General features: G+C 42.7%; 1 protein-coding gene and 3 pseudogenes across 1 annotated transcript; 2 read left to right on the forward strand and 2 right to left on the reverse strand.

The window, feature by feature from the left end:
* Positions 1–120,129: 120,129 nt before the first annotated feature.
* On the forward strand, positions 120,130–606,097 carry LOC124616316 (uncharacterized protein KIAA1522-like). Its single transcript, XM_047144621.1, has 16 exons — positions 120,130–120,276; positions 273,459–273,647; positions 417,875–418,245; positions 434,754–435,099; positions 453,125–453,587; positions 471,177–471,386; positions 475,210–475,564; positions 477,113–477,412; positions 479,587–479,831; positions 487,663–487,815; positions 494,499–494,803; positions 502,193–502,454; positions 517,573–517,879; positions 521,976–522,129; positions 588,158–588,290; positions 603,705–606,097. The coding sequence occupies exons 2-16, from the start codon at positions 273,470–273,472 to the stop codon at positions 603,739–603,741; spliced, it is 3,819 nt and encodes a 1,272-aa protein (XP_047000577.1). The 5' UTR covers positions 120,130–120,276; positions 273,459–273,469; the 3' UTR covers positions 603,742–606,097.
* Positions 500,205–500,322, reverse strand: LOC124617125 (annotated as a pseudogene).
* Positions 606,098–786,608: 180,511 nt separating the features above from the next.
* On the forward strand, positions 786,609–786,726 carry LOC124617074 (annotated as a pseudogene).
* A 313,195-nt stretch (positions 786,727–1,099,921) lies between these two features.
* On the reverse strand, positions 1,099,922–1,100,039 carry LOC124616984 (annotated as a pseudogene).
* Positions 1,100,040–1,153,433: the final 53,394 nt, after the last annotated feature.

Consider the following 1,153,433-nt stretch of genomic DNA (forward strand, 5'->3'; position numbering starts at 1 on the left):
CAAAATTAGCGACTCTATTCACTGTACTGTGTGATGGTGTATCTGCATTTGTCACGTTTTGTATAACCATTTGGTCATTCTCTGATTCTTGAAAAGGTTTGCCAATCGGACGTGCACTGATGGTCACTACATCGGAATCAAATAAACTTGACGTGTTTTGTGAATATTGTTCACCTTCGTTAGAATCATTTATCTGTTCACTGTGTAAATTTTGCATATCAGGTGTGTTAAACTGGGCAGCGTTCATTGTAACGGAACGTGCCGCGTCATCAATTGTCGTTAAATTAACAGAGGACACAATTGAATTTATTTGCTCATCATTAGCATTAAAATCATTACTAGTGATCGGCACGCACTGATTTTCTGTAATTAGAGGATTATCACTATTGCATTGAGTGTCGCTAGTATTATCGGTCAAATTATTCAAGTCGGCTATTTCACTCATTGCACATCGCGATGTACTGTTAAGAGTTTTTCGCGGCATTTTCACAAATCAAAATTAATCACACACTCAATCAAAGTCAAAGCAAAAATGGAACAAATACAATTACTACAAAGAGCAATAAATTGCCGATGACCTGTGAAATAAAGAGTGACAAGTTAGTAAATGCGTTGCGCCAGATGCAAACTACATTTAAAATTAAGTAAATAAGAGCAGATATATAACTGACTACCTCTCAGATATTCACAAAGAAATACGATCCTGGCCGGTTGTCGAGAAGTGTAACCTCCCCACAAAATAAAATAATATAAATAATATTCACGTTTAGTGTAACTTCCCGACAAAATAAATTCCTTAACCTACTAATAATACAATGTGACTAATCTCTCAATAAAAAATTGTCGTTCACTTATAACGTTTCAATAATGCCTGTGAATTTAAACTGATAAATTTTAGACGTCAGCAGTGCTGCGTCATGGCCCTGAAAGATCACTCTGAATAAAAAAGAGAAAATTCTTACCTCAGTTAGGTCGCCGGATAAAGCATATATATCTGCTCCTATAAGAAATTATTCTGGCACAGCCCTGTGCAATGCTGGCCGATAGATTTGTCATTTATAAAAGGAAACAACTGATTTTTATTTTCAATAATCGGGATGACCAAGGATTGGAGAAATTAGTAAATTCTTTAAATTGAAATGAATGATCGTCAAAAGTTACTTTTTATGAGAAAGATTATCAAGAGATTTTTTTTAAACATTTACATGGGACTTGAGATAACAATACTACATATGCGCAAGGCTGCTTTTACCTTATACTACAACGCTGAGGCTGCGCCATCGCTCCACCACGACCGGCCCAGCCAACACGATGCACCAGACTGCTCGCTAGCAACTACTTACTCCTACTGCTGACAACACTGCTCTCTGGTCTGAGATTTTCTTATACCTTACATACCGCAGGCAGCGCGTGAGCAATCCATCGAAATTACATCTGCTCGAATGCGCTAACAACAAATTCCTTAATCATCGACTTCTTACACCATACTTAATGGAACGAAATCATCAGATGCAGAAATAACTTCGTTACTACTGCAACAGACCTCATCTGTTCACGATTCAAGATCTGATAATAACATCGTAAGCTTCGTGAGACCGTAACATCGATAAATAACTTGAAAAAACGAATGATCTTATAAAATTTGCTGTAGAAAAAACAGCAGTCCGGCTGAGATTCACTGAGCGAATCCAAAGCAAACGTAACTTAAAGAAGTGGCTTGCGAAATATTCGTCACTGTTTGCGAGTGAGAGCCTCTTACCAGGTAGAATTGACAGAATTAATTCAAACAGGAGCGGCGTTTTCAATAAATGGTTCAAGTAACAAACATGAGATCGGTACGAAGATGCTCATGAGACTGCAGTTGCAGACTCTAAATGTGAGACGTCTCGCGCTGCGAGGAATTTCACATTTAAATCCGGAGCTCATATCGTGGTTCTTCCCGCACAACTTCCACGGATGGAACAGTAAAGAAGGGAAACGGCAGAAGTGACAGAAATACTTTCCATTACAGACCTTATGAAGGCCAACCGGTTGCGGAGATACACGAAGATGTTGCAGACGTACCACCAGCCCATCACTCAGCGAACGACGCTGAACGTTCGACGCAGACTGATTCACAAGCCCTGCATTGTTGCAGCACGGAGCTAGCACAGTGGAAGGAGATGGAATGGTCTGTTAAGGAAAATGGGGGAAACGTTGACGTCATAACTTGCTATCGGCCACCACTATCTCATCACTCAGTTTATGTCCCTCAGTCCAACAGTTACTCCCACATTCTCGTCTGTCATGAACGACCCGAGGTTACAGTTCGAGAAAGACCAATCACTCCACCCAATTCAACTCGCTCACGTAGTGATATTGCACTATCGGACATTCGCGAAGGTTTCAGTATTCGTTATCAGGTTTTCACTTCGTACGACAAGTTTGTATTGAGTAGACTTTGCGTAACTTTGACAATTCTAGGATAAAAGAGAAGTCGCTGGTGGCTCTGCAATGGTTCCATTTCCCGACAATCTACATAACTTCCTGATCTTGGTGAATTCTTTTGTGCTGCAATATTTCTAACCTTAAAGTAAAGTGCATCTAAAAAATTTACAAGTTTAAGTTTTTTATTATGTCACGAGAATTTAACAAATATTCTTGTGATCTTCATCCTGAATTATTGTTTGATGCAGCTTTCGACGTTAGTCTGTCCAGTGCAACTCTGCGTAACTATTACGTCCTACATCAATTTTAACCTATTTACTGCACCCTAGCATTGGTCTTCCTTACAGTTTTAACACCCCATACGTTCCTCCCTTGCCAAACTGACGTTTCCTTGATACTTCAGGCCTTGATACTTCAGGCACAACCTGATTAGAAGAAGGGATCAGTTGGTAGGACACATTCTGAGACATCAAGGGATCACAAATTTAGTGCGCGGAGGGGGGGGGGGGGAGGGAGCGGCCAAGATCGTAGTAGAGGGAGACCAACAGTGAATACAGTAAGCAGATTCAGAAGGATCTAAGTTGCAGTAGTTACTCGGAGATGATGAGCCTTGCACAGTTGCACAAGAGAATAGCATGGGGGCATCAAATGAGTCTTCGGACTAAAGACCACAACAACAAAAACAAGAAATAAACTGTCTCACATAAATATATTATTACCTTTCATTGCACATTCAATTATTTTACGCATTAGGAAAAATTTTGTGCACGAGGACAAGGAAATGACTTGGGGTGAAATTATTTTCTTTAGTCGAGTTTGATTACAGATTTCTCTGTGACGCAACCCATCTTCAGATGAAACAGATTTTACAGACATGAAATAAAAAGCTAATATCGTAATGTAATGTTTTACAGAGATAGCAGTTAATCGTAACGAAAGCAGCACATGAATAATGTGCTGGGATGAAATAAGGGGAGCGTTACTTGGATACGCAGTCAAGCACATCCTGAAGACATAAAATCTTATATTCTTCAATCAAATAATTACTCAAAGGAAAGAGGAGTCTGCAAGTCCGAGACAAGACCCACTAACGACAGGTGGCAGCGAGTCTGCACTCGTGATCCTCTTCCAATCCAAAAATATATTCCCGTATTGCACAAAATAATTTTAGTTGCGGAATCACTTGTTCTCAGGGATTGCCGACTTCTCTCGAATGCCGCAGGGGAGTGTCATAGGAGCGTTCAAATGGCTCTGAGCACTATGGGACTTAACTTCTAAGGTCATCAGTCCCCTAGAACTTAGAACTACTTAAACCTAACTAACCTAAGGACATCACACACATCCATGCCCGAGGCAGGATTCGAACCTGCGACCGTAGCGGTCACGCGGTTCCAGACTGTAGCGCCTTTAACCGCTCGGCCACACCGGCCGGCTATAGGAGCGTTGCTATTCACAATATACATAAATGACCTTGTGGATGACATCGGAAGTTCACTGAGGCTTTTTGCAGATGATGCTGTGGTGTATCGAGAGCTTGTAACAATGGAAAATTTTACTGAAATGCAGGAGGATCTGCAGCGAATTGACGCATGGTTCAGGGAATGGCAATTGAATCTCAGTGTAGACAAGTGTAATGTGCTGCGAATACATAGAAAGATAGATTCCTTATCATTTAGCTACAAAATAGCAGGTCAGCAACTGGAAGCAGTTAATTCCATTAATTATCTGGGAGTACGCTTTAGGAGTGATTTAAAATGGAATGATCATATAAAGTTGATCGTCGGTAAAGCAGATGCCAGACTGAGATTCATTGGAAGAATCCTAAGGAAATGCAATCCGAAAACAAAGGAAGTAGGTTACAGTACGCTTGTTCGCCCACTGCTTGAATACTGCTCAGCAGAATGGGATCCGTACCAGATAGGGTTGACAGAAGAGATAGAGAAGATCCAACGGAGAGCAGCGCGCTTCGTTACAGGATCATTTAGTAATCGCGAAAGCGTTACGGAGATGATAGATAAACTCCAGTGGAAGACTCTGCAGGAGAGACGCTCAGTAGCTCGGTACGGGCTTTTGTTAAAGTTTCGGGAACATACCTTCACCGAAGAGTCAAGCAGTATATTGCTCCCTCCCACGTATATCTCGCGAAAAGACCATGAGGATAAAATTAGAGAGATTAGAGCCCACACATAAGCATACCGACAATCCTTCTTTCCACGATCAATACGAGACTGGAATAGAAGGGAGAACCGAGAGAGGTACTCAGGGTACCCTCCGCCACACTCCGTCAGGTGGCTTGCGGAGTATGGATGTAGATGTAGATGTAGATTGCTCATGGCAGTGAACTTCTATAGACGGACAAACATAAGTTTTAATGCTTCACACGCACACACACACACAAAAACCAGGTGAAATTTGTACACGAATAGGAAGTAAATCAGAAACAAGACATAGCTTTTATCAGAAGTAACATCATACCGGATCATTTAATGGAATGCAGCATCGGGTCATTCAAATGAAATGCCACTGATGATTGCAAGTGGTCATCACTAAGTCGAACTAACCGAAGTAATTACCCGCATCATTAACTCGTAAGAATTAACCAAACTGGTTCATCAAAAGTTAAAAGACACTCCCGGAAAAAAAATTAGTATACCCTTTTAGTGGTTTCCAATCTACAGAGCATACGGGGTACATGAAATCATTACATTTACAGATCAACAACACAAGCGATTCTTAGTTTCCACATATCGACCCACGCTGAAACACCCTTATCTCTACTGGTTTACACCTCGATGGGCAGCAATGTAGGCGATCGTACAGATGGCGAATACTGTCCTGGGGTACGTTATTCCACGTCTGTAGGATCTGTTCAGTAATACTATAATAGTATTGGTTGCCAGGGAAGTTGCTCCATGACTTGCACAGCATGTTGAGTTTCCCGGGCAGTGTGTGGGCGAGCGTTATCCTGTTGGAACAACACGTCACAGGCCTAACAACATTCTGCGCATACCGAGCGCTGGCTAGCGTCACTCCAGAAACGCCAAAGGTGAACGAGACATTTAGCTTATCGCTAAATGTCTTGGGAGGTTAGTGTGTGTCGGGCACTCTACGAGACAGCGTTGACCTACGTCGAAGGCGCAAGCGACTTGTGTCCAGGCAGAATCTACTCTTATCGCTGAAGACCACGAAGCGCCTTTCCGTCTTCCAAACTGATGTGAAGGTCGATGGCAGCATGTGATTACCTCAAACAAATGCAGGATGCTTTTCGATCGGTACCCATGGGATTTGCAGTGGGATGATAGAGGCTAGCACGAGTGGGGTGGTTGTAGGAATCTGGAACATTCTATAATAATTAGTACTGGAATACTTTAGTAAATAACTTTTACTTAACTTTGTCCTGCTACTGCTCTCCAAGAACATAACTAATAACAACTATCTTTCTTGAATGCAAATAACTCTTTAGAAAACGTTATCTGGATTATACAACAAGCAAGAAAACACAATTCTGGCATTACATGCGTAATATATGCGGGAACTAGGGGCTGCGAACCTAGCGAGCTGAAGGCTGTTCTGATCTAACTTTGCTCACGACCTGTAGCTGACTGGGCCGGTGCGATCAGCAAGTCTCTGTCCGTGCCATAAGGCTGCGCTGCAAGCGCCAGCGAGTCCAGAGAGGTTGCAAGTGCTGGGCTGCTATCGATTATCGCAACCTCTAGCGTGGTGTCTAACGTGAACACCACACAAACGATCCTCTGACGGCACCAGCCGAGCCGTGCACGTCGAAGATGTGATGTGAGTGGAAGAGGGGCTAGAAGCGCGCGTGCCTGAAGTCCCACTGTTAATAACCGGTTCGCAACAGTTCGTGTTGACAAATATGAGCTAACCAGCCATTTGTGCTGTGGTAGCTGTAAGATCTGCCACTCCTGCCCTTAAAATACGCTGATCCCGGCGCGCGTCTGTGCTGCGTGTGCGTCCAGAACCTCGTCTTCAGATGTGAGCATGTTCACGTGACTACTGACAGGAGTATCGTTCCACAACTGACGCAGCACGTCGGACTTCCGTAACAATTTTTTGAGAGGATTATCCCGCCACTCGGAGGGTCACATTTTCACCCCTTTCAAAATCCCTTGGTTGACTGTAGGAAACATGAGTGCTTCTCCGTGACGTGGTTGCCTGGTTGCTTCACACGACTGCACTACACTGAGCCTTCTGGCTGTGAGAATTTCCTATTAAACGACAGACACGAATGGCGCTCTGGTAGCAAGGTGTGTGCTCGTTGGTTTCCTATCCATAACGCCATAAAGAGCAACAAAATACCACCTGTGTAGAATAGCTTGCACGTTATAAGGCTAATCGTCACAATATTTTTTGTCGAACATCGTCACAGGTGATGAAACATCACTTCGAACTGCTCCCTCGGTCTGTAGAGTCATGGCGACGGACTTCTTGGGCTCTGAAAGGGTTATTCTGCTTGATTTCATATCTCACGGTGCAACGATCAACTCTGAAATGTAATTTGCTACCCACAGGAAGTTAAAGATACTATTTCTGAATGTTCGTCGCCACAATTTTCCATGACAACACAAGGCCTCAAGCAAGTCTGCGCACTCAGAGGAGCTCATAAAAAATCTTCCTCATCCACCCTACAGCCCGGATCTCTCACCTTCCGACTCCCATCTGTTTGTCCCAATGAAGGATGCACTCCGCGCGAAGCAGTACTTTGATGATGGTGAGGTGATTTATGCAACAAGACGTTGGCTCCGATGTGAGCATTGGAGTGGTACCACATCAGCATGCAGGACTACCAGTTAGGTGCAGTAAGGCCGTCGCAATGAATGGAGATTACGTCGAAAAATAAGGTTTTGTAACCAAAAGAATGGAGAAGAATGAGATGTTTTGGAATGCTGAAAGATAAAACAACCTTGCTATGAGAAAGAGTGTGTTACGTTCCTTAATGAACGCCCCTCGCGTAGAACGAGAAATTTATTTTAGCCTGATGGACACAGGTGTTCTACATACGTCATTAATACGTTTCTCTGCACACGATAATTTAACTTGTATAAGAGATGTAAATAAAGATAGCGAACATACGTTTCTCTTGATGTCGTTGGATTAAATGCAACACTTCTACTAACTCCCCAATTTTTGGAAAAAATCTAGTGTAGTAGTTATGTATTATTAATACGAATACATTAAGTATGTTACACAGTCTTCCGTAATAAAGGACAGTGTACTCATTTTCAAGCAAGACATGTTCTTAAAATTTGCTCTATATTCCGATGTACTACTCAGATTTATATAATTCTCGGTATAAATCCTAAGTGCAAGTCAACAACATTTTAGGTTTTCTATTTTTGTAAGATAATTCATAATAAGTATCGCTTCGCTCACGACCGCACTGCATAACCTAGACGTCGGGAGACGTATGCGATGATGTAGATGAACATCGTATTGAGATTGTTAAAATTATATAAGTTTATTACTGTTTCTTAAAGTATATCTTGATAGTATTGTGCTTATGGCACTGTTCTTAAAATAAAAAATCAAACACATTGTCTAGCCCTTATGGTGAGGAAATAGAAACATAGAAATGGGCATTCAGATGTAAATTACAAACGTGACACAGATTACACTATAATGCTGATATCATCCTTGAAGATAACTTTCTTCTAAAGTTCTTTCCTATTTTAACAAACTGCGAGCGTAAGAATTTCTTCGTTCCCTGATATATGTAATAAACAATTTTATCTTGCAAAATTTATCAACGTTCTTTACCTTAATTATACAAAAAATTTCCATATTTGTCTGATTTGTATTATATTGTAACGTAAATAAAAACAGTCATTAATAATGTATTAACATTTATATAGAATTATGCATGTATGTTTTGTTCTGTATACTAGATGATAATCCAGTCAGTCGCCACAGTGCTACCTGATGAACGTAACGTGGTGGTCGTTGGTTTACATCAAAATTTATTCTACATTTGACATAGCGATTTCTAGTGATCTTAATGTTAGTGGGCAGTGTATATGCAATGCGAAAAGACAATATATCGTAACATTTTAAAGCACCAGATGTGTTACGGATCCATAGTTTGCATTAAAAGACAATTTATCGTGTTATGATATCATGATTGTAAAATATTTTTCCTGCCAATTCATCTTCACCCTCTTGCAGATCCGATGATGACAGCATAGCTCTATCGAAACCGGTCATCCAGTAAAATCCTTTTTTACTGATCTTGATTTGAGAAATTTTCTTCAGTTGCCATATACTGTATACCTGCCCCGACTGGCAATGTCAGAAATATGTGAAGAATTTTATTAAAAAAATATTACGATATTATTTACAAACAAGCAGGCAATATGTGTTACAGGAACTCATGAAGCCGCTAGTGATCGAAATGAAGGGTGTTCTATAGACTGAACAAATATCGACAGTATGTGTCTGCAAGGCAGTCCCTTCTAGTGGCCGTACGGACTGTCTGTATTGCATTGTTTCCTGTGACATCCCGCCTGGACAGCTTCTCTGCTTCCATCGCACGCTGATGGGACAACAAATGTAGAACCTTGAAGAATAACGGTCTAGTCTTTGTCGTTCGTCGTAGCTCGCAAGTGAAGGACTTGACATTGTATCCAAGCATGGCTCAAGATACACTCGGGAATCAAAATAAAATCAAGCAATAGCCATGAATGCATAAGCGATTATGTTAATAGCCTTTTCCCTAAACCAGCTTTCTCATGGTCAGGGTGGCATGTTAAAAGGATGCAAAATAAAACCAGTTTAATATGCGATCCCAAGCAATCAGTCAGAGGAGAAGGTTTTTTTCTTCTCATGCAAGGAGCATCGTGTGTCGAGAACGTGATCTGTAATTGCTCAACTGAGGTTACAACGATACGTGTATGTTAAGTTTTGAGACATATCCTTGATGCTGTGATTCCAAAAACAATATGTTCCTGTGTGACTGTTACTCGATTTATTAGTAACACAACCAGATTTCGGCATTTGTGCCATTATCTAGTCGGTTTACTGCAGAATTTTTCAGCATATTCTAGGTTCGAATGCAATAAATTTCCTTGAGAGAGAAAAGTTTATATCCCCAAATCAATACGAATTTAGATAACATCGCTGGTACGAAACTCAAGTTGCGTTTTTCTCGCACGATATGATATGAACAGTGGATGAAGGGCGACAGAAAGATTCCATAACTCTAGATTTCTGAAAAAGTTTGATACAGTGCTACACTTCAGACTGTTGACGAAGGTCTGAGCATACAGAACAGGTTTTCTATTATGCGAATGACTCGAAAACTCTTTATATAATAGAACCCTCTACGTTTCATGATATGCGAATGTTCATCGGAGACAGACTTATGGTCAGAATAACTAAGGAAAGTGTAACAGGACCTTTCATATTGTCCGTGAACGTAAATTATCTGACGGAAAGGGTGAGCAGCCGACCGCGGCTGTGCACTGGTGACTCTGCGATTGACCAGAAATCATCGCCGCTGAGTGAATGTAGGGTACAGAATGGCTTACACTTTCTGGTTGGTATGGTCAGTGAAAAGGGGAAGTGTAAGGCATTGTGTTTGGTATAATGAATGACCCTCTGCTACCCTCCCACCTTCCTCCCCCCCCCCCCCCCCTCCTATTAGCCATGGATCTTGTCGTTGGTGGGGAAGTCTCTGCATGTTAGCGATACAGAAACCCGTACGGTAGGTGCAATCCAAAATGGAGAGGTATCTGTTGAGATGTCAGACAAACGTGTGGTTCCTGAAGAGGGGTAGCAATCATTTCAGTAGTTGTAGGGGCAGATATTTGTCTGATCTGGCCTTGTAACATCAACCAAAACGGCCTTGCTCTGCTGATACTGCGAAAGTCTGAAAGCAAGGGGGAAGTACAGCTGTAATTTTTCCCGAGTTCATACATCTCTACATTATGGTTAATTGATGATGCCATCGTCTTTGGTAAAATATTCTGGAAGTAGAACAGTCCCTCATTCGGATCTCTGGGCAAAGACTACTCAGGTGGATGTCGTTTCAGAAGTAACAAAACTGGCGTTCTACGGATCGGAGTGTGGAATGTCAGATCCCTTAGTAGGGCAGGTTGGTTAGAAAATTTAAAAAGGTAAATGGATAGGCTGAAGTTAGATAGTTAATGAAGTTCGGTTTCAGGAGGAACAGGACTTCTGATCAGGTGAATACAACATTGTAAATACTGAATTAAATAGGGATAATGCAGGAGTACGTATGACAATGAATAAAAAAATTCGAACGCGGATAAGCTACTACGAACAGCAATGTGAACGCATTATTGTAGCCAAGATAGACACCAATCCTATACACACCACTATAATAAAAGTTTATATGCCAACTATCTCCGCATATGATGATGAGATTGAGAAAATGTATTATCAGATAAGATAAATTATTCAGATAGTTAAGGGAGACGAAACTACAATAGTCGAAGGGAGCTGCAAATGGATAGCAAGAAGAGGAAGACAAGGAAAAAATGGTAGGTGAATACGGACTGAGGGAAGGAATGAAACAGAAAGCCACCTGGTAGAATGTTTGCACAGAACATAATGTAATCACAGCTAACACTTGGTTGAGATGTGGAGACACTGGTAGTTTTCAGTTTGATTATATAATGGTAAGACAGAGATTTCGGAACCAGATTTTAAATTGTAAGACATTTCCAGGGGCAGATTGGACGCTGACCACAATTTATTGGTTTTGTACTGCAGATTACAACTGAAGAAACTGCAAAAAGGTAGGAATTTAAGGAGATGGGACCTGGATAAACTCAACGAACCAGAGGTGGTTGAGAGTTTCACAGGGAGCATTAGGGAACGGTTAGAGCAGGAGAAAGGAATACAGTAGAAGAAGAGTAGTTAACTTTGAGAGATGAAATAGTGAATGCAGCAGAGACTCAATAAGGTAAAAAGACGAGGGCTAGTAGAAATGATTGGGTAGCACAAGAGATATCGAATTTATTTCACGAAAGGAGAAAATATAAAAATGTAGTAAATGAAGCAGGCGAAAGGGAATATACACGTCTAAAAAACTAGATTGACAGGAAGTCTAAAATTTCTAAGCAAGAATGGCAACAGATCAGATGTAAGTATTTAGAATCGTTTATCACTACAGGAAAATTAAAAAGACCTTTGGCTCAAAGAGAACCACTTGTATGAATATCAAGAGTTCAGATGGGAAACCACTCCTAAGCAAAGAAGGGAAAGCAGAAAGGTGGTAGACGTATATAGAAGGCCTGTAGAAGGGAGATGAACTTGAGGGCAAAATTATGGAAATGGAAAACGATGTAGATGAAGAGGTTATGTAAGATATGATTTTGCGTGAAGAATTTGACAGAGCACTGAAAGACCTAAGCCGATACAAAGTCCCAGGTGTGGACAACAATCCGCTGGAACTACTGACAGTGTTGGCAAAACTCTTCCATCTGGTGAGCAAGATGTATGAGACAGGCGAAATACCCTCAGACTTCAAGAAGAAAACAATAATTTCAGTTCCAAGGAATGCAGGTTCTGACAGGTGTGAAAATTACTGAATTCTCAGTTTAATAGGTCACGGTTGCAAAATACTAACATGAATTCGTTACAGCAGAATCGAAAAACTGATGGAAGCTGACCTCGCGGAACATCGGTTTGGCCGGCCGCGGTGGTCTAGCGGTTCAAGGCGCTCAGTCCGGAACCGCACGACTGCTGCGGTCGCAGGTTCGAATCCTGCCTCGGGCATGGATGTGTGTGATGTCCTTAGGTTAGTTAGGTTTCAGTAGTTCTAACAAGGGGAGGCCGCCAATTGTGAAATTCAGATTCGATTCATACTGCGCGTAATAAAAGCTCATGGCCAGATGTGTAACGTGGCAAAGCACCAAGATGCACTTCTCAGCCGTTGTCGAGAAAATCGGCAGTTAAAAGAAACCGTTGCGGTGAAATACTCTCTACGATTAACAACTTTCTACAGCATCGTGGTGCAGCGGTAAGCGCTCGGGTTCGTAATCCGAAGGTCGCCGGATCGAATCTCGCGCGATGCAACTTTTTTTTTAGTATTTGTTTTTTTGTAATTCAAATATATATATATATATATATATATATATATATATATATATATATATATATATATATATATATATATATACTCCTGGAAATTGAAATAAGAACACCGTGAATTCATTGTCCCAGGAAGGGGAAACTTTATTGACACATTCCTGGGGTCAGATACATCACATGATCACACTGACAGAACCACAGGCACATAGACACAGGCAACAGAGCATGATGTCGGCACTAGTACAGTGTATATCCACCTTTCGCAGCAATGCAGGCTGCTATTCTCCCATGGAGACGATCGTAGAGATGCTGGATGTAGTCCTGTGGAACGGCTCGCCATGCCATTTCCACCTGGCGCCTCAGTTGGACCAGCGTTGGTGCTGGACGTGCAGACCGCGTGAGACGACGCTTCATCCAGTCCCAAACATGCTCAATGGGGGACAGATCCGGAGATCTTGCTGGACAGGGTAGTTGACTTACACCTTCTAGAGCACGTTGGGTGGCACGGGATACATGCGGACGTGCATTGTCCTGTTGGAACAGCAAGTTCCCTTGCCGGTCTAGGAATGGTAGAACGATGGGTTCGATGACGGTTTGGATGTACCGTGCACTATTCAGTGTCCCCTCGACGATCACCAGTGGTGTACGGCCAGTGTAGGAGATCGCTCCCCACACTATGATGCCGGGTGTTGGCCCTGTGTGCCTCGGTCGTATGCAGTCCTGATTGTGGCGCTCACCTGCACGGCGCCAAACACGCATACGATCATCATTGGCACCAAGGCAGAAGCGACTCTCATCGCTGAAGACGACACGTCTCCATTCGTCCCTCCGTTCACGCCTGTCGCGACACCACTGGAGGCGGGCTGCACGATGTTGGGGCGTGAGTGGCAGACGGCCTAACGGTGTGCGGGACCGTAGCCCAGCTTCATGGAGACGGTTGCGAATGGTCCTCGCCGATACCCCAGGAGCAACAGTGTCCCTAATTTGCTGGAAAGTGGTGGTGCGGTCCCCTACGGCACTGCGTAGGATCCTACGGTCTTGGTGTGCATCCGTGCGTCGCTGCGGTCCGGTCCCAGGTCGACGGGCACGTGCACCTTCCGCCGACCACTGGCGACAACATCTATGTACTGTGGAGACCTCATGCCCCACGTGTTGAGCAATTCGGCGGTACGTCCACCCGGCCTCCAGCATGCCCACTATACGCCCTCGCTCAAAGTCCGTCAACTGCACATACGGTTCACGTCCACGCTGTCGCGGCATGCTACCAGTGTTAAAGACTGCGATGGAGCTCCGTATGCCACGGCAAACTGGCTGACACTGACGGCGGCGGTGCACAAATGCTGCGCAGCTAGCGCCATTCGACGGCCAACACCGCGGTTCCTGGTGTGTCCGCTGTGCCGTGCGTGTGATCATTGCTTGTACAGCCCTCTCGCAGTGTCCGGAGCAAGTATGGTGGGTCTGACACACTGGTGTCAATGTGTTCTTTTTTCCATTTCCAGGAGTGTATATATATATATATATATATATATATATATATATATATATATATATATAATTCCCGGCAATCAGTTGCAACAATTATGCACATAATAAGTTGTTGAATGTCGTTTGTCGTGGAAAAACTGGCGACTTCGAACATCGTTATGTTTTCCGTAAACAAAGTTGTATTTCACAAATGTTATTAATTGTCTTCGTAATGTTAACCACGTATAGTTAACGGAAGACGTAGAAACGATATTCCGAAAGGAATACGTATAGCGTAAGTCAAACGTTCGAATTAGAATAGAGACCCCCACGAACACAAATTTGCTGTGGCAGGTATGAAATATAAACTCCGTTACTCGCTCGTTACACTTGAAGAACAGACGTTGAATGGGCCGAAACGAGCCGCCGCATAACTAGCGTAGTTGCCTGCTAACTTCGAAAGAAGGTAGATGCGGTCCCTAGCGCAACTTATAACATCGTCGAAAATCAGTGCGGACGGGAGAGCTTGAATTACAAAAAACTAATTACAAAAAAAAATTGCATGGCGCGAGATTCGATCCGGCGACCTTTGGATTACGAACCCGAGCACTTACCGCTGCGCCACAACGCTGGAGAAAATTGTTAGCCGTAGATAGTATTTCACCGCAACGGTTTCTTTTAACTGTCGATTTTCTCGACAACGGCTGAGAAGTGCATCTTGGTGCTTTGCCACATTACACCTCTGGCCATGAGCTTTTATTATGCGCAGTATGAATCGAATCTGAATTTCACAATTGGCGGCCTCCCCTTGTAAGTTCTAGGGGCCTGATGACCACAGCTGTTAAGTCCCATAGTGCTCAGAGCCATTTGAACCATTTGAACATCGGTTTGGATTCCGGAGAAATATAGGAACACGCGAAGCAATACTGACCCTGCTTCTTCTTTTAGAAGACAGGTTAAGAAAAGGCATGCCTACGTGTATAGCCTCTGTAGACCTCGAGAAAGCTTTTGAGAGCGTTGACTGGAATACTCTCTTTCAAGTTGTAAAGATGACAGGGGTGAAATACGGGAAGCGGAAGGCTATTTACAGTTTGTACAGAAACCAGACGGCAGTTACACAAGTTGAGGGGTCTGATAGGGAAGAAATGGTTGAGAAGGGAGTGAGACAGGTTTGTAGCCTGTCCCTGATTTTACTCAACCTGTACATTGAACATGCAGTAAAGGAAACCAAGCAAAAGTTTAGAGTAGAAATTAAAGCCCAGAAAGAAGAAATAAAGACTTTGAGGTTTTCCAATGACACTGAAATTCTGTCAGAGGCCGCAAAGGACTTGGAAGAGCGCTTAAGCAGAATTATAGTGTCTTGAAAGGAGAATATAAGATGAACAACAGCAAAAGTAAAACAACAGTAATGAAAAGTACTCTAATTAAATCAGATGATGCTGAGGGGATTAGATTAGGAAATGAGGCACTTAAAGTAGTAGATGAGTTGTGCTGTTTGGGCAGCAAAATAACTGGTGATAGTCGCAGTAGGGAGAATACAAAATATAGACTAACAATGGCAAGAAAATCGTTTCTGAAGAAGAGAAATTTGTTGACAGTGAATATAGATTTAAGTGTCAGGAAGTCTTTTCTGAAAGTATTTGTATGGAGTGTAGCCACGCATGAAAGTGAAACATTGACGTTGCTGAAGATTAGGTAGGTAGATCACGTAATTAATGCGGTGACACTGAACAGAAATCGTGAGAAAAGAAATTTGTTGCATACCCTGACTGAACGAAGGGATCCTTGAGACATCAAGGGACCACCAGTTTAGTACTGATGGTAAGGGTGAGTAAAACTCATGGAGGAAGACCAAGAGATAAATAGAGTAAGCAGATTCAGAGGAATGTAGGTTGCAGTAATTACTCGGAGATGAAGATGCTTGCACAGGATAGAGTAGTGTGGAGAACAGTATCAAAGCAGTCTTCCGACTGAAGACCACAACAATAACAACATACTGATTGACTTGTTTACTCTAAATGGGAGAAAATGTAAGTTAATGAAGATAAGTAGGAAAAACAATCTTTTAGGGTTCGAACACATGGTGTGCTGCTACATACTGTCACGTCGATTAAGTTTCTGGGCGTTACGTTGCAAAGTGACATGAAATGGAACGAGCACATAAGATGTGTTGTAGGGAAGAGGAATGGTTTAATAGGAGAATTTTAAGGAAGTGTAGCTTATCTATAGAGGAGACGGTATACAGAGGATTTTTGTGACGCATTCTTGAGTACTGCTGGAGTGTTTCGGATCTTAACCAGGTCGAATTAAGAGAAGACCTGGAAGAATTTGAAGGCGTACTGCTAGATTCGGTACCGGTAGTTTCGTCAACACTGGAGTGTTACGAAACTGCTACGTGAACTCAATTGAGAATCCCTGGAGGGAAGAAGACGCTATTTTTGTGGAACATTATAGATAAAGTTTAGAGAACCGGCATTTAGGACACATGCAGAACGATTCTACAGTAGCTAACATACATCTCGCACAAGGGCCACAAAGAGAAGTGAAATTAAGGCTAATACGAAAGCATGTAGATAATTATTTTTCCCTCGCTCCGTTCCCGAGGGGAAGAGAAAATGATAATAGTGGTATAGAGTGCCCCTCTCCAGGCACCGTATAGTGGCTTGTGGAGTATGTATGAAGACGTAGAAGTGGACTACACATTTTATGCCACCTGGAGCACATTGTCTACCTAGGCGACAGCCGCGCTCTATGTAGCCATCTGACAGATAGAATACCACCAACAATTAGTGTCACATGTCTGCACTCCACGATACACTGCAGGAACGCTCAAATTAGCCAAGGGCAATGGCGCAAATTCTGGTAAACACGTGTCCTCCTCTTGCCGGCCAAATTAAAGACAGTGAAAATATCCTTTACCACCAGGAGTCGAACCGGCTACGTCCGAGTGCCACTGTTCAGGCGTGCGTTTGTGTCTTCGTCCAACAAGGCGGTTTTGTAATAATAATAAAAAGAAGGAATATACAATAAACTATCAATATATTTGGTTGGTTGTCTTATTGAATACTGTTGGTAATTGAAACAAAGCGTCAGTTGCGATTTACTTTTAAATGAGAGAGTTTCTCTAAGCACGTACGACGTTATCTGAATGACACCATTCCAGGACGTTAGATTGGGAGAGGAGAAGCAGAAAATTAACTTCATCGCTGGTAACTTATCTTTGGGATAACGTAAAATACCGCGTTTTCATCCTTCTTATGCCTGACGCTCTATAAAGTCTACAGCATCACCTTGCCTGAAGCTGTGAATTCGATAATGAAAGACCAGCTGCTTCAGTGTGACAAAAAATGAGCCACCGTTTTGATTTTTGTCGTGTAACACATGGTGCTCACATTCAGTGCATAAAATTTTGAACTTTACTTTTCCCTTTCCAGGAACGTTATTTCTATCTTATGCAGGTTGAAAGCCATAAATGTCTGAAATCTGTTCCCTCTTTTTGAATAGCCCTGTATTACTTTCACCGCCGGCCGAAGTGCCCGAGCGGTTAAAGGCGCTGCAGTCTGGAACCGCAAGACCGCTACGGTCGCAGGTTCGAATCCTGCCTCGGGCATGGATGTTTGTGATGTCCTTAGGTTAGTTAGATTTAACTAGGTCTAAGTTCTAGGGGACTAATGACCTCAGCAGTTGAGTCCCATAGTGCTCAGAGCCATTTGAACCATTTATTACTTTCACCCAAACATATCTCTCAAATTAACCATGACGAGTTCTTATGTAAGCTTAACGACAACCACTCTTCCCACACGTCATTTGAACAGGCCAAGAAGTGTAGAAAACAGAGTGGTAGCAGGAGTAGTCTCCACCACGGATATTAAGACAGATCACAGCGACATACTGGATGGATCATATGTGTGGAAGCACCCTACTAATAAACAAGCGGATAAACAGAAATTTCAAGTAAAGTAGTTCCAAATGGAAACGGGTTCATGTGAGATATTAAACAGATAGAACTACCAAGAAAAACAGTTGCGTATATCATTTCAGCACAGCTTCATTTATTCTGAATTCCGCCGCATTTTGTAAAGAATAATGCAAATGCTGGTCATAAAACATTAAGGCTACATAACGTGTTTCACGTGTTGTACAGAACATCTTTGTCATCCGCTTTAATAATTCCTCGTACAGTTCAATCGACACATGTACTGTAATGCGAACACACGAGTAAACAATGCTCATTATTTATGTACGGCTGACCGCTGCGAGATGCGGTGAGTAGCTCGGTGACAGAGCCAGTATCACGGAGTTCTGCGAGAACCTTCAAACCAGCGCTGTGGTTAATGGGTGGTCTGACTGTTTGGCGTTTGTTGGAATCATTACCGATAACACGATATCAGGACGATCTCAATGCATTCGTCTTGTGTAAACGTCATCACACATGGAAGGTAGTAATTTGCTGGTTGATTTCTTGAAAGGTATGCTCAGATTAAATAGCTCCTCAATATACAACGACTGTCTTACAGTAGACGTCACCACTGTTTGATAGGAATAAATGTCACTCATAACACGTAAAGGAAAAAAGCTATCCTCAAATGAAAGGCAGCATTGTTTTGTTCCATCAGTTCAATGTGCCATTTCATCCAAGATGGGAGCTTCCAATAAATGGACGCCAAGTTGATGACACAGCTTCACACGTTCTACCCCCTCCCCCCCCCCCCCCCCCCGACCAAATACTAAATTGCTATTCATCCACCTGATTTGGTTTAGAAGAATCACCCAGCAGATATATAGAGAGTGGACCATTGATAGTGACCGGGCCAAATATCTCACGCAATAAGCATCAAACGAAAAAACTACAAACAACGAAACTTGTCTTGCTTGAAGGGGGAAACCAGATGGCGCTATGGTTGTCCCGCTAGATGGCGCTGCCATAGGTCAAGCGGATATCAACTGCGTTTTTTAAAATAGGAACCCCCATTTTTATCACATATTAGTGTAGTACGTAAAGAAATATGAATGTTTTAGTTGGACCATTTTTTTCGCTTTGTGATAGATGGCGCTGTAATAGTCACAAACGTATAAGTAGGTGATATCACGTAACATTCCGCCAGTGCGGACGGTATTTGCTTCGTGATACATTACCCGTGTTAATATGGACCGTTTACCAATTGCGGAAAGGGTCGATATCGTGTTGATGGCCATAGGCCATTGTGATCAAAATGCCCAACGGGCGTGTGCTATGTGTGCTGCTCGGTATCCTCCAAGTGTCCGGACAGTTCGCCGGATACTTACGTTATTTAAGGAAACAGGAAGTGTTCAGCCACATGTGAAACGTCAACTACGCCCTGCAATAAATGATGATGCCCAAGTAGGTGTTGCAGTTGCTGTCGCGGCTAATCCGCACATCAGTAGCAGACAAATTGCGCGTGAATCGGGAATCTCAGAAACGTCGGTGTTGAGAATGCTACACCAACATCGATTGCACCCGTACCATATTTCTGTGCACCAGGAATTGCGTGGCGACGACTTTGAACTTCGCGTACAATTTTGCCACTGAGCACAAGAGAAATTACGGGACGATGACAGATTTTTGCACGTGTTCTATTTAGCGACGAAGTGTCATTCACCAGCAGCAGCAACGTAAACCGGCATAATATGCACTATTGGGCAACGGAAAATCCACGATGACTGCGACAAGTGTAACATCAGCGACCTTATCGGGTTATTGTATGGTGTGGCATTATGGGAGGAAGGATAATTGGCCCCCATTTTATCGATGGCATTCTAAATGGTGCAATGTATGCTCATTTCCTACTAAATGTTCTACCGATGTTACTACAAGATGTTTCACTGCATGGCAAAATGGCGACGTACTTCCAACGTGATGGATGTCCGGCACATATCTCGCGTGCGGTTGAAGCGGTTCTAAATTGCATATTTCATGACAGGTGGATTGGTCGTCGAAGTACCATACCACGTCCTGCACGTTCACCGGATCTGACGTCCCTGGATTTCTTTCTGTGGGGAAAGTTGAAGGATATTTGCTATCGTGATCCACCGACAACGCCTGACAACTTGCGTCAGCGCATTGTCAATGTATGTGCGAGCATTACGGAAGGCGAACTACTCGTTGTTGAGAGGAATGTCGTTACACGTATTTCCAAATGCATCGAGGTTGACGGACATCATTTTGAGCATTTATTGCATAGCGTGGTATTTACTGGTAATCACGCTGTAACAGCATGCGTTCTCAGAAATGTTAAGTTCACAAAGGTACATGTATCTCATTGGAACAACCGAAACAAAATGTTCAAACGTACCTACGTTCTGTATTTTAATTTATAAAACCTACCCGTTACCAACTGTTCGTCTAAAATTATGAGCCATGTGTTTGTGACTATTACAGCGCCATCTATCACAAAGCGAAAAAAGTGGTCCAAGTAAAACATTCATTTTTCTTTACGTACTACACGAATATGTAATAAAAAATGAGGATATCCGTTTGACCTATGGCAGCGCCATCTAGTGGGCCAACCATAGCGTCATCTAGTTTCCCCCTTCAAGCTAGACAAGTTTCGTTCTTTGTAGTTTTTCGTTTGACGCTTATATCGTGAAATATTTGGCCCGGTCACGATCAATGGACCACCCTGTGTATAGATATAAAAATAAAATTTATAGTATTACCGTACTGTTCAACGGTTTAATATTGAAGAATCTCTTCCCCTGCAAATGTTAAAACTGTGTCTACGGTACTGGTCTCATTTCTACTGAGACTTCGGTCGCTAACGGGGTCGCAGCTGGATGCTAGCGGGTCAGAAAAGACCCTAAAGTTTGTAACCTCCCCGCAAAAATAAAAGAAAGTATTTAAATGATAATAGGACATCGTGCTAAGTGTAACCTCCCCGTAATTATTTTTAAATGATATGAATTGAATGAAAATGCAAATAGAGCCAAATGTTAGCTTCCCACAGTAATAAAACTCAAGGATAATAAAATGTGCAATAATGTTAAGTCCCCACAAAATTAACGTCAAGGTGAACCTGATAAATTTTATAAGGGCAGCTGCGCTGACCTTAGGCCCTGTGCAATAATTAATCTGATAAATTGATTCTGGGAGGAAAAACATAGGAAATATTGTTTCAATTGGAATGATTCTTATTTTTAAAAACGATTGCTTTGAAAACAAAATTATTATTGGGGCATTTCTTGAACAAATTAATTACAATTAACAGATGTTATTGGCTGAGCGCTACGCTGCTTCATTACCTTATTTAACAATATACCTCGTCCCGAACCTTGACCAGAGACCCATGTCGACGCCCGCCGACTCCTCACACACAACTCCGACTCGCAACTACATGCTCTCGCGACTCGCTACGTACAACAACTGCACTCTCGCGCGGTCAAGTGCAGACTAGCAACGATAAAAAAAACTCTCTGGTCAGAGATTCTGTCATGCCTCGCCATCGCTGCTACTGAATACAAACGTGTTTCAAGTTCTCTTAAGTGCATTGGCAAGGCATCTTCGTTTCTAGTAGTTTGTAACAGTGCAGTTAAAGGCGAGGCGATGGAACTAGCATAGGTACCATTAGCTTAAATCGATTGCTACTATACTTCACTCGGGTATTCAGGCTTAGGGACATTGTTAAATGGTATCAAAATTTCACAAGCGATGCTAGATACAGTAAATTTTCTACGTTGTTGTTGGTCCACACGCCAAATAATCCATATTTAATACAAAATACATTAAACACACAATGAACAACAAGTAACTTTCCTACCTCGTAACTGGTCTGCGTTGCTCACAGATTCGGCGAAACACAAACTCATCGCTACCGCCAAGGCGAGAACACCACAGCTAACTGCCACTGCCTATCACTTGTTGGAGCATTATTCGTGACTATGCGACACAGCACAAAGTGAATCAGGCTGTTCCTGTCTTTCATTGCACAAATATAAATCAGATTATTTTCATAAATACATCTGAAACAGTACGCAAAGGAGAGCTCTTTACTCTTTTGCTAATTCCTGTTTGACGTCTTGTTTAATTAACAAATAGCGTTGACGTTATAGGTTGTGGCAAGCACGTTGTACCCTACTAGCCAGTCAGGACGTAACGCCGGCCGGAGTGGCCGTGCGGTTCTGGGCGCTGCAGTCTGGAGCCGGGCGACCGCTACGGTCGCAGGTTCGAATCCTGCCTCGGGCATGGATGTGTGTGATGTCCTTAGGTTAGTTAGGTTTAATTAGTTCTGAGTTCTAGGCGACTGATGACCTGAGAAGTTAAGTCGCATAGTGCTCAGAGCCATTTGAACCATTTTCTATTCCAATCTTTATCTTCCTGTACAGTTTTTACCCACTACAGCACCCTCTGGAACTATTCCCTGATGTCTTAACAAATGTTCTATCGTCCTGTCCAGTCTTCTTGTCAGTGTTTTTCATATATTCCTTTCCTCACCGATTCTGCGGAGAACTTCCTCGTTCCTTACCTTATCAGTCCACATAATTCTCGAGTTTCTTCCGTACCACTACATATCAAATGCTTCGATTCTCTTCCGTTTCGGTTTTTCCAGAATCCATGTTTCACTACTATTCATTGATGTGCTCGAAATGTACATCCTCAGAAATTTCTGTCGCAAATTAAGACCTAGGTGTGATACTAGTAGACTTCTCTTGGCCAGGAATGCCCTTTCTGCCTGTGCTAGTCTGCTTTCAATATCCTGCTTGCTCCGTAAGTCAGGGGTTATTTTGCTGCCTAGGTAGCAGAATTCCTTAACTTCATCTACTTCGTGACCATCAATTCTGGCGTTAAGTTTCTTGCAATTTTCACTTCTGTTACTACACATCACTTTCGTCTTCCTTCGATTTCCTCTCAAGTCACTTTTTGTACTCATCAGACTATTCATTCCAATCAACATATCTTGTAATTCTCCTTCACTTACAACGAGGATAGCAATGTCATCAGCAAATATTGTCATCAGGACCATTTCACCTTAAATTTTTAATCCCATTCTGGAATATTTCTTTTATTTTCGTCACTGCTTCTTCAATGTACTGATTGCACAATAGGGGTGAAATACTACGTTTGTGTTGGGGGGGGGGGGGGTTTGGGGAAGGAGACCAGACAGCGAGGTCATCGGTCTCATCGGATTAGGGAAGGACGGGGAAGGAAGTCGGCCGTGCCCTTTGAAAGGTACCATCCCGGCATTTGCCTGGAGCGATTTAGGGAAATCATGGAAAACCTAAATCAGGATGGCCGGACGCGGGATTGAACCGTCGTCCTCCCGAATGCGAGTCCAGTGTTTAACCACTGCGCCACCTCGCTCGGTCTACGTCTGTGTCTTACACCCTATTTCATAATATATATATAATAGAATAACGCTTCATTCTTGATCTTCCACTCTTATCGTTCACTCTTTGTTCTTATACATATTGCGTATCACCCGCCTTTCCCTACAGCTTACCCCTATTTCTCTCGGAATTTCGAACATCTTGCACCATTTTACATTACAGAACGCCTTTTCCAGGTCAACAGATCGTATGAACGAGTCATGATTTTTCTTCAGTCTTGCTTCCATTATCAACCGCAATGTCAGAACTACTTCTCTGGTGCCTTTACCTATCCTAAACTCAAAAAGATCGTCATCTGACGAATGGTCTTCTTCTCCATTCTTCTGTATATTATTCTTGTCAGCTACTTGGATGCGTGAGCTGTTAAGCTGATTGTACGATAATTTTTGCACTTGTCGGCTCTTGCGGTCTGTGTGGATGAGGGTTCTTCCGCAAATGTGATGATACAAGGGCTGTTCAACAAATAATGATGATAATTTTGTTATGGTCATAATTTGTAACGCTAAAATTTAATCTTATGATGTTCTGGCAGCTTAGTGTGCAACAAACACGCCGTAGTAGTTTCATTGTTGAGACTCCTGGTTGTGGCCTGTGAGAGGCAGGCAAGATCAGATATGTTCAGTATCGCCTATCGCTGCAATGGAGGTAACACGCGAGGAACAACATGCGGTTTTTAAATTCTGCTTTCGTCTCAACAAATCTTCAGCTGAGGCGTATACAATGTTACAGAAGGCCTATGGAAAGTCTGTTCTTCCCTGCAGCACAGCTCGAAGATGGTTTAAAATGTTTAAAGAGGGGAGACAATCAATTTCAAAGGAAGGTGGACCCGGTGCTCCAGTTACAGCTCTTACAGAAGAAAACATCAGCACTGCTGCTGTCATTGCGAGAGAGGATCGACGAATTACCGTAAGATCACTTTCTGAAATACTGAACATTTCATTAGGTGACACCCACACGTTGGTGACAGAAAAATTACACATGACACGTGTTTGTGCGAGATGGGTTCCAAGACTGTCGATTCCCAAACAAAAGGACATTCGCGTACAGCCCTGCATGCAGTTAAAGTTGATGTTAGAGAATGATCCTGAGTTTCTTTCAAATTTAACCACTGCTGATGAAACTTGGCTACATCATTTTGATCCCAAGAGTAAACAGCAAAGCTCAGTGTGGAAATCTCCTTCATCACCAATCCCCAAAAAAGCAAAAGTGGTTGCTTCTGCTGGGAAAGTTATTGTCATCTCATTCTTTGATATTCATGGAATGGTATATCAGCATGCTGTGCCTAAACACACATCAGTAACAGGAAAGTACTTCAGGGATGTCCTGAAAATATTGCAAGTCCTTATCAAGCGCAAAAGACCACATTTCCGTGAAGCAGGCTGGATGCTGCACCACGGCATCGCGCGGACGCATATTGCCATTGTTGTTGCTGATATATGTAGCAAAAATCAACGTGAAGTGCTTCCCTCACCCTTCCTATACTCCGAATTTAGCCCCATGTGACTTTTTTCTATTCCCTAAAATGAAGAAACGCCTTCGTGGAAGGCACTATCAATCATGAGAAGCGGTGGTGAAGACTGCAGAGGCTATTTTGAAGAACCTCTACAAAAATGGTTTCCAGCATGTATTTGAGGACAGGCAGAAACGCTGGGACAAGGGAGCCTACTTTGAGAAGGACCATCAAAATTATGAGGATGAGTAAAGATATGTTGTCAAAAAAAATTGTCATTATTCTTTATTAAACAGCCCTCGTATATCGCCAGTCTCATACATTCCAGATATTAACGTGAATACTTGTTTTGTTGACAATGCCCCCAATGATTTTATAAATTCCTTTCTACCTTATTTGGTCTTAACTTTTCCAAAGCTCTTTTAAACTGTGATCCTAGTACTGGATTTCCTATCTCTTCTGTTTCAACTCATGCTTCTTCGTCTTCTGTCACGTCGTCAGACAAGTCCTCCCCATCATAGAAGCCTTCAGTATACTCCTTTTCTCCTCTGCATTTAACAGTGGCATTACCATTGCACTCTTAATGGTGTCGCCCTTGCTTTTAATTTCATCGGGAGTCGTTCTGACTTTTCTGTACCGAGTCAGTCGTTTCGACCAACATTGCTTTTTACGATTTCTTCACATTTCTCATGCAGCCAATTCACCTCAGCTTTCCTGCACTTCCTACTTAATTTTTTTTCTAGGTAACTCATATGTCTGTATTCCCCAGTTTCCCTCAACATTTACATACTTCCGGCTCTCGTCGATCAACTGATGTATTTCTTCTGTTATCCATGGTTTCTTCACAGTTACCTTAACAGCACCTAAAGAGAGAATTCAGTCATGGTTGCAAAAAAGATGGTTTTATTAGTTCTTTATTTACGACGCTTTTCTGTATTTAAAGGAATGTTCAGACAGTCGAACTATGAGTCAATAATCATCTCAAGAAATTGGGAGTTAAATGGTTCAAATGGCTCTGAGCACTATGGGACTAACTGCTGAGATCATCAGTCCCCTAGAACTTAGAATTACTTAAATCTAACTTACCTAAGGACATCACACACATCCATTCCCGAGGCAGGATTCGAACCTGCGACCGTATCGGTCACGCGGTTCCAGACTGTAGCGCCGAGAACCACTTGGCCACTCCGGCCGGCAATTGGGAGTTAAACGTATACTATAACATCCAATCAAAAATGGTCCAAGTGCATCCCTTTAAATACAGGCGAAACACGTCGCAAATGACAAACTAATATAACCAATTCTTTTGCAGGCACGACTGAATTATCTCTGTAACACTACGGTGGTTGCTGTACCAGCGCCTAGAATTTGAGAATGGAGTGGAAGAACTTTTGTCTAATACCTATGTTTTTCTTTCAAACTTCCGTTACTGCCTTGTTTAGAGATATCCATTCCTCTTCAACTGATCCGCTTACTGAGCTATTCAGTATCATAGTATCTATAGCCTTAGAGAACTGCAATCGTATTTCTTCATGCCTTAGTGCTTCCGTATCAAATTCCTTTGCGCAATGATCCTTCCTGACTAGCTTCTTAAACTTCAGCCCATTCTTCATCATTACTAAATTGTGATTTGAGTCTATATCTGCTCCTAGTTACGACTTACAACCCAGTCTGACATTCCGGACTATCAGTAATAGCCAGCTGCCCTGCTATGTAAATTATTTATACACTACTGGCCATTAAAATTGCTACACCACGAAGATGACGTGCTACAGACGCGAAATTTAACCGGCAGGAAGAAGATGCTGTGATGTGTAAATGATTAGCTTTTCAGAGCATTCACACAAGGTTGGCGCTGGTGGCGACACCTATACCGATCTGACATGAGGAAAGTTTCCAACCGATTTCTCATACACAAACAGCAGTTAACCGGCGTTGCCTGGTCAAACGTTGTTGTGATGCCTCTTGTAAGGAGGAGAAATGCGTACCATCACGTTTCCGACTTTGATAAAGGTCGGATTGTAGCCTATCGCAATTGCAGTTTATCGTATCGCGACATTACTGCTCGCGTTGGTCGACATCCAATGACTGTTAGCAGAATATGAAATCGGTGGATTCAGGAAGGTAATACGGGACGCCGTGCTGGATCCCAACGGCCTCATATCACTAGCAGTCGAGATGACAGGCATCTTATCCGCATGGCTGTAACGGATCGTGCAGCCACGTCTCGATCTCTGAGTCAACAGATGGGGACGTTTGCAAGACAACAACCATCTGCACGAACAGTTCGACGACCTTTGCAGCAGCATGGACTATCAGCTCGGAGGCCATGGCTGCGGTTACCCTTGACGCTACATCATAGACAGGAGCGCCTGCGATGGTGTACTCAACGACGAACCAGGGTGCACGTATGGCAAAACGTCGTTTTTTCGGATGAATCCAGGTTCTGTTTACAGCATCATGATGGTCGCATCCGTGTTTGACGACATCGCGGTGAACGCACATTGGAAGCGTGTATTCGTCATCGCCATACTGGCGTATCACCCAGACTGACGGTATGGGGTGCCATTGGTTACACGTCTCGTTCACCTCTTGTTCGCATTGATGGCACTTTGAACAGTGGACGTTACATTTCAGATGTGTTACGACCCGTGGCTCTACCCTTCATTCGATTCCTGCGAAACCCTACATTTCAGCAGGATAATGCACGACCGCATGTTGCAGGTCCTGTACGGGCATCTCTTGATACAGAAAATGTTCGACTGCTGCCCTAGCCAGCAAATTCTCCAGATCTCTCACCAACTGAAAACGTCTGGTCAGTGGTGGCCGATCAACTGGCTCGTCACAATACGCCACTCACTACTCTTGATGAACTGTGGTATTGTGTTGAAGCTGCATGGGCAGCTGTACCTGTACACGCCATCCAAGCTCTGTTTGACTCAATTCCCAGGCGTATCAAGGCCGTTTTTACGGTCATAGGTGGTTGTTCCGGGTACTGATTTCTCAAGATCCATGCACCCAAACTGCGTGAAAATGTAATCACATGTCAATTCTAGTATAATATATATGTGCAATGAATACTCGTTTATCATCTGCATTTCTTCCTGGTGTATCAATTTTAATGGCCAGTAGTGTATTTTATTTCATTCACAATGAGCCTCTTTCTTCATATTGCCATCATCAGGTGCTCTGTAAATACATAAATAAGCGATGGTCTTAATACATTGGTCTCGTAACCATGATCTGAAGAGCTATAATACATCATTAGGTGTTTTACCTTACATGTAACATCGTTGCTACCATGTCCTGTTTGTTTTACAATTATTACTTTCTCCAAGGTGTAGACAGTGGGCCAGCGATGACATGAAATGGTCTTATGGCACTTATTGGCCATGATATCCTCTTCGGAGTTCGGCCGCCGTATTGCAAGTCTTTTTTGTAGCCACCACTTCGGCGACTTGCGTGTCAATGATTATGAAAATGATGAGATGATGAAGGACACTTAACATCCAGTCCGCTGCCGGCAGTCGAACCCGGGTCCCCTTGTGCGGTAGGCGGTAACGATGACGCTGCGCTCCGGAGGCGAACTGGGTCAGCGATATTACATGTTTACATAGTTACCATTATAAATAAGTGATGTGTGACATTCAGTTGTTTGTGTTATTATTTTTATTTTTATGTAGGTTAGTTTCTAATTATGTTTTTGCCTAAAGTTTGTTCTAGTTTTGAGATTTTTGTTTTACGTTTTTAATATTTTGTGATGATTGTTGTTGTCTATGATTTATGTTGGTGTTCTGTCTCTGTTTTATACTATTCATGTTGTTATCACTGTTACTATGGGTATGTATTGTTTAGAATCTCTGATTTTATTATTTTACCGATTTTACCGATTTATAACGTGAATAAAGTTTTCTGTATAGCTTTTTGCTTTAGATCAGTTTGTCCGTTCAGTAAATTCGTTGGGTTGCTGTATGCATCTCTCTTTCCTCAAGGATATTCATGAATGTTCCCTTCTGCGTAATATGGAGGATTTCTAGTGCTTCGTTTATGGATTGTATATCGTGTTTCTCTGCTTGTAAATGTTGGAAAAATTTCATTTCAATTGCACATGTCTATTAGATTTTCATCTCCCTTTACGTACTAAATTACCCGTTCAATATCTTCACATATTTCCTCTTTCTCTTCAACTTCAGCCTGTTACATCGGCGTGTATACCTGAAATATCGTTGTCGGTGTAGGTCTGCACCGGTACTGATGAGAGCAATCCTATCACTGAACTGTTCACAGTAACTCACTCTCTGCCCTACCTTCCTATTCACAACGAATCCTAGTCGTTATATTATTTTGTGCTGCTGTTGATATTACCCTATCCTCATCTGGCCAGAAATCCTTGTCTTCTTTCAATTCCACTTCACTGACCTCCACTATATCTGGAGTGGGCCAAGGAATTCCCATTTCAGATTTTCTACCTTCCCTACCACATTCAGACACCTTAGATTTCACGCCTCTACTCGTAGAACTTTACCCTTTCGTCCTTCAGTCATTCTTTTCCTCATGGACACCTCCCCTTTGGCAGTCTCTCTCGAAGATCCGAATGGGGGAATAGTTCGGAATCTTTGGCCAATAGAGAGATCATCATGGCACTTTTTCAATTAAGGCCATTAGTCATTTGGATAGACATTATGCGCTTTTATGCTGTGGTTTCCATTGCCTTCTGCATCCTCATGCCGTTGATCATAGCTAATTCTGGAGCCTTTTAGTGGCAATTTCCCATCTCATGGGTAAGACAGTGCACTGAACCTCTGTCCGCTCCTCCGTCCTCTTTCACAAGGCCTTTGGCAGACAAGGTGACTTCTTACGCCGGAAGTCTCTGGCTCCAACTGCTGATGATTTTTATTCAAAATAAAATTTTCTTCGAGATATTCGCGTAGCAAACACTTTTTTGCGTTAGAACTGTACCCCAGTTTGCTACACACAGTAATGTAGTTCACATTAACGCTCTGGCTGAACTATGGCCTATTCACACCACATTTTTTGTTTCGTTCGAAGGTGTTTATGCCATTTTGCTTAATATTACTTGACGATGCCATTCTGGCTTTATTATATCAAGACATTTTTAAATAGATTACTAAACATATAGTACAATTGCATTTACACTATGTGATCAAAAGTATCCGAACACCTGGCTGAAAATGACTTACAAGTTCGTGGTGCCCTGAATCGGTAATTCTGGAATTCAATATGGCGTTAGTCCACCCTTAGCCTTGATGACAGCTTCCATTCTCGCAGGCATACGTTCAATCAGCTGCTGGAAGGTTTCTTGGGGAATGGCAGCTCATTCTTCACTGAGTGCTGCACTGAGGAGAGGTACCGATGTCGGTCAGTGAGGCCTGGCACGAAGTCAGCATTCCAAAACATCCCATAGGTGTCGTATAGGATTCAAGTGAGGACTCTGTGCAGGTCAGTCCATTACAGGGATGTTATTGTCGTGTAACCACTCCGCCACAGGCCGTGCATCGTGAACAGGTGCTCGATCGTGTTGAAAGATGCAGTCGCCATCCCCGAATTGCTCTTTTACTGTGGGAAGCAAGAAGGTGCTTAAAACATCAATAGTGCCACGCAGAACAACAAGGGGTGCAAGCCCCCTCCATGGAAAACACGACTACACCGTAACACCACCGCCTCCGAATTTTACTATTGGCACTAAACACGCTGACGTTTACCGGGCATTCGCCATACCCACACCCTGCCATCGGATCGCCACAATGTGTACCGTGATTAGTCACTCCACACACCCTTTTCCACTGTTCAGTCGTCCAATGTTTACGCTCTTTACACAAAGCTAGGCGTCGTTTTTCATTTACCGGCGTGATGTGTGGCTTATGAGCAGCCGCTCGACCATGAAATACAAGTTTTCTCACCTCCTGCCAAACTGTCATAGTACTTGCAGTGGATCCTGGTCCAGTTTGGAATACCTGTGTGATGGTCTGTAGATGTCTGACTATTAGATATTACGACCCTCTTTAACTGTCGACGGTCTCTGTCAGTCAACAGACGAGATCGGACCGTATGCTTTTGTGCTGTACGTGTGGATCAAGTGATGTTTAGGAGTGTGGAAATCGCGCGTACAGACGTATGACACAAGTGATACCCAATCACCTGACCACGTTCGAAGTCCGTGAGCTCCGCGGAGCACCCTATTCTGTTCTCTCACGATGTCTAATGACTACTGAGGTTGCTGATATGTAGTACCTGGCGGCAGCACAATGAACCTAATAAGACAAACGTATGTTTTTGGTGGTGTCCAGATACTTTTGTTCTCCCCCTCTTCATCTCAAAGTCCATCTCCTCCTACCCCACCCCAACCTCACTCCATCTCCCACTCACCACTCTCTCTGTCCATCTCCTCCTTCCCCCTTCTGTTTGTCCATTCCCCCCCTCCCCTCTCTGTCCATGTCCTTCCATGTCTGTCCTTGAGCATTGTTTGTTGTTGTTGGAAACGAAACCTCGATTGGGAGATGAAGTCATTTAAAATGATTGGGTAAATCTGTTGCGATTATTAATATAAGAAGTACAGGAAAGACCTCTCCAGCTGCTGGATCTGTGAAGACAGTATCTTCAGTGAGAATATTTCTCATAGTTTTTATCTGTGAATGGGTATGACTGCACCATAAATACAAAATTCCTTTTTCCTCTTAAAACTGACTGCAACGAAAGGAACCAGACAGCACACTGTTTTGCGTGTAAGGAGAAAGAATATATGTGGAGGGCAAAATCTATCGAAAGGTTTAAATACCTTAATATCTGAATAGAAACTGACTGCGAGAAAGACAACGAAACAACAAAGATTCAGAGCACAGCATTTTCTTTCCCGCATTCGGTTTTAACAGAAAATTTGTACATTGTTGTTTCAAAAAAATTTCCAGCCTATTACCCTCTGAAAGTTAATAGAGTATCATGTAAAAATTTGAAGTAAAACGGTCAAGTACTTTTCGAGGTTTTGCTAATAGTGTTTCCCTTTTGTATACTCATATGTCTTTATATATTACATATATTTAAAAAATACAGAGCCTGTGTCTGTCCGAAAGTTCATAAAAGCACAGTGTAAAAATTTGAAATAAACTGGTCAAGTACTTTTCAAGATTTTTGCTAACAACTTTTCTTCTTTGGGTATTTCATATATATTTGTTCACAATATGCATTTAAAAAAATATCTCGCCTACGTCTTTCGGAAAGTTTATTAGAGTACCCTGTAAAAACTGGAAATAAATCGGTCAAGAACTTTTCGAGATCTATACTTACAACGTTTACCCTTTATGTATTACAAACACATTTATGCACTATATATGTTTTAAAAAATGTAACCTATCTCCGTCTAAACGTTTATCAGAGTACTGTATAAAAATCTGAAGTAAATCACTCTAGAAGTTTCCGAGATATCTGCCAAAAAACCTTTTCCCTTTGTATAGTATACAGAGAGTTACACAACATTTGTATTACAAAACGTGTAACCTATATCTGTCCGAACTTTTATTGTGGTATCGTGTAAAAATTTGAAGCAAATCTTTCAAAAAAAATTCGAGAGTTTTGGAAACAATGACTTACTTTTATAAGTAGCATAGACATATAAACCGTGTAGTATATATCAGTCTGAAATTTTATCAGAGTATCATGTAAAAATTTGAAGTAAATCGGTCAGGAACATTTCGAGGTTTTTGCTCACTGGCTTTCCCTTTTTATGTAGTATATATTTATGTACCAGAGATGCTGAGTCGCATTCCTTACATTTCTTCCTGAATTTTCCATTGTTTGATTGAGTTATATAACTTGTACATTAAAAATTTATGTCGCTAACACGCAGAAGAGCCGCAACAAGACGTAGCATGGACTCGACTAACGCCGGAGGTAATGCTGGAGGGAATTTACACTATGAATCCTGAAGGCTGTCCATAAATCCGTAAGATCTCTTCTGAACAGCAGGTTCCAAAGTATCCCAGGGGAGTTTTGAGACCATCGTAAGTGTCTGAACTCAGAAGAGTATTACTAGGGCCGTTCTGTAGCAGTTCTGGACGTATAGGGTGTCTCATTGTCCTGCTGGAATTGCCCAAGTCCGTCGGAATGCACGATGGACATGAATGGATGCAGGTGATCAGAGGATGCTTACGTGCATGTCACCTGTCAGAGTCGCATCTAGAGGTCCCATATCACTCAAACTGCACACGGCCCACTTGAATAGTCCCCTGCTGACATGCAGGGTCCATGGAGTCATGAGGTTGTCTCTATACCCGTACACGTCCATACATTCGGTACAATTTGATGCGAAACTCGTCCGACCAGACAACGTCTTTCCAATCGTCAACAGTCCAATGTCGGTGTTGGTGAGCCCAGGAGAAGCGTAAAGCTTTGTGTTGTGCAGTCATCAGTGGTACACGAGTGGGTCTTTGGCTCCGAAAACCTTCGACTCCAAAATCCCCTATCGATGATGTTTCGTTGAATGGTTCGCATGCTGACACTTGCTGATGGCCCAGCATTGCACTTCTGTCACGTTGAAGTATTCTCTTCAGTAGTCGTTGGTCCGTTCTTGCAGGGTCTTTTCCCGTCTGCAGCGATGTCGAGATTTGATGTTTACCGAATTCGTGATATACACGATACACTCCTGAAATGGTCCTAAGGGAAAATCCCTACTTCATCGCTACCTAGGAAATGCTGTGTCCCGTCGCTCGTACGCCGACCATAACATCACGTTCAAACCCACGTAAATCTTGATAGCTTGCCATTGTAGTAGCAGTAACCAGTCTAACAACAGCGTCAGACACTTGTCTTGTATAGGCGTTGCGACCGCAGCGCTGTATTTTCTGCCTGTTTATATATCTCTGTATTTGAATGCGCATGCCTACACCAGTTTTTCTGGCGCTTCATCATATATATATATGCTACACGTATTTAAAATGGTAGCATATATATATATATATACATATATATATATATATATATATATATATATATATATATATATATATATATATTGCAATATGATAACTGTGAGTGTCACAGGGTCAGAGTTGTGCTGCCGTGGTAAGAGGAACTTGATGGAACACAAACACACGTGGGACGCTATCGGGCGCCATCTGCACGTCCACAAATCACCGGCTCACAATTTATGCTTGACCCACGCGTAGACACCTGAGGCCACATACCCCCAGAGCCCAGCTAGAACTTGTCTAATTTATGCCACTAACAATCACAGGTGAATGTGCCTTTCAAAGGCGGAGCAACACGCTGTTGAGCAGATGGTCGTAATGTTTCGGCTCACCAGCGTAAATACCCGACGGTACTGCAAGAGGCATTCGACAGCTGTCAGCTACACTTCTGGGACCCCTGCATAACCAGTTACGTTAGGCAGCTTTAATCGAAAAACTGTAATTATTTTTATTTATTTGATACTTTCTTTTAGTCTGTAAGCTAGATACAAGAACAGACCAAATGTTACACATGTGTTCGCATGAATATAATACATAATTTTTTAATATAATTTAAAATGTGTTAGTGTAACGTTATGGTGTTTAAGCTGGGGGGATCTACATAAAATATCTACGTAAAAATTAATAATTTTAAAGAAGTTCTACATATTACTTTTTGCCCATCTGGTGCGCGGATATATGTTCATTCAGAATCGAGAAGGCACATGCTACTGGTCTATGCTACTTTGCTGTAACACAAATTTTGTAATTTATAGCTGTGGGCTACACTACTATAGAACAATAGGCATGATACTACACTTCTGTACTTGGTATCAGTCCATGTTAGATTTTTAGACCTAGAGCATATATATATATATATATATATATATATATATATATATATATATATATATATATATATATGTAGTTGATGTAGTTGTTAGAGTAAAGGACAAGGACAATGTTCTGCTCATGGGTGATTCTAACGCCAGGATTGGAAATCGAACAAAAGGGTATGAAAAGGTTATGGGTAAATTTGGAGAGGATATGGAGGCCAACAGGAACGGGAAACAACTCTTGGATTTCTGTGCCAGTATGAGCTTAGTAATCACAAACTCCTTTTTTAAACATAAGAACATTCACCGTTATACTTGGGAAGGCAGGGGGACCAGATCTGTCATTGACTATATAATAACAGATCAGGAATTCAGGAAGGCTGTTAGGCACTCACGTGTATTCAGGAGATTCTTTGATGACACTGATCATTATTCAATCTGCAGTGAAACTGAGATTGTGAGGCCGAAAGTGCAGGAGGTCAGGTCCATATGTAGGAGGATAAGAGTGGAGAAACTTCAGGATAAGGAAATCAGGCACAAGTACATAAGAGCGATCTCAGAAAGGTACCAGTCATTGGAAAAGGAATGGACAAGGCACAGGGACGCAGAAGTGGCTAGAACAGTAGTGTGTAAAAGTAGGATGAAGCAAACAACTTGGTGGAATGACACAGTCAAGGCAGCCTGTAAAAGGAAAAAGAAGGCGTATCAAAAATGGCTACATACTAGAACTCAGGTAGACAGAGAAAGTTATGTTGAAGAAAGAAACAAAGCCAAACAGATAATTGCAGCATCCAAGAAGAAATCTGGGAAGACTTTGGAAACAGGTTGGAGACTATGGGTCAAGCTGCTGGAAAACCATTCTGGAGTGTAATTAGCAGTCTTCGAAAGGGAGTTAAGAAGGAAATGACAAGTATTTTGGACAGGTCAGGAAAACTTCTGGTGAATCCTGTGGATGCTTTGGGCAGATGGAGGGAATATTTTGAAGAGTTGCTCAATGTAGGTGAAAATACCATCTGTAATGTTTCAGATTTCAAGGTAGAATGGGATAGAAATGATGATGGAAATAGAATCACATTTGAGGAAGTGGAGAAAATGGAAACAGAAAAGATTGTCAAAACTACAGAGGTATCTCTTTAATCAGCGTTGTGGGTAAAATCTCAGGTATTGTTGAAAGGAAAGTGCGAGTATTAGTTGAAGACAAAGTGGATGAAAATCAGTGTGGATTTAGCCCTCTTAGAGGTTGTCAGTACCAGATCTTTAGCTTACGGCAAATAATGGAGAAATGTTATAAGTGGAACAGGGAATTGTATCTATGCTTTATAGATATAGAAAAGGCAGATGACCGTGTTCCTAGGAGGAAGTTTTTGTCTGTTCTACGAGATTATAGAATAGGAGGCAAACTTTTGCAAGCAATTAAAGGTCTTTACATGGATAGTCAGGCAGCAGTTAGAGTTGACGGTAAATTGAGTTCATGGTTCAGAGTAGTTTCAGGGGTAAGACAAGGCTGCAACCTGTCTCCACTGTTGTTCATATTATTTATGGATCATATGTTGAAAACAATAGACTGGCTGGGTGAGATTAAGATAGGTGAACACAAAATAAGCAGCCTCACATATACGGATGATTTAATTGTGATGGCAGACTCTATTGAAAGTTTGCAAAGTAATATTACAGAGCTAGATCAGAAATGTAAGGACTATGGTATGAAGATTAGCATCTCCAAAACAAAAGTAATGTCAGTGGGAAAGAGATATAAACGGATTGAGTGCCAAATAGGAGGAACAAAGTTAGAACAGGTGGACGGTTTCAAGTACTTAGGATGCATATTCTCACAGGATGGCAATATAGTGAAAGAACAGGAAGCGAGGTGTAGCAAAGCTGATGCTGTGAGCGCTCAGCTACGATCTACTCTCTTCTCCCATAAGGAAGTCAGTACCAAGACTAAGTTATCTGTGCACCGTTCAATCTTTCGACCAACTTTGTTGTATGGGAGCGAAAGCTGGGTGGATTCAGGTTACCTTATCAACAAGGTTGAGGTTACGGATATGAAAGTAGCTAGGATGATTGCAGGTACTAGTAGATGGGAACAATGGCAGGAGGGTGTCCACAATGAGGAAATCACAGAAAAACTGGGAATGAACTCTATAGATGTAGCAGTCAGGGCGAACAGGCTTAGATGGTGGGATCATGTTACACGCATGGGAGAAGCAAGGTTACCCAAGAGACTCATGGGTTCAGTAGTAGAGGTAGGAGGAGTCGGGGCAGACCAAGGAGAAGGTACCTGGATTCGGTTAAGAATGATTTTGAAGTAATAGGTTTAACATCAGAAGAGGCACCAATGTTAGCACTGAATAGGGGATCATGGAGGAATTTTATAAGGGGGCTATGCTCCAGACTGAACACTGAAAGGCATAATCAGTCTTAAATGATGATGATGATATATATATATATATATATATATATATATATATATATATATATATATATATATATACTGGAGTATCGCAATCGCATAAAAATTTGAGGTAATTTTGACAAGAACTTTTCGGGATTTTTGCTAACGACATTAAACTACAACTTGTCTTTATATATTAGTATAGCTATGCCTGATGTTAATGAACGCTAATTGATTTTTCCGTTTCTCTGTAGATCTGAAGATGGTCACTACAGTACTAAATCGATAGTCAAATTTTTGCGATCACTGACTGGAATTATAGATATAAATGATCTTATCTTCACAGTGCATCACTAATTTTTATTGATTAAGCATGCTTGAGATGTGGCAGTGACAAGTACACAAATTGAACCCACTCATTGTCGATGTGCTTGGTTTTGGAAGCATAAGAATTTACTTGCGATCTTTTATTTAAGAGCGGTTGATGAAAACTACATGGCGTTCGGAGTTATGGATCACGAGATATTTCAGTCTTAAGTATTGATATCGGAGTTCATGGCAGCGCACGGAGGGCAGAAGCAACCACTATCGCCAGATGCGGCGACAGGAAGCCCAACGACGGCAAGTCAAGGCAGCGATGTTAGAGCGTCGCGATGGAAACTTTTAGGGTAGCCGGCGTCAGGATATAAAGGGCAAAAACTTGAAGTTAGGTGCAACCTTGGTAACAAACAGGTAGATGAGTCCAAGGCGTGAACGAATAGGGAAAGAAAAACAGTCCGTCCGAGAAATACATTTTATATGAGTGAGAATTAAGAGAGAATTATTTCAGATAGTATTCTAGAAGAGTTGCCATTGAAGGAACCAGTATATGGTTCAAATGGCTCTGAGCGCTATGGGACTTAACATCTGAGGTCATCAGTCCCCTAGAACTTAGTACTACTTAAACCTAACTAACCTAAGGACATCACACACATCCATGACCGAGGCAGGATTCGAACCTGCGACCGTAGCGGTCGCGCGGTTGCAGACTGAAGCGCGAACCAGTATAGGTCAGTACAATTTTCACAGAAAAGCACTACTAAAAGGGTTTGTATGACGTCACAAAAGTTGAAAAGTTATAAGTTGTTGCTAGTTCATAGTTGACAATGATGCTGTAAGTTTACAAAGTGATTATAGCTAGTTAGTATTATTGTTTGATTTACAGATTTATTTATGTAACCTTTGGTTGCTTATTTTTTATCCATTGTCAAGTTCCAGAATATTGTGCAGAGAAGAACACAACGGGGCGTGACTGAGGTAGGAGCTATGCCAGGTGGCAGTGCACCTTACTTACATTGTAAGCTTCGTATTTGTTCATATGTTGTTGACTAAGTGTGTATATGTATAGTGGCACAGACAGTAATTTAACTAGTGCTTCAAAGTATATTTTGATGGACAGGTAGTTTCGGTCTCGGAAGCTCGTTGAACTCTAGTAAGTGCTACTGTAAGCTTTGCACAAATGTCATAAAGTATGTATACGAAATTAATTTGATGTCAAATGGCGTCAGTAATATATTTTCTTTTGTGTTTACCTTAACGCCTTCTTTAACGGTGTACCGACTCCTTCAGGAGTGCTGTCGTATTCACGAAAAGTTCAATTTGCTTTCACGTGTGGGAACGCAGTATAAGAATAACGCTTCACAGGCAAGGACAGGCGGGTTAACAGGTCGGGTATTTATCGCTTGACTTAGGAATCAGAAGGTAGGTCTGTGTTAGTCTCCTGTTTACAGTGCCAGCCAGCTTTTTATTACATTGCTGAAGTGAGTTTTTGTGCCTGGTTCTACCAATGTACCGTACAGTGCTTGAATAATTTATCTGTGCAGTTCTGCGTAGTGCAGGTTTTATTTCAACGAGCATCAAATTGCTAAACTATGTATTAATTTCATATTCGTCAGGGAGTAAACCACGTTCCAAGCTGTTGGCTGGACATTATTTTATGCAAACCCAGATTGAATAGCAGGGAGCGATGGGGAGGGGGGAGGGGAGGAGGAAAGGAGAAGGAGAGACGTAGCTGGAGCTGGACGCCGGCGGCGGATCACCTGGTCCGGACTGCGGTCGGATAGAATGTCCGCCGGGTCACGTTTCTCGGTTTTTCTTGGTCCGCAGCCCCGTTTCACGCATCGCTTGTCGCTATGCGAAGCTGCTAAAGGACACCTGGCCGCCAAAACTCGTCGCTTCCGTCCGTCGCCCGCGCTATAAATATCGCCACATCAACGCCACGTGATGTATCAGTGCGGACGCTGTTCTCCTTGCATCGGGCACTAAACACGCGAACACGTTTGTCAAACGTATTTCCTTCGGATCTGACAAGTAAATTACCGAATCACGGAGGAGCAACAGAATGTGGCCACACCGGCTGACGTTATGCTTCTACGAAGATGGTGGAGCTACGATGCTAGGAACAGACGTTCTTATAAAAACAAAAAACAATAAAACTACTGACTCTTTTTCACCACCAGTTTTTGAACCGAAGGAACACAGTACAGCCTATACCGCTGGTTACTGGCTTTATGCCGATGTACGATTTTGTTGTTGTGGTTTGGTTTGATACAGCTCTCCAAGCTAATCTATCCTGTGCAGGTCTCGTCATTCACGTAACTACAGGACCTAAACTTACACCCATTTGAATCTGCAAACAGTATTCGAAGCTTCGTCTGTTCACAGTTTTAGATTTGTGTGTTTTATTGTCTGTCTGAATTTAGCGGATTCTTTTTAGTGCTTATGTGGATATTTCACACTTTGAATGATCTAGAATCAACTGTCACTTTTTGCATCATACAGGTATTTAATCTAAATCATTTTGCATCTCCAAACAATCCAAGAAGACTGCGCTTCTAAATCGTATATGCAGATCAGGAACAACGGGGGGCCTATAAAACTTCTCTGAGGATCGCCAGATGTTACTGCTGTTTTACTCGACGACTTTCCGTCAGTTAGCAACTGACATTGTTACTGAAATAGAATATTATATTTTGGAAAAATAGACGGTGCAATTCGATAGCAATTGTTGTATCTAAGCAACGCTGGATTAGCCGAGCGGTCTAAGGCACTGCAGTCATGGACTGTGCGGCTGATCCCCGCGGAGGTTCGAGTCCTCCCTCGTGCATGGGTGTGTGTGTGTGTGTTTGTCCTTAGGATAATTTAGGTTAAGAAGTGTGTAAGGTTAGGGACTGATGACCTTAGCAGTTAAGTCCCATAAGATTTCACACACTTTTTGTTGTATCCAAGAGTCCTTAGTTAAGCAAATCTTATTCCACTATTCAGTTATTCAGAAACAGAAATCTTTAATTGTAACTTTTATAAAGACAGTGACCAACAATACCTGAAAGTAGTTTTAATTGTTGTAAACTTCCAAAAGAAACACTTCGGTAGCCATTTTAGTCAGTCTGCAGGAGGTTATGATGCGAGCAAGGTCTGTGCTTGAAATTTCAGTACAATGTACGCAGGCGAGTTAGCACAAAGTCGTAAAAACTGCCGAATCAGTGTTGCCTTTATAGTATGACTGTTTTTAATGATTCACTGCAAACATGCAGTTAACCTCAAGAACTGTGTCAAACTTCAATAATGCATTCTACTACCTGTAACAATCGTAATGCGCTCTGAACTGTGTTTATTGCATATGACATTTACTGTGGACATCGTTTACGTTTCTATATGACTATCTACTTGGAAGGGCAGTGTAATTAACAATATATTAATGATTTTCATTGTTGTGAGTCAGTAAGTCTGTCTTAGGTTACTGCACTCGAACCCTCATCATTGTAAGACATCAGTCGAGTATAGTATGTGGCCTAACCTTTATCAGTGCATATATTATACTAAATGAGACCCTATCTCGCCGTAAACAGTAGGTTGTTTAACATCAAAGTGCACTTAAAGTGTTTTGGATTCTAAACCTGGAAATTTGGAAATTTGTGGTGAGGTCTTATGGGACCAAACTGCTGCGGTCACCGGTCCCTAAGATTACGCACTACATAATCGAACTTAAACTAACTTACACTAAGGACAACACACACATCCATGCCCGAGGGAGGACTCGAACCTCCGACGGGGTGGAGCTGCGCGGGCCGTAACAAGACGCCCAGACCGCGCGGCTACCCCGCGCGGCTCTCTAAACCTGGTGTTAAGAACATCATGTGACATAGTCTACCTTCACCAATTACTTTCCAGCCAGATTTGGCGTACGTGCAGCTACGACAAGCATAGTAGCACAGGTAAATAGGCTAAAGTTAAAACTTAAATATCAACTGCAGAGTAATCACGTAGATACAAATGTACATGTAGCTGATATTAGCTTGAGTCATGCTCTAAGGTGTAAGCTGTTAAGTCAGTAATAATTAAACACTCATCTTTAGACCATTTTAACGCAAAGTACTCTGTTTCGAGAGCTCTACCACTTGTATAACTTTGACCCAAAAGGTTTGAGCCACACTGTGTAATACTGTTCTTCATACAGGGATAAATGTGTGGTGACACCCTTTACTTCAACGTTGAATCACGTGCCTGCAAGCTTTTGTAGAAAGCTTCTACGTAGTTTCCAGATATGCTTATTGTAAAGCTGAAGGCTGATTCTGAGGGACTAATGACAGCAGAGAGAGTCAACCAGTCGCTGGGCAACATATTCGGATGATGAGGCTCCTACCTTAAGATTTCATGCCTACCAGATTTTCAGTCGTGGTTGTCTCCCTGAACCAGACAACCACAATTTAAGGGCTCTATGGAGTTGCGTCTCGCAAGTTCACATTTGTTGAGCTCTGAACTGAGAACAGCACATATGTCCCCAGGATGCTCGTGGCTATCCTCAGTGTATACGCTTAAGTACGGTAGAGCTGCGAGGATAGAGTGGTGGTGTGTTTTGTCAGTTGTTTAGCATTGTGGTCTACTCAGCAAAGACAGGAGGGTCTTAAGATCAAATTAGAAAGAATAATTATACAAAGAATACAAAGAGATCTCATTGTGAATGTTGTATTGAATAGACAAAGTACTTTATCTGAATCCGTGCATTTCAACAACAGCTTCTTCTTCTATTGGGTACTTCATCACAGTAACACCCAGATACACTAAGCAACAACGATCTGGAAAAAGCAAGGGACTGTATAGAGATATTGGCAGAGAATCTCGTATTTTACAATGTGTGAATGGTAGATGAACAAAAGTGAGTAGTTTGCAAATAATGTGGGTTTATGTTCTGTAAATTTCACCATGAAGACTGAATATTTCTTAGATTTACTCAGCCTTTAAAACTCTCGAGCTGTTGTGCATTGCCTTCTTCATGTTTTCAGAATATTTACCCTGGCCTATCCTGAAGTAACTTTCGGAAGGATTGATGGAAGTTAGTTTCTTTTATAAATTAGCAGTAGCATAAATTACGACAAAGTCTGTGTAATTTAGCATCGTTTGGCACAAGAGTGACGCAAGAGACCTGCGCCCATGTTTTCAGAATGTTTACCCTGGCCTATCCTGAAGTAACTTTCGGAAGCATTGATGGAAGTTAGTTTCTTGTATGAATTAGCAATAGCATAAATTACGACAAAGTCTGTGTAATTTAGCATCGTTTGGCACAAGAGTGACACGAGTATCGGATCTCAAGTGCGTCTTCTTGTAACTTTAACTCTAAATAAAGTATTTTCAATTATAACTACTTGAAACCTTCCGTATAAACGTCTCTGTAGGTGAAGACGTGGGTGACTGGAAACCGGCGGAGTTTACTAGTCTATAAGCACTTTTCTCCACTGTTTTATCAACAATCATGGAGACATTTTTTTAAGTCCTTGATATTTTCATTGCTTGCTGTTATAATCCATACGAATGCAGCTGCAGTATCTGCAGTCGGTATTCATACTGACCACTCGCAACAGTCACGGTATAGATAATGGTAGTGGTTCTTTTTGTTGAAGTTGTAGTGATTATGACAGAACCTTGTTGCTCGTTATGATGCTAGTGTGCTTGCTGTACAGAAACAGATGACAGTGCCGGCAATAAAAGGTGGCGATTTTATTATGAGACCAAGGAAACAATAAAACTACAGCTATGTGTATCACAATGCTCAGTGTTGTCTTTAAAATACTGCACCACTCTAGATCGAATTTTTAGTTACTGATAGCACTTTTAATCTTCTTAGTGTTTTCAAAATATAACATATAATATGTAAAGAGTACATCCCAGTCTGCTCCTGAAGGGATACTCGACCTTCTTTCACAACTGTAACATCCCATAATTGCTTTTCACTTCCTGAAGTGAAAGCCCGCCCTTCATCGCACTGGGGAAGTTATTCCGTAAATTCCCTGATACTGCGCCTTGCGCAATGCTGGGATACGCTACATTAAGCTTGATCAATGTGAATGTGGTGGATCAAGAAACCTGAGATCACGGTCTTTCCTTGATTGCGTTTGCAAGGCGCCTTGTGGAAACTCATACGAGGCTTGTAGCCCCCTAGCCCCCACCCCCACCCCTAGAAGAGAGAAAGTTATATCGGCATGCACAGCGCAGATACAGACACATTGAAATGTTAATGTAGGTATTAACTGGCGTAGAATGTAAGCTTGGAGTAATGTATAAAACTAACAAACCACCGAACGAAACATGAAGAGTATGGGGAAACAACTGAATTATCCACGTATGAGTACGAAGTACGAATTACCGCAATTTCAAGCATAGTTAGTACACATATGACCTGCTGTTTGTGAGAAGCATCCCTAGTAACACACAGTGTGTTTCTAGCTGTCGATGTGGACTTGCTTCTTGACGAAACTTATGGTTCACAGTTAGCACTGTGGGAAATTTTTTTACGTACTATGGTGGTCTTAAAAGAGCAAATTACTTTTGTTGAAATCATGGTTTAACTTTGCTGTTGTTTATGCCAGCTAAGCTTGATAATGGTCATTGAACGAAACTAGTAGCGAATTCTGCAAAATAAATGGCAGCTGAAGATTTCATCATGAATTTTAACAATTAGTTGGCAGCTGAATATCCCCACCTGTAAACATACATAAATATAATTGTGGAACTCTTGATACAGTTTCAAACAAACCTGGTACACTTCTTTTATAAAGTGGCCTTTCCATGTAAACTGTTTATACTCTTTCTTTATGTTAAAATCCTGGCACGGAAGTAATGTAAACGTCACCTTCTGCTAGATTTCTCAATGCATTTTAAGTATTAATTTTTAAATGTTTACGTGCACAACAGACTTTTATATCTGTTTATATGATGTAATCTGACTGCAACGCAGTGTTCATGAAAGAATCTGCTACATGCAAACTTCAATGTGGATCACTGAAATTCTCAAGCCTGGAATCAGTTTTCTACTCACACGCATATAATCTGGTCCGTTTTACTTTAAGATGGTGATGAGCTCACCTTACGGGTTTCAATCTTGTTGATGTTGATCCCTAGATAAGTGATTAACAGACCTATATTCATTCTGTTTGGGCAACTCAATCATTTAATCTCTACACTTAAATAAACATAGGCTGCTTAACTAAGTGACTTTTCTGAACTCTTTCCAATGGTGCTTTTAGTATTTATAATTATTTACGTATGTTGCACCATATTTGAACGCCAGTGCAATACAACTTGTACATGTTGACGGTTCTGAGCTGTGTCGTATCTGCATAATTAAATTTAATCAAAGCCTTCTGCAACATTAAAGAAAACATTCTGTATCCTGATGCAATTTCGTCAGTGCTAAAAAACTGACGCACTCATCAATCATTTGTATCTCTGATGCGACTATGGCTATATGCATATACACTCCTGGAAATTGAAATAAGAACACCGCGAATTCATTGTCCCAGGAAGGGGAAACTTTATTGACACATTCCTGGGGTCAGATATATCACATGATCACACTGACAGAACCACAGGCACATAGACACAGGCAACAGAGCATGCACAATGTCGGCACTAGTACAGTGTATATCCACCTTTCGCAGCAATGCAGGCTGCTATTCTCCCATGGAGACGATCGTAGAGATGCTGGATGTAGTCCTGTGGAACGGCTTGCCATGCCATTTCCACCTGGCGCCTCAGTTGGACCAGCGTTCGTGCTGGACGTGCAGACCGCGTGAGACGACGCTTCATCCAGTCCCAAACATGCTCAATGGGGGACAGATCCGGAGATCTTGCTGGCCAGGGTAGTTGACGTACACCTTCTAGAGCAAGTTGGGTGGCACGGGATACATGCGGACGTGCATTGTCCTGTTGGAACAGCAAGTTCCCTTGCCGGTCTAGGAATGGTAGAACGATGGGTTCGATGACGGTTTGGATGTACCGTGCACTATTCAGTGTCCCCTCGACGATCACCAGTGGTGTACTGCCAGTGTAGGAGATCGCTCCCCACACTATGATGCCGGGTGTTGGCCCTGTGTGCCTCGGTCGTATGCAGTCCTGATTGTGGCGCTCACCTACACGGCGCCAAACACGCATACGACCATCATTGGCACCAAGGCAGAAGCGACTCTCATCGCTGAAGACGACACGTCTCCATTCGTCCCTCCATTCACGCCTGTCGCGACACCACTGGAGGCGGGCTGCACGATGTTGGGGCGTGAGCGGAAGACGGCCTAACGGTGTGCGGGACCGTAGCCCAGCTTCATGGAGACGGTTGCGAATGGTCCTCGCCGATACCCCAGGAGCAACAGTGTCCCTAATTTGCTGGTAAGTGGCGGTGCGGTCCCCTACGGCATTGCGTAGGATCCTACGGTCTTGGCGTGCATCCGTGCGTCGCTGCGGTCCGGTCCCAGGTCGACGGGCACGTGCACCTTCCGCCGACCACTGGCGGCAACATCGATGTACTGTGGAGACCTCACGCCCCACGTGTTGAGCAATTCGGCGGTACGTCCACCCGGCCTCCCGCATACCCACTATACGCCCTCGCTCAAAGTCCGTCAACTGCACATACGGTTCACGTCCACGCTGTCGCGGCATGCTACCAGTGTTAAAGACTGCGATGGAGCTCCGTATGCCACGGCAAACTGGCTGACACTGACGGCGGCGGTGCACAAATGCTGCGCAGCTAGCGCCATTCGACGGCCAACACCGCGGTTCCTGGTGTGTCCGCTGTGCCGTGCGTGTGATCATTGCTTGTACAGCCCTCTCGCAGTGTCCGGAGCAAGTATGGTGGGTCTGACACACCGGTGTCAATGTGTTCTTTTTTCCATTTCCAGGAGTGTATATGCAGTTCATTTTTAAAAGTATATTGAAGAATCATTAATTTATGCAAACTGGTTCAAGTATCTTACTGATCTTACTAGAATCATATGGAAAACTCAGTGCTTTGGAATTACTGACGCAATCATTTTGGTGTATTTGGAGTTCTGTAGGGATAATGTGGAAATTAAGGATGAGATTTTCACTCTGCAGCGGAGTGCTGTGCTTATGTAAAGTTTGGAAGGTAGGAGACGAGATACTGGCAGAAGTAAAGCTGTGAGACCGGGCATGAGTCGTGCTTCGGTAGCTCAGATGGTAGAGCACTTGCCCGCGAAAGGCTAAGGTCCCGAGCTCGAGTCTCGGTCGGACACACAGTTTTAATCTGCCAGGAAGTTTCAATGTGGAAATTGATTTTTGTTTTATTGACAAAGCTATCTTTTCTTAAGCAGGCATGAGGTCTGCCATTGTGACTCCTTGCGTGCATACATACAACATGATCGTTACCACTTTGACACTATGGCCGGGAAAGTTTGCAAGCCGTCGCTTGTTTTAATCATAAATATATCTCCGAATGATGCTAAATATTATTGTCTTTACAATAAAAAAAAGTATTTCCTTCTGAATAACCTTCAAATCGTGAGCTAAAACGTTACTTTTTATGTATGATATCAGTGACTTTACTCACAGCACTTTTGTTGCCTGTGTCTGCGGTCACTTTCAGAACCCACATTAATACTCAATTAACTGATTTTATAGGACTGAATTTTGAATTGCTTTTGTATCTGTATATCACTACAATAAACAAAGACAGTGAATATTTGAGGGAGTATGAATGAGAAGAGTAACGTAATTAAATTTACAAAAATTATGACAAGTTTTTATTAATCCTTTTATAACTACAACGAGATGTTAAATTTTACGGAAAAAATGACAAACACAAATCAGAAACGGGATGATGGTTGTTTGGCAAAGAATTCATTGGGGAGGAAACTATACGGAATTAATCCCTTTTACAACGCAATCTGACTTTGTTTACATGAAATCATTGTAGCCCAGTTCTGTTCAAATGGTATCAACTACCACCAAGTACACCACAAACTATGGTTAACTGAAGAACAGGCAGTTGTGTATATCATTTAACGACCCTACGCCAGTGTGGAAATACTTTACCCTTTCACCTTGCTTCAGGGGGCTGCAGAAAACGGCACCAGGTGGGCGAGGAGTGGCGTTCTCCAGCAGCTGTAATGTTCTGAGGTGTGCTGCTCTGCCCAAACAAATTTGACCCACAGGCACTATGGTGTGAGCTGGAATTGTCAAATGTCAGATGGCCGACTCAGGATGAATAAGTTCACCCTCATGACAAACGACGTCTCCAAAATGATACGCAGTTCTACTATTGGTACAGCTGGAAACTCCACTGCCTCTTAATCCACCACAAGACACAGACCACAAGTCTTACCCACTAGGAAACGACCTGAATGTCTCTACCAGGGGAGGACCAGAAGCCGGAGAAGGGAAAGAATCACAACCACTTACCACCAAGCCTCGGCATAGGAGCCGAATCATCAAAAGACAAGCGATCCCACATTGCACAAACCAATCAAACTATCCACTACTCATTGGATCTCCCCTATTGACAGTTCTGTTGGCCTGATAGCCAATCCAGACACACCACTGGGGTTCCCACACTGGGGAAGCAAGCCTCTACTTTGCATATCCTGAGAGTAGCCAATCAGTGACTCAAAATATCTCTTGTCAGAATAAAGAAAACCTTATACTAGGAAGAAGTCGTTCTCACAGTAATCATGCGCATGTTTTGGCAAAGAACATCTACCTAGATGGAACCATAGTCCTTCATTTACAAAGAGATCTAATCTTTCTGTGCAGATCACTTCTAATTTCTGAAAGAAGATTGCTAAGCTTCTGAGATGATCGCGTCTATGAAACATAAGTTTTTGTCGTTCGCTAAAAGAACCTGGTGACTTCCTGTCATCAGGGGGTTACAGTCTTGCTTCCACTAAACATGTGTACCAGCTGCTCTGTCCGTATTGTCCCAGCTTCTAACATGATAATCCATGGAGTTTTATGGCCTTTCCACTATTTGCGCAAACGCTCAGTTTTCAGTAGTCTCTCTTAAATGACTTCTGCCACCCATATCCCACCAACCGGGTGCCCCCATGATGGACTGCTGCCTGTCTCAGGTAAAATGTTTTGCAAACCAGCGCCCTTCTCTCCGATACTAAGCAGAAGGGGGCGAGGCCTTCAGCCAGTAGTCCCTCTCCAAGTACGATCCACTGATTGCTACTTCCTAGAATCACTCTCACAGCCAGGTCGCTTCACTCAGCATTTATGGCCCACAGTTCATCTGTCTCCTTGTTCTCTGTCATCCCCACTACATCCCCTCAGGCACAAGTCCAGTACAGTTATAAGAACATTCTGTCCACAATTCCCTCGTGTAAAAAGGTGTTAAACCACACATACCAAATGTAGTACTGGGGAACGCTGGGATCATGACCTGAAATTTGAATATTAGTTTGACTGACAGTGTCTTTAAAGCAAGACATTGGCATGCCACCTCTCAAATTCTGGCCCATGCCTCTTTCCCTCGAAAAGAAAAACACAGATATTCTCATAGTGTTTATCGACATAGAAAATAGTTTATATTACTCAACATAGCGCAAGATGTTTGGAGTACTCAAGTGGTTGTTGTTGTGGTCTTCAGTCCTGAGACTGGTTTGATGCAGCTCTCCATGCTACTCTATCCTGTGCAAGCTTCTTCATCTCCCAGTACCTACTGCAACCTACAACCTTCTGAATCTGCTTAGTGTATTCATCTCTTGGTCTTCCTCTACGATTTTTACCTCCACGGTGCCCTCCAGTACTAAATTGGTGATCCCTTGATGCCTCAGAGCATGTCCTACCAACCGATCCCTTCTTCTAGTCAAGTTGTACCACAAACTCCTCTTCTCCTCAATTCTATTCAATACCTCTTCATGTGATCTACCCATCTAATCTTCAGCATTCTTCTGTAGTACCACACTTCGAAAGCTTCTATTCCCTTCTTCTCTAAACTATTTATCGTCCATGTTTCACTTCCGTACATGCCTACACTCCATACAAATACTTTCAAAAACGACTTCCTGACACTTAAATCTATGCTTGATGTTAACAAATTTCTCTTCTTCAGAAACGCTTTCCTTGCCATTACCAGTCTGCATTTAAAATCCTCTCTACTTCGACCGTCATCAGTTATTTTGCTCCCCAAATAGCAAAACTCCTTTACTACTTTAAGTGTCTCATTTCCTAATCTAATTCCCTCAGCATCACCCGACTTAATTCGACTACATTCCATTATCCTTGTTTTGCTTTTGTTGGTGTTCATTTTATACCCTCCTTTCAGGACACTGTCCATTCCATTCAACTGCTCTTCCAAGTCCTTTGCAGTCTCTGACAGAACTACAATGTCATCGGCGAACCTCAAAGTTTTTATTTCTTCTCCATGGATTTCAATACCTACTCCGAACTTTTCTTTTGTTTCCTTTACTGCTTGTTCAATATACAGATTGAATAGCATCGAGGATAGGCTACAACCCTGTCTCGCTCCCTTCCCAACCACTGCTTCCCTTTCATGTCCCTCGACTCTTATAACTGCCATCTGCTTTCTGTACAAATTGTAAATATCCTTTCGCTCCCTGTATTTTACCCCTGCCACCTTCAGAATTTGAAAGACATTATTTCGGTCAACATTTCAAAAGCTTTCTCTAAGTCTACAAATGCTAGAAACGTAGGTTTGCCTTTCCTTAATCTTTCTTCTAAGATAAGTCGTAGGGTCAGTATTGCCTCACGTGTTCCAACATTTCTACGGAATCCAGACTGATCTTCCTCGAGGTCGGCTTCTACCAGTTTTTCCATTCGTCTGTAAAGCTGTGACTTATTAAACTGATAGTTCGGTAATTTTCACATCTGTAAACACCTGCTTTCTTTGGGATTGGAATTGTTATATTCTTCTTGAAGTCTGAGGGAATTTCGCCTGTCTCATACATCTTGTTCACCAGATGGTAGAGTTTTGTCAGGACTGGCTCTCCCTAGGCCGTCAGTAGTTCTAATGGAATGTTGTCTACTCCTGGGGCCTTGTTTCGACTCAGGTCTTTCAGTGCTCTGTCAAACTCTTCACGCAGTATCATATCTCCCATTTCATCTTCATCTACCTCCTCTTCCATTTCCATAATATTGTCCTCAAGAACATCGCTCCTGTATAGACCCTCTATATACTCCTTCCACCTTTCTGCTTTCCCTTCTTTGCTTAGAACTGGGTTTCTATCTGAGCTCTTGATATTCGTGCAAGTGGTTCTCTTTTCTCCAAAGGTCTCTTTAATTTTCCTGTAGGCAGTATCTATCTCACCCCTCGTGAGATAAGCCTCTACATCCTTACATGTGTACTCAGGTAAATAGGTGTAATCTATAAGAAACAACGGGAATATACCATATGTACAAGAACCAAGCAGAAACATTCAAAATCAAGGGCGAAGACAGAATTATTCGGATTAAAATTGGCATAAGGGAGGGGTACAGTCTTTCAACCCTGTTCTTCAGTCTGTTCGTCGAAGAAGAGATTACAAAAGTAAGAGAATGTTCCAGGAGTGGAATTAAAGTTCAGAGTGAGAGGATGTGAATTAAATTAGCTAATGACATTGCTATCCTCTTTGGAAGTGAGTTAGTACTAAAGGACCTTCTAAATGTAGTGAGCAGTATAAGGAACACAGAATTTAGCTTTACAGCAAACGGATCAAAAACGAAAGTAATTAGGAATAACAGAAATGAGATTAGCGATCAAGTTAACATCAAAACAGGGGTCCAAGAAGCAGCCAAAAAGAAGGAATTCTGTTACCTTGGAATGAAAATAATGCAAAATGGACGAAGCAAGTAGGATATGAAAAGCTAGTAGCACATACAAAGAGGGGCGTTCTTCCCTAAGAAAGGTCTGAAAGTATCAAACATAATTCTTAATTTGAAGATAAAATATTTGAGACTGTACGTTTACGGCATGCAAGTGGATCATGGACTGTGGGAAAATCAAAAAAGAAGAAAGAGACGTTTGAAATGTGGTACTGCAGGAGGATACCGGAAATGATGACTGACAGGATAAGAAATGAGGAGATTCTCCGCAAAATCAGCTAGGGAAGGAATATGCAGGAAGCATCGACAATCAGAAGCGACAGAGAGATAGGACTTGCATGAGTCATCAGGGTGTAACTTCATTCGTACTAGAGGGAACTGTAGAAGTTAAAAAGTACAGGAGAAGACAAAAATAATCGAGGTAGTTGGCTTTAAGCGCTACTTTGAGATGAAACGGTTGTCACAGGAGAAGAAGTCTTGGCAAGCAGCATCAGACAACCAGAATAATGATCATCCATAAAAAGAAATAATGAGAATCGGATGAGATCTTTAGTAGTATGAATGCTCTTCTAAAACTAAACTAAACTCCCACGAAGCCCCAACGGTACCGACCGGCGGCCGTGTCATCCTCAGCCCACAGGCGTCACTGTATGCGGATATGGAGGGGCATGTGGACAGCACACCGTTCTCCCGGCCGTATGTTAGTTTCCGAGACCGATGAATGATCTTATAGCATATGTAAATAAAAACAGGCGCAGGATCACTTTGTAAGTGAAAATAAATGAAACGACTGGTTAAGCTTTCGGTATCCATTAATAACCGATTGTGTGTTTTCACAGGACGGAAACCAAACGGCGCCTTGTCGAATCGGAGACTTCAACGCTTCATCAGAGCAGCGGCTCTTACGAGATAGACGCCAGAGTGACGGGACACTCGGTAGGCTCTCGCAACGCGTTATAAATAGCTTGAGTTGTGCCGGAGCCTCTGGTAAGTGGTCCCCGACTTGGACGCAAGAGGGCGACAGGTGAGCCGTGTTGCGACACGCGAGGCGCTGTCGGGTGATGGATTAGCCGGTCGCAGCCGCGGCTCGCTGACGGCGGGCCACTCGGCACCTGCGCGCGGCGACACGGCGGCGTGTCACGGGCTCCGTGTCCGAAGTGCGCCTAGCCACACGCACTCGGCAGCTCCGAATGATAATGCGTGACACCATTCGAGTTTGAGCCAAAGAGGAGTTCTCTCCGTCTGTGTAAACACCTCCACCTCTATCACAGCATTTTCTGCCACATCGTGCACAGGCTAGATTTGCTGCACTTCGTTTCTGTTTTTCCATTTCCGGCAGGAACAACCGAAGAGCCGGGCTCAAGAACCAGACAACTCCAACTTTTGATCAGTTTGGTTCTTTTGCTGTAAGCTACCACAAGTGCTGTATTGCCGCAGCAAGAACAGTAGGCGCAAGTCCGACACCTCTTGGAGCTGTGTTTCTTGCAGCGGCAATGCTATAGCAGTCATAGACAGTGTTCTCTTCAAATGGTGGTAACGTCCAGGTAGATCCAGGAACGTCAAATGCCAGCACGACCAACAACACCACGCCTACTGCTAAAAGAGAGAAATGCCACAGAAGGGAAGCACCATGGAAGAGGAGAAGGAGAAGATTAGGGTCTAACGTCTCGTCAACAACGAGGCCATTAGAGACGGATCACAAGCTCGGATTATGGAAGGATGGGGAACAATAACTTCCATTTGGTCCATGTTTGCATAGAAAAACAACATCAGAAACTGAGTCCGCCTTGATGCAAAACACCTTGTTATTTGTTTACTTGTTTACTTTCTCAAACTAGTTTCGGCGACAAATGTCACCATCATCAGTGGGTTTTTTAATCTAAAACATGCAGAAAATAGCATAGTTATACAAATACAGTGACACATTATTATATTTTTACTATTCGTTCTCTGAAATATAGTTTTCTATGGATGCTTTCACTCTACCTTAAATATTGTATGTTATAGTATGTTCTGGAGAAGGAACGCGGCCGGGAACTTCAAAAGGAACAATTCCACCATTTGCCTTAAGCGGTTTAGGGAAATGACGGAAAACCTAAATCAGGACCACCGGACGCGGGATTGAACTGTCGTACTCCCGAATGAGAGTCCAGTGTCATGGAAGAAATGGTTCAAATGGCTCTGAGCACTATGGGACTCAACTGCTGAGGTCATAAGTCCCCTAGAACTTAGAACTACTTAAACCTAACTAACCTAAGGACAACACACACATCCATGCCCGAGGCAGGATTCGAACCTGCGACCGTAGCGGTCGCGCGGTTCCAGACTGTAGCGCCAGAACCGCTCGGCCACCAGCGGCCGGCGTCATGGAAGAGGAATGTATTAAAAAGTCCAGCTGGTGTTGTTATAGTCGCTGGTATTACAGAGCCTGACTGTAAACGCAAAGCGAAATGTTTTACCAAGGTGGCGGCTAATACTAAAACATAGTTAATACAGCACTTCAGTTCAGTAGGGGACAGAGACAAACAAGTTACATATTTAGGCGAACTTTAAAGTATTACTCTTATACACAGACGCACGCCTAAAACCGGCAACGGACCAAATCGAGCTTACGCATGCAAGTATAAAATAAAAGAAGCTGACTTTGAGGCTAAGGTGTGTAAATGGGCTTTCTTTCCTTTGGGAGGTGCGGGTTAAAGGAGGGCTGAACGAATAACCAAAAACCTACAAGGCATCAGCTCGTCTTCTGTGGACAACTGTGAAAAGCACAATAATAGGCCAAGCAAAATACCTGGCAATGTTATGCAGACTATTGGTGACAATACATAACTAGCTTCACCAAACAAAGTTCTCAATACAGTCGCGAAAGAACCGAAGAGAAATGCAATATCTCACCGAAATAAAATTTGGCAAAAATGCGTAGGCTGTTCTTGAAAAAATATAAAGCGACCGTCTATGAAAATAGGTTAGGTTAGGTCAGGTTAGGTCAGTCATTTCTCTGAGTACCACAACGTATCCTTTGGGGTGCCAAGAAATGACAAATGCCGTTTAGACAATCAGATCAAGGGGGGGAAAAGATTCTGCTACTGTCAAGAAACTCAAGACTGAACTAGAGTTGCATACGCGGAAAAGTGAGGAATTTTACTCAGATTTTCAAGATAACACAAAGCAGGCTAAGGAAATGAAAACATTGAAGCGCTCTCTTTTGGTTTTGAGCAAAATCTACCACTGCCGGTAATACCGAGTGAATACATATTTTATAAAAGATAGTTGTTGTTGTATAACTTTGTACACAATCTGGAAAGACAGGTAAATTATTTCGTTGTATCTACGATGAAACTAGTGGTAGGAAGAGTCAAAATGAGGTAATTAGCATGCTTAATCAAATGGTTCAAATGGCTCTGAGCACTATGGGACTCAACTGCAGAGGTCATTAGTCCCCTAGAACTTAGAACTAGTTAAACCTAACTAACCTAAGGACATCACAAACAGCCATGCCCGAGGCAGGATTCGAACCTGCGACCGTAGCGGTCTTGCGGTTCCAGACTGCAGCGCCTTTAACCGCACGGCCACTTCAGCCGGCATGCTTAATCATTTTATACAAAGTGAAGTAAGTGATGACATGACAGTATTGTATCTGTCCTCGGATAACTGTTCGGCACAGAATAAGGAGCACGGCATTTTTCATTTTCTGTATATACTTGCCCAAAGACTTGGGAAATTAAGCAAATAATACACCGGTATCCTCAGCTCGGACACAGTTTTCTCCCCTGCGACTGGAACTTACATGTAATTTAGAAGGAAAAACGAATGTGAAAGAGTATATATTTGCCACAAGATTATCTTACCTTGGTACAGATTGCAAGTCGTAAGTTTATTGCTCATGGTGTAACTCGAACACACTACACAACTCACTTCTAACTCATCCTCAAATCGAAGGTTAGTCTTCGTGAAGGTTCAACGTTGACTGTGTCCAAATGTGGATATGTTGAGTATAACAGTAATGGTCTGTCGTGCAGTGTCAATGGGAGTACAACGATAAGGGATGCCTTTGTTTTAGAGAAAGCAGGAGCTATTCTTTCCTTACCAGACGCATCAAGTGCCCTACATCGCAATGTCTTAAACTTCAATGCAAATAAGGTGAAGGATGTTAAAGATATAGCTTCGAAATATGTTCAACCTGAATGTTTGTGGTTGTACAACCACATAGTATCATTGGTGATGATGTTGGTGCTGAATAATGTCAGACTTCCTATGAACGTCGTTTCCTTGATTTATATATATCTTATTGCATTGTAACGATATTTAGTCTCACTGTAAGTATCCTGTTTAATAAACTATCTCACTTTGATAACTCAGGTAAATAGTGCTGGTTATTGCGTTCTCCACCGTAAACAAAACTTACTGGGGCATCAAATAGGACAGTTCTAGCGGATATGCGAATAAACTGAGAGGAGTCCAGTAACACAACCCGTACCATCTCCACTTCAGTATGTACGTTACTACCGCTTCTAGCTAGTGAACGTAGATAATCCCTACTTTTTCAACATATAATTATTTTAGAGGCTTTTACTGTCTCCTGAAATTTTTATATTCTGGAGTTGTCTGGCTCTCCAATTGTAGTACTTTAATTTGGTCATACAACGAAAGAGACTTCTAGATCGCATAATTTTTTAATTAATTTCTGGAATTAGAGACAATTCCCATTCTTGAGATGCCGTGCTGCCTTAAATTCTAGGCACAAAATCCGGTTCACCGTGGATAATTTTCTTCTTTCGCGCTTGTGCTCGATATCCTTAAACCCTGGATGAAAGGCAACGGGAAGATTCCAAATTCCTAGATTTCCAGAAAGAGTTTGTCACAGCGCCACACGGCAGTCTGTTAACAAAGGTTCGAGCGCACGGAATAGGTCCTCAGATATGTGAGTGGCTCGAAGACTTGTTACATAACAGAACCCAGAAAGTTGGCGTGTGCGGTGAGCGTTCATCGGAGACAAAGGTAGTGTCAATAGGGCCCCAGAAAACTATGACTGGACCGCTGTTGTTGTCTATAAACACTAACGGCCTGCATGTAGAGTGAGAAGCAGCCTGCGACTGTTTGCTGGTGACGCTGCAGTGTACGGAACAGTACGTTTTAAGTGGTTGTAGGAGGATACAGGATGACTTTGACAGAATTTCTGTTAGTACGATCAATGGCAGATTGCTCTAAATGTGTAAATATACAAATTAATGCAGACAAATAGAATAAATAATCTTATAATATTCAAATACAGTATTAGTATTCCGCTGCTTGACACAGTCGCGTCGATTAAGTAAGCTCACTGTATATCGATGCCTCTTCTTTAGTCTTTTTCTTCTTCTTGTTTATCCCGGCTTCTTGAGATCTCTTGTGAAGAGAGACGATACAACAAGTTCCGTAGTTGTGTAGGACAATCAATGAAGTTACACAACAGTTAATAATTTAACTTTTGAAACTGCCGGTTTATTGACATATACGGAAAGAAAAACACTCTCATACTCTCACACTGTCAGCAAACTTCGTGTAACATTTTGTGTGGGCAATGGGCCTTACTACGTCGCAAAATGCTATAATGAATTAATTAAGCTGCTTTATAGTGTTGCTAGGCAATGTAATCAACAAAGTGATACGAGTCTCAATTAAAACTGGACCTCGATATTTTGAATAAACTTTCGGTTCATTCTTTTTTTTTTTTCAAAATCAGCACTTGTCTTAAAATTAATTTCCAACTTCGTACATTAGATCCAAACGCATTTGCAACTATTATACGCGATTTACTGGACAGCTCGATCACGCACTGGCGTGTAACGTATTTCAAATCGAGCACGCAGGATTCGGTTTTCCCTAATGGGCTAAACGTCTCTTTTGTAAAATTTAAATGAAACTGGATTTACTCTCCATTCGGGTCAAGATCACAAAATAAAATTCACCGCATAGGTCAGCGAACTGTACACTGTACTCTAAGTGATAACTCGTCTCAGAGTAAAAATCACACATAAATTCACACTTTTATCTTATGCGTACAAAATTGAAAACAGCTTTATATTAAACAAATAAAATACGGCATGTAGTTACTAATTAAACATTCCAATTCTGAATAATCTTCAAGAACTTATATTTCATGATAAATAAAATTTTATCGCCTGAGAGAAATTATTAGTTTGCTAAAACGGATTCAGATTACAGTTAACTCGTGTCTGGACGATGACGTCACAAATCGACACTTGTTTGCAATGAACGAAATACCTATACTGAAAAATACCGTATGTTGAGTAATTTACTGACTCTTATAACAAATTTGGTGCCATTTGCATCGCCACAACTGGAAGAAACAGTAGTCATCCCTAGAGGAAACATGCAGGCGTCATTTAATTCCGTCTCTGGACTTAATAACCGCCTGGATTCATTTAGGAAGCGAGTCCACAAGATTGTGCAGGTACGTCGCATCTAAGTTAAGCAACTCGGTGAAGGTTTGATCACGAAATTCCGCCAAATTTGCAGGTATGCTGATGTCGGCGATGTACCCGCTGGTCCAACATGTGCCACAGACTTTCTATAGTTTTAAGTCGTGTGATTTTGCACACCAGTCGTTATTTAAAATGGCAGGGAAGTGTTCAGAAAACCGTTCACATATTCTTCCAGGCGTATGAACTTCGCTGTTGTCTTCGTGTGTCTGTATGGGCAATGGCCTCTTGAGAGGTCTTCAGTCTGGAACCGCGTGACCGCTACGGTCGCAGGTTCGAATCCTGCCTCGGGCATGGATGTGTGTGGTGTCCTTAGGTTAGTTAGGTTTAATTAGTTCTAAGTTCTAGGCGACTGATGACCTCAGAAGTTAAGTCGCATAGTGCTCAGAGCCATTTGAACCATTTTCTTCTTGAGAGGTGGCCGTATCCAAATGTTCATTGCAAACAGCTCCGGTCGCTAACATGCTGGAATGGACCTTCATTCACTGCCCGCCAGTGAGTCCTGTTGGGTGTGAAAGCGATTTTGATTCACAGGCCGTGAAACGCGTCTGCAATACCTCTGTAAAGATATTTTTCCGCTCACATTTCTGACTAAGCTTTTATTAATTAAAACTTCCGGCAGTTTTCGAACAGTAGAAATTCTTCCTCCTGACGTTTCGTTGCCAACTGCTGACAACATCCCACTATGGGAGCCAACGACTGGCTGCTAAGCCGTGGAGTCCCGTTTATGTAAAGCACCTAGAAGGCGCCACCACTCGTCACGTGTTGTCGACAGTGGAACTATCTCTGACTAACGTCATTACTCTCGATCAAAGGTAACCGATTGTCACATCGTTCGTGCAAAGTCGACCGCCATATCTTATCTAGCTTTAAGCCTTCTTCTTTCCTGTTAAAATTATTGTGGTGTTTATAAATCATTATGTCCGCCCCGGTAGCTGAGTGGTCAGCGCGACGGTCTCTCACGCCAATGCGCCCGGGTTCGATTCCCGGCTGGGTCGGAGATTTTCTCCGCTCAGGGACTGAGCGTTGTGTTGCCATTTTCATTTCATCATCACCAGTGGAAGGCAACGGGAAACCACCACTGGAATCACTTCCCTAGACGCTCATGCGGTGGACCCCTCTGACGAGGCTTCCCCCATGACAAGACCTGCCGTACGGCAGGACACAACGTACAAATATTTTGGCACATAATTGCATAAAATGCTATGTCTTAGTTAGCACGCGCATTTCACTGAATTTTATTTCATTATTACCGTCTTGAAAAACATGTTTTGCGGAAGCCATTTGTTGGTGTGTGCCAGACGCAGTTCCTTTTGTGGTCAGGTAGACAGGTATTAACACTTATTTTCGTTGTTCCGGGGTACGAAGTGTAGACAACCTCCTAGATGGTGTACCCCAGGCAACGCTGTAACATGGTACAGCGGCGAAAAGTCTACACATCCACGGAGGCCGGACGCGACAACGCCTCCCGGCCCACACAGAGGCAAATAGAGCAGAGTCTTAGCATGAAGAAGCTGAACGTATGCCAGTTCAACATAGAAGGCTACACGAGGACCAAGGAAGAAATCCTCGAAAAGATCTTAACGAGAGAACGAGTAAGTGTCGTACTCGTACAAGAGACCCACCTCACAGATGAAACCATCAATCGACTCAAAATACCAGGATTTACAGCTGTGAGCTACACTGGACACGACAAACATGGCATAGCCACCCTAGTGAAGAACGAACTCCTAAGGAATTTGGACACCAAAGTGATACCAGCAGAGCATGCGATAGGCATAAAACTGGGAGAGATGACACTGTATAATGTCTACAAACCCCATCACAGAAATGGCCCACAGGTATCCTACCCGAGGCTAACCACCCAGCAGTTTACGCTGGCGATTTTAACTCTCAGCACACCAGATGGGGATACCCGAGATCCACAGCTGAAGGGACTGGACTAAGTGACTGGGCAGACAACCGGGACCTACACCTCCTTTTCGACCCCAAGGACACAGCGACCTTCAAATCAAAGGCGTGGGGCACAACGTCAACACCTGACCTGACCTTCGTCACACGTGGAGCAACAGGTACACCCGTGCGAGCTATAAGAAGGGTCCTCGAGGCGTTCCCCCGGAGCCAGCACAATCCAGTAATAGTGGAGATCGGACTATCAATCCCAGTCATAAAAAGCCCCCCAATCCCCCGGTGGAACCTGAGGAAAGCTGACTGGAATAAATATCGATCCTATGTTGAGAAAACGATAAATCGGATACCACCAAAACCTGAGAACTACAAAAGATTCTTAAACTTAGTACAAAAAGCGGCCCTAAATACAATTCCACGAGGATCGAGAAAGGAATACACCCCCTGCTGGACGAAAGAGTGTGAAATACTACTGGAGGAATATGAGAAGACTGGGGAAGAGGAGACTGCAGACCAACTGATCAACGCCATGAATGGGGAACGTAGGAGTAGATGGAAGGAGGCGATGGAAAATCTAGATTTTACCCACTCCAGCAGGAAGAGCTGGGGCCTGCTGAGGAAATTAGGCGGTGCCACAGCGCCTAACAGGCCGACTCTTGGAACCAGCGCATCTGAGATTGCAGCTGTCCAAACAGACCTCCAAAATCCAGCTAAAAACAGCCGAAAAGAGAGAAATTTCCCAAGAGCTAAGCAGTTTATTGCTTAATAACCCAACCAACATGGGCATTGTAAAAGAAGTGGAGACAGAAGAGATATCCCAGGCCTTGAAGCTAATGAAGACAGGAAAAGCAGCCGGACCTGACAACATCCTACCAGAATTCTTAAAGGAATTGGGAACTTTAGGAAGAAGGTGGCTGGCCAAACTTTGTACGGAATGCATGAGCACGGGGGTTGTGCCTAAGGAATGGAAAGAAGCAAAAGTCATCGCAGTGCTGAAACCCGGAAAGACTGGAGATAATCCTGGGAATTACAGACCAATGTCCCTGCTATGTACCTCCTATAAATTATTCGAGAGAATATTGCTGACTAGATTAACTCCATACATCGAAGCCAACCTCCCAACATACCAAGCGGGTTTCCGAGCAGGTAGAAACTGCTGCGATCAAGTGCTGTCCCTCACAACCTATATTGAGAAAGACTTCCAGAACAAGATGAAAACTGGCCTGGTCCTCATAGACCTCACATCAGCTTACGACACAGTATGGATTGAAGGGTTACTGCTTAAGCTAACTAGAATCATAAATTGCAATCAGACTTACAAACTACTCAAGAACATACTAACGAACAGGAAAATCAAGGTCTCACTCCATGGTACGAAAAGTAAGATCATGGTTCTGAATAATGGTCTGCCACAGGGTTCGGCACTAGCACCCGCTCTCTTCAATCTATATATAGCTGACTTGCCAGAAACTAAATCACGCAAATTTGCATAAGCAGATGACCTGGCCATCGCATATTAGAGTAAAAACTACAACGATGTCGACGAAACACTGAATGCAGACCTTGAAGTCCTGAACACCTATTACTTCAAGTGGCACCTACTTCCCAACCTCAACAAAACAACCAGCACCATAATGCACCTCAACAACAGAGAGACACACAGAAAATTACAGATCTCTTCGAATGGCCAAAGCATAAGACATGAGGATAAGCCTAAATATTTGGGATTGAAACTAGACCGGACCCTAACGTACAGCTCACACCTCGAGGACACAAAGCAAAAACTAAAATCCCGCAATGCTATCCTTTCGAAACTGGCTGGAACAACATGGGGATGTGGAGCGAGCAATTCGAGAACTTCAGCACTAGCCCTTGTCTACAGTGTAGCTGAATACTGTTCACCAGTCTGGAGGAGAAGTGCACACGTATCTGAAGTGGATGTCCAGCTGAGGGAGACAATGCGAATAATCTCGGGAACACTCAGGGCCACCCCCAGTGCATGGCTTCCTGTACTAGCGAACATAGAGCCTCCAGAAATCAGGCGATCACAGCTAGCCCTAAAAACCTACAGGAAAATTATAGACAACCCGGACCTCCCTATCCACCAAGATCTGACACAGACAAACAGGCTTAAATCCAGATCACCTTTTTGGAAAATCGGTGAAGAACTACAAGCCTTTGAGCCGAGAACGGCCTGGAACGAAGTATGATCGGCAAGTGAATTTAAGAACAAAAATTTAGTACACGATCCGAACAAGAAGACTGATGGCTTCAACCTACCAAGAAGAGTGTGGACAGCTCTAAACCGGGTCAGAACGAGTGTTGGGAGATGTAAACACCTGATGAACAAGTGGGGCCTGGCAGACAGCGCTGTATGTGAGTGCGGTGAAATACAGACAATGGACCATCTACTCGTGTGCAAAGTGTATGGCTATGGTGGTGAACTCATGGACATATATAGACTCAGTGACTCAGCCATAGAGTGGCTCAAAAACATATCTAATATAGTGTAGAATTATATTGTTTTCTTTTTTAGTATATAGTGATAAGAATATTGTAAATTATGCCTCTGTGATGCCGAACGAGTAAGTAAGTAGTTTTCGTTGTTCCAATATAAACACTCCCACAACTACACGGAATGTTATACAACCCAGGTTTTGCAAAATGGTGTCATGCACCTTTCGCCGACCTTAAAACATTCGCTAATCTTCTCGGTGGGTCTGAAGATTGTTTCAACTCGAAACTTGGCCGGAACTTTGGCAATATGATCCGTAATATTCTGGATAGATGGAAGAAAAACTTTCCCATCCGATGCTTATTGACTAATTTTTCCCGGTGAGCTTATCTAGGTGTAGCGTTGCAAAGCGATCTGTGTAACGATCACGTGTGGCCGGTAGTAAGGAAAGCGTATGGTCGATTCGGTTTATCGGGAGAATTGTAGGAAATTATAGCCTACCTATAAAGAAGACCGCGTACAGAATACTTGTGTGACCCATCCTGGAGCACTGTTTGAGTGTGTGGGACGGCTAAAGGAAGACATTGAAGCAATCCACACACTCGTTGCTAGATTTTAAACCAGTATGTTCGATGAAAGTGCGAGTATTGTGGAAATTCTAAGTGAAGTCAAATAGCAATTTCTGGAGGGAAGAAGATGTTCCTTTTGCAAAACACTATTGAGAAAGTATAGAGGACCGGCATTTGCGATGGAATGCGGAACAATACTACTGGCACCAAACAACTACACATCTCCCGTAAGGACCGCGGAGACAAGAGAAATCAGGACTCGTACTGGTGCATATAGACAGTTGTCCTTCCTTCGCTCTATTTGCGAGTGTAACAGCGAAGGGAATGACTTGAGGCAGCACTGTAAGGTGCCTTGTGCGGCGTGTGAGTCCGTAGGTATACGAGGTGCGCGGGAAAAGTAATGAGATTGACAAGACTGCCAGCGATCTGACAACGCTGAGTTGTTCTACTTGTGAAGAAGATTGTGTTCATTCCTCCCAGATGCTCAGTCCGAGTTTTTACCTCCGTACAGCCATCACGTGATTTTTGAAAAACATGGTTCAAATGGCTCTGAGCACTATGGGACTTAACATCTGTGGTCATCAGTCCCCTAGAACTTAGAACTACTTAAACCTAACTAACCTAAGGACATCACACACATCCATTCCCGAGGCAGGATTCGAACCTGCGACCGTAGCAGTCGCGCGGTTTCGGACTGAGCGCCTAGAACCGCTAGACCACCGCGGCCGGCGTGATTTTTGAGATCGTCGGTGTAGTTGTGTTTTTATTGTGTGTTACGGAAAATGGAACAATGAAATTTAGAGCAACTTTATGCTATCAAGTTTTGTGTCAAACTTGCGGAATCCACTGAGATCAGACCGACGTCAACAGTAATGATGGTAGATGACCTGTTAAGTACTTCAACCTTACATCACATTTTGACCAAAGTTTTGCACATGCTAAATTTTTATTGTTAAATAGTGCTGATAATCTTCAATTGTTCAGAAGGACGATCGAAGAAATGTGTACGTTGATCTTCTTGGGAGAACTGCCACGAATAGTTCTGCTTTGTCATCACAGGTGATGAATCCTGGACTTTTTAGTATAATTCTGAGACAAAGCGAAGAAGTGAGGAGTGGCACACTGAGATGTCTCCTAGGCTGATGAAAGCTCGAATGAGTAAATCAAAGACCAAAATAGTGCTGATTTGCTTTTTGACAGTAGGTGTAAACGTGCATAAAGAACTCTTTCCTCCAGGACAAACCGTCAACTAAGTGTTTTACAAAGATGTCCTTGAAAGGCTCAGGAAAAGGATGAATCGCGCGAGACTGGACATTGCATACAAGAGGATTGTGTTTATTTATTGAACCAGGAACCTAGAAACGACGAATAGGCTTCGTCCCGCCGTAGCCCACAGTGGTCCACAACCCTACACCGGCCGAAGTGGCCGTGCGGTTCTAGGCGCTACAGTCTGGAACCGAGCGAGTGCTACGGTCGCAGGTTCGAATCCTGCCTCGGGCATGGATGTGTGTGATGTCCTTAGATTAGTTAGGTTTAATTAGTTCTAAGTGCTAGGCGACTGATGACCTCAGAAGTTAAGTCGCATAGTGCTCAGAGCCATTTGAACCATTTGAACCACAACCCCACAACAGGCCACAGCAGTCCACCCACCCCATCGCCGCATCACACCGAACCCAGGGTTGTATACAAGAGGATGCTTCTTCACGAATGTGCCCCATGTCACACGGCCACTTCCACCACGCAATTTTGACCTCAGAGGCATTCCTGTTGTTCCACAGACCCCTTTTTATCTGATCTGAATCCTTTTCACTTCTTTCTTTTCCCGAAACTAAAAACTATCTTAAAAGGACGTCGTTTTCGGACATTGTAGAACATTCGAAAGAATATGACCGACATGTTAAAGGCTCAATCAATTGAAGCCTTTCAGTGCTGCTACCATGACTGCGAACGACTCCACCAGTGTACAGCTGTCGAAGAGAACAACTTTGAAGGAGAAAAATGGTTGTTTGGTAGATAAGAAAATCAGTCTCATTATTTTTCTCGCACACCTTGTGTAGGTAAGCTGTCTTCCTTTCTGGCAGCCCAAACAAGCCTATGAGTTTGTGAGCTTTTGCTCTGATGCCGGTTGAAGACACAGTTGCGAAACAATCGTCAGTGAAGTTCAGAGACCTCACTATTATTAACCGCCTCATGCCAGTTCAGTACAAGTCCGTTACTCACAAGCAATGATGCACAGCACTAAAGGTTTCGGCTGCTGGTAGCCTTATGTGACGGGAAATGTTCAGCGTGCCATCCTCTCGCCTTACATCCCGCTGCTTCTTTAGCAATGTAAATGCCGGCTAGCTCGTTGTTGGTGCACGTGTTCATTGTGGCTCCGGCTTGGTACTCCACACGATAGTAAGTGCAGATGAGCGCAATTACAACATACCAGAGCAATAGTGTACCGGCACAAAACTGCACTGCTATATACACCCCAGCATGTTCGCTTACTGTGCAAACTTCCGAGTACTCTTCGCTGATTGTTGTTACATGCCTGTAGCTGCACAACGGTACATTTTCGACGAAAGATTCTTTGGAAAATGTTGCCGAATTCTCAGTGAAGTCCATTACCCTGCTCTGGCCTTATTATCAGGTGCTTTTTTCCATCCTGTATATTATGTCTAACGTAGGAAATACACCTTTAAAAAAAACGAATCATTATGAAGGTATTACCCGAATGGGATGGAAAAGCGGTAGATGTGATGCACATGTACAGGCAACAGATTATTAAAATTTCAGGAAAACTGGATCATTTATCCAAGAGAAAGAGCTTCACAAATTTAACAAGTCAAAACGTAATGCTCCGCCTCTGTCCCTTACGCAACCAATTATTCGGTTTGGCACTGATAGACAGAGTTGCTGTAGTCCTCCTGAGGGACATCGTGCCAAATTCTCTCCAACTGGCGCGTTTCATCGTCATAATCCCGCGCTGGTTGGAGGGGCACGCCCATAATGCTCCAAAAGATCTCAACTGGGAGAGATCCGGCGCACTTGCTCGCCAAGGTATGGTGTGGCAGTCGCGAAGACAAGCACTATAATTACATTAAATATATTCGCTATTGTGAATATGGACAACCATCAGTTGCAGAATGAAATAACAACCGTAAAAATTTATGCCGGCCAACGACTCGAACCCGTATTTTCCGCTTATCGGTAGCGGGCGCCTTACATTTTTTTTTCTTTGTTGATCTCATTTTGTATTACATTGTTCGTTGAATTTGTTCGGGGCGGACGTCTGATGACACCCGTTCTGGTTGGGTCTCTGTGAGCTTCTGTTATCTCATTTTCAGAAAAGAATTCCTCGGTTTTCCTAATGTAGTTGTCTTCATATGCAAGGACCGCTGTATTAACATTATCTTTGCGAGTGACCATTGCCTTCTCTTTGTCTAACACTGTATACAGATTTTTCAAGATACGACTCTCGTGACTGACGGCAGTAGAAGAGTTATATTGACTAGATAAAGCTTTATTAACTTTAACTGCTGTATTCGCAAATTCTAGTTTCATCATCTTAGCAGCGTCATACGCCATTTTTGTTTCAACTATGACTCTTGTACAGGTCCCATTATTAGGTTCAAATGGCTCTGAGCACTATGGGACTTAACATCTGAGGTCATCAGTCCCCTAGACTTAGAACTAATTAAACCTAACTAACCTAAGGACATCACAAATATCCATGGCCGAGGCAGGATTCGAACCTGCGACCGTAGCGGTCGCGCTGTTCCAGACTCAAGCGCCTAGAACCGCTCGGCCACTACGGCCGGCTCCAACGCCACTCTTACTTTTTACAACATTAACCTTCTGACTTTTTAGCAGTATACCTAACTTTTTGTTATGCCTCTTTTCTATTCTTTCAAAATTAATCCTTACTCTGTTACAAATTTTTTGCCAAACAAACTGAAACCGAGTACTAGACAGTTCGTTACTTAATTGCAAATGTTAACCGCAAACTTCTTTACGTAACAAGTCTTTATGTTTATACGATTCACGTAATTGGGCCCTAATCCACTTCAACTCAGTTTTGGCTTTAATTGACAAGGTGAGGACTGACCGCTGCTTAATTTTCACTTTTTCATAGTTCGGTGTGACACCTGCTACAAGACACTGTTGATTGAATCTAATATTCATTACCTCAATACTGATTTTCTGCTTCAGTTTACAGAGGCTTTTGACTCTGTTGTAAGCCAGACATGGCACTAGTTGCACCAGCTGTGACATAGTCGCGAATATAAACAGTGATCTGGGTGCTGTCAAAATTTATTTTTATTCCACTATTTGATCACAATGTAAAGTCCTTCGACGATGACCGGTTTAAGTCAGTAATGACCATCCTCAGATCTACAATATAAAAAAATATACACGTAGTGGGCAGTCTATCTTTGGCTATCTGTGCACTGCTCACGGCATACCCATGCATGTCTGTGAGTATCAGAATTCATTTCCTTATCATTCCCGGCACCCTTACAGCACATCGGTTTGTCGAAAATATGCTACGCCCCATTTTGTTGCCCTTCATGGCAAGCCATCCTGGGTTTACATTGCAGCAAGACAATGCTCACCCGCCCTACCTTGGCCGGCAAGGTCGCCGGATCTCTCCCCAGTTGTGAACGTTTGGAGCCTCATAGCCAGGGGCCCCCAGCCAGCTCGGGGTTTTGACGGTCTATCGCGCCAGACTGACAGAATTCGGCACGATAGTCTATCCAACAACTCTATCAATGCCGAGTACCCGCTTGCTTAAGGGCCAAAGGTGGACCAATGCGGTATTGACTTGCTCCTTTTGTGAATCTCTTTCTCTTGAATAAGTAATCCATTCGTTTGTCTGTACATACACATCTCATCTATCGATTACCGTCCCGTCCAGATAATTCTTCCGTGGTGTGTCGTCTCTAGTGGCCTTATAATAGCTGAGACCTTCAATCCCATCCTTCTTCTTCGTTTGTAGCTTTCCATTTGAGTCATAAGCATTTCAAGTTTTCTTCCCCAAATATCTCACGTCTTTCAGTCGGTAACCACGAAGTACTCGTAGAGAATAAACAAAGATCAGATATAATGTTAGCAGATTACTATAGATTATGTTTCAAAAGAATTTGCTAAAGGTTATCATTTTCGTGTAGCATCCCAGCGATATCCCCTCGAACCTTTTATGAGATTCATGAAAAATCTGATCAATAACAAATAAATTTGATCGTTGTCTAATACATTCAGCACATTATCTCTCAACGCAGACATTTCCTAAATAAGCAATAAATTGAAACGTCTCGTGTGATGGTGAAGTTCTGTCTGTTCATTTGAGCAAATTCCCCCGTTCTCATAGTGAGGAGATAGTTTATGACGTGTTATATCCTGGTCTACTCCATTTTGCTTCAGCCACTAGAAACAGCTCATGAAGTTCCATTGCTGGCCAATACACTGCTGGCCGTTGTGCTCGCTGTCCATACTGAATGCTGTCAAATCAGCAATTAATATTCACTGTGGCGCCAGTCAAACTGACAAGCGCAGAATTCTCTGCTAATTTTAATCACTTTATGCTTGCAAACCGCTATGTATTGTTGAGAGTGCCGGGTTTGCGCATGGTAATTCAGTTTCAGATCTCTTTAACTCGTCACGTGTTGAGACATATTTGACAAGTTACTCTACATCGCATGTTACCGGCACAGTAAACTGATTCTGTATATCGTAAAGAACTACTTAACAGACCATGAACAATTCTACCCATTGAAAACCAAATTTATTGGGTAAATGAAGTGTGCACTTTACTTTGATATAGGTAGTCAGCTTTTTTGGCGAATATTTATCAAAATTTTCTCAAAATATACTTAAAACCTCTAGCGGCAGAGAGCTGCAAATATATAGGCGTGAAGAATAAAGATGTAGACTACAAATAACGTTCGTTTTATTTAAAAAGCTCTTAGAGCTTTCACTTAAAATATTCGGTGGAATTACTTTTCAGCATGTCCTCGTATTTCGTCGACATTGTGGACTTCTTCATCCCACTCACAGCAGACATGACCCACTGCCACCGTAGCATCAGGTGACCAGAATCATGGCAGACATAAACAACATCGAATCCAAGCACTTTTATTATTTCCACAGTTGTAGCTCTCTTTACAGATGGCACGAATATCACCATTCCTTTTGTTTTTTTTACTTTTGTTATCCCTTAGACACTGGTTTAACTGTGCTGTAATGATTATGGATTTCTCGGTTAACTTTCAGGTCGAACCTTCATCCCCGTATTCATACTATGAAATTAACTCACTTCCAGTTCACTCTTAAGGGCAAACGATCTACCCATTTCCCAACGGTCACATTGTCTTTGCCACCATCACTGCGGTCTAAATAGTGTTTTAAATTATTGTGTGAAGCTTTGTGTATCTCTCACTTTTCTTCCAAAACATTCTGAAGTGCTCCACGAAAATCATTAGTGGAATGGGATTATCTTCTCTTGCCCACATAACCCATTTCTTGCTTGTTCTTCGCACATTTGGTTAGAGATGGAGCCATTGTTTCTGAAATGAGCAGAAAATTTGCAGAGTTGTTCTCGTTTTCCTAAGCTAATGATTCAGTAATAAGGCATTTAAATCTATCATGATGACTAAGATTATAATTATGTTCGATTGGTAACACAAATGTATATTTCTGACTAATTACTTGAACAGCTTACCTTAATGAATTTGTATTGCAGGATCAGCGCAGCAAACGACGTATTTACTTTCACACAACAAACAATAAACTACCCGTACCACGTACAGCGTTTGGTCCCACCCAGAATGTATTTCCTGTGTGAAGACACTTCTATCATTTCGTGAGAACAGTTGCAAATGTGGGCAGTAGGCCGACCTTACTTAAGGACATAGACTGTGTCTGCTATTACGAAATAAAGTATATTACCGAGTTAGGTAGGTTTACCCTATTACTGCCTACCACATGCATTTCTCGGCAAGACCACATCGATATAAATCAGAGGAACTCGATATCATACTCAGTCTTTCCGAAAAATGTTCTTCACGCTCATCATTCGTAAAAGGTGGAGATAAAACTGTCATTAGCTAGAAGTTTGATCTGAATGCCTGACTGCTTTAGATGGCATAAGGAGTTTGTATGCTATTGGCCTCCTCCGACCTTTCAACTGAGGAGCCTGTTTCTAACAAGGAAACCCACGATATTTTTCACACTGGCGAATGTGACCATAAGGAAATGAGTAAGTGGTGACAGATAAAAATTCTAGGGCTGATTCGAGACTGAACTCCAGACTTTTGGCGGTAAGCCACTTTGCAACCGAGCACACTCTATTAGCAAAAAGAAAGAGGGGGAAAGATAATATTCAAATAATAAGTCAAAAAATGCACACGCAGAAATTACCCGAGTAGGACGGAAATCAGTAGATGAATTTACATGTCCAGACAAACAAATGATTACGATTTCAGAAAAATTTGGATGATTTACTTGAGAGAGAGAGCGTCATAAATTGAGCATGTCCATAACGTGATGGTTCACATACAGCCTTTAAACAAGCATTAATTCGTCTTGGCACTGATTAATATATTTGTTGGATGCCCTCCTGTGGGATATTGTGCCAAATTCTGTTCAACTGGCGCACAAGATCGTCAAAATCCGGAGATGGTTGAAGAGACCTGCACACATTTCTCCAAAATTTCTCAATTGGGGAGAGATCCGATGATCTTTGTGGCCAAAGTAGGCTTTGCCAAGCACGAAGGCAAGCAGTAGAAACTGTCACCCTCTGCAGGTGGGCATTATCTTGCTGGAAGTTGAGCTCAGGTTGGCTTGCCATGAAGGGCAACAGAACTGGTTGTAGCATATCGTCGGCGTACCGGTGAGCTGGAAGGGTGCCGCAAATGACAACCAGATTGGTCCTGACCATAACGTCTCCAGACAAGTCTTCGGTCGGTAATCTCTCAGACTACGGGAGAACTGTCTTCAGGAATGAGACCAGCTTCGAGCTGGTCCCCGATAATCGGCGGAGACGTCGCTGGAGACGCCACAGACAGCGCTGAAATACCAACTTGACTGTCACCCACCATACGACCTGAAAACCAGGAGTGATGGTCTGGGGTGCCACTTCTTTTCATTGAAGGACCCCTCTGGTTGTCATCCACAGCACCCTTACAGCACTGCGGTACGTCGATGATATTGTACACCCCGTTTTGTTGCCCTACAAGGCAGTTCATCTTGTGCTTATATTTCAGCAAGATAATGCCCGTCCGCACATGGCGAGAGTTTCTAATGCTTGTCTTCGTGTTTGCAATACCTAGCCTTGGCCAGCAATTGAGAATGTTTGGAATATTACAGACAGGGCCGTCCTGCCAACTCGAGACTCTGATCGTCCAACGCGTCAATTGGACAGAATTTGGCACGATATCCCTCGGGAAGAGATTCAACATCTCTATCAATCGGTCCCTATCTGAATAACTGCCTTCTTAAGAGCCAGAGCTGGTCCAATTTGTGAAGCCCTTTCTCTTGAATAAAACACCCAGTTTTTATGAAATTGTAATTATTTGTTTGTCCGTACATGTACATCACATATCCCGATTCCAAGCCCATTCCATAGTGGAGCGTCGTATTTTTCGTTTTTTTTTGTGTTAGTGTATTAATTCTGAAACATCCCCATAGAAAAATACATTAATTACTGTGCTGGTTAACCCCTTACGTTATTTTATTTTCAAACACCTGAGCAAAACTGAACGTACTCAGACATTTCTCTCTTTACTTATTCTGATCATCACTAAACTGGTACACAATTATTTTCTTTAGCGCAACGCAATCTGACTTTCAATAATCCCTACAAATGAATGGCCCTGACTAACAATAACCAATACCTTTCATGAATCACACTTACGTCACAAAAATCTTCGTTACTCAAACTACTGCAATACAGCGTGCGCCAATACTGCCAGCTGAATAAACGATTCTAACTACTGAAGGCACTAACTACTGATAGGCATAGTTAGCAAATGAAAGATTTTGATAGAGAACAAACAATGTATTTAACTTAATCATGTTCAAAAGTCATCATATATATATATATATATATATATATATATATATATATATATATATATATATATATATATATATATATATATATATATATACTTTCAGGAAACATTCCTCACACACAAATAAAGAAAAGATGTTATGTGGACATGTGTCCGGAAATGCTTAATTTCCATGTGGGAGCTCATTTTAGTTTCGTCAGTATGTACTGTACTTCCTCGATTCACCGCCATGATTTCATACGGGATACTCTACCTGTGCTGCTAGAACATGTGCCTTTACAAGTACGACACAACATGTGGTTTATGCACGATCGAGCTCCTGCACATTTCAGTCGACGTGTTCGTACGCTTCTCAACAATAGATTCGGTGACCGATGGATTGGTAGAGGCGGACAAATTCCATGGCCTCCACGCTCTCGTGACCTCAACCCTCTGGACTTTCATTTATGGGGGCATTTGAAAGCTCTTGTCTACGCAACCCCGGTACCAAATGTAGAGACTCTTCGTGCTCGTACTGTGGACGGCTGTGATACAATACGCCATTCTCCAGGGCTGCATCAGCGCATCAGGGATTCCATACGACGGAGGGTGGACGCATGTATCCTCGCTAACGGAGGACATTTTGAACATTTCCTGTAACTAAGTGTTTAAAGTCACGCTGGAACGTTCTGTCGCTATGTGTTTCCATTACATGATTAATGTGATTTGAAGAGAAGTAATAAAATGAGCTCTAACATGGAAAGTAAGCGTTTCCGGACACATGTCCACATAACATACACTCCTGGAAATGGAAAAAAGAACACATTGACACCGGTGTGTCAGACCCACCATACTTGCTCCGGACACTGCGAGAGGGCTGTACAAGCAATGATCACACGCACGGCACAGCGGACACACCAGGAACCGCGGTGTTGGCCGTCGAATGGCGCTAGCTGCGCAGCATTTGTGCACCGCCGCCGTCAGTGTCAGCCAGTTTGCCGTGGCATACGGAGCTCCATCGCAGTCTTTAACACTGGTAGCATGCCGCGACTGCGTGGACGTGAACCGTATGTGCAGTTGACGGACTTTGAGCGAGGGCGTATAGTGGGCATGCGGGAGGCCGGGTGGACGTACCGCCGAATTGCTCAACACGTGGGGCGTGAGGTCTCCACAGTACATCAATGTTGTCGCCAGTGGTCGGCGGAAGGTGCACGTGCCCGTCGACCTGGGACCGGACCGCAGCGACGCACGGATGCACGCCAAGACCGTAGGATCCTACGCAGTGCCGTAGGGGACCGCACCGCCACTTCCCAGCAAATTAGGGACACTGTTGCTCCTGGGGTATCGGCGAGGACCATTCGCAACCGTCTCCATGAAGCTGGGCTACGGTCCCGCACGCCGTTAGGCCGTCTTCCGCTCACGCCTCAACATCGTGCAGCCCGCCTCCAGTGGTGTCGCGACAGGCGTGAATGGAGGGACGAATGGAGACGTGTCGAGCGATGAGAGTCGCTTCTGCCTCGGTGCCAATGATGGTCGTATGCGTGTTTGGCGCCGTGCAGGTGAGCGCCACAATCAGGACTGCATACGACCGAGGCACACAGGGCCAACACCCGGCATCATGGTGTGGGGAGTGATCTCATACACTGGCCGTACACCACTGGTGATCGTCAAGGGGACACTGAATAGTGCACGGTACATCCAAACCGTCATCGAACCCATCGTTCTACTATTCCTAGACCGGCAAGGGAACTTGCTGTTCCAACAGGACAATGCACGTCCGCATGTATCCCGTGCCACCCAACGTGCTCTAGAAGGTGTACGTCAACTACCCTGGCCAGCAAGATCTCCGGATCTGTCCCCCATTGAGCATGTTTGGGACTGGATGAAGCGTCGTCTCACGCGGTCTGCACGTCCAGCACGAACGCTGGTCCAACTGAGGCGCCAGGTGGAAATGGCATGGCAAGCCGTTCCACAGGACTACATCCAGCATCTCTACGATCGTCTCCATGGGAGAATAGCAGCCTGCATTGCTGCGAAAGGTGGATATACACTGTACTAGTGCCGACATTGTGCCTGTGTCTATGTGCCTGTGGTTCTGTCAGTGTGATCATGTGATGTATCTGACCCCAGGAATGTGTCAATAAAGTTTCCCCTTCCTGGGACAATGAATTCACGGTGTTCTTATTTCAATTTCCAGGAGTGTATTTTCTTTCTTTGTGTGTGAGGAATGTTTCCTGAAAGCTTGGCCGTACCTTTTTGTAACACCCTATATATATATATATATATATATATATATATATATATATATATATATATATATATATATATATATATCAGTTCATGATATCCAATATTACAAATTTACTTTTTCTGATGGACACACGTCCAGATTGTCCGCTCTCAGAATTCTGTCATCTCTCTCCCCACATCCACCACTGCTGGCGGCTCACCTCCAACTGCGCAACGCTACGTGCTGTTCACATCCAACTGCCCAACACTACAATAGCGAATATTCTAACAATGCAAACCAGCCACAGACTGCACACAGCACAGTCAGTGATTTTCATACGGAGCACTACGTGGCGTTACCAACATAAAAACCTAAACAGCCTACTTACAATTCTACCAAAAATATCTTCCGTCACACACCACTGACGTGCGAAGTGTAATTGTAGATGTGAGTACTGACAGGTTCGTAACGGTAGCAGATTAAGTGGCTCCATCAGAAACTGATAGTCTATACAACTCTCGATTCACAGCAACAGGGGAGCAGTTTTCTAGCTGCGCATCCAGTTGGTCAGTACTATGCCACAGACACACTGAGTGCCCAGTCTCGCAATTACACAGGATTCCTATAAGAGTTTATCGTTGTATTTATGCATTCTAAAACAGGTAGCCACAATAGCGAAGCACTGCCTATTCTGCTAGACACCGTTATCTCCTTTGAGGCATTGCTTCTCCGGCAGGACGAACGGGAGCATAACTTTCGCGTTATCGCAAATATCCAGTACTTTCCAAAAGAGGCCTGCTATGGAGTAGCACGCTAATGCGCCGTACACAGCAAAGCCTCGAAGCCTGCCTGGGCTGCGCTTCTGCATTCCTGGCGCCGTCTCATTACCGCCACGAACCTGTCTCTTTATACTCTTCCAGCGACGAACGTCGGCAGGCGGCTCTCCGCGAGGAACTATCAATATTCTCTTCATAACCGCTCCTGCAGGACTAGTTTTCCGCCTCATTATAAGGCTCGTTTGCACGCTTATTACAAGCCGAGTCTGCTTGAAATTGCTCGGTCTTCGGAGTGGCTGTATTCCCCTCGGTTCACTATCGATTTCGGATGGTTAACCGCGATACGATACACCGCATTAATTGTGGTAAGAGGACCAGCGTACTAGGGATGGCATTACCACCTCATTACCGTTCATCTGTACTCAATAGCGAATTTATTGCATTCCTGGCGTCAGTGAAGAGCTTTAGCATCCCTGAAAAATTTCCTCCACTGCTCGTCTCTCATGTTTGCTAAGCGAAATCACTGTTTGTTAGCGTCTCCTTTTATTGTCATTTGAAATAGTCTTTCACTGCTAGTACGTCGAAGAGGTCAATATTTTTATAGGTGTTGAGTGTAAGTCCTTAAACGATTTGACTTTTTTGAAACTCTACCTGTTAACCTGCATGTATTACAGTCGAATCTAGATAAGAGAGACTTCAAGGAAAGAGGCATTTTTCATTATTCCCAATTTCACAGCTGTCATGGAACTTCAGCCCTCACGCAAGGCAGACAGAAGTAGTGTAGCGCACGAGTGGAAAGCTTAACCACCACAGAAATTCCCTTAACAATGAACACAGCAAGAACTAAGGTGATAAAGGATAGCAGAAAGGAGACCAGGGATTTGCTCAACATGATAATTGCGACCGATACTGTAGAGAAAAAAGTGGAAGTATTCTTCTGTCTGAAAAGTAGGACGTGAAACAACTGTCGACGGGAGAAAGACATCAGAAGCTTATTAGCACAGAAGAAGAAAACTTTTTCAATAAACGTACATTGTCTCATAAACAACATGAAACACTCACAAGGGGACGAGGAAGCGAAATGAAACTTCACAGGTTGAGAGGGTATGTGTGGTTATTTCAGTGATTACAAAATCGAGTCAAATTAATAAACCTGGCGCTATAATTCCATTTATCAGTATGACGTTGCACAGTTCTTGCCTGATTCATGCCCTAATTTCTTTGGGGAGGGTGTTATAAAGCCAGTGTATCTTCTCGTAGGACTGTTGTAACTGGTCCTTCATATCCTTCATACGGTCACTGGGATGGAGTAGACGTCCAGTTGACCCCACACATATCGTGACGGGGACAGATCTGGCGAAATTATTGGCCACGGGGCGCCTCAGCATCAGGCGGCCACTCACAGACCCACGCGACATGAATGGACGAGAATTGTCATGTTGAAAAGTTGCCTCAGTCACTGCCAGCCGTGAACTGAAGTCATACCCAATCGCTCCACACACCGTGACGCCAGGAGTAATACCGCCTATCCAGAACATTCTAAGAAAGGGACCTCTTTCCAAGTCGTCACGATTGCCTGTCAACATACCTATCGATCATGGTCATCTGAGATAGTGCAGAACTGCGATTCATTTCTGAACACAATGCGACACCATTGATCAGCAGTCCACGTTTCCTAGTCACGGCACCACTACAAAAGCAACTTTCTTTGTGTGGCGTTCACGCCAGACTACACAAAGGACAATAATTTCCTAATTCGGCTGCTGCTAGTCTAATGGTGCAGGATGACACGGAATATTTCAGGGCGTCCGTTACATGTTCTCGGATGGCAGGCGCAGATGTGAAGCAGTTACAATACGAGGGGCGTTTGAAAAGTCTGTGCAAAATCGGAGAGATGGCACCACCGGCGCGTATCGTGGTCATGTTTAATTAGTAACATCTTTGGAAAGAACGCACACCAAGTTTCAGCCATACTGGTCTACTTCTTTGTGTTTGGCATTCGTTTGAATCAACGAAGTCGAGTGATTGTCAAAAAATGAACGAAAAAGAATTTCGTGCGGTGATTAAACATTACTTCATGAAATGCAAAACGCCTCGGGAGACTAAAGAGAAGATTGATAAACATTATGGTAACTTTGCACCTTCGATTATAACATTTTATAAGTGGTTTCAAAATTTTCAGAGTGGGCATATGGGCATAAATGATGCTGAACGTTCTGGACGCCCTGCGGAAGTTACGACTCCATAAATCATTGATAAAATCCATGATATGGTGATGGATGACAGGAGAGTTAAGGTGCATGACATTGCTAGTGCTGTGGGCATCTCGAATGAACGGTTATATAATATTCTGTGTAAACATTTGGACATGAGAAATCTCTGCGTAAGATGGGTTACGCGATTGCTCACGCTTGACCAAAAACAGAATCGTGTGAAGTGTTGCATGGATTATTTGTAGCTGTTCAGGAAGAATTCGCAGGACTTTAAGCGTCGTTTTGTCCCTGTGGATGAAACATGGGTACATTACTCTACTGCTGAGACCAAACAACAATCTAAACAATGGGTTACCAAGGGAGAATCTGCAGCAAAAAAGGCGAAGACCTTCCTTCGGCCGGATAGGTTATGGTGATTGTCTTTAGGGATTCGCAAGGGATAATCCTCATCGTCTATCTGGAAAAGGGTAAAACTATTACAGGTGCATATTATTCATCGTTATTGGACTTTTTGAAAACCGAGCTGCAAGAAAAACGCCGGCGATTGGACCGCAAAAAAGTGCATTTCCATCACGACAATGCACCAGCACACACCTCAGCAGTTGTGGTCACAAAATTAATGAAATAGGATTCTAACTCGTTTCACATCCCCCTATTCTCCAGGCTTGGATAACTCGGACTACTATTTGTTCCCCAATTTGAAGGAATGGCTCGCGGGACAAAGATTTTATTCAAACGATGAGGTGACTGCAGCACCTAATAGCTATTTTGCAGACTTGGAAAATTCCTATTATTCGGAAGAGATCAACAAATTAGAACAGCGTTGGACAAAGTGTATAAGTCTAAAAGGAGACTGATGAAAAATAAAAAAAGGGTTAACCCAAACACGTAAGCAGTTTTTTTATTTTTGCACGGACTTTTCAAACGCCCCTTGTATGCTTGGTGCACAATACAACAGTTTTCCGTTGTGATGGTCAGCCGTGGCCGACTGGAACCTGCGAACTCATTTTTATGTCCTGCAGTATATACTACGAGGGAGAATGAACTTTCAGGTATCGAAAAGTGAAAAGGTGGTCACTACATCAATTTTCAAGTTTATTTCATTCGAAAGAGAATGTTGGTTTTTACATGATATCGGAGTTAAATACAAGGAGGTGACATGAGTCATGGGATGGCGATACGCAAATATACAGATGGTGATAGTATCGCGTGCACAAGGTATAAAGGGGCAGTGCACTAGCAGAGGTGTCATTTGTACTCAGGTGATTCATGAGAAAAGATTTTCGACATGACTATGGCCGCACGATGGGAATTAACAGACTTTGGACGTGTAATGGCAGTTTGATGTAGACGCATTGAACATTCCGTTTCGAAAATCGTTAAGGAATTCAATGTTCCAACAACCACACTGTCAAGAGAGTGACGAGAACACTAAATTTCAAGCATTACTTCTCACCACCTACAATTCAGTAACACTTGGCCTTCACGCAACGACCCAGAGCAGCGGCGTTGTCAGTGCTAACAGACAAGCAACAGACCGTGAAATAAGAGCAGAAACCAATGCAGGACGTACGATGAATGTATCCGTTTGGACAGTGTCGCGAAATTTGGCGTTCATGGGCTATGGCAGCAGACGAGTGCTTTTGCTAAAGGCAACTCCCCTGGGCTCGTGGCCACATCAGCTGGTACGTAGACTACTTGTTGGAATGGTTAGAGTGTGGCACAGACTTCACGAAGCCGTGGACTCAAGTTAAGGCATTGTGCAAGCTGCTGGTGGCTCCACAATGGTGTGAGCTGTGTTTACATGAAATGGATTGGGTCCTCTGGTCCAACTGAACCGGTCAGTGACTGGAAATGGTTATGTTCGGCTACTTGGAGACCATTTGTAACTATTCATGGGCTTCATGTTCCCAAAAAATGATGAACGTTTTGTGGATGACGATTCTCCATGTCACCGGGTCACAACTATTCGTAATTTCAAGCATTCTGGACAATTCGAGTGAATGATGTGGCCATCGCGATCGCCCGACGTTAATTCCATTGAAAATTTATGCGACATAATCGAGAGGTCAGTTCGTGCACAAAATCCTGCGCCCACAACACTTCCGCAATTGTGGACGGCTATAGAGGCGTTATGACTCAATATTTCTGAAAGGGACTTCAAACAGTTTGTTGAGTCCATGACACGTCGGATTGCTGCACAACACCGGGAAAAATGAGGACCGACACTATATTAGGAGTTATCCGATTACTTTTGCCACCCCCCCTGTATTATTACAATTCTCCATGTGGAACTGTAATTTTGTGCTTGCAGTATGTTGAAGAATATATTTATTGTAAATGACTTGGTGGACTGTCATTTCCAATCCTTTCACCTTGTTCATTAATGTTTTGCTTAAATACCAAGCACGTAGACTGCTGCCATCCTTAGTTTGGAGAAATAGAGCCTGAAATAAATCAATCCGATGATTAGAACAACGAGCTACGAAATAAGGAAGGGCACAGATAGTGTGATATGGCACAATCCATACACTTGGTAATTAGTCAATTTTCAGACATCAGACAAGGTAAGGCTAATTGGCTACTCGTGGTGTACACTGGATTCCTAAATGTGATAGCATTGACTCAGATTGTGTTATTCAGTTTACGTACGAGGAGTGTGGAATGAGGCTGAATGATTCCTATGCATGTACTTTCAGTTGTTGCGAAATGATGAACAATATCGTTAGCCGGAATCCATTGTTGAGGACACTACAATAAAACTTTGCTCTCGGAAACCGTGTCTCCGGTATAACTACCAACATATAGCTGTGTTCCACGAATAACGTGAGACAGTGGGGGCGACAAATGTCCAACACATACCTGTGTGGGACCACCTCTGCTATCAGGGTTGTAGTAAGATTATCTGTTAGTGGAAGGCCGAGTCGCCGCACTGAACGAAGGTACAGCGACAGCGCTCTGTGCTTGACGTGAGTGAGTCCAACACCTCCTTCGTGGAAGGATATAGTAAGAGGAACAAAACGGATCTTGAAAACTGCACCAGCGTTCACCACGTGTCCGAACACTTCCTGTATTCTGGAATCCATCGTGTTTGTCACGCGTAATACGTGGGCGTAGTGGTTAAGTTGAGAAGCCATGTACACACTGACGAACCGAACTCGTCACATGAGAGCCAACGACCTAAATTTGTTGAGGTGAGCCTGTGTTCGGATACGTAAAGGCCGCCGTAGGTTGTATTTGTTGATGGAACGATAGCCCTAAAAATTGGTCATTGGGATCTTTGTCAAGGGTACATCCAGTTCTGCAGGCATACTTCGTCCCACCTCTATGTAGCGTTATTTCCGTATGTTGATCATATTACGCGCCACCGACCCATACTGTTGGAGCCAGGAAAGTGCCGTACGCATTTCGTCATCAATCTGTGCTAAGAACATCACATCATCGGCGTACACGCCACATCGAAAGGTCACGGAGCGGAGGTTAAATCCTTCGAAACGTCGCCTCGCCGCAGTCCGTGAAGAGCTGGTTCGAGGGTAATGGCGAATAGTATAGCTGGGGTGGACCGATAGCCATTTACCATAATCCTCGCGGGCGCCCCAAGGATCAAACGAAGCACAACAGATCTCATTACGCGCGGGATGCCGATGTGTTCCATAACTGCACGCAGGAATCCATGATCGACGCGATCGAAAGCCTGGTCAAAACCCAGCACAACAAGAACGCCGTGGTGTCGGCACGTTTGCATCAGTGCCACTACATCTCTATGTGTGCTCAAAGTCGTAAACACTTAGCGTTGAAAAAAAAAGTGGTTCAAATGGCTCTGAGCACTATGGGACTCAACATCGGAGGTCAACAGTGCCCTAGACTTAGAACTACTTAAACCTAAGGACATCACACACATCCATTCCCGAGGCAAGATTCGAACCTGCGACCGTAGCAGCAGCGCGGTTCCGGACTGGAGCGCCTAGAACCGCTCGGCCACTGCGGCCGGCACTTAGCGTTGAATCCGAGGCAGATATGACCAGTGTGAATGGTCGCCTGTACCGTAGATTTGAGCCTCTCGCGGAGGATGCGTGTCAACAGGTTGTAGTCGGTGTTTAGCATTGTCAATGGGCGAAAATCAAGCAGCCGACGGCCTCCGCCGGATTTGGCACCAGAATCAAGAGGTCCTCAGTAAATTCAAATGGTACTTGAAAAGCGGGGTTCAGGAGTTCTCAGTATACCCTGACCCACGTTGGGCGCATAAGATCAAAAAATCGTTTGTAAAACTGGCCTGGCGTTTCGTTGGCAGCACCACACAATATGGACTCTCGTAGTTCTTCGAAAGTCACCTTCGACAAGAGCACAGCCTCATCTTGTGCATTCTGAGAGGCGGGTAGGTCGGATAGGACTTCCAGAACTCCACCATCCTTGTTGTAATCTCGCTCGTAGAGAAGTGTATGTGAATGTGTTAACGCTCGGACGATATCCATATGTGTTTAAGCGCGTCGTCAGTCCTCCGTCTCGACCTCTGCAACGAGCTGACCCTTGCGTCGTCTCCTGTCTTGAATGAATTGTGGAAGGAAGGTCGTTTTTCTTTGATATCATCACTTGTTCTGGCCTGTACCCGCATACACAGGTGTTGTGTCATGGTGATACGTAGCACGTGTGCTTTGACATAGTCTTCTGCCGATTATAGTACCGGCGAGGACGGTTGCACAGCCAGATTACGGAGCGCAATGTATTAGAAATCAGTGGTCGCGGTGTACCAGCGCGCTCTGTCACGTCCATAGCTTGGTAATGTACGGCATAACAAAGGTTTGACATACCTGTCCCCACACTGGTAGACCCGTGGTCTAGGGGGCCGGCACGGTAGCTCAGCGTGTTCGGTCAGAAGGTTACCTGCCCTCTGTAATAAAAAAACTGAGTTAATCAATCAACAACGAACTTAAGCGGATGTCTTACGACGTCAGCTCCGAGCAGATGCAACGAACAAAAGTGAACAAAATGAGATTAAATATATATATATATATATATATATATATATATATATATATATATATATATATATAAGGGGGTAGCGTCTTTAATTCATAATCAAAACGCCCTCGGTCACTCACGGGTTCAAAACCCGCCATCGCATAAATTTTAATTAATAATTACCAATGGCGGCTGAAAACTTCCGCCACAAAAAGTCGCCCTCATTCTGCCAACAGCTTTGTCAAAAAGGGCGGAGGACAGGTGGGAAACTGCACGTAAAGGCGGAATAATCAGCAATGATCAACGGCATGCGGATGCAGAAGGCAATGGAAACCACTGCATTAAAGACACACAGCGTTTATCCACAGGACATGTGGCCTGTAACTGAAAAACTGTCATGATGATCTCTCCATTGGCAAAAGATTCCGGAATAGTCCCCCATTCGGATCTCCGGGAGGGGCCTGCCAAGGGGGAGGTGACTATAAGAAAAATCGTGAATAATCAACCAAAGGATAACGTACTACGAGTCGGGGCGTGGAATGTCAGAAGCCTGAATGTGTTAGGGATGCTAGAAAATCTGAAAATGGAAACGCAAAGGCTCAATCTAGATATATAAGAGGTTAGTGAAGTAAAATGGAAAGTAGATAATAGTTTCTAGATGAATATAGAGTGATATCAACGCCAGCGGAAAATGGTATAACAGGAGTAGGATTCGTTATGAATAGGAAGGTAGGGCAGACAGTGTTACTGTGAACAGTTCAGTGGTAGCGTTATTGTTATCAGAAGCGACAGCAAACCAACACCGACAACGATAGTACAGGTATACATGCCAACGTCGCAAGCTGAAGATGAAGAGAGAGAGAAAGTATATGAGGATATTGAAAGGGTGACACAATATGCAAAGGGAGATGAAATCTAATAGTCATGGAGAACTGGAATGCAGTTGTAGGGAAAGGAGTAGAGGAAAAGTTTACAGGAGAATACGGGCATGGGACAAGAATGAGAGAGGAGAAAGATTAATTGATTTTGGTAATTATAAACCACTAACAGCGAATACTCTGTTCAACAATCACAAGAGGAGGAGGTATACTTGGAAAAGGCCGGGTGATACGGGAAGATTTCAGTTAGAATACATCATGGTCAGACAAAGATTCCGAAATCAGATCCTGGATCGTAAGATGTACCCAGGAGCAGATATAGACTCAAATCACAATGTAGTAGTGATAAAGAGGAGGCTGAGTTTAAGTGATTACGCAGAAAGAATACATACGAAAAAAGTGCGATACGAAAGTACTTAGGAATGACCAGACACGATTGAAGTCCTTTAAGGCTGTAGATACAGCAGTAAATAATAGTCCACTAGGCAGTACAGCTAAAGAGGAATCGACATCTCTAGAAAGGGCAATCACAAAAGCTGGAAGGAAATACAGCTACAAAGAAGATAACTGAGCAAAAACCATGGGTAACTGAAGAAATACTTTAGCTAATCGATGAAAGAAGGAAGTGCAAAAATGTTCAGGGAAATTCAGGAATACAAAAACACAATTCGCTGAGGAATGAAATAAATAGGAAGTGCAGAGAAACTAAGAAGAAATGGCTTCATGAAAAATGTGAAGAAATAAAAAAAGAAATGATAGTCGGAAGGACTGACTCAGCATAAAGGAAGGTCAAAACAATCTTCGGTGAAATTAAAAGTAAGGGTGGTGACATTAAGAGTACAATTGGAATTCCATTTTTAAATGCAGAGGAGAGAGCAGATAGGTGGAAAGAGAACATTGAACGCCTTTATAAGGGGGAAGATCTGTCTGATGTCATAGAAGAAGAAACAGGAGTCGACTTGGGGTGTGAAATACTAAAATCACAATTTAAAAGAGCTTTAGAGGAGAGATCAAATAAGGCAGAAGGGATCGATAACACTCCATAAGAATTTCTAAAATCATTAGGGGAAGCGGCAACAAAACGGATATTCACGTTGGTGAGTAGAATGTACGAGTCTGGCGATATACCGTATGACTTTCGGAAAAATATCATCCACACAGTTCCGAAGTCTGCAAAATCTGACAAGTGCGATAACTATCGCACTGTCAGCTTAACAGTTCACGCATCCAAGTTGCTAACAATAATAATATACAGAAGGATGGAACAGGAAATTGAGGATGTGTTAGATGACTATCAGTTTGGTTTTAGGAAAAGCAAAGGCACCGGAAGCAAGACTAAAGAAAAATCAATACACGTTCGCAGGATTTGTCAACGTGGAAAAAGCTTTCGACAATGTAAAATGGTGCAAGATGTTCGAAATTCTGAGAAAAATAGAAGTAAGCTGTGTGGAGAGGCGGGTAATATACAATGTGAACCTAGAGGGAGTAATAAGAATGGACGACCAACAACGAAATGCTCGAAATAATAAGGGTGTAAGTCAGGAATGTACTCTTTCGCCCCTACAGTTCAATCTATACATCGAAGAAACAATGATGGAAATTAAAAAAAAGGTTCAGGAGTGGAATTAAAATTCAAGTTGAAAGGGTATCAATGATACGATTCATTGATGACATTGCTATCCTGAGTGAAAGTGAAGAAGAATTACATGATCTGCTGAACGGAATGATCAGTCTAATGAGTACAGACTGTGCATTGAGAGTAATTCGTAGATGGATGAAGGTAATGAGAAGTAGCAGAAATGAGGACAGCGAGAAACTTAACATCACGATGGATGGTCACGAAGTAGTTGAGGTTAAGGGATTCTGCTACCTAGGCAGCAAAGTCACCCGTGACGGACGGAGCAAGGAAGACATCAAAAGTAAACTAGAACTGGCAAAAAGGGCATTCCAGGCCAAGACAAGTCTACTAGCATCAAACATAGGCCTTAATTTGTAGAAGAAATTTCTAAGAATATACGTTTATTACGCAGCATTGTATGGCATCAAACATGGACTGTGAGGAAACCGGAACAGAAGAGAATCGAAGCATTTGAGATATGGTGCTACAGACTAAAGTTGAAAATTAGGTGGGCTGATCAGGTAAGGAATGAGCAGGTTCTGCGCAGAATCGGAGAATAGTAATATGAGGAAAACATTGATAAGGAGAAGGTACAGGATGATAGGACATGTGTTAAGACATCAGGGACTGACTTCCATGGTACTAGAAGGAGCTGTAGAGGGTAAAAACTGCAGAGGAAGATAGAGATTGGAATACATGCAGCAGGTAATTGAGAAAGTAGGTTGCAAGTGCTACTCTGAGATGAAGAGGTTGGCACAGGAGAGAAATTCGTGGCAGGGTCGCATCAAACCAGTCGGAAGACTGATGACTCAAAAAAAAAAAAAAAAGAAAAGAAACGAAAAATCACACTGAAGTGCGGAACCGTAGGTGGGTAAACGCCGTTCGCATCTGCTCCACGTGGACTCAGCTTCGCATTTTCAATTTAACTCATCAAGAAGGGCCACATTGAGACACCACGGACCACTACTGCGTCGGACGCGTTGGCAGGGAAGGGTGAAAGAACGCACATACGCTAGGTAGGCTAGGTGGTTCGTGAAGGCCGTCGACCACATCTCAGCGTCGACAACTGCCGACCCCAGGTCTCACGGGTAGGTCAGTAAAGTAGGTGTATTCCTGTCGATCGCCGTGTTGTATGACCCGCTACAAGCGCCTGAAGTGCCGGGCCGGTGATATAGTGCGGCATCTGGTCGGATTGTCAAAGAACGCAATTGAAATCTCCGCTTACTACCAAGTGGTCCTTATTGCCCTGGAAAAGCACTGCTATGTCTTCAGCGTAAAAGGTGCGGCGTTCTCTCCGTCTGTCAGTTCCGGAAGGAGCGTACAGGTTTACCAGACGAATTGTGAATGCGACCCCTCAGGCCGAGCAGGATACATCAGTTGCCATAATCCTTTTTCTGGGCAGAATAGCCTACTTCCTCCGCCCACATCTAAAGGCAGGATGTAGGCGGCATATCCATAGGTAGCTAGACAGAGTCCTGGTCGAACTTCTTGAAGGAATACAAAATTCCTATCCGCAGCTCGTAACGTATCCTGCAGCAAATGGGTTTCGAGAGCAGACGTAATGCTGTTGACAAGGATCGTGGCGCGGCGGTATGCCTGTTCCCTCAAGTCGCTGGGACTGGCCTTGGTATTACTGGCGGACAGGATTCGCAGTGTGGGGTTTCTTGAAGGCGAAGAGATAGGAAGCGACGGGTGCAGGTTATGCCGGCCTAGGCGTCTATCACCGTCAACGCGGACGCGGCCAACGGCAACGGTGTATCATCCGGGACCTAAAACGCTTCCTGCATATCCATCTCCTGCGCCAGTCTTCCAGGGAGGTCGACAACAATGGATCTCGAGATGCAGACGTAGTCGTGAGAGCATCCCCAGGGCGAGGTTTCGGTGACCTTCCGCGTCCCCACAAAGCGCGGTCACGCAGGTAGCGCGGGAAGACATCGACCCTTACGTTAGAATCGATGGATCGGCTGACACACCTTATCACCATCGTCTCTTCCTTGGGCTAGTCTACTGCCTCGGTCTTTACACACCCTTTCGCACGTCGCTTAGAGGAAGTCTGTTTATATCGTCTAGCCTCTGTACCCAGCGCAGGGTAGGGGATGAATGCGGCGTCCTCTTCTTCAACTGCTACCTGAGCGTTATCTTGTCGTTGCAGCAGCGCAAGCGTGCCACCTGGGCTCGACGAGAAAACAGCATAGACATCGGCGTTAGAAGACGCTGGGGCTCCTCAGGAACGGTTGCAGCGTCTTCCAAGGCTTGTACAACAATTGAAGGGTCGTCATTAATACCTCGCATTTCCCGTCTCGCCGCCACAACAAAGGCATAGAAGTCATTATCAACCGTCAAATCCGACTGTCAGAGGGCGTCTGCACGGGACGGCATTGCAGGCATTCCGTAAGTACATGGCCTTCCTAAACACATCCGGAGCAGGTCCTCGGTTGACCGTCGTAATTAAATATCGCTCAGCAACCAGCCATCGTGAGATATTAAGGTATATGGCGGCGAAGCTCAATGCTGACCAGTCGCACTCCGTTAAGGACAAGGCTAAGTTCCGAAGTTCTCCCATTTTTCGGCCGTGTGGCCGAGGAATGTGCCGTAGGGTGGAAGAGCATGGGTGACCAAATCCGCTGGTACTTCAAATGGTAGCTCAGACAAGCGCACATTTTGTATTCCCAGTCCAGTGAGTTCAAGTGTTACCCACATCCACGTTTCCGTCAGAATGGCAGAATCGGTAACCTGCGGCGGAGAAGTTTGTCGCAGGCCTTATCGTCAGTGAACTTGAGATATGTAATGCTGTTGCGATAGAGACATGGATACCCAGCAGCTCCTTCGGGTCAATGTTTCACGTCTCGTAAAAATCTGTCAAATTCGTGGGTCTTGAGTCTGGAGTACGTTGCGTCAAACTGCGTTCCGACACGAAACAGCCATCGGATGTCAGAAACGTAGCTATGACACTCGGCACTAGCGCAGTGGCACGGTAAACAATAACAGACCCGGGAATGCGACAGGGAGCGGCGGGGACACACCGCACCGCCCCACAGCCTAAGGACGATTGAAGAGATCACTGACTGTCCAAGCCTTAATTATGTACATGTGGTGTCTGTTCTTTCTGTCATGTCCGAGAGTATAGGCACCTTATATATTTTCGTGGATATTGAAGCTTTTATTTATGCATGAGTTTCAGTAGAGCTAATGTAGGAATTCGACGCCCGTCCATTACGTAAACAATGTGATTTGTGAGACATACGCAGCCGATAACTGCCGCTGGAGCGCGCTGCGACCGCATATCCCACGTTGAGGCACAAGTACCGTATGCACAAGCCCCTTCGTTTCTGAGCCGTCAGCATCCTGACGAACTCAGCACGTTCAGAATCGACGTTCATATACACAGTCCTTGGGCCGACGTCTTAAGCCGTGTGAAAATCTTGTACTGGTTGCCCTCCGTTCTTCAAACCGACACTCATTTCTTCCTCTATCACGACAGTAGCCAGTTCTCGGCTCCACACTTCAGAATCACCCGCACTCGTCTTTGAATTTAAGGAGGAATGCTCATGAAAAACACACACTGTTTAAACGGTGCACCAGATATACAATTTTGTTGATACGGCAGTAAAATTTTGTACCATGCCCCACATGAAATTAACACATTTACTATTGATTATATATATTTAACTTTCTTATGGAATTTAAATTTCATGTGTTTACCTTTTTCTCGGAAACTATTCGAAAGATTCGAACAAAATTTTCACTGTTTAATCTCTGTGCCTACTGTAAGCTTCTCTCTTGAGTTTTCTATCAGTATACGGAATAAGAGAATTTTAATAATTTTTTAATTGCTACTTTGTAAGCACAACATAAAATTCGTGCAAAATAGATGTACCCCGCGCAAATTTGCTTGGAAGTAATCCAAGGGATCGTCGTTCACCGAGCTAGTAATGGTGCTTCAAAATGTGGGCGCGCAACGCATTTAATTATTTTTCAGGCACTTCGGATCCAATTTCATCATTGAAAAATTTTTTTGTGGTATGGTCTTATGGGGCCAAACTGCTGAGGTCGTCGGTCGCTAAGCTTACACACTAGTTAATCTAAGTTAAACTAACTTACGCTAAGGGCAACACACACACCTTTGCCCGAGGAAGGACTCGAACCTCCGACGGGGGGAGCCGCACGGGCCGTGACAAGGTATCCTAGACCGCGCCGCTATCCCGGGCGGCTTTCATCATTAAAACTTTGGATACTTACTGTCCACGAGTTCTACTAATAAATGAAAAATAAATTGAAAATCGACGATTTTGGTCAGGTTCATGATCGTCCCACCTTAACAGTCGTGTGCTGTGTGGAGTGTTTTCTCGTGACAGGAGATCACGATGATAGGGCGGTACCCTCTTTGCAGCGGTAGCAGGCGTGGCACACTGGCAGACGCGCGGGTTGTGTATGCCCGTTGCACGACCCGCGGAGAGGGCAGATTACTCACGGAGAGCGCCTATCCATTGCAGCTGCTCGGCTTTCTCGCCGTTAGCGTCCGCTCCCGTAAGGCCGCGTGGAGCGCCGCGTAATTGTGGGGGCCGTGTGGGGCAGCGCTACCGCCGCTGCAGCCGCTTCCTTTCACCTCCTCCGAGCGCAGGCAGCGCTCTTTTTACGAATATGGCCGTAATGCGTCACCTTAATGGAGAATATCTGTCCGTAGCGGCTGCCGGGCTGCGTGGGCCTAATGATTATTTAAAAGGGCCACCACAAGGCACGGCATGGCGTGTACTCCGGGCAGAGCGTTGCTCTCTAGCAGCTGAACACTTGGTCCAGGTGCTGGCCTGCAACTCGCAGTCTGACAGGTCGACTACCTCCACCCCTCCCTACCCCCTCCTCGGCCACACCGCACGTACACACACACACACACACACACACACACACACACACACACACATACTCAGGGCGCTGGATACGGGACAGACTCACGAATTCCTTTGTTTGTCTTCAGGAAAGGCAAAGCCAAACGTTCCTAATGGTTGGAAAAAGGCACAATTCACTCCCCTTCGTAAGAAGAACTGTAGAACTACGTCTAACGTCGGTCAGTCCTAGAATTTTGGAACATGATTTATGCCTACGTACTGGGACATTTCTAGAGACCGAAAACCTCCACTGTAGGCTTCCGAAGATAACGATCGTGTGAAACCAGCTCGCTCTGTCGACAACGAGACCCAGGAAACAGCCCAGGTTGCTGCCGCGTTCCTTGACTTTGCGTGGCGCGTGCCCCCGGACACCAACCGCGTGTTGATGTAGTCGATGCCGTGGAGCTGCTACTGCCACAGCTCTCGCGGCAGAGCCACGATGTGATGTAACGTCAGTCCCCGTAGATTAACGGGAAAAAAAACCTCAAAAACTTCCGAAAAGGCGTTCCTCGCGTAGTCGTTGTATCTCAATTACAAGTCCGCAGCGTTTCCACTTGTGCGAACTCGTATAATTGTTGCTTTTTATTATTAACATTGTATTGTTAATTGCCCGAATTTGTAGTAGTTATTAATTCTTCTCTCGTTCGCATAGCACACACCACTGATTGCGAGGAAATATTTTAGTTAACAGTTTATTCTTACGCTGTTGTCTCGTTGCTATGGAATTGTTGTGCCGGTATGCAGCGAGATCCAGAGATACCCTTTGATTCAGTCTTTGTAAGATTGCGCCGCAATACGAAAATATATTAAAGTTCACTTCTCAACTAATGACATGAATATTTGCACTTCAATGAAATACTCTTTCATGAGTAGTCGTTTAGTCATTTATCAAACTATTTAATGATGTAGTCCACACCAGGTATTTAACTGGTAACGAACAGTTTATTGTTATTTTGTCACTAAATACTTATAACTCTCACACCACACGCACACGGAATAGTTTAGTTAAGTCAGTCCGATTGAGTTATAGTTTCTTGGCAGTTACCACAACTCAACACTTTAGCGTTATTGTTTTATCTTCATGATGGCGTGCACTTGGTCCTACTCAAGACTAATAGCGTGTATTCTTTCATAGAATGTTCACATCTCCTTAAGGCCCAACTAATTCAAAGTCAAGTCCAATGTTCACTAATTCCGTTATTAGATTTCAATTAACACGTAGTGCACGGTTAATTGAGTCTATCTGTTCCTGTCTCAGTTCGTACTGAGCTTCTTAAGCCGTGAATCCCGTCAAGTTACAAACACTTCTAAACTCGAAAACAATCTCGTCACGATTCGCAATCTCAATAATTCAGATCACAACTGCTCTCGTACGTCTGCACTGGATGAGTTCTAGCAAGCGACTTCTTCTGTGGAAGAGCATTGTAGGCGCATTGAATTTCTTCGCTGCTCTTACAACTCCCTTCCACATAAAAGTTATCTCTGATGACATTACTTTGGACCTAACTTTTGAGATATTAATTGCACATTTGTCACATGGCTATTTGTCCACTGCTGAAGTACGATGTTTCTTCTTTCTCTTTCGCCAACAAATATGCCCAGTGGTGCACAACGTAGTTGTTGACAAACCTCTTTCGTGTTAGCTCATCGGCAAAGATGTTGTAACTGCCAAGATAACTTTCCCTACTTCATGTTATTTCTTAAATGACATTAAGGTGATCGTTGGGGCGTTACAACTTCCGGAAGGCGTTCGATATGCTTCCGCACTGCCGCCTAATGAACAATGCATGCGAGCGTTCATAACGTCAGATCAACTGTGGACTGGATTTTAAGAGTTTGTAGGAAACACAAGGCAGCATGAGAGACATCTTTAGACATAAAAGTAGCTTCGGGCATACACCAATGAAGTGTTATTGAACTATTACCTTCCACAGTATATGTAAATAACCTAGTGGATAACTTTGGAAGTTCCATGAGGCTTTCCGAAGATGATTCGGTTATATAAAGAGAAGTCGCAACGTTATAAAATTGAAGCCAAGAAGATCTACAGACGATAGACCCTTGGTGCTGGGATTGGCAGCTGACCCTCAATGTAAGCGAATGTAACTTATTGCGTATAAATAGGCAGAAAGACCCATTATTGTGTGGCACGGAAAGCGTTTCTGAAGAAGAGAAATTTGTTAACATCGAGTATAGATTTAAGTGTCAGGAAGTCGTTTCTGAAAGTATTTGTATGGAGTGTAGCCATGTATGGAAGCGAAACATGGACGATAAATAGTTTGGACAAGAAGAGAATAGAAGCTTTCGAAATGTGGTGCTACAGAAGAATGCTGAAGATTAGATGGGTAGATCACATAACTAATGAGGAGGTATTGAATAGAATAGGGGAGAAGGGGAATTAGTGGCACAACTTGACAAGAAGAAGGGACCGGTTGGTAGGGCATGTTCTGAGGCAGCAAGGGCTCACAAATTTAGCTTTGGAGGGCAGCGTGGAGGGTAAAAATCGTAGAGGGAGACCAAGAGATGAATACACTAAGAAGATTCAGAAGGATGTAGGTTGCAGTAAGTACTGGGAGATGAAGAAGCTTGCACAGGATAGAGTGGCATGGAGAGCTGCATCAAACCAGTCTCAGGACTGAAGACCACAACAACAACAACACGGTTGCAGAACAACCACGCGAAACAGTCTTTCATAAAATATCTACGATCATGCGCATGTAGCTGCTTAAAGCGTAACAACCATATGAAACCATTCTCAGGTAACGCAGATGCCAGACTGACATTCATTGGAAGAATCTTTATGAAATGTAATCAACCGAAAAAGGACGTATCTTACAAAACACTCGTTCGACTAATATTTAAATATTGGTCAACACTCTGTCATACGTACCATTTGCGATTGATTAGAAAACAGTGAAGACCGAAAGAAGAGCAACGAGTTTCGTTAGAGGTTCATTAGGTAAGCACGAACCTGTCACGGGTGTGCCGAAATCAACACCAATGTCAGAAGCTGCAGGCATGGCGTTGTGCATTATGGAGCGGTTACCTGTTTAAGTTTCGAGAGCATACGTTCTTACAGTATCAACAAATATATTGTTTTCTCGAACATATACCTTGCGGAGAGACCATGGAGACAAAGTTAGAGACATTTGAGCGCTCACGGAGGGACATTAGCAGTCGTTCTTATCGCGAACCATAGGCGACTGTGACAGGAAAAGTGGAAGTGATTGTGGCACACAAAGCATCCTCCGCCACACTCCGTAAGGTGATTTCTGGAATACAGATGTAGATATAGACATATCGAGCCAGCTACGACTAGGGACAAGGAGAAAGTATGAAAACTTCTTGGTATCTATTACTTCTAACTCGATAAGTTTTGCTTGATGCTTCCCACGTCAGTTCTTTATACCAGTCATCGTATCGATATATCCTAGTATTCATTTATGACATTTATTTTCTTTACCCGAAATTTTGTCCAAATGACTCAGTTTCAACACTTTCAACAAATGAACGTGTGAGAACCAAATCAACACACGAAACACCGGTGTGTGTGCGAGCTGCATTGAGAGTGTAGGAAACATTTGCGAAGCTACACCAACCTTGGCAAGGTTTCCTTTGAAGCCTGTTCGCTTGGATTTCCCCCAGTTTTCACATCTCGACTTAGTTGACTGATTTTGTGTAGTTGCTTAAAACAGATTGAGAGCAGACATTGTCACGGTCCAACTATACCGGCCATGTACACTACTGGCCATTAAAATTGCTACACCAAGAAGAAATGCAGATGATAAACAGGTATTCATTGGACAAATATATTATACTAGAACTGACATGTGATTACATTTTCACGCAATCTGGGTGCATAGATCCTGAGAAACCAGTACCCAGAACAACCACCTCTGGCCGTAGTAACGGCCTTGATACGCCTGGGCATTGAGTCAAACAGAGCTTGGATGGCGTGTACTGCCCATGCAGCTTAAACACGATACCACAGTTCATCACGAGTAGTGACTGGCGTATTGTGACGAACCAGTTGCTCGGCCACAATTGACCAGACGTTTTCAGTTGGTGAGAGATCTGGAGAATGTGCTGGCCAGGGCAGCAGTCGAACATTTTCTGAATCCAGAAAGGCCCGTACAGGAACTGCAACATGCGGTCGTGCATTATCCTGCTGAAATGTAGGGTTTCGCAGGGATCGAATGTAGGGTAGAGCCACGGGTCGTAACACATCTCAAATCTAACGTCCACTGTTCAAAGTGCCGTCAATGCGAACAAGACGTCACCGAAACGTGTAACCAATGCTACCCCATACCACTGTTCAAAGTGCCGTCAATGCGAACAAGACGTCACCGAAACGTGTAACCAATGGTACCCCATACCATCACGCCGGGTGATACGCTAGTATGGCAATGACGAATGCACGCTTCCAATGTGCGTTCACCGCGATGTCGCCAAACACGGATGCGACCATCACGATGCTGTAAACAGAACCTGGATTCATCCGAAAAAATGACTTTTTCCCATTCGTCCACCCAGGTTCGTTGTTGAGTACGACACCGCAGGCGCTCCTTTCTGTGTTGGAGCGTCAAGGGTAATTGCAGCCATGGTCTCCGAGCTGATAGTCCATGCTGCTGCAAACGTCATCGAACTGTTCGTGCAGATGATTGTTGTCTTGCAAACATCCCAATCTGTTGTCTCAGGGATCGAGACGTGGCTGCACGATCCGTTACAGCCATGCGGATAAGATACCTGTCATCTCGACTGCTAGTGATACGAGGCCGCTGGGATCCAGCACGGCGTTCCGCATTACCCTCCTGAACCCAACGATTCCATATTCTGCTAAGTGTCATTGGATCTCGACCGACGCGATCAGCAATGTCGCGATACGGTAAACCGCAATCGCGATAGGCTACATTCCGACCTTTATCAAAGTCGGAAACGTGATAGTGCGCATTTCTCCTCCTTACACGAGGCATTACAACAACGTTTCACCAGGCAACGCCGGTCAACTGCTGTTTGTGTTGGAAACTTTCCTCATGTCAGCACGTTGTAGGTATCACCACCGGCGCCAAACTTGTGTGAATGCTCTGAAAAGCTAATCATTTGCATATCACAGCATCTTCTTCTTGTCGGTTAAATTTCGAATCTGTAGCACATCATCTTTGTGGTGTAGCAATTTTAATGGCCAGTAGTGAGGTGCCTTTCTACTTCTTCCTGCAAGGTTGTAAGCCCAGAGCGACGACGTAAAAATATTGACTGAGCGATGGAATTAAAGCTGCATGTTGGGCATTATCTTTGTATTATATTGCTTGAAAAATGCCACACCGCCCTGTTATTCAGCCAGGCAGGGAATGGAGAACCTGTTGTAAGGCCGTCAGCACACGGACCGTGCAGTCGAACGTTAACGCTGAGCACGCCGAGTTTCTGATGTCATAGCGTGGAAAAACCGCGCTGGGGAGTCTTTCTGAATGTATAGAGCAATTCAAGCGTGACAGAGATTCTGAAAATGCCGCTAAACGCACACCAATAAGATGGAAGAAAGCTACCTACTTCACAGGCACACCATCTTTTTTCAGTGAAACGTCGGTAAATGCTACACTGGCAATTGGTGTGTTTCACATTATACTCGTAATTCATCTCCAACGAAAATACGCCGTTTCAAAGTAGTAGCAAATTGAAATCTGGAAAACCTGTGTGTTATTGGTACGATTTATTGTGATAAAAAGGAGAAAAAGAGGCTCTGAGCACTATGGGACTTAACATCTGAGGTCATCAGTACCCTAGAACTTAGAACTACTTAAACCTAACTGACCTAAGGGCATCACACATATCCATGCCCGAGCAAGGACTCAAACCTGCGACCGTAGCGGTCTCGCGGTTCCAGACTGAAGCGCCTAGAATGTGATAAAAGGAGAGGGAACCCCTTATTGGTGTTTAAATAAGTTCCGAATTGTAACTTGTGTGTTATGAAACTATCGCGTTTCAAGGCAAAGGCACAATGAAGACCCATCAAAAACACATTTTTCTTTGTGCAATTTGTTATAGTTAAAGTCAGTTATAAGTACATTTACTTTAAAAGCCTTTATAAGATAAATCATAGAAGCCTAGGTCACATTTCCTGGAAGTTCAGTGTAGCGTCATCAACAGAGACGCAGAGTTACAAGATGTGTATGGTGTGTTGCAGTTTGCTGTCTCACTACTTACAAATTTGTGTGTGTGTGTGTGTGTGTGTGTGTGTGTGTGTGTGTGTGTGTGTGTGTGTGTGTGTCTGTTCGATTGGCCTTATCTACAAGACAGCTTGCACTACTTCCAGTAGGATATTTTGCACTTTTTTGTTTAGTCTTGCATTGCACATATTCTAAAGTTTCTGCTACTGAATAAACACAGTTATCAAATAAGAATGACATTAGGATTTTGCTAAAAAGTGAGAATGATTACCTCATGTGGAAGACTATTGTAAATTTGTTTCGTAGTTTTTGCAATGGAATTTTTGCAAGCTGATGTCCATACTCGCTGTATATGGAACTTTCCTTTTTGCTTATAACATGTTCATGGAAACTGAAATTTTTGTTTATGTATACCACAGAAGAAGCAAAAGACTAGCACGTGGACAAGGGAGGAACCGGACGTTTCAATAGTCCATAAGTAGCAGCTCTACACACGTCCAATTAATAAATAAACTCTGTGATTTTCGAACCAGATACAGCCGACAACTGCCGCTGGAAAGCGCTGCGGTCGTGTGTACCACGTTGAGATACGCTACGATAAGCACCAGTCACACCGTTTCTTTGTGTTCAGTAGCATGATGAACTCGGCACGCTCAACTTTGACTCTCGAATGCATGGTCTGTGTGTCGACAGCTTAAGCGGCGTGAGTAGTTACGGCAATCTGACAATCAGCTGACCAGCAAAGAACGTCCGGAAATCATGGCAGATTAATTGTTGACTAGTCTGATGTGGCAATAGACGATACTAAAAGAAAAGCCACAGTTTTAAATTTCCGCATTTAAGAAGTCGTTCGCACACTGCAATATAAGCCCAGGATAGCTTGCCATGAAGGGCAACAAAACGGGGCACACAATATCGTCGGCGTACCGCTGTACTGCAGGAGTGCGGCGAATGACAACCAAAGGTGGTCCGGCTACGAAATGAAATGTCAGCGCAGACAGTCATCCTGGCAGTTGGGCTGTACGGTAGGCGACAGATAAGATAGTACCTCACCGCTATCTACGGCGTCTCCAGACACGTTTTCCACCTGGAATCTCACTGACTGCAGTCTAATTGTTTTCAGTGATGAGTCCAGCTTCGGACAGAATTGAGATAGCACCCTGACTGTCACCCACCATACGGCCCAAAAAACAAGGAGTGATGGTCTGAAGTGCCATTTCATTTCATAGCAGGACCTCTTTGGTTATCATCCGCACCAACCTTACAGCCCTGTTGGTGCCCTTCATGGCAAGCCATCCTGCGCTTACATTTCATCAAGAGGCAGTAGCTTCTACTGGTTGTCTTTGTGCTTGCCAAACCCTACTTGGGCCAGCAAGGTCGCCAGATCTCTCTGCAACTGAGAATTTTTGGAGCATTATGGGCAGGGCCCTCCAACCAGCTCGGGATTTTGACGATCTGACGCGCTAATTGGACAGAAGTTTGCATGATACTCCTCTGGAGGGCATCCAACAATTCTATTAATCAATGCCTAACCGACTAATAGCTAGTCTGCACCAGCATTTCGGCAACTGCGCAACTTGCATGGTGTTCGGGGAGTGCTGTGATGAGTGTCCTCAACACATGGCGAAATCAAGGCGAAACTGCATCCTGACGTCGTGGGGTTGTGCGGCCACCCCTCATTAGAGACGTTGGACGAAATAGGCTGAGCACAATGGTAAAACTCACATCAGACTTTTATGATGGGCAGAGTACAAGTGTGTCTAGCTAAAGACACAAGCATGTGTCAATTTTAACATCATGACATCGGCAGCTATGACTCAAGTGGCCACGTGACCATCGGCAATGGACGTTGGCGCAGTGACAGAGCATTGTATGGTCTGAAGAACCCCGAAACCTTCTTCATCCTGCCGATGGGAGGGCACGAATCCGTCTTCTTCAAAGGAACCCGTCCTGCCGGGATGGAGACAAACTGTTGGCGGGTCCATTATGCACTGGGAAGCATTCACGTGGGCATCCATAGGTCCAGTGGAGCTGGTGCAAGGCACCTTGATGGCCAAAGCGTATCGTGCACTCGTTGCAGACCACGTATACTCCTTCATGACGATCATGTTTTCACGATGACAGTGGCATTTTTCACCAAGATAATTTGCCATGTCGCAAGGCCAGGAGTATGATGTTGTGGTTCGAGGAACACATACCTCAACCCGATAGAACATATGTGGGATTTGATTGAATGTAGCGTCAGAGCTCATTGCCCCCCTCTCCGAAATTTGCGGGAAGTAGGCGACTTGTATGCAGGTGCATTACCAACTTCCTCCAACGACCTACCAAGGCCTGACTGTTTCCCTGCTACTACGCGTTGCCACTTATGCGTGTTACCGGCTATTAGGTAGATGTTCATGATGATCTGGGTGATCAGTGTACCTAAAACAGTGCAGGAAACAGGGTGGCATTCGAAATAGCATCCAGCCGTCTCGGTAAGTATAAATATAATTCGTCTATGGTTTTCAGGGGAACATATGCCATACATTTTGAAAAATAGTGGCAAGTACAGGTAACGATGATGAAGGTGGATCTCGCACCCTTCTCTCCGAAGTGCACCACAAAGGCTCCATAATACTGAGATCTGGTGGCTGATATTGCCAGGCCAGATGTGACAATTCATCCTCATGCTCACAAAATCAGTCCTGGACTGTGTGAGCTGTATGAACAGGGGCCCTGTCGTCTCAGATCAAAGTACCTATAGTGGTGAATAAATATTCTGCCACTGGTTGGACCTGAGCAGCCAAAATGGTCACATAATCCTTGGCAGGAATGCGACCTTGCAGAATAGCCATGGGGCCCATCGAACGCCACGGAACGGCTGCCAAAATTCGGATGGATAAAATTGTACTCGTTACAGCTCGCATAGAGGCGTACAAGTGGTAATTCCTCCCACACTACATCCGTGAATGGAACGGGACAAAACATTAATACATGGTACAGTTGTGAAGTGCAGTACTACCGATAGTGGTGCGCTCCCCTCACATGTCGCTGGTTCTCTGGAACTTCGGGAGCTGGGCGCGCCTAAGCCTGGAAGAGACTCCGGATTGTGGATCATTTGCGCAATTTTGGGGAAAAATATTTTTTTGGTAGGACATCTGGGGAAAGGGGCACGTCGAGAAAATATTCGAGGAAGAAAGTTCCGGTACTGGCGATATCCGGGAAGTATTTTATCTGCCTTGTCCTACGATTAATGTCATCTCTGATATTTTAGTTCAGACAACACATACGTAGTTCTCTAGATATTTACAAAATGTCACACTCTTTCTTCACATCAATCGATACCCCGTTCCCTTTGTGGGAGACGTTAGGCTCATCGCTGACATACTTCACCGTGGCATCACTGGGACGTGTACATGGCTAGTTTCGACCATTTAGGATGTCTATCGACCTTCATTGTCGTATCGTGTTCTTAGGAGACGCCATATTGCATTTAGTCGTTTTATTTGAAGCTTGTATTTGATGGGTTTTATATTAAAAGATATGTCCTGTGAATATACGCTGTTTCCTGCACCGAGGATATCTCGGAAATGCGTCGGTATTGATATGATGTATTATAATTAAATGTAAGGTAATGAGAGATCAGCTTTTATGAGCCCTTCAGGCGTGTAAGTGAAAAACACGATCACAGGTTTTACGTGTTTACAATACGACAGAGGATAGCGATGTTGAGCTGTGAAGCGAGGTATACGAATAGTTGGTGCGCTAATTGTGAATCAAAAGAATGAAAACAGGACGAAGAAAGAAAATGTGGCACCGCTAGAGCAAGTTTTTTTTTATTTTTCTGATCAGTTTATATGTTATTGTTTACAATTAGAAATTTCAGTTCATGTATTATAATTTCTTGATATGTACGATAATTTTACGGCGCTGAACACATAATTCCACCTCTTCGGACTGCCAGTTCTGATAATAAATAGTAGTCCCTAGGAATGGTAGATTTAAAATATCTGTGTGAAAGTTGCCGAAATGGTATCATTTCGGGGAGTCTTTCTTTTTGGTATGGGGGAGTTTCAAAAATTCAACCTCGAAACGTTGAGTCCACGGGCCTTTCGTGCGAGGCTAGATCAGTCGCTGTTCTGGTTGCGTGTGAGACGTTAGCATACGGTCGAGTCACAACAAAAAATATATGAACAGTGTGCAGATGTTGATAAAATATTAATCTGGAAGTTTTCCGTCGAATCGTAAGGCAACAGCTAATCGTTATTGGTTTCTTTCGCGGAGGGAGTGAATAATTACATACGAAATCAGTGAAGAAATTTTCCGAACAATTTTTAGGGGTGCCGTGAATTGCTATAGCGTGGTGGTTTAATTTGAAAGAGCAGTACAGCAATAGCAAACTTCGGTGTGAATGTGGAACGAAATTTAACTGCTAATATAAGCATGGTTGGGTCTAACAATTGTTTTGAAGTGTGTTACAAACTCAATAAATGAAGCAAAGGTATGAAGTGCTTTTAGAAGGTATGGAGTGTTTCCTTTTCAAAGCAACTCTAATAGTCGCAAAGACAAGAAATGCTTTTTCTCTGTATTAATCATCCCTTACCAATGTCCGATTGTCGCTAAGAAAACTTTTCAATTAAGAATCAGCAAAATACTGTGGGAGGGAAATTACACAATAAATAGTTATATCCCTCGGACATGTCAAAGTGATTCACGGAGTATAGGTTTAGATGTAGATTAACGAAATGAAACGTTGAAATGTGTCTGAATTCCTAAGTGACCAATCTGCTGAGGTCATCGGTCCCTAAACTTACACACTACTTAAACTAACTTATGCTAAGAACAACACACACACCCATGCCCCAGGGAGGCCTCGAACCTCTGGTGGGGAGAGGACGCGCAATCAGTGACATTGCGCCTCTAACCGCGCGGCGTAGATTAACGTTCCGATCGATAAATACCATAGGTGCCTGAAGTTGTTCATGGTCGACATAATTGTGTAAAGACAGCTCACAACATTATAACCTACATGCGAAATGCAGGAAGACCGGCAAAATCGGAATTTTTAGTCATCGCCGAAATCAGTCATAATCCTTTCAGTGCCTGTCCTTAGTGGCATATGGTGGAACAACAATCAAAATCTTGTTTTGGGGAAGTCAGTAGCCAGACTGATTAACTAAAAGACTCACGTGGCAGAGTAACTCATCCACGAAGGAGATCGCTTATAGAGCTACTGATGACACACACCGACTTTTTACCTATGGTCAGATGATTTGTCTGGCGTTGCAATAATTTTGTTTATTGGTCATTGCATAAAGTAAAATTCAGATCACAATATTAGGTGACTGAGTATCATTATAATCATAAAGGAAACGATTTAAGCAGGACCCCACCGACGAAGTTCTCAGAAGACACGAATGTTATCTGTTCCCTATTTAATTCGCTTTCGGAGTGAAATTATATGTATGTGGCGGGAGCTGCAAGCTACCATGCTGCCCAATCTACCCGACTGCAGTCTTACGTCCTGCATTGGTTTCTATGGTTATTTAACGCATTGCTGCTTGTATATCAGCACCGATAACTCTACGCTAATGTCGCTGCTCTCGTTCATTAAGAGAAGACCGGTGGTCAGTGTGTGGGCCCCGGTGAGAGGTAATGCCTGAAATGTAGTATTCTCGGCACAATCTTCACACCGCATCTAGGAATGCTGAATTTCCTAACGATTTCCTACATGGAATGTCCCATGTGTCTAGTTCCAATTACCATCCCGCGATCAGAGTCTGGTGACTCCCGTCGTGTGGCCACAATCATGTCGGAAGCCCTTTCACACGAATCACGTGAGTACAAATGACATCTCCGCCAAGGCACTGTCCTTTTATACCTTGTGTATGTGATAGTAGCACCGCCTGTATATGTGCGTATCGCTATCCCATGACGTTTGTCTTCCTCAGTGTATTTGTAGTAGATAGAAGAAGACTGTCCAACCGACTGTTAATTGCTACTAGTCAGTCTAGGATCCTTACCAGGTTGGTTAAATGAGTCAGAGATATGTGCACTTCATAGCAGGTTTATGTGTCAGCTTGAGAGTGTCACAGAAGATCTGTACAATCACTACTGAAAGACATTTCGAAAGATGTTGTGCATCAGAGACTTACGATTAAAGTTACTAGAGCGTAAACTCAAACTGTATTTAAACACTGAAATATACATGTGGTACAAAACGTGTTTTGAGTGTCGGTAAAGCTATGTTCACTAACACCCCATTGTTCTGCAGGAGTTTCTCCATTTGCCTGACGAAATATAATGCTCTCTTAGACCTGATAAGTATTTAGTATTGTGTGCTGATCTGCATTCTTGTGACCGAGCGAGGTGGCTTGTGGTGTAGGTACTGAACGTATATTCTCAACGAATGGACTTCAAGTTCGGGGTCGGTCATCCAGATGTAGGTTTCCATTGATTTAGCAGGTTAATTACGGTGGATGGCAGGAGTGGAAAGGACAATGTTCTCGTTCTTCCATATTCCTGTCCTATCCCAGCTTGTGCTCTCTCTCTCTCTCTCTCTCTCTCTCTCTCTCTCTATATATATATATATATATACTGACCCTGTCGTCGAAAAGAATGTCGTCGACTGGAAGTTTAGCCCTAAACATCGCTCTCTCCACCCTTTTTCGCTTTTCTGACACGTCCTATTATATACATCTCTGTTAAATTCATCCAATTTTTTTAGGGAGTTGCTCAAAGCCCTTTCTTCTCTATTGCATATGTTGTTACTGTTTCATTTCTTTTCTATTTTTTATTTCATAGTCAAATTTTAGAGAATTTTTCCAAATATTTCCTGCAACTACCAGCACTGTGATATGAAAGATCTAGCGTGAGTCTAATCAGGCTAAGCAACATCCACATCAAACCAAACACAATAGGCTCTCCACAAGATTGAAAGGTTCCATCATTCAATTCATGGAAAACATTCACATATTTTGCCCAACATAAATAACGGGTCGCGCCTTGTCAATTTGTTTGACAGCTGCTGTAAGCGCATTACGTTTCATCTCCATCTCGTTGATACGCTGACTACTGGGCAGCAGCTATTGGCTCAGCCTCGTCAGACCAAGTGCCTTTCCTCGCTTCCTGAGTGCCACATTTTCACGCATTCCTACACCTTTTCGGTGCGTTCCACCAAGCACAGATGTTTCCATAGCACACATCTAAGCTTTTTTCATTAGTTTTTTCACCAGATATATTTCTCTCCCTTTTTTCGAGGATACTTCGATTGAAAGCGTAAGAAAATGGAGTATCATAAATGTTAAATAAATTACGCTATGACTTGTAAGCCTTCTGGGCCCATCAGCAATTACGGTACAGCAAACAAAAGCGTTACTAAAATGGTATTGAAAAAAAAAGTAATTTCCAGAAATTTACATAACGAGAAGGCTAATCTAATTACAACCGACGTAAAGAAAAGGGAAAGACGAAGAGGCAGACAAGCGACTCATCTGGAATTCTGACTTTCCGAACAACTCTGTTCCTTCTGTCTGTCTGTTGACTGACTACAACTGCTAAGCCAAAGCGACGTATCATTAAATAATCTTTGCCGTTTTTCTGCTTCCATTTCCTTCAAAATTGACGTCTTCCCAGCAATTATTTCCTGACTATCTTATTCAGACGTATGGTAGTTTTCCTTTGGTTACCATCGAATGCTAGAAATGGAAATCCCCTTCAAAATACGAGCTCTATACGAAAAGTAAAGGCCGATCAGTAGAGAAATGGAAACCACAGTGAAACTCAAAAATATTTTATTTGCAACAGTTTGCTACACATTCCAGCTACAGCTCCACACAGTCGCTGCTCCGATTTTGAAATTTATCGTAGCCTTGTACCACCTTTCCAATACCCTCGTCATAGAAGGCAACCGCATGTGGTTTCCACCACTTCTCTAGGTTGGTATGCAGTTCGTTGTCTGTGCCAAAATGTTGTCTTCATAGCCACAGTTCCATGTGAGCCGAAATGAACATCAGAGGAAACCAAGTCCGAGCTGTGTGATGGGTGATCAAATAGTTGTCATCGAAGACGCTGCAGGGAGCTCTCATTATCCCTGCCGTGTGCGGCGAAGAATTGTCATGAACAAGGGCAAGCCTAACAGGTATGTTGTGTGAGGTTGCATGAAATCAGGCGGAACCTCGCAATGGCACCCATGTGTGGCGAGAGACATTATTGTTTTACGCGTCTATACTGAAACGTCCCCTTTGAAAAATTATACAAGACTGAGCTTAAACTGGCATACAATATTTTTAGCGCAACGCAATTTGACTTTCAAAAATCCCTGCAAAAGAATGGCCCTGAGTAACATTAAACTATACCTTTCACAAATCACTTACCTCACAAAAATCTTCGCTACTCAAGCTACTGCAATACAGCGAGCGCCACTACTGCCAGCTAAATAAAAGATTCAAACTACGGAAGGCACTAACTACTCGTAGAGATAGTTAGCAAATGAAAGATATTAATAGAGAACAAACAATGTATTTACCTTGATAGTCATAATATATATATCAGTTCATGACAAATTACAAAACTCCACCATCTCTCTCCCCACATCCATCACTGCTGGCGGCTCACCTCCAACTGCGCAACACTACGCGCTGTTAACAGTCCAGCTGCCCAACACTACAATGGCGAGTATTACAACAATGCAAAGCAGCCACAGACTGCACACAGCACAGCCAGTGATTTTCATACAGAGGTGGCGTTACCAATAAAAAAACCTAAACAGCCTACTTACAATACGTACTCACTGAATGCTCCAAACGGAAAAGAGCGACGTGACGCGATTGACACATACAGGGTGTTACAAAAAGGTACTGCCAAACTTTCAGGAAACATTCCTCACACACAAAGAAAGAAAATATGTTATGTGGACATGTGTCCGGAAACGCCTACTTTTCATGTTAGAGCTCATTTTATTACTTCTCTTCAAATCACATTAATCATGGAATGGAAACACGCAGCAACAGAACGTACCAGCGTGACTTCAAACACTTTGTTACAGGAAATGTTCAAAATGTCCTCCGTTAGCGAGGATACATGCATCCACCCTCCGTCGTATGGAATCCCTGATGCGCTGATGCAGCCCTGGAGAATGGCGTATTGTATCACAGCCGTCCACAGTACGAGCACGAAGAGTCTCTACATTTGGTACCGGGGTTGCGTAGACAAGAGCTTTCAAATGCACCCATAAATGAAAGTCAAGAGGGTTGAGGTCAGGAGAGCGTGGAGGCCATGGAATTGGTCCGCCTCTATCAATCCATCGGTCACCGAATCTGTTGTTGAGAAGCGTACGAACACTTCGACTGAATTGTGCAGGAGCTCGATCGTGCATGAACCACATGTTGTGTCGTACTTATAAAGGCACATGTTCTAGCAGCACAGGTAGAGTATCCCGTATGAAATCATGATAACGTGCTCCATTGAGCGTAGGTGGACGAAACTAAAATGAGCTCTAACATGGAAATTAAGCGTTTCCGGACACATGTCCACATAACATCTTTTCTTTATTTTTGTGTGAGGGATGTTTCCTGAAAGTTTGGCCGTACCTTTTTGTAACACCCTGTATAGTAGAGACACTGTTCAAACCTCTGTGCAAAGCTTCATCGGATTTTCACTGTCGTTTCCTTTTCGCAACCTATCGGACCTCACTTTCAGAATAGCCCTCGTTTATCGAACTGGGAACTACTTTGGCCGATCCCCAGATGTGTGATATTTCGCTATTAATGGCGGAAATTTACGACAGCCCGTCCTGCGCTCTGGGTTATGACGTGGAAGAGTAAAGAAAGGAACAGACAGAAAAACGCACTTTTTTTCCTCTGCCCAGCCCAAAAAAAAAAATTTATCTTTATCACGAAATTCATACTAAACTGTCATATATGTATCACTGTATAATGTTTGATCTACTTTGTGAAGCTCACAAGCAATTCGCATTTGGAAATAACTGCATGGTATGAAACTTCCTTGCAGATTAAAACTACGTGCCGGACCGACACTCGAACTCCGGTCCTGTCTTTCGCGGACAAATGCTCTATGGACAGAGCTACCCAAGCACGACTCAAGAGCCATCCTCAAACCTTCACATCCACCAGTACCTCGTGTCCTACCTTCGAAACTTCAGAGAAGCTCTCTTATTTACCTTCAAGACAACCACTCCAGAAAGAAAGGATACTGCTTCGAGATGGCTTACCAACAGCCTGGGTGATGTTTCCAGAATGAAATTTTTCACTCTAAATGGAAAAATGCGCTGATATGAAACTTCTTGGCCGATTGAAACTTTTCTTCAAGGACAGCAAGTCTTCCAAGGTTTCGCAGGAGAGCTTCTGTGAAGTTAGTAAGGTAGGAGACGAGGTGTCAGCGGAAGTGAAGTCCTGAGGACGGATCTTGCACTTTCCCGCGTAAGGCAAAAGTCTCGAGTCCGAGTGTCGCTCCAGCACACAATTTTCATCAGTCAGAAAGTTTCATATCAGTGCACACTCCGCTGCAGAATTAAAATTTATTTCTAGATCTGCATGGTACGTGTTTCCCCCTCCCTCCAATCATTATATGTTTTCTCCCGCCCCTCCACCCCACCCCCAATCATTACATGTTTTATTTTTCCTTTTCATGTTACATTTGTCCAATTTCATTTCTAGTGCATACACATTCATTCAAGTAAGTTATATCTTACGCTGCTATTCCGACGGATTTGTTTTCGGAGACAAATACAATCTGCTTAATCAAGTGAGAAATAGTGTCACGTAATCGAGACTCCGGCCCAGCGACGTGGCGTTATAGATGAGAGGGAACCGCGAAAAGGTCTTCAGAAAACCAAGATCAAGTTTTAGCGTCTGTTGTCTAGGAAGCTGTATTTCCTTGTCCAGGCAACAACCAATCAGTGAAGGAGATGTTAATTCAGCTCAAAAACTGTGACGCATCTAACTGGTAGCAGACGGAAGAACGCTGAGTAACTCAACGGTCCGCTGCTCGTTCGCGGTTCGTCAGGGTCGAACGGCCTTTCGGTGCGCGGTTCTTCGCACGGAGGCGCATCTCGGTTAGCTATGCGAGTGAAGGGAAGGCGGTTTTGTAGGTCTAGCGCAGATGGGCGGGAATCGGAGGAGTCGTCCTGTTGTTTCGTCCGTAAGAAACGACGCAACCATGACGAAACCCAGACACTGCTGAGAGACCAGTAGTCTTAACTAAAGTAGACCCGTTAAGCGATAACGCTCTTGAGAGCAGTCGCTCGTAGTACTTAAGTGTTGAGCTGCTCACACATGAAATCGACTTTTCTTTGTACACTGTGTGATCAAAATTATCCGAACACCTGGCTGAAAATGACTCACAAGTTCGTGGCACCCTCCATCCTTAGCCTTGATGACAGCTTCCACTTTCGCAGGCATACATTCAGTCAGGTGATGGAAGGTTTCTTGGGAAACGGCAGGCCATTGTGCACAGAGTGCTGAGGAGAGGTATCGATGTCGGTCGCTGAGGCCTGGCACGAAGTCGCAGTTCCAAAACATCCCAAAGGAGTTCTGTAGGATTCAGGTCAGGAATCTGTGCTGGCCAGTCCATTACAGGGATGTTATTGTCTTGTAACCACTCCGCCACAGGCCGTGCATTGTGAACAGACCCTCGATCGTGTTGAAAGATGAAATCACCACCCATGATTTGCTCTTCAACCGTGGGAAGCAAGAAGGTGCTTAAAACATCAATGTAGGCCTGTGCTTTAATAGCGCCATGCAAAACAACAAGGGATGAAAGCCCCCTCCATGAAAAACACGACCACACCATAACATCACCGCCTCCGAATTTAACTGTTCGCACTACACAAACTGTCAGATGATGTTCACCGGTCATTAACCATACCTACACCCTACCATCGGATCGCCACATTGTGTACCTTGATTTGTCACTCCACACAACGTTTTTCCACTGTTCAGTCGTCCAATGTTTGGGCTCCTTACGCCAAGTGAGCCGTCGCTTGGCATTCACCGGCGTGATATGTAGCTTATAAGCAGGCGCTCGACCAGGAAATCCAAGTTTTCTCGCCTTCCGCCTAACTGTCACAGTTATTGCAGTGGATCCTGATGCAGTGTGAAATTCCAATGTGGTGGTATGGATAGATGTCTTCCTATTACACATTACGACCCTCTTCAACTGTCAGCGGTCTCTGTCAGCCAACAGACGAGGTACGCCTGCACGCTTTTGTGCTGTACGTGTCCCTTCACGTTTCCACTTCACTATCACATTGGAAACAGTGGGCCTAGGGATGTTTAGGAGTGTCGAAATTTCACGTACAGACATAGGATACAAGTGACACCCAATCATCTAACCACGTTCGAAGTCCATGAGTTTCGCGGACCGTCCCATTCTGCTCTCTTACGATGTCTAACGGCTACTGAGGTCGCTGATACGGAGTACGTGGCAGCAGGTGGCAGCACAATGCACGTACTATGAAAAACGTATATTTTTGTGGGTGTCCGGATACTTTTGATCACACAATGTATATACGCAGATATATTTTTGTACATGAAAGGCTGAATTTATTTCTTCTGGAGCACATGTTCCCAACACGAGTCTTGAACCTAGGAGCTTTGCCTTTCACGGACAAGTGCTCTACTGACTGAACTATCCAAGCACGACTCACGATTCACCCTCACAGCTTTACTTCCGGCAGTACTTCATCTCTTACCGTCCAAACTTTACAGAATTTCTTCTATACCTTGCGGGACTAGCATTCCTGAATGAAAAGATACTGCCGAAACATGGCGTAGCTACAACCTAGGAGACTGTTTCAGGAATGATTCGTGCGTGGATAGCTCAGTCGGTGGAGCACTTACCCGCGAAAGGCCAGATTGTAGGTTCGAGTCCCGGTCAAGCTTACAGATTTAATCCTCCAGGAAGTTTCAAATCATCGCTCGCTACGCTGCAGATTGCAAGTTCATTCCTGAAATTAAAAATAGTTCGTATCTCCAGCATTTACCAAGGTTTTCCGGATATTTCCGTTGTTTTTAACGTAAATGCCATAATTGGAAATCAGCTTCCAAGTTTTCAGAACTAGGACTCTGCTCCCGCGCCAGGTTGCCTGGTATTTGGCTGAATGCCCGTGTTACAAAAGCGCTACGTAAACGTAGAGCACCTCATCTCAGATTCAAGAGAAATAAAAACCTATCTGACAGACAAAAGCTGAACGAAGCGAAAATGAGCGTAAGGAGAGCAATGAGAGTAGCGTTCAATGATTTTGAAAGTAAGACGTTGTCAACCGACCTGAGTAAAAACCCTAAGAGATTTTGGTCATATGTAAAATCAGTACGTGGGTCAAAATCATCTACTCATTCTCTCAGCGACCACACTGGCACCGAAACGGAATATAACAGAGAGAAGGCCGAAATACTGAATTCTGTCTTCCGAAATTGTTTCGCCGCGGAAGACGGTAACACAGTCCCTCCTTTCAATGGTCGTACGTACATCGGAATGGCACATATTGAGATAGCTGATCGCGGAATTGAAAAACAGCTACAATCGCCTAGTAGCGGAAAGGCATCAGTACCAGATGAGATACCGATAATATTCTATAAACATTATGTGAAAGAACTTGTTCCCCTTCCAGCAGTAATTTATTGTCGATCGCTTGAGCAGCGAAACGAGTGGAAAGAAGCGCAGGTCATTTGTATATTGAGCAAGCAGTAAAGGAAACAAAATAAAAATTCGGAGTAGGTATTAAAATCCATGGAGAAGAAATAAAAACGTTGAGGTTCGCAGAATACATTGTAATTCTGCCAGAGACAGCAAAGGACCTGGAAGAACAGTTGAACGGAATGGACAGTGTCTTGAAATGAGGATATAAGACGAACATCAACAAAAGCAAAACGAGGATAATGGAATGTAGTCGAATTAAGTCGGGTGATGCTGAGGGAATTACATTAGGAAATGAGACACTTAAGGTAGTAAATGCGTTTTGCTATTTGGGGAGCAAAATATCTGATGATGGTCGAAGTAGAGAGGATATAAAATGTAGATTGGCAATGACAAGGAAAGCGTTTCTGAAGAAGAAAAATTTGTTAACATCGAGTATAGATTTAAGCGTCAGGAAGTCGATTCTGAAAGTATTTGTATGGAGTGTAGCCATGTATGGAAGTGAAACGTGGACGATAAATAGTTTAGACAAAAAGAGAATAGAAGCTTTCTAAATGTGGTGCTGCAGAAGAATGCTGAAGATTAGATGGGTAGATCACATAACTAATGAGGAGGTATTGAATAGAATTGGGGAGAAGAGGAGTTTGTGGCACAACTTGACTAGAAGAAGGGATCGGTTGGTAGGACATGTTCTGAGGCATCAAAGGATCACAAATTTAGCATTGGAGGGCAGCGGGGAGGGTAAAAATCGTAGAGGGAGACCAAGAGATGAATACACTAAGAAGATTCAGAAGGTTGTAGGTTGCAGTAGGTACTGGGAGATGAAGAAGCTTGCACAGGATAGAGTAGCATGGAGAGCTGCATCAAACCAGTCTCAGGACTGAAGACAACAATAACAACAACAACATGGGGGAAGCGGTAAAACATCATACGTTAAGTCACAACGCAGACGAATGTTGCTGAATGATCGCGATAGACGGTTATTGAAGAGAACTGTGACGAAAAATTAAGAGAACGACAGCAGCAAAAGTCACTGCAGAACGGAATGTAGCAGACGCAAACACTGTCAGCAACGAAACAACGCGGAGGGAGTTCCATAAGCTGGGAATCGCAGGGCGAGCAGTCATGCAAATGCCTTTAACAGGAAAACGTGGTGCCGAAGCCATAAAGCCAGTGTTATGGAGCAATACAGGAAAATCATTTGGTCGAATGAGTCTTGCTTCACACTATTCCGGCCGAGTTTACGTCTGGCGTAGGCCGTTCCATGCCTACGATGCAGATTGATTGCTGCCAAGAATGAAACACGGCGGGCGTTTCGTGATGATATGGGCAGAAAAAATTGGTTAAATACTCAGTGTGTATGACTACGGTGCTAATTCAAAACGTTGAAGACGCTGTATTAGCAGCAACTGGAAGTGGAGAATACAATCATTGGCTCATTATAGCTCGCGTCGAACAAATGTAGCCTGTCACATGCTTTGTCGCATTTGCTGTCAGTGTTCCGATGGAGCTCACTGTCTCGCTGGTACTAGAGACGACCGTGGGCGTTTGTTGTTGAGCCGAGTGGAAGGACTATACCAGTGACTTCAGTAATTCTATGACCACCTTGCTACTTTGCAATGTTTTGTCAAAGGGTTGCGGGTTGTAGACTCTCCCTAAATGGGTCAGGGGTACACTACACACCAGGGGCGACCACCAGTGTACTTGACTGTGTGTGGAGCGCATAGAAGATATTTTTCAACAACTTATTTTTCATCGTATTTGTATCAACGTCGTTGCAGAGTGTTTCAAAACATTAATTTATCCATTTTATTGTACATTCCTTAAAAAATATTATATTAATTACGTATAAAAGGCAATACCTGTCTGTTGTCCATTCTAACGTGAGTCCATCCTATATATGTAGTAACTCTCTACCTTTTAAGTAATTTGCTCCACCTTTAATCACTCTAAATCCAAGTCCAGTATGTCAGTTTAGTAACTCTGGGAAAACACGTAATTCTATTTTACGTAAATATTGCTGTATTACTTTTTAAAATTGAATATAATTTAGTTTATCAATGAATACTGCACTTCATTAAGAACCATGCATGTCAGTAGCTAAACTTTTTTCAAGAAATAGGTCTGTAAAAGAACCTAGAATGGCACAGTATATTGCATGTTAATAAAGTTTATTTTTAATCGCACAGAAGCTTACATCAAATTTATTATCAACAATATTTAAAGTGTTCAAAAATGGTTCAAATGGCTCTGAGCATTACGGGACTTAACTTCTGCGGTCATCAGTCCCCTAAAGCTTAGAACTACTTAAACCTAACTAACCTAAGACATCAAACACATCCATGCCCGAGGCGCGGTTCCAGACTATAGCACCTAGAACCGGTCGGCCACCCCGGAGGGCCTATTTAAAGTGTACACCCAATTGAATTCATCAGTGCTTTCAGAACTTGGAAGGAGGTGTAGCTTTGACTTTAGACGTAATGTCCGTTGCAAACAAACATATCAGCCGGCAAGATAGAGAACGCTGCGCTATTTTTGTGCACTAGGAAAAGAAAATAAAAAGCTGAGGTTGCACACTTATACACTCCGAAGAGCCGAATAGGACGGAAATCAGTAGATACATGTACATGTACAGGCAAACAAATAATTATAGTTTCAGAAACAATGTATGTAAGGGAGTCGCGGATAACAAGAAATGGCACTCCAGAACATCACTCATGGTTGTCGGCCAGTACAGCGGGCGACAATCAGGTGTCTCCAGACACATCTTCGGCCTGGAATCTCATTCGAGTAGAATCGTCTTCAGTGGTTTGGGTTGGGTTGTCTGGTGGAGGAGACCAAACAGCGAGGTCATCGGTCTCATCGGATTAGGGAAGGAAGGCGGCCGTGCCCTTTCGAAGGAACCATCCCGGCATTTGCCTGGAGTGATTTAGGGAAATCACGGAAAACTTAAATCAAGATGGCCGGACGCGGGATTGAACCGTCGTCCTCCCGAATGCGAGTCCAGTGTGCTAACCACTGCGCCACCTTACTCGGTCGTCTTCAGTGATGAGTCCCGCTTCGAACTGAGCACCGATGACCGGCAAACAAGCGTCTGGAAACAGCTCAGACAGCGGTAGCTACCAGTGCAGTAAACAGATGCGACAACAGAACAGAAAGTAAACGCAGAACGGAAAGTAAGTGCATCTAACGAATATTAAATTGTAAATATACAACTCACAAAGTATAATAGCTAAGCAAATGATTACTTTGCACAGGGGAGCTCCAGCATCCAAAATACAGTCGCTGTGTTAATGATGTGCTGCTGAAGACTGTAATATATATTACACCAACTGAAGATAGGCGAAAGCCCGAACCGCCTACTGGTGTACGCAAACATACATAAAAAGTGATTGGTATTACTTCAAGTATTATGCTTAAAAATCCTTACATCAGACCTCAATAATTACCCCAGATAGCTGAGAATTTCGAGACATTAATGACAAATGGTAGCAGCATTAGCGAAAAAGAATTTAATTTGAAGCTGTGCTGAAAATCTGTTGGATTTACGAAATAGAAAGTCAGCTAAATCTATAAATTAATAACAGTAAGAGCTTCGATGCAAACCTAAGTGATTACCGGAAATACAAGATATGCGGGATGGTAGATAGCGTATTTTCAGCTGTAAGCAAGAATCTTAAAACAACTGAGGCACAAATTGGCGCTCAGATTCAGCTGCAAAGCTAACTTCAAACTTTAGTAAAAAGCTTCGTTCCCTGGTACGTATGTTTCTCAGGTACACTATAGTAAATGGAGGAGATCTTAATCACGTCACCGAAGTTCTGGAGGGTTTGACAACTTCGTAAATGATGGAATCTAAAAATAACCCTTAATATTTATAAAACCCTTTCTCTTTTATATTTATAACCAAATTAAAAGTTTCTTGCCCACTCCCTGCACTTATGACATGTTTCCATTAAAACCGATGTAATGAGTCTATCAACCTGACTTCGTATTTTCAGGAGAAGAAAGCATGCTTTTAAGGTATCATCCCCAATAATCTATTCCACACGACAATGTTGGTCATAATTCTGATACCACTAATTTGTTACCTGAATGTACAGCTTTTAAACTTGATCATCACCCACTCCGTCCCATTGCAGCCGCATAACGCCCGAGATCAAAGCAGTTTTCAGTGAGAGTAAGAAAGAGTTTTGTGTTAACAGAGTGGGCAAACCAATAAGTGACAGGCCACACCTCCGGGAGTGGTACGGAATGACGATCAAATTGCAAATTTTAATAGCCACAGAACGAGGGCACCAGAAAGTCGTGACGGGTAAGCATCATTACTCGTAGCTGTTTGACTATGTTTTATACGTTATTGATGGTTACAATGTCTATGGTTATGTAGTATCAGTATCTTCTCTAATGTTAAGATACAGACACTGTACTAACACAGACATTTTAACCATGCCTCGACGGGCAAAAATGACTCTAAAGTATTCGTCTGTGTACGAGAATCACGAAATGTGTGAGCATAAATACCGTTGACTCCGTGACATATGGAAGCTCGGATCTGTTGTAGAGACGTACTCGTATAGCCAACGTGGCTAAGGCGACCACTCGCAATTAGCGGAAAATCTGGGTTCGAGTCCCGGTACGGCCCAAATTTTCATGTCTAGCAAACAGCTAAAGTCAGTCCGGATTCGCAAAATGTGAATCCATTTCGTATAAAGTTTATACAAGGCAAACGAAAGCGTACAGGGTTTTCTTTGTGCTGTCGTTTATGTAGTTTAGTTTCGTTGCGGCTATTATATACAATTTCAAGAATGAAGACGTGTCAGATATAGAGCAAAATAGGGAACTTACGTTCGATACTTCTTTAACTGACGTTGACAACGATGATGATGAGGCTGCTGAGCCGTGCGCGGCTCTTGTTCATCCAGTTTATTGTTTGTCGTCGTGTCTTACGGTACTGCCGCCTCGTTTTCTTATTCCATTTACTGAAGTCAAAAACTTCCTGCCTTACTTGCCCGTGGGTGGCAGCAGCAGCGCTTATCGATAAGTGCACTGTCGTACCATCTCTGGAGCGACCGATAGTATTTCCGGGTTGTCGTGTGTGTGTGGTGGTGTGGGGAGCTCACACGGGGCGCAGCAGCAATGGAGTCCGGACGCAGCAGCTGTGAAGTGGGGACATAGCGCCAGTGAGGTGCGGACAGCCAGTGCTCGCCGACCGCTGGCGGCACACATTAACTGTCCGACGGAAGGAGATTGGAGCGGGACGACCGTTGGTCGGTCGTTGGGTTGGTCGTCTCATCGGGCGACGTGTATTTGGTCTTTTGACAGTTTCTGGGCCACGTCACTTGGGCTTAGTGCCGGACGCGGGTCGGTTCCTTCCTTGCGCAGAGATGTCGTGGCCAATGCATGGATGGGTCCGAACAAGTATGCCCGGGACACCGTGTCTCCGAGTTCCGAACGGACATGGGGTTGAGTCGGGTTGGAGCTGCAGTCAGTTTCGGACGGCCAAGACTCACGCGACCTTTGCCGACACATGTAACTTGAGTGGAAACGACCTGGGTTGGTCGTTCGGTCGGTCGTCTCACCGGACGACGTGTATTTGGTCGCCGACCACTTGTGGAAACTCTCTGTGTGTCTAATTCATTCGTCCTTCTGATATTCTTCACGGGTTTGCAGCCGGATCATGTCGTCGTCCAGACACAATATTTTGGGGGACCAGGTGGCCGCCTTCTTCGGGTGAGTTAATGCTCGTGCACTGCCTCGCCGGAACTGAATTCCAGCCTTTTTTTTTTTTTACTTTATTGTTATTTTAAAACCTGTACAACTCAGGTAGGCTGGCAGCAGCACACTACGCCGCTCTTCAGCCATAGCGTTTTACAAGAGTATAAAACATGGTGAATGACAATGAACAAAGTGACGGGCAAAAGAGAGAGGTCACAGAGACATAAAAAAAAACACGGAGTCGTTCACATGTGACGATAACAACACTGAAAACACGTCGGCACGGCGCACAAAACACTGATGAGTCCGACGGCACAAGTGAACGTAGGAGTGGGACGGCGGACACCAAAAACACTATACGACGTCACACACACGAGACACAAAAGGCGACGATCTCCGGCGCGCGAATGTTCACTATACGTGTGCGAGTCCGGGGACCTACCAAGAGAGGAGGAGGAGGAAGGGGAGTGGGAGAGCGAGAGGGGAGAGCAGAGATGCCACGGGCAGGGGAGATAGGGGGGAGGGAGGAAGGGGGAGAGGAAGCCCGGGGGAAGAGGGGGAAGGGAGGGGACAGGGAGACGGAAAAAGAAGGGAAGAGAAGAGAAGGGAGGGAGGGTGCCGAAAGGAAAGGACACGGGAAGTGGGGGGCGGGGCAGGGTCAAAGTTGATAGGAGGGGTAGATGGAGGGGACGAGGACATCATCAGGGAGAGGGAGCTGGCGGAAGCCACCTTGGGAGAGGGTATGGAGGGTGGAGAGATGGAGACCGGGTGGGACGTGAGAATACAGGCACGGCAGCGGGCGGGGGTGGGAGAGGATCGGGGAAATGAGCGGGTGAGGAGGATCAAGTTTACGTGAGGTATACAGGATACGTATCCTTTCAAGGAAAAGGAGGAGGTGGGGGAAGGGGATGAGATCATACAGGATCCGCGTGGGGGAGGGGAGACGGATGCGATAGGCAAGGCGGAGAGCATGGCGTTCAAGGATTTGGAGGGATTTATAGAAGGTAGGGGGGGCGGAGATCCAGTCTGGATGGGCGTAACAAAGGATAGGGCAGATGAGGGATTTATAGGTGTGGAGGATTGTGGAGGGGTCCAGACCCCACGTGCGGCCGGAAAGGAGCTTGAGGAGACGGAGTCGGGAACGTGCCTTGGCTTGGATTGTCTGGAGATGGGGAGTCCAGGAGAGGCGACGGTCGAGGGTGACGCCAAGGTACTTAAGGGTGGGAGTGAGGGCGATAGGATGGCCATAGACGGTGAGATAGAAATCAAGGAGGCGGAAGGAAGGGGTGGTTTTGCCTACAATGATCGCCTGGGTTTTGGAGGGATTGACCTTGAGCAATCACTGGTTGCACCAAGCGGTGAACCGGTCAAGATGGGAATTCCAGCCACAACGACGGAAACCTTTATACGCCACGGCAGAGCACCGCGCATGCGCGAGATGATGGGCAGCGCCTTCTGGCGGCAAGTAGACACGCAGCGGGCCGGTGGGAGAAGACGGTAGAAACGATAAATCGCAACAGCACTAGTTGGAAGAATCCAATGATCGAAAAGAAGACCGTTGTTGCTTAATGTTGGTCAAAGTCGGATTCCATATCTTACTTAGAGGAAAACCTTTATCCCTGTTAATAATATACTTCAAAGCATTAATGCCATGAGGCCAAACCATAGAAATGTCATCAACGTATCTCAAAAACCACTGTGGTTTAAGAAACGAAGTTTTGAGTGCCTTGTCCTCAAAGTCTTCCATAAAGAGGTTGGCGACTATGGGGCAGAGTGGACTCCCATAGCCACTCCGTCAATTTGCTCAAAATATACATCATTAAAAATAAAATACGTTGAAGTCAACACATGACGACATAACTTGGTGGTTTCTTCATCTAATTTCTTACCGATTAGTAACAGGGACTCTTCAAGATTCGTCCTTGTTGTTCCACAGTGATTGTTTTTACGATTGTTCGAGTTCTTGTGCAAGTGTGTTTATGTGTAACTATGTGTAGCTTCTGTGATTTTCACTGAGCAGATGAATGCTTTCTGCGTACTGGAGTAGTCAGTCGGTCGATTGAAAGAGGGCAGCGAGTGTGTCAGGTGGAAGGGAATTGATTAGGCTGTTGGTTGGTTCCTCAGACGTCCCTAGGTCGTGTTGCCACCCGACTGTGCAGTCTTACGCTTGGCTGCCTGTCTCATCCAAACTGTGGTTAGAGTTTCCTCCCCAGGCCGACCCTTGGAACATTTCTGAGTACCACTGTTTATTGTTTGTGATTGTCATTTTATTTGGTCGCAGGAATTGTGCCAGGCTTTCAGCCGGGTATTAATATTGTCTGTTTATGTTTAGCATATAGCCTTCAGCCGAACTTCATAACAACTATTTTAAGATTAGGCCTTCAGCCATGTTTCATTTAAAATTCTTGTTGCTCTGTATTTAGGCCCTCTACCGCGTTTGTTTCAGAATCTGTGGCTTTAATATGTAAATCCTTGTCTGTAAGGTTTCTCTTTAATTATCTAGAATTCTTCAAACGGCCTTCAGCCGTGTTCTGTAAATGTTTATTTTAAGGTTGTCTTTAATTATTCTTGAGTAATTGTTTGGGCCTTCAGCCGACAAGATACTTCAAGTTTTCTTAAGGCTTATCTTGAAAGCCTCTCTTTTATAATGTAAAGAATTTTTTTTTATTTATTTATTTTTTGGCCTTCAGCCGAAGAATTAACTTGTATTTTCCTTAATATGGCATTTAGCCGTAATTTGTAAATGCTTGGCTTTTAAGCAATGTCCTTAGCTGATCTGAAATATTATTGTAGAAGATATTGTAATTTTGCTTAAGTAAGGCCTTCAGCCGTTACTCTAAATCCTGGTGTTTCAAACTTATTCTGGAGAAGTTACTTGGGCCCTCAGGCGCGAATTGATCTTTGTTGTTTTAGAGAGAAAACTGTGGATTGGTTTGAGCAATAAAGTTGTGTGTCTTCTTGTATAACTAACAGTAATTGACCTTGGCCCCTTTCCACACCTTGATCCGCTCTGTCTTGCGAAGCCAGATTTCAGCTGCCCCTTCATCCCAGTCAAGTTCGTCGATTAGCTTCGGCGGTACTACGGGGCAGAGATGTAAAAACGAAGAAGTAAGTTATGGTGAAACCTGCCATGAAGATGTAACATTGAATACGACTTTGCCTCTGTCCGTAAGAGGGGAGTATAGGAAACAAGCTGTCACATGTGGGAAATGTGAAAAGAAGAGAAAACTTTGTTTCAGGAGCGTCAAGGAGAACGTTAAATTATTAAAACACGGAAGAGAAAAATCGGAATTTCTGTATTGCCGAAACCATCATCTGGAACAAGACACTGTCAACCAGAGAATGTTTTCCGTTTCCGCATTTTCAAGGGTTCTGTCAACAGGTTTGCTACTCGGAAAGACTTCCTGGCGTCGCTGTGAACTCCGCCCAGCGTGGCAACATACTTGAGGTGCAGTTTGTTCTTTACACGCAGTTACGTGTGCCAGTATTTCAGCGCAGCTGGTCATCCAGCACGCAGGTATCGAAGCTTGTGCACCAGTGACTGGCTAGACAACTTCCAACAGCCGGTGAAATACTGTTTTCGAAATTAGTATCGTGCTTTGTTCAGAGGGGCAAAGTGCGAGGTATCTAAACCGCAGCTGGTGACAGAGATATCTTGGCATTGAACAGTTTTATGTAGCGATTCACAAATTCAATGAAAAATGAATAAAATGGATGGGTGTGTCATTAAAGAAGTAGCACAGTGCCATTTAATTATTAACATCTATGCTGTGTTTTTTATTGTAAATTTGACACTGTTAAAGTGAAGTATATTGCAGAAGTTGCATTTATACAGCATATTAAGTACTCATATTACTTACCTTTTTTCACGTAAAATAACATGTGTTCTCGATCAAGACTTCAAAACACTTTTACCACAAATGGCCTTCTTCCCCTCTACTCTTCCCTTGCTTTCAATATCACTCGAACTGGAGGGCTCTGGCTGCCACGCCGCTGCACAGTACTTCGCACCCGGTCACCAGACAGCTGCACCGGGGAGGAGCGAGTGAAAAAAAAAAAAAGTTGAGCGAGAAAATTGCGTACTATCGGAATTGTGACCCAAACTTTCTCACAGGACTGTTTACAGGGCCGATATTCTTGCATGCGTGTTTTTCTTCTTCTTAAAATATGAGCTCAGATTGGTGATGGCCTGGTTCAAATGGCTCTGAGCACTATGCGACTTAACTTCTGAGGTCATCAGTCGCCTAGAACTTAGAACCAATTAAAAGTAACTAACCTAAGGACATCACACACATCCATGCCCGAGGCAGGATTCGAACCTGCGACCGTAGCGCTCGCTCGGTTCCAGACGATTGGTGATGCTTCCCTGTGAAAAGTATTCAGTCGAGTTACGTATATGACAATACATACAGATGATTTATTCTAATGAATAACGTCATGAGACTTTTTGGAGACGATTTTGTTGTCTATGGCAGAGCTGCAACACCAAAAGACTGTAGCAATATACAGAATGTTCTGCCAAGAGACGGTAATTGGTGGATTTGATCCTCAACGTAATTAAACGTAACATATTTCGCGTAAACAAGCGAAGAGATCCATTATTGCTCGATTTTGCTATAGGAGAAAAATCATAGGAAACATTAACAACCGGAAAATATTTAGGAATAATCGTTTCGAGCTACCTGAATTTGAATGAACACATGCAACAAGGAAAAGTAGATGCCAGGTTGAGGTTCACTGGATGAATCTTGAGGAAATGTAATTTACGGAAGTGGTGGCTTAAAAATACTTGTCCGACCGTTTTTGAGTACTGTTCATCAGTCTGAGATCCTACACAAGTAAAACTAATAACATAAATAGTGAATATACAATAAAGTGCTGCACATTTCTTGAAGGGATCGTTTAATAAGCATTAGAGCGTTACGGATAAGCTAGACAAAGCCCAGGGGCGGTCGCTACTAGAAAGTCTTTCTGTAAGGTTACTGCTAAATCTCCGACAGCGTGCATCCGAAGAACAGTTGTGCAACATATCAATTTCTCCCACAAATCTCTCGTGAACTGACTAAAACGAAGAAATAAGAGAAATATGAGGTCATACGGAAGTTTGTCAACAATCCAACCGTTCCTCCCACTCTCCCACGCACAGTTCGCGAAGGAAAGAGCGGGGTCGGGGGGGGGGGGGGCGGGGGGGGGGGGAGATTTTAGTCAGTTGCCACGATTTTCTTTTCCTTTTTTTTTTTTACTGTATCGAGCGAACTCGAACTGAAATAAAACTGTCGAAACGATTTACTCTGATCGTCTCGTACTAGAACGCGTCTCTGTTTTGCGTTCTCCCTCGTCTTGGCCTCAACATCACAATAAGCACAAACTCCTGCTACCACGACCCACCACCTGCGACGCTCCAGCGCCGAATGCAAGTCTCCAGCGGCACGCGGCGCTCTCGCGAGCTGAAGACGACGGCGGCGGCCGAATGCTGCCGAGATGTGCCGACGCGGGCCGAGCGGCCGGCGCCGCGGCCTCAGGCCACTTTCCCCAGCAGATCTGCGCGCTGCGCCACCGGTGCAGGACGTGTCGCCCAGAGCCACTGTGCGTCGGCTGCCGCGTGTGACGTGCCGCGAAGTGACGCGACGGCCGCGCCGCGCCGCGACTTGACAGCGCCGACCGTCGGGTCACAACCCAGGGGTCGCCACAGCCGCAGCTTAAAGCATTTGGTGCTTAGGGTGAGTACACCACAGCGACTTCTCAGTTCGCCCGCCTGACCGCTTTGTTTACCTTAACGCTCTCTTAAGTGCAACGCACTTTCTCCCTCACTTAAGGGAGATACTCACGTTTCCCGCTGAGTTACAACAAATGTCAGTGTTTCTGATGCCAGGAAGAAGTAAAACTGCGAATCATTGTTCCAGTGTAGTAGAACTATTTTCTTATTTTGACATGTGGAAGCTGTTTTGCTCCTTAAGTGATGGGTTATTTAATAGGAAAGGCAGATCTATGGACTGATTGTTTGTAAATCTGATAACTGTAATGTGCGAAAAAAATGACTGTTGATATAAACTGTTATGGAACTACTTTCTTCCTGTGTTTTAATTATTACATTTTATCATTTACTCCCTTTCCGCAGTCTTGTTTTTGTTTTGCCTCCATTTGAAGGACAGTGATCGAACCCGAGTGAAAGTCGAGCTGCAAAAGACACCGGTATGAAAAATTTTGTTATGGTCCAGGAAGATTGAAGTGAATCAAGACTGAAACAATCCCTGCCTCCACCTGTAAAAAACTATAGAATATATTTCCGAATGTAACCAAATGAAAAGCAATGAGAGAAAAATTTTCATTACTACTATTACAATTTTTGGATGTAAACCCAATAACCAATTTTTCCCCGACGTCTTTCCACCTTCTTTCAACTCTACAGCTTTCTGTATTACTTCACCACAGCTTTGAGTCACAACATTGAATACTAGATCCGTACCGCTACTTTATTTTTAACCTCTCTACTTTGCTTTTAGCATAGTGTCAAAAATGTTCAAATGTGTGAAATCTTATGGGACTTTTCCTAAGGACAAACACACACACCCATGCCCGAGGGAGGACTCGAACCTCCGCCGGGACCAGCTGCGTAGTCTGTGACTGCAGCGCCTAAGACCGCTCGGCTAATCCCGCGCGGCTAGCTTAGTGTCCACTGATTTACCGCACCATTACCCGCACTTTCGTCTCATTAAACGCGGTCAATACACTGACATAATGGCCTTATTTCTCGTTTCCTTGAGTGCGTAATTCGTGACACTCGTCATCAATTGTTACGACAGACTGCATCTTATACTACGTCATCCTACAGCAGTATGTTCTGCCGCTCAGTGCTACAGCTACTAGAGGAGATTCAACGACACTCTGCTTCAAAATTAATTGTTGACATAGTTCTTTCAGTGACAAAAGAAAAACCGCAGTGTACCAGAAAGTATTTACTCTTGGTGTCAGCCGAATTGTATTGCGCTGTTTTCATTCCGTTGTCACCCTATGTAAGCGGATAGTGATGTAGCGAAGTCAGATCAGGATACGGTATGTACGAGTAGACTAAATGTTTCGCCTGATGTTCTGTTCTGCAATACCGTCTGCTGTCATTGATAACTGTGTCTGATATATTTCTCTCATTTAGTCCGCATTGTAGTAGTTAACCGTCTATGCATCGCCCTTAATCGTCCTCTCACATCGTGATTTCTCCAGAACTGCAAAGAAATTTTTAGTATGCATGCCAGTAAAAAACTCTAAGAAAGTGTTTCAGAATTAATGTCTCTGATACAAGAGTTCAAATATTGTGTTAAGGAATCGTAGTACGCATCTTCGATTGTATAGTTATTTAATATGCTGAGCTTAGGCAGTCAAAATGTTGCCTCTCTTCGCTAGCAGAACAGTAACGATGTAAAGAGAGATTAAAATAATATGGGTTCTATGACGAGACCCAACTGAACGCGGACTGTGTGAAACGACGGCGACTGGTATAAGGATTTGAGTAGGTCGCTATTATTATTAGTTAATATCAACTTACAATTCACAGACACCTTTCTGCATCTTGTTGCTCATCCAATTTCAGCGCCTCTAAAAAGTTCACCCACTCTCTCTGTCAATAGCGAGTAGTACAGGAAGCTGGCAGCGTTATTGCACACTGAGGGCAATCTTTTCGCGTAAGTAACTAAATGCCAGCTTGCCACCTGGCGGCGCAACAGTTGTGGTACAGTACAAGGAGAGTGACGGGAAGCGAATGTGTATCTGTTCCAGTTATGACACTTGATATCTTTGAGCTTGCGAAATCAGATGCTTCGAAAGGTGAACGACCTCATTTCGTTTCCATGCTTCCAGACGTACAGTCCTGCTAAGTGCAGTCTTCACATGTAAACAGCTCTCGCTTGATTGAGAGCACGTCTTGCATTGGCTTTAGAATGGTTGTTGTACACGAAACTAATGGGTCTCACGCTGTCAAAAAGCTGTCGAAGTGTCGTTGTTCTGTGGTACTGACATCATTTCAATAGACTTCATCATTGTACCTGCCTGTGTACGTATGATTCATACTTTTGAGAAATTGTGTAGATAAATTACAAATGCGATTAAAGGTAAATTGCGTAAAAAATAGAAAAAAGTGAGTAATGAAACTGATATCAAGTTGTTTTATCTTCTTTTCTTACGGCTGATTGCGCTAATAACGAGAGGAAAAATCAGTGGTGATCAAAGTATGTGATGAAAGGAAATAAACGAGAACCACCTCAAGTAATCGTTTACAAATAAAACGAAACCCATCAAGTGAAAAACTTTCTTAACTTTCAGTACGCTTAAGATTGGGAAAACCAAACGATACTGCCTAATTTATCAACTTCTGCAATTTTAGCCGTTCTAGCTGAATTGCAAATGTGCGCGTGTGGTATAGCCGTTACTCCCGGTATATCGAATGATTGGAAAAACGTGCTGCTCGAAGCCGTGACAACTACTGTTAACTTACGGCACTGTGCAGTTTAGAATACTGAAACGTCACAACGCAGATGAACGCCGACGAAATGGCTGTCAAGGGAAGAAAAGGAAGAAAGTACAGTATGAAAATGTTATTTTTGTAGGAACTGTTTTGTGTTTTTATTCGCTGAGGTATTCTGATCCGATTCTCGTACAGATATCTGTATATCTGTACATGGAAACTTGTTCTGCCGAAAAGCGACAGTTATAATATGGTTGTATTTTAATGTTTATAATAGTATATAAATTTTGTTGAAAATTACTGTCTTAAATTATTAGCCTCTCAATGGCTCTGTCATAGTAAAATCGCTACATCGATACAAAATGTAAGGAAAAATGATGGAAATTATAGAATTTGTGATGTACGTCCCGTTAGCGTATAGGAAGGATGCTGTCATGTATCACGTCGGAGAGCTGTCATCAACATCACCTGCGTCGCAGTTAGGAAACAGGAAGGCAGAGCTGGAGTTGTGCGTAATGCACGCCCACCACTGCGAGTCCGATCCCCCACCTCCCTCCCCCGACTGCCAGTGGGTGTCGGCCGCGACTGATCGCAGCGTCGGAGGCGGCTTGTGGCCGGGCGACACTGACCTAGGGCAAGCCGCCGGCGACCCGCGACAGCAGCAGCAAGGGGCGCGGCGCAGATCGGAGCGGCTGCGAGGAACCGCCACACCAGTGCAGAGGCGGCGGCACTACAGGCTGGTCGGAAAGTAACACACATCAAACGTAATCAGGTGTGCACAGGAATCTCGTTTATATTGGCTACGTGAGACCGCTTGTAATCCGGATTATCGAAAATCTGGATAATCTTGAAATATTTTATGAAACGCTAAAACTCTAATATGTAGCGTAAGGTGCCCTATTTTCGAAATCGAAGTATTTCGTTGGTTAAAACTCAGCTGAAAGCTCCAGAAAACGACACACATACGAAAACATAGTAGATTTTGGTTATACAGGCTGGTCCATTGATCGTGACCGGGACAAATATCTCACGAAATAAGCGTCAAACGAAAAAACTGCAAAGAACGAAACTGTTCTAGCTTGAAGGGGGAAACCGGACGGCGCTATAGTTAGCCCGCTAGATGGCGCTGCCATAGGTCAAACGGATATCAACTACGTTTTTTTTTAAGTAGGAACCCCCATTTTTTATTACATATTCGTGTAGCAAAGAAATATGAATGTTTTAGTTGGACCACTTTTTTCGTTTTGTGATAGATGGCGCTGTAATAGTCACAAACATATGGCTCACAGTTTTAGACATACAGTTAGTAATAGGTAGGTTTTTTAAATTAAAATACAGAACGTAGGTACGTTTGAACATTTTATTTCTGTTGTTCCAATGTGATACAAGTACCTTTGTGAACTTATCATTTATGAGAACGCATGCTGTTACAGCGTGATTACCTGTAAATAACACATTAATGCGATAAATGCTGAAAATGATGTCCGTCGACCTCAATACATTTGGCAATACGTGTAACGACATTCCTCTCAACAGCGACTAGTTCGCCTTTCGTAATGTTCGCACATGCATTGACAATGCGCTGACGCATGTTGTCAGGCGTTGTCGGTGGATCACGATAGCAAATATCCTTCAACTTTCCACACAGAAAGAAATCCGGGGACGTCAGATCCGGTGAACGTGCTTCGACGTCCAATCCACCTGTCATGAAATATGCTATTCAATACCGCTTCAACGCGACCTATGAACCGGACATCCATCATGTTCGAAGTACATCGCCATTCTGTCATGCAGTGAAACATCTTGTAGTAACATCGGCAGAACATTACGTAGGAAATCAGCATACATTCAACTATTTAGATTGCCATCGATAAAATGGGGGCCAATTATCCTTCCTCCCATAATGCCGCACCATGCATTAACCAGCTAAGGTTACTGATGTTCCACTTGTCGCAGCCATCGTGGATTTTCCGTTGCCCAATAGTGCATTTTATGCCGGTTTGCGTTACCGCTGTTGGTGAATGACGCTTCATTGCTAAATAGAACGCGTGCAAAAAATCTGTCATCGTCCCGTAATTTCTCTTGTGCCCAGTGGCAGAACTGTCCACGACGTTCAAAGTCGTCGCCATGCAATTCCTGGTGCATAGAAATATGGTACGGGTGCAATCGATGTTGATGTAGCATTCTCAACACTGACGTTTTTGAGATTCCCGATTCTCGCTCACTTTGTCTGCTACTGATGTGCAGATTAGCCGTGACAGCAGCTAAAACACCTACTTGGGCATCATCATTTATTGCAGGTCGTGGCTGACGTTTCACATGTGGCTGAACACTTCCTGTTTCCTTAAATAACGTAACTATCCGGCGAACGGTCCGGACACTTTGATGATGTCGTCCAGGATATCGAGCAGCATACATAGCACACGCCCGTTGGGCATTTTGATCACAATAGCCATACATCAACACGATATCGACCTTTTCAGCAATTGGTAATCGGTCCACTTTAACACGGGCAATGTATCACGAAGCAAATAACGTCCGCACTGGTGGAATGTTGCGTGATACCACGTACTTATACGTTTGTGACTATTATAGCGCCCTCTATCACAAAGCGAAAAAAGTAGTCCAACTAAAATATTCATATTTCTTTACGCACTACATAATATATATTAAAAAATGGGGGTTCCTATTTAAAAAACAACGCAGCGCCATCTAGCGGACCAACCATAGCGCCATCTGGTTTCCTCCTTCAAGCTAGACGAGTTTCGTTCTTTGTAGTTTTTTCGTTTGATGCTTATTTCATGAGATATTTGTCCCGTCACTATCAATGGACCACCCTGTATATGACCTTTTACAGCGAAAATCAACAGATTACGATTAATAATTCATGTCAAAGAAACTTGTGAATTTTGGAGAGCGTACTAAAATAGCGCGCAGTTTCAGGTAGTACGATTCTTAATTTCGGATAGTATTATATCACAAGGAAAATTCAAGATTTCATTTGTATAGGAATTTTGTTTTATTAGAAAAAATAATGAATACATTGAGGCTATCATTTGCAGTTTTTATATTTTTACGTCTTCCAGTCATGTTTCTTGGCCCCAGCACACAGTTCACGTACCCACCGGAAACGTCTTACACACATAATAGACACATTCCTCATCTGCACTGTCTTCATTATCCGTCGCGACAAGGGAAACAGAACTTTGGAATCCTCAGTAGAAGATAACACTCACGTCCTATTCATTGTCCCCTACTCATTGTAGCCATCTTTGTATTCTTCTGTCTGGCCTTTTGGGTGCTTGATGTTTTCCTCTTTTTGATGAAATGGTTCAAATGGCTCTGAGCACTATGGGACTTAACATCTGAGGTCATCAGTCCCCTAGAACTTAGAACTACTTAAACCTAACTAACCTAAGGACATCACACACATCCATGCCCGAGGCAGGATTCGAACCTGCGACCGTAGCGGTCGCGCGGTTCCAGACTGAAGCGCCTAACCTAAGGAGGTTAGTTAGGTTTAAGTAGTTCTAAGTTCTAGGGGACTGATGACCATAGATGTTAAGTCCCATAGTGCTCAGAGCCATTTGAACATTTTTTTTTTTTTTGAATTACCGAAGCATGTAATGAATTATTGCATTTAAAAACTACTCACAAGTTTCATTAAATACAGGGCGTTTCAAAAAGAAAGAGCAGATTTCAAACATTTATTTCTCAAAAACTACAAATGATAGAAACACAATTCAAACGTTTCTTGTCAGAGAAAGGTTCAAAGTTTTTCAATGGTCCGCGCAGAAGTTCCATGCAAATCCGCAGTGGCGCTGGCGTTTGTTTGTAGGAAAATGGCGACGACACCACAGGAACGATCATTTTGTGTGCTGCAATTTGCAAAGTTAGAGTCCATTGTTGGTGTGCAACGTGCATTCCGCCGTCAATTCAACAAACAGCCGCCTCGTCATAAGCAAATTTATGAGTGGCATCACAGATTCGTAGAAGATGGTTGCATCTGCAAGCGAAAAAGCACGGGTCGTCCACGCACATCGGATGAAAATGTCGAGCGTGTCCGTGCAGCTTACGAAAGGAGCCCTAGAAAATCCACGACACGGGCAAGTCACGAACTAAACATGTCTAAAACAACGGTATGGCGCGTTCTGAGTAAGCGTCTGCACATGAAGCCGTACAAACTGCAGTTATTGCAAGCATTGCGTCCTGACGACCACAACAAAAGGTTCGAATTTTCAACTGCAATTCTACAGGACATGGAAGAGGACAATTTTGCCGAACGATTAATTTTTTCAGATGAATCAACGTTTCACATTTCTGGTAAAGTTAATCGGCATAACGTACGAATTTGGGCGAGTAAAACTCCGAGGGACGTTATTCAACATGAAAGAGACTCACCAAAGGTTAACGTCTTTTGTGCAATTTCGGTAAACAAAGTTTATGGACCTTTCTTTTTCATGGAGAAAACTATCACAGGAACCATTTACCTGGACATGTTAGAAAACTGGCTATTTCCTCAACTTCAGGAAGATTCAAATCACTTCATCTTCATGCAAGATGGCGCCCCACCACACTTCTCTGAACCTGTACGACGGTACCTAAATAACACCATTCCAGGACGGTGGATTGGAAGAGCAGGAGCACAAGATCAATGTCATCGTCTGTGGCCTCCCAGGTCACCAGACCTTACTCCCTGCGATTTTTATTTGTGGGGGTACATAAAGGACTGTGTTTATGTCCCACCTATGCCCGCTACTCTTCAAGAGGTACGACATCGAATTGTTGCGGCCGTGAATTCGGTAACTAAAGACCAGTTGCGTCGTGTGTGGCAAGAAATGAGATACCGGTTTGATATTTGTCGTGTAACAAATGGTGCTCATATTGAGGTACAGTTTTGATATTTGTTGTGTAACATTTGGTACTCATATTGAGTGAAGGACCGTTGGAATTGTGTTTCTATCATTTGTAGTTTTTGAGAAATAAATGTTTGAAATCTGCTCTTTCTTTTTGAAACGCCCTGTATAATATATCACTAACAAATATGGCTAAATCAAACAATGGAAACTCAAAGTAGGAATATCAACAAAATATGAAAAGACACATTTTTACTTACGGTAAAGAAGACACTTTAAGTTGTAGACAGGCAAGATTAAAAGACACTTGCATAAAGCTTTTGGCCACAACCTTCATTAGCAAAAGAAACACGCAACATTCATACACAGAGAAAGCTTACCTCATGCACACAAGATCGCCACCTCCAACATCTTGTGTCTCACCTACCTCGGGATGACTGGGTGTTTGTGTTGTCCCCATCATTTCATCCTCATTCATGAAAGTGGCGAGATTGGACTGAGCAAAGGTTGGGAATTTGTACGGGCGCTGATAACCGCGCAGTTGAGCGCCCCACAAACCAAACATCATCATCATCATCCAACATCTTGTCCCGGAATGCAACTATCAAGTGGGATGCAAGCAGCAATCTGAAGGGAACGGATAATAGTGTACCGGGGAGGGGGGGAGGAACACTGTCTGGCGGAGTGTGCAGGAACTAGAATGCCAGAAAGGTGCAGCGTCATGAGGTTGTGCTTCAGGGAGGTGGGAGGGAGGAGCGAAAAGGAGAGAAGCGGGGAAATGACGATAGTTACCTTGCCGTGCAGTGCACAACAGCTGCCGGATAAATGTGAAACCGCGGCAGCGGCATGACGTGAACACGGTGCCGTTTGGACGGCTGCTGGACAAGTGTGAAATGGGCGTTACAGTAACCATCGTAGATCTGAGCTTGGATGGCGTGATCGAGATTTAATCCACACTCCTCTCCCAGTACAAGCTGCTGGTATTCAACACATATCCATCCTTGTGAATGTCTAGACAACTCGATTTGCAATATTCTGAAGGGAAAGAGCATGGAACATCCAGTAGTACTACAGATAGAAAAGAATTGGCCACTGCCATTACGACAGGTTCCTCTCTGATATCGGAGTCATAAAATTGCATCTTTAGGCACCTGTATTGGACGCTCGGAATAGTCCAGAAGTAACAAGCTAAAATTTTATGAAGAAATCACAAAAGATGAAGACATCCAATGATTTGGAACAACACGCAGCGTGTACCAGGATCACCACCAGTTTCTGTAACTAGTAATTACCTTAATACCACTGCGATCACAAGTGCTATCATTTATGACGAGTGTAGCAACATGTCTAATGATTCCTAAATCGGTACAGTTTGAGCACAGGAATAAATAACGTACTTGAGAGGAAAATATATTTCGCATAATACATATATTGGAAGCTGTCAACCCCAGAGCTTTCTCCTTAATTGCTTGAATCAACAAAATTCGAATATATTATTCTACTTGGATTTTACCAGAATATTTCAGGCTAGTAAGTCCTAAATTGAATCTGTCAATAGTTTGAATAACGTTGACGTATCTCAACCACCAATACTGCCTACATGTTGCACTCGGCATCCCTCGTCCTCGAAGGGTGAGCAGTGCCCGCTCATACGACTATTTTTGGAAATTTGTGGTAAGGACTATGGGACTAAACTGCTTAGGTCATCGGTCCCTAGGCTTACGCACTACTTAATCTAACTTAAACTAACTTACACTAAGGACAACAAACACACCCATGCCCCAGGGAGGACTCGAACCTCCGACGGGGGGAGCAGCGAGAACCGTGATAAGACGCCATAGACCGCACGGCTACCCCGCGCGGCCATACGACTACTGTAGACCCGTTCAGCCATCCCTTGTCTACCAATGAGTTGAACCGATAGCCTCGTAACAGTTTCCAGTCTAGTATGGTCGAAAGTAATAAGTTTCTTGAATTCGCCTTGAAATTTTCTCTCTCGGAAATTGAGTGGTAAGTCTTTGCATGAAGCGCAATGTCTTTTCTGAGGCCGTTTGCGGACGATATTGCTGAGCATTTGTGTCAGGCTCTCGTACTGACTGGATATTCCCGTCACGACTCGTTCAATTGTACTTTTTACACATCCAGTCAAAGAAGTGGAGTACCCTGAAAGGGAAGGAGGAAACGAGAACTCCCGAATCGAGATGTTACATGATGTTGTTTCAGTGATTACAAGATCGAGTCAAATTTGCAAAGAACTTGGCAGTAGATCCCACTAATAAGTATGATGTTGCACACTCTCAGGCTTCCATGCTTACACTGACTAGGTAGAGAAGGGTGTCATGAAGCCATAGTATCCTCTCCTGAGACAAACTCGCCCACTGGTCTTCGATAACCGCGGTTCTGGCGTTGGAATGAAATTGACTTCTGAGGTAGTTCCACACATGTTCTATCAGGGACAAACCTGGGAAATTTTCTGGTCACGTGCGTCCCTCAACATCATGCAGGCAGTTCAAATACGCACCTGCATTTTCCTGTTGAAAAAGCGCGTAATGATGCTGTCACTTGAGAGATGACACTTGAGGACGCCGGTGTCCGTGACGTACAGTTGTGACGTCATACTTCCCTCAGTCACCACCAGTCGTTTCGTGACGGCATACCCGATGCCTGGCCACACCGTGACGCCTGTCGTAATACCGCTGAGCTCCTCCAAAACGTTGGAAGAATAGACCGCTCCCAAGGTCGCCAACGACGGTCACCTATGGTACTGCTGAAACCGCTCGGTGCGACGACTTTCATCATCAGTCCATACCGCGCCGACACAGCACCACTACAAACACAGACGTTTGTGTTGTGGTGTTAACGGCAACCTAGGCACGGGACGGTAATTCCTTAATTTGGCTGTTGCTACCCTCCAACCAGTGGTGGGGGATGCCGCCGAATGTTGCACATAATTCATTACTTGTTCTTCGATGGCAGGCGCAGATGCGAAGGGGTTTATGATGTGCTTGGTCGGTAGAAGAGTGAAAACAGTAATTCCTTAATTTGGCTGTTGCTACCCTCCGACCAGTGGTGGGGAATGCCGCTGAATGTTGCACATAATTCATTACTTGTTCTTCGATGGCAGGCCCAAATGCGAAGGGGTTTATGATGTGCTTGGTCGGTAGAACAGTGAAAACAGTAATTCCTTAATTTGGCTGCTGCTACCCTCTGACTAAAGATGGGGGATGCCCCGAATTTTTCAGATGATTTATTACTTGTTCTTCGATAGCAGGCGCAAATGCGAAGGGGTTTATGATGTGCTTGGTTGGTAGAACAGTGAGCCTACCTTGTTGTTGGGCGTCGACTACTGGGAGTTTGATGAGTATGTCTGTGCTCACGTTACCATGCAGTCCAACATCTCGACACTGTCAGATCCGAACGCCCCATAAATCTGGGTATTGCGCGATTCGACCAATCGACCGAACGGAGACCGACAATGAGGCCCCTTTCCAACTCCGACAGTTGCTGATAACCCATCTCCATATTCTTCACAGTGCTTACTCAAAATCTGACTATTTCTTACCCCCTTATGTCCCCTACCTGGTCTGGTAACAACAGCAAAATCTAGCAACACTATTGCACACTGGTGACCGTCCTACCTGTCATAGAGAACTGCAACTCTGTTGATTTACATAACCGCCCGTAGTTTTTAAGTATACGAAGCTAGATTGACATCCGACAATGTCTTGTGGTTGCATTACTTTTTTGTGACATCTTCTAGTAATCCATTTTCGTAATGGTCACTCACTGATTAACAATAACTGTTGAATGCTTGGCTCGTAATTTGAAGCTCTGAATGTAGTATGCTGTACTCATTCACCCAGGCAACATGTGCCGAAAATCCATAATCCAGCAGAGCCTTCAGAGATGTGGAACGAGTTACATAATAGCACCCATTACCGACCGCTTGGCCAAGATATACTGACAGAGAAAGCTGCTACTAGTGGCAGTCTATTCACACTGATAATTAAGCAAATTTCTTATGCCTTATATTATGTATACAGAACGAGTTGCGCAACGCAACACCCTTGTTATTTCGTCTATGTTTCTAGTGGTTCGGCAAATGACAATACGCAGAGTTCGTGTAATTTTACTATCCACAGTCAGCCACACACAAAACGCAACTGAATTTATATTCCGTAACTGCCAATGCCATCTGTGAACGGATGCATGAAATGACTAACGTGATATTTCGACTACCTTCCGTTTTAAATTTAACAGTGCTGGAGCACATTGCTCTTAATAACCGAAACTTTAGTATTATATTTTGAACGTCGGTCGTGAAAGAAGCAATAAAGCAACGCTCGCTGTTTTGTTTTAAATAGCAACGCACGCTGTTTTGTTTTAAATAGCGTAAAAGTGCCACAGACACTTTCGAAATTATGCAATATGTTCACGGTAGTGAATTAGTGAATGGTTCAAAAAATGGTTCAAATGGCTCTGAGCACTATGGGACTCAACTGCTGTGGTCATCAGTCCTCTAGAACTTAGAACTACTTAAACCTAACTAACCTAAGGACATCACACACATCCATGCCCGAGGCAGGATTCGAACCTGCGACCGTAGCAGTCGCACGGGTCCGGACTGCGCGCCTAGAACCGCGAGACCACCGAGGCCGGCTAGTGAGTGGTGAAAACGTTTTTAACTGGTAGGCAAGGTTTTGTGATGGTAGAGAGACCACCGAAGATGATGTACCTCCAGGAACATTATTGATAGTTCGAGTCGAAGAAAATGTTCATAAAGTGGCTGAAATTCTGGAAGTGGTCGTTGCGCATCTACCGAGCTAACTGGAATTTCTAAAACAACAGAACACCGCATTTAATTTGGGCAAAAAAAATGTCACTTTGTGCACCACTCACTCACTGACGAACAAGAAGATGGCAGTGTGGAACACATTTTATGTTAATGTATATTATTAGTTTCTAACATTTACATGAGTTAGATAGTTCTTCTTTGATATTTGTTTTATGGCAGGACGTGATATATAAACGCATTCACACATGAATGTTGTTCATCCTCCATAGGTTCTTGTGCGAATTTTTCGTATATTCTTCATATGTTATAGGTAGTTTCCCATATTTGATCTTTTGACACGTCTTAGTCATTACGTTTTGTAACTAAGCATTTTATAACTTTGACATGACACATAGATGTATTTACATTGTCATTTTGATAGCTTTACTTATACTGACACTTAGATTTTGTTGAGGCTGTCCTGTTGCAAGGGCTACTTTCACATTGATGCGTATACGTCGTTAACCTGAGCGTTATTTTGCGATCTGTATATTCTGTGCATTGTACGTTAGGGTGGTCTTCTGCATTCGGTCTTTTAACATTTTTCCGAAGTTCATTTTATGGATATGACATAAGTATGCCCCTCTACGTTTTGCATCTCAACATTTTATACTTTGACATGACACATAGATGTATTTAACGTGTCATTTTGACAGCTTACCTATATGAGACATATTTTGATGAGACTGTCTTTTTACAAGGACCTGTTTCACACGGGTGCGTGGATGTTGTTCATAGTGAACATTATCTTGGCTTCTATATACTCTGTGTTTGATATAAGATCGGTGGTTTTCTACATTTGGTCTCTTGACACGTGCTTGGACATTCACTTCATGAATGTGGCATAAATATGCCTACATTCGGTTTTCAGCTTAGCATTTCGTAACTTTGACGAGAGGTATAGATATATTTATGCTGTCATTTTGATAGCTTTCGTTATATTGACGCTAAGACATTCTTGGTGCTGTCCTTGAGCAAGGTCCGGCATGGATGTTTGTGATGTCCTTAGGTTAGTTAGGTTTAAGTAGTTCTAAGTTCTAGGAGACTGATGACCTCAGCAGTTAAGTCCCATAGTGCTCAGAGCCATGTGAACCATTTTTTGAGCAAGATCAAATTGGAGATAGGTGCATATTCCTTCGGTTCACTTTTCTCTGATGTTGTGATTCCTATCATACGTTTATCATTCTCTACAGTTATTTTTGTAAATTAGTAGGTTACTTCAGGATTGTACAGTTTAATGTATGATTCAACTGATCAATGTTAACACGGGAATATTTAAGTAATTATTTTATTAATAAATAGTACATTTGTACAACGTATAGAGTAGAAATTCGTTATGATATGCTATATACAATTCTATTAAGTAGGTGAGAATGGATGCATCCGTTGGTTTTATCAGATTATTACTGTAAATTCAGTTGTATAGTATTGTCCTTTATTCTTATTCCATTTTTAATCTGTCTTTGTATTTGCTATAGTAGAAGTTCGTTATGATATGTTACATTCAATTCTATGTTAGGTACGTCAGAGTGCATCTGTTGTTTTTATAAAATTAGTACTGTAAATTCACTTGTATAGTACTGACCTTGACTCCTGTTCTGTTTTTAATGTCTCTTTATTACAGTCGGTCACTAGTGACTCGGGGCCGGCCGCTGTGGCAGAGCGGTTCTAGGTGCTTCAGTCTGGAACCGCGCGACCGTTACGGTCGCAGGTTCGAACCCTGCCACGGGCATGGACGTGTGTGATGTCCTTAGGTTAGTTAGGTTTTAGTAGTTCTAAGTTCTAGGGGACTGATGACCTCAGATGTTAAGTCACATAGTGCTCAGAGCCATTTGAACCATATTTTGAAAATCCCTCTAAAGCTGTCCAAGCTGACTGTTGGTAATGTGACTGTGAAGTCGAAACGCTAAAGAGGAATCACAGTTAAAACAAACCCGGCAGATCTCATGTACTGAAGGGCAGGGACCGCCGAGCACTACACAGGGTGGCTGTAAAAGTCACGTGGAATCAGCTGAGGGAATCACTTGTGCGATACAGAGTTCTACCAGCAGTCCAGGTAACCCAGTGTGGGTGGGGATTTAGAAAGAATGTTTAGTGGTCAAACACCTCCTGATATTTCTCCAGTCAGTGCTCGGCGACGCTTGAAGTGGTGTAAATAGCGACGCCACAGGAAATTGGACGACTTAAAACTAATGACCTGGAGTGCTGAATCACGCTGTACCCCATCAGTCCAATAGAAGGGCTTGGGTTTGGGGAATGCCTGTAGACCTGTACCTCCATTATGTATAGTGTCAACAGTGAAGTACGGAAGAGGTGGTGCTACGGTATGGGGCAAGTGTGCGGTCCCATTATTGCGCTTACAAAAACGATAACTGCGGAAGGTTTAAGAAATGTGCACTGGAAAGAGCTTGGGGATAGTGCAGTCTGTTATAACGTAGCATTTTCGAGACAATGGTTTGTGGACAGTAACATTCTTGAAATGGACTGGCCTGCCCAGAGACCGACCTGAACCCAATGGTACACCTATTGGATGAGTCAGAACTTCGACTTAGCTCCATACCGGAGCATCCAACAGCGGCTCTTGAGGATGAATCTACTAACATCCCTCCACAATTATTCTGACATTGGAAGTGTTCCCAGGAGAGTTAAAATCGTCACAAAGGCGGAGGGTGAACACACCCAAAATTTATGTTCACTAACGGATGTCCGGATAGAGTATAAAGATCCATCGTGAATTACAAAACCGCAGCTGTTTATATCGCGCGTCTCTTCTAAGAGCCATCAGGCGCATTTTGGTTCAAATGGCTCTGAACACTATGGGACTTAACTTCTGAGGTCATCAAGCCCCTAGAACTTAGAACTACTTAAACCTAACTAACCTAAGGACATCACACACATCCATGCCGGAGGCAGGATTCGAACTTGCGAAGGTAGTGGTCGCGCGATTCCAGACTTTAGCGCCTAGAACCACTCGGTTAACACATATCGATAAAACGAATATATCGCACTACACTAATATGGGACCTCTCTATCGAATGGTCACGTAACATAGCGCTTTAAAAATCATTTTGCTTGTAACTGCAAGCAAATGAACACTTTCCTTCGACACTGTGCGTCGCATGTAAGATGTAATGAGAACTGTTCGTCTGCGATGACCCCAGCTACACAATGCAAAATGAAGTTGCAAATATCTGCCGAAACAGCAGAGAAGGTGCTCCTGACGACTCTTAGGAGAGACACCATGTATATTAAAGTAAAGGCAACAGAATGATTCAGCACATCATACATCGAAAAAATCACACATAAATACCACAATACACGAAAAACCGGACTCATACCGTAATACACGAAAAAAGCACTCATTTCTCGGAAAACGTCGTACAACGCTGTAACTGGAAGCAGTAAAAGTTATTTTATAAATAAACCCGTTTGCCACTTTCTCTCGTCGATTCCAAAAATGGCATTCGCTACTGCGAAATAAGGACGCGGCTAGAGACGCGGTCGCTAAATTACCCCGAGTCAGAAATAGAAATTTGGCGCCTTCCTTTACGTAGTCCACCTCTGTTGTGGGGAAGCAACGTGCAGGTAATGAGTTTCCGGTACCCTTGGGTAATTACCTGTAGTTTGTAAGTGGAGGGCGCTTAGCCGTGTTCCGTAAGCAGTTCCGGGAATCCGCGGTCCGAAAAAGCTACAGCAACATTCCCTCCCCTCCTCTCTCCCCTCCCATCACCTCTCCTAAGTACGCGGTGTCCCAACGGAAAAACTGCAGTCCTACATTACCTTGTAATTTATTCGGGCCTTAATGGTCTTGCAGCTGTGTAAAAAAGTCATTTATTCTCGAAATAAACGGGCGAGTGCGAGAGTGTTTTTCACCTCTAAGTTAGTGTAGTGACACGCACTGCGGGACAGGATTAGCTAACGCAGGCGCTCGCCCGCGGGTCTGGTTTCCTTTTATTGCCGGCCTACTGCACCGTAATACTAGCCGATGAGCGAGTGGGCACAGCTCAACGCAACTTTCTCCCGACAGCGCGCCGCGCGCACGACGTCTTCCTCACTATCCGCCGAGAAATTACATCCCAGCCAACGACGGCGGCCGGGCAGCTGTTTCCCCCTAAAGCCTCGCCTAACGCCGCTGTAATGTTGTATTCCCTCGCCGGCGCAGAACAATAAAACTTGTCAAAGGACGGGCGGGCTTTTCAGCTCGTCGCGTGCAACTGCACGCTGAACGCCTCTCCGCTTAAATGTGGTGAAACCGCGTTTCTGTACTAACGGCCGAGGCAGCTCTTCTTCTAAGAGCCGTACCGTGCTGTAACTTAGTACCCCATCCTCATATTTTCAATGGACGGTGATTCACAACTGCCATAAGGAACGAGCTCTTCTATTACGTCGTCGTGGAAATGGTTTCTGCTTTGCACAAGTATTCGCATATTCGAGCTGGACACATGCGTTGTGGATGTGGTAGGAGGGCCCTATAAGGCGAGGGAGGTAAGTGCAGTTTATTGCGTCTTGTGAAAACGAAGTGCGCAATTTTGCGTCGGCCAGTCTCTTTGGCTGCATTTAATATGACACGTAATGGGGTTTCCACTTCACCTATACATCCAGGTCCACTGAATATTTGCCATCTGGTCCATATTTAGAGACTTCTTAAAAGAGCAGTTCACTTATACCGACGAACCAAACCATTATGACAGCTGCCTACCTCACGATGAATGCGTTCCGTTGGCACTACGGGCACGCGACTTGGTAAGGGAAGTATAAAAGCGGAACAGAGTTTAACGGGGGATCATTCTAGCGACTATATGTCCCCCGCAAAACGGGGAGGACCAATGACGTAAGACGCTCTCACAAAGGCAGACGCCTGAGAACGAACAACTCAGAAACGACGATGTTAGTCGGCATTTCGTGTGCTACTATCGTCAGCATCTGTGGTAAGTGGTTGAAGGACTGTGAAACCACGAGTACCTAACAAGCTGCTGCATATCTAGGCCTCATCACAGCTTGCCTGCTCTGTATAGTAGGACAAGTGGTGATAAGTAGCTGACCTGTCGACAGAGTACGGCAGATTAATTTAATTTTAAGTTTGTGATCGGATGCCTTGTCTGTCACCACAGTCATCATTAAACGAAGTGGTCGAAATATTGTGCTCCTTATCTCTGTGAATCGAGTAAACATTTTCTGCGTATCATCGTTTTTTAACTGTTTAAGTCTTTTCTGAAGCAGGGACGTGACCATTCGCCCAAACGAGAGTGGGAAACAGTCTAAAACCCTACTCTGGCTGACCAGAACACCAGATCGTGGGTCAGTAGCACTCGCTCTGGTCGACCTGTAGCTGGTTATCCTCCCCATCTCGTTAGCTAATGAACTGTGTGCAAAGCTACATGAGCTGGTGACAGTGAGCTTACATTCCAGTGGTATAATGGTAACAGAGCATGTTGCCTGTAATTGAAAAAATCTCATGACGATTTCTCAACTGACAAAAGATTCCGGAATAGTCCCCCATTCGGATCTCTTGAAGAGGACTGCCAAGCTGGAAGTGACCATTAGAAATAGATGGACTAACCAGCGAAAGGATGAAGTTCTACGAGTCGAGGCGTGGAATGTGAGAAGCTTGAGCGTGCTAGGGAAGCTAGAAAATCTCAAAAAGGGAAATGTAAAGGATCAATCTAGATTTGGTAAGAGACAGTAAAGTGAAATGGAAAGAAGACAAGGATGGTAGTATCAACAGCAGAAAAAATGGTATAACGGGAGTAGGATTCGTTATGAATAGGAAGGTAGGACAGGTAATGTGTTACTGTTAAAGGTTCACTGATAGGGTTGTTCTTATCAGAATCGACAGCAAACCAACACTGACAACGATAGTTCAGGTATGCATGCCGACGTCGCAAGCTGAAGACATGGAGAAAGTATACGAGGATACTGAAAGAGTAATACAGTACGTAAACGGAGATGAAAATCTAATAGTCATGGGGAACTGGATTGCAGTTGTAGTGGAAAGAGTAGAAGAAAAGGTTACAGGAGAATATGGGCTCGGGATAAGGAATGAGAGAGGAGAAAGACTAATTGCGTTCTGCAATAAATTTCAACTAGCAATAGCGAATACTCTGTTGGAGAATCACAGAAGGGGAAGGTATACTTGGAAAAGGCCGGGTGATATTGGGAGATTTCAGTTAGGTTACATCTTGGTCAGGCAGATATTCCGAAATCAAATACTGGATTGTAAGGCGTATCCAGGTGCAGATATAGACTCAGGTCACAATGTAGTGGTGATGAAGAGTAGGCGGACGTTTGAAAGACTAGTCAGGAAGAATCAATACCTAAAGAAATGGGATACGGAAGAACTAAGGAATGACGAGATACGCTTGAAGTTCTCTAAGGCTACCGATACAGCACTAAGGAGTAGCTGAGTAGGTAATGCAGTTGAAGAGGAATCGACATTTCTAAGGCAGCTTTGAAGTACTTAAGATCAAATAAGGCAGAAGGGATAAATTCCACCAGAATTTCTAAAATCATTGGAGGAACTGGGAATAAAACGATTACACACTTTGATGGGTAGAATGTATGAGTCTGGCAATATACCATCTCACTTTCGAAAAGATATCCGCACAATTCCGAAGACTGGAAGTGCTGAAAAGTGCGAGAATTATTGCACAATCAGCTTAATGGTTCATGCATCAAAGTTACTGACGAGAATAATATACAGAAGAATGGAAAAGGTTACTGAGGAGGTGTTAGATGAACATCAGTTTGGCTTTAGGGAAGGCAGAGGCACCAGAGAGGCTATACTGAAAGTGCGGTTGATAATGGAAGCAAGGCTACAGAAAAATCAAGACACATTCATACGATTTGTCGACCTGGAAAAAGCATTTGACAACGTAAAATGCTGTAAGATGTTCGAAATTTTGAGAAAAATAGGGGTAAGCTATAGGGAGAGAAGGGTAATACACAATATGTGCAACAGCCAAAAGGAAATAATAAAAGTGGACGACCAAGAACGAAGAGCTCGTATTAAAAAGGGTGTAACACAGTGATGGTCCGCAGCTCGTGGTCTTGTACTAGCGTTCTCGCTTCCCGCGCTCGGGGTCCCGGGTTCGATTCCCGGCGGGGCAGGGATTTTCCCTGCCTCGAGATGACTGGGTGTTGTGGTGTCGCCTTCATCATCATCATTCATCCCACCAATCCCATTCAATCACCAGTTTTCTCCTCCAAATGTGAAAATATTCTACTGGCAAACACCTACATAAGGAGAAATGATCATCATGACAAATTCTGAGAAATCAGGGCTCGCAGAGAAAGATTTAAGTGCTCGTTTTTCCTGCGTGCCATTCGAGAATGGAATGGTAGAGGGGCAGGTGGTTCATTGAACACTCTGGCAGGCACTTTATTGTGAATAGCAGATTAATAACGTAGATGTAGATATAGATAAAGAAGAATTACATTATCTGCTAAATGGAATGAACCATCCAATAAGTACAGAATAAGGACTGAGCGTAAATCAAAGAAAGGCGAAAGTAACGAGAAGAAGCAGAAATGAGAACAGCAAGAAACTTAACATCAGGATTAATGTTCACGAAGTAGATGAAGTTAAGGAAACCTACTATCTAGGCAGTGAAATAACCAATGAAGGACGGAGCAAGGAGGATATCAGAAGCAGACTAGCTCTGGCAAAAAGGGCATTCCTGGCCAAGAGAAGTCTACTAGTATCAAACATAGGCCTTAATCTGAGGAAGAAATTTCTGAGACTGTACGTTTGGAGGACAGCATTGTATGGTGGAGAAACATGGACTGTGGGAAAACCGAAACAGAAGGGAATTGAAGCATTTGAAATGTGGTGCTATGGACGAAAGTCGAGAATTAGGTGGACTGATAAGTTAAGAAATGTGGAAGTTGTATGTAGAACCTGAGAGGAAGGGAATATGTGGAAAACTCTGACGAGTAGAAGGGCCAGGATTATAGGACATATGTTAAGAGGAATTCGTGGCGGGCCGCATCAAACCAATCAGAAGACTGATGACTTAAAAAAAAGATTAGTACTTCGTTAAGCCATCTGGATTTAAGAGTTTCCTACAATGTCTATAAATCACATTTTCAGGATGCGGAATCTGTTTCTTCAGTGTTACTCCTCAGACTGAATTAGCGGTCAGCTCTGAATACCATAAATTAAATACTGATTTTTCCTTGTATTGTTATAAATCATTCAGAACAGTTTCGCTTGTAGTTGCATCTGTAGTGGATATGTGTTAGCGTCAGTATAACCAAGAAATTGTCTTACCTGTAGAGGTTCTCCACATTTGATGATTCCTTCTATGGCGGAGTAAGTACCGTGGTTATCGGCTCATTTAGTAAGCCAAATATGCGAGGATGATCACAAGGTAAGGCAGAAAAGACTGAGAAGTAGCGTAACGGGTCACGAAAACTGAAAACGGCCGGGAGAACGGTATGCTGACCACATGTCCCTCCGTATCCGCATCCGGTGACGCCTAGGGGCTGAGAATGACAGGGCGACTAGTCAGTACAATTGGGCCTTCAAGGCTTGTTCGGAAGGTGTTTGTTTTATACAGACTACGAGAGGCTGATCTAGGAGCCACTTAACAACTGCCTCAAATCATGTAAATATTTAACCCATGCCACGATCCTCCTGAATCAGTCCTTGTCATTCGAGGTGGACATGAGTGGCTGCTCTGACGTTTGCGCATCTCGTTCATCTGCCCTATTTTTCCTGTTACCAAAATCACGCCTTGTATTAAATAATGTTTGCTGCTTCAGTCACGTTTTTTTAAAATATTTGTTATCAAATTGCGTTGCGGTGGCATGCTGCCGTCATCAGGTGCATTAGAGCTAAATGTTCGTTAATCAGAAATACATCAGCATTATTTGGTATGTGTGCTTGTCAGATTATGTACCAAAATTTAATCACTTTTGTTGGTAATTTATTTGTCTGGCACACAGAGCACAGTAATAAACACATTACTTAGATTTTTACATTGTAAACACAACCATTTACACAAACGCTATCTGAAAAAGGAACATTCAGTCAGTTTTCGCACAAACTAAAACAACATCAGTCACAGACGAGATCCGTGCACTGCATACAAGTTAAGCCAGTTTGCGGGACACAACTTTAGAAATTTACACAAGATTGCATTTCGCGAACAAATATAATAGCCAGCTCAACAGCCCTAATATACAATGATCCTTGTAGTTCGCGACCCTTAACTACTTGGGCCCGTGCTTGGTAACCCTTATTCGGCTTATAACTGATCAGTGTCTTGACAAATAATAAGCCACAACCTGAACAGCCTGTATTACCTGAGAGTGAACAAAAAGAGTGTGATAGCGCTGTTATGATTGCGCCTAACATTCATTTGAAATCAATGCACTTGAATTAGTACCGGTAACGAACTAAAGTATATATAAAAACATAATTAAAGCTGACATACTACTGGGTGGTGCAAGAAATGATCCAACATTTGTTTCTGTAAAAACGATGTTTATTTCAACCAAAATGAATAAATGTAAAATACAGTGTGTTAACAATATGATTATGTTCTGCTTTTTACTTGTTCAGTATGACCACCATTACGTCAGGCAACTTGTTGAGCATGAATTCCTATATCCTGAATTACTCGCCGATACATATCCACGGTTATCTCTTTTCGTGCGTCATTTACCAGCAATCGCAGTTGCTTCACTGTACGAGGATGTTTAGTGAAAGTCATTTATTTCCCATTGAAGAAAAAGTGTCGTGTGACGAGGGCCTCCCATCGGGTAGACCGTTCGCCTGGTGCAAGTCTTTCGTTTTGACGCCACTTCGGCGACTTGCGCGTCGATGGGGATGAAATGATGATGATTTAGGACAACACAACAGCCAGTGCCTGAGCGGAGAAAACCTCCGACCCAGCCGGGAATCGAACCCGGGCCCTTTGGATTGACATTCTGTCGTGCTGACCACTCAGCTACCGGGGGCGGACCCCATTGAAGAAAATCACAAGTATTAAAATCAGGACTGTTCTTGGACCAGTTTTTTTCCACGCGCGAAACAATTAGGAAATCTGTGGGATAAGACATTTGCCTTAGAAGTTTAATGCAGCAAGTCTAAGACAAAATTATCTGTGCAGTTTGGCTCCATCCTGCATAGTGGTTTTCTAATTGAAACCCTTTTGCAATAGCATAAGGAACAAAACTATTACGCAGCATATTGAGATAGCGCTCACTACGTTAAAAAGAAAAAAAAGAATGGCTCTGTTACCCATGACTTGAGATAGGGGAACTTATAATAGTTCTTGGAGCGTGATGCATCTTTTCACGAAGCACTTTTGAATTCTCGGAAGCCCAAGAGCGAACATTTTGCTTATTAACAACTACATCAAGGTGAAAATATGCCTCGTCTGAAAACCAAATACTATTCAATAATACGCCTTGATTCACAGCCTATTCAACGAATGTCATTCTTCGATAATTTTGTCCGTCGTTAATTCAGGCAACACTGTTATTTTGAACGGATACAATTGCAAATCATTTCTTAAAAATTCGCTGTACAGTTTGTCTAGAAATCCCAAGCTGTGCTGCTGTTCTCCTGGTTGATTTGCCTGGGCTTCTCAGAAAAAGCTGCTCTGAAAGCTTCGACATTCTGTGGAGGATGAACATTGGCAGGCCGTTCGCGCTTCGTCTCGAACACTGAACCATCACTACTAAACGTTTCATGATGTCTACACATTTTTTAAAATGCGGGCGGCCATCGAGTTTTAAAATATACCCGATTTCATCTGTGTGAATGCACCGCGCTTCTCATTTCATGAAAAAAATAACAGTTTTAGCGCGCGTTTCAATAGCCATTCTTCCTTTGTCATCCACCTTGGAACAATACACAAACAGTGCACTCGCAAAAGAGAAAGTAATCTCCATGAGCTACTCCCACTTCTGACAACATAATACACACAACCGATAACATAAAAAATTTATGCCAAAACAAATGTTTGATCATTGCGTGCACCACCCTGTACATCCCAATGACTCTTCATGCTACTGGATTTGTGCAATGGCCACATTCCCCTTTTATGAGGCAGTCAAACTACCATGGTACGCAAAAAACATTGGCACCTCTTTCGCTCCGAGCATTAACTGTGGAAAGCGAGAATCGGCACGTAGATTTAGACGCCGCTCTATGTACGCTGCCCGGTAAGCGTATCAGTACTGCAGTTTGCCTCTCATAAGGCGCCCATTTGAACTCTTCGATCGTAAGGACGTCCCAAACTATTTTTTGCTGGCTTCAGGGGCAGCGTTCTCAAAACAGCCCCTAGTTGTGACTGTTTGTCTGTATACATCAGACACTTATGCACACTTTTCATTCTGCCTCATCTATTTACCGAACGAGATGAAGTAGTTAAGTAACTGAACTCGCACTCTCCTGGACGGGGTTTACTTTCCCCTCTAGCTATATAGATTTAGACTTTCTGTGCTTTTCCCTAAGCAGATGAAGACAAATGCCATAATGATCCATTTGATAAGTTCATGGTTGATTTCCTTCCTCATTCCGCGCTTGTACTCCGTCGCTAATGACTTCATCGTCTTAGTGTGCGCTAAAGATTTGCCTTCCTTTTTCTTCAAATTTATATGCAAACTTAACTGTCACCTTTTTGTGGGGAAGTTGCTGATACGGTCTCGGCCTCTTAGCGGAATCAGACATGGTTGCCATTTCCCGGTGACTTTCTTTTCATTTAGCCATCGTTCTCAAATTCTTTGTTACATGTCACCTTTTTCTCACACATATCTTCTCTGCTGGCCGTTATAACAAGTGAATGTCTGGGGTCTTTTTCTGTCGTAGTGGCTTCTGTGAAGCGTAAAAATACAAAAATATTTAATCTGGTGGTCGTAAACCAATACTGCATATTACGTTATCTCAGTTCTTATTTTTCAAAGAATAAACCCATATTGCTGGAAGTTTATCATTCTCTTTGTACGTAACATTACGTTGGACGTATCATCATATCACATTACTCGTTATAAGTGACAAACATGAGCTCGTTTATTTCTTGAGTCGGGGTTCGAGGCTATATGTAGACGCCAATCCTAGGTTCTTATTGTTCACGTAATATCTTTCTTCCAATAAAATTGAAATTACTTTTCAAATGGCTACTTGCCAACGTACTCTGATACGGACGCAATAACTGGAAATTATTAGAATCTTTTGAAATAAACATTTAAACTTTTGTCAAAGTAAGGAAATTCGGCAGTTGTCTTCTGATAACAACGGCTCCTCTGGCCGTATTCAAGCAAATTCCTACTGAATGCCGTAATGGCGGGCAACAATCCAATAATGCGAATACGCTAAAGGCGTTATTCTTTATAGCAAACAGCGTACAGTAATACAGGGCGCGAGTTACTCTTCCACATGAATGAAAAACATCTGCGTTTAATAGTACTTAATTTATTTTCATATCAAACTAAAGATAATATACTTTACAGACCTGAGCAGATAATGGCGACCGAATGCGTCGCGCAGTGCTCAATAGAAAAATAATGAAGCTCGTACTAGACAATTGATATCGCCGTTCTTTTCTTTATAGCGTCTTTGTATACTGATATTCTCTGTTAGACTGTTCGTTATCACCATTTGTCATTGGGTCTTTGACCTTACGACACTTTGCGCTTGACGCCATCCGACAGTCCTTTTTTTGTTGTTGTTGTTGTCATTTATGGCATTCCAGGATACGGTACACTGTGGCAGGAGCGTTTAACCCCACAAAAATTTTTCCCACGTTTTAAACCACCTGTGTACTGAGTGTGGTTGAAATTGTTCCAGTCGTTCCTAGGTTATCCTGTACATATCCCTTCTTCCAGCCACCACATCCATCACTAGATATTAAATGTCATAGGGACAGTCATCAATCACCCCAACAATTCCAATAACTATGGATTCGATACTAGTGCTGTCTATGGACAAGACTTTAAAAACAAATCTCCCTTCCTTCCTACCTACAAGTGTAGTTCGTTCTTAATTATTTTTATATTGATCACCTTCACGTCCCAAACACATCTATGGGATTCTAGGAGTATCTTACTTCTATAGTGCCTTATTTCAGACGGGAAGATAGTAAGACATCTACTAAATTAGGTTTAAATTGCTCCTGACATTCAGAGTTGTTGAATCCAGGGGTGTAGCATGAGAAAGCTGCACGAGATATTATTCACCCAGGTCTCCGGGCTCTAAGCATAAGCTTCTGACGTTTGTTGGTGGTTTCCGTCCAGTCACACACAGCTATATCTTGGGTTTTCTCGGCGTTGTTAATTAATGGTGTGCTTCCGGGCATTCTGTCTCGTCGTTGTTTATATTTGTGTACAATACTTCGACAACTCACCAATCCTTTTTCTTTAGGTACTGAGAGTTGTGCTGTTACTATACTCGCTGTCTAGTCGTCAACTAGACTGTGAACTACTGCTGGCCTCGCTTCGCTATTTATATCCGACTTCGGCTCCTGACGGTCGCTAGGCCCTCTGATGCTCTTTTGTTTTTCAGTCCGCACCGATATTCCGTGAAACGCGCACTGCTGCGACTTCTGGAACCACCCTCCAATAGTCGCTGGATACCTCTTGTAACACCGGTCTGATAAGCATGGGATTCACACGAGCAGAATTCCAATACGAGCTATACATTTATTTTGTTGACAACTATAAATAATCTGCAATTTCACGGTTTCCACTTTTTTAGGTACAGCTCCATACCTCTACACATACTTTACATCCTTAAATAGGATACTTCCGTCTCAGAAAGCTACCGATGCATGATCCTTTTCTCTCAAGTCTTTACACAGTTGTGTGGATTGTTTATTTTTATTTTTTTTTTTTTGTTCATCTCATTGTGTATATTCTTTTTTGCTCATCTCCTCTCTTCATTTCATTTGAAGGTGATAATTTTCTACATTTTCGTCGCCCATAACATAGTTTACTTCTGAACATTACTTCTTTTCAACTGCAAATTCCTTAACGTTTAATACAAAGGGAGTGGAAGGACGTGACCCATACAGTGACCATTTCATTTCAACACATCATTGATAAATCATTAAGAGAATTACAATCATAAATCAGTTAATAATTTCTTTACGAAACGCCACTAAGGCAAAATTTACAAACTGCTTGTTATAAAACCACAAATGAATAAAATTGACAATAATAAAACTAATTTCATTCCTTTAAGCACAACCACGTACTCTAATGATGCAAACGAAACTGGCTCATTAAAACCTAAGCATCACATGGGGCACCTTATGTGGGCCTGTAAGGTACCACACGGCAATCTTTAGACACAGAATATAGATCGCTCAATAAGGCTGCGTACATGTATCAATTTATTTATTTGTTTATTTATTTATTTATTTTTTGACACTTGCCAGCTGAAGTAAGAACAGTACTATTAATAAGCGAAGCACACACTTAATAAGAGGCATGAAATATCACATCAAAGTCCTTGCAACACTTTGCTGCCTCAAGAGCAATCATCCTTATATTTCACTAATCGTTGGTAGGACTTGAATTACTTAACTTGATGCCAGCTGCTGTATCGATGTGGCGAAGACGCCAGACGTTGCTTAGTCCGATAGTAACAGCGTGTTCCTTCACGGAAGCGAGCACGTGCACAGCTTCACAAGGTTTCCAAGAAGCCACAGAGCCGGCCTGTTACTGACCCCAGTGCGATCAAGCGCTGACTGCCGCCCGCACTCAGGCACACCGTGCTCGCTGCCGTCTATCCGACGTCTCGCTAATACGCGCCGTGCCCAACGTTGTTCTCCCCCCTCCACTCGGTACTGCCCGCTATATCCTCAGCCGGCCCAGGCTCCAAAGACAAACTTATGCCAGAGGGAATCGATAGTGCCTAAGCCAAAGATATCCCTGGCGCCAGTCCCGCCACGGCTCAAGTTCCTTATGACCTACACGTGTTTAGGCGTTGCTGTGGTGTCACCAATGGCTGCGCAGTTTATTCTTTTGTTTTATGGTATGGAGCGTGAGACATATTGCAGAGCTGTAGATCACTAGGGTATCTGTACCAAAGGCGACAGTATTGACTTTGTGTCAAACACAGGAATAATTTTATTAAGATTGTATAGCAACTCCTATACTGTATATCTTAACGATATAGGATCAGAATTGTACATATTAACCGTGTGGAAGAGAACTTATAACAAGCTTACAAAGATGTCTAGAACAAACTATAGAAAAAGAAAGGGAGATTTGAGCGTGACTTCCCACAGCCGATGTGATCACTAGGGAATGAGCACTGACGGTTTGCGGAAGGATAGGGAACGAACTCGACTGTGTTTGTTTGTTTGTTTTTTTTCTTTTTTTTTTTGGTAAGGAATTATCCCTACATTCACCTTAAGCAATTTAGAGAAATCGTCGAACCCTAAATCTGGTTGGCTGTACGGGAATATGCCAATAATAATCCATTGTCTTACCACAGCGCCACCGCGTTCAACAACAGACGATAGAGATAACACGGAAAACATTTTTATCCTCAAATGATGTCCTAGTTTGTCACAAAGCCTTCCACGTCATACTATTATGCAATAAAAAAAATGTTAACCACTCATCTTACCGCAGCGGTATCGAATTATGTTCGGATTAACAAGAAACCAAACTGTTTTCCGCATAAGGCCAGACTTCTCTCCAGATGCTGAGGGTGTGTCAGAAAACAAAGTTTTGGGTCACATCGTAATAACCGCAAGTAAATAATCCGTATGACTTATAGCCGGAAATCATCCGTTCTTTAATTGTTAATGGAAGACTTCTTCAATTTTTCGAGATGAAAAGCCAACAACCGTAGTTTCTAAATAATAATTTAAATTAATTATATTATATAATCTACTGATACCATTGACACAGTAACCCGCTCAATGTAACCTCTGTAGCAATATGCTACTATGTAAATGGGCTCACATTTGATATTCGTGTACATCAGGGAATTTTGTGTGCTCTCGTGAGAATGGTAACGCATAAGAGGCTCCACACCCTTATCAAAACACTTTTCATGAGTTATCCAGCCTTTGATGCTGCTTACCAAGTCGTTGCTAAACTAGGATTAAATGGATCAGCCGAAGAAGCAAGAGAAAATATTAAAAACATATATCCAAAAAACTTTTAAGCAACTAGAAATAGCAGTAACATTCTGCTCTGACATTAACAGAATTCCAAAAACTCTAAAAAACAAAAGCTCATATGGTGATTATGGAATTTCAAGCATAATTCTGAAAATGTGTTCTATCTTAATAAGTAATGACCTTAGTGATGTACGTAAGGCATCGTTTGCACGGGGAATTTTTCCTGGCACATGAAGATATGCAATTGTTAAACCTCTTTGTAAGAAAGATGACAAGAGGGACCGAAATGACTATCGCACAATTTCCTAACTCACTTTTTATTTCAAACCATTCGAAAAAGAAATGTACTAATAGTCAAGAGTAATCTCACATTCAAGCAGAAGTAATTTAACTAGTGCATCACAGTTTGGATTCCAGAAGGCTTGTTCAACTGAGAATATTGTTTATATCTTCAGTCACCAAAAATCACAAACGTTAAATAAGAAAATAGCGCCAATTAGTATTTGTGCATTATTTTCGAGGTCTTTGAGTAGATCGTGTTGAAAGAAAGATGTGAGGAAGACTATGTTTAGCGCCTTGTCGACATCGATATCATTAGAGGGGGGACCACAAGCTCGGATGGTGCCAAGGATGGGGAAGGAAGTCGGTCGTGTGCTGTCAAAGGAACCCTCAAGGTATTTACCTGGAGCGATATGGGGAAATAAGGGAAAATCTGATTTGGATGGCCGGACGCGGGTTTGAATAGTCGCCCTCTGTAAAGCGAGTTCAGTGTGCTAATCACTGCGCCACCTCGCTCGGTGTAGATCACGTTGCTACCTCAGAAAAATTTAACTTTCATGCAACTGATGACTTTACACATGACTGGTTTGAATCACATGGAACAAACAGAATACAGAAAGTTGTGTTGAATGATTCGATGTTGGTAGGACAGAAAATTTCAGTGACGGGAGGAATTACGAGGCGAATGTTCAGACGCGGCCGCCATGTAGAAACCTCTTCAAGGACTGAGGCACTTTAACTGGGCCAAGACAACACATGTATTGGCTAAAGATATTCCTCTCACATTATCCGTAAAATCTGAGAATAGTGATATAAATACCTACAATACTAAATGGAAAAATTGTCTTTATTTCCCATTATTGAAGCTGTCAACGCTGCAGAAAGGAGCTTAATTTGAAGCAACATTATTATTATTGTTATTATTATGTGCCAAATAACATAAAACGTGTGCAAATAATCAAACAAATTTTAAATCAAACCTAAAATAATTTCTCCTGGCCAGCTCCCTCTATTCCATGGACGAATATTTACTTAAAAGCGTCGACTTGCAGTAGGATTTTGGAGCACATACTGTGTTCGAACTTTATGAAGTACCTAGAAGTGAACGATTTACTGACAAACACTCAGCACGGATTCAGAAAACATCGTTCTTGTGAAGCACAACTATCTCTTTATTCTCACGAAGTTATGAGTGCTATCGACGTGTGATGTCAAATCCATATTTTTAGATTTCCAGAAGGCTTTCGACACCGTTCCTCACAAGCGTCTTCCAATAAAATTGCGTGCCTTTGGAGTATCCATCAGCTGTGTAAGTGGCTTCGTGATTTCCTGTCAGAAATGTTACAGTTCGTAGTAACTGATGGAAAGTCATAGACTAAAACAGAAGTAAAATTTAGCGTTCCCCAAGGAAGTGTTGTAGGCTGTCTGCTGTTTCTCATCTACGTAAGCGACATAGGAGACAATCTGAGCAGCTCTCCTAGATTGTTTGCAGATGATGCAATGATTTACCGTCTTGCAAAGCCATTAGATGATCAAAATCAACTGCAAAATGATTTAGACAAGATAACTGTATGGTGCGAAAAGTGGCAATTGACTCTAAATAAAGAAAAATGTGAAGTAATCCACATGAGCACTGAAAGAAATCCACTAAATTTCGGTTACACAATAAATAACACAACTCTGAGGGCTGCAAATTCAACTAAATACCTAGGGATTATAAGTACGAATAACTTAAATCGGAACGATCACACAGATAATGTTGTATGTAATGCAAACCAAAAATTGCGACGTATTGGCAGAGCAGGTCTACTAAAGAGACACAGGTCTACTAAAACGACTGGTTATACCAAATTTGTCCGCCCTCTTCTCTTCTGGAGTACTGCTGTGCCGTGTGGGATCCGTACCAGATGAGACTGACGAAGGACATCGAAAAAGCTCAGAAGAGGTCAGCTCGTTTTCTACTGTCGCGAAATAGGGAAGAGAGTGCCATCGACATGATACGTGAATTGGAGTGCCAATCATTTATCGTTGGGGCAGGATCTTCTTGTAAAATTTCAATCACCATCTTTCTCATCCGATTGCGAAAATATTCTGTTGACACTCACCAACATAGGTAGAAAACGTCATCGTGATAAAATCAGAGAAATCATGGCTCGCACACAGACATTTAAGAGCTCGTTTCTCCTCGGCGCCGTTCGAGGGTGGAACGGTAGAGAAAAGCTTGAAATTGGTTCGATGAACCCGATGAACACTCTGCCAGGCACTCAATTGTGAATTGCAGAGTAATCATGTATGTGTATATGTAGAAAAACTCATATATGTATGAAAACATGATTTTTAAGTGTAGCTGTATGAATAGGAATGGTTCAAATGGCTCTAACCACCATAGGACTTAACATCTAAGTTCATCAGTCCACTAGACTTAGAACTACTTAAACCTAACTAACCTAAGGACATCACACACATCCATACTCGGGTCAGAATTCGAACCTGCGACCGTTGATTAGGAATCAAAAATAATATATTCTCCCTAAATGGTAATATCATTCATATACAATTACGTATACATTTCTTGTTCCTCGTTATTTAGAAAATCGTTCAAATTATCTATGAAACACATAATTAACTAACAAAGATATATCGCCGTAGCGCCTGGCCTCGTTTACGTCACAGAACAACGTGGACGATACTTGGCCATCATTTCCTGTAGCTTTATCATCTTCAAAGGGAGCAAGATGTGTCACCTCCACATCAGTGGCCATAGAAGCATTTTGCCGGTTATGTAGTGAGCAGGCAGTCAACGCTTTAATGGTGTGCTTCTGGGTGAACCGCCGAATTGCTGCTTCCATTTTCGTGCACGAAATTTCGATGCCCGACCACGTCATCTTCTTCAGCTGCATTCTCTGGGCGTTTTACCACTCTGATGACGAACGAAACGACCTACGAGATCATGGCGAATTCCTTCAAATAATGGCAAGCATGCAGTTTATGCGTCAGGGGACCCCATACCTGTCATGACTGGAGTAAGACTTAGGTAAGTACATAGGGAAGACGAAGTTCCATGGTCAGCTCGTTCCCCTGACTTCATTATTATAGTGATTATCATCATCATCAGTGGAGCCACCTGATATATTAGGGTACCGGAAAGAAATGTCGTTTCTTATATTAAATTGAAACAGGTAAATTGTTACGAAGTTTTTATCTTTAACCAGTGATGTAATTACCCCAGTTATCAACAATGTTTTGCCATCTAGTAAGCAAATTTTCAATGCTGGATCACTAGAAATCAGATAGTTTTTAGTAAAATATCAGGAGATGGCGTTTTTGGCGTTTTAGACATCAACCGAATTTTCACACTTTTTGCCACGTTCGAAATGTAGTGGCAATATTAAGAGTAAATGGTTCAGCTGAAGAAGCAAGAGACGATATCAAAAACGTCTATTCAAAAAACTTTAACCAACTAGAAGTAGCGCTAATATTCTTCTCCAAAATGAATAGAATTCCAAAAAACAAAAGCTCATATGGTGTTGATGGAATTTCAAGCATAGTTTTGAAAATTTGTTATAGTTTAATAGGTCATTTTCTTAGTGATACGAGTAATGCATCGCTGACACAGGAAATTTCTCCTGGTACATTAAAATATGTGGTCGTTAAACATCTTTATAGGAAAGGTGACAAGAAGGACAAATGATTAATGGCCAGTTTCCTTATTGACGGTTTTTCCCAAAACAGTCGAAAAAGGAATGTACTCACACTCAAGAGCAATCTCACATTTAAACAGAAATAACTTACGTAGTACGTCTCAGTTTGGATTCCAAAAGAACTGCTCGACTGAGAACAGTGTTTATATTTACTCGATCCATTTGTTCACAACAAACATCTGCACTCACGTTTTGTCCAGGTTCCGTTAAGAGCGACGCGTTGGGTTACACATGCAAATATATTCTGAATCATTGAAGGACATTTCAGAACTATATCAAATTCCTGTCCACTAATGTGTACGGCGCTCTGTATCTCAAGGACGAACAGAAGAAGCAGAGGTCCGCAAGGACTTTGTTAGCAGGATCCATGTTGATTTTTGCGAAGGAGATTTTCTTTCCCCAAAGACGTTTTAATGCTTCAGGAAAAAACACGATCCATAGTTTTACAATTGACGTCAGCGATACAGGCCCCTACATTAGGCCCCTCTGGCTCAAGTCTTTTGTTTAGTCTCGTTCCTATTACGAATTTTTCAAGGACACAGTTGAATAGTAACAGGGATAGGTCATCCCTTTGTCGTACTCCTATAGCTACTTTAAATTATTTACTCAGTTCTTCCACAAATGTTGCTTTTTATTATTTCTGTGAGTGTTATCACTATGAAGTTTGTTGTCTTCTCATCTACTCCAAATTCAGATTGTCTTTCGAATTTTCTACATCTACATCTACATCTACATCCATACTCCGCAAGCCACCTGACGGTGTTTGGCGGAGGGTACCTTGAGTACCTCTATCGGTTCTCCCTTCTATTCCAGTCTCGTATTGTTCGTGGAAAGAAGGATTGTCGGTATGCCTCTGTGTGGGCTCTAATCTCTCTGATTTTATCCTCATGGTCTCTTCGCGAGATATACGTAGGAGGGAGCAATATACTGCTTGACTCTTGGGTGAAGGTATGTTCTCGAAACTTTGACAAAAGCCCGTACCGAGCTACTGAGCGTCTCTCCTGCAGAGTCTTCCACTGGAGTTTATCTATCATCTCCGTAACGCTTTCGCGATTACTAAATGATCCTGTAACGAAGCGCGCTGCTCTCCGTTGGATCTTCTCTATATCTTCTATCAACCCTATCTGGTACGGACCCCACACTGCTGAGCAGTATTCAAGCAGTGGGCGAACAAGCGTAATGTAACCTTCTTCCTTTGTTTTCGGATTGCATTTCCTTAGGATTCTTCCAATGAATCTCAGTCTGGCATCTGCTTTACCGACGATCAACATTATATGATCATTCCATTTTAAATCACTCCTAATGCGTACTCCCAGATAATTTATGGTATTAACTGCTTCCAGTTGCTGACCTGCTATTTTGTAGCTAAATGATAAAGGATCTATCTTTCTGTGTATTCGCAGCACATTACACTTGTCTACACTGAGATTCAATTGCCATTCCCTGCACCATGCGTCAATTCGCTGCAGATCCTCCTGCATTTCAGTACAATTTTCCATTGTTACAACCTCTCGATACACCACAGCATCATCTGCAAAAAGCCTCAGTGAACTTCCGATGTCATCCACAAGGTCATTTATGTATATTGTGAATAGCAACGGTCCTATGACACTCCCCTGCGGCACACCTGAAATCACTCTTACTTCGGAAGACTTCTCTCCATTGAGAATGACATGCTGCGTCCTGTTATCTAGGAACTCCTCACTCCAATCACACAATTGGTCTGATAGTCCATATACTCTTACTTTGTTCATTAAACGACTGTGGGGAACTGTATCGAACGCCTTGCGGAAGTCAAGAAACACGGCGTCTACCTGTGAACCCGTGTCTATGGCCCTCTGAGTCTCGTGGACGAATAGCGCGAGCTGGGTTTCACATGACCGTCTTTTTCGAAACCCATGCTGATTCCTACAGAGTAGATTTCTAGTCTCCAGAAAAGTCATTATACTCGAACACAATACGTGTTCCAAAATTCTACAACTGATCGACGTTAGAGATATAGGTCTATAGTTCTGCACATCTGCTCGACGTCCCTTCCTGAAAACGGGGATGACCTGTGCCCTTTTCCAATCCTTTGGAACGCTACGATCTTCTAGAGACCTACGGTGCACCGCTGCAAGAAGGGGGGCAAGTTCCTTCGCGTACTCTGTGTAAAATTGAACTGGTATCCCATCAGGTCCAGAGGCCTTTCCTCTTTTGAGCGATTTTAATTGTTTCTCTATCCCTCTGTCGTCTATTTCGATATCTACCATTTTGTCATCTGTGCGACAATCTAGAGAAGGAACTACAGTGCAATCTTCCTCTGTGAAACAACTTTGGAAAAAGACATTTAGTATTTCGACCTTTAGTCTGTCATCCTCTGTTTCAGTACCATTTTGGTCACAGAGTGTCTGGACATTTTGTTTTGATCCACCTACCGCTTTGACATAAGACCAAAATTTCTTAGGATTTTCTGCCAAGTCAGTACATAGAACTTTACTTTCGAATTCATTGAACGCCTCTCGCAAAGCCCTCCTCACACTACATTTCGTTTCGCGTAATTTTTGTTTGTCTGCAAGGCTTTGGCTATTTTATGTTTGCTGTGAAGTTCCCTTTGCTTCCGCAGCAGTTTTCTAACTCGGTTGTTGTACCACGGTGGCTCTTTTCCATCTCTCACGATCTTGCTTGGCACATACTCATCTAACGCATTATGTACGACGGTTTTGAACTTTGTCCACTGACCCTCAACACTATCTGTACTTGAGACAAAACTTTTGTGTTGAGCCAACAGGTACTCTGAAATCTGCTTTTTGTCACTTTTTCTAAACAGAAAAATCTTCCTACCCTTTTTAATATTCCTATTTACGGCTGAAATCATCGATGCCGTAACCGCTTTATGATCGCTGATTCCCTGTTCTGCGTTAACTTTTTCAAATAGTTCGGGTCTATTTGTCACCATAAGGTCTAATATGTTATCGCCACGAGTCGGTTCTCTGTTTAACTGCTCAAGGTAGTTTTCAGATAAAGCACTTAAAAAAATTTCACTGGATTCTTTGTCCCTGCCACCCGTTATGAACGTCTGAGTCTCCCAGTCTATATCCGGCAAATTAAAATCTCCACCCAGAACTATAACATGGTGGGGAAATCTACTCGAAATATTTTCCAAATTATCCTTCAGGTGCTCAGCCACAACAGCTGCTGAGCCAGGGGGCCTATAGAGACATCCAATTACCATGTCTGAGCCTGCTTTAACCGTGACCTTCACCCAAATCATTTCACATTTCGGATCTCCGTCAATTTCCTTCGATACTATTGCACTTCTTATCGCTATAAACACGCCTCCCCCTTCACTGTCCAGCCTGTCTCTGCGGTATACATTCCAATCTGAGTTCTGGGACCTTTCTGTAGACGCTCCTGCAGTTTACTATTAGCACATTAATATTGTTATTCCCTGATGCATTTTGCCTACTCCTACCTTGCTGCGTCTCAGGAGGCGTCTTGTCGGGCCTAGGGAGGGGATTCTCTAACCTAAAAAACCCCCATGTGCACTCCACACGTACTCCGCTACCCTTGTAGCCGCTTCCGGCGTGTAGTGCACGCCTGACCTATTCAGGGGACCCTACATTTCTCCACCCGATAGCGGAGGTCGAGAAATTTGCACCCCAGATCTCCGCAGAATCGTCTGAGCCTCTGGTTTAAGCCTTCCACTCGGCTCCAAACCAGAGGACCGCGATCGGTTCTGGGAACGATACTACAAATAGTTAGCTCTGATTTCACCCCGCGAGCGAGGCTTTCCGCCTTCACCAATTCCGCCAGCCGCCTGTACGAACTGAGGATGACCTCTGAACCCAGACGGCAGGAGTCATTGGTGCCGAGATGAGCAACAATTTGCAGTCGGGTGCACCCAGTGCTCTCTATCGCCGCCGGTAGGGCCTCCTCCACATCTCGGATGAGACCCCCCGGCAAGCAGACAGAGTGAACACTGACCTTCTTCCCCGACTTTCCCGCTATTTCCCTAAGGGGCTCCATCATCCGCCTAACGTTGGAGCTCCCAATAACTAATGAACCCCTCCCCCCGTGTGCCTGCTCGGACCTTGCTGAAGGATCAGCCACATGTCCACTCACAGGCAGAGCGGGCGATGCCACACGGCTAGCCTCCACATTGACCCTCCGCCTCGTGCGCCGCGAACGCCGCTGAACCCGCCACTCCCCTTGGGGAGAGGGTGGCCCAACCGCGCCCAGTACACGCGAAGATGTCTCGACAGCAGGGACAGTGGGTGAAGCATGTAACACCAGTGGTGTACCTTGCGACGCACCAGACTCCCCACTGCCGCTACACTCCGAGGCAGCAGCCTGAAGACGGCTGACCGCGGCCATCAACACGCTCAGCTGTTCGCGAACAGTGGCCAGCTCCTTCTGCGTCCGTACACAGCAGTCACACATCCTATCCATCCTAAGGAATCAATTTACTGAAGAGAGTTAATCAACCTTTAACTAGACTGCTAATTCACTAAAGGCGGCTGTTTATTCACTAAACTGTGGTTGCTAGGCACTTCTTGTAGAAAACAATGAAAATAGCACTACCTGTCTCTGGATTGTATTGCAAACAAACACTAGCACTACTGGCACTATGGTTGACTAAAGGGACTCTCTCTGACTGTATTCAAAACAAACACGAAATCTATGGAACTATTAATAGCACTCGACAATTAAAGCTTTCTAAAAGCAAATACACACGGAAGAAGAAGTGACAAGTAAGAAAAATACAGTTAATACTTAAATTAAGGTAGCTCGCTGCACAGCAGACGTGACGCAGACGGCAGTTACGACGACACTGACTCCACTGGCACTATGGCTGACTAAAGGGACTCTCTCTGACTGTATTCAAAACAAACACGAAATCTATGGAACACTATTAATAGCACCCGACAATTAAAGCTTCCTAAAAGCAAATACACACGGAAGTAGAAGTGACAAGTAAGAAAAATACAGTTAATACTTAAATTAAGGTAGCTCACTGCACAGCAGACGTGAAGCAGACGGCAGTTACGACGACACTGGTTCTACTGGCACTATGGCTGACGTTCAAATTTTTCTCTGAGTTCATGCCACGTCTTGTCTAAGTGAAAACTCTATCTTTCGAAGATGTTCGCCATGATCTTCGCCTGGAGATGACTTATCGTCGGGCCTTGTGAACTTGGGTCTGGAATGACATGTGGGAGCGGCAGTTGCACGAACAAATTTTATGCATGGATACCGCCTCAAAAAAACGCAGAGGCTATGTATTTCTATTGGTTTGCCTTCTTTTTTGTGTGTGACGATACCGTACTCCAAATTTATAAACTTGTTTCTCATGCATCCTGTAGTCACACGCAAAAACGGTAAAAACTGAGTCTATGAATACAACTACTGAAGATTGTATAGATGTTCGGTAGTTAGAAGTTACCAGCAAACTGCGCTTTGCTCTTGACCTCTAGCTATGTCCTCATCTTGTTTCTTTCCTTTCTCCGCAGACTTGCTTTCACGTGGTACATTCCTGATAAGCGACAGCGCTATCTTCATGCCAAGTTAGCGCGAGCATTAACCAGGAGCGGGAAAGCTACTCTCGGAGCAAGTTCTATTCCCGCTAAGGAGTCGCCTGACGCTGAAATGCTGAAGCTGTCGGAGAAGCGGCGGCGACCTCATGCTTTACTTCTGTCGTGGGCTGGGAACGCCAATCAGTGACGTACAAGCTCTGCGCTGCGCTGCGATAGCGCCTATCCAGGGCCATTAGCGAAGGCCATTGTGTGAGCAGCACCTGTTTCACGCCCCTACAAGGGCTGTAATGCAGTCGATTAGCGATTGCCAGGTGTGCGGATCCGGTGACGTAATAAATGAACCAGAGGTCAGACTGCTGAACCCGGCCGGATCTAAAAGCAAGAATTGAGTTGTGTGGGCTCTTAAGGAGCATGTCCGACATCTGTTGTAGCGGCCGCAGACAATAGGGCTAATTGTTGAGCGTACTAGCGGCTGATAGCGGTGTGCGTGAAACATACGAAACATTCTTCGAGCGAAAATCATCGTCTTCTCTGACTGTATTCCACTACTCGCGACATAGTGTGCCTACTGGACGGTACAGTCTACAGAAATCCTTAGTTCAATACATATCGAATGTCTTCTATCTCCCACATTCGACTGATGGACTGCACGTACGAGGTAGGGAACTGACTGACTGCTCCAGTTTTAAGTCATAATATAAATTTATGTAATATATCAGTTGGATTTCTGTGACACAAAAGTTACACTACTGGCCATTAAAATTGCTACACCACGAAGATGACGTGCTACAGACGCGAAATTTAACCAACAGGGAGAAGATGCTGTGATATGCAAATGATTAGCTATTCGGAGCATTGACACAAGGTCGGCGCCGGTGACGACACCTACAACGTGCTGAAATGAGGAAAGTTTCCAACCGATTTCGCATACACAAACAGCAGTTAACCGGCATTGCCTGGTGAAACGTTGTTGTGATGCCTCGTGTAATGAGGAGAAATGTGTACCATCACGTTTCCGACTTTGATAAAGGTGGGATTGTAGCCTATCGCGATTGCGGTTTATCGTATCGCGACATTGCTGCTCGCGTTGGTCGAGATCCAATGACTATTAGCAGAATATGGAATTGGTGGGTTCAGGAGGGTAATACGGAACGTCGTGCTGGATCCCAACGATCTCGTATCACTAGCAGTGGAGATGACAGGCATCTTATCCGCATGGCTGTAACGGATCGTGCAGCCACGACTCGATCCCTGAATCAACAGATGGGGACGTGTGCAAGACAACAACCATCTGCACGAACAGTACGACGACGTTTGCAGCAGCATGGACTATCAGCTCGGAGACCATGGCTGCGGTCACCGTTGACGCTGCTTCACAGAGAGGAGCGCCCGCGATGGCGACGAACCTGGGTGCACAAATGGCAAAACGCCATTTTTCGGATGAATCCAGGTTCTGTTTACAGCATCATGATGGTCGCATCCGTGTTTGGCGACATCGCGGTGAACGCACATTGGAAGGGTGTATTCGTCATCGCCATACTGGCGTATTAGCTGGCGTGATGGTATGGGGTGCCATTGGTTACACGTCTCGGTCACCTCTTGTTCGCATTGACGGCACTTTGAACAGTGGACGTTACGTTTCAGATGTGTTATGACCCGTGGCTCTACCCTTCACTCGATCCCTGCGAAATCCTACATTTCAACAGGATAATGCACGACCGCAAGTTGCAGGTCCTGTAGGGGCCTTTCTGGATACAGAAAATGTTCCACTGCTGCCCTGGCCAGAACATTCTCCAGATCTCTCGCCAATTGTAAACGTCTGGTCAATGGTGGCCGAGCAACTGGCTCGTCACAATACGCCAGTTACTACTTTTGATGAACTGTGGTATCGTGTTGAAGCTGCATCCACAGCTGTACCTGTACACGCCATTCTAGCTCTGTTTGACTCAATGCCCAGGGGTATCAAGGCCGTTATTACGGCCAGAGGTGGTTGTCCTGGGTACTGATTTCTCAGGATCTATGCACACAAATTGCGTGAATATTTAATCACATGTCAGTTCTAGTATAATATATTTGTCCAATGAATACCCGTTTGTCATCTGCATTTCCTCTTGGTGTAGCAATTTCAATGGCCAGTAGTGTACTTCTGTCAACACCTTAATTTTACTCATAATATCTGATTCATTTTATACCAGTTACGAGGGACTGTTCAACAAAGAGAGATTAATTTTCAAACGTGATGAAAAGCCCATTGCACTTTCACCTACAGGCTGCCTCATGTATCCTCGATTGCTATCAGGCTCCACCCATGTGTAATCTCAGTCCATCTCCGGAAGTAATGTCTTAAATGTGGTTGTAGCTTGAGCCGTCTCTAAAATTTACAATGATAAGTAGTTGAAGCAACGTTATGCAATTAAGTTTATGGTTCTGCTGAAGATCACTGCTTCAGAAACGCTTCAAGTTCTTCGTAGAACGTATGGTGAGTCTAAAATGTCTCGTGCAGCGTGTTTCGGATGGCATAAAGCTTTCAAAGACGGAAAATGGGACTGTGAGGTGAAAGGAGGGGCGGGAGCCCTCACCAGTCTCCTAACTGACATCGCAAACAACTTTGCAGCAGCAATGACGCTCGAGAATTCTTGTGTAACTGTTAGGCAACTTGCAAAAATTCTAGAAATTTCGGCGGGAAGTGCTCAAACTATTCTGAAGACCATAGAAACATGCCACGAGCGTGAGCTCGTTGAACTCTCAGACTAGTGATTCCCGCTCAAAATAGACTTGACGGATGCAGCTTATGAAGAAAACGTGTCCAGCATGAAGGGGGCAATTGATGGGAAACAATCATCAATGCCGACAAATCTTGGGTCTGTTGTTATGACCCTGAAACGTAAAGTTGGTTCAAAAGGGACGGTCTCGCTCGACAAAGTGTGCGTCCAGAAACGAGCCAATAAGATCTTAGTGATCATATGTCTTGATTATCGCGGTATGGTACACACACATCAAGGTCTCACACGTCTGACTGTAAATGCAGAGTACTACAAGAATGTCCTTCAATAACTAATGAAAGGTCATTTTTCAAAGAAACGGAAGTAGCTCTGCGGAAAGTGGAAACCCACAGCCTCTTGTTGAAGCCTCTGTTAACGACGCTTTTAGCCAAGTATGGCATTCCGTAAATGACGCAGTGAAAGACTCAGAGGCGATTTTGAGGCCATTGTCAAGAAATTTGATGATGTCTTTCAAAAGTGGTTGAGAAGATGGGACAAGTGCATTTCTGTCAATGGTAACTAATCTGAAGGGGAAAATATTGATTTTTGATTAATTATTTCGTAATAAAATGTTTTTGTAGCATCAGGCTAAGTCTTTGTTGAACAAGTCTCGCATACGCCTATCCATCAGCTTCGTTTACACGCCAAATAATAGGAATTTCGCAATAGAATGTGATTCCAGTGGATAATTTCCGTAGAATGCGTTACGAATAGAGTTAGTAGTAAAGAAGTTAAAAGGCCTTGCCTAATGCTCCCGTTGTACTGCACGAGCAGCGAAAATGTAGCAGGCGATAAACTTTTTTTCCTTTCATAATTTTGTGTGTGTGTGTGTGTGTGTGTGTGTGTGTGTGTGTGTGTGTGTGTGCGCGTGTGTGTTTGTGTTGCGGGGGGAGGGGGGGGGAGCAGGATGGTGACAGCGAGGAACAGTTTCAGAGTTTTTCTTAAAGGTTTGTAATTATGTGTAAAGTTTGTTGGAATTCTCAAAAAGCTCTCATTCTCAAATACTGGAGTAACGTTGTCTGGATAATTTGCGCGCCGTGAGTTACGCTGTCTCAACTCAGTTTCTAACTGTAATATTTGACTTATTGTGTTAAACTTTTAACATAAGATAGTAGTTCCTAATGAACAGATTATATGAGAGCCTTTCATATTTTTAAATTTGGTCAAAGTAACTGTATGAAATATTGAAAATCAAATTTTTGTTGCCTCTGGAAGCCGTTAGATAGGCAACCTGCAACTGAAGCCGTGCCTAGGGTTAGCCGTTTGGTAATATAGACTCTCTCCTTATGACTGGATCACAACAACGAAATGGTTGACAGCTATTAATTTACAGTACAGCCTCTAAAGCAAACAACCTGAAACGGGTGATCAGAAACAGGGTGAAAAGCTCTTAAGGGTATTATATGGTAGGTCGTGTTGAGAATTAATTGTTAAAACAATCGATCATGTGCGCCGTTTCCGACTTAATTGGCATTGTTGTTAGCCAATCAGCTCCTTGGGCGCGCGGAAATTCAAGCAGCCTGCCAGAGACAGTGTCGCCAAACGTGTTGTTCGAATGGTTTCCTCAAATGAAAAAAACGTAGCTTTTGCTAACCTAGCCTAAATTTAAAACTTCAGAAAAAGCCACATTTTACTTGGTAATGACCATTTGAAGAAGTGCTAACTCACTGACGCACTCTGTGTATTGTCGAACGCGGGGCAAGTGCTTGAATTTGCACACGCAACGATCTGTCTGACTAATGAAAATTTAATCGAAAACGGCGAAACGTTCACATTTTTTTCTGAACTATTATTCCTCGGCACAATATACTCTGGAACACCCTCACAAGCTTCTCAGATTGTTTCTGACCACCCTGCACGTGATCGCACATTCTCTCCCGTGCACAGTTATATCGCTGGCGTCCACCAGCCGGCCGCGTGCGACGATTACGTCCTGCAGCATATTAACTAGGCATTGTTGGCTGGCACATACTATGGTCCTAATGGCAGAGGGGGTAGTACAAGCTCCGACCCATCATGTTCGGGGCCTTTTCAGTCAGATTCCAGACAAAGCGGCTGATGGACAGAGGAAGACCTAGTTGGAAATAATTTGGAAGGGGACTTCCCATTCTAGTTGGCTTACTTTTCCCTTATCGTTGACACTTCCGTATTACTGATAATATTTTAATTTTTTTCTTTGAATGCGTACAGCTATGTCTACACCACCAATTATTTGTATTTATTAGTTTGCAGGTTCGTCCTCTTCAGACAGAATAGACACAACAGTGTTTAATCTCTTCTTATTAGAGTCACTGTAGTATAGCTGATTGCCGTGTTGCTTGGCCAACAAGCTATTATGATTAATAGAGCGCTCACTAAATACACTGACTCTCTGGATTTTGAGCTGTTATTACAATATAAACTTTTATATATTCTACTCTTCACCCATGTAGTTATTTTAAATAAGTGAAAATTAACTTTCTGTTACCTCCCTGTAGTAGATTATACTGTTCTTTACAAAGAGCTGTTACTCAGTTCAAATGAATTTAATTGGCTTATTTCAAAACCAAAGATATCGTTTCTTGATTTTTGTTTACTTCACTATTCAAATCCTTTTTCTTTTCAAAGTCAACAATCGTTACATTAAATATTCGTGAAGGCACAAATTCAAATAATGTTACTCATAGTACTTTCAGAAATATTCAGAATTCCAGGAATATTTTCTCTTTGCAAGCACTTCAATCCCATATATTTATTGGCAAGTATTTAAAACCAGTCAGTAACGTAAAACATACACATATTCCAAGGTCGACCACGACGTGCAGAACTCCACGCGAGCATGATATGCTGGCCGTGTTGGGGCCGAGGCTACGTGTGTTTCCGCTTTGCTCGGTCCTCCTCGCCATATTAGTTATAGCGAGACATTTCATTTAGCGTCGAAGTGCAGCATTTCTCGGTCGGCACCACATTCCTCAGTCAAGCATACTCGTGGTATCAACGCTTTTTACCCTTTGCTATTTGTTCATGGAGTAAAGGAAGTTGGCAGGGATAGTGGCTGTTTGCACAAAAAGAGGCAGTCACATGCCTTTGAAAATGAATGGGAATGACAGAAGAGAAGGATGAGAATTCTCAGTATCTATTATGCAGTCACATAATCGATCGGTACCACAAATTTGAAAGGGAACGACATTACAAAATCTATGGAGAAAGAATGTGAAGATTTCGTTGATGGAAGAACAAAAATTTACAATGATCGACGGATGGGAGTCACTGTTTTGTCAATCAAGAAGGAGCCATTGATCCGTACATCAAGAACAACTTTGTATTAATTTGCAGACATGGAACACGTGATCAAATTGGTGGTAGGAATAGTAATTTTCTGAAGTAGCATGCATTATTACACTGTCAGTTACAAGAGTTTCCGATGGAATTGAACGAACAGTGTGGAGACTTGGCACGTTACCGTAAAGTACGTTGGTTAAGTCGAGGGGTATGCCTGGAACGATTTTTCCATCCAGTACCCGCTATTGTTGAATTTCAGAAGGAAAAATGAAAGGCGGAACCAAAATTAGAATGGCTCTAAGCACCATGGGACTTAACATCTGAGGTCATCAGTCCCCTAGACTTAGAACTACTTAAACCTAACTAACCTAAGGACACACACACACATCCATGCCCGAGGCAGGATTCGAACCTGCGACCGTAGCAGTCGCGCGGTTCCAGACTGAAGCGCCTAGAACCGCTCGACCACCGCGGCCGGCGAACCAAAATTAGAATGGCCCTAAGCACCATGGGACTTAACATCTGAGGTCATCAGTCCCCTAGACTTAGAACTACTTAAACCTAACTAACCTAAGGACATCACACACATTCATGTCCGAAGCAGGATTCGAACCTGCGACCGCAACAGCAGCGCGGTTCTGGACTGAAGAGCCTAGAACGTTCTGAATGGATTGCAGGCGTCACTTTTATTGGACTGTACTGCACTCTGCCCACAAACTAAGAAACAACTTATTTCTGGTTTGATGCGGATTCATTTCAGAAAATCGCATGTGGAAGGAACTACTTTTGACAAGAAGCTCTATCCGTTTCTCTGAGCTTACTGGCCTGAAAGAAAACTCGAATTTTGAACAAGTAATTTTGGCGCTTAAAGAATTGCAAGAGAAGCTTTCTAAATGTTTTGAGGGCACTACCAAACAATAGTTGTTTTTGAGACTATTTTTCTTTTCAGTAGAAAGTCCCTCTGTGCTTGTGCGGAGGGAACTGATGGATCTGCAGTGTAATTCCCATTTAAAAGACAAATTCTTTTACGTTAAAACCGTCCATGAATCTATGTTGCTTTCCTTGGGAAGACTTTCCACATATCCATAATGAGGTTGCAAATGTGAAACAATATATCGATCGACATATGTACATGTAAGGCTTTTTCACTATTATGAATCTAAGTAAGTCACAATTACATGTCAACCTGAGCGACGAAAATCAGCGAAATTTGTGTGCCGTCTGTTCATAGGCCGAAATTCTGTACAGATAGAAATTTCATTATGTCTTCAGCGTACCAATATTAATTGAATAGTATTGAAATTTTTTATGTTTGTGATCTATGTTGTTGCGAAATACAGACCAAGTCATATGCAGTGCGACTCATTGCCATCGAAAAGTAGCACATTTCTAGTCGCCCCCCCTTCGTGTTCAGAAAGCGAGGCATAGCTGTGGAGGGGAGAGTGTGGAGCCAGGTGACAGAGCTATGCATGCGAATTCTTGTGGCCAGAATGTAAACTAACAACTTAGAAATTCAGTCTTTCATACATTGTTCATGTTGTTTCATTGAATATTAGTAATAGCTGCAGCAGATGTGACATGGCTTTGGGATTCTTCTTGCGGTAGAAAGCTATCGACTCAGTAAGATCTAATCTGGTGACATGAAATTACCATGTGACACGAAGAACGGCCGTCAGCTGTCGAGCGATCTCCGTGATCGCGCAACAAAGAAAACAGTAAACAGATTTTTGTGGTTCTATGTTAAACAGTTACTACTACAAGAATCATTAACATTCATATATAACACATTCTACAGCTTCCTTTACCATGTCTCGTGGTGGCAAAAATACTGTATCACCTCACCATTCCGGCAGTTGCATTGCAAGCAAGGAAAAACGCCTGAAAACCTTAATCAGAACCAAGTGACAGTTCATTTAATTCTGTTAACGGTAGTTCCCAGAGAAAAATATGAGAACTGCTAGTGCATGTGTAACTGTATATTTTGATATGTATATACAATGAAATCAGTGACTTGCTCGACGTGTAGTTTCGCTATCCCCTGTTAGTTATGAGACCTCAATGTGTAGATCCAGAAGCCTAATCGGAAACTGTTTGCTTCCGCCTTGCACGATAGCCACTTTTCTTGTGATGAATGACAGTTGTATCTCAGATTTGTTGAGTATAGGTGACTTAATGCACGTGTGTATGGTTGTAGAGGTAAACAGAGCAGGCTAGCATTGTTTTAAACAGACTGGCCTTGTATTCGGGAGGATGGAGGGTAGAATCTTTATGTCTAGCCATCCCCATGTAGGTTTTGCGTGGTTGCCTTAAATTACTTTTGGCAAATGTCACAATAGTTCTTTGTCAGATTACACTTGAAAGTGTATCATTATTTTTGTTGTTATCAAACAGCTAATGCATGACATATCCAATATCCTTGCATAATGATCCGTTAATGAATAAAACTGCTGCTACTATTACTACTACTACTACTACTACTACTACTACTACCACCAACATCACCAACAACACCAAATACCACTTAGCGTGCCCATCCAATCGACAGTTCACCATCAACAATATCACACGCATTCACTTAACCCCATTCTGCCGAGAGGTTTGGAATTTAGTCCAAGACACTGGCGCAACGTTTAGTGATCGGCAGCTTTACGCCACAACCTGTTCTTCCCTTGCCGAGCAACTCATGGGGGTGATAATTTCTTGCACCTCCAACATTCGAACCACCTACCTACGAATTGACCACCACCACGCAGGCTTGCGTTGCGACTACGAGGGAGGTGTATACTGGACGACATGAGGCCACACGGCTCATTGTGACATAGACTATGTATAGGACTGCTTTGTTTCAGTCATCTGCCACATCTGATTTGCATCATATATCAGAGTAATTGTTCTAACGTAAGACCCGTAGGGTGTCAAACTACCTCTGTACAGGGAATCGAATGCGAACAAAAATTTGCATCTTAATTAACAATGAATTTTATTTCACTTACAAGTTTTTACTGCATTATTTACTTATTTACTCGCTGTTACGCAAGTTAGACGACGAACTCGTTTCGGCGCTTTGCCAATATCGGGTGTATATCTTAGCTATTGGGACACGGTCCATATGGCATCTTGGACGTACATGTCGGTTGTCTCTTTGTTGTGATATGACCACTTTATTTATGTCTTTACTTTTTACTTGCATGATATTGTAAAGTTATTTTTAGACAGCTTTTAATTAATCATCTCATACATCACAGGGCGATTTTAATGTCAGAAGCAGCCTATACGCACAAAATTAAAGTGTACGACATAGCGAAAATTAGTTTTACAATTTCATATTTTAGGGAAAAGGTATGTATTTTTACTTTTAAGTGTCACTCCCATTACCTCCGTCTTAGAAATTCAGTTTAGTCAAATAACTATGAATCGTATACACAAACCAAAAAACTAGCATCCTCGGAAGGAAACTTCCTAAAACTGAACTCAGTTAATATATATTTGTGGTCTTCAGCTATAAATATTATTACTCGAAATTACTTTTTTATTCTTGACTGATTATGTGGACATTGGTGTCATTAATCAGAACCGCATCAAGCAGACGTGGCAGTAGTTGTTGAGCTCACGTAAGAATTAGACGAGTATGTCAATAAAAGTTTATAAAACTGACAATATCTCTTTGCTTTAGTGACACAAAACCCAATAATCGAGTAACTCTACAGCGTACCTGATGACATTTAATTATGGGTAACGCTATAGACCAAGTGATGAGTTCATTTACGCGCAAATGGACATAACTGCAGTGTGGCGTTACGAGATTCAACTAAACGTGAAAAGGTGTCAGCCATAAATGTCATACTCCCCTCCTCCCCACAAAACACACACACACACACACCAATCGACAGCTTTTACACTTTTCTTTTTCGTTCGTGCATGGATCACGGGAAGGGGGATTCTCTAGTAGTCCAGATTACATTAGATTTACAGTCGAGCTCATTACGTGAAATGTAAGCTAGAGGTTGTATTAGAAAGGGAGGAAGGAAGAGTTTAACGTCCCGTCGACAGTGCGATTATTAGAGACGACGAACACGCTCGGATTACTAACGGGTGAGGAAGGAAATCACCCGTGTCCTTTCAGAAGGAACCATCCCGGAATTTTCCCGGAATGATGTAGGAAAATCACGGAAAACTTAAATCTGTATTGCCGGACGGGGACTTGAACCATCGTCCTCCCGAATGCGAATCCAATGTAATCACCACTGCGCCAGCTCGCTCGGTACAAGCAGTATTCGGTGTCTTCACCCGCAAAGGAACGTGTGTGCTAGGTATCTCGACATTAAGGCGGTGCCCTTGTTGTACCATATTCCATTGAAAAGAGAGAGCCAACATTAACGCCTCATGTCGCAGTATCGTTACTTCATTGAAAACCGGTTTCGCTATCATAATGCCAACATCTTCGAAATCGTGTAACTGCACATATTATGACATAAGTAGGAAAATACTAATTCATATCAATGAGAATACATTTACACAAATGGTAAATTTTCTCCAGTTTCCAGTGAACGGTGGACCTTGACGCATTTCTTGTAGCTTGCGTGCATCAGCGATACAAACAGAAAAACCGTAGGTAATTTTTTGGTTATGAAATACAGACAAAAGTAGAAGAAATTACAAAACAGACAATATAAAGAGGGGATTAGATCTGGATATCGAGAAGCAGGTACAGATCCCGCGTTTCAAAGATAGCGTTACGTAGCGAATAACTGAAACAGGGGAGAGATATACAGTCTATAAGAAATGGGTAGCAAGATGAAGTAACGAAGGCAGAGGCGAGAAAACGTTATATACACAGTCAACACCCAACCTTGTAAAACAAAGGAGATTATGCTTTATTGATGGAAGGAAAAAATACAAAGTGCAGAAAATCAAGCAACCGTATCTGTAATATGTTCAACATCTCTTAAGTGACTGTAAACATAACGTTCAGTAGAGAAGTACAATTTACTGTCACAAATTCGTGCTCTTTAACTTTAAAACTGCCTTTTCTAAAAACAAAAAAATAAAAAAATTATCATCAGCTAAAGCCGTAACATAAGCTATATTGACCCTGGCCTGCTGCTGTGAAAAGGCGTATGTGCTTTTGTCTAACACCAGCTATGTAACTAAACAGTTCTTCACCTGAAGGTGATGGTGTGACTGATGCCGAAAGTAGCTTTATTTGTATTTATCAACAGTCACAGCCCTGACGATGCCGTCCTATATGGACGAAATATTCTATAAAGTGATGTTTATACAAAATGTAGACAGACAATAGCAAGATAAGTATTTCCAAAAATAATAATAATAATAATTATTATTATTATTATTATTATTATTATTATTACTATCTTAGCATCATAACTTATGCGTTAGGTGTATTTTCAGAATGCATTTGTCTGGCGTGTAGCTTTATACATAAGTGAGTCATGCACAATAAAAATTAGAGATAAAGAGCACAGAAGAAAGTGAAATGTGATGCCTGGAAAGGATTTTGAAGATTGGATGGGAAATTCTAGTACCTAATAAAGAGGTACTGAATCGAATTGGGGAGAAAAGAAATTTACGACGCAAATAGAATAACAGAAGGGATAGATTTACAGCACCCATCCTGATGTATCAAGGTATGGTCAGTTTGGTAATGAAGGGCAGTGGTTGGTCGGTTGTTTCGGGGAAGGAGACCAGACAGCGCGGTCATCGGTCTCATAGGATTAGGGAAGGATGGGGAAGGAAGTCGGCCGTGCCCTTTCAGAGGAACCATCCCGGCATTTGCCTGGAGTGATTTAGGGAAATCACGGAAAACCTAAATCAGGATGGCCGGACGCGGGATTGAACCGTCGTCCTCCCGAATGCGAGTCCAGTGTCTAACCACTGCGCCACCTCGCTCGGTCGGGCAGTGTAAGGGTTGGCGTTTGTGGAGATAGATCAAAGTTTGACTGTATTAAGCGTGTGCAAATTAATGTTAGTTGTTGTAGTTACATCAATATGAAGAGAGTTGCACTGGAGAAACCACCGTGGAGACCTAGTTCTGTCTTCGTAAGACCACAACATAAATTAGGGCCCCCCATACCTACCAGTGAGTCCTTGTGCCTAGTCAGCTGTCCGCCAAGCCGTCAATATGACCAATACAAGGCGTTTAGCACTGCGGCCTGAAAGCAGAAAGCAGAAAGCTGCTGCAGTTATCGGGTTTAGCACCGTGTGAACCAACGGGGCCCTGCCTATGTATGAGGAGCGGCGTAGCACAGTTCGGTCACGCGTGGGAGTCCGTTAGAGGCAGCCCGCCTGTCAGCACGTCCCCGAGACAACGGGGGCTGCCGGGCTGTTCAACATCCTAACACACACACTAGCTTTACTTCCAGAAAACTTTTAAAATTTTATCTTCCTGTACGTGAGCGAGTTTATAGCCTCCGTTCTCAATCTTTTTCGTTGTTAGCAAAATGGTGTAGGTCCTGACAATACAGGACTTGGAACAGATAAAATCTTTTACCTTCATCATTTTGGCGACAGAAAATGGAAGCTGTGTGATTAAAATAAGATTGGAAAGTTTTGAAGATCTGTAAGGTTTATTGACATGCAAAAAGAATTCCGATAGCACTTACGGTGAGATTCGCCATTTGTAGTGTTCTATGGCTGTGAATTGCGGACTGTCGAAGAGAAAGAGGATAGTTTTGAAATGTGGTCGAGGATAAGAATATTAAACGCGAAATGCCCTGAAAGTATGAGGAATGAATAGGTACGTCTAAGCATAGGACAAAAATGTTGTGGAAACCTTAAGTATGATGAAGTCATCTTGTCTGGGACAAGAAGCCTGCAATGAAGAGTCGCCGAAGAAAGATTACAAGGAAGAAAGGCAGAGGAAGTAGATGGCTTAGGACTGTTTGATGATATTAAAAATGGACGATGGTAACACCAAAAGGCAGACCTACATGACACAGGAAGAGGAGAGCGTCCATCCATACCTGTCGTAAGACCGATATACCCAACAAAGAAGATTGTTCTGCATAATTGGATATGGGCCCAGATTCTACAACGGACGTCTTATACCAAAATGGATTCCTTAACGCGCTACAATTCCGTTCAGTTCCATAGTAATTTTGTATAATGATTCGTAGGACGGGATTGGTTTATACGCCAATGCACATGGCGGCATGAATTTTATGTACAATTTCCGAATCCAGTTGTCTTTTAGGGAAAACAGCTACAAGTCATTGGTTAGCACACAATTTCAAATTACCATGAGTGCACGCCTTGCGGTTTTTCCACCCCACTTAGTACTTTAAGTATTTTGCAGTTTTCGTTATACTTTTCTTTTCGAGAGCGGATTGGTAGGAATGTTGTTTTAAAGTGGTGTCATGTAGGCCAAGGTATTAATAACCTTGGAATCCGTTTGGAAGCTCTTTGGATCAAATGTATGTTTTTCTTTTTTATTTTTCCTGTCAGACAGAGCAATTCGTTTCAAACAAGACGTCTCCAGCTATCACACGCGAATGAACGCTATTTTTAGAGTTCGGTATCTCAATCTATAAAAATGGAACCCGTGTAGGATCACTTTGTTGTTTGTCTGTCCGATTGTTACGCCCCCTTTCTCCCAGAAACAGGTGGAGGCATCGAGTTGAAAATTATGTCACATACTAAGGTCCACGGTGTCTCGGCGCAGTAAAACATTTAAGTTTTTAAGTCAATGCAATAAAAAGATACGGCCATTTTTGGTACTCGCGGACACATTCATCAAAACCTATAGGGTAGTTCCCGTTGACCTACAGTCATGAAAGTTGGCAAGAAGCAAGATTTCACAGTGCAAGTAAAGCAAAAATTCGAAAATTATTAATTTGTAACTATATCACATAAAGAAATGCTTTTTGCCATTACAAACTTACATTGCATTCGTAAACTGTCAAAAAACTCAGGAATTGTTATAGTGATTTTGATTGGTTTTCAGTAATAGGTAGAGAGATTCACGAGGCACGTTTATGTGCATAATTTACTGATATTTCATACTAGTTGGCTGATTTACGATGAAGTGCTGCCACATGCCTCTATGAAAACGATGCCTTTGCCATCTAGCAGTGATTGTCATAAAGCCACCCGATTATCGTGCCACGCCTGTGCTAACATCGCGGTCCTTTACGACCTGCTCAATCTACTCACAAACATTCCCTGACAGTCTATCCCTACGATACGTACAGCATCTGTAATGTTTAAAAGCAATAATAATACAGGTAATCCATGAAAGATAGTACATCCATTGTTTGGGATGAAGTTCCGACGTCGCATAAAGTATCCGTTGAAGCTGTCTGCAGAACAATTCGACATTCGCGTAACAACAGTGACCGGATATATCATTTTCTTCTCTGGAGGTTTCTGTCAAATCTTACCACTCACTGCCGGCCGAAGTGGCCGCGCGGTTCTGGCGCTGCAGTCTGGAACGGCGAGACCGCTACGGTCGCAGGTTCGAATCCTGCCTCGGGCATGGATGTGTGTGCTGTCCGTAGGTTAGTTAGGTTTAACTAGTTCTAAGTTTTTGGGGACTAATGACCTCAGCAGTTGAGTCCCATAGTGCTCAGAGCCATTTTTTTTACCACTCACTAATCGCAACAGCGATGAAAGCAGACGATGCCAACGCATTTACAGTTGTCAATTCCTCACCATAGCACGTTAATATATCTCCAGAATTAATCAAATGAATGAGAAATTACAATAGCGATTGCAAAATTACACTAAAATTTTAAACGTAAAATTAAAACGTTATCGAAAGTATCGGAACCCCTGTGATCGATCTCTTGCCAGTATCGATATCGACAACAGGCAAAAGTCGTTGATATTCAGGATTCCCTGGATGCATGATCTGTCTACATACATAATTTTGTACTTAACCCTCGGAGGGTGAGCCTTCCTCTCACTTGCCCGATTTTTTCTTATAGGTTGTCAGGAGTGGTATTACCCTCATGTTTTCATTACATAACTGACGTTTATTATTATCAATCATTATCATTTAGTTGCTCACTTTATTCTACGTAACAACGTTCAGTTAAGGTGTACTTTTTACGTTATATTGCGCAGCGCTGCAGTATCTGCAGGCACTGTTGTTAGGACTGAGCAGCCTGTCCATTGTTGCGGAATCAGCTTTCTTGGAGCTAACTGTGGGATCTTTTTTAATATCATTAACCATTTGCCTGGCAGGACTATGACCGTTTTCACAATCATTAGGATTTTTGTGGCTTTCTTTTTCTTGGTTATAGGAAAGCATTAAAAAACATGTTGCTTGAAGAAAAGTTATTTTCATTGAGCTAAGGTTTCAAAACACACTATATTGTCCAGTGAAAATATATTATTAGACTGAACTAAAACTCACAACAAAACAAATTAAAGCTGTGATGGTGTGCGTTCTGTGGTCATCAGAATACACGTACACGAGAACGAAAAAAAAACATAATTACCACATATAAACGTTTGAGCCGGCCGTGGTAGCCGAGCGGTTCTAGGCGCTTCAGTCTGGAACCGCGCGACTGCTACGGTCGCAGGTTCGAATCCTGCATCGGGCATGGATGTGTGTGATGTCCTTAAGTTAGTTAGGTCTAAGTAGTTCTAAGTTCTAGGGGACTGATGACCTCAGATGTTGAGTCCCTTAGTGTCCCTTAGTGCTCAGAACCATTTGAACCATTTTTTTAAACGTTTGAGAGCGTTACTGGAATCGTTGTTGCAAAATAGCTGGCGGTAGAAAAGTACAGCAACTTCACAATAATGAAGGAAGCCGTTCTAAGCAAAATTGACTTTGATTTACCCAGGATAAATCACAAGTGGTTCGCTTTACTGTACTGTCGCAATGAACGGTATGCCAACAACTGAACTGAGGACAGGATCAGCGAACTTCTATTCAGTGCAGTAATTTTGTGAAGGTTTCAACCTCACTACAGTATACTGACGATTTGAATTAAGCAATATCAAATATAGATTCCATGGATACAAATTAATGTTTAAATTAACACGTATAGTGATGAATATCATCCGTTTTGAGCTTAAAAACTGCGGGTCTGTTTTTTGCCGTATTATCAGGCACATGAAATTCAAATGGTGTTACAGATTCGCAGTTGGTTGTGTTACTGTATGTCCAGCAAATTAATAAAATAAATATCGATTAATGCTAGACTATTACAAAGTATAATTATTGCAAAAATAAATCTGCACGTAATACACCTTATTTTATTTGAATTTTTTCTGGCTTCTTTTTGTAGACACATTAAGCTTCTTTCGTTTTGGAGAATTGGCAACACTGACAAACACACTCTAGCTTCCACGTCGGTAAGACGCATGCGCGCCAGTGCGCCCGTCACGGATATCTGTTATGCTTAAATTGAAATGGCAGAGGCCAAAGTATTAACAGAGTCACTGCGATAACACATGGTGTATTCTATAAAACATTTCAATAATCCGTGAGAGTTTATGTTATTAAGTGTTGTTGTTGTGGTCTTCAGTCCAGAGACTGGTTCGATGCAACTCTCCATGATAGTCTAACCTGTGCAAGCTTCTTCATCTCCGAGTAAATACTGCAACCTACATCCCTCTGAAACTGTTTAGTGTATTCATCTCTTGGTCTCAATCTACGGTATTTATCGTCCACGCTTCTCTCTAATACTGAATTTGTGATCCATTGATGCCCCAGAACGTGTCCTACCAACCGATCCCATCTAGTCAAGTTGTGCCACAAATCCCTCTTCTCCCAGTTCTATTCAGTACCACCACATTAGTTACGTTATCTATGCATCTAATCTTTAGCATCCTTCTGTAGCACCACGTTTCCAAAATTTCTATTGTCTTCTTCTCTATACTATTTGTCGTCCATGTTTCACTTACATACATAGCTATATTTATAGACCTTGCAAGTATGTACTTAATCATTCTTGAAATTGTCCTGGGTAATAGGACGATCCATCAGTTTTTAATACACTCCTGGAAATTGAAATAAGAACACCGTGAATTCATTGTCCCAGGAAGGGGAAACTTTATTGACACATTCCTGGGGTCAGATACATCACATGATCACACTGACAGAACCACAGGCACATAGACACAGGCAACAGAGCATGCACAATGTCGGCACTAGTACAGTGTATATCCACCTTTCGCAGCAATGCAGGCTGCTATTCTCCCATGGAGACGATCGTAGAGATGCTGGATGTAGTCCTGTGGAACGGCTTGCCATGCCATTTCCACCTGGCGCCTCAGTTGGACCAGCGTTCGTGCTGGACGTGCAGACCGCGTGAGGCGACGCTTCATCCAGTCCCAAACATGCTCAATGGGGGACAGATCCGGAGATCTTGCTGGCCAGGGTAGTTGACTTACACCTTCTAGAGCACGTTGGGTGGCACGGGATACATGCGGACGTGCATTGTCCTGTTGGAACAGCAAGTTCCCTTGCCGGTCTAGGAATGGTAGAACGATGGGTTCGATGACGGTTTGGATGTACCGTGCACTATTCAGTGTCCCCTCGACGATCACCAGTGGTGTACGGCCAGTGTAGGAGATCGCTCCCCACACCATGATGCCGGGTGTTGGCCCTGTGTGCCTCGGTCGTATGCAGTCCTGATTGTGGCGCTCACCTGCACGGCGCCAAACACGCATACGACCATCATTGGCACCAAGGCAGAAGCGACTCTCATCGCTGAAGACGACACGTCTCCATTCGTCCCTCCATTCACGCCTGTCGCGACACCACTGGAGGCGGGCTGCACGATGTTGGGGCGTGAGCGGAAGACGGCCTAACGGTGTGCGGGACCGTAGCCCAGCTTCATGGAGACGGTTGCGAATGGTCCTCGCCGATACCCCAGGAGCAACAGTGTCCCTAATTTGCTGGGAAGTGGCGGTGCGGTCCCCTACGGCACTGCGTAGGATCCTACGGTCTTGGCGTGCATCCGTGCGTCGCTGCGGTCCGGTCCCAGGTCGACGGGCACGTGCACCTTCCGCCGACCACTGGCGACAACATCGATGTACTGTGGAGACCTCACGCCCCACGTGTTGAGCAATTCGGCGGTACGTCCACCCGGCCTCACGCATGCCCACTATACGCCCTCGCTCAAAGTCCGTCAACTGCACATACGGTTCACGTCCACGCTGTCGCGGCATGCTACCAGTGTTAAAGACTGCGATGGAGCTCCGTATGCCACGGCAAACTGGCTGACACTGACGGCGGCGGTGCACAAATGCTGCGCAGCTAGCGCCATTCGACGGCCAACACCGCGGTTCCTGGTGTGTCCGCTGTGCCGTGCGTGTGATCATTGCTTGTACAGCCCTCTCGCAGTGTCCGGAGCAAGTATGGTGGGTCTGACACACTGGTGTCAATGTGTTCTTTTTTCCATTTCCAGGAGTGTAGAATGACCCATCAGTGTTTCATTCTAAGGCAGGGCCATCATTATCTCTGCTTTCCTATTTCAATCGTCATTCCAGATGTTATAAAGGCGAGTCGGTGACTGATGCTCAATATCAGTTACATATTTTCTTCGGCTCTTTAAGACATTATCTATGCTGCATTACGCCACGTATTGTCTTCCACCTTCGACCGTTCCATTAAACGAAAGTTTTCTGCCATCTGAAACTTCAGCTATTTCTTGTTCGTATAGTGCTGCATATTCTGTTCTACACAGATAACAACTACTCTTTATCATAACGTTTCCTAGTGTTTCGTTCCCACGATGACGTAAGATCAACTTAGTACTTTTACGTGAGCTTACAAATCCTGTATTGAGCAAACCTGATTTCTCAATAAAGCTTCTGATTAGACATGTAAACTACAGCCCCTGCGTATCGCTCCAGTATGCTACACGAAAACAAAGATTAAATACAGCACGTAAAGAGGAATTTTTGCAGTCATTATTTCCTTACTCCATACTGGAATGGAAAGGAAAGAAACTCTGATATGTGGTACGATGGAAAGGACCCTCTGCCATGTGCTTCAAAGTTGTTTAGAGTGTAAGGATGTGAATGAAGACGTAAACGATCCTCTAACATTGTGGAAGAGCTGTTTTTTCTGCCGGATTATACCTTCCACAGTCGATAACCTCTCTCAATTATTGCATTTATATTGTGATTGGGTTGTCAGGTTGCTACATGCGTTCCAAAAGCATATTGGTATTATGATTTTGTTTGGGTTAGTATCCTAATGTTGCTCTGATGTGGGTCTGCGGTCCTATCACTGGTAAGCTATCTTTTTCGTTTGAGAACAGCTATTGCAGAGAACCTTCTAGCTCGGATTGGTAGCCAGTGTTGCCAACTTAGTGGATTTTCCACTAAAACTGGTGATTTCTACCCTCCTTTTAGTAGCGAAATATTGCTTCTTGTGGCTGGTGGATTTTATAGTGGTTTAGTGTAATTCAGTTTCAGTTACTGAAAATGCGATCTTTCAACCACTAAGCCATGTATATGATTCGAAATATGTTATTTCTAATTTATTTGATTTCAGGAATATTTAACTTTTACCACGAAGACAACACTTATTCCTTACAATGTGACATCAAACGAACCATCACTCCGATAAACTACACGCGAGGATTCCCTGTAGAGTGGACAGTATTTAGTAGCACCTAGTTATAGTTCATTTAACGAGCGAAGGCGATTTGGGCAAGTGCAAAATGAGTGCTCGCTTATTTCACTGTCGCTTTGAATAACCACTGAGGGTTTGTTGGCTCACGCAGATGCGCAGAAAAAGTAACTCGAGTGTTGTCGTTCGTAGTGTGCACTACATAATGCTGATTCTCAGTGTATGGTATTATTTCACGACTTCATACATGTGTGAAACCATAATAAAAGCAAAAGTTATGGGATTCTTGCCTTCAAGACCCACATTTAAAAGATCCGCTTCAAGTTGTTGAAAGTATTACGAGTCAGGTAGCGAAGTTCAAATTTTGTGTCACAGTTTTAAGGAGTCAATATGGAGATTTGAATTCTCATGGGATGCCAAAGAAGCATCTACAAAATAAAAAGGTAATCAGCCTTTTTTGATTGATTAGTCATTCATTGATCGGTATTACATCTTTGAGCACTTTCTGACTAAGTAACTTGTTGCAGGTTGTAGCTATGCAGCCTAAAATTGTTTATAAGTCAGAGTCCATTGGGGAAAAAAAGGAAGAAACAAGACTTGGTTATTCACAGCCATGCCTAGTAGTATATGTGCAGTCGACCGTTGGGAGAGGGAATTAATCACAGTCATGAAAAAAATATCGAAAAAAGTTCAGATGCACCGAATTAAGCACACCTCAGTTATATGAAACGTATTCGCATCGCATTTCACTGACGTTCTAATACAAGATTGCAAAGATCAATCATTTAGCTTATGAACTGATGAATCTACTGATATTGCTGTACATAAAAACTTGGGATTGATTATAGTTGCCGGCCGGTGTGGGCGTGCGGTTCTGTGCGCTTCAGTCTGGAACCGCGTGACCGCTACGGTCGCAGGTTCGAATCCTGCCTCGGGCATGGATATGGGTGATATCCTTAGGTTAGTTAGGTTTAAGTAGTTCTAAGTTTTAGGGGACTGATGACCTCAGAAGTTAAGTCCCATAGTGCTCAGAGCCATTTCTTTATTATAGTTTATTACAGTAAATTACGCCAGAACTGCACGAGTGTAATGCTGAATCTATTGTCTCTACTATAAAGAAGACATTACAACGATTCGATTTGCGATTTGAATGTTTAATGGACATAGACATAGATAATACCTCTGTCATGGTTGGAGTAAATAACGGAGTATTTACGAAATTTAAAGAAGAGGTACCATACCTGACTTTAGTACATTGCTTGAGCCATTCCTTGAAACTAGTTGCTTCAGCTGCTGCAAAAGAATTTTTACCTGGAACAGGGAGTTTTCCATTAAAGAGACATATGATTGGTTTAGTCGCTTCTCATCCAGACAATCTCTTTTTAAGGAGCTATACAAAACAATCCACTGCGAACAGAAACCGGTAAAAATAATTCAGGCGTGCCAGACAAGGTGGTTATCAATAGAATCCGCTGTATCAAGAATATACACGCAAGGGTCAGAGTTAGAAACACATTTTTCTGTAGTTGAAGTGCGCGAAAGGTGTCACATGGCAGAGTTATTGCACGCTATGTATGTGAACGAGATTAGTTATGTGTATGTTTCATTTTTATATCCAATATTCCTTGAAATAAACAGAGTCAATAAAATGTTCGAGTCGAAAGATACAGATCATACCAAAACCTGATGAGTTGACTAACCTGATAGATATGCTTGTCAGCAAAGTTACTTTACCTGAAAATAAAGATGTTATCTGGGATTTCACTTGAAATAAGAGAAAAAGGATTACCACGGGAAGATGAGTAAATGTTTTGTAATCGGTGCATAACATTTATACACTCCTGGAAATTGAAATAAGAACACCGTGAATTCATTGTCCCAGGAAGGGGAAACTTTATTGACACATTCCTGGGGTCAGATACATCACATGATCACAGGCACATAGACACAGGCAACAGAGCATGCACAATGTCGGCACTAGTACAGTGTATATCCACCTTTCGCAGCAATGCAGGCTGCTATTCTCCCATGGAGACGATCGTAGAGATGCTGGATGTAGTCCTGTGGAACGGCTTGCCATGCCATTTCCACCTGGCGCCTCAGTTGGACCAGCGTTCGTGCTGGACGTGCAGACCGCGGGAGACGACGCTTCATCCAGTCCCAAACATGCTCAATGGGTGACAGATCCGGAGATCTTGCTGGCCAGGGTAGTTGACTTACACCTTCTAGAGCACGTTGGGTGGCACGGGATACATGCGGACGTGCATTGTCCTGTTGGAACAGCAAGTTCCCTTGCCGGTCTAGGAATGGTAGAACGATGGGTTCGATGACGGTTTGGATGTACCGTGCACTATTCAGTGTCCCCTCGACGATCACCAGTGGTGTACGGCCAGTGTAGGAGATCGCTCCCCACACCATGATGCCGGGTGTTGGCCCTGTGTGCCTCGGTCGTATGCAGTCCTGATTGTGGCGCTCACCTGCACGGCGCCAAACACGCATACGACCATCATTGGCACCAAGGCAGAAGCGACTCTCATCGCTGAAGACGACACGTCTCCATTCGTCCCTCCATTCACGCCTGTCGCGACACCACTGGAGGCGGGCTGCACGATGTTGGGGCGTGAGCGGAAGACGGCCTAACGGTGTGCGGGACCGTAGCCCAGCTTCATGGAGACGGTTGTGAATGGTCCTCGCCGATTCCCCAGGAGCAACAGTGTCCCTAATTTGCTGGGAAGTGGCGGTGCGGTCCCCTACGGCACTGCGCAGGATCCTACGGTCTTGGCGTGCATCCGTGCGTCGCTGCGGTCCGGTCCCAGGTTGACGGGCACGTGCACCTTCCGCCGACCACTGGCGACAACATCGATGTACTGTGGAGACCTCACGCCCCACGTGTTGAGCAATTCGGCGGTACGTCCACCCGGCCTCCCGCATGCCCACTATACGCCCTCGCTCAAAGTCCGTCAACTGCACATACGGTTCACGTCCACGCTGTCGCGGCATGCTACCAGTGTTAAAGACTGCGATGGAGCTCCGTATGCCACGGCAAACTGGCTGACACTGACGGCGGCGGTGCACAAATGCTGCGTAGCTAGCGCCATTCGACGGCCAACACCGCGGTTCCTGGTGTGTCCGCTGTGCCGTGCGTGTGATCATTGCTTGTACAGCCCTCTCGTAGTGTCCGGAGCAAGTATGGTGGGTCTGACACACCGGTGTCAATGTGTTCTTTTTTCCATTTCCAGGAGTGTAGTAAGTCTGATTGAAGAAATAAAAAACAGGTTCCCAGAAAATTTGACGTTGATGAAAAAAAAATTCCAGAATAAGTGTTGAACAAGCACTTAATCACAACCAGGAAATTGTAATTGATATAATGGCTCAGTTCAATAAAAGTGTTGAATTTATAGGAACATACGACGATCACTGGCGATGAATTCATTTGTTGAATTGGAAAGACACCAAAGATACAAAAAATTTTGGAATGAAGGATTGCATTTCAAAGATGCTAAAGGGAAATCCAGATTTGAGGAATTAGTGACTTTTGTGATTACTCTCCTAACACTGCCTCATTCCAGTGCTGACGTTGAGAGACTATTTAGCAGTATGAATGTCATAAAAAGCAATCAGAGGAACAGAATGAAGTTAAATCTTTTAACTGCCATATTAAGAATACGCTGTGGTTTCAGGTTGGAAGGAAAATGCTGCAACGAATATGAAATCCTAATAAATGTTGTAAAACAAATGGGTACCAAAGAATCGTATCAATCTGAAATCACTGATAATAATGATGCACACAAAAATGATTCATCTGAAGAAGACGAATTCGTTAAAATAATTAGCTGTTCTTATAGAACTTTTTGTATGTTCCTGACCTTGACTTGCTGATTTATTTATTGTATCTTCATTTAATGATAGTGAATATTTTATTACTTAATAATAAAGGAAACTCATTACAAATATATTTGTTGTTTCCTTAAATAATAATTTTAAAAAATTTTATTGGAATTTTAGCGATTATGAGAGTAGGAGCACTTTGGTTAGTGGTTTTCTCGTGGTTTTTTTGCACTTGAAATTGGTGTGGAGCTAACTTCAATTGTTGGCAACACTGTTGGTAGATCCTCTTGACTTTTTCTGTGTTTACGATTTAAAATTTGATTTTCAATCCGTCTTATACAAAACGCAACTTATTTCTTTTTTTCACCCAGACATGTTTTGAACCTATCTATCGTCTTCTGTGAGTAAAATTTTTTACTGTAGAGTATAATAAAAAATTCATAATCGTTTATCTATTGTATGCTTAAAAATTGTAACAGCTGCATTTAGTTTGGTTTGTTTCGATTGCTCACCGGAATATTACATTGCTAGTGAACATGTATTTGTGCAGATCGATTCTTTGGATCCTTCCTTGTTGTCTTGACAATATGTCATCTGCAAATTAGTCGCAAAGAAAAAATTTGTGGGTTTTTAAGTACTTTTTCTGGGAAGCGGTTTGGTATGACACTGTTCTTACATTTTGCGCCATGTTGTGTATCTCTGATGGACATCTCTTTCTACTGCTACTGTGTACACTGTTTTCACCGTTTTTCATATCATTTCACTCTCACCTTTTCTTCACACGTGTTTTCCACAAAACATATTTGAGCAAACACCTATGCCTCCATACACATTGGGGGATGCTATGTTATTGTCACTGTTCGCTTGTTCGACGTCTGGCTTATGCTTAGCGTCACCCTAATTTTCCTGATGTGTTCATGAGTGGGTGTGTGTGTGTGTGTGTGTGTGTGAGAGAGAGAGAGAGAGAGATACAGAGAGAGAGAGAGAGAAGAGAGGTGTTTTTGGATATTTCAGGATATTCTGTTATTATATTTTATGTGGGGATGTGTCTTTGTATAATTCACTGAGTGTTCCAAACAGTGTTTTGTTGCACAGTGTTGTACTATTTTTTTTTTCAAGCCATTCCTTCCATGTCTGATAACCTTTGAGATGTGATAGTTCTCCTCTATTGTGCGTTTTTGATAGAGGCTATTTCTGTCTCTAGGGATCTTAAGATCAGTCAGTGCTGCTTAGATGGTGGTTTTGGTGGTTTTCTTGTGGAAGATGAGCTACGAAAGTCGAGTATCTACCGTAACTTTTTAATCTGAGGTGATCAGAACATTTCCTATTGAAATATCGAGTTTGACCTATGTAGACACTGACGTTAACTGTAGGTTAACATATGGCATCTTTGGAGAATTTGTCTCTGGAGATGCTCTTAGTGTTTTCTACAGTGTGGTCTGTGCAGAACGATATTTGTAGTCCTTGTTTCTTCAGCATGTTCCCCAGCCTGTAGACGTTTTTGTTACTGTATATTAGTTTGGTAACTATTACATTTCAGATTATCAGCGGTACATCTTACATACCTAGAACTGCTAAATCGATTCTTTGTCTCTTCAACTACAGGTTTCAGCCAACTGTTAAATCTCTTCGATTTAGTAATGTTCTTTAATAGGAATTTCATTTATCGGCGGAGTGCATTCCATCCTCAATCAATCCGTCGGATTTTCAACAGTCTCTAGCATCACCACATTTCAAAGCCTTCTAATGCCTTGAACTCAATCTTACCCACTGACAGAGCTTCACACCCACATTGGGAGTGCAGCCCACATTGATCATTTTCTCCTGTGAATGTGTCAACTGTTCCTTTTTGCGAAAAGCCTTTTCACCTTGTGAGATCCCTGCTACTATGCCTTTTCCACCCTTCATTCCCCACCCCTCCTCCCCCCATCCGATCCAGTCGTGGTATGTATGCGCCCAGACAGCCGGCGCCGGCTGCGCCGACGCACATAATCCCTGTCTAGCGGCTCGGCGCCAGGGCTTTCACAGCCTCGTGGCTCTTATCCTTGTCTAGTCGCTGCAGGGGTTGGAGGTACGGGGGAGGGGGCAGTCCTGGAAACCCGCGCAAGGCGTGCCAGAGCGCTCACCTTTACACCCCCACTGTGGCCACTTCCTGACTCGTAAACCCCACGAAACCGTTCGTTTCTCAGGAAAATTTAGGTTCTCAAATAGAATCAGAGCGTGACGTAAAACTTAATGACAACACTCTGGACTGCTTTATATGCTCTGGGTCGATAAAATAAAGTTTGAGTGCCCTTTCAATACACCATGCCACAAATCCAACTTATGGTTTTCATTAATGTTATGTGACGAATTGAATGCCTGCATCTGAATACAGATGTCTGGTCCCAAACTTCATATGCGCAATCGGTTTTTTGTTAATAATGATAAGCCAAAACATATATCCACCGTGATCTACCACAGTGTCAACTCACCTTCAAGTGTCTTTCCGCATCTAGAAAAAATATATTTAAAGACACTCTCCTCACTTGTTTAAGAGCTCTCATGTCATAAAGTGAAGTACGGGGTGCTTATAATTGAGCTTCCGCTACTACAGCTAGTGTTGAGATAAAACTATTTACCGTGAGGGTATCTAATTTCATAGGAATAATGTTCGGACTCTGCACTGCAGGGTTGTGGTTGTTTGTGGGAAGAGACCAAACTGCGAGGTCATCGGTCTCGTCGGATCAGGGAAGGACGGGGAAGGAAGTCGGCCGTGCCCTTAAAGAGGAACCATCCCGGCATTTGCCTGGAGCGATTTAGGCAAATCACGGAAAACCTAAATCAGAATGGCCGGACGCGGGATTGAACCGTCGTCCTTCCGAATGCGAGTCCAGTGCGCTACCACTGCTCCACCTCGCTCGGTTGCACTGCAGGATTTGCGTTGTTAGTAGTGGTAGTGTCATGATTTCCCGTTAGAAATCAGTGCTTGTACGTTGACGTAGGGTTGAAACACAAGCATCAATGCGCTTTACATTTGCAGACAGCCAAGGTGGGTCTCGACAAGCTTAGCAGGGCTTTACTCGGAAAGCTGTATCTTCAAAACAACAGAAATAGTGCTAGGTGCTACTCTTTCCGAGTATCGACGCATTAACGGAATACAGAGAGATCCTATTCCAGCACTGCGTTAAAGAACATGACTCGGATGTTTGAATTAACTGGTGATTTGGGAATTGCTCCTGGGAGAAGTCGACATTGAATTACGCCACAAATTGCTGAAGAAGTTACTGTTGCACTGTGTAAGTACTGTAACGACAGCTGAACATTCCACGGCACATCATTCGAAAAGTGCTGAGAACAGGTTTAAAACGGTATCTCTTGTGCAGTTCCAGGTTGTCGTGGACGCGTATGGTCGTCACATTGAGTAACGTTTGTAACGTGGAACGTAAACGTGGTAAACTGTTGACAAATGTTACCCTCTCTTGTGGCAACTGAAATGTGTTTTCTTCAATGTTTTATTCATTATTTCTCTTCCTCATTTCCGTAAAAATGTTTCCACAAAGTTCCACTGCCCTAGGACCACTCGTTTTTCGAGGGGGTCCTCGCGAGTAGTGAAAGTTTAATTATAAGAAGCCTGTATAAACATGTATTTAATAACAGAATTCAGCTTCCTGATTATATATTCCTGTTTTTATTTCATTTTAAATTTGTTTGATGTACAGGTATATTAACCTGGTAGCAACCATATTTGAGTCCGCTATTAGTTCCATGTCTGTCCTCTTAGAAAAATTAAATGAATCAATGAAATTTAAAAGGATTGGGAATCAAAACGACTGGAAACTAGTAAATTGTCTCATCTTAAAGGAATGTTCCTGCTGACACTTAAATTATCCTTAAGTTTTCCGACTCTGCAATATTTCCGGCGTTAGGGAAAATTTAATATTGTGATTTATATTTTAGTAACATTAATTTATATGATGTGTTTGATTTACATTTGTGTGTGTAAGATAATCTTTACAACTCCAGCATCTGACAATAAATGTTACTTCCCAAAATAGTCTTGTGATTGAATTTTAATATTACAGAACAACTTCCTCTGTTAAGACATGATACAATTTTGGAAATAGTAAATTGAGATGGTCCCCCATCAGACTTGTTATCTTACTGTGTTCTCATTTCGTGGCAGCAAAATATGGGTTACGTTTTAAAGCCATTTCATATTCGAAATAAGCTTTTCTTAAAGGAATCCTAAAATACAATTTCAGATAGGTTGTATGATATCTATGGAATAATCGAACAATCAGTAATGTTATGCTGTTGTCATTATTAAGTGTAACGTTAAGGAAAATAGAACTCACTTGGTATAAATTTAGCCTGGGGTCAAAAGCACTGGTGTTAGGTGTAGCGATCGTGATTGCCTTGGTAATCGATTGTGAAATTATGTCACACATTTAGGTTCTGAATGGTTTCCTAATGTCACTCAAGGGATATGGCTGTAATATCCCGCCACTCCAGTGATATGAAGACATTCCGCTTTCGGCTGCCGCAAGTCTAGGGTTCGCTCAAACACGCCGATGGCACGCTGCAGAAAATAAATGGCCGTCTCGACGATAGGATGGTCACCTTGTACAATGCCACTGAAACCTTCGAAGCGCAGTTATCTAAATACAACTATTACCTCACTTTCCTGCACTTTCTCATGTATCTCTTTTACTTCTACCGTATCAAAATATAACAAGTCAGCAAACCTGACAAGTCATTTCCATGAACATGTTTGCAAGATGTGATCTCCAAACACTCAGAACAAATACGAAATAAAATTAGAACTGTTCATCAAATATATTATAAATGAGTCCAGCAGTTTTTAACTTAACGTGCGGTCTTCATTTGAGGCTTCAGGACGCCTCTGCTGTTGCTTCTGTAAATTTAGCGGCGTGAGATATCCTACCTACAGGATGACTTCCAAGCTTTAGATTACAATGTGAACGTGATACTTCGAAGAAAATGTTACAAACGTGGTTTTCTTTCACACAGAACTCTTAATTAATTAATATATTCTTTACAAATTTTTGACACTGCACAAGTTACAATTTTCCAATTCGTTCCAACATGTCAGATCTTCCAAACACAACTCGACATACACTGTAAAGTGTTTTCCCGCCAACTCCTATGGACCGGAAAGGAACAATGATAACATATACAGCAAAGAGAATACACCAATTAAAAAAAGAGAGAATACACCAAAGAGAAAATAGTTGCTATACGGCAATCTTTTCTTCAGTTAATTTCAAAGTTTTAACTAACAATAGCAATGACAATAAGTTCGAATGTAATTACATACTAGAAAAATTTCGATATAAATTAAGAATATGAAAAATATCTTTCTTTTCGAAAAATGACCAAATTAATATTATCCATATTCAGTTTCTGTCAAAATGTACATTATTGACATAAATACACATAAACATTGTATTGGCGTGACTTAAACTACAAATAACTTGTATAAACGTGAAACTACAAATTGATTCTTGTTGGATTGCATAGTGATTTTATAGCATGCATCGCGTACTAACAGTGTCCCATTGACTAGTCCAATTAGAACATGGGCTTCAATTTGGAGTTCTATGTGATTCTGTATTGCACTTTAGGACGACACTAGCTTCGTTCACTGGTACTGATGTGAGCTCAGCAGCTGTAACGTTCGGGCTCTTCGGTCTCTACTGAGTTTTCGGCCATCGACGTAGGGTCGATCTTGGTTTGCACATAACATGTGCCTAATTTGTCAGGCTACGATATAAGGGTAAGATTTCCCTCCCGTGGTTCCCAATCTGAGATTGTGCTCCGTTCTGAATGACCTCTTAGTCGATCTAATCTCCTTCCTTCTTTGAACGTTCCTGACTAACTTAAAACATCTCCTTCCTTCACCAACAGGAAATGTTTGAATGTTCCTGACTAGCATAAAACATATATTCGATAGGAGATTCTTCACAGCGGTAGCAAATTTTATGAAAGTCATGTTAGAAAACACACCTAGAATGTGTTTTCTAACATATTTATTAAAGTACCAATTTCAGTCTACATCATCTGGTTCAAAATGGTTCAAATGGCTCTGAGCACTATGGGACTTAACTGCTGAGGTCAACTGTCCCCTAGAACTTAGAACTACTTAAACCTAACTAACCTCAGGACATCACACACATCCATGCCCGAGGCAGGATTCGAACGTGCGACCGTAGTGGTCGCGCGGTTCCAGACTGTAGCGCCTAGAACCGCTTGGCCACTCCGGCCGGTTACATCATCTGGCCACAAAGTGTCACTTATCAACAGAACTTACACTGAGCTGATGAAAGTCACGGGATACCTCCTAATACCGTGTCGGACCTCCTTTTACCTGGCTTAGTGTAGCAACTCGACGTGACATGGGCTTAACAAGTCGCTGCTTCCCCTGTAGAAATATTGAGCCACGCTGCCTCTATACCCGTCCATAATTACGAAAATGTCAGAATTTTGTGCACAACTCTCTCGATTATATCACATAAATGTTCGATCGTATTCATGTCAAGCGATTTGGGTGGCCCAATCAGTCGCAAGAACTGCCCAGAATGTTCCTCAAATCACTCGCGAACAGTTGTGGCCCGGTGACATAGAGCATTGTCATCCATAAAAATTCTATCCTTATCTGGAAACATCAAGGCCGTAAGTGGTCCTCAAATGGTCAACATAACCATTTCCAGTCACTGACAAGTTCAATTGGACCAGAGGACCCAGTCCACTCCACGTAAACAAAGCCCACGCCATCATGGATCCACCACCATCTTGCACAGTGCCTTCTTGATAACTTGGATCCACGGCTTCATGAGGAATGTGTCACACTCGAACCCTTCCATCGGCTCATAACATCTGAAACTGGGGCTCTTCTGATCAGGTCACAGTTTTCCAGTCGTCTAGGGCCCAACCGGTACCGTCATGAGCTCAAGAGAGGCGCTGAATGCGATGTCCAGGAAAGTCACTCGCGTCAGTCATCTGCTGCCATAGCCATTAACGGCAAATTTCGTCGTACTGTCCTAACGGATACGTTCGTCGTACGTCCCACATTTATTTCTGTGGTTATTTCACGCAGTGTTACTTGTCTGCTGGCACTGACAACTCTATGCAAACGCCGCTGCTCTCGCTCATTAAGTGATGGCCGTCAACCACTGTGATGTCCATGGTTAGAGATAATGCCTGAAATTTGAAATACTCGGCACACTCTTGACTCTGTGGATCTCAGAATGTTGAATTCCCTAATGATTTCCGAAAATGAATGGTCAATGCGTGCAGCTCCAACTCAAAGTCTGTAAATTCTCATCATGCAGCCATAATCACATCAGAGACGGTTTCACGTGAATCACTTGAGTACAAAGGACTGCTCCGCCAACGCACTGTCCTTTTATGCCTCGTGTACACGATACTACGACCATCTGTATATGTGCATATCGCTATGAGTTTTGTCATCTCATTGTGTAGTACACCATGATTTTGATGCGACAAATATCTCTCAAGTTTACAAATGTAGGCTTAATGTCAAATTTACTTTTAAAATTCTATCTCTGAAATGACGATATGAATTAAATTAAGGGTTGAACGAATTTGATGGACTTCATTAGGCAGCTTAGGTTGGAAAGATAGTACCTTCTCAAACACTGCTCTATGGCAGTTATTCACTGCCAGATGTAATTACACTGTTATTTGTCATCTTAAGCACAGTAAAGGAAGGGGAGAACGTAAGTGTTACAGGTCCTCATCCATTATGTTGGTAAATGCTGAGTTGAACACAGATTTTAAATATGATCTGACGTCTTATTTTTGAATTCTAAAGTTTTGAGGGTACGAGGGGATGTTGCTTTCTGATCTATTTTTAAATTCAGTTTCGGCTTCCGAAAATCAAGCCGGCCGCTGTGGAAGAGCGGTTGTAGGCGCTTCAGTCCGGAACCGCGCTGCTGCTACGGTCGCAGGTTCGAATCCTGCTTCGGGCATGGATGTGTGTGATGTCCTCAGGTTAGTTAGGTTTAAGTAGTTCCAAGTCTATGGGACCTATGACCTCAGATGTTACGTCCCATAGTGCTTAGAGCTATTTGAACCATCCAAAAGTCAACACTCCACATTTTAAATGATTTTCCTTTCTCGGAATTTTTGGGCACACGTAATTAAACTGTGAAGTTAAATTGTGGCTGCTTAATTCTAATTAAACGATTCCCAGCTGAAAGATAAACAGACAGATATTACGTGGAGCGATCAGTAGCACACGCTACCCGTAATACGCGCGCGTGCGCGCGCTCACACACACACACACACACACACACACACACACACACACACACACACACACACAATCTAATTCTACGTACATGAAACTGATTACAACTATCTTTCCTATACACTATAGTTACACTTTTGCATTATGATGAACAACTTTTTGTGTACTGCAACTCATCAAAAACGGGTAAGTAATAGTAATTTTTTTTGCATCGGTCCAACTTCAGTGCATCCACTGCGAGTCGCGAATAACATGCCACAATCTTCAAACTACTCCGTGCTTTACATATGAAGTCGCCCTTACGGCAAGGGGACGCTACGTGTCAGCGACAACATCAGAATTCAAGTGTATCGTATTACGCTAATGTTAAAATACTAGCGTTAAATACAGCACTGATATTTACTGCATGCAGGTATTTCGTATCTACAAAACTGCTTACGCTGTTCAGTGTAAAGGTCAGACTGGACGGTGAAAGTTCAAAGAAGACGTCAGCGCTTACTGCTACAGCACACTCGTCTGTACATATGACGCAAAGCTGATACAGTTGAAAGGACGTGATACTAGAGTCAACAGCATTTCAGAAGTCATGCTTTCCGAAAATAATGTTGTTCTTCTTCTTCCACTGTGCCTTTTCCCGTTTCACTACGGGGTCGCATTGTTATTTCGGTTCTGACAATTCAGAAGTCATGCTTTCCGAAAATAATGTTGTTCTTCTTCTTCCACTGTGCCTTTTCCCGTTTCACTACGGGGTCGCATTGTTATTTCGGTTCTGACAATGACGGTGGTAGCTGGTAGCCGGATACCCTTCATGACGCCACCATCTCCCCTGCTCGCGGGGAAGGAATCCGTGTACCCTGACTCTCTGTCTGTAGCATAGAGCTCATTTTGGAACTTCTCTGACTGTTTTCGCATAGTGTAACTAAGGCAGAAAGTGGATACCAGCATGGAATTTACCTAGCTGGATGTGGAAAACAGCCTGAAAATCACATCTACTCGAGCCGTCTCGCCATCCCTCGTAGTTAATTAGCAACGCGGATTCGATGCGGGTCTGATTCGTCTGCCCATGTGCCGGAAGCGGCGCGTTAGCGTGCTTGGCTATCCGGGTGAGTCCGAAAATAATGTAATTGGAAATTTATTGTTGCCAGCTCATGAATATTTTGGTAGTTCCTTTGTTTTAATTAACAATGAATGCAAACGTTCCTTGATATCTTGCTGTAACATGTGCCTACAGTCATATTTCGAAGCAGAACAAAAATTATGATCTTTATTTTTTATGGTCATTATTATTTATCAACATTTTCATTATTATTTTGCCCAAACTGTACTGCATTTGTAGTTTGTATAACTAATTTATAAAACTATCTTAGGAACGTATATTTGGGTAACTCTGGTCTTTTCATTTTGGATATCATCTGAGGATGTGCACTGGAGTGAATAAAATTGTATATCTTCGAGCAGTTTCGTTCTCTTGCTATGTTGGCCAGGTGCATTATTTGTGAGTTAAGTGCTACGTCTGTCAATCTAGAGCAATATAGAGGGCAAAGATGGATTTGTTAATATGCTAGACTGGTGTAGATAAGTGCGATTGTCGACATGATAGAGTGGTCGACTCGTGACGCACTCTGAAGAGAAATGTTGAAAAAATATGTGTGACGATGGATGACATACCGTCATGAGAGATGCTGCGACAATATAAAGGGTGACTTAGCTGCCCCTACCTATCTGTTTTATGCAACCTGCGACGAATTCTAAAACCACACGTGATATTTTCATACTCTTTCGCTTACCACGTGCACTACAGAAGAAATGAGTAGCACCTTTATGTGGGCAGTTTAATGTAATCAGATGTTATAATGGGATACGTTTTGCTGGAGGCCACGATTTCCAAGTTATTTAAGAAAAACACATTTGAAGGTCACTTTTGTATGTTTTTCTTGAGTAATTCGAAAAGCACAGCCTCTAGCGAAAACTTATCTCAGTACAAAATTCAATCACACTAAATTTCCTGCAAAAGGAACCTGATCAGTTTTTTTGTAGTAGTTTTAGTTTGTACGTAGTGCGTGAGAGGATACAAAAATGGTGGATGTAATATTAGATGTTGCGGGTTGCATAAAACCCGAAAGTAGCGGTAAATGGATCACACTGTACATATTTTCCAACGGCCTTGCCCCAGTGGTAATGCCGGTTTCCGTCAGATCACCGAAGTTAAGCGCTGTCGGGCTGGTCTAGCACTTGGATGGGTGACCATCCCATTTGCCGAGTGCCGTTGGCAAGCGGGATGCACTCAGACCTTGTGAGGCAAACTGAGGAGCTCCTTGATTGAGAAGTAGCGGCTCCGGTCTCGTAAACTGACATACGGCCGGCAGAGCGGGGTGCTGACCATTTGCCCCACCACATCCGCATTCAGTGACGCCTGTGGGCTAAGGATGACACGGCGGCCGGTCGGAATCGTTGAGCCTTCATGGCCTGTTCGGGCGGACTATAAATTACACAATCTCAGTTGCAGTTAGTGACACTTGATAACTAGTTTGATCATACTTAATGATCATCTTACGATCTAGTCAATCGGAAGTTGTGAAAAATCAAATTTCTTTAAAAGCTACATATTGAAACGTCCCCTTTGAACAATTATACATGACTGTGCTTAACCTGACACACAATATTTTTAGCGCAACGCAATCTGACTTTCAAAATTCCCTACTAAAGAATGGGCCTGACAAACATTAAACTATACCTTTCACAAATCACTTACCTCACAAAAATCTTCGCTGCTCAAGCTACTGCAATACAGCGAGCGCCACTACTGCCAGCTAAATAGAAGATTCAAACTACTGAAGGCACTAACTACTGATAGGGATAGTTAGCAAATGAAAGATATTAATAGAGAGCAAACAATGTATTTACCTTAATATCATCACAAGTCATAATATATATATCAGTTCATGACAAATTAGAAACCTCCGCCATCTCTCTCCCCACATCCACCACTGCTGGCGGCTCACCTCCAACTGTGCAACGCTACGCGCTGTTAACAGCCCAGCTGCCGCTGCCCAACACTACAATGGCAGACAACAATGCAAACTAGCCACAGACTGCACACAACACAGCCAGTGATTTTCATACAGAGGTGGCGTTACCAATAAAAAACCTAAACAGCCTACTTACATAGAGAAAACATAAACAGCCTACTTACATAGAGAAAACATAAACAGCCTACTTACAATATTTATAAGCCGTAAAATGAAAGTAACAGCAGTATAGTCCACTTTTGACCACATTCAATCTTCTTCTGTTGCCTTTAGCCGTTATGTATACGTGGGCGGAATGGTTGTTACCGCGTTTGACCTTGTTAGTGTTGGAGGATGACCGGATGCCGTTCCTGTTGCCACCCTTCAACGCCTTGTACGGAGTTAGCGAACCTCGAACTGTCTGCGTGTAATGTCACGCATTTGAAAATGTGCGAACGTTGCCTAAATGTGTGTGAATCGTGCAACAGGCGGTACGTGTGTATCATCGCGGTATTCACCTGGATGTGGGTGGCCGCCTAAAGACGACAACCAGACTGGCTGGCACATCTGCACTCGTCCTTAAGGAGGTAAGCAAGGGTATACATTTTTATAGTCTAATTTTCTATTGGCTTAAAATATTCCTTAGAGAGTCTATTTTTAAGATTCTTTCATATAAAGTTTGCATAAATATTGAAATATCTTAAAACCGCAATTTATTGCATGGTGATTTGAGGCATCGAAGCAGTAGAATGCAGCCCGTGTAATTCTGGAATAGTTACGGACGGAATAGTAGCCCTTTTAGTTTCGGATAGTATCACAGAGGGTGTTAGTATCAACTAAAATGCTATTCTCAACAAGCATTCTCATCGTAACAAGATTCGATTATGGTAAACAGTTTGAAAGCATGTGCTTGTCTCTCGTCTGCTCAACTTATCATTTCGATTGTTTTTTATATGAAGTAAAACACGAGTCCTTGAAAATGACAAATAAACGTCTTTTTACTGATAGAAAAGATTCGACTGGTAAGCGGAAGTGACTTAATCGATATAATTTCGTCAAAATGAGTGTGTTTCGGCATCGGCGAAAAATTTTCACTGTCAGGTTTCAATGTTGAAAAACACAGGATGAAATTTTAAAGATTTTTCTTCTTTTTTTCAAAACAACGTTTTTTCGAATTGGTGGCCGAACGGTTCTAGGCGCTACAGTCTTGAACCGCGCGACCGCTACGGTCGCAGGTTCGAATCCTGCCTCGGGCATGGATGTGTGTGATGTCCTTAGGTTAAATAGGTTTAAGTAGTTCTGAGTTCTAGGGGACTGATGACCTCAGATGTTAAGTCCCATAGTGCTCAGAGCCATTTGAACCATTTTTTTCGGATTGGTAGGATCTATAACATTTGAAATATACAAGCAGTTCCTTGTGAGTCGGCGTCTCTTCTATTGTAGTACGGAGTATTTTTGCGATTATTTTAATTTAGAATTTGGTGCACATATTTATAACGACTTTTTTGTCGAAAAACGAACTTTTATCTCATAGTGCCGCCACCCCGTTAAAAGCCGTTTTTTAAAATATCCCTCCATTAGACAGTATCATCAGTTTGAAAGCGATTTTTGAAATTTTGTCCTAAACTGAAAATTGTGACCTCCAGAGCTCCCACCAACCCCCACTCCGAGAAGGCCTTCCGTCGATTAGTGTCCTCTGGGTGCAATTCTTTTGCTCGAAATTTTAAGGCTGTGCAATAAAAGTATATAACCGGTTTTGTAATTTCCTTCTTCTTTTATTGAAAAAATCATGAATGTTGGTTTCAAAGTCGAACTTCACTCTGGTCTATCCCTTTAATCTGCTGGTGCGACTGCTCGAATTCGGAAGCGGCGTGCTAATACGCGCTACTGTCAGAGAGGGTTGTGATTATATTCAGTGGTATCTGGAAAAATAACGGATACCACGATGTGGTCACATGTGCACTATAGTGTTATTCCTTTCATTTTACATCTTATGACTGTCGCTTTTTAAAGAAATTTGGCTTTTCACCGCTTGTGATTAATCAGATCTGAAGATGACCACCAAATGTGGTTGAAGCTAATTATCGAGTGAGAGTGTTACAGTAAATATTAGGGGCTGGGAGACGAGTTGTGAGGACGGCAAGGTGGCGCCGCTGAAACGTGTAACAAAAGCAGACGGCGGGGGCGCCTCGCACTGAGGGGAGCGCCGAGACAAAAGCCGAGCGCCGGCCCTCTCCAGCGGCCGCATGCTGTAGCCGTCGCCGCAGCGCGCGGCGCGCGCCTAATTGTAGCGGCAGAGCCAGCGGCCTCGGCGGGCCTTTTAAAACAGGTCCGCCCCGCCCTGCCAGCAAGTGTTTGGCAGGCTGTCGCGCCGTAGCGGTCTGCGGCAGACCGCAGCTATGCAGACGGCCGGCTGGCGCCCCACCGATAACGGGCCGGCCAGACCCCCGCCTAGCCCCGTGTGTGTCCCACGTCTGCCTGCCTGGACGCGACAAGCCTCTCGCCAGTTACCCTGCGCCGCTGGCTGTGGGCGTTCCAAGAGGGGGCATCATTCAAAACTTGCCAGTTTTCATGTAATTTTATTCGGAGAGTTTAAAAGCTGATCATGTCCAAGAACTACATTTGAAAAGGTTTTCGGATACCCCCTACCAGCCACAAATTTTTTTACTACTAAACTATTTATTTACCGACATGTGAGACCACATCATCAGGCTATACTGACATTACAAAAACCTTTGACGTAACAATGGAAAATTGTACTGAAATCTGCAACGAATTGACCCATAGTGCAGGGAATGGCAATTGAATCTCAAAGTAGACAAGTGTAATGCGCTGCAAATACATAGAAATAAAGATCCTTTATCATTTAGCTATAATATAGCAGGTCAGCAACTGGAAGCAGTTAAATCCATAAATTGAGAGTAGGCATTAGGAGTGATTTAAAATGGAATGACCATATAAAATTAATCGTCGGTAAAGAAGATGCCAGACTGAATGGTTCAAATGGCTCTGAGCACTATGGGACTTAACATCTGAGGTCATCAGCCTCCTTGAACTTAGAACTACTTAACCCTGACTAACCTAAGGGCATCACACACATCGATGCCCGAGGTAGGATTCGAACCTTCGACCGTAGCGGTCGCGCGGTTCCAGACTGAAGCGCCTAGCACCGCTCGGCCACCAAGGCCGGCTGCCAGACTGAGATTCATTGGAAGAATCCTAAGGAAATGCAGTCCGAAAACAAAGGATGTAGGTTAAGGTACACTTGTTCGCCCACTGCTTGAATACTGCTCACCGGTGTGGGATTCGTATCAGATAGGGTTGATATAAGAGATAGAGAAGATCCAACGGAAAGCAGTGCGCTTCGTTTCAGGATCATTTAGTAACCGCGAAAACGTTACGGAGATGATAGATAAACTCCAGTGGAAGACTCTGCAAGAGAGACGCTCAGTAGATCGGTACGGGCTTTTTGAAGTTTCCAGAACATACCTTCACCGAGGAGTCAAGCAGTATATTGCTTCCTCCTACGTATATCTCGCGAAGAGAACATGAGAATAAAATCGGAGAGATTAGAGCCCACACAGAGACATACCGACAATCTTTCTTTCCACGAACAACACGAGACTGGAATAGAAGGGAGAACCGATAGAGGTACTCCAGGTACCCTCCGCCACACACCGTCAGGTGGCTTGCGGAGTATGGATGTAGATATAGATGTACTGTATACAGATAGTAGTTTCCTTACATGACTGCTGTGATCATCCTGTGGATAAGGATAAACTAGTATGTGGCAAAACAGTCACACAGGTTGTCCTTATGGCTTTGCATTCTTCTTGTGATGTGCTGAGGTATCGCTGTTTCTAAGCGTTTTTGGATTTCTTCACCATTGTTCACAATCTTCACAAGATTGACTTTATAACACGATAACACAAATCATAACAGCTGTGCAGGAAACAAGATGGCGGTCAAAACAAGGCTAGTTCCGATTTCACTATCGATACGTCGATCCTGGTGCTGTCAGTAACAATATCTTCCGCATGTCTTGCTGTCGTATTACTTACGCTGGTTGGCATAATATATTACAAAATGAAATTCTGTGACAGTTTTATAATACAAATGACAGCGTAAAAACTTTTTATTTTTAGTATTACGTAGATATTTCTGAGGTCTATGCTCATATATAACCTCAATGTCATGTACATGCTGTTATTAGAGTACTGATCCGAAATTCGTAAAGAGGCACATCGCAATAAGAATGTCACGCCACAAGAATAGAGTGAGTGTCTGTTTCATAAAAATTTTCATGTGAACAACGGACCAATATACAAATACAAAGTGACATCGTCTCATAGTAGGTTAGCCTTCTCCCTCTCTCCACAGAATGATCACAACAGTCATATAAAGAAACTGTAATATCTGTATACGTTTACGTTATACGTTTTTTCAGTGCCAGTATAGCTTGATGATGAGGTATAATCTCGAAACATGTCGCTAAATAAATAATTTAGCGGTCAGTAAATTTTGTGACTGCTAGCGGTATCCAAAAATTTCTCACATTTTTGAAGCAATCAGTATGGCTTCAAATTATAACTACGTTTGACGCTAAATACATAAAAATTTATCTCGAAAGACTACCTAGTATTTTTAACATTAACGTTACTGGTATCGTAGGTATCAGTCACTACCTTTCAACTGATTGAAGTATTTAGTGTTTTTAGTTAATAGTAGCTGTATTATCAAAACGTTTTTAGGTTAATTACACTTTCTGCTTCAAATCCACTCATATAGGTATTCCTAATGTTAAATCTTGAATAAAGAAACTTCGGGTTAACAGTAATCATTACAGACAATAATTGTAAACGGATCCAGTATTCGAGTATGTAAGCAAGCACGTAATCTTACAGATGAAATTGCCTTTAGAGCCACTGTAATCTAAAGAAACACATCAAACAGGTTCAAACCAAAATTTTGCATTCATAGTGGAGTACAGTGTGATGCAAATTGAAACATGGAGAGATACAACAACATTATATTCACTGGGCTGTTACCAGGTTGGTTGGGTAGATCTGGTAAATTTCCACGAAAGAATGAAATACTTTTGTTGGGCCTTCATGGTTGGTAAACTTGATTATTCCAAGGTTCTTATAAAGAATTTCAACAACTTACAGCGTGCAGTTCATTGTTGACAGCCGTCTGAATTGGTCAGAAGGTCGACTGCGATTGAAAACGGGCAAAATCAAGTTTGGTGCTGTTATGAAACATCTTCAATTGAAGGATTGGACTGCCGCGCAGATCAAAACAGAACAGGATGAAGTTCACGCAGACTGATTAAAATTGAAGACTATTCACTTTTGGCTTAATGAATTGAAGCCTGGTCGGACAAGTGCCGAAGACGAAGCGGCCTCCGCTCGTCGAACTGAGATCGCCACAAAGGAAACCACTGGTAAAATCGATGGTATGTTAATGCATGACCGCCGAATAAAAATTCGTGAGGTTGCTGGGACTGTGGGTATCTCTGCAGAACGAGTGCATAATATCCTGCACAGGAAATTGGCTATGAAGAAGCAGTGTGCGAGGTTTGTGCCGTGATTGCTCACAGTATATCAGAAACGCATCCGGCACATCATTTCAGAACAATATCTGGCGATGTTTAACCGCACTGTGCAGACTTTTTGTGCAGATTTGTGACTGCTGATGAAATCTGGATCTATCATCACAGTCAAAACAATGGACAAAGTCTGATGAAAGTGCACTGAAGAAAACAACGACCATTTTGTAAGCTGGTAAAGTGATGGCCCCAGGTGTTTGGGATTCCCAAGGAATAATCCTTGCGGGTTATTTGGAAAAAGGCAGAATCATTATTGGACTCTGATATGCTTCGTTGTTGGATCGTTTGAAACTCGCGTGAGATGAAAAAAGACCATAGTTGGCATGCAGAGAAGTGCTCTTTCACCAGGATAATGCACCATACAACAGACAAGCAACAACAATGGCGGAAGTGCATGGACGGCGCTTTGAATTGGTTCCTCATCCACCCTATTCACCAGACTTAGCTCCAAAAGACTTCTTCTGGTTCCTTAGCTTGAAACTTTAGCTTACTGGGAAGAAATTTTCATCAAATGGGAAAGAGATGATTGCAGTTAAAGAGTATTTTGCAGAATTTCACAGAACCTGTTTTTCCGATGTTGTGGAAAAACTGGAGGATCACTAGACCAATATCACTAGTATATATCCCTCGATTGAGACTATGTCGAGAAGTATGGTGAGTTGTTTACCAAACAAAAAATGTTCTTGCTTTTTTACGAGACGTTTCAAATCACTCTCGTATTCTCACATTCGTTTCCTGATGCGTCTGAAGGAGAATCCTTCAGAAATGTGCAGCACCACATCTTAAAAAGAGTATACAATTACTACAATTTTCAGACGACGTGTAATCTGAATGATCATCAAATACTTCGATTTCATCGTTTATAGGCCCGTCAAGGACTTTGTAAATCATTTTCTCCAAACGTTTCTCGTCTTCACTGCATAATCTGAACATAACATAAACAGAAAAACATGTAAAACGTCCGAAACAGAGAGAATTCGAAAATCGCAAAGCAAAAAACAATAACAAAACTTTCAAAAACGTTGAATTGTTCATGTGATACTGTTTCTGTCAACTACGAAGCCTACAGACCTCACAAAGTATTCTGGAAGGCATCAAAGTACTTTAAAAACTGCGGAAAATCATCGTAACTGGCGTCACGTAATATTACGTCCGCCGCAAATTTTCATTTCCTGCAAGCGCCTTACTATTATATCAGCTACACGTTACATGTTAAGGCAGATTACTTTGCTACATAAACGCTAAGCATATTTCAATAGTGTATGCAAAGCTTAGCTGCTTATGTTAGTAATATGAATGTAGATATGAATGTCATATTTTTGATTCAACGAGTTTACATCCTCATACGATTAAATGTAGGGCATAGAACGAGTTGTGAAATAAAGCTAAAAAATATACATAAAAATAAAAAATAATTTACTCATATTCCTGTATTGTTACATTGAAACCAAAACTTAAAAGCCTGAAATAAGAAACAAAAGTCAGAACAGGTGAGAATATCTCACTGGGTAGCAACAAAAAAATGCCGTACTAATACTCCTCGAAGTGGAGATACCGGGAATGATCTTTTAAAAATGGCTTATTCAGTTACGATGTCATCCACAACACTTTGCCTACGGAATTTCGTAGCTTGTCACATTAACTGATTTATTGCATTACATTCAAGATTTCTATTTTTCAGTGTATACTGTCAAAATCGAAGCTTAATAAAACGTGTTTGGATTGGGTTGGTTCAATATAGTGTGGTCCAGGACCAGTATACGATTAGATGAATGTTGGAATCCTCCTTAAACCATCCTCGAATTCGCTAGTAGAATCAATTTTTAGCAGCCACGACTGCACCAATGTAAACCTCGTCTCTCCGGTTTGTCTCGTTATTGTGCTGCATGCCGACTAAAACACAGAATTCGTAGCTTTGTGACTGCATGTGGCGCTGTATTGCACCCATAGACTTTGAGAAGTTCCCAATACTGGAAATCACACACTTTTTCTCGAAATTTCACATTTTTTCCCTACTCCTGGCGTAGAAGATGGTGTTTTCTTTTTTCGGTCGGTGTGTTGTAGATTAATTTACACGAACACGCCTGCTATATAGTTTTTCTGTGTTCTTTCGAGTGTACTACTACAGTAGCTCTGTCGCCTAAAACTGGATGCAGAATCTGCAAGCCATCATGGGCATCCCTTCTCCACAGACAAATGGTAAGGCTCTGTTGTGATTCCATTACGCATAAGAGGGAGTGGGTGTCCTTATGGGAACTGTGGTCAGATGGCTGCCACGTGTACATAGCTGCATGTTTCCGCGCCCGAATCCGTGCACCAGGGTGACAGTCCGGCTCCCTTCTTGCCGCTAAGATCTTAATGAGAAAGCGACAGTGGAAGGATTCAAGTCACTATTTCGGCCCGGTTCTACAAAGGTTCATATCAATCTTGACTGCACATCAGCGGCGAAATCAGAACCTTACCAAGAAATCAGCATAATTTCCCGTGTACAGGGCGAGAACTAAGAAAACCCCAGAGACATAGTGATCTCAAAGTTGCAGTATCTCTCGCTGTGGTCGGCAATGTTAAACCCGCCGTTTATTCGAGTCAGACAGCGATTGCCAGAAATTCAATAGAATTCTGTAATCAATAAAAGCTACTGCCTAGAGACCAGCAGGGGCTCTTACTACCCTCCTCCCCAGGCACACCCCCTTGCGGACGACTATGGTGCTGGCCCGAACCGCCACGCATACGAAAGTTCGGTCCACTCTTCGTGGTCTAGTCCTTAGCGTTGCTGCGTCTAGATCCTGGGGCCCCGGATTCTATTACTGGCCGGGTTCGGAATTTTCTCAGCTGGGGGACTGGGAGTCTGTGTTATCCTCATCATTATATTTCATCACCATCACCATCAGCATCGTCGCGCAAGTCGCCAAAGTGGCTTGGAACAGAAAGAATTGCACTAAGTGACCAAACTATCCCACATCCTGGCCACTAATGCTGTAAGATCATCTCATCAACAAGATAACAAATATGCTGACTTTTGTGGAGTTTACAACGCCCACAATAGCGACAATGGACTCAACCTCGAAAGATGTGTGCAACAATATAGTTCTGCAACTATGCACAAGTAAGTTGGCGGGCGCGTGATGCCTTCCGCACACAGAGGGACGGAGCATACCTTGCGGTGTCGCCATGCTCTCTGTCTTTGCCTCATGCTACAAGCCCCAGCTGATTTCCGTTCCGGTGACTGGCAACGCTGGGGTAAGCGCCACAAGTGGCCACTGTTTCTGATTCTGAGTAGTGCTAGACAAATTTAAATGCACAGAAAACTATCGTTGTCGCTTTTTAACGCACTACTTGTTGTGTTTGCTTTGTACAGTGGCTAAATGCCTTCACCATATCAGACTAGGATGAATATCAAAACTACTACGCGCATCCGTTAGTGCCTGCTGCAGTCACACATTATTGGCTGAGTGTCTCGTGGTGCTCTGCTCCTTAGGCCCGTATTATAGTACACTCTTAGAGTTGTTACACAAATCTTTTACAAAGGCTCTAACTTTATAGAAAACTAGTTGAGTACCTGAGATTTTCCAGGTAAGTATTTATTCCAATCTTCTATTCGTCCATCTCCTCCTTCCCCCTCTCTCTGTCCATCTCCACCACCCCTCTCTCTGTCCATCTCCTCTTGCCCCTCTGTCCATATTCTTCCCCCCCCCCTCACTGTCAGTGTGCTCCTCACCCATCTGTCCTTCTGCGCCTCCCCCTCTATCTATCTTCCGCTCCTCACTCCCCTCTGTCCAACCGCTCTTTTCCCCTCTGTCCTTTCACTTCTTCCCCACTCTAATTCCATTACCTCCTCCCCTCTGCAAGTCTCCACCTGCATCTCTCTCAGTCCATCTCCCTCCCCGTCTGTGTACATCCCCTCCACCGTCCCTCCCTGTTCACCTCCTCCCCTTTACTCTCTCTGTCCACTTCCTCCTCTACTCTCTCCATCCATCTTCTCCTACAACATTTCTGTGTCCATTTCCTCCTACCCCGGTGTCTATTCATCTCCTTCTCCCCCCCTTTTCTTTTCCTCCCCCAAGCCGGGTGGTCTTGGGCGTCTTGTCACGGTTCGCTCGGCTTCCCCCATCGGAAGTTCGAGTCCTCCCTCGGGCATGTGTGTGTGTGTGTGTGTGTGTGTGTGTGTGTGTGTGTGTGTGTTTTGTCCTTTGCGTAAGTTAGTTTAAGTTAGACTAAGTAGTGAGAGAGCCTAGGGACCGATGACCTAAGCAGTTTGGTCCCATTAGACCTCACCACAAATTTCCAATTTTACAGAGAAGTAGACTTTATTTGTCTGGTGCGCTGTGATTTAGAGCATCATTCAAGTGCCTGTGTGATGCTTCTGTGACCAATTATTCCACAAAATAATTGGTAGTATTTTTTTCAAACCCTTTTCATTTCCAAGTTTTATTCATAAAGAATGAACGTCAATCGTCATTTAATGTCATTAAGAAGTATATAGATCAAGAGGAAGCAGAGAAGATTCCTTTATGCTATTATTTGATATTTACTTTATTTTTTCTAACATGACCAAAAGAATTTTCCCTCAAACAACTAATTAAGTTTTTCTTTACTAACGTGATTGCTTTCAAGCAGTTAAACCTTCGTTTGAAAAAGTAGACCTGTTCTGGTCCATCTGATATTTTTCCACACTCCATTTGGCTACGAAAATTCAGATGAAAATTTTCCATTAAATCACTCTTCTGCTTCAATCGCAAATTAAGTTTTTCTTAATCACCCTGATTTGTTTCGAGCAATTAAATCATTTCTTACAAAACTAGATTTCGTATTGGTCACTTCAGTGCCCCATTTGCCCATTTCCCACTCTTCGTTTGGCTATGAAAATTCGGAGAAAAACCAGCTGCGTAATTTCTAGGGACTTTTGTTTTCATTCCTCTCAAACATTCCACCTCAAAAGGTGTCTACTTCACTTAAAAACACGCCTCGTATTGCACGCAATAGAATATTATTAACGATAGTGACTTACAGAAACAACGTGCACGGTGGGAGCTTAATTAAGCAAGGGAACTGCGTACGTTACGCAGAGATATATAAAACTCGGTCCGTCGCAGGCGAGGACAGAAGGTGGCGCGCTGTTCTCTTGGTCGTCCGGTGCCCATTGAGGTGGTCGCCGAGCCGGCAGTCGCCGCGTTCTTTCAGCCGCCGAGAACGCAGTGAGCGCTGAAGGAAATGCGAGAGCCCATCCCAGGATGCTGAAAGCGCGTCCCGCCGCGCCGCACGGACTAATGAATAGAGACAGGCATCCGAACCCAGGCGGCCGCGGTTCCGCGGGGGCGCCCCGGCGCTGAAAGAAGTGCAAACAAGATTACCGCCGCGCGAGACTGCTCTCTCTCTCTCTCTCTCTCTCTCTCTCTCTCTTTCTCTCCCTCTCCCTCCTTCCCTCCCTCCCTCCCTCTCTCTCCGAAGGGAATCTCCGCTACGATGTCAGTCCGCGCCTTGAAGCTGATCTCTCGCTCTGTCTAACTGGAACTTTTCCTTACTATCCAGTTCAACGGACCAGCTAGCACTTCACAATTCCTTTTCTTTCAGCTACTCACTGAGTGGAAATTCCGTCTGCTTCTGACCCGAGAGAACTCCTCACTACTCCAAAGTCAATTATTAATAGCCCTGTGCTACCTAAATAAAAAGCGACCCGTAAAGAAAGCTATTTTTAAACTGAGCGCATCTTTCAGTTTGTTAGGTTGCTGGACCCGAAATTCAAGCGACTGTCATCTGCTGATATTGCGATTACCGATGGTCATTGTCACTTGGAATTTGTGCACATTGTTATCAGCTAAAATGAAACGATACACATTTTGAAACGCATCCACATTTTGAAAGTGCATTTCAAGTACGGTGAATGCTATGCAGAGACCATCCGAAGACTTCGTGTAATTTTTGGTAGGCGAAATGCACCTAATATGTCAATATGAAACGTCCCCTTGGAAAATTAGGAATGACAATGCTGGAAAAACTTTTAAGTTATTTGATTTTCAAACAGCTGGGCAAAACTGAAAGTACTCAGACAGTTCTCTCTTTACTTATTCTAATCATTTCTAAACTGACGCACAATATTTTAGCGCAACGCAATCTGACTTTTAATAATCCCTGCAAAAGAATAGCCCTGGCTAGCAATAACCTATACCCTACATGAATCACTTACCTCACAAAAATCTTCGATACTCGAGCTACTGCAATACAGCGAGCGCCAATATTGCCAGCTAAATAATAGATTCTAACTACTGGAAGCACCAACTACTAAGAGGCATATAGTTAGCAAATGAAAGATTTTGATAGAGAACAAACAATGTTCAAATGTCATTATATATATATATATATATATATAATTCTTGACATCTATTTTGACAAATTTCCTTTTTCCGACGGACACACGTCCAGATCGTCCGCTCATATTAACATCTCAAAACTCTGGCATCTCTCTCCCCACATTCACCACTGCTGGCCGCTCACCTCCAACTGCCCAACGCTAAGAGCTGTTCACATCCAACTGCCCAACACTACACTAGCGAATAATCCAACAATGAGTCCAGCCAGCCACAGACTGCACACAGCGCTGTCAGCGATTTTAATACAGAGTGCTACGTGGCGTCACCAACATAAAAACATAAACAGCCTACTTACAAACAGTGCAGAGAGTGGTAAGGAAAAGTGAAGATACGGTATCGACAGTGAACATCAAATCAGTTGGACGTCCTTGTCGATCCTTAGAGCGCTCAGTCCGGAACCGCGCGACTGGTACGGTCGCAGGTTCGAATCTTGCCCCGGGCATGGATGTGTTTGATGTCCTTAGGTTAGTTAGGTTTAAGTAGTTTTAAGTTCTAGGGGACTGATGACCACAGCTGTTAAGTCCCATAGTGCTCAGAGCCATTTGAACCATTTGATCCTTAGAGAGTGTCGCCCTCATCAGTGAGAGCGTCGCTAAGAGTCCAGTGAAGTCGATTTCCCGCCGTTCTCTACGGTCAGCCGTTCCGAGAAGCAGTTCGCATCGAATTTAAAAAAAGATCTGCAGTTGCATCCTTTACGATCCAACAAATAGAGCTGAAGAGCCGAAGCTGATGGATCATTTGAAGCGTCGAACATTTGCCGATTGCATATTCACAAAACAAGATAGTGATTTTCGTAAGAAAATAATCTTCAGTAGCGGGGAACACATCCAGCTTAATGGTTGTATGTGTGAATTCCTAAGGAACCGAACTGCTGGGGTCATCGGTCCCTAGATTTACACACTACTTAAACTAACTTATGCTAAGAACAACGCAAACACCCATGCCCGAGGGAGGACTGGAACCTCCGGCGGGAGAGTTTAATGGTTATGTGAATAAACAAAACTGCCGGATATGGGGCGCAGAAAATCTTCGCATGATCATTGAGAACTGTCTTTATCCAGAACGAGTCACTGTTTGGTGCGGGTTGTGGCCTGGGGGACTAACTGGGCCACATTTTTTTGAAGACGAGACTGGAAAAGCAGTGACAGTGATTGCTGATCGTTATCGCCACTTGACAACACAGTTTTTATGACCGCAGTTGCAAGAATAGGTTGGGGAACACGTTTGTTTCTAACGGGATGGAGCAAACTGCTACACTGCCGTTGAAATAATAAGGTTGCAGAGAGAAAGACTCTCTGCTCGACTGTTCTCTCGTAATGGTGATCAGAACTGGCCACCGAGATCGCGTGACTTTTTTGTGGGGGTATGTCAGATCTTGTGTTTTCGCGAACAATTCACGAATCACCTCTCGACTCAAGGTAGAAATCGCACGTATCATGGCTCAAATTCAAGCAGAACTTTGCACTGGAGTCGTTGAAAATATTGTCCATAGAATGGATGTGTGCAGACGAGGTCGTGGAGGACATTTGCCTAATATTTTGTTTCGTGTTAATCGTAGTCTTTGTGTTTCATATTGACATAATAGTACAAGCAATTTTCAAATAAATTATGGGTTTCATTATTAAATCAAAAATTGCGTTCTTTATGAGACACATTGTACGCTCAGGAAGATTCGGAGATCCGAATATAGAACTGGAACTTGTTCTCCGCCAACAGTTCACACGGCTTCCAATTGGTTGCTAGCAACTCCCATCGATAATCTCCACAACAACAAAATACATCACAAACAGCAGGGGAAAAATCACACGAGAACACCACACGCAAATTTCCACGGAAACAAATGTAATTTATTGGCTTCCTCCGCAAGTCCGTCTCGTTCACTGAACATCACCGTCTTACCGTCTTGGCTTCACAACCATATTTGAGGTCTCTGCCCACTCTGTACAAGCATCACTCCCCTTGGAAACAAGAATGATTCAGTCAGAAATTCAAGTCCGACCAAACTCCATTGATTTTCCGTATTGCAAGAAATAACGTGGATAATCATAAAGTTCCTCCCGCTCTACGCAAATAGTCCAACGGAGAGCAGCGCGCTTCGTTACAGGATCATTTAGTAATCGCGAAAGCGTTACGGAGATGATAGATAAACTCCAGTGGAAGACTCTACAGGAGAGACGCTCAGTAGCTCGGTACGGGATTTTGTTAAAGTTTCGAGAAAATACCTTCACCGAAGAGTTAAGCAGTATATTGCTCCCTCCTACGTATATCTCGCGAAGAGACCATGAGGATAAAATCAGAGAGATTAGAGCCCACACAGAAGCATACCGACAATCCTTCTTTCCACGAGCAATACGAGACTGGAATAGAAGGGAGAACCGATAGAGGTACTCACCCTCCGCCACACACCGTCAGGTGGCTTGCGGAGTATGGATATAGATGTAGATGTAGATAGTCCCCGCCCCCCTCCCCCTCTCCCTCCCGACTTCTACACGGCTGTCGGCCGACCCCTCGATTTCATGAGCTACAAACCCCTCCATTAAACTGTCATAAAATCTAGCCCTTTCAGTCAGTCATAAACAGGAGGAGAATGTGGGCATCTTCACTGGCCCATTCTTGCTTCCACTTTCCCACCTACAGCACTTCTGTAATGACTGAGAGCGCATGATGTTATTCTGAAATGAAGGCGCAGGAGAGGAATTCGTGGCTCGCGCCGCATCAAACCATTCAGAAGACGGATAACAAAAGGAAAGATATTGCTTCCTGCGAGGATTTTTAAATGAGGATGGTTGTTGGCTAACACTGTTAGGGAGGTTATCTGCTGTCGCGTATTTTTACCTGTGAAGCAGACTATTCTGCATCGTAAACTTAATAAAAAAATGCAGTAAGTTTTTCTTTTAACATATTCTAGAGGCTCTAAATCGTGCGCTGTACAGCGGGAACGATATCGATAGATACGTTTGCATTTCCAGATCCATTCACGTTTTCCTCTTCGAACTTCCCTATCGTTCTGTTGTCAGTACGTGAGTGGAGCTTCACAGGCTGCTCTGCCAATAGATTGGAGAACTCGCAGTTAATTACGACCAGCGAAGGAAACGTCCCTTTGCTCTAGTTCCCCTCAGTACCGCCAGATATGGGTTTAGGAGAGTAATTATGTGAGGACTTGGATATTGATCTGACCTTTGACGCCTCTGAACGCCACAGTTTCCTTCTGGCGACCTCTTTGTGTTCTGAACTTCCATCTGAAGGAGCAACTGCGGTTCCTGTTAACTGTTAAGTGATAGCCCAGACGGTTGAAAGAAAAAGTACTTCTACAATGCAGTGCTCTGAATGTGGATCCTCGGCAGCGTGTCAGTCATGAAACGTAGTAGCCGCTTTTCCACGTCTGTTTAGCAGGCAAGGTTCAACATTATAGCAACATACCGGACTCGCATTCGTTGGGAGTGGGACTGAAATTCCCATGCGACATCCAGGTTGACCTAAATCATATCAGACGAATTTCGAGACAGTTCCCTTGAAAACAACACAGCCGATTTCTTACCTCCATCCGTATCCACTTGTATTCCGTCTCTAATGATCTCGTCTTTGGTGAGGCGTAAAACCTTAACCTACCTACGTACCTACCTACCTACCTACCTACCTTCCTTCCTTCCTTCCTTACTACAAGTTATTACAGCACCTCATTTCGTAACACTAATATTATGTATCGTACTTAATTAAAATGCTCGTAAGTGCAGTTGGTTGGTTGGTTGTTTGGGGAAGGAGACCAGACAGCGTGGTCATCGGTCTGTAAGTGCAGTACTTTGTAATAGATATACAAAGCAAATTGTGGCGAGCGTTAGCTAAACCATTATATTGTTGGTAAGGCGGGTGTCAGGTTAAGATTCATTGGGAGAGTCCTTAGAAAATGTAGTCGATCAACAAAGGAGGTGACTTACAAAACACTCGTTAGACCTATACTTGAGTATTGCTCATCAGTGTGGGATCCGTACCAGGTCGGGTTGACAGAGGAGATAGAGACGATCCAAAGAAGAGCGGCGCGTTTCGTCACAGGGTTATTTGGTAAGCGTGATAGCGCTACGGAGATTTGTAGCAAACTCAAGTGGCAGACTCTGCAAGAGAGGCGCTCTGCATCGCGGTGTAGCTTGCTGTGCAGGTTTCGAGAGGGTGTGTTTCTGGATGAGGTATCGAATATATTGCTTCCCACTACTTACACCTCCCGAGGAGATCACGAATGTAAAATTAGAGAGATTCGAGCACGCACAGATGCTTTCCGGCAAGTTCTTCCCGCGAACCATATGCGACTGGAACAGGAAAGGGAGGTAATGACAGTGGCACGTAAAGTGCCCTCCGCCACACACCCTTGGGTGGCTTGCGGAGTATAAATGTAGATGTAGATGTGATATAGATTATAAACTGGTCTTTGATCTTCAATGCATTTCGTCTTTAGATTGGGTACGGTGGCTACTTTTGGACGTGAAAGAAAGTACGGCATTTAGGTCGTGTGGTCATGTACGGATATTATCTTTAGTTTCGTGATCACCGATACTCTGAAACTGAGTATCCACCTAGAATAATTTTAAACCATTCTTCGACCTAGAAGAGCGAACACTTAAGAACACTGAATGTGTTCGTTGCTTTCATTTCCTTAAATAAAATCTTTCGAAATTACGATATTAACTTAGCAGATATTTTCTGTGCATTTAAAATATTTATTTCTATACTACATTGATATTCTCTCCATGATTCATTTATTTTACTGTTATTTTACTGTTTGTTCCTCGCAGTCCCTATTTTGAGAAAGTTCTTAGCAAAATGCAAGAGGACACGCTGAAAATTTATGCCTCCGAATTTTTTGTGTGAAAACTCATACCTTTTCAAGTAAAATAGTCTTTATTAACATTTAGCATCTTTATTCTTCATGTACAGATTTTTGCTTCCATACATAGTCACCAAGACGACGAACACGTTTCTCTCAACGAAAGACAATTTATTGCTACCGTCAACGTAGACTGTTTGATTTCGTTAACAGAGCCACAAACTCGCCTCTGCTTGCACTGCCTCATCTCTATCAAAGTGAGTTTCTGGAAACAGATGAAATCGGATGGGGCCATATCGCTGAACCCAAGGAGTGGTATTGCTGCAGATGTCGCAGCGCCCGATTGTGGTCTGGCACTGTCGCCCTGAAAGAGAGGGTGCCCCATGTGCGGACGAACACTTCTAATAAGAAACTCGATTACAGGACGTTGTTTCTCACGCACCGACATAGTTACGTTACACGCCGCCACGTGCAACGTACAATTCTCAGTCCTCTAGCGGCAAACGGCTGCGGATATGTAGACATGAAGAATAAAGGTGCAGGATATTAATAACATTTCTTTTATTTAAGGACCTTCGAGTTTTCGCATTAAAAAAATCGGAGGTATTACTTTTCAGCACTTCCGCGTATATAATTTGGTCCGGAAGATAGAACTCTCATATTACTTTTAAGTTCCAATTTTTTCATGTGCGGCCTTGGATGCGATCTTTTCAATGTTGCCTTGACTTCGTCTTTCGTCCCTCTTGAGAATACTGGAAAGATCTGACGGAGGTCTTTAGAGAATTCATATTGTTGTTATGCAAATCTCGCATTGTTTCGTATAATGCTTCAACGGATGTTTTCTGGGACATGAAAACCTCGTCCCAAACTATCAATGTGCAATTATGTATCACTTTACCAATATTACTTGCTTAGAAGCAGTACAGGCATTGTAGGTGTCGTCACCAAAACATTTGAGGAAAGTTTGAGTGTAGAACGAGCAATTCGGCCGGCTTCTAGAAGTGTGACCAGCAGTGCCAGATGTAGCTACAGGAAGGGAAATTTTTACACTAGATTTTACTTTTACAAGAGACAGACCAATTACAAATGCCTCTAGGCGCATCTAAAAATATAATAATTCCCTTTCGTTGTTGTTGATTGATAACATTATCAGCCGGCCCTTGTGGCAGAGCGGTTGTAGGCGCTACAGTCTGGAACCGCGCGACCGCTACGGTCGCAGTTTCGAATCCTGCCACAGTCATGGATGTGCGTGATGTCCTTAGGTTTAAGTAGTTCTAAGTTCTAGGGCACTGATGACCTCAGATGTTAAGTCCCATAGTGCTCAGAGCCATCTGACATTATCAAGTCTTTTGTCAAAGAAGCATAGTGTCAGTAATTGCACAAAACGAAGTAGTGATACCACATAGATGTGTGAGTGATTTTGCAGTCGGTATATCGCAGCCTCGGATAGCGGTTCTTTTCTTTTTTTTTTCAGTGAGAATCGTCTTCTAGTACACCCATGGCTTTAGACGCTCCTTGTATTGTAAGCTGCCTGTCACAGCTAGATAGTAATTTTCACAAACTGTGGTAATAGTAATACCTCGTGGATGAGTGTCCTGGTGCAAGTCTTTCAACTGGATGCCGCTTCAGGGACTTGTCTCCCTAGCCAGGAACAGGGACCTATGGTTTAACGCGGTATCTGAAACACATTTCGTTTCTGGTGAATGTCCACATCATTGAGAAATCAATGCTAGGTTAAAATAGAGAGTTAAAAATTAATAGCCCGACCAGGTTTCGATTCTACAACCTTTCGGTTTTCAGGTACGCGCTTTGCAGCTCCACCACCAGGCCCGACTCGAGTTCCAATCAAGATTCGCTCATCTCTAGTGATGTAGCAGCTGTATCACTAGATGGCAATTCCATAGTTTGCATAACGGCGGTAGACTAAAGTTCCTCATAGTTCAGTCAATTTCCATGAAATATTTACGTAAATAATATGAACAACCTTTCTTGTGAATCAATCTATCTATTAGTCAAAAGCCGGCCGCGGTGGCGGAGCGGTTCCAGGCGCTTCAGTCCTGAACCGCGAAACTGCTACGGTCGCAGGTTCGAATCCTGCCTCGGGCATGGATTTGTGTGATGTCCTTACGTTAGTCAGGTTTAAGTAGTTCTCAGTTCTAGGGACAAATGACCTCAGATGTTAAGTCCCATAGTGCTCAGAGCCATTTGAACCATTTTTATTAGTCAAAACCAGATCAAAATCTCTACAGTGGTTCCTGAGAATATTCCGAACATACTGACAGTAGCGAGCATGGAATTTCTATTTATGTACTCGCTAAGACAAAAGGAAAACGACGCACCATGAAGAAATTATCCGAATGGGACGGAAATCGGTAAATGTGATGTACATGTACAGTCAAAAAAATGATTGCAACTTCAGCCAATTGGATGATTTATTCAAGATGAAGAGCTTCACAAACTGAGAAAGTCAATAAGCAGTGGTCCACCTCTGGATGCTATGTAAGCAGTTATTCGACTTGCAGTAATTGATTGACTCACAGAGCTGTTGGATGTCCTCCTGAGTGATATCGTGCCAAATTCTGTTCAACTGGCGAGTTAGTTCGTCAATCTCCTGAGCTCGTTGGTGTCCCCGACCCATAATTCTCCACACGTTCTCAACTGGGGAGAGATCAGGTGACCTTGCTGGCCAAGGTAGGGTTTGGTAAACACGAAGACAAGCAATAGAAGCTCTTGCCTTGTGCCGAAGGAAAGTATCTTGCTGAAGTGTAGGCCCAGGATGGCTTGCCATGAAGGGCAACAAAATGGGGCGATGAATATCTTCGGCGTACCGCTATGACGTAAGGCTGCCACAGATGACAACCAAATGGGTCCTGCTATGAAGTGAAATAACGCCTCAGACTATCATCCTGGCTGTCGGACTGTATGACGTGCGGCAGTCAGACTGGATCCCTACGGTGTCCAGTTTCACGCCGGATCGATGATAATCATGAATCCGGTGCTCTGAGTGCCTCTGACGACTGCTCGGTCCCCACATTCTGGAGTCCCTCTAGGTGGACAGCTTCCTTACGCTGTGTTCTGCCATGGTGCACACATTCCTTCCAGCATCGTCGAATAGCATCATCGCTCCTATTCATATGTCAAACGATTCACCGATTACACCAAGCCGGCCGGTGTGACCGAGCGGTTAAAGGCGCTTCAGTCTGGAACTGTGCGACCGCTACGGTCGCAGGTTCGAATCCTGCCGCGGGCATGGATGTGTATGATGTCCTTAGGTTAGTTAGGTTTAAGTAGTTCTAAGTTCTAGGGGACGGATGACCTCAGCAGTTAAGTCCCATAGTGCTCAGAACTATTTGCTCCATTTGATTACACCAACCGGCTTGAGACAAACTACACGTCCTCTCTCAAATGCTGATATCTGCGTGCGAGGCATAGTTAGTCCAGCCGAGTACACACAATGAAATTTGCAATGGTTTTATGCCCTGGTATCGACATGTCCCCTGTTTACCATCCTTGTCAGCGGCGCGGTGAAACTCCGCTGCAGCGTCACACATTCAGCAATAGGCCGCCAAAGTTTACTGTTTTCCACCTTTCGTCGATGCCTGTGTGAACATCATTCCGTGACAAATTTTTATAACTCAATCGTGGTGCTTTGTTTGTTTTTGCCTTAGGGTGTATATAGAGAAGAGGACTGCATTCAAAACAGCTGTGTACAAATCAATTTAAATCGAATTACTGTCAGTTTCAGTTATGAAGCTAGAAACGCTGTACTTGTTATGGATGGATGCAACATACTATACGTAATTAACTTTGTTTATATGGTTGTTCTGGTGGAGAAATATTAATTTAAGTAAGGAATTCAACCGAGTAACTGTTTTTCTGCATACACAGCTCAACCCGTCCTCTAAACGACTAGGGACGAGATGTAAATCTGCTGGTGTCACAGAGTGACAAGCTTCCTCGATGCCCTGTCGTAAGCCCTGTTGTGTTAGATGACTTCACACTGTCGCACACAAGGCAGGTCGGCATGCACAAACAAGGTCCTGACTGCTATGGATATCGACGTGAGATAAACTTAGCCTAAACGTCCAACGAGTACAATGACATGCGGCTGATGCTCGGTAAATGTCGACATGATGCCTGTAAAGTAGCCATGGCTTGTGCAGTGGAATCCCCTGGCCCGCACGGCGTTTAGAAGGCGCATTCAGTGCATATTCAGGGAAATGTGCTCTCGCTTGAACAACTCAGATAAATGAACATTCTGCCACCATAAAATCCATCTGAACACAGCAAATTATGTAGAGGATGTTTTGTAACCATCAGTGTTCTGAATGGTTTGATGCGATCCGCTATGAATTCTTGTCCTGCGCTATCCCCTTCATCTTAGAACAGCACACTTGCAGCCTATGTCCTCAGTTATTACTTGCGTGTAGTCCTATCTCCTCTTGCACCATCTGCAGGTCCCTCTAGTACCGTGGAAGTTACTCCCTGATGTCTAACACATGTCCTATATTCGTATCCCTTCTTCTTTCCAGTGTTTTCCATATGTTCCTTTCTTCGTCGATTATGCGGAGAACATCCTCATTCCTCACCTTGTCAATCCACATAATTTTTAACATTCTTCTGTAGCACCACACCTCAATCGCTTCGATTCTCTCCTGTTCCGGTTTTCCTACAACCCATGTCTCACCGTACAATGCTGTACTCCAAAAGTACATTCTCAGGAATTTATTCCTCCAATTAAGATTGATACTAGCAAACTTCTCTTGGCCAAGAATGGGAGTCTGCTTTTTATGTCCTCCTTGCTTCTTCTGTCAAGCGTTATTTTGCTTCCAAGGTAGCAAAATAGCGTAACCTCATCTACTTCGTGATCATCAATGTCGAGAATATTTTATTATTCCCATTTTAGCTACTTCTCATTACTTTCGCCTTTCTTTGGTTTATTCTGCATTAATTATCCTCTTCATTCTATGCAACAGATCCTGCAATTGTTTTTACCCTTCAATGAGGATAGCAATGTCACAAGCTTATCGTGTCACTGATATCATTTCATCCTGAATCGCACTGTTGAACCTTTCTTTTATTCCCGTCATTACTTCTTAACTGTATGGATTGAACAGTAGGCGCAAAAGACTGCATACCTGTATTATACCCTTTTTAATCCGAGAGCTTCGTTCGTTGCCTTACAGTCTTATTATTCCATCTTGATTCTTGCCGGCCGCGGTGGTCTAGCGGTTCTAGGCGCGCAGTCCGGAACCGTGCGACTGCTACGGTCGCAGGTTCGAATCCTGCCTCGGCATGGATGTGTGTGATGTCCTTAGGTTAGTTAGGTTTAAGTAGTTCTAAGTTCTAGGGGACTGATGACCACAGATGTTAAGTCCCATAGTGCTCAGAGCCATTTGAACCATTTTTCTTGATTCTTGTTCATATTGTACATTACCCATTTTTTCCTATAGCTTACTCCTATTTACTCAGAATTTCGAATATCTTTCCAGATCGACAAATCCTACGAACGCTTCTTGATTTTTCTACAGCCTTGCTTCTAATAGCAAGCGCAGGATTGCCTCTCCATTGCCTTTTCATGATCTACTTGACACAAGAATATAATGTTCCATTCAAAAAGTTATGACTCGTTGCTTAGCTCTATCGAAAATAAATGGACTATTTTCGAAACTCTCCAGAAACGCTAACGTCTCTTACGTTTATCTGTAAACACAAATATTCATTTCCCTTATTTCAGTCCGGAACCGCGCTGCTGCTACAGTCGCAGGTTCGAATCCTGCCTCGGGCATGGATGTGTGTGATCTCCTTAGGCCAGTTAGGGGACTGATAACCTCAGGTGTTAAGTCCCATAGTGATTGGAACCATTTGATATGAACCGTTTCCCTTATTATTTTGTAAGTTACAGAGACAAACATCTAATCTGAAACACCATAATTTTGCCCGCTGAAATAAAAGCATAAATAAATAAAGACTTGATAAAACGTTTCGCATCGTATCGCAACAGAGGTGAGCATATCAGCCGTGATATGTGAAAAGTCAGCAGTCCCGTAGTATGGGGGTGTCGCGTCACAACCGACCCTTACTTTGCTGGCGGAGGCTACATGTTCGCGTCGCATGTCTGGCCGAGTGTGCTGAGGCGGACGCGAGCCGATCGCAGCTTGTGTGCATGCTCAGCCGAGCCAAAGCGCGAACGCATACATGCAGAAACGCTTGCAGTTGCTACGTGTAACGCACGGACATACATCATTTACGCTGCATTATAAATACTATAAAGTACAAACGCACGAAATGCTAACCACTTTTGATATAGACATCTGATAGCAAACATATAGCTGCTTTGTTAACTCCTAAAGGTCACGTGATTTTAAATGAAAGTTTGTGGAACATTAAAACAGCGTTATTGCTGAGCTCGGATTTCTGCATTTCAAAAACATAACAGATTCAGCGATGCGAGGACATTTCACTCTCAGAAGGAAATAGTAGTGGAAGCGCTCGGTTCGAAGCCAGTCGACAAAAGCGGTGATGAACTCAGGAACTTCCACAGCAGTGTTTTGGTCGGAAGGGGTAGGACAGTTCGTAATTGCCAGATCATAATACGTTGTACAGTCAGAAATGTGATTTATGGAGGGCGTGCTAAACGTACTGCTGGTGGCTGTTCGTCGTACAGGTTTTTGTGTTCAATTGTTATTTACTTCTCGTGTCAGAAACACTACATTACGTAGAAGAAAGAAGTTATATACGGTATTGAGACCATTATAACTATATGTTCCAAGTTTTTTTAATATATGTTGCTGCCATCAGCATACATGATTTGTTCTCTAGTTCACTACAACTGGTCATACAGTAAGAACATAACTTCCTGTTTATATAGGGTGACAGCAGTCCTATTTTCAGAAATTTACTGTCTTCTTTATCGTAATACAATATCAGTAATAATGATAATAAGAAAAAAACACTATGAATGTTTTTTAAAATAGGAAAGTACCATACGTTAACAAGATAAAATCATCATTATTCCGAAAAATAATGCATATATAAATCTACACCAGATAACAATAAACTATGAACTGAAACCACACTTGGTTCTATACATACATTTCGGAGTTCTGTTCAACATATGAAGCCCACTGGTTTTGTGTACCTCAGTAGGAGTCAAGTCACCGCGCCCCATGTGGGCTGCGAGTTTTCAGTTTTGTGATATGTAGTATGAACGGAAATTATTATGTACACTCAACTTATTGGGCACCCACTGAGTCTGCCTGCACTAACAGTAAACAGAACACCAATTTCGACAAAACGCAATATAAGAAATAATAGAAGAATGCAAACAGCTGTCAAATGTACGTGTATAATTCATTCAGTACCAGTAACACGAACGTAGCGTCACATGTACTAATAATGTTAGCAGCTCCCTGTGAGGTATCTTGTAGACAATGTATTTAAATGTGCCTAGCAATCAGAATTCAACAACGCAGTGCGTAGGTACACATCTGCAGCTTCGTTGCATCACAAGTTTAAAGGACAGTAGCATAACATGACGTCGTTATCGTTATTTAGGACACAACACACAAATGTGAAGATTGCGTCCCACAATTTGTGTGTTGTGTGCTAAGTAACGCTAACGCTTATCTTCGCAGCCGCCACCTCCAATCCTTACGATGGATAATATTAGACAACATGACCTGGTGTTATAACCTCATTAAAATCTGGATGTACTGCAGCTATCTTATGTTTGCTATCTTATTAAATAATTAAACCGGAAAAATTACTAAAATAACAGACGTTTCGGCTGTATTTCAACGGCCATTCTCAAGACATAAAGCCAGAAGGACTTTAATGAGATTGACAACTGCCGCGGAATTTTACCTACTTATATTGGATTTTCGATGTCCCTGCATTCACGGTTGTCTAATTGTCTTTTATAACATTAGAAGCCAAGATCGCTTGAAGTGAAATGGTATATTTCATGTCCGGTTTCGACAGTAACTAGCTGTCATCCTCAGATTCTCACATCTCCTCAGATGTCGTCGACCCATCATCTTTACTAATGAACCTGTTTTTTCTCCTGTGCTCCTTATTGATGCTATGGATATTTTATTTAGCTTCTTTTATATATTTGAAGAATCAGTGTGCAACTGTATTATTATAACTGGAGCACGTTCTCAGTATATCGATGAGACCGCTGCGTAATTATATTTCTGGGATATCTGAGTATCTGAGGGTGACAGCTGATTACTGTCGAAACTGCTCATCAAATAAACTATTTCACACCAGGTGATCTCGGCTTCTAATATCGTAAATTATACCATTAGATCGCCCAACGATGTGATTTATTATAAGTCTTTTGCTGCTTTTCTGCGTGTAGAGTAGGTACTATGTCCCACCATGGAATGGATCGTGCCTCTAATTAGGTTCATTCAGAACAGCTTCTTTCTTCCGCGAATGTCTGGCCTCCGTTCACGACGTAGAATTTTGTCACAATTTCGGTCCAGACATCAGCGACCTGGATTGCGTCTGCCGTTGGCTGGGTGAGGTCTCGAATAAATTCTTCCGCACGGCAGGGACTGTACTGTGGTAGATCAGACGTCGTTTGTGGTAATCTGCAATCGCGCTTCGTTGACTTGAACTTCAAGCCCCACTTTTGCTGCCCGTAATAACCGGGTCGCCGTGGGAAGCAATTCCTCGGTGAAAGCACGTATCTGGAAGACTTAAATTTCACACGCTCTTTATTGGCTCGTGCTAGCTGAGATGTTTCTGTAAATGTGTCTGTTGTTCTGAGGATACTTTTTTTTCTTACTTTAGCCACACTGAACAGGAGGAAAAAGTATGTATTCGGAAGGCAAGATCATGCATAAATTATGATTTTGCACTAAAACAGGTAGTGCAAAGGAAATCAGGATTTAATCTGAAAACTTACCTAGCATTTTTGGATCATGACAAAGCGTTTGACAGCCGGTCGGTGTGGCCGAGCGGTTCTAGGCGCTTAAGTCTGGAACCGCGCGACCGCTACTGTCGCAGGTTCGAATCCTGCCTCGGGTATGGATGTGTGTGATGTTCTTAAGTTGGTTAGGTTTCAGTCTAAGTCTAGGGGACTGATGACCTCAGATGTTAAGTCCCATAGTGCTCAGAGCCATTTTTGATAGCGTTTGACAGAATTCTCAGAGATAAATTACGAATAATAACGGAGAAAAGAAGAATCTCTAGAGATCTGATGCAAGTCGCAAAATCCCTGTGAACACCGGCCGGTTTCAGGCCTTCTTCTCACATCTTTATCTTATTCCCAGACTTGTTTCCACATGAGAATCTTCTTACGTCGTTCACCTTCACATTCGGTTTTTATTTGCTGGCATATCACTTGTACTGCACGCCGCTTATATGAGTGGTTACTGCATAGCTTGTACCAATGTAGAGACCTCATCTCTCTGGACTTCTTTAACATGTAGTACCTTATATATCTGGCTTTGGGACTACGGGAACTCCTTTCGCTTGTGACGGGCTACAGGTGAAGAGTTCAAACGGTCTTGAGGATCCAGCCGTCACTCAAAGTGCGGTTTTCGCGGTAGCAGACCACACACACACAGCCAAGCGAGCCTTTCAGTGCTAATCTTGCTGGTACCCTGGACAATGGGACGGTAGGATGTTCGGGGGAGCGTCCTGCGCTTTCAATAGCCCAAGGGCAAACCGGTTGCTGTAGGGATGAGAATTTCACCTGTTACCAAACATTCGGTGTCGCTTTCCTCTGACCATTTGCCGATATTCTGCTGTGTTGGTTCATCAGACTGTGTTCCACAATCTGGATATTGGCCACACGTGTGTCTGTAAAATTTGCCAACTCTGCCTTTCTCTAGGAACGCAGGGCAAATTTCACACAAAAATTTGAAGAATTTCAGACGTGGAACTTATATTTCAACTCCTCTCCTTATTTCTTAATCTGTTATTCGCTCCCTTCTGATTTTAAAGTTTTATGTGTCTGAACACGACTTCAACTGTCACCACCATTATTCAGTATCTATGTAGATTGAAAAGGGATAGAACACAACCAGGCATAAGTACCGGGACGAACACACATATTGCTGTTGTTGTTGTTGTGGTCTTCAGTCCTGAGACTGGTTTGATGCAGCTCTCCATGCTCCTCTATCCTGTGCAAGCTTTTTCATCTCCCAGTACCTACTGCAACCTACATCCTTCTGAATCTGCTTAGTGTATTCATCTCTTGGTCTCCCTCTACGATTTTTACCCTCCACGCTGCCCTCCAATACTAAATTGGTGATCCCTTGATGTCTCAGAACACGTATGTCCTACACATATTAACACAATGTTATTCGTGAATGATCAAGTTATCATACAAGGTAGCTAAGACAAAATACGTTTGGCATTTCATAAACTAAACAAGACCACAAGATACTATGTGACTATATCAATAAGCCCGCATCTCGTGGTCGTGCGGTAGCGTTCTCGCTTCCCACGCCCGGGTTCCCGGGTTCGATTCCCGGCGGGGTCAGGGATTTTCTCTGCCTCGTGATGGCTGGGTGTTGTGTGCTGTCCTTAGGTTAGTTAGGTTTAATTAGTTCTAAGTTCTAGGCGACTGATGACCTCAGCAGTTGAGTCGCATAGTGCTCAGAGCCATATATAAATAAAACTAAAACAATGGCCGTTTTAGGTATTCATCAGTACGAAGGAAAATAATCCGCAATGATAAACCGGTAACACACGTAGCCCATTTCAAATATTTGGGATGTGACATATCATTTGATCAAGACATGGATATACAGTAAAAACTAATACTTACCTGTGCATATGTGGCACAGTAAGGAGAACACTTAATGACAAAACAACGAAAGAGACGCAACTGAATTTCTATGAAATCATGACAGTTTCCACTATATTGTACTGACGGAAAAAAAATCACAACACCAGGAAGGAGTTATGACACATAAACGAAAATTGGTAGGCGTTTTTCTACATCCGAAAGATTATATCTATTCAAATTTTGTGCCAGTCACAAATCAGATTTTCTTTAACGTTCTTAGGCGTTAATTACTTTAAAATTGGCTTTAGTTACCTTTGAGACTGGACATGAAGATGTCTTAAAGGCGACAAAGGCGCTGTTATCAACACGTCCTTGACTTTGAATGAGATCGTGTAATAGGACTATGATAAGATGGATGTTCCTTCTGCGATACTGCGAGAAAGACTTGGCAGGTATGTAGCAAACTGTACGTGATTGCTGGAAGCGGAGGTCACGGGAATACGCTCTCGCAAAATACCGGGCATCGAACGTCCACGTGGCATTACCGACAGGCAACACCATCTTGTTCGGTATATGGCTCTGGCGCATCGTACTGCATTTGCAACTGCAAATTGAACAGCAGTTGACACCACCGTGACTCAACGAACTGTTACAAATTGGTCACTTCAGGAACAAAATCGATCCGCACACCCTGCAGAGTGCATTTCATTGAACCCAAAGTACCGTCATTTGCAGCTTCGGTGGTGTCAAGCGAGAGCTCGTTAGAGAGCAGGGTGGAGGTCTGTTGTGTTTTCTGATGAAAGAAGGTTCTGACTCGGTGCTAGAGATGGCCCTGTGTTAGTTACATGGGTTCCAGTTGAGGGCTTGCAACCAACCTGTCTGCGTGCTTGTACCTAGGCCTGGAGTTATGGTGTGAGGTGCCATTACATAAGACAGCAGCAGTAGTCTCGTGATTATTCCATGCGTCCTGACGGCATTTGTATGTCAGTCTGGTGATTCGACCGTCTGTGCTCCCATTCATGTGCAGCATTCAGGGTTTGTTTTCCAACAGGATAACTCTCGCCCCCGTACCGCTGTTGTAACCCAACAAGCTCTACAGGGTGTCAGCATGTTGCCCTGGCTTTTTCGATCACCAGATCTGTTTCCAATCGAGCGCATATGGGACTTCATCCGACGACAACTTCAGCGTCATCCGCAACCAGCATTAACAGTCCCTGTGTTGACCGACGAAGTGCAACAGACATTGAACTGCAGCCCACAAACTGACATCCGGCAGCTGTACAACATAATGAGTGCACATTTCCATGCTTGCATTCACCTTTCTGGCTGTTACACACGTTGTTAACGTAGTAGCATTTCACATTTGCAAAGGCTTATCTCGCGCTTGCTCATCCTGCAATCTTGCAACGTTAATCACTTAAATATTTATTCCCGAAATTTCATTACTCTACATTAATTATTTTTGGTGTTGCCATTTATTTTCCGTCAGTTTACCTGTTAAATTCTGTATGTAGAAATAGCCAAAGTCTCAAGATTCAGTTTTTCATTTACTTTACCATGTTCAAATTGTACATAAACATGCATCAGATTCAAGTTTTTCTACGAACAGTGGTAGGACAAACACTGAGAAACAGCGATATTCTAAAAAGTTTGGAAAGTAGGAGACGAGGTGCTGGTGGAAGTAAAGCTCTGAGGACGGGGCATGAGTCGCGCTTGGGTAGCTCAAATGGTAGAGCACTTGCCCGCGAAAGGCAAAGGTCCCGGTTCGAGTCTCGGTCCGGCACACAGTTTTAATCTGCCAGAAAGTTTCATATCAGCGCACACTCCGCTGCAGAGTGAAAATCTCTTTCAGTGATATTCTACTTCCTACGCTGTCACAAGGAAACCACAGGTAGGGGATTGTGGCACCATTGGAAGTAGAGTATGTTCTGCCACCGTTCATAGAAAAACTTGACGATATACGTGTATTTAACTTGGTTTGCATGCTATTACCAAAAATGTTATTTTGTCTGTGTGGTATGTACATCCTGGCACGATATGCTCTCTATCATGTAATATGCACTCAGTTTTTGTAACAGACTGTAATTTTAACTTTCAGTCTCAAAAGATGGTTTGAAAATGGATTCAGGTAACTCTACATTAGTCACATATTAAATAAAAAACGGTATCTTGCAACTTTGGCTTGTTTCTAAATCAGACAAGCAAGTTGATGTCCCGTTATTAACACAACATGATGAAAATCATAAAATAGTTTCCATTTTCAGATTGAATCACGTTTATATCTTTGGACCATCGGTTGTGTATCAAACGGTCATCTTGAATTCAACGCGTAGCGCAGAAGTATCACGCACTGTTGAGTACATCTTTCAACTCGTTACGGTATCATTATAATGGAGCGCCGCAGCTGATCAAAGGAAAGCCGCAGTAATGATACTGAGAGTCCTCAGCACGGAAGGACGGCTCTGCGGTCTAGAGTGGAATACGAATGTTGCGAAGCTTACGACTTCGTTTTGCTGCCTAGTCACACTGAAATGAAATACAGCAATTGGCTATATTTGAAATGGTCTGGTATATGCGACACGATCGATGCTGGATGAGCAGCTGGTCGGTAATTTTTCATACATTCAGCACTCCCACCACTGTCTGTCTTTTTTCTTAGTCACAAATACGACTTCGTGCTTCACTTGGACCTAGTGCGTCATAATTATCAGGCCACTAAAGGCAACGTCTCGTTTATGTACCCATACTTACTCTGTCTGTCACCATCCGCATCACTTGGTTGTAGTTGCTGCGGCTCGTTCCACTTATAACACTTTGTAATATGGATGTTCTCGGCCTCTCTTTTGTTTCTTTCCCATAATTTTTCCCTCCCAGATGTTTTTTTTATGAAATTGTTAATAATGTTCTTTTTCTTTAATTTCCTTTCAGTCCCGGAAGCTTTTATGGCTCTCCTCCATATCCACCTTTCTATAGATTTTAATTTGATCTTTGCATGTTTCCCTAGAGTTCACCCGTCTTTAGTCGTTGCAGTCGTTCTTTTAATTTCCACTATATTACTGTTGTCACCTGTTGTCGTACTTCCCTCGTAGCAATATTCATTTACTTGCATTAACATTTTATTTCGAATCTTAAAGTTTGTCTTTATTGGTCTGTTCGATTTATCTATTACTGTTGTTTTCACTTTGGCACTATCCAAGACATCAGACAACATTTTAAACAAACAGTTCATGTTCTTTTCAGAATTTACTAAGACTGCCATATTTTCAGAAAATCAGTACAGTGATCTCGGTTCGTGTTTATAAATTTTTAATCCTTTAGCGCTGGTATTCATTGTTTTTATTGCACTTTCTATAAATAATTAAAAAGAGAGAGACTAATCTTGTTCGACATCTTATACTATCCTCTTTCTTAGTGCCATTGACGTCAACTTCTATATTTTGATTTTTGTGTAGACTGATTCTAAATCTTTTAACTCTTTGTAGTTCGTGATAGCCCAAAAACAATAGTAGAAACTTTTTTCAGGGTAAATAGTCTTCTGAGTGTCTTAATGATGTCCTCCATCTTCTCTCTACTTCTACTAATCTTTTCATGTCTATATAAAAACTATACCCAGTAACCTCAATAACCTGTTCAGAATGTTGTAGTCTTGGTCTGCTGCTACTATCTTTTCCCCTCTGCTGCCCCTCCCAGCTCCAAGTTAACTGTTCCTGAATTCTGTAGCAGATACCCCCTGATAGGTGCCTCCCATAAACTTCTTTCCCCACCTACTCTTTTGAATACTTCTTCTTTCTAAACTTTATTTTGAATCTATTTTAAAAAATCGAAATTCCATTTCGGATGCTTTCATTTTCATACTCTCCGTATTTCCGGTAGTATTTTCACTTCCATACAATGCTTTTCTTCAAACATGAATTTTCAGGAACTTTTTCTTCATTTCTATACCAATATCTGACCGAGCGAGGTAGCAGAGTGGTCAGCCCACTGGACTCACATTCGGAAGGACGACGGTTCAAACCCGTGTCCAGCCATTCTGATTCAGGTTTTTCGTGATTTCGCTTCAAATGCCGGTTCCTTTGAAAGCATACGGCCGACTTCCTTCTTCATCTTACCCTAATCTGATGGGACAGATGACCTTACTATTTCCCCCCCCCCCCCCCCACCAACCCATCCACCCTCCCCGAAATCAACTAACCAGTGTCTGACACCAGTTGTGCTCTTTTATTAAAGAAAGTCTTTTTCGCCTGTCACAGTCCAATTTTGATATCTTCCTTTGTTATCTTACTTCGTACGTAAGAGAATCATTCCACTCCTTACATTTTCGTGTCGTTTCGAATTTTAAATATGAGTGAGTCTTTATTCTCCTTTCCACCACTTTTCATTACCCTTGTCTTTGCTATTTTGATCCTTAAGTATATTATCTGTCGTTTCCAAGATGCCTAAGCATTCCTTACTAGCATGGTGTGAGCTGTAGGAAGTGGCAAGGTGCCGGACTACGATTACTTCAGACATGTTCTTAAACAAATTTATTAACAACAAATTTCTACTCAACATTTACAAAAATCACATTACCCAATAAAAAAGTAACCACTACAATGTCATTCATTAAACAGTAACCATGATCCGTAATTGAAGGCTAATTGCGGTGATAGAGTGATGTCAAATTTAAGCACAAGACAATTACAACGTCATCAATTAAAAGTTTCAGCTGAAACTAGGTAACTAATTGACATTAAAATTTAAATCCCCATACCTCTCTTACAAATGCATATACTAAACCCTTAAACAAAATTTATAATTATAAAATGACATCAGTTAAATTTTCAAAACAATCTTCGGATGAAATCAGTTTATCAGCACAACTTAAAAGACACAACAACAATCACAGCGGGACCCCTGTCCACAAGTTTAACGCACACCGGTTTCGCTCGTGGCACAATTTAAGATTTACTCAAACACTGTACGGAAGTGCGAGATAATTTTAAAACAAGCTTAGGCGCCGAGCGTCTTCAGATGAACGCCACATAAAGAGTCACAAGTTGTTCAGTTACAAAAGTCGATAACTCAAAGATTGATCTGCTGCATTAGAATGGCTAATTCAGTGGCTATACCTCTTTTTGGTGATACATTTTACACATCATTAAGCTGGTTCATAAATGCAACCAGGCTGCAGTGACATAGTAGTGAAGGCTGCATAGACCTTACGGCTTTGCTTTGACCGATAGTCTCTTCCGGACAACGGATACGGGATACGACAGCGCACACACCGTTCATTGCCAAAACGTTTAGAAACACCAGCACAGTGCGACCAGTCAACACTTGAATCCAGAAGAGGTGGTTCTTTCTAAATAAACGGCCCCCAGCCCCAAAGAGACCGTGTTATCGCTCCATGTCCAGATAAGACGTTTTCCGACACCAACACGGGTCTATTCCCAGTACCGGCCCGGCTCGAGATCACCTCGCCGCTTCTTTTATTTTTTGAGTCATCAGCCTTCTGACTGGTTTGATGCCACCCGCCACGAATTCCTTTCCTGTGCCAACCTCTTCATCAGAGTAACACTTGTACCATACGTCCTCAAAAGTTTGCTGGGTGCATTCCAATCTGTGTCTTCCTCTACAGTTTTTACGCTCTATTTTTACGCTCTACAGCTCCCTCTGGTATCATGGAAGTCGTTCCCTGATGTCTTAACAAATATCCTACCATTCTGTCTCTTCTCCTTTTCAGTATTTTCCACATATTCCTTTCTTCTCCGATTCTGCGCAGAACCTCCTCATTCCTTACCTTATCAGTCCACCTAATTTTCAGCGTTCACCATATCTCAAATGCTTCGATTCTCCACTGTTCTAGTTTTCCCACAGTTCGTGTTTCACTACCGTACATTGCTGTGCTCCAAAGGTACATTCTCAGAAATTTCTTCTTCAAATTCAGGCCTATGTTTGGAACTAGTAGACTTCTCTTGGCCAGGAATTCAGGAATTTCCTTTTTTTCCAGAGCTAGTCTGCTTTTGATGGCCTCGTTGCTCCGTCCGTCACTGATTATTTTGTTGCGTAGGTAGAATAATTCCTTAACTTCATCTACTTCGTGACCATTAGCCCTGATGTTAAGTTTCTCGCTGTTCTCATTTCTGATACTTTTTCATTACAGTCGTCTTTCTTCGATTTACTGTCAGTTCATATTCCATACTCATTAGACTATCCATTCCATTCAGCAGATCATGTAATTCTTCTTCATCTGTATCATCATCTACGTTATTACTCTGCTGTTCACAATAAAGTCGTGGCAGAGGGTTCAATGAACCATCTTCAAGCTGTCCCTCTACCGTTCCAATCTCGAACGACGCGCAGGAAAAACGAGCACTTAGTTTTTCTGTGCGAGAAATGATTTCTCTTATTTTGTCGTGATGATCATTTCTCCCTATGTAGGTGGGTGCCAACAGAATGTTTTCACAGTCGGAAGAGAAAACTGGTGATTAAAATTTCATGAGAACATCCCGTCGCAACGAAAACGCCTTTGTTTAATGATTGCCACTCCAATTCGCGTATGATGTCTGTGGCACTATCTCCCCCATTTCGCGATAGTACAAAACGAGCTGCCCTTCTTTGAACTTTTTCGATATCATCCATCAGCCCGTCCCCCACCACCCCTCGAGGCGGATCTCTCACCACACAGCAATACTCCAGAATAGGGCGGACAAGCGTGGTATAATCAGTCTGTGTAGTAGACTTTTTGCACTTTCTAGGTCTTTGGTTTGCTCTACCCACAACATTGTCTAAGTGACCGTTCCAATTTAGGTTATTTGTAATTGTAATCCCTAAGTATTTAGTTGTATTTAGAGCCTTCAGATTTGAGTGACTTATCGCGTGATCGAAATTTAGTGGATTTCTTTTAGTACTCTGTTGAATAACTTCACACTTTTCTTTGTTCAGGTTAAATTGCCACTTTTCGCACCATACATATATCGTATCTAAATCATTTTGAATTTGGTTTTGGTCATCTGATGACTTTAAAAGACGGTAAATGACAGCATCATCTGCAAACACTCCAAGACGGCTACTTAGATTGTCTCCTACGTCGTTAATATAGATCAGGAACAATAGAGGGTCTATAACACTTCCTTGGGGAACGCCGGATATTACTTCTGTTTTACTCGATGACTTTCCGTCTATTACTACGAACTGTGACCTATCTGACAGGAAATCACGAATCCAGTCGCACAACTGAGGCGCTATTCCATAGGCACGCAGTTTGGTTAGAAGACGCTTGTGAGGAACGGTGTCGAAAGCCTTCTGGAAATCTAAAAATACGGAATCAGTTTGACGTCCCATGCCGATAGCACTCATTACTTCAGGAGCATAAAGAGCTACTTGTGTTTCACAAGAACGATAATTCCTGAATCCGTGCTGACAGGGTATCAATAAATCGTTTTCTTCGACCTACTTCACAATGTTCGAATACAGTATATGCTCCAAAATCCCACTGCAAATCGACATTAGTTATATGGGCCTGTAATTCAGCGGATTACTCCTACCTATCTTTTTGGGTATTGGTGTTACTTGAGAAAATTTCCAGTCCTTAGGTACCGATCTTTCTGTGATCGATCGGTTGTATATAATTGCTAAATATGGAGCTATTAAAGCAGCATACTCTGAAGGGAACCTAACTGGTATACAATCTGGATCGGAGGCCTTGCCTTTATTAAGTAATTTAAGCTGCTTTACTACACCAAGAATATCTACTTCTGCGTTTCTCATCTTGGCAGTTGTTCTTGACTGGAATTCAGGAATATTTACCTCGTCTTCTTTGGTGAAGAAGTTTCGCAAAACCGTGTTTAATAACTCTGCTTTAGTGGCACTGTCATCAGTGGCTTCACCGTTGTTATCTCGTAGTGAAGGTATTGACTGCGTTTTGCCACTGGTGTGGTTTATGTATGACCAGAATCTCTGCGGGTATTCTGCCAGATTCCGAGACAGACTTTTCGTTGTGCAAATTATTAAAATCATATCGCATTGAAGTACGCGCTATATTTCGAACTCTTGCAAAACTATGCCAATCTTGGGGATTTTGCGTTCATTTAAATTTGACATGCGTTTGTCGTTGCTTCTGCAATAGCGATCTGATCCACTTTCACTCAGGATAGCAATGTGAATAGTGTCATTGATACCCTTTCACCTGAATTGTTCTTTTTGGAGATGTCCATTCCACTTCAACTGTACTGCCTACTGAGCTATTTCTTATTGTTGTATATATAGCCTTTGAGAACTTCAAGAGTATCTCGTCATTCCATAGTACTTCCTTAGCCCACTTCTTTGCGTATTGATTCTTCCTGACTCATCTGTTAAACTTCAGCCTACTCTTCATCGCTAGTACATTGTGATGCGAGTCTGTATCTGGTCCTGGGTACGCCTTAAAATCCAGTATCTGATTTCGGAATCTCTGTCTGACCACGATGTAATCTAACTGAAATCTTCCCGTTTCACCCGGCGTTTTCCAACCATATCTACTCCTCCTATGATTCTTGAACAGGGTATTTGCTGTTACTAGCTGACATTTATTACAGAACTCAATTAGTCTTTCTCCTCTCTCATTCCTTGTCTCAACGCCATATTTTCGTGTAACCTTTCCTTCTACTCCTTCCCCTACAACTGCTTTCCAGTCCCCCATGACTATTAGATTTTCATCTTCCTTTACGTACTGTATTATCCTTTCAATATCCTCATATACTTTCTCTGTCTCTTCATCTTCAGCTAGCGACATCGACATGTATACCTGAACTGCAGTTGTTGGTGTTGGTTTGCTGTCGATTCTGATAGGAACAAGCTTGTCACAGAACTTTTCACAATAATACACTCACTGCCCTACCTTCTCACTCATAACGGATCCTACTCCCGTTATACCATTTTCTGATGCTGTTGGCATTACCCTATACTCACCTTTCTCATTGTCACCTCCCTCTTGGCAGTCCCCTCCTGGAGATCCGATTGGGTGACTAATCTGGACTATAGCCACTTTTTCAAATAACGGCTACATGTCCTGTGGCTTCCCATTGCCTCCTGCGTCCTCAGGCCGTTGATCATTGCTGATTCTTCCGCCTTTAGGGGTAGTTTCCCACCGCAACGACAAGAGAGTGTCCCGAATCTCTGTCCGCTCCTCCACCCTCTGTGACAATGTCGTTGGTAGAATGGGGGTGACTTATTATGTCGGAAGTCTTCGGCCGCCAATCTGATTATTAATCAAAATTTAGGTGGTGGCGAGTTTCGAACACGGGGCAGACGATGTTTTGATTACTACACTACTGGCCATTAGAATTGCTACACCACGAAGATGATCTGATACAGACGATAAATTTAACTGACAGGAAGAAGATGCTGTGATATGCAAATGATTAGCTTTTCAGAGCGTTCACAGAGGGTTGGCGCCGGTAGTGACACCTACAACGTGCTGACATGAGGAAAGTTTCCAACTGATTTCTCATACACAAACAGCAGTTAACCGGCGTTGCCTGGTCAATCGTTGTTGTGATGGCTCGTGTAAGGAGGAGAAATGCGTACCATCACGTTTCCGACTTTGATAAAGGTCGGATTGTAGCCTATCGCGATTGCAGTTTATCGTATCGCGTCATTACTGCTCGCGTTGGTCGACATTCAATGACTGTTAGCAGAATATGAAATCGGTGGGTTCAGGAAGGTAATACGGGACGCCGTGCTGGATCCCAACGGCCTCGTATCACTAGCAGTCGAGATGACAGGCATTTTATCCGCATGGCTGTAAGGGATCGTGCAGTCACGTCTCGATCCCTGAGTCAACAGATGGGGACTTTTGCAAGACAACAATCATCTGCACAAACAGTTCGACAAAGTTTGCAGCAGCATGGACTATCTGCTCGGAGACCATGGCTGCTGTTACCCTTGACGCTGCATCACAGACAGGAGCGTATGCGATGGTGTACTCAACGACGAACCTAGGTGCACGAATAGCAAAACGTCATTTTTTCGGATGAATCCAGGTTCCGTTTACAGCATCATGATGGTCGCATCCGTGTTTGGCGACATCGCGGTAAACGCACATTCGAAGCGTGTATTCAACATCGCCATACTGACGTGTCACCCGGCGTGGTGGTATGGGGTGCCATTGGTTACACGTCTCGGTCACCTCATGTTCGCATTGACGGCATTTTGAACAGTGGACGTTACATTTCAGATGTGTTACGACCCGTGACTCTACACTTCATTCGATCCATGCGAAACCCTACATTTTAGCAGGATAATGCACGACCGCATGTTGCAGGTCCTGTACGGGCCTTTCTGCATACAGAAAATGTTCAATTGCTGCCCTGGCCAGCACATTCTCCAGATCTCTCACCAGTTGAAAACGTCTGGTCTATGGCGGCCGAGCAACGGGCTCGTCACAATACGCCAGTCACTACTCTTGATGAACTGTGGTTTCAAGTTGAAGCTGCATGGGCAGCTGTACCTGTACACGCCATCCAAGCTCTGTTTGACTCAATGTACAGGCGTATCAAGGCCGTTACGGCCGGAGGTGGTTGTACTGGGTACTGATTTCTCAGGATCTATGCACCCAAATTGCGTGAAAATGTAATCACATGTCAGCTCTAGTATAATATATTTGTCCAATGAATACCCGTTTATCATCTGCATTTCTTCTTGGTGTACCAATTTTAATGGCCAGTAGTGTAATTGAAGACCCTTGTGCTAGAGCACGGGTGCCGCTGCTCACCCAGAAGCTCTTGGCTGACAGCACGCACCAATTCGCGGTCCACGTCTACACAAAAAATTACTCTTTGGCAAAGTGTATCTGTACCACCAATGACCCCAAAGAGGACAATATAAAACTACTTTCGGAAGGGTTGCACTCGCGATACACTTACGTTTTGCTACGTGATCTATGTCGTCTATGAATTATACTATTGATGTCTTCTTCCCTTTACTCTTCTTCTTCTTCTTCTTCTTCTGAAACTTTCTTTCGCTATTCTCATAAGCTGCAAGCCTGTCTCACGCCGTTCTTAATACGAATTTGTTTTCTCAATTTTTTTCTGCTTTACTTTGAAGATGTTACAGATTGCTAGCGTGTCCCCGTGATTCAACAAAAATGTTGTAGGGATTGTGAACAGCTTGTCGAACCAGAAGAATAAGAACCCCATACCAGTCACTGTGTGCCGGGGCACAGTGGGGCCTCACCCAGACAGATCTCGCGTCCCGCTGGTCCTGCGCCGCATGGGCCTCCTCCTCAGGAGCCACCTGTAGCCTGTATCCTGAAGCCTGCAGCCTGACCTTCACGCATGGCGTCCTCCGCGCTGTCAGGCTTGACCGCTCAGCATCTTGACTGGAGTTGGGGACGTCCCTGCTGGAACGTGGAATCGAAAAGCATTTCGCTCCGTCAAGGCATCTCCATTTAGTGCAGTTTCAAATGATGACCATACCTTTGGCGCCGTAGAGGACAACGCAAAATTTCAGCACTTCTCACGTCGCAGACGTCGCTAACTGGGTGAGGCAGCAGAAAATTTAAAGGCATCCAGACTATTTACTTGTAGATAGGATTCGTTTGACCCCATAAGGAACACTCGTTTTCAATGCCTTCATAGTTTGAGTGAAGCCTTCTTTCAGATTTTTCTTGCGATTATCGATCAGTCTTCTCGGCATTTTCGATCTACGCGTTCGTGAACCGTTGTGATGCACTTTCAGGAAATCGATCGCAGGTGATTATTCCTGCGTGTTAATTCAAAAAATGTTCAAATGTGTGTGAAATCTTATGGGACTTAACTGCTAAGGTCATCAGTCCCTAAGCTTACACACTACTTAACCTAAATTATCCTAAGGACAAAGACACACACCCATGCCCGAGGAAGGACTCGAACCTCCGCCGGGACCAGCCGCACACTCCATGACTGCAGCGCCTGAGACCTGCTGAGAATTGCTATCCACTTCCCAGCGAGAAACTGATGATTCATTGCCCCCGAAAGGGCCGATCAGTTTTCTATCAGTGGGCAAATGTCTAGGAGAAGTAAAATTGTCTGTGAGAAATCGCGGAATTGGATCTATCGAGTTTTCTCTTCAATAAAAAAAAGAAATGTTCAAATGTGTGTGAAATCTTATGGGACTTATCTGCTAAGGTCATCAGTCCCTACGGTTACACACTACTTAACCTAAATTATCCTAATGACAAACACACACACCCATGCCCGAGGGAGGACTCGAACTTCCGCCGGGACCAGCCGCACAGCCCATGACTGCAGCGCCTGAGACCGCTCGGCTAACCCCGCGCGGCAAGTTTTCACTTCCATTCTTTTTGAAAACGTGTTTTTTTCTGAGTGTTTCATCGATCAGTTTGTAATTCTGAAGTTACGTTTCTTTAGTAATACTTTTATTGCAAAAGTTTATATTACGACCGATCGAAGATAACGAGTCTTGAAAAGACGACATTTAGATCGCCTGTTTACGAGTTTGTTTAGCTAGCGAGAGAGTGTTGTTATTTCACTCTTAATTGGCAGACACTCAAAGAAACAGGAAACATCCCCTTCGATTATCCGCTTAGGGAATTACCAGAATCGTCTTTCAGGGCAGCAAATACGAATATTCTTGAAACTGATACGACAGATGTTGGACAAAAATATGGAAACACCGCGAAAAAAAATGTTTCAAATGGCTCTAAGGCATGGGACTTAACATCTGAGGTCATCAGTCCCCTAGACTTAGAACTACTTAAACCTAACTAACCTAAGGACATCACAGACATCCATGCTCGAAGTAGGATTCGAACCTGCGACCGTAGCAACCGCGTGGTTCCGGACTGAAGTGCCTAGAACCGCTCGACCACAACGGCCGGCCATCGCGAGAAATGCATGCTTGAAGATAAATACTGTTGCATTTCACCACGAATAACACCTGTGGGATGTCCTCAATGTTGCAGTTGTCAGTCGGGGTCATAACAGTGTTCTGTGTAGTTGTGAATACGTTATGTCGCAGCTAAGTGAATTCAAACATGGGAAAGTTGTTGGTGCTGGTAAGGTGGGTTCTTCTTTAACCAATGTAGCAGAAGTGTTTGCTTTTTCAAGAGGCACCGTATCGAAGATTTATACCGCATACTAGGAAAATCGGAAAAACATCAGATAAATCACACGCGCACGAAAGTGTATATTGAATGATCATGAGGGACGATCACTGAAGAGGATTGTGAAGAAAAAGTAGAGGACACGGCTGAAAAACTTAGTGCAGAACTGAATGTTGCACTTGCGGACCCCGCCAGCACCAAAAAACAACGTGGAAGTTCCAGAAACAGGGATCTGTAGAGATATTTGGAATTCTAAAACCACTCCTCAGAGTCGCAAATGGCTGTAACAGGGGAATAGTGGTGCCAAAGCCACAAAACCCGGATTATGAAGCAATGGAAGATTAGCATTTGGTCGGATTTGGTTTATTTCATTTTATTTCCAACTTCTGGCCGAATTGATGCTCGAAGAATGAAAGATGTCGGTTGCTCTGTGAAGATTTGGGTAGCCACATTCATGGGCTTCGTGGCTTCTCTGCAGCGTCGCATTATTGCAAACTTTATGTGACCATTTTGGCTGATCAGGTCCATCCCATGGAACAGTGTTTGTTGCAGAACGGTAAAGCTGTCTTTCAAGGCTACAGGGCTCCCGTTCACACAGCTCGCATCGTCCAGGACTGGTTTTGTCAGCACGAGGACCAACGGTTACATCTCCGCTGGCCACCACGGTGTGCAGAGCACGATATTATGGAGCCTCTGTGGTCTACTTTGGAGAGATGGGTGCGTGATGGCTATCCATATCCACCATCATTACCTGAACTCGCCACTATTTCGCAGGAAGAATGCTATAAGATTCCCGTGACAACCGTCTAGGGGCTACATTTATCCATTCCGAGACTACTGGGAGTCCGTTTTTAACTCCAATGCATTTCATACATGATATTAGGGGTGGTAATGTTTTGTGACCTTTATCTGTCCATTGCAGATAAACGTTAGACAAAAACCAGCTCTCACGAAAGAGTACAAGCAGACATTTTCCCCACACTCCTCCGAAGAAAACCCTTCGTCAAGCAATGCATAATGATTCACAGAGAGAACCTGTATCTGCAGAACTTTGATCCGTTTGGGCCAGGCATTCCAGGTGTGCCCAGTGCCATAAACCTTAATGTACTTGAGCGATTAAATGGCTAATAATAGTTTATTTGCAATGCACATTCCCAGAACCTCGTACTGTTGATTTATCTTTTGGAAACAAAATTAACAGTTCGTCTGTAATTGTTGTTAACACACCGGCTTTATTTCCTGCACTAAGTAATATGGCTAGGAACTGAACCCTCTGCCAGGCACTTTATTGTGAATAGCAGAGTAATCACGTAGATGTAGATGTAGATGTAAACAGGACTGTTGCTGAGGGGCAGAACTGAAGACCTCGGCTTTAAACAACGGTGAGGACAAGTTCGTTGTTTAGAAAAATTGCGCAGAAGATTTTCAATAAAATCTCATAAGAATGATATTTCAAGTACATCCGATGCGAGTTTTCTTATTCAGATTAGTTCTTATTTTCAAGTATTTCTACAGGAATAACTTGTTTTTAAAAGTGCGAATTCCATCCAAAACGTTATTCTTAAAACACATCATTGGGTACGTAACGTTGTTTACTTGCAAAGTGAGTGCACTTACCGTGGACTACATTTGATGTACCACTACTTACTTGCTGGGCGAGTTAACGAAACATTACTGTAGAACTCCACAAAAACATAAATTTAAAGGGATCGAATTGTTTCAGTTAATGATAACAAGACGCAGTAATAAAGCAAAACAACCTCGAAAATTAACGTATGATTCAGCACAGTATAAAATTAATAAATTGTCGCCTTACTGCAGCATGTAAAAAATGTTAAGGATTGGCCTTAACATTTCTGCCATCTCATTGTCACTTAAATTCACGTAAACTATGGTGAGGGACACAACATTCTTTACTTGCTTAAATATGTATTCATATTTCCTTGGTTATAAACCACGTTTGAAGCGCATTGGCTTTCAGGAACATTGTTGTTGTTGTTGTGGTCTTCAGTCCTGAGACTGGTTTGATGCAGCTCTCCATGCTACTCTATCCTGTGCAAGCTTCTTCATCTCCCAGTACCTACTGCAACCTACATCCTTCTGAATCTGCTTAGTGTATTGATCTCTTGGTCTCCCTCTACGATTTTTACCCTCCACGCTGCCCTCCAATGCTAAATTTGTGATCCCTTGATGCCTCAAAACATGTCCTACCAACCGATCCCTTCTTCTAGTCAAGTTGTGCCACAAACTTCTCTTCTCCCCAATCCTATTCAATACCTCCTCATTAGTTGCGTGATCTACCCACCTTATCTTCAGCATTCTTCTGTAGCACCACATTTCGGAAGCTTCTATTCTCTTCTTGTCCAAACTGGTTATCGTCCATGTTTCACTTCCATACATGGCTACACTCCATACAAATACTTTCAGAAACGACTTCCTGACACTTAAATCTATACTCGATGTTAACAAATTTCTCTTTTTCAGAAACGATTTCGTTGCCATTGCCAGTCTACATTTTATATCCTCTCTACTTCGACCATCATCAGTTATTTTAATCCCTAAATAGCAAAACTCCTTTACTACTTTAAGTGTCTCATTTCCTAATGTAATCCCCTCAGCATCACCCGATTTAATTTGACTACATTCCATTATCCTCGTTTTGCTTTTGTTGATGTTCATCTTATATCCTCCTTACAAGACACTGTCCATTCCGTTCAACTGCTCTTCCAAGTCCTTTGCTGTCTCTGACAGAATTACAATGTCATCGGCGAACCTCAAAGTTTTTACTTCTTCTCCATGAATTTTAATACCTACTCCGAATTTTTCTTTTGTTTCCTTTACTGCTTGCTCAATATACAGATTGAATAACATCGGGGAGAGGCTACAACCCTGTCTCACTCCTTTCCCAACCACTGCTTCTCTTTCATGCCCCTCGACTCTTATAAGTGCCATCTGGTTTCTGTACAAATTGTAAATAGCCTTTCGCTCCCTGTATTTTACCCCTGCCACCTTCAGAATTTGAAAGAGAGTATTCCAGTTAACGTTGTCAAAAGCTTTCTCTAAGTCTACAAATGCTAGAAACGTAGGTTTGCCTTTTCTTAATCTTTCTTCTAAGATAAGTCGTAAGGTTAGTATTGCCTCACGTGTTCCAACATTTCTACGGAATCCAAACTGATCTTTCCCGAGGCCCGCTTCTACCAGTTTTTCCATTCGTCTGTAAAGAATTCGCGTTAGTATTTTGCAGCTGTGACTTATTAAACTGATAGTTCGGTAATTTTCACATCTGTCAACACCTGCTTTCTTTGGGATTGGAATTATTATATTCTTCTTGAAGTCTGTGGGTATTTCGCCTGTCTCATACATCTTGCTCACCAGATGGTAGAGTTTTGTCATGACTGGCTCTCCCAAGGCCATCAGTAGTTCTAATGGAATGTTGTCTACTCCCGGGGCCTTGTTTCGACTCAGGTCTTTCAGTGCTCTCTCAAACTCTTCACGCAGTATCTTACCTCCCATTTCATCTTTATCTACATCCTCTTCCATTTCCTAAATATTGTCCTCAAGTACATCGCCCTTGTATAAACCCTCTATATACTCCTTCCACCTTTCTGCCTTCCCTTCTTTGCTTAGAACTGGGTTGCCATCTGAGCTCTTGATATTCATACAAGTGGTTCTCTTCTCTCCAAAGGTCTCTTTAATTTTCCTGTAGGCAGTATCTATCTTACTCCTAGTGAGACAAGCCTCTACATCCTTACATTTGTCCTCTAGCCATCCCTGCTTAGCCATTTTGCACTTCCTGTCGATCTCATTTTTGAGACGTTTGTATTCCTTTTTGCCTGCTTCATTTACTGCATTTTTATATTTTCTCCTTTCATCAATTGAATTCAATATTTCTTCTGTTAGCCAAGGATTTCTATTAGCCCTCGTCTTTTTACCTACTTGATCCTCTGCTGCCTTCACTACTTCATCCCTCAGAGCTACCCATTCTTCTTCTACTGTATTTCTTTCCCCCATTCCTGTCAATTGTTCCCTTATGCTCTCCCTGAAACTCTCTACAACCTCTGGTTCTTTCAGTTTATCCAGGTCCCATCTCCTTAAATTCCCGCCTTTTTGCAGTTTCTTCAGTTTCAATCTGCAGTTCATAACCAGTAGATTGTGGTCAGAATCCACATCTGCCCCTGGAAATGTCTTACAATGTAAAACCTGGTTCCTAAATCTCTGTCTTACCATTATGTAATCTATCTGATTCCTTTTAGTATCTCCAGGATTCTTCCAGGTATACAACCTTCTTTCATGATTCTTGAACCAAGTGTTAGCTATGATTAAGTTATGCTCTGTGCAGAATTCTACAAGGCGGCTTCCTCTTTCATTTCTTCCCCCCAATCCATATCCACCTACTATGTTTCCTTCTCTCCCTTTTCCTACTGGCGAATTCCAGTCACCCATGACTATTAAATTTTCGTCTCCCTTCACTACCTGAATAATTTCTTTTATCTCGTGATACATTTCTTCAATTTCTTCATCATCTGCAGAGCTAGTTGGCATATAAACTTGTACTACTGTAGTAGGCATGGGCTTTGTGTCTATCTTGGCCACAATAATGCGTTCACTATGCTGTTTGTAGTAGCTAACCCGCACTCCTATTTTTTTATTCATTATTAAACCTACTCCTGCATTACCCCTATTTGATTTTGTATTTATAACCCTGTAATCACCTGACCAAAAGTCTGCCACCGAACTTCACTAATTCCCACTATATCTAACTTTAACCTATCCATTTCCCTTTTTAAATTTTCTAACCTATCTGCCCGATTAAGGGATCTGACATTCCACGCTCCGATCCGTAGAATGCCAGTTTTCTTTCTCCTGATTCAGGAACATATTCACATCGTTATCTGAGTCGTCGTTATCCACAGCATCCTCAGATTCGTACAAGTCGTCCCTGAAAAGCAGTTAACTCCACACGTTACTGTTATTGGCAGCCATGTTTTGGCATTTACCATTGTTTAGATGGACACACACTGACAAATTTGCCATTAGTGAGGATTTAAAAACAGAGATAGAGCTGAAATTTCGCGGTTTATCGTGCAACAATTATCTAATACGAATCAAGCCAACCATACACCATGCCTTAGATGCAGTAACTCTGTTTCTCGTCGACTGTCGCTTACCGGTGTTTACAGCAGATGTCTCCAGTTAAGCTGCAAGTGTATTAACTGTTCGGAAAACTGTTGCTAGAACAACACGCTGCCACGCAGTTGTCAGAAGCGCATGGAAATTAAGTACCTGGCCTTAGTAGCGTGCGCGTGACAGATGTTCGGCAATGGACCGGCAGCTAAGGAGCGTCCAGACACCACTGCAGCTATTGCAGAATTATGTTAAAAATACATATCCGTCAGTCATTGCTCCGTGTAACCCGACGTACTGACCTATGTTGCGCCAGGTCAGATTTGTTGTAAATACTAAGTGAATTATTTAAAGAACAGATACGGAATTATTTGGCGCAGGGTCTGTAACCGATATTTACAGAATGTAGTGTGAATGTGATGTTCCGTAATTCGTTGTTCCTGCTAAAAGTTTGGAGATATCTGAGAGATCATATCGAAGTGTAGTAAATGACTTGATGCTTCATATACAGTGCAACCACAGTCTAATACATACAGTCGCGACACTTTATGCGGCAGTAGCTGTTACCGTTTGACAGCTGGAGCGATACTAGCGATGAGAAAGCAGACATATATGCATCGTAAGGACAAAGATTCTTATTAACCATTTTTGTACTTAATTAACGGACACATTATTATATTTGTGCGTTCTATTCATTTTCAAATTTACAAGTTATATGAATATCGTGAAATAAATGTAACAATAGCAGAATCTCACAAATCCAGTAACATAAGCTACAACTCCTTCCTGAAGAAATACATTCGAATATTTGTTTAACTGCAACTTCCTCCGCTGAAAGCAAGATAATGTTGTCGTTGTGGTCTTCAGTCCGAAGACTGATTTGATGCAACTCTCCATTCTACTCTATCATGTGCAAGCCTCTTCATCTCCAAATAACAGCGGCAGCCTACATCCTTCTGAATCTGCGTACTGTATTTATCTCTTGGTTTCCCTCTACGATTTTTACCCCAAACACTTAACCTCCAATACTAAATTCGTCATCCCTTGATGCCTCAGAAAGTGTCCAATCAACCGATCCCTTACTCTAGTTAGGTTGTCACAAAAATTTCTTTTCTCATCAGTTCTGTTCAGTATCTCCTCATTGGTTATGTGATCTACCTATCTAATCTTCAGCGTTCTTCTATAGCACCACAAAAAGCCTCTAGTCTCACCTAGGCTAAACTGTTTATCTCCACACTTCATTTCCACACATTGCTACACTCCAGACAAATACTTTCAACAAAGATTTCCTAACAGTTAAATCTATATTCCACGTTATCAAATCTCTCTTCTTCAGAAACACTTTTCTTGCTATTTCCTGTCTACATTTTGTGTCCTCTATACTTTGGCCATCATCAGTCATTTCACTGATTAAATAGAAAATCTGATCTACTACTATTACTGTCTCCTTTCCTAATCTGATTCCCTCAGCATTGCCTGATTTAATTCGACAACGTTCCATTATCGTTGTCTTGCTTTTGTCGATGTTCATCTCATGTCCTCCTTTCAAGATACTGTTCATTCCGCTCAACTGTTCTTCCAAGCCCTTTGATGTCTCCAGTTTTATTTCTACTCTAAATTTTTCTTTGGGTTCCTTTACTGCTTGCTCAACGCCCAATTTGAATAACATCGGGGATAGTCTACAACACTCTTTCACTACCTTCTCAACCACCGCTTCCCTTTCATGCCTCTCGACTCTTGTAACTACTTTCTGGTTTCTGAGTAAATTGTTAATAGTCTTTTGCTCCCCGTATTTTACGCTTGCTACCTTCAGAATTTCAAATAAAGTACTCCAGTCAACATTGTCAAAAGCTTTATGTGACAAGGGGATTCCGCCAATTGCGAAATTCAGATTCGATTCATACTGCGCATAATAAAAGCTCATGGCCAGAGGTGTAATGTGGCAAAGCACCAAGATGCTCTTCTCAGCCGTTGTCGAGAAAATCGACAGTTAAAAGAAACCGTTGCAGTGAAATACTCTCTGCGATTGATAATTCTCTACAGCGTCGTGGCGTAGCGGTAAGCGCTCTGGTTCGAAATCCGAAGATCGCCGGATCGAATCTCGTGCTATGCAACTTTTTTTTTCTTAGTATTTGTTTTTTATAATTCAAATATATATATATATATATATATATATATATATATTATTCCCGGCATCAGTTGCAACAATTATGCATATAATAAGTTGTTGAAAGTCGTTTGTCATGGAAAAACTGGCGACTTCGAACATCATTATGTTTTCCGCAAACAAAGTTGTATTTCACAAATGTTATTAATTGTCTTCATAATGTTAACCACGCATAGTTAACGGAAGGCGTAGAAACGATATTCCGAAACGAATACGTATAGCGTAAGTCAAACGTTCGAATTAGAATAGAGACCCCACGAACACAAATTTGCTGTGGCAGGTATGAAATATGAACTCCGTTACTCGCTCGTTACACTTGAGTGACAGATGTTGAATGGGCCGAAACGAGCCGCCGCATAACAGCGTAGTTGCCTGCTAACTTCGAAGGAAGATAGATGCGGTCCCTAGCGCAACTTATAACATGGGCGAAAATCAGTGCGGACGGGAGAGCTTTGGTACACCCTGTTAAAAAAAAAACGGAAAAATGGAGGCGGTACAATTGGAGAGCGATCCGCCTTCACCAACATGCATAAGCAATTCATTAATACTTTATATATATATATATATATATATATTTGAATTACAAAAAACTAATATTAAAAAAAAATTGCATGGCGCGAGGTTCGATCAGGCGACGTTCGGATTACGAACCAGAGCGCTTACCGCTGCGCCACGACGCTGTAGAAAACTACTAATCGTCGAGAGTATTTCACCGCAACGGTTTGTTTTAACTGTCGATTTTCTCGACAACGGCTGAGAAGTGCATCTTGGTGCTTTGCCACATTACGCCTCTGGCCATGAGCTTTTATTATGCGCAGTATGAATCGAATCTGAATTTCACAATTGGCGGCCTCCCCTTGTGAGTGTACTAACGATGTAAATGTAAGTTTGCTTTTCCTTAACCTATCCTGTAAAGTAAGTCGTAGGGTCAGTATCGCTTCGCGTGTTCCTACATTTCTTAGAAATCCAAGCTGAGCTTCCCCAAGGTCGGCTCCTACCAGTTTTTTCATTCATCAGTAAAGTATTTGTGTTAGTATTTTTCAAAGATGAGTTATTAAACTGATAGTTCGGAAATTTTCACATCTGTCAGCACGTGTTTTCTTTGGAATTGCAATTATTACATTCTTCTTGAAGTCTGAGGTTACTTCGCCTGTCTCATACATCTTGCATAGCAAATGGGACAATTTTCTCACGGCTGGCTCTCCCACGCTCTGACTGAATGTTGTCTAGTCCCGGGGGCAGTTTTCGATTTAGGTCTTTCACTGCTCTGTCAAATTCTTGTTACTTTCAAGACCCTGAATATACTCCTTTCAGCTTTCCCTTCTTTGGTTAGGACTGACTTCCCATCTGAGCTCGTGACATTCATATAGCTGCTTCTCTTTCCAGCTGCTTCTCGTTTCTCCAAAGGCCTCTTTAAATTTCCTGTAGGGAGTATCTATATTTCCGCTAGTGTCGTATGCTTCTAAATCCTTACATTCGTCCTCCACCCATGCTCGCTTAGCCATTTTGCACTTCCTGTCAATCGGATATTTTAGAAGTTCGTATTCCCTTTCACCTGCTTCATTTGCTACAGTTTTAAAATTTCTCTGTTCATCAATTAAATTCAATATCTACAGTGTTATCTAAGGCGATAGCTAAATTTGGCCTTTTTACCTGTTTGATTCTCAGCTGCCTTCACAATTTCATGTATTTAAGCTACTTATTCGTCTTGCACCGTGTTCCTTTCCCCTGTTCGAGTCATCCGTTTCCTAATGGTCCCTCTGAAACCCTCAACAACCTCTGACTATTTTAAATTATCCAGGTCCCATTTCCATGATATCCTACCTTTTTGCAATTTCTTCAGTTGGTAACCAATACATTGTAGTGAGAGTCCACATCTGCCCCTGGAAACGTATTGTAGATTAAAATCTGGTTCCGAAATCTCTGTCTTATCATTATATAATCAATCTGAAACCTTCCGGTGTCTCGAGATCTCTCCCACGTATATAACTGTCCTTTATAATTCTTAAACCAAGTGTTAGCGATAATTAAATTAGGATCTATATAGAATTTTAGCAGGCGGCTTCCTCTTTCATTCCTTTCCCCCAGTCCACATTCACCTACTATATTTCCTTCTCTTCCTTTCTCTACTATCGAATTCCAGTCCCCCATGACTATTAAATTTTCGTCTCCCTTAACTATTTGAATAGTATGTTTAATCTTCTCGTACGCCGGCCGCTGTGGCCGAGCGGTTCTAGGCGCTTCAGTCCGGAACCACGCGGCTGTACGGTCGTAGGTTCGAATCCTGCCTTGGGCATGGATGTGTGTGATGTCCTTAGGTTAGTTAGGTTTAAGTAGTTCTAATTCTAGTGGACTGATGACGTCAGATGTTAGGTCTCATAGTGCTTAGAGTCATTTGAGCCATTTTCTGTTCTCGTAAATTTCTTCAATCTTTCCATCATTGCGGATCTAGTTGACATATAAAATTGTACTGCTGTCGTGAGTGTTGGTTTTGTGTTTATCCTGGTTACAATAAAGCGTTCACTATGAGGTTCATAGTGGATTACCTGCATTCCTATTTTCTTATTCATTGTTCAATCTACTCCTGCGTTACCCCTATTTGAGTTTGTATGTATAACAATGAAATGAAGTGAAATGATCGTATGGCATTGTTGGCCGGGAGGCCCCATGAGGGGAAGTTCGGCCGCCGTATTGCAAGTCCTTTTTAGCTGACGCCACTTCAGCGACTTGTGAGTTAATGAAAATAAAATGATGATGAAGAAAACACAACAGCCAGTCATCACGAGGCAGAGAAAATCCCTGACCCCGCTGGGAATCGAACCCGGGACCCCGTGCGTGGGAAGCGAGAACGCTACCGCAAGACCACGAGCTGCAGACTGTATAACAAAGTATTCACATGACGAGAACTCCTTTCCCTCCCGCCACTTCAACCTGTCCATTTCCCTTTTTAAATTTACTAACCTACCTGCGCGATTAAGTGATCTAACATTCCTCGCTGCGATCTGTAGATTCTCAATTGTTTTTCCTGATGATGACATCCTCTTGAGTAGTCCTCACCCGGAGATCCTAATTGGGAACTATTTTACCTCCAGAATATTTTACCCAAAAAGGTGTCATCGTCATTTAACCAGAAAATAGAGCTACATGCAGTCGGGAGAAACACAGCTGTACTTTGCTCTCATTTCAGCCGTTCGCAGCATTAGCACAGCAAGGCCATTTTGGTTGATGTTACAAAGCCAGATCAGTCAATCATCCAGACTGTTGTCCCCACAACTACTAAAAAGGCTGCTGTCCCTCTGCAGGAACCGCACGTTTGTCTGATCTCTCAACAGAAACCCCTCTTATACTGCTGAACATACGGTACGGTTAAGTGTATCGCTGAGGCATGCAAACCACCCCACCGGTGACAAGGTTTATGGTTCATGGGGGGGAGCAAGATAATATAAACAGTTATTTCATGCACGAGAAGTACGTACTTCTATTGTTGTCTGGTTTTGCGACGTATCTGGTACTTAAATAAAATAGGCGTTACATTCCCCATAAATTTCGTACGTTGCACATCCACTGATCTGGAAGAAAGAATAGGTTGTTGAGTAAATATACACGATCATTCTGCAAAAAGATCAGTTCTTCTGGTTGTTATTGGCAGTTTTTTGTCCTTAAAAGAAAACTGCATGATTCAGTAAATATATGTACATCACAAGAGAATCGTAAATAAAGAGTCTTCTAGTGTACCGTTTCGTACCTCACGGAGTGCTTAGGAAACTAAAGAAAGGAAAGTGCGATGTCCTTTTTTATGTTGGTTTTTATAACACTACATATGCTGTATACTGTAAAAAAAACTGTGTTACAAAAGAACGTAAACGATGCTATTCGCGCTAATGCAATATCGTATTCAGAAGTGTAGCTTGCTGGCCGCTTGGCGCGCTGCTATCGCAGTGGGGTAACAAAAACGAGACAGAGTGTCGCGAATGTTATGTTCGACTGCCGTGCAATTTTTATTTAATATGAAGCACATTACGAGGAATAAGTAGAACAGCTGTTCCTTGGAATTGATAGAAGTTCTTATGACTCTGAACTTTAGACTTTTCATACGGAAGAACTTTACTCAACTTGCACGCAGATACATATTTAGGCCCATAAATTGACACCTTCGATTAAATATCCGTTGCGTGCAGACGAGTATTTCGCATCATAAGCCCCTATTGGTGGACGTTTCACTGGATAGCAAATGGATCATTTTTGGAGCCTCGAGGAACGGAAGTGTGGAACAGACAGGTAGACAATTAATGATTCTAGCCTCCAAACAACAGAAGCCCCACAACGTGTAGGTCACTCACTTGTCGCCACCCGCCTACAGCTGCCGTGACACAGCAGAAAACACCGCCGCAGCGCGACGGGCGCAGCATCCACTGGACGGGATTGTCTCCAAGTCTCCTCGCTCTGACCAAAAGTTCCACCCGGCGCTGCTGTGAGAGGTGAGGGAACGCCAGCAGCACTGAGATTTGTCCGCCAGGCCACGCCAGGCGGCCGGGCATTGTTAGTGTGCGGTGCTGTGCTTGGCGCGCAGCTGGACGGCCGGGCGCAGTGAACTCCCAAAAAGCGACCACGGAGAGCGCCTTCCGGTGGCCGTCGTCCGCTCCCAGCAGACGGGCGCACGTGGTCCTGCCGACTGCCGACTGTTGCCTCTTTAGCTGCCCTGAGGGCGCCGTCAACGGAACAAAGAAAACACTTCGGCGTTCGACGCGGCACAACCCTCATTATCATCTCTGCAGAAAAGCTGTTTTCTCCAACGTGATTCACGGCGTCCCAATAAATCCACTTGTCGTTCCCGACTGGCACAGTAGAATTTAAATTCATTGCACGTCAATTGGAATTCGCCACTGCGTTCCTCGAACCACTCCATCACACTCCCGGCTTCGTGACATGGCGCGTAATCTTGTTGAAAAATGCCACTGCCGCCGGGAAACAAGATCGTCACGAAGGCGTGCACAAGATCTGCAACCAGTGTGCAACATTCCTTGACCGTCATAGTGTCTTGCACGAGGTCCACTGCCGCCAGCTTGTCTCCATCCCGTAGTACAGGTATCAAGTAGAAGACGACGGATTCGCGCCCTCCCATTGGCGTGATGATGAAGGTATCGGGATTCATCAGACCATGAAACGCTCTGCCACTGCACCAGCGTCTGGTGCCGATGGTCACGCATCCATTTCAGTCATAGTGTTAACACTGGCTCATGCAGGAGTCGTAGGCTACGCAGGCCCATCGTTAGGAGTGTTCGGTGCACTATGTACTCAGACCCATTGTACTCTGCCCAAAGCTAAAGTCTGACGTTAGTTCCGCCACAGTTCGCCGCCTGTCCTGCTTTACCAGTCTGCCAAGCCTACGACTTCCGACATCTGTAATGAGGAGTGACCACCCAACCCCACGACGTCTGGATGTGATCTCACCTCGGTTTCACCAAGTATTGAAGACACTCACCGCAGCACTCCTCGAACACCCGACAAGTATTTCAGTTTCCGAAATGCTAATGACGAGCCTCCGCGCCATCACAATCTGCTCTCAGTCAAACTCAGATCGCACGCTTTCCCTAGTTTGCACAATGATACTACATGCAACGTGCATGTGTCTGATTAGCAGTCATTCCTCGCCACGTCAAGCTGCTATCGCCTTGACGGGTTTATGCCAACAGTAGGGCCGGCCGCGGCGGCCGAGCGGTTGTAAGCGCTTCAGTCTGGAACCGCGCGACTGCTACGGTCGCAGGTTCGAATCCTGCCTTGGGCGTGGATGTCTGTGATGTCCTTAGGTTAGTTAGGTTTAAGTAGTTCTAAGTTCTAGGGGACTGATGACCTCAGATGTTAAGTCCCATAGTGCTCAGAGCCATTTCAACCATTTTCAACAGTAGGTCGGTGGTCATGATATTCTGGCTCACCAGTGTATATCTCTGATAACAAGATCTTTTCACTTGTCACCGAAATGGAATAAAAAGAGGATGAATATAATTTTTCATGGTGTATGACAATCCTGTAGAACGACGATAAATCTAGAAGTGCGATTTTAACTGACTGAAACAATAGACGGAAGTTATTATCATATTTGTGTTGCCTACGTCACTGAAAATCCAAATCGTTTAAATTATATTGCATGTAGTAGCAGCAACAGTTCATATGCAGCAAGAAGCGTGGAACTACATTAGAATAGCGATTTTGAAGGATTGGAGACAGATTTGAAGCTCAGCCACCATGTTATTCAATGTGTACACGAAGCGAACAGCAAAGTAAACTAAAGGAAATTTGTAAATGGATTGTAAAGAGGTATAAAAGTGAAAATAAATAATTATTGGGTTTGGCGAAGACGCTGTATTTCTGTCGGAACGGTAAAGTACTTCGAAGATCAGTTGAGATAAGCAGATAACTTCTCGTAAACACATCAGGTTTATATTACTAAAACAAGGATATTAGACTGTGGTGTAATTAAGACAGGGGAAGCTGCACTAATTACATTAGGAAATGAGACGCTAAAAGGTTTTAGGCGAGTTTGGCTACTTGGGTAGCAAAGTAACTATTTACGGCAGCAGCAAAGAGGATATAAAATGCCGACTGACAACAGCAAGGAAAATCCTTCTGAAAATGGAAATTAGTTAATATCGAATATTAACAGAAGTGCTAGAGAGTCTTTTCTGAAAGCATTTGTTTGACAGACTTTTCAAAGACTTGCAGTCAACCCCGCCAGAAGGTACAGACAGCACTGTTTCCAAGTTTCTCAGATCATTAGAGGAACTTCCAACCAATCGATTACACAAGTCAATATTTAGGATTTATAAGACTAGACGCATACCAACGGATTCTCAGAAGAATATCATCCGCACAATCCCGAAGATACTTATGGCAGATAACTGCTGAAACTATAGCACGATCATGTTAACAGCTCGTGCCCCCCTGCCCCCCCCCCCCCCTCCCCACCTGTAGCTGACATAGTATACGGAGGTATGGAAAAGAAGATTCAGGACGTTAGGTGACGATTAGTTGGGTTTTAGACATAATGAAGGCAGAAGGGAGGCAGTTCTGACGTAGCGCTTGGAAATAAAGGTAGGGCACCCTCATAAGATCTGTCGACCAAGAGTAAGCCTTCGACTAGATAGACTGCTGCGAGAAAGAGTTACAGATTTTCTCCCCTACTTTTCGGCCTGTGCATCGAAGAAGCAGTGACGAAATAAAAGAAAGATGAAGGAACAGAATTAAATTTCATTGACAAGATTGGCTGATGGCATTATGATATTCAGTGAAATTGAGAAAGTATTACAGAAGGGAACGACCTGGCAAGCACAGAATATGGATTGAGAGTAAACCAAGCAAGAACAAACGTAAGGAGAGGTAGCGGAAATGACTTAAGCAATAAAAGTGTTATCAAAGTATGGAGCACATAGTAGACGACTTGAATAAAATTCTGCTACTTTGGAAGCAAATTAAAGAGTGACACCCATAAGCAATGAGGATATAAGAGGCAGGCAAGAGGACATTCCAAGACAAAAGAATTCTATTAATATTAAAGAAAGGGCTTAGTCTGAGGATTATTTTTTGCGAATGTACGTCTGGAGCACTTAGTTGTTTGGAAGTGATTCATGGATTGTGCGAAAAAAGCAATAGAAGGGAAATATATAGCCTAAGATTTGGTTTTACAGAAAGGCACCGTAAGTGATGCGCTATTTTAGCGTTACACGAGAGTTAACAGTGACTCTTCCAAACGTACAGACGAAGCAAGTGTAGTTTTATGCATCTAATGAAATGTTGTCATGCTCGGCACCATGTTGCAGGAGAGCGATTTGGAGATGTGGAGTTCCAGATGTTTGGAATACTCGTGCAACAGCCGGTGCAACAGCCAGCCCCTTGTGGCCTAGCGGTTCTAGGCGCTTCAATCTGCAACCGCGCGACCACCGCGGTCGCAAGTTCGAATCCTGCCTCAAGCATGGGTGTGTCTGATGTCATTTTGTTAGATAGGCTTAAGTAGTTCTAAGTTCTAGGGGACTGATGACCTCAAATGTTAAGTCCCATAGTGCTCTGAGCCATTTGAACCATCCGGTGCAACATGCTTGATATTCCTTCGAAAGTGACGCCATCCTCAACGTTTAAATAATATGAACAGTATAATGTGGCATTAGGACCGAGTAAGAGATGGTAGCCAACGAACTTGCCGCAGTGCTAACACAGGTTCCCGTCAGATCACTGAAGTTTAGCGCTGTCGGGCTGGTCTAGCACTTGGATGGGTGACCATCGGGTCAGCCTAGAGCTGTTGGCAAGCGAGGTGCACTCAGACCTTGTGAGGCAAACTGAGGAGCTACTTGATTGAGAAGTAGCGACTCCGGTCTCGTAAACTGACACGCAGCCAGGAGAGCAGTGTGCTGACCACATGCTCCTCCATATCCGCACCCAGTGACGCCTGTGGGCTGAGGATGACAGGGCAGCCGGGTCGGTACCGTTGAGCCTTCCTTGCCTGTTCTGGCGAAGTTTAGTTTTATGTAAGAGGTGGTAGCACTAGTTACCGTAGTATACCTAGGCTTGATTACGTTACTAGCGTGCTTGTTTTGTTCAAATGTAGTAAAATAAACGTCGACAGTTTAATTCAAATTGGCTTCTTCCTTTTTTGCGAACTTCAGTATCTCGAACCCAAGTTTTGTTTCTTCAGCACAGTAACGGTAGCTCGCAGACGATTAAAGTGGTTCGTTTGCTCAGTGTGTTGCGGAGGTTTCAGCAATCCGATCGGCGGAAGTGGACCGTGAATGAATTTTCCGCCGGGTTGAACTCCAGCGGAACATGATACGCGGGGCTGTAACTGCAGGCGCTGCTCGCAAAACTACGCTCGCATTCGAGTAGCTAACGCGTAAAAGCTTGACTTCGGAGACGTCTGAAAACATCCTGTATAGCAACCAACAAGGATTCTCGAAGACCGTTGAAAATACCCTCTATAGCAATCAACATAGATTCCGCAAATAGAGACATTGTGGAACTCAGCTCATTTTGTTCGCCAGTGTGATCCAGAGCGCAGCAGGTAACGGGTCCCTGACGCTGTGTTCCTTGTCTTCTTTCAGGCATTTGATACGGTCACGGACTATCGCTCAATGAGCAAAACAGGAGCTTACCGAATATCGGACCAATTTTGTGATGTAAATGTAAAAGTAACAGCAGAAGTGCCCAAAGGAAATTTTGTGAGGCTGTTGGTGCTGCTGGGTAACGTACGAGGTTCTGTGTTTGTGGGTGCTCGTGTCGCGTACAAGGAAAATGCAACCCAAAAAGTAGTTATTGAAACGTAGAGAATGACGCTGTGGTCCATCGCGTGGCGCTTTGGCTGGCAACTGGCCATCAATGGAAGACACCTCTCTCATACTATGCATGTTGTACTCACGAAGTGTTCGGTGGTAAATGTAAATGGCAGCAGGGATCGAACCCCTTAACACAGGAAAGTACACTACTGGCCATTAAAATTGCTACACCAAGAAGAAAATGCAGATGATAAACGGGTATTCATTGGACAAATATATTATACTAGAACTCACATGTGATAACATTTTCACGCAATTTGGGTGCATAGATCCGGAGAAATCAGTACCCAGAACAATCACCTCTGGGCATTGAGTCAAACAAAGCTTGGATGGCGTGTACATGTACAGCTGTCCATGCAGCTTCAACACGATACCACAGTTCATCAACACTGGCGTATTGTGACGAGCCAGTTGCTCGGCCACCATTGACCAGACGTTTTCAGTTGGTGAGAGATCTGGAGAATGTGCTGGCTATGGCAGCAATCGAACATTTTCTGTATCCAGAAAGGCCCGTACAGGACCTGCAACAGGCGGTCGAGCATTATCCTGCTGAAATGTAGGGTTTCGCAGGGATCGAATGAAGGGTAGAGCCACGAGTCGTAACACATCTCAAATCTAACGTCCACTGTTCAAAGTACCGTCAGTGCGAACAAGAGGTGACCCAGACGTGCAACCAATGGCACCCCATACTACCGCGTCGAGTGATACGCCAGTATGGCGATGACGAATACACGCTCCCAATGTGCGTTCACCGCGATGTCGCCAAACACGTATGCGACCACCTTGATGCTGTAAACAGAACCAGCATTCATCCGAATAAATGACGTTTTTGCATTCGTGCACCCAGGTTCGTCGTTGAGTACACCATCGCAGGCGCTCCTGTCTGTGATGCAGCGTCAAGGGTAACCGCAGCCATGGTCTCCGAGCTGATAGTCCATGCTGCTGCAAACGTCGTCGAACTGTTCGTGCAGACGGTTGTTGTCTTGCAAATGTCCCCATCTGTTGACTCCGGGATCGAGACGTGGCTGCACGATCCGTTACAGCCATGTGGATAAGATGCCTGTCATCTCGACTGCTAGTTATACGAGGCCGTTGGGATCCAGCACGGCGTTCCGTATTACCCTCCTGAAGCCACCGATTGCATATTCTGCTAACAGTCATTGGATCTCGACCAACGCGAGCAGCAATGTCGCGATACGATTAACCGCAATCGCGATAGGCTACAATCCGACCTTTACCAAAGTCGGAAACGTGATGGTACGCACTTCTCCTCCTTACACGAGGCATCAAAACAAGGTTTCACCAGGGAACGCCGGTCAACTGCTGTTTGTGTATGATAAAATTGGTTGGAAACTTTCCTCATGTCGGCACCGGCGTCAGCCTTGTGTGAATGCTCTGAAAAGCTAATCATTTGCATACCACAGCATCTTCTTCCTGTCGGCTAAATTTCTCGTTTGTAGCCCGTCATATTCGTGGTGTAGCAATTCTAATGGCCAGTAGTGTAATTGTCGTATTTAGGTGGCGTGTTTGCAGTATTACAACCAGACTTCGCAAAGGTCGATCACTATTATAAAACATACCACTGGCAACTCAATAATAATCCACTACTAAAAAGTTATTAAAATATTCGGCGCGAAATCTCATTGACTGGAGTAGAATTGTCTTGAGTGACGAGTCCCAATTCGAACTGAGCCCTGATGGTTAGTAGAGATGTGTCTGGAGAAGCCCGAGACAGCGTTGGGATACAGACTTGACTGCTACCCCCATGCGGCGTGACACCTCAGATGATGGTCTGGGATGCCACTTCATTTCATAGCAGGTTCCCTTTGATTGTCATCCGAGTCACCTTTACACCCCAGCGGTACGTCGACGATATTCTACGTCCCAGTCTGTTGGCCGTAGTGGCAAGCCATTCTGGGCTTACGTTTCAGCATGATAATGCCCGTCCACACACGTAGAGTATTTCTACTACTTATGCTCGTGTTTGGAATACCTTAAGTCGGCCAGCTAGGCCGCTGGAGCACTCTCCAGTTGACATCATTTGGAGCATTGTGGGCAAGGCCCTCGAATCAGCTTGTGATTTTGATGATCCAACGCGCTAGATGGATAGAATTTGGCACGATATCTCTCAGGAGGGCATTTACAACTGCATCAATCAGTGGCAAGCCTAATAACTGCCTGCTTAATGACCAGATGTGGATCACCATGTTATTGACTTGCTCAGTTTCTGAAGCTATTTCTCTTGAATAAATCATATCTTTTGTTTGTGCATGTACATCATATCTAACGGTTTCCGTTCCTTCCAACCATTCTGTCGTTTTTTTGTCCTAGACTGTGTAGCGTTAACAAACTTCAACGTTTGAAACTGGAAAGCATTCATGCCCAATGAGGATGGGCCGCACAGAATGGGAGCTGTGAACGGCGAAAGAGAGGCCTCAGCAGCTGCTGGAACAAGAACTCGAGCTCTCCGTGGCACGTCTCGGGCGCCGGTAAGAAACTGCGCCTCCGGAGGCGCTGCCAGTGGCCTGCAGGGAAACAGAGCGTCATTGACCGGCGATGGCGTGGAGCGGGAGGACACACAGGGAGCGGCGCAGGCGTCCCCGAGAGCTTCCTGGGCAGCAGACCGCACCAACTGTGTCCGCCGCGTTGTTCCGCCTCTGCCCAAATACCGAGATGCTGGACCACGTTCTGCTTCAGGCAGCCCCGTCCCTCCATAGTAATCACCTTGCTCAGGTTAGAAGCTCCTGTTACCGTTTTCTCTCCGTATTCGCCAATTTAATAGAGTAACGGAAATGGAAAGATTTGTAGCATGGACCATAGGACAGATAATATCAAATTTGTAAGACGATGTTCGTCGTACAGCTGCCATGAAATGATTAAACTTTTATTCCGTTAAAAACTGATCTCAACCTTCAACATTAGTGTAATACACAGACGGAAAAAAACCACAACACCATGGAGCAGTTGTGCGACATAGATGAAAGTTGGTACGCGTCCTTCATCATCTGAATGATGATGTCTATCAAAATTTCGCACCAGTCGCATGAAGTGGGGCTACTAGCGCCACTATGACGTTGGTTATAAATACACGCTATAATGGACGTGAGACTGGAGATGGTGAGTTCATGATAGTGAAGAAAGCCTTTAAGACGACAAAGACGTTATAATCGACACTTCATTGAGTTTGAACATAGTCGTGTCATATGGCTACGAGAAGATGGATCTTTCGTTTGCGATACTGCAGAAAGACTTGGCAGGGATGCATTCACTGTACATGACTCTGGCAGCGGTAGTCATGAGAATGTGCTGTCGCAAGAAGACCGGTCTCTGGATGGCCAAGAGGCACTACAGAGAGGGAAGGCCATCATGTTCGGCATATGGCTCTGGCGCATCGTACTGCAGCTGCAACTGCAATTTGAACAGCAGTTGGCACCACCGTGACTCAGCGAACTGTTACAAATCGGTCACTTCAGGCACAACATCGGTCCACACACCCTGTAGAGTGGATTTCATTGACCCCAAACCACCGTCAATTGCAGTTTCGATGGTTTCAAGCGAGAGCTCATTAGAGAGCAGAGTAGAGGTCTGTTGTGTTCTCTGATGTAAGAAGGTTCTGACTCGGTGCTAGAGATGGCCCTGTGTTATTTAGATGGATTCCAGTTGAGGGCTTGCAACCAACTTGTCTGCGTGCTACGTAATTTGTACCTACACCTGGAGTTATGGTGTGGGGTGCTATTTAGTAAGACAACAGCTGTAGTCTGGTGTTTATCCCACGCGTCCTGACGGCATTTGTATGTCATCTAGTGATTCGACCTGCTGTGCTGCCATTCGTGAATAGCATTCAAGGTTTGTTTTCCAACAGGATAACTCTCGCCCATATACCACTGTTGTAACCCAACAAGCTCTACAGGGTGTCAGCATTTGCCCTGGCTTTTTAGATCACCAGATCTTTCTCCAATAGAGCAAAAAATTGTTCAAATGACTCTGAGCACTATGGGACTTAACAACTGAAGTCATCAGTCCCCTAGAACTTAGAACTACTTAAACCTAACTAACCTAAGGACATCACATACATCCATGCCTGAGGCAGGATTCGAACTTGCGACCGTAGCGGTCGCGCGGTTCCAGACTGAAGCGCCTAGAACCGCACGGTCACACCGGCCGGCGCCAATAGAGCACATATGGGACTTCATCCGACGACAACTCCAACAGCATCATCCACAACCAGCATTAATCGTCCCTGTGTTGACCGACAAATTGCAAGAGCATGGAACTGCAGCCCACAAACTGGCTTCACAAGACAGCTCCGTGACGGATGCCCCGTAGCTCTCATTCCACTGACTCCAAACCACCGCCATTTCCAACTTCAGTGGCATCAAGCGAGAACTCACTGAAGGGCAGGGTGGAGGTTTGTTGTGTTTCCTGATTAAAGGTGGGTCTACATCGGTGCCAGTAATTTCTGTGTGTTCGTTATAGGATGCCAGTTGAAGGGCTGTAACCGACCTGTCTGCGTGCTAGACACCTGGACCTGCACCTAGAGGTATGGTCTGGGGTGCGATTGCGTATGAAAGCAGAAGCAGATGAAGTTACGCCACACGCCCTTATTGCACGTCAATCTGGCGATTCGAGACACATTCTGCTGCTATTCATGAACAGCATTCCAGGATTTTTTTCCAACAGGATAATGCTCATCCACATACCACTGTTGTAACTCAAACGCTCTACAGTGTGTAGACGTTTTGCCTTGGCCTGCTCAGTCACCAGATCCGTCTGTAATCGAGCACGTATGGTACATCATCGACGACAGCTCCAGCGTAATCCACAACAAGCATTAATCATCCTTGTCTTGACCGACCAAGCGCAACAGGTATGGAACACTGACATCGGACACGTGCACAACACAGTGCATGCACGTTTGCATGCTTCCATTTAACATTCTGGCTGCATTTCACCTTGACCTAGCTCATACCGACTTTAACCTGTGATCTTGCAGTGTTAGTCACTTTCATATGGTACAAATGTATTGCTAAAATTTTTCTCTGCCCCGTGATGACTGGGTGTTGTGTGGTGTCCTTAGATTAGTTAGGTTTGAGTAGTTCTACGTTCTCGGGGACTGATGACCATATATGTTAAGTCCCATAGTGCTCAGAGCCATTTGAACCATACTACTAAATTGCTAAAATTTCATTGCTCTACATTAAGTTTTTTTGTGGTGTTGTTATTTTTTCCGTATGTATGTAGCGCTCAGTGGAACTAATACGCTCTTCTATTCATTGTAGTATAGAACCAAACAGGTTCCCAAATTATCGTATGGAATTTCGTACCATGCCTGGAACACATGCCAAGCCAGTTCACGAAAATCCCCGGCTGGAGGCTACTATATGTCTTCCCATCGCATTTGGACGTTCTCTGTAGGTGACAAATCGGGACAGGGCAGCCCAGTCAAGTAATCATACATTCCTCGACGTATTTGCGGTGTGAACTGCAGCGTGAGTTCTTCCACTATCCTGCTGAAATATGTCATTCTTGCATTATCCTGATGAAATATGCCATTTGGTCTCCTCGTCTAGAAGGGTATGCGACAACAAGGTTTGTCATTCTTGCCACATGCTGCTGAGCATTCAGCCTCCTTCAGTAATTACCAGAGTAGTACTGTTATCATTTTCAGCGGCTCCTCACACCACAGTTCCAGGTATTGCTTCTTGTGGCCTTTCGTCTGGTCTTTATAAAGCTACCGTCAGGATTTACTATTTAATCACTCTCTTCAGTTACGAAAAAAGACCGTGAGCACTGGACCCCCAGTGTGGTGCTACAACAGAAATTTCAAGTCCATGCAATAACAATGCATGCAATTTTACTTTGACGTGCACAAAAATAAGACACTGAAATTAAAAAGAAACTAAATGTTGATAATAATTGGAAGGCACGCTTAGATATTACTAGTGATGTAATACTGTATACTGCTGGTTTGCGTAGAAACAATATGGAATAATGATAATAAATAAGCACTCGCAGACCCATAGTTTGTATAAATGTAGTACCGAAATAATAAGTATCGCAACTTTATCCTTTCAAATAACAACTGCTATGCTTTTGTAATTATCAGTTGTGAAATAAATTATTAACCAAGAACTACGTCATTAAATGTGTTTTAAAAAAATTAAGTCGAAGTAAGTATGGAAACAGTCACTGAGAAGCTGCATGTCACAAATTGTCTTTGAAGTTATCTGGTTTGGTGCTATATACAACGTGAATGTTATTTTCATTTGGTAATCTGGTCGACAAGGTTAGTGACAACAGGGTTTTGTCATTCTTGCCACATAGTGGTGAGCCTTCAGCCTCCTTTAATAACTACCAAATTCAATTTTTTTTATGATAGAGCTTTATCTCCACATCCTGAAGATAACGTTCTATTAAACTATTGATTTTGAGGTTGTTCTCACTCATTAATGTTTTAATATTTGTTGATGAGGGAATCTTCATTTTTGCAAGACTTTTACAAAGTTTATTTTGATGTGAAGCGTACTTGGAACATCCCAAAATGATTGGTCAAGATCTCTGTTGTTTTCTAAATGCTTATTGCATGTGAGAGAGTCTGTCACTCCAGACCTGTAGAAGCGTGCAGGAAAACATGCGTGTCCCAACCTTATTGTAGTAACTGATGTAACGTACCTCATTGGGAGATTTTTCTGACTACCGCTCGACTCAAGCGGTCGAAAAGTCCTTTTTCTGCTGTGATGTTTGACATTGTTTGCACCTATTGTTATTTTTTTTCGGGCAGGAAGTCAGAATTCGGAGGCTGTGTAAATATTGACTTTGATGCTGTCTTTTGCAGGACCATCTGCTAGTTTCTTATGCCGAATACCTGAGTGCCCCTTTATGCCCTGAGTGCCCCTTTAGATGTACGGATTTTTTTTTCTTTGTTGGCTTCCGTTATTAATTCCACCAAAAGCGCAGATACAACTGTTTTCAGCTTTCCACTTTCAACGCTCTAATTGCTCCAAAGCACTTCTACGGTCAGTCAGAATTAGTGTCCTGTTCCCTTTTTCGGTTCCAAGCTTAACTGCTTCTTTAATAGCTGTGTAAATATTTCTTAATGGCGGTAATAAAAACTTTTTAGCTATCAGCATGCTAGGGAAATAATAAACGGAACCAACTCGCTCATGAGTTTTGGACCCGTCTGTGTACATATATGCAAAAAAATCTGGCCATTCGCATTCCTGTTAATTTATTACTTTCATATATGCTCGAAGCTCTTCACCCTATCTGTCTGGTAGATAAAAAAAATTCAGGTTGGTAAACTGTTTTTCCATATTCTTTACTAAACACTGGTAACATTCGGTCCTCCAATGTGAAAGAGAACGTAAATCTGAGACATCGGAAGCCTGTTACTAAGAGTGGTATTCATTTGTATTCAGCTAGGTATCCTCTTTCTGCGAACCGCTTAACTTTAATGAGATGATTATTTACTCTGCCCCAATGTTACACAGTCTACGTTTTGTAAGTTATCTGATCTTTTAAAAAATATGCCACACACATAATAACAAGGAGCAAAATTACAATTCAAATGGTTCTGAGCACTATGGGACTTAACATCTGCGGTCCTCAGTCCCCTAGAACTTAGAACTACTTAAACCTAACTAACCTAAGGACATCACACACATCCATGCCCGAGGCAGGATTCGAATCTGCGACCGTAGCGGTCGCGCGGTTCCAGACTGTAGCGCCTAGAACCGCTCGGCCACCACGGCCGGCAATTTTGGTAACATCTGCAACATTATTACTGCATTGCGTCACGTATGAAGGCATTTTATTTGTGAGAGATTCCGTGCGTGGCTGCGCAGGAGTACTTGTATGCCGTCACCTGTGTTTTTAGTTCCGACGGCTCGATTGATTATTATTATTATTATTAGTATTATTAGTTTTCAGACCATCCAGATCGCCGATATACGCTATACAAAAGTAGCGTTAGGTACATTCAGGCTATGATTTCCGTTGGAGTTGAGGAAAACATGTTTTTGCGTGTGGTTTTGTGAAACCCAAATCGTATCTAATTACCCAAGAGTATTGTCCTCAGAATTTTACACAAAACTTCATTCTTACTGCTGCAAGGTCCACTTCTTTCTGAATCGAAAACCAAGTGACGGGTCGGCCGCGGTGGTCTAGCGGTTCTGGCGCTGCAGTCCGGAACCGCGGGACTGCTACGGTCGCAGGTTCGAATCCTGCCTCGGGCATGGGTGTGTGTTCCTAGCTCGACTACCGCTTGGTCTTCAGGGGCTGATAGTGGGGTTTTCACTGTTGGCCTCATCAGTACCTTCGGTATGACAGTTTTAGATTGTTTTCTAATGTCTTTACGCCCTTTATGCACGCCGACCAGAGTAGCAGTACACGTAGGCCCCTGCTCCTGCTTTTCGCATACTATCAAACATGCGTCAATGCACCGTTCCACACGTGATAAACGATATCGCTTGGAAAAACAGAACGTTCAGCTGGCGGTGCGCTGTTAACACTGTACACGCAGCTGCAAGGCTGTTTGGAGAGCGAATCAGAGCGCTTAGCACTGGCAGGCTGCAGGGGGTGTGTGTGACCTTGAGGCGTCTAATTTCGTGACGGCCACTGTAGTAAAGATACAAAGTGCTTTCCGCTATGCACGATACAGTGGTTTGCGAAATGTGTATGTAGATGTGAAACAATAAGGAAAACAAAAACATTTCAGGACCGCCAGGAGATGCTGATAAAATAAATCTTAATTAACTGCCGGTTTCGATCATCTGATCACATACAGGAATAATAAAATTATTTACTGTAGCTTGTATGATAGTCAACAGTAAAATACAGTGATTTTTTTCAACTGTATCATTATACTTCGCTGTTGACCGTGTAGTACATTTTACATTGACGGTAGTGATGCAGGATGGTTTTTATTTTATGTCATACCACGGTAAGAACGTTGCCATACAGGCTACTGTAAATAATAATATGGTACCTGAACTTATTCCAAACCGGTAGTTATCAAATATTTGTCATTAGCTCCTAGTGCACCTGAAATGTCACTTTTTTCTAATATTTACGAAGAGATACCAGCTACACAAAATGTATTGAGAACATTGTGTTTTGTAGAAGACTGAGGTTTATAACAATAAAGCCTCTCTAGCACATATGGTATATTGTCACCAGTACGACTACCCCCATGTTCAAACTGCTTCCAATGTCATCATATTAAACGGTGTTTAACCCTTGTAGATTTATTTATTCGCTTCATTTTCATTTAATTGTGCATCGGCATCTGTGGTACAAGGCCATACAATATGTCAAAACAAATCCAGAACTTATTAAAAGGCAAGAGATCTAGATCTTAAAATACTAAACTTTATAATTTCAGGTACAAGTTGTGATAAAAACAAGAACTGTATTTATTAGTTATAATAACATTTGACATTTGTTACTTATTTGCTGGCTTCACAGAACAACACACTGTTTAATTCCTCATACAAGATTTCTCAAACCTACGTGATACAGAGCGTACAGACGGTCAAGAATTTCTACAAGAAACAAAAGAAGTGATTACTGAATATAACGGGGTTGAATGTGTAATTATCGTTGTAATGAAAAAAGAGTGATCAGTTTGGGATTTATACCCACGTGAATGGATGCTGGATGGAACAAGGAATTTCTGTTCTAGATTACAAGATCTAAAGAAAGACAAAGACAAGGACCTAATAGAAGGTGCACAGGTGACATCAGAAAACTTTCGAGAATAAAATTGATGGTTTTAACTTGAGGATGTAGTGCCAGGTTGGTTCTTTTGAAGAGTTTAATGCCGATTCCTTACCTGCTATTTGTCCTATCTGAGCTTGTAATCCTTTATTCCTTCGTTCTCCTAGTATTCCATTCCGCCGAGCGGGAGGGAAGACTTCCTGGGGAGCCAGCAGCACAACTATTACGTGGCCATCAACCGCCGTGTGACTTTCACCTAGCTTGGTGAACGGCTTGTTCTAACCTGGACTTCATTACAGACGATTATGCTATGCTCACATGATGAAGTGCCACATTTGCAGTGTCTGCTGATGTAGCATGGGTAGTTCCGTAAGAGTGTTTATTCAACGCGTACGCTTTAACGAATGTGTAATCCCATTTCAAACATTGTCGGGGTAGTGGTTTGTTGTAGCACTTGTACGGACTTAAAAGAAGCAAAATCAGTCCATGAATCTGCCGAATGGACTTGCTAAGTGACCTAAGATTTTTGTGATAGCGTAATTCATCGTCTTATGTTCCAAAGTTAGATTTAATTCAGAATGGGGATGATCAGCCTTTCTCCTGGTATTGTAGGCATGCACATTGCTATTGTTCTCGAATTGGGATGGGTTGTTAATAAAAAGATTTCATAACTGAATACATATGTACTGTGAAGCTACTGTGCAACGAATACTTTTTTCCTTAATGATGAATTTCTCCAAAATATGCTGCTACACGAAAGCAGTGACAGAAAATAGGCGTAGTAAGCTAATTTACTAATATGTTTATCACCAGAATTTGCAATACCCCTGTAGCCTAAGTAGCTGAACTAAAATTTGCAAATAATCATAATAGCATTAGTAACTGAATTCAACCGTTTCAGTAGATCATCAATGTGTTTCTTCCAGTTCAATATCAAATCAGTGCATACAATCAAAAATTTGGAGTATTCTGCCTTAGCTGTAGACTTCTGTTCCAACTCTATTTTTATTAATGGTGTTACGCCTTTTGCTGTACAGAACTGTACACACTGTGTTTTATTAAAATTTAATGAGAGTTCATTTGCAGAGAAACACTTAATAATTTTCTTAAAGACATTATTTACAATTTCCTCAGCTATTTCTCGTTTGGGGGTATGATTACTGTACTTGGGCTGAGCCACCGCCGGTAGTGGGTCTACCCTAGTAAAGGACGTTGTGGTATAAGTGGAATTATATTTAGTCTACTGAAAATCGATAGTTTTGTATTTATTTGGATATTATGTATTTTAATAGAATCGCTGCCAAATTGTCTCGTTTTTTCAAGAACAATGCCATATTTAAACAAATATTTTGTTCCTGACAGTTTTACCGACAAAGATTACAACTGAAAGCAAATATACCAGGAGGCAATATGATAGACTACTCGTGGTGCAGAAGAAGCTGCTGCGACTATTTCTCTTTCATGATGTCATTGTTGTTGTTGGAACGTGATGTAAGTAGAGGTGATTTCATATAGTCACGAGGCACATATTTCCCGATGACGAGGCTGCTACGGTAATTACAGAAACCAAAACAAGTCTCCTAGTTACTTCCTCCGTTGTATGCCTCTGAGTCAAAATGATTACCGCAGGTAATGTTCATTTGAAAGAAGCTTTTTTTACCGTATCTGATAAAAAGCGTAATAAAGAAGAAGACTAGTCTCTGCTACGTATTTCGCTACGTAAGCAATTGTGGCAGGCACAGGACTCGCATTCGGAAGAAGTGGGATTTAATTTTGAGTCCTGACATCCATATCTAGGTTTCGTGGTGCTTCCTTAAACAGATTAACGAAACTGCGTGATGGTTTCTTCGAAAGCATTTCGACTGTTTCCCTTCCCGTGCTTCGTTCAGTCTGAGTTTCAGCTATTCTTCAGTTACCATATCGTCCACGGAACTTCGAACTATAATCCTCCCTTTTTTTCTCTGCAGCCATGCTGAACACTGTTAAGGTATAAAGTCTTCTGTTATGCATTCTTGCTACCTGTTTGACCCTAAGAAACACGTTAACAGTTAAATAACAAAGTGAAAACCAGGTCGAAAACGTTTGTGGTGCTCCAAGCAGTTATCCAACACAGCGAAACAAAAACTGACGTTTAAAAATACAGATGGTTAAAGTTGCCAATATAGGAATTATATTACACAAAAGATTCACAGATTCGCCAATTACAAGTCCCGCAGAAACTGTGCCTAAACAGTCACCTCCTCTTTTTCATTTAAGACTTTTGCTTTTATAAGCCCAATTAAGGTTCAGTTTGAGATGTAATTCAGTGCCTAATAGTAGGACAGACAGTCTGTTACAGACTGCTGATTACTTAAACATGCAAATCAGGTTATAGTATGTAAGTGAACCAGGTTCTTTTGGAGATATTAACACAAGTAATACAACTAAACAAAAATTACTAAGCCTCGAAACGAGCCTAAGGCCAAATCAGTGAGTGATATGGTCGAAGCTATTACTAAAATAAAAGCTACAGTTTTGGAGCATTGCATATCAGATAATATCATTTTGTCTAAACAACGCAAATCTGGAGTTGCATTTTTTCTATGTTACATGTTTTTACTGACTTTTAATATATATGAGAAACTTTAGGCATGACATTTCAAAGTAAACCGAAAGTGAAGTATGGATTCATATCCCAATATCTATTTGAGTTAATGTGCGTAAAGTATATGTTATCTAAATCACCTTTACTCTGTTTCGACTTAACTTAGAAAATCAAAAGGCTTCTAATTTGACTCGTTCGAATAATTACAGATTGTGTGCCCAATATCGATCTTACAGTATGGGAATCGGTGGATCCATGGGAACTGTGTCACTGAGGAACATCGTATACGTTCGACTGTTCTCTGTCAGGTGAATGATTGTAGACCTGTCATCACTTGCTTGATAAGATGTTTTATAGTTTACATTAACACAATGTGTTGTAATACAGACAAGGAAAAGCTGTTTATTGTGTTTTATTAATTGTAATGAGGCCGACAGGAAGAGAAAAATGGCTAACAGGGATGGCTAGAGGACAAAGGTAAGGATGTAGAGGCATACATCAGTAGGGATAAGATAGATACTGCCTACAGGAAAATTAGAAAAACCTTTGGAGAAAAGAGAACAAATTGTATCAATAACAAGAGCTCAGATGGAAAACCAGTCCTAAGCAAAGAAGGGAATACATAAAGGTGGAAAGAGTATATAGAGGGTCTATACAAGGGCGATGTACTGGAGGGCAATATTATAGAAATGGAAGAGGATGTAGATGAAGATATATGATACTTCGTGAAGAGTTTGACAGAGCACTGAAAGACCTAAGTCGAAACAAGGCCCCGGGAGTAAACAACATTCCGATAGAACTACTGATAGCCTTGGAAGAGCCAGCCCTGACAAAACTCTACCATCTAGTGAGCAAGATGTATGAGACAGGCGAAATACCCCCAGACTTCAAGAAGAATATAATAATTCCAATCACAAAGAAAGCAGATGTTGACAGGTGTAAAAATTACCGAACTATCAGTTTAATGAGTCACGGCTGCAAAATACTAACACGAATTCTTTACAGACGTATGGAAAAACTGGTAGAATCCGACTTCGCGGAAGATCAGTTTGGATTCCGTAGAGATGTAGGAACACCTGAGGCAGTACTGACCCTACGAATTATCTTAGAAGATAGATTAAGGAAAGGCAACCTTACGTTTGTAACATTTGTAGAGTTAGAGACAGCTTTTGACAATGTTAACTGGAATACTCTCTTTTAGGGAAGCAGTGGTTGGGAAGGGAGTGAGACAGGATTGTAGCCTATCTCCGATGTTATTCAATCTGTATATTGAGCAAGCAGTGGAGGAAACAAAAGAAAAATACGCCGTAGGAATTAAAATCCATGGAGAAGAAATAAAAACTTTGAGGTTTTTCGACGACATTGTAATTCTGTCATGGACAGCAAAAGACCTGGAAGAGCAGTTGAACGGAGCGGACAGTGCCTTGAAAGGAGGATATAAGGTGAACATCAACAAAAGGAAAACGAGGGTAATGCGTTGTAGTCTAATTAAATCAGGTGGTGCTGAGGGAATTAGATTAGCAAATGAGACACTTAATGTCGTAGATGAGATTTGCTATTTGGGAGTAAACTAACTGATGATGGTCGAAGTAGAGAGGATACAAAATGCAGACTGGCAACGGCAAGGAAAGCGTTTCTGAAGAAGAGAAATTTAACATCGAGTATAGATTTAAGTGTCAGGAAGTCTTTTCTGAAAGTAGTAGTGTGGAGTGCATCCATGTATGGAAGTGAAACATGACGATATGTAGTTTAGACAAGAAGAGAATAGAGGCTTCCGAAACGTGGTGCTACAGAAGAATACTGAAGATTAGATGGATAGACCATGTAACTAATGAGGAGGTACTGAACGGGATCGGGGAGAAGAGGAATTTGTGGCACAACTTGAGCAGAAGAAGGGATTGGTTGGTAGGACATGTTCTGAGGTATCAAGAGATCACGAATTTAGTATTGGAGGACATCGTGGAGGATAAAAATCTTAGAGGGAGACCAAGACTTGAATATACTAAGCACATTCAGAAGGATACAGGTTGCAGTAGGTACTTGGTGATGAAGAAGCTTTCACAGGATAGGGAAGCATGGAGAGCTGCATCAAACCAGTCTCTGGGCTGAAGACCACAACAACCACAATTATTAATTGTGCTGCTTTATGATGACCTGACTGACTTTCAAGTGTATGAAATCGATTTCGATGCGATGTGGAAGAAGATGAAGACCTTTGGATTTGGAATTGATCTCAAATTACCAAAATCGATTAGAACAACTGGCTGTAGATACAATAATAATAAACTGAGAGTTAGTTACCTTCACGTTCCATGGATCATTTTGCAGGATAAATATTCATGATGTGTAAAGAGTCATTTTACATTCATATTGCAAATTAATTTGTGCATCTATTTGTACTCTAAACATCATCATGTGTATATTTTTCTTTCCTCGAACTGAAAACAAGATGTACAGATTGAGCTGGAAATTCCTACCCATCACCTTTTACACATTGTAAACATAGTAATTCTTCTACGGAATAGAAGGAGTTGTCAAGGAGAAACTGTTTTAATATAAAACTTTTTATTCTCCATTATAAGACATATAGCAACTTACTTCCCCATTTTTTCCAGCTCTACGGAAGCAACAAGATACACAATCTTACTAACAATAGGTCAGAGTAATTCAGTGACTTCGAACGTGAACTACTTATGGTGTATCATCTGAATACAAATCCATCAGTGACATTTCAATCCTTCTAAATCTGCCCATATCGACTGTTAACGATGTGACTGCGAAGTGGACAAGCGAAGGAACAACCACAACTAAACCAAGACCAATTAGACCACACGTGCTGACGGATGGTGGTTGTAAGAAATCGTATAAAACCAATGGGAGGAACCTCTCGTGAGTTTCAAATAGCTACCAGCAGATGAGCAATGGCTGTGCGTAGGGAGTTAATGTGGTACAGTGGTCGAGCAGCTCCTCGTAGGCCACGCACCTCTTTAGTCAGTGTTAAGCGACGCTTGAGGTGGCGTAAAGAGCGACGCCACAGGACAGCGGATCACAGAAAATGAGTAATTTGGAGTTCTGAATCAAGATATACCTTGTGGCGATGCAACGGAAAGGTTTGGGTTTGGCGGATGCCTGGAGAACGCTACCTGCCACCAGGTGAAGTGGTAACAGTGAAGTGCGGAGGAAGTGTTTGGAGTTATACGGTATGCGGGTATTTTTCGTTCCTTAGGGTTTCGTCCCTTAATGTGCTTAAGAAAAATCTAAATGCGAACTGTGTGCAATAGAGGAACAATTCAGAGACGATGGTTGTGTCAGCAGGTCAAAGCACCCTACCGTAAAGCAGTCTTGGTTAGGCAATGGTTTGTGGACAACAACATTCCTGAAATGGACTGGGTGCTGTGGAACACTTAGGGATGTGTTATGGCGTCGCACTCGTTTCATAGCCCGGCACCCAACGTCACTACCTTCTTTGGTTTCGGATCTTGAGGAAGAATGGACTGTCATTTCTCCAGACATTCGGACACTCCGTTGAAAGTCTCCCCAACTGAGTTCAAGCTGTCATAAAGACGAATGTTCGGCATTGCCCATATTAATGTCCACCAACTGGTGTCCCGATACTTTTGATCAGATAGCGTACATTATGCGCTCCATTTATCGTCGTGTTTGTAAAGTTCGTTCACGTCTATTTGTCCACAGTGCAAAAATTGTACATGTAGTAGAGGATGCTAAACTCAGTATTTTGAGGTAAGGGATTGATGAAAATAAGTATTTTTTTATTTATAGAACTTATTCCTTACAGTCCCCCCCCCCCCCCCCCCCAATGAACCATGGACCTTGCCGTTGGTGGGGAGGCTTGCGTGCCTCAGCGATACAGATAGCCGTACCGTAGGTGCAACCACAACGGAGGGGTATCTGTTGAGAGGCCAGACAAACGTGTGGTTCCTGAAGAGGGGCAGCAGCCTTTTCAGTAGTTGCAGGGGCAACAGTCTGGATGATTGACTGATCTGGCCTTGTAAAACTAACCAAAACGGCCTTGCTGTGCTGGTACTGCGAACGGTTGAAAGCAAAGGGCAACTACAGCCGTAAATTTTCCCGAGGGCATTCAGCTTTACTGTATGGTTAATGATGATGGCGTCCTCTTGCTTGGCTCTGAGCACTATGGGACTTAACATCTGAGGTCATCAGTCCCCTAGAACTTAGAACTACTTAAACCTAACTAACCTAAGGACATCACACACATCCATGCCCGAGGCAGGATTCGAACCTGCGACCGTAGCGGTCGCGCGGTTCCAGACTGAAGCGCCTTTAACCGCGTGGCCACACTGGCCGGCCGTCCTCTTGGGTAAAATATTCCGGAGGTAAAATAGTCCCCCGTTCGGATCTCCGGGCGGGGACTACTCAAGAGGACGTCGTTATCAGGAGAAAGAAAACTGGCGTTCTACGGATCGGAGCGTGGAATGTCAGATCCCTTAATCGGGCAGGTAGGTTAGAAAATTTAAAAAGGGAAATGGATAGGTTAAAGTTAGATATAGTCGGAATTAGTGGAGTTCGGTGGCAGGAGGAACAAGACTTTTCGTCAGGTGAATACAGGGTTATAAACACAAAGTCAAATAGGGGTAATGCAGGAGTAGGTTTAATAATGAATAAAAAATAGGAATGCGGGTAAGCTAATACAAACAGCATAGTGAACGCATTATTGTGGCCAAGATAGACACGAAGCCCACGCCTACTACAGTAGTACAAGTTTATATGCCAACAATCTCTGCAGATGACGAAGAAATCGAAGAAATGTATGACTAAATAAAAGAAATTATTCAGATAGTGAAGGGAGACGAAAATTTAATAGTCATGGGTGACGAATTCGGTAGTAGGAAAAGGGAGAGAAGGAAACATAGTAGGTGAATATGGATTGGGGTAAGAAATGAAAGAGGAAGCCGCCTGGTAGAATTTTGCACAGAACACAACTTAATCTTAGCTAACACTTGGTTCAAGAGTCATAAAAGAAGGTTGTATACATCGAAGAAGCCTGGAGATACTAACAGATTTCAGATAGATTATATAATGGTAAGACAGAGATTTAGGAACCAGGTTTTAAATTGTAAGACATTTCCAGGGGCAGATGTGGACTCTGGCCACAATCTATTGGTTATGAACTCTAGATTAAAATTGAAGAAACTGCAAAAAGGTGGGAATTTAAGAAGATGGGATCTGGATAAACTGAATAAACCAGAGGTTGTACAGAGTTTCAAGAAGAGCGTAAGGGAACAAATGGCAGGAATGGGGGAAAGAAATACAGCAGAAGAAGAATGGGTAGCTTTGAGGGATGAAGTAGTGAAGGCAGCAGAGGATCAAGTAGGTAAGAAGACGAGGGCTAGTAGAAATCCTTGGGTAACAGAAAAAATATTGAATTTAATTGATGAAAGGAGAAAATATAAAAATGCAGTAAATGAAGCAGGCAAAAAGGAATACAAATGTCTCAAAAATGAGATCGACAGGAAGTGCAAAATGGCTAAGCAGGGATGGCTAGAGGACAAATGTAAGGATGTAGAGGCTTGTCTCACTAGGAGTAAGATAGATACTGCCTACAGGAAAATTAAAGAGACCTTTGGAGAGAAGAGAACCACTTGTATGAATATCAAGAGCTCAGATGGCAACCCAGTTCTAAGCAAAGAAGGGAAGGCAGAAAGGTGGAAGGAGTATTAGGGGGTTTATACAAGGGCGATGTACTTGAGGACAAAATCATGGAAATGGAAGAGGATGTAGATGAAGATGAAATGGGAGATATGATACTGCGTGAAGAGTTTGACAGAGTACTGAAAGACCTGAGTCGAAACAAGGCCCCGGGAGTAGACAACATTCCATTAGAACTACTGACGGCCTTGGGAGAGCCAGTCCTGACAAAACTCTAACATCTGGTGAACAAGATGTATGAGACAGGCGAAATACCCTCAGACTCCAAGAAGAATATATTAATTCCAATCCCTAAGAAATCAGGTATTGATAGATGCGAAAATTACCGAACTATCAGTTTAATAAGTCACGGCTGCAAAATACTAACATGAATTCTTTACAGACGAATGGAAAAACTAGTAGAAGCCGACCTAGGGGAAGATCAGTTTGGATTCCGTAGAAATATTGGAACACGTGAGGCAATACTGACCCTACGACTTATCTTAGAAGCTAGATTAATGAAAGGCAAACCTACGTTTCTACCATTTGTAGACTTAGAGAAAGCTTTTGACAATGTTGACTGGAATACTCTCTTTCAAATTCTGAAGGTGGCAGGGGTAAAATATAGGGAGCGAAAGGCTATTTATAATTTGTATAGAAACCAAATGGTAGTTATGAGTTGTGGGGCATGAAAGCAAAGCAGTGGTTGGGAAGGGAGTGAGACAGGGTTGTAGCCTCTCCCCGATGTTATTCAATCTGTAAATTGAGCAAGCAGTGGAGGAAACAAAAGAAAAATTCGGAGTAGGTATTAAAATCCATGGAGAAGAAATAAAAATTTTGAGGTTCGCCGATGACATTGTAATTCTGTCAGAGACAGCAAATGACTTGGAAGAGCAATTGAATGGAATGGATAGTGTCTTGAAAGGAGGATATAAGATGAACATCAACAAAAGCAAAACGAGGATAATGGAATGTAGTCGAATTAAGTCGGGTGATGCTGGGGATATTAGATTAGGAAATGGGACACTTAAAGTAGTAAAGGAGTTTTGCTATTTGTGGAGCAAAATAACTGATGATGGTCGAAGTAGAGAGGATATAAAATGTAGACTGGCAATGGCAAGGAAAGCATTTCTGAAAAAGAGAAATTTGTTAACATCGAGTATAGATTTAAGTGTCAGGAAGTCGTTTCTGAAAGTATTTGTATGGAGTGTAGCCATGTATGGAAGTGAAACATTGACGATAAATAGTTTGGACAAGAAGAGAATAGAAGCTTTCGAAATGTGGTGCTACAGAAGAATGCTGAAGATTAGATGGGTAGATCATACAACTAATGAGGAAGTGTTGAAGAGGGTTGGGGAGAAGAGAAGTTTGTGGCACCACTTGACTAGAAGAAGGTATCGGTTGGTAGGACATGTTCTGAGGCATCAAGGGATCATAAATTTAGCATTGGAGGGCAGCGTGGAGGGTAAAAGTCGTAGAGGGAGACCAAGAGATGAATACACCAAGCAGATTCAGAATGATGTAGGTTGCAGTAGGTACTGGGAGATGAAGAAGCTTGCACAGGATAGAGTAGCTTGGAGAGCTGCATCGAACCAGTCTCAGGACTGAAGACCACAACAACAACATTCCTTACAGTAACTGCTCAAAGTGACCCTGCGTTAAAGCTACGCATAACATTTTAACACTGTGTCTCAAATATCTCTACTGTCTGTTATACAACGGGGAAACATACTCTTACTCTACCAGACAGTTGCCCTTCCGTTACTGACGGGGTTTCACATACTAACGGCCTCTTGTAACTCATGCAAGTAAATCCACCATGGACAGAAGACAGGCGATTCTGTATCTTTACGGTATTAACTCTACCAAAGCCGATGCAGAAACATCAACAGTTTACTGACACGGCATCACACAGGTTACTACTTCGAGACTTCGTGCATTGCTTCCTCATTTAAAAAAGAAAAAAGTACAGTTTAGGACTGTCCACGCTCTGTATAATTATGGCGTTAAATGTCGACTGGAGGGACAATCAAGCGCCCTACGAGAAAATAAACCCACTCCCTGAACGAGATGATGACAAACGATATCTTGATTTGTATCATACCTACCGCCGTTTTTCGGTTTTACTGTTCTGGTCCGTTACAATGCGTTACAAATTGCCTCTCCATGCATTCTGTTGTATGTTCTGATCGCTCTGTTTCGCTGAGAAATATAGTAACTAGTACTGGGGATCTTCAACATTTATATCGATACATTTTATAACGATATATTTATATCTCGTTATTGTGTTTTCATTGCTATTACTTCACTTATAAAACCATGAGAGCAGTGTAAAGTATTACAGGAATAGTAAGGCAATCATTTCAAAGCATTCTTCCGCGGTTTTTTTTTTCGGTTTTTCTAACTAGATGAGAACCTGTTCGTAGAGTGAGTCAGCTTATACTGCATCAATGAAACTAGGCTGCATTCACTGAGCTTCAAAGAACTGGTGCAGAAACAAGTGAAAGCAGACATGAGTGCATAGGTATGTCGAACAATGAACGCGAATCTCTGCCGACAAAGGAATTTTTGATTTGGTAAAATTCACTGCACGTAACCAAAGTACTGGCTCGCGGCACCGAAACAAAAGAACGATGCAATATGCAACGCGAGCCACGACTCACGATGCAGGCAGCGCTTGTGGTTCACTTATCGTTGTACACGGAAAGTGGACTGAAAACAAAGCATCGTTGTGTTAAATTAACAAATAACCACTGACTGGCAGTTTTTTGCAGTTTGGAGAATATTTATACAACATAACTTTTTCGTGTTCCACGTAGAAAATTTGGAAGAGTGGAAATAGGAACCGTGACGGTTGTACATTTAATATGTGGACCTTATCACTTCGTTTGATTCTCAGTATTCTCACGTACCGTTCACATTACTGTTGCCACTAAAAACTTCCTTATTCTACAATTCAGCCACGAGTTCCTAATCTGAAAAGTGCGAGGACTATTTCCAATCATTTTAGCCTCATAGACTAACAAGTAGCTTCCTGTAGGGCTACAGTGGGTGAATCAGTCGACTGCTGAAGACTCAGAGGCCGTTTTCGCTAACGTGACAACCGTGGCGCGAAAAAGAGGGCTGATAGCTCGTCGACGGAGCTGAGCAACACGTTGTAGGTAATCGCCTGATGCTTGTTATCATCGATGGCCTTCGTTTCGTTTCTCTGTTTGATTAAGGACCTTTTCCCTCGGTACTCCAGTTAGCATGTTTTTCGTCAATCCCCACTGCCACAAGGAGTTTACTCCACCTCATCACGCAAGTAGAAATGTGGTTTGTATTCTACTCTCTTTAGGTGAATGCCACTTTCATAAACATTTTCGTTCGCAGTTTAATCGACAGCCATTCCTTGTCTTTAGATGATGATATCATTGGGTCGTGATTGTCTCTCATATTCTTACCTGAAAAATATATTATTGATGGCCAGAGATATAAAAATATTCGAGCTTTAGAGGAAGTAACACAAAAGCATCGACCACGTAATAGTTTCATCCTTCCTACCTTCGTACTCTACTGCACATCCTTCCAACGCCACACCTACAAACGCTACTCCAGGATAACTTTAATAAGCTGCTCCTATGCGAACATTCTGTTGGGTTGTTTGGGGGAGGAGACCAGACAGCGAGGTCATCGGTCTCATCGGATTAGGGAAGGATGGGGAAGGAAGTCGGCCGTGCCCTTTCAAAGGAACTATCCCGGCATTTGCCTGGAGCGATTTAGGGAAATCACGTATGCGAACATTAAAACGATTACCACATAACTTCAGACTTAACAAAATCCTCCTTTTCGAGCGCATGTTATAGTTTCTAATTTCCCTTCGTATTTCTTTCCCTCTCCAAGGTCTTAATTTGGAGTCATCTCCCCATCACAGTCATCCCACTTCCTTTCCCAAACACACTCCCACGAAAAGCAAACATTTGTCAAATCCGAATGTAGGCTTCACTTCATCGTTTTAACATGGCTCACTACATATTAAAGTTTAAATTGAACTATCCCCGGAAGATTCAGAATTTACTACTCAAGAAAAGATGGCAGCCAGACTCCACTTATCATACGTCAGTTGGACAGCCCCTTGTAGACTGAGAACAGGGATCTCTACACGTAGGGACGACGCCGTGATACGTGGTTAGACAAATACTACTACGAAAAAACCCAGACTTTGGAAAATTTTGTCCACTGCGCAAATGTAGACGATGTTGTGAGTCAATGAGATACTATTGAACTAAAATACACAATCTAAGGAGCCGTTGAATATTGGAAAGCAGAAATTTAGTGCGCTCTAAAGAAGCTACTTGTCTTCCACCCCTACTCTTTGATTGACTCTAAACCTTCATCATGAAGAATGCTAAACCTGGATGTAAAAATTAGGATTTATTTATACAGTCACCAAGGCTCCTGGGTTTGCCTTTCAAAAAAAGACTTTAGTCGGCTGAAAAGTGTAGCTAGCCATTACTACTGAACGTTATCCACTATGTGGGAGGAGTGAGAGGGATGAAATAATAATTCAGAAAAAAACTTGCTAACATCACAAATATTTCAGTTTTTCTTTTTTTTTTACTCAACAGTCTTTTGAGAGGATTGATATGGCACGCCACGGATTCCAGTTTAACTCACGAATAATATCCCGTGGTGCACTGCTGTGGATCCTTTCTTCCCACTGCTCTGGAGACTGTTGGTACATGGCGGAGTGCTAAGAATTTTCAGATTATGGAGAATTTGTGAGCTGTGGAGAATTTGAAGACTTTACAGGATTTGCGTACAGTGGAAAATTGGTGGACTGTTGTGAATTTGTGTACAGTGGAAAATTTGTGGACTGTTGTGAATTTGTGGACTGTTGTGAACTTGTGGACTGTGGAGAATTTGTGGACTGTGGAGAATTTGTGGACTGTGGAGAATTTGTGGACTGTTGTGAATTTGTGGACTGTGGAGAATTTGTGGACTGTGGAGAATTTGTGGACTGCGGAGACTTTGGAGAATGTGGAGACTTTGCAGAATGTGGAGACTTTGCAAATGTGGAGACTTTGGAGAACGTGGAGACTTTGGAGAATGTGTGGAGCCTTCAGGGAGTCTGTGGGGAGTTTTTGGGGTGTGTGAAGAGTTCCAGGAGTGTGTGGAGTGTTTGAAGAGTGTGTGGAGAGTTTGAGGAGTGTTGATGGTATGCATGGGGGAGAGCGTACTTTGGGGAGTATAAGGAGAGTTTTTTGGTGGTGTATGAGGCGAGTGTGGAGAGTTTGGGGACTTACAAAGACCGTCATCTGTTGCAGGCGGGTGCAGCATGCGCCTGTTCCGCGGCCGGCGTAGCTCGGAGACGCCGTCGCCGCAGCCGCAGCCGCCCCCAGCCGGAGGGCAGCAGAATGGCGCCGACAGCCCGCCCCCAGGCACCGACTTCCAGACCGTCAAGGCGGTGCCAGCGCTCGTTCTCGAGGAAGCTGGCCCCCGCGAGGTCAAGAAGAGTGAGTACACTTGAATAAATGTATTTTTTTGCGGTTACTGTATATATTGAAAAGTAATATGAATATTTTACAATAATTTTTACAGAAGCAGTTAATGGATTATTAAGCTACCAAATATATATATATATATATATATATATATATATATATCGAGTTGTTAGCGGAAGACTGCGAAATTTTATTTTGGAAGTTACAGTGTTATTGCTTCCTAACCGAGGGTGACACTTGCTGAAAGGTATGGTGTGGCCACTCATAGCTCACAATTAGCCAGTCGTGACAGCTATTTAAGATCCGCTACTCTAAAAAACAACGATGGTTTCATTACTTTCCCAACAGAAATTGTCACTGTAGAGTTAACAAATATCTCCTATGACCATCAAGGAATAGTTGCAAGTGCTGATAGTAAGTAATATGCACACTGCACTGCAATAACAGAATCAGTTACGGCTGGTTATATCTCTGTTGTCGTATGCATACCACGGTATCTTCAGTAATTGTCAGACAGGCTATTACATTTCTTTTAACATCAGCTCACTTTCTCAGCAACAAAAAAATTTAAATTCTCATTCATTTTCAAATATTCGATAAGAGAATGTATAACCTACTAACAGTTACAAGACTTTATGTGTTAAGACGTGCGGAATTGTTGTAGTTACATCCCTTTAAAGAATTTGAGAAGTACTTTTAAACGAATTTTTTACTTTTTCGCCGTTCGAGCTCAACATTCTACCACTTGTATTACAGTGGGAAGGTGCGGGAGAAGGTTATTACTCGTAATGTAGTTCGTTAGCCACTGCCCATTACAGTGATAACTGTGCACTAATTTTCCAGTCTATACCCTGAATAGCACATTCAACTTGTGTAGTAACACTTCCACTCACAGTAAATCGCTGTGTAACTTCGTTAATATTCTCCAGTAAGTTCTTTTTGCGAAGTCACAGCTCACATTACTAGACACTTTGACGAGCACAGTTTGAACTATTATCAACAGTTCCATTACTACAAAACCTATTTATAAATTCACTCTAGAACATTTACCACTTTTTATTTGCCAGAGTCAAGAGACAAGTTCACTATGCAAAACTTTCAATATACGCTTCCTTCGCAACCCACTTGCAACAATACACTAGGTGTCCGTCCTAAGAGTCGTCAGACCAGTTTTCTCTAGTGTTTCGAGAGATATATGCAATGTAGTTCTTGTGATGTGTAGCTGTAGTTACCCCAAACAAAGTCTGCTCTTCACGTCTTTCTTCCCACACACAGTGTCGACGGAAAGCGTCGATTTGTTTCCCCTTACGAACAAAATTATTTTTAAAGCGTAACTATACATGCACATTCGACAGAGCGGTTACAGATTAGTGTAGTACAATAGTCGTTTCATCGATGTATGTTAACAGCGACCTTAAAAAACGAAGAATTATCGGTACACTAGCAACAACTCGGGTGCTGCCCTGTGTGCTACCGCCATGCAGAAGCGCTGCTCAGTCATTGCTGGAGTACTGTCTATTCTTCCTGTCTTAATGTGCATCTCAATTCGTTTCGATAAAACGAATCACTAATTCACTAATTTGGGATCGCTCTATCAAATGGGCACGTAAAATTCCACTTTAAAAATCATTTTGTTCATAATGGGAAACAAACCAGCGCTTTCGTCCACACTGGGCTTCGCATGAAAGTACTGATGAACAGTATTTGTTTGGGGTGCCTCCAGCTACACATTCCAAAATGTTAATTACAGATACCTGCCAAAACACAAAGGAAAATGCGTCCGACGATTCTTAGAAAGTACACCCTGTATACATTTTCTCACGGCTCCCGATACATATGCAGACAAGGGGCAACGAGTTTCAACAGATCCACGTCTCTCAAAGAATACAAAAGTAAACGGAAGTAAAGTATACAGAATATTGTCTCGAAACAATTTTCAATTAGTTGGTTACACACACAAATGATTTTACAGGTATTAATTTCATAATAGTGGAATTACAATCGGGAACGATTTGGTAATGTTATCGGTTAGTCAACAAGTATCTCTATTTTGCCTCATAACAATCCACAGAAATAAAGGTTCATCACAAGATTTTACAAACATCCAACATGTCTTGTGTTCATCACTACGAAGTTTAAAACCATTATGTGGAAATAGGTAAAAAGAGCTCCAAAGGTATCTTTGTTACAGTGTGGTTGACAATATACCAAAACAATAATGGGAACAATTAAGACATACTTCTAATCAGCGACGCATCAGTAATAATAATTCAAACCAGATCAACAATAACTCCATAAAGTCTTATTTAAGAGACAGTGAGAGAGATAAAACTTTATTTCGCTGTAATTAATTGTGACAACTTCGTCGTCATCTGGCAGGATTTAAAGAATTAAGAAGTGTATACCAAGCATCCATAGTTAAAAAAAATATGTTAGACAGGGCTGTTGAAACAAGTCGACTCGGTGTATGGCACGACGTCATCTAGCATCAAAACACGCCGCTAATATCAGTTGCATTACGAACGAATACACAACCACATCAAATTATTAAAGGAACAAACTGGAGATGTTAGGTCAACTACAGATGTCAGAGAGAATGTTCTACAGTAGTAATCTCATATTACTTTAACACTTCCATCAGGTCATTGCAAACTTGGATTTTATTCACGAGAATTCAGGTGCACCGAAACAGATAAATAAATACGTATGTAAATAAACATGGGAGTCTGGAAATGTGGGACAAAATCGCTCCACATTTGCAAGTCTATTGGACGACATAATCACAAGCATACGTCTTGAGAAGGTGTCATGAAAGTAATCACAATAATGAACAACAAAAAACTTAAAGTGAGGACAAAATTATTGTATATGCAAAAAACCAAAGAAGGAAATAAGACGCTTTTGAATGGATACGTAAACACGAAAAACAGCTCACCGTTTACATTAACACAAAAATTAGTAAAACAGCATCCCAACGGGTAACCATCAAAATAATACAACACTATCTCCTTTCCTCTTAAACTAATTTGACCCTTCCAAATAACATACAATCATCATCCATTTTTCCCCTCACTTAGTACCCCCCTTCCCTCTTTATCCACTCTCTCATAAATATTCTAGCCGTATCCAGCATACTGTAACTCCTTACCACTGTCACTGTAATACCACTCTCCAACCGTCTTAACAACCGAGCGAAGTGGCCAAGTGGTTAGCACACTGGACTCGCAGTCGGGAGGACGACTGTTCAAACCCGCGTCCCGACATCCTGATTTGGGTTTTCCGTGATATCCCTAAATCGCTTCAGGCAAAGGCTGGGATTGTTCCTTTGAAAAGACACGCTCGACTTCCTTCCACATCCTCCCCTAATGTTTGGTCTCTTCCCCTGAATCAATCAGTCGTCTTAATATCGTGTTTAATAATACGCAGTGTTTAATAAATAAGCTATTCTGTCTCTTCTCTCAATTCACTGAGGAGAAAAAAAATTGAAATGTGTCAGACAACGGGTTGGCAACACTTCTATACACAAACGAAGAAACGGACGTAAAGTTAACTAACACGTCTTCAGTGAAAATCGCCTCAGTTTACGTGATGACCATTTTAACTGACTGCCTGGAGTATTAATGAAATGTTGACATCATATGACACTCAGAAAACTAGGTCTACGAAGTATGGAAAATGAAAAATTTCGTTGCTAGTACATGTCAAATTTTCGTAAGTGAAACAAAAGTTTCAACCTGTGGTTACATACCAGCAAGCACAGTGAACATCAATATGGACAAAACAGCTGCCATTGCTATTTTATTAGTGCAAAATGATGAGAACTTGAAATACACTGAGATGGCAAAAGTCATGAAATGGTGATATGCACAGTTAGATATGGCGGTAGTATCGACTACACATGGTATAAAAGGGCAGTACATCGGTGGAGCTGTCATTTGCGCTCAGTTTATTAATGTGAAGAGGTTTCATACGTGATTATGGACACACGATGGAAATTAACAAGTAGGAACGCGGAGTGGTAGCTGGAGTTAGATACCTGAGACATTCCATTTCGTAAATCGTTAGAGAAATCAGTATTCCGCTATCCACAACGTCAAGGTTGTGCCGTGAATACCAGATTTCACGCATTACCTCTCATCAGGGACAACGCAGTGATCGACGGCCTTCACTTAAAGACTGGGTGTATCGGTGTTTGCGTAGAGTTGTCAGTGTTAACAGCAAGCAACAATGCACGCAAGAACCGTAGAAACCAGTACTGGACGCACGACGAATGTATCCGATTGGACAGTGCGGTGAAAAGTGGCGTTAATGGGCTATGGCAACAGTCGACGGACGCGAGTGCCTTTGTTAACAGCACGACATCGCCTGCAGCGCCTCTGTTGGGCTCGTGTCCATATCAGCTGGACCCTGGATGATTGAAAAACGGTGGCCTGTTTAGGTTAGTCCAGATTTCAGTTGGTAAGAGCTGATTACAGGGTTCGAGTGTGGTGCAGACCCTATGAAGCCATGAACCTAAGTTGTCAACAACGCACTGTGCAAGCTGGTGGTAGCTCAATAATAGTGTGGGCTGTGTTTACGTAGAATGAACTGGATCCCCTGGTCCAATTGAACAGATCGTTGACTGGAAATGGTTATGTTCGGCCACTTGAGTACACCATTCATGGACTTCATGTTCCCAAACAACGATGTCATGTCACTGGGGTACAATTGTTCGTGATTTGTTTGAAGAGCATCTTGGACAATGCAAGGAATCATTTGGCCACCCAGGTCGCCCGACATGAACCCTTTCGAACATTTATGTGACGTAATCGAGAGGTCAGTTCGTGTACAACATCCTGCAACTGCATCACTTTCACAGTTAAGGACGGCCGTAGAGGCTGCGTGGCTCATAATTTTGCAGGGGATTTCCAACGACTTGTTGAGTCTATGCCTCATTGAGTTGCTACACTACGCAGGTCAAAAGGAGGTCCGACACTATATTAGAAGGTATCCAATGTTTTCTGTATCCTCACTGTATTTACAATTTATGGTAATCCACTTAAGGAGTACTTTATGTAAAAGGCGAAACGAGTCTTGAAGATCAGACATCAAAATTGCGTCGAGAGAGGTCCTCTCATTTTTAAACACGTGTTTTACATGAAAATTGCGAAGTATGTATCAGTCTGCGTACGGATGTGTGTGTGTGTGTGTGTGTGTGTGTGTGTGTGTGTGTGTGTGTGTGTGTAACTCGATGGCCGCTTCCGAGGAGTAACTGAGCACGGACAATTTCAATGTCAGTAGCGCTGGAGAAGATGACTGCAGCAGAGCAAAGTGACGCTGCTTTAAAGACCGCTTTAAAGGCCGCGAGTCTCGCTTGGCTTGGCCTCCAGCAAGGTCAGCCGGTGCGGACGGTAGCGGCAGGACTGGCGCACACTGCACACAGCAGACGGTAGACAGAAGTCGCTAGGTGGCACTTTGCCATCCCTCCCAGCGCACCAGGACATGAATAATTCGCAGGGAGCGCCCAGACATCGTGCTCGCACGCACCACGCCCTCTCGGAGATCATCGGCGTCGTGCCAGCTGCCGCCACACTTTGTCCTCGGCTCGCCTGACGCCGCTCTGACCGCGGTGCCGCTGCTTTGTTGTCTGAGACGCCACCTCCACAGCGTGGCGTAATCACCATTACACCTCGGCACCTCAGGAAACTATGCTTGGATTCGTAACTGCGTGAGGTGCGGGGCTGTGGAAGGGAGTTGTGGGTGGTGGCAGCATTGTTGTGAAGAGCAATCTGTCAGTAATTTAGTCGCGCTGGTCAGCGATCATTTCTCTCGATGGACCTAATTAATGCTACAGCATTTCTGCTGAGGTCCTTCTGTTTGTCGTCACTACTGCTGTCACCCTACAGACGTACTTTACTCCACTACTGGCCATTAAAATTGCTACACCACGAAGATGACGTGCTACAGACGCGAAATTTAACCGACAGGAAGAAGATGCTGTGATATGCAAATGATTAGCTTTTCAGAGCATTCACACAAGGTTGGCGCCGGTGGCGACACATACAACGTGCTGACATGAGGAAAATTTCCAACCGATTTCTCATACACAAACAGCAGTTGACCGGTGTTGCCTGGTGAAACGTTGTTGTGATGCCTCGTGTAAGGAGGAGAAATGCAAACCATCACGTTTCCGACTTTGATAAATGTCGGATTGTAGCCTATCGCGATTGCGGTTTATCGTATCGTGACATTGCTGCTCGCGTTGGTCGAGATCCAATGACTGTTAGCAGGATATGGAATCGGTGGGTTCAGGAGGGTAATACGCCGTGCTGGATCCCAACGGCCTCGTATCACTAGCAGTCGAGATGACAGGCATTTTATGCGCATGGCTGTAACGGATCGTGCAGCCACGTCTCGACCCGTGAGTCAACAGATGGGGACGTCTGCAAGACAATAACCATTTGCACGAACAGTTCGACGACGTTTGCATCAACATGGACTATCAGCTCGGAGACCATGGCTGCGGTTACCCTTGACGCTGCATCACAGACAGGAGCGCCTGCGATGATGTACTCAACGACGAATCTGGGTGCACGAATGGCAAAACGTCATTTTTTTGGATGAATCCAGGTTCTGTTTACAGCATCATGATGGTCGCATCCGTGTTTCCCGGCATCGCGGTGAACGCACATTGGAAGCGTGTATTCGTCATCGCCATACCGGCGTATCACCCGGCGTGATAGTATGGGGTGCCATTGGTTACACGTCTCGGTTACCTCTTGTTCCCATTAATGGCACTTTGAACAGTGGACGTTACATTTCAGATGTGTTACGACCCATGGCTCTACCCTTCATTCGATACCTGCGAAACGCTATATTTCAGCAGGTTCAGCAGGATAATGCACGACCGCATGTTGGTACGGGCCTTTCTGGATACAGAAAATGTTCGACTGCTGCCCTGGCCAGCACATTCTCCAGATCTCTCACCAACTGAAAACGTCTGGTCAATGGTGGCCGAGCAACTGCCTCGTCACAATACGCCAGTCACTACTCTTGATTAAATGTGGTATCGTGTTGAAGCTGCATGGGCAACTGTACCTGTACTCGTCATCCAAGCTCTGTTTGACTCAATGCCCAGGCGTATCAAGGCCGTTATTAAGGCCAGAGGTAGTTGTTCTGGGTACTGATTTCTCAGTATCTATGCACCCAAATTGCGTGAAAATGTAATCACACGTCAGTTCTAGTATAATACATTTGCCCAATGAATACCCGTTTATCATCTGCATTTCTTCTTGGTGTAGCAATTTTAATGGCCAGCAGTGTACTTCGACGTATCACTTCGGAACCAAGTGGCATACGCAATTCATGTTTAGTTTTCAGACATTCTCTAACTATTGCCAGTCGTACGTCTTCCAATCTTTGAATTTACCATCAATACTTTTCCTTTGTGTTGCCCTCTCATATCAAATAAGTTTCTGCCTCATATCGTAATAAATCTACTCGCGTTTCCGAAAGACACTACAACGCGTGGTGGAGGTTATATTGACCCAACACTACCGAATCTACGCTGAGGTTTCATTACGTAAGCCGCACAAGTCGTCCAACGCCTCGACCATTTCGCAACACAGATGGGACATTGTGGCTTCGTAGACTTTCCCGGAGTAATAAGTCTTGAAAGTCTCCTCGGGTTTGCTGTCCGATCCTATAATCAACTTGGTTCAATATTTCGACGATCCATCTGTCCGCCATCTTCAGGAGCATATTGATACTGCTGCTGAGTCCCGCTAAAAACTGGTGCCAAGGCTGCAAATTGCCCTCTGTAGGCCTCTATAAGTTTCGCAGTTGCTGCCCTCCAAGACTAGGCTGACGGCGCCTCCCAGAGTTTTGATGCGGGATAGCAAAGGGTTCCACGTCCTGCTAAGAGAAAAACCATTGCCTCTATTAATCAAATTGTCTGCCAACATAATTCCAATTGCCTCTTCAAAAACGCTGTACCAAAAATCGGAAGTGTTTGCAAGTATAACAGTCTCTTCAAAATTCGTACTGTGCCCGTCGTTAAAGCAATGTTCTACTACCGCCGATTTTTCCGGCTGTTGTAGACTCGTATGTCGGCGGTGCTCCACGCACCTGTCCCGAACTGTTTGAATCGAAAAGCAATGTAAGCCTTTCCCCACGGACATGGAATTTTATACATGCGAGACTTCTTAAGTCCCAAATCATCTTTCACAGAGCCGAGTAGTGTTATAACTTTGGAAGGTGGAAAAGCGCAGTGTACCATGTGACATTCGACCCGTTAACGTCAATCTGCTGCGTGTGTCTGTAGCGTCGCGTAGATATTTAGTGTTGGTTATCATGTTACTTTAAGTATGCTGAAGATATTTAGCCGTTACTGTGTCCATCATAAGAGAAGCAGGTTAAATACCAAAAGTACACTGTCTCATCAAAATAGCCGGACATCCGCATGTAATGCAGAATTGACGACTAGACGCCACGAGAGATGGACCCACAATATGAAAGGAGACGGGGAGTACTGTGTTGTTAGTAGAGAATCAGTAAGAACAAAATGTATCCATCAGGAGAACTCAACGACTTCGAAAAGCACTAGTCATTGGGTACACCTGAGTAAAAAATCCATCAGGGATATTTCAGCCCTATTACAGCTTCAATATTCTGAACATGGTTCCACTTCAGCAAAGGTTACAAAATAGCAGGTGAACAAGATAGCCAACCCCGTTGCAATAAATGGTGGTATTCAGTTAACCTTAACCGTGGTTTCAATGGATTTAAATCCGTCTTCAGAAAGACAAGAAACGGACTTCATATTAGCAAACAGCCAGTTAGTAAAGCAATCTAACGTCTCCACATAAAATGCGTCGCCTTCTCAAGTCACCATGTAGCTCTTAACGTGTCTGGCATTTTACGTGATCGATTTCATTAATGTGACAAGCCCTTGATTTTAGACGCCTTACCTTTTACAAATGCATGTACAGATCGTTGCCGACGCTTTTCATGTGAGTCAGCCGAAGGAATCACGCGAGAGTTCCAAAGTGCTAAGAACAGTCCAGCTAGTTCAGTGGTCGTTCGTAGGGAGATAAAAAGATTCAGGTACAGTCGCCGAGAAGCTTTCATAAGCCACACATTTCCCCCTAGTCAGTGCTAAGTGACGCATGATGGCAAGTAAACAGTGACGCAGCTGGACGGTGGATGCCTAGAAACATATTATTGGAGTGATGGATCATGCTATGCCCTAGGGCGGGATTTGGGTTCAAAATGGTTCAAATGGCTCTGAGCACTATGGGACTTATCATCTATGGTCATCAGTCCCCTAGAATTTAGAACTACTTAAACCTAACTAACCTAAGGACGTCACTTAACACCCAGTCATCACGAGGCAGAGAAAATCCCTGACCCCGAGGATTTGGGTTTGGCGAATGTCTGGAGAACGTTACCTGTCATCAAGTCTAGCGCCGACAGTGAAGTGTTGAGGAGGTGATTGGTGATACGATATGGAGACGTTTCTGGTGGTTAGCGTGTGGTCCTGTGATTGCGCTTAAGGAAACGCTAAACGTGGAAAGATATGGACATTTTTTAGAACACTGATAGTGCGTGCAGTAGAGGAACAGTTCGAGGACGTTTCTATTGGCATGGCAATGGGCTCTGTCATGAAACAAAATACGCGAGGCAGTGATTTCTGGACAGTAACATTTCTGAAATGGACTGATCTGCCCAGGGCCTCGACCTCAACCCAATGGAACACCCTTAGATTGAGGTAGAACGTCGACTCTCGAGGTAGAACAGGCTAGCATTCCTCTACAGACATTCAGAAACTTCACTGAAACTGTACCAAGCAGAGTACAAGCATTCACAAAGGCGAAGGGTGTACACATAGTAATGTCCACTAATAGGTATCTAGGTGTTTTTGATTAGATAGTTATTACCGTGAGATGTTACAGTGTGAGTTTTACAAGTAAACATTTCTGGAAAGAGTCAGAGTAGAAACAGTGGTACAATGAGGTGTTTACCCCAGCGTTGCCAGTTATTTGAGCAGGCAACGGCTGGTGCGCGTTGTGAGAAGTACAGGCAGAGAGGAGGAAGCCGAAAATTATTCTCCGTCTGTCTCTGCGCAGAGCACATCACGCACCCACCTTTTTACTTGTATATCACGTATAACACGAGACTTCTTCCAAAACCGACACGCTACTCGTTGCTGCTTTCGTCGTCCACCATGGCAATGCATTCCTAACTTAAACAGCAAAGTCCATGTAGATTAGCGGAAATTTTGGTACGATTCAATTACTTCGTATGCCTCTCGTTACAGGAATCCCTACACAGGGACGAAGGTATCACTTATTTGAATCATTGGACCACGGATCTCGTTCACATGCTTTTGGTAATCTCGCTTTTTGAAAAACCCACTTGCGAAAAAGACCAAATGTTGTGTGACCTAGGAAGTAGGGAATTGGGCCAACACTAACCAATGCAATGTTCTGGAAACTCCAAGTCGTATGCAGGGCTCTTCCGTGGTAATATTTATATCAATCTGAGCTAAGGGACCCCAGTCCGGAAACAGAGCGCTCGAACTAAGGGACCCCATTGCCGATCCCTCATCATGACGTACGGAATTTGCACTAAATATTCCCCCAATATCCCCAGATACTTTTCTCTGTTGATGGACTAGTAACAACACATTTAGCTTGGTGTCAGAGAGACCGAACGTTATCTCTGATACAATAGTAATGAAATCCATTTACATGCAAAAGTTCTACAAGAGTTTTACAAAATGGCATCTCCCAGCGTTAATGCACGCATGGCATCGTCACACAAAGCTCTCTCGTATCCGTTCTAATATCCTTGGTGCCGTTTGAACAACGTCACAGAAGTCTTGTCTGGCGATCATCTTCAGTCTCGACAGGCGTCATGTGCACAAGACTTTTCACATGGCCCCACAAGAAGTTCTGATCCAGGTGTCCACGAATCATCAGTCCAAAGTGAGGTAGGGGTCCATCATGTTGGAAACTAAGTGCTCGTCGGGAGCCTTCAGTCCAAAGTGAGGTGGGGCTTCATCATGATGTAATCGAAGCGCTCGTCAGGATTGTCCACCCTACGATCTCATCTAAACGGTACCGGAGAGGCGCTGCAAGACGATTTCATGTGTTGGCAAAGGCACCCGCATCTGTCTTCTGCTGCCGTAGCACACGTCACGCCGCACTTCCCTAATGAGTACGTTCGTCGTACGTCCCACATTGCTTTCTGCGTTTATTTCACGCAGTGTTACTTGTCAGTTGGCACTGACAACTCTACGCCAACGGCGCTGCTCTCAGCCGTTAAACGAAGGCCTTCTGCCACTGGAACGCCTGGAATTTTATATCCTCGGCACATTGTTGACACTGTGAGTCTCAGAATATTGAATTCCCTAACTAATTCCGAAATACGACTATCTCCAAAATTCCGCGTTCAAAATTTGTTAATTTGCCTCGTACGGTCATAATCACGTCGGATACCTTATCATATGAATCACCTGAGTACAAATGACAGCTTCGTCAGCGCACTACCCATTTACATCATTTACACTACTGGCCATTAAAATTGCTACACCACGAAGATCACGTCCTACAGAAGCAAAATTTAACCGACAGGAAGAAGATGCTATGATATGCAAATGATTAGCTTTTCAGAGCAGTCACACAAGGTTGGGGCCGGTGGCGACACTTACAAAGTGCTGACATGAGGAAAGTTTCCAACCGATTTCTCCCACACAAACAGCAGTTGACCGGCGTTGCCTGGTGAAACGTTGTTGTGATGCCTCGTGTAAGGAGGAGAAATGCGTACCATCACGTTTCCGACTTTGATAAAGGTCGGATTGCAGCCTATCGCGATTGCGGTTTATCGTATCGCGACATTGCTACTCGCGTTGGTCGAGATCCAATGACTGTTAGCAGAATATGGAATCGTTGGTTTCAGGACGGCAATACATAACGCGGTGCTGGATCCCAACGGCCTCGTATCACTAGCAGTCGAGATGACAGGCATCTTATCCGCATGGCTCTAACGGATCGTGCAGCCACGTCTCGATCCCTGACTCAACAGATGGGGACGTTTGCAAGACAACAACCATCTGCACCAACAGTTCGACGACGTTTGCAGCAGCATGGACTATTAGGTCGGAGACCACGTCTACGGTTACCCTTGACGCTGCATCACAGACAGGAGCGCCTGCGATGGTGTTCTCAACGACGAACCTGGGTGCACGAATGGCAAAACGTCATTTTTTCGGATGAATCCAGGTTCTGTTTAGAGCATCATGATGGTCTCATCCGTGTTTGGCGACATCGCGGTGAACTCACATTGGAAGCGTGTATTCGCCATCGACATACTGGCGTATCACCCGGCGTGATGGTATGGGGTGCCATTGGTTACACGTCTCGGTCACCTCTTGTTCGCATTGATGGCACTTTGAACAGTGGACGTTACATTTCAGATGTGTTACGACCCGTGACTCTACGCTTCATTCGATCCCTGCGAAACCCTACATTTCAGCAGGAAAATGCACGACCGCATGTTGCAGGTCTTGTACGGGCCTTTCTGGATATAGAAAATGTTCGACTGCTGCCCTGGCCAGCACATTCTCCAGATCGCTCACCAATTGAAAACGTCTGGTCAATGGTGGCCGAGCAACTGGCTCGTTACAATACGCCAGTCACTACTCTTGATGAATTGTGGTATCGTGTTGAAGCTGCATGGGCAGCTGTACCTGTACGCGCCATCCGAGCTCTGTTTGATTCAATGCCCAGGCGTATCAAGGCCGTTATTATGGCCAGAGGTGGTTGTTCTGGTTACTGATTTCTCAGGATCTATGCACCCAAATTGCGTGAAAATGTAATCACATGTCATTTGTAGTGTAATATATGTGTCCAATGAATACCCGTTTATCATCTGCTTTTCTTCTTGGTGTAGCAATTTTAACGGCCAGTAGTGTATATATGTGCCTATCACTATCGCATGACTTTTGTCACCTCAGTGAATATTTTACGTGTGAATGTTCTAAATACTATTAGCTAGTGATGGTTCTGGCATGAATAAATAAAAAAATAGCGTGGAAAACTTACCATATAAACAATGTAGTACATTTGTTATGCATTTGTTAAAATGTTTCAAATGGCTCTGAGCACTATGGGACTTAACATCGGTGGTCATCAGTCCCCTACAACTTAGAACTACTTAAACTTAACTAACCTAAGGACATCACACACATCCATGCCCGAGGCAGGATTCGAACCTGCGACCGTAGCGGTCACGCGGTTCCAGACTGAAGAGCCTAGAACCGCACGGCCACACCGGCCGGCCTATGCGTTAGTTTTTGCCTTTGATGAACTCTACGATCATCCTTCAGAGATGGCCTCGTCATCTCTGTAGATGTTTACATTCTGACTTTCCATATGGCTTCAGTGTGAGATGTGGTAATACGATGACGCTCTGTGCGGTCTGAACACAGATTTGGAAGTGACGTCCCCACTGTTCCGTTGCCGCCTGATGTGAATCTGCTCGAACGGTGGAAACTGACCCGATGAACTTACGCGGCGCTGTTGCCATCGACGTAATGAGCAGCCAGACGGAAGCTGACTCCTTGCAGGCGCCGCGGCTCAGTAGCAACAAGAATGAAACAAAACCGAGGGCAGGCGTCGCCCTGTCCGATTAATCTCGCCGTCGCGGCGGCCACTTCATAACTTTTCGTCTCCCCTTTTTTATCCCGCGGCGGCAAAACATACATAATCCGTGGCCGTAATTAATATCGGGTGCGCGGCTCGGTATTTCAGACCGCGTAATTGGCCACCGGCCGTGCTCCACGGGGCGGTGCCCCCCTCCCTCTCCCCCTACTACTGTCGCCTTACTGCCGTCGCTTGTTCCGCAGACAGCCGGGACGTCGGACAAGTTAAAATGACGGAGAAACCTCTGGTACGGCGACTTGTGCATGGGAGGACTTGGGAGCATTTTCCCAGGAACTGGTATTTCGACACTATATGTGGGGTAAGTCCGGGAGAGACGGACCGCTGGGTGAGACACACCAGCGGTGTTTTTCACAAATGCGCCGCCCCTGTCAAATGTGAGGAAAATCCTTTTGTGAGTGAACTTGGTGCAAAGTTTTGCTGTTATTTTCGTGTTGTTTCTGGAGAGAAATGTTTTCTAGTTAATATTAAGACTTAGTTTGCACAATGTCGATGTAGGTTTTTTGCTGTGAGTTTGACAAATGTGCAGGCATGAAACTAACCTAAGATCGTCAGTGAGTTAGCCACCAGCAGATAGAGTCGGTGTGTTCTGTTTCTCCCAGACAGTCGGGAGAGGTAGACCAATGTGATGGACCACTTGTTTTAATGTAATCTCCCGAATATGGCCGCAGCACCAGGCTATGCTTATTTGTCGGAAGATAAGTCTGCGCTAGCAAATGGAACGGTAGAATCTCATACACAGGCCAACCAACTACTTCAGAGCTTAACAGAAGACCTAGTGATCCCAGGCATATCAAAAGAACAGAGCTAGCTGCAAACGTTAAATTCTTTCACTAGCATAACTTGGTACTCCACTCGTATTAAACATAAAATTTCCAAGATCATCACTTCCATACTTAGTAGGGCTAAGCCAAAACAGACAAAACTTTTGTAAGAAATATCGTCTGTGCCGCTGGGTACGAGGGGCCCTCTGGCGGTCACGTTCCTCTAACAACTTCTCGCCTATGCGTAATTCTTGGGTTAGCGCTAACAGAGGGCGCTGATTACGTGTAGCAGTATGTTTTCCCTCATTGTGACTTCTTAAGCTATTTGCTTTATAGTTTTTATATTATTCCGTGCACCATGAAAGCTGTTTATTACTTATGCCATTTTCTAGAATATTGGAATCATACATTACATATATCTGATTGGCAATGCATATTTTCCTTCCTGTTAGTTAAATTGTGCACACAAAGAAGGATTTAGGGATTATTATTCGCTTTTAACGCAATTTTAATTTTAGTAGTGTTTCATGTCTATATTATTATCTCTAAGAGTAACGGTTTGTCACCTAGACTTATAATACCCCTATTTAGTTCAAATGTCTGGTATTGATCTATAATGTAAATAACCGTGTATATATAATCTCATTTGTACTTGTTTGTACCATATAAATTGCTAATGTCTCACATTGTTTGTTTTATGCATGGTGTGTTGTATAGGGCCTGAAGATGGCGTTGGCGCAAAGTCTAAAATAGTAGCCAAATAAATATGAAATCTTAAGTACAGCTGGAGGAGTTTCATTTTTAATAAAAATTATACCAGTTGCTGACCCACAATCATCCAAACTAAATATGGATGTATGAAGATAGTCATAATAATATTTGCAGTTTTTTTTCGGATGAGGAGAGTTAAGGTGGTGTGGGGGAGAGGGGGGGAGGTTTTAGTGCGTTTTCTAAATGGTTTAACGCGGCCCAACATGATTTACTCTATTGTTCCAATTTCTTCGCCTCAGAATAGCAGTCATGTCAAATTCAACTTGACTGAATTCGAGATAACATCATCAGAATTCGAGGTCCTCGTAATCACCAAATGCTTCCTGAAGTGACCGATTAAGTTTATTCCCGTATCAGGACTACCCATGGAGGCAACACACTGGACCCTCATTTACGTTTTCCGCGGTTTAGTTAAATCGATGGATGAGAATACTGGCCCGGTTACCTTTAAAATGTGAATAGATAATTTCTATTCCCAATCTCATCATATCAGAGCTTGTTTTCCTACGTCAACGACTTTGTCTTTGTCATGGCGTTAAACTGAACTCATTTTAATCAGAAAGCAGTGCGAAATTGAGAGAAATTATGTCAGTCATCACGTCAGATGAACACTATGTACCATGAGTCCCCTGGAGCTCTACAGATGCCGAGACACATCGTCTCTTTGGGCTGGAGCGAGCAGCCACCAAACGGCGCCTTCATTCGCCTCTCCAGAGGAGTTTCGAGGTCGATGAACCGTGTACGGCACGACAAAACCACAGGCACGCCTTTCGTCTGTGGCGAACACACAACTCCTGGCCATCGTTACACGTTCTGTCAACAGCCATTCCGCTACCTCACCGTATTCCTGCGCTTAAAACACGTAGCGAACCAGTCAACATCGACCAGACACCATTCTCAATCCGAATTTATCACGTCGTCGTCATCGTTGACAATACGGATTAGGTCTACGGCCTGTTCCACCTCCGAATTGTTTACGCCATCTAAGATTGTATACTATTGTCTAGTGCTTCCTATAATATTTTTCTTTTCATCCTGTAGTAAATGAGTAAATTAAACTCGTTCTGTTAACAGTTATCTGTGCAAGTGTAAAAATAGTCTGAACATAGTCATCCTTTCTGAAGCCATGTTTGATGTCTGACATACTGTGTATCAACAATAGTGCCTATTCTTTTATTAACTACGTTGGCATATTCTTTGTAACAAGACTTTGGGATAATTATTCCTCTGTAATTTGTACAAAATGGTATCACATTTCTCATACAGTGCGTATATTGCAGCTCCATTCTAATCTTCCGGTGCATACACTGCCTGGCAGGAAGTGTTCATAACTCTCAGAAGCTTCTGTAACAAGCTATGTAACGCATATTTGTTTTGTTTCATACTGATAATGCCAGTGCGCGGTGATTACTTACATTACGCATCTTTAATGGAATTCTTTTATTTATATCATTTAAACGTACTTTCATTTCGGTGTGTTCTTCGTTACTGGTCCATAAGGATTCAAAATAATTTGGCATTTTGTACAGGAGTTCCACCGAAGAGTGAAGTCCACGACGGTTACTGCGGGCTTTTCGACCCGTAAGACTGTAGTTTGTACGCTAACGTCGCTCATATGCCAGGAATAAAATCAGGCTTGCAACTGTTTGGTCAGACGGCGCATGTGTAGGATTTTTATAAACTAAGTGTTAGTGCGTCTCTCTATCAGTGGCCACATAAGAAAAATGTAAACTTTATCACTGATGATACTTTACTCATGCACTACTGGACGTTAAAATTGCTGCACCAAGAAGAAATGCAGATGATAAACGGGTATTCGTTGGACAAATATATTATACTACAACTGACACGTGATTACATTTTCACGCAATTTGTGTGCATAGATCCTGAGAAATCAGTACCCAGAACAACCACCTCTGACCGTAATAACGGCTTTGATACGTCTGGGCATTGAGTCAAACAGAGCTTTGATGGCGTGTACAGGTACAACCGCCCATGCAGCTTCGACACGATACCACAGTTCATCAAGAGTAGTGCCTGGCGTTTTGTGTCAAACCAGTTGCTCGGCCACCATTGACCAGACGTTTTCAATTGGTGAGAGATCTGGAGAATGTTCTGGCCAGGGCATCAGTCAAACATTTTCTGTATCCAGAAAGGCCCGTACAGGACCTGCAACATGCGGTCGTGCATTATCCTGTTGAAATGTAGGGTTTCGCAGGGATCAAACGAAGGGTAGAGCCACGGGTCGTAACGTCCAATGTTCAAAGTGCCGTCAGTGCGAACAAGAGGTGACCGAGACGTGTAACCAATGGCACCCCATACCATCACGCCGGGTGATACGCCAGTATGTCGATGACGAATACACGCTTCCAATGTGGGTTCACCGCGATGTCGCCAAACACGGATGCGACCATCATGATGCTCCAAACAGAACCTGGATTCATCCGAAAAAATGACGTTTTGCCATTCGTGCACCCAGGTTCCTCGTTCAGTACACCATCGCAGGCGCTCCTGTCTTGTGATGAAGCGTCAAGGGTAACCGCAGCCATGGTCTCCGAGCTGATAGTTCATGCTGCTGCAAACGTCGTCGAACTGTTCGTGCAGATGGTTGTTGCCTAGCAAACGTCCCCATCTGTTGACTCAGGGATCGAGACGTGGCTGCGCGATCCGATGCGGATAACATGCCTGTCATCTCGACTGCTAGTGATACGAGGCTGTTGGGATCCAGCACGGCGTTCCGTATTACCCTCGTGAGCACACCGTTTCCGTATTCTGCTAACAGTCATTGGATCTCGACCAACGCGAGTAGCAATGTCGCGATACGATAAACCGCAATCGCGATAGGCTGCTATCCGACCTTTATCAAAGTTGGAAACGAGATGGTACGCATTTCTCCTCCTTACACGAGGCATCACAACAACGTTTCACCAAGCAACGCAGGTCAACTGCTGTTTGTGTGGGAGAAATCGGTTGGAAACTTTCCTCATGTGAGCACGTTGTAGGTGTCGCCACCGGCGCCAACCTTGTGTGAATGCTCTGAAAAGCTAATGATTTGCATATCACAGAATCTTCTTCCTGACAGTTAAATTTCGCGTCTGTAGCACGTCATCTTCGTGGGGTATCAATTTTAATGGCCAGTAGTGTAAAAGGCGAGCGCCACCACACGGCATGGCTCGAGAGACTTACTAGCACTCACCCCAGTTGTACGGACGACTTAGCTAGCGATGCAACACTGACGAAGCCTCGTTTATTTGCAGAGAAGATAGTTAGAATAGCCTTCAGCTAAGTCAATGGCTACGACCTAGCAAGGTGCCATAGCAATTGATAGTTATCGTATGAAGCATGTCTCATCAAGAACGATGTATACAAATGATGGATTAAAGTTAAGTATTCCAGAAGCTACGTACTTTTCTTTATAGCATTCATTACGTATCATGTTTCAGACCTCACGCCATCCTGCGTGAGCTTATAGCGTGCATTTCGGCCGTCTCTAGCAAAATAACAAGTGGCGACACGCGGGTCCGACATGTACTAATGGACCGCGGCCGATTTAAAAGCTACCACCTAGCAAGTGTGGTGTCTGGCGGTGACACCACAGTTAAAACTTCTCAAAATAACAGGTTTCCGAAATAACCGATTTTCGGTTTTTATTCTTATTAATTCCTGTAACAAACGTAAAAATCGGAGAGAGATTGAATAACTTTTAATCTCAGTTTCAAGATACATAGAATCAAAATATTAAATTAAACAGGCAAATAAAAGAAAACTTTGTCTGTCCACTGTTCGCAGGTTTTCTCGAATATTGGTAAGTGGTTGGATGTTACAAAAAATCGCCAATGTTGTGCTGTAGCGATGGTGCCGTTCTGTAATACAACTAACGTGTGACGATAACAGCGAAATACTACCACATAGACCAGACAGGGCAAGTCGCGTACACCGCGTGAACACGAGTACAATGCAGCAGGCTACGCCACATGGTAACTGGTACATTATTGTCTGGGCAATGCTGTTCCAAGTCTTACGTGATAAGTTTATCGCTCGTTTCTGTCAGCGTTGTTATTAAAACAACACTGACTGCTTTTCCCATTTTCTATAATAACGCAATATTTCAATGCGATGTATACTTTACGAATAAAAACTACTCGTTCTTTAAAAATAGGTTTATTTAAAAACGAAAAATTTTAGCACTGCTACTATGGATAATTGATATTTCGGTTACTTTACACATTAGGAGCAAAAAAATGTGAAACATCTATTATAACCCAGACCAAAGACATACCAAAAAATACCGGTTATTTACAATTAAAATGCCGGTATCAGTTTTAGCCGGTCGGTTTTTCCCGTCCCCAGGTTATGCTGCCCGGGTGTCAGACTGCTGAACAGAGATGCTAGAGAGCCCGCATTCGGCGTGCTGTGGGAGAAGTCTGGAGGTTCGCAAACCGGAAGCCGAGCTGGGCTGCCCTTCCCACGGGCCACGAGCCACAGGTTCACGGCCGTCCCTCGCAGAGACGTCACTTCCAGAACGAAGCGCGGGAGCATCCCACGACGGAACAACTTAGCAGCGTGCTTCGCGCGAAACCAAGTTCTAATATCTCGGACCGTTTCTTCGCCCTCACATATTTATCTGCTCTCTTGAACGCCTTGTTGATCTGTTATGATCTTATCAATACTCCAGAAACTTCTTTGAGGAATAACATCACCAATTCTTCAACAGCAGTAGTGCTTTTCAATAGCCTGGAAGGCGCTCGGAAAAAATTTCTACCGACACACATTTAATCCCTGATTAGTGTACATCCACACTATCGACAGTTAACACGTCGACTGCGACGACGCCACCGGCGAACACAGCAAGTCTCACGCTTCACTCTGTTTAGTACAGGTTTTAGTGCACTAGTGTACATTAATTTGTATTTATTGACTGTGATGACGCCGTTATACACGGAATCCGGTGCAACAACTTGATGAACGTTTTGCAATTCGTTCTTTTACGCCATTATTTCCAACAGAGTTTTAGTTATTTATTTCTACGAAATTTGAACTTCACTCAACGTTCATTATTAAGTTGACTGCTAGTTCATAGTTTGATGTGAACAGTGACGTCTGCTTTTTATATACACTGACGGAAAAAATCGCGAAACCAACAAATAATTAATGTAGAGTAATGAAATTTTGTCAATACATTTGTCTAGATAACATATGCAAGAGATACATCACAAGATCACAGCTTAATGTAAATGCGAGATAAGCCATTGCAAATGTGAAATGCTGATACATTGCTGGCCGGAGTGGCCGAGCGGTTCAGTCTGGAACCGCACGACCGCTACGGTCGCAGGTTCGAATCCTGCCTCGGGTATGGATGTGCATGATGTCCTTAGGTTAGTTAGGTTTAAGTAGTTCTAAGTTCTTGCGGACTGATGACCTCAGAAGCTAAGTCCCATAGTGCTCAGAGCCATTTGAACCATTTTTTTACTGATACATTAATAGCCGGTGTAATCGCCAGAATGTTGAATGCAAGCATGCATCCATTGTGTTATGCAGGTAGCAGATGTCACTTTGTGGCATGGAATTCCATGCCTGTCCCTTTCGGTCGCCCAATACATGGACGGTTACTGCTGGTTGTGGATGGCGATGGACCTGTCGTCCGATGATATCCCATATGGTGATCGAGCAGGCAAATGCGTCATGTCGACACTCTGTAGAGCATGTTGGGCTATATCAGCGGTATGTAGGCGAGCGTTATCCTGTTGGAAAACACGCCATGGAATGACGTTCTATGCGCTACAGTCTGGAACCGCGCGACCGCTACGGTTGCAGGTTCTAATCCTGCCTCGGTCATGGATGTGTGTGATGTCCTTAGGTTAGTTAGCTTTAAGTAGTTCTAAGTTCCAGGGGACTGATGACATCAGAAGTTAAGTCCCATAGTGCTCAGAGCCATTTGAACCATTTTTGAATGACGTTCATGAATGGCATTACAACACCTCAGTCTCCAGATTGTCGTACAAATTTGCAGTCAGGATCCTTAGGTAACTACGAGAGTGCTCCTGTTGCCATACGAAATCGCCCCTCCCCCCTTCCCCAAGTCATAACTCCAGGTACAGGTCCAGTATGTTTACTATGCAGACAGCGTGATTGCAGGCCCACAACTAGCCTCTTTCCAACCTAAACACGGCCATCACTGGCACACAGGCAGAACCAGCTTTCATCATAAAACACAACAGACCTCCAACCTGCCCCAGAACTGTTTGTTGTGCCACTATGGTTCCAACTGCTTCTCAAATTACTGATGCAGATGCAGTAGCATGCGCCAGAACCATAAGCCGAATACAGTGATCCTCCCTGTCGGTGGTAGCACCTGGCTGTCCGGAGCCTGGTCTACTTGCGGTTGTACATTCTCGTGACCAATGCTGACATCAGTAATCTACGGTGGCTACATTCCTGCCAAGTCTTTCTGCAGTATAACATAAGGAATATCTTTTCGTTGGCCTATTACACGACCTAGTTCAAACTAAGAGAGGTGTTGATAATGGCGATTCTCTCCCCTTAAAGGCACTCTTGACTGATATCAACTCACCATGTCCAATTTGAAAGGTAACTAATGCTCACGACCGTTACAGCGTCTATTTACAGCAAACCTGCTTTGTATCCTCTCAGTGGCGCTACTGGTGCCACCCTTAAGGGAAATCTGAATAGACATCGTCTTTCAGAAGTAGAAACACGCCTACCAACTTTAATTTACGCTTCACAACTTCTTTTTATCGTCAGTGTAATACGAGTGTAAATTAAAATCAAAAACTACCAGCCTCAGGGAAATGACATGGAAGGACTAGGCCACTTTAACTGCCGTCATTTATTCTTGGACAACAATGTACATATTGGTAAGCCGGCCGGAGTGGCCGAGTGGCTCTAGGCTCTACAGTCTGGAACCGAGCGGCCGCTACGGTTACAGGTTCGAATCCTGCCTCGGGCATGGATGTGTGTGATGTCCTTAGGTTAGTTAGGTTTAATTAGTTCTAAGTTATAGGGGACTGATGACCTCAGATGTTAAGTCCCATAGTGCTCAGAGCCATTTGAACCAATACATACTGGTAACAACAGGTCCCCTTTGAAAAACAAGCAGGAAAATTGAAATTCATTTGTCGTTACAGACATAAACGTGTTCAAAATGACACAGCTGTTGCATTACAATAATAATAATAACCTCAAACAAATTCAATAAAAAAATCCTAACAATATTGGCCCTTTAAATTTTTTTTTAAATTAAACATTTTTAAATAAACAGCTACTTTAAATAATTGAAACAGCTCTAGATAAACTCCTTCAAGCCAATTCGAATCCAAGATATTAGGCAGACTCCAAAAAGACAAATATTAACTAAAATAACTCCTGGCCTTTAGGGGCTACTGAAAAAATTTACAATAAAACTTAGAACAAGGATACAATGTGTGTTAAACATTGAAGTGAAGATTTCTTGCGTGAAGCCAGTTAATCAAAGGCTCCTTGGCCGACAGCAAAATTTCGTTTACAGTGCAAGTCAGGCAACAGAAGATACTCAACTTGATCGCAGGCAGCCAGGACGCCCGACTGGAATCAAATAGCAATGAAATTAAAATTAACTCAATACAATTAAATGAATAACCTTAGCTGCATACAGGCGTCGATTTACGTCAACGGGGACAGTTGAAAATGTGTGCCCTGCCCGGGACTAAAACTCGGGATCTCCTGCTTACATAGAAGACGCTGTAACCAACCTTTTTTTTTCTTTGTCTATCGTTGTGTTAGGTCGTTGCGGACGTCACATGACATCATTCGTTTGTTGAACCTTCCACTCAGTTTTTTATTACAGAGGCCAACCAGCTCTCTGACCGAACGCGCTGAGCTACCGTGCCGGCATCTGAGCCAAAGAGGACACAGAGGGCAGTGCGACTGCAGGGATTTATCACTGGAACACCTCCCGTGAGACCCACATTCCCAACTTATTGTCCCGCACTATATTCGTAGTGCCCCGGCCCATTACAATCATTACTCGCGGCTTTATCGATTCCCGTAAGAGTTAGGGCACTGTTTGTGCATTCGCACATAAGATGGTCAAATGGCCGGCGAGCCTTAACTATGTATAAGAAGATGGTGTCTGTTCTCTCGGACATGTCCGAAAGAACAGAGACCAGCTTCATATATAAACAAATAGCAAGCCGTACTAGGAAATACTCGAGCGCCGCGTACACGGCCACAAGTGAGCCAGGCCCACACGGCAACAAGCCGCCGATATGAAAAACTCTCCCAGCAGCTTGGTAAGTGCTGTTAACAAACAGGTAAGATAGGTGTCTGACTGGATTATACTAAAAGTACGGTTATGGTTTAACCCTTATTCCACTTATAAAGCCTTTCATATAAACTGATACGCCCTCGGAAATAAGCTTCATTAACAGAGAACTACTGAAATGGAGCTGTAATCCATTCCAGGAAGGAATATAACAACTCTCTAGGGTCTTACCATTATCCGGAGCTCACAACATGCTTAAATAGTTGGATGATAGTGATACCAGAGAGCCCACCAGCTTCTAAAACATAGTGAAAACAAATTTAGACACCGCTGAATTTTAAAATGAACACAGTTTTTTTAAAAAATAAGACAAAGTAGATGAAGCGTAGGCTCCTAATATAATTATGTGTGACACCTGAGCACATTACATAATCAAAATGACATTAACCATGGCAGTTTTTTTGAGAATATAACACAAGTCACTTCAAAATCACGAAGAAAATAAAGGGCAACACACTAGTCCTAGAACCGCAGAGTCAGATAACAAGGCGTGCATGACTACTCAATGAACATTAACATGAACATCTGCTCGAACTGCTCGTGGAGCGGGAAATCTGTGCACACAGCTGAACAACTAGTTGCGCGCAACGTAAGCAAACCAGACCTTGTGCCTCCTTCCCAGTCCTGGCGAAGAAGAGTGGACAACGACCCAGGAAAGGTGTCATGCCGATTCGCACCGCATGTGCGTTGCTCCAAGCACTCAAGCACTGCTGCTGCCCCTAGCGCACTGTACGGAAACTTCCCTCCCCCCCCACCCCCCCACGCTCTTTGGAGGCATCTCCCTAGACGCGGGTCTAGTGGCGGCTTTTGAAGAACAGGCGAGCAGCGAAACTCCACAACAAGGGAGTGACCCCCCCCCCCCCCCCCAGGTGAGACACAACTAAAAGTTATAGATAGTTGGAAGGAGAAATGAGCCGCCACGGCTCAACCTCCCCCACTCAAGCCAAGCCCCACTTCCTTTTAAGAGAAGGAGGGAAAGAAATCACCTACCCTCAAGATTTTCCCAGTTACCACGCTGCGCACTAGCAGATCAACCGGACTTCAGATGTTAACAATTGCACAGGGTCCCGCAAACCTAGGAACAAGCTTCCTGGCAAAACCATTACCCTTATAACCACGAATGCTATGAGTCCGAACAAAATCCTTATCCCCAACTCAGCCCCAAAAGGGTCTCCTTCCCTGATTATACCGTCTCTCTTGACCGCGGTGGACTAGGTCGATGTTTTTCCTAGCTCTATCCCAGTTTCCCTCAATCAGAAAAGTGGTAATCCGCTCAGGTAACATATCGTTTATACTTCACAAATTAGCCGGGAACATCAAAGCAGCATGAATTACTTTAGAAGCCCTATGCTGTGCCAAATTGAAGGTACATTAATCCAAGGGATAGAAACACCCCATTTGGTCTGATTCTTATCATCGTTAATAATTAAGGGGACCTTAAGATTACGATTAACCCTCTCCGAAAAGGAAGACTGAGGGTAATAGAGGGTGGTCGCAATGTGCTTAATGGTATTACCAAAACAAAACTGTGCAACTTCTCGTGGCGCAAAGGCGTGGGCATAGTCACTGACAAGAGCCTTTGGAGGACCGAACCAGGAAAATGTTTGATTTAAATGACGAATAGTTAGAGAGGCTGAAATCCCAATAATGTGTGCAAAAACTACACAAAACAAGACAAGGCGTCCACGACAACTAATATATAACGGTTCACAGCTTTTGTTTGAGGCAGGGGACCCACATAATCAATTAACACTTTATCATAGGGCTTTGCTCCCGCTCGGAATGTAATAATCCTTTATGTGAATTGGAATTGGGCTTCGTCATTTTGCAGGCTTCACACTCCTGAACTAATCGGTGAATATCCTTATACAAGGACGGCCATCTAAGATAAGCACGGATCTTAGCGAGGGTTTTATAGAGGTCCGATGCCAACCTAATCAGGAACTATAAAAATAACAAAATACAGATGGCACCAATTCAACTAGTAAACAAAGTTGAGGATCGGCGAATTTCCCAACTTCACCACAAATAATACCTTTTTTCAGGGAATAACTGGGAAGTTGCTCATCCGCTAACAACCTCCTTGTTATTGGACCTAAATAAATGTCTCGGTCCCGCTTTTTCCTGAGATTAGAAAATAATTGAGCTATCTCAGTTAAGATATTAAGAACGGAAGAGCGGATGACAGAACAACACTCCCCGGATTCGTGTGTACCCTCCTCAAACATGGCTGAGTGCATCGGCCACCTGGTTATCTCAACCGCTGATTCTTGAAACGAAAGGCAGATATACGTTTCGCTCATCTCGCAATCGTGCCTGTGTTGTTGGGCAAGCCAAAACCCAACTTATGCTCTCGGTTTCAGCCTCTAGGTCAAATTCTCTGTGTTCGAACAGGATATCCAAAGCTTCACACTGATACACCGAATACTTAAGTTCAGGTCCCGCCAAGCATCATCAGGCAAAGGCTGTCTCTCACCTGAGTCTTCCCGTAAAAGGACTGAAGCCACCCCGGAATTCCACGCGTCAGCCTGGAGAATGAATCTCCTTTCAAAATTAGAAACCGCTAATACTGGCGGCTTACTTAGAGCCATCATAATCGCCTCAAATGCCGCCTGCTGCCTCTCAGCCAAACAAATTCCCGTCCCTTCTTAAGAAATCGCTAAGACGGGCAGCTAACTGAGTCATGCAAGGATACCAGTTTTACAGCAAACAAGCCTCTTTTCAGACTAAAGTATTGCGACGTGGCACGTACAATCTTCCTCGGCCATGAAAAATGTGTTTGTTCTCTTGAGCGTTCCATCGATTTCACATTCGCGTGACTGTCATGGAACCCCGCCCAGTGAGAGGGTCTCTGGTAATCCATCAAGGAAAGTGGGGCAGCAGCCGGCCTGAAGAACTTAAATAATGATAAAAAAACCAACAGCTGTACTGGAATATAACGTTCTTTACTCTTTTTAACAAATTCTACCAGTTTCGACACCAAATGGTGTCATCTTCAGGTCCCAAGCGCCACCTGCTGTCCACAACTACAATAACAAGAACTAAGCAAGTCTTCCAATGGTAACAGGTATGAAGAATGTACGCCAGTATGTGCATCGAGCCGAGTCGTATGCAGGGAGGCCAAAATTAACTGGCTTCCGTACCTTCGTAGCTGTAACAATTACCGCATGGTCAGACGACGACTGTCACGATCGTGCCACAAGGATTTCTGACAGTTGCCGGTGACGTTTCTCCTTCTTCCTCGCGGACAACACGATTTTCTCACAAAGAGCCAACATTAATATGTAATTTGTGAATGAGAAACCTGCTGCGTAATCTTTCCTTGAACACAGAATCAAGATTGCGTTACTCGTAACTACTCTGTGTCGTTGTTCGAAATGTTAATCAGTTACATGCATTGCAATTCATAGTAATGCGAAATTTGTTGCATCTCATTTTCATATGCTGTAATTTCATGGCCAGCTTGTATTTTGTCCAGTTCTTACGTATCAGACATTTTCTACGCCATTTCGTACATTATTCTTTTGCCAACCGTACTTTCAAATTTTATTCATGACATTTCATGAGCTTCTCAGAAGACTCTGGCCATCTTTCAAGGATATCATGCAAACAACTAATTTTCTGGGTTTTATGTTTTTATTTTTGCACTGTGTTGGTCGAATTACCAACTCCAGTGACGATCCAGTCATCACTTTGGCAGGGTTTGGGTTCCAAGCAATAACTTCATTTATTTACCCATTCGGGGTCAACTTGTGACGGCCAGGAACTTGGACCCTAAGGTACCTCCTCCAATTTGTTTATGTTCTGCGTGTTATAGTGCTGTTGAACATGGTACCTTGTACATACGCCACTCAAGACTTGCCGACAGTTTGGACGTTATGAACAGTGTCCTTCAAATCGTCTGTTCTCCGATGAAGTTTCGTCGTTCTTTTCCTAATAGCTTCAGTGATGGTGTCCCCGCGCAGTTCGGGGTGGAGGTCGGCAATGGGCGCGAGCCTAATCGCACCAAGTACCCAGAGAAGTACACTGACGGAAAAAAAATCTCAGCAGCAAGAAGCAATGGTGCGATGTAAACGACAGTTGGTAGGCGTGTTTCTACGCTTTAAAGATGACGTCTACTAAAAATTTGCGCCGGTCGCATAAGACTGGCGCAAGAAGCGCCGCTATGAGGATGCAAATCAGGTTTGCTTTAAATATACCCTGTAATGATCTTGAGCGTGAGTTACCTTCGAGATTGGACGTCGAGAGTTGACGCTAGTCGAGAATGCCTTGGAGGCGACGAAGACGCCGTTATCATCACTTCACTGAATTTAACTAAGGTCGTGTAATAGGGCTACGAGAAGTTGGATATTCCTTCAGCGAAACTGCAGAAAGACTTGTTAGGCATGTAACCACTGTAGATTACCGCTGGCAGCGAAGGTCACGTAGGCATGTAACCACTGTAGATTACCGCTGGCAGCGAAGGTCACGAGAATGTACAGTCTCAAGAAGACCGATCTCCGGTTGGTCACATGGCACAACCGAGAAGGAAGACCATCGTGTTCCGCTAGTGGCTCTGGCATATCGTACTGCATGTGCAGCAATAATCTGAGCAGCAGTTGGCACCACTGTGACACAACGAACTGTTACAAGTAAAGAAAAACGCCGAGCCAGACACCGTGTAGCGCGCATTCCTCTGAGCCCAAACCACCGACATTTGCGACTTCAGTGGTGTCAGCCGAGAGCTAATTGGATGGCAGGGTGGGGGTCTGTTGTAGTAATCTCGCTACATACCGCTGTTGTAACCCAACATGCGCTACAGAGTGTCGACATGTGGCCTTGGCCTGCTCGATCACCAGACCTGTCTCTGATCGATCAAATATGGAACATCATCGGACAACTCCAGCAACGTCCAGAGCCAGCATTAACCGTCCTTGTACTGAGCGACCTACTGCAACAGGAACGGAACTCCATCCCACAAACTAACATCCGGCACCTGTACAACACAATTCATGCACATTTGCAAGCTTGCATTCTACATTCTGGTGGTTACAGCGGTTGTTAATGTACCAGCATTTCACACTTGGAATGGCTTATCTTGCGCTTACATTATCCTGTGATCTTGAAATGTTTAACACCTAGAAAGATGTATTCCCGAAATTTCATTAGTCAACAATAATTATGTTTTGACGTTGCACTTTTTTCCGTCAGTGTATATTGATTTGGAGTATATGAATGCATTTGCTTTCAAAGGTCTAAATCCCATACTGAACTGCCATATACGAGGGTCGCTCCAAAAGAAATGCACACTATTTTTTTTAAGTCCATCTTTTATTCTACATGTTTGAAAGTTTTACAGTGTGTAGATACATCCTTTAGGAACAATATTTTCATTTCTCCACATAATTTCCATCCCTCTCAACTGCCTTACGCCATCTTGGAACCAGCGCCTGTATACCCGAACGGTAAAATTCTGGACCAACCTGTTGGAGCCACTGTTTGGCAGTGTGCACAAGGGAGTCATCATCTTCAAACCTTGTTGCACGAAGAGAGTCCTTCAGTTTCCCAAAGAGACGATAGTCACATGGAGCCAGGTCAGGACTATAAGGCGGGTCTTCCAGTGTTGTCCATCCGAGTTTTGTGATCGCTTCCATGGTTTTTTGACTGACATGTGGGCCGTGCATTGTCTTGCAACAGCAAAACATCCTGCTTTTACCGATGTGGTGGAACACGACTCAGTCGAGCTTGAAGTTTCTTCAGTGTCATCATATATGCATCAGAATTTATAGTGGTTCCACTAGGCATGATGTCCACAAGCAAGAGTCCTTCGGAATCGGAAACACCGTAGCCATAACTTTTCCAGCAGAAGGTGTTTTGAATTTTTTTCTTGGATGAATTTGCATGCCACTCCACTGATTGCCTCTTCGTCTCTGGTGAAAAATGATAGAGCCATGTTTCATCACCTGTCACAATTCATCACCTGTCAAGAAATTCATCTCCACCATTCTCGTACTGTTCCAGAAGTTCGCTGCATACCGTTTATCTTGTTTCTTTGTGAACCACTGTCAACATCCTGGGAACCCACTTGGCACAAACCTTTTTTAACGCCAACTCTTTCAGTATTCTGCAAACACTTCCTTCCCCTAGCCCGCATCTCGTGGTCGTGCGGTAGCGTTCTCGCTTCCCACGCCCGGGTTCCCGGGTTCGATTCCCGGCGGGGTCAGGGATTTTCTCTGCCTCGTGATGGCTGGGTGTTGTGTGCTGTCCTTAGGTTAGTTAGGTTTAATTAGTTCTAAGTTCTAGGGGACTTATGACCACAGCAGTTGAGTCCCATAGTGATCAGAGCCATTTGAACCATCCTTCCCCTATCCCAACGTAGCGTGACAATTCGTTCACTGTGATGCATCTGTCAGCAGTCACCAATTAGATAACTCTTTGCACATTGTCTGGAGTGTGTGCAATACGAGGCCTGCCGCTGCGAGGACATTCCTCAATATTGTCGTGCCCTCTTTCATCACGTAACCTGCGTGCCCACCGACTAACTGTACTGCGATCGACAGCAGCATCTGCGTACACCTTTTTAAACCCCTTGTGGATGTTTCCCACTGTCTCGTTTTCACAGCACAGGAATTCTATGACAGCACGTTGCTTCTGACGAACGTCAAGTGTAGCAGCCATCTTGAAGACATGCTGTGACGGCGCCACTCACGGGAACAGGTTGAACTAAGTTTGGAAACAAGCGGAAAGGATGTGTCCACACACTGTAAAGCTTTCACACATGCAGAATGAAAACTGTATTTTTGCAAAAATAGTGTGCATTTCTTATGGCGTGACCCTCGTACAATCTTTGAAATTACTGTTGTTTGTAGAATCACAGTTGGGCCAATGTATTTAAATGCTTGTTGACAAAAAATGGCTCTAGTTGCTTCGCCATGCCACACGCCTTGTTCTTGAAAGACTCAAAGTGTCTATGGGGGAAGGAATGTCTGGTTGTTGTTATCCCAAATAGGTAACTGTTCTACTCCAAGAAAGTCTTTTCTATGCAATCTCAAGTTGATAGTAAACTGAGGTCGTTTTTTACTTAAATAAATCGACGTCGTCTTCGCCAGGTTCAATTGGACCTTGTCAGTTTTGCACCAAACAACTGTCGCATCCATTTTGGTTGAAATCGACAAATTTATGACGCCCACTAGTGATGAAGACCGTTATCATCGGCAAATTGTGCAATATGAACCTCCTCGACTGTTGTCATGTCGTTAATATAAATACTGAAAATACTGGGGACGGTGTGGACTCTTGGGGAAGTCGTTCTCTGGCCAGCCTTTCGTAAGATGACGGCCCCTCAATGGTAACTTGTTTTTGTGATTTCTTTCTTTATTTATAGAATGCAGTGCACCTTTGTAACGGTCCAGAACTTAAAGAACGCGGTCGGAGCTAGCGCGTCCTCACTCTGTTTACGTCCGCGCCATCTGGCGGCCGATGAGATGCGAGATAGGGCCGAGGCACGGTCGGCAGCTGCCGCCTGCGTGTGGTCCCAAGGCCTTCATCACCACCAGCGGCCAGCCGAGTTCCCACCCTGGACCTGTCTGCCTATACCTGGGCGCCCGCCGCAGACCGCTGCTCCGTCTTCGCTTTTTAGCGGGCACACATCTGTACTGTGCTCATCGCAAGAATAAACTTAAAGTAAACATTATACCAGGCATTCTCGCCGTTTGTTGGAGTCTCATTGAATTTCGTTCCACGTGGAGCGGACGCTAAGCTGTCTCGAGTGCAGTCAAGTACAGGGTGGCGCACGAAATGTGTTACCAATTGTTTCTTTCATAATTTACGACGCGCATTAGATATCCCGCTGGGATCTCTACAGCAGTACCAGCAGAGCTTGGAAAAACAAATGAGTTACGAAATGACTTGTAATTCACGATATTACCGCTAGGAGACTAGTAAGCAGCAATGGATGACAATGGAAGACTGACGACACAGCAACGATCGGCAATTGTGTTGCTTTTTCATGAAACGAAAAGCCTCGTTGTGACTCAGAGGCGTTTTCGACAACAGTTTAACACACGATGGGTCCCTTGCAAGGAGACCATCTACAGGTTGTACGATAAATTTGTACGGGAAGGAACAGTATTGGATGCGGAGCGACCTCGTCCTAAGCCTGTTCGTTCGCTGGAGAATATTGAAGTGGTACGAGTTGCTGTACGGAGAAGTCTCGGGAAATCGTGTAGAAAGGAAGCAGTGCGACTGGGAATATCGAGACGCTCCGTTCAACGCATTCTTAAAAGTGACCTCCATGTGTACCCATACAAGATGACCTATGCACAGAAGCTCACTGAAGAACATAAGCAGCAGAGACTACTGTTTGCTCAGTGGGCGGAGGATAGGGAAGAAACTCTCAAGAACGTTTGGTTTTCAGACGAGGCGCATTTTCATTTAGACGGTGTGGTTAACAAACAAAATGTACGCTTCTGGGCCACTGAAAACCAACAAGTGCTTCATGAACGACAACATTATGCTCCGAGCATTACAGCGACGGCAGCAATTTCCAGTCACGGACTTATTGGGCCGTTTTTCTTTGAAGAAACTGAGAACAGCGAGCGTTATTTGAGCATGCTTCGCAATAGCTTCATTCCACAGCTTCTTGCTTCTGCCTTGCCCTTCAACACGCACTGGTTCATGCAAGATGGAGCAAGGCCACATACTGCAAACACTGTGTTGGAGTTTTTACTTGAGCATTTAGACATGCGGATCATTTCACTCAGGTTTCCTGTTCGCTTCAATGACGGACAAAACTGCCCCCCCCTCCCCCCCCCCGTCCCCCCCCCCGTCCCCCCCCCCCCCCCCCCCCCCCCCGCCAATAGCCCAGATCTCAATCCATGTGACTTTTTTCTTTGGGGATACCTAAAGGAAAAAATTTTCCCGAAACGTCTACGTGATTTAATGGAGCTCAGAAGACTTATTCTTCAAGCTTGCAGTGAAATTACGGAAGACATGTGCCGTAGGGTAATCACTAACTTCAGTGTTCGTTTGAAGGAAGTTAGGAAACGAAATGGTGGACATATTGAGCATGTGCTGAGTTAGAACAAATCTCCATGGATGGCTCTTTATTGTAGTATATATTCCTTTCAGATTGTATTGACAATAAAGTTTATATTCAAAAACAAAATGGTAACACATTTCGTGCGCCACCCTGTACGATACTGAGAATGCGTTTCATGCTGTGCGTTGCGCGCACATCGCCTCAAGAATAACACGGGACAACAGCTTTACCGGCACATTTAACATGTACATCACTGGCTAGACAGCTGGTCCACATAAGCTGCAGTGATGTCAGCAGTCGCAGTTACGACGTAAAAAGAGACGACCATAGAAACAACAGAGTGTAAGTCAAACAGGACTTTACAACTTCGGTACGATATGGAAACTTACTGAGATAACTTGCAGAATCGGTAGATGTGTCATTTTGTAGCAAACAACCACAACTTTCACAAACAAGTTCATGTGTCATGTTGGTTTGACGTGACTACCATCTGTGATGCGGCAAACATCCTACCGGCAACCAGTTTCTTCCCACACTCGTTGCAACAAATCGGGTGTAGTTTGTGCAACTGCAGCGTAGAGCTGATTTTTCAGGTCGGCTAAATTGGTGTCAGGGGAAGAACTTATACACGGTCTCTGATGAAACCCGAGAGAGAGAAATCCAGTGGTTTCAAGTCTGGGGAGAGAGGTGGCTCCGAGCGATGTGGCGCAGTGGTTAGCACACTGGACTCGCATTCGGGAGGACGACGGTTCAATCCCGCGTCCAGCCACCCTGATTTAGGTTTTCCGCGATTTCCCTAAATCGCTCCAGGCCAATGCCGGGATGGTTCCTTTGAAAGGGCACAGCCGGCTTCCTTCCCTAATCCGATGAGACCGATGACCTCGCAGTTTGGTCTCTTCCCCCAAACAACCCAGAGAGGTGGCCATGCAATTGGCCCTTCACGGGCAATTCACCGACCTGGCAAGCGATTATTGAGAAAACCTCGAACTTCCGAGAGGAAATGACGTGGCACGCCGTCTTTCTGGTAGAAAAACCATTCCACTCGGCCATCTTCATCGATCTGTGGGATTAAAAATTCATCAAATCAAAACAGTCAGCGAACACGCTCCGCACCAGTGAATAGCATAAAACTGGGACTGAATTTAGTATTAATTTAACTATTCACTTACCTATATTATGTTTCAGTTAGTAAAAATGTGCAGTGACATAGCAGATTTCCGACGATGTGTTCACATTACAACTGGATACAGCTATCATCAGTCTGCAGATGTAGAAACTGCGGCCTTATGATCTCAGAAAGAAGTATATGTTTTGTGGGGATGTTATGGCCATTGTGAACAAGATGAGCGTGTGCCGGGACGGAATGTAGAACAAACACTTCATTTATCTGAAAAAGCGTGGACGACGTCTGGTAATCAGATCGGAAAAGCTAGAGTTTGATGTTTGCAGCCCAAGAAAGGAACATGCTAAATTAAGATTATGCATTATGATACTACACATTAATATTAAATAAAATACCAAATACACTTATAAAATAATTCTTTATCTTCTTGAACCAGCTTTCTAAAGGGCGCCATACAAAATAAGCAATCTCATTCAGTATAAACAATCTTAACAAGGGAACCTCCCCATCGCACCCCCCTCAGATTTAGATATAAGTTGGCACAGTGGATAGGTCTTGAAAAACTGAACACAGATCAATCGAGAAAACAGGAAGAAGTTGTGTGGAACTATGAAAAAAATAAGCAAAATATACAAACTGAGTAGTCCATGCGCAAGACAGGCAACATCAAGGATAGTATGAGGTAAGCAGCGCCGTGGTCCCGTGGTTAGCGTGAGCTGCTGCGTCACTTCACTGGTGACGACACGTGCGTCACATGACAGGAATATGTTGTCGACCCACCTAACTGGTACAATTGGCGAATGGGTAAAAAGATTCTTCTACCTTGCCCGATTTAGGTTTTCTTGTGGATGTGATAATCACTCCCATAAAGTGATGGAAACATAAGAGTTTGTCATATAAACTGCAACAAATGAAGGCAACAGTTTCACAGTGGCACAGTTTTCCCTGTGCTCTGTCAAAACATATGTTTTTAACGTTTTCAAATTTTTCAGTGTGTAGAACATCAAATCCTGCATATGTCCGAGCAAATCTGAACATGTCCTGGAATTTTGGAGAGCGAAGTTGATTATGTGTGAGTCCCTGAACTTTGATATATGTCTGAAAATAAAAAATTAAACTTTTCATTCGAGGGAAGAATTGAACCAAGGACCTCTCGTTCAGCAGCTGCTCACGCTAACCACGGGACCACAACGCTCCTGAGCTCAGATTATCCTTGATATTGCATATTTTCGGCATGGACTAATCAGTTTGTATATTTTGCTTATTTTTTTCATAGTTCCACACAACTTCTTCCTGTTTTCTCGATTGATCTGTGTTCAGTTTTTCAAGGCCTATCCACTGTCCAACTTATAACTAAATCTGAGGGGGGTGTGATGGGGGGGGTTCCCTTGTTAGGATTGTTTATACTGAATGAGATTGCTAATTTTGTATGGCGCCCTTTAGAAAGCTGGTTCAAGAAGATAAAGAATTATTTTATAAGTGTATTTGGTATTTTATTTAATATTAATGTGTTGTATCATAATGCATAATCTTAATTTAGCATGTTCCTTTGTTGGGCTTCCGCAGCAGCTCACGCTAACCACGGGACCACGGCGCTGCTTACCTCATACTATCCTTGATGTTGCCTGTCTTGCGCATGGACTACTCAGTTTGTATGTATATATATTTTTTTTGCGTAGTTCCACACAACTTCTTCCTGTTTTCTCGATTGATCTGTGTTCAGTTTTTCAAGGCCTATCCACTGTGCCAACTTATAACTACCGCATTTACTCGAATCTAAGCCGCACTTTTTTTCCGGTTTTTGTAATCCAAAAAACCGCCTGCGGCTTAGAATCGAGTGCAAAGTAAGCGGAAGTTCTGAAAAATGTTGGTAGGTGCCGCCACAAATGACTTCTGCCGTCGAATATATGTAGCGCTGCATAGGCATGCTTTGCAGCACAAAGATAAATACTAGCGCCAAAATCTCCGCGTCAGTAAATAAATTAAAAAAAAGGGTGGAAGACAAGCCTTCTTCTCCGCCCCGAGTTTCGACCACTGCATGCTATACATTATCCAACGAAGTAAATACAAATTCCGTATCGTTCATCTTCGAATGTAGCAGCATTTCAATGTAGTACAAAAATCCGACTGGCAAGACTGTTTGGGATGTTTTGTCAATATGGCCAACACTACGTTCTGAATTTATTCCTACCTGTGAGGAGAGATGGTTGCTAATAGGAACTTTTATGAATTGTGAATCACATACAGTATTCTCTTCGCCATAAGAATAATACGAATATAAACATTTTGCCGTGTATTCTTTCGTGTTTGCTGCTATCTCATTTAAATCCTATCTGCCGAATAAACTACGAAACTAGGGTGAGACAACAGCAAACGCGGAAGAATATTCTTATCATGTCATGTTTATATTTGTATTATTCTTATGCCTAATAATGATACAGGCAGTAATGAAGCACGACAATTGACTAGATTTTTAAATCTAAGATGACTAATTTCTGTGCAGAATGTAATGTACTAAAGAGGCGTCTGCAAAGATTTTCAAACGGAGAAAAATTTTCGCTAAACTCTCGTTCAGAACGTCTTCTATCAAAAGCAATATATTATTTGGTTCTTGTTGATCATTATCAAAGTAAGCAGCAGTGTAAGTAACAACAAATAGTCTCTTGCCATTGTTTTGCTAATGAAACAATTCCTCTCTTTTTTAATTGTAAACGGCGGTAGCGCGCACGAAAACAAGCCATGCCGTGAGCAGGGACAGGCCGTAAACACTCATTATCAGAATGCGACAAACAATTCATGACACAGTACAGTAATGCATTTTCAGCTTAGAGTGATGCAAACACCTATAACAAACAGAATGGCACTTACCAGATCAAAGGAAAATAAGCAATTAATTCAAACCAGACGAAGCACGTGAAAAAGGAAAGGTACCCGTATATGTACGGACGGAGCGCGTAACGCATAGCAATGGCGACCTAGTAAAGCTTGACTGCTAAGCTTACGACTCGAGCCTACTGTAGCTGTATCGTCATTCATTCGACCTAAATTGTGTCTCATATTACAATGGACCAACTTTGTTTCGATGTGGAGGTGCGGCCTAAAACTTTTCTCTCCCCTTGAATTTCAGGTCTCAAATTTCAGGTGCGGCTTAGATTCGGGAAAACTTTTTTTTTCTTGATTTCGAGTCTAATTTTTCAGGTGCGGCTTAGATTCGAGTGCGGCTTAGATTCGAGAAAATACGGTAAATCTGATGGGGGTGCGATGGGGAGGTTCCCTTGTTAGGATTGTTTATACTGAATGAGATTGCTTATTTTGTATGGCGCCCTTTAGAAAGCTGGTTCAAGAAGATAAAGAATTATTTTATAAGTGTATTTGGTATTTTATTTAATATTAATGTGTAGTATCATAATGCATAATCTTAATTTAGCATGTTCCTTTCTTTGGCTGCAAACATCAAACTCTAGCATTTCCGATCTGATTACCAGACGTCGTCCACGCTTTTTCAGATAAATGAAGTGTTTGTTCTACATTCCGTCCCGGCACACGCTCATCTTTTTCACAATGGCCATAACATCCCCACAAAACATCTACTTCTTTCTGAGATCATAAGGCCGCAGTTTCTACATCTGCAGACTGATGATAGCTGTCTCCAGTTGCAATGTGAACACATCGTCGGCAATCTGCTATGTCACTGCACATTTTTATTAACTGAAACATGTATAGGTAAGTGAATAGTTAAATTCATACTAAATTCAGTCACAATTTTATGTAGAAGTTTGACAAGAGAAACGAAAATCTTTGGAAGAATATTGGAATTATCGGCAAATCATATGAAACCATGTGCCGCAATCTATCAAAAGCATATCGTGCGGCGCTAAGCGCAACACAGAGGGGCCTAGGACGCCCAGAGAGATAGACGTAAGAGCGAACGATGGGGAAGAGACGGGAGAGCACTAGGAATTTGATATAATTAACAGTTTTTAGACAGAATACGAAGAACAAAAGATCGGTGTAACTATTGAGAAAGAAAATTATCGAACAATTTTTAGTTTTATGAAGTGGTGAATACAGCGAAATAATGTAGCCTGATCAATGGTAATGTATAGTTATAGTTGTAAATAGTCAGTTTTATTTATTTAATAGTATGGCTACGGCTCTCCGTCGGGCAGGCCGTTTGCCGGGCTCCGGTCTTTCAATTTGACGCCACATCGCGACCTGCAGTCGATGAGGATGATAGGATGATGATGAGGACAGCACAACACCCAGTCCCTGGGCGGAGAAAATTCCCCGACCCAGCCGGTAATCGAACCCTGGCCTAGAGGATTGACAATCCGTCACGCTGAACATTCAGCTACCGGGGGCGGACAAAGTAGTAAGTGATAAGTCGGAAGGGATAATCGTTGGTCTTTTATTTCATTAACTAACTTACTCACAGATCAGTGGCAAGAAAACATCGACTCACTCAAGCAGAGCTTATCATAATATAGACGGTAACACATCGGAGATTCTACGCGTGTATGGCAGAACACTTCTTCAAAGCAGACGATCCCTCACAACAATATTTCTAGATAAAGATTCGGGAATTTTAAATGACAAGATTAACGTTTGCATCTCGCAGATTCTCACAATATTTAGTTTCAGTCGGATTACATCAAATGAACAGGTATAAAAAGCCGTTATCCAAATAAATGATTCAAAACTATCACTTAAAAGTTCAAAATCAGTAGAAACACAAGAGTATACATACTATACTTGGCTGGTTACGCCAGAATTTTAACAGACAAAGCCAGTATAAACAGATACAAGGGAAGGGCACGTTATAAAGTTTACCGTAATGATCTCTGCAGATTCCGTTACAAAATTAATCGAACTTTTTCGTCTTTCCCTTAAATTAGGCTTTAAAGTCGAAAAAACAGCCACGCACTTAAAACGTTATGACGAATCGGTCGTTAGTATAGGGATATGGTATTCCTTTGGTGTCGAGCTAGTAGAAATAAGCGAAAGCCGTCCCAGCCCCAAAGCACAACACAACCACCACCGACCTGTTGCTTTTGCAGTTCTGCAGTTCCTTTCTGTTAGGATCTATTTACGACCACTGTTCTTAAGCCGCATTACAAGGCTCAGAGAGATACACCATTCCTAGCAGACACATTGGACAGTATGCTTTGATAAACCAACATATCAGGCAACTTCATTCATGGTATGGTGATGGGCACGTTCAAACACATTAACTCCCTTCTGCCAACCAGTCAAGTCTCCACTTGGAACCATCTTACTCGGCAGATACCGAGCAACTGCTTCACCGCTGTGACTAACGTCAGCGGTGGAGAGTCTCATGACCGACTGGCATACCATCTACAGCACACCAAACGGACTAGTTCAAATGGCTCTAAGCACTATGGGACTTAACATCTGAGATCATCAGTCCCCTAGACTTAGAATTACTTAAACCTAACGAACCTAAAGGCATCACACACATCCATGCCCGAGGCAGGATTCGAAACTGCGACCGTGGCAGCAGCGCGGTTCCGGACTGAAGAGCCTAGAACAGCTCGGCCACAGCGGCTGGAAAACGGACTAGTATACTCTTTCGTAAAGTGATGAGTAATACGCTGTCCGTTGAGCTTACGTTGAGCTACGAAGTGCAGCGTGAGGATGTCGTGAACGTAGCCGTGAACGCCACAAAGCAGACACACACGTTACGTGCCTCCTTGGTCTGCTGAGACCTGGGCGCTGTGGAGGCGAGACGGCTGTGCTTCCGGCCCGCGGGCTCGTTGTGGGCTCGTTTGTCGGCGCCACAGACGAGGTGGAAGCGGCAGGTAGCTGCGCCGCGCGCCGCACCGCTCATTACGGCGAATTGAGGGCGCGGGCCCGCCCCCACCACCCCCACACAACCCCCCTCCCCACCCCTCCGCAGCACGGCAATTACGGCGGGGGGCGCGGCCGCTACCGCGGTGCGCTACGGACCGGCAAAAAACCCCCACAGGAATCCCGACTCCTGTCGCGGCCGATTCACTCCTCTCGCAGTCGACCAGCTGGCGCTTCTTCACACTTGTCCAAGACGTAGGGTACGTACATGCCTTGCGCGTCAGAGCTAGAACGGCGTGCAAATTACGAAGCAGTTCCACGCTGAGGTGACGAAAGTCATGAGATAGCGATATGCACAAATACAGACGGCGCTAGTTTCGCTTACACGAGGTATAAAAGGGCAGCGCATTGGCGGAACTGTCGTTTGTGATTCATGTGAAAGGGTTTCCGGGTGATTGTGGCAACATGACGGGAATTAACTGACTTTGAACACGGAATGGTAGTTGTACGAATGAGACATTCCATTTCTGAAATCGTTAGATAATTCAATATTCCGAGGTACACAGTTTCAAGATTGTGCCGACAATGATCTGCTACATTGTTTTAGCTCCCTCTACCACTTTCTTCTTGTGTTGTCCATGTTTTACTGCTGGCGGCATGCTTCGTCCCACGTTTCGGTGTGGGTAGGCACATATTTTTCCAACCTTGTCGCCTGTGTTTTACGTTCTGTTTTACCTTACTGTCCGGTCGGGGTGGCCGAGCGGTTCTAGGCGCTACAGTCTGGGACCACGTGACCGCTACGGCCGCAGGTTCGAATCCTGCCTCGGGCATGGATGTGTGTGATGTCCTTAGCTTAGTTAGGTTTAAGTAGTTCTAAGTTCTAGGGGATTGATGACCTCAGAAGTGTGCTCAGAGCCATTTGAACCATTTTTACCTTACTGTTCTGAGTATTTTCTTGACACCCGTCTCAACCTGTTACCGAGCAGGCGCTGAAGACCTTGCCGTCGTGCGCCCATACAACCCTCTCCATCCATCCCAATACCAAATATCAGGCATTACCTCTCTCCAAGGACAAGCAGTGACCGACGGCCATCACTTAACGACCGAGACAAGCGGAGTTTGTCTACAGTTGTCAGTGTTAACAGAGAAGCAAAAGCCCACGAAACAACCGCAGAAATCAATGTGAGACGTACCACGAACGTATTCCTTAGGACAGTACGGCGAAATTTGGCTTTAATGGGCTATGGCAGCAGATGAGCGACTCGAGTGTCTTTACAAATAGCGCGATATGGCTTCCAGCGTCTTTCCTGGGCTCTTGACCATGTCGGTTGGACCCTATACGGCTAGGAAACTGGTCAGATGAGTCGCGGCATCAATTGGTAGGATTCAAGTGTGGCGCAGACCGCTAGAAACCGTGGACCCAGCTTGTCAACAAGGCACCGTTCTACGAGGGTCGGTCAAAAAGTAATGCCTCCCATTTTTTTTCTACTTAAAGAAATTAAGTTAAGTGAAAAATTTGAATTTGGCGCCATTCCTCAAACCTTCTTCTGCAATCCACTGCAGTAGTAACTTTCTGTGTCAACAGGTGGCAGCACAGCAGAAGTTTGTAAGATGGCCGACATCGATGTTCGTTTGAGACAGCGTTGTGTGATTGAATTCTTGAATGCAGAAGGTGAAACGCCCATACGCATTCATGAAAGACTGAAGAAGGTGTATGGTGTTGTGACAGTGGATGTCAGCACTGTTAGACGATGGGTTCGTCGTTGTAAGGAAGCTGAAGGGCAAACACCGTTGACTGACGAAAAGCGGAGCGGCAGGCCGGTGAGTGCAGTGACTCCACACAACATTCAGCAAGTTGATGACATCATTCGTGGTGACCGTCGGGTGACTGCAGATGAAGTGTGTCGCATTATTTCTCTTAGTAAAGGCAGTGTGATCACGATTATTAAACAATTGGGGTACTCAAAAGTTTGTGCACGGTGGGTTCCAAGAATGTTAACCGATCAGAATAAAGAGGCAAGGAAAACAATAGCCTCCCAACACTTGCAGCGCTTCCGTTTGGAGGGAGATGAGTTTCTGAAAAAAATTGTGACCGGGGACGAAACATGGGTGCATTTTTTTGAACCCGAATCAAAGAGGCAGTCAATGGAGTGGCGTCACACAAGCTCGCCGAGGAAGAAAAAATTCAAAACTGTGCGATCGGCAGGGAAAGTTATGGCAACAGTTTTCTGGGATACAGAGGGTGTGATTCTGGTTGATTTTTTGGAGCAGGGATGCACAATAAATTCTGTTCAATACGTCACAACCCTCAACAAACTTAAAGCACGTCTTCAGCGAGTTCGCCCAACAAAATCAATGGCAGATGTTCTTCTTTTGCATGACAATGCAAGACCACACACCAGTCGTCACACCTCTGACGAGATTGTCAAAATTGGATGGGAAGTTTTGCCTCATCCCCCATACAGCCCTGACCTGGCACCATCAGACTTCCATCTGTTCGGGCCACTAAAAGAAGCTCATCGTGGGATTCATTTTGAAGATGAGGAGGGCGTCAAAACATCCGTGCGTCAATGGCTTAGGAAGCAGAGCTGTGATTTTTACCGTGCTGGGATACATGCCCTTGTTCAAAGATGGACCAAAACTGTAGAGATGGGCGGAGATTACATTGAAAAATGACAAAATGATCCTCAATGTTGTGGTTTTCAACCTATGTAATTGCATTTAAATTTCCTGACAATTAAACGTAGAAAAAAAAATAGGAGGCATTACTTTTTGACTGACCCTCGTAGCTAATGGTGACTGCATGATGGTGGGGGTTGTGTTTACATGGAATGGTCCTGGTCCTCTGATCCAACTAAACCACTCATTGACTGTAAATGTTTATGTCTGGCTACAAGGAGAGCGTTTGCAGCCATTTGTGGACGTCACGTTCTCAAACAACGATGTCATGTTATTGAGCCACAATTGTTCGCGATTGGTTTGAAGAACATTCTGTACAATTAGAGTTAATGATTTCGCAACCAGGGGGCCCGACATTAACATTTATGGGACGTAATGGAGACGTCAATTCGTGCACAACATCATGCACAGGCAACACTTTCGCAGTTATGGACGGACATACAGGCAGCATGGTTCAATATTTCTGCAGGGAACTTCCAATGACTTGTTGAGCCCATGCCACGCCCAGCTGCTGAACTACTCCTGGGCAAAAGGAGATCCGACCGGTATAAGGAAGTATCCCATGACTTTTGTGAGCTCAGTGTAAGTCATGTGTTCTACGAGTAGACAGGTACATTGTGCGCGTGTCTGATACGACGCTATTTTTCGCAGGAAATACCGTCATTTGCAGAACGAGTTTGCGTTTTCTTTTTTGTTCCTTCTTTTTTAAGCGAGTTCAGTAAGTAATCTGCGTGTATCTTGCCAGTAAGTGAGTCAGCTATCTTCTTAGTACCCACACGAAATCATAACGTAGGTTAAGTTTTGTAAAAATGAAAGGGGTAAATTTTTTTTTCTCGTGGCAAAAAAAGTTTGTCGTACACTCTTGAGAAAGAGATGCTCAGTGACAGGCGATGCGAGTGAGACCTGACTGTGGAACGTGAAAACTTGGAAGAGAAACAGTGACTGACGAGACGAATGCCATCTGGCTGTGGGTCGCGAAAACCTGGAATAGGATAACGACAGACGATGCGAGAGCCGCTGCCTTCTGGCTCTGACTGGCAAAAGTTGAAAAAGACTCTGCAACAGTTTTAATTATACAGAATCTGTGACGTTATTTTAAAAAATGCGTTGTTCTTTGCTTTAGATATGTAACAACGTTATCTATATATTTTCTTTGATTTTTTAAAGACATCAGAATGTTTCAGACTACAATACAGTGTATATTATTGGAAGGAGCTGATTCTTAGTATCCACACTGTCGAGTACTTAATTTTCAAAAACATGCAGCTCCATATTGCACTTACGTGGCGCTGATTATGACTTTCTTTTTGGAGAGCAATACAGTTTGCCACCATATCTCCATGCAAGCAAAGATGAAATCAGTTTCATGAGATTTGATGGATCTGTAACAAATTGTAGGGCAGCGATGGTATTGTATTCTTCTATTCTTATGAAATTACAGAAGAGAAAGAGGTGCTAGCTGGATATTTTCTATTAGACATGCATCCACAATTCTTGTTTCAATATGATGATTGACTCCTATCGTGCGTGACATCGGGAGATTGCATATATATATATATATATATATATATATATATATATATATATATATATACTCCTGGAAATTGAAATAAGAACACCGTGAATTCATTGTCCCAGGAAGGGGAAACTTTATTGACACATTCCTGGGGTCAGATACATCACATGATCACACTGACAGAACCACAGGCACATAGACACAGGCAACAGAGCATGCACAATGTCGGCACTAGTACAGTGTATATCCACCTTTCGCAGCAATGCAGGCTGCTATTCTCCCATGGAGACGATCGTAGAGATGCTGGATGTAGTCCTGTGGAACGGCTTGCCATGCCATTTCCACCTGGCGCCTCAGTTGGACCAGCGTTCGTGCTGGACGTGCAGACCGCGTGAGACGACGCTTCATCCAGTCCCAAACATGCTCAATGGGGGACAGATCCGGAGATCTTGCTGGCCAGGGTAGTTGACTTACACCTTCTAGAGCACGTTGGGTGGCACAGGATACATGCGGACGTGCATTGTCCTGTTGGAACAGCAAGTTCCCTTGCCGGTCTAGGAATGGTAGAACGATGGGTTCGATGACGGTTTGGATGTACCGTGCACTATTCAGTGTCCCCTCGACGATCGCCAGTGGTGTACGGCCAGTGTAGGAGATGGCTCCCCACACCATGATGCCGGGTGTTGGCCCTGTGTGCCTCGGTCGTATGCAGTCCTGATTGTGGCGCTCACCTGCACGGCGCCAAACACGCATACGACCATCATTGGCACCAAGGCAGAAGCGACTCTCATCGCTGAAGACGACACGTCTCCATTCGTCCCTCCATTCACGCCTGTCGCGACACCACTGGAGGCGGGCTGCACGATGTTGGGGCGTGAGCGGAAGACGGCCTAACGGTGTGCGGGACCGTAGCCCAGCTTCATGGAGACGGTTGCGAATGGTCCTCGCCGATACCCCAGGAGCAACAGTGTCCCTAATTTGCTGGGAAGTGGCGGTGCGGTCCCCTACGGCACTGCGTAGGATCCTACGGTCTTGGCGTGCATCCGTGCGTCGCTGCGGTCCGGTCCCAGGTCGAAGGGCACATGCACCTTCCGCCGACCACTGGCGACAACATCGATGTACTGTGGAGACCTCACGCCCCACGTGTTGAGCAATTCGGCGGTACGTCTACCCGGCCTCCCGCATGCCCACTATACGCCCTCGCTCAAAGTCCGTCAACTGCACATACGGTTCACGTCCACGCTGTCGCGGCATGCTACCAGTGTTAAAGACTGCGATGGAGCTCCGTATGCCACGGCAAACTGGCTGACACTGACGGCGGCGGTGCACAAATGCTGCGCAGCTAGCGCCATTCGACGGCCAACACCGCGGTTCCTGGTGTGTCCGCTGTGCCGTGCGCGTGATCATTGCTTGTACAGCCCTCTCGCAGTGTCCGGAGCAAGTATGGTGGGTCTGACACACCGGTGTCAATGTGTTCTTTTTTCCATTTCCAGGAGTGTGTATATATGCAATCTGTCGACTGCAGCCTATTACTCTCTAAAGCCCCCACATTAGTATTACAAAAGAAGAAAGATATTTTTCGTGAAACATAAAGATCTACTAGCTTCACTGTTCATTTTCTAACACCAGACTTGCTTTTATTTGCGGATATAGATCTGTCAGTCATTAATATCTTGGCCATCAAATTCTCCATACAGTTTAGTTAAAACTATGCTCCGTTCACCTCGCAGATGAAGTTTGACTTGTATGAATACCACTGTGCTACTGGCGTAGTGGCCCATTATAAGTTAGTGTAATGAACTGAATTTGGAGAAATGTAAGATAATTTTTACAAAAAGAGACTTTGTTATAAACTGAATGCTGAAAATCTTCGGCACATCCGTTATACAATATAATGCAACATCACATACAATCAGCATTAGGAAAAGTGAATTAACGATTTAAATTTGTTGGATAGTTTCTCGGAACATGCAACTCATCTCGCAAGGAAATCGCACGCAAGACACCAGTGTGACAAATCGTAAAGTATTGTTCCAGTGTTTGGAGTCTTTATCAAGTAGGCATGACAAAAAACAGCGAGTGAATTCATTAACGGTCCACAAGGACTGTAACGGGTCAGTGTGGCCCACATTAAAATACTCGGGGAACCAAAATAGTAATCCTTGGGGAAAGACGAAGCAGTTATCCTCAAAATTTTTCGGCTAAATCTGGAGAATCCATACTTGAGGGAAACTGTGCGACCATCATACATCTCGCGAAGCAATCATGAGAATAAAGCACGAGAGATTATTGGGACGTACAGAGGTATATAGACTGCCATATTTCCCTCACTCATTACGCGAATGTAATAAGAAAGGAAACTGATAATACTGGTACGGTAGTACCCTACGCCATGCAGCATACAGGGGCTTGCAGAATACACACACACTGCGGGAAAAAGTTAGTACACCGAGAAATATGACGTTGATTTTAATCCGATGACGGCATATGTCACCTGGGGGACAGTAAATGTACTGATAATGGTTTCAACATCGTCCGCCAATAGATAGTGTGTCTACCATTTAATAGGGAATGCTCACAATCAGAAGGTTCAATGTGGTGCAAATATGTGGAGCAAACAGGCAAGCATGCCACGGAATGTTCTCGTGCTTCCTACAGCCAACTGACTGAGTTTGGAAGCGGTCTCCTTTCGGAGAATTGCCACACACGTTGGCCGTGCTGCATCAGTTGTGCAACGATGCTGGTATCAGCGGTCACGTGAACATTCTCACACCCGTAGACAGGGTTCGGGACGTTCATGCTTCACAGATGCCCGGTAGGATCGTCGTATTGCAAGGTCAGCAGTGGCAGTTGGTACAGTTGCCACAACACATATAAGAGGTTTTGTGAGCCCAGACATGTAAACACGAATTAAAGAGGGCTTGTGAGCCCAGACATGTCAACACGAATTGTTGTGAGCCGATTGTTAGCAGTGGGACTACGGGAACGTACACCTCCAACCAGTCTTCCAGTCATGCCACAGCTTTGCCGTGCATGGCTCGACTGGTGCTGCCAGAGGATCACTTGCAAGATGCTCTACAGTGATGAAAGGAGATTCTGCCTGCACGCAAGTAACGTCCTTCTGCGTGTACGACGTAGACCTGGTGAGCGCTGTTTCGAAGAGTACGTTCGTCCAAGACGCACTGGCACCACACCAAGTCTTATGGTCGGATATGAAGGCCTGGGGTGCGATAATCTACAACTGTCGTTCACTCTTGGTGTTTCTGGAACAAAAGTTTCTTTTTCCATTTGCGCGAGAGGAAGGTGAAGTGTTATTGTTCCAACGGGATAATGCTCGTTCACACGATGCCCATGACACTTAAACGTGCTCTGCAAGATGTGCAGCCATTTCCCTGGCCAGCACGATATGTGGGCTTGTCTGCAGTCGAGCACATGTGGGACATATGACGGGACAAGGAGTAACTCGTGCGACTCGTTAACCAACAAATCTTACAAAAATCTTACAGAAGTGCGTGAACAGGTCGAGCAAGCGTGGAGTAACGTATCCCCGGATAGTATTCACCATCTGTACGATCTAATAGGTGGAGAGTAAGCGCTTGCATTGCCACCCGTGGAGGCTATACCATGTACTTATATGGGTATTTCAGCATGGATCGATACATGGTACTGCATAATTGCTTGTGACATTGATCCTTAAATGTAATCATTTCATGTACTCCATATGCACTGTCACAACAAGAAATCTTAAGTGAATTGTAAACGTCTGAAAGGGTGCGCTAATTTTTTTTTTTTTTCAGCAGTGTATATATGGATGCAGATGTGTAATGTAGCCAGTGTGCCCTCTGTCTCTGACTTGCAGCATAGGCTGAGCTGGCAAGTGACGGCCCTGGGTTGTGCTCTGCTTGGAGGCACTGTTTCCTTCTGATTCTAGCATTCCCCTCCCTCATATCCCCTTTCTCTCTCTATTTCTCTGTCTATCTATATATCTGTCTTTCTCTCTAGAAAATTAAAATAACAGGAGAAATATCCCTGTTACCACACTGATATTCGTGAGTCCTTCCCAACGATATTGGTTCCTGAGCATCTCTGATATTCACATTTTGTTTCTTGAGTTCATTTTTCATTCTGCAGCTGAGTGTGTTCTGCAGCAGTGCGTATTATGCTACGGAACTTCTTGGCAAATTAAAACTGTTTGCCGGTTCAGGACTCGAACGTGTGGACTTTGGCTTTCTCAGGAAATTGCTCTATCAGCCGAGCTGTCCAAGGACGAATCAGTCTGTGAACATCACCCCATCGTTTGGCTAAGCCATGTTTCCGCAACATCTTTTCTTCCAGGAGTTCTAGTCCTGCAAGTTACACAGGAAAACTTCTGTGAAGTTTGAAAGGCAACAGATGAGATACTGACGGAAGTAGACCTGTGAGGGCGGGTTGTGAGTCGCGCTAGGGCAGCTGCTGTGGTAGGACACTTGCCTGCGAAAGGCAAAGGTTCCAGATAGACTCCCACTCCGGTGTACAATTTTATTTTGCCAGGAAGTTCCACATTTTGTTTCTCATTAAATTAAATCAAATTATAAATAAAGGTACTCTCGGATCGGGTAATAATAGAGTAGCAAAATTGATAGCAGCAGTTGTCGTGATGCGATTTTTGGGTGTGGGGTGACTCCTCCCAACAGTAAAGACGGTATGTTTTTATGGCTCTTTCTCCCCACTGCTTTTCACTCTCATTGTCATCTTTAGAAAGTGAACTATACCCTACGCTATTTTATTCCGTATCTCATTCAACATCAGATCAGACCCCCCTGTGTCACAGTCTTCACTGTCACACCTGTCATCGTCTTCGCTTGAGATTAAACACTCCAACAAGAGTTTCTGAGTTACCTGAATATCTTTTTCTCTATGAGATTATATATTTTACTCGAGATAACTTTTATAAATAAATATATTTTTAAATACTTTTTACTTGTACGTGTATACTCCACAAGCTACTGTATAGTATAGTGCATGGGGGATGGCACACTACATCAATATTACCGATTTTCTTTCGTATAAAATTTACGTATCAACCGTGGGAAGACTCTGTAGGTGCACCAGCCCCCTCATAGCTTATTCTAATGATCCCTACGAGAAATATGCGACGGTGACATTACAATGGTCACACAGCCTTCTTCGAATATAGTTTCTCTAAATTTACACAACAGGGTTTCTCGAGAACTATGTAGTCTAACAATATACATTATACACGGAAGAGCCAAAGAAACTGCTACACCTGCCTAATATCGTGTAGGGCTTCCACAAACTCCCAGAAGTGCCGTAACACGACGTGGCTTGGACTCGACTAATATCTGAAGTAGAGATGGACGGAATTGACACCATGAATCCTGCAGGGCTGTCCATAAATCAGTAAGTGTATGAGCGGGTGGAAATCTCTTCTGGACAGCACGTTACAAGGCATCCCAGATATGCTCAATAATTTTTGTGTCTGGGGAGTCTGGTGGCCAGCGGAAGTGTTTAAACTCAGAAGAATGTTCCTCTAGTCACTCTGTAGCAATTCTGGATGTCTGGCGTGTCGTATTGTCCTGCTGGAATTGCCCAAGTCCGTCGGAATGCACAATGGACATGAATGGATGCAGGTGATCAGACAGGATGCTTACGCACGTGTCACCTGTCGGAGTCGTACGGAGACGAATCAGGGATCCCATATCACCCCAACTGCACACACCCCTAGCCATTACAAAGCCTCCACAGACTTGAACAGTCCCCTGCTGACATACAGGGTCATGGCTTCATGAGGTTGTCTCCATACCTGTACACGTCCATCCACCCGATACAATTTGAAACGAGACTCGTCCGATCAGGCAACATGTGTCCAATAGTCCAATTCGGTGTTGACGAGCCCAAGCGAGGCGTAAAGCTTTGTTTCGTGCAGTAATCAAGGGTACACGAATGGGCTTTCGGCTCCGAAAGCTCATATCGATGATGTTTCGCTGAATGGTTCGCATGCCGACACTTGTTGATGGCGCAGCATAGAAATCTGCAGCAGTTTGCGGAAGTGTTGCACTTCTGTCACGTTGAACGATTCTCTTCAGTCGTCGTTGATTCCGTTCTTGCACTAACTTTTTCCGGCTGCAGCAATGTCGGAGATTTGGTGTCTTGCCGGAGTCTTGATATTCACGGTACACTGGTGAAATGGTCCTACGGGAAAATCCCAACTTCATCGCTACTTCGGAGATGATGTGTACCATCGCTCATGCGCTGACTATAACGCTACGTTCAAACTCACTTAAATCTTCATAATCTGCTATTATAGCAGCTGTAACCGATCTAACAACTGCGCCAGACACTTGTAGTCTTGTATAGGCGTTGCTGACCGCAGCGCTATCTTCTGTCTGATTACATATCTATGTATTTGAATACGCATGCCTATACCACACTTTTTATATGCGCGTCTGTGTACAGTATGCACATTATTAATGAATATGTGAAATCCATTCTAGGCAACAATAATATGTAGCGATCTAATGGACAGGGGTAACGAATGTGGTCCGGGACATCTTTCAACACGGAACGTTTTAACGAGAATCTGTCTAAAATACAATAAATGGAAATCCTTGTAAAAGGTGAAGCTAATGGATTGTTAGAAGAAAACTTATTTTCCTTGAAGCAGAAAACTTACACAATGGCTCACGTTTCCTCTCGTAAATTCAACTCAATTCTCATACCCGTAATAATGCTCACAATACGTTTACAAAACAATACTGACAAAATTTGGGGCAAAGACCTTCAACAAGCGCCCACCGGTCTTAACGCAATAAACTGCGAGTGCCTAAAACTTCAGTATCCACCAAGTTTCTGTGCTTGATGAAAATCTAATACTTTCTCGCCACTGAATTGATGAAATTGTTGATGAATACCTTGCACATACGGTTATGAGTTTACAGACGTCAGATTTCGTTTGTCTTCTTCTATATCCGTTCTTTACAAGTAGAACATTAACAGAGTTGTTTGATATGAAGCCATCGTACAGCTGTCTCATGAAATAGTATTGAGAAAGTTACGCACCACTTTTGACAACATCAGTACTGTTTTATAGCATTGTTCGTTGTTTGTGGATTTCCTCGTTTCGCAAATGTTCTGTCAAAAATTTTGCAAACTTGTTTATTACTCTTATTTGTGTTTGAAATCTTATGGGACTTAACTGCTAAGGTCATCAGCCCCTAAGCTTACACACTACTTAACCTAAATTATCCTAAGGACAAACACACACATCCATGCCCGAGGGAGAACTCGAACCTCCGCCGGGACCAGCCGCACAGTCCATGACTGCAGCGACTAAGACCGCTCGGCTAATCCCGCGCGGCTATTACTCTTATTCACGCTTCTGACAATGTAAATTCTGTCATCTTCATGCGCAGAAGTTCTTCTTTTTTCACACCTCGAATGTCTCTACGCACTTGATCTGGCATTTCTTTCAGATTTTTCTACCAGATTTCGTTATCAGCTGTTTGTGTTTCTGATTTATTCCTGAACTACACAATCATTTATAGAAATCTTGAACTCCGTCTTCAATTTCCTGTGCATTTTTAGTTAATACGCCGTCTGTCATCTTAAGTGATGAAATCTATAATCTCTTTCGTCCCCTTCCCAATCTATTTCTGTTGGTTTCTGTAGTATCTTCTACATGCTACATTATTTACAAAAAATGTTTACTGCATGTGAAATGCGAGATAAAACGGAGGCCTTATTAACTACCTCCAGATCGAGTCTTTGACTCTGCAGAGGAGCGTGTATTTTTGTGAAACTTTATGGCTGATTGATACTCTTGTGTTAAAGCGGGTCTCGAACTCGGTAACTTGATATTCGCGGGAAGTGCCCTAACTGAGCTACCTTTTTTGTTTTCTTTTGAATTTTTGTAGTTTGTTATTCTGTTGATAGATTAAACCAATGAAATACAGGGTGATTCAAAAAGAATACCACAACTTTAGGAATTTAAAACTCTGCAACGACAAAAGGCAGAGCTAAGCACTATCTGTCGGCGAATTAAGGGAGCTATAAAGTTTCATTTAGTTGTACATTTGTTCGCTTGAGGCGCTGTTGACTAGGCATCAGCGTCAGTTGATGCTAAGATGGCGACCGCCCAACAGAAAGCTTTTTGTGTTATTGAGTACGGTAGAAGTGAATCGACGACAGTTGTTCAGCGTGCATTTCGAACGAAGTATGGTGTTAAACCTCCTGATAGGTGGTGTATTAAATGTTGGTATAAACAGTTTACAGAGAATGGGTGTTTGTGCAAAGGGAAAAGTTCTGGACGGCCGAGAACGAGTGATGAAAATGTAGCACGCATCCAGCAAGCATTTGTTCGCAGCCCAGGAAAATCGACTCGCAGAGCTAGCAGAGAGCTGCAAATTCCACAATCAACTGTATGGAGAGTCCTACGAAAAAGGTTAGTTATGAAATCTTATCGTCTGAAATTGGTTCGCCGGCCGAAGTGGCCGTGCGGTTAAAGGCGCTGCAGTCTGGAACCGCAAGACCGCTACGGTCGCAGGTTCGAATCCTGCCTAGGGCATGGATGTTTGTGATGTCCTTAGGTTAGTTAGGTTTAACTAGTTCTAAGTTATAGGGGACTAATGACCTCAGCAGTTGAGTCCCATAGTGCTCAGAGCCATTTTTGAAATTGGTTCAAGCACTGTCTGCAGCTGATAAGATTAAAAGAATCGATTTCTGTGATTTTATCCTTGCTCAAATGGAAACAGATGAATCTTTCGTTTCAAAGATTGTGTTTAGTGATGAAGCAACTTTCCACACTAACAGGAAAGTCAACCGTCACGAGAAATAACAGCAGCTATCCAAACTGTTACGCCTGATATGCTACAGAGAGTGTGGAACGAGTTGGAGTATCGGGTTGATATTGCTCGAGTGTCTGGAGGGGGCCATATTGAACATCTCTGAACTTGTTTTTGAGTGAAAAAAAACTTTTTTAAATACTCTTTGTAGTGATGTATAACAGAAGGTTATATTATGTTTCTTTCATTAAATACACATTTTTAAAGTTGTGGTATTCTTTTTGAATCACCCTGTATTCTTATGATAAGGATTTTCTTGAAGAACTACAGATTAAAAACTAATTTCTCCTTGTGACACGCAATGACTTCGAGAAAAATAAAGTCTTCTTAAAACATAAGGACAAATTGTAGTTTCATCTACTATATTAGCTAAAGAAATTCTTACTGGTGATGAAAACAACACGGTGATCATTTTATATAGGAAGTTTAAGAGAACACTCCCTTCTGTTTGTCTCTTAGTAAATTAAATAAGACATTAACTTCTTGATTTCCCTTCTTGACTGCTGTGCTGAACGAATGATAGCCGGCCGGTGTGGCGGAGCGGCTCTAGGCGCTTCAGTCTGGAACCGTGCGACCGCTACGGTCGCAGGTTCGAATCCTGCCTCGGGCATGGGTGTGTGTGATGTCCTTAGGTTAGTTAGGTTTAAGTAGTTCTAAGTTCTAGGGAACTGATGACCTCCGATGTTAAGTCCCATAGTGCACAGAGCCATTTGAACCATTTGAACGAATGATACTTTTCCTAAAGGAAAGCTTCCCCTCCTCGTGGCTGAAACACTTGTCGGCAGCAGGAGTGTGTAGGTTCCCTGTATTGAATTTGTATAGTCCTCGCTTCTTACGCGATGTTCCTGTGACTAGCACTGGATTACGGTAAGCAGGTTTCACGGAGGCGACAGGTCACGTGCTCCTTAGCTTCAGCAGTTATCTTGTGGCTTTCTAAGGGCTCTGATGCCATGGGCTGCAGGAGTCCCTCTCCCTTGTTCTGGTTTAAGTAGTTGCCTTCGGTTTGTTCCCGAGGTTCCAGAGCAGTAAGCGTAAGGATTCAAGTTATTACTGTACAAGTTCTTTTTTTTTAATTATAAATTTCGGCTTCAAACAGACAAGAAGGCCACTGTGTTTGCCTAAGGTACTATGACTGGTCTGTGGTATCCTTCTGCACCTGCCCCCCCCCCCCCCCCTCAACGTAATTGCACAATACATCGGATTTTCTGTCAGTGAGACGCAAGGGTTAAGCTCTTCAGTGGGGAAAGGTGTACAATTTGATCTCCAGATATTGTCGTTGTCGATTAGTGGGTTGCGGTCGACTAGATAAACACAGCTTTTTACGGGTCCAATTCCAAATGGCAATAGTTTGCTTGCGTAGAAAAATGTACGCAGCAATTCCCGACAAATAGCACCTATCACGAATCGATTTTGGGAACACACTGATTAGTTTTTTTTTTTTTTTCATTATGAATTTGGCCAGCTATGGACCGCATACAACTTAAGACTTATGGTGTTTCTTTTTCTTCCGTTCTTCCCAGTACTTCTTCATTTTCTCGCCAACTGCTCGTCTCTGCTCATCTGTCCACACTCTCTTGGGTCGAGGTTTTGGCGCATCTTCTTCATAGTTTGCGTTTTCTATAAGTAGCCTAAGGTTATTCCTGTCACGTATTATTTCTTCTGTAACACCTATTTTGTTGGCGTCTTTCTTTACTGCTTCTATCCATCCTACGGTGTTTTTCAGCTTACTAACGTAATTAAAAATTTTCTTTGTAATTCGTGTTTCTTCCATTCTTTTTAAATGTCCATAAAATTTTAGCCGTCTCTTCCTCATTGTATCTGAGATCTTTTCTGTATTTTTGTATAGGTCTTCATTTCTCCTTTTAATCCACCTGTTTTCCTTGTTTTTCTCAGGACCTAGAATTTTTCTTAATATTTTTCTCTCTCTTTTTTCTAGTTCTCTTAATTCGCCTTTCTTATTCAATGTTAGGCACTCTGATCCATATGTTGCTTGTGTCCTAATAACTGAATTATAATGTTTAATCTTTGCTTGTATGGATATTGATTTCTTATTGTAGTAGTTTTGTGTTAATTTATACGCAAATTCCAACTTTTTTATTCTTTCTTTATTTGTTGTGTTATCCAGTCCATTGGCTTGGATCCACTCCCCCAGGTATTTGAATCTATCAACTCTTTTAATTTTTCCATACTTTGTTTTCATAAACTTTTCTGTATTATGTTTGTGTTCTATATACTCGGTTTTTCGTAGGATATTTTTAGCCCAGTCTTTTCAGCAATCTCGTGTAACATATCAAGCATAATTGTTGCGTCTGTTCGGTTTTCAGTTATCAATGCCATATCATCCGCAAAGGCTAAACATTTTACTTCAAATTTGTTCTTTCCTTGGCCCATGCTTATACCCTTTGTGCCTCTGTTTTTTAATGTGTTTTCCCATGTTTTTACTACTTTATCTAAAACCAAGTTAAAGAGAATTGGGGACAGTCCGTCACCCTGTCGAACTCCTGTTTTGATTTTGAATGGTTCAGAAATTTCGCCTTGAAACTTAATTCTTGATGTTGTATCTGTGAGCGTTTGTTCAACAAGTCTTCTAGTGTTTTCATCTATCCCTGATTCATAAAGTATCTGGAATAGTGTTTGTCTGTCAACTGAGTCGTAGGCCTTCTTGAAGTCTACGAAAGTAACTACTGTATTTTTATTTTGTATAGCTCTCACTCTCAAAATTGTTTTTAAATTAAGAATCTGTTCTGCACATGATCTACCTTTTCTAAATCCTGCTTGATAATCTCCTATATTAGGTCCTGCTTGTTCCTCTATTCTATTTAAAAGTGCTTTAGAAAGTATTTTGTATGTCACTGGTAACAGGGATATGCCCCTGTAGTTGTTGGTGTCTTTTTTATCTCCTTTTTTATGGAGAGGGCGGATCAATGCTTGTTTCCAGTCACTGGGTATGATTCCTTTTGTCCAAATGTCTTTAATTACTTTGTGAATTTTCTGATATGCGGATAAGCCCCCTAGTTTCCACATTTCTGCCACTATCCCATCTTCACCTGGTGCTTTGTTATTCTTCAATGCTTTGATAATCTTTTCTATTTCTTCTACTGTAGGTGGTTCCGACGGTGGATTTTCATGTTGTGGTTTTTGAAATTGTAACCTGTCATTAGGCTCTTCACACTTTAATAGATTTTCAAAGTATTCAGCTAAGATTTGGCAGTTCTCTTTATTGCTTAAAACCATTTTTCCACTTTTATCTTTAAAATGTAAACTTGGTGACTGGAATCCTGTTAAAACTTCTCTGAAAGTCTTATAGAAGTCTCTAGTGTTGTTCCTTTTGAAATCAGAATCCATTTCTTCTAATCTGTCTTTGTCATATTTTCTTTTCACTGATGTGATGATTTTTGCTGTCTTTTTCCTTTCTTCTTTAAACTCTTCCCAGTATTCGTGTTTCTTATTGCTGTTCCATTTTTTCCATGCCTTTAGTCGATTGTCAATTGCTTCATCACACAGCTCATTCAGCCATCCGTGTTTTGGTATTCTTCGTGGCTGTCCTATTTCTTTAACTGACTCTATCATTGTTTCTTTAATTTCTTCCCAATTATCCATTTTTCTTGTGTTTAGTATATGACAGAATTTGTCCTGCTTTTGCAGGAGAAATTTAGTGTTTACTCTTGGAAATCTTCTTGGTTTTCGTTTAGGTTTGTTTGGTTGGAACATGGTCTTTATTTCTGTCAGATAATGATCTGAGTCTATGTTTAGGTCCTTCCTCTCTCTGACGTCCAAGATTTCCTTGTAGTTGCGAGTCGTTATTGCCACATGGTCCAACTGATATTCACCTTGATTTGGATTAGGTGATACCCACGTTTTTTTCTTTCTTTGATTAGTTTTCAAAACTAAATATAACCAGATTATTCGTAACTCGCCCTCAGAACTCTAATTCTGGCTACATGTCTCTCCTAATTCCAAACGTCACGGAAGCTCTCCAGCGTACCTCGCTCGAATGAGCTGCCACAGTAACAAAAAATGTTATAAGCGTGAGGTTTAGGGTTACTCTGCAGCTGTAAAGTCAGCTTAATGCGGTGTGAAAGCACAACCCCTGGATCGCCCACTGCAGGCTGCGGCTGAGAGAGCGTCCAGCGTCCAGCCACCGGCCCTTCCTTCGCCTCCGTCACCCTCGGTCCCCCCCCCCCCCCCCCAATCTCCTCACCATAAATTATTCATCCCCGGCCGCCTGCCGCCCGCTGAGCGCCACAAATGAAAGCTTTAGCCGCCGCAGACACTCCTCTACACTCCACTGGCCCCATAGCAGGCTCGAGCGTCTGGTGTCTACCAGCCGATAGTGAAGAGACAAAAAAATGGTTCAAATGGCTCTGAGCACTATGGGACTTAATTTCTGAGGTCATCAGTCCCCTAGAACTTAGAACTACTTAAACCTAACTAACCTAAGGACATCACACACATCCATGCCCGAGGCAGGATTCCAACCTGCGACCGTAGCGGTCGCGCGGTTCCAGACTGTAGCGCCTAGAACCGCTCGGCCACTCCGGCCGGCAGTGAAGAGACAAATCACCATCGTGGCGTCACCAGAGATTTGCAAAATACGAGGGTCATTCAGTAATTAAAGAGACAAATTGGTCTGGGGAGAAAACTGCTAGTAGGGTAAGTTTGGTACTTTTATGACTTGAAGTTGGCATCGCTGGGATGAGAACTGATTAGCTGACGTATCAACATTGTTTTGTTAATAACCACAAAAATACATTTCTAGATGGCGACTCCGCTTGAAACGTCCACATTAGTTGAGCAACGTTCTGTTATTCGTTTTTTACTTGCTGAAGGCGAGAAACCATTAAATATATACAATGGAATTTCTAAGGTTTATGGTGAAGATTGAATGAATCGTGCAAATTTTTGCAAGTGGGTAAAGCAGTTCAAAAATGTTCGCGACTCAGTGACTGACGAACGCCGTTCTGACCGACCAGTTGCAGTTCCAACTTCAACACTTGAAAGTCGAATTGATGACATTATTCGCGGTGTGTGACTGTGGAAATGATAGTCGATAAGTTTCAAGTTAGTACTGGTTCAGTTCTTAATATGACCTGAAACAAGTCGAAGTACCGCAAAACATATGCATGATAGTTCCCAAAGGATTTGACGCGGCTACACAAGGAAACAAGGTTGAGAGTGAAACTTCCTGGCAGATTAAATCTGTGTGCCGGACCGAGACTCGAACTCGGGACCTTTGCCTTTCGCGGGCAAGTGCTCTACCAACTGAACTACCCAAACACGACTCACGCCCCGTCCTCACAGCTGTACTTCTGCCAGTACCTTGGTAGAGCACTTGCCCGCGAAAGGCAAAGGTCGCGAGTTCGAGACTCGGTCCGGCACACAGTTTTAATCTGCCAGGAAGTTTCATATCAGCGCACACTCCGCTGCAGAGTGAAAATCTCATTCTGGAAGGTTGAGAGTGTGCACAGAGCTAAAGGGATGCTACGAAAAAGAAGGTGAGCACTTCCTCGACAAAAATTTTAACTTGTGATGAAACTTGGTTTCACTATTATGAGCCAGAATCAAAAGACAAAGCAAAGAGTGGAAGCACACCAACTCATCTGTCAATAAAAAATTCAGAACCCAAGCATCAGCAGGAAAAGTCATGTTGACGATGTTTTTGGATGCTGAAGGTCCATTTTATGTGTTTATCTCGAAGAGCAGCGTACAATGAACAGCCAATACTGCTCGGATTTGCTTTTAAACAAGGTGAAGCCAACCATGAGAGAGAGTCGCCGTGGATCTCAGGGGAGAAATGTGATTCTCCAGCAAGACAACGCACGTCCTCATATTGTTCAACTAAACCGTGAAAACATCGACAAAATGGGCTGGGAAGTACTGCCTCATCCCCCTTACAGGCCTTATTTAGCACCTAGTGATTTACCTTCGTTTGGTGCACTGAAGGAGGCATTACGTGGGAAGAGGTTCCAGGACAACGAGGACGTGCAAACGTTGGTGGGAAATTGGTTCAAACATCAACATAAAGAGTTCTTTGCAGCCGGCAAAAAAGCTTGTAGCTCGTTGAAACAAGTGCATAAATGTTCAAGGGGATTATGTTGAAAAATAGAAAAGTATCGCTTTGTAAAAATAAACGGTTTTTTCTCCAGACCAATCTGTCTCTTTAATTACAGAGTGACACTCGTAGTTTATCATAAGTATTTAAATCCAAAATACAAATACCTCATTTTTTTCTATTTCAGATGTAAATACAAAATGGTTTTAAATAAAAGTATTTAAATATAAAATACCAACACTGTATTTTCAAAATATTTTATTCAAATAAAGTACCTCTAGTTACTGAATATTCTACACGCCATTAATTTCACTGACTTTATCACCGGTAATTGTTCAAATACTTCATCTTTCATGTTCCGTTTACGTGGCCTCATTATTATACCACCAGAGGCAAAATAGTCATTCAGCAGAAGCAGAACTTGGTAAACTGTTACTGTTTTTAGGGAACACTTTTTTACAGTTGGATATCTCTTGAAACAATCAAAACTATTGACATTGTCTTTTAAACATTGTAGTGTTTCCAGATGCATCGTAGCGTCACCACCATCACTGGCTACGGAAGAGTCAGAGTCCTTAACATACATATAATGAGATTCAACTTTTTTTATCAGAATGTTGCAAGTTCTTGGCATGTTCTTCTTTTTGTTTCCTCTCCCGCACTTCTGAACTAAGCAGTTCTTCAAGGTATTCCATACCAGCCTTCGGTACCCATTGCAATTCGGAAATAGGGTAAGATACGGATGCTAACATCCCATCCTTTGCTTCTGTTTCCTCTAATTTAGAGAATCTCTCAAAACGCCTATTAACACTTTCTTTAATAACTTCTATCCGCACACCACATCAAAGGTTTATCCATTGGCAAGCTGCTTGCATTCTCGTTAGTGCTGGTAGAAGATATGCATAATAGTTATCTTTGTTCTCTTATAAACTTTTAATGTCATCAGCAAACGGCTTTGAATAAGTTACGTATTCATTAAGAAATTAAGTATTTCAGTTCCTTCAAAAGATGTTAATCCAAGTTTCCTTGAAGTGTCATTTAGAGTGTCCTTAATAGAATATAGTATGTATTCTATCATGTTGGACATGGATAAGTAGGGGATTTTCCACTTGATTCTAAATAAGTTTCACAAGCTTCAGGGGACCTTGAACGCAATTTGCAGAGTGCTTGATATTTTGACATGGCTACGTATTAATTACTTTGACATCTGGCCATGTGCAAAGCTCTTGAAGCTAATAAATACAGTGTGTATGGTCTCGCTCCCTCCTTTAATCCGATCCTTTGGCATATCAGATGTTTTAGCTACGTTTTATATTACGCGAACAATAACATCCCTTTCCTAATAATTAGGGCCATCCTCATATTCACTTAACAGATATATCTTCGAAGATTATTGCGCCATCTTTATCCATCATAGAAGTACTTTTGTTGAAACAAATGGCTCATTAAATAAATAAAAACTCCCAAGTATGGAATAAAAGAAGCCAAGAGAAGCATTCTGCATTTTACAAATAAAAATTATCTGTAGTGTAAGTATTTTAAAATAATAGTTTTCTGAAAAAAAGTATTTGAAATACAAAATCAAAGTATGTATTACGCATTTCATATTTGCATTTGAAGTACATGTATTTCACTTAATTCGCATCTCTGGACGTTATAAGTTGGTTGTATTCTTCCGCTGATAATACCTAGGAAGGAGTACTGGAAGCCGGATGTGAACTTACTTGTAGCCCGTTCCTCTCGTTTGTTGTCCATTCGCAAAACCATTGACGATATGTTCTTCAAGTAATTACCTTACCTTCTGATGAAGTCACCCTTAGAGGTGACGAAACCTGGTCAAGGTATATAGAAAACCTACGCAACCGGTTGTCAGATTTTTACATATTTTTCAAATTTGTGTATACGGTTGCTGCAAACGTCAGCCATGTTCAAAGTTGGATCTACAGAAGAGTGTTTTCGATACCTGTCTTGGGGATAATCATACGAATAGTGCTCTCGTGTTATACAAAGCTTAATTTCTGTTGTGCGGAACTTGGATGACCCGCAAGAGCTACGCTACTTTCTTCTAGAAAGAGACGGCTTTCAAAGAGACACTTCCGACTTCACAACGTTATCCAGTGAGTCGAAAAAAAAGTCATGGGACAGAGATATGCATAGATACAGAGAGGGCAGTAGTATCGCGTACACAAGGCATAAAAGGGCATTGCATTCACAGAGCTGTCATTTGCACTAAGGCGGTTCGTGTGAGTAGGTTTGCGACGTGATTATGACCGCACAATGGGAATGAACAAACTTTGAACGCGGAATGGTAGTTAGAGCTAGACACATGGGACATTCTATTTCAGAAATCGTTAGGGAAGTCAATATTCAGAGATCCATAGCGTCAAGAGTGCACCGAGAATACCATATTTCAAGCATTACATCTCACCACAGACAACGAGTGGCCGACGGTCTCCACTTAACGACCGAGAGCACCGGCGTCTGCGTAGTCAGTGCTAACACACAAGCAATACTCCCCGAAATATCCGCAGAAATCAATGCGGGCCGTACGTGGAGCGAGTCCATTAGGACAGTGCTGTGAAATTTGCCGTCAATGGGAAATTGCAGCAGACGACAAAAGCGAGTGTCTTTTCAAACAGCACATCACCTGGAGCACCTCTACTGGTCTCGTGAGCATATCGGTTGGATCCTAGACGACTGGAAAACCGTGATCTGGTCAGATGAGTCCCGCTTTCAATCGGTAAAAGTTGATGGTAGGGTCCGAATGTGGCGTAGACCCCACGACGACATGGACCCAATTTGTCAACAAGGTACTATACAAGCTAGTGGTGGCTCCATAATGGTGTGGGCTATGTTTGCATACAATGGTAGAACTATACTGGTTATTGACGGGAAGCAGTTATATTCGACTACTTGGAGACCATTTGCAGCTATTCAAGATCTTCATATTCCTAAACAACGAAGGAATTTCATGAATGACAATGCTCCATGTTACAGGGACACAATTGATCGCGATTGGTTTTTAGAATATTCTGGACATTTCGAGCGAATGATTTGGCCACCCTGATCGCCCGGCATGAATCTCATCGAATATTTATGGTACATAATCGGGAATTTAGTACGTATACAAAATTCTACACCAGCAACACTTTCGCAATGATGGGCGGCTATAGCGGCAGCAGGGCTTCTGGAATCCATGCCACGTCGAGTTGCTGCACCACGCCGGACGATTGGAGATCCGACACGATATTAGGACTTATCCGACAACTTTTGTCACATCAGTGTATCTTCTATTCTCATGAGGATAGAAATTTGGGGTGAATTTTAACTTATGCATAGGACTACAAAATTTTTATAAAAGTCTGTACAATTCTTCAAACTAGTTATATAACGTGTAGTCGTTTAAGCCACAATTCGTCATTCGGGCACCATCTTGCACCTTTAAACGGAAGGTCTGTTTACCACGAACACGTGATATTTGCAAATTAACTTAGTTTCATTAATGCTTTAACAATTTTCCCTGTCTCGAAACCGGGTATTTGTGTTACTTGCCAAGAGCTTCTATTTCAAAACCTTTTTATCTTGTAAGTGATTCTTTATAATACTTTTTTTCTTAATTTGATTTCATTTGTTGGCTGTTGGTATGTAGTGCAGCAACAATGTAACAAAAGGCTCTGAGCAGTATGGGACTTAACTTCTGAGGTCATCAGTCCCGTAGATCATAGAACTACTTAAACCTAACTAACCTAAGGACATCACACACATCCACGCCCGAGGCAGGATTCGAACCTGCGACCGTAGCGGTCGCGCGGTTCCAGACTGTAGCGCCTAGAACCGCTCGGCCACTCCGGCTGGCAACAATGTAACATATAGGCTATTAAATTTAATATTGACAAGATTTCCTCGTTTCCAACAGTTTTAAATTTGAATAGAATATTTGTTCCTAGACACATGACCATTGAAAGGCCTGCGTTTATCGTACTCCTTTCATATTTTTTATAATACCTAATCCTGAAATGGTATCTTTACCATATTTGATCTGGAAATCTCATTCCCTGTTGGTTCTTCACTTTCTACACCTAAAAACATATTGACACTTGAAAGAGAATGTGAGCAAGATATTTCTGTTTTTATTTTCTTAAAAAATACACACTCTCCCAAGTAGCCGTAACGGAGTCCTTTTCCCTCCTGGACCTTTTAGCTTAAAAGCATGGCTTGCTAGTTTGAATCTCTTGTATGAGCCAAAGAAGCCCCTTTATTCCCACCAATAACAGTACCAAACTTTGAAACTTTGCCTCTCTTGCATGTTTGGTGAAGCAAAGAGGTCCTCCCGCCCCAATTTTGGCTAATCGCGAGCCACCTTGCTGCATTCTGGCTACTTTCCAGAACAGCATGTAGTTCACGCTGCAATCTTACGCGGCCTCATTGGCGAGAACGGCGAGCGGCACGTTCCGCCACCTCAAAGTCGGGTCTCCAATTTGAACACGGGAGAATGGTAGACTTCGCTAGAGGTGTTGTGTTCCTGCCGTCAATGGGTAAGGATGTGATCCTATTTGACACAGATAATTAGACTAAGTCCCTATGTGTGTATTAAACGAGGAATTACGTAAACTTAAAAGCACCAGCGCTTTCTCTTATCTGCTACTACCCCAATTTTTTATCATTTTTCGTGTGAAATACATTGAATGTTGTGTGGAGCTCAGTACTCGAGCTTTGTGCGTTGGATCGCATGCACGCGGAGACACTTGATAACCGCTTTAAGTAAATTCATCCGACTTTCATGGATTCGTCTCGCTCTGAGAGAGTTGTATGATTCAGTACTTCTTGAGTGAAGTGAATATTTTTGGACATGATCTTGTTGCTTTGTTCTGATTTAAAAACCACGTGGCAAGTAGTTAGTTTTAGTATTGCTTAACAATAATTATACGTGGCTGAGCAACCCATCATGAGCACTGTAGTAAGTTACAGAGTGTGTGATGAATGCTCCAGTAATTTACCTAACATGGGGATGGGATCATCCTCTGCTATGCTACCTTCCCTGTAGCGACTTGTTATCCCGTTTCCGTATCTCCAATTGCTGTATGTTAATCCTCCCCATTTCTTTGTAACCACAAACGCGATTTTCCCGTTGTAACGGCCAGGCTCTTCTTCCCACTCGATTCTGTATTGAGAGACAAGACTCTTTTTGTTCGTGCAGATATAATGTTAAACTGTGGTAGGCTAATCATGTACCGCCAGTAAGCAATACTGAAGTTCGCTGTAATAACTCCCTGTAATTCCTTCTTTTAATGATATACAACCCCAACAAAACCGTAGATGAAACGCATGAAATTGCGAAGAACCTGTCATGGAGAACAAATAAGTTATAGAAATGGCATTTGGTTTTCGAACGTTCGTCATGGATCTCGCGTTGTCGTTGTGCTACTGTTTTGTTGAATTAAACCTGGAAGTCAGGGCGCCACATTTGAAGATGTGTTCCGACCACTGGGCTTAAGAAAGCCTAGTTGAATATCGTTCCTTCTAGTAAAGTAAGCTTCGTGTCTTCTTTTTTTTGCGAGACACGAAATGAAATTGTAATTGATGTCGTGAAAGAGGATGCTTGGTTTTGTTCCTTGAAATTATTCTATGAAGTCAGTTTTCCTTACCTACCCTCCCTCCCGAATATCCCCGTTTATGACAATACATTATCTTCAAGGAATTATAACCTTTCCCTCTTGCTTTGTTGGGTTACGAATCCTAGTAAAACCTTATTTCACACCACCTAGCACCTCTTTTACCACGTTGTTCACATTTGGAAAAAACTTTATATTTCCGGATTAATTTTTGTAATTTCAGGAAAAGGCTGCAGCGCACATGAAGTAAATGTTATAATTTCAGAATGGGATGAGAAATAATATTTTAAGCTTCTACTGAAGAGCTGGAGGGAAGCAACGTCCTGAGAAGTGTTACAAGGTGCAACACTATCCCCTGTATATTTTTCATGCATCCCTTTAATTGCTTGTTACAATTATCGTTAGGTTCAAAGTTTTCAGTTACCTTCCACAAATGTTCATTGTGTCTTCCATTGTAAGCTTCCCGGGAGGCTAAAATCACAGTATCACCAATGCAGTTCCTCCACGGAGGCACATGGACCAGAATATTTAATGACCGTGTGCCTGTTTTCGTTCGTCTCTTGTATCCTTGATGCTCCAAATACCGATGAAGATTTGATCACATAGCTCTTTATTAATCAGCTCCAGGGTGTGGGAGCATGCAGGTAATGAGGACCACAATTACCTGGTAAAGGTTCAAATACAATCTACTAATAAAACACTATAATTTGGGTTGTACTGTTCACAACTGGGCTGATTACAGAATAGATGTAATAGTAATTAATACTTCAGCCGCGTGGTCTATTTTCAGTACAATGCAACCTACTGACTTGCCGGTCACTCACGCTGTTCTATTACTAGCAACGGAACCACACAAAAAGCAGGTAATTTGCTCGGGTTTTGATAGGCACAGTTCTCGCAGTTCGCATCAGTTCACCCTCACAGTGCTACCAATGATATCACGTATGGATGCGTAAGTGTTTAGCGACGCAGCTGACCTTAGATCTCACGACACTACATGCGAACGAAACTACGAGGGGCGTTCAGTGAGCAATGCAAGATTTGTTTTCTCAGCCAATTTCGGTTGGAAAAATGAAAAGTTTCATGAAGTTTCTATAGGTGACGACGCTATGCGTAGTCTTCAAAATGGAGTCTGTAACGGAGATGTGTTCCAAGCAGAGAGCTGCCACTGAGCTTCTTTTGGCGGAAAACCAGAGCATCGTGGATGTTCACAGGGGCTTGTAGTATTTCTGTGCGGACCTGAACAAAAGCACGGTGAGTCTTTGGACGAGGTGTCTGTCGTCACCGCAACTAAGTGGCTCAAACCTCTCCGATCTCCCGCGTGCCGACTGGTTGCACACAGCTGTGACTCCTGCAATGTTGGAACGTGTGGACACTCTCATTCGAGGTGATCGACAAATCACAATCAAACATCTCGCTGCTGAACTGGTAGTCTCTATTGGTACTGCTGATACACTCGTCCACCAGTTGGAGTATTCAAAGGTGTGTGTGCGCTGGGTTTCTCGCCGCCTGACAGAAGACCATGAGAAACAACGAAGGACCGTCTGTGCGAAACAGCTCTGCACTGATCGTGACAATTATTTGTCGATCATCGTCATACGGGATGAAATGTGGCTTCATCACTTCGGACTGGAAACAAAACAGTAATCCATGGAGTGGCGACGTACCACTTCTCCTCTGAAGAAAAAATTCGAAGCTGTACCCTCACTGGTAAACTCATGGTGACGGTCTTCTGGGATTCTGAAGGAGTTATTCTGTTTGATGTCCTCCCTCATGGTGCAAGAGCATTTCGCTACAGTCAGGAAATGAAGAACGACAACCGCTTGTTCGTCGCCACAAAAATGCAAACGAACTTCTCTTTCTCCATGACAACGCAAGGGCTCACAGATGTCTGCGCACCAGAGTGGAATCCACAAGGGTCATTGCACTCTCCTTCTTCATGTATCCCACAACCCTGATCTCGCACATTCCGACTTTCGTCTGTCTGGCCCAGTGAAGGATGCAGCAAGACTTCGGCTCTAACATTGACCGCATGGGCATACAGCCCCTCCAGTAGGGTGGTGTAAGTCCGTCGCACTGAAGTTGAAAAGTAGGGTTTCGTAAGCAAAAGAGTGGGGAATAAATCATGTATTGGAATGCTTAATAAAAATAATCTACTTTCAGAAATAAATGTGTTGCTTTTTTCTTATTGAACGCCACTCGAGTCTGCACTCCTCAGTTTTAGTTACACAGATTATAAAATCTCTCTCAATTAGAATCATCGCTGAATTGCGATCAATACCATGTTTGTTAATTCCGTAACCGTCGTGACGCGCCTGACTGTTATCTCGACGACACGACACGCGAAAGCGTAAATCAGTGTTTTCGTGGTAATTCACTGACACTGCTTTTGTTGAAATGTATGTGAAATAAACAGCTTTTGCGGTGAAGGTCTTAACAGCTTTTTGTCAACGTAGTAATTTGCGTTTTTGAAGGCCACGTTCCCGACTCTACACGTGACGCTCCGCTCACCACGACTCGCTAAAACACGACCTGCGCCCCCGAGAGACGATAGTCGATGTCGTGGCGGAACTGGCAGCGATGTTACCGTATGCTGCGCACGCCAACACCTTACGAGCATGTCTGGAGTCAACTGCATTCACTGCTGTTGGTTTGATGCAGGGGGAGATCCGTACACCAATTACGGCTGATACATCGTTGAGTCAGCTCACTGTTAAGAAATGTACCAAAGCCACGCACAAATTCGCCACTGCAAAGATGCTTACATCGCAAATTTTGTCGTATTGTTTTCGTGTCGTTTGCTACGGTACGTCTAGGGACGAGGACACTGTTGTGACATATGGTGTTGCATTATTAATAATCGAAGGTTCACGGGAACAAAACGAAAGGAGTCGTCGTCGTTGGTAGACGAAAACATACAACAGAAGAACTGGCAGGAATAATTTGTTACGAGAGCTAAATACGGGAGACGGCTCTGCTTTCCGAAACTTCACACGGTTGCATTTACCGATTTTTAATTTCTAGCAAATATGGCAGCACAATTTATTTCAAAAAAAGACACTAATTTTGAGAAAGCAATTATAGTCGACCAATGTCTGTTATCGTTCGTTTTTCTACAACGATAGATTCGTTTCAGAGCCTTGCGTATTTATTTCACCTTTCAAAGCATGCACTGCATCAAATAGCACCTGAAGTTTGTAGAATACTGGTGGAAGCCCTGAAGCATTATGTGAAGGTAAGTAAATGAAAAAACCTCGTTTAATATTAAATTGAATTTTTACTCATTTTGTATGATTTTACACAAATCATCGAAAATTACTTCCACAACAGTGCCGTCAGTTTCGGGGTTGCTTGTGAATGTGACAGAGGAATCAACACTACTTGCTGATGCCCCTGACACGTCCACGCCCAGTTAACGACTCCACACTCTCAAAATAGTAGAGTTTTTCTTGTATTAAAACAGCATAGTGTCGCCGTTGCCTTTATTCTCTGCACCTTTGACAGTTTTCGTAGCATACATGCCACTTACTGACCGTGGGCACCGAAATTGTATACTGTTCATCCTATCTTTCCGAGACGAGTTTGCATATTTTTTTCTAATCCCATAATGAAGTGTATCGTGGCCAAATAACTGTGTTCAAAATGGTTCAAATGGCTCTGAGCACTATGGGACTCAACTGCTGAGGTCATTAGTCCCCTAGAACTTAGAACTAGTTAAACCTAACTAACCTAAGGACATCACAAACATCCATGCCCGAGGCAGGATTCGAACCTGCGACCGTAGCGGTCTTGCGGTTCCAGACTGCAGCGCCTTTAACCGCACGGCCACTTCGGCCGGCAAAATAACTTTGTATGATTGTTACTGTACAGTATAAAATACAAATAAAGACAACCAAGCATAATTATTGTACCTCTTTGTCCACGTGTCTCTAGTTTCCTTCGTGTCGTGAGCATCATCAAGAAACTATAGGACTAGATAGCCGAAACAAGTTGGTTGGCAGACAGTGCCCTCAACACTGCCGATGTTTTGCTTTTCACCACCCTCTTCTTTTCCCGTCGATATGCGACGACGGGCGACCTTATTTTCTTTTCAATGCAGTAGCTGTCAGTACCAAACGTAGCAGCAATTCTGCGCAGAGCGTCTTGTTTGGTACTGCTGTTCTTGTACTGCTTCCTTCGTATATTCCACAAGTAGTTCTCAGCCTGGTGCAGCAGTAACAACTTGACAGAAACAGTAACTAGCATGGGGAAAGACAACACGCAACAATTTTATACAATAGACGAAACAACTCCAGATATAAACATACGCTTCCGCCGTGCAGCGATGACATGTGTTAGTTGCTGGAAAACATGTTTCAAGTTCAGTGTGTACGCTGCTTAACATGCAGGTGTGTTCTCGTAACTGCGAAAAATGGCTCATGTCAAACATATCCACGTACGTGGTTTTTTGCTGCCGTGTTTCCCGTATCCTTCGATTATGTCGGTCCCCTTTTCCAGTCAAACGAAATTTAGCCTCATCACAAAACATAATTTATGAAAGAAAACAGATATCTTCCAACTTCATGCTCAGAATTAAGTCGAAAAGCTGTACAAGTTGTTGTTTTTCATCACCATGAAACGCTTGTGCCGGCTGAATTCTGTATAGTTTGGAACGCATATGTTGCCAAAAAACAAACCACATGGGTTGGTTGGCTGCCATGTAACGTATATCAAAAATTAAACTTTCTCACGGGAGCAAAATGTTTGTTCCTCATAATTAAGTCGAGATAGTAACTTCTGAATGTAAACTTTCTATCATAACACACAAATCTGCTAATGAAAGACTTTAAACAACACAGAAATGAAACACTCAAAATCTTTGTTTGGAAAGGGGAATGAGCTTAAATAAAAGTAGACGAACTACTCCAGAAACAGAACTAATATTGTATTTACTGTCAAAAGATACTAAAACAAAGGAAAGTTCAAAAACACGAAATGAAATCTAGACAATGTCATTATTTTGATGCTTTCGTGGTATCACGAAACTGATTGTTACTGTTGGAGAAGTTGCCACGACCACATTGTAAAACTTGAAAGAAATGATACTGATTAGGATGTACAACGTTTAATAGAATTGCCATATTTTTTCTTTTACGTCTGTGCCATCGCGGGAAGCTGTCTAAAACTGAGCCGTGCAAAGCTCAATGACAGGCGCCCAGGCAGAAGCATGTTCTTTTCTCGAATCAGCCCCCTGAAATTCACCCCTGTAATTCAGGGGTTGTCTACAAAAAGTAGATGTACCTTGCGCTTGATATGAGGCGTTTTCAGCCAACTGATTTCATTTCCAGCAACATTTTTCAAGTTTTCATCTCTTCATGACACACTCTTGAAGCTCTCTGTCAGAAAATGTGAGCGTTGCATTATATAAACCACAAACTTATTCATCATCAGGCCATGGTAGCAGACCTCAGTGTCACGAGCATTTGGACGTACGTCACTCGACAGACAAGATGCTCAGCAGTTTCGTTCAGTGTGAGCGAACTACTGAACTAGAACCCATGCCACTGGGGGATTTAAAGATCTGCCCGTATAATAATAATAAATGGCTCAGCGCATTTTCCAACTTTTGTATCGTACATGGCACCAATGTGGACTGTCTCTCACCTGCGACAACGAGCGGACTTCTGTGGATTAAGTGCAAAACTCTGCTGAATGCAGTCTCCTTCTTGAATGAACGCATGGGACGACCTCTTACATAAACAACCAGTGTATCCAAAGTGCTGGGGCCATCGTCGAATACTTAGAGCTGTAGGAGGTGCAGTGCCGTACTTTCGATGAAAATCGCACAGTACAGTTGTAACCGAACTTAAGCTCTTAAAACGAAGAACGTAAAACGCCTTTTGTATCTCTGTTGTCGTCATTCATTGCTTAATGAACCAGCGAACGAAAGAGATACCTGCACGACGCAGAATACCAGCGACCACACGAACAGACAACAATATACAGCTGGCGCCGAAGTAAAGTTTGAGATTCATTGAAATCGGATGAATCTTTTTAAAAGACACTGTATCACCAGTGTTGTCTGAAAAGAACCCCCAGAATAACTGGCCAGACCAGAGTACTAACTCTAGTGTCCTATAAAAGCCTATATTACTAGCATCATGGTGACAACATCAGAGCCGCGCGGGATTAGCCGAGCGGTCTAAGGCGCTGCAGTCATGGACTGTGCGGCTGGTCCCGGCGGAAGTTCGAGTCCTGCCTCGTTATGTTTGTCCTTAGGTTAATTTAGGTTTAGTAGGGTGTAAGCTTAGGGACTGGTGACCTCAGCAGTTAAGTCCCATAATATTTCACACACATTTGAACATTTTTGTCAACATCAGCTTCGGTGAACTGGTTATGTCCATCATATGAGCGATTTTCGTCTCCCCAAACGAATCATGTAGGCTCATGTTAAGAAGGGGCAGTTTACGCCGGGGAAGACAGCGTAATACGTATAAAGATTCTCTGAAATCCAGTGTGCAGACTTACTTGAACAGCCTATACTCGAAGGCTCACATACGTATTAATGGTTGTAAATGATGAATGAATACAACTCGAAAAAAAAATCTTCATTACGTTATGACTGACGTAGACATTTGTGACACTGTGGAAGAGTATACGGCTAAGAATTCGTCACTAGAATAAGTAGACCCAAAAGAAGACATCATTACAGTTAGAATGCTACTGTGTTGGAACTTGTTGTTTTGTGCTTAAATAGGACACGTCGAGGGTCTGCATTAAGTCAGACAACGGAAAATAACGAGAAGCAAGGAAGGTTCTTTCAGTCTATCCAATGTTTACATTTAATGACAGGAAAATAGTGTTGTATTAACATTGTTGTTTTGGATCTTAAATACGTGATGAGCCAGCTAAGACACGCCATCCAGTAACAGTAAATGTATCGAGGTGCTGTGTTCTCTAAGATATATCTGTAGTGAACACTGTAGTCCAGTTTCTGAAGTTTATAGCTGCCGAATAATGACAACGATCCTGTTTCTTTTTTATAGAACTACCTACATTTCGGAGTACGAGATTTTAAAGCGCCTACAAAGACGAGGAACGCCTACTTGCTGTAACATGTCAAAAATGGAACCACCCCTGTCGAAATTACCGGCTATGCGAACGAGAGGTCGTCATGTTGGGTACCCAGTGCACTCCTTACAATCTCGCCAACTGCTGGACCGTGGAACTGCTGTGACCTGTGGCCAATGTTGTCGTTGGGTACAGAACAATCACTGGGTCTTCCTATGTTGCCACGTCGAGGGAACCCACAGTTGTCACCATAATGACAGTCCGTCCAGACGCGGTCGCACTGTCCATGTCGATAGGTAATACATTCTCCCCTCGGGCGCTACTTGCGTGAACCTGTAGAGGTCCTGCACTGAGTTAGGGCGCTCCTAAAAAGATGACGTAGTAACACTCCTGTGTCTAGTGTTGTCCTTGGGCGATCACTAACAGTGAGCCTATCTATGCCGCCGCATCAAGGGAAGCCACAACTACGGTCGCCATGACGACATTCTTCCCAGTCTTGTCTCACTGTCCATGTGGATACATAATAAATTTCTCCTCTTGGTCGCTATCCGTATGGGCCGGCCGAGATCTGCATGGATCTGTAATGCTCCTGAACAGACGACATAGTGGCACTCCTGTGTCCTGTGTCCAGTGATGTCATTTGAGGCACCACTGTCAGTTGGTCTTTCATGCTGCCACGTCGGAAAAAGCCACATCTATGACAGTCCATCCAGAAGTCGTCGTACTGTCCATGTGGGTACTTAATATATTTCTCCTCTGGTGCGTTGGCCTGCCGAAGTTCAGCATGGACTTATGGTGCTCCTGAAACGACAATGCTGTGACTCTCCCGTGTTGTCGTTGGGTACACCTCTATCAGTGGGTCTTACGATGCTGCCACAACTGTGGTCGCTGTGATGACAGTCCATCGACATGTCGTAGCACAGTTCATGTGGATAATTAACAGTCTTTTTTCCTTTCGGGTGCTAGTCGCGTGGGCACGCCTGCATGGAGTTACGATGCTCCTGAAAAGACGACGCAGTGGCACTCCTGTGTCCAGTGTTGCCTTTGGGCAACCACTATCAGTGGGATTTTATATGACACCGTGACAAGGGAAGCCACAATTATGGTCTCCATGATGATACTCCGCCCAGGTGTTATTTCACTGCCCACGTGGCTACTTACTGTATTTCTCCTCTTGGGCACTAGTTGTGTGGTCCTGCCGAGGTTCTGCAAGGAGCTATGGTGCAACTGAAAAGACGACACAATGGCACTCCTGTGCCCTGCGCTCAGTGTTGTAGTTGGGAGACCACTATCACTGGATCTTTCTATGCTTCCACAACTATGGTCAAACTGAAGCCACTCCTCCCAGATGTCGACACACAGTCTGTGTGGAATTCACTACATCTCTTCCTCCCAAGCGCCAGTTGCGTGGGCCTGCCGAGGTCCTGCATCGAGTTATGACGCTCCTGAACCCATCGGTTCCATATTTTCATGATAAGCGTGGAATCTCCACCAACATGGGCAACAGTATAGAGCAATGATAAAAGTGCTGCCTCGATATGTCATATGTCGCTTTCGAATTGCGACACGTGTTGATAAACGTCCCTCCTCCTTAAACATAATCTTCTAGAAACAAACATCTTTCAAATAAGATTCCTGAATGATAATGTTTCTTTATACGCAAAGTACAGATGGTATTATTCCTACCTTCTATGGTTGCACTGAAATGCTATTCATTCGTATATCCAAACGTGTAGTACATTTCATGTCAATTTGACGTTCTTTGCATGCCACTTTCATTCTTTTACTATTTTCACTGCCGAAAAAGCAGTATACGATTGCCTCTATTAACGAAATCATTGCGAAATGCTGTGAATAATATCTCCTTTATTTGTAAGACTTGAAATCGTCTAGTGATAGAACCACAGTCATCTCTGTTATTTACTACAAATTTTAATAGTCTTGATAGCAATGAAGTGCAGAGTGTATTCCTCATAGCAGTTGCGAACACAGAAATGATCTGAGGATGCTTGCTCTTTATGCGAAACTGGTAGTCATCAAGTTTTAATTCATTTTATTGCGAGGAAGACTTAAAAATTGTAATCTGTTATTATTAGTGAATTAAATATTACCGATAGTTAAAAGTTAAATAACTTAAGTGAAGTGAAATTATAAATTAAATGTACCTACAATAAAGACGTGGTTAATGATTAAATCGGCTGCAACATTTATCTATGCTGCTCTTACACTTTTCAAGAGTTGTTGTGAAGTGACAGGACTTCAGACTGTTACAATCCTAATGGAAATCAGTTTGTCGCTGTTACCCCTCTGAGCATATCGCGGTCACATTCGTTCTATCTGGAAGGAAATAAGGCATTTCTTCCGTTCCCCATGCATCTAGATTCATTAGTGCAACGCGATAGGGTTGTTCTAGCTCACAGCTAAATGTATTAGGCTCACCATCTTCGGTACCTGTACACCTGGGTACCGGTAACCTGAACACTTATTCCATAACATAAATCTGTTCGGCGCTCTTATTTTGCGTAACAATAGCGAAACCTTCATTCAAACAAACTCATGCCTAACTCCCAAATACTTATTTACAGACTACTTGTTTCAATGGGCGGCCGGGGTGGCCGAGAGGTTCTTGGCGCTCCAGTCTCGACCCGCGCGATCGCTTCGGTCGGAGGTTCGAATCCTACCTCGGGCATGGGTGTGTGTGATGTCCTTACGTTAGTTAGGTTTAAGTAGTTCTAAGTTCTAGGGGACTGATGACCTCAGAAGTTTAGTCCCATAGTGATCAGAGCCATTTGAACCATTTATTTTAATGGCTCTGAGCACTATGGGACTCAACATCTGAGGTCATCAGTCCCCTAGAACTTAGAACTACTGAAACCTAACTAACCTAAGGACACCACACACATCCATGCCCGAGGCAGGATTCGAGCCTGAGACCGTAGAAGTCGCGCGGTTCCGGACTGAAGAGCCTAGAACCGCTCGGCCACCGCGATTTGTTTTAAAATGATAGAAAATATTTATGACGAAGGCTTTACAATGAAGGCTTTAAAATGCAGTAATACAACATTTATGTTTTAATTTTATTTCACGATATGCGAATGTTCATATAGTTGAGCCCTGAACATAAATTGAAAAAAATTTAATAAACACACGAAAGTGTCCCATTGGTTTTTGATTTTATGAAGCGTACAGGGCCCTATAGACAGTCGTTTATCTTCCGTACTATGCACGCAAGGAAAAAGACAGAAAATCGCTTCCATTGATACGAAGTGCTCTCCACAGCTTACAGTAGATCGCAGAGTACGTTTGTAGATGCAGAAAGGACGTACGCGTCATTCTGATGCCGAAATGTTAAAGACTGACTTACCATCATGAAGTACATTCATTACGCTTTATGTAACGCATGGTGCAACAGAATATAGGCAGACATGATAGTAAGATTTCAAAAGAACATCTCTTTGCTACTTCCTCCACTATTTCGTTTCCCTCGATCCCCATTCAATTAGAATACCATCTCTCATTCCTGCGTTTGCAAGACAAGGCTGCTGTTTAGTATCATTTGGAAAAACATATCTGCTTGGTACGTGTGCTGAATTCCTTGTAAGGTACTAAGTAGATTGCAGAAGAGGAGGAACCTCCAATCACTTTGAAATCTCTTTTGTTACAACTTTTTCGACCGTCCATAGACTAGAAAAGTACACGAAGTAGTGTATCTGTACGAAGATTCTGATGACTAAATCAGAGGAAAAGACATATCACCCAGTTTTATGCACCCTTCTTGTAATGAAAGTACATGTAAAGAAGTAATACTAGCTGGAATGTTTGGGGATCATCAGGAAAAAATGAATAAATATTGCCGGCCGCTGTGGTCGAGTGGTTCTAGGTGATACAGTCCAGAACCGCGCTTCTGCTACGGTCGCAGGTTCGAATCTTGCCTCGGGCACGGATCTGTGTGATGTCCTTACGTTAGTTAGATTTAAGTAGTTCTAAGTCTAGGGGACTGATGACCTCAGATGTTAAGTCCCATAGAGATTAGACACATTTTTGAATAAATATTCACCCTACGAGAAAACTAGACTGTGATTTCAGGCTATTGAGGCTTACTGCCGTCCAGGAATCAGGTTTCAGGTTTTAACGTTCCGAGGTCAATGGTGGCGGAGCATCGGCTCGGAAGTATCTGGAACAGAGTGAGCTCATCCACGCCAACCAGTATCTATTCTGAAAATATATATCACGTGAAACACGCTTTTCTAATAAGACGCCATCAAAGCCATGGATCAAGGAACTCAGGTACTACGCCAACGTTTATTACAAACTTAAGATTATATAGGGTATAAGAAAATAGTGATTGGGTTGAGGATTTTTAGTAGGAAGGTCGCAGAGCGTTACCTTGGATGAAGTCATCGACAGAAGCTGAAGTATCTTCAGAGGTGCTCCAGGGAAGTGTTTTCGGACCCTTGTTGTTCAAGATGTACATTAATGACGTAGCAGACAATGTTACCAGTAAAAATCATACTTTCTGCAAAGGAATCTGTTAGCTATGCTGTCGTGTTTCCTGCAAAAAACTGCACACGTATTCAGTCAAAACTTTATAGCATTTCAAAGTGGTACAAAGACTGGCAACTTGTTTTCAATGTTCAGGAACGTAAAATAGTCCGTTTCACAAAAGAAAACAAAACATAATTGCCCTTGGCCAACGGCATTAACGCAGTGGTAACATCGGTTCTCGTCAAATTACCGAAGTTAAGCTCTGTCGGGGTTTGCTATAACTTGGAATGGTGACCGTTCCAGCTGCCGAGCACTGTTGGCAAGAGGGGTCCACTCAGCCTTCGTGAGACCAATCAAGGAGCTATCTGACTGATAAGTAGTGGCTCCGGTGACGAAAACTGCCAACGGCCGGAAGAGCGATTTGCTGACCGCATGCCCCTGCTTATCCGCATAAAGTGACGCCTGTCGGCAGAACATCACATGGCGGTCGGTCGGTACCGTTGGGCCTTCCAAGGCCTTTTTTTGGACATAATTTTTTTAGCTCCGTATAACTACAACATCAATTACTCTCAAACGAGCCAGTCAATTCATACAAATACTTCAGTTTTTAACCACTGGTCAAGTGTGTGGGATCAGTACCAAATAGGACTAACAGAAGAAATCGAATGTGTACAAAGAAGGGAGCCCAGTTGATAACAGATTTGTTAGATATACGCTAAAGAAACACGAAAATGCTGAAAAACCTTAACTGGAAGACGCTTTTAGATACAGGGCGTGGACAGCATTATGGAAATACCAAAGTCACAACACATTACCGAGCCTAGTATAGTGTATGAAAACAGTTGCTTCCATTCGTTTAGAAGAGGATAAACACAGGTCATGTGTGGTTTTCAAGGGAATCTTATACCATTATTCCTACAAAATAGTGGCAAGTTCAGGCAACGGTGATAAGACGTGGATAGTGATCAGGCACCTAAGGATAAATAATACTGAGAAGTGGTTATTGTCGTGGTCAGGCGAGATGCGAGAATTCATCTTTGTGCTCATAAAATCAGTCTTGGACAGAGCGAGGTGTGTGAACAGGAGCTCTGTCGTCTCGTAATACAGTATCACCACTTGGGAACATTATACCATGGAATGGACCTGGTCAGCCTAAATAGCCCTATAATCCTTGGCAGTAGTGCGAACTTGCAGGGGAACCATGGGGGTCACGGAACAGCACGATGTGCTGCCCAGATCTTCACCAAACGCTCGTCATGTTTCACTGTTGGGAAGTGAACTCGGCCAGACATAGGAAACAGGGTGAAAGAAGATTAGTCCGACCAAATGATTTCCTTCCATTGCTGCATAATCCACGTTTTATGGCTTTGGCACCACGTTATACTGTTACGGACATTGGCATCGCTGGTGAGTGGTTTGCAATTCCAGCTCGCCCTTGAGATCCTTGCTTATGGAGATCGCTTCGTGCTGTTTTGCTACTGACAGAGTTCGCGAGTGCGGCATCTAGGTCTGCCGTGACGTTTGCAGCTGTCACCCCACTTTTCGTCAGGGCACTCAACGCACACTTTCGTCAAGTTGTGACTTAGCGGCTGATGTTTCTCCGCTTTCCCTGTATGCGTTATAAATCTTCGATACGATGCTTTGGTTACGCAGGCGCCCACGTACGAGCACCAACAATTTGCCCATGTTCGAATTCGCTTTGCTCCGACGTAAAACACGTATAACGACACAGAACGCTTTTCTGAGCATTACTGACGCTTGCAACGTATTGAGGGCATTCCACAGGTCCCGTTCGTAGTCAGATACTTGAGTGCAACCTGCAGGTTTGTCTTGAATCTGCGTTTAAGTTCAAGAATACATTTTTCGTGGTGTTTCCACACTTCTGTCCAGACATTGTAGACGTCAGTTGTCCCACGAAAGCCTGCTTACAGACTTTCAATAACTAGTGTTAAATGAAGAATCTAGAAATCTTCTTCAGTCCTTTAGTTTGATCGTAAAGACTACACACACAGAGGCATTCATCAGTCTTTTTTGTGTGCGCCTGGAACGTGATGAAACTGCAGCATGTGGCACCATGCTTAGTTGCCTCTGCCAAGCATTTCACGGGTGTAGATACAAACTGGGGAAGCACGGAAAAGGAAACGGCTGTGTATTTTTCAAATAAATCACTTCAGTGTTTGTCTTAAAGGGTCTAGTTAAACAAGAAAAACAGAAATCTGAATAGCCTGTTGGTGACATGAACCACCGTTCTCCCAAATGCGAGTCCAATGCTCTAACCACTGCGCCCATTCTCTCGCTATTTCAGGAATTCGTAGAAGGTGGAACGTACTGCGAGTGGCTGCCCAAAGGCACAGTGGCCGTGAGACGGCCAGACTCAGGTGGAAAGCTAGTCTCTCCGAAGGACGAGGAGAGCGCCCAAGCGTCCAACTGCGACCAATTTATTACCATTTACGCGGAAACGCACAGTAGCTGCAAACTGGCTGCTGGCTGTCGGCGGTGCTTTTAACGCTGAACACGTCACGAGGCTACTGAACAAGACTGTTCGGGAGAGGCAGAGGGAAAGAGGGGAAGAGAGAGAGACAGGGTGAGAGAGAGAGAGAGAAAGAGAGAGAGAGAGGTCTTGATAGCTGGCAGAAGGCGCACGATTTCTCCGCAGTCAAGGGCGGCCGTTGGCGCATCTGTTAGCGTCCATTAGCGACCTAGCGGAGAAAAGCCACTGCACTTGCGAATGAGACTCTGTCTGGTGCAGGTATGTTATCTCGCCTGAACCCTCCTCAAGTAACGGTGCCGTATCTGAGGGCCGTATAGGAAGAAAAAGAGTAAATTCTTGCGTTTTATTTGCTGACAAAATAGTCAGGTGTGTAGATAAGTTTTTGGTGCATTGCATCTTGCGGAGCGAAATAGATGTGCATTTGAGAGAAACGTATCCGTGATGTTGACTGTTAAGAGATTATTCCGACGGTGACAGTGAGCTCCCATCAGTATAGACGACACTCTTATTGTGCAGTATCTCCTTCCAGTCTCGTAAGAGAAACGAAACAGGCCTCACCTGTCATCCTATTGTTACAGCAATAAGTGGACGCTGTGACTAAGCTAAACCAACCAGACCAAACTGTGGTCAATTACTTCTATTCCTAAACTCTTGCAGTTATATTTTCGTTTTTCGGAAACGTTATGAACAAAATTTATACGCTACGTAGCTACAGTGGCCGCATGTTCCGGCGCCCAACGGTCCTGATAGAAATAGCTGATCTGCGAATGTTTTCGACAAGACAAAATTTAGAGATAAGGAAATCATAATCAGTAACTAATTTAGTCTTCGGAAGTCAGCATCAGCTACAGATATTCACAAATTTAGACAGCATAATCTATGGAGAGCAGCGACCTGATGCTGTATATAAGTTAAAATGAACATTATAAAATAGAGGTTACTGTGATCTCAACTGTTCATTTTAACTTAGCTACGGATATTGCTGTGTTGTGTTGTGTTAATGAACAGGAAAAAATGGCGTAAAAGGGAAAGAGTATCGTCATGAAATATCAAAACATGTGACACTGACGGCCGCCTGTGTCCTCATCTAATTCAGTTCTTTATCGTAACCTACATCTATACACGCAATTCGCAATCAGGTTGGTGCTTTACGAGTTTTGTGACATCATTTCCTGCTAGTTCATGTTGAGAAGCCATTTCCCCACGTGAAACACAAAATAAGATCTGCGGTATTTCAGCAGCGTGCCACATGAAGTAGAACCAATAGGTAACACTAACGCTCCCTACGTCACAAACAGTACGATTACTTTTTTCCCTTTTCCATTCTATTCACGAATGGTACAAACAACGAGTGAACTTCGACGTATCTACGTAATAGATCTAATTTCTCTGATTTTTCCGTCGTTGTCGTTTCTTATGACTTTTGATGTAGGAAGTAATAAGTAGCGCTACTATCCTTGGAACGTACGCTCTCCGAATTTCAGTAGTTAAGCCTTCGGTACACGGAACGAGTTAGTTAACGTTGAGGTGGTGCTTTACGAGTTTTGTGACACCATTTCCTGCTAGTTCATGTTGAGAAGCCATTTCCTCACGTGAAACACAAAATAAGATCTGCGGTATTTCAGCAGCGTGCCACATGAAGTAGAACCAACAGGTAGCAATAACGCTCCCTACGTCACAAACAGAAAGCAAGGTGACGTACTGTATTGACCGTGTTCAGTAGAAGCCCCTTTACGATGAGTTTTTGTGTCATACTCTACGCCTCGTGAATATACGCTGTTTCTAATCACCAGCCTATTGAATTTCTCGCAAATAAATCGTTATTGGTATGATTTGTTGTAATAAAATAACGGGAAACGTCTTATTGGTGATTAAAGAATATTCGTATTTAATTATTTTCGCGTTATAGCTCGCGTATCATGAGAGTAGGCAACGACCCATTAAAGATCGATGTAAAAGTGTCGTTCGTTTTAGGATTTGTTATAATTAAGAATAAACGAAACAACATTTCGTCTATTAAAGATGAATGAAGAGATCGCTTGCAGTAGTTTCAGCATAGCATAGTTGGTTGAGACGCCGTGAAATGGAACCGAGGGTAGATCGGTAGAGGACTAGCATCCTGCGGTATACATTTTTTTTCACCTTCACGTTTTATAAGAGGTTTTGGTCGCTTCCTATGAAATTAATAGAAATAATTTCTGTACTATTTGATGCTATGTAAATACACTACTGACCATTAAAATTGCTACACCAAGAAGAAATGCAGATGATAAACGGGTATTCATTGGACAAATATATCATACTAGAACTGACATGTGATTACATTTTCACGCAATTTGGGTGCATAGATCCTGAGATATCAGTACCCAGAACAACCACCTCTGATAGTAATAACGGCCTTGATACGCGCCTGGGCATTGAGTCAAACAGAGCGTGGATGGCGTATACAGGTACAGCTGCCCATACAGCTTCAACACCAACACGAGTAGTGACTGGTGTATTGTGACGAGCCAGTTGCTCGGCCACCATTGACCAGACGTTTTCAATTGGCGAGAGATCTGGAGAATGTGCTGGCCAGGGCAGCAGTCGAACATATTCTATATCCAGGAAGGCCCGTACAGGACCTGCAACATGCAGTCGTGCATTATCCTGCTGAAATGTAGGTTTTTGCAGGGATCGTATGAAGGGTAGAGCCACGGGTCGTAACACATCTGAAGTGTAACGTCCACTGTTCAAAGTGCCGTCAATGCGAACAAGAGGTGACCGAGACGTGTAACCAATGCCACCCCACACCATCACGCCGGGTGATCCGCCAGTATGGCGATGATGAATACATGCTTCCAATGTACGTTCACCGGGATGTCGCCAAACACGGATGCGACCATCATGATGCTGTAAACAGAACCTGGATTCATCCGAAAAAATGACGTTTAGCCATTCGTGCACCCAGATACACCATCGCAGGCGCTCCTGTCTGTGATGCAGCGTCAAGGGTAACTGCAGCCATGGTCTCCGAGCTGATAGTCAATGCTGCTGCAAACGCCGTCGAACTGTTCGTGCAGATGGTTGTTGTCTTGCAAACGTCCCCATCTGACGACTCAGATGCCTGTCCTCTCGACTGCTAGTGATGCGAGGCCGTTGGGATCGAGCACGGCGTTCCGTACTACCCTCCTGAACCAACCGAGTCCATATTCTGCTAAAAGTCATTGGATCTCGACCAACGCGAGCAGCAATGTCGCGATACGATAAACCGCAATCGCGATAGGCTGCAATCCGACCTTTATCAAAGTCGAAAACGCGATGGAACGCATGTCTCCTCCTTACACGAGGCATCACAACAACGTATCACCAGGCAAAGCCGGTCAACTGCTGTTTGCGTATGAGAAATCTGTTGGAAACTTTCCTTATGTCAGCACGTTGTAGGTGTTGCCACCGGCGCCAACCTTGTGTGAATGCTCTGAAAAGCTAATAATTTGCATATCGCAGCATCTCCTTCCTGTCGGTTAAATTTCGCGTCTGTAGCACGTCATCTTCGTGATGTAGCAATTTTAATGGCCAGTAGTGTATAAGTTTATTGTCTTTGGTGAACTTTTACAGGCTGATGTCCTAACTGAGTGGACACGTATTTTTTATTTTTGTCTGATTGTACGTTCACGAAAATTGAAGGTTTTATTTCTGTGTTGCACAGACAGAACATTAATAGAGCTAACGTTCGAATTCTACGTGCGTCCATTTTCGTGAACAAACTGTATGGTCTGCGAACCATGCAAAGCCGACAACTGCTGCTGGATAGCCCCGAGAGCGCAAAATCACGTTAACCGGCTCGTCCCGTGTGCCGACGCTTCTGTGTCTCGTGATGACGCTGGATATCTCGTTTGCATGCACGTCAGCGTTAGCTGCCTCGTCCCGCGTGCCGACGGCTCAATCCTCAACGTCATATGTATCGCTTCTCTTGTAGCGTATGCCAATGTGGTTTGGCGAACAAACCCGTAACGCTCTTCCGCGGACTAAACAAGCCCTTGACGAAACGCGCCGCTCTTCGTTAGATCTTCTTTACCTCTCTCATTAATCCAACTTGATAATACCAAATGGGTACTTGTAAGTCACGAAAGTACGAGTAATACGTTACGTTTACTGCCTTCGACAATAAAGGTGGCGGAAATTAGAATATGAACGGTGTTTTGCTTTGGTGCTCGGGGTTTTTAGTTCGGAGGGACAACTAAACACTGAAGACAAAAGTCTGTGCAGCCTGCCTACAGGTTCCGTCCTTTCGAAGCTGTTCGCACAAATATTCCAGGGCATCGCCGGAGAGTCAGAATTTCTCTTTTAGTTTCCGGGCGCAACGTAGGTCGCCAGGCGCGCCGACTATAGTGAATGATTGCCTCGTGCTACTAAACAGATGCTCGCGTTCGGGGCCCAGTATTGATTCGTGTATGCTATTAAGCGCGAGGTTTTTCATTAGCCGGTAGAGTCGCATGATGGCTCGCATTACGGTAGCTGGCGGCGGCAATTCTCGTCAGCGGATAAATTGCGGACTCCCGCGTAACTCACATCACGTTTACGACGAACCACCTCATTCATTTTCCAAGCGTCAGCAGAAGAGTCCAGCGTTCAGGTCCACCAACCCCACCCCTCCCTCTCATCTATACTAAAAGTACCACTTTTCTCTTTCCTTTCCGCCTACAGCTGGTGAGGCAGACAAAGCGCAGAGTTCAAACCTGAAAAACGTTTATTTTCTCTGACTCTTCGAGGCGAACCACAGATTATTTTTCTTCTATTTGTTGATTCGTTACTAATCCACTAACTTGGGAACTAACGTACACAATACCAAGGAGGGGGAGGGGTAAGGGGTACGTTGTGTTCATCTTTCGAAACTATAGTAATCTCGTCAGTTACATCGAATTTTAAAATTTTGAGAAAACAAAATATTGTTTCTAATGAATTCTTCTACCTCATTCCATAGATGTTTTAAACTTAACCCAAAAATTTAAGTCTCACACATATATGTCAGCTCCCTATTGAACGTCATATTCAATGTATTCAGGTTCAGCACCTTACTTACACATCAATATCTCTTTAAAAAGTATGTTGTGAGTAAAATTCAACAGTTAACGAAACTTGCATGTTTTAATTTTTTTTAGTTTGGGCATAAAGTACCCCTCCCCTTCCCACGCCCCACTTAGTAGTACGCGTTACTGAAAATGTGTTGATGTCGCTAACAGCGTTCTAAAACATATTTTCATATTCTCGATCATAGTAACATATCAGTATCTCTTTAAAAAGCATGTTCGTAATATAAGTCAACAACAATTAACGAATCTAGTTTTTTTTAAATTTTTCTTAGGGTTGGCATAAAGTAGCCCTCTTCCTCAGTGTAATATGCGTGATGAAAAATGCGTTGGTACCGCTAGGGCGAAAGCGTACGTTTACAGACCACATTCACAGCTTTTCACCAAAGGAAGATGGTTACATTCTTAACTTCTTTTTATGTAGCCTGCCACGAATTCCACTAGATTTTTCTCTAGTACATGGAAATTCTTCCCCCATGTCTTAATGGGACTAGTATTTGAGAAAAATGTCGAAAGATACGTAGATTTTTAATTTTTGTGTTAAAAAATTCTCTGTAGTTTCTGAACAAGAAAAAGTTTACTTCGAGGAAACTTCACCAAAGAATACCCCAAAATTCGAGGAATTCAAATGTGCTCTACACATGACGACCAGCCATGTTACACAGACAGCCCTGTTAAAAACAGAATTTTAATCTCCCTTGAAACTTCCTGGCAGATTATTAGAGTCTCGGTCTGGCACACAGTTTTAATCTGCCGGGAAGTTTCATATTAGCGCACACTCCGCTGCAGAGTGAAAATTCCAGTTTGGTCGCACTTACTGGTTTTCATTGACTTCATTCTCTAACGTCTTAGTGACGTAAGATTATTAGAGAAGTAATTAAATGGTGCGACTCAAAATCCGAATGTGTGCTTTAACAACTGTATATGGGGATGTATGCCAAAAACTGTTCTGATAAGACTAAATACTTTGAAAATAGGTGTGTATTCACTGCTATGTTTCATTGTTGGTGCAATGTCAAGGTTTAAAGGTATGGAATTGATGGGAGTGCCTGGTAGACTAAATATACAAAGAACTTTTAATTGCCGTTGACCGCAGGAGATTCTTCGAAGAAACCAAGGAAGAAATAACAATTCGAAGAAGTCTGAGACATAAAAGGGAGGGAAAAACACCAGAAACAAGACGGATAAGGATCTGGGACGCATCAGTGTTATGCTGAGTAAGTAGAGAAAGACGCTTTAACTTCAGTTTTTCGAAAGTTCACTTTTTCGATTTTCGCATACACATTGGTTAAAAACTATTAAAGATAGAGGCTTGAAATTTTGCATACTATCTTAAAACATACTTAACTAAAAGGCAGAATATGCTTATGACATAGATCTGAAAATTCAAGCAACAAATTTTTAAAAATTTGAAAATAATTGCGTAAAGAACATTCAGAAAAAATCAAGTTTCTACTTTTTTATGTATCTATGCTGTACATAAATAATTAACATGCTTTATTTCACTTGCAACACAAAATACAATTCAGAAAAAACTGTGAGACCAAAAGCTGCATTTCTTGCTTCAAATTGTTCCCAAAAGACCTGTTAACAGATGGTAAGCATAACATGGTCTTGCAGCTCTTATTCTTTGAGCTACACTATGTAGAAAAGAGAAACATTTTTCAAGATTTCCCCTTAAGTCCACTAAACAGTCCCCTTAACCCACTTTCCATCATTCTATCCCTTCTTGTCGTTGGCCCTCAAAGTCATTTCTTTATTTCTTTATGCACTTATTCCGCCTGGCAATATTAGAGCCTTTGGGCCTTCTCTTATGTCTACCTAGACGTTCTCACTGAACAAACATTACAGTTCGTATGCATATAACAACAACAACAATAATAATAATAGTAATAATACGTACGGAATATGTATAGTAATGCATATTGAAATTTAAGAAATTTCAGTCTTATTAACATATGTTCCGCTAAGTTACGTCACTATTAACGACTATGCCACTGTAGCGTTCTGAAATTACTTCACAAATAAATTAGCCCAAGTAAAATAAATCTTATTCATTATAACTCACAGATTATCTTCACATGAACTTTAGTGCACAAGTATTCCAGTATGACATCTTTCAGTAGTCTATAGCAAATGCGGGTAACTTTTTAACTGCAGCTATTGCTGTAGAGCGCGACTGTTCACTGTAGTCTGTGACCCCAGAATATGACGGGCTCCGCAGGCATATCAACTCGCGGGTGGCTAGGTTAGATCCGCATCATTGACTGTCGATGTTATAGATTAGCTCTCCTGGCCTGATGATGCCATCTTCGCCTGTGGTAGGTGCGGCAATGCAATTCTTCCGTCGAGGGTGACCTCCGCTGAACAGCTGCCAAGACTTGAGTTTCTCTCCGCCTTGAATGAGGAGCGGGCAACCCGGAACACAGCGGTGTGGGAAGGGCTGTATCCAGCACGGATAGCCAGAGAATCCAGCATACGTTAAACAATTTCCTGATTATGTTCTTATTGAATTTGAGTAGTGCCATCTAACAGAAAAGTATGAAAATAGTACAGGGGGAAACAATGTGAAGAAGTGAACTTGTCAGGGGAACAGCGAGTAATACTAGGATAAGATTAGCAGATGCAAAGGAAAGAAGAGAACAGAAATACAAAAGGGATGAGAGTACAAACAGTTTGTAATGTGACAGTTTATGATGTAGGGCAGAAAAAAAAAACTGGGGAGCACCATGAAAGAAACTTCGCTGACGAAAAAACATAACACTTTAATCTCCTCTAGAACACGGAATGGTTTTGAATGTGACGCAAATTACAGGATATAATTTCTCCCACAGCTGTATGGCTGAAGTGTGGAGGGAGACACAGAAAAATTTAGTGTTACGCGAAAGTATAGCCAAGATGCTGGACCTATCCGACATGACATTTCAGTTAGTCAATGATGAAATGTATTTGATATGTGGGGTCAGACATTGAGGACATATGTGATTAAGAAACAGATGAAGTAAACAGAGCCGCGCGGGGTAGTCCCACAGTCTTAGGCGACTTGCCAAGGTTCGCGCGACTCCCCCCATCGGAGGTTAATGTCCTTCCTCGGGCATGGTTGTCTGTGTTGTTCTTAGAATCAGTTAGTTTAAGTTAGATTAAGTAATGTGTAAGTCTAGGGAACTATGACATTAGCAGTTTGGTCTTATAGGAACTTACCACAAATTTGCAAGTAAACAGAGCGTGTGATAATACGACTGCCCATTCAGTTGCTTCCTAGTACAAGAAGGACAGATACTATCCAACAGCGGACTGTTGCACATACAGCCTTCCCTCCATGATCTTGCAGAGAACCTCTTCATTCCTTATCATTCAACCAAAATTTTCAACTCCTCCTGCAGCACTACATCCCAAACTCCTCAGTTCTCTTCTTTTCCGCTTTTACCTCTGCCACAACTGTATTGTTACTGTCAGTACAGTACCTCTACTCTCTCTAGGATATTCTTCTGCCGCTCTTTTCCACTTAGTGTCAGTTTTCTACTATTACCGGCTGATGCATCTGCTCCAGTACCAGTTTGTACGTATTAAGTAGTACACAGTTCCGTTTGCACAGCAAAATTTACTGAACAGCTGGTTTGGTGTGTCAAGTTCCCATTTTTAACATGTTTTTATTATGTTGCTTTCTCGCCTGTTTGTCTGCACGGTACAGATTTTGCAGTTCATTTTGAACTAACTTCCCGATGAGCTAGAGACTTGAAACTTTCAACATAGCTCGCAATTGGACAACAACGCAACATTAACTCACTTTCTTGTCTGGTGTGTGGCTAAGGGTACTCTGTGTACTAGTGTTGTTTTACCTTTTCCTGTTCGGTCACGAATGTTCGCGGTAAGAATTGTTGCCGATAAGCCTACTTGTGAGCTCTACTCCCTCTAATTTGTACCTTCGCGTTCTTTTCGCGAGATGTGCGTAAGACAAAGCAGTATGTTGGCAGACTCAGGTGAAAAACACAAATAAACATAAGATTTAGCACTTGTCCCTGTTGGAATCTCATCAACATGTTTGAAATCGATTGAAAAGTTTCGCACACACAAGACTAAAAAGCAGAAAATAATTTTTTAAGTAAAAGTCTTTTCAATAGAACACGTTTATACAAGTATAAAATAATTTCTCCTAGCCCCATACAGATTCCAAACGCCACCTTGAAAATTTGTCCTTGTGAATTTTTAGTAGCTACGACAATATTTGTAAAATTTAAAACGAAAAATGTGTGGTGCACCCAATACAAAATAGTAAGGAATGCAGAGAATAGCTGCCGTTCGGAAAAATCACACAACACGTCATATCATTTGCTCTACAAAAAAATTGTTTATGACTTAGGTGCTGGGGGCCGACGTCTTTCGTTTTACAAGTACTGTCATAGCTATTAAAAAGTCACAATAACAAATTTTCAGGATCATTTGTAATAAGTTGGATATTTTTTATGCTTTGTTCTCCGTTTTAAAAACGTGTTATACGAGAAAGGTTTTTCTTTAAATAATTATTCTTTCAAGTCTCTAAAACTAACATTTTGTCACGCAGATTTTACTTCAAAAGTGTCCTTCACAAAGCATCACTACATAAAATGGAGCCCAACATGAGGCTGACAAACTGATATATATTGTATTTTGCATGAGAGGCTAAGCAAAGATACTTCATTACAAAATTGTTAAGGCTTTCGTGGCCACTTGTTGACAAACTGCCTATTGGCTTCTGTCTCGGGTTCTTCGGCCGACGTTCATCTAATGATTTATCTGACGTTTCGCCAGCACGAGTGGCTGGCGAAACGTCAGAAAAATCATTAGATGAACGTCGGCCGAAGAACCCGAGACAGAAGCCAATAGGCAGTTTGTCAGACACTTCATTGTTAAATGAACTGAATTACTGAGCCGAAACGGAAAAGCTTTTTAGTTTCAGTCCGACTCAAATATTCAGTTGGTAAAGGTGTGCAGGCGACTAATAAGTTGTGGGTATTTCCCAATAGGCGCTCGTGTGTACGCTTACTACTCACACTGTGATAAACAGAGAAGCACTCGCTTGCGCGCTGATTTACAGTCGAATCTCTATAAGTGAGAAAATTCTATAAGTGAGGCAAATTCCCATGCCCCGTCATTTTTATCCCCTAAAACCTAGTTTGTAAAAGCCTTTTTTCATGTTTCATCAGTAGGTGAAAATGCATCAAAAATACGAGAGTGATTTGATAAGTCTGGTAAAAAAGTAAGAAAGCGTGTGTTTCGCAAACAACTCACGTTGCTTCTTCACATAGTCCAGCAGTCATCCAGTTTTTTCATCCCGTCGGAAAAATAAGTTCTGTCAAACTATGAAAAACACTCTTTGGCTGCAACTATCACATCTTCGTTTGATGAAAATTACTTCCAGCAAGCCAAAGTTGCAAGTCAGAGAACAAGAAGAAGTCACTCGGGCTGTGACTGGTGAACAGGGTGATGAGGAACCAGTTCAAAGACCAATTCACGCACATTCACCATTGTTAACGCTAATGTGTGGTCGATGCATTATCCTGGTGAAAGAGCAGTTTTTTGTGTTACCCTTGTCCTTTTTTCAGCCAGCGACACTTTCGAACGATCGACAATTAAGCATAATGTGTCCTATTACGATTCTACATTTTTCCAAGTTATCTTTGAAAATTATTCCTTGGGAATCCCAAAAAACAGTGGTCATGATAACAAAGACTATCACCTTACTAGCTGGTAAAATAATCTTTACCTCATCGGTGCACTTTCACCGGCCTTTGTCATTGTTTTGACTACCGATTTGACTCAGGTGTGTAATGATGGATCCAGATTTCATCAACAGTCAGAAATCACTGTAAAATTTATAGTGGATTGCAATTAAACTTCGACAGACATTCCGTTGAAATGTGCCGGATGCGCTTTTGGTCGACTGTGAGCAATCGCGGCACACCAACCACGCACACACCTTCTTCATAGCCAATTATCTGTGCAGTATATTATGCACTCGGTCAGTTGATATGCCTGCAGTCTCAGCAGTCTCACGAATTTTTATTCGGCGGTCTTGCGTTACCGTATTATTGATTTAGCCAATAGTTTCCTTTGTGATAGACGGCTGCAGCACGCTTCGCCTTCGATGCTTGCCCGACCATGTTTAAATCAATTAATCCAAAAGCAAATGGTCCGCAATAACGGTACAGAGTCCGCGTGAACTCCATCCAATTCTGTTTTGATTTGTGCTGCAGGCCAACGCTTCAAAATAAAATGTTTAACAACAGCACTCTGTTTTCTTTATTTTCAAATGCATTCAACACATCGATTAGTTCAGACAGCTATCAACAATGAACTGCGCACTGTGCGTTGTTGAAATTATTTATAAGATCCTTGAAATAATCAAGTTTACCGATCATGAAAGCGCAACAAATATCTTCCGTTCTTTCATGGAAAGTTACCAGACTTACCAAACCACCTTCGTAATGTGGTTTAGTATCCAGTTCAAGATTAACTCTACTTTGCTTAGTTATTCAAATAATTACGAACTTGTAGGTACCTCTCTTCAGTGTTGATTGCACGCTTCCTCATTATAGTAGAATGATGGTAAGTTACTTCAGAAAGATCAGTTGTAAACGTCGATGTCAGTTTCATTAAGTACGGAAAACTATTTGGACGAACGAAGAAAATCAGCTGCCGCCTATTTGAAGGAATTCAAATTTCAAGAAATTTCGAACGCCATCGAAAACGAAATTAGATTTCCTCAATGGAGTCCTGGACCGCGCACCTTGCGAATAAGGGTGCAGTAGTATGCCAGCTGATACAGTACATCTACATCTACATTTATACTCCGCAAGCCACCCAACGGTGTGTGGCGGAGGGCATACGCCTAGATCAGAAAGAATGGACGCATATATGCCCGCCTTCGTAACTATGTTAGTGTGGACAAGAGAGGAAAATAGGAAATGGCTCACAGGCGAAAACGCTGACGTGAAAATGTGCAATGAAACCAGGAAAATGTATGCATCAAGCGAGTAGCACTTTGCGATTCCACTGAATCTTTTTCTAAGACAGTTGGAGGCTTCAGACCGCTCGAACAAGTCGAGGTTGAACGTGGGAAGTCTGCTTCTCACGATTTGCAGACAATTAGATGTAAGCGAATTCCAATGTCCGTGCTTTTTGGATGCGGCGATTATTGTGACGTGCTGCCTCTGGTGACAGCGGTGGACGGGCTATGTAACTGACCGTCGGCAAGGTGGCGACATATAAGGGCCGCAGTGTCGCCTGCACGGCAGCTCGCCTCGGCTCAGCTCAGATCGCAGCTTATCGCCGCATCTGCAGCAGCCGCGTCAGCGCGCCGTCAGCCCACGCCGCTGTCTGGAGACCACTCCCATAAAGGTGACGGCGCTCTGCAGACTGCGTGCCTCCCCTCCACATGTTGCCACATAGTAGGAATACCGCGAGAACATAGAAACAATGGCGGATGAATGTAATTTGTCACCAAGTATTGCGCAGATTCAACCACGATCGCCGAGAGAGCTCTCCATTCAAATAAAGAGTTGATCTGGAACCTCCCCCTTTGAATGTAAAGAATGAATGTGCTGGTAAGGCTTCTAAGTTACTTGATTTTCAAACTCCAGAGTAAAACTGAACGTACTGGGACTGTTTTCTCTTTACTTATTCTAATTATTTCTAAACTGACACACAATATTTTAGCGCAACTCAGTCTGACTTTTAATAATCCCTATAAAAGAATAGCCCTGACTAACAATAACCTGAACCCTTCATGAATTACTTACCTCACCGAAATCTTCGTAACTCGAACTACTGCAATACCGCGAGCGCCAATACTGCCAGCCAAATAAGAGATTCTAACTACTGAAGGCACTAACTACTGATATGCATATAGTTAGCAAATGAAAGATTTTGATAGAGAACAAACAACGTATTTACCTTAATAGTGTTCAAAAGTCATTGTTGTTGTTGTTGTTGTGGTCTTCAGTCCTCAGACTGGTTTGATGCAGCTCTCCATGCTACTCTATCCTGTGCAAGCTTCTTCATCTCCCAGTACCTACTGCAACCTACATCCTTCTGAATCTGCTTAGTGTATTCATCTCTTGGTCTCCCTCTACGATTTTTACCCTCCACGCTGCCCTCCAATGCTAAATTTGTGATCCCTTGATGCCTCAAAACATGTCCTACCAACCGATCCCTTCTTCTAGTCAAGTTGTGCCACAAACTTCTCTTCTCCCCAATCCTATTCAATACCTCCTCATTAGTTACGTGATCTACCCACCTTATCTTCAGCATTCTTCTGTAGCACCACATTTCGAAAGCTTCTATTCTCTTCTTGTCCAAACTGGTTATCGTCCATGTTTCACTTCCATACATGGCTACACTCCATTCAAATACTTTCAGAAATGACTTCCTGACACTTAAATCTGTACTCGATGTTAACAAATTTCTCTTCTTCAGAAACGCTTTCCTTGCCATTGCCAGTCTACATTTTATATCCTCTCTACTTCGACCATCATCAGTTATTTTACTCCCTAAATAGCAAAACTCCTTTACTACTTTAAGTGTCTCATTTCCTAATCTAATTCCCTCAGCATCACCCGATTTAATTTGACTACATTCCATTATCCTCGTTTTGCTTTTGTTGATGTTCATCTTATATCCTCCTTTCAAGACACTGTCCATTCCGTTCAACTGCTCTTCCAAGTCCTTTGCTGTCTCTGACAGAATTACAATGTCATCGGCGAACCTCAAAGTTTTTACTTCTTCTCCATGAATTTTAATACCTACCCCGAATTTTTCTTTTGTTTCCTTTACTGCTTGCTCAATATACAGATTGAATAACATTGGGGAGAGGCTACAACCCTGTCTCACTCCTTTCCCAACCACTGCTTCCCTTTCATGCCCCTCGACTCTTATAACTGCCATCTGGTTTCTATACAAATTGTAAATAGCCTTTCGCTCCCTGTATTTCACCCCTGCCACCTTCAGAATTTGAAAGAGAGTATTCCAGTTAACGTTGTCAAAAGCTTTCTCTAAGTCTACGAATGCTAGAAACGTAGGTTTGCCTTTTCTTAATCTTTCTTCTAAGATAAGTCGTAAGGTTAGTATTGCCTCACGTGTTCCAACATTTCTGCGGGATCCAAACTGATCTTCCCCGAGGTCCACTTCTACAAGTTTTTCCATTCGTCTGTAAAGAATTCGCGTTAGTATTTTACAGCTGTGACTGTGTGGGTCGCAGATAGGGACAACAAAATAAACTCAACTCACACACACATGACTGCAGTCTCAGAAAACTGGTGTAGCTTCAGTTGCCTGAGACTGCAGTCATGTGTGTGTGTGTGTGTGTGTGTGTGTGTGTGTGTGTGTGTGTGTGTGTGTGTGCGTCTCCGTCTATTTTCGACGAAGCCCGTACTGGCCTACAGCTTTATTTGTGACAGTGTTTTTGTTGCACATATCTGCGACTCAGCATCTCCGCTATATGGTGAGTAGCAACTTTCCTTTTCGTATTACATTCCATCTTGGATTTTACATTGTTTGAAGTGTTTATTGTGTAATTCTTATTCGATTTGCCTCCAAACGCTGTCTATGCTCTCCGTCAGTCTCACAGACTCGACGATCATGTAGCTGGCCTGCGTTGCATGTCATAATATATATAAATTCTTGACATCCAGTTTAACAAATTTCCTTTTCCTAAACGACACACGTCCAGACCGTCCACTCATATTAACATCTCAGAACTCCAGCATCCAACTGCCCAACGCCATGGGCTGTTCACATCCAACTGCCCAACACTGCACTGGCGAATGACTTCCAACAACGAGTGCAACCTTCGACAGACTGCAGACAGCGCAATCAGCGATTTTAATACAGAGCGCTACATGACGCTACCAACATAAAAACCTAAACAGCCTACTTACAATACTTACAAGCCCTTGTTGGAACACAAACGATTTCGAGTTAAGACAAAATCCCGAACTGGTTGGGGAGCTCACGCCATAATTCTCCAAATCTCTCAATTGTGGGGAGACCCGTAGACCTTGCTGGCCACGGCAGTGTTTGAGAAGCACAAAGACAAGCAGTCAAAACTCTCGCCCTGTTCGGGCGGCCACTGTCTCTCTGAGATGTAAGTGGAGGATGGCTTGCCATGAAGGTCAACTAAACAGGGCTTAGAATATCGTCGACGTACCGCTCAGCTACAAGAGTGCCGCGGACGACATCCAAAAGGGAGCTGCCATGAAAAGAAATGACACGCCAGATCGTTGCTCTTGATTGTCAATCGTTTATTGGGCGACAGACAGGTTGGTACCCCACCGCTATCTAGGGCGTCTGCAGACACCTCTTCGCTGGTCATCACGACTCAGTTCAAGGCAGGAGTCATCACTGAAGATAATTCTACTCCAGTCTGCCGAATGTGCACGACACCACTGCAAACGGGCTTCTAGGTGTACAGGAGTAAATGGTAGTCGGCGCAAGGGGCACCACGAGCTCAGCCCTGCTCTGTGACCCACCTGTTATTGGTCTTTGAGATCATTGAAGCACCAGCCGCAAGTCGCATCGATGACGATGGCGAATCTGGGACTCTTGAGTGCCTCTCTCTGACATCACGTTCTGTCGTCTCTCTAGGTCGACTGCTTCCTTTTTGACGCTGTACTCGGCCATGGTTCACCCATTCCTGCCAACATCGTCGGACAGCGGCATCGTTCCTATTCTAATTTCAAATGACGCGCGATTCACCGATTACTCCAACAGCCTTCTTTGTGCCCAACTACACGTCGTCTGTCAAATGCGGACCTGTGCGTACATTGTTCATGCGCCTGTCTGCCAGGCGCAGTTACTGTTCAACTGAGTACGCGCAATGAAATTCACAAAGACTTTATATGCCTTGGTATCGACATGTCCCATGTTTACTATCCTTCGCAGCTGTGCGGTGCAAAGGCGCTACAGCGCCACGCATTCATACATCGGCCGCCGAAGTTCACTTGTATCTTCCGTGGACACCTGTATGAATGCAAATATGTGTACAATTTGCCTAACTCCTTCGTGGTGCGGTGTTTTTTCCTCTTAGTATATGCATCACTTCAGGGGAAAAAATGCCGCATCCTCAAGGACAAGGTCGTTTTACTGACAAGTGATGAGCTATGTAGTACATCATAGTAGGAGAATATGATAACAAATTCAGACCATATGAAACACGCATGACACAATAATAAACGTCCAGAAAGTCGTATCAGTACACAGCGTACTTGCGTAAAGACAGAACCTGCTCTCATCACTGACGACAACAGAGCGCCATTCCACCTCCCAGTTGACTTTTTCATCGCACCAAATAGCCATGCTTCGTGTTCGGTCGGCCACTGCTGCTGGACATGCGCCTATGCTACGCGGATGTCCAGAACCAGATCTACGGGCTCGAGAATGTTCCACAGAGCAGCGACGCAACACCTATATATTGTATATGAAGACGGTATCCTTTCGGACATGTCCGAAAGAACAGATACCATTAGTGATCTTGCAGCTCTCGAAGAATGAAATTACAACGAAATCCATACCATTGGCTGCTTGCAGGCGTTGATAACTATCAGCGGGGACAGTTGAAATTGTGTGCAGCGACCGGGACTCGAACCTGGGATCCCTTGCTTACATGTCAGACGCTCTGTCCGACTGAGCAATCGAGGACACAGAAGATAGTGCGACTGCAGGGATTTATCTCTGAATTTCACAAACCTGTCGAAACACGGATTGGTTCAATCAGAACTAAAGTATGCACCGCATTTAGCCACAACTATGAATATGGTAACAAGACAAACAGATGTTTGCTGCACACTGTATCCATCGACAAAAACAGAAAAGAGATAGCTGTAGAAGAGGTATGTTTCGCAGCAGCGAAAAAGAAAAGGTGCTATGCATTTTTGAGCTCATGTTTACTGTACATTCTTGCTTGTTATGGTACATACTACCACCACGCACAATACGTTATAAATTTTTTAACATGTTCGTATCCCATGTAACTTGAGAACCACAAATAACTTATTGTACAGAAACATAAAAAAAGCGTCAGGCAGATTTTGAAATGTTGTTTAGCTACCGGATGGGACACCCTCTCAGCAAGATCTGTACAAAAATGTGATACCAGGTACCGTTCACGTAAACATGACGTTATTAAAAACATAACAGATAACTGACTTCTAGTCTCCTTTACTAGAAAACCTCTTGCTGGAGTCGATAGTAAACAAGTAGAAACACAAGGAAAAGCACACCGGTCACTCGGTCAACCGTGTTCTGTGGAGGGCCTGTGTGTGCAAAACGTACACCAACGAAGACAATGTAGAAATGCAACTCGTCTGCTGAGAATGTAAGTCAACACAACAGTAATAATGTATTCTTACTTAGAACTAGCAAACTCGGCATCGCTTGGCAATTGCTGAATATGTGTGGGAATTGTATATGCGTCCTAACCTCCTTATCCCCCCTCTTTCTCTATCTCCCTGTCCGCCCCCGGTAGCTGAGTGGATCAGCCTGTTCGGTCAGAGAGGCGGTGGCCGTCTGTAATAAAAAAACCGAGAAAGGAATCAACGATCAACTTGAACGGATGTCTTGTGACGTACGCCCAGACCAAACGCAACGAACAACAACGAACAAAATAAAGAGAAAAAAAGGTGGTCAGCGCGACAGAATGTCAATCCTCAGGGTCCGGGACTGGATGTTGTGTTGTCCTAATTATCATCATTTCATCCCTATCGACGCGCAAGTCATCGAAGTGGCGTCAAATCGAAAAACTTGCACCCGGCGAACGGTCTAATTCGACGGGAGGCTCTCGTCACACGACATGTTTTTTGTATCCCTCGCCTCCTCCCCTCCGTTTGTCCACCTCCTCCTCCTCTCCCTCAGTCCATCACTTTCTCCCAGCTCCCTTTACATCTCTTATCCCACACTCTGTCTACCCATCTCAATCTCTCTCAGCTGTCTGACCATATCCTCCTTCCCCTTCTTTACATCCATTTCCTCCCCCCTTCTCTGTTCACTTCCTCCTCCCTCCTCTCTCTGACATTAATTATTATTGCAAACGGAATCTTTATTGGGAATAGAAGTCAAAATCAATGGGTAAATCGACTGAAATTATTAGTACATGGGGAACGAGAGAGACCTTTCTAGCTGCTACATCTATGATAGTAGTTTTAATAACAGTAGTTTGCATGGTTTTAATCTCCGAACAAGTATGATTATAAAGTTAGCCATAAACACAACTTTCGTGTTTTCTGTTAAAAATTACTGTGAAATGGAAAACAAAACCTCACATTCTTTCTCGCAGCTGGTGTTGATTCAAATGGTTCTGAGCACTATGGGACTTAACATCTGAGGTCATCAGTCCCCTAGAACTTAGAACTACTTAAACCTAATTAACCTAATGACATCACACACATCCTTGCCGTAGGAAGGATTCTAACCTGCGACCGTAGCAGTCGCGCAGTTCCGGAGTGAAGCACCTAGAACCGCTCGGCCGCCACGGCCAGCGCAGCTGGTGTAACAGAAGGTGTTTATTGTAATAACGTTATGAAAACGAAAGTTGCTACTCACCACCTAGCAGAGATGCTGAGTCGCAGATAGGGACAACAAAGTAAACTCAACTCACACACACATGACTGCAGTCTCAGAAAACTGGTGTAGCTTCAGTTGCCTGAGACTGCAGTCATGCCGGCCGGTGTGGCCGTGCGGTTAAAGGCGCTTCAGTCTGGAACCGCGTGACCGCTACGGTCGCAGGTTCGAATCCTGCCTCGGGCATGGATGTGTGTGATGTCCTTAGGTTAGTTAGGTTTAATTAGTTCTAAGTTCTAGGCGACTGATGACCTCAGAAGTTGAGTCGCATAGTGCTCAGAGCCATTTGAACCATTTTTGAACTGCAGTCATGTGTATGTGTGTGTGTGTGTGTGTGTGTGTGTGTGTGTGTGTGTGTGTGTGTGTGCGCGTCTCCGTCTATTTTCGATGAAGCCCGTACTGGCCTACAGCTTTATTTGTGACAGTGTTTTTGTTGCACGTATCTGCGACTCAGCATCTCCGCTATATGGTGAGTAGCAACTTTCCTTTTCGTAATATTATTACATTCCATCTTGGATTTTCCATTGTTTGAAGTGTTTATTGTGAAATTCTTATTCGATTTGCCTCCAAACGCTGTCTATGCTCTCCGTCAGTCTCACAGACTCCCACGAACTGAAACCAATTCAATGTTTGCTATATCAAATTACAACAAACTGACATCAAGTCAATCTTTGTAACACACCAACGATAACACACTGAAGTATCTCTTTCATTTGTATTACTTTATCTCAAACCATCAAAATTCAATGCGGAATTTGTTCTTGTTATGAGAATATGCGGCAACAGGACTATCGTACTGAATGCCACTTTTTTTATGAGAACATGTGTCAGTAGAACTGTCTCAAACCGACCGTCATATTTCTTTCATTGAGATTTTCATAAAAAATTCCACCAAAATTCCCGACTGCTGTGGTGGATTTTCCAAAAGTTTTCTTCATATAAACGTTGTCCTGACAGTCAAGAAAAATCAGCCAAATCGGTCAAGTCATTCTCAAGTGATGGTCTTTCATAAAGGCGGCAATTGATTTCTTATTTATATAGATACAAGTCCAAGTAGTACAGTACTGTACAAATCTTCCTTGGTTTACATTGTACTCACATAACCCTCCAAGGGAAATAGGTTGCCTGAGTGACCGGTGTGCATTATCATTTCAAGCTGTTTGCTGTCAAAATGGTTCAAATGGCTCTGAGCACTATGGGACTTAACTGCTGTGGTCAGCAATCCCCTAGAACTTATAACTACTTAAACCTAACTAACCTAAGGACATCACACACATCCATGCCTGAGGCAGTATTCGAACCTGCGACCGTAGCGGTCCCGCAGTTCCAGACTGTAGCGCCTAGAACCGCACGGCCACTCCGGCCGGCATTTGCTGTCAATTCCATCAACTGGGTGAGATACGTTATCCCGGATACTTGCATTGCTTGCCAGTATATGAAGGTCAAAATCAGTATTGTTTTACGGTTAATAAAGCCATGTTTACGTGAACCATAGATTACGACACATTTTTGAACAGATCTTGAGGAGATGATGTCCCCCAGGTAGCTAAAAAGTATTTGCTTCATACATTTTTAAATTTTGATTCTGGACAAACAGTTACTGGGATGTGTGTGTGTGTGTGTGTGTGTGTGTGTGTGTGTGTGTGTGTATGTGTGTGTGTGTGTGTGTGTTTGTGTAACGTTAGAGATAAAATAGGATCGTTTTTTCCGGATTTTTGTGTCTAACAGCCAAACCTCCAGATGTCAGACACTCAGATCGGTACCAAATGTTGTACGTCGATAGAGTATCAAGAGTATCAGCCGAGACACCGATTTAGTTCGTGCTATGTGCTGTCATCCAGTGGACCATGTGTAAACAGTAATTAAAAGTAACGCCAGAACTACGGAGCACTGTAAAAGCGTATCAGTGAGGGAGTGGTTCGAAAATCTCTCGTAGGTCAATTGGTAGAGCGTGAGGTCGACATACTAAATGTTACGCATTAAAATCCCCTGATGATTATTAACTGTTTACGTTTGAAATTGTTATATGGGAAAACATTTTCATGACATGTTTAAGGGACTTTTTGAAGCTAGTAGCAATGTGCGATAGAACACCACACCTACAGTACAAATGTACTCTATAGGTTTGCTACTTTTAGCTAACGAAGAGAAAGCAGATTGCCAAAAGAACATTGCTACTGACTCCGAAAAGTCCTTCCACATGTGAAGAAAATGTTCTCCCATATAACAGTTTCACGCGTAAATATTTTAAAAAATCATCATCACTGGATTTTTACTGCTGGACCTTTGATACGATTACCTCACAACCTACCAACCTACCTATGTGACGTATTCAAAATTGTTTGCGCACAGATATGGTTTTCCTATGCTCCACAGTTCTGGTATTACTTTAGATTATAGTTAACGCATGTTCTACTGGACGACAGCACACAGCACGTACCACATTGGTGTTTTCGTTGATACTCTATCGTCATACAAAGTTTTGTAACGATCTGAGTGTCTGTCATCTGGAGGTTTCGATGTAAGGTTACAAGTGATTACCAGACCAAGGAACAGAATCGGTCGTGACACAATAAATGTGTATTTACCCAGCTGTGGTGGTTTCTCTTTCCTCTTTTTTTTTTTTTTTTTTTTTCATTCGTTCGTTCGACTGGGCCAGCAGCATTGTACACGTCTTAATTGGACATTTTGAAAAGGAGGTGTCTTCACTAGCTGCAATAAGTTTAACATTTTTTATTACTATAGTTGTTTCGATTTTATTTCTATTCTCAAGCAACCTGCGAATACAACATTGGTGAAATTATCTACACATACAGTGGTTGTTAATGTGAATTATTATACACTAGAGTTGTACATTGGCTTTTACGTCTAATTTCATTCGACGTCCATATTGCATCTATAGTAAAATGTCATTGTCTAATTCGTAGAGATTAAGTGACATGTAGTAATTATATACTTGAGGAATACATTTTGTCAGTAGATAGTTCGTTTACTATGAAATACGATTTGACATGTATTTGATAGTTTGTTTACTCCGATGCTACATGTTTACAAAGTATAGTTAGCTAAGCTACGACAATGTTATACACAACTAACTGGATTTTGCTGTGAATTATATTTTTATTCTGAGTACGTTTTTCTATCCATATGCACTATCCCTTTTTCTGTTTGAGTATCAATAAAGTTTTCCAGATAATATGTATATTTAAAGTGTGTGTGCTGGTGTAGTATTTCGTCTGGATAGCATTTTGTATATATCGAGTTCTTCAAGTATATTCGTAGTGAGTCCTTTCGGTATTCTGTTTAGTATTTGCAATGCAGTTTGTTTCCTCAGCTGTGTGATATTGGTGTTTCTTGTATAAAAAGAAGCTACATTTATTACTGTCTCTGTTTCTGGTGTGTTCTTTGAATCTAATACTGAAATTTCGTCCTGTTTCGCCAATATAGAAATTATTGCAATGAACACATGTGATTTTGTGTATTCTGGGATTCGAAGTTTCTGAGATTCTTGTATTGCCTGAATGCAATTTCTTTACTAGATTGTTATTAGTAACGGAAGGCAGTTGGATGTTCGTGGTTTTGAATAGAGCATGTATTTTGTTTGATATGTGCCCTACGTAAATTGCAGGCACGTACATTGTTCTTTGTTTAACTGAGGTTCCTCTGGTTACACTTAAATTTATCCACGTTATATGGATGTTACTTGATGTGTGCGACTGTACCATACGATTTTTATCGAGTAATATATACTGCAACAGTCACTTGTTGTTAATATTTTATTAGCATGAATGGTTCCAGCAGCATGCTGCCATCATCAGATGAATTAGTAGTTACTTTTTACGTTGTAATTATTGTAATTAATGTGAAGTGAGGGTAGATTTCTTCGCTGTGTGCGCCAGTGAAATTATGTGCCGAAAAAGAGCCTATTCAGGAAGATAAATATGTTATAGTGTGTACATTATGTAATTGGCATGATTTGTCATTACGTTACTGCATTTATTTACATTTTGGTCGGTAACTTTGTTGTCTGGCACACAGAGCACAGAAACAAGTACATTACAACTTAACACTTCCATGATCATTTATTTACATCAATCCAAAGAATGTTAAAAGATAAGATAAGCTAGTTTATGTTACTAAAACAGTAGCATAAAGTGAAGATGAATAATTTGTACCTAGATGTCTTTCTGCCATGTAAATATTAGGTGAGAAGTTGGTAATGACAATATCTTTTTTTTTTTCAATGAAATAGGCATTCCGCATTGTAGAAGTTTTTAAAGAAGTTAATATTATTACTTTCAAGTTTATCAATTAGTAACTTGTCTCCGTGTACTGTGCTATGAATGACTACTTCCGATTCTTCATATTAAGTCCATTTGGTGTACCTTGTCCATTTTATGTAACATATGAAGATTGTGCGCAATATCATTGAACGAATATGAAATTGTTAAGTTGTGATGTACTTGTTATATGCTCTGTGTACAAGACAACAGGTGCCTTTTTCAACACATAACCTCATTAGCACACACAGCAAAGGAAACTAATCTCACTTTATATTTCTTACAATGTAAAAAAGTAACTGTGAAATGCACCTGATGATGGCAAAATGCTGCCGAACCACGTTGTGCTAATGAAATATCAGTAACAAGTGACTGTTGCAGTATATATTATTTCATAAAAATCTATCCCTAGTTAGATGTGAGTAGTATTGTATTCTGTTTGGGTTTCGTGTGTATTTTACATGTATGTAACGGAGGGTTTCAAGTTCTTTTTGTTTTGCTGGTTTTCCTCGTAATAAATTGATTAGTCTGTTGATCTTTGAGTGGAAGTACGAGTGCTTTTGTGATTTCGGATGACATGAGTTGGCGTTCTTTTGTTGTTAATCATTAAAATATTACTTTTGGGAAATGCCTCCCTTTTGAGCGAGCTACTGACTCCCTCTGCTCACCCACTCATTGATCTCCGCTTAACGCCTCCCCTCCCACCCCTCCCCCACCCCTCCCTTCCACTCCCCCAATATGACCTTGTGAGGTCCTGACGCTGCGCCAGCCCAGTACGTAGCGGGGCCACGCGTCCTTTGAGCCAGCCACACAGTGAGCCAGCGGGTTCGTGTTTTCACAAATTGCTTGCACGCCGTTCCGGCAGCACCACTGGCTCACACAGACCCAGAGAGGGGGTCTGAGCGGAGGCTGTGGTGCGGGCCTGCCGAGCTCCACATGCAATATTCAGGCCGCCAGATTGCAGGGGCGACAGCTATGGCGCCTTAAGCTCCAGGCGCGCGCCCCACTGACGTGACGATCTGGCGAGATCTGACAGTCTCTTTTTGGGAGGCAGTAACTTTGCTTTCTGATGAGTGCACGTCAAAGCCGAATGCAAAGCCTCACATTAATAATCTCCGAGAAAATACACAACGAACCAACGTCTTTAAATTGTGGGGAATAATCACGGCGTGTGTGCAGCAGGGCTCTGTTATTTCTGCAACACGTAAAATTGCTCTCATTGTGCACCAAAGAAGCTGAAATAGTTCTCTGCGCTCTCACTGCATGTATCAGGTCCAGCCTAACGGTGAAACATGAATACTTGGAAATGTAAATAAAATTTTCCTCAAAATTACAAGGGGCGTTCAGTAAATAATGTAACACATTTGGCTTCTGAAAGCAAATTGGTTTTATTCAGGATTCCAATACACGATACTACTCTCCACTCTTTGGCCTACTTAACCCTATTTTTCAACATGATCTTCGTTTAATGCGACAGTCTTACACCACCTTACCAGGAGGACCTGTATGTCCGCATGGCAGTACTTTATTGGTAGACGTCGGAGCCAATGTCTTGTCACATCAATAACTTCCCCTTCATCCACGTGCTGCTTCCCGCGGAATGCATCCTTTTTTGGGCTAAATAGATGGAAGTCGGAAGATACGAGATTCGGTCTGTATGGTGATTGAGGAAGAACAGTCCAATGAAGTTTTGTGAGTTCCTCTGGGGTACGCAGACTTGTGTGAGGCCTACACGCTATAGTCACCTGTTCAGTTTCACAGCTATGTATAGCTGGCCGGCACGCTGGAGATTGGACAGGTTTGCACAACCTTGCTGTGATGATGGAGAGACGCCTCGCCCAACAACTCACCGGTCTTTTATTCTCTGCCGGGCCTTCGTAAACATTCAGCAAGCGCCTATGAATGTCTGCGATGTTCTGGTTTTCCGCCAAAAGATATTCAATGACAGCTCTCTCCTTGGAATGGACCTCCGTTCTACAAGTCATACTGGAGACTACGTACAGCGCCGCCACCTATTGTAAAATCGTGAAATTAAAGGGGCTGGAACGAGGATATTCCACTATGACCCAGAATAAATTCCGGATTGTTTCAACCGAAATTTGCTGAGAAAAAAAATATATTGAATTACTTATTGAACGGCCCCTGTATTAACTGTTGCTGTTGTTGTTGTGGTCTTCAGTCCAGGGACTGGTTTGATGCAGCTCTCCATGCTACTGTATCCTGTGCAAGCTTCTTCATCTCCCAGTACTCACTGCAACCTACATCCTTCTGAATCTGTTTAGTGTATTCATCTCTTGGTCTCCCGCTACGGTTTTTACCCTCCGCGCTGCCCTCCAATACTAAATTGGTGATCCCTTGATGCCTCAGAATATGTCCTACCAAGCGATCCCTTCTTCTAGTCTAGTTGTGCCACAACTTCCCAATTCTCCCCAATTCTATTCAATACCTCCTCATTCGTTATGTGATCTACCCATCTAACCGTCAGCGTTCTTCTGTAACACCACATTTCAAAAACTTCTATTCTCTTCTTGTCCGAACTATTTATCGTCCACGTTTCACTTCCATACATGGCTACACTCCATACAAATCCTTTCAGAAAAGACTTCCTGATACTTAAACCTATACTCGATGTTAACAATTTTCTCTTCTTCAGAAACGTTTTCCGTGCCACTGCCAGTCTGCATTTTATATCCTCTCTACTTCGACCATCATCAGTTATTTTGCTACCCAAATAACAAAATTCATTTACTTCTTCAAGCGTCTCATTTCCCAATCTAATACTCTCAGCATCACCCGATTTAATTCGACTACATTCCATTTTCCTCGTTTTGCTTTTGTTGACGTTCATCTTATATCCTCCTTTCAAGATACTGTCCACTCCGTTCAGCTGCTCTTCCAGGTCCTTTGCTGTCTCTGACAGAATTACAATGTCATCGGTGAACCTCAAAGTTTTAATTTCTTCTCCATAGATTTTAATTCCTACTCCGAATGTTTCTTCGTAAATGGATTGCTACTTAATACAGATCAAAACAGTACATGAGCATAATTACTGGTCAACGCCTGAGAATACTATTTGAAATAATTCACTAGGAAAATTTAGTAAACCGAACGGAATAATGTAAATTATTGGGTATTTTTATTGATAAGAACCTGAATTACATGGAATGTGCTACAGATATTTTAACTCAGAGCTCTGCAACTTTTAGATTACGGATAATAACAGACTTTGGAGATGCAGATGCCAAAAAGTTGACTTAATTTTCCGTTTTTTACTTACCAATGCCTTATGGTTTCATATTTTGCAACAACTCTTCAATGATGAATAAAGTATTCGTTTCAGAGAAGTATGTAAACGGGATAATATATGACATCCACTGAGAACGGCCTGTCTATGCTTGTTTGAGCAGCTAGATATGCTAACAACTAATTCACAGTTTAATTATTACCATATCCGTCAACAATCATTCACCGTGAAATTCGTTATTATAATTCTATTAGGAGAAAAGTGTTAAATTATCTATTACTCAGCATTCTTTTGACGCAGAAAGGACTGACGTATTCAGCCGTATGTGACTTTGGCAGCTCACCCGTTGACGTAAATAATTGAACAGGTGACAAAGTTAACTTCAGTCACAAACTGAAATTATATCTGCTTGACAACCCCTACTCCATAAAAGGCTTTTGAGTGTATAGCCGCGCGCGGTAGCCGTGCCGTCTCGGGTTCTTGTCGCGGTCCACGTGACTCCCCCCCCCCTCCCCCCCCCCCCCGTCGGAAGTTCGAGTCCTCCCTCGGGCATGGGTGTGTGTGTTGTCCTTAGCGTAAGTTAAAAAATGGTTCAAATGGCTCTGAACACTATGGGACTCAACTGCTGTGGTCATCAGCCCCTAGAGCTTAGAACTACTTAAACCTACCTAACCTAAGGACATCACACACATCCATGCCCGAGGCAGGATTCGAACCTGCGACCGTAGCAGCAGCGCGGCTCCGGACTGGAGCGCCTAGCGTAAGTTAGGTTGTCAGATTAATTAGTGAGTAAGCCTAGGGACCGATGACCTCAGCAGTTTGGTCTCATAGTCCTTACCACAAATTTCCAATGTGAGTGCGTAACATTATAAGGGGACCGCGCTGTGTGTGTGTGTGTGTGTGTGTGTGTGTGTGTGTGTGTGTGTGTGCGTGTGTGTGTGTGTGTGTGTGGTAAAGAGAAAGAGAGAGAGACAGAGAAAGATTAATGTAGAACGGAAGGTAATCATGTAAACGATTTCCACTGGTGCCATATTTGTCCTGTTTTGCAGTATATTACATTTGTAAACTAACTGACTCTTTTCACATCATAGCGATCAACCATAGAACATAGAACTGACGCAGTTGATTCTGCTAGGACACTCCACAGGCCACCTTCCGATAAGCGTAATGTGTGCAGTTCTCTTCAGACGACTTGCTAAAATAAACTCCTACAGGAAATAGTCTGATTCCAGCATCGCTCTTAGTCAAAACGCAGGCAGCGCTTCTTAGCTCGTACACACATGTTTTTTAAAGACTATGTTGCTGTGCTGCTGGGCGATGATGTGCAGATGCAACGTTTCAAAACGACGAAAGCGGCGCTCGTTGCGCGAGGGGTCTAGAGAGCAAGTACTCAACGTGAAGCCAAAACAGCGAGGGCGCTTTTTTCGTAAGAGAGAAACCAGTTGTGAGCCTGGAAAGAATGCATAGCAGTGTTCTACGTCCAGTTTACTCATCGCGTCTTTGTTAATCATTCTAGTGTTTATTTCCTGCGATTAACTGAACTATTACAGATTTAAAGCTGTATCCTCAGCCATTTGAAATCCACTGCATAGTAAAAACCTACCTTACACTTCTCGATGCGTTTCAGTATTGAGATATAGGTAAAACTTCTACATATTTTAATAGTGTCTATGTAATTTCCATTAGGTCGTCGAATCGGTCTTTTATTATATCTCGACGTTCGGCAATGAACTTTCATGGTCTATCTACTATCAGTGCCCCTGGCTACATTTTCTGTCCATTTCATTTTCATAGAAATTTTAATTACGTCTCACATTTCGGTCTCTTCGCTGATTTTATGTAATGTAATGTAATTTTTATTGTATCTTTATACAACATGCGTTTATGTATCGAACAAAATTTGTACATGGAACAGTCTACGTATGTCTAATAACTACCATTTACTAAACTATAACTATGTAAATCTTTTATTCTATGCCTATGCCTGCATGGACCGATTTTCTGGACAAAATTGAAATATGTTCACGATATTCTACATATCGAGACATAAGATAGCCGTGCCACAAGGAAACAGAACTTCTTCCACGAGCCCGGACACCGTACAAGCACATCCTATGCTGGACTAAATCTCCTAGTAAAAGCCGCTTCGAACTCGAGTGACATAAATGCTAAAAAGATTTTCAAAAAAAATCTCTCAAGACATTTTTGAAACAAAACTCTTTCTATGATTTTTGAGAAAGAGTGAAGTGGGGTGGCGGTACAAATCCTACGCCTCTTGAATGGCAACGAGGGGGGCAGCCGATCTTAACGCCTGCATACAATAGAGGGACCACTGTCAATAGTGTCACATGAGACACTGCAGAGGGGTTTCGAATATAATGAAGGACACAGGCGCAAAAATCTAGTAACAAAGAAATTCACGCAACCATCATCTCCTTCCTTTGTCTGCCAAATATTGCTGCTGAAAATTTCTTCGAACACTAGGATTCGAACTGGCTACCTGTGTCAAGCGTCACAGCGACGGGCCTGCTTTAGCAACCTCAGCCATAGCGCTGAGCGCAGTCTCGAAATCGAATGAGCTTAACATCATAACAGTTTATTACAGCTGCATGGGGAAATTTTCGCTGCTGCTAGAACAAATCAAACGACAGGGTAGAAAACGCTCATTATGGAAGCCTTATCAACAATGAAGTCATTGGAGGAGAAAAAAGGAAACTGATATAATACGCTGACGGGAAAACTTGCAGCACCAAGGAGTTGTTTGATATGATAGTTGATAGGCATGTTTCTACATCCGAAAGATGATGTCTATTCAGATTTCGCGAATCGCATTACAGTGGCGCTAGTAGTCGCCGTTATTAAGATGCAAATCAGGTTTGCTTTAAATAAACGCTGTAACGGCCGTGATCGTTAGTTACCGTTTAGACTGGACATGGTGAGTTTTTGTTAGTCAAGAAAGGTTTTAAGGTGACAAAGACATCATTTTCAGCACCTCACTGTGTTTGAACGGGATCGTGTAATAGGGCTACGAGAAGCTGAATATTCCTTCTGCAGAAAGACGTGGCAGGAATATAGCCACTGTACATAATTGCTGGCAGCGATGATCGCGAGAATGTACGGTCGCAAGAACACCGGGCTCCGAAAGGCCACGTGGCACTACAGAGAGGGAAGACCGTCGTGTTCGGCGCATGGCTCTGATGCATCATACTGCATCTGCAGCAGCAATTTGAGCAGCAGTTGACACCACAGTGACACAACGAAGTATAACAAATCGGTTACTTCAAGGATAGCTCCGAGCCAGACGCCCTGAAGCGTGCTTTCCCTTAATCCCAAACTACCACCATTTACGATTTCAGAAGTGTCAAGCAATAACTCATTGGAAGGCGGGGTGGAACTCTGTTGTGTTTCCTGATTAAAGCTGGTTCTGCCTCGGGGACAGTGCCAGCCCCGTGTTGGTTAGAAGCAGGCCAGTTGAGGGTCTGCAATCAACCGGTCTGCGTGCTAAATTCCTGGCCCTACACCTGGAGTTATGGTCTGGGATTCTGTTTCGTATGACAGCAGTAGCACTCTCGTGGTTATCTCACGCACCCTAACTGCAAAACTGTATATTAATCTCGTGATTCGACCTGTTGTGTGTATATTCATGAACAGCATTCCAGGGGATGTTTTCCAACAGGATAACGCTCACCCTCATAGCTCTGTTGTAAACCAAGATACTCCATAGAGTGTAGACATGTTGCCTTGGCCTGCTTAGTCACCAGATCTGTCTCGAGTTGAGCACAAATGGGACGTCATCGGACGGCAATTCCAGCATAAACAGCATTAAGTGCCCCTGTATTGACTGACCAAGTGCAACAGGCGTGGAACTCTATCCTACAAACTGACATCTGGTACCCATACAACAGAATGCAAAGACGTATGCATGCTCGCGTTCCACACTCTTGTGTTTGCACCTATTGTTAATGTACGAGTATTTCAAATTTGCAATGGCTTATCTCGCTCTTACATTAACCAGTGATCTTGCAGTGTTAATCATTTAGCCGGTCGGGGTGGCCGAGCGGTTCTAGGCGCTACAGTCTGGAACGGCGTGACTGCTGAGGTCGCTGGTACGCATCCTGCCTCGGGCATGGATGTGTGTGATGTCCTTAGGTTACTTAGGTTTAAGTAGTTCTAAGTTCTAGGGGACTGATGACCTCAGAAGTTAAGTCGCATAGTGCTCAGAGCCATTTGAACCATTTTTGTTAATCATTTAAATATGTTCCCTTGACAAATGTATTCCCGAAATTTCATTACTCTACGTTAATTATTTTTTGAGTTTGCAATTTTTTCCCGCCAGTATATTTTATCAGCTTTAAACCAATGCCAAACAAACAAACAAAGCGTTCAAAACTATGCAGAGTCCACGAAAGGAGCTGGGATAGTAAGGAACAGACGTTGAAGGACAACAGTGCAATTTCTCGATTGACTGTAAGCAGGAAGGGAGGCATCTGGATCTAGCGCGCAGTATTCCCGTTCTGACCTGGACGGGGCGTGGGCGTCAGCTGCGGGGGTGGAGTGCCGCCTGCTGTCGCTTCGCAACAGCCATAGAGCCTGGCTGCTGTTGCCGTCACCTCACCTGCTTGCTCACGCGGCTGCTTCCTCACGCCTCGCTTCCCACGCAGCACATTATAAGCAGCCTTGCGCACATACAAGCGCGTACGCAGAAAACTCAACCATTCGAGTTACTGCTGGCTTGCTTTATGAAGGCAGGTCCTATAACGAAGAGTCTCTTATTTAATGATTACGTGTAGGAATCAAATCACGTCACGTGAGACTAACGGTATTGGAAACTGCAGCTGCTTCAGTCGTCCCTACGAGACTCCTGAAAATAAATATATTTTTCCACTTATTATGTGTCAATGCTGTCACCGGAAGCGAGATTCTTTGTCGCTGATTATGTTTCATCGCTGTAAACAAAATCGATATCTTGCTCCGCGACAGTCGCTCGCTCGATATCGCTTGCAAGCGTTCTTGGAAATTACCCGTTAGTTAAAAATTCAAACCAAGTCTCTATCCTTATTCGCGTGGAAGAAGTAGTGTTTTGAAATAGGATGAATCTTTCTCAAACGAACTACACATAGGAGGGAATAACATAAAGTGTTATTTGTAAGCACCTCTGGGGTTCTATGTGTCGATTGCGCGAGAACTGCAAGACATATAAAAAAACGGCACATGTCAGTGGTCAGAGCATCTCGCCAAGTATAGATTCGTAGCAGACCCATTGCGTAGCTGTACTACAGGGCACAAGTGTCAGTACGTGTAGACAAAATACCCTCCCCGTAATGTCACATCCAGTTAATTCTCCCTGCAGATAGGCAACCCAGTGAACGGATTTCGAAAGGACACTGTTTTCACGCATTCGAGGCTATTTGCATCAGCGACGTCAATGAATTCCACGTAAGTACTGACGTTTACTGCATCACAACCAGTGCCAAAGTGAGTTAAGAATTTGGAGAGGTACTCTATCCACAGACGTATGTCTGTGTTGTGCGTATTTTGTAGTTTTTCCCCAGTTATGTTCTGAAACCCCACAGAATGACCCTGAATTATCCGACACTAATCCCCTCTGTGAAGCCGGCCGGGGGGCCGAGCGGTTCTAGGCGCTTCAGTCTGGAACCGCGCGACCGCTACGGTCGCAGGTTCGTATCCTGCCTCGGGCATGGATATGTGTGATGTCCTTAGTTTAGTTAGGTTTAAGTAGTTCTAAGTTCTAGGGCACTGATGACCACAGCAATTAAGTCCCATAGCGCTCAGAGCCTCTCCGTGAAGGAGGATGGCTCTGGTGTTCTGGAGAGCACTTCCGTAACGATCTCGTAATTAATGGAAAGCGCCTTTCTTCTTTGAATCTTCTCTAGCTCGAACTTTAAGTCCACGTCGTAAGGTGTCAACTTGAAGAACGGCTCTCGAAAATCTGTCAAACTATCACTTTATGGCCAACGTCCTTACCGAAGTTAAGCGCTGTCGGGCTGGGCTATTACTTGGACGGGTGACCATCCGGTGTGCCGAGCGCTGTTGTCAAGCGGGGTACACTCAGCCCTTGTGAGGCAAACTGAGGACTTACTTGACTGAGACGTAGCGGCTCCGGTCACGGAAATTGACATACGGCCGGGAGAGCGGTGTGCTGACCATATGCCCCTCCATATCCGTATTCACTGACCCCTGCGGGCTGAGGATGACATAGTGGCCGGTTGGTACCGTTGGGCCATCATGGCTTGTTCATGGGGGTGTTCAGTATTTTTTATCACTTTCATTTGAGTAGGTCATTTTCTTCGACTCCTATTTCTACATCTACATCTACATTTATACTCCGCAAGCCACCCAACAATGTGTGGCGGAGGGCACTTTACGTGCCACTGTCATTACCTCCCTTTCCTGTTCCAGTCGCGTATGGTTCGCGGGAAGAACGACTGTCTGAAAGCTTCCGTGCGCGCTCTAATCTCTCTAATTTTACATTCGTGATCTCCTCGGGAGGTATAAGTAGGGGGAAGCAATATATTCGATACCTCATCCAGAAACGCACCCTCTCGAAACCTGGCGAGCAAGCTACACCGCGATGCAGAGCGCCTCTCTTGCACAGTCTGCCACTTGAGTTTGCTAAACGTCTCCGTAACGCTATCACGGTTACCAAATAACTCTGTGACGAAACGCGCCGCTCTTCTTTGGATCTTCTCTATCTCCTCCGTCAACCCGATCTGGTACGGATCCCACACTGATGAGCAATACTGAAGTATAGGTCGAACGAGTGTTTTGTAAGCCACCTCCTTTGTTGATGGACTACATTTTCTAAGGACTCTCCCAATGAATCTCAACCTGGTAACCGCTTTACCAACAATTAATTTTATATGATCGTTCCACTTCAAATCGTTCCGCACGCATACTCCCAGATATTGTACAGAAGTAACTGCTACCAGTGTTTGTTCCGCTATCATATAATCATACAATAAAGGATCTTTCTTTCTATGTATTCGCAATATATTACATTTGTCTATGTTAAGGGTCAGTTGCCACTCCCTGCACCAAGTGCCTATCCGCTGCAGATCTTCCTGCATTTCGCTACAATTTTCTAATGCTGCAACTTCTCTGTATACTACAGCATCATCCGCGAAAAGCCGCATGGGACTTCCGACACTATCTACTAGGTCATTTATATATATTGTGAAAAGCAATGGTCCCATAACACTCCCCTGTGGCACGCCAGAGGTTACTTTAACGTCTGTAGACGTCTCTCCATTGATAACAACATGCTGTTTTCTGTTTGCTAAAAACTCTTCAATGCAGCCACACAGCTGGTCTGATCTTCCGTAGGCTCTTACTTTGTCTATCAGGCGACAGTGCGGAACTGTATCGAACGCCTTCCGGAAGTCAAGAAAAATAGCATCTACCTGGCAGCCTGTATCTAATATTTTCTGGGTCTCATGAACAAATAAAGCGAGTTGGGTCTCACACGATCGCTGCTTCCGGAATCCATGTTGATTCCTACATAGTAGATTCTGGGTTTCCAAAAACGACATGATACTCGAGCAAGATACATGTTCTAAAATTCTACAACAGATCGACGTCAGAGATATAGGTCTATAGTTTTGCGCGTCTGCTCGACGACCCTTCTTGAAGACTGGGACTACCTGTGCTCTTTTCCAATCATTTGGAACCTTCCGTTCCTCTAGAGACTTGCGGTACACGGCTGTTAGAAGGGGGGCAAGTTCTTTCGCGTACTCTGTGTAGAATCGAATTGGTATCCCGTCAGGTCCAGTGGACTTCCCTCTGTTGAGTGATTCCAGTTGCTTTTCTATTCCTTGGACACTTATTTCGATGTCAGCCATTTTTTCAAAAAAATGGTTCAAATGGCTCTGAGCACTATGGGACTCAACATCTTAGGTCATAAGTCCCCTAGAACTTAGAACTACTTAAACCTAACTAACCTAAGGACATCACATACACCCATGCCCGAGGCAGAATTCGAACCTGCGACCGTAGCAGCCCCGCGGTTCCGGACTGCAGCGCCAGAACCGCACGGCCACCGCGGCCGGCCCATTTTTTCGTTTGTGCGAGGATTTAGAGAAGGATTTCTTGTGATCATTCCACTTTAGGTCGCTCCAGGCTCTCAATCTCACATATTGCACGGTTGTTGCTGTCTGCAAAAGGTTTACCATCAGTAGAATAATAGAGCAATAAGTTGTCTTTCTGGTTATTAAGACGAATTCTGTGGAGTCACAACTCGTTTGCCGGCCGAAGTGGCCGTGCGGTTCTTGGCGCTTCAGTCTGGAACCACGTGATCGCTACGGTCGCAGGTTCGAATCCTGCCTCGGGCATGGATGTGTATGATGTTCTTAGGTTGGTTAGGTTTAAGTAGTTCTAAGTTCTAGGGGACTGATGACCACAGATGTTAAGTCCCATAGGGCTCAGAGCCATTTGAACCATTTGAACTACCGTTTTCTGCCTAGCGACATTCTTATATATGGGAGCATCAGCCGAGAACAACTTGACAGACTTCAAACGTTATTCGGCAGGACATTTACACCGGGTTGCTTCACAATTCCTGTTATAGGCATCCTGGGGTCGTAACGAGGTCTTAGCAGACGAATTTTAATATACGCTTAGTGGGACATCAATAACAGTTGCTTGTTCATGGTCAGTAAAATCCGGGGCTTTAGTAATTTCAAATTTCTTTTATTTATATAATGTCACGCACTTTACCCGGATTTCAGGAGACTAATCCCACCTTCAGCTGCTACTGTAACAATTAATGAAGAATAAGTAGGATTGTAAACAAAACAAATTAACATTATAAGTTCCATTAAGGCTGTAATCCACCAGTAGAATATGCCTTAATTGCGTACAACACAACCGTACAATTCTTGCAGAAAAATTAACAAATTTATCCAGTAATATGAGAAATCTTGCGCGAGGGATTCATGGAAAATCTATAAAACTTGAGGTAAGCAGGGTCAGCCCGAAAAGCCAGGAACAAACGCATAAGAATGCACTGCAGTTCGATAGTTGGTATTTTGGTTATTTGTAACGGCATTTAGGCCCTGAAGTTGACTTCCTCAAGTCTGTGCCATATCTCGGCCGGTTCATAGTAGGACGTCAGGTTATATTTTTCGTTGCATTTTTACCGATTTAGTCCTGATCTTTTTTTTCGGGATGGCCCTGTTTACGCCGAGTTTTACCGGTCGACTTTCCATTTTCCGCGCCTCACTCGCACAGGCTTTCTCATACTACTGGACAAATTTTGTAGGCCGACGAAAATGGTATGTGGTATCATAATTATAAAGGGACTTAAGGATGGCGCCTTTGCCTTAGTGTGAATATTGTAGAGCAGGATATTTGAAAGTCATTCGGCCTCCGAATCATTTTGTATTCAAACGGTACATTTCCAGATAGAGGTTCCTAATCAGATCCCCTCTACAGCCCCTAGAAACCCATATAAAGAATTGTGAAACTCCCTGCATATACTGTGAACAACTCCCGTTCCATACTGCCAAAGTTATTACACGGCGCAAAAAAAGCAAAAGTGGTGGTCTCCAATTGCAACGTATAAGAGTAAACCTCTTCTTCGACACCCTTTAGGTGGGGTTGCCTGCCATCGGACGCTAAAGCAGCAGCAAGGCAAAAAATGGTTCAAATGGCTCTGAGCACTATGGGACTTAACAGCTTTGGTCATCAGTCCCCTAGACTTAGAACTACTTAAACCTAACTAACCTAAGGACATCACACTCATCCATGCCCGAGGCAGGATTCGAACCTGCGATTGTAGCAGCAGCGCGGTTCCAGACTGAAGCGCCCAGAACCGTTCGGCCGCAGCGGAGGGCTCATCATACTGTTCGAAGCGTCGCTGTGCCCGAGGGTGACGTCGGAGGGCGCCACGTTTCTGTATCATTAGAGGAAGGTTGTAGACACCTTTGAGCTACTTTTCATTTCTGATACTCTGCAGTGGGAGACTATTACGGGTTTTCGAAAAAATTATACTTTTTTGTGTAGTGTATTACAGCTGGCGATTTCTTCCCTCTATGAACGATGCGTTAGTTTCTATCCATCGGGAAGTCTCGAAACCAGTTACACAGCTGGGCTGATATTCCGAGCCGGCCGTTGTGACCGAGCGGTTCTAGGCGCTTCAGTCAGGAACAGCGCGACCGCTGCGGTCGCAGGTTCGAATCCTGCCTCGGGCATGGATGTGCGTGATGTCTTTAGGTTTAATTAGTTCTAAGTTCTAGGGGACTGATGACCTCAGATGTTAAGTCCCATAGTGCTCAGAGCCATTTTTGATATTCTGAAAGTTCCTGTCTTGATAAGTAGAAGGCAGCAATTTAGTGTCGTACACTGAACTGCTGTTTTTTTTTTTTTTTTTTTTTTTTTTATGAAGAATATGGGCGTCGATTCGAGGATGTAACCTGAGCTCCCACAATGAATACTACATTCCGCTACGAAAAAAGCGTTCTTCTGTAACTTTTTAACAGATTAAAGTTGTACGCAGGAGCGGAATTCGAACCTGGAACCTTGCCTTTCGGCGGGCAATGCTCTAACTCATTGAGCTATCCTGAAGTAAGGTTGTCAGTGCGGGTCGTGGGTGTGGCTTGAATAACCTGTTTGTACTGATATCGCGTGTTTTAATAGCAAAGAAGAAAGCTGAATCGCTAATTAACCCTATAGCGGGCCGTGGGGGGATATACTTCCCACTAAATGTATTTCATTACAGCTCCTGGCATCTAGTGGCAGATGGCTGCACCAGCTTTAATTTATGTTTGTTGTGAAATTTAACCTTCAGGACTGCGGGAAGTATATATCCCACCAAACAACGGTGTTTTAAAGGTTCTTGGGAAGTATGGTTGCTATCAAAGTAGTTTCTGGAAGGGGCTTGTGAAGTATACTTACCACAAAGTTAATCTGTCATTTGTGGTCCGTGTGAAGCATACATACTACCAACTTAGGGGTATCCCAAAGCTTTTGGGAATACGTCCTACCATCTCTATCTATGCCTGACATCTTTTGGTAGTACACTGCACCAGGTGTACGAAAACTGCTACAACATCAGTTTCTGTTTGTCGTGAGATCAATTGTTATCGGATCACATTGTTTCGCTTCTGCATATACATTATTGTGACCTGCATCAGCTCATACCTTTGTTGCGTGATAAAGTTTCTAGGACTCTTTTTCACGTTGCAGTAAGTAAACTAACATTGGTAAAAAATATTTCTTTTAAATTAAGTAAAAAAACATAATATGAAACAGAAAACGCTGTTCATTATTTTTTATGTGTAATGGCAACGGACAGCACCTCACAAAAGGGAAGTGGGAAATCCATTTACCACCATAGTTTTAATACCTCATAATGGTGCCGTGGTGAAATATTTACCACCATTGTTTTTGGTCGTAAATCACAAAAATAAAATTATCAAAAAATAAATATAGTCAGTTGATCACAATTCTAATAGCATAGCAAAAAGTTATCTTCGCCGAGCCCCTACAAAAATGCGCCAGCGAAAAGATTAGATCGAAACAATGTTTTGATCGCTATGTTGTTTCTACTTCCCAGTAGAGCTGATTGTGATGTCGTTTTTTAAGGGTCCTCTGCAAATTTATGAACAGCGATTAACAAGGTTTTTGGTTTATTTATTAGGGTTAGAAGCCGTTAAAAACTTTACGTCACAAGACAGTTTTGTGGGACACTACTAAAACAATATTTTATATAATTTACATAATGAACTAAAAGATCTTCGCCCAGAACTGAGCAACAGCAACTGCGCCACCTTCAGCCTTCATCAGCTTTTCATCATTGCGTAACTCAGAACAGCATTCCTGATGTGTCGATACTCTTGAAAGTTCCCATTTGACTAGGCTGCCCTTGGGTTTACCGACATCTGATCTTAGCCTGTCTAGTGAGCTCCATGTTGACCAGTCGACAGTACCCGCAAACGGTAGACACTCAGCAGGTTTCATCCACGCTTGAAGCTGGTCGCATATAGCTGCTTACAGCTGTTCTCTAGCTACTCGTGGAGACGACGTGAAATGAAATGATTGAATGGTACTGACAAGGGAACCTCTCCATCGCACCCCCCTCAGATTTAGTTATAAGCTGGAACAGTGGATAGGCCTTGATAAACTGAACACAGATCAATCGAGAAAACAGGAAGAAGTTGTGTGGAACTATGAAAAAACTAAGCAAAATATACAAACTGAGTAGTCCATGCGCAACATAGGCCACATCAAGGATAGTGTGAGCTCAGGAGCGCCGTGGTCGCGTGGTTAGCATGAGCAGCTGCGGAATGAAACGTCCTTGCTACAAGTCTTCCGTCGAGTGAAGAGTCTATTTTTTTATTTTCAGACTATCATCACCACACGTACTGATTATCAACAAATGTAGGAAATAATCATACAAATGTTCGACAATCGTTCGATCCCTTAAGGAACTTTCCGATTCCTTACAGTTCGGAAAATATTCATTGACCTTGTTATTGAAGTCGAGAGCTATATTTGCTGGATTCATATTGCCCACGGAATACATCTCACCTATTTAATGCACTCTCGTCCAAAGTAGTGAACAGTCAACTGCTAGCCCGGGAGCCTCGTTAGCAGGAATACTCTCTCTTCCGTGCGCTGTAGTCGACTGACGTCGTGTGTTTCGATGTTTGTTTAGGTGTAGCGTCCCCATACTACGGCGCAGTTACCTCGCATCAGACGGACGGACAGATAATAATTGTCTGAAAATAAAAATTTAACCTTTTTACTATAGGGAAGACTTGAACCAAGGACCTCTCGTTCCGCAGTTGCTTACGCTAACCACACGACCACGGCGCTCTTGAGCTCATACTATCCTTGATGTTGCGTATCTTGCGCATGGGCTACTCAGTTTGTATATTTTGCTTATATTTGTCATAGTTCCACACAACTTATTCCTGTTTTCTCGATTGATCTGTGTTCAGTTTTTCAAGGCCTATCCACTGTGCCAACTTACAACTAAATCTGAGGGGGGTGCGATGGGGAAGTTCCCTTGTGAGCGCCGGTAGTTCCCACGTGAGGAAATTCGGACCCCGAGTTGCAGGTTTTTTCAGTCGACGCCGCGATGGGCGACTTGGGCGTCGATGATGATGAAATGGTGATGAGGACAACACAACACCCAGTCCCCGAGCGGAGTAAATTTCCGACCCTGCCGGGAATCGAACCCGGGCCCGCCGCATGGCACTCAGACTCCTGACCACTCAGCTTAGGCGGCGAACATATAGTTAGTGCTAACACCGAATTACCGAAACTACTTATGGATTTCAACCTAGATATTAGTGGTTGATGGTCTTTGAACATCTGAAGCTACTTTACGACATATATTTACGTAATTTACGTTTACAAAATAAGGGATGAGTAACGACACAGAAAACCGTAAGCTGGTGATAATTCGGAATTATTACACCATTATGGCGTGACACGCGTAATGCCGATGTTCCCCGAGGCCGCGGTTGCGATACATTGTAGCCAGCCAGCCACCTGTCGGAGACCGCGCTCTCAGCATTCGACAGTGGCAGTCGGTGATCCCGAAAACGCCGCAGCGGTTCTCATTACGCATTCCCGCGGCAAGCATTGCAGTAATCGCATTACCCGCTAGGCGGCAGTCGTGAATTAAGACCGGCGACCCCGTTAATGCTAAAGCAACAAGCGGCCGGGCAGTCCTCTTTTTCTGGTTGCCAGCGCAGCACTCTTCTGAGAAGCGTGGCGAATGTTTGACGAACGGAAGCTGAGCGCACGGGGCCAGGCCCCAGATTCGCTTTGTCATTTGTCAGGCAGGGAATTAAATTACCGGGGCCTCTTAGTGTCCATTACGGGCACGCTCTATATTGAGATAATCCGGCTCACGGCGATTTAATGAGGACATCGCTCCAGAGGGCGCCGTTGGAATAAGCGGAGCCCAGAAGCTCCCTCGGGAGGGAGGTATGGCGGCAGTGGGGAGGATGACGTAGTGAAGGAGGACGAGGAGGAGAGAGGATGAAAGGTGAAAAAGCGAATTGCCACCTTGCCCGCGCAAAGCGAAACACTCTGGGGTACTTCCCACTAGGCGAAGCGTTTGGAACACTCCACTGTTCCCGCGAAAACACTGCAATTAGCCGCCGTGGCACATAGTAGATGGTACCAAAACAAGACCATAATGAACAAAGTCATTCACTGACTACAGTAGAACCTCGCTGATCCGTCCTCTACGGGAGTAGGAGCATGGTCGGAACGCGAAAGATCGTATTACCAGGGAAACACTTTTATTGACCCATAACACAACTTTAAATTTTCAACTGGAAACATTGTCTGAAACATTGTTCCTTGTTATAACAGAAACAAAACGAAAAGAAAACGGCAACTGATTAAAAGATCTTCCACGAATGTGTAATGTATAGTAGTTAGTGCCTGTGCTATGATATACGTCGGTATCGTATAGAGTTACCGTGAGTAAAAGTTTAACGTCCGTACATATCTTATTACAATATTGCATTGACACACAAGTGATTTGCACTTAATTGTTAAAAACATGAAAAATCACACGGTAAAATATGTTCTGTCCTTAAGTAGAACGAAAAAAATATTTTTCTTTTTAGCAGACGACGACTTTCATTTTGCCGCGATGTTCCGGCATTTCCTAATCCACAAAATGTCTATTGGGCTACACGTAGAGCTTGGTTCAATGTACTGAAGAGCTATACGAAATGTATTTTTAGCATCAGTGTGTGATATTCGGGCCGTAGGTTCATTGTATTCGTTGTCGTTCTCATCGTTTGTTCGGGTTAGAGCGACTATGATTCGATCGTCAGTTAATACTGCTTCCGTTCCACAGTCAACGTCAGCTGTTCCGATCCACTCACTCACGCCACTGGGCTCAATATATGGTTGTAAAGACAGGGTCACATGAATACGTTTAGTTGGTGTCATAATTTAGTTTTACACAATTTAATATGTAAAAAGAACATTGTCACTCATTTATAAAACAAATGCGTGCACAGTAACTGATCGATCCATAGCATCTAGCAACGGTCGACTGCCTACTGATCCATTTCACTGACGATTAGTCGCCGACATGTACAGACCTGATTGTAGAAGCCGCGTGTGTACGTAAATAAACATCAGAAATGGGATGGTCGGACTAAGCGGGGAGTAAGACCGTCTGAGGTCGGGTAAGTGACGTTCTACTGTACATCGAAATCAGTACACATATGAAGAAGTCTTTCAGAGGTTGTTACTAGTCACAAAGTTTGTTGACTTACTTAAATTATTTACTGAGGCAATTGTTTCGAGATACAAACCTCCTCTCCAGGCTGCAGTTTATTTATATTTGTTTTTTCCGGGCTTGGCATGTGCTGTGTTTATCTTGAAGAGAAACAGGATAGTCTAACATCAAGGAAGATTAACTTCTTTTGTTAATCTAATGTTAACGTAAACGTGTTTTAGATTATCTCATTTTATTCATATAAAATACTATCATCTTCTGGGATATATTACCCAGGGCAGCTGCTTTATGGCTCGTGCACTGTCGAATTCTTTAATAATCGCTTGACGGAAGCAGGTCCCCAAACTAAAAAAAAAAAAAAAAGTTGTTGTCACCTCGAAAACTGAGGGAGAACCGCCCAACCCCAAAAAGTTATCGACCTATTTCACTCCTATGCTGTGGCTTCTTGGGTCTTGTTAATCACTATTCATAAATTTGCAGAGAACCCTTAAAACACGACATCGCTGCTGTGCGGTACAAACAACATGGCGGTCAAAAAAAAGTTTGTTTGTATTTAACTATCGATTTTTCGACCTTTGTGTTATTCACGTGCACGGCTCTGATATTGGTTGACGAAGTATACTATAGTCAGACAGACTGTGATAATGTTAAAAATGACAGTATAAAATTATTTTAATGGATTACAAAGATCATAGATTCAAGAACTGACGGAAATAGAGGTAACTAAAGTTACAACGAGAAGACAGTTACTTCACATGAACCAAGTCAGTGATAATCTAAAAAAGTTTTATGTGAACAGCAGATCAGCAAATGAAATGAGAGTTCCCCCACATCAGGCTGCCCTCTCTCTTCGAAGGATGACCACAACATGTGCCCAAACTGGAAAGAACAACTTACGCTTCTACGTGAACTTCTTAAAAATGTTTTTCTATTGCCATTGTATTCTGAAGATGAGGCTTCTTTAAGTCAGTAAATTTCGCGACACGTAGCTGTCCATGAAAATCCTTCTCATTTTGTTAAAACAGTTACGGGCGATTAACTGTAAATATGACTTTAATCTGAAGAATACAGAGTCAACCCGAATTTCTCCGACAGCATTTCGAAGGGTTTTTAGGGAGATTTTTTGAATATTTTGGTGTAAGGGATCCATGGTCTCAGGTAGTTGGTTACAGTGAAATTTCATTTCGTTTCATTTTTTTACTTCTCGTTTATCTTTGTATCTGTGCTCAATGAAAACATCTGCAAACCTGTGTAAAAGTCAATGATCAGCGTTGTGTGCCTTGTCTGAAAACAAGCTTGTTCCCTACACTCACGGTATTTGCTGCTGACAACAGTATCGCTCACTTTACTTATCGACCTCAATGCTTCTTTCAAGTACTTCTCGGTGCTGCCTCGGATGTGTTTCTCCGGTATTGTTAGTTGTACATTAACAGTGATGCACTGAGTTTGAGTACGTTTACCAGTGAAGAGCGGGCCGAAATGTAACTCGTGCAAAGGTTCGATGGATCTACTGTATGAGCCGTACAACCGAGATGTTCCCTCAGCGACAGCAGCCACATCATAGTTTCATTTGAGAATTGTTACACTGCATTGTGTATTGTGTTTCACGTGTATTTCATTGTTCATTAATTTCATTTTCACTCTCGTGAAATCATTATCACAGAAATAAAGGTAAATGTGTTAAAAACGTAACAAATTATGATGTCACTATTCGTCCGTGACGAATCACCGGATACCATGGTCCCCTCTATACAAATACTCGGAAAGTGTTCCTGAACAGCTTCCGAAGTTTTGTCGTTGTAGTTGAGATTCATCCTCTAGACTGAACAGTTATGGCAGATATCAGTCACATGTGATGAATGGACTTTACTTCGTTATACCATAAACTGTTTCACGCATTTCTTTCTCCACTAATTTCCCATCCTGGTACGTGGATGGCCCTTGGCCAATATATCCCACCTTTTGCAGCTTCACCCATTCCATCGATGCAACACATGAACATGTATCTACATGCACTTCGCATCCTCTCCTGCACAATTTTAACATACCATTAATCCGAGGAATCTTCTTCACCGTCTATTCCTGTTACCAGTCTCGTTTATTCCAATTTACCACATCGTGCCTATCCTTCCACCTTTTCCTTTTCTCTTATGTCCACAACCATTGCCTCCCTCCTTCCTTCTTACGTATACCACAGGTTATAAGCCATTTTACCATAAACTTTTGGGCATTACACTATTTGCAGCGTCTCTGCCTCCTAGCTCTATCAGTACTCCACGTGTTACACTGACACAAAACCACTCATCTTTTCCTTTACCAATATTCCCCTCTCGGATCCTCCCTACTGAGTCAAGTGCATATCTTCCCTCTTTCTCTCCTATGTTCTGTGGTAACAGCCTTCGTTTTTATGTATATCATGTACATTATAATAATTTTGCAGCACACGTAAGTATTTCGCCTTCTTTGAGTGTTTAATGACTGTCTTTATACTTTAAAATCGTGAAATGCGTCTGCCGAGTTTTAGGAGGGACATCTGGTATAGTTAACGTTGAACCCTCCCAAATAGCCGAGCGCGTTGACACACTGCTTTTGGGATTCATCGAGACGAACCTGAGGCTTAACGATGATGGCTGGTGAGTCGGCCACTCTGGATATGATTTTTAGGTGGTTTCCTACATCCAACCAGGTAAATACCGGGCTGGTATCCACGTTCAGCCTTGGATACATATTATACAGACATTAGGAAAACGTTCTCACACTTGAACGTAGATTTGCTCCAGCTGCACACAGAAAGGCTTCGTAGATTCCATACCTGGGGGAGTGGCGGCATCAGGAAGGGAATTCTGCCACCCGCTGTCACTAACTGCTTCAACACAGATAATGATGGTGACAACGTATAAGGAACAATGATGTGGAAGCTCCTAGTGACAGCTGTTTATTCGCCATCGAAATTTTAACAGCAACCCGTACTTAATGAATAACGTCTCTACTACATTGTCTGCTAAAAGGGTTTGATGAGCACCGCCATAACTGTCTCGTGCTTATTAGACGATCCCCTAACGAAAAGAGCCGCTCTTTTTTGGGTCTTCAACCTTTTATAAATTATGTTCGGTATGGGTCTCAGATTGACGAACAACATACCGTGGAAGTAGTGTTTTCTAAGCTACATCTTCCGAGGGTGAGTCGCGTATGTATAAGGAGCAATCAAAAAGAAACGACCCGGAAGCTGTAAATTTAAAGCCGCTGAAGGGACTGTAATTTCCTGCGGAAGAAGTTGTGATGAGGCTCCAAACTCGACTTTAGAGGGGCATAGGCGCACACATACGGTAAGACAGAGCAAGCACATGGCTACGTCAACCGTCCATTGCACCCAGTCGTGCTTCAAAAAACAAAAGTGCAAAGAGATGTAGTGCGTTGGGTTAAAGCAGAAGGAACGCAGGGAACGGAAAGTCAGCGAAGAATGGCACAAGTATACGGAGAGCACTGAATGTCCTTTGTAGTTCCGACGCTCGATTCCATTTCTGGGGCTATCGCAGCCACCGAAACTCGCCGATCTTCTATAATGAGAACACCCACCTGCTGTACAATGGTACTGATAATGCGGTGTGGTGTACCAGGTCGTGCGTCACCGGACAACGACATTCGTCCTTCCTTCAGTCGCTTGTCGAAGGCCTTGACCCTTGAAACGGACATGTTGTCCTCCTCGCACACTTGTACCATCCATCAATGAATTGCCGTTCCCCGCACCCTTTTCGCTATCAGGAAACGCACTACACCTGTTTGCTCTTCTTCTGAAACCTCTGTTTCAAAACGACTGAGTCTGATGATGTTCGATTTGCGGGGCGCTCAATTGCGCGGCCATCACCACCCGTACAAAGTCCCAGTTTTTACGCAGTCCAATTTTTTCAGAATCGAATCTAGCCACTGCCACGAATGACGATGATGATGATGAAATGATGAGTACAGCACAAACATCCAGTTTCCGGCCCCAGAAAAATCCCCAACCCGGCAGGGAATCGAATCCGGGACCCCCTGATCCAGAGACAGCAACGCTAGCCATTAGACCACGACCTGCGGACAACACGACCGAGTGCAGTGGATCGTCGATGCGTGAACGTGCTCGTTCTGTCGTCACGTGAGTGTGCCTCTGTCTCGTTTCTTTCTGATTGACCCTTAGAGTTGTTCCACTTTAGGTTGCTCTCATGGGTTAGTGATGTTACGACCCACCGACCTCAGGGGTCGAAATGCGCCATAATGACTGATAGATGTGGTTTATGAGAGAGGGGAGTGCCGAGGTACACAGACAAGTTTGGCACTGACTTTTATTCCGCCGATGCGGGGTGTATACGTGTATCCACGCAAACGCCAGCGCCGGAATTTGCTGCTGTGGCACCCCGTCGCTTCGTTCTCGTGAAGTAACGCGCAGCAGCAATGTGCATCGGCTCGGCAGCGAGTGTTGGTCGAGCCGGAAGCTGCGCGCCTGCCCTCCGGAGCGCAGCTGGGTATTCCCCCACAAGCTTCTCGTGGTCACCATGTAGAATGAAGAAGGGTAACAGCCAGCAACAGTCGTAGTAAAGCCTCAGTAACCCCATTCGTCCTTCCAGGGTGGCTCGGTCGGTGATTGAGGACAGTGTTGGACCCGAGGGCCGTGAAATCGCGCCTCTGCTCCGCCCGCTTGAAGTCCATACAGGTTTGTCATAGAACGTCAGTGCCCCGTGTTGCACCTGATTACTCCACACCTGTCTCCACATTTGTTTATAGTGCCCGCCAGACCGTGTTTCCTCGTCTGTGGATGGTATTGTGAACTTTCCTCTCAGAACCGTTTGCCTAACAACATCATTGCGTGTACCCCTTACCCGATGTGTCCATCGGTCCCTTAACTTCTACCTTCTGGCGCCAGCTGCCCAATATTTACAAGAATTTCCCAAATCTATGCTTATACTTACTCACGGCGTATCAGCGCTAGATGTTTTATGCTTGTTACTATTTCTTCTATTTTATCACCAATGGTGCAATCGAACATTTATGGGTTTTTCTGCCTTTCTAAAAATCACGTATTAAATGCATGTGTGCCAGTGTAAAGAGCAGAGCCTTATCTTTGGCGAATAGTCTCGAAACAGTAGTAAACTCCACAGTGGACACATCACAGGCCGTAGTACCGACGGCTATAAAGACGTGCTTGCTCATTCAGAACTTTGTAACAATTAAAAGAGTCATTTCCAGTCATTAGTTCCTGCAGTCAAAACACTCAGTTTGGAATCTGCTATCATCTGTGTAATTTTGGCTCTGTAACTTCGAGATATCCTATATTATCGTTTCATCCAGCGTCTGTATAGACAAAGGAAAAGTTCGGCACTGTGAACTGTGAAGCAAGTTAATTTCGCGCCTCCTACGTGCATTTTAGAGTGCGCCACTCAGCCAGGGACAAACAGCCTGACAGAGTGTAAACGCCAGCAGCGGCGGCGCCGCCTTGCATCAGTAATTTGCTCTGCGGCGGCCGACGTGTCGCAGAGCGTCGTCTTCCGCCTGACGAAAGCCCGCGTCACCGCGCGGAATTAATTAGGCCGCAGACAGCCCGTAGTCACGGCGTTTTGCGGCTCGCGGAGACGAGCGAGGAGAGAAAGAGCAGATGTCGCGACGCGAGAGGGAAAGCAGATGCGGTTTCAGCAGCCCTGCCACTTGCCGGGCGTGCCGGGGCACTCCTCGTCTCCAGGCGCACTCACTGTCCACCCAATCTGCTGCGTCCTTCGTACTGTCGGTCGTCACTGTCTACCTACAGAGTTCAGTATCTGACCCAGTGAAAAGTAGAAGATAATACACTTCTGGCCATTAAAATTGTACACCACGAAGATGACATGCTACAGACGCGAAATTTAACCAACAGGAAGAAGACGCTGCGATATGCAAATAATTAGCTTTTCAGAGCATTCACACAAGGTTGGCGCCAGTGGCGACACCTACAACGTGCTGACATGAGGAAAGTTTCCAACCGATTTCTCATGCACAAACAGCAGTTAACCGGCGTTGCCTGGTGAAACGTTGTTGTGATGCCTCGTGTAAGGAAGAGAAATGCGTACTATCACGTTTCCGACTTTGATAAAGGTCGGATTGTAGCCTATCGCGATTGCGGTTTATCGTATCGCGACATTGCTGCTCGCGTTGCTCGAGATCCAATGACTGTTAGCAGAATATGGAATCGGTGGGTTCAGGAGGGAAATACGGAACGCCGTGCTGGATCCCAGCGGCTTCGTATCTCTAGCAGTCGAGATGACAGGCATCTTATCTGCATGGCTGTAACGGATCGTGCAGCCAAGTCTCGATCTCTGAGTCAACAGAAGGGGACGTTTGCAAAATAACAACCATCTGCACGAACAGTTAGACGACGTTTGCAGCAGCATGTACTATCAGCTCGATGACCATGTCTGCGGTTACCCTTGACGCTGCATCACAGGCAGGAGCGCCTGCGATCGCATACTCAACGACGAACCTGGGTGCAAGAATGGCAAAACGTCACTTTTTCTGATTAATCCAGGTTCTGTTTACAGCATCACGATGGTCACATCCGTGTTTGGCGACATCGAGGTGAACTCACATTGGAAGCGTATATTCGTCATCGCCATACTGGCGTATCACCCAGCGTGATGGTATGGGGTGCCATTGGTTACACATCTCTGTCACCTCTTGTTCGCATTGACGGCACTTCGAATAGTGGACGTTAAATTTCAGATGTTTTACGACTCGTGCTCTAACCTTCGTTCGATCCCTGCGAAACCCTACATTTCAGCAGGATAATGCACGACCGCATGTTGCGGGTCCTGTAAGGGGCTTTCTGGATACAGAAAATGTTCGACTGCTGCCCTGGCCTGCACGTTCTCCAGATCTATCACCAATTCAAAAAGGTCTGGTCAGTGGTGGCTCGTCACAATACGCCAGTCACTACTCTTGATGAACTGTGGTATCGTGTTGAAGCTGCATGGGCAGCTGTACCTGTAAACGCCATCCAAGCTCTGTTTGACTCAATGCTCAGGCGTATTAAGGCCGTTATTACGGCCAGCGGTGGTTGTTCTGGGTACTGATTTCTCAGGATCTATGCACCCAAATTGCGTGAAAATGTAATCACATGTCAGTTCTAGTAGAATATATTTGTCCAATGAATACCCGTTTATCATCTGCATTTCTTCTTGGTGTAGCAATTTTAATGACCAGTAGTGTAATTAAAACAACGGTCTGTGAGAGAAATACGCTCGTACAGAGAAAAGAAAACGACGCACCACGAAACAGTTACGCCAATAGATCACAAATTGATATCAATACAGCTGTCGACAGATAGTGCAAAACTGTTAATTTTGGCAGACGATTGGATGAATGTCTGACACTGTAGCACAATTTCACTACGCAGCTGGCGGGGATAGTAACCAGGTGATATGCCGACACCAGTGTATGAAGTGTTTGCGAATTTCATTTCATGTACTAAATTCGAGAATAACTGTACCTCGCAGACTGACCCTTGCACAAGATATATGTCAGCATTTGGGAGAGGACGTGTAGTTGAGCTCATAGAAGCAAGCAGGAATAATCAGCGAATCTTTCTAAATTTGAATAGGAGCGATGTTGGCGGGAATGGCTGAACCATGGCCGAATACAGCATCAAGAAGGAAGCGGCCGACCTAGAGAGACGGTAGAACGTGAAGACCCTACAACTGTCAGGGAGGCAGCCAGAGCACCGGATTCATTCAATAAAATTTTTTTGGGTTTATGAGTACTGGCGCGCCTCGACCGGCGCTAGAAAGCAGGGAAACAACGCCACGTCATAGCTGCCTCCTGGTTTTCCATTCGCCAATTTCCACCAGTTACAAGCAGTAATGCAAACACCAATCAAAATGTTGGTATCCACCAATGAAAACAAATAATAAAAAAAAAACAATAAAGACTTCTAACGTCTTTCCCCTTCATCCTTAACAGCCCATCAGAATTACATAACAGCTTTCTTCAGGGTGTTTTTGTTTAATGCTGAATGAGAAAACTTTATTTCTTATACAGGGTGGTCCATTGAATGTGACCGGGCCAAATATCTCACGAAATGAGCGTCAAACGAAAAAAACTACAAAGAGCGAAAAAACTACAAAGAACGAAACTTGTATAACTTGAAGGGGGAAACCAGATGGCGCTGTGGTTGGCCCGCTAGATGGTAGTGCCATAGGTCAAAGGATATCAACTGCGGTTTTTTTTAATAGGAACCACCATTTTTATTACATATTCGTGTAGTACGTAAAGAAATATGAACGTTTTAGTTGGACCACTTTTTTCGCTTTGTGGCTCACAATTTTAGACGAACAGTTGGTAACAGGTAGGTTTTTTAAATTGAAATACAGAACGTAGGTACGTTTGAACATTTTATTTCGGTTGTTCCAATGTGATACATGTACCTTTGTGAACTTATCATTTCTGAGAACACATGCTGTTACAGCGTGATTACCTGTAAATACCACATTAATGCAATAAATGATCAAAATGATGTCCGTCAACCTCAGTGCATTTGGCAATACGTGTAACAACATTCCTCTTAACAGCGAGTAGTTCGCCTTCCGTAATGTTCGTAAATGCATTGACAAAGTGATCAAGCATGTTGTCAGGCTTTGTCGGTGGATCACGATAGTAAATATCCTTCAACTATCCCCTCAGAAAGATATCCGGGGACGCTATTCAATACCGCTTCAACCGCACGCGAGCTATGTGCCGGACATCCATCATGATGGAAGTACATCGCCATTCTGTTATGCAGTGAAACATCTTGTAGTAACATCGGTAGAACATTACGTAGGAAATCAGCATAAATTGCACCATTTAGATTGCCATCGATAAATTGGCTGCCAATTATCCTTCCTCCCATAATGCCGCACCATACATTAACCCGCCAAGGTCGCTGATGTTCCACTTGTCGCAGCCATCGTGGATTTTCCGTTGCCCAATAGTGCATATTATGCTGGTTTACGTTACCGCTGTTGGTGAATGACGCTTCGTCGCTAAATAGAACGCGTGCAAAAATTCTGTCATCGTCCCGTAATTTCTCTTGTGCCCGGTGGCAGAACTATATACGACGTTCACAGTCGTCGCCATGCAATTCCTGGTGCATAGAAATATGGTACGGGTGCAATCGATTCTCAACACCGACGTTTTTGCGGATTAGCCGCGACAGCAGCTAAAACACCTACTTGGGCATCATCATTTGTTGCAGGTCGTGGTTGACGTTTCACATGTGGCTGACCACTTCCTACTACCTTAAATAACGTAACTATCCGGCGAACGGTCCGTACACTTGGATGATGTCGTCCAGGATACCGAGCAGCATACATAGCACACGCCCGTTGGGCGTTTTGATCACAATAGCCAGGCATCAACACGATATTGACCTTTTCCGCAGTTGGTGATCGGTCCATTTTAACACGGGTAATGTATCACGAAACAAATACCGTCCGCACTGGCGGAATGTTACGTGATGTTGTGTGATGTCCTTAGGTTAGTTAGGTTTAAGTAGTTCTAAGTTCTAGGGGACTGATGACCATAGATGTTCAGTCCCATAGTGCTCAGAGTCATTTGAACCATTTTGTTACGTGATACCACGTACTTATACGTTTGTGACTATTACAGCGCCATCTGTCTATATCAAAGCGAAAAAAGTGGTCCAACTAAATAAAACATTCATATTTCTTTACGTACTACACGAATGAGAAATAAAAAATGGTGGTTCCTATTTAAAAAAACCCAGTTGGCAGTTGATATCCGTTTGACCTACGGCAGCGCCATCTAGTGGGCCAACCATAGCGCCATCGGGTTTCCCCCTTCAAGGTGGACGAGTTTCTTTGCAGTTTTTTCATTTGATGCTTATTTCGTTAGATATTTGGTCCGGTCACTATCAATGGACCACCCTGTATAAGAAACAAAGTTTTCTCATTCAGCAGTAAAGAAAAACACCCTGAAGAATGTCGCTTGTAACAGGGACCGAAACGTCGATTCCAATGCGGTCACAAACCCAGAAAAAAATTATTGTATGTGACAATGGCCGCGGAAGCCTACGTTTGTATTTCACCGGATTCATTATTATCATCGATTCGAAGTGCAATTGGTGTTCCAGCAACACGAGGACCATTAATAGGCGGCTTACAGTAAGGGGGCTGAGCTCGCGGCGTCTCTAGCGCCCAGTACGACTGACCTCTGTACACCAATAAGCAGTTTGCAGTGGTATCGGGCACATTCGGCCTGGAATCTCTTTGACTGGAGTAGATTTCTCTTCAGTGATGAGACCCGCGACGTCCAGCGAAGACACGTCTGGAGATGCCCCAGACAGTCGTGGGCCGTCAACCTGACTGTCGTTTGGTATACGGCCCAACATCCAGAAGTTATATGGTCTGAGGGACCATTTCATTTCACAGCAGGACCCCTTTGATTGTCATCCGCAGCATCCTTGCAGCACAGCGGCGCGTCGACGATATTGTATGCCCCGCTTTTTGCACTTACGGGCAAACCATCCTGAGCTCACATTTTTGCAAGATAGTACCTGCCCGCACACGGCAAGTGTTCTACTGTTTGCCTTCGTGCCCTGTAAATCCTACCTTGGCCAGCAAGGTCGCCTCATCCCTCCCCAATGGAGAACGTTTGGAGCATTATGGGCAAGGCCCTCCAGCAAGCTCCCTGGTGTTCATAAGAGTTCAGTCCAGTTATACCTACCGATTTGTAGACCATCGCTCCCAAGAATACCAGAATACGGTATTACGAGGGTGAGTCAAATAAAAACCTTAAATACACTCCTGGAAATTGAAATAAGAACACCGTGAATTCATTGTCCCAGGAAGGGGAAACTTTATTGACACATGCCTGGGGTCAGATACATCACATGATCACACTGACAGAACCACAGGCACATAGACACAGGCAACAGAGCATGCACAATGTCGGCACTAGTACAGTGTATATCCACCTTTCGCAGCAATGCAGGCTGCTATTCTCCCATGGAGACGATCGTAGAGATGCTGGATGTAGTCCTGTGGAACGGCTTGCCATGCCATTTCCACCTGACGCCTCAGTTGGACCAGCGTTCGTGCTGGACGTGCAGACCGCGTGAGACGACGCTTCATCCAGTCCCAAACATGCTCAATGGGGGACAGATCCGGAGATCTTGCTGGCCAGGGTAGTTGACTTACACCTTCTAGAGCACGTTGGGTGGCACGGGATACATGCGGACGTGCATTGTCCTGTTGGAACAGCAAGTTCCCTTGCCGGTCTAGGAATGGTAGAACGATGGGTTCGATGACGGTTTGGATGTACCGTGCACTATTCAGTGTCCCCTCGACGATCACCAGTGGTGTATGGCCAGTGTAGGAGATCGCTCCCCACACCATGATGCCGGGTGTTGGCCCTGTGTGCCTCGGTCGTATGCAGTCCTGATTGTGGCGCTCACCTGCACGGCGCCAAACACGCATACGACAATCATTGGCACCAAGGCAGAAGCGACTCTCATCGCTGAAGACGACACGTCTCCATTTGTCCCTCCATTCACGCCTGTCGCGACACCACTGGAGGCGGGCTGCACGATGTTGGGGCGTGAGCGGAAGACGGCCTAACGGTGTGCGGGACCGTAGCCCAGCTTCGTGGAGACGGTTGCGAATGGTCCTCGCCGATACCCCAGGAGCAACAGTGTCCCTAATTTGCTGGGAAGTGGCAGTGCGGTCCCCTACGGCACTGCGTAGGATCCTACGGTCTTGGTGTGCATCCGTGCGTCGCTGCGGTCCGGTCCCAGGTCGACGGGCACGTGCACCTTCCGCCGACCACTGGCGACAACATCGATGTACTGTGGAGACCTCACGCCCCACGTGTTGAGCAATTCGGCGGTACGTCCACCCGGCCTCCCGCATGCTCACTATACGCCCTCGCTCAAAGTCCGTCAACTGCACATACGGTTCACGTCCACGCTGTCGCGGCATGCTACCAGTGTTAAAGACTGCGATGGAGCTCCGTATGCCACGGCAAACTGGCTGACACAGACGGCGGCGGTGCACAAATGCTGCACAGCTAGCGCCATTCGACGGCCAACACCGCGGTTCCTGGTGTGTCCGCTGTGCCGTGCGTGTGATCATTGCTTGTACAGCCCTCTCGCAGTGTCCGGAGCAAGTATGGTGGGTCTGACACACCGGTGTCAATGTGTTCTTTTTTCCATTTCCAGGAGTGTATTTTTAAAACATTATTTATTGTGCAGAAGTGGTGCAAAGCTGTATGACTTTTCAACATAATCTCCCCTACGCTCAATGCAAGTCCTCCAGCACTTACAAAGTGCATAAATTCCTTTAGAAAAAAATTCTTTTGGCAGTCCGCGCAACCACTCACGCACCGCGTGGCGTACTTCTTCATCAGAACAGAACTTTTTTCCTCCCAGTGCGTCTTTCAGTGGTCCAAACATATGGAAATCACTTGAGGAAATGTCTGGTAAGTATGGTGGATGAGGAAGACTCGAAGTGCAGGTCTGTGATTGTTGCAACTGTTGTACGGGCAGTGTGGGGCCTTGCATTGTCATGTTGCAAAAGGACACCTGCTGACAGAAATCCACGTCGCTTTGTTTGATTTCAGGCCGCAAATGATTTTTCAGGAGATCTGTGTATGATGTACTGGTGACACTGGTCCCTCTAGGCATGTAATGCTCCAAAATGATGCCTTTTTCGTCCCCAAAAGAGAGTCAGCATAACCTTCCCTGCTGATGGTTCTGTTCGAAACTTCTTTGGTTTTGCTGATGAAGAATGAAGTGAACCTAGGTTTCGTTCCCAGTATCGATTCTTGCAAGGAGGCTATCACCTTCTCGTTCAAAGTGCCGAAGAAGTTCTTCATAAGCATCAACACGTCGTTCTCTCATTTCAGGAGTCAGCTAGAGTGGCACCCATCTTGCAGACACTTTGTGAAACTGGAGCACATCATCCACAATGTGGTGTGGTCACCCATGACTAATCTGTAAACATGCTGCAATGTCATTCAGTGTCACGCGGTGGTTTTCCTTCACTATGGCTTCAACTGCTGCAATGTTCTGTGGAGTCACAACTCGTTATGCATGGCCTGGAAGAGGAGCATCTTCCACTGAAGTCACACTATTTGCGAACTTCCTACTCCATTCGTAGACTTGCTGCCGTGAGAAACATGCATCGCCGAACTGAACCTTCATTCGTGGATGAATTTCAATAGGTTTCAGACCTTCACTACGCACAAACCGAATAACAGAACGCTGTTCTTCCCTAGTGCAAGTCGCAAGTGGGGCGGCCATCTTTATACTCATACTGCGAGGGTGTGTGCATCTGCACAATGCTGCCACCTACAGGCCATTCTGCACGCTGTTTGTAGCACTCTTACCAACTTACAGGATAACGGAGCGAAATTTCGATTTGTTATTACAAATTTAAGGTTTTCATTTGACTCACCCTCGTAGTTGGTGTGATTTCGCTCACCTCTATCAACGGGTAACCGCCGAGGACCTTCAGCAAACATCTCGAATTGCCTGAACTCCCGTTACCCTACGACGATAGGAGCACGGATAGAGTAGTTTGCCAGGATGGTTGCTGCAGCGTCGCCCGCATGCGTCAGCGAGTCGCGCTATCACCTGCCCCAGAAGCCACCTGCCGCCTCCATCCAGTGACACACGCACTGGGAGTTACTTTTACCGACCGGATTTAGCGTTTGGGGTCTGGAATAAACAATACGAGTACTCACCAAAAGCGGCGCAGGGAGCCGGGCGCTGCAAACAGCTTGAATTTTTCCAGGGCAATTAGAAGGCGCAAACATGGAGACATGTGACGTATTTGAACAAATAATATTTCAGGTCCCACAGCTCCCCCATTCCCCAAAGTTTCTATGTGGCCTACCGTATTATCCTGATGAAAAATACGGGGTGCGACTAAAATGATCTTACAGTTATTAGTTAATAATACTTCACTGAATAATTCTGCGAATGACGGTGCTTACTTTAGCCAAAACTTCCGGACTGAAAGACCTTGGTCTATTAATAAAAGTAGTTGCTAACGATTCATCCCCCAGCTGCGAGCGTGACTTTCACAAGTCTAACAGGTAACTTCGGTAACTTCATCGAAAGATAATAGGGCCCTAATTTATAGGTGCATTATGAGCTATATAGAGGGCACTACCACTCGTCGTGATTGCCTCTGACCGGTGACCACGCTCAATTAATACTCATCGGTCGTTTGTCTCTTGCTGCAAAATCGGCATCCATATTTTAATAAATTCAATTCCTCCTTCCGTTCCGTTAAAATTGTTACAGTGTTTATGAATTTCTATTGCCTCTCTATACATGAGCGCATGATAACGCGTTGTCTCAATTAAAACGCTAATTTTACACTATATTGTATGTTCCGCTACCGTCGACTAATCACTTTGACCAAAGCGACGGTTTCTCTTACGATCTTCTAAGCGAGTGTTAATTCTTCTTTTTCTGGTTCCAGTGTTACCGTACACTTCGTCATAAATGCACAGAACTTTATACACAGCAGCTATCGTGTTCATACAACATATTGGGGTACATAAGACATTTAAAAATGATAATAAATAAGGCTATAAACAAAGTCTTAGGATTTGGAAATTACGTCATCTAAGTGGTGTCAACTTTTCGCTACGCTCTCGTCAAGTCTGCTGTCAGAAACAAACCGCAAGTACTTAGTATGACAGAAATTTCTTGGTGAATGATTGTTGTACGTTCGTTCAGTGTATATGGCTTGTTTACGTACTCCCTCGTAGTAGGATATTATTTTTATGCAATATTCTGCCTAGTGGCAGGTACGTGCCTTCGTATGGATTTCTATCCCAAATGTACCCTGTCTTCAGCTTCTTCCTTTAGTCCGCTGTATTTCCTTCCATCTTTCATGTTATCCAGATGCTAAATTTTTCTTCTTCCTCGTCCTGTTGTTTCTTTTATCGTCCCTTCGATGACTTCGTGTATGCGCCCCTCTGGTCTAAGTTTGTCTCTGATGCTGTTGGCCTTTCTCTGAAGAACTGTATTCAGAACAGTTTTCTTCCTTCCTACTCTTCTCAGTACATCGGCGTTTGTCACCCGATCTGTCCATTCCATCTACTCTATTCTTCATTTTCCTCATGATCCAGTCTCTGCTCCGTACAGTGCAATGCTCCAGGTGTAGCATTTCACCAGTTTCGTCCGTAATTCCAATACCGAGCGAGATGGCGCAGTGGCTAGCACACTGGACTCACATTCGGGAGGACGACGGTTCAATCCCGCGTCCTGCTATTCTGATTTAGGTTTTCCGTGATTTCCCTAAATGAAGAAGTGAGTAGACTCCCCACAAATCTTCACTTACTATGAAGTTCCGTTAGAGACGAAACGGCCAAAAACAAAGAATATGATAACTACGATATCCAGGTCTATCTGTTTCAAAGAAACGCAAAACGACTGATTCGGACATCCACATAATGAAAATTATTACTTACATCAAGTTTATATTTGCGTGACAAACCAATAATATCACTGATTTCATCACCAGCTTAGTGACAAGCTGAATAATTTCTACCTTGGGCTCATATCTGGGTAGCCACTGTCTGTCTGCGTCATAAGAACTTAAAGAGAAAGAAAATAAAAGCAAAACTACAGTTGCAATAAACCAGATAAAATTCTCAGTGCTACCGTAAAATGCGTGTAAATGAAGCAATAATGAAGTTACTTTCTCTAGTAGTTCTTTCATTTTTAGAAACAAACGATTTGTACAGCTGTAGCGGATTTTATGATTGACAATAAATAACGGTTATGAATGTCACGTGAAGAGAAACGTGGTTTTTTTTGTGCCTGTTCATCCTGCAATCACTTCTTGAGCGTGGTCCTTTAGAAATTCACTTAATGCGATACCTTCTTTGTTTAATCAGTTTTCCAGTTTGAAGAAACATTAATAGAAGCTTTTGTAAGAAAAACAAGAACATACTGAGAGTGAAAGACGCTTTCGTCGCACAGTATTACGTGGTCGGTTTATGAGAAAGTCACAGCTGGATGTAGACAGACCCACGTGGCGAAACCGTGCGCTACTACCCTTCGGCCCCTCAACTTGGGTCGGAGTTTAATGGCACTTTGTGAAGTTCCGCCTTCTTCAGCCACCGCGGGAGCGGTAAACTCGCTTAATTAAGCACGATCAACTCAAAAATTTAGCTCCATTAATATGAACATACTTCGTTTCAATTGGTTATCGATTGAGATTAATACTGCATCTACTTCCCACTGTAATCCGGACTCACAATGTGTAATAATGTAATGTACTTGAATTTGCCATATCGTGGTGGATCATAACTAAATATCAAATTTATTTTCACAGCCGAAAACAAAGTTTACAGCTATCACCAGTTTGGACGTTTGTCATCTTTAGATAGTGGATTCAACTGCGGCTCTCGATCCTCGATAATCTTCCGCAGCTGAAGTCCACCTGATGGTCAGCTCAAGCTGGACTTGACCAGCAGGAGCAAAAAATCACTGAAGACGTCTCCAGACGGATCAGGAGCAGCCATAGTACCGATTATCTCCAGACGACAAACGTCGAATCTGCTAATAGTTGGAATAGTTGATTGCGGCCTTGCCTTTAAGCAATACAGTTTTTAATGCAATAAGGTCGACCTAATATCCTGTTCCTCAACTTTTTTATGTCGTTTTAAGGCAACCAAGAACAACATGAATATAACTCTTTATTTTTACTTTCCTTCATTCTTCATCTTTCATTTTCTCAGAATCATAAATCTGACCTTTCAACTCCAGTTGTTTTTCTGTTTCTTTTATCTTCCTGAAAACCTGTGAGGCAATAAAGGCTGCGTAAATGATCTAGTGGAGAATTTCGGAAGTCCTGAAAGGTTGTTCCGAGATGGAGCTATTCTAGGTGTGAAAGGCCTACATATAATAATAATTCCGTGTGGTTCAACGGCCTGGCGCATGTTTCTCAATTGGAAACCATTTAAACGACTTGAGTGTCCTTAACCCCAGCAATTATCCACCAGATATAAAGTTCAAAATGGAATCTAAATCATCGTTCCGAGTCTTCATATCCTTGAGAGATGAAGGTCCGAGCGGGATTCAATCCCACGACTTTCCGGTTTCCAGGACCGCGCATTACCACTAGAACGCTAGACAACTATAGATAGCGTAATGCAAGAAGACCTGCAGAGGATTTACCACTGCTGCGGGGACTAGTAGTTGACGCTCAACGTAAAAAAAAAAGGACGCACTGTGCATAAACATGTGTAGTGACTCATTAAGTTGGCATGACACAATTGGCCATAAATCGCTGGAAACTCATAAAATATGTAGGAGTAACCGTTCGGATTTTCGTGAAGTGGAACGACCACAGAAAACAAATTTTGGGACTAGCAGAGGAGATAGAAGAGATCTAAAAAATAGCGGCGTGTTTCGTTCATGACTTCGTTTCGTAGTACGAGAGCATTAAGTAGATGCTCTTAAAATTCCAGAGTCTGCCCCCCCCCCCCCCCCTCAAAAAAAAAAGTTATTAGATATCACAGAGTTATTTAGTGCTAAAATTCCGAGAGCGTACGTCCAATGAAAAGTCTGGCAACGTATTACTTGTTCCCTCATACATCCCACGAAATCGCAAAAACGAGGAAATCGGATAAATTATTGCTGATACGGAAGCTAATGGACAAAGTTCTTCGGGTGCGTAATTTGCGAAAGCAGCTGGAAAAGGGGAGACCATAGTGTTCCGTCCACCACATAACTTAAGGTGGCCTACATCTACGTCTGCACCCCGCAATACCTTTTGGTATGTGAGGGAAGGTACTTTGTGTACAAACCTCACTTTCCGTCTTTTCTTTTGTAGTAGAAAATTATGAACAGAAAAAACCATTATTGTTAAGCCTGCGTGTGTGCTCAGATCCCTGTAGTTTGACCTTCATGGTGTTTTCGAGAGATATACGTAGAAGGAAGTATTATATTAGCTGACTCTTCATGGAGAGTACCCCCTTGAAATTTTATCAGTAAACCATATGCGATGCACAATGCCTTTCTCGTACCGCCTGACCGTACAGGCTTGATGAACATTTTCATGACTGTTTCACGCTTACTAAATTAAATTCTGACAAAACATGCACCTCTTCTTCGGATCTTCTCTATTTTCTCTTTTAATCCCATTTGGTACGTGCTCCAGGCTGAAAAGCAATATTAAAGTATGTGTCGAACAAGGGTTTTTTATGCTATCTTCGTCACGGGTTCTTCCAGTGATCCTCAGTGTGGAATCTACCTTTCGTAGGACTACTTTCAAGTGTCCATTTCACTCTAAATTGCTACATACGCATAGTCTCAGATATTCCATGGATTGACTTTTTCCAATGATAGTTCGCCAATTACGTAATCACACAACAATGGGCTTATTTCTGTGCAACACGTTACTTTAGTTTATGCTGCGTAGATGTAGACTAGGGAATCACACAATACACACTGCTGATAAATTTATTCTGACGGTTGTTAGTGAACATTTATATGAGGTGTTTCTACACTTCGCCTTTACGACGGTTTGAACTCTGCTGGGACACTTTCAGTGAGGTGTCTGAATGACTGTGGAGCAATCCCGGTCCATCTTCATGGACGGTCCAGATGAGAGAAGGTAGCAGTGTTAGCCGCTGTGGTCTGAAGCGAAGTGACGTTCTCACTCATCCCATAGTTGTTCCATTAGTTCACGTCGGATCTCTGGGTAGGGCACTACATTTCAAGAATGTTACTCTCCACAAAACATTGCCCCACATACGCTGCTTTATGGCAACACGCATTATCATACTGATGCAATCGTCACCAACTTTTTCTTCCAATACACGCAACACACAGAGCTCTAAATTGTTTACACATCCTTCCGAATTTAGTGTTTTCTTAAGCACAATAAGGGAACCACAACCTAACCATGGAAATCACTTTCGCATCCTACCGCCACGTCTTCTGTACTCCACTATGCATGATGTTCTCCACGCATTCGCGGAATCCATACATTTCCGTCGGGTTTCCACAGTATATAGCTTGATTCAGCACTCCAACTCACGCATTCCAGTCACTCATTTTCCATTGGCGTCGCTCTTGACATCACCTCAAGCTTCGCTCGGCACTGGCTACAGAAATGAACGGCTCATGAGAAGCTACTCGATCACTGTGTCTCATTCTTTTTAAACCCCTACGCGCAGCCATCGTGATACCTGGACTGCTGGCAGCACTCTGAAACATACGAGTGACTCCTTCCGTTGATTCTACGCGATTTTTTATAACCACCCTCCACAATGCTCGATACTGTCAGTCAGTGCACGAGGTCTGCGTGGTCATGGTATTGCTGTGGTTGTTCCATCGCGTTTCCACTTTACAATCATATCACCAACAGTCGATTTGGAGAGCTTCAAGAGGATTAAAATTTCCCTTCAAAAATGGTTCAAAGGGCTCTGAGCACTATGGGACTTAACAGCGGAGGTCATCAGTCCCCTATAACTTAGAACTACTTAAACCTAACTAACCTAAGGACGTCACACACATACATGCCCGAGGCAGGATTCGAACCTGCGACCGTAGTGGTCGCGCTGTTCCAGACTGAAAGCGCCTAGAATCGCTCGGCCACTCCGGCCGGCAAAATTTCCCTGAAAGATACAGTGACTAGACCACGTTCAGTGTTACTGATTTCTCCTGACCGACCCACTTTGCTGTTACTGCTTCTCTACCAACAGCACAATACTCCTCGTCTCCTCTTTTATGGGTTGGTTTGTTCTTCGTGACATCTAGTGGCCACACCGCGTTACGAGTGGTTTCAATAAGTAATACTTTTTTTTATGGATGCAGATTGACTTTATTGAGGATTCCGTTACATCGTATTATTCCTCAATCTTTTGGCTACGAAACCGCATTTTTCAACATAATCTTCATTCAAAGTGATGGCGTTACGCCATCTTACTGGGGAGACCTGTATGCCCGCATGGTATCACTCTACTAGTCGACGTCGAAGCCAACGTCTCGATGCATCAATATCCTCTCTATCATCCACGTAGTGCTTCCCGCGATGCATCCTTCATTGGGACAAAGAGAGGGAAGTCGGAAAGCGAGAGTTCCGGGCTGTAGGATGGACGGGGAAGAGCAATCCAATGTACTTTTGTGATCTCCTATCGGGTGCGCAGACGTGTGAGGCCTTTGGTTGTCAAGTAGAAGGAAAAGTTCGTTTGCAATTTTGTGGCGACCAACACGCTGAATTCGTTTCTTTAGCTTCCTGAAGGTAGCACATTAAACTTCAGAGTTGATCGTTGCACCGTAGGAGAGGACATCAAAAAGAATAACCCCTTCAGAGTTCCGCAAGATGGTCGCCATGACTTTACCAGTAGTGGTTTCTGCTTCGAACTTTTTCTTCGGAGGAGACTTGGTGTGGTGCAACTCCATGGATTACCGTTTCTGGTTCGAAATGATGAGCCCATGTTCCATCGCCTGTGACGACGTTCGACAAAAACTTGTCACTATTAGTCCCGCAAGGCGCAAGCAATTCCGCACAGACAGTTCCTCGTTGCTCACTATGGTTTCTGTTAGGTGATGACGACCCCAGCGGGCACACAGTTTTGGGTAGTCCAACTGGAGGACGAGTGTGTCGGCACTACCAACAGAGGCGTCCACTTGAGCAGGGAAGTGGTTGATAGTGATCCATCAATCACCTCGAATGAGAGTGTCCACACGTTCCAACACTGCACGAGTCACAGCTATGTACGGCCGAACAGCACGCGGGGAGATCGCACACGTTTGGGGGACCTTGTTGCGATGATGACAGAAGCCTCGACCAACGACAAAAAGTGTTTTTGTTCATTGCCAGGCCTCCGTAGAGATTCTGCCAGCGCCTATTAATATGTGCGATTCTCTAGTTTACCGCCAAAAGAAACTCAATGACAGTTGTCTTCTTGGATCGCACCTCATTTACAGACGTCATTTTGAAGGCTACGTATAGCGACACCACATATCGGAACGTCAGGAGACTATAGGGACTGAAGTGAGAATATGCCACGATGTCTACGACAAATTCCGCATTTTTTCAACCGAAATTGCCCCTCGTACATAGGGTAGTCCGAATACTTTTGATGACGAGCCGTTCATTGTGGCTGCCCTGTAACGAGCACTCTCCCGGGTTTCATAGACTTCCGCTGCCATTTGTGGTGGCACCAGAGAACTGATGACGGAGGAAGAAACCAATTCAGGCCGGTTAATGAAGGACCGGGGAAGAGGAACTGCCTCTTGAACTGCCTGTTGAAGGCCGGGAGACGCGGCTCGCGGCGGCCGTGCTTGCGTTTCGCCGGCCTGCCATTAGGAAGCGCCGCGGTCCATTTGCAGATGGACACACCCGCGGGCTGGCGCTGGAGGGCCGCTAAGTGCCGCCGGCAGATGAGATGAGAGGCCGGCGCGGCCGCCGCATTAGCGGGAACGCACAGTCACGCCGGTGGCTGGCGGAGACGGGCCACAGGCTAAGACACCTGCTGGGAGCCCAGGGCGCCGGTTGTTGGCCCTCCCAGGCAGCTCCTCGCTTCGTCGCTGCGAGTCAGCTCCATAAGCCGTCCCCTTAAGGCTGGCCATGGAATACATCTTCATGGCCTTTTGGCAAGATGTAGGTGGGAGGAAGCAGCATGTAGAGTACGATGTTGCAGTGCCTGTTTTGTTCATAGTCAACGGCCTTGCCGCAGTGGTAACACCGGTTCCAGTTAGATCACCGAAGTTAAGCGCTGTTGGGCTTGGCTACCACATGGCTGGGTGACCGCCCGGTCTGCTGGCAAGTGGACTGCGTTCAGACCTTGTGAAGCCAATTGAGGAGCTACTTGATTGAAAATCAGCAGCTCCACTTACGAAAACTGGTAACGGCCGGGAGAGCGGTGTGCTGACCACATTCCCCTCCATATCTGCATCCAGTGTCGTCTATGGCCTGAGATGACACGGCGGTCGGTCGGCTTCGTTGGATCTCTCGAGACCTGTTCGGATGAAGAAGGGGGTTGTTATTCAGAAACAAGACGCAATGTGGAAAGGGCACTGTAGCAATTACAGCCGTTACCTGTATTCAAATTTGTGAAAAAGGACTATCGTCAGCTGCATGATGGAGTGACGACAATGAAAATTTGCGCCAGACCGGGACTGGAACCCGGATTTCCCGCTTATCACGAGCGGTCGCCTTGCCACTAACCTATCCGAGCACCCCTCACGGCCAGACCCAAACACACGTGAATGAGCGACAAAAGGAAGTTTGGCGGTGAAGCGTGCTCAGTTAGCCTCATGGTAAGGCGACCGCTCGCAATAAGCGGGAAATCCGGGTTCAGGTTCTTGTCAGGCACAAATTTTCGTTGTCGTCATTCCATTATACAGCTGATGTAGTCCATATTCGCAACCGCGAATACATTTCATGTACAATATGTGGAGGCTGATTCTGTAACAATGGAACAAAATTTCAGGGATGATGGAAAAGGGCAATGTATCAATTTGAGATAACGGACGCCCTGGTCCGGAAACGACCGAATCTAAACTTATAAGCGAAAGTCGTTCTGATACCTTCTTCTATTGCATGCTCTTTACTTTCCACACTTTGGGAGAAGGTAGTATAGAACAAAACATGTTCAGTTTCACGTCTCTTCATCTGTTCATATCTCGGCAGCCGCCGGTCACCTCTATCGTGTATGGACCGTTGTGCACTACAGCTGCCTCGGCGCCGGTTTGGGACAGCGTCATTGTGCCATGCACGGTATACTTCAACCACGGCGGCACGTGAACGCTTCACCAACTTAGCCGTTTCGGAAATGCTTCCACCCTTGGACCGAAAGCCAATGATTATGCTCGTTTGAGCGTCAGATTTCCGCATTAACACGACTGCCTGTTTTCCAAGTCCCTCCAACGCGCTTTATATGTCCTCCACTGATAGTACTGCCTCGTGCCATCTGTGAGTGGTTATTGCAAGTTGACATTGAACAGAGGCTGTGATCACATTACTGTGACTGTGGCGTATATATCACACATACATCTAATACATTTCACACACATTTAAACATGTATTTCATCCGTATCTCTAGCGAGTTTCGCCCCGCAGTTTCACCTAAATTCTGAGCAAGCCTGTAATTCTGCCAGTAACTGATCGCAGTTTCGAAAAAAGAACTGACGCTGGGAACTGTTTCATTTTCCGCTGAATTACACCATGTGACTCCAGAGAGGACGTTAAATTTATCAGTCGCATTGAGCCGTGTTGCATGATCTTTGGTCCCAAAAAACGCCAGCGAAATTATTGGATCACTCCAGTGCTCATTCTCGCGATGTGGTTGATGCAATGACAATGCAAATAAATTCAAAGGCAACTAATTACAGGAAAGAAATCGCAGCACATAGATTTCGGACTTTCCTACATGTCACCTCTGCTCGTCGCCATTCCCATCCCTAGCGCTAGTGGAATATGTTAACCCACAGCACTTTTATGCAAATAGTGAGTGACGTATAGAACAGTTTTGGTTGCAATTCCTCCAGGCATTCCTGGCTTACACTTTTGGGTCACGCCATTCGAACGCATCCCTCAACCACGTGGTTCCGTACTGTCCCTGTAAATTTTTCCATATAGCAAGTGATACGTGTGGCGAGTTCCGTATAAATTTTTCCAGGCGATGCAGAAATACGCTGATAGGTAGCGCGTTAGCAGCGTCCCCCCCTCCCGCCTCCCCCCTCCCTCCCCCCCCCCCCCCGCTTTATTTACGACTCTACGTGTAAAGTCATCATGACTGTCCCCAATATTGCACCCAGAGACTCCGGAAACTATGGATTTAATACTAATATCGGTCGTTATATCATACTTTCACCTGTCACGTTTTCTCAGCCTCACCTCCAGCGCTAGGTGTATGTGAAAAATTTTGATTGAAATTGCTCCGAACGTATCTGAGTTAAGCGTGCGTGTTACCCTTTTTTCACCCCCCCCCCCCCCCCCCCCCACCACTAAGTAAGTGGTTCTTATCCCCATAGAAACCTTCGCGGGCATCCACGTAACAATTCACCAAAATTTCATTGTAATGAAATGAGTGGAGTAGGAACGCACAGAAGACAGATAAGCAAGTAGATTGTTCATTTTCGTAAATTGGACTTTCCATTATTGGGCCATATTGAAGCTGTAGCTGAAAAACTACAGCTCGAAAATGGCATAATACCTGACCATCACTAGAAACTAAATAGTAACTGTCTAAGGCGAACAATATTGTCATTTCAGGAATTTTGTACGACTGTAGCACTTTCCCGAAGAAAGATATTCAAATAGAAATTCTTTTCGGGTCGACTTCTGAATCCCTCCCACTGTAACATGACGATGGCAGATTCCAGTACAAAACAGCGTCATCAGCTAACAGCCTCAGATTGCTGCGCAGCGTATGCAACAGCTGTTTATGCAGACGGAGAACACCAGCGCTGCTACAACGCTTCCTCGCGTTACTTTTGTCCCTCCGTAGTATTGCAGTGTTGTTGCTAACACTATCTGTGTACAGGGAGACCGGCAGCTGTTCCGTGACACTACCTCGCATTACCTGTGCTCTGCCGTGTTGTTGCAGTGCTGTCGACGTGGGGGCGGCGTATGGGCCGCAAGCTGGAGGCGATGCGGCGCCAGAGCGACGGCGGCGCCCCCGCCTCCGCCGACCGCGAGCCCAGCGTGCGCAGGAGGCCGGGCTGGCGCCTGGGCCGCGCCTCCGCCCCCGATGTGTCGCCGCGCCGCCCCCTGCTGCCGCCCGCCTCCGGACCCACCCCCTCCCCCGCCCATGCACCTTCCGCCGGTCCACCGGTACCCGCCCACGTGGCGGTGTCGCTGTCTGCGTCGTCGACGCCGCAGCCGTCGCCGCGGCACGAGCTGCTGCACGCCGCGCCCTCACCCCTGCGCAACTTCTTCACTCGCATCGGCTCCACCGGCATGCTCTCTAGGAACCAGGTACCTTTATCGACACACTCTCCAGGAACCAGGTACATCCACCGACATGTTCTCTGGAAATCAGGTACATCTACTGATATGCTCTCCAGGAACCAGGTACATCTGCCAACATGCTCTACAGAAATCAGGCACAACTACTGACACGCTCTGCAGGAACCAGATACCTGTATCAGCATCCTCTATAGGAACCACGTACTTCTACTGGCATGCTCTCTAGGAACCAAGTACCTCTACTTGCACTCTCCAGGAACCAGATACCTCTCAGGTACCTCTATCAGCCTGCTCTCCAAAACCTAGGTACCTCTGTGAGCATGCTCACCAGGAATCAGGTAAATCTACTGACATACTCTCTAGAAACCAGGTACATCTACTGATATGCTCTCCAGGAACCAGGTACATCTGCCATCATGCTCTCCAGAAGTCAGGTACAACTACTGACACACTCTGCGGGAACCAGATACCTATATCAGCATCCTCTATAGGAACCAGGTACTTATATTGGCATGCTCTCCAGGAAACAAGTACCTCCACTTGCAACTCTCCAGGAGCCAGGTACCTCTCAGGTACCTCTATCAGCATACTCTGCAGAAGCTAGGTACCTCTGCGAGCATGCTCACCAGGAATCAGGTAAATCTACAGATATACTCTCTAGAAACCAGGTAGCTCCACGAGTATGCTCTCCAGGAACCAGGTATCTCCATGAGCAGGCTCTCCAGGAAATAGGTACATCTATCGACATGCTCCACAGGAACCAGGTTTCTCCATCGGCATGCTCTCCAGGAATCAAGTAATTCTATTCGCATGCTCTCCAGAAACTAGGTACATCTATTGGCTTGCTCTCCAGAACGAAGATACCTCTACCAGCATGCTCTCCAGGAACCAGTGCGCTGTTACACCTAAACCGTCTGGCATTGTTCTTCTAATTCCAAGTGGCGTAAATGAAAAGAAATTGCTCCAGTCTGTAGACGAGATAAATATTAATACGCCGCCGGGATTTCAGATTTATTTTCAACCCAGTATCAGACTGTGGAAGGTATGGACTATGTCCCTACTTGCATGAACCGTTGATTTCTGTGGATACAAGAGAAACGTCGTACGATTTTCGAGACTAATATAAAAAAGATATGTTACTGTTGTTGTGGTCTTCAGTCCAGAGACTCGTTTGATGCAGCTCTCTATGCTACTCTATCCTGTGCAAGCTTCTTCATTTCCAGGTGACTACTGCGTCCTACATCCTTCTGATTCTGTTTAGTATATTCAACTCTTGGTCTCCTCCTACGATTTCACCCTCCACGCTGCCCTCCAATACTAAACTGGTGATCCCTTGATGCCTCAGAACATGTCCTACCAACCGATCCCTTCTTCCAGTCAAATTGTCCCCAGTTCTATTCAGCACCTCCTCATTAGTTACATGATCTACCCATCTAATCTTCTGCATTGTTCTATAGTATCACATTTCGAAAGCTTCTATTCTCTTCTTATCTAAATTATTTATCGTCCACGTTTCACATCCATACATGGCTATACTCCATACGAATATTTTGAGAAAAGACTTCCTGATTCTTAAATCTATACTCGATGTTAACAAATTTATCTTCTTCAGAAATGCTGTTCTTTCCATTACCAGTCTACATTTTATATCCTCCCTACTTCGAACATCATCAGTTATTTTGCTCCCCATATAGCAAAACTCATCTTCTACTTTAAGTTCTCATTTCCTAATTTAATTCCATCATCATCACCCGATTTAATGACACTACATTCCATTTGCTTTTGTTGATGTTCATCTTATAGTCTGCTTTGAAGACACTGTCCATTCCGTTCAACTGCTCTTCCAGGTCCTTTGCTGTCTCTGACAGAATTACAATGTCATGGGCAAACCTCAAAGTTTTTATTTCTCCTCCGTGGATTTTAATTCCTACTCCAAATTCTTCTTTTGTTTCCTTTACTGCTTGCTCAATGTATAGATTGATAACATCGGGGATAGGCTACAATCCTGTCTCACTCCATTCCCAACCACTGCTTCCCTTTCATGTCCGTCGACTCTTATAACTGCCATCTGGTTTCTGCACCAAATGTAAATAGCCTTTCGCTCTTTGCATTTGATCCCTGCCACCTTCAAAATTAGAAAGAAAGTATTCCAGTCAACATTGTCAAAAGCTTTCTCTAAGTCTACAAATGCTAGAAACGTAGGTTTGCCATTCCTTAATCTATCTTCTAAGATAAGTCGTAGGGTCAGTATTGCCTCACGTGTTCCAACATTTCTAACATTTCTACGGAATCCAAACTGATCTTCCCCAAGGTCGACTTCTAACAGTATTTCTTTAAAGAATTCGTGTCGGTGTTTTTCAGCCGTGACTTATGAAACTGACAGTTCGGCAATTTTAACAGCTGTCAACACCTGCTTTCTTTGGGGTTGGAATTATTATATTCTTCTTGAAGTCTGATGGCATTTCGCCTGTCTCATACATTTTGCTCACCAGATGGTAGAGTTTTGTCATGGCTGTCTTTCCCAAGGCTTTCAATAGTTCTAATGGAATGCTGTCTACTCCCGCGGCCCTGCTTCGACTTAGGTCTTCCAGTACTCTGTCAAATTCTTCACGCAGTATCGTATCTCCCATTTCATCTTCACCTTCGTCCTCTTCCATAATATTGCCCTCAAGTACAATGACCTTGCATAGACCCTCTATGTGCTTTTGCCGCTTTTCTGCTTTCCCTTATTTGCTTAGAACTGGTTTTCCCTCTGAGCTCTTGGTATTCATACAAGTAGTTCTCTTTTCTCCAAAGGTCTCTTTAATTTTCCTGTAGGCAGTATCTATCTTACCCCTAGTGATATCACTAGGGTAAGAAAAGATGTAGAAGTAATAAAAATATAATTCTGAAATTCGAATATAATAGGATGCTTTTTATCTGAGGGCAGCCTTCATTGCCATTAGACAAAAACAAAAAGAAATAGAAGTCAATTATTGGACTATAGCCACACGCATACAGCTCAGAACCCATCAGAGAGAAAATTCTGAACGATGAGAAGCAGATATAGGCGACAAAAGTGGAGAAGATTTCTACGAACCTTACTGCATGGCTGGCGCTACTGCCCTGCCATTGTAACGGGAAATACCCGCTATCGCCAAGCAGACGAAAGGGCGATCGAGATTGAGAGACATTGCTAAGCTGAACTGCAGTAAACTATAGCAAGACGAGGCACCTGCTGGTACTTTCACGAAGATCTCAGAGAATGGGCTGATATGAAGATGGCCAGACCGTCTAAAAGCTGACCACTGCCAAACACTGGTACTCCTATTCCTGTGTTCGCACTCATCTCACGAACAAGAAGACGCATCTTTCGATCTTGAATCGCTGTTAGTACTCACTGCCGTCTTGAGTAAATTGTTAACTTAACTCAGAATGATGACAGTCGAAATCTAATTCCAGATTTTGGTTCCTCTGTAGGCCTGAAATTATTATTATAAAGATTATTTCTTCTGTGAAATTTCTTTCATACTTTAATTTTCCGTTGAATTTCTGAACACTTAGAAATAAGATTGACTATGCCTACACCATCGGGTTGTTCTTCATCAAAAGATCCTCAGTCTGTCAACTTATTTATTACTTACTATTTCTACTAAATTCACCCCTTGTTTTTGGCCTCATGCTGCCACCCACGCGAGCATCACGGCACGTAGCGTCCTTGACGGAGTTTCTAACAAGTGGAGTTATTCCAGGTACCTCTGCTTGCACTTATAGTGAGTATACTGCTATTATGGTAGCACTACTTGCAGAAATAGCATCATCATGGAAGGCTCCTGTCCCATTACTTCACATCGTTTGTACAAGGTGAGGCAAATAAAAGTGAATTTGTGGCAGCATTAACGGCGGAGGAATAGACCTACAGCTACTTCCGAAAAGATGGGGCAACTGTCCATACAGCCGACCGAACCTTGGAGCACATTTATACACTCTGCACCCTTGACAGAGTCGTTAACAGAAGTTAACCGGCCGCCCAAGTCACTTGTTCTGTCAGTGTACTGTTACTTTGTGTGAATAGCCCGCGGTCTAAGGTGTATCGCAACAACCGTCATAGTCTTCAAGAAATGCAGCAGAACAGTTCGGATGAAAGCAATTCCAGCAGTTCAGCTTCCATCCGCCTTCATAAACCTCCTGACCAGGGCAAGAGACAACAGGTGGTCACATTCAATATCTGCTATAGTCAGGTTCGTAGCGTATTTTCACAGTCACCATCTGTTATATAGTCAGATTAGTAGTATATTTCCTTTCTTCTACTGTGTAGCTTTCTACTGTGGAACGCTATTCTTCGGGCCAGTTTTATTAGTCCCGCCCTGTAATTATCCTTTACTGTGTGGATGATAGATTGTTTCATCAGGAGTACTCTTTAATAACAGGTTGGGTAAAGTTCATAAAGCGTAATGGATTGAGGTGCGCCTATTCGTTTCTTATATCCTTTGTTGTAAGGTATTATTGAATCAAAGTTATAAAATCATTCCACGAGATTCGAATAAAACTTTGACAAAATGAATGTTTCAGTATGACCTATATTCTCTACCCGCGAATTATTGTTCAATGTTCTTTCTACACGCCGCATTAAAATTTATTACACAACTTGGCCTTCTCCGACCGCTAATTTGCGACCGACCAAATCTGAAGACTCCTCATTAATGAGTACGGCGCGGGCGTGGGCTCCAAGACAAGCAATCCTGAAACTCATTGCTGAGCACTGAGGTGCTTAACAGCGCGTTGTCGCAACTCACAAAGGTTGTGTTTGTTCTCATATCGATTGACTCGCAACAATCGTGACCTTACAAAAATACTGTCCAATCACATTGCCCATTTATTTATTTCTTACGGCGCAATGGGCTGACTCAAGTCTTTTATTTGGACGCCACTTCGGCGACTTACGTGTCCCTCGTCTATCCCAGTCATTCAACCGGGGAAGGAGGACCAACATCTTAACGTGGGATCCATCGTTCCTGGCGGCTCCTCACATCGTTGAGAGGTAAAGGCTAGATTAAAGAAGGACTAAAAGTTTCCATGGTGCGGATGGGTTTGATTCCATTCGGTTTCTAGGCAACGCTACCGACTAAACGACCACATGCTAGTAGCCAAACTAGCCGATAAGTAGTATTTCAGGCGAAACAGACTGTGGACCTTGGACTACCGATAGCACCGATGGATGTCTTACAGTCAGTGTATAAAGATCCTACGCAACTTTGCTCTCGGAATCTACATGAGTAAACAAGTTCTTCATTAGCAAACGATTGTATGCGTATGATTAAATGGAAGCACCTGAGGGGTTTTGTGAATCAGTCAGTAAATACTGGACTACTATCCAAAAGGTGTGTGATTCAGTCCTGGATTTGAGATTTTTTTCATTTATAGCATCTTTCACATAGCAATTTGTTAAAATAAAAAATGCCAATTTGGAGCAAGTTGCATCCAAGCTAAACTGGATAAGCCAGTTCTATTGTAATATCAGTATCCCCCGTTAGTCCTATTTCTTATATATCCCATATGTCTGAGAAATTTTCAAAGATGTTAAGTACGAGTGTTTTGTATACAGTGTCTTTTGCACACTCCCCCCTAAAAAGTTTATGGTCGTGCTGCTTTACAATTATTTAATTAGTTTCCATCTCAGTTTGGATGTTCCATTTATTCGAGGACTGGACTGTCTAATTTCAATGTCATACAGTAATCATATGTCGTGTCATATGTCAATTTCATATAGTAATGCCATGTTTCTGGCAATGCTAAGAAGTGTTTTTATTATTTAATTTGCAGCCACAAACTGAGCACAATTCAATTCCTTCTCAGACCCGGTTCCTACTGTACACTTAAAAAACATGACGCATCAAACAAATTACATCGTGTAAACTTTTACGACCAACCATGCCCTGGGAGCAACGAGAGGTTTCGTGTATTCGTTTAATATGCACTTGTTTGAAAAATTACAACAGTACCTTACAAAATCCATTACCGTGCTCAGACTGCAGACATCTGACGTTCATACTTGACGACCAAGATAGCTTTCTTACGTCGTTAGAAGGTTAGCCAAACAGCACTAAATTACAGGGCTCAAGTTAGCAGATTAAGCACTGCACTGTTCGTCATTCGGCTACCCTGTACAAGACGGAGACAGAATAAACTTCGCATAGCTTGGTGGAACTTGCCGAAATGGCCGATACTACCTCGCCTACTGACGTAGCAGCCTGACCATACATATTTCATTTTGAACATAGGCTGAGTAGTTGCAATGTGTGCAGGCTCGAAGTGCTGTAATAAAACCGCCTTGTTTCCCTGTTTCCTAGGAAGAGCCATGCGCCATTCGGGTCGCTCTCGGCAAGTGCTCGCCCACGTGAAAGTGAGTGAGAGAATTGCCGCTTGAAGCGAGGTTACGTGGAAAGCAAGTGCTGAGAAACTAGTGCCCTTCAGTCGGCTTCCACACGCAGATACAGTGGTCTGTTAGTTGACATTTGCAGAACGTACAGTGACTCATTGAACAGAAAGATACACCTGCTCTGTACAGTTTGCAAGCCATGTGCTTCTATGCAAGCACGCTACTTGCGTGTGAACACAGTTTTGAAATTCACTTGCTGCGTATCTTCAGTGATGTGGTGCCGCTGTTGTCGACACCTACAAATATACCCATGCGTATTTGATTTCACTGACACACGTTAATAAAGAAGATCAGCGAGAAACATAGTGGTGGGGACTGAAAGAAAGTACTCCGGAACTCACTCAGTTACGCATGGTGTTTCGCAGTTCCTATTGGCTTCTTGGGGATAAAGTTTTCATGATGAACCAATTTGCGTAATTTACTGTTGGATATACAATAAATCTGAAGATCAGATCACCTTTAAATCTCCCCTACGTCAATTCCTGTTGTAATTATGACATCACACATCGTTTGAAGAAGACGTACTTCCTTTCGTAGAGGAGAAACTGACGACGATTTCTCGAAACATTGCCCATGCCAAGGGCACGTTTAAAACATAGATCAGAACTCACTCTCCCCGCTGTGTACATATGACGACACAAAAGATTTGAAGTGATCCGATCGTCAAGCTTATTTTACATCCAACGGTACATTTCTTAACATTGGTCCCTTATCAAAACCTTATCTACAAAACTGTCTCTACAGCATCTAAAAGCCTGTAATAGGAATTGTGAAAAATCTTGTACATGAAGAGCATTTTCTTACGAAGCTGCAAAATACATTATGTGTTGACGACGTGGAGTGACGGACACCAATACGTTCGTAAAGGACATTTTGTCGACAAAAAAGTTTATGTCTCGGAATATTAACAAAAAATCCTTTTTTAGCCATAACCTATCTGTAACAAACTACATAAACATGACGGTATAATGGAAAAGAGTTGTGAAATGATCGATAGCATTTCCCTACTCCTGCCCACCTAAAACCAGTCTGGACTCCTGCCAAAAAGAGTCTCTCACAAATTTACATACTAGTTACGACGGTAATATACACTCCTGGCCATTAAAATTGCTACACCACGAAGATGACGTGATGCAGACGCGAAATTTAACCGACAGGAAGAAGATGCTGTGATATGCAAATGATTAGCTTTTCAGAGCATTCACACAACGTTGGGGCAGGTGGCGACACTTACAACGTGCTGACACGAGGAAAGTTTCCAACCGATTTCTCATACACAAACAGCAGTTGACCGGCGTTGCCTGGTCAAACGTTGTTGTGATGCCTCGTGTAAGGAGGAGAAATGCGTACCATCAATTTTCCGCCTTTGATAAAGGTCGGATTGTAGCGTATCGCGATTGCGGTTCATCGTATCGCGACACTGCAGCTCGCATTGGTCGAGATCCCATGACTGTTAGCAGAATATGGAATCGGTGGGTTGAGGATGGTAATACGAAACGCCGTGCTGGATCCCAACGGCCTCGTATCACTAGCAGTCGAGATGACAGTCATCTTATCCGCATGGTTGTAAGGGATCGTGCAGACACTTCTCAATCCCTGTATCAACAGTGGCGACGTTTGCAAGACAACAACATCTGCACGAGCAGTTCGACGGCGTTTGCAGCAGTATGGACTATCAGCTCGGAGACCATGGCTGCAGTTACCCTTGTTGCTGCATCACAGACAGGAGCGCCTGCGATGTTGTATTCAACGACGAACATGGGTGCACGAATGGGAAAACGTCATTTTCTCGGATGAATCCAGGTTATGTTTACAGCATCATGATGGTCGCATATGTGTTTGGCGACATCGCGGTGAACGCACATTGGAAGCGTGTATTTGTCATCGCCATACTGGCGTGTCACCCGACGTGATGGTATGGGGTGCCATTGGTTACACGTCTCGGTCACCTCTTGTTCGCATGACGGCACTTCGAACAGTGGACGTTACATTTCAGATGTGTTACGACCCGTGGCTCTACCCTTCATTCGATGCCTGCGAAACCCTACATTTCAGCAGGATAATGCACGACCGCATGTTGCAGGTCCTGTACGGGCCTTTCTGGATACAGAAAATGTTCGACTGCTGCCCTGGCCAGCACATTCTCCAGATCTCTCACCAATTGAAAACGTCTGGTCAATGGTGGCCGAGCAACTGGCTCGTCACAATACGCCAGTCACTACTCTTGATGAACCGTGGTATCGTGTTGAAGCTGCATGGGCAGCTGTACCTGTACACACCATCCAAGCTCTGTTTGACTCAATGCCCAGGCATATCAAGGTCGTTATTACGGCCACAGGTGGTTGTTCTGGGTACTGATTTCTCAGGATCTATGCACCCAAACTGCGTGAAAATGTAGTCACATGTCAGCTCTAGTATAATATATTTGTCCAATGAATACCCGTTTATCATCTGCATTTCTTCTTGGTGTAGTAATTTTAGTGGCCAGTAGTGCAATAAGGTAATTACATTATTGTTACCAACAAACGTCTTTATCATGTCGTACGAAACCATAAGATGGCACGGATTTTGATATATATATATATATATATATATATATATATATATATATATATATAAGTCTTTCATAACTGCGATTATATCGCAAACTACCCTTCATGCAGTTGTGTTAATTGATACTGCGGCCAGACAATGATATGTTACGCAAACACTTTACAAAAACAGAAATAAAACAAAGCACGCTGACAGGGACACCTGTAAATCTCTCTATGCAACCGAAGAGTGCTTGGGGGATAGTACACGCAGTATAGATGACGATCAAGCTGATTTCTAATATCCAATTAGGTACAGATATGGCGAATTTGTAGGTCAGGGAAATACGGTAAAACTTTTATAGTAGAGGTCAAAGAGAATTCCATTCGCACTGTGACACTTTTCGCGTCATCGTATTTTCATCCAGCAATTCTAGACAGTGTTTGTCGTTTTTTGCCACACAAATGTGATGGTACCTCACAGAACAGCATTCTGAAGATTTCATATTTTATTAAACTCCATCAAATATTCACGTAGAGATGATCTGTAACTTCTTTACGCCTTCATGAACTTAATTAAATGTTTCTAGCGTCTGTAAATTTCTTCCAACTATGAAATTCGAAAGAAATCCCTCTGGATCGAGCGCAGTTGAACAAGCGAGGGTACAGAGATGGTGTCGCCATGCCTTTGCTTGAGGAATAATATGAGCACCTGCTTTCGTGAAGAATTTTGTCAGTGCTACGGAAAGTTATACAGATCTCGAGTTTCACCGAAGGCCAGTCACCTAAAGGGTACTCATCTCAACCACTCTTGCAAGTTGTAGAAACATCTCAAGTATGTTCTTTGAGCCCAAAAATAGACAAGTAAAAATCAATCCTTAAAATTAATTATCTAGTCATAGTAGCCCGAGGTAATGGAAAATTAAAGATGATTGCCTTACTTTTCCAAATGAACTTGCATTCTTGACTGGTAGTATCACAACAGCCCAGAAATAATTGAGCTCCTAAAACAAATTGAAGAAACAGAATTTATTCAAAAAGACAGAACACATTATTTGCAACAAACACGAATATAGAAACAAAACAGCACCAAACCATGCAAGTCCAAGAACTTAATATTTACGTCAAATAATTCACGAAAATGGAACCAAAAGAAAGCTAATGGTTTTAGATGAAAAACAGGGAAACCGTATTCCGTTTTACTAGAAGTTTCTAAAACAAGAATTTAGTCTCGAAATGCGCAAAGGGGAATATTACAATTTCGTCATTGAATCAATATGTCTCTTTTTTCCCCCAGAAACACTACTTTTGAATGGGAACGGATATGTCTAAAAGATTGGAAAAGGAGAAAAGAGAATGAAAGGTAATATGAAAAATTCATGACCAAAATTCACAGGTAATCAGCTCAGGGTAAGTGCAACCAAGAGATCGAATAGTACACAAACAGTCACAGCTGCATTAGAAGATGCAGATTAAAACTTTGTTCCTGACAATATTCTCTCATTTTTTTAAATGTGCAAATGCTGGTCGCTTTCATCAACTTCATTTACTATCTTACAATTACATTACCCTGCACATGCATGACTTTACTATATGATTAATTCAGTCATGTTACTGTGCTAGCCTTTGCAAACGCTAGTAGAAGAGTCATTGACTTCCGTTTAAAGATAGCATAGAGTTACGCATGTCTATTAGTAATGACCTATGGTGCTTATCCACTGCTCAAAATGTTTTACCAGCTACGACCAATTGTTTAAGGTATGTTCACATTTGATTATTGCATAATCCAGACACCTTGTGTATTAGACAGATTATGGCTAATAATTTTGCCTTTTATCCTTTCTAGATCTGAAGTTATTTGCCTAAAAGTCTATCCCTGTAAACCGAATAATAATTTGCGATCAAAATAAATAAAACTTGTATTGAGCAATCACATCACATACTCCCAGCTTGGCTATGGCAAACTTCATTTCTGTATAATGTGTGTTCAGTTTGGAACAGCTGTCTTCTGTTCTTCTCGTGCTGACGTAACAGTTTCTTCATTTGGTCCAACGGAAGCACTTTCCAGCGCTTCCGACTCTGAAGTATTTTCGTAATAAGTATTATCTCCCGCCTGATGAACTCGCCTCCTGCAGTGCACAAAGCACGAGCGGTTGGCATATGGGCCTCCACCACCCCTCCCCCCCCCCCCAACACACACACACCGCACAAACGACGAGGGTGTTGCATGTAAAAATCAGGAGTAACTATAGTACTTACGGGTGATAATCATACTGACCCAGTCCGCTAATATGGTTACATAAATAACTCATCATCATCATCTTGTTCATCATAATCATATCCTCCAATGATTAGGCCATAAGCCATAAAAGATGTCGTTGGTTTGTTTCCACTTTTAATAATATTTCTTAATGAATAATCCTACATTTAATATACATTTTTATGTATCAGAATGTGCTGTGATGAAGAGATCAACAAGGTATTCAGCGAAAAATGAACAGCCCCAGTGTAAATTTGTGATTTTGCGTGTAACAAGAAAGTTTATGAATTAAAATTGGAGAATAAATAGAAACCAAATGAAATTCTAGGAAAAGTGCTCCTGAAAACTGGAAAATCTATCTAGTTAATGTGCTGTGCGAGTATAGACTTAACCTCTTCTGACAACGAAAGGAAAAACCAGTTGTCATTATAATATGTGAAGGAGAAACAAGTAGTGCACGGTAATTACCCCAGAGGCTGCTTTACCAATAAGGCAAAATACCTCTCCTGATTTATTATTCAATTTCTAGTACTCTGAGGACAGAAAATAAACGTATACAAATTCGTAATTTTTTTTTAATTTTTCAAACACAACGTTAGCTATTTGTCTAAACGAACTGTTGAGAATCTCTGTGCCGCAGCTGTGAAAAAAATCAACATTGATGTGGAGTGAACTCGTAAGTGGCCATAATCAATAACTGGTTAATAGTCCCGTTTTTTCGTCGTCTCACTAAAGGGCACCAGGGTACGTTGAGTTTCTGAGACACACACTGCCACTTCGTTAAAAGATATTCCATTTGATGGTCAGAAACACGTGTGGTTCCAACATAGTGGAACCCAGCCCACTGCGCACATCTTGCTCTCAAACACGTGCAGTAGATGTTCCATGATAGGGAAGGGAGGCCACCGTTCGTGGCTAGCACATTATCCGCAAAAAAGACGAATATCCTAAAGGAACAAAATGTGGTGAAGAACACTCCCGTTAAACCGAACGTCGACACGTAAATAACCACTATCACGTGGTATTTAAGCGAAAGTTCAGCTGCTAAAAGCCTTTTGGCGCCATAATAGAGGCATGTTGGAAACGGACTGCAGCGGAGGGGCTCTCTTTTAAATCAGAAACATAGGTAGGCACCGATGCGGAAAGTGAAGACCAGAATGCCAGGGCATTACTGATTAGCCCTGAAGTAGTGACGTGAAATTCTGGTCTTCACTTTCCGAGTTGGTGCCTGTCTCTGTTACTGGTTTTAATGGGAACCCCTCCACAGCAGCCCGTTTCCGACACACCTCCGTTACGGTGGCAATATATTTTAAGCTGGTGGAGTGTCATACCACGTGTCATACCACGTGACAATGGCTGTACGCCCCTACACGTTGACGTTCGGTCTTACTAGCGAGAGTTCTTCACCATATTTTACTACCTTAGGACATTCGCCTTTTCTTGCGGATAATCTATTGCATAGGGCTGACTATGAATTTGGGTCTTCACGTAAAATGTATGTCATGACTTGACTGCAGTTTGCACCTGAAGATACAGCTGTAAGTGCACTGAAACCGGTAGTGCCCAAGAACAAAGAACGATTTCGAAGCTGAAGCGGTTTTTTTCTCAACATTTCGGTATAGGAAGCAAACTCGGCGCACAGTACCACATGAGGTGAGGTGCCGGTTGGACGGCATGTCTCCGGCCCCTTGACTTGTGCTCACTGTCACTGGCGGCTGAGGGAGCAAGTAAACAGTCGCACTATCTGAGTCGCTGGCTACAGTAGAGATAATTGATTTTTTTAATAACCGGCCATTTACGGAAGCGTGTCGTACCAGTGTTCATGGGAATATGAAACAAAGAGACACTTAACCAAACACGAAACAGTTATTTTGACCATCCTAAATAACTTCTTTTTTCCAAAAACAAAATAAAAAAATGTATTAAGGACATGTTGTTTGTTTGACAGGGCATGGCAGATTTTCTTCCTCATCTTTCCCCAACTCGGGCTAGTGCCCATCTTTAATAACCAAAACATAACCTTTCTTTTTTCTTTTTTTTTTTTTAATCATCAGTTTTCTGACTAGTTTCATGCTACCCGCCACGATTTCATTCCCTGCGCCAACGTTTTCATGTCAGCACAGCACTTATATTCATCATCTTCAATTATGTTGAACATATTGCAATATCTGTCTTTCCGTATACTTTTTTGCATTCTACAGCTCACTCTAGCATCATAGAAGACATTCTCTGATATCTTTAACGGATATCCAACAGCTGTGAGCATGGGGATGGGATGTGAAACGTGCTCGAGTCAGCTTGGACCACTAACACTTTACAAAAGTTATTAATAGCAACCAGATCTAGAGTTTCACACCTAGTTCCAAAAAGACATCTTACAATAACAAAGATAGGACAACAAACCAGAGTAATTAAACAAGTAAATGACAGTTAAATTAATCTGAGACATATGCTGCCACTTCGTTAAAAGATATTCCATTTGATGGTCAGAAACACGTGTGGTTGCAACATAGTGGAACCCAGCCCACTGCGCACATCTTGCTCTCAGACACGAGCAGTAGATGTCCCATGACAGGGAAAGGAGGCCAAAAAAATAAAGCCTCAATAACACTTTTCAATTACATACTTTACGTTCTTAAATATATGATTATCCTGACACAGCACATGAATAAAAGGACAAAATTTCAACTGAATTAATATGCGGCGCCAACTGCACTCTAAATGCTTTGACAGAACAGTTATGTGTGGTCACCTTTGATGAACTAGTTCAATTATGCTCTAAAATACATACGTATCCACGTGCATAACCAATAAAATAAAAGTGTTAACGCTACACTACCGACAACAAGAACAGGGAAAAAAGTGTTACTCTTAGACAATCAGACAGTCAACTTACACCAAAACGAAATTTAATGATCAGAAACAATAGGGACACAATATTCTGTTCTAGGTCGTAACCTAGTACCATTTGACTCGATAGGGAACGCGGGTCGGAACCTTAGATAAGAAACTCAATTTTGTGACAAAACCAAAATATCTGCGAGACAGCGCCATCCAGACACTGCTTCAGTTCACTCCTGGTCTCGCAAAAAAAGACCACCTTAAATATTCACTCGCAAGAAAGTTCACGTCAGCCACTGCCTGAGGTTATACCCTCTTCAGTGCGCTGCCACGACAGCGGGCCGAAAACCAGTCACTTCCACATACAACCTTATCGAAAGTGACCGCAGTAGCTCACGACAGTGCGCTGTCCTCGCTACACATCTCACCGAGAGGGAGAGAGAGAAAGAGAGAAAGAGGAAGGGTGGAGGGTCGGACAGCACTGTATAGCAGGCACATGGTATCTCCAGAGCTAGCACGGAGACCTCTCTGGGATCGATAGCCGCAGACGTTGCAGTAATGGCTCACAATCATCCAGTTTCTTCTTCCATTCAGTATTTTCCAGTTATTTCTTTCCTCACTGATTCTGCAGAGAACCGCGTCATTTCGTATCTCACTTTAATTTTTAAAATCCTTCTTTAGTGCCACACCTCAATCGATTCGATTGTGTTCTACTCCGGTTTCACTAATGTCCACAATTCGCTTCCGTAAAGTGTTGTGTTCCAAACGTACATTCTCGGATACTTCTTTCTCAAATTAGGTTCTTTGTTTGATACAAAAACACTGACGGAAAAAACCGGAACACCAAGTAAGAGTTGTGCCCCATCAGCAAAGCTGGTAGGCGTGTTTCTACATCTGAAAGATGATATCTATTCAGATTTAGTGCCAGACGCATAACAGTGGAGCTAGTTGCGCCACTATGAGGCTGTAAAGGTCGTCAGCGTTACTTACCTTTGACGGTCGACGTTGTGAGTTGATGTTAGTCTAGAACGCCTTTAAAGGCGACAAATTGTTCAAATGGCTGTGAGCACTATGGGACTTAACATCTATGGTCATCAGTCCCCTAGAACTTAGAACTACTTAAACCTAACTAACCTAAGGACATCACACAACACCCAGTCATCACGAGGCAGAGAAAATCCCTGACCCTGCCGGGAATCGAACCCGGGATCCCGGGCGCGGGAAGCGAGAACGCTACCGCACGACCACGAGCTGCGGACTTAAAGGCAACAAAGATGCCGTTGTCAGCCCGTCACTGAACGAGGCCGTGTAATAGGTTTACGAGAAGCTGGATATTTCTTCTGTGATACTGCAGAACGGGTTGGCAGGAGGAATGTAGCCACTGTACGTGACTGTTGGCAGCGGGAGTCATGAGAATGTGCGGTCGTAAGAAGATCAGTCTCCGGATGGCCACGTGACACTGCAGAGAAGACCATCGTGTTCGGGATATGGCTCTGACGCATCGTACTGCATCTGCAGCAGCAATTTGAGTAGTATTTGGTACTGCAGTTAGACATTGGTAGCTTCAAGGACAGCTCAGCAAGGCGCTCTGCAACATGCACTCCACTGACCCCAAAGCACCGCCATTTTCGACTTCAGTGGTGCCAAGCGAGAGCTCATTCGAGGACAGGTCGTGATTTCTGATGAAAGCTGGTTCTGCCTCGGAGCCAGTGAAGGCCGTGTGTTGGTTAGGAGCAGCACAATTGTGGGCCTGCAAATCAACCCATCTGCACTCTAGACAATGGATCTACATCTGGAGTTGTCGTTTGTAATGTGATTTCGTAAGGAAAATTGTACGTCAGTCTGGTGATTTGACCTGTTGTGGTGCCATTCATGAACAGCATTCCAGGGAGTGTTTTAACAGGATAACGCTCGGCAACTTCGCTATTGTAACCAAACGTGCTCTACAGAGTATCGACGTGTCTTCTTCACCAGATCTGTCTCCAGCCGAGAAAATATGGCGCATAATTCGACAATAACTGTAGTGTCGTCCACAAACAGCATTCATCAGCCCTGCCTTGACAGACCAAGTGCAATAGGGATGGAACTCTATCCCACAAAGTAACATCTAACATCAGTACAGTACAATGCACGCACGTTTGCATGCTTGCATTCACCATTCTGGCGGTCGTACTGGTTATTAATGTACCAGCATTTCAGAATTTCAGAACTGCAATGGTTTGCCTCGCGTTTACATTAATCTGCGATCTTGCAATGTTAATCGCTTAAATATCTTACCCAGAGAAACGTATTTTTTGGTGTTGCGATTCTTTTTTCTGTTAGTGTAGATTTCTCTCAGCCTCACCATCTGTGAGTAGTTAAACCTCATTTTCCGAGATTCATATAGAGCTTAAATGAATGGCACAGTTATGCATACGCGTGAGGTTGCGTGGCGGCGTTTCGCTGACAGTTGCGCGTCCATCCTCAGGTGAGCCCGTTCCGCGGCGGCTCGGCATGCAGCAGTGCGGCCGGCTCGGCGTCGGACGTGAGCGCGGCGGCGCTGTACAAGAGCTGCAGCACGTCGCACCTGGTGCGCGACGACGGCCTGCGCTCGCTGGCCGCCTCCGTGGTGGGGGTGGCGGCGGGAGCGGCGTCGGACGCGGAGGATGCCGCCTCCACGGCGTCGGGCTGCACGGAGGCCGACCTGAGCGGCGGGGGCAGCAGCGCCGGCGGCAGCCCCGCCAGGGACGCCTCCTCCGCCCCCACTGCGAGCAATGGCTACGTGCCCACCAAGGCCGTATCTTGCGACAACATCAACTCCATAGGCACCGCCGGTGAGTCCCACCACGACGAAATATTAGCTTACATTAGACACCCTGTTCTACTCGTTCTACATATTCCGAATGAGGAGATGCCCGAAAGTGTGGAGATGGAAAAAAAAATAAAACCATGTAAACAATCGTCATTTTGAATCTTGATATGCTCATTCGTGCTTTTTCAGCGCTCAGTGAAGCTGTGCCCTTCCATTGCATGGGCTGGCGCTTACAGTGAGTCCAAAAAGTATTCGTATAGTTGTAATTTTTTTAAATAACTAAGTGTATGTCACGTGAAAGGAAGGGAACATAAAACGTGAACACCCAGTCATACGCAACGAACCTTGGAAGTCATTTTTATTGCTGGATAAGAAAATAACTACCTCCATAGCGATAACAAATTTGACAAAATGGAGAATTTATTCAAGGGCTACTTCAAAAAGTATTCGCCCACGCATTTTTTAAATTTACAACATGAAAATATGATTTCAGTTACAAAAATTAGTATTTAGTGCGGTTTCCCTTTGCAGTAATCGTCTGGGCATCGACTTGACCAAATGTGCCGTCGGAGAGGCTGGAATTTTGTCCCATTCGTCTTGAAGTGCTTCTTTTAGGTCTCTCTTTTTAGAAATGTGTCTTCTCCTCAGGCTATCTTCCAGTACTTTCCAAAGGTGTTCAATAGGACTAATGTCTGGGCTCTGAGGAGAGGTGTTAAGTTGTTTTGGGGTATTGTACAGGACCCACAGCCTTGTATTTAGAGCCGTATGCTTTGGGTCGTTATCTTGTTCAAAATGTAACTTCCTTGCAGACCCAATTTTTCGGCGCTAGAATTCAGATTGTCCTTTAAAATGTTGACATACATATGATGATCCATTGTACCTTCTATAAAATGTAATTTTCCAACACCTGCAGCACTCATACAGCCCCACAGTATCAGGGAGCCACCACTGTATTTAACCGTTGGCTCAAGATTGGGTGGCAACATCTCCGCATTCTTCTTTGCCTACCATCTGACACGAATACGTTATATTTACTCTCATTAGAAAATGTTAATCTATTTCAGAAGTCTTCTATTTTGAATCTATGTTGCATCGCCAAATGAAGACGTTTCTTTCGATTCTGTTCATTGACCCAAAATTTCTTGCGCGCTACCCGGTCGTGATACCCATATGTTTTGAAGGTATTTCTGATTGTGTTGGCACATACCTTCTTTCCCCTAGACTAACTCACCAGCCAACTTAGGAGCGCTGATTTTAGGTTTCTTCTTCATTTAAATCTCACGTCTGCATCAGTCAGAGTGTGAGGGCATCCGGTACGTGGTTAGTTTCTTAGTGATTTTGTTGCGCAAAATAGATCTATTATCGACTGAACCGTCGATCTACAGGGTGGTCCAAAAGTCCGGAAACACCCTGATAAAATCCAAATGGAGTAGCAAACAAGGAAACAGAGTCCCTGCACACGAGGAACGTGAACGGGAAGACTTTATAGGCTATGCCACCAACATGGCGGCCATCTTGAAAGCCGCCATCTTGGATTCAACTCCAAAATTTCAAATGGGAATGTGGTCATGTGACATATCAAACAGATAGAGACTTTCACCAGAAAAACAATGACGTTGTTATTTTAAACATAGCTTTATTCATTCTTGGGTTATAGCCAATTACTTGCGGCAGCGGTGGGGCGCTCGGCAGCGTGAGTATTACGTACTGAGAAGTCATAAAATGGAGTCTGAAACGGTGCAAAGTGACTATCCCATGCCTGATTTGTTACATGTGTTTAACTGTTAGGTATCATTTATTCATGCTAACGTTTTAATCATTGTTTCCTTATTACAGGTTACATAATGTCCTTAACACATGAAGAACGCGTTGAAATCATCTTGATATCAGGAGAAAGAAGCACACGGGTCATTGCTGAGGATTTCAACAGTCGTCACCCAACCAGACAGTCCATCACTCACAGCGCAGTTGCCAAGCTTTTCGCCAAATTCCGGACAACAGGTTCTGTCGCAGATAAACCTAAGGCTGGAAGACCAAAATCCGCCACCGATGAAGCAACAACAGTGAGCGTGTTGTCACCATTTAGCAAGAGTCCGCAACGGAGTACTCGTCGCCTGTCACAAGAATGTGGGGTTAGCCGTACCTCCATACTGCGAATTTTATCGCAGCACAAATGGCACCCGCACAAAATTCAGCTGCTCCAACACCTGAACGAGGATGACCCAGACTGCCGGGTACAGTTCGCAGAATGGGTAGCACAGCAGCTGCAGATAAACCCACGTTTCCCCTATCAGGTGCTATTCAGTGATGAAGCCAATTTCTGTATCAATGGTGAAGTGAACAAGCAGAATCACAGATACTGGTCCGACACAAATCCGCACTGGATTGAGGCTTCCAAAACGGTCGACTCACAAAAAGTGATGGTCTGGTTTGGTGTGTGGGGTACCAAAGTCGTTGGACCTTTTTTATTGATGGTACGTTAACATCCAATGGTTATCTGAGGTTATTGGATGAAGAAGTGTTTCCCTCGTTGTTAACGGAGGACGGGACATTTCCGGAATTCTTCCAGCATGATGCAGCCCCACCACATTATGGGCACAATGTGCGAGCATACCTGGATGCGCAGTTCCCTCAAAAGTGGATTGGTCGTAGGGGTGCCTTGGAGTGGCCACCACGTTCACCAGATTTGACTCCTTTATATTTTTATCTTTGGGGTCATGTCAAAGCACTGGTTTATTCTGTGAAAATACGGGATTTGCATCATCTAAAGCAGCGCATTGTTGATGCGTGTGGTCAAATTCAGCCAGATGTGTTGGTCAAAGTTCATGAGGACTGGGTTCGGAGGATAGCATTAACAATCCAACATAATGGACAACATATCGAGCCATTCCTATGACTGTTGGTGGTCTCTCGGGACTGTGTAACATCGGCGTAGTCTCTCTTCGGCACATAACACACATGCTGCCAAGCGTCCCACCGCTGCCACGTGTAACTGGCTATAACCCGAGAATGAATAAAACTATGTTTAAAATAAAAACGGCATTGTTTTTCTGGTGAAATTCTCTATCTTTTTGACATGTCATATGACCACATTCCCATTTGAAATTTTGGAGTTGAATCCAAGATGGCGGCTTTCAAGATGGCCGCCATGTTGTTGACATAGCCTATAAAGTTTCCCCCTTCCCGTTGCTCGTGTTTAGGGACGTTTCCTTGTTTGCTACTCCATTTGAATTTTATGAGGGTGTTTCCGGACTTTTGGACCACCCTGTAGGTGTACCGACTACTTTAGCAATCTCGTAAGAAGATTTGCACTCTTTATGTAAGCGCAGAATAAGTTTCCTTTCGATCACCGTCGTCTCACTACCCTTACGGCCGATGGTGCTAATTGCACTGTATCGGCGCCTTTCAGAACCACACACAAGCGATAGAGTGGGCCAGCGTCATAGTTTAACCACTGCGCGCAGACTCGGCATGTTCAGATGGTGGACGAGTACTTTATGAACTATCTCTTGTATTACATTTTCTATTTTGTTAACCTTGCTGTCGATTTGGATGCATTTCTTCCCTTGCTTTTCAACAAAAATGACTTACGAGGTACTTCTTACATGACTGGCTCTTTAGATTTTGTATACATTTCTTTTCATGTTGCACAGACTTTGTTTTCTAAAAGACTTGCAGCTAGACCAATGCTTTTTGGACTCACTGTAGTTTCTGAATGACAACTGAAAAACCAAGATTCGTCACATGTTATGACCCTTTCCAAGAAATTATAATCATTTTCAGTCGTATTCAAAGCTTCAGTACAAACTCTTACATGACCTTATTTTTGTTCGACCGTCAGAATTTTCGCCACCAGTTTTTGCACACACTTCACTCGTGTCAAATTGGTGGTGTAAGAAATCCCACAATCACTCTTTGTCAATTACTTCAGTTTACTTCGCCCGATTGTTCAACCGACTGTCAGATCGAATCAACTTACCTCCCTTTATCGACATTTTCATCCGTTTTTGACGTTGAAAGGCGGCCTGGGCGTGAATCTGTCTCAACGGCTTCTCTTCTATCTTGGAAACGCTTGAAACACTCAAAAACTCGCGTACTGTACGCTGTACGTGATAAACAGTTTCCGCCAGACACTTATCTTAGTAAAAGATACGTTTCAGTAGCAGTTTTTCCAAGTTTCATGTGAAACTTCACGGCAGTTCGTTGCTCTATTATTACACTTATCATTTTTGCGGCAAAGAAAACAACAGCTCTTAAACAAACGGAGGCCATAACCATATTGATTTCTCTGCAGACATCAGAGATGCAGCATTCGACTGTTTAGGATTCACGTTTCGCAGCAACTGGTCGTTCATCTTTGGCGCATGCGTACTTACTCGGTGAAAGCATCAGTTCTGTTATTTTATAGCCACACGTTGTATTTTTTCATTTATTTAAAAATCTTACGACAGTCATACTAAATTGCATTAAATAAGTAGTACGCTCTGCAGTACCCGGATGATAACAAACGATTGACAGCGAGCGCAGTTGGGCGTGGATGGTGGCAATATTGTCGGTTCGCCGGTTCGTGTGCCCCAATATGGCCGTAGCAGCAACAGCTGTGCAGTTCCGTACTGAATACCTTCTCACGCCGCCTTGCAACGTGCGGTATTGAGTTCGCTTTACAGGAGCGTAATGTACTTGCCGCTTTATTAACGCACTCCTGTGTATAAAATGATACTGTGTTTCTATTGTTTGTAAATGTCTTCTAAAGCATCAGGAAGAGCACTGTCTTTTGCTGAAATCAGAACGCTTCACGTTCAGCCGTAGTGTTCGATACGAAAGGGATGATAAGATGGGTCTGAATAGACCATTTAAATACAATAACTAACAACACTAACATAAGCATTTAAAAGGAAAATTAGTACTTAAATATTTACATTAAGTTATTAATCACTTACCAGTCACTTTAGTGTGCATACTTGTGCAGAGGAGTATTCCTTAATAATGATATGAGATTTGTTACACATAATTCAGTCAAAAGTATGATACACAAACACAAAAAAGACGAATTACGGGAAAAATTAAACACCACTTAGTTCAGAATCACTGTCTTCCTCGACTCTGTCGTTATCTGAGCTCTGGTCCGTGGAAGAGTCACTTGAATTGCCTAAGAACATAACTGTATTTTCAATACTACTTTCTGCACTCATTCCACCTTTGCATGCTCCCTCAAAATCTGTGTGGTGTACAACATTACTCCTCTTCTCTGGCGCTATTTGCGCTGCTGGCTCCTCTAACAATTTTTGAATTTTTGTCACATTGAAGCTGTTATTTGTTACCACATAATGTTTGACCTCCGCCCAAACATTTTCGATGGTGTTGAGGTAGCGGTAGTGGTGGAAGTCTAAGGACTCTGTGGCCATGTTCTTTAGCTACCTAGTCCACAACAACTGTTGAAACTGTGGCGTTTCTCCACGGTTTCCAAGAGCTTCGCGTTTCATAAAACACCCAGAATTTTCGCACTACGGGTTTTGAACCTTTCAACAAAGTGGGCTGTGTACGTTGCTATCGTCGAAGCTTTATCTTTAGTATCTGAATGCTATGATGCTCCTTGAAACATTTCAGAAAACTGTCGTGGTCCATCTCCTCGTGGTAGTCGGTTGTTTTCCTCGATTTGTACACGAGGATACAGTTAAGTACGAAATCAGATGCAGTTCCAGCATTCAAGACAATAATCCTTACGCCCTTTCCAATGGGGACAGCAGAACTTCAACATATGCTATCATCCATCCACCCTATTCTGACGGAATGACCGGCGTTTATCCAGGTTTCTTAAAAATCGACAGCGCCACGCTATGATGTCACTTCTCCCCATTATTATTTTTAGTCCATCAACCTTTCTTGTATCACAAACCGAGGGCTCTGACGACCGTTAAGAAAGAAGACTTGCTGCTGCTGAATAACTCCACCACGCCAGGAGCAACGCACAGTTTTTTCTATAATTGGAAACTCTTTTCTCTCGTAATATTAATGTACGCACATCAAAAAAAGTTTTGCATCACGTCGGCTCCTAGAATTCCGGAAACTGTACAGAAAATTGGCATAGAGATCAACATAAACATCATTTCCGCCCTTTTTATTGTTCACGAAAACCACACATTGATGATGCACCGCAATACAGCGAGACCTTCAAAGGTGGTGGTCCAGAATGCTGTACACACCGGTACCTCTAATACCCATTAGCACGTCCTCTTGCATTGATGCATGCCTGTATTCGTCGTGGCATAGTATCCACAAGTTCATCAAGGCACTCTTGGTCCAGATTGTCCCACACCTCAACGGCGATTCGGCGTAGATCCCTCAGAGTGGTTGGCGGGTCACGTCGTCCATAAACAGCCCTTTTCTATACTTCCCAGGCATGTTCGATAGGGTTCATGTCTGGAGAACATGCTGGCCACCCTAGTCGAGCGAAGTCGTTATCCTGCAGGAAGTCATTCACAAGATTTGCGCGATGGGGGCGGGAATTGTCGTGCATGAAGACGAATGCCTCGCCAGTATGCTGCCGATATGGTTGCACTATCGGTCGGAGGATGGCATTCACGTATCGTACAGTCGTTACGGCGCCTTCCATGACCACCAGCGGCGTACGTCGGCCCCACATAATGCCTCCTCAAAACAGCAGGGAACCTCCACCTTGCTGCACTCGCTGGGCAGTGTGTCTAAGGCGTTCAGCCTGACCGGGTTGCCTCCAAACACGTCTCCGACCATTGTCTAGTTGAAGGCATATGCGACACTCATCGGTGAAGAGAACTGAAACCTGGGAGAAAAGGGAAGGTAGGCTTCGGTTACGATTGTGGACGGTGTTGTAATCAGTTACTACTGTTTGCCTTTTACAGTTACACATAATTTATTAACCAATAATTCTAGACTCCAAAAAAAGGGTTCAAATGTCTCTGAGCACTATGGGACTTAACATCTGAGGTCATCAGTCCCCTAGAACTTAGAACTACTTAAACCTAACTAAACTAAGAACATCATACACATCCATGCCCGAGGCAGGATTCGAACCTGCGACCGTAGAGGTCGTGCGGTTCCAGACTGAAGCGCCTAGAACCGCTCGACCACAACGGCCGGCTAATTCCAGACTCAACAATAAATAAAAAAATACCACACATTATTAATGAAGGAATAAACAGTTGTGTACATAATAGTGTTTTCAGTGAGCTACGATTTAGCAAATCACCATTAAACACAGATACAACAGATAATGTTTTAAAAGCAAGCCACTGTGATTCGGGCAGAAGGTCTTACACGCCATGAACGGCAATAAATTAAGAATTGTTTACGACTCGCTGCAACTACAAATTACAGATATTGACATATTAAATGTAAGTTGCCACAAACACAGCAGACGAGATCAGACGCCAGGAATGGCAGTAAATAAGGTTTTAAAAGCTTACAGCGTAAATACGGTACCAAATTAGAATTTTAAGGCAAGCGACGACAATCACGGCTGAAGGCTTTACACGGCAAGAATGACAATAAATTAAAAAAAAATTGAAACCTGCTGTAAAACAGCAAATGCAATAGCAAAGTTAATTAAAAAAACAAGCAACTGATCCAGAGAGTGCACCAGGAATCGACCTCTGAGAAGGTCTGGCAACAAACAATTTCGCGAGTAATGAGATACGCAGCCAAAAGTTGCATTCACTTCACAAGATGGAAACTCGGACTAGTGGCAGTCTAACGAATGACTAATAATACTCTTTCTCAAGCCACCTGGCGTCCGATAAACCAAATTCAACGATGGAACAATACGCCAAAGCCGGAACCGGCGGTCTGCATTACGTTCCCAGAATACTGTGTTTAGAGCACCCAGAATGAGAAAGTAACCACTACCACCAGAGTAGAAAACACTCCACTCGCTGCTCTTCGCCTCGGTGACACTACGAAGAGCAACACTTAAAGCTTGCTGCGGTTTACGACGAGGTCGTGCAACCTCGTGACCACATCTCTGCCATCTGGCAAACATTGAGTGCCGCAAGCGGTCCCGGCGTGTTCCCGCGCTGCGTGGACCTGGCTCCTTCTGAGTCCCCAACCGAACTCGCACACTCACACTCACACGACCCGGCAAAACAGCGACTTCGCCCCAAAGATAGGACAACAGTTACCACATATTGCCACTAGTGGACAGATAACGCTTGCGAAACCGAGTGGCACCAGTCAACACAAGAAGAAGACAAACAACCGCAACCATGCCAACTAAACGATACCGTCTGGTCTCCAACAGGGAACGGAAGCCTACAAAGAGCACCAATGCGAGCTGCAGCGCGGCTCAAGAGCGTGATGCCAATCCTGAGCGGTCCATTCGGCATGTTGTTGGGCCCATCCGTACCGTGCTGCACGATGTGGTTGCAAAGATGGACCTCGCCGTGGACGTCGGTAGTGAAGTTGCACATAATGCAGCCTATTGCGCACAATTTCATTTATAACCCCGCCGGAGGTTCGAGTCCTCCCTCGGGCATGGGTGTGTGTGTTGTTCTTAGCATAAGTTAGTTTAAGTTAGTTTAAGTAGTGTGTGAGTCTAGGGACCGATGACCTAAGCAGTTTGGTCCCTTAGGAATTTACACACATTTGAACATTTTGAGTCGTAACACAACGTCCTGTGGTTGCACGAAATGTATTATTCAACATGGTGGCATTGCTGTCAGGGTTCCTCTGAGCCATAATCCGTAGGTAGCGGTCATCTACTGCAGTAGTAGCCCTTGGGCGGCCTGAGCGGGGCATGCCATCGACAGTTCCTGTATCTCTGTATTTCCTCCATGTCAGAATAACATCACTTTGGTTCACTCCGAGACGTCTGGAACTTCCTTTGTTGAGAGCCCTTCCTGGCACAAAGTAACAATGCGGACGCGATCGATCAGCGGTATTGACCGTCTAGGCATGGTTGAACTACAGACAACACGAGCCGTGTACCTGCTTCGTGGTGGAATAACTAGAACTGATCGGCTGTCGGATCTCCTTCGTCTAATAGGCGCTGCTCATGTATGGTTGTTTACATCTTTGGGCGGTTTTAGTGACATCTCTGAACATTCAAAAGGACTGTGTTTGTGATAAGATATCCACAGTCAACGTCTATCTTCAGGGGTCCTGGGAACCGCGGAGATCCAAAACTTTTTTTTAATGTGTGTATTTGGCTACGAACACCATGTTGCTGAAAAGAGTGCAAGTTCGTTACTCTTGATTCAGTCCTCTTACTGGGTGTCCGTACTCTAGACAAACCAGACTCGCCCCCTTCCGCACAGTATCTTCCTTACAAACTTTGACGACAGCGTTTTCATGTATCTTCGAAGCGGTTGCAGTTCTGTCGACTGCGTTCGTAAGAGGCTCGCACGGAGCACACAGACTCACATGTCTGACCACGCAAAACATGGGCAGGTTGCTGAACTTTCCGTTTAGCGATCACAGTTTTTTGAATACTTCCGCTGCAAGCTTCAGACATTCTGCAGCACAAAATAAGTTCGGTGCACAGTAAAACAAAGCACTCCACGATACGTACCACAACCTATGTCATCGGCCGCGAGCATCGTCTACAACTGATTACAGTAGCCACTACCCGCAGTAGCAGACAGATTTAACAACAGTGAACGGAACAGAAGGTGCGACCAAGCGCGTTCTCTCATTGGCTTTTGCTATGGTAGCAGCCCTCTAAACACTTTGTTATTCTGATATCGTCAAAAACAAAAACTTTTTTTAAATCTTACCCACACGGATCACTTTACTGTACTGAAACTTTGCCACTCAAATCATGTGATTTACTTTATAATTAGCACTTCATTGGTTCTGCTATGAAATTCATCAATGACGTAGAAGGAATTGGCCACCAATAAATGCTTTATGCTCCTCCTCCTAAAATGTACTTTACTAGTAGCTTAACGTCTTGTGTTTGCTGACAAGCTGTTTTCAATATACGATCAGATCAGTAGTACCCAGATACCTGTACGTAATGCACCGTTGACCACTAGACGTCATAGGATGCGGACCGGCAGGCGGGGAGTGTTAAGTTGACAGCAGAGAGGCAGGAACAGCAGAAAGGGTCGGTCTGGAGGGCCCGCTGGCTTCGAACGTAGACTAGTCACTGTACTCTAAAGCTGCCCAAGTCGATAGTTGACGATGTGATTCTGAAGTGGAGCCATAGAAGAACAACAATATCTAAAACCAAGACCAGGTGGATGTCACATAATGAATGACACTGACCGTCGAGCACTGAAGAGGTTGGTTGTAAAAAAATCGCATGAAATCAGCAAAAGGAATTACTCGTGACTTACAAAGTAGTACCAGCAGTCTAGCTACCACAACGGTCTGCGCTGGTAGTTAAAAATAATAGAGTACAGTGGTCCAGCAGCTTCTCATAAGCCACGCATTCCTGTAGTCAATTCTAAGCTTGAGGTGGTGTAAAGAGCGACGCCAGAGAACGGTTGATGAACCAAGCTGTACCCTGTGGTAAATCCGATGGAAGGATTTGGGCTAGGAAAATTGGTGGAGGACGTTACCTGCTGTCATGTGTAGTACCACCAGGACACGTACAGTGCAAATTCGGAGGAGCTGTTTTTACCCTTTGGGGACATTTTTCGTGGTTAGAGTATGGTACCCTTATTGCGGCTAAGATAACGTTAAATGCATAAGGATGTGAACATGTTTTGCAACATTTTGTATTGCTTACAGTAGAAGAACAGTTTAGAGATGATTATTGTTTCTATCAGCATGACAGTGCACCCTGTCATAAAGTAGCATCTGTGAGTCAATGGTTTGTGGATAGTAACATTCCTGAAATGGATTGGCCTTCCCAGAGTCCCGACCTGAACACTCTGGGAGACATTTGGGATGAGCTAGAACACCGAGTTCACTCCAGGCCCCAGTGTCCACCATCACTACCGTCTCTCTGTTGCGGGTCCTCAGGGAGAATGGGCTGCCATTCCTCCACTGACATTCACAAATCTCTCCAGGAGAATTTATGTCGTGAAGTCTCGGCTTACCAACCAAGTGACATCGTTATTCTCCACTTATAATCCAAGATTTGAGCCCTGAAATAATCAAAGAATACCTCCTTCTGGCTCAAGGAAAGGCAGTTCTGGCGTTAAACTTGACAATGGATGAATGTGTCAAGAAACATTAGGACAGTTTCATACGATATGTCGACCTAGCAAAATTGGTGAACAGAATAAAGTATTAAAAGAAGTTTTAACTCTACGGAAAAATAAATATACACTAAAGAATAATCGGGTAGTAGTAAAATATCTACTAGAGCCAACAATACGAATGGATTAAAAGGAGCTGCATGGAGACCCATGGGCTTATCGGCTATTCTTGGAGCTCCTCGGTGATTCCCAAATTGAGGCAACTGCTGGCAGTTGTCGTAAGTGTAGAAGGCGAGTTGCGGGCGTTATGGACGTTGTGGGTGATGTGTTAATTGTGTTGTATATACCTTATTGAGATTGAGCTAATCTTCATGTTCCATAAGGTAACTTTTGTGTGCAGGTACAGACTTTAAATTAATCTTTTTCTGGTTATCAAGGCGGATGTTGCGGTTTGGTGAGCACGCATGTGCTCCGAAGAAAGAAGCTTTATATCAGATTATGGAAGCAGAGACTTGATGGAGGTGGTGTCTCATGAACAAGATGGACTTGGAACGATCTAATGAAATTATATTTGTTTCTATAAGAAACTTTGTGGGGCGGCGGGTGGAATAAGAATTATTGCTCGCTGCCTTTTATTATTGCCTGAAAACTATTTTGCGGTCAGCCAGAAAGCGATAGAGAACATACTGACCACAGTTTCCAATCTGCAAGTCCACATTCTTCTTGTGCTCACTGGAAGAAATGCTTCTACTCACTGTTTACTCAGCGGGATCAGGTATTATGATTGTAAATAAAAGTTTTGAGCTGTAATGATTCACATATTCAATAAAACTTCAGACGCGGAACATAGTAAAATTCCTGATAACAATAATAATAATAATATCTCCATCATAAACAGCACTATAAGCAGTTCAGAGGCGACCTCCTCGGTAAGTTTCCATTAAATGGTCTTTCGCCCTGACCACTAGTAATCAGAATTAATTGCTCGCCACAAAAGAGGAAAATAATATCACCACCAGCCACGAGGTTCAGTTAACATTACGGGCGGCACACAAACAGTTACTTCCGGGAAATCTAAAGGATCCAGGAAGATGTACAGTCCTCGCGAGTTCACTTCCTATGTGTACCGGAAACATGCGTTTAGCAGCAGGCCGTCTGTGACGTCATCCGAGGCAGGCGTAAGCCGGCGTTTGACTGACGCGGACCGATTGGTAGTTGAGTGTGTGTCATTACTACTCAGGCCCTAGTTGTATTTGAGCGCAGCGGACGGCCAAAGAGAACATCTGCCGTCGTCTGCTGTATGCCAATGGTAGCAGCATCTAAATGGACGCTTTCTCGGGTACATATATTTTAGTAACTCGATCATAAACCAATTTATAAAATTCATATTTTTTATATGAGTGGAGTCAAGTTGGTTTTAATCACAGAAAAAGTTTGAGCTCGACTGCATTTAAACTTTGCCAGCTAAAATTGTAGACGAAACTGACAATAGAACATGAACTCTGAGCTACTTCTTTAAAAGGCCTTTATTTACATTAAGGTCTTGAAACTTGCTATCACTTTACCATTTAATGGATGTAATCAAGTGCTGTGAACAGGACTTTCTATCATTAATATAACTGATACTTAATCTATTACAAATAAGGACGTTTTTGTTCCAGATTCAGTTTTTAGTAAATTACTTGAAAGCTATTAGAGGTAGCTTAATGATGTCACATTGTTAATTTTTTTTTTCAAACTGAAGCTTCATAAGAATTTTCAAATTTCTGAGTCTAATATTTAGCGTCTTCTATATTTCGTAAAAACGCCGATTTTGACCAAAATATTGCTCCTATCAAGTTGAGACTTGTTGATTGCGACATACATATGCATATTCTAGACAATCTTTAGCTTTCTGTCTTTATTATTTAGCGCCACTTGTTTTTTATTTAAAACGTTGTATTTATGTGTGGTGTCACCGCCAGACACCACACTTGCTAGGTGGTAGCTTTAAATCGGCCGCGGTCCATTAGTACATGTCGGACCCGCGTGTCGCCACTTTCAGTGATAGCAGACCGAACGCCACCACACGGCACGTCGAGAGAGACGTACTAGCACTCGCCCCAGTTGTACGGACGACGTAGCTAGCGATGCACACTGATGAAGCCTCGCTCATTTGCAGAGCAGATAGTTAGAATAGCCTTCAGCTAAGTCAATGGCTACGACCTAGCAAGGCGCCATTAGCCTTACATAGCTTGTATCTAAAGAGTCTCACTTGTATCGTCAAGAGCGATGTACCACAAGGATGGATTAAAGTTAAGTATTCCAGGAGCTACGTACTTTTCTTTATAGCATTCATTACGTATCCTGTTACAGACCTATCTCTAGTCTGCGTGAGTGTAACGCGTGCCTTTCGGCTACTTCCGAGTGGCGTGGCTGTCTTGTTACGCCACAACATTATGGATACATATTCATCTGATCACCCAGAATTTTAATAATTTTAACATTAATACATTGAAGAGTATGTTGGCAAAGTTTGTAAAAGCAACCTGAATTTTTAATTTCATTCTTAGATTATGGCGCAATACTTTGTATGTTACGCACAGGAGCGCAATTAATAGCAGTGAATTGGGATAATTCCCGGCACACTCGCTCACCCCTGTATCTCTCAAATGATACAGCGCTTGTTTCGCCGCAAGTTGAACTCTGTTAGTGTTGTGTGTCTTTTGACCAACTAATTTTGATCTGTATTTCATTTTTTGTCTTTGTGGGTATAATTATAAGAATCCGCCTGATTAGTTGGCTGGTAACGTGCTTGCCTCCCGTGCATCGGGCTTGGGTTCGATTCCCTGCCGTGTTGCAGATTTTCTCCACTCGTGGACTGTCTGTTATGTTGTCCTCATTATCATTTCATTCTCATCACCTGCGCTCAAGTCGCCCAATGTAGCGTCGATTGAAATAAGACCTGCACTTAGCGGCCGAACTTCCCCGTACGGGGCCTCACGACCAACGATGCCACACGCTCATTTCATTTTTTATCACAAGAAGTTGATAGGAGACAGCGGCATCTGATGAACTGCTAGCAGTGTGCGTTTTTCAGTCCGCTGGTTGTATCCCGAACACTCCCGAATGCAGCTGTATAGCTACGAGACACCGATCACAAGTTTTTTAGTAGTGACGAGTTTGATCGTGTCAGCTGGTTCAAAACATTTTCTTTTTGATTTGTAATAGTACTGAGCATTAAAATCCGTTCCGCTAGTAAATGTTTCTCCACTTAATCGGGGGATACATTTTCTTATTGAGTTATAGTAGCGCTGAGCATTAAAATCCGATCCGCCAGTAAACGTTTCCCCGCCTAATCTTGGGATTCGTCTCGAACGCCCAGAACAACGGGATTCCGACCGCAGCCGCGACTGAACCTTATTGCGACGCGGCGGAAACGCCGAGGACGACACGAAAGAAATGTTTCAATATAGCTATAATCAACGACTTTAATATCCGGAAAAATGAAGAATGAAGCCTCCGCAATTGGCAGCATTTAATAACGTGCATTGTGTCAGAGGCAGAATTTCGTTTACTGCTTTCAATGGAACAGAGCAGTGCGAGTCAGTGGTACGACAGCCGACTCGTAATCGAAGACAGCAGTTCAAAGCCCCGTCTGGCCATACGGATTCGGGTATTGCGTAATTTCCCAAAATCGTTTGAGGCGAATGCCGGGATGCGTCACATGATCGGACACGATCAAATTCTATTACACATCTCCCGATCTTTCCCCTATCTGAAATTGTGCTCCGTATCTAATGTCCTAATGTCCTCGTCTATGAGGGAGCGTTGCACCCTAATAATCCTTCCTTCGTTTTTACGTCTAATAAATGCCCAGGATACTTACAAACATACTTTCTTTACGTACACTATCTGATCAGAAGTATACGGGCATCTGTTTCTGGACATTAATATGGAGTGTGTCCACGTTTCAACTGTATGACTGCTTGAACTCTGCAGAGGAGACCTTAGGTGTATTATTCTCTGAGAAGGCATGACAGCCCAATCTTCCACAAGAGCCGAAACCGGAGAAGGTAGCGGTGTTGGACGCTGGGGTCTGGAGCGAAATTGACTTGGAATTCATCCCAAAGGTGTTCCATTATGTTCAGGCCTGGACTCTCGGCGGGCCAGTCCATTTTGGGAATGTTGTTGTCCACAAACCATTGCCCCACAGTTGCTGCTTTATGACAGGATGCACTGTTATACTAATAAAAACAAACATCATCCCCGAACAATTCCTACACTTATAGTACCCAATATTCTCCCGCATTTAGCGTTTCCTTAATTCCAATAAGGGAACCATAGCATAACCATGAAAACCACCACTGTACCTTTGCACCACCTCCTCCATACTTCACTGTTGGCACTAAACATGATGGCAGGTAACATTCTCTAGACATTCGCCAAACCCAATCCCTTACATCGTACTGCCACGGGCTTAAAGTGATTCAGCTCCTCCAAATCATTCATTTCCAGTCATCCACCGTCCTGTGGCGATGCTCTTTACACAAACGCAGTCTCGCTTAGCACTCTCTACGCTAATCTGTAGCATACGAGGAGCTTCTGCTGCTCGACCGTCTCACCCTATTCCTTTTTATTCCCAGCGCACAGTCATTACGCCAGGTGGACTGCTGGCAGCACTTTTGAACTGACGAGTAATTCCTTCCATTGCGCTCATACGATTTTTTACAATAACCCTCTGTAATGCTTGACTGTCCCTGCTATCGGCAAATGAGCTCTGTCTGGTCTTGTTCTAGCTGTGGCTGTTTCTTCGCGTTTCCATTTCACAGTCCCATTACGAACAGTCGACTTGAGCGGCTTTTGAAATGTCTCTGCTGAATATAGGGTAGGGTGGAGCTTTCTTAATCATGGGGATATGTGGATAGAAATAAGAAAATGTTATACTGCTCAACCCATGTGGTCAGCTTGGATGCCATTATGTTTCCAACACCATCGCTAGACAAGTCGCGCACTTGCGCAAGAATCTTTTTCCAGATATATTTAATCTAGACAGCAGTCATCCAGAAAGGAATAAAAGAGGTAAGTCAGCACCGCTTATAACAATCCGCAATACAACATTAAACCTGTTAAAAAAAAAAGGTTCATATGGCTCTGAGCACTATGGGACTTAACATCTGAGGTCATCAGTCCCCTAGAACTTAGGACTACTTAAACCTAACTAACCTAAGTGCACCACACTTATCCATGCCCGAGGCAGGATTCGAACCTGCGGCCGTATCGGTCGCGCGGTTCCGGACTGAAGCGCCTAGAACCGCTCGGCCACATCGGCTGGCTTAAACCTGTTTATAATTAGGTCTGTTGTTAAAGTTCATGAATGTTGGTCATAAATTTTTCCGCTGCCAGTTACATAGGATCCACCAGGTCTGCAACAGTACAACTAGCGACGTCTGTTATAAACTTGTGTAATTGCTCACATCTAAAAATAGTAAGGAAATTGGATGTGCGTCAGTCTTCGTGGAACTTTGTGAATCGGAATATGTTATGTATTATATCTTCTTTATGAAAGTATTCACGTAGCCTAATGATACAAAATAATCCCTCAACCTCCCTTACAGAATTCGTTTTTGTTGAAATTTTCGACGTCACCTGGAGACGTGGAGCTAATGTAGGAAATGCCGTAAAGGGATCTGAGTGCAAGGGAATTTCCCCCTTCAGTCCCAACAAAATACCATCAAATTCCTTCCGTCAACCACATTCCTGAATGTGAGTCTTGCTCTTTTACCACAGAATCTGAAGTAAACCAAGAGCCTGCAGCTCCTTTTAATCCTACAATAAATTCGGAAAGTCAGAGCTCAGAACCACCATCTTTATCATTTTTTTCTGTATCACCAACGGCTACGAAAACCATCGGTACCACACGCGCGAGGAGAGGAAAACTCACCACTCCATCTGATTTCACCAGCCCATCTCACTGTTCAAAATGGTTCAAATGGCTCTGAGCACTATGAGACTCAACTTCTGAGGTCATCAGTCCCCTAGAATTTAGAACTACTTAAACATAACTAACCTAAGGACATCGCATACATCCATGGCCGAGGCAGGATTCGAAACTGCGACCGCAGCGGTGGCGCGGTTTCAGACTGTAGCGCCTAGAACCGCTCGGCGACTTCGGCCGGCTTCAAAGAAGGAAGAGAAAATTGCTGTTTGAAAAGTCTCAAAGAAAGAACGTCAAGGACTACAGAAATGCACTGGATGTCAAGAGGACAAATCCGGAAGAGAATTCATCTTCAGCTTTACCTGAAGCTGGATCAAAGGAAGAAGACGTACCTCGAGGTTTCTGCAACATCAAATATTACGATCACAGATCTGTGAAGAAATTGGATTGGATCAGGTATGATAAGAGCAATGAGTCATTTCACGAAATTTGTGTGGGGAGGCTGCTGCTTGTAAACATATCAGCTGTAGCACATGCATGCAACAACTACTAGAACAGTTAATAAGTGAAAACTGCCATATTGTGTAGCCCCACAAATTTTTAATTTTTTCGTTGTTTCATAATTTTAAATTTTGCTATTTATAATGAAGGAAAATAGATCTTGGAGAAATCTCCCTTTATTATACAAAACTTATTCACCATTACAATTTAACGCCTGTAATAAAATATTTTGGGGCGCAAAAAGTTGAAATCATTAATTTAAACCCATCTTACCCTATTACTCAACGGGCATCTGTACTAACAATGCAGTATGGGTCCGCCTCTGGTGACACTTATTGCTCAATTCTGCATTACATAGAGGTGTCTGTATACTTCTGATCGGAAAGTGTGTGCGGCTCCTTGTTAACTCTGCCGAGAATTCAAACTGTCAGTGTGACATGGTTATATTCCTGGTGCCACTGTGATTTTCTTCCTTGGGCAGAGGGCTATCAGGTCTTCCTGCGTCGCAGGTGGCGCGGCAGCGCAGGGCGCTGCCGGTGCGAGGCGGACGTCGCATTTCCCGTACGCCTTCCTGCGTTCCAAGCTTTCGGTGCTGCCAGAGGAGAACGGCGCCGGGGGCGGAGGCCGGGGGGCGGCGTTCCGAGCTGCCATGGCCGCGGCGGCCGGCAGGGGCAGCGTCGGAGGCGGCGATGTGACGGCGGCGACGCTGCAGCCGCCCACTGTGGGCGACGCCCGCTGCGGGCTACGCGCGCGCGCCAGCTCCGAGGAGTGCGTGACGCGGCTGGCTGAGAGAGCGCGCAGCGCAAGTGACGCGGACGTGGAAGCCGCGCGGCGCCAGCTGCAGCTGTGCGGCACCCTGGGCCGTCCCGGCGCGGGGGCGGCGGCGGCGGCGGCAGCGGGGGTTGGCAGCAGGGAGCAGCGTCGCAGCTTCCCGCCCAACGTGGCTGCCGCCGCCGCCGCCTCTGTCTACCAGTAAGTTTCGCCAGCTGCACTCTGTCGTAGTCTCAATGTATAAACGGTCTGTCCAAAAGAAGAATGAAATCTGAGAGGGGCACGGGGAGTTGGGGAAGTAAGCTCGGCCATCAGAGATATGAGTGTTTATTGCGGTGAGAAAACTTATCTTAAATAGCCAAGCAGTACTGGTAGAACAAAAGCGATACAATATACATTACTTCATTATTGTAGCAATTATATTCTAAACAGTAATATTGACACTGATCAGCCATAACATTATGACTACGCCCTACTATTGATAAGAAAACCCGTCCACGAGATAGCAGCGTCACCTGGCGAGGAATGACTGCTAGTCAGACACAGGCACGGTGCATGTAGTATCAGTGAGCCTGCTGTCCGTTTGTAGAACGGGAAACGCGCACGATCTATCTAAATTTGACCGTGGGCAGATTATGATGGCATTTCTGAAACTGCGCAACTTGTCGGGTGTTCGAGGAGTACTGTAGTGTCTGTCTTCAGTAAGTGGCAAAACCAAGGTGAAACCACGTCCAGACGTTGTGGGGTTGGGCGACCACCCCTCATTACAGACGTCGAACGTCGTGCGCTGAGCAGACTGATAAAGTGGCGAACTGTGGCGGAACTAACATCAGACTTTAATGCTGGACAGATACGAGGGACGTTTGAAAAGTCCGTGCAAAGTCCGAGACATGGCACCACCGGCGCGTATCGTGGTCATGTTTAGTTAGTAGCATCTTTGGAAGGAATGGACACTAAGTTTCACCCATATTGGTCTATTTCTTTGTGTTTGGCACTCGTGTGAATCAAGGAAGTCGAGTGATTGCCAAAAAATGAACGAAAAAGAATTTCGTGTCGTGATTAAACATTACTTTATGAAACGTAAAACGCCTCAGGAGACTAAAGAGAAGCTCGATAAACATTACGGTGACTCTGCACCTTCGATTAGAACAGTTTATAAGTGGTTTCAATATTTTCGGAGTGCACAGGTGATACTGAACGTTCTGCGCGCCCTGTGGAGGTTACGACTCCAGAAATCATTGATAAAATCCATAATATGGTGATGGATGACAGAAGAGCTAAGGTGCGCGAGATTGTTAGTGCTGTCGGCATCTCGAATGAACGGGTACATAATATTTTGCATAAACATTTGGACATGAGAAAGCTATCCGGAAGATGGGTTCCGCGATTGCTCACGCTTGACCAAAAACGGAATAGTGTGAAGTGTTGCAAGGATGGTTTGCAGCTGTTCAGGAAGAATCCGCAGGACCTTAAGCGTCGTTTCGTCACTGTGGATGAAACATGGATACATTACTATACTCCTGAGACCAAACAGCAATCTAAACAATGGGTTACCAAGGGAGAATCTGCACCAAAAAACGCAAAGACCGTTCCTTTGGCCGGAAAAGTTATGGCGACTGTCTTTTGGGATTCGCAAGGGATAATCCTCATCGACTATATGGAAAAGGGTAAAAATATTACAGGTGCATATTATTCATCGTTATGGGACCGTTTGAAAACCGAGCTGCAAGAAAAACGCCGGCGATCGGACCAAAAAAAAGTCATTTTCCATCACGACAATGGACCAGCACACACCTCAGCAGTTGTGATCGAAAAATTATTGTAAATAATATTCCAACTCGTTTCACATCTCCCTTTCTCCAGACTTGGCTCCCTCGGACTAGTATTTGTTCCCCAATTTGAGGAAATGGCTGGCGGGACAAATATTTTATTCAAACGACGAGCTAATTGCAGCAACTAACAGATGTTTTGCAGACTTGGACAGTTCCTATTATTTGGAAGGGATCAACAAATTTGAACAGTGTTGGACGAAGTGTGTAAGTCTAAAAGGAGACTATGTCGAATCATAAAAAAAGGTTTACCCCAAACACGTAAGCAGTTTTTATTTTTGCACGGACTTTTCAAAAGCCCCTCGTACAAGTGTTTCTGAAAGCATAACGCACTGAACACTCCTAAGGATGGACCTCCACAGCCGATGACCCATGCACGAGCCAACGTAAACACTATGACATTGGCAACTACGACTGAAATGGACACATGACCAACGGCACTGGACGTTGGAGCAGTGACAGGGCGTTGTATGGTCTAATGAATCCCGATACTTTCTTTATCATGCTGATGGAAAGGCGCGAATCCGTCGTCTTCCAGGGGAACAGCTCCTTGACACCTGTACTGCGGAGCGGAGGCAAGCTGGCAGCGGCTCCATTATGCTCTGAGGAACAATCACGTGGGCACCCATGGGTCCAGTGGAGATCGTGCATGCACCATGACGGCCAAGGAGTATCGTACACTGGTTGCAGACGACGTATACCCCTTCATGATGATCATGTTTCCCAGCAGCTGTGGCATTTTTCAACAAGATAATGCACCATCTCACAAGGCCAGGAGTGTGATGGAGTGATTTGAGGAACACAGTAGAGAGTTAGAATTATTGCGCTGGCCCTCCAGCTCACGAGATCTGGGCTCCATCGAACACATCTGGGATATGATTGAACATGGCGTCAGTGCTCATGGTCCCTCCCCGGAATTTCCGGGAATTAGGTGACTTTTGTTTGCAGATGCGGTACCAACTTCCTCCAGCGGCTTAACAAGGCCTCATTGCTTACATGCCACGACGCGTCGCCGCCGTTATCCGTGTCAAAAGTGAACATACCGACTATTAGGTAGGTGGTTCGTAATTTTCCGGCTGATCAGTGAATTATAAGTAATACGGACTGCATTCCTCAGACGAATTTCATTTGGAGTTAGTTTCGGATAAGGATTTCTTGTTAAAACGTCAAAGTTACGAAGGTATAATTTTGTTACGTAGCTACTTGTGGTAAGGATCATTATCTAGAACTGTTGTGCACTTGAAACATGCAAGTGAATCCGTCTGTATTTCATTTATATCGTAATAATGGGAAAACTCCACTGACACCATTCACGTCACTATGACAGATGCGTGAAGTGTCCTGTAATTGTCACTGTTGTTACGTAATGAAATAATCATCTCCTCCTTTGATGCTCTGATGTTTGTTGACCTTCTTCCAGTCTTCAGACGTCCCTAATAACTTCTTTTGTGAGTGCTTAGACTGCAAAAAAGGAAAATTTATTTACATTTCTGGCAACGTATCCTTTTAATTGGGGCCCATTTTAAATGTTTGCTCGAAATGGCAGCGGTAAGGTGGTAGCCCAATTATTGCATGCTCGTATGTTTTTGCCAGCTCGTAGATTTCAGACACGAGGAACTTTGCTTTATGGAGAGATGTCCGTTCCATAAACTCCACCTTTATCACTTCCACCCACGTTACGACACTGAAGCCCATCAATCATTCCCTCCTTTTGGTTTGCATGGTAGGTGCCTTTTCAGAGACAGCTGAACGGTAAGGATCATTATCTAGAACTGTTGTTGATGTTTTTCCAAAACTCTGAATTAGTGATTCTACGAAGCGCTTTGTTAAAGTAGCGACGTTCGTTTCTTCATCATAATCTCCTGCCTCTTTTTATTTAAAAACCGGGGGACTGTTCGTGAGAAAACCTTTCGAGGTGCCTGAATGACAAAGAATATGTCTCTCCCCTTGCCAGAAGACATTACCATATTGTCATTATTCCTTTACTTTACTCATCTGTTCAGTCCTGCTTGCCGACGTGACCGGAACTGACCCACGTCTCATCAAGTCACACAGCTTTGTCGATATTCTTGACACGGATCTGCTTTAAAAATGGGCGTCACTATACTGCTACATCGTTCCTCTCCGTCAACAGGTTACCACAGAAAAGTCCACAGAAAAATCCTTTGGCGTTCCATACTACGCGACTGCCCTGAAAAAGACCAGATTCCTTAAAGGGGACCAACAACTCGCAGAGGTCGAATTTTCGTTTCTGCGATAGTAATAATCATAAACATATTCACGAATTGCATTCTCAGTAAATAAATCAATATTGGTAAACCGCTTATCCGTATAACGTTTTCTCCACAAGAGTCTCAAACTTCGATGTTTTTTTCCAGCTTCCTCTTATTTCTCAAAAATCCTTTGCCAATCTTCACTGTAGTGTTTTTGTTGATATTCAGAGCCACAGCAGTTCTATCGATTAAATTGTTGATGGAGAGCAGCGCCCTGCCATTACGGTTTTTAACAGCTATGGGTGTTTAGGGTTTAATATAAGACGTTTTGCCGATTATGTGTGGTTTACGCCTATTTTTTTTAAAACTGAAGGAATTGGAAAAGGGTAGGAAATTAAGGAGATTGGACCTGACCTGTATAAGCTGAAAGAACCAGAGGTTTTTGGGAGTTTGAGAAAGAGCAGTAGGCAACAACTGACTAGAACAGGGAAAAGGAATACAGTAGAGGACGAATGGGTAGCTGTACGAGATGAACTACAGAAGGCAACAGAGGATCAAGTAGGTAAAAAGACGAGGGTTAGAAATCCTTCGATAAGATAAGATACATTGAATTTAACTGATGAAAAGAGAAAATTTAAAAATGCAAAGAATGAAGCAGACGAAAGGGAATACGAACACCTAAAAAATGAGATTGACAGCAAGGGCAAAATGCCTAACCAGTAATGGCTAGAGAACAAATGTAAGGACTTAGAAGCATATCTCGCTAGGGAAAAGGCAGATACTGGCTACAGGAAAATTGAAGAGACCTTTGGGAAAAGCAGCTGTTGAATATCAAGAGCTCAGATGGTAATCCAGTGCTAAGCAAAGAAGAGAAAGCTGAAAGATGGAAGGAGTATATAAAGGGTGCATACAAGGGAGATGAAATTGAAATCAATATTATAGATACGGAACTGGACGTAGACGAAAATGAGATGGGAGATATGACGCTAAGAGAATAATGTGACTGAGCTCTGAAGGATCTAAGTCGAAACAAGACCCCAGGGTCAGACGACATTGTCAGAACTAATGATATCCTTGAGAGAGCCAGCCATGGCAAAATTTCCATCTCGTGTACAAAATGTGTGAGACAGGTAAAATACCCTCATACTACAAGAATAATGTAGTAATTCCAATTTCAAAGAAAACAGTTGCTGACAGGTGTGAAAATTACCGAACTATCAGTCTAATAATTCTTGAATGCAAAATACTGACACGAGTTCTTTACAGAAGAATGGAAGAACTGGTGAAAGCCGATCTCGGGGAAGATCGGTTTGGACTCTGGAGAAATGTAGGAAGGCGCGAGGCAATGCTGATCCTACGATTATCTTAGAAAAAAGGTTAAGGAAAGACAAAACCTAACTTTGTATACTTAGAGAAAACTTTTGACAATATTGACTGGAATACTCTCCTTGAAATTTTGAAGGTAGCACGGATAAAATACAGGGAATGAAAGGCTGTTTAAAATTTGTACAGAAAACAGACAGCAATTATAGAGTCGAGGGACGTGAAAGAGAAGCAGTGGTTGCGAAGGGAGTGAGACAGGATTGTAGCCTATCCCCAACGTTATCCAAACTGTACGCTGAAGAAGCAGTAAATGAAACCAAAGAAATATTTGGAGCAGGAATTAAAGTTCAGGGAGAGAAAATAAATACTGTAAGGTTTCCCAAAGACATCGTAATTGTGTCAGAGACAGCAATGGACTAGGAAGAACAGTTGAACGGATTTGACAGTGTCTACAAAGAAAAATATAAGATGCACATTAACAAAAGTAAAAAAAAAGTATAATAGAATGTAGTCGAATTAAATCATGTGCTGCTAGGAAATTACATTAGAAACGAGACATTTAAACGAGTAGATGAGTTTTGCTATTTGGCAGCAGAATATCTGATGATGGCCGAAGTACGGAGGATTTAAAATAGAGACTGGCAATTTCTGAACAAAAAACACTGTTAATATCAAATATAGATTAAAGTGTTAGGAAGTCTTGTCTGAAGGTATTTGTAAGGAGTGTCCTCGTGTATGTAAGTGAAACGTGGACGAAAACAGTTTAGACAAAAAGAGAACAGAAATTTTCGAGATGTGGTGCTGTAGAAGAATGTTGAATATTAGATGGGTAGACCGCGTAACTAATGAGGAGGTGCTGAATAGAATTGGGAATACAAGATATTTGTTGCACAGCTTGACCAAAAGAAGGGTGACATGGCCCCGTAGGCGTTAGTTGGGACACCGGGGAAAACATCAGACAACGCCCGAAGGCCAATACCTTGAATACGTCAAAGTTGTGGGGAGTACGGGCAGGCACCGTTTCGCTAATAAAATATTTTTTGCCTTTAAAATTTTACAGCTTTATTAACTTGATTATAAAATAGTAAGTGAACATTTGTTATCATGAACAGCAAGATCCTCAGTATAGTTCCTTAATGAAAATTCCTGAAGCATTATTTAACCAACAGTCTCTTTAATAATAACAGATCAAAGAACAGCTCTCAGAATCAATTTACAACACTTAAAACTCAAAATTCATTTTTAAGCATGGAAAAATAATACAAATGCATAATTCAAGGTTAAATAAAAGATTCCAACGCCACATGGCAATACCAGAATTTTCCTCGATATCACCTGTGATCTCTAGAGGCAATAAAATAGTGATCACAAAATTTTAATAGAAACAACAAATTAAATGCAATAAAATCTGATTACTATCAACGTACACTCAAACCCCGTAGCCTCTACGATGGGCACCGTATCACAAAATATTTTCATTCCTTTTAAACACGTACACCATAAACCTCCCTACATGTGATGCATGCTACATCCAACGAATTATGACAAATAATTAAGCATAGATGTTATAATTAACCAGGTATGTAAATCTTTTCCTTTCAAAATAAATTAAGAGAGACACACAAATCAACTCTTAAGCTCAGTGGCTACATCCGTTAAAAAAAATCTTACCATACATATCTTCTGATTTCGTCGAGGTCATGCGCTGTTGTGCACCGTGCCGTCCTTCAGGATCACATACGGCACGGGAAAGATTTTCCACGATGTACAAAACGTTAACAGGGCGCAACCAACTTACACAAATTGCATACTGGGATTATACGTCGATATGGATGCACCTCGCAAATCTTAAAACGGGCCAGGGAATAGATGCAGTACTACTGCACACTTCGACTATACCGCACCGCACCAAACAGCAGTACGGTGGGGTAAGCAAGAGACAAATCAACAACTGTTCTACGGCAACCTCAGCAAAGGCTGCAAGAAAATATATGGGGCTTTAAACTCTTGGGAGGGCCACACAAAACCACAGAATGACTTCCCAAGCAAAATTGTGAAAGTACTATCGGCGATTTTGCCACGACAAGTAGAACCATTAAATACCATAAGAAGTAAACTGCAATTAACACGATTCATAAGCGTCCGACTGAAAAGCTCCACAGTCAATCTTTCCATAACTACAAACACTTAACAGTACCTCCAAAGTTCACTCGTGGGCACTGCCAGAGTGTCAAATTACTCGTTACAACTGTAGATAGCAGTTAACACGCCGGGAGCCTACTTAGGTTCCTTAATAAGACAAGCAATGATTCGCTGCCCCACTTGGATCCACCTTCGATCCAAAACAGTCATTTACTTTAAAACAGGTAAATAGAAGACAATGCCGATATCAACGCTCTCCTCCCAAGCAGCGCTGCACCTGGAGACTGCAGTACCGAAGCAAAGCTTACACCACTCACAAGTCTAACACACGCGTCACCAACGTGCACCTTTTTAGAATTCTTATGTTCACCTCACACACAAAACTTGCCGTAATTCTTCGTCGGAATCCAAGAGCAGAACCAAAAAATCACTTCTCTGGCCTTGAATGACCACACGATGATAGCCATCGGGACGACGCCGGCCCCTACACTAGGGTCTTCGAGCTCACGGCGTTCCGTCCCCAACCGACTGCTTCCGTGGGGTCCACCGACCAAACGACCTTGCCCTCCAACATCGACGTCGCTCCTCACGCACTTCCACAGTTAACTCTCAGCAACCCCCTTCTTCGTCGTTCTTTCGCCTCGCGGCGTGCGGGAAGCTACAGGGTGTTTCAAAAATGACCGGTATATTTGAAACGGCAATAAAAACTAAACGAGCAGCGATAGAAATACACCGTTTGTTGCAATATGCTTGGGACAACAGTACATTTTCAGGCAGACAAACTTTCGAAATTACAGTAGTTACAATTTTCAACAACAGATGGCGCTGCAAGTGATGTGAAAGATATAGAAGACAACGCAGTCTATGGGTGCGCCATTCTGTACGTCGTCTTTCTGTTGTAAGCGTGTGCTGTTCACAACGTGCAAGTGTGCTGTAGACAACATGGTTTATTCCTTAGAACAGAGGATTTTTCTGGTGTTGGAATTCCACCGCCTAGAACACAGTGTTGTTGCAACAAGACGGAAGTTTTCAACGGAGGTTTAATGTAACCAATGGACCGAAAAGCGATACAATAAAGGATCTGTTTGAAAAATTTCAACCGACTGGGAACGTGACGGATGAACGTGCTGGGAAGGTAGGGCGACCGCGTACGGCAACCACAGAGGGCAACGCGCAGCTAGTGCAGCAGGTGATCCTACAGCGGCCTCGGGTTTCCGTTCGCCGTGTTGCAGCTGCGGTCCAAATGACGCCAACGTCCACGTATCGTCTCATGCGCCAGAGTTTACACCTCTATCCATACAAAATTCAAACGCAGCAACCCCTCAGCGCCGCTACCATTGCTGCACGAGAGACATTCGCTAACGATATAGTGCACAGGATTGATGACGGCGATATGCATGTGGGCAGCATTTGGTTTACTGACGCTTATTTTTACCTGGACGGCTTCGTCAATAAACAGAACTGGCGCGTATGGGGAACCGAAAAACCCCATGTTGCAGTCCCATCGTCCCTGCATCCTCAAAAAGTACTGGTCTGGGCCGCCATTTCGTCCAAAGGAATCCTTGCCCCTTTTTTCAGATCCGAAACGATTACTGCATCACGCTATCTGGACATTCTTCGTGAATTTGTGGCGGTACAAACTGCCTTAGACGATACTGCGAACACCTCGTGGTTTATGCAAGATGGTGCCCGGCCACATCGCACGGCCGACGTCTTTAATTTCCTGAATGAATATTTCGATGATCGTGTGATTGCTTTGGGCTATCCGAAACATACAGGAGGCGGCGTGGATTGGCCTCCCTATTCGCCAGACATGAACCCCTGTGACTTCTTTCTGTGAGGACACTTGAAAGACCAGGTGTACCGCCAGAATCCAGAAACAATTGAACAGCTGAAGCAGTACATCTCATCTGCATGTGAAGCCATTCCGCCAGACACGTTGTCAAAGGTTTCGGGTAATTTCATTCAGAGACTACGCCATATTATTGCTACGCATGGTGGATATGTGGAAAATATCGTACTATAGAGTTTCCCAGACCGCAGCGCCATCTGTTGTTGAAAATTGTAACTACTGTAATTTCGAAAGTTTGTCTGCCTGAAAATGTACTGTTGTCCCAAGCATATTGCAACAAACGGTGTATTTCTATCGCTGCTCGTTTAGTTTTTATTGCCGTTTCAAATATACCGGTCATTTTTGAAACACCCTGTAACTCGCCAAAGATATGCGACGACCAGAGGCTCCAAAACGATTTCGATATTGACATCACTGGGAGTACTGAGAAGGCGGGTGATTTCAAAAACAAAAAAAAAAAAAAAAAAAACAAAAAAAAAAATGAAATAGCGAGCCGTACCAACTCAAAGCGATCGGTTGAATAGGACACATTCGGAGACATCAAGGAATCTCCAATTTAGTATTGGAGGGAAGTTTAGAGGAAGGGGGGGGGGCTATTTTATTTTGACAAAGATTTAGGGAAATTTGGGTTAAAATCACACTTAAGCTTAAGGTGGTAACTCTATTTTTTATAGTAGAATTTGTGGCCGCAACGATGTATTAAAGGGGATTCCCACCCACTCTTGTTGAATGTAATCCTTCTAAATGTAGCTTACTATATTAACTGAGCTGTTACCGTTGTTGAGGGCATCATAAGAACTTAGTCGTATTATACCTACAGTAATCGCACGAAAACTTGACCTGTATGAAGTATAGATGAAAAACAGATGTTCCGCCGCGTGGTGTCGGGACGCGAGAAGGGAAACCTTTACGTGTTTGTCTTCCTCCAATCCTCAAGTAGCACTACTTGCTGGTGTCAAAAATCAGCATGCAACAAGCAACAGTGATTGGCGACATCAAGCTATCATCGAAGCCAAGAATTTTGAAGTGAGGAAGAACTAGAAAAAGTGCCAGCTGAAATATATTGGAATAAATTAGTAAGCTTGAAAGATAATCATGGCTATTTTTTTTTATGAAAACCACGAAATTGGCCATTTCACTTTTATTACCAGTTCCATCGTAAAATAGATATATTATTCAGTGTCCTCAAAAATGTAAAAACAGACAAATGAAACAGACTTAACATCGAAACCGTTAACGGGTTCTTTGATACAAAACTGGAATGCTAGCATTTTCAGAACCAACAGTGCTATGCTGAATGCAGCAATAGGTGTAAAAGTAGTGCTTCATTCTCTGGCCCTGTAAATCTATGAATGTTTTGTGTAATATACTATAGTTATTTTATGTTATTAAATACTTGAAGTAATATGTTCTTCTTTATTATAATTATGAAACCTAAATATACGTATTTTTAAAGTTTTCAGGGTATTTTAGAAATAATTCCGAAGGAAAGTAGGATAAAACCTAAATCGTAAGTGGAAACACTGGTTTTAAGACTCTCAAGTAGGCACGTAACGCACAAATCATTTACCTCGACTGAACTCATTCGGCAGTACCCTGGCCAAGAGAACGACTCGGAACTTTTCCACTCATACCTTTCGACGAACTTCTTTCAATCATTGTTCACTACCGTACAATAAATAAAGTAATAATAAACGCAGTAACAATTCCTGAAAGAGTAAAAATGACAACAAGCAAAAAGTCACAGTGTGCAAAGATCACACAGACAGCAAGCTGCCTGAAACTCAAACACACCCGGAAATGTTCTGGTGGTGGGCTGAAGATTTGGCAACTTCGGGTGGTTGCTGCGGCAGCAGGTATCCCGCGTGAGCTCCCCCTAGAGGTGCGCTCTACCAAGACGATGGTCCGGTAGTTTTGGTGCACTACATAAATGACGTAATAAATTGTAAGGTTACCGACAGTATTGGTAGAATTGGTAGGGAAAGAAATATGTATGAAGATGTGAGACAGAAAATGGGAGCCGACAGCTTCTCTTTACTCTTTCGTTTGTTTGGTTGTTTGTTGGCACATAATTATATCTGCACATCATTCAGTGTTAGTACAGTGTATATTGGTTATTTGGTACTCAACAGAACGTTCTTCATCATGGTCAATGGCAAGAGTTTCTTGTTATTATTGATAAATGCGAAAGATATTTATGAATAACAGAAACATGTTTTATGTAAATTCTTCGAAGCATTGAAGTGATGTTTGATATATTTTTGTTTTGCAGTTTATTTTATTTCATCTTTTTAAAATTTTGTAGGATGTAATCTTCTTGTAGAAACAATAAGCAGCTAATCAGTTGCGAAATGGTTTCAACATTTATGAAAAAGTCTTCTTCAGAACTTTTTTAGAGGGTAACTTACTATTTGTTGCCATTTTATTGCTTTTAAATATGTGCGCAGCTAATCATGATCTGTTTTTTAATGTCATAATTTTAATTTTAACTTTTAAGCTACTTTAGCATGAGAGAGTTTCATTCACTGTCGTGCACCCTCCTTGCGTATACTAATAATGCCCTGTCTTGCCAAAAGCTTTCCTTAGCCCAAGTGTTGCGTACGTGACTCTAGTGCACCAGCTATGCATTGGTGAAGAAATATCAAATGACAACAACCATGTTGTGCATGTCTCAATTATTATGGAGGAGAAATTTCATATTTGACTGACGCCTTTCGTACCTCTGTCATAACATGTAATGCAGTGAGCCCGAATAATTTTTTGCATTCGTTTAGAGAGATTATTGTGCCTCTATATACAGGGTGTAAATTTTAAGTTGACAAACCAGAATAACTCGAAAAATAAGCTTCATAAGAAAAAAATTGTAGAATCCAAAGTTGATTATTTTCGAGAGGGACATCTGCTGGTGCTAAAATTAGCCCTCCTGGGGGTGGGGCGGGAGGCAACTTTAAAATTACAAATGGGAATTCCCATTTTTTATTGCATTTGGATCAACATTTGTAAAACACTAATTGCTCTCTCTCAAACCCCACCCTGTGGGGAGAGAAGGAAAGTTCTAGTTTTAGTGAATCAAAATACACGAAGTAAATGAGTATTTTTTTATTTATCCGTAACCATTTTCCACGCCAAAATGAGAACACGGATTTTCTTGAATTACTGCGCCAACTACTAAGAATCAAAACAAATGTTTAAGACAAAATGTACGTAGTTTTTTATGTAAAATCTGATTCTACAATTAAAAAATGGGGATTCCCATTTGAAATTTTAAAGTTGCCTCCCACCCCACCCGAAGGCGGCTGGGGTGGAGGGCTAATTTTACCACCAGCAGATGTCCCCCTCGAAAATAATCAATTTTTGATTCTACACATTTTTTTGTGTGAAGCTTATTTTTCGAGTTATTCTGGTTTGTCAACTTAAAATTTACACCCTGTATATCTGAATATATTTTCACTGTAAACGCCACCCATCGCGTGGCTGTTTTAACCGTTCTCCAACTTGTTATGCTCCTGCCATACTTGGACTTATATCTTTTAATTCTCACAGTGTGTGGTTCTTTATGTGTAAAATACTTTTTATTCATTTTACAGTCACCCCTTTTTTGTATACTTTCTTCTATTATGTTCCCCCTTGTTTATATCTCTGTTCACCCAAGTTTCTCCTTTTTATAATTTTAAATGTCCTCCTGTGCAATTGTACCGTCTCTAGGCTGAAGAGCTGCGCCTATGCTGCTGCCAGCCTGCCCCGGCTGGGGAATTCAAAATACAATACAGGGAAAAAAATCACTGTTAACTTTCTTAGCTGTCAATATTTCCTGCAGAAGACGACGTTCTTTTAAACGTTGGAACCATAGCAAAGGGGTTTCAATAAACCTTCCTTTTTACAGCTGATTGGCTGTTTAATATTCGTATAAGATGATTTTATCTCTTTGTTGCGGAAATTGCATTTTCTAGCGCTTTATGGTAAAACTGCAATATTCCTCTGCTTCACGTTACGAATCAACAACTTTAAAGAAAAACCTGAATGAAACATTCGCAGTTTCAGTTTTGCTTTAAATACTGTCTATTCTTAAGTAACAGGAGGGTAGTTATGTAGATCTAAACTGTTCCGTCAGGTAGCCTCCCCTTTATACATCCTCGTTCGGTTTCTAGATAGTTCACCGCTTCCAGTTTTTAGGGGACGCTGCTAAGACACTGATCGTATAGAGTGAATCGGGGAAGGTAGTATTCGGGTTATGAGGCTTATTTGCTCGTATTACTTTACTGTATCACGAGAGTACGGCACTCAGCCGTCAACTGCTTCCTCGAGTCGAAGTCTCGAGCGGCACGAGGCAGGTGCAGTTGTAAAGGAAACTTTTCGTCTTTGAGAGCAAAAAAACGGTGGTACCTATTATACGATTTCAATGGCTGATGTATTTAAATCAATAATAATGATTTCTATACGTTTTTATCACTTCTAATAATCTGTTTATACGTATTCTGTATCTTGTGGAGCGTGTTCGTCCAGTTACTTCCAGTTTGCTGCCATATGAGAATACGTATTTCAACAAGGATCTCACAGTGATTCCTGGCAAAGACGCCATATATTCTTTGGGGTAGGGTGGACACTCGTAATAACTGTTTTTTTTAACCTCTATTTCCAGATGCTGCCTAGAAATGATGAAACGACCACAAACAGAGATCAGTCGAGTGAGGAAAGCCTCCAACTAGCAACAGAGCACGTAAAAGTGATGGCATGAACTGTTTTCTAGTTTCTCAGGGTACGGGATTTCATATCGGGGTATAACAGTAAATGTCAACCAAACAATGGTCAGTAATTGCAACACAAAGTTTCATTTAGTAGTACTTGACAGCAAAATGTACAATCAAACTGGAGATATACTACATTCATTTTGTCATCTTCCCTCGATCTTCGCGACGAGATGCCTAATATTGCAACCTGTAAAAAATCAGTTACTCTAGGTCATAAAATTTATGATTCTGTCTTATACATCGCTTTTAAATTTGAAGAAACCATGCCAAACATACGGGCTTAGGCTTGTTTTGAAAATCTCATAATTTCCCACTAAAATTTCATGAAGAAACAAGAAGTATGACATCCTCCCCCGATGCACTATACGTAAAGAAGGCGATCGTTCTGAAGTAATGGTCGATAAGTGTGACGTCGTCAGTGATACGACCACACCGCCGCCTGAGAGATCGATCCGCAGGATGCGATTCTCTCGATAAACGGAACAGAAGAACGGCTGTGCTAGCCAAAGAGTACACAGACAGTCGCAGTACTTACGCTCGCCGCGAGGCCACTTCAAGAGCGTAGTGGAGTTGTGCCAGTCTACAGTTCGTAGCCGCATTCAGTGGTCAGCCAGCGCCGATGTTAGTCAGTCATCGTGTGCTGCTCAGTCATTGCTGCCATCAAGTCATTGTAGCCCAGTTGTAAAGTTCCGTAATAGTACTACAGTAAAGTCAACAGTACTAAGTCGGCGGTTATAAACAATACTACGTTCTCTCATGTCGACAGCCAAGTTAGTCTTCAAATTCACCGGATTAGACATTCAGATTACGAGAGATTAATTCGTCACTGCAAGATTTGTCACTTGTAAATTATGTCATTCCAGAGATGCTTAGTCTAGTTGCGTCTTCTATAACTGTCAACCAACAGACCATGGACTACAACAAAGTTAAGTAATAAATACGTTCTTATTTTGTACTCCTGCTAATTAACTGTGTTTTCCTGTTGTAGCTACGAAGCACCTTGGCATAGTATAAACCACGTTTCCACCTCCTTGGCTACCTCATATTTGCTACCTCATGTTGATGGACTCGGTTATGGTGGAAGATCGAGAGCCATCAATAGGTATGCAACACACACAATGTACCGGGTGATCAAAAAGTCAGTATAAATTTTAAAACTTAATAAACCACGGAATAATGTAGATAGAGAGATAAAAATTAACACACATGATTGGAATGACATGGGGTTTTATTAGAACCATCCCATATTGCTAGACGCGTGAAAGATCTCTTGCGCGCGTCGTTTAGTGATGATCGTGTGCTCACCCGCCACTTTCGTCATGCTTGGCCTCCCAGGTCACCAGACCCCAGTACGTGCGATTATTGGCTTTGGGGTTACCTGAAGTCGCAAGTGTATCGTGATCAATCGACATCTCTAGGGATGCTGAAAGACAACATCCAACGCCAGTGCCCCCCTATAACTCCGGACATGCTTTAAAGTGCTGTTCACAACATTATTCCTCGACTACAGCTATTGTTGAGGAATGATGGTGGACTTATTGAGCATTTCCTGTAAAGGGCATCATCTTTGCTTTGTCTTACTTTGTTATGGTAATTATTGCTATTCTGATCAGATGAAGCGCCATCTGTCGGATATTTTTTGAACTTTTGTATTTGTTTGGTTCTAATAAAACCCTATGTCACTCCAAGCATGTGAGTCAATTTGTACTTCTCTATCTACATTATTCCGTGATTTATTCAGTTTTCAAATTTGTACTGACTTTTTGATTACCCGGTACATGTAACGCGTGTACACCCATAACTGACTAGGAATGCTGGAATATTCCAGAATTTGAAACACGAACAGCTGCTAGCATGAGTATCTTAGAAGTAGATACCTTAGGGGTTGCGATGCAGCTCAAATCGCTTGATACTGTCAAGTCTTCAGGTCCAGATTGTATACCGATTAGGTTCCTTTCAGATTACGCTGATACAATAGCTCCCTACGTAGCAATCATATACAACCGCTCGCTCACCGATAGATCTGTACCTACAGATTGGAAAATTAGCGCAGGTCGCACCAGTGTTTAAGAAGGTTAGCAGGAGTAATCCATCGAACTACAGACCTATATCACTGACGTCGGCTTGCAGTAGGGTTTTGGAGCATACATTGTATTCAAACATTATGAATCACCTCGAAGGGAACGATCTATTGATACGTAATCAGCATGGTTTCAGAAAACATTGTTCTTGTGCAACGCAGCTAGCTCTTTACTCGCACGAAGTAATGGCCGCTATCGACAGGGGATCTCAAGTTGATTCCGTATTTCTAGATTTCCGGAAAGCTTTTGACACCGTTTCTCACAAGCGACTTCTAATCAAGCTGCGGGCCTATGGGTATCGTCTCAGTTGTGCGACTGGATTCGTGATTTCCTGTCAGGAAGGACGCAGTTCGTAGTAATAGACGGCAAATCATTGAGTAAAACTGAAGTGATTATCAGGTGTTCCTCAGGGAAGCGTCCTGGCACCTTTGCTGTTCCTGATCTATATTAATGACCTGGGTGATCATCTGAGCAGTTCTCTTAGGTTGTTCGCAGATGATGCTGTAATTTACCGTCTAGTAAGGTCATCCGAAGACCAGTATCAATTGCAAAGCGATTTAGAAAAGATTGCTGTATGGTGTGGCAGGTGGCAGTTGACGCTAAATAACGAAAAGTGTGAGGTGATCCACATGAGTTCCAAAAGAAATCCGTTGGAATTCGATTACTCGATAATTCTCAAGGCTGTCAATTCAACTAAGTACCTGGGTATTAAAATTACGAACAACTTCAGTTGGAAAGACCAGATAGATAATATTGTGGGGAAGGCGAGTCAAAGGTTGCGTTTCATTGGCAGAACACTTAGAAGATGCAACAAGTCCACTAAAGAGACAGCTTACACTACACTCGTTTGTCCTCTGTTAGAATATTGCTACGCGGTGTGGGATCCTTACCAGGTGGGATTGACGGAGGACATCGAAAGGGTGCAAGAAAGGGCAGTTCGTTTTGTATTATCACGTAATAGGGGAGAGAGTGTGGCAGATACGATACGCGAGTTGGGATGGAAGTCATTAAAGCAAAGACGTTTTTCGTCGCGGCGATATCTATTTACGAAATGTCAGCCATCAACTTTCTCTTCCGAATGCGAAAATATTTTGTTGAGCCCAACGTACATAGGTAGGAATGATCATCAAAATAAAATAAGAGAAATCAGAGCTCGAACAGAAAGGTTTAGGTGTTCGTTTTTCCCGCGCGCTGTTCGGGAATGGAATGGTAGGGAGATAGTACGATTGTGGTTTGATGAACCCTCTGCCAAGCACTTAAATGTGAATTGCAGAGTAATCATGTAGATGTAGATGAAAGCCACTGTAGTCTACGCTAACTTACGGTAGTCTTTGGCAGCCTACGGTAGCTTTCCAATCTAGCTTCCCCTCCAACTTCCATCGTAGCCGTCTATCCTAAAGTAATTTTGAACATTATGTAACTGTCTACACAGTCGTGGCCACATTCACGGCAAGTGGCGGTTGTTCGCAGCGGGGAGAAGACGACGCTGCTGCTGCCGGGAAGCTGCGTGGGCGGCGGCGGCGTCAGCTCCAACGAGTCGGGCTACGACAGCGACGGCGCGGGCCGCGGCGGCGGCGCCACCGAGAGCTCCGACTCGGGCAGCCTGCACGAGGCGGACCCCTACGGCGGCGGCGTGGGCGCCCTGGGCTCCACGCCGCCCCCACCGCCCCCGCCGGTGCCCGCGCGCTCCGCCGCCCACGCCCCCATCCACGCCCCCGCCGCTCCCGGTGAGGAGACGCGCACGGCCTGGCCGCGGCGCGGACGCTGGGCCAGGTCGTCTTCGGCCAGCCTCCTACTGCCCTCCGCCAGCAGGTAGGCCTACGCCCATTCCTCGCAGAGTACACTAGGTCAGAAAAAGAAGAATATGTACACAATAAAATGAAACGACTGCAGCGGTCGTTTTGATGTTACTTTATTATACTGCAGTCAGTTATAGTGACTCAAAAAGACACGCCATCGCTTTTACAGTACTCTGCGGAAGCCACTTCATAGATGTTGGCCACTGAGGGGATCGTGCATACGAGTGGCGTTCACCCCGTCAGCGTCAGTTAAGGCCCGCAGATGGTGGGTGTACTTAAGTCACCGGAACTGGTTGCAATATAATAAAATAACATCAAAATGGCGGCTGTAGGTGTTTCATTTTATTACGTGTGTGAACGACTGAAGTCCCGCAGACCATCAGTCAGAAGGATAGACAAAAAAAAAAAAAAGCAGGAAAACACCGTCGTTACGTAATGTCACCACTTATGCTTGGTACCTGGATAAATAACTAGAGGTACCGGGTGATCAAAAAGTCAGTATAAATATGAAAACTTAATAAACCACGAAATAACGTAGATAGAGAGATAAAAATTAACACACATGATTGTAATGACAAGGGGTTTCATTAGAACCACCCCATATTGCCAGACGCGTGAAAGATCTCTTTCACGCGTCGTTTGGTGATGATCGTGTGCTCAGCCGCCACTTTCGTCATGCTTGGCCTCCCAGGTCCCCAGACCTCAGTCCGTGCGATTATTGGCTTTAGGGTTACCTGAAGTAGCAAGTGTATCGTGATCGACCGACATCTCTAGGGATGCTGAAAGACAAGATCCGACGCCAGTGCTTCACCATAACTCTGGACATGCTTTACAGTGCTGTTCACAACATTATTCCTCGACTACAGCTATTGTTGAGGAATGATGGTGGACATATTAAGCATTTCCTGTAAAGAACATCATCTTTGTTTGTCTTACTTTGTTATGCTAATTATTGCTATTCTGATCAGATGTATCGCAACCATCCGTAGGACATTTTTTTAACGTTTGTATTTGTTTGGTTCTAATAAAACCCCATGCCATTTCAAACAAGTGTGTCAATTAGTACCTCTCTATCTACATTATTCCATGATTTATTCTGTTTTCAAATTTGTACTGACTTTTTGATCACCCGGTACTTACAAATAAAACAGTCTACATGGTGCCTTACAACAAGACCATACGGCAAGTCGATTTTTGCATTTCATTTTTTTTTTAAATTTTTATTTTATGTGAAGCTCAGAACTCAAATATCAGTCCCGCAAAACAGTTCAATGCACCTCTCAAAAATTCTAGAGAAAATCGACTTTGAAGTTTACCGGGTGTAATTAGTACCCTAAACCAAGGAATATTCTTTCGATGGGAGGTGTGAACTGTGGTAGAACGTTCATGTGCCAAATTCGATTGCTGGCCGACGCAAATTTTTTAACAAAGGTGCACGTTCAACGAGTATTTTCGTTAAGGGTAAAGACACATGAAGATGAAAACAAAATATTTGCAATGTCTTTTATTTAAATAATCTTTATTAATAACTTTTTACAAATACTCGATAATTTAGAAGTTACATTGAGGTGACAAAAGTCGTGGGATACATCCTAATCACGTGTCGGCCCTGCTTTTGCCTGGCGTAGTGCAGAGACTCGTGCGGCATAGACGCAACAAGTCGCTGGAAGTCGCCTGCAGAAATACTGAGCCATGCTTGCCTCTATAGCCATCCATAATCGCGAAGGTGCTGCCGGTGCAGGATTTTGTGCACGACCTGACCTCTCGATTACGTCCCATAAATGTTCGATAGGGTTCTTGTCGGGCGATCTGGCTGGCCAAATCATTCGCTCAAACAGTCCAGAATATTCTTCAAACCCATGGCGAACAGTTGTGGCCCGTGACAAGGCGCATTGCCATCCATAAAAATTCCATCGCTGTTTGTAAACTTGAAGTTCATGAATGGCTCCAACTGGTCTCCAAGAAGCCAAACATAAAAAATCCTTCCCATATAAACACAGCCCATACAATTATGGAGCCACCACCCGCTTGCACAGTGCCTTATTGACAACTGGGGTCCATGGCTGTCACACACTCCAACCCTAGCATCTGCTCTTACCAAATGAAATCGGGTCTCATCTGAGCAGTACACAGTTTCCCAGTCGTCTAGGAACCAACCGATACCGTTAAGAGCCCAGGAGAGGCGCTGCAGTCGATTTCTTGCTGTTACCAAAGGCACTCTCGTCGGTCGTCTGCTGCCATAGACCATTAACGCCAAATTTCGCCGCAATATCTTCACGGATACGTTCTGCGGTCATTTCACGCAGTGCTGATTGTCTGTTAGCACTAACAACTCTACGCTGCTCTCGATAGTGAAATGCAGGCCGTCGGCCAAAACGTTGTCCGTCGTGAGAGGTAATGCCTGAAATTTGGTATTCTCGGCACACTCTTGACACTGTGGATATTGGAATATTGAATTGCCTAACAATTTCCGAAATGGAGTGTCCCCTACGTCTAGCTGCAATCACCATTCCGCGTTCAAAGTCTGTTAATACCCGTCGTGCGGTCATAATCACGTTGGAAAACTCTCCACATGAATCACCTGAATACAAATAACAGCTACGCCAAAGCACTGCCCTTTTATACCTTGTGTACGCGATACTACTGCCATTTGTATATGTGCATATCGGCCGCGCGGAGTGGCCGCGCGGTTAGAGGCGCCAAGTCACTCACTGCGCGGCCTCTCCCGCCGGAGGTTCGAGTCGTCCCTCGGGCTTGGGTGTGTGTGTTGTTCTCATCGTAGGTTAGTTTAAGTAGTGTGTAAGTCTAGGGACCGATGACCTCTGCAGTTTGGTCCCTTAAGAACTCACACACATTTATGTGCATATTGTTATACCACGACTTCTGACACTTTAGTGTATGACACTCCGATTTTGTTATTTTATTTTATTTTTTATTTTTATGGTACGTGCAGTTAAGAACTCAAACATCAACTCCACAAAGCAGTTCAGTACAGCTCTCAAAAATTCTCTATTTTGAAGTTTAACTACCATAATTAATACACTAAACCAACAACGACTCTTTCGATCTAATGTGTGAGTCTATGGCAGAATTTTCACGTGCCAAGTGGGGGTCAACCAGGATCTATTGCTGGCTGATGCACATTTTTAAACAAACAACGAGCATTTCCGTGAAGGATAAAAATTTGAATTAAATTTTTTTCTTCTGCAAATGCAGATGAAAAAAATTCAATTCAAATTTTTTAAAATTTAAATAATGTTTATTGACAATCTCTTATACGAGGTCGATAATTTAAAATTTATATTTGAAACGAAAACTAATTTCTTAATGTGTGATAAATAGATAAAAATAAGAAGTGCTTTTTTTCGTACAAAAGACAAATATTTGTGTGTCAATTAGCACTCATTTGATGAATTTTATCTTTAAATGATGTAGGTATTCCATCTGGACAGGAAAAACAATAACATGTGTACCAACAAGATAAAAAAGTTTTGAAAACCGGATGTATAAAGCCCGCGAAATTAAAACAAATCCCGGTACTTTTTGATCAAACTTTGCATATCTCGTTCCTATCCGTTCCCTGATGATGTGGAGCAAGGTATAGACTCTCCTCCCCTTATAACAGCTATTCCATTCCCGTTGCCAGCTATCTGTCCGCTTGTCTCTTCTTTAGTCCTCTGATACGATAGTGATCTTGTCCACCCTTCCCATCTTGAGTCAGTTAACTGCGGCGCGATGTCCATTGGTACAGTTACCGGGTGGATTCCAAAGATCTGGACTGACAAAGTGTGGCTGAGCGACACACAACATGACCTAACCCACTCATTTCACTGCAGGCCGGCAGCGCCCACGCCGGAAGGGACGCCGCCAACGCTGCGCAAGGCGTCCGCCCCCGCGGCTGCCCCCGCCTTCGTCGTTCGGAGACTGGTGCAACAGTCTCCGCCTCCACCGCCGCCGAGGAGAGGCTCCACTCCGCCGCCCACCACACCGCCGCCCCCACCGCCGCCCCCGCTTCCGCCTCCGCCTCCGCCGCCGCAGCGCTACTACCACCAGCAGCAGCAGCTTAGCCCGCTGCTAGAAGCCGCGCCTGCCCCCGTCCCGAGCATCCACCGGCCGCCACCGCCGCCCCCACAGCCGCCCTCCGGTGGACACCACCAGCACCACCATACGCCGACGCCCATTCCATCACCCGTAAGTCTCGTGCCCCAGTAACCTACACACGAAGTCGCAGTACCTAATGATTAGCTTAGTGGTTTATGTGAACTGACAATGTTAATCACAAATCAAATGTTGTTACAGTGCCCATTTTGCCACACATGTGAGCACTGCAACAACATTTGATTAGTGATTAACGTTGTCAATTTACATAACAAACAGTAGGGATTGTTTCCAGGATGAGATTTTCACTCTGCAGCGGAGTGTGCGCTGATATGAAACTTCCTGGCAGATTAAAACTGTGCGCCCGACCGAGACTCGAACTCGGGACCTTTGCCTTTCGCGGGCAAGTGCTCTACCATCTGAGCTACCGAAGCACGACTCACGCCCGGTACTCACAGCTTTACTTCTGCCAGTATCTCGTCTCCTACCTTCCAAACTTTACAGGAGCTCTCCTGCGAACCTTGCAGAACTAGCACTCCTGAAAGTAAGGATACTGCGGAGACATGGCTTAGCCACAGCCTGGGGGATGTTTCCAGAATGAGATTTTCACTCTGCAGCGGAGTGTGCGCTGATATGAAACTTCCTGGCAGATTAAAACTGTGCGCCCGACCGAGACTCGAACTCGGGACCTTTGCCTTTCGCGGGTAGAGCACTTGCCCGCGAAAGGCAAAGGTCCCGAGTTCGAGTCTCGGTCGGGCGCACAGTTTTAATCTGCCAGGAAGTTTCAGTAGGGTTTGTTATTTAACTAGGGCGACTTAGCTCTAAAAAATATGACGATGTGTAATGAGTATCACACACTGAACCACATTTTAGAGAGATCTGAAGAAGCCTCGGTAATGAGCTGAATCCGGTACTAAGTAAATGAAATATACGATCTTGACGTAGTTTTTTTTATCCACATACGTTTTAAATCATAACTCCACCCGTTGACAATGTCGGAAAAAAGCCCTGATTTTTGTTGTTAATGTAGTCAGTAGCCTCTACCGTTAAGCGTTTGTTGACGATTCTGTCAACAGTTGTGGTACTTATATTAGGCAACTAGTTTCAAATCTTACAGTCTCATTGTCAAGCATGGCCTACTGAGGCTGCACTGACAGCACTTGGTCTTAATAATAATTGGCCACACATGTTTTATAAATGCCTGCAGAATAAATGTCACGAACCACACGTACCTTTTGGTAAGATATTTATTAATAAGATCAGGCAATGTCAGAGCAGCCTCAGAGGGCGAGGTCTGAAAATGAACCTGTAACGTTTGAAACTAGTTGCCGAACCCAAAAACTGCAACTGTTGACAGGATCTTTAGCAAACGCTTTAAGAAATTTGATAGAGTTGCTGGTTCCACGTCAGCAAAATATGCAACTGAAAGATTTCTCTTTTTTAGTACAGCCGGTGGCCCGTCCTGTTAGTGTATACCTTAGATCTCAGTGTATCTGTGACTTTTACTATTTGTGTAAACATCGACCTTTCCTGTTTGTGTATCACGTGGACTTTACTGTTAGTGCGCCCTTAGACCTGCGCTACTAGCACAGCCCTGGCCATTGTTGTCAGTGCAGCCCCTGGCCCTTACTGTTTGCGTAGGTCCACCCACTGCCACCCGCGCCTTCACCTTCGCCGTCGCCCACGCCGCTGAGCTACTCGCGGACTCTGCAACCGTCCCCTCCACCGCCAGTGACGCCCCGCAGTTCGACGCCTCCGGCGCTGCCCCCACGCCCCCACACGCCTCCCACGCCGCCCCCTCGCGGCCAGACTGACGCCCGCCGCCAGCAGTTCCTTACGTCGCAGCTGCAGGGCACAAAATCTCCCACCACCACCGCCACTACTGCTACCGCTGCCGTTGCAGACGACGAAGAGGCAGCGGAAGCCAGGGACACCTTCCAGGTGCGTCTCTTCGTGCAGTGTTGTTACTTCTTTATTTTGACAATTATTATTGTTCTATTTGTCCTGTATTAATAGACGAGAGTCACATACAACCTTCAGTTCCATTTCTTTATTCATTGCGGCATATTTAAATTTCTTCCATATTCTTTGTCTTTATTCCGTCCATCCTTTATTTACATCAGTATCATAAAATTATTATTTAATTCGTAATATCGTTTTAATCTGCCATTTACTATTCTTAAGTATTGTTTCTTTCTAGACTGTTCTTTTATTACTCAAACCATAGGTGGTTTCTTTCTATAGAAATACTGAAATACATATTTTGTTAATCCACTGTTAATCATTCATGAAAGGAAACTAAATGACAAGGCGATCTTGCACAGTGAATTTGCAGCGGAAGATATGTCGTGTCAGAGATGTGCAAGAATAATGTTTCTTTCATGAAATCAAAGGAACACACGCTACTTACCAATGGATCGAAAATAAAGAGTCCCGAGTCCTTTTGTGGATGAGGACCTTTTGCGTCTGGGTTCCCGTCTGCTATAAGCCAAATGAACCGTCGAGGAACGACATCCTCTTATCGTGGACAGAAAAAAAAGCACTCCGTCCTCAGGCCACGAGTGGCCTACCGGGACCATCCGACCGCCGTGTCATCATCGGTGGAGGATGCGGAGAGGAGCGGCGTGGGGTCAGCGCACCGCTCTCCCGGTCGTAACATGGTATTCTTGACCGAAGCCGCTACTATTCGGTCGAGTATCTCCTCAATTGGCATCACGAGGCTGAGTGCACCCCGAAAAATGGCAACAGCGTATGGCGGCCTGGATGGTCACCCATCCAAGTGTCGACCACGCCCGACAGCGCTGAACTTCGGTGATCTCACGGGAACCGGTGTAACCAATGCGGCAAGGCCGTTGCCTTCTATCGTGGACAGAAACTACCATTTAATGTGGCTTTTAATTCTACATACTAAGATCCGTTTGCATCATCTTGGGTTCAGAATCACGCTGCCAGACCTTGGTTTCTCCTTCTGGATATACATGTCTGCAATGCCATAAAAAATTTTACACGTCGCTGCCTCTCAGGTAGAAAACCACTGGTAAAGAAATGGTGACAGGGACCGAGCAACTAATCGTAACTGGCTTGACGAGAAAATTCAGATGCCATCACAAACAGAAGATTTTTGGAAGCGCTGGACGAAAGAGTATCTCATGATCATGCACAGTTTCCGCCAAGTGAGGATGCAAGATCGGTGAAAATCCATGTTGGGGGCGTCGTCCTTCCGCAAGAAGTACTTCTTCCACAGCACATTACGGAAGAAGGCAGAGATGGAGTCCCATGCACAGCCATCCTTGTCACTGCCGGTGGAAGACTCCTTGCCATGCTCGTCCAAATGGTCATACCCTAAAGGAAGACCAAGGCGGGGAGAATGTGGCGGCATCATTAAATGACAACTCTGCATTTGGATCTGTATTCAGCATTTGTAACTGAAAGTATTATGTAACATCGTTGATCTGTAATTTATGTGCAAATAAGTTCGGATGTTAACATAAAATCACTCTCTTATTGCTCCCCCAGGCGATTTCCCAGGAAAAATCTCAGGGCTCTTCGATTGCTTTCCTTGGAATTTGTAAGTTTTGATTGGAAGTCGAAGAGTTTTTCAAAGACAGAGATGAGTTAATGATTTACAGCATTGTAATAGTAATCGTTGTACCTAATATGCGCTACATAGCTCATTTCAGACATATCCTGCTTGGTTCTGCCAATTCCACTAACGTTACAGTGATCATCAACACGTGTTAAGACATCTTATGCAGGATGAGAGAGCGAGAGATGAGTGGACAGTAGAGAGATTATGGATTCGGGGTTGAGAGAGCGGCAGGTAAGCACTGCAGAAACATTCCATGTTGTTAAGCATTATAAGGTGTTACTGTGCAGAACAACAAACAAAAAAACTATTTCGCTACTGATGAATGGGCCACCTACAGTCTGGAGACGAGTTTTGCCATTCAGCGTTATTCTAGTAAGACATACGGAACAAGTCTAACTCTCGTCAGCCATCAGAAGTTCACAGAAGTGAACTGGCTTCGCGGAGACGCCTGCTGTAGTGTACCTGCCACCGCCTACTGTGTAGACTATTTGCCGTACGTTGGTGACGGTTGGGTTGCCTGCTTCAGGAGGACCCGACGCGCTGTCCGTCGCCGCGGAGGCAATCCCAGCAGCAGGTGCAGCAGCAGCTGCAGCTGCAGGCGCAGCAGCAGGCGGCGAGCCGGCGGCGTTTCCGACTGGTGCGGCTGCTGCGCGAGACGGCGCCCGGCCGCGCCGCGGAGCTTGGCATCTCGCTGCGACAGCTGATCGAGCCGCCGTCGGCAACGCCGCGCTACCTCGTAACGCACATCGCGCCCGGCAGCGTGGCCGACAGGTACCTGCAGAGAGCCACCCAGTGTATCTGTTTTTTCCAAAACATATACCAATTACGGCGTAGCGCTACCTAAATAGGGAACGCTTTCGTCATTTACAATGGTATACATATCAATATTTGAAAATTTAGAAAATTTTTTGATAATGTTGACTGGAATATTCGAAATTCTGCATCTAGCAGGGAGGAAATAAAGGGAGTGAAGTGTTATCTACAACATGTATCGAAATAACAGTGCTCAAAAGACGTGAAAGGGAGGTAGTGCTTGAGAAGGAATAGAGGCAGGGTTTATATTATCCCCAATGTTATCCAACCTGACCAATGAGCAAGCTATGAAGCAAAGTTCAGGGCGAAGAAATCAAAACTTCGACGTTTGCCGACGACATTGTAAACTGTCAGAGTTGGCAAATGACTTTGAGGAGCAGTTCAACGGAATTTTGAGTGTAAAAAATGAACGTCAACGAAATTAACTGTGGTAATGACGAGTAGTCGAAATAAATCTGGTGAAGCTAAAGGAGTTATGTTAGGAAATGAGACACTAAAAGCAGCAGATGTCTTTTGCAATTTGGGCATTAAAATGACACGATGGCCGAATCAGACAGCTTATGAAATGCAGACTGGCGTTAGAAATAAAAGTGTTTCTGAAAAAGAGAAATTTCGAATATAAACTTAAATGTTAGGAACTCTCTTCTGAGGGCATCTGTCCAGATTGTGGCGTTCTGTGAAAGTGTACATGTATGACAAATAGTTCAGACTAGGAAATAATAGATGTTTTTGAAATATTGTGCCACGTAAGATCGCTAAAGAATAGACAAGTGACTGGGTGACTGATAAGGTGGTCCTGGATCGAACTAAGGAGAAAACCATTCTTGGCACAACTTGATCAAAAGGAGGACTCGGTTGATAAGACATATCCTAAGACATCAAGGAATCACCAGTTCATGATCTTTCGGTTAACGTTGCTGACTGGATCACGTGGGCACAAGTTCCATTACCGGCCGGGTCGAGGACCTTCTCCGCTCAGGATCGGGTGTGCGAGTTGTCCTGACCATCATTTCATCATCATCGACGTGAAAGTCTTCGAAATGGTGACAAATAAAGACCTGCACCAGGCGCGCGATCTCCGCGAACTCCCTGGAAGGAACTCCCAGCCAAATATTAAATTAATATATTTTATATTTTTGGGACTCGTCAGTTTAATACTGGAAAGAAGTGTGTGTGCGCTTAGAACGGAGGGGGGGATCAAACTGCGGGAACCAACGGCTTCAATACCCTAAGAACGTTCAAATGGGTGTAGGATGGAGTAGTTACACAGAGATGAAGAGGCTTAGAGGCTTACACAGGGTAGATTAGTGTGGAGAACAGCTTCAAACCAGTCCTCGAATTGTAAATCACATAACACACAATTCTTACTTCCGCTAAGCATAACTAATAGGTAACACATGAGTATGTCAGTTAATGTACCTTGATATAGTTTTTCAACTAGAGAAGGAAATAGGATTTAAAAAAAATGGTTCAAATGGCTCTGAGCACTATGGGACTCAACTGCTGAGGTCATTAGTCCCCTAGAACTTAGAACTAGTTAAACCTAACTAACCTAAGGACATCACAAACATCCATGCCCGAGGCAGGATTCGAACCTGCGACCGTAGCGGTCTTGCGGTTTCAGACTGCAGCGCCTTTAACCGCACGGCCACTTCGGCCGGCTGAAATAGGATTTAAATGCATCTCCATGTGTATCTGGATTTGCAGGAGTGGGGGTCTCAATTTAATCAATCGAAGTACCTTATAAATAAATGTGTTAGATTCGAAATCAGCCGTCTGTATAATTTTTAAAGTATAAATGGAGTTGAAGGGAATGTTATCATAATTAACAATGAGTGAGAGTCTACCATGGAACAGTGTACGCAGAAGGTATCACATAGCACAGAATGAAATAAAGCACAAGGCAGCAATTTCACTTAGGAAAATGCTTAGAAAACTTCTTTCCTTTTCTATATTTTACTCTCAGCACTCACAATTGCTGTCATTACCTGTTTACGAGTATGCCTCCGTATTTCTCACGAAAATCATACTTTTTAAACAGTTAGTAAGGGTAAATACAGGAATTAGTGTTGACTCTATGAACAAAACGCTTTATCAGAAAATTCGGATTAACCACTTCTCACTGACAACACTGTCCATAGAGCGTCTGATGGTATCTCATTAAGAAGTCGAAACCGGTTATGGTATAGTTTTTGTGAGCCGAGACTGAAAAATTAAATAAAACAATCTGATTTTCATTTAAGGCATATTATACATTTGTGGTTATTGTCTGGGAGAGCGTACAGTTTTGGAAATGTCACATATGATTTAATACCAACTGTTACATTTCTTTGGCATCCTGCTGCCCTGATCTGTTAGGCTATGTGACATGTATTCCATGCTTCAGTTAATATCGTTAATCTCAGCAGCACTGGACCAGTGTTTGTATGAGAGGCATAGACACTTTGAGACGAGAGTAAAAGATGTTTTTTTTTTCCGCGAGCTCACACCATGTACGCATGTGCGTTACAGAGTCGCTATTCCGTATTTCCATTACAATACCTTTACCTTTTCAGAGGGCGGTACAAGAGACATCATTATTCAACAGAGTTACAGAAACAGAATTTGGATCAAACACCTTTGTACACACATATACTTCCTTCCGACGGATTTCAAAGATAGACCGCGTTTCCCGTACAATGGCTAGTGGCGTTCAATGACCTACCTTCCATCTCTCCTTTAAAGCACTGTACTCTGAACATCTTTGCTGCCTCGAAAGGGTACCGCTGAATTATCGATTGGCTGCTGTCAGTTACGAGATTCTTGAGCGTTTGTGATTACAGTGCATCACAGGGAAACACAAATCCATTTTGCGCCGAGTAAGATTCGCTGTAAACTAGCTTGCTGGTTCACGTAACAGCTCCCAAGCGGGCTTCCATCGACGATGAAACTACTTCCCTGCAGAGAGCTTCATCTACTTTCGCGTGAGAGCTCCGGTGTTTTTGCCCTTGTGGGATTCTGTGAATGCTACCTGTTCTGGCAGTCAGTACTACTGTCTACGTCTGGAAGGCGCGGCCTCATCACAAGTGCATCCACGCTAGGGAGGCACTCATCTAGGAAATAACCTCAAAGTGCGTCTTAGTTGCCATAGGTATCTCCACAGTGGAAAAAAAAGCATTGTTGTTTTAAATGATACATATAGGGGAGAGTCTTTACATTTTGAGAAACCTCCCAGTTCTAACAAACAACAGTAATTGAAGCGGACACTTTACAGCGAAACTATTTTCATTAGGCCTTACATAATGAGTCTCCTTTGCCATACGAGCTGGCCGCCGCAGCTTATTACTAGACAACAATCAAGCACGTCAACCTGAAAACGTACGGCGAATCTCACTCAATGTGAGACAGGTTCTAGGTAACTGTTTCATTGTGTGAAAGGAAAGATAGGAGGAAGGATGGTTATGGCTGAATGTCATTGACGGGACGTATTACACTATTCTACGTAGTACCTCTCTTCATCCTTTTTTTTTCTTTCGTTCCTTCCTTTCTTCTTACAATACACAGAAGACCAACTGATCCATAATTGTATCTCTCACTAGCGCAGTGCGGATTGTAATTAATAATACAATAGTAATAAAAGAGAGTGAAGCACCTGGAAGGGGAGGAGGAAGGGATATAAATCTTCATTGCTTTAGAGAGTATGTGATGTTATTCCGGTGGTTACAATATCGAGTCAAATTTATGAAACACTCGGCATTATGAAACCATTTATCAGTGTGACGTTGCGTCCCTCTGGCCTGGATGAGTGCACTGATTAGGTTAGGAAGGGTGTTGTGAAACCATTGTATGCTCTCTTGAGGATGACAGCCCCAACTGCTTTAATTGGTTTTTGATATCCTAGATACTGGCACTGGGTTAGAGTCGACGTGTGAGCTCGTCCCACACATGTTCTAATGAGGACCGATCTGCGGACCTTGTAAGACACGGGAGTACCTCAACATCACGCACACGGCTTATAGAGACACGTGCCATTTGTCGATGACCATAGTCCTTTTGGCACCATGATACTGTCGCATGAGACGTAGCACATTGCGACGCAAGATGCACGTGAAGTACAGTTGTGCTCTCAGTTTTGCCTAAATCACTTTCAGCCATGACGTGAAGTCACACCCGACCGCTCCCGCCCCATAACACAACGCCAGGAGTAACACGGATAAGCCTCTGCAGAACATGGGAAGAATCTAATATCTCCCCATATAGCCTCCATGCTTGTCGACGATAGTATTCGGATTAACACAGAACCGTGATTTATCGCTGAACACAATGCGGTGCCATTCATCAGCATTCCATGGTTCTCAGTCACGGCACCACTCCAAATGCGATAGTTTGTGTTGCGGTGTTAACACCAGCATTCGCATGGGACTGTAATTCTCTAGTCCTGTTGCTGCTAGTCTCTCACCAAGCGCGAGGGATGACACATAATGTTGCAGGAGCCCATTTCTTGCTCTTTGATGACAGACGCTGAGTTTAAAGGGCTACGACGTCCTTGGTACATTATACAGCCATCCTCCCTCGAGGCAGTCAGACATAATCGACTGGGACATTGACGATGAGTATCTCTGCCCTCACGTTCTCATAGAGTCACACGTCAGGCCACTGGCACAACCAAACTCACCACAAAACTAAATGCTGCACGATTCGATCTGCCCTCCAAATGGAGACCCACAGTAAGGCTCCTTCAAATTCCGTCATCTGCTGATAACGCTGCCTCACCCGAGTAGGGGGCATAGTCGTGTCCTTGAAAGTGGTTACTCAACATCTGATGCCTTCACGCTAGTTATACAATGTGAGTCACTAACTATTGCCACCTAGAATAACTCCGAAAGTATGATTGCACCTGAAAAGTTTGTGAGACAAACGCTGCGTGGGATAACGGGGTTCATAATATGACGTCGGTTTTTTGTTGTTGGGTGGGGTCGCGTCAGAGATATGAAGGTCAACTTTGTCTTTTTAAAGTGGATGCTGTAGTTTGGTACTTATTTTCTGATAGCTGCTACCGAGACGAATCCAATGATGTGTAACAGTAAGGTCTTTGAAGGTCAACGAAGTTCAAAAAGGTGGCATGAACGTCCGTTTACAGAAGGTGTTCGAAGTGATGACCATTGGTGTCAATGCAGTGCTGCAATATTCGTTTTATGGACTGAGTGGTATTCCTTATCACTTCAGCACTTATCGAAGTACATGCTCTGACAATTCTCTCTCGTATATCATTCAAATAGTAAATATTCTCCGAATACGGCGTATCCATCTCACACCATTGACATGTAAACACCATTCCACGGTGTCGCAGTACAACACTAATAGGAACGGTAAGGCTAGTGTCGTCGAATCAAGCGAATGTGAATGATGTATGCCTTCGAAGAACAAATCGATATGCTTCTCATTTACGGAGAATGCAAACGAAATTTAGTGAGAGCTAGAGACTTATACGCTGAAAGGTATCCTCAGCGTACTCACCCTACAAGTCGTACATTTAAATATGTGTATGATAAATTGAAAACAACTGGATCTTTAACGAATCGTAAAGATATCCGGCAACGGAAACTTACTAACGAGGAAACGGAAATTTTTACTCTTGCCGCTGGTTCGAGATCCTTGTGTTAGTTAGTGTCAAATCGCAAGCGTATCTGGCATGAGCCTGAGTAGTATTGTTCGTGTTCTGCATCGCCATAAATATCATCTTTACAATATCAGTCTCCACCAAGAATTAACCGTTACGGATTGTAAGCATCGCATTGAATTCTGCTGACTTGCTCAACTTCAGATTCAGAGGGATGACACCTTTATTAATTTGATTTTATTTACTGACGAGGCTTCATTAACCAACCATGGAAAAGTTAATTTGCATAACATGAATTATTGGGCAACTGAAAATCCATGTCGACAACGGCAAGTTGCACACCAAAAACCGTGGCCGGTGAGTGTATGGTGTGGTATTCTGGAGGACAGAATTATAGGCCCCTATTTCATCGAAGGAAATCTTAATGGTAGGAAGTACACCACACTCCTGCAAGAAACATTAGGTCTCTTATTGGAAGAAATACCTTTGGGAATAAGGAACAGAATGTAGTATCAATACGATGGATGTCCGGCACATTTTTCGCTGATGGCTAGAAATGAGTTGCAGAGACAATTCCCAAATCGTTAGATTGGACGCGAAGGACATGTGTCGTGGCCGGCTCGCTCGCCAGATTTGACGCCTCTGAATTTTTTCTTGTGGGGATTGAAGATATGCGAGATAGAATTGCCAGAGCATGTGCTTCGATAAGTGCCGATGTGATGAGGAATACCACTCAATCCATGACAAGATGATAGCAACAACCCACTGATACCAATGGTCATCACTTCTAACACCTTCTGTAAATGGACGTTCATGCCACCTTTGTGACCTTGTTCACCTTCAAAACCCTTATTGTTACACATCATTGGATTCGGTTCGATAGATCAGAAAATAAGCACCAAACTATAGCATCCTATTATAAAAAAATTGACCTTCATATCTCTGAAACGACCGCATTTAGCACCAAAAAACCAACGTCGTATTATGGCCCCCGCTGTCGCATGCAACCTTTCTCCCACAAACTTTTCCATTCCTGTCATACTTTCGGAGTTACTCTCGCTGGCAATGATCTGTTCATTTTTACTGGAGGACCCGTCCATTCCATGTAAACACAACCCACACCATTATGGGGCCATCAGCAGCCTACAACCGGTCGGAGTGGCCGAGCGGTTCTAGGCGCTACGGTCTGGAACCGCGCGACCTCTACGGTTGCAGGTTCGAATCCTGCCTCGGGCATGGATGTGTGTGATGTCCTTAGGTTAGGTTTAAGTAGTTATAAGTTCTAGGGGACTGATGACCTCAAAAGTTAAGTCCCAGCCTGCATAGTGCTTTGTTGACAACTTGGGACCATGGCTTCGTGGGGTCTGTGTCACACTCGAACCCTACCATTAGCTCTAACCAACTGAAATCAGGATTCATCTGACCAGGCCAAGGTTTTTGACTCGCCTAGGGCCCAACCGATATGGACTCGAGCCCGGTAGAAGCACTGCAGGCGATGTCGTGCTGTCAGAAAAGGCACTCGCGTTGGTTGTCTGCTGTCATAGCCCATTAACGCCACATTTCGCAACACTGTCCTAAAGGATACGTTCGTCGTACTTCCCACATTGATTTCTGCAATTATTGCAAGCAGTGTTGCTTGTCTTTTACCACTGACAAGTCAACGCAAATGCCACTGTTCTCGGTCGTTACCTGAAAGCCATCGGCAATGCGTTATACGTGGTGAGACTTAATGCCCGAAATGTCGTGTTCTCAGCACACTTTTGGCACTTTGGATCTCGTAATATTGAATTCCTTAACGATTTGCGAAATGGAAGGTCCCATGTATCTAGCTCCAACTACCATTCAAATTCTGTTAATGCCGGTTTTGCGGCCATATTCAAGTCGAGACCTTTTCACCTGTGTACAAATGACAGATTTTACACCTTGTGTTCGCGATACTACCGCCATCTGCATATCGGTATTACCCGACTTCTGCCATCTCATTGTAGTAAAAGATTTCCAATGATGTAAAGAGGATTCAAGGAATGTAGCAGTAAAATATAGTCGTGAGGTATTTCACTCACTCCCTGAAGGTGTGTATATCTGTATATAAACCTTACTCAGCATGGCAGGAGGTACAGTGGCTGTTTGACTGCTGAGGCAGTGACGTTCACTTGACACAGAGGCGTGCACGTTCGCCACTTTGTGTAGGGACGGCCGGCTGCGCGTGGACGACGAGGTGGTGAACGTGGACGGGCGGCTGGTGCGCGGCCTCGCCACGCTGTCCGAGGCGCGGGCGCTGCTGGCGGACGCACGCCTGCCGGAGGTGGAGCTGGTGGTGGCGCGCGACGAGCAGCCGCCCCCGCCGCCCCCACCCGCCCCCGGGCAGCCACCTAGCCCTCCCCCTCGCGCCGCCAGTCCTTGTCCCAGCGGGCGCATCAGCCCGGCGCACTCTGAACACCACAGGGCACCTGGTGAGTACAGCCAGACAGTCTGTGGCACTACTGGAGTTACACTGGGAAATACACACTGGAGTACGCAGGGTTCTCTCCTCGTAGGAGGACGGAACCTCACTACAGACACTGTACAAAGATAAATCGTAATTTGGAACGCGTCATTTTACGTTCACATTGCAAATTAATTTGTACATAACGTTACAATCTGAAAATTTCTACGTATTTTTTAATTATATTTTTAAAGAAGAATGGAAAGACGATGTACATAAGTTTCGCATTACAATAACAGAAATTCTTCAACGGAATAGAAGTTGTCCAGGAGAAACTTTCTCAATTTGTTTTCAAATTTTACTTTCCTGTCTGTCAGACATTTTATATCACTGGGTAAAGCATCAAAAATTTTGGTTTCAGCATTGAGCGCCTCTTTTTGTGCTAAAGTCAACCTTAATGTTGAGGTAATCAATGTCATTTTTCATTCTGGTACTGTAATTGTGTACAGCATTACTCCATTTGAACTGTATTGGATTATTTACAACAAACTTCATGAGGGAATAAATATATTGTGACGCAGTAGTCAGAATGCTCAACTCCTTGAACAGATGTCTACAAGATGTTAGTGGATGAGTACCATATATTATTCTTACGGCACATTTTTGAGCAACGAAGACTCCTTTTTACAGATGAGTTATCCCAGAACATTACTGAATGAAAACAAGCAAAATTTGTTTACCTACTGATTTGCCTCTCCCCAAGATTTGCAATGATCCTAAGAACAAATGTGGCTGAAATAATTTGTTTAAGGGATCCAAAATGTGCTATTTAATATTAAATTCTCATCGCAATGAACACCTAAGAATTTTGAATTTTCCACCCTATCAGTTATTTTCTCAGCATGTGCTGCACTCATTACTGGTGTAGTACCTCTAGATGTTCAGAACTGAATGTGCTGAGTCTTTTTTAAAATTGAGGGTGATATCATTCACAGAATACCAGGCAATTATACTTTTAAGAACTTTGTTTACCATTACTTCTGTTTCTAATTGTATGCTTGGGTGGGTCGATCCAATACTAGTGTCATCTGCCAAAATAAGTAATTCTGCTCATCGTATATAAGACGGGGATTCCTTTACAGCTATGACGAATAATAGTGGACCTAACACTGAACCTTGGGGAACACCGTACGTGATTTCTCACCAGTAAGACTTACGTCCCTGGACAATATTGGTCGAATAACTAAGTACAACTTTCGCTATCTTTTGGTTAGATATGACAACCATCGGCATCCATGACAGCCTGAACCGAACTAGAGATACCATTTCTTAATTGTTATCAGCACTTTTCGAATATGGAATGATCAGCTGTTGTGACACAGTTCGTGCACAATCTGTTCAGTATTCTCAGCCCTGAAAACAGTAACTTCTTCAACTATTTGTGGCGCAGCCGGCCTTTTCCAGAAGCAACTCCCAAATCGTCAGTTGATTCGAATTTCGGTTTATGTTCTTCAATCCCAGTGCAGAAAGAGGGCCTCTTCGTATTCCTTTAATGCGCGAGGAGCAGTAGCACTATTACCACCAGGGCCGGCCGAAGTGGCCGTGCGGTTAAAGGCGCTGCAGTCTGGAACCGCGAGACCGCTACGGTCGCAGGTTCGAATCCTGCCTCGGGCATGGATGTTTGTAATGCCCTTAGGTTAGTTAGGTTTAACTAGTTCTAAGTTCTAGGGACTAATGACCTCAGTAGTTGAGTCCCATAGTGCTCAGAGCCATTTGAACCATTTTTGAACCATTACCACCAGGCCCCGCCCCCGTCGATCGTTTGAGACGGGCCGTAAAACATTTTTAAGAATTAATTTTTCAAAAATATGTTCATTTTGTAGCGCATATCTTTCTGAAGAATTTGGTACCTAAAACATATACGTTCGAGGGAATATAAGACATTTTATTTGGTCTTAAGTGTGCCAAAGTCCCACACCTATTCACACAACACACTTCTATCGCACGTCGCTGTATTTCGCTCTGTGGAATAGGGACGTGTGTATTTTGTAATAGAAACCATCAAACCTACATTCAGGACAGTGGAAATTGAAATGTCTTGCGGCACCTCTCCTGCTCCCATTTGGCCTGTTTCACCGCCCTTTAAAAAAACGCACCATTCATACTGACTGGGATTATTTGTAAGCAGGAGAATAAACACTCTTCAGAAAATTTGCACTCTTTATTGCGTATTAGCTAATAACTTTCTCTTTTGTGTGGCATAAAATTAGATAAAGGAAACAAAAAACCAGTAAAGACAAGAGACAAGCAAGACAGTACATATTTCTTCAATTTTTTCCCCCTCTAATCTTGCTATAGCTTCACAAGGCATGCTTTCCTTTCTGCGAAAGAATCTATTACCTCATCAAAATTCGTTACACGTTTTGCTACATAAAATTCAAAAAGTCGTTGTCTGACACTGAAAAAGCTGTTAATACGAATATTACCCATGACAGGTGTGGTTTGTCGATTTGATTACGTCTATTTTGTCACTGTCTGCTAGATAAAATGAAATTGGCCTTTCTAATATTGCAACAGTTGTAAAATGGCCATTTTTATCTAGCTCATACATTAATAATACGATAGCATATAATTCACGAAGCACCAATATCAAATGCCTATTGGGCATTATGTTAGGAAATAGTTTCACATTTCATTCATACGCTCCAGTTTCTCAAGCACGAGATCGAAAACTAGTAGCACGAAATTCATATATAAATATGTAATCGTCTTATTCTTCCATATAATTTGTGTGATGTCCTTCCTCGTTCTAATAGACAGCCTTGTTATCATTAATTCTGTAACTTTTTCTGCCATTCTCAAAACACCGAGCGAGGTGGCACATTGGTTAGCACACTGGACTCGCATTCGAGAGGACGATGGTTCAAACCCGCGTCCAACCATCCTGGTTTAGGTCTCCAGTGATTTCCCTAAATCGCGTCAGTCAAATGCCGGGATGGTTCCTTTGAAAGGACACGGCCGACTTCCTTCCCCACCCTTCCCTAATCCGATGGGACTGATTACCTTGCTGTCTGGTCCGCTCCCCTAAATCAATCAGTCAACCAACCATTCTCAAAACTTATTCTCCGTTAAGTTCACTAAACTTGTCACAATCACCATTCTAGTTATCTCGTATTTATTCTCCGGTTAGGCATTATTATGTGTTCATACGAAGCGTTTTCCGCGCTATTGCGAGAATAGAACTTCAGCGGCTGCTAACCAGGGACTGTACACCAGGCTCTTAGTGGTGTAGCGATATGGCAAAAATTTCTGTCAAAATTTCATTTTCTTGGATACACAGAGAAGATTATATATTAATCTTTCTTACCGTTTATTCCTGTTCGTCGTTTATTCATTCCGGTAGTCTGAATCTACGGATTTCGCTAATAATTATAACAAAGCTGATCATTCGCACACCCAATCAACCACGTAAACAAACAGCTATTGGTATTTACTCGTTGGAATTTATCCGTCTCAGCTCGTAAAGCCGCCCCCCCCCCCCTTTTGTCTGCGGGAAACTTTTTTTTGTTTCTAGATGCGACGGGAACTCCCTTGGCAGATGCATAACGTACGCTATACTGGCATACAAAAATCAACTTATGATTCGTTCTGAAATCAACTTAGAATGTGTTCAAAAATGTTCAAAATCATATGAATAATCCATAGATCAACGTGCGCTTGATGCTAGGTGCTTTGTGAAACAGGTTTTTTCCTTCAAGAATATGAATTTGGGGCCCCTGAAATTACCGTCCGGGGCAGATACCCCGTTTCGTTGCCCCCTAGATCCGGGCCTGTTCTTACAAGTGTAGTGCAGCCAAACGCTACACGTCTGTACATGCCACTGAATGAAGTGCCCAACTAGAGCTTGAACAGAAACAAAACGTATGGTGTAGGTCACATTGGCTGCTCACGGAGCTTCACTGACAGTATCCTTAAATTTGCAGGATTCCAGGCAAATTCTATAGGAATTTAGGTCCAGATTGTACGGAGCAAATAGGAAGGGAACCATTTTCTTCGTAAATTTTGTCAGTGGAATGAGCAGAAGACGGTTGATGCTCCTTAATTAATGCCAAAAGTTCGGCTTTCCGTCTCTATACGAATTTTAATTCTTTTTCTCTCCGTTTCTACACTATAGTCTGACTTTTTTTAAAAAATTGTATCCACAGAAGAGAAGTGAACACAAACCGAAACTCAGCTTTCACAACAATGAAACGTTGACCGGCCTTTTTTTTTTATTGGCTGTACTCTTCATACACTGTCACTTCGCAACATTTATTCACAGTGTAGTCTGTATTAATCCTAGGTTCCTCTAAATAAACTTCTGCCCACATTTTTCTTCATTTTTTGTGAAAATGTGATGTAGCATGCTCATTTTCTTCCGCACAGAATGATGTGTTCATTCTGACATCTTTTAATATCAAATTCTATAGATGGAACAGTATTTTTTTCTCAAGGTTTCTTTGCTAGCATGAATTCCAGTTCTGTGCGACAAAACCTGCGAAGTTTTTACAAAGATGATATTTCTTTGTATTGTTCATAATATTGCAGATATTACTGTCTAATAACACATTTATCTATATCGTCAAAGAAATATATATATATATATATATATATATATATATATATATATATATATATATTTCTCTTACTCTGCTTTGTCCATCTTTCTATAATTTGAACACCACTGACTTACTTTAACTTTTGTGTGTTAACATTCTTTTGTACCTTCAGTCGCCTCCTCTGTCAGCACTATCACACCTTTCTCGTTCTCATCATGTGACCAAGTTATTTCACGCAGTAGCTGGGTAACCACTTTGCCTTGCTGAGTGTTAGTTTTTATTGCTGTAGTTGTGTTTTCTATATGGATACTGCATACAGTTCAGTGTTCATTAAAGTAGCAGTGACTGTGGGTACTCCCAATACTGCTGTACAGATAAGTGTTACGATGCTATGAAGTTATCGAACTCTTGGTATGAATGCCAATGCCATAAGTGTCTACACAACAGTATCGACACTTACATAAATCATTACTGTCCAATCGTTCCTAAACACACGATACAGACTTACGCATGTTAAAAAGCAAACGAATCAAAGAGATTTATATTTTACAGCTTGAGCTACACGCTGAACGACCAGTTATTATGATTAGAACTTTACTGAAGTGATTTAATTGATTTCTGGGAACCAGATACAGGTGTGCACTGTCAATACTTAAGAATCTTCTGAAATAAGAAATAGACATAGACAAAATCACTGGATGCTGGGGGAACGATTTAATTCAGTCGACCAGTGAATTTTTTTAGGAATTAACTCTCGCGATGCCATGACTTAACTGTAATTCAAGGAACTGTAAAACCCAACTCTCGAAGGACGCTTTACAGGAAATTAGCCTCGAGTGAGTTTAAAGGGTTGAATTGGTAAGTGGTTATAAGTCAACTCTAGCTACAGGCGTCCCTGGCTTCAGACAGACGATATCTTGTGTTTTTAAAAGGTCTACAGAGCCATCTCAGGAAAGGATGGCTCAGATCGTACAGCAATGGAATTCACTGTTAACTGAATACTATACATTTTTGTCATAATAGCTTGTGTCTTGAAATTCGTCAACAACAAATGCATTTTATAAGGCTTCCTATGTCCATCAAATTCTTCAGTATGGCCAGTTCAAATAGATGACAGTGTGATTCCCTGACCACCCATGTTTCAGTCCTTAGATCAACCTACAGTCTCGGTATTGATGTTCACTCTGCAAATAGTATCTAACTGATTCCTTTTGATCCGCAGTAGATCTATGAATACTATTTCGGTAAATTTGAGCTTTTACTCTTTCGACATCGTCGACTAAGATTAATGAACCTTGGGCTGTTAATTAATCTCATATAGATACTGACAGGGATGCTACCACAACCGGAGAACTTCCCATGTTCTACTTCTGACTGGTAATAGTTGTAGGTCTTTACAATTTCTAGGCATATTGGTTAAAACTCAGGTGATACTGTCTGTCAGTTTCGTCCATTACCAAATTTAAAAAAAGGAAAGGAAGGCCAGTGTTTAATATTATGTCAGTGAAAATCAGTGCAGTATGGGAGGGAGTGGGAATCAGATTGTGTGTGAATTTTAAAGGAAAGCACTTGTAATTCCAGACTTGTGGCACACATGCAGGATGATGAGTCATCGCAGAATTCTAGGGCGCCAGGAAAGTGTTACTATCGCTTGTGGTGACGGTACAGCTCAAGGAGTGTACACCATAGCCTCCACACGTGACAGAAATTAGGGAAACCAGGGGAATCGCAAATGTCGGCGTTTCGACAGGCAACTGAACGCAGATGCTCCCAAATATAAGCCCAGGGCCTAATCAGCGTACAACTTCACTGTGTGAAACAAAAAATGATTATTAAAAAGAAGTCTTTATTTTGTCGAGCCCATGATATAATTTTTTTGACACAAAACTTTCGTTTGAAGTAATGCTTAATTGCGGCCTGTTATTGACGGCACACCGCTGAAGTCTGGGACTCTGTTGTTGGCATTTTATTTGTATGTCAGTATGTAAGGCGAAACGCGCCAGGGAGAATGAGCGAGGACTGTCTGCGCTTACAGGTGGCAGCCCTGAACACCGCGTGGCCGTCGCGGCTGCAGCTGCTGCGCCAGTGAGCCGGCGCGACAGCGACGTCGTGGTACCGTCGCCGTTCGGCAGCCCGGAGCACCGCGGCAGTCTGTCGGCGCGGCGGGACAGCATGGGGCTGTCGCGGCGAGACAGCAGCGGCAGCGCCGGCAGCCCAGCGATGGGGCGGCGCGACAGCACGACGAGTCAGCGCAGGCTCGGCCACCGGGACAGCGTCTCGAGCACGCGCCGCGACAGCACGGCTCAAGGTGCGTGACCCACAGCTGCTGCTTGTCGCTACATTACAGCTCAGCGATCGTACGTTGCAGATACAGCATAGCTCAAGATGCACACAGTGTACATAGTGGATATCGTGACAGCATGGCTCAAGCTGTGGACACTATTGTTAGCGCATGTCCTGAAGGCACCGCGAAGTGTATACATACTTGAATGGGCCCGCACTGTGACGTGACAACATACTTGGAGGTGTGCACAGCGGCAGTACATCTCAAGATGCGCACATTTCATCTAGATGCGTTTTGACAGCACGGCTAAAGGTACATATCTCGCAAACAGCGTGCATCCTGGTGGCACAAATCAAGGTGCGCTGACTACAGCTGGTTCAAGATGCAATGCATACATGCAGCTAGGGCTCATTGCTGCAGAGCAACTACCTCAAGATGTTTGCATTGGGCTGCAATAGGCGGAGGAGGAGGAGGTGGAGGAGATGATTAGTGTTTAACGTCCCTTCGACAACGAGGTCATTAGAGACGGAGCACAACCTCAGATTACGGAAAGTTGGGGAAAGAAATCGGCCGTGCCCTTTCAAAGGGATCATCCCGACATTTGCCTGAAGCCACTGTATACTGAACACTCACAATTACTTAAATAAAAACATATTTTTAAAATAACGCGTTTTTTTATCCGACTTTAAAAATCAAATAATTTTTCGTACCTGCATGCAGATTTCTAACACCATACCGATAGTCCTGATAATTTGTGCTTGAGAGTTTTTAACAGCTATTACAGTACTTGAAGGTTTACAACGAGAAACATATATTACACGATTGATGCATGCATTGTTCACCTCCCACTAGTATAATATACATTGCATGCACCTCACTTTTATCATTAATAATACTACAGGTTTTGGCATAGCTATTAAGAATTCACAAGCACAGATTTTCATGACTATCTGTAAAGGTTTAGGAATCTAAAGAGGTAAGAAAATTTATTTTGTACGGTTGTACATTTAGTTCAATCCAAGCATGCGTTATATTACAAATTTATTTGTATTTAAGTAATTATGTGTGGATTTTAGTCTTGCATGTGTGAATTTTCTCAGTTGATTTTAAACATTTTAATGAGATTATATTTTTTACTTAATTATTTATTTGTGCAAAAGTACTAGCTATCTACCCATATCTTCGTCTGTGTATGCAAATGTCATACGAATTGCCCACATCTCCTCCTCCTCCTCTCTCCATCCCTCTCTCCTTCCCTACTCTCTGTGCTCAACCATGCCCATCGACTCACGTACTGAGATGTCAGGCGTCACGAAACTTCTTCACTCCCACCCCCCACTCTTACTGCACAGAGAGCGAGTTAATACTGCATTGTCATCTAGTTCCGAACTCTGTTTAAAATTTTAAGTCATTAGCTCATTGGGAAGTTATTTTAAAATCAACTGCAAAATTTTTGCACAACAGACTGACAGACAAGAGAGCGACCTAATAAAAACTTTTTTTTTTTTTTTTTTTTTTTTTTTTTTTTTTTTTTTTTTTTTTCCCATCAGTCTACTGACTGGTTTGATGCGGCCCGCCACGAATTCCTTTCCTGTGCTAACCTCTTCATCTCAGAGTAGCACTTGCAACCTACGTCCTCAATTATTTGCTTGACGTATTCCAATCTCTGTCTTCCTCTACAGTTTTTGCCCTCTACAGCTCCCTCTAGTACCATGGAGGTCATTCCCTCATGTCTTAGCAGATGTCCTATCATCCTGTCCATTCTCCTTATCAGTGTTTTCCACATATTCCTTTCCTCTCCGATTCTGCGTAGAACCTCCTCATTTCTTACCTTATCAGTCCACCTAATTTTCAACATTTGTCTATAGCACCACATCTCAAATGCTTCGATTCTCTTCTGTTCCGGTTTTCCCACAGTCCATGTTTCACTACCGTACAATGCTGTACTCCAGACGTACATCCTCAGAAATTTCTTCCTCAAATTAAGGCCGATATTTGATATTAGTAGACTTCTCTTGGCCAGAAATGCCATTTTTGCCATAGCGAGTCTGCTTTTGATGTCCTCCTTGCTCCGTCCGTCATTGGTTATTTTGCTGCCTAGGTAGCAGAATTCCTTAACTTCATTGACTTCGTGACCATCAATCCTGATGTTAAGTTTCTCGCTGTTCTCATTTCTGCTACTTCTCATTACCTTCGTCTTTCTCCGATTTGCCCGCATCTCGTGGTCGTGCGGTAGCGTTCTCGCTTCCCACGCCCGGGTTCCCGGGTTCGATTCCCGGCGGGGTCAGGGATTTTCTCTGCCTCGTGATGGCTGGGTGTTGTGTGCTGTCCTTAGGTTAGTTAGGTTTAAGTAGTTCTAAGTTCTAGGGGACTGATGACCATAGATGTTAAGTCCCATAGTGCTCAGAGCCATTTCTCCGATTTACTCTCAAACCATACTGTGTACTCATGAGACTGTTCATTCCGTTCAGCAGATCATTTAATTCTTCTTCACTTTCACTCAGGATAGCAATGTCATCAGCGACTTGTATCATTGATATCCTTTCACCTTGTATTTTAATTCCACTCCTGAACCTTTCTTTTATTTCCATCATTGCTTCCTCGATGTACAGATTGAAGAGTAGAGGCGAAAGGCTACAGCCTTGTCTTACACCCTTCTTAATACGATCACTTCGTTCTTGATCGTCCACTCTTATTATTCCCTCATGGTTGTTGTACATATTGTATATGACCCGTCTCTCCCTATAGCTTACTCCTACTTTTTTCAGAATCTCGAACAGCTTGCACCATTTTATATTGTCGAACGCTTTTTCCAGGTCGACAAATCCTATGAAAGTGTCTTCATTTTTCTTTAGCCTACATTCCATTATTAGCCGTAACGTCAGAATTGCCTCTCTCGTACCTTTACTTTTCCTAAAGCCAAACTGATCGTCACCTAGCGCATTCTCAATTTTCTTTTCCATTCTTCTGTATATTATTCTTGTAAGCAGCTTCGATGCATGAGCTGTTAAGCTGATTGTGCGATAATTCTCGCACTTGTCAGCTCTTACCGTCTTCGGAATTGTGTGGATGATGCTTTTCCGAAAGTCAGATGGTATGTCGCCAGACTCATATATTCTATACACCAACGTGAATAGTCGTTTTGTTGCCACTTCCCTCAATGATTTTAGAAATTCTGTTGTAATGTTATCTATTCCTTCTGCCTTATTTGACCGTAAGTCCTCCAAAGCTCTTTTAAATTCCGATTCTAATACTGGATCCCCTATCTCTTCTAAATCGACTCCTGCTTCTTCTTCTATCACATCAGACAAATCTTCACCCTCATAGAGGCTTTCAATGTATTCTTTCCACCTATCTGCTCTCTCCTCTGCATTTAACAGTGGAATTCCCGTTGCACTCTTAATGTTACCACCGTTGCATTTAATGTCACCAAAGGTTGTTTTGACTTTCCTGTATGCTGAGTCTGTCCTTCCAACAATCATATCTTTTTCGATGTCTTCACATTTTTCCTGCAGCCATTTCGTTTTAGTTTCCCTGCACTTCCTATTTATTTCATTCCTCAGCGACTTGTATTTCTGTATTCCTGATTTTCCCGGAACATGTTTGTACTTCCTCCTTTCATCAATCAACTGAAGTATTTCTTCTGTTACCCATGGTTTCTTCGCAGCTACCTTCTTTGTACCTATGTTTTCCTTCCCAGCTTCTGTGATGGCCCTTTTTAGAGATGTCCATTCCTCTTCAACTGTACTGCCTACTGCGCTATTCCTTATTGCTGTATCTATAGCGTTAGAGAACTTCAAACGTATCTCGTCATTCCTTAGTATTTCCGTATCCCACTTCTTTGCGTATTGATTCTTCCTGACTAATGTCTTGAACTTCAGCCTACTCTTCATCACTACTATATTGTGATCTGAGTCTATATCTGCTCCTTGGTACGCCTTACAATCCAGTATCTGATTCGGAATCTCTGTCTGACCATGATGTAATCTAATTGAAATCTTCCCGTATCTCCCGGTCTTTTCCAAGTATACCTCCTCCTCTTGTGATTCTTGAACAGGGTATTCGCTATTACTAGCTGAAACTTGTTACAGAACTCAATTAGTCTTTCTCCTCTTTCATTCCTTGTTCCAAGCCCATATTCTCCTGTAACCTTTTCTCCTACTCCTTCCCCTACAACTGCATTCCAGTCGTCCATGACTATTAGATTTTCGTCCCCCTTTACATACTGCATTACCCTTTCAATATCTTCATAAAGTTTCTCTATCTGTTCATCTTCAGCTTGCGACGTCGGCATGTATACCTGAACTATCGTTGTCGGTGTTTGTCTGCTGTCGATTCTGATTAGAACAACCCGGTCACTGAACTGTTCACAGTAACAAACCCTCTGCCCTACCTTCCTATTCATAACGAATCCTACACCTGTTATACCATTTTCTGCTGCTGTTGATGTTACCCGATACTCATCTGACCAGAATCCTTGTCTTCCTTCCACTTCACTTCACTGACCCCTACTATATCTAGATTGAGCCTTTGCATTTCCCTTTTCAGATTTTCTAGTTTCCCTACCACGTTCAAGCTTCTGACATTCCACGCCCCGAATCGTAGAACGTTATCCTTTCGTTGATTATTCAATCTTTTTCTCATGGTAACCTCCCCCTTGGCAGTCCCCTCCCGGAGATCCGAATGGGGGACTATTCCGGAATCTTTTGCCAATGGAGAGATCATCATGACACTTCTTCAAATACAGGACCCATGTCCTGTGGATACACGTTACGTGTCTTTAATGCAGTGGTTTCCATTGCCTTCTGCGTCCTCATGTCGTTGATCGTTGCTGATTATTCCGCCTTTAGGGGCAATTTCCCATCCCTAGGACAAGAGAGTGCCCTGAACCTCTATCCGCTCCTCCGCCCTCTTTGACAAGGCCGTTGACAGAATAAGGCTGACTTCTTATGCCGGAAGTCTTCGGCCGCCAATGCTGATTATTTATCGAAATTTAGGCAGTGGCGGGGATCGAACCCGGGACCGAAGACGCTTTTGATTATTAATCAAAGACGCTACCCCTAGACCACGGGTCTCCCAAATAAACTGTCTCCGACGATGCCAGTCCGCAGGTGACTGACCTCTCGTGGCGTTTGCGACCCCAAGTTTCTATGTGATTATTGATCCTTGTAGTATTCCCGATATGCCATGTCAATTTGTAACTTTTTTTTAATCGATCTGTATAAGCACTCCGTCTTCAGGCCACGAGTGGCCTACCGGGACCATTTGACGGCCGTGTCATCCTCAGTTGAGGATGCGGATAGGAGGGACGCGAGTCAGCACACCACTCTCCCGGTCGTTATGATGGTAACCTTGACCGAAGCCGCTACTAATCGGTCGAGTAGCTCCTCAATTGGCATCACGAGGCTGCGTGCACCCCGAAAAATGGCAACAGCACATGGCGGCCTGGATGGTCACCCATCCAAGTGCCGACCACGCCCGACAGCGCTTAACTTCGGTGACCTCACGGGAACTGGTGTATTCACTGTGGCAAGGCCGTTGCCCAATCGCTCTGTATAATAACGTGTTAAAATGGCCCATATCTCAACAATTATTTGTACTAGCTTCCACCTGTAGTATCTCCTATAATAATATAGCACTCTTCCTTTTAACACTTTATTTGGCAAATGGTGAAAATAAAACCAAAAAATTTTTTCAATGCTTATATTTATTTATTGTGCTTAAAGAAATACAACTCAGTCAGTTTTAGAAATTTTTGACAAAAATTATGAAAATTATGAAATGTTGCTTACAAGAAACATTGCCAGCAGTAGACCACATTTTTTAAAGTATAAGTTCAAGGCTGCAAAATAAATTGTCAAAATAAACTCTGGGAGAAATATCTCTTGAAATACTTTTGCAAAGTGTAACCACAACTTGTCCTCCAGTTCCAAATACTTTCTCGTCATCAGCAAGATCGGTTATTATCCCCTTGCCAGTATAGGGAAGAAAATCATAGACAACTCCAGACACACCAGCACGAACAAAAATCTTAAAACCCGGCTTGTGTGGCTTGTTTTGATTATGTTGGTGCAAATTACCTGCTCTTGTACCTTTATATGGAACCATCATCTCATCTATAGAAAATTCCGACTCTTGTTTCTGCTCACGGCAGTTCTTTACAATTGACTCAAGAATAGGTCTTATTTTGAAAAGTCTGTCAGAAGAGTTCACAGCATTCTCATTGTTCGTAAAATGCAAGTATCGGTGGAGTTTCTGAAAGTGCTTCAAACTGAAAATTTTGGTGATTTTTTCACAATTCATTGACTGAGACCAATAGTCAGTGTACAAAAGCATAGAAACAAGACCCATGTATATGAGAACACCGAAAAATTGTTCCATTTCATTTATATTCGTGTTTACTGACGTGGTAGTTCGTTGCGTAGAGTATAAGTTCGTTTCCTGAACAATTTTGTCAATTAGTTCTGAATCAAAGAATCTTCTGGAATAACCCAGTGGTGTATTGCCTTCATCAGAAAACACAGGAGAGAGAGACTTTCTGCCCTAGCAGTTATATCTTCCTTTACCCACAAGTAAGTGACTGTTTTTGTAATTTTCTTTTTCACTTGACTGGCACTTGCACTAGAAGGATTCACTGAGCTTCCGAGATTTCACTTCCTGAATCAGAATCAGTTTCTGGTATAACTAGGTTATGGAACTGAGATTGACGCTCTGGAATATAGTCTGGATCATCATCACTACAGTCTGCCAAAACTTAGAGTTCAGAGTCTTCAGATTCACTTAGATCAGACAAAGCCGGGTTTTCTGGTGGAACTACTATTCCTCTCGCTTTTTAATCCCATAAAATATTCTAGAATCCACAGCTAAAAAGCCCCTGAACATAAAATTGTCTACTCTGTCACGCCGTAAACATATGTAATATACTAATGGCGCATGTCCCAACTATGGGCAATGTTGCTCACAGGCAACACAAAAGTCTTATACTATTTACGTAATTCAAAACAATATCAGGTTGAAATATTTCTGCTGTAAACTCACCTCTGGGTATTTCTTGAAGAAAATCTGCTAAGATTAGTGCCAATTTATTGAAATCCACTCTTTCAGAACCAAAATAAGACACCCCTGTTGCTCACACGAGGAGATCTCAGTAACACCACTGCTCAAACTGCCATCTTGTGTGGAAAACCTTGAACTATTACAACAACTGGCATTCGCAGTGTGTAAAGGAACGTTGCCTGGAGGCAACAATGCCAGTAAAAGGCACTGAGAAGTGTTTGTTGTCCCATAAGGCCAATGTAAATTTGATGTTGCTTAAGAGCAACACTGCCAAATAAAGGGTTAAAGTAAACTGTATTATCCTAGTCAACAAAGACTAGTCAGTGGGCCTGCGACGACGTGCGCACATTGTGGCAGGCCTGGGTCACCGCGACAGCCTGGCGGCGCCGGTGGTGCCGGAGCCGTGGCGGCGCCACAGCGACAACCTGTGCCTGCTGAACCACCGCGCGCGCCTCTTTGTCACGTCGCGCAACGTGGCCTCCTGCGACGAGGCGACGACCATCGTGCCGGTGCTGGCTGCCGTGACGCCGCCGCTGCTGCGGGAGCGCACCGAGAGCCACGACCTCGACTCCTCGCAGGAGGACGTCTCCGGGGAACCCCCGCCGCCGCCGGCGCCCAGGTCAGCACCTGCATCTCCTTATCTTCTCTGCATTCGCACCCATAACACTGGGAAGTGCATAGCAGAGGGTACTTCCCACTGTACCAGTTATTACGGCCACTTAACGTTCCGTTCAAGAATGTAGCGATAGAAGAATGACTGCTTGAATGCTAATTTACACGTTGTAGTTAATCTAACCTTGTGAGACCTGAGTTCCTCCTGGGGTGCTGTTGTGTACATAGTTCCGCGTAGTCAGCGCGCACGCAACTTTCCCACTAGAGCGCGCCCCACTAAGCACAACAGCACAGGTACAGCGGTCGTCCGTCTCTGAGCTACGAGATGGCGCTGCCATAAAGACGGACCAAATTCTGCCACGCCGATCCGCGTATTAATGTGTAACGCAGCCAATGAGATTGCTGCTAACGTAGAACCTTTTCTCCTCGCGGATCACACTCGCGCAGCGATACATGAACGCGCGAGGTATTATAACGAGTGTACAGACCTCCGATTAGTCAGTCTGCATTTGTCTGCACCAAACTGTACCAGTCTGCATTTCTCTGTACCAGTCTGCGCCTAATAAGATTACCATATTCCTGTACATAGCGATGAAGATAAATGCATAGACACTTTTGTCAAGTATCAGAGATAGATGTGAGAATATGATTAACGTACCAATACCAAAAGAACTTCAGATTGTCAATTGTAAATAGCATCCAGAACCAAGTTAAGTAATTTTTATGCTTGTTATTATTTTAATAAATGTGTGTGAAAATTAATCAAGTTCTGTTTAAAGTTGGTCACCGTCAATCTGCTACTCTAAGCGTGCAAGTGGCGTTTTTATCGACTGATCAAACGGCAGAAGATAAACACGGCACGATAAGACCACGAGACATATTGCTGACACTCGCCTACTTCATTAGGGCGACAAGTCAAATAATCTGATGGTGTGTGTACCGAAGGTCTTACAGTACGCACACCACACGTACAGATCTTTCAAATAACTTCTGGGAATTCAGCCAGGTAACACTTTCAAAATGGTTCAAATGGCTCTGAGCACTATGGGACTCAACTGCTGAGGTCATTAGTCCCCTAGAACTTAGAACTAGTTAAACCTAACTAACCTAAGGACATCACAAACATCCATTCCCGAGGCAGGATTCGAACCTGCGACCGTAGCGGTCTTGCGGTTCCAGACTGCAGCGCCTTTAACCGCACGGCCACTTCGGCCGGCTAACACTTTGAGCGACCGCCGATATTTCGGCAGGAGAACACGCCGCCATTTTCAAGGCAAACTGCAACGGACAGGCGATGTACGTGCAAATTTAAAACCTCGGTTCTCGGACTGATGCAGGAAAGATAACACACACGCTGTACACTAGCGCCACCGAAGATTACCAAAGTCAGAGCTATCGATAGTGAAACTACGAGCTCCCAGGTGATGTAGCATTAACTCTGTCCCTCTTTCTTTTTTAACAAGGGAGAGAGCCGGATTCCAAACAAAGTTTAAACAGAAACCTCCATCCCTGTTAACGAGGTTGCTCGCTAATTTAATCTCAACTGCCTCCTTAATAACACTGTCTCAATAGCTGGACGTGCATGCCAATATCTCGGTGTTGTTATATAACATGGGGTGACCAGTATCCAAGCAATGTTCGGCAGCAGCAGATCTACTTGGCTGCTGTAATCGTGTGTGCCGTTTATGCTCAGTACATCGGTACTCCACGGTCCTGATAGTTTGACCAATATATGCCATGCCACAGCTACAAGGAATGCGATATACACCCGCCTTACGCAAACCAAGATCATCCGTAACAGAACTCAAAAGCGCTCTAATTTTAGATGGAGGTCGGAAAACACATTTCACATTCTATTTCCGTAAAATCTTGTTGCAAGTGTTTCCTACATAAGGCAAAAAGGCAGTAGACTTAGATGTTGACTCAGAATTATCATCAATCACTCGATGTACACTTGGTCGATAGCGCAACGCAGTCTACAGGAAACGTACTCACACCGACTTGTACTTACAACCTAATAGTTTTGTCACCATCCGGCTCAGCGTGAAGGGGTACTTCGTATCTTGGTACACGGGGCATGTGTATGCTTTTGATCATAAGCATAGATGTGGTACTGAGTCAAATACCTTCCGGAAATCGAGAAATATTGCATGTTCTGCGTGCCTTGATCGATGGCTTTGAGGATGTCATCTGAGAAAAGTACAATTTCGGTTTCACATGACCGATGATTTGGGGGTCGCCGCGTGACTGCTACGGTCGCAGGTTCGAATCCTGCCTCGGGCATGGATGTGTGTGATGTCCTTCGGTTAGTTAGGTTTAAGTAGTTCTAAGTTCTAGGGGACTGATGACCTCAGATGTTAAGTCCCATAGTGCTCAGAGCCATTTGAACCGCCATTTGGGGGTCCATTCTGGTTGGTATGGAGAAAGTCATTCTGTTCGAGATAACTCATTACGTTAGAGCTCAGAATATGTTCTAAGATTAATGAATGTCAAGAATATTGCGCTGTAGTTTTGTGAATCACTTCTGTTACCCTTCTTTGAGACACGTGTGACCTGCGTTTTCTTCCAATTACTAAGTATGGTTTATTATTCGAGGTATCTAAGGTAGATTATAGTTAAAACAGGGGATAATCGAGCCGTAAATTCGGTACAGAATCTCGTAGGGATTCCATCGGCCCCTGGGGCTTTGTTCATTTTCACTGATTTCAGGTGTTTCTCAACACCCCTTTCGACTAGAATTAAGTAGAGGTAATACCACTGGGTTTTCGTTTGTAAATGAGTATTTGAAAATTGATATCAGCGTTTCTACTTTTGTTTTACCACCCACAGTTTCCTTCCACTCCTCCTCTGTCCATTTTTTTTTGGCCTTAAGCCTTGTTTATTGTTATTGCAAACGAAACGTTGATGGAGAATTTAATGAATGAGTAAATCAGTTGGGATCATTTGTACACGAGATGTGAGAGAAACTTCACCAGCTGCGGATCTGTGAGGATATTACCTTCTATGATGGGAAAGTTTTAACGTGCCAAAGGGTAAGATTACAAAGTACTCGACGGTTCAGATGCCATAGTAGTATTCTAATTATAAGCCGATAAGTCATAAACCAAATTTCCTGTTTCCTGTTAAAACCGACTAAGAGGAAGATGACGAAACAGTACATTGTTGTGTATATAATTATAAATAAGGGGAAAGTATATACTTGGAAGAAACAATTTTTCTAACGATTCAAATGTCCTGCCGTAATATTTAAAACTGGATTTGAGAAAGAAAACGAAACCATACATTTTCACAGAGCAGTATTACCTTCCTCGTATTCAGATTTAAAAGAAAATCTGTACATTGTTGTTTAAAAAATGTGTATCCTATGTCTGTCTGAGTGCTTATTAGAGTACCATGCGAAAATTTGAAGTAAATCAGCCAAAAGCTTTGCGAGAGTTTTGCTAAGAACGTTTCCCCTTCGTACACTCACGGAAAAAAGTAACACCAAGGACTTGTGCGACATAGACGAAAGTTGGTAGGCGTGTTTGTACGACTGAAAGAAGATGTGTGTGTGTGAAATCTTATGGGACTGAACTGCTAAGGTCATCAGCCCCTACGTCCGCAGCTCGTGGTCGTGCGGTAGCGTTCTCACTTCCCGCCCCCTGCTTCCCGGGTTCGATTCCCGACGGGGTCAGGGATTTTCTCTGCCTCGTGATGACTGGGTGTTGTGTGCTGTCCTTAGGTTTATTAGGTTTAAGTAGTTCTAAGTTCTAGGGGACTGATGACCATAGATGTTAAGTCCCATAGTGCTCAGAGCCATTTTTTTTCATCAGTCCCTAAGCTTACACACTACTTAACCTAATTATCCTAAGGACAAACACACACACCCATGCCCGAGGGAGGACTCGAACCTCCGCCGGGACCAGCCGCACAGTCCATGACTGCAGCGCCTGAGACCGCTCGGCTAATCCCGCGAGGCTGAAAGAAGATATCTGTTCGAATTTCACTCCAGTCGCTTGAGAGTGATGCTAGTAGCGCCACTATCAGGAAGCAAATCAGATTTGCTTTAAATACAAGCTGTAACGGTCAAGGGTGTTAGTTACTTTTGAGACTGCGCGTGGTGAGTTGATGTAGTCAAGAATGCCTTTAAGACGACAAAGACGCCTCACTCAGCTTGACGATATCGTGTAATAGGGATGCACGAAGCTGGATGTTCCTTCCGCGATTTTGCAGAAAGACTTGGCTGAATACTTGATTGCTGGCAGCGGTAGTCAAATGGTTCAAACGGCTCTGAGCACTATGGGACTTAACATCTGAGGTCATCAGTCTCCTAGAACTCAGAACTACTTAAACCTAACTAACCTAAGGACAGCACACACATCCATGCCCGAGGCAGGATTCAAACCTGCGACCGTAGCAGTCGCGCGGTTCCGGACTGAAGCGCCTAGAACCGCTCGGCCACAACGGCCGGCGCAGCGGTAGTCATGGGATTCTATGGTCTTAAGAAGAACGGGCTCCGGACGGCCAAGTGGCACTATCGTGTTCGTCTTATGGCTCTGGCGCATTATCGGCTGCACATACAGCAGCAATTTGAGCAGCACAGTGTGTACAGTTCGCTGTGTCACTGTGGTGCCAACTGCTACTGGTACTACTGTGACACAACGAACTGTACACATCGGTTTACTCCAAGGGCAGCTCCGAGCCACACACCCTATAGCGTGCATTCCACTGACTCCAAACCACCGCTTCAGTGGTGCAAGCGTGAGCTCATTGGACAACATGGTGGAGGTCTGTTATGTTTTCTGATGAAGGCTACTTCTGTTTCGGTGCCAGTGATGGACGCGAGTTGGTTAGGAAGAGGCCAGTTGAGGGCCAGCATAAAACCTGAATACGTGCTAGACACATTGGACCTACAACTGGAGGTATGGTCTGGGATACGATTTCGTGTGATAGTAGGAGCTCTCTCGTTGTCATGCCACGCTCCCTGACTGCAAATTGCTTCGTCAATCTGACCTGCTGTCATTCGTGAGCCACATTCCTGTTTCCCAACAGGATAACAGTCGCCCACATACGGCTGTTGTAGCTCAACATGCTCTACGGAGTGTCGACGTGTTGCCTTGGTCTGCTCCATCACAGTATCTGTCCCACTGGGACATCATCGGAGACGACTCGAGCTTCTTCCACGAACAGCACTAACCGTCCCTGTATTAACCGACCATGTGAAACAGGCATGGAACTCCATCCTACAAACTGACATCCGGCATCTGTACAACACGTTAAATGCTTGCATTCAACATTCTGGCGGTTACACCAGTTATTAATATACCAATGTTTCGCATTTGCAACGACTTATCTGGTGCTTACGTTAATCTGTGATATTGCGATATTTTTTTTCTAGTAATCAGTTTGATGCCGTCCGCCACGAATTCCTTTCGTGTGCCAACCTCTTCATCGCGGAGTAGCACTTGCAAAGCTACGTCCTCAGTTATTTACTGGAAGTGTTCTAATGTGTTCCTCTACAAATCTTATCCTCTACAGTTGCCTCTTGTACCAAGGAAGTTATTCCGTGATCTCTTAACTGATGTACTGCCATCCTGTCCTTACTTCTTGTTAGTGTTTCCCACATATTACTGTCCTCTCCGATTCTGCGCAGAAAATCCTCATTCCTTACCTTATAAGTCCACCTAATTTTCAACATTCGTCTGTAACACCATATCTCAAATGCTTCAATATTCTTCTGTTCTGGTTTTCCCACAGTCCATGTTTCATTGCCGTACAATGCTGACTCCAAACGTATATTCCCAGAAATTTCTTCTTCAAATTAAGGTCTATGTTTGATACTAGAGGAAGTCTCTTGCCCAGGAATAACGTTTTTGTCACTGCTAGTCTGCTTTTTACGTCCTCCTTACTCCATCCGTCATGGGTTGTTTTCTTGCCTAGGTAGCAGAATTCCTTACCTTCATCTACTTCGTGATCACCGATCCTGATGTTACGGTTTTCGCTACTTTTCCTATCTTTCGCCTTTCTTCGATTTACTGTCAATTCATATTCTGTCCTCATTAGACTGTTCATACCATTCAGCAGATCATGCAATTCTTCTTCACTTTCATCGGGATAGCAATGTCGTCGGCGAATCGTATCACTGAGATACTTTCACCTTGAACTTTAATTCCACTCCTGAACCTCTCTTTTATTTCCATCACTGCTTCTTCGATGTACACATTGAACAGTAGGGGCGAAAAGACAACATCCTTGTCTTACACCCTTTTTAATCCGAACCCTTCGTTCTTGGTCGTTTACGCCTATTAATCCCTCTTGGTTTTTGTACATATTGTATTTACCCATCTCTCCCTGAAACTTACACCTATTTTTCTCAGAATTTAAAAAATCTTGCAGCCATTTCGCCTTAGCTTCCCTGCACTTCCTATTTATTACATTCCCGAGAGATTTTATGTCTGTATTTCTGAATTTTCTTGAACATTATTGTACTTCCTTCTTTCATCGATCAACTGAAGTATTTTTTCTGCTGCCGATGGTTTCTTTGTCGCTTGCTTCTTTGTACCAACGCTTTTCTTTCCTACTTCTGTGATTGCCCTTTTTAGAGACGCCCATTCACTTCAACTCAACCGCCTACTGAGCTGTTACTGATCGTAGTATCTCTAGCCTCAGAGAAATTCAAGTGCATGTTTTCATTCCTTACGTTAGTACTTCCATATCCCACTTCTCTACACACTGATTATTTCTGACTAATCTCCCAAACTTCAGACTACTCTTCATCATTACTATATTGTGATCTGAGTCTATATCTACTCCTGGGTATGCCTTACAATCCAGTATCTGATTTCGGAATCTCTGCCTGACCATGATGTAATTTACATCTACATCTACACCTACATGGCTACTCTGCAAATGACATTTAAGTGGCTGGCAAAGGGTTCATCGAACCACCTTCACAATTCTCTATTATTCCAATCTCGTATAGCGCGCGGAAAGAACGAACACCTATATCTTTCCGTACGAGCTCTGATTTCCTTATTTTTTTGGGGTGATCGTTCGTTCCTAGTAGGTCGGTGTCAACAAAATATTTTCGTACTCGGAGGAGAAAGTTGGTGATTGGAATTTCGTGAGAAGATTCCGTCGCAACGAAAAACGCCTTTCTTTTAATGATTTCCAGCCCAAATCCTGTGTCATTTCTGTGATACTCTCTCCCATATTTCGCGATAATACAAAACGTGCTGCCCTTCTTTGAACTTTTTCGATGTACTCCGTCAGTCCTATCTGGTAAGGATCCCACACCGAGCAGCAGTATTCTAAAAGTGGATGGACAAGCGTAGAGTAGACAGTCTCCTTAGTATATCTGTTACATTTTCTAAGTGGCCTGTCAATAAAACGCAGTCTTTGGTTTGTCTTCCCCACATTTTCTATGTGTTCCTTTCAATTTAAGTTGTTCGTAATTGTAATTCCTAGGTATTTAGTTTGTAGATTCCTAGGTATTTAGTTTTTACATTTGACTGATTTATGGTGTAACCGAAGTTTAATGAATTCCTTTTAGCATTCATGTGGATGACCTCAAACTTTTCTTTATTTAGGGTCTACTGCCAATTTTTGTGCCATTCAGATATCTTTTCTAAATCGCTTTGCAATTTGTTTTGATCTACTGATGAAATGAAATGATGGTATGGCATTGTTGGCCGGGAGGCTCCTTGAGGGGAAGTTCGGCCGCCGTATTGCAAGTCCTTTTTAGTTGACGCCACTTCGGCGACTTGCAAGTCAATGATGATGAAATGATGATGAAGAACACACAACACCCAGTCACCACGAGGTACAGAAAATCCCTGACCCAGCCGGGAATCGAACCCGGGACCCCGTGCGCAAGAAGCGAGAACGCTACCGCAATACCACGAGCTGCGGATGATCTTCTGATGACTTTATTGGTCGATAAACGACAGCGTCATTTGCAAACAACCTAAGACGGCTGCTCAGATTGTCTCCCAAATCGTTTATATAACTAAGGAACAACAAAGAGTCTATAACACTACCTTGGGGAACGCCAGAAATCACTTTTGTTTTACTCGATGACTTTCCGTCAATTTCTACTAACTGTGACCGCTCTGATGGGAAATCACAAACCCAGTCACGTAACTGAGACGATATTCCATAAGCACGCAATTTCACTACAAGCCGTTTGTGTGGTACACTGTCAAGAGCCTTCCGAAAATCTAGAAATACGGAATCTATCTGAAACCCCTTGTCAGTAGCACTCAACACTTCATGCGAATAAAGAGCTACTTGTGTTTCACAAGAACGATGTTTTCTAAACCCATGTTGACTGTGTGCCACTACAGAGTTTTCTTCGAGCTTATTCATAATGTTCGAACACAATGTATGATCCAGAACCCTACAGCATATCGACGTTAACGATACGGCCCTGTAACTAAGTGGATTACTCCTACTACCTTTCTTGAAAATTGGTGTGACCTGATCAACTTACCAGTCTTTGGGTACGGATTGTTAAGTATGGAGCTAATGCATCAGCATACTCTGAAAGGAACTTAATTGGTGTATAGTCTGGACCAGAAGACTTGCTTTTATTAAGTGATTTAAGTTGCTTCACTACTCCGAGGATATTTACTTCTACGTTACTCATGTTGGCAGCTGTTCTTGATTCAAATTCTGGAATATTTACTTCGTCTACCTTTGTGAAGGCATTTCAGAATTCTGTGTTTAGTAACTCTGCTCTGGCAGCACTGTCTTCGATAGTATCTCCATTGCTATCAAGCAGAGAAGGCAATAGTTTCTTGCAGCTAACATACTTCACATAAGACCAGAATCTCTTTGGATTTTCTGCCAGGTTTAGAGACAAAGTCTCGTTGTGGAAACTGTTATAAGCATCTCGCATTGATGTCCGCGCTAAATTTCGAGCTTCTGTAAAAGATCGCCAATCTTGGGGATTTTGCATCTGTTTAAATTTGGCATGTTCGTTTCGTTGTTTCTGCAACAGTGTTCTATCCCGTTTTGTATGCCGAGGAGGAACAGCTCCGTCGTTTGTTAATTTATTTGGTATAAATCTCTCAACTGCTGCCGGTACTATTTATTCAAATTCAAGCCACATCTGGTCTACACTAATATTATTAATTTGGAAGGAGTGGAGATTGTCTCTCAGGTGAGGGATCAACCTCAGTGCGAGCAGTAACTGGGCTGGCCACTGGTGAGGACCGACCGGAGGACTCGCACGTGCTGGACGTCCGTTGGATCCCCACGGCCGGCCCACCACAGTGGTGCCCATCCACTGCATCTTCAAGCTGTGTAACCGAAGCCATCACAGCCTGAAGCTGAGAGCGAGGTGTCACCAACTCGGCTCGCATCCGCACACAATAGTTGCAGTCCCTGTCCATATTAAAGACCTTGGAAAACTAAACTACGCAGATAAACGGACTATCGGCACGTGCTTCGAAACTCTACTGTTGACCCTGACGAAAACGCAGTAACTGTGTCTCATAAATTAGATTGATACACAAAGATTCAAATACCTAACTACCGAAGCACAAAAGTGACACTAAATAATTCGTCCCTGGTTAGGGACTTGTAATATGTCACAAAATCGGTATACTTTTCGAAGCAAACGGAAATGCGAAAATTGTGGCTATTAGATATTAAATGAACACGCAGAAACTCAAGAAATTAAACTATTAAAGCACACAGACGATATTATAAAATTCGCTCTTGGTTAGGAACTCGTGAAAGTCACAAAATCGGTTACTTCCCTGTTGGTGCTTGTGACTCGGCCAGCTGCTACTGCCTAACTGAAATCTTGCCGTATCTCCCGGCCTTTTACAAGTATACCTCTTTCTCTTGTGATTCTTGAACACAGTGTTCCCTATTACTAGCTGAAATTTATTGCAGAACTCAATTAATCTTTATTCTCTCTGATTCGTAGTACCAAGCCCATATCCTCCCATAATCTTTCTTCTACGCTTTTCCCTAGAATCACATTCTGTCTCATCATCCTTGACATACTAAATTTCCCTTTCAATATCCTCATATACTGTCTCTAATTTTCTTCTTCCGCTTGCGACGTCGGCAGGTATGCCTGCAGGTGTTGGTTTGTTGTCGATTCTGATGAGGACCATCCATTCACTGAGCAGTTCACAGTAACTTATTCTCTGCCCTGCCTTCCTATTCATAACGCGTCCTACTCCCGTTATACCATTTTCTGCCGCTGTTGATATTACCCCATATTCATCTGACCAGAAATCGTTGTCTTCTTTCCATTTCACTTCACTGACCCCACGATACTGTATCTAGATCGAGCCTTAGCATTTCCCTTCTGACATCTTCTAGCTTCCCTACCACGTTCAAACTTCTGAAATTCTACACACCGACTCGCAGAACGTTATTCAGTTTTTTTCTCATGGTCATCTCCGCATTGGCAGTTCCCTTTCCTTGATCTGAATCGGGGACTAGTCCGGAATCTTTTGCCAATGGAGAGATCATCATGATACTTTTCAATTGCAGACCACGTGTCGCGTGGAAACACATTATGAGTCTTTAATGCAGTGGCCTGAATTTTTTTTTTTTTTTTTTTTTTTTTTTTTTTTTTTTTTTTTTTTTTTTTTTTTTGCTTCCTCGTGTAGTTGATTATTGCTGATTCTTCCGGCCTTAGAAGCAGTTTCCCACCCCAAGGACAAGAAAGTGCCTTGAACCTCTATCCGCTCCTCCGCCCTCTTTGAAAAGGCAGTTGGCTGAATGAGGCGCGACTTCTTATGCCGGAAGTCTTCGGCAGCCATTCCTGATGATTTTTGTTAAAAATGTAAGCGATGGCGGGGTTCAAACACGGGACGGGGTACATTTTGATTACTAATCAAACATGCTACCCGTAGACCACTGTGGAGTTGCAATGTTTACCACTAAAACGTGTTACCTAGACAAATCTATCGCGAAATTTCACTACACTACATTCGTTATCTTTTGGTGTTCCGATTTTTTCCCGTCAAAGTATATTACACACATATTTATATATTAGAAATATACACTCCTGGAAATGGAAAAAAGAACACATTGACACCGGTGTGTCAGACCCACCATACTTGCTCCGGACACTGCGAGAGGGCTGTACAAGCAATGATCACACGCACGGGACAGCGGACACACCAGGAACCGCGGTGTTGGCCGTCGAATGGCGCTAGCTGCGCAGCATTTGTGCACCGCCGCCGTCAGTGTCAGCCAGTTTGCCGTGGCATACGGAGCTCCATCGCAGTCTTTAACACTGGTAGCATGCCGCGACAGCGTGGACGTGAACCGTATGTGCAGTTGACGGACTTTGAGCGAGGGCATATAGTGGGCATGCGGGAGGCCGGGTGGACGTACCGCCGAATTGCTCAACACGTGGGGCGTGAGGTCTCCACAGTACATCGATGTTGTCGCCAGTGGTCGGCGGAAGGTGCACGTGCCCGTCGACCTGGGACCGGACCGCAGCGACGCACGGATGCACGCAGTGCCATAGGGGACCGCACCGCCACTTCCCAGCAAATTAGGGACACTGTTGCTCCTGGGGTATCGGCGAGGACCATTCGCAACCGTCTCCATGAAGCTGGGCTACGGTCCCGCACACTGTTAGGCCGTCTTCCGCTCACGCCCCAACGTCGTGCAGCCCGCCTCCAGTGGTGTCGCGACAGGCGTGAATGGAGGGACGAATGGAGACGTGTCGTCTTCAGCGATGAGAGTCGCTTCTGCCTTGGTGCCAATGATGGTCGTATGCGTGTTTGGCGCCGTGCAGGTGAGCGCCACAATCAGGACTGCATACGACCGAGGCACACAGGGCCAACACCCGGCATGCGAGGGCGTATAGTGGGCATGCGGGAGCCCGGGTGGACGTACCGCCGAATTGCTCAACACGTGGGGCGTGAGGTCTCCACAGTACATCGATGTTGTCGCCAGTGGTCGGCGGAAGGTGCACGTGCCCGTCGACCTGGGACCGGACCGCAGCGACGCACGGATGCACGCCAAGACCGTAGGATCCTACGCAGTGCCGTAGGGGACCGCACCGCCACTTCCCAGCAAATTAGGGACACTGTTGCTCCTGGGGTATCGGCGAGGACCATTCGCAACCGTCTCCATGAAGCTGGGCTACGGTCCCGCACACTGTTAGGCAGTCTTCCGCTCACGCCCCAACGTCGTGCAGCCCGCCTCCAGTGGTGTCGCGACAGGCGTGAATTGAGGGACGAATGGAGACGTGTCGTCTTCAGCGATGAGAGTCGCTTCTGCCTTGGTGCCAATGATGGTCGTATGCGTGTTTGGCGCCGTGCAGGTGAGCGCCACAATCAGGACTGCATACGACCGAGGCACACAGGGCCAACACCCGGCATCATGGTGTGGGGAGCGATCTCCTACACTGGCCGTACACCACTGGTGATCGTCGAGGGGACACTGAATAGTGCACGGTACATCCAAACCGTCATCGAACCCATCGTTCTACCATTCCTAAACCGGCAAGGGAACTTGCTGTTCCAACAGGACAATGCGCGTCCGCATGTATCCCGTGCCACCCAACGTGCTCTAGAAGGTTTAAGTCAACTACCCTGGCCAGCAAGATCTCCGGATCTGTCCCCCATTGAGCATGTTTGGGACTGGATGAAGCGTCGTCTCACGCGGTCTGCACGTCCAGCACGAACGCTGGTCCAACTGAGGCGCCAGGTGGAAATGGCATGGCAAGCCGTTCCACAGGACTACATCCAGCATCTCTACGATCGTCTCCATGGGAGAATAGCAGCCTGCATTGCTGCGAAAGGTGGATATACACTGTACTAGTGCCGACATTGTGCATGCTCTGTTGCCTGTGTCTATGTGCCTGTGGTTCTGTCAGTGTGATCATGTGATGTATCTGACCCCAGGAATGTGTCAATAAAGTTTCCCCTTCCTGGGACAATGAATTCAAGGTGTTCTTATTTCAATTTCCAGGAGTGTATACAGCCTACATCTGTCCGAATTTTTATTAAAGTATGATGTAAAGATTTGATGTGAGTCGGTCAAGAACGTTTGGAGATGTTTGCTTAGAAGATTTCTACGTTCTATATTACATACATATTTATATATTGTATACATTTAAAAATTATATAACATACGTCCGTTCGAATGTTTATAGAAACTGGTGTAAAAATCTGAAGTAAATCTGTCAAAAACTTAGCGATATTTCTGTTAACAGCGTTGCCTCTTTGTGTACCCGTGCGGAAATATATTTTACTGGAGAATTCTTGAATCAATATAATTACTATCCCAGTCTCATGTTCCCTGAGTCAGTTCCTTAGACTATAGCAAGTCCATGAATAATTCCATTAGTAGTGAAGGAGGACCAAGGCAAGTTTCACAACACAGATAAGTCGTATGCGCTTTTTAATAATATTATTACAGCGTTCTGTACTATAAAACATCATCTTTAACACACCGCACTCGACATGCAGAATAATTTGCTATGAAGTGCATTTTGTCTGTACATCACACATCACACTGATAGATGTAACTGGCTATGATGAGGGGGATTAAGCACTGGATCCACAGCCCAAGTAAAATTAACGGCTCGTACCTTATAATTTATCATGTTGTAACACATGGACTTTTTGGACTTTCCAATAACAGCAGGTGTTTTCCATCAGTCGCTGAAAAGTCATAGTGGGGAAACAGCATCTTCCACTGAAGTTCTGTTAGAGGGAGTAGAAACTGACGAATGAAATGCCTGCAATTTAGCTCCTTAGTTCTGACTGGCGGCAAGTACAGGGTGTCCACAATGAGACTCCAACATTTTAATATCCTATATGTTTCTCATTTCAGATGGTGGACCTGCGAATCCTGAAGGGGCAGACAAAGCAACTCAACAAGTTTGTGGCGTGCAAATTTGATACGCCAAATGGCCGTAGCGGAGCTGCAATCAATTGTTTTAGCAAAATGAAGGATATGAAGGAGCGTGCACAAGTGATCTGGTCGTATACAGAGACAAAATCGGCGACCCAAGTGGAAAGAAACTTTCGTCGAGTTTACAACAAATCACCCCCGTCTTTCAAGACTATATAGTAGTGGTGTGATCTGTTTTTGTCTACTGGGAGTGTTGCGAAAGGGCATGGTGGTGGTAAGCCTGGGATCAGCGAACATCATGTGGAACAAGTGCGGCAGTCATTCGAACAAAGTCCAGAGAAGTCAGTGCGACAGGCAGCACGAGAACTTCGTATGAAACGTTCAACAGTGCACGAAGCGCTTCATCAGCGATTACGTTTGTACGCATATAAAGTGCAGATTGTGCAAGAAATGAAGCCTGATGATCGACGAAAGCGAGAAGAATTTGCATGTGTCATGTTAGATCGCATTGCCGCGGACGAGACATTTTTATCACGCGTGATGTTTACTGACGCGGGAACCTTTCATGTGTCAGGGGCTGTCAATCATCACAATGTGCGCATCTGGGGGTCCTAAAATCCACATGCACCTAGGGAACACATGCGCGACAGTCCGAAAGCTAATGTGTGGTGTGGTTTGATGATGAATCGCATTGTTGGGCCGTTTTTCTTTCAGGAGCCGCCTGTGGATGAAGCCATCATGTTTCAACAGGACGGTGCACCACCCCATTGGAGCCTTGATGTCCGAAAATTTTTAAAGGAGACATTCCCGCAACGATGGATTGGCCGTGGGGGTCCAATTCCTTGGCCGCCACGTTCGCCCGACATAACCCCCTTCGATTCTCTCTTGTGGGGTTATGTGAAAGACCGGATATACGCTACGCCAGTAAAGGGCCTGCAAGACTTGAAACAGCGCATAAGAATTGTCATCAACTCTGTCACAGAACAGATGCTCCGCAACACAGGGCACGAAATCGATTATAGACTTGATATTCTTCGCGCTACCCGTGGCGTCCATGTTGAAGTGTACTGAACCGTCCACCCGTGTATGAAAACTTGATGAGCTGCTGTATGATTTCCCTGTATTTGTTAGTCAATAAATTGTGTTTCCTCTCAGATTTTATGAGTTCAGATGTTGGAGTCTCATTGTGGACACCCTGTATTTTAAAATTATTTGGATTCGGTTTTTTTTTGTTGAAAGTGAGTACTTCCCTTGTAAGAGCGCTGCACCACTAGATAGCTAAGGGCTCCCCTTGCCTGCAGGCCGATCATCCCGCCGGTGTCGCTGACGAACCGGCGTGACCCGTACCTGGCGACGCGGCGGGCGTCGCGCGCGGCGCTGCACGTGGCGGCCGTGGCGAGCGCCGGCGGCGTCGGCGTCGGCGTGTGCAACAGCGCCAGCGGGCTGCTCTCCGCCGGCAGCGACGCCGCGCAGAAGCGCACCCTCAGCGACAGCACGGGCGCCCGCTCGCCGCTCGCAGAGATGGTCGACGACGTCTTCGTGTCGACGCCCGCGCTGCGCGGCGCCTCCCCGGAGACCAAGCAGCGCCAGCAGCAGCACCCCATGACGGTGAGTCGCGCCTCGCCAGTCTTAGCACCGACAACTGACTTCTATTTTTGTTACGACCTCTGAACGACAAGGGTAGCCCCCTTAATGGGTTCTGTTTTCTTCTTCTCCTGCCACAACCTCTTCATCCAACCGTTGTGCTTCGGAGATCTTCAGCGTCCTCTTGTCTCCTCCACTGGTGACTCTCTCTCTCTCTCTCTCTCTCTCTCTCTCTCTCTCTCTCTCTGTCTCCATTTCCTGTATCCTTCTCTTTTGTTGCTCTCTAACATATTGGTAGGTGTGCACTTTCTTGTCTAGTTCTCCTTGTTCGCCAATTCTGACCAATCCTTTCAGAGTTAAACAAATCACTTGCTTGCCCTACCCATTGTTTCTCAGAGTCTTTTGATCATTCTATCTCAACCGTGGATTTAATTTTCAAAGAATATTCTTAAAAATTTATTTTATTTAGTAGCGATTCATCAAGAACATTAACACATTTAATCGCACTATGTGAACGTGGGAGTAGTTGCCAGGGAGTAACTGAAGAAATCAAAATCAAAGTGCTTTTAAAAAATGGGAATTTTATTCCTAAAAGCTTTCTTTTTTTTTAAGAAACAGATTTTAAATTATAAGCAGAAAGCACCCTCTAAATATCAAGTTACAATTTATTCACAGGCAGAAAGAAACAAATTTTTGAGTATATGAGCTTTCGGGCTGAGAACCTTGCCGCTCCCTTTTGACACGGCCGTACTCACGACCGCTCACAACAATCTCTGAAAGACTACACTGGTGCAAATCTGCAACACACCAGATTACCTTAAAGCAAAAGTTTTAACAATTGACACAAAGACACAAACTATGCACCCCGTAGGAGGGATGGAAATGGTACAAAATACTAAAAGTAAAAGATTAACTTGCCGCCGAAGGTGCAACTTTATTTTAACTTCTAAGAAAATTGTGACGGTGGAAAGGTGGCAACTTTATATACTAAAATGACCATTTAAATAAAAGCCCATGAAATGCAATCTTATATAAAATTATACAAGGTTGGCCAAACGAGTTACCATGCTCTACAGTACACATATACCGCCTCTCAAGATGATAGGCACGACAAAAATTATTTCAGGAATTAGGCCGTTGCACTCCAAGCAATAAATTCGTTAACACACCGAATCCGACAAACATGACAGAGGTAGCTCCGAACGACAGACATACAGAGAATATCGGCCGATGTCGAGTAAACCAAGATACCTACACCTTCTAACTCGGTCTCACCAAGATCAAGGCATCAAACACCACTCAAGACAAGTTTAAAAGAATACAGAAAACACAAGTCACAACTGTCAAATCACTACGGAAGAAGGCTGGGGGTTCTAGACAACAACACACACCACTTCTTATCACACGCGTGAACGGCTGAGGAAACAATAATCTACAAATAACGAACAAATCGTAACAGTCGAGATTTAAAAGGAAGTAGCCAATTACCCAACTTGAGGATCCTGCTTCGGAGGAAAGCGAAAAGTCGCTCTCGCAGCTAGCGCCTCCAAATGCAACAGCGCGTGCCCGCCGCCAAAAGCCTCGGCCTGGCTTCGCGCTGTGGAGACTGCGTCGCTGCTCAGTTCCAACGAACCAACAAGGTCCAACCACATCCCGACTTGGAAAATGGTGTTCATCCTGAGAATCCAAGACGTCGTTGACTAAGACGACCGGCCGAGCAAACGACCAACGGCAGCCCGCTTTCGCCGGCAGCGGTCGCGGCGAATATTAAAACCATACGGACCCGACTGTTGCTGGCTGCCGGCTCTTCCCGACTGATCCTGGTGTCAACGCTCAGCAGACCACATGTCGCCATCCGACGACCAGCCGACCGATCGACCAACGGCCTTCCGTCTGCTTCGACCACGGTCCCGGCGCGTACTTGCACCGTGCGGACCTGCCTGCTGCTGACTGCCAACTCGTCCAACAGCGGAGTAACGACGAACCCGACTCAGTCCACAACCTAACAGCGACGGAGACTTAGGGCCGACTGACTAACATGCGAGTGTCTGCCTTCCGACTGACTCTGTCGACTCACTGCACCGACTCCCAGACTCACCGACTGGCGAGCTCATAGCGCCCTTTAAATGCACGTGCACAGGCAACTTTTCCCCTTTCCTACTAGAGGGAGACACCAAAACTGCGATTGTCACAGCGGCGCCACCGCCAGAAACGGAGGGAGACTGCTTCACACTACGCGCTGCGGTGCGCTCTTCAAAACAGCAATTCTTACCACGGTTTACTATCCATATTCATTCTGATCAAATAACCCATGACCTCTTACCAACAATCAACTGAAATGTCAGAATGTTGTGTAATATTTGATTATTTTTACCACTTACACACGAAAAAAAAAAACAGGCTGGAAAATCAAGTCGCGTGAAATCAGTGTCGAAACTACAAATTTATGTCACACCAGTACCCTGGTCTAAGGTGTGTGACATATATTGCGTTTCAACTTTCTTTTTACAATGGCTCCAAGCAATACGCATCTCCGCTCTATCTACTCGGACAGCTTCTTTTAACATAGTGGCTAGTGACGCCCTTGTTAGAGCTATACACGGAAGCGACAAAAGTCATGGGACCGCCTAGTATCGTGTCGGACCTCATTTTGCCCGGAATAGTCAGCAACTCCACGTGGCATGGACTCAACAAGTCATTGGAAGTCCCCTATGGAAATACTGACGCATGCTGCCTCTAAAGACGTCCATAATTGCAAAGTGTTGTCGATACAAGATTTTGTGCATGAACTTACCTCTCGATTACGTCCCATAAACGCTCGATGGGATTCATGTCGCGCGATCTGGGTGGCCACATCATTCGCTCGGAATGGCCAGAATATTCTTCAAACCAATCACGAATAATTGTGACCCCGTGACATAGGACATTGTCAACCATAAAAATTCCATCGTTGTTTGAGAACATGAAGCCCATGAACGACTGAAAGTGGTCTCCAGGTACCTTAACATACCCATTTCGAATCAATGATCGGTGCAGTTGGATCAAAAGACCCAGTCCATTACATGTAAACACAGCCCACAGCATTATGGAGCCACCACCGGCTTGCACAGAGCCTTGTTGACAACATGGCTCCATTGCTTCGTGGTGTCTGCGACACACCCGAACTTTACCATCAGCTATTACCAACTGAGATCGGGATCCGTCCACCACGCCACGGCTTTCCAATAGCCTAGCGTCCAACCAATATGGTAACGAGCCCAGGAGAGGCGCTGCAGGGCATGTCGTGCTGTTAGCAAAGGCACTTGCGTCGGTCGTTTACTGTCATACCCCATTAACCTGAAATTTCGCCGCACTTTCCTAACGCATACGTTCGTCGTATGTCCCACACTCATTTCTGATATTATTTCACACAGTGTTGCTTGTCTGTTAGCAATGACAACTCTGCGCAAACGCCTCTGCTCTCAGCGGCCGTTAAGTGGGGCAAGTCGGCCCCTGCGTTATCCATGGTGAGAGGTCATGCCTGATAATTTGGTATTCTCGCCACACGCTTTACACTGTGGATCTCGCAATACTGAATTCCCTAACTATTTCTGAAATGGAATGTCCCATACGTCTATCTCTGACTCAGTCTGTTAATTCCCGTCGTTCAGCTGTGATTACGTGGGGACAGCTGCGACATTGCACTGCCCTTTTATACCTGTGGACCTGGTACTCCCGCCATCTGTATGAGTGTATGTGCACATCACTATGCCATGACTTTCGACAGCTCTGTGTGTGACATAATTACGACTTTACTTCGAATTCAAGTGATATTTTGTATATTGCTCGAGGCTGAAGGTTAATTTTGTGTGTAACTCAACAGAAATGGCTGCCCGTCACGCAGTTTCTAGACGCTGCGAGAATTACCGTGCCTATGGAGTTCTGTCAAAAGTTAATGACAACCCATTTGCCTTGACGTACATGTTGCTATTTAAATGTATTTCGGTAACTACTCAAGGAGATTAGTCCTTACGTCTTGGTTCCTCTGTGGGTATGATTGTGCCATTAAAGGAAAGTGATGCTATTGACGTAGGGGTACCTTTTCCAGGTGTGCTCACCAGTATCCTGTCGGTGTGTGTAGGTTCACACCGTGCTGTTCGAGAAGGGCCCAGGCAAGAAGTCTCTGGGCTTCAGCATCGTGGGCGGCCGCGACTCGCCCAGGGGCCACATGGGCATCTACGTGAAGACCATCTTTCCCACGGGGCAGGCCGCCGAGACGAAGACACTCCAGGAAGGTGAGCACACTCCAACATTCAGCGCTTTATAAACGAGCCCCTCCAGTATCTTCGTTTGTGTCGCCACTTACCGAAGTCACCGTTGGTAATGGTGTTGCAGAATTGTAAAACATGGTCTACATGTAATTTCTGACAGTGCTCTTTTTTTGTACATCGAGGTCTTCTATATTCTACTTTTCAGAACATCATCAGTGATGTGATTCTTCAGTTTCTCCCGGCGTATTTGTTGCTCGAACAGTCCACGGGTATGCTGCCGGTTCGTAGTGTCCAACAGGCACAATATTTCGGTGATCAGACATGTCGCCATCGTCAGGTGCGCTGACGAACTGAGCTCCTGAGGGCGGGCGGCCGATTTAAATCCCCTACCCCCGCCGGCGTCATCCAATTGGAAACCTACTTGTTTCTTCCGTTATGTCGATGACACGTTCGTCATCTGACCCCATGGTAGGGACAATCTCCTGGATTTCCTTACACACCTAAACCCCATACATCTAAACATCAAATTCACTATGGAGACCGAAGCAGAAGGAAGATTACCATTCCTCGACGTCATGGTCAAGAGAAGAGTTGATGGTACCCTTAGCCACGGTATGCACAGGAAGAAAACGCATACTGACCTGTAACTGCATGCAGACAGTTGCCACCACCCTTCTCAGAGGAATGGAGTACTAAAAACACTAGTACACAGGGCGAGCAGCATCTCAGACGCAGAGAATCTGCCCTAGGAATTGGAACACCTTAAAACCGTGTACTCGGAATGGCAGATTAGACGCGCTCTCCGTCCCACCACCACAGCACAACCTATGGAGACGGATGAAGTCACGGAAGAAGAGGTAGCCACTGCCTTTATTCCGTACAACGGCGCACTATCGGGGAAAATCGGCCGTATATTAAAGAAACACCGAGTTAAAACCGTCTTTTGCCCGTCCAATAAAACACGAGCATTACTGGGAAGGGCGAAAAATGACCTCGGTTTGAGGAAGGCCGGCATATACCAAATTCCCTGTGAGTGTGGGAAGACTTATATCGGACAAACAGTACGCACCATTGAAGATCGTTGCCGAGAACATCAAAGGCACACTCGACTGAAATATCCAAATAAGTCGGCGGTAGTAGAGCACTGTTTGTCCGAGAAACACGAGATGGATTATGAGCGTACAGCGTTATAAGGGAGGCTATTGAAATTCGCACCAGGGAAGATCTTATCAACCGAGATTGCGGCTACAATCTCAGCAAGGCTTGGGACCCGGCATTGAATGTAATTAAGAAGACTCTCAGCAAGAAGCACGTACTGGCGACCAGGGCGGACGTAGCAAGCACATCAACGCTACGACAGATTCCGACACCCACGTCTTCGCGGCCGCCGGCGCGGCGAAGAGAGCGGCCCGCGGGGGGAGGGAATTTAAATCGGCCCCGGCCCTCAGGAGCTCAGTTCGTCAGCGCACCTGACGATGGCGACATGTCTCATCGCCGAAATATTGTGCCCGTTGAACACTATGCACCGGCAGCATACCCGTGGACTGTTAGAGCAATCATCAGTGATGTTTCTCTCTGTTATTCTAAATCTACATACAATGATCAGCCAAAACATTTTGACCACCTACTTAATAGCTTCTTTGTCCGTCTTTAGTACTAAATAGATCACTGATTCTGCGAATTAGGGATCCGACAGTTTGTTGGTAGGTTTGTGGAGGTATGTGGCATTAGATGTCTATACGCAGGTTTCGTAATTCGCATAAATAACGAGCCGCTGATTTGCGTATGAGGCGATGGTGCCCGATGGTGACCCAGGTGGGTTCTACTGAATTTGCATCAGGCGAATTTCGTCGCCGAGACATCACCATGAGCCCACTAAAAAAATGGTTCAAATGGCTCTGAGCACTATGGGACTTAACATCTATGGTCATCAGTCCCCTAGAACTTAGAACTACTTAAACCTAACTAACCTAAGGACAGCACACAACACCCAGCCATCACGAGGCAGAGAAAATCCCTGACCCCGCCGGGAATCGAACCCGGGAACCCGGGCGTGGGAAGCGAGAACGCTACCGCACGACCACGAGATCATGAGCCCACTACAATGCACCTCAAACCACTGTGCCACGCATCGGGTTCCGAGGCACGGACAGTTATACTGCTGAAAGATGACACCGCAGTCGGGGAAGACATCAAACATGAAGGGATGCAGGTGGTTCACAGCTGTCAGCATGTCTTCGGTTACTACCACAGGTGCCATGCAAGCGTAGGAGAATGTCTATCATAGCTTAATATTCGTCCCACCTGCCTGCGTCCGTGGTGCGCTGCACGTTTCGAGCTGCCTTCAACTGTGTGACAGTATCTGTGGACTCGACAATCGACCTAGTGTAGCAAAAATGTGATTCGCCCGAAGAGCCGACACGTTTCCATTGATCGCTGGTAGAATTCCGATGGTTCCGTGCCTACTGCAGTCGTAATTACGACGTGTGGGCTCTTTGGGTGAATCACATTTTTACGTTTTCATTGATCGCCGACAGAATCCCAATGCTCCCGTGCCTACTGTAGTCGTAATTGACGATCTCTTTGGGTCAACATGTGAACACGTAGGGATGGCCTGCTGCAGTGCTCCATGTTCCACAATGTATGATGAACGGTGCGCTACGAAACGCTTGTGCGTGCACCAGCACTGTGCTCTTTCGGAAGAGATGCCACAAATCACCATCTATCCTTCATTACACACCAGAAAAGCCTGCGAACGCCACGTTCTGTGAAGAGTCGTGGACGTTCAATCATTTAGCGGCTAGTGGCAGTTTCATTGTCCTTTTACCTCTTTCCGTATATGCTCACAACAGTAGCGCTAGAACATTCAACCAGCTTCACCGTTTTAGGGATACTCGTTCAGGAGCTCTGCGTAATAATAATCTGACCTTTTCGAGGTCGCTTATGTCAATGGATTTCCCCAGTTGGAACCCATATCTCCGCTAGGGTGATCCTCCATCCGTGTCTGTACCGCTTTGATACTTTAGTTACCGCGTCACGTGCCGAAATGCCAACAGGTGGCATCCAACGTCGCTGTGGGCAGTGGTCATAATGTTTCGGCTGATCAGTGTATGTATTATGCAAGCCACCTTACGACGTACCTCTGGAACCACTATCTGTTTCCAGTGTGGCAGGAACGGTTTTCGATGAACTCCTGTGTGAGATCTAATTTCTTGCGTTTCCTCGTCATGGTTATTTCATGAAACATACACTGTACGGTCTGAAGTATCCGGACACTCCTATGTAATGGGGAATTCGCTACTAGATGTCACTAGAGGCGGACCCGCACTTAAAAGGAGGCAGTGAGTATTGTGTTGTCAGCAGAGAAGAGGTAACAGCGGAATGGACCGGTCAGTATAGCTCAGTCTCTTCGAATGAAGGTTACTCGGATGTCACATGAGTGTCCTATGCATCGCTGACATTTCAATCTGGACAGGGACCGTCGAACATCTGGAAGGATGGCTGTAAAAATCGCTTAAAATGAGCAGAAAGAATCAATCGTCAGTTCCAAAATGCTGCTAGCAGTCCAGCTAGCGCAGTAACTGTGCGCAGGGAGTTAGAAAGAATGAGGTAAATTGGCTGAGGGGCTTCTCATAAGCCACAAATTTTCATAGTCAGTACTATGTGACAATTGAGGTGGTGTAAAAAAGCGACACCATTGCACAGTGAAGCCCGCATCTCGTGGTCCTGCGGTAGCGTTCTCGCTTCCCACGCCCGGGTTCCCGGGTTCGATTCTCGGTGGGGTCAGGGATTTTCTCTGCCTCGTGATGGCTGGGTGTTGTGTGCTGTCCTTAGGTTAGTTAGGTTTAAGTAGTTCTAATTTCTAGGGGACTGATGACCATAGATGTTAAGTCCCATAGTGCTCAGAGCCATTTTTTTGCACAGTGAATGACTAACAACGAATGATTTGGATTGATGAATCACGCTATACCCTGTGGCAAACCGATCGGAGTATTTGGGTTTGGCGAATGCGTGGAAAACTTTACCTACCATCAAGCATAGTGCCAACATTGAAGTACAGGGGAGATGCTATTACGGTATGGGACTGTTTTGCGAGATTAGGGCATGGTCCCCTTATAGCGCGGTACTCTCTCTCTCTCTCTCTCTCTCTCTCTCTGTTCAGATATGTGTGAACTGCGAAGGTCATCAGTCCCTAAGCTTACACACTACTTTACCTTAATTATCCTAAGGACATACACACACACTCATGCCCGAGGGAGAACTCGAACCGCCGTCGGGACCAGCCGCACAGTCCATGACTGCAGCGTCTTTCTCTCTCTCTCTTCCTCTCTCTCTCTTCTCTCTCCTTACATTCTCATCTTCAGTTTTTCTTTGGATGTATTCCAATCTCCGTCGTCCATTACAGTTTTTACCCCCTGCAGCTTCCTGGAGCACTATGGAGGTTATTCCCTATTCCTTCTTCTTGTCAATGTTTTCCATGTGTTCCTCTCTTCGTCTATTCTGCAGAGAAACATTTTCATTAGTTATCAGTCGACGTTAACATTCTTCTGCAGCACCACATCTAAAACACTTCGATTTTTTTCTGTTCCGGTTTGCCCACTGTTCATAATTCACTACGATACAATGCCGTGCTCCAGACGTTCATTCTCTGAAATTTCTTCCCAAATTAAGGCCTATGTTTGATACCAGTAGGCTTGTCTTCTCCAGGGAAACGCTCTTTGCCGTGATACTCTGCTTTTTATGTGCTCTTGCTTCATACCTTATGGATTATCTTGCTTCCGAGGTAGCAGAATTCCTTAACTTCGTCTACTTCGTGGTCACCACTCTTGATATTAAGTTTCTCGCGGGTCTCATTGGTTCTCTTATCAGTTGACTGTTCTTGTTCTGTTTATTATCACCTTTCTCGATTATTTTGGATATTTTACTAACTACATTGTTCTGCTCTACTATGGGAAGCTTTGCTGTATCTATTGAGTCCCTACATGTTCAGTCGTCTCTGTTGTTCTACTGTGGCACTGTTTCCTCCAGTGCTGTGAGTTCACCCTTTCTGTAATATGTTTGTTTCACTTTCACTAATGTTCACATTCAGTACTTTTGGTAACACTTTTTGAGAACAGCGATCTTATAAGCTATGTAAGACTAGTGAAAAACTGTCTTGATCGCAATGGTTATTTTATCTAAAATGATCAGTTTCATCCTAGTCTTAGGCAATCTTCAGAATAGCACTGTAAAGTATAGAAATCGTGCTAGTTACATAAAGAAGTCAGTAACTTAAAATGAAGTAACTTATTAAAACTGAGGAGTTGTTACCCATCAGCTGAAGTCGAGGACGTCCAGAACAGTCAGTAGACACCTCAATCACTGAAATTGTTGCTGTTGTCTAGGAAGCATTGTGTTATATAGATCTTGTGATGGTGTGTTTGTGCCGACGTTAACGTCAGCCAATGAGGAACGATTTGCATAAACTACTTATCATTTGAAGATACGATTTACCTGAAAGTGAATAATTATAAAAAGCAGTGCCTATAGGACAGAATAGATTATTCAAAATAATGACTAACTGTAATGAGACTATTTGAAAATTATTTCTCATATTTATCTTATTTTTTGTAGTACCATCTGGCGGAAATAATTTTTTTAAGTAGTATCATATATTCATAGCATCGGCTATTTGATCAATAGAAAGTGTATATAGAATAAACAAATGGATTTATGTAAAATAACTATAAACTATGACAATTATACAGTAATTATGCTGTGATCTGAGTAATACGAAATTAAATAGAACATTGGCGCACTCTTCTGGCCTGGACTTGCTAGCTACGGACGCAGTTGCCAAGGAGACGTCGTAGTAAGATGGCCAGCAAATATCAAAGGTGTGTATCATGGACATCATTCGTTAACATAACGAGTGAGGGCGATCGCAGCTGGAAGATAATCAAGATGGTGTTTCTGAAGTGGCGGCAGAACAATTTTTTCTATAAGTTGCCAGCAAAAAGCTAGTCGTACTCGTAATACAGACCTGCTTTACGAAAGAACAGTAGTACTTGGAAGCCAAGCGCGGGATTAGCCGAGCGGTCTTGGGCGCTGCTGTCATGGCCTGTGCGGCTGATCCCGGCGGATGTTCGAGTCCTTCCTCGGGCATGGATGTGTGTGTTTCTCCTTAGGATAACTTAGGTTAAGTAGTGTGTAAGCTTAGGGACTGAGGACCTTAGCAGTTAAGTCCCATAAGATTTCACACACATTTTAACATTTTTGGAAGCCAATAAATTGTTATTTGTGGTAAAATTACGTCAACGCATAACATATGGTTATGAAATAGCCCCTGATCATATAACAAAACTGGAATGCTGGTCACATTCTTTAATATAGAACTATTTTTCACAAAGAACAATGTACCTGGAAGCTCATAAGCCGTTATTTGTCGAAAAATTTTGTCACCGTATAAAATCTAGTGATAAAAAAATGTACGGTCAATTAATTAAACTGGAAAAATTCTAGAGTACTCACTCGTATCAAAGTTTTGTTAATAAATCCTCAACAACATAATTATATGTATCTATCTGTTACGAGATTTTAGCATACAAAATGAAAATGCCACTGAAATTAAGGTAAAACAGAAAAACAGCAGTCTACTTAAATGAAGCCGCCAAATAATTCGAAGAAAACTTTTCCTCGGAAATCCACCTGTTCATTCAACAGGGTTGACGGATTGTTTTTGAAATAAACAGATATTTCTATTTCTTCCAGAGTGTTCACGAGTAAACCTTTTGGAATAGAATTCAGAATTTTGATGTTATTCATGACTGCTCGGAAATCCGCCTGTTCATTCAACAGGGTTGACGGATTATTTTTGAAATAAACAGATATTTCTATTTCTTCCAGTGTGTTCACGAGTAATCCTTTTGGAATAGAATGCAGAATTTTGATGTTATTCATGATATCTCCTTCTGAATGATTTTTACAACTCAGATGTTGTCCAAAGACTGATTTTTTACGTGCTGTATCCGAGATATGTGCTTTGAACCGTGTTGTAAAATTACGCCCAGTTTGACCAATACATATTTTGTCAAAATCACTGCACATTAATTTATAAACTCCTGATCTACAATGGCGATTATTAGTACTGCCAGTCACATTATAGCGTAAAGAAGTGTTATGAATTAGCAACAAAATGATATTCCGCCAGGGGCTAGATTTGCCTCGCTCGATACAAAAAACTTATAAACCAACATTCTAATAGGAGAAACTAAAGACATTAAAAACAATCTCGTAACACGTAGAATGTTAGCCCTAAGTACATGTTAATCCGTTTATTACATCGTACGAACGACGATTCATTCATCCCTGCATTTCTCTGGTAGAGCTCCCGCATAGCACGTTTCTCTTCTTACTATCCGAATCACCCATTTCGGGAGCTGGGTTCTTGATCTACGTTGACTTTCAAAGACAGCATAGCCGACGGAAGTTATAGAAGAACAGTCTCCTTCAAGGAAGCGTATTGACGTCAATCCCGTTCAATATATTTACTGATGACCAACTTCTGGCCTCCAGTACCAGAGTTCCTTGTATACCGATGATCTCGCCCTAGCCATACTGAGCAAACACTTTGAATCGGTAGAAAACATACTCACTAATGCTCTTGAAAGGGGCGTCAAGAGATTACAGTGGAAATCAGCTTAAACCAAATCCATCGAAGACACAGGTATGTGCTTTCCAGTTAAGAAGCCGGGAAGTCACTCGTAAATTAAAGGTTGTCAGGTCAGGGGTTGAATTGAAACAACATGATACTGCAGAATACCTAGGAACGGCACTCGAACTCTCTCTTACACACAAGAACCATTACTTGAACACCAAGCTAAGAGTTTCTGTCAGGAACGGTCTCCTTAGAAAACTGATTCACGATGGCGTAGTAAAGCCGAAACAGTTCAAACTTCTGTAATGGCACTGCGGTATTTCGCTGCAGAGCGTGATGTTCTGTTTGGTATAAATGAAGTCATACATTTGAATGTAGAGGTCAACAAGAAATGCAGACTTACTACAATATGTTCAAAATCTACTCCAGCCGTGTGACTTTATCACCTGGTGTTCGAAGTAAAATAGCTGCGAACAAGAAAAGGAAGTAAATGGAGCCGGAGGTAACACATCCATTACGCGACATGAAATGCATGCGTAAAGAGTGAAATATGGAAGTAGCTTTCTCAAAACATCAGATGAACTGAGCACCATAGAGACCAAAGCTAAAGACCCCTTCGCCCTGGCTGGAAAAATGTATCTGAAATTTTACCATCAGGGATGGCTGACATGGAAGTCCTTGACTAGATTGATTTTAGCATTGGGTAGGTTCGGGGTTAATACGGCAAGACTGGTCGACGACAAAGAAGACAACTTCAAGTGCGACGGTGCAGAAGATCAGACAGTTACTGTGTCCGATCTCTTGCATGGAAGATGACTTGTATGAAGCCTCGGATAATGCATTAGATATAGCCAAGTTTTGATTAAATGTAATGTTTGTTAAGTGTGTAAATCTGCATATTTCTGACACGAGAATAACAAAAAAATGCCAAACCGATACATTTTCCGTTTTCTGCCAGTCCTGAAAATTTGCATCATCAAGTAAACATTCAACGGGTAGTGGAGGGAATCTGTTGGTGTTTAAATCCTCCATTTCCTCGGCTGTTCATTTTGGTGACATGGAGAATCCGCCACATCGCAAATTGAGGTCTTAGTTCCTCAATATGCCAGGGCTGAAACATGAGATAGACAGACACCAATGAGACGAGTCTAATGCAGAAACACTAGTTACTGTTGCAGCAGAATTGGCAGACATGCCCAACACAGCAACTCCACATGAGCGCCGTTTGTTCGACGTTGTGCTACTCTTAAAAATGAAAATAAAGAGAGAGAAAAAAACCACCGATTGCTTTTGGGTGACTCGTGCTCTGTTTTGCGTGTGGCAATCAGCTGTACTTCAAAGTTCAACTGAAATTGGATTCTAAAACTGAATGCTGGTCCAACAAGTTACTCTTGTGTCGTCAGAGCACAGCCCGCCGTCAGGCAATCACCGTGTTGCGCGCGCGCGTGTGTGTGTGTGTGTGTTTTGGAGGAGGGGGGAGAGGTGTGGGTGGGTGGCTTCCCCACCCCAGGCCTGAGTAATAAATGGGGCAGCGACGGGTGACGCCGCTAGGGAGCCAGGGGCGCCGAAATGGAGTAAAGTTTGTTGATCGACAGGCCACATCTCAGGTATTAGCCCTTCATTCATCACCGACGCATTCCTGTAAAACGTGACGGCGGAAACCCTCTGCCCCGTCGTTGCTTGACTCAATCCCACATTTCTTAGCTTATTGTAGCTGTATTTCTCCAAATACTGTTAATGGTTCACTGTAATCCACAAGTATTGGTCATTTACAATTGTTTGCAGCTCGCAGTCTAACCGTCCGCATTCTCTCTCTACCTGCAGACGGGAGTAACTGGAAACGAAATGATTAGCGGTACCTTCCTCTAGACATTAACATGTTGGCGTGTTACTACATCCCACTCGATGTAGGTGGTTAGTATTTGGACCATTACCTGTTAATATTAGTACCATGTCCCGAGTAGGAGAGATGTCGCGCTTTGTGAAACTGCTTCTCTATATTTAAAAAAAATCATTTTGTTTCTGAATTACAGACTTTTGTTTAACAGTATTCAGATTCATTATGTTATGATACAGATGGTAGAATACTACCAGTTAAAAACTACAGTGCACCCACTCACAGAGGTCCACTGTGGGCTGTAATTATCGTATGGCAGCGACACTAGTGCATAATCTAATACGGTAATGCGGAACCAATTCAAGCTGAACAAAAAAAATTGGTTCCAATGTGGACCACCAGGTGCAAACCTGACGCTTGAATGCAAGAAACGCCTCTAGAAATATTTCCATATGTAATGGACTAGTAACGGGAATGGGCAGAAAACGTCAAACAAGGGAGAAAGACATAACTTCGATTTTATTACTAGCCACTGCTTTCAGAGTTTGTTCAGTATGACCACAAGGAATGTCGAAGGGATGCTGCATACGTAAACCGACGGGATCAACAGTTGCTCACAACAGTTCTGTTGGAATCTGAGTACCGTGTTCTTGAACAATGGCCTTCAAATCATGCAGAGACTGAACGCGTCCATAATATCTTTCAGATATCCGTAGAGTCACATAGATTCAGATCACGTGATCTTGTAGGCCATACAACTGGAAAACTTCCGGAGATGATTATAAAACATCCAACATTCCACATAACACCTTCACTTTTTGTTTTTTTCTCCTTCTTTTTTCCTTTCTAGAAATACTTACCCCCAAGCTATGCATAGCACAATACTAACACCTCCTCCTCCTTCTGAGCTCAACATCTCACTCATTATGGAGGGATGCTGACTCAGTTTTTCAGGATAGCAAAGGGGAAGTTGCGGTACAGAAAATGACCCAGAGATCATCACTGTGTGTGTGTGGTTTGTGTGTGTAGTGAGTAGAGTGTTATGAAACAATGTGTGTATAGTGTGTGCAGTGACTGATAGTGAGATATGAGTGAACGGTGTGCCATCACATTATTTAATAAGTTATTTGTAAAAAAGTATTGTATACCAGGAGTAAATCTAATGATTGTGTCTAATTAGAAGTCTGTAAATATATGTGTATACGAATTAGCTTATTTTAAATTGGTCTAAACTTGTAAATACTTTGACATGTCCTATATCCTTGTACAAAGAGATCTATGGACGAATAAAGCCACTACTACTACTACTACTACTACTACAACTACATAACACATTCACCTGGCGAACGACATGAAGTGCTGCCGCATCTGCATGAAAACAGTTGTTTCCATACAGCTGCGCTCTTTCAAAGCAGCCGGCCGCGGTGGCCGTGCGGTTCTGGCGCTGCACTCCGGAGCCGCAAGGCTGCTACGGTCGCAGGTTCGAATCCTGCCTCGGGCGTGGGTGTGTGTGAAGTCCTTAGGTTAGTTAGGTTTAAGTAGTTCTAAGTTCTAGGGGACTTATGACCTAAGATGTTGAGTCCCATAGTGCTCAGAGCCATTTTTTTCTTTCAAAGCAGGAATCACATGTTGTACAAGGTGGTCTCGATAACGTGCAGACATCACTACACTGACAGACCCTCTGGGTGTATTCTTTTGAAAGAACAGACCAAGAATAAATGTGCTTGTGAATTCACACCACACAGTGACATACGGTGAATACAGTGGCTCTTTGTGTACAACATGTGGTTTGACAATACCCCAAATTCCGCAGTTCTGTGTATTCTAGCGTAAAATGCGTCTCGTCAGTCTATAGAATATTTCCCAGCCACATGTCCTCAACTTCTATCCTTGTCAGAAACTGAAGAGTAGATTCAGAACTTTGCTGCGAATAATGAGGCATCAGTTGCTGCATGGTCTGGATCTTGAATGGGTAGCAGTGTAATATAGGCTGCAAAAGCTTCCGTACTGTTGACCAGGGGATGTACAAGTGTCGTGACACTGCACGAACACTAGTTCTATCCGGGGCAGGTTCTGCATGGTCAGTTACAGCAACAGCAACCTCGTCAATAGTTTCCACCAGGACAGGACGCCGTCCTCTTCCGGGTGACACATCAGGCTCACCCGAGTTTTTGAATTCCATTATCGTCTTCTTTAAACCATTTAATGACATTGGGCCTCTCCTCAGATCTTTCAGTCGGCGATACTTACTCAATGCAACACTGTAAATGCTGCCGTTCACATAAAACATCTACATCTACATCTACATGGATACTCTGCAAATCACATTTAAGTGCGTGGCAGAGGGTTCATCGAACCACCTTCACAATTCTCTATTATTCCAATCTCGTATAGCGCGCGGAAAGAATGAACGCCTATATCTTTCTGTACGAGCTCTGATTTCCCTTGTTTCATCGTGGTGATCGTTCCGCCCTATGTAGGTCGGTGTCAACAAAATATTTTCGCATTCGGAGGAGAAAGTTGGTGATTGGAATTTCGTGAGAAGATTCCGTCGCAGCGAAAAACGCCTTTCTTTTAATGATTTCCAGACCAAATCCTATATCATTTCTGTGACACTCACTCCCATATTTCGCGATAATACAAAACGTGCTGCCTTTCTTTGAACTTTTTCGATGTACTCCATCAGTCCTGCCTGGTAAGGATCCCACACTGCGCATCAGTATACTAAAAGAGGACGGACAAGCGTATGTAGACAGGCTCCTTAGTACGTCTGTTACATTTTCTAAGTATCCTGCCAATAAAACCCAGCCTTTGGTTAGCCTTCTCTCCAACGTAAGTTTCACTAACCGTGCACGGACTCTCTTGTCGATAGCAATACTGTTCACTCACATGATAGCTGAAATGATAATTAAATCAATACCTTAAGCTGTCAACAGGCGTTGATGGACATCAACGGGGACAGTTGAAAATGTGTGCCCCTACCGGGACTCGAACCCTGGATCTCCTGCTGACATGGCAGACGCTCTATCCATCCTTTTTTTTCATTTCGTTCGTTGCTGATCGTTGTGTTTGGTCGTTGCGGCCGTCACATGACATCCGTTCAAATTCGTTTGTTGATCCTTCTACTTTTTTTATTATAGAGGCCAGCCAGCTCTCTGACTGAATACGCTGAGCTACCGTGCCGGTGCCCATCTGAACCACCGAGGGCACAGACGATAGTGCGACTGCAGGGATTTATCCCTCGCACGCTCCCCGTGAGAGCCACATTCCCAACTTGATGTTCACACACTACATTCGTAGTGCCCCTGCCCACTACACTCATTACTCGCGGCAGACAACCTTACCGAATCCCATAAGAGTTCGGGCAATGCGTGTGCATCCGCACAAAAGAAGAAGATTAATGATCGGTTAGCCTTAACTATATGTAGATGGTATCTGTTCTTTCGGACATGTCCGAAAGAACAGATACCACCTCCATACACATTATAGCTTGTCAAATGGGAATTTCATACCGTCATACAAACTGTACAGCGCTAGATTTGCGCCTGGTGGCCAGAACTGAAACTATTTTTCTTTCCAGTCTGAATCGGATCCACATAACCGCATTAGCATGGCTACCAAGTTGCACTGGCATATGATAATTACAGCCCACACTGGACCTAAGGGATTAGCTGCAATATAATTATAACCACTCGGTACATCGCTAACACCTAGAAATTGTCGTAGTACATCAAAACGTGCAAATGAGTAGTAATCACGGGTTTCAAGCTGCAATTTACATATCTTTACTGCCACCTCATAAATTTCCCATATGTTCGTAGTTAGAAGAAAGGTTCATAAAAGAAACGTTATCTTTTTTCTGGTCAAGTCTACGGTTTTTCCTTCATGCTAAATATAATTGTACTGTGAAAAATAAGTTGCTTTTTGATGAAATATTCTTCTTTTCAATATAAAGATTCTTAATCTCCGTTAAACTGCCTTGGCGAGGAAGTTGTTGCTCCACTTCTTATTTTTTCATTATTCTGCATAATTCTGTGTTGTTGAGTGATGTAACACATATGTATATTCTTGGAGTGACGGACATTTTTTTGTTAGAATGTACTAGGCGCCATTCCCGATGAGCCAAATGCAACTGTTGCTTTTCGTCTCTGACAATAATCTCCAATCCTTTTTTATTATTTATATCGCTGTTATGGCGTTCTGTTTAGTACTGCCGATAACTGATAATTTTTCCTCGTCCATGTCCAAATCTGAGTCTGGTTCCGAAAAGTAAAGATATGTTGCAGGGTTTCAATTATTTGGCATTTCATGCACTGCGGTGAAGATCTTAGTTTTATTTTGTGTGCCTTTCCTCTGTTGGTACGAGCTTGTTTTTGCTGTGTTATACCATATAGTCATGACTGCTATGTAGAATTTGATTATTTATGTTGTGTCAGACATTCCACAATTTACCTGTGGATACTTGCGCTCGATTGGGTTTCGTGTAAGTCCCACTGTTGGCTCAGTGTATAGTTTGGCCGTACTTACAGGACACGGATCGGAATTCATCGATTGTAGATAACTCAATCATAAGCTGACCTCGCGTACAAGGCTAATTATTTATAGTGGCGAAATTTTTTGGAATTGCCCTATCTGGCGGCTGGAACAGGTAAACAATTTGCCCGTCACTGCTGTTGAGTTGTTATGTACTACATACTCCCGTCACGTTAATGTGACCACCGTCTGTGTTAGCTGTCAACACGCGTTAACCACACACAGACATCAGTTGGCAGCACTAGCAGTGGAGGGTCTATAACCACGTCGGGAGGATGCAGAAAACAGTACAGTCGTTGTCGTAATAGGGCAACGGAGCGATTATCTGATGCCCAAAAGGGCATCGCGATTAGCGTTCGGGCCAAGGATGGAAGCTTTTCATTACAGACCATAGATGACAGGGGGTCAACGATGGCTGCGGAAATGTGTACAGGCGAATAGATATGCAAGCTTTGAGGAACAAAGTGCCCATATGAACCAGGGAGCTGCCAGCCATACCTCCTTATTGACCATTCAGTGAACATAGCTGTGTATGGCCCTCCGCACCAGGCGCCTGTTTCATGCACCCATGCTGAGTGATGACCATTGGCGACGAAGGCTAGAATTCGCACGACAATACTGCACGTAACTGGGCGTCCACTTCGTGGCGACAGGTGTCCTTTTCAGATGAATCACGTTCTATGGTCCATCGGAAAGGTGGCCAGTGGCTTGTACTGCATTAAACTTCTGAAACAAAAGACCCTAAAAACAGGGACCGTTGTGGTCTGGGGAATGTTTTAGTGGCATGCTCTGGGGGATCTCGCCATTGTAGATGGCTCAATGGATCAACACAACTATGCATCTATCTTTAGGAACCATGTCCACAACTACATGCAGTTTGTTTTTCCTCGGCACAGTGGCATCTACAAGCAGGACAATGCAACGTATGACACAGCTCGCAGTGTATATATGTGGTTCACAAAGCATCAGGATGAGTTTACCATACTCCCCTGCTCACCAAACCCATTGGATTTTATCCCAATCGAGAATTGGGACTACTTATACCGGTCTCTTCATGCCATAATCCTCGACCGAGAAACCTAGCACAGATGACCATGGCACTGGGGCTCCACACCTCTGTTGGTACCTTGCAGAATCTCATTAACTCTCTTTCTGCCCGTCTCGCACTGCAAAAGGTGATAAATCAGAATTCTCACAAGTGTCACATTAATGTGACTGGATAGTGTATTTTTGTGGGTCTGCTGACGAATAAAGCTTTGCATAGCTGTTGGATATTTTTAAGCTCAGTCCTTCTTGCGGGCATCATTCTGAAAGCACCATAAGAATATATTACCTTGCTAGAAATACCGACCATCGCAACCTAGGAATGTCGTGCCATATTGTATGGGAGCGGTACGGTGGATGCAATGAAATATAATTTGCTATACATGTAAGCGTTGGTCACTGCAATTTTCTGTACATGGTTCAGGCTACTGGTGGTATGTTCTTTGAAGGTTGTCCTTGATGTATTGAGCTTCTCATTCCAGTTCGCGTTAGTTATTTCTTTGGGGTTTGCAGTGATCAGGAACATGCTGCATGCCCGCCTTGCAGTGGTTCTAGTGTCCCAATCAGACTGCCATTCATCTAAATTCCAGGCTCGTAAGTGTCTTTTATTAGTAATATGAGCTGCTGTGTGCTCGTACACACGATCATATTGTTAATGTTCCAGTAATACACAGTTTTCCTGTAACATGCCACGTCTCATTGGCCAAATCACGAGGATCACCAGTGAACCTTCGACAGATGTACTGTGAAACGCACAGGCGAGCCTCAGAAGTACCCACCTCTAAATTCGTCGCATCTGTGGGTCTCCAGACGAAGGCGATGCGCCAGGAAGCTGGCTGCGAAGTCCACAATGACGTTGAAAATAGCCTCGCGATATGACCGCGCCACATGCAATGACAGTTTATAGTCGCTAGTAACAGCACGGGCAATCTGACGCATAATTTTAGCCGCTTTGCTTATCGAACATCTAAGAAGCAACTGCTCAGGTTTCAACCTTTGAGATTCGGTTGATGCTCTGAATATCAAGTTCAAAAGAAGTGTTTCCTCCGTTACAAAGAATGCTTGGTACTAATGAAATATAGTTAAGAGAAACTATTAAAATATAATAACACAAAAAATTAAATAAAATGCGGTGGCCAAGCACATGGGTATGCGCAGACTCGAAGATTGCTGAGGCACGCAAATACCTATGGGCTAATATAGAATACTATAGCAAGAATAGGTCTAGGAGTAGTTATAGTTGAAGTTAGTCGGGAAACCTCGAGTCCCTACGAGGCTGCCAGTAACAGATCTAGTAAGATAAGCTGGAGGTTATTCAGTTAGCACTTGATTTAAATTCCTATTACTTTATATTATCGTCATTTCATTGCTAACATAGTTTATAACTATATATAATACGTGTGTCGCCATGAGTATTGGTTATGTGCAGCCTACTTAGATGTCAAGAAAACATTTCTAAAATTCATGACAATAAACTCAACCGAATTGAACTGAATTGTTTCACATTGAAAGACATTTGATTGGCGATACGAATGGTACACGAAGTGATCTGATTGCGAAATTTCTCAGAATTAATTTAATGGATTTTTGGCCACTTCATTAGGCTGATGCATAAATTAGTAGCGTTTTGTTTTGCATGTTGATATTCTCGTTGTTATGGGCTTATTTGTCGACTTTCATTTTTTGTTTCTAGTTCACTGTTGCTATTTGAGCTTACATGTTGTCATTTTGTCATTTGGATTTAGTACGTGGAGCTGTGAACGCTACAAAACGGAATGCCAAGTGGAGAAGTCGGAATGTGTCCCGTTCATTCTTTTGTTTGAGTTCAGTGGAGGAATGACGGCAGGCAGATTCATTTTTGCTGTGTTTTTAAGGAATATTGTGTTGTCGTTAGTGCCTATCGATGTTCAGGAAAATCTTCGGAGTGTGATGATCTTTTAAAAGCATTAATCCACAATGATTCGTGTCAATGTCTTCAAGAACTGGCAAATGTGTGAACTGTGATCATACCACCATAATGCGACATTTGTAAGCAATGAGTAAGGTTCAAAAATCGGGTGTATTGGTACCGCAGGCTGTAAGCCAAACATCAGCGCCGCCGTATGTGCATCTCTGCTCACTCGTTTTCAGTTTACTTGTGAACAACATCGATTGTTTTTATCCTGCCGCTACTGGCGACGAGAGATGGTGCCTTTATGCTAACATAAGGGAAAGAAAAGAAAGGTTGAGTTCAAACAGAGCAGCAACTCCCCGTACAAAGATCTGCACGCCTCCACGAAAGATAATGTTACGCATCTGGTGGAGCAGCGACGGTGTGGCGTATTACGAATTCCTTCCCCGAGGTGTAACCATCACTGCTGACATTTATTGTCAACAACTGAGACGTGTTGCAGCCGTAGTCCAAGAACAACGACCAGTAAGATTGCGTGAAGTCATGCTACGCCACGATAACGCCCGCCCCTATTCCGCTAGACTGACAAAAAACACTATACGCGAGTTGTGTTGGGAAGTCATTTTACACCAACCTTATTCACCTGATCTTGTGTCCTTAGATTTTCAGCTTTTCCCCTCTCTATCGAACAACTTTGAAGGAACTTCCTTTCGATGTAACAGGAAGGTGTATGTAAAGGCACGCTATCGGGCGGCGACGACCACAACTCCTCCGTGCTTAAGAGGGAACACTGAAAATAGGTGGCACCAGTGCCGACACGTCACACCGGGTGAAATTGCGCTCCGAATGTTGCTCGACGAGTTCTTCGCCTCAAAAAAGCGTGATTTATACAGTCGGGGAATCGAAAAGCTTACCCGGCATGGGCAGACAGTTGTAAACATTGAAGGAGAATACGTTATTGATAACTAAAGTCTCTGTTCTGTGTATCTGTTGTGTTTATTTACCTTATGGGAAAACGTTACGAACTTATGCACCAAATCAATATTATGAAAATATGAAGGTCCTAGAAAAAAAATCCGTGTTTTCCAGGAATTTTCCTAAAGTAAATTATATCGCTTCTATATCGACAAGATTTTATTCGTGAGTCTACTAGAGAAAGCTTTTGACAATATTGACTGCAATACTCTCTTTCAAATTCTAAAGGTGGCAGGGGTAAAATACAGGGAGCGAAAGGCTATTTACAATTTGTACAAAAACCAGATGGGAGTTATAAGAGTCGAGGGGTATGAAAGGGAAGCAGTGGTTGGGAAGGGAGTGAGACAGGGTTGTAGCCTCTCCCCGATGTTATTCAATCTATATATTTAGCAAGCAGTAAAGAAAACAAAAGAAAAATTCGGAGTAGGTATTAAAATCCATGGAGAAGAAATAAAAACTTTGAGGTTCGCCGATGACATTGTAATTCTGTCAGAGACAGCAAAGGACTTGGAAGAGCAGTTGAATGGACAGTGTTTTGAGAGGAGGATATAAGATGAACATCAACAAAAGCAAAACGAGGATCATGGAATGTAGTCGAATTAAGTCTGGTGATGCTGAGGGTATTAGATTAGGAAATGAGACACTTGAAGTAGTAAAGGAGTTTTTGCTATTTGGGGAGCAAAATAATTGATGATGGTCGAAGTAGAGAAGATATAAAATGTAGACTGGGAATGGCAATGAAAGCGTTTCTGAAGAAGAGAAATTTGTTAGCATCGAGTATAGATTTAAGCGTCACGAAGCCGTTTCTGAAAGTATTTGTATGGAGTGTAGCCATGTATGGAAGTGAAACATGGACGATAAATAGTTTGGACGAGAAGAGATGGTTCAAATGGCTCTGAGCGCTATGGGACTTAACTTCTGAGGTCATCAGTCCCCTAGAACTTAGAACTACTTAAACCTAACTAACCTAAGGACATCACACACATCCATGCCCGAGGCAGGATTCGAACCTGCGATCGTAATGGTCACGCGGTTCCAGACTGAAGCGCCTAGACCCGCACGGCCACACTGATCGGCTGACAAGAAGAGAATAGAATCTTTCGAAATGTGGTGCTACAGAAGAATGCTGAAGATTAGATGGGTAGATCACATAACTAATGAGGAGGTACTGAATAGAATCGGGGAGAAGAGGAGTTTGTGGCATTACTTGACAAGACGAAGGGACCGATTGGTAGGACATATTCTGAGGCATCAAGGGATCACAAATTTAGCATTGGAGGGCAGCGTGGAGGGTAAAAATCGTAGAGGGAGACCAAGAGATGAATACACTAAGCAGATTCAGAAGGATGTAGGTTGCAGTAAGTACTGGGAGATGAAGAAGCTTGCACAGGATAGAGTAGCGTGGAGAGCTGCATCAAACCAGTCTCAGGACTGAAGACCACAACAACAACAACACTCACACCCAAATAACCTTTGTGGCCACCCTTCATGTATAGTTCTGTAAACGGAGAGAAAGACACACACTGTAATGTTTGCCTAGCTCACCCCAACTTTACACTCTTTTCTCTTGGTTTTTCTTGGGCGCTGTATTCGGTAAGACTTCCGAGTTTTGTTGACTGATGTAATCAAAAGTCATTTGGAGTCATTCCCATATACAGAAACGGCCGTCAATGCCAAGGTTGCCGTTCCTTCCTTCAGTCTGTTACTAAATTTCATTTGCGCATCTCTTTCTTACGGATGATTGCAATGAGTACTTGTACAGTGTAGTGTTATGATTGTGTTGCTATGGTGATGGGAACCGAGAAATTTGGAATTCATTTGAACGTTTTAGTACAAAGCCTTGTTATTAGGAGCACAGCGCTACCTCTTCTCCTTGCCGGCCAAATACTGGAGATGAAAATTTATTCCACCAGCAGTATTCAGAGCGACGACAACCGAATCGAGTACCCCACTCAGGTGTATTCAGTCGTAGACAAATGCAAGATAATGACTATAACAAGAAGAGAGATCTGGACTGCATACGATTACAAGATTACTACTATACATATAAATTAAATACGAAGCAGTAATAAAGTGTAAAGATATCAAATGCAAAGACCTCACTAAATAAGTAGCAGCAAGGACGAATGGAAGACAGATTTGTAACAAAGATTTCAGAAAGTACAGTTCAGCTTTAGACCGGCCGGTGTGGTCGAGCGGTTCTAGGCGCTTCAGTCTGGAACTGCGCGACCGCTGCGGTCGCAGGTTCGAATCCTTCCTCGAGAATGGATGTGTGTGATGTTCTTAGGTTAGTTAGGTTTAAGTAGTTCTAAGTTCTAGGGGACTGAAGACTTCAGATGTTAAGTCTCATGGTGCTCAGAGCCATTTGAGCCATTTCACCTGTATGGGAACTCGCAGTTCCAGAAAGTTGCTCACATGGTTTTAAAATATTACTAACATGCGATATAAAATGAAAAGAACACAGTCTGTAGTAGGGAAGCAAATTGGCAGATTTAGATTTGTTGGAAGGGTTCTGGGAAGCAGCGGTGCATCACTTAAAAAATCGCTTACAAGAGGCTAATGCGACCAATTCTAGGACACTGCTCCATGCTTTGGAGTTCTTATAAAGGACATGTGACAGGAGACATCTAAGAACTGAGATACACGCTGTAACGACCGTAACAGGTCGGTTTAGACCATGCGACAGTGCGACAAAGATGCTCGGAGAACTTAAAAGATGTCTGTGGAAGAAAAGTAACGTTGTTCACGCGAAACCCAGCTGGATATATGTAAACGATCTGTTACCAAGGAAAACTGTGCAGTAGTCCAACAGCCATCAACGTGTATTTCGAGTAACCATCATTGTAATAGCCGGCCGGTGTGGCCGTGCGGTTCTAGGCACTTCAGTCTGGAACCGCGTGACCGCTACGGTCGCAGGTTCGAATCCTGCCTCGGGTGTGGATGTGTGTGATGTCCTTAGGTTAGTTAGGTTTAAGTAGTTCTAAGTTCTAGGGGACTGATGACCACAGATGTTAAGTCCCATAGTGCTCAGAGCCATTTTTGAACCATCATTGTATTAAAAAGAGAGAGATTAAGTTGCATACAGAGAAATAAACAGTTACTGTTCCCTCACGCAATTCGTCGATGTAACAGAACATAAAATCGCTAATACTGATGCTAAGTATCTTCCACCACGTTCTTCACACTAACTTGGTAGTACATGTAGACATAGGAGCGTGCGGTTTGACATCACTAACGGGCGCTAACATTTTTTATCCAGAATCAAAATAAAAAATTGTTGAGTTTGACAATGTATGACCATTTCCGCGTGAAATGCCACCTATAGGATCTGAAGATGGTACTGTGAGCCGAACCGATTATGATTGTCTCATAAAGTGATCGTGTCAGTAATAAACAGAACTTTTTAATAAGTCAGTCAGTCTCCTTACACGAAAAGTTTTTCCAAAGCCCATCATGCTCGTTAATGCCTCTCTGGTCCCTAAACAACATCTTCTTGATACATTTTGTACTTTCTTTCTGGACAAAAAACTATTTGGGATAGCGGTGACACCCTCCATACAAATTGAAGAATAAATTGCAGCTGAAGAGAACAGGGCGCGTCGCGCGGTTCCAGACTGTAGCGCCTAGAATCTCTCGGCCACCGCGGCCGGCTTTCTCGTCTCAGTCCACTGATATTTATACACCGTTTATTAACTTCTGTTTCTTCATTTCTGATGAAATATACATGTAGAACTTTATGGTCTTCGTTGAGTAGTGTCAGTAACGATCCTATGCTGTGATGGACTTGTCCTTGAATAGAAAAACCATAATCAAAAAATGGTTCAAATGGCTCTGAGCACTATGGGACTCAACTGCTGAGGTCATCAGTCCCCTAGAACTTAGAACTAGTTAAACCTAACTAACCTAAGGACATCACAAACATCCATGCCCGAGGCAGGATTCGAACCTGCGACCGTAGCGGTCTTGCGGTTCCAGACTGCAGCGCCTTTAACCGCACGGCCACTTCGGCCGGCAAACCATAATCGATTTCATCTCCGTTGGTGTTGATCGAAGTGACATCGAAAGAAGTCATTTGGAAGCAATCGTTGTACGCTTTTATATTTTTAAGAAAGTGTTTTGATTCTGGAGTTTTCCCGATCATATATTGTAAAAATTCCCGCAGAGGTAATTCTAGTGGTGGTAATCAAATTTTTCAATTCATGCAACAGAGTCCTCGTGTTTCTCTACTGAATTTTTTCGCTTTGAAAAATTGCCAGATGTTATCCATTTTTCCTATTACGATGTTTTTGTGTTTGTTATATTCTTTCATCGGGTCTCAGTGGAATACTTCGTTTGTTACGTTGTACCGTTTACTTGTCCGCGTTCGTACTTCTCGTAGGCTTGAGTTCTCAGTCTTTTATTATAATCTTTTATTATAAGTGTGTGTCGCAATTCTTGGTTCTTCAGTCCCTTCATTTCGTTGTTCTTCGGTTTCTCTGCGCCTCACGGTGCTCATTCTCGTTCGTTGGGAACTTAAACGTGCTTCACGCTCTTCGTTTGTTTCGTTTTCTCGCTGTTCTCTTTATTTTCGTCGTTTTGTTTCAGAAATGGCAAGATCTCCTCCTCTTTTATGTTTCGGCATTGTCTAGGATATAAATCACATCAACTTTTTACTAACAAATACACTTTACACTCTTTTCACACATGTTTTCAGTCACCTTATCACTTTTATTCGTGAGTGTTCTGGAACGTTTCACAATGACCTGGGATGTTACTGGATGTTCCCAAACATTCTGGAATCTTCTCGAATGTTCCAGATTATTCCAGAACATACTGCATCATTGTGGAATATTCCGGAACATTGTGGAATGTTGTAGAATGCCCTCGAATACTCACGAATGTTCTGGAATGCTCTCGAACACTCTGTAACGTTCTAGAAATTTCTAGAGGACGAAACTCCCCAGGTCTTATATTTTCAAAAGCACGCCCTTCAGGTAAAAACGGGAACCTCCTTCGTGGATAGAGGATAGAGGGCTACCATACCATATAACTCTCTCGATCGTACCGAGACTTGTTTCTGAGTTTTATCGGCACGCATATTGTACATTTTCTTTTATAATATATATTGATTTAAAAGCCACGTAATGAAAACAATAAAAAAGGTTTAATTACCCATCCTTCACTCTCTCGCTCCGTCTCACTCATCTTTGCCGCCTCCCTCCCCTATCCCCACCTGCCACCTTGCCACCTGCTCCCCCTACCCCCCCTCCCCCCATCACTCCCATCCTACCTACTCACCATTTAGATATCTTCAACTCCTACTCCTTCAATTTTCGTACTCATTAAGTAAATGCATTGTGACTTATTCAAACGATGTAACACACATGTGAGAATCGCAGAGGAAGAGCACATTTTTAGAACAAACGAAAAGCTAGTGGTTAAATTGGTAACACTACTGCCGGCCGTTGTGGCCGAGCGGTTCTAGGCGCTTCATTCTGGAACCGCACGACTGCTACGGTCACAGGTTCGAATCCTGCCTCGGGCATGGATGTGTGTGATGTCCTTAGGTTAGTTAGGTTTAAGTAGTTCTAAGTTCTAGGGGACTGATAACCTCAGATGTTAAGTCCCATAGTGCTCAGAGCCATTTTTTTTTTTTTGTAACACTACTCACACAAACGCATAAAGACAACTCATAAAAATGCAAACAAACAGTAGCTGTGCTACATTGTGTTGTTTTTGATGTTAATAAAGCATAGTTCTCCATACCAACACGCGATTAAGCGGTAAACAACAGTACCAATATCTCAAGGAAGTGCTAGCAGACGGCATTTCCTGATGTGAGTGAAAATCACACACATAGTATCCCATGTAAAGTTCACATCTTTTGCAGCGAACTGTTTTTAGATCATAAAGCAAACCAAATTGTAAGCATATAAATCACCTCTGATGACGTTTTATTTCAGTGAAACAAAACTTCTTTAGTGACAAAAATATGCATTTTCGTGTAGTCGCAAAGATAGATTTAAAATATCGTCAATAAAGAAATACGTTATGTTCAACTTAGAATACGATCTCAAATATAATAAGCGTATATAACTCCCTGTTTAATTTGTGGAAACAGCGGAAGGTGAAAGGAGAGTATTATGCACTGGTACACCATGTAGCAGATGAGGAGTGTGGTGGCTTGCAGAAAGTGACGTAGAAGGACGTCCGAGCAGCTAATAGCAATGCAGCGCGCAGTGGCACGCACGTGTTGAAGCAGCGTCGTTAAACCGACAAGACAAATCAATTAAGAGGGGTCGCGAGACCTCAAGGCCGTGCTGTCGACTGCCGCGGACACGCGTCCCATGAGAAGCTGGCCGCCGCCTCCGGTGTGTCCGCAGCCCGGCCACTGACATTCCGATGCAGCCGCGGCCACCGCCGCATTCTCGGCACGCGCCCGGCGCCCGCCGTGTCCTCATGCCTACGCAAGGAAGCACGCAGCACGCAGCCGCCGTGTGTCCTCTACCACCCCTCCCCCCCCCTCCCCTCACCACCGCAGTGACTTTTCATGAAGGAATCCACGCAAGGCCGCCCAGCATCCTTTACGATCATCCGATAACAGCCCTAACATGGCAACGGACTTCACGGGATACAACGTGGATACTAACTGACGCCATCACCAACTGCATAGACAGAAATAATTCATTTTAAACAGGCTAAGGAACGGGCCGATTTTAAAAGTGTATATCGCACTGAAGAAAATTTCCATGTCGCGAATGGGATTATAAGCTCACCAGAGAAAATATTAGCCACTTGCTCATAAAGGCTTACTGGTCACTGTGGAGCTTTGCAAGATGACTTAGAACTGGTACCAGGCGGTTCACGTGACCTCCTGCCGTTGACATAAGTCCAAGCAGTGAAATGGTAGATATGTGCCACCTGGTTGTATAGAATCCGCACAGTAATACAATGACTGACCAAAAAAGCAAAGCACCCAGAAGACATGGTCGGAAGTCAATATAACTTCATACACGTGCATGATATCGATTAGCATGTAAGTGATTAAAGCCGAATTTCTCAGTGATAAGTAGAACTGCTACCAGAGTGCGTTAGCATTGTTCATGTATAGTGCAGTTATCAGGACTGGTAGCGTATACAGGATGGTCCATTGATAGTGACCGGGCCAAATATCTCACGAAATAAGCGTCAAACGAAAAAAACTACAAAGAACGAAACCTGTCTAGCTTAAGAGGGAAACCAGATGGCGCTATGGCTGGCCCGCTAGATGGTGCTGCCATAGGTCTAACGGATATCAACTGCGTTTTTCTAAATAGGAACCCCCATTTTTATTACATATTCGTGTTATACGTAAAGAAATACGAATGTTTTAGTTGGACAACTTTTTTCGCTTTGTGATAGATAGCGCTGTAATAGTCACAAACGTACTAGCACGTGGTATCACGTACCATTCCGCCAGTGCGGACGGTATTTGCTTCATGATACATTACCCGTGTTAAAATGGACCGTTTACCTGTTGCGGAAAAGGTCGATATCGTGTTGATGTATGGCTATTGGTTCAAATGGCTCTGAGCACTATGCGACTTAACTTCTGAGGTCATCAGTGGCCTAGAACGTAGAACTAATTAAACCTAACTAACCTAAGGACATCACACACATCCATGCCCGAGGCAGGATTCGAACCTGCGACCGGAGCGGTCGCTCCAGACTGTAGCGCCTAGAGCCGCACGGCCACTCCAGCCGGCTATGGCTATTGCGATCAAAATATCTAACGGGTGTGTGCTATGTATGATGCTCGGTATCCTGGACAACATCATCCAAGTGTCCGGACCGTTCGCCGGATAGTTACGATGAAACGTCAAGCACCACCTGCAACCGGCGTTTTAGCTGCTGTCGCGGCTAATCCGCACATGAGTAGCAGACAAATTGCGCTAGAATCGGGAATCTCAAAAACGTCGGTGTTGAGAATGCTTCATCAACATCGCTTGCACCCGTACCATATTTCTATGCACCAGGAATTGCATGGCGACGACTTTGAACATCATGTACAGTTCTGCCACTGGCCACAAGCAAAATTACGGGACGCTGACAAATTTTTTGCACAAGTTCTATTTAGCGACGAAGCGTCATTCAGCAAAAGCGGTAACGTAAACCGGCATAATATGCACTACTGGGCAACGGAAAATCCACGATGGCTGCGACAAGTGTAACATCAGCGATCTTGGCGGGTTAACGTATGGTGCGGCATTATGGGTGGAAGTATAATTGGCCCCCATTTTATCGATGGCAATCTAAATGGTGCAATGTATACTGATTTCCTACGTATTGTTCTACCGATGTTACTACAAGATGTTTCACTGCATGACAGAATGGCGATGTACTTCCAACATGATGGATGTCCGGCACATAGCTCGCGTGCGGTTGAAGCGGTATTTAATAGTACATTCCATGACAGGTGGATTGGTCGTCGAAGCACCATACCATGGCCCGCACGTTCACCGGATCTGACGTCCCCGGGTTTCTTTCTGTGGGGAAAGTTGAAGGATATTTGCTATCGTGATCCACCGACAACGCCTGACAACATGCGTCAGCGCACTGTCAATGCATGTGCGAACCTTACGGAAGGCGAACTTCTCGCTGTTGAGAGGAATGTCGTTACACGTATTGCCAAATGGATTGAGGTTGACGGACATCATTTTGAGCATTTATTGCATTAATGTGGTATTTACAGGTAATCACGCTGTAACAGCATGCGTTCTCAGAAATGATAAGTTCACAAAGGTACATGTATCACATCGGAACAACCGAAATAAAATGTTCAAACGTACCTATGTTCTTTATTTTAATTTAAAAAACCTACCTGTTACCAACTGTTCGACTAAAATTGTGAGCCATATGTTTGTGACTATTACAGCGCCATCTATCACAAAGCGAAAAAAGTGATCCAACTAAAACATTCATATTTCTTTACGTACTACACGAATATGTTATAAAAATGGGAGTTCCTATTTAAAAAAACGCAGTTCATATCCGTTTGACCTACGGCAGCGCCATCTAGCGGACCAACCATAGCGCCATCTGGTTTCCCCCTTCAAGCTGGACAACTTTCATTCTTTGTAGTTCTTTCGTTTGACGCTTATTTCATGAGATATTTGGCCTGGTCACGATCAATGGACCACCCTGTATATGTGCCACTTAGTTGTATGGAATCATCACAGTAGTACACAGACTGGCCAAAAAAGCGAAGCACCCAGAAGACATGGTCGGAAGTCAATATAACTTCGTACACGTACATGATATCGATTAGCATGGAAGTGATTAGAGCTGAATTTCTCATTGATAAGTAGAACTGCTACCAGAGTGCGTTAGCGTTGTTCACGTATAGTGCAGGTATCAGGACTGGTAGTGTATATAAGGGGTGTGAGCAGTGTCAGATGTTAAGTGATACCTGTGAAGAACAAGGAGATGTCGTGTACCCGTGTCAGACAGCCTTATCAGCTACTGTCAGAGAGTGATAGGGACCTCACCGTGAGTCCCGTTTGGCTGTCTGGACGAGTCATGCAGTATCCAGATTTGTGGGGCATTTGGATGCGATACTGGCCCGGTATTAGACTGTATGTGAACGTGAGGGATAGGCATACTCATCGTCAAGATTCTGGTCGACCACATGTGACAACCACTAGAGAAGATCGCCATAATGCACACCAAGCACATCATAGCCCCCTCACATCCGCACCTGCCACCTGAGAACGAGTAATTGCCTCCCTGAAATTTTCTGTGTCATCCCAGAGGACTGGTCGGAGACTTACTGTCCCATGCGGGAATTAACGTCCCATGCATAGATTGTGGTTAGCACTACAAAACAAATGGCTGCATTTGGAGTGGTGGCTGACTGAGAGGCTTGGACTGCTGATGAATGGCGTGGCAATGTCTTCAGCAGTGAATCGCAGTTCTGCACTTACCCAGATGACTAGCGTCGCCGAGTACGCTGGCGACCTGGGGAGAGGTCCCTTTCTTCCATTATCTTGGAGAGGCGCAGTAGTGTTCCTTGTGGTGTCCGTCGGATATGACTTCAGATCACGGAGGTACTGATTAAGGGAACTCTCAAGACACAACGGTATGTCATGAACATCCTATGTCCACATTTGTTTCCTCTCATACGAAAATATAGTGGTGCCATTTTTCAAAATGCTTGTACACACATGACACATGTCTCTATGAACTGCCTGCGTGGTTTTGAGGCACTCTTGTGGCCAGCAAGATCCCCAGCTCCATCCCCTATAGAACATACGGGGACCCAGCACGGATGTCAACTCTGTCCCAAGGTCAGTATCTAGGATATTTAGGACCAGTTCAGCAGCGGGCCAGCTTGGCTCATAAGACGATCCCACGGCTTTATGATACCGTTCTCAAACGAAACAGTGCATGCATCCTGATCATAGGGTGTGCAACGTCGTACAGATAAGTGGACTTATACTGCCAAGTTGTTTGTAAATTTGATTCGAATATACAAGCCTTTTTTCCAGACAATGTAGTAATAATTCCGTCTGATTCAACGGCCTGGTGCAAGTCTTTCAGTTGGACACCATTTTAGTGACTTGCGTATCCCTAACCCATCCCAGTAAAGGGTATCTGCTGTTTACTGTGGAATCCGAAACAGTGTCTTTCCTAACGGTTCACTGAGACGTGTAGGCTAGATTAAATGCAGACTGAAATACTCCCAGTCCGACCGGGATTCGATACCACGAACTTCCAGTGTCCAGGTACGCATTTTACCACAAGACCACCAGGCCCAAGGAACAGTACAGTGATACGGGTCGATGTGAAGAAGTGATAAAATGTTACAAAGAAGGTATTGTGTTTCGACGATCTCGTAACCACACTGTGAATTAAGTTTCGCGATTTGTTGGTTTACCAATGCGCATTGTCCAACACGTCAGCATGAAACGGTGTACCACCTGCAGCCATGTTGCACAGCATAACTACGGTGATCGTAAAATGATTCTGGCATACAGAGGCCAGAGACGAATGTCACGTGTTCTCAGGGGTAATCCGTTTCCAGCATAACAGGAATTCGATGAATACTAAATACGAGTGCCTGTGTTATTAACAAGTACAATGCAATGTTCCTTAAGACATGCATACATCTCCAAAGGGCAATTGCATCGTACTTGTTAATAACAGAGGCACTGCCATTTCGTGTTTACTCGCCAGTATCAGGCCCTCGACTTTCAACAAATATGTCCTTCCTGGACAGAAACAGGCGTTACGTACGAGTACAGATTGTAACACATGGGCGACGAAATATGGAACTTTGGGTCTCATTCGTGCACGGATAGCCGAAGCGGGTAAGGCGACCGCTCGCGTAAAGTGGGAAATCCGGGTTCGAGCCTCTCTGCCCAGCACAGAATTTCATTGTTGTCATTCTCATATACACCCGGTGGTGGATCATATTCGAAAATTGCGAAATACATTTTCTATAACAGAATTGTTGTTGTCAGTGAATGCTAGCCCATCGAAACTAGTTCAGAACGAACACTGCAAAGAGAATTGTGTACAATGGACGTTTAGAGAGTGGTACCTCGCAAAACACCGGTGTTCAGCGTGTCACATAGAGCAGCCTATCCTGAATTGGCCAAACAATCCAGAAACTGAACTGTACATGAGGGAAGGCGTGTAGTGTGGACTGACGAGTCACGATTTCGTCTCTTTTAAAATGTAAGGCGTCTAGTGCATCTAGTACACTGACGGCAGAATCGGATGTTCAATCCGCAATGTGTGGAGTGTGGAGTGCAGGCTGGAGATAGTTCTGTGATGTTTTGGGGCCTTTTTGGTACCATGACTTGAGTCCAAGCATTCATTTTACCGTGAACGTGAAACAATATTTTTATTTCAGCATTCTCGATGACCAGCTGTTGATCTTTCTCCCACATGTTCACATTGAACATGTGCACGCTCGAGGGCTGCAAGCATTAGGGTGTTCCAAAAAATCAAAGTCGTTTTTTCGAACACATACACTCTTACTTACTTTTTACGATGTCGAAACAATAGCAGACAAAATTTTAGAAACGGGGACATCGGCAACACGTGCCGACTTGTATTGAAACATGTCAGGGAGCAATACTTCCTAAGTAAGCTGAACACGCGCTCCCGCGTCGAAGTGTGTGTAACACTGTTAGTAAAAGTATTGTTGTCAGTCTGTGAACATGTCAGTAGAATTAAATAGTAGTTCTAGAAAGTGAAGATTTTAATAGGTGCCGTAAAACACCAAATAAAAGGAACTGGCTCTTAACGGACAAGTTTTGACAGTTTTATTTTATAATATCCGTGAAGCTAATTTAACTGTCAGTGAACATACAAATCTCACTATTCGCGAATGTATTATCTTTTGCGAGAAGGCACCTGTACATACCAAATCTTTGCCTAATTGTGTGAGGAAATTAGTAACCCAACATCAAGGTTGAAGGGAGTTACAAAAAAAAAATGCACAAAAACCAAAGGCGTATTTGAACAGCGCCGAAAAGTATTTGTCAACAAGTCTGATGATTTGTTTGACATTTCACACGCCAATACACTTCAATTAATGAAAATAGAGTTTTCTTACAGCGACAGAGAGAGCCAGATCGTTTTGGTCAGTTAGTTGAGTGGGCAAAAAACTGGCTAATAAAGAGGAAAGGTCGCGCCTCAGAACTATTGAGGAAAAATAGCGATAAATATTTTTCCATCTCGCCTTCTTGGACATCATCTTATGAGCCGTTACAAAACGACTCATCTTCTGATTCTAATGAAAATGAGGTACAATTACAAGAAGATTTCCCCGCTGTGATCGATAACATACAACCTACAACCAGTAAAACAGCTATGCAAAAAAATTTCATTACTCCAAAATTTGTAGCAGCGCCAGATATGTGTCATTTAAGTATGAGAGATCCAGTGTTTATTCCTGAAGCTACCACTGAGGCACTTGGACTTAATGCTGATGAATTTTCTAAAAGTAAGTCCTCAATTCAAAGAGTTCGCACGAAAAAATGGAAAGAGTGAGCGGAAGCTATAAAAACTAATTTTTAAAATGAGTTGTGAGATGTTGTGACTCTTCACTGGAATGAAAAAATGCCACTTGCTTTACATGACAGGAAACCAAAAGAAGAACATCTTCCGATAGTTATTTCATATGGAAATAAAAAACAACTTATTGCTGGGCCATGGTTGGAAAGCTCTTCAGAAGGCGAACAGACGAAGGCTGTTTAGCACGCGATTGTAGGCTGGAATCTCAACGATCAAGTGCAGTTTCTATGTTGTGATTCTATGGCTTCAAATACAGGTCAATTGTGCCTGTGTGCTCCTCGATCAAAAAGTTAAAAGAAATCTGATCATTTTTGCTTGCCGCCATCAAGTGTGCGAAATGGTGTTAAAAAGCGCGCTCGGAACAAAATTCAGTCAAGTTACAACAAATCCTGATATTCCACTCTTCAAAAAGTTCCGAGATCACTCGAAAAGTGTCGATCCAAATAAAATACAGTGCTATAAAGAAAAGCTCATATTGCACCTGCCTGCTTTCGAAATTAATAATCTGCTTGAATTTTACCGAACTGACCTGACCAAATAAATAGTCAGAGATGACTATCGAAAGTTGAGAGAACTTTCTGTGATTTTTTAGACGAAGATACAATCAGAAAAGTTGAGATTCGACCTCCATGTATTATGCACCAATCTCGATGGGCGGTGAGTCAACAAAGCGCTGTTAGACATTTGCCTGTTCATCGTGACATCCTACGTCAAGCCATGGATCCAGTGTAATTTTGCAGCAAAAGCACGCTACCACGCTTTATGCCTGTTGAAGTCCATGAAGGATTACGAAAAAAAATGATAAAAGCATCTCACAAGCAGCTCTACAGAAGATAAGCCAGCTTTTATGATATTCAACTAATGAAATTTATGTCTTGCCACTGTTTGACGATGATATTGATCTAGGGATTAAAGTAAATATAGTTTAATATTTAACGAAAGACAATTTACCATCTCATGGTAAACGTTACATTCCTCTGAAGGAAGAACCTTGCCGTCCATCGGATGGTAAGTTAAGAAAGTAAATATAGAAGTTGTTTCTTTAGTTTCCCGTTCACATAACAATTTTGTTAACACACTTTTACTTTTTTCTCTTTTTCAATTACATAGAAAAACATCTACGACTTCATTTCAGTAAGAAGCAAGTTATTGTACGATCGTCTTAAAATCGATGGCATCTTTTTCCTCGAATGTCCTATCATATAGTCAAATAATGCTTCATTTCAAGAATCCAGAAAGAAGAGTTCAACGCTGAGGGCAGTGAACGATACAGCGGAAAGGGCGGTCAATTTCATGAAGGACTTTCATGGTTTCGTCACTGTTGAGGAGGAGCAAAAGCAATTTTTGTTACATTGTGTCCAAGAACACAGAAACATTCATCCTGACTGCAGAAAGCAAACTTTGAAAAGAAAATTAAAACACTAACTTTTTTACATGTTAAACAGTATATGAACGCGGTTTGGCCGTATTGGTGTTTAATGTACCACATAAACGTTAAGTTCCAATATCCTTCCATACTCTGAACTTATTTTAGTCTCTCACATTTAGCATCGATTCGGCACATGTTGCCATAATTTAATCGTAATAATATTTAGTATGTGAATTATCAAGGTCAAACAGAAAAAATAGAGGATATGCGTATTTGATTTCCCGAAAAAAAAGTTTCCCTTATGTCTTGGGACATGCTATCATACACACAGTCCTGATCCAAAGAACACTCAAGTACCGTATAACACCCTAGTGGTCCGTTAACTTACCCTGTCTCAATCCCATTTACAGTACGGTATCTAAGATTATTTGGTACAACGATATACATGGAGCAATCAACTTCGAAGCAATTTAGTGGCCCCACGAGATGTAGTCATCAAAGACTTCCCCTTAATATGGCATACCTGAAAAAACTCGTGAACCCTCTTCCTTGCTGACTTGAGGCTATTATCAAGGCGGTGTTACACAGTATTAACATGGTGTCTCCTGGGGGACGGGGTGGGGCTGATGTTTTGACCAGCGCGCTTAGAAAGAAGCAGTGAATGTGAAGTACCAATTTGCCTGGGAACTGAAGATTTTAAGAAATCTTTTCAAAATTTTCTTGTTGTATAGATGAGTGATGCTGCAACATGACTACTAATAAACACACAAAACCAACGTTTCGGCCACTGTTCCCATGTCGTCCCACCGGACCTATTAATTATGGACTGCTGATTTAAAACTCAGTTTCCTGTGATCATGGCAGAAATGTCGGTTTTGTCCACCTATTGACTGTCATTGCAGCACATTACACGCCTTCCACTCAATAATTATTTTATGTCAGCTAACTCCAGCCACGGAATCCTGTACAAATACTTTTGATCCTCTTTCAATAAAAAGTGTACTGACAAGTTTTTTGAAACAAGATATTGGTTTACCATATGTTACTATAGTCCACAATATGTACACTGGTGTGCGAAAGTTCAGGCGTACTGATTTGAAAAAAAAGTCGGCCTTTTCGGCCGTCGTCGGTACTATTGTGGCAGCAGCCTCACTAAATAAACCAGTGATAAAACGCTCTTCTCTTCTTTGGATATTATCTACCTCCTCCGTTAATCTTACCAGCATATCAGACTGACGAGCAATATTCATGGATATGCGAACGAGACCTTTCGTAAGTCACCTTTTTTTTTGGATGGGCTGCTTTTTCTTAGCATTCTTCAGTGAACCTGTTTGCCTCTGCTTCATGTACATATTGTTTTGCTATTGCGTTCCACTTCAGATCACTCTGAACGAATAGTTCCAGATGCTTTACAGGTGTCTTACAGCGTAATCCAGATAGACTGAAATACGCTATTGTTAAACCACTGCATAAAAAAGGGGGTAGATCTGATGCTAACAATTACCGCCCAATCTCACTTCTGACAGCTTTATCCAAAATTCTCGAAAAAGATATGTATTCAAGAGTAGCATCACATATTTGTAAAAATGAAGTACTAATAATATGTGAATTTGCTTTTCAGAAAGGCTTTTCAACAGAAAATGCTATATATGCTTCAGTGATCAAATATTAAATGCATGGACTAACCGAATATCACTCGTTGCGATATTTTGTGATATCTAAAGGCTTTTGATTGTGTGAATCATGAAAATCTTCTAGATAAACTTAAGTATTGTGGTATGAATGGGTCAGTGCACAGATGGTTTAATTCATATTTAACTGGAAGAATGCAGAAGGTTGAAATTAAGAGTACAGATAGTCTGCAAAAATAGGAAGAGTCCTCTAACTGGGGAGGTATCAAGAATGGTGTCCGACAGAGTTCAGTCTTGGGTCCCTTATTGTTCTTGATATACATTAACGATTTGCCACTCTATATTCATGAAGATGCAAGGCTAGTTCTTTTTGTTGATAATACAAGTATAGTAATTACACCCAAGAAGCAAGAATCAGCTGAGGAAATTGCAAATAATGTCTTTCAGAAAATTATTAAGTGTTCTCTAAATTTTGAGAAAACACAGGTTATACAATTCTGCACAGTAAATGACATAACACCATTGATAAATATAGACTATGAACGGAAGTCTGTTGCTGAGGCAGAATGCTCAAAATTTCTGGGTGTGTACATTGATGAGAAATTTTATTGGAAGAAACACATCGGTGATCTGCTAAAACGGTTAGGTTCAGCTACTTATGCTATTAGCGTTATTGCAAATTTTGGTGATAAACATATCAGTAAATTAGCCTATTATCCCTATTTTCATTCACTGCTTTCATATGGCATCATATTTTGGGGCACTTCGTCATTAAGAGAGGAAGTATTCATTGCACAAAAGCGTGTAATCAGAATAATAGCTGGAGCCCACCCAAGATCACCTTGCAGACATTTATTTAAGGAACTCGGGATATTCACAGTACTTTCGCAATACATATATTCACTTATGAAATTTGTCATTAATAACCCATCCCAATTCAAAAATAACAGCCAAGTGCATAGCTACAACACTAGAAGAAAGGATGAGATTCACTATTCTGGATTATATCTCACTTCGGCACAGAAAGGGGTGAATTATGCTGCCACAAAAATCTTTGGTCATTTGCCAAATAGTACTCAAAGTCTGACAGATAGCCAACCAACATTTAAAAGCAAAATTGAAAGAATTTCTGAATGACAACTCCTTCTACTTAATAGATGAATTCTTAGATATGAAGTAGTAACTGAAAGAAAATTAATTAATGATAGTGACACATTCTACATTATTACGAAATGTCGTATTCATTATCTACGGAACAAGGATTAATGTATGTATGCAAACAATTGAACAGAGCTTTCTGCGTCACCTTCCAAATCATTTATGTATTGTGGACAGTAGCAGCTTGTAACAATAAAGGGAGGAAGAAAAACTTAAACGTTCTTTCGAAGAAACGGCGGTCGTAGGTGAGACATAACATTCGCCTGGGGTACTACCGAAGTTGCTTCTACATCTGACGATTTCGCCTCTTTAAAAATGACGAGTTGAGTTCCAGCTGACAGGAATTTCTGAGTCCTCAGATGGATGACACGCCTTGCCGTAAGCTAGTAATTTGCTTTCTAGGCTTCGCTGAGGAATTGTACTGAATTATAGATATGAGCGGTGTGTTTTCTGTTGGACATATTCGATGATGATGATTTATGGTGGAGTGCGCTAAACAGCAAAGTAATCAGCACCCTTGCATTAATGATATACTGACGAAGATTGTGAAAATCCATGGAAAAGGATCGATAAACTGGAAAACTAAGTTTCATCCCACCACAAAATCGTAAAGCAACCCTAAGGAAGTGAGCTTCAGAAAAGCCCGTAATAAAATCCCAACGATAAACAGCAAAATAACTAAATAAAGTCATCTATAAAACACCTGTAAAGACTTAAAAAAAGGGACAGGTAACAGCGGCTGTATGTCGACTTAGAAATAATACGTGACCCAGCCACTTTGTGACACATTAAGGTCTCACACCCAGTATTCTGGGAGGAATTCCGGACACCACGCAATCCGACAGAACAGACACCACTCATATCTGTGCTTCTATGGGCGCGACAGCAGTTTGATGAAAAAGTTTCAGTGCAGATGCACAACCAACGTCCGAATTCCTACGGGAGTTAGAAATCTGCGAATAGTGGGTTAATGGGAAAGGGGGGGGGGGGGGGTCTTTGCGTTGCAGCGAGCGAGAAGTTGGCAATTTGGGTCTGAACGGGAGCGTGTCTGGAAGACCGAGGCGGTTCTAGAGAAGCAGAGTATCCGGGCTCGAGTCCTGGACGGACACAAATTTTCAACTCTCGCCGTCACATTGCCGCAGTGCCCTGGAAGTCATTATTTCCTCCCTATCGCCCTGCCATCCCGTTGCCTTCCCATTCCTTGCACCCCACTCATTCACTGTACCGAATGCCTTACGGAAGTCAACGAACACGCCATGAAACTGAGCGATGTTGTAGTCTGTCTGCAAACTAAAAAGTGAACAGGTGAGCCCCCACTGCCACCAACCAGCTGCGTCAGATTAGCAATTACAGGCTGTTTTATAGGTTGTACCAACCCTTAAGTAACTAGCGTTTTAAGTCAGTGTTCAGGCGCGCAGTGAGTTTGTTTAGTTGCCAGTAAATGCCATAACAATGCACGGAATGCAAATCAGTAACTAATATAACTAACGCAATAAATGCTCATGAACAGGATCTACGTAAATCAGCACAGACTGTACTACACAGCCAGAAGAGTACCTAATACGATAGTTATATCTTTTTCCAGGGAAGGTCACATACCCAGCGATTGTTCACAGACAGACATACATGTCTTGTCCTCTGGAGGTGATAAAACAACACAGCAAGAGCCGTTCAACAAGAGCCAGAACACTTGTTTTCTTATAGAGGAGATTTTCGAACCTCAAAACATTCATTTTACACGAAAATTACAGCGCAGTAGATAGGTATTTTTAGTAGAAGATACTACAAACAATTGTGTTTAGTGGTTTTGTTTGCGCGTTGTCTTCCCTTGCCTCTCAACTTCAACACAATGAGGTCTAAAGACACGTGCAGAATGATTTTTCCCATTTTGATACTGTTTATTACAAAAAAGAACGGAAGGATATTTAAACATAGGAGTGATTTGGTGAAATTCCATACAAATAGAATCTCCACACGAACTTAATTTTACTGCATAAGCTCTATCAGCTTGTAGCGACGGGAACTTGTTTAAGCTTTCATTGCACAACAGCAAAGTTACTCATTTATTTTGTATTTCGTACGTTTAGGCTGATGAAATTAAGTCTCTGCAAATTTCGATTCTTTATAATTTTATTTCATTATCTTCACCTTCTTTTTATGTCAGAAACGGACTGAAATGCGCACCTAATCACGATGGAAACGCGAAACCCATGTCTGTGTCAGATATAAAACTACTTTACGTCCTACTAACTTCTAATTCTTCATTAAATCTGTGCCCCGCGTACAAAAAAGTGGTTTAGTAATATAAAGCTCCTGTGCGTGAAAAGATCAGACGTTAGTTCAGTTAACGAGACCCGTATCATAAAAGCGGGTTCATTTCTGTAGCGGCTAATGAGGCGAAAGGCGCTGCAGTAAAGACATTCTCAAATTAGCAGCAGTAAAACGTATAGAAAGCCACTTAACAACGGGTTTATTTATTTATTTATCTACTTGCCTGTCGGGTTCTGTGGGACCAAGCAACCAATCGATGTGGTGCAGTGGTTAACATACTAGATTGGCATTCGAGAGGACGACGGTTCCAACCCGCTTCCGGCCATCAGGGTTCAGGGTTTCCGTGTTTTCCCCAAATCGCTACAGGCAGATGCCGGGATGGTTCGTTTGAAACGGCGCTGCGGAGTTCCTTCCCCATTCTTGACACAATCTGAGCCTGTGGTCCGCCTCTGATAGCCTCGACGACGACGTGACGGTTAAACTCTAATCTTCCTTCCTTGGGATCAGGCTACCAGTCAGTTTACAATTCTGATTACAAAATTTATAAGCAGAAGAATTCAATAATTGATAAAACGAGAAAAAATTGTGAAAGACTATACGAATAAATAGCCCATTCTACATCTACATGTACATACATACTCCGCCAGCCTCCGTACGGTGCATGACCGTGGATACCCACACACTATTAGTCCTTTCCTATTCCACTCGCAAACAGAGCGAGGGAAAAAGGCAAAAGGGTTGTCTATATGCCTCAGTGCAAGCCCTAATTTCTCAAATCTTATTTTCTTGGTCCTTACGCGAAACATACATTGGCTGCAGTAGAATCGTTCTGCAGTCAGCTTCGAATGCCGGTTCTCTAAACTTTCTCAGTAGTGTTCCTCTAAACGAACGTGTCTTGCATCCAGGGACTCCCATCTGAGTTTCCGAAGCATCCCTGTAATACGTGCGTGTTGTTCGAACCTACCGCTAGCAAATCTAGCATAATTACAAAGAAAATTTCTCCACTGTTTCGAGGAACTTCTGTAGAGAATAGAAGGCGTGTGTCACAAGAAACCCTATCAACTTGGATTAAAATTCTTGGAGTTTATTATTCATCTTTTTTCAGTTCTGCAGCAAGACTTTTGAAAACGAAACCTGCTGAAAAATCTAAACACTTCTGTGCACTGCTTAACCCTACGATGCATATACAGGGCCTCCGAGGCCCTTGTATGTCTTCATTTTTGAAAAAATTCAGTAATTTTTTGTTTGATTTCAAACTGCTTTCCAGTACTCTTTCACTAACACTGTGACATTACTCATATCAAGTCTGTACGAGATAGCTTTTTAAGTTTTTTTTATAATTCAATGCGTTTACCCATACACCGCGAATGCATAAGCAGGGCTTCAGTAGCCCTCACACATTTGTAAAAGTCCTTTAGCCTATATTGTCTTCAACATTTGTTTGGGAGCAGTTATTAATTCAACAATAACTGTAATGATATTTCCAGCAACAGGAGTGTAAACAGCAGCAGTAGCTGTAGTAGTAATAGTATAACTAAAAAATAATACTCACTACTTTCACAAATTGGCGATGTTGGTGTATTGTTGATCTTTCTGCTATCAAATGTTTTATTATTGCATAGTATTGTTTTCCTGTGCTGCTCTTGTCAGCTTCATTGTTACTCTAGTTTGTTTGTTGCTGCAAGGCCCATATTGATACGAGTATGACTCGTTTAGTGCTGTACAAATTGCTGTTCGAGAGACACGCCTTTTGCTGTGGCTTCGACACGCAAAGCAAGAGAGTCAGTACGTGCAAATGCAGCTAGATTTGAAAGTGTTATGGCTCAGTGGTTTGAAGAAGATGATTCTTGCGAGGAAGGAAATATTTTTGAAGATGCATGTAGTGAAGAATCAGCCAATGAACCTGTAGATGTGAATATTGAGGCAAATGACAGTCCTTCCTTCTGAAAATGAAGAATCACCACAAAAAGGTATAGAAGACCACACATACATTAGTTGGAATGGAACGATTTGGAAATTAGATCCTCCTGCAACTTTTCGTACGCCTGTCCATAATATCATAAAGAAGGCACCTGGTCCAGCCTGTGGTTTGAAAACCTGTAAACCTAAGGATGCCTGGAACTATTTCATTTCCAAGGAAATACTAGAGAAAATCATCAACTGCACAAATATTGAAGGTAGAAGAGTGGCTGCTTTACGTGGTAAAACGTGGAAAAACGTTTCGCTTGCTGAAATGGAGGGTTTTCTTGGTCTTTTACTGCTTTCTGGTGTTGAGAAGAGTTGGGATGTCCCTAATAGAGTATTATTCTTGGATGAAAAGGCAAATCCTACATATAAGGCCACCATGTCAGTAAATAGATTCGATGATATAAGGAGAATGATTAGACTTGATGACAGGCATACCTGTGAAGCTCGATCTGTAGATGACAAACTTGCAGCTGTTCGCTATGTATGGGAACTATTTCTTGACAAGTGTAGAAATAGAATGATTCCCAATGATTTACTCACAGTTGACGAACAACTAGTCCCATTCCGTGGAAGATGCAGCTTCATCCAGTATATGCCCTCTGAACCAGCCAAGTATGGCATAAAAATATTTTGGTTATGTGATGCTACATCTGCATATGCTTTAGACAGAATTGTTTACACGGGAAGGAAGCCCAATGAACCTATTCAGAAAAATCTTGTATTTAATGTGGTGAAAGATCTTGCTAAAAGCATTGAAGTATCATCAAAAAATATTACTGTTGGAAACTTCTTTACTAGTGTGCAGCTGGCAGAAGAGATGCTTCAGAAGCAAATTACAGTGATGGGAATAATCAAACAAAATAAACCAGAAATTCCTAATGAGATGAAACCAGTTGCCTCAAGAGCGATTCATTCCTCCTCATTACAATGGTGAGATATGTTCCCAAAAAGAAAAAGTCCTATAGTTCTCATTAGCACAATGCATCACGACAGAAACATTGATGAAACTCATGCAAAAAAGAAACCAGATATAATAAAGTTCTATAACTGTACGAAGGATGGAGTAGATCAAATGGACCAGAAAATTCGTTATTACACTTGCAAAGAGACAAACAAGAAGATGACCATTTGCATTATGGATGAATATGATGGACGCCGCAGCAATGAACAGTGACATTTCATTTTCCGCCCAACATCTGACATACCATAGTGGAAGAAGTGATAAAAGGCGTTTGTTCCTAAGAGATTTAGCAGAGGAAATGGTAAGACCACTAATGGAACTTCATATTCAGATCCCTAATCTTCCAAAGAAAATCGTTGATGCCATGCAAATATGTGGTGATAAAAAGATGTCATATTGCCGAACCAACTACCTGTTTCAGGAAAAAGAAGAAGATTCAATCGTTGTCCATATAATAAACACAGGAAAAGTGCTGACATGCATTAAGTGTAAAACCAATATTTGTAAGGAACATAGTGGCGTTCTTTGTGCTTCTTGTTTGTCACGTGTTGAAAACTAAGAAAAATGCAATTTTATGTGAACAATGAATAATAACTTTTTGTCAAAATATTGCCTATATACATAATATTGTGAATAATGAGTATGTTTTAATTGAAGGAATTGGTTGTAATAAATGTTATAAAATGTAAACTGCGACTTATAAGTGCATTAATAAAATTATTTGTATATTTTGTATGTAACTGGATGTAACTAATAAAAATTCACTCTTAGAGTTTTTTAAAAAAATTAATAAAATGTTAATTAGGCCCACCAGATCCTGTTACTGTATCTTAGGAATCTTTCAATATGACAACAAATTTCACAGAAATAAATTTAACTCCAAAGAATGATTATATGAAAAGAGGAAAATTTTAAATTAGGGCAGGGCCTTGGAGGCCCTGCATATGCATTCATGCGAGTTTACGGCACCATGCATCCTAGGTTTAAGGAAGTTTTATCCAAATTCGTATTGTTTTCCCCCTAGCTGCTGCCATTTCTTCAGAATGAGTCAATATTGTCAACATGATGGAAGATACAGTCTGATACAGTTCCCTCTATAGATAGGTTTTATACGCCCCCACAACATTTTCAAAAACTCCATGCAAGTTTTTCATACTCTCTCACTCCTACGTGCAAAGTGTTAGTCCTACAGAAAAAATGAACGGGGGCTTTTTGTAGGGAATTTAATTTAGTTGAAGTTTTTACTGAGAGGCAACGGTTTTCGAGTTATTCAAGAAAAAAGTGTTTGAAAGTCACTTTTGTACGTTTTCATTGAATAATTCGAAAACTTGAAACGACCCCTTAGAAAAATTAAAAATGACTGTGCTGGTAAATAAGTACATTATTTGATTTTCAAACATCTGAGTAAAACTCGACAGGCTCAGACAGTTTTCTCTTTACTTATTCTGATCAACACTAAACTGACACACAATATTTTTTGCGCAACGCAGTCTGACTTTCAATAATGCCTGCAAAAGAATGGCCCTGACTAACAATAACCTATACCTTTCATGAATCACTTACCTCACAAAAATCTTCGTTACTCTAACTACTGCAATGCAGCGAGCGCCAATACTGCCAGCTGAATAAAAGATTCTAACTACTGATAGGCATAGTTAGCAAATGAAAGATTTTGATAGAGAACAAACAATGTATTTACCTTAATAGCGTTCAAAAATCATCATATATACCATCATCATATATACCACTGCTGGTGGCTCACCTCCAACTGTCCAACGCTACGCGCTGTTCACATCCAGCTGCCCAACACTACACATGCGAATATTCCAACAATCAGTCCAACCAGCCACAGACTGCACACAGCACAGTCAGCCATTTTCATACAGAGCACTACGTGGCGTTACCAACATAAAAAGCTAAACAGCGGACTTACAAACTATATCTAGCGAAAACATATTTCAGTACTAAACTGAACTACATTAAATTTCCTACAGAAAGGTCCTGTTCATTTTTTTCTGTAGGTCTAATAGCTTTCACTTAGCGAACGCGAGGATATGAAAATCTTGCACATGGTGTGTGAAGCTGTTGCAGCTTGTACGAAGTCCATCGGTCTGGGTAGCTGAATCCTGCTGCATGTACAGCGATGGCAGAGCTAGAATTCTGAGATACCTAAACAATGGCCCCACAAAAATCGCGAACTAACACGACAGATCAGTCAGACAGCCCTTTTCTGAGCTAACAATGTTCTTGATGAGTGCATAGACTTTCCCCAAAATGTGACACCATATGGGACATCAGAGAGAAAGAAGACTGTCCTCGATATGAAGATTGGTTTGTACTCCTCAATACCTTACTAGACATGGTCTTATTGGAGCGGGTTTATACACAGGATGAGGAAAAGATTATACGCCATAGTAACGCCATGTTGGAATCACCCAACTCTTACAAATACCTGGGTGCAACACTTTGTAGGGATATAAAATGGAATTATCGCATAGGTCCGGTTGTAGATAATGGTTCTGAGCACTATGCGACTTAACTGCTGTGGTCATCAGTCGCCTAGAACTTAGAACTAATTGAACCTAACTAACCTAAGGACAACACACACATCCATGCCCGAGGCAGGATTCGAACCTGCGACCGTAGCAGTCGCTCGGTTCCGGACTGTAGCGCCTAGAACCGCACGGCCACTGCGGCCGGCGGTTGTGGATAAAGCAGGTGGTAGACTTCGGTTTATTGGTAGAATACTGGGAAAGTGCAATCATCTACAGAAGAGTATCTACATTGATACTCTGCAAATCACATTTAAGTGCCTGGCAGAGGGTTCATCGAACCACCTTCACAATTCTCTATTATTCCAATCTCGTGTAGCGCGCGGAAAAAGCGAACACCTATACTTTCCGTACGAGCTCTGATTTACCTTATTTTATCGTGGTGATCGTTCGTTCCTATGTAGGTCGGTGTCAACAAAATATTTTCGCACTCGGAGGAGAAAGTTGGTGATTGGAATTTCGTGAGTAGATTCCGTCGCAACGAAAAACGCGTTTCCTTTAATGATGTCTAACGCAAATTCTGTATCATTTCTGTGATACTCTCTCCCATATTTCGCGATAATACAAAACGTGCTGCCTTTCTTCGAACTTTTTCGCTGTACTCCGTCAGTCCTATTTGGTAAGGATCCCACACCAATTAGCAGTATTCTAAAGAGGACGGACAAGCGTAGTGTAGGCAGTCTCCTTAGTAGATCTGTTACATTTTCTAAGTGTCCTGCCAATAAAACGCAATCTTTCGTTGGCCTTCCCCACAACATTTTCTATGTGTTCCAACTTAAGTTGTTCGTAATTGTAATACCTAGGCATTTAGTTGAATTTACGGCTTTTAGATTAGACTGATTTATCGTGTAACCGAAGTTTAACGAGTTCCTTTTAGCACTCATGTGGATGACCTCACACTTTTCGTTATTTAGGGTCAACTGCCACTTTTCGTACCATTCAGATATCTTTTCTAAATCGTTTTGCAGTTTGTTTTGATCTTCTGATGACTTCATTAGTCGATAAACGACAGCGTCATCTCCAGACAACCGAAGACGGCTGCTCAAATTCTCTCCCAAATCGTTTGTATAGATGAGGAACAGCAAAGGGTCTATAACATTACCTTGGAGAAAGCCAGTAATCACTTCTGTTTTATTCGATGACTTTGCGTCAATTAATACGTACTGTGACCTCTCTGACAGGAAATCACAAATCCAGTCACATAACTGAGGCGATATTCCATAAGCACGCAATTTCACAACGAGCCGCTTGTGTGGTACAGTGTTAAAATTGCTTGCAAAAGTGCTTGCAAATCACTCGTGCGACTGGTTATAGAATATTGCTCAAGTGTGTGGGATCCGAAGCAGATAGGACTGGCAAGGGATACTGAATGTATACAGAGAAGGACAGCACGAATGGTCACACGTTTGTTTAATCCGTGGGAGAGTGTCACAAAGATACTGAAAGAACTGAATTAGCACGCCCTTGAAGAGAGGTGTAAACTATTCCGAGAAAGTCTATAAACAAAGTTTCAAGAACTGGCTTTAAATGATTACCCTACGGATACACTATATCTCCCTACATATAGCTCACATAGGGATCGTGAGGTTAAGACTAGAATAATTACTGCACGCACAGAGACATTCAAACAATCGTTCTTGCCGCGCTCCATACGTGACTGGAACAGGAAGAAACTCTAACAACTGGTACAATGGGACATACCCTCTACCATTCACCTCACGGTTTTGGGCAGAGTATAGATGTAGATGTAAATGTAGATGTAGATGTAGTAAGCCCGCTAAGCTCTCCTATTTTCATAGTACCTGTGGGAGAAATATGACGGAGGCAAAAGAAGTCTCACAGCCCATCTCGAATACATATTTTTCAACTTTCAGGGGAGTATCACCGCCTTCCGTCCAAAGATTAGTCTCTTCCATGTGGGTTGTGCCAACCTATTGTGATCCAAGTTACTCTGAGTTCATGTCATGCCTGCTGTTGTAATGCTTCCAAATGCTGTAGCAATATTTTAGAGCTGGTTACACTAGCGCCTTATAAGATTTACTTTACAGATGCACAGCATTTTCTCAAATATCTTCCAACAACTCTTAAGTCTTTATTTGCTTTCTCCAAAATGGATTTGACGTGAGTAAGAAGTTTGTCGCTAAAACATTCTTGTATTAAATAATCACTGTTTTCTTGCCGCGTCAAATCTAAATAAAACCTCAGTCCTTCGACAGTCACCTCCATAATCTTCGTCAGGAGCTCTTAGTAGTCATGATCAGAAGTGACTGTCGAAAGACTGGATGTTCACGCAGGTTTCACGTGCCAAGAAAAACAATGTTTTATACTTGAATTTTACGATTTCATCTGATTTCCTATAGTTTTACAGCGATACTCGAGGTAACGATGTGTCATCGTAAAAAGTTTCACGACTTATCTTATAATGGCTTCTTTCTGTTTATTATGAACATTATCTTCAGTTATTCCATATTTCAAGTGAGCTGCCGTTCATTGCACCAAAAGGAAATAATGTCAAACTCGTCTTATATTTACTTGTGACCATTGATAAGTCGTTTACCTGTATTGAGAACATTAGTGGTAGTATAAAGCTTCCCTCTATCATATCTGGTATTACTGTCTATTCTTTTGAACATTCGTTGTCCGGTACAACGTATATCGTTCAGTCACTCAGAAATTCTTCGACTGTATCTTAGTTAACAATCGATACTCATCAAATGCCTTTTGGAAATTTAGGAATCTACATTTTCATGTACATCTGCTATTTGCAAGATATAGTGTGTGCAAAAAGGAATATGTTTTTCACAGGATTGGTTTTCCTTGAAAGCGATCTGCTTCTTTGATAGAAAGTCCTTTTTCCCCAGAAATCTCAAAATGTCGGAGCCTAGGACACGCTCGGATCCTGCAAGAGACGGAAGTTAGCGATATTGGTCTGCAATCCTACGCATCCGTTTTCAATCCTTTTACAATCAGAAATGACCTACGGTCTATTTTCACAGTCATCTGGAACTTCTAGCTGTGTGAGAAATTCTCAACAAATATGAGCTGCAAAAATGCTATTTCTACGACATAGGCCTATTCAATGTATATTTTAATAGAAACATCGTCATGGCCTGATACCTTGTTCATTTCGAGTAATTTCAGTTGTATTTCAACCTCACGAGTATTAATTTCAGTACCTTAGACTTTTGAGTTTGTGACAGTGCAATATAACTCACAGTAGCAACACCTATCCTGAGAAAACTTCCTAGTGGGAAACCTCGTCTCACGATCTTCTAGAGAGACCGCTCTTTAAACTTTTCCTTCAGACGTTCTTGTGCAACCAGTAGTAGTGGCTTCTCTTCTTGGTTGTCATTTCTGTCCTGTCTGTATCGATCTGAAACACACGAGAAAAGCCGAGCGAGGTAGAGCAGTGGTTAGCACGCTGGACTCCCACTTGGGTGGGCGAAGGTTCAATCCCGCGTCCGGCCATCGTGATTTAGGTTTTCCGTGATTTTTCTAAATCGGTTCAGAGAAATGCTGGGATGGTTCCTTTGAAAGGGCACGGCCGACTTCCTTCCCCAACCTCCCCTAATCTGATGAAACCGATGACCTCGCTGCTAGGTCTCATCCACCAACTCAACCCCCCCCCCTCTCCCCCCAAGAGACAAAAATGGCTCTGAGCAATATGCGACTTAACTTCTGAGGTCATCAGTCACCTACAACTTAGAACTACTTAAACCTAACTAACCTAAGGACATCACACACATCCATTCTCGAGGCAGGATTCGAACCTGCGACCGTAGCAGTCGCGCGGTTCCAGACTGTAGCGCCTAGAACCGCTCGGCCACCCCGGCCCGGCCCGGCCCGCCCTCCCCCCCCCCCCCCCCCCCAAGAGAAAAGTTACCTCAGAATCCTGCAAAAAAATAATGATACTCCATTAGGACAAATTTCATTAAGGAGTAAATATACTGAGAGGCAGTAGTTAGTACACCCAGTTCTTTGAAGAGGTTTCTACAGGACGTCCGTGAATTTACTCCACAAATAATACGTATTACACGCTTTTAGACTCTGAAAACATTTGTTTGACATTAAGAGTTACCCCAAAATATTATACCATATGACATTAAGGAATGAAAGTAGGAAAAGTATGCAAGCTTTTTCATTTTTATGTCTGCTAACACTCGAATTGCAAATACGTATTTGTTAAGGCATTTCTGCAGTTCTGTGGTTTGCACCTCCCAACTGAATTTATTATCAAGTTGTAATCCCAGGAATTTAAGACTGTCAACCTCTTCTGTCTGCTCTTCTTCATAATTTATGTATATGCTGGGTGGAAACCTCTTGCAGGTTCTGAATTGCTTATAGTGAGTCTTTTCGAAGTTTAATGTCAGTGAGTTGGCTTTAAACTATTTATTAATATCCATGAAAATATCATTAGCAGATCTTTCTAGAACTGCACTCAACATACTATTTATTGCAATACTTGTTTCATCTGAAAACAAAACGAACTCTGTTTCTGGTAGTGTAACTGATGAGAGATCATTAATGTGCACAAGAAAAAGCAATGGCCCTAAGATGGATCCTTGTGGGACACCACATGTAATTTCTTCCCATTCTGATGATGACTAATGACTTAATTCACTAGTCCCTTGCACTGACACCCTTTATTTCCTGTTAGCGAGGTATGGCTTGAACCATTTTGCAGTACTGCCCTTGACACCATAGAATTCTAATTTATTTAAAAGGATGTTGTGGTTCACACAATCAAATGTCTTTGACAAATCACAGAAAATACCTGCTGCTTGTAATTTGTTATTTAATGAATTAAGTAGATTTTCACTGTAGGTGTAAATAGCCCTCTCGATATCAGAACCCTTCAGAAATCCAAACTGTGTTCTTGATAATATGTTATTTGTGGTCAGATGGTTGAGAAGCTGCCTGTACATTACTTTTTCTAAAATTTTTGAGAATGCTGGCAAAAGTGAAATCGGTCTGTTTTTGATGGTATCTCTTCATCCTCTTTCTTGAATAGACGCTTAACATCTGCATATTTTAGCTAGCCAGGAAATGTCCCAGTTATAATTGACTGGTTACACAAGTAACTTAGAATTGTACTAAACTCACAAGAACATGCCTTAATTAACTTTGTTGGTATTTCATCGTAACCACTAGAATGCTTTGTTTTCAAAGATTTTATTATGGAAGTTATTTCTTTTGGTGAAGTGAGTGACATATTCATGTAGCTGAAGCTATTTGTAAAGGCTAGTTTCAGATATTCAAGGGCATTATTTACTGATCCTGACAATCCCATTCTATCAGTAACAGATATAAAGTACTTGTTAAATAGATTTGCCACACTATGCCCATCGGTTACTAATGTGTCATCTACCCTTAATGCTATTTACTCCTGTTCCTTTCTGGTTCTACCAGTCTCCTCTTTCACTATATCCCATATTGTTTTTATTTTGTTCCCTGACATTGCTATCTTCTTTTCGTTGTGCATTTGTTAAGATTTCTGAATTACTTTTTTTAATATTTTACAGTATTCCTTGTATTTAGCTAAATCATCAGTATTGGAGCTATTCTTGGTCGACAGATACATTTTCCTTTTTGTCTTACAGGAAATCTTTATTCCTTGTGTGATCCATGGTTTTATTATCGACTTCTGTTTAATTTGAGTACTTTTAGAGGAAAACAGTTTTCAAACATGGTACTGACATTGTTCAAGAATGTATTATATTTTTCATTCATGTCATGGGCACTATAAACATCTTTCCAGTTCATATCTTTGAGCAGTTTTCTGAAACACTCAATTTTTGGTTGACTGACTGCTCTCCTGTACTCAGCAGTCTTGATAATCTGCTCAGAATTTACATCTAAAACAAGGAGCTGCATGTCATGATCTGATAGTCCATTTATTACACGTTTTATGATATGATTTTGTTCCTTTGATTTGTCTATAAAATGTTATCAATGGCTGTCCTTGAGGATTTAGTGATCCTAGTTGGAAAGTTTACAGTGTGAGTTAGATTGAAAGACAACATTACTAACTGCAGTAAATGTTTACTGGAAGATTGCATTAGAAAATCTGTATTAAAGTCACCAGCAATCAAAATTTCTTTGTTTCTTCCTGTTAAATAACCCAAAAGAGCTTCTAGATGATTTATGAATAGATTATAATTTCCTGCAGGTGCTCGGTAAATAGTTACTATTATATAGGATCTGTTATGGAACTCTACTTCTGTTGCACATGCTTCTAGATGCTGGTCTAAACAGAATTTATTAATGTCAATGTTCTTGAATTTATGGCAGTTTTTAATAAATGTGGCAACTCCTCCTCCATACATATCTACTCTGAAGAAGTAGGAAGCTAGCTTAAATCCTGAAATGTCTAACATATCTATGCCAGTGATCACTTGATGTTCAGAGAGGCAGATTATGTCAATTTGGTTAGATGAATTCATTTCATCAATACAGATGAGTAGTTCATCAATTTTCTTTCTGAGTCCTGGAATGTTCTGGTGTAATAAAGATAACTTATACTGCATACTATGGGATTATAACTGCTTTAGCGAAGATGAACTGGCAGTTTCTGATTACTTTCTGTTAAACATTGTTTAAATGGAATCTGTATGCTGAAATCTGACTCCTGTTCATCTGTTTCTAAAACTGGGTGTGTCTGCCAATCTCTCTTAAAACTCGTTTTCTTTCCCCCTTCCCTATCCTAAAAAAGGCATTCCTCTGACACCTGTAACCACTGGTATTTTACCACTAGTGACAGTGCCCCCCTTACGTTTTCTGCAGTCAACCCAGACAGTTTTCCCTTCCCTTTCCTATTGAGGTGAAGGCCATGCCTAGTGTAGTTCCACCTATCGATAGCATCCACAGGAATCAAACCAATATGGGACCCCATATCCGTCCTAAGCAGCCACTCCAACTCCAAGTTCACCCCCGTTAACGGAAGAGTTCAAATGAGGCTGATCATGGCGTCTCAACACAGACACAAATCGCACACTCGTATGCTTCGTTACTGATCCTATCTTCACCAGGTCACTCTCTATGGAATATTCAGAGTCTCTGTCAATGCTATTTCCCGGACCACCCACTATAACCACGGCATCCTCCTTCGTGAAATCTTTGCATAAAGAACCTACATCCTCTGTTACCTGACCCAGATCTGCACTAGGCTTGAAAAAGTTTGTGACCTGGTACTCTGGACCTAGATTTTCCTGCAGTAGTTGGCCAACACCTCTACTATGGGAGCTACCTAACAACAGAACTTTCTTTTTCTTTACAAATTTCCCTACCTTTTTCAAGTTATTGAAAGCTTGTTGTGCCCTTTCTACAGCTTCGGCTACATTAGGCTCATCCGATTCTGACCGAGGCAACAGGTCAAATCTATTTTCAAGATTTTTGACAAAGCTGTCTGATGCTCTCCTTTGCCTGTTCCCCCTATTACCTGTTGCCACTTCCCACCTCTGTTCACCCTTCTCCCTCTTTAACCTGTCCAGTTCCTCCCTTGCCTTGTCTAAGTCAGCTTGAAGAGCTGCAACTTTCCCTCCCCGTTCCAGTATTTTCCTGTCTCTACTGCAGATCCTACAATACCACTGGTGAGCCTCATTTATGTCCCCATTTCCCACGTCAATACATTCGCCCCAATGAAAGAAACTACAGTACCCATCACACCACACCCCGGAACTAACGATCCTACGGCATGTGACACACTTCTCACTCATGGTAAAAACAGAAATCGTATAAACTGGTTTCAGTACTGACTAAAACGTAAACAAAGACCCTAGAAACTATTCAAGCAGATATAAATAAATTGAAAGATTACTGAATAAAGAAACTGGTGATTACATATAAGTTTAAGTCACAGTTTACTTACGATACGCGCGCTTGAAATTAAGCCTAAAATCCGTGCTATAGGCGCGAGAAGGAAAATAAACTTCTTACCCCGTTTAATCTTCTTTAACACTTTTAACACTTCACTACCACCTCCACTGCTTCTTTCTCAAGTAACAGTTGTTCAGATCACGCACGGATCCAAGGGAGAGGCGAAGCGTCAAGGGGGCCAGAGCATCCCCCCCCCCCCCCCCCCCACACACACACACACACACACGCATACACGCATACAAAAAAATCACGTGGAATACAATGCCTGTGTGAGAGAGAACTCGACAGTGCGTTATTATAAAATTAGTTGTGAACAACTGTCTCATACGTATTTAGTGGTAATACCAAGAAGCTTTATGAGATGTACAGATACGAGTGACGCGCAATACATAATGCAACGCTTTTCTTTCTCGGCCAATTTCTGTTGAATAAATTGGGAATTTGTGTGGGTCGTAGTGGAGTATTTCCGCGTCAGCCCCTATAGTTTCATGAAGTTCCGATAGGTGGCAGCGCTATAAGTAGCCTTCAAAATGTCGTCTGTAACAGAGGTGTGTTTCATACAGAGAGCTGTTATTTCGTTTCTTTTGGCGAAAACCGGAGCATCGCTGATATTTATAGGCACTTGCAGAATTTCTACGCGATCTAGCAGTGAAGAAAAGCACGGTAAGTTGTTGTACGATGAGTTTGTCATCATCGCAACAAGGTCGCGGAAACCCGTCCGATCTCTCGCGTGACGGCCGGTAGCACACAGCCATGACTCCTGCAATGTTGGAAAGTGCGCATACTCTCATTCGAGGTGACCGACGGATGACAAACAAACACGTCGCTACACAACTGAACGTCCCTGTTGTACTGACACATTCGCCCACCAGTAAGGTACTCCAAGCTGTGTGACTGCTGGCTTCCTCGTCATGTAACAGAAGACCATAGAGAGCAAAGAAAGGCCATCTGTCAGCAATTGCTCGCGCTTTACGAGGCTGATGGTGACAATTTTTTGTTGAACAACGTCACAGATGACGAAAGACGGGTTTTTCATTCCAAACCGGAAACAAAGCGCCAATCCATGGAGTGGCACTTCACGGCGACGGTCTTCTGGTATTCTGAAGGGGCTATTCTGTTTTATATCCTCATTCATGGTGCAACAATCAACTCTGAAGTGTATTGTGCTACTCTCAGAAAACTGAAGAAACTACTTCAGTGTGTTCGTCGCCAAAAAAGTGCAAACGAACTTCTCCTTCTCCATGACAACGCGAGGCCTCACACATGTCTTGCCCACCTGAGAGCAGCTCAGATAACTTCGTTGGACTGTTCTTACTCAGCATCCCTACACCCCAGATCTGAACAGTCCGACTTCCGTCTCTTTGACCCAATGAAGGATGCACTCCGCAGGAAGCAGTACTTGGATGATGGGGAGGTTACTGATTCAGCAAGAAGAATAGTAGAGTGGTACCATGAGGGCATATAAATCCTACCAGTGAGGTGGCGTAAGGCCGTCACATCGAACGGAGATTATGTTGAAAAATGGGGTTTTGTAGACAAATTGTGTAATGGAATCCTCAATAAAACGAACCTGCTTTCAGCATTCCTTATTGAACGCCCCTCGTAATAACAGATTTAGAGAAACTGAATGGAAGACTTAGGTTATTTTGAATGACTTTGAACAAATATACTGCATATACAAAGGAAATAGCATACAAACACTTGTACGACTAATTATAGAGCATGGTTCCAGTGTTTGGAATCTTTATCAGGCAGATATGACACAAGAATTCGGAGACACGCTGCCAGGATCGTAACAGGATACTTTGGCCCATTCGAAAGTGAATGAGATAGTCTCGAGAAACTTAAATCGAAATCCTTGCAAGAAAAACGACATAGTTCTTCTGAAACCCTGATCGGTAACTTTAGAGAACATGTATTCGAAGAAGATTGTGCTATCGGTACGCTACATTATACTCGCTTTATTTCGTTTTGCGTCTCTCACTGATTTGATGCGACGCACCAAGAATTGCTCTCCTGCGCTAACCTCTTCATCTCAGAATAGTCCCTACACCCTGTGTCGAGTTGCCTGTTGAATGTTTTCCAATCTCAGTCTTCCCCTACAGTCTTCACTTTCTGTAGCTCACTCAGGTATCATGGAGGCTATTCCCTGATGTCTTTACACACGTTCTATCATCCTGTCCCTTCTTCTTGTCATTGATTTACACATGTTCCTCTCATTACCTATTCTCCATAGAACCTCCTCATTCCTTATTTTATCAGTCCATCTAATTTTCAACAGTTTTTTGTTGCACCACATCTCAAACGCTTCGGTTCTCTTCCCTTCCGGTTTTACCACTAATCATGATTCACTACCATACAATACTGTTCTCCTACCATACAATACTGTTCTCCAATAGCACATTCTCACACATTTCTTCCTCAAATTAAGGCCTATGTTTGATAGTAGTAGACTTACCTTGCCAGAAATGCCCTCTTTGATTGTGCTAGTGTGCTTTCTATGTTCTCCTTTCTTATATTCCCTCCAAGGTAGCGGAATTCCTCCACATTGTCTACTTCTTAATCAGCAAGCCTGATGTTAAGTTCCTTGCTGTTCTCATTTCTGCTACTTCTCGTTACTTTTGTCTTTTTTCCAGTATACTCTCAATCCACTTTCTGTACTGATCAGACAGTTCATTCCATTCATGAAATTCTGTAATTTTTCTTAACTTTCACTAATGGTAGCAATATCATCAGCGAATCTTGTCATTTTTATCCATTCACCCTGAATTTTAATTCCACTCTTGAACCTCTCTTTTAATTCTATCATTGATTCTCGGATGTGCATATTGAACAGCATAGGTGAAAGAGTGCATCCCAGTCTTATACCCTGTTTATTCCAAGCACTTCATTCTTGTTCTTCCAGTCTTATCCCTTTTGGCCCATGTACGTATTGTATATCACGTCTTTTCCTATATCTTACTCTTATTTTTCTCTGAATTTCGAACTTCTGCACTGTTTTACATTGTCGAACGCTTTTTCTGGATCGAAAAATTCTATGAGCATATCTTCTTTTTCTTCAGTCTTGCTTCCACTACCAAGTGCAACATCAAAACTGCTTCTCTGGCGCCTTTAGCTTACTTAAATCCAAAATGATCTTCATCTAACAGATTTTCAGTTTTCTTTTCCATTTTTCTGTATATTACTCTTACCGCCAACTTAGATGCCTAAGCAGTTAAGCTGATTGTGCAATAGATCTCGTACTTATCACCTCTTGCTATCTTTAGTATTGTGTGGATGACTTTTTTTCCGAAAGTCTGATGGTACATCACTAGTTTCATAGATTCTACACACTTCCGCCAATTATTTTAGAAATTCCGATTGAATGTTACCTATCACTTCTGCCTTACTTGATCCGAAGTCTAATTCTGCATCACCCATCTCTTCCATATCAACTCCAGTTCATTCTTCTATCACCTCATCACACAATTCCTCTCCCTCATGTACTCTTTCCACTTATCCGCTCTCTCCTATGCGTTTAACTGTGGAATTCCCATTGCAGTCTTAATAGTATCACCTTTCCCAACATTTCTGTATACCGAGTGAAACCTTTCATCCATCACTTCTTTCTCGATTTCTTCACATCTTTCCTGCAGCTATTTCGTCTTGGCTGCCCTGAATTTACTGTTGATTTCATTCCTAAGTGGTTTACGTGGCTATTTGTCTATCTTTTCCTAAACATTGTTGTTATTTCTTTCATCAATCAGCTGAAGTATTACTTCTGTTCCCCTAGGTTTCTTAGCTGTTACTTCCCCAGAACCTATGTTTATCTGTCCAACACTTGAAGCCGAGCGGTTATAGGCGCTTCAGTCTGGAACCGCGCGACCGCTACGGCCGCAGGTTCGAATCCTGCCTCGGGCATGGATGTGTGTGATGTCCTTAGGTTAGTTAGCTTTAAGTAGTTCTAAGTTCTAGGAGACTGATGACGTTAGATGTTAAGTCCCATAGTGCTCAGAGCCATTTGAACCAACACTTGAAACTGCCCTTTTTAGAGGTCTTCTCTCTACTCTTCAACGTAACTGGCCACTCCACATACTTTATGAACTTCAAACGTGTCTCGTCATTCCTCAGTACATGGTACCCACTTTCTTCCAGACTGATTTTTCTGTACAATATCTTAAGCTTCAGTCTACTCTTCTTCATTTTTAAGTTGTAGTCTGAATCTAGAACTGCATCTGGGTACGCTTTAGAATTCAATATCTGATTTCGGAATGTATGTCTGAGCATGATGTAACCCAACTGGAATCTTCCCGTACCTCCAGATCTTTTCCACGTATACCTCGTCCTCTTGCGATACTTGAACAGAGGATTTCCTATTGCCACTTGAAATTTACTGCAGAAGTCAATTAGACCTTTTCTGTCTCATACCTACTGCCAATCCAACATTCACCTGTAACTCTTCTATTCCTTCCCCTACAACCGCGCTCTGGTCTCCCGTGATTATAAGATTTCATCCGCCTTTACATACTTAGTTGCCCATTCAATTTCCTCATATACTTTCTCCATCTCTTCATCTTGTGCTTGCGATGCTGGCGTGTATACCTGAACTATCACTGCTGGCGTTGGTTTGTTCTCAAATATGATGAAAAAAATCCTGTAACTGAACTATTCACAGTTGCTCACTGTCTGCCCTATTCATAACGAATCCTACTTCTGTTATACCATTTCGTCTACATCCACATACTGTTACGGCGTAAAGTCAAGCGCCGGCGCGCCAGTCAGGAACGACAGAGTAGAGAGGACTGTGAGAAGACGTCAGCCAATTGCACAGTGACCGACCCCTCTCTCGGACGACAACGCGACAGCAGCGGTCTCTATGCGAAGAGGACATAAGCACCGCGCCCGACTGGTCGCGGCCCAATTGAAGAGCGGCTTCAAGCTTAGACGCTTGTATCGCAGCGACTTGGAATTGTTACACTGAATAAACTTGACTATTTCGTATGTCACCCTTTGCTTGCGACACATCTGTGTAACACAAAGTATTGTAATTGCTCATTTTGTAATAGAACTCATTAATACGATTTGTTTGAATGTCGTCTAGCGATCCGACAAAGCAGGTTTCCTAGACACCTCACATTTGCCGAATAGGCTGGATTCAGCACATACATACTACCCAAGCCACGGTACAGTGCGTGGCGGAATGTACCCTGTACCTCTACTAGTCGCTTCCTTTCCTGTTCCACTATCAGATAGAGCGAGGAGAAAACGACTGTTTAGATGCCTCCGTATGAACCTTAATTTCTCGTATCTTATTTTTGTGGTCCTTACTCGAAATGCATGTCGGCGATAGTAGGATCGTTCTGTAGTCAGCCTGAAATGCCGGTTCTATGAGTTTCCTCAACAGTGTTCCTCCAGAGTTCCAGGGATTCCCATAAGGATTCCCGAAGAGTCTCCATAACACTTGCCTGTTGTTGGAACCTACCAGTAACAAATCTTGCAGCCTGTCTCTGAACTGCTTCGATGTCTGCCTCTAATGAGACCTGGTGTCGATCCCAGTACTCTAACAGTACTCGATAATAGCGTCCTATGTAAGGTATCCTTTACAAATGATCCACACTTTCCGCAAGATTCTCCCAATAAACCGAAGTCGACAATTCCCCTTCGCTACCACAATCCTCACATGCTCATTCCATTTCATACGCTTTACAACGCTACATCCAAATACTTAAACGATGTGACTGTATCAAGCAGGACACCAGTAATGCTGTATCCAAACATGATGGGTTTATTCTTCCTACTCATACACATTAACTTACATTTTTGTATATTTAGAGCCATAATATTAAGAGAGATAAGAGCACGTACAGAAGCATAAAGCCATTTTCCCCTCGCTCAGTACACAAATGGAATGGGAACGGAAATGGACAATACTGGTGTGACGTACAAGGTGCGACAATAAAGTAATGAGACTGATTTTCTTTGCAAGATGTGACAACCCTGCAGGCTTGCATAGGCACAATATCTTTGACCTTGGTCTATAAGCTGCTTCTAGTCCAAGCGGCACATGGATGCAACTGCTCAGTCGGGAGTTGTGCTGTAATAAGTTAACATGTCTTTGTGTCTCTCGTCACGGAAATGGAACCACATAATATTGCGCAACGGTATGCCATTTCTTTTTGCTTTAAATCGGGTGAAAACGCGACGACAATTTACGGTAAGCTTCAGAAGGCTTTTGGAGAGGAGGTTATGTCAAGAGCTCAAGTTTTTCGTTGGCATAAAATGTTTAGTGAAGGCAGAACGAATGTTAAAGATGAGGGACCGCAGTGGACGACCACGGATGGATGTCAACTTGACCAGGGTGCATGAACTCATATGATATGATCGAAGATTATCCGTGAAAACGATTGCAGATGAACTGAACATGAATCGAGTAACGGTTCGTCTAATAATAACTGAAGATCTTGGCATGAGAAATATTTGTGCAAAAATGGTCCCCATACTGCTCTGTCAGTACAGCAATTTTTAACCTCAAAACAAATTTCAGTACTACCACAGTCACCTTATTCGCCAGATATCGCTCTGTGCGACTTTTTTCTATTTCCAAGAGTCAAAACGGCGGTCAAGGGACACCATTTTCAAACAACACAAAATGTCCAGAAAGCTGTGACGAGGGTCTTAGAGGATATTACAGAAGATGAGTTCCAGAAATGTTACCACCAATGGCAGAAGCGCTGGAAAAAGCGTGTGCAGACAGAAGGGAAACTACTTTGAAGGAGACAACACGAAACTTGACTAAAACGGTAAGCAACATTTTTTTTTTTCACATGAGTCTCGTTACTTTATTGTCACACCTCGTACTCTCTGCCATTCATTGTACAGTCACTTGAGGAATTGTGTAGGTGGAAATGCGGTAGTCGGACCCACATTTCCAGAATAGATGTTCAAATGTTTACATAGCCAATAAAAAGCAGTATCGACATTGGGATATTTGTTTACGAGAACCGGGTTTTGGGGGCCCCCTATGTAAACGTAGTGAACGAGGTACATGGGTAAAGAAGGTGGGAAATCGTGTACTCGCTCTACTGTTGCCGCCAGACTACAAATGCGTGCCGTACTCGTGCAGTACACAGCCATCATACGAATCACTGAGACTGACCGCGTGCCCCGAGGCACAAACCACAGCACAGCCGGCGTGTCTGCGGGGGCAGCGCCGCCGAGTTCCAGCGCGTCCGCAATGTCGCCGCGAGGCCGCAGACCCCCATCCCTTACCCCCACCCCTTAACCTCCCACCCCTACATGCCGACGCCCAGGCATCCGCCGGACGCGCTGGTACCCCGTGCGCCCCCGCACCTGGCGGCTGGGCTCGACAAAGAAACAAATGCCAGCCACCTGCGTGTATTACGTGAAGCGACGAGTGTCGAGGTCCGGTATTGCTTGCCTCCACATATGGGCCCCCAAATACGGTTTCCCAATACTGTGTGTTGCCGGTCGTGTAAACACTCCAAATGCTGATTTGGCTGCCAGATTTCAGCACACACAATCGATTTCCGCTGCATGTAAATTCTGTACGGTACAGTATTTGAGTCGTGATTATGTCATCAGGTTCTTACTTGCTTTCCAAAATGTTGGTTGATGTGGACGAAGTGACTGTATATACAAAAAAGATATTTAAGTGAATCGGTCTACATGTCATCTTTAGTACGTACAAAGAGATACATAAATTTAACGAGCGTAGGCATTCCCTGAATGCGAATAGCGACCATTAGAAATTAAAATTGTAGCGCAGCCACAAATCGCATGATTTTATTTTGACATGTTTCACTCTACGAACGTGGATTTCTTCGGAACTGTGGGAATAAAATGTATTACAACATACAATGTAATAAAATCACACATTCAGATTACAACTTGACAACGTGCATTACGTAGCCGAGGGCCACATGTTAAAAATACCGTGAAATGTATTCGCAGTTGCGACTATGGACAATCATCAATTATACAACGGTAAGACACTGAAAATTTGTGTCGGACCAGGAGCCAGACGTTTTACGCTTTGGGTATCCGTGTACGACTCAATGCTAGATGCAAACTTACATCTGTCGTCGCTCATGCGCCACAACTTGCACTCGTATAATATTACATATTATGTAATTCTCGTACAGGAGTGCTGGTTGTCACACATGAACGACGACATATGCGATGATGTCCCACCAAATTTGATGATGTGTTCCCGAGTTCTGAGTCTTTTATGTAAGTGTGCATTGTCAAGATGGAGCAAGATTTCTTTTGGATTCTTTTCAGATCGTACGCGCCAGAAACGGTAATTGAGTTTGTGCAAAGTCTGCACATATGTCCCTGAAGTAACAGTTGACCCCTTTGGCAACGCATCTATGTGAATGACGCCATCACTATCCCAAAAAGGCGTCATCGTGACTTTGCCAGTAGAGGGAGCGGCCTGGAATTCCTTTCTTTTTGCTGAGTGTAGGTGGTACCATTTCAGTGGCCTTCTCTTCTGTTCTGGTTCAACGTGTTGCATCCAGGTTTCGTCACCAGGAACGATACGTGAGAGAAAGACCATTCCTCACACTGCTCCAGGAGATCAGAAGAACTGCTTTTCCTCGAATCTTGTGGTCTGTTGTTGGCATTCGTTAAACCCACCTTGAGCATACGTCTGACTATCCAAAAGTGCCAATCATTGCACATGCGTTTCCAATGCTACAGAGCCAGTTTTCGAGTTGAAATGCGCCAATCTACACGATCAAATGCACTCGTGCGATTCGCCATGTCGGCGGCAGTCGCAATGAAAGGAGTCCCGAACGTAGCCTGTTGTTGAGCTCAGTCTCTCCACTTCCTGGTGTTTTCTCTCTCTTTACTGATCGCCCAACAGCACACCTATTACCTACGTCATTACCATACACTGCGCACAAACGTTTATGGATGTTCACCACGGTTTCTTTTTCCGCTCCCAAGAACTCAACTACAGCATGTTGCTTGTAATGAGTGTCTTGCAATGACGCCATTTTGATGGTTCGCTCCGGCTCTGCCATCTGTCGGAATTATTCAGAAATTAACACATGTGCAAAAGAAACGTCATATCTGAAGCACCTAAAGGGACGCTTTCATGCTTATTGTAATGGCTTAAAAATGTAAAAAACAGATTGCTTTTACTCGCTCCTTCACTCGCATATCAGTGGTTTTGTTATGAAGAGTGATGGTGAGTAAGTAAGCTACTAATTTTATGAGATGTCTGTGTATACAGTAGTATACAGATGTAAGTATAAAACTGCATGCAGTGATGATTTGTAGATACATAACGAATGTGTTTCTATTGTTTTGCTGTATGTCGAATCTGAAAGCATGCATTGTATTTCCTAATAATATTTAAAGAATACCTGTTGTTGTTGCGGTCTTCAGTCCTGAGACTGGTTTGATGCAACTCTCCATGCTACTCTATCCTGTACAAGCTTCTTCATCTCCCAGTACCTACTGCAGCCTACATCCTTCTGAATCTGCTTAGTGTATTCACCTCTTGGTCTCCCTCCACGATTTTTACTCTCCACGCTGCCCTCCAATACTAAATTGGTGATCCCTCGATGTCTCAGAACATGTCCTACCAACCGATCCCTTCTTCTAGTCAGGTTGTGCCACAAGCTCCTCTTCTCCCCAATTCTATTCAATACCTCCTCATTAGTTATGTGATCTACCCATCTAATCTTCAGCATTCTTCTGTAGCACCACATTTCGAAAGCTTCTATTCTCTTCTTGTCTAAACTATTTATCGTCCACGTTTCACTTCCATACATGGCTACACTCCATACAAATACTTTCAGAAATGACTTCCTGACATTTAAATCTATACTCGATGTTAACAAATTTTTCTTCTTCAGAAACGCTTTCCTTGCCATCGCCAGTCTACATTTTATATCCTCTCTACTTCGACCATCGTCAGTTATTTTGCTCCCCAAATAGCAAAATCCCTTTACTACTCTAAGTGTCTCATTTCCTAATTTAATTCGCTCAGCATCACCCGACTTAATTCGACTACATTCCATGATCCTCGTTTTGCTTTTGTTGATGTTCACCTTATACCCTCCTTTCAAGACACTGTCCATTCCGTTCAACTGCTCTTCCAAGTCCTTTGCTGTCTCCGACAGAATTACAATGTCATCGGCGAACCTCAAAGTTTTTATTTCTTCTCCATGGATTTTAATACCTACTCCGAACTTTTCTTTTGTTTCCTTTGTTGCTTGCTCAATATACAGATTGAATAGCATCGGGGATAGGCTACAACCCTGTCTCACTCCCTTCCCAACCACTGTTTCCCTTTCATGTCCCTCGACTCTTATAACTGCCATCTGGTTTCTGTACAAATTATAAATAGCCTTTCGCTCCCTGTATTTTACCTTTGCCACCTTCAGAATTTTAAAGAGAGTATTCCAATCAGCATTGTGAAAAGCTTTCTCTAAGTCTACAAATGCTAGAAACGTAGGTTTGCCTCTCCTTAATCTTTCTTCTAAGATAAGTCGAAGGGCAGTATTGCCTCACGTATTCCACAATTTCTACGGAATCCAAACTGATCTTCCCCGAGGTCGACTTCTATCAGTTTTTCCATTCGTCTGTAAAGAATTCGCGTTAGTATTTTGCAGCTGTGACTTATTAAACTGATAGTTCGGTAATTTTCACATCTGTCAACACCCGCTTTCTTTGGGATTGGAATTATTATATTCTTCTTGAAGTCTGAGGGTATTTCGCCTGTCTCATACATCTTGCTCACCAGATGGTAGAGTTTTGTCAGGACTGGCTCTCCCAAGGCTGTCAGTAGTTCTAATGGAATGTTGTCTACTCCGGGGGCCTTGTTTCGACTCAGATCTTTCAGTGCTCTGTCAAACTCTTTACGCAGTATAGATTCACTATATTCGTGCAAGAGTAGAGTTTTTAGGGATTTCTCTGGCATACTTAGTACTGGTTGTGAGATTCTGACGCCAGAGTAACGCTTACCAACCGTTTCTCCCTTACATTTTAATGCGTTATGGTGCCTACATTTTTGATACGTTCCCCTGTGACAAATAATTTATGATTAACATAGTTAATCAAATGCAGGCTCATCAAAAGCCTCCCATGTTGCACATGTAAAGGTAACACACTCTGCATGTAGTACAGCCTTTAAATACCGCCGTTGTTGTGAGTCTTCAAGAGTCTTGGAAGGTGTAAGAGACGCGTGACGCACAGTGTCTAAAATGCGACTGGCTTGTGACTGTTCTAATGTCTCTACAGCTCTTAAGGCCGCTTGACGTTCCTCATCTAAGTTCTGGCGGGAATGATATTGTTCTGAGGTCTACTGCATACGTGTAGCTTTCGCAGCATGAGTTCTCTTAGAACTATGCGCTAAGTCAGACTTACGTTTGCGAGGCTTATAGTAATAGTTTTAAATATGGTTCTTCGGCTTGACAGATTTCATTGTTCTACCCCCATCAAAACTCTTAAGCTATACCAGGTGGTGAAAGAACTCAATATCATAGACCGTGTGCACAATAACAGTGATTTTCACTGTCATGGGGGTAATCTACAGGCACTAAGAGTCGCCTACCATCGTGCCAGGGTCGTCTGCGTGCCACACATGTATATCATATTTAAAAATGTTAATAATACACAAGAAGTTACAACTTTCTGGTACCCTACGGTCTTCCTCAAGGTTCAAGCTATCGCCATACCAAATACCATCGGAATTGATTGAGTGGTAGAATCATGAAAACTTGAGAGAATGCATTACTTTTGCAGTTAGTAATACTGGTTTGGTATGGATTAAACACGTTAAGAACTGAATAAGCATTGTATTGATTACGTTGAATCATGTTACGTAGAAAATATTAACCAATAAAAGCGTTTTTACAAATATGATAAAGTTCAAAAGTGAAAGAGTAAGTAATTTTTTCGAAGAGTAAATTTTTTCCATAATTTGCGTAATATTTTTCATAGTAATAAGTAACTTGAACTACACACTTGGTAAAGCAGCCTAGCTTCTTCACCAGGGTTCAAGCTATATCACGCTAGACCTCATGGATACTAGTTCAGCGGTTAAATCATGAAAATGTAGCAGTGAGGGTTACTTTTGCATTTATAATGTTATTATGAAAGTATAGATTGGCACGAACTAAACACGTTGAGGATTATATATACTATATGATCAAAAGTATCAGGACATCCCCCAAAACAGACTTTTTTCATATTAGGTGCATTTTGCTACCACCTTCTGCCAGGTACTCCATATCAGCGACCTCAGTAGTCATTAGACATCGTGAGAGAGCAGAATGGGGCGCTCCGCGGAACTCACGGACGTCAAACGTGGTGATGATGATGTATGGTTTCGGGGCGCTCAACTGCGTGGTCATCAGCACCCGCACAAAGTCCCAGTTGTTACACCCTCCATATTTTTTTTTACACAGTCCAATCTAGCCACTGCCACGAATGATGATGATGATGATGATGTTGATGATGATGATGATGATGATGATGAAATGATTGGGACCACGCAATCACCCAGTTCCGCGCAGAGAAAATACCCAACCTGGCCGGGAATCGAACCCTGGACCCCGTGATCCAGAAGCAGCAGCGCTAGCCACAGACGACTTCGAACGTGTTCAGGTGATTCGATGTCACTTATGTCATACGTTTCACACTCCTAAACATCCCTAGGTGTGATAGTGAAGTGGAAACATTAAGGGACAGCACAAAAGCGTACAGGCCGACTTCGTCTGTTGACTGACAGAGACCGCCGACAGTTGAAGAGAGTCGTAATGTTAAATGGCTCTGAGCACTATGGGACTCAACTGCTGTGGTCATCAGTCCCCTAGAACTTAGAACTACTTAAACCTAACTAACCTAAGGACATCACACACATCCATGCCCGAGGCAGAATTCGAACCTGCGACCGTAGCAGTCGCACGGTTCCGGACTGCGCGCCTAGAACCGCGAGACCACCGCGGCCGGCAGAGTCGTAATGTGTAATAGGCAGACATCTATTCAGATCATCACACAGGAATTCCAAACTGCATCACGACCCACTGCAAGTACTACGACAGTTAGGCGGGTGATGAGAAAACTTGGATTTCACGGTCGAACAGCTGCTCATAAGCAACACATCACTCCGGTAAATGCTAAACGACACCTCGCTTGGTATGAGAAGCATAAACATTGGACGGTTGAACAATGGACAAACGTTGTCCGGAGTGACGAATCACGGTACACAATGTGGCGATCCAATGGCAAACGCCCGGTGAACGCCATTTGCCAGTGTGTGTAGTGCCAACAGTAAAATTTGGAGGCAGTGGTGTTATGGTGTGGTCGTGTTTTTTATGGAGGGGGCTGCACTCCTTGATGTTTTGAATGGCACTGCCACAGCACAGAAATACTCTGATGTTTTAAGCACCTTCTTGCTTCCCAATGTTGAAGAGCAATTCGGGGATGGCGATTTCATCTTACAAAACGATCGAGCACCTGTTCATTATGCACGGCCTGTGACGGAGTGGTTATACAACAATAACATCCCTGTAATGGACTGGCCTATACAGAGTCCTGACCTGAATACTGTAGAAAACTTTCGGGATGTTTTGAAACGCCGACTTCGTGCCAGGCTTCGTCGACCGACATCGATACCTCTCCTCTGTGCAGCCCTCAGTGAAGAATGAGCTGCCATTCCCCAAGAAACCTTCCAGCATCAGATTGAACGTATGCCTGCGAGAGTGGAAGCTATCATCAAGGCTAAGGGTGGGCCAACACCATACTGAATTCCAGCATTATCGATGGAGGGCGCCCCGAAGTTGTGAGTCATTTTCATCCACGTGTCCGGATACTTTTGATTACGTAGTGTAAACATTGGGTTCCAGCTGTTACCGACGGCTGCGCTCGCGTACCAGTAAAATAAAATTACATGAAATATGCGTGTGGCTTTATTGGCTAGGAGAGCGCTATTGTGATATCCATCTCGGTGCAAGTCTGTTTATTTGACGCCACTTCGGTGTCTTGGACTCGATGATGATAAAATGGTGATGAGGACAACTCACACATCCGTCGCGAGCAGAAAACGGACCGGGGCAGGAATTGAACCACGTACGCACGTTCATAAAACGGCAACGCTAACCGTATGACCACGAGCTGTACAGGTAAGTATGGGTGCAACTAATGAGTTATAAGAGACTCATGACGCTCAGCGGCTAAATTGTGACGTGTTTGTGTTTGATATTAGAATGGAAGCGTTGATGAAAAACAGAGCATTTTTTTTAAAATTTTATTCATCACAATGAATCGTACTATGCAAAACATATCAAACAATAAAAGTATTTTCACAAATATAAAATCCAAAAGTCAAGGAGTAAATAGCTTTTCAAAAACCAAGTATTGTTTCATGTTTCGCGTTGTACTCTTCAAATCAATAAATATGCAGTACTACGCACTTTATAAAGTCGCCTATGTTCTTCCTCAGCTTTCAGTCTACCTCCACACTAAATTTTATCAGAATCGGTTTAGTCGCCAAAGTGTAACAGGCAGAGTTACTTTCGCATTTATAGTATTAGCATTGATTGGGGAGATGCGTACAAGTCGCACGCTCTTTTGTGGACCAAGGCATAAACAACTCGTTGGCTAACTTGTATATAGAAGAGATGCCCAATTAATGGGATGCTCAGGTAAAAAACGGAAATTAAATCAAAGCAAAATAGATATATTCACACTCCATTGTTTGCTGATTATCATGTTATTTACGAAAGAGAAATTGACGTCAAGGTGAAACCATCTTCTACTCGCTATGGTTAAACTGAAACATTGTGGTTTGTGGACAACTATTGTGAAGTTGTGTCCGTTGATTATTATGCCGTGTACAACTGTGGATGATGGTACGCTATTTCTGTTGTATGCATACTGCTTACGAGTACGATGTGTCCACATCCACAGTGTACTTGAAAATGAGCACAAACTCGAAACCAGCTATTAGTGATGAATAAAATACTCATTTAAACTGACAGCCTCGTAGAAATGATGTCGTTCTTTAGCTTATAGCATTGTTTCAGTCTCGGGTCACTGTCTGCCTCTTCAGACAACCTATAAACAATTTTGCGTATTTCTTACGTTTTATTTTACTTTCGGCATCAATCATTTTTACAACAGCATCGTCTCCAATATAACCTGTATAACTACTAAAGTATTTTACGAAGCGTGAATTATCCTCTGGCTACTAAATTAGACGCCCATGTAGAGCAATGGAAGTGCTGAACAAGAGTCTTGTGTGAACTGCTATTACAAGAGTGGTTATTCTAAATGGCTGTTTCCTTGGTAGGTGACGAGATACTGGCGCTGAACGGAGAGCTGATGACGAGCTTGTCACACGCGGAGGCCATCGCAGCTTTCAAGAGGATCCGCTCGGGACCCGTGGCACTGCGAGTCGCCCGCCGTACTGGACACGGCGCCAGGTGAGAAGGCCTCAGCCATGTCGTAACATCACAGAACACCAAATTACAGGAAGTGTAAGTTCCATGATAAGATACGGAAACACAGCACGAGAGCAGCGCTCCTAGTGGCCTGGCAGTGAACTTCGAACGTGAGAAAATATGAGGCGAAAATCCACATTTTTAATACGAAATACGAGATTTAGATGACAATATTTTTCATTTATACTTTATGGGTGGGGCCTCGTAGACCAGGAGTAAAGTGTGTGCCGAGAAACAGAAAAATATTTTTTTGTGATCTTGCAGAGTAGCATATTCGTAGAAATCTCAATCTAGTAGCTGGGGTACACAGGCATGCAAAATTATGTAAATGATGTTGTGGTCGTCTTTTGACCTAAAATCTTTTATTTGTAAAACCCAATTGCAGTTTCGACCGTGTGGACATTATCAAGTGGAATAATTGCGTCTTAGCTGATGTCAAAATATAAAAATATCTTCTGACATGACATGATACGGAAGCTGGTTTCACGGCATTTTCTTCCTGATTATGGCTTCTTGTGTGCATCCTGGATATGCTGGTCGTAACCTGCTTTATTTTCGCATGCATCTACAACACTGAGCGTGGAGTAAATGATTCCGTATTTGTTTTTCTTTCATATGAAACAGAAGATAGTAGCGGCACATAGTGTTCTGTGGGCTCATATACACTTGTTTCTGCTTACTAATCTGTGCGTGAACTGCTCGATTTAAATACTTTGTAAGAATATTGTTGTCTGCCCCCGGTAGCTGAGTGGTTAGCGCGACAGAATGTCAATCCTAAGGGCTCGGATTCGATTCCCGGCTGGGTCGGAGACTTCTCCCACCCAGGGACTAGTGTTGTGTTGTCCTAATCTTCATCATTTCATCCCCATCGACGCGCAAGTCACCGAAGTCGCGTCAGATCGAAAGACTTGCACCCGGCGAACGGTCTACCCGACGGGAGGCCCTAGTCACACGACATTTACATTTAGTATATTGTTAGTATTCTACTTTATTTTTAGTTTACATTTATTTTTCATAATTTCCCGCATTTAATGGAGATCTCCATACTAGCTGCTTTCGACAGAATTGTCGTTCAGACTTCTTAGATCTTGTCACGAAATGAGTATGTATTTCTTCTTTGAACGGTGTTGCTTCTTGCCACTGAGTATAGTTTGTAGTATTAATGACTAAGGCATTCATTCTTCCTTGAGAAAGCTAAAACTGCAACAGTAGTAACGCGAATGTGTTCATACGTTAGAGTGGTACTGCAAACAATACGTTTTAGCAGAAGTCAGAGTACTACAGTAATCCTCCCATTCCAATGGAAATTTGAAAGCAAATAATGCACATTATCATACTTTCATCACTGGATCTTCTAGTAAATTCTGTATAACTATTGTTTACTAAAGGCAGTAGCATTAAGTACGGCGGAAATACAGGATGTATCAAAAAGAATCATCCGATTTGGCACGTCTGTATTTCTGAAACTAATAAACGTATACAATGAATTTTGTTTGTTGATTAACGAGAAACTCAATAAGTTTTATTTCATAGCTTTTCATAGGTATTCAACACGCCCCCTTGAGATGCACGGTATATGTCAATGCGGTATTCAAATTGTTCCTTCACTGCAGCGAGCTTGTCTTGAGTTACAGCTTTCACAGCTGCTGTTACGCGATGCCTCATCTCAATCATTGTTGCTGGTAACTGAGGCACATAAAAAGAGTCTTCTATAAACCCCCCCACAAGAAATAATCACATACAGTCAGATCTGGTGACTTTGGAGGCCAGTAATAGAAGGCTAAATCATTTTTTTCCAGTGCGACCGATCCATCGTTCAGTAATCCCTTGATTTAAAAATTCCCGCACTTCCAGGTGCTGCTACCTAGCGGGAACCATGTAAAACTTGAGAGTTTGCTCTTTCTAACAGTACGTTATTCTCGCACATATCTCAAATAACATAATAGTTATTATTTTCATTAAATCGAATGATTCTTTTTGATACACCCTGTACTCGTTCTTTCACGCTATACCACACAATCCCATGTACAATAATATGCACTATGATGTAGACTATTTTTGCTGCATAATAACACCTGGCACAATAACTACATACTCTGTCACTAATACTACAAAGCATACTCAGCGGGACCGAGCGAGGTAGCGCAGTGGTAGCACACTGGACTCGCATTCGGGAGGACGACGGTTCAATCCCGCGTCCGGCCATCCTGATTTAGGTTTTCCGTGATTTCCCTAAATCGCTCCAGGCAAATGCTGGGATGGTTCCTTTGAAAGGGCACGGCCAGCTTCCTACCCCATCCTTCCCTAATCCGATGAGACCGATGACCTCGCTGTTTGGTCTCATCCCCCAAACAACCCCACACATACTCAGCGGCAAGAGGCAATACCATTCAAAGCAGAAATACATACTCATTCCGTAGCAAGAGTTATAAAGATGAATATCGTTCTGTCAAATGATGCTAACATGGAATTTTCAACTAAAAATGGGAAAGTAAGAAAAACAGACGGGAACAAAAATAAGGTAGAATTATGAGCATGCATTTAAATCAAGAAGTTCACACTCAGATTTGTAAGCAGGAACAAATGACCTCAGAGCACCATGTCACAAAACCAAATTGTTTCACACTGTCCAGTCACACTGATGTCACCACTTGTGAAAAGTCTGAGTAACCACTTTTGCAGTAAAGACCACTACGAGACGTGCAGGAAGAGTTTCAGTGAGGTTCTGGGGGGTACCGACAGAGATGTGGAGCCATGCTGCCTCCAGTTCTGTGGCCAGCTGCAACAGCTTTCTCGATTACGAATCCATGAGTCATACAGGTCCAGTCGAGGTGGACCCACAAATTCTCGATTGGTTTTAAGACCAGCGAGTTTGGTGACCAAGGGAATACGGTAAACTCACCCTGGTACTCTTCAAACCATGCACATACACTGTGAGCTGTGTAACAAATAGTAGATGCCATTGAACTAAAGCAAAACAAACAGCGTGTAGGAGCAGACATGATCCACAAGGAAATGTGAATATTTGCGTTGACAGATTGTGCCATCCAGAATGACGAGATTATCCAGGGAATGCCACGAAAACATTCCACAGACCATAACGCTCCCGCTCCCAGCCTGGACCCTCCCAAGGGTTGTTGCGGCGTATCTGCTTTCAGATGTTTCACACCATACATGCCAACAGCCATCTGTCCGATGGAGCATAAAACGTGATGCATCTACAAAGACCACCTGTCACCACTCAGTGGATTTTCAGTTGCAGTATTGGCTTGCAAATTACAGATTTCGTCACCATTGAACAGCAATCAGCATGGTTGCATTAACCAGGTGACTGCTCCAGAGGCCCATACACAGCAACATTCGCTGAATGGTCGTTGAGGAGATATTGTTGATAGCCCCTTGGTTTATCTGGGTGATCAGTTGCTCAACAGCTGCACGTCTGTCGCCCATACATTTCTCTACAGCCATCATTCACCCCTGTCATTTATGGCCCGTGATGTCATACATTTACCTTGGCACCAGTTTTGGATAGCGACATTTCACCGTGAACGGTACACTTTAACCATGGTGGCATGCAAACTCTTCATAAACTTACCCGTTTTGAAAATACTTCCACACTTTGCCCGGATGCCAATTACCATGCCGTTTTGGACTCTGTTTCTGCACTGCGACGATTGCACTTTTTCCCGCGCCTCTACAACACACTTCATATACCCTCTGCCGCTAATGCTGGCATCTGTGAGTTGTTATTGCACGTTGGCATAGGCAGTAGTCACATTAACGGGACTGGATTATGTATGGAAAACAAAAACAGGCATGGAATCATTTACTGCACACAGTATTACGGATTTGAGAAGAATTCAAGCAAAATACGAGTAATATATTCACACTGAAACACACACACGAAATCGTAACAAGGAACACAATGCTATGACTCCACTTCTGTTTTGAATGATACCAAAACAAATATGGAAGATTTTAACCCACCCTATAAGAGACTGAGATGAGGCATTGATACACTTGCAGTGCTCCAAGGGTCTAGCAGTGAACTAAGGCTTTGTTACTGGAAGTCCCTGTATGAGCTTCACCTCTTGCATAGCATGCTACCGTCACTCTTGCTGTCTCTCCAAACATCTATTGGCCTCACTAGTGTTCTCCCTAATGATGGCAGCCACATAACTTTGGTAAAGTCTAGGAACTCCATGTGTTACTGTGGATTTCACCCCGAGATGGGGAAAGGTGGGGGACGATCGCAATGATGTCGATCCCACTCCATGGCATATAAAAGGTATTCGTTGAGGTGAGGTGGATGTCGGCCATAACGAGAATGAACGATGACTGATGTCGACAGTGCGGGGCTAGAGTGTGAATATAAGAAAGCAGCGGAGGTAGTGAGGCCAGGATCTGCGGTATTGGTTACAGGCCATTGTGATATCCTGGGGCCAGGACGATGATGACGAAGCCCTCAGACAAAAGTTGTGAAATGATTGCGACTTTGTCCAAATTGCTCAGAAGTTCGTATTTATGAGATAAATGTCAAGTCATAAATTAATTCTCGTCTTTACATTCCTCACGCCACTCCTGAACCATGTAATGTGATGTCTGACTCGTGTGATGAGGGTGGGGAGTTCTGAAGTATCTATCGATAATACTTGTAGCTTAAAGTCTGCAGGCAGATCGAGCAATTCACTGTAGAGAACTTCTACGAGGTAGATATGGAGATCATTTTTTTGAGTGGTGTGTATATGTAATAGCACAATACGTAATGCTTCTGTCCAGTGACTTCCTTCAGACATAAGAATAGCTTTAAGTATACAGTGCTATCATTCCTTTGTGGATGGTAGTTCACTGTGTGGGAACATTGTACACTGCAGAGATCACACAGTTTGCTAAATAGGAGCAACTCAAACTGTCTCATCCTTGGTCAGTGGTTATAGAGATCGGGCACACAAAACATGATATTCATATATTAAGAAATATTCTCGTTGTCGTTTCTGCCATAATGTCCTTGAGGGGAATGGCTTCCACCCAGTATGTCAAATTTTCAATGACAAAGAGAATATAACAACACCCTTCAGATTCAGGGAGAGGACCTACCTGGTCGAGGTGGGCATGTTCAAATCGACCTTTTGGAATCCCAAAACGACTGAATGGCGGCTGCGCATGACAACCCACTTTGCTGTGCTGGCAAACTGTGCTCACATATGTCCACTCTCAGCAATCATTTTTGACGTTAGACCAAACAAAACAGTCCACGATGAGTCATGCCAATGGACATTTTGTGGAGTTAGTTAAATATGATCTTCCACACTTATTTGATCATGAGGTCATATTCGATTTTGTGGAACTTCACGCATCACTTGCTTGGTTGATCCAGGGAAGGGGCGACGTTACATACTTAAATTGATTGTAGAATCTTGAAGGAAGTCCATAATTTGTCGGTCTTGAAACTGTGCTTCTGCTAAGTTATTATAGTTGACATGTGTGGAGAGAGTGTTTATCCTTAACAGACAGTCTGCGATGACACTGTCTGCTCCGTGGAGACGTCTAACATCAGCTGTGAATCGTGCTATATAGTTTAGGTGACGGAACCGTGGAGGGTCGAAAGCTTTCAAAGGCTGCACATCAAACCCACCAAAGCTCAGTGCTCTGTATAAATGATGAAAATCTGCTCTCTACATCATTTTTAAACTGGTGGACTGCCTCTCACACCGCCAAGATTCACGATTGTGGGCAGGCCACTTGCACAGAGAATCCGTCACTTTATGAGAAAATGGGCGGTAGCTGTTGTTTGCCCATCACATCTTGCTGCAGTACTGCCCTGATGGCAAAGTCACTCGTGTCCAACATAATCGTTAGTTGGGCATTAGGTAGTGATTGCACTTAAGTAATGGCTTGTGCAAGACACTCTTTTACTACGTCAACGTGGAGTCTACTCAATCTTGCATCTCCTGTTCGTGCTTTTGCCAGTTAGAACGTCTGCGAGCGGTGCCTGAATGGTGGCAGCATTAAGAAGGTGTCAACGATAGCAGTTAATCATGCAGAGTCAACGACGTATTTCAGGGAAATCTTGCAGTCGACTTAGTTGTTTGACAAACTCGGTTGGTTGTGGCTTAGGATGGATTGCAATGGCATTAACTAGGTGGCCGCAAAAGACTACTTCTTGCTGATGAAGATGTCGTTAATGACGAACTGTTATCAGAAAGCGCATCGAGAACTTGTTTAAAATGTAATTCGTGCTCTTCTCATGAAGGGGGGACAATTAGAATGTCCAAAAAAAAATGGTTCAAATGGCTCTGAGCACTATGGGACTTAACAGCTAAGGTCATCAGTCCCCTAGAACTTAGAACTACTTAAACCTAACTAACCTAAGGACATCACACACATCCATGCCCGAGGCAGGATTCGAACCTGCGACCGTAGCCGTCGCGCGGTTCCGGACTGGTGCGCCTGGAACCGCCCGGCCGCCGCGGCCGGCAATTAGAATGTCGTCCAAATACACAGAGCAGAAAAGGAACTTAAACAGTGCACTATCAGTAGATTGCTGCCAGTTCTGAGCCGCGATTTCGAGACCGTAATGCATGTGCAGAAATTCATGTAAACTGATGATGACCATCTTTGGCATGTCCCCCTCACTCACTGGTATCTGCAGGCATGCCTCTTTGCAATCTAAGTCACTGAGAACCGATGCTCACGCAAGGTAGTGGGTGAAGTCCACAATGTCAGGGGTCAGGTAGCTGTCAGTAACTGTTATGGGGTAGGACAGATTCCAGCGGCATTAACCAGATTGCAGAGGAAGACTATTTCAGGCTGGTGAAGGTGACGTTGTCATCATTAATGACGTACCCTAATTGTACCATCTTTCTTGGGCACAAATTTGATAGAGATGAACTATCTGAAAGTTACAAAATTCTGGTTTGTAGTAGCCATTATGGCTGCATAGAGATCGCCTGGCAGTAACCACCATAGTCCGTGGCAGACAGGATAGCCCAGGATGGTGATAATATTGTGAACCCCCCCACTGCAAATAGCGATTCACATGAACTAAACTCACAGCTGTGTGGTGGGCGTGGTAATACACTGAGTCGAAACAGAAAGATCATGAAAAGGATGCACATTACTAACCTGGGTTGTATGTACAGGTACTGTTGTCACGCATACTGCAGTGGTAGGTGTCCCATTTGTGCAGAGTTCTGGCTGAGATGCCACGTTGGAGTCCATGGGAGCAGACGGATGAGATTATTGTGTCAGAGTAGAGACCAGATGGACTCATGAGGTAGCAAATTCAACCAAAACTGCGCAATTGGTTTTTCATATGGTTTCATTTCCATCCCACAGGCACAATAATTGTTACCTTGTGTCGAAGTAACTTTGTTGCAGTTGGGCCAGTGATGTGAAGCAGTTGTGCAAGTATCTTTGACGTTCATCAGTCATGTCATGATACTGCATGCCTTTTGAGAGAGCAGTAGTAGAAGTCTGCAGTGGCAGTGGGGACCTGCAACTGACGACACCAGCAATGAAGTGGTTGTTGTCTTGATGTTCTAGTGTGATGCATGCTAAATCTGGTGATACATGGAAGTGTCTGACAAGTCAGCTCCGAGCACTAGTTCAGCGACATCTGCAACGAGACCAAAGGCACGAGATGCGTATTTGTATATGGTAATAGAGAAGCCATTTGCCATGTGGAGCTGGATGGCAGGTAATCGCTCATCGCTGGAGAATGTCCAGGGGGTGGGGTACTCATGTCCAAACCCAAGTCAATGAGAAAATATCGTCTATGTACGCAGCCAAACGTGTACTGTCTGCCACTTTGCTGAAGGGGTGACGTATTGGTATGTTGCAATGTGAGGTAACTTGAATTGCCCGTTGTACTTACTCTGGATCGTGCTTCTCTTTTCGGCAGTCACATGATGGCTGAAAATTGTGCACCACATCGCCAAACAGTGCGTGTAACTAGCAGAGCTGTCCCCATACAGTAATGTGAACGCACATGGCATGTTTGCTCGCGAATTTTTGTTGTGGTAGGCGAAGGTCACCATCCCCTATGGTAGAGATGACGTCACACTTGGCTTCTTTTGGGCATGAGCTGGCCGAAGTGGCCATGCGGTTAAAGGCGCTGCAGTCTGGAACCGCAAGACCGCTACGGTCGCAGGTTCGAATTCTGCCTCGGGCATGGATGTTTGTGATGTCCTTAGGTTAGTTAGGTTTAACTAGTTCTAAGTTCTAGGGGACTAATGACCTCAGCAGTTGAGTCCCATAGTGCTCAGAGCCATTTTTGGGCATGATTAGTCTGGTTCAACTGTGCCTAGGCAGTTGGCACAGCATTGTACCTGCGATTCAAAGTGAGGGGCATAGATATCTGTGACGTTTATGCATTCTCGTTGTTGTAAAAAAGTAAAAATCCTGTCTGCCAGTATGAATTTGGTTTCCAGTGATTCACAGTCGTGTGAACTCATAGCCAGTTGTACCTGAGGCAGGAGCTTGACGATCCGCAGAGTCCATTGTGTATGATCAGACATGAGGTTAATATCCACCAGTGTACATAATCAGCGCCAAAGTTGTGAAGGCATCCTGTTCCCCAGGCATTCATCTTAGATGATTTGTTTTAATGGCTGCCCCAAACATCTGTGGAAGAAGTTGGAGCAGTGCAGACTTTGTAGCATTGTATTTATTTCTATCTGGGGGAGAGAGAAGGGGAGGCATAATAATATCATTGATTACGTCAACATGTCCACCGAGGTGCCTGAGCAAAGTGACGAATTGTGTACTGTCCTCCATGAGGCTTTGTGTGGCCAGAATGCACTCAGTGACCGCAATTGCTGACCCATGATTACTGTGTACTCAGCTCATCTGAAAGCTCCTACGTTCCCAGTTTGGATACTGTGTGTCGATAATGGAGCCATATTGCAACATCACTGAACTAATGCACGTTGGTTTGAATGGAAATGAGGCAGATTAAGTTGTCAACCAAAACAGGTGGTAGATTCGTTGGTGCATGGTTGTGCTGATAACCAAGGTGACATCTGGAGAGGCACAACAGACATGTTCACAGTACTTGTACACAATGTGGATGTATGTTCAGTAGCAACATCTGAAAACTGTCCAACCAGTTAGACCACATGTTGCTGTACGAATGGGTTGATAGAGGTTCATTGTCAGCACTGGTGACACTTTATTGAGAGTGATCATTTTCCTGCTTGAACAGAAACAGTTGCCGAGTGTTCCACTGTGAAGCACTAAGCACATTTGTCCAAAAGTCATTGTCTTGTAAGAAATTCAGTACTCTACAGATGCAAGATAGCTTGATTGTCAACTCACAGTATCCAAACTGGGAATGTAGGAGCATTCAAATGAGCTGTTCACAGTCATCATAGGTCACAAATGTGAATTTTACCCCAAGATGGGATAGAGATAACTTATATAAATAATGCAGTAGGTTATAATATGCAGATTGTTCCATAATCAACACAGGACAAACACACGTTGAAATACACAGCAGGTATAAAGCACATCGAATCATAGTCCCTCAGTCATTCCATACCAGGCCATTGTCATTTGTCAGAAAGTTCCCTCTCTGCAGCAGCTGCTGTCACTTATGGAGTGCCCACATTACTATATCATACCTTGCCTAAATAAAAATGTCCCTGCATCAATAAAACAAACATTCAGACATAGAAAAACATTGGTTTACCTCAGATCACAAAACAATTTTAAAAATACAATAACTCAAATATTATAGCATGTAACAAAAATGATTGCTCTGTGCCTCTATGTAGTTTTGTGTTCATGAAATTGCATTCAAACTAACTTTAAGCACAACTGTTACATCGACTGTTTCAGTAGTCTGGCTGAACAATTCCTTCACTTGGGCTACCATCTCAGTGACACAATCATATACTTTTCCTTTTAAATTACCCCGTAAATAAAAAAACAAGCAGATGAGGCAACCACAACTTTTGTATATTTCTCTGTGAAGTTTCAATGAATAGAAGATGGCAATTTATGAGACATGTGGCACATTGTTCCATCTTGCTGGGAAAAAAAAGGTTTGTGCCCTTCATTTTCTTTTTACTGATAATGGCAGTTCATGAAAATCTGCAGATAAACTTCTATATCAGCAGTGGTCTCAAAGAACGTCAGGCTGATAACTTGACTACCAGAAACAGCACAACAAACTTCATGTTATTTATCATGTAGAGGTATCTGATGAACAATGTGAAGGTTTTCAGTGGACCAGTAGAGATTAGTCTGTCTGTCTGTCTGTCTGGAGTAATCAGAAAGGTGGAGTCAAGTTTTTCACTCTTAAAATACCGTGTCAGGTCCAGTTCGTCATCCACAACTCTTTTAAGTAACCACTCACAATTCTTAACCTTCTTTCCCTTGTCAGCTGGCAAGCATGCATGAATGCACTGAATGCCATAAGATTTCAGGTGTATGGATGAAAGTACAGATGACAAGATATATATTTAACAGCTGTCTGTTGTGAAAGCTGCCTGACTCACTTTTTTGGGTAGGCAGTAATTATCTACAAAATGCTTGCGCCTACTTCCATAAATCAAACTCAAGACTTACATTTATGCTTACAATTAGAGATAATGCCATGGTGCCACCATTTTGTTGTCAACTTCTGAACATTATTATTTGCAAGAATACTACAGATAAGAAATGAAAATTTGCAGTGGTTTTTTTGAATGGACCAGTATGTTTGTGAGATTCAACCATACAAACCCTTTCATTCAGAGAATATGGCGTACTTTACTTGAACAACTCTGTCAGCAAAGAAAAGTGCAAAAGACATTTACAGCACTTTTGAACAACAACCAACAACTAAATCTGTGATAGTGATTCCTGCCTGTCACTTGATTAGATCAGGAAATAGAGAAAATTAAAATCATGTTTTGTTTCTTATGGTACTACAGTGTTTGATGTTTGTCAGAGGCTTTCCACTAAGTTCTCATGTGCTGAAGGTTGAATTTGTATCCATTTATCCTGGAACTTGGATCCCCATTTTCATTTTAACATCTCCTAACCTCCTACATTACTGCAGAAACCTTCAGTCAGCTGGAAGTTACCATCTGCCAGTAACTTTCCCACTCAATGTTTCCTACACAAAGTCATTCTGCAGATACCATTTTCCAGTGTCTATCTATAAAATATCTGGGACTATTCCCACATAAGCACCTACAGTAAGTCCATTAATACCTGAATATAAACCACCCCATGATCACTCTGATCATATCCCTCACACTGCATCATTTCTGCAGCAGAGTTTTGTGAAGATTTATCTGCCACCACCCCCAAAAAATCCATCCATCCTTACTGACTCACACCTTGTCCATGATCTCTATCCTACTCCTCCTCCACAACTTCCAACAGCTATACCACCACCTTTTGTATACTTCTGACCAGTTACATTCATACACCACTAACAAATACAGACACATACTGTGAAACTATTCAGTGTGACATTATGCCAGGACTGGCCCAGACATGTACCAACCTGAAGTCTCTAAGTATAGGATTGCTTTCTGTTGTCTCACAGGTAAAAACTACTTCCAGTGCTCGCTTCCGCACAATAATTCTTTTTTGCCTGTTAACTGAGCATTGCTACCCTACCTTGTTGTTACCTCTATAAGTCCTGTACACCCTCATTTTCATTATTATTTTTTCCTGACCGTCCATGAGCTCATTTGTAACTTTGCCCCTGTCTTGCTCCCCTTTCCAGTACATAGATAACATACTACACACAGGAGTTAACTCACCAATTACAGTATAATGCATCAAACAGATACATCATAAAAAAAATGAATTCTCTTGATCATGACTATAGACACGTGAGAGAATCTTCTTCTTTCTTCATATCCTGATCTCTGGAAAATCTATAGATCTGTACTTTTCCTTATATGCAAAAACCCCTTCCTTCCCCCCCCCCCCCCCCCCCCCCCCCCCCCCCCCCACACACACAAGTGGCACCTCCTCCTACTGACCCATCAGTCTCATTTTGTGATTCAGTAAGACCTTGTTCAACAGTTGGCTTATGTTTCAACCTTTCTCCTGAAGAAAAATTCCTGTACCACTCATACATCTTGTGCCATCAACCTAATAATAAAAAACCCATCCTTTAAATGAACCCTCAATTGAGAGAGAGCCTTTAACCCTGCATGACATCCAGTTACCTCTTCATGCTCCAGAACACATCTGCAAACTATGTCTACCTAATTGGTTCCTTTCTGTTGAATTACTAATCCCTTGTCACCATTAACAACAGCAATTGCTGCGCTGTCCATGCCTTTTGCAGTTGGGTGAAAGTGCTTTGTCCTCTCTCCTCTTGCATATACCTTTTTTACACTGCCAACATGCCAAAATCATTTTATTCTGTTCATCTCAAATAGTACACCAATGTCACCACTTTCCTAGCTCTCTATCTGTGCTCCATAGCTCTTCACAGTCACTCTGGCTCAATTTTGAACAATATGCCTCCTGGCAAAACTGATGGCTGCTTGAAAGATATCCTTATAAAACCCAAGCAATAATTATTTGACATACAAGCCAGCTGGGATCCCCATGAGTTCTATTTAATCAACCTTCCATCAGTTTCTACACTTACAAAGCCTTGATCTGACAAAAGTGCTGAAGTAACCTGAATATCCGTTCTACCCATAATCTGTCAGCTCCTCTAATTCTCTGAATATCTTTGCCAAGTTTTACAATGGTAAATCCAGGATGGAATGTAACAATATTAGAGAAGGAAAGTGTGGTTTCAATTGTCTGAGACTCCAAACATGGGTGCAAGTTGCATTTGTGTGAGTGTGTGTGTGCATGTGTGTCTATTGCTGACAAAGGCCTTAATGGCCAAGAGCTATAATTGTGTGAATCTTTTTGTTGTGCCTATCACGACTCAGCATCTCCACTATATAGTGTTTACCAAGTCATCTTTTATTTGTGAGTAATGTGTCTTGAAAATTTGGATGTACCCTTTTTATGCTATGCTCTTTATATAACAATAATTTTTCATAATATTATGATATTTACAATTTAGTGCCTGTCTCTTTATCCCTCCTACTAACAGAAAATTTTTGTTACCCTGAGTACTACTGGGGTAATATGACTCCAAGCAATTACCATGGGATATATTGGCAATATTGAAAACAGGTAAACTATGTATATAAGCACTTATAGATCTTGTCATAATCCTTGATCTTATAGATCCTTACATCTAAAACAAAGCAACTCTTTACATTTAAAACAAAGAATCTCTTAATATCGTTTACAGACAAAAGAAAAGCATCTTCTGCATGTTTCTGAATGTTTTTTATCCATTGAAGGTTCACATAGAGAGCACCATCCATGTTTTCCCCCGTATGCACTTCTGCTGAAGGAGGAGGATAAGGAAGAGAAGCTCTGCTGTGCCAACTTCTGTTTTTCTGTACTAGACTTGTTCCCAGTGCCAGAAGAAATTCTCTTCATTTGTAGTGATTTCTTTATTCCAGTTAGGATTTAAGTCCAGCCAAATTATGAAAGCATTTAGGGCACTAACACCCAAAATTTTATAAAAATAACCATGGGCCATCTTCTTGTCATGCATTTTGTGGTGTAGGTCCTGACTAACTTGTCCATTGTGTCTACACATGATTTAGTTGCATTATTGTCTAGGATTATAATAGGTTTTGCTGCTTTGCCATCACCTATTTCCTCTCTGAAATGCGTGGTATTCAGCAATGTCACTATCATACCCTTTTTTTGGCAATAGGAGACTATTGTAGCTGATTCCTGGAATCTGAAGTGACATGAAGCTGCATTTCTTCCCCTTGCTTCAATAAATTCTGCAGGTAGTTCACAATGACTTTTTCTTAGTGTTCCTAGCAGAGTCATTTGTTTTCATTGTAGTTCCTTTGCCAACTCCAAGTTGTAAAGAAATTATCTGTTGTGATATTTCTACCACCCCAGGATAAATGTTCTGTCAATCCTAACACTACTCTTTTTCCCTGCTTTATTTCTATAGGCTGGCCTTCCCCCTTTCCAGTGTACACCTGCAGGTGTGTGACACAGTAATTAGTGCTGCCACATGCAGCCCATATCTTTATACCATACTTTCCAGGCTTTGAGGGGATGTAATGGTGAAATGGACACCTACCTCTAAAAGTTACCAGTTGTTCATCAACTGTAATATTCTCATGTGGTTCATGTGCATAATGTAATGTGCTTACCCACTGTTCAAATAAATCCCTTGTAGGAGCTAATTTATCAGGGCTACGATTCTGTCGCCGATGCTGAGTGTCATCAAACCGAATACAGTGTCATATTTCTGTAAAAATAAATTCACTATGCCCTCATTGTGACCTTTTCATGCTCCTGCAAGAATAAACAGGCCAAAAAAGCATTCAAATCCTTATCGAGATCTGTCCATTTGTTACCAAAAGTAATGTTACTTTCTCTGTTGGTCCACATCAAAATAATCTGGAAAATCCTGGGTTTCATAAATATTTCAAATGCTGACTGCACGGTATTTATGTTCCTTACAGTATGCCTTATGGGACCTGGAGCCATCTTCAAAATATTTCATGCTGGCTGCTTCCCATGTAATCTAACAGGATTTTGTCCCCATGTTTCATTTCCATTTCTCAACCTGAAAAAAGTGGGATTACTATTTTACATATGTACTTACATTTTATTATTATTAGTACTATCACTAAAGTTTTTGCAAACATATAGTGGATTATATATATTTACTTGAAAACATTCTGATTTGAGATGTCAGCAACTTCAGGAAATAGTGTTTCCAAATCTACATCATCTTCATCAGAATCTTCAGTTGATTCATTAACTCCAGAAATAATAGCATTAATCTCTTCATCGTCATCAGGAGGTATATATCTTCATTCCTCTTCTTCTTTTAAAACTGCTTGTATTTTAGCACTACTCAAACGTTTTCTAGTCGCAACGCATTTCTTGCACACAGCAGGTGAGACTAGAAACAGCAACAATGGGTACAAATAATAAGTGGGAAATGTTAGTTTAATTATTGCAGGTGTTTCATATAACATCTGTTCAATGTAACATTTGTCATTCTGCTTTCATAATGTTACATTCAAGAAACAAAACAAAAATTTAGATTGGGTTCATGCTGACCCCAGTGGTACTCAGTGCATAGCCCTTGAATAAATTTTACTACATTGTAAAGGTAAAACTGAACAATATGTCATTGCATACTAGCAACTTCAAGAGACAAAGTCATAAATTTTTAAAATAATCATTTTGAAAATGTGCTTATGGGGTCTTATTGATCCCAGTGGTACTAGGAGGGATACTTTATGGATGTTCTCTCTTGTCATGATTGTACATGTTATTTAAAGTATTTCAAATTACACCAAATTGCTAATTTTGTCCTGTTTCTAGATCCAGCAAGTCCAAATCTTGTGAAAACCTGGAGTGAATAATACACTGCTGCTGCAGCAGGAAATGAAACTTCCACATTACTTGCAAGTCAGCATGGTGTTTGCAAGAAGAAAAGTCCCACTAGTCACAGAGATCAGAACAACAATATACCGGGAAGTGGTATCAAATTCTTCATCTGGCAACTGTAATCACTTTTGAACATTTCAAGTACAGGTTATTCATTCTTCAATAAGAAGACAGTCTGTTATTTACAACACATGCAAAATCATTTGAAATTTCACTTTTGGGATTCTTTACCTTTTGTTGAAAGGAAGACACTTTATATTCATATCTCCCTATTAGTTGTAACTGTTTATGCCTTGTCACATACTATGCACATTTCCTAGTTGTAACTGTTGATATGGCTTGATGATGAAAGAATTATTTTCCATTTTGAATTAAAGGCTACAATGAAAGGCAGATATGCTTGTCAAATACTCAGTTATGGCAGAGGTAATACAAAATTGGTGGAAACATAGAAACAAGTTCTTCATCCAGGCCCCGAAGGCCCATGGAATGTCAATCAGCTGCTGTGCCATCTGCTGCCATGTGGCATCAAGCAGATGCAGTATGAAGTGGCATGTGGTCAGTACACCACTCTCCCAGCCATTTCACCAACTTTTCAGACCTTGGAGCTTCTGCTTCTCCCTTCTCAATCAGGTAACTCCTCAATTGGCTCCACAAGGCTGAGTGTAACCTATACCAATCCTCCCACCAAGGGAAAATCCTTGACAGTAGCGGGAATCAAATCCAGATCCTCCACATAGCAGCCATCTACACAGACCACTCAGCTAAGAAGGTGGATGTAAACCTATAATGGAAGGAATAAATGTAATGACTTAATGCATAGTTGAGGTTTTTTGGGTGGTCAGCAGATACATAAAAAAATCCTAGAAATTCTGCTAAGTTTTTGGACAGGATCTTTCCTCAGAGCTCTGTGGTGTGAGGACAATATAGACAGTCAGAAAAGTCACCTTATGAATGTATTTGTGTGTATATTTTTGCTAATCATTTAACTCTGAAGAAGCAGTCCAAAAGCTTAGCAACAGTTTCAACATTTTTGTGTGCCTATTAAGTGTTCACTGCCTCAACTGTATGATGAGAGGCTTCCTGAACCCCTTCCATCATTTATAGCACCATTTGTTCACTGCATTTCACAGACCAACCATGAAGGAGAACTTTCAGGAAAATGAAACAAATCATGGTACATGAGTGGACCCAATGAGGGCCATTGACATGTGGTTGCCTTTGCCTCTCCCCCCCCCCCCCCCCTTACCCCTCCATCAAGAAAAAAAGAAATTCAGTATCAGTTTGAAGAACGATGGAAAAATTAAAGGATACTGATTGGTAGCAAGTGTACCCAGAGCCATTTGCAATAAAATCTCAAAATCATTTATCATTCACTGTGATACCACCATGAATTGTCTGCCCATCTTAGCTGACATCTGGGTATACACTTGTCAAGGTATGTCTTTACTAAGAAACTGCTTTTATCAGACAGAATATAATTCTTTCCAAATAACGTTAGAAACTACATTAGCAATTATATAATGTCCAACTGCTACAAACTAGCTGTACATGCTGATACTAAATTAAGTTCTAGGTTAAATTTTTATATTCAGTCTTTAAGTAATTGATCCATTCTCAACATTAACACATGTGAAATGTGCATTGTGCTTGTGTTATTACCATACCACTAAAATTGAAAATTATTCAAATTGTCACTGTAGTTATGGAGTTTGTCATAAATTATTTAAGAATTTTGGCTACAGATATCTTCAAAGTTGTATACAATTTCCCTGAGACCACTTCTCCTCTTGCATTCTACATTTGCTGTCTGATTACAAAATGTGCTTGTGTGTCATGTGCCAAAGTTTGATAAGCATTTTTCATTTCTTAAATATGCTATTTGACATAACACGAGGAAACTGACAATTCGGTTGGAATTGTGTAAGCCTTTAACAAATTTCTAAGCTGGTATTATCCCCAGTAGAGTTTTAATTAAGTATTATTTTCACATTTTAGTATGTATTTGTTTATATACTGGATGTTTTTCCTTCATATCTATGATCATTGAAAAAACAGTGATGATAATACTGTTGCATATATCTCTCTCCCATATTCATATTCAAACTATTATACTGTACAAAATACCCATGTTGGTGTAAATAATAGTTTACATTCCAAAGATATTACTGCTGTTGCTGTCAGTGTCATGTTTGCATATATGTATGTCACATTATTTAATTTTTGTGTAATTTAATGAGATATGTGAATTGAAGTCTTGTGTAATAATGACATGGAAAAACAAAATTTTGAAATAAAAGAGAAAGGAATATGTGGATTCAAAAGTACAACATATATTTATCAGTGTCATTAAAGTGAAAGTGTTTGTTGTAAATAAAATTACTGGTTACAGCTCAAAACTGCTTTCATCAAAAATTACCTCATAGCTTTGTTGCTTCTGCCTATTTTGCATATGGCAAAATTCTCTGTGTTTTCATTTACAATATAAAATGTACCACAAAAAATTTCTTATACTTCAAATTCATGAAAAACTTGGTTTATTTAAATAATTTGGTTTGTTTATTAAAAAATATTGTCACTGCATTAGGCTTCTATAACATGCACAATTGCTACGAGTGGTTTCTCTTACTTCTGGAATGTTGGTACACACTATCTTAGAAGCAAAATATGGATTTTTAAGAGATTGACATAACAGGAGGAGGATATTAGTGTTTAACATCCCGTCGACAACGAGGTCATTAGAGACGGAGCGCAAGCTCGGGTGAGGGAAGGATGGGGAAGGAAATCGGCCGTGCCCTTTCAAAGGAACCATCCCGGCATTTGCCTGAAGCGATTTAGGGAAATCACGGAAAACCTAAATCGGGATGGCCGGAGACGGGATTGAACCGTCGTCCTCCCGAATGCGAGTCCAGTGTGCTAACCACTGCGCCACCTCGCTCGGTATTGACATAACAAATCACATGAATGTTTATCCTACTGGAAAGAATATTCACTTGAGAACATTATTAAATCACAAAAAAGACTGAATGACTTGTCAGTACTTGCCATCAAAAAGCAAAATTCTGGAATTGATGAGACACAAATGTAAAGTGGAAAAAACTGTTTCTGGCTTTCAGAACTCTTAGTTCATTTGTAAGGGGAAAATGCAAAGTGGGTTGGAAAAAGTCAGAATGGAGGGCAGGTAGCTCAGACCCTCAACTGAGAGGGCCTCACTTGTCGTGAGTGAGGGGAAATTTGTTACTATGCAATCAACCAGTATATATCTGAAGATAGCATGCAGTGGCTGAAGCTGAATGACTTATTTATTTGTTCCTTATTGACAAATAAAGACTTAGTTTTGGATTGTGCACATGTTTTATGCTTCTTGTCATTGCTTTTTGGGAACAATTACAAACTATAAGAAAACACTTTATATCCTGATTACTGGTATTTATGAGTACTATTGGCACCATTGAAAGAAAATTCCTCAATACTGTCAAAACAATTATTGATAAGAAGTTCCTTCAGGGGCACTTCTGTATGATCTTCATTTGAGCTTTATAAATTTTTTTGAAGTCTGTTATAAAATTTGCTTCTCAAGTAAATGGACTACTGTCTTCACTTTTTGTGGTATGCCTTTCCAGATGACAATCATGGTCTCTCATAGCATTGAAAAGGTGTACATCTTTATTTACATTATGTACTGGCTGTATTTTAAAATTATTTGAACAGTTTTATAAAAATAAATTGATAACAATGCTGTAAATTCTTACGTTTGAACATCCTGTTGCAAGACTCAATATAACTAAGCTTGCACAGAGTCTTACTGCCTTTTTTGATGGGTGAATACTCTGTTTATATGTTTGTCTGTAGCACATGAGCACATGCCCATATTTCAGTTTCTTATGTGAGGCATGGATACACTACAACATAGTATATCACACACATCAGCTCATAATTCTGAACTTGTGACACTGTTCTCATAGCATAAATTGATTTTCTTAATTTTTTGTATAAAAGATCAGTGCTATGTTCACAACAGAGAAGCTTGTCTAACAGTACACTATAGGAGGTAGTTGTATCAGCCAATTTTCTTTTTGTACCATCATCAGACATAACATTCCAATGCATGCCATCAGGTTAGTAGTTTATTTCAAAGTTAATTACACATGTTTTACTAAGGTTTAAGCTACCACAATTATTTTGGAAGTAAGTCTTCAAGGAAAATAAGACACAAGAGCAGTTCAGGGCAAGAGCATTCTAGTTGAGTCCCCAGTTAAGAGCTGTTGTGTCATATGCCTAGTTAAGTGACTTGCTATTGTGCACTGTGGGTAGATCATTAATATAAAAGGTGGTTTTGTTAATGGGCACAATCTGAAGGGGATAACATAATAGATGCACTGTATTACAAAAATCCTTCAAGTATAAACTGTTGTGGGAGGCGTTCTATTTCTCTGTGAGTGGTTTTGATACTACCTCCGCTGTGTTTGGACAGGGTAAAACTAAATTTTGTGCCACACGTCAGACTGATGCTTCCCACAGTAAAAGTGTTTGTATTTTCAAAGACCCAGATCATGGAAGCGACTGAAAGTTTTCTTGTGGTACTTTATGGAGTTGCCTCAAACACTTCTATAGATGAGTTGTGATATCTTCGCTTTTCTAAAGCTGCTCCAGACACAAAATTCGATTTGGCGTGACTTCCTCCAACAAGGATTGCAGTTCAGTATCATTTATATAGAACTTGTCCACATGCAGTTCGTAGTAATATACAGCAAATCATCGAGTAAAACTGAAGTGATATCAGGTGTTCTCCAGGGAAGCGTCCTGGGACCTCTGCTGATCCTGATCTATATAAATGACCTGGGTGACAATCTGAGCAGTTCTCTTAGGTTGTTCGCAGATGATGCTGTAATTTACCGTCTAGTAAGGTCATACGAAGACCAGTATCAGTTGCAAAGTGATTTAGAAAAGATTGCTGTATGGTGTGGCAGGTGAGTTCCAAAAGAAATCCGTTGGAATTCGATTACTCGATAAATAGCACAATTCTCAAGGCTGTCAATTCAACTAAGTACCTGGGTGTCAAAACTACGAACAACTTCAGTTGGAAAGACCACATAGATAATATTGTGGCGAAGGTGAGCCAAAGGTTGCGTTTCATTGGCAGGACACTTAGAAGATGCAACAAGTCCACTAAAGAGACAGCTTAAACTTCACTCGATCGTCCTCTGTTAGAATATTGCTGCACGGTGTGGGATCCTTACCAAGTGGGATTGACGGTGGACATCGAAAGGGTGCAAAAAAGGGCAGCTCGTTTTGTATTATCAAGTAATAGGGGAGAGAGTGTGGCAGATATGATACGCGAGTTGGGATGGAAGTCATTAAAGCAAAAACGTTTTTCGTTGCAGCGAGATCTGTCTATGACATTTCAGTCACCAACTTTCTCTTCCGAATGCGAAAATATTTTGTTGAGCCCAACCTACATAGGTAGGAATGATCAAAATAAAACAAGAGAAATCAGAGCTCGAACAGAAAGGTTTAGGTGTTCGTTTTTCCCGCACGCTGTTCGGGAGTGGAATGGTAGAGAGATAGTATGATTGTGGTTCGATGAATCCTCTGCCAAGCACTTAAATGTGAATTGCAGAGTAGTCATGTAGATGTAGATGAACTAATGTGGATTGCATATGAAAAAGACGCCCTCGAGTGGGATTGGAAACAATATTGGTTGTCTAACTGTAGTGCCAATGAATAAATAACATGATTTCGTGCCAATGCAAAAAGACTTGTGCCAATAGATGCAGCTACAAAAAAGCAGGACTTCGATGCTCCAGTGTCTACCCAAATCATGCGGAAATGCACCACAGGCTGAACTCAACATGGAAGGAGATGGGCCAATCGATCCATTGCCTATTGGTCAAAGTTATGAATTGTACACATCAACCATATCTGAGCCAAAACAACAGAAATTGCTGAACTTTTCGCTTAAAATTTTGTAAATATCGTTAAAATAATATTTAAGATATATTTCTAAACTCTATTTTGTTGAAATATAAGTATGTGGGGAAGCTGTGAAAATTTATATTTTCCTTTTTCAAAAGTACTTATTCCCGAGAAATTATATTAGTCGCATGAATTACATGTGTGTGTGTGTGTGTGTGTGTGTCTATATATATATATATATATATATATATATATATATATATATATATATATATATATAATGGAAGGAAACATTCCACGTGGGAAAAATTATATATAAAAACAAAGATGAGGTGACTTACCGAACAAAAGCGCTGGCAGGTCGATAGATACACAAACAAACACAAACATACACACAAAATTCAAGCTTTCGCAACAAACTGTTGCCTCATCAGGAAAGAGGGAAGGAGAGGGGAAGACGAAAGGAAGTGGGTTTTAAGGGAGAGGGTAAGGAGTCATTCCAATCCCGGGAGCGGAAAGACTTACCTTAGGGGGAAAAAAGGACAGGTATACACTAGCACACACGCACATATCCATCCACACATACAGACACAAGCAGACATATTTAAAGATGTTTTTGGAGAGGGTTCACCTTCAGTAAAACACATTTTTTATTTTTATTTTCCAGACATATTTCACTGAAGTTTCAGGATCATCAGCTCTTTTTTTTATTACTTTCCCTAAAAACAGGAAAAATGCTTTTTCCTACTTGTACACATATAAATATGAGTTTTTAAGACAGTATTTACATATTTGAGAAACAGACAAAATTTTGTATACATACACTATGTGATCAAAAGTATTCGGACACCCCCAAAAAAAATACGTTTTTCATGTTAGGTGCATTGTGCTGCCACCTACTGCCAGGTACTCCATATCAGCGACCTCAGTACTCATTAGACATTGTGAGAGAGCAGAATGGGACACTCTACAGAACACATGGACTTTGAAAGTGATCTGGTGATTGGGTGTCATTTGTGTCATATGTCTGTATGCGAGATTTCCACACTCCTAAACATCCCTAGTCCACTGTTTCTGATGTGATAGTGCAGTGGAAATGTGAAGGGACATGTACACCATAAAAGTGTACAGGCCGACCTCGACTGTTGACTAACACAGACCACCGACAGTTGAGGAGAGTTGTATCGTGTAATAGGCAGACATCTATCCAGACCATACACAGGAATCCCAAACTGCATCAGGATCCACTGCAAGTACTATGACAGTTAGGCAGGAGGAGAGAAAACTTGGATGTCATGGTGGAGTGGCTGCTCATAAACCACACATCACAGTGGCAAATGACAATGATATCTCGCTTGGTGTAAGGAGCATAAACATTGGGTGATTGAACAGTGGAAAAACTTTGTGTGGAGTGACAGTACACAATGTGGCAATCCGATGGCAGACTGTGGGTATGGTGAATGGCCGGTGAATGTCGTCTGCCAGCATGTGTAGTGCCAACAGCAAATCTCAGAGGTGGTGGTGTTACAGTGTGTTCGTGTTTTTCATGGAGGGGGCTTGCACCCTTTGTTGTTTTATGTGGCACTATCACAACAGAGGCCTACACTGATGTTTTAAACAACTTCTTGCTTCCCACAGTTGAAGAGCAGTACGGGGATGGCGACTGCATCTTTCAACACGATCAAGCACCTTTTCATAGTGCACGGCCTGTGGCAGAGTGGTTACACAGCAATAACATCTCTGTAATGGATTGGCCTTCACAGAGTCCTGACCTGAATCCTATAAAACACCTTTGGGATGTTATGGAATGCCGAATTCATGCCCAAGCCTCATCGACCAATATCGGTACCTCTCCTCAGTGCAGCACTCCTTGAAGAGTGGGCTGCCATTCCAAGAATAAACATATGTCATCAAGGCTAAGGGTGGGCCAACACTATATTGAATTCCAGCTTTACCGATGGAGGGTGCCACAAACTTTTAAGTCATTTTGAGCCAGGTGTCAAGATACTTTTAAACACATAGTGTATCTTGTTACCACATAGTGTGGGTTTCCTGGATTTTATATTATTTAATGCAGTTGTTTTGTTTCACAAATTGTCACATGCTGTAATACACAACATAATGTAGAACAGTTATTTACTTCGATACTTTGCAACTGGGCATGTTTTGTTATGCCTACCATAAAACCAGATTTTGTGTGTGTGTGTGTGTGTGTGTGTTTGGAAGGGGGTTTGGGTTGTTTATGGGCTTGTGTTGCCTGGTAGTTCTTTGGGGACAGAACAGAAATCCATTGATGAAAACTATGTATTCATTTATTACTTGTTTTTCTTTAGTTACGTTTTTTTTATTTGATAGTTTCTTCAAGTATTAGGTTTTGTGAGGGGCTGTAGCTGTATTTGAGAATTTTCAGGGCAGTGTTGACGTTTGTCAGGTTGTGCTTCATGTTCATAAGGTGTTCAGCAAATGTGGGACGACAGCTGTTACTTTTTAATGCTCATCCGTGTTCTGTGTATCTGGTACTACAGTTTCTGCTTTTCTGTATTGTACAGATTGATTTGCAGTCTTGGCATGTCAGTTCATAAATAACAGATGTCTTGTGCTTATATGTGCTTGTGTTGGTTGCTCTTAGTTTTCTCTGTGGTAATGAAATGAATGTTTGGCATCATTGGCCAGGAGGCCCCTTACGGGGCAGGTCTGGCTGCCTTGGTGCAGGTCTTATTACATTCGATGCCACATTGGGGGACCTGCGTGGGGATGAAATGATGATGAAGACAACAAACACCCAGTCCCTGAGTGAAGAAAATCTCCGACCCAGCCAGGAACCAAACCCGGATCCCTGCAGTCCATCACACTGACCACTCAGCTATCAGGACGGACAGTATTCTCTGTATTGAGTTGTCTGTCTTGTACACTATTTTTAGTCTTTTTTTTTTTTTTTTTTTTTTAATATGTTGCCTTTTCTATGGGCTGCTTTGTTGTTGTAAGGGTGGGTATATCATTTGCTTTTGTTACAGGTGTTTCATGTACATGTGTGGTTGTGTGTGAGTTCTGTGTTTTTGTGTTATGTGTGTTTATGTTCTGTGTGCATGTTTGTAAACTGGTGACAGGTTGTTTGGTTTTATATGCTAGGTGTACCTTTTATTTTTGTTTCACCTTTGTGACTTAGTTCCTCTATAACGTGTGTATCATGACCATTCTCTATAGCCATTTGTTTAATTGTCTGTAATTAATTTCTGTAGCTATCATCACTGAGGGGAATTTTGTTCAATCTGTGCAGCATATCCTGGAAATCAGCTAGGTTATGTGCAGTCAGATGATTAGATTATTTGTGTACGGCCTTGTTGGTGGTGGTGACTTTCTTGAATATGGAGAACTGGTGTTGGCTATTGTATCTGTATGTGACTGAGGAAGTCAGGATGAGGGGTACACTTAGCATGGAATGTCAAGGCCTCTATAATGTCACTCCTTAAACACAACAACTACCAAATCAATAAATTAACAATTTATTCAAAGACAATATTTATAAAACAGCTAAGAGACAATCAACACGTGGCCATCTTTAAGACAATACCAAAATATCACAGATAGTGTTGTTCTTAAGCAAGGCAGCAAATTACAATTACGAAAACTGACTTAGAGAGATGAGCCACAAAAATTTCAGTACCTAAAGGAACAATAAATTACATTCTGGAGGTGATTTAAAGAAATGTGGCACAGATAATTTTTTTATGGAGCAATAATTTGCAATATGAAAGTGATTTGTGAAACACACACCAGTTCATTAAGAACCCAAATAACACAATCAGCACAACAACTTACAAATTAATACAATTCATTCCAAAGAAAAAAAAACTTATTTTCTTAAAATATACACGAAACACATTAAATGTTTACCAAACAGGCAGTGACGCCAGGATGCACGGGCTGAAAGGTGACTTAACTTAAAATGCTGGAAGCAGCAGACAAGCCATCCAAAACACCTAAACGCCGGGGCCCAACTGGGAGTCACTTCCTACTAGACGTCACGTCACAGCTTCTGTTTACCAAAGCAAAACATGGAGCTGTTCCCACACACCCTTACTCCAGAAAACTGGAACACAAACAGACCACAGAAGACATGGCAAACACCAACCAAACATTAATTAATATGAGTTAAGAGATCAAAAAATAACAATATAAATGAAGAAGCAATTACTCTTTTACTAATACTGAGTGAGTGCATTCAAATAAATGCACGTAAATAAAGGAACTATGTATAAATGACTAGCCTTACAGAATACCAGTCTTTACTAATAACTGAGTGAGTGCTTTCAAATAAATGCATGTATATAAGTGACCCAAATTTTACAGCAATATACAAGGGACATCGATTTCATGGCAATCAAAATACACTAAAAATCTGTTACAGACAATACACAAACTTCTGGATACTGTTCCAGAAACCCAAAATATCACACACACACACACACACACACACACACACACACACACACACACCTTCGTGCTTATCAGCTTCCTAATAGTAATCCAACCTGCGGATTTTTAAAAAGAAGTAGTAACTGCTGGTCTCCATGCGGTCACACACTTTGCCGGCTGCTCTTACTTCAACAACGCGTATATTAGGGGAACCAAGCAACAAGTACACTCGCTGCAACGCAAATGGTTCGACGAGATGAAGGCACCAAAATAACTTACACCTTCAATGGAGAGCTTTGTTCAAGATGGTCTCCAAGGATGGGTCTCTCAGAGAAAACACTCACCAAGGCAATGCGACGAACAGCGCCCGGAGTTGACATCAGGGAGGTCCACCACAAACTCGTGACCGTCTTACGAGGTAGACCCGCCGTGCCGCTGCTGGCCGAGCACGCGTGTTTTCCTCTTTCGACCATGCAAGCACGTCCTTGCGCCTCATAGCGAGTCCAACACCAACTGCCGTGAGCATGAAACACCCGCGAAATCACAACAGAGGCAAAGATCCTCTACGGCCGGGTAATCGATAATGTCGTGCCGAAGAGCTGGTGCGCCAGAAAAGGAGCACCACGGCTCAGTGAGGCCAAGGAAATTTAGCGTTTTGTCATTTTCTCTTTCTATGGGGAATTTTATTTTGGTGTGAAAGTGTTTATATCATTGTGTTGTTGGCTGCGACTGGGTGTTTCATCTAGAAGATGTATGAAGTCATCTATATAGTGATAGCCAGAGCAGTAGTGTCAGGAGTCAGTCAGAAGTTTCTAGGACCTATTCTACCTTCATAATAACCTCCAAGCTTTTTGACGTGACAAACATGTAATGTGTTGAGCTCAAACTATTTCGTTTACTGCCTGCTAAGCATTTCTGCTACACATCTCCGACAGAGGATTTAGCTGAAACAGAGAATGACATTCACATAACACAACATTACTTCCTTCCAGGAACATAATTTACGTGCCATCCACACACTGTGGCTTTCAAGGTGGAGTGATCATACAGAACTATTATTTATCACCTTCACACGAGATCTTAGTCTGCTACAGCAGAAATTAAATTTTCTTCCTATTTAACAAATTGTTCAGTGATACTCAGTAATTAATGGAATCATGGAATTACATGGATGTAATGTCGAATGATTGAGTATGGCTGTTGGGGGTATGTTGATGTCTTTCATTTTTCGCATCATCTCTTCAGTGTTGTGTCTGCTTCTGTTGTCTGCGCATACACAAAATTGCTGTACGTATGTGTGTGTTTCTCTTGCTAGGTGATATGTGGGTGAAATTTAGCACTGGGCGTATCGGTATTTTGTTAATCTAACATTTCTTGGCTTGTATAGGGAGTAATTACAAATGTTTTTTTAATCTTAAATGAAATCCTTTACAACACTGTGCACAAAACTCCAGTAAAAAAGTTATTTAGCCCAAACCACTGACATATCAAACTTTTTGCGATTTCTCGACAGTTTCTTGGATTTTGATAGCCTCGTATTTCAGTAGCTGTTCCGAATTTTACAAATGTCATATTTTTGTCTAAAATGCGCTGAAAGCGAGTTACTGAGGGAAAATTGAAAAAATGTACCATTTCTTAGAGATTTTTTCAAGATATCAGATAACGCGCAAGGGGAAGAAGGTCAAAAACTTGGATTTTTCACGAGAGGACCGATACATACAACATATGTGAAAAATAAAATTACTCCACCTTTTTCAACCCAACGTCTTTTCCAAAGCTATCTCTACTGCGCTATATTGAGCTTTTGTAGGACTAATCCGAGGTTAGCCCTCAATACTTACGCTACAGAAAATCGGACGGAAGGTTCGCCTTGACGAGTCAGCATCACTGTCGAGAACTGACACGATATTTTTCTAAATTCCTCAGATTCGCCGAACGCCTCTCAAGATTCCTTGAGGAAACCCCCACTTAACACCCACACCGAAACCCTACCGCCCTCACAAAAAGACACTCACAGGAACGTCCTCAAATACAAAAATTGCACAGCTTCAGGAGCAGACGATGTCACCCAGAGGCCGTCTACGTCCGTCAGACGCCCGGGCGCAGAAACCAAATGAGGCTCCTGGGATGATGTATTTGTAGTGCACATTTTCTAAAAAATGATTAATGTAGATGTAAGGGCTGACAAAAAAACAATTACCTATTTTTAATTTGTGTACTCTACGCTCTAGTAACTGTAATATACTCGTACACACTTAAGATATAGGTGAGGAATTCAGAATACGAATCAGCATTTAGCACTGCAACCATCAGGTAGCAGACAAAAAAAATTGTTGTATTTTTATTTCACCTGCTTCGAAATGAAGATTGTACAATTATAATGTCAGTCAGTTTCGTAAACTGACTACGAGGTAGTAGTTATTATTGATATTATTGTAGTATATTACATGTTTTCGTGCCTTTATTTTAATGAAATTCTCAAGAAAGTCGTTGAAATCTGTTTCATCTGAAATTTTTCTTTCAGTAGATAAAGTACACATACTGGCTAGCATTCTTGATTCATCGTAGAGTCAAGAAAATTTATTATTAATTTCAGTTTAGAAAAATTTCTGTGGAATGATGCGGATGATACACAGGGGTCAAGAAGTATTGGTTGTAAGTGATGTACAGAGCAATGATTCGCTGCAGTCCCGTTTACTTATGAATTGAAGAATTTCTTGGATGTCCAACCAGCAGCAATGGTCACACCTTTTCCGGACGCACGTGGATGCATACAATACGATTTTATGTCTTGCGTTACCTGCTCATCATCAAACTTCCATATCGTAAATTTCTACCAGATTCACCAGTGATACAGCCAGAGTGTCATTGGAAGGTTCAAGCACAAATCTTGTTTCATCAGTGTGTAAAATTTTGGTGATCTCCTTACGGCCGTGTGTGTTCATAACAGTCTCTACACCTAAAAGGAAATATCCTGACTGATTCATTGACTCGTCATACCCCAGACTAAACGCTGAGGAAAATAAATTTTGAAGAAGGTGTTGATCTTATGGTGTAGGCATCGTTTAGGAAGGGATTTTTCGATATTCCACCCCTTCGGGGGTGATACAGGAGACTGAAGGTTTTTTGAAAATATGTCGCTATTAAGACCGAAAACTGGTATTTGGTTTCCCTGACAGAAATTTAAAGAATACGTGTTTCAGCAGTTTTGGAAAACACGGTGAAGTACTGGATAAATGTTTTGATAAATCATTGTCAAAGAACTACTGAAGCATTTATAAGGCTACGTCTATGAAAACTGGTACTTGACTTCTCGGTTACAAATGAAAAAAAAAAAAAAAAAAAAAACATACGTTTCAGTGTTTTTGGAACTTCAACGCTTAAAGAGGTGAATTTTTTAGCCCGCTGTATGAAATTACATTAAACCCAATGGGACACTTTAATTATGCAAAGACTGGCAGTCATGTAAAGGGTCACTAAGGCTTTTATAGTGTGCAGATTTACATATGAGCTATGAGAGTAACAAAAAACAAGTAGGCCTACAATTAAAGAAAACAAAAAGAATCTGTGCAGACCATAAAGTCTATGAGAGCGAGCAGTAAGCTAGGTCTTGTATAAATCGGTCTATGCATTAAAAACATTGATCGACGAACTTCGCCTTGAATCAATAACGCAGCGTCATGAGAAGTCCACTCAGCATTGTTTTATTTATCCTTCTTTCTCACTGGTCAATGTTAGTGTCCGTATCATAGCATTTTCTTAGTGCGAAAACCAATAGCACTGTCAATAATTGTTGTTCGTTTCATCATTAAAATCTCATTATTAATTTGGTGAGTCCTTTATCCAAAGCCATTTTAGGAGACCACAGACACTGTTAGACTGAGTTAACTTTTTCCAGTATCGTGTGCCAAAAGATGATGTAGGTCAAAAAGGTAAAATCACATATAGCTGGAAGGACCAAGCTTGCTGCAGATCTAGTATGAAGATTTGACTTGGAAGGGTTTTGCTCATATTCCAAAGCGCTCACAATTGTGTTCACATTTTCTTTTATGTCTTTAACTGATTTGTAAAGAGCTTTCCAGCGAGTATCAATAATTTCAAACTTTCTACTGCTTTTTCTGCAAGTAATGGCCATCTATACGAAGGAGACAAGTAGAGTGAATATAACTCCTCTACGATTTTAAAACGGGTGACGCTTGAGGGAACACAAGAGAGTGCACAAACTGCACAAAGATTTAAGAAATGACTAGCACAGTACTTTTAGACTGAATTCGCGCTTTCTTCATTGTACTTCTCTGTGTTTACCTGACTTTGACACTGCATTGACATACCCTTGAGCCTTGTAAAACATAATCTCCATCCCAGCCTACCTCTTCCCAGATGTTTTGACATATCCTCTGCAGTGTTTATCGACATACAAAAAGGTTACAAAACGTTTTTCTGTGGTTATTTCAAGCGAACAAAGCCTAGTGTTTATCTTGATATCTAGAGCTGGTAACAACTGTTGTTTAAATCTAGATCACTCTACTCTGTTTCATCTAGTTGGATTTTCGTATTCGTATAATGAGCTTTACTATAATTAGGTATAACCTTCGAAAAAGTAGAGCTCTTCACTGCACTTATGCGAGTATTTTGAACCCAGGAATACTACCTGGTGTACACCTGTACACCAGAGGGGGAATACAATTTGACCATTGCCATTAGGTAATGTCGCCGGTTTGTCCATCACAGTAGTTCCATATGACAGGTGGACAGTCTAGTTTCCGTCTAGGATGCTTGGTTTTGTCTGCATGTATTTCACGTGCAGACTGGGGTATATCTACACACTAGGGTAGCTGAATTGCCTGGTTATTTCCACTATTTTCTATCACGTGGCAATTATATACCTAGTGAAACTCTGTTCTTTGCTTACCGTTAAATTTTCGATTTTCATGTTTACTTTTTATCCTCATTTCAGACAGAAGCTTGAGTTTCAAACAGATTTTCGATTTGACGAAGGGAGCGGATATAGCAGAAATTCATATGACACATCTCAATTCAGATCCTGAAGAAATAGATGTAGAGTCCTATGAAGATGCAGTTATCGCCGATTTTAGAGAGGATACTGCAAGAGCACACAAACTACCCAATACATCGTCAACTACACTTCACATTCACAGTACGTTATCTCGAACTTCCGATTCTAGCCGAGGATGATACATCTCAAAAGATGATGAGCTTCACGTTTCAAACGAAAATAGACTAGTAGGTGTGAATGCGCCTCCTAAACTGTTTAGCAAGGATGGCTTCAAATGGTGTGGCAAGAAAGGAAAGCTTCATAAAAGACCGAAGAAAACTTTGATAGTTCATTTGCCAGGCAACAGGAAAGAGGCATAGAATGTAAAATAAGCTTTAGAAGCATGGAAATTATGTTTTACTGAAGAAAATTTAAACTTAACTACACAATTTACAAACAAAGAGGGCTGGATATAAAAGTGACCAACACGTGAAAGACGATGTTTAAAATGAAGCTTCAGGCCATCGTTTGCCCAGACAACTAATGGCACAGAAATTTTAGCCTTAATTGGATTATTATATTATGCTGGTGTAATGAAAATGCACGGAATGTTCACTAAGGAATTATAATCTACATTTCAGTCAACGATGCTTCAGACTAGCTTTTGATTTTTATTGAATTGTCTCAGACTTGATGATAAAGACACTAGAAATAAAAGTAAAAAAAAGAAAAAGAAAAACACGATAAATTAGCGGCCTTCCGAGAAGTGTTTGAGAGATCATTTTTTTAAATGATCAGAATGCACCACAACTGATGAGCACCTGGTGGGATTCAGGGACCGCTGCCCATTCAAGGTGTATATTTCATCAAAGCCGGACAACTACAGTATCAAAGTCCAGCAGCCCAGTATTACTGTGAAAAACAGACCGGTTCGTTCCATCAGACGTACAGAAACGTAACCAAAGTTAACTAGTTTACACCAGTGAAAACAACACAACAGTTGCTAGAAAAGAATAACGGTTGTTGGAATTATGAGGGCCGGCCGCGGTGGCCGAGCGGTTCTAGGCACTACAATCTGGAACCGCGCGACCGCTACGTCGCAGGTTCGAATCCTGCCTCGGGCATGGATGTGTGAGATCGGTAATGCTGAAATTCAGTACGGTGTTGGCCCACCCTTAGCCTTGATGACAGCTTCCACTCGAAGGCATACGTTCAATCGGGTGCTGCAAGGTTTCTTGTGGAATGGCAGCCCATTCTTCATGGAGTGCTGCACTGAGGAGAGGTAACAATGTCGGTCGGTGAGGCCTGGCACGAAGTCGGTGTTCCAAAACATCCCTAAGGTGTTCTGTAGGACTCAGGTCAGGACTCTGTGCAGGCCAGTCCTTTACAGGGATTTTATTGTCCTGTAACCACTCCGCCACAGGCTGTGCATTATGAAAAGGTTAATTGGAAATTTGTGGTAAGGTCTTACGCGACCAAGCTACTGAGGTCATCGGTCCCTAAGCCTAAACACTACTTAATCTAACTTAAACTGACTTTCGCTATGGACAAAACACACAATCATGCCAGAGGGAGGACTCGAACCACCATTGAGGGAGCTGCACGGACCGTGATAAGGGGCCCTAGACTGCGCGGCTACCCTGCGCGGATATGAAAAGGTGCTTCATCGTGTTGAGAGATGCAATCGCCATCCCCGAATTGCTCTTCAACAGTGGGAAGCAAGAAGGTGCTTAAAAACATCAATGTAGGCCTGTGCTGTGATAGTGCCACGCAAAACAACAAGGGCTGCAAGCCCTCTCCATGAAAATCATGACCACACCATAACACCACCGGCTCCGAATTTTCCTGTTGGCACCACACACGCTGGCACTTGACGTTCACTGGGCATTCGTCATTCCCACAACTTGCTATCAGATCGCCACATTATGTACCGTGATACGTCACTCCACACAACGTTTTTCCACTGTTCAGTCGTCCATTGTTTAGGCTCCTTACACCAAGCGAGGTGTCGTTGTCATTTACCAGCGTGATGTGTGGCTTATGAGCAACCGCTCGACCATGACATCCAAGTTTTCTCACCTCCCGCCTAACTGTCATAGTATTTACAGGGGATCTTGATGCAGTTTGGAATTCCTGTGTGATGGATGTCTACCTATTACACATTAAGACCCTCTTCAGCTGTCGGCGGTCTCTGTCAGTCAATAGACGAGGTCGATCTGTACGCTTTTCTGCTGTGCGTGTCCCTTCACGTTTCCGTTTCACTATCACATCGGAAACAGTGGACCTAAGGATGTTTAGGAGTGTGGAAATCTCGCGCACAGACGCATGACACAAGTGACACCCCATCACCTGACCACGTTCGAAGTCCATGTGTTCTGCGGAGCGTCCCATTCTGCTCACTCACGATGTCTAATAACTACTGAGGTCGCTGATATGGAGAACCTGGCAGTAGGTGGTAGCACAATGTACCTAATATGAAAAACGTATGTTTTGGAGGTGTCCAGATACTTATTTGATTACATAGTGTAGGTCCCAAGACAGAAAATCCAAGGTTAAGTGCACCATATGTAACAAGTTTGTCTCTTTGACACACCAAATGAAAATATTTTTTTCCTGTTAAGAATGGTGTGTCTGATCACTATGCACAGCTAGTTACAGTACATGACATAGCTCCATACAGTAATGTAAAACAGTCCACCAAAATAGTGCATGCCATTAACGATTTAACCCTTCAAATTTTTAGGGAAAGCTTGCAATAGTTAGACTGGGATGAGGTATACAGGGAACATGATGCTAATTTAAAATTTATCCTATTTAATGATACCTTCGTAAGTATATTTGAAAGCAGTTTCCCTAAGAAAACAGTGAAATATAATTGTAAGAAACCGTGTAAAAAGTCATGGCTTACTAAAGGGATAAAAATATCTTGTAAACAGAAAAGGGAAATGTATCTTATAGCTTGGAGGAATAATGATACCGAAACAATGAAACATTATGAAAACTACTACACTGTATTAAGAAGAGTTATTAAAAAGTCCAGAAGTATGTACATTTTGTCTGAGATTAGCACATCTGATAATAAAATTAAAACAGTTTGGAGTATAGTGAAAAGGGAAACAGGGCAACCAAGAGCACAGGAAGACTTTATTTCTATCAAACACAATGAAAAGTTTGTTAGCAAGAAGGCAGAAGTAGAAAACATTTTTAATAACAATTTTTTAAGTGTTGTAAAGAAAATAGGTTCCAGCTATTCATCAGAAAATGCAAGGCAGTATATGGAAGAGGCAGTACCTACGCAATTTGATAAAATTGAAATTCAACCCACCTGTCCTACTAAAATTAGGAAAATAACAAATTCACTCAAAAGTAAAAGCTCACATGGAATTGATGGCGTTTCCAACACGGTACAGTAAGTATGATTCTCAGCCACATATGTAGTAGCTCACTGAAACAGGGAATTTTTTCAGATAGACCGAAATATGCTATTGTTAAACCATTGCATAAAAAAGGGGATAGATCTGATGCTAACAACTACCGCCCAATCCCACTTCTGACAGCTTTATCCAAAATTCTTGAAAAAGTTATGTATTCAAGAGTAGCAACACATATTTGTGAAAATGAAGTACTAACAAAATGTCATCTGGTTTTCAGAAGGGCTTTTCAACAGAAAATGCTATATATGCTCTCACCGATCAAATTTTAAATGCAATGAATAACCGAACATCACGCATTGGGATATTTTGTGATCTCTCAAAGGCTTTTGATTGTGTGAATAACGAAATTCTTCTAGAGTGCAGATAGTCTGCAAAAACCAGCAGAGTCCTTTAACTGGGGAGGTATCAAGAATGGTGTCCCATGGGATTCAGTCTTGGGTCCCTTATTGTTTATAGTATAACGACTTGCCACTCTGCAGTCATGAAGATGCTGATGATACAAGTATAGTAATTACACCCAAGAAGCAAGAATCAGCTGAGGAAATTGCAAATAATGTATTTCAGAAAATTATTATGTGGTTCTGTGCAAATGGACTCTCACTAAATTTTGAGAAAACGCAGTTTATACAATTCTGTACTGTAAATGGCATAACACCACTGATAAATGTAGACTATGAACGGAAGTCTGTCGCTAAGGTAGAATATTCAAAATTTCTGGTTGTGTGCAATGATGAGAAATTGAATTGGAAGAAACACATCGATGATCTGCTGAAACGATTAGGTTCAGCTACTTATGCTATTAAGGTTATTGCAAATTTTAGTGATAAACATATCAGTAAATTAGCCTACTATGCCTATTTTCATTAACTGCTTTCATATGGCATCATATTAGGGGGCAATTTGTCATTAAGAGAGAAAGTATTCATTGCACAAAAGCGTGTAAGCAGAATTATAGCTGGAGCCCATCCAAGATCACCTTGCAGACATTTATTTAAGGAACTCAGGATATTCACAGTACTTTCGCAATACATATATTCACTTACGAAATTTGTCATTAATAACCCATCCCAATTCAAAAATAACAGTGAAGTGCATAGCTACAACACTAGAAGAAAGGACGATATTCACTGTTCTGGGCTAAATCTCACTTTGGCACAGAAAGGGGTGAATTATGCTGCCACAAAAATCTTTGGTCATTTGCCAAATAGTATTAAAAGTCTGACAGATAGCCAACCAACATTTAAAAGAAAATTAAAAGAATTTCTTAATGATTCTTCTACTCAATAGATGAATTTTTAGATATGAAGTAGAAACTGTAAAAAAATATTAATTATTTTGGGCAAAGAAAACTTATGTTAAAGTGATAGGTTCCACATCATGAAATATCGTATTCATGATCTATGGAACAAGGATTAATATATATATATATATATATATATATATATATATATATATATATATATATATATATATATATATATATGTTCTACCTGTCGTTAAAACAACTTCTTTGTTCTATCGACTGTCGTTCTACATGTTAAGGCAATGTAATTTAAGTTTTATGTTAATTTAAAACATATACTTATTAAAAACAAAAATTATGTCCTTTTTCTTTTGGGGTACACCTGTACCCCATTGTACTATTTTTGTACTGTAAAATATGGGTAGCATTCCGGGGTTAAGCTATACTTACAGTACTCCTGTGTAGAAGGTACAGGTATCAAAAGCCTTTCATAGATGCTTATTATTTTACAGCTTTTATGTTTCATGTGATATTTTACAAACATTCTAAAATTCTGAACACACCCATTGGCAATTGTCGTCACTTATACGGACTCACTAACTAAACTAAGACACTTCACGTAGTTTAATAAAGTGTCTTACAACCACCACACCAGGCAGAAGGTGGACTGAAGAGAGAAAGAAATCGACGAAGAAAAAAATGACAGCTGCTTGAAAACTCCGGTGACTTAAAACACAACAGCGCTGCGTGATCCGATAGGGTCTAAGAACACGATGCGACGTGCTCCCGATGTTCGACACTAATCTTCTAATCGTATACTATCAGGTTCTTTTTCTTTTTTTGTGGACATTATCTGCCTTTTACCCACATTAAAAGAAATCTGCCATTCATTTCACGACAGAAACTGTTTCAAAGGACTCCATCAAAAATTTAATGAAGCATTGCACTGCAAAGAATTACGATATACCGAAGCTAAATACTTTTTGTGAGGGCTCACATCAGCACATTGTTGGTTTGAAAGACGGCCATTGTTTGATCGTAAAGGCGCCGCAGCATGTGATTGTTTCTGCGCCAGTCTGCTGCATGGTTTCGGGGAGTGTATTTTCGGGCTCTGCTGCTGAAGATACGGTAGTCATAGGTCGACAGTTTTACGGACCTTAGGTAGAATGACTTGTGGTAATGCAGTCTAGCGAAGTAAGTCAGCAATTCTGCACTCGGCTACAACTGCTCTTGGTACTGAAACGGGCACTTATAATTGTAAAAATCTGAGCTGTCCTTCTAGAGTCCCTTTATCGCAAAATAAAGATTGAGTCACTGTAATTGATATTATTCAGAGAATTATAATCCCACAGTCATTGTATGGGCCTGAATTGCTGCTGGATCGAAAGTTTAATAACAGTAGGATCAATGTCTAACAATAACTGCACTACACACCGGAAGCAGCTACTAGGGTAGCAGAGTACGTGTGGCGTGCACACGGGGGTTTTTTAGGTTAGAGGGACCCCCCCTTGGGCGAAACGATAAAATACCTGACGGCTTACCAGAGAGGACATTATCATCGTTGATAAAGAACGTCCGTCCTCAGAGACCAAAAACAGGAAAAGTTAACGTAATATTGGTAAACTGCAGGAGTATCCAGGGCAAGGTTCCTGAATTAGTATCTCTTATTGAAGGAAATAGTGCGCATATAGTATTAGGAACGGAAAGTTGGTTAAAACCGGAAGTGAACAGTAACGAAATCCTAGACACAGAATGGAATATATACCGCAAGGATAGGATAAACGCCAATGGTGGAGGAGTATTTATAGCAGTAAAGAATTCAGTAATATCCAGTGAAGTTATTAGCGAATGCGAATGTGAAATAATCTGGGTTAAGTTAAGTATCAAAGGTGGGTCAGATATGATAGTCGGATGCTTCTATAGACCACCTGCATCAGCAACCGTAGTAGTTGAGCGCCTCAGAGAGAACCTGCAGAACGTCGTGAAGAAGTTTCGTGATCATACTATTGTAATAGGGGGAGACTTCAATCTACCAGGTATAGAATGGGATAGTCACACAATCAGAACTGGAGCCAGGGACAGAGACTCTTGTGACATTATCCTGACTGCCTTGTCTGAGAATTACTTCGAGCAGATAGTTAGAGAACCAACTCGTGAAGCTAACGTTTTAGACCTCATAGCAACAAATAGACCGGAACTTTTCGACTCCGTGAATGTAGAAGAGGGTATCAGTGATCATAAGTCAGTGGTTGCATCAATGACTACAAGTGGAATAAGAAATGCCAAGAAAGGAAGGAAAATATATTTGCTTAACAAGAGTGATAGGGCACAAATCGCAGAATATCTGAGTGACCACCATCAAACGTTCATTTCTGAGGAAGAGGATGTGGAACAAAAATGGAAAAAATTCAGAAACATCGTCCAGTGCGCCTTAGATAAGTTCGTACCGACTAAGGTCCAAAGCGAGGGGAAAGATCCACCGTGGTATAACAATCATGTACGAAAGGTACTACGGAAACAAAGAAAGCTTCATCATAGGTTTAAGAGTAGTCGAATCATAGCTGATAAGGAAAAGCTGAACGAAGCGAAAAAGAGCGTAAAGAGAGCAATGAGAGAAGCATTCAACGAATTCGAACATAAAACATTGGCAAACAATCTAAACAAGAACCCTAAAAAGTTTTGGTCATATGTAAAATCGGTAAGCGGATCTAAATCCCCTATTCAGTCACTCGTTGACCACGATGGCACCGAAACAGAGGACGACCGAAGAAAGGCAGAAATACTGAATTCAGTGTTCCGAAACTGTTTCACTGCGGAAAATCGTAACACGGTCCCTGACTTCAGCCGTCGCACGGACGCCAAAATGGAAAATATTGAAATAAACGATATCGGAATTGAAAAACAACTGCTATCACTTAGTAGCGGAAAAGCATCCGGACCAGACGAGATACCCTTAAGATTCTACAGTGATTATGCTAAAGAACTTGCCCCCTTTCTATCAGCAATTTATCGTAGATCGCTGGAAGAACGTAAAGTACCTAGCGACTGGAAGAAAGCGCAGGTCGTTCCCATTTTCAAGAAGGGTCATAAATCAGATGCGAATAATTATAGGCCTATTTCGCTTACGTCAATCTGTTGTAGAATAATGGAACATGTTTTGTGTTCTCGTATTATGACGTTCTTAGATAATACAAATCTCCTTCATCATAACCAACATGGATTCCGCAAACAGAGATCGTGTGAAACTCAGCTCGCCCTATTTGCCCAAGAAATTCACAGTGCCGTAGACACTGGCGAGCAGATTGATGCCGTATTCCTGGACTTCAGGAAGGCATTTGATACGGTTCCGCACTTACGTTTGGTGAAAAAAATACGAGCTTACGGAATATCGGACCAGGTTTGTGATTGGATTCAGGATTTCCTAGAAGAAAGAACACAACATGTCATTCTTAACGGTTCAAAATCTGCAGATGTAGAGGTAATTTCGGGAGTACCGCAGGGAAGCGTGATAGGACCTTTATTGTTTACAATATACATAAATGACTTAGTTGACAACATCGGTAGCTCCGTGAGGCTATTTGCAGATGACACGGTTGTCTACAAGAAAGTAGCAACATCAGAAGACTCGTACGTACTCCAGGAGGACCTGCAGAGGATTAATGCATGGTGCGACAGCTGGCAGCTTTCCCTAAACGTAGATAAATGTAATATAATGCGCATACATAGGGGCAGAAATCCATTCCAGTACGATTATGCCATAGGTGGTAAATCATTGGAAGCGGTAACGACCGTAAAATACTTAGGAGTTACTATCCGGAGCGATCTGAAGTGGAATGATCACATAAAACAAATAGTGGGAAAAGCAGGCGCCAGGTTGAGATTCATAGGAAGAATTCTAAGAAAATGTGACTCATCGACGAAAGAAGTAGCTTACAAAACGCTTGTTCGTCCGATTCTTGAGTATTGCTCATCAGTATGGGACCCTTACCGGGTTGGATTAATAGAAGAGATAGACATGATCCAGCGAAAAGCAGCGCGATTCGTCATGGGGACATTTAGTCAGCGCGAGAGCGTTACGGAGATGCTGAACAAGCTCCAGTGGCGGACACTTCAAGAAAGGCGTTACGCAATACGGAGAGGTTTATTATCGAAATTACGAGAGAGCACATTCCGGGAAGAGATGGGCAACATATTACTACCGCCCACATATATCTCGCGTAATGATCACAACGAAAAGATCCGAGAAATTAGAGCAAATACGGAGACTTACAAGCAGTCGTTCTTCCCACGCACAATTCGTGAATGGAACAGGGAAGGGGGGATCAGATAGTGGTACAATAAGTACCCTCCGCCACACACCGTAAGGTGGCTCGCGGAGTATAGATGTAGATGTAACTTTAGAAAAGAGTAGTTAACGATACCACGTCATTCCAAAAATTAGTGATTATTTTAGTAATTTTACAGTTGTTTATTGTCTTTTATTGTATACGCAGACAGTGTCCTTAACGCCATTGTTTTGTCGTCTAGTGGTAACGAGTGCACACCCCATCATGCTCCGCATTATCCCGCAGTGATAGTTCAGTAATCACCAAAACTAGAAATTTAGATTCACCGAACGGCGATATTAGTAATTACCATGTTTCTGCATATGAAGCGTTAGGAGACAGTGTAATCAATATGCACCAGGTTCGTGTCATGATTACGATGAACAGGAAGGGTTTTCTTTGGTCGCAACTATATTTTTCCCAGATGTAAGTATGCAATCAACCATTTTGGGTTACAAGATCCTGCTCATTGATATCTTTCAGCAAGTGAAGCCACTAATATTTTCGATTTGGCCTTTTTTGTTCCATGCATATTAGTTTCTGTACTATAATTGCCTCTGTGTGAAACTCCAATTCATGACACAAATTGTGTAACTTTTTATGGGCGTAGCTTGATGTAGTAACCTGTGCTGTATGTTTCATGTTATGTGGTTGTCTTTAGCCCACAGAACATAAAATGCGCTTTCTCTAAATGAATACCTATATTTTTTTAGTGCTTCATGATGTGTTACACAGAAACGCTAGTTATTTTCACAAAACGAGACGAATTTTTCGTAGAAAGTTTTTTTTTTAATTGCAACAGTATGATTTTAAACAGACGTCTTTCTGTGCAAAAGATGCTATATGAAAACCTCAACAATCCATTGCGGACTGGATCGTTGCCAAGCATTCGTCTGAGCGAGTCTCTGCTCCGGTGCTAGCTTAGCTTCAAGCGTATGAACATCTCAGAAAAGTGCGCGTTATGTGAATACTGCAGCATGAAGAGATTCAGACGCGAGGTAAGATAGCACCAGATAATATAAGTAAATAGTTGTGGTATGTCTGAACTCAGTAATATCGATTTATAAAAAAAATGCCTGTAAAGAGGGATGTATATTATAGGGGCTGTGAAATAAACGAATTGCAGTCCAGATCATAACTGAATATAAGACCAATATAACTTCAACCACCTTACCGCAAAAATGATTATCCTCTCGGTGAAAGTATTCATGATTTCAGAATTAATACAGAAGTTCCTTTCCATTTTTAATGTGTTAGTTGTATTTACTGCGAAAATGCCATTTGATAGAAGGATTGACCGTAAATTTACCATAGGGTTTTTACATTCATTGGGTGTTATCGGAGAATTTTGCAAGTGTAATATTTGTGGCAATTGTAAGGTGTTAACAAAGGTTTCTGCTTCAACAAGTGGAGACGCAAAAGCAAAAATATGTGGAGGTTCATTATGTGAGAGACTGATCGAAAGAGCGAGGCTACATTTAGTGATAGTGACGTCAACCAATTATTTTTGCTATGAAAATTCTACTAAATGTGCCATGCACAAAACAGGGGTTGTGTGTAGTATTTAGGGAAGTTTGTGGGTTGTTGATCATGTACATCTTTTTTAATTATTGTTGTCATTTGGGTTGCTACCGCCGGCTGGTGTGCCCGAACGGTTCTAGGCGCTTCAGTGCGGAACTGCGCGACTGCTGCGGTGGCAGGTTCGAATCCTGCCTCGGGCATGGATGTGTGTGATGTCCTTAGGTTGGTTAGGGTTAAGTAGTTCTAAGTTCTAGGGGACTGATTGTTAAGTCCCATAGTGGTCAGAGCCATTTGAACCATTTTTGGGTTGGTACCTTTGCGGTTTCTTTGGGGGATGTTTTTCTGTTGTTTCATTATTTTTTGGGCAGGAGAATGGGGCGAAGGATTTGTTGTTGTGTCTTGTGCGCGAGCGTTTGCGTGTTTGGTGTGTGATTTCCTTTGTGTTTTTTATTTAACAATTTGGAGGGTGGGGGCGGCTGGTTGAGAGGGAGAATTGAGTTGGGTGGTATAAGTTTCGTGCTTGACATTTATTACTTTTTAGTAATTTATTCATTAATCACTTTCGTTTTGTTAAATGTCAGCATTCTTACTGCATTTTCTGTCCATATTTTTTCTTCTTCCTGACATCCTCGATGTTTCATTTCTCTGATAGTTCTTGTTGAGTTTCCTTACATTCCCGAAGCACAAATTTAATGTTCGTCGTTTTTCGAGCTGGTGTGTGTCACAAGAATTCTAGTTACCGATTCCAAGGTTTGTCATTTTTGTATTTTCGTACTTGGTATGTGCGGTGATGTTTTAAAAGATTCTCATTTTTGGAAATGTTTGTACTTCTATTGAAGATATATGTCCTTTGAAATATATTAGTAAGTTTGTCCTGGTAGGTGAATTATACTTGTAGATTCCAAGATATTGCAAGTTGTGCCTTTTGCCAACGTGTGCTTGCAGTGGTATTTTCAGCATTTCCATTGTTTTTTCCCTCTGTATTTCTGCGACAAACAACCAATTTATTTATCGCAGTCGCACAGAAATAACAGCAAAATTACGGGGGTTGAAAGTCATCTACAAACAGCGTGTTTCGAGATGAAGGCGAAAGAAATTTTGCAGCAATAGATTTGTCACTGCTACCACCAAATTCGCATTGCTGATAATTGTGATATCTCATGAATCTTTAAGTGTGTAAACATTCATTCAACAATTTCCAGCATTAACATTAACACAGTGATGAAGCAGATACGTCAAAATGGCCAATTTTGTAGATACCAGTAAGTTGTGACTCTAAACCCTTGAATGGAAACCCTGCAACATACCACGACACAAACATACATAAAGTGTAAAAACAATGAATTTTACTATTGGTAACTACAGTAGAGTTGACCTCTATAGATTAAAAATTTACCATGGAATGATTGGAACCAATAAACAGAATTTAACTCTACAGGGTGTTTGGGGAGGAAAGGTCAATATTTTACACAGTGATAGCACAGTCTAATATAACAGTCGCGACACTCACTGCTGTAAAAGTTGTTGCCGTTTGACAGATGGAGCGACACTAGCGCTCCAAGCGGTAGGTAAGGTGAACGTCAGACGCGTCGTAAGCATAATGTTTGTTTACATCCATTTCCTACGTAATTTCCGCATTATTTGAGTTATTTTCTTGCCTCCAAGGGTTTGTGTGGTATCAGAAGGCATATATGTTTCTAAAAATGATTCTAAAATAAGCGCCAGCACGGACAAAAATCATGAATAGAGTGGCAAGCTACAACACATTCGTGAAGAAACACTTGTGACATTGGACAGAATTGCAGCTTACCACGTTCATATCAAAAGAATATAAACACACAGATTCACATGTCAGAAGCACAGACATGTACCTCCACTTGCAAAAACGATCGACAGCTCGTTTATCGTTCTGTAGGCCTACTGCGTTTGTTTGTCATTTTCGCCTGTTGCCACAAGTACGACCTTCATCTTTTTATTATTCTAAGTGGGACAAGCAACTGCCAAATAGTGGGAAGAATATGCTGAAAACACTATAATGAGCTGATTACACTACATTTCACGAAAAACCAAATATTTGTATAATTTTCAAACAATCTGTCAGTGAAGAAGGTGCTGACAAAATAATGTCATCACACGAAAGAAGCAAGGGAAATTAAGTGACTAACAACAGAAGTGAACGAAATACATACCAAAGAAATCAGCAGCCCAAATGAGCCAACTTCTTCAGTTTCTTATTTGCTTTCTTGTTGTTAGAAACTACGTCTTGATTCCAATATTTCAGCCTGTAAACGAGTCTCACTTTAACAAATAACTTGATTAACAGCAGTTTCGCTCGAAGTCTAGCGATTTGCACATTCTGACACTTCACACGCTTTTGCAAGACACGAACAGCTGCACTTAATCTAACCACTTCATCGTCAAAGCAGGTCTGTGTTGACGATTCACACGAATCTGGCACTGATACATGGTGAGCTGAACCAGCTGCTTCTGTGTCATAGGACTGTTTTACTGCTTTAGATTGATTGTCGAATCTTTGTGGCAGTTTCCTCTTCATCGTCAGCTGAGGTGGCTTATTTGGAATGTCAAACAGGGTGGGTACTGCATTCCACACGAGTTTGTTGTTGTCTGCGTTCATGAACTGGTTTTGTTCGAAATGTAGCGAACAAAACCTAATATTACTATACAGGTACACTGGGTCTTTCTTCATGAGGTCTTCTCGCCTGCTATTAACAAGCCATTTTCTGCTCCTAAAACGAAACATTCATCATTTATACACATATAGTTTGCAAGTGAATCCTGACGATACAGTTTAGTAACATGATGGTTATACCTCACAGGATCCTTAGGAAACCTAAAAAAAGACAGCTTTGGTGTCTTCTTTCTGTTGTTGGTGCAATTTATTGCGCTACAAACGCTCCCGCCAGTAAAAGCCATTGTAAAAATCAAAATAAACAACCACTATTCTCCTTCACGATCGCGCCGAACTCACAGTGTAACCTACCAGCCGCTTGGGGCGCTGCTGGCGCTGTAGGCAACAAAGTCGAGGCGAAGTGTCGCGACTGTTATATTAGACTGTGGTGATAGTATAAGTAATTCTGATCAAGAAATGTTAGATGAACATGGGTCCGCAAATGCTCTGTTAGGGAGGTATGGGTACTGAAAGGAACTTCAATTCTGCAAAATTGATGTGCACAATGTAAACGCAATACAACTAGACCGTAATCTGATTTTCTTGAAAAAAATATTACAGGGAAGTACAGTTACGTTACACATTTTTACATAATATTTATTTACTTTTCATTTAGTACATAATGCACTACAACATGCATGTTACATATATTCAGTTGGAAAAGACATACTACGTCATTTACAAATCTCTTTTAACACTTATCGTGCAGATGTTGTACAGTTCATAGAACAGATTCGAATACCACCATGAACGCTCCAGTGATAACACGATGTGTTGCTTGTTCAATTGCTTATGGTTGGTTCCTAATGAATTCAGCAGCATCTGTGATGTGACATAGCAGTCCATCTCGTGTATTTATCTTCACTTTGTGCACCTCTGATTTCATCCTACCACATAAACAGATATCTGAAGGTGTAAGGTCAGGTGATGTTGGAGGCCAGTTAATAGCACCCCCAAGGCCAATCCAGCGATTAGGGTAGGTGAGTTTGAGATGGTCCCTCACACACAAGGTAGTGTGTGGAGGGGCACCGTCATGCTGAAAGTACATTCCAGTTTGATTGGCTAAAGGAGCATCTTCCAATAGTTCCACACAAATGAATTTTCCAATAAATGCAGGTACCTCTCTCCCTTCAAATGCTGATTGATAGTAAATGGACCTATCAAAAGGTTACCGGTCATCCTCCACCAAACATTTATGGCAAAACGAATTTGGAAATTTCTATCCACTGAAGTGTGTGTATTTTCCCCTGATCATCGATGATTATTGCACATGTTGTTTATGTCATGAAAACTGGGCTTCCTCTGAATTGTATGTGTCAAAGCAAATGACTATTCTCAATTACCCAGTGACAGAGTTGAAATTGTTGGGCATTGTCACCAACATGGAGATTTTGGACACACTGTATGTGAAATGGATACAGGTTTTCCGCGTGTAATGTTTCCCATACACGTGTCTGTGGAACAGTCATACGCAGGGACTTTCTTCATATGCTCATACCGGGACATTGCTCAACACTTGGGATAATTTCTTCCTGTTCTTGCAAAGTCACTTGACGTGCACACTCGGTCGAAAAATGTCTACTTGGAAGAGAGTCTGTTGCACGCAAAGTGATAAACACTTTGGTAAACATCCTGCGATCAGGTAATCATTGAGTCAGAAAGTGCCTCTTCTGTTCTTCTCTTACAGCAGTAGCACTACTGTCGCAGAAGCCATAAACATACACCATATCTGCCTATTCCTCATTACTGTAGACGTGTGGCATTGTTAGCAGCGTTTGTATGGACACAGTTAACACCATACACTATAAAGCTAACCGATCTGTTGCCAGTACACTACACAATGCGGCTTACATGGCACAACTGCTCAAACAACGGATAATAGTACTACGTGTGTCACATGACCATAATATGTAGGGTAGGTTGCACAGTGTAAACATGGCATGTACCCATGCATTGTCTGCAAGAAAATCACATTACGGGCCAGCTGTATTGTGTATACATTCTTGTTGTGCACATCAATTTTGCAGAATTAAAGTTCCTTTCAATACCCATACCTCCCTAACAAAGCATTTGCGGACCTATGTTCATATAACTTTTTTTGTTCAGAATCACTTATACTGTCACTGTTTAAAATATTGACCTTTCCTCCTCAAACACCCTGTGTAGCTCAATTCTACTTACCAATTCTAGCCATTCCATGGTTCATTATGTAGATCATTTTTCCAGCAGGTGTGTGTTATGAAATGTAATAGGATGACTGAATTTGTGATCACTCTTAAAACTACTGCAGAAAAAATAAGAAATATTTGAAATGGTAACTAGAGTTAAGCTATATAAGTTAATTCTGGTATTGATTCCAGTAATTGCACGGTTTGACAAATAGAGCTTTTCTACAGCGAGTGTGCACATTAAAGTGTTACAGAATTTCTACATTAGGTATACTCTCTTAACTACTGCATGCGAAAAATTAAAAAAGCTTGTAATTGGTACCTAGAGTATTTTTTACCTTTTTGCAGTAGTTCAGATATCAATGAGAACTGGAGAAATAATACAGAAACCCAACCTGCAGACTTCTGCAAAAACAGCCAAAACTGAATATCAAATGGTTGGGATTGGTGACTGAAACTGACCTGTGTAGGTTAATTCAAGTTCCAGTATTTCATTTTTTTTTCTGCTGTAGTTTAGAGAGCAGTTACAAATGTAGTCATCTTATTACATTTCAGTGTACATCTTTTGGTAAAATGATGTACATAATGAACCATGAAATGGTTAGAATCGGTAACTGGGTTTGGGCTATATAGCTTCATTTTAATCACTGGTTTCAATATTTTATATTTTTTCGCAGTAATTCAGGGAGCAATTACAAATGCAGTGCCAGGGTACCAATGAAACATCATTCAGCTAGCAATCACTTACTGGTGAGTGCATACAGCTCCTGCAAAATTGATTTACATGATGAACCATGGAACGGTTCGAATCGGTCACTGGAATCGACCTATATAGGTTAATTATAGTTAGGCTACTGATTGTGATACTTGTTACCCTTTGTGAGTTTTCATTATTTGTGTACTTGCTTTTCTTTTATGTTGTAGTGTGTCAGTTTCTCCACATTTCATGCTACTGCTTCATACATGTTGTTATTTATTTCAGTTTCCTATTGCTCCATTACATTCTACCAAAAAATAGTTTCTCCTTTACAAAACCCCCACTTCTCTGTGCTTTTGCCATTATATTCAATAGTTATTATTAAAAATTAATGCTGTTTCATAATATTGCAACATCATCATGCACTGTACTGTAATGTAATGTAAAGGTTCCCTGTGCTTTTCTTACTTGCATAAATTATTATATTGTATGTCAAGACATGTATATTTCTTTTTCATTTTTGTTGTTATTTATTTTCGTTGTTTTTGGTTTGTTTCGATATAATTCGTCGCTAACAGTAAATAAATAATCATGTAAAATGTGATTGTAATTTTACTGCAGGCTACACTGATTTGTTTACGAGTATAATCAATGCCACACACCTACAGGCTGCGATACTGACCACACACAACGCCAGGATCTGCACTCAGCAAGTTCCTCGCCAGGCACTAATGAGCCACCCCACGCTTTCAAGCAGCGCAGACTCAACATGATAACTGCTAGGCAGCGGTGGGAAGAAAACAGAATAACTGTGAAACATTCGCCAATAAGTGATTGCTAATTGAATGATGTTTCATTAGTACCCTGGCACTCGACATGATTACTCATCCCTGCTCTTCGCTCAACCTTGTCATAACAACACAACCCCTGCTTGGTTTTAACAATAGTATTCCATAGTGCATGTATGAGAAAATTATCTCCTTAATCACACAACCATTCAGTATCCTTAGCAGATTTAATACTCTTGTGAATTTAATTCAGATCTCTGTTATGTGGATCTTTCAGCATCATTATTATCTGGGTAAATGAATTAAATTTTTAGAGTTCTTAAGTTCATTTTCTTCATTATCAGGATTTTTAAGGGCATGGGGCAAGTGATTTGCATTATTGTCGTTTAATGACAACATATTTTCCTGAAACAACTGATCTACTATTTTCATCATGGAGCTGCTTGTTTGCTTGACATCCACTGATCTGCTATTTCCATCATGAAGTTGCTCATTTGCTTGACATCTACTGATCTGCTGTTTCCATTATGGAGTTGCTCATTTGCTTGACATCCACATTAATTATCTGATGTCATGCAATTTGTGCTATCAGCATTTTATGGTAACCAGTGAACCCAGCAATGCTTCACACTATCTAAATATGTATGGGAAATGAATACATGTTCTAGTCTCCTTCTCCTCCCTCTTCTCTCTCTCTAATCCTCTACCCTCTCCCTTCCTTTAGTCTATCTCTTCTGCTTCCCACCTATATCTCCCCATCACCTTCCCCCAATCTGTGTACATCTCTTACCCTACTCTGTTCCTCACCCCCCCCCCCCCCCCATCTCTTTGTTCATATCATTGTTCCCCTTCTGTTTATCCATCATTTCCTCTCACCTTCTCTGTCCAACTCCTCATGCCCCCTACCTCTGACCTTATTTATTTTGATTACCACCTTTCATGCATTGAAATGAGGAATGTCATATCCACTTCCTTTCCACAGTGATATTCCACTGCCTGCAGAGCCTATACACTATCCATGTCCATCCCTTTTCAATCCCTGCTTCCAATCCTCTGCCTCATGGCGCATCACCTACCCATCAAAGACAAGGCTACTGTGAAATCAGTCAAGTGATATACAAGCTGAGCTGCAACCACTGTGTTGCGTTCTACGTGGGCATGACAACCAACGAGCTGATCAATGGACATTAGCAACCTGGCCAAGAAGCAACTGGACCGCCAAGTTGTTGAGCACGCGGCCAAACACAAAAGGAACCATTATTAAAAAGTGTCTCCAGTCGACCATCTCCAAAAACTAATGAAATTTAGAGTGGAGGTTCTACATGGTCTTTGATTGTTATATACCAAATTTCATTCCAGTATCTTGCTGAATTTTCTGGAGCTTTTAAAAACAGGCTACTCACCTTTGCATCATGTACAAAGGTGCAATGTACAAAGTTTGCTGGGCTTTTTAAAAGTTCCAGCAAACATTTGGTCATTTCCTTTAACATACATAGACATCTTTTTATGCTGAATCACACCATGGCAAAAATTTGGAATGTAACCACACCTAAATGTAGATATAGGTCTCTAAAGTGGCTAAACAATTTGTTGCGCTATTCTGAGAGCCAAGGCTTGACCGACCACTGCTACTTTTCATATGAACCAATCACATGAAAACTACAAGGGGTTATTCCTACTTATGATGTCTATATATGGATCAAATTTAAATAACATTGGATGCCTAGATGAAATTATATGCATCTGCAAAGTTGATCAAAATTTTCTAAAAAGCAAATTTTAGGGCCTTTTGGGGGCAATATTTTAACTGTGTCTTGTTAAGTCTGTTTTTCTAGCAACAGATGGAAAGAGCATGTTTAGAAAGCTACATGTTTAATTTCTGGATCTTGCAGTTTGATGAATAAAAATGCTTATCAAAAGTACGGAAAATGTGTTATCGATAAATACAAAAGTTAATATAATTTGAACCTCTAAATCAAAATATGCTTAATTGTAGTGTTGTTTAATAGTATGAGATTTGCCTGTGGTTTAGGAAATGTAACTGTACTAATAAGAAGTGTTTACATTATTTTACGGTATAGAATATATATATATATAATAAAACCTTAGAAAATGCTCTTAAGCTTATAAAATCTAGAAGATCATAATGAAATGCTATGTTGTTTTAGAACATTTTAACCCTCCTACAATGCATGGTGGTGCATTTATGCATTGCCACTAAGTTAACATCGGCATTGTAAAGCAGATATAGTTTTTTAAGCTCTATCCTCACAGCAGTGATACTTTGTTGAATCACCAATTTCACCTGTTGCTTCCATTATTGGCAATTTTCCCAGTGACAGTCTTCTGTGTGGTGTTATCTTGGTGTTGACATTGTACAATCTTAGCTTTGAGTGCTGAGTGTTTGAATAATCAATAACCATTATTTTAGCTGAAGGTAAGCACTAAAACAATGACTTTTGATAGCCTAATTTGTATATTTTATACACAAAACAACCTGTTACAAGTAATTTACAAAAACTGTGAGATGCATCAGCATGTGTAACAGCATCTTTCATTGTGCTTCAAGCCACAATATTCATGAGCTCTCAAAATTGCTTGTTATAGTTTAATAAACTGTTGTATAAAATGAACTAAGAGATAATTGCACCCTTCTACTTTGTTGGATCATATGGAGCTGACTGTCGTAAGTAATCATCATTCTATTATGACAAAAGTCAACTACAGCTAGTTAAGGAAATGTCACCAATGGACATGGAGCCTCTACGGTGTAGGTCTGGGTTGATTTTACTGAAGATGCTCAAATATGTTCCTACATTAAGCCTTGTTGACGACAAAATTTCAGTTCCTGCAGAAGACTTGCTGCAACCAATTTGGTACAGAAAAACACTTAACCAAGAACACTTTAACACCAGTAAACATTGAAATTTATTATAGGTTGAAGTTACTGACTAATGTAGCTTTTAAACCTGCTCAGAAAATTTGTGCCAAATGTAGACATGAAGTGGTCCAAAAAGAATCACCCCACCAGGATAAGCAAGAATCACCATCCAATGAAGACATGGACATTGTTGATGCTTGCTGTACTGCTAATACTTCATTATCACTTGGAGAGTCAATGGATCAGCAAAAGGGATTCAATGGGATACATAAGTCCTAAAGTTCAGAAAGCCCAAAGCAGCATCAGTAAGGTAACTGCCATGGCTGCTGGTATGACCCAAGTAGACATTGCTGAGATACAAATGGAAGAGTGCCGAAAATATAAAGATATGGACATCTTATTTGAAGAACTTAAAATTATGCTTCAGATTTCAAGCAGTAAAGTTCAAATTTTGACCGTGGCCACAAATAGCTGGACTGTTGAAAAAATGGCTAAAGAGTTTGCTGTTTCAACTAAAATGGTGAATAAGGCTAGAAAACTGTAGATGAAAGATGGGATTTTGGCAACACCTGCACCCCAAATAGGGGAAAAGCTCAATGATGAAGTAAAACAAAATGTCTGCAGCCTTTTGAGGATTTTTCTCAGGATTGTGTTGCAATAAGAATAAACGAGGAAAAGATTCACAAGTAGAAACTCCTGCTCCTATGTAAACTGAAAGAAATGCCCATTGCTTATTGCAAGTAATATGGGAATCAACTGAGCTTCTCAAAATTTTTTCAGCTTAGGCCAAAATGGTGCACTACAGTTGGTGCCTGTGGACTACATTCAGTACGTGTATGTGCAATTCATGAAAATGTCAAATTAATGTTGTCTTCAGCAACATCCAACCAAGATGATTACAATACAAGGATTTTATGAAAAAAAATGTATGCAGTTTGGAATCACAAGACTGTATGCTGAAACATTGTGAGGAATGTCCAGGAAAAATGCAACTGGAGGCTTTTCTTCAAGACACATTTAAAGACTGTGACCCTGAAGAAATAGTGCAATGAAAGCAATTGATCCATACTGACAGAAACATTGGAGACAAGGCAGAGAACTGTTGAAGATTTCATGGAGACAGTGGTTTTGAAAATTACCATTGGAAGAAGCCATCACTTTGTGTCAAAACACCAAAGTTTATACCTTAAGCAGCCAAAAGGAAATTGTGCAGAAAATGAATTCGTTATATTGATGGATGTTGTTGAGAATTATTTATTTGTTGTTCAAGGTGCTGTGCAAGGATTTCATTGGGAGAATAATCAGGCCACATTACATCTATTTGTTGTCTATTTTGGTGGCAAAGAATGTCAGAGTATTAGCATTTGTATGATTCATGACTGTCTACATCGCAATACCATTGCTGTCCATGCCTTTCAATAAAGTTAATAGCATATATAAAGACAAAGATTGAAAACATGAACATTTATTACTTTAGTCATGGTTCAGCTGCTCAATATAAGAATCTCAAAAATTTCATCAGTTTATGTCTGCATGAAAAGCAATGTCTGCATTTTGGCATCACTTGCCAAATGGAATTGTTTTTTGGAACAAGACATGATAAATTGCCTTTTGATTGTGTTGGGGGAACAGCAAAAAGACTTAACATGCCGTGCCAGTCTGTAGATACCCTTAGATAACCAAATATTGACTCCATATGATTTGTTCAAATTCTGTAGTGATACAGGTTTTTATGTACCAAAAAAGGCATAAAGTTTTTTATGTACCATAACAAAAATTTAAAAAAAATTGGACAGATGAAGAAACAAGGTTTCCCAGGGGAGATACAATTTCTGGAACTAGAGAAAATCAATTTAAGCCAATTAGCTGTAATCAGATCATAGTAAGAGTTTTCAATGAGGCTACAGCATTTCTGTAGATGAAGAAATTCTAGCAATCTCAATTGCAAATTTACAACCAAGTCAGTATGTTGCATGGGTGTACGACAATTTTTGGTTGGATGGAAATGTGTGTGAAGTTTCACATGAACAACAAGATGTCCTCATCAGCTTTATGCACTCATATGGTTCTGCTTGTTCCTTCTACTGGCCAACTGCTAGAGACACCTGTTGGATTCCTGAGCAACATATTTTCATGACTTAAGAAGCACAACCATCATCATCATCAATACAGTTGTCTGCAATCTGTCCTTGAAAAAACTGTAGAAAATGGAACTGACTTTTTAGTATTTTTGTTTTGTAAATTTGTGTTGTTATGTATTATACTTGTTTGTATGTCATGACTTAAATTAATATTTGAAATTGATTTATTTAAGTGAATAAAAAATTAATTATGGGACTTAATGAGGAGAATATTTCACTTTTCAGACTTCTCAGAGTGCTGATATAGTAACTTTTGAAATGTATTCTTGTTCATCAAAATGCAGGATCCAGAAATTAAACGATCTAGCATTGAAACATTAAAGTACGCTCTTTCCAACTGTGGCAAGACAAAAAATTTAACATGATACAGTTGAGAAATTGGCTCCCAAAAATACCTTAAAATTAGCACATATAAAATTTGGGCCAACTTTGCAGATGCATATCATTTCATCTAGGCATCCATTTTAATTAAATTTGATCCATGTGTAGACATCGTAAGTATTAATAACTCCTTGAAGGTTTGATGTGATTGGTTCATATGGAAAGTAGCAGTGGTCAGTCAAATCTTGGCTCTCAGAATAGTGCAACAAATTTTTTTAGCTCCTTTCGATGCCTATTCTGTGTTTAGGAATGGCTAAATCCAAAATTTTTCCAATGGTGTGATTCAGCATAAAAATTTGTCTATGTATATTAAATAAAATAACCATTATATATAAAAACAAAGATGAGGTGACTTACCGAACAAAAGCGCTGGCAGGTCGATAGACACACAAACAAACACAAACACACACACACAAAATTCAAGCTTTCGCAACAAACTGTTGCCTCATCAGGAAAGAGGGAAGGAGAGGGGAAGACAAAAGGAAGTGGGTTTTAAGGGAGAGGGTAAGGAGTCATTCCAATCCCGGGAGCGGAAAGACTTACCTTAGGGGGAAAAAAGGACAGGTATACACTCGCACACACGCACATATCCATCCACACATACAGACACAAGCAGACATCTTTAAATATGTCTGCTTGTGTCTGTATGTGTGGATGGATATGTGCGTGTGTGCGAGTGTATACCTGTCCTTTTTTCCCCCTAAGGTAAGTCTTTCCGCTCCCGGGATTGGAATGACTCCTTACCCTCTCCCTTAAAACCCACTTCCTTTTGTCTTCCCCTCTCCTTCCCTCTTTCCTGATGAGGCAACAGTTTGTTGCGAAAGCTTGAATTTTGTGTGTGTGTGTTTGTGTTTGTTTGTGTGTCTATCGACCTGCCAGCGCTTTTGTTCGGTAAGTCACCTCATCTTTGTTTTTATATATAATTTTTCCCACGTGGAATGTTTCCTTCCATTATATTGATATCATTAATTTGAATCCAACAATTACGTTTGTTATTGTCACTGTTCCATTTCGAAATCTTTTCTGTCGTCTTATTTTCCTCTTTCTGTTTTTGCCAGTAGTTTCACTTTGTATTCACCTTCTCCTTTTTACCGTAATCTGCTATACTATTTTATCCCGCCTATATATATACTCAACAATACGTAACCCACTTCCAAACCATAACCAAAAAATTTTTTTGCCGCTTTCAGCACTACCGCCGCTATAATATCCACCGTTTCTAGTTCACAAACAGCTCCTTTCACCTTTTAAACAACCATTTCGGCCAGTTCTAATAACTTTCGCTTTATTTCCATTTCCGTTTTTCCCACATCACCGATCATTTTTAGCCGCTTCCCACAGGTTTTAACGCCATTATTTCTTCGTCAGACAATTGTTAGCCTCATTTTCATAATCTGCCACCACAATACCACTCCTTTTAATATACTACACGCAGTTTTTTCGAAATTTTCCCGAATTTCTCCGTCCTTTAACGTGTTTTGGCGGCAACACAACCACCTAACCTTTATGCACATCGTTGTCTACCAACCCAAGTCCAACTTAGCCCAGCTGTAACCAACACCTTTTCGCCTTTTTTCATTCCAGATCTCCAGTTTCTTTCCGGTTCACCTTTATCTCTCCCCATATATTTTTATTTTCATTTTCATTTCACCTCAGGTTACACTTTCCACCTTCTAACACCATGTCACCCTCACAACACCCCCACAATGACCCCATTAAGTTTTATTTACATTCCCTCCGCAAACATGCCTTCGCCCTAGCCAGATTACGCTCGCATATTTTATTTTCTCAGGCTTGTCTGACATTTGGCATTACCCCCAAAGGCCTCACACTCAAAGTTCCCATCTCTGGCTGCAACCCTTCCTTCCCTCAGTCCCTATACCAGTTCCAAACTGAACAATCCATTGCCCTCACCCACCTAATCCTTTACCTACACATCAACTCAGCCAATGAACACACCCGTCAACTCCTATCCTTAATAAAAGTCCTTAATCTTTCCTCCCCCACCTCCACACCGGCTGGGTCTTTAAATATGTCTGCTTGTGTCTGTATGTGTGGATGGATATGTGCGTGTGTGCGAGTGTATACCTGTCCTTTTTTCCCCCTAAGGTAAGTCTTTCCGCTCCCGGGATTGGAATGACTCCTTACCCTCTCCCTTAAAACCCACTTCCTTTTGTCTTCCCCTCTCCTTCCCTCTTTCCTGATGAGGCAACAGTTTGTTGCGAAAGCTTGAATTTTGTGCGTGTGTGTTTGTGTTTGTTTGTGTGTCTATCGACCTGCCAGCGCTTTTGTTCGGTAAGTCACCTCATCTTTGTTTTTATATATAATTTTTCCCACGTGGAATGTTTCCTTCCATTATATAAATAAAATAACCAAATATTTGATAGAACTTCTAAGAAAGCCTAGCAAACTTTGCACATCTGCACCTTTGTACATGATGCAAAGGGAGCACCCTCTATTTAAAAGCTCCTAAAAATTTAACTACTGGAGATACTGAATTGAAATTTTGTGTATAACCACCAAAGATCATATAGAACCTTCACGTTAAATTTCATTAGATTTGGAGATGGTCGGCTCTCCACTATACGGTGAGTAGCAATCTAGCCGTTTCGTAATATTGTCATTATTCCATCCTGGATTTTCTATTGTTTGACCGTATTTATTGTTATTGCAAACAGAACCTTAATTGGGAATAAAGTCAAAATGAACAAATAAATCGCTTGGAATCATTAGTACCTGGGATCAGTCTTCTGGCTGGTTTGATGCAACCCACCACAATTTCCTCTCCTGTGCCCTCCTCTTCATCTTATTCATCTCAGAGTAGCACTTGCAACCTACATTCTCAATTATTTGCTGGATGTATTCCAATCTCTGTTTTTCTCTAAAGTTTTTGCCCTTCACAGCTTCCTCTAGCGCTATGGTAGTCTTGCCTGATTTCTTTAACGGAAATCCTACCATCCTGTCCCTTTTCCTTGTCAATGTTTCTCATATATTCCTTTCCTCTCCAATTCTGTGCAGAATTTCCTCAATCATTTACGTTATCAGTCCACCTAATTTTCAACATTTGCCTGTAGCACCATATCTTAAATGCTTTGATTCTCTTCTCTTCCAGTTTTCCGACAGTCCTTGTTTCATTACCATACAGTTTTGTGCTCCAAACGTGCATTCTTGGAAATATTTTCCTCAAATTAAGGCCTATGTTTGACACTAGTAGACTTCTCTTGGCCAGGAATGCCCTTTTTGCCTGTGCTACTCAGCTTTTGATGTTCTCCTTCCTACATCCATCATTGGTTATTTTGCTGCCTAGGTAGAGAACTCCTTAACTTCATCTACTCTGTGTGACCATCAAACCTGATATTAAATTCCTTGCTTTCTCATTTCTGCTACTTCTCATTACTTTCATATTTCCAAGATTTACTCTCAACCATGTTCTGCACTCATTTGACTGTTGATTCCATTCAGCAGATCATGTAATTCTTCTTCAGTTTCACTCAGGATAGCAATATCATCAATGAACCTTATCATTTTTATCCTTTCTCCCTGAATTCTAATCCATCTTATGAACCTCTCTTTTATTTCCATCATTACTTCTTCGATGTACAGATTGTATGGTAGAGATGAAAGACTGCACCGTTTTTAATCTGAGCACTTCATGCTGGAGCGTCCACTCTTTATTATTTCCTATTGGTTCTTGTACGTATAGCACATTACCCATCTCTTCCTGTAGCTTACTCCTATTTTCCTCAGATTTTTGAACATCTTGCACCATTTTACGTTATCAAGCACTTTTTCTGTGTCGACAAAACCTACAGATGTGACTTGATTTTTCTTCAGTGTTGTTTCCATTATTAACCGCAAGGTCAGGTTTGCTTCTATGGTTCCTTTAGCTTTCCTAAAGCCAAACTGATCATCATGTAACACTTACTCAATTTTCTTTTTCATTCTTCTGTATATTATTCTTGTCAGCAATTTGGATGCATGACCTGTTAAGCTGATTGTGCTACAATTCTTGCACTTGTCAACTCTTGCAATCTCAGGTTTGTGTAGATAATATTTTTCTGGAAGTCAGATAGTATGCCACCAGACTCATACATTATACACACCAACATGAACAGTCATTTTGTTGCCACTTCCCCTAATGATTTTTAGAAATTCTGATGGAATGTTATCCATCTCTTCTGCCTTATTTGATCTTTAGTCCTCTACAGTTCTTGCAAATTCTGATTCTAATACTGGATCCCCCATTTTGGCTCCTGTTTCTTTTTCTATCACACCAGACAAATTTTCCCCCTCATAAGGCCTTTAATGTGCTCTTCTCACCTATGTACTCTCTCCTCTGCATTTATCAGTGTGATTCCCATTGCACTTGCTTTTAATTTCAATGAAAGTTGTTTTGACTTTCCTATAGGATAAGTCAGTCCTTGCAACAATCATTTCTTTTTCAATTTCTAAACATTTTTCATGCAGCCATTTCATCTTAACGTCCCTGCACGACCTCTGTATTTCATTCCTCAGTGACATGAATTTCTGTATTGCTAAATTTCCCGGAACATATTTGTACTTTCTTCTTTCATTGATCAACTGCAGTATTTCTTCAGTTAGCCATGGTTTCGTCACAGTTACCTTCTTTGTACCTAAGATTTTCTTTCCAAGTTCAGTGATTGCATTTTTTGGAATCTCTTTCTGTTGTTATTGTTGTGGTCTTCAGTCCTGAGACTGATTTGATTCAGCTCTCCATGCTACTCTATCCTGTGCAAGCTTGTTCATCTCCCAGTACCTACCGCAACCTACATCCTTCCGAATCTGCTTAGTGTATTCATCTCTTGGTCTCCCTCTATGATTTTTACCCTCCACGCTGCCCTCCAATACTAAATTGGTGATCCCTTGATGCCTCAGAACATGTCCTACCAACCCATCCTTTCTTCTAGTCAAGTTGTGCCACAAACTTCTCTTCCCCCCAATCCTATTCAATACTTTCTCATTAGTTATGTGATCTACCCATCTAATCTTCAGCACTCTTCTGCAGCATCACATTTCAAAAGCTTCTATTCTCTTCCTGTCCAAACTATTTATCGTCCATGTTTCACTTCCATACATGGCTACACTCGATACAAATACTTTCAAAAATGACTTCCTGACACTTAAATCTATACTCGATGTTAACAAATTTCTCTTTTTCAGAAACGCTTTCCTTGCCATTGCCAGTCTAAGTTTTGTATCCTCTCTACTTCGACCATCATCAGTTATTTTGCTCACCAAATAGCAAAACTCCTTTACTACTGTAAGTGTCTCATTTCCTAATCTAATTCCCTCAGCATCACCTGGCTTAATTCGACTACATTCCATTATCCTCGTTTTGTTTTTGTTGATGTTCATCTTATATCCTCCTTTCAAGACACTATCCATTCCGTTCAACTGCTCTTCCATGTCCTTTGCTGTCTCTGACAGAATTACAATGTCATCGGCAAACCTCAAAGTTTTTATTTCTTCTCCATGGATTTTAATACCTACTCTGAAATTTTCTTTTGTTTCCTTCACTGCTTGCTCAATATACAGATTGAATAACATCGGGGAGAGACTACAACCCTGTCTCACTCCCTTCCCAACCACTGCTTCCCTTTCATGTCCCTTGACTCATATAACTGCCATCTGCTTTCTGTACAAATTGTAAATAGCCTTTTGCTCCCTGTATTTTACCCCTGCCACCTTCAGAATTTGAAAGAGAGTATTCCAGTCAACATTGTCAAAAGCTTTCTCTAAGTCTACAAATGCTAGAAACGTAGTTTTGCCCTTCCTTAATCTAGCTTCTAAGATAAGTCGTAGGGTCAGTATTGCCTCACGTGTTCCAACATTTCTACAGAATCCAAACTGATCTTCTACTAGTTTTTCCATTCGTCTGTAAAGAATACGCGTTAGTATTTTGCAGCTGTGACTTATTAAACTGACAGCTTGGTAATTTTCACATCTGTCAACACCTGCTTTCTTTGGGATCGAATTATTATATTCTTCTTGAAGTCTGAGGGTATTTCGCATGTTTCATACATCTTGCTCACCAGATGGTAGAGTTTGGTCAGGACTGGCTCTCCCAAGGCCGTCAGTAGTTCTAAGGGAATGTTGTCTACTCCTGGGGCCTTGTTTTGACTCAGGTCTTTCAGTGCTCTGTCAAACTCTTCACGCTGTATCGTATCTCCCATTTCATCTTCATCTACATCCTCTTCCATTTCCATAATATTGTCCTCAAGTACATCGCCCTTGTATAAACCCTCTATATACTCCTTCCACCTTTCTGCTTTCCCTTCTTTGCTTAGATCTGGGTTTCCATCTGAGCTCTTGATATTCATGCAAGCGGTTCTCTTATCTCCAAAGGTCTCTTTAATTTTCCTGTAGGCAGTATCTATCTTACCTCCAGTGAGATAAGCCTCTACATCCTTACATTTGTCCTCTAGCCATCCCTGCTTAGCCATTTTGCACTTCCTGTCGATCTCATTTTTGAGACGTTTGTATTCCTTTTTGCCTGCTTCATTTACTGCATTTTTATACTTTCTCCTTTCATCAATTAAATTCAATGTATCTTCTGTTCTCCAGGATTTCTACTAGCCCTCGTCTTTTTACCTACTTGATCCTCTGCTGCCTTCACTACTTCATCCCTCAGAGCTACCCATTCTTCTTCTACTGTATTTCTTTCCCCCATTCTTGACAATTGTTCCCTTATGCTCTCCCTGAAACTCTATACAACCTCTGGTTTAGTCAGTTTATCCAGGTCCCATCTCCTTAAATTCCCACCTTTTTGCAGTTTCTTCAGTTTTAATCTACAGATCATAACCAATAGATTGTGGTCAGAGTCCACATCTGCCCCTGGAAATGTCTTACAATTTAAAACCTGGTTCCTAAATCTCTGTCTTACCATTATGTAATCTATCTGAAACCTGTCAGTATCTCCAGTCTTCTTCCATGTATACAGCCTTCTTTTATGATTCTTGAACCAAGTGTTAGCTATGATTAAGTTGCGCTCTGTGCAAAATTCTACCAGGTGGGTTCCTCTTTCATTTCTTAGCCCCAATCCATATTCACCTACTACATTTCCTTCTCTCCCTTTTCCTACTACCACATTCCAGTCACCCATGACTTTTAAATTTTCGTCACCCTTCACTATCTGAATAATTTCTTTTATTTCATCATACATTTCTTCAATTTCTTCGTCATCTGCAGAGCTAGTTGGCATATAAACTTGTACTACTGTAGTAGGCGTGGGCTTTGTATCTATCTTTGCCACAATAATGCGTTCACTATGCTCTTTGTAGTAGCTTACCTGCATTCCTATTTTTGTATTCATTATTAAACCTACTCCTGCATTACCCCTATTTGATTTTGTGTTTATAACCCTGTAATCACCTGACCAGAAGTCTTGTTCCTTCTGCCAGCGAACTTCACTAATTCCCACTATATCTGACTTTAACCTATCCATTTCCCTTTTTAAATTTTCTAACCTACCTGCCCGATTAAGGGATCTGACATTCCACGCTCTGATCCGTATAACGCCAGTTTTCTTTCTCCTGATAACGACATCCTCTTGGGTAGTCCCCGCCCGGAGATCCGAATGGGGGACTATTTTATCTTCGGAATATTTTACCCAAGAGGACGCCATCATCATTTAACCATACAGTAAAGCTGCATGCCCTCGGGAAAAATTACGGCCGTAGTTTCACCTTGCTTTCAGCCGTTCGCAGTACCAGCACAGCAAGGCCTTTTTGGTTAGTGTTACAAGGCCAGATCAGTCAGTCATCCAGACTGTTGCCCTTGCAACTACTGAAAACGCTGCTGCCCTTCTTCAGGAACCACATGTTTGTCTGGCCTCTCAACCGGTACCCCTCCATTGTGGTTGCACCTACAGTACGGCTGTCTGTATCACTGAGGCAAGCAAGCCTCCCTAACAACGGCAAGGTCCATGGTTCATGGGGGTTCTGAGGATCTCTTTCTAATAGTGATTTAATCTAACTGAAATCTGCGTGTATCTTCTGGCCTTTTCAAGTATATGTTCTCTTGTGATTCTTGAACAGAGTATTCATTGTTACTAGTTGAAATTTATTGCAGACCTCAGTCCTTCTCCTCTCTCATTTTTTGTCCCAAGCCCATATTTTCCTGTAACCTTCCCCTACAGCTGCATTTCAGTCCCTCATAACTATTAGATTTTCATGTTCTTATATGTAGTGTATTACCCTTTCAATATCCACATATACAGGGTTATTACAAATGATTGAAGCGATTTCACAGCTCTACAATAACTTTATTATTTGAGATATTTTCACAATGCTTTGCACACACATACAAAAACTCAAAAAGTTTTTTTAGGCATTCACAAATGTTCGATATGTGCCCCTTTAGTGATTCGGCAGACATCAAGCCAATAATCAAGTTCCTCCCACAATCAGCACAGCATGTCCCCATCAATGAGTTCGAAAGCATCGTTAATGTGAGCTCGCAGTTCTGGCACGTTTCTTGGTAGAGGAGGTTTAAACACTGAATCTTTCACATAACCCCACAGAAAGAAATCGCATGGGGTTAAAGTCGGGAGAGCGTGGAGGCCATGACATGAATTGCTGATCATGATCTCCACCACGACCGATCCATCGGTTTTCCAATCTCCTGTTTAAGAAATGCCCAACATCATGATGGAAGTGCGGTGGAGCACCATCCTGTTGAAAGATGAAGTCGGCGCTGTCGGTCTCCAGTTGTGGCATGAGCCAATTTTCCAGCCTGTCCAGATACACGTGTCCTGTAACGTTTTTGTCGCAGAAGAAATAGGGGCCGTAAACTTTAAACCGTGAGATTGCACAAAACACGTTAACTTTTGGTGAATTGCGAATTTGCTGCACAAATGCGTGAGGATTCTCTACCGCCCAGATTTGCACATTGTATCTGTTCACTTCACCATTAAGAAAAAATGTTGCTTCATCACTGAAAACAAGTTTCGCACTGAACGCATCCTCTTCCATGAGCTGTTGCAACCGCGCTGAAAGTTCAAAGCATTTGACTTTGTCATCGGGTGTCAGGGCTTGTAGCAATTGTAAACAGTAAGGCTTCTGCTTTAGCCTTTTCCGTAAGATTTTCCAAACCGTCGGCTGTGGTACGTTTAGCTCCCTGCTTGCTTTATTTGCCGACTTCCGCGGGCTACGAGTGAAACTTGCCCAAACACGTTCAACCGTTTCTTCGCTCACTGCAGGCCGACCCGTTGATTTCCCCTTACAGAGGGATCCAGAAGCTTTAAACTGCGCATACCATCGCCAAATGGAGTTAGCAGTTGGTGGATCTTTGTTGAACTTCATCCTGAAGCGTCATTGCACTGTTATGACTGACTGATGTGAGTGCATTTCAAGCACGACATACGGTTTCTCGGCTCCTGTCGCCATTTTGTCTCACTGTGCTCTCGAGCGCTCTGGCGGCAGAAACCTGAAGTGTGGCTTCAGCCGATCAAAACTTTATGAGTTTTCTACGTATCTGTAGTGTTTCGTGACTATATGTCAATGAATGGAGCTACAGTGAATTTATGAAATCGCTTCAATCATTTGTAATAGCCCTGTACTTTCTCTATCTCTTCATCTCCAGCTTGCTATGTCAGAATGTATACCTGAACTATTATTGTTGGTGTTGATTTACTGTTGATTCAGATAAGAGCGACTGACCATTATCTATTCCATTTTCTGCTGCTCTTGATATTACCCTATACTCATCTGACCAGAAATCCTTGTCTTCCTTCCATTTCACTTCACTGACCCATACTGTACTTAGATTGAACCCTTACATTTCCCTTTTCAGATTTTCTAGCTTCCCTACTACCTTCAAGCTTCTGAAATTCCACGTCCCAACTAGCAGAAGATTATCCTTCCATTGGTTATTCAATCTTTTTCTCTAGGTCGCCCTCCCCTTGGCAGCCCCTCTCAGAGATCCAAATGGGGCACTACTCTGGAATCTTTTGCCAATGGAGATATTATCATGACACTTCTTCAATTGCAGATCTCGAGTCCCTTGGATACACATTGTCCGGTTTCAGTTGCCTTCTGCATCCTCATGCCATTGATCATTGCTGATTCTTCTGCCTTTAGAACCATTTTTCCATCACAAGGACAAGAGAGTGCCCTGAATTTCTGTCCACTCGTCCACCCTCATTGCCAAGGCCATTAGCAGAATGAAGGTGACTTCTTATGCCAGATTATTAATCATAATTTAAGCAAGACAGGTTTCAAACACAGGACCGAGGATGTTTTGATTACTAACCAAAGACAGTACCACTAGACCAGAGGTGAGGATAGTAGCTTTTGTGACAGTATTTTACATGTTTTTAATCTACGAACAGGAAGGATTATAAAGTTAGCCATAAATGCAGCTTTCCTGTTTTCTGTTAAAAGTGATTGTGAAAAATAAAACAAAAAATGCATGTTTTCACAGGATAATGTGTTCTTCCCTGCAGCTGGTTTGCCACTGTTTATTGTATAACATGCCTATATCTCAAGTTGTTTAGGCTGTGCATTGTCTATTAGTCAGTCAGTCGGTTGGTCCTGACTTGATTTATCCAATCAAATATTTCCTGTAACAATACCAGAGAAGGAAAGTTGCTACTCACCATATAGCGGAGATGCTGAGTCGCGATAGGTACAACAAAAAGATACACACAATTAAAGCTTTCGGCCTTTAAGGCCCTGGATTTTCCATTGTTTGATTCTTTCCTTGACTTTGTGTGAATTTAATGAAGTTGGCTTGCATTGGGCATATGTTGAGCAATATTTTGATACCACACTGGTGGCGTTTTTTTTTTTTCTGAAGAAATAAACCACAAACTGAAACCAATTGAAAGTTTACAACATACCAAATTAGTGTAGCAGCTCAATCTTTGCAACACACTAAAGATATGATCAGTTTTGTCGATGTCCAAATTATTTTGTGTGTAAGATCCAACTAAGTGTACTCAACTGTATCCATTGTTCTGGAATAATAATGGATTGCACTTGAGAAATTCTTATTTGATTTGCCTTCAAATGTTGTCTAGACTCTTCATCAGTCTCATTCATTCAATGGTCATGTAGTTGGCTTGGGTTGCGCGTACACTGACCAGTATTTCAACGCCTCACTGGTGGCATTTTTGCCAAAAAAATAAACCATGAACAGAAATCAATTGAATGTTTGCAAAACACCAAATTACCATGAACTGACGTCAATTCAGTTTATGGAACACACCAGAGATATTATCACCACTGATAACATAGTGAAATATTGGTTTCAGTTGTATTCTTTTTTGCAAGATATCAATATTCATTGCAGAATTTGTTGTTGTTATGAAAAGATGTGACAACAGAGCTATCAAACTGAAGGTCTCAATTATAATATATATTTATGTATTTATGTATGAATGAAAACGTGACAGCAGAACTATCAAACTGACAGTCACATTTCTTTCATTGAGGTTTTTGTGTAAAAATGCCATCCAAATTTCCAACTTCTCAAGTGATGATCTTTCATACATGCAGCAATTGATTTTATTTACATAGATAAATTGGGTAGGTCACTCACATAGACAATAAATAAGAACATTCACAGCAAAAGTCTCCTGGGGCCCATGTATTACATTGAGAAGCTCAGATATTTTATTTAAATTAACAGGCACCATTTTATTCCTGTTTGCCAATTATGATTCCACATCTTCTTTACTGTGTAAGACCATGGAATCCACATTGTACTTTTTACTTTAGAGAAGCAGTGGATTTCTTCTGTTCTGGAGATACTCAGAGACCTGACTGCATCAATTGTAACCATAGGACAGACAGCTCACCACCCAAAATTTTTAAAGTCTACCTTTAGCTCTGTTGCAAATTGGTAAGTCTGTCAACATTGCCTGATAAATTATTTTCATTTAACATAGCTAATTTACTAGAATTTATAGAACTATAATTGAAATCATTTGTGATTAGAGGATTTATTTATGTTTTCGTCCTTAAACCATTCAGCAGAAGAGTATCAGACATGTCAGATACAGCACAGAAGAAATATGTACATACAAAGCAGGAAAGGATTAATCAAGGTTGGGGGTAAGGATGTGGCAGAAAGCTGGCCATGATCTTGTCAATGGAACCATTGCAACATTCATCTGAGCTACTTGGAAGAATCCAAGACAGTATGATTGGACAGATAGAACTCTGCTTTTCACAAATGCTGATCCAGTGGTCTAATACTTGCTTAGCCACTTCACTTAGTACGTGATTAGGAAAGTGTGTTGGGGAGCATACTCTCCAGTGGCTAGCTTGCGGCGATGGTGACCTACATCATCCTGCATCTACAGCTTCCTGTTCATCCTCATTGTCCCGGAGTTGGCATCGGCTAAGATCGGTTTGCTGTCTTCTGGCTCGAGCGTCATCAAATATCCGCCACCTTTCTCGACAATAGTGCACCCCATGTCCCAGTTGTCCACAGGGGAAACGTACTGGTTGGTTATCCTGGGTCCTCCAGACGTCAGTCTTCCTTGGTGCCGAAACAGATTCCTCATGTGGTATTGTAGGAATGTAACTCCACCTAGATCTCGACTTTTTCACCATTTTAAAGGGAAATGAAGGATGAGAGACTTCGTTCAATGTCTGTTCCACTTTCTCCCTTATCACCTCTTACAGCATCTAAGTTTTTTGCTTGCCAAGTGCTCCAAGTGCCTTCTGAACTTCCTCTCTCACTATCTGATGAAGAACACTTGTGAAATCAGATGCTTCCTCCATCACAGACATCGATACGATGTTTGAAAGCCATTAAAACTTCTTGTGTGTAATTCTTTTTTGATGCATTGTCTCGATATACTGGCACCCTTTTATGAAGTCGTGTGCTGTCAAAACCTCCTTCAGGAGTAGGGCTTGATACATGTCCTCAGCAACACCCTTCATGAGATGTGCAACCTTATCTTCCTCCTTCATTCTAGGATCCACTATTTTACACAGCTCTAAGATGTCTTGAATGTAGGATGCTGTAGTTTCTCCTAGATGCTGTAGTTTCTCCTAGATGCTGTGCTCTGCACTTCTAAATTATCTTCAGCCTTGCACTTCTGTCGCGCAGTTCCGCATAGAATACTTCCCAGCTTGTGAACTTCTCCTCATTGTTCTCATACCATTGCTTGGCAGTGCCCTCCAAGTAGAAAAATATGTTAGCCAAACACACGGTGTCATCCCATTTGTTAAATTTGGCCATACTCTCATATATCTTCAGCCAATTGTTTGGATCTTGGCCATCGTCACCAGATAATCTGGAAAGATGTCTCATGTGGTGGCATACAGTTGCTGTCATCAGAACATTCTCTTGTTCTGTCTCAGATAGATTGAGATCTGTTGAATACGACTCGAACTCGGCTTTCTCGCCATGTAAGCAGTGACTCTGTCGTGGCCTGATGGGAGCCACTGTGTCATTTTTAATGTGCACTATCACAAGTTCCAATACCCAGCGCCTCCACCAGAATAATGTCACATAGAAGAAAGTGTAATTAGTTCAGTGACAGAACACTAACTTCACTTAACGAAGGTTTATTCAGCACTTGCACATACAAGAGTGTGGAGCAAACAGACTCTGGCTAGAACACATACAGTATATATACAGCTACAGAACATTCCAGTACAGTTATTCTTGGCATTTGTGGATACTTCTAGAATGTACTTGAACCAAATATAGAAATTAAAAAATTGTACAGTCCAGGTGAATTTTGGACTCGCGACTCTCCATGCAATAGTTTAGTATCGTAACAACTACACCATGGTGCTACTCAGCTTCTTCTGCGACAATATTGTCAGATGTGTTTCTTTTCTGTTCTTTCTTAGCATCTCATTAGTAACCTTTTAAACCTGATATTATAATCTGCTGTACTAACCTGTTTCTTCAGTTCATATTTTCTACTGCAGAACTTTATCAGAGATGCACAGATTGGGGTTGCATGAGGCTTGCCATTGATCAGATTGTGGATCACCCCTCACTATTTGTTCTTGTAAAATTTATTCACTGATCCTTCATCCATTTCCAGGAAGGAGAGGATGGGCTGCTGTTCTTTCAAGCCATGCTGATCTACCCCAGAATTGGGGCATGGGGATCTCAGTTCAGAATAACTAGTAAACCCTGACTCTCAAAGAATTGAACTTCCATGTATAAAATGGCTTCAGACATGATTACTTTACAGATGAGTTTATGTGTAAAATATTTTTTGTCAAGTATGAAACCAAGAAAAAGTCTGGAAGAGGTTTGAAATTATGCTTAAAATTTTTTGGAAGTCACTAAATGTAGTGTTGTAGTTAGGGGCTGGCTGGGCAGGTAGTTCCTGGAGGGGGAGGGGGTTGGGCAACATTCACCTTACACTTTGCAGATGCTCAATCTGCAGATAGCTGGGGCAAAGGAAAAACAAAATTTAAGCACAGTGTTAACTCATTTCAACAGTGAGCACAGCATAACACTTTATGGGAATTCCCACTTTTCTTCCATTTGTAAAGAAACCTCCTATGCAATACAGTAGTTTTCCTTGCGCAAAACATTTACATTGCTGGGATAAAAATATTCTTTTGCACACTGAAAATGGATTATTTTGTTTTATGTCACATGAAAAAGTATGACAGTCATCAGTCAGTAGAAAAAGTAGATAACTAGGGTCAAAGTAAGTTATAATTTTAGTTTAAAGTTATATTATTTTAATTGTTTTTTGTTATTTAGAATGCCAACTCCGGAAAAATTTTTTGGTTCTCAATTCTGAAAGATCACAAGTGCAGAGAAAGAGGAACAAGGTCAGTCAACACATTAAGTAAATGAATGTCGTCAAATACAGAACATGGTAGTGCAGCTGCTACATGACAGTTACAAAGTAACGCCACAGCTTCTTCTATAGAAGAAGTTGATGCCTTGCTGGATAGGCACAAAAAAAGAACAGTAATGACACTGACAATGAAGCCATCTCCAGATGAAAAAGAAAAGTATGGTATGCATTGATTAATGTATTATATTTAGTATTATGTTATATACTTAGTTTATATGCAGTTGCCCTCTCGTTAGTTACCTGATGCCCCTGTTTCTCACATTTTCTTCTTTTCTTCCTACTCTCAAGCCAAGCATATAATTTTCACAAAACTACCTAGTGTTTGCTCAAGAGTATTAGCATTTTTTTTCTTTTTTAAAAAAGATTAACCATTACACTTGTTTATGAGCTCCTTGGTATTGTTACCTGTATAATATGTAAAAGTGAACTGGACAGTATGCAATCATAGACAAAGTCATCTGATAGCAACAAAACATTTTGTGCATGCCTGCAAACATTCTGAGTTAGCACAATCATTTTACAGTAGATAGTAGAGCAAGAGTGGCTGTGGCCAAAACTTTTATTTTTTACCAGGATTCTACAGGCATTGTACTGATACTGTGTTTTTTGATTTGGGAGATGCTAGTTTTAATGAGCCAAAGTGCATAAATTATAATGATCTTAGAGAAAGTGTTTTGTTTACGGTGTAGGACACCAAATCTGTTTTTCTGTTTTCTCTTATTATTCAGTATGAAAGGAAAAGTTTTTTAAACATTTTTGTGATTGGAGGCATTTAAATTCGAGAATAGAAGAACACTGGAGAACACGCAAATTTTATATAACATGGAAAGAAATGGAACTGTGGCTGATACGAGGTAAAGAGTTTAGATATCTAGTTGTAGTGAGGTATGTTTGCAAAAAAAGAAAGTGGAGGTACTTTCCCAGGGGGGTGATTCACCTGGATAATCTGAAATTCTCAGGGAATTACATTTTGTCTGAAAAGTTGGGGAAATCACAGGGAATTTCATAAATTCAGGGAATTTTATTAAGTTTTATAACTCGCAAATTTCAAAATACATAATATTTTAGAGTGTGTTAATTACATGAATATTATTCCATGTAAATTATCAATGTATAAAAACAGTCTTCAAACTACTTCTTATAGGTAGTAGCTAGTATATTTCAGTCACGAGGAAAGAAAAGTCATTATTGTGAGAACTTAATCACACCTTCTTGCTCCTCATACCTGGCATTTTCAGTCCTCCCTCCCCCCTGAGTTCGCGTAGCCTCCCTGATTCTAAGGTACCAGTAGTAACAGACGTAGTAGTGTTTTGTGCCAAAAAAACTTGGTACTGAGAGGCAGGCTCGAATAAACTGGACTCATAAATCTGGTACAGCACATACACTCCTGGAAATGGAAAAAAGAACACATTGACACCGGTGTGTCAGACCCACCATACTTGCTCCGGACACTGCGAGAGGGCTGTACAAGCAATGATCACACGCACGGCACAGCGGACACACCAGGAACCGCGGTGTTGGCCGTCGAATGGCGCTAGCTGCGCAGCATTTGTGCACCGCCGCCGTCAGTGTCAGCCAGTTTGCCGTGGCATACGGAGCTCCATCGCAGTCTTTAACACTGGTAGCATGCCGCGACAGCGTGGACGTGAACTGTATGTGCAGTTGACGGACTTTGAGCGAGGGCGTATAGTGGGCATGCGGGAGGCCGGGTGGACATACCGCCGAATTGCTCAACACGTGGGGCGTGAGGTCTCCACAGTACATCGATGTTGTCGCCAGTGGTCAGCGGAAGGTGCACGTGCCCATTGACCTGGGACCGGACCACAGCGACGCACGGATGCACGCCAAGACCGTAGGATCCTACGCAGTGCCGTAGGGGACCGCACCGCCACTTCCCAGCAAATTAGGGACACTGTTGCTCCTGGGGTATCGGCGAGGACCATTCGCAACCGTCTCCATGAAGCTGGGCTACGGTCCCGCACACCGTTAGGCCGTCTTCTGCTCACGCCCCAACATCGTGCAGCCCGCCTCCAGTGGTGTCGCGACAGGCGTGAATGGAGGGACGAATGGAGACGTGTCGTCTTCAGCGATGAGAGTCGCTTCTGCCTTGGTGCCAATGATGGTCGTATGCGTGTTTGGCGCCGTGCAGGTGAGCACCATAATCAGGACTGCATACGACCGAGGCACACAGGGCGAACACCCGGCATCATGGTGTGGGGAGCAATCTCCTACACTGGCCGTACACCACTGGTGATCGTCGAGGGGACACTGAATAGTGCACGGTACATCCAAACCGTCATCGAACCCATCGTCCTACCATTCCTAGACCGGCAAGGGAACTTGCTGTTTCAACAGGACAATGCACGTCCGCATGTATCCCGTGCCACCCAACGTGCTCTAGAAGGTGTAAGTCAACTATCCTGGCCAGCAAGATCTCCAGATCTGTCCCCCATTGAGCATGTTTGGGACTGGATGAAGCGTCGTCTCACGCGGTCTCCATGTCCAGCACGAACGCTGGTCCAACTGAGGCGCCAGGTGGAAATGGCATGGTAAGCCGTTCCACAGGACTACATCCAGCATCTCTATGATCGTCTCCATGGGAAAATAGCAGCCTGCATTGCTGCGAAAGGTGGATATACTCTGTACTAGTGCCGACATTGTGCTTGCTCTGTTGCCTGTGTCTATGTGCCTGTGGTTCTGTCAGTGTGATCATGTGATGTATCTGACCCCAGGAATGTGTCAATAAAGTTTCCCCTTCCTGGGACAATGAATTCACGGTGTTCTTATTTCAATTTCCAGGAGTGTATTTTTAGTACTGTAGAAAAACTGGCAGTGGACTTAATGAACAAAATTGTAAATAAATTAAGCCAAGATGGTCTTACACTGTCAGACTGTAGGGGATTGTCATATGACAGTGGTGCTAATATTGCAGGTAAATATTAAGGTGTTCAAGCATGAATCGTAGTCCTCACTCACTAAGTTCTGTGGAGTTCATTTGTCTTCTATACATTTTGGCACAGTGTAAAACATTTTTAATTGTTTTTACAGGTCAGTTGAACATTGGCAAGCTTTGTCACATGTAAAACTGACTTTCAAGGGCCATTTTGATATGGAATTGTCATGAAATATAATTAAATTCACATATACACACTCAGCTACTGTAAATAACGAAAACCTTACATACTATTGCAGCAGGAATTGATGAAAGCCGATTTTGTACCTTCAGCTAAAATTGTTTTAAAAATGATTAATTTTGAATTCACTGGTTATTGGCCATGTGTGATTATCTTCTTAGAACTGTTGACACAATTAATCACATTCTATGGGATATGATTGCCTCAAAACGTTTGCCCAGACTTGTGGATTTTTTGAACGAGTCCAGAGAAAAAAGAAAAAATGTAGTTCTGTGTTGATACAGCAAAAAAACTTAACAAAGAGCTATTGGAATTTTCTGAAAAGCATAAACTAGAAATTAAAACAATATTTAACGAAAGAGCCAAGGATGACGCAACCATAATGATTTCCTTTACTGTGCATTTGACACTCTTATTCGGCAAATGGGATGGTGATTTCAAAGTTCAGCTGTTGTAGCTTCGAATTTTGGTTTTGAGTTGTGTTTAGAGATTAAAAGCTACAAATCCCAAATAAAATCATTATTGTCTGGTTTAAAAAAAGTAAAATAATTTGTACTTCTTAATTGCACTGAAGAATATGGCTTAGTGACTTATTATCCCAATATAGGAATTCCCCTTTCCCTAGCATTGATGCAACCTGTGACTTCTGTCGGCTCTGAAAGACCATTCAAAAAATTAAAATTAATAAAAAATTTATTTATGATCGCGGATTGTCAGCAATGTTTTGAGTATCTCACTAGTCTATCGATTGGGTATGACAATGCAATAAGTGTTAATGCAGTCTGTATTACCGACAAATTGCCCTCAGAATAAGCCAAAAAAGTAAACTTGTAAAAGAGATTTGATAAAGCCTAAATGAATGAACTAGTATTGTTTCTCTTCCTACAAATTGTAAGTAAGAACTAATGTATACATGATTTGAATTAGACTTTCAAAGTTATTGTGTTGTTTCTCTTCCTATAAAATAAGCCCTTTTTTAGGGAACGGGGTGTGCAAAATCCAAATATTGCCAGGTGCGCACATGACCCTAGCTATGACACAAGCATAATATGAAACACCAGACGAATATAGTGTGGATAATTTTCATTCCATGTCCTCAGGTAAAGGAAGAAAAAATAGTGTAGCCAGGTGTTTTTCTTGCAAGAAAATTATTTAAAAGTCAGTGTTACATAGGTTTTTAACAGTCACAACTGGAACTTTCTTATGGCTACTTAAAAGTCACCATTTGTCTTCCAAAATAATAAAAATAGTCCATACGCCAGGTCTTGACTACCTGCTACAAACTATCATATGGGCTCCTTTGTTATACAATGATATAATTTTGCAGATACATTGAGTGACATGTGCAAACTGTATTGCAGATAGTGTTAATAGCAAAGAAGTGTAAGTAATACATCCCAGGACCTGTGCAGAATGAGCCACTAACCTTATATGAGGGGTGTTCGGAAGAAAGGAACAAAGCAACACTAAGGGTATAATTGAAGTCTTTATTCAAAAGTAATCAAAAGAGGCCTGAGCACAACTATCCCACTATTTCATGAGCCGAACAATTCCCTGTTCCCAGAATTCCTGTGCCTGTGACAGGAGACAGTCTTCCACTATGTTCTTCAGTTCATTGTCTTGAGTTGAAGCACCGTCCTTCATGATGTTTTTCAGTGGACAACACATGGAAGTCCCGGGGCGAATTGTCTTGGCTGTAGAGCGGATGTTCAAGCTGCTCCCACTTTAATTTGACTGTCGCACTTTGTGTAACCTTGGAGATGTGTGGATATGCATTATGATGGAGCAGAATCACTCCCTATGCGAGCATTCCAGACTGTTTGCTCTTGACGGACTTGTGTAGGCTACAGAGTGTCTTACAATACACATAACTGTTAGTGTTTTCTCTATGTTTGAGGAATTCCATGTGTATCATACATCTAAATAGACAAAGAGCATCTTCTTGCCTTCTGAAGGCACAGCTTTGAGTTTTTAGGAGGAGATGATGTCACTATATTCGAGTTCCCAAATGTCTAACTATGTTATCCCAAAGTGGCATATGCAAATTTCATCTGGCTTGGTTGTTTCGACATTTCATACCTTTTCATCTGAACACTCCTTACGTAAACTCTGTATAATTTTTTACTGCTCTTAAATCTAACCAACATACATGTGAGTGTCAGACCACAAAGCTGTACAAAACCAAACTGCTTAGACACTAAATACGCCACACATGTCTCTACTACTTTGTTCTCTTGCTCTCAGTTGTTTATATCAATACTATTTCATCGTTCCATTGCATCTTGCTGTGGGAAAGTCCCAAGAGCCCTCTCCCAGCCAACCCTCCATGATGCGAAGCACTGGGGAAGGCGAAACCATGACTAAGGATCCAGTTGTGTTGAATACAAGTCTTCACATTTGAAAATGAGCTACCCTTTCAAGATATACTGAACTGTAGAACTCTGGCCATGACATTGGAGCTAAGTAAACAGTTGAAACTGGAAATTTGCAGTTTGTGTGGAATATTTAATATGTTTGAATTTTATGGGAGGATGGGAATGATGGCAGTTTTTGTTCTATATACCATGGTCACTGAAGAGATGAAATTTTTGATAGCAGATTTAAAAAGAAAAATTTTTGCATTTTTAAAAATAATGTTGTAGGATACATACTTCACAGTCTGAAGTATTAAATTCATATTTGGCAGTATACATGAAAATCAGTGGAGTTTGTTACATATCCAAATTCAGAGCTGTAGTACTAGCTATTAAGTTATGTTTGAAACAACATAAATTGCAGAACAAGCTATATTGCATTAGGGAATGAAGAGAAGTAATTTTCTTAGATTCATCACAGGTGCTTAGTTTTCTCTGCATAAAATTAATACTATATGACAATAAACAAAAGTTTAAACATTATAACCGGTGTGACTCTTCAAGCTTTCCTGGTGGATGTGTTGTAAATAATCTTCATAGGTTTGACACTGGATCACATTGTGTAAATTCCACAATATTTCCTTGGAACAATTGTCAACATCTTCATGTGGTTCAACCTTACTGGTGGCTAGGTAAGACTGACGGTATCCACACATCGACGCCCCATTTCTCAAACACATGCACGAAAAATGCGCATGTGCAGAAATTCCTCATGCGCAATGATTTGCAGATAGATGGTGCCATATTCAAACTCCCTCTGCCGAAAATCACAGACCAGCTCTCCTGCGCATGCACTGTACAGTGCTTTTGCCAACAGTGTGGCCAGATGTTATAAATGGCCATACTAGACCAGTGTTATGATGGGCCTGTTATCGAAGAATCTTGATTTTCGCATTGTGATTTAATAGCAGCCATTGCAGGGTTCCTGGCTGTGCTCAGTTGAAATCCTGCATCCTTGTTGATGAGACTATTGGCTGTATAGATATGTATTGCTTCCTTAGTGATACAATCCCAGAAAGATGATGCTGGGGATAAAACTTCCATCTTTTAATAAATCATTCGATGTCCTGTATTCAGACAGTGTTCTGCAATTGCCAACTTTTCCAGTTGACGAAGGCATGTATGACGCTGATGTTCATCACAGCATTCTTGTACTGTGCAGCATGTCTGGCTTACATACACTGCCCCACAATGACAAGGAATCCTGTACACACCACATTTCCTCAGGCCAAGGTCATCCTTAACTGAACCCAACAAGTTTCTCAGTTTTGCAAATGGTTGAGAAACACACTTAATTGCATATTTTCTGAGGACTCTTCCAATTCTTGACAACATGGCACCAAAATATGGCAGAAAGGCCAAAGTGGTGGGTGTCTTTGTATCACCACTGTGTGAGAAAGCAGAGAAACATGATGATGATTTTGGTAGAAAGGTTGTCTAATGCATCAACAGTGTTTTGTGTTTAGTAGCTCCAAAAGCCCATTATCATCAAGATTGCTATGCTAAATTAGTATTGAACCACTCCTCTGTTTGAAAAGGAGGCTGCCCTCAAGATACCAACTTCAACGCCACTTTTCAAGAAAGTTCGCAGAACATTTTAGCTATGGTTGCAACAACACACTCCTTTTGTTTATAAGGAGCAGTTGTATTCATTAGGATCTGGATTAGTAGCTTCACAGGAAGTAAACTGCTACAAAGCCATGTCTGTTGGTGAAGATGCTCTTCAAACAATAGTTATTGTCTCTCCAAATTTTGGTTGTCTGAAGCTTAAGCAATCAGGCATGGTTATGACAAGGTGCATGTTAACTCTTAGACTTGAAAAAAGCATAATTAAAGTATATACGAAACTTTTATTTCAGAGAATACTGTGCACATTTCATTCACCTGATGATTTAAAAGATTACTTCATGCAAAAATGTTGTGTGTACCGATGTCTGTTTGACAGCAAATGGTTGATGAGGAAAACAAAGAAGTTGTCACTGTACAATCTTTTAAATCAAGTACCTGAAAGGAATATTGACAATAACAAATTGAAGTTCTTTGTTATAGATGGAAGGTTTCTTATCCACCATGTCGGTGGCCCAAGAATGGAACTTTTGGTGACATTTATACAACCTTAATAGCCTATATTTAGAGGCATTATAAAGATGTTGCTATTTATTTGATGGATATTCAGAAAGTTCTCTGAATATAAAAGCTATTGACACCAAAGATGAACAATGTAGCGGACATCATGAGAAGTTTTCTTTGATGATGAGATGTTATGTGTTGAATCACAGTCCACCTTTCTTAGCAACCTCAGCAATAAAAAAACTTTATTACATAGCTAGTGCAAAAACTAGACAGTTTTGGTATTGAAACCAGGATTACAGATGATGTTGCAGATGTTGAAATTGTTGTAAAAGCAATAAATGCCCCAAAATTTTACCAGCAAGTGATTATAGTGGGTCGAGATGTAGATCTTATTGTGCTACTTATCACTCTCACTGCAGACAACAGAGGCATGATCCTGATAAACGAAGGTAAAGATGTTTCAGTTCTAAAAATATAAGTAACTCATCACTCATTCATGAATGCAAGAATTCAGTGCGGTTTCTTCATGCAGTAAGTGGTTGTGATACCACCTCAGCCTCGTCTGTTCAACTGTTATTCCCAGCTTAATAATATTCCATGGATATTTTACAAACCTGCTTCCTCTCCTGATACCATTGCGAAAGCAGGAGAGAAATTTATACTCTCTCTCTACACAAAAACAGTAGTTTCCTTATGATAACTTAAATGTCAATCGATTTAAATGCTTTAATGTACTTGTAGGTCAGGCAAACAGTGTTGTCATACTCTCTCATTTGTCACCCGCTACTGATGCAGGACGCCTCCACTCTTACCGCATTTATCCACAAGTCCAGCTCTGGCTGGGAAACAACTTGAATCCCAGAAACTGGAGCTGTAGGGAGTAAAAATTCATACTTATCCACGATTCACATGAAACAACCACCAGCTCCAGAGAAAGTACTGCTACCGATTTCATAAGGCTGCACTCAAGGCTGCGGAAGAAAGTGCAGATGTGTGGAGCCTGTCCAGTATTGCACTACAATGTGCAAAAACTGTAGTGGACAAAGCTGCACTAATGTGCCTCACAGTGATCTGACAGAAGATTTGAAAAAAAAAAAAGTTATTTACAAGAATTTATTTGTTTGATAGATACTATGGTATTTTCATTGTCTACATGCTTTACATATGATTGTAAATATATCACAGCAAAAGTAATTGTTGATTAGTTTTACAGTAATTCTTAATTTTTTTCATTCCAATAATTTAAGTTGCATAAATCTAAAGTAAAAGACTATAAAGCAAAATTGTTCCATATAAATAAAAGTCTGTTTTAAAAGAAATTTCACTTTTTTTACCTTCAAATTTTTGCAATCATAAACTAACTACCTTGTTTAGACATGCATTTGACCTTCTCTGAGTAGAATTTCACCAGAAATATTTTCTGTTATACAGATAACTTCATTAAATGAACCGTTTTTTGTAAAGTTTGAAAAAAGGAAAATAAATTATATTAAGGGCTGGGGGAGGGGGAAGGTCGCCCAATAGTGAAGGGAACTTTTTTGTTTTTTACTTCTACATCCCATAAGAGTATTTTCTCAGTATTTCAAATCTATAAATTTTTCCCCCATTTTTCCTGATTTACGTGGAGTATAGGGTTTCTTCTACAACTCCATGATAGTCCACAGGAGTGTCATTTGCTGCACATAGTAGTAACTTCCATATTGTAAGGTGTTCATTGCCAACCCTGGGTTGATAAGGAAATAACAAACTGCATAATGGTTGAGAACATATAGTCTCTCATCCATTCCTTGAAGCTGTGCTACACTTGTTTGTGACAGTGTCAATACATTGCATCATGATGCCATTTTCACGTTTTATTTCCACCTGATTATGGTCAGTGGGCACAAGAATGTTCTGAGAAGCACTAGTCATTGCACTGTTCTGCGTGAGTTGTTGGGAAAATGGATGTTCCTAAAGTGTATCCATCATTAAAGTAGCACACAAGTGTCAGACAGATCCAAAATGGATGAACAAACTGCTGCATGGAAACAGGGTTACCACTGTAAGTAATCCTTTGCAGAACTCGCGTGGACTCAAGCACTAACTGATACAAACTGTGAATAACGTTTTTATTGCTCAAAAATCAAACCACACACACCCGAGCTTCTGTCACAAGAGCAGGGGGAGGGGGGGTTGTAATTCCCCATAGAAGTAATAAATTAAAAAGCCATCTGTAATGTTGAAGTTTTAATATATGTTATTTTAAGTAGATTGCAGGTAAATTCCATGCTATATGTGAATATTGCCTACAGATTGTGTTATGAATCAAGTCAGTAGTAAAGAATTATTAAATTAAAACATAATGTCAGATGCTGAAGTTTTACTGCATGAATGACGAAAATGTAGTACCTTGTTTTTTGGTTGTTTTCTTTTTGGGGGGGGGGGTGTGGATGTAGGAGAGGAGGGGGATGGCGAGAAAAAGTTTTGTAAAGGTTTGGAATTGTGTGTAAAGTTTACTGGACATCAGCAAAAGCTCTTATTCTCAAGTACTAGATGAGTGAAGTCCGAGTATTTGTGTGTTATCAATTAAGCTGCTTCAAGACAAACGAATGGTTTGTAACTGTAAGAATTGTCTTGTTGTGTTAAGCTTTTAACCTAGGAGTACTCCTCTTAATGAATAGATTATGACAGCATTTTCAGTGCATAATTTTTGTCAATAACTTCCCCTGGAACCTGCAGCTGGTTCCAGCTTTAAGAATACTTGCTTGGTAATATAGATAACTTGTCTCATGGCATCTTATTTTCTGAACTTTCACAAGAGTTTGCAGCTTCATCAGCCAACTCATTATTTTGTTGAACTTTTTGTAATGAAGGTAGGTATTGCTCCAGCATGTTACTATAAACATGATACTGTGGAGATGGCACACCAAAGACATTATGCCAGAAATTTATTTTGTCTGCACTGTGCACTACCTAAATACAGTAAGTAGCCCGTAAATATGAAACACAAATTATGGAAAATGTTTAGGTAATGTTGTACCAAAGTAGCTTAACTGAAAAGCCAATAGAAATTGGTTACAACTCATCTCACAAGTCTGCAACTAAGTTGTTAATATCTGCCATACCTGATGCAGTGAGAGTGTATGTGCTTTCGGTTGGTGTCAGAGGATCTAGTCTTGTGAGAATGTCACATCTTCTGATAACACGTCTTGTTTGGTAGGAAACACAAATGTTGGAGATGGTCCATATGAATTTGAGGAGCTGGTCTGTGCCTCATCAGTTTCTTCAGAAGTTTGAAAGACATACGGAGCCCACCAATGACTGCCATACATACAGGCAACAAATGCATGTACGTCTGTTGTCATTGTTGATGTTGTTGTGGTGGTGGTGGTCTTAATTCCAAAGACTAAATTTGATACAGTTCTCCACACTACTCTATCCTGTGCAAGCCTCTTCATCTCCGAGTAACTACTGCACCCTACATCCTTCTGAATCTGTTTAATGTATTCATCTCTTGGTCTCCCTCTACTATTTTTACCCTCCGTGCTTCCCTCCAATACTAAATTTGTGATTCCTTGATGATTCAGAACGTGTCCTACCAATCAATTCCTTCTACTAGTCAAGTTGTACCATAAAGTCCTCTTCTTCCCAATTCCGTTCAGTACTTCTTAATTAATTATATGATCTATCCATCAATTTTCAGCATTATTCTGTAGCACCACATTTCAAAAGCTTCTATCCTCTTCTTGTCTAAACTGTTTATTGTCCATGTTTCAGTTCCATACATGGTTACGCTCCATACAAATACTTTCAGAAAAGACTTCCTGACACTGAAATCTATACTCAATGTTAACAAATTTCTTTTCTTCAGAAACGCTTTCTTTGTTTGTCATCACCAGTCTACATTTTATACTCTCTCTTCTTGGCCATCATCAGTTATTTTGCTGCCTAAATAGCAAAACTCTTATACTACTACTACTAGTGTCTCATTTCCTAACCTAATTCACTCAGCATCACCTGATTTAATTTTTGTAGCAGAACATTATCTTCACAGCCGATGACCGTGTTCTTGGACGACCACTTTTATTGCGAATCTTGTGTTCAGAGATGTTGGACTGTTATCATTAATGCAGCACCAACACAAAACACTCATTCACAACACTTGACTGTAGAACACTTCAACGCCAGAAAATGTCACTTTACTATGAGAGCTAATGGACGTAGGTGCCTCCAAAGCATGACACCCCATGGTACTGTTTATCCATGGCATGGCAACAGGGGTGCTTTACCAAGCGAACTGCTGGTGGCGTGGTAGGGAAAGCTGGCTCACCATTGGTGTTACCTGGGCAACAGCATCGTGTCCCCACCGGTGAGCCAAACATCAGAAGTCACAACTGATTTGAAACATACTATAAATTTTTGCCTCCCTTAACTATCTGAATAATTTCTTTTATCTCATCATAAATTTCTTCAATCTCTCCATCATTTGTAGAGCTAGTTGGCATATAAAGTTGTACTATTGTGATAGGCATGGGCTTCATGTCTATCTTGGCTGCAGTAATACATTCTCTATGCCGTTTGTTGTAGCTTATGCATGTTCTACTTTTTTATTCATTATTAAAACAACCTATGCATTACCCCTACTTGTTTTTGTATTTATAACTCTGTATCCACCTGACCGGGGGTCCTGTTCCGTCTGCCACTGAACTTCACTAATTCCCACTGTACCTAACTTTAACCTACCCTCTTCCCTTTTTAAATTTTCTAACCTACCTGCCTGATTAAGGGATCTGACACTCCATGCTCCGATTCCCAGATATTGCAGTATACTAAGCACTTTATTAAAGCAGGACAAGAAATCAGTAATGATTGTCCTTCAGCAGAAGAAAGTCCAGGTAAGTATACTTGAGTATTGCTCATCAGTGTGGGATCCGTACCAGATCGGTTTGATGGAGGAGATAGAGAAGATCCAAAGAAGAGCGGCGCGTTTCGTCACAGGGTTATTTGGTAACCGTGATAGCATTACGGAGATGTTTAATAAACTCAAGTGGCAGACTCTGCAAGAGAGGCGCTCTGCATCGCGGTGTAGATTGCTCGTCAGGTTTCGAGAGGGTGCGTTTCTGGATGAGGTATCGAATATATTGCTTCCCCCTACTTATACCTCCCAAGGAGATCACGAATGTAAAATTAGAGAGATTAGAGCACGCACGGAGGCTTTCAGACAGTCGTTCTTCCCACGAACCATACGCGACTGGAACAGGAAATGGAGGTAATGACAGTGGCACGTAAAGTGCCCTCCGCCACACACCGTTGGGTGGCTTGCGGAGTATAAATGTAGATGTAGATGTAGATGTAAGTCTGGAAGATACACAAATGATAGAACTTGGATAAATTCCTGTAAAGATAGATAGTCATTTGGTAAACAAGTGAATGGGTTGAGATGAACAAATACAGAATTTCAAAGTACTGCAGGGCATAAGTCTTTGACGGCAACTACTTGAAGTCTGATTTAGTAAGTTTGCCAATCAGGATGATTCAATACAGATATTCCGTATCTGGGGGGGATCTTAGTCACTGTCTTAAATGAATTTCTGTTAGAATTGAAGACCTTTCTGTTGTGACAGTGCCACGACATTTAACAGTGCTGCCACGACAGTACACGCAAACGGCGATAGAGGCGCTCCGCAACTCGGCTGAGTGCGGGAGCGCCACCTAGCTACGAACGGCGCCGGCCGCATGTCACGGTGCGGCAGTCGAATGAAAGATACTGAGTTGTTATCATGTAACCAGCTATTGTTCATAAGTGAGTGTGTTTGAATATCCACGCAATTATTGGTGATTAAAGGTTATAACACTTTTTGGCGACGAGGTCGGATATTTTCACTGCGTTGTGGATTTGTGTGTTCGTGACGGAGCAGACCTGGAACAGCTTATGCAAGCGCTCATTGTACAACAAACACAGCTGACGGCTGCTATTCAGGCACAACAAACACAGCTGACGGCTGCTATTCAGGCGTTGTCGACGTCGCTTACTTATCGTCTGTCTTCCTCTTCTCCACCTCCATTCCCTCCTTACGACGAGGCCGCTGAAGACTGGGAGGATTACGAGAAGCGTTTGCGGGAACACTTCTTGGCTTTCGGCATTGTCGACGCTCCTATGTGTAAGTCGTTATTTCTATCTTGGATTTCCCCACGAATCTATCAGCTGCTATCTCAGTTAGCCCCTATACGGGAACCTGCCTCCCTGTCTTTCCAAGAAATGTGTGACTTATTGTCTACCTATTACCGCAAAAACACCCACGTCGTTGCCACCCACGTGGCGTTTTACTGGTGTCATAAACAGCCCCATCAATCTTACCGGGCTTGGGCGGCGGAACTACATGGTCTGAGTAGGAAATGTCAGTTTGTCACGGACACTCATCATGAGTCTTATGCTGATTCAATGGTTAGGGATGCTATTCTACGGCTTGCTCCTGATAAAGAAGTTCAGCAATGTGCCCTACAACTGTCAAACCCATCGTTGTTGGAAGTTCTAAGCATTGCTCAATCCTTTGAAGTGTCTCACGCTGCTGGCGTGCAAATAGACGCGTGGTGTGATGTAGGCGCTGTACAGTCAACTTTCGACACGGACAATTTGCCTTTTCACAGGAGAACGAAGATGTGGCGGCGGTTCACTCGCGTAAACAATGTCACGTTGGGCCACAATGCTCGCAGCGAAAACAGCAACCACAGAAGCAGGTTCGTTCCACACTTCCTTCTTGTCCATGTTGTTTCGTACAGCATGACAGGGCCGCGTGTCCAAAATGTTTGGCCACGTGTAATTCATGTAGGAAAAAAGGCCACATTGCTTCTGTGTGTCAGTCCCCTAAAGTTCCTGTTGACGAGGATGAGGCATCGGACATGGATGTTAACTGTGTGCTTTCTCAAACAAATGAGTTGTTTGTTACTGTTCGTGTTCTGGGTAAAGACATTCGCATGCAAGTGGACACTGGCTCTGCAGTAACTCTCATTAATTCTCACACGTATTTCTATCATTGGCCAGTTTGATGCTTCCACTGCCTACAAGTCTGTTGTTAGGCCCCTCACGTTTTATGTGGTGGATCATGCGGGCACTGAAAACCAGTTCGGTTATAATGCTTTCCTGTTGTTCGGGTTCTCCATTGATGATGATGTGCACCTCATATCTGAGGATATTCCGTATCAACAGCTGGATGGATTGTGTTCTGAATTTTCGTCCGTGTTCTCTGCTGCTCTGGGTCATGCCAAGGATTTTGAAGCCCACATTACTCTTAAACCTACAGCTCGCCCTAAGTTTTTCCGGGCACGCCCTATTCCGGTGGCATTGCGTGCACCTGTCACGGCTGAGATAGACATGTTAACAGCTTCAGGGATTCTCCTTCCTGTTACCTCCAGTGAATGGGCATTGCCAATCGTGGTGGTTTCTAAACCAAACGGGAGTCTGCGATTGTGTGGTGATTTTAAAGCCACCGTCAACGCTCAGAGGCTCATTGACACTTATCCTCTTCCCCGTCCTGAGGAGTTAATTACCAAGCTCGCTGGGGGCCAGTTCTTTTCCAAGCTTGACTTATCGGAGGCGTACCATCAGTTGCCGTTGGATGCTTCTTCCAAGGAATTTCTCGTCATCAACACTCCTTGTGGGTTGTATCAGTACCAGCGGTTACCATTTGGCATCGCTAGTGCGCCAGCCATTTTTCAGCAGTTTTTGGAACAGCTCACGGCTTCCGTTCCCGGCTGCATAAACTATCTGGATGACATTGTTGTCACGGGGGCCTCCACTGAGGAGCACCTTCGCAATTTGCGTTCACTGTTTCGGGTTTTGCATTCAGCTGGGTTGAAGTGCAATCTGGACAAGTCACAGTTCTTCCAACCTGCCATTGTGTATCTTGGTTTCCACTTGTCCCGTGTGGGTATACGTCCTCTACGTCAGCACGTTGAGGCCATTAACACTCTACCCCGGCCATCTACGGTCAAAGAACTTCAGGTGTTTCTAGGCAAGATTGCTTATTATCACAAATTCATTCCATCCGCGGCGGCGGTAGCTCATCCTCTGCATCAGCTGTTACGCAAAAACGTCCCTTTCTGTTGGCCCAACGAGTGTGAGCAGGCTTTTGTCCACCTGAAGGCTCATTTGCAGTTGGCGCCTTGTCTTGCCACATTCCGTCCGGGTCAGCACTTGGTTCTGGCGACTGACGCATCACAGTATGGCCTCGGGGCTGTTCTCGCCCATCGGTATGAGGATGGGTCGGAACGACCCATCGCCTATGCTTCCAAGACCCTCAATGATGCGCAACGGCGTTACTCTCAAATCGAAAAGGAGGCGCTTGCTATCATTTATGCTCTAAAAAAGTTCAGCATTTTTTTGTATGGTTCTAAGTTTCACCTCATCACCGACCACAAGCCACTGGTCTCTCTGTTCAGCCCATTGGCGTCGCTTCCGGATAAGGCAGCTCACCGCCTGCAGTGTTGGGCCTTATACTTGTCTTGTTTTCACTATGAGATTCACTATCACCCCACGGCGCAGCACGCCAACGCTGACGTATTGTCACAATTGCCGATGGGCCCCGACCCGGTTTTCGATCGTGATCAACTACTCTGTTTCCACATTGATGAGGAAGAACGTCGTGCGGTCGAGGGTTTTCCCCTTACAGGTTCGCAGGTCGCGTCGGCTACTGCGCGGGACCCGCTCCTGCGTCAGGTGATCTGTTTTGTTCAACGGGGTTGGCCGGACAGGACCAAGGGTCGGGCATCGGATCCCCTTCGCAACTATCATGCCTTGCGCCTTCGTCTGTCTGTTCGTGATGGTGTTGTTCTTCTGGCCACAGATGGCGCATCTCCATGGGTCGTGGTGCCAGCCTCTCTTCGCAAAGATGTTCTCAAACTGTTGCATGAAGGCCATTGGGGGATTTCTAGGACTAAGTTCCGGGCCCGCAGGCACGTTTATTGGCCCGGTATTGATTCGGACATCGCCCACATGGTTGCTGCGTGTGGTCAGTGTGCTCAACACCTGGCTGCACCTCGTACAATGCCCTCTCCGTGGCCTGATCAGGCGCAGCTATGGGAATGGGTGCACGCTGACTTTGCCGGCCCCTTCCTCGGTACTTATTGGCTACTGTTGATTGACGCCTTCTTGAAGTTTCCATTTGTTGTTCGATGTCCGTCGCCCACCAATGTGGAGACGACGCTGGCTTTGTCCAAAATCTTTGTGCTAGAAGGTCTTCCATCCACGATCGTCACGGACATTGGCCCTCAGTTCTCTTCGCAGGCCTTCCGTGATTTTTGTACTGGACAAGGAATTCACCATGTTACAGCACCGCCCTTCCATCCACAATTGAATGGGGAGGTCGAGTGGCGTGTCCTCACTTTCAAAAGCCAGATGAAGAAATTCCTTAGTGATTTTTCCACAGATGATGCTGTGCTGCAATTTCTGAGTTCTTATCGCTTCACGCCTCTGGGGGATCGCAGCCCTGCTGAACTCTTGCATGACCGCCAACCGCGCACTCTACTGCACCTGCTTCACCCTGTCATGCCTTGTGCTGTGTCCCCTAGTGCGGGAAAATACTTGGTGGGCGCCGACGTGTGGGCACGAGGGTATGGATCTCGCCCTAAATGGATTCCAGGGGTGGTCAAGGCTCTTGGCGGCCGTCGGCTTTGTGAAATACGTACGGACGACGGCATGGTTGTTCGCCATTACGACCAGATGCGCCCACGAGTGGTGACCATGCCGGTGCCACCGCCCCTTCCTTCACCTCTACCAGCCCGAGAAGCCAGTCCTGTCGCTGCTGCCGCTCTACCGTACGTGTTGATGCAGCTGACGTCGCTACCGCTTCCGCGTCTGCCGGAACCGGCCCCAGTTGCGACGCCACCTTCTCCGGGACCCATCTCGCTGGAGCACACCCCCAGGTCCACGACACCTATGGATGCTGCTCCGGAGTTTTCACCCATCATCTTGTCCAGGAGGCACGTTCCACGCACGAGCTTCCGTCCTGGACATTTTCGACCATACTCTCGTGTCTCTCCGCGGGATCTTCTCGGGGCCTCACAAGAGGGCATGGATGTCTCCGCACTGTCCATGTCTCCAAGGAAGTGAGTGTTTTTTTCCCCCCCTCCCAAGGAGGGAAAAGTGTTGTGACAGTGCCACGACATTTAATAGTGCCGCCACGACAGTACGCGTAAACGGTGATAGAGGCACTCCGCAACTCAGCTGAGCGCGGGAGCGCCACCTAGCTATGAACGGCCGGCCGCTTATCACGGCACGGCAATCGAATGAGAGATACTGAGTTGTTATCATGTAACCAGTTATTGTTCATAAGTGAGTGTGTTTGAATATCCATGCAATTATTGGTGATTAAAGGTTATAACACTTTCAGAAAGAAGTGGTTAAGTCCATTTTATAGATTTTTTCAAGAGAGCAATTTTAAAGTTTAAAACGTTACAGTTTCATTGGTTATTGAAATCTGCTTTTGTAATTTGTAAAGTATATTCAACGATCTTTTCTTTAGGATTCCTTAAAAGTGGAAAAAAGTACTATAGGAAATTAGACCCTGAATGTCTTTTTATCTGAGTGTCAATTTTTAAATTTTTTGTGTAATGCACTAATTAAGATTGTAAAAGTCAGAATGTAATGTGATATTGGGATGATACTTCACTATAAAACTTCCCTGCAATTCCCTTGACAAAGATCTATTCATTTTTGAGTCTGGTCATTATTGTACAGGATGTTCGTGACTAATCAGGTTTTAGGAACAATACTGTTTATCAGTATTCTGCTTTTATTTTCATTGAACTCATTTAAATTATAATGATTAATAAGCCCATGTCTCAACTTTTGTGTCTTTAAATCACCTAATATACAACTACCAACAATTACTGAATAAATGGTTACAACACGTACATTAAAAATATAGTTAATAGGACGCAATTTCAGTTATCAGCATAAATCACAGTTTTTATAACCCTCAGTCTTCATTTCTCACTTTTTACAAACAAATAACACGAAACATGTTTATAAATTCACTGCCAGAAAGGAACATTTGTATAGTACTCTTGGGCCCCTGTGTCACAGAACACCTTCAGTTTTTGCAGATCTGATACTTTCCTTGGTGATAGGTAGCAGTCCTGAAACACTGGACATGCAACCTCTTATTAGCATGGTATCTCAATACGTTTGTTATAATAAAGCAGGACCTGCTATTTCATACACTGATATGATCTAGTTCCATTTAATTACTGTGACTAAAGTCTTTACCAGCCTGTCATCATAATAGGGTGAAAGGGAAAAGATCTCTCCTTCTGCAAGTTCTGGTTTCTCTTCCATTCATCCAGCAGGAGCAGTAACAACTGATGTGATCCAAGATCCATTGTAAGTGTCTTGTATGATAAGCCTTGGATGATGACATTCTGTCTTCATCTCCTTAATAATTCGTAATGGGAATGGACATTTTGGTCAGTATCTTGGTTGCAAGAAATCAGTCAGTCATGTATCATTGAGACATCAACTTCAACAACCTGAAAAGGAGTAGAATTTTAGAACATGTTTTTTGCTCGAGTATCATGTCGTTTTTGGAAACCCAGAATCTACTATGTAGGAATCAACATGGATTCCGGAAACAGCGATCGTGTGAGACCCAACTCGCTTTATTTGTTCATGAGACCCACAAAATATTAGATACAGGCTCCCAGGTAGATGCTATTTTTCTTGACTTCCGGAAGGCGTTCGATACAGTTCCGCACTGTCGCCTGATAAACAAAGTAAGAGCCTATGGAATATCAGACCAGCTGTGTGGCTGGATTGAAGAGTTTTTAGCAAACAGAACACAGCATGTTGTTATCAATGGAGAGATGTCTACAGACGTTAAAGTAACCTCTGGCGTGCCACAGGGGAGTGTTATGGGACCATTGCTTTTCACAATATATATAAATGACCTAGTAGATAGTGAGGGAAGTTCCATGCGGCTTTTTGCGGATGATGCTGTAGTATACAGAGAAGTTGCAGCATTAGAAAATTGTAGCAAAATGCAGGAAGATCTGCAGCGGACAGGCACTTGGTGCAGGGAGTGGCAACTGTCCCTTAACATAGACAAATGTAATGTGTTGCGAATACATAGAAAGAAGGATCCTTTATTGTATGATTATATTATAGCGGAACAAACACTGGTAGCAGTTACTTCTGTAAAATATCTGGGAGTATGCGTGCGGAACGATTTGAAGTGGAATGATCATATAAAATTAATTGTTGGTAAGGCGGGTACCAGGTTGAGATTCATTGGGAGAGTGCTTAGAAAATGTAGTCCATCAACAAAGGAGGTGGCTTACAAAACACTCGTTCGACCTATACTTGAGTATTGCTCATCAGTGTGGGATCCGTACCAGATCGGTTTGACGGAGGAGATAGAGAAGATCCAAAGAAGAGCGGCGCGTTTCGTCACAGGGTTATTTGGTAACCGTGATAGCATTACGGAGATGTTTAATAAACTCAAGTGGCAGACTCTGCAAGAGAGGCACTCTGCATCGCGGTGTAGATTGCTCGCCAGGTTTCGAGAGGGTGCGTTTCTGGATGAGGTATCGAATATATTGCTTCCCCCTACTTATACCTCCCGAGGAGATCACGAATGTAAAATTAGAGAGATTAGAGCGCGCACGGAGGCTTTCAGACAGTCGTTCTTCCCGCGAACCATACGCGACTGGAACAGAAAAGGGAGGTAATGACAGTGGCACGTAAAGTGCCCTCCGCCACACACCGTTGGGTGGCTTGCGGAGTATAAATGTAGATGTAGATGTAGAGTTTTGCACACACATCTTTAATTGTGTCTGTACAGTCCTTTGGAAGATCAGCTTTTGTTTTACATCTGATGAGGCCCATGTCTTTGTCACTATCCAGGCATGAATGTCCTCTTACTGGGAATGTCACACAAATTGATTCAAATCCCTTTGCATGATGGATAAGATAATGGATGAACCTGAAAAGGGTGTGGTTTTTGTTTTGACCACCACATGAATTACAGATGATTTCCAAATTTTTAACCTCTGGATTCAGAAAGGCAGTAACATAATAATGCAGGAAAGAAACTACTCCATTTGAACTTTTCTTCCCTATAGTTTCAGGACCAACTTAAAACAATGTTGGTGCTGATGTCTGGACATGGAAGATTTCGTTAGAAATCCATACATATCAATTCTGTGTTTGTAAACTTTCTGCTTCTCTGTCGAGGTTGTCTTTTACACTGATAGAATGCATCAGCTTTGCGGCGGACCAGTTCATATTAAGTCTTCTTCCTCTTAATATTACTTTGAATGTCTGATCTTTCCTTTCCATGTGTTGTGTGTGTGAGTTGTGCCTCTAGAGCTTTGAAAGTTGCAGAAAACTTCTCACAAGTACTGCATGTATCACTTTGAGGGAAATCAAATAAGATATTAAATTTTTTATTAAATATTTTATGATACATTTCATATGATACAGAACAAGTAGAATGTATCTCTTGAAACATCTTGAACATCTTCTTGATTGTGAGTTCTTCAGGCAAATACAGTTTCTGTGTTTTATTCATGCTCTTATGACTGGAACATCCTTTAAATAACTTGATGTGAGTGCAGATGTTTTACTCTGTTTCTGTTGAAAGCTTATGAACTTGGTTTCTGTGTTTCCCTCGTTTATCAACTGGCACCATGTCTTCATTTTTTATGGAATTCCTGATAGTTTCTAATGTTTTCTTTGAAATATCATGCCATGATATAAAGGCCTTTTGACAAACAGACAATTATGTCACAGTATTATCTCTCATTATTCTGACCTTATAATAAAATATATAATCATGCAAAGTAGCTACTGTCTCATCTCTGTTAGGCCTTTGGCATTGTACATTGTCAACAGAAATCAATCCTGTCAGGTGACAACTTTGCTCATTCCAATCCATCAGCAAATTGAAATTAGATATTAGTGTAGACTTCTCTGCATAAGTTAGCAAATCAGTACAATTCTTCTTGCAGTTACAATGCTCTCCTATTTCATGCAACATTGTTCTTAGCTTTTTAGATACTTCAGATTGCCTGTCTTTTTTTAGACTTACCACTGCAGCTTGACTCTGGATATTCTATCACCAATTGAAACACTGACCTCAGTACACAAAATTCAATTCTGTCTACCACACCACAAAACGCTAAAGTGATTGTCAAGGCTGCACTGTGTTAGCACAAATCATGGCACATAATTTAGTTCCACCACAGCACAAAACAAAGAAACTAATGCCAAATCTGCTCCATGTTAGCTTCAACAAAATATAAGAAAGATCACCAATGACATAGCATTTAACAATGTCAACAATGAGACTTCTATAAAAGCAGTCAATAAAATCAATACAGCTCAGAAACCCACATCTGCTGGATTTCATCTTTTCTGTCCATATATTGGACGGACTTGGCCCATTTTCTCTGTGTATGAATCACAGTCCATTTGAAACCTTGGTCTGTAGAGAGCAATGGCTTCTGGTTACTGCTGGACTGCTTATTGTTGGTGCCTTAGTGTTGATCCTCTGGGATGCTAGCTGTGGCTGAAACTTCCATAGACCGTACAAAGAGTAGATCCTGGAATGGCTCGACAAACAGAACTGCTTTACTGCTGACCAAATGGCATCTTAAGTACATGCCCAGCAGATGAATACCTGCTCTTCACTCAGCGGACATGTGATGTGTGTTGGTAAAATGGTGCCACAAATGCATTGATGTTGTTGGTGATTCAAGTACTGTGGATGGTGATGCTTGTGCCACTCGTTTCTGTGGAGTCTGCTTTAGGCTCCCTTGTAAAAACTTTGGATGATTGCTGTGTGTACACTGATTGTTCCGTTGATTTACATTCAGTGCATGCCAGCCAGTAATGTGATTGATCAGCTGTGCCTGCCAACCCATGTTGATCGAGCACAGCAACCCCCTGGTCTCATCTGCATTGCTCAATAGTTGTAGTCTTCTGGGATATAGCACAACTTATCATAATGAAGGCAGTCAGATATTTCACATACTAAGGAGTATTTCATTAGTATTTGTGTGCCTGGAGTATACTGTAAGGGGTGATTAAAAAGTTTTGTTTGAAGGACGTATAGTCCAGAATCAGTATGCCAATCAGGCAAAATCACAACAAGCCCACTGACGCAACATGTTGAAAATACCTGCTTGGCAAAACATTGTGTCCTGTTGTGTGAAGAAGTCCATAATTGCCTGCTGCATATCCTCATCCGATGGGAACTGCTGACCCTTGAAGACCTTTTTTTAAGGAATGACTATAGGTCTGGTTTTCAAGAATCTTCCACTTCAGTTGGTATGACTTCTGCCCCTTGTGTCAAACTGTAACCAGTGTGAGACATTGCACGCCATTGTGCAACAGTGTTTATTGACAGACATGCTGCCCCATACACATTCTTCATTTTGGATGGATGCCTACCAGTGTTTGACCTCTGGCAGCCAAGATAAGAACAGCAGCGTGTCAGTCCTGTTTGGATTCGTCTGGTAACATGTCACCTTAGTTTACATTTCCACTTTCATGTAGCTGCCAAGCTTCAGAAGTGGCTGTCAGTAATGACATGGCAAATATGGAAGCAGTTTTGGAAGGGGAGGGGGGGTCCTTAGATTTTAATGTCCCATCACATCGAGGTCATTGAGAGATGGCGCCAAAGCTCATATTGCATCAAGGATGGGCAAGGGAATTGGCTATGCCCTTTCGAAGGAACCATCTCAGCATTTGCCTAGAGTGATATAGTCAGAAAATTCTAATAATTAGAACTGTGTTTTAGGCCTGTAAACACTGTATTATAGACACTTTCTGGATCCAAGTAAAGAAGATTTTCCAGCAATTAAAACAACAGTACATCAAAAACCTAAAAATCACTTAAGTAATCTTTAGGAACTTAAGTAAGTACTTCAGTAAGCTTTAGAAACATTAATGTAATTTACAAATACTGCAAAATCAATACACTTATGTGTATCAAACTATTAATTAAGAGGAAACCAAAACATGTTAACAAAATCCTCTTACATCATGAATGTGGCTTGTCTTCAGTGTTCTACACAAAAATATTAGTCTTTCTCATTCACTACCCCTTCTTGCTGGATCTACAGCATCTAATTGTATAATACAGGATCTTCACTGGTGACTGATGACAATTTTCTCTTGAGTGATAAACTTTTTGCAGCCTGAATCTGATCCTTTAAACATTATTTTGGTAACATGCTCTTCCTGAGGATAAATGGTTAATTTTACTGATGATCAAGGCATTCAAGGTTCCTGTATTCACACTAGATCAAAATTAAGTACTGTTTTTCCTAACAATAATAAAAAATCTCTCAAACGCAGCATTACTATGAAGGACAAGCAATAATGCAAGCATACTTTTTAATATCTGATGCATCACACAGAGCATATATTTTGCATCAAGCAGTATCATTTCTCTCTTCTTCCACCATTCTTGAAAATGACTCATTGACCTTTACAACTGACAATAAAGATTTTCTTTTCCTAGGTCTGATATCTTATAACTTTTAAGTATTTTGGGAAGTCATCATACAGTGGAAATTTTTCTTTGATGTAACTAAATGAGTTGATGAAAAATCTTCTGACATCTTCATACAATTTTGTAATTACAGATTTTTCAAGTTTGATGTGAATGTAGCTCCATTATGATATTTATTTTTCAGAAATTTAAGCTCCAGCAGAGTACTGGAAGTAGATACTTCTGAAGGACTGATAAACCTCACAATTGAATCTGTAAAAAAGTTATTTAGGATGCTATGAAGTCTGTGAATTACTGGCTCTTCTTTCTGAAGGAATACATTTGCTTTGGTAAATAACAAAAAGGTATTGTGCAAAAAAGAAGATACAGCATAGTTACTAGATCATTTAGAACAGGGTGCACTCTAGATAGGCTAGAGTTCTCTTATGTTTTTTGAAGCTTCCTTATTGATAATTTTTACAAGAGGTTCCTGCTATTCAGTTATTATTTATATTGATTGGAGCAGAGAGAGCCATCTTGTATGAACATACTTCAGTATTTTATGGGGTTTAGTGCCATATATATTTTGACTAAGTTTAAAAGTAGACTGTCTTTTTGAACTCTTGAACAAAGTATAAAATGTCATTTACAAATTCTTCAGAATCAAAATATTGTTAAGCTTTTTACACCTTTTGTGAAGCTAAATGAAACAGGTGGCAAGAAGAAGATTGAATTTTCTTCAGAAAAGCAGCAACTTCTTTTATAAGTCCCACCATTGTATTTACATTATCAGATGCAAATGAAATGCAATTTTTCCAAGGAATTCCTTTTCTTAACAGTTCATCACTCAAGAGATTAAAAATTCCTTCACCAGTATTTAAACTTGATTCTAGCAAGGACAGTATTATGGTACACATCTTCGCCTGTTTAACATCAGAGTAAGAAACAACAGTTGGATATAGTTTCACATCTTTGATATCTGTGTTACTATCTGTTGCAAGAGAAAAGAGGTTTTCTTTTAAGCAATGTACTACATCATTGTGTGTTCCAGATGACAAAGAATTTATAACTGCAGTTGTTTTAGTTCTTCCACAGGTGTATTTTTTTTTTTTTAGACATCTGAGAATTAGGAAACATTTTTTTGAACAGCTGTGACTTATGATTGCACAAGAAATTTGCAGGCAGTGTTCAATAATAAATGAACTAAAAAGCAACTCAGCTTTGCTGACCAGAGTCTTCCTTATCAGATTTTATTCAAAATGATGACATTGATGCATTTTAAGACTTAAGGTTTGTTAGATCTACATGTACTTTAGACAGAACATGATGATGGCAATCATCATGACCAGTATGCTTTATAGAAATGTCTCATGAACACTTGTACAAAAGATGTTGGTCTGGTTTATTGGATCTTACCAAACATGGCCATTCTTTACTGTACTGTTTCTGAAATTTGTACAAAACACATGTTAGTCTGATGTGTTGGATCTTACCAAACATGGCCATTCTTTACTACACTGTTTCTGAAATTTGTGTCCAGTTTTACATTTTTTCATTGCACTGCCATCCACTATACTAACACTTATGTATTCGACAGTATTTGATTTGATTTGAGTTTGGTACAGTATTTTTCTCACTTTCTCCTGGGATACCTTTTCACACTGTTTAATTTCGCATTATTGTTTTTGTCAGGCTTTTCTTTGCAGACACTATTAACAGTTGCTGAAGAAATAAAAAAAAAGTATAATTCCTTGCATTTTCAACAAACAACTAAAGCTTTCCTTAGCTGCTAACACAGTGTTTTCAAATTCTGTATTGACAAATATTACCAACGAACACAATGTAATGATTACCAAAAATATCTGGTCTATACACAATGCACGTGGTATAGTCTCTGTGAGTTTTTTTGCATGCATAGTAGACTCAGATGGATATTCTCATCACTGGAAATACCATGCAAAACTTGAAGAGGACTGTCTGATTTTTTGTAGAGTCATTCATTCGAATTAAAAATTTAAGAGAACTTAGGGTTCCTATTTATTAAGTAATTGTTTTTTGTTATTATTTCTTGTGTAATTTTTGCTCTCTTATGTAAATATCATGAAACTGTGTTCTGGACACGTGCAATGTTGCTGCCTGGTATGCATGCACAGATTCTTAGGTGGTTACAACATTCACGCACGTATGACATGTCTACCAATTTTCTCAGTTCTAGCTCTAGATGGCTGTCACACTAGAGTTGTTTGTTGAAATCATTCATAGACATATTTACTATGTACTCTGCAAGAAATCCTTACATTCTGTATAACATTTAAGCAGCATATGACTGGCGGGAAACCAAACAGTATCTTCCCCAAATTTTTTTAACATGAAATGGATAATGCCCCTTTTTGTAATTTGTTAGTATCTTCCATAACTCCATAATGAAGGTGGTAAATCTGTAATAATTATGGACAATTTATAACAGTTGGTAGCTATACATTTACTGTGCACACTTTGGGAAGACAGATGCCACGCTAAATCCTTTGCCTATATGTTGGTGCTTATATACCTGCATCAGAATCATGCTACAATGCATATTCTTTGCAGCAATGCCCTCAAATCGAAACTTTTTGATCATCTGTGTATAAAATGGTGAAATGTAACCTGTGAATTATTCAAGTGCAATTGCTGTACTTCATTCAGAATGATAAAGGAGTAATTCTCTGTAGAGTCACAAACAAAAATATGTTCACTTACTTTGAGCTCTTCTCAAGTGATTTTCAGAAATTGTCACTGTCACTGTTACTGTTTGGTAAAATGAATGTGGTAGAAGCTGTTGTAAACTCAATGCAAACACCTCAAAGAAACCGTCTTTTGATTTTCTTATAGCCTGTAAAACTGCCCTGGCCATTGTTATTCAACACTTATGTGTAATTTCACTTATGCAGTTCATTCCAAACAGTTCAAACAGGTAATCAGTCAGTCTTTTCACACATGGACAGTAGGGACACACACCTAAGAAATGTGCAGGAAGAGCAGGATTGCATGCAAAAGACGGTGCTTGTGTGATGATAGTCTATGTTCTTCACACTTCGTTAGTTCTTTAAATTTACACCCGTTGACCACCAACTTAAAATTCTGATGTGAGGCACATACACAAACAGCATGGGTACTACTGCCATTAACAAGAACACAGTACTTTTGCTGCAACTCACAAAATTTTGAGAATCTGATTTCTGCATCTGGTTATGTGTCTTTGAAATATGCGTACAATTACTTAAGATTGTGCAGCACTAGGTGCTTCTGCTTATGTACTCCAACTTCCAGTTTCTTTCACAGACACAGTCTTTCCTTCTTTGCATTACACAGCTCGTATTATGATCACAGTAAAAGTAAGATATGCATTGAATTGTTTTCTCACACAATGTTGTACTAATATACATTGTTCTGCTACTACCTGTTTTTCTCTCAGTACCAATCTGAAACAGTCTGTTCCTTCATGGTTTTCTTATACTCCAACTCTTTGGAAGTACAGTCTAGACTTGAATTTTGTCACACACAATATCTGTATCATGAACTTACCTTTTAGCTCAGCTATAATTTCACTTTCTGGATTTTTTCATGCACTCGAGTTGTGCCACTGGGGTATGATCCAACACTGGGGTAATATTTTTCAGTTTTTGCTTGGTATGCTTTTTCCCGTGTTGAAGCCTCTTATTCTTCACAAGAGATTCACCTATATATGAAGGCTAGTGCTTAAAGAATACAATGCCACATCAGATGCTGTTTCATCTTCACTTACATCTTCTGTGGAAATACCTAGCATAACTGAGGCTGTATCTGCAGGCTCATTGTGATGTTTGGCCTCTACATTCGCTGCGAATTTTTCCACCTCTTAGTAGTACGTTACACACTTGTTTACTATTAACTTCTGAATATTTGTCAACATCATCTTTACTCTTGCTTGACATTCCCCTTTAAATGGGTTGCTTGCTGCAATACAATTTTAACTTAAATCTATTTTTTACAAAGTAACACTGAATATTTGATTCCGTTGCTCACAACTAGTGGTTAGCATGTCTTGCTGCTATGCACAGGACCCAGGTTTGATTACCAGTACTTCCAAGGATTTTTCATTGGTGCAAGGACTGGCATGCAGTGCACTTAGCCTTACTTGAAGAACTACTTGATTTAGAAATCAAGAAGCCCGACAGTGACCATTAGAATACTGTGTTGACCCCAAGTCTACACTTCCCTCCCCCCACAGCGCAGCCAAATGATGGCATTGGTGGAAAATGACAAAGCGATCATATGGTCCCAATTAGCCCATGTTGGCAAAAGTGCAGAGCTTTGGTGTCTGTTTTTTTCCTTTCTAAATACTACTTCAACTTAGAAGTGCATTGCAGTTTGGGTAAACAAGCCACATACATGAAACAAGCTAATGATGACTGGTTGAAAAAAAGATGTGTCTGATTGGCTGTTCACAGCAAGAAATGTTCACTGATTGGACAGAATAATTGACTGCTGTTCTCAGGCTTCATTCGAATATGCAATAATCAAACTCGACAAGATTGACAGATATTTGACTTGATTTCTACATTTTGTTAGTGCAGTGATCTAGAAGAAATTAAAATTTTTGGGCATGATGCCTTTGGTGCATCACCTTCAGCTGCTGATGAAAGGTTTGTATTCCTATGAGTGTAATATCAATGGGTCACTGTTGGAATTGGCCAACTCATATAAATACCCGGATGTAACACTTTGTAGGGATATGGGAAGGAATGATCTCATAGGTTCACATGTGGGTAAAGTAGGTGGTAGACAGATTTGTTGGTATAATACTGGAGAAGTGCAATCAGTTTACAGAAGTGATTGCTTACAAATCACTCGTGCAACCCATCCTATAATATTGCTCAAGTGTGACGAACCTGTACCAGATACAAATAACAAGAAATATTGAATGTATAGAGAAAAGGGCAGCACGAATGGTCACAGGTTTGTTTAATATGTGGGAGAGTGTCAGAGATACTGAATGAACTGAACTGGTAGACTCTTGAAGACATGTAAAGAATCCTGAGAAAGTCTATTAGCAGAGTTTCAAGAACCGGCTTTATAATGATTACTCTAGGTATATATTACAAGCCCTTACATATTGCTTACATAGGGATCATGAGAGACCCAAAGGCATACAAACAATTAGTCTTCCCACACTCTGTACATGAATGGAAGAGGAAAAACCCTAATAACAGGTACAATGCGACATGCCCTCAGTCGTACACTTCATGACGGTTTGCAGAGTGTAGAAGTAGAAGAGACTAAACATTCTTAGGTCAACAATGTCTTATCCCCCCCCCCCTCTGTGCACCCCATTTGTCTTCATCAAGAGTTAATCCTTTGTGAGGTTGTTTTGTAAATGTTTCAGTAGTTTCTGTCTGAGGTGGGACAGGGGTGACAGGCCAGTCTTTGCTTAATGGTGTGTGGGAAACCATCTAAAAACCGCATCAAGGCTGCCCAGCTCACCAGCTTTATTACTATTCCCAAACTCCTGTTAGTGGTGTATTTTGAGCTTGACTATACAGAGGGTGGTAATGCCATGCAGATTTTTACCATGTTTATAGTAACATAATGGTTACAATCATTTATGCTAAGACACATATATTTAAAACTTTTAACATAACTTCAAGAATTTGCAGACCCGCAACTTCCTTTGCAATTGCAAATACCTCTAATCTATCACAAAAAAAGGCTGAGAAGAGTCTTCTAAGGAGAGGATGCAGCTGTCTTTTCGCTGTCAAGCTCTACTGCCCACTTCTTACAAGTCTGGTCGGTCAAGCTGAAATGCTCATTGGCACCCATTTGTACTTTGGCCCTGTCATCCTTCATGGAAATTAATGGCCTGGACTGCATCCTTTATCAAACCAGCAGTGTGGCACCACTCATCATTCAAACAGCGTACATGTTTGGCTTTCCCTATACAGAACTAAGACAATGCAAAATTCATCGGTGAATCTTTAGTTTCTGTCCAACCTTGGAATAATTCTTTGTTGATTTCTATTGTGCCTAATTATCCCTTTGCAAAAGTAGCACTTGTGCCTCTCCAAAAGTAGCAGTTATGCCTCTACATATTATGTTAAGTTTCAGATAACTGTGAGCCTTTGTGGTCTGCATGATACAATCATGATCCGTGATCCATGTGAGCCCCTCTGCCTGTGGGGACCTACTGGATACATATTGCTTATAATAGGGACAAATTCCTTGATGTTTGTCTTGTCAGATGTTTGATATCATTGAATGTTCTATCCATACTGTGGTATGTATTCCAGAAACTTCTGTGTAATAGTTTGACAGAGCAATTCCACATCTGTCATACAGGAGTTACAACTCTAATGACTACATCTCCAAACTAGGTTTCTCTGACCTTTACCCCAGAATTAGTGTTTTCTTTCCTGGCTACTGTCTCACAGTTCTGGTCCCACTTTCCTAACCCCTTGAAATCATGTCATATTCTTTGTCTGGGTAAATACCCTCTTGAGATCGGTGGAGTGTTTAATAGGGAATCAAGATGCTCATTAACACTGCATCTTTCCTTGTCTGAGTAAGAGTCAGAGGCACCATATTAGTGTATGTCAGGCTCAACCCACATCACAACTTCTGCATCTAAATCTTCTTCCTTAACATTTGTTCCGCATGCTGGCAGGTTCCACTGTTTTGGCTTGTTGTCGCCACTTCTTGCGATCTTGTGCCTGATCAGGGGGAAGGCCTGAGATCTTGAGGTCTTCATGCAGGGTGTCAAGCCTTCACTGCCTTGGTCATCCTGCTGGCCATTTCCCATCTACATTTGGGTTGAAACTACTCTTTGCCACTGTTGTCTTGTCTGCTCTAAGGACGTGCCCATACCAACATAGGCAGCTTTCTCTCATTTTCTCTACTATTGGTGCAATACCATATAGCCTGCGAACTTCATTATTTGTGACATGGTCATGCAATGTTAATCCTGATGTCTACCTAAGCATTTTTGTCTCCATAACAGCAAGTCTTTGCTCTGCTTCCTTTGTTGGAGGCCAGCATTCAGCCCCATACAGTGCAACTGGATGGATTACCGATCGGTATACCTTTGATTTGAGCCTATTTGGAATTTTCTTGTCGAGCCTATTTGGAATTTTCTTGTCGAGCTTATTTGGAATTTTCTTGTCGAGCCTATTTGGAATTTTCTTGTCACATAGTACTCCAGTAGCCAAACACCATTTGAGCCACATTCTGCTAAGGCAATTGGAAATTTCTGCACTGAGATTTCCATCGGCAGCAATTGTCGAGCCCAAGTACTTAAAAGTCCTTGCTGTTGGGAGGTCAACACAGTTGATTTTGGTGGTTACAGAGTCATGTAAATCCGTTGAAAGGTAACACATTTTCAACACATTGAGCCATAGTCCTCCATCTGCAAGGCAGTCATCCTGGGCTTGGACTTGAAGTTGTAGATTATTCTTATTTTCACTGGCCAGTAGCACATCATCAGCATACACTAACGTCCAGGGTGAGGTTTTCTGCAGGTTTCTTGTGACAGTATCCATGACAGTGATAAATAGGAGTAGTGAGAGAGCAGATCCCTGATGAACTCCCACGGAAATAGGGAAGTCGTCAGATAGTCCGGTAGCTGACTGTAGAGCAGTCGCGTTCTGATAGAGCAGTCTGACCCATGTAACGAGCTCTTCAGATACTCCATGCTCTTGCCGGGCAAGCCAAATTAAGTCATGAGGCACTCAGTCAAAGGCTGTTTCGAGGTTGAGAAAGGCAGAGTGTAGATATTTTGGCTTCTCATGGTGCTTTTCGATAAGCAGGCGAGCTACATGGACAGAACCTGTCATCCCACAGCCCTTCATGAATCAACGTTGATTGGTGGAAAGACTGTTAATTTGTCAGATCCTTTTATCGATGATGTGCTAGAATACTTTCATGGTGTGTGACAGAAGGTGTATCCTGTGCTACATGTCCAGTCAGCTGGAATCTTTTCCTCCTCAATGATCTTATTAAAGTAGTCCGTCAATCCTTCAGCTGAATCCCAGAGTTCTGATTTTCATAAGTCTGCAGGAAGATCATCTGGTCCCATTGCCTTTCCATTTTTAATTTTCCATAATGCTTTGACAATCTCATCTTTGGTGACAAGTGCAATGGGTCCCTGTATTGGAGTTAATACTGAAATTGGAGCATGTAGAAACTCATCATTACAAACTTCCTCAAAGTATTTCCTTTCTTTCTGTTGGTGATAAGTTTGCCTTCTTCATCATTGATTTCACATAATTTGTTTATGGTGCTGCTTCACCACTTGATAAATTTCTCGTGCTCCAGTAGGTGTTTCTAGTTTATTGCAGACTTGCTGAAGTGGGCTGATATGGCTGCCGCAACTGCATTCTTTGCTGCATTCCTAGCTTCATGGTAATCCTTCCAGTTCTATTTTAGAGGTGAGGAACTTTTTGTATAGTTGCATTTTAAAGTGCACAGCCTTCTTCAGCTCCTCAGTCCAGATCCATGTTTGGTGATCGATTTTAAGTCTGCCTGGTTTTGTGGTGCTTAATTTTTCCTGGGCCGCTGTTATGACCTTGTCTTTCAGGATATCCCATGTTGTTCCTATGTCAGTAATAGGGGGAAGAGTGATGGATAAATAATGTCTCTTTCTGCTGCTTTGAGTCACCACCATTTAGTATGTGTTGGGCCATTGCATCCTCTCTTTCTTTAATTTGGAGGTTTGAAGTGCAATTTGACAACTAGCGGGCGGTGTTGTGTAGCAACTGTTTCAGATAGAATAGTTTTTGTATCCAAAATGAAGTTTAGGTCACGTCACTGTACAAGAATGAAATCTATCTGGCTCATGTGGTTACCACTGTAGTAAGTCAAAAAGTGGGACATCCTCTTCTTGAAGTAGATGTTCATGATGACTAGTTCGTGTGTTTCTACGAAGTTCAATATTCTCTCTCCATCTACATTTATAAGTCCAGCCCCATTACTACCATCAAATCGGTATCCATCTGCATTTGAACCAACATGACCATTGAGATCATCAGATACTATGAGAATATCTTCAGGTGAGACTTCTAAGATCTTATCATCAAGCAACGTCCAAAAGTCATTTTGTCTTTTGCATGCAGCCCGTTTGTGGAGCATAACATAAGAATGTATGGATGTTCCTCTTGTCTGTAGCCAAGACAATTTTCATCAAATCACTCAACTTGTGGTACAGAGTCCTGAAATTTCAAGCTAACAGTTATCCCAACTCCTTTGATGATGTGACAGAAGTGTACTGGCTGGGCTGTCATAATGGTCTGTCGCCAATCCACAGTTTTAAGCTGTGGGCCTAGTCCTTGATGAGCCAACATCCGACTGCAAGATGGCAGTTTTCCTGTTGGTCCACAGGAGGTATTTCATTTCCCTCCTACCACCCATATCTGGGAGGCATTCCTCTATCTGCTAATTGGGGATGTGCCCTCTAGGGGTTACAGACCACCTGAGGGAACTTCTGCATCTAAATGCCATTCACATATGCTCTTTGTGAATTTGAAGTGCTTGTAGATGCACACTTTCAGTGTGTTGTTATTGCGAGTAGGGGAAGGTTGTCTTCAGTGCATGGTTGAACCATTTGGTTTCTTGGAAGTTGTAATCTTCTATGCATTTGTGGTTTGTGATCTGTCTGTCTCTGGTTATTAGTTTGCAAAACTCTAGCACTTTTCAAGAATTGATAAACTCCCAAAATTTAGCTCCATCTATCTGCTTTGCATCACTCATATAAACCTTCACTCTGGCAAATAAATCCCTGACATCACAATTTGGGGAAGAAAGGCCTTAGTATAGACATAAATAAAAACAAATTTAACATGATCCTCAATAGAAAAATGATCGGTTTAAACATATCCATTTTCTTATGCTCACTTGTAATTTTCTAATGCTACCCTGCAAAGTATAAGAACAGACATAAGTCTGTTACCTAGATGTGATGTGCCATGGTTCATTTATGACAAAATGGCAAACAGATATAAGGACTAAGTGCTTGATGGCAGAAACAAATCTGAAAGGACACACAGAGAGTAATTCAAAACTTGAAAACCATGAATTGTCAGCAGTATGCAAACAAAGCCACCATGGCAAATAAGAGTGAAGAACCAAGAGCAAGCAAGTAACTGTATGCGAAACTAACGTCAATGATCAGGAAGCTTTGGTAACATCAGCACATCCAGGTTAGGAAAGCACATACACTTTCCTACTTGCTTACATTATCAGAGGGTCTTGCCTATTGGCGCGAGGGCTGTGCATATGTGAAGTTTAACAACTCTAGATGACCAACGCTGGTGCATCTATCTTGATCTCAATGTCTGCATCTGGTGAGGACACTAAATCCCCAACCCCCCTTTAGTAAGTGCATAGTATCAAAAGTGACCAGACCAGAGTTTTGCCTATGGGAGGCAAGGGAGAGTGTTGTCCACTGGTTTCAGCAGCATTTCAAATCACGGGGTTTCTAAACTTGTGGCATCCTGTACATGCAGTGACTGGTCCACTTGCTGCAGTTGCTGCAGAGGTGTTAAGTATGTTGATGATTACAGTATTGGAGGATATGGCTCAATCTCTGTTGGTTGCCAGTTCTGTATCGTTACTGCTGTTGCTGTTGTTGTGGGTGCCAGTTGTGGCAGTGGCTGGGGTGTGAACCTAGGAGCAGCAGCTGTCTGTAAGGGAGGCCTAAAAGTGTTTTTGCTGAGAGTGGTAGGGCTAGAGTCCTCTGCTTTGGCTCAAGTAGTGGGGACAGCTTCGTGGCCACAGTTGATTGCTGTTAAGGATCAGGTGATCCTGTATAATTTCACAATACTGGGTCTGATCCTTTGGGAGACACTCTTGCCAACTACTTTGCACTGCTGATTGACTACACAGAGGTTGTCCTAACTAGCTGCTGCTGCTGCTGCTCTTAAACAGTGATCAGAAAATCTTACAAGGTGTGGTGCATACTCTCATCCACTTTATGGTGCTCAAACTCAACACTGGTGACAATGGGGTGGTGTGAGAAAGTGTTGGCATTTGCATTCTGTGCAGTGGTACAAAAATGAATGTTAATAATAATTGCTGAAGAACAATATCCAACTTTCCAAAAGTTGCACAATTTTGTGTAGAAGGTGAGAACAAAGACAAAAATAAGAAATGAGGGGTTTGTGATTTGTTAGTAACTAGAACTTTTTCCCATGTAGGAAAATGTGAAATTTTTAACACTGTACTCAATTGCCAATCACTCCTTCTCAATCTGTGAATACTTCTGTTGAGCATGTGAGATTGTCTTAGACTTGAAAGCTATTGGCTGCTTATGGCATCAGCAGTCTTATGCTATGGGATGCATTGGTTGCAAGGGTCATAAACTTGCCCATTATGAATGTTGCTAAGTGCAGGGTCAATCAGTTCAGGGTCAATCACAGCTGATTTTTCAGCTGCAAGAATGCTTTGTAACACTTGTGAGATCAAACAGTCAGAATGTTGTTCTTCCTCAAATGGTTCAGTGGATGCGTGAGGTGAACTGACCAAGGAATGAACTATTTGTAGTAGTTCATGTTCACCAGAAAAGACTACATTTCCTTTAAGATTTTGGAGCTAACAGTTTCTCAATAGTATCAACATGCTCTGTCATCAGTGTGATTGCTTTGCTACTAAACTTACACCCAAAATTTGGTGAAGACTGTGCAAAGAACTTTCATTCCATCAGGTTACAATGAAGACCACACACTAGCAGCTACCAAAATAGTGTTTGTTTGTTTTGCATTTGTTCTTCCCTTGTAGCATCTGTCACCCAGATGTAATACTCATAGTTTATACAACTGCTTTGGAATACCTCGAGTTAGTTAGTTAGTTGTGTATCTTTCGAAAATTCTCAGTGCTGATGTAATCCCATATGGTAATCTTTTGTATTGAGGTGAGCTTAAATGGTAGTTTTTGTATTGGTAAATTCCAAATATGTGTTTATTTCCAAGGTTTTCTGTGTGTCGCATATCAAGATAACTGCAAGAATGCATGCTTCGATTCAGTCTTTGAAAAGTTTTGTACCCGTACAAAATTTGCTACTACTGTGATGGCTGTAGACAGGAGAAGCACAAATGCTGATAATGTTTTTTGGGTAATCATGTTATAAACTACTGCCTCTGTGTCACCTTGAAGTTAGACCATAATAATATTGACATTCAATTTAATTAGGAGTTTATTTGGTGGTTGGCCAGATCTGACAACACCAGTTAAAGTGAACACCAATGCGTAGTTAAGTTCTTCTGCTCATAGTGTTTTGGTTGTGAATCGGACATTGAGATGGGGCGACATTGGAGGTGAATCTGACACGTGTGGTGATCTCTGAGATCTGCTACAGATATGGAAAGGTAACGCTGTCTGTTTGTATGCCTCTTTCCAGGTGAAAATTCTTATGCAGTGGGGAAACCTAAGAAATGTAAGCTACTTCTAGATGCTAGGTTGTGTCTGTGTACCAAGTCTACTGAAAATTATTTGAGTACCAAGTCTACTGAAAATTATTTGAGAATAAGAAATTCTTCCTTGCTCTGGATTCACTCCCTGATTCCTGATTGTCATCCGGGGACTAACTTTTCGACATCAGGCAAAGAGCTGAGCTATTTGTTAACTGTCTGAAAACTCATTTCGAGTGTTGCAGACACGTCAGATGTTCTGGCAATATTTACTATTGTGTTTAACATGGGACAGGATGATACCAATGCTCTAATCTGGACTTCTTTGTTAGGTGCTAAGTTTGACGATGAGGGATCTGATTAAAGAATAAGTACATGAGACACCAAAATTAGTAAGTACATACTTTTAGTTTTTGCAGTCAAGTCTTATACCTGGGACTGGTTAAACTGCAGCTATGCTGTAACTTTAGTGTCAGAAATGCTCACTCAGCAAATTGCTCAGTTCCTTAAATTCTAAAGCATGAGGGTCCATGTGTGGGGACACAGCTTTCACACAATCTTTATTAACTTTTACTACCGTTCAGTGGCAGAGCACTCTGGACTTCAGCTCTTGCATCTGCTCCTGATGTAATCATTGCAGACACACTTGTTCCTGCTATTTTTGTCATTGCAGCTGCAATGTTCCTGCTGTTCTTCCTGCGACATTATTTGACACTGCATAAGCTCCTGAAATTTGTGCTCCATCATTATGAGCTTGTTTCCACATGAGAGTCAGAGTTGCCACTCCTTTATTAATGCACTAACCAGGTGTGGAAGTGTCACAAGTCAGTCTCTGAGAAAATGGCAAGTACTCAATAAAACCAAGTGGTGAAAGCAAAAATTGTACACAAATCCAAAATGGGAAACATATAATAATCCAAAACATGAAAAATGCACACACTTTTCTCATATCTTACACCACCAGATAAAATTGCCAACTGATGTGAAGTCCATACTGTCTGCATTGTGGACATGAAGCCAAACAATTCTGGATGGCCAACACTGGTTTGCCCATCTTGTCCTCGATGTCCAAGTTTGATGAGGATACTATAGTGTGCACAAATTTAAAATACAAGGAAAATTATCCAATTGTAATAACCATAATCCATATAGATGTAGATTACATATATTTAAAAATTACTGGATTCTTCTTTTTTATTTTTCACGTGACTTGTGATGTAGGATCTGTTATTCCAATAATTTTGATATCCCATGGATTAGCATTCTGCATGCTCTCACCTTTTCCATGCTTTGTCCCAAAGTTCTACTGATGATATTTCCTTGATAAGTGCTGTATTTCTCATTGTTTCATCATTTACTAACATACAACCAGCTACTTATTCCTTTAGATACTCACTGCTATACCCCTTTACCTGATGCTTTCTCTCTTATTAAATGATGAATTTCCAATCCTCAGTCCATTCATTTTGCAAAAGTTCAGTTATATTTCATTGTATTTCTTTCTGCTTCCCAAGACACTTGCTCCAAATACATTTTCAAATCCACATCTCTCTACACAAACAGGTGCATTTAGATATCTCATTACAATTGTGTTCTGTCCAGTTATCTGAATCTGTAATTCATCTTCTAACTACCCTTTTTCCTCTGATGCATATTCCATCACTGTTTTCCTATCCAATGATATTTTTGTCTTTATTATTCTCTCATTTATTCCAGTTACTTATTCTTCCTTTCTGCCTCTCAAAACTTATGTGCACCCCATCACTGTTTTCCTATGCAATGATATTTTTGTCTTTATTAAGCTCTCATTTATTCCAGCAACTTATTCTGTCACCCGGCATCTCAAAACTTCAGTTTTTGTGTCCTCTGCACTGTCTACGAAGGGGTACCCAAAAAAGGAATTATTTTTTAAAAGCTACATATTTTCAAATTGCTTACAAAACAGCCTTATCCCCTTCAAAATGCTCTCCATTACAACTAATATGTTTGTCCTGCAGCTGCTTCCATTGTTTGAAGCACTTTTTGTAGTTTTCTTTAGAAATGGCAGACATCTCCTCCCTAATTTTTTTTTCTTGACTTCTTCAGTGTTGTCAAATCAATGTCCTTTCATGCCCCTTTTCATGCATGGAAATAAGAAAAAGTCACACAGAGGCAGTTCAGGTGAGTAAGATGTGTGGGGCAGTGGAACCATGTCATTTTTTTAGCTGAAAACTGTCTAACAGAGGTGGCTGTGTGTGCAGATGCTTTGTCGTGGTGGAAGAATTGGTCTCCCGTCTGCCACAAATTGTATCTTTTTTGATGAACTCTGTTGCACAATCTTCTTAAAACTTCCAAATAAAAGGTCTGATTGACAGTCTTACCTGAGGGAACAAACTCTGAATGAACTATGCCCTTGGCATCAAGAAAGCGAATCAGCACTGTTTTGGTTGATTTGACTTTACGACATTTTTTTGGTGGGGGTAACTATGATGTCTTCCATTGGCTTGACTGTTGCTTTGTTTCTGCATTGTAACCATAGTACAAAGACTCATCACCTGACCTTTGACGGGAAATCTGGATCAGTCCCAAGTTGTTTCAATGCACAATATGTTTCAACTCAACTTTCCTTAACCTCTGACAGTTGATCAATTGTCTGTTGATAGTCCGTAAGCACAAGCTCTCGAATTTATTGAATATTTTCATCGTTTTGGGCTTTGTCATCAATTACGTGTCACCATTTTTAAATTGAGCAAACCACTTGTGTACTTGAGTTTTTCCCATAGCATCTCTTGTTAAGCATTTTTCTACGTTGAAACAGTTTCAGCTGCCTTTTTACTGAGTAGGGAACAAAATTTCACAGCTGCACATTGTTCACTTAAACTTGCTATCATAAAAAATGAAACAAGAACAAAATAGAGCTAGCTGCAGGTGAACAGAACAAGCCAGGTCAACAACAAAGGTGGCACTGAACTGGCAATGAGTTGCATACTACACAAGTGTCACTCACGACAATGTTATTCCAATTTTTTTGGGTACCCTCTCATATGCAAAAGTGCTAAACCACAGTCCACTCTTTCATTCACTTCTGCACCTTTTTTCTCCAATCTGTAAAACACCCAGTTTTTTTCTTTATATCATGTCAGTGACTTCTTCTGCTTGCCCTTTCAAAGTTCAGATATTTAATGTTCCAAATCAAAATCCACAGACAGTCCTCTGTCATTCCTTTTGACCCACTATTTGTTTGGAGGCTTGTTTCATTATTAAAAAATCTCTTTCTTTATCCACTGTGGGCTTTCTGGGCCTTCCACGGCTACTTCTGATACGCAATTTGCAAGCGCATTGAAACATAACAAGTTGGAACTCCTTCATCTGTCATGTTTTCTACTCCCATGACTTACTAAATTCTTTCCTGAGTTTTCACTCTGTTTTCAATACAGTAGCTGACGAAATATATAAAATGTACAGGAATATGTTAAAGTGTTTTTAGGCAACATTTCATTTAAATATATTGTTCAGCTGATTGATTCTGCTGATCCTCCTGATTACAATGATGCATTTAGTTTAACAATAAGCTCACTTAATTAAAAGTCATAGCTAATTGAAAATCCTACTACTGTACAAAATGGATAAACATTGTGAGCTAATCCGTGGAATCCAAGGTATTGTTACATTTCATTCAGTAGCAGATATCCCACTCTTTCTGGAAATATGCTTCAAATTAGCTGAAATTATTTACCTTACAAAATAATTGACACTGAAAGTTCAGATCAACACGATTTCCATTGTCTATGTTGCCTTTGTATTCGCAGATTCTGAACTCCTAACACTGTATTTTTGTTAATATAATTTTTCCAATTCATATAATAGCCATTTTTAATACATTATCCAGTCTTGTAAACTGACAGCAGCCAGGAGTGTTGTGTGCTGACCACACACTTCTCCATCTCCACATCCAGTAACACCTAAGTGCTGAGGATGACACAGTGGCTGGTAAATACCATTGGCCTTTCAAGGCTTGATCGGCCAGAGTTTAGTTTTTCTTAATAGATTAGGGCACTAATTAAGATTTTGCATAGTTTTTCACAATGAGAAATTATTTTCAAGATGGATGTTATACTTATGGTATTCCCAATGTGAAATTATAACATGGTTCTGTATACTTCTATAATCTACTAACCTTCAGCATTTCTCTTAGACCGGGAAATAGTTGAGTCTTGGGTGTGGTTCAGACTGAGGTGACACAATATGTGATATGATACGTGATGTGACACATGATTTGATGCAGAAGCCACCTACATGGGCAGAGTACATAGAAACATAATGGAAGTGACTTCACTGGTTCTTACTGGTATGGCATCAATACAAACTAGTAGCACCTCTGTCCGTTTCCCAGTGCAACAAAGCATGCTGGTGAATCCATGCCACTCGTATTGTACAATACACAGGGAGGGAAATTTCAAGTCATCCCATGTAGATGGAACCGAAGCCACATTTATCTTAGCAGTTAATTTCTCAGCAAAACTATTTCTTTTGGAATAAAATATCAAAAACTGCTGTTTTATGTTTCTCATGGTGTTCTCCATAATGGAATCTTCCTCATTCGATTTTGAGAGAACTGGCAAAAAAAAAAAAAAAAAAAAAAAAAATTTGTCTTATAGTGTGATACCGCAACTTGATAATGAACTGGGTTCCTTTTCACTATTGTACATAGTTGTTGTGATACTTTGAAGTGAAGTAAAACACCATACATATTTTGAAAAGTTTGCAATGAAAAATGTAGTTACAGACCAGTTTAAATTTGGTGCATTTTAGGGCATATACTTCTGTGTAATAAATGCAGCTAATGTATTGTGTTGAAGCTGTGTGGAGAGCTGGGACACTATCCAGTCTTGAGTAAACATATGATATATTTTGACGTTTGGGTGCGATGACCTATAATGTGCCACAGTCAACACCAAGGCCACATGCCATGCTGTGTGGAACCTCCTTGTATTTTTTTCTTTTTTTTTTTTTTTTTTTAATTCTGCCAATACAACTCAAGAATTCACATAATGTGTGCTTCTGAGTTGTAAGACATCTCGATCTGTACATTTCTTACTGTGCTGTGTATAGGTAGGTAGGTGTGTGACGAGGGCCTCCCGTCGGGTAGACCGCTCGCCTGGTGCAAGTCTTTCGATTTGACGCCACTTCGGCGACTTGTGCGTCAATGGGGATGAAAGGATGATGATTAGGGCAACACAAAACCCAGTCCCTGAGCGGAGAAAATCTCCAACCCAGCTGGGAACAACCCAGCTGGGAATCGAACCCAGGCCCTTAGGATTGACAGTCCGTCGTGCTGACCACGCAGCTACCGGGGGCGGACTGCTGTGTGTAGTCAGCTTGCCATTCACAACAGAGGACATTCCAAGATGATATTTTTTTGTCCAGCTTGTTGTAAAAATCTCTTAGTCTGTGAAATTGCCCAATTAAATCATATTCAAAGTAAGATGTGATCAGCTTAGTGTGGAGGAAGATAGCAGCAGAAATGAAAGAAACTGTTAAGAACTTGCTTTGGAATCCACACTGTCACTCCTTATTTTCATTGTTGCTTTTTCTTACTCGGACAACAAATGTTGGGTTTTTGGCTGTGATTCTAAAAATTACTTCATGTGAAACTGAAATGAAGGAACCACTATTTAAGTTCTGAAAACCTTAATTGTAGGTATAAAACTGGAGTAGTCCCGAGTTTCAGTACATTTAAATGTGCAGTTTAAAATAAAATTTGTGTACAGTCACGAATCCATATCATTTGGCTCACACCTTTCATTTCTTTACTCATACATGAAGGGGACTCGCGTCATCTGGACATGTACCACCACTAAGGAAAATGAAGGCCGAATGGCAAATGCTATGCAATGCTGTCCGCCACAGACCCTCATGTAGCGGAAAATTGTCAGATGTCAGAAGAATCAAGCAATGTGCTTAAATGTTGTGTTGAAGTACTACCAGCTTCCCCAGAACAAAAGCTATAGCCAGCAGGAGCGATGCAAAGAAAGCATTTGGGGACTGGCTGGCAATTAGAAACAATGTAATGGAAAGACTCTCAACTTATGATGCTGACTGAATGTTTTTGCAGTCCATGCTCCCTGATTTCAAGAAACTTAGTGACAGGTGTGTAAGGGCTCTAAATGCAAAATTCCTGTTACTTTTGAATGAGCAGTTGGATGAAGCCAAGAATGAGACACCGGAATTTTTGTCTTCTTCATAGACTTCTTCTGTTTCAAACGCATTGTTTCCCCTACACACACTTCACCAGTCACTGCTACAACTTCAAATCCAGCAGCGTTTCTTGTGAATGAATCTGAAGCTGAATCATGTTCTATCTTAAGATAATGAATAGTTGTAGCTTTTTAACTTGCACCGGTAACCATTATTTATATATGTATATCACAAAATAAAGTACCACACGAGGTGGTGGTCTTACTAAAAACAAACTTTTGACATTTTTAACCACCGTTCCCACACTTGCACCAACTTACCTTCTTAGCAGGAGAAATAGCATCTCAAAAATTTTTGTCCTGCTTTGTCAGAGTAGCTTATACTAGTGACTCCAAAAACTGGAAACTGTCCAGACTCATTTGTAGACTTTGTGTTCATACTGAGAGAGCTGACATAACACCACAACCAAACCATGTTTGATACAGCATTGTATGGATGCACCCAATACACTTCCTTTTCTTTTTCAGTTGGTGGAGCTTAATGATATGACAGAATAACATCCTCTTCAGAAGAGCTCATAATTGCAACTGAGCCAGTAACATGATTTTTGCTGCCTTGTTGCTTGTTGTAATGCAGGTCACATTGTGTATCATCAGGTCACATTGTGTATCGTATCACATATTGTATCATGCCAGCGTGTATCATGCCAGTAGGCACACATGTTTTGCACGAACAAGCATCCATTGTGTGAACTATTATACAATATATATTGCATTTTGTACCAGTATCCATGCTGAAATGAAGCACATATCATCAATGTAACATAGTTGTGAAATTCTGCTCGGACTGTATAACTGCTATGCATCGTAAAGTACCAAGCATGATAGTAAATACCTGACATCTGAGTATAACTGTGCTGTAACAAACTGTCATTATCTAATTTAATTGTGGTTTTTTGCATTACAGTAACATGTGCACTGTGTTTGTTGCAGGTCTTGCCACTATGTCAGATTTTCACTTTGATATTCAATAATTAACGTCACTGATAAAAGACTGGATTATTTCTCTCCTGCATGTGTTGACACAGGAAGAGATGTGATTCTCTTTACCTGTTTGATCTATGAACAGTAAGACTGGAACTTGCTATCAAAAACACTATAGTGCCAATGAAATGGAAAAAGTCAATTATGAGTAAAATTCAACTACTGTGAGGTCTACATCATCCTTTCTTGAATCAGTTTTCAGGATGTTATTTCAGGACGAGACATGAGACTTTGAAGTAAATGGATCTGAGTGCAAAACAAGCAAGGGGAACATTGCAACTTTACAAAAATTTTATGGAGCCTTCACAGGTATTACAGCTGTTGGGAAACAGGTTCCCACTATACTTTGCCTCTACAGGTAGTCTCCTGCTTCATAATGTTGCCCATTTCCCACTGCTTGGATAGTGCATTAGACCTTGATTGTCATGTGTAATTCATCAGTTCCTTTTGTTATCCACTGTTTGCTAACTGTAGCTACCTCAGCTTCACTAGAACCTGACTTGCCAGCACTTTTCAGGGTTGCTGTAGGGTCTTCACAGCTCATAATGTTCACTGGGCACAGATCCTCACTGTACTATGCCTCTCAAGCAGTCCCCTCCTTAGTGACATTGCTCATATCGCATGACTTGTACATTTGTGCAAGAGATTAAATTTGATTGCCACATCTAATTGGTCACCTCTTTTTGTTATCCACTGTTGGCTAACTGCAGCTATCACATATTCACCAAAGCCACTACTTGCCCACTATTCTCTGTGTTCCTGTGAGAACTTAATGGCATCCAAACAAGTAAGGCTACACAAGTCCCTGCCACTGCATTTCACTCCTCCAGTCAGTCCCCTGCAACGTGGTGCTGCCTGTCTTCCACAACTTGATCATAGGTTGGGAATTTTATTGGTATATGCAAAATGTCTACTCTTTTAACTGTTTGCTATTGCAGCTTCCCCAATGCCATGATTTGCATGATCCTTGATGTGTTCCTGTAGGGACTTAATGGCCACTATAGATGCAACGGGGACACTGTCTCCACTGCTCTTCATCCCTCCTATCAGTCCTCTGCTTCATGACATTGCCTATCTCCAACAATTTGGACAAAGGGTTGGACATTGATAACTACATGTAACTGGTCACCTTTCTGTCAATGGTCACAGACATCTTTATTATCCACTGTTGGCTTACTGCAGCTTCTTATCCAATCCATGTATCAATGTGTAGTAGGAGCATTCATATCCTCAGGTCCCCTATCTTCTTTGTTCCCTTGCTTCTATAGCCCCAGCTTCCTTTTTTCAGCAGTCCCCACATATGAAGGATGTTCTATCTTATTGATTCTACTTTTTAAACAGGAATTTCTTATTTGTTCCATCATTTTCTTCCTTACAATCTTGCCTTTGAATATCATGCCTAATTAGGTGTCCAATGGGATTTGATTTGCGTTGGCCTATAACTGTGAGTAGTTCTTTCTTTCATAGTTATTGTAGAACTATATCAGTTGTTTTTCTGTCAGTTCAGTGAGTTGTTGCAATTTTATTTCCGAATAACATTTATGCAGCTCAGCTTCCTTCATCTTCACTAATGTCCAAGTTTAGCATCCATATGACAGGACACTGTATAAAGGCCTTTGCAGATCTTTTCTTAGTGTGGGTGCTTATGTGCTTGTTCAGTAGAAGGTAGGTGGTCCTAGCCAATGTTATTCTTCTCTTGATTTGCTTAAGACACCTATTGTTTTCTTCCACGGTACTAACAAGCTAGTGAAATTTGATTATTTCCTTAAGTTGTTGACTGGCCTGTTCTTGTCGTTCTTACCGCCAGCTCCTCTCTTATCTATAGCCATGACTTTTGACTTCTTGGTATTTATTTTTAGTTTTAATTTCATTATCTGTTCATTTAGGACCTTAAGCATTTTATGTTGTTCCTACCCTGAGTCCACCAATGTTAAAAAGTCGTAGGCAAATCTGATGCAATGAATATACATACCATTAATTTTGATTCCAGTTGTGTTTTCTTTAATGTGAGTTATTGCCTCCTCGATGAATGGCTGTCTCACTCCCTTTCTCATTTTTCTTCTTTCCTGCTATGACTAATACCCAGTTCAGTACTTTGAATTGTGCATGAGCTCAAAATTAGTCACCTGTCCTTCCAGTCAAATCCTATTTTGCACTTTACATTCAATATGTATGTGCAAATCATGTGTTGTAGTCAGAAAATAAGTTGCAGCATCATTGTATGTCAGAGCTAAGTTAGTAATATTTAGTTTTATGAAAATATCAGTAAATTTATGCAATTCTTGGTTTTATATAACTTCAGTATTTCAGTAAACTCTTGGTTGAGTGATAGTTATTACAATTCATTTTGATTGTGTAGTGCCTTTGAAATAATCTCCATTTATTTGGTATTAGCACCTGTTGTAAAATATTCACTTATCAGTACTTAAGATCTAATAAATTGCTTTTGCTTATGATGTGACTGTATTATCTTGTAAATAATTTTAATTCATTTTTCTGAAGGAAGTTATCATTTGGGAATACTTTTCATTTTATTTTGTATGTAAATTTCACTATGCAAGATGTATGTGATGGAAAGGTATGGTAACTTTAAATTATCTAACTCAGTTGTCACTAAATAATCCCCATTTTTAGCTATTTGATCAAATAATCTGTCTTAGAATTACCTTAGATGCTACTTTTCATTGAACAAATTTTTTTAACTAAAAATCTTGACTGTCACAATGGACTAGTACGCAGTGTAAATCATGGAATACTTCTAGATAAGCTCAAGTACTGAGGTATGAATGGGACAGCACTCAAATGGTTTAAATCATACCTAACTGGAAGAGTGCAGAAATTTGAAATAAACAGTTCACATAATATGCAAAAAACTGGTGATTTCTCAAACTGGGGAACAATCAAGAATGGGGTGCCGCAAGGTTCGGTCTTGGGTCCTCTGCTGTTCTTAATATATATTAATGACTTGCCATTCTATATTCACAAAGATGCAAAGCTGGTACTTTTTGCCGATGACACAAGTATAGCTACCACACCCAACAGACAAGAATTAACTGGTGAAATTGTAAACGATGTTTTTCAGAAAATCATTAAGTGGTTCTCTGCAAATGGGCTCTCATTAAACTTTGACAAAACACAGTATATACAGTTCCACACAGTAAATGGAATGACCCCATTAATAAATATAGACTTCAATCAGAAATCGGTAGCTAAGGTAGAATATTCAAAATTTCTAGGTGTATGCACTGATGAGGGATTGAACTGGAAAAAACACACTGAGGATCTGTTGTTGATAATTCTCCGGGTTATATGGCCGTGGTCCATGGAATACTTCTATTCCTAATGTTTCGTCCAATACTACGTTGGACATCCTCAGAGGTATTTTGCTGGTCCTGTTGAGTCCTGCCGACTGATGAGTCGGGCGTCGGAGAGTGGCCTAAATACCGAGAAAAGTGGGTGTGGTCTAGCTTGCACATAACAGCAGAGAGAAAACTAGTCAAAGATAAAATGTTAATATCGATAATAGTCTGTCATAGATAAAAATCACTTATCAATTCTGTAATGCCACTGTCCATATCTCGCTTAATTTCAAGGCCTCTTCTTTTCTGTTAAAATTATCTTCATGTTTATAAATTTCAATAGCCTCCCTATACAGTCGTGGATAATAGTTCATGGTAGCACGTAAAACTGTAGTTTCAGAAACTTAACTAGATGGTCACCAGCTGAAGTGCATGTTCCGCAATGGCTGATTTATCTATTTTACCCAGTCGGCAAAGACTTTTATGCTCCTTTACTCCCTCGTATTCACACTTCTTTTCGTAGTACCAATATAGACCTTGCCACAGGTACACGGAATTTTAATACACACTGCTAGATGATAATGGTGGCCTTCTATCTTTAACAGAACGAAGTTCTTGTCCTATTTTTCTGGTAGGTTTGAATACCGGTTTCACTTTATGTTTCAGCAAAATTTTGCCGATTCGATCTGTAACCTTACTAATGAAAGGTAAAGACAACGTGTTCTTCCATTGTTATGTACCATCCTTGTCCTTTGGCCTGCTGTAATTAGGTCTTAAAACTCTATTAATTTCTTTGTTAGAGTACCCATTCTTTTCGAAGGCCTGTTTCAGACGATTCAGTTCCATATCCAGATGTTCCGGGGTACAAATCTGTTTTGCCCTGTCCACTAAACTTTTGATTGCACCTCTTTTTTGTTGTGGGTGATGATTGGAGTTCTTATGTAAGTATCTATCAGTATGTGTGCTCTTCCGAAACACTTTATGTTTTAGACTGCCATCAGTCTGTCTCATGACTAACACATCGAGAAACGAAATAACCTGGTCTTTTTCCACTCCAATAGTAAACTGAATTTTAGGGTTTATGCTATTAAGATAATAAAAAAATTAATCTAAGGCTTTTTTACCATGTGTCCAAACCACGAATGTGTTGTCTACATAACGATACCAACAACATGGTTTCTTTCTTATTTGCTTTAGCGTCAATTAACATTGATGCTAATTGTGCCGGCCGCAGTGGTCTCGCGGCTCTAGGCGCGCAGTCCGGAACCGCGCTACTGCTACGGTCGCAGGTTCGAATCCTGCCTCGGGCATGGATGTGTGTGATGTCCTTAGGTTAGTTAGGTTTAAGTAGTTCTAAGTTCTAGGGGACTGATGACCACAGCTGTTAAGTCCCATAGTGCTCAGAGCCATTTGAACCATTTGATGCTAATTGTTCAAATTTCTCCATGTAAAAATTGGCAGTCACAGGGCTCAATGGGTTACCCATGGCAACACCATCCACTTGCTCATAAAACTTCTCATCCCACTGAAACTGACTAGATGTGAGACAGTGTCTAAACAGAGCAGTCAAATCTTCAGGGAAAACTTCCGTTATGTAAACCATAACTTCATTGACCGGAATCATAGTAAACAGAGATACAATATCAAAACTGACCAAAATGTCTTTAGGAGCCAAGGTTAGACCTTCAATTTTCTCAATAAAATGACGTGAATCCCTCACATAAGAATCAGTCTTACCAATGTATGGTTGTAGAAGAGTAGCTAGATACCGAGATATTTGATAAGTAGGGGAATCAATCGCACTAACAATGAGTCTCAGAGGGAGATTTATTTTGTGAACTTTAGGTAAACCATAAAGTCTGGGACACTTAGCTTCACTCCTTAGCAAAACTTTATTATCCTTCTGTGGAATGGAAGTAGAAGACTTTATCAACTTATTAGTTTTCCTCAAAATAACAGCCGTCGGGTCTCTTCTAAGTTTATTGTAATGTCCTGTCACTAATAGATCCAAAATTTTACTTCTGTAGTCCTCTTTGTTCATCACCACAGTGGCATTGCCTTTATCAGATGGAAGAACAACTATCCCTTCGTCTGCATTTAAATCCGGTACAACAGTACCATCAGGTCGTGAAAGCCTTCATTGTATGACACTGAGGATCTGCTGAAACGTTTGAGTTCAGCTACTTAATGCTATTAGGGTCACTGCAAATTTTGGCGATATACGTCTGAGTAAATTAGCTTACCATGCCTATTTTCATTCTCAGCTTTCGTATGGCATCATATTCTGGGGTAACTTATCATTGAGTAAGAGAGCGTTCATTGCACGAAAGCGTGTAATCAGAATAATTGCTGGAGCTCATCCAAGATCATCCTGCAGACACTTATTTAAAGAGCTAGAAATCTTCACTGTAGCCTCACAATATATATATTCACTTATGAAATTTGTTATTAACAATCCGAACGAATTCAAAAGTAATAGCAGTGTACATGGCTACAACACTAGGAGAAAGGATGATCTTCACTACTCAAGGTTAAATCTAACTTTGACTCAGAAGGGGCTAAATTATGCTGCCACAAAAGTCTTTGGTCACTTACCTAATAGCATCAAAAGTCTGACAGACAGCCACATAGCATTTAAAAGGAAATTAAATGAATTTCTTAATGTCAACTCCTCCTACTCATTAGATGAATTTTTGGATATAGTAAGTGGGTAATTTCCCAACCTCCACCAGAAAATAAAATAAAAATATTGAGTGTCATGTAATATCTTGTCTAATGTAATATCTTGTATAGACACCTTTTATTAACCTGACACATTCCACATCATTACGAAGTGTCGGTATTCATGATCTATGGAACAAGTACTAAATTAATCTAATCTACTGCTGCAGAATCATCAAGACTGGTAGTCAGTGTGAGGAATGTCTTCATTAATTTCGTGTGAGTTGTTGTAAAATAACCTACAAATATAGTGTAGTGATTGTCATAACTGCTACACAGTATTAGGAAAAGAGCGGCTTCAGGTTTTGACTTGGTCTGAGTATGGCACAATAAAAGTTGGCTCTCTTGCATGCTGTAGTAATTAAATTGATTCTAGATCAGAAGAGTTGTTAGAGTCAAGCCTTCCAAATCAGTAGAAAGAGCCGGGATATCCTTTAAGTTTTATAGTTTTTCACTGTAGTGGTCTCCAACAGCTTCAGTGCTTTGGAGACTGAAGACAAAATTCTTCAGAAAACCCAAGTTGCTGCAAAGCAATCTGACAGTTCAGAGCATAAGGTGCAAGCTAAGACCAGGAGAGGAGCATAAGGTGCAAGCTAAAACCAGGAGAGAAACTTTTAAGAAGACCAGGGAGATCATGTTGTTGGGTAGTAATCATGGGAGAAGAATGTCGAAAATGATTTAGAATTCCTTGGGAAGTGATTGCCAAGTAACTAGTATTTTTATGCCAAGTGCAGGGCAAAGTGACCACCCACGAAACTCTTTGGTGATGTATTGTGGAAAGGTGGATAATGTTATGATTGTAGGGGTGCTGGTGACAGTGGTCTGGAACTTTAATTGTACAATGGAGGTGGAGGATGACAGGAACATTGCTCACAATACTTGTCACTGTAGTATGTACATCATGTCACACATTGTGCAGTGTGATAAGCCTTGAATGAAATGTTCTGTGGAATTTGTTAATGCAGAGGTTGAAAAATTGCTTAAGGGGGCTGGGCTTTCACACATGGATGTAATTGATGTGTGGCCCCTCACTCATACACAGACTGATTTGATTCTGAATGTTGCTTGTAAGAGGATACTTGAATGACTACTTTCCAGAAGGACACAGTTAGACAAAAATAGTGTCCATCCTATCCCAGTGATTTACATTGTGTTCACTAGGCCTTTTTTAAGGTAAATTCATCCAAAAGACACAGCTGGAAGTAACAGCTACTAATACAACAAAATAGTGTAGGTTGAACAAAGCTAAGGACATTAAAGCAAATGCATTTAGTGGCTTTCATAAAAACACCAGAAGCCTTATAAATAAAAATGGTGAGACCATCATACCCGTTCAGGAAAATGAAAAGTAGATGGAATTTTAGCAGAATTATTGTCAGCTCTCCAATGACAGTGAATATCCTCATTATTCTTGGTGACAGTTTATTTTGTTTTGAAGATCCTCATTATTCTCAACTTTTGTTGTAACCGCTGTGTCATTAGAAAATAACAGTGTTCTGTGGGCTTCAGTGCTCAAGTGCAGGTCACTAATATAGATAAGAGAAATGAGTGGTTGCATCACAGATTCATGTGGAATGCTGTAAGTGTCTGATAAGCACAAAGAGACTAATTTAGTTTTGTTGTCTGTAAATGTAACACTAATTTTGTGTGTATAATTGCTGAAAAACAACTGAATCTCTTCATTTGATAATCCCTTATGTCACAGCTGTCAAGTTGTTAAAGTAGAATGGAGTGCACCACGATATCAGATTTCTTTGCAAGTTTATGGGTTTTCCTGTTACTTGCCTCTTTTCATCCATAGTTTTAGGACATTGTACCGGACTGATAATTAAACTGATGGTGTTCCAAGTGATGTAGTGTGGACTGTATACATTGTAGAATACCGAAATGTTGTAGGTATGTTCATTAATCGGTGCACTTGCACGTAGCCGGCCGTAGTGGCCATGCGGTTCTAGACGCTACAGTCTGGAGCCGAGCGACCGCTACGGTCGCAGGTTCGAATCCTGCCTCGGGCATGGATGTGTGTGAAGTCCTTAGGTTAGTTAGGTTTAATTAGTTCTAAGTTCTAGGCGACTGATGACCTCAGAAGTTAAGTCGCATAGTGCTCAGAGCCATTTGAACCATTTGAACTTGCAAGTATCGCAAAAAAATAAGTTCCACTCTCTGCCACCAGGTGAAAATATGGCACAGTAAGCAGTCAGAAAGTAAAATGAGTCTTGTTTTATCATCAGTATGCTGTTTGTCAGTTGGTGGCACATTTTGATTTCTTTTACGTAAATTGTAAGAAGATTGAAATTTTCTATATGAAATTAAATGCAATGCCTGTTGAGAAGACTGTGCGCTGCTGGTAAAGTTCTCTTATCAGAACAGTAGTGCTGCATTTCAGGGATATCATTGACAGAAACAGCTGCCAAGAAGCCCCATGTCAATAAATGGGCCTAAGAATTTGATAAATAAATTTGAAGAAATAACTGAGTTACGTGGTGCAGCAAGGAGAAGAAGGTGGCCCATTCCCATGGCATTAGTAGATGAAGTTGCTGCAGCTGTATCTGATCATGCAGCACATGCCCCATGTTCTGCAGCCAGTGTTCAAAATGTGTTCTCTCCCAAGTCAACAGTTCAAAAGATCTTGCAACACATTTTACTCTGGTATCCCTACAAGGTTCACAACATGCACCAAATGAAGCACAAAGACAGGCTGCAATACCATGATTTTGCCCTTAATTTTTTGGCATGCATGGAAATGGATGATGCGCCATGGAAATATTCTTTGGGCAGTTGAGGCACATTTTACTCTGCACAGTGCCTAGAATGAACAGAATTGCCACACATGGGCTTCTACTCCACCACATGTTGTGCTTATGTGACAGTGTGTTGTGGTTTTACACACGCCTTCATTCTCAACCATTTTTCTTTGAGGAGATGACACCTCATGGGCGTGTTAGTTGTGGTGTGACATCTGCACGTTATATGGACTTCCTTGTGCATTACCTGATTCCAGGTTTGTGTCCACACCACTTTTTTCATGCAGTATGAGGTGACATCGCATGTTGCTTGCCTGGTGAAAAATTTGCTTCTAGAAACCTTGGGTAATGACCACATCATTTCTAGGTAGTTTCAGGATACCATACGATGACATATCACTCTTATTACACCAGATATTCTGCAAGCAACTGACGACTATACCATGTTACAGATGCAACATGTTGCCTATTCAGGAGACCACACTGAACACAGATCATAATTTGTGACCATATCCTAATAAACGTGCTAGAACCACTTTTATCAGGTGTTTACAGTTCCTCCTATTGCCCTGCATGCACACCACATTTTTTCTGATTACAGTGCCAAACTTTCACCTGATAGCAGAAAGTGGAACAGTGCCAAACTTTCACCTGATAGCAGAAAGTGGAAGAGGTATTTTTTCAGTATCCTCTTCGAGCACACCAAATAATGAGAATACCTACAATATTTTAGCATCCTGTGATGTATACAGCCTGCACTGCAGCACTCAGAACACTGTCAGTTTAATCACAACCATCCAGTATATACTGGGCAAATAGCAGTCTCTGAATACATTCAAGTACCATTGAAAACCTGGAAATCAAAGTGATTGGGCAGCAATTACATACATTATCTTTCTCTCCCAGTTGATGAATGAGTTTGATTTTGGATCTATTTAGAATGTCTGGAACAGTCTTGACTGGAATGAGCTATTGCATAAGTGTATTAGATGTTCAATTAATCTTTCTGACATTTATTTATGATCAGGTTAGGTGTACCATCAAAACCAGCCAAGTTTATATTTTTTAGTTCCTCAATGATGAAGTGACCAGATAAAGTTTCACTGCCAAAATTATGATTTGCCCCATTGGGACAGTATGTGGGTTTCAGAGGCTGAAATCCAAAAAATGAGAGAACACAATCACTGTGAGACATACAGTGATATACTAACTTAGTACAATGAATACTCATCAAAAGTCTTACATGAGTCCTTGGACAATGCTGAGACAAGTTAAACAGCTTTCAGTTCACAGAATAAAACATAAGTCAAGTCTTGAGGCCAGTTCTGTTGTATTGCACTTGTACAGAAAGTTACGACTGCCACTTTTATGATACTTGCTCGCTGCTAAACTAGAACTACTCAACTTGGGAAAGCTGCTGTTGAGTAGCCTCTTTAAGCACATGAGCTGTGGTGCCTCAGCTTGGGCAGCCAGTGGTTGATCGGCACCAGTCGCTGCCACTGTTGGAGAACAGTGAAACCTGTAGCGCCAGTCTCTGTACCCAGAATGACAGCCCCTTGTGTGGTATCAACAGGCTACAATACCACAGATAACTTTTATTATGTCTTTGATTATGATGATGGTTAACATTGTGATCATGTACTCCGTTGGTTGTATGTTTCTAGAAAAATAATTTTATTGCAAATCTTCAGTTTGAAGGGGCTGCTGTTTTTGTTAAATCAACTATTTCCTTATTATTATGTGTAATACTAATATTTTTCCTCCTGAGGAGGTCCCACACAGATTTTACTTTATTTGTATGTTTATAGATATTATCATCATCATATATTCCTTTAAGCTGTTTAATAACTTTTCATGATATATTTTTTGAAGTATGTGTGTATATATGTTGGAGGAGCACATCTCTTACACATTTCATGCAGTTTTCTTAATATTTACTGGGCATGAAGAAAAGTATGATTAAAAAAGCATTATGTATAAAACTAGGTGTACTTACAATCTACACATGCAGCTAGAGGGAAGTGATAGTTCTCATTAATAATTCATGAAAGTTATTTAAGTTAACCACATTGAAGTACTGTTTCATATACAGCCTAGTATTTTTGAAGATTGTTTCTTTAATATCCTTTCTGATGATTAATAACTTAGGGTCATGGAAGTGTGAAGTGAACGCTTTCACTTGTTAATTATTACTTTGTCTAAAGCTTTCTGGGTGCTAAATGTGTTTCTAGTTGAAACATCTACTGTTGTTTCTATATTTTGGTTGCTTCACAGTTTATTGCACTTATACTGTTTGTATGGTTTTGCTCAGCTTTCCACAGTAGAAATGTAATGCCAACATTTGAACTAGGAATACCTGTGGGGAAACTGCATGTACATGGCTAGTGGAGTAGATCTGCCAGTCTACAAATGATGTGTTCTACATCTACATCTACATTTATACTCCGCAAGCCACCCAACTGTGTGTGGCGGAGGGCACTTTACGTGCCACTGTCATTACCTCCCTTTCCTGTTCCAGTTGCGTATGGTTCGCGGGAAGAACGACTGTCTGAAAGCCTCCGTGCGCGCTCTAATCTCTCTAATTTTACATTCGTGATCTCCTCGGTAGGTATAAGTAGGGGGAAGCAATATATTCGATACCTCATCCAGAAACGCACCCTCTCGAAACCTGGCGAGCAAGCTACACCGCGATGCAGAGCGCCTCTCTTGCAGAGTCTGCCACTTGAGTTTATTAAACATCTCCGTAACGCTATCACGGTTACCAAATAACCCTGTGACGAAATGCGCCGCTCTTCTTTGGATCTTCTCTATCTCCTCCGTCAGACCGATCTGGTACGGATCCCACACTGATGAGCAATACTCAAGTATAGGTCGAACGAGTGTTTTGTAAGCCACCTCCTTTGCTGATGGACTACATTTTCTAAGCACTCTCCCAATGAATCTCAACCTGGTACCCGCCTTACCAACAATTAATTTTATATGATCATTCCACTTCAAATCGTTCCGCACGCATACTCCCAGATATTTTACAGAAGTAACTGCTACCAGTGTTTGTTCCGCTATAATATAATCATACAATAAAGGATCCTTCTTTCTATGTATTCGGAATACATTACATTTGTCTATGTTATGGGTCAGTTGCCACTCCCTGCACCAAGTGCCTGTCTGCTGCAGATCTTCCTGCATTTCGCTACAATTTTCTAATGCTGCAACTTCTCTGTATACTACAGCATCATCCGCGAAAAGCCGCATGGAACTAAGTACCACTTAGGTGAAGAATGGTAAACAAAGGAAACATTTGTTACTCACCATTATTGAAGTATGTTACTAACAGTTTTGTTACATGTTTGTAATGTTGTAGGTAATTAAAATAGTGTAAGACAGAGTAAGGATGTTATGTAAATAGGTGAGGAGAAAACAATTATCTGATAAAAAGGTAGTGTTAATCTTCCAGTATTATAGAAAATGCATTTTCACAGATGAGATGGTAAAACTGAATGAACACAATATTAAGAGATAACATAGATGGTAAAATTGAAAGAGTGGCAGCCACGTAAACCTCATAAAAATGGTCATAAAATAAACTAAACTGTACTCTGAGTCTGACATATCAAAATCAGAAGTGAGACAGTGTATAAGGTTAGAGAGGCATGAGTGTAAATATGTGCCTGAAATACTTAAAAAAGTTCATGACACATTAAACACTCCACTTTACAATAGCATTAAGGAAATTGATATTAAATGTTGGCAATGACAGTAAAAATGTTATAAAAGAATCATTAAACTTGTCAATAGTGGAAAGTGTAGTCAATGATGAGCTGTTTGTGCCAAAATGTGAAACCGATTGTAACATTGAAAACTCTGGTGATGTAACAGTTGATAAAAGTGTTGTAATGAAAGTAATCATTGATATTCATGATGTATGTGGTAATGTTGTGCTAAAAATGAATAATGAGAGGTAGAAAAGGATACACCAATGTTGTTGAGGATGGTTCTGTCAGCAAAATTAAAACTGCTCCAGTTTGAGGACATGACGGTGTTAGCACAGTCAACTGTGAACTGTCTCTAGACATACAGCTAAAATATGCTGATAAATTCTATCCGTTATTGGAAGTGGGTCAGTCTACTGCTACTTTTCAAAGGAGACTAACTATGCGTGTACCACATTTCATTGTGACAGCTCAAAAAATTATAGCTTTTGTGAAGTTGGTAAGCACACATTTGTTTTATTTATCTTGACTAGTTGATAAATTTGTTTACTACTTTTAGTTGTATATTTAGAGAAAGGAGTTTACTAGAAATTCTATTCAGGTAATGCATATTGGTGCTGTGGAGATCACCTGCTACTTTCATGCCTCTTAGCACTTTTTATGGAGTAGTCACACACACACAAACACACACACACACACACACACACACACACACACACACACACACACACACACACTCCCAAATACAAATACACACACCTTCTAGACATGTAGCATAGAGACCAGTTAGCTACATCATGACCCTGTATTTGACTACTATATCAGAAGTTCCAATCAAGTCCTCTCTGAAGAGTTCCCTAACAGAATGTAACAAAGGAAAAATAGAAGTCCTTACTTCAACAGGAGATTTCTCATATGAGAGGATTCTTTGAAGTGTACTTTTTCACTTTTGTAATGTGCAATTTGAAAAATAAACAAAGAAAATCCACTTGTAGTATGTGAGTTCACTGCTATAACCTTACCAAACAACCAAATGCAATCAGTACTCAAAGACCTGTCCTTTCGTAACTTAAGTGAATGTAATGTGTTAACACCTATATACATATTAATGTAGTTCACTAAAAATTAAAAGAAAAAATTTGTACACCTAATCCTGGGTCTATCGCTCTTACATTATTAAATGAAATAATTTGTCATTTTTCTGGTATGGTTTAAAGAAATGACAGAACACTCTTATCACAAGTGTCTGTTAGTGTTTTAATCTTTGTCACTGAAAATAGAGTTTTTAAATTTTAATGCCATTTATTCCAACATAGCAAGGGGGTGAGGGAAAGTGTAGTGTAGTTTGTAAGAGAGCAGGGTAGGTCTGCTCTGGGAACAGACAGAAGCGAGGTTTCAGGGGGGGGGGGGGGGGGGAGACGGTGTTATAAATTTCTTGGGAAGTAACTGCATACTAAGTCCTCATCAGTTTTGGTTTAGGAAAGGGAGATCAATAAATGGAGCATTATACTCATTTTTAAATGAAATCTATAGGGCACTCAATGATAGAAAACACACAACAGGTGTGTTTCTTGATCTCACTAAAGCTTTTGATCTTGTCAACCATGAATTACTTTTGGAGAAACTACTACGTTGTGGGATTAGGGGAAATTGCAATGACTGGTTTAGGTCATATCTCTCAGACAGAGTACAGAAAGTAGTGATTACATCAAAAATTGGTGAAAATGCTCAATCAGAGGAGCAAGTTGTAAGACAAGGTATTCCCCAAGGCTCTGCACTTGGTCCCCTTTTATTTCTAATATTCATCAATTATCTGCCCCAAAGCATTCAGGAAGGTCTACCGGTAATGTTTGCTGACGACACCAATATACTGTTTTCAAATCACTGTCCTCATCAACTCAACTCCACAATTGCTGATACAAATTGTAGTCCGGTAAACTGGTTGAACAAAAACAAACTTCTCCTAAATAAAGATAAAACAGTGTATATAAATTTCCACTCGACACAAAAGGTATCGTCTGTGATAGATGATATCAGGATTGACAAAAATTGGTGAAAATGCTCAATCAGAGGAGCAAGTTGTAAGACAAGGTATTCCCCAAGGCTCTGCACTTGGTCCCCTTTTATTTCTAATATTCATCAATTATCTGCCCCAAAGCATTCAGGAAGGTCTACCGGTAATGTTTGCTGACGACACCAATATACTGTTTTCAAATCACTGTCCTCATCAACTCAACTCCACAATTGCTGATACAAATTGTAGTCCGGTAAACTGGTTGAACAAAAACAAACTTCTCCTAAATAGAGATAAAACAGTGTATATAAATTTCCACTCGACACAAAAGGTATCGTCTGTGATAGATGATATCAGGATTGAGAATGTGCCCATACAGCGAGAAAGAGCCACAAAATTCCTTGGAGTGTGGACATATGACACACTACAGTGGGACATACATAAAGATAAATTATTAAGTAAAATGAACAGTTTATGCTATGCTTTTTCCATTTTAAGTAAAATCTGAGATATCGAAACACTGAAATGTGCCTACTTTGCGTTTGTACACTCAGTAATTACATACTGCATTCCTTTTTGGGGCTTCTCCCATAAGAATGTATTTATTATGCAGAAGCAAATAATTAAGACAATGAAACAAGTACCCCTGTCTTCCACCACTAAACATCTCTTGTAAGGAGCTCAGTATTTATATTCATGAAACAGTGTGTTTTATTCATGAAAATCTCCATATATTTACAAAAAATAGAGATGTTCACTATCACAATACTCGTCATTCCAATGACATATTTATAGCTGATCAACAGCTACATAAAGGGCACAGTAGTGTAAGGCACAGGGGAGTACTTCTGTACAAGAAGCTACCTGAAAATGTCAGGTCTTGCCAGAAAGTATTCAGATCCAAATTAAAGTCAATCCTACAGAAGCACTGCTTCTATTCGGTGGAAGAATTTATGAATAGTAATCTAAAACAATATTTGTAATGTATTTTACTGCATGTGTTAAAATACTACATTCAACTGACTTATTTGACTCTATTCACAGATATAACTGTTCCTTGTTATGGCTAATCTGCACTTACGATAACACAAAGTAAATAGTGTTACTCTGTAATCATTATCTGATGACTGTATGTAACATACCAAAAAAGTTATGATTCGCTATGTACAGCATATAATTTATATAAATGTATATCTTAAGAATGTCTATACTTATGTATGTGACTGAATACCTACAAAATAAGTATATTTATGTATCAAAGCATGTTAAATGTAACTTATCCTACATCTATCTGTAATAACACAACAATATTTCTGGATGAATAAATAAATGAAAAATAAATAAAATAAATGAGAGACGGAAGGAGAGAAGCAGAGTAGGGGGTGTGTTGCGTGTTGGTGAAATGGAAGGCTGTGTTGGGAGAAGGGAAGGGGATATGTAAGTGGCAGATAGGGCCAGCAGGGTTACAGAAACATAGGATATATTGCAGAGAGGGTCCCATCTGCGCAGTTCAGAAAAGCAGGTGGTGGTAGCAAGAACCCAGATGGCGCAGGCTGTGGAGCAGCCATTGGAGTGAAGCAGTCATTCAAGTGAAGCACATTGTGTTTAGTAGCATGTTCAGCAGCTGAGTGGTCCAGATGTCTCATGGCCAAAGTTTGTTGGTGGCCATTCATGTGGACAGAGAGGTTTTCGGTTATTATGCCCATCTAGAAAGCAGCACAGTGGTCACAGTGTAGTTTCTAGATCACATGATTGTTTTCACATGAACTCTGCCTTTTAGGGGATAGCAAATGGCTGTGACCAGACTGTCATGTAAGTGGCAGTGGAAGGATGTAGGGATTAGTTCTTGTATCTTTGACTACTGCAAGGATATGAGCCTGAGGCAAGAGGTTGGCAGCAGGGGTGGAGTAAGGATGCACAAGGATATGTAGGTTGGTGAGTGAAACAATGCTACTGTGGGAAGGATACTAATTACGATATTCTTCATTTCAGGGCTGATGAGAAGTAGTCGAAATTCTGATGGAGAATGTGATTCTGTTGATCCAGTCATGAGGGGAGTGCTCCTTTGTGGCTGTACAGTGGGAAGTGGTACGTGTCTACAAGGTTGGGTGGCTAATTTTGGTCTGTGAAGGGCTCAGTGAGGCCATTGGTATGTTTGGAGATGACTGCTGGTCAATGCAGGTGCTACAACCACAGGTGGCTAGGCTGTATCGAAGGGACTTCTTGGTATGGAATGGGCGGCAGCTGTCAAAGTGGAGATATTGGTGGTACAGCCTCCCACCACTGCCTACTCAAGTCTGGTCACAGACATTTCCTATCCTATCATAGGGCTACGTGAGAAAACAGTCATAGGATCTACAAACTAGGCTGCAACTGCTGTGCTACTGTCTAAGTGGGCATGATGACTGCGCAGACTGCCTGTCCCCATTAATGGGCACCAACAACTGTGGCCAAAAGACATCTGGACTACCCAGTTGCTGAACACGCTGCCCAAAAAGCAATGTGCTTCACTTCAGTGACTGCTTCACAGCCTGCACAGTCTGGGTCCTTGCTACGAATACTAAATTGTGTTGATGGTAACTCACCCTGAAATACATCCTAAGTTCCTGTTACCACTCTGTCCTCAACCTTCGCTAGTCCCTGCCTTTCACTTATCTATTCTCTTCATTTTTTTACTCACAGTCTTCCATTTCACCAATGCACCCATTTGTCCTTTTCCTCTTCTCAACTCCCCCCAAAAGTCCAGACTGCATCTAGCGACTCTACATCCCCCACCCCACCCTTATTATCCCCTTTCCTTGCCCGAGGCTTCCTCCTCCTTACTACCACCACCACTGAATTGCTGCTTTCATCATGTGCAGTTGCAGCTCAGTCTAGCTTCTGCAGCTAGAGACAGAACCCAGTGTTTGTGAGTTGTGCTTGTATTAATGTGTGTGTGTGTGTGTGTGTGTGTGTGTGTGTGTGTGTGTGTGTGTGTGTGTTTTCTTCATCAGAAGAAGGCATTTTGGCTGAAAGTGTAAGTGTATAGCAGTCTTTTCATTATGCCTGTCTGTGACTCAAGATCTCTCTATATGGTGAGTAGCAATCTATCTTTTTCATTGTGTTGTTGTTATTTCATCCTGGACTTTGCATTGTTTTATTCCAACTATATTATTTTTTTCTTCACCAGCCAGTAAGGTAAAGTTGCTCATAGAATGGGACATGAAACCAGTATCACCAGGAAGTAGTACGTTCATTAAAAAACTTGATGACATATAGTTGAACTGAACTTAAAAAATGAGTCAAAGAAAATACAAACAGTGTTAGTAATTATTTTCTGTTAAAATCATTATTAAAATAAATTTGTTTAGCTTTAACATATAATATCAGCATTAAAAAACTTAAAACAGTGTCACATTCAAGAATGTGTTACCTATCTGATCATCTCTCAGAGAAGATGAAGACCCTGTGACCCCACTCTATCCTAATGTACAGTTGTGTATAAAACCTGGAAATCAGATGCATAAAGTAGGTACTACTTCAAACTAACAGATGGGAAATTATTCTTACAATGTGCATAACATTTAACCTATGCTGTGTTTCCTGCAATAGGGAACTATGGCTATTGGTTGTTCATAAAATGATGAGCTACATTGCACAATATAACTTTTTGTTTATTGTAATTCTACAAATGAAAGAAGTAATTGGGCTTGTTTCACTCCATGCATTTCAAGAACTGATTTTCATTTGAATCAGCTACTTAGATGAATTCTTACAATGTTCTCAGTGCTAACTTTGACAAGTTATGCCGTATTACTTCACCTTCGGAAAGCATAAATTATTCTGATAAAATACTATGAATCTTTTTATGGTGATTGACACCAAAAATAATCCACCAAAATTAGTTTTTTTTCACTAATTGTCATCAACATACACACAACCCACTGCAATATCCCATAACTAAATCTCTCCTTGTGGGCCAAACCTATGCTAAGTCTCAAATGCACCCTTAGTGGCTCCTAACATGACTGTCAGGAACATCCTAGAAAAGGCTACGATATTTACAATGATTTTTGAACAGAAGTTATATATTTTAGGAAGATGATTGTTTATGAAACTTCTTGGTAGATTAAAACTGTGTGCCAGGCTGAACCTCAGGTTGTCACTGTCTAGTGAATAGTCTAACTGACTGTGCTATCTATGCTTGACCGATGCCTTGCCCTCACAGCCTTACTTCTGGCACTACTTCTCCCCTACTTTCTGAAGTTGGGAGAATGGTAGAGTGTTACTGGTGAAAGTAGGGTTATGAGGGTAGGTTGTGTCATGCTGGGATATTGATTGGAGCATTGTCTGCAAGAAGTAAATCTGCAGGTTTGAGTTCATGTCTGGTTCACTTTGCTGCAAATTAATTATGGAAAGTCTTGTACTTTTTAAAATTCAATATCATACAAACTTCAATGTTACTATAAACTTGTTCAGGTGGCTTCGCTCTAACAAATAATAATTCAGCTTAGGAGACCAGTCTACGTTTGACTAATAAGTCATCAGTACATGTTGTTTAGACAACCTACTATCTTTACCTTTTGTGCTCCTTTTAATGATTCCTTCCAGCACATTGATTACTTTCTGTTGCTCAGAGCTCTACTGGCCATATTCCAGATGAGCAGAATCTCTTTTCCCCTCATTATTAAGTTGTGATGCTAATTTGTATTCATCACCAACTGACCTATAAAGATATCTAGGCATCAGAACCATACACGTTATTTCAGAAAGTTCATATTATGTTAGAAACAGTTCTTGTTATAGCCAATGAAAAAATTGATACATTCATAAGCTAGATCTTCCAGAGTGTAGAAAAGTTATAATTTTGTCTCTCATGTTAAAATGGTTTTAATTTTTCCTGGGTATCCAGAATAAAATAATCTTAGATCTGTTTCACAGAACCACTTTGGGAAATATGTAGCATTGCCACTCTCATATATTACTCAGTGAAAACAACAAGTCTAGTATTAGCTTTGAAAAAGTATTGAAACTCTTAATTACAGTAACCGGGGCGGACAATTATAGATGATGTCCATAAGAAATGATAGTTTTTACTTGTAACAGCAAGGCTTACCACTCTTAAGAAGGATGAAGTTTGGACTCATAATCTGTTGTTATCGAAGAATGAGATAAAAAATGTTACAGTTTATTGATAAATATCAACAGAGTGTTCTCACAGAATTGCACATTCAATATTGCACTTGGTTTCATATACATTACTGTTATTGTCAGTCCATTGTCCAACAGACAAACTTTTCAATAAGTCCTCCTTTGTGCTTAAATTTTATTGCACTTCACCAAATATAAAATGAATATGGCTTGGAACTCTCCAAGGACAGTACCAGGTCTGTATAGCAATATAATAATGTCTTCTTTTGTGTTTAAAATGTTATTGCACTTAACCCAATATACAATGAATATGGATTGGAGCTCTTCAAGGACAGTGTCAACACTGTATAAAAATATAACAATGTCCTCTTTTGTGTTTAAATGTTATTGCACTTCGCCCAATATACAATGAATATGGCTTGGAACTCTCCAAGGACAGTGGCAGGTCTGTATATCAATATTTCAGCATCAAGTACTACAAGTCACAAGTATCAATTCAGTAACAGTCAGGGGATCCCACAGCAGCAGTAACAGACCAGCACTGCAATAAACAGAAAATTATGAAATTCTTCATTGACCATTAAGGTGTGAGGCACAGATTGCTTATGGAACTTTCCTGGAGAAATATAAATTCAAAGGGACGAAAATGTTTCAAACTTTGTGCCATTTTATTTCACACAGTAAATTTTGATCCCCCCTCTATCACAATTGTATATAATCCCCAACAATTTTGGCTGTGGAATTTATGGATGGCTACCTTCTGATCCCTACATTAGAGTTAATGCTAGGCCAGTAATTTAGTCCATTGTAGAGTGACTCAGTAACTAAGTATATTTGTACAGAGAAGCTTAATCAAATAGTTTAATAAAATGAAGCTAATAGTAGACAGTTGAGTAACTTCCCACATCCCAACTCAGTTACCAGTGGTGCACCATTGAACATGCCTGAGCAGTGTCTGCATAGTCATTAGTCAACTGCACATTTCATTCCTCTCTCTCTTATCAGTCATCTCTTGTTTCTTGATTGATTATTTTGTAAAAAAAGAGGTGTTTTTGAAATGTTGACTTCCTAAAACATTATTTTAATGTTTTCATGAACACTTTAAAAGTGTGAATACAACATTGGTTTTAAATCATTTCAACTTCAGGAAAAGTTCTATCACACCACATTTCAAAATCAGTGGTTCTGATTTCTTTTCTTCAGAGCTACCAGTATGGCCTACTGGTGTGTACCATTACAAGTCAAGCACTGACATGACTTGTTGGGATGATAAAACAACATATTTCTGCAGTGTTAGGAGGGAACAGAAGTGCATTAGGAATTTAAAATGCCCACTTGTATAGTTAACCTATGTAACTGAGAGTAGTTTGATGGAGCTTAAGATGGGTTCGGAATAAGATACAACACTGCCTAAAGTAGTGATTTGGCAGCCCTCAGATGAAAATAAATTTCTTAGAATATAGCTTATATTTTTTCTTAGAGAAATTTGAATCAATTTTGTGACATTCTCTGTAAGGAAAGAGAAACAGAGTTTAATATTTTGTTCATGATAAAGCTGTCGGAGATGACTCGGAAATTAGAATGAGGGAAGAAATCAGCCACATCATTTTTAAAGGAAATTAGCATTTGTCTTAACTGATTTGAGAAAACCTAACTATACTATACAGGGATGGAGATTTCATTTGTACTTCTCAAGAATACATCTCCAGTGTGGTAACAGCAGCTTCACCTGACTCATTGACATTGTCTGTGAGGAAAAGTATTCCTTTGCGTTTTCAGTGGTGACGTATTTGAGGTTCCATGTACAACTCATTCAGCCATTATAGTCTCACGCTTTTGTAATTTTTAATCTCTTCTTCCTCTGTGGGATTTCTGAAGTGTTTATTGCTTGATTCCTTCTTCCTCATTAGATCATTTTGCAATTCACACTTCCACAGCAGTCACCAGTTGTTAAACAACTAAACTTAGCCTTTTGCTGTTCATTGTTTAGTAAGGAAAGTATATTCACTTCTCATTGGACTAAATTACTGGCATAGTGTGAACCAGCATGAACTGACTGGAGAGTAGTTCTTCTCATGGCTGTGTTTTCATTTCTGATTACAGCATTTATCTTACATGTAATTTAATCAGCTAATTGGGAACTAGGACAAAAATAATGGGAGATAAAAGGTACCATGTTCAGAACATAGTCATGAAAAAATGTCTGAGAATCTGTTCTGCAGGTAATAGGTGTGAGCATGAACACCTTTCACATGTCTACAATTAAGTAAGTTGAATACACATCCATTGGATGTGACCATATTATGGCTTATTAAAGCGTGAGAAATGGTTGTGAATGTGCATGTAGACATGCACATCTCCATGCAAGATTTTCATTATCCATTTCAACATATTAATATGCATGTGTGTCATTGGCAGATAGTCAAAGTCTAATATGTGTACCTGGGTCATTGTCCCAAGAAGATGTCTTACCAGGAAAGACTTTTTTGTCTTAACTAACATTTTAGTTCATATTTTGTAAGGAAACTGATAACGATACAGTTGAACACTGTAAAACCAGTATTATTATCATCATTATCACTTGACACTATGGCTGAACAGAGCTGCTATGGAAAGAAGCTGCAATGGAAAACAAAGGAAAGTCCTTCATTTCGATACATGTTTGAACCTGACCAGGGATGACCACACACACTGGAGATATGATGCTTTACTTTCAAGTCCATTTGTCATGTAAAATCTAGTTTTGTAGGTGAACAGAAAAGTTTTGTTTGGACCATTCAATCTTCAATGTATTAGGCTCAGTTTACGAAGTGGTGGGTTCCTCCTCCTCCGTCAGCTGCGGTGCCGCTTGCCAGCTGCCAGCCCAGACAGTGCCTCCCTCAGCCGGTCATCAGGCACTGTGGCCACACATGTGGCTACCTTCCGGAAACTGCCAAAGAAAACCGAGTCAGTGGCAACACTCTCTCCACCAGACTCAGAGGCTCCATCACACAGTGAACCGTCCGCCTCACTGTCACTGAGGCTGCCACAACCAGCACTCACACTGCCACCGAGGCCAGGACTTGAACTGTGACTTTCCTGTGGTGTCGCTGGGCTCCATGATCCAAGCTGCAACAAGTATGAAGCAGAATTAGTGGCAATGAGGTCATCAGTCGGAGTGCTGGCTCAGATTGGAAAGGAATTCAGGCATCCACTTTTAAAAGCATCTGTCCAACCATTTATGTTTGGTGATATGCTGTAAAATTTACTATATAGATAAATACTCACAATTAATATTTCAGTGTCTTAATTAAAGTTAAGTAATTAGCTATTTTAAATAGCCCATTGGATTATCCTTAGCTCTAAAGCTGAGTCAGGTATTGTTAATGGTCACAATATATGTGTGGCTGCTACCAGCTGCTCTATGTAGAAGTCATGCACATGTGGTGACCCTCAACATAACCATAGGGCAGGAATCATTTGATGAGAATAAATGCTGTTGTGAAAAGAATTGTATTCACTGCTGCTATCCACCAGTAACATGGGAAGGACGAACAAATTAAGCCATTTATGAAAGTAGCAGGTATCCAGAACCAGACTGGTGGATTGGGATTTGAAACAATGTCCTTCGAAATGCAAGTACAGAGTCTTGCCACTGTGCAAAATAGCTTGGTGTGAGCTTCAGCATGACACCAACTGCTACCATTTCTGCAAAATCTGTCAGCTTCCCTGAGAACTTCACTTTGCGAGCTTTCTATCACTTGCCCAAAGAGATGGTGATGTTTGGAATTCAGACTAACTCAACAGTTTATAGCGTCAATAATAACATGAAATGATTCAGGTTGTACCCTTTATGTCTACACATCCACAGAATCAAAGTACTAAGCTCCTCATAATGTGAAGATCACCTTTCGTAACTATAATCATAACTCACTGGTTATAAGTTGAACAGAATGCTTGAACCAAAGACCAAAGCATCTGTGACAAACTACACACATCAAAAAAGTTTTACCTCACCTCGGTTCTGAGAGTTCTAGAACCAGTACAGAAAATTGGAACAGAGATCAACATAACATCATTTCTGCGTTTTTTATTGCTCATGAAAACCACACATTGCATTTTGTACCACTATACAGCAAGACCTTCAGAGGTGATGGTCTTGATTGCTGTACACACTGGTACCTCTAATACCCAGTAGTACATCCTCTTGCATTGATTTGACATGGCATACTATCAAGTTCATCAAGGCAATGTTGGTCCAGATTGTCTCACTCCTCAACAGCAATTCAGCGTACATCCCTCAGAGTGGTTGGTAGGTCACGTCGCCCATAAACAGCCCTTTCCAATCTATCACAGACATGTTCGGTAGGGTTCACCCTGGAGAACACGTTGGCCACTCTAGTCTAGAGATGTCATTATCCTGAAGGAAGTCATTCACAAGATGTGCACAATGGGGGTGCAAATTATCGTCCATGAAGACAAATGCCTCGCCAATATGCTGCCGTTATGGTTGCACTATCAGTCAGAGGATGGCATTCAAGTATTGTTCAGCTGTCACAGCACCTTCCACAACCACCAGTGGCATATGTCAGCCTCACATAAAGCCACCCCAAAACAGCAGGGAACCTCCACCTTGCTGCACTCACAGGATGATGTGTCTAAGGCGTTGAGCCTTCACTGGGTTGCCTCCAAACATGTCTCCGACAATTGTCTGGTTGAAGGCATATGCGACACTCATTGTTGAAGAGAATGTGATGCCAATCCTGAGTGGTCCATTCAGCATGTTGTTGGGCCCATCTATACCATGCTGCATGGTGTCGTGGTTGCAAAGATGGACCTTGCCATGGATGTTGGGAGTGAAGTTGTGCATCATTCAGCCTATTGCGCACAGTTTGAGTCGTAACAGAACGTTCTGTGGCTGCATGTAAAGCATTATTCAACATGGTGGCATTGCTGTCAGGATTTCTCCGAGCCATAATCTGTAGGTAGCAGTCATCCACTGCAGTAGTAGCCCTTGGGCGGGGCATGTCATCGACAGTTCCTGTCTCTCTGTATCTCCTCCATGTCCGATCAACATCGCTTTGGTTCACTCCGAGACACCTGGACACTTCCCTTGCTGAGAGCCCTTCCTGGCACAAAGTAACAATGTTGATGCAATCAAACCGTGGCATTGACCGTGTAGGCATGGTTGAACTACAGACAATGTAATGTTCCCTGGCAAAACACACACTATTAATAAACTAAAATTTAATGTACTATATACGCCGCTATGAAGCAATTTGTATATACTGTAATTATTTAACAAAAAATATTATTTAATTTTGTGTAAAGGACATTCGTTATTATTGTAATATTTTCTGTAATAATATTCTTGATGTATTTATGATAGTAATATTTCTATACTCATAATGTAATTACAAAATGTGTCAATATCTGCGATAAGAAAAATGTAAAATACAGCCGCAGATTGCAAAGAGACATTAACGGTTGATAGTCGTATAAATAGGAATACATAGTGTGCATTCTTTGTCTTCTTCCTCGAGAGCTGAGAAGGAGAGGAACCTGTGATGTAGCATTTTATGAATGGGTAGACTTCATCTGTCTGTATCTAGAGTTAGCCGCCATTAGAGGAGAAATTACAAACTAATGTAAGTTGAATTATTGTTGTGGTCTAAATATATTATAATTTATCAAAAGTGTGTATAACTAATGTAAATTAGCTTGCCCATGTCATCTATAATATTTCTTTAAAGAATTTTCAGCATTTTTAGCAATTATCGCTATCGCTGGTGTTGCTGGGCTGTGCCGCGACCAAACAATTTGCAGCAGCGGCACATTTAAAAAATCATTCCGCTAATAAGAATTAACCAAACTTGTAAATCGGGAGCAGATAAAAATTAGCAGTGAATTAAGAAAATGTTTTTCTTTTACAGCGATCCTGAGACTGACGGAATTTATTACTAGTTTCACATTTGTGCATTCATAGGCGGATAGTTAACGTTGAAATTTAACAATTTGTTGGATCTTTCAAATAACTTAAATGTATAGTGAAGTGTGTTTTATCAATGATAATTAAACGTTCAGGTCGACTTGGCAATATTTAACCATTTTCTGCTAATAGAGACAGTCTTGTGTTCCATAGCTAACGCCGGGAAAGAATTCAGTAAATATTAAAAAAAAAACAAAACAAAAAAAAACACTGCATTTAGAAAATGTGTGCCAAGGCCGAATTAAGTAAAAGATTAAATTCTCAACTAAATATTCTTAATCAGTTAATATGAATTTATCAGCATGAGAAGGTTGACTAAGTTCACATAATTTTAAATGTACTTAATTCTGTCTAAATGAATTCTTATTACCACACGTAAATAAGGGGTTCTACAACAAAGTTCATATGTACTGAAAGAAATAATAACAAAAACAATTTGAAAAAGGTAACATTTGAAAACTAAATCATTTCATTATATAACTATTTATTTTTTATTTTATTTCATTAAAACAACATGAGCTGTGTACCTTCTTCTTTTATTGAAAACAAGCAGAAACCAAAGATTGAGACGAGCAAATCAGGATATAACTAGTAAGATTGCTGAATTATTAGTACTTTTGCTTGTTCAGCTAAGGGATATTTCAGTTTGATGTGTGAGTGAACATTAGTTAAAGGAAAACCAAGCGTGTACTGCTAGAGTAACAGAATTTAAATTTCTGTAGATTGTGTAGAGACTTTTATAGGCGTAGGAAAATGCATATATGTTAAGCAAGGAACTGAATGCAAAAAAATTAAGTTCAGCAACAAAAAAGATATTGAAAAAGTGTTTAAATATTGTGTTCGCAAACTTAAAGAACCCAAAATAATCGTGTGCATATACCATTCCTCATAACTTAATGGTGTTTTTGGACAGTGTAGAAAGACTCTAGTGAATTAAGGAATTTTAAAGAAAACATTATTGTAGTTGGTTATTTCAATGTAAACTTTGAAATAACTTGTCAAAACCTATCTAAGCTGAATAATTTGTTATATTCACATAATTTATCTCCAACTGTCCATGAATATACCAGACTAAGATCTCTAAAACTACAACAAATCAAACATTTTTTGAGTTGCAGACACTTGGCCATAGTGTTCAAGTGATTGAAGTGGATTCTCAGGAATAAGATTTAGCATAAATTATTTACTGAACCCAGATTCTAGGGAAAGTGAGAAATACTTCTACATAAGATGTATAAATGAGGACAACATTAGGATTTTATTTCTTTGTTAAAAAATTCAGATTGGGACTTGGATAAATATGGCAATGCAGATAAGAAGTTTGAATCATTTTTAGCTTGTTACAAATATAACAATGAAATTGCATTCCCTCTTAAGAAAATGAAAGTAAAAACCAGAAATAACCTTTGGGTAATACAGGGCATAAGAAACTCTTCAGAGCAACTTAGAAAATTAATTAAATCAGCTAGGAAAAATCAAGCTCTGAAACAGTACATGAGTGCTTACAACAAAGTGTACAACAAGGTCATTACAGCCGCAAAAAAGTTCGGGAATGATTCATACATCAACAGAAACAAGGGTAACAAAAAATGAAATCAGTCTGGAATGTGTTAAATACAAACTTAGGCAGAAGCAAAGAAAGATACCAACATTGTTATTAAAAGTGAGGGTAAAACTATAAATGATCCTTTACATATTGTCACTACATTTGCTAGTCACTATATAAGTATAGCACAAAATTCTATGAAAAAACTTAAGTCATATAAAGGCTAATCATAACATCTGTAAATCCAAAACAATGTTTTGTATCCTGCAGCAGTAGAGAATGCAATCAGAAATTTAAAAAAAAATTGTTCCGTTGTACAGATGGCATTCCAGATAAAGCAATTTAAGACAGCAAATATATTGTTGCTCTACTTGTTGATATAATTAATGCTTCTTTTGGCATTGGTGCTTTCCTTAGAGAACTTAAGCCATCAATAATGAAACCAGTGATGATGCAAAAAACTACAGACCTTTATGAAAGTTGTCTTGATTTCTTAAAAATTTTTGAAAGAATAATTTATGAAAGAGATACTGTTTTTGTTAGCAAAAGTGAAATATTTGCCAATGAACAAAATAGTTTTAGAAAAAACAGATAGACTGAAACTGTTATACAATAATTTCCTAAAACTTATTCTGAATTCCACTGATCATAAAGTAAAGTAAGGCATTTGATGTTACTGATCATAAAATATTGTTTGACAAAGTATACTGCTATGGAGTCTGTGGCATTAGTCATATGTGGTTTAAATCATATTTATCTGACAAATACCAGAAAGTAAAGTAATTCGTGAAGGGAAACCCTACTTTTCTGGATACGAGAAAGTTGCGGTGTACCAAAAGGATTCGTGTTGGGACCGCTGTTGCTCTTGATATTTGTAACTGACTTAACCAAGTTATTTAACAAAGCTGATGCAGTGTTTCCTGATGATACTAGTCTCTTTGTTAAAGCTCAGAATGTTACTGTCTTAAACAAAACAAAACAAAAAAATAGAAATAATGAGTGAAGAAGCAGGTAAATGGTTTAGAGATAACACCCTATTTGTTATTGGGAAGAAAACATTATGAATGAATTTCAGGCATATATCAAATATAGTAAACCTTAATATAATAGTGAAGTTAGTTGGAACAGATAACACTACAAACTTGAAATACTAAGTTTTTAAGAATTTGGTTAGGTGAGAATCTTGAATGGAATAAACATACAGAATGGTTCAATAAAAAATTACGTAAATGCTCTTCTGTATTTAGAATGCATGAAAATTCCTGCAGTGAAGAAACAGTGATGAGTGCCTATTATGCATTCATGCATAGTCTGCTGCTATATGGTGTCTTATTTTGGGGTATTTCAAGTTAAGAAAAGACTCCTTTACTATTCAGAAATGAGCAATAAGTATTATAAAAGGGGTTGCACCTAGGGAGTCCTGTAGGGAATATTCAAAGCACTGAAATTTATAACTCATCCATCTGTATGTACTGTTGAAAGTATAAGATTTTTGAAAGCCCATTCCCAGTTCTTTTCTTTGAACAGTGGTTACCATCACTATGAAACTAGACACAGAAACTAGACTTTCATAGAGAAGTACATAAGAAAGCCCAATATCATAATGTAATATAACATTCCAAAATTCTTTTTAGCACTCTTCCCTTAGGAATTAAAATTATATCAAAGTTGCACATTTTTAAAAATGACGTAAGGAAATGCTTATAAGTGAAATGTTGTACATTGTTGAAGAGTACACAAGTTTTTGAATTCAGTGGCCTTCCGTAACAAGTTAAAGATATCCATGTGTCACTGGATGTGATGTAAACTTAGAACTTGTGTGGTTTATGTATTTTGTTATCTGTATGAATTGTATCTGTATGATTTTGTTCTGTTTATGTATTTAATTATCTGATGATATGTATACAGTCACCCTTTTTTATATCAACATGTGACAAGTCTCGTAACATTGCATTAGATAAAATGGATGACTGATAAATAAATAAGACAAATAGTACTAAGTACAAACATCTGACTATAACTTGAAATTGACATAAGTGAGATTGTGGAAATCTAAGTTTATGTTGAATGAATTGGCTAATGGGTCAAAATGGATTTGATGAATTTGTCACAGGAGACTGGAAATTGAAGTCCACTGAAATTGAATTGAAATTAAAGCTGAATGAGAGATTTATTGTGCATGACTCTGTATCAGTGTCAGTGGTGGAGAAAAACATTAATTTGATATTTCTCTCACCTGCTGGACTCCCCTTCCCCCCCCCCCCCCCCCCCCCAGATGTAACCAGAAGCTTTTGAGAATATACCAGCTCCCCGGTACACAAGTTCCATTATCATACTGTCATCATCAAAGGAAAGTTTATCGTCCAATAATCAGCTGGCATAGTTACAGTTTTATAAATAGAGAATGTGGCATGACATCTTAATGAAGCAATACCAAAAGTGCTCTTGGACAGCTTTTTAGAACAGTCAGTTTGGCAGCCCACTCATGACAGAAATATAGTAGAGCTAATAGCAACAGACAAACGTACCTGACATTATAGAGGAGGTTCACATTGGTACAGGTATTGGTGACCATATGGCAGTTAACCAATGATTAATAAAGCAGAAAGGCCATCTAGAACAAATAGAAAGATTTACATGTTCAGTAAGCTAGATAAAGAACAGTAGTGTCATATCTCAATAAGGAACTTTAAGCAGTGGGTCCGAGCAGAAGCACCTACAGAAAATGAAAATTGAATTTTAGAAGAATAACTGTTCAAGCTCTGGATAAAAATGTTCCTAATAGAGCAGTTTGTAATGGGAGCAGACCCTCTATGTGTACAGTCTCTGTAAAGGAATTTCTAAAGAAACAGTGGCAAGTGCACAGTAGGTTTAAAACAAGGCAAATGCACAGGGCTGTAGATACATGATGAATGGAGCACATGTGGCCATCAAGAAGGCAATGTAGGGAGCTGTTAATGACAAACTTAGCAAAATCCCACTGAAGGGTCTCTCATAAGACCCACAGAATTTCTGTTGTCATCTAAGCATTGTCAGTGGCACAAAAACTAGTTTAAGGACACTCATAAATGATCAGAAACCATGAAATTGATGGTAGTAGTGCAAAATCAGAAATGATGAATTCCATTTTCAAATGTTCCTTTGCAAAGGAAATTCCAGAGTATGATTTCAGTTTAATTCTCACATAACTTCAAATATGAGTGATGCAAATGTTAGTACTGCTGAGGCTGAGAAACAGCATCAACAGTTAAAGCTGAACAAGGCCTGATGGAGCATCTGTGAGAATATCATATTTCAAGCTGACTAAAGTGAAAGATACTGTAGATTCCTCAAACAAAACACTGTAGTTTGTGGTTGTAAGAAAGTAAAGTACATGTTCCATCTGTCTACAAGAAGAGTAGCAGAAGTCTGATGTACTTGACATCCATGCATGATAGAAACTTTGAACATATTCTGAATTCTTAATGTAATGAGGTATTTTGAACAGAGTGACCTCCTCCATGTCAATCAGCACTATTTCAGAAAAAATCAGTTACGTGAAACCAGATTTATGCCCTCTCATAACATCCAGACAGCCACGGATTAAGACAGACGGAATCCGTGTTCAAAGTTATCTGATAAGCTTTGACTCAGTTCTGCACCAATGTTTTTTTTAATGAAAATACTATCACATGGGGGTATGAGGAGAGATTTGTGACTGTATTCTGAATTTCTTGTTTGGGTGGATGCACTGCATTATCTTGGAAGTAAGTTCAGGTATGTATGAGGGAGTTTGTTGGGACACTTACTGTTCATGTTGCATGTTAATGATCTTGCAGACAGTATTAGAAGAAAGTGGGGTAAAGCAGCTATGTTGGGATAAGTGGCCATTGCCTAATTTTTGCTGTGAACACTGGCTGCCAGGCAAAACATGGTCAAACTAGTTCTATAAACCATCGTTGTGTTAAGTTAGTTTGGCAAAGGAAGCTTGTTCTGTTATTTTTTATAAAAACTTTCCTGTCAGTTGTTTGATGTAAGGTCAATTATTTAATTTACTCTTGTTACTTCACTCACACATAGAGTATAATACAAATGTTTAAACATCTTTTAAATTAGTTCCTTGTTGTTTCTTTCAGTTTGATAGTTTCATCTGTGAACCACTAATGCCAACATTGCGTCTTTGGGAAAATTGTAACACTGCTCATCGGGAAAAGTGGCCACTTTTTCTAGTAGTTTATTTTTAATCTGTTTATCCCAGTGAGAATTAGATCTTCCATACATCATGCAGAACATTGCAGTTTGACTTCTATTTTTTTATATTCAAAGCTATCATTTGTCATTCTGAGTGTTTGTGATGATGTTGAATTAATTATGTTTAAAACCATCTCTGTTCTATCTGGAATAGTACAAAAATCTTATTGAAAATGCTCTGATGCAACTGCTTGGTATTGTTTTAGGTACATGTATGGAAGTGAAACATGGACGATAAATAGTTTGGACAAGAAGAGAATAGAAGCTTTCGAAATGTGGTGCTACAGAAGAATGCTGAAGATTAGATGGGTAGATCACATAACTAATGAGGAAGTATTGAATAGGATTGGGGAGAAGAGAAGTTTGTGGCACAACTTGACCAGAAGAAGGGATCGGTTGGTAGGACATGTTCTGAGGTATCAAGGGATCACCAATTTAGTAATGGAGGGCAGCGTGGAGGGTAAAAATCGTAGAGGGAGACCAAGAGAAGAATACACTAAATATACTAAGCAGATTCAGAAGGATGTAGGTTGCAGTAGGTACTGGGAGATGAAAAAGCTTGCACAGGATAGAGTAGCATGGAGAGCTGCATCAAACCAGTCTCAGGACTGAAGACCACAACAACAACAACATGACATGCGTTATTCAGAACACGATATCGACCATTCTAATACTGAAAAGAAGGATAGCACCATCACCTCCAATCCCGATTCATATTTCATATTTAGATAGTGAAAAGAAAAGTGTTAATAAACGAACTACATTTCAATTTTATCCACGATTTTGGCTTCATTACGTAGTCCTGACTACATGTTAAACAATATCTGTGGAAGTTGTATACAATGTATCATCATAATATTTAGCCAAGCAATATTGTGGGACACCAAAAATGTAAATGCATGAAATTGTTCTCACAGCGGATGTATAATGTGTGAGTACGACGAACTATATTGAGAAACTGAACATCCATTACGTACATGCATGTTTATCTGTGAAAATGGTCCTTGTCAGTACATCAGCATAGAGTTTGAAATAGAATCGCTGGAACATTGCAAACCATTCAGATTAATCGAACATCTAAATACGCATAATGCTGGTATCACCAAGATGTGTTCTTTCTCCTCACCCCCGTGGCAGTAATTGAATTAAGAGTCAGCAGAGAATAACTGACGACCATTGAGCTAGCATCACAAATTTTCAAACGTCCACTGCCATGTATGAAGGCGAGTGACACCACGAGTGCTAACGTCGATCGAGGGGTGTCATCGTGATCGTGTTGAATGACAAGGGTTGGAACATGTGAGGCAATGCTGACCCTTCAACGTATCTTAGAAGATACATTAAGGAAAGGCAAACCTACATTTCTGGCATCTGTAGAGTTAGAGAAAGCTTTTGTCAATGCCGACTGGAATACTCTCTTTCAAATTCTGAATGTGGCAGGGGTAAAATACAGGATCAAAATTCTATTTACAATATGTACAGAAACTAAACGGCAGTTGTAAGAGACATAAAAGGGGCACAAAAGGGGAGCAGTGATTGAGAAGGGAGTGAAACAGAACTGTAGCAAGCAGTAAAGGAAACAAAAGAAAAATTTGGAGTAGGAATTAAAATCCATGGAGAAGAAATAAAAACTTCGAGGTTTGCCAATGACATTGTAATTCTGTCAGAGACAGCAAAGGACCTGGAGGAGTGGTTGAATGGAATGAATAGTGTCTTGAAAGGGGAATATAAGATGAACATCAACAAAATCAAAACAAGGATAATGGAATGAAGTCGACTTAAATCAGGTAGTGCTGAGGGTATTACATTAGGGAACTAGACACTTAAAATAGTAGATGAGTTTTACTGTTGGGAAGCAAAATAACTTATAATGGCTAAAATGGAGAGGATATAAAATGTAGACTGCCAATGGAAAGAACAGCGTTTCTGAAAAACAGAAATTTAAGACTGAATATACATTTCAGTGCTATGAAGTCCTTTCTAAAAGTATTTATATGGTGTGTATCTACGGAAGTGAAAGATGGGTGATAAATAGTTTAGACAAGACAAGAAAAGAAGTTTTAAACATGGGTGCATTTACAATTTAAAATTAAAGCAATAACAGCCCTCAGTCGCAAAAATGAAGTCAATTTGACCTAGGTTTCGGACACTTCCAAGAGTGCTTTCAAAATGTGGTGGTACAGAATAATGGTGAAGATTTGATACGTATATCATGTAACTAATGAGGAGGTATTGAAGAGAATTGGGGAGATGAAATATTTGTTGCACGTGACAAGAAGAAGGGATCAGTTATAGGACACTTTCTGAGGCATCAAGGGGTCACCAATTTGGTACTGGAGGTAAGTGTGGAGGGAGACCAAGAGATGAATACTGTTTTGTTTTGAACGGCCAGTGTCGGTTGGTCGCAGTTAGTGTGCTCCCTGCCGCCGTTGGATAAGCAGCTGCAGCAGCAAGTCGTATACTCCTAGCTCACTCATTTGTTACATAGTTTAATTCTTAATTTCTTTGCGTGTTTTTGGTACTTGCATTGTTTAATTCATAAATTTCGAGCGTATTATAGTATTTGAGAGTTGTAGCATCGCGTTTTAGTACCTGAATAGTGTAAATTCGCGTAGTCGTTTGTCTACTGTTTTGTTTTGAACGGCCAGTGTCGGTTGGTCGCAGTTAGTGTGCTCCCTGCCGCCGTTGGATAAGCAGCTGCAGCAGCAAGTCGTATACTCCTAGCTCACTCATTTGTTACATAGTTTAACTCTTAATTTCTTTGCGTGTTTTTGGTTCTTGCATTGTTTAATTCACAAATTTTGGGCGTATTATAGTATTTGAGAGTGTAGCATCGTGTTTTAGTACCTGAATAGTGTAATTTCGCTTAGTCTCCTTCCGCCGCCGAGCAGTGTCAGCAGTGCGCAAGTAGCAGCATTACTGCATTTACTAGGCAATCTTGTATTTTAATAACCGCTTAAATTTTGTCGATTTGTTTGCGCTCTCTGTAGATTAGTTCAGACGTTCTTAGCAAAACAGTTTTTAGCATGGATAGGGACTGCAACTGCTGTGTTCGGATGCAGGCTGAGTTGGCATCCCTTCGCTCCCAGCTTCAGGCAGTGTTGGCTTCGGTCACACAGCTTGAGGCTGTTGCCAATGGGCATCACTGTGGGGGTCGGGATGGGGGTTTGTCGGGGACGGCCAGCTCGTCCCACGCATCCCCTGATCGGACTACGACTGTGGTTGCCCGGGATACTGCCCGCATTGAGGCTGATCCCTCACCTGTGGTAGAGTGGGAGGTCGTTTCAAGGTGTGGCAGGGGGCGAAAGACATTCCGGAGGGCTGAACGGAAAGCCTCTCCAGTTTGTCTGACGAACCGGTTTCAGGCTCTGTCTCAGGCTGATACTGATCTTCGGCCTGACATGGCTGCTTGTCCTGTTCCAGAGGTTGCCCCTCAGTCTGCAAGATCCGGGCAGTCGCAGAGGGTGGGCTTACTGGTAGTTGGGAGCTCCAACGTCAGGCGCGTAATGGGGCCCCTTAGGGAAATGGCAGCAAGAGAGGGGAAGAAAACCAATGTGCACTCCGTGTGCATACCGGGGGGAGTCATTCCAGATGTGGAAAGGGTCCTTCCGGATGCCATGAAGGGTACAGGGTGCACCCATCTGCAGGTGGTCGCTCATGTCGGCACCAATGATGTGTGTCGCTATGGATCGGAGGAAATCCTCTCTGGCTTCCGGCGGCTATCTGATTTGGTGAAGACTGACAGTCTCGCTAGCGGGATGAAAGCAGAGCTCACCATCTGCAGCATCGTCGACAGGACTGACTGCGGACCTTTGGTACAGAGCCGAGTGGAGGGTCTGAATCAGAGGCTGAGACGGTTCTGCGACCGTGTGGGCTGCAGATTCCTCGACTTGCGCCATAGGGTGGTGGGGTTTCGGGTTCCGCTGGATAGGTCAGGAGTCCACTACACGCAACAAGTGGCTACACGGGTAGCAGGGGTTGTGTGGCGTGGGCTGGGCGGTTTTTTAGGTTAGATGGCCTTGGGCAAGTACAGAAAGGGCAACAGCCTCAACGGGTGCGGGGCAAAGTCAGGACATGCGGGGACCAAGCAGCAATCGGTATTGTAATTGTCAACTGTCGAAGCTGCGTTGGTAAAGTACCGGAACTTCAAGCGCTGATAGAAAGCACCGAAGCTGAAATCGTTATAGGTACAGAAAGCTGGCTTAAGCCAGAGATAAATTCTGCCGAAATTTTTACAAAGGTACACACGGTGTTTAGAAAGGATAGATTGCATGCAACCGGTGGTGGAGTGTTCATCGCTGTTAGTAGTAGTTTATCCTGTAGTGAAGTAGAAGTGGATAGTTCCTGTGAATTATTATGGGTGGAGGTTACACTAAACAACCGAACTAGGTTAATAATTGGCTCCTTTTACCGACCTCCCGACTCAGCAGCATTAGTGGCAGAACAACTGAGAGAAAATTTGGAATACATTTCACATAAATTTTCTCAGCATGTTATAGTCTTAGGTGGAGATTTCAATTTACCAGATATAGACTGGGACACTCAGTTGTTTAGGACGGGTGGTAGGGACAGAGCATCGAGTGACATTATACTGAGTGCACTATCCGAAAATTACCTCGAGCAATTAAACAGAGAACCGACTCGTGGAGATAACATCTTGGACCTACTGATAACAAACAGACCCGAACTTTTCGAATCTGTATGTACAGAACAGGGAATCAGTGATCATAAGGCCGTTGCAGCATCCCTGAATATGGAAGTTAATAGGAATATAAAAAAAGGGAGGAAGGTTTATCTGTTTAGCAAGAGTAATAGAAGGCAGATTTCAGACTACCTAACAGATCAAAACGAAAATTTCTGTTCCGACCCTGACAATGTTGAGTGTTTATGGAAAAAGTTCAAGGCAATCGTAAAATGTGTTTTAGACAGGTACGTGCCGAGTAAAACTGTGAGGGACGGGAAAAACCCACCGTGGTACAACAACAAAGTTAGGAAACTACTGCGAAAGCAAAGAGAGCTCCACTCAAAGTTTAAACGCAGCCAAAACCTCTCAGACAAACAGAAGCTAAACGATGTCAAAGTTAGCGTAAGGAGGGCTATGCGTGAAGCGTTCATTGAATTCGAAAGTAAAATTCTATGTACCAACTTGACAGAAAATCCTAGGAAGTTCTGGTCTTACGTTAAATCAGTAAGTGGCTCGAAACAGCATATCCAGACACTACGGGATGATGATGGCATTGAAACAGAGGATGACACGCATAAAGCTGAAATACTAAACACCTTTTTCCAAAGCTGTTTCACAGAGGAAGACCGCACTGCAGTTCCTTCTCTAAATCCTCGCACAAACGAAAAAATGGCTGACATCGAAATAAGTGTCCAAGGAATAGAAAAGCAAGTGGAATCACTCAATAGAGGAAAGTCCGCTGGACCTGACGGGATACCAATTCGATTCTACACAGAGTACGCGAAAGAACTTGCCCCCCTTCTAACAGCCGTGTACCGCAAGTCTCTAGAGGAACGGAGGGTTCCAAATGATTGGAAAAGAGCACAGATAGTCCCAGTCTTCAAGAAGGGTCGTCGAGCAGATGCGCAAAACTATAGACCTATATCTCTTACGTCGATCTCTTGTAGAATTTTAGAACATGTTTTTTGCTCGCGTATCATGTCATTTCTGGAAACCCAGAATCTACTATGTAGGAATCAACATGGATTCCGGAAACAGCGATCGTGTGAGACCCAACTCGCCTTATTTGTTCATGAGACCCAGAAAATATTAGATACAGGCTCCCAGGTAGATGCTATTTTTCTTGACTTCCGGAAGGCGTTCGATACAGTTCCGCACTGTCGCCTGATAAACAAAGTAAGAGCCTACGGAATATCAGACCAGCTGTGTGGCTGGATTGAAGAGTTTTTAGCAAACAGAACACAGCATGTTGTTATCAATGGAGAGACGTCTACAGACGTTAAAGTAACCTCTGGCGTGCCACAGGGGAGTGTTATGGGACCATTGCTTTTCACAATATATATAAATGACTTAGTAGATAGTGTCGGAAGTTCCATGCGGCTTTTCGCGGATGATGCTGTAGTATACAGAGAAGTTGCTGCATTAGAAAATTGTAGCGAAATACAGGAAGATCTGCAGCGGATAGGCACTTGGTGCAGGGAGTGGCAACTGACCCTTAACATAGAAAAATGTAATGTATTGCGAATACATAGAAAGAAGGGTCCTTTATTGTATGATTATATGATAGCGGAACAAACACTGGTAGCAGTTACTTCTGTAAAATATCTGGGAGTATGCGTACGGAACGATTTGAAGTGGAATGATCATATAAAACTAATTGTTGGTAAGGCGGGTACCAGGTTGAGATTCATTGGGAGAGTGCTTAGAAAATGTAGTCCATCAACAAAGGAGGTGGCTTACAAAATACTCGTTCGACCTATACTTGAGTATTGCTCATCAGTGTGGGATCCGTACCAGGTCGGGTTGACGGAGGAGATAGAGAAGATCCAAAGAAGAGCGGCGCGTTTCGTCACTGGGTTATTTGGTAACCGTGATAGCGTTACGGAGATGTTTAATAAACTCAAGTGGCAGACTCTGCAAGAGAGGCGCTCTGCATCGCGGTGTAGCTTGCTCGCCAGGTTTCGAGAGGGTGCGCTTCTGGATGAGGTATCGAATATATTGCTTCCCCCTACTTATACTTCCCGAGGAGATCACGAATGTAAAATTAGAGAGATTAGAGCGCGCACGGAGGCTTTCAGACAGTCGTTCTTCCCGCGAACCATACGCGACTGGAACAGGAAAGGGAGGTAATGACAGTGGCACGTAAAGTGCCCTCCGCCACACACCGTTGGGTGGCTTGCGGAGTATCAATGTAGATGTAGATGTAAGCAGATTCAGAAGGATCATCAATCAATCAATCTCTTTATTCATCCATTAACAATATACATTGTATGGATGTTGTCAATAACAATATAATTTCTTGCATTTCTTTAAAAAAACTTGGGTAATAAATACAAATATTTTATATCAGTATATATTAATATGTTACTTTTCCATATTAAGATTTTTTCAATGTTATAAAAACTGTGTGTTAGTAAAAATTGTTTAAGGTTGTAATGGTACTTGAATCACGTAACCATTATGGTACCTCACCTGAACCTCTTGATACCAGTAATATTCTACTGTATTTCTGTTAACTACTCAACACATTTCTGAGACAACATTCAGATTTGATTTCATTTGTGATACATCGATATGTTTATATTGCAATGATATTATTCTTATGTGTATTCTTTCTTTTGTCACTATGATCTTTGACGTACTTGTAACTCTGATTTTTGGGCGCGTAAGCAATAGTTATTTAGTTGTTAAGTTGTGAGAGAGTTGGACCTTGAAAAAATCGAGTCTTGGATGTAATGTAGGAAAGACGCATATTGTAGTCAACTTACCAAATGTGAACTTTAACAGTGACTGTGAGAAAGATGTTTTCAAGTACATTTTGTATTGTGAAGTGATGTTTGTCTGTCACGTGATATTCCAATAAAAGCAATTAAAAGGAAGTGTAACTTAAATTCGGAGTGCTGATTGCTTTATTTGCATCACCATTGTCCTGCAAAAGTGTAATCTTCAAGAATGGTTTGAGAAACGCATTTACAAAACTTTTGAATATAGCAGAATAAAACCTAGGCCTCTTTGCATCCGAGCTTGGAATCATAACCACCTAGATTTTCAGTGATTGAGCCATGATTTTACGATGAGACCTGCATAGGAAACACAAAAAGATGAGTGCCTAGTTTTTTTATTATTACATGAAATGTCTTTATTAACTGTGCTCTAATGACACCTGCCACATAATATGACTGCTGTTGCCTGATAATGCAGTATTTAGCAGCGCGAGCAACGCCACAATTTTTATTAAAATTTTGACCTTTGTTGTGGTAGGGTTGTTAGGAGGTCTACCTTGAATTTATGAAATTCTTTAATTTTTATTTTGTAGCAGGCAATGCATAAAAAGTATTTTGGGCTGGTAGTTTATATTCTTTTGGTAGAGCGTTCCTTTGTGGGGGTCTCTGTGAAAATCATCTCTGTTCCGTGTCTCATGGTTATGAACCTGATTATTTAATGTTGAAAATTCCTGGTGAGTTTTGAGAAGGCAGACACATTCATAGATGTATAAGCTAGGAAGAGTTATTATTTTAAATTCTTTAAATATTCCCTTGCATGACACTCTACAGGGAACCCCTTTCATTATGCTAATAGCCAATTTTTGAAGTTTAAAAGCTTGTTTTTCCATACCTGTATTTCCCCAGAAGATCACACCATATCTAAGCAAACTGTTCGTATAAACATAATAGGCACGCAGCAGTGATTCAGTGTTGCAACAGTACCAAAGCATTCTTAGCACATAGCAGCATTTACTTAGTATTTTACTCAAAACTTCTAGATGCTTTTCCCATCTCAAGTTCTCACCCACCGATATACCTAGGAATTTTGTGTATGGAGCTTGTGCAATAACATAGTTCCCTAACTCAGGTTCTAATCTTCTTCTAGCTTTACTATTAATATTGCTGAAATTCATCAATACCTTTTAATCCTTATTTGTGAACAAATTATTATTGCTAAATCATTTTCCTGTCTCATTTATTGTTCTAGACATACTGTTGTAGGTTATTCTCAGTGTACCCCTTTATGAAAATGCTAGTGTCATCAGTGACCATCACCATTTCTGCAAGTGTCAGATGGTTTGGCAAATCATTTATATACATCAAGAACAACAGAGGGCCTGACACAGAACCCTGGGGCACTCCATAGTTAGTTTTTTTTTTTTTTTTATCTGAAAGATACTCTTTGCCTTCTTGACATTTGTACTTTCTGTTGTCAGTCAGAGAGATAAGACTTGAACCATTTGAAAGTGAGTCCCTGGACCCTATAAAATTCTAGTTTCATAAGCCGTAAGTCATGGCTAATTAGATCAAATGCTTTAGACAAATCTAAGAATATCCAGCAGCTTAATTCATTCTTCTCCAAGGCATTTAGGATCCTTTTCATGAATTGTAAGACTGTCGTTTCTGTGGATCCGTTCTTTCTAAACCCATTTTGAGCATTAGTCAGCATGGAAATCAACTAGCCTTTTATATATTACTCTTTCAATTACTTTAGAAAAACCTGACAATAATGACACTGGCCTATAATTATTGTGAAGTGGCTTTATTATGGAGAGTTTTAGTTGTGATAGGAACACTCCTGTCCGGAAAGAAGTATTTATTATGTCAGTTAGGTGAGTATCTATACTGGTAAAACTATGTTTGATTACCTTGCCTGGAATTCAGCTAATACCACAAGACATTTTATTTTTTAGCTTATTAATAGCATTTCTAACTTTACATTTTGTTACTGGGTACAGAAACATGGACTTTTCACAAGTTGGTACTTTTATGTTTTTGTTGTTTGAATTGCACAGACTTTTAATTAGGTTCGGTGCCATGTTTACATAATATATGTTGAATAAATTGTCTATCTGTAGAGCACCTTCTATCACTTTACCCTCACTTTTAATTTTGAAATTATGGGTCTTGATTTTACATTTTCCTATGCTATTGTTTATAGTCTTCCAAATTGATTTTCATTTATTGTTTCCCTTGTTAGTGTATGAATCATTTCTTAGCCTTTTGCTACCTGTAAAACTTCCCTATAGACCCTTCTATATTTCCTATAGTATGGTTTTATTGTTGTATTTATTTTAGCATGTTTGCTTGGGTATCTAAGGGTGATTGCTGATTTTTTAATCTCTTGTGTTACCCATGTATTTGTCTTCTCACTGATTTTAATTCAATGCCACATCACAGCAATATTTATAATCAGAAAGAAAACTGTCATACTTTTTGTCTACACCATCAGTTTGTTCTCTGCTTCAATGCACCCTTTTTAGCATGCAATGAAAAACCCTTATGCCATTTGCATTAATAAGTCTTCTTTGTACATATTTTTCAGTGACTGTGCATTTCTTATTGTTGTCATTCCTTATCATTTTTAAAGCAATATAGACAGAAAAGCCTGTATCTGTTACTTCAATATTATACTCACAGCTTTGTTTATTGGTAAATATCTGATCAAGTGTTGTTTCAGACCCATCCCCATATCTGGAAATTTCCTGCACCATAGGTTGCATGTTGCATGAGTTAAACAGATTTAATAATTGTACTTTGTTCTTATTACTTTTGTTAAAATTAATGTAAAAGTCACCAAGAACTATTCTACATTTTGACCTGCCTCAGTTCATTTAAAAGTCATCTATACAATATAAGAATTGGGTAAAGTCACCTGACCTATAGATGCAAGCAATAATAGTTGGACAGTCTGTAAGTTCACAAATACAACATTCAAAATCTTTTTCTGCACACTTCACCTTGTTAAGTTTTACCTCTTTTAGAGTTAACATTACTTTTAACATAGATGTAAACGCCTCCACATTTATGTTTCCCTTCAAAAGCTACTTATCAAGTCAAAGTCTGGTTGCAGCATTATTCAGAGATGAGGCTTGCACAGGATGGAGTAGCATGGAGAGCTGCATCAAAGCAGTCTCTGAACTGAAGACTACAACTCACACGCTCAATATTTATTGTGATGTACTACATATTGCACAATAATATTGTGCGCCTGAGAGAGCTAGCGACAGTTGGCGCAATATAATGGAGACTGCAGTGCTTTAAAAATACTGACGTTCACTCAATATATTGAGCATTATATTGCATCATTTATGAGCAGTAGTGCGCAATAAATGGCATTTTCAGCCGAAACAGAGAGAAATTCAATTCACTCTGAATGAATTTACGCGAAGAACTGAAAAAAAGATCGGCAAAAAGATCAGTGAGTGTGCTGCAGGATGTTATTAAAACAACATGCCGTACGTTGAGAAAAGAAATTTCGGACTGTTAAGGAAACGCCAGGACCTCGCCCACAATAGCATAAGATACTGCAGACCTAGGTGCCATACAGGTCACATTTTGGGTTACTGTTTATTTTGCTTGCAGCAGTTTTCAGAACTGGCAAATAAGACCAGTTCAGCTTCCAGAAGTAAGCATGGATGATGTGTGTCCCCCCCCCCCCCCCCCCCCCCTTTTAATTGTTGGCACGCATCGGACATAAGATCATGTAACCTTTCAATCAGTAATCAGTAAATACAACTTAATTGTTTTATTTCGTCTGCAACAGTTGTTACAGTAGAGAAATACATAGAAAACGGGGCACGTAGGCCTCCGCAATAAATAACGCAGTTCACCTGCCTAAGTTGTAATTAGTTGTTGTTGTTTACGATTCTATGATGCAGTGAATGAGCCCCTGGTCAATTGAGATGTTTACTGGAAGCTTTTCAGACTTAATTCGTCCGTTATACATAATGTCTGGTTTTATTTTGCAAGGTAAACAACTGACGACTTTATGACAGTAATATTTGTAGAAAACGATTGTCGAAAATAAAAACGAATTTCTGCAGTCTTGGCTGTCGAAAGCTTTTTACCAAGCAACCACCGCAATATGCGCTGAGGTGACAAAAAATCATGGGATAATTGCTAATATCATGTCGGGCTTCCTTATACCCGGTGTAGTGTACCACTTTGACGTGGTAAGCACTCAACAAGTCGTTGCAAGACTCCTGCAGAAAATTTGAGCCATGCTGCCTTTATAGCCGCTCATAACTGCGAAAGTGCTGTCGGTCCGGGATGCGTACTTCCTTTTCTGTGTACAATAGGAGGCAGCGGTGGCTTGAAACACGCTCGGTTTTGTAACGCTAATTCCCTTTCTAAACTCGTGTTCAATTCAAGGTGTGCGTCCTCCAAAAGTGCACTCTTTTCTAATTCCCATGCTCACTGATTGAGCGCTACAAATCCGTTTTTCTTTCTGTGCATGTTTTGTCTATGATAAATGAGCAGTAAAACGCAAAGTCTGTAAGTATTTTTTATTATAGAAGATAGAAATAAAACGATAAATGGGCAGTAAAACGCAAAGTCTGTAAGTATTTTTTCTTATAGAAAATAGAAATAAAACTACTATCAAAGGCGTATGCTATATGTAACACAATCAACATAACTAGGCTCATATAAAAATATAACGGGAATTTCGTTATAATCAATATTTGACGCAATTTTGTGAACACGTTTTCTTTACATCAGTTCAGATTCGGTTGGTCATCCTTATTGAATCCTTCCTTTGCCGCGATGAAGACGCCTTTCTTTGTGGCGACCGATCAATGTAGGTTGTGCAGTAATTTCTCGAGATCTCCGTTGGTTATTTTTTTCTACTATAAATGATATAATAGTTGATGGAGTCTGTAGCTTCGACAAATCAGATCCAAAGTTCATGAGAAATTTTATATGTTCAGCATTTGAATTCCTTTCTAAGATAGCGGTAATTCGTTTCCACTGTGCTTTCCTATTTTGAACAGCATTGTCAAAGTTTTCATTGCTGATATTTATGCTGCTTTCTTCTCGATTTATGGAAAGTTTAAATGTTTCTGGTACTTCATCCGGTGTAATAGTTTCTTTCACTGCTTTCATTATTTGCACTTGATTAACCCACAATATTTTCGAAGAATGATGCTGAAAACTGGTCACCCAGAGCGTATTTTGCAAATTGTTGGTGATCAGAAGTATAGTGATGAGGCAAGTAGCCAACAGTCCCATGGTCTTTTTTTTCCCTACAGAACAGAGATGTTAAAAAATCGGCCCTAGCTCAATCTGAACAATCATACGTTGCCATTTCACAGTCGACAGTGTACAGATCAGTCTTCTGTTTGATGAAGTAAGTATTGTCATTCACGTTTACAATATCTTCAGTATTGCTACTTGCTTGGCAAATTTTTTCGAATGCTAAAGTAAGATTTCTCGCTCTCCTTTTGACAAACTGAATCTGTCTTTTCTATAGTGGCTTGCTTCAAAAGTCTTAGCGATAACTCCATTAAGATGAACACGTTAAAAACTTTACAGCGCAGCATTAATATCTCCTTAAAAATTCGTATTGAGAATTCACAGTAAATGTTTGTGTTATTCCCCCGCGTTAAGGTATTGGTGCGACATGCTAAATACCACTCCTTACGGCGTCCACACAAAATTAGGTGTTTTTCCAGCTTTTTATTTTTCTTTACTTCGTTCTCACTCATCATACATACTGACTTCGGTTTCTTGCATTGTACTGACATATATTACAGTTCGCAATTTCCTCATAACTGGTTGTCGATCTTCTTTAATAACGCTTGATCCACATCCAACGCCAAAGATCTTGATTAGCATGGAATATGCAGAGAAGTAACCATCTGTTTGGAAGTACGGTTCGTAAGGCATTACTTTCTGCACTGCTGTCATAACTATGTTTGGGTGAAAAATCCGCTGGCATTTACAATCTTTTGCGAACTGAAAGGCATGTATGTGATTTTCTTGGGACTGACTTGTGTGCACAATGACAACAGGCAAAGCACCAATTTTCGATAAATATAACACAGACATCTGTTTGATCATAAAATCCAGTTCATCAGCCAAACCAGCAACAAACACTCTTTACATAATAGGTGTTGTTATAACGCACACATTTATTTCCTCTTTGTCAGAAATGTATACATTTATGTTAGGTAACTCACTCTTCTTTTGCTTTAAAACGTTGAGGACATCACTGATGTCTTGCATCCCGTAGGTTCGAGGATACCTTTGTTCATATAGATACATAACTTGATGGTCAAATGGAAATTTTTGTGCATTCCACAACGTAATGTAAGCGTTTTTATGACATTCCTCAACGACAGCCATTTCATGATAAGATTTGGCTGCTGTAGATGTCATGATCAATGTTTGGGCGACATTGACTCGGTGGAAATTATTATAGTTAATCTCTGTTAGGACAATAAGTCCCCGTCTCATTAATGTTAATTTTGTAAGGGACGCTTATTTATTTTTAAAAACTTGATTCCTATATTTTTGTTCCGAATAACGTCTCATCATAATCCAATTTGTTTGAGCTTACTACGAAAATTTTTCTGTGCAACACACACACTTTGCGTCGTAATCACCTTCATAAGGTAAAGAGCATCGAATTTTACGTTGGTAACTATCATTGTCTCCATCATACACTGAAGAGCCAAAGAAACTGGTACACATGCCTAATTCGTGTACGGCCTCGGCGAACACGCAGAAGTGACACAACACGACGGCATTGACTCGACTAATGTCTGAAGTAGTGTTGGATGGAATTGACATCATGAATCCTGCAGGGCTGTCCATAAATCTGTACAAGTTCGAGGGGGTGGAGATCTCTTCTGAACAGCACATTGCAAGGCAACCCAGATATGCTCAATAATGTTCATGTATGGGGAGTTTGGTGGCCGGCGGAAGTGTTTAAACTCAAAAGAGTGCTCATGGAACCACTCCGTAGCAATTCTTGACGTGTGGGGTGTCGCATTGTCCTGCTGGAATTGGCCAAGTCCGCCGGAATGCACAATGGACATGAGTGGATGCAGGTGATCAGACAGGATGCTTACGTATGTGTCACCTGTCACAGTCGTATCTAGACGTATCAGGGATCCCATATCACTCCAACTGCACATGCCCCACACAATTACAGAGCCTCCACCAGCTTGAACAGTCCGTGCTGACATGCAGGGTCCATGGATTCATGAGGTTGCCTCCGTACCCGTACATGTCCATCCGCTCGATACAATTTGAAACGAGACTCGTCTGACCAGGCCACATGTTTCCAGGCATTATCATTCCGAATGGTTCGCACGTCGACACTTGTTGATGGTCCAGCATTGAAATTGCAACAATTTGCGGAACGGTTGCACTTCTGTCACGTTGAATGATTCTCTTCAATCGTCGTTGGTCCCGTTCTTGCAGGATATTTTTCCGGCCGCAGCGATGGCGGAGATTTGATGTTTCACCGGATTCCTGATAGTCACGGTACACTCGTGAAATGGATGTACGGGAAAATTCTCACTTCATCACTACCTCAGATATGCTGTGTTCCGTAGTTCGTGCGCCGACTGTAACACCACGTTCAAACTCACTTAAATCTTGATAACCTGCCATTGCGCAGCAGTAGCCGATCTAACAACTGCACCAGACACTTGTCTTACATAGGCGTTGCCGACCGCAGTGCCGTCTTCTGCCTGTTTGCATATCTCTTTATTTGAATACGCATGCCTATGCTAGTTCCTTTGGCGCTTCAGTGCATTTCACAATTTCAAAATTTTCCGCAATACCGCCAAGTATGTTCTTCTAAAGTTCCGTATTAACGAACAGCACACGCTAAAAACGTAATCTCCCATGCTGCATAACGGAAAACGAACGTGACTGATGGACGAAAGGCGAGCGTCGTGAAATAAGTTCGCGAACTTCATGGTTATGTCCCATGAATCGCCTTAATCACTTCTTTAGAAGAACAGTTTGCGTTTCATACCCGTGCAAGATTAGAGGACGCACTTTGAAATGAATAGAGTTTAGAGAAGAAACCAGAGTAACAAACCGGTGCGTGTTTCAAGGCATTATTTGCTTCATACTGAGAACGGAAGTGGAAATATGCAGGATAATGGGATTCATGTCGGGCTATCTGGGTGGGCAGATCATTTGCTCGAACTGGTGAGAATGTTCTTCAAACCAATCGAGAACAACTGTGATCCTGTGTCATAGCACATTGTCATCCATGAAAATTCTATCGTCGGTTGGACACATTAAGTCCACGAATGGCTGAAAATGTTCACCAAGTTGCCGAACTAAATATTTCCAGTCAATGATTGGTTCAGTTGAACCAGAGGACCCGTTCATGCCAAGTCAACACAACCCATTTCACTATGGAGCCACCATCAGCTTGGACAGCGCCTTGTTGACAACTCGGGTCCATGGCTTTGAGGGGTCTGCGCTCGAACCCCACCAGCTCTTACCAACTGCAATCGGGACCAGGCCACGGTTTTCCAGTCGTCTAGGGTCCAAATGATACGGTCACGAGCCTAAGCGCTGAAGGCGACGTCGTGCTGTTAGTGAAGGCACTTGCGTTGATTGTGCTGCCGTAACACATTAACATCAAACTTCGCTGCACTGTCCACGGATACGTTCGTCTTACAGCCCCCATTGACTTTTGCGGTTATTTCATGCAATGTTGCTTGTCTGTTAGCACTGACGACTTTACGCAAACGCTGCTGCTCTCGGTCGTTAAATGAAGGCCATCGGCCACTGCACTGTCTGTGGCGAGAGGTAATGCCTGAAATTTGGTATTCTCGGCACACTCTTGACACTGAGGATTGTGGTATATTGAAATCCCTAACGATTTCCGAAATGGAATGTCCCAAGCGTCTAGCTGCAGTTACCACTCCGCGATAAAAGCCTGCTAGTTCCCGTCACGCAGCCATAATCACGTCGGTAACCTTTTCACAGGAATCACCTGAGTATAAATGACAGCTCTGCCAATACACTACCTTTTTATACTCTGTGTACTGCCATTTAACGACATCGGCTAAAGAGGAGTAGACAACGCTGTAGACGTCGGTGAGGGACGCCGTGCGGGACTTACCAGGCGCTGGTGGGCACTGCGGCTGACGTCGCACTCCTCGTAGTCGGCGTCGGCGTCTGCGCCCCCACTGTCGAGGCTGTCGGAGCTGGGAGAGGGCGATGCGGCACGCCGGGCCCACGTCGTCCTGCCTGTTCCGCAGCCCCTGAAAGCACCCGCAAGCTGTCGATCAGCTCGCTCTCTTCCCGCGAGGGACCGTCCAATATATTTTGTAGAATTCTTACAACATATTTGAGCTCCAATGTAACCTCGAATAGAATGACATCCTCCTTACGAATTAACAAGTATTACGCAAACATCGCTTTTGCGAAACACAACTAGTGGCTTTCTGAACTGACATCCTGAAAGCCATAGACCAAACCAGTTAGATACAGTATTCCTTGACTTCCGAAAAGCATTTCATTGCTTGCCATATTAGCACCTAATAACGAAAATACGACCACACGTGTTATCAGAAAATGGAATTTGCGACTGGACTGAGAATGTCTTGGCAGGGAGAACGCAGCCAGTTATCTTGGATGGAGAGTGTAACACTGCCACCTGATCTGTGGTAATTATTTTTGTCTTTAAAATCACTGCTAGTTTCGTTGTTGTTGCAAAATTTGTGTCTTTGCTAATCGATAGTAACTGAAGCTTAAGAATGTGTATGATTTTTATAGGTTGCTGCCTGAATTTCGAATACAGCTGTTTTCTTATGCATCTCGGTTTAATGGCCAACATACTTATACAAAATTATCTTTTATGAAAACCATATAAAACAATACTGCCCGCCATGCTAGTATTAATTAATACCCTACATGAACTTAAGTTACGTTCATAGACGCGAGAGTGATCTTAACTGAATACAACCTATGCAACAACTGCGCTCACTTTCCATCTGTCTATCTGTACCACGGTGTACCCTGTGCAACCAACAATGATATATTTCAAAATTGTTGTCACTGGTTATGAATTCCGCTGTTGTGTTGCTGTTGTACAATACAGTGATCAGCTGTAAAAAGCCTGAACAACCATCTTTTGTAGCGCAGGCCGTTGCGAGACGTGCAGGAAGAGAGTCATTGAGGTTCTGGAAGGTACCAACAGGGATGTGGGGCCAGGACATATAGCCAGAGACGGCACACTACGACCACCACTGCGTGTGCTGTGCTGGAAATCACGCATCTAGGGACTGCACCAAGAGAACAGATGGGGGGTAGGGGAACAAAATGCTTTATCTGCACTGGACCTCACCCAGCCTATTACCACTGATGCCTCCTGTTAATGTTGGCTAAGGAACGTCAACAGTCGGCCGGTGTGGCCGTGCGGTTCTAGGCGCTTCAGTCTGGAACCGCGCGACTGTTACGGTCGCAGGTTCGAATCCTGCCTCGGGCATGGATGTGTGTGATGTCCTTAGGTTAGTTAGGTTTAAGTAATTCTAAGTTCTAGGGGACTGATGACCACAGATGTTAAGTCCCATAGTGCTCAGAGCCATTTGAACCATTTGAACGCCAACAAGAGCAACAAGCTTCAGAAGAAACAACCAAATAGGGAAAAAGACACAAACAAGCACAAGGGAACACTAGACGCAACAGGGCAGGCGAGAGGGGCCAGAACACTTCCAGAGACGTCGGCACTGAACCGACACAATGTGGGCGCTGCCAAAAGCCGCATGATAGTAAGCGCGACAGGAGGTCGCACCTACGCCCTAGTCACCATTATTGTCAGCAAAAATGTCTTCCGAGGACATGCGCCATCTCGCAATCCCATCAGCACCTGGTTCTCAAATAAACGAAGGGAAGCAGAAGGCAGGCAAGACTGACCACCAAAAAAAGGGCAGAATTGCCAAACAGCCGTGAGTGATCAACAGCCCTGCAGCAGCCAGACTTCCACACATCAGAGCGACATTTCGCTGTTGGCAAGTTCGATGAACCAGCTCATGGGGGCCTTCAGCCAGCCACTGTCGATGAAGGAGCACCTAATAATGCAATTCGCAGAAATCTCCGCCACTACAGCAACGATGTCTTCGCAATCAGCTGCAAAAACCCCGGTAACATCCCCTCCGCCCCCCCCCCCCCCACACACACACACATGTGATGATAGAGAGACATCCACACGTGCAGCGTCTAACGAAACGCGACTTCAACGCAAACGGAATCCATAAATAGAAATAGGAATTTAGGGACTTCCTAAAAGACGAGGACATCAATATTTGTTTGCACCCAACAAGCTACCACAAAGACATGCCTACAGCAGGAGGTGGTGTAGCAGTCTTCGAAAAACGAGGTATCGCTCACCACCTAGTGCAACCCAACGCAACACAACAGACATAGACGGTAGCTATTGAAATAAACACAGCCACCGGCCCACTCACGGTCGTGGCAGCGTACAGACCTCTCAGGAACATCATACGCGAAGTTGGCATAACGGCTCTAGCGCCGCCAAGAGGCAAAACCCTAACTGGGGGAGATCTTAGCGCTAAGCCCTCAGATTGACACTCGAGAATAACCAATAGAGCTAGCTGCCATCTGCAAAGACAAGCGCACACACGTCAGCTCAATGTGTGGGGCTCAAGAGCCTCCAAGTGGTGGGAGAACTGATGTGCTAGACATAGCTATAACCAAGAGGATTACGAGCTTCGTGGCCGCGAGTTCATTGAACAGATTGTCGTCAGACCATAATCCTGTACTTCTAGAAGTAGACGTGAGCGAATGGCTCCCAAACCTACAACACCAAACCTCCTTCCGACTCAAAGATTGTAAGTAGCTCCGATACGAACTAACAGCGGATACCGACCACACCCTACCTCTAAACGCAGACAACACAGAACGGGCCCTGAAGCACATCACTGAAACGACCCTACAAGCAGCAGAGGGAGCCACACCCAGGCTTGCAGAAAGTAGTAGGCAACTTCCACGGCATCTGCTTGCACAAATCGACACAATAATAGGATCGCAAAAAGTGAAAACTGACGCAAAACCCACGTATCAGCAGACTACTTAACAGAGTGAAACGAGAACTGAAAGTAACGCTCGATGAGCACAGAAACCAGGAATCCTCTGCTTGTATATCCGTCCTAAAGGTGGAACACAACAGCTTATGGCAGATGAACAAACAATTCACAGAAAGGTGTGCAATAATTCCACCTTCCCCCCCCCCCCCTCCCCCCCCGCTCCCTCGTCCAGACGGTGAGCGAAACCTCAAACCTCACAATTAACGCTGCGGAAAAGGCAACGTGCTCGCAGATGTCTTCGAAGGACAGTTCCAACCAGCAGAGGCACAAGATAGGGTCCAAGAAACCGTCGTCAGAAGGCAATACAGTCCATCCTTGCAGCAGGAGACAATGAAAATTCCGCGCTACCATCCTTCACAACGTATGACGTAGTAGGTTCCATAAAAGCACAACGTACCGAAAAGGCGCCTGGCCACGATGAACTTACTAAAGAGATACCAAAAAATCTACCATGAGTTGCCGTCGTACTCCTGGTGGATATCTTCAACGCGATCACGGAAGTTTCCGAAAACTTGGGAACATACAGAAGTAGTCGCGATCGCCAAACCTGAAAAGGACCCCCTATTCCCACAGACCAATTAGTCCACTCTCCACACTGAGTAAATTATACGAGCACCTCCCCATACAGCAGCACTCCAGAACAGAAAAAATCCTCCCCAAATCGCTGTTTGGTTTCCAGAAAGGCCATTCCGAGACACAACTAATGAGGGTGGCTAAGGCTGTCACCCTTGCATTCAGCTTCAGAGGCTATTGTGGGATGGTACTACTAGGTGTAGCCAAATCTTTTGATACGGTCTGCCGCACAGTACTCTCTACAAATTGTTTACGATTGGCTTCCCAGGGTCGGTAATGAAGCTGTTGTAAAGCTACCTCTCTGGTAGAAGCTTCACTGTAAAAGTAGACATAGTTCACTCTACGAAGAGATACATACGCGCGGAAGTCTCCCAAGGATTGGTTAAAGGGCTGATGTTGTACAATCTCTATACCGCAAATAAACTGACCCCACATGTACACAACGCGCAATTTGCGGATGACACCGCGTTTTTCGCAACGTAGTACATCGATGTGTACAGGGCGTTCTCAACCAAACAGAAACATGGGTCAAAAGTTGAAGAATCACCTAAATTAAAAAAAAAAACCACCCAAGCCATCATGTTTACGAAAATATTAGGGAAAGTACTACTTCTACGACACACAGCCCCCAGTATTATCTCTTCGAGGGAGGAATCTGCAGTGGAGACCAAATGTGAGCTACCTAGGAATCATTTTTGAAAGGTGGCTCACATGGCGGACCGCGATAGGAAACGTCGGAAAAAAAGGCAAGCGCGAGATTAGGCGTGCTTTACCCCTTATTAAACCGAAGTTGCGGGCTAACAAGAGAACTAGGAATCGGCATATACTGTTCTCTGGTGAGGGCAATGCTAGAGTATGCGTCCCCTGTGACGGAATACGCGGCAAAATCCTATTTGAAAAGACTGCAAACAGTGTTTAACCGAGCCTTAAAGAGAGCACTACATGTGGACCACAGATTCGCGACGGCCGACCTACATCTACATCTACGTGATTACTCTGCTATTCACAATAAACTGCCTGGCAGGGGTTCAATAAACCACCTTCAAGCTAGCTGTCTACCGTTTCACTCTCGAACGGCGCGCGGGAAAAACGAGGACTTAAATTTTTCTGTGCGAACCCTGATTTCTCTTCTTTTATCGTGATGATCATTTCTCTCTATGTAGGTGGGTGCCAACAAATTTTTTTCGCAATCTGAGGAGAAAACTGGTGGTTGAAATTTCATGATAAGATCCTATCGCAACGAAAAACGCCTTTGTTTTAATAACTGCCACTCCAATTCATGTATCATATCTGTGGCACTATCTCCCCTATTTCGCAATAATACAAAACGAACTGCCACAGGGGTAGAGAAGCTGATAGACGGGTACAAAGTCGTCACAAGAAAATAAATAAAAACCGGCAATCATGCCCACCAACAAAGACAACCAAGACACTAAAACAATAGAGCAAACCGGTAAACAGGAACAACAAATAAATATCCCTCTAAAGGTCTGGAGGAAATGTCTTTCAGACAAAAAAACTCCTCTCTACTGAGACTCTTAATGCAAAAGCGCCACATATTTAGTGACCAGCAGCAGGAGCCATGCTGGCTCTAGTGCCGTGGCCATCTGCTATGTTCGTTGGTTGACGATCCATGGCGCGAACAGCCTGATCAAGGTTATCCCTCAGAGTCTCGACTGGCTTTAAATCTGGGGAGTGTGGTGGCCAGGGGAGTACAGTAAATTCATCCTGGAGTTCTTTGAACTACAAACGTACACTGCGAGCTGCATGACACGTTGCCTGTCCTGCTAGTAGATACAATTGTGCCGAGGAAAAGTAAAACTGCTCGTATGGTGGACATGGTCCTAAAAGATAGATGATGATGCTGTGTGGCTAGGGCCTCCCGTCGGACAGACCGTTCGCCTGGTGCAAGTTTTTCAAGTTGACGCTACGTCGGCGACTTGCGTGTCGATGGGGATGGAAGGATGATGATAAGGATAACACAACACCCAGTCCCTGAGCGGAGGAAATCTCCGACCCAGCCGAGAATCGAACCCGGGCCGTTAGGTATGACATTCCGTCGCGCTGACCACTCAGCTACCAGGGGCGGACAAAAGATAGATGCATACCTGTGTTGATCCACTGTGCCTTCCGGAATAATGAGATCACCCAGGGAATGTCACGAAAACATTCCCCAGACCATAACGCTCCCACCTCCGGCTCTGGGCCCTTCAGTGGTTGTTACATGGTGTTTGCTTTCAGATGTTTCGCGCCGGTGGATAATAAAACGTAATTCGTCTGAAGAGACCACCTGTCGCCACTCACTGGGCGTCCAGTTGCGGTATTGGCATGCAAATTACAGCCTTCGTCGCCTATGAGCAGCAGTTACATAGGTGCATGAACTAGGTGCCTGCTGGATAGGCCCACATGCAGTAGTGTTCGATGAACGGTTGTTAAGGATACACTGCTGATAGCCCCTCGCTCATCTGGGCAGTAAGTTGCTCAACAGTTGCACGTCTGTTCGCCCATACATATCTCCACAGCCGTCGTTTATCCCTGTCATCTATGGCCCGTGGTGCGCCACAGTTGCCTCGGTGCCAGTTTTGGATAGTGGCTTTTTTCCATACACGGTATACTTTTACCACGGTGGCATGCGAACAGTTTACAGCATTCTAGCCATTTCTGAAATGCTTCCACCCTTGGCCTGAAAACAAATGATCATACCCTTTTGGATGTCAGATAAATCACCTTATTTCAGCATTGCGAAACGACTGTACTGTTTTTCGCGTCCCCCCTCCCCCCAACCCTCCGACATATGTTATATATTGTCCACTGCTACTGCTGCCAGTAGAGGAATAATTTTCTTCTTGTTCTTGTTCTTCTTGTTCTTCTTCTGATGACTAGAGTTGCCCCTGTTTGTCTGCCTCATTCCGTGGATATACTGGACAGATTGCTGTCCCATCTCCTGGGTGGTCGTCTGGATCGTCGTTTCCGTTGGGGTCGTTTACGTTTATAAATTTTAGCTAGTCTTGAAGGGTCCAGCCTTCTCCGATGATCCGTCCAATTTATTTTTCTTATCTTCATCCATTTATTTATTTATATTTTATACTACACACTGTTCCCTTTTGAACATTTGTTTTTTTGTCTCACATGGTTACTCCTTGGATCTGTCTTAGTATATTTACTTCCACTACCTTCAACTTTTGTTTTATATTTTTCGTTTCTTCTCTAGTTTCTGCTGCATATGTCAAAACAATACGCACCACTGTTTTACGCGGTCTCAGCCACCTTGCCACGGTTCGCGCGGCTCCACCCGTCGGAGGTTCGAGTCCTCCATCGGGCATGGGGATGTGTGTTGTCCTTAGCATAAGTTAGTTTAAGTTAGATGAAGTAGTGAGTAATCCTAGGGACCGATGAACTCAACGGTGTAGTCCCACAGGAACTTCCCACCAGACTTACAACCGTGGTGGAGGATGACAAGACCGCCTATTACGATATCTTGGAGGATGGTTTGGTAAGACTGGTAAAAAAGCAAGACAAAATTTTCGTTTCGTAGACAACTGACCCTACTTCTGGACATAGCCTCCTTTGAGGGATATACAGCGATCCTCTAGCTTTCTCGTCACATTGGAAAAATGGGTTCTGTCAAAGACTGGAAAATACTCGTTGGCTGCAACTATTACTTCTTCATTTGATGAAAATTTATTCTCAGTAAGCCAAAGTTTGAAGATGGGGAACACGAAGAAATCAATTGGAGCTCAAAGCCCAATTCATGCATTTTCGCCATTGTTAGCGCTGATGTGTGACATGGTGCATTATTCTGGCGAAAGAGTAGTTTTTTTGGGCGCCATCCTCATTTTTTTTTCAGCCAACATGTTTCAGACGATAGAACAATGAACCATAATAGGGCCCAGTTATGGTTCTACCTTTTCCCAAGTAATTTATGAGGATTATTCCTTGGAAACCCCTCCTAAAAAAAAAGCCTTTGTCCATTGTTTTGATTGCCGTTTTGGCTCTGGTGTGTTATGATGGATCCATGTTTCATCAATAGTCACAAATCAGTGCAAAAGGTCTTGTGGATTGCAGTTAAACGTCTCCAGACATTATGTTAAAATGTGCCGGATTGGCTTTTGGTCGACTGTAAGCATCTTCATAGACAATTATCTGTGCAGGATATTACGCATACGCTCAGTTAAGATGCCTACAGTCTCAGCAATCTCATGAATTTTTATTACCATAATATGGTTTTTGTCAATGGTTTCCTTTGTGCTGACTTGAACTGTGCGGCCGCAGCGCGCCGGGTCTCTGGTGCTCGTCCGACCACGTTTAAATTCATGTCCAAAAGTAAATGGTCCAGAGTCTGCGTGAACTTTATCCAATTCTATTTTTATTTGTGCAGCCATTCAGCCCTTCAAATGAAAGTGGTTAATAACAGCAGTCGACACACAGGAGTTCAGACGACTGTCAACAGTTAAGGTGTTTTTGTTGTGGTCTTCAGTCGGAAGACTGGTTTGATGCAACTCTCCACGTTACTCTATCCTGTGTAACACTCTTCATCTCCGAGTAAATACTGAAATTTACATTCTTCTGAATCTGCTTACTGTATTCATCTCGCGGTCTGCTTCTACGATTTTTACCTTCCCCCCCCCCCCTTCCCCCCACACCTCTTTCCAATACTAAGTTGGTGATCTCTAGATGTCTTCGAATTTGTCTTATCAACGGCTCCCTTTTTCTAGTCAGGTTGTGCCAAAGATTTCTTTTCTCCCCAGTTCTATTCAGTATCTCCTCATTAATTACGTTATCTACCCATCTAATCTTCAGGATCTAACCCGTTTATCATCCACATTTAACTTCCATATACAGCTACACTCCATGCAAATAGCTTCAGAAAAGACTTTCTAACACTTAAATGTATATTCTATGTTAAATTTCTCTTATTCAGAAACGCTTTTCTTACCATTACCAGTCAACGTTTTTTATTGTCTCTTTTTCGGCCATTGTCAGTTATCCTGCTTCACAAACAGTAAAACTCATCTACTACTTTAAGTGTCTAGTTCCCTAATGTAATACTCTCAGCACCACCTGATTTAATTCGACTAGATTCCATTATCTTCATTTTGCTTTTGTTGATGTTCATCTTATATCCTCATCTCAAGACACTGTCCATACCGTTCAACTGCTTTTCCACGTCCTTTGTTGTCTCTGGCGGAATTACAACGTCACCAACAAACCTGAAAGCTTTTAATTCTTCTCCCTGGACTTTAATTCGTACTCCAAGATTTTCTTTGGTTTCCTCTATTGCCTGCTCAGTACGGAGACTGAATAACATACAGGCAACAACCCTGTCTCACTCCCGTGTCAACCACTGCTTCCCTTTCACGATGCACGACTCGTATATCTGCCGTCTGGTTTCCGTACACGTTGTAACTAGCCTTTTGCTCCCTGTACTTTATCCCCGCTACCTTCAGAATTTCTAGGAGAGTATTCCAGTCAACATTGTCGAAAGCTTTTTTCTAAGTCAACAAATGCTGTAAGCGTAGGTTTGCCTTTCCTTAAACTATGTTCTAAGATAAGTCGTAGTTTCAGCATTGCCTCGCATGTGCCCACATTTCTCCGGAATCCACATTGATCTTCCCAGAGGTCGGCTTCTAGCAGTTTTTCCATTGTTCTGGAAATAATTTGTGTTGCTGTTTTGCAACCATGACTTATTAACTGATAGTTTGGTAATAATCGCACCTGTCACCACTTACTTTCTTTGGAATTAGAATGATTGTATTTTTGATTGTATTTTTCTTGAAGCCTGATGTTATTTCGCCTGTCTCATATATCTTGCACACCAGATGGAACGGTTTTGTCGTGGCTGACTCCCTCAAGGCTGTCAGTAGGTCTGACGAAATATCGTCTACTCCTGTGGCCTTGTTTTGACCTAGGTCTTCCAGTGCTCTATCGAATTCTTCTCGCAGTATCATGTCTCCCATCTTATCTTCATCTATGTCCTCTTCCATTTCTATAGTATCGTCTGCAAGTTCATCTCTCTTGTACAGACCCTCTACACAGTCGTTTCAACTTCCTACTTTCTGTTACTTGCTTAGGACTGCTTTTCCATCTGATCTCATACAGGTGGTTCTCTTTTCTCCAAAAGCCTCTTTAATTTTCCTGCAAGCAGTATATCTTTCCCCTCGTGAAACGCGCTTTTAAGGCCACACATTTGTCCTCTAGACATTCCTGCTTAGCTGTTTTGCACTTCCTCTCAGTCTCATTTTTTAGACGTTTGTATTCCCTTTCGCCTACTTCATTTGCTGCATTTTTATGTTTTCTCCTTTCATCGCTTAATTTCGATATATCTTGTGTTACACAAGGATCTCTATTAGGCCTTGTCTTTTTACTTATTTGATCCTCAGTACATTTTGAAAAATCTTTTACTATTCTTACTAACCACGAAGTCGTAACAAAAAAGTTCTACATCTACATCTACATCGACACGGATACTGTGCAAATCACATTTAAGTGCCTGGCAGAAGGTTCATCGAACCACCTTCACAATTCTCCGTTATTCCAATCTCGTATAGCGCGCGGAAAGAATGAACACCTATATCTTTCCGTACGTGTTCTGATTTCCCTTATTTTATCGTGGTGATCGTTCCGCCCTATGTAGGTCTGTGTTAACAAAATATTTTAGCATTCGAGGGAGAAAGTTGGTGATTGGAATTTCGTGAGAAGATTCCGTCGCAACGAAAAACGTCTTTCTTTTAATGATTTCCAGCCCGAATCCTGTATCATTTCTGTGACACTCTTTCCCATATTTCGCGATAATACAAAACGTGCTGCCTTTCTTTGAACTTTTTCGATGTACTCTGTCAGTCCTACCTGGTAAGGATCCGACACCGTGCAGCAGTATTCTAAAAGAGGACGGACAAGCGTAGTGTAGGCAGTCTCCTTAGTAGGTCTGTTACATTTTCTAAGTGTCCTGCCAATAAAACGCAGCCATTGGTTAGCCTTCCCCACAACATTTTCTATGTGTTCTTTCCAATTTAAGTTCGTAATTGTAATACCTAGTTATTTAGTTGAATTTACGGCTTTTAGATTAGACTGATTTATCGTGTAACCGAAGTTTAACGAGTTCCTTTACGCACTCATGTGGAATACCTCACACTTTTCGTTACTTAGGGTCAACTGCCACTTTTCGCACCATTCAGATATTTTTTCTAAATCGTTTATCAGTTTGTTTTGATCTTCTGATGACTTTGTTAGTCGATAAACGACAGCGTCATCTGCAAAAAACCGAAGACTTCTTAAGTAATAGAACCCAGTACGTTGTCCTCGATGGTGAGTGTTCATCGGAGGTGAGGGCATCATCTGGAGTGCCCCAGGGAAGTGTGACAGGTCCGCTGTTGTTTTCTATCTACATAAATGGTCTTTTGGATAGGGTGGATAACAATGTGGGGCTGTTTGCTGATGATGCTGTGGTGTACGGGAAGGTGTCGTCGTTGAGTGACTGTAGGAGCACACAAGATGACTTGGACAGGATTTGTGATTGGTGTAAGTAATGGCAGCTAACTCTAAATATAGATAAATGTAAATTAATGCAGATGAATGGGAAAAAGAATCCCGTAATGTTTGAATACTCCATTAGTAGTGTAGCGCTTGACACAGTCACGTCGATTAAACATTTGGGCGTAACATTGCAGAGCGATATGAAGTGGGAGAAGTGTGTAATGGCAGTTGTGGGGAAGGCGGATAGTCGTCTTCGGTTCATTGGTAGAATTTTGGGAAGATGTGGTTCATCTGTAAATGAGACCGCTTATAAAACACTAATACGACCTATTCTTGAGTATTGCTCGAGCGTTTGGGATCCATATCAGGTCGGATTGAGGGAGGACATAGAAGCAATTCAGAGGCGGGCAGCTAGATTTGTTACTGGTAGGTTTGATCATCACGCGAGTGCTACGGAAATGCTTCAGGAACTCGGGTAGGAGTCTCTAGAGGAAAGGAGGCGTTCTTTTCGTGAATCGCTAGTGAGAAAATTTAGAGAACCAGCATTTGAGGCTGACTGCAGTACAATTTTATTGCCGCCAACTTACATTTCGCAGATCGACCACAAAGATAAGATAAGAGAGATTAGGGCTCGTACAGAGGCATATAGGCAGACATTTTTCCCTCGTTCTGTTTAGGAGTGGAACAGGGAGAGAAGGTGCTAGTTTTGGTACGAGGTACCCTCCGCCACGCACCGTACGGTTGATTGCGGAGTATGTATCTAGGTGTAGATGTAGATGTAGAAGACGGCTGCTCAGATTGTCTCCCAAATCGTTTATATAGATAAGGAACAGCAAAGGGCCTATAACACTACCTTGGGGAACGCCTGAAATCACTTCTGTATTACTCGATGACTTTCCGTCAATTACTACGAACTGTGACTTCTCTCGTTCAAGGAAATTTACCTGACTTACCAGACCACCCTCGTACGCCGCTCAAAAGCGACCAGTGACGGACATTTTGCCCGGTGAGTGAGCCAGCAGCACGGTAGCGCCTACCTGTCGTCGGTGAGGCTGCGGCTCCTGGGCAGCACCGGCCTGGCGGGCCAGCAGGGCGCCTGGTAGATGGGGGCGCTCGTCTTGGGCGGCAGCGGCGGCGGCAGCGACTCGGCCTCCACCTCCGGCTGCAGGTGCGGGCACGGGGACTGCTGCGCCTGCGCCACCCTGCGCTCGCGGCCGCGCGTGCGCGCCTCGAAGATCTCGCGCAGGCTGCCGTAGGCGCGCGTGAACGGCGCCGCTGCCGGTGCCGGCTCCGTCGACGCTGCGGCCGACCTGCAGGAAGCGGTGGCGGCGTCTTAGGGATGGGAAAAACCGACCGTTTAACAGCGATACCGGTATCTGAATAACCGCTATATTTTTGGTCTCGGCTGTAACAGGGCTTTTATTTTTTACTAATACCGGTTAAAAAAACCCAAAAAAAAAACAATTAAAAGAATCCGCCGCAGGCGGAACTAAAGTCGCTAACTTTCCATAAATATAGTTCATTGGGAAAAAAAGGGTATACTCGTCTGCTTCGATGAGCCAGAAACAATTAGCACCAGCCTGAAGGCCTTTGTTCAAAAACTCAAAGTCTCGTACTAGGCTGAGTTTTTCCACGAACTAATACACACATCAAATAAGGTTTTGCATCACCCCGATTCCCAGAACTCCTGAGGATACGCATTGACTGTGGATGTTGTATCACAGACACAGTCCCTTTGACTGTTCAGAGATGTCACTGCACGCGTCCAAAGATGTAAACAACCATGTATAAGCATCGCCTATTAGAAGGAGGGGTCCGAAAGCCGATCAGTTCCAGTCATTCAGCCAGGAATGAAGGTACACGACTTGTTCAAATGGCTCTGAGCACTATGGGACTTAACAGCTGTGGTCATCAGTCCCCTAGAACTTAGAACTACTTAAACCTAACTAACCTAAGGACATCACACACATCCATGCCCGAGGCAGGATTCGAACCTGCGACCGTAGCAGTCGCACGGTTCCGGACTGCGCGCCTAGAACCGCGAGACCACCGCGGCCGGCTACACGACTCGTGTTGTCTGGCCGGCCGCGGTGGACAAGTGGTTCTAGGCGCTTCAGTCCGCAACCGCGATGCTACTACAGTGGCAGGTTCGAATCCTGCTTCGGGCATAGATGTGTATTATGTTAGGTTAGTTAGATTTAAGTAGTTCTAAGTCTAGGGGACTGATGGTTCAAATGGTTCAAATGGCTCTGAGCACTATGGGACTTAACAGCTGTGGTCATCAGTCCCCTAGAACTTAGAACTACTTAAACCTAACTAACCTAAGGACATCACATACATCCATCCCCGAGGCAGGATTCGAACCTGCGACCGTAGTGGTCACGCGGTTCCAGACTGAAGCGCCTTTAACCGCACGGCCACACCGGCCGGCCAGGGGGACTGATGACCTCAGATGTTAAGTCCCATAGTGATTAGAGCCATTTGAACCATTTCGTGTTGTCTGTAGTTCAACCATGTCTAGACGGTCAATACCGCGGTTCTGTCGCGTCCGCATTTTGGTTTGTGCCAAGAAGGGCTATCAACAAAGGAAGTGCCCACGTGTCTCGGAGTGAACCAAAGCGATGTTGTTCGGACATGGAAGAGATACAGAGAGGCACTAATTATCGTTGACATGCCTCATGCCTCGCTCAGGCCGCCCAAGGGGTACTACTGCAGTGGATGACCGCTATCTGTGGATTATGGCTCGGTGGAACCCTCACAGCAAAGCAATCATGTTGAATAATACTTTTCGTGCAGCCACAGAATGTCCTTTTACGACTCAAACTGTGCGCAATAGGCTGCATGCAGCGAGGTACAGATGGGCCCAGTAACATGCCGAATGCATCGCTCAGGATTTGCATCAAGTTCTCTTCACCGATGAGTGTCGCATGTGCCTTCAACCAGACAATCGTCGGAGACGTGTTTGGAGACAAACCGGTCAGGCTGAACGCCTTAGACACACTGTCCAGCGAGTGTAGCAAGGTGGAGGTTCCCTGCTGTTTTGGGGTGGCATTATGTGAGGCCGACGTACGCCGCTTGTGGTCATGGAAGGCGCCGTAACGATTGTACGACACGTGAATGCCATTCTCCGACCGATAGAGCGACCATATCGGCAGCATATTTGCGAGGCATTCGTCTTCATGGACGACAATTCGCGCCCCCATCGTGCACATCTTGTGAATGACTTCCTTCATGATAACGATATCACTCGACTAGAGTGACAAGCATGTTCTCCAGACATGAACCGTGTCGAACATGCATGGGATAGATTGAAAAGGGCTGTTTATGGACGGCGGGACCCCCTAACCACTCTGACGGATCTACTCCGAATCGCTATTCAGGAGTGGGACAGTCGTGACCAACAGTGCCTTGATGAACTTGTGGATAGTATGCTACGACGAGTACAGGCATGCATCAATGCAAGAGGCCATGCTACATTAGAGGTACCGGTGTGTACAGCAATCTGGACCACCACCTGAAGGTCTCACTGTATGGTGGTAGAACATGCAATGTGTGGTTGTCATGAGCAATAAAAAGGGCGGAAATGATATTGATCTCTATTCCAATTTTCTGTACAGGTTCCGGAACTCTCGGAACCGAGGTGATACAAAACTTTTTGTGATGTGTATATTCAAATAGTTCTACTGCTGCACACGGATATCAAGTTCCCCAGTTGACTTTTAGTATGTGCACAGTGATACAGATCCTTAGAAAAACAGAATACTATCAATGTTCTACCAAGTTTCAGAATCAGGTTACGACATACGACCACGGAGAGTGGACCTTCGGCCTAGCTGCAGGGGCCAGGAGGTGTCCGTCGAGGAGGCAGCTGGTCAACAGCAGGCAGCGTCGTCGTAGTGGAGCGTATCTGTCTGTAGTTCCGGCTAGACGTGAACTCACTCCGTACGGCGGTGCGCGGGCCTAAATACTGTCGCGTGGCAATATATTGCAGGAACTATTTTAGGTCACTTGGGTCGCGTATGCAAATGGGTCCTTCCCGATACGGGGATTCGGTCATGGAACTGCTACAAAACTGTTTTCTGGTGCAGACCGGTTGCATGGCAATTATGCAACACGCGATGTTGTTGTGCCAGATGGGTTGCCGGCCATACAGGCGGAGCGCCGCAACATGTCACAGTTAGCCATAACAAAAATAATTAATTTGCTGCCTGTATCTACATAACATGCCTTTATGTGCCTGTAGTCTTTAAAAACAGGCAAAGTAACACGAAAATTATTCTTCAACCTCATTTTTCACCCTTTAGGACTGACTACTCGTAATATACAAATAGTGGTATGAATTTCTGTCACAACATGATTTATGAGAGGAATTTCAAAAAATTAGAATCAATAGGATAGTACTGCTGATTTTTTGCAGTAGTCAACCACTTACAACTTTTTGAGAAAAGAGCGAACCGTGGACGGACTAAGTTTTCTTTTATTTCCACGCTTAATTGAAAATTTTGATTCTATGTATCTTGAAACTGAGGGTGTAAAAATTTTTCAATCTCTCTACGTTTTCCACGTTTATTATAGGAAAAAGATTAATGGAAATTAAAAAAAACCGATAGTCGGTTATTTCATAAACCGGTTGTTTTGATTAGTTTTGAAACTACGGGTAAACTGGCGTTGAAAAGAACCGATATAACCGAAAATGGATTGTTTCAGCGATAGCCGTCATCCCTACGGCGTTCAGGGGTTGGCAGCCAGCCAGGGGGGCTACAACATTAGTTTTCACGAGTCTTTGGTGACCACTTTATTTACGCGGTTGGAATGTCTGTACTACTAAACGACTAAGCCGCTGCACGGTCATCCGGTTCCCCGGCGCAGATTGCCTATCTAACGGTTTCCAGGGGCAAAAATCTGTATCCAATATCTGATACGGTTACTGACAGAATTTAAAAACTTCAAATTCTGTCTCAGTCTTCTCTTTAAGAGGTGTAATTTTATGTTCAAGGTTTAACACAATTAATCAAGTATTATAGTTCTAAGGGACAGTCGAATGAAAACAAGACCGATGAAAAGAAAAAGTTGGCCAGGTGCGAGTAGGACTCGCGCACTGGGGATTAAATACGAAGTCAGTTATGTATACAGATAGTTCATCCATTCAGTGAATCGAGAATCTCGATCATTTTTGCCTGTTATCGACATCGCAGGGATTTTCGAGCATTTTTTAATTTCAAGTTTGAATTCGGTTAACACATGACAAAACGAAATATTTTTTCATGTGATATATAGCTACAGGTTTAAATTTTTCCAATGTTTTTCTTTCTTTCTTTGTACTGTGGGACCTTGCTTCTTGCCAAATTTCATGATTATAGGTCAAGGGGAAGTACTCTATAGGTTTTGATAACCGAGTTTGCGAGTATCAAAATAGGTGATGTTAAAGACCGTAACTTTTTAATACACTGTCTTGGAAGCTACAATTTTTTACACCGCTAAGAGAGCATAGGCCTTAGTATGCGACATAAATTTCAATTTAATAAGTCCACCCTTTCTTGAGAAAAAAGGAGTCTCAATAGGCGGATGAACAGACATAGAGTCAGAAAAGAAATGAGAAAACTTTTTTCCTTGTGATATAATTGCAAATTTACAGTTTTCGGATTCTTTTTCCTTTGCTCGCATGTGAAACCTTGCTTCTTATCACATTTCATGATGCTAGGCCAACGGGCAGTGCTTTATACGTTTTGATGAGTGAGTTTGCCAACATCAAAATATGTGACTTCAATGGCCGTATCTTTTGGTTCCGTTCACTTAGAAGCCAACGTTTTTTATAGCGCCAGGGGACATAAATTTTAACTTGATACGTCTGGCCATTCCTGACAAGAAAACGTCTTAAGAGGTGGACGAACAGACAGAGAGTTAGATACGAAATGACATTTTTTTCGTGTGCTACAATTACAAATTTACAGTTTTTGGATTTTTTCCTTTGGCTGCACTGCAAAACCTTCCTTTTTGTCAAATTTCACGCTCCTAGGCCAACGGGAAGTACCGTATAGGTTTTGATGAGTGAGTTTGCGATTATTAAAATATGTGACGTAAATGGCAGTATATTTTGAGCGCATTGAGTTAGAAGCTTCAATTTTTGCAACTCCAAGGGACCTGGTGCTGAGAAAAAGGTCTTTTAACGGTCTAACACACAGGCAGACAGATAGACGGACAACAAAGATATTCGGTAAGGGTTCAGTTGCTACCGACTGATGCACGGAACCCTAAAAAATAAGTAAACTGTTTATTATTTCAAAAGTAATCGCTGTAACTATGAACAGATTTTTCCCACTGTGATACGAGATGGTTAGTGCCTTCAAGGAAAAATGTATAGAAGATGCTTACGGAACGGTGATTGTATCCAGGCGTGCAACTCTTCATCCGAAGCAAAACGATGGCTATGAATGTCTCTATTCGGGGCTAAAAATATGGAAATCGCATGGGGAGAAATCAGGACTGTTTGGAGAATGTGTGAGCTTCTCAGTGAAACTTATGCAGGAACAAGTGTACAGTCACAAAACGACGACCTAAAGTCTAGAGAAGAGGTTAGAAGAACTAAAGGCCAGTGCAGGAAAGGGGATTTCAGAGAACAGAGAGGAGATTTATAAGGCTATTAAGAAGGTCAATTCCTATAGCGCTGCTGACTGTTAATGCTGAGCAGAGTTCTTATGGCACAGTGCCAGTACGTGTTGGTGACTCGGTATAAATTTGGTCGCTATTGAGATTCAAAGTTGGTCAAATGGAGATTAATAGGAGGAGAGAAGTGGGTCACGAATTACAAGAGAGAGTTTTTAGGATTAAGGAGAAAGTAGGCAAAGATGCGTCAAGAAGTCATTGCAGTGGTAGAAGTCCGGTGCCTGACAAAGAGCTTGATTGAGGTCACGAAGATGAGCCAGAACTCATAACTCAATATTAGAGGAGAAAGACTCATCGGAGCAGAGAACAATTTAGTCATGAACGTGTGAACCGAGAAGGAACGTTCAAGTTCGATTATAATCATTCATTGTCAGTAAGCAAATTTCAAGTGTTTAGTAGAACATCAAAAAATATTCGTTCTCGTACTTGATTACAGAAATTTGTTTCTCAAGTACTGAATGAATGTAGTCTGAGAGATTTTGGGCGCCACAAGTTAAGCTACATCAAGACATACATATAGTTTCTAAAAGGCCAGTCAAATGAAAACGAAACAGAGAGAACAAAGTAAATAACTGCTTATTATTTCAAAAGTAATCGCTATAGCTGTTAATACACTTATCCCACTGTGAGACAGACGGTAAATTGCTTTATGGAAAAATGTTTTCGGTTTCCACGGAAACGTGAGTGTACCCAGGCACGCACCTCTTCGTCCGAAACAAATCGACGGCCATGAATGTCTTCCACTTGACCTGCTAGTCATAGTACTGTATTTGTGTGCAGTTGCTTGGAAGGTGAATCTGCAGTGCGTATACATACTCTATATCACTTGTACAAAGAGTTTCGTCATTTGCTCTTGTCTGTATATTGATCTGAAGCTGCTCAAGGCAGAGTAAAGCATGGAATACTGTGATGAAAATTTTTAAACAATCCAATTTCACAACTCTTGATTGATACTTTGAGACGATGTTTTTAAAAAATGCTGTCTTGTGCAGTTTGTACAGTCCTGCTGAATTAATTCCTACTTATTTGATGAAACGACCTTTAGAGTAATGGCAAATCATTTTTCTTGGGTGATGGGGGCATCAGGAGGATTCTGTGACTAGAAATGAAAGCAATAACTTCCGGAGAGGACGAGGTAATTAGAATAATAGGAGATTTGGGCACAGCCACATTAGCGGTGGCAATGGAGAAACTGATAGGCAGCAGAGTTGAGATTCTGGTCCACGAATCGTTGAACTACAATCAGCTGATCTACGGAATAACACGTGCGTAGAGAGTCCACCACCAAGAGTGTGGCAGTTGCTGTCAGCCAATGATACGGGAGCTGCAGAACAAGTAGGTGAGAGTTTCGAACAATTGAACGATTGTAGCTAGCTAATCATCAGCATCAGTCCTCAAATTCTTTTTATGTATGCTTTGGGTGTCATTTTTTTACAATAACTGTTAGCCTTTCTACATTACTGAACAAAACAATTTTGCACTATCTGTGTATCTGCAAACATGTTTGGGCTTGGCTTCGATGGGGGAAGGGAATTAAAAATGGCTTTACAAAATTCTTCAAATGTGCATATCTGTGAAGTCAAAATTTTGAATTTTGTTGCAGTGTTGCATTCAATGCAGTCTTTCTCTACCCTGTATCTTGCTTTTAATGAGCGTTATTGCAATTTGAAATCGTCAAAACATTGTGAAACACCCTGTGTAATGTCCTCGATACGTTGCAGGGTCAGTCGTGATAAGAGCAGTGTTACGTGTAGTTGTGAGTGCTTTTGTCGGTGACAAGTGAATTAGAACGTGGGAAAATTGTTGCTCCTCGTACGGTGGCTGCTTCTGCAGGTAGTGTAGCCGAGGTGTTTGGAGTTTCAAGAGGCACCAACCACAAAGATTCATTCGCTTACAGGGAAAGCAAAACGAAGGATCACTATCCGCTTAGTGACAATACGACGAATGTATGTGTTGAATGATCGTGACAGACAACCGTTGAAGTGGATTGTGACGAAAAAGAAGAGGAAGACAGCTGCACAAGTCATTGTAGAACTGAATGTCGCATTGTGAACCCTGTCAGCACCAAAACAACCCGAAGGGAACTCCATAAGCAGCGAATTGTAGGGCGAGCTGGAATTTCTAAACCGTACATCAATAATGCACTCCCGATAACAGGCAAACGTGGTGCCGAAAGTTTAACTGTGGAACGATGGAAGGAAGTTATTTGGTCGGTCGATTCTCATTTCACACTGTTTCCAACTTCTGATCAAGCTTAGGTCCCAAGCATGAAACACGGCCGGGGTTCGGCGATGATTTGGACGGCCATATCGTGGTACATTACGAACCCCATAGTAACTCTGAATGTCGGATTGCTGCAAGAATTATGTGACCATTTTGGATGATCAGGTCTATCTCATGGTACACTGTTTGTTCCCCAATGGTGATGCTGTGTTCCAAGAAAGCACGACACCTGTTCACACAGCTCCATTGTCCAGGAGCACGAGAATGGTTTTGTGGTTTTGTGAGCACGAGAATGAATTGTCGCATCTCCGCTGGTCACCATATTTAAGGTCTTATTTGGGGAGGAGTGTACCTGACCCTTTTCCACCTTCATCTTTGTTACCTGAACTTCCAACTATTTTGCGGGAAGAATGATCTAAGATATCCTTGAAAACCATACTGGACCAGGTTATCTATTCTGAGATGGCTGGAAGCTGTTTTGAATGCTAGCAGGTTTCCTCCATCGTATTAGGCAAGGCAATGCGTTTTAGTTTTGCGTTTCCATTTCTTCTTCAACTGCTGTAGAAGCAGAACTAGTGAACTTATGCATCACGCTACTTTGAATAAGAAAAGTGCGAAGTGTTCTGAAACACGAGCTGCACTACTAGTTGGTCCCACAAATAGAGCACGGACAAAGCAAATGCTCAGAACGCACCTAGTGATGGAGTCGTTGCGGAAGCTGCCGGAGGTCCTCAGCAGGATGTGCCCGGGCCTCTCCAGGGAATCCAGCGACCGCAGTGACGTCAGCGTGGCGTCCTGACCAGGCTGCGGCTGCTCGCGGGCCACGCCCCCCTCCCTGTGGTGCTGCGACCCCGCCTTGCGGTCCAGCGTGTCGGGCTCGAAGCTGCTGTAGTCGTCCGGGTTGTACTCGTAGTCCGCCGGGTTGTCCTCCACCTGCAAATAACGCAGATGTCTAATGTGACAAAGCGGCAGAGCTGAACACTCGTTTCAGGACATTGGAAAATATTGATCGACTGTATCTGTAGATCAGTGGAACGGGTGGGAGAAGCCGACGTGAAGGAAAATCAGTTTTAGTTCGAGAGAAATGTGGGAATCAGAGAGGAAGCACAGACCCTTCCATTGTCTCCGAAGATACCCTGAAGAAAGACAAAGCCACGTTCGCAGCATTTCTAGATTTAGAGAAAGCTTTTGACAAAAATACAAGAATATAAAGTTTGAAATCCTGAAGTGATCAGTGGTAAAATACAGGGAGTAAAAGTTCATCGCCTACTTGCGCAGAATTCAGACTGTAGTTGTAAGAGTCGGATTAGTCAGACAACGTATTACTTCCCCCCCCCCCCCCCCCCCACACACACACATAAATCTCGCGTATTGACCACGAGGATAAAATTCGAGAAATTAGAACCAATACAGATGCTTACCGACAGTCATTCTTCCCACGCACCGAAAATACCCTCCGCCACACACCATTAGGTGGCTTGCGGAGTATGATGTAGATGTAGATGTAGAAATGAAATGGAGGCAGCAGCTGAGACGGAGTGAGAGAGGACTGTAAGCTATCCCCGATGTTATTCTATCTGTGTACTGAGCAAACAGTTAAAGATACAAAGAAGAAATTTTGAAAGCTACTTAAAGTTCAGGGAGAAAAAAATAAAAACTTCGAGGTTTGGGGATGACATTATAATACTGTCAGAGATGCCAAAGAACTCAGAAGATCAGTTAGATGGATAGTGTAGTGTCTTGAAAATCGGTTATAATATGAATAGCAGTGGAAGTATGAAAAAAAGGCAATGGCGTGTAGTGGAATAAAGTCATGTGTCGCCTGGGAAGCTAGATTATGAAATAAGACACTACAAAAATAGATTAATTTTACTGCCCATGCAGCAAAACGACTAACGTTGGCGAAGTGACCAGTAGCAAGTAAATGTTTTGTGTAAGAGAAAAGTAGTTAACGTCGAACATAATTTTTGAATCTACAGCTTTATACGGAAGTGAAACGTGTGGGTAATTGTACTCACAAAGAAATTCTTTTGCAGTATGGTGTTACAGAAATATTCTGAAGATTAGATGCGTAGGTCGGATAACTGATCAAGAAATACTGAATCGAACCAGTGAGAAAAACGTTTTCGACACAACTTGACGGAAAGAATGAACAGGTTAACATGACATATCTTGAGACATCTGGGAATAGTTGATTCGTAATTGTGGGTGTTGTTGCGTATGCGGGGGAAGGGGGGGGGGCAGCTTGATCACAGTAAGCAGTTTCAGACAGGTGTAGGATACAGTAGTTATGGAGAAATGAAGAGACGTTAACAGAATACGAGTCTTCGCACGGTAGACCACAACAGAAAAATCTTTAGCTGTTGTGTTAAGCAACACTGTCATTCACTTAAATAATTTATGTGCGCCGAGAAATAGAAACATGATTCTTAACAGTTTTCATTTGAAACACACTTTTTCACTGTGCGGTGCCTTTATTCGTCTACGTTTTTCTATAGAATACAGTTTTGCTAAGCATTACTGTATACTACGTAACTCTGACGTTCCGAAAAAATGGACGGATGGTTGGTTGGTTGTTTGGGGGAAGAGACCAAACAGCGAGGTCATCGGTCTCATCGGATTAGGGAAGGAAGTCGGCCGTGCCCTTTCAAAGGAACCATCCCGGCATTTGCCTGGAGAGATTTAGGGAAATCACGGAAAACCTAAATCAGGATGGCCGGACGCGGGATTGAACCGTCGTCCTTCCGAATGCGAGTCCAGTGTGCTAACCACTGCGCCACCTCGCTCGGTAAATGGACGGACATTTACTAAACAGTCACAGCAGGTTTTGGTTCAAAATGGTTCAAATGGCTCTGAGCACTATGTGACTTAATTTCTGAGGTCATCAGTCCCATAGAACTTAGAACTACTTAAACCTAACTAACCTAAGAACATCACACACATCCATGCCCGAGGCAGGATTCGAACCTGCGATCGTAGCGGTCGCGCGGTTCCAGACTGTAGCGCCTAGAACCGCTCGGCCACTCCGGACGGCGAATGATATTCCTAGAACATTACAGAAGCTACTGAAAACTTAGGTCATTGTGATTAAAGGAACTCTTTCATAGGTGCAACTATTTCACGGGTTCGAATTTTGAGACTGGAGAACTACCATGCTATGCCATCCTCTTATGAGACCAAAATTGCCTGACTCTACAGTTCTCGGAAGGTTCAATGTAACACAGATTTCTCTTCCTGCAACTCGGTATAATTATCAATACGAAATTGGTTTACAAGTTGAAGAGACTAAAAATGAATCTAGTTAGAATGTTAAGTTTCATGATTCAGAACTGTAGCAATGATTTTAGTTAGTCTTGCTATAGTTTTATTTCAAACACGATAGCATAAGAAGGAAAGAGAGACATGTAGCATTTATAATTAAGGGGTATTCTGGTAAGCTTTTTCAAGAGTTGGTAAGAATGTGTAACTAAATGTTTGTGACATTTAGGTAAGACAGCAGATGCAACAAGAACATTTGTTGGTGCACATAACTTCAAGTCTTCGTCAGTGATAATAAAAAGTAGTAAATAGTTACTCTCAGAAGGCCGTAATACAAATAATGCAGAAGAGCATATCAGACTCAGGGAAGCATTACAATTTCATTTCTTAATTGATAGCTTTCATGCCACTTGTGCCGTTATCAGCAGTCAGTGTTATCACTTTATTCACTAACAGTTTACCAGGTTTCGCACTATGGAGCCATAAAAGTGTCTGATGACGTAGTGTGATAAATGATAATCCAGCTCCAGGAGACTTAAGTCAGGCACTCCATCAAATTTCATGATGGAAATTCGATCTATAGCATGCTTCCAATTTTGTCACAAATCTTACCTACTTGGGAGAGGGGAAATTATGCTGAAAGCCTCTTGGTTGTTTCTTGAAGGCATATAAGATCTACGAGAAGACGGAATTTGTGTTGGTGCAACATTTTTCAGCGAGTGAAGCATAGAACGAGAAGTGGATTGATTGTACTGCCTCCTGAGCACAGCACTGTTTTATCAAAGTTCTTGGAATGAATTCAGGGAATGACGCAATTGTGGGCAATTACACCTCATACCGTAACAACAGTTCTTCCAGCGATGTGGAAGCGTTCATCTTCGTACAGATTCGTTGGTCTCCCGGTAGAGCAGAGAGTAGTAGGTCTGGTCCAGATGGTGTATGGTTTTGGTCCGGCGTTACCTGTATGGTGAGGTGTCCTGGCTGGCCCTGGTAGGTGACTGCGGGGTCTGCAGTAGTCTGCTGGTCGCACCCGGAGCCTTGATCTGCGCTGCCGTTGACGTACACCTCGCTGACAAGGTTGTACGCGGTTCCTGCAACATGGGACCGTGATCTTGCAACAGAGCTAGCAACCTAGGTGGATGAGCTGTAATATCTGTTGCTTGAGCTGTGTACATCTGCAGCTGCGTCCACAGAACGGTTGATGACATTGACGGTCACAATGGATTTACAGTTCTGACATTTTTATTGAGTGATCAATTTTAAGAAGCATATTATTCTACGACAACAATCTCAGCGTCACAAATGGAGTCAATCAACTGATAGAAATACATGGGTGTTACAAATTGTGTGATATATATTTGTACAGATTGTGTGGCATATATTAGAACAAACTGTGTGATAGATATTTGTAGCGGTTAGACCGCACATGCTCAGTAAATGAAGCGGCAGACTTCCATTCGTCGGCAGGGTACTGGGAAAATGTAATCAGTCTATGAAGGCTATTGCTTATAAAACGGTCTTGCTACCCTTCCTAGACTACTACTCATGTGTGTGGAATGCGCACGAAATACGACTAACATGGGATATTGAATGTATACAAAAAGGGGCAACACGAATTGCGAAAGGTTTGTTTGACTCGAGGAAGAGCGTCAAGGAAACCATGAAAAACTTGAAGTCGTAGACAGCTGAAAATATATGATGATTGTCCTTAGAAAGCCTCATTATATGTTTGAAGAACCAGTACATAGCGAGGACTGTAGTAATATACAAACAGCCCCCTTTGCGAATGGACTGAAGGGAAAATGGTTGTCCATATGCCTTCTAGCATGTCCTAACGTGTCCCTACGAGAAACAAACGCTGGAGATAGAAAAACTGTTACAAAATCTACCGTGAATACTGACTCTCTGGATCTACCGATCAGGATTTTGAGAGAGCTACGTCGCCTTTCTCCCAAAGATTCCCATTTCATTTCTCTGAGACTTTTTTCTACCCATTCGTAAGGGCTATATCAATCTTTAGCTGTCATATAAACTGCAATTTTCCCAGAACTGTCCCAATAAATACGGATCTTTTGCTCACCTATCCTACTACCGATTTCCTGCGTTCAGTCGATGTGATTCGTAGCGTTAGCATCACCATTATTGTCATAATCTTCACTTCCAAGGATTGTGCTAACTGACTGCTGAATCTTTAAGTCTCATTTTCGTCCTACAGGGGTTTCTTCTTCCTGTCGGCTTGTATATCAAAAGTTCTTTCCTTTTTCTCGCATTATGTTCAAATGCCTTTTCCACCTGTTTCTGTATTTAGCTGTTGTGATGGTTATCCCTTCAGTTTTCAGCTCTTCCCTAATTTGTTCATTCCCAATCTGGTATTGCCGCGTGCAGCCTTTCTTTGCTCTTAGAAATCTGATTTCAGCTGCCTGTATTGTGCTCTTATCCCTCTTTTTGAGAACCTAGGTTTCACTGCCTTACAGCAGATTTGTCGCAGCCATTGTTTCATGAAACTTAATTTTTGTTTGCTTTTAACTCTGTTCTTTAAGGTACGTCACATATGTGCTGGAACTGATGAAGCTTATTGTCTACATCTCTATTACTCTCGTAACTTATATGGATCGCAAAATACTTAAAATAATTACTCTTTTAAATTATCCTGTTATTGACAACAATTTTTGATCTGATTGGCTCAACTCTTTTACATGCCATTACGCTCCTTTTACCAAATGAGATTCCCATTTTGTATTCTTTGCCCAGCAGGTGTGACGATCATATGAAGTACTGTATTTCTTTTCATCGCCAAATACAGTGAATTCATTGACGACAATGACAAACTGCACCCTTATCTGATATCCTGATTCACAGGTATCATATCTGAAAAATGTCCCTGTACATATCTTTCAGAACATGTATTTTGTGTTTAAGATAATCTCGTTTTTCTAGTATCTCCATAGTATTTGCCTATTTACATGATCCAAAGATTTTTCGTAATCCACCCTGCATAAAGACAAGCGATAAGGGGCAGGCTATACCAATGCACCATGTAATGTATGTGGAAACCCGGCGTCAGACGTCGAGCAGTTGCGCGTGCAAAAGCACTGAATAACTCACAGAGCATGCCGCTCTGTAGGAGGAGCAGGCTGTGTGCACTTCCGTATTAAATTAATACACTATCTGTGCAAGAAGTTTTCTTCCTGAAATCATTCTGTTCTCCTAAAATTAGTGTTTCACTTTATCCAGTAGTCTCTTGCCAATCATTCTAGCAGGTGTCTTATAGGCTGTCTAACAAATAAATCCCTCTATAATTATCACAGTTATTCCATTTTCCTTTTTTAAAATGAGAGATGTCAATTCCACTCCTCCATGCACTTGGTATATGCCTATTCTTTTAGCATATATCAAACAGATATACCAATGTACCATTTTATTTTATAAGTACAGCGTTTATTCCATCCTTCCCGATCGTCTTTTTATTTATTTTTTCTTGACAGAGTTTCATCAAGTTCTTCACGTGTCAAAAGAACATCTAGGTAAGGTTCGTCTGTGAAATTGCGTACTGATACTTCTGTTTTTCATTGTACCAAAAGCCCTTGTAATGTCTTTCCCAACCTTCCTCTGATATTGGGTTCAGATTGGCTGTATCCTTCTCTATCTTGTTGAGATGTTTCACTCCTCGATGAGCTGTTGTTCGCTTGCCATGTAACTCATTCTCCATATTACTAATAAATCTGTTCCATGCTTGATCCTTAGCTTTCCTTATATCGGCTTTTACTGTATTTCTCTTTGTATCATATTTAATTTTATCACACTCTGTTCTTGCCTGTAAAAACACATTATAAGCTTTCTTTTTCTCCTTTGTGGCTGTTGCTGTTTCTTTATTTGATAGTCTAAGACCTTTCTTATCCCTTAGTTAACGATTTTCACCAACTACTTCAAATGCAACATTGTGGATCCAACTCCTAATGCGTTCCCATTCTTTTTCAATATTTCCACTAGTAATTTGATTCTGTAAGTAAGCAAGCCTTGTGCAGTTCAGATCCGTAATTCCGTCGTAGCATTATTATCAGGTTTTTAAACGCACTAACTGGCTGCGAAGCTTTACCAGTAATCTAGTAGTCGGACACTATTGGATTCTTCCTCTCATTTAAGGGCATTACTCTCTTCACAAGAGAGCAGTTGTACAATACATAAAAAATACGGTTCACTTTTTTCTGCAGTTTTGTTCATCCCACTATAGACTTTTCTAAAGTGACCCATAGTGTCTCATGTCTGGATTGAACATCGGCTTAGTGGCACATGGTCAGTTGAAAATACTTAATGTAATGTGTTGTATAGCTTCCTGTACTTTACTACCCGACATACAAGTAGAACACAAAAGTTTTAAGTCTTTTGCAGTTCTTTACCGTCCAGAGACGATCAGTATGGTAATGTATGTCGTGAACGATTTGTTCGTCAAATGCCGCCTGTGATGTGTAGAAACCGAAGATGACCAATATATAGCGGAAAATGGTTATGGTTATTATCATACTGTGACACATTGTCTAAAATAAAAAAGTACGAGTATATAATACGTCAATATCTCTTCTCCATAGAATGAACATCATATTTTCCAAAAAAAGTTTTAGTGATTTTAGTTTATTGTTGTTTTTATTATGTTGCTTAATAGTTCACTTCCCTCGTTAGTTGACTGTCTAGGTTCAGTTTAAGGAAGTTCAGTCTGTTAGTTGATAGGATGATCTTAAGTGCTTAGGCAAAAGCCATGTAGGAGGAAGGTATGAGTTGTCCGTCCCACAGTCATTGGCTGGGTTTTGGAAGGATAGGTCTCGAAGAACCACTGATTGCGCCAGGATGTGAACTGGTTAAGATGGAGCTGAAGGGACTAGTAAGGCGTTGTCATCAACGTACCAGGGTGTTGAACAGGATGTGGGGAGTCATATACGGTGAGTGTAAATGATATGTAGGACCGGAGAGAGAGCTGTAGCAGTTTGGAGTCTATGTCACTTGATCAGGTTGTTTATACCACTGCTGTGCTCTCGCAGAGCATCAAAAGGCAGTTGTCTGGATGACATAAATGGATTTCAGTGCCGCTGGTTTGCACATTGTAACTGTGTTTTGTGTAACATTTTAATTTCTGTAACAATTGCTTCTATTTAAGGGGGAACGTGGAACGTTTGTGGTACTGACTAAAAATGCCAATTTTCAATTTATTTTTTATTTATTAGTAGAACTCATGGAGAATATGCCCCCAATGTTTCAACGATGAAATTGTATCGAAGTGCCTGAAAAATACAGACGATCATCTCATCATCATCTGTGCCACATTATCCCCTGTAAATACCTCAGGTTCAGAGGGATAACAACCCCTACATTCACAAGAAGAGGCTGGATGTTGTCAAGGCCACTTAATAGATTTCTGGCGGAGCATGAACTTCTAAAAAAGTGTGTTCATGGCAAAACTCAGAATCCAAATGGGTCTCTAAGTCCACTGATGTGGAAACGGTGCCCTAAAACACATTTTCATCTGCTACAGTAGTCAGAATTGCAACTTACGATGCAGCTCTGCATTTAATTATGGGAAAGTAGGGAGGATGAAGGTATTAGAAAGAATCAGTTTTAAGATGGGAAATTTCACTCAAGATACCTTGCCTCTCTGCAGCTGAAAAGTCAGTGGAAGACCCGGTGAAGGAAAGAAAGCAGAAGACAAAAAAGGAGAAGAGAAGCCTTGGAGGGAAAAGGACCCTGGTTACAAATCTGGGGCCTTCTGAAGAGGTGACATAAGGAAAATCATTACGTTGAAATTTAAACTGCGTTCCCTGAATATTGTGTTTTCTGAGAATGAATGAAGGCTAGAATTATGAAATTTGGTCAACTTATTTCTATAAATCTAATAAATGTTGTCTCAAGAGTAAATTTTGAGATGCTTAATGTAAGCTGAGATATGGATCGAAGTGCTTGGGACTTTGCGTGAATTTTATATTAAACTAGGAGAGATACAATTAAAAATTGTTGAAGTTCTTCTACTCGATACACTCAAAAAACCTCATGGAAGAAGTTTATTACATATAAAGGGATGAAACAGAGGACATTTTGTAGAAATCTCTTGAATAGTTTCTGAGAAAAAGGTACTTATATGATTTTTTGAAAATAAAATGTTTACGTTCCATAAAAAATTGAATATACAGGGTGTCTCAAAATATAGTTTATATCTGATGTGTCAAAATGAAATAGAGGTTGAAGTCTATCGATAAAATCTTTATTTATTGTTGAAACATACACTTTAGGAATTTATTTCTTAAAAATAATGTCATTTAAACGCAATCCAGTACGCCTACAGCATTCATTTAGACGATGAGTAAAAGTTTGCATGACTGCCCGGCATGTACACACTGGCATGGCTACCACTTCGCCACGAATATTTTCTTACAGTTGCTCCGGGGCAGTTGGATTATTGACATACACTGTAGATTTGATATATCCCCATAAGAAAAAAATCATGGGGCTCAAATCTGGACTGCTTGGGGGCAATTTATGTCACGTCTCCTGGAGATCAATTGGGCAGGGAAAATTTCACGAACTCGCAGTGTAGACGCATTTGACGTGCGTGCTGCGACTCCATCTTGCAGAAACAATGTTCTTTGGTTATAACCAGGAGAGTTTTGCAATTCAGGCACCAAAAAGCGTTTAACAGCGTCACATAACGTTCCGAATTCACTGTAACTGCACGACCACTCTCATCCTCGACAAAGTACGGGCCAAATATTCCTCGAGCCGACATCATAGCCCGTAAAGTAATTTTTTTGTAAATGAAAGTATTTATCATGCTTCCATTTAGTATTAGTTGCTTTCCAGCAGCGGCGCCTTTGCTTATCGACGTGGCCGTTCAGGTGAGAGTGAGCCTCGTCAGGAAACAAGATGATGTTAAATGAAGGGCTCTCCGTTATATCATTAACGAACTGCAGCTTATATATGGCATCCTGAGTCTTTAATTCTTCCACCAATTGAATTTTGTAGGCGTGTATTTTAAGATCTTTTTGCAGAACTCGTTGCAGTGATGATGTATTCACGTTTAAAGAACTTGTTCGCTTACAAATGGAGAGGTTAAGATCGCCACGACCAGACCGATTTACACTCTCCACAGATTCGCTCGTTCTTGGTGATCTTGGTCGCTTGATTTGGGTTTGATCAGTGTTGAATTGCTCTCCTCAAACGTTTTGATTCATTTCCGGATAAGGGGAACATTTGAAGCGTCGTTTACACTATGCAATCCACGATCACTGCAAAATTTCCTTCGTGCTACAGTCATCGAATCACCTTTTTTGTAAAATTTTCGCACACAGAACGCGCGTCCGCTTCCGAAAGCGCTCCATGTCTACGGAAGCGATGAACGTAGCCCCACTCTCCTCCGATTTGTAGCGCATGCGCAGAGACCTCTTCAAATATGAACTTTGTTTAGAGATACCCTGTATATAATTCAAGGAACTTAACAAAAAATGTGTTGATCTTACGTAAAGCATGGTACAAAATTTCTTTGCCTTGTCTTCAAATTTGTGGATTTGGTGCATCTTTTAAATAGTGTGTGTTTTTCATGACCCTCCCCCTTAATCGAGTTACTGAAGTGGTTGTTTTTCCGTTAATCTGTGGAAATCAGGATATTTACGAAACAACACAGCACTGGCACGTCTTTACAGAACAGTTGGCGGACACGCGGCAGAACAGCAGAGCCAGAGCGCGCCTACCGGCTTGTTCTGGAGCAGCCTGATGGAGCACATCGTTGGCGGCGGTCATCTCCTCGTCTAGCGGCAACGTGGCCGTGGGGCTGGGTGTGGCTGCGGGGGTGGTATCGGGAGCGGGCGTGGGGGCCGCCTGTGGTGGCGCCGCGGGGCTCGAACCGCGGTCCGCCGCTACGGCGGCCGCCTGCCGCAGCTCGCGCAGCACCTCGTTCATCAGCCGGCGGGCTTCGCTGTCAGATGTCTCCACTGGAAAACACCGCGCCGCTCATTATACATCTAATGCCAAATTCAGTTACGGTCATCCCATTGCTAATGTTACACTCCGAACAAGAACGCCCATACGATGGGGCGGGGGTCTAGACGTGAGGATTTGGGGTATTTTTAAAATTTTGGAAGCGAATGGGGACTTGTAAGTAGCCATAAACAAGTTCCAGATCACATTTTAAATCAGATTCGCGAAAGAATAAATCTTAAACTAAAAATTACAGAAAGACATAAAAATCCTCTAAAAAGTAAAAAAAAAAGTGTTTGCCCTGTTAAGTTTAATGGAAGTAGTTATAATGTGATCCAAGCGTCGTCCCGTCGGGGAACCACTAAATGAGTAAATAAAAAAAAGAAGTTTACAGCAGCTACCCTTACTAGAACAGAATATTTTAATTTTTGCTGGGTCTGAGTCTCTTCTGTTTGGCGCCATCTCTTCCAGGTTGAAAGTCATGCGTCCACATCTCTAAATAGCTAGTGAAGTTATAATTACTTATTATATAAAATATGAAAACCAATTCGTCTTTAACTACCGAAATGTTCTTAAAAATGGAGTCACCTATTTATTTTATATCATATTTTTACATAATTACGTATGAACTTGATTTCATGCATTGATCTATTCTACAAGGCGTATGTCCTGCACTAGTCTGAGGTTAGCGCACAAACTTACGCTTCATTAAACCGAGACCGCGAGTTGCGTGGTGCGCTGTATGTGGCGAGCGGGACGGGCAGTCGCGTGACGGCAGGCGTCATTGACGATCTTGCCTTTATTATGAATTTTTCAGAGTAAATTAATTAGCAGTTAGACTCAACGATTTGCTTCTGTTCTTTTGATATTTACCTACTCTTCAAAAATGGTTAAAATGCCTCTGAGCACTATGGGACTCAACATCTGAGGTCATCAGTCCCCTCGAACTTAGAACTACTTAAGCCTAACTAACCAAGGACATCACACACATCCATGCCCGAGGCAGGATTCGAACCTGCGACCGTAGCAGTCACGCGGTTCCGGACTGAAGTGCCCAGAACTGCACGGTCACCGCGGCCGGCTACCTACTCTTCCTAATTACCTTATTTGTATATAAATTTCATACTTTATCGTTTTTATATGTATTCTGTTTTTATTTTATTTACTTAGCAGTCTCCCGACACGTCAATGCATAAATTAAAAAAATTACTAGTTATATTAAATTTAAAGGGGCAATACATTTTTTTCTTTTACTTTCTAGAGGATTTTTATGTCTGTTTTTAAATTTTAATTTAAGATTTATGTCATGGTTTTTAAACTTCGTATTTTATTAGCAGACAATGTACGATCGACACTCTCTCCCCACATTCACACAAATACTTTCCAGGGAGAAACACGAACTATGATGTGAGGTCTTCTCACTTAATCAATTTACGTGTTTCTTTTTTTTGATTCACACATATATTCATCGATTATGTTTTAGTATATATTTAGCGAATTTAGGTAACACAGACAATCAGTGACGATAATTCCAAAAAAAAAAAAAAGTTGGAAGAAAGTGTGCTGCCATTTCGCTGTTTTGCAATAGGCTGTCTAAAGTATCAGGGAAAAATCATTTGCCGGCCGGAGTGGCCGAGGGGTTCCAGGCGCTACAGTCTGGAACCGCGCGACCGCTACGGTCGCAGGTTCGAATCCTGCCTCGGGCATGGATGTGTGTGGTGTCCTTAGGTTAGTTAGGTTTAAGTACACTCCTGGAAATGGAAAAAAGAACACATTGACACCGGTGTGTCAGACCCACCATACTTGCTCCGGACACTGCGAGAGGGCTGTACAAGCAATGATCACACGCACGGCACAGCGGACACACCAGGAACCGCGGTGTTGGCCGTCGAATGGCGCTAGCTGCGCAGCATTTGTGCACCGTCGCCGTCAATGTCAGCCAGTTTGCCGTGGCATACGGAGCTCCATCGCAGTCTTTAACACTGGTAGCATGCCGCGACAGCGTGGACGTGAACCGTATGTACAGTTGACGGACTTTGAGCAAGGGCGTATAGTGGGCATGCGGGAGGCCGGGTGGACATACCGCCGAATTGCTCAACACGTGGGGCGTGAGGTCTCCACAGTACATCGATGTTGTCGCCAGTGGTCGGCGGAAGGTGCACGTGCCCGTCGACCTGGGACCGGACCGCAGCGACGCACGGATGCACGCCAAGACCGTAGGATCCTACGCAGTGCCGTAGGGGACCGCACCGCCACTTCCCAGCAAATTAGGGACACTGTTGCTCCTGGGGTATCGGCGAGGACCGTTCGCAACCGTCTCCATGAAGCTGGGCTACGGTCACGCACACCGTTTGGCCGTCTTCCGCTCACGCCCCAACATCGTGCAGCCCGCCTCCAGTGGTGTCGCGACAGGCGTGAATGGAGGGACGAATGGAGACGTGTCGTCTTCAGCGATGAGAGTCGCTTCTGCCTTGGTGCCAATGATGGTCTTATGCGTGTTTGGCGCCGTGCAGGTGAGCGCCACAATCAGGACTGCATACGACCGAGGCACACAGGGCCAACACCCGGCATCATGGTGTGGGGAGCGATCTCGTACACTGGCCGTACACCACTGGTGATCGTCGAGGGGACACTGAATAGTGCACGGTACATCCAAACCGTCATCGAACCCATCGTTCTACCATTCCTAGACCGGCAAGGGAACTTGCTGTTCCAACAGGACAATGCACGTCCGCATGTATCCCTTGCCACCCAACGTGCTCTAGAAGGTGTAAGTCAACTACCCTGGCCAGCAAGCTCTCCGGATCTGTCCCCCATTGAGCATGTTTGGGACTGGATGAAGCGTCGTCTCACGCGGTCTGCACGTCCAGCACGAACGCTGGTCCAACTGAGGCGCCAGGTGGAAATGGCATGGCAAGCCGTTCCACAGGACTACATCCAGCATCTCTACGATCGTCTCCATGGGAGAATAGCAGCCTGCATTGCTGCGAAAGGTGGATATACACTGTACTAGTGCCGACATTGTGCATGCTCTGTTGCCTGTGTCTATGTGCCTGTGGTTCTGTCAGTGTGATCATGTGATGTATCTGACCCCAGGAATGTGTCAATAAAGTTTCCCCTTCCTGGGATATTGAATTCACGGTGTTCTTATTTCAATTTCCAGCAGTTTAGTTCTAAGTTCTAGGGGACTGATGACCTAAGAAGTTAAGCCCCATAGTGCTCAGAGCCATTTGAACCATTTTGGCCGGCCGCGGTGGTCGTGCGGTTCTAGGCGCTCCAGTCCGGAGCCGCGCTGCTGCTACGGTCGCAGGTTCGAAGCCTGCCTCGGGCATGGATGTGTGTTATGTCTTGAGGTTGGTTAGGTTTAATTAGTTCTAAGTTCTAGGGGACTGATGACCACAGCAGTTGAGTCCCATAGTGCTCAGAGCCATTTGAAGCATTTTGTGAGCCATTTTGAAAAATCATTGGCTTTGTAGTACTGAATTTTAGACCTCAAGCAGACATACAAAAAAGCCTGAGAGAGCATATGTTTATTTTTTACAGCTGAATCACAATCACCTCTATTTTTTTTATTTTTATTATTTATTTATTTATTTATTTTTGGCTTTCTATCTGCTGGAATTGGCGGCTTCAAAAGCGAAAAACCATCATTTGTGGTCAACTGTAAAAGATGAACATTTTTCTCTCGGACTTTTATATAAATCTTTTTGAGTTCTACGTAACTTAATTTTGTCCTTACATTATGTGATCAAAAGTATCCAGACACTCCCAAAAACATACGTTTTTCACATTAGCTGCGCTGTGCTGCCACCTGCTGCCAGGTACTCCACATTAGCAACCTAAGGTAGTCATTAGACATCGTGAGAGAGAAGAATGGGGCACTCAGCGGAACTCACGGACTTCGAACATTGTCAGGTGATTGGGTGTCACTTGTGTCATACGTTTGTACGCAAGATTTCCACGCTCCTAAACATACCTAGGTCCCCTGTTTCCGATGTGATAGTGAAGTGGAAACGTGAAGGGACAAATGGCTCTGAGCACTATGGGACTCATCTGCTGTGGTTATCAGTCCCCTAGAACTTAGAACTACTTAAACCTAACTAACCTAAGGACATCACACACATCCATGCCCGAGGCAGGATTCGAACCTGCGACCGTAGCAGTCGCACGGTTCCGGACTGCGCGCCTAGAACCGCGAGACCACCGCGGCCGGCGTGAAGGGACACTTACAACACAAAAGCATACAAGCTGACCTCGTCTGTTGACTGACAGAGACCGATAACAGTTGAAGAGGGTCGTAATGTGTAATAGGCAGACTTCTATCCAGACCATCACACAGGAATTCCAAACTGCATCAGGATCTACTGCAAGTACTATGACAGTTAGGCGGGAGGTGAGAAAACTTAGATTTCATGGTCGAGCAGCTGCTCATAAGCCACACATCGGGCCGGTAAACGCCAAACGACGCCTCGCTTGGTGTAAGGTGCGTAAACACTGGACGATTGAACAGTGCAAAAACATTGTGTGGAGTGGTACACAATGTGGCGACCTGATGGCAGGGTGTGGGTGTGGCGAATACCCAGTGAACATCATCTGCAGTATGTGTAGTGCCAACAGTAAAATTCGGAGGCGGTGGTGTTATGCTGTGGTCGAGTTTTTCATGGAGGGGACTTGCACCTCTTGTTGTTTTGCGTGGCACTATCACAACACAGGCCTACATTGATGTTTTAAGTACCTTCTTGCTTCCCACTGCTGAATAGCAATTCAGGGATGGCGATAACATCTTTCAACATGACTGAGCACTTGTTCATAGTGCACGGTCTGTGGCGGAGTGGTTAGACGACAACACCATCCCTGTAATGATCTGGGCTGCACAGAATCCTGACCTAAATCCTATAGAACACCTATGGGATGTTTTGGAAAGCTGACTTCGTACCAGGCCTCACTGACCAATATCGATACCTCTCCTCAATGCAGCACTCTGTGAAGAATGGGCTGCCATTACCCAAGAAACCTTCCAGCACCTGATTGAATGTATGCCTGCGAGAGTGGAAGCTGTCGCCATATCGAATTCCAGCATTACCGATGGAGTGTACCACAAACTTGTAATTCATTTTCAGCCAAGTGTCCAAGTACTTTTGGTCACATAGTGTGTGTATTATGTAGCGTATGTTAAGAAACTGCACTGGTGGAAAACATTTTTACTTAACTTGGCTGCTGAAATTTAAACGTCTGAACAGACTTTCAGGGATCATAGCTAAGAACCATTCTGATCAAATTAGCTTTCAAATAAAAAAAATAAAAAAAAACTGCATTAAAATCAGACTTTCAGTTTGTGTCTAAGATCATACCACTGGCAGGTACACACGTTAAACATTAACACACCTCTGTTTGCATCAGGATTTAAAAACACTTCATTCATTATATTTTTTGAACTGTAGTCTTCTTTTGAAAACTAAGTTATTTGTCAAGATTGCTGCATTAATACAGTTACTGGGTTTCCTGTTTTGGCAATAATGCTCAGGTCTACAAAAAGACAATTTGTCGAGGTTCCAGGTTTACAATCATACAAGAAAAGGTAGTACGGTATACACAACAGCTCAGTGATAAAAATTACATACCCATAAAAGTAGACAGAGATAGTTATATCACATAATGCATACAGCACTATGTCACACTAGTACTGTACAATATACTGTAAAGTAGTAACTCTCATAAAATTCTGCTCATATGGACCGATACAATGCAAAGTCAACAGATAATAACGAATACCTCTAATAACCAAAACATTTTAAATAGAAACATACTATAAAAAAGGTCAAGATGTGCTACCATGGCCGGCCATGGTGGCCGAGCGGCTCTAGGCGCTACAGTCTGGAACCGCGCGACTGCTACGGTCGCAGGTTCGAATCCTGCCTTTGGCATGGATGTGTGTGACATCCTTAGGTTAGTTAGGTTTAAGTAGTTCTAAGCTCTAGGGGACTGATGACCTCAGATGTTGAGTCCCGTAGTGCTCAGAGCCATTTGTGCTACCATAATGTACATGCAACTTGGAGTACAAATGGTGCGAACAAGGCAGACACATTCCTCATTTTTTATGGTATGCTTTTATTTAAAATTTTATGAGAGTTACTATTTTACTGCATATTGTGTAGTGTTTCTCTGACACAGTACTGAACTCATTATGTAATGTAACTAGCACTGTCTGGTTTTATGGGTATGTAATTTTTGTCATTGAGCTGTTGTGAAAGCCCTACTACATTTTTTGCATGATTGAAAGCCTGTAACACCGACACGTTGTCTTTTCATAGATCTGACGATGGTAATAAATATTGCTGAAAAAAGTAATCCAGTAATTGTGTTAATGTAGCGATCTTGGCAAGTAAATTTGTTTTCAAAGGAAGACTACAGTGCGAAATTATAGGTTGCCTCCTGCACTGAATGATCGTGTCAGATAACCATAACAACATTTTCAAAAAATGGTTCAAATCAGTACCCTAGAACTTGGAACTACTTAAACCTAACTAACCTAAGGACATCACACACATCCATGCCCGAGGCAGGATTCGAACCTGCGACCGTAGCAGTCGCACGGTTCCGGACTGAGCGCCTAGAACCGCGAGACCACCGCGGCCGGCATAACAACATTTTTTTCTGCTCCCCTGAGAGCTAGAGGAAGGATGTTTGTACCCCTCCCCCCCCCCTTTCCATGTTCCTGTGGATGGGCGCCTTTGACTCCGAACGAATATCTATGATCACTCACCCTCATTACTTCGCTTTCACTAGGAGTGCAATTTGGGATGAAAATAGAAGGCTGGTTCTAGCTACAGATTAGCTGAACTATTAATTACGAATAACAGGTTAAAATTCGCCAGTTATAACCACGTAATACGTTCTAGAAACTTATTTCTAGAAACCTATTAATTGTTTAATAAGTTCAAGTACACTGAAAAGAGCGAAATATGATGGGCAATCAATAAGTAACGGAAGACTTTTTTTCGAAAGTGGGCTGATTTCATTCGAGATTCCAGGTACATCGTACTATTCCCACTCTTTTGGATACAAAATACTATTGTTCAGTATAATCTCCGTTCAATGCGACAGCCTTACGCCATCTTATTGGGAGTTAACATATGCCGGCACGGTATCAGGCTACTTGTCGACGCCGGGGCCAACGTCTTGCTGCATCAGTAAGCTCCTCATCATCCACGTATTGCTTCCCGCGGAGTGCATCCTTCATTGGGGCGGGAGACGAAAATCAGAAGGTGTGAATTCAAACATTGCAGGAGTCACAGCTGTGTGCAGCTGGCTTGCGTGTAATCGGACAGGTTTGTGCGATCTTGTTGCGATCATGACAGACGCCTCGGCCAATGAGTCAACGCACTTTTGTTCACTGCCAGGTCTCCGTAGACATTCTGCAAGCGCCTCTGAGTATCTGCGACGCTCTGGTTTCCCGCCAAAAGAAACTGAGTTACAGCTCTTTGCTCGGAACTCACCTACATTACAGACGCCATTTTGAAGGGTATGTAAAGCGCAACTTTCTATCGGAACTTCATGAAACTATAGTGGCTTAAATAGGAATACTCCACGATGTCCCACAACGAATCCCGAATTTCTTCAATTGAAACTGGCCGAGAAAAAATGTGTTGCATCATTTATTGAACGCCAACGGCCTTGCCGCAGTGGTAACACCGGTTCCCGTCAGATCACCGAAGTTAAGCGCTGTCTGTCTGGGCTAGCACTTGGATGGGTGACCATCTGGTCTCCCGAGCGCTGTTGGTAAGCGAGGTGCACTCAGCCCTTGTGAGGCAGACTGAGAGGCTACTTGACTGAGAAGTAGGGGCTCCAGTCTTGTAAACTGACATACAGTCGGGAGAGCGGTGTGCTGATCCGCATCCAGTGACGCCTGTGGGCGGAAGATGACACGGCGGTCGGTCGGCACCGTTTTGCCTTCATGGCCTGTTCAGGCGGAGTTTAGAATTTACTCATTGAACTCCCCTCGCAGTTTTCATAACTGTAGCGACGTTTTCTGAGTATTTTTTGTGGCTGAGTAAATCATTTTGAATTTGGATTTATGTAAGATTTGCCGAAGATGCGCCTTTGAACAAAAAAAAACAGTAATCACAGCTTGAACAGAGGAATGGTGGCACTGCTTGCGCAGTGGAATGGCATAACCCCGGTGAGCTGTTGCCAAAGGAACGAATATCAGATCATTCAAAAAGAAGCGAGGCGGAAGTTCTAAAATGAAAACCGCTGAACGTATCGTAAAGCCATTGCCTACGGCAAGAAGTCTGGTCCCTGTAAGAGCGATGAGGTCTCGAATTCATCGCTAGAGGGACATGGGTGCACACCGTCGTGACGAAGAAAACGGAGCACCTGAACGCATCAACAGTACAGTGCACTCAGTCATGCTGAAAACAGAGGAATGGAGGGTTTAATAGAAGGGCAAACATAAATTCATCGAATTCCGACGCTCAGTCCGATTTCTGGGTAATGGCCGCCACTGCAACTCGCCGGTCCTCAATAATGAGCGCACCCACCTACTGGACAATGGTATCGATAATGTGATGTGGCGTTCCAGATCGTCCATCATCGGCTAACGACATCCGTCCTTCCTTGAATTGTTTGTGCCATGCCTTGATCCTTGCAACGAACAGGCAATGCTCTTCATACACTTGTGCCATTCTTTGATGAATTTCCGTTCCCCGCACACCTTTCGCTGTCGGGAAATGCACTGCACATCGTAGCTCCTTCATGTCTGCGTCTGCCATCCGAGAACAAGTAATGGACATTCTGCGTCATCCCGCATCAATGGACGAAGACTGCCAAAGAGTGGCGACGCATTGTGTTCAGCGATGAACTGCGGTTCTGCACTACTCCTTATGATCATCGTCGGCTAGTATGGTAGGGACCTGGGGAAAACTCCCATTTTTCCAGTGTTTTGGAGAGGCAGTCCTGGCACAATGGTGTAAGGAACCATCGTGTATGGCATCACGGCTGTTGAAAAATGGTACACTGGCAGCATAACGATACATCACGGACAACCTGCGTCTTCATGTGATACCCCTCACGCGACAGTATTGTGGTACCATTTTTCAGTAGGACTGTGCTTATCTACACATGGCACATAGCTCTATGAGCTGTCAGCGTGATGCTGAGGTTCTCCCGTGGCTAGCAAAATCCCCAGATCCTTCCGCAACGGAACGTGTGTGGGACCAGCTCGGACATCAACTCCATCCCAGTGCCATATCCAGGATATCAACGATTATTTACAATGATTGTGAGCCGGTTTGCCTCAGGAGAAGATGCTATGGCTTTGTGAGACCTTTCATAACCGCATCAGAGCATACATCTACGCCAGAGGTTGTGCGACGCCACACTGGTAAGTAGGTTCATACTGGCAAGTTCTTCATTTCGTAATCTTTGAAATAATCTCACATACCTCCCCAAACGTGAAGTGCTTAACTTGTTTTATCAGGCAGGGTACATAATGACGATATGGTAGTCATGTGCCATCTTTTGAGTTCCGATCGATGTACACGTGCTTTTACGTAGGGCGATAATACTTGTTTCTAATCTGATGTCATGTTTAGCGCTAACCAGAAAAGAGCGGGGTCCCTAAGTTTGCTAAAAGTTGTGTTGTTTTTGAGGACAGTCATCTTCGGAATGGCGTTAGAATAATCTTATTTAACAAATATAATGAATAATGACATAGCAGTGTAATTTAACTGAATGTCTTTCAGCAATCGGTGTGGTTTGAGGAACAGTCCACGCCAGCGTAGCTGCTTAGGCGACTTCACTCCTATTGAGTACACCGAGAGAGATAAGCGGGCCTTGTGCACCTACATGTGTTGTTGCCGCAGTTGATGACTGTGCATGAGTATTGTTTCCTAACGCCTTGAGTGCATCGCTTTCGCTGTTTCGAATGGGATAAGCTGACGCAGCAGTGTTCATCTTTGATACTCTAGTGTATGATGTTCTACTAAATCAGTTAATCTGCGCATTTTGCACTTTTATTGAAGCTCTTACGCCAACTTCCAGTTTTCTTTCGTCTGCGAGCTAGACGTGTCACAAAAGTTGGCTTCAAAGTTTTACGTTCTAACGTTTTAATTACGGAGTAAACGTGCTGTTCCTATTGCGGTATCGATAGCTACGATGCCACGGCGTAGGTGCAAGTTCTTAGGTTGGCACTACGACACCGACACCGACGACAGCGCCCTCTAGCCAGCGCTGTGGAGATCTACGAGCTCCGCTCCAGATTCAGCCCATTTGATTCCGAGTAGATGACCAAGCAACACTGTTTGTACTTCATAGGGGGCGTTTACTGACTTTGTTACTTCAATGATAGGTTGTCTCACTACTAATAGCCCTTACCGTTGACACCTGTACGGCTTCGCACCTACGTGCTCATCTGTACGCAAAGTTAAGTAAAAGAGTTATTACTTATACGCAGTACCGCAGAACTTTCTTTTCCTATTCCTACTCGCTTCCTACGTTCGGCCTACCCTTCAGTTTACAGCAGACCCACGCGCCGCCTTCCAGGGGGCATGCGAAACCTATCTTTTTCTTGTTATGTAAGGGGATATCAAAAAATTTCCATCTAAGGTCGTTGCTGCAGCGTTTATTCAACCCAGCGTGACTACAGTGCAGTTACACATGCATCGACATGTAGGCAAGGGGACAGTGTGGTCTTCGACGGAAACTTTCTGATTGTCCCTTAAATTTCACTTATTATATAAAAATGTTTGTGTGTCGTGATATAGTGCGTACTTTCGAACGTTTACAAGCGCATAATTAAACTTAATTCTTATTATGTAGTCAGCTGTAAGCTAAATTCACGATTTAAGCAAATTTTGGCAGAAGTGTGTTCATTGCGACAATTGTTCCACCTACTTTCAGACAATATCCTCATTTTTAAAGGCAGGTTGTTGAGAATTTGGGGAAGCTTAAAAGCGTTGTGCGTAACGTATTTCGTAGGACATCGGCGGTCGTGGGTTATATTCGTGTAGTCTACAAATTTTGGTAGCATTAATTGTTCAATAAATTATTTTCTCTGAATTGTAGAGCAGATAGTTTTGTGATTAGTGCAGTATTTTCATCTGTCTCCGCTAACTGACTAGTTTGTTCCGAAGAACTGTTTGAAAGTTCACGACCACAACATAGCTCTACACATATTTCGACAGCTCGTATCATACGTGTGGTCTGACAAACCAGAAGAACTGCTGAGATTGAGAGTGCAACGAATGTGAAACATCCAACCGACTTGGGATACCGATTATTCAATACACTTTTTAAACTTTCATAAAATGCTAAAACTTTATAAGATACCTCGAAGAAAATGGTCTACTGATCCATAAAGAGTTGCCACACAGAAAACATATTTCGTGTGAAAGACAAATAGCTCTGTGTTTGCACGAAGTAGTTAGTGTTACTTACGTCATAAGGGAGTTAGGATGATAATCCTTAAAGCAAATGAAATATTTCAGTGTGGTGAACCCTATCTATAAGTTTCAAGGAATAAATTTCTCCACCGAATGCGTAAATATTTTGTTGGCAACCACTCACACACGCAGAAACGGGCGTCGCGACATAATTAGAGAAGTAAGAGCCCATACGGAAAGATTTAGATGTTTATGTTTCCTTAGGGCTAGAGCGTAGAACGTCAGAGATGTACACTATATTATCAAAAGTATCCGGACACCCCTATGCAATGCGGCATGACCACTAGGCGTTACGACAGGTGGATCCGCCTATATGAAAGGAGGCGGGGAATATAGTGTTGTGACCACAGAAGCAGTAACAGCTGAATGGTTCCGTCAGGCGAGCACAGTGACTTCGAACGAGGACTAGTCATTGATCGTCACCTGAGTGAGAAATCCATCAGGGAAATGTCTACTCTAAAGCTGAGTGTTGGTGACGTGACTGTGAGGTGGAAACGCGAAGGAACAAGCACAGCTAAACCAAGACCAGGCAAATCTCATGCAATGGATGACGGCGACGGTCGAGCATTGCGGGGGGTGGTTGTAAAAAATCGCATGGAATCAGTGGAAGCCACGCGGGGTAGCCGAGCGGTCTGGGGCGTTCTGTCACGGATCGCGCGGCTCCTCCCGTCGGAGGTTCGGATCCTCCCTCGGGCATGGGTGTGTGTGTGTGTTGTTCGTAGCGTAAGTTAGATTAAGTAGTGTGTCAGCTTAGGGACCGATGACCTCAGCAGTTTGGTTCCATAAGATCTTACCACAAATTTCCAAATCAGCGGAAGGTGTCACTGATGAGTTCCACAGTGTTACCTGCACTCCAGCTAGCTTAATGACTTTGCGTAGTGAGCTATAAAGGAAGGGGTGCAATGGTCGAGCAGCTCCTCACAGGCCACTCATTTCTGATGTCAGAGCTAAGCGACGCCCCTGGACAGTCGATATCTGGAAACGAGCGTTTGGCAGTGATGAATCACGCTATACCCTGTGGCATTCCGCTGGAATGATTTAAATTTGTCGAATGACTGGAAAACGTTAGCTACCATCGTATGTAGTGTCAATAGCGAAGTAAGGAGGATGTGGTGTTACGGTATGGGGATATTTTTTGTGGTTAAGTGGTGGTCTCCTTATTGTGCTTACGAAAGCGGAAAATGCGGAATGAGGGGACGGTTTCAATACGATGATTGTATCAGTATGACAATGCAAAAAATGGTTCAAATGGCTCTGAGCACTATGGGACTTAATATCTATGGTCATCAGTCCCCTAGAAGTTAGAACTACTTAAACCTAACTAACCTAATGACATCACACAACACCCAGTCATCAAGAGGCAGAGAAAATACCTGCTCCCGCCGGGAATCCAACCCGGGAGCCCGGGCGCGGGAAGCGAGAACGCTACCGCACGACCACGAGCTGCGGACCATGACAATGCACCTTGCTATGTAGCAGCATGTGTCAGGCAATGCTTTGTGGGTAATAGCGTTCCTGAAATGGACTTGGCTGCGCAGAGTCCCGATCTGTAACCAATGGATCACCTTAGGTATGAGCTAAAATGTCGACTTCTCTACAAACTCCATCGTCCAACATCAGTACCTTCTATGATTACGCCTCTTGAGGAAGAGTGGCAGTCATTCCTTCATAGACATTCAGAAACCTCGCTGTATGTGTCCCCAGCACAGTTCAAGCCGCCATACATGTAAAGAGTGCACACACAACATATAACTGCCCGCTGATTGGTGACCAGTTATTTATTGTCAAATAGGATAGTTTGCAATCTATACAGCAGAGATACCACCAAAGTGGTACTTGCGCGTAACAGGTTAAAAATTTGGGCCTGACGGGAGCCGTGTCCAGATGGCCGAGGCGGTGCCGGCACGGTAGCTCAGCTTGTTCGGTCAGAGGATTAGCTGCCCTCTGTAATATAAAAACTGAGTGAACGGATCAACGATAAACTTGAACGGGTGTCATGGGACGTCCGCCCGAACAAATGGAACGAAGAATATGAGATTTAAAAGAAAGAAAAAAATACCGGTTAAGGCAAACGTTCTAGGTAAGCGGAGAATTCAGGTTCGAGTCCCGGTCAGGCACAAATTTTCAACTTTCACCACTGATTTACCTATTTCAATGCCTGTAAATGGCTGACGGTCCAGATTTCTAAAAATCTTGCAATCGCGTCCGACATAGCACATAATTCTATAGTGTAGTTTGAAAGTGATATCTAGCACTAAGTGTGCTTTGTAGAGTTGTCGTGAAGATGTAGAGCCTGGCTACTTTTTCTTGCGGCTCTCGCTTTTGGAGAGTGCTGTTGACAGAGAGGCAGCGCGGCAGCGGCCGCACAGCACACACCTGCGAGCAGCGCGGGCACGGCGGGCGCCGGCCCCTCGTCCTCGCCCTCGGCGATGGGCATGAGGCAGGGCGCGAACCGGCGCGCCGCCAGCCGGCTCTTGGACAGCGACACCACCTCCCGCAGCTTCGACAGGAACTCCAGCGCCGCCAGCGGCGGCGACTGCAACAACACGACGCGACACGTAAGATCCGTGTCAGGACAGTATAACAACCTGCAAGCTTCTTAGCTAACAAGAGGACCGTACGAACTTCTCACCGATTTCATTCATATTGACAGGATACGTAAGGCACCGTTTTAGGGAAAATCGAGTTTGAAAATTTTATGCGTGCTTATATACGAGGGTGAGTCAAATGAAAACCTTAAATATTTTTTTAAATATTATTTATTGTGTAGAAGTGGTACAAAGCTGTATCACTTTTCAACATTATCTCCCCAACGCTCAATGCAAGTCCTCCACCGCATACAAATAGTATAAATTCCTTTGGAAAAAAATTCTTTTGGTAGTCCGCGCAACCACTCGTGCACCGCGTGGCGTATCTCTTCATCAGAACGGAACTTATTTCCACCTATTGCCTCTTTGAGTGGTCCAAACATATGGAAATCACTTTGTGATGAGGAATGGCGCCTATCCTTTATCGCTCTCTTTGTTTCCGTTTGGTGGAAGACAGCCCAGGTTTCGTCACCAGTAACTATTCTTGCAAAGAAGTCATCACCTTCTCGTTCGAAGCGCCGAAGAAGCCCTTCACAAGCATCAACACGTCGTTCTCTCATTTCAGGAGTCAGCTGCCGTGACACCCATCTTGCAGACACTTTGTGAAACTGGAGCACATCGTGCACAATGTGGTGTGCTGACCCATGACTAATCTGTAAACATGCTGCAATGTCATTCAGTGTCACTCGGCGGTTTTCCTTCACTATGGATTCAACTGCTGCAGTGTTCTGTGGAGTCACAACTCGTTGTACTTGACCTGGACGAGGAGCATCTCCCATTGAAAACACACCATTTGCGAACTTCCTACTCCATTCGCAGACTTGCTGCTGTGACAGACATGCCTCGCCGTACTGAACCTTCATTCGTCGATGAATTTCAATAAACAAACCGAATAACAAAAAAATGGTTCAAATGGCTCTGAGCACTATGGGACTCAACTGCTGAGGTCATTAGTCCCCTAGAACTTAGAACTAGTTAAACCTAACTAACCTAAGGACATCACAAACATCCATGCCCGAGGCAGGATTCGAACCTGCGACCGTAGCAGTCGCGCGGTTCCGGACTGAGCGCCTGAACCGCTAGACCACCGCGGCCGGCAAACCGAATAACAGAACGCTGTTCTTCCCTAGTGCAAGTCGCAAGTGGGGCAGCCATCTTTATAATGACACTGCGACGGTATGTGTACATCTGCACTATGTTGCCACCCACAGGCCATTTTGCACGCTCTTTGTAGCACGCTTACCAACTTACAGGATAACGGCGCGAAATTTCGATTTGTTATTACAAATTTAAGGTTTTCATTTGACTCACCCTCGTACTTTTTATGGTCGAAAGCATTCAGCAAGTATGTTCATAGGTTCATAAACGCAAGGTTATTGGATCGAATCTCGGTGCTGGTATTTTTTTTCATCCTTCTGATGAGAAAATAAATGATTAGATATTCGATGCCCTCTCGGCATCTTTGAAGCGCTAGGCACAAGAAACCCTTACCTATTCGGAGATCAAACTGTTTATAAATGTGTCTACGTATCACCAGTTATCAGAAACTAGTCTGGAGAAATTACCCTGTCACGTACTACATCTACATCTGGCTTTGTATTCCACAGCCACCTTATGGTTCGCAGTGGAGAGTGCTTTTGCTGCCCCTCCTGCCTGTTCGATTCACGAAATGATTGTCGATAAACCTTACCATGAGCTCTAATTCCTCCAATTTTTTTGGCTTGTTCGTTTCGCGAGAGGAATGTGGGAAGAAGTAACATATTGTTCGACTCTTCGTGGAATGTACGCTTTCGGAATTTCAACGATAAACCTCTCTGTGACGCTCAATGTGTCCCTTGCAGCAACTGCAGTTTCTTGAGCATCTCCTTAACGGTCTCTCATCGATTAAACTATCGCGTGACGAAATGCGCCTTTCTTCCTTGGATCTAACCCATATTTTCTATTATTCCAGACCGATGAGCAATACTCAAGAATCGATCGAAAAAGTGTTTTGTAACACACTTTTTATTGCTTGAATTACGAGGGGCATTCAATAAGTAATGCAACACATTATTTTACTTGGCAAATTTCGGTTGAAAAAAAATGCAGTATTTGTTGTGAGACATCGTAAAATAATTCCGCTTTGGCCTCTGTAGTTTTTTTTTTTTTTTTTTTTTTTTTAAGTTGGGATAGGTGGCGGCGCTATACGTACCCTTCAAAATGGCGTCTGTAACGGAGGTGCGTGCCACGCAGAGAACTGTCACTGAGTTTCTTCGTCTCGCGGAGTAGCCACGCGGTCTGGGGCGCCTTGTCACGGTCCGCGCGGCTACCCTCATCGGAGGTTCGAGTCCTCCCTCGGGCATGGGTGTGTGTGTATTGTCCATGGCGTAAGTTAGTTTAAGTTAGATTAAGTAGTGTGGAAGCTTAGGGACCGATGACCTAAGCAGTTTAGTCCCATAAGATCTAACCACAATTATTTTTTTGAGTTTCTTCTGACGAAAAACCAGGCTATCGCAGATATTCGTAGGCGCTTGCATTCAAAGGTGTCTGTCGTCATCGCAACGAGGTCACACAAAAATGTCTGATCTCCGCGTGCCAGCTGGCCGTACACAGCGGTGACTCCTGCAGTGTTGGAACATGAGGACACTCTCATTCGAGGTGATCGACAGATCACAATCAAACCCCTCGCTGCACAACTGGACGTCTCTGTTGGTAGTGCTGACACACAGGTCCAGCAGTTGACGAACTCTAAGGTGTGTGCCCGCGGAGTTCCTCGCCGCTTAGCAGGAGACCGTAAAGATCAACGGAGAACCATTTGGTCTTAATTACTTGCGTATTACGAGGCTCATCATGACAATTTTTTGTCAGACATCGTCACAGGCAATGAAACACGTGTTCATAACTGATCCGGGAACAAAACGGCAATCCATCGAGTGGCACCACTCAACGTCTGCTCGAGAGAAAAAATTCAAAGCCGCACGCGTTGGTAGTCATGACGGCGGTCTTCTGCTACTCTGAAAGGGTTAGTCTGTTTGATGTCCTCCCTCATCGTGCACCGATTCTCTCTGAAGTGTATTGCGCTACCATCAGGAAATTGAAGAAAAGAATTGAGCGCATGCGTCGCCGTAAAAATGCAAACTAACTTCTCCTTCATGACAACGCAAAGCATCATACAAGTTTGTGTACCGGAGAGGAGCTCACAAAACTTCATTGGAATGTTTTTCATTATCCACCCTACAGCCCGGATCTCGCACCTTCAGACTTCCGTCTGTTTGGACCCTTGAAGGTTGCGCTCCGTGAGAAGCAATACGTGGAAGATGAAGAGGTCAACGATGCAGCAAAACGTTCACTCCGACGTCGACCAGTAGGTTGGTACCATGCAGGCATACAGGTCCTCCTAACAAGGTGACGTAAGGCCGATGCATTGAACGGAGATTATGTTTAAAAATAGGGGCCGGCCGCAGTGGCAGGGCGGTTCTAGGCTCTTCAGTCTGGAACCGCGCGACTGCTACGGTCGCAGATTCGAGTCCTGCCTCGGGCATGGATGTCTGTGATGTCCTTGGGTTAGTAAGGTTTAAGTAGTTCTAAGGTCTAGGGGACTGATGACCTCAGATGTTAAGTCCCATAGTGCTCAGAGCCATTTCAACCATTTTTGAAAAATAGGGTTTTGTAGGCAAAAGAGGGGGAATATTATGGTGTATTGGAATCCTGGATAAACCAACCTGCTTTCAGAATAAATGTGTTGCATTACTTATTAAATATCCCCCCTACATTTCCTTAAGGCTCTCCCAGTGAATCTCAGCCTCACGTGCCGTTTTTCTACAGTTTTTCATGTGGTTGTTCCACTTTGACGTTTCGAATGGTTATTCCAAGGTATTTTATTGTAATTAATGTTTCTAGTGATTCATCGCAAGTAGTGTAATCGAACAGGAGTGGCTCTGTTCGCCTGTCTATGTGTAACACGTTACATTTATTTACGTTTCCGAGTCAACTTCCAGCCCCTGAAGCAGTCGTTGATGTTTTGCAGGTCTTCTGACGTTGCAACCTTCCTCTAAATAACAGCATCGTCAGCGAATTGCCTTACGCAATCCCCATTGTTATCCAGTAACGGCTCTATCACATTCCGTTGGAGTACAGTTGAAACTACTTTTAAATTTGTCGATTGCGTTCAGTTAATAACGACATGTTGAATTCTGTCTACAAGGAAGATCTGAAGCCAGCCACAAGCCTGGTCCGATAGTCGGTGAGCTCGTATTTTGTTCAGTAAGCGACAGTGCAGCAATGCATCGAAGTACTTGACTGAAGTGAAGAATTGCAGCATCAATTAGCACGCCGTTGCCTAGCGCTCCGGACCTCGTGGACGAACACAGCAAACGGAGTTTCGCAATATCTGCATTTGCGGTATCCATGTTGATTTTTATACAGAAAATTTTCGTTTTCCAAAAACCTTATAATTCGTGAGCATGAAACATATACTAATAACAAAACTGCAAAATTGCCGTGTCTGTCTGTTTGAACACCTAATCGCCAAAACTATTAGACGAATAGTCATGAGGTTTTCACAGGTACCTTGAACGTATAGGTTTTTTTCATCGAAATCGGATCACGAAAGAGAAGATTTCGTGATTTAAAGTTTCAGGAGTCTGCTAAACTTATGAGGAGAACACGGCAAGTGCCATAACCTGATTTCCCAGAAACTTCGTTCAGTGGAGGAGGACCCACAGATCGCGAAGGTAACGACTGTCAAAGTTTTCAACGTAATTTAGATGCCTTTTAGCTCCCCCCATGAACCATGGACCTTGCCGTTGGTGGGGAGGCTTGCGTGCCTCAGCGATACAGATAGCCGTACCATAGGTGCAACCACAACGGAGGGGTATCTGTTGAGAGGCCAGACAAACGTGTGGTTCCTGAAGAGGGGCAGCAGCCTTTTCAGTAGTTGCAAGGGCAGCAGTCTGGATGATTGACTGATCTGGCCTTGTAACAATAACCAAAACGGCCTTGCTGTGCTGGTACTGCGAACGGCTGAAAGCAAGGGGAAACTACGGCCCTAATTTTTCCCGAGGGCATGAAGCTTTACTGTATGATTAAATGATGATGGCGTCCTCTTGGGTAAAATATTCCGGAGGGAAAATAGTCGCCCATTCGGATCTCCGGGCGGGGACTACTCAAGAGGATGTCGTTATCAGGAGAAAGAAAACTGGCGTTCTACGGATCAGAGCGTGGAATGTCAGATCACTTAATCGGGCAGGTCGGTTAGAAAATTTAAAAAGGGAAATGGATAGGTTAAAGTTAGATATAGTGGAATTAGTGAAGTTCGGTAGCAGGAGGAACAAGACTTCTGGTCAGGTGACTACAGGGTTATAAACACAAAATCAAATAGGGGTAATGCAGCAGTAGGTTTAATAGTGAATAGGAAAATAGGAATGCGGGTAAGCTACTACAAAGAGCATAGTGAACGCATTATTGTGGCCAAGATAGACACGAAGCCCACACCTACTACAGTAGTACAAGTTTATATGCCAACTAGCTCTGCAGATGACGAAGAAATTGAAGAAATGTATGATGAGATAAAAGAAATTATTCAGATAGTGAAGGGTGACGAAAATTTAATAGTCATGGGTGACTGGAATTCGAGAGTAGGAAAAGGGAGAGAGGGAAACGTAGTGGGTGAATATGGATTGGGGGAGAGAAATGAAAGAGGAAGCCGTCTGGTAGAATTTTGCACAGAGCATAACTTAATCATAGCTAACACTTGGTTTAAGAATCATGAAAGAAGATTGTATACATGGAAGAACCCTGGAGATACTAAAAGGTATCAGATAGATCATATAATGGTTAGACAGAGATTTAGGAACCAGGTTTTAAATTGTAAGACATTTCCAGGGGCAGATGTGGACTCTGACCACAATCTATTGGTTATGACCTGTAGATTAAAACTGAAGAAACTGCAAAAAGGTGGGAATTTAAGGAGATGGGACCTGGATAAACTGAAAGAACCAGAGGTTGTACAGAGTTTCAGGGAGAGCATAAGGAAACAATTGACAGGAATGGGGGAAAGAAATACAGTAGAAGAAGAATGGGTAGCTTTGAGGGATGAAGTAGTGAAGGCAGCAGAGGATCAAGTAGGTAAAAAGACGAGGGCTAGTAGAAATCCTTGGGTAACAGAAGAAATATTGAATTTAATTGATGAAAGGAGAAAATATAAAAATGCAGTAAATGAAGCAGGCAAAAAGGAATACAAACGTCTCAAAAATGAGATCGACAGGAAGTGCAAAATGGCTAAGCAGGGATGGCTAGAGGACAAATGTAAGGATGTAGAGGCTTATCTCACTACGGGTAAGATAGATACTGCCTACAGGAAAATTAAAGAGACCTTTGGAGATAAGAGAACCACTTGTATGAACATCAAGAGCTCAGATGGAAACCCAGTTCTAAGCAAAGAAGGGAAAGCAGAAAGGTGGAAGGAGTATATAGAGGGTCTATACAAGGGCGATGTACTTGAGGACAATATTATGGAAATGGAAGAGGATGTAGATGAAGATGAAATGGGAGATACGATACTGCGTGAAGAGTTTGACAGAGCACTGAAAGACCTGAGTCGAAACAAGGCCCCCGGAGTAGACAACATTCCATTGGAACTACTGACGGCCTTGGGAGAGCCAGTCCTGACAAAACTCTACCATCTGGTGAGCAAGATGTATGAGACAGGCGAAATATCCTCAGACTTCAAGAAGGATATAATAATTCCAATCCCAAAGAAAGCAGGTGCCGACAGGTGTGAAAATTACCGAACAGTCAGTTTAATAAGCCACAGCTGCAAAATACTAACACGAATTCTTTACAGACGAATGGAAAAACTAGTAGAAGCTGACCTCGGGGAAGATCAGTTTGGATTCCGTAGAAATACTGGAACACGTGAGGCAATACTGACCTTACGACTTATCTTAGAAGAAAGATTAAGGAAAGGCAAACCTACGTTTCTAGCATTTGTAGACTTAGAGAAAGCTTTTGACAATGTTGACTGGAATACTCTCTTTCAGATTCTGAAGGTGGCAGGGGTAAAATACAGAGAGCGAAAGGCTATTTACAATTTGTACAGAAACCAGATGGCAGTTATAAGAGTCGAAGGACATGAAAGGGAAGCAGTTGTTGGGAAGGGAATAAGACAGGGTTGTAGCCTCTCCCCGATGTTATTCAATCTGTATATTGAGCAAGCAGTGAAGGAAACAAAAGAAAAATTCTGAGTAGGTATTAAAATCCATGGAGAAGAAATAAAAACTTTGAGGTTCGCCGATGACATTGTAATTCTGTCAGAGACAGCAAAGTACTTGGAAGAGCAGTTGAACGAAATGGATAGCGTCTTGAAAGGAGGATATAAGATGAACATCAACAAAAGCAAAACGAGGATAATAGAATGTAGTCGAATTAAGTCGGGTGATGCTGAGGGAATTAGATTAGGAAATGAGACACTTAAAGTACACTCCTGGAAATTGAAATAAGAACACCGTGAATTCATTGTCCCAGGAAGGGGAAACTTTATTGACACATTCCTGGGGTCAGATACATCACATGATCACACTGACAGAACCACAGGCACATAGACACAGGCAACAGAGCATGCACAATGTCGGCACTAGTACAGTGTATATCCACCTTTCGCAGCAATGCAGACTGCTATTCTCCCATGGAGACGATCGTAGAGATGCTGGATGTAGTCCTGTGGAACGGCTTGCCATGCCATTTCCACCTGGCGCCTCAGTTGGACCAGCGTTCGTGCTGGACGTGCAGACCGCGTGAGACGACGCTTCATCCAGTCCCAAACATGCTCAATGGGGGACAGATCCGGAGAGCTTGCTGGCCAGGGTAGTTGACTTACACCTTCTAGAGCACGTTGGGTGGCACGGGATACATGCGGACGTGCATTGTCCTGTTGGAACAGCAAGTTCCCTTGCCGGTCTAGGAATGGTAGAACGATGGGTTCAATGACGGTTTGGATGTACCGTGCACTATTCAGTGTCCCCTCGACGATCACCAGTGGTGTACGGCCAGTGTACGAGATCGTTTCCCACACCATGATGCCGGGTGTTGGCCCTGTGTGCCTCGGTCGTATGCAGTCCTGATTGTGGCGCTCACCTGCACGGCGCCAAACACGCATACGACCATCATTGGCACCAAGGCAGAAGCGACTCTCATCGCTGAAGACGACACGTCTCCATTCGTCCCTCCATTCACGCCTGTCGCGACACCACTGGAGGTGGGCTGCACGATGTTGGGGCGTGAGCGGAAGACGGCCTAACGGTGTGCGGGACCGTAGCCCAGCTTCATGGAGACGGTTGCGAATGGTCCTCGCCGATACCCCAGGAGCAACAGTGTCCCTAATTTGCTAGGAAGTGGCGGTGCGGTCCCCTACGGCACTGCGTAGGATCCTACGGTCTTGGCGTGCATCCGTGCGTCGCTGCGGTCCGGTCCCAGGTCGACGGGCACGTGCACCTTCCGCCGACCACTGGCGACAACATCGATGTACTGTGGAGACCTCACGCCCCACGTGTTGAGCAATTCGGCGGTACGTCCACCCGCCCTCCCGCATGCCCACTATACGCCCTCGCTCGAAGTCCGTCAACTGCACATACGGTTCACGTCCACGCTGTCGCGGCATGCTACCAGTGTTAAAGACTGCGATGGAGCTCCGTATGCCACGGCAAACTGGCTGACACTGACGGCGGCGGTGCACAAATGCTGCGCAGCTAGCGCCATTCGACGGCCAACACCGCGGTTCCTGGTGTGTCCGCTGTGCCGTGCGTGTGATCATTGCTTGTACAGCCCTCTCGCAGTGTCCGGAGCAAGTATGGTGGGTCTGACACACCGGTGTCAATGTGTTCTTTTTTCCATTTCCAGGAGTGTAGTAAAGGAGTTTTGCTATTTGGGGAGCAAAATAACTGATGATGGTCGAAGTAGAGAGGATATAAAATGTGGGCTGGCAATGGTAAGGAAAGCGTTTCTGAAGAAGAGAAATTTGTTATCATCGAGTATAGATTTAAGTGTCAGGAAGTCATTTCTGAAAGTATTTGTATGGAGCGTAGCCATGTATGGAAGTGAAACATGGACGATAAATAGTTTGGACAAGAAGAGAATAGAAGCTTTCGAAATGTGGTGCTACAGAAGAATGCTGAAGATTAGATGGGTAGATCACATAACTAATGAGGAAGTATTGAATAGGATTGGGGAGAAGAGAAGTTTGTGGCACAACTTGACCAGAAGAAGGGATCGGTTGGTAGGACATGTTCTGAGGCATCAAGGGATCACCAATTTAGTATTGGAGGGCAGCGTGGAGGGTAAAAATCGTAGAGGGAGACCAAGAGATGAATACACTAAGCAGATTCAGAAGGATGTAGGTTGCAGTAGGTACTGGGAGATGAACAAGCTTGCGCAGGATAGAGTAGCATGGAGAGCTGCATCAAACCAGTCTCAGGACTGAAGACTACAACAACAACAACATTAGCTCCTACGACCTCAGCACAATTGTTGGCGTAATGGTTTTCCACGGTCTCTCACTCTTTACGCGCGTTTTGTAAACGCGACTGTTGTTTTTATTTATTTAATTTTTTCATTTATCAAACCATGTCCGTAGAAGATTACTACGCGAATGTTTCTTATCTATCATGGGGAAACAAGGGCTTTTTTTACTTATAATTGTAAAATTACAACTGGGTTTCACAGTAAGGGCCATACATCTAATATATAATGTATATGTGTGTGTGTGTTAAGATTTTGAACATGGCTGCGCTACAGAAACTGTGCATTTAATTCTGATCAGTTCATAATTCTTATATTTTATTTTCATTTTTATTCTTCAGGAAGATTTGGTGCATCCTCCTTGGATGATATTAATCGTAGAAGTATTCGAAATATAGAAATTCCGAACACCAAGACCATTTCTCGAAAGCAGGATGGCCAGAACGATATTTCTTCGTATGGAGCTCACTCGGGAGAGAGACGTCGTTAAAATTGCTGAATATTTCAATCCTTGGCATTAATTTCACGGCAAGCCTCGCGTAACTGATAACTTTTTCGAAAACTGGCGCTTCCAGTTGAGTATGCATCAAGATACACCTCAGGGGTTTTACCAAAAAGAACTGAAAATAATTTTTCGATTCAGTAACTGATTTTTCTTTTTCTTTTCATTTTTACTCGTAATTCATTCATCAGACATTCGGTTAGTAGACGAATATGGACAACGTCATTTAAAAATACATTTGAAAACATTTGTCCACTAATCTACCATGAAAATGGATAGACAAATGAAAAACAAAATGAAAATAGTAGTAGGGTTTCGAATACGAGACCCAAAGGCGCCAAGCCGCGACCCTAACCATTTTGCCACCTCTTCGATTGAACTATTTACTTGCTAAAAGGTACAGAACATACCTCGAAAACTTTGATCACCGTTTCCTGAGGAACGGTCGAATATCTACGGATAAACCGAGCCGGCCGGAGTGGCCGAGCGGTTCTAGGCGCTACAGTCAGGAAATGCGCGACCGCTACGGTCGCAGGTTCGAATCCTGCCTCGGGCATGGATGTGTGTGATGTCCTTAGGTTAGTTAGGTTTAAGTAGTTCTAAGTTCTAGGGGACTGATGACCACAGCAGTTGAGTCCCATAGTGCTCAGAGCCATTTTTTTTAATTTTTTTTTTTATTTTTTTTTGATAAACCGAGACATGGGCTCGCTTATTTTAAGTCATCTTCCATTAAGCTAAGTTTCTGGGAAATATTGTTACGGCATTTGCCGTGTTCTCCTCGTCGGGCGTTCAGATGTTTATCTTAGTGAAGGCATAGCACACCAAAGAAACAATCGAGGGCGCTGTTAGTTTTTATTATCTCAGTGATAGAAATATTTTCGGAAATTTACGTCAGTAACAGAATTAAGGGCTGCAATCTTATCTTTACGAATACAAATTAACAATGAACATACTTGGCTAGGATATACGAAAATAATGATTTCGCTTTATGTATTAAAAAGCTTAACGAAAGTGCGTTGCTTCTTTCGATACGTTTCATTTATATTTGACTTCTTAGCTAAGGAAAACGAATTTGTTGACGACGTAATGCTAGAATGATCCATTTTTTACCAACTTATGTGCAAAACCCTAAAAAGCGAGGGTATTTAAAGCACACTTTAACCTTAGTTGCGAAGCACGGGCGTATGACTGGTGTCCCATAATTTTAGAAAACATTAACATCAGTAATTTCGAGTTATATTTGTGTGTCCGAACGAACGTTCTTGAAAGCGGAAATCGACTGTGCTTTTTCCAAACACTAGGTACCGTTCCGTTGTTCTAGTGGCTTACGATAACCCACCGCTAGAAGTGCGGCAAGTTCTTTCGCATAATTCCTATTGACTCTCAAGGTGATCACATCCGGTCCATACACTTTATCACAAGTCAGCGTTTGAGTTGATTTTCTATTGTACAAGCACTTATATCAGTAACTGACATTTCATCGTTCATGCTATATTTTAGTTTCATTTTTATTCTTCAGGAAGATTTGGTGCATCCTCCTTGGATGATATTAATTCAATGAACCAATGGCTCTGAGCACTATGGGACTTAACATCTGTGGTCATCAGTCCCCTAGAACTTAGAACTACTTAAACCTAACTAACCTAAGGACATCACACACTTCCATGCCCGAGGCAGGATTCGAACCTGCGACCGTAGCAGTCGCGCGGTTCCGGACTGCGCGCCTAGAACCGCTAGACCACCGCGGCCGGCGATGATTTTAATCGTAGAAGGTAATCACATCCGGTCCATACACTTTATTTCAAGTCAGCGTTTGAGTTGATTTTCTATTGTACAAGCACTTATATCAGTAACTGACATTTCATCGTTCATGCTATGACTGAAAGGAGAAACCATAATACGATCTCTCGTGGTAAAACTACTGTATTTCAATATTTCGGGCTTGTCTTCGTCATTTTCCGTTTCGTTCACTGTGCGACTGAGATGATAGTGATATTCCATGTGTCATCCGACACACATCGTAAGGCGGCATGAGGTATGTGTTGGGTTGGTGCGTAAGTTCGAAGAGTTTTTTCGTAAGTTTAATAAATGCAGCAAGCACACATATCGGAGACTTTAGTCATGAATAATACAGTCTCTTTCACTACTTACAACAGTCTTCGAACGTTAATGTACCTTTTTGAGTCCGCGACTACAGAAATCACGTGGTTTTGAGGCGAAGAACTCGTCGATCCATGTTTGGGGTGAATTTTCATCCGGAAAGGAAGTTCCTTAAAGGTTGTTAGATAGATTGTGCAAAAGATGAAAATCTGAGGCCGCAACATGAAGTGCATAAGGTGGATGCGGAATGACTTCCCAACCCAACTCCAGTGTAGTGTTTCTTGTCAGCCTAGCAGAATGCAGGCGGGCGTTACCGTACAGCAGGATCACTTCACGCAGTCTTCCTGGTCGTTGTTCTTGCAGTGCTTCTGTAAGACATCTCAGTTGTTGACATTAAATGTCAGCAGTTGTGGTTACACTTTGGGGAAGCAATTTTTAGCACACCACACCGTCGCTGTTCTACTAGATACGTAACATTATATTTCGTGGATGCGCGCAGGTCCTTGTATGGGGAGTTGCTGCCTTGTTTGGGCTCGACCATTCCTTTCTTTTCCTTACTCTGGCTTAAAGACTGCATTTATCGTCACCAGTAACTGTCAGGATAGGAATGGTCAATGTTGTTCACGAGCCAGTTGATGACGAGAGGTGCACATATGACTACCAGCTGGTTTTTGTGATTTTGGTTTGGTGCATACACCCGATTTTTGAACCTTCCCCATTGCATGCAAATGTTGCACGATGATGGAATGTTCACAGTTAAACACATTTTCCAGTTCCCGAGTACACTGCCGTTGATCATTGTTGCTTAATGCGTTTAAACGATCATCAAACCCGGAAATTCTTCCTGAACGTGTAGTGTACCTAATGTCAAAAGACACTCCTTAAAACGAGAAAACAATTTTCTTGCCGTGCTCAGTCTAATGACATTATCCCCATCCACAGGGTAAATGCTCATTAGATTAGATTAAAATACAGTTTTCGTTTCATAGACCCAAAAATGAGATGATTCTCGTGGATGCGGAACAAGTAAGATAGAATAACATAAAAAACGTAAACATCCGAATACAATACTCACTACCCTGATCATCTGTTAGGAGATTGTCAAAATAGATGAATATATTACAGTAAACTCGACCTGCTATTATTTATCAGAATTCTGTCAGGATGAAAGATAGTTATGCACTTTTAATAAATTTATCATAGAAAAAATACCTAATCTTGGCTGTTGCGACCAAGTGCTGTCAAAAGTGAAATCTAATAGACATTTTTACTTAAGCTGGTCTAACAGCCCCTGTTAAGACATTCATCTATAGAGTAGGAAGAGTTTCCTATCAAAAAGTCCTTCAAAACCTGAAAAAGTCTGATGCTTAAGGAGACGCTTCAACACCACCTTTTCAAATATTTTTGTAAAAGCCAGCAAAAGTGAAATTGTTCGACAGGTTGATTGTGTCTGTTTATCCCCCTTCTTGCAAACAGGCTTAACGTCAGCATATTTTAGCCAGTCAGCATATTTTAGCCAGTCTGGAAATATTTCGCAGATAAGAGGTTGATTATACAAATAACTTAAGATAGAACACAACTTGCATGACCACTCTTTGATTAATTTTGTTGATATATTATCGTGAACACCAGAATACTTAGATTTTAAGGATTTTATGATGGACGCTACTTCTTTGGGAGATGTGCATGTCATTTCCATTTTACTGAAGTTATTTGTAAAGACTGGTCTCAGATACTCCATTGCACTGTTTGCCACACCTGATAATCACAAGATGTTAGTAACAGAAACAAAGTACTTAAAGAGGTTTGCAACACTACTAGCAGTTGTTATCAATGTCTCATTTAGTTTTAGAGCCGTCTGTTCCTCTCCGGTTTTGGTCTCTGTCTCTGTCTTCACTACATCTCTTATAGTTTTCATTTTGTTGCCTGATGTAATTATCTTTTTCTCATAACAAAGCTGCTTAGATTGCTGGATTACTTGCTTCAATATTTTGCAGTATTCTTTGTAATTAATTACAATGTTAACCACAGAGCTGTTCATGGATAGTAGATACAGTCTCCTTTTTGTCCCACATGATATTTTTATTTTGTTGCCTGATGTAATTATCTTTTTCTCATAATAAAGCTGCTTAGACTTCTGGATTACTTGCTTCAATATTTTGCAGAATCCTTTGTAATGCATTACAATGCTAACATCAGAGCTGTTCCTAGATAATAGATACAGTCTCCTTTTTGTCCAACACTATATCTTTATTGCTTGTACCGAGCGAGGTGGCGCAGTGGTTAGACACTGGACTCGCATTCGGGAGGACGACGGTTCAATCCCGCCTCCAGCCATCCTGATTTAGGTTTTCCGTGATTTCCCTAAATCGCTCCAGGCAAATGACGGGATGGTTCCTTTGAAAGGGCACGGCCGACTTCCTTCCCCATCCTTCCCTAATCCGATGAGACCGATGACCTCGCTGTTTGGTCTCCTTCCCCAAACCACCTGAACCACCATTTATTGCTTGTGTAATCCATGGCTTATTTTTAGACTTCTGCTTGATTTGAGTTACCTTTAGGGAGAAACAGTTTTCAAAAAGGAATTAACTTCATAAATGAATGCTTTGTATTTTCCATTCGAGTCAGAAGAAGTGTAAACATCTATCTAGTTCACGTCTTTGGGTAGTCTTCTAAACTTCTCAATTTTTGATTCATTTATTACCTCCTGTACTCAGATTTAATAGATTCTTTTTATCCTAACAAGTTTCAACATTTAACACAAGATTCTGCATGTCATGATCAGATAGCCCATTTACTATTGCTTTAGTGATTCGGCTTCTTTCCTTACATTTGTTTACAAAGATATTATAAATAGCAGTCCCAGAGCATTTAAATACCCTAGCTACAAAGTCCACAGTAGGAATTCAATTGAATAAAAGTGTTGCTGACTGCAATAATTGTTCACTGACAGAGCTTTTCAATAGATCCACATTAAAATCACCAGCAACCACGATTTCTTTGTTTTTTCACTGTGAGGTGGGAGGAGAGATTTTTTATGAAGAGGTTAAATTTTCCTGAAGGTGCTTCGTATATACTTACTATTATAAAGGACTTATTATGAAATACCACTTTTGTTGCACAAGCTTCTGAGTGCTGCTCTGAGCAAAATTTATTAATATCAGTATTCTGACAAAAATAGCAACTCCTCCTTTGTCCATATTTTTTCTACAGAAGTAAGAAGCTAACTTGAACCCTGTAATAATTAACATATCTATACCATATGACTCCTCCGCTGCTGTTAGCCCTCCATTGAACTCAAACATAAGAATATATCGGAAATGTCTCGATTTTTCTCTTGACATACCATTTTCTAGCACCCATAACTCCACTCATTATCACCAACTGACAAAACGATTATATATAAACTCAAATATCAACATCGAACTACAACAAAAAATGAGAATCGAAAAATAAACCCATAGCGAACGGAATACCGACATGAGAAACAGAACGCTACGAACTTATGAACCAACGTAATAGATGCAAAAGATTTAAGAAGCAGTTTACATTACAAAGAAGAGGAAAAGTTGTGGGACGCAGACCTTGAGCATGTCCGGCTCGAAGAAGACGGGGTTGAAGTAGAGCCTGCGGCGGTGGTGGTGCGCCTGCAGCGGCCTGACGGCGGCCGGCGGCCCCCGGCCCTGCATCTCCGCCCCCACGGGAGGCTGCCGCGCGTCTCCGCCGCCTCCGACGGAGCCGGTCAGCGCCAGGTCTGCCGTCTCGACGATCTGCAGCGCCTCCTCCGGCAGGCACTCGCTGGCACCGCTACTGGCGCCGGACACCAGCAGGCAGCCGGCAGGTTCCAGCAGCGCCGCCTCCACCTGTAGTCCAGTAGACAACACATCAAGGGAGCCCAGCCTCCGTAAATATTACCGTAATACTAGATACTAAGTGCCAGTGGCCTTGCCACAGTGGTATCACCGACTCCCGTCAAATCACCGAAGTTAAGCACTGTCAGGCTGGGCTAGCACTTGGATGGGTGACCATCCGGTCTGCCTAGCGCTGTGGGCAAGTGGGCTGCACTCAGCCTTTGTGAGGAAAACTGAGGAGCTACTTGATTGAGAAGTAGCGGCTCCGGTCTCGTAAACTGACACATCACCGGGAGAGCGGTGTGCTGACCACATGCCCTTCCATATCCGCATCCATTGACGCCTGTGGGCTGAGGATGACACGGCGGCCGGTCAGTACTGTTGGGCCTACCAAGGCCTGTTCGGACGGAAATAGTGTTAAGCTTTATTACACATTGTAAACATACTGTATACAGCAGGGTATAGACCATTTAATGATACTAACAACTTAAGCAAGAAAAGAGAGGGACGATTATAGATTAACGTCCCGTCAACGAAGAATTATTAGAGACATGGAGACAGAGCAGAATCTTAGTTAAGGGAAGGATAAGAATGGAAGCCGGCCTTACGTTGGAAAGAAACCATCCAGGAATTTACCTTAAGAATTTTAATGTAATCGCGGAAATCCTAAATCAGAATAGTTGGACGGAGATTTGAACCGTCATCCTCCAGAACACGAGTCCATTGTGCTATCCAATATGCTACCTCGGCCAGCTTAGTGTATTTCGACAATGAATCCGTCCAGAAGACAGCAGCGTCACCCGGCAGAGAACAGGAAATGACTGCTAGTCAAACACACGCAGGTGCATGTAGTATCAGTGAGCCTGCTGTTCGTGCGTAGAACGGGGAAGATGTACGGTCTATCTCAGTTTGACCGAGGGCAGACTGTGGTGGCTCGGATGCTCGGCACGAGCATTTCGGAAACTGCAGAACTTTTCTGCTTTTCGAGGAGTGTTGTGTTGAGTGTATCCAGCACGTGACGAAACCAAGGTGAAAACACGTCTAGACGTCTTGGAGTTTGGCGGCCACCCCTCATTACAGATGTCAGATGTCATAGGCCGGGCAGACTGGTAAAATAGGACAGGCGACGAACTGTGGCGGAACTAACATCAGACTTTAATTCTGGGCAGAGTGCAAGTGTGTCTGAATACACAGTGCACCGAACACTCCAGCCGACGACCCATGCATGTACCAATGATAACTCCATTACATCAGCGACTACGACTGAAATGGTCACGTGACTGTCGGCATTGCGCGTTGGCGCAGTGGCAGAGCGTAGCATGGTCTGATGAATCCCGATACCTTCTTCATCATGCCGATGGGAGGGCGCGAATCCTCGTCTTCTAGGGGAACAGCTCCTTGACACCTGTGTTGTGGGACGGAAACAAGCTGGTGGCGGCTCCATGATGCTCTGGGAACATTCACGTGGGCGTCCATGGGTCTAGTGGAGCTCGTGTAAGGAGCTATGACGGCCAACGAGTATCTTACACTAGTTTCAGACAACATACACCCTTTCATGATGATCATGTTTCCAAACGGACGTGGTAGTTTTCAACAATATAATGCGCCGTGCTAGAAAGCCAGAAGTGTGATGGAGCAGTTATAGGAACACAGTAGTGAGTTTCAATTGACATGTCGGCCATGGTGTACGTGGTTAAATGTTCTGGCTGATCAGTGTATAAATAAGTGTAATATCTGAGAGCTAATGCTGGAAATGCGTTAGCAACTTTTGCATTCATTTAGTTTCATACTAATTAACATACTTAACCAAAACATTGTACTGAAGCAAAATACCACATTTTGGCAATCTAGACAGTGTAACTCAACAGTTGTATCTAAAAGTTCACATTCAGAAGAATCCTTCCCCACTATTCAATTAATCAAGAATGTATATTTTTAATTGTAACTTGTAAAACTCCAGCGAACAATAATTGATAAATGTAATCTTATAAAAGAGAGGCTCATAAAAGAGCGATTGTCGGAAGCCAAGTCAGTCAGTCCGCAGAAGATTATGATAAGAGTTATATCTGTGCACGAAATTACTTCACAATGTATGCGGACTAATTATTACAAACCACAAGTCATTAAAAATGCAGAGTTTTATCTAAATTTGGTTTTGGAGAGTTAACACAGTGAATCTTATTCATTGATTGACTAATTAATTTTATGAACTGTGCTAATCTTCAGTAAAGCGTTTTGCAAACTGTGGCAGGTTGATTGGATTGTGAACTGTGTTATTTCCAAATTATACCTACTATGCACATCGGTTTCGTTTCGATATGACTATATGCTTGGAAGGACAGCGTAATTAGCGAATGTGTTAATGGTTTACTTACCACACGTTAGTTATTGTCAATCAGTTTGTCTCTGTTAGGTTACTAGGCTCAAACAATCACATTACAGGACATCAACAGAGTGTAGTATGTGGCTTACCCTTTATCTGTGCGTAAATTATAGGGAATGGAACCATCTGGCCACAAGCAGTTGGTTATTTAATATCAAAGTGCCATTGAAGTTGTCTGGATTGTAAACTTGGTGTGGGATAATTTGAAACAGCATACTTTCACCAATTACGTTTCAGCCAGATTCAATGGAGGCGCAGCTACCGGAGGCATATTTGCATACGTAAATAGATAAAGTTACAACCCCTGCCAAAGGATGTTAGGTATTTTGAGAGAATGTGGTACGTATAATGTGTATTTATATATAATTAAAAAGATTAGGGCCCAGAGATATAGCTGAACGTCTGAGCATGTTTACTTTGAATGTGACAAGTATACTGAATTTAGACATAGACAAGACATAAGACTAAACAGTGTGTGTGTGCGTGTGTGTGTGTGTGTATTATAGAGAAAAGTGGTAGCAGCTTGCCACTCTAACTAACACGGAAATACAAAGCTGAACTAGATAAGTACAAATGTACAAGAAGTATCCAGCACGAAAGAGAATTATGTCTCAATAAAAACACGTCATTTAGTATGGTTGACCTAAAAAGTTCAATAGGAATTGTGACAAGATCAAGACGTGGCCTTTCAAACAAAACGTACCTAGGGGAAGAGCGGAGACAAATATTTACTGACAGAATATGGGTTTTATCTCATTGAGAAGGTGGTGTCGAGTGTCTTGTCCCATGTGCTCGCCAGCCGTTCCAGGATAAATTTATCCTATCGATTTCGGCGAGCGTGCGATGTTGAATACTGGCACCGCGCCGCTGTAGAACTTATGAGGCACTTTATGGGTTTGTTGGCATCGATGTGTCGTCAAGAAAACACCGCTTCCAGGATTCAGGGTGCTGCGCCGGCCTCAGACCGAACCCGCCTGGCGGATTAATGACAGAAGAACTGGTGTCACGACCAGCCGGGATGTAATTTTTCGGCGGTTTCCCACATCCGCCTCAGTTACGCGAGTCGCAAATACTTTCGAAAAAGTTCTCACACTTTCACGTAGGATAATATTAAATGCAAACAGATAGCGTTGTTGTTGAGTCTTCAGTCCAGAGACTGGTTTGATACAGCTCTCCATGCTACTCTATCCTGTGCAAGCCTCTTCATCTCCGAGTAATTACTGCAGCCTACATCCTTCTGAATCTGCGTAGCGTATTCATCTCTTGCGCTCCCTCTACAGTTTCTACCCTCCAATACTAAATTGGTCATCCTTTGATGCCTGCCGGCCGGAGTGGCCGAGCGGTTCTAGGCGCTTCAGTCTGGAATCGCGCTACAGCTACGGTCGCAGGTTCGAATCCTGCCTCTGGCATGGATGTGTGTGATGTCCTTAGGTTAGTTAGGTGTAAGTAGTTCTAAGTTCTAGGGGACTGATGACCTCAGCTGTTAAGTCCCATAGTGCTCAGAGCCGTTTTTGAACCTTGATGCCTCAGAACGTGTCCTACCAACTGATCTCTTCTTCTACTCAAGTTGTGCCACAAATCCCTCTTCTCTCCAGTTCTAGTGTAGAATACAGAAATTACGTCCTTGATGGACGGTGCGAGGGAGGGGGGGGGGGGCGGAGGGAGGGAGATAGGAAGGGCATCTGGCGGTCCAGTCGTCACCATCACTGCTAACATTGCCAAATCCACATTAACATGCCGAGCCCGCGAAGAGACGCTAAGGCCAGAAAGAAGAAGAAAATCAGAGAATGTAAGTGGTAGTCTCATAGTAGTAATGTAGTTTGCAGTCGTAAGGGGTAGTGATGGTCTGCATATTTGAGTTTAATATAGACTGAATGTCAGAGTACTTAAGAGCTTCAGGAATATGTATAGAGTCATTATTGCTATATAGCATTGGACGTCTACTGAAAGTGATGTTGACCATAATTGATTTTTAGTTCTAAGAGGTTAAATAGTGATTTCTTACGACAGTTTATTCTGCTGTAATTAAAACATTCAGCATTTCGTAATGATTTTACTAATTAATTATTTTCATTATTGTTAGAGTTAAAGTTGTTACCATGCAACCTGCATTAGGTAACAAGACTGCAGGTTTAGTTTGTAACAACAATAAACATATAGTTTACCCGCCAGGGTAGCCGAGACCGCTAATGCGGTGCTTCCTGGACCCGGGGAGGCGCGCCGACCCCTGATAGAATCCGCCCGGCTGATTAACGACGAGGGCCGGTATGCTGGCCAGCCTGAATGTGGTTTTTAGGCGGTTTTCCACATCCCGATTGGTGAATACCGGACTGGTCCGCAAGTTCCGCCTCAGTTACACGACTCGCAGACCTATGAAAACGTTCGCACTATTCCAGGGCTTACACTAGACGCAGACAGCTGGGGTACACTAATTCCGTCCTGGGGGATTCGGGGTGGTGGAAGGAAGGGCTTCTGGCCACCCTCTGCAACTAACACTGCCACATCAATAGTAACCCGGCTGCTCGCGTGTTGCAGCGGGACAAAGGCCACAAGAAAGAAAGAAAGAACATTAAACATATAGTTTAACACCTTGCAAGGTTCAAATCACCTGTCTCCTCATCTTATACTTTCCCTTATTTCTTACTCACACCAAGTAACTCATGTATTTCCCACTCATGTCTAACAGACGTTGAACACCATTATTAATGCCTTCGCTGTCAACTGGACGTTCAGAAAACCGAAAAGAAGCGTTTCCGAGTATCCTGTCCGTTGTCTGCTTTTTTCTCCTCGTTAGTGGAGTACTTTCGTGACGATGATAAAAATCTCCAGGGATTGGGAAAGGGATAAACAGATCGCTCTCGGACATGGAAATCTGGTCCAAAACAATGGAGTCGATAGTTGAAAGAAAAATGTGAACATTTCCTATCGTTAGCAGATTAACAGTACAAATTAAAAAATCAAGTGGACACATTTTTGCTAAAACTTTATTTATCTGCATAACTAATACCAGGTGTTCCATTCACAGCAGCTGTTAAACGAGGCGTCCTCCAGTTCTATGCGGGTACGACATCGTCATACAAAGTCCAGTCGCACCAGTTCGAACAATCCTGGTGATGTTCGGACAATCCTTCCCAGGAGATCTTCTTCATTTTCTAAAGGAGTCTCATACAAAATACTTTTGGCGTGACCCCACGAGGAGAAATTAAGTGAGGCCAGAACAGATGAATGAGGTGACCATGGAATAAGTCCTCTTCTACCTACGTATCTTTGTACAAGACGTGTAATGTGAGCCGGAGCACCATACTGCCGGAAACACGAATGTGCACGAAGATCAAGTGCAATATGTTCCCAAAATGTATGTATTCTCTTAAAAACACGGGCTACACCAATGCTGTTAAGCAGGGAGAACAGATACCTAAATATTAACCAGTCATTTTCTATGCCCAACCACAGATACACAGTGAATAATTGTTGATGACTTCATAGCTGTCGAATAGGGATACTCGTGCGCCCACACGTAAGTTTTGTGACCTAAAAATTCCATTGTCGGTGAAAAGGCTTCATCCGAAGAGTAACCACTCAGCACTACAGCACCCATTGGTCCAATAGGCGAAGTCGGTAAGATTTAAACTTGCACATTATGTGAATGTAGTTGTATGATGTAGCTGTGCGATATAGAGTCTGTTTCCGTATTACTTTACACACACTATCAGTACGCGATCTGTTTCTCTTCTTATGCCCGCGAGCAAACACTGCTTCTCCACAGTCTTGAGATCGTACAATTTGTTGTCCTTCTCGATCGTTGTGTCGTTGAAGCACTTCTGTTGTTTGCCTTAACCTTTGGAACAGTCCTGGGAACATGGTATACGTAAGAATTATCCAGGTAGGGGACATGGTCCGGCAGATACTTTTCTATTTCAATGTCCGTGAAAGACAATCATGTCCGCTAATTTCGTAACCGGTTGCAGTCCTAATTCATTACGGCTGATCCACTATAAACCACAAGTTATAAACTTACAGAACATTACATCAGAACTGACCAACTGCAACGCGGCTTTAAAAGTTTCGTGCCCCCACTCCACATGATGTGCACCCATATGTTGCCCGGATCTACGTACCATGCAATGTTAGCAGCTACATACATCATAAATCACATTATTACATAGCGCAAACAACGATTAGTAGGATCTCTAATTCCGGTAGCAGAGTAATCCTACGTCTCTTTTGGCTTAGTTCCTTCTGATTCAGTCGTATCCGGGCAAAAGTTTCTTAGCACAAATTTATAAATTTTGTCTTCTCCATAGTCTCTGGAAGTGTGTATCGGTGTAAAGTAAACACAATGTTTAGATTCTTCGATTTTCGTCATCTGTTATTTCCGTTCTTCCAATGTGTTTTTCTAGCTGCATTTGCTCTGGTCAGTAGCCCAGACGGAATAGAATCTCTTGTCACCCAAGCCAGCTGTTTCGATGTTATGGATAATACAGTGCCTATTGACAGACAGTTTACTCCTTCTGCGAGAAGACGCACCAGAAGGTTGTGGAATATCACTTTTTTTTAAAGAAACATATAATATCTAGATGCTTCTAAAAGGGGACCCGCCTGAAAATCTAGATATCCAAATTCTGTTTTAGCTACCGGACGAGACAATATATTGGGGATGGGTTTGAAATCTTTGTTGCTGCACGGAATCATTATTAAAATATTGTACTGGCAGTGATCGCGTATGACGTATGACACTATTCGAGTGTCCTGAGTGGTATTCCTACATGAAAATCCATAATAAAAGTTCCTATTTACGGCCCGCTCGCTACTCACTTTGTTACTTTGCTGACTCTACGTACTTCTTTCCATTTGAGCACGCCACCTGGGGCTTAATGCCATTTTTAGCATACCCTTACCTATGACTGCTTCTAATCTTCTTAGATTTCCATCACTCAGTCTGAACCAAAAGACTTCGGCAAATGTGAAATGTGTGTGTAATGGATGAATGGAATTAGGGAAAGACGTAGAGCAAGGTCGTTTCTTATCACTTACACTCCTCAACATACATTTAGAGGATATGGCGCTTGAGATTTGTGAAGATATGGTCCTTGTCACCAATGATCGAAAACAGCTCCAAGAAATTGTAGAGGAGATAGTAACTACTGGAAAAGATTACGGAATGAAAGTAAACATAAAAACAAAAATAATGGCAATAGGATGAGACGAAAGAGTAATATAATGTTCAATGGGCAGAAATTTGCAGAAGTAGCACAGAAAGCAGTTGGAGATGCAGTTTAAACATTAACTCGAAAATATCGGTAGTAAAATTGTCATTCTCCAATCATATGGAAACGGAATAAAGGGAAAGACTGATAAAACGTTATGTCTAGAATGTCATGCCGTAGTGTCGGAACGTGGACTGTGAGAAAGGAAGTCATAAAGAGAATGGGAACCTTTTGAGAGGTTGATATAGTGGAGAACGGAAAAAAATCAAACAGGTAAAGTGCATTCGAGGATGTACTGTGAAGAATGGGAGTGAAAGGCAATTATTCGATGTAACTGAACACAGAAAATGGAGATGGATTCGAAGCCTACTGTAAGAAGGTCGTGTGGAGCGAAGAGAAGGCAAAAATGACAAGGACTCAGAGCCCAGACGGTTTGCTTAACGAATTCAGCTATAACAACCCGAAGAAGGAAGTAACCAATCGCAAAAAATTGAAAAAAAAACAAGCATCAGAGGCCAGAAAACCGATGCTAAGGGTGATCTTCTCATCCACAAGAAATATCTTCCATTTACAGTTACATGAAATAAAATTACCATCTGGTTATTTCATCATATTCAACAGGTTGCAGTTTTCATTATGGCTACAGTTAATCCACTAGTAGAGAATGTAGTCTTGCCACTGTTGGCTCCCCCTGCTAACTGAAGCTGTACCTGCTTGAAATCTGGGTAGTGCTCGTCGTAGTCGGAGCAACCGCCCCCGCTGTAGTCGGTGTCCTCCGAGTCGAGCGAGAAGGAGTGGTGCCTACGCAGCAGCGTGGGCCGCCTCGCCGCTTTGGACGCCGCTGCCGCGGCCGCCTTGGACGCCGCCTCCGCCGCCCCCGCCGCCGCCGCGGCTTCCGCGTCCTTCTGCCTCTGACGGTCGGCGCTGCGCCGCCGGTGCCTGGCCAGGTAGAGCAGCACTGCCACCACGTAGGCCGCCGCCAGCGCCCCGCCCACCGCCCCCACCAGCAGGTACGTCGAGCCGCCGCCCACCTCGCCCCCACCGCCCCCGGCGTCCTCCTCCGCCTCCAGCGGTCCGGCGTCTGCTAGATCCGCACCCAGAACTGTCGAACCGGAGGCGACTGCAGACGGCGGGAAGTGCGCCTCCGACGCGGAGCTGTCGCCGGGTTCTGAAACAGCCACAGTCGCCCCCACATATATCTTCCGGCATTTAGAATGACACAGAATACTTCACCAGTGGGTGAGAGACTGAAGACGGCAGCAGCAGTAAAATCAACAACCTCAGGTCAGGCAATGTTGTCAAGACCGTGCATAAGGCTTTCGAGGTTGAATGGGTAAAGGTTTATTTCACACTTAACTGCCAGAAAGGAAAAAGTCGTGTTTGATTGTTCATACAGCTCTCATGATGAATATTTTTCTGAGTTGGAGCAAATTACTTGTGCGTTCCACAGAGTTAAATTCTGTAAGGACTCCTGTACTGCTATGTGCAGAATCCGATCAAAAGCATCTGTCCTCTTGAATGTATTGTATTGTATGTTAACCGCGGTCCAGAAACGACGGAGGGGCTCCGTCCCCGCCGCAGCCGCAGTGGTCCACAACCCCACGTCGGCTACCGCAGTCAACTTCACCCCTCCCGCCGCCCCACACCGAACCCAGGGTTATTGTGCGGTTCGGCCCCCGGTGGACCCCCCCCCCCCCCCCCCCCTCCGCTCCATGGGAACGTCTCACACCAGACGAGTGTAACCCCTATGTTTCCATGGTATAGTAAAGGTGGTGTACGCGTATGTGGAGAACTTTTTTGCGCAGCAATCGCCGACATAGTGTAGCTGAGGCGGAATAAGGGGAACCAGCCGCATTCGCCGTGGCAGATGGAAAACCGCCTAAAAACCATCCACAGACTGGCCGGCTCACCGGACCTCGACACAAGTCCGCCGGTCGGATTTGTGTCGGGGACCAGCCGCTCCTTCCCACTCCGGAAAGCCGTGCGTTAGACCGCACGGCCAACCGGGCGAGCCGTCTGTCCTCTTACTTAGCTTGCATTTATCTCGAATCTCTCGCCCAGCGTAAACTACCATGCAACTGAAAAAGGGCAGATGATTCCTGTATATAAGAAGGGTAAAAGAACGGACCCACAAAAACACAGACTAGTATCATTAACATCGGTTTACTGCAGAATTCTTGAACATGTACTGAGTTCGAATATAATAAATCTCTATGAGGCTGAAAAGCTTATGTCCGCGAATCAGCATGGTTTTAGAAAGCATCGCTCGTGCGAAACTCATTCCCCTTTTCTCATATGATGTGAGTGGCTCGAAGACTTCGTAAGTAATAGAACCCAATATGCTGTCCTCGACGGCGAGTGTTCATCAGAGACAAGGGAATCGTCAGGAGTGCCCCAGGGAAATGTGATAGCATCGCCTTTGTTCTCTAAATACATAAGTGATTTGGCGAGCAGCGTGGGCAATAATCTGTGTTTGTTTGCTGATGATGCTGTGGTGTACGGTGAGGTGTCGAAATTGAGTGAGTGCAGCACGATACAAGGTGACTTAGACAAAATTGCTAGATGATGTGATGAATTGCAGCTAGGTCTAAATGTAGAAAAATGTAAGTTAATAAGTGTGGGCAGGAGAAACAAACCAGTAGTATTCAGATACAGTATTAGTAGTTTCCTGCTTGACACACTCAATTCGTTTAAATATGTGGGTATAACGTTGCAAAACGATATGAAATGGAACGAGAATCTTAGGATTTTGGTAGGGAAGGCGAATGGTCTGCTTCGGTTTATTGGGAGAATTTTGGAAAGACGTAGTTCATAGGTAAAGGAGACTGCATGTAGGACACTGGTGCGACCTATTCTTGAGTGCTGCTCGAGTGTTTGGGATCTGTAACACGTCAGACTGCTGGAAGACATCGAAGCAATTCAGAGGCGGGCTGCTACATTTGTTACTGGTAGGTTCGAGTAACAAGTGAGTATTACAGAGATGCTTCAGGAACTCAAATGGGAATCCCTGGAGGGAACGTGACGTTCTTTTCGAGGAACACTACTGAGAAAATTTAGAGAACCGGCATTTGAAGCTGACTGCAGAACGATTTCACTGCCACCAGCATGCATGTCGCTTAGGGACCACTAAGCTAAGGTACGAGAAGTTATGGCTCATACTGAGGGATTTAGACATTCGTTTTTCCCTCACTCTGTTTACAAGTTGCACAAGAAAGGGTATGACTAGTAGTGGTAGAGGCTACCTTCGGTCACGTACCGTGCGATGGCTTGCGGAGTGTGTATGTAGATACGTCAATCTAGTGAACAGTAATGTGGGGTGTGTTCAGCCCTTCACCTTTGTGATGAATTGCTGGGGACACTTTCAGTGAGGAGTGTGAATGCCTGTGGAGAAACGGCAGTCCATTCTTCCTCAACAGCCGAAATCAGGGAAGAAAATAACGCTGGGTGCTGCACTCAGGTGCGAAGTTGACGTTCTGCGCAGGCAGCGGAACTGCACAGAGATCGATATCCTAACAAGAACCCACCTTCCTGTCGGATGTTTTCTCGTCTTGTTGCGACGATTCATGAAACGGGAAGTTTCAAACCACGACAACGCAATCGTCGTAGCACTCGCACAGACGAAGCTGCCAAGTTACTGTTCTCGCTTCCGTTGCTATGAATCCATATGTGAGCACACGGCGGATTGAACATGAGATTGGCATTCCTAAAATCAGTGTACATCGTATTCTTATACGTCACCGGTTACATCCTTAACATGAACATCGACATCAAGAACTGCATGGGAATGGCTTCAAGAATCGCGTACAGTTCTGTCAGTGGGCGCAGCAGCAAATACTCGCCAACCGGAACTTCTCCTCCAATCTTCTATTTACCGATGAATGTTCCTTCTCAAACAAAGGACAGGTAAATACAAGGAACAAGCATTATTGGTCCAGCGACAACCTACGATGGCTTGGACAGGTGGAACATCAGCGTCAATGGAGAGTTAACGTCTGGGGTGAGATGCTTGATACTACAATTATTGGCCCTTATTCCATCAATGGTAGTCTAAACGGCACAGCGTATGCCACCTTCCTCAGACGAATTCTTCCTCCTTTTCTGGTTGAAGTGTCGCTAAGAACCAGAATGCTTATGTGGTATCAACACGATGGATGTCCAGCACCTAATGCCTTGCGTGCACGTCGTGTTCTGGGCCGAAGGTGTCCTGCCAAATGGATTGGTCGAGGAGAAACAGTTATTTGGCCTGCAGGGTCTCCTGATTCAAATCCTCCGGACTTTTTCCCTTGGGGACGCATTAAATACGTTGTCTATCGCGATATTCCAAAACTCGAGAGGACGTGCAGGAACGTATCGTGCTTGCTTGTAATTTTCTTCAGCATGCAACACTGAAAGCAGTAAATAATTCTTTTATTCAACGAGTGCACTAGTGAATCGGTGTCCAGGGTCACCACTCTGAGCGCCTTTGAATGTTCTACTCCTGAGCAGTGGTACAGGAGAGTCAAAGTCAATTTTGTGTTATGTTTTTACTTGGTTTTCATTTGTTTTCTGACAACTCCATCAAGTGGACGAGTTTGTGATCCCGGGCTCAAATTCAGTGTTGTGTTATATAATTAATAACATTGTGTTTCAGTGAGTGGTACACTTTGACACATTTTTGAATAGGTTTTTAGTAGAGGAAATGAATTATCAAATATAAATACAGGGTATCATTTAAAAAAGTCATACCGCTGTTCATATCTTTGTAAAAACAAAGCTACAACGAAGGCAATCATGCTGGTTGATCTCCCCCTGACAGCTAAAGAACACTTGCTTGAAACATTTTGTAATTTGCATCTGGACAAACAGTTGTTTAGGGTGGTCAAGATAAATGGGACACACTGTATATGTACATTAAAGAGAGATTGTATTGAAAATCGTGTATTATAGATATTCTCAAATGTTCGAGTTCAGCAAAATTTTTCCTATTTGTAATTACTGATCTTGATGATGGAAGAATTAGAAAATTAATTTACTTTGCATTCCTCTATTTACTGTAGCCAGAAGGGATAATTTTCTCACATAAAAGCGAACTATTAATTGCACAGAAACGTGCTGTAAAGATAACTCCTGGTGTCTCTCCCCTAACTTCATAAATGCATCTGTTCAAAATCTTAGAAATACTAAACAGCAATACATTTACTGTCTTAGAAAGTTTGTTGTGACTGAAACAGTGCGTAATAGGCTGCATGATGCACAACTTCATTCCCGACGTCCATGGCGAGGTCCATCTTTACAACCACGACACCATGCAGTGTGGTACCGATGGACCCAACAACATGCCGAAGGGACCGCTCAGGATTGGCATCACGTTCTCTTCACTGATGAGAGTCGGATATTACTTCAGCCAGACAATGGTCGGAGACGTGTTTGGAGGCAACCCGGTAGGGCTGAGCACCTTAGACACACTGTCCAGTGAGTGCAACAACGTGGAGGTTCTCTGTGTTTTGGGGTGGCATTATGTGGGGGAGATGTACGCCGCTGGTCGTCATGGAAGACGCCGTAACGGCAGTAAGATACGTGAATACCATTCTCCGGCCGACAGTGCAACCATATCGGCAGCATATTGGCGAGGAATTCGTCTTCATGGACGACATTTCGTCACATCTTGTGAGTGACTTCCTTCAGGATAACGACATCGCTCGACTAAAGTGGTCAGCGTGTTCTCCAGACATGAACCGTATCGAACATGTCTGGGCTAGATTGAAAAGGGCTGTTTATGGACGACGTCCCCCATCAATCACTCTGAGGGATCTACAGCTAATCGCCGTTAAGGAGTGGGTCAATCTGGACCAACAGTGCCATGATGAACTTGTGGATAGTATGACAAGATGTATTCAAATACAGGTATGCACAAATGAGTATTAGAGGTACCGGTGTGTACAGCAATCTGGACCACCACCTCTGATGGTCTCACTGCGTTGTGGTACAACATTCAAATGTGTGGTTTTCGTTAACAATAAAAAGGGCGTAAATCATGTTTATGTTGATTTCTATTCCAATTTTCTGTACAGGTTCCTGAACTCTCGGAACCGAGGTGATGAAAAACATTTTTTGATGTGTGTGTGTGTATATAAATACGGATTTTGCCCTTAACTTATTGTTTGTGGAAAATTTTAACGTAAAACAGATTTTTAACTGCCACAAGAAAAAGGGCATCACGGATGCCCAGCTTCACACCTATATTTTACGAAGCTATCTCGTCGGTTACGATAAGACACTCCCTTTTCATATTACATTCTTACAAATATCATTTTCTTTGTTTTAAAGTAGTTATTAACTAATTTGTATACAGCATTGTCACAGATAATAACCTTGACCACTGCCGTAGTCCATTGTCTCTGCCCGTCGAAAAAGTTGACTTTTCTAAACGAATACACTTTCCGAAACGACAAAACATATTTGTCATTGTCTCCTTAAATTGTGATTTACCTGTTGCCACCACGGCCTAACGTGCTTACTGTGATTCAAAATGTTTGTCGAGCTAAAGCTACAGATTTTGTGGCCCCGCTGACAATTTCTCGGCTCTTCGTACAAGCCGGGACAAACATTCCGAATGCAAAACACATTTTTGGACACAAGGAAATGTATACACAAGGATGTATCATAGATTCACGATTATTATTTCACGTCGTTTGATTTATTTTTAAAGGTGTTTTCTCCTCTTTCCCACAAATACTCTTATCCCAACGACTACGCTTGTTCAAAATACTGTGGTTATTTAAAAGTAGCCGGCCGATGTGGCCAAGCGGTTCTAGGCGCTTCAGTCTGGGATGGCGCTACCGCTACGGTCGCAGGTTCGAATCCTGCCTCGGGCATGGATGTGTGTGATGTCCTTAGGTTAGTTAGGCTTAAGTAGTTCTAAGTTCTAGGGGACTGATGACGTCAGATGTTAAGTCCCATAGTGCTCAGAGCCATTTGAACCTTTTAAAAGTATAAAATGGTCCCGGCGGAGGTTCGAGTCCTCCCTCGGGCATGGGTGTGTGTGTTTGTCCTTAGGATAATTCAGGTTAAATAGTGTGTAAGCTTAGGGACTGATGACCTTAGCAGTTAAGTCCCATGAGATTTCACACACACATTAAAAGTGTAAAAGTGCCGTAGCCCCGGAAGGCTCATCTGGTTTGTAAATAAAAGTAATATTAATAAATCTAGCACTAGAAACAAAAATAGCCCCTACAGTCCGCAACTTAGTGTAAACTATCTGACCATTCACCAGTGAATTACAGGAGCTGGCAGATAATGAATTTCTTTAAAAAGAAGTCGAAATCATTTCTGCTTGAAAACTCCTACTACATAGAGGAATTTTGGAAATCAAAATATGGACGTGGTTTGTTTCCATTTATCAGATATTTTGTACATTAAAGTTTAGGTAGTCCAGTCCTATAACTGACCTCCAATAGCCGTCTTTCCAAGGACAAAATGTTTCTGCCTTGTAAATCTACTGACACGTTCTACACTATGGACGATTGTCACTGATTTGAAACTTCGTGGCAGATTAAAACTGGAATCACTGCCTTTCGCGAGAAGATGCTCTAACAACTGAGCTATCCAAGCGCGACCCATGACCCGCCCTCACTTTTTCTGCCAGTACCTTATATCCTACCTTCCAAATTTCACAGAAGTTGCCCTGAATACTTGCTGGCGTACCACTCCAGAAAGAAAGGATATTGCGAGGGCATGTCCTAGCCACAGCCTGGTGTACTCGGGAGAATTTCTATGAAATGTGAAAGGTAGGAGACGAGGCACTGGTGCAATTAAACCTATGACGACGGGTCGTGAGTCGTGCTTGGGTAGCGCAGTTGGTACAGCACTTGTGGAAAAGATAAAGGTCTCAAGTTCGAGTCTCGGTCTTGCACACAGTTTCAATCTGCCAGGAAGTTTCATATCACTCTGCAGTAGAATGAAAATTCATTTCGTCAACGATTTAGTCCAGAGAATATAAGAAACATGTAAACTAATGTCGCGAAACTTTTCCGATCTAAGATGCTAACAGGAAGTGAAGGGCACTCCAGCGCGGAGTTGAGAAACACTAATTCTAACGGTAAGAAATCGAGAGATGTACCGAAGTCGATGTAATACGACAGTATACAGCGAATGACTATAGCTTTCATGGGCAGTGCACTGACTGTGACCTACTTTTATTTTGTGATACCTTTCATTTCTAGCTGCAGCAGTCTGATCAAGTAATGGCCTATTGTAAGGTGGTCGACTTTTGGGATAAATACGAGGCGAACTGGTAATGGGACAAATGCAACTTCAACAGAGGACATTTTGAAAAAAAAATTGTTAAAATGGCACTAAGCACTATGGGACTTAACATCAGAGGTCATCAGTCTCCTAGACTTAGAACTACCTAAACGTCACTAACCTAAGAACATCACACACATCCTTGCCCGAGGCAGGATTAGAACCTGCGACCGTAGCAGCAGCGCGGTTCCGGACTGAAGCGCCTAGAGCCGCTCGGCCACAGCGGCCGGCGGACATTTTGAGAAGAGATTCCTAGCTTCGGGATGTGCCTTTTCACCAAGGCGAACACCTTGAATACCTTGGCCAGAATCGGGAATACGATCTGTTTTTAATTTTAACTCTGGCACATTCCTATTCAATGTACACTAGTGCGCAAAACTTAAAGACTTAAACCATACATAGAAAGAACTGCTACAGCAGAGTACGGATCGAGAGGACAGAAATGACACTTTTATTCAACGACAGTAATTGCATTGAAGTCACCGCGATTTATGATGGTCCCCGAACATTATAAAAGGTGGGACATGGTTCGTAATAGAGTGTCTGATCACCATGGACGGCAATTCGTTCTCTGCAACGAGTTCCTATGCTGGCCCTAAGGTTGGTAAGTAATTCTTGTGGTAGGGCGTTCCGTTTTTCAGCCAGCGCGACCACAGTCATTGGATGATCGTTGGTGCATGTAGACGTGAAGCAGTACGTCTCTCCTACACATCCCTCAAGTTATCTACGGGAGTTAAGTCTGGGGAACGGGCAGGCCGGTCCATTCACCGAATGTCCTTTCGTTCCAAGAACTCTCCTACCTGCATTGTTCGATGCGATCGCGCATTGTCATCCATAAAAGCGAAGTCAAGGTTGAACGCACCCCTGAAAAAATGCACGTGGTATATGAGAACATTGTCACAATAACTTTGACTGGTGAATGTGCAAACGTCTGGAGGGCAGTACGTCCATGCAACTTTACTCCCTCCACACTATAAAACCTGGACCACCAAAACGACCATGTTCGACAGTCCTGGACATAGTGTCATATGGAGAGAAGCTGGAACACATAAGGCATTCAGGAACGTTCTCGAACATCATCGTTTTGGTGGCCCAGGTGTTAATGAGTGGGGGAATTAACGTTGCATGGGCGTACTGGCGTCCAAATCTTTGAACACGGTACTCTCACCGGTCAACGTTATTGTACCCCTGTACTCCTTCCCCATGAGCGTCTTTCCAGGGCTGCATTCGGTCCTGACTTCATTTTTATGGATAACAGTGCGCGACAGCTCGAATTGAGCAGGTGGAGGAACGAGAGAACATTTGGCGATTGGCCAGGCCTGTCCATTACCCCGACTTAAATCCGATCGAGCCGTTGTGGAATGTGTTGGGGAGGCGCACTGCAGCAGGCCCTATGCACCAACAACCATCCAGCAGTGGAGGAATGGAGCGCCCTACGACAAGAACTCCTTGCCAAACTCGTGGCCAGCATGGGACACGTTGCAGAGCAAGCACTGCCGTTCCTAGTGATCACGTACCCTTAAGAGTAATGTACCGCAGTTTATAATTTCCGGGGGACCATCATAAATAGCTGTGACTTTAACGTAACTACTGTTTTTGAACGATGTTCGTCTCATTGCGTAATTGTTTCAGTTACCTTCTGTGCTTTACTGTAGGGGTTGTTTTATGTATGGTCCAAGTTTCATCAGACTCTGTTACTTGGCAGTGTCACATAATGCGACCCTTACCTACGTTGTCCGTAAGTTCTGCGCACTAGTGTACATTTTGTCACAGACTGTAAGGTGGCTTGCGGACTGCACGTGTGGATGTAGAGGTTGTTATTGACAAGATGTTCTGACCAAGCGGCTTTAATCTTTCAGGTCAGCTGAATAAAAGACTACTTGATGTCCTGATGTCGTATTTTAATCAGTTCCTGCGCAAATTCCTCGAGAAAACTTGCGAGACGTCGTGGCTAGATGTCAGTAGCCGAGCGCCCTAGTCCGCTTAACCGCCTAACTTAGCCGTCAGGTGGGTTGCCGCACGGAGTTGGATCAGGCGCACACCGCACCTCTGCCACAAGCGAATCACTCTTTTTCACTGAGTTCACATCTTATGTAGCTACAAATGCCTCTACCCTATAATGTGTTCAGCAGGAAGATTTTCACCCTCAAATAGAAAATGAAGCAAAGGGACAGGTTTTTCTGTTACCATAGGGCACCGTAATATCACAGAGAGCCAAGTAGTATTCCACTTTTCGTCGTCGGTCTCAGAAACGCCTTACGTGATGTATTAGACGGGAGCGGTAATAACGATTGAAATCAAGAGAAAACTAGCCGTAATTTCTTCCCGAGGGCATACAGCTTTACTATATGGTCTGACGATGATGGCATCCTCGTGGGTAAAAGTATATTTAGGAGGTAAAGTAGGCCCGCTTTCGAATCTCTGGGCAGGTTAGAAAATTTAAGAAGGGAAATGGGTAGGCTGAAGTTAGATATGGAGGGTTTTAGTCAACTTCGGTGGTAGGATGAAAAGGACTTCTGGCCAGGTGAGTATTTGGTTACAGACACTACAACAGATGGAAGTAATGCAGGAGTAAATCCAATACCGAATTTAAAAAAAAAATAAAAAAAATAAAAAAAACAGGAATGTGGGTAAGCTAATAAGAGCATCGTAGCGAACGCATTGCAGCGAACAAGACAGACATGAAGCCAAGCACCACAACAGTAGTGCAAGTTTATATGTCAACTGACTCCGAAAATGATGAGAGTAAAGGAATGTATAACGAGATAAAGGAAATCAATCAAATACTTAAGGAAATTGTAGTGGGTGATTGTATTTTAATGTTAGCAAAAGCGAGAGAAGGAAAAATAGTAGGAGATAGTGAACGGGGGGGGGGGGGGGGGGGGGGGAGGAGGAGGGATGCAAGACGAAAGCCCCCTTGTATTCATTCCAGAGGGCTGAACGGAAAGCCTCTCCAGTTTGTCTGACGAACCGGTTTCAGGCTCTGTCTCAGGCTGATACTGATCTTCGGCCTGACATGGCTGCTTGTCCTGTTCCAGAGGTTGCCCCTCAGTCTGCAAGATCCGGGCAGTCGCAGAGGGTGGGCTTACTGGTAGTTGGGAGCTCCAACGTCAGGCGCGTAATGGGGCCCCTTAGGGAAATGGCAGCAAGAGAGGGGAAGAAAACCAATGTGCACTCCGTGTGCATACCGGGGGGAGTCATTCCAGATGTGGAAAGGGTCCTTCCGGATGCCATGAAGGGTACAGGGTGCACCCATCTGCAGGTGGTCGCTCATGTCGGCACCAATGATGTGTGTCGCTATGGATCGGAGGAAATCCTCTCTGGCTTCCGGCGGCTATCTGATTTGGTGGGTTAGATGGCCTTGGGCAAGTACAGAAAGGGCAACAACCTCAACGGGTGCGGGGCAAGGTCAGGACATGCGGGGACCAAGCAGCAATCGGTATTGTAATTGTCAACTGTCGAAGCTGCGTTGGTAAAGTACCGGAACTTCAAGCGCTGATAGAAAGCACCGAAGCTGAAATCGTTATAGGTACAGAAAGCTGACTTAAGCCAGAGATAAATTCTGCCGAAATTTTTACAAAGGTACAGACGGTGTTTAGAAAGGATAGATTGCATGCAACCGGTGGTGGAGTGTTCGTCGCTGTTAGTAGTAGTTTATCCTGTAGTGAAGTAGAAGTGGATAGTTCCTGTGAATTATTATGGGTGGAGGTTACACTAAACAACCGAACTAGGTTAATAATTGGCTCCTTTTACCGACCTCCCGACTCAGCAGCATTAGTGGCAGAACAACTGAGAGAAAATTTGGAATACATTTCACATAAATTTTCTCAGCATGTTATAGTCTTAGGTGGAGATTTCAATTTACCAGATATAGACTGGGACACTCAGATGTTTAGGACGGGTGGTAGGGACAGAGCATCGAGTGACATTATACTGAGTGCACTATCCGAAAATTACCTCGAGCAATTAAACAGAGAACCGACTCGTGGAGATAACATCTTGGACCTACTGATAACAAACAGACCCGAACTTTTCGACTCTGTATGTACAGAACAGGGAATCAGTGATCATAAGGCCGTTGCAGCATCCCTGAATATGGAAGTTAATAGGAATATAAAAAAAGGGAGGAAGGTTTATCTGTTTAGCAAGAGTAATAGAAGGCAGATTTCAGACTACCTAACAGATCAAAACGAGAATTTCTATTCCGACACTGACAATGTTGAGTGTTTATGGAAAAAGTTCAAGGCAATCGTAAAATGCGTTTTAGACAGGTACGTGCCGAGTAAAACTGTGAGGGACGGGAAAAACCCACCGTGGTACAACAACAAAGTTAGGAAACTACTGCGAAAGCAAAGAGAGCTCCACTCCAAGTTTAAACGCAGCCAAAACCTCTCAGACAAACAGAAGCTAAACGATGTCAAAGTTAGCGTAAGGAGGGCTATGCGTGAAGCGTTCATTGAATTCGAAAGTAAAATTCTATGTACCGACTTGACAGAAAATCCTAGGAAGTTCTGGTCTTACGTTAAATCAGTAAGTGGCTCGAAACAGCATATCCACACACTACGGGATGATGATGGCATTGAAACAGAGGATGACACGCGTAAAGCTGAAATACTAAACACCTTTTTCCAAAGCTGTTTCACAGAGGAAGACCGCACTGCAGTTCCTTCTCTAAATCCTCGCACAAACGAAAAAATGGCTGACATCGAAATAAGTGTCCAAGGAATAGAAAAGCAACTGGAATCACTCAATAGAGGAAAGTCCACTGGACCTGACGGGATACCAATTCGATTCTACACAGAGTACGCGAAAGAACTTGCCCCCCTTCTAACAGCCGTGTACCGCAAGTCTCTAGAGGAACGGAGGGTTCCAAATGATTGGAAAAGAGCACAGATAGTCCCAGTCTTCAAGAAGGGTCGTCGAGCAGATGCGCAAAACTATAGACCTATATCTCTTACGTCGATCTCTTGTAGAATTTTAGAACATGTTTTTTGCTCGCGTATCATGTCATTTCTGGAAACCCAGAATCTACTATGTAGGAATCAACATGGATTCCGGAAACAGCGATCGTGTGAGACCCAACTCGCCTTATTTGTTCATGAGACCCAGAAAATATTAGATACAGGCTCCCAGGTAGATGCTATTTTTCTTGACTTCCGGAAGGCGTTCGATACAGTTCCGCACTGTCGCCTGATAAACAAAGTAAGAGCCTACGGAATATCAGACCAGCTGTGTGGCTGGATTGAAGAGTTTTTAGCAAACAGAACACAGCATGTTGTTATCAATGGAGAGACGTCTACAGACGTTAAAGTAACCTCTGGCGTGCCACAGGGGAGTGTTATGGGACCATTGCTTTTCACAATATATATAAATGACTTAGTAGATAGTGTCGGAAGTTCCATGCGGCTTTTCGCGGATGATGCTGTAGTATACAGAGAAGTTGCTGCATTAGAAAATTGTAGCGAAATACAGGAAGATCTGCAGCGGATAGGCACTTGGTGCAGGGAGTGTCAACTGACCCTTAACATAGACAAATGTAATGTATTGCGAATACATAGAAAGAAGGATCCTTTATTGTATGATTATATGATAGCGGAACAAACACTGGTAGCAGTTACTTCTGTAAAATATCTGGGAGTATGCGTACGGAACGATTTGAAGTGGAATGATCATATAAAATTAATTGTTGGTAAGGCGGGTACCAGGTTGAGATTCATTGGGAGAGTGCTTAGAAAATGTAGTCCATCAACAAAGGAGGTGGCTTACAAAACACTCGTTCGACCTATACTTGAGTATTGCTCATCAGTGTGGGATCCGTACCAGGTCGGGTTGACGGAGGAGATAGAAAAGGTCCAAAGAAGAGCGGCGCGTTTCGTCACCGGGTTATTTGGTAACCGTGATAGCGTTACGGAGATGTTTAATAAACTCGAGTGGCAGAGTCTGCAAGAGAGGCGCTCTGCATCGCGGTGTAGCTTGCTCGCCAGGTTTCGAGAGGGTGCGTTTCTGGATGAGGTATCGAATATATTGCTTCCCCCTACTTATACCTCCCGAGGAGATCACGAATGTAAAATTAGAGAGATTAGAGCGCGCACTGAGGCTTTCAGACAGTCGTTCTTCCCGCGAACCATACGCGACTGGAACAGGAACGGGAGGTAATGACAGTGCCACGTAAAGTGCCCTCCGCCACACACCGTTGGGTGGCTTGCGGAGTATCAATGTAGATGTAGATGTATAATTCTGCACAGAGCATGATGTAGTCATTGCTAACACTTGCAATCAGTTTAAGAATCATTATAGATGGTTGTGTAAGTGGAAGAGATCTGGAGACACTGGAAGCTTTTAGACCGATTAGAAATTTCGAAACTAGATTTTAAACTGTAAGACATTTCCAGGGACAGATGTGACCTCTGCACATCCTTTATTGGTTATAAACTTCAGATTAAAACTGAAGAAACAGCTAAAACACAGGAAATTAAAGAGATGATGCCTAGATGACAGAAGGAACCAGAGACTGTTCAGATTTTCAGAGGGAGGATTAGGCAACGTTGGACTGAAACAGAGAGAAGGAATACAATAAAATATGAGTAGGTTCCTTTGAGAGATGAAATAGGGAAGATAGGAAGGAATCACATAGGTAAAATGACAAGCATATATTGAATTAATTGACGAAAGGACAAAAATTAAAATGTAGCAAATGAAGCAGGTGAAAGGGAATAATGATGTCTAAAAATTAGATTGATAGAAATGAAAAATGGCAAGGCAAAAATGGCTGCAGGCGCTTAACAACAGCATCCTGAGCGACTGCATCGGTTCTAAAGTGGTGACCCTCAGATGTATCTTGAACGGTGCGTCGAAATGCATTCGCTTGGTGCGAGATCCGGTCTGAAGAGAGGATGATCTAATACATTCCGTCGGACACGGCGGCATGAAATGCGTTTAACTGTGTCCTACGCTCTCTGGTGTTGTCGTGCAACAAAATGGCATATTTCGAAAAAAAATCCTGTTGGTTTCCTCCGAATGGTCTTCTGCAAACTCTCCAGTGTGGCACAATAACTGGCAGCATTCACGGTCTCCCCATGGGGGAGGAAATCGACCGCCAGCACTATGTGCGTATCTCAAAAGGCTGAGGCCAAAACATTCTTCACGGATACCACCGTTTTAAACTGCTTTGGAAAGGAAAGGGTGGGGGTTTGGTGTTTCTATGACATATGAGGAATGCTTTCTCCGTCTTGGACGTCACATGTTGTACACACGTCTCGTACCTTCTGATGATGTGGTGCACGGATGGAACACTCTCTGCTGGACACTGTATTATATACTGAGGAGACAACACCATCCACTGTCGCAGTACCTATTGAGAACACGTCTCCTGGAAGTTAAATATGTTGTAAACGATATCCACTACCGTGCCAGTGGAGACGCTGAGTTCGTATGCATTTTGTCTCACACAGTTTCGTTAGGCGATCGTCTTGAGGCAGCCTTTCATCACGGTACACGTTGTCATCGGAGGTGCTTGGTCAGTTTGACGTTTGCTCCTCTCACACGTCTGTTCTGTCTTTATCAAATTTCTGGCATCGAATACACTACTGCTTTCGTGACATTACACTTGGCTAATAAAATTCCGCTGTATGGTGGTGAATTGAACATGGGACGTTTTATTTAAACTTAGAAACCTTATTACACTTCGCACTTCAGTCGCCGACAACGTATCCGTTTAAGTCTCCACCTTGAAACTGTATTTGGAAGCGCAACGACGCAGTTACCTCCATCTACCAGTAGCATTTGAACACCTCATGGGTTTGAGTCTAGCACGATTGCATGAGCCGACTTTGAACGTTCTTGCACATTCGTGATTTTTTCCCGCCTGTCGATAACGCCAGTTGCTGGCAACAGCAGTGAATGAGGTAGTGTGTAGTGCTCGCGCCGGTTTTTCATTGCAAAGGAAATGGCAGAACGACTGGAGCAGTGCAACTGCATCAGATTTTTCCAGAAACTGGGTGACAGCCAGTTGGAAACCATTCACCCAGATTGCGGAGTGGTACTACCGGTTTAAAGACGGCTGCACATCGGTGGAAAGCGACCCTCGTTCTGTTAGGGCATCAACATGCCGAAATGACCAGGTCACTGCAAAAGTGAAAGCTGTGATGATGCGGGCCGCGCAGGATTAGCCGAGCGGTCTAGGGTGCTGCAGTCACGGACTGTGCGGCTGGTACCGGCGGAGGTTCGAGTTCTCCCTCGGGCATGGGTGTGTGTGTTTGTCCTTAGGATAATTTAGATTAAGTAGTGTGTAAGCTTATGGACTGATGACCTTAGCAGTTGAGTCCCATAAGATTTCACATACATTTTTTTGATGATGCGAGACTCTCGTGAGATTATCAGAGAAATTGCTGAAAGGTAGGCATTATCAAATGGCTCTGAGCACTATGGGACTCAACTGCTGAGGTCATTAGTCCCCTAGAACTTAGAACTAGTTAAACCTAACTAACCTAAGGACATCACAAACATCCATGCCCGAGGCAGGATTCGAACCTGCGACCGTAGCGGTCTCGCGGTTCCAGACTGCAGCGCCTTTAACCGCACGGCCACTTCGGCCGGCGTAGGCATTATCACTTTTTCGGCACATTCCATTGTGACCAGAGATCTGGCCACGAAGAGACTGTCGACGATGTTCGTGCCGAAGCTGCTGGCAGCAGCGCAAAAGTAACTTCGTGTTGAAGTCTCACAGGACATGCTGGACTGCACAAACAGTAACCCCGACTTCATGAACAACATAATCACTGGTGACGAGTTCAGGTGTGCGGGTACGACCTGGAAACCAAATCCCAGTCGTCACAGTGGTAGCATTCCTCGTCACCAAGACCAAAGAAGGCCCGCCAAGAGCGCAGCAATGTTAAAGTGATGCTGATTGCTTTCTTTGACTCCCACGGTATGGTACACGACGAGTACGCACCACAGGGTCAAACAATCACCAAAGAGTACTACAGGAATGTCCCACGTCGCCTACATGATGCTGTGCGCCGAAAGAGACCGGACTTAAAAGCGGTCGATGGGAAACTGGCGCCTGATACAATACTGCTCCAGCACCTTCCTCTCACTTGATTCAAATTTCTTGGTTAAAAACCAGATTCCTGTGCTTCAATAGGCTCGTAAGTCTCCTGATATGGTCCCCTGAGACTTCTAGCTGTTCCCCAGACTCCAAGAGGCCACTGAAAGGAAGCTGATCTCAGTCAAGAGATGGCATTATGGGATCAACTACAGCCGAGCTAAATCCATTCCGAATGAGGGTTTTTCGGCATGCTTCCAACAATGGAGGCACCTCCGGGAGAAGTGTGTGGAGTCCCAGGGGAACTCCTTTGAGAGTGATTAGGTGTCCAATGGTCCAGGTAAGCCAGTTTTTTCCCAACTGGAGGTTGGATATTTTTCTAATAGACCTTGTATTTGTGCGCGAGCGAGAGCTCTTGCTGCTTTACCTGCTGAACCAGCTTTAGTAGGTAAATATACTGACCTGCGACAGAACCCGCGACCCTCAGGGCGACGCAGCGGCCGCAGCTCAGCGAAACCACCACCAGTCGGCCCTCCAGCTCCCTCCGGAGAGAGGCGGGGCCCAGCCACTGAAACACACGGGTACATAGTGCCACCACGGTCTACTGTCTGACAGTAATAACATCAATAAATAAACAGACTTGATAAGGTTTTTTTTTTAATCTTACGGGATTTAACTGCTAAGGTCATCAGTCCCTAAGCTTACACCCTACCTAACCTAAATTATCCTAAGGACAAACACACACGCCCATGCTCGAGGAAGGACTCGAACCTCCGCCGGGACCATTGATAATGTTCACAGTTCACAGCTAAAGACACGACGGCAAATGAAAACTCCATCTGGATCATCACACTAGTTAATGTTTCAACTATTGGTGCTGCCCATTTCGCTTTTGTACTTCTAACACAACGGGTTTTCTTGAATAAAAGTCTGACACCATGCACCGTACTAATGTCTATCGAAAACTTGTTTCTTCCGTGCTCTATGGCTGCGATCGTAGCCTTTGAGTTTCAGTGTTTTCTACCTGAAAACAACCATTTTAATAATTTTTTGTGAAGTACCAGTGCTTCTAGCAAGAAACCACGAACGCTGTTGCAAGGCAGAGACATCTAATGATACAATGAAGTACTTCTACGTATGTAGTGTATTGTATCAGTAGCTACAGCGATCAAAGAAACATTTGGAGCGGAGATTGTGCTACGTGATTGCAGGAGATTGTGATGTGACGCGTAGGTTTTTTTTTTTTTTAATAGTGGTCATATTTAGGAGGTCATTGACAGGGAAAGCAAGCATAGCTAAAGTTACTGTAACGTAAATCTGAGTCTGTACTACGCCATTTATGAGTGGTTTCGATGTGAAATCACTGGTGAAGTATACAATCTTAAACATATATTAAAATTTTATGCCCATTTTTGCTTGTTGTTTAGGACTATAATTTGTTTCAGGCATTATGAGTACAGGGAAGTTTCGAGATGTGGTATTGTGTCTAGGAAAAATGCGAATTTGCTTTCAAATATATCGCATGAAATGATGGGTGGTTGAAAAATATACACTACTCGCCATTGAAATTGCTACACCACGAGGATGACATGCTACAGACACGAAATTTAACCGACAGGAAGAAGATGCTATGATATGCAAATGATTAGCTTTTCAGAGCATTCACACACTAGGTTAGCGCCGGTGGCGACACCTACAACGTGCTGACATGAGGAAAGTTTCCAACCGATTTCTCACACACAAACAGCAATCCCAAAGAAAGCAGGTGTTGACAGATGTGAAAATTACCGAACTATCAGTTTAATAAGTCACAGCTGCAAAATACTAATACGAATTCTTTACAGACGAATGGAAAAACTGGTAGAAGCTGACAACGGGGAAGATCAGTTTGGATTCCGTAGAAATATTGGAACACGTGAGGCGATACTGACCTTACGACTTATCTTAGAAGAAAGTTTAAGGGAAGGCAAACCTACATTTCTAGCATTTGTAGAATTAGAGAAAGCTTTTGACAATGTTGACTGGAACAATCTCTTTCAAATTCTAAAGGTGGCAGGGGTAAAACACAGAGAGCGAAAGGCTATTTACAATTTGTACAGAAACCAGATGGTACTTATAAGTCTCGAGGGGCATGAAAGGGAAGCAGTGGTTGGGAAGGGAGTGAGGCAGGGTTGTAGCCTCTCCTCAATGTTATTCAATCTGTATATTGAGCAAGCAGTAAAGGAAACAAAAGAAAAATTCGGAGTAGGTATTAAAATCCATGGAGAAGAAATAAAAACTTTGAGGTTCGCCGATGACATTGTAATTCTGTCAGAGACAGCAAAGGACTTGGAAGAGCAGTTGAACGGAATGGACAGTGTTTTGAAAGGAGGATATAAGATGAACATCAACAAAAGCAAAACGAGGATAATGGAATGTAGTCGAATTAAGTCAGGTGATGCTGAGGGAATTAGATTAGGAAATGAGACACTTAAAGTAGTAAAGGAGTTTTGCTATTTGGAGAGCAAAATAACTGATGATGGTCGAAGTAGAGAAGATATCAAATGTAGACTGGCAATGGGAAGGAAAGCGTTTCTGAAGAAGAGTAATTTGTTAACATCGAGTGTAGATTTAAGTGTCAGGAAATCGTTTCTGAAAGTATTTATATGGAGTGTAGCCATGTAAGGAAGTGAAACATGGACGATATATAGTTTGGACAGGAAGAGAACAGAAGCTTTCGAAATGTGGTGCTACAGAAGAATGCTGAAGGTTAGATGGGTAGATCACATAACTAATGAGGAGGTATTGAATAGAATTGGGGAGAAGAGGAGCTTGTGGCACAACTTGACGAGAAGAAGAGACCGGTTGGTAGGACATGTTCTGAGGCATCAAGGGATCACATATTTAGCATTGGGCCGGCCGAAGTAGCCGTGCGGTTCTAGGCGCTGCAGTCTGGAACCGTGTGACCGCTACGGTCGCAGGTTCGAATCCTGCCTCAGGCATGGATGTGTGTGATGTCCTTAGGTTAGTTAGGTTTAACTAGTTCTAAGTTCTAGGGGACTAATGACCTCAGAAGTTGAGTCTCATAGTGCTCAGAGCCATTTTAACCATTTCATTTAGCACTGGAGGGCAGCGTGGAGGGTAAAATCGTAGAGGGAGACCAAGAGATGAATACACTAAGCAGATTCAGATGGATGTAGGTTGCAGTAGGTACTGGGAGATGAAGAAACTTGCACAGGATAGGGTAGCATGGAGAGCTGCATCAAATCAGTCTCAGGACTGAAGACCACAACACCAACAACGTAATTTATTAGCTCTGTCCACCAAGGTTTTAATAACACTTCTTTTTTGTATTGGTTGATGTTTCGATGCCTTATGGAGGTAACAGTCACGAGCACAGCTCTTCTGTACACCTTCTGACCCAATGTCCCATTCGCCCATTTGGCACAGGTACACCCAGAATATTACGCTGCCCATTGCTGTCCCTTTTTATCTTAAACTGAATTTTTGGGTTGTCTTCTTAAACAAGAATTTTTGGGTTGATAATATTGAGGTGTCCCAAGAAGACATCCAACTCCTCTTTACCGTGTGGCCGCGTTACAGAGGTATGATCCACTTAGCAGTACCACTTATCTGGTCTTTTATTGGAAACGTGCAGCGCCCATTGTTCGGAAATTTCCGCAAACAAATTGACAACAGTTGGATGAAGAGGGATGCACATGGTCATCCTGTAAATTTTCTTATAAAATTGTAGCTCCACTGGAAATAGACGCCGCGCGGGATAAGCCGAGCGGTCTTAGGCGCTGCAGTCATGGACTGTGCAGTTTTTCATGCCTTAGATTTCCTTAGTATGCTATACATTTCTATCCTAATCAGCGATCTTTTATCGTAACAGATGTATTACTGCCTCAACATTTGCTGTGACATCCTCTGTGGGAACTTTCAGTGGCGTCATAATAAAATTACTTCCATTACATAGAACTGAACTTCCATATTTGGTTAATTCTCTGCCAGATGAGTTTATAACCTTTCGAAAATTCTCAGCAATTAAAGCTTCTCGGTTCTTTTGTAAACTAACAAACTACCTCAGTTCGTCTGTTAGTTGGCAACTTTGCACCAAGTTCCATAGTCCTGAACGTTGGTCTAATGTTCTTGATCAAAACACTTCAGACCCAATTTTGAGATTTAACGTAACATATGAATGATGGAACTGTAAAACAATGGCTGTTTGGGGAAACATAGGAAGTGGCTGTGACAGCGAGTCCACATCTATTGTAACTTCAGCGGTGAGCAGAAAAGTAGTGTTTTCATGCGTGGTGTAGAAACCTGTCCGCGAAGACCACCATCCATCAACGATTAACTCAAATGATAAATATTTTACTCTCGTGGCTACAGAATGTGGGAGACATTAGTCATTCTAAATTTGCCAGAGGTCATGGTAAATAATGAAGTAAGCGTTACGGTAAAATTAATGTTGTTCATTCAGAACCTTGTCTGGATTATTTCTTTTGGCATTATGTATTTATAGTTCTTTTAGCACTTCTATATACAATCCTTTGTTAACTCCATGCTAATATCTTGATGTTTATATCTGTGACCCTATGGGTATTGTTGGAAAATGTGCGCCCAGTGCGATTTTATGTAGTGTACAAATGTGTTCGTTAAAGTGAGTTTTTAATGTTAGGTCTGTCTGCTCCAAGTACTTATGTTTTCTGGCATTGGTCACATGTAATTTTATGATCACTGGAGTGAAGTTTCATAATATTCATAGTGACGGAAGACAATATTTTAATATTTTTACAGGTGTTTTGCAGCAGTCGCCGTTTCCCGCATCCAGTTCGCTTACAATCACCATTTTGTGCAACATCTTCCAGCAGATGCCTGCTTTGCATGCCTTTCTGCGCTCCTTTTACCCATATTCTCTTCGGAATTCCACGCCATTGCTTTACAAGAAGTCCAATTTCATAATTTTGCAGAAGATCTTTCCTCCATCACATTTCTAACATTGTCCATACCGCAGCACTCTATTTCGCTCTAAATCGTCCATAAACTTTTGCCGCCATCACCCGTTTTTATGATTTGCTTAGAGCTTTTTCCACCAGCTTTATTCTGCAGGCTCTTCTCCTAACATTAGTCTCCAGACTTAATAATTTCCTCTGCCTTTTTACTAGCACCTCGTACTTATGGTTGAAGCTAAATCTTCTATTTCTGAATGTCCTTTTAGAAAGACAAATATTTCAACCAATTTTTCGAGTATCCCCAGTACATATCAGTTGCTCTTTGGTATCTCCTATATTAAGTCGTTGTTGAAGGTCCGGAAAAGAGACTGGATGCATTCGATGTGAGGGCAGTCGTTTGGTGTTCAAAATTAAGTGAACAGATAAAGTACGAAATCAAGAAATACCAGAAAGAGTTGGCGAGGATAGAAACCTATGGAAGATGAGAAGAAGGGACAATCTACGTTGCACGGAAATGACTTCTCGTTGGAGCTCACTATCTTATTGTCTTTTATTCAACATTGCTGTGGAAAAAAGCATCACAAACTTGCAATTCTTTCTACCCTTCCGCAATGGCGTTTCCAGAAGCTTTCCAGTAACTCTAAGCACGGGATGTGTGGATATTAGCACAACATTCTGCTACGGTATATTTCTCGGGTGACTGCCAAGTCTCAGACGGCGGCGAAATTGAATGGAGTATCAAACAGCGCCAAGCTGCGGTTGCATAGTAACAGCTGTCAGTTGATTACGTTCCGTCACGTTCGCATTTCGTGGCCGTTCGCCTCGAGGAGTCCGCAATTTCCATCTGCTACGCTTCTGCCAGCCTGCCGCAAGCCGCTGATGCGCCGACACAAGCGTTTCGCAATGCTGTCGGCTGATGCTGCCAAACGCTCTCTTTACGGGATCCAACAGCCTTTGAACAGCAGTCACCGAACTAGGTAACGGATCGAAGCTCTCAGAAAAATGGTGTAGGATCTGAAGTCAGCTGAAATATGACTCATTTGTTTGCCTAAGGAGTTAGGAGTATTTAATTGTACATATGAGAAGGTTGTGGTAAAATTAAACGTGTGCAAATGACAGCTTAGTGATGGTTTCATTCAGTCAAGCAGATTTTAAGCGCGAAACCGAAATAGATTGTTTTCCACTGGCGTTTTAAACTTAAGAGCGACTGGAAAGCTGCAGCAACACTTTGGAATGCATGTTTCTTTAGTTATGCTCGAGGGCAAGATGGAACTTTCCCAGCCTCACAGTGAAGCGTAGTGTAGTCAGATGCATTTCTTATACAGATAGTCGCCCTTTTAACTCAATGCAATTTGTTCAGTGATTTTCAACTGAGTAGATTCAATTCCCGAAATGTGATTAAAAAAGGTTTGAAAAATACTGTCTGTAGTAGAAGATTATCAGTGACGATTCTAGGCGAGGTATTTCAAGATCACTGATATGGACTTCCAGTGGAAGGTTACATATCTGTGCGACTTATTCAAGGTTACCCCCACTCCCCCCCCCCCCCCCGCCACCTCAGGGAACCACTGATAATACATCATGTCACCCAACCCCTCCCCATCTCCCCACCCCTCCCCTCCTTCTCTCACCCTCATCCCCTCACTCCTGGAACAATAAGATTCAAGCCCTTGCCCACAGTCATCTATTATAACTGGGGCACTGTAGTTGGTGGGTTCACTCTGAAACTGTGCACCATAGTGAGAGGGTCTGTTAATAACAAATTAATATTATTTTAATTGCCTTAAGTCATGTCACTCGAGGTCTAGGGAGTGGGTAATTGTTGATAACTAATTAAATGTAATATTAGCTGATTTTCGTCATTTGAGACACCAGCTGAGACCATAGACAGTGAGATATGTAAGTACTCTAATTCTTTCTATGTTCCTAAATTTTCCACAGTTTTACATATTATTCTACAATTTTTATATTTTCATAATCTTCCATATATTTCACGTATTTTCAAACTTTTTTTTACAATTTTTCATATTTTCCACAATTTTAAGCATTTTATCCAGTTACGTGAGTTTCGTCTCACAACTCTCGACGTCAGGTCAAAGCCACATAACACCGCGTCGCAACGTCACGTCAGTGTTGGGTCGTGTCACATCAACATCACAATGCCCTCAGTCAGTAACAGTGCAACATATGTCAAAAGTATCCAAATTAATTATCACTGCTAAGCCACCACTACATTACTAGTGTGTGTGTGATGTCATAGTTTATGTGTATTGGTAGAAATAATGACATCATAGAAAACTCTGTAAGCACTGCAGTTGTACCGATTTCCAGTCAAAGATACTGAGTGACAAATACCACACCGCAATGATAAGCTCTTGCTAAGCCACCACTACATTACTTGACTGTGTGATTTCATGGTTTGTGCGTTACTGGAAATAATGATGTCACAGTAAGTTTTTGATTTCATAAAGAAATTCTGAGGTTTATCGATTTCTAACCAAAGGTGAGTTATGTGTGTATAAGAATTAGTACAGTGCTACTAAATACGCACCTAGAGAGGCGACCAGTATCTCCAACCACTATGGTTCATTCGAGACAGATAGACTTAAAGGATAAAGTGGCGCCTGTTGGTGTAGACCACACCTCGAACGCTGACGTGTGGAGTATGGCTGCCCCCGTGAACACTGCGCCAGAAATTGTTGAGAGGTTTGCGGTATTTCAGGTGTAATTGTCTCCTACGCGACCAACCTTCTTGCTGGTGCAAAAGACACTGCAGGTATATCAAGCATTGTAAGGGGGCTCCCACCCACAGTAATAATGGCAAATAAGTCCCAACACGTTGGTGGAAATATGTGGGCTGCTCTGTAAATAAGTGTCATCACCTCCCTTTTTCCTCTCTCTGGGCCAATCACAATCCAACTCCCCAACCAATCTGCTTTCAAAAGCTTATGCACGGGCGGCGTCAGTCTCGGTCAGCCAGAATTCCCATGCAGAAAAGATAGCCATGTTATCTACCTCTACACGGTACAAACTATTGCATTATTATTAGTGAACGTTTGACATTGCTAGAAAACATATAAATAACTATGAAAAAAATCCTAGTAGGAGTGCGACCAATTCCTCTGTGTCCATCACACTGGTAAAGTTAGACTGGAATTCCTTCAAATGAAATAGATATGGAAATAATCCGAAGTATATACAGGGTGTTATGAAAAGGTACGGCCAAACTTTCAGGAAACATTCCTCACACACAAAGAAAGAAAATATGTTATGTGGACATGTGTCCGGAAACGCTTACTTTCCATGTTAGAGCTTATTTTATTACTTCTCTCCAAATCACATTAATCATGGAATGGAAACACACAGCAACAGAACGTACCAGCTTGACTTAAAACACTTTGTCACAGGAAATGTTCAAAATGTCCTCCGTTAGCGAGGATACATGCATCCACCCTCCGTCGCATGGAATCCCTGATGCGCTGATGCAGCCCTGGAGAATGGCGTATTGTATCACAGCCGTCCACAATACGAGCACGAAGAGTCTCTACATTTGGTACCGGGGTTGCGTAGACAAGAGCTTTCAAATGCCCCCATAAATGAAATTCAAGAGGGTTGAGGTCAGGAGAGCGTGGAGGCCATGGAATTGGTCCGGTCGCCGAATCTGTTGTTGAGAAGCGTACGAACGCTTCGACTGAAATGTGCAGGAGCTCCATCGTGCATGAACCACATGTTGTGTCGTACTCGTAAAGGCACATGTTCTAGCAGCACAGGTAGAGTATCCCGTATGAAATCATGATAACGTGCTCCATTGAGTGTAGGTGGAAGAACATGGGGCCCAATCAAGACATCACCAACAATGCCTGCCCAAACGTTCACAGAAAATCTGTGTTGATGACGTGATTGCACAATTGCGTGCGGATTCTTTCAGCCCACACATGTTGATTGTGAAAATTTACAATTTTATCACGTTGGAATGAAGCCTCATCCGTAAAGAGGACATTTGCACTGAAATGAGGACTGACACATTGTTGGATGAACCATTCGCAGAAGTGTACCCGTGGAGGCCAATCAGCTGCTGATAGTGCCTGCACACGCTGTACACGGTACGGAAACAACTGGTTCTCCCGTAGCACTCTCCATACAGTGACGCGGTCAACGTTACCTTGTACAGCAGCATCTTTTCTGACCCTGACATTAGGGTTATCGTCAACTGCACGAAGAACTGCCTCGTCCATTGCAGGTGTCCTCGTCGTTCTAGGTCTTCCCCAGTCGCGAGTCATAGGCTGGAATGTTCCGTGCTCCCTAAGACGCCGATCAATTGCTTCGAACGTCTTCCTGTCGGGACACCTTCGTTCTGGAAATCTGTCTCGATACAAACGTACCGCGCCACGGCTATTGCCCCGTGCTAATCCATACATCAAATGGGCATCTGCCAACTCCGCATTTGTAAACATTGCACTGACTGCAAAACCACGTTCGTGATGAACACTAACCTGTTGATGCACCGTACTGATGTGCTTGATGCTAGTACTGTAGAGCAATGAGTCGCATGTCAACTCAAGCACCGAAGTCAGCATTACCTTCCTTCAATTGGGCCAACAGGCGGTGAATCGAGGAAGTACAGTACATACTGACGAAACTAAAATGAGCTCTAACATGGAAATTAAGCGTTTCCGGACGCCTGTCCACATAACATCTTTTCTTTATTTGTGTGTGAGGAATGTTTCCTGAAAGTTTGGCCGTACCTTTTTGTAACACCCTGTATACATGCCTTCGCTCCTCAAAAGAGACTGACCAATGGCCAAAGTGCAGCAAAAATGAACTATTTTTATTTACCAAGTCACTGGCTCACAGGTCACGACAGCTCCGGCACTATACAATAAAATGATGCTTCCGAGAGCAGCAGCATACGCCGCCTGTTGATAAGCCTCCGAACAATTACGGACAAGGACCTGCATGTCTCTCTGCAGGAGTTACAGTCGATGCCTCTGACACTTCTGAGCCTCGAAGTCGACGGTGCAAACCTCCATTCAGCCCTGGGAGTAGTGGCGGGGCCGCCCAAAGCCTTTGCAATGGCTCTCCTCACCTAAATGAAACGTCTGGCCCTCAGGAATACCAACAGTTCATTGGCTCCAAGTAGCCGTGGGAAAGCATCCTATGCACTGGACGATCCCCACCCTTTACGCTAGCAGTAAAGGTCAAGAAATCCTTTCAGTGTGTCTGAACACACGCATGTGCCTTCGTCAAATAACTCACACCACCTCTTAAAACGACCACCTGATAGGAGAGCCCACGCAGTGTGTGGTGTCTGAATCAGTTACTGAACGCTGTGTGAAGCGACCTTAAAAATGTTCTAAAGTTATTTTTTACACGGCTAATGTACGTCTTTGAGCACGTCTATGAGCTGCTGGTTTTACCTGCACAGTCTTACTAACAAAAATGTGTCGATTATTCAGTAACAAAGACATTCCGACACGTACTTGATGCAATGAAGTCATCAAACGTAAACTGTTGGACGTTAAGATTTTACTACAAATCGTCCTCCTCTCGCCTGATTCTGATATATCGTTAGTGCTCTTACCCATTCCTGTCTGTGACACTGTCATTGAAGTCGAAGCACAAATCATCTAATGACGGAGTCAAATATAGTGCCTAATGCTGCCGACAGGAGAAGCCATATTGTTTTGCTTATGACAAGTAGATAGTCTTCCACACAAGAACATACGTAGTATTTCACCAAGAGATAGTGCGTAATACGACTGTCAGTACCCCCATTTGGCATTATGTGTACTCCTATATCTTTCGTCGTTGTCTGGAGTATATTCATTTCCAGGCAAGTCGGCATATTTACATTAATCCTCCAGATGGTGTCAATTCGAGCCCACGTTACTCTATCTTAGCATTTGTATATCTTTCACTTCTCTATTAATCGGTAGACGTTAAATAATTAAAACTACAGGGATACAGAGCATAGTTCTATAATCAATTATCGGATCTGACTGCCAGGAATACGGGTACTTCTTCACAAGTCATCCATATACACTGGATTATATCCCACATCAGTTGTGTCGGCTACGCGGGAGTCAGCACCGACACAATCAACGAAGGAGACAAGTTGCGATGGCCGACGGCAGGGATCCAGAATCGTCTGTACAAAACGCTTTAAGATTAACTGAACCCCTTATTTCTAAAAAGAAAAGAAAATTAACTTCTTGTGCCTTCTAAGTGCAAGTACTTTTCACTTTTACTACTCGCAAAACGCAGGCGAAGTGTCGTCTTCCTATTACTCAATAGTGATGCTCTCGAAATCTGCGACCGAACTAGGCTGACCAGAGATAGGTGGCTGGTGAAATCTGTGTTGACAGGGGGTGCTGAACTCGTTTCTTCTTGGAGGTGCGGCGCTGCCCGTTCTTTCCACTGGCGCGCGGGTCAGCGCCTTCTTGATGCCGTTTCGTGGTGCTGCGCTGGTCGGTTTGCAGTCATTGCTCTAGGACTCCACATCAGTCTATCTCAGTATTTGTAAGTGTACAACAAACACAGGAATTTCTTTTAGCGTAGCAATATAGTCAGAATGACCACAAATATCAGCAGAAAAAAATTTCAAGTAAAGGTGCAAACTCCGCTTACGTATTTTGACTTCCATATAATTATCTCAGTTAATTCGCAGTTCCATAGAAACTGGTATAGTTACTCTACTTACTAAACACTGACCTTCAAAAATTTCGTTATATTTCTTTAGCTCAGCATCAATTTTCGATGATTTCCCATGGGTACCCAGCCTTTCGATAGTTTCCCTGCTTTCTCAGTTTCGCTAAAGCCAGCTTCCTCTTCTCTTCCCGACTCATATTTTGCTCTTTCAATCACTGGCAGCGACCACGGCGTTATCCACATAAACAGTTTTCTTAGATAATAGCTCTACCCCTCGTCTGGATTCCGTCACTGAATGCCGCGACAGATGCATTTAACCCGAACGGCAGCACTTTGAATTCATAACATCTGTCTCTGTACACAAAAGCTGTGGACTGTCTACACTTTTTTGACAACTTTATCTGCCAATATCCAGCCGTCAGATCAAGACTGGAGAGTTTGCTAAGCTCCTTAAAATTTCTGTAGTAGTTTTTCTGATTTTTTGGCCTGTCATTCTGAGGTTCAGTTATTTTATTTAATGTCTTCACATCTAAAGTCATCCTTACTGATCCATCCTTTTCGTCACATACGCTAAGGGATTACATTACTGACTCATTGAGCTCTCTATAATTTGCAAATTCAACATTTTTGGATTTCCTTTTCTATAACATTCCCTTTTACTAATGATATCACGTGGAGGTCTCAGCTTAATCAGCTGGTGTGGTTTGACTGTAGATTCATAAGGCTCTTCTCTCATTACTCTTAGTTTGCCGGAAAACTTTTATTCTTTATGTACAAATCTTCCAGCTCTCTTTCTTTCTCTTGGTCCATTGTGGTAATTTACCTACTTTAGCCCTTATCTCATCATCTGTTACTTCTACTCCAACCTTAATTTTCGTATTCCTTCTCTTCTGTATAGTAATTTCGTTCGAACCTATTGCCCATTGAAACACTCATTCAACACCTTCAATTAACATCTCCCTGTGCCTTGTCAACATGCCTAACATTATTCTGTACCATTTATCGTCATGGTCTTGTTGTCTGTTTCCAAATGTACAGTAGTTGGATGATCTACCAACAGATCAGTTGCTATTATAAGACCAGTATAAAGATCTGGTACCACCATGGCACTGACCTTCAACATTATTCGCTGAATTCTCAGTTCTAGTAACACCTGATCGTTTACCACTTCACTCTTTCTACCAACAGTCCCTATGACAGTAACTCCCCGTACACGTTTTATCGGTACCTCACTTTTGTTTACTACTTGTCTGTAAAGTCCGTCTGCAACGGCACATACCTCACATTCGGTGCCAATGACCGCAACTGGCTGCAGATCACTGATCTCAACATCTACTGTAGATTGACATTTCTTGTTAATTTAAATCTCATCTTTCAAAAGGGCTTCTCTCGTATCTCCTCGGTCCTCTTTTATCACTCGTGTTATTGCTACAGATGTGTCTACTGCTTGAGTTTGGCGCTCGGACCCTGCACAAACTCCTCTCCAGTTTTCCCTCTCTGTACTATCCTTCCCGTCATCTCCAACCATTCTCTTCTCATCATTTCTCTCGTCACGTTCCTCATAACGTCTATTCCAATGGCCATTCTAACCTTCTCGTTTTCAAAATTCTCTTCCTCACCTGTTGAACCAGTGTCTTTCTTTCTCCCTGATCGCATTGTGATTCCCATTACGACCACATTCGTTTTCACTTTCTCTAGCTCTCCAGCTCAGGCCTTTCCAACCATTATTGATTGTCTCTTCCCTGGATAATGTACCTAACTATTTTCTTTTCAGGTATTCGTATTAATTTTTTGTACAGTTATTGGTAGTTTAACCAGTACCACCACAATAAGATCTTTTTCAATTAGGGGGCTGTCAAGATATAAATTCTTTTCACGATTGCTTTGGAAATAATATTTATAACCATGGCACCCAGTACTTGAAAACTTCCTATTCTGTGTAATGTTTGACCAATATCTATCGAGAAACTTCCTAATGAATTCCTCCTATGACTGAAACTGTTCTCTTGCTCTCATTCACCAAGATAGAGCATCCCCTTCCATCCTGCGGGTGACTCAGGCTATATTCCTCCTGTCGTCCGAGTGTCCTTTAATACTCCGTCAAACTGTTTTACAAAAACTTTTGCATGTAATTTCCCGTTTGCAGTGAAATTATGGAACGTACATACCTTTAAATAGTGGTCTTCATCGCCAAAAATTCCACTATTTTTACTTACAGTTATTACAAATTTAATTTTTAAATTTAATGTCTTCTCTGCTATCTCAGCAAACACGCCAGTGCCTCTGGCAGTAAAATCACTGACCTCCTGCTGAATAGCAACTACATTATCAGACACCTATTTTGTATTATATGTTACAAATTTTTTAACTGAGGGGGAATCCATACTGTTAAATAAGTGTACGCTCATTTGCACCTATTTTATTACTCAATCCAGAAATTGTAACATCTCGTCTCTTAATCTCTACTCTAAAAACATTATAATTCATTTACTGTGTTCCACTATTTTCGCTTCATCAGCAGTTGTTCTGCATGATATTTCATTGGTTACTTTCATCCGTTCTTTCATGATTTTGTCATCTTTTGTAACAACTTTTTTAAACTCTTTCAAAAATGGTTCAAATGGCTCTGAGCAATATGGGACTTAACAGCGAAGGTCATCAGTCCCCTAGAACTTAGAACTACTTAAACCTAACTAACCTAAGGACATCACACACATCCATGCCCGAGGCAGGATTCGAACCTGCGACCGTAGCGGTCGCGCGGTTCCAGACTGACGCGCCTAGAACCGCTCGGCCAAACTGGCCGGCTTTAAACTCTTTGTTAGTACCTTTAATATATGCGTGTAATCTGTTATTTATCCCTTTCAGTTCCCTGAATGGTTTTGCTAATTCATCAAATTACTGCGCTCACAAATTTTTTCTAATGTATCGTTGGCTGTATCTAGTTTACTATTAACCTCCCTAAAAGATTTGTTAGTAGTCTCATTCACTCTTTTCATTTTAACAAATACAGCCCTAAACATATGGTAAGTTTCCGTAGAAAATGATTTCATTATGTTATCAAACTCATCCTTCGCAAATTTCATATGTGATTTGAGACTTTCTCGGCGTATTCCATTCGTGAAATCGTGCGCGGACTGCGCAACACAGCATCTCGACACTTCGCTTGAAGATGATGGGTACGAAACCCTTCGAAACGTTGCGAGAAGACGACGCCTTTACTCGGCTGATCACCCGAGAAGATTTCACGAAATTTCGTAATGTCTTGGAAGGATGTTCTTTGAAAATTATTCCTCATTATTTTCCACACTCTGCGATGTGTACAATTTTAACTCTATGTTGCTAATAGCAAGCTATAAATATTCGTCACTTTTAGCTCTCAGTTCACTTTCTACTTTTTTGTTCATCTCATTTGATTTCAAATTGCATCTTCTTTCCACAACACAGATGTTTCGACGAAATAGTCCATGTGCAAAATTCACTATCCACCTCCTCTACGCTGCTTTTCAGCAGGACTTTCCCCACACAAGAGATGCCACGTGCAAACTCCATTCGCGTATTTGAACCTCCATACAAGTTTCTCACTTCAGTCATGATCCATAAAAAGTGGTATAGGTGACAAGAAATATAATGGTCAAGCTTTCCCACCAAAGGCTGCGCTAGTTAAGATGATCCTTGGATTACCTTAGTGAATGAATGCATAGGGTTCTCTCCCACCTTTACTCTCTGAAGCTCTCACAGATGCTGTCCCCAAAAGCAGATCTGGTAGTGCACTTGATTCTTGAGACGTGTTTATTTGCAAACACTGTAAAACAGTAACAGTTTAGTAGCCCTATTATAAAACTATTCATTTCACAAAGTTAGGAAGTTCCGAGAGCATGACAAAGCTGAATATCAAATCTGAACAATATCTGAATATGTTCTGTCACTGGCTGTGACATATTGACGGACTTAGAGTACTTCCTATCGCCGACTGACGAGCTTGGAGTGCAGCCGAAATCTCTTGCTCAGATCTAACACTTTGTAGCCTCTCGTATAACTTCGGTTAATTTAAGATGCCCATTTGTTTATTGAATTTAAGGGTTTATTGCATAGCGTTATTATTGCAGTGAATGACTTGTAGGCTCCTCCTAGTACCAGTTAAGTCAGAAAATGTCATTAATAATTAATATTTAATAAAATAAAATGTGCACTCCGTATCAGAATACTAGTGGTTCCTTTGGCCTATACCTTTATTGTCTTGTAAGATTCATTCTCAATGCTCGGGTTCCCCTCTCCACTGTCATGATTCACCATCGCACTATATCGTCTGGTCGCCACATCCGCCTCCGTAGGAACTGGTTTGCTGCTCACTGCCGGCTTATTCTGGAGCAATGCTTAATGTAGCGAATTGACTTTGGCTACTTGCCGAGTTTCAGTAATCTAAAATTTGGGAAAATAAATACCACACAAAACAATAGGCATCTCACAAAGATCTTGATGACAACACTTACAGTCATGTGATTTTCTGGTCATACCTTATAAATGAAACTGAACTTGCAATCCAATTACATTAACTTGTGTGTACTGTGAGGTGTACAGCCCAGTGCTATGGGATCGAGTGTGGGTCCTGCAACGACAAACAGCATGTAAGTGTTTCGTTTGTGTGCTTAGTGCTACTCTGTAGCATACTTAGCGTTGAATACTTATTATTAAAATATCAGTCGCAATGAATGTCTATAAAAAGGTGCGAGATGCCACTCCCAATGCCGACAACTATACGGAAGAAACTGATAATCTTACCGTAGCAGGGACGGCCACCATGGTGTACAGATGACTTTGATAGAACTAAGAGGTGTATTTTGATAGCCGGCCAGAGTGGCCGAGCGGTTCTAGGCGCTACAGTCTGGAACCGCGCGACCGCTACGATCGCAGGTTCGAGTCCTGCCTCGGGCATGGATGTGTGTGATGTCCTTAGGTTAGTTAGGTTTAAGTAGTTCTAAGTTCTAGGGGACTGATGACCTCAGAAGTTAAGTCCCATAGTGCTCAGAGCCATTTGAACCTTTTTTGTATTTTGAAAAAATAGTGTACATAAGCTAGAAAAACGGCACAAGCTTGCATATTCATTTCCGCATTACATAATTATAGACAGATGGATAATATTTTGTATTAGACCCCCACACGTCAAACGCAGTTTACTCAGTTATTTGCATTCGTATAAAAAATCTTATGAATAGTGACACAAATGGCACCACTTTCGGTAATACACTGTGCTGTGATGCGGATACATCAGATACAGGGGCAGGATGGACATGACTTTTTTTTGTATGTGTGACGTTACACAAGACGTACACAAATAGAGGAAATTCACTTTAAAGACTCCCAGGTCCACTTTATATGAAGAGTATTATCGTTTATTTAAAAAATAACGTATGACAGTAAGAAATCCTTAGTTAGTTTGTAGCGAAAAATAGATGTCGCTATGATTTTGTATTTCGTGCGTGTTAGGTTATATGTTGTTGCGTAACATACGTAGATAACACACTGAAGAGCCAAAGAAACTGGAACACCTGCCTAATATCGTGTAGGGCCCCCGCGAGTACGCAGAAGTGCCGTGACACGACTTGGCATGGACTCGGCTAACCTCTGACGTAGTGCTGGAGGGAACTGACCACGAATCCTGCAGGCCTGTCCATAAATCCGTAGGAGTAGGAGGGGGTGCAGATCTCTTCTGTACAGCACGTTGCAAGGCAGCCCAGATACGTTCAATAATGTTCATGTCTGGGGAGTTTGGTGGCCGGCGAAAGTATTTAAACTTAGAAGAGTGTACCTGGAGCCATTCTGTAGCAATTCTGGACGCGTGGGGTGTCGCATTATCCTTTTGGAATTGCGGAAGTCCGTCGGTATGCACAATGGACGTGAATGGATGCAGGTGATCAGACAGGATGCAGGTGATTAGACAGGATGCTTACGTACGTGTCACCTGTCAGAGTCGTATCTAGACGTGTCAGGGGTCCCATTCCACTCCAGCTCACACCATTACAGAGCCTCCAGCAGCTTGAACAGTCCCTGCTATCATGCAGGGTGCATGGATTCATGAACTTGTCACCATATCCGTACACCTCCATCCACTCGGCACAGTTTGAAACAAGACTCGTCCTATCAGAGAACACGTTCCCGGTCATCAACAGTCCTATGTTGGTGTTGACGAACTAAAGTGGGGCGTAAATCTTTGTGTCGTACAGTCATCAAGGGTACACGCTTGACCCTTCGACTCCGAAAGCCCTTATCGATGATGTTTCGTTGAATGGTACACGCTGGCAGTTGTTGATGGCCCAGCATTGAAATCTGCAGCAATTTGCGGAAGGGTGCACTTCAGTCGTCGTTGACCCCGTTCTTGCAGGATCTTTTTCCAGCCGCAGCGATGTCGAGATTTCATGTTTTAGCGGATTCCTGATATTCACAGTACACTCGTGAAATAGTTTTCGGGAAAATCTCCGCCTCATTGCTACATCGGAGATGCTGTGTTCCACCACTCGTGCGCCCACTATGACACCACGTACAAACTCACTTAAATCCTGATAACCTGCCATTGTAGCAACAGTAGCCGATCTAACAACTTCGCCAGACACTTGTTGTCTTATACAAGCATTGCCGACCGCAATATTGTATTTTGCCTGTCTACCTATCTCTGTATTTGAATAACCATGCGTATATCAATTTCTTTGGCGCTTCAGTCTATATTGAATTATTCTTTACATTTATAACGATATCGCTGCTTATTTCCAATCTCGAGAAAATGGAATGTATGTAAAGCGCTGCTTCACTAACTCGTGCGTCAGTGGAAAACTTGAATGAAATATTCATAAACTCCCCGTCTCTCATAAATGGTTTGAGGTATCGAAACAAGATTTTAGCAAATGATAGCCGCAGAGATGAGAGTGTGTTGCCATATGATTAATGCGCTAAACTTCCATATCTACCGCAATATTCAGGCGACTACAGATTTTTTTCAGTGAAATAAAGTTATTATTGAGGGCCATTGATAGTTGGTGAAACGAGAGCTGCTGCGAGTTTTGTAATAATATTAATGAAGAAACTACACGTTTGTTTTTGTACTGAGAATGGGCTGTTTCGTAAACTATTGACCTGACCTGCACTCAGCAGTTAGTTTAATAATACACTATTTCAGAATTTGACAAAAGAAGCAGAATTTAACATGGTAACAAAAAAAGTTACGTATTCATCAAACCTCATCACAGTCCATGAACCAATTTCTTCCCAGCTAACTTCTTGGTATGGCTGACAACTCTAGATCAGTCCTGTCGTAACATTTGCAGTGGGTTCTTTTGTCACCATTTCAACTCCAGTGAGCGTAAACTTCTTGTTGTTCTTTGCCACATCACTTTTCACCTAGGCCCATACACTTGCAGTCGGATTTAAATGTGCATGATACGGAGGAAGCCCGATTAAACTATGCGCTTCACTGTTAACCAATACTTCAACCTTGTAGCGTCACGTTTTGGTTTGTACAGCAATACAAGTTCCATTAACTTCGCCTTATACACGCTAGATTGAACTTTATGTCATGGAACATTTCTTTGTAACCAGAGCAAAATATTCGCTTTCATCCAGTGCATTATTAGAGTTACATGCATCACAACAGAGAGGTATAGTGTTTTGTCCATTACTGTAGTCGAATTTCGAGGAATTTTTAGCAGCAGAACGTTACCTTCCCAGCCGGTGAACGTGTTCTTGGACGACACTTTTATTGCAAATCTCGTATTCGGATATACTGCACTATTGTTATTAAAGCAACGCCAACACGAAACACGTGTTCACAACACCTGACGACTACAGAATACTTTATCGTCAGAAAATACGACTTTACAACGAGAGCTGACGAATGTTGATGCATGTAATGCCTGACACCAAGTGGTACTGTTTATTCATGGTGTGGCAACAGGATCACATTGCCAGCAGAACCTCTGACGGCGTGGTAGCGAAAGTCGGCTCACCATTAGTGATACCTGGACAACAGCGTCACATCCCCCTCCGGTACGCCAAACGTCATAAGTCGCAATTACCTTTATACGCGCTGTACTCTGTGCAACGCCGGAAGCTGCAACCACAACTACCCAAAGCTAGATTAAAAGCTCACTGTAGCGTCTTCCTTCTGCAATAGAAGCAGGATACATCATTGAGAACACTGACCGTGGAGGTAGTGACATCTAGTCTTCAACGAGTCAAGCGGTATCTTCTGTAAGCGTTCCGTAACTGTGAGCCTGCAGACAGTTGACATCAAAGCTTGCCAGTCCAGTGACGCAAGACGGTAAGCTGTTGGGAATCACTTTAGACACCTGTTTACGTGATGTCAGCTAATCACAGAGGCGCAGGGGAACTTGCTTCCACACCTCCTTCTTCCACACACCGTGCTAAGCCACGCACTATTACTGCCGCCGCACCTTAGCCGTCTGTTATTTAAGTCGCTCACTGCCTCGGGTGGTAGTGAAATGCTGTATACCACAGTAGTGTGGGCGGACGCCGCGACCTCATGATTGTAACTCTCGAAAGAACAGTGTGCTCTGTCTCACCTGGAACCTAGTCGACCACCTCCAACACCCCACACCTGCTGCACATCTACATCTACATGGATACTCTGCAAATCACATTTAAGTACCTGGCAGAGGGTTCATCGAACCACCTTCAGAATTCTCTGTTATTCCAATCTCGTATAGCGTGCGGAAAGAACGAACACCTATATCTTTCCGTACGAGCTCTGATTTCCATTTTATCGTGATGATCGTTTCTCCCTATGTAGGTCGGTGTCAACAAAAATTTTAGCATTCGGAGGAGAAAGTTGGTGATTGGAATTTCGTGAGAAGATTTCGTCGCAACGAAAACGCCTTTCTTTTAAGGATGTCCAGCCCAAATCCTGTATCATTTCAGTGACACCCTCTATCCTCTTTCGCGATAATACAAAACGTGCTGCCCTTCTTCGAAATTTTTCGATGCACTCCGTCAGTCCTATCTGGTGAGGATCCAACACCACGCAACAGTATTCTAAAAGAGAACGGACATGTGTAGTGTAGGCAGTCTCCTTAGTAGACCTGCTACGTTTTCTATGTGTCCGGCCAATAAAACGCAGTCTTTGGCTAGCCTTCCCCACAACATTTTCTGTGTGTTCCTTCCAATTTAAGTTGGCGCCTAGAAAGCGTGGAATCACAAATCGCGATGCCTGTTAACCGAGCGTATGTGGTCGCTGGTTCAGAAAATTCATCAAAGCGCTTCAACCGTATTACTAGCCCTGCTGAATTGTTGGTTTGTTCAGTAATGAAGAAACAAGATGAATAAGGATAAACAACGTAAGGACAAACAACAATATACAGTAAGTAAACAAAAATTTCCTGACTCCCCTGTGTAGTGCAGAATTGATCACTAGATGTCACGAGAGACTGGCCTGCCAGCATAGAAGGAGACGGAGAGTGTCGTACTATCAGTAGAGAAGAAATAACAGCCGTTTGGGTCGGTCAGGACAGCTCAGTGGCTTAGAACGTGGACTAGTCACTGGATGTCACCTGAGCAAAAAACTCCAGCAGGGACAATTCAGTCCTTCTTAGCTGCTCAAGTCGACTGGCGGTACTGTCACTGTGAAATGGAAACGCGAAGGAACAGCCATAGCTAATCCAAGACAGGCGAATCTCATGTACGGTCGGACAGGGATTGACGAGCACTGTCGAATGGCGTTGTAAAATCGCATGAAATCATCAGAAGGAATCATTCGTGTATTCCAAAGTGTTTCCAGAATTTCAGTTAGCACAATAATTGTTGCTATGGAGTTAAAAAGAATGGTCGAGCAGCTTCTCATAAGCCACACGTTTCCGTATTCAGTGCTAAGCGACGCTTGAGGTGGTGTGAAGAACGACGCACTTTACAGTGGATGACTGCAGACGAGCTATTTGGAGTGATGAATCACGCTGTACCCAGAGGCAATCCGAGGAAAGGGTTTGGCGAATGACTGGAGAACGTTGCCTGTCATCAAGTGTAGTGACAATAGTTAAGTCTGGACGGCGTGTGGGGTGTTTTTCGTAGTTAGGGTATCGTCCCTTTGTTGCGATTATGAAAACGCTAAACGCGGAACGTTATGAAAACATCTTACGACATTGTGTGCCGCGTACATAAATAACGGTTTGGAGGCGATGATTGCTTGTATCGGCTTGACTGTGCACCCTGTTATAAAGTAGCAAGTACGGGGCGCTGGTTTGTGGACAATAACTTTCCTGAGATGGACTGGCCTGCCCAGAGTCCCGACCTGAACCCAGTGGATACGTGCGGGGTGCGCTAGAACGTCAGCTTCGCTACAGACCTCAGCGTCCAACATCAGTATCTTCTCTGGTTTCTACTCTTAAGGATGAATTGGCTTCATTCTTCCACAGACATTCAGATACGTCAGTGAAAGTGTCCCCAGCAGAGATCAAGTCATCATTAAGAGGAAGGGTGGACACACCACATAATGATGTCCACTAATACCTGTACGGATATTTTTGATAGTTAGTGTAGATTCCTTTAGATTAATAATAATAGGCCTAATTTTGAAGCTAAATCTATCAGATTGTAGAAATAGAACAAACTCAATGTGAGCATGAACAATCTTGTAACGATTCCATGTTTTATGAAATGTTTATCCATTCTCGGTAAGCGAATGAAGCACATGGCGTAGATGGCATATGAAAGTTTCTTCGTGTTCGTGTCGCGGATGGAGCACGAGAAGAATTACTCCTTAAATGTCTCTCTGCATGCTGTAATAGACATAATCTTGTTATAATCTTGTTTTTGCTGTCCTTGGGGGAGCGATACAAAGACTGCCGTAGTAATGCCTTATATTATTCATTCAACACAGCGTTCTGAAACTTTTAAAGTAGCTTTCACTGGATAGCTGACGTCTATCTTCAAGCTTCCGCCAGTTAATTTTTAGCATTTGCGTGATGCTCTCCCGTGAGTGAGACTATTGACAAATCAAGCTGCCAGTCTTTCTATACGTTCAGTATCCACTGTTAGTCCTATCTGCTGTTGCATCCACACGCTTAAGCAATATTCTAGGATGGGTCAACCGTGTTTTCTGTATTTTCCCAGTGTTCTACCAATGACCAGAAGTCTCCCACCTGTTTTATCTACGACTGAGTCCGTGTACCATGACAATCTCCAAAAACTGGTCCACATAGATATGTGTAATAGTTGACTGATTGCTACTGTGACTCATAGGTGTTATTTTACTTCTTCCACCTTTCAAATGGTTCAAATGGCTCTGAGCACTATGGGCTTAACATCTGAGGTCATCAGTTCCCTAGAACTTAGAACTACTTAAACCTAACTAACCTAAGGACATCACACACATCCATGCCCGACCGTAGCAGTCGAGCGGTTCCGGACTGAAGCGCCTAAAACCGCTCGGCCACCGCGCCCAGCCTCTTCCATCATTGCTAGGAGGGACTACAGGACGACAGCCGATATATATGTAACAGCGATAAACAAACCAACAGCTGTATTTTCATCTCTGATATATTCAGAGGTAACCAATCGGAATGCCATTATGTCATCATCAGGCCCTCTACGGTAACATAGTGGATGAGCTTATATAGCCAGATAAAATTTCATTCAAAAGCCAATCAGTATCCGCACCACCGTATGCAACATGGTTATACACTTGTAAACAATGTGAGCGCTCTGACTGTTTACAAGTCTATAGCCGTGTTACGAATGATGGTGCGGACGCTAGTCTGTTTTGGGTGATATTTGTCTGGCAATATATGATCATCCACTATTTTACCTTAGATGGCTTGTTGATGATATAATGGAATGCTGAAACCAGCTGTCCCTGCAATAAATCAGAGATGAAAATACAGCTCTTCGTTTATTTATTGCTGGTTACACTGATGTGACAGTCATAATACATCACTATTCTACGTTTCGTGAAGCCTTCACTCGGTAAACGGAAGGGTGCGGTAGAGCAGCAGCCAGATTTTAAGGTTGTGGGCGTGCAGATGCTTACCTGCAGGAAGACGCTGCCGTCGACCGTGAAGAGGCTGAAGGCGTCCCCGGCGGTCACCGCGTCGCTCCACCCGCGAAGTCCCAGCGACTGCCAGCCCACCACAGGGCACAGCTCCGGGTCTGCAGGAAGACGTGCCTCCGTAAGTCACGCAGTCTCACACTTCAACCCACTGCAGTCACCGGCAGAATAGGCACTGGTCTTACCGTCTGTGTCATTCACTGCGAGTTTCGTGCGTGTGTATGAAGTAAATCAACGTTACAATAAGTGGTCAGAACTTTCTTACCCTGTTATTATAATATTCAGTGCCATTTTCCTAACAATATAGTGAATTTCAATACCCACTGAGAAGGTCGTACTAGTTTTTGTTTTCAATAGGCTCGCTGCTAACGGCAACCACGTAGAGGACGAGCGAAGTCACTCTGGAAAATGGTTGGGCATTTGAATGTGAGGTAACCACTCGAATGTACCCGGAAGGATCCTTTATTGTATGATTATATGATAGCGGAACAAACACTGGTAGCAGTTACTTCTGTAAAATATCTGGGAGTATGCGTACGGAACGATTTGAAGTGGAATGATCGTATAAAATTAAATGTTGGTAAGGCGGGTGCCAGGTTGAGATTCATTGGGAGAGTTCTTAGAAAATGTAGTCCATCAACAAAGGAAGTGGCTTACAAAACGCTCGCTCGACCTATACTTGAGTATTGCTCATCAGTGTGGGACCCGTACCAGATCGGGTTGACGGAGGAGATAGAGAAGATCCGAAGAAGAGCGGCGCGTTTCGTCACAGGGTTATATGGTAAGCGTGATAGCGTTACGGAGATGTTTAGCAAACTCAAGTGGCAGTCTCTGCAAGAGAGGCGCTCTGCATCGCAGTGTAGCTTGCTGTCCAGGTTTCGAGAGGGTGCGTTTCTGTGTGAGGTATCGAATATATTACTCCCCCCTACTTATAACTCCCGAGGAGATAACGAATGTAAAATTAGAGAGATTCCGAGCGCGCTCGGAGGCTTTCCGGCAGTCGTTCTTGCGGAGTATAAATGTAGATGTAGTAGATGTAGAATAAAAATATGCTCACTACTACTGAAATGAGCAAAATGTATTTTAAACCACTAGATTTATACTCAAGTATGTGAAACGCAGAAGTACGATAATACCACAGCACCGTCAGCATCAACACAAGGATGTGAGTTAACTCATGTGTTACGAAATTAAATCGAAATCAATAGTAACATATTTTTAAAGCATTTTTTCAACTAAATCATCACATTCTCAGACTACACGGAATATACGTTTTAACCATTCACAGCTCAGCAAGCAAGAGGCTTAGTATGCAGACGAAAAACCTTTCTCTCTGAACCTCAGAAAGCCGCTTAAATTGGTTAAGTAGCGGCCACTGTTTCATCTGTCAGTCTCCCTTGTTGTTGTTATTCTTGTCTTCAGTCCGAAGATTGGTCTAATGCAGCAGCTCTCCATGCTACTGTATCCTCTGCAAGCCTTTTCATCTCCGAATAACTGCTGCAACCTACATCCTTCCGAAGCTGCTTGCTTTATTCATGTCTTGGTCGCCCTGTACAATTTTTACCCCCAACACCTCCATCCAATACTAAATTTGTAATCTCATGGTGTCTCAGAATGCGTCCTAGCAATCGTTCTTGATTCTAGTCAGAATGTGACACAAATTTCTCTTCTCATCAGTTCTATTCAGTAGCTCCTCATTAGTTACGTGATGTACCCATGTAACCTTCAGCATTCTCCTGTAGCTGCACATATCAAACGCTTCTATTCTGTTCATATTTAAACTGTTTATGCCGGCCGGAGTGGCCGAGCGGTTCTAGGCGGTACAGCCTGGAACCGCGCGAACGCTACTGTCGCAGGTTCGAATCCTGCCTCGGGCATGGGTGTGTGTGATGTCCTTAGGTTAGTTAGGTTTAAGGGACATTCCATGTTAAAGAGACTTTGTGACAAAAAAATTAAAATGACAATATTTCAAATATAATCTTAAAAATGCCAAGTTAAAAGTACATTTGTTCATTGCAAAATAATCATGACTATGAAAAAATTAAATTTCTACCTTCACTAAGTGTTTAAAGTGCACTACTCTATTTCCAGATGAGTATTAGTTGTGTTTGAAGTCAACATTGTTATAGCTCACAATAATTCGTTTTGTTGGGCTAAGCTAATTGCATTTCTTTATTTTGTGAGTTTTATAATATATGTGCAGCTTGTAACACCCATAACAAAAAAGATATAAAAGTTTAATTTGTAATCTAGTAAATTTGTTCTGTACAATACCTTTATGTAAAAGTGAGGTTATGCACATGTTTCACAATATCATATCATTACATGGCATTTTGAAGTCTTATTTAACACTCTTAGAGCTGTTACGGGTGTTACTAATTTTTGTTTCGGGTGTTACTTAACACATGCGTAACACCCGTAACTTGAATTGGAAGGTTTAATGCCACCTTCATCTTTAGTAGGCCTAGGCCCTACATTTAAATTATAACCATAGGGTATTATTATGAATGGAAAAAGTTTTTTAACTATGTTTATTACATATGAAAACAGTTTTAAGCTTGAAAACAAAAATTTTTATTCCTCTGCATACACTTGTTTAAGCACTGCACCTACATTATAAAAGTTAATTGGGGCATTAACCTGAATCAACTGATGTTCTCCTAAAAAGTTAATTAAGCCCAAAATTCTTTAGATTACATATAGTTTATGTTTTCCATTATAACTTTCCCAAGGACATCAATATTGCTAACCTCAATTTTAAATTTTATATAGGCCCAGTAAACTGCTTATTGAGGCAAATTCTAGCCATTCATAAGAGCCTACAATTTCATAAGCATACTTGAGTCTTTGAGTAAAGCTGTTCCAAGCAATCACAAGGAATTATTGAACGAATTAAGTTATAATTCACAGAACGAAAACTGTGTTTTTGGGTCATGCCAGGAATGTCAAATTAAATTGAGCAAATTTATCCCAGAAGGATTTGACGTAACTAAAAAGATTGTCTGGCAGCAATGGGAAAATGATAGGAAACATCATCCTTGTCTTAGTGAACATTCCGGTTGACAAATTGCCGCAGTTTAAAAAACATTGCTATATGAAGATAAAGCAGAGTGATTTCATCAAAGGAAAGAAAAACAGCCTTGATGCTGAAGAATGTGTTCTTCAAATGGACTTTGCTGAGAATTATGCTCTAATTTCGTAAGATGAGGTACAGAGTGCACACTGGGCACATTCACAAGTGACTATTTGCACTTTCTGCATTTAGTTTGCAAACCATGAAGTCAGGTCCTATGCAGTCATCAGTAATGACCTTTCACACACAAAATATTTTGTGTGGACTTCTCTTAAAACTGTTATAATGGACATTAAAAAAGCGTTTCCTAAAGTTAAAAGAGTTTTTATATTTTCTGACAACTGTGCTGGGCAGTTCAAAAATAAATATACTTTGCCCAATCTATGTTATTTTGAGAGAGACTTCGGATTGACAGTTGAGTGGAATTTTGTTGCCAGTTCACATGGTAAAGGAGCCATGGATGGCATTGGAGGTGCACTGAAGAGGAGCGTGTGGACAGCTGTTAGATCTAGGAAAGTTATTATTAACAACATAATTGACTTTTATGACTACACTCTGATGAGCTTTTCTAAAATTAAGGTACTATGGGTTGATAAGATAACAGTGGAGCATAACATTCCTGTTGTTGCTGTGGTCTTCAGTCCTGAGACTGGTTTGATGCAGCTCTCCATGCTACCCTATCCTGTGCAAGCTTCTTCATCTCCCAGTACTTACTGCAACCCACATCCTTATGAATCTGCTTCGTGTATTCATCTCTTGGTCTCCCTCTACGATTTTTACCCTCCACGCTGCCCTCCAAACATTCCTATTTTGGATGAAAGGTGGAAAAATTTACAAGCAATCCCTCAAATCCAGGGCTGCCATCACTTTCGGCCTTGTAACACAACTGATTTGCTGGTTTCAAAAACAGCAGAGTCATTAATGACAAGGGTGTCAGTATTTAGCACTGAGGAGGCCAAAGTTAAAACATTACATGCAAAAGATGCATAAACTTCTATGAAGTGTGCAGTTCTGATGATTCTGATCTGGAGACTGTTTCACTATCTGAATCACAAGCAATATTGGAAGTGCTTGTGAGTTAAACTTTACTAATAAAATTGGAAAGTCTGATTTGAAATTTGGGTTATTTGTCTTTGTTGACATTCCAAGTGACAAAAAGAAGCCAACCCTATCCAAAACTCAATACCGTTACTTGGGAATCTGCCAGAGTGAGGTTGATGAAGAGGAGGATGTGAAAATAATGTTTCTGAAGTCAGTAGGAAAAGGTAAAACACTTTTTAAACTAGATGAAACTGATGTTTGTTTTTTGAAATTCAGTCAAGTACTATCTAAGGTAACAACACCAGAAATCAAACAACAAGGTAACCGTTTGTACTAAGAGTTCAATTTTGAGTTGGATGTTGCGGAAAAAGATTATTAAATGAAGTTTTTAAACCAATCAATAATAAGAAACAAAATGAGGTAAATGTTAAGTAAGTAACAATATCTTGGCCTAGTTGTACTATAAAATTGTAACAAAATTTTTTGTGTAATAAATAGCTTTATCCTTCAAATATTTTTCCTTAAGTACATACTTTTATTCCAAATAAACTACAATACTTCTTTTCTTTTTATGCAATTGTAAGAGGTAAATTTATTCCTTCAACAATCAAATCTGATGCATCTATGTAACACCCGTAACATTTAATGTAACACCTGTAACAGCAAAAAATATATATTTACTAAGTTATGATGTCCAAAAAAATAAAAATTTATATTTCAAAATAAAATTTGGGGCAATACCTCTTAACAGGTGTTTTACAAGAATAAAAGCTTCATCAAGTTTGCAGGAATTAGAGAATTCCCTAACTCATAACAGGGGCCAGGTCTACTTTTGGTAACACCCGTAACACAACTTTTTTGATTAATAACTAGGAGAACAATAAAACAATTCCAGTATCAACATTTCTAAGATGAAATATAATGTAAGCCTTAAAAGTTTTCAATATTAAATTCAATAAATATTTTTCCTTACATTATTTTTCCTGGTTTTAAGGTGTGTACATGTAACACCCGTAACTGTGGAATTGCCCTTAAGTAGTTCTAAGTTCTAGGGGACTGATAACATAAGAAGTTAAGTCCCATAGTGCTCAGAGCCATTTGAACCATTTTTCTGAAACTGTTTATCGTCTGTGTTTCTCTTTCATGCTTGGTACGTCCCAGACAAATACCTTCAGAAAACACTCCATAACACTTAAACCTATATTGAATGGTAACAAATTTCTCTTCTTCGGAAAAGCTTTTCTTGCCATTGACAGTCTACATTTTATATCCTCTCTAGTTCGGCCATCAACAGCTATTTTGTTGCTCTAATAGCAAAACTCATCTACTACTTTAACTGTCCCGTTTCCTAATCTGATTCCCTCAGCACTGCCTGATTTAATTCGACTACATTCCGTTATCCTTGTCTTGCGTTAGTTGATGTTCATCTCATACCCTCCTTTAAAGACACTGTCCATTCCGTTTAATTGCTCTTCCAAGTCCTTTGTTGTCTCTGACAGAATTACAGTATCATTGGCAAACCTCGAGCTTTTTCTTTCTTTTCCTTGAACTTTAATTCGTACTCCCAATTTTTCTTTGGTTTCCTTTACTGATTGCTCAATGTAGAGATTGAATAACATCGGGGGTAGGCTACAATCCTTTCTCACTTCCTTCTCAACCACAGCTTTCCCTTCATGTACGTCAACTCATAACTGCCATCTGCTTTCTGTACAAGTTGTAAATAGCTTTTCGCTCCCTGTATTGTATCCCTTCTACCTTCAGAATTTTAAAAGAGATTCAAGTCAACATTTTCAAAAGTTTCCTCTATATCTACGCGTGGGTTTGCCTTTCTTTAACCTATCCTCTAAAGTAAGTCGGCGGGTCAGTATCGCTTCGAGTGTTCCTACATTTGTCCGTAATCCAAACTGACCTTCCCTGAGGTCGGTTTCTACCAGTTTTTCCATTCTCTTGTAAAGAATTCGTGTTATTATTTTGCAACCACGACTTATTAAACTGATAGTGCGATAATTTTCACACCTATCAGCATCTGCTTTCGTTGAAATTGCGATTATTACATTCTTCTTGAAGTCTGAGGGTTTTTCGCCTCTCTCGTGCATCTTGTACCCCAAATTAAATAATTTTAAGATGGATGGCTATAATTTAATGTTGTTGAGACTACCATGTAATAGTGGTTTTCGAGGGATGCTAAAAACCTATTTTAGTCAATCAGTACGTATTATTAATAGCTCTCCATTGGCTGCAGTCTCTGATACAGGCGCAGATCATCCATGACCATTCTGTTTGAAAAGGACGTCTATGCGAAGCACAGGGAAGTTAGGCGCCACCTCCATAGCTAAACCGCACTCTCTCCATTTATCGGACCAAGACACCAGTGTCTCTATAACAAGCTGCTTCTTATGTCTTTCAAGCAGTTCTCAATCACAAAATTACAAGTTATGCCTCACGTCACCCAGAATTTGACTTCCAGATTGTGGTAAATAACTGTCGTATCCCTCTCGCAGGTGTTCTACGACACCCAAAAATAATCTTTGACGCGATGAATTTCTTAATCACTAGAAACAATTGGTTGCAATCACCAGCGTCTGCTACACTGGTAACACCCCAGCCTGACCCATCGTTAATTTTACTAACATCGATCCATTCTCAAAATACTACAGCTCTCCTTGTAAAGACCACGGCCAGCATTAGTGCAGTTCTTTGCACTGCAGTGCGCAAGTGATCGACGCGTCTCGTACTGGAGGTGTTTTGATTTCGTGCCGTCAATTCAGTTCCCGTCCCCGCCGCCAGGAGCGGTGTGTTATGACGCCATTCCCACGCTTGTTTATTCTTTGTGTTTTGCAACGTTCTTGTTATGTTTTCTCTGTGTCTTTACTGTTACAGAACTACCATCCACGTTTTCTCATTGTATAGCTTAGTTATGGATAAAGAGTCACGCTTATTCTCTCTCTCCGGCTCATTATTCTTCCACTCCGTTTAACGACGTATTGTAGAAGCTTGTAGACTGGGAGAATTAAGTTCCTTTCAATCTCCATAACCTATGGGAATCGTCCGTTATTTATTCTAATCTAAACAGGCAGGTTAACTGGTCGGACGAGTCGGACTCAGCCCAACGGCCAAATCCACAATATCCTTCAACGACATGGAATCTGCTTAGCTTTCCATGTGCGCTATCCTCTTCAACTGCGAATCTTCCACCAGCTTTTGTAACTACCACATTTCGATCAAAAATCGATGCACATGCTTTCTGTCCCCTACCCTTGATGTCAACCACTGCCGAGATTGTCCCCTAACCTCCAGTCCTGGTACTCTGCTAATCCAATAGCAACACATGCCATCAACCAATTACCTAAACACTATATATCCTTTGATAATGAAGCTTTCAGTCGACTCCAACGGCTAGACCGGATGATGTGTCCTGAATATGCACACACTATCTCTCCCCTCTTCCTGCAGTTGGGCTGCTTTCGATTTCCTTGCATTTCTCAACGCCAGCCAAGAAACAACGCATAAAATAACCGTTAATTTCCTATAAAACCCTAAATAACACCAGTACAATGCTTAACACTCCATCTTCCAATGCATTTAATCGGGCTTTTCCTTTTTATCTAGTTTTTCATTCCCCTACTGAACATACCTCATTTGAAAACCAATAGTCACCAGCATATTAATTCTTTACTGTAAAAGTGTATTAAATATTTGATACAGCGTTCAACAATCATTTAGTTCAATTTTAAAATAAATATTTTAGCACGCCTTTTCAATTTTTTTTAAAATACTGTTTAAAGAGAGAGCTGCAGTTATGCCACTGGAAGCATCAAACCTGACCTATGAAAACAGTGGGTCCAGAAAATAATAACACAAGATGAAAAAAAACTTTCATTCCATAGTGATTATGTTAGAGTCGACGGCACAAGATTCGAATACCGAGGGATGGAAGAAATTCCGCTGAATATCAAGAACAATATTTGCTTATGGCATTGCTATCCACAGTACAAACGGGGACAAACTACTGGGCACACTGAGTGAAATGAATGGTCTACTGGCCATATAATAAAACAGAGAGTAAACTGAAGAAAGACGAAAGTAATGAGGAGTAGCAGAAATGAGATTATTGAAAAACTTACCATCAGAATTGGTGGCCACGAAGTAGACGAATTGAAGTAGCTGTGCTACTTCTGAAGCTAAACGACGCATGACGGGTGATGGGACATTAAAATCAGACTAGCATAGGCAAAAAAAGATTCCTGTCTAAAAGCACTTTGCTAATAAGGAACACAAGCCTTAATTTGAGAAAAACGTTTCTGTGCATGTACATTTGGACACAGCGTTGCATGGAAGCGAATCACGGACTATGGGAAGACCGTAAGAGAAGTGAATCGAAGCATTTGAGATGTGGCACTATAGAAGGATGTCGAAAATTTAGTGAAATGAGGAGGTTCTTCGCTGGATCGGCGAGGAAAGAAATATTTGGCAAACGCTGACAAGAAGAAGCGGCACGATGATGGTGCATGTGTTAAGATATCAGGGAATAACTTCGATGGCGCTAAGCGAGCTGTAGAGAATAAAAACCGCAAAGGAAGGTAGACATTGGAATATATCCCAACAAGTAATCGAGGATGTTGGGTGTACACGCGAATCTGAGATGAAAAGATTGACACAGGAGAGGAAGTTGTGGTAAGCCACATCCTACCACTTAGGGGACTGATAATCATCGCCCCCCCCCCCCCCCCCACAAAAAAATATGTGTATGAAACTGTCGGATCACATTCTCTTGCTCCTTGCCCTCCTACCAACTGCCAGTTCCCAACCGTTCTCCACCTCTCTATGATGCTTGCTTCTTCCTCATTTCCCCAAACTGAGCCGAAACGGCAGAGATTTTCCCTTGCTACTCCTCAATCAAAATGTTTCTGCTACATGATATACAGTTCCAGGAGAGCGCCTCTTAGTTTCGCAGTGTTTACCCCATCGAAACCCCCACCTAAAGTGAAAAAATTTCCTACAAGACTGACAACAAATACTCATTACCCTGTAATATCTCCCATACTTCTCACTCAGCTAAATGTGATTTAGAAAATAATAATTAAGTTGAACTTGAAAGATAGTATTAAGTTTGTCTGGCTGGACGTAGACAAAACAACTCTGACGTGTTTTGCGCTGTTGCCACTATTTTTGTACTGATTTAGAGATAGAATGACTGAAGAATGAGTTAGTAGTTGCATTGTATTGAAAGAATTCGTCGTACTAACATTGTTTGGTCAGCTTTTTAACCATTTGTAGCTCTGAAAATTTAGACCTAGATCACATTTATCCAAAAGTAACAAACACAAAATATGTCCGAAAATGCTATTTGGAAACGTTAAATTGAACTTGTAAGGCGCGAGTAGACACTTCTGAAACTAGTAGCTGCTGTGTTTTGAAGAAATTTATACTACTGGGAAAATTTAAACAGAATTTTCGATGTTTACAACACGTAAAATTTCTCCCTACAATGCAGCTATCGAGATTTCGAATAACACGAGTTGTTTTTAAGAAAATCGATAGATACACTTAACATTCACTCGAGTAACACGAATAGGAACTACGAAAAATATGCAAAAGAAAATAAATTCACGGTTCATTTTCAATTTTAAATAATGATAGTTCACCTTGTATATCGCCCATTTTACGCACCTTATAATGTTAACGTAGTAAGCATACTTGATAGCGAAAAAGAATGACGATGACTTAACTGTGAGACATGTCACTAACAAACGCAACATTTTCCCATTTTTCTCCTCGAAACTGCAAGCCAAAGTGATTGAGGTAGTGTGTAAGTCTAGGGACCGATGACCTCAGCAGTTTGGTCCCTCAGGATTTCACACACATTTGAACATTTTCGGAACGATGGTGTCTACCAGCAGGACAACGCAACGTGTCACACAGCTCGCAGTGTGCGTACGTGATTCGAAGAGCACCAGTATGAGTTTATCTGGCCACCGAGCTCCCCGGCTTTAAAGCCAATCGAGAACCTGTGGGACCACCTCGATCGGGCAGTTCACTCCTTGCATCCTCAGCCGAGGAACCTAACGCATCTGGCCACGGCAATGGAGTCGTCATGGCTCCAAATCCCTCTCGGTACCTTCCATAATCTCATTGATCCTCTTCCTGCTCATCTTGCAGCGGTCTGCGCTGCAAAAGCTGGTTATTCAGGCTTTTGACAGATGGTCACAATAATGGAACTGGACCATGTAATAAGTACCTCCGGTATTTGAGAATACGACTGCACCGAAACTACAAGATATGCAGGAAAATGACGCACATCAGTGGAAAGAGCACCTCTAAAAATTTTAATTCACATTACAAGTGCTCGGGACAGGAGTTGTTTGTCACATGATTCAAATGGTTCTAAGCACTATGGGACTTAACATCTGAGGTCATCAGTCCCCTAGACTTAGAACTACTTAAACCTAACTAACCTAAGGACATCACACACACCTATGCCCGAGGCAGGATTCGAACCGGCGACCGTAGCAGCAGCGCGGTTTCGGACTGAAGCGCCAAGAATCGCTCGGTCACAGCGGGCGGCACACATGGCAAATGTGAGCCTGCTGGAAAAGCTCTCTACAATTACGACAGTGAGCGTAGTATGAACAGGATCTTGGAGGTATGCTCTATCCACTGATATGTGTCGTTCTTCTGTATGTCTTGTAATTTTTGTACTGTTGCCATCTGAAACCCTGGAGGCGCAAATGAATAATCCTTTATAAGAAGGAGGTAAATGAGGTTGCAAAATTACAGACCAACTGGGAGAACGTCAGTTTAGTTTAGAATTCTTGAGCATATTCTAAATTCGAATATAATTAAATGTCTTGAAAGAGAACAGCTGTTATTCACAAATCAACACGTATTTAGAAAGAATCGCTGGTGCGAAATTCTACTTGCCGTTCTCTCGCACGATATCCTGCGAACCCTGGATGAAGGGTAGTAGGCAGATTCCATATTGTAAGTAGGCTGTTTAGGTTTTTATGTTGCTAACGCCACGTAGTGCTCTGAATGAAAATCGCTGACTGCACTGTGTGCAGTCTGTGGCTGGTTACTCATTGTTGGAATTTTTTCTTGTGTAGTGTTCGGCAGTCGGATGTGAACAGCGCGTTGTGTTGGGCAGTTGGAGGGGAGCCGCCAGCAGTGGTGGAAGTGGGGAGAGAGATGCCAGAGTTTTGAGAAGCTACTAAGAGCACGATCTGAACGTGTGTCCGTCAGAAAAAGGAAATTTGTTTAATTGGATGTCACAAATATACACTCCTGGAAATGGAAAAAAGAACACATTGACACCGGTGTGTCAGACCACCATACTTGCTCCGGACACTGCGAGAGGGCTGTACAAGCAATGATCACACGCACGGCACAGCGGACACACCAGGAACCGCGGTGTTGGCCGTCGAATGGCGCTAGCTGGGCAGCATTTGTGCACCGCCGCCGTCAGTGTCAGCCAGTTTGCCGTGGCATACGGAGCTCCATCGCAGTCTTTAACACTGGTAGCATGCCGCGACAGCGTGGACGTGAACCGTATGTGCAGTTGACGGACTTTGAACGAGGGCGTATAGTGGGCATGCGGGAGGCCGGGTGGACGTACCGCCGAATTGCTCAACACGTGAGGCGTGAGGTCTCCACAGTACATCGATGTTGTCGCCAGTGGTCGGCGGAAGGTGCACGTGCCCGTCGACCTGGGACCGGACCGCAGCGACGCACGGATGCACGCCAAGACCGTAGGATCCTACGCAGTGCCGTAGGGGACCGCACCGCCACTTCCCAGCAAATTAGGGACACTGTTGCTCCTGGGGTATCGGCGAGGACCATTCGCAACCGTCTCCATGAAGCTGGGCCACGGTCCCGCACACCGTTAGGCCGTCTTCCGCTCACGCCCCAACATCGTGCAGCCCGCCTCCAGTGGTGTCGCGACAGGCGTGAATGGAGGGACGAATGGAGACGTGTCGTCTTCAGCGATGAGAGTCGCTTCTGCCTTGGTGCCAATGATGGTCGTATGCGTGTTTGGCGCCGTGCAGGTGAGCGCCACAATCAGGACTGCATACGACCGAGGCACACAGGGCCAACACCCGGCATCATGGTGTGGGGAGCGATCTCCTACACTGGCCGTACACCACTGGTGATCGTCGAGGGGACACTGAATAGTGCACGGTACATCCAAACCGTCATCGAACCCATCGTTCTACCATTCCTAGACCGGCAAGGGAACTTGCTGTTCCAACAGGACAATGCACGTCCGCATGTATCTCGTGCCACCGAACGTGCTCTAGAAGGTGTAAGTCAACTACCCTGGCCAGCAAGATCTCCGGATCTGTCCCCCATTGAGCATGTTTGGGACTGGTTGAAGCGTCGTCTCACGCGGTCTGCACGTCCAGCACGAACGCTGGTCCAACTGAGGAGCCAGGTGGAAATGGCATGGCAAGCCGTTCCACAGGACTACATCCAGCATCTCTACGATCGTCTCCATGGGAGAATAGCAGCCTGCATTGCTGCGAAAGGTGGATATACACTGTACTAGTGCCGACATTGTGCATGCTCTGTTGCCTGTGTCTATGTGTCTGTGGTTCTGTCAGTGTGATCATGTGATGTATCTGACCCCAGGAATGTGTCAATAAAGTTTCCCCTTCCTGGGACAATGAATTCACGGTGTTCTTATTTCAATTTCCAGGAGTGTATATTGACTTTTGAACGCTATTAAGGTAAATACATTGTTTGTTCTTTATCAAAATCTTTCATTTGCCAACTATGCCTATCAGTAGTGAGTGCCTTCAGTAGTTAGAATCTTTTATTTGGCCGGCCGAAGTGGCCGTGCGGTTAAAGGCGCTGCAGTCTGGAACCGCAAGACCGCTACAGTCGCAGGTTCGAATCCTGCCTCGGGCATGGATGTTTGTGATGTCCTTAGGTTAGTTCGGTTTAACTAGTTCTAAGTTCTAGGGGACTAATGACCTCAGAAGTTGAGTCCCATAGTGCTCAGAGCCATTTGAACCATTTTTGAGCCAATCTTTTATTTAGCTGGCAGTATTGGCGGTCGCAGTATTGCAGTAGTTCGAGTAACGAAGATTTTTGTGAGGTAAGTGATTCATGAAAGGTATAGGTTATTGTTAGTCAGGGCCATTCTTTTGTAGGGATTATTGAAAGTCAGATTGCGTTGCGCTAAAAATATTGTGTGTCAGTTTAGTGATGATCAGAATAAGTAAAGAGAAAACTGTCTGAGTACGTTGAGTTTTGCTCAGCTGTTTGAAAATCAAAGAACGTAAGAGTTTTTCGAGCACTGTCATTATTTACTTACAAAAGAGAAGTATCAATATTTTTAGATTCCTGGGAAGCATTTGACGCAGTGCCACACTGTAGACCGTTAACAAATGTCCGAGCATACGGAACAATTTTTTATGTGGGCGAGTGTCTCGAAGACTTTTTAAGTAATAGAACCCAGTACGTTGACCTTGACGTGAGCCGTCGTCAGAGACAAGAGTGTTGGGGAACTGTGATAGGACTGCTTTTGTTCTCTGTACACACAAATTATATGACGGATAGGGTGAGCAGTAATCTGCGACTGTTGCCGATGACGTTATAGATTACGGGAAAGTGTCACTGTCGAATGACTGTAGGATGATACTGGATAATTTGGGTAGAGGTCTGTTTGATGTGATGAATGACACCTTATTACAAATGTGGAAAAATGCAAGTTAACGCAGATGAGTAGCAAAAACAATCCAGTAAGCTTCGAAGGTAGTGGACTAAATCACCTCGATTAAATATCTAGGTGAAACGCCGCAAAGCAGCATGAAATCACGTAGGGTCGATTCTGGGAAAGAAGGATGGACGACTCTGATTTATTGCGAGATTTGTAGCAAAGTTTAGCGCCCCTATAAAGGAGACCTTGCAAGAACCTTGTGCGTCACATTTTCCGGTAAACATCGACTGCTTCGGTTCCTCACCACGTGGAGTTAATAAAATACATCGATGTAATTCACAAGCTTGCTGTTAGATTTGTTACCGGTAGATTCAATCAACACGCGAGTATTACGGAAATATTCCGTGAAGTAAAATGGGAAATCCTGGAGGGCAAAATGGTTCTGAGACAGTTTAGAGAACCGGCGTTTGCGACGGACTGCAGAACGACTGTGCTGCCACCAACGTGAATCTTGCGAAGACAGGTCAGTGCTTATACGAGAGCAGATAGCAGTCGTCCTGTTCCATTTTATGTCTCTAGGTTCTGATTTGTATGACGGGACAATCAGACTTGTATTTGTGCCCAATGTTATTGTAAACTGCTCGCTAAACAAAGGCCCTTAAAATAGACACGAAAGCAATTTGAATCCTATTTAATAATTGATTTCCACAATGTCTAGAATAATAGACACTTGGAAAAGAAGTCAGAAGTGCTAAACACACGCACACACACACACACACACACACACTCTCTCTCACACACACACATCAATTTTTATACATATAGATGGCATTCCTCAACTTCCTGGGAGCTTCTGGCAGTCAGTCTGCCAAGAGATGGACACCACATACAAAAGGACGTGAGCTTCCTGTGTCTGTGTGAGTGCCTAACGGTTATTTTTTCTGGTAATCTCTATTATTAAGTCCACCACTCTCACAACGATCTAATGTCAAGCCCCCACAGCCCACATGACAGCTAATTGAGCCGTACAACGCAGCAGTCTGCTTTTAGGTCAGTAGAATTACCTCTCTGAAAGTCCGTTAGCTCTTCATCCTGTTGTCTCATTCTTCTACCAGCTATTTGTATTGTTCCTGTCTACGGTATGTGTCTGTCGTGTAGGCTGACATGTGCCTTCCAGAAAACCATTGACACATGGCGCTAACGAAGAGGGAATACATAATCCTTATGAAACGTTTGTCAACGTGTCATCTCAGAAATGTGTAGCTGCTTAGCATTCAACGATTCAGCTATACCCCAGTTTTCCTGATTATTAACTGGAGGCTTTGTCTTTGCGCAGATGGCGTGGTTACCTTCCAGAAATTTCCGTTCTCTAAATATTGCAGTAATATCCACTTACAAGGGAATGGTCCAATAAGATACGTCGAAACCTACTCTGCAATTTTTTACACAAGAAGAAGACAACGAAAGAAATGCACTGCCAACATTTTAGCTGCTAAGAGGCACTGCAATTACTTTGTAGAAAATGTTGAAGCTACACAGTTCTGCCGCGCGAAGAACAGCTTATAACAGCGGATTGCACAGCCCTGCCCGCTTAGCGCACGACTCGGCGAATCACTCAAACAGCGCCGCGTAGTGGAATTATTCGGAGATCATAGACACCAATTTTAAGCACCTAAAGCCCGGTTTACAGTGAAGGGAATGTAAGTAACACCTGCGAATGAGCATTTGCAGAAAATTCACTACCGTTCGTGTGTATAAGGGTAGCATCGTTTGAACGGAAGAGACCACGAGGTAGCGAACATTGCCTATGAACGCTGTGTTGTTAGTTTTTAGTTTTGGAGCTAATATTCGGCATACAGGATACAACTCTATCTTGTTAGAGCCACAATGCGAAACTTTGTTAGTAGCATCGTTTGAACGGAAGAGACCACGAGGTAGCGAACATTGCCTATGAACGCTGTGTTGTTAATTTTCAGTTTTGAAGCTAATATTCGTCATACAGGATACAACTCTATATTTTTAGAGCCACAATGCGAAACTTTGTTATTCACTGAAGATTTGAAGATTACTTTGCAAGGCGAGCGCACTGTTCTCGACGGAGTATGCAAAATGGCACAGGGAAGGAAGCTCAAGTTGTATGGAAGCGTGACATGCGTGGAGATCATGCACTTTACACATTATTGCATCTCCCACTCTACTTAGCAATGGTCCAAAATTTTCCTTATATTTCGGCTCCATTTTTCCTGACCTCTCATTACTATTGAAGGAAAATTTATAAATAGAACACTAATTACCGACGTCGAGCATCATCTCAAGAGGTGACACAGCTAGCACTTCCACAACGCGTGTAAAGTCTACTGATCAAATTCCTTTTCTTTTTTTTCTAAAACAAAAATGGTCTAGTGGAAAAGCGCGCACTTCGTGATCCAGAGGTTGGGAGGGGGGGGGGGGGGGGGGGGAGGGGGCTAAAAAATCCCGTTCAGGCTACAACTTTTTCACTGTGATTTTTAACCGAGCACTCACCTCTCACAGATGTTGGAGTAGCCGAGAAAGAGATGTAGTTCGGATTGCACGTTAAACTGCAGGTCTCCATTTTCTGATTAGGTAACCAGAGAAGATTCGGGACACGTAAGTAGCTGCAGTGGCGTCCAGTTGAAAGCCCTGAAAGAGACCTACCGAGTACACCAGACAGAGTTCTCTTTTGCTCGTGCTTGTTAGCTTGTTTGCTCCGGTAAAAAACTCGCTTAAGCTATACGAACATTTTTTTAATAACTTCGTATCGACAGTTCAATTCTTGCACATGTAATTCTGATAAAAGTGGCTAGCAGAGAAAATAAAATCATGGAAGTGTTTGATGTCACAGACGACTTCCATCAATTTGTAATTTGTTGAAATGAAATGTATCTTGCAATACCACATTTTATAACAATTCCTGTAGGCCATTCCTTATAATAATGTTTGAATGATGTACATTTGACTATCAGTGAAACGGTTCTATGTGTATTTTCTGCAGTGATCACAAAAATCGAAGGTGTCTATTGAATGATAGTAACAAACATTTTCCTTGCAACAGACACACCAGATAAAGAAAAAATTGATGCAGTCAAGCAATTCGCAGTAGACAGAACTGGGATGAAGTCAGACATAGTCCCGGCCAATGTTGTGCATATTGCACTGCATACCAGGCATTGTTGTTGTTGTGGTCCTCAGTCCTGAGACTGGTTTGATGCAGCTCTCCATGCTACTCTATCCTGTGCAAGCTTCTTCATCTCCCAGTACCTACTGCAACCTACATCCTTCTGAATCTGCTTAGTGTATTCATCTCTTGGTCTCCCTCTACGATTTTTACCCTCCACGCTGCCCTCCAATACTGAACTGGTGATCCCTTGATGCCTCAGAACATGTCCTACAAACCGAACCCTTCTTCTCGTCAAGTTGTGCCACAAACTTCTCTTCTCCCCAATCCTATTCAATACCTCCTCATTAGTTATATGATCTACCCATCTAATCTTCAGCATTCTTCTGTAGCACCACATTTCGAAAGCTTCTATTCTCTTCTTGTCCAAACTAGGTATCGTCAATGTTTCACTTCCATACATGGCTACACTCCATACAAATACTTTCAGAAACGACTTCCTGACACTTAAATCTATACTCGATGTTAACAAATTTCTCTTGTTCAGAAACGATTTCCTTGCCATTCCAGTCTACATTTTATATCCTCTCTACTTCGACTATCATCAGTTATTTTGCTCCCCAAATAGAAAAACTCCTTTACTACTTTAAGTGTCTCAATTCCTAATCTAATTCCCTCAGCATCACCCGACTTAATTCGACTACATTCCATTATCCTCGTTTTGCTTTTGTTGATGTTCATCTTATATCCTCCTTTCAAGACACTATCCATTCCGTTCAACTGCTCTTCCAAGTCCTTTGCTGTCTCTGACAGAATTAAAATGTCATAGGCGAACCTCAAAGTTTTTATTTCTTCTCCATGGATTTAATACCTACTCCGAATTTTTCTTCTGTTTTCTTCACTGCTTGCTCAATATACAGATTGAATAACATTGGGGAGAGGCTACAACCCTGCCTCACTCCCTTCCCAAACACTGCTTCCCTTTCATGCCCCTCAACTCTTATAACTGCCATATAGTTTCTGTACAAATTGTAAATAGCCTTTCGCTCCCTATGTTTTACCCCTGCCACCTTCAGAATTTGAAAGAGAGTATTCCAGTCAACATTGTCAAAAGCTTTCTCTAAGTCTACAAATGCTAGAAACGTAGTTTTCTCTTTCCTTAATCTAGCTTCTAAGATACAGCGTAGGGTCAGTATTGCCTCACGTGTTCCAATATTTCTACGGAATCCAAACTGATCTTCCCCGAGGCCGGCTTCTACCAGTTTTTCCATTCGTCTGTAAAGAATTTGCGTTAGTATTTTGCATCCGTGACTTATTAAACTGATTGTTCGGTAATTTTCACATCTGTCAGCACCTGCTTTCTTTGGGATTGGAATTATTATATTCTTCTTGAAATTTGAGGGTATTTCGCCTGTCTCATACATCTTGCTCACCAGATGCTAGAGTTTTGTCAGGACTGGCTCTCCCAAGGCCGTTAGTAGTTCTCATGGAATGTTGTCTACCAGGCATACTTGATCAAAATCGTAAAGCTTGGCGAAGAAAACTGGTAATGCACAAATGACTGGAGCTTAAGAATTCTGTTCCGCTAATAAACCTGAAATGAGAGAGAGGTATCGGATATTATGTTGTCCAATAATTTCCTGAGAAATGCTTTCCACTGTTGAAAAAAATCATTATCGAGAGGTTGAATCGCACTAGTAGTTTCAGGCGGAATACACATTACATCTTCAGATTTTCCTCCGTCCTACAAAAAAAACATAGGCGTCGTTATGTCCAGACCATGATCCAACAAAAGCAATGAACCAGTTCCTGCGGCGGTAGAAATGCGTTTCGAACGAAATGTTGAAATTTCAAACGAAATGTCGATATCATTCGAATGAATGTCGAAGAAATCAACTAACAAATGACACATATGTATGTCCTCAGGAGAAGTAGGATATTTCTGCTGGAAATCACGTTCTTCATATTGCGTCATTGCTTAATTGAGAACGTTAATTGGATTCCACATTACTGTGAAACTGGAAGAAGAAAAAAAGATACTATTAGCAGGCATGCTTTACGAAACAATCATTGTATGTATACCTGTTCGTGTGTAAGGGGGAATTTAACGTAGACTGCGGCGGCGATGGGAATTTGGATCGAGGAGGGAGGCGTGACAGGGTAATCTGTGCAGTTGTGTGAGCCGCTGTGCAAAGGTGGCTTAGTGGCTAAAGAAACTGCCTAGTTAGCAGGAGATCTGGGTTCGATTCCCGGCCTTGGGACACATTTCCATTCGCCACTTCAGTCTATATACGTAAGATCACATCTGTATGAGACCAGTAAAGTCTCTGAAATTGTGTCATTTCATTTATATAAAATTGCTTTATCTTAGTGATTAAAATTCTTCTGTGTATTATGCCGCGTCATTGTTAAAAACTAACAACAATAATAAACTAAAACCGACGTTTAGGCGGAATTGCAACGGCCTTCCTCAGGGCACGACGTGTTTTGCATGGGGATAGGTGCTTCTCTTTATTACAGACCTTCGATGTCTGACGTCACTGTTGTAAAACTTTTAATTGGCCCTCCAATATGATTGGCTAGTCATGACGTAAGGGAAGATGGAAAGAAAGAGGCTATTCGTGGATGTCCATGTCGTCAACGATTGGTAGCTGTCCGCCAATCAGCGTTCGGCTTCTGGTCGGCAAGTTTTCCTCCTGGTGAGCGCGGAAGTGGACTGACAGTTGCTCTACAGCTGTTTGTGCAGATACTTCCGTGTCCCGTGTAGCCTCTACCCCGCGACCGCTCGCGGCCCGTTGGATTGGGATGGCCGGCAGCCAGGACGCCGGGAGTTTGTAGCCATCTTCTCTGTTGATGCTGTCAGGCTGTTTAATAATTTCGATCGCCTTTTTGAGTTCTCGCATCCACGGTTCTTTCGCCAGTACTCGGGTCTCCTGGAACCTGATAGTTTGTCCACAGCCACGGTGGTGTTCCGCTATCGCCGATTTGTTATGTTGTAATCGTACATAGCGTTCGTGTTCTGCTACTCCTAATCTGATAGGTCTCCCTGTTTCTCCTATGTATTAAACAGCTTGACAGCATCAACAGAGAAGATGGCTACAAACTCCCTGCGTCCTGGCTGCCGGCCATCCCAGTCCAACGGGCCGCGAGCGGTCGTGGGGCAGAAGCTGCACGGGACACGGACGTATCTGCACAAACAGCTGTAGAGCAACTGTCAGTCCACTTCCGCGCACACCAGGAGGAAAACTGGCCGACCAGAAGCCGAACGCTGATTGGCGGACAGCTACCAATCGTTGACGACATGGACATCCAGGAATAGTTGGTTCAAATGGCTCTGAGCACTATGGGACTTAATTTCTAAGGCCATCAGTCCCCTAGAACTTAGAACTACTTAAACCTAACTAACCTAAAGACATCCCACACATCCTTGCCCCTTGCAGGATTCGAACCTGCGACCGTAGCGGTCGCGCGGTTCCAGACTGTAGCGCCTAGAACCGCTCGGCCACCCCGGCCGGCCATCCACGAATAGCCTCTTTCTTTCCATCTTCCCTTACGTCATGACTAGCCAATCATATTGAAGGGCCAATTTCCTGCCTCGGGCATGGATGTGTGTGATGTCCTTAGGTTAGTTAGGTTTAAGTAGTTCTAAGTTCTAGGGTCTGATGACCTCAGAAGTTAAGTCCCATAGTGCTCAGAGCCATTTGAACCATTTTTTGAAGGGCCAATTAAAAGTTTTACAACAGTGAAGTCAGACATCGATAGTCTGTAATAAATAGAAGCACCTATCCCCATCCAAAACCAGTCGTGTCCTGAGGAAGGCCGTTGCAATTCTGCCGAAACGTCGGTTTTAGTTTATTATTGTTGTTAGTTTTTAGCAATGACGCGGCATAATACCCAGAAGAATTTTAATCACTATGACACCGGCCGCGGAAGCCTACGTTCTTATATTGTTTTATCTTGTTGGAAAATGTGACAGGGATCTCGAAGATACAGCATAACCATCGGGCTTAACATGCCAGATATGTAACTCCTATTGTCTAAGTTACTGGCTCTGCAGACTCTGGATAATCATGTTGTGAAGCCAGTGGCACCCCAGACCGTGACTTCAGGGCACTGGGCCCGTATGACGGCGTAGAATGCAGTCTGGTAACGTCCGTTATCCTCGCTCCCTTCACAGGTAGATACGTCCACGTGGCGCTGCACTCGTGTGTCGAATGTGGTCGCTGGGAGCACTACACTGGTGCACCTCCCTCTCCAGCCACGTCAAGAGAGGCTGTGCTACCAGCCGAAGTGTACTGTTCCTATTGCCTGGGATGATGATAGCCGCAAATATGAGGGACAAATGGAAAAAATGGTAAATCGTTTATTATTTCAAAAGTAACCGCCAGGGAGTCACACCTAGAGATACGTGGCTGGCGACCACGGGGCCCCGAGCTGAGTCCTGGCATTGCTTCCACTTACTTATGCCAGGCTCCTCACTTTTATCTTTCCTATCTGGCCACCTTCGGCCAGCTCTTGTTCTTTTCCGACCCTGACGCTATTAGGTTTCGAGGGCTAGGGGTCTTTCATTTTCCAACCTATACTTCTCATGCAGCGTCTGACCCGGAGCGGGCGGCTGCAAAAGGCGTCTGTATCCCATGTTAGGGGAACTGCAGAAGGCAACGGAATACCACCGCAGATTATCTTCCCTGCATAATGCAGTCTCCATTTTATGCACAAAAAATAGCGTCCTCTCATGTTAAATCAGTGTCCGGAGGTAAAATAGTCCCCCATTCGGATCTCCGGGAGGGACAACTTGAAAGGAGGCAAAAAATCAAAACGAGAATTGGTACCTGGAATGTCAGAACTCTGCTACAAGCAGGAAAACTAGAAAACCTTAAAAGAGAGATGGAAAAGAATCATATGGACCTCGTAGGAGTTGCTGAGGTAAGATGGAATGGACATGGAGAGTTGCAGTCAGATGAATATGTATTCTACTACTCCGGAGGAGAAGTAAAAGGAATTAATGGAGTAGGAATGATTATGACAAAGGAATTGGCTAAATGTGTGGAATATGTAGACTATGCAAATGACCGGGTTATTGGTGTAAGGCTGAAAGGAGTACAAAAAGATTTACTGATTGTCCAGGTGTATATGCCAACTTCAGAACATGATGACCAAATTGTAGAGGAAACGTACAATGTAATAGAGAGAATAATGGACGAAAATAAAAAATGCTGCAAAATAGTAATGGGAGACTGGAACGCCATTGTGGGAGAAGGGAAAGAGGGAAACATAGTAGGCAGTCATGGTCTTGGAATGAGAAATGACAGAGGTGAATGGTTAATTGACATCTGCAGGGAAAGGCAGCTGATAGCGGCAAACACATGGTTCAAGAACCATAAGAGGAGGCTCTACACTTGGAAATCACCAGGGGATAAATACAGAAACCAAATCGATTTTATACTGGTAGAAGAAAGATACAGGAATGGAATCAAGAAGGTGCACACATTACCAGGTGCAGATATTAATAGTGACCACAACTTACTTATGGCATAAATAGAAATAAGAATGAAAAAACTGAAAAAGGCGACAATGGTGAAGAAGTGGTATCTAGAGAAGATAAGGTCCAACAAAGAAAAAATTACAGAAATGCTGTCTCGGGACTTCCTAAACACATTACGAGACAATGAAGCACCTGATAATGCCAACGACTACTGGAATATGCTGAAAGAAGGAATCATTAAAGCAGGACAGCAATATATAGGATATGTAAAAGGGAAAAGGTCTAAAAAACCATGGGTCACACAAGAAATGATTTCCAAGATGGAGGAGAGAAGAAAATTGAAAAACAAGAACACTGAAGATGCAAGAAAGATATACCGAAGGTTAAATAACGAACTGCGAAGAGAAACAGAGCAGGCTAGGAAAAAAATGGCTAAAAGAGGAATGTGATGAAATTGAAGAACTGGACAGGAAGGGAAGATACGACTTACTATACAACAGAGTAAAGACTATGACATGGGAACAAGACAGAGCAGGAAGTGCTACTATGGAAATTTTGAGTAAAGACGAAGAGGTAGTGTACAAAGATCGTGACGATGTCCTCCAGAGATGGGAAGAATATATATAAGAGCTATATGACACAAATAGCAAACCACAAACTCTGGAACTTGAATCACACAACAGTGTAAGTGATGAAGAGAAAGGACCGACCATCATAATGGAAGAAGTAAAGTCTGCCATTGCTGCAATGAAAAATGGCAAAACAGTAGGTACAGATACAATACCGGGAGAAATACTAAAATGCTTGAACCACAATGGAATAAGAGAAATATTGAGGTTATGTAATAAAATATATGACAGTGGTGAATGGCCCGAGGACTTTTTGACAACAGTAATGATTCCATTACCGAAAAAACAAGGAACCAAGAAATGCAGCGAGCACAGGACAATCAGCCTCATTTCACATGCAGCCAAAGTGATGTTAAGAATAATTAATAAAAGACTTGAAAAAGTAATAGAGGAGAATCTCGGCGAGGAGCAGTTTGACTTTAGACGGAATACGGGCACCAGAGATGCAATAGGGCTCCTACGAATCTTGGGAGAAAGGTTTATTGAAAAAAATAGAGACCTATATATGTGCTTCATCGATTTAGAAAAGGCATTTGACAATGTGGTTTGGGACAAGCTGGCGACTATTATGATGGAAAAGAGAGTGGACTGAAAAACCAGAAGACTTATAAACTCATTATACCTTAATCAAAAAGTTTCAGATAAAGTGAGAGGAGAAAGTACAAACTAGATCAGACTGGGGAAAGGAGTAAGACAAGGATGCTGTTTATCACTTACTCTTTTCAACCTGTACTTGGAAAATATGATTGACCAATGCTCATTAGATGACAAAGGAGTAGAAATTGGAGGAAGAAGAGTAGGGTGCTTGAGATTTGCTGATGACATGGTCCTTCTAGCCACAGGGGAAAAAGAATTACAGGATTTGGTGGACACCATTGCAACTAACGGAAAAAAATATGGAATGAAAATTAACACAAATAAAACAAAAGTATTGGCAATAGGAGGAAATAAGGAAATAAAAATTGTGCTGAATGGAGAAACACTAGAACAGGTGCAAAATTTTAAGTATCTTGGAAGCAGGATAGACACCGACTGGAAGTGCACCACAGAAATTAAAACAAGGATAGCAATGGCAAAAGAGGCGTTTTATAAGAAAAGGAGAATCTTCTGCAACGGTCTGGACAGTGAACTCAGAAAGAGACTCATAAAATGTCTTGTATGGAGTGTTGTTCTATATGGCGCTGAAACATGGACTATGAGGAAAAAAGCCAGAGAAAGGCTGGAGGCTTTTGAGATCTGGACATGGTGGAAGATGGAAAGAATAAGTTGGATGGACAGAGTAAAAAATGAAGAGGTACTGAGAAGAGTGGGAGAGAAAAGACAGTTACTAGATGTAATAAAGAGATGAAAAAGAAATTGGATTAGGCATATATTAAGAAAGAATGACGGACTGATAAAAACAGTTTTAGAAGATTATGTAGAAGGGAAAAGGAAGCGAGGAAGGAAGAGATTCCAGATACTGGATGACATGATGGACGGTACAACATACAGCAGCCTTAAGAAGGAAGCAATGGATCGCAGAAAATGGAGAGGCAAAGGACCTGCTAATATAGCAGATAACTGATGATGATGATGAATCGCCATAACTGTTAATACATTTACCCCCCAGGCGGCCAATGCCGTCATCAAAAAATATTTGTGTTCGCCAACGGAACCATGATTTTATCCAGAAATGCACCTCTTCGTCGCCTTCTTAGGACCGCCCACATGTTCCCAAAACTTTTTCGAGCATCCTGCAGAAGTTTCGATGGGGAACCCTTACACATCCTCCGTAGAGTCTAGTTCTCTCCCCGTGCGGTTTCCATATTTCTGGGGCCCTCAAGAAAGACACTCGCCAATGTCCATTTGCTTCGGATGAAGAGGTCCACGCTTGGGTACAGTCATGATCCCGTACGTAACTGCAAACATTTTTCCGTGAAGGCATTGACCATATTGGCTCACAACAGGAGAAATGTATTAACAGTCATGCCGATTCCTTTTGAAATTATAAAAATTTTACTTGCTTTTTTCTGACTGTCTCGTTTTGCGATTGACTGCCCCTTACATACTGTTGTTGTTGTTGTTGTGGTCTTCAGTCCTGAGACTGGTTTGATGCAGCTCTCCATGCTACTCTATCCTATGCAAGCTTCTTCATCTCCCAGTGCCTACTGCAACCTACATCCTTCTGAATCTGATTAGTGTATTCATCTCTTGGTCTCCCTCTACGATTTTTACCCTCCACGCTGCCCTCCAATGCTAAATTTGTGATCCCTTGATGCCTCAAAACATGTCCTACCAACCGATCCCTTCTTCTAGTCAAGTTGTGCCACGAACTTCTCTTCTCCCAAATCCTATTCAATACCTCCTCATTAGTTACGTGATCTACCCACCTTATCTTCAGCATTCTTCTGTAGCACCACATTTCGAAAGCTTCTATTCTCTTCTTGTCCAAACTGGTTATCGCCCAGGTTTCACTTCCATACATGGCTACACTCCATACAAACACTTTCAGAAACGGCTTCCTGACACTTAAATCTATACTCAATGTTAACAAATTTCTCTTCTTCAGAAACGATTTCCTTGCCATTGCCAGTCTACATTTTATATCCTCTCTACTTCGACCATCATCAGTTATTTTACTCCCTAAATAGCAAAACTCCTTTACTGCTTTAAGTGTCTCATTTCCTAATCTAATCCCCTCAGCATCATCCGATTTAATTTGACTACATTCCATTATCCTCGTTTTGCTTTTGTTGATGTTCATCTTATATCCTCCTTTCAAGACACTGTCCATTCCGTTCAACTGCTCTTCCAAGTCCTTTGCTGTCTCTGACAGAATTACAATGTCATACATACTGTTATGGCACGATATCCAGTATTGACCAACAGGAGAGGATTAGTTCATACAAGATGTCCATAAATTATCTTTACAACTTCAAACTTTAATAACTTTAAAACTATACTAAAAATTAACATATCATTTTCAACGTGTGATAGATAACTCACAAAGCTGTTTTTTACCTTCTAGGTGACCCAATTTCGACGCAAAATTGTACTTGAAAACCTGATAAAATGTGGACGCCGCAGGAGAAAGCTCAGCTTGTAGCCTGGTTCACACAGACGACGTTCGATGCAAAGTGCAAGGAAACTCTCGGATACGGTATGGAAGGCAACCACCATCCCGACGAACTATTCGGTATTGGCATTTATGGAAACAGGTAGTGTTCCCTGTAAAAAGGAGGTTGGACACCCATCTGTTTCCGAGTCCAATGTGGACAAGGCACTGCATGCGTTTGCTAGCAGTCTGACAAAATCGGTGCCTATGGCGGTGAGAGATTTGGAAATGAGTCGATCAACAGTGGACAATGTATTTCATAAGAAGTTATGGCTACATGCCTACAAAGTGGAGCCGCTTTAGACATTAAAGCCTACAGACAAACCTCAGTGAGAACAGTCTGCAGTGGATATGCTAGTCAAGATTGACACAAACAGTGACCTTCTGGACAAGATTTGTTTTTCCGATGAGGCAACGTTTCATGTATCCCACAAACTGAATCGTTATAATGTTCATATATGAGGCTCACAGAATCTTTATGTTACATGTGAAATGGAAAGAAACAATCACAAGATCAATGTTTGGTATCGTCTAATGCACAATTGCTTCATTGGTACATTCTTTTTCATGGAGTCTCCCATCAACAGTGGTGTTTACCTGGACTTGTTACAAGAGTGTGCCGTGCCACAATCGGGACACCTGCAACCTGATGTCATATTCGAACAGGATGCGGCGCCACTCCACTGGTCGCTAAATGTCTGTCAATTTATAGATGAAAATTGCCTGGACAGTTGGAATGGATAAGATGGTCCAAATCGATGGCCGCCACGATCCATTGAATTCACCCCACTACACTTCTTCCTGTGTGGTTTTGTAAAGGATCTAGTGTACTGAACCAAGGTTAGATACCTACAGGACTTGAAGGCAAGCATTCGCATTGCATTTGAACATGTCACTATGGAGATCTTGAGAGGTGTTCCCCAGAACTACATATGCTATGTTCGGCTAATGACTTTTTCTACGTGAGGAAATCGGAGACAGAATGTTCTTGTAACTGGGTGTGTAACCCATAGAGAGCTTGTACCCAGGGGGGGGGGGGGGGGGGGGGAACGTAGTAGAGGAGACTGACAACAAAGGGAGCTGAATAGGGGGCCATAAATGATGAGAGCAGCAACCTGACTGTATGAGTGATTCTGGGAAACAGTGTACAGTGGTTCTTACCTGCAGAGGGACTTCTGACCGAATCTCTCCCTCCCTCCATTTAGGGTTGGACAGAAGGGCACCAGGTGCCAGTCCATTGCAGAAGATGGCTGTAAGTGGGTGGAGGGAGACATTTAAGAGAGACTGCTGTAAACTGAGTTTTTGTTCAAATGGTGAGAATGTCATACAAATCCATGCATTCTCCTGTTAGAAGCTGGGACAATAGGACATAGCGACTGGTGTATGTGTCTAGTGGAGGTAGGTTCTGCGACCCCCTCCCCCTCCTCTGACGCCAGGAAGTCGCCGGATTGTTAACTGAGTGGCATGGGCACGACTGTCTGGGAAGCTTAACAGCCTTCTTCCAGAAATTGAAAATAGTCGGCCTGGAAAGATTAGATTACTCAGTAAATGGGGGATTGTGGTCCGCCAGCCGCTGTGGCCGAGCGGTTCTAGGCGCTTCAGTCCGGAACCGCGCTGCTGCTACGGTCGCAGGTTCTAATCCTGCCTCGGGCAGGGATGTGTGTGGTGTCCTTAGGTTAAATTAGGTTTAAGTAGTTCTAAGTTCTAGGGGACTGATAACCTCAGAAGTTAAGTCCCATAGTGGTCAGAGACATTTGAACCATTGAACCATAAAAATCCAAGTAAACAATGAAATGCACAGTATCACATCTGTTTCCGTTAGCTGGACATGGATCTTCAATTATTAGTACAAATCCAGCAAACATAAACAGATGTGCTACTTTCCATTTTATTGTGTACTGCGATTTTTATGACGTGAGCGCTTCATACATGGACATGGCCCTGTGCTTAGTGTACAGTTGCTGGCTTGCAGCTAATCAAATGTTTATGGTTTTGCATTGTAAATTTATAATTTATGATAAACCTTTGCATAATGTGCTACATATTAGGCACTAACATGGGCGCTTGGCGTTAAGTTCGAACTCAAAACGAACACGTTTATTAACAAAAATTTTTGGAGACCTGAAGATGATAGCAAAGCCTGTCGAAACCGGTTGTTGTAAATAAAGAAGTATTTATGCGAGCTAGACGTTAGAAAGTTATTTCCAAGTAAAACAGAGCGCTCTTTCTGATATCTCAACAAGAGAAAATTCGATCAGTATAACATTTACACTGCTGGCCATTACAATTGCTACACCAAGAAGAAATGCAGATGATTAACGCGTATTTATTGGACAAATATATTATACGTACTATAACTGGCATGTGATTACATTTTCACGCAATTTGGGTGCATAGATCCTGAGAAATCAGTACCCAGAACAACCACCTCTGGCCGAAATAACGGCCTTGATACGCCTGGGCATTGAGAGAAACAGAGCTTGGATGGCGTGTACAGGTACAGCTGCCCATGCAGCTTCAACACGATACCACAGTTCATCAAGAGTAGTGACTGGCTTATTGTGACGAGCCAGTTGCTCGGCCACCATTGACCAGACGTTTTCAGTTGGTGACAGATCTGGAGAATGTGCTAGCCAGGGTAGCAGTCGAACATTTTCTGTAACCAGAAAGGCCCGTACAGTACCTGCAACATGCCGTCGTGTCGGTTGGTCACAGTCAGTGTGCTCCCTGCCGCCGTTGGATAAGCAGCTGAGCAGCAAGTCGTATACTCCTAGCTCACTCGTTTGTTACATAGTTTAATTCTTAATTTCTTTGCGTGTTTTTGGTACTTGCATTGTTTAATTCATAAATTTCGGGCGTATTATAGTATTTGAGAGTTGTAGCATCGCGTTTTAGTACCTGAATAGTGTAACTTCGCTTAGTCTCCTTTCGCCGCCGAGCAGTGTCAGCAGTGCGCAAGTAGCAGCATTACTGCGTTTACTAGGCAATCTTGCATTTTAATAACCGTTTAAATTTTGTCGATTTGTTTGCGCTCTCTGTAGATTAGTTCAGACGTTCTTTGTAGAACAGTTTTTAGCATGGATAGGGACTGCAACTGCTGTGTTTGGATGCAGGCTGAGTTGGCATCCCTTCGCGCCCAGCTTCAGGCAGTGTTGGCTTCGGTCACACAGCTTGAGGCTGTTGCCAATGGCCATCACTGTGGGGGTCCGGATGGGGGTTTGTCGGGGACGGCCAGCTCGTCCCACGCATCCCCTGATTGGACTACGACTGTGGTTGCCCGGGATACTGCCCGCATTGAGGCTGATCCCTCACCTGTGGTAGAGTGGGAGGTCGTTTCAAGGTGTGGCAGGGGGCGAAAGACATTCCGGAGGGCTGAACGGAAAGCCTCTCCAGTTTGTCTGACGAACCGGTTTCAGGCTCTGTCTCAGGCTGATACTGATCTTCGGCCTGACATGGCTGCTTGTCCTGTTCCAGAGGTTGCCCCTCAGTCTGCAAGATCCGGGCAGTCGCAGAGGGTGGGCTTACTGGTAGTTGGGAGCTCCAACGTCAGGCGCGTAATGGGGCCCCTTACGGAAATGGCAGCAGGAGAGGGGAAGAAAACCAATGTGCACTCCGTGTGCATACCGGGGGAGTCATTCCAGATGTGGAAAGGGTCCTTCCGGATGCCATGAAGGGTACGGGGTGCACCCATCTGCAGGTGGTCGCTCATGTCGGCACCAATGATGTGTGTCGCTATGGATCGGAGGAAATCCTCTCTGGCTTCCGGCGGCTATCTGATTTGGTGAAGACTGCCAGTCTCGCTAGCGGGATGAAAGCAGAGCTCACCATCTGCAGCATCGTCGACAGGACTGACAGCGGACCTTTGGTACAGAGCCGAGTGGAGGGTCTGAATCAGAGGCTGAGACGGTTCTGCGACTGTGTGGGCTGCAGATTCCTCGACTTGCGCCATAGGGTGGTGGGGTTTCGGGTTCCGCTGAATAGATCAGGAGTCCACTACACGCAACAAGCGGCTACACGGGTAGCAGGCGTTGTGTGGCGTGGGCTGGGCGGTTTTTTAGGTTAGATGGCCTTGGGCAAGTACAGAAAGGGCAACAGCCTCAACGGGTGTGGGGCATAGTCAGGACATGCGGGGACCAAGCAGCAATCGGTATTGTAATTGTCAACTGTCGAAGCTGCGTGGGTAAAGTACCGGAACTTAGAGCGCTGATAGAAAGCACCGAAGCTGAAATCGTTATAGGTACAGAAAGCTGGCTTAAGCCAGAGATAAATTCTGCCGAAATTTTTACAAAGGTACAGACGGTGTTTAGAAAGGATAGATTGCATGCAACCGGTGGTGGAGTGTTCGTCGCTGTTAGTAGTAGTTTATCCTGTAGTGAAGTAGAAGTGGATAGTTCCTGTGAATTATTATGGGTGGAGGTTACACTAAACAACCGAACTAGGTTAATAATTGGCTCCTTTTGCCGACCTCCCGACTCAGCAGCATTAGTGGCAGAACAACTGAGAGAAAATTTGGAATACATTTCACATAAATTTTCTCAGCATGTTATAGTCTTAGGTGGAGATTTCAATTTACCAGATATAGACTGGGACACTCAGATGTTTAGGACGGGTGGTAGGGACAGAGCATCGAGTGACATTATACTGAGTGCACTATCCGAAAATTACCTCGAGCAATTAAACAGAGAACCGACTCGTGGAGATAACATCTTGGACCTACTGATAACAAACAGACCCGAACTTTTCGACTCTGTATGTACAGAACAGGGAATCAGTGATCATAAGGCCGTTGCAGCATCCCTGAATATGGAAGTTAATAGGAATATAAAAAAAGGGAGGAAGGTTTATCTGTTTAGCAAGAGTAATAGAAGGCAGATTTCAGACTACCTAACAGATCAAAACGAAAATTTCTGTTCCGACACTGACAATGTTGAGTGTTTATGGAAAAAGTTCAAGGCAATCGTAAAATGCGTTTTAGACAGGTACGTGCCGAGTAAAACTGTGAGGGACGGGAGAAACCCACCGTGGTACAACAACAAAGTTAGGAAACTACTGCGAAAGCAAAGAGAGCTCCACTCCAAGTTTAAACGCAGCCAAAACCTCTCAGACAAACAGAAGCTAAACGATGTCAAAGTTAGCGTAAGGAGGGCTATGCGTGAAGCGTTCATTGAATTCGAAAGTAAAATTCTATGTACCGACTTGACAGAAAATCCTAGGAAGTTCTGGTCTTACGTTAAATCAGTAAGTGGCTCGAAACAGCATATCCAGACACTACGGGATGATGATGGCATTGAAACAGAGGATGACACGCGTAAAGCTGAAATACTAAACACCTTTTTCCAAAGCTGTTTCACAGAGGAAGACCGCACTGCAGTTCCTTCTCTAAATCCTCGCACAAACGAAAAAATGGCTGACATCGAAATAAGTGTCCAAGGAATAGAAAAGCAACTGGAATCACTCAACAGAGGAAAGTCCACTGGACCTGACGGGATACCAATTCGATTCTACACAGAGTACGCGAAAGAACTTGCCCCCCTTCTAACAGCCGTGTACCGCAAGTCTCTAGAGGAACGGAGGGTTCCAAATGATTGGAAAAGAGCACAGATAGTCCCAGTCTTCAAGAAGGGTCGTCGAGCAGATGCGCAAAACTATAGACCTATATCTCTGACGTCGATCTCTTGTAGAATTTTAGAACATGTTTTTTGCTCGCGTATCATGACATTTCTGGAAACCCAGAATCTACTATGTAGGAATCAACATGGATTCCGGAAACAGCGATCGTGTGAGACCCAACTCGCCTTATTTGTTCATGAGACCCAGAAAATATTAGATACAGGCTCCCAGGTAGATGCTATTTTTCTTGACTTCCGGAAGGCGTTCGATACAGTACCGCACTGTCGCCTGATAAACAAAGTAAGAGCCTACGGAATATCAGACCAGCTGTGTGGCTGGATTGAAGAGTTTTTAGCAAACAGAACACAGCATGTTGTTATCAATGGAGAGACGTCTACAGACGTTAAAGTAACCTCTGGCGGGCCACAGGGGAGTGTTATGGGACCTTTGCTTTTCACAATATATATAAATGACCTAGTAGATAGTGTCGGAAGTTGCATGCGGCTTTTCGCGGATGATGCTGTAGTATACAGAGAAGTTGCAGCATTAGAAAATTGTAGCGAAATGCAGGAAGATCTGCAGCGGATAGGTAATTGGTGCTGGGAGTGGCAACTGACCCTTAACATAGACAAATGTAATGTATTGCGAATACATAGAAAGAAGGATCCTTTATTGTATGATTATATGATAGCGGAACAAACACTGGTAGCAGTTACTTCTGTAAAATATCTGGGAGTATGCGTGCGGAACGATTTGAAGTGGAATGATCATATAAAATTAATTGTTGGTAAGGCGGGTACCAGGTTGAGATTCATTGGGAGAGTGCTTAGAAAATGTAGTCCATCAACAAAGGAGGTGGCTTACAAAACACTCGTTCGACCTATACTTGAGTATTGCTCATCAGTGTGGGATCCATACCAGATCGGTCTGACGGAGGAGATAGAGAAGATCCAAAGAAGAGCGGCGCGTTTCGTCACAGGGTTATTTGGTAACCGTGATAGCGTTACGGAGATGTTTAATAAACTCAAGTGGCAGACTCTGCAAGAGAGGCGCTCTGCATCGCGGTGTAGCTTGCTCGCCAGGTTTCGAGAGGGTGCGTTTCTGGATGAGGTATCGAATATATTGCTTCCCCCTACTTATACCTTCCGAGGAGATCACGAATGTAAAATTAGAGAGATTAGAGCGCGCACGGAGGCTTTCAGACAGTCGTTCTTCCCGCGAACCATACGCGACTGGAACAGGAAAGGGAGGTAATGACAGTGGCACGTAAAGTGCCCTCCGCCACACACCGTTGGGTGGCTTGCGGAGTATCAATGTAGATGTAGATGTAGATATCCTGCTGAAATGTAGCGTTTCGCAGTGATCGAATGAAAGGTAGAGCTATGGGTCACAACAAACCTGAAATGTGACGTTCACTGTTCAAAGTGCCGTCAATGCCAACAAGAGGTGACCGAGACGTGTAACCAATGGTACCCCATACCATCACGCCGGGTGATACGCCGGTATGGCGTGACGAATACACGCTTCCAATGTGCGTTCACAGCGATGTCGCCAAACACGGATGCGGCCATCATGATGCTGTAAACAGAACCTGGATTCATCCGAAAAAATGACGTTTTGCCATTCGTGCACCCAGGTTCGTCGTTGAGTACACCATCGCAGGCGCTCCCGTCTGTGATGCAGCGTCAACGGTAACCGCAGCCACGGTCTCCGAGCTGATAGTCCATGCTACTGCAAACGTCGTCCAACTGTTCGTGCAGATGGTTGTTGTCTTACAAACGTCCCCATGTGTTGACTCAGGGATCGAGACGTGGCTGCACGATCCGTTACTGCCATGTGGATAAGATGCCTGTCATCTCGACTGCTAGTGTTACGAGGCCGCTGGGATCCAGCACGGCGTTCCGTATTACCCTTCTGAACCCACCCATTTCATATTCTGCTATCAGTCATTCGATCTCGACCAACGCGAGCAGCAATGTCGCCATACGATAAACCGCAATCGCGATAGGCTACAATCCGACCTTTATCAAAGTCGGAAACGTGATGGTACACATTTCTCCTCCTTACACGAGGCAACGCCGGTCAACTGCTGTTTGTGTATGAAAAATCGGTTGGGAACTTTCCTCATATCAGTACGTTGTGGGTGTCGCCACCTGCGCCAACCTTGTGTGAATGCTCTGAAAAGCTAATCATTTGCATATCACAACATCTTCTTCCTGTCGGTTAAATTTTGCGTCTGTGGCACGTCATCTTCGTGGTGTAGCAATTTTAATGGCCGGGTGAATGATCTGAAAAGCTAATCATTTGCATATCACAGCACCTTCTTCCTGTCGGTAAAATTTTGCGTCTGTGGCACGTCATCTTCGTGGTGTAGCAATTTTAATGGCCAGTAGTGTAAATAAGACGGTCACCAGTGATTTTTTCCCACACACCAGACAACTGGCTCTACGAAATCCATGGAATGGGAAGTAGTGTAATGTAACAGTTGTTGAGATTTTTCTCCTTCTCATTTGCTGTAGACAGGTTTGACAGTGCGCGACTCACCGGGCAGGGCGATGTTGGCGCTGGGGTGGACGATCTGCCCGCGCAGCGGCAGGAAGACAAACGGCAGCTTCTGCGGCGGGCCCGGCGGCGAACGGAAGTCCAGCACGGGACACTCTGGAACAGGAGACACGTCCAATCCCACTTTGTTCACTGCGATTTACATCTCGTAGATGCGAGCTCCACGAGACAACCCAGATACAACTGGTATCTCTATGTTTCTGATCTTTGTTATTGTCTTGATACCTTTATTCTGATTCAACGTGCAGATAAAATTCAAAACGAATGGAAGAACTTAGATGAAATCTGAAAGTAGGCTTTAACCCTTTGAATACCAATGGGTTCTGCCTGAAACCACCATTTCATTAATTGTTTTTTGAAGAACCAGTGCCTTTCGCATAAAATCATCGATGCCATTCCAAGACAGAGGCATCTAGTGGTGCACTGAGGTACTATTATGAATGCTGTGCATTGTAGCAGGCACTCAGCGTTCAAAACAACGGTCGATACGGAGACTGTGCTGCGTGATTGCAAGAGATTGTCACATATGATTTCTTTTTATAGTGGTCATTTTGAGGAGTTTATTGACAGTGGAAGTAAGTATATCTAAAGTTCTTGTAAATTAGAGTTTATACTACTAGGGTCATGAGTAGTTTCGAAATGATATCACTGGTGCAGTATGTACTTTTGATATGAAGATATTAAATTTTAGCCCCATAATTGCTTGTTATTTAGAGCACAATTTTTTAGGCGGTATGAGTTCATGGGCGTTTCGAGATGAGGGATTATGTCCAGGAAAAATGAGAAATCGCTTTCGAATATATCTCAAGAAATAAAGGGTGGTTGAAAACAACACATCCCTGTAATTCCAATGTAGAACCACAAATTTGCAACAATTGATTGTTTACTTTTCCAATTTCTTCTTTTGTTCATCGATTACTAAGATGACAAACACCGATTTTGTGAAAATTACAAAGTTAATTTTTTTGTGTTTTTAGGACTTAAAGGATTAAAATTAATTGTAATAAGGCAAAACGATATAGAACGCAGAACAATGGGAAAGTACAGGAGAGAACTTCATTATAAAACTGGAAGAAGTAATTTCCGCATTGTAGAACCTGCAGCGTAATATAGGTCACAGTATGACATTTTAATGAATCTTTATTTCCTGTTAACTGCTTAAACTTTATTGTGCTTGCGTACGATAAGCTTATTTCGGCGTTATTGCTTTTTTCTAGTACAATCTGCAACCATTATACGTAATATAGATGGTGTTAATTAGACGGTATTTTAGACTGAATATGTACAGGGGTATACTTACGTTAAATAAAAGCACATACATACCTTCCACTTATATGGGAAATATTTCAAATAAACTAAATGCCATGTTAGAAAACACATCTTTACAACATCTAACAACTTAGGCACTCAAGTCCATTCAGCAAAAACCACAATACCAGAATACTCATATAGTGAAGTACACAAAATTAATTGTAGAAATCGCGAAAAATATGCAGAACAAAAGGGACGTAGCTTCTACATCAAATATAGAGAGCAAACAAGAGAGTCCGAAACTAACCCGTCATCTTCTGTCTACAGTTAAAAACCTACAAACATGAAACAGAAAACATTAAAACAGTAATCCATATAGTGCATAACATTACTAAATGAATCAACACGAATATTCTGGAAGAGACTGAAATTTATCTACACATAAAAAACAAACCCCAAGACATTCTAAACATACAAACAGATCTAAAGCATCAACACCTTTTAGAAAAAAATTTTATCATTCTGAAACGATAAACCATATTACAGCATACACCAAAGACTACACAAACAACAACTCAAGCCACAGTATCTTTGTTATAGGTAAACAAATATTACGAAAAATACATAATTATTCACGATATAAGACAGCAAGAACATATACAAGTCCAACTATATAAAATTCCACCATATAAATACGCTTTAAAAACTTAACGCAAGTAAACATGGATCAAGCTACTAACCTGTCAAAATACAACCAACTACAAAATCTTATGGAAAATTTATACTTGTTCATGATATGACAGCAAGAAAATAACGACAAGCAACAGTTACAGTATGTACATACGTTATGAACAACTTAACGTAAGTATGCCTCCACACATATTCTATCTAAAGTACCATCTTATTGACGGCATCTATTCTATGCATAATGACTGTAGGATCTAATAGAAAATGGCAGTAACGTCGAAATAAGCTTATAGTACGGAAGAACAATAATGGTTAAGCAGCTAACAGGAAACAATTATTCATTAGAACTGAAAGAAGTGTCTGATCAAGTCTGGCGAACCAGAAAAGTCCGTAAAGATTGGAAGACGACAATTATTCACTCATTAAATAGAAAAGCAAGTAAGACAGATCCGAACAACTATCGTGAAATCTCACTACTTTCAGTTACTCACAAAATTCTATCCGAAGTTCTCCTCAACCAAATAGAGCCACGACTAGGTGCTCAGCTCACCAACACCTGACAAATTGTGCTGAAATAAGGATAAGTCGATACAAATGTCGTGTTAAAAAGAAAAAAATAATTATTTAAATAAAAACTTTTTAATATAACTCGTTTTTAAAACAGACTAAAAGTACAAATTAATTTCTACTAGCCCATGCAGATTCCTAAACCCGTACAGAATAACCTGATAATTTGTAAGGACTATGTCTATAGGATTACGAATCTGTACAGGGCTAGGAAAAATTGTTTTACACTTTGTAATCCGTTTTAAAAACGTGTTATGTTATGAAGTTTTAAATTAAATAATAAATGATTATTCTGCTTTTTAGTCTTGTGTGCGTGAAATTTTTCAACTGATTTCCAACAATTTAATGATACTACTACAGAGACATGTGGCAAATTTCAAGTTTATTTCAGTTTCTATTCACCTGAGTCCATCAATAGTTCCTTGTGCCTACATTTATCTCGTGAAAAGATCTTGAAGGTAAAAATTATATAAATTCGAGCTCACTCACCAACTTTTCAGCGATAGTTATTGCAGCGAAACATACGCAACTGGAACAAGAAACTGGGGAAATAGCAGTGATAAACAAAGTACCCTCTGCCACGCACTAGACACAAAAGTGAGCTAATATTGCATCGTCATCCAATTGTGGATTGTGTCGAAAGTTCAAGTCTCTAGCGCAATGAGAAGTTAGTTTCAAACCAATTGCAAAATTTGTACCGAACGAACAGAGACAAGAAAGTGATCTACTAAGAAAGTGTTAAAAATTAAACATGTAATTATCGACCGAGAACCTTTCTTCGGAATACTGGCTAAATTTGGGTCAAGTAAAAGACAACGAACATCAAAAAGGAAACTCCCATAGCAACGAAAGAAAAAGTGAAATTTAAGAGACTGAAGAAGAGCAGGTCCACCAACACAGCGACTAGGTCCTAAATGTTGTGGGTTGGCAGGAGAGCCAACACCGGTGTACTAGAGGAAGCCGAAAGGCACGCGTTTTAGCTCACACAGGCTGGCTTGAGGTATTATTCATAATATCAATAGTAACTGGTATTGGCGCCTTGCTAGGTCGTAGCAATTGTCGTAGCTGAAGGCAATGCAAACTATCGTCTCGGCAAATGAGAGTGTATTTTGTCAGTGAACCATCGCTAGCAAAGTCTCTCTAGACCTGCCGTGTGGCGGCGCTCGGTCTGCAATCACTGATAGTGGCGACACGCGGGTCCGACGTATACTAACGGACCGCGGCCGATTTAAAGGCTACCACCTAGCAAGTGTGGTGTCTGGCGGTGACACCACACTAAATTCAAACTTACAGAATTAGATTGTAGAGTGTTTGCAGATAACTATCACTAATTACCAAAGACATCAGTGAAGCACAAACACAGCCTGAAATATTGCAGATATTGACAAGGAAAGTAGGAGTACCAATTTTATCTGAAAAAATTCTGACTAACGTGAAAACACGATCGGATTGGCTAAAAATTGCCAATAACAAAGCATCAGTATTAAAAACTGTAAATACTGAATTGAATGGATCAGTGAGAATTGTAACGAAAAGAAGGTTGTAGAATACAGACTGCAGAAAGCAAAAACCGAGATCAGTTAACAAGAAATGACTTGGAACTGTAAAACGCAACCTTATACAACAATGATCAAACCAGAAGCACCCTATGCGTCAGTGAAATGGATACTTGCCCTCCAACAAAGACGTTAAAAGTGAATGAAAGGTAAAAAGATGTACAACTATGAGTAAAAATTTTAGGACAAATAATGAAACATTGAATACGCCCAACAGTTGAACAAGTGTGATCCAAAGTAGGCCCATTCGAAACAAGAAGAAGAAGAAGAAGAAGAAGAAGAAAGCTGGTATACGTCACCCGAATTCACTGAGGAAATCACCGGCAAGTTCCTACAATGGCGGATACAATGTGTATCCAAAGAGTCCAACTCATGGTACACTCAGACAAAATGTACATAAACACGCTAACCCATCAGATTCACACACTATTGATGAATGAAGTTACTAGACCAATACGATGTAATGTAACAAAAAGGAAATTAAGAATTTAGGATCGCCAAATTTACAGAATCTAGATACAACCAGAAAAGTCACACGAACACGGGGTTTCCAGGAAGGAGAGAAAAGGTTCAAACGACAGATATTGACGGAGCAACAGAGAGATGGTCACTCATTGCGCATGAAAGAATGCTGGACTAAAATGAAGGCCAAAAAATGTTGATTTCGCTTGATCCGAAGCGACCGATCCGCAAAAGAGGACTGCACAAACAGCGTAGCAAAAAGTTAATAGTACTATTCAACAATCAAATACATCCAATGGGTGATTTTTCATTCTTTGAGCAGTTGAAGACACTGACTGCACGGACATGAACAGAAATAAACCGAAGAGTAAAAATAACCTGGGGTGCTTCTGGGAACCTTAGGTTTTCCGAAATTAATTTTTCAACGCCTGAAAACGAGGTTTGTGTATTACTAGTTTTGACTTTGACAGTGAGACATTGGGTTTCATTTAGTAGCAGGCAAACTGGATGCTGGAACATTTATCACTCCTGTGCAATACGATGAAGTATTCTTTCAATACGGACACCCAGATTACTTTAATGTTCAACGAAGAGACAATGGAAATGTGGAGTGCACACGGTTTTTTTTTTTTTTTTAAGGTTAGGTGATAGTTTGAGGTCCTGTGATGAACGCTCGCCATTCCGAAAAGAGCAAAATCAGATTATGTGCAAAGTGAGTACTCCAAATAACAAGACTTTAACGGTAAATTGATGAAGATAACAAGACTTTAACGGTAAATTGATGAAGAATTTGTAACAAAGTTCCTGAATTTCTTGCCCTTCAGGAAACGTGACGCTCTCAAATTATACTCGGAAACGAGCGCTGGATAGCACACGAAGTGAAAATCTCCGAAATATTTAATGAGGTATGGAACGCACGTCAAAATTACAGACAATGGAAATGTGGAGTGCACACGGTTTTTTTTTTTTTTTTTAAGGTTAGGTGATAGTTTGAGGTCCTGTGATGAACGCTCGCCATTTCGAAAAGAGCGAAATCAGATTATGTGCAAAGTGAGTACTCCAAACAACAAGACTTTAACGGTAAATTGATGAAGATAACAAGACTTTAACGGTAAATTGATGAAGAATTTGTAACAAAGTTCTTGAATTTCTTGCCCTTCAGGAAACGTGACGCTCTCAAATTATACTCGGTAACGAGCGCTGGATAGCACACGAAGTGAAAATCTCCGAAATATTTAATGAGGTATGGAACGCACGTCAAAATTACATGTTAAACGTATAAGGTGGGGGAATGTTCATTGCATTTGACGAACATATTATGTTTATCGTGGTCGAAATTGAATCTGACTACGAAGTTATGTGGTCGCTAGCAACCGGTCTAGGTGACCTCAGGTTAATGAGGGGTGTTGCTTCAGGGCAGCCGGCTTTAGTGAAACAGTTGGAGAATCATTCAAGAACGTCTACATTTAGTAGTGCGGAAGTACACTGGCCATGTAATATTAGGTGGAGGTGACTTTAACTTACCCATCATAGACTGAGACGTCTACAGATTCGTAACACGTGATACGGATAGTTTACCTAAGTGGTTCTGAACGCATTCCACGAAAACTGTCTTGAGCAACTAGTGTAAGTAGGCTGTTTAGGTTTTTATGTTGGTAGCGCCACGTAGCGCTCTTTATTAAAATCTCTGACTGCGCTGTGTGTAGTCTGTGGCTGGTTGGACTCGTTGTTGGAAGTTATTCGTTTGTGTAATGTTGGGCAGTTGGATGTGAACAGCCCCCTAGAACTTGGAACTACTTAAACCTAACCAACCTAAGGACATCACACACATCCATGCCCGAGGCAGGATTCGAACCTGCGACCGTAGCGGTCGCGTAGTTCCAGACTGAAGCGCCTAGAACCTCTCGGCCACACCGGCAGGCGATTTTTGTGAGGTAAGTGATTCATGAAGGGTATAGGTTAATTGATAGACAGGGCTATTCTTTTGTAGGGATTATTGAAAGTCAGATTGCCTTGGGATAAAATATTGTATGTCAGTTTAGAAATGTTGAGAATAAGTAAAGAGAAAACGGTCTCTGTACGTTCAATTTCACTTTGAATTTTGAAAATCAAGTAACGTAGAAGTTTTGCCAGCACAGTCATTCTTTACATTCAACGGGGAAGTTTCACTAGTGACACGAATTTTGAGCGGTGGAAATATTTTAGTGCTCATAGTTAAAAATAGGCCGGACCTTATCGACAATGGCAGCATAGAGGAAGGGCTTATTAAACACGATGTCATTGTGGTAACAATGGTTACTAAACTTAACAAATTCATCAAAAAAACTAGCAGCGTTTTTCTGCTGGGAGAACAGATAAGCAGTTGAGTGGTCGTCAATTAGATCAATCAACAAATAAACATGGGTTTAGGAAGCACCATTCGTGCATAACTCGGCTTACCCTTTTCAGGCACAACATCCTGTGAACCACAGACGAAGGACAACAGGCAAATTCCACGGTCTTAGCTTTCTGGAAAGCGTTTGACACAGTGCCACACTGTAGACTGTTCAAGAAGGTCCGAGAATACGGTCACAATGCCCACAGAGTACTAGGGACAGAAAGTTGGCTGAAACCAGATGTAAACAGTAATGAAATTCTAAACTCAGATTGGGATGTATACCGCAGAGACAGGCTGGACAGTGAAGGGGGAGGCGTGTTTATAGCGATAATAAGTGCAATAGTATCGAAGGAAACTGACGGAGATCCGAAATGTGAAATAATTTGGGTGAAGGTCACGGTTAAAGCAGGCTCAGACATGGTAATAGGATGTCTCTATAGGCTCCCTGGCTCAGCAGCTGTTGTGGCTGAGCACCTGAAGGACAATCTGGAAAATATTTCGAGTAGATTTCCCCACCATGTTATAGTTCAGAGTGGAGATTTTAATTTGCCAGATATAGACCGGGAGACTCAAACGTTCATAACGGGTGGCAGGGACAAAGAATCCAGTGAAATTTTTTTAAGTGCTTTATCTGAAAATTACCTTGAGCAGTTAAACAGAGAACCGATTCGTGGCGATAACATATTAGACCTTCTGGTGACAAACAGACCCGAACTATTTGAAAAAGTTAACGCAGAACAGGGAATCAGCGATCATAAAGCGGTTACTGCATCGATGAATTCAGCCGTAAACAGAAATATTAAAAAAGGTAGGAAGATTTTTCTGTTTAGCAAAAGTGACAAAAAGCAGATTTCAGAGTACCTGACGGCTCAACACAAAAGTTTTGTCTCAAGTACAGGTGGTGTTGAGGATCAGTGGACAAAGTTCAAAACCATCGTACAATATGCATTAGATGAGTATGTGACAAGCAAGATCATAAGAGATGGAAAAGAGCCACCGTGGTACAACAACCGAGTTCGAGAACTACTGCGGAAGCAAAGGGAACTTCGAGCAAACATAAACATAGCCAAAGCCTTGCAGACAAACAAAAATTGCGCGAAGCGAAATGTAGAGTGATGAGGGCTATGCGAGAGGCGTTCAATGAATTCGAAAGTAAAGTTCTATGTACTGACTTGGCAGAAAATCCTAAGAAATTTTGGTCTTATGTCAAAGCGGTAGGTGGGTCTAAACAAAATGTCCAGACACTCTGTGACCAAAATGGTACTGAAACAGAGGATGACAGACTAAAGGCCGAAATACTAAATGTCTTTTTCCAAAGTTGTTTCACAGAGGAAGACTACACTGTAGTTCCTTCTCTAGATTGTCGCACAAATGACAAAATGGTAGATATCGAAATAGACGACAGAGGGATAGAGAAACAATTAAAATCGCTCAAAAGAGGAAAGGCCGCTGGACCTGATGGGATACCAGTTCGATTTTACACAGAGTACGCGGAGGAACTTGCCCCACTTCTTGCAGCGGTGTACCGCAGGTCTCTAGAAGAGCGTAGCGTTCCAAAGGATTGGAAAAGGGCACAGGTCATCCCCGTTTTCAAGAAGGGACGTCGAACAGATGTGCAGAACTATAGACCTATATCTCTAACGCCGATCAGTTGTAGAATTTTGGAACACGTATTATGTTCGAGTATAATGACTTTTCTGGAGACTAGAAATCTAGTCTGTAGGAATCAGCATGGGTTTCGAAAAAGACGATCGTGTGAAACCCAGCTCGCGCTATTCGTCCACGAGACTCAGAGGGCCATTGACACGGGTTCACAGGTAGATGCAGTGTTTCTTGACTTCCGCAAGACGTTCGATACAGTTCCCCACAGTCGTTTAATGAACAAAGTAAGAGCATATGGACTAGCAGACCAATTGTGTGATTGGATTGAAGAGTTCCTAGATAACAGAACGCAGCATTTCATTCTCAATGGAGAGAAGTCTTCTGAAGTAAGAGTGATTTCAGGTGTGCCGCAGGGGAGTGTCGTAGGACCGTTGCTATTCACAATATACATAAATGACCTTGTGGATGACATCGGAAGTTCACTGAGGGTTTTTGCGGATGATGCTGTGGCATATCGAGAGGTTGTAACAATGGAAAATTGTACTGAATTGGAGGAGGATCTACAGCGAATTGACGCATGGTGCAGGGAATGGCACTTTAATCTCAATGTAGACAGGTGTAATGAGCTGCGAATACATAGAAAGAAAGATCCCTTATCATTTAGCTACAATATAGCAGGTCAGCAACTGGAAGCAGTTACTTCCATAAATTATCTGGGAGTACGCATTAGGAGTGATTTAAAATGGAATGATCATATAAAGTTGATCGTCGGTAAAGCATATTCCAGACTGAGATTCATTGGAAGAATCCTAAGGAAATGCAATCCGAAAACAAAGGAAATAGGTTACAGTACGCTTGTTCGCCCACTGCTTGAATACTGCTCAGCAGTGTGGGATCCGTACCAGATAGGGTTGATAGAAGAGATAGAGAAGATCCAACGGAGAGCAGCGCGCTTCGTCACAGGATCAATCAGCAATCGCGAAAGCGTTACGGAGATGATAGATAAACTCCAGTGGAAGACTGCAGGAGAGACGCTCAGTAGCTCGGTAGGGGCTTTTGGTGAAGTTTCGAGAACATACCTTCACCGAGGAGTCAAGCAGTATATTGCTCCCTCCTACGTATATCTCGTGAAGAGACCATGAGGATAAAACCAGAGAAATTAGAGCCCACACAGAGGCATACCGGCAATCCTTCTTTCCACGAACAATACGAGACTGGAATAGAAGGGAGAACCGATAGAGGCATTCAAGTTACCCTACGCCACACACCGTCAGGTGGCTTGCGGAGTATGGATGTAGATGTAGAAAAAGTACTTAGACATGTGAGTGGCTCGAAGACTTTTAAAGTAAAAGAAGCCAGTACAATGTCCTTGACGGTGAGTGTAATTGGAATCAGAGGAAATGGAAGTGTTATAGGACCGCTAGTGTTCAGTGTTTATATGAACGATCTGAGGGAAGGGTTGAGCAGCAACCTGTGGCTTTACGTGGATGATACTGTAGTGTACTGTTAAATGTAGTCTGTGACTGGATGTGGAAGGATACCTGGGGACTTACACGGACTTTCTATTTGGTGTGATGAACGTCAGTTTGCTGTAAATGTGGAAATGGTCCCATGAGTAAGAAAAATAGTTCTGCAATGTTGTAATATAATACTAGCGGTGTGATACTTGATACAGTCACGTCTATGCGATTTCAGTCTTTCTCGGCGTATTTCACTGATGAATTCTTCTCGAGTTATCAGCTGAGTGGTGGCGTCGTCTTGTCGCAACGTTTCAATGAGTTTCGTACCCATCATCTGCTGGCGAAGACTTCGCCTTGTCGCAACGTTTCAATGAGTTTCGTACCCATCATCTGCTGGCGAAGACTTCGCCAGAAGATGATGGGTACGATACTCGTTGAAACGTTGCGACAAGACGACGACACCACTCGGCTGATAACCCGAGAAGATATCAACAGTCATGTCGATTAAACAAGTGGATATGACACTGCAAAGAGACATGAAATGAAACTGTCACCTAAGGTCAGTAGTAGGGAAGGCGTACGGTCAGGTATAGGGAGAATTCTAGGACCTGTGTAGAGAACGCTTGCGAAACCCTCGCGATAAACTGTCCAGAAACTTCAGTAAATCGCCATTTGCGGCTGGCCGCAGAAAGATTCTACTGCCACTAAGGTACATGTCGCCTAAAGACCACGAAGACAGGATAAGAGAAAATAGTTCCCGTAGAGAAGCATATAGACAGTTGTTTTTCGTTGGTTCCATTTGCGGGTGGAATAGGAAAAGTAATGAGCAGCAGTGATACAATGTATCCTCCACTATGCACAGTATTGTGGCTTGCAGGAAATGTTTGTACATGAAGATGGAGAATATCTGGAAGAAATAGGGACAATACTGAAGCTGCCATGGAAGTTTTGGAAGGTTGTCAATTTTTTAGATACTAAAGGAAGTAAGAGTAGAGTTTAATGTCCCGTCGGCATCTAGGCCATTAAAGATGAGGCCCAAACTCGCTTTGGAGAATGACGTGGAAGGAAATCGCTTGCACCCTTTCAAAGGCAAGGGTTTGCCTTGAGAGATGTGGGGAAATCACGGGAAACTTAATATGGATGGCCAGACTGATATTTGAACCCTCTGCCTCCCGAATGCGATTACAGCGTCTCACACCTGTGTCACCTTTCCCACTATAGTCACTGGAATATGTGCCGATATTGACTGTTAGTTGATATTCTACTATATAGAAATGGTTTACATTGGTTTTGCCAAGGTAGTGAATTCTATATCTACGTGATTACTCTGCTATTCACAATAATGTACCTGGCAGAGGGTTCAATGAACCACCTTCAAGCTGTCTCTCTACCATTCCACTCTCGAACGGCACGCGGGAGAAACGAGCACTTAAATTTTTCTGTTCGAGCTCTGATTTAATTTATCGTGATGATTATTTCTCCCTATGTAGGTGGGTGCCAACAGAACTTATTCGCAATCGGAAGAGAAAACTGGTGTTGAAACTTCATGAGAAGATCCCGTCGCAACGAAAAACGCCTTTGTTTTAATGAGTTCCACTCCAATTCACGTATTATGTCAGTCCCACCTGATGCGGATCCCACACCGCACAACAGTAATCCAGAATAGGACGGACAAGCGTGGTGTAAGCAGTCTCTTTAGTAGACCTGTTACACCTTCTAAGTGTTCTGTCAATGAATCGCAGTCTTTTGTTTGCTCTACCTACAATATTGTCTATGTGATCATTTTACGTTCATCCGTCCCTTGCACGCAACAGCCACACTTAACAAGACGTATCTCAATGATTTACAGCGTTTGAAAGTTAACATCACTGTATTATCAGTGGTCATAATAGATAATTAAGGAGCAAGTTTTTAACTTCATTAATGAATTGTGCAATTCACAACAGTTCTCGTAATGCACTTATTACTTCGCGAAATATTACGAGGCATGAAAATAGGCGTCTACTCGCTTCACTGCTTCTCATGAGACTTATCGCGCTCCTGTGATGTGGAAGACCCGCCCACACACATCCACGCGCCAGAAGCACTGACCCGTACCGGTCTTGCCAACTCGTCAGGTTCCATCCTGATGTTCTTGAATAGAGTGCTAAAGTTAATTAAGTTACACGATGTGATATTCTATAAAAAGTAACAGAACATACCTTAAAACCACAACGACGGCGTAACTGCCCTAAATATTAATCATTTTCTCATAAAAAGGCGCTTCACTCTGCTCGCGAGATTGCCTGTGTGTGAGATTTATAGAGCGTCGACGTAGTCCGCTAACTGGTCCGGAACTGGTTTTCAAATCAGCGCCAGCACCGATTACGGAACGAATGACGCTAACCTAACGACACAGTTACCAGACCTCCTGATGAAGCTGTTTCGCACGGTAAAAATAAAATATTCTGCTAGTGAAGCAAGATACGGTCTCAACACAACACTGGAAACAATATATCAGATTCAGATACAGAACTAGGTTTTCTCATATCTCGGTTTTTTACCCGAATTGTTCCACACAAATGTTATTGCCCCTGTAACAGAACCACAACGAAGCTGTGATGTGACGTTAAATTACACAGGTTATTTATTCGAGACGGAAACAAATAAAGTACGTGGTTATTACCATTAAAGACAAATGAAAGAAAGAATAATAAAGTGACACCACTGCTGACTGCGGTCTTGCAACTTCAATTGTACTCAGAGTCGCAAGCAGATGATCTTCTGTACCAGACACGGGCTGTTGGTCTTCTTGTACAATTAATCTCAAAACACAATATATTAAATTCGAAAATACTGTTTCGAAACTTTCATTTGTTACAATACAAATATCAAACACTCAAACAAAAAACTGATACCTAGACTTCTTACTTCGTGCATTTCATTTCAAAATGTCAGTTATTTAAAAACACAAAGATGAATTATTTATAGAACTATAGGTTATGAACATAAACATAAGCGTAAATCATCCTTCCCTCCACATCAATATGTGAGGAAGCTAACTGAACTTTTCGGAAAATTTCACAACTCGATCAAATCGGGAAACTTTCTTTGGCGAGACTCTTGGCGGTGTGTGTATCTCATTCACAGGTACAGCGCTCTGTAGGTTATCTTGTAAATCAGTAGTGTTTGATTTCACAAGAAAGTAGGCGGGTTTCAGTCTGTCAAGCGAGATGTCAGTTGGTGCATGTTTAATTTGTAGAGTGTAAAATTTGGTTTTTCCTCCAGGCCTTCATACGAGCCTTCGCGGGGAGCCACTAATTTGGCTTTCTCTTTGTCATTCCTCACAAATACAAGAGTCGTATTATGCAGATCTTTACTAACAAATGGTGTTTCTTTTAACTTCTGGGAACATTCTAAAGGCTGTAGTTTATCCATAAACTGGAGTAACTGAGAAGCGAATGCCTCTAGATTTACTTCTAGTTTGTTTTCCGACCTTACGTGAAATTACCAGGTAAAGTTAGAGTTGTGCTACTCAGCATCTCAGCAGCTGTTGAGCTACTTTCTTCTCTCACATAGCAACGCAATCCTAGGAGAATTGTAGGAATGATGTCACTCTATTTATTTTTACCATGTGCTCTGATGGCCTTCAGTTTTCGATGCGCGTGCGTAATTTCACAAAAGACTTAATCCCAAGGTGTGTCATACTTTGGTAACCCTGGAAAAAGGAATATCTAACTTTCCGATGACTGTGAGGACTAATGTTACTTGCTGATACATCGCACCATAATAGTCTTTCATCAGGGGTTTCACGCTGTTTGAACTTCTATGAGGTATGAGGACTAAAGCGAAGTTTCTCGAGTTCTTCATCACTCACTTGAGCATCTGCTATCTTCTCGTAATCAAATGGTACTGTTTCTTCCAGTCTGGATAGGTTGTCCTTCACATTATTTTCTTTTCGGCGAACGTGTCCTGTACCTGTCGTAAACTTTGATATCAACTGTAGGTAACGCAACTGCATAGGGGTTGCCTTATCGTTTCGCTTTTTAAAAGCATGAGTCAGAGGAGCATGGTCAGTGCACACTGCAAATGAACGTCTTTCAAGGAATTCCTTAAAATACCTTATTGCCATGTACATGCTGACGCGGTCCCTATCGTATGTTGAATATTTGTTCTGGAATGGCGAGGAACTTTTTGGAGTAGAATATTCCTTCTTCTTTCTACTGTAGCACTGCATCGGATGCAAAATCTGAAGTGTTTACAAATAATACAAGATCATTGATTAGATTCTGGAATGTTAAAAGGGCGCTTCTCAAACTGCTTTATTTCATCTTCTATCCACTGTATGCTTCTTTTGTCGTTTTTCTTTGTAGTCTTCAAGGAAACATTTAGAACAGCTTTGTGTTCTGAGGCATGTTCCAAATGCTTTCGATAAAAATCCAGTATGCCAAGGAAACGGTGAATTCTGACACAGTTCTTGGAAGATTAAAATTAGTTATCACTTGCACTCGTTTTGAGTCTGGTATCGTACCTTCTGGAGTAATCAAATAACCTAAATGTTAATTGCTTGAACTACAAAAACAGATTTTTCCAACATTAATCCTCAGACCAAAATGTTTCGATCGTGCAAACAGGATAGTTAAAGGTTGAGCATATACTTCTGGAGAGCTAGAAGCTATCAGTATATCATCAAAAATATGCAAAACAAAAATTTTAATATGTGAAAACTTCGTTAGTAAATCTCTGAAAGGTACTGGGTGCGTTCCAGAGGCCAAAGTGAATTCGTTAAGCCCAAAGGGTGGGGTCACAGCACTCTTTTTTCTTATCACCGTCAACTAGTGAATTTTGGTAGCACACTTCGAGGAAACCGGCTATAGAGAACATATTCTCGCCCACAAGGATGAAATTTACATCATTTACTTGGGGAGATGGATAGCGGTCAGGAAGGGTCCACTCATTAAGAGGTCGGTAGTCTCTATAAAAGCGCCACTGACGATCCGACTTTTCTACCATGTGCAGAGGAGTAGTCCATTTAGATGGGAGTATTATTTTATGATTCATTAGAAAGCGGAATTCTTGTTTAGCCAAATTTAGTTTATGTGGTTCTAACCTGCCGGCTTTTTAGTAAACTTGAGCGGCTTTGCAATATAATGTTTAACATCGTGCTTAATTTCTCCCCACAAAAGAGTGGGTTTCGTCAGGTCAGGAAATTTTTTACGTACTTCGGTGTATTTATAGTTAGCATGGAGTGAACTAACGGAATTAGAGAAATTAGCTGCACACTGTAGTACGGCCACATGTAACTGAGTTTTACCGTCAACGAATCATTTTCTTTCCAGGCCTATTAATAAGCCAAACTAACGAAGAAAATCTGCACCGATGACACCTTACGTTGAGTTGGCTGCAATGAAAGGCCACTCAAAATTGCGTTTTAAACCTAAATCAAGATTCAGTGACTTTGATCCATAAATTTTAATCTCAGGTCCACTTGCAGCATAAAGTCTGTAGTCTGCCTCTTTAAACCTTATCCTTGGGACACGTTGTTGTTGTTGTGGTCTTCAGTCCTGAGACTGGTTTGATGCAGCTCTCCATGCTACTCTATCCTGTGAAAGCTTCTTCATCTCCCAGTACTTACTGCAACCTACATCCTTCTGAATCTGCTTAGTGTATTCATTTCTTGGTCTCCCTCTACGATTTTTACCCTCCACGCTGCCCTCCAATGCTAAATTGGTGATTACTTGATGCCTCGGAACATGTCCTACCAACCGGTCCCTTCTCCTTGTCAAGTTGTGCCACAAACTCCTCTTCTCCCCAATTCTATTCAATACCTCCTCATTAGTTATGTGATCTACCCATCTAATCTTCAGCATTCTTCTGTAGCACCACATTTCGAAAGCTTCTATTCTCTTCTTGTCCAAACTATTTATCGTCCATGTTTCACTTCCATACATGGCTACACTCCATACAAATACTTTCAGAAACGACTTCCTGACACTTAAATCTAAACTCGATGTTAACAAATTTCTCTTCTTCAGAAACGCTTTCCTTGCCATTGCCAGTCTACATTTTATATCCTCTCTACTTCGACCATCATCAGTTATTTTGCTCCCCAAATAGCAAAACTCCTTTACTACTTTAAGTGTGTCATTTCCTAATCTAATTCCCTCAGCATCATCCGACTTAATTCGACCACATTCCAATATCTTCGGTTTGCTTTTGTTGATGTTCATCTTATATCCTCCTTTCAAGACACTGTCCATTCCGTTCAACTGCTCTTCCAAGTCCTTTGCTGTCTCTGATAGAATTACAATGTCATCAGCGAACCTCAAAGTTTTTATTTCTTCTCCATGGATTTTAATACCTAATCCGAATTTTTCTTTTGTTTCCTTTACTGCTTGCTCAATATACAGACTGAACAACATCGGGGAGAGGCTACAACCCTGTCTCACTCCCTTCCCAACCACTGCTTCCCTTTCATGCCCCTCGACTCTTATAACTGCCATCTGGTTTCTGTACAAATTGTAAATAGCCTTCCGCTCCCTGTTTTGTACCCCTGCCACCTTTAGAATTTGAAAGAGAGTATTCCAATCAACATTGTCAAAAGCTTTCTCTAAGTCTACAAATGCTAGAAACGTAGGTTTGCCTTTCCTTAATCTTTCTTCTAAGATAAGTCGTAAGGTCAGTATTGCCTCACGTGTTCCAACATTTCTACGGAATCCAAACTGATCTTCCCCGAGGTCGGCTTCTACCAGTTTTTCCATTCGTCTGTAATGAATTCGTGTTAGTATTTTGCAGCTGTGACTTATTAAACTGATAGTTCGGTAATTTTCACATCTGTCAACACCTGCTTTCTTTGGGATTGGAATTATTATATTCTTCTTGAAGTCTGAAGGTATTTTGCCTGTCTCATACATCTTGCTCACCAGATGGTAGCGTTTTGCCAGGACTGGTTGTCCCAGGTTAGATTAGATTAGATTAGATTAATACTAGTTCCATGGATCATGAATACGATATTTCGTAATGATGTGGAACGAGTCGAATTTTCCAATACATGACATAATTAGGTTAATTTAACAACATACTTAAGTTAATATAACAACTTTATTTTGTTGTGTTTTTTTATTTTTATTTTTTTTATTTTTTTAATATTTTTTTTCTTAATTTATATCTAAAAATTCCTCTATGGAGTAGAAGGAGTTGTCATTCAGAAATTTTTTTAATTTCTTCTTAAATACTTGTTGGTTATCTGTCAGACTTTTGATACTATTTGGTAAGTGACCAAAGACTTTAGTGCCAGTATAATTCACCCCTTTCTGTGCCAAAGTTAGATTTAATCATGAATAGTGAAGATCGTCCTTTCTCCTAGTATTGTAGTTATGCACACTGCTATTACTTTTCAATTGGGTTTGGTCGTTAATAACAAATTTCATAAGAGAGTATATATACTGAGAAGCTACTGTGAATATCCCTAGATCCTTAAATAAATGTCTGCAGGATGATCTTGGGTGGACTCCAGCTATTATTCTGATTACACGCTTCTGTGCAATAAATACTTTATTCCTCAGTGATGAATTACCCCAAAATATGATGCCATATGAAAGCAATGAGTGAAAATAGGCGTAGTAAGCTAATTTACTAAGATGTTTATCACCAAAATTTGCAATGACCCTTATTGCATAAGTAGCTGAACTCAAACGTTTCAGCAGATCATTAATGTGTTTCTTCCAATTTAATCTCTCATCAATGGACATACCTAAAAATTTGGAATATTCTACCTTAGCTATATGCTTCTGATTAAGGTCTATATTTATTAATGGCGTCATACCATTCACTGTACAGAACTGTGTGTACTGTGTCTTATCAAAATTCAGTGAGAGTCCGTTTACAAGGAACCAATTAGTAATTTTCTGAAAGACAGTATTGACAATTTCATCAGTTAATTCTTGTTTCTCAGGTGTGATTACTATACTTGTATCATCAGCAAAGAGAACTAACTTTGCCTCTTCATGAATATAGAATGGCAAGTCATTAATATATAATAAGAACAAAAAAGGACCCAAGACTGACCCTTGTGGAACCCCATTCTTGATAGTTCCCCAGTTTGAGGAATGTGCTGATCTTTGCATGTTACGAGAACTACTTATCTCAACTTTCTGCACTCTTCCAGTTAGGTACGAATTAAACCATTTGTGCACTGTCCCACTCATGCCACAATACTTGAGCTTGTCTAGCAGAATTTCATGATTTACACAATCAAAAGCCTTTGAGAGATCACAAAAAATCCCAATGGGAGGTGTTCGGTTATTCAGATCATTCAAAATTTGACTGGTGAAAGCATATATGGCATTTTCTGTTGAAAAACATTTCTGGAAACCAAACTGACATTTTGTTAGTACTTCATTTTTACAGATATGTGAAGCTACTCTTGAATACATTACTTTCTCAAAAATTTTGGATAAAGCTGTTAGAAGGGAGATTGGACGGTAATTGTTGACATCAGATCTATCCCCCTTTTTATGCAAAGGTATAACAATAGCATATTTCAGTCTATCAGGGAAAATGCCCTGTTCCAGAGAGCTATTACACAGGTGGCTGAGAATCTTACTTATCTGTTGACAACAAGCTTTTAGTATTTTGCTGGAAATGCCATCAATTCCATGTGAGTTTTTGCTTTTAAGCAAGTTTATTATTTTCCTAATTTCAGAGGGAGAAGTGGGTGAGATTTCAATTGTATCAAATTGCATAGGTATGGCCTCTTCCATTAACAGCCTAGCATCTTCTAATGAACACCTGCATCCTACTATATCCACAACATTTAGAAAATGATTATTAAAAATATTTTCAACTTCTGACTTTTTGTTCGTAAAGTTTTCATTCAATTTGATGGTAATACTGTCTTCCTCTGCTCTTGGTTGACCTGTTTCTCTTTTAATAATATTCCAAATTGTTTTAATTTTATTATCGGAGTTGCTGATTTCAGACATGATACACATACTCCTGGATTTTTTAATAAATTTTCTTAATATAACACAGTAGTTTTTATAATTTTTGATAGTTTCTGGGTCACTACTCTTTCTTGCTGTCAGATACATTTTCCTTTTCCGGTTACAAGATATTTTTATACCCTTAGTAAGCCATGGTTTGTTACAAGGTTTCTTACGAGTATATTTAACTATTTTCTTGGGGAAGCAGTTTTCAAATGCATTTACAAAAATGTCATGAAATAAATTATATTTTAAATTGGCATCAGGTTCACAGTACACCTCATCCTAGTCTAACTGCTGTAGGCTTTCCCTGAAATTTGCAATTGTTAAATTGTTGATGAACGTACTACTTTGGAGGACTGTTTAGTATTGCTGAATGGAGCTACGTCATATATTGTAACTAGCTGTGCACCATGATCAGAAAGACCATTCTCAACAGGCTGAGCATTTATCTGGTTAAACTTATCTTGGTCTATAAAGAAGTTATCTATCAGTGAGCTGCTATCCTTTACCACCCGAGTAGGAAAAACAATAACGGGTGTCAAATTGAAAGAACCGAGTAATACTTCAAGGTCATTTTTCCTATCACCCTCTTTCAGAGAATCTACATTGAAGCCCCACAAATAATAATTTGCTTCCCCCTGTCTGACAGATAGCACAACAAGGAGTCCAAATTTTTCAGAAATAGATGAAAATTTCCTGATGGGGACCTATATACAGTTACAATTATAAATGTGCCTTTATTTAATTTAAGCTCACAGGCACATGCTTCTATATGTTTCTCTACACAAAACTTTTTTGTTTCTATACTTTTTGCACAATGATAACTTTTGACATAGATGGCAACTCCTCCTTTCTCCATATTTTCTCTCATTACATGTGCAGAGAGCTTATAACCACTTACATTTACCTTATCCATATCAGTAACAATGTGATGCTCAGACAGGCATAGTATATCTATTTCATTCTCAGCTTCTAAATCTTCTAAACAAACCAGAAACTCATCTACTTTATTCTTTAAACTCCCAATATTTTGATGAAATATACTTACATTATTTTTAATTATACTTTTATGAGAACCTTTCCTTATTCTAACATTTGCAGTACTCTCCTGTCTGAGTTTCTCATTGTGCTTAGGCCTAGTTCCTATACCAGTGGTCACATGGTGTTCAGAGAGGCAGATTATGTCAACTTGGTTGGGTGACTTTAATTCATCAATGGAATTACCTAGGACTGAGATACAACTTGGTGGAGATAAAATTTCTGGTGATTGGTGAAAATTTATAATTGATAGCTGTGATTGGTGATCCAATGTGCTAGAATTGTGCTGTTGAATTTCTTTCCTAAACTGAAGATTTGTTTCAATCCTGACCTCTCGTAGACTTGACATCTTTCTGTCTTACCTATCCTAAAAAAGGTGCTGCTCCAACACCTGAAACCACTGGTATTTTACCATTCATGGCAGTGCCTCCCCCCCTTAAATTTCCTGCTATTACCCGAGACAGTTTCACCTTCCCTTTCCTGTTGAGATATAAGAGAACTTCACCAACGCTGTCAATCTGAAACCGCAACCCCCAAGTCTTTGTCTCTTAGAAACAATCGATATTGGCGCCCAGGTATAATCCTTGTGTCAGAAAACTAAGCAGCTACAGCCGATTAGAGTTTCCCTTACTTTCCTGAACTGCTGTATCTCGGCTTGCTGCGGCCTCTGTTACGAGAACTTCATTGGGATTGATACCGTCACTCCCTAAATCTAGATTTTCGAACTTCAGTTTCAAGCTGATACAGAATCTCTGCTTTCGTCTTCTATAAAGAAATACGCAGTTGCAATAAAATCGCTGAAATGTGACAGGGTTCGACGCCAAATATTTGTTGTGCATTATCTACTAGTTGTGCTCAACCAAATATTTTATGAATGAAATTTATGAGGTTTTTTCCCGATACCAGCTATCACTTAAATTTGATTGATTCAAAGCAGACCAACCGCTTCTTCAGTTTCCTTTACTTACAGTATATTATTTTATGTAATGGTACAACTTCTCCTCAGATTGTGAATAAATACCAGCTGTTTCAAACAAAAGAAATTATTTTAACCCACAGTCAGCGATGAAATTTTTCTCGACACCATTTTGCTATTTTATTTCGGTATAAAATAAGTATTTTATTTTCTATTATGTCTGATTTATTTTCTCTTATAAAAATATTTGCCATGAAAGATATCTTTCAATATTAAGTATCTATTAGAATAAATATATTTTTTCCTTTTCATCTGAAATTCCGCTCAGATATCGAATGCTAGACGTAGCCAGACACACATTACTAGACTGGCAGTACCGCATGTAGCATCATTGGTGTCACTGAAACCAGTACTTTAGAGCTGCAATATGGAGGCGAGTAAAAAGGACGTGTAAAGAGCTATTAATTTACTGAGTAGTCATAAATGGCGATAGATTGATATAACTACGTTACCTGCAGAGTTTTGCATAATGATCAATACACAAGTTGTATTTGGCTGTAATTTTTCGTACAGCAGACGGAAGATACAAAGAAAGGAACATTTCCCATTGCTAACGTAAATAGAAACATCACACGTATTTTTGCTTTTGTACTGTATGTAAGCGTAAATAATTACATTACAGTTCTTCTTATCAGAAATACCGTTAGTGTTTAACTATTTTATACATATTTTAAGGGGTTTAATAAATCTAATATTAACAGACGTAGCTTAATGGCGTATTTTTGACCAGTTGTGATCAGCATCGGCTTTTCTTCGAATACTATGCTCCTTATGAAAGTGCGCCTATAAGTAGAACGTGCTATTTGTTATTGATAATGGATGTCTTTATTCATTTGAGTGTTCGAAAACTACAGTCTGATTTAAACGTGTGTGTATGTAACTTGATGTCCTCGTAACATGATTCTTCTCAATTAGCATGCAAATATTTGGTCAAATGCAGAACTTGTTTACACCACCTCGAAAAGCTTACAATATCATTTCGTTTCAGAAAATCGTATTAGTACCAAACAGAAATTTCCTGTCACCGCCATCTTAACTCACCAAACATTAGGCTACAATAAAAGATGCGCCTTTGCCTGTCTAGTAATTTACTGGTATGTCTGTGGATGTAGCTAATTTAATGTACCTCTGGACTTTAATTTTTTGTTCACTTAACTAGTAGCAATCCAGTAATATATTTGTCTTGATATTTCTTCTCTTGCGAACTCCTTTAAAAGTTTCACTTACTTTAATTTCATATAATTCGCTTCGCTTTCTTATTCTTTAGGGATTAAATTAGAGTGATTTGGATATAACTTTTCTTTTTCTTTTAAGTGTCGGAACTTATACGCACCGCAACTTTATTTACGATTTCTCATGCATAAAAAGTCGCCAATAGTGGGCGAGTGCCAACAAAAATCTATCGCAGATTGAAGCGATTTAACTTAAGACAACACATACAAGAAACCTACGTGCCACCACCACCACTTTAGGCCCTGAGGATATACAACCAATGCAGAATTGTCCTCTTCAGGTGTTAGCAACAAGCGACCCACAATATTTACCTAGCTGAAAGGTCACTCTCCACTTGAGAAAACGAAAGTAATGATAATGAGAGAATTAACCATGGCAAAAATCCTTCCATCTGGTATGTAGGAATATGAGGAAGGCGAAATGCTCCCAGACGTCAAGAAGAATGTAAATAGTATCAAGACGAGAGGTGCTGACAGATATGAGTATTATATGAGCATCAATCTAATAAATCATAGCTGTAAAAAATACTAATACAAACCTCGTTCTAAAGAGAAAAAATTTAAAAATTTAAATTTTCGCCTGTGAGACTGTAATCCTATCAGAGACGGCAAATGACTAGGAAGATCAGTTAAACGAAATGGATAGTTTCTTCAGAAGAGATTATAAAATAATCATTAATAAAAGTATAACAAAGATCACTGAGTGTGATCGAGCTGAATGAAATAATGATGAGCCAAGTAGATCAGGAGATGAGACAGTAAGAGCAGTAGACTAATTTTGCTGTAAGAGCAGGAAAATAACTGTCGACGGCAGATGTAAAGCGGATATAGATTTCAGATCGGCTAAAATTGTAAAACATAGACATCCACGGCCGGGAAGTCACACTTATTACAATATTTCTACTTATTAAGCCGTGGTCGGATGAATTTCTTGTGGAACGTTTCGGCTCCGTCTGCGAGGGATATCTTCAAGGAGGTCCGTAGCTTTTTCGGAGGTCCGATGCGCACCCTGGCTCGCCACTTGTAGTGCATTTGTCTTTCTACGACCTATCTACAACGATAAGTCGTACCATCAGCATTGCCCAGCGTGTTCTCACATTTCTCTGGAACCCGTTCTGATCTCCCCCCTGCCCCCACACCCCCTTCCCCTGCCCAGCTTTCTGTTGCATTATCCAGCGTCGGATGTCCGAAAAAGTTACAACCCCCTCTCCAAGATGTCGTCTGTATACGGGGACGAAACGTTGGGTTCCAGTTAAAAAATTCGTCCCGTCACCGCCTAATAGCTTGAACTACACTCCTGGAAGTTGAAATAAGAACACCGTGAATTCATTGTTCCAGGAAGGGGAAACTTTATTGATACATTCCTGGGGTCAGATACATCACATGATCACACTGACAGAACCACAGGCACATAGACACAGGCAACAGAGCATGCACAATGTCGGCACTAGTACAGTGTATATCCACCTTTCGCAGCAATGCAGGCTGCTATTCTCCCATGGAGACGATCGTAGAGATGCTGGATGTAGTCCTGTGGAACGGCCTGCCATGCCATTTCCACCTGGCGCCTCAGTTGGACCAGCGTTCGTGCTGGACGTGCAGACCGCGTGAGACGACGCTTCATCCAGTCCCAAACATGCTCAATGGGGGACAGATCCGGAGATCTTGCTGGCCAGGGTAGTTGACTTACACCTTCTAGAGCACGTTGGGTGGCACGGGATACATGCGGACGTGCATTGTCCTGTTGGAACAGCAAGTTCCCTTGCCGGTCTAGGAATGGTAGAACGATGGGTTCGATGACGGTTTGGATGTACCGTGCACTATTCAGTGTCCCCTCGACGATCACCAATGGTGTACGGCCAGTGTAGGAGATCGCTCCCCACACCATGATGCCGGGTGTTGGCCCTGTGTGCCTCGGTCGTATGCAGTCCTGATTGTGGCACTCACCTGCACGGCGCCAAACACGCATACGACCATCATTGGCACCAAGGCAGAAGCGACTCTCATCGCTGAAGACGACACGTCTCCATTCGTCCCTCCATTCACGCCTGTCGCGACACCACTGGAGGCGGGCTGCACGATGTTGGGGCGTGAGCGGAAGACGGCCTAACGGTGTGCGGGACCGTAGCCCAGCTTCATGGAGACGGTTGCGAATGGTCCTCGCCGATACCCCAGGAGCAACAGTGTCCCTAATTTGCTGGGAAGTGGCGGTGCGGTCCCCTACGGCACTGCGTAGGATCCTACGGTCTTGGCGTGCATCCGTGCGTCGCTGCGGTCCGGTCCCAGGTCGACGGGCACGTGCACCTTCCGCCGACCACTGGCGACAACATCGATGTACTGTGGAGACCTCACGCCCCACGTGTTGAGCAATTCGGCGGTACGTCCACCCGGCCTCCCGCATGCCCACTATACGCCCTCGCTCAAGTCCGTCAACTGCACATACGGTTCACGTCCACACTGTCGCGGCATGCTACCAGTGTTAAAGATTGCGATGGAGCTCCGTATGCCACGGCAAACTGGCTGACACTCACGGCGACGGTGCACAAATGCTGCGCAGCTAGCGCCATTCGACGGCCAACACCGCGGTTCCTGGTGTGTCCGCTGTGCCGTGCGTGTGATCATTGCTTGTACAGCCCTCTCGCAGTGTCCGGAGCAAGAATGGTGGGTCTGACACACCGGTGTCAATGTGTTCTTTTTTCCATTTCCAGGAGTGTATTTTATTGTGTGTGAGATTAGCAACAGGCAAAGCTCTACCGAACAAGAGAAATGTGTTACCGTGGAACTTAAAACGTTAGGAAGCAATTTCTGATAGATGTGTTTGTTGTGTAGCTTTACACAGAAGTGAAACGTCGGAAGAGACAAGAAGGGAGCCGAAGACTTTCAAGTAGTTTAAATAAGATTACTGAAGATTAGGGGTGTAGGTCAGATAACCAATGGAGAGGTACCAAGTCGAATCGTGGAGAAAAGAGCTTCATGATAATGCCTAAGTACAAGAAGGAATAAGTTGGTAGGGCACATCCTGAGACATGAAGGAATAAATGTGGGTAAGGAGGGAAGGATGAGGAAAGATGGTAAGTACTGTAGGAGACCATGGTTTCAATACATTAAACAGAGTCAAATGTGTGTAAACTAAAATAATTCTGTGTGATAGACTAACGTGAAGAGTTGCATGAAAGAAGTCTTCGCACACTCATCACAACTTGGTGAGCTGTAGAGTACAAATGCAGGTGAAAAGTGGTACACGGGCACGAGCCGTCAGCAAATGGCGACCATGGCCTCACAGGGGCAACTAGTGACGAAACTACGTCGCGCGGGTCGTGACCCGGACAAGGTCGGTTCCGCTGAGGCCATGTGGGTGTTCAGCACCTTGACTCATCCCCTCCCTTTGCTCCTCTCGCTCCTTCTCTCTGTCTTTTGGCCTGTCTCTGTCTCTCCCTCTTTTCCTCTCGTTCTCTGGTACAGAGCGACAGCCGTTCTACACACTCGAAGCAGGAATCTGAAGTAACCGCTTTCTTTCGCAGCTTTCCTCAAACGGGAAAATGCCGACAGATTTATGAGGCGGCCAGTGCGTGGCCGACTCGCTGATGGGGACGCCTGCTGTCTCTCTCCAAGAATGCCTGCGAACCGGAATGAGCACAGGTGTGTCCGGCCAAAGTCTTCCGGACTACAGTAGTTCAGACGGCTTCTGATGCGAACCGTCGATGAGTTTGCAGCAGGACAGCGCTAGGGCAGTCGATGCTGTTGCACCTTCTCTAAAAAATTCTGAATTAATTTTCCCCGTTCCATATTTATAACAGGAGCTGTGTTGGAGAGTGATATTCTTAAAAAGAATAATTCTGGTAAGTATGGCCACCTCTGCTTGCAACTTACACAGGATTTGATAAAGGGAAAATGTACCTGTCGCTACCGTGATCTATCATTCTGTTCAAGCGACCGCAAAACAATGTCTTCGATAAGAACACGACCGTTTATCCTCCTCTAATGGTCAGCTTACAATGTCGATAGGATGACGAACTCTAACCTGCTTCCTTTACTCCCTCTGTTACAGAGGCTTCATACAGATATAACGCTAACATTACATAAAAAAGGTAACCTATTAGCAGGACTTCTATTTGACGGAGTGGATCGTAGTATTGCTGCGGAATTTTACTCTGTAGTCTACTCTGAGATGAAAAGGTTTCTCTTATATGGAGCTTCCACTAATCTCGCAGAGCTTCTCAGCTAATTTCTACATCTACGAGTACATATACGCTGCGTGGCGGAGGGTATCCTGTACCACTACTAATCATTTCCTTTCCTGTTCCTCTCGCAAATAGAGTGAGGGAAAAACGACTTGGTTCAAATGGCTCTAAGCACTATGGGACTTAACACCTGAGGTCATCAGTCTCCTCGACTTAGAACTACTTAAACCTAACTAGCCTAAGGACATCACACACATCCATGCCCGACGCAGGATTCGAACCTGCGACCGTAGCAGCAGCGCGGCTCCAGACTGAAGCGCCTAGAACCACTCGGCCACAGCGGCCGGCGAAAAACGAGTGTCTATATGTCTCCGTACGAGTCCTAATTTCTCGTATCTTACCTTAGGGGTCGTTAAGCCACAATGTATGTTGGCAGCAGTAAAATCGTTTGGTAGGCAGCTTCAGATGCCGATTCTCTAAATTTTCTCAATAGTGTTTCTCGAAAAGAGTGCCGCCTTCCCTCCAGTGATTCCCATTTGTGTTCCCGAAACATCTCTGTGTTGTTCGAACCTACCGGTAACAAATCTAGCAGCTTTGATGTTTTCCTTCAATCTGACCTGGAACGGATCCCAAATACTCAAGAATAGGTCGCATCAGCGTCCTACATGCGGTCTCCTTTACAGGTGAACCACTCTTTTCTAAAATTCTCCCAATAAACCCAAGTCGACCATTCGTTTTCCCTACCATAGTTATCAGATGCTCGTCCCGTTTCATATCGCTTTGCGCGGTACGCCCAGGTAAACGACTTGACCGTTTCAAGTAGGAAACTATTAATACTGTATCCGAACGTTACAGGTTACAGGCACGCATGACGTGACATCTGCTCCTACAATCACAACATTAATAAATATGACGATTACAACGTTATTTTTAGTCCTTGTTGCTAATTTGTATGGAGCGGTCCAGAAGACTAAATCATTCACTGCGCGCTGTTCCATTTCATAGACATGATTATCTGTCTGCAGGAATTTGAAACTATTAATTCGAATTACAAACAGGGTGTTCAGTACCCAAACCAACAAGGATGATACAGGAGACATAAACAAATATGTTCCTTAAGACAACGACGAGTCAGAAACTGACATTGCCTGAGCACTGAGCATGCGTAGATTAAACACGAGTGGAGCAGTTAAAACTCGTTGTATGTAAAGTTGTTACACCAAATGTTAGTTTGAGATACGTAGTATGTTGTGATGTCATGCTCTTCGACACTGAGCCGATAAACAGCGGGTAGCAGTTGTAGTGTCAACATGGAGCGCTACACGCAGGGAGAACAGCAAGACATGCACTTCGTTTACGGTGCGGCAGAAGGCAATAGTTGAAGAGCTTAGCGAATGTACGGCGAACGTATCCTTGCATTCTGATTTCCACATTATCGTACATTTACTGCAGTCCACGCTCGACTAGGGAATACCGACACATTGATGGCAAGCAGGAAAAATGAGGGCAGACCACGGACTGTGCGTACACGTGAAGTTGAGACAATCCATAGAAATGTACACGAGTCATTGCTGCTGTGCTCGGTATTCGCCATAGTTTAGTATGTGATGCGTCGCGTGAACAGCTGCTTCATCCCTATCATCCTATGAGACTGCAGGCCATGGGACCAGGTGAATATGTACGCTGGTTCCTGCAGCAAGCTAATGAACAGTCTCGTTTTCCTGAAGTTGTTATGTTTACAGATGAGACTCGGTTTACTCTGAAAGGCATTTACAAATAGTCAAAATTGGCATGCATGGACGTGTGAAAACCCACCTATTAAACGTCTTGCTTAGGCTATGATCAACAGCTGGAACAAATTTTTAAAAATGCATAACATAGTATTATCTGTAATAATGTTATTTTATTTTACTGCTAGTTTCGATTGTGAACCATCATCAACGGCAGGAAAACTATCACAGATTTATCACAAATCATACATGCTTTAACACAGGTTTCCACAGAAAACCATCATTTCCAAGATAATATAAAATCAAAAATTGTGATAAGATTAAGATATAATTACATCTGTGATAATTTTCCTGCCGCTGATGACGGTTCAGAACCGAAACCGGTAGCAAAATACACTAACATTGTTACAAACAGCACAGTGCTATGCATTTTTTAAAACCACGTATAAAAGTTGTGCGAAGTCTTGAGAGACTTTTTGCAGTAAACATGTGGGCCGGTATTTTGGGTGACTACTTACAAGACCCTTACATGTAGCGGAATTGGTTCAAGAATTTTTGCAGCAGCCATACAAATACAGAGCACACCACGCATTTTCCAGCGTAAACGGTACTGCCTGCTACGTCGATACCGGCTCTGATGTGGTGCTCATTTTGGACATTTATTGTAATGTAACAGTAACCAGAACAATAAGGCAATGAAAATCTTTTATCACCGTTTTATTCTCAATCACACACAATGATAACATCCTGCATACTCAGTACTCCAACTATATGCCTTTCCGTCACATGGTACAGTCTCCGTCATATTTGCTGTTAGTTTGAGCACTGAATTTTTGAAAATCCTATACAAAGGGCGGTTAAGAAAAGTGTCAGGTAATCCTGCAGGAGGCAGTATTGGTCAAAACTAGAAGAAAAGTTCCCGTAAGGAAATATCAGAAACGGTCCGTTTTACTTGTAACGAATAATGTGTAGTATTGGGTGGCGTAGCCAGGATTCACAAGAGAAGGCACAAGTTTCCACAACACGGACGTGTGGGCAGATGCAAATCCTAAGGCAATAACGGAGGTGAGACATCAGGCTCGCTTCAGTGTGAACGTATGCGCAGGAGTTGTCGTTAGCGTACTGATAGGGTCACGCCCCCTTTACCAAACAGATTAATAGCTGCTGTGTATCACTGATTTCTGCGCAATGAATTACCATTAATATTGGAGCAAGTAGCAATGCAGCAAGGTTCGTGCATTAGGAGCACTACGACATTTTGTACAGCTCCTCACCTCAACTTTTCATGGGCGAGAGATTGGTCGTTGAGGCCTGGTGCTTGGACCTGAATCCGTTGGATTCCTGGCCATGGGAACGTTTAATGGCATTGGCTTACAAACAACCATTGACAGTGGCCAGATTTTACAGAAGAGTGTGGGCAATGCATGTGACGCAATCAGAATGGAGCCGTGTGTAATTCATAGAGTGCGTGATTCTCTCACTGCGAAGAAACACTGAAAGATGTGTGACTATCAGTGTTAACCACACGCAACACTGTTCTAGTTCTGTGTAACAGGCAGGCGGGAATGAGAGGACAGATTGGCCTTTATCGCAAAACATATTGGTTTCCGGACGTATAACGGTAGGAACTTTTCTTCTAGTTTTGACCAATACTGACCTCAGTAGAAATATAAGACACTTAAAAAGTACCCTGTATATCTTTATCATCAGCCATTTGACATCCACGGCTGTATAAAATCTTACACCAGACTTCTCCCTTCATTACGATCTTCAACGAATCGCATCCATGTTGCTCCTACGTGTTTTCTAACGTCATCTACCCAACTTCCACTGGGTCGTCAGAGTGTTTACCTGATCCATCCTTCGTGCGTCACAGTCACATCAAGTTTCTTTTCCTGTCTCTTCAAGTAACTCCCAACACGCTATTCTCAGTTTTTGAATGGTTTTACCACTGAAAGTCAAGTCTCACTGAAGTTTGTCCAATTAGTGCACTTCTTGGTGGAAAAATCGTACATACAACAACAACATACACCGTACGAAGAGGCTTTCTGTTGACACGTTACCCCGTCTGGAGCAATTTTAAACAATTTCCAAACGTTTTAGATCGACTAAAGTGAATCCTAAAATAAGACATCCATTTTAATTGCTAGGTCCCTCACAGTTACTTCAGGGTGATACTAGGCCATAGACACAGGACAGTTTTGTTTGTATGTGGATGGGATTGAAATATAGAAACACTTCCCGGCCAGTTTTCGTGACTGTGTGAGTTAACGAGCACTTCTCTCCCATTTAAGTATATGGCAGAAAGAGTCAGCCTTCAGGAATTGTGAAACGAACCCTGTCGTCCAGGACCGGATGCCACAAAGGGCGCAGATTCACCACGAGATGGGGAAACTCGCAGGCGTCAATTGTCTATTGAGGCCTAAGCGCTATAGTGAGTGAGTGAGTGAGACAGACGAGAAACTACGTCATAGGGAAACCCAGTAGAAGGCTTTTGTGACGAAGGAAACATAGTAGTGTTAAATATGGCGGAGCTAATATCGCCCATAAAGGGAAACATTTATGAAAACATTTTAGTTCAGTAGTAATCCAGGGATTTAAGCCACAATAATTTTAATCTGCCATCCTTCATAAATGTTCATTGTGATCCCAATAAAACTTGAATATAGATCATATATATAATAGTTAAGGATTTAGTGTTTAAGTGAAATTAACAGGTTTTGTAAGAAAGACCTGAATGCTAAGTCTCAACGCTTTGGTCGATCTTAACGATTGATATTTCATATAGAAGAGCATCATTAAAATGACAAACGTTGTAAATATGGACACTGTAACTATATTTGTTTAAAAGATATAGTGAACTTAAATTATCAGTATTTTCAGTTAAGCATCAGATCATCATTTCCTCCACGCAAAGAACATTGAACGATGACAGCATGAAACCTTACTGAATCATTAGGTAACAGAATATTTGTTGTAAAGTTTAGCGCATAATAATTACTTTTGTTCTTTACTTATTTATCAGAAAGCACACTGGTGCAAGGCTACTGGTCGTGACATTCAAAGTTAAGAAGGAAATTGTACTGGTTTTATGTAAAAGAATTTAACGTTTAGTATGTAATGGATATTATTGTTACTTTATTTAGAACGTGAAAGTGGTCAAGCTTCGATTATTTAAATATGTTAAAATGTATAAGCTATAGCTAATCAGATGGACGGCTTCAGGAAAGGGAACTGCTCTAATCAGTTGAGAGAAGATGTTCGGTCGCGGGAAACGCGGTTGGAGACGGGCAGAGGGCAGTTCTGGTCAAGACACCAAACTGGGACAGTTCGGATGGAGACGCGAAAATGGACAGTTTGGCTGGAGTCACCAATGGGTACCGTTCGGATTTAGACGCGAAAGCGGAGAGTCGGTCTTTAGGCAGCTAGGAAGTGAAACGATTTAGAAAATTTCGCGTTGAGTGGTATCGCGGGACTTGGTCTCTGAGCGGTGAGCAGCCGCGCGCCTGGTGTGAACTCTAACTTTTCGCATAGTTGACGAGGTGGAGTATCGAATTTGTAATTCACGATGAGACTGTGAATGATCGAACTGTATCAAATGGATATGCACCCGAGTGTAACAGTACCTCTAAATACGACCACTTTCGCTATTAGTTCGCTTTCCAAATAAACATTATTCTAACCAAATTGCAATTGTGTGGCCTACATCATTTATGGGTCGTTAATTTAGTTCCACATATTATTATTACTGTTATTATATGTTATGTTAACTTTGTATTTCGCAAACTTGCCATCAGCCAGACAATTTAACCAAAGGGTCACAAGTGCGTGTAATGCGGCGCGTGCGGTTCAACCCGTAGACGAGTTTGAGACAAGACATTTCGACGAAGACTAACCGCATGTGAGCCCGAACATCTTTGGGATGTTAGCTCGCAATTGGAACAGGAAAGAATGCAAATGACTCTGATATTAGAAGTGTCCTTTGCCACAGATCGAAAGCCAGCTTGTTGAGAGTATAGATGCAAATTAAACCGTCATGTATTGACCACTGCTTCACACCGGTCATTGTCTGCCTGACGGACGCTTTTCAACACCTTTTTCCGTCGCCTTAGCGCACTTTCAGAACTTGATGAGCTGTTGCGCTGAGGTCATCGTTAGATGGGTCGTCGAAGACCGGTCCCATAGCGGACGTCCGTCAGCAAAGCCGCTCGCAGAATCGCGTTGGCTTCCTCTCAAGACGCGTTACAAAAACGGCGATCTTGTGCAAATCCTGTTCGTTATATATAGCGGGAAAAACAGCAGGTAACGGCATCGAGATTGATGAAGCGTTCCGTGACTTCCGGAGGACATCTGATACTGTTATGCACTGTCATCCAGTAAACAAAATACGAGCTTTCGGACTATTGTTTCAATTTTGTGGCTAGACCAGTACATCTTTGCAGGCAGAACGCGACACGTCGTTCTTAGCGGAACGGAATCGTCATTAACTTCGGGCATATCACAAAGTAGCGTTATACGAGCGGTACTGATCCGAAAAGAAAGAAAGATAAGAGTTTAACGCTCTGTCAACGTCTAAATCATTAACGACGAAAAGTAATCTTGGATTCGCGAAAGAAATCAAAAGAATCGTAGTAGTATTTGTTGGTGTCATTTAGGAAAATCAACGAGAACTTGAATTTCAAAGGCCAACGGAAATCTGAACCGTACTCGACACGAAGGAAAATTCAGTGTCATACCACAGCAACGCCTCGTTCTGGAACTGAGTTTACGAGATATGTAAATCATCTATTTGGCAACGTCGGAAGTACCGTGTGACTGTTCATGTACTATGTTGTTCCGTTGTGTAAAATACAATGCAAGAAGACTGTAGTGAACAGCGATGCAGAAGGTCGACTCTTTTGATGAAGGTATTGGCAGCTGACCCACAACATAATAAATGTAAATAATTGCGCATAAATAGTCATCAACAGCCATTATTGTTCGATTATACGCCTGGTTATCAGTCACTAGACCTCTTTATACCCTCGGTCTGCACATGTGGACTTTCTTTCATTTCTTTCTCTGTAAACAGCCGCATTTTTCCGCTTATGCACCAATGGTCTGTGTGTGTGGACAATATAGTTCTTAGTTTTAAAACCAGGATGCGTCAACCTACAATGAACGAGTCGTGTTTAAGTTTGCAGCTGGTAGTACGCAGAAAATGGTTACTTCTACAAATTGAAAACGTATTTAAATGATTATTGTGCCTAAATCTTAGACTGAGAATTTGTATTTTGTAGCTAACATTCGGTAACTATTCTAGGTATTGAGAATTAGTTCACATTTGCATATGTTTTGTTCGGTGCTATAAAATAACACTTTTTTTGAAGGTCCTCACATGTGGCCCTCAGATCATAGTATATATTTCCTAATTTTTATTTGTTCTTCGATAATGCAATACTGAAGTAACTGTTATTTCTAGCCGGTCGGAGTGGCCGAGCGGTTCTAGGCGATACAGTCTGGAACCGCGCGACCGTTACGGTCGCAGGTTCGAATCCTGCCTCGGGCATGGATGTGTGTGATGTCCTTAGGTTGGTTAGGTTTAAGTATTTCTAAGTTCTAGGGGACTGATGACCTCAGCAGTTAAGTCCCATAGTGCTCAGAGCCATTTGAACCATTTTTTTTTGTTATTTCTACAGTCTATAGTACAGCATGTAATATTAAATGATGAGCAATTAGAAGATCTTATTAATGACGGCCAGGCGGAATTATCCGTCTGGGATGATAATGAATTCTCGTTTTTGATTGAAGATTATCCTGCCGAGGTTGATGGAACTGAGTGATATAAAATAAGAACATTAAGATGCCTCACTTGTACAGTGAAGCTGTAGATAATGTAGAAAATGTGAATAAAATGCCAAAAAGAACTGTGCTGCAAGCAGTTTCAGAAATTAAGTCTTACAATGTTGGGCAACTACCAACATTTGTTGAGGCAAGGAATGCCTCAAAATGCAGGATACCTGGCTGCAATTCCAAGGTAAGATATATGCGGCAAATTTGGAAGTATTTATGCAGAGTGCAAAAAATTGTTTTGAAGGCTACCATAAAACGTAAAGAGCTATTTACTGGAAGTAGCAAATTATTACTTGCCAGAAGTTATTGTATGATTATTATTCTGATCTGAATAACCACCGTTTGCAGCGAGGACAGCTGCGAGACGTGTAGGACGAGAGTCAATGAGGTTCTGGAAGAATCCTACTCCAGTGCCGTGGCCAGCTGCGCTAGATTTCTCGGGTGAAGATACATGGCGCGGACAGTCCAGTCGAGGTGATCCCACGGATTCTCGACTGGGTTTTAAATCCGGGGAGTCTGGTGGCCAGGGGAGTTTGGTAAATGCATCCCGATGCTCTCTGAACCACATACGTACACTGCGGGCCGTGTGATATGTTGCATTGTACTCTTAGTAGATGCCTTTGTGCCGAAGAAATGTAACTGAATTTAGGGATGTACATGGCCCCCAAGGATAGATACAGCTCGTGGTGACCCATTGGGCCTCCCAGAATCACGAGATCACCCAGGGAATGCCACGAAAACGTTCCCCAGACCACAACGCTCCCTCCTCCGGCCTGGACGCTTCCGACGATTGTTGCGAGATGTTTCCTTTCGACGGTTTCACAGCAATGGAGGATAAAACGTGATTCATCTGAAAAGGTGAGACGGTACATCCAGAAAATGACTATGGAAAACCTTAACAAGAGATACAGCTGGGTCGAACGAGCTTTGCGGCGTGTTCGGGAGGTGGCGGCACCTCCGTCGCGCGATGTTTGGCGGAGTTCGCAGTATGAGAAATCCTTACTGCAGGTTAGCTAACCGGACGCTCTGAAAACGCGGGGGAAATCCCAACTATTTGAACAAACTGCCGCAATGGCCGAGCTAGCCGAATAAAGAAAATATGAAATACGGGGAAACCTAAAAAAAACAGTAACAGAGAAACGCGTCAGGTGGTTTTAAAATGGTTCAAATGGCTCTCGGCACTATGCGACTTAACTTCTGAGGTCATAAGTCGCCTAGAACTTAGAACTAATTAAACCTAACTAACCTAAGGACATCACACACATCCATGCCCGAGGCAGGATTCGAACCTGTGACCGTAGCGGACGCTCGGTTCCAGACTGCAGCGCCTAGAACCGCACGGCCACTCCGGCCGGCGTGGTTTTAAAGACAAAACTTAGATGAGGGCAGGAGTGACGATAATTAAATGTTAAATGTTTTGCATTTAAAATAATCTTTAAAATCTTAAAAACTATCTTAAAAAATTAATCATATGACTTAAACGATTCAGACAATCGTAGTGTCAATGGATAGTGCTCATTGAGCACTATCGAACTGTTCTAATACAATTTCTGTGAATATTTCGTATTTCAAATCACGGGCCAGAATGTGTATTTCGCGCATGAAAAAGTGAATTTTCTGGCAAATGAAACATATAACAGTGAAAGTATTGATTGCATTAGTAAGTAGATATGATTAGAGGTGTATGACTATAATTAGTGCAACTGTTTGACATTTATTAGTGATACAACGACGCAAACTAGCGTCCATATAAGCAAACCATTAAAACTACACAAAAACAAAGAGCAGTATTGAAAAGCTGATGAAATTTACATCCAAATTCATGTGTAATATATCTATACAACATTAAATTTGTGTTTTATAAATGTTTTCGAATGGCGGAAATACTTGACTCACGTTCAGTGCTGGACTACAAGTATCGGCGGCCATTTTTGTACGAGTACAGACAGATTTCGGCACCCGGTTGGAGCGGAACTCACGCTAGACGGGTCGTATATGCGGTTTGAAGTCCTCCCGTACGTGTAACCGAAATATTTTCTAAGTATTCGCTAGCGACTTGTAAAAGATTCGTCTGTGACGATCGTGAGGAATACTGAAATAACATAAGCTTGTTCGTACTTTACGTCAGTTGAACGGATGGTTGGGACATACTTCGCGAGTATGTATCGAAAAGAGTTTGAAACATTTTCAGTTTTAGGACTTAGAATAATATTAGGTTAGGTGACTTTGTCTAAACATCTATTAACTGTTCTGCAGTTAAAAATGTCGTTAGTTCGCGATTACAGAAACTCATCTTAGACGTGTGCTCAAGCATTTTGAATCATTTTCGTGGCTTGGTAAAGGTTAAGGCCAACAAGACATGCTGGCGACCTACATAGGTTCTCACACTAACAGATGTTATTTTTATAATAAACTGTTCTGTATAGTGTGAACAAATATTTCGTTTTTTCTGGAATAAATTCAATCTGTGAAACGTGAGAAGTGAACATTATTTTAAGCAAATTCCTGCCTTCGATTTCAATCAGCTTGTGACTGCTTTCATTTAGGATTAAATGGGACGGATGCGTTGGTTGTTCCCTGGACAGTGATGAAGCCACCATTTTGAAATTCAACCACGCATTGGGAAGCCACATGAACGGTGTTTCCCTTGCTTTATGTAACATTTCTATTCGTGCTGACACACTTGGGGGCTCACAAGTGGAACTTCGGTAGAAGCAACGGCGATTAACTTCGCCATTAGTCTTTTTTTTCATCATGCAAGCAACAAGAAGAACAGCACATTTTAAAAACAAGCTTTTTTGCCCCCAAATATTGTCTCTTCTACGTCGCAAAGACCACCTATAGCGACTAAATGGACGTCCAGTTGCGGTATTGGCGTGCAAATTCCAGTTTTTGTCGGGGATGAACAGCAGCCAGCATGGGTGCGTGAACTAGGCGCCGGCTGCGGAGGCCCACACGCACCAAAGTTCGCTGAACGGTCATTTAGGAGAGACTGTCGCTGAACCCATGGTTCATCTGGGCGGTCAGTTGCTCAACAGTTGTACATCTATTCGCTGGTACACATCTCCACACCCGTAGTACACCTCTGTCATTTATGGCCCGTGGTTCATCACACTTGCCTCGGTCTCAGTTTTGGACAGCGCCGTTTTGCTGTGCGCAGTATACTTTAACGACGACGACAAGTGGGCAGTTAAAAAAATTAGCCTTTTGTAAATACTTCCATCCTTGGCCCGAAAGCCAATGATCATGCCATTCCGGATGTCAGATAAATAGCTCAACAATGATTGCAGTGTTTTCTGGTCTCCCCTGCCCCAAAATATTTCATTTACTCTTCACTGCTATTATTGCCAGCTGCCGTCTGTGAGTGGTTATTACACGTTGACGTCGAACATAGGCGATGATTACATTAATGAAACCGAATCGCGTAGATAGGGATGTGAATGTAATACCATAACAGCTTGGAACGACGCATTGCACCAACACCCTTCTAGCTTGCGAATCTGTGGTCATCTGTCGATGATAGCGTGCAGTCGAAACATCACGTGCCAATCTATTTTCTTATTAAAAGTGTCTGTCAACATTTCCTTGGTTTGAAGATTACTGTGTTTTCTACATTCGTTCAAACTGTTTTTATTTTTGGATACTTTTATATAATCGATTTTGACTGTCTCAAGTGGTCACCCTCAGGTCTTATGTTCACATTTATTCTTTTAGGTAACCGACTTGGACTGTCGCATACGGTCATCCTCAGGTCTGATGATCATTTCAGACAGTCAAAACGAGCTATTTTGAAATGTGAATGTGGTTGAGCGTGGAAAAAAAACATGTGACAAAAGTGACTCGAGCAGAAACTCTATGAGGAGGGTTGCATTAAATCACTTGAGGTGAATGCTTGTTTCGAAGAGCATATAGCTAATTTCACACCCATTCTGCTGCAGCTGAGCTAATCCTGCAACTCTGGTGAACCTACGTAAACAGGATATTTAATTTTTTTTTTCATTCTCTCGAACTTCTCGTCCTGACCCTGAAGGCCCAGAAGATATCGACCGGCTGCCATGTCATCCTTTGCCATGTGGCGTCATGCGAAAGCGGTATCGAGGGGCATGTGTTCATCAGTACAAAGCTTTCTCGGCCGTTTTGCCGACTTCGCAGACCTTGGAGCCGCTACTCCTCAGTCAAGTAGCTCGCCAGTTATCTTGAGGCTGGGTGCACCTCGTACCAGTCCTTCAACCAAGAAAAACCCTTGGCAGTACCAGGAATCGAACTCAGATCATCCAGATAGCTGCCATCTACGCTGACCAGGCAGCTATGGATGTGGATTCTACAACGTAGTTTTACATTGGTAGTGAATACGCCTGTGAGATGGGGATGGAACTTGTATTTTCCGCTTCAGTCGTCAGTAATGTCTTTCTGCCGTAATTGGTGTAGGGAGATGGTACATCTTCTAGCTAGTCTTAGCCCATACTGATGGTACCTTAAAAGATTTAGGAAGGATTCTGCTGACAGAGCTAACTGTGGTAAACTATTCTCCAAAGTGTCTAATATTACACTTCAACAAATGTACATGTGTAAGAAATCATTTTTGTAAGGACATTTTCAAATATGTATTTTTATAATGTACGAGGGCAGTTCAATAAGTAATGCAACACATTTTTTTTCTCGGCCAATTTTGGTTGAAAAAACCGGAAATTTCTTGTGGAATATTTTCAAACATTCCCGCTTCGTCTCGTATAGTTTCATTTACTTCCGACAGGTGGCAGCGCTGTACGGAGCTGTTAAAATGGCGTCTGTAACGGATGTGCGTTGCAAACAACGGGCAGTGATCGAATTTCTTTTGGCGGAAAACCAGGGCATCTCAGATATTCATAGGCGCTTGCAGAATGTCTACGGTGATCTGGCAGTGGACAAAAGCACGGTGAGTCGTTGGGCAAAGCGTGTGTCATCATCGCCGCAAGGTCAAGCAAGACTGTCTGATCTCCCGCGTGCGGGCCGCCCGTGCACAGCTGTGACTCCTGCAATGGCGGAGCGTGCGAACACACTCGTTCGAGATGATCGGCGGATCACCATCAAACAACTCAGTGCTCAACTTGACATCTCTGTTGGTAGTGCTGTCACAATTGTTCACCAGTTGGGATATTCAAAGGTTTGTTCCCGCTGAGTCCCTCGTTGTCTAACCGAACACCATAAAGAGCAAAGGAGAACCATCTGTGCGGAATTGCTTGCTCGTCATGTGGCTGAGGGTGACAATTTCTTGTCAAAGATTGTTACAGGCGATGAAACATGGGTTCATCACTTCGAACCTGAAACAAAACGGCAATCAATGGAGCGGCGCCACACCCGCTCCCCTACCAAGAAAAAGTTTAAAGCCATACCCTCAGCCGGTAAAGTCATGGTTACAGTCTTCTGGGACGCTGAAGGGGTTATTCTGTTCGATGTCCTTCCCCATGGTCAAACGATCAACTCTGAAGTGTATTGTGCTACTCTTCAGAAATTGAAGAAACGACTTCAGCGTGTTCGTAGGCACAAAAATCTGAACGAACTTCTCCTTCTTCATGACAACGCAAGACCTCACACAAGTCTTCGCACCCGAGAGGAGCTCACAAAACTTCAGTGGACTGTTCTTCCTCATGCACCCTACAGCCCCGATCTCGCACCGTCGGATTTCCATATGTTTGGCCCAATGAAGGACGCAATCCGTGGGAGGCACTACGCGGATGATGAAGAAGTTATTGATGCAGTACGACGTTGGCTCCGACATCGACCAGTGGAATGGTACCGTGCAGGCATACAGGCCCTCATTTCAAGGTGGCGTAAGGCTGTAGCATTGAATGGAGATTACTTTGAAAAATAGTGTTGTGTAGCTAAAAGATTGGGGAATAACCTGCTGTATTTCAATGCTGAATAAAACAACCCCTGTTTCAGAAAAAAATGTGTTGCATTACTTATTGAACTGCCCTCGTATTTTGAAAGACATTTTAATTTTTACAGATGTACTCGAATTTTTTTAAAGGTAAACAGATATGTACAGATATGAGGTGTCTATACACACGCCCGTAAGAGAGGTGACTAAAACGTAAATTTCGTTTTCAGTAATTGTAAATTATATTTCACACACGATACCATGGACATTACAAGTACTGTTGTACAGTCGATTTCATCTTTGGCTCAGTCAGTGTCGTATTTACAACTATACTTTAAACGTAAGTTTAAGTGCTGTAGTTCAGCCAGTTTAATCTATAGAGCTGTCAGCCAACTTTAAACGCAATCTTTAATATTGTGAGCCAACTTTGAATGTAAGTCACCACAATGGAAACAGAGTAGGTACTTCATGTAATGTCAATGTAAGTTTTCCATATTATCTGAATTTGTATCTTTTACAGTGTGTATTCTGATGATGCTCTTGTTCATTTGAAGAGCGAAACTGGTGAACAAAAAATACAAAGTGTGACTTGTGGCAGTTTCCAAAAATTTGTTTTAACAGTTGCTCCCCCTGCAGGCAATGCCTGCTCTTGCTACCCTTCCTTGGTGATACGTAGAAGATTGGAGTGAAATGTGCTTGAAAACTTTTCACCTCTGTTTACTCATTCGGTTCTTTACAGTCAGCAATTGTCAGGTATACTGTTTCAGCATTTTTTCCGTTACTGTGAGAACAGTAATGCTGCTTGTGCATCGTGGCTGAGAATTTACTCAGTTGAAGAAAGTAACAAGCTACATACTTGTAGTGATTCACTACAAGTATGTAGCTTGTTACTTTCTTCAACTGATAATGCTGATGCTTCCTGAGTCTCGTTGTCTTCGCGTGGCGGTGGGCTTTGACACCATACCCACTAAATAAGTGTAACACTAGTGCTTCTTCGTGTTTTTCTGTCACCACCAATGAACTAAATGTCGCACCGAACTAGTCTGACACTCATCTGTTAACTAGACCCATAAAACTACAATTCATGGAAGCTTTGTTTGTAGGGAAAACTCAAACCAAAAAGCTACATAGCACATTGCGAGGAACATTCCATGGGCAGCCTTAATTTGTCTGACTCCACATATACAACACAGAAACAGAAATGAAAATATTTTTAAAACACGACAGAAAAGGCATCTTTTTACTTCATATGGGATACTATAAAGAAGACTCTATACGGTACTTACTGCGGCAAGCAAACTTCGGGAACAAATCATTAGGTAGAGCAGGCGCTCTACGCTAAAAAAAGAAAAAAACTACAACCTTCTAGAGTAAACTGTTACAGGAATATGCTCAGTCAAATGAGTCAATCTAATTCTTTAGAAGACAAATTATTAGTGTAGAGTAAAAGAACAAGACGACATTGTTTTTCATTTTCTGTCCTAGGTTCCCTTAACAGAATATTCTTATTGCACTTTCCTCCATCACAAATGCTTTAGTTTTACTTTAACTATATTTTACCAGAATATTACACCGTAGTGAAAGTGCGTGACGTACTCCAGAAATACCGTTTGCAGGCCGACTTGTTGAGAGAGGTTTCTAACGTGGTGCAGACGTTGCCAGTGGCTTTGACTTCGCCTGTAATTACTAAAACAGCGCCTGTATCCACTGCATCCAGGTGACGCACAGTGACCCATTTACCAAAAAAGATGGACCGAAGTTCTTAATTTCATCTGCCATATTACGTAATCTGATAAAGATGCACCCCCACATAACATTATGCAACTCTACTCATTTGGCATTCAATTACAAGAAGACTTCAAAAAGTAAGTTAAGCATGTCGTCCCACACGAAGACCATTGTCAGAAGAGATTACATATTCTGGATTTCCTGTAGACATAGTTCTACTGCGATAAGCTTAAAAGAACTCATTTAGCCTTTCTCCTCTCTCATTCTTACTAAAAAGCCCATATTCTCCCGTAACCCTTTCCTCTTCCCCTAAAACCGCATTCCAGTCTCACATGACTATTACATTATCATTTCCCTTTACATACTGAATTATCCGTTCAATATTCTCTTATAATTTTAATTTCTCTGTTTCTTCATCTCCTGCTTGCGACTTCGGCATCTATACCTGAACTACTGTTGTCGATGCTGGTTTGCTTCGATTCTGATCAGTACAGCCTATCGCAGAACTATTCAGAGTAACTCACTCTCTGCTATACCATTTTCTGCTGCTGTTGATATCCCCCCCCCCCCCCCCCCACCCCGTATCTAGATAAAGCCTTAGTAGCATTTCTCATTTCGGATTTTCTAGCTACCCTAACACGTTCAGTCCTCTGACATTCCACGCCCCAAATCGTAGAACGTTATCCTTTCGTTGGTTATTCAATCTTTTTCTCATGGTCACCTCCTCGTTGGCATTCCCCTCCCGGAAATCCGAATGGCGGACTAGTCTGGAATCTTTTGCCAATTGAGAGATCATTACGACACTTTTTCAATTACAGGCCACATGTCCTGTGTATACACAGTAAGAGTCTTTAATGCAGTGGTTTCCATTGCCTTCTGCATCCTCATGATGTTAATTATTGCTGATTCTACCGCCTTTAAGGGGCACTTTCCCACCCCAAGGACAAGAGACTATCCTGAACCTCTGTGCACTCTCCCGCCCTCTTTGACAATGCCGTTGGCAGAATGAGGTTTACTTCTTATGCTGGAAGTCTTCGGTCACCATTGCCAACGATTTTGCTCCAAAATTTAAACTGTGCTGAAGTTAGAACCGCAGGTTCCAGCATATTCTGATACTAATCAAAGACGCTACCCCTAGACCATGGGTGCATTATCGGAAAATGGACTGAGAGTAAATGGAAGAAGACGAAAGTAATGGGAAGTAGTAGAAATGAGAAGAATGAGAAACTTAACGTTAGAATTGAGGATCACGAAGTAGACGATGTTAAGGAATACTGCTACAGAAGCAGCAAAATAACCCTTGACGGACAGAGCACGGAGGACATAAAAGGTGCACTAGCAATGGCGAAAAGGGCATTCCTGGCCAAGAGAAGTCTACTACGAGGGTCGTTCAATAAGTAATGCCCCACATTTTTTTTTCTCAGACAATATTTATTGTTAAGAGTCAGAATTTGGTGACAATGTACACCAACATGTCTTGTCTATGTCCTATTTTTCTACGTAGTCTCCATCACATTCTATGGCCGTACGCCAGCGTCGTGGAAGAGCATGTATTCCCTGCTGGTAAAAGCTCTTGTCCTGTAGGCGTAGCCATGTTTTCACTGCATGACTGACACTATCGTCATTTTCAAACTGTGTTTCCCGTAGAGAATCTTTAAGCGGCTCAAAGACGTGGAAGTCCGAGGGTGCCAGGTCTGGACTGTAGAGTGGATAAGACAATGATGTCCAACCCAGTTTGGCGATGTGTTCCCGGGTTCTCAGACTTGTGTGTGGGCGTGCATTATCGTGTTGGAGCAAGATTTCTGCTGGACTCTTGTCCGATCCAACACGTCGGAGACGGTTCTTCAGATTATTAAGAGTCTTCACGTACGCCTCTGAACTGATGGTTTGCTCTCTTGGCATCACATCCACGAGAATGACGCCATCACGATCCCAGAAGACTGTCACCATGACTTTTCTAGCAGAGGGGGTTGTCTTGAATTTCTACTTTTGTGGTGAATGAGGATGATGCCACTCCATGGACTGCCTTTTTGTTTCTGGCGCAAAGTGCAGCACCCAGTTTTCGCCTGCGCAACGATCCGTGACAGAAAGGCGTCCCCGTCGGTCTCAAACGCTCCAGCAATTAAGATGAAATGGCCTTTCTTTGAATCTTGTGGTCCGCTGAGAGCATTCGCATTCGCAGAACTTATCGTGGGCAACTCTTTGAATATCTGGAAGTCTCGATCATAGCAGACGCACTTCCAATGCTGACCGACAACTGTAGAACCAATTGTCGAGTTGTGATACGCCGGTCGGTACGAATAATGGCATCCGCACGATTCGGCATGTCTGGAGCAGTGACTGTAACAGGACGTCCCGAGCGTGGCTGATCGTGGAGTTCTGTTTCTGCATTTCCTGAGGCTGTAACTTTCGCTAACCATCGCACAACTGTATCACCGCCATACACTGCACACAAACGTATATGGATGTTCACCACGGTTTCTTTTTCTGCACACAAGAGTTCAGTCACAGCACGCTCCTTGTAACCTGAGTTGTATGTAGACGCCATTTTGGTGCTGTACTATAGCTCTGCCAACTCCCAGACGGTTCGAAAGTTTACCGGCGCACAGAACAAACATCAAATGTGAAGCACCAACAAGGACGTTTGTTTATCTATATTAATGGCTTTTTAAAAAAAATGTGGGGCATTACTTATTGAACGACCCTCGTAGTATTAAGCATGGGCCTTAATTTGAGGAAGAAATTACTGAGAATCTATGTTTAGAGCACAGAATTGTATGGTAGTGGAACATGGACTGTGAGAAAACAGGAACCGAAGAGAATCAAAGAACTTGAGTAGTTGCGCTACAGAAGAATGTAAAAAATTAGATGAACTGATAAGATAAGGAATGCAGAGGTTCTGTGTTGAATCGGTGAGAAAAGGAATATGTGTAAAACACTAACAAGAACAAAGGACAGGATGTTAGGCGATATGCTAAGACATCAGGGAATAACTTCCATAGTACTAGAGCCGGCCGCGGTGGCCATGCGGTTCTAGGCGCTGTAGTCCGGAACCGCGCGACTGCTACGGTCGCAGGTTCGAATCCTGCCTCGGGCATGGATGTGTGTGATGTCCTTAGGTTAGTTAGGTTTAAGTAGTTCTAAGTTCTAGGGGACTGATGACCTCAGTTGTTAAGTCCCATAGTGCTCAGAGCCATTTTAACCATTTTTTGAACCATAGTACTAGAAGGAGATGAGGGTAAAAACTGTAAAGGAAGACAGACATCGGAATAAATTCAGCAAAAAATTCAGGACTTAGGTTGCAGGTGCTACTCTCAGATGGAAAGAATGGCACAGGAAAGGAATTCGTGGCGGGCAGCGTCAAGCCAGTGAGAAGACAAATGACAAAAAAGAATTGGGTAACAGGCGCATCATAGTGCGGTAGTGAAACGGGGCAACAACTGAAAACATATTCCGAAGTTGAAGTTCTCGTTTCAGAACGATTCTTGGGCCCCGGAGACTGATCGTGGAATTCTGGTGGTATGTGGGCTGAGTACTGTGTCGAGCCCAGCCGTTGTGAAATGATGGCAACAACTTGACTGAGGTTACACAGACGTGGACGATGCGGATCGGGAAGGAAGGCCACAGACATCGACCGTAGACGATTATGTTCAGGCAGTAGACGAACTGATTCGTGGAAGCTGCAGATTTTTCAGCCATGAAGACGTTCACACAGCGGTACTGGAATAGCTCCGTGACCAAGTATCGGACATTTATAGTCGAGGAACTGAACGATTGGTAGAACGTTCCGAGCGTTGTTTACACAGTCTTGGTGACTGTGTTGAAATATAGTATCATAATTCTGTGTCACTCAGACGTGCAGTGCAGCATTTAGTGGAAGTTGTATTGTATTGTATTGTATGGAATGGGGGACCTAGAAACGACGGAGACGCTTCGTCCCCGCCGTAGCCCTCAGTGGCACACAACCCCACAACAGGCTACAGCAGTCCACTCACCCCACCGCCGCCCCACACCGAACCCACGGTTATTGTGCGGTTCCGTCCCCAGTGCCTCCCCCCCCCCCCCCCCCCCCCCCCCCCCGCCTTCCCCGGGAACATCTCACACCAGACGAGTGTAACCCCAAAGTTTGTATGGCAGACTAATTATGATGTATGCGTACGTGGAGAAAGCAGCAGCAATCGCCGACGTAGTGTGACTGACGCGGAATAAGGGGAACCAGCCCGCATTCGCCGAGGCAGATGGAAAACCGTCTTAGAAATCATCCACAGATTGGCCGGCACACAGGACCTCGACACTAATCCGGCGGTCCGATTCGTGCCGGGAACCGGCACGTCTTCCTGCCCGGAAAGCAGTGCGTTAGATCGCAAGGCTAACCGGGCGGGCTCAGTGGGAGTTACTTGGCCAGCCATAATAATGTGTAACTTACTTTTTGAAGTCCCCTCGTATAAGCGCGAGAGCGGGTCAACCTAACCCAGTTGTACGACGCTCTCGCCACGTGTTGTTCGCTTCGCAAATTAGTTGTGTGGAAAATAGTTATTATTTTTGTTCGAAGTGAATTTTTTCAATACTTTTCACAGAAAATGTTGAAGGTATGTATCATTCATTCCAAATGTTGTGAAATACAGAGTAAGTCACGTAAGATTTCTTTCGTGAACCGTTCCTGGTATCGAAACGAGGTTTTTCCGCAACTGTTAGTAAACTAAGGGGCATGTACTTTGTTTGGTATGTGCTAAAGAGTCCCAACTTTTGTATCGAGTAGGATATTGTAGCAAGTATGATTTTTTAAACAGAATGATATACTTTTTCTAACGGTATCTGAAAGCACTTGAAAAATATGAGTTAATGTTGAAGTTGAAACACTTCGCAAAAGAATCCGAGAAATATACTAAAATTGGAAAGCAATGTGGCCAGGGCAGGCTAATGTGAAAACCACCCTGGTGCCCAAGTTTCACCTCAGAAACCTGCTCTGTCAACATTTGGAAAATGCTCTCGCACTCACACGTAAGATTACCTCTAGCCGCAGACAGATGTGGTACACAGATTCCGTCCTGGGAAGTAAATGAGAGACTGATGACCTTAGATGTTTAGTCTCTTGAGACTCTTAATTGACAATAGCAGCAATCAGCAGTTCATCCACCATACTCAGTTTAATGGCGAATATAATATATTTTCAAACGTAACAACCTTCCAAACCTGTATAAACCTATATTTTTCGAATGGAACTACATGGTTCCAAAGATTTTTTCAAGCTTCAAACATCTATGACGCACATATGCAGACTGAAGCGACGAATGAAAATTTGTACCAAGGTCGGGATTCGAAACCATGTCTGCAGTTCACTAGGCAGATACGCTAACAGCTACGCCACTCTGCCGCAGCGGCTTTGCACAACTGCATGGGCTGCAACTGCACTCCTCTTCTCAGTCCAGGGAATTTGGCTTGAGGAGAGAGGAGTGTTAGGATAGTCCGTGCAGTCGTGTAAAGCCACTGTGACCCACTTGCGTAATGGTGAGCTCATCTGCCTAGCGAGCAGCAGACTTGGGTTCGAATCCTATCTTTGGTACGAATTTCACTCGCCGCTTCAGTCTGCATCTCTAGTTTTGGAATGAATGAATTTTTGTTCACTTTTTGCCGAGAATTGGGCCAGTGTGTGCGACGGTACGCTGCCGGAGAGGAAGCGCAGGCGGAGTTGCAGGTGTTTCCGGCCGGGTGCGTCCGGCGTCCGTGAGAAGGTCGTGCCGCGCTGCGCATGCGCCCGTCATCCGGGTCAGTGGGACACGCCCCCTGCCCGCTGCCCCTTGGCCCTCTGGCGGGCGCGTCGCCTATTCCCTGGACCTGGCCCCTGGCGCAGTGATGACGCCAGCCCAACTGGCTCTCACACCCGTCTTCCTCACAAACGAGGCGAACAAATCTCTCTAAAAGCAGAGGCTGTCCAGAAACTCATCTCTTACACATACGGAGTGGAGGACACAACCTGATGATAAGATGAGAACTGGGTAGGGGAAAATTAAAAATCAATCAGCAACGAGCGCGCGGGAGTTTGTCCGAGAAATGAATGTGTTTGGGAGTATTTTATCTTCGTCCCGGACCGTAGTATAGAATGCTTTATAATATGGCATTTTATAATGACTTACTACAGGCGAGCTGCAATTATTTAAATTAATACTGCTTCTTCCTTACTACACTCTTTTTTTAGTTGTTACAGTTGTCCGCAGCTCGTGGTCGTGCGGTAGCGTTCTCGCGTCCCACGCCCGGGTTCCGGGTTCGATTCCCGGCGGGGTTAGGGATTTTCTCTGCCTCGTGATGACTAGGTGTTGTGTGATGTCCTTAGGTTAGTTAGGTTTAAGTAGTTCTAAGTTCTAGGGGACTGATGGCCATAGATGTTAAGTCCCATAGTGCTCAGAGCCATTTTGAGTTGTTACAGTTGATGAGGCTTGAGAATGCTGCTAGAGCCGAAACAAACTTGTAGTAACGAAGAAGCACTACTAATAAAACCATTTGCAGCTTTCTTGGGATAATTCATTATAATAGTGTTTGGGAGTGTTTAGGAGTGCAGTTTCGTCCGAGAGACGAGGAGAAAACGGCAAGTGCCATCATGTGGTTTCTCAGTAACTTCGCTCAGTGGAAAACGAGTCAAAATAAGCGAGGACGTCATACTCTACCGTTTCTGACAGAACGAGGGTCAAAGTTTTTGCCGTTATTTATATGCCTTTTAGTAGGCTAAAAGTTGAACTGAATCAGCAGGACTGTGGATAGGGTTGCAGCTTCGTACTTTAGCACCCCGTGGTCGAAACGCGAGGCTTTTTAATTTTTTTAAAATTTCATTTATCTCCCCATGTTTGTAGAAGGTTACTACACAAACGTTTCATATCAAATTATGGAACGCAATGGCTTTATATTAATTATGAAATTACAACTGCGTTTCACAACAAGCGTCATACATTAATTATAAAATGTATGTGTGTATAGTATTTTCAGAGGTTACAACCTTTTTAAATTCTCATACTCTTACATTTCATTCTTATATTAATTATTCATTTTATACTTATGTTTATTCTTCAGGACGATCTGGTGCATTCCCTTGGATGATACCGATTTTAGAAACATTCGAAAGAAATTGCGGACACTATGAGCATCGCGTGGAGGCGGGTTTATCACAGAGTCATAGCTTCACATTAATCTCACTTGGGAAACAAACTTCGTTAACATTGATGAAGATTTTACGTTTTGGCAGTAATTTCGCGACAAACCACGCTTAATGGATCATCTTTTCCGAAAATTGGCGCTTGCAGTTGTTTATGAATGGAGATAATCGCTTATTGCAGTAACTTCAGTTATTCAACAACCGTTAATGTTTTTTGTTGCTCGGGAATGGATGTGTGTGAAGTCCTTAGGTTAGTCAGGTTTAAGTAGTTCTAAGTTCTAGGGGACTGATGACCTCAGAAGGTAAGTCCCATTGTGCTCAGAGCCATTTGAACCATTTTTTGTTATTTCTTGCTACCTCTAGCAGAAAGTGCCAATATCAAGACTCCACAATCCCGTAAGTGGCCTGACCGAGCGAGGTGGCGCAGTGGTTAGCACACTGGACTCGCATTCGGGAGGACGACGGTTCAATCCCGTCTCCGGCCATCCTGATTTAGGTTTTCCGTGATTTCCCTAAATCGTTTCAGGCAAATGCCGGGATGGTTCCTTTGAAAGGGCACGGCCGATTTCCTTCCCAATCCTTCCCTAACCCGAGCTTGCGCTCCGTCTCTAATGACCTCGTTGTCGACGGGACGTTAAACACTAACCACCACCACCACCGTAAGTGGCCAGTGGTGAACAGCGGACAAATTGAATGGCAGCCATTGTGGTCGTAAACTTACATGCGAAATCACCTCTTGTTTGCACTTCAGTTAAAGTAAAATACAATAGGCGCTATGGTCTCCAAAAATTATTTACATTCTGTAGTATATGATTCAGTAAACGAAAGATAGATGGAACAGCACCCTCTTTCAGCCTTCTGCAATTTACATAAATCGAAAGGAGACAACTTCCCTCGAAATGGTCCGAACATAGAAAATGGTTTTCTGTCCGTCGGAAACTTTGCCTCCTAACATCATATAACCATTTTTCTAAGCGCTGTGGTTTTCAAACAGGCAGTCTGCAATTAACTGCACGTGTGTCACATTACGTTATAGATACATTTATAATCCAAGTGCACTAACAAAAAACGTCCACGAACCTAAGAGAGGTAATAGTGTTCCCTTTATCGAATTCATCTGTGCAAATAAACACTGCGCAATACTTGGCCGGATTTTTTTTTACATAAGCTGGTATGTGCAGAGGTACAATTACGGTTAACAAATACATTATATATCCTCCAATTAATACATAATTTTCGATCTGCGTCCTTAAAAGGTACAATACCCTTCTGCTTGAAAGACTCTTGTCACTTCAATGGCGTCCAGCCGAAGGTTTAAAATAACCCGCACCCACGGGGAGTCAAGTTATTTTTACGAAGTCTTTGGTCAGTATACAGCCGTCAAGCGAGTCGGACGTGCCCGCCATTTATCCAGTCGGCTCTGTGTTTAGGTAAAATGTTGCTGGGCCTAATCCTCTCAGCTGCACACCAGTTTTCTAATTCATTTGAGCGCTTGGAGAACGAATGAATAGTCTTTTTCTTTCTAGATGGAACATACAGATTCAGATGTGAAACAGCTCAGTTGTATGGACTTCAGAATTACTTTCATGCCACGAAATGAACCAGTCGAAACCGTTTGGAAGTACTGAACTTGCAATGTAATGAGTAGGAGATGAGTAACAGATGTTTGTTCCGGATAGCGCTCGATCTGCTGCGTATATCTTGCAGTCTCCTTAATCATCACGATATTTACTAATGAGCCGAAACATTATGAGCACCTGATTAATAGTGTGATGATCCACATTTGTAAACGCAATACAACATCGATTTGCTGCCTGACGTGAATTCCAGAAGTCCTTGGTAGGTTTCCGGCGTAGTGTCAATCAGATGTCTACGCGCTTGGGCCAGTGGTATTTGGGTACGGAGCTGGCGCCCGATAACACCCCAGATGTGTTCCATCGGGTTCAGGTCAGGCGGTTTTGTTTGTCAAAACACAAACGTCAGTTCACTACCATGCTCCTCAAAACCACTGTAGCACGATGCTAAACTTATGACATGGACAGCTATCTTGCTGGGGAACGCCATCGCCATCGCGGAAGACATCAAGCACGAAGGAATGGAAGTGGTCCGCAATAATGTTCACATGTGAAATAACATTTTCCTGGAGACATTGAGTCTTAAAGGTACACTATGTCATCAAAACTATCCGGATAGCCCCAAAACATACGTTTTTCATATTAGGTACATTGTGCTGCCACCTACTACCAGGTACTCCATATGAGCGACCTCAGTAGTAATTAGACATCGTGAGAGAGAAGAATGGGGCGCTCCGCGGAACCCACGGACTTCGAATGTGGTCAGGTGATTGGGTGCCACTTGTGTCATACGTCTGTACGCGAGATTTCAACACACCTAAACATCCGTAGGTACACCTGTTTCCGATGTGATAGTGAAGTGGAAACGTGAAGGGATACGTTCAGCACAAAAACGTACAGACCGACCTCGTCTGTTGACTGACAGGGACCACCGACAGTTGAAGAGGATCGTAATGTGTAATAGGTGGACATCTATCCAGACCATCACACAGGAATTCCAATATGCATCAGGATCCACTACAAGTACTATGACAGTTAGGCAGGAGGTGAGAAAACTTGGATTTCAAGGTCGAGCGTCTGCTCATAAGACACATATCACGCCGGTAAATGCCAAACGACACCTCGTTCGGTGTAAGGAGCGTAAACATTGGACGATTGAACAGTAAAAAAACCTTGTGTAGAGTGACGAATCACTATACACAATGTGGCGATCCGATGGTAGGGTGTGAGTGTGGCGAATGCCAGCGTGTGTAGAAGTAACAGTAAAATTCGGAGCCGGTGGTGTTATCGTGTGGTCGTGAGTTTCATCAAGGGGGCTTGCACCCCTTGTTGTTTTGCGTGGCACTGTCACAGCACAGGCCAACACTGATGTTTTAAGCACCTTCTTGCTTATCACAGTTGAAGAGTAATTCGGGGATGTCGATTGCATCTTTCAACACGATGGAGCACCTGTTCATGGGCTCTGAGCACTATGGGACTCAACTGCTGTGGTCATCAGTTCCCTAGAACTTAGAACTACTTAAGCCTAACTAACCTAAGGACATCACACACATCCATGCCCGAGGCAGGATTCGAACCTGCGACCGTAGCGGTCGCACGGATCCGGACTGTAGCGCCTAGAACCGCTCGGCCACTCCGGCCGGCACCTGTTCATAATGCTCGGCCTGTGGCGGAGTGTTTACATGACAATAACATCCCTGGACTGCACAGAGTCCTGATCTGAATCCTATAAAACATCTTTGGGATGTTTTGGAACATCGACTTCGTGCCGGCCGGCCGACATCGACACGTCTTCTCAGTGCAGCACTCCATGAAGAATGGGTTGCCATTCCCCAAGAAACGATACAGCACCTTATTGAACATAGGCCTGCGAGAGTGGAAGCTGTCACCAAGGCTAAGGGGTGGGCGAACACCATACTGAATTCCAGCATTACCAACGGAGGGCGCCACGAACTTGTAAGTCATTTTCAGCCAGGTGCCCGGTTACTTTTGATCAGATAGTATATCTCCGTTAAGGACAGAAGCTGAAATAATGAATTAAAATTTGTGCTAAGGCCAGGTCTCGAACCTGTGTCTCCTTCTTAGTAGACAGATGTGCTATCCACTAGACTAGCTTTTCACTGGACTAGGCTATTCCACATAGATATGTTAGCTGCAAGACAAGGGTGGTGTAGTAGCTATCACATCTGAGTAGTAAGCGGGAGGCCTTGGTTCAAGTCATGGCTTTGGCATAAATTTTAATTCAGTACTTCATGTTCTACCCTTATTGAAGATAATGTTCATTTAGTTAACTGTTGTTGTCGTGCTTTCTATTACTACCACAGGTCCCTTGGAAGTCGACCTAAATGTCCCCTTAGCATAATATTACCTGCATCCGTGATGTGGTGCAAGTTTCGAGTAGTTTTGCAAACGGGCGATCGCGCATAGAGACACGACAATCGACCTCGTGTAACAAGAAACGTGAGTCATTCGACCAGACGACACGTTTCCATTGATTCACGGTCCAGCCTCGATTACTTTGTGTCCACTGAACTCGTAATTGACAAAGTCGTTGGGTCAACATAGGAACACCTAGGGGCTGTCGGCTGCAAAGCACATGTTCAACAATGTGAGCTGAAGGTGTTCTCTGAAACAGTTGTGCCTGCACCAGCGTTCTACTCTGCCGCCATGACTGCTACAAATCGACGTCTACACTGCTTTACAGAATGAACAAACATCCGATCTCCACGTTCTGTGATGTAGCGTAGATGTCCAACACCTCGTCACATACTCTTGGTTTCATCATCCCTCAGCCTATTTCCGTAGATGCTCACGACAGGAACACGCCAACAGCCGACCTGATTCGCCATTTCCGAGATGCTCATAACAAAGCGCCGTTTGTCAAAGTCGCATTTGGCAGTGGATTTTCCCATTTGCGGCCAGCATCGTCGCTACGATCGTTCGCCGTCGGTTTCTGCTCGGCTTACATACTTCCCTTACTGAGTCACGTGCCCACAACTCCCCCAGGCAGCACCCAGTTTCGCGATGGGCAGTGCTAATAACGTTTTGGATTATCAGTGTACGAGACCGCCTCAAGTCCTGCCTTGAACATTCACTGTCGTGTTTCTTCCTATTATCTACGACCAATGATTCTTGCTCAGGATGTGTGGAGATTCGAAGGCCGAGGAAATAGATTTGGTCGACGAGTGTGTCTTACCCTACCACAAGATATACGTGGGTGAGTAATAAACTGGGCTAGAGACAGCAGAGCCATGTCTACCACCCTGAAATTTACTTTCCTTTTCAATATTCTCCCCTTGCAAACTTAAACAAAGCGTTAGATCTAGGAGCATAGAATACTTGTGACAGCGTTCGAATCTAACGAGCGGCCTCTCGGGATATAATAATTTTATTTGGTTCCTTAAATTACAGCAACCCAAAAGATCGATGTGTCCTGGGGTAGCGAAATACCGCACTAGTCGAGGCAACAACCTGCCATCATAGGGCACTTGGGCGGCCAGGGCGCTCAATGTTTTGATTTTTTCTTGTCCTTTGCTGAATTCCTGTATAGAACTGAACACAACTTTCTATGAAATACAGTTATAACCATATACGTGACGACATTCGCAACGGATGTGCTCTGCGGACAGCCCCTCTGCTCATAAAAATCGCGTTGTTCTAGTCGGGTACACACTCATATCACCGTGCATCTTCATCTGACTCCAGATCATTAACCATTGGCTGCGGAATACTATGTATCGGCTACTTTCCGAGCGGCAGTTACTGTCACATTCTGGATGCGTATAGGCGTGTAATTTAAAACTATATGTAGAATTCTGGCGTTTGCGACTTATTTATTAACTCACCTTCAACGAATTTTTTTATTGGGCACAACATGTTTCCTTAATTTTCCCCGTCTGTCCAAGAAATTCCGATGAATATTTTATTTCTTGTGTACAGGCGACGTCAGCGCAGTAACTGCGGTGGCAGCTTGAATTAACAAACGTAAACAAGCCAGTTGCGAGCAGGCAGTTTTGAGTAGTGGACGTGCTGCCGTAGTGCGCCAACGCTGCTGTACCATAAACCGCAACAGAGCAACATCTCAAAGTCAAGTGTTCATAGATTCTTCATAATAGTTTTAAAAGGGGAACAGTTCATCTCGCACTTTTCGACTCCCGAACGAAAACAACTGCGTGCGGTCGCCTGCCGCAATTTGCCTTAAATACGAAACGCCAACAAATCCTTTCTGGAACAAATCGTCACGGGTGACGAGACTTGGTGTTATCGGTATACGAACCAGCCACAAAGCGGTGAAGTGCAGAAATTCGTGCTTTAAGGACGTACTCAACGATCAAAAAAATGTGACGCGCAAGTTGAACAACAACCCAAAGAGTGATTTTTATGACACTTTCACATGGTTGTGTGAACGTTTTTTGCATTGTATTTAAGTGGAGGGGAGACTTTGTGGAACACCTGAAGCATTAAAACCACCATCTTAACTTTTCTATTTTTATTAATACAGTCCGGAAACATTTAGGACTGGCAGGGTAGAATGCAGATGATATTTCTCGTACTTACTTTCTGTGATTTCGCTCAAATGGCCATCATTTGTATATAACACACTTTGTGGCAATTTGTTTTTTGCTTGCTGTTTTCAGGCTGTTGCAGTTTTAATGGACGGCAGCGTACTTGTCTTAGTGTATGCTCACAAATTCACACCAAATGAAACACGCATTGTACATTAACGGGTGCCCAAACAGGCGCATCAGTACACAATGTACCACTCTGGCAGCAACGAGGTGTGTGTTCATACATGAAAATGATCATAAAGGTGCCGAATGGCATGCTGCGATAGACTGTTCCAATCATCTTGCGACTTTTGATGCAATTCAGCAGTGGCTCTTACAGGCTCTGAAGAGCGAGCTAAGTTCCTGAATAACCATGTATCATATTTGTTCAGTTGGTGAGCTGGTAATTTTACCAGCCAGGCGGTTGTTGTACACCACGAAGAGCCTGTTGCGTCATAGCAGCCGTGTGTGGACGTACGTTGTCCTGTTAAAAAGCATATCACCTTCCTGTCGAAAAAATGACAGTAGCACGGGGTAACAACCTGCAGTGTTGAGGGCTCTGGTTCTCCATACTGCATAAACTCCAGATGTCACCGCGAGTTGTACCTGACGCCTCCCCTCCTCCGCAACCCCCCCCCCCCCCCCCCCACCACAAAAAATGGTTCAAATGGCTCTGAGCACTATGGGACTCAACTGCTGAGGTCATTAGTCCCCTAGAACATAGAACTAGTTAAACCTAACTAACCTAAGGACATCACAAACATCCATGCCCGAGGCAGGATTCGATCCTGCGACCGTAGCGGTCTTGCGGTTTCAGACTGCAGCGCCTTTAACCGCACGGCCACATCGGCCGCCCCCCCCCCCCCCCCCCACTGAAAGGGTACAGTACCGCCCGACATTGAAAATAGGTACAACATACTTCATTATTTTTGTCAGAACAACACATTTTTTTGTAAAATAACTCAATTTCAACTAATACAGCTAAGCCAGATACCAGTGTGGGAAAGAAGGACAATTTATTTATTTAATTGATCACATGTGCACTCCCACAAAGTAAATCCCTACATCCAGTTTGGTGAGATGTGTGAAATGAATGAATGTATGGTCGTCTGCTAACCGCAGATAGTGAATGTGAATATATGATCATCTTTGAGACGATCCTTTGGCCACCTTTGGTGGGACCAAAGAGATGAAATTTACCTGAGCTTTGAGCGCCTGAAATGTGGCTGACCAATACGGTAGCAAGGTGCTCCCCCCACTTCAGCAGAGGTGGAGAGGACCTCGAGAACGGCCATGTTTCGGCACTCTGCCGCTGGATCTTGTGCTGTTAAGACCTGTTTTAGTTGTGCTCCGTAATGACGAAAGAGTGGAGACATGGTATGCATGTGGAATATTTAAGAGTAGTTTGAAATACGAGGGCCGTTCAGAAAGTAACCTCCGGTTGATTTAAAAAAATACACCAAGTTAAATAAAAATATTTTAGTATATACATCTTACAACTACATCTTTGCACTATTTTTCTACATAGTCTCCATAGCGATTGAGGCACTTATCGTATCTCTTCACAAGCTTTGAAATTCCTTCTGCATAAAAATCACCCGCTTGTGCCTGGAGCCAGCCTGTGACCGCATCTTTGAGCTTTTCGTCGTCATCAAACCGCTGTGACCCGAGCCATTTCTTCAAATGCATGAAGAGGTGATAATCACTTGGCGCCAGGTCTGGGCTGTAAGGTGGATGGTTGATAACGTCCCACTTGAAGGGCTCAAGAAGGGCCGTTGTTCTGCGAGCAGAGTGAGGACGGGCGTTATCGTGCAAAAAAACGATACCGGAAGTCAGCATACCACGGCGTTTGTTCTGTATAGCCCGTCGTAACTTTTTTATTGTTTCACAGTACACGTCTTGATTAATGGTCGTACCACGTTCCATGAATTCAACCAACAACACACCTTTGGCATCCCAAAACACCGTTGCCATCAGTTTTCTGGCAGAAAAATCTTGCGAGGCTTTTCTTGGTTTGGTAGGCGAATTTGAATGTGCCCACATCTTTGATTGTTCTTCTGTCTCAGGGTTCACGTACTTAATCCAGGTTTCGTCACCGGTCACGATTCTGTTAAACAATGATTCTCCTTCGTCCTCATAACGTGACAGAAAGTCTAATGCAGAGGCCATTCTTTGAGTTTTGTGGTGATCGGTAAGAATTTTGGGCACCCATCGTGCACAGAACTTACGGTAACCCAATCTTGCTGTCACTATCTCGTACAAGAGAGTCTTAGAAATCTGTGGAAAACCAGTAGACAACACCGACATTGAGAAACGTCGATTTTCACGAACTTTTGCATCAACTGTCTGAACGAGTTCGTCAGTCACCAATGATGGTCTACCACTCCTCTCTTCATCATGAACGTTTTCTCGTCCACTTTTAAATAAACGTACCCATTCACGGACAACTCCTTCAGTCATAACTCTTGGTCCGTACACGGCACAAAGCTCACGATGAATAGCTGCAGCAGAATATCCTTTGGCTGTAAAAGACCTTATGACAGCACGCACTTCACATTTGGCGGGGTTTACTATTGCAGCACACATTTCAAACTGCCACAAAAACTAAACTAACGCAGGTACGACGTTCACTCGACCACGGCTTGATGCCGACTGACCTGTTGAGTGCGTGGACGCACAGATGGCGTCGCTACTCCCCCCACAACCCGCACTGTGACCAATCGGAGGTTACTTTCTGAACCGCCCTCGTAATAATATCTCTATTTAAATGTCAGGCAGGTAATATTAATGGGATTGTAGTAGTCTTTGGAAGTGACCAACGGTCACAATGAAACCACGTGTAGCAATAAGTTGAAATACTTCCGTGTGCTTAAGTTAAGCTGAATTACAGTAAGTTGAAACATTTAAGAAATAGCGTGTGTACCATAAGTTGAAATATTTAAGAAATGGCGTGTGCAGGACTTGAAATTAGAGACGAGTACTTCCACGTTGTGAGTACTGTGTGAGTCTCAAACTGTGTATGAGACAAAAGATAAAGAGAAGTACTCGTCCATGGTATCAGTTGAGGACTCGCGTGTGTGATGAATACGTTCTTAATATTACTTTGCGTGATATGATTCCGTGTGACGCTAGAGTCAAACTCTGAGAGAGAAGCAAGGTGAGTCGGCCGTCTATCCAGCAACGCCACTTGGCTTGCATTGCACAGGAAGACGTGCATATATCTCCAGAGTTCATAGTAGGAATGTAGATTTACGAAGTGGGGCAGTGTCGTGTGAAACTGGGATAAATATTAATTGAAGTGGGAAAGCTGAAAGTGATAATGTTGTGACCATTCTCTGTGTAGTATTTCCTATTGTAGTGTGGTGTATGTCATGTAATTTGGGTATGTGTGGTTTGCATGGGAGAGTAGCGAGGTAGTTTCAAAAGATTAGTGGGTTATGCTTGTTCCTTCGGTACCGCTCGGTCTGGAGGAAAGTTTAGTGATGATGATTGTGAGAGTCGAAGTGTGAGGTATAATAAAAGATCCACCATCCTATCCAGAAAGTGCACTGTGGCGTTAAAATATTTACGAGAAGATAATATAGAGATTCACCATTGTAAAGCCATGCCCACTGGGCGGAATTCCTCATGTGTTATTGTTGTGGGTTATAGAATTTGTGTGTTTCGGTTAGAGAATTTATCGGAATAAAAAAGATAGTGAAAAGAAAAAGATTGGTGGACTTTTCCTTCGAATTGTACTTTCCTCCAGACCGAGCGGTACCGAAGGAACAAGCATAACCTACTAATCTTTTGAAACTACCTCGCTACTCTCCCATGCAAACCACATATACCCAAATTACATGCCATACACCACACTACAATAGGAAATACTACACAGAGAATGGTCACAACATTATCACTTTCAGCTTTCCCACTTCAATTAATATTTATCCCAGTTTCACACGACACTGCCCCACTTCGTAAATCTACTTTCCTACTATGAACTCTGGAGATATATGCACGTCTCCCCGTGCAATGCAAGCCAAGTGGTGTTGCTGGATAGACGGCCGACTCACCTTGCTTCTCTCTCAGAGTTTGACTCTAGCGTCACACGGAATCATATCACGCAAAGTAATATTAAGAACGTATTCATCACACACGCGAGTCCTCAACTGATACCATGGACGAGTACTTCTCTTTATCTTTTGTCTCATACACAGTTTGAGACTCACACAGTACTCACAACGTGGAAGTACTCGTCTCTAATTTCAAGTCCTGCACACACCATTTCTTAAATATTTCAACTTATGGTACACACGCTGTTTCTTAAATATTTCAACTTATTGTACACACGCTAGTAATTCAGCTTAGCTTAAGCACACGGAAGTATTTCAACTTATTGCTACACGTGGTTTCATTGTGACCGTTGGTCACTTCCGAAGACTACTACAATCCCATTAATATTACCTGCCTGACATTTAATTCTCCCCACAAAAGTTCCTGAAATAGAGATATTATTATTTCAAACTACTCTTAAATATTCCACATGCATACCATGTCTCCACTCTTTCGTCCTTACGGAGTACAACTAAAACAGGTCTTAACAGCACAAGATCCAGCGGCAGAGTGCCGAAACATGGCCGTTCTCGAGGTCCTCTCCACCTCTGCTGAAGTGGGGGGAGCACCTTGCTACCGTATTGGTCAGCCACATTTCAGGCGCTCAAAGCTCAGGTAAATTTCATCTCTTTGGTCCCACCAAAGGTGGCCAAAGGATCGTCTCAAAGATGATCATATATTCACATTCACTATCTGCGGTTAGCAGACGACCATACATTCATTCATTTCACACATCTCACCAAACTGGATGTAGGGATTTACTTTGTGGGAGTGCACATGTGATCAATTAAATAAATAAATTGTCCTTCTTTCCCACACTGGTATCTGGCTTAGCTGTATTAGTTGAAATTGAGTTATTTTACAAAAAAATGTGTTGTTCTGACAAAAATAATGAAGTATGTTGTACCTATTTTCAATGTCGGGCGGTACTGTACCCTTTCAACACACACAATGAAGCCAATGGTGGGACCGGTATGTCGTGAGTGAATGCACTCTGCTATAGGCTCCTCACCAGATCAACACCATACAAGCGTCCGTCCATCGTTCTCATACAGACAGAACCTACTCATATCACTAACGACAACAGAGTGTATGTCCACTCGCCAGTCAACTCTTTCACGACACCAGAGCAAGCATGCTTGGTGGTGTCGCGGTGCTGCCGGTAATCTGGCCAAAGGCACACGTAATCTTAATACTGCTGCCAGCAGACGGTTTCCAATGGTCCCTGGTAAAACAGCAGGTGCAACATGCGCCATGAATTCATCCCTGGATAACGTTCGTTCAGCCACCACTGCTCGCAAAAGTCGTCGAGCTTGATGTGCGCCTGTAATACACTAACTTCCAGAAACCGTTCCACGAGTGTGGCAATGTTCCACAGATCACTGCTGAAACAAGCGATACGCCGCCGACACACTACCATATTTTTCCTGTTGTATTAAGAAGAATTTTAAGACCTATTTCATTGAAACAGAAGACTAGGAACCCGTGGCGCAGTCGACGAGACGTTGCGTCAGACACTGTTGTTTTATTACTGTTTATACACGTGCTTGACTGCTGTAATACTCCAGAATGAAATTTTCACTATGTAATGAAGTGTGCGCTGATATGAAATTTCCTTTCAGATTAAAACTGTTTACCGGATCGAGACCCGAACTCGGGACCTTTGCCTCTTACGGGTAAGTGCTCTACCGACCTCAGCTACCCAAGCAGGATGCACGATCCATCCTCACAGATGTACTTCAGCCAGTACCTCATGTCCCACCTTCCAAACTGTACAGTTCTCCTGCGAAACTTACGGGACTATCACTCACGGAAGGAAGAATATTGCTGAGATATACCTTAGCTACACCCTGTCACCTTAAGATTTCTCGTAGCCTCTTTAGCACTAAAGTAGAAAGTGTTTTAACCCAAAGAAAAAGAAACATTAATTAAAAAATCTGAATCTAAGCTTAACTTCCTCAACATATCTAAATCTTGACTGAAGCGACTTCATCGCTCCGCTGCAGAGTGAAAATTCCATTCTGGAAACAACCCCCAGGCTGTGGCTAAGCCATGTCTCAGCAATATCCTTTCGGAGATGAGGTACTGGCGGAAGTAAAGCTGTGAGGACGGATAGTGAATCGTGATGGGGTACCTCAGTCTATAGTGCACTTGCCCGCTAAGGGTAAAGGTCTTTCATTCGGGTCTCGGTCCGGCACACAGTTTCAGTCTGCCAAGAAGTTTCGTATCAACGCACACTCTGCTGCAGAGCGAAAGTTTCATTCTGGAATATTACAGCAATGACACAGTCAGAAACTTCGAGTAGTAACGTGACGCAACTTCTCGCCCACTGCGGCTCTTATTCCTGGTCTTCAGTTTCAGCAAAATAGGTCTTAAAATTATCCTTAAAAGAAAGGGAAAAATCTAGGGGGTGTGCGTGAAGAAACAAGGAATTTGAAAAAATAAGGACCACTGTAATATGGACCAATTCGTTGATATGCAGGCCCACAATGTACCCCGTTCAAATGGCTGAAGCTGTTCGATAGGAGTATGTACTCGTCGGTGGGGTATGACTGCACCCTAAAATGATCTTTGAAAACCCTCTTCACCTCTAAACTCAGCACAGTTACTGCCAGCAGAGTTGAAACAGAGGGTGCAAAGACAGACCTCCAGCGAGCCATCTGATCACCAGTGACCGAGACGAATGAATCTTTAGCACTACAATCCCTCAGTATGTATATATTATATCCAGGTTCCACTGCCCACAGTCCTTGAGCGTGTTGCATTTTTCCCGGCAGTGTACAATGCATTCAGTGCTAACGCAAACGCTTCAAGCGACCCCCGTGACTGGAATCAAGGTGTTACGAACTTACAATTCACCTGGCGAGAGGTGAATGACGAACAAAGGAAAATAAACGGTAATTGCAAGTTTATCTTCGTTTATCCATTTTTGAGCTGTAAGTTTTTTAACTAACGCAGCACACGAAAAAATACAGCTTACCGTAAGAGGAGGACGGACAGTTACTGAGAATCACAGTAGGTAGAACGCTTGGATGTTGACTCAGCCACACATTAGCTGTGTGTTTTCCCACTAATAACGAAACCGAGCGAGACGGAGCAGTGGCAAGACACTGCAATGCATTCGGGAGGGCGTCGGTTCAAATTTCCGTCTGACCATTCAAATTTACATTTTCCGAAGTTCCTCTACGTAGTCGAAGGCAAAGGACAGGGTGGTTCCTTTCAAAGTGCACATCCGATTTGTTTCCCTGTCCTTCCCCAATAAGAGCACGTATTCCGTACCTAATGGCCTCGTTGTCGACGGGACATTAAAAGCTTACCTTCCTTACGAATAAAGAAACCTTTAAAATAGGACATCGCAGGGCCTGTGTTGTTCAGGAGTATGATGCAATGTTTCTTCATACATGCACGCACTGCGGCGACTACAGCTGTCATAAAACACATGAAATGTATACGTAGTTGCGAATATGGACAACGGTCAGCTGAATAACGGAATGAAGACAATGAAAAACCTGGACCCCCCCCCCCCCCCGTCGCCCCGCGGGACCGACCCAAACTTCAATATGTCACACTGTCCACATCCCTGTACCATAGTCTCCTACAATCATCACTAAATGCTCACAGCTACACTAAAGTGCCAAAGAAACTGGTATAGGCATGCGTATTCAAATACATACATATGTAAACAGGCAGAAGACGGCGCTGCGGTCGGCAACGCCTATGTAGGACAACAAGTGTTCGGCTCAGCTGTTAGAACGGTTACTGTAGCTGCAATGGCAGGTTATCAAGATTTGAAATTTGGAAATTTGTGGTAAGGACTATGGGATCAAACTGCTGAGGTCATTGGTCCCTAGGCTTATGCACTACTTAATCTTAGACTAACTTACGCTATGGACAACGCACACAACCATGCCCGAGGAAGGACTCGAACCTCCGACGGGGGGAGCCGCGCGAGCCGTGACAAGGAGCCTAGACCGTACGGCTGACCCGCGCGGCTTATCAATATTTAAGTGAGTTTCAACGTGCTGTTAAAGTCGGCGCACGAGCGATGGGACACGGCATCTCCGAGATAGCGATGAAGTGGGGATTTTCCCGTACGACCATTTCACGAGTGTACCGTGAATATCAGGAATCCGGTAAAACATCAAATCTCCGACGTCGCAGCGGCTGGAAAAAGATCCTCAAGAATGGGATCAAAGACGACTGAAGAGAATCGTTCGACGTGACAGAAGTGCAACAGTTCCGCAGATTTCTGCAGATTTCAATGCTGGGCCATGAACAAGTACAGCGCGCGAACATCATCGAAATGGGCTTTCGGAGCCGAAGCCCTACTCATGTACCCTTGATGACTGCACGACAGAAAGCTTTGCGCCTCACCTGTGCCCATCGACATCGACATCGGACTGTTGACGATTGGAAACATGTTGCCTGGTCGAACGAGTCTCGTTTCAAATTGTATCGAGCGAATGGACGTGTACGGGTATGGAGACAACCTTATGAATCCATTGACCCTGATTGTCAGCATGGGACTGTTCAAGCCGATGGAGGCCCTATAATAGGGTGGGGCATGTGCAGTTGGAGTGATATGGTACCTCTGATAGTGACAAGTGACGCGTACATAAGCATCCTGTCAGATCACCTGCATCCTGTCATGTCCATTGTGACTTCTGACGGAGTTGGGCAATTCCAGCAGGACAATGCGACAGCCCACACGTTCTGAATTGCTGCAAAGTGGTTCCAGAGGCACTTTTCTGAGTTTAAACACGTCTTCTGGCCACCAGACTCTTCAGACATGAACGTTATTGTACATATCTGGGATGCCTTGCATCGTGCTGTTCAGAAGAGATCTCCACCCCTCCGTACTCTTAAGGATTCATGGACAGCCGTGCAGTATTCATGGTGTCAGATCCCTCCAGCACTACTTCACACATTAGTCGAATCCATATCACGTCGTGTCCCGGCGCTTCTGCGTGGTCGCGGGGGTTCTACATGATATTAGGCAGGTGTACCAGTTTTTTGGCTCTTTAGTATATATTTGTTATATTATCTGCATTCAGCGGACTTATTTCCACGTAATTTCTGATGGCTGTTTATCAACAACAATATCTGTTCATCCAGACATGTAAGTAAATACTACATGCCGTGGCTGGCAAAAGACGATAACACCTTAGGTCTCGATTTTTCACAGTGTCGTTCTCACTGGTGCTGGACTACAGAGTATAGCTGGTAGCATTAAGTGCTCAATGCAGGAGACTGTGGTATAGGGATGTAGGCAGTGTGACATATGGAAGTTTGGGTCGTCCGGGAGGCGTGCAGTGATAACCTAATGGCTAAGGCGACCGCTTGTGGCCGGCCTGTTCTAGGCGCTGCAGTCTGAAACCGCGCAACCACTACGGTCGCAGGTTCGAATCCTACCTCGGGCATGGATGTGTGTGATGTCCTTAGGTTAGTTAGGTTTAAGTAGTTCTAAGTTCTAGGGGACTGATGACCTCAGATGTTAAGTCCCATAGTGCTCAGAGCCATTTTTCGACCGCTTGCGATAAGCGGGGAATCAGGGTTTGTGTCACATTCGGCCCAGATTTTAAGTCACCAATGGAAAGTACCTCTATATCGAAGACAGCTGAAGCCAAGTTATTCGTATTCAAAGAAAGTATTACGAAGTAATTGCAAGTAGGTCCCAAGAAACATTATGTTTTCATCGGTTGCAAAAGAAATGTGATTTTCAATGAATACTTTTTTTTAGTTGTTCATAAAACGTGACAGCAATTAAAGAAGTCATCCTTCGTCCTGTATTTGATATATCAGCATCAGGCGCTTCATTACGTTATTGTCTCAGCAGGCGCTCTCAAACTGCTCGTGCAGTCAAACCACTGGTGTACAGCTGTTGCCAGCAGAACGTGGGTCCGGATTCCAGAGCGTAGTACGCGTGTGGAAGATTTTAACTCAGAGTTCTCTCAGAAATAACTTTCTGAGTGTGGAAAACCTTCGCAATTGTGAATGCGAAGCAGCGCGATAGAGCAAGATTCCACGCAGCACGGAGCGTGCCGGCACCTGCTTAGAAAGCCGGTTAACAGGTCTGAGGAAGCCGGCCTTTAAACTATCTCTATTACGAATCTGACCGCTGCCGTGGTGACTCCAGCAGCGGCCAAGTAAAGCAAAACATTGACAGCTGGAGAATTTTATCTACGCGGTGTACCTAGATGAATCATCAGACTTTGCTTTGACTATGGGAGCTCTACAATGACAGCAACAGTGAAGAATTCTAATGTGCGACTGTTCATTCACTTCTGTTTATCTTGTGGCCTTTTGTCTATATTATGGTGAAATGAGGTGGAACTGGTGCAGCAGTCATCATTGTATAAGAAAGAGAAATTACGCCAGGCAGACACTAAATATGGACTCGTATACTTTACACACCGCTTTCAAAGCATTATAGCTTTATTTTTAAATTAAAAAAAAAATCATTTGCGATTACACAAGTAGCGTTAACACGTTATGTAAGGGAAATGTCCCATTGACAATCATGAAAACAGTACAAGCACCCGTTACAAACGGTAAAGATTGATTACACGTAATATAAGAAATCTCAGCATTTACCAAGACAAAAGTTCTCAAATAATGCATTAAAAATCTTGTCCATAAATCTCTTTAAAAAGTGGGGTTATCTGCATTAGATTCAACAATCAAGAATCAAATATGAAATATGAGCAAATTACTCGTAAAAGGGACAGATGATTCAGATATATTGGTGACATCATGGAAAAGATAGTGGTAGAAAATGAGGCACAGAGAATTAAATTATAGCAACTCAAGAGTGTTCGGGAGAACATGTACCAGTTAGAACCGAAGATTCATGTCTACACATTCAAATGTTAGACACTGCAATACAAATTGGAAGCTCTGTACTTGAGGGAAACTTTAGTTCTCAACAAAAAGGCGATGTGGAAAAATTTTGACCGACTATCGCAGGATAGTGAGGAGACAGCTTCGCCTGAAAAAAAAAAGCTGAGGACAGATTCAAACTGAAATTCTACAAAGCAGTAGAAGAACTACGTGACATAGCTGCAGAAAACTAAGACTCAGGTAATATTGGAACGTTCAAAGACCCCCAACAAAGACGTTTACACACAGATTAAGGAATACACTGAAATATTACAGAGTAGAATGTGGATTCAACAAGTTAAAAGGTGTCTGGAGAAAACTCAGAGACGAAGAGTGGAAATAGAAGACAGGAGCTTAATCTTTCAAAAGTACTGGGCACTATAGACAGATAATAACGTTTTAAAGAGTCCAGGACCCAAATGGACTGAGAAAGAAATTCCTAGGAAGAGAAAACGATAGCCGTGTAGGAAGCCAGAAATATGAATCAATGAAACTCTAAGTGATCGAACAAGGTACGTAGGCAAATAGTGATGACAATAATTCTAATAAAAATAAAAATAAGAGGATGAGGAAGAAGAGAATTGTTGTTTGAAACAGTCTGATGTTCAGTACTGAAGTAGCTTATGAAGAGAGTATTCACGTTTGCTCAACAGGAATGTAACGTCGCCAAGTTCGGGTGAAATCCAGGTTCGGTTTCACAGAGAGTGCTCTTCGGCACTGGCCCTGCACTTAGCAGTTATCGCAAATTTCTGCCTCAAAGTGAAGTCGCAAGCGACTGAATTAACAGCTCAGGTGACACCTGTATATAAGAAGGGTAAGAGAACGGACACAAAATATTACAGACCAATGTTCTTACCGTCGGGTTGCTGCAGAATTCTTGAGGATATTCTAAGTTCGAATACAATAAATTACCTTGAAAGAGAAAAGCTACTGTCTACAAAGGAGCACAGATTTAGAAAGGATCACTTGTGAAAAACTCAGCTTTCCCTTTTCTAGCACGAAAGCCTACGAACAGTGAGTGGAGGGCAACAGGCAGATTCCAGATTCCTATATTTCCGGAAAGCGTTTGGCACATTGACAAACTGCAACAGTTAACGAAGATCCGAGCAAATGGAATAGTGAGTGGTTCGATGATTTTTTAAGTAATAGAATCCAACACGTAGACCTGGACGGCGAATACTCATCACAAACAAGGGTAGCGTTAGGAGTGCCCCAGGAAAGAGTGACAGAACCGTTTTTGTTCTCTGTGCTTGTAGTGGAAAAAAAGAACAAGATCGAAGTTCTATTATTGGATAAGGTGTAAGAAAGGATGTACTCAACAGAAGAAAGACCAAATGAGGAGTAGCAGAAACAAAATTAGCCACGAAATAGCTTCATTGGAAGCATAATAAAGTGGCGGACGAAAGCAAGAAGGACATAATAAGTATACTAGCAAAAACGAAGACAGCATTGCTGAGTAAAAGAAATCTGCTAGTATCAAACATCGGGCTTAATTTGAGGAAGAAATTTCTGAAAACGTGCGTTTGGAGCACAGCACTGAATGGAAGTGAAACAGAAAAAGAAGAGAATCGAAGCGTTTGAGATGTGGTGGCGTAGAAGGATGTCAAAAACGGGATTGGCTGATAAGATATGAGTACGTTGTCTGCAGGATAGTCGAACAGAGCAACGTGTGGAAATCACTGACAAGAAGAAGGTACAACAGGATAGGACGTGTGTTTAGTCACCAAACAAGAACTTCTATGGTACTTCAAGGAGCTGTATAGAGTAAAATTTGCAGGGGAAGACGGAGATTAAAATATGTACAACAAATAATTGAAGACGTTAGTACCTAGTGCTACTCTAAACGAAGAGGTTGTCGCAAGACAGCAAGTCTTAATGAGCCATGCAAGTAAGAAAAACAATCGTGTAATATTCTAACACAGGTGTATTGCTTGACACAATCACGTCCATAGAAAATTTAAGCGCAACGTTGCGAAGTCGATCAAGCATGCCAGGTCGGTTCTAGACAAGCGGAATAGTCGACTTAAATTTATTGCGCGAATTGTACGAAACAGCGCATACAACACTAGTGTGACCCATTCCTGAATACTGCTCGAATGTTTGGGAACCCAACTAGATCGGATTAAATGAAGATATCTAAACAGTTCAGAGGTTTGCTGCTAAATGTGTTACCTGTAGGTTCGAAGAACACGCGAGTATTACGGAAATGCTCTGTGAAATCAAACGGGAATCCCTGAAGGGAAGAAGAAGTTTTTTTCACATAACACCATTGAGAAAGTCTATATAGCTGGCGTTAGCGATAGACTACAGAACAGGTCTACAGCCACCAACATGCATTTCGCGAAACTGAATAAGAGAAATCAGGGCTCTTTCGGAAGCAAGTAGTCATTTTCCTCTCGGTTCATTTGCAAATGGAACAAGAGAGGGAACGGCTAGTAGTGATACAAGGTACCTTCCGCCATGCACCATGTGGTGACTTGCGTGGTATGCTCGTAGATGTAGATGTAGATTAATGTACAAGACATCCCAGATCATGTAAAGTTTGCGCGTAAACCCTCTGCACATTTTGAATGTCATTACATCGCTAACACAGACATATCCAGTGCGAAAATACTGTGGCATTTGTTCACCAGTTTCATAGATAACTTATTTATTTGACTTTAGAGACCTGAATGAACGCGACTTTAGATCCTGACTGCAAAGACATTTCTCTTCTTGGATGTGAGGTCCGCCAGTTATACAAAACACCGTTTTTTCTCAGTACCAAAAATGGTTCAAATGGCTCTGAGCACTATGGGACTTAACATCTGTGGTCATCAGTCCCCTAGAACTTAGAACTACTTAAACCTAACTAACCTAAGGACATCACACACATCCATGCCCGAGGCAGGATTCGAACCTGCGACCGTAGCGGTCACGCGGTTCCAGACTGAAGCGCTTAGAACCGCACGGCCACACCGGCCGGCTTCTCAGTACCCAAACATGTTTCGGCACCACCGCTTTTATTTATTCTGCAACGTGAATATTTTTGTTAAATGATTATAAAATTATGTGCATCTTTAATTCAAACAACAGATCGTTTCTTTTTGTAAATACCTTTACATTTGGTGTGCATGAATTTTCTGGGTCACTTGTGTGTCAGTTACTACGCGTAGCTTGTCATCTGCAACCAATCGATGTTGAAGAGAAAGTTTTTTGCTGGGAGTTAACCTATCTTCTAGGATACAATTTAGTTTCTCGAGATGTTTTCGCGCCTGTATTCGTTTTTACTTACGTTTTCGTGTGGCAAGTACTTCCGTTCTCCGCATCATGCTGAGGTGTTGTGATGCACACGCAACTATAACAAGTATTTTCCACATATAACGTAGTAAAACACTTTTCACTTAACCACAACACAGTGTGATTGTGGTTTGTTGTGTGTCCCAGCCCAGTCAGTGTTCATTTGTTCACCAGAGAGTTCGGCGCCAAATTTGAATTTTGTTTACATTTTATCTTTGTGTGTGTGTGTGTGTGTGTGTGTGTGTGTGTGTGTGTGTGTGTGTGTGCGTGTGTGTGGGGGGGGGAGGTGGTGGGGGGGGGTGGTTGGTTGGTTGCGTGCGTGCGTGTGTGTGTGTGTGTGTGTGCACTGTATCTGTTTGTGCTGTTTTTATTTGTAAAGTTCCTTTAATGTGTCACATAGAGTCCCCTTGTAGAGTGTAGTGTATTCCTTTAAGACCTGTTTTCCTTCTGCTATTGCCTTCTGTATATGGAAGTTTTCCTCAATGGGCAGTTTGCTGTATTTCTTTTCTTCGCAGCAAACGTCGAAACTCAGATATCACTTTTGTTATACAGGTACAGAAGAGATAGCGACCGATAGTTTTTCGCTTTTGTACTACACTTGATTGTATAGTCGACTCTCTGTTTTTTATTAAATTTTGCTTTGGTGGCATTGTGAAATAGCTTCTAAGCACACCACAGCGAAATTGCCCCGATATGATTTGACGCTATAGCATGTAGCGATTTATGCTTGTTCACTCTTCTTATTAATTTTTCTGATCTTCATAATGACAACACACAAAAACATTTTACGTTTCACGACACGTTTTGGGTTCAATTTTTGAAAAGGTGTTCGATAAGTAATGCAACACTTTTTTTCTAGGCCTATTTCGGTTGAAGGAATGAGAAATTTATTGTGGAACGTGGTGGAATATTCACGCTTCAACCCCTATAGTTTAATGAAGTTCCAACATCTGGCGGCGCTACATGCAGCATTAAAAAAGGCGTCTGTTATGGAGGAGCGCTCCAAGCAGAAAGCCTTCTTTGAGTTTCTTTTGACAGAAAATCAGAGCATCGCAGATATTCATGGGCACTCTCAGAATGTCTGCTGAGACCTGCCAGTGAGGCCAGGCGCCTGCCATTATCGCAACAAGATCGCGCAAACTTGTCCGATCTCTGTCGGCCAGCCGTAAAAACCCTCAGGAACCTGATGAAACAACCTCAGCTTGTTCGTCCCCAAAAGAATGCAAATAAACTTCTCCTTTTCCGTGGCAACGCAAAGCGTCACACAAGTCTGCGCCGCCGAGAGAATCTCACAAAACTTCATTAGACTGTTCCTCCTTCACCCCAGTGGCCGGATCTCGCGCTTTCCGACATCTATATGTCTGGTCCAAAGAAAGATGCTCAAATGGGAAGCAGTACGTGGATGAAGGGGAGGTTATTGATGCAGCAACACGTTGTCTCCGACGTCGACCTGTAGAGTGGTGTCATGAGAGCATACAGGCAGTCCCAGTAAGGTGGCGTAAGGCCGTCGCATTGAACAGAGATTATGTAGCAAAATAGGATTTTGCATTCAAAGAGAAGTGTACTGGAATTCTGAATAAAACCAACTCGCTTTCTGAAAAAAAAAACATATAATTTATATCGAAAGCCCCTCGTACATAGGTCTCCACTTCGTCACAGAGCAAATACTGAGTGATAAAATTAAAATGCGTAAAGAATTGTGCAAAAAGACAACTATCTCCGGTGATCCCTCAAGTTTTATCAGTGAGACTGAGTGATGTTGGGCTTCCTGGTATTCAGCCAAGCAGGTGTTCCCCTTTTATCCCCATATATAAAAGTTAATGTCCTGACTGACTGAATCACTCACTGATTCATCATCGCCCAGCCCAAACCACTAATGACAGAAACTTGAAATTTGCATATGGTCTCGATCTTACACTGTAGGCGTCGTATAAGATGGGATTTTTCGATATTCCAAACCTAAGTGGGTGAAATAGGGGATGAAAGCTGTTTCCAAATGGGTCGCTAATAAGGCAGTTTTGAAGCCACAATTACGAAAATAGGTATTTGGTTTCTTGGTCAGAAATTAAAAAAATACTTATTTCGGTATTTTTGGAAACAGCCCCTAAGGGCTGAAAAGGAGGTGAATTTTTTTAAAAGTATTTCATTATGCAAAAATTTTTGAACCAAACTGTATGAAAATCTGTATTTAGCTTCTCTGTTAGAAATAAAAAAAATAGCGCATTTCACAGTTTTTGGAAATTCAACCCCTAAAATGGTAAACAGGGTGTGAATTGTTTTATGAAAATATTCCACTGTGAAAACATTTTTAAAGCTAAGTCTATGAAAATTGCTAATTGGCTTCTTGGTTAGAAATGAAAAAAATATGTATTTCACTGCTTTTGGAAATTCAACCACTAAGAAGGTGAAACAGGGCCAGATTGATTCACTGACTCATCATCGCTCAGCCCAAATTGCTAAGGATCAAAACGCGATATCTGGAGAGCGTGTGGACCTTACACCAGAGGCGTCGATTAAGAAAGGATTGTTCGAAATTCCACTCGTAAAAGACTGAAATAGCTAGAACTACGAAAACTGACATTTAGTTTCTCAGTCAGAAATATATATAAAAAAAGTGTCTCAGCATTTTTAGAAATTCAGCCACTAGGGGGTTAATAGTGAGTGAAATTTTTTTGAAAATAAATCATTACTGAAGAACTACCAATGCATTTTAAAGCTGCATCTATGAAAATTGGTGTTTGACTTTTCGGTTAGAAACAAATAATATATAAGTAAATAAATAAGTAAAATAAAAATTACGTGTTTCAGTGTTTTTCGAAATTCAGTCCCCTAAGGGAGTGGAAGAGGAGGTGAAAATCTTTAAGAAATTATTTCATTATAAAAACATTTTCAAAGCTAAACGTATGAAAATTTGTATTAGTCTTATCTGTTAAAAATTAAATAATCCGTGTTTCTCTGTTTGTGGAAATTGAGTATCCTAAGTGGGTGAAAAACGAAATGAAAATTTTTGAGAAAATATTTCGTTATATTAAAAATCTACGAAAAATGGTATTTCAGTTCTCGATTAGACATAAAAGAATATGTCTTAGAGGCTGAAAGATTCTATGGAAATATCACCAAAAGAACGCATAAAACTTTGACTCCAGCTACCAGAATCACTTTTTGGTAAGAAGTACATCCGAAAAATGCTATGGCCTTAGTTAGTGTGAAAAGTTTAAAAGGTTTCGCAGTTTGTGGACAATTTTAAAATTAGCTTAAAGAAAAATAAAAATAAAAATTGTGCAGACCATAAAGTCTACGTGAGCGAAGAAGCGGGTGCTAAGATGGCGTACAACATTTAGAGCACCGTTCCACTCATCTTCAGGTGATGCGAGTTGTGCTGTTACTTGTAGTTGGTGGAATCCAGGCAGCGAGTACATGTAGCAACATAATTCAAAACCTGAAGAAGACGAGAAGTCGGTGGTCGACATATTGTGCATAAAATGAAAACAACAACTCGGCTGAACACCTGGAGGCTCACCATTAAGTAACTCCTATTCATACAAACACACACAACACAAACTTCTGTAAAGTGTTTTGAACATACTTTGAAATTCAAGATTTATATTTTTGCGGTAAATCAATCATCCTAAGCGAAACTACAATACACCCTATGACATAAAGAACGACGCACCATGAAGGAGTTATGCAAACTGGTCACAAACTAATACTCATATAGATGTCGACGAAAAATGCAAAACTGTTTACTTTGGCTGCCGGTTGGCGAATATGTGACGAACCAGTAAAATTTCGCCCTGAAGCTGGCAAGGATAGCAAACAGCGGATATGTCGATACCAGGGCATAAGGACTTTAGAATTTCATTCCGCGTACGCAATTGGGCAGTAACTATGCCTCGTAGACAAGCGCGTGAACAACATACATAGTTGTCAGCATTTGAGAGAGGACCCGAATGTAGGCTCAAAGAAAACATTTGGAGTAATCTGCGACTCGCTCGACATTTGAGTAGAAGCGATGCCAGTATTCGAAGATGTTGGGCCTGCCGTGTTGACCGAGCTGTTCTAGGCGCTTCAGTCCGGAGCCGCGCAACTGCTACGGTCGCAGGTTCGAATCCCGCCTCGGGCATGGATGTGTGTGATGCCCTTAGGGTAGGTAGGTTTAAGTAGTTCTAAGTTCCAGGGGACTGATAACCTCAGATGTTAAGTCCCATAGTGCTCAGAGCCATTTGAAACATTCGAGCGATGTTGGCAGGAATTGGTGAACCACGACCGAGCACAGCGCCAAGAAGGAAGCGGTCGACCTGGAGAGACAACAGGAAGAGAGAACCGAGCAGTCGTCAGACACTCAAAGCCCCGAATTTATCATTTTCATCCATACGAGGTGCAACTGGGGCCTCAGTGAACACAAGGACCATTAATAGGTGGCTCACAGAAAGGGAGCTGACCTCATGGTGCCCCTGGAGCCTACTACAATTGATCTCTGTACACCAAAAGCGTTTTTGCAGTGGTGTCGGACACATTCGGCCTGGAATCTCATCGACTAGAGTAGATTTGTCTTCAGTCACGACCCCCACTTCGAACTGAGCCCCAATGACCAACGAAAACATGTCTAGAGAAGCCCTGGACATCGGTGGGATGACAAACTGACTGTCGCCCACCATACGACCCGATAACCAGGAGTGTCGGTCTGGGGTGCCATTTTACTTCATAACAGCATCCCTTTCGTCGTCATCCACGACACTCTTACGGCTCAGCGATACGATGACGAAAATCAGTGCTCCGTCTTCGTGTCCTTCATTGCAAGCCATCCTGCGTTTATATGTCAGCAAGATGATGCCCGGTCGTCACGGCGATAGTTTCTACTGCTCGTATTCGTGCTTGCCAAACCCCAACGTTGTCCGCAAGATCGCCGGATCTGTCCGCAACTGAGAACTTTTGGAATATTATAGGCAGGACCCTCTAACCAGCTCGGGATTTTGACGATCCAACGTGCTACTTGGTCAGAATTTAGCACGATATCCATCAGGAAGACATCCAACAACTCTGTCAGTCAAAGCCAAGACGAATAACTGCTTCCATAAGGCTCAGAGGCGGACCGATGCGTTATTAACTTGCTCAATTTGTGAAGCTCCTGCTCTTGAACAAATTATCCAGGTTTTCTGAAATCGTAATCATTTGTTTGTCTCTACTTGTACATGTTTCCGTCCCATTCGGATATTTTTTTGTCTTAGTGTGTATTAACCATATATAACCATTCACTACATCATGACTACTATAAAATAAGCACAGTCGTTTGTATACGAGAATAATACGGTGAAAATAGACTGCCTTATATGAAACTTGTCTGCAGAGTAACAACGCGCGAGAGATGTATACATTGGACGAACTGACTAGTAGCACATTCACAATCTACCGAATTAATATATGGCAATATTCATATAAATTAGCCGTATAATAGTAAATCTTTACTTCACTGTGCCTCAATATTTTTCAACACATAAATCATCTTCACTGTTATGCTATTAGTAGATCATTGTGGCTCTTACCTACGGAAAGTATCATTTCCCTAATATCGATTTCACACAATACAGAAGACAATCAATCACCATTGCTGTTACTAGTTAGTAAACGTGTAAAAACTGGAAAAATACATGTAATATTAAAGTTTTAATCTTAGCGAAGACTGTAACAAGTAGAGTTATTCTGAAGCCACGAAACAATTCCAGTTTGTAATTGGCGACTTGTACAGTGCCCTATGCTCATAGCATAGATATTTCAACCCTACGAGGTAATTAAAAAATGAGGTTGTACTACTTTAACATTTATTTCTCAAATTTTTACAAAGGTCTGTACATGTTTGTAGCCAGGTTTCCGATGACGATTAGTGGCAGTCGAAACTTTTAGCGATAGTAAAGATTTTCATGGCGGTACAACATCATTTTCGACGAATATGAATATCAGCAAACTGGGAAGGGGGGGGGGGGGACAGCACCAGGTACTCCGAAAATATTTCCGTCACTATGTTGTTCTGAACCAGGTAGAGAAGTTCAACAAGCCACGCCACATCAATACCAACGAAACGCGATAGCTAATGATGAAATTATTGTAGAGTGCATTAAGGAGACTTTCAAGAAGTGCATGTGGCGATCTTCATATCGACTGTACAGCGTCGCGGTGTCAACATTAACAGTCCAGGTAAAACCACCTCGCTCCGCACTGCTGCCGTAGCGGCCACCCAAGGGCAACAAGACAGGATTATTGGCAGGGTACGGCGAATCAAGGTCCGTATCGCAACGCAGGAGCAGCCAATTAGTGTTATTGGAAGCGGCCGCGTGCAGAGAGCGTTTTATGACTGCTGCCTGTGGCGTCGTTAAAGCACGCAGTGAGCCATTACGGCCTGATGGGACTGCAGCCGCCTCCTAGCGCACACTTGACTAGCAGTTCTAATCAGCGGTAAGTGTGGCTGTTCGTACCCGCTCACCCTAGTCAGTAGTTTAGCAACTTTCAGTAGGCTTACAGAACTAAACTGAAGTGCTGAGAAAATGTCGCCAGACAGGCTAAAACAATGTATTTAATCAAGAAAATAAAAAACTCTAACAACAAAATTAGAACTGTATGGTCAGTGGCGAAAGAGGTGCCAAGACAAAATGTTGGCGCTCAACATATTGCACTCTGTTGTGTCAGATGGAAACTGATAATGATCCTCCACTGTTATGGAAATGGTATTTAATAACCACTTCTTGTCAATAGCCGACAATTATAATTTTACTAGCACGGGTAAATATGTAGAACTCTTGCAAGCTGGTGTTCCGAGACAGCCACATGGATTGGACAAAAAGATGGAAAACACCACACAAACACCTTACCATGCCTAACAAGGGTTAAGAAAAGCGTTGGCAATCAAAGCAGCACCGCGCGGGGTAGCCACGCGGTCTAAGGCGCCTTGTCAAGGACCGTTCTGCTGCCCCCGTCGGACATTCGAGTCCTCCCTCAGACATGGGTGTGGGTGTTGTTCTCAGCTTAAGTTAGTTTAAGTTAGCTCAAGTAGTGCGTAAGCTTAGGGACCGATGACCTCAGCAGTTTGGTCCCATAAGCACTTACCACAAATTTCCAAAAATGATTCAGATGGCTCTGAGCACTATCTGAGGTCATCAGTCCCCTAGAACTTAAACCTAACCTAACCTAAGGACATCACTGACATCCATGCCCGATGCAGGTTTCGAACCTGCGACCGTAGCGGTCGCGCGGTTCCAGACTCGAAGCGCCTAGACCGCTACGGTCGCAGGCTCGAATCCTGCCTCGGGCATCGATGTGTGTGCTGTCCTTAGTTTAGTTAGGTTTAAGTTCTAGGGGACTGATGACCTCAGATGTTAAGTCCCATAGTGCTCAGAGCTATTTCGTCACCAAATACAAGAGCGCAACCTGCAGGCTCATCTAGCATTTCCATTTATGTTCACGCACTCATTTCTCCCTGTGTTTTCATATTTTTGTCCAAGCGCCATACGTCACATGCAGCTACAGGAAGGCAAAGATGGAATACTGTCAGTTATTACTACATTAAAATGAAAAGCAAGTAGAACACTCGCAGAAGATTGGAAAAACGCGTTAATTCACCCTTTATACGAGAAGGAAAGCAGAACAGATGCAAATAACTACAGACGAATCTCACTAATATCAGCTGCGTTCAAAATTCTGTCCCAGTTACTTCGCAACAGAGCACAGACTAGCACGTTCTTGTCCAGAGAAATCTTGAACCTAAAACTAATTCTAAGACTTCAAACAACTTGTAGCCATACTGTTGTCTCCACATCTGTTGACTTAAAAAAGAAGCCTACGATCCGACTGACCGCGAATCATTCTTTCATACATTAAAAGAACAATGTCTAGATCTGAAAACACATGCAGTCATAAAACAAAGCCCAAAGCTAAATTTATGGGGGAAATCTCAGATCTTTCCAAATCGAAACGGGAGTAGTACAAGGAAATGGGCTGTCTCCATTGTTTTTCCACAGCATCCTTGAAAGAGTGACATAAGGCGAAACATAAATCAGTCCTCAAAGTTGGCGAACCAATCACTTTAGGCAGAGGCAGTTAGCTATACATTGCCTAGGAGTTGTAGAGAATTTAATAATCATAATAAGCGACTTTTAATCAGTCCACAATCAGACTGATCTCTTGAAATCAGGTTCGACCTGCTTCTGCTCGGCGTATACAGCAACTCGACGTGGCATTGACTCAACAAGTCGCTGGAAGTCCCCTGCAGAAATATTGAGCCATGGTGTCTTTACAGCCACCCATAATTTCGCAAGTGTTGTCGGTGCAGTATTTTGTGCACGGACTGACTTCTCGATCATGTCACATAAGTGTTGATGACCAGATCATTCTCTCGAATAGTACAGAATGTTCTCCATACCAATCGCGAAAAATCGTGGCTTGGTGACATGGTGCGTTATCATTCATAGAATGAATGACTGCAACTGGTCTACAATCAGCTGAACATAACCATTTCCAGTCAATGATTGGTTTAGCTGGACCAGAGGAACCAGTCTATTCCAAGTGAACGTCGCCCACACCATTATGGAGCCAGCATCAGCTTGCATGCTGCCTTGGTGACGACTTGGGTCCATGACTTCGTAGGGACTGCGCTGCACTTGAACCCTAACATCAGCTCTTACGAACTGAAATTGGGACTCCTGTGACCATTCCACAGTTTTCCAGTTGTCCAGGACCCAACCGCTATGGTCACGGGCCTAGGAGAGGCGCTGCAGTCGATGTCGTGCTGTTAGCAAAGGCACTCTCGTCGGTGGTGTTCTGCCATAGCCCATTAACGCCAAATTTCGTTGCACTGATCTAACGAATACATTCGTCGTACGTCCCACATCGTTTTCTGCGGTTATTTCACGTAGTGTTGCTTGTCTGTTAGTACTGACAACTCTTCCCAAACGTCGCTGCTCTCTGTCGTCAAATGAAGGCCGTTGGCCACTGCATTGTCCGTTGTGAGAGGCAATTCCTGAAATTTGGTACTCCCACACACTTTTGATATTGTTGATCTCGGAATATTGAATTCCCTAACGGTTTGCGAAATGGAGTGTCCCATGCGTATAGCTCCAACTACTACTCCGAATTCAATGTCTGTTGATTTCCGTCGTGCGGCCATAATCACGTTGGAAACATTTTCGCATGAATCACCTGAGTACAAATGAGAGCTACGTCGATGCACTGTCCTTTTACAACTTGTGTACACGATACTACCCCCATATATATATATATATATATATATATATATATATATATATATATATATATATATATATATATATAGGGTGTTACAAAAAGGTACGGCCAAACTTCCAACTTTCAGGAAACATTCCTCACACACAAATAAAGAAAAGATGTTATGTGGACATGTGTCCGGAAACTCTTAATTTCCATGTTAGAGCTCATTTTAGTTTCGTCAGTATGTACTGTACTTCCTCGATTCACCGCCAGTTGGCCCAATTGAAGGAAGGCAATGTTGACTTCGCTGTTCGTGTTGACATGCGACTCATGGCTCTACAGTACTAGCATCAAGCACATCAGTACGTAGCATCAACAGGTTAGTGTTCATCACGAACGTGGTTTTGCAGTCAGTGCAATGATTACAAATGCGGAGTTGGCAGATGCCCATTTGATGTATGGATTAGCACGGGCCAATAGCCGTGGCGCGGTACGTTTGTATCGAGACTGATTTCCAGAACGAAGGCGTCCCGACAGGAAGACGTTCGAAGCAATTAATCGGCGTCTTAGGGAGCAAGGAACATTCCAGGCTTTGACTCGCGACTAGGGAAGACCTAGAACGACGAGGACACCTGCAATGGGCGAGGCAATTCTTCGTGCAGTTGACGATAACCCTAATGTCAACGTCAGAGAGGTTGCTGCTGTACAAGGTAACGTTGACCACGTCACTGTATGGAGAGTGTTACGGGAGAACCAGTTGTTTCCGTACCATGTACAGCATGTGCAGGCACTATCAGCAGCTGATTGGCCTCCACGGGTACACTTTTGCGAATGGTTCATCCAACAATGTGTGAATCCTCATTTCAGTGCAAATGTTCTCTTTACGGATGAGGTTTCATTCCAACGTGATCAAATTGTAAATTTTCACAATCAACATGTGTGGGCTGACGAGAATCCGCACGCAATTGTGCAATCACGTCATCAACACAGATTTTCTGTGAACGTTTGGGCAGGCATTGTTGGTGATGTCTTGATTGGGCCCCATGTTCTTCCACCTACGCTCAATGGAGCACGTTATCATGATTTCATACGGGATACTCTACCTGTGCTGCTAGAACATGTGCCTTTACAAGTACGACACAACATGTGGTTCATGCATGATGGAGCTCCTGCACGTTTCAGTCGAAGTGTTCGTACGCTTCTCAACAACAGATTCGGTGACCGATGGATTGGTAGACGCGGACCAATTCCATGGCCTCTACGCTCTCCTGACCTCAACCCTCTTGACTTTCATTTATGGGGGCATTTGAAAGCTCTTGTCTGCGCAACCCCGGTACCAAATGTAGAGACGCTTCGTGCTCGTATCGTGGACGGCTGTGATACAATACGCCATTCTCCAGGGCTGCATCAGCGCATCAGGGATTCCATGCGACGGAGGGTGGATGCATGTATCCTCGCTAACGGAGGACATTTTGAACATTTCCTGTAACAAAGTGTTTGAAGTCACGCTGGTACGTTTTGTTGTTGTGTGTTTCCATTCCATGATTAATGTGATTTGAAGAGAAGTAATAAAATGAGCTCTAACATGGAAAGTAATCGTTTCCGGATACATGTCCACATATTAGATACAGGCTCCCAGGTAGATGCTATTTTTCTTGACTTCCGGAAGGCGTTCGATACAGTTCCGCACTGTCGCCTGATAAACAAAGTAAGAGCCTACGGAATATCAGACCAGCTGTGTGGCTGGATTGAAGAGTTTTTAGCAAACAGAACACAGCATGTTGTTATCAATGGAGAGACGTCTACAGACGTTAAAGTAACCTCTGGCGTGCCACAGGGGAGTGTTATGGGTCCATTGCTTTTCACAATATATATAAATGACTTAGTAGATAGTGTCGGAAGTTCCATGCGGCTTTTCGCGGATGATGCTGTAGTATACAGAGAAGTTGCTGCATTAGAAAATTGTAGCGAAATACAGGAAGATCTGCAGTGGATAGGCACTTGGTGCAGGGAGTGGCAACTGACCCTTAACATAGACAAATGTAATGTATTGCGAATACATAGAAAGAAGGATCCTTTATTGTATGATTATATGATAGCGGAACAAACACTGGTAGCAGTTACTTCTGTAAAATATCTCAATGTAATGTAATGTATTGCGAATACATAGAAAGAAGGATCCTTTATTGTATGATTATATGATAGCGGAACAAACACTGGTAGCAGTTACTTCTGTAAAATATCTGGGAGTATGCGTACGGAACGATTTGAAGTGGAATGATCATATAAAACTAATTGTTGGTAAGGCGGGTACCAGGTTGAGATTCATTGGGAGAGTGCTTAGAAAATGTAGTCCATCAACAAAGGAGGTGGCTTACAAAACACTCGTTCGACCTATACTTGAGTATTGCTCATCAGTGTGGGATCCGTACCAGGTCGGGTTGACGGAGGAGATAGAGAAGATCCAAAGAAGAGCGGCGCGTTTCGTCACTGGGTTATTTGGTAAACGTGATAGCGTTACGGAGATGTTTAATAAACTCAAGTGGCAGACTCTGCAAGAGAGGCGCTCTGCATCGCGGTGTAGCTTGCTCGCCAGGTTTCGAGAGGGTGCGTTTCTGGATGAGGTATCGAATATATTGCTTCCCCCTACTTATACTTCCCGAGGAGATCACGAATGTAAAATTAGAGAGATTAGAGCGCGCACGGAGGCTTTCAGACAGTCGTTCTTCCCGCGAACCATACGCAACTGGAACAGGAAAGGGAGGTAATGACAGTGGCACGTAAAGTGCCCTCCGCCACACACCGTTGGGTGGCTTGCGGAGTATCAATGTAGATGTAGATGTAGAACATATTTTCTTTCTTTGTGTGTGAGGAATGTTTCCTTAAAGTTTGGCCGTACCTTTTTGTAACACCCTGTATATAATCCTGCCTCGGACACGAATGTGTGTCATGTCGTTAGGTTTGTTAGGTTAAGTATTTCTAAGTCTAGGGGACTGATGACCTCAGATGTTAAGTCCCACAGTGCTTAGAGCCATTTGAACCATGTGATCCACTTGAACCGTGACTTTTACCACCTCAATGTATTTCAATTTTCACTCAAGTCGCTAATTAAGTTTTACTTCATTATCCTGTTTCCTTTCAAGATATTAAACTTTTTTTTTCAAAACTATATCTCATGCTGGTCAACGTGACACACCATTTGTCCGTTTCCCACTTTTCGTTGGCCCCTGAAAATTCGAACAAGAATCCATTGCGCAGCTTCTAGTCAGTCTTGTTTTCGGCTTGCTCATACATTTGAACAAAACATTATAGGGCAGTTAATTGCATAAATGCAGCTTTCCGCAGGGTGTACGACAATAGTCGCTTGGCAACGTGGATTTCACTACGGGTTGGAGAGGCCACTGTGTCTGTGGGCGCAAGTCGTGGGAGCGGTAACCCGCAGAGCGGCGCCGCGGTAATGGAGTCGTGTTGGGGCGGCGATGGGCCATACGCCGGTCGTCGCAGCGGCGCGTGTAATCGCAGGGGTCGGGAAAAGTTGGCTCGTGCGGGTGAAAGGCCGGGGACCATCCCAGCAACCGGACCTGACGGAGATCGTCCTCGCCGCTCTACGGAATCCGCCCGGCGTCCGCGATGCGATGTGATGCGGCGGCGCGCGGTCGCCGCGTCTTTTTCGATGAGGACGACCCACTTCCGCAGCCAGCCGTAGGGCTAAGCCGTGTCAGCTGCCACGAGCGCAGCTGGTAGCGCACGCGTCTTGAAATCCTGTTTATGCTTCCCGAACGCAACATACGATATTATTGAAGTACGACAGCGACAATATTGACAGTCTTTCAAATTCTGAAGGCAGGAGGGATTTAATACAGGGATTCAAAGGTTATCGATAATTTTTGCAGAACACACAATGCAGTTATAAGAGTCGAAGGACACAAAAAAGATAGGCACTAACGGATAGGGGACTTACACAGTTTGTTGCCTATCACCGATGACATTCTATCTGCACTCTGAGCTCCCAATATAGAGAACCAAGGAGAAATTAAAATGCAAGGGGGAGAAATAAAAACTTTCATGATTATGTTAGTGCAGTACCTGTGTTAAGGGGGGTAGGACGTCAAACGGGCCGACTTGGAGCAGGAGAGGCATCACAGGACATTTTAATTTCCACTGTCTATACTTTTACAAATAAATTCATAAAACTTTGTCAGCATCACCAGGAAGGTATCAGGATTCACACTCATTGCAGTGGAAGTTCGAAAAAATAACAAAATAATTTTTTTTACGTGTCAAATTTCATTATTTTATCACTTACTAATGGCTGTTGCTATAGGAACACTTTTCTTCATAAGTTATAGAGATTCTTCGATGAGCTTTGCACAGATGTATGAAACTCTAGAATTTATTTAATTTATGAAAAAACGAATGATCTGTTGCATTTTAAACTTCATGTTTAGAAAAAACACAAATTTTGTAGTTAATTACCTTAATTTTTACCACAGTTTTGGAGGGTAGCAACCATGATGGGCGGCGCATGCGCCGTGTGCTGAACGGTGGCCTATATAGGACGTCGATTTGCAAGCTGGCGTCAGTTCTCAGCGGGACTCAACAACAGAGGCAGCATTTTCCTGAAGATGGCGACCAGTTGGATCCCGGAATATGGAGTCAAGTTGAATTTAAGATCCGGCAGCAAACCCGAAGATACTTTCAAGATTTATTACGCTGGGAAAGCCTACGTAATCACATCAACAGTCCAATGTTTGTGTTAGCATACCCAGATGAGGCGGAAAGCTTTGTGTCGTGCTGTCATCAAGACTGCACGAGTGTGCCTTCGGCTCCGAAAGCCCATATCGATGACGCTTCGTTGAATGGTTCCCACCCTGACACTTGTTGATGGCCCAGCATTAAAATCTGCAGAAATTTGCGGAAGGGTTGCAGTTCCGTCACGTTGAACGATTATCTTCAGTTGTAGTTGGTGCCGTTCTTGCAGGATCCTTTTCCTGCCGCAGCGATGTCGGAGATTTCATGTTTTACCGGATTCCTGATATTCACGGTACACTCGTGAAATGGTTCTACGGCAAAATCCCCACTTCATCGCTACCTCGGAGATGCTGTGTCCTATTGCTGGTACGCCGACTGTAACACCACGTTTAAACTCACTTAAATCTTGATAACCCGCCATTGTAGCAAGAGTAACTGATCTAACAGCTGCGCCAGACACTTTTAGTCCTATACGGGCGTTGCCGACCGCAGCGCCGTAGTCTGCCTGTCAACATATCTCTGTATTTGAATACGCATGGCTATACCAGTTTCTTTGGCGCTTCAGTGTATATCCTGGTACAACTGGAAACAATCCTGGAGAGTGTTGCGTTTTTTCCCGGCATTTTAGTTGAGTTTTCCTATACAGTGAGCAAAACGGTGATGGCCTAAGTAGCGAGGATGTAAAACACACACTAGCGATAGCAAGAAAATTCTTCGTGAAAAAGGTGAATTTGGCATCTTCGAATATAAATTTATGTGTTAGGAAGCAGATTCTGACGATATTTACCAGGAGTGTAGCCTTCTATGGAATTCTAATGTGGACGAGTAACAGAACACACAAGAAGAGACTTGAAGCTTTTGAAATGTGATCCTACAGGAGCTTCTGAATATTAAATGGGTAGATCGAATAACTAATGCAGAGGTACTGAATCGAAGTAGGTAGGAAGGAAACTTATGGAGATCACACCCTGCCTATCTAACCCATGTTAATTTAGGCAAGTATTTGACCCATTTCTGAAAAAACTGTTTGATGCAGGACCTTAATATTTTTACTGTACGTTACATGATGCTAATAGTCAACTGTACTAAAATCTGCTTTATCCATTTTCTTGTTTTTAAGAAATAATTTTTTTAATTTATTAACAAAAAATATTAATTTTTTTCTCCAGAAAATATTTTTTGTGAACTTCCTAATGGGTAGTACCAGAGGTGACTTTATATGTTATGCAGAGTCTCTGAAAATTTCATTCATTTTTCTATGATAGTTACTGATATAATGGGGCATATGTACTGAAAATTTTAGTTTGCGGGAAATTGACTTTAAAGAAAAAACTTTTGAAATTTGTTACTTACAGTTAATCAAAACTGTCCTGCTGCATATGATGGCTCTTCTTTGGCGTCTAGCAGGTCTTCCAGCTTCTTTTTCACCTTCCTGGATGTTTGTTTTGCTTTCTTGGCCATATTAGAAGCAGACTTGCCTGCATCGGCCATCCTCATTTTATCGCAATGTTGCAGCCCAGTGATCGTATTTTCACCAGGATTAATTCCCAGCTTTTTCAGTACCCAACACTTTCCAATATTACCACAATTGAATGTAATAACAGCATCATGAACTTCTAGTTTCATTGTATGTATGCCTGCAAATACACTTTTAGGAAGGCGGTTCCAAATTACGCTGTTGAAACGTTCATTTGGGTTTTGGTCTGCCCATGCAGACATTTCCTTAGAAGGTCAGGATGAGTCAAGTCTCTGAAAATAGGTTTAATTGCTGTAATAACAGCAGCAGGAAGAGAATACTGGAGAGAATAAGATTGTCTAGTTGCCTGAACCCTCTTGTATTTGCACCACGAATTTTCTCCTGATGGACGCAATCCATGACATGGCTTATCATAATAATGACAGTTCGTGCCACAGTACTCATGTGTAGTTGTCTGTAAAATTGCTGAAAATAGCTAACTGTTTTATGATTATAAATATTTTTCCGATCTTGACTAATAGAAAATTATTTATAAGACTGCCTAACTTTTAAAATTATTAATGTTTTTCTTAACGTGTGTAATGGACGGGTAGATTTACCTAGATACAATTGCAATTCCAAAGTCTCTGAACAGATTTTGGGCATTAAACATTACATTGTTGCTCAGAAAAGTGATCACTTGTTTAATCCTTATTAACTATTAAAGGAGTCCCCCAAACTTTAAGAGTGAAATCTATGCAGAAGGTAGAGGATCCTAAACGGAGTATTTTAATATAAGGAACCAATTGTTGGAAATGAACATTTCAGGTATGAACATTTCAGATGGTATGAAGTCTTGAATGCGTATGAGGAACGTGTTCGTAGACCCTCGATCATCTACTAACGTTTCGTAACAGAAGAGCTACGACCTCAGTTTGCTGCTATACGATGTAAGTTCTATATGTCAACAGAAAAGTAAATATTCATTTGTAAACATTGGTTCCTTATCTTAAAACACTCGGTTTAGGATCTTCTACGACCTGTATAGTTTTTCCCCTGTTGTTTTCGACAAGTAACATCAGTTTCTGACGTTCCAACTTTGATGAGCTATAGTATATGTGCAGTGACTATATGTTAATTAGTAAGTACTATGGCCGGCCGGTGTGGCCGAGCGGTTCTAGGCGCTACAGTCTGGAACCGCGCGACCGCTACAGTCGCAGGTTCGAATCCTGCCTCGGGCATGGATGTGTGTGATGTCCTTAGGTTAGTTAGGTTTAAGTAGTTCTAAGTTCTAGGGGACTGATGACCTAAGAAGTTAAATCCCATAGTGCTCAGAGCTATTTGAACCATTTTTAAGTAAGTACTATGCAAAACAGAACTCACAGAGTTGTAGTTATAAACATACGCCTGAGAATCTTACTACTCGTTTCTCCCTGAATAGCTTCCAGTGCAGTATAACTCAAGGTCCTAACGTCGATGACAATCGGTGTTCATCTCTCACATCTATTGCTAGTGGTATTATGCAGTTATTCACAGTACTGTCTTCTGGCCATTTATTATAACGTTTCAGCGTAGCAGTGAGTGACCAATTAACAAACTGCGATCTTCACGAACTTGAGTTTTCCTTGGCCCAAAGTAGTTAATTGTTGCTTTCAAAAAAAAAAATGTTTCAGATGGCTCTGAGCACTATGGGACTTAACATCTGAGGTCATCAGTCCCCTAGAACTTAGAACTACTTAAACCTAACTAACCTAAGGAAATCACACACATCCATGACCGAGGTAGGATTCGAACCTGCGACCGTAATGGTCGCGCGGTTCCAGACTGAAGAACCTAGAACCGCTCGGCCACACAGGCCAGCAATTTTTGCTTTCATTAACTACTGTAAATCTAAATCGACCCCTTCACCCATCATAACAACGAGATATCTCGAAATGGCCTCCCGCTAGCTGCAGTCGCCTCCAAATAGAGGTGCCGTTGTATAGGTTAATTGCCGACTTTAGCAGTTGTAATAAAAGTCGTATTAAGACCAGACGCATTTCGCTTTTTTTAAGCGTTTTCAAGTGGTCTTTGTGTATGGCTTTTCTTTTCTCGATCAGTTGTGTTAGTTATGATCATTAACAGTTCGCTTGCTTTACTGATTACTACGAATAGTTTTTATTCCTTTCGTTACTCAAGGTTTTTTGTTGTTTATTGCATTGTTCTTCGACTTTCACGTGTATGTGTTGAGTTTTTGCACACATCAATCTCACTGCACTTAATATTATTGACACTAATCATTATGCGTGATTTTATTTTGCTATTGCGGAATGCGTTCGTGTTTTGTTTGTTTTGATAATGGAAGAAGCTTCTGCTATCGCCTTGTGCGTGCTTATATTTTACGACTGGAGAGACAGACAGAGAGAGAGAGAGAGAGAGAGAGTCTGTGTGTGTGTGTGTGTGTGTGTGTGTGTGTGTGTGTGTGTGCGTGTTAATGAAAGAGAGAGAGAGTTTACGTTATTTTCATTTATTTGTTTTGGTTTATTATTTTAAAAGTAGGGGTGATTATCTTACTTTGTTTGTAGGTGTGTGTTTGTGAAGGGAGCTAACACGTCCTACACCTTGAGTGTGTAAGTTACTGCTTCATTATGGCATGTTGGTGGACGATCTGGGGTGAGAATGTTGCCTAGTTTTGGTATCGTTTTGTGGTGTCTAGGGGGGTTCTTCATCTACGTCTACATCGTAATTAGCAAGCCACATAATGATGTGTGACGGACGGTATTTTTTGTACCACTAATTGAGCCCTCCAACACTGTTCCACTCGCTAATAGCGCGTGGGAAGAATGATTGTCTTTATTGGCGGTAATTTCTCGAATTTTCTCCTCATGGTCATTACGAGAGACGTATTGGGGAAGCAATATGTCCGACTCATCCCGGAAAGTGGTCTCTCGTAATTTCAATAGTAAATACCTCCGTGATGCACAACACCTCTCTTATAATGTCTGACAGTGGAGTTTGTTGAGCATCTCCGTTATGCTCTCATGCCGACTAAGCGATCCCGTGGCGAAACGTGCTGCTCTTCATTGGATCTTCTCTATCTCCTATCAATTATATCTGGTACGGATCCCAAATAGATGAACAATACTCAAGAATCGGTCGAACAAGAGCCTTGTGAGCCATGTCCTTCGTGGATGAGTTAAATTTTATTAAGATTCTTTTTATGATTCTGTGTGTGGTATCTGCTTTTCCTACAATTTGTTTTAAGCGGTCATTTCACTTACGGTCGCTCTGGATAGTTACTCCTAGATATTTTACGGCAGATACTGTTTCAATAGTGTTGCCATACAGTAGTGGATTTCTTTACCTATGTATGCGTAGTATATCACATTTATTTAAGTTCAGGGTCAACTGCCATTCATCAATTCCCTGGAGGTCATTCTGCAATTCGTTACTATCTTCTGGCGTTGCTACTTTGTTATAGACAACCACATCATCTGAGGACAGCCTTAGAGAGCATCTAGATCATTTATAAATATTGTAAACAGTAAAGGTACTATCACGCTTCCGTAGACTACTTCGGAAATTACCTTTACACCTGCCGATTTGTTCCGTTAAGGACGACGTGCTGAGTTCTGTCTGAGAGGAAGTCTTGAATCCAGTCGCAAATCTGCTCCATTACTCGATAATCTCGAGTCTTTTTCACTAAATGGCAGTGTGGGACGGTGTCAAATGCCTTCCTGAAATCAGGGAACACAGCATCAACCTGAGAGACGGGGGAACGAAGAGAACTGAGTTTCACAGGATCTCTGTTTGAGGAATCTATGTTGATTTTTATAGAACAGATTTTCCTTCTCCAAGAACGTCATAATTCTTGAACATGGAGCATGTTCCGTAATTCTGCAACAGATTGACCTCAAAGTTATAGGTCTATAATTGAGTGCATCTGTCCTACGGCCCTTCTTAAGAGCGGGAATGACCTGAGCTTTCTTCCAGTCACTAGGTACCGTTCGTTGCTGAAGCGATCTACGATAAATTACTGTTACAAGGGGAGCAAGTTCTTTCTCATAATCTTTGTAGAATCTTATAAGTACCTCATCTGGTCCTGACATCTTGCCACTACTAAGCTATTGTTGTTGTTTTTCTATTCCGCGATCGGTTACCTCGATATCACCCATTTCGACATTCGTACGACGATTGAAAGAAGGGGCCGTATTAGGATCTTCCGCAGTGAGAGAATTTCGGTAGACCGAATTTAGTTTTTCGGCCTTCTCTCTGTTATCGTCCGTTTCGGTACCAGTATGGCCACTGAGTGAATGAATAATCTCGACCGACTTACTGATTCTACATACGACCAATACTTCTTAGGGATTTTACTCAGATCGATTGACTTTCACTTTCAAAGTCATTGAACGCTTCTCTCATTGCTCTCCTTATGCTCATTTTCGCTTTGCTCAGCTTATGTTTGTCAGCTAGGTTTTTAGTTCTCTTGAATCTGCGAAGAAGTCATCTATGTTTACGTAGCAATTTTCTAACACGACTATTAAACAATGTTGGATCATTCCCATCCCTTAAGATCTTACTCGGAAGTACTTGTTTAAGGCACATTGCATGATTCTTTTGAACTTTTTGCATTTCCTTTCCACACTTTCGTCCTCATCGCCGAATATTTGATGCTGACTGGTCAGATAATCTGAAATTTGTGTCCAGTTACTCTCGCTAAGTAAAAATATCTTCCTGCCTTTCTTAGCATTATTTGTTAGACCAGTTGTCACAGATGCTGTCTCAGCCTTATGATCACTGACACCTTCCTCTGCGTCAACTGATTCTATACGTTCAGGACTGTTGGTTGCCAGGAGGTCTGAGAGGTTACCCTCAGCCGTGCGGGATTAGCCGAGCGGTCTCAGGCGCTGCAGTCACGGGCTGTGCGGCTGGTCCCGGCGGAGGTTCGAGTCCTCCCTCGGGCATGGGTGTGTGTGTTTGTCCTTAGGATAATTTAGGTTAAGTAGTGTGTAAGCTTAGGGACTGATGACCTTAGCAGTTAAGTCCCATAAGATTTCACACACATTTGAACATTTTTTGGTTACCCTCATGAGTTGGTTCTCTAACTATCTGCTCAAAGTAGTTTTCGGACAAGACATCCTGAACAATGTCACACGAATCTCTGTCTCTGGCACCAGTTTTGATAGTATGACACTCCCAATCTATACCTGGAAAGTTGAAGTCACCCCCTATTACAACGGCATGATCAGGGAAATTATTGATATATTCTGCAAGTTCTGTCTGAAGCGCTCTACCACTAGAGCTCCTGACCCAGGCGGTCTCTAAAAGCATCCGATTATCATTTTTGACCGATATTTGGTATTTAACTTCGCCCAGATTAATCCACAATCGGAATCCGTGGTACCCTTGCTAAATTTTATCGAATTCTTTACTGCAACGAGCACGCCGCCACCACTGGCGACTGATCTATCCTTACGATAAATATTCCAATCTGAACTTAGTCATGATGTCATTAACGTCTGATTTCAACCAACATTCTTTTCTTAATGCTATCTGTGCATTACAGCCCTTAGTAAACGACACTAACTGTCGGAACTTTCCTTGGTTGCTCCTTAAATTCACTAAAATCATATTAACTTTGTCCGCCGCGATAGCTGAGTGGTCAGCGTGACGGATGGCCGTTCTACGGGCCCGGGTTAGATACCCGGCAAGGACGGGGATTTTCTTCGCTAAGGGACTGGTTGTGTTGTCTCATCATCATTTCATCCCCATCCGGCGCGCAGGTCGCCCAATGTGACGTCGAATGTAATAAGAGCTGCACCAAGGCGGCCGGACCTGCCCCGTAAGGGGCCTCTCGGCCAATGACGCCAAACGCTCATTTCCATTTTCCATATTAACCTTTTCTATCTCTGATCTGCGACGACGAACGTTTTCGAGGATACTGTGGATAATTTAACAGGTAACTCGTCTTTGATCCAAAGGGAGGGTTTCTCTAACCTAAAGAAGCCCCTATGTGTACGCCAAACGTACTCCGCTACCCTAGTAGCCGCTACCAGCCTTAAGGGAAACCCTAGAATTCTGTACCCGATAGCAGAGGTCGAGAAATTCGGATCCGATATCCAAATAGATAGCTTATTCTGCACCCCGCGTGAGATGCTATTTGCCTTCAGCAAATCAGCCATCCGTCGCAAGCAGCCGACGATGCCCTCAGAAACCATGCGGCAGGCGTCATTCTTGTCGAAATCTGCCACTATATGTGGTCGGTTGCACCCAGTGCGCTTGATAGCCGCCGACAGGGCCCTTTCCACATCACGGACGAGACGTCTCGGCAAACATATCGAGTGCACACTGACATTCCTTCCCTCCTTACTTGCTATTTCCCTGAGGGGCTCCATCACCCACCTAACGTTGGAGCTCGCAATGACAAACATACCTAGCCTCTGAACTTGTCCGGACTGGGCAGGAAAATCGGCCGCTGGCCTAACAGCAGAGGCATCCCGTGCTGGCTCAGAGTTATAATCAACACTGGGTAGCACCTCGTACCTGTAAGGCGTATGGAGCCAGTAGCACGACCTTCTCCCTCTTTTGCTTTCTGCCCAGTGACACGAGAACCCACCAGTGCCTGTCAGTCACACTCGAGTGAGGACGGACCGGTCAGATGGTGCGTAGGAGAAGATGCAGGTCACCAGGAGATTCCAAAGGCACCAAATATGTTGCAGGTCTCGTCCCCAGCGCACCGAAGTCGTCGCAACTTTGAGCATTAGCTAGAATCTTATCGACGGTAGTCAACGCTGCTTCCAGCTGTTTACGGACAGCAGCCAATTCTCCATGTGTCCGCTCACAACAAACGTAGTCCCTAGCCATATCGTAGAGTATAAAAATAGATATAAGATCCCAAATGGCACTACTGAGTTTGATTTTACGCTAAATATAACGACGAGAATAAAGAAACACTAAAAACCGCTCTGCAGATTTCTCACTATGCCCTGAGACAGCAAGCTCTCAGCTTACCACGATATATTTCATTTGCTAGTAATTTAATTTTTCATTAATTTTCCTCATTGTTCCATTTGAATATAGAAATTTGAAGTAAGTCGGTGAAGATCCAAGTACTTCTCGAGGTGTTTAGTAACAAGATTTCTCCCTAAACAGAAATAAATTTCTTTGCTGAAGTGGATGTATTTACAGTTACCTGCTGCTAGAAACTCTGATAACCCGAAAGCTACTGCATGAGATAAGTATGCACACTAGAATGCTCTGATCAAATCTATATGCTGTGTACCAGCATGAGCTTTAAACTTAGTGGCGTGTGGTGGCGGACTGACGGCGGAAAAATTGCACTAGGAAGCTGTCTTACACAAGGATATGCACCAAAATTTACCCAAAAACAAAAACTGTAATTTGCTAACCCTTAGTTTACACAGTAAATACACAGGTATAGCTCATTTCTTTGCAGATGCGCGTGAAAAAGAAACAGAAACTAAACTAAATTACTGTGTATCAGAAAACTGTTGCTCTGCTACCGCTACTGGTGCGTCTGCTTGGTTGAGCGTCTGCCGGTATACTCCTGTTCTTTCTCAACAGTATGTTTTATTAGTTTAAATAGCGTCTTGCTGCTGTTGTTTGTTTGGTCATTTATTACGTGTTCCTTCTCTGTTACTGCTCTTTCAATTTATAGTTTTCTTGTAGGTGTGGGAGAAGTCTCTTGTGGCTGAATCTGAATATTTTCATGTCGTTTTCTATCTTGGTAAGGTGATTTTCTTGCCTGAGGTGTTCTGCAAATGTTGAATGGTTGGTACCATATTTCCATGCCCCTTAATCCTCCTCATACCTCATTTCAAAAGTTCTGCTTGTCTCCTCTAGGTACAGAGCATCGCAGCTATTACATTGCAGTTGATAAATGCCAGATTTTTGGTAGATGTCCATTTGATCTTTCTTTTCTGGACATTTCTATATAGAGTTATTGTTTTGGTATGTTAGTTTTATTCGCTGTTTCTTGAGGATGTTCCCAATTCTGTGTGTCAATTTGTTTCCGTATATGAGCGTGAACCAATCTGTCTGTTGAGTTGCTATGTTGTTCTCTTGTTGTGTAGTGGTGGTAATGATAGTGTGTGTAACTGTGATGGGTGATGCGAGTTTCTGAATTTGTATGATGTTTTTTTTATTTTTATATTTTTCTGGATATTTTTTGTTCAGTTTTGTTACTAGGGATTCCTGGTAGCCATTATTTTTTGCTATCTGAGTAATTACGTCCAACTCCTTATTATAGTTATGTTTGTCAGGAGGTACTGTGTTTAATCTTTGGATTATATCTCTGTGGGATGGCTCTTTTTGGGCCTGTGGGTGGTTAGATGATTGACATAATATTTTGCTGTTGTGATATTTTTCCTGAAAATTCAGAGATCTAAATCATCCACTACAAACACACACACACCAACATCGTCACCACAACAGAACAAGAGAACAACTTAGCAACTCAGCAGATAAGCTGGTATACACTCACTGAAGGAAACAAGCTGACACACTTCAGTGTAACACCTGTGATACTCCATACCTAGGACAGACAAGCAGAATTTATGAAATAAGGTATAATGAGCACAAAAGAGTGTGGAAATATGCCACCAGATATCCAATATTTGCAGAACACCTCAGGCAAGAAAAGCACTACCCTACCACAATAGAAAAGAACATGAAAATAGCCAGATTCAGCAAAAAGTAACATCTCCTACACCTACAAGAAAACAACCAAATTCAAAAAGCTCACCTTCTGCAGCATCGTCGATAGAACCAACTGTGGTTCTTTGGTGTAGAGCAGACTGGAGGGTCTGAATCAGAGGCTCAGGCGGTTCTGTGACCGTGTACGTTGCAGATTCCTTGACTTGCCCCATCGGGTGGTGGGTTTCCGGGTTCTGCTTAATAGGTCAGGAGTCCACTACACACAGGAAGTGGCTACACGGGTAGTGGGGGCTGTGTGGAAGGGACTGGGGTGGTTTTCTAGAGAGGGTCTCAGGAAACCACAGAAAGGTTGTCCGCCTAAAAGGGGGCAGGTAAAACACAGTAAGATAGTTGCAGCAACAATCGGTATTAAAGTTGTAAAATTATCGTAGCTGTGTTGGAAAAAAAACAGAGCTCCAGGCCCTAATAGAAAGCACTGAAGCTCATAGTTATAGGTACGGAAAGCTGGCTAAAGCCTGAAATAAACTGAGCCGAAATTTTTTCAAACGACCTAAAAGTGTTCAGGAAGGGTAGATTAAACACAGATGGTGGTGGAGTATTTATTGCTGTCAGAAGTAGTTTACCTTGTAGTGAAATGGAAGTAGATAGTTCCTACGAAATAGTGTGGATAGAGGTTGTACCTGACAATCGGACTAAACTATTAATTGGATCGTTTTACCGACCCCTGACTCAGAAGATATAGTTGCTGAACAGCTCAAAAAAAATAACGCGTACATCAATGCGAGATGCTTTTATTAGTTTCCACAATGAAACTCTGTCTCGGAATCTGGCAGAAACCCCAAAGAGATTCTGGTCGTATATAAAGTCCACAAGTAACAAGACGCAAACAGTACCTTCACTGCGCGATAACAACGGTGAAGTCACTGATAAAAGTGCCACTAAAGCAGAGTTATCAAACACGGTTTTCCGAAACTCCTTCACCAAAGAAGACGACGTAAATATTCCTGAATTCTAATCAATAACAACTGCCAAGATGAGACAGATAGTAGATATCCTCGGTTTAGTGAAGCAACTTAAATCACTTAATATAGGCAAGGCCGCCGGTCCAGATTGTATACCAGTCCTATTAAAGTATGCCGATACAATAGCTCCATATTTAGTGATTATATAAAACCGCTCGCTCTTAGAAAGATCCGTACCTAAAGACTGGAAAACTGCTGAAGTCACACCAATACCCTAAAAGGGAAATAGGAGTAACCCGCTGAATTACAGTCCCTTAACACTAACGTCGATTTGCAGTAGGGTTTTGGAACATATACTGTGTTCGAACATTATGAATTACCTCGAAGAAAACGATTTATTGACACATAGTCACCACGGATTCAGAAAATACCGCTCTTGTGAAACACAACTAGCTCTTTATACTCATGAAGTAATGAGTGCTATCGACAGGGGATGTCAAATTGATTCCATAATATTTAGATTTCCAGAAAGCTTTCGACACCGTTCCTCACAAGCGTCTTCTAACCAAACTGCGCTCCTATGGAATATCGCCTCAGTTGTGCGACTGGATTCGTGATTTCCTGTGAGAAAGGTCACAGTTCGTAGTGACAGACGGAAAGTCATCGAGTAAAACAGAAATAATATTCGGCGTTCCCCAAGGAAGTGTTATAGGCCCTCTATTGTTCCTGATATATATTAACGACATATAAGACGATCTGAGCAGCCCTCTTAGATTCTTTGCAGATGATGCTGATATTTACCGTCTTGTAAAGTCATCAGATGACCAAAACTAATTGCAAAATGGTTTAGATAAGATATATGTATAGTGCGAAAAGTAGAAATTGACTCTGAATAAAGAAAAGTGTGAAGTTATTCACATGAGTACAAAAAGAAATCCGCTAAATTTCGATTACGCGATAAGCCACAAAAATGTGAAGGCTGTAAATTCAGCTAAATACTTAGGGATTACAATTACAAATAACATACATTGGAACAATCACATACATAATGTTATTGGTAGAGCAAACCAAAGACTGCGATTCATTGGCAGAACACTTAGAAGGTGCAACAAGGCTACTAAAGAGACTACTTACATCACGCTTGTCCGCCCTGTTCATGAGTATTGCTGTGAGGTGTGGGATCCGCATCGGTTGGGACTGACGGATGACATCGCAAACGTTCACAGAAGGGCAGTTCGTTTTGTATTATAGCGAAATAGGGGAGATAGTGCCACAGACTTGATACGTGGATTAGTGTGGCAATCATGAAAACAAAGGCGTTTTCGTTACGACGGCATCTTCTCATGAAATTTCAATCACTAGTTTTTTCATTCGATTGCGAAAACATTCTATTGGCACCCACCTACATAGGGAAACATGATCGTCACCATAAAATAAGAGAAATCAGGGCTCGCACAGAAAAATTGAAGTGCTCGTTTTTCCCACGCACCCTTAGAGAGTGGAACGGTAGAGAAACAGCGTGAAGGTGGTTAATTGAACCCTCTGCCAGGCACTTTATTGTCCATAGCAGAGTAATAACGTAAATGTAGACGTAGACAAGAACCACATAATAAATGACCAAACAAACATCAGCAACCAGACGCTATTTAAACTAATAAACCGTATTGTTGACATACAACAACTTCCCTGGACACCACTAAATAATATCACGAACTAGGTAATATCCTCACCCTAGATCTTCCACCACTATACCATATTAAAGCAATAACTTACGCACACAATAAATAGATATTAGCTCCCTTCACAAACGTACAAAAATGGTTCAGATGGCTCTAAGCACTATGGGACTTATCATCTGAGGTCATCAGTCCCCTAGACTTGGAACTACTTAAACCTAACTAGCCTAAGGACATCACACACATCCATGCCCGAGGCAGGATTCGAACCTGCGACCGTAGCAGCAGCGCGGTTCCGGACTGAAGAGCCTAGAACCGCTCGGCCACAGCGGCCGGCACAAACATATACCTATGAACAAATCCTCCACTTTATAATAAAAATCAAATAAAAAATAAACAAATAAAAGTAATGTAATCTCTCTCTCATACTCATATAGGCACACTTTCTCTCTCTCTCTCTCTCTCTCTCTCTCTCTCTCTCACTCACTCGCTCACTCAATCGAAAAACATAAGCACTCACACTATCGAAACAAACAAAAGACAAACACTACCCGCAATAGCAAAACAAAAACACGCAAAATGGCAAGAGGACAGTGACACTTCACAAAACGAAAGTGTAAATGTGTTAAGTGCAGCGAAAGTGATGTGTGCAAAAACTAAACACATACATGTGGAAGACGAAGAAGAATGCAATAAGCAACAAAAACCCGTTATTAAATGAATGAAAACTGTTTATAGTAGTACTATGCGAACTGTTAATGATCTTAACAAACAAAATTGCAGGAGAGGAAAACCATATTGTTACAGTGATGACTTGAAGATGCTTTAAAATAAAGCGAAACGTGTCTGGCCTTAATAAGACTTTTATTACTATTGCTAAAGACGGCAGTTAGCCTATACTACTTGTATATGTGCAACTGCGAAAAAAGCGGCCAAAAACAGACGACAACATGTAAAGGTTCAGTTGTTTGGAGTCATTATCACTTAGGCCTTACAACAGATATTGAATGAATTCATGAACGTGTTGCTGGGATCATGACAAAGTGGTATAGCCCACAGACAGTATGACAGAAAAGGTGAGTGAAAGTAACAGGGTTCTTTGGAGGCACGGCGGTATTGTCCTCACGAAATCATGTTCAGCAAATGTAGAGAAACGATATCATTATTTTTTTATCAGCTTTCGGAAAGTGCCTATGCAGCCACCTTAGCTCTGGAAATCTAATGCTAAAATCTGTTTATGGCAATACAGAGCTTATGACAGTTGAATTCGTACCCCGGTACGAAATTACATAGCCTTAACAAACGACAGATTCTGACATAAAACAAATTTTCACACACGCAGCATACTGAGGGAAAGAAACAAGACGAAAATTTAATACATGATTCACAGAGATAGTAAGCTATAAGAATCTTACTGGTACTACGGTAAGAACTGATAAATCGCCATTGGTTCACATTTGTGATAGTTCGAGTTCAATCCATATTAATGACTATTTATCTAAAGTAACATTAAAATGTTCTTTCTGATGTCCTGTAAGAATTGTTTCAAAGGCTGCAGATACAGACTGGAATATGTGTGCAGGTATACGAGTACGATCTAGACGGAATATGAAATCAATATAGAAGAACCAGATTTGGGTATTACAGCCATACATATACGTACACTAGTATTCAGAAACATACATATAGGTCGTGCTTAGCGGGGTACTTTTATGGGCTGAACATTCCATATCCTGCTGAGTACCACGTGGGAAAGCAGTCAGTTAAATTGTGCTTTGGTCTTCCCCTGACACTATCATTACCAAGAAAGTTAGATAAGCAGCGCAAGGGGATATCTCAGGATGCTGACACTATTGACAAACTCGGACAGTATTTTATACGTCACTATATCATTGGATGTTAACAAGGCCGGCCGGAGTGGCCGTGCGGTTCTAGGCGCTACAGTCTGGAGCCGAGCGACCGCTACGGTCGCAGGTTCGAATCCTGCCTCGGGCATGGATGTGTGTGAAGTCCTTAGGTTAGTTAGGTTTAATTAGTTTTAAGTTCTAGACGACTGATGACCTCAGAAGTTAAGTCTCAGAGCCATTTGAACTATTTTTTGATGCTAACAAGGTTTTGGAAGCTGCTTGTAAACTGATGACCAGAATCCCAAAGAATACTGTCAAGTATGTTTATGTGGTCCTTATTCCGAATAGCTTGTAAGAATACGTGACTTGGAGTTTCTTCCTCTCTGGAAACACATCGAGGAGTGGCACTTAGTTTGAGCCGATAGAGGTGTTTGTTGAACTTCCAACGATTAAATTTCAGTCGTGCTTCAAGTGTCGCGAAGCTACTCGATGTGTTTGTCGTATTATAGCATAGTACTTTGGAATCAAGGAATGAATTCACGCGTAGTTACTAAATTTGATTTTAGACGTCCACGACCAATCCTCCTTAACCAAATTTTTATGTTGTTCATAAATTGCGTCACCTTCTAAACGGTTCACGCTAATTATATCCATAGAAGCAGGGTATTTTCCAAATGTACTTCTGACCAAGAAGCGATCCTGGTAGCTGGAGTCCAACGTTTTTGTTAATCATGCCTTTGGCGTTCTTATGGAGCTATTTTCAAAGGAACTTTCATCCCGCAACACGAATTTCTTTATGCCTAACTGAGAAGTGGAACACCAATTTTCATAGATTTAGCTTTAAAGATTTTGTGATGCAACGAAATATTTTCGTAACTATTTTCACCACCTAAAAGACTGAACTTTCAAAGACAGTGAAACACGGATTGTTTAATTTCTAACAGGAAAGACAAATACAAATTTCCATACGTTTAGCTTTGAAAATGTTTTTATAATGAAATAATTTCATAAAAATCTTCATCTCCACTTCCATTCCCTTAGGATGATGAATTTCGAAAAACACTGAAATACCAATTTTATGGATGTAGCTTTAAAATGATATAGTAATTCTTCAATAAAGGTTTAATTACAAAAAATTACCCAATATTTCATCACCTTAATTGCTGAATTTCCAAAAGTGATAAAACACGTATATTTTTATTTCCGAAACTGAATACCAATTTTCGTAATTCCCTCTTCAAATCTGCCTTAATAGCAACATACTTTTAAAAAAACTTTTCATCTCCTATTTCACCCCCTTAGAAGTGGAACTTCGAACAATCCCTTCTTAAACGATACCAACAATATAAGCTCCACACCCTCTCCAAATTTCAAGTTTCTGTCCCTAGCGCTTTCGGCTGGTCGATGATGGTTATGTAAATCAGTCTCGTCCTATTTCAGTCCCTTAATGGTTGAATTTCCAAAAACAGTGAAACGCATTTCTTTCATTTCTAATCGAGAAGCCAAATACCAATAGTCATAGATTTAACTTCAAAAATGCTTTCTCAATCAAATATTTTTATGAAAATTTCATCCCCTATTTGAATACATTATGAGTTAAATTTCAAAAAACAGCGACACACATGTTTTTTTAATATCTAACAAAGAAGGCAAATACAAATTTTCATAGATTTAGCTTCAGTAAGGAAGATGTAGATAATTGTTATTTTGTGAGCTCTGTGTGGGTGGCGTGTTTCGACTGTATTGCGTGTGCAGGACGGCATTGGGATGTCGGTAACGTTCGTCGTCACATATATCTTTCTGTACTTTTAAGAGCCGGTTCTGTAACTACCTGAGGTCACCAGGAGGTACCACATTGGGAGGCCACGGTACGGAACAGCCAGCCTCAACGGTTGTCGGACAGGTTAACGACACGCAGCTTATGCCGACATCCCGTCTAGAGACTGGCAGAAAGAAAACATAAATAAATCAAAAGGCTGATAGCTGGATCCATACCGGAACTTGCAGACTATCTGACTGGACGTCACAGTTGTCGCGATCGCGCAGGTTGTCCTGATTTATACCGTCACTTGTTTATTTCAAAACATATTTAGTCTAGTGAAGAACCAGCGTGCTACCAAAAGACGCATTGATACATTACTTTAATTTTCATTGCACGGAACACCAACTTAAACAGAGTAACATGTCATTAAAGATCTGTTGTCTTTGTAGAGGTAAAGTACACTACTTCCTCGGACACTCAAACGTATCGTCAGCCAAGACAGGCGGTGCATAAACCATGTAAATGTGATAAGATGAACCCATGGCCAAAATGTTGGCTGCAGGACTGGACAATAGGTTGGAGGATCCTGTCCCGATACTGGGCAGCCTTCAAATTACCCTCGCTAGTGGCGAGGGTCTTCAGACGTCCGACATGATACGTCTGGCCCAATTCTCTGCTGAACCTGTGGAACTGCGTGCTCGCGACGAATACTGGTGCGTGGCCACCTCTACACTCTTCTGCGATGATAATCAGGCCTCAGACAAACTCTGCACTCGCAGTTGAAGAGATGCCGAAAAATTTAACCCAGGTTGCGTTCCAGGTGTTTCCTTTCCCACCCAGTCCACACACCAGTTCTCCCAGTCGCCCCAAAAAATGATACTTGTAGATCTGTTATATCCTCAGGCTACCTGCGATCCCTCATTTGTGTATAACTGTTATCGGCTGGTGCTGCTTTGCTCGCCACGGCGATCACCAGCAGACAGATCTTTCATGTTTTGTGTCGCATCTACGCTAATTTCTAGAGAACTTTCCAGTGCTCACAACCCTTCAAGCTGTAATACACTCCTGGAAATGGAAAAAAGAACACATTGGCACCGGTGTGTCAGACCCACCATACTTGCTCCGGACACTGCGAGAGGGCTGTACAAGCAATGATCACACGCACGGCACAGCGGACACACCAGGAACCGCGGTGTTGGCCGTCGAATGGCCCTAGCTGCGCAGCATTTGTGCACCGCCGCCGTCAGTGTCAGCCAGTTTGCCGTGGCATACGGAGCTCCATCGCAGACTTTAACACTGGTAGCATGCCGCGACAGCGTGGACGTGAACCGTATGTGCAGTTGACGGACTTTGAGCGAGGGCGTATAGTGGGCTTGCAGGAGGCCGGGTGGACGTACCGCCGAATTGCTCAACACGTGGGGCGTGAGGTCTCCACAGTACATCGATGTTGTCGCCAGTGGTCGGCGGAAGGTGCACGTGCCCGTCGACCTGGGACCGGACCGCAGCGACGCACGGATGCACGCCAAGACCGTAGGATCGTACGCAGTGCAGTAGGGGACCGCACCGCCACTTCCCAGCAAATTAGGGACACTGTTGCTCCTGGGGTATCGGCGAGGACCATTCGCAACCGTCTCCATGAAGCTGGGCTACGGTCCCGCACACCGTTAGGCCGTCTTCCGCTCACGCCCCAACATCGTGCAGCCCGCCTCCAGTGGTGTCGCGACAGGCGTGAATGGAGGGACGAATGGAGACGTGTCGTCTTCAGCGATGAGAGTCGCTTCTGCCTTGGTGCCAATGATGGTCGTATGCGTGTTTGGCGCCGTGCAGGTGAGCGCCACAATCAGGACTGCATACGACCGAGGCACACAGGGCCAACACCCGGCATCATGGTGTGGGGAGCGATCTCCTACACTGGCCGTACACCACTGGTGATCGTCGAGGGGACACTGAATAGTGCACGGTACATCCAAACCGTCATCGAACCCATCGTTCTACCATTCCTAGACCGGCAAGGGAACTTGCTGTTCCAACAGGACAATGCACGTCCGCATGTATCCCGTGCCACCCAACGTGCTCTAGAAGGTGTAAGTCAACTACCCTGGCCAGCAAGATCTCCGGATCTGTCCCCCATTGAGCATGTTTGGGACTGGATGAAGCGTCGTCTCACGCGGTCTGCACGTCCAGCACGAACGCTGGTCCAACTGAGGCGCCAGGTGGAAATGGCATGGCAAGCCGTTCCACAGGACTACATCCAGCATCTCTACGATCGTCTCCATGGGAGAATAGCAGCCTGCATTGCTGCGAAAGGTGGATATACACTGTACTAGTGCCGACATTGTGCATGCTCTGTTGCCTGTGTCTATGTGCCTGTGGTTCTGTCAGTGTGATCATGTGATGTATCTGACCCCAGGAATGTGTCAATAAAGTTTCCCCTTCCTTGGACAATGAATTCACGGTGTTCTTATTTCAATTTCCAGGAGTGTATTATAATTCGTCCGCAGCTCGTGGTCGTGCGGTAGCGTTCTCGCTTCCCGCGCCCGGGTTTCCGGATTCGATTCCCGGCGGGGCCAGGGATTTTCTCTGCCTCGTGATGACTGGGTGTTGTGTGATGTCCTTAGGTTAGTTAGGTTTAAGTAGTTCTAAGTCCTAGGGGACTGATGACCATAGATGTAAAGTCCCATAGTGCTCAGAGCCATTTGAACCATTTTTTATTATAATGCGCGTAAGGCCTGATTTTGGAAAGTTCCCTGAAGGTATGTTGATAGACTGACAGTGTACACGATTGGAGAGCAACGGACTCCACTGATATGCTCTGAGATTACGGGCTTACTGTAACCCCAAATACATGGGCGGCTTTCAGTAGCGGTTTCCTTAGAAAAAGGGTTCCTTGCGCCAGCACTGATCGTGCATTCCTGACACACCAATTTTTTGTTTCCGAGTGCAGTACCACAGCGAGACAAGACGTGACATGCTGTCAGAGTGAAACAAAGTGTGTGGCACAGAACTGAAGGTGCAGGTGCTACTTATTGCCAGCGCCGGACTCTGGTGCATCGTTGGGGCCAGGCGTGGTGCGACGGCCGAGCTTTGTTTGGTACCTGGCTGACCTGGAACTGTAGGTATCAGGGCAATTCCGCATAGACGGGGTAGGAGCAACCGTGGTGGAGCAGAGGAATATACACTAATGGGAAAAAATCGGAACACCAATAAGGAGTTTTGGGACATAAACCAAAGCTGGTAGGCGTTTATTCTACATCTGGAAGATGATGGCCATTCAAATTTCAAGCCTGTCGCGCAAGAGTGGCGTTAGTAGCGCTACAACGAGGATGCACATCATGTTTACTTTAATACACACTGTAACGGCCGTCAGCGTTAGTAACCTTTTACATGGGACATGGTGAGTTGATATTAGTCAAGAACGACTTTAAGGCAAGAAAGAAGCCTTTATCAACACACCATAGCGTTTGAACCAGGTCATGTAATAGGACTGTGAGAAGCTGGATGTTGCTTCTGCGATACTGCAGTCAGACTCGGTGGGAATGTAGCCACTGTGCATACTGCTGACAGTGACGGCCTCGAGAATGTACGGTCACAAGAAGACCACGCTCCAGACGGCCACGTGGCACTACTGAGACAAAAGACCATCATGTTTGACATATGGCTCTGCCGCATTGCACTGCATCTGTAGCAGCAATCTGAGCAGCAGTTGTCGCCACAGTGACACAAAGAATGATTACAAATCGACAGCTCCGAGCCAACCGCCCCGTACCATGCATTCCACTGACCTCAAACCACCACCATTTGCGACTTCAGTGGTGTTAAGCGAGAGTTCAGCGGAGGGCAGGGTTGTGTTTTCTGATGAGAGCTGGTTCTGTCTCGGTGCCAGTGATGCTGGTTAGAAGGAGGCCAGCTGAGGGCCTGCATCCAACCTGTCTGCTTGCTAGACACACTGGACCTACAGCTGGAGTTATGGGCGGGGATGTGATTTCATCTGACAGCGCGAGCACTCTCGTGCTTATCCCACGCGCCCTGGCTGCATATTTGAACGTCAGTCTGGTTATTCGACCTGTTGTGCTGTCAACAGCATTCCAGTGACTATTTTCCAACAGGGTAAAGCTAGCCCACGTACCGCTGTTGCGACGCGAAATGCTCTACAGAGTATCGCAATGTTGTTTTGGCCTGCTCTCCAATTGAGGACACACGAGACATCACTGGGCGCCAACTCTATCGTCATCCACAACCAGAATTAACCGTCCCTATATTGACCGACCAAATGCAACGGGCATGTAGTCTATCCCACAATCATCTGGCATCTGAACAACAAATGGTTCAAATGGCTCTGAGCACTATGGGACTCAACTGCTGAGGTCATTAGTCCCCTAGAACTTAGAACTAGTTAAACCTAACTAACCTAAGGACATCACAAACATCCATGCCCGAGGCAGGATTCGAACCTGCGACCGTAGCGGTCTTGCGGTTCCAGACTGCAGCGCCTTTAACCGCACGACCACTTCGGCCGGCTCTGAACAACACAATGCATGCACGCGTGCATGCTTGCATTCAATATTGTGGCGGTTACATCACTTGTTAATATACCTGCATTTCACATATGCAGTGGCTTAATTATTTTTTGGCGTTGCGATTTTTTTTCCGTGAGTGTAGCTGGAGTCGACCATTGAAAGCGGAAACAACCGGCAAGTTGGAGCTCGAGAGCAGCTACTTGAAGACGGAGCTGGAAGCGTGACAGAGCAGCAAGGCAGCTGGGCTGATGGCTGGGAGTGGCTTGCTGTCAACACGAGACGTAGTTCCGTCTGAGAAACAGACGGCGTTTGCCCTCGCATCTCCGGGAGACACGCACAGCTGGGAGCGAGGAAGTGCTAGCTGAAGTGTGGTCTCCGTTACAAGTGGCTGGCAGTGGGTAGCGGCGATTTGTGTTGTCTGGTCGTGCAAACAGTTGATCCTATGCTGGCGTAGTTAAGTACCCATTGGTTAACGTTTGTGTTACGCGGCAAGGCTGCTGTTAGGTGCGTAATTCGTAGAGCAGTGCTTCATCTGACTTAATCGTATTTAAGGGATAACTTTGCCTTTTATTGATTGTTGCTTTTCTTTGTGGCGTTGCCATAGGATGCACATTTAGTTCATGCATTAGTGTACATATTGTCTGTCTGTTTCTGCTGTCTGGCTGGTGTTTGCTTATGATGTCATCCTTGGTTGGGTGCATTTTATGATTAGGTTATGAAACAAGATCCTTGGTTGCGTGTCCTCCTGTTGATAAATATGTGATAATTCGTGTCTCTTTTATTTCCAGGTTTTAATCTCATTGGGGCGAAATATTGATTTTTAGTGCTGTGTATTAGGTTAAGACTTTCTGAGACTGTATTTTGGTTTGTGACACTTTTGTAAAGCCGATTGTTACCGTGGGGCAAGAGTTTTGTAGAGTATTATTTTATTGTACACTGTATCATCGTAATTTGCAAAACAGAGCTCTAGTTCCTGGTTTGTGGTTTCTCACGAATGCGGTCTGACTTATTATATGGTTCACATTGGCTAATAAGATTGATTTGCATTTGGTTAAGAAAGTACTCTGAAAATCCCCAGCCGCTTTCCATTCACACCGTCATACTGCGCCACAATATAAAACTTTTTCTTAGCCTTTTATATCGAAGAGTGTATTTATTTCCTGATAGTATGCAGTACACTTGGACTTTTGTGGTATTTTAAAGCTGAGACTCGTTCTCTTCCTGTTCTCGGTCGTCAAAAGGCCTCCTAGAAAATCCACAGCCCTCTGAGACTGACAAACATTCCAAATGGCTTCCGTCGATTCATGGAACTCGTTTTAGTGTACGTCATAAGATAATGCTGAACGAAGCAGCTGGCCAGTCGCTGTCCTTGCTTAAGAGTTTAGTTATTACAGCAGCATAGTTCTCTTACTTTTATGAACTTACTGCTGCTATTCGCCTTTAGAGTTTGACACGGATTTATTTGGTTCGTTTCGACCCTTTAGAATCACAAGTGACTTTATCAGCACGGTTTCCCTCTTCCCCGTTTCTCTATCTTTTTTCCACTTGGTTCCCTCTGTTTCCATGATCTTAATTTTTGTCACGGTACTAGTCGAATTCAACTATTTCCCTGTAGTGAGCCAGATTCTGCACCTCTGAGGATGTTTATTTATTACACGTTATTTCAGTTGTCGTTCCTGACTTCTTTTCGCCATATGTTTCATGCTAAGGATCTCTGATCGCCAAAATATTGTGTCCGTTGGACACTGTGAAGCAGCAGTACACCCGTGGACTGCTCGATCAACAAATAAGCTGGGAGAAACGGAAGAACCACGCGCAACATATTATTCAGTTTGCTAATTCTCTGAAGAAATGTGCAGAACAATAAAGAGCTGAAATCCGTACAAACTATGAATCTCACTTTTAACAGTCAGAAACAGCCTCAACCTGTTTCATTGTAATTCCATTAAGGCCTCTCACCAAAGCAGTGGAGTTGCTGGGACGATGACATCATTTGAAGACTCCATGTTATTGGAAAACTGGAAATTCTATGTTTTGCTCCGACTCAACAAGACACAACGACCGCCTCACACGTCCTGCCATGCCAGTACAAATGGAGACAATTGCGTGACATCTGCGATATCACGGATGAGGGAATGGCACTGAGTCTTACAATCATTGCGATTAACAGATCGGTATAACCTTCTTGTCCAATTCGAGGCTATGCTTCGTCTCTAGTAAAGTCGACGATAAGTTAAATTCTAACCCTATTTATTCACATACCGAAGGAAAAATTGTAACTCTCTGGAGAGATCGTGCTAATACCTTGATAACGACCTTTGTACAAAAGCTTTACCGGGTATGACGTATCGAAATAAACCCCGCAGTGATATGAAATTGTGGGTATGTTGAATGCTACGTTTCGACAGCTCTCTAAATAATCACAGACAGTTCCTGTGGTACTAACATCGGGTGATATAGGGGACTAGTGAGGTGCAATAGGATGGCTGTGTGTTCGCCACACCAGGGATGTACATCTGCAGCCCAATGAACACCGTGTTGTCATCTTGGAAGACGGGAGTATCCCCAGCTTATTATTCATGAAGGAGTATCAGGAAGCGCAACATTTGTCCATCGATAATGTCGAAACAAATATCCTGGTTGGTACTCACGGTAGCCTGAATGTGTAGGCCCAAGTGATGCTATGAAAATCACTCCTAAACCATCCATCTACACTTATGCCCTGAACTACACTATCTGATCAAACGTACCCGGAAGCCATTGTGTAATGCGGAATTGACCGCTAGATGTCACGAGAGGGATCCGTCAGTGTGAAAGGAGGCCGGGAGTACTATGTTGTCATTAGACAAGCAGTAACAGCAGAACGTGTGGATCAGGAGAGTTCAGTGAGTTCGAACGTGGACTAGCCATTGGATGCCACCTGAGTAAGAAAGCTATCAGGGACGTTTCAATCCTACTAAATCTGCCCGACTGCTGGTGACACAACTACGAAGTAAAAACGCGAAGGACCAAACAACAGATAAAGCAAGACGAGGCAGACCCCATGTTCTGCGGGACATGGAGGTGGGTTGTGTTGTTTGGGGAAGGAGACCAGACAGCGAGGTCATCGGTCTCATAGGATTAGGGAAGGACGGGGAAGAAAGTCGGCCGTGGCCTTTCAAAGGAACCGTCCCGGCACTTGCCTGGAGCGATTTAGGGAAATCACAGAAAACCTAAATCAGGATGGCCGGACGTGGGATTGAACCGCCGTCCTCCCGAAAGCGAGTCCAGTGTGCTAGCCACTGCGACACCTTGCTCGGTGAGGGACATAGACCCTGGAGCACTGCATAGGATAGTTGCAACAAATCGCATGAAATCAGCGGATGGAATCAAAATAATGTGCTCAGGCCGTTAAAAAGAAAAGGGTACGGTGTCCAAGCAGCTCCTCGTAAGCTACACATTTCTGCTGTCAAGGGAAAGCGAAACTTGAAGTGGTGTAAAGAGCTACGTGGTCAACGGATGCTAGGAAACAAGTGATATGGAGTGGTCAGTTACGCTATAGCCTGTAGTAGTCCGATGGAAGGGATTCGGTTTAGCGAGTGTCTTGAGAAAGTTACCTGCCATCATGTTTTGTGCCTACAGTGAAGTGCGGAGGGGTGGGTGCTACAGTGTGTTAATGTTTTCCGTGTTCAGGGTGCGGTCCCCTTATTGTGCTTAATAAAACGCTAAGTGCCGAAGGCTATTCTACACGCTTTACTACACTGTGTACTGCGTGCGACGAGGAGCAGTTCGGAAACGATGGTTGTTTGTATCAGCATGACAATTCATCCTGTCATGAAGCAGTATCTGTTAGGCCATGGTATACGGACAATGACGTTCCTGAACTGGACTGCTCCGCCAGGAGTACCGACCGAACCCAATGGGACACTTTTTCCTTGAGTTAGAACGTCGACCTTCCTTCAGATCCCATCGTCCAACATCACTACCTTCTCTAGTTTCAGCTCTGGAGGAAAAATTAACTGCCATTTCACCACAGACATTCAGCCACCTCACTGAAAATGCCCTCAGCGGTGCTCAAGCTGTCATAAAGACGAAGGGTGGCCCTACCTTATATTATTTTCCACTAATAGGCGTCAGCGTACTTTTGATCAAATACCTTTTTGGGCTCTGTTTGATAATACTTAATATCAGTTACAATATTTCAAAATTGCAACAGATTATGCTGTGAAATCTCAAAATGGAAAACTAAGTTAGAACCTCTAAGTGAAAAACGCCTATCAGAAGCGGAATTTGTCTGGACAAATCTATAATACTACAAATAAACTAACTGAAATACTTGGGCTACATGTTGTCTTGTATAGACGACCCAGATCTTACAATGTACAAACCTACAATAGTGCACTCAAAATCAAATTCAAAAACAAGCAAGATTAACAGCTTATAAAAGTTCTGACACGACAAACTTTGTTTTATGGTAGCGAATAATGAACCATTCCAAAGCATGAAAGAAATGAAATTTATGAGGAAACAAGCCGTCTACAGTCTTCTGTTAGTATGGTCTTCAGTTCAGAGACTGGTTTGATGCAGCTTTCCATGGTACTCTAGTCTGTGCTTGCTTCTTCATCTCCGAATAACTACTGCAACCTACATCGTTTCTAATCTACTTACTGTATTCGTCCCTTGGTCTTCCTCTACTATTTTCACCGTTCACACTTCCCTCCAATACCAAATTGGTGATTCTTTGATGTCTCAGAATGTGTGCTATGAACCGCTCCCTTCTTTTAGTCAAGCTGTGCCACAAATTTCTTTCTCATCTATTATATTCGGTACTTTCTCATTAGTTACGTGATCTACTCATTTCACCTCCAGCATTTTTCTGAACACCACAATTCAAAAGCTTCCATTCTCTTCTTGTCTAAGCAGTTTATCGTCCATGTTCCACTTCCATACATAGCTACATTCCAGACAAATACCTACACAAAAAACTTCCTAACATTTAAATCCATATTCGATGTTAACAAATTTCTCCTCTTCAGAAACGCTTTTCTTACCATTGCCGCTATACATTTAACATCCTCTCTACTTCGGTCATTATCAGGTAGTTTGATGCCAAAATAGCAAAATTCTCCTTTTCTAATCTAATTTCGTCCCCCTGATTTAATTCGACTGCATTTCATTATTTGCTTTGCTTTTATTGATGTTCATCTTACATCATCCTTTCAAGGCTCTGTCCGTTCCATCCAATTGCCCTTCCTAGTCCCTTACTTTCTCCGATAGAATTATAATGTCATAGACAAACCTCAAAGTTTTTATTTTTTGATTTTCTTTCGTTGATGTTCATCTTATATCCTCCATCCAAGACACTGTCCGTTCCATGTAGCTGCTCTCCCAAGTACTTTGCTGTCTCTAACAGAATCACAGTGTATTGGCAAACATCAATTTTTTTTATTGCTTCTCCCTGAATTTTAATTCCTACTCCATATTTTTCTTTGGCTTACTTTACCGCTTACTGAGTGTTCAGATTGGATAGTAACGGTAAAGGTTACAACCGTGTCTCACTTCTTTCTCAACCACTGCTTACATTTCATGGCTCTCAACTCTTATAACTGCCATCTGGTTTCTGTACAAGTTGTAAATAGCCTTTCACGCCCTGCGTTTTACCTCTGCTACCTTCAGAATTTCAAAGAGAGTATTCCACCCAGCATTGTCAAAAGTCTACAAATGCTATAAAAGTAGGTCTGCCTTTCCTTCTAGGCCATAAATGTGACGAAATCACAGCCAAACAGCTCAAAATAACACACATAACAGCTTACGTTTAGGATTAGTGACAAAACTGGGTTCAGCAAATTAGATTGAAACGACCAGTTCTAAATTATGTAGTCAAAAGAAAGAAAGCTGTTTGTCGGTCATACAAGAGATGAAAGGAAACCTAATAAGCCACTAGGCTCCTTACTTGAAAGTACGATGATGACAATAGACGGAATGAACTGGGTCGGCACACAGTCGACATGGAATGAAGTCGACTGTCGAGTTTCGCGCCTTCTAATCCCATTGCGTTGCTACGAAATATCGTCTTAGCTGTACAACTGGATCCACAATTTCATGTCAGAAAGTTTAGTATGTAGTAACTCATGGGAACTCGTCTGCTGACACCCATGTAATATCTGGCCCATGATCTTCCCCATGAAAGCGCGATAGGGCGTGTGCTGTTTTTAGTGTACATAAATTATTAACAAGACAAGTTCTACGTCTCTCTGAGATTGCTTGCAGATAATGCAGTCTAGTGAAGTCAAAAAATAAACAAAAAATTATAAATTGATTTAGACGCTTGAATAGTGTGAAAAGTGACAACTGATCCTGGATAATAAAAGGTATGAAGTCTTCCACGCGTATACTTACAGAATTCTGTTGACACAAGATTTGTAGATTGTCAGTACAACTAAAAGGGCTTACTGTAATGAAGAACACGAACTGAAAAGTGATACAAGAAACGAACCAACAGCTGCGTTTTATTGGCAGAACACTTGAAAGGCACAACAAATCCGCTACTGAAACTGGTTATACTACGCTTGTCTGTCCTTTTCTAGCATGATGCTGCGCAGTACCTTCTTATCGGATAAAATTGATGGAAGATATCGAAAAACGTCAGAGAAGGACGGTTCGTTTCCTGTTACAATGTAATAAGGGACAGTGTGTGACGGTTTTGATCAGCAAGTGTGGATGACCATTATTACAAGAAAGCCATTTTCCTTTGAGACGAAATCTTGTCAAGAGATTTCAGTCGATAACTTTTTCCTTCAAATATCAGAATATCTTGTGGCATCTCACTTACATAGATGAGAATGACCAACACGATAAAATAACAGAAAGCAAGCTCATACTGGAACATTTATGTGTTCAAGACTGATTTTCACAGTTTGCGAAGATGACAGAACTTTAGTGCAATATATGGTGGCAATGAAAACTTGTGCTGGAACGTGCATCCTACAAGAATCACAGTATCTGTGAGAGCATAGGATGTAGTTAAACCGTGACGTATAGAAGTTTGGGTTTGTTTGGGGAGCGTGTTGGATAGCCGAAGTGGTTAAGGCGGGTGCCCGCGTGAAGTGAGAAATCCGTGTTCGAGTCCCAGCCGGTATAAATTTTCGTTGTCACCGGTACACTACGCAGCTGGAGTTTCACCATATGCACAAAAGCTGACGCTCGCACTATTGGCTGCTCCTTCAGGTATGCATGGATGTCTGAAGGACAGTGCGTAGTACACCGTAATAACACAGACGCTACAAAATCATATTTAGGCGTTCATTTTTCCCCGTGCAACATTCGAGAGTGGAACGGTAGGAATCAGTGGCATAGCGCGGTTGTAAATGTTAGGGAGACTGTGCAGTTATTACAGGGACACAAAATAGTACAATAAATAATAATTTAAACATATGAAACAAAATGCATCAAATAAAACAACAACTACTACTACTACTACCTCTACCACTGCCACTAATAATAATAATAATAATAATAACTGTTTCAAGAAATGATGACAAATTTGTAGAATTCCAGCAGCCAGAGAAGAAGCACTTATATTTTCTTGTACACAAGTGCAATGTGCCTGTCTTTTCTTTCCACGAATAAGTCTATAACTCGGTCTACAAAGATCTGATCACTGGTTAGCTCTCCAAGTAGTGTCTTTTCTATTGCTAACGTGCTCAATCACGACTACCGAATGTTGGACATTGAACTCCTTAAATGCTTTTTCACTCGTTTAAGAGTACTTATGATTCGTTCACTGCTTGCTGTAGTTGCGGGTAGGGTCATAACCAAACGCAGGAACTTCGTTGTTTCTTCATAAACGGAGTGTAAATCATTGTTGACCATGTACCTTAAGAGGATTCTTGGAAATGTTTTTTTCTCATCAGTGTATATGTTACACAGTTCATTTTCAAGTTGTTCTTGTTTGGAAAAAGGGTACTGTTCTAATAATTAAAGCAGTTTCAACTTTGAGAATTCTTTTTGATACTTCGGAAAACACTTTTCGTTCAAAAGTTCAACAAACTGAATTTGGGGAATGTCTCGAAACCTTCTTTCCATCTGAACAATTTGCAAATCCAGTATCTCGTAAGTTAGTGCCCTGAAAGATGTCTTTTCGACTGTCACAGAATGATAAGTTGCTATTCAAACGCAAGCTGCATTTAATGCATTTATCAACGAATGTTTCCGTTCTTAATTGTGGTAAGTTTCTCAAAACAGTTCTTATTTCGTCGTGGCAAGCAGTTATACTGACATATTTTGACTGAAGAACATTAAAGAGATGATCAACATAAACAAAGCACCCTCGGTAGAAGCGAAGCAAGTAGACAAACGTAGGATCATCCATCCGGCGTTTCATTCACACAGCACAGCTCGAAGATTCTGGGTCCCTCTGAGAGTAGCCCGCATCTCGTGGTCGTGCGGTAGCGTTCTCGCTCCCCACGCCCGGGTTCCCGGGTTCGATTCCCGGCGGGGTCAGGGATTTTCTCTGCCTCGTGATGGCTGGGTGTTGTGTGCTGTCCTTAAGAAAGTTAGGTTTAAGTAGTTCTAAGTTCTAGGGGACTGGTGACCATCGCTGTTAAGTCCCATAGTGCTCAGAGCCATTTGAACCAATTTTTGAACCCACTGAGAGTGTGTGGCATCAAATAGATAATTAAAAACACTATATATCCCTGAGAAATGACTAAATGTTGTTGAAACAGCCCTGGAGCGAAAGTTCCAGCGAGTGTTGCTTGCATGTGGCAGTTTAAATCCCTTCTCAGCAATACAGTCCGTTTTGATGATTTGCTGAAAAACGAATGAAATGCAGTAAGATCGCTTACAAACATGCGTACATGTCGTATGATTGTGGAGGCATGTAACAGTACCAAATTCAGTTGGTGTGCGTAACAATGAATAAAGAGCGCATAGGGACAGAACTGCTTCACCAGTTGTACTGTAGTCCTCTTTCTCTGCCCGCCATTACTGAAGCGCCATCATATGTTTGACTAACCACTTTTCCTTCCACATTCCATTCTTTCAATACTGCAAGAAAAATGTTTGACAAACCTTCAGCAGTTTTATCTCCAGAAGCATAGTAAAATCCAACGAATCTTTCCCCAATTTTGTCTGCAATACAGCACCTGAATATTACACTCATTTGACTCTTGCATGACACGTCTAATGTTTCATCACACTGAATCGAAATGAAATTGCAGTTCTGAATTTCAGATTTTATTTTCTCATTAACTGCGAGAGTTATTATTTCTATTACATCATTCTGTATATCTGGAGAAGTTCCTTTAAAGGTTGAAGATGATGATAGATGGTCTCGGATTACCTGCTCTTCTTGAGCTAGTAAAACCAACAATTCCAGATAGCTACATTTGTTGGTGGAGGATTCGTCTTCTCGATGACCGCGAAAGGCTAGTTCTTGTTTACAAAGAAATACAATAAGGCGAGCCAATACTCTCCAGCTGGATGCAACTTGTTTGTTGTATTTTATTGCTGTCAGACGAGCGGCTTCAGAAAGGGCGTGCTCAATTCTACTTTTGCCCAATAGCTGAAATGATTCTTTGTTCTGCAGGTGACGTTTTGATATTTGATGCTTTTGTGCTTTCCTGTCAAATTTCTTTATAGTAAAAATGCCCTCATTGCATCATTCCTTTTTACCACTAAACAGAACATATGTATAACAATATAATCTGTTATTAACTGCATTCGCAGTCAGCCAAGCATACTTTTCGTACCAAGCTGTCTGAAAAGTGCGTTTTTGTTTGGCTTCACTTAAAACTACAGGAGGTCGTTGTTCTCCAATTCGCACTTTTTTTCGTGCATTAATATAGAAAAAGGCGTTTTTAAAAAAAGTTGTATAAGGTGTTCAGTTGCTGGCTCACTCATGTTGGCCACACAACGCAAATATGCACTAAAATCACCCAAGAGTGACTATGAACATAAAACGCGCGACTGTTCACTTCCGTGTTAAAAGCCAGCATAGAAGCGGCAGAGACTAGTCTCGATACTTGGTAGCAAGTGCAGCGCACCGGCCTTCGTGGAAGAGGGTAAGAGGAGGGGGTGCAGGCGCACACAGACAGGTAAGGGAAGGGAGGCAGAGACTGGGAGCAGTCGAGTCTCAAGCAGGCAAATACACCAATACTCAGGGTGCGGCGCGGGCTACAAGACTGATGTCTTCGCACATTTAGAGCTCTTAGTAGAAAGTTGTTAATATTTTTGTTATGAATTACTGTTGCATCTTTTTTAAACACGAATACAGGTGAGACTAAGTCTCAAAGTCTCCCTTCACGCTACGCCACTGGTAGGAATATACACTGATCAGACAGAACAGCATGACCACCGATCTGCTAGATATATAAACCCGTCAAGGCGATAGCAGCGTCACCTGGCGAAGAATGACTGTTAGTCAGACACACGCACGGTACTTGTAGCATCAGCGAGCTTGCTGTCCGTTCCATGTATAGAATTGGAAAAATGCGCGACCTATCTGAGTGAGACTGAGGGCAGATTGTGATAGACCGAACGCTGCACGAAACCTGCACGACTTGTCGAGTGTTCGAGGAGCGCTGTGGTGAGTATCTTCAACACATAGAGCGACCACCCATCATTACAGATAACGGACATCGTAGGCTCGGCATACTGGTAAAACAGGTCAGGAAGCGAATTGTGGTGGAACTACCATCAGACTTTAATGCTGGGTAGAGCACACATTTGTCTGAATACAAAGTTCACCGAACACTCCTAAGGATGGGCCTCCGCATCTGACGAACCGTGCGTGTGGCAGCCTTAACTCCACGACATCGGCAGCTACGACTGAAATGGCCACTGGACGGTGGCGCAGTGGCAGAGCGTTAGGTAGTCTGATGAATCCCGATACTTTCTTCATCACTCCGATGTGAGGGCGCGAATCCGTCGTCTTCCAGAGGAACAGCTCCTTAACACCTGTACTGCGGGATGGAGACAAGCTGGTGGCGGCTCCTTTATGCTGGGGGAACATTCACGTGGGCATCCGTGCGTCCAGTGGAGCTCCTGAAAGGCAACATGACAGTCAAGGTCTATCGTACACTGGTCACGTACACCCCTTCTTGACGATTATGTTTCCCGACGGCAGCGGCATTTTTCACCAAGATAATGCGCCATGTCAGAAGGCCAGGAGTGTGATAGGGTCGTCCGGAGAACACATTGGCGAGTTCCAGTTGATGCGCTGGCCCCCCAATTCGGCAGATCAGTACCAAATCGAACACATCTGGGATGTGACTGAACGTGGCATCAGAGTTCGTCACCACCTCACCGGAATTAGGTGACGTGTGTGTGCAGACGTGGTGCCAACTCCCTCCAGAGAGCTACCAAGGCCTCATTGCTTCCAAGGCACGTCTCGTCACCGCTATCATCCGTGCCGAAGATGGCCATACCGGCTATTAGGTAGATGACCATAATGTTCTGACAGATCAGTGCGCACTGACGAACCGAAACATTATTACCTCTGCTCACCGTGAGATTAAGTTATCGCCTGATAGCGTTGTGGACATGGGACCCGGTAAGGGAAATAAACAAGCGTATCAGAGATGAATGGGGAATCGTTCTAGCGATGGTACGGACTGAAAAAGAGAAAATCCACTGACAAAAGTGCCTTTGACAAAGAACACATTGTTACGGCTCGCAGTCTGGGACCGAACATCTGGAAAACGGCGAAACTGGTCAGTTGTTCGCATGTTACTGTCGTGAGCTTCTACGGAAAGTGGCTAACGGACGGTGAAGCCACGTGTACGCGACAAAATGTTAAACATCCACGCCTCCTCATAGTACGTAGAAGTCGGAGGCTTGTTCGTTCTATAAATGACTATAGGAGGGGCATCCATAATCTAGGGGTAGTGTCTTCGACTTACGAGAAGTCACCTCGTTCTGCCAAGGGCCTTGTGAAAAAGGGTGGAGGAGCGGACAGAGCTTCAGAGCATTCACTTGCCTTTGGGGTGGGAAACTGCCCCTAAAAGGCGGCACGAGCGAGAGGTGACCATTAGAAAAATATTCAACAACCATCGAAAGGGTAACTATCTACAGGTCGAGGCATGGAATGTCAGAAATTTTAACGTGGTAGGGAAGCTAAAAAGTCTGAAAATGAAAATGCAGACGCTCATTACAGATAAATTGTGGATCAGTGAACTGAAATGGAAAGAAGGCAAGAATTTCTGACCTGACGAGTATAGGGTAATATCAACAACAGCAGAAAATCGTACAACGGGAGCAGAATTCGTAATGAATATGAAGGTAGGGCAGAAAGTGAGTTACTGTGACCATTTCAGAGGGAGGGTTATTGTCATCAGAATCTACAGCAAGCCAACATCGACAGAAATAGTTACGTATACACGCCGACGTCGCAAGCAGAGGTTGAGGAGACAGGCAAAGTATACGAGGATATTGAACTGGTAATTCAGAAAGTCTGATTGCGTTGGAGGATTGGGACGAGGTTGTAGGGGAAGTAATAAGAGAAAGGATTATATGAGAATGTGGGATTGGTGGTAGGAACGAGAGAGAAGAAAGACTAATTGAGTTCTGCAGGAAATTTCAGCTAGTAATAATGCATACCCTATTGAAGAATCATAAGAGAGGGAGGTATATTTGGAAAAGGCTGGGAGATAAGAGAAAATTCTAGTTAGATGCAAAGACATCTGGTGCCACATACCCCTGAAACCCAACGAGGTCTTGTCGAACGCATGCCACGCAGAATCGCTGCTATACTATGTTCCAGGAATGGACCAACACGCTATTACGCTGGACGCCATGATTATTTTGTCTTATCAGTGTAAGTCTGAAAGTGGGTTCTTCCACCCCTTGTCAACGACTTATGTGTAAACTGCAGAGAAATCATGCAGATGCATGACAGTCGGATCACGATCAACAACGCTGCATGCCTTCAACTGGTTACCGTATAGAGGTTTTGCCGGCCGAAGTGGCCGTGCGGTTAAAGGCGCTGCAGTCTGGAACCGCAAGACCGCAACGGTCGCAGGTTCGAATCCTGCCTCGGGCATGGATGTTTGTGATGTCCTTAGGTTAGTTAGGTTTAACTAGTTCTAAGTTCTAGGGGACTAATGACCTCAGCAGTTGAGTCCCATAGTGCTCAGAGCCATTTTCGTATAGAGGTTTGGGATTTATCGCAGGAAGTTGACATACAGTCAGATGATAAGATGTTATCCACCACATGTGAAGGTGTCTTTCACGTGATCTCCCCTCAACACGTGTGGACGCGGCGCATCTCTCGGCGCCGGTGCGTGCGGACCGCTGCCCCGCCTCCAGCATGCAGTAGTGCGAGTCGACCGGCCTACGTGCAAAGCCGGTCGCCAGTCGTAAATAAATATGTTCTCTGCGACCGTTATCTGCGAGGTCAAGAATACGGTGCCAATTTGTAGGGACAAAGTGGGAAGCTGTGTCGTTTGCAAAGGCGCACAGGAAGAGTGTGGTCGAATTTATGAATGAGTTTCCGCGTACCAAAAGACATGTCTCCGATTAGATGGCAATGAAACATTCTGTTGCAACGGCATGTGAGTCTTATGGCTCAATTACATCAACAGTTTGTACATTATTGCTCTTTTATTCTTTCTGTGAAGTTCAGTGGACGTTTATCTTCTTTAATTTTCGAAACGCTTTTTACCACTTCCTCAGCATGACTAAAGTTACTCGTTTTAAATGAAAATTCTATCTACATCAATGTGAGGAAGCTACGTGTCAGTGTGTGACGGAGGGTGCTTATGGTACCATTAACTGATTTCCCCCCCCCCCTCCCCTTCCCTGTTACATTCACGAAGCCTGTGTATTAGCTCTAAATTCTCGAACGTTTTCGCTGTGGTCATCTCGCGGTACGTGTGCGGGAGGAAGTAATACTTTCCCCGATTATTCCCTGAAACTAAGCTCTCGAAATTTCAATAGTAAACATCTCAGTGAAGCACAACGCCTCTCTTGCAGCATATGCTAACAGAGTTTAGCGAGTATCCCTGTAACGCTCTCACGCGGACTAAAAGATTCAGTGACAAAAAGTGCCGTTCTTCGTTGGATCATCTCCATCTCATTATCAGTCCTACCCGTTAAATGTTCCAGACTGATGAACATTATTAGAGGATCGGTCGAACAAGCGCTTGTAAGCCACTTCCTTGGTGGATGCAATAACATTTCCCTAGGATTCTTCCTGTTAATCTCAGTCTGGCATCTGCTTTTCCTACTACCTGTTTTATGTGGACTTCCCACTTAAGGTCACTCCGGACAGATATCAGCAGATATTTAAAGGTAGTTACTGTTTACAGCTATTTGACATCGATGGTGTCGTTCCACTGTAGTGGATTTCTTTCCCCGTGTTTGACATCTACGTTACATTTATTTACGTTCAGACTTGCCAGTTCCTACACCATTCAGCAACACTCTGCAGCTCCTTCTAAAGTCGTTACTGTCTTCTGGGGATGTTACCTTCTTACGTACAACTGCATCATTTGCGAGCGACCTTAAACTGCTTCCGAAGCATTCTTATAGAACATTTACATACGAGGGGCTTTCGATAAATAATGCAACACAATTTTTTTCTGAAAGCAGGTGGGTTTAAGTCAGAATTCCAATACACCTTATTATTCCCCACGCTTTTACTAAAAAGCTCTATTCTTCAACATAATCTTCATTTAAAGCGACGGCTTTATGCCGCTTTACAAGGAGGGCCAGTATGCCCGCATGGTACCACCCTACAGATCGACGTCGGAGACGTCTTGCTTCATCAATAACCCCCCCCCCCCCCCCCCCCGTTATCTACGTTCTGCTTCCCGCCGAGTGCATCCTTTCTTGGACCAAACAGGTGTAAGTCGGAAGGTGCGGGATCCGGACTGTAGGGTGGGCATGGAAGAACAGTCAAATGAAGTTTTGTTAGATTCTTATGGTTGCGCAGACTTCTGTGAGGCCTTGTGTTGTCATGGAGAAAGACAAGTTCGTTTGTTGCCACGAACACGCTCAACTCGTTTTTTCAGTTTCTTGAGGGCATCACGGTACACTTCAGAGCTAATCGTTGCTCCATGAGGGAGGACATCAAACTCAATAAACCCCTTCACAATCCCAGAAAATCGTCGCCATGACTTTACCGGCTGAGGGTACAGCTTCGAACTTTTTCTTCGTGAGGGAGGTGGTGTGACTCCACTTCATCGATTGCAGTTTTGTTTCCGGTTCGAAGTGATGAACTCTTGCTTAATCGTTTGTGACAATGTTCGACAAAAACTGTCACGGTCAGCTTCGCAACGCGTAGGCAATGGCGCAAATGGTCAAATGGCTCTGAGCACCATGGGACTCAACATCTGAGGTCATCAGTCCCCTAGAACGTAGAACTACCTAAACCTAACTAACCTAAGGACATCACACACATCCATGCCCGAGGCAGGATTCGAACCTGCGACCGTAGCGGTCGCGCGGTTCCAGACTGAAGCGCCTAGAACCGCTCGGCCACACCGGCCGGCCAGTAATGGCGCACAGATGGTCAGTACGCACAGATGGTCAGTAGCTGCACTTTATGGTCTTCTGTTAACTGGCGAGGAACCCAGCGGACACACGCCTTTAAGAACCCCAACAGGTGAACGAGTGTGCCTGCACTACCATCAGAGACTTGCATTGTGCAGCGAGGTGTTTGACTGTTATGCCTCGAGCACCGCTTATGAGAGTGTCCGCACGTTCAAAAATGGTTCAAATGGCTCTGAGCACTATGGGACTTAACTTCTGAGGTCATCAGTCCCCTAGAACTTAGAACTACTTAAACCTAACTAACCTAAAGACATCACACACATCCATGCCCGAGGCAGGATTCGAACCTGCGACCGTAGCGGTAGCGCGGGTCCAGACTGCAGCGCCTAGAACCGCTCGGCCACTCCGGCCGGCTGTCCGCACGTTCCTGCATCGCAGGAGTCACAACTGTGTGCCGCCGGTCAGCACCCGGAATATCGGACATGTTTACTCGGCATTGTTGCGATGATGACAGACGCCTCGCCCAACGACTCATGTGCTTTTGTTCACTGTCAGGTCTCCACAGATATTATGCACGCTCCTCTGAGTATCTGCTATGCTCTGATTTTCCGCCAGAAGAAATTCAATGACATCTCTCTGCTTGGAACGCGTCTCCTTTACAAACGCCATTTTTGAAGGCTACGTATAGTGCCGCTACCTTCTGAGCTTCATGAAACTATAGGGCCCGAAGAGGAAATATTCCACCATGTCCCACAATAACTTCCGCATTTTGTCAACCGAAATTGGCCAAGTAAAAAAATGTGTTCCATTACTTTCAGAATGCCCTTCGTACATTGTAAACGGTAACGCCCCATTATACTTCCTTAGGGTACCTGTGAAATTACCTCTTCATCTGTTGATTTGGGCACCCGGGGTAGCCGCGCGGTCTGGGCGCCTTGTCACGGTCCGTGCGGCTCCCCCCGTCGGAGGTTCGAGTCCTCCCTCGGGCATGGATGTGTATGTTGTCCACAGCGTAAGTTAGTTTAAGTTAGATTAAGTAGTGTGTAGGCTTAGGGACCGATGACCTCAGCAGTTTGGTCCCATAAGACCCTACCACAAATTTCAAAAATCTGTTGATTTCGTTAAGAGCGATTGTTAAGTTCTATCTGCAACGAAGTGTTGAATCCAGTTGCAAATGTGATCCGATACTCGGTAAGCTCGTTTTTTTTTCACTAAACGGCAGCACTTCACAGTGTGAAATGCCTCCCTGATGTCGAGGAACACGCTATTTCGTGGAGAAACAGAGCGAGCTGAGTTTCGCAAGACCTCTTGCTGTTTTTCGTTCTCCAAAAATTTCATAACACGTGAGTATAAAACATGTTCCATAATTCTACAACAGACTGACGTCAACGATGTAGGCCTATAATTATGTGCCTCTGTCCTACGACTCTACTTGAAAACGGTAATGACCCGCGCTTTTTTCCAGTCGATAGATACCATTCGTTGCTCCAGTGAACTACGATGAACTATTTCTAGATGGGAAGCAATTTACTTCACTCAATCTCTGCAGAATCTTATAGGTATATCATCGGGCCCTGATGCCTTTTCAGTACAAAGCGACTGTAAATGTTATTCTATTCCGAGATCTGTTAAATCGTGCAGTAAATATGAATCTTGGATTGAGTATGACCTACCAGCCACTACTAAATATAAATATCACAAACTGTAACTTATTTCATAAACTTCCTCGTGCATCGGTCAACAGTTGCGGTAAAGTTTTAAGTGATTAAAACTGTTTCGTCAGCTTCCACTGCTTAAAATTTTAGAAATGAATGATTCGTCCACTTATGTACTATACGTTAACTTTCGCACTTAATCATCAGTACCTCCTACAGCCATTTGAATAACATGAGAGAGTATACAACATGAACTTCTTGATGGGACGACATGCTTTTAAAGTCGCACCAGTTCGACATTTAATCTTGTTCGATCGCCAGAGCACAAGCTATTTTAAATCACAAAAGAGTATGAGCAAGAGCAAGAGGCCCTGGTATAGTAGGAACTTACTGATCTGAGTATAGTAAACCTGAAAGTTTCAATCCCAGGGTGGAGCAAATATCCTAAGTCGGTAATGAGGCATAGCGTATAGTTGAATTTGGCAAAATACAAAAAAATGTATACAAGATTTAAGTATCAGAAAGTTTCAAAGTATTTTAGGAAAGCTTTGACACTCTACAGCTTTTTACGTTAATATGCCTCTACAGGAAGATACTGTCGGATACTCTGTAGTGTTTTTATGATGCACGTTCCAGGAGACTGTATTGTATGGTGCAGAGGTTTGAGTTATCCTAAAGCCGTGGAAACAGCTGAGGTACGATCAACGTAGTAGTTTTCCTATATGTTCTGATTCCTGAAGCTCCATTCAGATCATTCCGCAGATGTATTCAGCAGATTAAATGGTGAAAATCATACAAAACAACCTTCATACACTACCGTGGCAAGAGAAGTGCCATTCTCCTGACTGCTATTGATCCACATGGGAAAGCAGAAGAATCAGCAAGCAGACACAAAGGTAACGAAAACTTGGAACGGAAATAACGTACAACACGTTGCCGCCTTGTCATACATGGATAAACTGGTGATATGTAGGTCAATTGATGTCGTACATTGTATATTGGTTAACAGCTAATAATGTGTACCATGTAGAATATTAACAGCGTATGAATTTCTTTTCACAAATTCCCTCATCTAAGTTTGGCGATGGCCCCGGCAGAGATTCAAGTCCTCCCTCGGGCATGGGTGTGTGTGTTTGTCCTTGGGATAATTTAGGTTACGTAGTGTGTAAGCTTAGGGACTGATGACCTTAGCAGTTAAGTCCCATAAGATTTCACACACATTTGAACTTTTTTTTTTTTTTTTAAGTCTGGCGACTTCCAACAGCGCTTACTCGTGGCAGCTAAGAAGTGGGTTGTTTAATGAGAGCTAACATGTAACAGGCAATACGACTACGGTCACATAACCACTTGCCATAGGTCACAGAGAAATGCTTACGGACAATTTGCCACTCTTTAAGACAGCACTAGAATTTTCATGTCACACTCAAAGGAAGAGGGGATGAAATCCTAGATCATTAAGATGTACTGCAATACTAGACCAAAAAAATATCTGTTTACTCTTAAATGAATCTAATTTTGGCACAAAAAGGGCTGAAATAAAAAGGAAGGAAAACCCATAAATGGGAAGCACGACGCCTTATAAATATAATTTTGTTATTTGGTTGTATATGAGTGTTTTATGCTTGCTTTGCTGGCACGTTCCACATGATAATGTTTCGTACAAAGAGGTCTACCCAAACATGAAAGGGAGAGAATGATCTTAGCTTAATTACGATCACTGGGATGATCAGTTGCCTGTAGTATGACCTCTGTCGAGTTGAGTTACAGCTGGAAGAAGATTCTAGCCCGTGAACTTTGGCAACTTAAGGACCATTCACAGACATCAGTGTAGTCTGTAAGCGGCCTCGTCAGTTATAGGAATTTATTGTCCACCGATAGGCATCAGTACAAACGGTAGCACGTCGACGTATGCTGACTTGGAACTGGTTGAGTTTCTAACCTGTGGACTGTATGGTTTTATGTTGCCGATAGTGAATCCTGTATTAGCTGCAACGCCGTGCATGAATCACCGAAGGTTACGATAGATAGTTCAAGCTAGACGCCTCCCCAGCTCTGTGTGATTTTCTATTCATTAAATTTAAGTATTGTACATACACAGATACACAGATCAACCAGAACATTATGATCTCCCACCTACTATCGGCATAAACCGTCCAGATAATAGCAGCGACACCTGGCAAGGAATGACTGCTAGTCAGACACAAGCACGGTGCATGTAGTATAAGGCGAGCGTGCTGTCCGTATGTAGAAGGAGCGCGATCTATCTGAGTTTGACCGAGGGTAGATTATGATGGCCCGGACGCTGGGAACGAGTATTTCGGAAACTACACGACTTGTAGGGTGCTTGAGGGTTGCTGTGGAGAGTGTTGTGAACATGCGGCGAATCCAGGGTGGAAACACGTCCAGACGTCGTAAGGTTGGGCGGCCACTTCTCATTACAGATGTCGGACGTCGTAGGCTGGGCAGACTGGTAAAACATGACAGGCGGCGAACTGAGGCGGAACTAACATCAGACTTTAATGCTGGGCAGAGAACAAGTGTGTCTGAACACACAGTGCAGCAAACACTCCTAACGATGGGCCTCCGCAGCCGACGACCTACGCATGTGCCAATGTTAACTCCATTCCATCGGCAACTGCGACTGAAATGGGCACGTGACCATAGCGATTGCACGATCTGACGAATCCCAATACCTTCTTCATCAAGCCAGGACGCGTCGCCGCTGTTATCCATGCCAAAGGTGAACAGACTGACTACTAGGTAAGTGATCATAATTTTCTGGCTGCTCAGTGCACGTATATATTCATAAAGTTAATACCATATAAACTGTTCCCAGAATTCCGAGAAAGCGCTCTTCTTTCTACCTTCAGACTTGCTAATAGTAACCCTCTCGTGATCAGGGCGAATCACACCCTCTCACCTTCGTCTGGCTTAAAACAACGAGCTATGACCCCCCTACTTTCAAAGTCCCTAATGTTATTATTGAGGCGAGGACCAAGGCAGGTAGAACTTTCTGTGTATTCAAGTATGTACAAACACAATGCCTGTGAGAAACGACAGTCCCTTTGAGTGCTGTTAAGTCGTTGCTGAAGATGCAAAAACACATAACATTTTTTGTGACGTTTTTGGAAAAACAGCGATCTTGTAATCTATATAAAATCAGTGACAAAACAGCCGTAATACCGATTGTAATTTTATTAAAATGACCTGTTTCACTGAAACTACTGAATGAGGTGAACTGACGCTCCACGCATCGTCAATTTCAACTGATGCTGCTGTCTGAAGATGGCCTAAGCTTAGGCAGAAACCGGCCATTTTAATAAAATAACCATCGCAATCAAGGCTGTTTTTCACTGATTTTATGTAAAAAAATATGACATGCGATGAAGAAGTGGCTACTGATACAAAGTAACGAACTGTGGGAGGTTGTGGCAATAATTTTCCCATAGCAGACATCCCTTAAGTAACATAAATAGAAACTACATAAGCCAAGGCGATAACGTGTTCTCTATAAGGTGTCCACCCCGAAACTATGTGACCCGTGACACTGCTGTGCGAACACAAGATATACCGGGAAACTAGCCGTGGCCGTGGCTAATATTTCCAGTATGCAGTAGTCTTTCGCCAGTGGCATGCAGATTGACGGTATGGCAAGTGATGCCCTCGTATGGTAAGGCGGTCTGCATAGCGGATCCCCAGAGTGTGAACCGGGCTGTCCGGCACGGCTCCCATAGACTGCTAGACAAGGCCGTCTGAATGTCAGAAAAGGTCCGCGGTGGTAGTGACAGATCCGCAGTACTTCAGCTTAGAGTGGCCCAAACAAATAAATTTTGACTTCAAAAAATTCATGTTGCTGTGCTGTCTGTAATAATATTTATTTGCAACCAGTTTCTGTTTTAAACCATCTTCACGGCAGGAAAAATATTACATGTGTCATATGTCACACATGTCTTGAGATAAAGTTAACGAGAAATACATGGACTTCCACTAAGGTCAAAAGATATTAGATAGACCATTGACCAAACACAAAATTAGTATGAGGACTGACGCAGTTCTTTACGTTTGTACAGGCTGTTGATTTTCACCATAACCTCCCACACTTCGGTGCTTTGTATCAGTAGCCAATTTTTTCCCATGTCATATTTCTATATGTAAAATCAGTGAAAATATATTTGCATACATGTCTGGGGAGCAATCTTGACCACTATAGACGCTTCATTTCTTCACATCGCAGACACTCGAAAGCAAAATAAATATGACAGCCATATGGGTGCATGGATGTTATTTCTTCACAGGAAGAAGTTAGAACTCCACAGACAAAATAGTGGGTGCCGTTTAGGAATATACTCAGAGTATTTTGGTGTAGGGAAACCCTGGTCTCATGTGGCTCTTTACAGAGTAATAAGGTAAATATGAATTATTTTGATTGTTTACCTAATTACCTTCGTTTCTGTGTAAATACTTTCACAATATTATTTTTTATTATTATTTATTATTTATTTTATGGCCTTCATCGGACCACTCTAGTCAAAAATACAAAGCTGTAAACAAGTTGTTACACAGGGATACAATTTGGCTCAACAATAACTTAATATGATATTTAGGTAATATAATTATTAGAGTCTATTCTTATATGAAAGGTGTTTTTCTCTTCTGTCTGCCCAATATTTCTTCATTCTTTCAGATATTTTCTTTCTTTCTTCATCTGAGACCACTCTTCCTGTACTACTTTTATTGATTTTCATTTGTAGTCTGGTTTGCGGGTCTTGCAGTATTCTGGTTTTCACTGTCTTGTTTTTTAGGTCATCTACTGTAATTTGGAGTTATTTTATATCTTCCTTAATTTCCGTGATCCATTTAATGTTGCTCTTGCTATTCCACAATTTTTAGTATTATTTTTTTACTAATTCTGTTTTCTGGAGTTCTCATCAGATGTCCAAAGTATGAGATGCGTATCTTCCTGATCGTGCTCATGACTGGTTCTATTTTCTTATATACTGTTTCATTTGATGCTATTCTCCAATGTCCATTTATTTTATACTGTTTATTTATACATGTCCTAATTATTCTTCTTTCTATTTTTAGTATTCTGTCAATTTCTGCTGCATTAGTTGTTCTGAAGATAGTTTCAGCTGCATACGTTATTTCTGGTTGTGTAACTGTTTTATAGTGTTTTAATTTTGCATCTATAGATAGGCTTTTTTTGTTGTATGTAGTTTTGGTAATGTAATTTGCGTAGTTCAGTTTTTTTATTCTGTTCTGCCATGATGGCTTCTCATTTAGATTTTATGTTATTATTTCGCCTAAATATTTAAATTTATCAACAATTTTGATTTCCTGTTCTCCTATTGTAATTTTGTTTGGAAGTGGTGGATCAGTTAGCATAATCTCCGTTTTGTCAAATGATATGCTAAGGCCTACTTTCTCTGCTATTTCTTGTAGGGATTTCACTTGTTGCCTGGCTTCTTGAACGGTGTTGACTAGGAGAGCAAGATCATCAGAGAAACCCAAGCAGTTTAAGCTAATATCATCTTTTGCACTTCCAATTCTTATCATCTTTGGATTGTCCTTGTACCATTCTCTTATTATGTATTCCACAATAACATGCAATCATCGAAATGTTTAACCATAAAACACAGATTAACGTAACAACTCCCAGATGAAATTCTGTGATGAAGTTGCTATCGCTGTGGGAACAGTCGAGTATAACGTAATAGTGTCCATCTTCCATTACATTCAGTTAACCTATACACTAATAGAGTACTGGCCATTTCTTCTTACGTAAACGTTGTCATACTATTGGGTATGACTGTTTATGTACAACTGACACAGCTGTAAAAACCAACCGGTGGGAGAACCGAGCAGAGCTGAATGCAAGCTTGAGCACGAAGAGTAAAGTGGACATTACTGTTGTCAACAGGAAGTATCGTTGCTGAATGGAACAAATTAGCTATACAGCTGAAGATTGTCCACGAAGGTCCAAACTAGCCATACTGTAAAAATATGCAACTGACACTGAAAAATAAAGATATATAATTTTTTAAGGAACAAGTTTGTTTCCAAACAAGACACACAGAACATACTTTCTGCATTTGCGCAATTGCACAGATATTTTCAGCGCAGTACTGACGGAAAGATAAATGGGGAGAAGATCTCAGACAAGATGCAATTACTCTGTAAAAAGCCACCGAAAACAACAGGTGCTTTATACAAGAGAACTCGGATAATATACCTAAAGAGCCTCCGAAACGTTGTCGGTGGAATTCAAGTTCATCATATAGACTGCTTCCGCCACAATAACCGGAGAAAACATACGTGCTCTTAAGACATGGACCCACAGGCCAGACGATTAGTAATGCTATATGAGTCACTTCCTTTAATACTGGCTGGGCCGTAAAGTGTCCCAAGTGTTGCCACATTCTCCACGCAAAACCTCAACTCATTTGTTAAGAAGTTGCTTCCCTACTCTTTTGTCACATTACAGTGCGTGGGCAACCCCACACGTCAAACCACGCCCTGATTTCTTGTAGGGGGAAGGCATCTGGCTGATCTCTGAGCATACAGCATGTCATAGAAGCGGACGACTCGAAGTCTGAGTCATCAGAAACGGATCATAAGCTCGAGTAGGAAGGAAACTAACTGTATGTTTTTCCAAAGAAACCGTCTTTACATTTTAAGAAAATTAAATCTGTTGACACAGATTCACCACGGATTCAGTAATATCGTTCATGTGAAACGCAACTAGCTCCTTATTCTCACAAGGTAAAGGGTGTTATCGGCAGAGGTTCTCAAATTGATTCCAATTTCTAGACTTCCAAATAGCTCTTGATGGCATCCCTCATAAGTGGCTTCTAATCAAATTGCGTGCCTATGGAGCATCGTCTCAGTTTTGCAACTCCATACGTGATTTCCTGTCACAAAGGTCACAGTTCGTAGTATCTGAAGGAAAGTCATCGAGTAAAACTGAAGTGGTATCTGGCGTTCCCCATGGAAGTCTCATAGGCTCTCTGCAGTTTCTAATCTACTTGTATGTAAATGATGTGGCAGAGAATATGAGCATCTATCACAGATCGTTTTCAGGTACCGCTGTCATCTATCGTCTAGTAAAGTCATCAGTAGATCAAAACCAATTACAAAAGGATTTAGACAAGACATGCGAAATTTGGAAATTGGCTCTAAGTAGTGAAAAGTGTATGGTCATTCACTTGGGTACGAAAAATTATTCGTTAAATTTCGGTTGCACGATAAATCACACAATTCTAAAGGCCGTCAATTCATCTAAATACCTAGGAATTACAGCTACGAACAATTTAAACTGGAACGATAACATAGAGAGTGCCCTGGCAAATGCAAACCAAAGACTGCGTTTTATTGGCAGAACACTTAGAAGACGCAACAGGCATTCTAAAGAGATACCTGCACTACGTTTAACCATTCTTGCTAGGGAACCGTTGTGCGATATTGGATCCTTAGCAGATAGGACTGATGGAGGACATCAAAAGGTGCAAAGAAGGGCAGCTCGTTTTACATTATAGGGAATTATCGTATCATGGATATGATACGGGAGTTGGGGTGGCAATCATTAAAGTAAAGGCTTTTTTGTTGTAGCGAGATCTTTTCACAATATTTCAATCTCCAACGTTCTCCTTCGAAAGTAAAAACTATTTTGTTGACATCCACCTTCATAGAGAAACAAGAGAAATAAAATCTCGCGCGAAAAGATTTGAGGGTTCGTTTAACACACGCGCTTTTCTGAAATGGAGTTATAGGGAAATATAGTGAAAGTGGTACGGTTAACTCTCTGCCAGGCACATAAATCTGAATTCCACAGTGGTCATGTAGATGTAAATCTGCGATTTTAATCGCCGTTCTACCGAATGAGAGTCCAGCATCATTGGCACTGAGCTATTTCTGACGGGAGATGTGTGTTCTATCGGTTGGTAGCGGTCTCTCGTGTATTCATTGCAGGTGAAATGTTCCTCCCATCTGGAATCTTCTGCACAGCCACGGAATCCTACTAGCAGATTTAACTCCCGTCTTGCCCCACCCTGTGACCAGCCTCTACTGTGGCACTGATCGGGTCACGCGCAGTGTCATTGAAACGTGTTCACTATGCCGCCCTGCTTGCCTAAGACTCGAGAACAGAGTGCCTAATGTACGAACGCAGAACCACTATAGAAGGAAAGTCATCGTTTTCATCAGGCTGTTTGGCTAAAATAATCACAGTATTTATCACTACTGGACAGCCTCAAGCATTAGCTCATTTCCAAGTAATGTAAACACTTCCTCCTCGTAATTATTTATCAAAAGTCACATGCCATGCACATTAAGAGTACCGTTGCTTTGACCAAACAGCATGTTAGGAATACACTACTTGTTGAAAAGTATTCGGATACCTATTAGTGGACATAAATATGTGGTATGTCCACTCTTCGCCTTTATGACAACTTCAATTCTGCAGTGGGCATTTTCAGTGAGGTATATGAATGTTTCTGGTGGAATGGTAGCTCGTTCTTCGTCAAGAGCCGAAACCAGAGAAGGTAGTGATGTTGGACGCTCGGATCTGGAGAGGAGTCGGCGTTGTAAGTCATCCCAAAGATATTCCATTGGGTTCAGGTCGGAACTCTTGGAAGGTCAGCCCAATTTAGGAATGCTGTTGTCCATAAACCATTACCTCAAAGATGATGCTTTATGACAGGGTGCACTGTCATACTGATACAATCATTGTCTCCGAACTGTTCCTTACTGTACATAGTGCTGTGAAATATGTTAAATATTCTTTCGCATTAGTATTTTACCACGTCCAATAAGAGGATCGCAACCTGACCACGAAAAACATCAACATACCGTAGCACCTAGTCTCCATACGTCTCTGTTGGCACTAAACATGAAGACAGGTAATGTTCTCCGGGTGTTAACTAAACCCAAACTTTTCCATCGGACTGCCAGAGGTTATAGAGTGATTTATCACTCCAGTTCACTCGTTTCCAGCCATCCACTGCCCAGTGTCGCAGCTCTTTACAATGTGTCATGTTTCGCTTACCTTTGCAGAAACGTGTGGCATATGAGGCGCTGCTCGACTATTATACCCCCGTTATTTTTAACTCTCTAAGCACAATCATTATGCTAGGTGGACTGCTGGCAGAACTTTGGAACTCACGAATTATTCTTTCCGTTGATTTCATGCGAATTTTTACAACCACCCTCTGCAATGTTCGACTTTCACTGTGCGTCAGAACAGGAGGTGTGCCTGGTCTTGATTTGGCTCAGGTTGTTACTTCGCGTATACACTTCACAATCACATCACCAACAGTCAACGTGGGCAGCTTTAGAACGGTTGAAATGCCCCTGATGGACTTACTGCTCATCGAATGATTAGTCCAGTCTGAAGTCACTTAACTCTCCTGCCCCACCCATTCTGCCATTACTATTTCTCTCAAGACAACACAACACTCTCTGTCTCTTTTTAAATTGGGATTTCCCGGCTCTCCTCACACTTAATGGTCAATTTCGCGTCAGTTTGCAGTTCTGGATTTTTTTTTTTTTTTCAAATTGTGTGCATCTATCTTTGAATTTATCTAGTCTGTGGTGTCGAGCCAAACGAAATCAAGAACCATTATATCCTAGACCGCTCCTCTCTGAAACTGTTGCAGGAATACTAAGCCGTCGCGTACTGAAGTACTATCTACGTCTCGTGTTTTTGGTGTTGCCCCGAACGTATTGCTATGACGTAATGTTTTTTATCGACCTCGAAGCTCTCATAAATGTGACCACGAGTGGATATATTTTCAAATATTATACTGCTGCTACTCATACACAAGACATAGTACGAGCGTTAAGGACCTCAATCACCTAAACAAAGCCACCATCATCGTCAAATGAGAGGACATGGTTAAGACACTGATATGGTGAATGCTTCATTCGTGTCCTGTTATACAGAGTTATTACGTTTTCCATGAACTCTCTTAACTGCTCGAAACAAGTTTCGTGATGACGTTAGGGTGATTAGAATTAAACGCTTCTTCGACTGCAAGATCATCAGAGACGGAGTACAAGTTACAATCGCGGAAGGATCAGGAAGGAAATTATCTTTGTCCTTTTGAAAAGTAGCATGCTGATATTTACCTTGAGCCGTTCATGGAAGCGAAGGAAAACCTATTTCTGCGAAGCTGGACGTCTCCAGAATGCGACTCCAGTCGATTGTTTGGGACGGACGTTTCCTTCCGGGGAAGGTCCAATCATAGCTTGTGCTCACTGCTCCATCGACTTCGAAGCAGACGTAAGATTCAACCTTAATCCTCTAACCTGCATTTCTTCGTAGAGCCTGTAGAACCACGAGAACATACAATGGCCGGGACGAGTTCTCGGCTTGCTGCTTTCCTCGTAACGTCATTGGTCCTCTCCGCTCATCTCTGACGCTCTAGCCATCAAGTTATGATGCAGGCGTTTACAGCAGCCACATGCCGCCAGAAACCTTGACACATCTGCGGTTTGCCGCTCTTTTAATGTTTCGTATCCCCTTGAAGTTAAACGCCTCAGCTCGAAAGGAAGGAATGAGGTCACACAGTTCTTACTTGTGCTGAGCTACCGCAGTAGAGACCGTGCCTATGTAATTTTTACGCTACAGGAAATTCCGGCACTCGTTTCAGTCTGTTGCTTTAACGCATAAGAAAATACATGCATTTACGGATTTCTTTTGTCTCTTTATAAATGATAATTAGAAGTATGAAACCTGTGATACATCTGTTTCAGCGTGAAACAGTTACAATCTGAATGTGCATAATATTACAATACTATGTTACATGAAGTCTTAATAATACACGTCGTTCAGCATGAAACCGTTACAAATTGGAAGTGTATAGCATTTGACCATCTTTCATGCATTTTATTTGTACGTAGATTCACCTCGCGAACAATATTTACAATTGTACTGTGGCATATTGGACGACTTCCGCATATTCACAGCTGCTTCGGCTACACGAGTGTATCTGCCTCGGGTCTTTGAGACGAGAGTGGCTTTGACCAGTGTCTAGTACGGGCGTCGTCGGCACACATGGTTTGCCAGTTTATGAGGAAAACAAGGCGTTCAGTTTCATGTCTATTCCGTTTGGGCTGCTCTGCAGTAAAAGTGTGTTTTGCTCGTGTGTGATATGGTGCGCTAACAAACCTGACTGCGTTAACGTATACTGAAAGAGAGTGAATCACACTGAAAGCGGCAATGGGCTTTTATCGACGAAGTGGTCATAACAGATATAGCCTCTCTCTATGCTTCAAGCTGTCTGGCAAGCTACAGTGGAACAGTGCGGTTGCTTAAAAACGTGCAGTAGCTATTAATGTGACGCAAATCCCTTTCTGATTTTTGAGTAGGTTTAGTAAGCCGATATCTCAATCACCAAAGGTTGTGAATTTTATGCTTTTTTTTAAATCGTCGTTGAGGGGGAAGGTCTTTGTATGATTGTTCTGAGAGCACAACGTGAGTCATGTAACATTAGTCTGACTGAATTTTTGGATCAAATAACAATCCTGAAGTTAAAAGAAAACCTCGTGTCTTCTGTTTCGTACCTTTCGTCAGTTTAATTAAATGAAGTACGATTTTGCAAGACGGTAATACTGGATAACCAAGAGGATTCCATTACACCCTTATTCAGAGGTGATTACAGAAATATTCTCGTATTTTCATTCGATCGCTAGATTAATTTGGACCACTTCTGCTCCGAACAATCAATTCAAATATCAAGGATTTCATAGCAGCACTGAATTACTTCAATATCACGAAAGGTAAATTTGCCTCGAGAATTTCAGGACAATAGCTGTTTCGTCGCCTGTTCTTCATGCTCTGTGAAGACGTTTCATTACCTGGTCTCAATGACTAGTAGATCATTTGATAAGCCAAGAGAATTTCCGATGCTTTAAGTCTGATTCCGACCAAACAGAGCTCGGAAGGCACAATGGTACCGACCGACCGCTGTGTCATCCTCAGGAGATGGGCGTCAATGGATACGCAAAAGGAGGGGCATGTGGTCAGCACACGCTCTCCCAGCCCTTGTCAGTTTTCGTGACCTCAGCCCCTACTTCTCATTCAGGTAGCTCCTCAACTGGCCTCGCAAGCCACGCTTGCCAACAGCACTAGGCTGGCCCGGACGGTCACCTATCCAAGTGCTAGCCAAGCCCGACAGCGCTTAACTTCAGTCATTTGACAAAACCGATGTTAGCACTGCTGCAATGCCGTGCCGTTGCGTTATGTATGCATATCAGTTATGAAATTTTCCTTAGGGTACTCAGATTGCGTGATAATATTAGCGTAAAAATGTTATTTCTTTTGGGCTTTGTTCAATTTTAAAGAAGTCGTCTTTAATCAAGGCAATTTCAAGTGGAAATTTAATTTTCACTGCTACTAGCGAAGTCGCATCCAATTTAACAGGCACCACACACATTACAGTACTGTGTTACATGAGACTTTTTTCTAAGATCTGCCAGTGTGATTGCTTCGTACAAGGTGACAGATTCTTTCACATATAACCCAAAGAACATACAATCCTCTACGGGAGGATGAAGTACATAACTCTGCAGTGTGAACACACAAAATAATCATCACCCAGTAATTGTAAATGAAAGACAACCTTGAAAATTAAATGCAAATAATACCAACAAGTTGCTCAGACGGTTGTGGAGGATCGGCGATTAAAAGTGCATCAAATTTAAGACGTCGTATAGATACAAGGAGGAGTCTAATCAATTTCATGTAAATAATGAAGTATACGAAAGCTTTGTGCAAGATGAATGACACATTTGTTGAATTCTGAGCTAAAGCACAAACGAAAAGTAATTTCTCGGTAACGAGCAAACCCTTTAAATAACAGTCCAACTGTTTTTATGGATCGAGGTAAAGCTGCTCCCTCTGCAAAAATCGATACATATTTGTACTTCATGCACCCAGTCGTCTGTCTTACGTTTCACTTCGTCACAGATCGGTTGTCTAGTGCCATTTGCTACCAAACCTTGTGCTGAATTCGTAAATTATAAGTGATAATATAACCAGATCCACTTACAAGATGATCCTACAAGAAACACGTTTCTGGCCGTTATAGACTGTGTTAAGTGTAAGTTTGCCAATCAAAATGTGGATCTGTAGAAGTTGGTAGAAGTCGAAAAGCTTCAGTAGGCAGTAATTTGGTTTTGGTTGCACCCGACGTTACTTAAGAGTACTGAATAAGATAGCTATTGTTGTCTCTGTTACTGTTTCGTACTTTGTTTCGTAGAGGTTCCTTTCCTTGTGGAAGTATACGTAAGCGTCGCAATTAGGATTTTTTTACGCATGTCAGTAAATAAGACAATTTCATTTTCAAGTGCGAGAAATATTTAAGAGCTCTTTACCTCTGTGCGTGACTCCTGCTTTTGCGGAAGCAGGAAGGATGGGTTAAGGTGGCTGCTATGTAGGGGGCAGACGCAGGTGGTTCCCGTGTACGATTCCTCGTCCTGCGGTGGCATGCATGGTGGTGGGAGTTGTTTGCTCTTGCTTTAATAAAAATAAACCCCGTCCCCCCACGACTTACAGTTAGCACACTGTGTAAATACATTTGCACAAATGCACTCCTGGAAATGGAAAAAAGAACACATTGACACCGGTGTGTCAGACCCACCATACTTGCTCCGGACACTGCGAGAGGGCTGTACAAGCATGATCACACGCACGGCACAGCGGACACACCAGGAACCGCGGTGTTGGCCGTCGAATGGCGCTAGCTGCGCAGCATTTGTGCACCGCCGCCGTCAGAGTCAGCCAGTTTGCCGTGGCATACGGAGCTCCATCGCAGTCTTTAACACGGGTAGCATGTCGCGACAGCGTGGACGTGAACCGTATGTGCAGTTGACGGACTTTGAGCGAGGGCGTATAGTGGGCATGCGGGAGGCCGGGTGGACGTACCGCCGAATTGCTCAACACGTGGGGCGTGAGGTCTCCACAGTACATCGATGTTGTCGCCAGTGGTCGGCGGAAGGTGCACGTGCCCGTCGACCTGGGACCGGACCGCAGCGACGCACGGATGCACGCCAAGACCGTAGGATCCTACGCAGTGCCGTAGGGGACCGCACCGCCACTTCCCAGCAAATTAGGGACACTGTTGCTCCTGGGGTATCGGCGAGGACCATTCGCAACCGTCTCCATGAAGCTGGGCTACGGTCCCGCACATCGTTAGGCCGTCTTCCGCTCACGCCCCAACATCGTGCAGCCCGCCTCCAGTGGTGTCGCGACAGGCGTGAATGGAGGGACGAATGGAGACGTGTCGTCTTCAGCGATGAGAGTCGCTTCTGCCTTGGTGCCAATGATGGTCGTATGCGTGTTTGGCGCCGTGCAGGTGAGCGCCACAATCAGGACTGCATACGACCGAGGCACACAGGGCCAACACCCGGCATCATGGTGTGGGGAGCGATCTCCTACACAGGCCGTACACCACTGGTGATCGTCGAGGGGACACTGAATAGTGCACGGTACATCCAAACCGTCATCGAACCCATCGTTCTACCATTCCTAGACCGGCAAGGGAACTTGCTATTCCAACAGGACAATGCACGTCCGCATGTATCCCGTGTCACCCAACGTGCTCTAGAAGGTGTAAGTCAACTACCCTGGCCAGCAAGATCTCCGGATCTGTCCCCCATTGAGCATGTTTGGGACTGGATGAAGCGTCGTCTCACGCGGTCTGCACGTCCAGCACGAACGCTGGCCCAACTGAGGCGCCAGGTGGAAATGGCATGGCAAGCCGTTCCACAGGACTGCATCCAGCATCTCTACGATCGTCTCCATGGGAGAATAGCAGCCTGCATTGCTGCGAAAGGTGGATATACACTGTACTAGTGCCGACATTGTTCATGCTCTGTTGCCTGTGTCTATGTGCCTGTGGTTCTGTCAGTGTGATCATGTGATGTATCTGACCCCAGGAATGTGTCAATAAAGTTTCCCCTTCCTGGGACAATGAATTCACGGTGTTCTTATTTCAATTTCCAGAAGTGTATGTGCATGTAAGTGGCTGCCTTGTGCTACGTGCTGGGAAATCTTGTTAGTAGCTTTGATGTCGTTTATGAGGTGTGAATCTACAGCCATATTATGATTACATGAGGCACATATCAACTAAGTAATAGCAAAGTGAAACGTAAGGCGTATGAGTGCCGCATCCAGGATGAGAACTACACGTGTAATCCGCTGCATCCACCTGTGGACGAGTGTGTAACACCTCGAAATGTGTTGCAGGAGAAAATAAAATGTTGCTGACGCTGGTTAATGTTCCTGTTTGTCTTTTTTCACTACAAACAGTTGATGTTTCCAAATCATCGACGAGCATGGACGAAACAAGGAGATGTACATAATATAAATTGCACCAACCCATTTGGTACAGATAACAGAGACTGATTGCTTAGAGGATAGCCAATTAATTATGTTAATAGTTTGTGAAGAAGTGCCTAAGACCAGAGTTTGCACTTCGACTTAAGGCGTGCGATTCGCTTCCCTAAATGGTCGACACAAGTAAGTTGGAGAAATATCATGAAGGTAAAATAATTAAGCAAAAATTAAATTTTAATATAATACTTTTTTATCGTACTAAAAAGTATATAGTAATTTATTCTGGCAGCATACAGAATCCTAACCTCGTATATACTTCTCAAAATAGTGTGTGTGAATTTTTAACAATGTGAAAATAACTGTAAGATTTGCAACGAAAAACGTGGGGCGCATGCAGAAGATTATAGAAGTGCTTGTACTGCACGCATCTTAAGTTCTTCGTTATCAATCTTAGAAGTACATTCATGGCTACTAAAAATTCACAATCTCGAATTTTCAGATCCGTCTGTATGAGTTTTGGAATCTCTATGGCGTTGTCGTTGTTGTGGTCTTCAGTCCAGAGACTCGTTTGATGCAGCTTTCCATGCCACTCTATCCTGTGCAAGCTTGTTCTTCTGGGAATAATTACGGCAACCTATATCTTTCTGAATCTGCTTAGTGTATTTATCTCTTAGTCTCCCTCTACGATTTTTACCCTCCACGCTTACTTCCAATACAAAACTGGTGATCCCTTCATGCTTCAGAACGTGTCCTACCAACTGATCCCTTCTTCTAGTCAAGCCGTGCCGCAAATTCCTCTCCTCCCCAATTCTATTCAGTACCTCCTCATTAGTTACTTGATCTACCCATATAATCTTCAGCATTCTTCTGCAGCACCACATTTCAATACATTCTGTTCTCTTCTTTTCTAAATTATTTATCGTCTATGTTTCACTTTCATACATGGCTACACTCCACACAAATACTTCCAGAAAAGACTTCCTGACACTTAAATCTATACTCGATGTTAACAAATTTCTCTTCTTCAGAAAAGCTTTCCTTGCTTGCCACAGCCAGTCTACATCTAATACCCTCGCTACTTCGACAGTCATCAGTTATTTTGCTCCCCAAATAGCAAAACTCATTTACTACTCTAAGTGTCTCATTTCGTAATCTAACTCCCTCAGCACCACCTGTTTTAATTCGACTACATTCCGTTATCATCATTTTGCTTTTGTTGATATTCATCTTATACCCTCTTTTCAAAACTCTGTCCATCCGTTCAGCTGCTCTTCCAGGTCCTTTTCTGTTTCTGACAGAATTACAATGTCGTCCAAAAACCTCAAAGTTTTTATTTCTTCTCCATGGATTTTAATTCCTACTCCAAATTTTCTTTTGTTTCCTTTACTGCTTGCTCAATATACAGATTGAATAACACCAGAGATAGGCTACAACCCAATCCCACTCCCTTCTCAGCCACTTCTTCCCTTCCCCTTCGGTTCTTATAACTGCCATCTGGTTTCTGTATAGATTGTAAATAGCCTTTCGCGCCCTGTATTTCACCCCTGCCACCTTCAGAATTTGAAAGGGAGTATTCCAATCAACACTGTTAAAAACTTTCTCTAACTCTACAAATGCTAGAAACGTTGGTTTGCCTTTCCTTAACCTTTCTTCTAAGATATGTCGTTGTGTCAGTATTTCCACGGAATCCAAACTGATAAAACCCCGAGGTCGGTTTCTACCAGTTTTTCCATTCGTCTGTAAAGAATTCGCGTTAGTATTTTGCAACCGTGACTTATTAAACTGATAGTTCGGTAATTCTCACACGTGCAGCACCTGCTTTCTTTGGGTTTGGAATTATTATATTCTTCTTGAAGTCTCATACATCTTGCTCACCAGATGGAAGAGTTTTGTCATGGCTGACTCTCCCAAGGCTATCAGTAGTTCTAATTGGATGTTGTCTACTACCGGGGTCTTGTTTCGACTTAGATCTTTCAGTGTTCTGTCAAATTCTTCTACGGGGTCATGAGAAATTATTTTATACTTTTTAGTCCGATTCCGATTTAAAACGTATCAGTAAATAAAAATCTCTGATTTTTAGTCTTGTCTGCGTGAAATTTTTCGATCGATTTCACGCGAGTTGATGAGTTGTGTATACGCCAAATTCTGTTGAAATTGCTATAGGCGCCCTTGAGTTATGATTTTATATTACCTCTTTTCATCCCCACTCTTAGCTAATAGAGGTACTAGGGGTCTTCCTGTCACAATTTATTTTTTCAGGTTGCAAGCGATATGTTCGTCTAGTTCGGAAGAAATTGCTTCAAGCCTTACAGAGGTACAGTTATAAATCGAATGTCTTTCCCGAGCACGGGGTCCCGGGTTCGATTCCCGGCGGGGTCAGGGATTTTCACCTGCCTCGAGATGACTGGGTGTTTGTGTTGTCCTCATCATTTCATCATCATCCAGGAAAGTGGCGAAATTGGACTGAGCAAAGATTGGATAATTGTACGGGCGCTGATAACCACGCAGTTGAGCGCCCCACAAACCAAACATCATCATCATCATCATCGAATGTCTTTCTACAGGAGGTAATTTATGCACATTGCGCCTGTAAGGACTGTGATGCAATCTGCTAAGCACAGCGACTTTGCAGGAACTTCAGTTGGACAGGCAGTGCTCTGCATTATGCATCTTTGTCATTTTGTTTTCTCCTCCACCCCCTATCCTATTGCAAACATGTGGTTCTTAGCCAAACACTACTGCGTTGCCATCCAGTTCGGAGCTATGTTTAAAATTTCAAGTCCCTGGATCATCGGGAAAATTAGTTTAAAATCAACTGCAAAGTTTGTACCGAAGACGTAGACAGACAAGAAAGCAACCTAGTGATACTTGTTAATTAAAGAGTTCCGCACCAACACGGAGGCCTACCAACACTCGTTCTTGGTTCGTACCATCAAGTCTGGAAAACTAAGTACGGGAAGCGACTGCCATTTGAAGTGTAAGGTGGCTTGTGGAGTACAAATGTATACGTAGAGATGTTAAACGGCCACTCACCCGTGATGTCGGCGACGCAGGCGGCGAGATCCTCCCGGAAGGCGGGGGCGTTTCCGGGACAGCGGCAGGCGCAGCCCGCGGTCTCCTCTGCGGGGGCGGGAGCGGGGTTAGAGGGCCTGGCGCCCAGCGCAGAACACTCTTCCGGTTCGCACGAAACGCCGCCTGCAACCGCAGTAAACAGAAATGCAGGTAAGTGTACAGTTTATCTTGCCACATCGGATGACGGTATCGAGGCAGCATATAGCAATACTTCCAGTTGCTTCCAGGCTCACCCAGGATTTCGGAGCATGTTTTCAATATGATTAAAACACAGGATTCTGAAACCGATCACACCATCGAACGTTCAGTGCTGTTACTTTTATGCCGCAGCCTGGCAAAAACTAGGCAGGCCAGTCTGTCGGACCATGTAGTGTGTAGCTTCCATGCATAACAGGGGAGCCCACGCATCACATCGCTGTTGAGAGAATATGATTTAGCTGACGCATGTCGTCAAAAAGTGGAGTGTGCGGCGAAGTACAGACGGTTCGAAGAGTACAGCTTGAGTGAGAAATTACAGTAACTTAATACTTTAGTGATATGAATGGCTGACGGGATAGAAGTTGGAGGGATTTCCCTGTGGTCAGCGCCCCAAAACCCTCAGTTTCAATCACTTTTGCGGTTCGGTGCCTCAATGTGTAAAAACAGAACCCCAATAGGATCGTTTTGCTGTCGTCTGCCTGTCTGTCTGTCTGTCCGGTCTTAAGAACTTTTCTTCTCAGCAACCAGTAGACGTGTCATGTTCAAATTTGTCACATATTAAGGTCTGTAAAAATTTAGAGCTTCTAAGTTCATTCAGTCAAAAGATACAGCCATTTATGTCACATATTTTGATACTCAAAAACTCTCATCGAAACCTTTTGGGCACTTCCCGTTGACCTGAAATCATGAAATTCGGCAAGAAGCAAGGTTTCATAGTACAAGTAAAGGAAAAATTTCGAAAAGTGTTAATTTGTTACTATATAACACGAACAAATATTTTTGTCACTTTTTTAACCGTCTGTCTGCTTGTCCGTCTGTTAAGACCCCTTTTTCTCATTTATGAGTTGGAGTATCAAATTCAAATTTGTTGCTTACTAAGGTCTATGGTCGCTTGGTGGCGGAAAAAATTTAAGTTTCGAAGTCAATGCAATCAAGATTCGGCCTTTTATGTCACATATTTCAACACTCGCTAACTCACTCACCAAAACCTACAGGGTACTTTCCGTTGACGGAGGATCACAAAATTTTGCAAGAAACAAGGTTTGACAGCACAAGTAAAAAAAAAAAAAACTGAAAATTCTTAAATTATAATTATATCACAAAAAATGACTTTTTGCCATTAGAACTTACTTTTAATTGATCATCCGCTAAAACCATAGTAGACGAACAAACTTCATGCAAACATAAATAGTAAGTTGTAATTATGTTTTAGTAAGTAAATTAAAAAACATATTTTATTAAATCTTCCAGATATACGTATATAAACTCAAGTCCCCTACTCGATTCTTTTTCTGTGTCCTGGCTAGTCTGAGGAATTACGGCGAAGATTTTGATGTGGTCATGGAATTCCCGGGAACGTTATGTTGCCAGTATTTACATCGAAAAAGGGTAAAAATCTTTGAAATTCTCGATTCCTAGGATGGATTATATACCGGCGTGGCTTGGAAACAGTGAAACGGTAGGTCGCTGGAGGGAATTGGCACCACATCTGCACGCACAAGTCACCTGACTCCCGTAAATTCCGGTGAGGGGGCGGTGGGCTTTGACGCCACACTCAATCACATCCAAGATGTGTTCGATCTGACGAGCTGGGTGGCCAGCGTATCAATTTGAACTCGCCATTGTGTTCCTCGAACCATTCCATTACACCCTGGCCTTGTGAAATGGCGCATTATCTTGCTGAAAAATGCCACTTCCGTCGGAAAACTAGTCTGCAACTAGTGTACGGTACTCCTTGGCCGTCTTGGTACCTTACACGAGCTTCACTGGACCCATGGATACCCACCTGAATGTTCCCCAGAGCGTAATGGAGCCGCTGCCAGATTGTCTCCGTCTCGCAGTACAGGTGTCAAAGAGCTGTTCCTCTGGAAGACGAAGGGTTCGCACCATCCCACTGGCATGATGAAAAAGGTATCGGGACTTATCAGACCATGCGACGCTCTGCCATTGCGCCAACGTCCAGTGGCTATGGTGACGCGCCCATTTGAGTCGTAGTTGCCGATGGCGTAGTGTTAACATTGTCGCATGCATTGGTCGTTAGCTGCGGAGGCCAGTCGCTAGGAGTGTTCGGTGGACTGTGTGCTGAGACACATTTGTACTCTGCCCAGCATTAAAGTCACATGACAAATCCGCCACAGTCACCGCCTGTCCTGTTTAACTAGTCTGTCCAGCCTATGACGTCCGGCATCTGTATTGAGGGGTGGCCGCCCAACCCCACGAGGTCTGTACGTGGTTTCACCTTGGTTTCACTACGTGTTGAAGACAATCACCATAGCACTTCTCGAATACGCGAAAAGTCGTGCAGTTTTCGAAATGCTCGTGCCGAGCCTCCGGACAATCACAGTTGCCCTTGGTCAAACTAAGATACACTCCTGGAAATGGAAAAAAGAACACATTGACACCGGTGTGTCAGACCCACCATACTTGCTCCGAACACTGCGAGAGGGCTGTACAAGCAATGATCACACGCACGGCACAGCGGACACACCAGGAACCGCGGTGTTGGCCGTCGAATGGCGCTAGCTGCGCAGCATTTGTGCACCGCCGCCGTCAGTGTCAGCCAGTTTGCCGTGGCATACCGAGCTCCATCGCAGTCTTTAACACTGGTAGCATGCCGCGACAGCGTGGACGTGAACCGTATGTGCAGTTGACGGACTTTGAGCGAGGGCGTATAGTGGGCATGCGGGAGGCCGGGTGGACGTACCGCCGAATTGCTCAACACGTGGGGCGTGAGGTCTCCACAGTACATCGATGTTGTCGCCAGTGGTCGGCGGAAGGTGCACGTGCCCGTCGACCTGGGACCGGACCGCAGCGACGCACGGATACACGCCAAGACCGTAGGATCCTACGCAGTGCCGTAGGGGACCGCACCGCCACTTCCCAGCAAATTAGGGACACTGTTGCTCCTGGGGTATCGGCGAGGACCATTCGCAACCGTCTCCATGAAGCTGGGCTACGGTCCCGCACACCGTTAGGCCGTCTTCCGCTCACGCCCCAACATCGTGCAGCCCGCCTCCAGTGGTGTCGCGACAGGCGTGAATGGAGGGACGAATGGAGACGTGTCGTCTTCAGCGATGAGAGTCGCTTCTGCCTTGGTGCCAATGATGGTCGTATGAGTGTTTGGCGCCGTGCAGGTGAGCGCCACAATCAGGACTGCATACGACCGAGGCACACAGGGCCAACACCCGGCATCATGGTGTGGGGAGCTATCTCCTACACTGGCCGTACACCACTGGTGATCGTCGAGGGGACACTGAATAGTGCACGGTACATCCAAACCGTCATCGAACCCATAGTTCTACCATTCCTAGACCGGCAAGGGAAGTTGCTGTTCCAACAGGACAATGCACGTCCGCATGTATCCCGTGCCACCCAACGTGCTCTAGAAGGTGTAAGTCAACTACCCTGGCCAACAAGATCTCCGGATCTGTCCCCCATTGAGCATGTTTGGGACTGGATGAAGCGTCGTCTCACGCGGTCTGCACGTCCAGCACGAACGCTGGTCCAACTGAGGCGCCAGGTGGAAATGGCATGGCAAGCCGTTCCACAGGACTACATTCAGCATCTCTACGATCGTCTCCATGGGAGAATAGCAGCCTGCATTGCTGCGAAAGGTGGATATACACTGTACTAGTACCGACATTGTGCATGCTCTGTTGCCTGTGTCTATGTGCCTGTGGTTCTGTCAGTGTGATCATGTGATGTATCTGACCCCAGGAATGTGTCAATGAAGTTTCCCCTTCCTGGGACAATGAATTCACGGTGTTCTTATTTCAATTTCCAGGAGTGTAGATCGTGCGCCTTCCCCATTCTACTCATGTACAGCACGCTCACAGATAATACATGCATCGTGCGAGAGTCTGACTAGCAGCCATTCCTCGCCAGCTGACGCTGCTGTTATCTGGACGGGTTTATATCGATAGCAAATCGGTGGTCATGATGTTCTGGCTTATCGGTGTATATACCCAACGAAGGTCGCAGGGAACCCTCACTGTACGAAACCTACTCGAACTTGGTCATTTTTTATCAATAAACTGTAATTCACATTTTATTTATAATCATAAAGAAATATCTCAAAAGTAAACTATCTCCATGCTTGCAAAACTTTATTTTAGGATCAATTTCTACTAAATAATTCAATAGAAATAATAATCCGAATCTCTTTGTATGTCATCGGCTTCCCGCCGGACGACTGCCTAGTGAAGTGATTCGCTTTTTCTCACTCCAGTCTTCGCCGAGGAATCGAACAGAACTGACACTATAGAAGGATCACATAATACAATCATAGGAATCGCGACTCGGTGATTAGAGCCGAGTAACTGAGCTTAGGAAATTTAATTTTATCTGGCGAAACATCTGCAACGATTTCCATAATGTTTATAATGTACGAGGATAGTATTTTTGAATTATATGGATGATAAATTACATTGCTTGTGAGTTTTGCAGGCATGCGTTTTTACCATACACTTTTGGAGATTAGTTTACAGGTTTCTTTAATGAATGTGCAGTTGAAAGACGTTGCAGCGCGTAAAAAAGCTTACAGGGTTTAATTTTAATAGCATAGCAAACCTTAGCATGTTGCTTAGTAGCTCCATTACAGTCTCACAGGAAGAACAGCGGACCTGTGACCTACGTGCTACTTCTGTGAAAGGACGAGAACTTTATGTGAAGATGCCAGGTCGGTAGAGATTTTCAGATTTCAGTGTGCTGCTTTAATGCAGCAAGACACACATAGGCCACTCATAAGTCAAGGTACACCGGAACAAATGGGCGGTTGATTGCAATCTGTGGTAACACAGAGCAGGGATCCGCAAAGCACATTCGCTCTGACAACTGACATACGTCTCACTCAGGTTTTGGTGTGAGTAATAACTTACACATGAGTCCTGTAATTGGCACCAAGTCTGGCCGAAAAAGCATTAGGGACCGAACGTAAGATGAGCTCATATTAGTAACGATGAACAAAGTCAGAATGTCTTCACACAATAATATACAGTCACACAGAGTTTCTTGACAAAGTCCACGTCCAGAAAGCGAAGTAGCAGTTGCATTCGAGAATCGGCACGCGGAGACTTCAGTAACGAAATACGACCGGCCGACTCACTCTCGCGATGGGTATTTCTTCCTGTGTTGGAGTCAAAGTTTAGCAGAGGCGTGGAATATCTGAGGTCGGACTAGGCTTAAGACATCGATAACATTCATTTGGATTTTCTAAAACCATTAGGGGAAGTAGCAACCCATGGACTTTTCAAGGTGATGTATAGAATATATGACACTGGAGATACGCCATCAGACATTCAGAAACACACCATCCACACAATGCCAAATACATCAAGGGTAGATAACTATCGTACAATCATTTGAACAAGTCATACATCAAAGTTGCTGACAAGAATAATATACAGCAGAATGCAGAAGAAACTTGAGCATCTGTTAGATGATGATAATTTGGCTTTTAAGAAGGTAAAGCTACCGGAGAGGCAGTTCTCAAGTCGCCCTTCATAATGGAAGCAAGACACATCTATAGAATTAGTTTAACTACAAAAAGCTTTCAACAATGTAAACTGGTGCAAAATGTTCCAAATTCTCAGGAAAAAGGTATAAGCTATAGGAAAAGATAGGTAAATACACTGAAAAGCAAAAGAAACTGGTACACTTGCATAATATCGTGTAGGGTCCCCGTGAGCACGCAGAAGTGCCGCAACATGACGTGGCATGGACTCGACTAATGTCTGAAGTAGTGCTGAGGCAATTGACACCATGAATCCTGCAGAGCTGTCCATAAATCCGTGAGAGTACGAGGGGATGGAAATCTCCTCTGGACAGCATGTTGCAAGGCATCCCATATATGCCCAATAATGTTCATGTCTGGGGAATTCGGTGGTCAGCGGAAGTGTTTACATTCAGAAGACTGTTCCTGGAGCAATTCTGAATGTATAGGGTGGCGCATTGTCCTGCTGGAATTGTCCACGTCTGTCGGAATGCACGATCGACATGAATGGATGTAGGTGATCAGACAGGACTATATAGACGTATCATGGGTCTCATATCACTCCAACTGCACACGCCCCATACCTTTACAAAGCGTCCACCGGCTTGAATAGTCCCCTGCTCACACGCAGGATCCATGGATTCATGAGGTTGTCTCCATACACGAACATGTCCATCCGCTCGACGCAATTTGAAACGAGACTCGTCCGACCAGGCAACATGTTTTCAGTCATCAACAGTTCAGTGTCTGTGTTGACGGGCCTAGGCGAGGAGTAAACCTTTGTGTCTCGCAGTCATCAAGGGTACACGAATGGTCCTTCGGCTCCGAAAGCTTTCTGGCTTCTAGAGCATGGAGGATTGTGAAAACTGCTTATTCTTACTCCAGTACGTGTTATAAAATGACTTTTATCTTAATAATATGAATATTTATATATGTGGTTGGAGATGGAGAGATTGATTTTCGATTGAGACTTTACTTTAAGTCGTAACTGGTACCTGAATTTTGGTTGCTGCCTCCTTAAATGATCAGCTTCTGCACCAGTTGGTGACGTATTACAATTTGGAGGAAGTTATTGTTCTTTAAGATTTAAAATGCGACTCTATTGGTTATCTGACCGTATTGCGGACAGCTTTGAGCCAAAGTTTTCGTAGCTTTTCATCCCTAAGGGACCATTGTTGTAAGTAAATCAAACATCAATCTGCTTTTCGTGAGAAAAGGATCGTGCAAAAGCACAAACTTCCTTCAGACTACACAAACTTCACACAAACTTCCGTCAGACTACACGTCCACCTACATCAAAATTGGTCAGTGGAGTTCAGCACCATACTGTCATGCAAGAACATAATCCAATTACTGTAATTAAGAAATTATGAGAGCTTGTTACGTTTTGAAAGAAAACTATAGAGAATGCATTTCCTTTCCTGTATTTTAGTGAACTTTGTACACTTACAATTCTGTCGATTGATAGCCGGCGGCGACAATGAAGTTCACTTCCTCTTTCAAATACAAGATATTTCTATTCTTCACTTCCAGAAAATTTGTATACATAAAGGTTTGGCACCTCTTACACATACTTTACTCGGTTTTATCACTGACATAGCAATTTTCATTAAATGTAACAACACTTTCTGAGTGACGGCCTAGCAACACGTCCTCTTTCCACAAGATACAATTTAACAGTCCTCTTTTTTTAAATAAATCAATTGTCTTTTTTTTAGTCCATACTCAAGGATTCACAACTACTATCGTCGCGGGCATTGCGCGCTAAAGAGGCTCTTGCTGTCCAGCTACGCTTCAGTTCACTTCAAGTATTTTCTTTGCATGATCGACATGAATGGATGCAGGTGATTATACAGGACTCTTATGTACGTGTCACCTGTCAGAGTCGTATATACCTGTATCAGGGGTCGCATATTACTCCAACTGCACACGGCCCACACCATAACAGAGCCTCCATCAGCTTGAACAGTCCCCTGCTGACATGCAGAGGCCATCGATTTATGCCTCCATACCCGTACACGTCCATCCGCTCGATACAATTTGAAACACTACTCATCCGACCAGGCAACATGTTTTCAGTCACCATCAGTTCAATGTCGGTGTTGACGGGCCTAGACGAGGCATAAACCTTTGTGTCGTGCAGTCATCAAATGTACAAGAATGGTCCTTCGGCTCCGAAAGTTTCCTGGCTTCTAGAGCATGGAGAATAGTGGAAACCGCTTACCTTTACTCCAGTACGTGTGGAGTCTGTAGTTTTGCCGTTCACTGTTTAGATAACGGGTTATTGTCTAAAAATATTCTGCAAATGTAAACGCTCGAGAAGGAACATTCGACCGAGAAAGTTTAGGAACAGGTGAAACAATATATGTAAGTTGACGAAATGTAGATGTACCAAATGAGACTGTTAAAACATTCAAACTGTCACAAAAAGGCAGTAATAAGAGCTTAAAGAGTGCTAAAGAAGTACGCGAAGAGTATAGAGAGTATTTTATTATTTGCCGAGAGGAAATACCTTGGCAATACAGATACATGTAAATAATTAAACTGGAATGAATAAGTAAAAATTGACGCATTCTTTTCAGCTGCCGTCGGTAAATTTCATATTGCTTGTTTTCAAAACGAGCCTCCTTGCAGAACTGACAGCAAATTACAGCACAGCCATTTTGATACATGCAGTTATTCACTCCCGTGATTAGATTTGATGTTTGAACTTTTTTAAATTCATTGGTAAACTGATTTTTAAGTTATGAAGTTTTCTTTGGGTTTATTCTACGGTCTTACCAAATTCTTTCAGCATTTTCATTTGTGCCTAATGTTTCTTCACTCTATCTTAAGCCGGCCGAAGTGGCCGTGCGGTTAAAGGCGCTGCAGTCTGGAACCGCAAGACCGCTACGGTCGCAGGTTTGAATCCTGCCTCGGGCATGAATGTTAGTGATGTCCTTAGGTTAGTTAGGTTTAACTAGTTCTAAGTTCTAGGGGACTAATGACCTCAGCAGTTGAGTCCCATAGTGCTCAGAGCCATTTGAACCATTTGAACTCTATCTTAATTACTTTTGCCTGTAACGTATCATATTTCAGGATTACCGTGGAGCATTTGAATTAATTCTTCAGCTTAGACTTTTAACAACTCTTTTGGTCACCCATGTTTACTCGAGAATTACAGCTCACTGCAAGCAAAGTGGAGGAATAGCTAAATTCTGCGATATGTGTTTGAACTTGCAAACAAGCAGTGTTTACAACTGTTGACATAGATGTGTCTACACATCGCTGGAGGTAGAAATGTACAGTGTGTTTCACAATTCATATTACACACTTCTAGGGGTCATAGAGGGGACTTAGTAGATAAAGTGTTACTTCGGAACCCATGACCGAAAACGTCATCCTAAGACGCTGCAGAGCGTCAAAGTCAGTCTCCGGCGCCTGCAAACGTATGTATATACAAGGTGATTCCGAGATGATATTACAAACTTTCAAGGATGATGGAGACACATAAATGTATCAGTTTGAGGTACGAGTCCCTGGTTCGAAGACGAATGACTTCAAAGTTACAAGGGAAAATCAGTCTGATACCTCTGACTGTGGAATTAATGTACCGGTACTGTTGTCACTAAGAATGTAGGGTACACAGATTCCAGAGGTGGTGGTATGGACCAAGACAAGAAAAAAAAATGTCGAGTAAACATGGACTCGAAATTGAATTTCTTGGAAGTTAAGAGCTCTTGTTCATATTCGATAATTTGAAGCACATCTCTTTCACTACTGGCCATTAAAATTGCTGCACCAAGAAGAAATGGAGATGATAAACGGGTATTCATTGGACAAATATTTTATACTAAAACTGACATGTGATTACATTTTCACGCAATTTGGGTGCATAGATCCTGAGAAATCAGTACCCAGAAGAAACACCTCTGGCCGTAATAACGGCCTTAATACGCATGGGCATTGAGTCAAACAGAGCTTGGATGGCGTATACAGGTAAAGCTGCCCATGCAGCTTCAACACGATACCACAGTTCATCATGAGTAGTGACTGGCGTATTGTGACGAGCCACTTGCTCGGCCACTATTGACCAGACGTTTTCAATTGGTGAGAGATCTGGAGAATGTGCTGGCCAGGGCAGCAGTCGAACATTTTCTGTATCCAGAAAGGCCCGTACAGGACTTGCAACATGCGGTCGTGCATTATCCTGCTGAAATGTAGGGTTTCGCAGGGATCGAATGAAGGGTAGAGCCTTGGGCCGGAACACATCAGAAATGTAACGTCCACTGTTCAAAGTGCCGTCAATGCGAACAAGAGGTGACCGAGACGTGTAACCAATGGCACCTCATACCATCACGCCGGGTGATACGCCAGTATGGCGATGACGAATACACGCTTCCAATGTGCGTTCACCGCGATGTCGCCAAACACGGATGCGACCAACATGTTGCTGTAAACAGAACCTGGATTCATCCGAATAAATGACGTTTTTCCATTCGTGCACCCAGGTTCGTCGTTCAGTACACCATCGCAGGCGCTCCTGTCTGTGATGCAGCGTCGAGGGTAGCTGCAGCCATGGTCTCCGAGCTGATAGTCCATGCTGCTGCAAACGTCGTCGAACTGTTCGTGCAGATGGTTGTTGTATTGGAAACGTTCCCATCTGTTGACTCAGGGATCGAGACGTGGCTGCACGATCCATTACAGCCATGTGGATAACATGCCTGTCATCTCGACTGCTAGTGTTACGAGGCCGTTGGGATCCAGCACGGCGTTCCGTATTACCCTCCTGAACAAACCGATTCCATATTCTGCCAACAGTTATTGGATCTCGACCAACGCGAGCAGCAATCTCGCGATACGATAAACCGCAATCGCGATAGGCTAACAATCCAACCTTTATCAAAGTCGGAAACGTGATGGTACGTATTTCTCCTCCTTACAAGAGGCATCACAACAACGTTTAACCAGGCAACGCCGGTCAACTGCTGTTTGTGTATGAGAAATCGGTTGGAAACTTTCCTGATGTCAGCACGTTGTAGGTGCCGCCACCGGCGCCAACCTTGTGTGAATGCTCTGAAAAGCTAATCATCTGCATATCACAGAATCATCTTCCTGTCAGTTAAATTTCGCGTCTGTAGCACGTCATCCTCGTGGTGTAGCAATTTTAATGGCCAGTAGTGTATATTGAACAAGTTTTCGTAGCTCTTAAAGTATGCATTTTAGAGCCCATGTTTACAACACATTTTTCCTATTATCTCTGAAAGTTGCCTACCTTGCGATCTTAGCAACAACAGTACCGGCACATGTATTCCACTGTGAGAGGTATCAGGACGGTTTCTTTTTATAGCTTACGACTCGTTCGTTACCGATACAGCTACCCTCACCTCACATTGATACGTTTATCCGTCTCCATCATCCTTGAGTGTTTGTAACACGGAATCACACATTTGCAGGCGCCGTAGCTATAACTTCGACGATCTGAAGCGTCGTAAGATGACTTTCTCGATCATGGATTCCTATGTAAAAACTGATCTATTAAGTCCCCTCTACAACCTATAGTAGTATGTATCATGTAATGTGAAACACCCTGTGTATCTCTGACATAAATTCTTCACTGTTTACATTACACACGATTCCGTGTGACATTAATATCTTCCATTAACTTTCAGATGTAAACGTACCTTTAGACTAATCAAACTACATACGTATAGCGAATTTTATACAAATTTATGAAACTATATTACTTATCTCGTAAATGAATTTAATTTTTAACTGCAATTGCAGTTATATTGTTATTAGTATGCATATTTCGTAAATAACACACAAAACTGACTTCAATGAATATTTATAAATTATGGACATTGATAAATAAAGAAAAGAAAAACAGCTCCTGTATTTCTTTCAGTGTTTGCAGTTAAATTATAAGGTACAGGCTCCGCCGGTTTGCAAATACACTGTTTTTTTCTTTTTGCTCAAACATGTTTCAGCACCTCTGTGACATCATCAGTGCTTTTATTTACTGAAAAATGTAGAAAGTGAACGTATTTTAGGTTGTAACTGATCTAACAAAGTGAATCTCAAAGAACGTTTTTGTTCGTTTTGCTTCTTACCATGATTTTACATCATGTTGTTTTGCAGGACCAAAGGTATGGTGTCCTGCATTAATAGCTTGCCAGCTGCTAACCAAATGATGTAAAAGTGAATTTCATCAGCGAGTTAACACATCCTTATATTTCTAAAAAAGGTGATTTTGGCGTCTCAAAATGTTTTGCTTGCATATTTGTTACTGCTCTTGTTTTGTTGTGACTAATCGTTCTTCTTTTGCTCTCTGATGGCACTGCACACTCATACTAATGTACTTTGTGCAATTTCGTTTTTATAAACGCGTTTTTACTTCGAAAAACGCGGTGAGCACTGTGTTGTGTTTCCTTACCTTGTCGGCGTTCATTTGTTCCCGTGAGAATTTGGCACCGAATTAGAGTTTTGTTTACTTTTCCTCTCTCTCTCTCTCTCTCTCTCTCTCTCTCTGTGTGTGTGTGTGTGTGTGTGTGTGTGTGTGTGTGTGTGTGTGTGTGTGTGTGTGTAAGCTTCTTTAGATAATTGTGTTGCCTTTTCTGCAAAGTTCCTTTAATGTGTTAAATAATGTGCCTTTAAACAGTGCACTGTTTTCATTTAAAACTTGTTTCCCTTCTGCTATTGCCTCCTATATGTGGAAGTTCTCTTCTATTAGCAATTTTTGCTATAGGCTGTGAATGATTTCAGTATTTTTAAATCTGTTGCCATTGTAGGTAGGTGGTAGGTATGGGCTATTAGGCTGTCAGCAAATGTGCTGTGGGTGGTGTTACTTTTTAGGGCTCTAACGTGTTCTGAGTATCTTGTTTTAAAGATCCTGCATGTTTGTTCTATGCATAGTGACTAACAAGTGTTGTATGTGAGTTCATCACGTTTTTTAAAATCAGAGGATGTGTTAGCTTGCCGATGAAATTCACTTTCGCATCGTTTCGTCAGCAGATGACAAGTTATCAGTGCAGGACACCATACATCTGGTCTTGCAAAACCATAATATGTAAAATCACGATAAGAAGCAAAACGAACAAAAACTTTCTTTGAGATTCACTTTGTTATATCAGTTAAAGCCTAAAATATGTTCACTTTTTTACAGTTTTCAGTAAAGACAACCCACTGATGATGGCATAGATGTGCTGAAACATGTTTGGGTAAAAAGAAAATACAGTGTATTTGCAAGAAAGGGGAACGCATATCCCACAAGGAAAAATAGCTATTTGGCTGTAAATTAAAAACGCAGCGTGTCGTTACTACAAGTCATTGAGTGATAATTGGAGTCAGCAGCTCATGCAAGTATGTATCTGTAACAGTCTGCGGTGATATGAAATGAAATGATTGTGTATGGTCACTCTCATGTAAAGCAGATGGCCGACTTCAGATTACTGTGTAACACGTCGTCTTACGAATCCTCCCAAAAACGCCATGTGCAGTCACAAACACGGGCGGGAGCGCAAGGTCGGAGACAAAAAATAAGTTGAGAGTAATTAATGAATATGAAATCAGGTGACAGATTCGGGACCTTTTGATGAGGAACAAACCACTGCTCTACCCATAATTTCCGTATCAATTTTTTTTTCGAAGTCTCTAAAGATTCGACTGCGAATTGAGGCATCTAAATAATTACAGAAACGGAAATGATCTTGTAATAATTTCTTGCGTATTGAGAAGGCGAAATCTATAAACAGATCTCGGCTGCTGTCATTTTGAGAGGAATTAATAAACTGTTCAAAATGGCCGTGGACGTTAAAGAGATTAAAGTTTAAACTGCGCGACTTCCTCGTCTTGTGTCGCGCACGATCACAGGACATCCCGTCGTGCCAGCGGCCGAGACTACGGCAGGTTAGGAAACTTCTCGGACAAAAGCGAAGCAGCCAAGTCTGAGGCCCAGTAGGCGACAGCTAGCCGCTTGACCACCCAGCAAGTTGGCACCGCAACCAGTTTTATCGGCCGTAGACACACTTGTGCGAGGTGCCGACCAGATAACAAAAGCCTTGAGCATTGGCGCTCCAACCATTCTGGAACGTCCTCTTGGAAAGTCCAGTAGCTACCGTCTCGTCCGCGACCGCCTATTGTCCGTAGATACGCTCCGTCATGCGACGGTAAAGCTTAACGGTTCGCGAATTCGGGCACAGTCTAATAATGATGCTCGAATTCGATAGCCGTTTCGGTCGCTCTGGAAGTCGCGAGTATTTCGCAATATTGGAGGAAAGCAGCGGCGCCAGTCATGCGGCAAGTTCACCGAATTATGGAATTCTGCCATCCCGCCCCCCCCCCCCCCCATCTTTTTTTGTTGCCGAAACCTAGCTCTCATGGTTCAGGGTTCTCACCCCGAAGTGTTCTCAGTTCAATTTACGTGGCTATAAGTAAACGCTATCTCTATGTGTCATCCTGTGAACGCGTTTGTCACTGGAGGACTGACTTCGGCTAAATTTACATTGTTCTGTGCTAATTTCAGAATATCTCTTTATGTGAATTTCTAAATCTTTTATTTGTGTTGAGATTTCAACCATCTTCCCGCATTACTTATTGATATCAATGGCTCCGTGCAAGTAGGTTCGTAGTCCATGCCTTTCCACGGTCTGATTCTGGGTAGAAAGATAATGTCAGATACCGACGGCCTATCAGTATTTATCTCGCTCACTAACTGGGGCAAGCTATTTTCGATCAGGCCCCTGGGATGGGAAAACTGGCAGTCAGCTTAGATGTGGTAGCGCACTTGCTGTGATTCTGGGAAAACGCATTTACTCTGTAAAAGAGACTGCCTTCAAAATACTCGAGCGATCCGTCATAGAGTATTGCACAAGTGTGTGGGACACATACAAAACAGGAATAAAAGGTAATACTGAACATACGACAAAGAGGAGCCGCACGAATGGTAAAGAGTTTGTTCGACTTACGGGAGGGCGTCACGGAAATGCTAAAGAGCCTGAAATGGTAGCCGCTTGAATTTAAACGTCAGCTACCTCGCGAAAGCACACTTAAAAAATTCCACGAGCTAGCATTACGAAGGAACCATAAGGATAAAATTAAACTAATTGCAGCTCGCACAGAAGCATTTAAGCAGTCATTCTTTCCGCACTCTATACGTGAATAGAAATGGAACAAATCCTAATACGTACTGAAATTGGAAGTTCCCTTTCCATGCGCTTCATGGTGTCTTTTACTGTACTGATGTAGATAAAGATTAGAACAAAGGTCTACAACCGCCTGCCCTATCCTCATAAAACAGAACAGATAGGTGCAAAAATTGAAACTTACAAGCCCGCCATTCTTGAGGTTTCTGGTTAAGGATGTGCTCACCCAGGGAAATGTCTGTGACCTTGGAAGTTGACCCCTGAAGTGGTTGCTGCGTGAAATATGTTTTGAATCATCAGTTTTCGTCATAAATGAAACGTTGACATTTATGAGAACAATCTTAAACAGATGCTTTCTTGATGAGTGTAATTAGAGAGACTTCGTCGGAAGAGTAGTAATGCACTGACACCCACGTTCTCAGTGGGGCTGTGTATTTCACGATACTTTGTGTCTAGGTTTTTGCAAGTTCAGCTCCTTCAGTATCACTGTGACTCCCACGTGTCAAACAAACCTGTGATCGTTCGTGCTGCTCTTCTCTGTATTCGTTCAATGTATCCTGTTAGTCCTACATGGTATATGTCCCATTTGGTTGAGCAGTATCTGGGACATATCCCACTAATGATTTGTAAGCAGTTGTAGACTGACTGCATTTCCCTAGTATTTTACCAATGAACCGCTATTCACCAACTGCTTCACCTACGTATCATCCTATGTGATTCTTCTGTTAGGTATATCTACAGGTACATATCTATTAGGTATAGGTATATATAGGTATATATCTTCTATTTAGTATATCTACAAATTATTACACACAGGTATTTGTTCAAGTTGACTTATCCAGTTTTGACTCTTTCACATTGTAGTCATAGGATACCACCCTTTTTCGTTTAATGAAGTGCACAATTTTACATTTTTGAACACCTAAAGCAAGTTGCCAATCTTTGCATCACTTTCGAAATCTTATCAAAGATGTGACTGAACATCTGTGCAATTTTTTTCAGACAGTACTACATCAGTCTCGGATTACTATTACTATTGCTTAGAAGGTCCTTAATATAAAACACAAACAGCAAGACTCCTAACATTCTCAGCTGGGCGCATCTGAAGATATTTCTACATCTGTCGATAACTCTCTATCCAAAGTAACATGCTGCGTTCTCCCTATCAAAAAATCCTCAAACCAGTTACAAATTTCCCGTGATACCCCATACGATCGTACTTTGATAATAATCGAAGATGTGCTACTGAGTCAAGTGCTTTTCGGAAATGGAGAAATACTGTATCCATAGCTTTCAGTATGCCTTGTCAGAAAAGTGAAAGATATGTTTCAGATGGTCGACGTTTCCGCAATCCTTGCTGGTTGGCATGGAGGAGTTCATTCTGTTCGAGATATCTCATTACGTTTGAGCTCAAAATATGTCCTATGTCTCTGGTGGAGACAAGAGGAATTTGAAGGTACTGGAGTCAGTAAATCATATAAAGACAAGATCAAGTTGAAAGGCGTCATTCAGTCCGCGTCTCATATAATTTTGTGATTTCGTTTCGTCAAGTTCGGTAGAATATTTTTTCCTGTATAGATTTGTTAATATTTTTTATGCTCGTATTTTCCTTGACAGGGAGAATGTTTAAGCTGGGAACCTGAATTGTGTGTCTTTATTCTCATCTTAATTACTATAGGTAGTCAGTATTACACGCACACGCAACCATAGCCCCGTGTCTCGATGATGGATGATCGCTCATTTTGATTGGATGTGGGCATAATTACAAATTCTTGCAGTCACGTAAACTCAGGTGGAAGCTCTTGGTCTAGCTTTGCAATAGCTGTCTGGGAAGGTAGTTGAATGTTGTTTTCGAAGCCAATTCCGGTGGCGAAGATCTGTCGCGAGACTCTTGTCACCAAACTCAGTAGCGCGTCACCACGAGTGTGGCGACACTATTGGCCCTTTCGAATCCAAGCGTTCAGATCCAGTCTTCAAATTTTCAGTCGTTGAACGGAGTGCAACATCGTAACCGACAGAAGCAGGCGTTACTCTCCTGACTTCTGATTGGAGGAAATGCCTGCTCTTACGGGCAAAAGCATCTTGGTGATTGGTGAGCGCTTACCCACCAAGTTTGTCGCTCTCTTCACGCAGAGACGGTGCAGGTTTTTAGTTTTGGACACAACTCAGCAGGGCATAGACGAGGCAAGCAGTTGCTACTCCTCGATCAACTAAGTAGTGACTTTTCGTTGGGAGTTATTCCGATTTCGAGTTAGGATCCTCTCTGACGATGAAACTCCATCGTTAGGAGGAGTGCGGAACCCTCACGACTTATGATCTCAGCATCGTTTCGCGTAAATTTAGATGAAACTGAATTAGTTCTTTAATCCGTCACGATTCACTTCACGTGTCATGTGCCCAGTCAATTCTCACGACTCTTGTCGCTGTGAGTCACGAGCGGGCTTTAATGGTTCGTTTATTATCGGAAGGTGGTGTACTTTGTTCTAAAATCTTTGTATGAGAGTAATAGCGAGAACATGTTGTGTTCCTTAGAAAACAAACATTTGCTGAATAATAATGACTGATAATATTGTTTGATCGTATGGAACCATGGGATTAGAATTTCTTATGTACGTTCCACGTAAATACAGTTTGAAGAGTGTGCTTCATCTGTTAAATAAATGTTAATTATCAAACCACTTAGTTCGTTAAACGTTTTCCCAATATGCATCCCAGCATGCTCTCCCCCTTCCTGCAGTCTTTAATCTAATGTACATGTGACAGAAAATTACTTGAAAAGTTTAGTGAAGTGTAAACCCTGATTGATCGCTCTGAAGTTCACTAATTAAATTTCCGTTGCACAGCTTTGTCTTTAGGATAGAGACTAGGGCCAATAATCGATTAACATTCACAAAACCTCAGACTGTTCGGTATTTGAGGCCGAGTAGATAATGTTAGGCACGGTATTTGTGCAACAGTTAGCTCTCAGCTATCCAACGTTCTTGTTGCAAGTCAAAGGTCGGTACGGTACCAGAAATAGCCCCCCCCCCCCCCCTACATTTGAAATGTTTCTGAGATTAGTTCCCTGTTGAGTACAGACGTTGTAACACTTGCTGGAAAAGCTAATAAACCTGTCATAAAGTGGCCGCTGTATGAAACGACGCTCCACAGTGATTTCTAATAACCTTTTGTATTCAACACCTGGAATATGATTGTAGAAAAATGCAAACGTATGTGTACTTTTAATTGTCTAATTTATCATGTGTAAGGCTTTTTTATGACTGATAACATGTTCCCTACCAAGAAAGCAGAATGCATATCACATTAATTTCTGGCTAGAGAACTAGATATGTATAAAAGATGGTGAATTCCAGTGTGCCGTTACCCTTGGCATAGACTTGTGCGCGTCCCATATAGGGATACAAGACATTCAGACATTGGGAACAAGCCAGCAGAATGTATGCTAGTCGGCTTAGAGACTGGTTTCCCGAGCGACCCTTGTATTGGACATTAGCGGAGCGATCTGTGTTTCATATTTATGTGGCCAGAGCTGCGGCCTCCTCATTATTCTCCTCTTGTTGAAGTAAACCGTCGGGTTCACTGCAGAATACCAAGTCGCGAGTTTCTGCGTAGCAGTTACCTTCTCATCATACGACCACGCCATGCTGTGCTCCCACACTGCCGGAAGTCTGCGGCCACAGAGAATGCCATAGTGACGATCTAACTGTGACCAGTATATTTCCACAGTTCCCCGTTTCATTTTCCTCGCTGATACGTCTGATACGTTTTCTGAGATTATTTCTGTCTGAATGTTAAATAAATCGCGAATCAGCCTCGTCATTACAAGCCGTTCGCCTGGATCTCTCGTTCAATGTTTGTTCCACATATTACAAGTGTGCGGTTTTAATGTGAAGTTATTGTTACTACCATGTTATTTTGTTAAAGACAACTGCTCCTTTTTCTGTACCATGTTTCTTTAAATCGCCAATGGGCACTTATTACATTGTGAAATCAGATTCTTCCCATCACTAGCTTGCTGCACTGGCAACAGATCCATGGCCATTATCAAATGTGAGGAGGCCCGATGTACAAGCCGGCAACTTTCTTTGTAATGAACCTAAATTGTGCCCTCTGCATAAAGGTGAGTACTTTTAAAGCAACGGCACCGGCAGTGGAACAATTGTCATTGCGTTTAGTGTCATCCACAGACAATATGATATTGAGGTACTCTCCTGGCCAGCAAGACTCGCAGAAACGTCATCAACAGACCATGTGTGAAAGTACACTTCTGGCCATTAAAATTGCTATACCACGAAGATGACGTGCTACAGACGCGAAATTGAACCGACAGGAAGAAGATGTTGTGATATGCAAATGATTAGCTTTTCAGAGCATTCACACAAGGTTGGCGCCGGTGGCGGAACCAACAACGCGCTGACATCAGGAAAGTTTCCAACCGATTTCTCATACACAAACAGCCGTTGACCGGCGTTGCCTGGTGAAACGTTGTTGTGATGCCTCGTGTAAGGAGGAAAAATGCGTACCATAACGTTTCCGACTTTGATAAAGGTCGGATTGTAGCCTATCGCGATTGCGGTTTATCGCATCGCGACATTGCTGCTCGAGTTGGTCGAGATCCAATGATTGTTAGCAGAATATGGAATCGGTTTGTTCAGGAGGGTAATACGGAACGCCGTGCTGGATCTCAACGGCCTCGTAACACTAGCAGTCGAGATGACAGGCATCTTATCCGCATGGCTGTAATGGATCGTGCAGCCACGTCTCGATCCCTGAGTCAACAGATGGGGACGTTTGCAAAACAACAACCATCTGCGCGAACAGTTCGACGACGTTTGCAGCAGCATGGACTATCAGCTCTGAGACCATGGCTGCGGTTACCCTCGACGCTGCATCACAGACAGGAGCGCCTGCGATGGTGTACTCAACGACGAAACTGGATGCACGAATGGCAAAACGTCATTTTTCCGGATGAATCCAGGTTCTGTTTACAGCATCATGATGGTCGCATGCGTGTTTGGCGACATCGCGGTGAACACACATTGGAAGCGTGTATTCGTCATCGCCATACTGGCGTATCACCCGGCGTGATGGTATGAGGTGCCATTGGTTACACGTCTCGGTCACCTCTTGTTCGCATTGACGGCACTTTGAACAGTGGACGTTAAATTTCAGATGTGTTACGGCCCGCGGCTCTCCCCTTCATTCGATCCATGCGAAATCCTACATTTCAGCAGGATAACGCACGACCGCATGTTACAGGTCCTGTACGGGCCTTTCAGGATACAGAAAATGTTCGCTGTTGCCCTGGTCAGCACATTCTCCAGATCTCTCACCAATTGAAAACGTCTGGTCAATAGTGGCCGAGCAACTGGCTCGTCACAATACACCAGTGACTACTCTTGATGAAATGTGGTATCGTGTTGAAGCTGCATGGGCAGCTGTACCTGTACACGCCATCCAAGCTCTGTTTGACTCAATGCCCATGCGTATCAAGGCCGTTATTACGGCCAGAGGTGATTGTTCTGGGTACTGATTTCTCAGGAGCTATGCACCCAAATGGCGTGAAAATGTAATGACATGTCAGTTCTACTATAATATATTTGTCCAATGAATACCTGTTTATTATCTGCATTTCTTCTTGGTGTAGCAGTTGTAATGGCCAGTAGTGTATGTCAGATGTCAACTCCACCCCCACTACCAGTATCTGGGACGCGAAGAATCAGTTACAACATTTATGTGCCAGCTTGGCTCTCTAGAGCATACAGCGACTTTATGAAATCCTTCCCAACTGAATCAGTGCTTGCATCCAGGCCACAAGGGATACAATGTCGTGCTGATGTATGCTCGTGCTACCTAATTCTTTGTAAATTCGATTCAATTTTGTAATCACTGGAATAACGTCACTTACACCTCTCTCAACCGCGAAATTTCATTTTCCTCCTCTCTACTCTCCCCCTCCCTGCCCCCAACTTCTGGGAGTTGGTCAGGCAGTGTATATCTGGCGACCGTGACAGGACAGGGGCAGTCCAGAGTGCCGGCGACTCACCAGAGGCGACGACGACCATGTCCCCGTGGTGGTGCCTGTGGACGAGCGCGGGTCGCGGCGCTGGCCCGGCGGACACCAGCCGCGGCGGCAGCCCCAGCCACAGGTTCAGGATCAGGATCAGGATCAGGCGGCAGAGCTCGGACAGAGGCGGGGGCAGCGGGCGGCGGCCAGGCGCCCTCATCGCGCCTCTCTCATGGCGCCACGAAGGCCGCCTCGAAGGGCCTGGCCAAACAGACATTACAGTACTACATTACCAACTACTTACATTATAGTATGGGAGTAGCTACAGCAACTTTACAAAATAAGATTCAGTTTCTTAGCCTGTAAGGGAAGTTAAGATACTAGATCTTCTGAGCCAAAGCCACATCAGGACTGTAGATCGGTCGGTTGGTTTGTGGGATTGAAGGGACCAGACTGCTACGGTCATCGGTCCCTGTTTCCAAAACTTCAAACACCCACACAGAATAAAAACGAACAATGGAGATGATAACAGACGACACAGGACAAGAAAGACGCTGACAGAGACCAGACAAAAGGAATTAAAATCACACAGTGTGACAGTGGTTGGCCGACCATAGAGACAAAAAAGGAAAAGCCAGCCACCTAGAAACACGCCAAAAAAGTAACCCAGTGTAAAATCGTGGGCCAAAGGCCAGACTCAAAACAAAAAAATGACAAACACTCAGATTAAGTGATAAAAGCCCCCTGCCCGAATAAAACGCAAAACTAAGCCTGTCATGGCAATGTCATCTCTTTAAAAGAGCAGGGAGCGTATCAGCCAGCGCAAACGTCTGCCTGAGCACAGCTAAAAGGTAACAGGCCAACAAAATGTGGACCACCGTCAAAGCGGATCCTCACGGCGCAATAAGTGGCCGTGCGTCATCCGTGTGTGCCCAATGCGCAGCCGGCAGAGGACAACACAGACTCCTTGCGAGAGACCCGCAAGGAGGAGCGCCACGCACCGGTAGCCTCCTTGATGGCCCGAAGTTTGTTTGGGGAGGGCAGAGTGCGCCATTCTTCACCCCAGGTGCGAGGTACATTCTCCTGCAAAACTGCCCTGAGGTCACTCTCCGAGAGCCTAATCGATAAGGCTGGTGCACTGAGAGCCTGTTTGACCAGCATGTCAACACGTTCATTGCCCGGGGTCCACACAAAGACCACAGAGCGGCCGCAACGGGCAAGAGTACGGAGGTATTCCTGGATAGCCATCACCAGATGAGAGTGAGGGAGACACTGGTCAATAGTTCGTAAACCGCTCAGGGAGTCGCTACAGATAACGAAGGACTCACCTGAGCAGGAGCGGATATACTCTAGGGCACGAGAGATGGCGACCAGCTCAGCAGTGAAAACGCTGCAGCCAGCAGGCAATGAGTGTTGTTCGTAATGGTCCCCTAGAGTGAGAGCATAACCGACACGACCAGCAACCATTGAACCGTCAGTGTAGCCCTGATACGCGGCGGCGCAAGGCCTCAGGAAGGACCGAGTCCTTCGAGCCCTGTGCCAATTCAGGACTGTAGAGAAATCGAAATACACGCAATGGATAATAAATTAGTCACTCTCAGAAAACATCACGCTTGTTCCGTGCGACGTGGTCCCTAGCCGTGATAACGGCCTCAGTTTGCTGAGGAAGCTACTCATAAATTATCAGATCTCGAAGGGCTACCATATTGTGGGGTGTTGCCTGCTATGTTTCACCCACTATTCCAATCACTGCCGAGCCTTCTCTATCAGATTAAGATCGGCTGATTTAGCGAACCAGTCCGGGTGCCATAGTATATCCGAATCTTCGTCAGACCAGGAACATACGCATGCAGGTTATATGAGCTCCGCTATTGTCACCTTGGTAGATGGAAAAGTCCACAGCATACTTATCATGTAGATATATAGAAGCAAAGACAACTCCTAGAAATAAGCACAATTGTAAAATCAATATAAGTAATTTATGAGCCAAACTGTTAAGATAAATAACCTCTGTACAAAAGCATATCATAATCTGTGGAAGAACTATAATGTTATCTCTGTGGACTATCTGTAAGAAGTTCTTTGTAACTGTTTTGTTTATATAAGGTATTTTCGATGTGTAAAGTGTACAACAAGTTGTGTGTGATGCTTAGTGTGTGTGAGACTCTGCACAAATGGACCATTAGAAAACTGTAAATACAACTTCTTCTAAATTTCGCCACTAACTTCACCAAAAGGATTGATACCCAACTAAGAAATCGCGTGTTTCTTACGTATTGCAGTAAAAATCAACGAAATGAAGCAGACTCATACACACTGACAACATCAAAAGAAATGGCTTAATACAGACAAAAAACGCACTTGAAAATGGGAATTATTTTTCGAGACGCATCGCACGAAAAGTAAAATAAAGAAAAATCGTGACTGGTAGCGGAAGATTTATTTATTTTTAAACAAACTTATTGTTTCTACAGTCACAGGCTTTCAAAAATCATTTATAATGGATCAATTCAGAAGACAACTCATATTCATCGACAGTGAGTAAATAAACATCTTGGTTCATGTTCACGCTAACCTGAATGAGTAGGCTCAAGTCATGGTGCAAAAACCATGACAGAAACATTTACAGTCAAAACTGCACGCCCCATACACGGCGGGCTGAACATCTCATTGGGCCGTCGATGCACTTTACGCTTTGCATCATTTGAAAAGAAGTAGAATCGCGACTCCTCTAACCACACTACACTGTCCAATTTTTGCGTTGTCTAAGGCACGGAAGATATGTAGTTTATGTGCTACTGGTGGACTGTGGCTTTCTGCGAGGTAACAGGCTACAAATGTTCAGTGCATGCAGTTCCCTTCCCAGATTTCGCTTGAAGACATTGAAACGGACTGTAGTCACTGGCAACAGAAAATCCTTTCAGGTTTGAAAATTATAGTCACTGACAAGGCATGACATTCGTCTTCGGTCCGTGCCAGTTAGGAGCTTTCTATAAACATATTTCTTACGCCGTGTTCCGTAGTTACGAGTTCCTTTAGACCAGAGGTGCTCAACCTGTCGATCGCCATCGACCGGTCGATCGTCTTGGATTTTTCAAAACCTATGTTCGGAATCTGTTTAAATGGGCTGTTTTTGCGAAATACGAGTTTGTTGACAACGAGTATTTCGCACGGTATTTGTAGGCGGTAAGTCTGACAACACTGTGTCCGCTTCTTTCTTCCATCTGCAATTCACCACCTTTAAACGTCGCACCAAGCAACAGTGTTTCCTCCTGCATGGTGAGGTTACTACCCGCGAACTGAAACTTGCCGCATTGTGAGCGGGGGTTGCGGTGAGCGGGGAGACCGCTCAGGGTTTGCTCCGGAACTTGCTCTTTGGATAGCATAGTTACAGAAATTAAATATGGAAGTCTCTCCTCAAATGCACTCAGAACTGTCAAGTCAACAAACATCACTGGATCAAGAAGCTGAAAAGAAGTACACAGCCAACCTGACAGCACTGTAGACAGAATTTGAAAACCGACTATCATATTTCAAGGTAGTAGAACCTGCTCTACCTTTCATAGCTCGATTTTTCCAAAAAGTGTATGTGGAAGGTATTTCAAGTAAAATGAGTCCTCTTTTCTCTTGTAGTGAGACTGAACTTGAAAATGGAATAATTCGATTTCAGGAATGACATTTCCTTAAGGTCAGAATACAGTGACATTACTTTCGGAAATTAGTGTAGAAACCTACCCTAACACTGTAAAAGTAGCATGGTATGTTTTGTCGTTTTTTGTATCAATTTATCTATGTAAGGCAGCGTTTTCAAATATGGACATAGTGAAATCTAAGTGTATCTTTCAGGCAGTGTAAGTTTGGCTCTGGCAAATTATTCACCAGATTATAATAAACTTGGCAATGATGTGCAAAGCCAAGTAGTTCATTAAATTTTTTTTAACATTTATGATGGTGTATTTTCTTCTACATATGTAACATCTTTAAACTTAAGTAATAGGCCTACAGCTTTTGACGCAGGGAAAACTACTTTTTTGTGTAATTAAAATGGTTAATTTTGGCTACGGCATTGTTTTGTGCTTAATCGTTTACGAATTTTTAAGTCAGTAGATCTCTAAATGGACTATACTGTGTGTAGTAGATCTCAAGCCTAAAAATGTAGAGCATTTCAGATTTACACACACTGGACAGATAGCGCTGATACGCCAATAAATCGAATGACTAATTTCACGGTGTGACAATGGGCACTTTCAAAGACGATAGGTCCCTTCTGCCATTCTGCCTTGTCTCTATGTCGACTTATCTTACTGCGCTGATTCAATACAACCGACACAAATACTCATCATTTCACTGCCATGAGTTATGTCAGCGGTGGAGATTCTGCACCCTTTACTGCCCTCCATAGCTCCCGCTACACTCTTTCAAGGAGCCGATTAACATTTTTTCCGATGAGCTTAGTTCAAACGTAAAAATCGGACCTTGGGATGTAGAGTCGATATTTATTTCGAGACCACTAACCCGACGGCTGCGACGGGGGCCTAACCCATATCTCTTTCTATTTTCTTTTTTTGTTTTCTCTTATTAACTTTTAGCTAAATTTCTTCAATTTTCTGCATACTTTATGTCTTTTAGATTACGTAGTAATAGGCTGCAAAAAGTTGTAGTAGAATTACTTCTTTCTTCTTCGTTCTGGTCGACTAGGGACCACGTCAATTCAACAGCCTCTTTTTTCCAAGCTTTAATTGCCGCCCACTCCTCCTGCATTCGTTTCCGGTGTTGTTCTTTTCTCTCATGAGTTCATGCCTTCTCTATTTTCAACTTCGACTTTTCTTGAAAATCTTTGTGCGTTTGTAATTTTTCCTCAGCAGATAACGGTCCTGGATATCTTGAGGAGAAATTTCCAGTTGTCTTAGATCGAAGTCGGCTTCTGTGGGCCGTGCCGCTTTGGTTTTCTTACCTTGAAGGTAGGTTATTATCCTTTTAGATGTCCTTTCTGAGCTCATCTGTGTCACACTGCCGTAAAAGGCAATCCGTCTTTTCCGAAGCGTTATCTTCTCCACGTGTTTATATAATTTGTGGCTGTGACCCCTTATGTACTCATTGTTTTTTCTTTAATAGGAACCTGGATTTTTCCAAATATTTCTTTCTCTAGCCTCAAGTTTCTCCATTAGACATTTCTTGTTCACTGCAAGCGTCTCTGTCGCATATAGATCCTCCGGTGTCATAATATGGCATCTACAATAAAAGGTCTATATCCTTAAACGCCAAAATTACCCTACTATCCCGTGCATTAATTGTATTATTAATTGAAATAGTTCATGCAATAGAATCTATACATAATTAAAATCATTGAATTTACATTTTTTTAAATGTTGAGTGCCAAATATAGACAAAGTTGCTCATGATAAGGCTTTTTGTTACCATGATAAAATCCAGAACAGAACTAAGCTACTTCAATTTAAAAAGAGATTTCTTATTATTGGTCTTCATTACCGTCATGTAACTTGTTATAACAACTAAAGACATAAAAATTTTGACTATCTTTTAAAAATAATCGCTATGGGCTGCACCTTATAGTAACCGACAAATCCGAAATCGCCCGGGTATTCATTTTGCCAATTTTCTGTAAGAAACTAAAAGAAAACTGAGTTGTGTTTGTAACGTAACATCGAAAAAATTCATTTCCATGTATCCGTGTGAACATCTTTGAAATTATGAAACAATCTTGCAAAGAAATTCGCATAAAGTACAAATGTATAAGAACAAAATCCCGGACAGTTTTATATCCTGGGTGAAGCTGATTCGCCTGTCTACAATGCGAGTTCGTTAACGTCTCTATGGCAACGCCTCTTCATACATATATATACGGCTATTGCTTTCATCTACAGCCATTTGCACTTCGCAGTTGAAAGCTGTCAAAAGCACCACCAGGTGTCAGGGATTTCCTGAAGTTGACTCATATGTAGGAGTGTCTTATTAGGAAAGAATAAATGTATTAAAACTTCTTACATAATGCGGCATTGTTTCACGAATCTCAGGGTGTATGGCATCATATCTCCTGATCTATGTGTCATACAACGAGACAACTTTGTAAGTATATTCAGCGGGATATGTCGATACTGTCTGCTAAATCTGTTGCAAATAGAATTAGTAGAAAGAAATAATAAATTTAAACGTCATGCATAATGTGGCAGTTTTTGACGCATCTCATTGTTTATGACGTCATACCTCCTGAACTACGATTTGTAGGTAGTTCTCACACACACAGCTATTGTTGTTTGACAGTAAGGACTACGGGTACCACGTTTGGTTCTAACGGTCCAGTGGTTTAGGACGAGATGTAGCACACACACACACACACACACACACACACACACACACACACACAAATTTATCAATTACTGCCTCAAAACTGCAAAACTTTTGTGTAGCTTTGATTTGGAGTACATGTATTATATGATGTTTGCGATGTGAAAAGTACATATAACCTGGCAGAAATGTTACATCAGAAGCTACCGGCACAAGTGTGCATCACGTCTCTTTAACGTGAAACCGCGGCGTACCAAGGCCAGAAAAGGCAGGCGCAGCTATTGAGAACGGCTGTGCCCACCCAGTTCTCATAAATGCTGGCTGTGGGTAGATATCTGGGACAGTGATACAGAAGGGCGTACGCTGCTGCCGGTAGCAGCTGCCAGACCCGCCGTGGGCGACAAGTGCAGTACTGATCCCTTTATCTGTCGCATTCTGTGATGTAAAAGTAGTCGTGTCCTGTCCTCTGTTGTAATGCGATCTGCATCACATTGTAACGTTCCTTTTCCATTCTGATGCGAATGGGGATCTGCAGGAGTAATTACTGAATCCAGAAAAAAATCAGACAGTAATCTTACTTGCTACACCCTCAGTTTACCACTGCGAATTACTTTGGTGTTTCTTTAGAGTAAAGCAGTCTTTCTGAAGGTAATGAAGACATCACATAAATTTAGTTTTACTTCGCATAAAAACATAGGATGTTGCTCTTAGGCAGTTAATACCTTCCATTTCCTAAAATATTGGTTTATTTTGATACGAATCAGTGCGATAGCATCTGTATATAAATGTTTATAAAAGAATGATCAAAAATTAATAATAAAACGCTTTATTACTTCACATGGACGAGCGTTACAGCATAAACAATGGCAGCTATCCAAGTTTTTGATGCGCTAACCGCTGTTGGCTTGTCATGCTTACTGCGCAGTCGCAGCATCTGTTTACAAGATGGCGTCGCAATAGGAAAAGACTATATGTGTGCCTCGTTATGAAGTGTCCAAATCTGTGGTTACAGTGCAGCTTGAGTTTCGTGCACTGTTTAGGAATGACCCACCACACAAGAACAACATAGGTAGGTGATAATGACAGCTCTTGGAAACTGGATGCCTTTGTAAGTGGTAGACTCCTGTTAGACCTCGTGCGTCTGATGCACAGGTTTATAAAAAATGAACCGACAAATTGTGGTAGAAAGCCTTCCCTCAGTCATGAACAAACTAACAAAAACAGAATAAAAACAAAAGAAACAATAAAAAACAAAAAATAAGAACCAATACTCTTGTTGTCCACCAGGTCGCCGGCCGTTGTGGCCGAGCGGTTCTAGGCGCTTCAGTCTACGGACGCAGGTTCGACTCCTGCCTCAGGCACGGATGTGTGTGATGTTAGTTAGGTTTAAGTAGTTCTAATTTCTAGGGGACTGAAGACCTCAGATGTTAAGTCCCATAGTGCTCAGACCCATTTGAACCATCCACAAGCTCAAAATTCTCATGAAACTCTCCACATACTGTATGTGCTACCTGGTAACAAAATACTGAGCTACAAAGGTAGGTGCTGCCATCTAGTAGTTGTATGAAGTTGTGTAGATTGAAAGCGACAATGTTAAAATGCGTTACGACTCTTTAACTCTCACACAAGGGGCGGTCACTTTTTTCCCCTGGAAGCAGTTCGGTTTTACTTAGGATTCCAATACACCATATTATTCCTTACTTGTTTGGCTGAAAAACCCTATTTTTCAAATAATCTCCTTTCAACGCGACGGCCTCACACCACCTTATTAGGAGGACCTGTATGCCAGAATGGTACTACTCTACTGGTCGAAGTTCCAACCAACGTCTAGCTGTATCAGTAACCTCCCCATCACCCGTGCACTGCTTCCCACGAAGTCGAAAAGTGCGAGATCCAGACTGTAGATTGAATGAGGAAGAACAGTCCATTGAAGTATTGTGACCTCCTCTCGGGTATGCAGACTTGCGTGAGCCTTGCGTTGTCCTGGAGAAGGAGAACTTAGTTTGCATTTTTGTTACGACGAACACGCTGAAGTCTTTTTTTCAATTTCCTGAGCTCGGCACAGTACGCTTCAGAGTTATTCGTTGCACCTTGGTGGAGGACATCAAACAGAATAACCTTTTCAGAGCCCCAGAAGACAGTCGCCATGACTTTACCAGCTGAGGGTTCGGGTTGGAACTTTTTCTTCGGAGTAGAAATGGAGTGGCGTCATGTCAAGGACTCCTGTATTCTTTCCGGTTCGAAGTGATGAACCGACGTTTCATCGCCTGTGACAGACAAGAAGCTACGACGATCAGCCTCGTAACGCACAAGCAATTACACACATATGGTGACATTTTGAAGGCTACGTATAACGCCCCCACCTATCGTAGCTTCTTGAAACTAAACGGGCTGAAGCGGGAATGTTCCATGATTTCCGACAACAAATTCCACAGTTTAAACCGAAACTGGCCGAAAGTGTTGCATTACTTATTGAACGTCCCTCGTAAAACAGATGGCAATCAGCGTTACTGACAATGCGGTCGTCGCTGTAGCAGCTGGGGTCGTTAATAGAGCGCGAAACTGAGAACTGGAGCTAGGACGCACCTTGCATCAGATGGAATACACCCTGTATGAGTCAGTTACTTGATAAATTTTCTCCAAAGTCGAGCATAGTTTCGCACTCAGGAATGTTTTCACCTCACAGAAAACTCAGTTTTTTGATAGTGTAAAGCGGCTCGAGTGGAATGTGGGCGGCGTGGAAGAATCGAATTTTCAGAACGAATGAAACTCATAAAATCCAAGAAAGTACCTGGTTATCATTGCAAACACTGGTTTATGCTACCCAAGGTGTAGAGGTTGGGAGAGGGCTGTCATGGTCTCAAGAAATCCTTCGTGTTCCTACCCGAGGTTCATCACTTCACTACTTCTGGAAGGTGGTTGTAGGTGGACATGGAAGTGCATATGATCAAAGCACTGCAGCGAAACAATGATCCTCTGCGGTATGCATTCGCGTGCTCCATGCTGCCCTCCACAGATGCTGATAATGGCTACATGAAAAAGCGCCTGTTTTCAGATGAAGCAATCTTCCACATTTCTAGACAAACGAATCGCCAAAACATTAGAATTTGGGGATCAGAAAACCCACACAACGTACGTGAACACATCCTTGATAGTCCTAAGCTTAATATTTGGTGTGGCCTAATGCACGATAGGTTGAAAGGCCTACTTCTCTTCTCAGAGAAAACAATAACAGCAAATGTTTACCTGATCAGGTTATAACAGTTTCTGCTAACACAGATCGAAGAGCTGCAATCGACCGTCTTCTTCCACATTGAATTTTGAACGTGGCGCGTATGGTGCATGACACAGTTTCTGTGAAGTGGACTGGTCGTAATGGCCCCACCACAGACCCCCTGCGCTCTCTCGGTGTCACGTCATTATATTTCTTTTTGTAGGGTTACGGCAAGCATCGCGTGCACACGACACAAGCGAGTGCACTAAACAATGAAGCAATCAAAACCGTTGATACTGCAATGATGAGCCGTACATGGGAAGAACTCGAATAACGCAGTGATGTTCTACGAGCGACGAGTAGGGACATACACTGAAAGTTTGGCATGGAAAATTGCCATTGTCCTGACAAAATACGGCACAGACAGTTTTTGATATATTTATCCGGGTATTCGTTCCATTCAGTCAGAAAAGCAATTTTTTATTATAAGGTTTATAATTTGGCACAGAAACAACACTCATGGATCTCAGAAATGGAAACAACGAATCTAAAGAAATATTCATTTCACACGATACCAAAGAGCGTCAGTTTATTTTGTTTTTAATTTAACTAAAGACGACGAATATCTGCACAGAAAAGCGTAATGTTTAAGGATCTCTGTCAATACTGAAACTTATACCAACCGAAGAGTAGAATAAGGTCCTTTCTCTGGACCCACTCCAGTTTAGTGGTTGGAAAATTTCCACGCCTTCGCGCCTTGGTTTGCTTGACCAACGGCAAATGTTGAAAAAAGGCGGGATGTCCTTTGTTCTCGGCCACAAGCAACGTTTAAACAAGATTCAGCGGAAATGTACCAAGTAAGATAAACTATCCTGACTTCTGCTGGTAGAAGTGTACATCAAACAACCCACACATCCACGCGTTGCAGGGTTTATTCACGGAGGGAATTACAGGAAAAGCGTAAACCAGGTTGCAGACGTGAAACCCAAAAATAATAATTAAAAAATGGGTCCCTACGCAACCCTTCGCCCAGCATCGAAATATAATGACAAAAACTAGCAAAAGATTAGTTGCTAGACTAATTTAGAGTAAGCTAGGTATTACAAATGAAATTACATGAAATGTGGCTGAAACAGCAAGAAACGTACTTCCTCCAAATACACTATATGATCAAAAGTATACTCAAACATCTACAGGAAGTGTACTAAATAGTATGAGCACGTGACGTATAAACAGTACATATTTATCTAATAGTAAGAAGTTGGGCAACCATTGGCTTTGAGAACATCTGCAATGTTTCGCTGAATACAGTCTTAGAGTGCCTGAAGAGTTTCAAATGGAATTTTATCCCATTCTTGTACCAAAAAATCAGCCTCTCACTCTCAGCCCTGAAACTCCCCTTAACAGTTCAGTGATGATGTCTGGCGATTGTGCCGACCAGGGAAGATGTTTGATGATACTCTGATGATCCACAAACCACGCCTGAACCTTCTTCGCTGTGTGTATGGGTGCATTAAAATCTTGGGAATATAGCAGTGTCTGGCACAATATGATAGTCATTGTAAGCACTTCATTTCGTGGATGTCGAGATCTTCAGCCGCAATAACCCAGTCAATGAGGGTAATGATAGGACCAGCTGAATACCCTGATATAGTTGCCCAAATTATAACGGAACCTCCCCATGATTGACTGTAGGAAGGAAGCAGGCCGGATCGTATGCCTCTTCTGGTATTCTCCGTACACAACTCGGCCATTTGCATGGAACAATGTAAACGATGATTCATCGACCATACCACATTTTTCCAGTCATCGAGTGTCCAAGTTTTATGATCGTGGTAGCACTTCTCTCGCTGCTTTGCGTTGGCTTTTGTTATTTAGTCTTTCACAACTGAAACCCTTCTATGAATGTTAGCCTAGTGAAGCTCCCACCGTACTGTTTCTGCCGATAAAGTATTACTCAAGTGAGTGTTGAGGTCTGCAGTCATTTCTGCCTGGGTAGTTTAATATTGTCTGGCAACAATCCTTTTTAATGCTCGTCTGTCTCTGTCAGTTAACTTCGGTTTTCACCCACTATTTCTCTTCACGGATGGTGTTTTACCATGATTTATGTATGCTGTCTTTACTGTGGTTACTGTCGCTCGTAAAGCATTAAACAGTTCAACCGTTTTAGTCGAAGATGCACCCGATACCCGCGCACCAACGATTCGCGCTATTTGGAAGTCTGAGAGATCACAGATTTCACCAATCGCTTGTGTTGAGATCGCAGAACAAAGCGTATAATACACTGAAAGATAACCTCCAAAGCCTAGCTCGTCAAATGCCACTGCAGCTGCGTCACAGTATTTATACCCACGCAATGGTGCCAACTTGCAACAAGATGTACTATACAGCATGACGTTCAAATTAGTTTGCCCACCCCATGTATGTAATGCGGAATTGGCAACTAGCAGTATCGAGAGGTGGATCAGACGGTGTAAAATGAGGCGGGAAGTATGGTGTTACCTGTAGAGAAGGAATAACAGCAGAATGGGTCGGTCGGGAGAGCTCAGTTACTTCGGATGTCGATTAGACATGGGATGTCACCGGAGTAAGAAATCTATCTGGGATATTTTAACCATTCTGAAGCTTCCTAGTGTAACGCCACAAGGACAGAAACCCCAATTAACAAACTTTGTGGAAACTTAAAATAGGGAAGTGAGTCATCTTGACAGTGACGGCAACTATTGACGATAAAATCTACACTGGTAATATTTTGATTAACACCTATATCACACTGGTAATATTTTGATTAACACCTATATCATTCAGATACTGAGAATAGCATACAAAAAGGAGAGATAAAAGGAAAGGATTATCATAGATTCTTTATCAAACATCTATAGAATAAATTCAAAATCATATGAACGAAGGTTAAACCCAATAAAGTAATTCAAAGATAACATTTACCATGGAAGAGACTTATAGCCGAATCGAAAAGGAAATGCGACTACAAAGCAACTCGGATATGGAAATGTTCAGTTAGTTGCTCTTAAGTCGCTCTAGAGTACTTTTGCGACAGTTCTCTGGAAGTCTGATAATTCGTGGGGTAGAGACTGAAGTATTGTTCAGTCATTCGACTGATAAAAGTTAATCTTTACCGCTCTCAACACGACGGTATAGTAAGACATGTGTTAGACTTCAATTGAATGATATGACTTAGGTTTGTGCGAAATTGGTACAAACATCAGCAAAAAGAGTTCTTTGCAGCCAGAACAAAAAGCTTGTAGCCCGTTGGAACAAGTGCATAAATGTCCAAGGGGATTATATTAAAAAGTAGAAAAAGTATTGTTTTGTAGAAATAAATTCTTTTTTTCTCCCGACCAATTTGTCTCTTTAATTACTGAATGAACCTCGTACAGCCAGCCGGAGAGGCCGAGCGGTTCTAGGCGCTACAGTCTCGAGCCTCGGGCATGGATGTGTGTGATGTCCTTAGGTTAGTTAGGTTTAAGTAGTTCTAAGTCTAGGGGACTGATGACCTCAGATGTTAAGTCCCATAGTGCTAAGAGCCATTTTTTTGAGTAAAAAGGGGGATTATGAGGATGGGACTCATTCTGACTCTTCAGAAATAGTTAATTTGGTAACAGAGAGAAATATGCATGTGAGGGGGACGAAGGAGGACGCATTAGAACATTAGAGTGTAGCCGAGGTTCGAACACGTTAACTTGATTCAGATTAATGAAGGGGAAGTGCAGTTATGTAGGTATGAAAATAGCTGCACGAGATAGAGTAGGATGGAGAGGTGCATCACTCAAATCTTCGAACCGATGGATACAACAATAACAATAATTTCTTATTGTAATACAACTGTAAACAACAGAAGACTGAGGAAGAAAGAGACCACTACTATCCAAATTCTTAATGTGAAATGAGATGTAGCTCAGCCTGGAGGCAAAATTCTTTGCCTAAGAGCAGATATTTACCGCACTCACCAGAATACTACCTTAGCAGGCTGCAGAAGCTCGGGAGCACCTCTGTGTGCCAGACGGGTACTGCGGAACCGTTACCAGTAACTGCGGCGAGGCTGTCAGGTCCACTGCGAGAAAACCACACGGCCCGACGGCAACGGCAAACGGTACCCTTACAGCCAAAGGTCTCCTCCATAAGGATTCATTCCCCGTGTCGTGCCTCAGCAATTGTACAGACGGAAATTTTCGTAGCCATGATTGTCCGTGTAATTCCCATTCTTTCGTAGCAACAATACTGTGATGGGGTGACGACTGCTTACCGCAAATTTAGCTCTGTGGTCATGTGCTATTCCTGTCGCCACATCACTTGCCACAAGCCGAAAAATCAGGAAAATCGCAAGGGCTGCTGGACAAAATTCCACTCAGCACCGACAGCTACTCATACGACCCCCATGCCTTCAGCTCGTTAAAAAAAATCGTTGTGAGATAAACAGTTCATGTGTTACAGGGAAGTGCAGTACATCGCAGAAAATTGGACTGGTTGAAGATTTAGGTTATCCATCTTCTATAGGAAACGGGACGGTGGCTGGTCAGTATGTGAGGGTTAATGATACCACCTTCAGCCATGTGCTTTTAAAAATCGCTTTACTCATTGCGACTCATTGCTATACTGCACCGTCTTCAGGCCCTCAACAGGCAGTAACTGAATCTGCAGTTTGGCGTAGATCCAGTTATTGCCTATTGGAGACAGTGTAACACCAAAAACCGGTAGCACTGCGTAAAGAAATTTTAAAAATACGCGGCCGAAGCCGTGGAACCATCAAACCTGTCATGGTTGAAGTTTGGTTCTAACGGGGTATAGAATGTGTGTAGATGTAGATTTTGTAAGATGTGACCGAACAAGGATCACTACAGAACGTACATTGCTTTCTACCCTACAGTGACGGTAGTCATGGGATAGCGATATGCAGGTATACAGATTACGGCAGTATCACCTATGAAAGGTATAAAACGGCACCTCATTGACGGAGCTGTCATTTGTGCTCAGATGATGCGATAAGGTTTCCAACGTGATTGTGGCCACACGAGGGTAATTAACAAACTTTGGACGCATAATGCTAGTTGGAGCTAGACGCATAGGAAATTCCATTTCGGAAATTCAATATTTCAAGATCCCCAGCGTTAAGAGTGTGACTAGATTAGCATATTTCAGTATTACCTCTCACCACCTACAACGCAGTGGCCGACTGCCTTCACTTAACGACCGAGAGCAGCGGCGTATGTGCAGAGTGTCAGTGCTAACAGACAAGCAACATTGAGTGAAATAACGCCATAAATCAGTGCGAGACGTACGACGAACCTATCTGTTAGGACAGAAAGGCGAAATTTGGCGATAACGGACGACGCGAGTGCACTTGGTATCAGCATGACATTACGTGGAGCGCCTCTCCTTGGCTCGTGACCACATCGGTTGGACCCTAGACGACTGGAAAACCGTAGCCTGGTCGGATGAGTCCCGAATTCAGATGGAAAGAGCTGATGATACGGGATGTGTGTGGCGCAGACCACTCGAAGCCTTGGACCCCAGTTGTCAACAAGGCGTTATACAAGCTAGTGGTGGCTTCGTAATGGTGTAAGCTGTCTTTACTTGGAATAGGCTGGGTCCTCTGGTGAACTGCACTGATCGTTGACTGGAAACGCTTAAGTTCGGCTACTTGGAGACAGTTTGCATCCATTCATGGACTTCATATTCCCAAACAACAATGGAATTTTTGTAGATGACAACGCGCCATGTCACTGGATCGATTTCTTTGAAGGACATTCTGGACAATTCGAGCCTTTGTCCACCGAGATCGCCCGGCATGGGTCACATCTAACATTTATGGTACATGACCGAGAGGTCAGTTTGTGAGCAAAATCCTGCGCCGGCAACATTCTCGAATTGTGGACAGCTACAGAGGCAGATTGGCTCAGTATTCCTGCAGGGGACTTCAACAGCTTGTTGAGACGATGCCACATAGAAATGCTGCACTATGCCGGGCAAAAGGAGGTCCGACATGATGTTAGGAGGTATTCCATGACTTTCATCACCTCAGTGTGTATTTGCAGACTCTAGATTTCCCGCCTCTCAACAAGTCACATGGACAACTTCACTGTCTATGATCATGGCACAGAGGTCAACGTACCCCGGCATCCTTTCGTCCACTACATAGACACAGAACTTTCTTTTGCCCACACCCTTGCCCAAACAGCAATGTCGGGATTGGTTCCATCGGCTCGTCGCCGACTAGCATAGATGCTATCAGGCAGACCAGGCAATCTATGGTATGTCACCGCGCTGACAGGGGCGACACAACAAGTTACAGTTTGGAAAGCCTGTACAAAGAGAGGGTGATGATAAAAAGCACTAACTCTCACATCTTCCATCTTACAGCAGCTGTGCCCTGAAGCTCCGTTCTCTCTCCTCTCTTGTATACACAGCCGATATACCTAAGCACTCTCCTCCTGGCTACCTCTCTGTTACCCCGACGACATTGTTTTCCTAGTCCCATATCTCAACGACCTCTTCACAACCATCCCAACCAATGTACCACCTGTCGCAACCAAGGCCTTCTTAAAATCAACTCTTCGAGGCAATAATTATAGGACGAATCACTCACAGCTTCACCCTCTAGATTTCTATCTCACCATTTACAACTGTCCTATCCAGTTAACTAACACACTGACCAACTAATTTTATTCTAATGTCACTTTGATTTCCGCTCCACCAAAATTTCAACACTATCTCCAAATGTTTGTAAGCTAAGTACTCCGTATCACATTCCGTAAGCTATTTAATTTCCCCTGCTACCTCTCCCACACTGGACGTTTTCAGATACCTGACAATTCATATAAACTCAACACTAATCACCTTAATCGTTTCGTCCCCAATTGTCAACTCTCGTACCCCATATGAGTACATCCCCTTCCCAACTACATACACTACATACTCTGCACTTACTAGCCCAGTGATAGTTCATCCGTTTTCCCCTTTCTGTGCACAATATCCGTCCAGAGATCTATGCATCCTTCCAGCTCTCGCAGAACAGCCCTCTTCGTCTCCATGTCAGAACTCATCTTCGCTACCCTCTCTGCCTCCTCACCCCTTCACTTTTCTCCCTGCCTTTTAAAACGTTGGTTTAGGGGTTCCCTACTCTCGCTGTTCCACCTCACGTCCTTTCCAAAACAGTCTCCTTTCCAAAACAGTCTCCTCAACTATTACCCATTCTTTACTAATTTTACTAATTTTTACTAATTTTAGTAAAGTGAAGTAGTCAATCAGCTGTATACACTGCTCTAAAATCAACAATTTAAAAATACGTTTTTACCCATTCTAAAACATGTAAGCCTGCATATTTTATAGTTTTCCTCTTTTAGACACTTCGTATGTTTTATAAATGCTCTATGCTGATGAGAGGTAATGTACCGCTGTCATCCCACTCTCTGTCGGATGGACTGGTGAATGAAGAGAAAAATGAAACAAATTGTGATCCCTATTGGGTCTCAGCATAAAACTTTCGCGTGCCAGCAAGTTTCTGTCGTCTGCACCATTCTGCCATGTTGTAGTAAGACAAAAGGTTTAGATCGGTCCGTATGTGACTAAGAATTACTTATAGCTCGTTATAAAATTCACGCTATTGACTGTAATAATGTCTGAAGTACAGAACTATCAAATCATTAGAAGACGCCTTCTTTTATTGCTTTCCTTCACTCAAATTGCGAATTTTGTAATCCCTCTTGTGATTTTTTTCAGAAAATTTTAACAGAAAATTTTGTGCTCCAGAAAAATTTTGCGTCCTTTGTTTCTCTACTGTGCGTATCACACAGGAAATGGAGGGACGTTTTCAACACTGTCCCTAAAATACGCTATTTTCACCTTGTAGCCCTATGTGCGTCTCTGTTGTCAAAACAACCAAAACGCAAACCCATAAGCAGAGACAATCTTCCAACAAATTCTACATTTAACATCCAGTTGAGAGATGCACATTATCGCATTTGCAGTACGTGTTCCCTCGGAAATGAAAGGGAACATAAGTGCTGGCTTCAGATGCCAAATATGTTAAAATATACTTCGTTTTGGAATGGGAAGCAGGCGCCTTGAAATTTTAAGGATAGTTTATATTTTCTGTCTTCGTTTGTAATTTTTATCACCTGAGTAGTAGAATACCTGAGAAAACGATGTCAACTTCTTTCAGGAGGGGTCTGCATTGTTTACGACATTTTGTTTTCATAATTATTCGTACTTAAAGGTTTGGCTAATAAAGTAATCGTTTTATCTCTTTCTAGTGCCTCTTACAGCGTTGATTTGTATGGCAATAAGATGTATGCATAAAGTATAACTGAAATAAGGCAGAATCAGTCTTCTGATCAGCATATCAGTGTCCAGTCACAACAGGAGCATCAACATTTTTTACAGCAGGTTTGAATGTGTGTGAATTCCTAAGGGACCAAACTGCTGAGGTCATCGGTCCCTGGACTTACACACTACTTAAATTAACTTATGCTCACAACAACACACACAACCATGCCTGAGGGAGGACTCGAGCTTCCGACGGGAGGGGCCGTGAAATCCGTGATATGGCGCTTCAAACCACGCGGCCACTCCGCGCGGCAGCTGGTCCGAAATAGATCATTTTCTCCTTCTTCAGAAATTTGAGATATCGAATGACAAAGATTCATGCGAGCAGAGAATCGTAAAGTATTTTCTTTTAAGTTGTAGTGACACTTTGTGGCGATCATGCTGTATTTAGGGAAGAAACGAAGTAAAGAGGATCCGTGCGTGACAGCGCAGGACGCCATGTTTGCATGTTTGCACCAGCATTGTTTACTTCGGCCAGTGCAATGCGTGCAGTGGTGTTGTGGACTGTTTCAACGCTGTAACTGTCATCTCCGCTTTATTTTGCTTACGGAGCTATGGTACCTCTCGCCGCACTACCACACATTTATCATTTCCTTTTACATACTTCAACACCGATAAATACTCGTGCTGTAAATCTGATATGTGGCGATACTTTTTTAATTATATTTTCACAATTTTTTTGTACAGTAAATTTTGAAAGAAGATAATTTATTAGTTATAACTGACATTGTTTACGTACTTACGAACCACAGCCTGGTGCCGTCGCGTTTACTTCTACTGTTTCCTGTAAAGGTAAGAGTAAAGATGACTCCACGGTGGTTTACAACAAATAAAGCAGAGAACGGTGGACACTGCAACATTACCACACTGGCGGAAATGGTACAACCGTCTTGTGGAAACATACAAATGATTACTTCCGCTATCAAGCAAGTGCTTTGTCTGATGATACGAAAATAGTAAGGAAAACCAATTCTCTCTCGGAGCATTTACGGTATGGACTGTATAGTGTTGTGCCCTGACGCGCTCTTCTTACCAACACTGGCGGTTGCGGCGGGCCGCATTCGGTGTGCTGTTTCTAGCATCGCGTGATGCCATTAGCAACGTTTCATCAGAATGTGTGTGAGTACGACTGTGTTGCACTCATTGCTATTTTCTTAGTTAAAATCGGACTGTTAATGAGTCACTTACGACGAGTTCTCTTTACGATTTAGCTGTGTTTGGCTCGAAAGTTTTCTGTTATTTTTGCTTGTTCACAGAAACCTGCAAGAAACGTTTTTGTCAATGATAATAGCTTAACTGTGATCAACAATATTGTGATAAGCAACCGGTACACACTTGTGAAATTAACGAATGTATCTTGGACGCAGTAACCATTCCATTTAAAAAGGCAAACTACGTCCCGCACGAAGAACTGAAAATACAATCCACTTTAAGAAATAATTTCGTGACGTAGGGCTTCACATCTGTAGCGTATTTCATGAAAGTTTCAGACAAATGGTATGTCACCAAATTAAGCAGTTTAATGGTATTTATCACATACGTTAAGTCTTTAATTGTTTATGTCTGGCATTTAGAAGATACAAAATCATTACTAGAATTACTTTAGCATGTTTTAAAGTATTCTATAAAATAATCATGGATATATATGTGTACAGGGTGGTCCATTGATAGTGACCGGGCCAAATATCTCACGAAATAAGCATCAAAGGAAAAAACTACAAAGAACAAACCTCGTGTAGTTTGGAGAGGGAAACCAGATGGCGCTATGGTTGGCCCGCTAGATGGCGCCACCATAGGTCAAACGAATATCAACTGCGTTTTTTTTAAAAATAGGAACCCCATTGTTATTACATATTCGTGTTGTACGTAAAGAAATATGCAAGTTTTAGTTGGACCACTTTTTTCGCTTTGTGATAGATGGCACTGTAATAGTCACAAACGCGTTATCACATAACATTCCGCCAGTGCGGACGGTATTTGCTTCGTGATATATTACCCGTGTTAAAATGGACCGTTTACCAATTGCGGAAAAGGTCGATATCGTGTTGATGTATGGCTATTGTGATCAAAATCCCCAACGGGCGTGCGCTATGTATGCTGCTCGGTATCTTGGACATCATCCAAGTGTCCCTACCGTTCGCCGGATAATTACGTTATTTAAGGAAACAGGAAGTGTTCAGCCACATGTGAAACGTCAACCACGACCTGCAACAAATTATGATGCCCAAGTAGGTGTTTTAGCTGCTGTCGCGGCTAATCCGCACATCAGTAGCAGACAAATTGCGCGAGAATAGGGAATCTCAAAAACGTCGGTGTTGAGAATGCAACATCAACATCGATGGCACACGTGCCATATTTCTATGCACCAGGAATTGCATGGCGACGGCTTTGAACGTCGTGTACAGTTCTGCCACTGGGCACAAGAGAAATTACGGGACGATGACAGATTTTTTGCAAGCTTTCTGTTTAGCGACGAAGCGTCATTCACCAACCGGCATAATATGCACTACTGGGCAACGGAAAATCCACGATGGCAGCGACAAGTGGAACATCAGTGACCTTGGGGGGTTAATGTATGATGCGGCATTGTGGGAGGAAGGATAATTGGCCCCCTTTTTATCGATGGAAATCTAAATGGTGCAATGTATGCTGATTTCCTACGTAATGTTCTACTGATGTTACTAGAAGATGTTTCACTGCATGACAGGATGGCGATGTACTTCCAACATGATGGATGTCCGGCACATAGCTCGCATGCGATTGAAGCGGTATTGGATATCATATTTCATGACAAGTGGATTGGTCGTCGAAGCACCATACCATGGCCCGCACGTTCACCGGATCTGACGTCCCCGGATTTCTTTCTGTGGGGAAAGTTGAAGGATATTTGCTGTCGTGATACACCGACAACGCCTGACAACATGCGTCAGCGCATTGTCGATGCGGGTGCGAACATTACGGAAGGCGAACTACTCGCTGTTGAGAGTAATGTCGTTACACGTATTGCCAAATGCATTGAGGTTGACGGACATCATTTTGAGCATTTATTGCATTAATGTGGTATTGACAGGTAATCACGATGTAACAGCATGCATTCTCAGAAATGATAAGTTCACAAAGGTACATGTATCACATTGGAACAACCGAAATAAAATGTTCAAACATACCTACGTTACCTATTTTAATTTAAAAAACCTACCTGTTACCAACTGTTCGTCTAAAATTGTGAGCCATATGTTTGTGACTATTACAGCGCCATCTATCACAAAGCGAAAAAAGTGGTCCAACTAAAACATTCATATTTCTTTACGTACTACACGAATATGTAATAAAAAATGGGAGTTCCTATTTTAAAAAACGCAGTTGATATCCGTTTGACCTATGGCAGCGCCATCTAGCGAGCCAACCATAGCACCATCTGGTTCAAAATGGTTCAAATGGCTCTGAGCACTATGGGACTCAACTGCTGAGGTCATTAGTCCCCTAGAACTTAGAACTAGTTAAACCTAACTAACCTAAGGACATCACAAACATCTATGCCCGAGGCAGGATTCGAACCTGCGACCGTAGCGGTCTTGCGGTTCCAGACTGCAGCGCCTTTAACCGCACGGCCACTTCGGCCGGCTAGCACCATCTGGTTTCCCCCTTTAAGCTAGACAAGTTTCGTTCTTTGTAGTTTTTTCGTTTGGCGCTTATTTCGTGAGATATTTGGTCCGGTCACGATCAATGGACCACCCTGTACCAAAGCGACTGGTAAAGGCATGCGTATTCAAAAACAAGGATATGTAAACAGGCAGAATATGGCACTGCGACCGGCAACGCCTGTATAAGACAAAAAGTGTCTGGCGCAGTTGTTCGATCGGTTACTGCTGCTACAATGGCAGATTATCAAGATTTAAGTGAGTTTGAACGTTGGGTTATAGTCGGCGAATGAGCAATGCAATACAGCATCTCCTAGGTAGCGATGAAGTGGTGGTTTTCACCATTTCACGAGTGTACCGTGACTATCAGGAATCCGGTAAAACATGAAATCTCTGACATCACTGCGGCTTGAAAAACATCCTTCAAGAACGGGACCAACGACGACTGAAGAGAATCCTTCAGCGTGACAGAAGTGCAAAACTTCCGCAAACTGCTGCAGATTTCAATGCTGGGCCATCAACAGCTATCAGCGTGCGAGCTATTCAACGAAACGACATCGATATGGGCTTTCGGAGCCGAAGGCCCATATGTGTACCCTTGATGACTGCACGACACAAAGCTTTATTCCTCGTCTGGACCCGTCAACACCGACACTGGACTGTTGATGACTGGAAACATGTTGCTTGGTCGGACGAGTCTCGTTTAAGCTGTACCGAGCGGATAGACGTGTACGCATATGGGGACATCCTCATGAATCCATGGACACTGAATGTCAGCAGTGGTGGAGGCTCTGTAATTGTGTGGGGCGTTTGCAGTTGGAGTGATATGGGACCCCTGATACGTCTAGATACGACTGTGACAGGTGACACGTACGTAAGCATTGCACCCATTCATGTCTATTATGCATTCCGATGGAGTTGGGCAAATCCAGCTGGACAATGCGACACTACGCGCGTCCAGAATTGCTACATAGTAGCTCCAGGCACATTCTTATGAGTTTAAACACTTCAGCTTGCCACCAAACTCTCCAAACATGAACATTATTGAGCATATCTGGGATGCCTTGCAACGTGCTTTTCAGAAGAGATCTCCACCCTCCTGGTTTGTGGACAGCCCTGCAAGATTCCTGGTATCAGTTTCCTCCAGGACTACTTCAGACATTAGTCGAGTCCATGCCAAGTCATGTTATGGCACTTCTGCGTGCTCGTGGGTACTCTAACGATACTAGGCAGATGTACCAATGTCTTCGGCGCGGTGGCATCTACCAACAGGACAATGCAATGTGTCACAGGCTTTTGAAGTCGATCATGATAATGTGACTGGACAGTGTGTAATGGTGGACAGTTTGGCAAGGGTGACAAATTCTCATTTCGGTATCAAGTTTTGTACCACTCTGGTTAGTGAGATGCTGGACAGAGGTGGTCTTTGTTTCTTCTGTCAGTCCCGTGGCCTATATGCCGGAGTACATACTTGACGTTCTGGAACGTGGGGCATTGGTGTTGTGTGGGAGTTTGTGGTATATATGAGCCTGAATAACCACCTCTTTCACCACGAACCGCAGTGAGAAGTGGAGCAAGAGAGTCAGTGAGGTCCTGAAAGGTACAGACAGGGATCTGGGACCATGTCGACTCCAGCGCCGTGGACAGTTGCACAACGTTTCTTGACTGAGGAGCCATGTCGCGTACAGTATGATCGAAGTGGTCTCACAGATTCTCGATTCGGTTTAAATTTGTAGAGCTTGGTGACCAGGGGAATGCGATAAACTCTTCCTGGTGCTCAAACTCATCCTGATCTTCTTCGAGCCACGCACGTACACTTCGATTTGCGTGAGACATCGCATTGTCCCGCTAGTAGATGCCACCGTGCCGAGGAAAAACAAAGTAGGGGTGGATATGGTCCCTAAGGATACACGTTTACTTGTCCTAATCCACTGTGTATTCCAGAATGACTAGATTATCCAGGGAATTCAATAAGTCGTTGTAGCACGTCGACGTCGGACAGAGGCGGTAGTCACATTAGTGAGACTAGACTGTGTACAGTTGTCCTTTGTGACAGGGAGTATGTACAGCAGGTGTGGAGAGTTTGCCCACGTCGAGTAAGAATGAGCTGAGACAAGGATAAGTAGGAGAAAATGCGTAGGGACTAGTTCTAGGAGTATGCGCAAGGGGCATTCACGTGAAATACAGGAAATGGAGCCAGTCAGATTGACTGAACGGCGTGAGGCTTTGCAAAGGTATGATATTTTGGACAATCGTGACAAAATGGATTACGAAAGTCATGTTTTAAAAGACGTCAGGTAAGTTTGTAAGCCGCTCGTGTGAAGCTGTGGTTAAAGTATATCCAACTGAAAATATCTGGCTATGGGTCGCCAAGAGACTGGCACGCTACCACTCCGAGCCACTATTGATGAACTCGGTTTTGAGCGGAAGGATAATGAAGTATTTTTATCTGCCACGTAAGCTCAGTTCAATTCGATGCCCAGCTGGATTAGAGCCATTGTTGCTGCCAGAAGTGGCAGCTCTGGGTACTAAATATTACATCCCAATACCAACCACACGCTATAGGGAACCGGCACCTCGGCAACTGTGATGAACCACGGGCCATAGATGACACGTGTGAAAGACGGTTGCGAAGATTGGTACGGGTGAATGGACATGCAATTCTTGAGCAACTAACTTCCCAGAAGAACCCAGAGGTTACCAACGGTGTGTCCTCAACGGCTGTTCAGAGAACGTTGTAGCGCATGTGCCTCCGCATCAGGCGCCTGGCTTATGCACCCAAGCTAGGGCGGTCAAGGGCGTCTTGTCGCGTTCGAGTCTTCCCTCGGGCATGGGTGTATGTGTCGTCCTTAGCGTAAGTTAGTTTAAGCTAGATTAAGTAATGTGTAAGCTTGGGAACCGATGACCTCAGCCTTTTGGTCCCATAAGACCTTACCAGAAATTTCCAAACTTTTTTCCAAAGCTAGCTGCTGTTCATCGGCGTACCGTAACTGGACGTTCACTGAGTGGCGACAGGTGGCCTTTTCTGATGAAGCACGTGTTATGCCCCATCGCACAGAAGGCCGTTGCCAAACACTCTACGACAATCGTCGGAACGGTACAGGCGTGGTGATCTCGCCATTCTGGGTAGACACAATGAATCGACACAGCTATGCATCTATCCTTGGGGACCAAGTCCACCCTTACATGCAGTTCGTCTTTCCTTGGCATGATGGCATCTACCAGAAGGACATTGCGACGAGCTGCACGGCTCGCAGTGCACGTGCGTGGTTCGAATAGCACGAGAATTAGTTTATCGTAATCCCCTGGCCACCAAACTCCACGGATTTAAAGCTCAATCGAGAACCATCGATCGGGCTATTTGCGCCATGGATCCTCAACCGAGAACCTAGTCCAGCTGGCCACGGCACTGGAGTCGACGTGACTCCACTTCCCTGTCGTTTCCTTCCAGAACCTCAATGACTTCCTTCCTGCACATCTCGCAGCAGTTCGCGCTGCAAAAGATAGTTATTCTGGTTTTTGACAGGTGGTGATATTAAGCTGACTGGACGGTGTGTTTGTAAGGTCTGTGTTTGGTATTCAGGGTGTGATATTTAGTACCCAGAGCTGCCGATTCTGGCAGCAACAATGGCTCTAATCCAGCTGGTCATCGAACTGAAATGAGCTTACACGGCAGATAAGAATACGTCATTCTCCTTCCACTCAAAACCGAGTTCATCAATAGTGGCTCAGAGGGGTAGCGTGCCAGTCTCTTGGCGACCCATAGCCAGATGTTTCCAGTTGGTGAGAGCTCTGGAGAACTTGCTGGCTAGGACAGCAGTCGAACACCCTCCATGCAGAAGCGGGTCAAGACAACATGGTCTATATGCAGTCTTGATTTATCTTTTTGAAATGTCACGATTAGACACACAACGGCCTTAACGTTTTAGGAATGTAATGGCTACTATCCAGCTTACCGGTTATGGGTCCAAATGGTTTAAATGGCTCTGAGCACTATGGGACTTAACTTCTGAGGTCATCAGTCCCCTAGAACTTAGAACTCCTCAAACCTAACTAACCTAAGGACATCACACACATCCATGCCCGAGGCAGGATTCAAACCTGCGACCGTAGCGGTCGCGCGGTTCCAGACTGTAGCGCCTAGAACCGCTCGGCCACTTCGGCCGGCCCGGGTTATGGGAATCAGAGTGTAATTTACCTTTTGCATTTCTTGCTTTTATATTTTCGTTCTTTTCAAAGGCAAAGATGAAAGGTGAAGCGGTAGCCCAGCGTAGAGCCTGCGCCTACCGTCATGTATTTTTGATTTTCAAGTGTTAAAAAACATAAGATGTTTTTCCTGTTCCTCGGTAAGAGGAAGGACTCGCTCTCTGTTAATGAACGAAGGCAGACGCACGTTATTTTAGAGCGCAAGCGGCCGTAGCCATTCTGGTTGTGAGAATAAGTCAGATGTCTGTATTTTTTATGTGTGTAGAAGAAATAAATTAGGGGTATTTCACCAGTGAAAAACTGAGTTATTAAAATCCAGGAAGCCCACCTGTGTACTTCAGAGTTATTACGAAGATCCTATTACAAAAGAAATGATGGACACAGTCAAGATTTTGTTAGTGGATTGATAAACATAAATCTACAACAAGTAGATAGTATGTGGAATTAATATGAAAAGATTCTTCATCCATTTACAGGCAGGGCGTAGCTTATTGTGCTTATCCGGCACGCCGAAAAATTAACCTCATAATTTTCATATATTTAAACATTTATTATTTTTATTAGATTATAAGAGGTGGTCATAGTTTGTACACAGTAGCATTTCATACCATCACGGCAGGCTTTGTGGTCGTATGACGAAGAAAACTGCAGTCTGGCAACGCTCGTTCTTTCTTGGGGCCTCGACACGCGGATACGTAATTCGCGAGTGGAACAGAGAAGTTATCGGAAGTATCCTCCGCCACACACATTTAGGTGACTTGTGAAGTATGCTTTAGATGTAGAATCTGATGCCGTAAGCATAACCAGGACTTCCAAAAAGACGTTGTGGTGCAAGTTTCGTGTCCAGTATTGTCCTTGGGCACATCATTGTCGACGCACGTCTTTCTAGTGCCCCGTCAATGGAAGCCGCACCAGTGGCGCCCGTGTTGACATTCCTTGGAACCCTCTATGTCGTTGCACTGTTCAAACGGATACTCGCCTCTCTGCAAACAAGAGCATTTCCTGACTCAAGGCACGTGTGTGGAATACGCTCACGATACCTTGAAATATTCCTATGCTGTGCTTGCTTGCGTTTAAACGCTCACTTAATGCCGTGCAGTTGGAAACTACGATACGGTATTGATGAGAATGGTCGCCATGTCCCCGGTTAACACGCTTGCGTTTTCTAAGTTTGTTGAGGAGTAGTTCACAAATACTCACAACTGAAGTTGCAGCTGGTGCGACTCAACAAGAAGATTCAATTTAATCGTGACTGCTCACCGCAAGGTGTCAACCCGAATTATTCAAGAATACGCCCGAGGAATGTATCTTACATTGCAAAGCGTATAGTTCACAAAGCTGAGATGAGTTGGATTATACCAACGATTAAGGATGCATACAGACCAAAACGGAAAATTATGACACAAAAATCTCGTTACCTGATGTTTTTCCTAAGTAGTAGTCTCATATTTAAAGAGCTGATACCCACGTACGACACGCGAAACCATTTTTCCAATTATATTGTGTGCGGTATTTGACCGTTTCATCTCTGTATTATGTACACTGATCAGCATGACATTATTACCACTTACCTAATAGCCAGTACGTCCACCTCCGGCACAGATAACAGCGGCGACGCATCGTATCATGGAAGCAACGAAGACTTGGTAGGTCGCTGGACAAAGTTGGCACCACATCCAGTCACCTAATAGTCGTAAATTCCTGGTAGGAGGACGATGAGCTCTGACGCCACGTTCAATCACATCCCAGCTGGCGAGATGGGAGGCCAATGCATCAATTGGAACTCGACAGTGTGTTCCTCGAGTCACACTCGTGGCCTTATGACACGAGACATCTTGCTGAAAAGTGCCACTCCTGTCGGCAAACATGATCATGATGAAGAGGCGGATGTGGTCTGCAACCAGTGTGCGATACTTTTGGCCGTCACTGTGCCTTCCACATGAGCTCCACTAGACCCATGGATGTCCACGTGAATGTTACCCAGAGCATACAGGAGCCGCCGCCAGCTTATCTCCGTCCCACAGTACAGGTATCAAGGAGCTGTTCCCCTGGAAGACGATGGATTCGCGCCCTCCCTTTGGCGTGATGAAGAAGGTACCGGGATTCATCAGAACATGCAACGCTCTGCCACTGCCAGAATGACCAGTGCAGATAGTCAAGTGCCCATTGCTGTCGTAGTCGTGGTGTTAGTGGCACATGCATGGGTCGTCGGCTGCCGAGGCCCATCGTTAGAAGAGTTCGTGGCACCGTGTGTTCAGACGCTCTTGTTCTCTGCCCAGCATTAAAGTCCGATGTTAGTCTCTGCACAGTTCGCCGCCTGTCCTGTTTCACCAGTCTGCCTAGCCTACGACGTCCGACGCCTGTAGTGAGGGGTAGCATCCCAATCCCAAGACGCCTGGACGTGGTTTATTTTATTTTATTTATTTACATGTCAAGTTCCGTAGGACCAAATTGAGAAGCAAATCTCCAAGGTCATGGAACGTGTCAGTACATGAACTTACAACATAAAAGAAATAACACATAAAAATAAATGTTCATGAACCTGAAAGAAAATCAGTCCATAAGTTTAAGCAAACGCTATCAGCAATACAATGAGAATCAGCTTAATTTTTCAAGGAACTCATCGACAGAATAGAAGGAGTGACCCGTGAGGAAACTCTTCAGTTTCGATTTGAAAGCGCGTGGATTACTGCTAAGATTTTTGAATTTGAGTGGCAGCTTATTGAAAATGGATGCAGCAGTATACTGCACACCTTTTTGCACAAGAGTTAACGAAGTCCGATCCAAATGGAGGTTTGATTTCTGCCGAGTATTAACCGAGCGAAAGCTGCTTATTGTTGGAAATTAATATTGGTAACAAGAAACGACAATAAGGAATATACATATTGAGGGGCCAATGTCAAAATACCCAGACTCGTGAACAGAGGTCGACAAGAGGTTCGTGAACTCACACCACTTATTGCCCGAACCGCCCGTTTCTGAGCCAAAAATATCCTTCTAGAATGGGAAGAGTTACCCCAAAACATAATACCATACGACATAAGTGAATGAAAATAAGCAAAGTAGACTAATTTACGTGTCGAAGTATCACTCACTTTAAATATCGTTCGAATAGTGAAAATGGCAGTATTAAGTCTTTGAACAAGATCCTGAACGTTGGCTTTCCAATACAGCTTACTACTATCTATCTGAACACCTAGGAATTTGAACTGTTCAGTTTCACTAATCATATGCCCATTCTGTGAGACTAAAACGTCAGGTTTTGTTGAATTGTGTGTTAGAAACTGTAACAACTGAGTCTTACTGTGATTTAACGTTAGTTTATTTTCTACAAGCCATGAACTGAGGTCATGTACTGCACTACTTGAAACCGAGTCAATGTTGCACACAACATCCTTTACTACCAAGCTAGTGTCATCAGCAAACAGAAATATTTTGGAGTTACCCATGATACTAGAGGGCATATCATTTATATAAATAAGAAACAGGAGCGGCCCCAAAACACTGATCCCTGGGGCACCCCCCCCCCCCCCCCTTGACAGTACCCCACTCAGATCCCACATCACAGCCGTTATCAACATTGTGAATAATGACCTTTTGTTGCCTGTTGCTAAAGTAAGAGGTGAACCAATTGTGAGCTACTCCCCTTATTCCGTAATGGTCCAACTTCTGGAGCAATATTGTGAGATCAACACAGTCAAATGCCTTTGTTAAATCAAAAAATACGCCAAGCGTTCGAAACTTTTTGTTTAGCCCATCCAGTACCACACAGAGAAAAGAGAATATAGCATTTTCAGTTGTCAAACGACTTCTAAACCCGAACTGTACATTTGATAGCAAATCGTGTGATATAAAATGATCAATTAACCTTACATACACAGCCTTTTCGATAACTTTTGCAAATACTGATGGCATAGAAATAGGTCTAAAATTATCTACATTATCCCTTTCTCCCTTTTTATAAGGCGGCTTTACTACTGAGTACTTTAATCGCCCAGGAAACTGACCATTCCTAAAGGAAAAATTACAAATATGGCTAAATACAGGGCTAACATGTGCAGCACAGTACTTTAATATTCCGCTAGACACTCCATCATAACCATGAGAGTCCTTAGTCTTCAGTGATTTAATTATTGACTCAATCTCCCTCTTGTCTGTATCACAGAGGAGTATTTTAGACATCAATCTCGGAAAGGCATTTGCTAAGAAATTTGTATGATTTCCTGTAGAAACTAAATTTTTATTTAATTCACCAGCAACGCTCAGAAAATGGTTGTTAAATACTGTACATATATCTATTTTTTCCACCCCATGAACCATGGACCTTGCCACTGGTGGGGAGGCTTGCGTGCCTCAACGATACAGATAGCCGTACCATAGGTGCAACCACAACGGAGGGATATCTGTTGAGAGGCCAGACAAACGTGTGGTTCCTGAAGAGGGGCAGCAGCCTTTTCAGTAGTTGCAGGGGCAACAGTCTGGATGATTGACTGATCTGGCCTTGTAACATTAACCAAAATGGCCTGGCTGTTGTGGAACTGCGAACGGCTGAAATCAAGGGGAAACTACATCCGTAATTTTTCCCGAGGGCATGCAGCTTTACTGTATGATTAAAGGATGATGGCGTCCTCTTGGGTAAAATATTCCGGAGGTAAAATAGTCCCCCATTCGGATCTCCGGGTGGGGACTACTCAAGAGGACGTTGTTATCAGGAGAAAGAAAACTGGCGTTCTACGGATCGGAGCGTGGAATGTCAGATCCCTTAATCGGGCAGGTAGGTTAGAAAATTTAAAAACGGAAATGGATAGGTTATAGTTAGATATAGTGGGAATTAGTGAAGTTCGGTGGCAGGAGGAACAAGACTTCTGGTCAGGTGAATACAGGGTTATAAATACAAAATCAAATAGGGGTAATGCAGGAGTGGGTTTAATAATGGATAAAAAGATAGGTGTTCGGGTAAGCTACTACAAACAGCATAGTGAACGCATTATTGTGACCAAGATAGACACGAAGCCCACACCTACTACAGTAGTACAAGTTTATATGCCAACTAGCTCTGCAGAGGACGAAGAAATTGATGAAATGTATGATGAAATAAAAGAAATTCTTCAGATCGTGAAGGGTGACGAAAATTTAATAGTCATGGGTGACTGGAATTTGGTAGTAGGAAAAGGGAGAGAAGGAAACGTAGTAGGTGAATAACTTAATCATAGCTAATACTTGGTTTAAGAATCATAAAAGAAGGCTGTATACATGGAAGAACCCTGGAGATACAAAAAGGTATCAGATAGATTATATAATGGTAAGACAGAGATTTAGGAACCAGGTTTTAAATTGTAAGACATTTCCAGGGGCAGATGTGGACTCTGACCACAATCTATTGGTTATGAACTGTAGATTAAAACTGAAGAAACTGCAAAAAGGTGCGAATTTAAGGAGATGGGACCTGGATAAACTGAAAGAACCAGAGGTTGTACAGAGTTTCAGGGAGAGCATAAGGGAACAATTGACAGGAATGGGGGAAAGAAATACAGTAGAAGAAGAATGGGTAGCTTTGAGGGATGAAATAGTGAAGGCAGCAGAGGATCAAATAGGTAAAAAGACGAGGTCTAGTAGAAACCCTTGGGTAACAGAAGAAATATTGAATTTAATTGATGAAAGGAGAAAATATAAAAATGCAGTAAATGAAGCAGGCAAAAAGGAATACAAACGTCTCAAAAATGATATCGACAGGAAGTGCAAAATGGCTAAGCAGGGATGGCTAGAGGACAAATGTAAGGATGTAGAGGCTTATCTCACTAGGTGTAAGATAGATACTGCCTACAGGAAAATTGAAGGGACCTTTGGAGAAAAGAGAACCACTTGTATGAATATCAAGAGCTCAGATGTAAACCCAGTTCTAAGCAAAGAAGGGAAAGCAGAAAGGTGGAAGGAGTATATAGAGGGTCTATATAAGTGCGATGTACTTGCGGACAATATTATGGAAATGGAAGAGGATGTAGATGAAGATGAAATGGGAGATACGATACTGCGTGAAGAGTTTGCCAGAGCACTGAAAGACCTGAGTCGAAACAAGGCCCCCGGAGTAGACAACATTCCATTAGAACTACTGACAACCTTGGGAGAGCCACTGACAAAACTCTACCATCTGGTGAGCAAGATGTATGAGACAGGTGAAATACCCTCAGACTTCAAGAAGAATATAATAATTCCAATCCCAAAGAAAGCAGGTGTTGACAGATGTGAAAATTACCGAACTATCAGTTTAATACGTCACAGCTGCAAAATACTAACGCGAATTCCTTACAGTCGAATGGAAAAACTAGTAGAAGCCTACCTCGGGGAAGATCAGTTTGGATTCCGTAGAAATGTTGGAACACGTGAGGCAATACTGACCCTACGATTTATCTTAGAAGAAAGATTAAGGAAAGGCAAACCTACGTTTCTAGCGTTTGTGGACTTAGAGAAAGCTTTTGACAATGTTGATTGGAATATTCTCTTTCAAATTCTGAAGGTGGCAGGGGTAAAATACAGAGAGCGAAAGGCTATTTACAATTTGTACAGAAAGCAGATGGCAGTTATAAGAGTCGAGGGGTATGAAAGGGAAGCAGTGGTTGGGAAGGGAGTGAGACAGGGTTGTAGCCTCTCCCCGATGTTATTCAATCTGTATATTGAGCAAGCAATAAAGGAAACAAAAGAAAAGTTCGGAGTAGGTATTAAAATCCATGGAGAAGAAATAAAAACTTTGAGGTTCGCCGATGACATTGTAATTCTGTCAGAGACAGCAAAGGACTTGGAAGAGCAGTTGAACGGAATGGACAGTGTCTTGAAAGGAGGATATAAGATGAACATCAACAAAAGCAAAACGAGGATAATGGAATGTTGTCGAATTAAGTCGGGTGACGCTGAGGGAATTAGATTAGGAAATGAGACACTTAAAGTAGTAAAGGAGTTTTGCTATTTGGGGAGCAAAATAACTGATGATGGTCGAAGTAGAGAGGATATAAAATGTAGACTGGCAGTGGCAAGGAAAGCGCTTCTTAAGAAGAGAAATTTGTTAACATCGAGTATTGATTTAAGTGTCAGGAAGTCGTTTCTGAAAGTATTTGTATGGAGTGTGGCCATGTATGGAAGTGAAACGTGGACGATAAATAGCTTAGACAAGAAGAGAATAGAAGCTTTCGAAATGTGGTGCTACAGAAGAATTCTGAAGATGAGATTGGTTGATCACATAACTAATGAGGAGGTATTAAATATATTTGGGGAGAAGAGGAGCTTGTGGCACAACTTGACTAGAATAGGGGATCGGTTAGTAGGACATGTTCTGAGACATCGAGGGATCACCAATTTTAGTATTGGAGGGCAGCGTGGAGGGTAAAAATCGTAGAGGGAGACCAAGAGATGAATACACTAAACAGATTCAGAAGAATGTTGGTTGCAGTAGGTACTGGGAGATGAAGAAGCTTGCGCAGGATAGAGTAGCATGGAGACCTGCATCAAACTAGTCTCAGGACTGAAGACCACAACAACAACAACATATCTGATTTATCAGTAACAGAAATATTATTACTGCGAACTGACTTTATATCATCAACCTTGTGCTGCTGACCAGACACTTCCTTCACAACTGACCATATGGCTTTAATTTTATCCTGAGAATTAGCTATTCTATTTGCATACCACATACTTTTGCCTTGCTAATAACATTTTTAAGCACGTTAGAATACTGTTTGTAATGGGCTACTGTAGCTTGATTGTGACTACTTCTAACATTTTGATATAATCCCCGCTTTGTTCTACATGATATCCTAATCCCACTAGTCAGCCAACCGAGCTGTCCATTACTGCTAGTACCCCGTTTAGAATGTTCTAATGGAAAGCAACTCTCAAAGAGCATGAGAAATGTGTTATGGAAAGCAATGTATTTATCATCTATATTATCGGCACTATAAACATCTTGCCACTCTTGTTCCTTGACAATTTTTGACAAACGCTCTATTGCTATTGTATTAACTTTCCTACGTAGTTTGTAATTAAATACGACATTGGTTTGAGTACAAAAACCTTTTAGTGTTAAAATTTGTGCATCATGGTCTGAAAGGCCATTCACCCTTTTACTAACAGAACGCCCATCTAGTAATGAAAAATGAATAAAAATATTGTCTATGACTGTGCTACTGTTCCCCTGCACCCTAGTTGGAAAAAAAACACAGTTTGCACCAGATCATACGAATTTAGGAGATCTACCAACATTCTTTTTCTTGCACAATCATGCACAAAATTAATATTGAAGTCACCACCTATAACTACTTTATGGTGTCTCCTCATTTTCGCCAAGTGTTGAAAACACTCACCACGGCACTCCTAGAACACCCGACAAGTCGTGCAGTTTCCGAGATGGTGGTGCCGAGCGATCGGTCACACTCAGTTAGATCGCGCCTTCCCCATTTTACACACGGACAGCACGCTCACTGATACTACATGCACCGTGCGTGTGCCTAACCAGCAGTCATCCCTCGCCAGGTGACGCTGCTGTCGGCTGGACGGGTTTATATTGATAGCAGGTCGGTGGTCATAATGTTCTGGCTGATCAGTGTGTATCTTGCCACTATCGATGTCGATAACAGGCAAAAATCGTTGAGATTCTCTCTTCCCGGTATTGACAAACTATCTATATAATGATTAAGTTTGCACGGAATCCTCGGCGCGCTAGTACTACTCACACTTATTCGGATTTTTCTAAAGATGCTCTGATTTTTAAGTACGTCATCTGTAGGTGGCTAACCTGCTTAAAGTCTTCATAAATTACTCGTACGCCTTGTTTTTGTATTGGGTGATGAGTGTTGCCTTATTTTTGGGTATAAGAGTAAACATGTAAGATCTTAGTTCTTTGATGACAAATTAACTTGGTGACTGTAAACTATTTTGTTGACATTCGTTTTGTATTTTCAATTTAAATGTAAAAAATCTGTGTACAAATTTTTGCTATTTGCAACTCGTGTCAGTTAGTCGGTCCCATCCTCAAATCCTGCTGCCCAATTCTGCCACAACAGTTGCCCAATTTCGAAGGTAAATTTTTCCATGAAACGTACTGACAAGGGGAGGCCGCCAATTGTGAAATTCAGATTCGATTCATACTGCGCATAATAAAAGCTCATGGCCAGAGGTGTAATGTGGCAAAGCACCAAGATGCACTTCTCAGCCGTTGTCGAGAAAATCGACAGTTAAAATAAACCGTTGCGGTGAAATGCCCTCTCCGGTTAATAGTTTTATACAGCGTCGTGGCGCAGCGGTAAGCGCTCGGGTTTGTAATCGGAAGGTCGCCGGATCGAATCTCGTGCCATGCAACTTTTTTTTATTATTAGGTTTTTGTAATTCAATATATATATATATATATATATATATATATATATATATATATATATATATAAAAACTATTAATGAATTGCTTATGCATTTTGGTGAAGGCGGATCGCTCTCCAATTGTACCGCCTCCATTTTTCCGTTTGTTTAACAGGGTGTACCAAAGCTCTCACGTCCGCACTGATTTTCAACGATGTTATAAGTTGCGCTAGGGACCGCATCTACCTTCTTTCGAAGTTAGCAGGCAACTATGCTTTTATGCGGCGGCTCGTTTCGGCCCATTCAACATCTGTCCTTCAAGTGTAACGAGCGAGTAACGGAGCTTATATTTCATACCTGCCACAGCAAATTTGTGTTCGTGGGGTCTCTATTCTAATTCGAACGTTTGACTTACGCTATACGTATTCGTTTCGGAATATCGCTTCTATGTCTTCCGTTAACTATACGTGGTTAACATTATGAAGACAATTAATAACATTTGTGAAATACAACTTTGTTTGCGGAAAACATAATGATGTTCGAAGTCGCCAGTTTTTCCACGACAAACGACCTTCAACAACTTATTATATGCATAATTGTTGCCACTGATTGCCGGGAATTATATATATATATATATATATATATATATATATATATATATATATATGTGTGTGTGTGTGTGTGTGTGTGTGTGTGTGTGTGTGTGTGTGTGTGTATAGACACATTTGAATAACAAAAAACAAATACTAAAAAAAAAAAAATATTGCATGGCGCGAGATTCGATCGGGCGACCTTCGGATTACGAACCCGAGCGCTTACCGCTGCGCTACGACGCTGTCGATAATTATTAATCGTTGAGAGTATTTCACCCCAATGGTTTATTTTAACTGTCGATTTTCTCGACAACGGCTGAGAAGTGCATCTTGGTGCTTTGCCACATTACACCTCTGGCCATGAGCTTTTATCATGCGCAGTATGAATTGAATCTGAATTTCACAATTGGCGGCCTCCCCTTGTGAGTCAGCTTATTCTAGTTCTGCAGATTCTCTGGGTTACCTGAAGTTTACTTACTGACATCAGTTACACCACGAGCGTTCAGATGGTCCATACCATACGTTTTAATTCAGTTTAAACGTATATGTGCTCATCCTTGGACGTTGTGTACGACGCAGTCAGCGTCAAGTGCGGAGAGCGGGACTGAATACTGCTGCAGATCAGCCCTTTTCCTCGAAGTCGTCCCGTAGCCACTGAGAATGCCTCCACGAGCGGTTTTTCTGCTGTGCATTCCCGCTGCGTTTCCTCCCCTGTTAAGGATGTGACCAGACTGCTCTCGCAGCTTGCTTCGAAGGGAGACGAAGTATTTCCGCTCCCATACCGGCAGTCACGTCAATACATACTCTGATTAAATTGTCACAGCTCCACTTTTCGCTCAATCACTACAAAGGTCACGCTCAATATAGGTCTTAGAACCACTGAGGCTTTAAAATGTCGTCATGTCTGTCTAGACTCGAGTTTCAAACATTCAAGAAGTGAGTCAAGCTCTTTGCGTCTGCGCCACCAAACTTAAAATGTTAAGAGAACGTAACACATAATGTTTCTAAAGATACAGTACACAGTGCAATAGTGCCCATAAAATTTTTGTATTATGGTATCATATTTTTAAAGCTAGCCTATAAGGACGAAGTATCGAAGTTGCCGTATGCTCAAACTGTGCAATTTCACGCATCTGTTAGTAGCTGGAGTAATTTGGCTGGCACAAGCTGCCTATAATCAGCAAAGGTGCGTTATCCAAGGTGCGACAGCGGCTTGCGGCAGCTACAGGATCCCCGCCGCGAAAAGGGCTGCCTGCTCACGCATGCGCAGTTTGGGCTGCATTGCGGGGGTGGTGCTCGACGGAAGCCGTGCGACTGAGCAGTGTTGTCCCATGAACTATAGCCAAAGAAAACAGCAATTGGGCACTCAGAGAAAGTAATACTCTGTGAGATAGTCTCGGAGCATCAGTATCTTTAGATTTAAGGCATCATAAGTACAAGATCGCTTTGTTCCAGCACCATCACAGTTGGAAAACCGCCATTCGGTCGAAAATTTCTTTGCTTGTTCTAAAAGTTTTTCTATTCAAGGAACCGGGAAATAAATACGAGACAGTTTATAGACAAATGCGGACAGTACTTCTTCCACAATTCTGCTGACGTATTCTGTAGTGATTCGGAAGGAAAATACTAGAAATGGGTAAATTCTCCTGTTGCAATAAACCTGATAAAAGGTAATTAAGTTAGTACACTTTTACATTTAAAAAGTCTATATTTCGTGCCATTTTAAGCGACATATGGAGAAAAATCAGGAACTTATGTTGGAGTAATAGAAGAGAAAGAATGCTTGAGAACTTAAATGGCTCAAATGGCTCTGAGCACTATGGGACTCAACTTCTGAGGTCATTAGTCACCTAGAACTTAGAAATACTTAAACCTAACTAACCTAAAGACATCACACACATCCATGCCCGAGGCAGGATTCGAACCTGCGACCGTAGCGGTCTCGCGGTTCCAGACTGTAGCGCCTAGAAAGCACGGCCACTTCGGCCGGCTTGGGAACTTATGTCGGAGTAATAGAAGAGAAAGAATGCTAGACAGAGGATCAAATGTCTCAGCAAAACCAAATAAGTGGGTTCTGCGTGATCACTAGATTTCCCCGGGTACAGTTCAACACGAAAAACATAAGTAATTTCTTTATTTTAATCATCTGCTTTTTTGCATTTGAAAAACATAAATCTGGGCTGTTAAAGCGTTTGCAGGAAATGAAGGTAGGTGTAAATATCGTTGAATCTGCATGTGTCCCTAATGTAATAGCATTTCAGTCAATGTTTTACATGATGTTACTAGAGATCTTAATCACGGGTTTTCAGTTAGATTTCACTGCTGTAGCTCTAATACCTTGGGCGATGGAACGTTTTACCGCTTTTTAAACAGAGCTGAAAAATGCTAGGCTTCTGACTGAAATATCTCATTTCTCGAAAACCGCTATTCCTGCAGCTATAACATTTTCACTGCTGTTTTATTACAGCATAGCATTTACTACAGCATAGCGTTTCAGTCAATGTTTTACATGATGTTACTAGAAATCTTAACTTCACTGTTCTAGCTCTAATACCTTGGGAGATGGAACGTTTTACCGCTTTGTAAACAGATCTAAAAAAGTCTATTTTCATGACTGACATGTCTCATTTCTCGAAAACCGCTACTCCTACAGCTATAAAATTTTTATTACTATTTTGTTACAGCATAGAAATTACACAAATACTAACTACTCATTTCAGACAAAATTGTGTTTTCTGACTAACATGTTTTCTTTCTCTTAAACTGCTAGTGCCGCTTCATTACACCACAGTAATCACAAAAATAATAATACAACACAAATAAGACAAAAATTTTCTCTGATAAATTCGGTGGCAGAATTAAGCAGTTTCGTTCCGTGATAACTCCCGATTGGCTACAGTTAGACACATTTTGACTGCGATCCATTTCACACAAGACACGGAGAAAAATACGTGGTCAGAATTCGTCTAAATGTTGCCAGTCGATAGTTATCGTCGAACGGAGCTGACCAATTTTGCCACCTAATTTACCGGGAAAAATGTCTTATTTTACAGGTAACCATCTCAGTATGAATTTCTTCCAGTAAAGTATTATTATTTTTGTGATTGCTATGGTGTAATGAAGCGGTACTAAAAATTTCACCGCATAGCACTAGCAGTTTTAGAGAAAGAAAACATGTTAGTCAGAAAACACAATTTTTTAGCTCTGTTTATAAATCGGAAATACGTTAAATCCCCAAATGTATTAGAGCCAGAGCAGTAAAATTTTGACTATAAGCTCATAATTCAGGCCTCTAATAGCATCATGTAAGATATTGACTGTAACGTTGTTACTCAGTGCACACCTGTGAAGTCAAGGAAATTTAGATACGTCTCTTAATTTTCTGCAAGCATTGTACTGATACTTTTGACGAACTAAAACAGGAAATATTTTGTTGCAGATCTGCCTCCAATATCAGACTATTTCAGTCGGAAGAAAAGACCGACAGTATTGTTTTAAACATTGTGATTGATTCCAGATACAATACAGAAGTTGTATCCATATCACTTAACCTGGGAGAGCCTGAGATGAGGCAGACATACAAGCTCCATTAAATGTTTCAGATGGACGTACAGCTTCCGTGCAAATAAACGACGGTTCTGACCCCAGGGGTGCAAATTTACGTAAGAGGAAGAAGACCAGTGTTGAGGGCAAGCTGTATCTCCTGCTCGGAAAGAGAGAGAGAGAGAGAGAGAGAGAGAGAGAGAGAGAGAGAGAGAGAGAGAGAGAGAGAGCTAAAGAAACTGAGAGAGAGAGAGACTGAAAGGGAGAAAGCATCCACGGATTTGAAAATAAAATACCTAGAGGTGCCTACGAAGGAATTTGTAAATTTATTTCTACTGGGCATGAGAACACACCACTCCACTATTTCAGCTGAATCAAAACAGCATATGGAATTAAGGAATGAAATAATGGATATAAAACTAAAAATGAGAAGTTTAAAAGTGTATCAGAACAGATTGATATTACTTGAGACTAGCGGCCTTTATATTCTTTTAACATAAAATTAAAGTGTTTAAACTTTTAATAGATTTTGCAAGTTTCTTAAAAGCAGCCTGCCATTTTAATGAATAAAATTCATATTAAATTCTCTCTCCCTTCGCTGCTGTAATCCTGTCGATGCTGGGAGAGTAAATAAGGACTTATAACAGTGATCCAGTACTATGTAGGGGACCGATGACCGTAGCAGTCTGGTCCCTTCTATGGCAATATTTAGACGAATTCTGACCACGTATTTTTCTCCGTGTCTTGCGTGAAATGGATCGCAGTCAAATTGTGTAGAAGATATTACCTACATAATATGCAAGAGTGTTAATACATCTCTATTTTCCAAACATTGCACTGTCTTCACACTAAAGGAGAAGTGTGCGAGCATGTAGGAGCAATGGTTTCAATTACCATCTGAAAACATTCTCTCTTTAATAATAAATGAGGAATTACTTTAACGTTCCGTGATGTGTCAAAATGTTACGAGTTGTTAAAATATTACAATTCTGAAAAAGAGAAAAATTATTTTAATAATTCTAGCAAAACATTTTTGTATTAGAGACGAAAATTAGCATCGCCGCGAGTTTTTCAACTGCCCTGGTGGATTCCTTGAACAGTTTGCTTGTTTTTCCTGTAAGGTGCTAAATAAGTGCAAATTAACCTAAAATGATGTTCGAATTTGTTGTCGTCATTTAAAAGGTGCATCTTGAATAAAATGTTATAACAACCTTCACCGTAATGTCCCGCAAAAATACCATTAATCTTCTTCTTCTTCGTCAAGTTAAGGAGCCGCGATAATATTGCCGTGTCATCCTCTTCGTATTGTAGCAAAATATCTAAATTGTTCAGAGTCAGATCCAATTCAGCCGCACTTCTCTCTGTCCCGTTGCCGACTGCCCGCTGGTGTCACGGCTGCAAGATGGGCCGCGACTTGGGAAACAGCGCCGACTGCGGACGAAATTCGGTCGCTTCGTAGCATGCCTGAGAGAGCAGGGAGCACATTTCACCGTGGGGGGTCTTGTCGCTGCCGCAAGCCACAGTCATGCCTTGGACAATACACGTATTCGTAGCCAGAATAACAACTTTAGTGATATTAATATTTTTTCAAAGTTCATTTTTCTTTTATGTATGTTTAATATAATTTCATCATTTTGGGATTAATATGTAAACATTTTGTGTTCAGCTATCTCAATTTCTGTACAACAGATTTCAGGTTTACTGTCGGACTGAGATTAAATTGTTGCTATAAAGTGTAAATTGTTTATGTGAACAGCAAAAAATCATTCACGTCCGATCGTTGGCTTATTGTCTGTAAGTGTTAAGTTTATAATATTCTACTAACTGTGTAATTCGTACTCTAAAGACAGGTATTGTTGAAACTGAAACGAGAGTTCTGATTTGATTTAAACCAGAAATCTTTGCTGTTATTAACACACACGCACACACACACACACACACACACACACACACACACACACACATACCTACAAACTCACAAAGCCTCCACACTGAGACGCAAAGTATCTCATGTTGTATAGTACTGCAATGTTACGTTAAGTTACACCTTCGCTTAAATATGTATTCGGTCTCTATTGACGTCCTTGTCGATGGGACGTGCAACTCTAATCTCATCTCGCTTCCTGCAACTCGCACTGAAAAAAATATGGGAGACTAGCGCGGAGTTGCATCATTATGTGGCCAAAGTTAACCGGGCACCATTCAAGGAGATGTTTTACGGGCACCGTGACGTCATCCATCGCACAAAAGGTACGGGTAGCGTTCGTGATAACTACTAGACGGCTACAGATAAAAATTTCTATGAAGTTAAGCTTGAGGACCTTAAAAATATTGGCTTGATAATAAACGCACCACCACCGCAGCAGACAGATTTAGCATATCAAAAATCGAATTTATTTATTTTATGGTCATTAGTCTTTCGACTAACGCCGCCCATCTCTTTCTATCTTGTTACAACCTGTTCACCTCTTCAGGCATGCTACAATCAATGTCTGTCATAATCTGTTTCAGTTATCCTAATCTTTGCCAATCAGAATAATTTTTCTCATTTGCGTCTCCTTTCAGCGACGAAGTTGACCATACCGGACCACTTGCCATAACCCACTGACCAGTTCAGTTTTCGTAGTCTAGTCATGTTGCCTTATGGAAATACAGTGACCGTGTAATAAATAAAATTTTTATTGCAGTTTTTGGTCACGGATCACGCAGATTTCTTCCCCATGTAGTGCATGATAATCACCTTTCTCTGCTTTCTTCTTGAGCATTAATCTGTTAACTCGCTGATAGCTCTCCATCTGGATCTGCTACAAGCGACGTCCTTCATTTCTGCATGATTATTGACTCTTGCATCATATATGACTTGTTTTGCAAATGCCATTGTGGATATTACTTTGATTTTCTTTCCGTGTATACATCTCCTAACTATTCATGCTTATTATGTGGTCTGTTAATCCTTGTCGTTTTCGTTTAAATGATTTCTTAGAAGTCATTTCTTCGTCATTTCTTTGAAAGACTTCCTTTCTGGAGGTTTTATATGCTTATTTTTTGAGAGGTGTCACCAGTATCATACATCAAACGCTTCAAGGGATTTAATTTTATTTTTCCTTATCATTCACGTTTAACAGCAGGAAAGTACAATGCTCCAAATGTATCTTTTAATCATTTTTCCCTCACTTCAGCATTCCCGTTGATGAGGAGCAAAGTATTTTTATTTGATTTATAAACGTTACTTTTTGCTTTTCTGATTCTCAATCTTATATCTTCTTTGCTTTTTCCGTTTAAATGTTTCAGTGATTTTAATGATTTTTATTTCCTCTAATTTTAATGTTTCCTTCCTATGATTCCTGCTTTTCATTATATTTTCTATTATGTATTTATGTCTTAGTATTGCGGGTCTTCTAAGATTCTTTGTAGGTTTCTTTCGTCCGGGGCTCTCACAGATATGTCATCCGCAAACTTTGGCTTCTTCTCTACTTTGATACCTATACACTATTCTTTACACTCATTCGTCGCATGTTTTACGTGTTGCATAGTCTTGATATAGGCTTCGCTTTTAAGTCTCCTATAGTATCAGACATCTCCAAGTATCTTGCCACTCCTATAATAAAATCCTTTCAATTCTTCTGCTGTCTCTTTTCCAGTTTTGATGTTTAGAAAGCCACTCTACTTTCTGCTACTTTTTGTCGTTTTCATCTCTGCTTCCCCTAAATCGTATAGTTAGTTGCTTGTTCATTTCATTCAACAGACTTTTTATTACATCTTCTTTCTTGCATCCAGAAGAGCTTTTTGGCCTGCAGGCCTTAATAACGGAATCGTTTCCCTTGTACTTTTATTCCCATTCTCAGACTTTTCCTTTCATTTCCATCATTGTTGTGGACTTTCAGTGCTGTTCTGAAGAATCGATTCTTTCACGTTCTTCACTGCTTCTTTGCCATTCGGGTTAAACAAAGGTAAGCAAAAGCTCCAACACTGCCTTAAACTCCGTTAATTAGTGCTCGTTTTTCACACTGGTACGATGAAAAATAATAGCAACAATTTGTCTCTTCCTATATTTTGGACTTTACTGTCTTAAACTATAACTGAAAGAGTTCGTGCTCGCACGTAGGTAGACGCACGTTCGTATTCTTCAAGCTGGTAGCCGACAGTCTGAAAATAATTCTTTCCTCGGAAAGTATGACATTAAAAAAAGTACAACGCGAGGAAGAAGCTATAACTTATCGCCTTGCATCAGGAAGTAATCCAGCGTCGTCTGGGGATTTGAATTAAGCACCTCATAAACATGGTCAGAATCAAAGGGGTAACGGCCCGTAATTTGGGCAGCGTGACCTGTATGTAGATCGTAAACCGCTGGAAGCACTTAACACATATTCGGTACCTGGTTGTTACCACACCGCCTGCGGTGGGCATCAGATAAGACAAAATAAGAAGTAGAATTAAAGACATACAGGGACGTAAATTTATGGCTATATTACAATGGTGATGTCTAGCGCTATATTCCTCAGTGTGTGTTAGAGGATACTTCTGATACTATTATCTGTTCTCCCCAATCCTCTCCCACTCGCGGAAGAACCATTGCCGATTTGATTGCGCACGAACTCGAATTTCGCTGATATTGTGGTCAATTGGTGACATGTATGTCTCAGGAGTAAATATGTTGGCTGACTCTTCTTCAAATATAGATTCCGAGAATTATTACAATAGGCACCTAAACCTCTCTGCAATGCTCAGCACTCCTGCTGCAGAATCTGTTCTTGGAATTTAATCAGCACCATCGCAATGTTATAGTGCTTGATAAATGGCGAGCCAGGCGTGTCTTCTTTGTATTTTTCTTTTTTTTACCTATTCTATTAATGTTACCATGTTGTCCCCGGACTGGTGAGCGCTACTTGAGAGTAGATTGAACAAACGTTTGAATGCCACTTCTTTCATGGATGAACCCAGTATTGACCGGGTATGTGTTTATTCCAGTCTTCTATTAGTCCATCACCTCCTTCCTCCTCTCTCTATCAATCTCACCCTCCTCCCTTTGTCCAAATTCTACTTCTCCTCTGCACATCTCCTCCGCTCCCTCTAATTCCACCTCCTCCTTCCCCTCTCTTTGTCAATCTCCTCATTCGCCTCTCTCTGTCCACCTTGTCCTCTCCTCCTTCCCCTCTCTTTGTCAATCTCCTCATTCGCCTCTCTCTGTCCACCTTGTCCTCTCCTCACTCTCTCTTCTTCTTCTCCTGTTCCCTTTCTCTGTTCATTTCCTGCTCTCCGACTGTCTGTTCATCTCCTCTTCTCCCATCTCCCTGCCTATCTCTGCCCCCTCCTTCTTCCATCTATCTGTCCCCTTCTCTTTCTTTTCTCTGTTCCTCTTCTCCTCTCCACTCTCCTTGACCACTTCTCCCTTCCTTTATTCTATCCATCTCCTCCCCCTCCTCCTATGTGTGCCTATCTTCTCCTTCCCTCCCGCTGTCTGTCCATCTCCTCGTCCTCCCTTCTCAACGTTATCACACTCACCCCGACATGAAGTTGGTGGTTCTTACCCCTACACCATTTCTTTCCACATTTTAACTAATATGTGTAACAGGTCTAATCGAAATCGTTGCAAGTGTTTAGGAAAAGGTTTTTATTCGAGGTGTTGCTCGCTTACGCAAATATGAAATATATTTCACACATATTTAACGTATTTCAAATGTATTTGTATACATCTTTCACCTGTTTGTCTAGCGAATTACGCTCTGCAGTTGAACATTTTATAACGTCATATCTTCTGAACTATGTCCAGTAAAATGATATATTTCTGCAGGTACATCCAGTGGTATACGTGCCTACTTTCTGCTAAATGCGTTGTGAATGTATGTAGTTGTGAAGAAGAAACAAATTAAAACGTCATACACGATGCGACAGTTTGTGTTGCATGTCAGTGTTCATGATGTATCTCCTGAACTATATGTCGCACAATGATATATTTTTCTAGATATTTTCAGCGGCATATGTCGATATTATCTGCGGAATGTGCTGTGAAAAGATTTAATAGCAACGAAGTAATTAATGTATATATCATGCAAGATGCAGCAGTTTTAAAGCATATAGTGTTTATGATGTCATATCTTCTGAAGTATATGTTATGCAATGGTGTAATTTTTCTGTTAGATTCAGTGGTATATGTGAATACAGGCTACATAACGTGTCTCGAATACAGTTAGTAGTAAAGAAGTAAAACTTAAAACATCATGCTTCCTGTGGCAGTTTTACTGCATGAAGGGCGAAAATATTTAAGCGATAAACTTCTTTTTCTTTCATCATTTTGTGGGCGTCGTCATCGAGAAAAAGTTTCTTAAAGGTTTTAAATTATATATAAAGTTTGTTGCAAGTCTCCAAGTGTTCGTATTCTCAAATACTGGATGACCAAAATTTTGGTATTCTCGCGTCTTGAGCAACGCTGCTTTTTCATTCCCACCTCTTTGGTACGTGGTTGTTCTTGTCCCACAGCGATTCTTTCCAGACAATAAATAATATTTGTACCAAGTTTGGCTGAAATTGGTCCGGTGGTTAAGGGAACGTTGTGTATCATACATACAACACACATTTTTTATAATTTGTATGGATATCACGAACAGTAACTGTGCTATAACATTCACCTGTGAGCCACCAGAAGTTACTTTTATATCTGACAATGTCGCCTCGTTAAAGTCGCCGTGTTGATTTCTATTTGCCAGGAAATTCTGACTCCAGTCAGAAGGCACGTCCAGTATTTAGTAATCCATTGTTTTGTTCGCAAAAGGACGGGAGGGAAGTGCGTCGAATGCTTCAGGAAGGAAAGGGACACTGCATCAACCAGTGTGTCCTGAGCTATGGTGTTTGAGATGTTAATGGTGAAAAGTGTGTTGATTTCGCAAAATCTCCGCCGCATCCACCTTGACTTTTATAGATCAGATATTCGTTCCGTAAACGGGTCATAATATGAGAGCATAAAAGTGCTTCGTAATTATTCAACAGATTGACTTCGAAAATACGGACCTGTAATTAAGTACGTCTATCGGACGATCCTTTTTGAAAACGGGATTTTTTTCCAGTCGTTTGCAATCCTTTCTTGGTCCAGTGTTCAACCATAAACTGCTAGATGATGGGGGAAGTTCCTTCAAACCGAAACGCGAAAATGTATTAATCCTGAATGAGATTTTCGCTCTGCAGCGGAGTGTGCGCTGATATGAAACTTCCTGGCAGATTAAAACTGTGTGCCTGCATGGTTCGCAGGAGAGATTCTGTAAGGTTTGGAAGGTAGGAGACGAGGTACTGGCGGAAGTAAAGCCGTGAGCACGGGGCGTGAGTCGTGCTTGGGTAGCTCAGTTGGTAGAGAACTTGCCCGCGAAAGGCAAAGGTCCCGAGTTCGAGTCTCGGTCAGGCACACAGTTTTAATCTGCCAGGAAGTTTGTATTTATCCTGTTTACTATCGGTGTATTCTTAACCTACCAAGCAACTGGCCTGAAAATACAGCGGGGCAATAAAAAAATGAGATCTTCTAAATCTTAACATCGCTCGACGAGGATATATCATGTCTGTTAACGATACATCACTAGCTGTTCCTGATTTTAACGTGATTTGCTACATTATTCAATTCCTGATCTAATCGTGTATTAATTATGCCTGTACCATTCACACATAAGAACCTATAGATTTGTACGCCATAGATCAAAGGAAGTTATTAATGGGTCTACATTTTACTTAGGTTGTGTTTTGCATACGGACGCACAAAATCATTTATCAAACTATACTTCGTGCGGCATTTGACTGTTTTATCTCTGTATTACATGTCTGTGCCCTCATACGCATGTCACGTGCGGCCATTGAGATACTTCACTGAGTTGGGGGGAGCCTTCTTCAATCCATCGATACAAAATTCGCCCGATAATCTTGGGATCTCCCAGCGCGAGCTGCTGTATGTGGAACGATAAATCGCTGTCGGTGGGCCACGATCCCGATCTGTCAGACTCCGGCACGAGCTGATACAGATGTCTTCCTCTTACATGAAGAATAACATGATATGCTCACAAGCAACCAACACTCAAATGCTGTTTCTGAATTAGCACTGCGCTGCTTAATCTTTCCTTGTGTGCACAATGTAGACAGCATTACTGCTTCCTACTTTGTTCACTTGCGCTCTGCTAATCATTTGCATACCCTAGTGCTTCAAGCCAACTTGACGTTCGTTGTACATCATCTTCATGGTGTTCCAACTTCTTTATCTTCTTCCGAAGGTTTTCATGACGTTAGCTGCAGTTGGGCACTGAAATGTATTAATGATAACAAGTGAAAATCTGTGCTGGAACAGGACTCGTGAGCGGTATCCTTAATGGCCTCAGCCAACAGAGCACGCTTCCTTTCCGCCCCAAAGTCCGAGCCTGTTACTCACTACTGACTAGCAAAACCAAGACCAAACATCGTCTACTGACTGACGCAGACTGTCAAACATTGAGGAGGGTGAGTGTCAAATATTCATGTACACAGCTGAGAAGTTAAAACTCAAGGGGTACAGTGGTTGGCCAACTCCTCAGAAGCTACACATTCCATAAAGCACTCCGCCTTCAGGCCACAAGACGCCCATCGGGACCATCCGACCGCCGTGTCATCCTCAGCTGAGGATGCGGATAGGAGGGGCGTGTGGTCAGCACATCGCTCTCCCAGTCGTTACGATGGTTTTCTTTGACCGTAACCGCTACTATTCGGTCGAGTAGCTCCTCAACTGACATCACAAGGCTGAGTACACCCCGAAAAATGGCAACAGCACATGGCAGCCCGGATGCTCACCTATCCAAGTGCCGGCCACGCCCGACAGCGCTTAACTTCGGTGATCTGACGGGAACCGGTGTATCCACTGCGGCATGGCCGTTGCCTACACATTTCAAACGACACTTGAGGTGGTGCAGAGCGACACCACCGTATAGGGGATAACTGGTAACGAGTGATTTGGATTGATGAATCACGCTACACCCTGTGACAATCCGTCGGTTTGTGTTTGGAAAACAGCTGGAGAACGTTAACTGCCATCATGTTTAGTGCCACAGCCAAGTACGGAGAAGATTGTGTGTTACGGTATGGGGGTATTTTTCATAGTCAGATTGTGATCCCCTTACTGTGCTGAAGAGAACTCTAAGTGCGGAATGATATTCAATAGATTTTACAGCTTTGTGTTTGCGTACAATAGAGGAACAGTTAAGAGACGAAGATTGATTGCACCAGCATGGAGATGCGCCCTATCATAAAGCAATATCTGTGGCGCAATGGTTTGTAGGCAATAACATTCCTAAAATGGACTACTCTGCCCATGGTCCCGACCTGTACGCGGTGGAACACCTTCGAGATGAGTTAGAACGTGGACTTCGCTCCAGATCCCACGGCCAGCGTCATTACCTTATCTGGATTCGACTCTTGAGAAAGAATGGACCGCCATTCCTTCACAGACATCAGCAGAGTCCCAGCCGTCATAAAGCCGAAGACTTCATGATAGGTGTCCGAATACTGTGGTCAGACAATGTAAGTCCAGAAATAGGAAAAAATGAAACAGTATAGCTCTCACACAGGGACAACTTTATTTCAGCAAAAGCATATTATTTATTTTAAATACGACAAGTGACAAGGCTTTGTTTCACGCTTGGCGATAACATTCAAAACTGCAAACAAACCTTCAGGAAGTAGGAATTATGAAAACTAGACTTATACACTTCCTCAAATAGAAGAGTGAATAAAAAACCCAACACTCAGTTTTTTACATTAATGCTGGACGTTATAATTGGTTGGTGCAATGGTATGGGCCCATGTAGGAGCCAAGCGCTGAAGCGTATCATATAAAGACATATTTTATTTTTTTATTACTTTTATGAAGAAACCATCAACCTTTAAGAAACTCTTATATCACAAAATACAGGTATCATATCAAAGACTGAAAAACAGATGTTAATTGTACTCACAGACAATATGGATAAGGCATTTTAAGCAACATCTGTATTACATTAATTTTTTCCGAGAGACAAACGACGCATTAGGAAGCTGAGACTCCCTGTTCTGGTCGCTTACTTACGTTTTAGGTTTTAGATAGGAGCAATGTGTTGTTAGTTCTGTGTCATATCTGATTTATTGAGTAACAATCATTTTACCCATAATTACTAGTTTCTGCAATTATGGTAAAAGCCTTTGTCATTACCATATTAATCTCATTTGTCGGCACGGGCCTCGATTGGCCACCATGTTCTCCAGATCTGACCACATGCGACTAGATTAGATTAGATTAGTAGTTGTTCCATAGATCATAAATACGACACTTCGTAATGATGTGGAAAGTGTCAGGTTAATATACAAGATATTACATTACACAGAATATTACATGACACTTTATATTATTATTTCCTTCACTTTCTCAGACGTTAAGTCCGGTTAAAAATGGAGTGACACGGACCTTGATCAAGCGTCACTTCCTTTTAACTGTACGGTATGTGTTATATTGCATTTAGGAACTTTCGGGTAATTGAACATGTATCAATAATTGCGGATTTCTGTAGTTGTATATATAAGTTTGGATGTAGCTGTATTGCATTGATGTACTGGTGGATATTGTGTGGTATGACTCCTGTAGTTGATAGTATAATTGGTATGATGTCAACTTTATCCTGATGCCACATGTCTTTGACTTCCTCAGCCAGTTGGATGTATTTTTCAATTTTTTCTCCCGTTTTCTTTTGTATATTTGTTGTATTGGGTATGGATATTTCGATTAGTTGTGTTGATTTCTTCTTTTTATTGGTGAGTATGATGTCAGGTTTGTTATGTGGCGTTGTTTTATCTGTTATAATGGTTCTGTTCCAGTATAATTTGCATTCATCATTCTCCAGTACATTTTGTGGTGTATACTTGTATGTAGGAACCTGTTGTTTTAAAAGTTTATGTTGTAAGGCAAGCTGTTGATGTATTATTTTTGCGACATTGTCATGTCTTCTGGGGTATTCTGTATTTGCTAGTATTGTACATCCGCTTGTGATGTGATCTACTGTTTCTATTTGTTGTTTACAAAGTCTGCATTTATCCGTTGTGGTATTGGGATCTTTAATAATATGCTTGCTGTAATACCTGGTGTTTATTGTTTGATCCTGTATTGCAATCATGAATCCTTCTGTCTCACTGTATATATTGCCTTTTCTTAGCCATGTTTTGGATGCGTCTTGATCGATGCGTGGCTGTGATAGATGATACGGGTGCTTGCCATGAAGTGTTTTCTTTTTCCAATTTACTTTCTTCGTATCTGTTGATGTTATGTGATCTAAAGGGTTGTAGAAGTGGTTATAAAATTGCAGTGGTGTAGCCGATGTATTTATATGAGTGATTGCCTTGTGTATTTTGCTAGTTTCTGCTCGTTCTAGAAAGAATTTTCTTAAATTGTCTACCTGTCCATAATGTAGGTTTTTTATGTCGATAAATCCCCTTCCTCCTTCCTTTCTGCTTAATGTGAATCTTTCTGTTGCTGAATGTATGTGATGTATTCTATATTTGTGGCATTGTGATCGTGTAAGTGTATTGAGTGCTTCTAGGTCTGTGTTACTCCATTTCACTACTCCAAATGAGTAGGTCAATATTGGTATGGCATAAGTATTTATAGCTTTTGTCTTGTTTCTTGCTGTCAATTCTGTTTTCAGTATTTTTGTTAGTCTTTGTCTATATTTTTCTTTTAGTTCTTCTTTAATATTTGTATTATCTATTCCTATTTTTTGTCTGTATCCTAGATATTTATAGGCATCCGTTTTTTCCATCGCTTCTATGCAGTCGCTGTGGTTATCCAATATGTAATCTTCTTGTTTAGTGTGTTTTCCCTTGACTATGCTATTTTTCTTACATTTGTCTGTTCCAAAAGCCATATTTATATCACTGCTGAATCCTTCTGTTATCTTTAGTAATTGGTTGAGTTGTTGATTTGTTGCTGCCAGTAGTTTTAGATCATCCATGTATAGCAAATGTGTGATTTTGTGTGGGTATGTTCCAGTAATATTGTATCCATAATTTGTATTATTTAGCATGTTGGATAGTGGGTTCAGAGCAAGGCAGAACCAGAAAGGACTTAATGAGTCTCCTTGGTATATTCCACGCTTAATCTGTATTGGCTGTGATGTGATATTATTTGAATTTGTTTGGATATTAAGTGTGGTTTTCCAATTTTTCATTACTATGTTTAGGAACTGTATCAATTTAGGATCTACTTTGTATATTTCCAATATTTGTAGTAACCATGAGTGGGGTACACTATCAAAAGCTTTTTGGTAATCAATGTATGCATAGTGTAGCGACCTTTGTTTAGTTTTAGCTTGATATGTCACCTCTGCATCTATTATCAGTTGCTCTTTACATGCTCGTGCTCCTTTGCAACAGCCTTTTTGTTCTTCATTTATAATTTTGTTCTGTGTTGTATGTGTCATTAATTTCTGTTTAATGACTGAAGTTAATATTTTGTATATTGTTGGTAGGCATGTTATGGGGCGATATTTAGCTGGGTTCGCTGCGTCTGCTTGATCTTTAGGTTTCAGATATGTTATTCCGTGTGTAAGTGTATCAGGGAATGTGTATGGGTCTGCAATGTAACTGTTAAATAATTTAGTTAGATGTGAATGTGTTGAGGTGAACTTCTTTAACCAGAAATTTGCTATTTTATCATTTCCAGGGGCTTTCCAATTGTGAGTAGAATTAATTGCTTGGGTGACTTCATATTGCAAAATTATCACTTCAGGCATTTGTGGTATCATCTTGTATGTGTCTGTTTCTGCTTGTATCCATCGTGCATGCCTGTTATGTTGTACCGGGTTTGACCATATGTTGCTCCAGAAGTGTTCCATGTCTGTTATGTTTGGTGGATTGTTTATTTTAATGTGTGTGTTATCTATTGTCTGGTAAAATTTCTTTTGGTTTGTGTTGAATGTTTGGTTTTGTTTCCTTCTATTTTCACTTTTTTTGTATCTTCTGAGTCGTTTGGCTAATGCTTGTAATTTCTGCTTCTTTTCGTCTAATTGCTCTGTCGCTTCTTGTTGTGAGATTTTACCTAACCTTTTTCGTTTTTTTTCCGAGATTTCATTTCTTATAAATTGTGTTAGCTGTCCGATGTCTTTTCTCAGTTTTTCTATTTTGATCTGTAGCCTGTGTTGCCATGCTGGTTTTGTGGGTTTCTTCTGTGTGTTGGTTGGTTCTGATCTCTGCGTAGTGTGTATATTTAGTGTAGTGAGTGCTCCTATATAAACCAGTAGTTGTAACTCTTCCATAGTTGTGTTTTCATTTATTTTGTTGTGTATGATTGTGTTGATAGTTTTTATTGTTGTTTCGACTTGTGGGTTATTTGGTGGTCTATGTAAGAATGGTCTAATGTCTGTATTTGTGTCTTTGTATTCTATATATGTTAGCTGAAATTTTTCTTCTATATCTAACATCTGTGTCACTTCGTGTTCTATTTGTGCTTGTTCTGGTGGCTGTCTTAAGATTTCGTTTTCCTCTGATTGTTTAATTGGTGCATGTTGTTCTTTGTTTGTTTGCTCTGGGGTGTTTGAGTCCATTACTGTATTTTCTTCTTCTCCTGATTGCACATTATTTTGTTCCAGTATTTGTTGTACTTGTTGTTTGATGTTTTCTAATTCTGACTGGGGTATCCTGTTATTTTTTGTTATTACACGGATCTGATCAGCTAGTCGTTGTTCTGTTAAAAATTTTAATTCTGGGTATCTGGTAATAAATGTTGTGTATACTTGTGATCTGTATCCAGTTGTGTTGGTTCCTAGGTTTGTTGCTTGGTAATAACAGAACATGAGGTGTCGATTAACTTCATCTGACCATCTCATCCTCTGTCTTTGTTTTCCTTCTAGGGTGGTTGCAGGAAGCATATCCTGCAAAACACCTCTATTTGGATTTAAATCATTTTCCAGTTGGCTAGCAGTGTCGTTACCATTGTGGGCGGGCATAGGGTTCAAGCGTCGTCCCCGACCATGACGGCGCTTGTCCGAGGCTTCTTTAGTTCTGTCCTGAACCAACTAATCACACTAAAAGGGGGGTTAGCCCTATTAGTGGTTTGTTCTTTTCGTCGCCTTTTACGACTGGCAGAACATACCGGAGGCCTATTCTTTTCCCGGGCCTCCACGGGGTAATTATTATTATTATTATTATTATTATTATTATTATTGGATGGGGTGGGGAAATTACCCACTTACTATATCCAAAAAATCATCTAATGAGTAGAAGGAATTGCCATTCATAATTCTTTTAATTTCCTTTTAAATGCTATATGGCTATCTGTCAGACTTTTGATGATATTAAGTAAGTCACCAAAGACATTTGTGGCAGCATAATTTACCCCCTTCTGAACCAAAGTTAGATTTAACCTTGAGTAGTGAAGATCATCCTTTCTACTAGCGTTGTAGCCATGTACACTGCTATTATTTTTGAATTCGTTCGAATTGTTAATAACAAATTTCATAAGTGAATATATATATGTTGTGAGGCTACAGTGAAGATCCCTAGCTCTTTAAATAAGTGTCTGCAGGATTATCTTGGATGAGCTCCAGCAGTTATTCTGATTACACACTTTTGTGCAATGAACACTCTTTTGCCCCAGAATATGATGCCATACAAAAGCAGAGAATGAAAATAGGCGTGGTAAGCTAATTTACTCAGATGTATATCGCTAAAATTTGCAATGACCCTAATAGCATAAGTAGCTGAACTCAAACGTTTCAGCAGGTCTTCAGTGTGTTTTTTCCAGTTCAACTCCTCATCAATGCATACACCTAGAAATTTTTAATATTCTACCTTAGCTATCGATTTCTGATCGAAGTCTATATTTATTAATGGTGTCATTCCATTTACTGTGTGGAACTGTGTATACTGTGTTTTGTCAAAGTTCAATGAGAGCCCATTTGCAGAGAACCACTTAAAGATTTTCTGAAAAACATCGTTTACAATTTCATCAGTTAATTCTTGTCTGTTGGGAGTGATAGCTATACTTGTATCATCGACAAAAAGTACCAGCTTTGTATCTTCGTGAATATAGTATGGAAAGTCATTAATATATATATTAAGAACAGCAGTGGACCCAAGACTGAACCTTGCAGCACCCCATTCTTGATAGTTCCCCAGTTTGAGAAATCACTAGTTTTTGCATATTATGTGAACAGCTTATTTCAACTTTCTGCACTCTTCCAGATAGATATAATTTATACCATTTCAGCGCTGTCTCATTCATACCACAGTACTTGAGCTTATCTAGAAGTATTCCATGATTTACACAATCAAAAGCCTTTGAGAGATCACAAAAAATCCCAACAGGTGACTTCCAGTTACTCAGAGCATTTAATATTTCATTAGTGATAGCATTTTCCGTTGAAAAACCTTTCTGGAAACCAAACTGACATTTTGTTAAAACTTTATTTTTAAAAAGGTGTGAAGCTGCTGTACAATACATTACTTTTTCAAGAATTTTGGATAAGGCAGTCAGAAGAGAGATTGGGTAGTAGTTGTTGACACAGACGTATCCCATTTTTTGTGCAGTGGTTTGACAATGGCATACTTCAGTCTATCTGGGAAAATACCCTGCTTCAGACAGCTGTTCCATATGTGGCTAAGAATCCCACTTATTTCTTGGGAACGAGCTTTTATTATCCTGCTGGAAATGCCATCAATTCCATGTGAGCTTTTCTTCTTGAGAGAGTTTATTATCTTCCTAATTTCAGAAGGAGAGGTGGGTGGAATTTCAATTGTATTAAATTGTGTGGGTAAGGCCTCTTCCATTAACTGCCTTGCTAATTCTAATGAACATTTAGATCCTATTTTCTCTACAACTTAAAAAATGATTATTCAAAATGTTTTCGACTTCCAGCTTGTTGTTAGTCAAGCTTCCATTCGCTTTAATGGTAATGCCGTCATCCCGTACTCTTGGATGCCCTGTCTCCCTTGTAATAATATTCCAAATAGTTTTGATTTGGTTATCAAAGGTATTAATCTCAGACATGATGCACATGCTTTTGGACTTTATAATAACCGTTCTTAATGTACCACAGTAGTTTTTATAATATTTGGCAGTTTCTGGGTAATTACTCTTTCTTGTTGTTAGATACAGTTCCCTTTTGTGGTTACATGATATTTTTATTCCTTTAGTAAGCCAAGGTTTTTTGCATGGTTTCTTATAATCAGATTTAACTTCTTTCTTGGGGAAACAGTTTTCAAATTCTCTTACAAGTGTATCATGAAATAAGTTTTATTTTAAATTAGCATCAGGTTCCTTGTACACCTCATCCCAGTCTAACTGCTGGAAATTTTCCCTGGAATTTCTAATTACTGAGTCATTAATTGAACACACAAGTTTGGAGGGTAGTTTTGAATTACTGGATGGAGCTATGTCATATACTGTAACTAGCTGAGCACCATGATCAGAAAGCCCATTCTCAACAGGGCAAGAACTTATGTTTTTAAACTTACCTTGGTCTATAAAAGTGTTACCTATCAATGTACTGCTGTCCTTTACTACCTGAGTAGGAAAATGAATGACAGATATCAAACTGAAAGAACCAAGCAAGAATTCCAGGTCATTCTTCCTACTACACTCTCTCAGTGAATCAATATTGATGTCCCCACAAATAATAATTTGCTTTCCCCTATCTGACAGATAGCACAACAAGGCATCCAAATTTTCCAGGAATAAATGAAAGTTTCCTGAAGGGGACCTATATACTGTAAAAATTATAAAAGAGCCCTCCTTCAGTTTAAGTTGACAGGTACATGTTTCTATATGTTGCTCTAGACAAAACTTTTTTGTATCTAAACTTTTTACTCAGTGATAACGTTTGACATATGTGGCAACTCCTCCTCTCACCTTATTCTCTCTACTCATATGTGCAGCTCGTTTATAGCCACTAATATTAACCTTTCCCATATCAGACACAATGTGATGCTCAGACAGGCATAGTATACCTATTAGATTATCAGATTCAATGCCATCTAAACAAACTAGGAGCTCATCTACTTTATTCTTCAATCCCGGAATACTTTGGTGAAAAATGGTAACATTATTTTTTACTTTGCTTTTGTGAGAATCTACTTTTTTCTTTAATCCACCAATATTATGGTTAATATGGTAACATTATTATTTACTTTACTGTTATGAAAATCTTGTGAGTTTTGGACCTCTTTAGCACCTGCCTGAACTTCTCGTTGGACACTGATATCAGTCTAAAAAGAGGTACATCCATGAGTACTTATGGATTTCGCTAACAACCCTGCCAGTTTACCCTTCTATTTCCTGTTGAGATGTAGGCCATGCCTTGTGAAATCCCCCCTATCAATAGCCTCGACAGGAACCAATCCAATGTTTGACAGAGTGACCGCCCTACACAATTGATCCAACTCCATATTTACCCTCCTGACAGAGCGGTTCAACTGCGGCTGATCATGTTGCACGAAAGCAGGCACCAGCCCAACATTCGTGTTTGTCGTTGCAGAGGCTATTTTTACCAGGTCACACTCAATACTGTAGCCCTGATCCCTATCAATACTGTTTCCCACTCCACCCACTATCATCACATGATCCTGCTTTGAGAAACCCTTGCACAAGGAACCTATATCCTCTACCACCTGGCTAAGACATGCACTTGGCTTGAAAAAGTTTGTGACCTGGTACCTGTCACCTAATTTTTCCTGCAAAATCTGGCCCACACCTCTTCCGTGGCTGCTACCTAGCAACAGAACTTTCCTCTTACTTTCTACGTTTTTTAAAACAGTTAGTTTCTTAGTGAGATTCTGTTGCATCTTAACTACATCTACTTCTACTGGAGCCTCTCCCTTACTTAACTGTGGTAGCAAAGCAAGTTTATTGGTTGTGGCAATTGGAAAACTGTCAGACACTGTTCTCTTTCTGTGGCCCTGTTCCCAGCTATCACTTCTCACCGCTGTTTACCCTCCTCCCACCTCAACCTCTTCAGTTCCTCCCTCGCTCTGTCCAAATCAGCCTGAAGGGCTCTAATTTTCTCCTCCTGTTCAGCTATAATCCTATCTCTTGAGCAAACCCTGCAAAAGGATGGAAGAGTCTCGTTTGCTTCCCCAATTCCCACGCCGCTACAATTTCCCCAGTGAAACAACCTGTCACAACAGCTGCACAAAACCCCTGAAATGACTTTCCTACTGCAGCTCACACACTTAGTATCCATGGTAATTTGGAAATTAGTTAAGAGATTTACTAAGTGATAACGATAATATATTACACACAGATGTAAAAGGACACTAAATATGTTTTGGAAACTAATATGTAAGTAAACTTAAATTTGTGGTATAACGCTAAATATGCACGTTCAAAAATTAGGCCTAAACAACCGAATATAACCAAAACGAACTTTTTGCGATTACTGGAAGAATATGCAAATAAAAGAAAAACTTTTAATGGCAAGCTTGAAGAGCACACTAATGAATGTATTTAATCAGTTAATCTATAGCAAATGCACTTACAATTGCGGTAAAACGCTGAGTATGTACACTCGGAAAGTAGGGAAAAGCCGCGAAATGTAAACAAATCGAACTTTTCGCGATTACTGCAACAATACGCAAATAAAAGGAAAACTTTTAATGGTGAGTTTGAAGAGTACACTAAAGAACGTATTAATTAGTTAAAAGTGATCAACTATAATTAATTACAACCTAAATTACTTATCTTTCACGAGAGCTCTGTCTCCGTACGTGCGGCCTTGTGCAGGGCTACCAATCCCCTCATTTTTGTGAGGCTATAATAAAGACAAGGCGTACAGCAATGACCCCAAAACCAATGCTGAGTCGAAAGGAGCCACTCAGGAGGTCATTGACAGCATCAATGTTCCGACACTTTAGTGGGTCATACAGAATTTCACTACTCGTCTGCGCCACATCATCACCAATGATGGCGAGCTTATCGAACACGTCATAACCTAAATCATATCCGAATAACTGTAGTGACGTTTACATGTTGAACAATTACAGTACATTACATTTCATTTATCTTGTTCCATGGATCCCTTGGAGAGGTGTCTCTGAGATGTGGAAAGAATCTCCGATACATGGACATTGTACAATTCTAATGCAGACAGAGTTATGAACTATAATCCTTGTGAAGATATTTATCGATGGAGTAGAAAGAATTGGCCAACAGAAAGTTCTTTAATTCACTCTGAAACCGATCTTTATCACTTACAAGACCTTTGATATGCTCTGCTAAGTTATTGAATATATGAGTACCTATGTATTTGACTCCTTTTTTTACTGTCTTTATACCGATTGTAACAATATGTGTGCACACCGTAGTTTGTAACTAATTTACGTTTTTTTCATACAGTTCAATAATTATCACCCTGTATTTAGTCGTCTATTTATTACTTTATTATTCCTCTACACACTAATAATCAGTAAGTCAAATCAAATTAAGCAAGTGGTATCAAAAACCACTTAAAAGTTAAATACATTTTGAAACAGAAGCCATTGGACCCTAACACAAATTTTCATTTCCAATACAGGTAAAATTGTTAAGGCATTAACGAAACTAATTTAATTTGCAAAAATCCCACGTTCCATGCTAAAAGACCATGAATGTCGAGTTTTATAACTAGTTTCAAAAATATATAAAAATTTGCTCGCCATAAAATTCTGTAACTGAAGAATTAACACTCTGTTAGAATAAATTTTGTATGTTATACAGAACTTAATGTGTAGAAATCGAAAAATATTTACAAATGCGGCACAAAACACAACCTCACAGCCCGCAGCTCGTGGTCGTGCGGTAGCGTTCTCGCTACCCGCGCCCGGGTTCCCGGGTTCGATTCCCGGCGGGGTCAGGGATTTTCTCTGCCTCGTGATGGCTGGGTGTTGTGTGATGTCCTTAGGTTAGTTAGGTTTAAGTAGTTCTAAGTTCTAGGAGACTGATGACCTTAGAAGTTAAGTCCCATAGTGCTCAGAGCCATTTGAACCACAACCTCACACCTAGCAACAACAAAAACTGTAGAAAATGACGGAAACTGCTTATGGCGGGCTGTGGTGAGCGTTCCATCATATGATTCTAAAATCAGACATAGACTGAAGAAGCGAGCAAAAAAAAATCGTGTTTTCCTAAGTGCAATAAACTCTAGGTACAATACTCTTTCCTACTGTTTGTCACTAGTTCAGATAAACTTCAACAATGAATGGAAAAACTTAACAGAGGGAGTTTGATAATGTGACCGAAAATCAGTTATAATATGACAAAAAATATATACCATCGATGAATTACTAGAAGACACAGAGACAGATGGGGGAAATAGATCTTAAGGAAGAGATAATTACGATTCTAAGCAAGCAAAGCTCTCCATTCTGACTGTAATGGGCCAGTCGAGACCGACCGACCGCCGTGTCGTCCTCAGTCAATAGCGTCACCGGGTGCGTTGTGGAAGGGCATGAGGTCAGCACACTGCTTACCCCGTCGTAATTATGATCGTAATGAAAATGAAAAGCAGGCGGGCTGGATATTCAACCTAGCGGATAGACTAAGGAAATTATTTGCTGTACTCAAAAAAATAAAAAAAGATCGAACCAACAATCTACAATGAGTTTCGAAGCAGCATGGGTGCTCATAGCTGCAGACCGTAAAAAAAGCTGAATACTTTTTTCCAGTGTCTGTGTAAAATAGCTGATCATGATGATAATGATATCGATAATGATGATGATGTCGATGAAAGGACACTGAGGGGCACGAAAACTATTCACATTAAGTGGATATCATCTTTTTTACCCATTATAAACACCGTGATCCGGGTTTTGTATGTTTTGGTAATGTTTCTGGGGGATGCCTGGGCAGTACCTATAAATAATCAATGGCCGACTCCTCCTCCTGTCCTTACACATCTTTAAAGTGTGAAACTGAAAAAAAATTCTTGTGTTCGATATTTATTATCGTTATTCTGCGCTATGTTTTCATTCAAATTTTGTTCACTTCGATTAGTCAAGTGGTTAGCGTCACTGTTCTAGATGATGGTCCCGGCTTCGGCTCCCGATTTATCCGAGATTTTCTTAGCTCGGGGACTAGATGTTTGTGTCTACTTAACTCCACTGCATTTTCATCACAAAGATAAGCAAGTCGCTGAAGTGGCGTCAAATAGAAAGACTTGCACCAGGTGGCCAAACAGCCCCGGTTGTGTTATCCTGGCCAATAATGCCATGTAACCATTCAGTTCATTTTCTTTCATTCAGATCGCGTATTTAATCTTCTATTACATGTCTTTATAGTCATCTTTTCCGCATACGTTTTCAAGTTTACAATTACTTCGTGTCTTTGACACAGTTGTCCAGCACAATAAAAACTAAATCATGATCATCGACTATTCTACGCCCACTGCTGGATAAAGGATTCCTCAGAGCCTCTCCTTGCATTACGATCTTCAGCTATGCTGTTCTGTATCACTCCTGCATATTTTGTAACTGAACCTACCTATTTTCCATTACGCAATCCTCTCGGTCTTTTTTTTTTCTTTACTTTGGATCTCAGAAAAGAATTTTCATGGTTCGTCTACCATTCATTGACCTACCTACATGTCCCACTCACCTCCATTTCATTACGACTTTCACTCTAGTCTGCTCTCTGTTTCTGAATGTGTTTCGCATCAAAAATATATGTCATATTGCTCTACCTCACACCTGAGAACATACACTTCTGAAACACCAACAGCATTATTCTGAAGACCCCCATTAGCCTAACAAAGCTACTTCACTTCCACTCTTTTTAGACAAGAAGTTAAAATATTGTGGGTGCGAGCTCATAGCTGCATTTGAGTACTAACGTGTCATCATGCAGAGACGAGGTACGAATAAAATAGCCTGATGGTCAGTCAGCACCTTGGTTACTAATGCCGGAACTCATTAGTGGCTGTTCCCGTTCCATGGGGTAATTATCAAGATGGTCCTGCGTATTAATTACGCCACTTGCGAAACCTACGTACATAGTGCGAGCCGCTGTGAGAGGAGTGAGAGGTGGGAGGAAGGGAGAGAAAGAGAGAGAGAGAGAGAGAGAGAGAGAGAGAGTTGTGACGAGGCTACGCAGACGATGCACAGCGAAGTACTCCTGTTCTCTCAACATCTCAGCAACCAAGCAGGACATCCGGTATGTATATCGACTTAAACAGCCGAATACTGCTTTTTGCAAGAGATTGAACAACTCATACTTAATCTTGCGTCTACTTATGCACGGCAAATCACCCACACAATCAAGTGTGTATCTGAACTACATCGAATCCTGCCTCGGGCATGGATGTGTGCGACGTCCTTATGTTAGTTAGGTTTAATTAGTTCTAAGTTCTGGGCGACTGATGACCTCAGAAGTTAAGTCGCATAGTGCTCAGAGCCATTTGAACGATTTTTCTGAACTACACGGTTTAAAAAAAAACTGTGTCATGGCTCTTGCTCCAATTTACAGTACCATAAACATTAAATAGCATTATTATTGTGTAACGCAACCACTGAATTATACAAACAAATAGTAAGTGTACAGTATATGTAAACCAAACCTTACCAAACAAAAATAAACGAAGAGTAAAGTAAGAACCTCAGATTTCCTGCAAATAAAATCGACTGCGACCCTTGTTCCGCAGGGTCACAGGCTTGTCGCTCATATCCTTCATTGTAGTTTCTTTACTGGTGTGAGCAGTGTAACACGCGCACCCAAGGTAGGCACTCGGCTTGGTGCTTCATGCTTGCTACCAACTAGTTAGCAGACGACACAGTGTTTAATGAGTCTGACATGTCAACAAATAAGAAGTGTTCAGACTCAGTTGTACAAAAGATTTCAGCGACTGTTAACTTCACGTGTGACTTACGGTTTCGTAAATGCAGACGACCTAAACATAGTGTTGTGTGCTAGCTAACGTAGATAAGGTTCAGTATCTCTGGATGTCATTTGACTGGTGCAAGTGTTCCCATCAGCCACCGCGCCGAGAGTCTTCCTATGGTGTGAGAATAATGGGATCCACGTCTCACCCATAGTAACAAATTGCTCTTCACCTTCGGGTGATTTCTATTTCAAACGTCGTGAACACCGCTGAGAAATTCGCTTTAGCCTTTGCTTTTGGCCTACTGTCTATATATATAACATTCATCTTTTTCTCCGAGATGCCTTTTTCTGACATCTGTTTCATACACGCTTATGATATAAAATCCAAGAACATATTGTGCATTTTCCCGAAATTTTCATCTTAAGTTGCAGTTGCAGTTTAGGAACTACGGTTTGCACTCATCATTCATTTCTTAATTGCTCAAATCGAAGGAAAGGAAAATTCTTTGTAAATCTACACTAACTATGAATGAATTTTTATTGAGGTTACACTGTTCAAATCTAATATCTATATGAAGGCTTGGTTTTTTCAGAATATCTACTTGAATGAAACACACTTGAAACACCAAGAAACTTTGCAAATCAAACTATTTCACAGACCATGATGACACTTGGCTTGCGTTATTGTGAAACGTATGCCACCATAAAAAAAGCATGTATCATTATTTCAATGCCATCTCTTGCAAGGCTTAGAAATTGTCAGCATTTCCCATTAATGACGAACTATCAAGTGACCAACATTACTTAATCCTTAACGAAAAAGACGGTAGTCTTTTGTTTCGGTCAATTAAATTCCCGTTCGATTACCCTGATTTGAATTTTACATTGTTTCCCAGAATCACTTCAAGCGAATGTTGGAATGTTTTCTTCAAGAAGGCCACGGACAATTCTTCCTCACACTGAAGCGTTCTTTTCGTCCTCGGCTCAGAGCTACCGTGGTCTCGCGCGATGTTCCACATGAAACGAATCACGCGAGATATTGGTCTGCAGTGTTCCTCCGTAACGTTTGTTGGTGGATCCGGATTAATTCTATGCACTGCTACACATATACTGTAACACTACACAAGAGCGCCAGCCTCGCTTTGACCCGCGAGACAGGGTTAAAACATATAATTCTGTAGCCCTAATCAATGCCCTTTAGCGATCCGTCTTCTTTCAAAAGGCACTGGATTGGAAAACGAGTACCAAAAGCACCCAATATCCCGACACCAATTGGTTTATACTCTTAGTATGTCTTCAGTAAACAAAGCGGGATAAGATTCTTAAATTATAAGACGGAAGGACACACGTAAGAACATCAAAAGTTTACACTTAAACAATAAAATTTACTGTCCTCCACAAGACTTCGCCAAGTCCACGTCTTGTTATAAACACTACCTCCATCTAGCTAATGTCTCCATTTTCAAATATGAGGCTCCAGTCTACCTAGCAAAATCTCACTCATTAACACTGCTCACTCACTACTTCATAAATTCAACATTTTTAAAACCTCGGCTCCGCCCCACAGGTCCAACGTATCCTGTCCTCCCTCTTGAGTGCTTCCGGCTGACTCCCAATGTCCTGAGATACCAAAAACGCTCCACGAAAATATTTTAACATGCACATCTTTCCGCCAAACGGCCTCCAGGGCAGAAACTAGGCGCCTCAGTTAACCATTTCCTGCTAACACTCGTAGTACTTGCTGTAAGGTGCTGCGTCTTGCCAATACTCTTAGAAGTTTCTATTCCAAAATGTGTTAGGAAATATGGGGTATTCTGTCAAAATCACTCGCCTAGAAAGACAGAACGGGCGGTCCATACCACCACTTATTTATCCATATTAAGAGATGTCTGGCCAATTTCTCCGTCCCCGGAAATCGAGAGATCGGTGCTGCCTTTCACAATAGCAAACAGCACAATCCGACGGGAATTGCCCGGAACTAATACGTTACAGCATCGCTCCTATTGTGCGAGGATACTCCCTTTCCATTAATTTGGATGTCTATGTAACGTTAAATTGTTATATTCCCATTTTTCCATATTTAGGAGTCTAATTTATTAGTGGCAGGCTGTTCGTGACTTATTGGTTAACTTTCTATTTCTATGTTCATGAACTATTTGAAAAGCAATAAACAATGAAGATGACACCATCACAAGGAATCCTCTGCTCCCTATCAGAAGATAGCTGAGTGGTCAAACTCTAAAAACACCCATCGTTTTTCATTTCAGTGATTAGGGATGTGTATCTAACTACACTGCTGTGAAAAAACTTAAGGAGAAAAATGCCGTTCACATGATATGTTATTGTCTAGTAACATGCCTCGATGAAAACTGGACCATACGCAGAAGGAAGTGGTACATTGTAGTACAGAAGTTAAAGAAACATATACTCAGTGAAACGAACAGATATTACACCTTTATTCAAAGATAAGTATTACACTGAAGTCACAGCGATTCATGATGGCCGCCTTGGACATTAAAAAAAGCGAGACATGGTTCTTTACAGGGTGTGCAATCACAGTAGACGACAATGGATGTTCTGCCACTTGCTCCCAGGCTGGCCATAAAGTTCGTAAGGAGTTCATATGATATGGCGTTCCATTCCTCCAAAAGTCCGGTTACCTGCTGAATGGTAGTTGGAGCTCGTAGATGTGGTTCAAATGGTTCAAATGGCGCTGAGCACTATGGGACTAAACTTCTGAGGTCATTAGTCCCCTAGAACTTAGAACTAGTTAAACCTAACTAACCTAAGGACATCACACACATCCATGCCCGAGGCAGGATTCGAACCTGCGACCGTAGCAGCAGCGCGGTTCCGGACTGAAGCGCCTAGAACCGCTCGGCCTCAATAGGGAAAAAATGAAACGATCGTGCGGCATTTTGGCCTGGATGCCCCATCCGGGGAAGTTGGGCCGCTGACTGCAAGTCTTACTTCAGATGACGCCACATTGGGCGGCTTGTGCGTCGGTGACGATGACATGATCATGATCATGATGATGACAGAACAACACTCAGTCCGCGGGCGGAGAAAATCCCCAACCCGGACGAGAATCGAATCCGGGCCAGCTGTATGGTAGGCAAGCATATTACGTCGCTGCGAAGCTGGCGGACTTCAAATGGTACTATAGCATGTCCACATGCACCGACGAGAATCGAGCACTTGTTAGCCGCGCTGGTGGAGGAATGGAACGTCCTACCATAACAATGCTTTATCGACGTTGTGGTCAGCATATGAGCACGTTGCAGAGCATGCACTGCCGTCCGTGGTGATCACAGACCCTCTTAAGAACCATGTACCACCCTCTGCAATGTCCAGTGGACCATGATGAATAGTGGTGACTGCAGTGTAATTATTGTATTTGAATAAAAGTGTCATTTCCGTTAGTCTCATCGCGTACTTCTTTCAGTTACCTTGTGTACTATTCGGGATCAGTTCCTTCTATGTATGTTTCAAGTTTATCTAGCTACGTTACTCGAAAGTGGCGTATGATGCGAAAGTTAATTTCTTCCTTAACTTTTGCACACCACTGTGCTTGTACTCCGTCTTCAGGCCACGAGTGGCCTACCGGGACCATCCGACCGCCGTGTCATCCTCAGTGGAGGATGCAGATAGGAGGGGCGTGGAGTCAGCACACCGCTCTCCCGGTCATTATGATGGTATTCTTGACCGAAGCCGCTACTATTCGGTCGAGTAGCTCCTCAATTGTCATCATGAGGCTGAACCCCGGAAAATGGCAACAGCACATGGCGGCCTGGATGATCACCCATCCAAGTGCCGACCACGCATGACAGCGCTTAACTTCGGTGACCTCACGGGAAGCGGTGTATCCACTGCTTATAGCACTTCGTTTGCTTGTAGTGCAGTTGTTTAACCTTCAGGCAGTGTTCTCAAAAACTTCTGCTCTGCTTGTGTGTGTATGTATGAGGGACGGTACAGAGGCAAATCGTTCCGCCAGGCAATTACACTCCAGGCGTTCGCAACGCCACTGAGCGACTGGAACTAGCACCCATCGTTTGCATCGCCTGTAGGACGAGGAGATAACGCACAGTGGACAAGCCAGAGGAGAAAAGGGTTTACCACTCAACAGGATATAGGGTTCCAGATATCAGAAAACTGTTTGACATTACTGATGAATGGGAAATTTTTAGAAGGGAACATAACAAGCAAATCTCTGTTTTCGAATCTGATCTAAATACTTGTATTAAGGATCTGAAATGAGGCAATGGAAAAATTCAGAGGAGCTGCAAATGTGGTGATCGGCCCTTTCCTCACATATTACAAAATAGGGGCAGGAGTTTAAGTAGTGTTTTGGATTTCTCAATTTATTAATCAGGCTGGGTGTCTCCCCAATCAGAGATGGAAATATCGAGGAGAACCCCTTTGAAATCACAATTAAATTAACTATTTTACCTCAAAGATAATTTACAGTTGCTTTTATTTTTAATCTATGCATAAAATATGTTACAGATAGACTAGTGATTCTATTATGCTTTTCATTGTGGTCGATTTAACGTAATTCAGTCTGTGATTCGCCTCAGGGTGACATTGGTATCGGTGCTGAAAATTTCACATCTTAAGTGTGTTTAATGTAGAGTAAGAGAAATTAAATTGAATCTTGCGGACAGTACGCATAGTAGGACGAGAGAAAGTGTAATAGGGAACAAGACTAGTAGCTGCTCCTCGAAAGTGAGGCTACCGAGGATGGTTAGGGAGGAAATCAGATATGACTTTACAGTCCCATAATTTTACCGAAGTGACCTCTGGTTATTACTGACTGCCTTACGAACGATGGCCGCTGGCAGTGGTGTACAGGTCCAAAGTGTGGACTGCAGACCGAGAGATGAAGTGGAAACGGAAGTCATATCCAAAAGGTACCGCCCGTTTTAAGGACTTAAACTGAGTCACTTCCTACTATGCATACTGCTTGCAAGATTCGCATTGAGCTCCTCCTGCCAAGCATTAAAGACGCTTCCAACATGAAACTTTCATCACGGAAACCGATGTCGTCTTGTGGTGCCCGTGGCAATGAGGACAGCCGGCTGCTATTTACATCTCATCGACATTCAAAGTGCCACAAAGTCAGCCGTGTTTCAGGAGCCAGGACACGCAAGCACGTCCGCTGAAGCAGCTGGAGTAATTGAGAGAGCGTCTGTGCGCAGGGTGAGATAACGACTTGAACGCCGCCGTACGTAGGTGCTGCGACCCTCACCTTGCGGACAGAGATGGATGGGGCACTCACCTAAGTTGTTTCGCGTGTTCTAACGGTCTTCCGCAACTACCCGTGACGTAGGACGGCCTCTCTCGCCGTCCTCTAGTGCTAATGGACATAAGGTGAGGAACCACGCAGTCCACATCTGAATTTCGCAACCTATTCTTGTAGTGTGAATACAAAGCGTATATTCCTGTTACGCTTGTTAAGTGTAATTCCTTTTTAGAATTAAGAGAATATCAGAAATTTTCTCGACTTGATTTTAGCCTCAGCTAGTGTAAATCCAGAACAGCCATTTATTCAGATTTTTATACTGGCTGAAACTTTTCTGCATAACATTAACTAGTCCACACACTTTACTGGAAATATGACGAGAATAAAACTTTCTTAAAGTCGTGTACTTCTGATAATTTTTCGTGCTTTCGTAGCAAAGTAATATGTACACTTGTGGACATGAAAGAACAGTGTATGAATTTAGCTGTTACTGCCTGATAGCAGAAGAGCCCTGTTACAGACACCAACCAGTCCGCGACTAGCTAGCTCCTGCAGTGAATTCTGCTCCTCTCTTAGGAAGAAAAGATGCAAGATTAGTGTTGAACCTCCCGTCTATGATGAAATAATTAGAGACGAAGCACAAGAACGGAGAAGAAGATAGCCCATATCCTTCTCAAAGGAACCACGCCGGCGTTCGCATTACTCGATTAAAAGAAAACAGCGAAAGACTATATCGAATGACTGGATTGGGATCTGAATCTTGGCCCTCTCGAATATGAATACAGCGCCATACTATTCACCAATCCACTCTGTTCGTCGATCAGTGATGTCTGGAAGTAATAAACATTTTTATATACCGAGCCATGGTGTCATTCTGGCAGAAAGTAACGGGTGAATGAGAAATCAAATGAATTTCGTTGTGCAGGCACAACATTATCAAAGCCACCTAAGCATGCTGTTCCTTTGCGACTACAGTGAAAGCTTTTATTTAATGCAGTACCGATGCTCGAAGTGCAGCAATGATTTTAAAATCAACTGTCCGTCGTCGTTGTTGTTGTTGTCTTCAGTCCTGAGACTGGTTTGATGCAGCTCTCCATGCTATTCTATCCTGTGCAAGCTTCTTCATCTCCCAGTACCTACTGCAGCCTACATCCTTCTGAATCTGCCTAGTGTACTCATCTCTTGGTCTCCCTCTACGATTTTTTCCCTCCACGCTGTCGTCCAACGCTAAATTTGTGATCCCTTGATGCCTCAGAACATGTCCTACAAACCGGTGTCTTCTTCTTGTCAAGTTGTGCCACAAACTCCTCTTCTCCCCAATTCTATTCAATACCTCCTCATTAGTTATATGATCTACCCATCTAATCTTCAGCATTCTTCTGTAGCACCGAGTCTTAAAAGTGGAATCTTGTGGAGACGCTTTGGAAGCCATGGTCAATATCTTAATGTTCGATCCTCATCAAATATCAAGGGCATTTCAGGGCCACGTATTCTGTGAGGCAACACATATTCATTCATTTGATCATTCGGCATTTACAAAGGCATTCGCCAAATAATGAATTAACTGATACAATCCGGTAGTTCTATAATAATTTACAATGTTCTTCTATGTAAACAAAACAAAAGTTACTCAAAACTCTGTAAGTAGTACCACTGGGTCATTTATTTTTCATCATTAAAGATATCAACTAGAAAATAAATCAGTAGTTGGGTCAAATTTTTTGATTAATACATACTTTATTTTGCATGCGTTGAGTGATCTTTTTGCGATAATCTGGCTGGCTTGCTAGGTGTGGCGATAATGTGAAGCAGAAATTTTTATTTTTTATTGACAGTCCTAGCCTTTTCCCTGTGTCTTTGCCTGTGTATGCATTCGATACATACACTGAAAAAACCTCGCCCTCCCTTCTTTGTGCCCACCTCTTCCTCCCTCTGTCTGTCTACCTCCCCCTCACACATATATCTTTCCATCTCCTCCTCCCTACTCTCTTCATCTCCTGCTCTCCCTCTCTTTGTCCATTTCCTCCAACCCCTCTCTCTCTGACCATATCTCCCTCTACCCTCCCTTTAACTGTACCCTTCTCCCCCTTTCTATTTCCCCACCTCCTCTTCTTCCTCCCCCACCTGCCCACTACCCCTCTTCAACTTCCATCTCCCTCATGCATCGCCCCCTCCTCCTATCTCTCTGTCCACTTCCTCCCACCTCCTCCACTCTTTCCATCTCCTCCTCTAACCATTTAAACCTGGGCCCAACCATGCTCATCAATACATGTAGCCCATGCATTACAGTTCAATAAAGCAGGCCAATACTACTCCCACATCACACTTGTCATGCAGAACAGTCAACACATTGGAGCCTAGGAAACAGTTTCTTGTCTCTGACATGCAGGCTACTTGCAATGCACATTAATTTGGCGGGCCAGTATTGTTTCCACACAACATGCCTGTCTTTCAGAGCAGCCTATACACCAGGGGCTGGAAAAACCACGTTTTTACCCATATCTTCTGTCCTATTGGAGCTAGGAAGTTATAAACCCCACAGTGCTGATACTCGTGAGGGCTGGTGTTTCTGTGCCAAATTTGTTAAAATCGATCCAATCCAGGGATTTTTAAGGAGATCAAGACATACATGTACACACATACACTTTGCTTTAATATTACTATTCTCTATTATTCCCCTTTAGAATACCATGTGAACTCGAGCCAATCACAGCTTCACTTCCTTTTCTTCTTTTCTTTCGTTTTCTTTCCAAACCCTCTTCATAAATTCATTGTGTTTTTTCTTCCTTTTGTTTGTCCATTTTTCCCTATTGTGTCTTTCGTCGACACTTGGTCAAGTTTCTTGTTTTTGATTTTACTTCTGAACTGTTTTCTGTCCTCAATTTCTTCTTCTGAATTTTTCCGTTATACAGGTCTTCATGTGTTTCTTTTATTCAACTGAGATTTAATTTGCATGCATTGACGATGTTAAAAATTTTCTTTGTCAGACTGTTTTCCCCCATCCTACGTAGGTGTCCATAGAACTGTGTCTTTTCCTAATTTTATCTATGATTTTGTCTGTATGTTCATAGAGTTCCTTTGTAGGTTGTCTGGCCCAAGTCCCATCTCAGAGAACAGCGCTGTAAATGTTTCTAAGAATATGTCGTTCTTGTTTCTCTATATGACGTTTTTGTCATTCTTCTAATAAATTTGGTTTCTGACGCACACAAGGCTTCTTTTAAAACATTTTAGTCATAGTGCCATAGTTTTGCATTATGAGATATACTCTTTTGTTATAATGATTCCACGTCAGTTTGTACACCTTTTGCTGTCTGAATATTCTTCCTGTGTAGGAGATTGTGTTCAATCCTGTAGGTTGGATGGTTTCTCCCCAGTACCTGAAGTGAGCAACCCGTGAGATTTTTCCATACTTTGTTTTCGGGGGAAGTTTTTCAGTTGATTTGGTGTCCATATTCTGAGTTTCTTCATAAAAAATTTGGAGTCCGGTATTATAAGAGGTCAGGCATTTCTCAGTGACTCTTTTTCTTATACTTTCCCAGTTAGGATACCTCTGACATGTATTTCCCATTCTCTGATTATTTTTTACAATACGATGTTGAACAAAAATCGTGATAAGCTTTCTTCTTGTCATACTCCTGTGTCATTTCCGAATGAGTTTGAGATTTCTCCCATGAATTTCACTACTGAGGTGTTTTTTGATAAAGTGTCCTAGATGATGGTTCTGGCCTTTCTATCCAATTTTTTCTAGGCTATTAAGCAGCATTTGTCTGTCAACAGGATCGTAAGCTTCTTTGAAACCTACAAATGTGACTGTAGCGTTCCGGCATCGTCTGATGGGTAGTATGGATTTGGGATTCCATATCTCTTCAATACAGGATCCTTTGCTGAATCCTGCCTGATAACCGCCAATCTATGTCTCCAATGGCAGTTCAAGTCAGTTCAGTAAAGCTTTAGAGAGGATTGTATAAGTTACTGGAAGAAGTGAGATTCCTGTTTAATTGTTAAGATCTGTTTTGTCTTCATTCTTGTATCAAGGCGCTCTTCCATTCTTTTGGGATTTTCTGTTTTCCAGACTCTGATATTATTCAGAGAATTTCGGGTGTTACGTTTTTGTGGTCTAATTTACATAGTTCTGTAGTAATTCCATCTTCACCAGGTGCTTTATTGATTTTTAAATTAATTGATTATTTCCATTATTTTTCACGTGAAGGTGGAAGCAAATCAGGATTTGGTGGTGGTTTTACAAATCAGAGTTGGGAAAGTTATTAGCAGTTGGAGAGTGTACTGAAATATCTGATTAGAATTTCACAATTATTCTTTGTATTAGGTTCTAGGGATCCATGAGGTTTATGGAACCATAGTCAAAAATGGTTCAAATGGCTCTGAGCACTATGGCACTCAACTGCTGAGGTCATTAGTCTCCTAGAACTTAGAACTAGTTAAACCTAACTAACCTAAGGACATCACAAACATCCATGCCCGAGGCAGGATTCGAACCTGCGACCGTAGCGGTCTCGCGGTTCCAGACTGCAGCGCCTTTAACCGCACGGCCACTTCGGCCGGCGAACCATAGTCCAGGAGGTTGATAACCAGCTAAATTTTCTCTAACGGTCTCGTAAAAATTGCGAATGTTGTTCTTGTTAAAGTCTTCTATTTCAATCAACCTAATATCATCGTATTTGCGTTTTTCTCATCGAATAATTTTAGAGGCGTTTCCCTGAACCTCTACGAATATCTGTCACTTTTCTGTTGTTTTATGACTATTAAAATCATTCTATGCGTTAATCCTACATATTACAGCTTGATCACATGGGACATTCCACTACCTATGTTTTTTTCTACTCGGGGGTTGACTTAATTTTATTGTTTATTCACTTTCTCCGCGAGTTCAGAACAGTTTGTGCTGTCTACCCTACGGCTTTCTTCAATGATTTTCTTCTTGTTGAGTACTAGATATTCGGGATCAGTCTGGAAACTCTGTTTTACTCTTATTCGTTTCCTATTTGGCTGAAATTTTACTTTGATTTGGAGTAAGTGGTAGTCTGACACGAAGAAGACTCTTTTGGTTTTAACATTGAGGCTTTCTTTAGTGTTCCTCCTGGAGATAGCAATATGGTCAATCTGGCAGTCTCCGAGTGTTTTATTGGGGATTTCCATGTCTTTGGTTTTGTGTGGGTTCCTTGAATTGTGTTGGCATAATTTTGAGGTCAAAATTTTGGCGGAAGCTTATGAGGTGTTCTGCAATTTATTAGTCCTGTTATGAGCGGTGTATGGTCATGTGAATCTCCTGTATTTCTTTTCTTTTCACAACTGCCCACCTAATGGAATATTGATATGATGTTCAGGAATTTTGTTCGTGATTTCTTCCAGAAGTTTCTAGAAGACTTCTAACATCATGGGTCTTTACTGTTCCAGTCATTTGATGGTGAGCGTACGTTAAAAAGTGAGTATGCCTTGTTTACTGATTTTATTGACGGTGTTAAGAGTCTTTCTGAAGGCGACGCAAAGTCAGTGACAGAATATTTGATAGCCTTGTGAACTGCAAAACCTGTGCCAAATTGTTTCGGTCCTGTGTTGATATGCACTGCAGGTTTTCCTTTATAGAACCTATAATTCTCAGGGTCGAAGAGATTTTCATCTGTAAGCCATGTTTCTTGCAATGTCATAATTTTGATGCTGAATCTGTGCAGCGTATTCGTTAGGTGTTTCAGTTTCTCTGGTTTCAGTAAAGTGATTACTTTCAGTGTGTCTACCAAAAATTTTTGTTTTGTTCGAAGACATTTTGAGAAACTCCGATCCTTCTCTTCTGTTGTTCTGCCATGGTTGCTTCAAGTTGGAGGACGTTTTTCGGTAATCTCCGATGGAGATCACGAGATGGTAAGACTTAATTGTTGAGACCCAGCCATAAATCTACCAGCCGCACAAGCTAAGTGATGAAACGCTGACCAACAGGCGCTGGATACCAGATCAGACGCTGATGGGTTTTGTAATAGTATTTGTTCCGCCCTAGTCATTTAATTTCCCCAATACCACACATATATGGGAAGCTTTCCCCTACCCGCCACTAGGAGAGGGGTCCGATGGTGGATCTATCAACCCCCTCCCCCCCTCCACGCGTTATATATATGTAGCAAATGATTCCCCAATTTTTTTAGTTTCATTTCAATCAAGAATCAAACCTATTTATTGTTCATCGATTCACCAGGTTTTTTGAAGCAAACCGTCAAGGAGTCACTTTCAGTAAACTCGGGTGAAGGGTTGGTTTGGAATGTCTTTTCGGCATATCACAGTTTTTTTTCCATACCGTAAGGTTAGAGTTTGATAACAACTTCCCTTCATTCATCGTTACGCTGTACTACACAATTTCTGTATTGCGCAACAACAAGGCATTTGCGAAACTGGTTCAGAGGAACGGTATCGACTTGCCAGTGAAATGTTAAGTCAGTCGTGACATCGAATGGATAATGTTTCACATGTAAATCCACTGTATGTAAGATCAAAGGAAAGAAAAAATCATTGAAATGCCTCTGTCACAATAAAATTTTCAAAATGAAGTATACCCAGGGAGAACGTCTGGATTTGCAAGTAAATTAGTTAGAAATTATTTAAGGCACAAGCTTAACTAATGCAGCTAGATCGCAGCGAACGAACCTTTTGAATGAGCCCATATTGTTATCCAGAAATCCAATCAGAGTGTGTACCCGTGACAGAGTTACAGTTCAACAATTATAATTATAACTATTGGTAAAAATGTTATTGTAAGCTCTGTTTCCGCTCTTAATTATAATTACAATTATAATTATGAAAACTGGTCAAAATGGAATTGTAATCTCTGTCCCTACTCTTGCAGAAAATGATAATGAATTGCCGGCCGCGGTGGTCTTGCGGTTAAGGCGCTCAGTCCGGAACCGCGCGACTGCTACGGTCGCAGGTTCGAATCCTGCCTCGGGCATGGATGTGTGTGATGTCCTTAGGTTAGTTAGGTTTAAGTAGTTCTAAGTTCTAGGGGACTGACGACCACAGAAGTTAAGTCCCATAGTGCTCAGAGCCATTTTTTGATAATGAATTAAAGAGGGTTCGCCTTTTTGCAAGAACATAGTTTTATTTTGTTTAATACCCAAATTTGTTTTATAATGAATCTTGCAGGCAGATTAAAACTGTGTACCGGACCTGCACTCGAAACTGGGATCTTTACCTTTCACCATAGTTGTGGCATCCTCAGTGAGAATTTTGTTTTACTGTTTCTTTTCTTTTACACCATACGTAGCTCGTCGCTATCAACAGAAATCAGCCACAAGTCTAAATTGACACATCACATCATCATCGCTAATAGTAACTTGCTATATTTGACTTGTCCTGAACTGCACTTGGTTTTTATTGCGTACTAAATATGTTTTTGTTGTTGTTTTTATATTTAAAATGACTGTTTCTTCTGCTCCTTGATGAATTTTAGATCTTTTTATTAAGCTGTGGCTTACCAGACTTGTTGCTGATTGCTGTTGGCAGCCACATGGCACTCATAATATAAAAAAGTAAATGAAAAGAAAATTACCGAAGATCCCAAACTGTGGTGAAACACGTTTGATTCATTGCAATAAAATTATGCACTCTGAAGGTGATATGTGCATCAAAATCAAGCTGGCTACGATGAGAGATAATAGTATCACCGCAAATGAGTCTATTAGCACAAAAATCGTTGCTACGTCTTCTCAATATGCTTAACAGCTGTTAACAGCTGTCATTTTGAACGGCTGCCACTGTAACGGTTTTCGATGCCTGACAAGTACAATTTCCTTGCAATCTGTGTTGTAGTCACTAGCTCTCAGCGAATGTAAACATCAATTCGGCATATGACGCACCGTCTGACGAAATCACCGGCTACAATTTCCGCCTTCATTTCACCACTATGACCGCAACCGTACTGGGTTCTGCGTTTGTTAAGCCAGCTACTCATTACCGAACCGCTGCTCGAAACACTTCACACTGCGAACGCCGCGTCCGTAATAGCCAGGTAACAAGCTGCGAGTAATCACATCTACTGTACTCGTCTTGTGCTCGCAAGTTTTTGTTTTCAGTCTCTACTCTATGCAGTAGCGAAACAGTTAACTCCCTTTCTGATTCTTTAATGAATCGAACCATGTGTTAAGTTATTTTTTCACGCATATCGATATTTGTGACGTAAGATCTACTGAACTACGTACCGCATAATTCAGTGCTATATGTGAATGCTGTCTGTAAAATATGTTGCGAACAGAGAAAGTTGTAAAGAAATAATAAATAGCAACGTCATGCCTGATACTGTATTTGTACTGCATGAAAAAAATGCAATAAGGGATAAACCCTCTTTCCTTTCCTTTCATAATTTTGTTGGTGGAGGGGGTAAGGGTAAAAAAGTTTCGGAAAGGTTTGAAATTACCAGTAAAGTTTGTTGGGAGAATCTCATTGTCAAGTATTTGGAAATTATAGTTTGGGGAATTTGGATGGTGTGAGTTACACTACCTCAAGACATGTACACTGTTTCTAGCTTCAAAACCTCAAAAAATGGTTCAAATGGCTCTGAACACCGCGGGACTTAAATCTGAGGTCTTCAGTCCCCTAGACCTAGAACTTCTTAAACCTAACTAACCTAAGGACATCACACACAGCCATGCCCGAGGCAGGATTCGAACCTGCGACTGTAGCAGCAGCGCGGTTCCGGACTGAAGCGCCTAGAACCGCTCGGCCACATCGGCCGGCTTCAAAACCTCACTTATTGTATTAAACCATTAACGTACGATTATACCTCTTAATGAGTAGATTACAACAGGAGTTTAATTTTCGAAATTTGGTCAATAATTATATGATGTATTGAAAAACAAATTTTTGTTGTGCCTGGAAGCCTTTAGATACACAACCTGCAACTCGTAACTGTGCTCCGTTTTAGCCGTTTAGCAATATACGAGGGCTGGCTGCTCAATAAAGAGTAAAGAACTATCGTAATCTTTCTACGGTCAAAATTTCTGGTGCTAGAATTTTATTTTATTTTGTTAGCTTAAAGTGTAGCAAACACGCTAGACTAATTTCATTGTCGGCGATCCTGCCCTCCCACCTGTGAGAGGCTAACAAGCTGAAACATGTGCAGTATCACCTACAGGAAAATGGAAGTCTAAATGAGGTTGAAGTTGATGTTAAAAGAAGATCTGAAGTTTCTATCATAGGTAATTACTGCTGATGAAACTTAGCTACATCATTTTGATCCTGAGAGCAAACATCAGAGCTCAGTGTGCAAATCTCCTTCATCACCAATCCCCAAAAAAGCAAAAGTGTTTGCTTCTGCTGGTAAAGTTATGGTCATCTAATTTCTTTGTCGTTACAGAATTGTTTATGAGCATGTTGTACTTGCACACGCATTAGTAACTGGTCAGGACTAGATGAATGTCTTGAAAGCTTCGCAAATCTACGCCACGCGCAAAACATGGCATATCCATGAAAAAGGCTGGTTATCGATGATAACCCACGGCCGCATCCTGCAAATGTTATTACTGAATTTATCAATTACAAGACCGCAGCCTCTGTAGCAATGTCTGATTGAATAAATGGGCTCTAGCATGGAAACCATGCATTTCCGGACATAAGTTCATTCGACCTTTCTTGTTCTGTATCCTCTCATCGATCAATCCCTAGAGTTTTTACACGGTGGTAAGAATCACCCTGTTATTGAACAGTATTTCAGCTCTCGGCCAAGTGGTATGCCAAGGATATATTTGATATCTACGGTTTGCAATAACAACTGTCCGTTAGTGACCACGAACTAACTCAATACTGCTTTAGAGGGCTAAGTTCCGCACATGAATACAGCCCAAATACCCTTCCGTAAGGAGGCGTAACGGTGATAACTATGACGAAATCACCGACTATCAGATTAGATTAGATCAGTACTTGTTAAATAGATCATGAATACGACACTTCGTAATGATGTCAGGTTAATAAAAGGTGTCAATACAAGACATTGCATTACACAAAATATTACATGACGCTTAATATTTTTAAATATTTTTTTTTTTTTTTTTTTTTTTTGCGGGTGTTGGGGAAATTACCCACTTACTATATCAAAAATTCATCTAATGAGTAGAAGAAGTTCTTTTAATTTCCTTTTAAATGCTATATGTCTATCTGTCAGACTTTTGATGCTATTAGGTAAGTAATCAAAGACTTTTATGGCAGCACAATTTACCCCCTTCTGAGCCAAAGTTAGATTTAACCTTGAGTAGTGAAGATCATCCTTTCTCCTAGTGTTGTAGCCATGTACACTGCTATTTCTTTTGAATTCGTTCGGATTGTTAATAATAAATTTCATAAGTGAATATATACCGGGTGATCAAAAAGTTAGTATAAATTTGAAAACTGAATAAATCACGGAATAATGTAGATAGAGAGGTACAAATTGACACACATGCTTGGAATGACATGGGGTTTCATTAGAACAAAAAAAAATACAAAAGTTCAAAAAATGTCCGACAGATGGCGCTTCATCTGATCAGAATAGCAATAATTACCATAACAAAGTAAGACAAAGCAAAGATGATGTTCTTTACAGGAAATGCTCAATATGTCCACCATCATTCCTCAACAATAGCTGTAGTTGAGGAATAATGTTGTGAACAGCACTGTAAAGCATGTCCGGAGTTATGGCGAGGCATTAGCGTCGGATGTTGTGTTTCAGCATCCCTAGAGATGTCGGTCGATCACGATACACTTGAGACTTCAGGTAACCCCAAAGCCAATAATCGCATGGACTGAGGTCTGGGGACCTGAGAGGGCAGCATGACGAAAGTGGCGGCTGAGCACACGATCATCACCAAAAGACACGCGCAAGAGATCTTTCACGCGTCTAGCAATATGGGGTGTTTTTTTTTTTTTTTATTCTAATAAAACCCCATGTCATTCCAAGCATGTGTGTCAATTTGTACCTTTCTATCTACATTATTCCGTGGTTTTATTAAGTTTTCAAAGTGATACTTACTTTTTGATCACCCTGTATATTGTGAGGCTACAGTGAAGATCTCTAGCTCTGTAAATAAGTGGTTGCAGGATGATCTTGGATGAGCTCCAGCAATTATTCTGATTACACGCTTTTGTGCAATGAACACTCTTTTACTCAATGACGAGTTATCCCAGAATATGATGCCATACGAAAGCAGACAATCAAAATAAGCGTGGTAAGCTAATTTACTCAGATGTATATCGCCAAAATTTGCAATGACCCTAATAGCATAAGTAGCTGAACTCAAACGTTTCAGCAGATCCTCAGTGTGTTTTTCCCAGTTCAACCCCTCATCAATGCATACACCTAGAAATAATGTGATGGGCTGAGGATACGGATCTTCCGGAGCAGCTGTCGGACGGCACGTGCTGTAGTCCAGGCGAAGGTAGCAGGTCCAGTGTAGGGGGGTCCTTCCAGAGCGTCTGAAGGACGGCCAGTGGCTGTGATCCCGGCGTCGGTGCGAGACGGCACCGTCGGATGGGCAGCGGCAGCGGCACGCGTTGTGGTCCGAAGTGTAGGCTCTAGCCCGGGGTTGGGCAAATACCGTTTCGCGAGCGCGGGCGCTCGAAGATGCCCACAAGCCGTGCCCGCAGCTCTCCCCCATTCTGCCAGCCAGTAGTACCCCCACCATCAACTCGCCTAACCACGCACGTCACTGCGCCGCGCAGAACCACTTGGTCCGTTTACTTCCCGTCGTTTCTATTGTTGTATAGACATCGCATTCGGTGTTTGCAATAAAACAGGACTAGTGGGTGGAAAATAGCTGAGGAGGAGCTGAAATCGTTGAAACGAAAGTCCTTTGAACCTATACTCGTTAATTCACAGTGGGAAGAAGAAGAATACTTTTTTGTTGGAACGCAAAGCGGACCTCGGTGTTTGATTTGCATTGCAACATTGTCTTCAAGGAAGAAGTACAATATGAAGGGACATTATCAACTCCTTCACGAGGATATAGTCGGTTTGAATAATGAAGAAAGAAACGTCGAACTTATCGAAATGAAGCAGAAAAAGAAGAAGGACGTACGTATGCATGTAGATAATTATGACATGGATTCGCATTATTACTGTCATTGATAATATGTTATGTGCATTTTCCATCACTTTTACCTTCTCCTATACGTATTTACAGGACGAAAACCTCATCATCCACAAAGATGCAGCGATGACAGTAAGTTATCATGTGGCCCGCCCAGTTGGCCGTGCGGTCTAACGCACATCTTCCCGGAGTGGGAAGGAGCGCCTGGTCCCCGGCACGAATCCTCCCGGAGGACTTGTGTCGACGTCCGGTGAGCCGGCCAGTCTGTGGATGGTTTTTAGGCGGTTTTCCATCTGCCTCGGTGAATGCGGGCTGGTTCCCCTTATTCCGCCTCAGCTATACCATGTCGGCGATTGCTGCGCAAACAAGTTATCCACGTACGCGTACACCACCATTACTCTACCACGCAAGCGTAGGGGCTAGACTCGTCTGGTATGAGGCGTTCCCTGGGGGGAGGGGGGAGGGGGAGGGGGGATGAGGGGAAAGGGGGAGGGGAGGAGAGTCTGCCGGGGAACGAACAACCCTGAAAAAGTGTTTCGTTGTGGGGCGGCAGAGGGGTGAAGTGGACTGCGGTAGTCGTCGTGGGGTTGTGGACCACTGCGGCTGCGGCGGGGTCGGAGCCTCTCCGTCGTTTCTAGGCCCCCGGTTAACATACAATACAAGCTATCATGTAGGTCTTAAAAGAGCTAAAACAGCCCTTCGGCGATGGAGAATCTGTGAAAGAATGTTTTGTTGCTGCCGCAACAGTTTTCTGCCCTGCAAGTCTTCTTGTTTTTGAAAGCGTTCCTCTTTCAAGGAGAATGGTTTGCAGGGGCATTGAAGAAATGGCACACGATGTGGAAGCTCAACTGAGAAACAGGATCAAAGATTTGGTTTTCTTTTCATTAGCATTGGACGAAAACACTGGTGTATGAGATGTTTCTCAACGTGCAGTCTTCTTGCGAGGAGTTGATGCTCAGTTTAATGTGATTGAGGAACTCCTCGATTTAGTGCCAACGCATTACATAACAACGGCCGACGATATATTTTCAAATTCAGATGGTTCAAATGGCTATATGCACTATGGGACTTAACGTATGAGGTCATCAGTCCCCTAGACTTAAACCTAACTAACCTAAGGACATCACACACATCCATGCCTGAGGCAGGATTCGAACTTGCTACCGTAGCTGCAGCGCGGTTCCAGACTGAAGCGCCTAGAACCGCACGGTCACAGCGGTCGACGATATATTTTCATGCGTAGAACATATAATAGAGAAATACGAGCCATGTTGGAAAAAACTTTCATCCATTGCAAGAGAGGGGGCTCTTGCAATGATTAGTCACAAGTTTGATGTCGTTATTTTGATACGAAAAATTTTGAAAGCCGTCGGTGTCCAGCAGAAACTACCAGCAATACATTGCGTTTTCACCGTGTTAATCTGCTAACAAAATGTGTCGAACTAGTTCGCGTCATGGACGTTGTTATAAAACCAGTTAACATTCTCAGATCCCACGGATTGAGACACAGACAATTCACATCGTTCCTGGCAGATCTAGAGTGTGAATAAGGCGATGTTCCATATTTTTGTGAAGTACGCTGGTTGAGTCGAGGTGTTGTTTTAGAACGATTTTTTTTTTAAACTTTCGTGAAGATGTCGCGTTATTCATGGATGCGAAATGGAAAACTGGTGAAAGAACTGGATGATCAACAGCGAATTTTAGACCTTGCGTTTTTAACCGATGTAACCAAACATCTGAATAGCTTGAATGTAGCTTCGCAAGGTAGAAATAAGGTAATCAGCTAAGCATTTGACACGATTTTTGGCATTCAAGAGGAAACTGCTTTTGTGGGAAAAGCAGCCGTTAGAAATGTCGTGTGTACACTTCCCGAGCGTTGCACTAGTTGTTAGTGAAAACAATTTGGAACAAGAGAGGCTCAAAGAACATTTTTATGTGTTTGTAACGATGCTATAGTCTCTCAAAGGCGTTTTTGATAGTAGATTTGAGGACTTAAATCGACTGGAATGCGATGTCAACCATTTTGCGACTCCTTTTGCAGTTAACGTTGAAAGTGTGCCTTCTGAAATTCAGTTGGAACTCATTGACTTTCAAGGCAATCGTGTTCTGAAAGAGAAGTTTCGCACTGCAGAAACCTTGGAAAGCTTCTATAAATATTTCCCACGTGAACAGTTTCCATTCTTATTTAAAATAGCTTGTACAGTTTTTTTGGAACAACATACATGTGCGGAAGTGTTTTCTCTATAATGAAACCTACAAAATCGAAGCTAAGGAGTAGTCTTACTGATGTTCATGTGACTGGCGTAGTGCGCTTAATGACGAGTAATTTCACAGAAAATATCCAGATGCTAGTTCAGAATCATTGTAAAAACATCCAGGATGACGTAAATTAATTCCTGTGCCCTATAAGTATGTAGTACCCCTCCTGTGAACTAAACACGTCTGTGTAAATATAGCGTAACATTTACAATACAAATGTGTTCCCTTCTTAATCCTTTACGTCTGTATACTATTTGTCGCCATGAAAGTAGAACGTGTCACAGTGGTTGGAAACTGCATTTCATCCTTACACGGCCAACCGCTGCATGGCACTGGATGCACAAACTTCCGGTAAGTATGTTTCACACTTACGTTCCACACACGCATGTTGTGCCACATATGATTGGCGTCTGGATAACCAAGTACCGGTTTCGAATTCACGGACGCTGCATACACGTGAAGTATGTGCGCATATCGCTCTTAAGGTACGCAATTTAGAACCCCTGTTTACTGGGCAGTTTTTTTTTTTTTTTTTTTTTTTTTTTTTGCGCGTACTACTAGTAATGAGCTTCAAGTAAAGGCTTTTCACAATGTGAAGATGAGTAAGTGATTATAGTTCTAAAGGTATACAGTTGGGAGTCCATATCTACTAAATTTTTTTGGTTCGAATGATAATTCCTGCCAAATCCCTAAATATTTAACATTCCTTCTATGACACCCTTTATTTAATACTGTTTGATGTCCTTTCACACACCTCCGATCCTGAGCGCTCATGGAATTATTAAACTCTTTGGCTTAAGTGAAACTTCTCGCAAAATCAGTCTAGTATTTATCCACCAGAATAATCGCAATGGATTATTAAACTTAAATTGTCACTAATTGGTCCCGGTGTGTGTGTCTATCGTGTATTGAACCGGGGACCTAGAAACGACGGAGAGGTTTCGCCCCGCCGTAGCCCTCAGTGGTTCGCAACCGCAAAACCGGCTACACCAGTTCACCCACGCCACCACCGCCCGTCACCAAAGCCAGGGTTATTGTGCGGTTCGGCCCCCAGTGGACCCCCTGGGAACGTGTCATACCAGACGAGTGTAACCCCAAATGTTTGCGTGGTGGAGTTATTATGGTGTACGCGCATGTGGTACACTGTTTGCCCAGCAATCACCGACATTGTGTAACTGAGGCGGAAGGAGGGGAATCAGCCCGTATTCGCCGAGGCAGATGGAAAACCGCCTTAAAAACCATCCACAAGCTGGCCGACACACGGGACTTCGATGCTAATACGCCGGGCGGATTCGTGCCGGAGACAGGCACGCCATCCCGCTCTGGAAACAGCGCGTTAGATCGCGCGGCTAGTTAGGCGGGTTGACAATGTATATACCTTCACACTTCTCGATAGAAGATACGCCGTGAGTCGTACGTACCTTTGTTTTACCACGTTGGTTTTCTACCAACGATGTTTTCGCTTTTACCTATATAGAGTGAACACTAATAAAACCGACAAACTGCAGGGACGGATCCCTGACAGGAAATTAAGGAATCGAAGTTCTATGAACACCCGCCCGGAAATGCATCGTTGCCACGGTAGATGGCGCTGACAGATGAGAGTTCCTCTGACCACGTACTGTGTGTTCCTTATGTGTTGCAGATTGTGCGATTAAGGCAGCGTACTACAGGCAGCAAAAGAGTCCGGTATACATGTCAGGAATAAGCCGAGAAGGTGTTTGTGTACACCAAGCACTTGGTAACGGTCAAGAGGCAGCACGACTTTACCAAAAATAAGTACCATCACAGATACCAACCACTTCATACAACATTTCAAGCCCTTTTTGGGCCTTTGTGTGATCCTGGGTCGTTTCAGACAGACACACGTGCACGGAAGCGGCCGTCTGTGCGTACACCAAATCTGGAGAACAAGGTTCTACAGGATATTGAGACGTTCTAGTACAAGCGCCAGGCACGTGGCCCGTCAATATGGTGTAACCCAAAGTACGTCAGTGTGTATCCCGCATGACAACCGCAACTGTCCCTCTCACGTGCAATCCCATGGAGACCACTTTTGAACATCTGTTGTGAATCGGATGTGATGCAAATGGTTCAAATGGCTCTGAGCACTATGGGACTCAACTGCTGAGGTCATTAGTCCCCTAGAACGTAGAACTAGTTAAACCTAACTAACCTAAGGACATCACAAACATCCATGCCCGAGGCAGGATTCGAACCTGCGACCGTAGCGGTCTTGCGGTTCCAGACTGCAGCGCCTTTAACCGCACGGCCACTTCGGCCGGCGGATGTGATGCAGCTGTATACTATGTTCCGGGACGATTTGTTGTCGTTGCACACACAGCGCCCATTTTAGGTTCAAATGGTTCAAATGGCTCTGAGCACTATGCGACTTAAGTTCTGAGGTCGTAAGTCGCCTAGAACTTAGAACTAATTAAACCTAACTAACCTAAGGACATCACACACATCCATACCTGACGCAGGATTCGAACCTGCGACCCTAGCGATCGCTCGGTTCCAGACTGTAGCGCCTAGAACCGCACGGCCACTCCGGCCGGCGCCAATTTTAGGGCACAAGTTCATAGGAGCTTTTTTCTTCCATTTCCGATCAGGAATTCGTCCCTTCGGTTTGTCCGTTTTCTTACTGCCCACCCTATATAAATGCTTTTAACGTGTTAATTGCTACTCTGTTTTAAATGGTTCAGATGGGTCTGAGCACTATGGGACATAACTTCTGAGTTCAGCAGTCCCCTAGGACCTAGAACTACTTAAACCTAACTGACCTAAGGACATCACACACATCCTTGCCCGTGACAGGATTCGAACCCTCGACCGTAGCGGTCGAGACTTTGTTTTACATTTCTCTAGTATAGGACTACTAATGAAATGGACTATGGACCGAAACAAGTCAAATGTGAGGAATGAAAATGTCTAGCGCAGCCAGAAGTGTCTGAGGATGATGCTATTTATAAAAATTAACAAGTTTCTTTGAGCTCAAAGAAAAACAGATCGGCAGTTGTCTACAGGTGGTGATACCAGCGCTCTCGAAGAACGTTCGCGACCCTGTTTTGCCCGCATCTCGTGGTCGTGCGGTAGCATTCTCGCTTCCCACGCCCGGGTTCCCGGGTTCGATTCCCGGCGGGGTCAGGGATTTTCTCTGCCTCGTGATGGCTGGGTGTTGTGTGATGTCCTTAGGTTAGTTAGGTTTAAGTAGTTATAAGTTCTAGGGGACTGATGACCATAGATGTTAAGTCCCATAGTGCTCAGAGCCAGCCCTGTTTTGGAATTCACCTTGATCACCGCAACCTGGATGCGATCCCACAGCCGTCGGCGGCTTTTGGTCCTCCACCATCCGTGGAGTGCACCTCGTTAAGAGCCGGCTGCAGCGCTCTCACGCCGTGGGGTCACTGCCCTCGACCTTGCCGGCCGGGCCCGTTACTGTGAGCTGGTCGGTCCAGTGACACCACAGCACAGCACAGCACAGCACAGCACACGCTCCCCACACCGCGACACACTCACGGGGTCAAGGCGAGACCGCGACGGACCGCCTGCAAGACTACGCGCAGGACCCAGCCGTTCCGAACCCCTCAGCTCATCTACATAAATTGGCTACTCCACAAGCCGCCATACAGTACATGGTGGAGGGTACATCCTATCAAAACCAGTGATTCTTCTGTCCTATTCTAATGGCATACTGAGCGAGCAAAAACTGATTATAGAAGGAGTATGAATAAAGGTTTAATTACAACATCGAAAAAACCAATCTGTGGCCGCGAAACTTGGTGAATGTTTTACTAATTCTCGGTATCTACAGTTACATCTCTGTACGTACTCCACAAGCCACATTATTTATTTATTTAATGCTTATTTAGCCTGACCAGATTAGGGGGGGGGGGGGGGGGGGGGTTGGGTTGTTTGGGAGAAGAGACCAAACAGCGAGGTCATCGGTCTCATCGGACTAGGGAAGGAAGTCGGTTGTGCCCTTTCAAAGGAAGCATCCCGGCATTTGCCTGGAGCGATTCAGGGAAATCACGGAAAACCTAAATTAGGATGGCCGGACGCGGGATTGAACCGTCGTCCTCCCGAATGCGAGTCCAGTGTGCTAACCACTGCGCCACATCGCTCGGTATGCCAGATTAGGGCCTTAAGGCCATCGCTTACACCTAACCAAGACAACGCATGCCATAGATATCACAAAAACATTCACAACTTCAATAGTAATACTAATAATAACAAAAACAGTGATAATAACAATAATAGTAATTAAATGTATATGCAGTTGCGAATATGGACAACTATCAACTTTGTAAAGTATTGACGGAAATCAAAATTTGTACCTGAACGGGACTCGGTCCAGTATTCCCGCTTATCGCGAGCTGTCGTGCTACCATTTTTTTTTTTTTTTTTCCATTTTGTCCGATATAGTTCGTTGCCTTTGGTCTGGGCGAACGTCACAAGACATCCGTTCAAGTTGATCGTTGATTCCTTGACTCAGTTTTTTTTTTTTATTACAGAAGGCAGCTAACCCTCTGACCGAACACGCTGAGCTACCGTGCCGGCAGACCACTGGGCTATCCGCGCACGCTTGACGTCCACACCCAAACACCCGTATGTCGTCAACCATGTATATAGCCAGCACCCGTACATCAGTTATGTATGTGGCCGTACTGGGGAGCCATTTTAATCGAAAGTCGCTTTCCAGTGTCGGCGGATAAATACACTACTGACCATTAAAATTGCTACACAACGAAGATGAAGTGCTACAGACGTGAAATTTAACCGACAGGAAGAAGATGATGTAATATGTAAATGATTAGCTTTTCAGAGCATTCACACAAGGTTGGCGCCGATGGCGACACATACAACGTGCCGACATGAAGAAAGTTTCCAACCGATTTCTCATACACTAACAGCAGTTGACCGGCGTTGCCTGGTGAAACGTTGTTGTGATGCCTCGTGTAAGGAGACGAAATGCGTACCATCACGTTTCCGACTTTCATAAAGGTCGGATTGTAGCCTATCGCGATTGCGGTTTATCGTATCGCGACACTGCTGCTCACGTTGGTCGAGATCCAATGACTGTTAGCAGAACATGGAATCGTTGGGTTCAGGAGAGTAATACGGAACGCCGTGCTGGATCCCAACGGCCTCGTATCACTAGCAGTCGAGATGTCAGGCATCTTATCCGCATGGATGCAACGGATCGTGCAGCTACGTCTCGATCCCTGAGTCAACAGATGGGGCGTTTGCAAGACAACAACCATCTGCACGAACAGTTCGGCGACGTTTGCAGCAGCATGCACTATCAGCTCGGAGACCATGGCTGTGGTTACCCTTGACGCTGCATCACAGACAGGAGCGCCTGCGATGGTGTACTCAACGACGAACCTGGGTGCGCGAATGGCAAAACGTCATTTTTTCGGAAGAATCCAGGTTCTGTTTACAGCATCATGATGGTCTCATCCGTGTTTGGTGACATCGCGGTGAACGCACATTGGAAGCGTGTATTCGTCGTAGCCATACTGGCGTATCACCCGGCGTGATGCTATGGGGTGCCATTGGTTACACGTCTCGGTCACCTCTCGTTCGCATTGATGGCACTTTGAACAGTGGACGTTACATTTCACAAGTGTTACGACCCATGGCTCTACCCTTCATTCGATCCCTGCGAAACCCTACATTTCAGCAGGATAATGCACGACCGCATGTTGCAGGTCCCGTACGGGCCTTTCTGGATAAAGAAAATGTTCGACTGCTGCCCTGGCCAGCACGTTCTCCAGATCTCTCACCAATTGAAAACGTCTGGTCAATGTTGGCCGAGCAACTGGCTCGTCACAATACATCAGTCACTATTCTTGATGAACTGTGGTATCGTGTTGAAGCTGCATGGGCAGCTGTACCTGTACACTCCATCCACGCCATGTTTGACTGAATGCCCATGCGTATCAAGGCTGTTATTACGGCCAGAGATGGTTGTTCTGGGTGCTGATTACTCAGTATCTACGCACCCAAATTGCTTGAAAATGTAATCACATGTCAGTTCTAGTATAATATATTTGTCCGATGTATACCCGTTTATCATCTACATTTATTCTTGGTGTAGCAGTTTTAATGGCCAGTAGTGTAAGATATATTGTATTGTATTGTTCAGAAGCACGATGTAATCTTCCTTCAGGCATGCATGCAATGTACGTTCAGACACGGAGGCAATGTTTCTGCAGACATTTAGGTGATGTTCCTTCAGACATGCATGTACGCATCTTACTTCTGAACAACAGAGGCACTGCAATATTGTAATAATAGTAATGACAGTAATAACTGGCACTAATAAGTATAAGAATAGTGGTAAAGGGCATAAAGAACAATATGGATTACTTTAGCATAATTGAAGCCACGTCTAGTCTCATCAGCGGAAGGGATAAACAAAAAGCAGAAGACTGAAATACAGAGGCTGTTAGAAAAGAACAGAAATGAACAGAAAACTCGTCCGACAAGGCGAAGGGAAAAGATTTGGGGGAGGGGGACTGATGAAAGTAAACTGATGAGTAGTATCTGGGAGTGATGGCTATTTCGATGGAAGGTGGGCCATTAGTTGCCTTCTGAAGTTCGGAAGGGACTTAATTCCTCTGATATTTTGAGGAAGGTTGTTCTAAAGTCTTGTTCCTGATACAGAAAATTATTTGGAGGACATGTATGTGTTCTGTGATGGCACAAAGAGTATTTTACTTTATTGAGAATGAGTATTTCTGCCGTGTTGTTCAGGTAGTAGTGTAAAAGTTGAAGATAAATAAGAGGGAGTGCAATGATTGAGAAGATAATAGAGCGAAAATAGGCTATGAGAATCTCTACGCCTATGGCCATGATAATTTTTCGTACATAGGAGTTATATGGTCGAAGTAGAGTACATTATAAACACATCGCACACAAGAATTCATCGGCAGTTCTAGCCTGCGTGAGCTTTCGCACGAAAATCTTGAGATAAGAGCATTACCATAGTAAAGGGCGGGGAGTATTAGTGACTTTACGAACTTCTGTTAAAGTTCGAAAGGCAACACCTTATTACATTTCTGTAGTAAATGAAGTAACGGCGACATCTTCTTACAGACTGCAGTTGTGTGTTCAGTTCAGTCTAAGTGATGGTCCGGAATTATCTCTGTTCTTAGAAGAAGAAAAGGTCATTTCTGTGCCGTTTAGTGTTAAGGCTGGGAAAAATTCTATGGACTCCATGGTAATAAGAATTTTGTGAGCGAATAAGATTGCTTGAGTTTTAGACGAGTTAAGTTTCAAACCTATGTTCCGCGCCAATCCTGATAAGGCAAATAATTAGCATTTACATGCCGGATACCTGTGCACAAGCTTGTTAGTCCAGCACTGAGGTATAACTGAAGATCCTCAGCGTATAAGTGATATCTGCAGAGTGGTAAAATAGGTGACAAATCGTTAATATGTAATGAGAAAAGTAGTTAGCCCAATACTGATCCCTGTGGGACCCCTAAGACTACATCCCTCCATTGTGGCCTTTCGGTTCCAGTCATTATACACTGTTGCCGATATGTAAGGTACGAGTGGAACCATTGCACAGGATAGTAGAGTATAGGCCTACCTCGTACCACAACTAGTGATTTTCTTTCCTGTTTTTGTCCTCCTGTTCCTGTTCCTACGCCCCCATAAAAGCTCTAATTTCTCTTACCTTGTCTTCGCCATCCTTACGTGAAATGTAAGTCGCCGGCAGTAGAATCGTTCGACAGTCAGCTGGAAAAACAGATTCTCAAAATTTTCTCAACTGTGTTTCTCGAAAAGAATGTCATCTTTCCTGCAGGGCTTCCCATTTAAGTTCATGAAGCATATCTGTAATAATCGCATTCTGATCGTCACTATAGGTAACAAATCTAGCAGCACTCCCTGAATTGCTTCCATGTCTTCCTTTAATCCGACTTGGTGGAGAGCCCAAACACCCGAGCAGTACTCAAAAATGGGTCGCGCTAGTGCTCTATACGCGGCCTGCATTATACAGGAGCCACACTTTCCTAAAATTCTTGCAATAAGCCGAAGTCGACCATTCGCCTTACCCATTATCATCCTTACGTGCTCGTTCCATTTAACTTCGCTTTGCAGTGTTGCGTGTGTATATTTAGTCAACGTAACTGTGTCAAGCATCACACCACTAATACTGTATTCCAACGTTACAGCATTATTTTTCCCACTCATCTGCATTACCTGACATTTTTCTCCATCCATTTATTCACCATCCAAAGTGACATACGGGGGGCGTTCAATAACTAATGCAGCACTTTTTTTTCTCTACCAATATCGGTTGAAAAAATTCGGGATTTGTTGTATGACACTGCGGAATATTCCTGCTTCAGCCTCTATAGTTTCGTGAAGTCCCGGTACGTGGGGTCGATATAAGTAGCCTTCAAAATAGCATCTGTAACGGAGGTGCTTACCAAGCAGAGATCTTCTTATGGAAAACCAGACCATTGCAGATATTCATAGACGATTGCAGAATGTCTACGGAGACATAGGATTGACCAAAAGCACGGTGAATCGTTGGGCGAGGCACCTGTCACCACTGCAACAAGATCGTGCAAACCTGTCCCATCTCCCTCGTGCAGGTCGGCCGCCCACAGCTGCCACTTCTACAGTGCTGGAACGTGCAGACACTCTCACTCGAGGTGATCGGCGGACCACAATCAAACACCTCGCTGCTGAAGTGGATGTCTTTGTTGGCAGTACTGACACAGTCTTCCACCAATTGGGGTACGCGAAAGTGTGTGCCTGCTGAGTTCCACACCGCCTAACAGAAGATCACATAGGGTAACCGACCCTCTGTGAGGAATTGCTTACGCGTTACGAGGCTGATCCTGACAGTTTTTGTCGAACATCGTCACAGGCGATGAAATGTAGGTTCATCACTTCGAACCCGCAACAAAACAGAAATCCACGGAGTGGCGCCACACTGCTTGTGGATGGTGATGTCGTTTACCGTCTAGTAAAGTCATCATAAGACCAAAGCATGTTTCAAAATGATTTAGACAAGGTATCTGTATGAAGCGAAAGTGGCAGCTAACTCTAAACAATAAAGAGTGTGAGATCGTCCACAATAGTACTAAAAGGAATTCGTTAAATTTCGGTTAACGATAAATCACACAAATTTAATGTCTGTCAACTCAACCAAATAGCTCGGGGATTACAGTTAACAACTTAAATTGGAACGATCATATAGAAAATGTACTGGGGAATGCAAACCAAAGCGTCTTATTGGCAGAACACTTAGAACATACAACAAATCTGCTAAAGAGACTGCCTACGTTAAGGTTTGAGCACTCTTCTGGAATACTACCGCCGAATGTAGGATACTTACCAGATAGGATTGAAAGAGGACATCGAAAAACTTCACAGAAAGGCAACTCGTTTTTCACTGTCACCAAAGAGGGAAGAGCTTCTCAAAGTTATGATACGCGAGTTGGGGTGGCGATCATTATAAGAAAGAAGTTTTTTGTTACAGCAAAATCTTTTCACCTACAGCGAAATCTTTTCACCTATATTTTGAGAAATGACCACTGTCATAAAATAAATTAGAGCATGCATAGAAAGATTTAAGTATTTGTTTTTCCCACGTGCTATTCACGAGTCGAACGGTGAACAAATAGTCAAGTGGTCCGATAAACAGTCTGCCAGGCTTTTATGTGTGAATTTGGTGGAGATGAACTTCCAGCACTATCAGCTATTTTAAATAAAAGTAATTCAGATCAGGGAAGGAAATCGGCGTCCTTTTCTCAAAGGAATAAGCTTTGCATTTTCCTTAACCGATTTACAGAAAGCACAGAATATCTAAATCCCATTGACCGACCAGTTATTTGAATTGGTACCCTCCTTATAAGTAGTCAATTTTGCACCCACTGGTCCACCTCACTCGGTGCTGGAGTGCGACTAATAGCAACAAATTTTCATGCTTTCATCTTGAGGCATTTTGAATAAATTCAGCAAAAAATGAAACTATCACAGACCACAAGTTAGTTTCAACACATCAGTGTTTACTGGACATGGTCTTATTGCCTTCATTTGACCTACTGACCTATCCAGCTGTTTATAGATATACCATCTGTTGAAAGTGGACTCCAAACGACAATACAACTTGGCATTTCTCATTGGCAGAGCTGAAATAAATGATAAGTGAAATGAAAAATTTTTGGATCTCCTGAGCATCGAAATCCAAATCTTTCAGGTTTTACTTTGGCACTTAACCACTTAATTACCCAGCAACACCACGAATTAGACATTTTAGATTCCTTGTATCAGTATTTCGTGCCTAACAATTCGATCCAGATTGAAAGAGAGAGAACGTAGAGTTCCATGCAAGTAATTGAATTTATAGGAAACAGTTGCACTATTTCGATCGAATGCATGTAATTGCTCGTAAGTCGTCACAGAACTTTTTCTAGGTCATTGCAGAGAGAAGAAACCACCTAATTTTCCCTTTTCGTCTAGTCACAAGACTACACCAAATGGACAACTGAAGAGGCGCGAGACACCTAAAGAGAACTAGAAGGAACTGTGAGCCGTACACGCGCCAGTTCTCTATTGCACGCATCGATAGCAGCGGCTCTGCTTTGGATGTCTTTAGCCGTTGCCTAGAAACGAGACCACGCCGATACGCACGTTGGCGGGCTAGTGGACGATCGCGCTCCGATGTAAGGCCGTGTGCTCGCCGCCTTATGCCCTATCTGCCTTAGGCTGTGGTGTGTTATCTTCGTGTCTACTCTATAGTACAGTGTTTAAGTGAGTGTTCAGTGTTGTGCGTCCTCTTTTTTAAGTGTTGCGAACAGAAACCATACTGTCGCTAGGTGTGTTTTTTATCTTTTGCGAACAGAAAGTGGTCAATTCAGACCACTGACGGAGACGCTCGGCGCTGTTAGTGAGTAGCGTTGGCGGCGACGTGTTTTCCCTGGCGGTTCACGGCTGAAGATGGGAGGAAGTGGCGGCCTGGCCTGGTGTTCGTTGCCTTCAGTCAGTGATCTGCGTTCGACCAGCCTAACGTCTTACATCCTTGCGGTGCTACCCGCAGCACGAAACTGTCTTGCTTTCTCAAAGCGGTGCTATTGTGAATGGTGATCTTTGGCTTTGGCATTATATGAAGGTTTCTGCTTGTTCCTCAAAGTTTCTTACATTTCGGCGTCTTGGTTACATGCACCTTGTGCAACCTAGCCGTAATGTGTGGCCGCTTAAGTTGTCAAATATTTTTCAGCTGTACGTGTCGTAACCAGCATTGAGAGTCGTTGCGTCACTGTGCAAGAATTTAAGTGTCAGATTAAGCGCACCGAGTGATCAGCTACCGAGATTTATGTGGCGCCCGATGTTTTTGTTACGCTTATTTGTGTGACGTGTCCATCCGGTAGCAACTTGTATTTAATTTACATGTTTAAATCTCCTGCCAAGTGTACCGCGCCAGCGATCATTTTGCCACGTGGTAGATCTGTTGTTTTGTGTGTGGCACGTGTCTTGCAATTTCTAAATGTGTTGTTCTGTTGTTTGTTGTCTGTCAGTAGTACCCTAGGTGAGTGGCTGTCAGTTCCTATTTCATGGGCGCCACCAAGTTGGTACTTGCGCTATCTGCACTTAGCGTGTGTTTATTTTGTAATATATGCTGGTAGTACCCTACTGCGCGGCTGTCATTTCCAATTCTAGGAGCCGCGCTACCCTGATACTTGTGCTGTTTGGTGTCGGATGTGTTTAAATTGTAATGTTCGTCAGTAGTATCTACGGCGCCAATGTTATTTCCTAGAAGCCGCATCTCCAACTTGGTAATGGCGTGTTTGTGCATAGGACGTATATTTCTCCTTCCTGCCCTTTGTCGCGTATGTCGATCGCTGGTGCTGCTTTAACAAAATTTCGGTGGTAACATCTGCTTCATTTGGTTTTCACCATTTTTATAGGATCTTTAAGTTATAATATATCTGCTTACGCGAGTGGCAAGTGTCTAATGAAGCTTATTATGTTGTGGGCAATGCTTAGAACTATTATCATGAGTGGATTGTGCGTGTATACTGTATGCCTGCCTATGCCCAGTTAATCCTACTCATGTTCACGCGCAGTTTTAATGTGCTTGGAGGCACTGGAACATGAGGCATATTTGTCGCTAATTTGGGTAGTTGGCCAGCTGAGTACAATTTTGCTTTATCCATTTTGATTGAGTTGGTACTTGTGCTTTAATTCGCCATGTTTGTCCGTCCTGTTTGTTTTTGGAATAAGGTTTCAGGAGCTCCCATTTTTAATATTCCAGAGTTGCTCGCCGTTAAAACTGTAGTTTTAAACTTTTACTTCTTGATTGACTAGAAGCACGTGTGGGCGCGTATCTTGTAATGCTTTTATTAAATTGTTACGAAATGTTTCGCCTTAATCATAGCTAATTCTGTTATTTGTGTTTCACGAATTTTATTATTCATGAGCGGTTTTACTTATTTAACTTATTTATATCTTTTTAATTCTACAGTACTACATTTTACCGTTAAAATTTTGCTTACCAATTGGCCTTTGTAGTATGGATTTCGTATTCGGATTTCTTCATCTTTAACTGCGACTACTTTAGCTGAATTTTCTAATGGTGATTAAACTTAAATTATGCAGTTCGTAATCTGAGGCACTATGAGTAACATTTAGATACAAGTAATCTATGTTGAAAGCTTTTCATTTTAATCTTGTACTCTACAGCTCAAGTGAAAACTGCAAATTAGATAAACTGCAACAGCCTTTGCCATGTGGCACAAATAGTGCTTAAATAGTGGGTGCCTTCCGTCGCTTGTTTAAGCCACACATTTGAAGGTTAACATGTATGTCGAACTGTAATGTCATTTTCTGGATTACCACACTAGTGGACGTTCAAGGTTTTTTTTTTTTATAAGTATGTTAACATATTTTCTTCTCAGTCCTTGACTTTTTAAGTAATTATTATTTGCACTACCGACCTGTACTTGAAGGTCTTACTCGTTACCCGCATTGCAATTTTATTTCTTACCAATTAGTGGATCGTATTGTAATAAAGTTTATTCGTTTATTTAAAATTGTTTATTTTCTCTGACCTCCAGTAACTTACCATCTCTCGAAATCGCTCCCTGCCACTTTAGACTGCTTGATCGTGTCCTGCAGATCACGCGGAGCTGGCCGATGGCCGTGCCATCCCGCCGATGCCGTCATTTGCATGCTTGCTGTTTCGGGGGGCATAAAGTCACCACATAGCTTTCCCAGCTGTTGTCGGCTTTCTATACTTTGGAGTCGCTGCTATTCTTCTACGAGGAGTACACAGCAAGTGCCATAACACTATTTTCCAGAAACTTCACTCAATAGAAGAGGGCGAAAAATACCACGTGTCTCGGTTTATCCTGGAATAAACGGTCATTTCTGACAAAAATATGGTCGAATTTTCCGAGGTACTTTCTTGAGCCGTTTAGCGTGTAACGTATTCAAATGAAGTTACGGCGCAATGGCTAGACCGCCGACTAACACTTCTGCACACCGTATTCGAAATCCCATAATTGTTTTTATTTTAACTATTTTTTCGATTATTTGATAAGCGATCCTTCGTTATTCATGGATGAAGATGCAGTACCGGCCAATTCGTTAAAAGTACGAGGCGTGTTTTTTAAGTAAGTTTTGCCACACCGCGGCCGCAGCGCTGCAGTCGGCTTTCTGCACATGTGCACTGTGTACTTACATCTGTTGTCTACGTACTGACGCCATTACAGTCTAATTCTTCCTTGTTTACGTTGTGTACTGAGTGTCTAAGATGCCTCCGACAATCGTGAGTCCCGCCGACTGTGAAGTACAGGCTGTTATAAGATTTCTTAGTGCTAACGGCCTAAAAGCGATCGATATTCATCGTGAGATCTGAGCAGTTTACTGAGAAAACATTATGAGTGATGGAATGGTAAGAAAGTGAGTGAGAGCATTTAAAGATGGCCACACAAATGTGCATGATGAACAACGAAGTGGGCGTCCTTCGGTCGTTAATGAAAGTTTGGTGCAGGAAGTGGACAATAAGGTGAGAGAAAACAGACGCTTTACGATTTCCTCCTTGCGGGATGACTTTCCTAATGTTTCTCGTAGTGTTTTGTATGGCATTGTCACTGAGCACTTGAATTACCGAAAATTGTGCGCACATTGGGTACCGAAAATGTTGACGGATGTGCACAAAACCAAACGTTTAGACAGTGCATTGACTTTCCTTGAGCGGTACCACAACGACGGTGATGATTTCCTAAGCCAAATTGTTAGGGGCGATGAAACATGGGTGGCTTACGTCACACAAGAATCAAAGCAACAGTCCATGGAATGGCGACATTCAGATTCACCTATAAAAGTGAAGTTTAAGCAAACCATTGCTGCCCACAAAATCATGTGCACAGTTTTTTGGGACAGAAAATGAGTATTGCTTGTGGAATTTCTGCCTCGTGATGAGACAATCAATGCAGCAGCTTACTGTAAGACATTGCACAATCTGGGCCGTTCAACTCAGAACAAAAGACGTGGCAAGTTGAGCAAGGGCATCGTTTTGCTGCATGTAGCGAATCAGACCAAAGATCTCATCAAATCTTTTCGATGGGAAACTCAAGATCATCCTCCGTACAGCCCCGATCTTGCGCCCAGTGAATACCATCTGTTCCTGCACTTGAAGAAACACCTGGGCGGTCAGCGTCTTCAAGACAATGACGAAGTCAAAACAGTGGTGATGCAGTGGTTAACAAGTCAGGCGGCAGACTTCTATGAGGAGGGTATTCAAAAACTGGTACAATGTTGTGACAAGTGCCTCAATGTTGACGGAAATTATGTAGAAAAGTAGATTAAGGTACAGGCTTTCATGTAAAAATAAAATTATTGAGATATCTTTACATGTCTTTTTTAATTTCAGAACAGTACTTACTTAAAAAACACGCCTCGTAATTCTTCCTAAGTGCATGCCACTCTGGCAAATCTGTGACATATACCTTTATCGGCAAGTAACACACTTCATCGGTGAACTGCAGAATTACACTGCACAGCAAAGGGACATAACAACTAGACACGACGCAACAAAAATCCGTACTCTGATTCATAAACACTTGCAGATCCGTTATCTGTGGTTTGCTGCGAAATTATTGCCAAATCAAGATATCTTCAGCAAAATTAACGAAGTTTCTTTTCCGAGTGAGATTCATACGAAGGAATGCGACTGGAAAACCTGCCTCCTGTCGGTGCTCATGATGTTCGGAATTCATGTGTTTCGAAAGTTTCTTCGGTCTAGCTTGCCGCTCGCTAAGAGGCATCTCAACTACGTCGAAAACTTTGACCGTCGTTTTCTCAGAAACGGCGGGGTAACTCCGGATCAGCCGAGACACTTTTTCGCTTATTTTGACCCCTCTACTTCTAAGTGAAGTTTCTGGGAAATCTGGTTATGGCATTTGCGGTGTTCCCCTCGTAAGTAGCTCCTCAACTGGCCACTGGAGACTAGTGTAACCTGTTCCACTCCTCCCATGAACAAAAAATCCCAAACAGAAACTACAGGAAATCAAAGTCGTGTCCTCCACTCGGCAGTCAAACACGCTCACTGCTTAGCCTACACCGCGCGAGCAAGCACGCCGCCGTATGTTCCAGTTCTGCGGGTCAGCCATCGATTTTTTTGACAGCTTATCGAAGAGCTGCAGAAACGTTCCGCCTCATTAGCAGTCAGTTGTACAGAGCGCTTCCACTTCTTAATACATCGACGTCTGTCCCCATTTTTCCTTAGCAGAGCGTTCCTCTTTTCGGCGAACCTGTTATGCATGAAACGCTCACCCTCAGCGTGATATGCATACGGATATAAGAGTAAACTAATAGGCAAGTCATGCGCTGGAACGTGTTTCCAGTCAGAACCAGTATCATTTTGTATTGCCTTAGAATGAGGTCTATCGGAATCACTGCAAATTTTCACTAGATAGACGTTGCACTTCATTTTGTGAGAAATTAGCGTTTGTTTGTCCTCGTACAGTGACGTAAATAGTACGAGTAATACCTACTATTGAACCCCATCCTTCATTAAAGATGGAGCAAGCAGTCGAGAGTATGCTAGTGCGATCATCCCGTGCGTTATAGTGATTTCTCCACACTGGGCACTTGCGCGCCAGCCGATGTACCGACCAACATTTTCTTCAGACCAGAAGAAAGTTACTACCCCCAGGCAAAAACTAACGCAGTGATTTGGTTAATGGGCAAATATACAAGTTACATTTTTAAGAATATTGGGAGCGATGAACATATTGAATACAAGTTGTATATGGATACTAGAAGGTATCAGACAGATTATATAATGGTAAGACAGAGATTTAGGAACCAGGTTTTAAATTGTAAGACATTTCCAGGGGCAGATGTGGACTCTGACCACAATCTATTGGTTATGAACTGTAGATTAAAACTGAAGAAACTGCAAAAAGGTGGGAATTTAAGGAGATGGGACCTGGATAAACTGACTAAACCAGAGGTTGTACATAGTTTCAGGGAGAGCATAAGGGAACAATTGACAGGAATGGGGGAAAGAAGTACAGTAGAAGAAGAATGGGTAGCTCTGAGGGATGAAGTAGTGAAGGCAGCAGAGGATCAAGTAGGTAAAAAGAGGAGGGCTAGTAGAACTCCTTGGGTAACAGAAGAAATTTTGAACTTAATTGATGAAAAGAGAAAATATAAAAATGCAGTAAATGAAGCAGGCAAAAAGGAATACAAATTTCTCAAAAATGAGATCGACAGGAAGTGCAAAATGGCTAAGCAGGGATGGCTAGAGGACAAATGTAAGGATGTAGAGGCCTATCTCACTAGGGGTAAGATAGATACCGCCTACAGGAAAATTAAAGAGACCTTTGGAGATAAGAGAACGACTTGTATGAATGTCAAGAGCTCAGATGGAAACCCAGTTCTAAGCAAAGAAGGGAAAGCAGAAAGGTGGAAGGAGTATATAGAGGGTCTATACAAGGGCAATGTACTTGAGGACAATATTATGGAAATGGAAGAGGATGTAGATGAAGATGAAATGGCAGATACGATACTGCGTGAAGAGTTTGACAGAGCACTGAAAGACCTGAGCCGAAACAAGGCCTCTGGAGAAGACAACATTCCATTAGAACTACTGACGGCCTTGGGAGAGCCAGTCCTGACAAAACTCTACCATCTGGTGAGCAAGATGTATGAGACAGGCGAAATACCCTCAGACTTCAAGAAGAATATAATAATTCCAATCCCAAAGAAAGCAGGTGTTGACAGATGTGAAAATTACCGAACTGTCAGTTTAATAAGTCACAGCTGCAAAATACTAACGCGAATTCTTTACAGACGAATGGAAAAACTGGTAGAAGCCGACCTCGGGGAAGATCAATATGGATTCCGTAGAAATATTGGAACACGTGAGGCAATACTGACCTTACGACTTATCTTAGAAGAAAGATTAAGGAAAGGCAAACCTACGTTTCTAGCATTTGTAGACGTAGAGAAAGCTTTTGACAATGTTGACTGGAATACTCTCTTTCAAATTCTAAAGGTGGCAGGGGTAAAATACAAGGAGCGAAAGGCTATTTACAATTTGTACAGAAACCAGATGGCAGTTATAAGAGTCGAGGGGTATGAAAGGGAAGCAGTGGTTGGGAAGGGAGTGAGACAGGGTTTCAGCCTCTCCCCGATGTTATTCAATCTGTATATTGGGCAAGCAGTGAAGGAAACAAAAGAAAAATTCGGAGTAGGTATTAAAATCCATGGAGAAGAAATAAAAACTTTGAGGTTCGCCGATGACATTGTAATTCTATCAGAGACAGCAAAGGACTTGGAAGAGCATTTGAACGGTATGGACTGGCAATGGCAAGGAAAGCGTTTCTGAAGAAGAGAAATTTGTTAACATCGAGTATAGATTTAAGTGTCAGGAAGTCGTTTCTGAAAGTATTTGTATGGAGTGTAGCCATGTATGGAAGTGAAACATGGACGATAAATAGTTTGGACAAGAAGAGAATAGAAGCTTTTGAAATGTGGTGCTACACAAGAATGCTGAAGATTAGATGGGTAGATCACATAACTAATGATGAAGTGTTGAATAGAATTGGGGAGAAGAGGAGTATATGGCACAACTTGACAAAAAGAAGGGACCGGTTAGTAGGACATGTTCTGAGGCATCAAGGGATCGCAAATTTAGCAATGGAGGGCAGCGTGGAGGGTAAAAATCGTAGAGGGAGACCAAGAGATGAATACACTAAGCAGATTCAGAAGGATGTGGGTTGCAGTAAGTACTGGGAGATGCAGAAGCTTGCACAGGATAGCGTAGCATGGAGAGCCGCATAAAACCAGCCTCAGGACTGAAGATCACAACAACAACAACATGGAAAATGAATTCGAGAAAACAGTTAAGTTTCAGAATCACAATTAGAAATATGGTAACATGCTCCGAATTGTCTTCAACAGAATGGGTATAGGTTAGGAACTGGGTTCCTAGTGGACAGGGGATGGGTTGTGTCACGTTGCTGACCCTAACCTCACCTGCAAGTCACACATGAAAAATAAATCAGTAGTACAGCAGATACAAGAATATGACGACAAACATCTGGTGTCTGTTATAAAGGAATATCTTGAACTTCCTAAGGATGCGTTTAGAAAGCTGGAACTGACAAAAATAACGAGGCAGCGAAGGACTCTGCGATGTCGCTGTTCGGGACTGCTCTTCTGTCCACGTAATTTACCCTGGAGGGAAAACACATCAAGGGTTTACTTAATTATTTGGGTCTGGTAAATGATGATGAGGAACCTCAGGCTGCAGAAGAAGAACTTTTGCATGCTGAGCTGCCACTAGTTGAAGGTGACAATGGAGGTGCTAAATGTGTGCTACTGCTAAAGACTGCATATCATTCCTCATTCTTTGAATGCTGTAATTTATGACTGCAATTTCTGTCACCTTATTTATGTCATTTCATTTCATTGCAAAAAAAAAAAAAAAAAAAAAAAAAAAAAAAAAAAAAAAAAAAAAAAAAGAGAGATAGTGAGAGAGAGTTCAAAATTTTTTTGACGAGGGTGGTTAAATCTTTTATATAATTCGTTAGAGAATATTTTAGATTATAAGGATTTTCGGTTTACTGGCTTGTAATCAGTAAATTATCGATGTTTCTGACGCGTAACGTAATAGCTACGAAACTGAAATTTTGTTACAAGATGGCTTTTTACTAGAAGTTCAGACTTTCATTGTGGAATATCTTTTATATTTTCAAACACATTCCTTCTTTTGTACTCTCTCCCTTGTTCAATAATAAATCTTAATAGATGAAGAGCCGAGAGTACTTCAGGAACAAATTCCGTTTTTTGATACCTTACAGAGAAAGTCATTTAATGAGGATATGCAAAATTGGATTGCTATAAAGTGCAAATTCCAGTTGTAGTAAGTTTCTAAAAGCACCTCGTGCTTGAAACGGACACATTTCAAAAATTATTTCCTGTTAAAAAATAATCTGAGCATCCTCAGTTTTTCAGTTTCTTTCTTCGGAGAAAACACTTACCAAATATTATCACAAAACAGGCAGGATCCTTATTAGGTAACTACATGGTATTTCAGATGATTTGCAGATGCGATTTTCTGGTTGTGGTAGTTGCAAAGCAGCATCAGAGTGGCAAGGGGGGGGGGTGAAATAATTAGTAACAATAATAACAATAAAAGAGTTTGTCTTATTATTGTCATGTGGCTGCATTGGACATGATTTTATTTGTGAGTAGAATCTTTTAGTAATAGAAAAATGTGGTTAAATGTTAGTCTACGAATCTAAAGGTCCAGCCTTAAGGCCTCAGTCAGTATTAGAATTTGGTACTTCTTCAATCTGTGCTAATGATTTGTATAAATGAAAAATGCCAAGTTGTGCCGTAGTTCGGTCTCTGCGTTAAG

Source organism: Schistocerca americana, chromosome 5 (assembly GCF_021461395.2).
Source record: "Schistocerca americana isolate TAMUIC-IGC-003095 chromosome 5, iqSchAmer2.1, whole genome shotgun sequence".
Lineage (NCBI taxonomy): Eukaryota > Metazoa > Arthropoda > Insecta > Orthoptera > Acrididae > Schistocerca > Schistocerca americana.

Coding starts and splice junctions, on each gene's coding strand:
- LOC124616316 (XM_047144621.1), top strand. CDS start 273,470: ATGCGCCTGTTCCGCGGCCGGCGTAGCTCGGAGACGCCGTCGCCGCAG. Junction 487,816..494,498: donor CGCGACGAGCAGCCGCCCCC/GCCGCCCCCACC, acceptor GAAACGCGCCAG/GGAGAATGAGCGAGGACTGT. Junction 502,455..517,572: donor CCGCCGCCGCCGGCGCCCAG/GTCAGCACCTGC, acceptor CCTTGCCTGCAG/GCCGATCATCCCGCCGGTGT.